Here is a 1,153,433-nt window from a genome sequence, read left to right as displayed (position 1 = left end):
CGGCGTCCTTCAGGGGCCACCCACTCCCGGGGAGGGACCGAGGGCCTGGGGCAGCCTCGGCACACACTTCCCCCTGCCCTTCCGCTGACCGTTCACACCTTCCTACTGGACGATCACAGGACATCGGCTCATTCATTCAGGACGATTTTAAGCAGCACCTACTATGTGCTGGACACTGCCCTGAGGTCTGCAGCACTGAGAACAACAGATGGCGTTCCGTCTCATGGACTCTGCAATCCAGGAGGGAAGCCAGACAGCAATGAAATAAGAAGACGCTGTAGTGAGTGAGCGGTCATTGCCCTGGAGAAAGGGACAGTCCCGCGGACACGCTGTGCTCGTGAGCTCTGAGGGAGGCGAGGGAGCCAGCCATGCAGCTGACAGTCATCGCACACAAAAGCCCCGCTGTGGTCCGGGGGTTCCAGGAACCCTGGGCAGGAGGGACCTTGGCTGAGTAAGAGGTGGTGGTAGGAGGGGGTCTGAGAGGAAGGGGGGCAGGCAGTCCCTGTGAATGTTTGACTCTTGTCCTGAGTGAGGCATCAGACACTGGGAGAGCATAAGCCGGGAGTTCCCACCAGAAAACTCACAGATGCCCCAGGAGCTGGGCACTAGTTTCAGAAACTACCATCCCCCAGGGCGGCTGCTTCCTACACCCGCCTCCCAGGACACAGGACCCCTCATCCTAAATGTAGTTCCTACTCCCTGGCCTTCATAGTGTGGGGTCTTGCAAGGCAAAGAGAGAACGGGGACTGCGCCTGGCGCCGATGAGAGCCACTTTTAGAACATTGATTGGCAAGGAGCCCGAGAGAAACGCTGCGTCTGCGGATGCCTTCCTGTACCTGGAGGTCTCTGCCTCCTCCAGCCCCTCCTCCCGCGGGCGGGGTGAGTCACTGCAAAGATGACATGAGGCAACAGGTTTACATGGTTCACGGAGCTATTTTTATTGAGAGTGACTTTTTGCCCTAGCAGGTGTGGCTCAGAGGTTAGAGCATCAGCCAGAGCACCAAAGGATTGCTGGTCAAGGGCACGTACCTAGGTTGTAGGTTCGATCCCTAGCCCTGGCCAGGGCGCATGTGGGAAGCAATCAACTGATGTGTCTCACCTTGATGTTTCTCTCTCTCTTCTCTCTCTCTCTCTCCTCCCTCACCATCCAGCTGTCTCTTCTCCCACCAGAGAGCCCTGGAGGGAGCCCTCCCAGCTGCTCTGCCCATGGGTCTGCCATCAGCATACCGCCTGCAGGCGTCCCCTGCCTGCCCCCGCGAACCAGAGGGGGAAGCTGAGCCGAGTGTCAGGCCTTGTCACTGAGAGGGAGCGCCGACACCCTGTGGTGATGTCACCAGCCGCAGCAGCCCAGGCATGTCAGCTACCAGCAGACCAATTCATCAGGAAGCGGGAGCTATGACAGCCAGGGACACCGAGACAAGCAGGGCCGACGCGGGTTTGTCACATTAAGAAAAATGGAAGCTGGAGGACCGTTTCCAAGATATTCTAATGAGCTTTGCATTGGGAAGAAAGAGTAGCCCTGATTTCATTTTATTTTAAATATATTTGTATTGATTTCAGAGAGGCAGAGAGAGGGAGAGGGAGAGGGAGAGATAGAAACATCAGTGATGAAAGAGAATCACTGATCGGCTGCCTCCTGCACACCCCATACTGGGGACCGAGCTCGGGCGCCAGGAATCGAACCAGTGACCTCTTGGTTCCTGGGTCGATGCTCAACTGCTGAGCCGCCCCGGCTGGGCTGAGCAGTCCTGACTCGGACAGAATTGCTACCAACCTTCTCAGGCCTCCCGCAGCCCACTCCTCACCCCTCCCTCTCCCCTCACACCCCCCTCCCGTCAGAACCAGGGTGGCTCACCCACGGCACGTCAGCAGTGTGTTCCTGAAACAGGCCCCAGGTCCCATGAAATCGCTTTACTGACCCTAACGTCTGTGCAGCTCTGTGATCAAGAACGGGCTTCCTCAGGCCAGCGTTCCGCGGCACCCACGCTGTAAGCCACAGCGGGTGTTGTGGGCGAAACAGGCTCAGAAACCCATCACACGTGCCGTTCAGAGTCGAGAACATCCTTCACCACTTCTCCCCGCCCCCACCTGCCTCCCTGTGTCTCTGCCCACACCTGTTTCATCTCAGGAGCCGCTTCCATCCCGGCCGGTTCCACGCGGGACCCAGCATCACCCTTCAAAGTCGGAATCGGCCCTGTCTCCCGAGCCCCCACCTGCATTCCGCTGGAACAATTGTGCAAAGCCAGGCCGGCGGTGAATGCGGAGCCAGGCTGTGGGCGAGAAGCGCCAGGCCCTGCCGAGGTTCCAGGAGGGAGAGGGCACCAAGGTCAAGGGGACTGAGCCAGGCGCCGGCTCTGCCTCCAGGACAGGAGCTCAGGAACTGTCTCGGAAAACCACGCACTGATCCGTGGGCTGCAGCCCGAAGGAGCCCCCCCCCCCCCCGCCGCCCCGCACCGCCCCCCGCACCCCGGGGTGGTCAGTGAGAAAGCGCCGCACAGAGGACCGGGTGCGGGGCACAGGAGGCCCAGCTCCCGGCGCTGGGAGCGGAGCAGCGAATGACACAGATCTCCTAGGGCTTAGGGACAGGTCATACATCACCCGTCACACAGCATCCCAGACGCAGGCGTGGCAGGGGACAGAGTGCGACATTCCCACTGAAACCTGCACAGGATGGAGCCGGCCACAGGGAGGAAGAGCGACGTGGGGCAGGAAGGACCTTGACTGTTTGCAGAAGGTCAGTGTGGCTGGCACCGAGGAGGGAGGGGGAGGGGGAGGGAGGAGGGGCTCCAGGTGAGGGCAGAGAGGAGGCAGCAGCAGTGAGCTGCCTGAGCCCAGGTAAAGGGTGTGGGTGTGGTTTTAGGGGAGCTGGGAGGCTGTGGAGCTGGGGCGTATTGCGAAAGGTGCCGCTGGGTCCCTGTGGAAATGGCCAGGATGGAGAGGGAGCAGGTGTTGGTAGAGACGCAGGTGAGGCAGGGGTGGGAGCGGGGAGAAGTGGGTGCTTAGGGACGTCCCCGAGTCTGAGCTGACAGCCTGCTGACAGCCTTGGTCGGAGCCCGAAGAGTAGAGAGAAAGAGACTCCGAGGTGTTGCCTTAAGCAACTGGCGTGTCCGGTGTCTGAGACAGGGTGCCCGTGGGAAGGCATGTTTAGGGGAGAAATTCTATTTTGGCCAAGTTAAATTTATGATGGCCATTAAGTATTCACGGTAAAATGTCAAGAAGGAACACACACACATACTTTATTTTGGAAGAGAAATAGAAACATAAGGCAGTAGCAAAGAGCAGAGTAAGCTTTCTGTGTGTTAAGATCAGAAATATTGGACCATTCTTACACACATTTTCCCATCCAAAGACAGCCTGGAGAGATCAGAAAGATAGGTCACAATTCATAGCCTTTCTGATTGAAAAGGGGCATTAACTATAAGAAACCCAAAAAATACCAAGAAGACAAGAAATCCAAGAACTAAAAATTAACATAAGAATGGGATGATATTTTTCACCCAACAGAATAGTAGGAAGAAATTAAAACTATCAAATAACACCCAAGGTTGGTGCAGATGTGGGGACATGAGCACACTTTTGACAGAACTGGAAATTAGTACAATGTTTTCTGAAATCCGCTTGGCGATAGCTATCAGAAGCCATTCGCTGGAGCAGTCTCATTGGAAACACAGGCTGCAGAAATGTGCACAAAAATGGTCAAAGATGGGCGTGTACGGGCGTCACTGCCTCCTTTTTGGTCTCAAGTAGTAGGAACTAAATCCCGTTATATCTCCATAAAGAAATGCTCTAACCAGACCAACGAGAGCAAGAAGTCTGTATTTAAGTGGGAAAAGGGGCAAATGGCATGGTCTTAGGAGCACAGGCTTCTACATTTATTGTAACTGTTTACACCTGGCTACGCGTTTGTGCAATAATTCTACGCGTGAAAAGGCATCGGAAGGCACAGGTCGGGCTGCCCTCTGAGGCGGGCTTGGGGAGGTGAGAATGAGGAGAAACTTCCTTTTCACGGTGTCTATTTTAGTAAGATTTGAATTTCTAGCATGAGAACGATCACTTTTTAAAATTAACATTAGAAATGAAAGGTCAACATTAGAAATTTAGACAACGCAGGACAAAAGGAGTAGAACACAGAGCTCTGAACTAATGTCCTCATCCTGTGAAGCGTGTCCACACATGGAATCTAGGAATCTATCCTCAGCCGCCCATCAGGTTTGCAACCAGAGGTTTCTAGAACGGCATGCTCACTGCCGTATTACCTATGACAGTGACGATGTTAAAGAAGCTTATTATCTGCTACTGGAGTCATCGTCTTATCGGTCACATTCAAATACACAGTAGAATAGAAGGCAGCACCGGAGAAACTAAGATGGCGGCATAGATAAACACCGGGAAATAGTCGCCTCCCACAACAATTGAAAAATATCCCAAAGGACGGAGCAAACATCGTCCAGAACAACAGGAAGGCTGGCTGAGTGTAATTTCTACAACTAGAAGAAAAGAAAAGCACGCTGAGAGCCAGAGGAGCTGCGGAGGCTGAGTGCAGAGGTACGGCGGTGGCTCGGGCGCGCGGAAAGGGGGTGGCACCTGAGGACGCGGCTGTCTTTTTTAATCACAAGCTCCCGACTGCTCTGAACTCCGGTTCCAGCAAGTCTCTGGGGACCCAGGACTCATACGGGGAGAGGCTGCCCTGTCAGGCGGCAGCGGGAGAACTTGAGGGCGGATTTCCCTCAGAGGTGCTTGCAGCCGTTACCGGGACACTGAGACGCGCGACTCCGGGCACGGGCGCAGAGAATCAGCCATAGCTTCTTTCTCCACCCTTTTGACTCCCTGAGACCCCGCCCCACCCAGGCTGCGGCAGAGGCTTTTGCATGTGAATGTACCTAACTACAGCCCAGCCAGCCAGACCCGGAACTTCCAAGAGAAGGCCCAAGGCCCCGCAGCGGCTTGCATTGCTTCACAGCTGAGCCTCTCCGTGGCTCCAGCTGTGTGGCCTCAGGCAGGGGCTGAATTAGCACCTCCTTAGATCCAGGAGCCACTGTACCCAGTGGTCAGAGGGGGACCATTCTCCCACTTCAGACACAGCTGCTTCCCACAGCCAATTGGCCTGGAGGTCAATTCCTCCCAGTGATCCTACAACAACCAAGGCACCAAGAGTGCACCAAGAGTGTCCACCCCAGGTAACTGGGGAGGCTGAGCCACTGAGCCCTACAGGACACCTGGCGCGCAGGCCACTCTATCAACACAGGGAAGCAGCCAAAATGCGGAGACAGAGAAACAGGTCACAATTGTCAGAAACGGAGGAGGACAGATGACTGGATATAGAGTTCAAGGCCACGTTTATAAGGTTTTTCAAGAATTTTATGGAAACCGCCGATAAATTTAATGAATCCCTCAAGGAGTATAGTGAGACCATGGAGGACATGAAAAAGGACCAACTAGAAATTAAGCATACACTGACTGAAATAAAGAATAATTTACAGAGATCCAACAGCAGACAAGAGGATCCCAAGAATCAAGTCAAAGATTTGAAATACAAAGAAACAAAAAATACCCAACCGAAAAAGAAAAAAGAAAAGAGATTCAAAAAATATGAAGATAGTGTAAGGAACCTCTGGGACAACTTCAAGTGTACCAACATCAGAATTATAGGGGTACCAGAAGGAGAGAGAGGGCAAGATATTGAAAACCTTTTTGAAGAAATAATGACAGAAAACTTCCCCCACCTGGTAAAAGAAATGGACTTACAAGTCCAGGAAGCGCAGAGAACCCCAAACAAAAGGAATCCAAAGAGGACCACACCAAGACACATCATAATTAAAATGCCAAGAGCAAAAGATAAAGAGAGAATCTTAAAAGCAGCAAGAGAAAGACAGTCAGTTACCTACAAGGGAGTACCCATACGACTGTCAGCTGATTTCTCAACAGAAACCATGCAGGCCAGAAGAGAGTGGCAAGAAATATTCAAAGAGATGAATAGCAAGAACCTGCAACCAAGATTACTTTATCCAGCAAAGCTATCATTCAGAATGGAAGGTCAGATAAAGAGCTTCACGGATAAGAAAAAGCTAAAGGAGTTCATCACCACCAAACCAGCATTATATGAAATGCTGAAAGGTATTCTTTAAGAAGAGGAAGAAGAGAAAGGAACTCTTACCATCTGCCACAGCATCGATGGAACTGGAGAGCGGATAAATACCACAAGATCTCACTTATTTGTGGAATATAATGAACAACATAAACTGATGAACAAGGACTGATCCAGAGACGGAGAGGCTTTGATTGGACTGTCGGGCCTTGGAGGGAAGGTAGGGGAGGGTGGGGGCAAGGGGGAAGGATCAACCAAAGGACTTATATGCAAGCATATAGGCCTAACCAATGGACACGGACAACGGGGGGGGGGGGGGGGGGTGAGGGGATGAGCGGGGTGGGGGGGGGGGGTAGAGGGTACACATATGTAATATCTTAATCAATAAAAAAATAAAAAAATAAATTAAAAAAAAAAAGAATAGAAGGCAGCACTGGGACTGCTTTTGAAGATCATTGAGTGACATGGAGAGATGTTCGCATACAAGCTGAGTGTGAAAAAGCAAGAGGAAATGACCTCATGCTGCCCATGCATGATGGTGTGTGCACACATCAACGTGTCAAACCCATTACATTCGTGTTAGAAGACAGTGATTACCTCTTGGTCACATAGAGTTTAACTTATTCTTTTCCTAATTCCAGTTTTCCTCGCTCGTCACCGAGCACGCCCTCCCCTCCCAGTGAGAGAAGCAACAGCACGTTTGCACACCTGCTTGTCCCCCTGGATTTCACTTTGTCCTTTTGCTCAACAACGTGAAAAGCCCGGAGTTCACGCAGCCAAAGGGAATCGCCTCCCTGAGGAGGCAATTAGAATTTATTGCAAATAAGGTTCCTTTTCAAAGGCACTCAGAGAATCATGCCTGCAGACGCAGGAGAAACTCCCATCTGATCCCTCCTACCCCCTCCTCAGACCACGACAGACTGGGAGAGATGGAGACGGTCTGCCCGGGCCGAGGTAAGAATGGTGACTTGGGAGAAAGGCAATAGTCAAGGACAGCGGTTCTCAACCTGTGGGTCACGACCCCTTTGGCAGTCGAACGACCCTTTCACAGGGGTCGCCTAAGACCATCCTGCATATCAGATACTTACATGACGATTCATAACAGTAGCAACATTACAGTTATGAAGTAGCAACAAACATAATGTTATGGTTGGGTCACAACATGAGGAGCTGTATTTAAAGGGCCAGGAGGTTGAGAACCGCTGGCCTGGGAGATCAGAAAGGCTCCCGGTTGCCTATGGGGACGGCGTAAGCTAACGGTGTCCACCACGGAGTGGAGGGTCGGCGCTCCCGAGGCTCCCGTCCAGGTGGATGGTCGGGATGAGGCAGTGAGTGACCAGAAGTGGCCCCGGTGAGGAGGACACATCAGCCCTGAAACCATGAGGACATTTAATATGGACACAACTCAGCATAAAGAAAACTTCCAGAAGCTGCACCCCGAGTCCCGGAGAGCCGGGGACCTGGGCACAGAGCCCTCACCATAAATACACGAAGCCGATGAAGATGCCAACACGCGGCCGGGCAGGACCCGGTCGTCTTCTTGGACGTCACTCTCCTCCCCCCTTCTCCCCCTCCCCCGCAGACCTTCTACAGAAACAAATGGTGCTCACGAGGCACCTATGGGCGTTCCGAAGACCTGGTTGGCTTAAAATTAAATGTTTCTCATGGGATTTGCTTCACCATATTGATTGCCTAACAAACTATATGGCTACAGACAGTACAAAGGTAAAGGCCAAACCAGCCCCAGTGAATGGTTTCAAATTCCTAATTAATGCAACATGGATCAAAGGTCCCTTAAGACAAAGCGGGGGTGGGTCACCTTTTCCCAAAAGGATGTTCTCTTGGGCCTCTAGTCCTAAGAAATTCTAAGAAAATGGCTCCTAAGACCAATGGATGATAATAATATAATAACAACAACTCACATGTACACACACACACACACACACACACACACACACACGTTACTTCAGACCAAGCACTGTCCTAAGAACCAATATATTCGGAACCTCGCAGACGCCATGTCTCTCTTACCCACACACAAGGTACGGTGACATTTTACACTCCGTCCCATAGCAAGGGAACCTATCCAACTTCCGCATCTATTTTAAATTTGACCATGGAACCTATTTCTTCATAACGTTTATTAACAACAGTTGTGAAACACTGATGTATATTCATTAAGTCATTCCACAGATATTCATCGAATGCCTTCTTGGGCCCAGCCCTGAACTTAGCAAATATTAGAGAGAGAATAGCAGAGCACTAAAAACTCAAGACAGACAGTATAAGAACAAGCCAGCAGGCGCGCAGTGCAGTCTGACTCGAGTGAGCGGCGGGAGGCGGCAGGAGTGCGCTTGGCGAAGGTGGCGGAGTGAGGCTGGGCCACGGCCACCGGGCCCACATGGCATTGGCGGCCCATTGCGCTCGTGTGCAGTCGGGCTGGATGGCGGGAGAACCCCACCCCTATAATGAGGTTCATTTAACCACTTTTCTATAAAGACCCCAGTCATGTAAAGCTGCAGCAAAGGCAACGGCGATTTCTCCAGCAGCAGGAAAACTTTCCTGTCTAACTGCTTCGAGGCAGCACTGGCCACAAGAGAGACTTCAGTCCCTGAGACCTGCAGGGCTTGTGGCCCTCTTTTTTTTCTAATATTTTTTTTCAATTTATTTCAGAGAGGAAGGAAGAGAGAAATGGAAACATCAGTGATGGGAGAGAATCATGGATCGGCTGCTCCCTGCACGCCCCACACTGGGGATCCAGCCAGCAACCCGGGCCTGTGCCCTGACCAGGGATCGAACCGTGACCTCCTGGGTCATAGGTCAACACTGAACCACTGAGCCCCGCCGGCCGGGCCGTTGCCTCTTTACTGTGCGGCTGGCCAGGTGCTTGAGGCAGGGCGTGGACACGTGGACACCTGGGACTCCATTCTAGGCCTTTGACTGGGACCGTGAGGAACTGCAGGATAATGTAACGTGTGTGCCGTGTGCACCCCTGTCTGTGCGTGGCTGCACGTGTGCGTGGGTGTAGACAGGAAGGAAGAAGATGGCCTCCGAAGACCCACCTGACATTAAATGTCAAAGCCAAGGGCAGCTCTCAGCTTACTGTGGGGACACAGAGAACAGCAGGAGGCGATGCAGACCACAGGCGCCAGGGCCTGGGTTTACACAGTGGTGGGATGTGCACACATTATTGTCTCTATTGCCCCGACCGTGGCAACCTCCACGTCCCCCGCGCAGTAATTGAGAAAGTTAATTTATGGTAAAAACCGAAAGGCCAGCATCCCCGTTTTCTTAGCTGGTGTCAAAGGTCTTACCTTAGTCACTGAAAAGCCTTTCTTTAGGGCCGATGAGGGACAACCATTCAGTTCTCTCTCCGGGTCCACCCAGCCCTCACGATGTGCCTCAGGGTGGGGCGGGGTGGGGCGAAAGAGCCATCACCACAAGCTCCGTGCTCCCCTTCTGTCCCTCTCCACCCGCCCCTGAGGCCACTGTGCCAGGCCTTCAGCTTGGGAGGGGCACACCGCGGAGGGTGGAGTCAGCATCACCACAAGCCACCCGACAACGCACTCGTTTCCCTGTGTACGTGTCTGTGTGTGTGAGTTACGCACACACACCGACACACACATGCATATACGCACAACCATCACATGAACTCCACTAGCGTTAAAGCCTAAGACCCGCTGGTGGCTTGGTTCCAAAGCCTCCTCAACACCCACCGCCCCCAACACTCTAATACACAGACACTGGGTGCCAGGTGCCATCTAACTGGAGCGACATGTCCTCTGCATCCAATATCAAGGGCTGCCCGGTGCATTTGCCCAGGTCCCTAACGATTCAGTCTCCATACACCATGGGCTCTGTTTGCTGCTTTTCTATATGCACTTAAGGCTCAAAAGGACATTACCTAACGAACAAATCCAAAGCCATGTTGTCGTTAACCGTTGGTGTGATCTATGTTGCCCAAAAAGTGTCTGTAGGTCTCATGATGCCTGCATCTTAGAGCCTTTGTAGCCATGATGCTCCCTCCCCAGAATAAAGGAGAGAATTCCAGTCTTCACTGCCAACAGCCCCAAAGTCAGCCTTGGGCACCGGTCCCTGTTCAGAAGGGAAGTGCCTGCAGGCCTCCCGCAGAGTCTGGGGGGTGAGCTTACGTTTTGTGCTGCGTTTCTGGGGTTTCCTGGCATCTGTGCTCTTCGGAGAGCGAAGGACAGGACACGTGGTCCAGGCAGCCCGGCCTAGGGAGTGGGCTCCTGGGCAGGCGGGGTTCTGTTGATACCCTGCGCGGAGGAAGGAGAGAAGAGCTGTATGAGAAGTGAATTTCCGCACAGTCGCTGTTAGGGAGCATTTCCCGCCCTGCTCCAATGTCAGACTCCCGCACCAGACCCGCTCCCGTGCCCCCTTAAATCCGGACAGCGACAAGAATTCCAAGTCACTGTCCTTTCTGGCCACCTGAATGCGCATTTTGCCGCCCACTCCCCTGAGAAAGGCACGGCACAGCGGGCGGCCTGAGCACTTGAAGGGTTCTTTCTTCTCGCCACCCACAGACCTGAATCGGCCTTTTACAAAAATCAGCTCTAGTTTTCAGTACCATGTTTCTAATTGTCGGGGACGGCGGCGTTCCCTCCTCCTCATCCTGTGTCTTCACGAGGGATCTGCCCATCTTTCAAAGCCAGCCTCCCGCACAAGGAGGAGGCCCCACACCACGTGCCTCAACTGGACACGCAGCATCACTGTTACCACAGATGGATTTGCTGCACGGACTCTGATTCTCACGCTCTCCGCAGAAGCTTTGCCGCCCAGCAATCATTTCTGAGAAATTGGAAAATCTTAACAAAAATCTAAGGAAACCCAGCGACTCCTAACTAGATGTGAACTCGAGAAAAATGGGTGCTGGGAGTGGGGAGTGGGGGGTACAGAGCTGGAAGCTGAAGTATCTTAAGAAAGGGTTGATGGGTGAGCAGAGGACCCTTGACTGTCCCATCAGTGTGCTCTGTCAGTGCTGACGGGAAGCATGAATGTTTTTATTCGTCCCTGTCCTTCCTTGACCTTGAGCTGAGCGCGGGTCTCGCCAAGCACAGTCTTGTCAGTGAAGGAGAAGCAGAGCCTGATAGATTCACTGCGTGTCAGACAGAGGGAACTTCACTGCTAATGTCCCTGGGTTGTTTTAAAGAGCTCAGCCTGCTTTTCCTCTTATTGGCCTGGATCTCGTGGCTAATTTATTTAAAAGACTGAACTGGCCCCTGATGGCTGGGATCCATTTTAATCTCTAAATTGACCACTCTTCTCGATTGAATTTAGAAATGATGAGGCTGCATGGTTCAGACCGTAATGCTGACTTCATCTCCGCACCCGGGCCTGGGGGGCTGGGCAAAGCCTGGTCCGTGGACAGCATCCCTGCCGGGCTCATAGCGTCAACCCCACAGAGACCGGCGAGCAGAGACCCTGAGCCTAAGAGTCCAGTCATGGTGCTGGCGAGGCCTCAGCCCAGTCACCCTGTTATACAGAATGGCGTCATAGAAACTCGTGCAACTCGACATGGACCACTGTGCCGGCCATTCCAGAGGACACAGGAAGGAGTCAGCGTGGCCCCGGCCTGCACAGCGTCCACAGTGCATTAAGGAAGCGAGGCATTGCCAAGTTCATGTTACTACGTCAGAGTACGATGAATTCTTAGATGGAAGAGTCCATGCGTGGGCAGAGACAGATTCCAACAGGAAGGATTGGACAGATGTGTTAGCTGAGACCGTAGGACCGGAACCCGGAGTCTCAATCCCTCTCACCTGTGACCCAGGGAGCAGCTGTGGGGCTGCTGGGCTTGGAGGCTCCACACTACTCCACCTGCCCAGAATGAGGGGAACAGGGGGGTGGGGCAATTTTACATGTGCTCCAAGGAGGGGTGCAAAGGCTTACCAAGAAGTATGAAAGGTAAAAAAAAAAAAAAAAAAAAAAGAAGTATGAAAGGTGAAATCAGCCCACGAGGTGTGGAGTGTTGTCATCCCAGAGATGGATACCTCTTCACCTGTCACGAGAGGGTTAGCAACAGCTGTTCATCTCACCCCCATAGAGCAGGACAGTCAGTCAAGCTCAGCCGACTGTCCACATCTCCATCACAGTAAGTTAGGAAAGACCTATTCCGGAGGCAGTGACTGCTCTCAATGTAATTTGTACTCTTTGTCTTTCCAAGTTGTTTGGATGAATATGTCCTTCTGCTTGTAAATACAAGGCATGCTGATAGTCATCAATGCATTGAAAGTGTTACAGATGCAGCCGCCTGCAGTCCCTCCGCCCACTGGCTCGTCCTTCCACGTGACGGTGCGTTTTCTCCCCCCTTTGCTGAGGACCAAGCAATCGTGATGCCACGTAAACGGGTCTCTAGAGGCTTCCTTTAGCACTTCTGTGTCGCCTGATTTTCTACTGGAAAAGGTAGCGGGATACTCATGTCCATCAAGAAAAAAAAATGATATAGTAGATAAAATGAAAGGAAGATATTTAATTTGTATTACATGGTCTTCTTATGGGCAAATACGTGATAGAATACAATTCATAATATATGAGAAAATTAAGTTCTTAAGCAATCACTAGGATCTATAACTAGAACATGGATGAGTTGCGGGAGTGAATTTATTTTAAAAATAAGTGAACATTTTCTTGCTGATGGAACCCAGGACTTCCACACTAGGGTGCGCTTCCCCTGTGCCGAGCTGGAGAAGGACAGACTCGCCCTGAGGACAGAGCCGCGGGGGCCTCGCTGGGGTTGACCTGCTGTCCTTGTTGCGTAGACCGAGTGGGACCCTCAGAGGCCGAGCAACTCCAGTGCCACTGCTCAGTCTTTGACGGGCTGGGGAGCAAACCATCTCCAAGAACCATAGCCAGCAGCTCTCCGCACCCCAGACGCCAGAGACGCGCCTCTCCCGCGTCCTGTAAGGCGGGCACCGCAGGGGTCGTCCATGGCGGAGGCAGTTTCACTCCCGACCCTCCAATGTCTTGATTCCGGACGCCCCGACCCCGCGATAGCGTCACCTTGGGAAGCTGGGCAAATGCGCGGTGCTGTGCTGGGGTGAAAAATATGACGAACGCTTTGATCATCCGAAAGGACCCTCCTGCCTCGTGGGCCAGTCTCCGTGGCTAACAGGGCCTCCTCTTCCCACGTCACCCCAGCTTCCTCCCTTTCCCTAAAGGGCCCCTCGGGTGGGTTTGGGGATGGGTTGTATTGTTCGGCTGCAAAAATAAAGCAGATGGTGTAGGGAAGTCAAAGATGAGGTGGTCAGGACCCTGACAGGAAGCCCCTGTAGATAAGCAGAGGGAAATTGTTCATTAAAACGAATGAACATCAACGTGGAGTTTCTGCTCATCCATTGCGCGCAGTGATTTAAGTTCCTGACGCTCCTTGGGCCTTGGTTAGCGATCAAATCCGCAGAGACAGGTGTGTCCATGGGTCTCTGCCTTTGCAAGTGACTTCGCTCAGAATTCCTTCACAGCTTGTCTTCCCTCCGGAGTCAGCCTAGTGCTGTGCAGGGGATAGAGCAGGCGGGGTGCCGTCCCGGAGCCCAGCCCGGAGACCTGGACAGACAGACAGACGCTGGCCACTCTGCACACGACCTGACTCGCAGCTGGGCTTCTGCTCAGAGACCCCAGGGTTTGTGGACTGGCCACCCCGATCCACCCTGAGGAGGGGCCGGGAGAGGCACCCCCTTTAGTCTCCCAAGCAAGTGAGAGCGTCCTCAGCCGATTCTCTCAAAAGCGACACAACCGTCGCCAGTCACAGCAACACTCGCCTCTGCCTCTGGCCAAGCCTCCCTCAGGCGGCGGCGCCCACTGCACGGAGCCGCGCTGTTCAGTGTCCACCCCCTCCCTGCCCGCGGCCAGGCCCCCCCAGCCCTCGGGTAGCGACTGAGGAGGTGACAGCCGTGGCCGAGACAGCCTGTGTGTTTCCGTGGAAGCCGCGCTTGGTGAGAAGGTCAGTCATCGAATGGGGCTCATTTTTCACCGGAGATGAGGGCAGTGCCAAGGCCCTTCCCGTTGGAACGGAACCGGCTGGTTTGCAGGAGTGATCACCTGGGCCCTGGAGCAGTTTCTGTCTTAAAAGGAAAAGTATGGTCGAAGATTTATACCTTAAAAATGTCTGGAGCATTGACCAAGCAGCAAAGCTTTAATGAGATTTGTAAACCAAATGATGAAGCAAAGGTTAGGGCTGTTTGTAGAAAAAAGATCCTTATTGAAGAAATCTTATTATTTCAAACTGCAGTATTCACACCAGAATTATTTTCAATGAATGAGGCAATAGGCCTGCAAGGTTAGAGAGAAGGTAGCAGAGAGTGTAAACTTTCTATAGAAAAGCCTAAGTGACCTTCTGACCGTTCAGCCAGCAGCTATGACGTGCAATGACCACCGGGGGGCAGGTGCTCAACGCAAGAGCTGCTGAACTGAGGTGACTTGGCAGCTGCGGTTCTCGGGTGATGCACCCGGAACCAGAGAGGAGGGGGACACGATTCCGGGGTGTGTCACCCGAGAACCGCCCTCTCGCAATCTGGGACCCTTCGGGGGATGTCGGAGAGCCAGTTTTGGCCCAATCCCCGCAGGCCAGGTCAAGGAACACCACTTCTAGGAATATATCCCAAGAAATCAGAAACACCCGTCAGAAAGGACACATTTTCTTTTTCTTTTTGTTTTGTTTTTTTTTCCTAAAGCTCTCCCGGTTCCTCTCTCTTTCACAACCCGTTTCTTCCCTCAGTCCTCACATCTCCACCTTCTACTCTAGTTTGCTGGAGATTATTACGTTATTTAATTCTTGCTTCTGCTTTTATTTTAAACCCATGGGTATTTTTTGGTCATAACTTTACCCCACTTTCTGAAAACATTTTGTGTTTTATCTGCCATTTCCCCTTTATTTACCTTATTCTCTTTCCTGATAACTCCTTTGCACAGGGAGATGCTGTATTTAAGTCATTGACTTCCCACCCGCAAGCCAGTCACCGCGGAGGCTCATGGGGCGAGCACGCTGGCAGCTCAGCTGGAATCTTCTCGAGGACACGCCAGGCCTTTTTAGCTTTTTGGTTGTTGTTGTTTTGTAAACTCTCACCTGAGGATATTTTTTCCATTGATTTTTAGAGAACGGGAGGGAGAGACAGAGAGAGAGAGAAACATTGATGTGAGAGAGACACATCGATTGACTGCTTCCCACACCCACCACAACCAGGGCAGGGGATGGAGCCTGCAACGGAGGTACGTGCCCTTGACCAGAACTGAACCCAGGGCCCTTCAGTTCATGGGTCGACACTCTATCCACTGAGCCAAACCGGTGAAGGCTCGTTAGCTTTTGGTTCTCCCCACACCACTGAGATCTGCCACAGTCATGTCCTGAAAACGTGACCAGTCCTGTGATTTCTCCTCCCTCTCATCTTCCCTGATTTTCGTTATGCACGTAGGTCGGGGAAGCTCCTCGTCCCCCGGGAAGGATGCTGCCCGGCCTGGTGCCCGGAGAGCCCACGGGGCCAGCGAGTTGCACACACGGGGCCCTGGCTCCACTGGCCCCAATCCATCTCACCCCTGCACTCCTGTCGGTATCCCGGCTCAGGTGGCTCCCATCCCACAGTCCCACCCAAGGGGGGTGTGGTGTGCGCATGCGTGTGTGTGTGTGTGTGTGTGAGTGTGCGTGAGTGTGTGTGAGCGTGTGTATGCGTGTGTGTGTGTGTGAGTGTGCCTGAGTGTGCGTGTGTGTGAGTGTGAGTGTGTGCGTGCATGTGTGCATGCATGTTCCTTGTTCTCCTCATTGCCTTTCCGAGCTTTCTTCCAGGAGAGGAGGCAAGGTCTTTGCCCCGTTATCTGATATAAGTTCCCTCTCCACCCTCCTGTGCCGTGGAAATGGTGGCCACATAACTAAGGGAATGCTGTTCCCTAAGGGTCTCCTGTTGAACAAGCCACTGCTGGCGCCTCTGGGACACTAGGATGCGCAGGCGCCCTGGGCATGTCCCCGGTGGGAATGGATCCTGTGCCCTGGCACCTCAGGCGGACGAGGGGCACTGGACACCCCGTGCTTCTAGCCAGGACGCCTGAATGACAGGAGACCTCTGGCGGGTGTCTGAAATCAGACCCATGGACGGCAACAGCTGCATCCAACAAGCCCCAGGTGACCCGAACCCTGGCCTGGGCTGAAAGCTAAGCCCCGGCGCAGCTGTGTCTAAGCCCCACGCCCAGTGGGGAGTAGCAAACAGTCTATTCTTTCAAACCAGTTGTTTCCTGAAGCATTTGTCCCGTCTGCCCAGGATTTGCCAGAGCCGGGCAGCCTGTTGCTGCTGAAGCCCAGGGCCCAGCCAGCTGCCCGCTGCCCGCCAGGGCCCAGGGTCTGAGGCCGCCCGAGTGGCATCGGCTTACTTGCAGCTGTTATTACCCCAGCCCAGGGGCCCTTGCATAATCCCCCAGGAGAGGGAGAGAGACAGAGGGGGAGGGAGGGAAGAGGAGGGGGGAGGAGGGGGGAGGAGGGGGGAGGAGGGGGGAAGAGGGGGGAGGAGGGGGGAGGAGGGGGAAGGAGGGGGGAGGGGGAGGAGGGGGGAGGTCTTCACTTCTGGGCTCTGCTTCTCCGAGCGGCTCTGAGAGCAGGGAAACAGACTCAGGGGCCACACGGACTGTGCACCCTGACTGCTCGTCGGTGAGGCCAAGTGAGGCTGGAAAGCAGCACGCTCCCCCCAGCAGCTCTTACTCAGGGTCTAGAAGGGCTTAGCAAGTTCAAACACTCCCCTGCCTTCGTCTCCATCTCCGGCGGTGGAATTGCTAAACGAGACCAATATTTGCGTTTAATAAACACAGAAGCAGGGGGCTGACCGCCTCGGGTGGCGCAGAGCACAGGGCGTCCTGCGAGGGCTGCTGGACAATCGCTGCTTCAGCACAAGGGGAGGGAGGCTCCCGATGAGGTGGGTCCTGGTGATGAGGGTGACCTTCCCTGAGGGGAACTGACTCAGCGTGGCCACTGACAGGGAGCGTCCTCTACCCTGCGGGGTGCGGGGAAGCAGACTCTCTGCCGGGACCCTGTGAGCGGGGCACGGATCTGACCCGGGAGGAGGTCTCGCTGTTCAGATGCATCTTTCTTCCCCAGAGTGTGTTGCTTTCAGACTCTTAAACGGCGTTATTTTTAGAGCGTTACTCATCCTCTAGCCTCTTACAGGCTGGCCCGGTGTGAAGAAGGCTCCCTGTCACCAAGCTTCCCTCAGTTAAAGAACAAGTCCGAAGGCACGAAAAAGAATCACGACAGTCAACTTAACAAAACACCCAGGCCTGTGACTCCCCGGGGGGAAATGCTTTTTTAATATGCCCAAGGATTTATTGGTTTTCATCTGTGCCTCGATAAAATGTGTTTTTCCTACATATTGTATTCACTCTCCACAATGAAGCAAAAAACAGAACTCACACAATCAGAATTTTACCAACCACCAAGCTCTGCGTGGACTCATTCAAACCTTTAGAGCAACAGGCCTTTTCAAATTGCAGGAAAACTGCATTTTATTCCTATTAAGGCAGAGCATACAATGCAGGTATTTTTCAAGACAGATAGAGGATAGATAGATGAGAAAGGGGGGATACATACATGCATACATACATACACATAGAGAGATAGATAATAGATAGATGATGATGATGATAGATAGATAGATAGATAGATGATAAATAGGTGATAGATAGATAGATAGATAGATAGATAGATAGATGATAGATAGATGATAGAGGATAGATGATAGATACAGAAGGGAGAGAGAGCGAGCTAGAGAGAAAGAGAGAGGCTGACCGATATGAAGGGGAATCACACCTTCAGAGCTCTAATCACCAGGTCCCATCACGGCTCTGCCCCATCCCACCTGATCCCTGGTGAGGCCGAGAAAGCTGAGCGTCGGGGAGACCGTCCATCCTGTTCAGAGACAGTGACGGGGGACCTCAGCTTTAGTCCCTTCACCCACGTGCAGCCTTCCCGCCGCCCCCCCCACCCTCGGGTACCAGGTCACCGTAGCTACTGCCCCCTCCTCCCTGCAGCTCCAGTCCCTCCGAGGAGCCCCGGTTCCTCTGGCCGCACAGCCTCATCTCCGGCCCGGTCATCTGCTCTCCGGCCCACAGAGCCGGCTCACACCCATCCCTCGCACAGCCCCGCCCGCCCCGGCTGACCAGCCTCTGCCGGCCTCACAGCACCGGCCTCGGCCTGGTGCCCCGGGCAGGGCAGGGCAGGGTGGGGCTGCTGGCGCCAGAGGCCACTATTCTGTCCCCAACATTTCTCAGGACAAAGAGGACTGGATCCGGCGCTGGGCTCGCCTTCCACCAAGACCTCCGTCCCCTTCTCGTCCAGCCAAGCACACGGCTCCTTGCTCATGGGACCCGGCCCCGCTGAGCCCATCGGCACCTCATTCCCCACCCTCCTTCGCCCCTAATGTTTTATGGGGCCCACGGGCCCCAGGAAACCACTTTAGGAGACAGTTTGAGAAACCGTGTCCCAACAGGTCTCTCTGCGTTTAAATGTGTCCTCTTCTGAACCTTTATTCCCTTCTGCTCCTTGTATAGGGCAGTGATGGCGAACCTACGACACGCTGTCAGAGGTGACACGCGAACTCATTTTTTTGGTTGATTTTTCTTTGTTAAATGGCATTTAAATATATAAAATAAATACCAAAAATATAAGTCTTTGTTTTACTATGGTTGCAAAGGTCAAAGAATCTCTATATGTGATGCGGCACCAGAGTTCAGTTAGGGTTTTTCAAAATGCTGACACGCCGAGCTCACAAGGTTCGCCATCGCTGGGTAGGGCCTCACTCATCTCCCTCCCTGGCGACGACTGCGTGGTCACACCTGTGTCTGGCGTCCTTCTCCTCTGTCACTTGCACTCCCTGCATCTGTTGGCTCCAGGGACAGCTGGCATGGCTGCCAGTGACATGATCCTCCAAGGAGCTCTTGTAAACTCACCCGAAAGGCTTGGTGAGAGCCGGGCACCACACAAGCTCCTGAGAAAAGCGCCAACATGAATCTTCCCACCAGGCCCTGTCCTGAGCACGCTTATCCTTTCAGCATTCTAACCTGGAGGGAAACCGGCAATGACTCTACCGCCTCACTTGAAAACTGGGGAGGTTGAGGAAAGAACTTCTTATTTCCCCCAAAAACGCCCTTTCTGCATTACATGCCGAATTAAAAGCACATATTCCCTAGAGCTCGGATGGGGGCGGGTAAACCTTATCTGCGAAGGCCCAGATGCCAAGTGTATTTGGCTTTGTGGGCCATGATGTCTCTGTTGCAACTACTCGATTCTCTTGTTGCCAGAGGAGGCGGGGCAGCCGTCGCAGTGTGTGAAGGACGGGCCTGCCTGAGTCCTGATAAGGGTTAGTGACCAAACGGGCAGGCTGGTGCAGGCCGCGGGCGTGGGTGGCCGGCCCTGCGCCATGTCCGTCAGTGAGAGCCCCCTGGAGAGAGCTGTCTGCAAGCAGCTTCCAGAGCTATGGAGAGCTCACTCACCCACTCGCTCCCGCGGAGTTTCATTCGCAAGGATAAGACCCCGTCAAAGTTATTGGAGATTAAATTTTAAACGAATATCAGGAGAGAGGAGGCGGGAAAGCTCAGCACAGAGAAGCGTAGAAATGCCACGCAAACCTCCGAGTCAACAGCCTGCTGAGCACGGACCGGAGAGCTCACCAGGAGGCTACTGAGAGCTCGTGGAGGGCAATTCATAAAGAGACACAGATGTGGAAGCTTAACCCCCACAGATGACGCCCTGAAGCTAAAACAAACGAGAGACAGCTGGACCTGAGGGTGTTTAACCCACCTCTGTGGGGCTGCTCCCCCAGGTCACATGACTTTCCAAAGACAGACCCTCCTCCTCCTCATCTTCCTGCTCCTCCTCAGTGTCCTCATCATCTTCATCCTCGGCCTATCTTCGTTTTCATCTGCATTTTCACCTCCTCCTCATCTTCACCCTCCTCATCTTCACCATCCTTTCCATCTTCCTCCTCATCATCATCACCATTCTTATCTTCATGCTCCTCCTCAGCACCCTCATCCTCTCATCCTCAGCCTTCATCATCTTCATCCTCACCTTCATCATCCTCATCATCGTCCTCACCCTCATCCTCATCTTCATCTTCCACCTCACCTTCATCCTCATCTTCATGACCATCCACATTGTTCTCACCATCTTCATTCTCGTCATCACCTTCCTTTTCATCATTCTCTCCATCTTCATTCTCATGACTAGCCTCTTCCTCCTCTTCATGGATATTTGCAGGTTGCCCTGTGGTGAAACATTATGCTCACACTTCACACGTTGGGCTTAGTCAATCTTGCTTCAGCCTGTGAAACAGAGACATACAATGCCGTTCTCACTCTGCGACAGGACGCTGGGACTCAGCAACCTGACAACAGCCACACACTTACACGGTGGAACATTACTTGGCCGTAAAGCGAAAAGGAAATCTTACCTTTTGCAACAGCATGGACGGACCCGGAGATTATTATGCTGAGTGAAATAAGCCGGCCAGAGAAAGACAAGTACCGTGTGATCTCACTTATATGTGGAATCTAAGGAACAAAATAAACTGATGAAAAAAATAGAATCAGAGGCATGGGACAGACTGACAGCTGTCCGAGGGGAGGGGTTGAGACTGGATGAAAGAAGGTGAAGGGCTTAACAAAAAACTATAGATGCGTAACGCATAGACACAGACAACAGTGTGGTGATAGCCAGAGGGCGGGCGTGGGGGTGGATGGGGTGGATGGGGTGGAGGGAGGTGGGGAAAATGGAGAGGGAAGAGACTTTGCTTGAGGTGATGGGTACGAGGCGCAGTGTGCAGATGGTGTTTTATTGAGTTGTACACTTGGAACCTGTGTGGTTTTGCTAACCAATGTCACCCCAATAAATTCAATTAAAAAAAAGAAAGTGGCCAAGCCCACATTCAATCCAGGCCTCTACGGCGCCGAGCCCGTTCGCTAACGCGGAAAACTGAAACGTTGCTCCTTCGCTTTGCGGTAAGGCTTATGAGTGCTGCTCAGAGATGCTCGTGACTAAAATCCTTATCACCATCTGGGCCCGTCTTGAGCGTCTCTTTGGTACCACAAATAGCTGCAGATTCAAAACGGCACCAGCACCGTCACCCTGGCCAGGCCCCCGGCAGGGTGAAGGGGTAGCAAGCGCAGCCTCGGTGCCCGGAGCAGAGGGTTTCAGGAGCAGCTGGGAGGCCCTGCTGCCCTCGCACTGGCCATGCATATGCATGGCATCACCTCCCTCGCTTCTGCGGTTTGTTCTGTGTTTTCTCCGCCCGGAGATGTGGGGGAGCCAGCCGGAGGGCACGCAGGCTCCAGCCTGAACGCCTGTCTTTCTTCTTGGAAACAGAATCTGCTCCTAAGTGATCGCAAAGACTGCATTATTCATAGGCCACAGAGAAAAGATTCCATTTAAAACAAAAATGGCAGAAAGACTGCCCTTACCTGGGACTTGCAGTGGGGGCTGGTTTCCTCCCTCAAGCAGAACCATCGCAGGTGCTGTGATCATGCTGGCCCAGCCGGTGTGGTCAGTGGTTAGGGCGTTGACCCCTGACACTTTGGTGTACAGGTTCAATTCCCGGTCAAGGGCACATACCTGGGTTGCAGGTTCCATCCAGGCCACAGTTGTGCAGGAGGCAACCAATTGATGTGTCTCTCTCACACTGATGTTTCTCTCTCTCTCTCCTCCCTCCCTCTCTTCCATCCTCTCTGAAAATCAGTGGAAAAAATATCTTTAGGTGAGGATTAACAAGAAAATAAAAACTAATGAGAAGCAACCAAGAAGAACAGCCTTGCTTGTGATGAGGGAGTTTTGTTCTAATGTGTCTCCCGGAAGGAGCGGGCCCGGCTCCATGTTGAAGAAGAATGAGCGTCTGCTTGTCCAGCCGGACCCACCGCCCGGGGCGGCTGTCCTGGGCGCACTGCTCTCAAGCTCCCCAAAGTCCAGAAGGTGCTTGAAGGACTCGGGAAGTTCGGCAGGGAAGGAGGAGGGCAGCGCTGAGTGTCAGGGTGGGGTGCCACGTCTGACTGCACCTTCTCCTTTCTGCACACCGAGAGGGGCCCCGAAAGGAGGTTTGCTGGGCAGGACAAATGGAAGACCTACAAGCAGCTGAGGGGGGCGGCATCGATGGAGCTGTGCACTTGGTCATCCCCACGGGCTCTGGGGACCATGAGATCGCCAGCCGCCTCTCTCGGGCTTGGAGTGTAAACTGCCTCACCGGATGTGAATTGCTCAGCGTGGCCAAAATATGTCATTGCAGAGGCTCGACTGTAAACATTTTCAGGAGAAATTCGGATTTCTGACTTGAAAATAGAGGTTTGGAAGTCCAGAGTAACTGAGGGTTTCGGTGTACGGAATGTGGGGGGCCGGGTGGCTGCTGTTAACGAGGAGAATGTTACCATTAAAACCCCTGAGACGGGCTCTGATGGGGCTGGGCCACAGCGCCTCCTGCCGCTGTGTGCATCTGAGCTGCGGCGGTAAGCTGTGACTCATCGGGGCAGGTCTGTGTGCTGCTCACCCTTTTCTCACCAGTGCCTGGCCTCAGTAGAAATTTAATAAATATTTTCTTAAGTGAGTTCATGAAAGGGAGAAAAGAAGAGAGAGAGAGAGGAAGTCTCAAACTAGGAGGTTACAATCTTGTCATGTGCTCAAGCAATTACCATGTATAAGTGTCTAACCATATAGTAGGTGACACACAAAAAACAACTTTTCTGTCAGATGCCGCACAAGGAACGGCAGGCAGGCCTGGGTAGGAAGAGCGTTCTCTTGAGACACGGTAACTGGGGGCAGAACTGTGAGTCAAACACAGAGGAAGCAGAGATACCAAGATGTTCGGGAGCCTGCTGCCTCCCACCCACGGTCCAGCCCCCAAGCGGGAATCACGACATGCTGATCGGTTCCGCCTAATGAGAACAAGAAAAGAACATTGTAGTCACCAAAGCTTCTCAAGAAAACCCCCGTCATCCTTCCCAAATGGAGTCTTTTAAACACGCCTTCCGCCACAGGAGATTGCAAACACCTGCAGAAGTGGACAATAGCACAATGAATCCTCATTGTTCAGCTTCAGCAATGATCGGTTCATAGAGCAAAGTCCAGAATCAAATCTCATTTCATCTCTAACCCTGCCCCCTCTTCCTCCTGTAACTCAAAGATGGCGCCCCCCTCCCCCTGCGTCCCAGCCCCACCCCGTCCTCCGGGCTCCACCGTGGGATGTGAGTAAATGGGGTCACCCTGCTCTGGTAACACACCCAGGAGAACATGTGTGAGCGGCCAGCTGAGGAGAGAGCTGTGGTCATCCTACTTGTCCCTGCCAAGGCCATTCTGGGTCAGCTGACAGCCATTCGAGCTGAAACGGAAAGAATCGCTCAGCCAGGCACAGCCAAGATCCGCAGAGCCTCCGCTCAACATTCCCAACTTGTAAACAAAAATGTGAGTTAGAAGACCTCGATGATGCTTTTTCTCCTCATCTATAATTTCAGCACCCAGGGTACAGTTTAAATGTTGGGTTGTTTGGGGTTATTTACTATTTTTTAAATAAAAGTTTGGCTTGCTAGCATCTTCCAGGGGTGACCAGTTAATCATTTTGTTTTGATTTGGGGGTTTTTGCACCATTACAAACTCATTGATACAAATATATTTCATGCACAGCCGTCCCCTGCAGGAATTGTTAAAATTGAAGCATAAAATATCTGATATTTCTCTGGTGGAACTTCTTCCAGGCAGCTCCTGGATTCTTTAGACACCATGGTTCTAGGCCTTGATGCTGGGCGTTCATCTGGTATCTTTCCGTCCCCTCACCCGGATCAGCCTTTTCTCCAAGGATCCGTGAGGCCCTGGAGAGGAAATGGTATGTAGAGACCACACTCTGGGCACCGAGGTGCTCACTGTTGCTGGGTTGCACGCTGTTTCTAGGTCTTTTCCAGGAACAGAGCCAGAAGGGAAATGTCATTTTCTTAACACAAAACCCACCAGGACTTCCTATGGATGTTCCAGATCAAACTCAGGGCCCAGGTGTTCGCTTTCCTCCTATGATCTCATCTCTTCCTTTTTCACTACAACTTTTTCCTGTTCTTAGTGACGCTGGGCATGATAGAATATCATACAATTGTCCATCTATTTTATTCCCATCACACACACAACAACCTCTAAATTATGTCAGTGCTATAACCAGCAATATGATGACTGAAAACAGCTTATGATTTAAAAAGTTCTTGTCCTCTGTATCTGTATGTACATGAAAGATGTAAAGTTAAATTCTTTTATTCTAAACCGCTTTAAACAGCTTCTGTTGTGTGGTTATGACACCAACTGAATATTTGGCAGCTATACCTCCAACTATTAATTGAAGTTAACTTTTAATATCGAGGAGTTGTTGGTGGTTTTTTTTTTTTTTTTCAATTTAATTCCATGTCTTAATTATGTAAAGTTACATTCATAGCGTCAACTGTATATAAGTGTATTTAAAGAAGATGAAGGAAGGTAGTTTTTATAAAATACTAAGTGTCTGAGTTCCTGGAAACGAAGACAATTTAATGCATGTGCATCAATAAGTAAACACATTCCAGTAAAATTCTGATGTCCCAATCAAAGTAGATTTATAATGTGAAGTTAAAGGGGCGTCATATTTGGCAGCTATGGAGAATACAAACTATATGCAAATTATGGTGCAGAGTAATAAGCAATCACCTGTGAAAGCTCCACAAAATTAGAGAACGTTACCCACAGCTTTCATTCGGTCTGTGTCATTCTTTGCTACTGTGTCCTTTGTTTACCCCTTAATCCCACGTCCTAAATTCCATGGTCATCATTTTATACATATATATACACAAAGGTAGATAGATATACAAATTATATATATCTATATATATGAAAGGCTGATATGCAAAGTGTCCCCTCGAGAGTTCGGCCGGGAGACCAGGAGTTCGATCGCTCACTATGATGTGCACTGACCACCAGGGGGCAGCGCAGAACAAAGGAAGGCGCCAGTCGGCAGCTGGGGAAGGGAGGTTCCAATTAGCAGCCAGAAGGCCCCGATCAGTCCTGATCCCTGGCCAGGCCTCGCGACCCTACCTATGCACAAATTTCATGCACTGGGGCTCTAGTGTGTGTATATGAAATATGAAAATTAGGCCAGGACACCATAATGGGTCACGACCAGACAGGAGGAGGTTGTGTGCGCAGGTGAGGCCCAGAGAGGAGACAGAGACAGGGGCAGTGAGCTGCCACACCCCGGCTCGGGCGGGTCCCCCAGAGCCAGAGCGGACATGGACAGGGACGGGGGGCCAGCCTGCAGCCTCCACAGCTGAGCCCAGGCCTGGAGAGGAGACGACTGGCCCGCCTCCTGCAGAAGCAGCGTGGCTCCCTCCCGCCGCCCGTGGAATCGGCGCGGGTCCCTCCTGGCTCCCGTGGGTGTGAGCGGCTCGCTTCTGCTTCCCACGGAAGCCACACGGCTCCTGTGGAAGCAGTGGGCGGCCTACTGCACGTGATATCGCGCGATGAGCTACTAGTATATACATACACACACACACACACACACACACACACGCGCGCATAGATTATATACTTCTATAGCTTTCTAATAGTTTTACCACATAGGTATATCTCTAAGAATCATAATAACGCATCATTTCCATGTTTTTATACCTTTCCATACTTATTTACGTATTCACTCATTCTGATGGGAAGCATGAGGTTTGGGGGTGAGAGGAGATTGATGACTTGCGAACTATTTTGCATTGCTCCCCTACCCCAGACCCCCACAGAGCGGTGCAGCGAGAGCCCATAGGAGCTGTGCGTGCCCCACCTGGGAGAGGAGCCCCGGGGTTATGAAATCGAGCTCACGTAGGGGCCAGTGCAGCTGCTCCTCGCGCTCTGGGGGGAGTGGGAGGGAGGGCTTTGTTCTCTAAGCTAAACACAGGCCTCTGGGGAGAGGTGGGAACTCGGGCTGGTTTATACAACCCTCTGGAATGTAGCACATGCCTCACCAGGGTTTTGTGTTTTCCTTCTCCGGGCTGAGGAAACACCACGGAACAGAACAGTGTCTTCACCGAGAACAGGGCGTCACACATGGTTGCATAAGCAAAACCTAGTAGCGAGCGTCATCCTACAACATCCTTCGGCTTAGAAAACATGTTAAGTAAACAGTCCCTGTCCGCTCCTGAGATCTGATCATGGGCATCGGCACCAGCACATACAAAGCCTTCCCCACCCGTCACCTCCTTGATCCGCAGGACTCTGGGAGGCGCGGACGCATGCTCCCACCCGCCAAGGGAAGAGACGTGGAGAGCCAATGAGGTCAGGCAGGTCACAGGGCTTCCGAGCCCTGGGGCAGAGCTGAGGCATAAAGACAAATGCTGGCGCTGTTTCTGGGTTCTTCCTACTCCATGGCGGGGAAGACGGCTTTTTGATGTGACTAGAGCTAACCGAGGTAGGAAAGAGTCTCCCGTCCCCTAGAAACTCAGAATTTTAAAAGCAGGGGAAAGTGACCCAACGTTAAAGGGAAATGTAATTACCGACCCGGCAATGAAATTGCAAATCCAACTTGGCGAGAGCAGCAGTCACCGGTGAATGTCTCCGTCCGTTTTCATTAATATTCTCACCAAAGCAAAGCTATGACACTGGGCAGAATGAGGTTTATCCAAGCGTGACATTAATGTACCTATAAATCAGGAAACCCTGACACCATGCTCAGCCTTCACCCCATCCAGCGGGCTGTGTCACTAATGCCGGTGAGACCTAACAGACCCGCACCCGCGGGAGGCCTCAGCCAGCGTGACCCAGAGCCGCGTTCCCGGACCCCGGACTGAATCCTCTGTGATCCCACAGCCCAACCCGCAGGAACCCGAGGGCCCTGCGACGCCCCTTCCAGTTCCCCGAGTAAATACAGCTCAGCCGGCCCGAGTCCACCCTCTCCCGCCCTAGTCGTCCCCAGTCGTCCCCCCACCCAGTGGCACGTCCCTGGCCGGAGCAGGAACTGCTAAATGACTCTGAGGCCCCGTATTCTGAGAGCTGGACAGCCAGCCAAGCTCGCCGTGAACTTGGCCCGTGAACAGCAGACAAAGACCATCAGGATGCCATGTTCTCACGCATGCACATGCACACACAGATACACAAACCTAATCGGCGGCCGTCCCATGGAGGCACGTAGAGGCCCGTGATTCTCTCTCATCCCTGATGTTTCTCTCTCCCCCTCTCCCTTCCTCTCTGATCAATAAAAATATATAAAAAATTAAATAAAAGTAGAAAAGTACATATTTATGGGTTTATAATCTACTTGGCGGTTCATGAATGTACTAGGAATGAAGGGTTAAAGCTGGAACACTCGCTGTCCAGAACCTCACGCGTGGCTCACCCCGCCCGTGTCCCGTGGCTTCAGCGTGGAGCGTGTGTGCCCGGGCGGGGTTAAACAGGTGGACGCGCAGAGGGCGCAGCCGCCTCTGACTGCCACGTGCAACTCTGCATCCGGTCCAAGAACATGCCCGAGTCAGTGTCCCCGTGGTGAGTGGGGACTCAATTTTGATCATTTGTCCACGAGCCCCTGCGAACTGCTCCTTCTCTGTCATTCATAATGTCCCAGCTGCTCCAGCTGCAAGGACGATGAGCAGGGAGACCATCCCCGGTCTCTATTCCTTGCTCTTCCTTTAAAAAGGGGCGAGGACAACGGGCCTGTCTTTGGGGGTTTATTCAAGCGCTCGCGTCCGAGACGTGGGATGTTCTTGTATCAGCCCTGTGCTCCCCGACAGAGCCACGAAGAACGGTCCACACGAGCGTCTATCCCACCTTCAGAGCAAGGCCTGGACGTGAGCCTTTGGAGGGAGTCCCCACGGCCGCCTGGCAAAGTGGCCTTGGCAGTTTGGGGTCTGAGCTCCACAGGGACAAGCAGAGTGGGTCTCAGACTGTGAGAGCGTGAGCGTGTGAGCGTGTACCATGATGGCTGTGCGTGGACCAGCCTGTTAGAGGTGACATGTAACTGCTCTTCCCAAACCTCTCACCTCTGCTCCCGCCTCCGACCCGCCCTGGCCAGCATCCTGGCCGGGCTGTCCCCTGGCCGGGCTGTCCCCTGGCCGGGCTGTTCCCTGGCCGGGCTGTCCCCTGGCCGGGCTGTTCTCTGGCCGGGCTGTCCCCTGGCCGGGCTGTCCCCTGGCCGGGCTGTTCCCTGGCCCTGTTCCCCCGGGACCTGGGCTGAGAGCGACCTCAGAACTCCTCGCAGGGCTGCACCGCCCTTCCTGGAGCCAATAGGATGTTTGCAAAACTCCAAACAGCCCGGGGAGGGTCAGGAAGCGGCGGGAAGGCCTGCTGCTCAGAGGTCGGGGACATCAGAGAGATCCGATCTGGCTGGGCTGTTTGGATTGTAAAGGGAACGGCCCCTCCCAGGACTGGACGAGGACAGTCTGCAGGCTCCCACGCAGAGCGCCACCCCGTGATGTCTGGCCGCGAGCCTCGGGGGCCCGGCAGGCAGGCCGGCGGTGATGCAGGAGCGCCCCAAGTCAGTGCTCACCTGGCACAGGGCAAGGTGGAGGCGAGGAAAATGCTAGAATACACTCCAGGAGCTCCCTCAGTGCTGGCACCTGCCCCGCGCTCTGCCTCTCCCGCACCTGAGGTCCACCATCGGGGAGCGGATGCCGGAGCGCTCATCGCCTAACACCGAGGCCGCCGAGAGCACAGGACAGCGGCTCCCTGACAAGGGGGGGAGGGAGTGGGAGGGGGGGGTCTCCTGCACTGAGGGGCCGAGGCAGAGACCGCCCGGGAGATGAGGCACCGGGTGGGGAAACCTCACAGCTAAGCGGGGGCTCAGACATCATCTGGGAGCACGCACCGGCTTCCCTATCACCGGTGGAGCACCAACACTCCAAGGTCAGACTCCATGAGACGAGGAAGAGAAGAACCCGGAGGAAGGGCCCGTCCGCACAGCGGTCCCCGAAGGCGCAGGCAGAGGGGCCCATGGGTGTCAGGGAGGAGGAGGAGGAGGAGGAGGAGGAGGAGGAGGAGGAGGAGGAGGAGGAGGAGGAGGGCCACGACGCCCACTAGGGCCAGTCTTAGCGACTCGCTGAGTGTGAGTGTGATTTTCAGGGCCCTTTCCTTTACCGCAGTTATTTATCACAGAGTCGCTCCAGAAAGCTCAGATTAGCTTTAAAAGCCCAGACTTGCACTCGCCTGGCTGCTGTTGAGGAAGGAAGGACTCTGCTGCCAAGCCGAAGACGGCTCTCGCTGGTGTCAGTGCCCACACGGTGGTGTCCGGAGACATCTCAGGTCATGATCCCTCCCAGGGTCCGAGAAGAACCAGCGACGAGCGGTCCCCTCTGCCCTCCACGAGGGCTTCTGCTTCCTGGGGAGACTGAGCTCGCCCCCCAGAGCTCACCTTCCAGCCAGGAGAGGAGGGTCCCGGGCTGGCCCCCGCCTCCCAGCCCGCTGCTCTCTCACCGCACGACCGGGGCCTGCTGGGCGCTCAGGTTCAAGTGCTTCCCGTGAGAGTGAGACGCTCAGACAAGGAGAAGGAGCTGAGCTACGACCCACACCTGGGCCTTCGCGTGGTCGGAGCTGCTGACAAAGGTAGTGGGGCCCATGCTGACCCCGCCTCGGCCATGCTGACCCCGCCTCGGCCATGCTCACCCCGCCTCGGCCATCACCCCGGGGCCCTCCGCGTGTCCTAACAGTTTGAGCTCCTGGGGGTTTTGCTTTCAAAGAGGAAAGTAGGAGCAAAAAATATCCCACCCAAAACAGTCGCTGCCGCTGTGAAATACGCTCTGAGGGTGAAACAGCTTGAGGACTTTTCTCGTGTCCCGTAGGCCCTCGCAGAGATGGTGTCAAACAGCCTGGGACACGCTGAGGCCAAAGCACTTGCAAACGCTCTGGCCTTCGGATGTGCTGAAGACCAACATACGTCCCCCTTAAACACGGGCTACGTCCTCTCCCTTAACATGGGTTTAGAAAGTGGTCTTTTCTTTTTGAAGCATTTTTAGTTTCCCTCTCCGGTCATGCTTACCACAGTCAACTCAGAAAAAAAAAAAAAATCATCCGAGTCTGACTTCCTGAGCTAGTCCTGCATCGCCGGCTTATTATTAAATCCTAAGCAGAAGGAACGTTAATGAGCGTCCCTTTCCACGCTTGCTCACACAGCACACAGACAGCGCGGGCCCATCCCCTGGGATGTCACTCAGGCTCACTCTGGTGTTATTAAACCGGTGGAGCCTGTTGCATGAAAAACAATACTTCCCTTACACATCAAAGATGGTCGCACATCAGCAAGTCGACAAAGCAGATTTGTTATGGATGTTATGGGCTAAATGGTGTCCCCCAAAATTAGTATGTTGAAGCCCTGACCTCCAGTTCCTCAGAATGTGACTGTATTTGGAAATAAAATCTTTAAAGAGGTGATTAAGGTCATGCAAGGTCATTGGGATGGGCTCTAATTTGGTAAGTCCTTATAAGAAAAGGAGATTACGATACAGACAGAGAAGAAATGAAAAGATACAGGAGAAAAAGAGAGAGAGAGAGAGAGAGAGAGAGAGAGAGAGAGAGAGAGAGAGAGAGAAAAGATTCTTGTGGACAGAGGGATGACCATGTGAAGAGGAGCAAAAGGGTGGCCGTCTGCAAGCCAAGGAGAGAGGCCTCAGAGGCAACCAGCCCTGCCAGCGCCTTGATCTTGGCCTGCCAGCCTCCAGAAATGTGAGAAAATAACTTTCTGATGTTTGAGCCAGCCGTCTGCGGTATTTTGTTATGGCAACTGGAACAAACTAAAGCAGTAGTCATCGCCTGTAAGTCGGCAGGGTGTTTAGAAATTCCTTCCATCAATCCAACTCCATGGGACGGTTGACCACACTCATCCATGTTTTGTTCTGCCAGATTGTTCCATGTTCATCCTTAAAGGACCACAGGCCCGAGCGCTAGGTTCCTAGTCTGCCCGGGTAATAAAGAAGAGTGGCTCATTGACATGTGCAAGGAAAGTGGAGGCAGAAAACGTTGATCTGCTCAATTCAAGGAAAAATTGCAACGAGGGAAATTAATCCTGGTCCCCTCCATTCCTCTTCTCCCCTTTGTCTCGTTTCCTTGTTTTTCTTTCTCTCCAGGTCCTTATCTGAAAAATGAATGCCATACACCCCAGGTCACAGTTGCTATGAGGATGGGGTGAATTAACATCACTGGGTGTCAAATCCTGCCCTAAGTGCTTGGCGTGGATCATCTATTCATTAACTCTCAGGATAATCCTGTGGACTAGGTAGCGGTATTAATTTTATTTTACAAACGCAATTACTAATGTTGAGAAGGGTTCATTTGCTTCCTAATTCACGCCGCTAGTAAGTGATAAATCTTGGGTGGGGGTGGGGGGATCTGAGGCCCAAGTTCTCAGCTCCTGTGGTCTGGCCCAGAGTTCGGGTTTTCCTGTTCTGGCTAATAGATCCGGGCTAGTTCTGCATGCACTACAGAGGCAGAAGGTCTTAACGGGTGTGCGTATATATAGTCTTTCCTTCTTCTATTGGGAAGGCGCATCGCAGCTGCTGGGAGAGAAAATAAAGCAGGAACAGAGGAGAAGCGAATCCGCCCATCGCAGCCTCCAGGCGCCGGCGTCAGCTGGTGCGGGGCTGCGGGCCGGGGTGGCGAGCCTCCTGGCGCAGCTGTTGTCCATGAGGAAGATCCTGAACGTGGCAGGAGGAGGAAGAGCCTAAGAGCTTCTGTGCATTGAGAACGGACCCTACGCCTCCCTCCCCCGCACCCCACCCCCAGATATTTCCTTGATAAATGAAGTTAAACATTTGAATCACTTCCTTTTTTATTCTCAGTTGTGTTTATTTGAGCTGATAATGGGGAAATCATGGCCGTGTGGTGGCCGGTGATGCTTGGGTAATGTTTTCCACGTGACTTCCGAGGCCTGGTCTTCGCAAGCCAGGCTGGAGCACTAGCTGGACTGTGTTCACTGCTCACCCCACACGCGGCCCAGCCTGTGTGCTGCCTCCCAGCACAGGATCCCTGGGAGGAGGATGGGAAGGAGCGGAAGTGGCAGATCCAAGACGTGTTGATCCCCAGCAAACATCCAAAGGGGGGAGGTCTCTCCATCCGGCAGGAGAGCTTGGGACATGCTGTATAGCAAAGGGCCCCATGTTCAGAGCCTCACGAACCAACCCTCAGCTTCTACTCCCACCCAGTCGGGTGTATTCTGACAAAGGCAGACAGACAGACAGGGGCTGGATGGACGTCACTGATGTCCACAATGAGCAGTGGTCAAGGCAGTGGCTTCAGGGAGAGAGGAGGGGGAGGGGGGAGGGAAGGGAGGAGGGAGGAGGGATGAGCAAGGACAGCCCAGGTAGAGAGAGCTGCCACAGCTGTTGGGGTGTGTGGTTTCCTGCAGTGGTGACTGCAGCCAAGTAGCAACATGTTCAATGAGGTTGACAATGTGTGAAGTGAAAAATGTCACCAGCAGAAGAAAGACACAGTGAACTTTAGTTTCTGATTTAAATTAACAGAAGCTCAAGGACGGAAAAGTCATTGCTCGTGGAACAGCCGCCTGCTGGAAGTGTGGGCCGGCGAGCAGGTGTTTGCTGGCGTGACAGGTCCACACCCCAGCACCTCGTGTTTATTGGCGGACGGCGCTGAGAGATTTAGACACATAAACACGTCCATCACGGGGTGTCATGCTGCTACCCAGCCTCGGGTGCCACTCTAACCAGCTCCCTTTCTTCCTTCCACTTTGCAGCCGGGGCCTGGAGGAGCGCAGGAGGCTACGCTGACCAAAAGCAAGGGCCGTGCAGGAGGCTGGGCGTTGGCGGTGCCATGCAAACCAGCCAGCGGTTCCTTGGAATGTCTTAATATGGGTCACACACACGAGGAGAGGCGTCCCAGACGCCAGTGAAGGAAAGGGACGGCTCCCCGAGGAAACCAACCTTGGCTTCTCAGAAGCCCACCCTGGGAGTCGGACCCTGGCCCTGGTCAGGGGAAGGCAATGGGATGGCTTGACGTCTGTGTCTTCCACATGCCTGTCCCCTCACACACGGATGCTCTAGGTAAGTCAAGTGACCCCCCTACACCCCTAAAAGAACAGCTGCGAAAGAAATCAGGCTCCAATAACATCCTGGGCAGGGCACAGGCAGTAGCTGACCTTGGTCTGCACTTCCCAGGAGGCCCCAGAGCCAGCGGACTTGGTGGACAGCTTCAGACCACACTGAAACATCACCCACCCAACCACCTCACGAGCAACACACTTAAGCCCTAAGCTCCTCCACAAAGGTCACAGCCAGTCCTCCCAGCCGACTGGTCTGGGGGGAAATCCCTCCCATTAACGTGTCAACAGAAATTAAGGCTCAACCACAATAGAAGGGTGCGCACCGCACACATGGGGGGTCAGGGGGCTGCACCTGGAGTGCCCAGCTCAGGTAACCAGAGGGGCTGCATCACTGGACCCTACAGGACACCTACTATATTAGGCCACTCTTTCAAGCCTGGGAGATATAGCAGCTCTACCTAAAAACATAGAAACAAACACAGGTAGGCTGCCAAACTGAGCAGCATGTCCCAAATGAAAAAAACAGAACAAAACTCCAAAAAAAGAACTAAACAGAATGGAGACAGGCAATCTACCAGATGCAGAGTTCAAAACACTGGTTATAAGGATGCTCAGTGAACTTAGGGGAAGAGTAGATAAACTCAGTGAGAACATTAACAAAGAGATAGGAAACATGAAAGCAGAACCAGGAAGCGAAAAAGAACCAGTGAGAAATGAAGGCTACATTAACTGAAAGGAAGACTACGTTATAGGGAATCAATAGTAGAGTACATAAAGCAGAGAATCAAATCAGGGATTTGAAAGATAAGGTAGCAGAAAATACCCAATCAGAACCCAAAAAAATCCCCCCAAAATGAGAATAGTTTAAGAAGCTTCAGGGACAACTTCAAGTGTACCAGCAATCACATCATGGGGGTGCCATAGGAGAAGAAAGAGAGCAAGGAATTGAAAACCTATGTGAAAAAATAATGACAGAAAACTTCCCTAAGCTGGTGAAGAAAATACAAGTCCAGGAAGCACAGAAAATCCCAAGCAAAAGAACCCAAAGAGGCCCACACCAAGACACATCATAATTAAAATGACAAAAAGTTAAATACAAAGAGAGAATCTTAAAAGCAGTCAGTTACCTACAAGGGAGTAGCCATATGACTGTCAGCTGATTTCTCAACAGAAGCTTTGCAGGCCAGAAGGGAGTGGCAAGAAATATTCAAATTGATGAAAAGCAAGGACCTACAACCAAGAGTACTCTACTCAGCAAAGTAATCATTTAGAATTGAAGGTCAGATAAAGAGCTTCCCAGAAAAAGCTAAATAAGTTTATCACCACCAAACCAGAATTGCAAGAACTGTTAAAGGGTCTTCTTTAAGAAGAACAACAAAAAAAGATTTAAAAATATGAATGATAAAATGGCAATACATGTCTCTCAATAATTACTTTAAATTCAAATGGATTAAATGCTCCAATCGAAAGATATAAAGGCTGAATGAATAAGAAAACAAGATGCTTATTTCGCCTGTCTAAAGAGGCTCAGTTCAGATCGAAAGACACACAGAGACTGAAAGTAAATAGAAAATATATTTCATGAAAATGAAAAATAAAATAAAACCCCACTGGGGTAGCAATACTTTATACGAGACAAAATAGACTTTAAAACAAAGGCTAGAACAAGAGACAAAAAAGGGACCCAGCAATTCCACTCCTGGGTATTTATCCAAAGAAACCCAAAACACTAAATTGAAAAGACATCCATCTATATGTTTATTGCAGCATTATATACAGTAGCCAAGACATGGAAGCAACCAAAGTGTCCATGAATATTACTTGGCCATAAAACAGAATGAAATCTTTCCATCTTCAACACCATGAATGGGCCATGAGGGAATCCTGCTGAGTGAAGTACCTCAGACAGAGGAAGACAAATGCCAGGTGATTTCACTTCCATGTGGGGTGAAAAAAACAAAACAAACGAACAAGCAGAACAGAAACAGACTCAGACACAGAGAACATTTTGGTGGCTGCCAAACGGAAGTGGGGAGGGCGGTGGAGAGACGGATAAAAACGGGGAGGGGATTTAGAAGTACAAACTGGCACTTACAGGGTAGTCATGCGGGTATAAAGTGCAGCATAAGGGATGTGGTCAATCTATAATAATAAAAGCGTAATATGCTAATTAGACCAGACAGTCTAACGACCTTCCAGGTGACCTTCTGGATGAAGCCAGGGCTGCCAGGGCCAAGCCCCTTGCGTGAATTTCGTGCATCGGGCATCTAGTAATATTATGATAACTAGGCATGGTGTAGGATGGGCACTAGACTTATTGGGATGATCACTTCATAAGTTATATAAATGTCTAATCACTGGGTGTACACCTGAACTAATATAATATTGTATGTCAAATGTAATTTTAAAATTAAAAAATAAGTTTTAAAAGGAAAAGAAAACTTAGGGTGATTGAGCATCTGAGAGAAACACTTTACCAAGGGATGGGGGGAGGGGGGTGGGAAATTTCAAAATATTGGTACAGAGAGAGGACAACCTAGCTAAACATATTACAGCAGCCAGCAAAGAAGGGGGTTTTCGTCATGTAGTAGAAATGAGTGGCTCTGCATGCTTCTAAAAGGCTGTCCTGGTTTTCCTGACATAGTTCAATTCATATAAAAATGCTATTCTGAACAGAGTCTCTGATCAAAGGATAACTTCGTGGCTAGAGAATCTACTAAATGTCTACACGGCATGAGACATGTGCATGTGATGAGCGCTCTCTAGAACACGTAAAACCTCAGGTCGGCTTCCCTCTGGAAGATAATGTGCACTGAGAAAATCCAAACTTGTAATTTTGTTCTGTCAAAGCAACTAATAAAACCAAGATTTCCAGTCTAGATAGATAAATAAATAAATAAGCAAACAAACAAACAAAAGACAAGCTTAGTCACACAGCTTTTAGACCAATCTCGTGTCCACTGTTGTGGAGGCCAAACAGGGCTGATTTAAATCCTGCCTGTAGCCACGGCAGGTGCAACCTCTGTCCATGTGAAAGTGGCTGGTGCATGTATATGTAAACACATGATTTGGGCAGGGCCACATTGGCATTTGCCTTTGAACAAGTGAACTTGCTAAGCTTGCAGTATAATTAGTCATGCCCAGAAAAAGCACACTGTAAATGCTCACTGTGAATTAATGGGTTGCCTACAGACATCTGTCTCTTAATCGTTCGATGCCTTCATATCAGAATACTATGCATTCCTAAAAGCAACCCAAAATGTAATCTACACTAATAAAAGAGAAAGGTGCAACTTAACCATCACTCCGCTACACCCACAAGCCACGCCCACCTGCCAATCAGGAGTGAGTATGCAAATTAACCCAACTAAGACGGTGGCAGCCATGGAGCTGGAGTGAGCAGGAGGCTTGGGTTGCCCCCAGCAATGGAGGAAGCCAAGCTTCCCGCCTGCCCTGGCTGGCTGTGGCCTCCGCTCAAGGCTACAAAGTTTCAACTATAGAAGATAAATAAACCCCAGATACCTGCTTCCAGCTCGCCCTAGCCTCCTCTCAAGGGGGGGCTGGGAGCCTGGGTTGCCCAGACCTGGGTTCCGCTTGAGGCTACAAAGTTTCAAAAAGGAGAGGCTGGAAGCTTGGGTTGCCGGGGGGGCATGGCCAACCTGAAAATGGCCCTCAACCCCTCACCCAGGTTGGCCAGGCACCCAGTAGGGACCCCCACCCTGAAGGGGGTGTGGCCAGCCTGAAAACGATCCTCAGCCCCTCACCCAGGCTGGCCAGGCACCCCAGTGGGATCCCCCCACCCTGATCTGGGACACCCTTCAGGGCAAACCAGCAGGCCTCCACCCGTGCACCAGGCCTCTATCCTATATAATAAAAGAGTAATATGCAAATTGACCCTAACAGCAGAACGACTGGGAATGACTAGTCACTATGACACACACTGACCACCAGGGGGCAGACGCTCAATGCAGGAGCTGCCCCCTGGTGGTCAGTGCACTCCCACAGGGGGAGCTCTGCTCAGCCACAAGCCAGGCTGATGGCTGCCAGCACAGCGGTGGTAGTAGGAGCCTCTCCTGCCTCCTCAGCAGAGCTAAGGATGTCCAACTGCAGGTTAGGCCTGCTCCCCACTGGCAAGTGGACATCCCCCGAGGGCTCCTGGGCTTCCAGAGGGATGTCTGACTGCCAGCTTAGACCCAGTCCCCCAGGGAGCGGGCCTAAGCCAGCAGGTGGACATCCCCCAAGGGGTCCCAGACTGCGAGAGGGCACAAGCCGGACTGAGGTACCCCCCCTCCCCAGAGTGCACAAATTTTTGTGCACTGGGCCTGTAGTTTCTTTATAAGTTTCACATGTAGACCTTTTGCACTGGTTGTTTCTCATCTTGAAATCTAATGGACAGTGTGGGGTTCCCAGAGGAAAGGGGGTGGGGCAGATAGAAGAGGGTAAAGGGGGGATAAATGGAGACTTGACTTGGGGCGTGAACACACAATACAATATACAGATGATGTCTTATATACCTGAAACCTACATAATTTTATTAACAAACTAGAGGTCTGGTGCATGAAATTAGTGTACAGGTAGTGTGTATATTATGCCTTTATATATAGAGAGAGACTAGAGGCCCAGCACACAAAATCGTGTGGGTAGGGTCCCTAGGGCCTAGCCTCCTGTGATCAGGGCCATCTTCTGCCCATTCACCAGTCCCCAGGCCGAACACCACCTCTGCTGCTGGGCTGTCTAGCCATTGGGATCACCATCTCATCCCAGGCTGCTCAAGAGTTCAGGCCTGTAGGAAAGCAGGTGCCGGCGACTTCACCTCCATGCGCATACATCAGGCCAGCCACTGATGGAACATGCTGCCTGCTCAGGGCTGCTCTCGCGGGCGCTGCCACCACAGCTGCCACTGCTACTGCCGCTGCTGGGGCTTGAGGTGCCGATGGAAGCTGTGGGGCACTCCCGCGACCTACCCTGCCTGGCATGAGTGGCCCCGAGAGGGCAGCGCATTCCATCAGCGGCTGGCCCGGCGTACACGCATGGAGGTGAAGTCACCAGCGCCTGCTTTCCCGCAGGCCTGAGCCCCTGAGCAGCTGGGGATGAGCTGATGATCCCAACGGCCTGACAACCAGCCCAGTCCTCCCACTACCCACCCCGATCGCCCATTCACCATCACTGATCTATTGGAGCCTGTGGGCCAGGGGCAGGGACCAAGAGGTCAGCCGTTCAGACTGCTAGCCAGTCCCCAGTCCTGCCCCACCCTGCTCGCAGGCCAGGGGAGGGACCAAGAGGTGCTCAATGCACCTCATGGTGACCGGTCATTTGGTCGTCACGGTCGTAACGGACAATGGCTTTTTGTATATATAGATGTCACTCCAATAAGTCCAATAACAAATGTAAGAAGAGGAAGAAAGAAATCAAGTCGGTTTCAAAGGGAAGTTGAAACAATGAGCTAAGACCGAGCTGGCAGAGCAGGTGGGAAGGCATGATGGACCGGGACACAGTCAGGTCGGGGAAGGCACCGCCCAGCCTCTGGGTCCGGGACCTGCTCACAGCCCTCAGGGATGGGGGATGGGACAGGCTGGCAGCCCCCTGGGCTGTGGAACCTGCCCACAACACTCCCCCCTCCCCCACCCACCAGCTGCTCCAGATCTGCTCCAGGCTGTGGGCTGGGTGACATTTCCCCAACCTTCTTAACAAACAAGGAGCCAGGCCGCACTGTTTGGCTGGGAGCCTGCATTTCAGAAAACATGGCTGAGAGGGGAATTAGTCCAGAGCCTTCAGCAAACAGTACTAATACCAGGATCCCAACACCGAGCAAAGGCAAATGAAACCGGGGCATCGGGGAGACTGACGCTGCTGGGCTAACCTCCCGGGTCTCCAGTCCCGATGCCGAGCTGCGCCATCAAACAGCCGATCAGCACGCCCTGTGCACCCCATGTGACAGCCCCTCAAATCGGGCTCAGCTGGGGCTCCCCGATAGCCAGACGTCACGACCCTTCTGGTGCCACCAAGGGGACCCTCTCAGATTTCTTCATGTTAACCTGGTCCCTGGAAAGTCTGGGGCGCAGTCTCGCACCGCCCAGGGCTCCCCCGGGTCCCAGGGTCCCTCGGGCACGGCACCTGTTCCCTTTATGACCAGTTCCATTCCCTTCCATCCAACCGGCATCCTCAGAGTTTGCCACATCTGTGATGGCACCCAAGTCAGAGTCTCTATTCCGGGTTGAATGCACCCACAAAATGTCTCTTCCTACGTTGAGGCCCTAACCCTGCACCTCAGAATGCGGCCTTCTGTGGAGGAATGGTCTTTACAGCGACAGTTACGTTGGAAGAGGTCGTTGGGTTGGGTGCTCATGCAACACGACTGGGTCTCTATCAGGGAGGTTAGGACACAAGCACGCATGCAGCAGACCAGGGGACGACACCAGGAGAACACGACGTCCTAACACCCAGGACCCGGAGAGACACCTGCTGACACCTGCTCTCCGACTCTCAGCCTCGAGCTGTGAGAAAATCACCTCTTATGAAGCCACCATCTGTGGCCCCAGCAAACTCGCCCTGTCTCCTCTGGATGGTCCCCCCAACCCCCGCCTCAGCTTCCCAGCACCTGGCGTGGATGCCCAGGGTCCACGTTGCCAACAGGAGAGCCCGGTGGCTGCAGTCCACTCTGCCAAGCCCAGTCCCACAGTCCCAGGCCACGGCTGGCCCGCCCCGCCTGTCCCATGGGTCGGACATCACCTGCGTTCAGTCACGCAGGGCCTGTGGGGACCCAGGTCCTCCGGAGGGCGGGCGGTGGGGGAGCAATGTTTAAATCACGACTGTGCCTGAGTGATGTCCAAGTTCACCCCGATGTCCAAGTTCACCCCGATGTCCAGTGAGGTTTCTGAAGAAAGGAATGCAGAGTGACGTGCGGTGGCCGGCGGGTGCCCGGAAGGAACATCTGCGGCCGCGAGCAAGCAGCCTTTTAGCAGATGAGTGTGAACGTCAGAGCGTGCAGACCATGCTGTCGCTGAAACAAAGGATCCACAGCTTAGAAGCAAAGGTGCTTGGCAAACTCATTTGAAAACACGTTGATTAATTTTGCCAACGCGAAGCACTGCCAGTGCTCTATTGTCCCCACGCGTTTACCAGCAGCACTTTTCCAGATTGGATTTCCCATCCACACCCCCAGACGTCCTTGGCTGCGCTGATGCTAGTCACTTGAGTGCCTCACCCCCGGGGCGGCGCGCCCCAGTCTGAGAACTCATCCAATGTCATGCTGACTTTGGGTGTCCCACCTTCCACAGATCTCTCTCAAGAATATCACCCCGTTTAATTCTCCCGGCATGACCCTGCGAGCACGTCTTCCCCTCCTTCCACAGATACTGACACGAAGCCCTGGTGGGTGTGCCCAGTGGTTAGAGCATCGCCCGTGCACTGGGAGTCATGGGTTCCATTCCTCGTCAAGGGCATGTAACTGAGTTGCAGGTTCAATCCCTGGCCCCCCATTGGGGCTCCTGTGGGAGGCAACCAGTTGATGTGTCTCTCTCACATCAGTGTTTCTCTCTCTCTGTCTCTCTCTCTCTGTGTGTGTCTGTCTCTCTCTCTCCCTTCCTCCTTCCCTCCCTTCGACTCTCTCTAAAAAATCAATGGGAAAATATCCTCCAGTGAGCATTAGCAAAACAAGAGACGAAGCTAAGTCACAGCGCATAGGGACTCCATCAACGCTCAGAAAACACAGGCCAAGGACTAGAATCCAGGTCTCCTGATTCCAAGCTGGGGCCCCAGTGCGAAGAGGGCGCTAAGCTCCCCCCAATCTCCTCCTCGGAGGGAACTCCCTGCAACCCCTGCCCGAGACAGGTGACGTCTAAGGAAGCGAGAGGCCCCCCTGGATCAGGACAGAGGCTCTCCAGGGCCCCCCAGGTCACCAGGGGGGCCACCAGTCACCAGGGGGGGCCACCAGTCACTGGGTGGGGGGGCAGGGGCCACCAGTCACCAGAGACGGGGCCACCAGTCACCGGGGAGGCCACCAGTCACGGGGTGGAGGGGCAGGGGCCACCAGTCACCAGAGACGGGGCCACCAGTCATGGGGGGGCACCAGTCACCAGGGACGGGGCGCCCGGGCGGCGCTGCTCCCTCAGTCACGCCCGCGCCAGACTCGCCGGCAGCTCCCAGAGATGCTGGGCTGAGCAGCCGGGACAGGCAGCCATCAGCGGACACGCGGCACTGCTCCTGCCTCAGCGCTGGTGCCCATATCTGCCCAGCGAGCAGAGGCCTGGCTATGTGCATGGAAAGCCTGGTCCCAGCGCCTGGCAGCCCCTGTGTGCCTCCTGGGGTGCCACCCCGGGTCCCCCCTCTCCCCCACCTGCCCAGCAGCACCATGCTGGTCCCCCTGAAAGGCGGAGCCAGCAATTCCCCAGCGAAACGCCCCCCTCGAAACAGCCTTCCCCCATGTGCACAGCAGCCCCGGACACACGTCCATTCCAGGCTGTTTGCAGGCTCCGTGTTTCCCTAAATGTCTGCTCCCTCCCACCTCCTCGCGGGGAAAGCAATACCCTGAGCATCGCCAGGGCTCCGGCCTGACACGGCCCGGGAGCCGTGGGGACCAAGCTCCCCCGGGGACACGCTCACGTGGGGGCGCGCGGACCCAGGGGGTTGTGTGGAAAGGAGATACAGAAGGAAGAGATGGCCTGAGTGGGGGTGGACAGGGCCCAGGCCAGTCTCCGAGGCTCAGGAAACACTGAATTCACACGAGGCCTCGCACCCAGGCTCCATCCTGTGGGTTCAGAACACAGGAACCTTACGTGGAAGTTTCTGGACTCAGCGAATGTGGAGCTCACAGGGTCGGGCCCCACCGAGTCCCTCCTCCCTGGGTCTTCCCGCAGTGGCACTGGGCAGGGCGAGTGGGCACCTCCCACCTGAGGGGAGGCTCTTGCTGACCAGGGTGCGGGCTCAACACCCGGGTTCCTCTGTTCTGTAGAATCTGCTCAACCTGGGAACCAGTGGACCCCAAGCCTCCCCTGGGAACCAGTGAACCCCAAGCCTCCCCTGGGAACCAGTGAACCCCAAGCCTCCCCTGGGAACCAGTGAACCCAAAGTCATTCCTGGGAACCAGTGAACCCAAATCACCCCCTGGGAATCAGTGAACCCAAAGTCCTCCCCACGCACAGGAAATCTCAGCCAAAGCACCACAGGATTGGTGGGTGAAGCTGATGGGAACTGATAACTTACTTCCCATCCCTGGGCCAGCGTCTACCACAGTTCAGATTTGAATTGCATGAGAAACCGCATCTGCAGTTCAGCCAACAAGAGCACACATCAGAGCATTTTTTTAAATTTTAACAAATTGTAACTAACAATCAGCAAATTCAAATCTCAGTGGCAGCAACATGTAAAGACCCGAGTTAAAAAAGGATGCAAAATTAGACATAACCCTAAACCAAGCCCTAGCCCTAATCCTAACCCTAGCCCTAACCCTAGCCCTAACCCTAACCCTAACCCAAACCCTAGCCCTAACCTTAACCTAATCCTAGCCCTAGCCCTAGCCCTAACTCTAACCCTAATCCTAACCCAAACCCTATCCTTAACCTTAACCCTAGGCCTAGCCCTAGCCCTAACCCTAACCCTAACCATTCTAGTAGTCGTTGTGCTACTAGAATCCCTCTGCCTGCCGATCAAAAGCCTTGTCCAGAACCTCTCTTACAAGGAGAGTCCTGCAGGGTGACTCAGGGGACGGCACTTTGGCTAAAAGTAGTTGCCGGCCCAGCTCCGTTGGCACAGCCTGAGGTCCCTCGCCTTTCAGTTGAACGCACGCTCTGAGTCCTGGTGCAGGCTCACGCGTGATGAGCAAAGCGGAAGCAGGTGTGGGGTTTCCCGTGGCTGTTACAGTCCTGTGCCTGCTTACTGGGGGCTGATCCGCAATGACACGGCCGACTAGCCACCCACCAGCACCTCAGACGGGGGGCGTGACTCCTCCCAGCGCCACGAACGTCTTCACTGGAGGCAGGTCTGACAGGGAAGAGGCGGTAAGATTAGCAGATCGCACAGCTGATAAATCCGAGATTACAACTGTGAATTTATTTGTTTTTAGCTCCGGGAACAACATAATTTTGTAACTAGCAGTAATCCTGTCTGATCCCATCTCAGTTTTCTTCTGAAGCACTGACATGGAAATCGCTTTGTATATCAACAAAGCCGTATTTTCTGAGCTTAAACACACCCTCGAGCTGGCGTCAGAGCGATGGATCAGACGCGAAGGAGATAGAGAATTATTGACGATAAATAAGAAGGAAAGGCAGAACAGCCATGTATATTTCTAAAAGCCAGAAAGCTGTGAGATTGCTCAGTTTGGGATACATTTTTAAATGTAACTTAAAAACACCGAAAGTCACCAAATTATACCAACATGATCAACTCCTTGCACACGAAGCCGTCTGTTCTCAAGGGTGCGAAGGCCTTCATCACGGAGCACTCTTGTTTGTTTTGAAAAACGGGGCCCCTGCTTGGGGGTTTGTGTTTATTTTGGGTTCATGCCCTAAACCACCTAATGAATGCGACTCGGTTGGCTGCGTTGGCAGTGAAATATGTGGGGCAATTAATAGCAATGGGCGGCTGCTACTCCTGTGCACGGCCATTGGATCTCATGAAGTATTTGTGTTGCCAGGAAGAGGAAGCCGAGGCGGGGAGCAAAAGGAAGCCGCCAGCACCCCGACTCCGGCTCCTCCCCTCCTGTTCTTCCTTCCTTTCCCGCCTGGAGGAGCCAGCTGCCATGGCCTGGGACAGGGCCGCTCCCGGCTCGAGGGCAGCAACCTCTCACGAACCAGGGGGGAGAAGACGCAGTGCCCGGAGTGGCCCAGTGTTTCTCTACCGATATCTCAGCTTGTGGCAGAAGCTGGGGTGGCACCGAGGGCACTCCAGGCCCAGAAGACTGGCATCACTCAGAGAAGGGAAGTCAGCCGCCCTCCATAACCACGGGTTCCGCAGACACAGATCCAACCAACCACAAAATATTCAGAACTGTTGTTGCTGGCGTGCACCATACACACAGACCTACTGTGTGCACCATCTACGCAGACCTACTGTGTGCACCATCTACGCAGACCTACTCTGGTTGCATCTGTATGGAAATGTCTGGCTCTTTTTCTTGTCCTTATTCCCTAAACAATATAGATGACAACTCTTCACACAGCCTTGATGGTGTCTTAGGTCTGACCTGTTGCCTAGATTTGGAGTCTACGGGAGGGTGTGCATAGATTACGTGCAAACATGGAGATCACCCCTTCTCTGCAGCTTTGCTTCCTATGGTTGCCGTTACTCATGGTCAACCGAGGTCCAAAAATATCAAACGGAAAATTCCACAAATAAACAATTCATACGTTCTAAACTGCGCACCGTTCTGAGCAGCGTGATGGCGTCTCGCACGGCGCCACCGCAGTCCGCTGGACGGGGTCGCCTCCCATCGTCTCGAGAGGGAGAAGGTGAGGACGGTACCGTGAGTGCTGAGAGTGAGAGAGAGAGAGACCACATTGCCTTCCCGTCGCTGTTAGCACAGTGCATTCTGCTTGCTCTATGGTATCACAGCTGCTGCGAATCTCTCACTGCCTCGCTTATAAATTAAGCGTTTCACAGCCATGCGTGGATAGGGGAAAACATAGCATGTGCTGGGGTTGGGAGTGTGCACAGTCTCAGACATCCACGCGGGCCTTGGGCCGTGTCCCCGCGGGTAAGGGGGCGACTGCACTGGGCCCTTTTATTCAAGCGGCGTGAGCATCGCAGGTACCGCACCGGGCGGGGCAGGGCCGCCCTCGCTGTCCCGCGGTCGCACTGCCGCCTCCTCTCCCGGGTCAGGAGAAACGAGGCCACTCAGAACGTCAGCGGGATGCGTGCGGCCTCCCCGAGGGAAGGCAGGGGAATGGGCTGAACCCAGTGCTCTGTGTGCGGAAAGCTCCCTCATGACAGAGGGAGGGGGAGCTTCACGCAGGCCTCCTCCCTCCCGCTCCCCTCCCGGGAGCTGCCCTCGCGCAGGGCCCTCCGTGTAGCTGGCCGTGTCTGGCGAGTGCAGACAGCCCCCCTCCCCCTGCGGCGGGCAGCGGTGAGTGTCCCCCGCCGAGCAGGCCCGGGCTCCGGTCTATGGCCTGGTTTTGAGAAATCTCCTCCCGCACTCGCCGCTGATGCGGTCTTGCAGGAGCCGCTGGGGCTCGCTGCCTGGCCTGACTAATCGTCCTCCGTGTGTCACTTAGCTCCCCCCTTCCCACCCGTCGTATCTGTCACACTCGCTGTCAAGCGAGGAGCCCACATCTCAGTCACGGCGCTTCCGGGGCCCGCGCGCCTCCAAGCCCCGAGCAGAGCGAGAGCAGCGTGGGGAGCAGGCCTCACAGGGCACAGCCACGGGCAGGGAGGGTGTGCCCTGTGTCTCTCTGGCTGGCCACATTCACCTCCCTGCCCCGCACACCTACAAGAGGACACACACGCATGTCCACGCATGCACCATGCACACGCATATACATATAACACATACACACCACACATGCACATGTACACACACCACACACCCACATGCACATACAAGCATACACTCATGGCCATGTACACAGGCCCATATGCATGAACGTGTGCATACACCTGCACATATGTATGCACGCATGCACCATGCTTTCATGGGCACTCCTAGGCACAAACATGCACATATGTATACATGCATGCACCACGCATGCACTGCCTCTCCTCCTGCACCTGCGGCTCAGCCTGGCCCTTCAGAGACCCCTCGCTGTTTCAGAGCTGCAAGCACGGACGGTGTGCAACAAAGAAGGGGAAAAACCAAGGGCAAAGGGAACTCAGGCAAAAGGCGCCCCAGCCAAACCCCCGGCTGGGTTCCGTCCCAGCACCGCCAATGCTACCTGACCATGCCTCGCTTTTCCCTGACTGTCAAATGGGTACAATCGACGGGAGCAAGCATTACATTCAGCGAGACGTTTTGCTCTCCTCTATTTCCAGGCACACGTCCCCTGAACTTAGCTGTGGCCACGTGGAATGCTTTGGCCCCGGAAATGTGAGTGGAAGAGACGGAAGTGACTTTGGGAGAGAAATATTGAGAAGCTGGCCCACAATTCTCCGAGTTTTCTTCCCTGGAGAGACAGAAACTCGAGATGACTTTGCAGTGACACAGGTGGACACCGAGCCGCCACAAGTGGCTGGACGGGCAGGAGAGGTAAACATTTGCTGAGTTGAACGCTGGGGTCCCGTGTTGCCTGTTACCATAGCGTCACAGCCTGCTGGCTGATGCGATTCCCCGCAGGCGCTGGGCGGGAGGCAAACAGCCTGTGTCAACACTTCAAGGCCCGCGCTAAGAGCTACACAAACATGGGCTGAGCTGTCGCATCGCTTTCATTCTCACATGCGTGTTTGTCACGTTTTAATTTCTTTTATGTGTATTTTACTGTAATCGGCAACACCGCGTCTCTCCACGGTCCACAATCAGGCTGCATCTAGAGGCAGTGAGGAAGCTTCTTTATGGGGATGATCTTAGGGGCTCGTGAGTAGCGAACAGAGGCCCTGGCTTTAGCGTGTAAGGACCGCAGTCTCCCGGCACACACGGCGGCTTTGCCATCGTCGGGGTGAGAGCAGAGCGGGGGGATGGAGTCGGCGTCCGGACCACGGCCGGGCACGTGCGAGGGCGGTGAGCCTGGGCCAGGCGACTATTCAGGGCAGATGCGTTATTTCAATTTCGTCTCCGTGCTGCCAACTGCTAAGAGTTCATTAGTAGATTCATAGTGAGTATAACAGTGAATATGCAAGAAAGAATTTTGGGTAAATGCTTTTTTTAATGTTCAGTATTATATTGGGGCCACACTAATATAATAGTCAGGCTACTGGAATAATAGGTTGGCTAAAAGCACATTCATTAGGGTTTTCCTTGCAGCAAAACATCAGTTATCACAAGACATTAATGCTAATCTGGATTTCATTTGTTTGTTGTCATTTCCCTGCCTTGAATTTGTAAATTAGTTTGAGTTTTGCCGTGGTATTAGCATTAGAAGTATACGCTAGGTCAGTGATGGCAAACCTCTGACACGCGTGTCAGAGGTGACACGTGAACTCACTTTTTGGTTGATTTTTCTTTGTTAAATGGCATTTAAATATATAAAATAAATATCAAAAATATGTCTTTGTTTTACTGTGGTTGCAAAGATCAAAAAATTTCTATATGTGACACGGCACCAGAGTTAAGTTAGGGTTTTTCAAAATGCTGACACGCCGAGCTCGAAAGGTTCGCCGTCACTGCGCTAGGTAGATTTGATTATCTGAACCCACATACAGGTGGTTCAGGGCTGGACTGTGCCCCAAAAAGACATGTTCTAGTCCCAGCCCCAGCACCTGTGAATGTGGCCTCATTCAGAAAATGCCAGCCAGTGAGGCGGAGGTCACCGGGGGTCATGTGAGTGGTGTCCACAGAAGCAGAGGAGCAGACGGGGGCAGACGCACCTGAGGGAGGCCCGGCCAGACACGCGGGGAGACCCAGTAAGGACGGAGGCCATGACAGGAAGCGATCCCGGGGCCAGGGGGGCGGGCACGCCCACCGGCGCTCCTGTGTTTGTCTCCCTGAGATAAACAGGCAGGACGGACTGTCCCCTCCGGCACCCCCTCCCCCCGGGCGCTCTGTGTGTGGGGACGGCTCCTTCCTGGCTCCATGGTTATCTGTGCGGCGGTCGCCTCCCCCAAGCAGAGGAGATTCCCCAGGAACAGAGTCTGGCTCGTTTTTGTTTTCTCTGCATTGTTTCAGCCCCTGCGCCGAGCTGCCTGGAGGAGGCGGCTGGGCTGCCTGGAGGAGGCGGCTGGGCTGCCTGGAGGGGGAGGCTGGGCTGCCTGGAGGAGGAGGCTGAGCTGCTGGAGGGGGAGGCGGCTGGGCTGCCTGGAGGAGGAGGCTGAGCTGCCTGGAGGAGGAGGCTGAGCTGCTGGAGGGGGAGGCGGCTGGGCTGCCTGGAGGAGGAGGCTGGGCTGCCTGGAGGAGGAGGCGCCACGGCGCAGCTGCGTGTCCTTAGCTCCGTGGCCTTCCTGCCCCTTCCACCCAGACTGATTTAGCATTTTCCCAGCATTCCTCCCACGTGAAGGCTCTCACTGACAGACATTGAGTGCATCTCTCCTCAATGGGGTTTATGCTAATTCTACCAAATACTTCTATTTTTTTACTTTTGAGCTTCACATCCCTGCCAAGAAATGAGTTGGATTTGCTTCAAAAATACTACAAAACTCAGAACTGGCAAGTGTACGTGGCTCTACATTTAGCAAATCTTGTTCACCCAACCTTCCCATGTACCATGTTCCTCTTCCCTCCCCTCCCACCCTTGCTGGCCCCTGAGGTCAAACTTGAGCTGGACGCTGTCTCCCTCGCCCGCCCTCACCCTTCGGCTCACAGCCAACCTGCTGGTGACTCAGGAAGCTGCACCCTCAGCACAGGTGCCAGGCCAAGTCCCCGCCCCCACCAGCCGTGTCCCACCCTCACCAGCCGTGTCCCACCCCCACCAGCCATGTTCCACCCCCACCAGCCGTGTCCCACCCCCACCAGCCATGTCCCACCCCCACCAGCGGTGTCCCCGCCCCCACCAGCCATGTCCCCGCCCCCACCAGCCATGTCCCACCCCCACCAGCCATGTCCCACCCCCACCAGCCATGTCCCACCCCCACCAGCCGTGTCCCACCCCCACCAGCGGTGTCCCCGCCCCCACCAGCGGTGTCCCACCCCCACCAGCCGTGTCCCACCCCCACCAGCCATGTCCCACCCCCACCAGTGGTGTCCCCGCCCCCTGGCTTGGCAAACAGCGGGGTGCAGTGGGTGGAGGTGACAAAACCAGCCGCCTTTCTCGTCTGGCGCTCAGAGTGCTGCGCCCTGCGAGGCCCTGAGAGGGGGCGGGCGGTGCTGACCGCTGGGCACCGCTGGGCAGGGGCAGTTAGGATGCCGACTGCATCCCCGGGCAGTGGAGGCTCCGCCCGATGCTCGCAGGCCCGTGGCCTTTCTCCCGCCCCTCCCCCCAGACTGTCCTGACCATTGCTCTCATCCTCCATGTCCACAGCGTGTCAGCCGCAGCCAAGGGCCGTGCTCTGGGCAGCAGGCTGGCCGTTTGCAAAGCGAGGCCGAGGGTCTTGGTCCCTGTGCCGTCGATGAAGACGCCAGGGCAGCAAAGGACCCATTTCCTCCACCACGGGCTGCCCTTTAGGCCACACGCTCTGCCTCCCATCCGTTCACCCCACGGCCCCCCTCGCCCCCAGAGCGTCTGCCGAGGCCCGAAGGCTGGGTTGCGGGCTCCAGGTTACATCTCAGAGTGTGGCGTCGGCGGGTGGCACAGGGCAGCCTGCGCGGGGCGGGGGCAGATCAACTTGCCAACCTCCTGGGCAGCTGATGGGGGTCACACCTGAGCCCTCTGGGTCCAGGGCTGTGCAGGGGGAGGAGGGGTGTTTTCCTGCGTGGACTGAAGATTTCCTTTTTTACAAAATGAAAACCTGGGCTTTTATAGAAGCAGGAAACGCAGCAGGAAGTCCAAGAAAGTAGCCGGGGCTCCAGGGGAGGAAGTGAGTGAAAACTCGGATGCGCCTCCTTGGCCACGACCAGGACCCGACTTCCCCGGCGGCTCCTGCGATGCCAGGGGCTCCCCTCTTCCTCGCTGCTGCCTGCAGGCGGGACGGTCAGATCCAGGGGAAACCACCCTGGTGCCCGGCTCTTTAGCTTGTTCGTCTAAAGAGGCCCCGATCCCCTGAGTCCCCCAAAGGCAGCGTCAGGTCAGCCCTGGGACGTCAGGTCGCCCTCCTCTGCCAGGAGGTTCTGCCAGGAGGTGACTGGCTCCTGTGCATAGCAGCTCCCTGGCCAGGCCCTGTGGGTAGAGCCCAGCGTGTCCTGCCCGGCCCACCCTTCCTGCCGCCGATCGAGGGGCAGGGCCGCGCTCAGCACCTCACCCTCGGCCCCTCCTGGGGGGAGCCCCGCTCCCACAGCCCCTGCCAGTGAGCAGAGGGGCCTGCCGCGCGGCGCCCGGCTGTGGTTCCGGGGACCCCGGGGGGCCGCTCTGCTTGCCCGTTCATTTATTTGTCTGAAGAGGACACGGACGGGGGAGAGGGGAGCTGAGCTTCCCCGGCGGTGGCTGGGCTCCCTGGGCCGATGTTCGGAGAAAGAGGCTGCTGGTCTGGTGATTCCTACAGACGCACCGCCAGCCGCTGCCGCGAGGGGACACGCACCCGTGCGCCATCGGCCCGGGGAAGGGGGAAGGGCTGGCCGGGTCCTGGCACTTGGCCCGGGCGGGCTGGATAGTGCTGCTGAGGGGAAACCAGCATCTTGAGGCCCGTGAGCGTAAAACCACTTCCAGAGTGAAACACCGGTGCCCGCCACGGGCGCCCAGCGGGCGGGAGCGGCAGCCGCGCACCCACAGTCCCGCCACACCCGATGTTGTGGGTTCAGGGCCCGGCCGGGCGCCTATGGGAGGCAGCCCTTCGCCGTTTCTCTCTCTCCCCCGCCCTCTCTCTCTAACATCAGTAAAAGCGTGTTCTTGGCGGAGGGTGCCAAAGGGAACACCTCTGTTCACGCTGGCTCCTGGCGCTGCTCGCTCCCGGCTTCTCTCCGGAGCAAACGCACAGGAGCGAGCACCCGCCTCCCCGAGGAGAGCCTCGCCCGCCGGCGGATCCGCTTGGCAGGCCTGTAAGCGGGGGCCGCTCTGCCTGTTGTGCAGCCGGAGGGCCTTAGGGGATGCGGGTGGCAAAGCCCCGAGTCATTTAGAACCGCCCGCCGCCAGCACGGTTCCCTCCTGCGCCGCGTGGGCGCTGCCACGTGAAGAGGTTTGACGGTGCTGAGGGCTCCTTGGCTCAGGGTCACCTTCAGCCGAGACACGCACACACGCACATGCACACACATGTGCGCACACACATACACTGCACATGCGCACACATACACACACACATGCTTTTTCAGCAGTTCTGTGCCACTTTGTGTCCAAAATCTCTGAATTCATTCAGTTAATCTCGTGGGGTCTGTCACATGTATTTTAGCAAACACTTCGTTGGCATTTACTGAGCACACCCCCAATAGGAACTCATTCTTCTCTGCATAACAAATTATGCAAATGAGGTGATGCCCGCACAGGGAGCCTGAGTCCCTTCTCCAAGCCCCGCCCCCCCTCCACCCCGGACAGGCAGAGCTGGGACCGAGACAGGTCCTCCGGGCAGGGTCCACACTCAGCACCCACCACAGGAAAACAAGAAATAGATTTCATAAAAGAGGGAAGACAAGAGCTCTTACCCCTGGAGTTACCTGCCAGACCACCAGGCTGGCCTCATCCAACAGCATGTCCGTCACCCATGCTCTCCTTTCCTACACTGGAGACCACCTCCATGCTGGGCCGCACGGACCCGACACCATTCCCCAGGAACAGGAAGGCTGTTCGCTCAACCACAGTCCCAGCCATTCAACACTACAGTTGGCACTTCAATGTCACTCACTGTGCCTATAGCAACAGTCAGACTCTTACTATAGCAACAGTCAGGCTCTATGGCCACATGCAAATTCCAGGAGCAAATGGAGAACTTGGAGACCAATTTCCTCTGTAGAACCCCAACTCTGCCTCCTCTAAATCTTATACTCCCCGCTTTCTTTCCATCACAGCCCTTCCTCCTCGTTCCCCTGCGGTAGTCACACACACACACACACACACACACCAGCCGCCTTCCCAGGTTCCAGAGCTCAGAGAGCGGGCAGTGCTTGCTGGGCACACCCGCAGGGCCCAGGAACTCGAGGCTCAGCTGGAGATCCCAAGTAAAAATCGCTGCATTCTAGCGGTCACATGGGCTGTGCAAGGCTCCAGATGTAATATTAATTATTTACCAAAACATGAGTTGCACCTGCATTCATTCAAATGTAACTATCGCAAATAAAATTTATAGCATGCAGGTGATTTCAACTCCTTTATCACATATTTGTTTCTTAAAACAATTGTGTTAAGAAAGGCTCCCTCCGGCAATAAATCCTTCCATTTAACTTCACTCCCATCTTCCATCCTCGCCGGGCTCCTCGGCAATAAAACCGAAACTCATCCCGCGTTCATAGAGCACTTTGTCCAAAGAGTCCCCGAGGCTTCCCACCTTCGTCCTGTTGGAGGGAAGGGAGTAAATCACTCACTTTGCAGAGAGCGGTGAATAACATTCCCTGCTCCTCCCATCGCCCCCTCGAACAGGCAGAAACCAAGTCAGTCTCCTCCAGCCAGTTACAGCCAACACCCGTCTGCAAGCTCGCGGGCACCCAGCGAGACCAGGCCGACCCCCCTGCATGCGTGTCTCCATCCATCTTTCCGCCTCCAATCAGAAACCCTCTTTCCCCTCCTCACTCTGACTTTCACTCCCCACATGGAAACGAGGAGACAGAATGAGAGCACTTCAGAAACGCAATAATCCCTACACCAGCCCTGGCCAGTGTGGCTCTGTGTTTAGTGTTGGAGCATCAGCTCACGCACTGAAGGGTAACCGGTCAAGGGCATGGACCTAGGTTGCAGGTTCAATCCCCAGCCCACACAGGAGGCAACCAATTGATGTGTCTCTCTCACATCAATGTTTCTCTCTCTCTCCCCCCCCCCTTCTACTCTCTCTATAATCAATGGAGAAAATACCCTCGGGTGAGGATTAACCAAAAAAATAAAAAAATAATCGATACACTAAATGGTCCCCTTGACTCTGAAATGTTAACGTTATTTCCAAGAACGAGCCTCCATTCCATGTTCAAAGCCTCCTCTAGCCACTCACCCCACCGTGGAAGGCAGCCTCTAACCTGCGTGCCATCACTGGCCATCAATGGACGCACCATGGTAAAAGGCACGGAGGTTGGTCAAGATGAAACAGTGTCTGAAGACAGACAGGAGCTACATCTACCAGCTGCAGCCGCCGCGAGGGAAGCGCCAGAGAGAAGCACAGACACCCCTGGAAGGACCCTGCAGGCCAGGCCGCCCTCCTTCGCCATGGGCGCCGCGGCCTCGCAGCCAGATCATCCCAGCTTCGATCAAGGGAGGTGAAGGTGGAGGAAATGCCTCCTCGGCCGGCCGTGTTATTTTCCGGGAGATTCAACAATAACCTCCCCAGCACCTGAAACCCACCAGCAGGGACGAGGCACCCACAGCGCCCCCAGCCCCTGCCCCGGCCGCTGGCTACCTTTCTGTTCTCTGCCCTTGAGGCATCAGGGCAGTGCCTTGGAAGAACTCACTTGGGAATATTTAATTCCTCCCTAGGAGCACCCCCTCCCATATTCTTTTTAATGTTAGTGTTGCTTACTGAGTAGTAATACAGTTATGCAGACTGCAAATAAACAGCTTTGCAGATTCCAAATCGATGCACTAAACGTTTCAGCTCCACTCTAGCATCTAATCAATCCAAGAGCAGCTCATAGCTGTGTATATGCCAAATCAATAAAAAGTACACCTTCAAACACCTATAAACCAGAAAGCTATAGAACAGATATGGTGGGACTACAAGAAGCAATCACACTGTACAATTACGTCGCATAATACCAACAACAAGCCGTTATCGCAACGGCCCATGAAAAATTATGGGATGTTTAAAGCGAACCTGCTTCCTTTACATGTTTCTCAAGAAAATTCCAGTATCCAGAGGTATATTTAGAGTCCTTTCCGCAAGTATTTTGGCACCGGCACCGCGATCGAACCGTTCCGTGCTGAGCAGAACGGACGGAGGGTTCAGAGGCTGCGTCCAAGCATGAGCTCCCGGGGGTCCCAGGTAGGACGCGGGTGGAGCTGGGAAAACACCCGTCCCCACGCTCACCGCGGTCCCCACGCTCACCCCGCTCTGCGCCGGGCCAGCCGGAGGCCAAGAGAGAGAGGAGGGGGCGTGCCTGACCTCCCACAGGGAGCGGCAAACTCCACTCACCGCATGGCATTGGCTGGAGCGAGACACACCCGACTTCAAAGGAGGCGGAGACAGAGATCCTAGTGGGGTTCTCAGCCCCCAGCCCCCCCCCCCCAGACACAGCCGGGCTGGCGGCCAGTGCGTGTGGGCTGAGCCCTCCCTGCGGGAGACGGGCTGTCCCGACCACAGGGATGCAATCCCCAGGGACTAGGGCAGAGGCCCCGGATGCCCTAGGAGAGCAGCGGCCCCGCCCCAGCGGGGCCTCCTGAGTGGATCTTACACTATAGTTTCTGGAGGAGCCACTGGGCCAATGGCCTCCACAGACCCTCCCCCCTATCCTCCCCACGTCCTCCATCCGGAGACCACCTGTCGTTTGGAGTTAGAAACGGCCTTTTGGCCAAACGTACGCCTGCCAGGTCCCTTGGAGCATCTGGCATCGCTGACCCTGGATATTTACAGCCACAGCTAAGGGGCTCCGTCCAGGGGAGCTCTGAGAGGGTAGGTGTGAGGTCAGAGCAGAGTACACCTCCCGGCACCTGTGACCTCCCAGCCTCTCAGCACCTGTGACCTCCCGGCCTCCCAGCACCTGTGACCTCCCAGCACCTGTGACCTCCCAGTGTGCTGGGCTGCATATCTGGCACTTTGGCCAGATGGGTCATGCTGTGCTGTCTGTTCCTAGAACACATAGATAGGAAGGTACTGAAATCAGGTCAGGCATTGAGATATGGTCTCATGGCCCCTTCCCAGCACGCAGGCCTTCTTTCTCAGAAGGCCCGGAAGTCTCATTCCAAATTTGGGAGAAAAAAGACTGGAAAAAGTATAAATAAAGAGAGTTTCCTCCATATTGGGGGGCCCTGAATTTGAAAGACACATTTTTCTCTGGGCCTCCACAGAATTTAATAATAAAATGTAACTCTTGCAGTCAGCGCTGCAGTTCGGCCTCTGCTCCGGCGGGGTGCTGTAGCTGCAGTCAGCTGGCCAGCTTAATAAAGGCTCTTAAATTTAAATTCTGAGTCGGTGGTCTATCTCACTGAGTGAACCCATAACACCAGCACCTGTGACCTCCCAGCACCTGTGGCCTCCCAGACATGCCAGCGTTTCCGGTGCAAACATCTCAAAGGAAATCACCGCAGTGAGGCCTGTCCCTCGTTAGCACCTCCATTAACGGGGAAGAGAAGCTGGTAAAGCGTCATTGTCTTATTTTCCTGAAGGAGGCCAGACGTAGAACCTTCTCCGAGGAGCTGTGGCCATTCTACTGCTTTACAGGTGGACTGTCCGCCCAGTTCCCCGGCCGCGTCCTCTCCCTTCCGGCTCCTGGGCTGGGCGCCTGCAGGACCCTGGCCCGCGCCCTCGTCCTCAGGCCCAGCCGAGCGGCCCCACGGCCACTCCAGCTCCTGCCCGGCGCGCGGGGTAGTGTTTGCGCAGCAAGGGAATCGCCATTCCGCAGGGTCTGCTTGTTCGCAGTTAGAAGCCTTGCCGCAGCCGTGAGCGTTCCATGCCATCGCGCCGTCCGCTCCCACGCGTGTCCCCCGGCCACAGCCGGCCGCGCCCTAGTGCATCAACGCCTGGTGAGGCCTCGATCGTCCAGGGAACAGGGACTGGCCTGGCGCCTCTCTGGTGGCCTGGGGACAGGCCTGGGGACAGGCCTGGGGAAGGTCGCTTCTCGGGGAGACAAGCACCCCCTCTTCTTGCCCAAGGTTCCAGGTAATTGGGTACCAGGGAAGTGCAAACCCCGGAGAGGCCCTTCCCGATAAGAAGGCGGAGCCTGGCAAAGCGGTCCTGCTCCCTGTCTTTTCTCTGCGTGTGTGTGCGTGTGCATGCGTGTGTGTGTGTGTGCACGCGCGCACGTGTGTGTGCGTGCGTGTGTGTGTGTGTGCGCGTGTGTGTGTGTGTGTGTGTGTGTGTCTCGGACGGGGGTCCGAGTGCCGGTGAGCACGAGGCAGAAGCACTGAAGAAGAGTCTGTGGAGGCTCAGCTGGAACCCGCACCCTCGTGGGCAGGACCAGCCATGAGGAGTGAGGCGGCCGCCCACGGGCCATTTCAGACCCGGCAGGATTTGCCGCTTGTCCCGTCACTCAGGAGCCGGGTCAGCATCCACGCACGTTCAACCAGGACAGAGGGGGGAGAGCCAGGTGCCACCAGGGCCCCAGATTCCCGGAGGCAAGAACGTGTGGGCCCCATCCTATCACAGTCTTTTTTCTCAACCAAAAAAAAAAGACACAACAACAGAACACCCAACATTGTTCCGCACGGAAAGCCTCTTTCCAGGAGAGGAAGAGCCGCGGCCGTGGGGAGGCGCGGAGGGAGCACTGCCTGAGGGGGGGGGGAGGGTCGGTCTGCCCCCGGGGAGATGGAAGGGCGGCTCCTCCCAGCCGCCTCAGCCACATCGACAGCACCTTCTCTGACACGCGTGCCCCACGGTCCCCGAGACTCTGGCTTGGGTTAGCGCCCAGTTTGGGGTCGCAGCCAGACTGCGAGAAGGAGGGGGGCTGGGCCCTGCAGTCCCCAGCGAGTCGGGGTGCAGAGCCGCGCCCCGATCTGCAGTCTGCCTCCCGGGCAGCAGGGCCTCTGCAGCGGGGCTCTCAGCGCACTGAGCTGCCCTTTTCAGAAAAGGGCGAGGTAGGGATGTGGATATTTTTAAGTTCCTCGTGCAGTTTCCCCCGAAATGCCCAGCCTATTTTTATAAGGCGTGTGACAAACCCGCGTGGAGCGGCTAACCTGAGGGGCCCCGGGGGAACCCCGAGAACAGGAGCCCCGCAGACCTGCTCTGATGAGCCAGTGCTGCCTCCACGGCTCCCTCGCCCATCCCCCCCACCCCCCACCCCGGCCAGGCAGGCAGGGGGGTCCTCAGCTGCTCCTCACGCTTGGCCCATGGCCACGGCCTGCGGGTGTAGATGGAAAAGGGGAAACTGGCGTGTCCCCCGGTGACTTATTGTATCGCTTCCGCATCTGACTGGCCGGCGGCCGCACAGTGGAGCCTCACGCGGAAATGAGGAGCCTCTGGCGAGGGCACCAGCTGGGCCCGCACCCGTTTTGCTGATTATAAAGGAACTCCGCCAGGACACCCATTACGAGAGCCACTTCCTAAAATGGAACTGCACGGACACGACTCTGCCCCACGGCAAACGAGGGGGGTCACACATCCACTCCACCCCTCATCATTCTGATGGCGGAAATGACTTCCTCCAGCATCTCCCAGCACACCTGGCCCCATGTCGTCAGCGCTCACCTGCCACCCCCACCCCATGGCCCCTCGCCCCCACACCCTGCCAGGCCTCAGCTTCTCCCCCACCCTCCGTCCCTCTTGGCTAGTTCAGTGTCTCCTCCCCCGCGCCCTGGCTGAGAGAAGAGTCAAGGTGAGCCCGGCTCCTGCACTTCGCCCACCCCCCCCTCAGACCCCTCCCAGATGCTGCCCAGGAGGGTCCAGGGGGTGGGGGTGGGGGACAGCAGGGCTCTGTGCAACCTGGGCATATGTCAGCACCCAGCTGATGTCAGCAGAGGGTCCCCCTCTAGGCTGGCTGATGGGGGGGCTCTCTTGACACCTTCAGAGGTGTGTGTGTGTGTGTGTGTGTGTGTGTGTGTGTGTGTTGCTCGGCTGCTTTGCTTCTTCGGTGTTGAATGGCCAACGGGCACTAGCCTGTGACTCTGATGGCCCCAGTTCATTCCGCTTGGCTTCCCCCAGGGTGGCCCCGCAGCCCTGCGGCGAGTGAGCTGTGTTTGGGCAAATCTCAGCCTCTCCGAACAGCAGGGTCGCCACCAATAAAATGAGAATAATACCCAGCTCTATGCTCACAGGGTTGTTGTTAGGGTCAACGAAGTAATGTGAAGACGCTCTCCAAAATGAAAATATATTAGCTGTTGTTATTGCTCAAAATAATAAGAATAGACGAACCACCTGGTTCTAATCACGAACGCCGTCTTCATGGGCCTGTGTTCTTAAACGAGACACATTCACAACTCAGGGCTCATCGCCGATTCCGTTGTGAAGATGACGATGAGATGGGAGGAAGGGCACACCTCAGTACTTAGCAACGATGAAGAGCTCGGGAAATAACAGCGGCTCTTATTTTTTATTGTTCGTGTTATTACTATGTGACTAGGATAAGCAGGTAAAAGACTTGTCCAAGAAAAGTAAATGCAACGCTTTTTTATATCTCATGAGTCCTGAGAAGAAAAGATCGGGAAGCAGGCTTTTCACGTTTCCAAAATGACATCGGTTCAAAAATAAAGCCCAGTGCTCACGGGTGCCGGATACTGTCACGGATTCGGGACGCAGGAGAAAAGACGGAACAGCTGACACACCAGCTGAAATAGCATCCGTCACCGAAATTGCTCTGCAATTCGGCTCGGAGTTTTTCTGCAGCGTTGGTTCTTTTTTTATCCATACATGTGTCCTAAATATATAATTATATGGCACCGCATAATAGCTCATTTAGAGCTATTGAGGCCTATTCTCGGGTGCAAGGGGGCCGAGGGGGATGGTTAGGAGGGGCGCGGTGGTGACCAACTTGAACAAGAATCCAGCTCGAGCATGGACAGATGTTAACAACTGGTCTTGTCCTGGCCAATCTTCCCAAAGACAGATCGCTTTCCTCCCCAAAACCAAGTGGCTGTAAATCAATGGCATATAATCTTTCAAAAGATCGAAGCAATGTCAGTGCAAACATGTTTAAGGGCAGAGTGCACGTGTGTGCCTGTATGTGTGTCAGTTTGCAGCTCGGCCGAAGGAGCTGAGTGCGGATCTGCCCTTGCCCTCGAGGGAGAGAGCAGCGCAGAGAAAAACCAGCCCTCCCCCGCCCCCCTATGTCTGTGAGGCCGGTGCTGCCTGTGGGGACGCAGCTGCAGGGGCCGGCTGACTCCTGACGTTACTGCATCTTCGGCCTGAGCCCCTTGGAAGCAAACTGACATTGGGCAAAAGTAAGAGGCTGCAGATCCCGCTCCTCCCTGCGGGCTTTCTCACACCCTGGTGGGACCCAGAGAGGAAGCCCGTTGGTGCCCTGGGAGGGTCTGACCCCCTTGAATCTTTAGCAACTCTTCCAACCCCCGATCAGCACTGGCCCTAAGAAAGAGCACTGTGCTAACCATGAGACAGTTTCAGCACAGCCCACGCCCCCAGCCCGAGTTCTTCCTGCCCCAAACCCTCGTGAACAGAGCTTCCGAAGGCGGTGCCTTCTCCACGGGGCCCGCGGACCCACCGGCCCAGCACCTCCCGTCACGGGGCACTGGCCACACTGTGGTCACTGGGACACGCTGGCTGCCCACCCCCCTTTCAGCAAAGCCCCACGAGAGAGTAAACACATGCACACAGCTGGCGGGAACATGGGCAGGCACACGTTAGAACTGCCACAGAAAGTCATGCAACAGAACCAGTTGCCACTCTTGATGCCGTGTGATCATGTGTGATCATTCGCCAAACGCTGTTTATAAGCCGTAACTCCTGGATTCAAGTTTGTGGGCTGTAGTTGTAGAAATGTCTTATTTATGTTGGTGAAATTACTACAGTGTTTTTTTCCAACATATGGCCTATTCGCTAAATTTTTTTTAAATAACAGTGAACTAATAACAACAAAAGTAACTTGTTAATTTAATTGCAAGCAAATCTTGGTTAAAAGCATTTTAAAATTAACAGGGTGTTAATCTCCACATATGACATACAGAACGGATATTTTGTCCATTAAATCCAAAGTCTGTTGAATCGAGGTTCGAAAAATTAAGGGTTTACTGTGGCGACAGAAGGAAACTTGATTTTTTAAAAATATATTTTTATTGATTTCAGAGAGGAAGGAAAAGGGAGAGATATAAATATCAATGATGAGAGCGAATCATTGATCAGCTGCCTCCTGTATGCCCCTAATGGGGATCGAGCCCACAACCTGGGCATGTGCCCTTGACCGGAAACAAACCCAGGACCCTTCAGTCCACAGACTGAGGCCCTATCCACTGAGCCAAATCGGAGAGGGCAGGAAACTTGACTTTGGATGGTGAATGCACAATGCAGGATACAAACGGTGCCACATGAAGATGTGCACTTGAAACCTACATACTGTTATTAACCAATGTCACCCCAATACATTGAATTTTTGAAAATGTGTGTTTTTTTTAAAGGCTAACAAGCCTTTGCTCACTGGCTCAGGACCCCATGTACCGCTCGGAACACCAGCCGCCCTTCGCGACAAAGGCCATGTGGGAGGGGGCCCATCAGCTGGGGTCAGCTCCTAAATGTACTGCACGCCCAGGCGCTGGCCAGTCTGTGGAAGACACGTGTGGGACTTCCCAGCCCGAGGGTGGGCACGGCCCGAGACTCCATGAACGTGGGTGACACGGCACCTCCAGCCCAGCTTTCAAAGGGGAAAGTGAAGACCATTCGCAGGCGGGGGAGACAGTGGAGGAAACACTGGCCTTGGTTGAGAGAGAAGGTCGCGGGGGGCTCCTTGCACTGGGCGGGCCTGGGAGACCCCCCCGGGGGGGCCCAGCTCCAGGGGCGCAGTGGGAGGCAGGCCACACCCGGTGGGACGCCCGGACGGCCAGGCTCGGGCCCCTCTTGCAGAAACACTGACCTGAGGGCCCGGTAGTGGGACCCCAGCTGAGCCCAGACAGTCGGCCTCCAGTGTCAGAGCCCCCCAGAGCCCCTCGTTCGCTGTGCGGTTTGCGTGCACAACTCCGGGAGCCACACGCGCTCACGGCTGCTCTCAGATGGCAGCGTGGGCCGGAATGTTCTCCATAGCGGGGTGCTGGGCCCCACCCGGGGCGTCTGACTCAGCGACTCAGGTGTGCCCCCACGCCTGCAGGTCTCACAGCCCCGGGTACCCCAGAAGTGGGGGATGGCACCTTCCCTGTGCAGGGCCATCTCCGGAGGCAGGGCCGCGTCCGCTCCGAAGGCGGAGGCAGCACCAGCTGGTGACAGGACCTGGCTGAATGGACATGGAAGGGACCCAGTCGGGACTCGGGCCCCGAAGCAACAGAACACGGCGCAGGGCCGCGGGCAGATGGACGCTGAGATGTCAGGCCAGGCAGGAGGGGCGGAGGCCGGGGAGGCGATTCTGGAGCCCTCGGTGCAAACGTGAGTCTGACACGCAGGCTGGAGACACGCCCAGGCCTGGGGCTCACGAGAACCGTCCCGCACACCTGTTCCTGGTAGAACAGGTGCCCCTGTGGGGTTGGCGTTCCGGGCAGAAGGAATGAGGGCAAACCAAATCGCAGCCCCAGGGTGAGGGACACACACTTAACACTGTCACCTTGATGAAAAGGAGCCATTAAGAAAGCATCCTGGGAGCCTGATTACCCCCTTGAAATATCCAAGTTAATTAACTTGATAAATTTCAGCTCTCCTTTGCGCTGTGTAGACAGAGCCAGGTCCCGGGAATACCAGCCTCCTGCTCCCCATGGACAAGCCCAGCGATAAAAAGCCATTAGCCTGTGTCCCCTCAAACCCCACGACGTCCTGGAAACCAAATCTTTCTCCTTTTCCCTCTAACGGGCGTGTCCTAGCGCTCATGCGGACCCCTCTGGCCAACAAACAAAAAGGACCTTTTTTTTTTTTTCCCCCAGTTTCATGTACTTGGGGACGGAGGAAGGACGAAGGGACACTTTTCAAACAGGCAATTTAGCAAATGTTTTGGAGGAATTTTTAGAAAGCAGCTTGGTACATTTCTATTTTAAAATTAATGGCATGTACTTGATCAAAAATGCTATTTTCAGCAAATTGCACAGATAATTAAGTCTAATTTCAATGATGTTTGAAATAATAGCAATAAATCTTTATGGGTTCTTGCCTTCAGTCCCTGCTGAAAATTCATCTTAATACCGATTTTTCTCATCTTGGTGACTTTTTGTGAGTGTAGCTAACTAAGGCAACGTCTCCACAGACAGAGTGGCCAGGAGGGGAGTTATTTGGGTAAAGTGAGTGTTTTCAAGTAGAGTTATCCTAATTGTGCACAGGCCGCCTTCAATGCTTCACTATTTCCATGTTGCGGCTCAAATTGTCAAATCTTCACCCTCAAGTTCCAGAATAAATGGATCCTAATCCTCTCCCACACTCGTAATTTGGACCAAAAGTTATAATAAACAGATAATTTACCAGATGACTCTCATCTAAATGAGGGCGGGCTGGGGAAGGTGCAGAGAGGTGTTGTTTTAATTCAGAGGTGGGGAACCTTTTTTCTGTCGGGGGCCATTTGGATACTTATAACATCATCCAAGGGCCAGATAAGATGATCAACCTGAAACGCAGCCTGCCGTATTTCATAAAACGTTTAATTAGCTCACCCCTCATTCCTTGGCAGGGCCGCACGAAATTATTCTGTTCCCCACCCCTGGCTGAAGTGGGTCCTTGGACCAACTGCTTTTGGACAATCTCATGGCTCAGGACTAAACGGAGCTCTGACACCACATGCCGCACAGAAGAGCCCTTACCGTGAAGCTCGCTCTGCTGTCTTCTGGCCCCGCCTCCTCGCTAAGGGCACGCAGAGCTCCTAAGGTTTATGGGGAGGCGAGGGGCTTCCCAAGGCCCTGCTGTCTGCAGGGAGGGAGCCCCCAGGCCCACCCGCTCTCCGAAGCCAGGACACCCTGCCCTGCACTGTGAGCGAGCGCAAGGGCATCAGGATGGAGATGTTCCCTCACCCTCGGCTCAGCTGAAATTGCCTCCAGACATGAGCTTCCATGGCACCTCACTGTGCAGGCGATTTCAGGGTCAGGAAACCTATTCTATACAGGGACGCACGGTAACTACTCAACTGCCATTTCAGCACGAAAGCAGCCAGAGACAACATAAACAAATGTGCGTGGCTGTGTTTCAAATAAAACTTTATTACAACAACAGGAAGCAGGCCGACTTTGGCCTGCGCTCTCGTTGGCTCACCCCTGCGGTACTGGGGCTCGGAGACACAGAATGTGAGTCCTGCCACCCGAGCCAACCTCACGACACAGTGGCCTGCAGGATGAGCGCTAGGTGGCGAGAGAAATGGTGACGTGCTGACGTTTATGTTTCAACCCCGCACGCTTCCCTGGAAGGATGTAGAACAGGCCCACCCTGCATCCCCGCCTGGGAATGTGCAAATGACGCTGGGAGTGCTGGGGAGCTGCCCAGGTGCCTGGCCCACCTGGCAGAGCTTGTGTGCGATGACATTTCACACTAGGATGAACGAAACTCCGGGTTGGGCCTCGAGTCTCCTAGGGCGCCACGCAGAGAGGTTACAGATCCGCTCTTCATGGATATAAATCTCCTCCTGCACCCCATTCCCAGGAGAGGTTAAAGGGTCATGCACAGATGTGGACAGTGTCTCTAGCAGAGTGTAGCTCTCATACAATCCTGAGCCTCGGTCAGGGCAGCTGGGTCCCTGAGAACCACCTTCATGGGGTGCATTGTCCTCCGCTCAAGGTCACAGAGACCCTGGAGAACCACATTCATGGAGAACCACGTTCATGGAGAACCACGTTCACAGAGAACCACATTCATGGAGAACCACATTCATAGAGAACCACATTCGTAGAGAACCACGTTCATGGAGAACCACGTTCACGGAGAACCACATTCATGGAGAACCACATTCATGGAGAACCACGTTCACAGAGAACCACATTCATGGAGAACCACATTCATAGAGAACCACGTTCATAGAGAACCACGTTTATGGAGAACCACGTTCATGGAGAACCACGTTCATGGGGTGCATTGCCCTCCTCTCAAGGTCACAGAGACACTGGAGAACCATGGAGAACCACGTTCATGCATGTTCATGGGGTACATTGCCCTCCGCTCAAGAAAACAGAGATAGAATCTGCAGGGAGAGCTGTCCCTCAGACCTCGCTCGGCCCGCTTGAAATGAATAAAACTATTGAAAAAAAAGACCGTACCCTTTTATGTAATGATGTTTACTTTGAATTTATATTAGTTCACACAAACACTCCATCCATGCTTTTGTTCCAGCCCTCCGGTCCAGTTTAAGAACCCATTGTGGCCCTTGAGTCAAAAAGTTTGCCCACCCCTGGGTTAGCCCAAGGTCTCCTAGGAAAGAAACTGAGTGACAGCAGGAATGTGAGGCCACATAATAAACATGGGGCTTCTTTCTGGGGAAGTGAATTATGTCAAGGTTTTGACGATGGGGCATGACACATTTGCACCACTTATAATGCACACCTGCCTTGGAGTAAGTGCAAGACTGACACACGTTCGGATCCATCCCCAGGTTTCAAAGGACAACATTGTGTTGCAGTGAAGAGCACCGGTATGTTCTACACTCGCAAGCACCCACTCCCACACTCACACTCATTACATCACAGGCACACACTCCCACACTCACACTCATTACATCACAGGCACACGCTCCCGCACTCACACTCATTACATCACAGGCACACACTCCCACACTCACACTCATTACATCACAGGCACACGCTCCCGCACTCACACTCATTACATCACAGGCACACGCTCCCGCACTCACACTCATTATATCACAGGCACACGCTCCCACACTCACAATGTTTGATGGGAGCAGAAGACCAGGAGCTGAGGGCACGGTGAATGCCAGGGACCCGCTGACAAGCAAGGACCACGTGTGGCCTCCCGGGCCTGGTGAGAGCCTCGAGGGGAACGCACTGCAGTGTGAAAGGGCCCATTTTAAAGACCCAGGTGTCCTGAGGCCTCATCTCAGCCTAGATTCCCTCAAAGACCCGCCCCCGCCTCCCCTCTTCCTTACTCTCAGAAACATAGAATTGCCCAGAGCATCCTTAGGGCATTCCACATAGTGATGTGCACTCCCTGCAAATTTCTATGCTTAAGACGAACGGACCAAGATTCGGAAAGTTCTGGTGATCACGAAGCAGGAGGTATAGGATGTCACTTCTGAGATTGTCCGGCCTCCACACCCTCTACTCTCTCACACTCACTCTGAGGTCCACCGGCCACTGTGTGAGCTGTCCCGCAGAGAGGGGCACGGGGCAGGGAGTGAGGGCAGCTGCTGGCCAGCACCCAGCAAGAAAGCGAAGCTCACCAGCAACCTGTCTGTGAGCTCGGAATCCTCCTCCCCCAGTCCAGCCTCTGATGAGACCACAGCCCAGGTCACCGGGCCTCAGCCACGTGGGGAACCTGGAGACGGGCACCGGCTGAGCAGCACGCGGAGTCCCAGCCGCCAGAAACTCTGAGATAGCCGGTGTTCAGTATTCACATGCGTTACGTTTGGGTGATGTGTTACACAACAGATAACGAAGACAGTGTAAGGAGGACGTGTTAACGTGCTAAAAATAGCTTCAGCTTTTCCCTACGCTGAGGAAGAATCGCCTTCTATTTATTAATTTTCACTCGGTGAGAATTTTTGTGAGCTGCTTGTAAAAAACAAACAAATGGAGCCTCTGCCATTCAAATCACCTTGTCAGTTCCTACCCTGCTTTGAACGGGACGTTAACACGTCCTCCTTACATTTCAAGTTTTACCTTTTCAAGTCTTAAAAGTGAGGGGGAAGAGAAGAGCCGAGACCCTTCCTCTGGCTCACAGCTCCCTGCTCTGTCCACAGAGAGCGTGTTGCCTGGTCCGGCTTCAGCCTCGTGCCTGTCGGGGTCCCTTAGATGCCTCCCCGCGGCCGGGAAGGCTGCTCTTCTCAGACCTCCGGCTCTAGCGGTTCCCACAGTGCGATCCCGTGCAGGTTCCAAAGGGCTGTGATTTGGTGAATTAAGGCTTCGGTGCCTGCGGGGGGATGACGGGATCATGACATTTTTCTCATTCCTGCCCCGCGGGCGGCCACTCTGAGCCTCACCCAGCAGCCGGCGAAGTCCAGCCCCGAGTCCAGCTTTGCTCTCCGCGGCGGCGGTCAGACTCGCCGTCGGTCTTGGGTGTTTTCTGCAAAGAGCGGGTGCGTGGTCACAGGGCTCATCAGAGGAGGCTCTGAGTCCCACTCTGCCCACGACAGACCCCTGGAAACCCAAAGCGGCCTTCTGGGCGCCCACGCGCCCCCTCCCTCACAAGCTGCCCGTGCTGGGAGCGCCGGGGGAATTTCTAGGAAGGATGCACGAGGAGGGTTTCCATCCTCAGCACGGGTGGCCCGGGCCCTGCGGCTGGACTGGGCTGGATGCTGTGGGTGCGCTTCGTGCCCAGGCTCCTGGCCGCCGTGCAGAGAGAGGCGGGCGGGAGGGAGGCCTGCTGGCCCCTCTGTGCTTCCCCAGCTCCCCCTGCAGCCCTCCCTCCTCCCGGAAGCTGCGACCTCCCACCCGCCCTGCACGCTGTGCCCCCCCTGCCCCCGGGCTGTCCATCCCCCTGTCCTTGTCCGGATCAGTCCTGCCTCGAGTCCGCGCCCGCCCCTCACTTCCCGCAACGGCGTGCTCACTGGCACCTACTTCCACTCGCACGTGAACGCCAGGAGGACATGACTGTCACCTCACATGGACGTGCCGGCACGCAGCCATCAGGCAGCAATGAAGGTAGAATCGACGAAGGGCTGGGTCAGTCAGGTCGCTGAGCAGAAGAACAGAGAGAGACGCTGTGACACAGCAGCCCAGCGGCCGGGCTGTGCGAACACAGGAGGCACCGCCACACGCAGGAGGCACCGCCACACGCAGGAGGCACCGTCACACACAGGAGGCACCGTCACACGCAGGGGCCGCTCTGTGTCCTCTCTTCCCGCAGGAACATGTAAAAGGCGTGGCCGGGGGGAGCCAGGCCCGACGCCCCCCGCGGCCCCCCACTCCCGAGGGGGGAACAGGGAGTGTCCACGGCACCAGGTGGAACCGGGCATGAGAAGCCGCCGCTGTCACTGAGCGGCAGTGGCAGTGGAGGGGAAGTGATGGGAGCCCCGTCCTTAGGGGAACAGCGTGCTCACACCCGACGCAGCGCGAGGACCCCTCTGACGGTGACGTGTTGCTGCGGCTCCCCCCCCGCGAAGCTGTGCGAGCCGTGCGCAGGGAGAGGACAGACGGACGGTGTGACCTTGGGCTTGGTCTGACGTGCCTGTGTCTGACCGAGTGAAATGACATGCGCTTCCCCTTTAGGGCCCAGACTCTGCAAAGGAGGCGTGCGAGCAGCCTGCCCCCCGCCCTCCACCCTGCCCGCTGGGTGAAGGGAAGCCCATCCCTCAGCCTTCTGATTGATTTATTTTCAAAACCATTTTTTATTGATTTTTTTTTTTTAAAGAGAGAGAGGGGAAGGGAGAGGGAGAGAGATAGAAACATCGATGAGAAAGAATCATCAATGGGCTGCCTCCTGCACAACCGCTACCGGGAATCAAGCCATTGGAGACTCAGGTGGGAGTGGGAGGGGCGGGGGCTTGGTAAGGACCCTGTGAGACGCATGAGCAGAGGGCCTTCGAGACGAGATAACGGGTCGCCCGGCAGTACCGAGAGCCATCGTTTGCGGTGACGCCAGCCCTCCTGGACGTGCAGAAGGCAGGAGCCCGAGGAGCGGTCAGGGAGACGGCTGGCCGGCTGCTTGGAGGGAACGATGCCCTCAGCCGCTCAGCCTCACTGATTGAGCGCTTGGCAAAGGACTCCTGACGGTGGCGGTGCCGTCCCGTCGGCGGCAGACCCAGGGGCACAGCAGACGGACGTGCTCTCTAAGCTGCTGGGTGCGTCCGGCACGGCCAGGACAGGAGCAGAGGAATCGAAGGCTGACTGGGTGCAGCGGTCACAGGCCGGTGAGGACCGACGCGGCCCGATGCGTGGAGAAGGGACCTCGAGGCAGCCACAGCCGGGGACCCGCTGACGGGGCCCCCTTCGCATGAGTGGGGTGGACATCTGAGCCTGGGGGCTGTGGCCATGTGGGCGGCACCGTTTTCCAGTTGGCCTGCCCACAGGGGACACCTTTGGGATTTGCATAAAAGCCCTGTATGGGCTGAGCTGAAGGTCACAGGGAAGGGCTAGGATGGCCTGAGCCAGAGGACGGGGCTGTGGCCAGAGAGAATGTCAGCCTTCCAGACTTGGGAGTTGGGTGGCATTTGAAGAAGGACGCAGGGAAGGAAATAAAATGAACAGAGGATTGGAATCGGCGCCCGAGGGCTAATTCCCTGCTGGAGGGTGGGAGGCAGACAGGACGGAGGGAGATGGCAAAGACACTCGTGGGAGGAGGTGGTGTCCTTGTCACTCGGGGACAAGGGCAGCGTCTTCCGCCGCTCCCCTTGCCGACAACCCCCGGTGGCTTTGCTGTTCTCTCTGGTCTCCAGCGGCCCCAGCCCCGCTTTAACCTCTGCGGGTAAATCTCCTTAAGGTTTTGGCTCGGATCCCCCAAAACAGTAAAGCAAAGAGCTTTCTCATGTCAGTTCTTTTTTATTTGTGTGTCTCATTAACATTAAATGCATGATGTTGCAACAGCAATATAATTGATGACTTAATGGGCTGAATTTAAATTCAAGTAATATCTCCATTCATCTAAAAGCTATCCCTTAAAAGTCTGTAAAATTAATTTATTGAAAAAATTCCAACATAACTCTGCCAGGAACTCTCCGCTGAATAATCACGCCATAGATTTCCAGCTCCTTCTCTCCTCCTTCTGATCCGCTCAGACCTTCTTCCTGCACATGCGTTGGCCAAGACGTGACCCAAAACCTCGACGCATGAGGTTCTGCACCGTGAGTCTCCAAAACCCCCCACAACCACAGAGACGTTTAGAGAGAAAGACAGAACGCCAGCGAGACAGGCAGCATGCGGGATGTCGTTGGAAAAGTCACCAGAAAGGAAGGCGGGCCCGGCCGGTGTGGCTCCGTGGTTGAGCATCGACCTATGAACCAGGTCACGATTCAATTCCCAGTCAGGGCACAGGCCCGGGTGGCCGGCTTGATCCCCAGTGGGGGGCGTGCAGGAGGCAGCCGATCCATGATTCTCTCTCATCTTTGATGCTTCTCTCTCTCTCTTTCTCCCTCTCCCTTCCTCTCTGGAACCAATAAAATATATATATATTTTAAAAAAAGAAAAAGGAAGGTGGGATGTGCCTGTGCTGAGCCTTGGAGCCGCTGCTGCCTGGGTGCCGAGCCCCAGGAGAGCCGTGCGCCCGCGTGTGGGAAGGAGAGAGAAGTCACAGGTCTGGCTCTGCTCCTTTAAATGCTTAAATTACAGTGGTTCTCAACCTTCCTAATGCCGCGACCCTTTAATACAGTCCCTCATGTTGTGGGGACCCCCAATTTCATGGTTACAAATTGAACATCTTTAAAGCACAGTGATTAATCACAAAAACAATATGTAATTATATATGTGTTTTCCGATGGTCTTAGGCGACCCCTGTGGAAGGGTTGTTCAACCCCCAAAGGGGTCGCGACCCACAGGTTGAGAACCGCTGGCTTAAAAGCTTGTCTCTCCCCCAGGATGTGTTTGTCTCCTGGGGCTGCCATAACCAATTCCCGAAAACTCAGCGGCTTAGGAGATGGAAATTATCCCCTCAGAGTTCTGGCGCCCAAGTTCCCTCTGAAATGACGGTGCCAGCAGAGTCTTGCCCCGAAGGCCCAGAGGAGGACCGTCCCCGGCTCTTCCAGCTTCGGAGCCTCCAGTGCTCCTTGGCTTGTGGCCCCACCACGCCACCCTCTGCCTCCACCTTCACGTGTGTGTGCGTGTGTGTGTGCGTGTGTGTGTGTGTGTGTGTGTGTGTCTTCTCTTCTCTCTCTTATCAGGACACTTGTCACTGGGTTTAAAACCCACCTGGATAATCCAGAATGGCCTCCCCTCCCCCTTCTCCTCTATGAGACTATACTGCAGGGGTGGGCAAACTTTTTGACTCGAGGGCCACAATGGGTTCTTAAACTGGACCGGAGGGCCGGAACAAAAGCATGGATGGAGTGTTTGTGTGAACTAATATAAATTCAAAGTAAACATCATAACATAAAAGGGTACGGTCTTTTTTATTTTTAGTTTTATTCATTTCAAACGGGCCGGATCCGGCCCGCGGGCCGTAGTTTGCCCACGGTTGGTCTAGAGCCAAAGAGAGAAACCACCCAGTTACAGATGAAAGGGGGTTTGTGTTTTGTTTTTTTAAAGTGGAATTTCATCTCTGTGCTTTCCCTGATTGAAAATTTTAGAAAATACAGGAAAGCGGAGGAAGCAGCTGCCGGTGGCCCTCACTCATCGGGAAAAACACTCGCATTAGTAACATTTTGGGGAACCGCCCCCCAGTGACGATTCTGCAGGTAGAAATCTTCATAGACAGACGGAGACTGGGCGTCTGAAGAGCCATAGCCATACAGAGCCGGGCATGGTAGGCTCGATGGCTCCTTTTGCTTAAAGATGCAGTAAGAATTTTTTCATATCATGACCTTGACAACATGATTTTTGTAGGTTTTTTTTTTTAATGAAATTTCAAACTTATAGGAAAACTTCAAGACACATTCAAAGTCAAGTTCAAAGAAATATATATACTCCCCCCCACCCCCCAAAGCACCAGAGAGTGAATTGCAAATATCACGCTCCTTTATCCCCAAATGCTTCAGGGTGTGTTTCCTGAGCACCAGACCCTTCTCTTACAAAACCACAGCATGGTTATCCGAGTCCAGGCATGGCCCGTCGGTACAAACGCCGTTATCTAATCCCCAGCCCACTGCCAAATTCCTGCAGTTGTCCTAGGACTGTGTTCACAGCTACTTTTCTTTTCCCAGGCCAGAATCTAATCAGGATCGTGCGTTGCAAGAATAATCTAGTAGATGTATCGAGCCCCGCCACCTGCGCTTCTGTGTTTCACTAACAGGTTCGTATTCTTGAACGTTGATGTTTGACTTCTCATTTTTCTTTTCTGTAAGGAATGCTACTGCCGATATCTCGCTCCTAAACCTTCGTGCCCACCCCCTTAATTATCTGAGAACAAATTAACATTTTCGACCCACGGGAAATTGCCATTTTTGTCGGTCAACATGATCGAATGGTGGTTATTGCATTTGTTTCGCTTAATTAGGAAAGTGGGATTCCTCGGGCGAAGGGAATCACGGAGGCATCTGGCGGGTCCCACCAAGCTGCCCTCCTGGGCGGTCAGGGTGCACCTTCCTGCGGAGGTGATGGCCCGGTTCCTGCCATTCTCACCGGTATATTGATGTTAAAATCATTAGTTTGGTGGGGAAATCGTGTCATTGTTTTAATTTACACTTTTAAGAACCAGGGTTTTAACTAGTTAAGGCCTAGTGACCATTCACGTCTTTCGTTTTGCGAATTTGTCGTTCTTGCCCTGTTTTCCTCCCACTGAGTTCATCGCTATAGAGTTGATTTGGGGGTTTTGCATGCTAAGGACTTAACCCTTTATGTACTCACCCAGTTTCCCACTTGATTTTTTTAAATTTATTTGTTGCTTATTCTACTTTCTGAAGATTTCATCTTTAAGAGGAAGTCTACAGTCTATAATAATAAAAGCGTAATATGCTAATTAGACCGGATGTCCTCCCCGGCGACCTTCTGGACAAAGCCAGGTCCCTGGTCCAGAGGGAAGCCAGTGCCGGCAGCCGGGCAAAGGAAGGCCTGCTCTTGCACGAATTTCGTGCATCGGGCCTCTGGCTCCTCAATAATCAGGAAGGCCTGCTTCCTCCCCCCGCAGATTCGGGTGCAGTCGCCCACGCTGTGCTTCGTGGTGGGTTTTCAGGTTGAGCAGGCACCGCCGGATGGCTCATTGCAAAGCCCGGGCCACCAGGACACGTCCCGAGAACCAGCAACACGGCATGGAAGGGGTGAATACCAGCTCTGCAGAGAGCTCCGTCTCCCTGTTTCACCCCCACACGACGCTCTGGTTATTAGAGCCCCTCAAAGCTCTGCCTGGGCAGCAGCGAGAGAAGATGCCGTTCTGCCTGGCTGCCTTCCTGCAGGGAGCACCCTTCAAGGTCAGACTGCCCCGGAGGCACTGTCCCCTGACCCTCAGGTCCATGTGTTTCTGAAGTCACCTACACCTGTGGTCCACCTACACCTGTGGTCCCCTGCCCCTGTGGTCCCCTGCCCCCATGGTCCCCTGCCCCTGCCATCCCCTGCCCCTGCGGTCCCCTGCCCCCATGGTCCCCTGCCCCCGTGGTCCCCTGCCCCCGTGGTCCCCTGCTCCCATGGTCCCCTGCCCCCACGGTCCCCCTGCCCCTGCCGTCCCCTGCCCCCGTGGTCCCCTGCTCCCACGGTCCCCCTGCCCCTGCCATCCCCTGCCCCTGTTGTCCCCTGCCCCCATGGTCCCCTGCCCCCGTGGTCCCCTGCTCCCATGGTCCCCTGCCCCCATGGTGCCCTGCCCCTGCTGTCCCCTGCCCCCGGCTCTCCCCAGAGCCCTGGGCACAGGTGTAGGAGGGAAGGCCTACACGTGCTTCTTTCAAGCTGACTTGATCTCAGACAATTTCAAATCCACCAGCGCGCCTGCTGCCGGCAGAGGCTACAGCAGACGCCGTTGGCCTCCGCTGTGAGTAGAAGCGGCAGGGACTGCCCGTGAGGGTTCAAGCCCCTGTGCTCTCACTGCGACTGTTCAAAGCCCATCAGCGGGGCCAGGCGGGGCTCCCAGGGGGGCTCCCGGGGTGGGGGGCTCCCAGGCGGGGCTCCCAGGCCGGTCCCGGGCGTCCTCTGCAGTCCGTGCCCTGAAATCCAACGCCGGACTGGAAGCTTCAACAGGAGGAGGGGTCGCGGGGCCTGCAGAACATTCCAGAATATAGTCCTGCACAAGCCTCCGCGGACGAATGGCCCAGGCTCCTCGGGCCAGCCCCTGTCCAGAGGGCCACCCGCCCATCCTGGAGGCTCCCTCGGGCTGCAAACCCGCCGCTGTGAGGCCTTAGAGCCGGAGGGAGGGGGCTCTCCCAGGCGGCGTGGGCAGCCGGAGGGAGGAGGAGGGTCCACAAGAGCCGGGGGTCACACCCCGTGGCGAGCCTCAGGCCAAGGCGCAGCGAGGTGGGTGCACAGGGGAGGGAGCCCTGCGGGCTGAGGACCAGTGCGGTCCCTGCTCACCGGGCCAGCGCGGGGCCTGCCTGGCGGCCGTGCAAACTCAGAGCCTACAGGAACCACAAAGGGTGAAACCAAAACTTTTAACTAAAAGCAGGTGTTTGTGGCGGGCAGTCGTGTCCTGGGCCAGGTTCCTCCCTGACACAGGTCAGCCTTTACCCTGACGGAGCCTGTCTGCTTCTTGTGTCTAAGAGAACAGCCTGTGGCAGGTCAGGGTCACTGTCACTTCCCTCTTGCTGGACCCCTCGGGGCGCAACCAATGGCCCCGGGGCTGACCACAGGTCCCCTCCCGGTTATTGTCGGTTCATCGTTGGCTGTTAACCCTCCTGCGTCCACCTGGGGATCAGAAGCAGGTGTCCGTCATTTTCCTTTCTCTCCAACCAGAGCTTCCCCTCGCTTTCTCCGCCTCCCTAATCCCTCGCCGGGGGAGGGCCTGTACCCGCTTCCGTCTCCTTTGAAGGTGATGGGGGACGACCCGCCTTCTCCGGAGCTTCATGCCTCAGGCCGAGGTCCTGCTTCCCGGCCATTGTCGACGGTTTGGCCCAAATTAACTCACAACCATTCTTTACAGGTTTGAATGTTTCTTACGTTAACAGGGCACGGTCCGGGGGGACTCAGCCTACCGCAGCCCGCTGACCACCTGCCCCCAAACGCCCTGCCTTTGCCGGGACCGAAACCCAGGGCCAGGAGGAAGTGGGTGCTCGGCCGGGTGCCAGGCACAGCCACTGTCACTGCGTCTGGAAACCAAGGCCACATAACTTACCCTGTCTTCCTGAATCAAATGTGTTTGAATTTATTGTTTGTTTTATTAATGTTATTTTATGAATCTTTATTGTTGAAACTATCACAGATGCCCCTTTTCCCCCCTCCAGCCCACCTCCGCCCCCACCCCCCGCCCCAGGCCCTCACCCCCTACTGTCTGCGTCCATGGGTGATGCATAGATGCACACAAGGTCTTTGGTTGATCACCTGCCACCCACCCACCCTCCCCGCCTTCCCTCTGAGGTTCCGCACTCTGTTCCCTGCTTCCGTGTCTCTGCAGCCACTCTGTTCATCAGTTTATTTTGTCACTTAGATTCCACACGTGAGTGAGATCATGTGATACTTGTCTTTCTCTGACTGACTTACTTCACTTAGCGTGATACTCCCCAGGTCCCTCCATGCTGTCTCACAGGGTAGAGATCCTTCTTTTTTACTGCTGCATAGGATTCCATGGTGTAGATCAGGGGTCCTCACTTTTTAAACAGGGGGCCAGTTCACTGTCCCTCAGACCGTTGGAGGGCCGGACTATAGTTTAAAAAAAAACTATGAACAAATTCCTATGCACACTGCACAGATCTTATTTTGAAGTAAAAAAACAAAACGGGAACAAATACAATATTTGTATTTGCATGTGGCCCGCGGGCCGTAGTTTGAGGACCCCTGCTGTAGATGTTCCTCAGCTTTTTATCCACTCATTGACTGATGGGCACGTGGGCTGTGTCCAGATCTCAGCCATTGTGACCTGTGCTGCTGTGAGCACAGGGCGCATGCATTCTTTCTGAGTGGTGCTTCCGGTTTCTTGGGATAGATTCCTAGAAGTGGGATCACTGGGTCAAATGGCAGTTCCATATTTAATTTTTTGAGGAAACTCCATACTGTTCTCCACAGGGGCTGCACCAACCTGCATTCCCACCAGCCGTGCACGAGGGCTCTTTCCTCCGCATCCTCGCCAGCGCTTGTCATTTGTTGACTTGTTGGTGGTAGCCATTCTGACAGGTGTGAGGTGATACCTCATTGTCGTTTTAATGTGCATCTCCCTGACGACCAGTGACTTGAGCATGTTTTCATGTCTCTTGGCCTCTGTATGTCCACTTTGGAGAAGTGTCTCTTTAGGTCCTTTGCCCATTTTATAATTGGCCTAGAGGCCCGATGCCTGAAGCAAGAGTAGGCCTTCCTTCCCCCGGCTGCCGGCACCGGCTTCCCTCTGGCACCCAGGACCCGGGCTTCCCTCACAGCCCCGGCTTTGTCCAGAAGGGTCATCCGGAAGGATGTATGGTCTAATTAGCATATTACGCTTTTATTATTATAGATTGTTTGTCTTCCTTTTGTTAAGTTGTACGAGTTCCTTATATATTTTGGATATTAACCCTTTATCAGGTGTATCATTGCCAGATATGTTCTCCCATACAGTGGGCTCCCTTTTCATTTTGTTGATGGTTTCTGTTGCTGTGCAAAGCTTTTTATTTTGATGAAGTCCCATTTGTTTATTTCTCCTTAGTTTCCTTTGCCTTACGGGATGTATCCATAAACATACTGCTATGAGAGATGTCTGAGATTTTGCTGCCTGTGGTTTCTTCTAGGATTTTTATGGTTCCCCAACTTACATTTAGGTTTGTTATCCACTTTTAGTTTATTCTTGTGTATGGTGTAAGTTGATAGTCTAGTTTCATTTTTTGCATGTATCTGTCCAATTTTCCCAGCACCATTTATGGAAGAGACTGTCTTGACTCCATCGTATGTTCTTGCCTCCTTTGTCAGATATTGAGAATAATGGCTTGGGTCGATTTCTGGGGTCTCTGTTTTGTTCCAGTGGTCTATATGCATGTTCTTGTGTCAGTACCAGGCTGTTTTGAGAACAGTGGCTTGTAGTATAACTAGGTCTCTGGTATTGTGATTCTTCCAACTTTGTTCTTTCTCAAGATTACCGTGGCTATGGGGTCTTTTTTGGTTCCATATATATTTTTGGAGTATTTGTTCTAGATCTGTGAAATATGGTGTTGATATTTTAATAGGGATTGCATTGAATCTGTAGATTGCCGTGGGTAATATGGACATTTTAATGTTGTTGATTCTACCCATCCATGAACACAGAATATTCTTCCACTTGTTTATATCTTCTTCTATCTCTTTTTTCAATGTCCTGTAGTTTTCCAAGTACAAGCATTTTACCTCCTTGGTTAAGTTTACTTCTAAGTATCTTAATGTTTTTGTTACAATGGTAAATGGGATTTTTTAAATTTCTCTTTCTAAGAATTCATTATCCTATATAATAAAAGGCTAATATGCAAATAGAACAAACAGCCGAACAACTGAACAACCAGTCGCTATGATGTACACTGACCACCAGGGGGCACGCATGGAACATGGTGGGCGTCGGCCGCAGCAGGATGGTGGAGCAGGTGAGCAGGGGCGCCAGACCAAGGTGGGGCACTGGTCACAGGCATCGGGGTGAGCCTCTGGTGGTTACTGAAAATTCTTTGCTCCCACGTGCTGCGGTCCCGCCTGGCACTCACACCTGCTGCTGGCGCCGGCCCCCTTGCACCTGCTGCTGGCGCCCAGCACTGGCCCCAGTTACCCCTGAGGGCTTCTCCACCTCCCCCTGCTCCTGAGGGGTGATTGCCATCAGCAGGTGCGAGCGGGAGCAGCGCTGTCAACACGTGAGAGCAGCAGCAGCAGTGGGAGTGGGGCAGCAGGCAAACAGGAGACCAGGGACTGAGGTGGGAGGGGTGGAGGATGGGCCAAGACCTGCCCCTGTGCCCACTGCAGCCTCGCAGCCCACAGTTCCTTTCAAGGTGCATGAATTCATGCACTGGGCCCCTAGTCCTATATAATAAAAGGCTAATATGCAAATCAACCTAAAGGCAGAACAACCGGCCGCTATGACATGTACTGACCACCAGAAGGCAGACATTTGATGTATAAGCTGCCCCCTGGTGGTCAGTGTGCTCCCACAGGGGGGAGCGCTGCTCAGCCAAAAGCCGGGCTCACGGCTGGCGAGTGCAGCGGTGGTGGTAGGAGCCTCTCCCACCACCACGGCAGTCAGACATTCCCAAGGGCTCCCGGACTGCAATAGAGTGCAGGCTGGGCTGAGGGACCTCCCCAACTGCACAAATTTCATGCACTGGGCCCCTAGTTGGTATATAAAAAAAACATTTTTGGGTGTTGATTTTGTATCCTGCTACATTGCCAAATTCCTTTATTAAATCTAGTAGTTTTTTGGTGGAATCTAGGGTTTTCTATGTCATCTGCAAATAATGAGAGTTTTACTTCCTCCTTTCTAATTTGGATGCCTTTTATTTCTTTTCCTTGTCTGATCACTGTGGCTAGGCCTTCCAGCACTATCTATGTATATAAAAGCCTAAGTGCCCGAATGACCGACTGACCGAATGACCAGTTGACCAGTCACTATGATGTACACTGACCACCAGGAGGTAGATGCTCAACTCTGGAGCTGCCCCCTGGTGGTCAGTGTGCTCCGACAGCCAACCTCCATGGCTGGCCAACCTCCCATGGTCCCTCCCCGTCATCTGGCCCCAATGGGCCCCGATTGGGACTGGGCAAGATGGCCCTGATCAGCCCCAATCGCCAGCCAGGCCAAGGGACCCCCCGCCCCCATGCACAAATTCATGTACCAGGCCTCTAGTGTTGAATAAGAGTAGTGAAAGCAGACTCCCCTGTCTTGTTCCTGTTCTTAAGGGAAATGGTTTTAGTTTTTGCCCATTGAGTATGATGTTGGCTGTAGGTTTGTCATATATGGCCTTTATCATGTTGAGATATGCGCCCTGTGTTCCCACTTTGCTGAGAGTTTTTATAAAAAATGGGTGTAGGATTTTGTCGAATGCTTTTTCTGTGTCTATTGATATGCTCATGTGATTTTTGTCTTTCAATTTGTTTATGTGATGTATCACGTTTATTGGCTTGCAAATATTGTATCAGCCTTGATCCCTGGAATAAATCCCACTTGATCATGGTGTAGGATCTTTTTAATCTATTGCTGGATACGATTTGTTAATATTTTGTTAAAGATTTTAGCATCGATGTTCATCACAGATATTGGCCTGTAATTCTTTTTCTTTCTGTGTCTTTATCTGGTTTTAGAATTAGGATAATGCTGGCCTCATAGAAAGAGGTTGGAAGTGTTCCTTCCTCTTTGATTTTCTGAAAAAGTTTGAGGAGTATAGGTGTCAGTTCTCCTTTGAATGTTTGGTAAAACTCCCCTGTGAAGCCATCTGGACACAGGCTTTTGTTTGCTGGGAGTTTTCTGATTAATGCTTCTATTTCATCAGTTGTATTGGCCTATTCAGGTTTTCTGATTCTTCCTGATTCAGTTTTGGGAGATTATATTTTTTTAGGAATTTTTCCATTTCATCCACATTGTCCAGCTTGTTGGTATAGTATTTTCTTAGAATCCTTTGTATTTCTGTGATGTCAGTGGTTACTTCTCCACTTTTGTTTCTGATTTTATTTATTTGGGTCTTATATTTTTGTTTCTTGGTGAGTCTGGCTAATGGTTCATCAATCTTGTATATTCTTTTAAAGAATCAGCTCTCGGTTTCATTGATTTTTATTAATTGTTTTTTTAGTCTCTCTGTCATTTATTTCTACTCTAATCTTTATTATTTCCTTCCTCCTACTTACTCTGGGCTTTTCTTGTTGTTCTCTTTCTAGTTCTTTAAGTTGTAGGGTTAAATAGTTTATTATTACTTTTTCTTGTGTTTTTGTTTTGTTTGTTTTTGAGGTAGGCCTATAGTGCTATTAACTCTCAGGACTGCTTTTGCTGTGTCCCAGAGATTTGGGGTTGTTGTGTGTTCATTTTCATTTGTTTTCAGAAAGTTTTTATTTATTTCTTTATCTCATTGGTAACCCATTCATTGTTTAATAACATGCTATTTAGCCTCCATGTGTTTGAATGTTTTTGGATGTTTTTACTGTAGTTGATTTCTAATTTCATTCCACTGTGATCTGCGAAGGTGCTTGATATGATTTCAATCTTCTTGAACTTGTAGAGACTTGTTTTGTTTTCTAACATGTGGTCTATCTTTGTCAATGATCCATGTGCACTTGAGAAGAATGTATATACTGCAGCTTTGGGGTGAAATGTTTATAAATGTCGATTAAATATATCTGATCTAGTGTGTCCTTTAGAGTCACGGTTTACTTGTTAAGTTTTTGTCTGGAAGATCTATCCAGTGAAGTCAGTGGGTGTTAATGTCCCCTACTATGACTGTGTTGTTATCCATATCTCCATTAAAGTCCTCTAGAAGTTATTTTATATATTTAGGGGCTCCTATATATGTTTACCAGGGTCATATCCTCTTGTTGGATCAATCCCTTTAGCATTATGCAGTGTACTTTGCTGTCTCCTGTGATGCCTTCATTTTGAAGTCTATTTTGTCAGATATGAGTATTGCTACTCCAGCTGTTTTTTCTTTTCCATTTGCATGGAAAAAATTTTTTCCATCCTTCACGCTCATCCTGTGTGAGTCTTGTGTTCTGAGGTGGGTCTCTTGTAGACAGCATAGAGTTGACTCATGTTTTTTGTATCCATTCAGCTACCCTATGTCTTTTTATTGGAGCATTTAATCCATTTACATTTAAGGTTATTATTGATTGGTACTTATTTATTGCCATTTTAATTCTGTTTGCCTAGGTTTCTCTCTCTATTTCTTCTTCTCATTAAAGCAGTCCCTTTAGCAATCCTTGTAATTGTGGTGTAATTTGTGGCTTGGTGGTGATGTACTCCTTTAGCCTTTTTATTTTTTGTCTAGGAAGCTCTTTATTTGACCGTCTATTTTGAATGATAGCCTTGCTGGATATAGTAATCTCGGTTTCAGATCCTTGCTTTTCATTACCTTGAGACTTCATGCCATTCCCTTCTGACCTGTAGAGTTTCTGATGAGAAATCAGGTGTCAGTTTTATGAAAGCACCTTTACAGACAACAGTTTGCTGTCTTTAAGATTCTCTCTTTGTCTTTAATTTTTGGCATTTTAGTTATGATGTGTCTGGGCATGGGCTTGTTTGGGTTCTTGCTTGGGACTCTCTGTGCCTCCTGAACTTGTGTGACTTTTTCCTTTACCAGGTTAGGGAAGTTTTCTGCCATTATTTCTTCAAACACTTTCTCTATCCCTTTCTCCCTTTCTGCCTCTTCTGGCACACCTACTGTCCTAACATTGTTACGTTTCACATTGTCCCACAGCTTCCTTAAGCTGTCCTCCTTTTTCTCATTTTCTTTCCTTGTTGGTTCTCTGATTGAGTGATTTTTTCAACTCTGTTTTCTAATTCACTGATTCGATCCTCAGCTTCCCCTAATCTTCTGTGCATTCCTCCCAATGTGTTCTTTATCTGTGCTATGTCACTCTTTATTTCTGTTTTCGCAGTTACTATATCTTTTCTCATGCTGTTGAGCATCCTTGCCATCATTATTCTGAACTCCCTAGCAGATAAATTTCTTATCTCCGTTTCATTTACCTCTTCCTCTGGATAGTTCTCTTATTCTTTCTTTTGGGGGTTGTTTCTTTGTCTCCTTGTTTTGGCTGCCTGTTGGGTTTGTGACTCTATATTAGGTAGATCTGTTACGCCTCTCACAAAGGGACTGACATTTTAATATCGAGTGGGGAAAGCCATTTCCATCCTGCCCCCTCTTACCTCACAGAGGACTTGACGTGAGCAAAGCAATCCAAAGGCAAAGGCGCCAGAGGCACAGGGGAACCTGTACAATGACTGAGCCTGTTATTACACTGAGAGCTGGTAGTGGACTAACCAGCGAGGCTGTAGGCACACACCTACAGCCTCTTTCTCAGACTCCGTAGCTGCTGGAATGATAATTCCACTATCGATTATACGTAATTATCAAAATCTCTTTCCCAAATGAAACACAAGCTAGTTTTCTGGATGGCAGACTGTTATTAACTTATGCAGCTAAATCATCTTAGTAACTATCATGCATGAAAATGGGAAAATTATTTGCCTTTCTATACTGGAACAGCACAAATGAGACAAAAATGAGAAAAAGATGGTTTAAACTAACCCATTAAGATCGAGGATGTAGTTTTAAAGTGATGTTATCCTTTGAATGAAGCATCATAGTGGAACGTTCAGAATCAGGACATGCAAGACAAAGGCATGGGGCAGGCAGGTGTGGGAGCCACGGGCAGGTGTGGGGCCACAGGCAGGTGTGGGAGCCACGGGCAGGTGTGGGACCATGGGCAGGTGTGGGGGCTGTGGGTGGGTGTGGGAGCCACAGGCAGGTGTGGGGCCATGGGCAGGTGTGGGGGCCGTGGCTGGCTCTGCAGCCGGCAGGGAGGCCCAACCTCTCCCCTCCACAGCAACCCCTGCCTCAGCACCTCAGTTTCTGCTTCCTAGCTCTGCTCTGAGAAAGATGGGACCAGCTTGTTCACTGAACCACAAGGACCACCGTGCTCCTTTGCTGGGGAAATGTGCATGTTAGTGAGAGACTTCACTCCTAGGAGTGTGTTCTGGAACAGGAGTACTTTAGGAACTGGAAATCCGGGATGTTAGTGTGGACTTGGGCTGAGATCAGGAGAGCAGGTGCACTGTGCCCTGTGTAAACCACCCAGATTTCTCCTTCTAGCATGCACCCCCTTATCCATCACCTCCCTAAGTTAGGTTAGGAGAGGAGGTAGATCCAGTTTTAATTTCAACCTTATTTTCACCTACAGGCCTAATTCACACGCACAAACATGTTACTTGAGCTGATGTTAAGTAATGATCATCCTAATATATAAAAACCCTGGGTCATAACGACCAGTATAGACCAAGGTTCGACCAACCAGAAGTCAGTCCTGCAGTCAGCGCTGGGTTACTGCTTCCACTGCAGGCTCAGTGCCCCAGCACTGACTGCTGAGGGGGCTGTGAATCAGGGCCAGAGAGAGGCCTGAAGAGAGAAGCAGGGACTGATCCATTGCCTTTGTGGCAGCTTTTGATCAGCACTTGCCTCTCTCTTTCTCTCCCAGTCTGGCCAGCAGCCAGACCTCCATTTCTCTCCAGGCCTCCACCGGGGCTGCTGATCAGCCCCACCTTTCTGATTGGGCCCTGTTGATAGGCCCAGAGACACTGACTGGCATAGAAACCGACCAATCAGAACCAAATCTGGGTGAAGTGTGAGGAGCCAATAGCTGCCTTGGAGACAGAGCTTTTGACGCTGACTGGCATAGAAACCGACCAATCAGAACCAAATTGGCTAGCAGAGGAGGGTAGTTGGGGGCGAGATCAGGCCTGCAGGGGAGGGCAGTTGGGGGCGAGATCAGGCCAGCAGGAGAGGGCAGTTAGGGGTGATCAGGAAGGCAGGCAGAGGCAGTTAGGGATGATCAGGCAGGCAGGCAGGTGAGCGATTAGGAGCCAGCGGTCCCAGATTGCAAGAGGGATGTCCGACTGCTGGTTTAGATGGGATTGGGCCTAAATTGGCAATCGGACATCCCCCAAGGGGTCCCTGATTAGAGAGGCTGCAGGATGGGCTGAGGGAACCCCCTCTGTGAGCGAATTTCATGCACTGGGCCACTAGTTAATAATAAAATGACTGTGACATAAATAAACCAGAGGCCTGGCACTGGTGTTGGTGACTCGTTTATTCTGTGACACACACATGCATGGGAGAGCTCATCAGTATATACGTGGGTCTAGGACAGTCCCAGAACAGCCATACGGACTAGTGCTTTGTGCTTGCAAATAGGCAAGGAAACCCTTATAAATCATTTCCATCAAATACATGTGCGCATCCACGCTTCCCAGACTCGTGGAGGCTATGCCTGAAGATGCCTGTTTCTCAGTGTTTCTCTCAGTTCATTGCATGAGCGTTAACCTGACCCCATAGCAGCAGCATCGAGGAGATAAGAGCTGGGCCTGGACAGCACCTGTCTCTGCTGCCCAACCGCCACAGCTCTGCGTCAGCCCTCTGCTGAGGCGGGCAGTCTTCAAGCCTGGGGCAGGGTCCCACTGATGTCCCTGCTCTAAGTGGCGCTGCAGGGAGGGCTGGGTCCCCCATCCTCTTAAAGTCCCAAATCCCTGCGAGGGGAAGTGACTACCAGCCAGCCACCAGGCTCTGCCCACAACCCCCAAAGGGACAGAGCAAGGTCTCTGCTCTCATGTCAAACTCAAAGGCTAACATGGGCCAAATAAACAAGGCATGCGGCCCGTGGCCCGAGTTTGACATGCTTGCTGTAGACAGAAGCAGGCGGTGAACTAGCAAATGAGGAATAAGACCATTTCTCCCAGAAGTGCTCATAGATAACCCTGGTGAGGAGGTGGGCTGGCTGGAAAGGCTGCTTCACACCAGGGAGCAGGAGACTGTGGTTCTGAGGCTTAACTGGCATGGAGGGAGCCCCTGGGGCACCGGGAGAAAGTTCTGGGCCAAGGCCCTTGGTTGCAAAGGAGTGAGCGTGGCACCGTGCAGCCACAGACAGAGCTGGGGGTGGAGAGCCTGGTGAGCCAGAGGAAGAGTGGCCCCAGGTGGGGCCAGTGAGGGTCAAGGGGGGTCCCAGATGGGGGCTAAATGAAGTCCAGGTGGGGTCCAGGTGAGGTCCAGGGGGTTCCCAGGTAGGCAGGGAGATGCCTGACTTGGTGCTATGGAAGCCAGGAGAGGACCGAGGCAGGAGACTCACCTGGTCTGATTTGTGTTTAAGAAGAGCCTTCCGGCTGCTGATTGGGAAGAGATGATGGTGATGGGGGAGCAGGCAGGGAGCGTGGTCAGAGGTCAGAGGAGACCATGCTGGAGGCTTGTGGGGCTCTGGCCAGAGTACGCCGGATGTTCAAGGCCCCTGTGCCACACGCACGTGCACACAGTTTTACTGCTCGCACTGTGCAGGTGCCCCTCTGTCTTACGCCACCCTGATGTCGCTATTTTGCGAGAAGCCCCTTTTATCTGAATGAGTATTAAATGTGTTGCTGAACAGCCGGTGGCGGCTGCTGTGTTTGCAAGGGCTGCTTGGTCTGCAATAAAGCATGGCCCGTATACCTCCACTGCTTGCATCTTCTTTCAGTTCCCAGGTCCAAGGAGGTCCAGCCCTAGCAGAGGAGCTCGGACCCCACAAGGCCCTACTCCCAAGCCCCAGCCAAGGGCGCGTACACTGAGCTGTTTCCCAGACAGCTGTGTCCAAGGCCCACAGAGACGCTGTGGGTCAGAGGGATGAGCAGCATTAGAGGGAAGGAGGGAAGCACAGCGATGAGAGGAGGAGCCCTGTCCTCAGAGATCGTCTCCCACTGAGACTCCGCAGAGCCTGCGCTCCTGTCGCACCGGAGTCAGCGAAGGCGGATGACAGCGAGCGCTCAGAGCCCTGCTCACTGTGCGGCTGAAACGGTCACGGGGCAGGATTCAGCAAGGTGTGAGCAAGCGTGGGCCTTACTTATCAACAGCCCAATGCGTGGGCTTTCCACCAGACCTCAGGTCTGCCTGCATCCTGACATCACTCATCCATCCGATCTCTACACCACGGGGGACTTCTCCAGGCCACAGAGGGCCCTGACGTGTGTGGGGCCATGGCACTGGCCCCTGCTCCTGCTCCTGCTCTTTCCACGTTGGGCCAGCTAACATCGGGAGGAAGTGCTACCCAGGGGACCACATGCCCACGCAGCCTGGCTCCCACCCCTTCGGCTCTGGCTGGGGGACTTACGTAGCGCTGCTGTCCAGTGCTGACCAAGCAGCATCCCCTGGAACACGAGGACAGAGCCACTGACCCCACGGCAGTGCACAGCTAATGCAAGGGTCCCAGGTGGGTGTCACAGCACCCTTGGGGGGACGTCTCTCCCGACACCCGGAGTGGGAGCTCTACGGGCTCCTGATCCGCCTACTCCCGAGGATCGGACGATGAACTGACGTTGTCTAATCGCCTGTGCTCGCCCCGTGATTAGAAACTGTCTTTAATGAAAACACCACCGTGGAATCCTGAGCCAATGTCACCCCGGCTCTCCGAAGAGCTTTGCACAGACATAGCTCGGGATCTCATTACGCATCTGCAACCTCTGCGACAAACACACTCATGGGGCTCTAGTGCTGCTTGAGTGAGCCAGCATCTTCAAGGCTCGTGGATAGGGGTGTCGTGCGGAGGGGTGGGTGTGGGCGCTGGGATGGATGGCTGGACCCTGCATACCATTCCCTAGAGCCCCAGGTTCCACTCCCCCCATTCCTGCCCGTGGTGCAGACAATGAACACATCCAAAATATTGTCCCCTCTGCTGCTAACCCCTGACCCAGTGTCTGGGGTTCGGGCTGTAAACAGCCTTCTCAGTTGGTTCCAGTCAACTCTTCAATATTTTTCTACATGGGCTCTGACAGGAGAAACTTCTGGAAGGCCTTTCCTAGGGAACCCACCTGACCCCTCCTTTTGGGGCAGGAGCCTTCTGAATGTGTTTTTTCTTGGGGAATTGCCTTTACAAGCCTCTGGCCTTGTGTGTGTGTGTGTGTGTGTGTAGGATTAGGGTTATAGTCAGGGTTAGACCTGCATTAGGGTTAGGGTAAGGGTTAGGATTAGAGTTGGACCTGCGATAGGGTTAGGGTTAGGGTTAGGGTTAGAATTAGGGTTGGACCTACATTAGAGTTAGGGTTTGGGTTAGAGTTGGACCTGCATTAGGGTTAGGGTTAAGGTTTGGGTTAGGGTTAGGGTTAGGGTCAGGGTTAGAGTTAGAATTAGGCCTAGGGTTAGGTTTGGACCTGCATTAGGGTTAGGATTAGGGTTAGGGTTAGACCTGCATTAGGATTGGGGTTAGGGTTAGGGTTAGGGTTAGGTTTGGACCTGCATTAGGGTTAGGGTTAGTGTTAGTGTTAGGGTTAGGGTTAGACCTGCATTAGATTAGGGTTAGGCTTAGAGTGAAAGTTAGGGTAGGGTTAGGTTTGGACACTCATTAGGGTTAGGTTAAGCTTATGGTTGGATCTGCATTAGGGTTAGGGTTAGACCTGCATTAGTGTTGCGGTTAGGGTTTGGGTTTGGGTTAGGGTTGTACCTGCATTAGTGTTAGGGTTAGATTGAAGGTTAGGGTTGGGGTTAGGGTTAGTGTTAGGGTTAGGGTTAGGGGTAGGGTTAGGGTTAGGGTTAGGATGAGTCCTTGGGCCAGGGCTTGGTTTAGGGTTAGGGTTTGTGTTAGGGTTAAGGTTAATTTTAGGGTTAGGGTTAAGGTTAGGGTTGGGGTTAAGGTTAGGGTTGCGGTTAAGGTTAGGGTTGCGGTTATGGTTAGGGTTAGAATTAGGATTTGGATTAGGGTTAGGGTTATTAGGTCAGGGTTATGGTTAGGGTTAGACCTGTATTAGTGTTAGCGTTAGGGTTTCGCTTATTATTAGGTGTGGACCTGCATTAGGGTTAGGGTTAGTGTGAAGGTTAAGGTTAGGCATTTGGTTAGGGTTAGATTTAGGATTAGGATTAGCGTTAGGGTTAGGCTGAAACCTGCATTAAGGTTAGGGTTAGGGTTAGGGTTAGGGTTAGGGGTAGGGTTTAGGGTTAGGGTTGGAACTACATTAGGGTTAGGTTTAGGGTTGGAACTGCTTTAGGGTTAGGGTTAGGGTTAGGGGTAGGGTTAGGGGTAGGGTTTAGGGTTAGGGTTGGAACTACATTAGGGTTAAGGTTAGGGTTGGAACAGCATTAGGGTTAGGGTTAGGGTTAGGTTTAGGGTTGGAACTGCTTTAGGGTTAGGGTTAGGGTTAGGGTTAGAGTTAGGGTTAGGGGTAGGGTTAGGGGTAGGGGTAGGGTTAGGGTTAGGGTTAGGGTTGGAACTGCTTTAGGGTTAGGGGTAGGGTTAGGGTTAGGGTTAGTGTTAGGGTTAGGTTTAGGGTTGGAACTGCTTTAGGGTTATGGTTAGGGTTAGGGTTAGGGTTAGGTTTAGGGTTGGAACTGCTTTAGGGTTAGGGTTAGGGTTAGGGGTAGGGTTAGGTTTAGGGTTGGAACTGCTTTAGGGTTAGGGTTAGGGTTAGGGTTAGGGTTAGGGTTAGGTTTTGGGTTGGAACTGCTTTAGGGTTAGTGTTAGGGTTAGGGTTAGGGTTAGGGTTAGGGTTAGGGTTAGGGTTATGGTTGGAACTGCTTTAGGGTTATGGTTAGGGTTAGGGTTAGGGTTAGGGTTAGGGTTAGGTTTAGGGTTGGAACTGCTTTAGGGTTAGGGTTAGGGTTAGGGTTAGGTTAGGGTTGGAACTGCTTTAGGGTTAGGGTTAGGGTTAGGGTTAGGGTTAGGGTTAGGTTTAGGGTTGGAACTGCTTTAGGGTTATGGTTATGGTTATGGTTATGGTTATGGTTAGGGTTAGGGTTAGGTTTAGGGTTGGAACTGCTTTAGGGTTAGGGTTAGTGTTAGGGTTAGGGTTTAGGGTTACGGTTGGAACACCATTAGGGTTAGGGTTAGGGTTAGGGTTTAGGGTTACGGTTGGAACAGCATTAGTGTTAGGGTTAGGGTTAGAGTTAGGGTTAGGGTTAGGGTTTAGGGTTACGGTTGGAACAGTATTTGGGTTAGGGTTAGGGTTAGGGTTAGGGTTAGGGTTAGGGTTAGGGTTAGGGTTAGGGTTGGAACTGCTTTAGGGTTATGGTTATGGTTATGGTTAGGGTTAGGGTTAGGGTTAGGTTTAGGGTTGGAACTGCTTTAGGGTTAGGGTTAGTGTTAGGGTTAGGGTTTAGGGTTACGGTTGGAACACCATTAGGGTTAGGGTTAGGGTTAGGGTTTAGGGTTACGGTTGGAACAGCATTAGGGTTAGGGTTAGGGTTAGAGTTAGGGTTAGGGTTAGGGTTTAGGGTTACGGTTGGAACAGCATTTGGGTTAGGGTTAGGGTTAGGGTTAGGGTTAGGTTTAGGGTTGGACCTGTTTAGGGTTAGGGTTAGTGTTAGGGTTAGGGTTTAGGGTTACGGTTGGAACACCATTAGGGTTAGGGTTAGGGTTAGGGTTTAGGGTTACGGTTGGAACAGCATTAGGGTTAGGGTTAGGGTTAGGGTTAGGGTTAGGGTTAGGGCTAGGGTTAGCGTTGGAACTACATTAGGGTTAGGGTTACGATTAGAACAGCATTAGGGTTAGGGTTAGGGTTAGGCTTAGGGTTAGGGTTAGGTTTAGGGTTAGGGTTGGAACTACATTAGGGTTAGGTTTAGGGTTGGAACTGCTTTAGGGTTAGTGTTAGGGTTAGGTTTAGGGTTGGAACTACATTAGGGTTAGGTTTAGGGTTGGAACTGCTTTAGGGTTAGGGTTAGGGTTAGGGTTAGGGTTGGAACTACATTAGGGTTAGGTTTAAGGTTGGAACAGCATTAGGGTTATGGTTAGGTTTTGGGATAGGGTTAGGGTTGTACCTGCAATAGGATTCGGGTTCGGATTCGGGTTAAGGTTACGGTTAAAGTGGAATTTCCTTTTGGTGTCTTTTAATTGTGCAGTATACATCGCTATTATTAAGAATTAAGAATTCTTTTTCTATTATAGAGATTAGCCGCTTTCTTCAACAGTTCCTGATTTATTCACTTTTCTTTGCTTAGGGTTTTTATATTGTTGTAGGTCATGGTATAAAAATATTTCTCCCTCTTTCTTATATAGTCATTTATTTTTCTTGATGTGTTTTATTGTTACATTTTTTAACTACAGTAGGTTCTCGGGTGACGGTGGAAATCAGTTCCTCTGGGGATATAACGCGGTTTTCGCCCTAAGTCGGAACCCACCTCCATAAGCGCCTACGCCACTCACATGGAGCACACACACAGCAGTAATGAGTGAAACAGTAAAAACAATGTAAAAGAAAGATAACAATTCCTGTCCTTTACTTGTGGTAAATAATAAAACATAAAGCACGCATGTACATACATCGAAATGACGGAGCTTTTAAATGGGAGATGGCGACGTAACCAGGAAACGGCGTCCGTGGAGTCCGAGGTGCCCCGAGGGCCGCCTGTATAATTCACCCCGACTTTGTTTTTGTCTGATGTCCGCCCGTTTTAAGGCAAACTGATGAGGCAGCTATTGGACAGGGCGCCGTTCGGATTCTGTCTCACACAGCGGGAGGAGGCTGCCTTCACAATTGTTTGACAGGAGGCATTGTGCCCCGAGTGATTACGCTATGAGTGATTTTGGGTTAAATAAACAAGGTTTTCGGCTCAATTTATAGGTGGCGGGGTGTTCGGAGGCGAGCAGTCTGTGCTGGGTGAACGCGCCCCACGTTCTGAGAAGCCGGGTCGGGGGGAAGGAGGAGGCGGGAGAGGGTGGGGCTGCGGGGGCTCACGGCGCAGGGATGCACTTGGGGAGGTCATTTCCGAGCGCCCCCCGCCCCCGCCCGGGCCTCCTCTGTGGCCCCGGGTGCTGGTCTGTGAGCACCGCAGGCGCTGCCCTCTAGGCGCCTTCCTCTGGCTGTAAACGTTTCCATGGCGCTCAGAGGACGCTGCTGTCCCTCCGAGATGGACACTGGACAGCCTCTGGCTGCCTGGCCGCAGGAACGTGCATGAAGCGGTGCTTAAAGTGACCATTGAAGGCCTCGGGGAGATCAGAACATGAGCGAGCGGCAGGGACAGCCCCCCCACCCCACCCCGCCCCCCAGCAGGCTGCACGCAGGCTCAGGTGCGCTTCCCACCTGCTGGCGCCCGCCCCGCTCCCTGCTGGACACCCGGTGCCCTCTCAGACGCCAGATCTCCACGCCGCCCCAGGCCAGGTCTCCTGCTTGAGGGCACAGTTCTCCAGGGTCAGCGCTGGAAAGAGGCCATGCCCCCCGGGAATATTTATCGAGGGCAGGTTTCCATCGCAGTGGAAGGCAGAGCTGTGGGACGGAAGGAAAAGTGTGCGGAGCCCTGCCTTTCAGGCTGCCGGGCACATGTCCTCTCACAATCAGAGCCGCCTTTAAGAAGAATAACCTTACTCTGAAAGCGTCTAGAGGCTATCGCGACTGAATGCCAGGCCCCGTTATTCCATAAAACCCCTCTTCTCAATGACCTTGGCCTAGAATCAAAGGAGAGGGTTCATGTCAGTGTCACTGGGGAGTAGCCCAGGGGCGCAGAAAGGATTAGGATTAGGGTTATGCTGGGACCTGCATTAGGGTTAGGGTTAGATTTAGGATTAAGATTCGGGTTAGGGTTAAGCTGGGACCTGCATTAGGGTTAGGGTTAGATTTAGGATTAAGATTAGGGTTAGGGTTAGGCTGGGACCTGCATTAGGGTTAGGGTTAGATTTAGGATTAAGATTAGGGTTAGGGTTAAGCTGGGACCTGCATTAGGGTTAGGGTTAGATTTAGGATTAAGATTAGGGTTAGGGTTAGGCTGGGACCTGCATTAGGGTTAGGGTTAGATTTAGGATTAAGATTAGGGTTAGGGTTAGGCTGGGACCTGCATTAGGGTTAGGGTTAGATTTAGGATTAAGATTCGGGTTAGGGTTAAGCTGGGACCTGCATTAGGGTTAGGGTTAGATTTAGGATTAAGATTAGGGTTAGGGTTAGGCTGGGACCTGCATTAGGGTTAGGGTTAGATTTAGGATTAAGATTAGGGTTAGGGTTAAGCTGGGACCTGCATTAGGGTTAGGGTTAGATTTAGGATTAAGATTAGGGTTAGGGTTAGGCTGGGACCTGCATTAGGGTTAGGGTTAGATTTAGGATTAAGATTAGGGTTAGGGTTAGGCTGGGACCTGCATTAGGGTTAGGGTTAGATTTAGGATTAAGATTAGGGTTAGGGTTAGGCTGGGACCTGCATTAGGGTTAGGGTTAGATTTAGGATTAAGATTAGGGTTAGGGTTAAGCTGGGACCTGCATTAGGGTTAGGGTTAGGGTTGGACCTGCATTTGGTTTAGGGTTTGTGTTAGGTTTGGGGTTATGGTTTCGGGTTTGGTTAGTGTCAGGGGTAGGCTTTGACCTGCAATAAGGATATGAGCGCATCTCTGTAAGCTCACATATTCCCAGTTAACTCGGTGTGTGACAATGTAAATGTGGAATTGAAGTCTGTACTTGGGCAATGGACAGACACTTTATAGCCTGTGACAAGCGCGGGCAGGCCTAACAAGCAGCTGGTCTGCATTCTGCGTTACAATACTCCGAGCTCTCAGACACTTCGATGCTTTCGGCAAATCGAGTCCACAGTGCAACTGTGGGAGGCGAGCGCTGTAGCTCTGAAAAGTAAAAACGCACAGCAAACTCATTATACGCTTGCTTTTCATTTACGGCTTTTCACAAATGTTTTACCTTTAAATTTCTTAGAGCTTTGCTGGAAGAGCCTTAAGGGTGACAGTAAAACATCTGTAAATGTTGAAGAGGCTAAACATTACCCTGAAGTGAAAGCTGTCTGGTTGGAAGTTCCTACCTGTCACCGACCACACCGCTGAGGCCATCAGTAGCAACAGCGAAGTCTCCCAGGTCAGCCACCAACGGAGCCCCTTCGGAAGGACGCAGCTGTTCAAAGCATGTGTCCTCCTGGCTTCTGGCTCGAAAGCGTTGACCTAATTTACCACGTGGCTTTCCCGTCGTGGCAGCCCAGGTGACACCCTTGCATACGCAGAGAAATGGCTGCTTTTGTTAACTGTGTCCTGATTTTATGGCATCGCACACTGGCTGCCGCCGATTACCAGCACCTGTCCAGCGGGTCAGGCTCGCTAAGCTGGACGAGGGGCCCATTTGAGTAGCACCGGGTGCATGACGGACATGACCCCCAGGGGCTCCTTCCTAGTGTCCTTTGCCTAATGGTGATTGGACTACAATTCCTTGCTAATATTCCGCCTGCACAACACCTCTCCTGCTGGCATCTCAGTACTTCAATTTCATCACCACAATTCTCACTCCCACTCTTGCAAAACTTAGGCAGCAATTCAGTTGGGAGAGGCGAGAGTCTACTATGTATGGCAACTTCCAGGCACCCCGGGCCCTGCCGGCTCCCACCGGGATGGCCACGTTGGCACTATACCAATTCACCGCGAATGACCATAGCGTGCATGTGGACCTCGCAGCATACATGCCTTTCCCTTCAGCACCTTCGGGTCCAACAGGATGCAAAAAAAAAAAAAAAAAGGAATGCAAGTTGATGTGGTAACCAACTCCATTTTCAAGTTCATATTGTTTGCATTAAATTTGTCTTTCCTGTTTCCTTTCCATTAGTCTGTTCAATGCTGTCTTGAAGAAAGTACTTTTCTGAATTCAGGGGACGAAGAGGTAGCACGAGCTTTCCACTATATCTCTTCAAGCTCTGACCATAGCTTGCTGTGTATTTACTCAGATTTGGAGTTTTATAAAAATGATACGGAAGTATTTCAGCAATTAAAGGCAGTCACACCTCCTGGTGATTCTTTTTAGATCAGATGCAACCTATGCCCGTGAGTCAGTAACCTTGTTCTAGACTCTGGGATGGACCTCGTGATGTGTGTGTGTGATGGGGGTGGGGGGTGGAGGGAGGGGGGCGGGGCGTTTAGACTGCGGCAGCGGTTCAGAAGAAGTCAGGGCGGCACCTCTGAGGAGGAGTCCGTATTTACAAAGCCTCCTGGCCTTTATTAGTTTAACGGAATCCATGTCCGGGTGTCCCTGGAGCAGCATGCACCCTTTACCCAGTATTCACAGAAGTCCATGGAAATGCAATGCCCTTTGGCATACATACCCTTTTCCTTCTCTCTGGCCAGGCTGCTTTTATTACGAAAGCTCCAAGGGCAATGGGAAATTATCTAACTCGTTTAGAACAGGGACAATGAATGACGACAGGCTACTTCTAGATGTAGTATCAGACTTTTCTGGTTTCTGCATTGTTACCTTTGACACAAAAATCACCATTAGTGCTAATACACCCCCCGCCCCCCACCCCAGCCGCTGCAGTAAGTTTAGGTTGGGGCATCTGAACATTTGGTTTGTTGGATAATCTAGGTCTTCCCCACATACCAATCTGGATCTCAGACCTCGGGTGTCTCCCAGCACGGCGCTCCACGCACTAGCTTCATTTTGCCTTTTCCCACCATGTAGAGTTAGGTTAACCTCGGAATAATTTTTCAATGCCCCTTTACCTCAGCGGGAAAACAACGGCAAAAGCGTCGCTCATGAACATCACTTAACTAAAATGTATTCGGAGCTACTTTCTATTTTAACTCTATAGACTGACTGGTTTAAACACGTTGTGAGGCAACTTAAAACTCAGGCTTCGAGCCTCGGCCTCCCCAGCCTCGGTACAAGTTCTAGGTTAAATGTGTGAGCATGAATGTGTCAGTGCGAACTTCAACAGTTTGTAAGACAATACTTGTAGACTCACTTGCAATACTTTCTTATTTTGCTCTTAACCATTTCCCCCATAACTTTCATTAGTATGCAATTACGTAACCAGAGCATACATTAACAACCATAGTGGTTAAATTTGTGTGGCAAATAAAAATAAGCTCTTTAAAGGTGGTCTCAATATAGCAGTTAACTGAAATAATCTCATTTTAGAAAAGTTTGATCCCAAACTCACTATCACTAATATTTTCTTTTAGATGTGGAATATTTTTTAACACAAGTGTTATATTCCATTAACTTAATTGCTTTCTAACAAAACCAGTTATGGTAAGAAGGGAGATTATGAAAAAATTCCATTAGGAAGGAAACCCAAGTCAGCTAGTGCCTCCACTCAAATGAAATCTGTAATAAAAACAAGTGTAATATGCTAATTAGACCACATGGCCTTCCTTCCGGACAGAGCGGCGGAGCTGCACCAAGGCCCCTGCATGAATTCCGTGCACCGGGCCCCTGCATGTACAAATCATGACGGACTTAATACTTCTGATTGAGAAACCATATTCAACTGATTTTTCAGGGGGAAAGCCATTAACTCTTTGAGACAACAGGTGTTTGAAGAGCCAGTCTCCACTACGGGCCAGGAGAGGTGAGCACAGACATGTGGGGAGCAGGGAGGTGAGGACAGGCTGCACCCCAACAGGAGGAACGCCAGTCCCAGGGTGAGCTGGGCAGGGCGGGGAGGGGGGCGGCAGCACTTGGTTAAGTTAAGGGCAGGAGACGGAAGTCTCCGACGGGAGCCGCGAGGGCAGGGCCTCAGCCTCCAGCTCAGTGTTCAGAGGCGCAGGCTGAGAAGCGTGGGGAGGGGGCTGCCCAGGAAGACTCGGGTGCCAGTGAGGCTCTGAGAGGAACGGCCTGGGGGGTGTGCAAAGGATGCAGGCTTAGGAGGCAGAGCTTAGAGCTCAGAACCCCCAGGAAGGCGGACACGGCTCTACCACCCACTCTCCTGGCGCAAGCACTTGGCAACACGAGTCCTTTCCCCACGCAGACACCACGGGGTGCTGGGCCCCTTCCCTCTGCCCTGCATCTCAACCCCACGCGAGTCTGCTCCTCAGCCGGACACGGTAGCGCCGTGGGTGCGCACCCCCTGGGCACACCGTGGAAGTCTGTTGGCCGAGTTTCCCCTAACGCGGGGACGGCACGCACCCTGACACCTGCCAGGGAGGCGATACTACAGCTCCAGGGTCAGTTCTCATGCTTACGCAGGAAAAGCACCCATAAGAACAATCAATGAACGTGTGTTGATTCAGACATGCTGGGGGTGGGGGATCTCCCATTGGTATCGCCTTCAGTCGCACGTGGTTCTGCGGGCACGTGGGACCGGGGAGGAGCCACTCCACCTCTCCTCTCCGTGTACCATGTCCACAGGTCCACGTCTTATACTCGCCACCACACCACCAACCATAAAAGGCAGCCTTTTAGGAGGCCCTCACGTTCTACCCCGGGAGCCGAGCTGTTCCCCACAGCGTGGCGTCTGGCTAGAAAGGACAGCAACCCCGCAGGCCACAGAAGCCCGGTGGCACCGCCACGGCCCCCAGGCCCCCAGGCCCCATCCGGCCCGGGGTTAGTGCGGCCGACACAGCAGTGGAGGCCTGCGCGTGGGAGAGCCAGTTTGATTCTAAATTGAGGACCAGTGTCAACGAGCTCGTCTCTTCGTGCGGAACAAAGGTATTCCAATGGAGACTTTGTTACAGAAGCCACAGGGAAAACTACATCTGTGTACTATGAATGTGACAGAGAACATTTCTTTTAAATAAAGGTATTCAAGAATTCGTAATGTTAAAAAATCACTTCATGTATCACTTAGAAATGTTTTCTAAGTATTTTTTGCTATTAAATAAGATTGTAATTTAGCCAGACATTTCATTCTACAAAAAATCCCTTGCTATCAATACTAGAAGTAATTGTTATCAAGGAATAAAGACAGACATCTTACCCTAAACAAGCAAACACCCCTCCTCCTCCCCCCAAACTGGAGAAAGCTTAGAATCGTTTAAAGCGTTAGCTTCGCTGGTAAAGAGGGCTCTTGGTTTGATGGACATTTCCACTTGAGCCCATTACCTGCCCTCGATGCCCTGCAGTGGTTCTCACCTTCCTGATGCCGCGGCCCTTTAATACAGCTCCTCCTGTGGTGGTGACCCCCAACCATACAATTATTTTCGTGGCTACGTCATAACTGTAATGTTGCTACTGTTACGAATCGTCATTTGAATATCTGAGATGCTATATGTGTTTTCCGATGGTCGCGACCCACAGGTTGAGAACCGCTGCCCTAGAACATGTAGGTCCGCACGCACCGAGGACGGACTGAGAAAACCTGACCTACCGATGGCCGCACACGCCCAGCGGGGCTTCCCCGGCGGCTCGGCCGTGACCGTGCGGGCGCGTGGGAGCGTCTATGTGGCGCTCCACCGAAACTACCAAGTACATTCATGTCACCAACTTCTAGACTGAAAGCTGAAGTGTCAATTATTGCATTTTATCAAACAGTGAAAAATAAAGCGACACTAGCACTCCTCACCGTAAGGCAGTGGCTCCGTGTCTAACGGTATCACAGCCCGGACAGAAGCGGGTCTGCAACGCTTTCACCTTCTCCCACAGCCTCGCACAACTTCTCCGGCGTGAAAGGTGGCGATGCGACCCGATCACACGGAGAGCGCCCTGGAGTGTGGCTGCAGAGGGGGGTACCCGCACGGAGTCACGCCGGCCCCGGGGACGGGTGTGAGCAGCGGGCAGATGCTGTCCGGGTCCTGCAGTGACAGCACCAGCACATGAGCGCCGCCCGCCCAACACGCCCCACGAGAAGCCGCCGAGCTTCCGGGACCGGACGGCCCTCTGGATTCTGCCTGCGTCGCCTGGGCTCACGCTCCTGTGCCACGTGACCCGCACTGTGGGGAGGAATGCCTGTAACATGAGAATGCTGCCGGAGCGTGGAAAGCATACCCTAGAGTCATGTCTTCTGCAACGTGACTCATTTCAGCCCCAAGTTTTAGAACTTTACAATAAATAAAACGTAATTTATAAAAATGAGCCGTTGTTTATGAATGTAAACATTCACCCTAAGAATTTTTTATTGTCCAGGAGATGTTTCGCAGAAGAAATTAACAGTATCTGTGAAACAGAAATGCACTTCAAGAGCTGAACTAAAGATTCATAAACAGAGGCCAGTTTACCGGGCTGCAGCTGGGAAAAGCATGGAGACATTTAATAACTCTTTTTAAGTTGACTTGCATGCAAGAAATTCATGGATAGCTTTTCTGACGCGTTTCCTAACCACCCCCCCCCCCCAACTTCCTGTATTGATGTGCAGCTCTGACTGCACCCAGAGGAGGGAGGGAGGGAGGGACCCCTGGGGACTGAGCATCCAGCTGTGCTGCCTCTGGCTTTACCCCTGCTGAGTGCCCCCAGTGTCCAATTAAAATGACAAAACATCAGCAGATTCTTTGCTTTGTGATGTAAACATTAACACTACCTACTTGCAGAAATGACAAGAAATGGTTCAACAAAGAGTCAAACTGGTTTCTTGGGCTAGAGCAGTGATGGCGAACCTTTTGAGCTCGGCGAGTCAGCATTTTGAAAAACCCTAACTTAACTCTGGTGCCGTGTCACACATAGAAATTTTTTGATATTTGCAACCATAGTAAAAGACTTATATTTTTGAAATTTATTTTATATATTTAAATGCCATTTAACAAAGAAAAATCAACCAAAAAAATGAGTTTGTGTGTCACTTCTGACACGCGTGTCAGAGGTTCGCCATCACTGGGCTAGATCATGACAATGAACTTCTTTCCCCTCAATGCTGGGAGCAGACAGTGATTATTTTGGAGAAGAAAAGATAAAGTGTGGAATTAGTAATGCAGAGGCCCAAAGCCAAGTGGCAAGACTAGAAGACTGCCTCACACCAAAGCTACTCTGTTCCCATCTCTACTGGCACCTCCCCCCCCCCTCCCCAAAGTGAAAGAATAACAAAGCCATTGTAACGTAGTGTGCGGAACTGTCAGCTGACAAACACAAACACAAGTCACGCTGTGTTATCTGTGGTCACGTTCCTCAGGGTTAGTCCAGTAACTAAAGACTTGACATTCTTGTGTCTTTATTTGTCTATTTCAATTAAACACGTAAAGGTTAATAAACAGACAAAGTCCAGAGTTAGTAGGTTGGTATTATAACATTTATTAAAATAATGCCATGGGTTAATAGAAACAGCAAAGAACCAAAGAATTAAAACGCAAGCTATGTAAAATCCCAACTAAAACCCAAAAGTATCTAATGTATTCATTCATTAGCTAACTAAAAAGCCCAAGAAAGACAAGACACCCAATATAATAAAGTACTGCAAAACAATTGGCAATTTTCAGTTATCAAAATTGTGGATTTTGCATTTTGTATCCTTTTCTCAATCAAGAAAAAAATTCTTTTTGAATGTTATATAACATACATATAAAACAAGATAGAAAAATACATTATAAACTTGTAACAATGGCTGTAAATACATTATCTTACATGTTTCTCATAGGCAATAGGTTGGTTATGGTACATACATAGCATGAAACTACTAAGATAATAAAGAATAGACAAAAATACATGTCAGCTGTACGATAACATACAAGCGACACTCCCATCTACCCACGCTAGAAAATTACATAATACTGTCAAAAAAAGTCTTAAAAACTACATATTTTAATAAGAAATAAATTCAATAAAGAATGATAATACTGAGAACCAAGGCATTCAGAGATTTCAAAAGTCATGCTTATTTTTAGTTGATCCAAAATTGTTTCAACTAAGTTTTCAAAAGTTTGTTCAGAGCCAACATTACTTATAAATGTCACACATCTATTTCATACATTTTCTTTCTTCCCCATAAAAGACCTTTGATAAACATCTAAAATGTCCAGGTATAACACAGCTGAGATGAAACTGGATCAAATACTGGTACTGTTTTTAAACTACTATCACCTCAAGTGTTTGAGTGTCGCAAATTTATTCAACCAACCAACCAAAGTCAAAATCAAAATGGCACAGCACATATTGTAAATAAATCAAAACAACTGTCTGTGTAACAGAAAGACGAAGCAGTGGCACATGACATGGAAGCTGGCGGCTACAAAACAATGAGTCTATTGCATAGTAAATGAACTGAACTTCCAAGGGAGAGAGGGTGCCGGTCACCGCGGTGCTCACTGAGCTGCTGCTGACCTTGACTGTGCAGGTACGTAGGAGGGACGACTGATGAGCTGGGGACCCACTGCCCCTTGATATTTGCCACGCCTGGTACTGAGCAGTTCATTGAGGGTTTAGACAGACGTAGGCTCTGTGCACAAACCACTTCAACTACAGCACTAACTGAACTTCATGAGAAACTGGAAGCTTCAACTCAGATGTAGTTGGAGTACTTGTACATGTGCACAATGATGCTAGTTTTTCACTATCTTTTAGAGTTAAAATAAAGTGTGTTAGGGTGTGTGTGGGGGCAGATTAGGTTAGTAAAACTAGCAGGGGAAACTGCCCCCGGGACCTGGTGTGGCAGAAAGAAGTCTGATCAAGTCTGGGTCAATTACACACCCTCGTCTCCGAATAAAAAAAGAGCTCGAATTCTGTCTGTAAACTGATGTTCAAATCAGTTTTTATCTCAGAGTCCTTTGGGGTAACTTTAAATATTGCAATAATCAAAAGCAATCAATTATGATTTTAAAAGAATGTTTCAAAACTTATGAGTCAGGCATTAGAAAAATTATCCATTTTTTTCACAGTATCAGATTTGGCAAATTTGTATCAAGGTAAAGTGGCAAAAATTATAAAATTCAAACCATCAACTCATCTGTCTCCCTCACATCTTCTTTCACATACTGGGCGACTGAGTAACATGCATTAACTTGTATTCTGAGGGAGGAGCTGATCTTACGAGACACTTGACTAAATGACCATGAAGAAAAATAAGGCACTTCCTTTTCTTTAGACTTATTCCAATACTTAAAAAATAAAAAAGAAAGACAAAAAGGCTCTTTTGGTCTTTTGTTTCTTGACAACCACCAGAAAAAATCATTTAATGAAATAAAGGGTTTCTTTGTTCTTTTTCTTTTTTTTTTTATAACACTTGAAAGTATAAAATGCTACATTTCCAAAAATATATATATTTTTTCTGCACCAGCACCCTTGTATAGTAAAAGTATCTACTTTTTGTTCATTTGTTTCAATGCACTACACTTTATCTACAATTTCATTACATGTATACAGCAAATAGGCAAGCATGGCTTTTACATCCTTAATGATTTTTTTCTATACAGGGAGGTTTAAAAAAAATATTTGAACAGTTTGCCCAGTAATGTGACACATAATGCATGTACCTTGTTCTCATATGTTTTTAAGGAGCTGTAAAATAAAGGTTCAGTAATTTTAACTTAGATATTTATCTTTTTAAAAATAGTGTTGCAGTTTTGTTCTTTGCATTACTTTTCAAAATTCCTCAAGTTTTTCTCTCATGGCACACTCCCGATACTTCCAATTTGGCAGGCAACATGAAAGGCTGCGATGCTGCCCTTTGAGGGCACTGTAGTGACTAAACAGCATATCCAATTTTGAATACTTGTGAAATCGCTTCACCACTGACATCCCTGACCGAAGGTTCATGCATGATGCATCAGCACACAGTACATTCAGAGCTGGACTCGCTATGAGGAAAGGGCTCCTAGGAAGTCCCTCACAGTAACCGCCTGTCACTGAGTAGTTCAGGGCCGTCCGCCTCCCTCCAGAAGGGAGGCCTTCTTACCATTCGCTTAGGGTGGGGCATGGAAAGATGATCAGGGCTGTGGGATGAATTGGGCCTTATTGCTTTACTACTTCAGTGCAGGTTCTAGAACCATTTTCACCCAAACAGGAAAAAATAACAACAAAAACCAAAAGCTGAGGTGGAGGACAACAATTTCTTTGTCTTTTGTTTGGTTAGATGGTAAGACGAACGGACAAGTGCCTCAGCTCGCTGCACTGACGACAGGCAAGCAAAGGCGATTACCAGTTAACTGATCAGCAGGCAGGCATGGTCAGGTCATCATTGGGTGAAGAGTTCAGAGGTCAGAAGGTCATAGGTTAGTTGCCGGTGGCGGCTGGGTGGTTAGAAACAAAAAACAAAACAAAAAAAAAAGAAAAGAAAAGATAGAGAAGAGATTAGTCTCAGCTAGTGACGGCTTAATGACAACATGAAAAACTAATCACAACTAATAAAAAAAAAAAAAGCATGTGTAATTCTGACGAACTGATTGACACCATCTACAGAATACAATAAAAATCATGACAATTTCACATCATGATTTGAACAAATGAAGGAGAGCCCTCTCCCACAAAAAAACTGTTAACAGGAAAAAATAGAAATAAAATATAACTAACAACTAATAGTTAGTAGCTCGATGAAGGGAACTGAGAATGACGACAATGAATAGTCCGTATACAGAACTCTGGAACAGTCAGTGCATTGTCAGGATCTGACTGCTACTAAGCATTAGTATTCTCTCAGATGCAAGCATTAAAGCAGCTATTAATGATGGAGGTGATTATTAATAACTGATGATTAACAGAAATGAATCTAAAGAAATTTAAATTTCTATGAACAATTTGGTTCAACATAAACTCTGGGCCAAACAAGGTTTCTTTTGTTCAATAAATGTTTATTGCTTTTTCAATGTTCTATTTACAAACAACATGGAATTTCTTGGCCTCATGATACAAAGCAGTACTAAACTGGAGTGTAGCAGTGTAGGCAACATCATGGGAACCAGGAAAAGGCCAGGCCTTCTGTGCTAGCCAACACTTTCCAGTTGGAAATACTATTTTACACATATAGGACACTTATAAAATGCACTTGCATGTAAACACTGTAAAATCCTGCCATTTAAAATTCTATACTCAAAAAGCTCTAAGTACATCAAAAAATAGAAGAAATTTCTAATTGATACCAATAAGGCATTTTAAAACTACAGCTTTCTTTACTCGATTTCAAAGCTAATTCTCTGCAAATACAATAAAATCTGACATTTCATATACATTCCTGCTTTATATATTTTAAAAGAAGCCACCTGTAAATACTATTTTCTTCTGCAAAATAACAAACAGAACAAATTTTTTTAAAAAAATTACAGTAAAACATAAAGTAGTTCTCAAGTGGAAAAGTTATCGTCCCCAATGTCCTTGAGTTGTTCCTTCCTTAGTCAGCCTGTCACTCTCTGTCTGCGTCACCGAACTTGGTCCACTTAACAGTAGTATGGTTTTTAAGACTCATTCAACAGCTTAGTTATTTCTACTATATTCTGAGGTTTGATAGAAATTTCTGTACTGTTGCCACTGTGACTGTGGCAGAGGAGATACAAAATACTTCAGTGCAAAGGTAGAGTCTGTGCCACTTCGTAAATCAAAACCCAGTCAAGTCTCGGCTTCACAGAGTTAAATGATCTACGTAATCGACTGGTTTACCCTCATGTAACGAAAGTGCTTTCTATGGTCTATCATTGTAGGATAGTTTATAAATACTACAAAAATACTGTGTCTTCAGTGTGACCAAATCTTCCTTGAACTGCTTAAAAATAGAATTTTATTTAAAATAAAAGCGGCTATTCCATAATCAAAGAAGAAATATTTCACATGTAGTCCTACGATTTCATAGGTATTCCAGAAATAGAGAATCTTAAAGCATTTTTATATTAACTAAATTTTTGTTTAAAATTGTATTGTTTCTTATAGAAATTGTGTAAATAATGGATTTTATAAAATTATTATTCAGAAAAATCCTCATGTGTTTTGAATGTGGAATCCATAGACAAAGCACAGCACCATTTCTGTAACCAGTACACCTCCAGTACATCCTCTGCCCAGTCCTGGCCTCGACAGTACACACAGGTGTGTCAACTGTGCAAAATCACTTATGGTTCATTTCAACTAAAACATCAGTTGGTCTTTTATAGGCTTCGAATTCAGTTCTGAAATGTGTAGAGGTGGGCTTATTTTTAGTAAAGAACTAGGTATTTGTCAACCATGCCATACTCTAAATGCTCATATAGAATTACATGGTTACAGGTCCAAGGGCTGAATTTCCTTGTATTAAGTGAACACATATTAATCTTTCCTTCAAAAGATTAAAAGAATTAAAAAAAAAAACCTCAAAAATAGAGAAAACAGTAGTATCATAAAATAATTTAAATGAAGGACTCCAGACATCTCCCTCAGACCCGAGTGCATACAGTGACAGTACAAGAGTATACAGAGTGTTCTGTTATTTAGAAAGAGGGAGAAAAGGTAGCATTTCGGTTTGCTGACATTGCATTTTGAATAAAAACAGTGACAAGACTAATCAAAACACTTATAACTACAAAAGAGCCATGCATGGAATGTGTTCTTGTTTTGAAATACAATAAAATCTTCCTAATATTTTCAACTATCTTAAGGTACTGGAGTATTGAGTAGGCCAATAATTATTATGTTAAAACAAAATTATGAAAATCTCAAAGGGGAATAAAAGGTTAACAAAAGACAAACTACTTTAAAATACTCATAACTATTTCAGCCAATAACTATGGGAAAAAGCTTCAAATTGCTCATGGAATTATCTGGATTCTTTAAATCTAAATGGTATTTTTGCTTCTTGAAAATGTCCTCCTTCACTAAGGGACTTGCTCTGATGCCAGCAGGACACACTGTACATGCCACACTCACAGGAGTGTGGTCTTCACAGAGGATCACTGAGCTTGGGGGCCTATTTACTTTGTTCATTAAACAATCACTACAAGTAACGTATTAGTTAAAAGTCTTCAAGGCTCTTTAATCATATATGATGCTAAACACAGATGGTCGATATCTTTGGAAAGGTATTTTATTCTGATGAGGACAACAGCTGTGTCCGATACTTATCATTCGTATACAAGATAACCATGCGAAGAAGGCAGGCCTCTCACAAGTTCATCTAAGATGTAGAATTGGAGTGTAATCCATTACTTTTCCCCACCAGTATCCGATAGTTAGAGCAACTTCATCAGTAGGTAATAAATGTGCCATAAATAAAGCTTGTAAAAGTCCTCTTCTACCTTGCTTCAGATTTCTTGCTTTGTGATTTCAAGCTCAGAAAAATAATTCAATGTCAATAAACCGAAAATATCACTCCTCAATAAAAATAAATAATTTATAAAAGGGTCCAAGGGCATATACAGGACACAAATTACAAATGGTGAAAAGGAGAAAAATGAAGACTTATTTTCCAGTCACAGGTTAGTCAAAGAAAGTATTCAAACAGCTGGGTTCATGCCACCACAGAACTTCAAGAGATAGTTTACGTTTAGATAATATATTTTAGCAGCAAATGACAAAAATCAAAGGATCCATTTTGGAATAAAACATAAGAATAAAAGGGAACTGATTTTCTGACTTATAAAAGATCCAACTGCATCAAAGTTAGCTTCACAGTCCTTACTTTGCTGAGTTCAGCTAAGTACTTGACATGTTTAACCTCATGTTTATACAGTGGCTCAAATATCTTATTAAAAAGGAAAATGGGAAACTAAATCTTCAGTTTTCTCCAAAAGAACACAGGAGGGCATATATTCCTTTACTTCTCTCATTAAAGCAACCATCCGCTCCGTTCATTTTGCAAAACCAACCCAAAATTTCAAAATAATTAAAAGTAACTTTTAGCAAAAATTTTTACTGAAAATAATTAAGGTGAAAACAAAATTTAATAGCTCCCCAAATGGACTAATTTATGTTGTAGTAAGAATAAATCATAGTACATACTAATAGAATTCAATAAGTTAAAACATCAAGGGAGAAAAGAACAAAAAACCCAACCCTTCAATCTGTCAATGATCATAAATTAATTCAGAACAGGAAAGGAAACGCTGTGCAGTAAGCAGGTACACATTTCCCCATCAGGTGTGGTGTTGCAAATGGTATGGACACCCCACGCATTTCTCATAGACAAGAACTGCAGAACTAAACTAACCTCGGTCTGCGGTCACAATCCTTTGGTAAGGATGGACACGCATATCGTGCCTTCGAACTTTAGTAGCCACCGCACCTAGTTAAATTGCAATCACCAAGACAAAGTTAGAAAACATTCACAAGGGAAAAGAAAACAAACATTAACAGCAGGTTTATCAAAATGGGATTTTAAATGTTCATTTACTACAAAAATTTCGTTTTAAGAAACACGTTAAGGCACAGTAGTTTTAAAATTAACCATAATATGTTGCGTATATATGCGTCTATTAATATTGCATTCACTTCAAACATCTTGGCCTTAACCTATGTCATCCATTCATTTACAATCCCAAGTCACAGTACTTCATGAACTCCACTAGTTCCAACCTTGAAGCTTTACTAGTCACATATTCACTGAAGTGCCTTTCTTGCAGGAGGATGAAAAATAATGCCATGTTTAATACTGACAATTACTTGCTAACCTTAAGACCGCTTCCAGAGTTTATTACTTAAAAAGGTTTATAAGCAATTCTTAAAGCCTACAGATTGTGGTTTTAAACTTTGAGTCAATAAGTATGAACTGCAATGAATTAGGTGATTAGTAAAGCAAACAGTATAGTACACTTAGCAGTCAGTATACTACTATACACTCCTTTATAAATTACCGTTATTTTGTAAGATTATAGATTAAACCAAATTAATAACATACGTTTACTTTCTATCAGTGTGCAAAAGTGCAAGTAAGTCACTGACTGCTAGGCTAAGCTTCCCTCCCCCCGCTGCTGAGACTAAGCGTTTGTTAAATTCAGATCTGATGAGGGTTCAGTTAAGACCGTTCTTGAATTCTTAGCCTTTCGTTGGGAAAGCCATACCTGAAGATAAAAGGAAGGGAATTAAAAATTAGTCACCAATGAAGATTTGATGCTATTACCAATCTCCTCACTACCACCAACACACATGTCTGCATCTGTTTTGAAGGGCACTGCTTATTTTAAAATAGTATGATGTGAGACTTGATATAGAGCATGCATGTTATCTGTGTGCAAATTTACTATAACAGCAATTTGAAGTAATTTTCTCAATTCTCCAAATGGTCAATCATTATCATGTTTTACTGCTTAGGTGGCAAAGTGAGAAATAAAATCGATCATAATGGATTTTTCTCATTTAGTACTCATTATTATTTATCTTATGATTGCCAATTGGGTATCGGTATGTTCTGCTTTTGTCAGTCTAAGAATTAAGTATTACAAATAAAAATTTCCCAACACAACCAAAAATACATTGCTTTACAATGAGAAACACTCTGCAGTGCCCCTTGTTGTTTCTAAGCAGTAAACTGGTCCATCATCCCTTGACATTTCAGATAAGTGATCACTACAAGTCTAATGCCTCGAGGCAAGCTCAGTGAGACCCTGCTCGGAGCTGGAGCAGCAGCTGTGGCTGAGAGCGCCAGCCTTGCAGGAAGCAACAGTCCAACTCCTCCAACAGACGCTGTGCGTGCAGCAGAGAGGAGCTCTGGGGAAGGAGCAGGCATGGGGCCGCAGGACAGAGCGTTAACAGAACAGAAGACGTAAACAGGTTATATGTTACATGTTATTTTAAAAATGCTTCAAGAAATGTGCAACAGAAACAAGCCTTTCATAAACAGTTCTATGGTATAATTCTGACTTGGAATACTTTATACAATGTTTAGAGATAACCGAAGACATGTACAATAAAATGTATTTGTTCATGAAACAGAAGGCACTTGAGTGCATGCACACACACAGATAACATACAGAGTGTTGTGGCTTTAATAGAACAATGAATTTTCAAGTTTAAATCTTTGTCCGGGTTCATTAAAGGCTTTCAAATTTTGTAAGTCAAAATGAATGCTGGAAAAAAACACCTTAAAAGATCAAAGTCCTACAAGTCAAGAGCATGCAAGCAGCACCAAGGTCATACACCATTCAAGGAAAGAGGATTCAGATTCTGTCTGTAACACAAAGGGCAGCATGGAAGCAGCCTGCTCCACAGTGACTGGTCGTGTTACAACAGCTGCTGCGCTCTAGTCCTTCGTCCGCAAGTCAATGGGCTGAAATATCAGGCATGACTGGCATTTCAATCCACTCTATAAAGAAAAGGCGTCAGTAATGTCTTCCAACCACCACTTTTGCTCATGTAAAACGGAGCGTTTATAGTATGATCTTAATTTTTGCCTCAAGAGGGATTCTACTGCAGTGATTTGGTATTTACTTATCAATTCCAACCGTGCTATGAAATGAGGAGTTCTCTTATGTTTAACATTAACCTGGACTTCACAAGAGAAGAACTACAGAAACCTGAATGTAGCTATTCACTGGGACCCTTTCATATTTTAAGTTATCACAAATATTAGAAAATATATACAATTATAGCAGTTTTTAAAATCTCAAAATATTTTCACATGGGTAATTAAAATTTAGCTAACAATTAAAGAAATCTCTGAGACGAAAAGAATCTGACTTTGTGGCAAAACTGAAGGAGAGAATATGCCAGTGGATAGGGTCAGTGATGTCAAATGTGAAAAGTATTTCCTATTTGAAATGTTCAAATTTACCCATCCAGAGCGAATCTGAGATACCAAAGCAAATCTGAACAAATCTAAGATGCAATTATTTAAAAGGAGAACCCTTATGGGGGGCTGAAATAAAACAAAATTTAGTCTTCAGTCTTTCCTAATGGAAACTTGTCTCTCTAAAACTGATATAATAATTTCAAAGTCTGGGGCAGAAAACGTTTTGAAGAAACATGTTAACCACACAGAGAAAACAACTTACCTAATACGCCGCTAGGTTCAATAGGGTACTCAAGGATTGACGTAGCTGGTGCCAACGTGTAGGGGTATTCGTAGGGTGTGTAGATTAAACCAGCTTCAGGCCCCGGAGGAACTATTGCAGCAGTGGGGTGAGGAGTTCCATTTGGCATGACCGCGGTCTGTATTTGTCTGATCAAAGGCATTATGGTAGGGCCAGCTGGCGTCGGGGTGCGCAGGGCAGCTGGTGGGAGAACAGGCGCAGGCCCAGTAATAATCCTTGGAGCAGCCTGGGCTGTTGCTGCAAGAGAAAAGGCAAGGGCTGCTACAGTAAGCAAAGAAATTTAGAAGGAAGTACAGAGAAAGCGGTGTAAATACAGGAAATGAGAGGGAAGTAGGAAAAAGAAAGAAAAAAGCAGGAAAGAAGAAAAATAAAAGGAAATCATTAGTACATGCGCTGGTCACACACAATGCCCAAGCACACCAATCAACTGCAAACGGCTTTCCCTTTCCCAATGTGATTAAGAACAAATGTGCAAAAACTAAAAGCCACTGTTAAAAAAGAGAGAGAGACCATTAAAATAGGTTATATTTAGTGCATGTATGTGATATGTCTATGTTTTTAAGACCTCATGAGGCTAAAAAGGTGCATGCAGAAGCACAAAAGTTGCATTAAAAAATGTTTAAAAAAATATTTTGTAATTGGAGTCCCCAGAAACAGTTTTGCTATAATTTCTAATACAGTAGCTTCAGTTTCAAATTAAAGAATCGTTTTTAAAAAATCGTTTTTATTGTATTAAGCCAACTAACCACGACTTATATATAAAGTTCCTGCATATGTAGGAATTAACTTCTCAGAGAAAAACAACACAGGGTGGGGCACAAGGAGGTTTATAGTTGTTTGTATGGGAAATAATACAATAATAAGTAATAGTACAAGAATAAGCTATTTCGCGTATACCATTGTAAACCTACTTGTGCTCACCTTGCACAGTAAACGTTCCATTCCTAACAGACCCATTCTTATAAGTAAATGGAAGCCAACTATTGGTAAAGCAAATACTTCTAAACCCAACAGGTTGTCTACATTCAAAAAAATTAGTAATATTAGTAATTTACCCTTAGATTTTCTCAAAAATAAAAATTTTACAGGATTTCATTTTAAATATAAAAAAGCAATCCTCAACATTTATGCATTTATGAGAGCATGCGCAAATACAACGAAAGCGGGAAATGGGGCTAAAACAGTTATTACTACCGCCCTCCATAACGCAAAGCATTGCCTAAGCCACTGAGGGGACATGCCGAAGGGACAGAGTGTGACAGGAGGGTCGCTGCACGCACACACTCCCAACTGACTCTCAAAAAACTTTGCATTTTTTGTCCTTTTCATAAATGTAACAAAATAAGCTAGAAGCCTTAAATCTGTAGTTAACAACACAGGAAATTTCATTAAACTCTTATATTTAGAAGGTGAAATTTCATTAAAAGAATAAAGTTCATAAACCTTTTAGAACTTAAAAGACATGCTGGAATAAAATAAAACCAAGGAGAGTGTCCACAATTCATTAAGCAGTAAAGTGGGGCTGTGGGCCCATATCCAGTTACAGTCATTTCAACTCCTCACTTTGTTTGAACTGTTCATGTTACGCCACCAAAGGAGAAAGCTTTGCGGACAAACAGCTGAGATGCTGTCGGCCTGGCCCCAGTCGCGTTCTTACGTGATTTAATGTTGGCGTCTCTGTAGGTGCCATTCAGAATCGCAAGCTCCATCAGCTGCATCTTCTTCAGGCTGTCCTCTCCCTCTGCCTATATATGGAAACAGAGCAAGAGCACTTAAGGTGGTCCACATACATCAGAGCCACATCCACGCTCCAGCCTTAAAAGAGACATCGTGACTCTAGCCACCTGCTTCAATTAGGAAGATCTGGGAACCACTGGTGCTGACACTGAAGACTGCTCTCTCACTGAGGGCACGTGGATACATGGGACACTCAGCTGACACTGGCTGCTTTTCTACTTGGAATTTTAAAATATAAGTTGCACTGATTTATTAAAGTTCTCCTAAAAGGCTTTGCTTTTAAATGGAATAAAGGAAAATGTTAGATGAGATTAAATATAGTATGTTCTCTTTAGCATCTATTATTTTGTTAAAGATTTCAAAGCTCAAATGTATTCATTAAGACCAGAAACAGCCCTGATTGGTGTGCTCAGTGGTTACAGCATCAGCCCACACACCAAAGGGCTGAGTGTTCAATTCCCAGTCAAGGGCATGTACCTGGGTTGCAAGTTTGATCTCTAGCCCAGGTCGAAGCGTCTCACAATGATGCTTCTGTTTCTCTCTCTCCCCTCCCTCCCTTCCACTCTCTCTAAAAATCAATGGAAAAAATATCCTTGGGTGAGGATTAACAACAACAAAAAGACAAAACAAAACAAAAATAGGGATTTTAAACATGTAAGACTTGATTGTGGCATTCAGATAAGAGAATTGTCTGTTTAAGTCTCAAAAAGAAAAATTTAATAGTCATGAGAACTTCTAAAAATTTCTAAAAATTATATGTGTGTGTGTGTATGTATGTATGTGTATATATGTTGTGTATATATACATGGCCAACATCCCTCTCTCCCCTAAATTTAGCAGTTAGCAAGTGCTATCAACTCTAAAGCAAATCTACCTTTAGAGTTATCATTTGATGTCCAAACCATTAAACATGTGAAAGCCAGCAGGGGTACTATTAATATCAGGTATAACCCAGGACCATCAAATTATCAAAATGGTTAGCCATACTATTTACCTTGGATTCACCCCATGCCTCCCTGTTACTGATGTCACCCTTGTTCTAGTCATTATAGGGGTCTTATCAAAACTACTACAAAATTATGTTAATGATGTCTGTTCACCATCAATCTATACACAATGGCCAGATTAATTGCCCCAAATGCAACTTTCATCTTAATGCTGAACAATTTTATGTCTCAAAACCTTTCAGGGTTTCTTATTATCTACAAGTATAAACCATTTAAGCTACCTATGATCTGGCCCCAAACTATGTTCTCAAGTTGAACTCACTAATCTTACCATTTTAAAAAACACATCTTGTTATAAATCAAACCAAATCACTACTCTACTCATCTGTATGCATGTGCCTCCATCTTGAATGTTCCTCTGCACTCTATCCACTACTGCCCAAACCCTACTGACCCCTGCAAACTGCCACACAAATGCTACCTTCTCAAAGCCGTCCCCCCATTACATGGCTCCTGCCCTGAATTATCGTGTGTTGTGCATCATCATCAACAAAGAAGCCCCCAGAGAATAGAGACTACTACTCACTCCCCATCGCCCACCTGCCCACTCACTCCCAAATGCCACGTGATTTGCTGGAGCTTCCTATTTTAAATGATTGGTATGAGAAATCTTTAATTTTGTTCTCTAATCTCAAGCGTGGAAATATTACAGGATAAACTTTATCACAGCAAAATAAAGAAGCAGATGAAGTCCACCTACTAAGTCCACCCTGACAGTGGAGGTAAGAAGGGAACTCCGGTATTCATAGTCTCTACGTATTATCTAATGCTCAGGGTCAATATTTAAAAGCATCCGATTGTGCACTGTTCTGACAGGAGTGCTACTGGTAGGACAGCCTCCTTTACTACAGCAATTGTAAATGATACAAACTCGCTGCCCCAAGCACTACAGCAGGAAATGGGCTGCTGTACTTTTCAGTAAAGAGAACTGGTCTATATAATTTGGAGTAAACAAAACACAAAGAGATTAAAGGAAAAGATGAGTATAAACATTCTAAGATGTTTAATGTGCTGTGGCCACCTTTGCCCTAAGACAGCCGTGGGCAAACTACGGCCCGCGGGCTGGATCCGGCCCATTTGAAATGAATAAAACTAAAAAAAAAAAAAAAGACCGTGCCCTTTTATGTAATGATGTTTACTTTGAATTTATATTAGTTCACACAAACACTCCATCCATGCTTTTGTTCCGGCCCTCCGGTCCAGTTTAAGAACCCATTGTGGCCCTCGAGTCAAAAAGTTTGCCCACCCCTGCGCTAAGATGTTTAATGTGCCACGGCCACCTTTGCAAAAGCCCACTTAACAGAAAACAGAGAAGACGTTGCATGCGTGTGAAGTCACTGTTCCTAGATTCCTATGAACTTGTACAGATGGAAGGAAAAAAAGCACCATGATTTCTTTGAAAGTGCAGCAATTAATTGTTAAAGAAAAAAAGAAGTGAGCACTATTACTGGAAGGGAAGAACTGGAAATCTATTATAATAAAACTCCTTTTACTTGCTCATTGTAAACAAGTAATACCAAAAATTAAAGCTAATCATGTAATTCAAATTGAAATCTCTCTACATAATAGAGTGATTACCAGTAAAAGTATATACATTATACTTTATATAAGTCAGAAGAAAAGCAATAGCCATACTAAGGTCACCTTCCACAGTGAGAAAGCAGTACCTGTTTGAAAATGTCAGCAAATTAAGAACTAAAGGCGGAATAAGTGATGATGGGACATCATGCCTCAGAACCGCGTAGAGAAGAGGCGCCCGAACACGTGTTTCCCTCGGCTTCTTTTGGATCCCCAAGTTCCTGCGCTCATTAGCGGGACGCAGTGTCCAACAAGGGAGAAAGGCGAAGACAAAATGATGGAAGACACGTGTGCCCACCAGGGGTGTGCAACGCATGTGTGCCTTTTGCAGGATCAGGAAACTAAGATGTAGTGACGTCAGCAGAGACCCTCTGAGCGGAGAATGGAAACCAGAGCAGCACAGCTCTCACCAGGCGGTGCCAAGGGATGTGCCCAATGACGTCACTAGAGGCCACTGAGACATATAGATTATGAACTACTACGGTGTGTTCACTGGATTGTATCACACGATGGCAGGCTACATGGCACCTCCTAGCAGACACAGAATTTAGTTGGCAAAGCTCGAACCTGACCCTGGTGGCTCACTCCAGAATGAGCTTCACTCTGGTGCCCCACCACTCCCACCACTGTGTACTCAGCATAATGCTGTGTCTCATTACAGACTCCCTTTCAGACTCAAGGGATTTTAACCCTCTTGTCCTGGTTTTCTCAATGAAACTTACAGTAGACACCTCCCTGAACACTGTGGAAGGTGTATGCCACCTCTTTTTCAAATATAATCTCAGGCAAGAAAGCCTGCTGGTTTCTTAGGTTGCCTGCGCCACTGTGTTAACAAAGCACTGAGTGCTTTCCATTACGCTTAAGCTATCCAAGGAGAGCCAGGGAGCCAGGCTTGGTTTAGCCGCACTTGATTCATGTGCCTGGTGGGACAGCGCAGGCCAACACAAGAATATCACACTACTCAGAACAGTGTGCAATTTAAATCTTATGAACTGCTTATTTCTGGGAATTTCCATTTAATATTTCTAGATCACGATCGACCGAAACTGTGCATAAGTGGGGACAACTGTATTTGAAAAGGTAAAATCAAGACAGTACAGGAACAACATATGTAACTGATATCCTAACTGAGAGAATTTCAGGGAGACAGAGTTAACAGTCCCCTACTGCTTAACATTAACCTGCTGCCTTCATCAACACTGCTGTTACAAATTGCTTTTCTGATTGAGGATTACTTCTTTTGATATCAAGAAGAGTAACTGATTTATTCATACTCTACTTTATTCCAGAAGATGCACACACTATTAAACTGTGTTCTGAACAGGCTTTTCCAATGCGCATGGCTACACAAAGGTGCAGGTATTAACTTTATTGACCCTTCAATAACTTTATTTTTAAAAATTTAATCTAAGCAAAGTAATTGCTAACTGAATGAGAAAATGCCACTGAGTTCCTTGAATGAAGGCTAAAATTGGACCTTTCTCAGGCCTTTGTAAGAGCTGTGATTTCCCCACTTTGTCTTTTTTATGAAAACTGTCTGCTAAAATTGTATTAAAATATGCTAGTTCAATTCACTAAAGAGGCTATGCACATGGTATAATTGGTCACTTTGGGACTGGTGGACTCATCTGACAAGCTAGCCTAGTAAGCCCACAGAAAAGATTAGAGAGTACTAATATCGCTTGTGTTTGGACTCGGCTTTAAGCACTACTGTGTGTGTGTGTGTATATATAATATACATATGTATGTACCATACATAGCTTTTAAACATTACCTGCACTTGTATAATTTTTCTTTTTATCATGGAAAACATCATACATATAAAAATTAGTATACTCTTAAATATGTTATATTTCCAGTGACAGACTTTTATACTGAAATACTCCCAATCTATAAAAATGGAATTCGTGTAATAGAAGTCTGCCTTAGAAACCGCTGTGACACATCTCTTTTGTTTAGGAACACCGCAGAATGGTCAGAGACGTTTTTACTGGCGAGTGCCTCCAATCGCAAGCCACTCTAAGAGTCACCGATGGACTTGGTGTTTCAACTCCAGCAGTATTTCTTTGCTTCAGTAGACTCTAGTGCAGGCGTGGGCAAACTACGGCCCGCGGGCCGGATCCGCCCCGTTTGAAATGAATAAAACTATTCAAAAAAAAGACCGTACCCTTTTATGTAATGAAGTTTACTTTGAATTTATATTAGTTCACACAAACACTCCATCCATGCTTTTGTTCCGGCCCTCCGGTCCAGTTTAAGAACCCACTGTGGCCCTCAAGTAAAAAAGTTTGCCCACCCCTGCTCTAGTGCCTTAGTTCTAATTATTATGAGGGACGGCACAATTCTTACTACTGGCATCAATATATAGTCACTGGTATCTTTCTTCTCAGATGAGTTTTCATGATAAAAAATGAAATTAGGAAGCAATGAATGAGAGAACAACATACACAACGGCTAGCTACTATACTGGTGGTTAAATCTGACTGATCTTCCACAGGGAAGCAGCTTTTTAATGAAGGTGGTTGGTGCTTTAAATATTTGGTAAGAATATTTAAGAAACAATTAGCTAATGGTGAGAACAAAGATTATCGCTCTGGTTCCAGTGTTATCTGGATCTCTCCTGCTATATATTGGTTTTGTAGTATTAGTTTCAGAGCGCTTTCAAAAATCTTTGTTTACTGAACTCTAATTTCCCATGAAAACACTTTCAGGACCAAAGTTCTGATTGCATATTAGAAGGAGCACATCTCTCCATTTGGTGGAGAACAAATCATATAAAACTACACTATTAGGTTCCTGGTAACACAATTAACTACTGGTCAATAAATTTAAATAGGTGCTTTAAATAACACAGTACTGTGTTGGATTAAAAAAAGAATAGAGCCCTAACCGGTTTGGCTCAGTGGATAGAGCATCAGCCTGCGGACTCAAGGGTTCCAGATTTGATTCCGGTCAAGGGCATGTACCTTGGTTGTGGGCACATCCCCAACAGGGAGTGTGCACGAGGCAGCTGATTGATGTTTCCCTCTCATCGATGTTTCTAACTCTCTATCCCTCTCCCTTCCTCTCTGTAAAAAATCAATATATTAAAGAAAAAATAGAACTCTTCCTTTAAGACAGTGGTTCTCAACCTTCCTAATGCCGCGACCCTTTAATACAGTTCCTCATGTTGTGGTGACCCCCAACCATAAAATTATTTTCGTTGTTACTTCATAACTGTAATGTTGCTACTGTTATGAATCGTAATGTAAGTATCTGATATGCAGGATGTATTTTCATTGTTACAAATTGAACATAATTAAAGCATAGTGATTAATCACAAAAACAATATGTAATTATATATGTGTTTTCCGATGGTCTTAGGCAACCCCTGTGAAAGGGTCGTTCGACCCCCCAAAGGGTCGCGACCCACAGGTTGAGAACCACTGTTTTAAGAGGTTATGAATAACAAAATGAAGACTACTTCTATTGCATATTAATATGCACCCATTTAAGAAACTTGATAAAAAAATGTGTAACATTTTTAGGCAATACGTTATTTGTTGATCTTTCACTGGAAGTCTTAAGTGGCTTTAAAACCACTGGAGTACTAAGACTAATCTTTTTTACAGTTTTTGCTGAAACTTAGCTTCTAATGTGAAATCTACTATCAGCTTCCTCCACGTCCATTCCAGAAGTCACTATAATACACCAAATAAACGAGGAGTGTGCTGAAACCGCAAATTATTTCAGATGAGGAGAGTGTGGTAGGTAAGGGGGTTGCACGAAACAGCTGGAAAGGGAGGCACACATGAGATGAAGATGGGCTAGGACGTCCTGCTAACCAGTCTGCATTGTGGCCAGGCGTGAAAGAACACCCGTGAAAGCCTGACCCCGCAGTGGGAGGGCACTCCTATCATTAAGGAGAAAGCTCTGGCTATCACTAGGCCAGAGCACTCCCTGGCTCTAGTCCAACAGTGAAGACTAAAAAGGCAGAGTGATATGCTACCAATAGGCAGAACAGAGAGAACGTGTGACAGACTAGACAGGAAGGAGTGGGGCAGGGGAAACCAGAAGGTAAAATGAACACTGTATGACTCCCAGGCAACTAATGCCATTCACCTGAAGAAAACAATGGAGGAATCACTGGATAAGGGCAAAGGTAGTTTTGAAAATGTTATGTCTAAGATGGATATAAGTCATCCAAGGGGAGGTACTGAATGGATTGGTGACCTGGAGCTCAAGATTAGAAGCGCACTGAAGAATGATCACAATGGCATTGGTCTCTAGAGATACAGTTATGGATGAGGGTGCCCAAGAAGAACAAATTGGAGAGACGATCACTCTAGAAAAGTACTACCTTCAGTGAGAGAGCATAACATTTCTGAAGAGCGAGCATCAAGTGATCAAATAAGTAATTAGCAAACTCATTAATTTTGTCCGAAACTCATTGATATTATTAAGTCTAGGTCTTTCTATGCACTGAAGTCCTGGTTTCTAGGCTACTCAATAGCAGCTTCTCAATAGAAATTTGTGAAGTGAGTTGCTTGGCAGTCATTTTTTATAAAAAATCTCCATGAGTGTGTTATAATTCCATAGAATCCAAATTCAGTAATCAAAGTATTTTATTTAAAAAGAGTATACTGCCATCATTCACAGGTGAATCCATAAAATAAATTAATATCACAAAGTAAGCTAATTCATAAATCTGTTGGCTTGCTCAGAGATCTAGTATTCTATAAAGCAGGTTAACAAAATAAAAACTGATGCTATGTTAGTTTAAAGGCAGAACTTTAAAAACATTTCAATTTACATTTTATAATTGAAATATATATTAAAGATTAAATGTTTCCCCCACAAAAGCATTAGGGGTTGAGAGAATTAAAACACACACACACACACACAAACCACACACACACACGTACACTTATATAATTCTGCAATACTGGATTCAGAGTAATTCTCACAAAGGAGGAGTCTATTATTAATAAGTGTCGCTTTTGAAGTTGAACTTTTCAGTATTTAGTTACCCAAAACACAGAAGAAAATCAAGTCATAAAATAAGCTACCAAGTAAGTTTATCTGAAACAATCTTAATATAATACTGAATGCTCATCTGAATTGTTAATATACTATTAAAATTTCACAATGGTAGTGTATGAATAATTTTACTAATAAATATCACAACACTTGAAATATTGTCAAGAAAAATTAAATATAAGGGTTAAGATTACAAGCAAATTAAATAAGGGGCATATGGTTTAATTAATTTTTACCAATTCCATTTCAATGTTCATTAATACAAAGTGAATGGATGACAAATGCTTTGCCTGTATGTAAGGAACATGATGCTACTTACCAACCATGAGAAGGGCATGCAAACAAATTAAAGGGATGTATGAAAATAACTGAACTAAAGAAAATACAATGAGAAATCACTCATTTTTTCCTGTTAAATCATTTTAATTCTTTGATGAATTTATATTTAAAATTAATTTTAGAGTATCTGTGTGTAGTATCATACATTTAATAATAATATATTAAAAACAAAAATGCATTATTCTGGCCAGTGAGGAGCATATTTACTTAAGCAGTGGTTCTCAACCTCGGCTGCACATTAGAATCACCTGGGAATCGTTTTAAAATCCTGATTTCTGGGCCTCATCCTCCGGAAATTCTGTTTCTTTGTTGTGGGGTGGGGCCACAACATTAGTAACAAACAGAATTTCCGGAGGATGAGGTCCAGAAATCAGGATTTTAAAACGATTCCCAGGTGATTCTAATGTGCAGCCAAGGTTGAGAACCACTGACTTAAGGGATAGAAACATTCATTATGACAAATTCAACATACAAATCCTGAGGGAGGCATGGAACACAAGATTAAAATAGAAGGACTGCCTATGTCAACTGCAAACCTGCTGCTACGGAAACCAATATAGAGCCCTATCATTCTCTGCCCGGAACTCCCCTCACCCCCACCCCTGTTTTTTATAGTTGCAGGCTATCTAAAATGTCAACCTCAACAAAATTTTGTTTGGAGAAGCTACTCCTCAATGAATCCTTAATAAGAATCAAAAGGAGGATGTTTCTTACACCGAGTCCATATTTGTGAGAGTTTAATCAATGACCCTAGACAAGGCGCATTTTATTACCATCACCGAGGAGCTTCATCAAACTGAAGCTCCAAGTCTGGGGAAAAGCTGACTCACGGCCAGACAGCAGTGAGGCTGGACAGGAAGTGCAGCGCTCATGCCGCTCTCAGGGATGTAGGAGGTTTTGCTATGGCAGTGATTAAGTCTTAAAAACTACGCCTGTCAAACTTCTTCACATATCCACATGAACTGATGTCTAAGGTACAGTACTTTTAATTATTTGTGAAAATTCTAGTTGAAACAATGCTCCTGTGGCTGCCCTAAAGCAGAATAAACAACAAGCCACAAAATGGACTGGAGTATAAAAAGTTATTGATTTAGAATCAGGTTAAGTTTTAGCATTGTCCTTCTTTGCAAGAAAAAATTAATCAGCACATGCCAATTTCTGTACATGTCTTTTTCTCTCATCATGTTTCCTAGGGCCGTGAACATTCACTCATTCCTAGCAGAGTACCTAACACATCGTATACAACACATATGCCGTTTTGATTCCAGGAGTTCTAGATCTCTGAGAAGGACTTCTATGATGGTCTTTGTAGTCCAAATTTAAATATTTCAGAAAATCTTATCTGTCATTGTGTTGTTTTATTAATTTACTACAGGATTTTAATCAGGCTATTCTGATGTGTAATTATACTTTAAGGAGTAAAGATTAACGTATAAATGCTATATTTACTGTACTTCTAAGAATATTGTATACCTTCTCCTCTAATACAATCATTCTGCATACCTGCATCTCCTTATGGCCTAAAAATGTAGATGCATCTTTCAAAAATGAAAAGTGCATCTACATTTTTAGGCCACAAAAATTAGCAACAACCAAATTATCACTTTCCTTATGAAACTGTAATCTAGTGGCTTGAAAATGTTAATGGACTTCCCCAAAGACCTTATTTTATTTAATACTAGAGGCCCGGTGCACAAAAATTTGTGCACTCGGGGGTGGGGGGGGAGGGGGGGGTCCCTCAGCCTGGCCTGTGCCCTCTCGCAGTCTGGGACCCCTCGGGAGATAACACCATGCTGGCTTAGGCCTGCTCCCGGGTGGCAGAGGTCAGGCCCAATCCCTAGGTGCAGCCCTGGTCGAACTCAGAGCAGGGCCGATTGGGGAGTTGGGGCGCCGCCCCCTGTCATGCACAGAGCAGGGTGATCGGGAGGTTGTGATGCCACCCTCAGTCACCCTCAGGGTAGGGCCGACTGGGGGGTTAGGGCACCGCCCCCTGTCACACTCAAGGCAGGGTCGATGGGGAGGTTGCGGCGCCATCCCATCAGCAACAGAGCAGGGCCAATCAGGGGGTTGGGGTGCCGCCCTCTATCACCCACAGAGCAGGGCCGATCAGGGGGCTGGGGTGCCGCCACTGTCACACTCAGGGCAGGGCACCCTGTCACACACAGAGCCGCAGGGTGATCAGGGGGTTGGGGAGCTCCCCTGTATCAGGCACAGAGCAGGGCTGATCAGGAGGTTGGGGCGCCTTCCCCTGTCACGAACAGAGCAGGGCAGATAGGGAGGTTGTGGCCCCGCCCCCTGTCACACACAGAGCCGCAGAGCGATCAGGGGGTTTGGGCGCTGCCCCCTGTCACGCTGATCCCGGTGCCAGGAGGCCTCGCGGCTCTGCTGATCCCGGTGCTGGGAGGCATATTACCCTTTTACTATATAGGGTAGAGGCCTGGTGCATGGGTGGGGCCAGCTGGTTTGCCCTGAAGGGTGTCCTGGATCAGGGTGGGGGTCCCCACTGGGGTGCCTGGCCAGCCTGGATGAGGGGATGATGGCTGTCTGCAGCTGGTCACACACCCTTCAGGGTGGGGGTCCCCACTGGGGTGCCTGGCCAGTCTGGGTGAGGGGCTGAGGGCTGTTTTCAGGCTGGCGGGTGACTGAAGCTCCCAACTGCTCCTTTTTTTCTTTTCTTTTTTTTTATTCTGGGCCAGCTTTAGGTCTGGCTCCAGCTCCGAGGCCTCTGCTGCTGAAAGCAGGTATCTGGTTTGTTTGGGTTCTATAATCGAAACAATGTATAACTCCAGCTCAGCGATCCCGGCTGGCTGAAAGCAGGTTTCTGGGGTTTTATTTAGCTTCTATATTTGTTACAATGTTTCAAACTGGAAGCTCAGAGGCCGGCAAGGCAGGCGGGGAACGTTGAAGTCCTCCGTCACTGAAGCAAGCAAGCCTCATGTTCGCTTCCAGCTGCCTGGCTGCCGGCCGCCATCTTGATTGGCAGTTAATTTGCATATCCTGTGGATTAGCCAATGGGAAGGCTAGCGGTCATACGCTAATTACCATGTTTCTCTTTTATTAGATAAGATGAGAGAATATTTTATAGGCTCAAAGTTTTAAGTACTTACATTTCAGTCTTTTTCTGGAGGGCAGCTATAAACCACTAATCAAGGAATGTGAGGATCACTACTGTCTTGAGGCCTGTGAGGTTATGCAAGCGAAAGTGCTGGGCATCCCCTCGGGCACCAAGGAGCCTTTACTCACTGGAAAGTCATCACTGACCCGGGGCTTCCCAGCTTTCTCTCAAAGAACTTGCACGCAACCTGTATAATCCAGTTCATGCGCTTCAGTGCCCTATTTGTTTTCAAAAAAAACTATAAATGTTCATCTTACTTTGTGACACAAATATGACAAGTGTAAAGACATAGATTCCAAGCACTGAGTAAAAGTAAAGTTAATATCACATGAATGTTTATTAAAACAAAATAATCACTTTACTAGCATCATTTGAAGACTATATAATTTAGGAAGGAAATATTACATGTAGAGTTGTATCTTCTTCCCTCAGGGATTTGGAACAACATACCTTTCCTTAGATGTGTTTACGGTACTACATTTAGTGAGGAGACAAGCCTTCATAAGCAAACTGTCTGCATGGAGGCATGGACTGGCCTGCTATACTGCCCTTCTTCTAGGAGAGAAAGCGGGACTGGTTCCTTTCGAACCTGTAATTTATGAGTTTATTCAAACCTGCCAAATTGCTTTAAGTAAACGCCTCTCACATTTGAAAATTCTCATGGCAACTCATTTAGTTTGGCAGACTGGCAAACCCAAATGCAATCCTTTTATCCTGCAGCTAAACCATTACAATGGTAATTCTGCTCTGACACTCTGAAGAGACTGCTAATTACTGTACTCTGGGTCCCTAGACAGATTCCCCATTCAGATTAAAATGGCTGTGCATGCAGCAAACAGTACCAACACCTCTCTTTCCATGACAGAGATGGTCTCTCACAATACAGCTCTATCAAGGAGAAGCATCATAGCTAGAGGTCTTTTGTATCTTTTAATACCTTGCCTTCTTTCCCAAGAAAATGAAAAGGAAGCCAATAATACCACAAACTTTAATTATTGACACTTGGTCAAGAACTAAATGCAGAGCTACCAGTTCATTAACAATCCTGTGAGTCATTCTCTCTCTTCCTGTCTTACTCTTTATCTATTTTCAGGTTATAATCAAAACATATTTAACTGAGTCAAATGCATATAGCATTTAGACAGAAAAGAATGTTTGAGAAATATAAAAAGCAAACCTAAAAAAGTATTTTGTAATTCTCCTCTTCTCTCTACTACTCTATCAAATTCTGATGACATGTGAAGTTTTTAAATAAGTGGATTAAAATTACTTTTGTTTTAATACATGTCTTCAATTTTCATAGTATTTTTTGAAATAACTGGCAACAACTTTAAATTTCAAAATCTCCAGGTGGAAATTTGTCAGAATCTACTAGATCATCATTTAGTTTAATATTACTGAACTCTATGTATATAAATGCTTTCATAAAGAGATCAGCTATATATTTAAAACTGACTCATGTTCAAGTCCTCAAACATCTATAAATAAATATAAAGAGAAAAGAAACAATTATACCCACCATAAAGTAAAAAAGCCTGAAATGAACACTTAGGAATTCTCTTGGGACTGGTGGCATCTTGTGTATCCAGGCCCATTTTGAATTATGAGACCACATAAACTTCCGGGCCTGAAACCACTTAATTTCTCTAGGACAGGTCAGTGCTACTCATTTAGTCTTTAGAGATGAGTATTCTATCTCCTCAACAGAAACCTTGACCTCGTTCCTACTGGAAGGGAGGAACAATTACAGCAAGGAAGGCGAGACTCAGGCCAGTATCCTCACCTCTCCTTTCTCAGTCAACAGAGTCCAGGACAATATTCCCCTACTTCCACTTCTAGTGTTTATAGGTTCTCTGGAGATTAGAAAACATCACAGAATACATATCCATAAGGTCTGAGCTAATGACTACAAATAGCAGTATGATTTTCAAACTCATAGAGATGAGAATTGAAAGAGGGATGTTACCTAATAGCTGAGATGGTGGTGCATACCCATAGTAAGTGAAGAAGGAATCTGTATGTGTGTGGGGGAGGGAGGTGCAACTTACAATGTTATGTTTTAGTAACATTAATAGTTTCATAATTTTTGCTTATTATGCCACTGTAAACAAAAGCCTGTACTGAAATTGGGATTACCAATGAGGGTTTTTGTGGGAAGGGAACAGAATTGCTTTCTTTTGGTGTGGTGCATCTGTGACCAGGAGCTGAGGTGGTCATTGATATGGTCAATGATGTACTTGAGGCAACCAGTCCATGTACAAGAGGAGAAAAGATGAAACATGTGTCCTGTACTTCCACATAAATAATTATGACCTTCCCAAGGACTTCTAAGGCAAGTAAGCAATAATAACTCAATTTTACAAATAAGGAAAGTGACAGTCCCTGACCACAATTTATATAATCCTACTGTATTTATCATCTCTTTTAATAACCTGAAGTGCACAACTCGCCAACCCTAAAATGCATATATACACTAAATTTGTCTCCATGAATCTGTATATTGATCATCCAGCTCAAGTCTCACCAAAGTTGCCATTATATAAAAAACAAGTGAAATCTCTTAATGATGCCAAATCCTGGCCATGTAGGTTGTGTAAGCTATTTATACACGGATATACACTTGGGAATGAGTGTGCGTATACCAAATTAGTTTGCCATTTCAGTGAGATCAAGGAGAACACACTAGTGTGTGCATTTTTACAATGAATGAATGGCGATCTTTAGACTCTTTCAGTAACAAAGCTAGGAGGGGGAAAAAGGTTAAAAAAAAAAAAAAAAAAAAGAAGACCTGAACAACATTTTCAACCACCTTCACCTAACTGACACCTACGCAGCACATAGCCAACTACTGTAGAATGCACATGCTTTTAAATGTACATGAGACATTCAACAAAACAGACCATATGGTAGACTATAAATAAGTCCTAAATAGATTAAAAAGGCTGAAATATTATAGATCATAACTTCTGAGAACAAAATTAAATTAGAAATCAGTCATAGTAAGATAACAGGTAAGTCCCAAATATTTGGAAAATAACCCATGGGTCAAAGAAAAAAAATCATGGAAATTCGAAAATATTTTGAACTAAATGGTAATGAAATTACAATATAATATTATTTTGGTGATGCAGCTAAAGCAGTTTTCAAATAAAAATTTATGCCTTTAAAAGATAGCTCTCAAAAGTAGAAATGAAAGGTTTTAGATCACTAATCTTCTATCTGTGCGATGAGTGAAAATAATATGAAACCAAATCAGGTAGAAGTAAAGTGTAAAAGGAGAAATCAATAAAATAAAAAAGAACAAATAAAGAATATCAACAGAAACAAAAGTTGATACTTAGAAAAGATCCATCAAATTAATGAAGCTCTAGAGCTAGAATGACAAGAAGCAGAAGAAGAAGGAGGAGGAGGAGAAGAAACCTTTTATAGATCCTACAGACCTTAAAGATAAAAAGGTAATATTATGAACAATTTCATGGCAGAAATCTCATCAACTTAGATGACATAAATAAGTGCCTTGAAAAACTAGAACAGGAAAAAAATTTAAGAGTTCTGTATTTTACAAATAACTTGAATTAGTAATTAAAAGCCTTTCCACAAAAGCACAAAAGCCACAGATTAGAATATTTGTCTGATAAAAGATTACCCAAATCTACAAATGTCTGTTATAACTCAGTATGAGAGAAGACAATAAAATAGATTTAAACAGATGCTTCATTAAAGAAACACCAATTGCCAAAAAGGACATGGGAAGATGCTCAACATCATTTGTCTGCAGATAAATGGAAAATAAAACCACAACAGGCGAAAGGATCAATAAACTGTGCCTCTTTATTCTATGGAATACTAATTATCAACAAAAAAACAGCACGGAGGAACCTCAAAAAAATCCATGCTTATTCCAAGAAGACAGGCAGAAAATAATTTTCATCTACATGAAATTAGAAAAAGTAAACTGAATATATAAGTTGAACCAGAGAAAGCAGAAAGGTAGTGGCTGGGAGGTGAGAGAAAGGGGAATGGGGAGATGTTGGTCAATTATATGATGAATAAATTATGAGGAACTAATAATGTACAGCATGGTGGTAGCAGTTAATAATACTGTGCTGTATTCTGGAAATGCTATGAGAGAAGATCTTAACTGGTCATTGTGAGGTAACAGATGTGGTTAACTTAACTGTGATAATTTCACAATTTCTATGTATGTCAAACCATCATGTGTACAATTTTTGCAATCATGTGTCAATAAAACTAAAATAAAAACATAGTTTGAGGCAAAATTAACCCCAGTATCTGTCTGGGGACAGCGGGAGAGAGGTGGTTAATTGATGGTAGAGAAAGAAAACAGGTGATAGGAAATCTTGATTGAGGTAGCAATTGTAAGTGTATACAGCTTCAAACTCAATCTGTACACTTAAAATGAATGTGCTCCATTGTATGTTTAAAAAGGAATGGGGGGGAAAACCTCAGGCAGAGTTTTCTTTCTTCATGTCTTCAAAATAACTCCATTAACATTTTAAAAAAACGTAGCTCAAGTTGTATTTAAATCAGACCTAGGAGTTTCCATATTATTTTCCAGATCATCTGTAGAACACTAAATGTGAATTTATTCCCAGAAATTTTGATGGCCAATTAAATGTGGAAATGGTTCCTACCAGAGGTTCGCAATGCTTACTAGCATATTAAAACTTCCTTTACTCAGAATACCTATGAAAAGTGTCTCACAGAACAGTTAGGGAAATGCCAACTGCTCTAAGAATCTTACCTTAAATGATTGTCTGTACTCTATCAACCTAAAACACTGTCAATCTGGAATAATAACACTCGAATAGCTACACTTGGACAGGCAACAAGCATCTCAAATGGTTTAGGTCCAAAACTGAACTCCTGATAATTCCAAGTCTGTTCCTACTAATATCATCTTCAACAAGGTAACAGCATTCTACCCTTCCAGTTGTTCAGGCTAAAAACCTTGACATCCTTCTTGTTTCTAATATCCCATATTCCAGGGTGGGAACCTTTTTCCTGCCCAGGGCCATTTGAGTATTTATAACATCATTTGTGGGCCATACAAAATTATCAAATTAAAAATTAGCCTGCTATATTTGACCAAACATTTAATTAACTCACCCCAAATGCCTTGGCAGGGCCAGACCGAATGATTTCACAGGCCTGAGTCACTTTTAAAATGTACTTAGCATACGACCACGCTTCACACCTTCACCACTATGGCTACCTTGGTTCCACTCATTATCATCTGTCATCTGGATGAATGAACAGTCCAGAAATTGGCAAGCTTTGTAAAGAGCCAGACAGTAGATGGCTTTTCTGGGCATATGGTCTGTGGTGCAGTTACAGGGCTCCTCCATGGAAACGCAAACGCAGCCACAGACAATGTGTGCGTGAAAAGCATGGCTGTGTTTCAGTATCATTTGTTAATGAACAATGTAATTTGAATTTCAAATAAAGTGCCATTTTTCTTTAAAATATAAATTGTATGAGTTTTTTAAAAAGCTTCAGTACATCATTTAATATTCAAAGACAAATAATTTTAAAACCAAAATGGTCCTTAGAGGACATTTGCTCCAATTCTCATTTTATAAATAAGAAAACAGAGAGAAGTTTACTTACTTTCTGAAAGACACATAATAGTAACAGGTTTCTAATTGAATGTTCTTTCCCACGTTAATAATATTTAGAATTAAAGTAGCTTACAGCATAATTAGAATAATATATTAGGGTGGTCTACTTAATATATTAGGTGAAATCATTTGTTTAGTATATGATATGAGCTAACTATTTTCATTTATATGTAGCAAAAAAAGGCCCAATGTTAAGTAACTTGTTCTGATCATAGGAGTAATAGATAAAAGAAGAAAAATTATATGGCATAAGTGTACAATTATAGATTTTAGTTTATATTCCTTATAAAACCTATCAAACAGAATTTACATGGAATTCTTTTCTTTCAAGGAGATAATTTTGTCAAGTGAATAGAAATGTTTATGTTTTGTAAGTTTACTTGTAGAAGAAACTACCTGGGGAATAGAGAACAGCCAGCATTCTACTCATTTATGTAAATGTCAACTAATTTCTGTTGGATAGACTACTAACATTATTCCTAGTTTTTTCAATAGCAAGTTAGGGTCCACATTTCCATATATTTTACTAACGTAAAAAATTCTAATAACGTTAGAAAACCAATAATGTATTTTTTATTTTCCACTGAAGAAGATGATACTCTGGTAACTCAATATCATTGCTAAAGTGACTACAGGCCCATGGACACAGATGACAATCTGGTGAAGGCCTAGGAGGGGTGGGTGCAGGAGGAGGGAGTGTGGAGGGGGAGGAAACAGAAAAACAAAAGGGAAATCTATAATACTTTCAACAATAAAGATAAATAAAAAATTTAAAAGAGTATAGGGTGGTGAATGCTTGGGGTGGGGGCCGGGGGTGGGCTAGAAATGGCCCAATGGGGAAAAGAGGGACATATGTAATACTTTCAGCAACAGAGATTTTTTAGAAATTATAAAGCTACTATAGGTTTCTGTCACAACGAGGAAATGACAAAAGGGAGAAGGGAGTAGAGAGAAACAGACGGGGACGGTGAGAAGGACAGGGAGGGAGGATGAGAACACCAACGTGCCTGGCACACTAGTAAGGGCGCGCGCTTGCTTTTCTAAAAGCTCCTCTATCGCGGTCTGGGACAGCTCCTCCATGCAGACAGCGCTGTGCCAGGAAGAGCACTTGGAACCCACAGGCAAGTCCAATATGTGCCCCTCCTCTCACAGCTCACCCAACGTAAGTATCAGTTGTAGCCTCTGTGCACTCAGTACCTGCTTACAGAAAAATTGTCCCACTAAAACAAAGAAAGCTCTCATTTCCCTACTGATGTCTCACCCCATGACAGAGTGATACAAAAGTTAATAAAACTTCTGAAAAGTAGACCAGTGATTCACCTTGCTCCCTTCACAACACTAACAAACAGGCTTTTGCATTTACAGATCTGTGCCTACGTTGTCTACTGTATTACAGTAAAGGAGTTATAATTTTTGTATTTTTATTTAAATAACACTTCTAACAATACCTGTTTATTACAATAATCTTACAACAATTTAAAATTAAACTGGAAAGGGGGTTGGAACCCAAACCTAAAGCTCAGAAGTGACTACTTACTGCAGGTACCAGTAATTTCTTCACTTCCTCAACGGCTCTCTTCAGTTTGATCTCCGCTCTGTTTTGAGCATCTTCCACAGTAATCAGTACGTGCAAGTCTTCGTTGAGGTGCTCCCAATTGGGCTTGCCTCTATTTTGCTCCTCCTAAAAAATGTACAAAGTAAAACATTACATGTTTCTTTTCAAGAAAGTAAGTATACTTTTCATAATACTAATCTGTTGGCAGTTATTTAAGATATGTTTACATTATTTTCCTATGATGACATTATAAATATTTTTAGTTATTTTCCTGGCAAAAAAGCTGTGTGGAAGCCCAGAGGATCAATTGATAGTCAACAAACACTTGTTGAGCACCTATTCTGTACCATGGAGCCAGCTGCTTAGGATTCAACAGTGAGCAAGCCACCAGAACCCCTGTGTGCTCTTATGTGCACTAAGAAATTCATTTATGCTGTTAGCCTTCGGTTAATATGAAAAACATGTTGTTATTTCTATATTTTGCTTATAAGACCAGGTCACTGGGATAAATTTAAGTGAGTCATTGTCAAGGTCACATAGCTGGTAACTTGCCAATTTAGGAGCTCAAAGTTAGAAAAACACAAATTCAGAGAAGTTTTTACAATTACTTTTTAATAGCATTGACTGAATTCAAGATTAGGGAAAATGTTTTGCAAATAGACATTGTATAAGAGAAATGCCATTTGTTTTAAGTATTTCAAGTAGTATTTATGGAAATATTTTGTTATTACAGTAATACTCTGTTTCCATCATTAGCTTACTGTAAAAGCAGTGAGCTGTCAGGTTATTCTTCAGTGACACCCACCCACAAGCACTAGCTGAACAGAGAACATTAGTCTCCTTCCCTGGAGCTCCTCACTCAGGCAGCCTCTTCTCCAGGCGGAAGCGCTGTGAGCTACACAGAGGTGCAGGGAGAGCTGCCACATTTCCCTTTCACCGAAGATACAACAATTCAGAACTGCTTCTTTATTACATTTTAGAGAAATATAAATACATGTATACATCATTTGTAACATATACATACAATTTTAATAAAAAAATATAAACGTATTTTAAATACAAAAATGGTATAAATAGATGGACCTGGCTTAGTGCAAGGTACCATATAAGCAATAACTAATTGCCTCTTGAAGGGTACTAAATTGTGAAATTGTAATCAAAGAAAATAAAACTGGTATAAATGAACAAAACTGGTATAATGAAAGCAGCTGTTTATTACAACTCACATGTCTGCAGAGGCCATGCGAGAAAAAAAATCTATGTAGCTTAGTCAATAAGAACAGAAATAAATTGTAAAAATGAAATAATATGCTTCTGTCTTTACTTTCTGTTCCTAACATTACTATGGAAATGCATCCCAAATGTTGTGTGGGGAATGAGAAACCAGACAAAACGCAGTAGCCATTGCAAGGCCATCAACATGACTCCAAAGAGTGAGCCCGGAGCCACCACAGTTGCTCACAGGCCTCACATGGGGGTATTTCACGGGCAACAGCAATAGTCAATACCCCAGAACAAAGATCAAGAACACTTAGACATACAAATAACTGCCCCCAAAAGTAATATTCACACTGTCTGGCACCTAATCAGAAATTAACAGGCAGACAAAGAAGCAGAAAATTAAAACATCTGATGAAAAAAAAATCAATCAAAACCAACCTCGAACACAGATGTTATAATTAATAGAAACAGAGACACTAATGCATAAAGATACTAACATAAAATGATGAGGAATATTCTTACATCAAAATATTTTAGAAAGGCCTAAAAATGAAAACTAAAATTATAAGTGACTTTCTACAAAACTTTAATCATGGGGCAGACAAAAGCCGGAGGATTTAAAAAGGGAAGGACTTACATAACAGGAACAGAGAACAGAGAACAGAGCTGCAGTATAACTTTACATTGTGCTTTATTAAAGGAATACATTTATGAGCTGTAGAACACCTAGGTAAATGTAAACTCAATTCAACAATTTAAGTGCCGATTAAAATACTTATCCTAATGCTTGCTTCAGAAGAAAAGTTTTATTAAAACTTTTCAACAGTTTTTAAAAGCTGTTGAAAGAACAAACACTTATAGACAAGACGGTGCATCACTACATCCTTGCCCCCAAATAGCTGGTGGCCTAGCACTCCCTAGCTCCCAGCCAAACACTAGAAACACACTCCAGAACAGGTGCACTTTCTGGAACGAGGTGTGAGGGGCAGCCGATGAGGTCTTTTCTATACTGAAGTCTGAGGTGTCCTGTCTTCTCTGTTGCTCCACCCCCAGGGAAGGCTGCCAGCCCATAAGCTGGGGGCAGGTGATGGGAAGACCTTTCTGTGTGAAATGTAAACACACACACACACTCCCCACAGTAAGTACATAGTGCAGTAACTGAGAATAAATACCAAAGAATCTCTTCAAGAGTAGGAAGTTGGGGGGCAGGGGACGGTTAGGCAGCAAAGGGGGGGGGGGGGAACCATGTATTCCACATAAGTCCTTACAGAATTTCCTATTTTTAATCTATAACCTTATCAGACTTCGTTTAAAACAGCCGTGGGCAAACTATGGCCCGCGGGCTGGATCCAGCCCGTTTGAAATGAATAAAACTTAAAAAAAAAAAAAAAAAAAAAAAAGACCGTACCCTTTTATGTAATGACATTTACTTTGAATTTATATTAGTTCACACAAACACTCCATCCATGCTTTTGTTCTGGCCCTCCAGTCCAGTTTAAGAACCCATTGTGGCCCTCGAGTCAAAAAGTTTGCCCACCCCGGGTTTAAAAAAAGGTTTTAAGATAATTCTGCCCAGACGTTGCATTTACCCATTCTAACTCAGAAAGAGTTATGGCTAAGTAAATTCTTTCAACATTGAGTTTTAAGCCTAGTAATTATTCAACACAAATATAATTTCTCCCTGTGTTCTCTGTTTCTTAAACAGATAATACAGGAAATCTGGAGTTGGTAAATACTATAGAAGTCTATGTTTATACCTATAAAGGTTCTATTTCAGTCACAAATAAGAATTAGAATAAGACTATGTGATACATACTTCTGTATTCCAAAACACCTACATTAAGAATCCACCCCCCGAATTTCTCACTTCAAAAAATGACTTGGGACAAAACAGGTGGAAAGGAAGCAAAGAAGCAGAATAAAAAATAGGGCACACATGAAAAATGGTTCCCCTTAGAAACAGGGGTCTATGAGGCATCAATTTCTTTTTAGTTACATTTAGTTATATTTCAGGAGTCAACAACTGAGATACTAATGTAGAAAAACAGCTCATTATTACTAATTATTATAACATCTGTCTTATGGTTACCCAAAACAATGTCATTTCAGACTCTGTGCCTCTTAAATCTTCAGCAATACAGACATCAGGTTTAAATTTCCAGCACAGGCCTCCTGGCCGATTCTCAGGCCTCCAAATTAGACTGCCAAGCGGACATGTCTGTCATGGTCTCTAAAGCACTCTCAACCCCCCATGTCCGAACGGCAGCTCATCTATCCCTCCTCCAAACTGCCCACATTTATGTCTTAGCTATTATTAGTTCTGAGGTGTTTTTTTTTAATACGTGTGGATTTTTAGAACTTGCGGACAAGGACCAATTGATTTTGTAGAAAAATATTTGAACTGCAGCCACAAGCTTACCTGTGCCTTGACAGAGGGAGGGGCTGCTATAGCCTCATTTCAATCCACCTGCCTTCAGGCGCCATTTCTTGCATACTGTCCCACAACAGCTGCACCTCATTCCACAGTGCAAATAAACTGGCCTGTTCCCAAACATGGATGGTGATGCCCATAACTCTATGCGAGTCACCACCCATGTCCAGATGCTCTTCTCTCCCCCTCTTTAATAGTTTACCTTTTGCTCTAAAAACCATAGCATAACTTATGGTTGTGTCTGTCTTATTCTTGCTATTCGAAAGTTTGATTTCAGTTAAATGCCAGAACCATGTCTCACTGATTTTTCTATTCTATTTAAAAAATGTTTTTATTGATTTCAGAGAAGAAAGAGAGAGAGAGGGAGATAGAAGCATCAATGATGAAAGAGAACCACTGATCATCTATTTCCTACACACCCCACACTGGGGATTGAGACCACAACCCAGGCATGTGCCCTGGTCAGGAACTGAACTGTGACCTACTAGCTCATACGTCAACGCTCAACCAGTGAGCCATGCCGGCCAGGCCACTTCCTTTTATTCTTAACAGTATCTATACACTGGCTTTACACATTCCCAGCCTTAAACAAATATTTACTGAATTCAACAGCTGAGCTTTTATTATTGAGGAGCATCATTAAAATCAAGTGTCATATTTTGCATTAAAATACTGCAGCTTTGCCCACAGTGCTCTGCCACACTCAGAACTGTTGTGTCTGCCTACATTGTATTAGACGCCCCCTAGTCTCCTCCCGTGATCATACATGTGGTTTCTGGGCCTGCCTCTTTTTGCCCCCGTTTAAGCTGCCAGTTACATTTGACAGTGTGTAGTCCTCTTTTATTCTTGTTCTCTTACTTCTAGTCAACTCACTTAGATTTTCTACAATAATTCTGATGAGGTCTGATTTTCATATCCCACCAAAGACACTGCTTTTCCTTTACTCTATCACCTCTAAACTACACCTTGTTTCAATGTATCAGAAGGAGTATAAGGGTTAAAGTGTTTTATAAACTATAAGACTAAAGTTATATCTTAACATAAGAGCAAAGTGACAACAAAAACAAATTTATACATATAATTACTATGCGTATAAATATGTTCAAAGCACAAAACCGCTAACCTTTTTTGATTTAAGGGAGGCTGAAATGACAAGACAGCACTCAAGGAAATGGAATATAGCTTTATTTATATAGTAAATTAAAGTTTAATAATATACTAAACAATCTTATAATACCACCCACACCTGATTATAAAAGTTAGGCACAATTACCGATGACACTCTGTTACAGGTCTACATTTCTGACAAGTATACTATAAAGAAAGAAATTCCAAATAACAATTAGTGTTTCAGGTGATGATAAAAACAAACTGAGAACTGAAAATGGTACCCTAGCTGGTTTGGTTCAGTGGATAGAGCATCAGCCCGCAGACTGAAGGGTCCAGGGTTCGATTCTGGCCAAAGGCACATACCTAAGTTGTAGGCTTGATCCCTGGCCTGGTCGGGTGTGTGGGAGGTAACCAATTGATGTGTCTCTCACATCAATGTCCCCCTCCCCTCTGTCTGTCTGTCTCTCTCTCTGTCTCTCCCCATTCTTTCCACTCTCTAAAAATCAATGAAAAATATCCTCAGGTGAGAATTAACACACACACACACAAAGAAATGAAAATCATGATGATAGCAACTAAACTTTTATTAAACACACTGCATTCTAAGAAACATAAACACACCACCTCATTTAATCTTGTCATGAGGGCAATACTATTATTCTTACTAACATGTTAATGAGGAGGGTGAGGCAGACATGACTTGCCAAAGTCATACATACAGGAAATGTTCCACAGGGCAGAACTGTAGAGCGTGCACTCTCAACAACTCATTTCTAATACAAGACACATCACCTACACAAGAGCACCAAAATTAATAAAATTTCCCCCATTATTAGCTTCATGTATTAGTGAAAGAGACAGAAACAGAAGAGTGAGGTCATAAATCTTTAGAAAATCTTTCTACTCTACTATTTACCTTTAAGCATTTTTTTTTCTGTGAACTTCTAAGCACATCTTGTCCTCAAAGAACTTTAGACATGGTAGGGACTTTGGATGGAGATGAAGAAACAAATTAACTGAGCTTATTTGGTATATTTGGGTTTTGTGTGTGTGGTTTTTTTTTTTATGCTGGTCCTATGTCTCCTAATTTGATGTCAAGTGCTCTTTCTCAATAAATCCTGAATAAGTCGCATGAAAAGCAGTATCAAAAACTAGCAAAGCAGCACTAGCTAAATAGATCTCTTACATCTACAAAAATGCTTTTTATTGAGATCAGAGAATTGCCTATCAAATTTCAATGACACAAATATGTAAAAATGGTAAATCTGTGGGCATTTACACAGAATTCCTCCAAAGTTTCAATAAGGCAACGTTCTTAAAACTAAAATTTGGTCTTAATACAAAATGTATGCATATAGATAGTTATAGATATAGGTATAGATCAGCGGTTCTCAACCTGTGGGTCGAGACCCTTTCGGCGGTCGAACGACCCTTTCACAGGGGTCGCCTAAGACCATCCTGCCTATCAGATATTTACATTATGATTCCTAACAGTAGCAACATTACAGTTATGAAGTAGCAACGAAAATAATTTTACGGTTGGGTCACAACACGAGGAACTGTATTTAAAGGGCCAGAAGGTTGAGAACCACTGGTATAGATATATATCTCGAACATTATTACTAAGTGAGGGATATTTAAAACCATTGCTCTGAAACAAGTTCTAACTATTATTTTTCAATAAAAACACCAACCATTTCCTTTTTGAAGCTGCTGTTTACAGTAACATGAAAATACTAGTGGCCCAGTGCACAAATTACTGCACTGGTGGGGTCCAGCCGGCCCGCCCCCAATGGGGGCCATCAGGGGCCGGGGCCGGGGTGGGGGTGGGGGGGCAACGGGGGGCGGGGCTGGCTGCAGCAAGGGGTCCTGGGTGTTTTGCCAGCTGGCCCTGCCCCCAATTGGGGTAGGGGAGCCCGTTGGGGGATGGAGCTAGCCACGGCGAGGGGCCACCGGCCTTCTGCCATTTGGTCTATTTGCATATTACCTTTTTATTATATAGGATTTTTTAAAAAATCATTCTCAACTTTTAAGAAACTATTATTTATTGTTTTTTTTATTAAAAACAAAAAACACTTGATGAGTCATTGCCCTATGAAGTTTTAAATTGTGCTAATTACAGTATCTGTTTGAACAACAAAGTAATTCTATAACATGAAGCATCAGAACACAGTAACTGTCCCCACCCCTGCTGAGAGACTTTTAATTACAGATTTGTAGTCAAGCAAACGAGCACAGGACTTCTCCCCTACTGTGCACTTAATGTCAGAACCTCCCAGGCAGGAACTCAAGTGAGTAAAGCAAGGTTCCAATGACACTTACAAATATATACATTTAATCCCGGTGATAGAGCTCACATATATAACAGTGTCCGGTAGTTTAGGAAATGTTCATTGAGAAACTGGACATAAAATGATTTTACATAATTGTTCACTGACTCGTTATATAAAGTTGACCTCAAAATATTTTTAATTTGAACTTAAGTACCACAAACAATTATGTTCTCAAAGCAAATTATTTTCTAATAATATATGAAGGTTTGAATAATTTTATATTCAGGTTATTGAAATTAGCATCTAGAAAGGTCTTTATAGGCAGCAGAAATTCAATAAATGCTTATTAAATTGGAACACAATGGAACAATTTGCTAAATTCAAAGAATGTTATTATTTTATGTCAATAACTTTCCAAGTTAAAAACAAAAGGACTATTCTCAATACTTTCCCTTCCCAAGAAACATCTCTCTCCTACGATCACAATACTAAAAGACTGCCAGGTAATGACCTCCTTGTAATTTTCACAAATTAATTCCACTATTTAATTGCAATTAATGCATGTCCAAACTAAACTTATATATCGCCCAGTTCTGGACAAATACCACTGGTCTGTCACAATAATGACCAAAGTTCAGATTTCTCTAGATAGAGCCACTTAGGGAAAACAGTGGATGTGGCCACCAACACAGAGTGAGACCAGACCTGGCTGCGCGGCTCAGCTGACTCCAGCGCTCTCCCATTCACCGAAAGGCTGCAGGTTTGATTCCTGGTCAGGGCACATACAGGAGGCAACCGATCCATGTTTCTCTCTCCCCCTTTCCTTCCTTCTCTCTTCTTCTCCTCTCTCCCCCTTCCGCTCCCAACACCAATAAAAACATATCCTTGTGTGAGGATTTTTAAAAACTAGAGAAAAATAGTATGTGGTGGAGAATTCTTATGGAAACTTTGGGCTGAGTTCCTATTATAAAATACCTTAGTTTCTTCATCAAAGATAAATACAGTATTAATGTCACAGCACTGTAACGAGTGCTAAGTGTTTGTACGGCACACAGAAGAGTGCCTAGCGTCTCGTAAGAGCTGTGCAACTGATGTTAACATGGTTGGAATAGGCTATCTAAAATCAAAGAGGGATAAATGATTGCAGGAAATGACATAAGCATAAATATAGAGAAGGGATAACAAATTCAACAAATAAACTAACATTTTAAAGACTACAGGTTATACTTTACAAAAATAAAATTGAAAAAAGTACTGTAGGGATAAAGAGCACTAGCTTAAGATAACCTATTTGTTAATTAATGAAGTCAATAAAATATACTAAACATATGAACTAAAAACATGACATTCTTTTTAAATATAATTTTGAGTAGAAAGAAGCTGAACAAAGACCCCCGTCATATCTGTGGCTGTAGACTGGAGGAGAGCTCAGCAGATCAAAGCACTGGCCGGAATGACCCCGCTCCTCCCAGGGCTTGGATCCACACAAAGAACAAAGGACAAGTAGTTTCCCAGAAACAGGAAAAACCATGGTTATTTCAGGAATCTACACAAACCAGACTAAAAGAGCAGTAGAAGGAATTTATAAAAAATTAATGAAACTGGAGAATGAATTCAAACACTACTATTTCCACAATATTTTCCCAAGTCACCCCCTCTATCAGAATTCATCTTCCCCATTTATTCTTTCCACAGGATTTTATGGCTGTAATAAAACTTAATATTGTACTGGGTCTTCTGCATCCCATATACAGAATTACTAGTAAGTTACTAGTTACTAAAGAGCAAGACGGGTCCTTTATATTTTTTCTATTACGCACAGTGCATGAAATATACCTAAATAAGAGTTTGGTACAGCCCTGTTAGTTGGAGTGGCGTGTTATAGCGTGCATGAAAAGGTTGCAGGTTTGATTCACAATCAGGACACGGGAGAAAATGCAGAAGAAAAAGAGTCACCAAAAAATCCCAATGAAAGGTTCAGCACCACTATAAGCTCCTTACAAATTTTAAAAACATGAATCCCAACATTGAAAGGTTTTCATTAATAGGGGAATGCTCATGATGCATTAACTGCTTACAAGCAAATCAATGGAAAAAAAAGAAACAAACCAAGCAAACCACCACGGACATATTTCTGAAGGGTGACACCTCCTCCAGAAGAGCCTCGGTATGGCCTGGGGGAGGTGTTCCAGAGACGCGGTCAACCCAGGAGACACAGCTCCCAGAGTATTGCCTTGCAGCCCTCCCAGGAGCCCCAGCTGGGGAGGCAGGAGACACACACACTGATGTCCTTAACCCTGTGTACAATTAGGCTAGTGTGTGCGTCTGTGTCTTTAGTTTTTAAGAACAACGGGTTTGAAGTAAAAACAAATAAAAAAATTTTATATAGGAAAAAAGCTTATCACATACTAGAGGCCCGGTGCACAAAAATTTGTGCACTCGGGGGGAAGGGGGGCCCCTCAGCCCGGCCTGTGCCCTCTCACAGTCTGGGACCCCTCGGGAAATAACGACCTGCTGGCTTAGGCCTGCTCCCGGGTGGCAGAGGGCAGGCCCAATCCCTAGGTGCAGCCCCTGGTCAGGCTCAGAGCAGGGCCGATTGGGGAGTTGGGGCACCGCACCCTGTCACACACAGAGCCGCAGGGCGATCAGGGGGTTTGGGCGCTGCCCCCTGTCACGCTGATCCCGGTGCCAGGAGGCCTCGCGGCTCTGCTGATCCCGGTGCTGGGAGGCATATTACCCTTTTACTATATAGGGTAGAGGCCTGGTGCATGGGTGGGGCCGGCTGGTTTGCCCTGAAGGGTGTCCTGGATCAGGGTGGGGGTCCCCACTGGGGTGCCTGGCCAGCCTGGGTGAGGGGATGATGGCTGTCTGCAGCTGGTCACACACCCTTCAGGGTGGGGGTCTCCACGGGGGTGCCTGGTCAGTCTGGGTGAGGAGCTGAGGGCTGTTTTCAGGCTGGGGGTGACTGAAGCTCCCAACCGCTCCTTTTTTTTCTTTTTATTCTGGGCCAGCTTTAGCTTTGAGGCTTGGCTCCAGCTCTTAGGCCTCCGCTGCTGAAAGTAGGTTTCTGGCCTTTGCTTACAATGTTGCGATCCTGCTGGCTGAAGCCCGGCAGCTTTCTGGGGTTTTGTTTAGCTTCTATGTTTGTTACATAGTTGTTTGCAGCTCAGAGGCCTGCAGTGGCAGGCGGGGAACGTTGGAGTCCACCGTCACTGAAGCAAGCAAGCCTCATGTTCGCTTCCAGCTGCCTGGCTGCCCGCCGCCATCTTGGCTGGCAGTTAATTTGCATATCGCCCTGATTAGCCAATGGGAAGAGTAGCGGTCATACGCCAATTACCATGTTTCTCTTTTATTAGATAGGATGAGAGAGGGATATGCTAATTAGTCATGACCAGTGTGCACATTGACCATTCCAAAACAGAGAATATGCTAATTAGCCCTGATATGCTAATTAGTCAGGCCAGTATGCAAATTGACCATCACTCAAACACATAAGATGGCCGCCCCCATGTGGCCACAACATGGCCGCCACAACATGGCCAGCAGGGGAGGGCAGTTGGGGGCGACCAGGCCTGCAGGGGAGGGCAGTTGGGGATGACCAGGCCTGCAGGGGAGGGCAGTTAGGGGCAATCGGGCCAGCAGGGGAACAGTTAGGTGTCGATCAGGCTGGCAGGGTAGCGTTTAGGGGCAATCAGGTAGGCAGGCAGGCAAGCGGTTGGGAGCCAGCAGTCCTGGATTGTGAGAGGGCAGTCGGACATCCCTCGAGGGGTCCCAGATTGGAGAGGGTGCAGGCTGGGCTAAGGGAGCCCCCCCCCCCCGCCCCAGTGCACAAATTTTGTGCACCGGGCCTCTAGTTAAGATATAAAGAAAATATTTTTATACAGTGGTGTGTTGCTTTTAGCTGTTGTAAGAGTTAAACGTTTCACAAAATTAAAACATTTGTAAAGTAATATAGTTACAGTAAACTAAGGTTGAATTATTGAAAAAATATTTTTCTAAACTTAGTGTAGTCTAAGCTTAAAGTGCTTAGAGTCTACAACAGTGTACAGCAATGTCCCAGGCCTTTACATTCATCCACCACTGTCTTACCCAGAGCAGCTTCCAGTCCTATAAGCTCCATTCCTGGTAAGTTGCCTTTACTCAAGTTTTTAGCTTTCATACTGTTATTTTTACTGTACCTTTTCTGTGTTTAGATACACAAAATACTTACCATTGTGTTACAGCTGCCTGGAGCACTCAGGACAGTAACATGCTGCACAGGCTTGTAGCCCAGGAGCAATAGCGTAGGTCAGGGGTGGGCAAACTTTTTTGACTCGAGGGCCACAATGGGTTCTTAAACTGGACCAGAGGGCCGGAACAAAAGTATGGATGGAGTGTTTGTGTGAACTAATATACATTCAAAGTAAACATCATTACATAAAAGGGTACAGTCTTTTTTTTTTTTTTTTAGTTTTACTCATTTCAAACGGGCCGGATCTGGCCTGTGGGCCGTAGTTTGCCCACGGCTGGTCTAGACCATGAAGCCAAGGTATGTGTCAGTGCTCTCTAAGCATGGCGAAACTGCCTAAGGATGCATTTCCCAGAACGTATCCATGTCATTAAGTGACCTGTGACTGAATTAACTAAAGTGATACCTTTTTTATAACCCTTCACTATAATTTGATAAGCAAAACATAACCATAAAAGTGATGTAGTTAATGCAGCACAGTATACTATATAATGCAATTTCCCTTTTCTCTTAAAGATGCTAAACTACTTTCATTTCTTGTGGGTATCTCTGAAAAACAACCAACCCAGAGTTAAGTGGTAAGTACATTCAAAGATGCTAATAAATTGAAAACATTAAAAAAATTATTCTTCAGGGATGATGCTAGCATGACTTGAGTTTCCACAGTCTGAATACAAGCTAGCATGAGCACAGCTCACAGCAGTACCACTTCAAACATCTGCATCTAATCAGATAAAACAGGGTAATTTTTAGAATAGCCTCTTATCTTTCTTTTTTCTCGCTATGGGGAGAGGTTTTAATAGGTAAAAACAGCTAGTTGCATAATGCCGTTTTTATTTTATTAGTTTTTATTTTTCTTTTTTTAAAAAAATATTTCAGAGAGGAACGGAGAGGGAGAATCATTGATTGGCTGCCTCCTACATGCTCCCCACTGGGGATCAAACCTGCAACCCAGGCATGTGCCCTTGGCCAGAGTTGAACCTGGGACCTTTCAGTCTGCAGGCCGACACTCCATCCATTGAGCCAAACCAGCTAGGGCGCATAATGCCTTTTTAAAATGAATTAGTGATACCATCCAACATTTATAATTTCCCTAAAAATAATTTTTAAAAAATTCCAATTTGTTAACTAAAACCTGGCCTGTTACACTAATGACTTTTTACCTCTACAAATGGTCACTTTGTTTTATGCACTATCCACTGCTATAATTGATGTTCAAATTAAATGTAAACCATTTATTATTTTTACATTTCAATGTAACTACCTAATTCAACTATGTCAGCCAAGAATAGTACTCTCTCAGAATAAAAAATAAAAGTTCACAGAACCCATGTTTTGTTTCATTTATTAGAAATCTTTTCAAGCATGTTCAAGTTTCAGAAATATTGAACTAAAGTAAAATTCTTTTAAATTTCTTTCCTTATCAACTGACATCCATTTAGCTGTATAATTAAAAAGTTATTATTTCTTTCAGAGTCTTGAGAAGAGCTTTAAAATGTTTCCACGGTGACCAAGGCAATGTTTGCATCGCCCAAGGAATAATAGTGCATTCCTGTCCACTAGTGAGTAAAGGCATCTTCCTCCTCACACACAGATGTGCATGGACAGGACTCTTTCACAATATCCTTGGCTCCACCTCCTCTTAATTAACAAAGAAACAGATGTAACAGAAAAAATGGCCACAGTTATGATACTTAAGGAACTATCATTACCTATATTCTGAAACAATAAATATAAGAAATACTGAAGACAATCCTTTAGTATTTAGTAGTCCTTAATGGCAGATAGCATTAACCCTGTTTTACAGATGAGATTTAGACAGAGAAACCAACCTGTCTTAAGTCCGTCAACCACTAAGTACTTGACCCAGAAACTAAAAGCAAATCTGAATCTCTCATGTGCTCTCCACTGAGACACAACAGAAGCATCATAACTGAACCCATTCTTTTCTCAGGCCCAGGTGAGACCTGACACCTCTCAGGTCCCCTTATTGTCCAGTTATCTCAAGAGCTCTTTCTTCCTGAATTTCTCTAGCAATCCTACCTCATCTGATTCTTATTAATGACACATTTGTATAAAGTAACTCTATATAACCACAAGTCTCATCTTTTCATTTCTACTATAGGCTACTTAAAGTTAGGATTCCTGCCCGACACTTTTTAGAATATTCTTCACACTCAGATATTTAGTGAAATGAAAAGAATCTCATGGGTAATGGGAGTGAAAATAACATGTTCAATGAATACCATCTCTATACCTAATTAAGCTCTCCAGTTTTATATAAAGAGCAGAACAGGTACCAATAAATCCTCAGTGAGTAGAAAGCCCGATAGCTACTTTCCTGCTACTCTAACAAGAGAAAATACTAAGTAATTTCATGCAGCCATTAAAGAACATGCAAGCCTCTGTAAACACCTGCTGCATTTGGAAAAGCTGAAAGCAGGTGAATTATTGGGTCCTTCCTAGGTTTACCTTATAGGATCTTGCCAAAATACAAAACTGACATTCTATGGGGGGAAAATGCATTTATAAACTGAATTAATTTGTCTTAGAAAAATAGAACATTTTACTCAATTTTTTCCATGCTAAAAGAACTGATTTTTAAATAGTTAGTAGAAACTATTACACAATGCATTAAATCCTAACTCTCCAAGTCTGCAGCTCATAAAATGCAAACTTCTACATAAGAAAAGTTAGTTATCTAGGTATGGCAACTTAAGCTGAACTCAATACAGCGCCAGAATTCTATCCCAGTGTGTCTCTAGTTAGATGAGCAGCAAGGTGTATTCCTTCCTAAGATTTGGAGGACAAAGGGAGACAGTGTTTGTTGTGTAGGATGCACACACCATCTCTCCACTATTGAATCAAACACTAATTTGGTGCCACTGTAAAAGGATTTGGTAGTTGTCACTGAAGTCACTCAGCAGTTGACTTTAATCAAAAGGGGTGGGGACCCTGGGTGGGCCTCACTGATTCAAATGGCAGCCTTGAAAAGAGGGACTAGGCCTTCCCTGGACTCCAGCTACTCCAAACACCAAGTGAGCCTATAGCTGCTCTCCCTCCGCCCACATCTCCCTACCTAACTCCTGCTCGGGACCCTGGAGTGGGCACAGACCCAACTGTGAAAGCCCGATGCCTCATAAAACACCCCTTTGTGTGTTTCTCTCCTGCTGCTCTTCCAGTTGAACTCTGACTTACACATTTTCCATTAAAGTTTCACCATCATACAAATTATAAAATAAAATTCAAAGTATCTCATTAAGTGACTAAAGCCATAATTATAGCCTATGCCATGAAAGCAAGGGGCTAACCTTGGTTAATGTGTGTTCTGAAGTAGTCATAATATGTTTAGGAGTATTTTTAGGCTAAATAAATTAAAATCTATTCCAGAATGTACAATAATTTGGACCTAATCAACACTGCTAAGAAGGAAAGAGGTATTCATTTTGGTGTGAAAAACAACTTCTTTAATAAATGTTAGGTTAATCCTTACCAACAAACATGACAAAGTAATTAAGATGGGAAAATAAAAGATTTCCTTAAAATGTCATCAAGAACATAAAGGCATACCAAAAAGACCATAAACCCCAAATTTAACTAGATATAACAAGTAATTTAATATTAATTTTGTAAATGTTCTGCCTTAGCCAAGAGATTCTCCATGTCATTGAATTGCAAGCAACAGATGAGCCCTCAATAGAATGTATTTATGTGTGCTGAAAGTGTACATACATATTTTTAACTTTCTACAGACTGCATTAGAAACCCACAGAAATATAGTATTTGCTTTTTTACTTTAAAATGTTTTTATTGATTTGAGAGAGAGGGGAGAGGGGAGGGAGAGCAACTGGGAGACAGAGGAAACATCAGTGCGATGTTTCTCCCACACACACCCCAACTGGGGATCCAACCTGCACCCTGGGCATGTGTCCTGACCAAGAATCGAACTTGTAACTTTGGATGCATGGGATGATGCTCAACCAACTGAGCCAAACCGGCTAGGACAGTATTTTTACTTTAACATTCCAGAATAAAATTGCATTTAGTTTTTTACTATGCAATCAGGAGAGGACAGTCTTTGAAAACAATTTTCTACATAAATGAAGAGATTACATCAGAATGAGGTGACACATTTGAGAAAGAAAAAAAGTGAAAACATTTGGTCATTAATTAACTATCAATTGCTGAACTAAATATGTACTTTAAAGAAAAAACTAGCTAATTACCTATGCCCCCCACCCCCAAAGGCAAGTATTCAATATTTATGATGCTTAATCTAGATATAAAAGCCTAAGCGACCATCTGACCATCTGGTAGCTATGACATGCAATGACCACCAGGGGGCAGACGCTCCGACCGGTAGCTATGATGCGCACTAACCACCAGGGGGCAGACACTCAAAGCAGGAACTGCCGAGCTGCGGTGACTTAGCAGCTGCAGTTCTAGGGTGACGCACCCAGAACCAGAGAGGAGGGACTCTGACTCTGGGTTGCATCACCTGAGAACTGCTCTCTCGCAATCTGAGATCCCTCAGGGGATGTCAGAGAGCTGGTTTCGGCCCTATCCCCACAGGCCAGGTGAAGGGACCCCAACAGTGCACGAATCCACCGGGCGTTTAGTAGTTTAATAAATTAGACATAAAATCTCCTAAAATTCATCTCATATATGGCATGACCCACCAACAAATCACCATATAATAAAGTTTCCTTTCCAAATTGTTATATGTGTAAAGAAAACATCAATATATTTTTTACACTGAACAGAAAGTGTCCATATTTTTAAACTGTGCCTTTTATATCACAATTTCAAGATGGAGTATATGCTAAATCAATTGTATTAGATCAAATGTATTCCTTTTTATCCTATACTAGGGGCCCGGTGCACGAAATTCGTGCACTGGGGGAGGGGGGGGGGAGGGGAGAGTGTCCCTCAGCCCAGCCTGCCCCCTCTCACATACTGGGAGCCCTCAGGGGATGTCCTATTGACGGCTTAGGCCCTCTCCCAGCTCCCCTTGGGGAGCGGGCCTAAGCCGCAGTCTGGCCTCCCTTTGTAGGAGGTGACCGGGCTGATCAGGGGAAAGCACCAGCCCCATCACCCCGTTGCTGCGGCCACTGCCAGTCACCACAGCCAGCAAGGTTTTTTCATCAACACGGACTCCAGTCCCATCATCATGAAAAAATGACAACTTTCTTTAGGCATTTTCAAGATGTGTCTTTCATAGAATATGACATTTCTTTATTATTTTTTTATCCTCACCTTAGGATATGTTTCCATTGATTTTTAGATAATGTGAAAGAGAAAGGGAAAGGCAGAGAGAAACATCAAAATGAGTGGAACACTTTGATTGGTTGCCACTTGCATGAGCCCTGACCTGGGCACCGGCCAGGGAGGAGCCTGCAACCTAGGTACATGCCCTTGGTCAGAATTGAACCCAGACCCTGCCATCGGCAGGCCAAGGCATTATCCACTGAGCCAAAGTGGCTAGGGCAGGATACGACATGTCTTAGCCCTCTAGCAGCAGACCTTCATTTTTTTCACCAGGAGTGTGTTAAAAACCCTAGGTCACCGTTTTGGATTCTTATTACCCAAATTACTAAGAATATTACCAGTGGCATACAGGGAGCTTAAACAATGAGCGGTCAGAAAAAGTGCTTCCTCTGTAGTTCACACCAATCTGCGGCTTGGCACCCCACCCACCCCCGCCCCAGGCTTGACGCCTCTGCCCCAGGTTTCAGGTCTGGGCAGGGGAACCCCATCTCCCCCGATCACGGGCTCCACCCTTGCCCAGGCCTGACCCCTTGGCCAGAGGCATTGACCCCCATCACCCTCCGATTGCCAGACTGGCCCCTTGCCCAGGCCTGATGCCTCCACCAGAGGTGTAAGGCCTGGGCAGGGGACCCCCATCTCCCTCCCATAGCTGGCTCCGCCCCCCGCCCAGGCCTGATGCCTCGGCCAGAGGAGTTGACCCTTATCACCCTCCGATTGCCGGATCGGCCCCTTGCCCAGGCCTGAGGCCTCCGGCAGAGGTGTCAGGCCTGGGCAGGGGACCCCCAGCTCCCACCATACCCGGCTCCTCCCCTGCTACCCATGATCTCTGGCACCGTCCCTGCCCAGACCTAAGGCCTCTGGCTGAGGCATTAGGCCTGGGCAGGGGACCCCCAGCTCCCCGCGGTTGCAGGCTCTGCCCCTGCCCAGGCCTAATGCCTCTGGCCAAGGTGTTAGGCCTGGGCAGGGGACCCCCAGCTGCTCACGATTGCCGACTCCGCCCCTGCCCAGGCCTAACGCCTCTGGCCAAGGCATTAGGCCTGGGCAGGGGACCCCCAGCTCCCCACGATCTCCCGCTCTGCCCCTGCCCAGGCCTGAGGCCTCTGACCGAGGCCTTAGGCCTGGGCAGGGGACCCTCAGCTGCCCAAGATCACTGACTCCGCCCCTGCTCCCTGCGATGGCTGGTTCCGCCCCTGCCCAGGCCTAACGCCTCTGGCCAAGGTGTTAGGTCTGTGCAGGGGACCCCCAGCTCCGTGGATTGCAGGCTCCACCCCTGCCCAGGCCTAACGTCTTTGGCCAAGGCTTTAGGCCTGGGCAAGGGACCCCTAGCTCCCCGGACTGCTGGCTCCACCCCTGCCCAGCTCCCATCACCGGCTCCACCCGTTTCCCGGGATCACTGGTCGGGGGTGGCAAAGGCGCCCAGTTCTCTGATCATGGCTGGGGGGCAGGACAAAGGCAGCCCCCAGGGCCGCCTTTGCCCTGCCCCCGGCTCTTAGTTCCCCCATGGGTTTCCGATCACCGTCAGTGGCAGGGGGCTTCTTCCGTCCTTTTCGCCTCCCAGCATTGTGCCTACATATGCAAATTAACTGCCATCTTTATTGGTGGTTAATCACCATCTTAGTTGGCATTTAATTTGCATATCTCGCTGATTAGCCAATGGGGAGGGTAGCGGTCGTACGGCTAATTACCATGTTTCTCTATTATTAGATAGAATAAAAGCCCAATATGCTAAATGTCCAGTTGGCCATTCAACCAATCAAAGCGTAATATGCTAAGGCCACACAACCACTCGCTATGATGTGCACTGACCACCAGAGGGCAGACGCTCGGACCGGTAGGTTAGCTTGCTGCTGGGGTCTGGCCTATCAGGACTGAGTGAGATGGGCCAGACATGCCCTGGAGCCCTCCCACGGTCCCTCCCCGGATGGCCAACCTCCTATGTCCCTCCCCAGCCCTGATCGTGCACCAGTGGGGGTACCTTGGCCTGGCCTGCGCCCTCTCACAATCCAGGCCCTACACCCCGCCCCCCCTGCCGAGTGCACGAATTTCGTGCACCGGGCCTCTAGTTACTATATAATATTCTCTTACATGAAGAAGCCAAAATTCCATGAGTATTTATGCTATTTCAAATTTTTTATCACTTATAAATAATACTGCAGGGAAACCACTTATATCCATCTTCCAAAACACATAGGTAAGGGTTTCTTAGGAAACTGACAAATAGTGGAATTTGCATAGATAAAATGTCTTTAAAATTCTAATAGGTGGCTGTACCAATTTACACTTTTGACCTTCATGTATGGGAGTTGATGTCCCCTTACATCCTAGACCTTGGTAGCATTTTTGTTTTTGACAACTCAATGGTATCAAGTGGTACATTCCTCTCACTGTAATGTGCATGTCCCTGAAGAGTGATGTCTGAGTATTACTGAAGTGAAGTAGCTTTCATGTGTTCACTGTTCGTTCTCATTTGCTGTTCTGTGAGTTGCCTAGACACTCCTGGACCTGTGACTTTCTTTTTCCTGTTGAGTGACTATTTATATATTTTGAACACAAACATTTTATGTGGCTTACCCTTTAATAATTTATGGTGTCTTGCATAACACGTTTTTCCCTAATGTAGCTTATATGGTATCCTGATTTCTTTATGAGTTTCCTAGTAAGTAATCCTTACTTGCCCTAAAGTCACAAATACATTCTCCTACAGTTTCTTCTAATGGTTAAATTTTCTGCTTTTCACTTTTAGGCATTTAATTTATCTGGAACTTCTTTTTGCACATGCAAACCTAAATATCCTAATTATCACTTACTGAATAAGTCACGACTCATTTGTCATTCCACCATGTTTACCCCTTCTTTCCACAACATACACATAAATATTATATGAAATCACTTAGTTTATTTATCCCATTGATCTAATTGCTGTCCCTCAATAACATAAACAATTAATAAAATTATGCTATTAAATGCACTCAAGTCATTCCTCTAATGTGTTTTTCCTTTTAAAATTGTTTCCATTATTAATGGAAAGTTTCACTATTGTAAGAATTCTGAAATCAATTCAGTTCCACAAACAAAAAGTTTTATTATTTTCTAATAAAAGGAATTTAATAGATTTTATTGACTATAGAGATTGATTCACAAACATATTATATCTTCAAAACACAGAATTTAGATGGCATTTTCCGTTGTTTAAAAGTATGTCCAGTATTTCTAATTTGGCCTCCATTTCCATTCTTAGTATCTTCTTACAGTATGTCACCTATTCTAAGACACTTTTAGAATAACATGATCCCATCTCTGCCACCTGATGTGCCTCACTAATGCAGTGAGGTAGGCAGCAGCAGGACACAATGTCCCTGCCCACCTCACAACCCTGCAGTCAGCCACAGGTAACTAACTAAGAGGGTCCCCCTGCGGGAGGAGACTGTACTGTCTGCTGCTTTTTCACGAGGGCTAGGAAGTTGGCCCTAGATCAGCTGTCACCAACCTTTCGGACCTCATGGACCACCAGTTGGCGACTGCTGCCCTAGATGGTCTTCAGCAATGCAGTTCAATGAAAGTTTAGTAAACCGGGGATTGGGGTCCAGAGATCAGTAAAATATGCTCCACATTCTGTTACTGCTTTTGCTGTGAATAATAAAGTCTGGTCTCAAAAACACAAGTCTCAGGTCTTTCACCAGCATCCTTACAACTGGTGGCAGTTAATACAGTAGGCTTAGAAGCAGGATAAATGAGACTTTTACTGTACTTGACAATGATGTGTATTAAAACTTACGACGGCTAGGGGGAAAACTCTAGGGAAGAATAACAGACTACTCCCTTAAAAAAGCTACATCACCAACATGTCTGCGACCATGGACTATTATGTGCCATAAAAAACACGACCAAGGAAAAAGGTATAAAAAACTCTGAGAAAGTCTTAGGAATTTATTAATGTCACTTATATTTTCCTTTTAACATATGTCACACAATATAATAAAGACAGGACTAAGTCTACATATAATTGCAAATTTTATGTGAATAGCAAGCTTTGTATTTATTTATTTGGTTGCTTTTTTCCCTTGGTGGTGGTACATAAAATAATAGTGCTACAAATAATGACATCAAATTCAGTTCTGCTTTTCTCTTTTTAAATTTTTTTTCCCCTTCTCTTACCACTTATCCCCCCTACATCCTCTTCTACCTCCCACCAGCCTGCCTTTCCCTGTGGAAATAATGTTGTCCTTATCTATGCAGCATTTTTTCTTAATCCCCTCAACACCTCTCCCCTCAGCTGACATATACTTGTCTTTTTCTGACTTGCTTATTTCACTTAGCATAATGCTTTCCATGCTGTCTCAGGGGATAAGATTTCCTTCTTTTTTATGAATGAGTAGTGTTCCACTGTGTAAATGTACCACAGGTTTTTAAAAAATATACTTTTATTGATTTTAGAGAGGAAGGCAGAGGGAAAGAGAGACAGAAACACCAATGAGACAGAATCACTGATCGGCTGCCTCCTGAATGCCCCACACTGGGGATGAAGCCCACAATCCGAGCATGTGCCCTGACCAGGAATCGAACTGTGACCTCCTGGTTCGTAGGTCAATGCTCAACCACTGAGCCAGGCCTGCCAGGCACCACAGCTTCTTTGATCCACTCATCTCCTGATGGGCTCCTGAGCTGCTTCCAAATCTCAGCTACCATATACTAGCATAATGCTGCAATGAACATAGGGGGGTATTATTGTTTCAAATTAGTGTTTCAGTTTTCTTCAGATATATTCCTAGAAGTGGGGTAGACGGGTCGAAAGGTAGTTCCTTGTTTCTTAATCAGTTTTATACAAGTTTATTTTGTAAATTTTCAAAGAAATATCTTTTTTAAAATCATTAATAATATTCAGTATGTTTTCTATTTATTAAATTTTACTTTGTTTTACTTCTTTCTTGCCCTTTGCTTTCATCTGCTTTCTTTTAGATCCTATGTTAAAACTAGAGGCCGGAGCATGAAATTTGTGCACGGGTAGGGTCCCTAGGCCTGGCCAGCGATCAGGGCCGATCCAGTCCTTCCTTCCTTCATCCTATACCACCCGCTGGTGTTCAGCACATGTCATAGCAATTGACCGAACTCCCAGTCGAACTCCCGTGGGAACAATTTGCATATTAGCCTTTTATATATATAGATAGATGTACCTATTTTATTACCAACCCTTAATTTTAATGGCTAGCTGATTTTTAGCTCAGTTCCTCTGTGATTGAAGCACACTGTGAATAGTTTCAGACTTCTGGACTCTGCTGAGGCTCTACTGGCCCAACACTCAGTCAATTTGACAAAATGTTCCACATGCACTTGAAGAGTAAATTATACAATTGTTGGACACAATGTACTGTTTTGTGAAATTAGGTCAAGTCTGCTAGTTGTGTTCCGATCCTCTACATTCTTGAGTTTTGTCTACTTACTGTACCAGTTATTTAGAGTTATCTTAAAATTATGACGGTGAATTTGTGTTTCTCTCCTAAGTTCTGGTAATTTTCACTTTACACATATTTAAGTTATGGTATTTGATATCTACAAATTTAAGATCATAATCTCTTCTTGGTGTACTGACTTTCTACCTAACTTAGAATTTTCTATATAAATCAGGAATTCTGAAAATAGACTTTTACTTCTTCCTTTCCAACCTGTATGCCTATTTCTTTCTGTTTTTAATCTTATTGCACTTGCTAAGACCTTGAATATAAACTGGAATAAAAATGGTGACTGTAAACATCCTTGCTCTTAGGAGAAACGCACTGAGCTTTTCACTGCTGAGTATGATGTTACACAGTCATGTGCTGCATAAGGACGTTTCAGTCAATGGCAGACTGAACAAAGACAGTGTTAGACCATTTAGCCTAGATGTGCAGTGGACTATACCATGTAGATTTGTGTACGTGCACTCTGTGATGTGCCACATCAACAAAATTGCTTATGGAAACATTCCTCAGACCTTTCCATGTCATTAAATGATGCACGACTATTTTTCACAGATGAACTTTTATCAAATTGAGAAAGTTTCCTTCTATTCTTAGTTTTCTGGTTTCATTTATTATGAAAGTGTCCATTCCTTTTTGATGCATCTATTAAAATAATCATAGTTTTCTTTTTAACCTTTATTCTGATATACTGAATTATACTGATTAATTCCCAGATGTTAAACTAACCTTGCACTGGGCCAAGATATACCCTATTTAGTATTAATGTAGTTTCCTTTTTATATATTACTAGAGGCCTGGTGCATGAAATTTGTGCACTGTGTGCGTGTGTTTGTGCGTGTGCGTGTGTGTGGTCCCTCAGCCCAGCCTGCGCCCTCTAGCAGTCCAGGACCCTTTGGGGGATGTCCGCCTGCCAGCCGGCGGACACCCCTCTCAGGAGTGGGCCTAAGCTGGCAGGCGACATCCCTCTCTTAGCTCGGGACTCCTCGTTCCTTACCATCTGCCTGCTCACTGCTCCTTAGTGCTGCCAGGGAGGTGGGAGAGGCTCCAGCCACCGCTGCTGCGCTTGCCAGCCATGATGAGCCCAGCTCCCTGTGGGAGCGCACTGACCACCAGGGGGCAGCTCAAAATGGTCGCTTAGGCTTTTGTTATATGGATTAGATTCAATTTACTAAAATTGTGTTAATTTCTGCATCTATGAAGAATATTGATTCCTTTTTGGTGGTATCACAGTAATGCTGGTAATTATTAATATGTGGTAATAAAGTATCCCATTCTGTATCTTTTATGAAATACTTTATATGGAACTTAGTGCACCTACTGTGCTTGGCCCCAGGCTAAAAGCTAGGCAAATAAGTATAAACTTCTCAACTCCAAGAGCTAACTCCAAGAGCTAACTCCATTCTAGCTCTGCTTGTATTCCCTCCCAATGCCCTGGGCTTTGAATAATACAAGCAGCCTTATTATATACACTAGAGGCCCGGTGCATGAAATTCGTGCGGGGGGCAGGGAGGTGTACCCTCAGCCCAGCCTGCACCCTCTCCAATCCGGGACCCCTCAGGGGATGTCCGACTGCCGGTTTAGGCCCGATCCTGCAGTCGGACATGCCTCTTGCAATCCGTGACCGCTGGCTCCTAACCGCTTGCCTGCCTGATTGCCCCTAACTGCTCCCATGCTGGCCTGATTGCACCCCTAACTGCTCACTCCCCCGCACTGGCCTGATCACGCTCCTAACTACTCTCCTCTGCCGGCCTGATTGCCCCTAACCGCTTCTGCCTCGGCCCCCACCACCATAGCTTCGTCCGGAGGGAAGTCGGACATCCAGAAGACAACTAGTTGACCCGGTCTAATTAGCATATTACCCTCTTATTAGTACAGATATTGTAGAGTTATTTTCTGCAGGTCAGTCAGTCTAATAGTAATTCATTTATTCATTATTGGAAACAGAAGGTCACAAGTTCTTGTTTCTAGGCTAATTTTTTTTTCAGAGGGATAACAATGATCCAATATGCAAATCAGCGAGCAGCTTGGCTCTGGCTCTAGTTACAATTCTACCTCTCCTTCTTCCTGCCACCAGAATCATTTCCTAGGTGGCAGTCATAGCTTTTAGCCTCTGTCCATAGGTGGCAGGGTCCACTCCAAAGCCCAGTTTACTTCTGTGAAACTGACTCCAGTGCCCATAAGCCATGCTGAGTCCATTTCCTGGCCAGAACTGAGTCTTCCATTTTAGTCCTTCCTTATAGCTATGTGTTTGATTCACAAGGGGAAAAAATTCATACATATTATCCAACATTGCTATTGGGCAGTATAAATCTTAGAACACTGAGAGAACTAAAATTATGTACAGAAACAAAATTAATTCAACAGTAGAGATGAAGAACTCCAGTGATTAACTCAAATACAAGATACTAAAGGTCATAGTAAGTATTCTGGAGTGTCTACAATGTGCCAGGCACTATCATGTTACAGAGATGATTAAGACTAAGGGACCACTCTTAAAGAACTTGTGATCCACCAAAAAATATACTAAGTGCTTTAATGGGAATCTGAATATATGGAATCAGCGGAGTGGGAAACAACTTATTTAGTCTGAATATATTGTCTAAGACTTAGAAAAGGAATTTGAAAAAGGCAAATAGGATCCAAACTGTAGATTAGGCACTTGAAAATCTTGCAGATCATGAATGGTGTGATTTTTAACGGGTACTCATCCTTGTTTGTATAATGAAACTTATTCAGACTATACCTGTCCTTCAAAAGGTTTAGGAGTTTTCTTTAACCATAAAACCCATACATTCGGTTTTACTGATTAATACCTCAATTACATAGTGTTTTTTTTAATTTTATTTTTCCATCACCACTTATCTCTTCTATGCCCTCTTCCACCTCCGCCCACACTCACTACACATACTGTTGTTCCAGTCCACGATCCTCTTTTTCTTCTGTTTTTGGCTCAATACCCCCCCCCCCCACACTCAACCCCCAACGCCCCCCCCCACCCACCCACCCCCCATCCCTACCAGAGCTGTCAGCATGCTCTCTATCTAGGAGTCTGTCTCTATTTTGCTTGGTAGCTCAGTTTATTCACAAAATGCCACATATGAGTGAAACCATATTACACAGTTTTATATAATAATGCTTCAAGTATATTAATTACATAACAAGACCAACAGAAATGTGAACTCAATTAGGAAAACCTTACAAGAAAACCTGAACTCTCTGTAATAACTTTTTCTCAATTAATGAAGTTTATTAAAATATAAATCTTTTTCCCCAAATTGTTAGGAAAGAGAATTTTCAGAAGGCCAAGAAGAGTAGGCAGCATTTTAAAAATGAAGCTGGAGAATGTTTATATTCAGAAATAATAAGCTTTTTTAAAAGAGAAGAAAAATATGTGTATTTATGTATAAGTTACAATTAAAATGACAATATGTTTACAAGTTCACCCTAAACAGAACATGTTTTTCTATTAAATTCAAAATACAGTGAACTTCCTTTTTAAGCACAAAAACGTCACGAGAGCACAAATATCATAAGTTCTTAAAGAAATCATAAAGTTTTACCTAAGTGCTTGATAGTTTATATTGTCCAATTGTAAATACCTTATTTTAATTTAACTTTGGTCCCGGCTGAACTCGTTCTCTTGTCTCAGAGTTTAAATGATCAAGAAGCAACTTTAGATTTATATACTTATGCTTAGTGATGTACAAAAATTCCAACTGTCTCTAAAATTTTCGAACATTAGTATTCCATTAAATATTCCAAACTTAACTTTGTGTTTCCAAAATTAAAACTTAAATAGCTATACACCAATAATGTCTACCCTACTTCCATACCTTTACAGTAAGTAATATAAATATTTTGAGAATGACTGCAAAAATTATTTAAAAATTTAGGAGCTTAATGTCCAATTTTTTTTAATGCAATAAATCTTCTCTGACCCCTAAAATTCTATGTAGGCTAACTGTGAAGCCAAGTACATTGCTTTTATGTTTAATGTATACACTGCATTTATTAAAACACTGAGAATATTTCTCTACCTCTACCATTTTAACTAATAAAATGATTCAGTACTGTCCGAATCTTGTCTTCCAGCTATCTTTGGTCAATTCTTCTAGGCCATACACTTATTCCTGCTGACAGCCTTTGTATATTCCCCCCACCTCCAAAGATACCCAGGATTCTTCTTAAAATCCATTTCCTCATTCAGTATACTATCCAAAACTGTAACTTACACATCGTTTATCAGCATATTGTTAGGGGCAGAAATAGAAGAGTGGGGGACTAGCTATCATTATAGGAATTATTAATCATGCTCTGTTAACTGTCATTGTTCTGATTAGAGAAAGCACATTCTAGCCTGGCTGAGAGTTGTAAGCCCCAGGACACGGAATATAGTCCATTCTCCTTTTTTAACAACTGCCCATCACCATGGAAAGATCAGCAACCTTGTTGCTGAAACAATCTGCTCCCAGAGTGGCCACCAGCACTGCCTGGAACCTGGAACCACTACACACATTCTTATTCCTTTTTCTACTTCCCCATGTAATCTTTGTCCTTCTACCCAATAAGCAGCTGGCTTATAGGGGGGCAGGATAGAGCAGATTTTTGTGGGTGACCTGCTGCTCTCCCATACTGCTGATAGGATTGGAATAAATGCTCATATAGGATTCAACCCTGTCTCTGCTTCAGTGGCTCAAGCAGTGACAGGCAGCCTGGACCCATTGGTTGTCCTGTTTCAATACTGTAGGTCAAAACTAATTTCACAACAAAATACAAATGGCAGTGAGCAGAGCAAAGCACCCAACACTGTGCAGAACACTCCACTAGCTGGGAGTACTATGATACAAGGCATTATGCTCACTGAGAAATACGGGTTTAGGTGTTTTGCATTATATGCACAGTGACTACTAACTGTCATTGTCTGAGAATGTATGCTAGCAGGCAGAGCATGGGAAAACATACATATTGGCAGTTTACTGTAATGTACTTAAAAATACTTTTTAAAAATTATTGCAGAGACAAACATTGTAAGAATTGGCACTGAGTAGAGCAGCATCGCACAGAACAGAGGGGTGTTTATGCTTTTCCACTCTTTACACATATTACCTGTAATCTCCCTATAGCAGTTCTCAGTCATTATTCAATCACCCAAATCACACAGATTAAAGACCCAAATCAGGAAGGTGAATTAATAGCAAACAAATGGGTAATTTACTGATGATAATAAGAAAACTAAAATAAAAAACCAGAATTTTAAGCCTGTCAGATATAGACATTCCAAAGAGTAAAAAATAAAGAGATTTAGCTAGCTTGAAACTCTGCTAATTAATGGCTACAAAACTTCAAAGGACATTTAAGAATATTAAGAATATAATATCTTTTTTAAGTTAACCTTTTTACGAAGCAGCAAGGAATAGTAAAATAACATTTTTAAGTCTATAAAGACATAAAGAACACACCCTGGAGAAGTCTTCTATTCTCAAATGATTTACCAAAAACAAAGCTGCCAATAAACAGCTGGAAAAAGTCAAGTTAATTTTCTTCACCTCATGTCTCCCCAACAGATAAAGGAGGGCATTACAGCTGCTTAATACACCTTTTAATTGAGTGTGTCACTGGCAGGAAGAAAAGTGTGGAACCACTACTTTCCATATCAAACAAAGCAAATAATTAACAGCCACTCTGGCACAATCCCTTATCACCAAAACACACAATGAATGCTAACTTCTCTCACAGCCAATGCTAGGCTAGGACAAAGCAGAGCTGGCAGTTCGGGTCACAGCCACCTCTTCACTGCACAAGCACAGACAGCTACTGCAGTCAGACACCTATAATCACACCGAGGAGATTATCATGCTAATATTCAGCTAGCTTGCATGTAGAGGGGTTTCCCCTCCTCCCAGTACAGATGATTGCCTTTCATTTTAGAGTTTCCAGTAGTTACAGTTCACTTAGTTTTAATTACATAGCAAATGCATAAGATCCGGGAAAAGACTTCGAAACATCAGATTGTGAGCAATCAGGCCCATTCTCCTCTCTTGTACATACAAGCAGCTCATTAAGCAACTATTGTCTAAAAAACCATCTCTGCCTCAAATGCCTTGGGTTTTGTTAAATGTTAAAACTTTCAAAACACATCCTTGGAATAAATCTCTCGTCAACCTAGTATATGTTTGCAGGATGGGGAAGCATGGTAAATTGGCGAAGAGAGAACACACCCTAAACTAATATTGTTTAGGGTTACTTCCAGACATGTTGAAAAAATTTTTAAATATACAATTTAAAACTTTCTGCTAAATGACACCTATTAACAGAATATAAACTATTGTTTCTGAATGTTCCAACCATTTGTTGAGAAACTCGTTTCATCTTACTTTATGGGTTTGCTTTATACGCTTCTCGCAGGCATCGTGTGAAGAACCATGTATGTTCTGGAGGGAGGCACCCCAGGAAGATGAAAACTGTTACCTGTGTCTATGGGTGTGACTTGAAAAACTGCTATAGCCACTGACATTCTTGCAAAATGCCGTGCCTTTCTCTTTTTTGTAATTTAAGTCATGCATCAGTTGTTTATATTTAAGTAAATTTTTCTGCACCTGGTAAGGAAACAGGAAGCAACAATGTAACTACAGATTGAACTGTGTATCTAGGGAACAAGTGGCTTTGGGAATTCAGGAAGGAAGACTAGCAGAGGCTGAATGAAGTACTCCAACAGTGCTGAAACGAAATAAATCTGAAGAAAGCTGCTAGATCAGTGATGGCGAACCTTTTGAGCTCCGCGTGTCAGCATTTTGAAAAACCCTAACTTAACTTTGGTGCCGTGTCACATATAGAAATTTTTTAATATTTGCAACCATAGTAAAACAAAGATTTATATTTTTGATATTTATTTTATATATTTAAATGCCATTTAACAAAGAAAAATCAACCAAAAAAATGAGTCATAGGTTCGCCATCACTGTACTAGATCATACCACTCTCTCTCCCACCTTGATAACTGCAAGCACCTACTGGCAAATCCCACCGCTTCAACCCTTACCCAAATCCCCACACACCCTTTTACAATCTATTCTGATTGTCTCAAGACAATTCTTTTAAAAAGTGTCAGATCATGCCACTCCGGCTTAAACCCTCCATGCCTTCCAATAAAAGTCAAACTCCTTTCCAAGTGTACAGAGAGGTTGTCTGTCCAGACCCCTCTCCAACCTTTCTTCCCATTCTGCCCTTGTCATTCCTGAGACAGTTCTCATTCCTGTCTCAGTGCCTTTGCCTTGTTTTCATCTCACCCGGAAACATTCAGCCCTTAGCCTCCCGTGTCAGCTACCTACAATGACCACACTTATTATGTCACTATCTAAACCAGGGGTCCTCAAACTTTTTAAACAGGGGGCCAGTTCACTGTCCCTCAGACTGTTGGAGGGCCGGACTATAGTTTAAAAAAAAACTATGAACAAATTCCTATGCACACAGCAGCGGCAAAAACAACTGGTGGGCCGGATAAATGTTTTTGGCGGGCCGCATGTGGCCCGCGGGCTGTAGTTTGAGGACCCCTGATCTAAACTGTCCTGATCATTTCCTTACCTGTTTATTTCCTGTCTTCCTTTCTAAGTTAAGCTCGAGAATAAGAACCTCCCAGTTTTCTGTCTGGTCCAGAGTAAAGAAATTTTTTAAAAAACCACACAACTTAAATTACTTAGCAAACTTTGAAAGGTAGAAGAAATATTCTACGTGTTAAAAAACTTGTGAATAACACGTGTAAGGGGCAGTAAGAATGGTCTGATGGTTTAGGTGATAAGATGGGATTGACAACATGGAAGGTATTTGAAAATCCTATCCTATGTAATAATAGACAAACATGGTAATTGACTGTACCTTCGCTACACCTCCCATTGGCTAATCAGCACAATATGCAAATTAACCACTAACAAAGATGGCAGCTAAATTTGCATACTGCAGGCAGGGCGGGACAGCGTGAGCCGCCATCCAGGCCCCCGTGTGCGACCCCAGAAGCTGCCTGCCTACCGCCTGCGATCAGATCCGATCCCGGGTCGCAGGCCGGCCCCAGAAGCCACCTGATACGGTAGTAACTATCAGTAAGCACTCTGAAAGTCAGTGGCATAAATGCACCAATTAAATGACAGATTATGAAGGTGAATTAAAAACAAAACCCACTTTAAATATAAAGATACATATAGATTAAAAGTAAATGAATTAAGCTGCAGCCTATATTTTGCTCAGTGGATAGAGCATTCGCCCGTGAACTGAAGGGTCCCAGGTTTGATTCCAGTCAAGGGCATGTACCTCAGTTGCTGGCTTGATCCCCAGTCCCTGTCAGAGCATGTGCAGGAGGCAACCAATCAATGTGTCTCTCCCTTTCCCTTCACTCTCTCTAAAATTCAATGGAAAAATATCCTTGGGTGAAGATTAACAAAAACAAAGTAAATGGATTAAGTAACATTAAAGAGGTTATAAGAAAAATATATTCCAAATTTTGTTGTATAATGGTTATGTTTAAATTATTAACACCTAAGAAATTGGGTGAAGGGTACATATAATATGCTGTAGTGCCGGAAGCCGGTCCATCCTTGCTGCTTGACACAGTCGCTGCAGGAAAGAAACATCTGCACAGCATATGTTTCAAGGGACCTGGCGTATATAGCATACTGTTCTTAATATGTTTGCTCCCCTTAGCGTTGTGTGTTTTAACCAAGGTCACCTCTCCGAGAAAGGTTGTTTCCCCAGGTAGGAATTTTTCCCTGAAGTCAGGGAGGGGATGCCTCTCCTAGAAAGGTTGTTTCCCCAGGTAGGAATTTTTCCCTGAAGTCAGGGAGGGGATGAAACTCCTTAACTAAGTGCCAGGCGGGTAATCACTTCAACTACAAACAATCATGCTTAAGCTACATAATCTTTACTCCCTGGAATGGAGATAAGAAATGCCCTAACCTTTGTAATAGAAATTGACAGGATTAAAATCAACTGGTATAAATACAGATGTAACAAAACAATAAACAACAGAACCTCTCTGGAGATCCTGGCTAGGCTGCTGATCAACTGAACACTGTCTCCGTGTCATTCCTTCTTCGCCGACTCCGTCCACACCTTTGGGGACCCCTGGACCCGCTGGGGTTGGACCCCGGCACTGTAGTATTTTATAGTTTCTTTTACATGTATGAGATTATTTCAAATTAAAATATTAAAAATATTAATTGAAATATATCTGCATTACATGAAAAATCTCCTAACTGCTTCTAGCATAATTTATTAAATTGTGCTAAAATTTACAAGGGTTCAATTAAAAAATATCTTAATTCTAAATGATATAATAGAAAATATGTAACAGTGCAGTTATAAGCACTTATCTGAAAATAAAAATTTAAAGAAGTGAATTTAAAGAAGGGATTAGCCAAAGAAAATATATGCACAACCCATGGACACAGACAACAATATGGTGATGGCCAGAGAGAAGTGGGGGGCAAGAGCTGGGTAGAGGGGGCAAGGGGGGGGGGAATTGGGACATCCTATATAATAATAATAAAAGGCTAATGTGCAAACTGACTGAACGGCAGAATGACCGGTTGCTATGATGCGCACTGGCCACCAGGGGGCAGATGCTCAATGCAGGAGCGTCCCCCTGGTGGTCATTGCACTTCCATATGGGGAGTGCCACTCAGCCAGAAGCTGGATCATGACTGGCCAGCGCAGAGGTGGTGGCAAGAACCTCTCCTACCTCCGTGGCAGCACTAAGAATGTCCAACTAACGGTTTAGGCCCGATCCCTTGGGGGCCTAAGCCTTTAGTCGGACATCCCCCGAGGGCTCCCTGGCTGCCAGAAGGATGTCTGACTGCAAGCTTAGGCCTGATCCCCTGGGGAGTGGGCCTAAGTTGACAGGTGGATATCCCCCAAGGGGTCCTGGACTGCAAATGGGCGCAGGCTGGGCTGAGGGACACCCCCCGCAGTGCACAAATTTTTGTGCACTGTGCCTCTAGTCCTAAATAATAAAAGGGTAATATGCAAATCGACTGGTCGCTATGACATGCACTGACAACCAGGGGCAGGAGCTGTCCCCTGGTGATCAGTGCGCTCCCACAGGGGGAGCACTACTCAGCCACAAGCTGGACTGATGGCTGGAGAGAGCAGCAGCAATGGCGTGAGCCTCTCCTGCCTCCGACTAAGGATGTCCGATTAAAGGGTGCAGGCCGGGATGAGGAACCCTCCCCCCCCACCCCCCTCCAGTGCACAAATGTCGTGCACCGGGCCTCTAGTAACACTATGAGGAGGAGAATAAAGTAGGGATCAAGTTACAGCTACCAGGGTAAGAGTATTCCAGGCAAAGGGACTAGTGAGACCAAAGCCCTACACTGACAGCATCAGCACATTCAAGAATGGACAGGCAGGAGTTCAGTCACTGAAGTGACAAATGGAAGAGATGCCTTGCAGAGCACCCTGAAGAGCTGGCTCTTACTAAAGACATGGAAATAAATGGCAGGATTATTTATTTAAAAATTCACTCTGGCTGCTGGAGAAATACAGAAAGAATAGAAATAAGGAAAAGCACAATGCAGTGATTAAACTCATACACTCAAGCCAGGCTGAGTTCAAATCTTATTAGACAGCTCACAAGCCAGTTTATCAAAAGTTGGGTAACCTCCCTAGGCCTCCATTTCCTCATGGATAAAATGAGAATAGCAACAGAAGCTGCCTCACAGGGCTGCCTGAGGATTAAATGGGCTAATTCACATGGGCTGATAAAGCAGCACCTAAGTCATAGTAAGTGCTCAGTGTGTTGCAGCCTTACCACCACCAACACCACAGCATTGCTGTCATTACCACCCCCTCACCTCCACTCCACCAAGTCCCAGGAAAAATGCAGTCTGGAAATCACAGATTCCAGTCAGGGGACAGAAATTCTAAAATCAACAAGGGGGGTGGCAGGAAGAATAATGTGATATAGAAAGTGATCTTAACCTATCAGAAATGACAGGCAGTATCTTCATTACAACTGAATGTCAACTAATTGATGTTGTTGGGAACGGGATATTTACAAAGTTTCAAAGTATCCCCTTCGATTATTAATTTAAAAGGGGAGTTAACTCTACAGTAAAAAGATATGACTGATACCATTTTAACCAAATGATCAAAGTTAACATATAAAAAGGAACTGACGTATCTGCTAATATGATGTGCTGAGGACACATCACTTTTAAAAAATATTCTTACCAAAAATGCATAGCCTGTATCTAACCTGAGAAAGAAAAGTGCAAATCATGAAGGACTATAAGCTGAGAAACAATTCCAAATCAGACACCGGTGCAATGTGTGATGTGGCCAGGATTCTGGGGCAGAATCATTCTCTCTCTCTCTCTCTCTCTCTCTCTCTCTCTCTCTCTCTCTCTCTCTCACACACACACACACACACACACACACACACACGTCCATTCTCCTTAATGATGTTCTATAAAGTCAGTGCAAAGACTGAATTAGAGAATACTGAACCACTGTTCCTGAGGAAATACAAGGTTTGCTCCTAGAAGAAATACAAGGTTATGCTCCTGCCAGCCTCTAGTCACACGTTCATCAACCAATCGATATAACCCTGTTTGTGTGCTTATGTTTAAAGACATCTCATTTAACCCGTACTATTGATTCATGACACTGACCTCACAGCCCGCAGCACTGAAGGCCACTCCTGAATGAAGCTTCTCCAGCGCGTGCATGGCAGCCTTCTTGTGCTTAGAAATACTAGACAGCAGTCACCGCTATGGGGGGTGGGGGCGGCATTTTAACACTGAAATTGCTAAAAAAATAGCACAAATATGCAAAAACACAGCACAAAATACACAATGAAAGGGACACTTATTCACAGTATGAGAGCTGAAGAAAGAAAACTGGTGTCACCTTATTCAACCTCAGCTGAGAACAAGAGTGTTAGGTGACTCAAATCATTCTGCTAATCTGAACATGTCCATAAATGACTGCGAAATCATGAGCCACACTTATTAATTTAGGAATTACTAATAAATTTTAGCAAGTAGGCGAATTTGTAAATATGAAATCTGCCAGTGTGTGCAAGTATATGTATATACATAAACATGTATAAACAGAGACAAAGCACATACAGGGCTCAGAATTGTACAGATGTTTTTTAAAATGGCAAATCTGGTGAAGAGTATACAGGAATTCATTGTAGCACTCTTACAACTTTTTCGGTCTATGGACTGAAGGGTCCTAGGTTCAATTCCAGCCAAGGGCATATGCCCAGGTTGCGAGCTAAATCCCCACAGGGGGTATGCAGGAGGCAGCCAATCAATGATTCTCTCTCATCATTGATGTTTCTATTTCTCTCTCCCTCTCCCTTCCTCTCTGAAATCAGTAAAAATATATTTTAAAAATTAACATGTTTTAACCCTTTGCGGTCGTATGTCTGCTCTCAGCCACCACAGCAAGGAACCGTACGAATCTTAACTCTATTCATTCATGTGTCAGTTCATAATTTCTCTGAAAGCTCTTAAGTGTCTAAGCGACCTTGTCACGAACCAAAACATTGCCCCGACAAATCGGAGGTATCGGAACTCAGTATAAACAAACGTGGTCGTTCCACACTCGCCATGCGAAACACCGTGGCGAGTCAGTCGACTTTTGAGAGTGAAGAAATCGACAAGCTTCGGCGATACTTCGCAGAATTTCAAATAAAGCTTTACAAATTACGTTTAACTGTAATTAGGCATTCTCGCTAGTTAAGATATTTCAAAATAATACTCCAAAATGGCAAAAAGAAAGTTACCGAAAGAAGTGTACTGCGAATCTGAAAGTAATGAAGAGTTTTATTTTGGCACCTTGACTACTGACTCTGACGTAGAAAGTGATAACGTTTGTAGTGATTCTCCTAGTGGTGACGTAGTTCCAAAAAAGAATGAATAAATCTTGTTGATCCTTCATCATCTCGCATGTTATGTATCCCAGCTCTTTCAATGGAAATTAATTCTGACCAGTACGACACCCATGTCCAAATTTAATAGGACCGCAAAGGGTTAAAATAAAAAGAAAAACAATGTAATATTTTTAAACAGTGACCTTTCATAACCAAAGGAGTAAATATAAAAATAAACTAGCACAGAATAGGATGGGTCACTAGGCTTATGAATTTTTCAGTCTAATAATTTTTCATTAATATGACTGAAATGGATAAGACCGTTCAGTCATATTAATGAAGGTGAAGGCCTGGGGAGGGAGTGGGAGCAGGGTGAGGAGGGGAATTGGTAGAAAAGGGGTCATCTGTAATACTTTTAACAATAAAGATAAATGCCAAAAAATATTTATGTATGAAAAACTTTCCAATCGAAGTTCCCTGATCAATTGATGCAGAATAATATAACATAAGCAACATTCCATTAGCAATTCTGTCAACAGGAAACTGAGCCCTTTAAAAAGAAAATTTGTTACAGACCACACAACTGCAAGGTGCTCACATATTCCTTAACTGAACTGACTGCAATCCAATCAAGTCTTAATTTTAAAAGAATCATTAACGGCATCTAGTGATAAAATGGACTCTCCCAGTTCTGAAACTCATGCCTCATTTCATTAGGCATGGGTAATTAACTCTTCTTGGTATTAGATCTGTGGCAGAGTAATTAGCTCAAGTTTTACAGGTTACTTAAAGCGCTACTTTACTAATGAAAACAAAGGCTTATTGTCAATGGGTACATCTTTTTACCCCTCAAAGAGTGTTTCGCAAAATTTAATAACTGCACTTTAAAATAAATACTACTACAGTGTTTATTTCTAATTCTTCATATCTTTGTTAATCAATGTGGGCAGTGACTCTACTATAAGTGTATGGAAACACTATCCAATCTGAAAAAACACTGAATTTTCATGAACTTGTAACCAAATGAACAAAAATGTCAATATTCTAACATAAATTTTATTTTAAAAATATGCACAACAAAAACAAGAGGGTGAGAAGAGTGGACAGAAGCAGAAGAGAGGACCCCGGGGCTAGCTGACAGATCTGAGAACCCGGCAGAGCATGTGACAAGCTGGAATCTGAACCATTCCAGCCAGTGCTGCTTGGCAGTGTAGCTTCCACGTATAGAAATCAGGATTGTGTGCGAAACAGTTACAGCATTCTAACTGGATAATTTTGCCTGTGACATAAAAAGTTCTAAATAGGTTTAAATTTACATATTTTAGGAATTCCATTTCTCTGATAAGAAATGTTATTAGATTTTACTTTTTTGAGATGGTCTTTTACTTCAGATCATTTGAAAAGCACCGATTTAAACTATTCCAGAAAAGTAGGCCTTCCTTTCACTTAAAAAAACAACAACAAAACAAAACAACACAACAAAAGCAAATCAATCACTTGAGGTTGAATGAAATGTCATATCCCATTACAGTGAAAAAGAAAGTCTCAAGTTACTTGGGAATGAGTTTTATAGCTCCAGTAGGATGTCTTTAATACATAAATACTGTAATCAATACGTCAAAGGCTCTAAGGTTCAAGAGAATATATTTGTTTTGAATTGGAAGTAAAATTAAGATCAAAGAATTTAAATTTCCAAGATAAAGATTTTATCTCAACACAAAGAACTTTCTAGACCAGTGTTCGGCAAATCGCAGCTCGCGAGCCACATGCGGCTCTTTGGCCCCTTGAGTGGGGCCTTGGCTCTTCCACAAAATACCACGTACAGTGCGAATGAAACTTCGCGGCCCATGTGCAGAAGTCGGTTTCCGGAAAGGAGATAGACGAAACAAGTGTACAAGACGAGTGTGGATGGGAGCGTTGGAAGGGGTCGACCTCAGTGAACGTACCTCAATCATATTGAGGACGTTTTTAGCAAAGGCCAGCTTAGGAGGACCCTAATTAAGTTAATAACAATGTGCCTACCTATATAGTTTAAGTTTAAAAAATCTGGCTCTCAAAAGAAATTTCAATCATTGTACTGTTGATATTTGGCTCTGTTGACTAATGAGTTTGCCGACCACTGCTCTAGACAAAGCTAAGGCCTAGTGCAGGGGTGGGCAAACTTTTTTCTTTTTTTTTTTAAATATGGAACGCTTCACGAATTTGTGTGTCATCCTTGTGCAGGGGCCATGCTAATCTTCTCTGTATCATTCCAATTTTAGTATATGTGCTGCCGAAGCGAGCTCGTGGGCAAACTTTTCGACTCGAGGGCCACAATGGGTTCTTAAACTGGACCGGAGAGCCGGAACAAAAGCATGGATGGAGTGTTTGTGTGAACTAATATAAATTCAAAGTAAACATCAGTACATAAAAGGGTACGGTCTTTTTTTTTCAATAGTTTTATTCATTTCAAACTGGCCGGATCCGGCCCGCGGGCCATAGTTTGCCCACCGCTGGCCTAGTGCCTGCGGCCTTCATTCAGTCTCTTCTGACTGCAAAGGAGGGGATGCGAGGGAGAAATAGAAAGGAGAGGGAAAGTCCACCAGTTTGGCTCAGTGGCTGGGCATCGACCTATAAACCAGGAGGTCATGGCTTCATTCCTGGTCAGAGCACAGGCCTGGGTTTCGGGCTGGATCCCTGGTAGGGAGTGTGCAGGGGACAGTTGATCCCTGATTCTCTCTCATCACTGATGTTTCTATCTCTTTCTCCCTCTCCCTTCCTCTCTCTGAAGTCAATTTAAAAAAATAATAATAAAGTAGAGGAAAAAAAACTATTCCTCATAGGGTTATAAGAGAATCAAGTCTTAATGCCCGGCCCAAGGCATAAATTATAGATGACAAACTTCTCTCCTACACTTCTATAATGATACTCGTTATGAACCACTCTCAGTAAAACTGAAGAATTTCTAAGTTCTGTGTTTCATATGAGGAATCCTAGCCGAAAAAAGAGTATGTAATCTAATAGAAAACCATATTACTTTTCCTCTTGAAAACATTTTAAATAGTAATTAGTATCTTAGGCCCAACTAGAAATGTATTATGATTATAATGTACCTTAAGCCTTGTTACAATAATACCATTTCAACTATGTCTAACCATTATTTAAATGGGCTTGATGGGGAAAATAGCAACATATTGCAAGAAAATGACTAAGTGGGAAACCAGAGATGGTTGCAATGTTCACAAGAGCAATGACCTTGTAACACACACACACACACACACACACTCTCTCTCTCTCTCTCTGATGGAATAGATTCTTAAACAATGTCTTTAACATCTCATAAAACAGAAAAGTGTAAATCTGTTGGAGAATCTGTTAAATTGATTGCTCATGGTAATGCAAAATAAGAGCCCCTAGAAATAGGAATTTAGCCCTACCTAGCAAAATGACATATTGTGATAGCACTTCTAGAATTCTAACCAAAATATAATGTAGCAAATACAGGTAAAGATGTACATATGAAGCTATTCAAGGCAGCACTCTGCCTATGTTTAACAACAAAGCCTAGAATCAATTCAAATGTCCATTAACAGGGGAATGTTGAAATAATTCATGGTATAGCCACACAATGAGATATGGTGAAGTTATTAAAAGGAATAAAACTATTTTTATATACTCCCAATTAAGTGATCTCAACAATATACCAATAAGTAAATATATACTCAGCAAGGTGTAGGAAAGTGTAGAATACATAATGATCTATGAAAAAAGAGAAACTACACACATACAATACACAATTGTCATACTTCTGTAACTTCACATTAAAAAAAAGGAAATGGAAGGCTAAACCAAAAACTACATTAAAAATTTACACAAACGGCACAGGGGGAAATAAATAAAGGAACCAGAAATAAAAACTAAACTTCTCTGAAAATTTCCTACGTTATACGTTTGACTTGGAAACCATTGTAAATGTTACAAGGAATAGAAGAATAATTTAAGCAATTCTTAAAACTGAAAACCAGGTGCAACAAATGAGCTTACCTGTGCCCATATGATGGCCTAACATATACAATAGCTATTGTTTTCAAACACAGGAATTTGTCTCTCATGTGAAATACACCTCAAAGTGTAAGAGCTGCTGACCTGGCTGGTGTGCTGGTTGGTTGGGCTTCCGTACAATAAGAGGCCCTGGGTCTGATTTCTGGTTGGGGCACAAACCTGGGTTGCAGATTCCATCCCTATCGATGTGTCCCTCTCCCCACCACCCCTGCCCCCAACTTCTCTCTCAATTCAATTAAAGAAAAAACAACCAAAGAAAGTAACAAAAACTGCAGAAATTTTCCCCCTGACAGTGCTGTTGGCTAGTGTCCTTATTGTAATTCTGGCATGTTTTGTGTATTTTAGAATAAAGGAAATGAATCATTAGGAACCAGGGTTTTCATTGTGATGGAAAGACAACACAATTAAAAAAATCACTTAAATAAAATACTGTGAACTTGGTTTCGAATAAGAATGAACGTGTAGACATGTATCTATATTCCTGTGTGTGACTGTGTGTGACTGTGTGTGACTGTGTGTGTATGAATCTCCTCTCTCTGTGCTCAATGGTCTACAAATAATGAGCACAGCTACAGCCCCGAGTGCAACCTCTAAATCAGGGGTGGGCAAACTTTCTGACTCGAGGGCCACAATGGGTTCTTAAACTGGACCGGAGGGCCGGAACAAAAGCATGGATGGAGTGTTTGTGTGAACGAATATAAATTCAAAGTAAACATCAGTACATAAAAGGGTATGGTCTTTTTTTTCAATAGTTTTATTCATTTCAAAGGGGCCGGATCGGGGCTGTAGTTTGCCCACGGCTGCTGTAAATGCTATTTCCACTAACAGTACCAAGGCTTCTTAAAGAAATGGCTGGCTCTAGTTCTGGAGAAGAAATAGTAAAAGGCGAGCACGGACTATGGTAGCACTCCAGAAAGCAAAGTTACCAGCCACAACTACTACAACTGTGTCAAAAGGACTGAGGTGAACTGGAAGAGATGCCCACAGGTCAAACATCATAATTAGTTAAAAACATTAACTGCAAAGAACTGAAACACATCAAAACTGTTTCAATGCATTCAGAATGTTACTCAAAAGAAAACACTCTTTTCACCTTTGCAGGGTTCCTAGGAACCAACTCTCTATTTTAAAACTAGTGAATAAGGAACTGAGCATTTATTCAGCCTTTCCTATGAAAGTAAATCTCGCTGGTAGGAATGAAGAAAACAGGATATAGCTATTTTGTAACTCCTTCTGAAAAAGAGCCTAAGAAACAATCACCAATGATTGCTAAAATCAGAGAGGAAACTGGATCTTATGTGCCAACACCACAACACTGCTTGTGAAATATTCTTCAGAAAGGGAGAAAATGAGGAAGGGAGGGCAGGAGATCTGACTGTGGGGAAAAGTTCCTTACTACCATTTACAAGGAATACAGGAACATTGTTAAACACCACCACGAACATGCAATCAGCTCCGGACAAAGAGCTCAGCTCCTCTACAAATAAACTGCAAAGAGAAATGGGGCCGAGGGGGAGAATGACATTTAAGAGCCCTATCAATCAACAGCTATGTCTATAGCCCTCATTTGGATGCCATTCAAACAAACTTTTTTAAATGCACATTTATGAGACAGGAAGAAACTGAACACTGACTAGGTATTTGATGACATAAAGAAAATGTGATAAAAAAACAAACACAATAACAAAGAGCCTTTCTATTTTAGAAACTAATAAAATATTTACAAATGAAATTATGTTTGGAATTTACTCCCCAATTCCACTGGGAGAATAAAAGGGGGAGTGAGGGCACACATGGAAAGAGACAGGCAATGCTGACACTCGGTGATGAATAAATATTATTTAAAATTTACCATGATGAAAGTTTTTAAAACAAACTATACCTATGCTAAAAGAAAACTAAGTATTCAGAGATAAATACATCAGGCTATTTGGAAACATGCTTATACTTGATGTTATGTCATATTGATCACAGCCACTTTAGTATGTCCACCAAAAACTTGTGCTTCCTATCACCCAGCACAAAGTCTTAAGACATTCTAAAGCTCAACTATTTGGTGAATTGACACAGGACAGAATAGAGCTGCAGGAGAAAACTCTAATGATAAAGCATCATGTATAATATGATACACATCCGATAGCACATGTGAACATGCATATAACTTCATGAAGAACAATCTACAAGAAGACATGCCAAAACAGTCAATAAGAGTAGCATCTAGAGCAGTGGTTCACAACATGGGTGCACGCCCCCCCGCCGTGAGGGGGGGGGGGGCAATTTGAGAATGAGTTATTAACAGTAAATTTTTTGCATTTCTTATGGTTCTAGAGGCCTCATATACAGCATATAAATATATATTGTGATGTATTTATGCATTTCAGTTCTCTATTGTTTTAAAACTATTTGCTATTTTTCATACCATTTCATATTATTTTTTTTTAACAATTTCTTAGTGATTTCTTCCTCAGTGGTTCAACTGTTCATTCTTTTATTTTTCTCTTTCATGGATGCCATGTTCTTTGGAAGCTTGTTTAGACCAAGTTAATGGCCTTTTAGGCTTCCTCCATGTGAATAGGAGTTCACTTTTTGAATAAGAATTGTATGTGGGGGGGGGGGTGAATTTTAGGTGGGGGATGGGCAAAAACAGGTTGGGAACCACTGATCTAGAGAGGATCAGGTACAGTTAATTTTTTTTTCAGATTATTTGTACTTTTAAACTTTCCTAAAAAATATCACGTATCAAAATAAATATTAACCATAAAAAATAGAAATGTGAGATATTTAAGAAAATGTGTAATATACATATATGAAAAATAGCATGTAAAAATATTAAAAAGTCTACTTATGTTTACAATTATAAAATATGCCTTCTCTAATAACATTTCATAAATCATATTCCACAAAACAATGTAGTTCCTCAAGAAGTTATAGAAACATCTCTTTAAAAAGAGACTCTATGGGTAAATATATTTAGGAAACAAATGTAAAGTTAAAAACTGAATTAAATTCAAAGCCCATAATCTCATGAGAATAATTTGTACAGTTTGAATGTCTCATGTGTTTGAATTTTGTGCAGTTGTTATTTAGAAACAAGGGGCTGGGTAAGTTACTTCTCCTCCTTACGCCTCCATGGCTGGAAGCGTAAAACTCTCTTCTGAGGCAGTTGATGGTGTGAATAAGACACTGCACACTGTGCAGCAGCAGCTACCATCTGGCACTGTGATTAGCAGCCCTGAAGGGCCATCTGACCCTCTGAGTGCACATTCCTTCACTTCAAGCACAGAGCTCTAACTGGAATTGCTGAGTCTCACTGGGAGTTTCCAGAAGACACAACATTTGACTGAACTGGCTTTAATCAACTGTACACATTTCACCCATCAACACCGTTGGCCAACACAGGCATGGCTTCTTAGCTCCTGTTTATGACAGGGGGCCTCAGAAAACTAATGGATGTGGGTAAGAAAAGTCTCCAAAGAGTGTTCCCGACGAAGACCATTCCTAAAGATTTCCAACGGTGTACTTCATTTACCACTGTAGTAACTGTTCTCAGTAACTCATCCAGGGTCTAACTGTGCACACATCATTCTTCCATTCTAATGACCCATGTGTTCACCTGCTGCACTAGTTTCGACTGCCACCTGTTTTTTGAAGGTGACCATTCTTTCGACATTTTCCCACAGCCCTTCATGCGGCCCCTGCAAAAACTACAAAAAAAACACAAAACAAAACAAAAAAAAACAAAAAAAAAAACACCCTACCAAAAAAAAAATCAATCATATTCTATCCTCAAAATTACTTCTCTAGCATCTCTAATCTGTTCAGTATTTGTTTCCCATCAGTAAACAAGGGATTAAATCCTGTCTAAAGAAAGGATTTCTGAAAATAAAAAGAATGATGCACAGAAAATTTTCAAAATATATTATCACTGAGGGAATAAACAAAAAGCTTATTTGTGGTCCCAAAAAGGAACCACACTGACTTCATAGTTAAAGTTTAGAGGACTCAATATTTAAGTTCTTCTAATATTTCTTAGGTTGATTTCACTCTTAGAAATGGTTTATAATTAGAAGATTAGGTTCAAATTTTGATTGCTACCTTTTAGGCAGCTGACCTTTGGCAAATTACTCAACCACCTTGAGCCTCAGTTTCCTCACCTACAAAATGGAAATAATGAAACTCAGATCAATTAAATATGTGTAAAGTACTTAGAATAATTCATGATACAGAGTATACTATAATTCAAAAGGACTATCCATAAGACATTGGCTTCCACTTGCAGACCCCATTACCATATACTTAATGTCAGAGACAAGCCCAGTCCACCTGCTGAAGATGAGCAGTGCCCTATGTTGACTGGCACAGACAAGCTTCCACGCCTTTCATGAAGTCTGACTACAGTTCCTGCTCTTAAGTTCCATTTTATTCAAAATCAATGCTATTGTGGCCATTAATAATACTAAAGTAATATCAATCCAAGAGAATAAAGTTTGAAGTGGCATATTCATTCCATTGCTTCAAACCAGCAGCTTAGAAAGATACAGTACTATCTTCCCAACAGAATTAAAGCACATAGGGTTTATAATTTTCTCTATTTACAAAATCCTTTATGGGGACCTGGAGCGTCAGGGCAGGAGGGCATCTATACCTTCATGTATTACCTAACTGAAACATGTGCTCCTTCCCAGACAGTTTTTTCCAGGTCCTACCATGTAGCAGGCATTCATCAAACACCAGAGAAATACTCCATAAAAATTGAGTTTACCAGACGAGTAAAGGATTTCATCTCCTTGTGACTCAGATCAGTAAACAGCATTTCAATCATAAGAAATAAAATGGTATTTAATCTCTAGCTTTCTTCACTTGGCATAAATTGACAACTCTACAGGAAAAAAAGTAATCAATGGACTTTCCTTTGAAGTACCAGAAATATATCTCAACCAGGCTTATTCTTTACATCAATACCTCTTTTTGTCTCCATCTGTTTGTCATTGTCTTTTTTCAAAATAACAGGCAACAAACAAATAGTAGTACTTTCCATTTTGACTTTACTATTACTAACATTTTTAACAGCTCAATAAATAAACTATAGCATAACCCAAGATGATTTGGTTAATTTATTATGTGTAATCAATTTAAATTAAGATTATATAAAGCACTCCTAGTATTCTAAATCTATAAATTCTTCACAGAATTCACATACGCTAATACCGAACATATGGAAGCCATTCCAATTAACTCGATATGCCCAAGGTATGTTCACCTGTAGCTTTTAATAAAACTAAAAATGTAATCTATAGCCAATTTTTGGTGTCCTATTTTAATATTATCCTGCATGTACATTCTGTAAGCTTTAATAAATTTTAGTAGACAATAGTACAAATTAAACATAAATAAAATGTGTGAATTGCTTCTACTTGAGGTTAAGAACAAAGTAGACAAGACAGGATATGGACACACCAACAACCGGAGACACAGAATAGAAAAGCCATGAGAATATAGGACCTTCAAAGGGCACAAAACAGCAAGTACTGTCATTTCCAGAGTTTAAAAAACTACACCTATGAGTTTAAACATAAAATGTACTATTAAACAGTGTTAGCTAAACTTATTAAGAACAATGATTAACATTAATTGATCACTTACTATACACTGAAACACAGTTCCTAGTGTTTTAGAACTAATTGAACTCTCACAACCACCATAAGAGATAAGTGACATTACTAGTCCCACTTTACAAACCATGAAGAGATTAACTAATGTGTCCAACAAAACCAAAGTGACAGAACCAGGATTCACACCTAAGTGATCTGGCTGCAGAACTCACTCTCCTAACCATTCTGTTCTTCTGCCAAAGAGAGCAGAAAATGCTTTTCAGGCTACAAGTTCCATCCCAGTCACACAGACTCATGGCATCTCACTAAACACTAGGAAGCTCTTGTCCACAATGTCTATGTGTGCACCAGCGCCATAAGCGCAGGACACTACTACAGAATTAACAGAAGTGGAGAAGTGGAAAAAAACATGTTTTGTTAACTGCCTGATAACAGTAGCTTTTTAAACTAGCAGAAACAATCATCTTTTGGTGAAGATTTATTTGTCCTCAGCTGTCGAGGTTTCACCTCCTTGTGACCAGGCTATGAAAGTAGCACTACTTAATGCCAATGCAACCCTAAGTGCAAGCGTGGGAACCAAAACTGCATGGCAACACAAAAATGCATGTCACCTAACTGAATCAGAATCTAGAATCTAATACTTAAGATCCTAATAAAATGTTTTAAATACACCTAAATATACTGAAGAGGAACTTACAAGCTTGCCTAAAGTATCTTTAAACTCAGATGACAAAAAAAAGCTATAAGACTAAAAGATAATATCAATGAGGATTTTTTTACCCCCAACTTTTTAGCTACTATTTTATCTACAGGGAGAAAAGAGTGATTGAGATTTGGTCAATGAGAGAGCTTAAACAAAACGAGGTGGGAAGCTCAGAAAAGCAGCATATCAGCATCAAGTGAGAATACCTTTTAGGTCTGGTGTTGGTTCCATAAGCTCCACAAAGCAATTCAATGCACATGCTGCAACATAAGCTGACCACAGGTGTCATTTGATAGCCCTCTTGAGGCAATGTGTTAAAAAAATCAAAATAACAAAAAACAACAACCCTTTCTAACAATAAGTTTAATCAATTGGCAATAAAATCTAGGTTATTTAAAAAAAACAAGTCAAACATTTTCTACACAAATAAAAAGTCATAAGTAGTCACTCGACAAAAGGAAACTAGGCAAATAAAACCTCTCTAAAAACAGTATTTACAGTAGATAGTTAGGTCTTTATTAATTAAACTAGAAAAACAAGAGGTAGAATGAAAAACAAAAACCAGACACAGTATACTTTAAAGTAAAATGTCTAGAAAACTTGTGATCAACACAGAATGTTGATGAAACCAAACTGAGGCTAGTTAAAAGCCTTCTTTTTCTGTTTACTAATTCTACAAATGATCTGACATACATGCAAACTTACTGGACTGTTCTCATATAAATCTCAAACATTTTAGATTTTCCCAAAGTTTTAGTTACATACTTTTATATATACAACATTACAGTTTGACTAATTCCCAAATTGGAAGCTCCTCGATTATAAAGAGCAAAGTAAGTTAACAAGACGGACTGAGTGATAATTTAGTTGGCTAAATGAAAAATGATAACTAGCAGGGCAAAACATGACACCGCCTTTAAAATGTTCATGCTTCTGACATGAAATAATGTGTAGTGCTTTATACACAAAAAACCTGATATTATATTAGAATGCAAAAGTTTAATTAATTAAATTATTCACAGAAAGACTTGCCTCCATTTTTAAAAACTTACCTTCTTTTTATCCCTCATTGAGCCTTTGCCCCGGACCATAATTTTACATCCCGTTTCTGCTTCAAGCTGTTTAGCTGTAAGTCCTCTAGGTCCAAGGATTCTCCCAACAAAATTAAACTGGGGGGAAAAAAAGTCATCATACATTATTCTCTTGCTTGAATTTATAGATATTAAAATTATTTTAAAATATATATTTACTTGCGCAAATGAAATACTTTTTAATAGTAAGTTGAAATAAATTAAGAGTCCTTATAAATTTCTTGCCAAGTTTGGGGGAGGGGTGTTATAATAGCTCATTGTTTAGCAATAAATTTTCATATGTATTAATACAAATTATAAATTAGGAACAATACATTTGCCTGAAAAAGGTACTACACTGAACTGTCCATTAACATGTAATCTAAACCAAAGCATATAACAAAATCTTAGATACCACACAAGAATGCGAATGTCTTTTACAAAACTCTGCAATGATGGTGTTCAGGGAACTGTTCATTATGTTAAATAATATTTGTTGTTGTTTTTTTAACTAAAATCCTTGGGTAAAATTCTTATTACTTATCTAACGAGCTATACTTTCTCTCAATCAGCTGTTCAGAGACCATATTTTTGGGCTGCCTGTCAGAACTCTGCTCTGGTGGCCAAATGTGGATTCTACCCGGTACTAAACATTTAAGTCTTGAAAGTAAATGCTTTTTCATCACATTCCTTACAAGTTTTATACCTATACACTTATTTCTTTTTCCCATTTCTACCTTTAACTTATACTATTTTTGCAAGGAGGCTTAACTCTTTTCATGGACAGGGGAGTGATAAAAATAATTGCATAAGTAAAGAATTAGCATCCCTCAACAGAAACTTCTAGCCTTCATATACAGAAGTTTATCTTTCAAAGGGAGAGTGGGGGAAGCAAGACACAGATTAACTCTGAAAACTGAAAAGTAAGTTTTCCTCACTCACATATAGTCTGCATATGAGATAAAATATCATCACTTCCACAAAAATCCAAAGGTAATGATTCCTATGCATACAGCTTCCTATTTTTTCCTTGCATATGAGCCACTGCTGGCATGCCATTACATAAAAGTCATATGCTACAATTCACTGCGCTCAAGGCTTAAGCTAGGGCACTTCTTCAGTCTTCGGTGCCTCAATGGCTCTTACTCTGCTCACTAAGTTGCTGACCAGCATCTCCACATCCTAAGTGACTCACAAATCAAAGATGGGTAGTGCATGAGGACAGCTGGAAGAAAGTCCTCTTCCCTCAGATTTTGATACAACGTTTTCCAGTTGAGACTGTCCTCTAAGCACTTGATCTAGCTCTACAAGCTCCCCAATTCTGAAATGTGCCTGATCCACCTCTACATACTATCCCTTATCCCTCCTAGTTCCCCAGCAGAGAATACTTCACCTCTTTACCAGCCGAAAGCCCTGCACCCTCATCCACCTAACTATTGCTCCCTTGAAGGTACCCCCTTTCCTCTTCTTGCTACTTTAAAGATTTCCTCTTCTGCTGGAACCATGGAATTAGAATTATATAGAAAAAGACTTCACCACCAGCTAAATAATCCTTACAGTTATTACTTATTAATAAGCAATGTTTTAAAAGCAGTCAAAACCAACCAACATATTACATCTATAACACAAAATTTTTGTAACCTTAAAAATGAACCAATCTTTATTACCCAAGAACAACAAAGCTGAAGTGTATTAAAGTGCATACCACTGGGATTCTAATACAGTAGAAACTGTCAAGGTCATCCTCAGAATATTTTAAGCAGAGAATGAAAAAATTAATCATAGCAGCTGCTTTGTCTACTGCAGCCAATTTAATATCATTTGCCTTGCATTAAAATTCATTGTGTTGATTTATCATGCTAGTTCTGCAGCTTCATGCAATTAAACCAATGTCACAACACATTCAAAAATAATAATTTCATACAACCGGGGCTAACTGCAACTTTAAACACCCAAAGAGCAAGCAAGAAAGAAGACACTCATTAGCCCTACATTTTAAGTACAGACCTTTCCAAGGCTCACCTGCATTTATGCCTAAAGAAGAGGTTAACAACAATTATGTCTAATGTTATTCACTGATGCTCACTTCATTTTAAATAGAATTAACAGATTTCTACCAATGACAATACACAAAGCATTATGGTAAGTTTTTCCATTAACCTTTTAAGGTATCTACAATTAAGATAAAACTTCCTGTGACAGGCTATCAAAACAGGTAACTAATAAAAAAAATGGATCACCAAAAGCATTCAGTGAAATACTTCTAAGAAATGTTAAAGAGTAACTTCTGCTTAAAACTTTGGAATATTCTGTAAAAATATGCATTTCTTTGGGTTATTTTCTACACAGATTAGTAATGTTTCTAAATAGCGTGTTTAGTATTTCTAAAGTGAATTTCAGTTAGATACCTTACAAACCTTACATTCTATCACTTAGGTGACATAACAGGTATGAAACACCACATGTATATTTGTTGATGAAGCCTTTTACTTTAGCAAATGACAAAAAAAAAAAAAGAACCACTTCAAGTGTAACCAACAGCAGCGCAGCGAGCCCATCGTATGGAGTGTGTGAGATGGGAGAGAGTTATGACTACTCAGCAGTACCCGCAGGTCCTCCAATAACATCATCTTGTTCAATGTTGTTTCTCTGTAACATTGATGAGATACCTTAGGAACTTAACACTTTTTTATATCAATTAACCCATGGTAAAAAATGGTTTCATTATTCCTTATTCTGCTTAAAGTCACAGACCCTATGGATAACATTAAGTGAGGACTATTCAACTGTTTTTAATTAAAAGTACCAGAATGAATATATCAAAATGTCCTCATCTGGGGGAGACAAATGTCTTATTCCTTTTCTACCTTCAAATTAATTATAGATAAGCAACCAAATATGTCTTCTTATGCTACCTAATAATTAGTATAGGAATCATTTTGCAAAACTTTTCACATATATGAACTTTATACACATCTTCTGTTGGCTATGCAAGAAGAGGCACTTTCACCAGCAGCTTAAAGGGGGAAAACAGTAACCAGTAATAACCAAAACCTGACATCTGTGAATTTAGATATCCTCAATTATGACAAATCATCTTTTGAGTATAAACATAATTGGGAAAGAATCTAAAACCATTTTTTTAAAAATCAGGTGAATAAGAAAATATCCTCTAGTCTAGAAGCTTTATAACAAGTGTTTAGGGAAAAATTACCTAGACAACTAAAATAAAAATATGAGGCAATAAAAGCCAACAAGAGTTTTATGATATAAGTATATGACAATATATATGACAGCTCAAGATACAAACTCTTATTACACACAAAACCCTTTAAACGATTCTAAACTTCTTTTCAAACCTTTATTTTGCTACCACCTTTCTGTTCAGACACATAAGCAATTCACTGTTCTCTAAAAATGGCAGGTACTTTGAAATTTTCTCTGTAACACCTTCTTCTGTCCTTCCTTCTCACCAACCATGTCAAATGTCTCTCATTACACAATACTGAGCTCACGTTTCTTCTGTGACTTCTTGTTATTCTTACCTCTAGACGAGCGGTCGCCAACCTTTCGGGCCTCACAGGTCACCAGTGGTCCGCGGACCACCGGCTGGCGCCCTCTGCTCTAGACAGCTGTACTTTTTCTCCTCCTCCACAGTGACCATCGCAGAGTGCTTGGCATCCAGCCTCAAAGAACCCCTATCACATGGAATGCCATGATGTGAGGCAGGCCATTCCCAAGTCAGGAACCAGAACCTGATTTTTTTATTTTTTATTTTTACACTTAACAGTACCTCACACAACACACAGCACATAGAAGAAACTAATACTTGTTCAAATTGTTGAATGATACAACTTAAAAATGTCCACAGAAATCATAAGGTTTTTTTTCATCCACTAGTAATAAATCACTCAGTCATATGCAGCACAAGAACTCTTAATACATTTCAGAAATTTCTCAAATGGTTAAGCCTGGCTGACTGATCTCAGGATAAATTCCAAATGACAGATAATGTCATAAAAACAAAACTATAATTTCCACATTCTATTTCAATACAGAAATATCATGAGTGCAAAGACCATGCCACTCTCTATTTCTTAGGTGTTGAGTATGTAGAAGTATGTTTTATTAATGAGTGTTCCGGTATGAGCCAGCTTCTAATGCTTGGCAACTCTACATGCATTAAGTCCCTTAATGAGGGTAACCCTGGAAGGCAGTTACCATTATAATCTATATTTAATACATGACAGGTTACAAAAGTAGCCCAAATCCTAGAACACCTAGATTAATCAGCATAGAACAATGCCTTTCTCCTAAAGACCTTAAACATACACCCTGGTCACATCAGAACTCAAATTCAGTTTTCTCATTCTTGTTGCTCATTCAAAATGTTTAATAGAAAGCTTATAAAAACTTTTGCCTGGCCTCCTGTAGCCGATCAAATGATTTTCTCTCATCACTGATGTTCCTATTTCTCTTAGAAAAAAGAACTAGAAAAAAAACCAACCCTCTTCAGATTCAGTTATTGTGTTTGTAATGTCTTCTTCACCTACATCCCAGAACATATCACTACACTATTTCTATGTAACTGCACCGTGCCATTCTCAGTATTTTCATCTGTCTTTATAGACTGGGATCACTGTCTTCATAAGCATCATATACATCCTTTTTATCTTAATTGAGCCATTTATATGAATATTTCAATGACAAATATGTATAACTTCAAAAAAGAGAAAGAGGAGAATATAATTATTTAATTCAAGATTGAGCTTACAAGTGTCACCTCAGACCCAGAATATGTCAAGGAGTTTAAATATGTGTTCTGACCATTCAGTAAATAGTGCGTAAGCTCTCTGAAATTGATTTCCTAAGTTTTGCTGCATAAATATTACCTGCCTCACACACTGCTACAAAATTATTAATTCAGCTATGAAAGTGACATGTTTTGGGCACAAATTTTAGTCCTACCTGACCTCCTGATAACTGTCTTACGTTACCCTCGTTCAATACAACTCAGTTTTCAGTGGCTTCCAACTAAATGACATTCTGTTACTATGGTATGCTTATCATCTCTTCCTCTTGATTCCTCTACAATGTTAATTATAAAACCGTCTTCTTCTATATTCTCTATTCTCAATGAACAGCACCACCAGTAAGGCCCTCTCTCATTCTTAGCCTCCACAGGTAACAGACTACGAAATCTTAAGATTTTCATTAATCTGTCCCCTTTTCTTCATTTCAACTGCTACTGCCTTAGATTAGGCCCTGGAGCTATAACAGTACCATGAGAGCAAGGATTATGTCTCTTATTCTGGTGCCCGATGCCTATCATAGGCCACAAACGACCTTCTGGAAGAATGACACCAACATTTCACTGGTTTATACTCAGATCTCTTCTTGAGCCTTCATGATCCTAATAAATTTGCAAATTTATTTTTCTTTTTATCTATCCTTCAAAATTGCAAATTTATACTGCTTTAAAAGCCATACAAATAAAAAAGAAACTAATCAAAACGATCACTGTTCTATAATATCAAACAATAAAACAGACACATTTTAAGCTCAATAAATTCCTTACCAATTAATGAAGAAAAATTATCATGCCAATGTGAAACAGAACGATGGACAGACTTATGCTAGGGAGGCTGTTTAACGCTATTGTTCTTGGACTTGGGAAAAGCAGTTTTCTACAGGAGTCAAAACTAGACTTCAGAAGTCCCTAATCTACACATAAACTCTTTTGTTCTAAAGAGTTGGGTTTATTATTAAGACATACAATATACTTTCCCAAAGAAATAAGTAACTATATTTAGTTCCAAAGATTCTCATTTAGAAGTTTGATTTCAATGTATCTAGGGTGCACTGAGGCAGGTTCTATCAAAAACTACGGTACTTGTCTGCTCACCAAATTCAAACCAAGAAAAGGCATAAATGATGAGTTTTTCACTCACAAAATAAATGCAGGTCACCTAATACAAGCGGGCACCAAGATGGGCGGTCAACTTAAGAGTGGTATCACCGCCCACTGCTCCACAGCCCGTGTCACTGCCAGGGCTGGAGGCGGGGCTAAGAGGAGAACGGCTGTTAGTGAGGAGACACTGCTCTCTCAGGTGGGCCAAGAGCAGACCAGCACCTCTCCCCTCCCCTGAATATCCAACAAACACCTCAATGTTTCCAAAATATAAACAGCACTGAGAAGCAGGTTTCTCTCCAAGTTTGTATTATATTACTTTTGTTATTTCAGTGAGAATCTGAAAAATATGGGTGTTAGATACCTGGGACTAGGTATCTAACTGATTTATAAATCTTTTGCAACAGTAATTTTAACAAAGCAGATCTTAGCAAACGTTTTGGATAGAAAAATCAGACATAATTGTATCCCAACTAGGCTGAAAACACTTGCTTATAAGCAATAATTTTTCCCTAAAAACTAATCTCATCTTTTAATTTGTCCTTCTGAATGCTAGCTTTTTAAATATTAAAATATATTACTTTAAAAAGAAAGTATCAGCATTTAAGACTCTGAGAAGGCTTATTATTCTTAACATTATTAAACTTTGAAGGCTCTCAATACACTTTTGCAGAGTGATAGAAAAAGTAAACTTCAGCCAAAGCCGGTTTGGCTCAGGATAGAGCATCGGCCTGCGGACTGAAAGGTCCCAGGTTCGATTCCGGTCAAGGGCATGTACCTGGGTTGCGGGCACTTCCCCAGTGGGGGATGTGCAGGAGGCAGCTGATCGATGTTTCTCTCTCATCGATGTTTCTAACTCTCTATCTCTCTCCCTTCCTCTCTGTAAAAAAAATCAATAAAATATATTTTTTTTTTTAAAAAAAAGGAAACTTCAAAACCAAAACCAAAAGTAATGAAAATGACCTTCACTAAATTCATCTGCCAATTTGCAGGTGACAATCTTTAAAAACGGAAAAAAAAACCACCCCAAAAACAAAAAACAGCAATAAACCTATACTAACTCAGAAGCTATAACTAGCCAAATTTTCTCTGCAAACCCAGGAAAAACCTTTAAAAGGGAATATAAAACTCTTGCTCCACTATCAACAAAGAGTATTATTATGAGACAACAGTACTGTGAATAACATTATAAATCTATATTACTACAGTTGCCATGCTTGGATCCTATAAGCTTGAAAAAGACTTCAACAGAAATGTATCCAACTTATAAACCTTTGACAATGCATGTCATCATAATAGCCTAGATCCAACACATACCTTTCAAGGCTAAAATCATTCAAAATTAAAACCCACTTTACAAACATCAGAAAAGACAGATATCTTCATATAAAATCTGAGAAAAGTCTCACTACAATTTCATCATATCACATCCCAAGCAAACAGTTTAGCAATCTAATCTGTTCATGTATACACAGAAGAACTAATATCTAATAGCTAGACCTTGCCATATTTGAAACTTATCTACCACTCTGGTAGGTCCTATAAAACAATTACTCAATAATTCAAAATTGATACCTAGGAACATTTAATGACAGAATTATTACTGACTCATTGAAATATAACATCTTTACTTATATCAGTCAGAGTTAAATCCATTCACACACTGCTTATAAGCACTCCATGGACACAAACAAGTCCTTACTAACTTAAGGGGCCAAACTATCGTTTGATGGCCTATGTATAACTTTTATCTTCATTCGTGTCTGTCACTTTATGAATGTATGATAAACTTAAGTATTAAATGATTTAATGCAATATCTTTTATCTTTCATATAAAACTGTGGGCTCTTTCAAGGGTAGGATTTCTTTTCTTATTCACTCACAGGAACCATATTGAGTGCTCTATCAGATGCCATACGTTTGTTATCTTGATGCCTCCAAACAATTCTGAGCCAGACCTTCTAATTTCATAGATAAGAACACAGACTCTAGAAAAGGAACATGTGCTCAAAGCCAACGGGACAGCCTCGATTATTCTCACGAACATCTACCCCACTTCCTTCTCACTGTGGACAGGGGGACCTGATGATGCTGTTTCTCATCTCAGCACTACTGACATCTTAGGCAGGCTAATTCTTTGTGGTGGGAGACTGGTCTGTAAATTGTAGGATGTTTAGCAGCATAACTGGCCTCTACCCAGTAGATGCCATTAGTAACTCCTCCAAGTTTTGCCAAACAAAAATATTTCCAGACATTGCCAAATGTTCCAGAGGGGCCAAACCTACCTAGCTGACAATTGCTGAGCTAAGAGAATGTTAATAGATGGGACAAGAGCAGAAGCCTTACATGTGCTTAAGCAATTTGGCTTGTCTCCGGCACTCCAGTGACCTGCCATGAACTGCTGGCACTTGGAGCTGAGTCCAACAGGAACACCCACCAGCAACCAGCCTAGATCAAGGCCTAGATAACCTCAGCTCAGCCTCATCAGCAGAGCCTTAGCCAACATACAGTACACACTCGAGCGCACAGAAACCAATTTGTGTTATTTTAGGGCACTGTGTTTTAGGATAGCCTGTTATGGAGCATTATTGTGGCACCTGTTGACAAATAACACCAGTAAGGGGGTAAGTCAGGATTCTAAATCTAGGCCTGTCTAGCTCAAAAACCCACTATTATCTCCACTATGTTTAAGCTTTCTCAATTGAATTAATATCCCCACCCCCAGGATGTGATTGGTACACACTAGAGTACATTTTTTTTTAATTAAATCTATATTTTTCAAATTATTAGTTGTTCCTCTTTTTTCCCCCCATAGCTCCCCTCCACCCGGTTCCCACCCCACCCTCACCCTCACCCACCCCCCTGTCCTCAACCATAGGTGCACTATGTTTGTCCAGTCTCTTCCCGCATCCCCAACACCCCTTTCACCCCCCCAAGAATAGTCAGTCCACTCCCTTTCTATGCCCCTGATTCTATTATAATCACCAGTTTATTCTGTTCATCAGATTATTTATTCACTTTTTAGATTCACTTGTTGATAGATGTGTATTTCTTGTTCATAATTTGTATCTTTACCTTTTTCTTCTTCTTCCTCTTCTTAAAGGATACCTTTCAGCATTTCATATAATACTGATTTGGTGGTGGTAAACTCCTTTAGCTTTTCCTTATCTGTGAAGCTCTTTATCTGACCTGCAATTCTGAATGATAGCTTTGCTGGGTAGAGTAATCTTGGTTGTAGGTTCTTGCTATTCATCACTTTGAGTATTTCTTGCCACTCCCTTCTGGCCTGCAAAGTTTCTGTTGAGAAATCAGCTGACAGTCGTATGGGTATTCCCTTGTAGGTAACTGAGTTTCTTTCTCTTGCTGCTTTTAGGATTCTCTCTTTGTCTTTTCCTCTTGGCATTTTAATTATGATGTGTCTTGGTGGGGTCCTCGTTGGATTCCTTTGGTTTGGGGTTCTCTGCGCTTCCTGGACTTGTAAGTCTATTTCTTTCACCAGGTAGGGAAAGTTTTCTGTCATTATTTCTTCAAATAGGTTTTCAATATCTTGCGCTCTCTCTTCTTCTGGCACCCCTATAATTCGGATGTTGGTACGCTTGAAGCTGTCCCAGAGGCTCCTTACACTATCTTTGTATTTTTGGATTCTTTTTTCATTTTGCTTTTCTGGTTGGGTGTTTTTCACTTCCTCGTATTTCAAATCTTTGACTTGATTCTTGCGATCCTCTAGTCTGCTGTTGGAACTCTGCATAATATCCTTTATTTCAGTCAGTGTATGCTTAATTTCTAGTTGGTCCTTTTTCATAACCTCGAGGGTCTCACTACATTTATTGGCGGTCTCACCAGTCTTTTTGAGGGTCTTACTAAATTTATCGGCCGTTTCTAGAAAGTTCTTGAAAAACCTTAAAAGTGTGGTTTTGAACTCTATATCAAGTCGTTTGCTTTCCTCCATTTCTGTCATTTGTGACCTGTTTCTTTGTCTCCGCATTTTTGTATGCTTCCCTATGTTGGTAGAGTGGCTTTGTGTGCTAGGTGTCCTATAGGGCCCAGTGGCTCAGCCTCCCCAATTACCTGAGGTGGACACTCTTGGTGCACCCCTTTGTGGACTTTGTGCACAGTCTTGTTGTAGTTAAGCCTTGATTGTTGTAGATATCACTGGGAGGAATTCACCTCCAGGCCAATTGGCTGTGAGAATGAGCTGTGTCTATGGTAGGAGAACTTCTGTGCTGAAGACACTCTTATGAGGCAAGACTTGCTTCAGTGGAGCTTTGGTGCTCACTGAGTCTGTCCCCTGAGTGTGTCCCTTATGGATCTGAGGAGTTGTAATTGGATGGTCCCACTCTGACCACTGGGTACACTGGCTCTTGGATCTAAGGAGGTGCTAATTTAGCCTCTGCCTGAGGCTACCCAGCAGGAGCTACGAGGAGATCTGCAGATTCCCCTTCCTTGTTTGGAGTTTGGGGGTGCCCAAATGAGGCCCAGCTGTGAAGCAATGCAAGCTGCTGTGGGGCCTAGGGCCTTCTCTTGGAAGTTCTGAGTCTGTCTGGCCCAGCTGCAGTTTGTTAGGTAATTTTCAGATTGCAAAGGACCAGGGCATTCATATGCAAAAGCCTCTGCCCACAGCTTGGGTGGGGCGGGGTCTCAGGGAATCAACAGGGCGGAGCAAGCAGCTATGGCTGATCCTCAGCCCTGCCCTAAGGGGCCCCGAGTCTCAGTGTCCTGGTAATCGCTGCAAGCACCTCAGCGGGAAAGCCGTCCTCAAGTTCCGAGTTCTGCCTGCTGCCAGACAGTCCAGTTTCTCTCCGTATGAGTCTAGGTCCCCAAAGACTCACCCGGAACTGGAGTTCAGAACAGTCGGGGGCTTGTGACTCCCTCCCGACTCCTAAAGAGAGCGGTGTCCTCAGTTGCCAGCCCTTGCCGCATGCGCCTCTGTACCTCTGCACTTGCGCACCTCCGAGTCTGTGTGCTTTTCTCTTTCCTTCTAGTTGTAGAATTTCCACTCAGCCAGCCTTCCTGTGGTTCTGAATGATGTCCGTTTTGTCTTTTAGTTGTATTTTTGAATTTGTTGTGGGAGGCAGCAATTTCCGGTGTTTACCTATGCCACCACCTTGGTTTTCCTCTAGAGTACATTTTCAATGGGCTACTGATACCACCTTCTCATTCCTACATCAAGCCACTGATTTAAAAACACTGTGAAGGACATTATACGTACTACCTCCTTTCTGAAACATTGAATCTGAGACTTTCTTCTCCTGTCCCCCCAGAGCTTTACACAGCCAAGCCCACAACCAGAGCTTCAATGAACACTGCCATAAACAAGGTGCTATGTGCAGATGCGGAAGTTTCTTTTAAAGATTTACCAATATTTCAAAGAATGAGGCTGTCACAAAGATATGCACAAAAAATATTTATTGTCCATCTAACATTACCAGGTAGGTAAATGGAGATATGAAAATATACAAAATCCCCACCGTCAAGGAGCTCATATTCTGGTAACACTTATACAGTATACAGGCATCTTCCAAATGCTTTTCATGCATAAACTCATCTCTAACTCTTCATAATCCCGTGGAAGAGTAACCCTATTACTATCTCCACTACAGAGGTAAGGAAAATGAGGATCAGAAATGGTAAGTAATTTGCCCAAAGTCAGAAAACAAACAGCAGAGCCAGCCAGAGGTCTTGGTCTGAGTCCGTACTTTTGACAACTATGCAGCACTGCCCCTTTAAACTTTAATAATAATACAAGCATTTTTTAATCAAGTGGAATGAATTCACTCACAAAGTCAAGCTTATATACAAATGGGGGAGCATATGTGATGACCTCTAAGATTTAAGTGGCCAATATCTAATTCATAATTCTGAAATAAATCTTTTCCCACACTGCCAAAATCTGACAGACTCCCTTGTTTTATTTGATATTTATATTTTTTAGAGGTGAGATAAAGTTCCTAATATATACCACAAAACAATACTACTCTTTTGGTGTGTATTAATAACCCCAAAGAAGAAAAGCTCAAAAACTACATGCAGATCCCAATTTTGCCAAACTCAAATTCTTTTTTTTATTTTTTAGAATAGTTTACTGATTTTTAGAGAGAGGGGAAGAGAAAAGTGAGAAATATTGATGTGAAAGGGTAACAGTGATAGGCTGCCTCCTGCACACCTCCTACCGGGGATGGAAGTGCAACCGATACGTGCCCAGACTGGGACTACAACCGAGCAACCTTCCGGTGCACTGGATGATGCCCAACCAACTGAGACACACTGGCCAGGGCCAAACTTAAATTCTTTTAACAAATTTAAAATCAAGGTATTAAAAAAAGTCACCTGGAGAACCAAAATAGCTTTATATTAATAAACTTTTGCTCCTATGAATTATACTAATTTTCTCATTTAAACTGCTTTGTTAAAATAGACATTTTGAGGTGCTAAGAGTTGTCTATAACTCATATACCCACCTATTTGACATGCTTGTACCTGGATATCTGACTTCAAACTCAACACCTCTAAATCAGAACTGCTGAACCCCCACCTCCTTAACCTGTTCCTCTTCAGTCTTTCCTAGCTCAGGAATTGGCAATTCCTGTAACTTCAACTGGTCAAAACCTTTGAGCTACTCATGACTTTCCTTCACACCCCATAATTCAATCAACAAGTCCTTTGGCTTTAAGTTAACAATCTATGTAGCATCCAAGCATTTCTAAATTCTCTTGTTCAAGTTCCCTTCTGTTCCCTAGTTGGTCTCCTTCCTGCCACCATCACCCAAAGGCCTTTCTCCACACAGCAGCCAGAATGAATCTATTAAAACCCAACCAAGTTCATTCACTCCTTGGCTCAAAACATCTGAATGTCTTCTCCTTTTACTCAGGATAGTAGCTGACATCCCTACTGGAGCCCTCAGCCCCTACATAATATGTATGGCCCCTCTGCGTACTCTGTAACCTCATACTTACCACCCTTCCCAACATGCTATGGCCAATGAGTCACTACACTTGCTCACTCTGTCTGGAATGTTCTCCCCCAAGGTGATGTTCATGCCCACTCCCCCATTTTTTACTATAAACACATCCTCACCATGGATCTGCTTACCCCACTTTAGTGCTTACCCGCACCTGAAGTAAATATTCATTTGCTTACTGTCTGTCTCTGTGAATGCAATGCCTGTTTCACAAAAGCAGAGACATTGTTTAGTTTGCCCTCTACCTGCCTCCTGGAAAAAAGCCTGGCAAAAGGACCACATGTCATCACCTGTCTGCTTGGCTTATCCACCTTCTGGCGATATAAAATGAGAGCAGTGCTGCTCATACTTAAATGCATCAGAATCCTCTATGGGGCTGGAAGGCAGACTGCTGGGGTTCCCCCGACCAGGGTTTCTGATTCAACTAGATACCATAGTCCTAGAACCACATTTTAAGAACCACTTATCTAGACAATGTTATGACCCCCCCACCTTCTTTTTAAAGAAAAATGAGGACCACGCAGATCAAGGTTATATGCTCTAACAAGGTCTTAAAAGAATTCTATGTTAATGACTAAACAAGCAGATAAGAAGGCTGACCCCTTTTAGGAGACAATAAAATACCAATAGTTGACTTCAGTTGAGACAGCTGCCCAAATCACAATTTCTCATCTCTAGGAATCATTCCAAGAACTAGGGTATGTCCCTAATCATGGCAGATTGGTCCAAAACACATTCTCTAAGAATCTAAAGTAAGATAAAGTCTGGAAGGCACTGATTCCAAATTATGTTAAGAGTAAGGATTGCAACAGAGAAGGTCCAAAGTCTTCCTAAGATTCTCATAGCTGCCCTGATTCCGTCCGAATCCTTTTTACTACACCCAAATATCTCCCAAATTCTTTCTTTTCCTACGCCATTAATAATTTTTGTATATTTGCAACCAACATTACTTGTAAAAAACAGTAAATGTGCTAAATTTGTAACAAATTGTATTGCTAAAGCAAATTGTGAAATATCAAAGCATTTTTCTATTATTCCAACTTAAGGCACTCTAGATTAGTATATTGTAAATATAACCACTGAATTTTAAGAGTACACTACACATCATAATTTCTGACCTTATACTGCCAACTCTTTCTTGTATTTCAGAAAAGTCTCTAAAACCTAGCAAAAAGCCACCAATTTGCCTTTATTTAATCAATAGGTAGTAGATGCCTATTATGTCCAATATCATGCATACCTGCAATAGCAATTAATAACAAAAACAGGTTCTTGAGTTAAGTACCTTTAAATACCTTGCTGGGTAGAGAAAGAAAAATAAGCAAGAAAAATATCAGCTAATAAAAGCTATTTCAGAGGAAGAAACTGAATGTGAAACAAATGAGCAACCAGACTGCTTCTAGATCGGATGCTCAGGAGAGGCCTCTCTGAAGTGACGTTTAAGCTAAAACCTTAACGACAAGAAGCCGGCCAGCAGACCTCAGTGCACAGCTCACAGACAGGTGTCAGGCTGGGAACAGGCTCCACTTGTTGGAAGAGTCAAGGTAACTACAGAGTGTACTGAAAAAGAGGGAGTCATTTACAGTGAGGCCAAAAAGATAGAAAGGACCATACCAAGTAGGGCTTTGTAACAAAAGGCAAAGAGTTTGGAGCTACTTATAAATGAACCGTACAGAACAAGGAGGCTATCTGCAACAAAATGCTTATAGAGAATAGGTGAGCAAGGGATTAAAAAGAACAAAAAATAAGTTGCAAACAGCTGTTATCATAGAAATTTTAGAGCCGAACAGACTCTTAGCTGTCACATGGTCCCAACTCACATTTTACTAAAAAGACAATGTGGCCCAGGCTGTGGCTTCTTTGAGGGCAGGTCACAGATGAGCTGAGAGTTGTACTTAGTGCTCTCGAACATTCAGGCCAAAGCTCTTTACATAACTCTTGCCTTGATTTGAAATCGAAAACTAGGTCTTTACCATGTGCATTTCCAAAAGTGACCTAGCAGCATCCAGATGAAAACATACTTAGAATTTTTTAAAGTTATCCATGCCAAATTATTTACCTCTAGTCCTCTCATGAAATTATTTCAAAATGGCTGACAATGCTAAAGTGTTTACCATCAAATATACCGCATTCCAAAGTATGTACACAGAAAAAATATTGAATAAAACAAAATATACTTACATCTGGGTATTCTTTTACAGGCACATAAAGTTTCTCTTGTAACTGAACAATAGGTCCCACAGCATCAGGCAATTCCGCACTCCTCTTCTCTGCACTGCCATTTAATGTGTCATTGTACATGTCTTTCCGTACTCTGCTAATTTCTGTTAAAAGAAAAAATTTTAAATGAGTTAGACAAAAATATTCTTGCTTGTCCAGGAAAGAAAAGGGGGCAGGGGGATTTCACTGGTAAAGTGTTAAAATTCAAAGAAGTAAAGAATTGTTGACCTACCATTCTCTAGATCAGAGGTGGGCAACCCCTGGCACGCATGCCAAACATGGCTCGCCAGTAACTTTTGCTGGCACGCAAAACCCTCTCTTAAAATCTTCCATTCACAATTTTTTTGTAATATCGACTTTTTTATTTTTCAGACAAATTCAGTGTAGGTGCATCTTAGATAAGTAAGTAATTTTACATAACAAGTTATCTTAAAGACCATAGACATGGATTGACGAGAGAGGGGAAGAGCAATTTCTATGCCTCTGCCTTAACTCTCCCTGCCTTCCTAGATCCGACCAGTGTTTTGGTTTCATCCACATACACTTGTGAATCTTTGTTCTCAGTGATGAATTTTGCTAAGTCTCGTAACAGGAGTAGCCTGACGGATGAAAGTAGTAGCGCGTGCGTATCTCTGAAGGTCACAAAATAGAAACCTGATGTAAAATCTCTGTCATCAGTGACGCAGCAGCAAAAGTCCCACTGATAATATCAAACGGAGTCATAAAGTTTTCTGTCGGACTATCAGTGTACATGTATACATTAAAACATAAATGTATTTTTCATCATCATATACTGTGTTTTTGTCGCTCGAATGAATTTTATTATTTCTTCAAGGTTCTTCACATATGTACACCTTAAGAGATATCAAGTAGGCATAACATGTTCTCAAAAAATCAGGGTTGGCACGCAAATGAATTTTGAGTCAGAGATTTTGCTGGTTTTGGCACGCACTCACAAAAAGGTTGCCCACCCCTGCCCTAGATTAAGTGTACAGGACTAAAGCCTCAAATTTGTTTCTACTAGAAACTAAATTTATAGACCAAATAATACATTTTATTAAAACCAACCTCAGAGCCCAAGTTCTTATCCACTGTGATATAAATCTGTTATTTTATCTAATTCTCCATGCATATATGAGGCCAGAAATTCCAAATGATAACTTCAGTCAAATAAGCATCATAAGAATGCCTATCAGACAAAACTTAATACCAAAGGCTGCCTTCTACTTCAGATACACAGATTTTTTAAAGTTCAGCAGAAGTCTGATACTCAAATTTAGTATTTAAAACTTTAGGAATAAAAGAGATATGTTAGAGAGGGTATATAGAGAGAAGGAAGGACTGAACGAATCTTTGGAAAAGCAACATTTAAGGGGTAAGGAGAAGAGGGAAACCAAGAAGAAATCTTAGTAGATAGAAGTAGGGAAGAGGTGTCAAAGAACCTAATAAATGACAGATAACTATGATTACATCCCAGGTATAAATATACTTCTTTAAAATAAAGTATGAGAAATCTATTTTAATGAGTCAAGTCCTGTACAAAGAAATTGATTAATTCTTTTAAGAATTCTTTAAGCTTCCACATTGTGCTAGAGCAGTGGTTCTCAACTTTCCTAATGCCGCGACCCTTTAATATACAGTTCCTCATGTTGTGGGGACCCCCAATTTCATTGTTACAAATTGAACATAATTAGAGCACAGTGATTAATCACAAAAACAATATGTAATTATATATGTGTTTTCCAATGGTCTTAGGCGACCCCTGTGAAAGGGTCGTTCGACCTCCAAAGGGGTCGCGACCCACAGGTTGAGAACCGCTGTGCGAGAGGCTCCTGACCACTGGTACCCGATAATAAAGGTTGTCATTATTTTTTTTTAAATATATTTTATTGATTTTTTACAGAGAGGAAGGGAGAGAGATAGAGAGTTAGAAACATCGATGAGAGAGAAACATCGATCAGCTGCCTCCTGCACATCTCCTACTGGGGATATGCCCGCAACCCAGGTACATGCCCTTGACCGGAATCGAACGTGGGACCTTTCAGTCCGCAGGCCGACGCTCTATCTACTGAGCCAAACCGGTTTCGGCAGGGTTGTCATTATTAAATGAGCTGTAACCATCTCTCCATACTATAGATTATAACCTCCTTGGGGAAAAGGTTTGTGTCCAGTAGGATTTAAAAATGAAATCCTTTTTATTTATTTTTAAAATGTACTTTTTTGTCTTCCAAACATGGAATTTCAATATACTGTTATTAAGGAACTATCAAATATCACTTTAATTTTCTTTCTTTATTTAAAATCACTTTCAGCTAAATAAAATCCAACACAGCAAAAAGGCATTATCGAAACTGTTCTTACTTAGTCATTAAGTCTTCATTAGTGAAAACACTACTCTAATACAGTTTCTACTTCAATGATGACAATATTCATTTTATAACAAATTTTCTCTCTTAAAAAACAATTTGCCTATCAGAGCTAAACAAATATTTGTTTCTGAAAGCAAATGAAATTTTCAAAAAATCAAAAGAAGGTATCCTGGATTGAACTATATCATAAGGACAAGATCTCAATTATTCATTTTATGTATTTCCAGTTTCATAATACAATCTTTCCTAAAGATGGCCAGTATAAAGTTAGTGTTTTTCTTAAATTAGCATATGACAGTCATTCTCTAATCAAGTTTTCAACAACCAAGTAACAAGTGAAACATAAATGTTGCTTAGGTAATTACAACAAGTATTTAACCAAAGGGAACTAAAATTTTTTAATCTAATTAAAAGTAAACATATATCCTTTGGTCCCAGTCTCTATACAAAAGCACCTTCAGTATTAGTTTATTACATTTAAATACTCTTTTGAACTGCCCACAGTACTACAATAGTTTGAGAGGGGGAATGATTTCCAGGTAAACATTTTATCAAATTAAAACACACACAAGAGAATCAACTATAAATGAGAAAATTCAGATGCCTAGATTAAAAAACACAAAGTGCCCGGCCGGTGTGGCTCAATAGTTGATTGTTGACCTATGAACCAGGAAGTCAAAGTTTGATCAGGGAACCTGCCTGGGTTTCCAGCTCAATCCCCAGTAGGGGACGTACAGGAGGCAGCCAATCAATGATTCTCTCATCACTAATGTTTCCATTCCTTCCTCTCTGAAATCAATAAAAATACCTAGTTTTTAAAAAACATGAACATACAAAACCCAGTAACCTTCACATATCCAACTACATGATATAATGGAAGAGATATTTCCAACTTAAGCTATATTTCTATAAACATTTGTGTGATTCTTTTATTAATAACTGAAAGTTCCATGAGACTCTGTTACCCTCTGTCTTCCCAGCTTCTAGAATCCTGCCTGGAACATAGTGGGCCAGGTCCTCAATTACTACTCAGTAGATTGGATGGATAGGTGGGTGAATGAAGGGAGGAATGAGCTAGGTTCTAGGGCGTTGAAGTAAAACAAGTCACAGGTTCCAGCTCTCAAAGAACTTAGTCTAATATGAAAGGTATATAATATGAAAGGCATATAAACAAACAGATAACCTAACGCCTCTGAACAGTAAGGGTACAGAGACAGTGGTAGCACAAAAGCAGGAGTCATCAACTAGTGCAGGTATTAGGGTAAAGAAAGAAGTCAAGAGGAAAGAAAGTCTGATATTTTTCTAATGACAAGGAGTCATGTAAAGCAAAAGCACACTCGGTATAATTAAAATTCTGTTTTCTTAAGATAAAGTCTTTTTACCATGTTTCTTTCAGTCCCTACAATATATCACTCAATATAATAAATGAACACAAATTCTATATGAAACAGTACATAAAAGATGACTAAGACAGTGCTAGTTCTCAAAGAATTTACAATCCAATGCATCGTGGATCTCACCAGTTGAGAATGAGTACTACCCTTTATTAACAGCAACTTTCTAGCCAGAAAATCATTAGCACTTCTTGGCATGGTATTTATAACACTCAAGTTAGAACAAGTTTTGGTTTGAGTTCTAAGAGCAACTGCTTGTGTGATTTTAAACAAGTTTCTTATTTAACCTTTATGTGCCTGTACCTCATATACTAGTAATTAGAGGCTGCTTTCTGAGTGACTCAGTTGAATCCACTGGTTTCCAACCTCCGTATACAAGTACTCCATTTATTTCCCCTCATGTTATAAAAAGTTCTGTCTCCAAAATTGTTCATTCTATTAAGTCCTGGTGGTCAGAGCTTTGGTTTATGTTGATATCAAGTGATATAATCACAGTCAAAAAGGCATGTCATGAGTATGGGTGACACTCTAATTCCTTCATAGGTGGTGGATTCACAGATGCTTCTTTATGAAACACAGGAGTGCTTCAAAATTAGTATGTTTCATATGTTCTTCTGTTACATCAAACATAACATGACAATGCTCAAATGTTCCCTCATCTCCACACTCACTACCTACTTCAAACCACAGCTGTGGTTCAGAGAACTGAAAGTTCAGAAACTTTTGTTTACTCACCTAGTATAAAAATTCTGCCATTTATGACATCAATAGACCTTGAGAATATTATGCTAAGTGAAATAAGCCAGCCAGAAAAAGCTAAGAACCATATAATTTCACTAATACGTGAGATATAAAACTGAAACTCGTGAACACAAACAGCAGTATGGTGGTTGCCAGAGGGAAGGGGGCTGGGGTGCTGAAGGGGGTCTAATATATGGTGACTGAAGATTTTACTTTGGGCGATGTGCACACAGTGCAACCAACATACAGATCTTGTATCATAGAAATCTACAACTGAAACCTATACGACCCTATTAACCAATGACACCCCAATAAATTTTAGTTAAAAAAAACTTTCCCATTAATAACTCAGCATTTCCCAAAGTTTAAAAATAGATAAGTAAAAATTCCCACTACACTGACCCAAAAATATCTCTAAGATCAAGACGATTTTGTTTTAGGCATCTCTTAAGTTCTTAAATGTTACAAATTTATTTTACGGAACCAAAATCTTTCCTAAACTTTCTTCCCACCCCAATACTCCAAAGCTCATAAAATAGGTCAAATGGCCGAAACCGGTTTGGCTCAGTGGATAGAGCGTCGGCCTGCGGACTGACAGGTCCCAGGTTCGATTCCGGTCAAGGGCATGTACCTTGGTTGCGGGCACATCCCCAGGAGGAGATGTGCAGAAGGCGGCTGATCAATGTTTCTCTCTCATCGATGTTTCTAACTCTCTATCCCTCTCCCTTCCTCTCTGTAAAAAATCAATATATTTAAAAAAAAAAAATAGGTCAAATGCCTCTTTCATATGACAGTCCTACAAATATTTGAAGAGTTCTGTAATATCTAGTGTCTTCTTCTCTAACCTGCATAATAGCATGGTTTTATACCCTCCCACTCATCTAGACACCTTTTAATACAGAAAATCCTGTATGCCATACAGCCTTCCCTAACAACTGATAGGTATGAAGACTGAGGTTGCCTACCCTCCAGTCCCAAATATCCCACCTTCCAGTGCGTTCAAGAATACCTATACTCTTTGCTGAGCACATAACACTGCTGACATGCTGGTGGTGGTCCCAATCCAAGCCTCCACCATCGATACAATTCTGTCTCCACAGATGCATACCTACTGAGTCAATTAAAAAAATTTTTGTGGTTCTTTTCTACTAGACATAGCCCTTCAGACTTAAGTTGATCTTATCAGTTGACATTCTTTAGGAATGATTATTCTGAGTCTAGGATCCAACTAACTGCAATTTCATTGAACACACACTTCTCTAGCCTGCATGCTAAAATGCAGGCACAACTTATCAATTACCTGACAAAAATCTGAAGCCACACTAGGACCTGAACCTCCTTCCAGATCTATCAGTTTAAACAGGAAATAATCTGTTTTAGAATATACATGTTGTGTCATCAAGTTTAGAATATAAATTTTTCAGTTTTGGGGAATAGTCACCTTTCCACCATTCAGCTCCTCTAATTTTTCCATGTTTTCTTGAACAGTCATCACATTTTTTCAAATCTCAATGTCCTGAAAACTAAATTTTTGTTTAGGACTAAAACTTTGTTTCACTTATGCTACTTACTGTCTAGTCATATTCTCTGCTTTAATTATCTTGATGTTTGTCCTTTTGCAAACTAAAGCTCAATTATCGGTAAATAAATTCTGTTTATAGAAGGGAAAACAGTCACTGCACAGTTCTGTTTTGTGACCTGTTAATATACATCACCTGCCGTAAGCCTTTTTCCTTCCCCTTAATTCCTCTAACTACGACTTTAAGTAAAAGCTTTGTTCCAAAATCATTCTTGCATTTCATAAGCCTCAAGCTCATTTCTGCCTATGGATTTCTATCACCACCACTCTTCTATTGTTTCTGAATTATTGTATATGTATCCTACCCTTTGCCACCTTAAAATTTTACACATCCTTTTAAAATATGAACTATTGATTAACAGACCTATGGAAAAGTACAATGTCACAATTCAAGATAACATGAATAATATAGAATAGGAAAATATAAGGTAAGAAATCTAACTGATAAAATTAAGTAGTCATTTCCCACATAGATAATAACTGCATAAATTCAATACTGCAATGTTGGAAGACTAGGTAAAAAGAATAAAACATAGCCCTATTTCACTTTCTGGCTTAGAATTTTTCAACAAATTTAAATCAAGAAAATAAGAATTGAGAAATAATAAAAATATTAACTAGCTCAGTAATAAAAACCTATCAATGATATACAAATAAAATGCATGAAAGTACCATTTTTAGGATTTGCAACATCCCAAATTAAACGATGACTGTTATAAAACTGAAAAAAATTTCATACAAAACATGTCATGTACTCAATGTTACGGCAGCTAACTCTAATTGCTCAACTGGCTATTCTGATGTTATAGATATATTTGGGCATCTATCTGATTTCTTTGTGCCTTACACTTAAATCCATAAAAAAAATTACATCACTGTAATACAGCTGGAGCTATAATGAAAAAGTTATGGTATCATTTGACCATTATTGTGTTTTTAAATTTCACATTTTCCATTAATTTCTGCAATAAAATAAGAGCCAACTATTTATAAAAATATCTATGCTTTGATGTTTATAGTGTAAATTTTATAAGCAAAGTTAAAATGCCAGCTTTTACCTTTTCCACTGAAATTTAAATGAGCTCTATTATTTCCTCACTATTGCAATTCATCTCTCGCTGGACACTAACCTGGCACACTTCCACAAAGAGCAAAGTGAGATTTTAGTTATTTTAGTCGTATTAGTCTCTATTTACATGATATTCATTAAATATTAACATAAAAATATAGGGTGTATTTATAACCACAGAACAATTGCCACTACATAGTGCTGTCATATGCCCTTAGTCAACACAGCTCTCTTCTGTTAAAAGAAACCTCTAATTCAGGGTTTACTAAATACTGGGAAAAGCTTTAAAGATATTTTGAGCATAGCAAAACCCATAGAATAACATAACTTCACTGTGCTCATTTTAAAAAGCCATATTCACAAGGTACAGAAAGCAAATGCATTAAAAAGCTGATTATTAGAGAATATGCACTATTTAGTGGAATATGTTTTGCTCACTCAAACAATAGAATAAATTAAATCTGATTTAACTTTGAGGTAACTACTTATTGAAAGTGGCAAGGAAAAAAAGCTATCAATAATTCTCTAGATGGGACCTTATTTTTAGGTTAAACTGTGTTTGTACTTCAGAACTATAAGCACAAAAAGAAAAACTAGAGTTAAATTCAACTTCATAGCCCTCCTTTAAATTGTCAAAATCAACAATTGTGCAAAACTGTTGATATATTTCACATAAAAAATGTGAAACAGCAAGTCTTATAAAAATGTCTATCCTATTTCCATGACTGTTCTCAGGAGCTGTTTTATGTTTTTGAAAGTTATGTAACAGTAGCTGCATTTTCCTGAAAAAAACAAAAAACTCTTTCAAAAGTTACAGAAAAAAATGTCTAATGAATGATTCAATGTATACTAAGTATGTGTATTTTTAGATAGACACAGAGAAGTTTAAAAAAAAAAAAAAAGACATCACACCTCGCCCTAGCCGGTATTGCTCAGTGGTTAGAATGTCAACCAAAGCACCTAGGTTGCCGGTTTGATCCCCACGGAGTGCAGGAGGCAACCAATTGACCTCTTTCCCCCTTTCTCTCTTCCTCCCCCCCCCCCCACCTCTCTCCCTCTCCTCTCCCCTTCCACTCTCTGTAAAAAGCAATGGAAAAAGTATCCTCGGGTGAGGATTAAGAAAACAAACAAAGCTATTACACCTCAAAAAACTAAAAATAGAACAACCATATGACCCAGCAATTCCATGTCTGGGTATATATCTGAAGAAATCCAAAACATTAATTAAAAAAGATAGGCACTCCTATGTTCACTGTAGCATTATTTATAATAGCTAAGTTATGGAAACAACCTAAGTGTCCATTAATAAATGAATGCATAAAAAAGAAGTGGTACATATATACAATGGGATATGACTGACATCCTATATAATAAAAAGCTAATATGCAAATAGACCAAACAGCATAACAACCAAAAACCAGTCGTTATGACGTGCGCCGACCACCAGGGGGCATGCATGGAATATGGCGGGTGTTGGCCGCAGTGGGATGGTGGAGCAGGTGAGTGGGGGTGCCAGACCAAGGAGAGGCTCCTCCAGTCGCTGTCATAAGGGCGAGCCTCTGGCGGTCACTGAAAATTCTTTGCTCCTGTGCGCAGCGGTCCCGCCTGGCACTCACACCTGCTGCCAGCCCCAGTCCCGCTTGCACCTGCTGCTGGCACTGGATCTGCCACTCGCACCTAGTGCCAACTCTGGCCCCGCTCGCACCCGCAGCCGGGACCACCACTCACTCGGCGCCATCAGCGGGTGAGAGCAGCAGCTGCTGGCTCGGATCGCCCTTGAGGGCTTCTCCACCTCCCCCTGCTCCTGAGGGGCAATCGAGGCAGCAGCCACCGCTCGCACCTGCTGCTGGCGCCAGCCCCAATCGCTCCACACTGTCAGCGGGTGTGAGTGGAGCCGGCATCTTCAGTGCGTGGGAGTGGCAGCGGCAGGAGCTGGGCTGCCGGCAGACAAGGGGACCAGGGGCTGTGGCGGGAGGGACCAGGTGTGGGCACGGAGGATGGGCCGAGACCCGCCCCTGTGCCTACTTGCAGCCTCGCAGCCCACAGTTTCTTTCAAGGTGCACAAATTTGTGCACTGAGTCCCTAGTAAAAAGTAAATAAAATCTTGCCATTTGCAGCATGATGAATAGACCTAGAGGATATTATGCTGAGTGAAATGTCAGACAAAGAAAGATAAATACTGTGTGATTTCACTTACATGTGGAGTCTAAAAACCAAAATAAATGAACAAACAAAACAGAAACAAATTCATATAGAGAACAAATGGATGGTTGCCAGACTTGGGGGGTGGGGGAGTGAAGGAATTAATACAAGTACAAATTGCAGTGGGGATGTAAAGTTCAGCATAGGGAATACAGTCAATCATGTTGTAATAACTTTGTGAAATGTCAGTCTGGTCTAGACTTAACCAGTGATCACTTTGTAAGTTATATAAATGTCTAATCACTATGCTGTACACCTGAAACTAATATGTTATATGTCAACTGTAAAGATGTAATGACTATTAACAGTCATCTCTGAGAGATGGATTTACAGGAATTATTTAGCTTTCACATTATTATGTGAGTATTTTTGTGTTATCACTTAGAAAATAAAGATATTCTCATTTGGAGAATAGGAAGTACTTTAACACATTGTATGCGGGAAACGTGTTTACACGTTTTACGTATTTATACGTTCTACCAGTGTAGTAGAGCGCGGGACACGTATTAATAAGTTTTTTATAGACTAGCGGTAGAAGGCGGGTAACGTATAAATACGTAAACTAAAGTTATCGTAATTTTACTGAATGTTGCCATTTGCGCAAAAAATTAGCGAAAATGGCCCGCGCCACCTGTTAGTGTGTGATAAAAACTACCCGCAAACAATGTGTTTAGTCAAAATGTTGCACGTATTATTGAATTCCCTATACAAAATTATAATAAGGATTAAGTCATTGACTCCCAAATCTAAAAGAAAATCCCCAGAGACCTAGCTAATTATTTTTTACTGTATGAGCAACTCCACCATGCTAAAATAATTTATATGAATTATTACCTGACCCTCATCAGAATCTGAAGAATACTGTAATAATATTAATAATACTAATAATGCTCAAAGATTTAAAAAATTGGTCCAAGGTAACAGTAAGTCCAACCACCTTTTATTTACAGTTTCATAAAGGAATTCCTGAAATAAGAATCTTAAAATTCACTTTAAGAGATAATAATTAGAGAATGTGAAAGAAAAAAATGGAGTAAACCTACTTTTGGTGTATTACTAGCTGTACTAGAGTAAGTTCACCAATTTGCTGGTGACACCAAAAACCAGTTTTTATAGCCTCCGTTCACTCCCAGCTTCCTGAATGAGTACATGGACACTGCTGGTGTACATATAAGGGAAAAATAGGCTACCAGAAGAAAAAAAAAAAAGAACAGAATGGAGGAAAGGATATTTTTAAAGTGAATACACTAAAAACCTATTATTTAATTGGAATAGGTTTTCTTTCTCATTTAAATTGAATTTTGTTTGGAGGTTAGTTACTTTTAAACTATGTTAGTAAATTAAACATCAAGTATAATTTAATAAAAATTTTGCCTTCTAGTCATTTCATTTAGAATACTCAGGGGAAACCAGTCCTTGTTTCCATATAATACGCACTGTATGAAAATTTAAATGAAAATTTGATGGTTAAGAAATACTCATGGAAAATAGCTGAAGATGCAACAGTAAATTAATCAGTAGGTATCATCAGAAACCAGGTAAAAATAATACTTGAGAATCTGGTGATTTTTATTAATGACTCTTTTCCGAACCCTTTTAATATATCTGGAAGAATAAAAATAAACTCATCACAATGGAAATGGATACTCAGGATATAGAAGTGGAAGAGAAACTTTTTTCAGCATATAGTTATAGGTCATTTGAATTTTTGACAATCACAATGTATGAACATTTCAAAAATACTTTTCTTACAAGTTCTTACTTGTAACATGATAGTGATAGTAATGGGTTATAATTCATAAGACCACAATGCCATAAACTGAATAAAATAAGTATATGGGAGAGAAGGGACAGGTCACTCTTAAGATGGGTAGAGAAAATCACCAATAGAATACCATAGTAGCCAGGCTGGTGTGGCTCGGTGGTTGAGAGTTGACCTATGAGCCAGGAAGTCACGGTTTGATTCCCAGTCAGAGCACGTGCACAGGTGCGGGCTGGATCCCCAGTATGGGGCGTGCAGGAGGCAGCCAATCAATGTTCTTTCTCATCATTGATGTTTCTCTCTCTTTCTCTCTTTCTCTCTCTCTTCCTTCCTCTCTGAAATCAATAAAAATATTTTTTTTAAAAAAAGAAAAAGAAAACCATAGTAATAATTGTTTCAGGCAAGAGCCATTCAACAGATGCTAAAATTAGTGAACAAAAAATATGAGAAATAGGATATTGGTACAGTTTCAGAGTATCTCCCCACAAGACATTTAATTACAAAGGAAAAAAGAGACTGTATAGTAGAGAAACCTGGCAGATACCACCTTAACCAGGTGACCGAAGTTAATATTACCAAAGAGACATATACCGCTAGTAGGATGCACCGAGAAAGGCCAGACAGTATTTCTGCCATTTCCTTGCCAAAAAAAGCATAATGTCAATCTAAACATGAGCAAACACCACACAAATCCAAAATTGAAGAATATTCCACAAAATCACACACCAATAATCCTCAAATTTGTCAATAAAAGTGTCATGAAAGAATGTGACACTATCACAGACTGAAGAAACTAAAAAGACATCACCAGAGTTAGCTAATAATATTCTACCAATGTTAATTTCCTGGGTCCTATAATTGTAGTATTGCAGTTTTATGAGTTAACATTAACTTCCGTAACTATTTTTTTCTACTTTATCAAAGCCTATATTTATTTCAAAATAAAAAGCTAAAATAAAAGCTTTCACTTTGGCCTGCTGAGTTATTTAACTGGGGGTGAGATAGTGGGAAAGAATGAAAGCCATGCAAATGTCTTTTCTAGTTTTTGAAAAAAATAAAAAGCCTGCTTAGTAAAACTAGGGATCTCAAAAGCATTCAAAATAATCTCTAATGCAATGTAATGTTTAACATGCATTGCTTAAAAAACACACATATTTTAAACCCACCATAAGAACATAAAGAAAAATCTACAATCCATCAACAATGACCTTTTTGTAGAAAGCAAATCTAGTAACTGCATGTAGTAAGGAAAAAGGACATGAGTTTACATAATTCTAGATTTTACTCCTGATTCCCTGCACGATGTAGCTGTGTGGCTTTGAACTTGACCCTGTGGGTCTGTTTCCTCTTCTGTAAAATGAAGTTAGACCAGATCACATATTTGGTCTGTGCATCTTCCTTTTCTTCACAGAGACCCCGTTTCTGTCGCCTATCTGTGTCAATGCCCCACAGGAAAGGACTGTGTTTGCTCCATTACCAATTGAGAACCTCATAGGGTCAATCCTATTCCTTGGCATCACACATTCCAAAATGTCTTAAACCACTGATACCCTTGGGAAGCACTACATCTTAATAGAACTATGCTGTACACATTTGTATTTGAGGAAGTGAGAGATCTGTCCCTGTGCATTTTATCCTCTTCAAGCTCCAAATCCCTAAGGGCTTCAAAGGCATTTGGTAAATCAGAAAAATGAAACATATTCTTTTTTGGAATGAAAAAAATCCCAAAATTTCTGAAGGAATTATATCTGTGTAGGAGAGGGGTGGTTTGCTTTTCTTAGATAACAATTTCTTTGATTTTTAATTATCCTTTTCAATTGTATTCCAAATTCTACCTAAGCTCAATAGAGGAAAAATCTAAGATCTGTAATCATGCTCCACATGAATATCACCTTAATTTCATGAACAAAAGCTAATGAATGACAATAGATAATCGACTATAAATAATATTCCAAAAGGTCCTTTATAGCAAGTGTTGAGATTAAATTAGAAAAGAAAACTTCCATTTTTTAACAAGAGCAACAGATATCAACATGACAGGAACTAAAAACATTATTTTTAAATGGCGAAACTATATGATCTCCTTAAGTAAGCCAATGTTTGTTTACAATACAAAAAAAAACCACGCTAGATTCAGAACACCTATGTTATGCTACTGGCAGAACTCTACTTACTACATTTTTACTGCCGCTTAAAGTATATGTTCTCATATATTCTTTATCACTTTTTAAAAAATAATTTTTTATTGATTTCAGAGAGGAAGGGAGAGGGAGAGCGATAGAAACACCAATGATGAGAATCATTGATCGGCTATCTCCCACACACCCCTCACGGGGGATTGAGCCTGCAACCCAAGAATGTGCCCCTGACTGGAATCGAACCCAGGACCCTTGAGTCCACAGGCCAAGGCTCTATCCACTAAGCCAAAACGGTTAGGGCCTCATATATTGTTGAAAATCGATTTTAATGAGTTTTAAAATGCAGAATACAGCATTCTTGTTGAGATCATAGAAATTTATTAGAATGAAAGCTAATTGCTACATAAAAATATTATCAAAACAATCCAACAAAAAAACCATGGTCAAAGACATTCCAGACCCATTTTCTCCTTGAACTCAAATGAACATATCCATATGTCTTTTAAATATGTCACCTTGATACATTCAAAACCAAATCATCTGTCCCCCAAATTGTTCCTACTGATACCAGAAAATGCAAGTCCATTCTCTCACACATCATCTCTAATCCACCAGCAAATACTATGTACTCACCTTTTAAAATAAATCCAGAATCCCACTTCTCAACCACCTTAACCTCTACCACCCTAGTTCTAGCCACTATCATTTTTCACCTAAACCACTGATAACCTAACTAGCCTGTCTCCCTGTTTCCACCACTGCCCCTTGTCAGTCAAGTACAGCAGTTCTCAACCTGTGGGTCGCGACCCCTTTGGGGGTCGAACGACCCTTCACAGGGGTCGCCTAAGACCATCGGAAAACACATCTATAATTACATATTGTTTTTGTGATTAATCACTATGCTTTAATTATGTTCAATTTGTAACAATGAAATTTGGGGGTCACAACATGAGGAACTGTATTAAAGGGTCGCGGCATTAGGAAGGTTGAAAACCACTGGTCTAGTCTGTATTCTCCAGAGTCAGCCTGTTAAAATCCAAGCAATATGTCACTCCTCTGCTCAAAACTCTCCCATGGAGCTCTTCTCAAACTTTTTGGTCTCAGGAGCCCATACTTAATAAATTACAACAAGGGGCCGGCTGGTGTGGTTCAGTAGCTGAGTGTTGACCTATGAACCTGGAGGCTGCAGACTGGATCCCCAGTGTGGGGGGTGCAGGAGGCAGCCCAGCAGATCAATGGTTCTCTCTCATCACTGATGTTTGTTTCTCTCTCTCTCTCCCTTCCTCTCTGAAATAAATAAAAATATATTTTAAAAAAATTACTACAAGGAAGCTTAAAGAACTTATATTGGTCAGAATTATATCTATTAATATTTATTGTAGTAGAAATCAAAACTTTAAATTACTTTTGATTCATTTTATAATAAAAGTGAACCCCATTACATGCTAACAAAGCAATTTATGGAAAACAGATTATTTTCCAACAAAACAAAACAGTGAGAAGAGACACTGTTTTATATTTTTATATTTTTGCAAATCTTTTAACTGTCTTCCTTAAAGAATTCAATCTGTCTTCCCTCTAAATTCAATTTGTTGCAATATCACGCAGCACAGAGCCTCTACGAACACTGCACTGTATACTCATGTGAGAATGAATGAAAAAGTCAAGTGACATTATTATGAAAACACTTGGCCTCTGATTCCCTAAAAGGGTGCTGGACCATGTTTAAGAACCTGCTCTAATGCTTTCCCATGTGTAAATGCCCAGGTCCTCACAAAGATCTGCAAGGACCCACAACATCCAGAGGCTCCCTCTTACCATGCAGCTCTTATCTTTCTGACCCTCTCTCCTAACCAATCTACCCCTCCCCCAACCCCTCTGCCCCTGATCTTCACAGCTACAGCCACACAAGGAATAACAGGCCCTGTCCTCACAGTTCTGCATTGACTATTCCCTCTATTTGTAAAGCTATTACCCAGAGGAGTATGGCTCACTCCATTACCTCCTTCAAATTTCTGCCCTAATGTCAATTTCTCCTACAGACCCTCTCAGACCTCCCTGTGTAGTACTGCACCTTGCCCCCAATCCATCAGAAAACTCTGATCCCCTTTATCCTGTTCAATGTATTCCCATAATTCACAATGCCTAACATGGTACAGAATGTATTTCTTGTGTATTGCTGTCTCCTACATAAGAATGTAAAATCCGGATGGCAGATAGCTTTGATTTTTGTCTTTTGCTATATTCCCAACATCTAGATCCTTGGGGGAAAAAACATCGCTTAAACCTCATTAGGACTATTACCACAAAAACATGCAAAGCTACAAAGCATTCTTAAAACTTTACTCAAGCATCCATAGGTTTATTTGTTTGATTCCTCATTCCTTTTAGTTTAAAATATATCTTAAAAAAATAATAAATCTTTATTGTTGAAAGTATTACAGATGCCCCCTTTGTGTTTTTATCCCCAGTGACCCCCTCCACCCCACACCCGCCCCTCCCAAGCCTTCACCACGCTATGGTCAGTGTCCATGGGCTAGGCATATATACATATGAATTCCCCAGTTAATCTCTCCTCCTCTCCCCACAACCGCCCTTACCCTCCCACCCCCAGCCTTCCCTCTGAAATCTGTCAGTCTGTTCCATGATTCTATGTTCCTATCCTCATTCCTTTTTCCTTGAGAAGTATCAGAAATGAATCCTTCCTCCTCAAAAGGGTTTGACTCTCTCTTTTTTAAAACATATTTTATTGATTTTTTTACAGAGAGGAAGGGAGAGGGATAGAGAGCCAGAAACATCAATGAGAGAGAAACATCTATCTGCTGCCTCCTGCACACTCCCGTACTGGGGAAGTGTCTGCAACCAAGGCACATGCCCTTGACCAGAATCGAACCTGGGGCCCTTCAGTCCGCAGGACAATGCTCTATCCACTGAGCCAATCCGATTAGGGCTTGACTCTCTTTATTCTGGATTTGTGAGACTCTGAAACACTTGGTTAATAACATATGTTCGTTATATCAATGTTAAACTCTCTAATGTATTTTAGATTAAATGAGAAGATAAAATGCACAAGCATCTCAATATGAATGGCTTTCCCTTAAAGAAAAAAACCCAGCTAATCTTAAGGAAAAGACTGCCCTGCCCCTGCTGGGATAGCACCAAAAGGGTTGTCATTCCTCAAGGTTTTGTATAACCTCTATATTTACAGTCTGCATAGTTCAACTCTTTATTTAAAGCATATTTAGTAAAAATTTAAGAGTGTAAGATTTTATTCCCTAATGTGCAAACTGTTTATAAAATAGGTTGACCTGAATAAAATATAACCTGAGTTTTTCTAAAAACTGTCAATCCATGGTACAATATAATGGTTTTTCAAAAATACACACATTCAACATATTTGTATTGTATATTTACTATGAACTAGACCAGTGATGGCGAACCTTTTGAGCTCGGTGTGTCAGCATTTTGAAAAACCCTAACTTAACTCTGGTGCCATGTCACATATAGAAATTTTTTGATATCTGCAACCATAGTAAAACAAAGACATATTTTTGATATTTATTTTATATAGTTAAATGCCATTTAACAAAGAAAAAATCAACCAAAACAATGAGTTCGCGTGTCACCTCTGACACACGTGTCATAGGTTCGCCATCACTGAACTAGACACTGATTGAGGTCCTAAGGATATTGTCACGTGCAAAAACAGACATGGTCCCTGCTCTTTCAGAAACCAAGTAAACAAAAATAATAGTTGAAGCAGAGTATTCAGGTATGGCCTCAAAGAAGCACCTCTCACAATACTTCATATAGCAAAGTGGTGATAATTTTAACTTAAATGGAATTTCTATCCTCACTATCTATAATTATAAAAGCAAAATATGCAAATCGACCGAACGACCGAACAGCAGAACGACCGTCCCAACCACCATGCTATGACACGCACTGGCGCCAGGCCAGCCAAGATGGGTGCAATGTGATTGTTGGGGAGCCCCGCCATCGCCCCACGATCGCCCTGAAGAGCGAGGCCCAGGCCACCCTCTGCATGGCGGTCAATCACAGAGCCCCAGTCGGGTGGGCAGCGCCTCCCTCTGCTGGGTGATCGATCGCCCCAAAGAGGGAGGTCCAGGCTACCCAGCCAGCAGCCAACAGAGGGAGGCTCAAGCAACCCAGATGGTGGCACTGCAGCAGGTGGGCCGGGCTTCCCTATGCAGGGCAATCCATCTGGGGGCCCTGTGATCGATCGCCCCAGGCCAGCCAAAGGATCGCACCCCACGCTTGTTGCCCACAGAGGGAGGCAACCGGTGGCGGGGGATGGGGGAGCAGCACCGCACAGATGGCAAGCAGTGGCAGCAGCAGGGGCAGGGCCAGCTGCTGGCAGCCGGGGGAAGGAAAGCCCTGATAGGCCCTGATCGCTGGCCAGGCCTAGGGACCCTACCCTAAGGGTCCTGGATTGAGAGAGGGCGCAGGCTGGGCTGAAGAACACCTCTTCCCACCGTGCACAAATTTTGTGCACTGGGCCTCTAGTTATCCTACAACATAATCTATGGAATTATGAAAACACTAAAAGTTGTATATTGAACTCAGTGGTTATGCTGTCTATATTATGAGGATATAGACATCTGAGAAGTAATTATTCAGGGAAAACTGAGTCCTCAGACAGGAAGCCAAGAAGAGCTCCTGATTCCTCTAGACCAGCGGTCGCCAATCTTTCAGACCTCACAGATCACCAGTGGACTGGTTAGCGACTGCTGCTCTAGATTTCACATTCCTGCTTGAGACTGAGTTTCTAAGAGTAGACTTGTTTGTCAAAACCCCTTGGAGGCCAAGCCAACCAGACAACTGCCCAAGGAGGCATCTCTATAGGACACAGTTTAAAATGAATTCTCTTTGATAAACAAATATCCAGCTACTTGCTACTCCACCTCTACTTCTCCTGTTACCCCTTTCCCAAGGCTGATTTAAGTGCCACAGCATCCCATTACTGGGAATGAAACAGAGCTGACAGACTGGTGATGGTAATTAGTTAGAGAAGCACCTTTTAAACTCCGAATTTAGAGTAATGAGGTCTAACATCTGTCCAAGTGATTGAGTCCCTTCAAAATCTACCTTGCAGACTTTAATCATGGTCTGGTTAAATGGATTTCCTAACAGATAAGTACTTTCCTTTTTTCCATTTTATAGTTAGGAAACTGAGATTTTGGGATTATGCACTTTACCAAATATCACATAACTTGTGAGTCAGGATCCAAGCCTAGGTCTGACTCCAAAAGTTGTATTCGTTTACTCAAACCACACTGCCTCTTCAACAATACTGCTCCATCTCCCAAAATTAAATTTGGTTGCTGTTAGAGAAAGTGGTCTTACTAGTGAGAAAAGCAGTGATGGCAGACAATAAAAGAGAAGTGAAAAAAGATGGGGGAGAGAGTAGAAATTGAAGATACGGATAAACAAAAAGAGGAAAAAGTAAAAAGAAAAGAGTGGTATATAATCCAAAGTAAACATAGAATGAAGTCAGATGAGATTCTCATTTAACATCTATCGGGAACTTGCTGCGCGTCCTTCAACAAGTCATTTAAGTTTTTCATGGTCTATGTTTACTTTCATCTATAAGGATATCTAAGATAACTCTAGACCTAAACTTCTGAGTCTGAGAGAAATAAATCATTTCACTGAGTAACACATATTTCTAGACTGTCTGGCACATTAACAGTCTGCTAATCCTGAATTTCTAGGGTATGAGGCGCGGTGCCGGGTGCCGGGTTCTGGGTGCCGGGGCGAAGTTAGTAAGCAACATGGTCTCTGTCATCACAACTCCTCTAATAGTAGGAACTGGTTTCTATGTAAACAGCCTAGAAGGCTAGAGTGATTGATAGATGAGATCGAGTATCCTGGGATATGAATACCTGGACCTGAACACTAGACAGAGCAAGAAAGACCAAGCTAGGGAAAACTGGATTGAGGTATGTAAACCCTCATTTTAATTATTATGAAGGAAAGAAGAATAAAAGTGGAAAAAACATAGATGTGTTATTTATCACTGATGACACGTGAATGCGTTGGCAGAACTGATATACCAAAAAAAAGCTTAAAATATATGCTGCTGGCCCCTCGAAATTTTTCACCAAAACCTTAGCTTTTGGACTCCTAATCCCATCTCTGTACCACACTGATATATTTAGCAATGCCTATGATTATCCAGGAAAGTGGTACTGTTTACCTTGCTCAAGGTACTTCCTCCATTTACTCAAAAACAGAGGCCAACGAACAGCTGTGTATTTTAGAGTAGCCAGACTAAGGTTTAAAGATAGGCACATTACCATTCAACCTAGGTATTTGTTCCCTGAAACCACGACATATTCCCAGTAGAAAGCTCATAATGAAAAGAATTTATAAGAACAAAGTTCTGTCTTCAACAAGACCTGAACTGATAGGGACAAGTAGAATATTACTGATTTAAACAAAATCTAAAAAAAACCACCTTATTTCACACAGTACTCCACACCACTACCATCACCTTGGAAAATGAATGAAATCCAGTCATTCACACTGAATCTCTCAATAGTGGTTTAAAATCAAACATTTCTAGGAAGACTACGTATAGCAATATCTACCATCTTTAGTTGAATAATTTCATAAGCAACAGAATAAGCTGTACATTAGAACCCCACAGTATACTTCTTCTAGTTTCATCTTGTTAAAATATATAAAATCTTTGTGTTTTTTGAAATTGAAAATAAAGCTTTCCACATGTTGACTTACTGAATGAGGAGCATTAGTTAAAATATTAGTATACTTTATTTCTCTCACAAAGGCTTAGCTTTTGGACTCTATCTCTGAATACTAAACTTGCCACAGCTTACCCTATGCCAAATAAACCAAATGACCAAGCAGCTAATCACTGATATGGAAATAAAGAAGTTGACTTATTTTAAACTTTGTGAATTTCAGAGGTGGCTGAACATTCTAATTTATCTTCAACATTATATACTAAGCTTACTTCTCCGATGGATATAATACAATCCACTTAAAGTAATTTAAATGAAGCTTCTGACAAAGGTACAGTTACTTATACATATTTTAACAAGAAAAATATCACGCTCCTAGTTTTTCTTGGTTTTCATACCTGCAATCTCATGCATATACATAACCTCAAAAAATTCTTTCCTAAATAGAGAATTTGTACAAGTTTTTCCTTCCTTCTATCCTTGCTTTCTCAGCCATCAAGTATTAAATTCCCACATTTACTTTAAAATTAAATGCTTCAATAATTCTATACTTAAGAACACAGACTTAGCACAGCTACATTCTTATTATACAACCAGAGGCCCAGCTAGCTCGCTCCAGCTTGCCTCAGCTGGCCGCCCCGCCCATCGCTGCTGGTAGCTGGCCGCCCCGCCACAGAGCCCAGCCGCACCGGCCTTTTATGATATAGATGTACCATGCAGCCCAGAAAATATAATCTATCACATCAGAGTCGTGTGTCTAAACAAAGCCTAATAAACATCCTAGAAGTAATCCTTATTTCCCTTCAAAACCCAAGTTTCAATAAGTATACTAAGGAACATTTTTACATTTACAGTAGTACTGTTACATTTTAGACATTTACCACCCTCGGATAGGTCTCACTTTCTAAATAATCCTCAACTTGAACATAGATATCTGCTAACAAATATGTGTATTAGGGGGGAAGTGCACCTCCAAATACATGCTACAATATACAAAGATTCAGAGTTAAATACTCAAGTCTGTATATTGGATCAAGGATTAGGTTATTTCTAGGAGTGACAACCATTAGTCACTTGGAATAAAAAGTAACAAAGTCCAGATTTCCTATAACAGAAATTCTACCATTCTGTACCTAAATTTTATAAACTGTTTAAATATAATGTAAAACAGTAAAGACTGGTAGTTTATGGCAGAGCTTCTATCAACTGAATGTTCCTTATAAACCCAGAGTATTCTGCATCCCTTAAGATGGTAGTCCATGATATAAATGCAGGAAAATAAATTACATAGCATAAGACCATAAATGTATTAAGTGGATGTCAATTCTTTAGGTGTATCATGTACTAAAATATAAAAAGGCAGCAATATATTTTAGATATTTACTAAAATACAAAATGTATGTCCTAACAGCTTTATATACAAAGTATAAGCAACTTTAAACCATCTACAGCTCTTAAATAGAAACAAAAGTGTCATTCATCTGAACTAAGCAGGCCAAGCAAAATATCCTGTGATTCCTATGTTCTTCTCCTCAATGTCGAAATGGGTGGATAAATTTAAAGCCTGTTCTCTCAAGAGTTGCTTTATAGGCAATTTTCTCCCAGTATCAAGGTCTGCAATTTCCATTTGGCTGCCAGTTTGCGATTAAATTCATCACCTTTATTATAAAAATGTGCTTTACTCCATGGCCTACTGCACAAGAACTATAAGGAAAACATTTTTCATTGCTAACGGCAAAATCATTCTAGGGCAGCCACCACATCCACTCAGACATTAGCTTCCTCAACCTGATGTAGTGGCCTATCACTCACAGGAAAAACCTATAACAATCGTGTAACTCAGAGAAACTAAATTCTATAAAAATGCCATGTGAACTTTCAGGTTTTTTTTTTTTTGAGAAAATGCAACCAAACTCCTAGTTTTTATATTCATTGTTATTTTGAATAAACTAACCACAAGATAAGAGATCAATACACAGAATATTCCCAAATTTCAGTAAGATTACAAAATAATTTCTGGATGTTGGATAACTAAGTATCCATATTTTATTCTATTATTTTAAAGTTCATGGTTTGTTTTGCAGCTTATCTTTCACTATCTGGGCAAACAGCCAATGGTAAAAGGTAATCCTATATAGTAAAATGCTAAGTGTCCAGTCATCCGTTCAACCAATCAAAGCGTAATATGCTAATGATATGCTAAGGCCGGTCACCCGCTCGCTATGACGTGCACTGACCACCAGGCGCAGACGCTCCAGCCGGTAGGTTAGCTTGCTGCTGGGGTCTGGCTGATCGGGACTGAGCGAGATGGGCCAAACATGCCCTGGAGCCCTCCCACAGTCCCTCCCTGGCTGGCCAACCTCCATGTCCCTCCCCAGCCCCGACTGTGTACCGGTGGGGTCCCTCTGCCTGGCCTGCGCCTTCTCACAATCTGGGACCCCTCGGGGGATGTCGGAGAGCCGGTTTCGGCCCGATCCTGTAAGCCAGGCCGAGGGACCCCACTGGAACATGAATTCGTACACCGGGCCTCTAGTTAATTATTAATTATAAGATATATATATATATATATATATATTTGTATTTATATAACACTTCTTCCTGAGTTTACATCCTTAATAAGTAGCTTCGAAGAGAAAAACAAGAAAATAAACATTTCCTAAATAAATGACATTAAAGCTAGTCACATGACACATTTAGGAAAACAATATTACTCATCTGTGAGATTTAGATTTATTGAAGATTTATCTATGTAACATTTACTTCTACAATCTTGGCCTGAATGCCAAAAGTTCAGCAATCTTGTCTTTTTAAGTAAACTAGATAGTATTCATTTTAGAATTTATGGGGGAGAAACAAAGAACGAAATTTCACATTAAGTAAGGCCGGTAATCAGAGGAATTATCAGATTACATAATATGTGGACCTAGAAGGAATTTTCATCTCCTGCTAGAAAATGATGTGGTCCCTTCCACCTTAACCTGTGTGTGCCTGCCAGAGCAGTTAAAGCACTGTAGAGATTTTTTATTTCCTTTCTCTCCAAACTGCATGGCTCCTTAAGGATTGAACTAAAGCTGTTCATCTTTGTATCCCAGCACCTGGCAAAGTGCTGGATTTTTAATTTTTTTTTTAATGCTTGCTGAAGCCTAAATTGCAGTGGAGGTCAACATCAGTTTTGCTAAAACTACATAGGTCACAACCTATTAAATCTAAAATATTCACAACCAGCAATTTTTAAATGGAACAGAACAAGAAAATACTAGATTATGTCATAGGTAATACAAACAAATATTATTTCATGAAACTTCCATTTTAGTTGTTTCATTATCCTACCTAATAATAGACAAACATGATAATTAACCGTACCTCCAACACGTTTCCCATTGGCTAATCAGGGCGATATGCAAATTAACTGCCAACCAAGATGGCGGCCGGCAGCAAGCAGCTGAAGTAAACAGGAGGCTTGCTTGCTCCATGATGGAGGAAGCCAAGGTTCCTCGCCTGCCGCTGCCGGCCTCTGAGCTGCACTCTAGGCAACTATGTGGCAATTATAGAAGCTAAACAAACTCCAGAAACCTGCTTTCAGCCAGCCCGGCCTCAGAGCTGGAGTTGCAACAGTGTTTCAATTATAGAAGCCAAACAAACCCAGATCCCTGCTTTCAGCAGCCGAGGTCTCAGAGCTGGAGCCGAGCCTCAGAGCTAAAGCCAACTCTCAGCTCCAGTAAGAGCCATAGAAAGTAAATAAATCCCAGAATTAAAAAAAGAAAAAAAGGAGAGATTGGGAGCTTCAGTCGCCTGCCAGCCTGAAAACGGCCTTCAGCCCCTCACCCAGACTGGCCAGGCACCCCAGTAGGGACCCCCACCCTGAAGCAACAAGATGGCGGCTAATTTGCATACTGAAGGCGGGCGGCAGCGGGCAAGGCTGTCCACGGTCCGGGACCGGATCTGTGACCCTGCCGGGCAGGGGGCACTGCGGAAGGCTGTCCGCTGTCCCGAGACCTGGATCTATGACCCTGCCGGGCGGGGGGCAGTGCTTGGGGCTGTCCGCTGTCTGGGACCTGCATCCGTGACCTGGCAGGCGGGGCGGCAGTGCTTGAGGCTGTCCGCGGTCCGGACCCAGATCCGTGACCTGGTGGGCGGGGGGCACCGCGGGAGGCTGTCCGCTGTCCTGGGACCTGGATCTGTGACCCTGCCAGGCGGGGGCAGCACTTGAGGCTGTCAGCGGTCTGGGACCCGGATCCGTGACTTGGCGGGCGTAGGGCACCGCGGGAGGCTGTCGGTGGTCTGGGACCCGGATCCATGTCCTGGCGGGCGGGGCGGCAGTGTTTGAGGCTGTCCGCGGTCCCGGGACCCGGATCCGTGACCCTTCCCGGCGGGGGGGCAGCTCGCACAGGGGCGGATCGGCCGGAGTTGGGCAGGGCAGGACGCCTGGCTTCCACCCAGCCCCAGTCACTCTGGGCAGGTGAGCAGCGCAGAGAGCCTCTGGACAGGGGAGGCAGGCCGGCGGAGGGCAGCCTGTACTCCCCACATGGCAGTGGTGACAGCTGTGAGCGCACCAAGCGGAGCCTGCAGGCTGAGCTGAAGTGGCACCTGCAGGCCATCAGCGCCCAGGAGTGGCTGCACAAGATCCGCCTCCTGGCCCAGAAGGTGCAGGATCGCAGGGACAGCCACTGTGGCGGGCCAGACTGACGTCCTCCTGGCCACACCACGGGGTTTGCGGATCTGCAAAGCCAGAGGCCTCCGGTGTGCACATCCCCCCCTGGTGTGCGAACATCGCCCAGAACACTGTCATCCACCCGCGCCTGCAACAGTTGCAAACCAAGGCGTACACAAGTTCCCCCTGCCTCTCCACCGCACTTCCATCAACCCAGCATGCCTAACACCCCCACAGGATGTGCACACATCCCCTCTGATGCGCTCACGTCCTTTGGAGAGTGTCTGGGTGTTCTGGGTACTGAGGGTGGGCGCTGGTGAGATGACAGTGAGAGGGCGGAGTGGTGATGCCCTGTTCCCACGGAGGCCAGTGCAGCTACGAGATCACCTCTGGGGGGTTAATGCAGGTGCTCAGGCGGGAGCAGGTGCAGACAGACACACCTGGTGGGCACGGGCGGCCCTCGCTGAGGTGCCTTCGGTCAGCGTTCAAGATCAAGAACCCAGAGGCTGAGAGGAATTCCGTCCTCTCAGTGAAACAGTGGGATAGTCGGGGCGACTGTAGAGGAGGAATGTGCACTTTGGGTGCCAGCACCCATGAGTGAAGGCTGCCCTGACTGAGCCTCGCTTGCTTGGGGCCTAGCACGCTCCTGCCGAGCAGTGGGTGACAGGACGTGCTTTTCTGAATTAATGAGAGAAAACATTGATTCTCCTGCTGCCCACGAAGGTGGAAAGTGAAGTGGGGAGACATGTGGGGAGTGAGCGAGGTTCCCTGTCTGGGGGTTCCAAATCTGCTGTTGGTTTCTTTCACCACTGACTAGAGATATACAGGGTGTCCCCCCAAAATGTATACACACTTTGAATACCTACTAATTCCAATGGTTTTAAATATAAGAAAGAAACAACAATGGAGCTGTTATCTGTTAAAAGTGTGGGCACAAACAGGTAGTTGGACATTCCCTGAGGGGTCTCAGATTGGAGAGGGTGAAGGCCAGACTGAGGGGCCCCTTCCCCCACTCCCCACCCCCAGTGCATGAATTTTGTGCACCGGGCTACTAGTCTTTATATATAAAAGGCTAATATGCTAAGTGTCCAACCGTTCAACCGGTAACTATGACGCACACTGACCACCAGGGGGTAGATGTTCAATGCACAAGCATGGAAACATGGGACAGACTGATGAATCTCAGAGGGAAGGGGGAGGGGGAGAGTGAGAAGAGATTAACCAAAGATCTTATATGCATACTAGAGGCCCTCAGCCTGGCTTTCGAGGATCGGGTCGAAACTATCCCGATGCACAGATTCACACACCAGTGGGGTCCCTCGGCCTAGCCTACAGGGATCAGGCCAAAACCAGCAGTCCAACATCCCCCGAGGGATTCCGGATTGTGAGAGGGCACAGGCGAGGCCAAGGGATCCCACCAGTGCATGAATCCGTGCACCGGGCCTCTAGTCTAAATATGTGTGTATGTACATAATATATAATTCTTTATAGGTAGTATTTAAAAAATTTAAGATGCATACTTTTTCTGGATCATATATATAACATTTTTCTAGTTTATATTTATACTGTCAGGATGTATGTACCTGTTATTCAATAAATAATATTATCAAAGAGACTCCTGATTCTCAAAATCAAAGACTTCTACTTTGAGAATCCTCTTAATTATCACCACTTGCTTCAATACTTTTACTCTTTCTCCCTTCTCAGGCCCCAACGCATCCACCTTTAAACATCCATAAATAAAGTAACTAAAAATTTGGACAACTTGAGACAAATCTGGACAGCTGAGACACATCTGGCAGTCACCATGCAACAAGATAAAACTGCTGCTATGATATACTTCTCATGTTCAGTTAATATATTTCAATAAGAAAATCAAGAGTGTTAGAACAGCCAAGCATTTTTTTAGAGTCATCTCCACTAAATTAATCACCCTTCAGAATTTAGACAGACCTACACTAGCCGATGAAACTACAACCTGTTTGGAACATCAACACAAACACCTACTAGTCTACCAATGAGGATCTAAACTGAATATTTAGAAGACAAATAGCCTTCCTACTTTCCCTTATCTTTGTCTTAGTCTTTTATCACATTATTCTAGGACAAATGACCTAAACCGGTGGTCGGCAAACTGCGGCTCGCGAGCCACATGCGGCTCTTTGGCCCCTTGAGTGTGGCTCTTCCTAAACCTTAGTTAATAAGTTAATAACAATGTACCTACCTACATAGTTTAAGTTTAAAAAATTTGGCTCTCAAAAGAAATTTCAATCGTTGTACTGCTGATATTTGGCTCTGTTGACTAATGAGTTTGCCGACCACTGACCTAAACCTATGAAGAATTGGGGAAAATGAATAGCTTATGCTAACAAGTATTTGTTGTGTAAAATATGGACAGTGAAAGTTCTTATGTAAAGGTACACTAAGCCGCTCCTAGACCTAGAATTCAGCCTGCTGGAGAATGCTAATGAAGAGTACCATGAAGCTAGGAGAGTCTTTTGCCTTTGACTTGTATAATTTAATGACCTATCACTCTGTGCATTCCATACTTGATTTTTTCTTATTTAGAAGAAAAGTTAAAAATACCCTGGCTAGGTATTTCAAGAAATGAAATAAAATGTAAATAATTAAAGCTACTCACATCAGAAAGTAGTCACATCACATATATTATCAGTCACGACATAATTCTCCATAGAGCAGATCAGATCCAGAGATATTCTGACTGGCTAATATCACATACAAGTATATTTCTGTCACAAGAGCCAAATGAGCAACCATTCCTCAAACAAGCTGTTTCTAATATGTAAAATTTCTTTATACCCTTTGTAAATAAACTGCATTGACATATACAATGAAAGAATGGAACTGTGATCTCTAAGATCCATTCCAGATGTAAAATCTCAAAATTATAGGTTTTTTTTCTTTGAACAAAGACACAAATTATTCTTTATAAAAATCCTTTGCGCCTTCCAGGTCAAATGTTATTCTACCATCTACCCTTGTACTTCCTGCTTTGTAAAGGCTGCTGAAAACTAAATCTCATCAAAACCGTCATTTTATTATGACTAACAGCTGTAAACTACTGCAATCTAACAAATGTAAATAGTTTTCTTTTCAAAATTTAACAATTCCTCTTCACCTAACAGTTCCCAAGTTTAAAAAAATTTATGCTTAAGTCAGGCATATGCTAGAACATGAACGTATTTTTTCTATGCATATCTATTTCAAAGTATTTTCAATTTTATGTTTACATTGTTGGGATTCTACATTAACTTTCATTTGGAGAATCATATGTTTTAAAACAGCAAGTTCAAATTTTTACTTAAATAACAATACATTGAATTAAAACAGAAGTTACTATTGAAACCTTTTGCCTGAACTGTTATATACTTAAAACCAAAAAGGGCAGTTTTTCTTGATTCCTTTTAGATAAAATTTGAAATAATCCCCAACTAAATGAAATTTAACTACTTTTTTCAAAGGGTACTTTGATCTGACTTGAACCAGAATTCTCATTAAAAAATAGGATTCCCAAACAATTATTATTTAAACCCTCCTCCCCTAGGATCCACAGCTCTTCATAATCCTTCTAATATTTCCCATAATGTATCCTTAGACCAGCCGTGGGCAAACTACGGCCCGCGGGCCGAATCCGGCCCATTTGAAATGAATAAAACTTAAAAAAAAAAAAAAAAGACCATACCCTTTTATGTAATGACGTTTACTTTGAATTTATATTAGTTCACACAAACACTCCATCCATTCTTTTGTTCCGGCCCTCCGGTCCAGTTTAAGAACCCATTGTGGCCCTCAAGTCAAAAAGTTTGCCCACCCCTGCCTTAGACCATTAGCTCCAAAAAAAAAGAGGAAGGAAGGAAGGAAGGAAGGAAGGAAGGAAGGAAGGAAGGAAGGAAGGAAGGAAGGAAGGAAGGAGGGAAGGAAGTCATTCCTTTTCACCAAGTAATTTCAGAAAAAGTCAGTTAAATCAACTTCGCTTCCTTTACTGCAGAATCCTGGATATTTTTCACCTGTTAACACATGCTGATTCCACAAAAGGTGACAGCAGCACTTGGACTGCAGAACCCTGGTTCTCAGCCCACCTCAAGAGGCCAACACTGCACGGAACACACTTAGCAGACATGTTCCTAAACCCTCCATCAACTCAGAGTTAAATGAGCCACTTCAATCTCTCCCTTCCAACCTAAAATTGCAGTTTTGCAAGCCATTAGAGCAGCAGTTCTCAACCTGTGGGTCGCAACCCCTTTGGGGGTCAAACGACCCTTTCACAGGGGTTGCCTAAATACATCCTGCATATCAGATATTTACATTACGATTCATAACAGTAGCAAAATCACAGTTATGAAGTAGCAACGAAAATAATTTTATGGTTGGGGGTCACCACAACATGAGGAACTGTATTAAAGGGTCGCGGCCTTAGGAAGGTTGAGAACTACTGCATTAGTGGAAAAGCAAAAGGCGAGAATGATGAAAGGCAGGCATAGGGCTAGACTCAGGCCATACCCCATGGACCAAAATACGCAGCAACTCACACATTCACTAATTCAGATGTACCTCTTCTTCCATGCACCCGACCCCAACACATCACCAACATACACAGAGAAAAAAACTAAAAGAAATGACATCATAATAAAGAGTTAAGTAAATCCAAATGTAGTACGGAAACAGAATAGAAAACCCAAAGTATACACTGATTTTTTAAATAGTTAGAATAGAAATTAGGTAGCAAAATAAAGGGAGTTGGGAAGTCAGGAATAAGAAAAACTGACAATGTGCAGTTACCATAACAATCTATCATTTTATACAATACATACTAAACAGAAACAGGGAGTCCAGTAAGAGAAAAATATCAATGAGTCTGCCATTATCAATAGGCAGCCGGGCATCTAAAGCTTTCTACAGCAGGGAATGTCTTTCTTTTCCTACTTGAAACGTTCTCACATTCAAGGATACTGTTCCCTGTGTCTAGAACCCTACTTCCTTACGGCTTTCTCCACTTCAATCCTATCTCCCCGCCGCAAGAGCCAGATGAAACTTCACCTTTTCTGAAACATGCCATAACCACTCCAGCCTCAAGTGACCTCTGGCATCAGTCTCCAGCCCTCTCTTGGTATGTTTATATTACCTTATACTACTTTTCTTTTTGTACTATTTACTCTACTACTCAGACAACTGAAAGGCAGGAAAAGAATCTGAAACTTTGTTGTATTTCTTACACCTGACATACAATACAGCATGCATTTAAACATTTTCAAATAGCATAAAAAATTTCAAATAAATGTCATTAAAAACTAATGTAAGATATGCAACTGACATTAATAAAAAAATTTACATGTCATGTAATAGTAATCACCACTGGAATGCAGCATAGAGTGCTTATTTCTAACTAATCGCATTGCAAAAGTAAAAGAGCTTGGTAGTCACAGGACCTAGTTACAATACTTCGTGACTTCAGGCTTTGCAGTGAGTAATAATCTTCTGAAACCATTTCATATCACACAAGCTTCCTGAAAACAAAGTGGTATGTCCAATAGAGAACGGTTCAGTAAATTATTGCTCTAAGATGAACTATGCTATCATAAAAATATATTGTCAAAGAATATGAAATGGCAGATGGGAATGCTCATGATGCAATCTATTTTTTTAAGAAATACAAAGATAGTAGTACAATAGAATCCAAATGTTATTATATACCCAAGTAGAGGGGGGAAAGCAACTAGAAAAATTCCATCACAATGTTAAGAGTGATCATCAGTGAATTATGGGTGACTTTCATTTTTTAAGTAATACATTTTAGAGTTTTTCCATCAAAAACACTTAACGATAACAATAAAACAAATGTGTGTAGCTCTTTATTACAACACATTTTTTAATGATTACTCAGAGTAACTAAACTTCTTATAAATGCTCAAAAGACTTTAAGAATCAAACTTAAAAATGCATACACAAAATAGGCCTTTGCCTAAAAAAAATATAAAATTCAAAGGTTCAAAGACAATATACCTCTCTACTTTCACCACTACCTTTCCCAGAATTCAGAGACCACAAATCATGCTACTGTCAAAAGTGAATTGAAAATGTCTGCATCTCCAATTCTCTACATTTTAGTAATAATGAAAAAGAGAAAAAGAACAGTGTGTGTGTGTGTGGGGGGGGGGGGGGGGGCAGGCCTACAAAGGGATCCAAAGAATGTCTTCACCCCTAGTCCTCTACATAGAAACAAAGAGGACATACATATTCTCCCATGCCTGAATTCAATTCCAAGTAATTGAGGGAAAAGGGGGCATTTATCTGACTTGGCAATTTTAAAAAGCTCAAAAACTAGGAAAATATAACTTAGATGTTATTAACAAAAACATATACTTCCAAATCATATCTAAGAAGGAACTTAAGCAATTTCTTCGACAACTGTTAAGGCATATTTTAAAGCAAAATATACAATATTTACCTAACTAAAACAACTGACAAGGAATGCTGTAAACTATAATAAAGTGAGATAAGATAACCTTTATACTGCTGATAATTTTTTATTACTACAATAAAACTATAATCCCCTAAAGAGATTACTCTTCAAATAACATGTAATAGTAAACTCTGGCACACATTATCTTCTGACTTGTATTATTCAACAGAAATCAATCATCTGTTCAAGACTTTAAAATTGCAAAGATAATATACAAATAAGATACCTTTAAGCAGACTGGACTCAGTCCCCTGCCAAAACAAACAAAACCCTCCAAACTAAGCTGTAAAGACAAGAAAGAGTATCCTAAACCAGTTATATTTTATAAAGTCAACATACTCACATATAGTCTCTTAAAAAGACAAGTTCTTTAAAGTAGTATCACAACTGATTTACATGCCTCCTCAAATACTAAACTCAGTAACAGCTATCAGTCATATTCCTAATCAACTCTTCTCCTTACAATTTAAAGGAGAAAAAAAATCCTATTGTAGCCGAAGGGCTATTTCTGAATACAGTTTAATCACTAAACACTGTCTTTTGTGTACTAATATCACCATCTGCTGGAACATAACTTCCTTACTATTAAAAGTTCTTAAGGATAAAAACTTTCAAGTAGAAATTTTACAACTACTTAGAAACAAAATGTTAATACTTGATTTCTACCTTGGGATTTTCTCTTACCTCATAGGACTTTAAAAGCGTCAACAGCTATACTTATTTTTTTTACCAATATTCTGCAGAAGAATTCACCAAATTAAAACAATTGGCCTATTATGTTCTCTTTTTTCTATTCATCATGCTGAAGATACGAAGTACTAGTCTACACAAAACTTTATCTCCATAAAAAACACTAAGTCCTAATTTTAAAATATATGTACATTTCCTCTAACTCCTGCTGAACATGGGGTAAAAGCAATCAGTACAACAAAAGAACTCTGCCAATAAGTGACATCACAAGGTAAAAAAAAAAAAAAAATCAGTAAAAAATAAACACTTAGTATAGCAGAGTAAGGCCAACAAAAATAATATAATATTCTTAAATTTTATATTTTTTTAGGCAAAGGCCTATTTTGTGTATGCATTTTTAAGTTTGATTCTTAAATGTCATCAAATTAGAAGAACAAGAGGTCACTGGCTGCATCTGTAATTTGTAACGTGTCTAAAATGTATTTTAAAAGTTTAAACATATTCAGTATTTTACTATTATTAATATTATTTTAAAATATGTTTTTATTGATTTTAAAGGGGAGGGGGGGAGAGGGAGAGGGAGAGGGAGAGGGAGAGGGAGAGGGAGAGAGAGAGAGAGAGAGAGAGAGAGAGAGAGAGAGAGAGAGAAAGCATCAATGATGAGAGAGAATCATGGTTTGGCTATCTCCTGCATGCCCCACACTGGGGATGGAGCCTGAAACCCAGACAAATGCCCTGACCAGTAATTGAACCATGACCTCCTGGTTCATGGGTCAACACTCAACCACTGGGCTATTAATATTATTTTAAAAGTATTTTCCTCATATTGTATGGTAAGGTTTATTAAGTAATACTGTCACTGTCAGAAATCATATTATGGTGGTGGTAGAAAAAAAGATAGGATTATAAAATAAAATGTAATGCTAAAATTGAATTGAAAATACAAACATGAATTCATGAATTTTAATATCAATACTGTCTAGCTCCATCCACAGAAAGTAGCCTAAAAGTAACCTCCCCTGACAGCAAGGAACAGGTTTAGTGCCTACACTCCCATCTCTAACAACACTCCCAATAAAAAGAACTTCGGAGAAATGGCCAAGTCTAGCTGTGGGGCAGGGAAGGTACCAATGAGGTTGGGATAGCAAGCTGTTCCACAAAGTCAGATTTCAATAGACACAGGAGCCAGGAAGATCACAGCTGGCCAAAGTCCTGGCAATTGGCACATCAAAAAGAGTTTCTGTGGTCTAGTGAATATAGTAAGTCTATGAAAATCTAGGAGCCCTTAGGATGATCTTGAAAGAGAAAGAGGAAAGTCCTTAGTCACCATTTGAGGCAGCAGCAAATCAACTTTACTTTGAGAACCAACCGACAATTAATAAGAATAAGCGTCGATCTGGCTTTCCCATTGGAAAATTATTTTAGAATAGCAATATATTCCCTGCTGGTAAAAACAAACAACAAAAAAAATGTTACCTCTTGAATACCCAACTTCGGATTACCTATGACGTGACATCTGAACCTACTCATTCCTTTAGACCTAACTTCCAAAGTATTGTATACACAGGGATAAAGAATCAAGCCCCAATGGCAAGGAAGTTTATCAGTCAGTGTCGGAAAAAAAAGAGAAGGTTCTAGACTTAAGACTTACAGTCCTAAGAACCAGATTAAATGAGAGTTCCTCAGTCAGCTTCTGGTTTGGACAAGGCAGTTATATTTTTAGGGACAACTACATAAATCTGAGTATGGACTGGTTATTACACCACATGTAGGATTAATCCATTTGGCTCTGTGATGTCACTATGTAGGAAAATGCTAGCACTTAAAGATATATAAACATTTAGAGATGAAATGTCAGATATTTCTAACTGACTTAAAACAATCAACATTAAAAAATAAATATAATTAAAGTAAAATGGATGATGAGTGTAGTATAAAGTTCTCAGAAAGTCTACATTGTACTTTTATAACACCCAGATTTCACAATAGATAAGTGAGGTTGGGACAAAATTTTCTCCAAGTCCAACTAACTTAAGAATTCCTAAAATTCCCTCAAATGAAGAATTTCTTCAATTCTCTTTAATTCAGAGAAATGAAAGCTCAAATCTAAGTAATCAAAAATTGAGCTGGCAGCTAAATGAGCCCGACATCTTTCCTTAATACTGCAGTATGAATACAGACAGAATCTGTGGATAAGAAATAAACAATGTGTGTATGTTTATTTTTACTTAAAGTACATCTCTTAAAAACCTGTAGAGTTTACACTTAAAATACAGAAAGCTCAAAATATATTTTTATTAACATTTTATCTTAGCTCTTCACAGTGTCCAATTTCTACTTCCCTGAACCCATATATTCTATACTCTTTTTTTGTAAGATAATGCTTTACTTTTTTTTTTTTTAATCCTCACAGAGGACATGCTTTTATTGATTTTAGAAAAAGGGAGAGGGAGAGAGCAAAGAACATCAATGTGCGAGTGAAACATCGATTGGTTGCCTCCTGCAGGGGCAGACCAGGGATTGAACCTGCAACCTGGGTAGATGCCCTGATTGGGAATCAAACCTATGACCATTCTTTGTAGGGGACGATACTCCAACCAGGGGACGATACTCCAACCAACAGAGAGAGCCACCCAGCTGGAGCTACTCTATGCACTGTTGTTAGTTTACCCCAGAGCCATGATGACACCCTGATATAACCTAAGCCTTCAGCATTTCCTTTCAAAACTAGAATAAATGTACACTCTTCATCCTGGCACTCAGGGTCCACTGCAACAGGGCTCTCGCCTCGTCTTCTGGCTCTCCTTCTCCACATGCATTCGCCATTCCCCAAAGACTTTCAATTTCCCGTTACCACTGTGTGACACTGCTGCACTTTCCTGCCACCCTCCCATTCACTCAGGAAGTCCTACCAAGTATTAATACCAATTCAGGTTCCACTTCCCAACAAAACCTTACTGGAAACTTCGGCTCAAAGGGACTTCGGAACTATCCCAGTGACTGTCGTGAGTGGTTCTCCTGCACAGATGGAAAAACAGTCTCTGTTTTCTTCTTATTCCCTATAAATTCCTGTCTGATTACCAACCCTATCAAAACACGCTGCCTTACAGAGAGAGACTCTTCTGCATATGATACTCCGTAGCCTCTGAGTACTTTGATTTGAGGTTAGCAGGGCAACTGAGGTTAGATATCTTGTCCAAGGTGACCAACTAATTAGCTAACTGCAAAGTCATAATTTGAACCCAGGTCTACTCGTCAAAAAAACGTTTACCACTTTGCTCCATGTAGACAGAAAGACAAATTCGTCTTCATCTGTATGCTGGCTCCCGTGTGCACATGTATACACACATCTACAGAACTGACACCTGAGTGCCCGTCAGCACAACGGGAGCATAACTGCAATAATGGTAGTTGCAATAGCAATAGTAGAGGATTAGGTGCAGTTTATTACAGAGTAACTGTATTTGGCCTTGATTTGACATTTGTATTTCTTCCTAAAAACCTTATTCACCTGCCATCACATAGCATCGATTCTATCAGAGGGATACAATGGCCGTAATACAGCATGCAAAGAACTGTACTTTATACTTGTTTTGAACACACTTGAAAGAAACGGTCCATGCTTCAGATGCAGGCATCAGGAATGGATGCAGTGGCTACCTAGGGCAGCTCCCATTTCTACTCAATTCAGCATCACCCACCTCCTAGCGGTCACTCTTCAAAGTTGCTACCTGATAAATCACTGGGCGATTACCACCCTACACTAATCTAAACTGATGCAAGTATAATACCTTACTGATCTGAATCACCTAGCAATCAATGTTAAACCTCTACATTAAATCTTCCAGTCAGAATGTTAAATTTCCTTGCATAGTTAATTAAACTGTTATTGTAGTAATAACAGCAACAATACTAAATACATACTAGATTTATCTGTACCATATTATTTAAAGAGCTAAGACTCTATCCTTTGGTTACTAAGAACTTTTAAGTGAATGAGTTTAAATCTCTAAAAATGCCTTTACTTTCTTTCTCACTTTCAGCCTCTTAACTATAAGATTTACCATTAAAAAACAACAACTGCATTCTAGTCCAAGAATCTGATCAGCATTTGCTCAAGTTCCACATATCACAGAATTAAGCAAACCCCCATTTGCCTTTTCTTCATGTTCACCTGAGGCCTCAGCAGTTCTTAGCACATGGAACCCCTCTGGGCTTTCTTCTCGCTTCACCTATGCGGCAGGCACATTCACACAACAGTGCACGGCGGCACTGAGCACCTAGCTCCAGCTCTGACGCTATCTTGCCTTGTGATTTAGACAAGTCACAACCCCTCTAGACCTCGGCCCTGCACCTGGGAAATGAGAATAGCATCCCAGGACTCTCAGGTTCCTTGCAGTTCTGAAATTCCATGATCTTCCATGACTTTAACTTTCCTTTAAAAGGTTATCTTTCCTATTACTTTTCAGGTTTTCATATATACATCTCTTCATGTACTCTTTATAAAACACTTTTGAGAACCCATAAAATATTATGACATTAAGAGGTAATGAAAACAGGTTTCAAGTAATGCGTTTGCTTTTACCATGCATTTTCCCATTTCCCTTAAATGTAGTAAATATATGTACACTTACATATTTTTTATATTCAATTTTCCAATATATTTTAATCTGTTAATTTAGCTCAAAAGCCAAGGGCTCCCCCAATAATTTGTAACTGACCAGGGGTCATGCCCTTACAACACCTTGTCCTGCACAAAAGCAAAAAGCAAGGTGTTTACTTTAGACCCACTCCCCTTACACTGTTGCTACATAATCATTTCAATCCTGGGGCCATGCAGATAATTCATCACTTCCAAAGCCTACCTTGTTTCGGAACTTTGCCATCCTCAGCACCCACTCCCAAGGATTTCAAGGCCAGCATGAGTGCCACCCACTGCCCGTTCCCCATTACACACATGTACGCTTGCACACATGCCTTCTTCCTTATTCCCATGGCCATATAAAATGGGCCCATCTTTGCATTTTGTTGTTTTCCTGACACTTCGATACCCTTGAAAAACATACTGACAAATTCTGCTTTATCATAAATAATGTAATAGAAATGGTACAGCAAACTGATTCAAGTCACCAAATTTAGTTTAATAAAACTAGGTTAGAATCAATGTATGAAGCAGCATTACAAACAAACAACATTTTATTTTGTTAGACTTGATAGGATGGTTGGATTTTCAAACTAGACTTTCTGCTTCAGGAAAGTGAAGAAATGGTGAAAGCATTAAGTTGTTAATTATAAGACTTCTGCACAAATCACTTAACTAGTACAATCTATATTGTTAAACACTCATGACATTTATTTAAAACACTGTTAAGACTAAAGCAGAAAAATATACTCCTTTTAAAAGGGTTAAGTTTCAGTTAACTGAAAATTTCAATTTATTTTCTAAGTAATGGCACGGTTTCAAATTAGCTTGAAACACCTGTGCTTTAAAAAATTGCTACTGTGTTAAATTACTGTAACTGCTGCATGAGTTTAAACTCAGCTTTCTTCTAACTAAAACCATTCAGATAGTCTTTTTTTATCCTGAACACAGCAAAGCAGCACTTACGGACGGGCACCTTTCCTACTTATTGTGCTTTGCACAGAGTACAAGGCCTACATATCGGTTGAAAGTTGACATTTGTAGGCAACTGTCTAGGGAAAACACTGATCTATATAATTCCATAAATGACAAAACTTTCAAGAACTGAAATGGGCACTGAGAGCCTTTCTCTACTTATGGAATGACATGCTTTGTGTAAGAACTGGCTAGAAACTACTACTTATGCGATTTTATCTTTCTAATTCTCATTCACACCAATAGTAGCAAAGTAAAATTAAGATTAAGTTCCTGAGGGCAATTACTGTAAATAATATTGTAAGATTTCTAAAAAATGTCACTTCTAAGAAAAAAAGTCATTTTTTTCTAATTGCCAAAACCATCACCAATTGTTATACAATTTGCTTAGTCCCATATTTTTAGAGGAACTAGAAATAAAAAAGAACAAAGTGTCAACCTAATTTATTAATTCAACAAACATCTGAGAGTGTACATGTCACAGGCTGAGGTGGGCATCCTCAGGAAACTAATTTTAACAGGGTAGGCAGACAAGAAAAGATAATATCACAATGTGAAAGCAGGATAACTACATAGAGAGTAATACCCAACACAGATTTGGGTTGTATCTACAGCTGAAAGGAACCAACGTTTTGCCACCCGTAGCTGCCTTCGGGGATATTGATTCGAAGTTGATTATTAAGAAACAAGACTGAGAAAGAACCTTTGCCCTCCCTTCTTTCCTGCCCAAGAGATTCAGGTATAAGAACCTGCTCCAGGGAGGGAGTCTCAGGATGCAGCCTGAGCCTCATTTAATTAAGGGCGGTGGACAGAGGGGCTTCAGACAGGGTCCGGTTAGCTGGACGGGCCCTGTGTGCCATGGTTTCTGAGTTGCCTGCAAGAATTTCCCTGCCGTGTGTGTTCAGCTCTTCCTCAACTACCTCTAAATGGCCCTTTCTAAATTATGAACCCTAATACTCGTCTTCCCCCCTTTTCTCTTGTCCAAAATGCCTCCCAATGTCCAAATATGAATCCCAATGTGGCCTCCCGTCTCTGGAATTCTCATGCTTGTGTGAATTCCCCACATACATGTATTTAAAATCTGATTGTCTCCTGGTAATGTCTCTTAGCTTGATTTGCCCAGCTAGAACTTAGAAAGTGAGAGGGAAAGTATTAATATTTTTAGCCCCGCCCCAGTCACATTTCATTGCACTAACAAACTGTGCTCATACTGAAAAGTTTGATGCTATTTTTGCTGACAAATGAAAATAAAGCTGTAAAAATCTTGGACATCAAACAATGTAGCTATTCTGGGCCCCAAAACTGAAATGTCAATTTTTAAAAGGGTTTGTATAAGCATCCCCTAAAAGTTCTCATTAAGGGAAAAATAACTTATTGCACTTAAAATTCACAATGAACTGTCTTAATGTCAAAAAATAGAGGGGCCCAAGAATAATTAAGTCCTGTCACTATGTAAGTAAAAAATTGACACATAATTCCAATTATGACTTCCTGACATGGGCCCACGCACTAGCCCTACCCGCTGGCCAAAGCAGACCTCGGGTACCTTCACAATAGTTGGCAGACCAACAACCGAAAGTTGCTCAGTGGGCTGTGTTTATGTTATCAACAAATATAACCAACAATGGCACAGCATTCTCCATCTCCAACTGAGAAAGGCAAGTTTTACTTGTAAGTACACCATAAATCAAACAAATTGTATTAACTACATGGAACTGCAAGAAAATTAAAATGTAGTTCCATTCCAGATTATTAAAAGCTGTCCCTATGATCAAACTGGTGTAATTCTCTAAAACAAAAACCTTACAGATCTAAGTATCCTGGCCTCAAAAAGGAGTATCGGGCCTCAATAAGACAAGGTCGAAGCATAGGGATAGGGCAATACTGGTGTCTTCTGTTGCAGCACTCTATTATCCCTCAAGAAGCAAATCAAAACTGCTTGTCCTTATGGAAAAAGGATGACTTCATTCAGCTTCAGGACAATGATTTAGTGAGGAGCTAATAACAGAAATATGTGTGCACAATATTTAAAAAGTCAGCTTGTTTTCACTGATATTCCCAAAGCCATTTTAGAAAAATGCTTATACCAAACATACTAGAAAATGCAATTAGCAAAGAGACCTATTTCTATGAACTCCATCACATGATATCCTGGGGAGTATAGCTTTTTACTACAAAACATGTAAACTGGATAAAGTTTAAAAAAGGAGTCACCTTCTGCCTCACAGTATTTGAATACATATTCTGCCTGTGGGGGAGTTAAGCTTCAAAAATACAGAATGAATGTTGAATAAATGGTCTATGATAGAAATTACTCCCATTATTATTTTATACATTTGGTGACACCTCCTGGGTGAGGAGAAAAAAGGACAATGGAAAGAACTGATTATAAATATTGGCTTCCTTCTTATTACTACTAATTCAAAGAACTGTGTACAAAAGCAAAATCTTTGCTCCTGAAAAACAGACTGATTAAAAATATACATTAATTGCTTTAACTTAAGTAAAATCTGTTTGTCACTGATACTGATTACTGTCAACAATCCGTCTGGAAAGAAAACCCTAAACCTTAAGTATAAATGTATACAGCAAGAGGCCTCGCAATACCAACTATTAGCCACTTAAATTTTAAACTAAAATTTTTGTAGAGAAGCAAGATTTAAAAAAATAAAATAAAATTTAAAAATGATGTGTTAGAAAATTAAGGGTTTAATACACTCAACATGAATGCATAATAAGTGGAAATAAACATCAGCATGGAAAAATGTTAACTGGCAAAGCAGGTTTTAATTTAAAATACTTTTGCCCCCCACTTTTAAGGGAGAGCCGAGTAAGTTGAGGTAAAAAAGGGAATGTATAATGCCCACCCCCCCCCACCCCCGCCAAAAAAAGAGCATGAGAAAATGAAAATGCATTTTCCAAACCAGTAATGGCAGAATCTAATCTAACACATTTGCTCTTTTTCTAAGCCACATACAAATTTTTCAGATATTCACAATAAAAAGATTTAGGCTGGCCTTCCTCATAAACCACATTATACATGTTAATTCTCATTACCAGCAGCTTTAACATCCCCTCTGCCTAAAAAATAAAAAACTCAAAATCTGGTTTTAAAATCCCTAGCTCTCCATTTTCCCCTATTTGGAATTTTCAAGTCAAATTGATTTAATTTTTCAATAAAATTCTTCTCAATTGTAAATTGCAACAGTTTATAAAAACCGAATTTTCATTCAAGTACTGTTACTGCTTAAGTTTCATTTTCCTGACAAATGTTTAAAAAAGCAAAAATCAAAACAATACACAACCTCATAATAACTGCTCTTTCCCATGGATATTCCCAAAGTTCAGTTGAAAACTCCCGGAAGAGGGAGTAGTTTAGATTTTAAGGCCTGGGTTTTATCTGTCATCATCCCTATCTTCAATAAAAGATTCTTAAGTACTAGAATTATCAACTAAGGTACATCCTTTATATTTATATGACATTTATATGACGGTTCCAACTTAGAATGTACTCACAACTTTAAAAAGCAACCATGTTGAAGAGCCTGGAAGGAAGGTCTGACACCTCTCCCCCCTCCCCCAAAAGAGGGTCCACAGTCCAAGCGCAGGCGAAGGCTAACCTGGCCTGGAATTAAAACCCTTGTCTAAAGCATCCCGGCGTGAATCCACGAAGGAAATCCAGAGCCTCAATCTCAAATGTGGAACTCGCCAAATAAGCATTCTCACACTGACAAGCAAAAATCTTTAAAGCTTACTTTTGAAAAATGTTTTAAAATGTAACTTCAAAAATGCAAAATACTCAAAATGTCTAATTACCAGAAACTACACCTAACGGAACTAAGTACAGTACCGTGATTAAAATAATCACTCAAGTAAAATTCACAGTTTTATCTAAACTGAAAAAGAATTTTCCAGCCAAAGGAAAATGTAACCCCTAATCCCAAACAGAAGTCCTGATGAATTTGTTTTGGACAGTGACAGGCCACAAAGGGGGGAAGCCCCCCTGGCCAAATTTCAGAACGAAATAACCCGGCACGAAAACAAAAGTGATGCTTCAGAAACCAGCTTTTCCTTGAGGCCAATGGAGTTGACAGTGAGGCCAACAATGACGGGAAGCAGCTGATCCACCCGAGAAACAGCCCCTTTCCTGCGTTTGTGCTGATAAACCCGCTTCCCACTCGGCCTCAGAGGCCCGGCTCCACGGGGAAGCGCCTTTCTGCCGGCGCTGATGGTTAACCACGTCCACACCAAACAAACAAACACGCTCCCTAGGACCTATCGCCCTCCACTACCTGCCCGGCATTTAACACTCCAACAGGCACTATGTCCAGCCACAGCGAAATGAACAAACATTTGTTTGAGGCAATGACAGAACTAGAATTTTAGACTTAGGAGGTTAAAATTATCTAGTCCAAGGTTAGCAACTTCCTAACAGAGAACAAACCCCAATTATCGGAAGTTTTAGACCAACACAGGAACATGGAAGCATTTTAGAACTAATCAGAGGCTCTCGTTCTTTACTTTTTAACATAATGCGCATAAGTGCTTTAAAAATAATCTCATGCCATTTGACTGAATTCAAGATCTTAACTCAGGGAGAGCAACGTCACAGGATTGAACCCTCAACATCGCCCGGCCTGTGTTCACGTTCCCGTCCGTACAGGCTGCCCGCTCCCAGGAAGGAACCGCCGCCACGGAACCGGCCCCGCTGCTCCCGCGGCCCCGCACCCGCGGCGGGAGGAGGGTAGCTGTGCCTGAGTGTGAGTGTGAGCGTGAGTGTGAGCCGAGTGTGAGTGTGATCGGAGTCTGCGGGCGCGGGTGTAACGCGGGCGGCCTGCCAGCGGAGTCCCGTCCGCACGGACCGGGGGGGGGGAGTCCAGCCCTCGGCTCCGACCAGCCTCCCGCTGACCAGGACGACGGGCGCCCCCTCGCGCCCGCACGGGGAAGGCCGCGGCGGCGGCGGCCAGCTTTTTTTTTTTTTCTTTTTTTTTTTTGACATTCCAGAAAGTTTTCTGCCTCCACGATCCTTCAAGTGCCGCGAACAGCAGCCCCTTAAAGGGACAGCGGGTCTCCGGCCGCGGGAGGGGCTCGCCGTGCCGACCGGGCGGCCGTCCAACAGGGTCGCGCTCGGGCCGCGGCGCCAGCGCGGCGAGGGCTCGGCGGGACCTGTTCGCACTTTCAGAGCTGTCGGCCCAGCTTCCCGGCCACGGGGCTCCGGTTCTGCGGGAACCATGTTCATCACGGGAACGGGTCAGGCCTTTTGTCTGCACTGACACCGGCTCTCGGCCTCGGCCCCTGGCCCGGCGCCGCGGGGAGAAGCCCCCGCCCGGGCCCGGGGGGACCCAGAGCCATTGTCCCCCACCCCGAGCAGCTCCCGGTTCCGCCGAGCGCCCGCTGCCCGCTGCCACCCCCGAGCCCGCAGAAGCGCGCGGCCCGGAGCCCAGCGGACCCTCGGGCGCGGCTGCGGGACTGGCGGCCGGACCGGAGCCCCTTCGCCCCTTCGCCCCGAGCCGCCGCCGCCCGCGGTGCCCCCCGCCCCCGGCTCCCTCGCCCCCTTCGCCGCCGGGTCCCGTCCCGCAGCCGCGGGCGCGTCCCGAGCGGCCCCGAGAAGTTGCCGGAACTCGGCCCGCGCGGCGCCCCGGCCGGGCCCCGGGAAGTTCGTCCCGCGGCGCCGCTTCCCCAAACAAAGGCCCCCGCGCCCGGCGGCCGCCCGCCCCGCCCCGCCCGCGGCTCCCTCCGGCGTCCGCGCGGCGCAAACTCCAACAAAGCGCCGCCGCCGGCCCCGCGCCGGAGCCCCGCGTCCCCGGGGAGCCCCCGGGAGCGGCCCGCGCCGTGTCCTTCAGGCGCCCGGGGGCGCGGGCCGGGCTCCTCCCCGGGCGGCCCGCCCAGCTCGCCAGCGCCCACCGGGGGGCGCGGGGTCCCGGCGCGGGGTCCGGGTGGCGTCCCGCCGCGAGTCCCGCCCGCCCGCCCGGCCCCGGCCCCGCGCCGCCTCCCGCCCGCCCGCCCGCCCGGCCCCGGCCCCGGCCCCCGCCGCTCACCCTCGTCCAGCAGCCGCTCGAGGTGGTTGAAGATGCCGCAGAAGTTGGGGAGGCTGCTCATGAGCTTCTTGTCGTTCATGAGCTGCATCAGGTAATCCGGCGTGGGCTTGGGCTTCTCCTTGGCTTCCATCTCCCCGACCATGTTCCAGGCTCCGCCGCGCACGCCGCCGCCACCCGCGAGGAGGGAGGGGCGGGGAGCCCCGGCCGCCGGCCGCTCGGGACTCGGCGTCCCGCTCCGCTGCTCCCGCGCCGGGCGGCCGGACCGCGCGCCCCCGCCCCGCAGGCACTTTCCGCCGCGGCTCCGGGCCGCCCGCCCGCCCGCCCGCTCGGCGCGGCTCCCTCTCGAGGCGGCGGGGAGGCGGGTCTCCGCGGGCCGCTCGGCGCCGGACGAGGAAGAGCCGGGCCGCCGCCGCCGCCGCCGCTCGCTGGCCGGTCGCGCCCGCTCGGCCGCCGCCTGCGCCGCGGGTCGGGGTCTCGCCGGGCGCCGCTGTGCCGCTGCCGCCGCGCTCCGACCGCGCTCCTCCTCTTCCTCCTCCTCCCGCCGCCGCCTCCTCACTCACTTGGCGGCGGAGTTCGCCTCAGTTCAGGCGGCGCTGCCCGCGGCGGCGGGGGGAGGGGCGGCCGGGGGCGGGCGGCGGGCGGGGCCGCGCAGGGCGGCCGTTAGCGGGGCCGGCGGCTCGCTCCTCCCCCGCCCCGCCCGCCCGGGCCGCCGGCCGGCTCCTCCCGCGGGTGGGCGCTGGGCCGCGCCGGGGTCGCCGCCGCGGGCGGGCGCGGAGGGCGGGGGGGGCTGCCGCGGGCGGGCGGGCGCTAGGGGACGGGGACTCCCCGCAGGACGCGCCCCCGGACGCCGCCGCCCGGCCGCATGCCCCTCCCGCGCGACCGTGTGGAAGAGCCTCTCCCGCCCTCCCCGCCGCCCCACAAAAAAACCCTCTTTTGATTTTTTTTAACGTCCTGTTGCTTCACGGGGGACTTGAGGGGTGGTCGTCACGTGGCCCGACACGTAGCCGTGAGGGGCGAGAGCGCGTGCGCGCGTCGGGGCCGGAGGCCACGCCCCTTCCGAGGGTCGCCCCGCCCCCGCCCGGGCCCCGCGCGGTGGGGGATGGGAGGGGCCTGGCGCGCCTGCGTGGGGCCGGGAGGGGCCGGGCCGTGGCCGGAGGGGGCGCCCCGAGCGGGGCGCGGGGTGCGGAGCCCAAGGGACCCCCCGAGGGGCGGGGCCGGGAGGCGGGGGGGTCCTAGGTCCCAGGCCGCGGCTGGGACGTGTCTGCGGGCCTGGTCGCCTCCGACTGGATCGCGGGGGGCGCCGGCTGCCGCGGGTCGTGGGTGGGAGCGCGCGACGACCCCCTCCCCCAACCCCGTCCTCCGGCTCTCGGAGCAGCGGCGGGTCCCGCGTGGGCGCGCCTGGTCGCCCCGACGGCGTCGCCGCCGCGCGTGCCGCGACCTGGCCGGGCACGGGGCGTGCTGGGCGGCCGCCGCCCGGTATCCCGAAAGCCACAGCCCGGGCCCGGAGTGCGCACGAAACCCGGAGGGTCCCGAGTGGCGCTTGCAGGGTTCTGCTCCGTGGCGGCTCGGTGTCCAGCCACAAAATGCAGCCGCCGCGGAGAAAAGAAAGAAGGAAAGCGCCCGTGCCCGGTTTCCGGCCCCGCGAAAGCCACCATTTGCATGTGCGAACTTGCGGGGATATATACGCGCGTGGCGGGCAGGCGGGTTCCCCGCAGCCAGGTGGGTTCCGGCAGCCCTGTTGGTGGGGGAGCCTTCCCAGCTGCCGCGAACAGGTCTCCCCGGATGCCATCAGCTGCTGGGTGTGCGTGTCCTGCCAGCCCCTTAGGACGCGTGCCGTTGACCGCGTAGACCGAGCTGCTTACCACCCCCAGGGACCCTGTGAGGGTCACGCCCCCCGGAGATGGCTGGTAATCGTCTCTGCCGTGTTTAACTGCGAACTTGCTTCCCGCACGTTCCTAGGAACGCTGTTGAGATTGAGTTGCATTAAGCTCCTAAGCGAATCTCAGACATGCTCTGAGTGGCGAGTAACTTCTGGCCTGCTCGTCTGGAAAACACTGAGCTCGCTTTCTAAATTAAGCCAGGTTTGATGGAGGAAATGGAATTGCCTTGGCAGGCGGAGTTAAACCATTGCACTCAACTGTTTTAAGTTGTCCGACAGCCATCCGTCGCTAAGAGCCGTAGGATATTCGGGTGCTAATTGCCTGCTTAAAGGACCGATTGGGTGGATATAAGAAATAATAATTAGATCTGAAAGCGGTTGTCTCTAAAGTGGGTATGCTTCTTCAGTACCTGGCAACATGGTGGGTCGTTTGAAGGGTTCAGGTGGTAAGGTATTCATTTGAGCTGTGAGTGTCAAAGATTCCACCGGCCTTCTTACTGGGTTCACTTCTTACACTAACCTCCTAGGCCCTGTGCTAAATCAATGCTGTACATGTTTAACTATTAACCTTCAGTTCAGCCTGTGGCTTGGGGCACGCTGTATCCCCCTTTCACACAACAGGAAACCCAAGCAGAAGGGGATTAAATCACCGGCCCAAGACTACACAGCTCATGAGTCCTGGATCTGGGATTCAGATCCACTCATATTTTATTCAGAGCCCTCATTCTTTGCCCTTCTACTCGCCCTGTCCAGTAAGTCGCACTGAACTGTGGACAGTGTTTGACCGTGTCTGACCCATGGAAACTGGGATGTCACATAGCTCACCCGCTCTATGTTAAGAACATGTTAGGCAGGCCCTAACCGGTTTGGCTCAGTGGATAGAGCGTCGGCCTGCAGACTGAAGGGTTCAATTCCGGTCAAGGGCATGCACCTTGGTTGCGGGCACATCCCCATTGGGGAGTGTGCAGGAGGCAGCTGATCGATGTTTCTCTCTCATTGATGTTTCTCTCTATCCCTCTCCCTTCCTCTCTGTAAAAAATCAATAAAATATATATTTTTAAAAAAAAAAAGAACATGTTAGGCAGTATTCACTTCCCGTGTATTAAAACTCTGAGGGGAACTGCATTTGACGGGTTACTGTGTATTTCCTTTTCAGATTCAGATGGATCGCCTCACCGCTCTGCTCACCGTTCTTTGGCTCCCCCTCCAATGAAAAACCCGGATCTCAGCAAGGCCTGGAGCCCCAGGGTGCTCCGACCCGCTGACCCCTTGCTGACCTGATGTCCACTGCCTCCCCTGTCAAGGTGGCTGGAGCCCCTCCCTCACCCCGAGACAGGCGAGCAGGGGGACCCGGGATTTCCAGGGCACGAGCTTATGCCAAGCTTCCCTTCCGCAGCAGCTCTTTCTGTCTGAATCTCAAGGAAAAGGGGAAGTAAGAACTCCTCCTGGCTTAGCTGGGCTCTGCACTTGGTGTTTCCTCTCCTTGCCCACAGGCCGGCAAGGCCGATCCAGGTGTTTTGCCCCCGCAGTGAGCCACGCCGGAGGGAACACACGGCCTCCTTATTGTCGCCTTACCCTCCTTCTAGTTGCTTTCATAACATTTATTTATTTCCTCCTGACGCATTCTGTCTACGGGTAAGTTTGTCACCACCCTCCCACCCCCATCCCCGCCCCCACTGTCAGCTCCCTGAGAGCCAGGACTTAATTCTGTTCTATGCGGAACTCCCAGCGCCTAGGCCGGCATGTGGTACGTGTAAGGACCATTAAAAATACGTTCCAAGATGGTGTCAGGTGCTGGTCGTGCACCAGGAGCCATGCAGAGTCCTTCCCCACGTCACTTCTTTATACAAACATCGTCTTATTACGATATTGACAAGTTACAGTGTACGCAGAACATGTCTATGGGTGAGCTTCCAGTTGAAAATCCGTATAACAACGTTTTTTGTGAAAAAGGACGTCCTCTAATATGTTGACCCTAAAAATGGTTCCATTCCTGACATCAGTAATTCACAGGTTCTCTTCCATTTGACTCTCTTTGCTTATTGCTATTCTTCACGTTTCAAACATAACATTACAGTCTTCCCAAACATTGTGTTTCCATCACCGTGAAGTTCTTACAGGAACTCACATGTTCCTTGGACTTAAGAATCAACGTTTGATGGCTTTTTGTCTCAAACGTTCTTTCAAAAAATCACAATCCTTAGCTTTTTCTAAAAGGGAATAGGGCATTCCCAGTCTCTGTAAAGTAAATCTTTGTTTATTGCCTTCATAGATTTCTGGAGGCTTCTTTTAAATTATGATAGGGCTCATAGGTCTATTTAAAAGGCTGAAATGGCACATTGTAAGTGTGAATATCTTCATCAGGAAATATTTAAGTAGCCGTCATTAACCCCACAGCTCGCTGGGGCTAAGCTGAGCATTAATGTCCTACACAGACGAAAAGTAGTTAACTGGTTAAGGGGTGGAGGGAGGGGAGGGGGGCAAGTGGGAGGTATCTGTAATACTGTCAATAATAAAAACATGTATTTTTAAAAAGTTAACTGGTAACAGTAAATGCTAAAGACAAAATGCTGTGGGAATGGAAATGAACACTGCATTCCAGGCGGGGAGCCGAGGCCGGACTGCTCAGGACACGTCCAACTCAGGCCCGAGCAACAGCCCAGGTTCCCAGGGAGGAAAGCGTAGGGCGGGTGGCGGAAATGCGGGAAGGGGGACGTGCGGGCTTCGGGCAGGAATCTCCTCTGAGAGTAGTAGATGCCAGGTTTTGTTCGGCCTCGAATGCCAAGCTAAAGTGTTCATGGAGAGAAGACGTAGGAATTTTTTTTATTGTTTTATTGTTTAAAGTATTACAAAGAGTATTACATATGTCTCCTTTTTTTCCCCACCGTTGACAATAGGAATTTTTTTGATACAAGGAAGTTAATCAATAAAACAGTCAGATGGGCTCTGTTGAGTGAGCACGCCGATACCTGATAGCGCAGGTACAAGCCTGGTCAAATGGGAGGCGCTCCCTCCGCCATCCTGATGCCGGCTGCGCTGCCTGTAAACCACTACATGGCTGCCGGTGTGATACTAACATGGAGCTTACACCACGGCACAGCGGTTAAACGTTAACTGACCGGGTCGGGTTCCACACATTTGACCCTAAATGAAACGTTAGAGGCAAAAAGCTTCTCGGCCGAGAGGCGGGCTCCTGTGCGTGTAATCCAACCTTCATCCCACATTTAAACAGAAACATTAGCTAGGAATAATGGTCTGTTATTATATGAATCAGAGAGCACTGAGAATGCATTTTGTTTTGATCGGCTGCCAGGCGATCCATAGTTTATGATTGCAGACCAGTGCCCAGCGTGTCCCTGGACGGGGCTGACCCGTTTATTTCCTTCGGGATCTGGTGCCTTCAGGGTGAACCTGTGCCTGGATTTTTTTTCACACGTTAAAGAGAAACTGTTTGGTTCATAATCTCTGTGTTCATTTTAAATAAGTAAGGCAAGGAAACATTTCAGGAGCAAAGGAATTGTCTACTCATGTCCGAGGCATTTAATCAAGTGCCTTTATCCTTTACTAAAATTTAACTTATACCTGAACGTGCATTTTTCCAGTAGTTTCTCTGTATTCTTGCTTTCTAAACAGACTTCCGCGTGGGGCAGGAGAGACAAAAGAGGGCTGCCATTTGGGAGTCCCTACAAACTGCCGGGCACTTCAGTTATTAATTACCCCACTGCATGCACAGCAGCCCCGAGTTAATGATTACCCCCATTTACAGTGAAGTCGAGGCTCAGAGTTAGCGAAGTGACGTGACTCTCGTGACACAGCTAGTAAACTCTGGGGACAAGATGGACACCAGACCCTCCGAGCCCTGAGTGGTGGCTGGCACGATGCTGGCCTTCCTGTAAGTGACCTCTGTGCACCCCAAGAGCTGTTACCTTTGAGTCTTTTCTTTTTTCAGGACTCTAACCCGTGGTGATGTTGAATCTTTTCCAACATGAAGCTCTGTGCGCTAATTGGAATACTGCTGGTGTCAGATCGGGAAAAGATGCTGGGCTGGGTATAAAAAGGCCTTATTAGTCCCCTAGGTCACAGTGGTCGGCAAACGCATGAGTCCACAGAGCCAAATATCAACAGTACAACGATTGAAATTTCTTTTGAGAGCCAAATTTTTTAAACTGAAACTATATAGGTAGGTACATTGTTATTAACTTAATTCAGGTACTCCTAAGGCTTAGGAAGAGCCACACTCAAGGGGCCAAAGAGCCACATGTGGCTCGCGAGCTGCAGTTTGCCGACCACGGCACTAGGAGAGTCCCATCCCAGTGAGCCGTGCAACACTGAATAAATCCCTCGGTCTCTCTGAGGTTCAAACACAGCGATCGTGGAAATCTTTCTAAGTTCTGTGATTCTGAATAAGATGTTCTCATCCTATCAGCAAGTAGACTAGGCTGTAATTTAATTCCTGTGTCTGGGATAACCCTTTGTACACACGGTGATGTCATGGCAATAAGAAATGTATTAAAAAAATGGTCGGTGTTCAACTTTGTACTCCTTATTAAAATAAAACATTTATTAATGCATTTTTGTTTCCCTTGAACAATAAATTTGACTGAAAGATGTTACATTTTTATAATTTCGAAAGGATTAAATCAAATCCTTAAGAACACACACCATATTACAACTTAATAAAAAGCAGGGCGCTAAAACCCTGCAGCTAGCGCGCCTGGGGGGAAACTCGCCACCGGGAGAGCAGACATTCCTGGGGGGCAGCGTCCAGGCTCCTCCCTTCTGCCCTCGCTTTAAAAACGCTTTACAAGTGGCCTTATAAATAATTACTTTCAATAACCCCGTGTTTGAACGAGTGACAAAAACAAAGAAAGCAGCACACAGACATACTCGGGCTGGAGGACGGGCAAGCAGCTGTGCAAGCGGCTCACAGCCCAGGACACGGAGCTGAGTAAACAGGGGCCTCTGGGACCCCGGCCTCCGGACAGGGGCAGAGCAGGAGGAGGGCCGGGCCGGCCCCCGGGACCCTGGGAACCGGCTTGCCGTGTGACTCGGTGGTTCCTGAGAAGTGCTTGCAATGCCAGGCCTGTCTCCCTCCACAGGAAGCTCGCCGTTTGGGGCAACAGGCCCGGAGCACCCATCGTCCCGAGCCTGTAACGGTCTGAAAGCCAGCGCTCTCGCGGGCACAGTGAGGGTCTCCCAGCGGTGGGGCTTGTCCCCATCACTGTGACCGCGTCACCTGCGTGGGCTGAAGAGTGAAAGAGCCTCCTCACCGCCCTGGTGGTCAGCCACACACAACGCACAGCTTCATCAGCTTTTAGATTTGGCAGCATTTCCACCCCTCCCCCCCCCCGCCCCCCCACCCCCGGCGCAGTGACTACTTAGCCACAGGCCCAGCCCTCCCCTCGAGCTTCCAGAATCGCCTGACCCAGCGACAGCCAGCCTGCTCCCCCCCCCCACCCTCACCCCCCCACCCCCCGGCTGCAGCCCCAGTCGGCCGCGTGTCCCTGCCACGCCAGCTGAAAGCCACCCTGACCGTGACCTCTGGCTGCAGCTCACACACACGTTCAGGAAGCTGTTTATTTCTTGTCTATTAAACCTGAACTGACTAGTTTTTTCTAATTGCAACTAACATGGTTATTATTATTATTTTTGTCTAAAATAGGCACAGGTTCTTTGGGCATGTAACCAAATTCAGAAAGATTTCTGCAAATCATGCCTACCCAGTTACATCAAAATACCAACTCTCCAGCTTCACTATTTTGTATTTTAATAAAGTTTTCATAGACAGGTTGCTGCCAGAGCTGCAACACGGTTACTCCTCCTCCTTAAGTAAACGCTTTATATCTCACACCAAACAAGTCCCCCGCCGCTCCCTCCCCCGCTCCACACCATTCACGCTCCTCTGCGGAACCCCACAAGCCACACTGCTGACGCCAGCACCTCCTGTTCCCCAATCCTCCATCCCAGCCCATCTGCGAGGATGTTACGGTCACATTTCACAGATCTCCAAAGGGCCACCAGCGTGACACAGCGGCCTTAATTACACTGTTTTCCTCAATAGTCACTGGTGGTTAAGCATCGCTTCTTTAGATGGAAATAAAATGTACAGTGAAATGAGTAACACTTCTGTTAACACGTCTGGGCTGGGTGGGAGTAACGCTGTTTGTTTAGCAGTGCTATTGATAGTGCGAGCCTGGAGTTGGGGTGGGGGGGGACCACACCCCGAGCTGTGACAGATGGTGGGATGGCCCCACTGGTGCCGGGACCCTGTCTCTGTCCAGGTGAGTTCACAGGAGCAGCAAGACAGAGAGGCGAGAAGCAGACACACTCAGTGTTAAATTGTGAAATGAAGGAAAACAGATTTGGGGTCACTGAGCTCAAAGACAGGCCTCTGAGCCAGCCATACCCCGCACCTCCGGTACCCACGCCACCGCCGCCGGCGCCAGTGAGCAGCGGCGCAGCCCTTCTCTGCGCCAGGCCCGTGGCCTCCAGGGCCCCACAACCAGACCTGACTGTCCCCTCTCTCTCCGCCACCAGGTTTCCACATCCCGCTGGGTCGGCGCCTGATCGCAGGGCGGCACCCGTTCACTTAATGGAACAGCTCCACCAGGCCCTGTCCTGCGCGGGCAGCAGCGGCCCCCTGTCTGGGGTCAGGGCGCTGAGCCCGAGTGCTTCCCTCTGCCCCGGGAGAAGACGGAGTGACACCTCAGGCCTAGAAATGCTATTCTTACCGATGACGTGGACGGATTATCTTTAAACCCCAAGGGGTGAAACCAAGTCCTAAACATTGACCCTGGAGAGTTTGCTGGTCCTGGGGGAGGCAGCTGAGCGCAGGGTTCCGGGGTAGCGGCTCAGAAGTCCTGGGTTTGATCTCGGTCCTGCCACGCAACCTCCTGTGCCTCTCTCTCCTCCCCTGTGAAGGCGATCACGCAGCCTCAGGCTGCGGTCAGGACGCGGGAGTGAGTGGGCGTGAGGTGCCCAGCGACCCCCTGGCACACAGCCCAGCTTCAGTGCACGGTACTGTTTGAAAAACTCAAGGGAGTGAGGCCTGGGACTAGCTCACGCATACCAGTGCCCATGTGTTTGGGGATGTGTGCGTATCTCTGCTGGAGCTGAAAATGTATCCACAGGCTCAAAAGCAGTCAGTCATCAGTTCCCCCGCTTCCTGTTGCACAAGCCGTTTCCTGTTCCCAGGACTGCTGACACTGGGAAGTGAAGGACAGGCAGCCTGGTGGTGAGGAGCTGGCCAGGCTGGCCGCGCTGTGGGCAGGGCCCCGGTTTACCTGCAGCTGGCCCGGCCCCCACAGCTCCCCCCTAGAGCCTGCACTCAGCTGCGCACAGTAGGACAGCTCTGAGCTGTGAGCAGGTGTGAGAAGGAGAGCCTGCCCTCCTCATCCCTGCCCCGTAAACCCCCGAGCTGGCAGTTACTGAGGGGTCCTGGGAAGAGCGCATCTTCCGGGAGGACCAGGGCCGGGGGGCCAGGCACCCGCCTGCAGGCCTCGCAGGCGCGCCAGGACCCCTGCATGGCGCCCACTCTGTGTTCCGGCTCTGACAGTCGGGGGCTGTCCGTGTGATGTCATGTGTTGAACCCAGCATCACGCCAGGGCCTGGGCTCCCCGCGGCGCCTGGCACGGCACCTACAGCCAGCGGCACAGGTGAGGGACCTGCCCTCCCTAAAGCCATGCTGTCTTCCAAGGGCAGCGGGCCTATGGTGAGCAAAGCAGGGAGCCCCCCCCTTTCAAATCAGCTACTTGGGGGGAACCAGGCCGTGCTGTGAGGAGTGTAAGTCGGAAAGCGGCCGGGAGGGGACCCAGGCGCACACCCTCAGCGTGGCTCTGCGCTCGGTTGCTGGGTCACACACGAAGCAAAGACAGCTCCAGGTTCCCCGCCCCAGGCTGAGCCCCCAGAAGCCTCCACCTCCAGCGAGGCGAGCCCTCTGCGTCCCCAACATCCACCACCGCCCCGTCGCCACCACCCTGCCGCCAGGCCACACTCACCCGGGCGCCCACACCGGCTCCCAGTGGCTCTCGGGGCTCCCGGTGGTTTCCCAGCCCCATTTCAAAGCGAGTCTGGAACACACAGCGAAACTGAAGCAGCGAAAGAGGATCTTGTCATAAACAGTTTGTCATTGTGAGTGGCTCCACGGTGAACCACATACCCCGTTACAATACGCATGTTGAGCGCGATTTCTATTAGCGTCATGCTTTCTCGTACAAACATGGCCTTGCATTACCACTGGACACCTGGGGTGGTTCGGTCCGAGTCCCTGACACGGTCAGGGCTTGGGCAGAATCTTCTCGATATCTATTTTTACTGAAGTGGCTGATCATAACACACACAACAACGCCGCATGATGATGGTCACGTCAGAGGTCACAGCAAAGCACGCCGCCTATTTTTATGCCAGGTTCCCCCAAGGCAACGCCTTGGTCATGTCGCCGAGCGGTCGCGTGAGTGACCGACCACCTGTGAGCTCAGGGCTCGGCCCTCCCCCAGCCGGTCTCAAGTTCAATAGCTCTCCTCTGCCTCTGCCTTTTCCCCTCTCCTCGGTCATCTTGGACCAGGGTCACGGTCCAGCAGCCCAGCAGCCTCTGTGCTCAGGCCCAGAGGCGCCCGGAGCCACTGCGGTCTGGACAGTGGCTGGTGTGAGGTGACAGCATTTTTGCTTCATAATGTGATGCATGCCTGCCAGCACCATGACAGGCGCATCCCTGACCTCCGTCCTGACGTCCATCGTCGCGCGCCCCCCGAGGCGAACCTTGCTGGCATTTTAGTAAAGTTTTATAGAAGCGACTCGTCACAAGGTTTACCAGGACTGATCCCTCCTGGACACTCTATCCAGCTGACTCAACGTTGTGCAGCATCCCTCAACCCGTCCCTCCGCACAGGAAGGCTGGGGGGCGCACGGGGAAGGGAAGGCCAGCAGGAAGACATCCCAGGGGCCACACTTCCCAGGAAGGGGCTTAAGAGCACTTTCATTTTTCAGGTCCCCAAACACAAACTCTCACTCCTCGCCACTAGCTCAGTGTTTCGCGCCCCTGCTTCCCAACCCCACCCTGTGCGCGCGGCTCCGTCCTCTGCGTCCTGAAGTTCAGCTTGGCCCCAGGTGCCGGAGGAGGGCTCTGCGCTCTGTTTGAAATTGTTTGCAAGATAAGATCTGCATTGTTGAAGCCAAGAGCCTGCTTTCTGTAACATGTCAACCGTAGGAAAATATTAGAAAGCCTGTCAGAGAAGAAAGCCATAAGAGTCCTAGGACCTGCCATTTATTTATTTTTTATTAGAATTGAACTAAATTAGTGGTCAGCTTCACAAAACTAGAAAACGCCGTCACCCACTCCTTATTTTCCCTCCTTCGGAGTCAAAAGGAGGCCTCAGATCCGGGGAGGAAACCCTCCCGCTAATTAAGCCTCACAGCTTGCTCCATCTGGGCCTCGTCTGCGCAGCAGCCAGAAGCTTCCATGGCCCAGCAGTTCCGCCGCGTCGCTCGGGAGCCGCATGCACCGTGCGCTAGGAGAAGCCTCCAGTGATTCCAGCCGTCAAGCGCCTCTGATCCCCAGATTTGTGCAAAGGAGATTTGCAAAGCTTGTCGTCTTCCCTCCTAATTTAATTCAAGCTGCACTTGTAATAAAGAGGTAAGCGCGTGCCCTGGCCTCCCGCGAAGGCTGGCATGAGCCTCTGTGCCACACAGATCCTCCTGGGGGCTGAGAGTCAAGTCCTAAAATTATCCCTGGGACTGTGTCAAGCCCTCCACCCCCTGCACCCCGGGCCAGCGCCAAACCCGGCCTCAGTGCCACGTCTCCCTTCTAGCTATGCCTCGGTTTCCCTCGCCCCACGTCCTCTGCCCAGGGCCACGGCGGGCCGGACACAGCTTCCTCAGCCTCTCCTCGTCCCCTCTCCCTCCCACACATCACAGTGAGAAAAGAGCCCTCGGATCGTAGTGTTAGAAAGGCCAGTCTCTAAAATGGCAAATGCTGGGGGAATGACGGGGCTGCTGAAGAACCGCAGAGACATCCAGCCGGGGCCCTCGGTGACATGTTGGTGGAGACCGGGCAACCATTTCAGAGACTTCCCACGGGTCTGACCGGCATTCTCTGTAACTGGAGGTCCTGGGGCACCTTCTCTGTCCCTGGGGTGTGCTGCCCTCGCTCATGGAGGGGCGTCCAGGCCCAATCTCTGACCTTTGACCAAGGAACCCCTCCCCTCCCCTCCACGGCTTCCCCCTTGGGCTTCAGGCTTCTCACTCTGACCTTCCGTTTGCCACCATGGCCCCTAATGGAGCAGCGCCCGGTTGAAGGCTTGGGGACGTATCCTATTGCCCCTCCTCTCACGCCAGACGCGTCCCCACCAGGCCATCCGCCACGCAACGTGCAGGCGCTTCCCTGCAAACCCCGGCGGTGCCCGTGCCTCTGGAAGGGTGCGGGGTGGGGGCCTCTGGTGGGGGCCCAGCCGGCCCAGCCAGGCGAGCCAGCGATGAGAAGCTCTGGCTCTGCCGTGATGTTGGGCAGACGACTTGATCCCAGCAATCCTGTCCCAGCTGCAAAATGGGGCTACTGCTTACACCCACTGCACAGGGCTCCTGCGCGCATGACATTCGGCAGTGAGCTTGAGGCCCCGACTCTGCCTGGAGTTTAGCGACTGCTCAGTGAGCATTGGCTATGATGGTTGGCGTCCCTGTACCACTTTGAGAAGGCCTACTCTGCGCCGGGCACATTGTGGGGCAGCAGGAATACAAAGTGAGTCACTGTCCCTGGCAAAGAAGGCAAGTCCACCGCAAAGGACAGAGCAGCGGAAGGTCCTTTGACGGCACGGCACGTTCAGTCCCCGGGAATGCGGCGGAGGCAGCGGCGCCCCAGGCAGCGCAGGGCGGGTGTCCCAGGGGAAACATGCTCCTGCTCATGCGGCACCTGCTCGGGTGCATGTGGCTGTCCTGCCCGAGCACGAACCGCGGTTCAGCAACTGCGCTCATGCAGAGAGCGGCCCCCGCTCCCCAGCGGCCCTTCGGCCTCAGGAGGAAGGAGCGTCCAGGAGGCTGCCTCTATGGACACCCCCCGCCCTCCACGCACCCCCCCCCCCCACCCCCAGCCTCAAGCTAGGCCTCCAGAGGAGGCTTCCCCGAGGAACAGGGGAATGACCCCGAAGGCCGCCCGGCCCAGGCCTGACAAACATCCTCTCAGTGTGCCCCCAACAGCCCCGCGAGCCCTCGGGCTTTGCACCAAAGCCTGGCTCCAGCGATTGCTGGTTCTGCAGCTTCGGGCAAGTGCGGTGACCTCTCCCTGCCTCTGTTTCTCCATCTTCCAATGAGGATACTTGTTGCCACCACCTCCTCCTGCTCCCCCGCCCCCTCCCCGGGTTGGTGAGAGGAGCCTGTGAGTCCATGCCCGCAAACCCTCGGGGCAGGCCCTGTTGGTGTTATGCCACCTCGGGGCCTGCGTTTCCCACCATCTGCAGAAGGTGCTGGCGGAGGAGCAAAGCCTGCGAGTGGTTCCCCAGAGACACTTCCTCTTCTTCCCGGCCACCAGCTGTCCTTCATGTCCCCCCTCTCAGAGCCCAGGCGTGGCCACGTGCCTGGATTCTCGTCCGTAGAATAGGAGCCAAGTGATGCGCCTCCTTCCAGGCCCCGCCCAGAAGAGCCTCCGGGGTCCTCCGCCATCCTGCTCCAGGGGCCAAGGGAATGGGGACTTGTTGAGGAGGTGGGTCCCTGAAGGCCTGCCGGGAACAGGTCACTTTGCAGACCTCTTCTACTAAGAAACACGCTTCCATTGCATTTGAACTAGTCTGCATTCGGCTAGCTGACTAGCCAACCCTTACCCGTGCGACTCAAATGCACGAGCTCAATGAAGGATCAATTTTGTAGTGAACTGTCGGAGCTATAGGGGGTCCACCCAGTGCATCTCCCCTTTCTCCTCCTCCTCTCCTTAACACTCTCCTGTTCGGTGTGAAATCTAGCGTGACCCTGGTGCAGTGAATGCCTCCACCTCACCTGCAGGCAGGGAGCCCAACTCCGGGCCCTCCTGACGCCACCTGACAATCCTGCTTCCACTCCCACTGACACTCCAGCAAAACAGTGTCTCTCTCTCTCTCTCTCTCTCTCTCTCTCTCTCTCTCTCTCTCTCTATCTCTCTCTCTCTCTAACATATTTTTATTGATTTCAGAGAGGAAGGGAAAGGGAGAGAGAGAGAGAAACATCAATGATGAGCAAGAATCATTGGTTGGCTGCCTCCTGCACACCCCAACCACTGCGCCACGCCAGCTTTCTCTCTTTTGTAATGAGCTTGCTGGACTGAGAGGACGGAGTTGTTTTAAGGACACCTGGGCAGCGTGCTAATGTCCCGATGGAGAAGCCAGCACCAGCAGAGCAGCTTCAAGGTGGAAGGGCCTCTCGGACGCCCGCCGCCGTCGAAGGCCTGCATTTGCTAATGTCTGATTCCTATTTCGAAATCACGTTGGCCAGCGAGCCTCCTTTTGGGTGAAACTGATTAGAGCTGGTTTCCCTTTATTGGGAACTTCACCCCTTCCCCTAGTTCCCTGGGGCCGCTGGCTCCTCACAGGCCCTCCTCTGCCAGCACCTGCCCCAGAAGCCATAATCCCATGATTTAAACTATTAAAATGTCTTTTTGTTTTGTTTTGTTAATCCTCACCCGAGGACATTTTCCCACTGATTTTTAGAGAGAGTGGAAAGGAGGGGGAGAGACACACAGAGAGAAACGTGGATGTGAGAGAGACACAGCCATTGGTTGCCTCCCTCACACGCCCCAGCCAGAGCCTGGGATGGAGCTGCAACCGACGTACGTGCCCCTGACCAGCATCGAACCAGGGACCCTTCAGTCCAAGGGCCAATGCTCTCTCCACTGAGCCACCCGGCCAGGGCTTAACATTTCTTAAACAACCAGTGACAGTAACAGGCATGGCTTCCAGGGAGGGAGAAGGGTGTGAGCCACCACAGGTGGTCTGGGCTGATAACACTCACTTGCAGGGAGGGGCCTGGCTGCATGTGCTCGAGAAAGATCCACGCAAACACACTCCCTAGGACGGCCCCCCTGCTTTTCACTGCACCTGTGGGGGCTGGCGGGGAGTCCCGGGAACGCGCCAGCCTGGCCTGCAGATTATTTCAAACTGGAATCTAGGAAAGCCCCCCAAACTCAGGGAGAGGTTCTACTCCTGTTCCTTAGAGTTTCAGTGCAAAGACCTGCTTCAGGGGGGAGCCTTGGCACAGGCACCTCACGCACATCCGCCCAGGCAGTCAGGGGGCCCCCAGCGTGCGTCCCAGATACCCCGGGCCTGGTTTCTGAGCTGCCCAGCAAGGGGCGGCCTGCCAGGTGAGCGCCCCGCTTCCTCAACCGCCTGTAAACCGCCCCTCCTCACTTCTGAACTCTAAGTCCCTGTCCCCGCTTTTTTCTCCTTTGCCCAAAATGTCATACGCCTCTCTCCCAACGTTGCCTCACCGCCTCGGGAATTTTCCGTGCGGGCGTGAATTCAAAACGCAAAGGTATTGCAGCTTTATTTTGTCCCAGTCACCTGCTGCGCGTTGCTTAAATTCTCCGACCAGACCACAGGGGCAACAGGGCCCTTCCCCAGCCCCAGGGCGCTGCGCTTTTATCCTCACAGGCTTCTGAAGGTCATGATGAACTTGGGGGCTGGGAGAGCACGCTTGCTCTAGCTCATGTGGCTGTGTAATGGACTTCATCCATGATCACTCTTGGGTATGTTTTTCATTTAAAGCAACAGAGTTACAACCCCCGAGGTTTGCACGTGGGCGGTCACACCGTAAACTGCTGTTCACAGGTGTACAGCCCACCCTCCCGGGTCCCTTCAGCCTTCTGGCCACGTAGGCGATCCAGTACCCGCCAGGCCTTGGTGGAAATGTTCCAGAAAACTCTCGTCCACTTGTTCTGTCTCAGAAAATACCAGCATTACAAGGCTTTATCTTTGAACTTTCATTTAAAATTCTCATGGAAATGGACAATTTCTTAAAGGCTCTAAATGCTTTGCTGTCGTTTTCTTTCATCTGGTGAACGCCAGGCTGGCCATGAGGCATGCGAGTTTCCTCTCCCAGATTCTTTCCCGCTCTGAGCTCATGAGCCCCGTGCAGCCACCACGCTCAGGGGAGCAGGCCATTCTAGCTCGATGCATTTCTATCTTTGCCCCTGGTTGCTGGGACTTGCTCTGCCCCCCCCCCACCTCCCGCCCCTCCAAAATCGAGTGAGGGGAGGTCGGACTCCATGGAGAGCCCATAGGAATGGAATTTTACACAGTGGAGCTGGTGCTGGGGGGAGGGGAGAGTCAAGGGTTACTGTTTCGCCTCGGCAGGACTTCTGTTAGGGACGAGGAGAAGGTTCTGGAGATGGAATGTGGTGAGGGTTACACAACCTGGTGAATGACGTGAACGCCCCTGAGTCCTACCCTTCACACTGGTGAAAACGGCAAGCCGCACGCGTGTCCCAGCACAGCACCCAGCTCTCGCTCCCGCTCCCTGCCCTGTATGTCTGTGCGCGTCACCAACACAGACGCCCCCTCCCGCGGATCGCAGCAACGGCGGAGAATGGAGCAGCCGGAGAATGCGGAGTGCAGAGCAATTCCGTTCCTTCAAAAACGTACAAGACGGAACAAAGCACACACAGCCTTCGCCAGCGGTCTTTGGGAAGCCACTCTGTTTGCTCATGCGCAGAGGACAGCCAAGCCGCCTGGCATTGGGGAGAACAAGATGAATGGCCCCCTGGAGACCCTGGGGTTCGTGTGTGCGAGTTTCCATCACCTTTTGTCCCCTTCCTGATTCACATGCAGATGAAGCCAGAGCAGCTCCTCGCTAAATGCTGGGCTTTCTCACTCCAGTTTGGAAGGTGGAAGGAGCAGCTAAATATTTATGAGGCTTTTTCCCCGGGTTTAGGATGCACCCTTGTTGGAGGTGGAGGGATTGCGTTAATGAATGCGTGCCTGCACACCCAGCGCAGAAACCCGGCCAAGGGGGAAAGGCACACAGAGAGCTTTGTGGGCACGGCGCTCACCGAACAGTTCCCAGGGGCAGGAAGAAAAGAGGGGGGTGGGGGGAAGCAAGATGTAAAATCTGTTGCCAGGAGAGAAGAAAGTGTACAGCTCAACACAAAAGCAAGAACAAAGTTTCATCTTTGCTTTCTGGAGTTGCAAATGCAACTGTTGTTCCAGCCGGTACAAATGTGAAATGAAACATGGGGCTGGGCACCGAGCACTGGCCACCCGGCTCTCCCCAGGGAGGAGGGACCCAGGCAGGCTCCATGCTGCTGATGAATCATTTTTTTTAAAATATATTTTATTGAATTTTTACAGAGAGGAAGGGAGAGGGATAGTTAGAAACATTGATGAGAGAGAAACATCGATCAGCTGCCTCCTGCACACTCCCTACTGGGTATGTGCCCGCAACCCAGGCACATGCCCTTGACCGGAATCGAACCTGGGACCTTTCAGTCTGCAGGCCGATGCTCTATCCACTGAGCCACACCAGTTAGGGCGATGAGTCCTTCTTTAGGACACAAAGAACAGACCGAGGTCCTTCCAGCAGCGCCTCACACATGTGCCTTCGACAGAGACTTTTCAGGTATGAATCCACGACTCGCTTGTTGGGGGTTGGATTGCACTCCTGTCTCTCCCCGTCTTTTCCGTGTCTCGTGGACACTGCTTGCAGTAGGCTGGCTAAGAAGTGAATCTGCCCTAAATTTGTTGCCTGGAGTTATACCTAGTTATGGCTTGGGGTGTAAATCATCTTTAATGACAGGCCATCTTTGGGATATTTTAACAGACAGAATAATATATTCACACACTAGCCGTGAAATGCAGACATGTCACCCCACCAAAATCCATCTTTCCAACCCTGACCATGTCCCTCAACTCCCTTCCTGGTTCCCGTGAACACAGAACGCGGGGCCGTGGGTCAGGGCCCGCGAGGGAAGGAGGCGGGCTCTGCAGGGATCTTCCTGTCCATGTGGCAGGACAGTGGGGTGGAAATTGTACTTGAGAAAAGATCCCCCCTCGTTTACAGGTTGTAATATACAAAGAGATTAAGGCTGTGTTTGTAAGTTTGGCAGATTCTTGCTGGATTCAAGAAATCCGGGAGCTGGCTTGCCTCACCTGTGTTCACAGGGCACAAAAGAGATGCAGGGGCCCCGCCTCAGACCCCACACAGCCCGACGTGCCGCTCCAGCTGAAGTGGGGAGAACAATGTCCGTGGGAGAAGCAGGCAAACCCGTGGAGAATTCCTGTGAGTTCACTTGAGCCAAACTGACAGCAGTTTGCCAAGAAGCAACAATCTCTAGGGTTTGAGAAAAAGCTCCTGAGAATGGCCGCTTTACAGCTTATTTTATACACTAGAGGCCTGGTGCACGAATTCATGCACGGGTGGGGTCCTGGCTGGCTGGGGGGAGGGGCTGCGGGTGGTAGGCGGGCTGGCCTCATCCCTGATTGGGGTGGCGGGGGGGGGGGGTGGTCAGAGGCAGGGCTGGCCAGGGGAGGGGCCCGCCGGTCCCACCCCCTGGTCAAACTTCCGGTTGAACTCTCAGTCGAACTCCCGGTTGAGGGGACAATTTGCATATTAGCCTTTTATTATATAGGATTAGCATCAAAGGAGGGACGTAAGGAAGGAGGGGTACAGGGAATCCATTGGTGGAGGATTAAGGAGGTGGGAGGCAGCAAAGTGGGGAAACCTCTGAGGTTGGCTGAAGGGTAAAAGGGAGAGACACACACTTCTTTTACAAGGAGGGGTCCAGAATGGCCAAGAGTTAACATTTACAGCACATACAGATAGTATTGGGGGAACAAGATAACAATTAGGGGGCCCACCCGGTGTGGCTCAGTGGCTGAGCATCGACCTATGAACCAGGAGGTCACGGTTCGATTCCTGGTCAGAGCACATGCCCAGGTTGTGGTCAGGGCTCCATCCCCAGTGTGGGGTGTGTAGGAGGCAGCTGATCCATGATTCTCTCTCATCATTGATGTTTCTCTCTCTCGCCCCCTCTCCCTTCCTCCCTGAAATCAATAAGAATGTATTTTTTTTTAAAAGGTAATAATCAGGGGTTCTGTGCCCCGAGCGTGTGTTCTCTTAGATGCACGAAGGCCACCGACAGGCTCACTCAGGGTCCGGGCTGACCTTTGTCAAGGAGGCTGCAGGTCTAGCACATGACTACCTGCCATGACCCGCTCTCCGTGAGGCATGCTTTGGCTCAGCCCACCCTGTGTGGTTACCTTCTGCCTCTGAGTCTGTCAGGCCCCCACGCGGGCCTCCCTGAGCTTGTCCTGCTCAGTGCGTGGCCTCTCTTTCACCCACAGCCGAAAAGAAGCCTCCCTCCAGCATCTCTTCAAACACACCGAGGGCTTCCCGACATGTTTTTGTGACACACTGACAATTAGTTGTCGGTTGTTACTATTATTTCTTTTTTTTACATTAGAATAAAATACAGAACCGACTCTCCTAACTCCCTCCCCCCCCCCCCCGCCCCCCGCCCCGCAATAAAATCTGTTCACTTGATTCTTAGTTATTGGAAGTCCCGTTAATAACTGACTAGAGTCTGTTCGTGTAGCTGTGGTTAACATGTGAGCACCGCATACGCTTAGCTTACAAACAGAGTGCCTCCACATCGGTTTCATCAGTGACAAGCAGACACAGTGCTCACACGGAACTTCTTGAGTCCCTCGCCTGCCGCGCTGACAAAGCATTGTCTGAGCTCAGCACTATTCCCGGGCCGTTTCTTACTGACTTGCCTGTGTGAGCGGGCACTTGTCCAGATAGAAGTGGAAAGAAACTGTATCTACGTGTTGAAAGAAAAATGTAGTGGAGGGTTCACCAAGTTGTCTCAAATTCTCCCAGAAATAAATTATATATATATTGCTTGGAAGATTTTTCAGAAGGGCATTTTGTACAAAACTTGGGAAATCAGTGTGTGTTGTCAGTAAATGGTTTTGTGTTTTATTGTTTAAAGTATTACAAATAGTAGCACATGTCTCTTTTCCCCCATTGACCTCCCCCCTGCCCCCCCAACCCCCCTGTACATGGTTTTAAATGAAGGTTGCATGGCTTTGATAGAAAAATTAAATGCACGTGAATTATGTCATCAATTCGTGCATAAATGAGTATACATAAGCAGCACTATTACCCCTAGTGATGGTGATCGCTCAAGCCCAGTGTATGCCCCGGGCTTCGAGCTGCTGGAGGCGCTGTGGGCGGCGTGGCATGGTTCTACGTCGGCCTCGGGTCGGGGAGCCCCCTCGTCCTGCTCATCCTGTGCTTGGACAGGGGACAGGAAACAGGAGAACTGGCTGTTTACAACACCACACGGCAGCCCATGACTTGCATGGAGCAAGTTGAGGGTCTTTGAGAAGGATTTTCCTCACTGGTAAAAGTCACTTCTTAAACTTCGTATTAATTACAAGTCTTAAAGAACGTGCATTTATTTGGGGAGGATGGCTTCATTAAGTTCTGACTGAAATTATTGTAGTGGATTCACTTTGGCAGAGGGGGGGAAATCTGTATTTTAAAACACAGAATACACTAAAGGAGGAAAAGTTCAGGTCTTTGAAACAAAGAGGAATGTACGAGAATGCACTAGAATGCACTAGAATGTACTAGAAGAGGGCACCCTGGGAAACTGAGGCACGTTTTTGCAGTTGCCTGGAGACTAGACATTAAGGAGGCCTCTAGCAGGGTCGAGAAAGCTGAGGACTAACTTTGTATCATGTAGAAGTTTGTTTCTAAATATAAAAACTATTTTTTATCTACAAAATTGAAAAATATGTCTCCATGATATAATCCACTTTTAAATCGAGGAAACACACATCCTCATCCACTGATGATAATACTATAAATTTGATGATACATAACAAAAGATTTAGAAATGTGTGAGCCTTTGGGCTGTACTTTCCATTCTGAACATTCATTTTGTATAAATAATATGAGATGGACAAAGACATAGCAATACTATTATTTCTCGTATGGAAGACTCAGGAGAAGATGTTAATTTTGTTATTATTATTGCCGAGCTATGTTTTCTATACTAAAAATTAATTAATTATGTAATATGAAATCAGCAATAAATTTGTTAAGAAGCAAGTTGGGGTGTGGTCAGCGCAGCCCGTTAGTGGCTGTTGCCTGAGAGGCCCTCCCGGACGGCGAGCTCTTCTGGGGTCGGAGAGGCACTCAGCCCCCAGCCCCATGGAGCCCGGCTGCCAATGCTGACGCGCTGCCTCTCTGGACAGTGACACAAACATGCAACTCGTCAGTGAAATGGTCACGTTTCAAAAAGTGCAGACAAACTTGGAAAAGTTAATTAACTCAAATATATGTACTTCTGAAAGTGGTTTATAATTTCTCATTTGCTTCTTAAAATGCCACTAAATAAGTACACACGACATACAGGCAGCAGCTGGCGTTCCCGCTCCCCAAGCCCTGGCGGTCTCCTTCTCTCCGACCTCGGCTTTTCCTGGTGCAACTTCACTCCCGCCGAGTTTCGTGCACATAGACAAGCGTGGCAGAACCGATCTTTTCTCAAACCAGAACTGATCGAAATTTGCATTGAAACAGCAAGGAAGAAATAGAAATGTCTGTAGGAAGTGTGAACTCAGAACTGAACTATTAAAAACAGCAGTTTAGCGCTCCGTCTCATTTTCATGCGGGGTCAGCTCCTGGTCTGATGTTTGTTTCTCAAACATTCTCAAATATTTGATCCTGAACCTTCACCCAACTCACAGCAAAGCGTAAAAATGCTGCCTGCTCCGGAATGTCTGCACTGAGCTCTCACACACAGCCGGCCGTTCTCCTGGCAACACGGGCTGTGGGCACAGCTTGGGATGTTTTTCCAACCCAACACTCTCCTCGTCCCACCCGGCAACACCCTTTTCACAGCTGAGCCTGAATCCAAATTGAATGGAAAAGTTTTCTGGCTAAACACCAGCTTCAGCTCGTCCCTGACCTGTCTTCCCCATTCTCTGACAGGCTGTGCGTGCCCCGACTCGTCTGAAAATAGCCAGTGTGCAAACAGGGCGGGATTGGTCCAAGAAGTGTTCGCACAAGAAATAAACGCCTTGTTTCGTCTATATAGACAAACAACCGGTCAACTCGATGGGAAAAAAAGAGCAAACATTTTCTTTTTAATATTTGATGAGTGGGCTTACTCAATTGCATGGGTTTTTCTTTTATATGAATTAGCTAAGGAGTTATCTACATAACTGAACCTTAAACCTGCATTTCCACCATCTGAGGGGAAACTCCCACTGAGCAATGTGTTCTGGGTTGTGACCCCACAACTATAATCACCATCTCAGCACACGGGTAAGTGCCGCTGAAGTGCAGTCACACACGTGCTGATGGGAAGGACGCCAAGAGTGTGTGGCCAGGGGCGGCCCAAGGGCCCTCGGCCTCTGTGTCCTTCCCTGACCCCCACCAGGACGGCAGCTTCACCTTTGACTGTTTTTTAATGTTGAATTTCCAGAAACAACAACAATAAAAATATAACGTGAAAGCCAGGGATCCGGCCTAGCCTCTGATCTCACCCCTGTACAGAATTACACACGGACGGGAGCGCCAGAGCAGATCAAACGTGGAAGCTGCCAACCTTGGCCCCTCGCCGGCAAGGAATGTGTGTGACCTTTTCCAAGAGTGGCTGCAATGCAGCTGGTGGCCGCCGCCCGCTCACCGGCCCACTGTCCGCCATGCATGGCTCCGGGGAGCGATGGAGCGCCCGCTCCTGGGTCTCTGGGTTGTCAAAAAACCAGTAGTGACATCAGAGAGAAAAGGGGGAACGAGACTTAAGGAATCCTCAATTTTAAGCGTAGCTCACCTGTAAAATCTGTCGGTCTTCCGAAACTGTGTGAACGGACTTGTTTGCATAAATCTGATTCCACCAAAGGCTCCTAAACGGTGGACTAATCACAGGATCTAACTGGGGAGCTCCCCCGACTGAGTCTGCCTGGTGATCTGCTTTTCTTTTATGTGTCGTCTCGCCTTTCCCGTCTCACTGGGTATCAAAACCAAGAGAGACGACGTACGCGCTTATTGATATTTTATCGGCTCTCAAGATAATGAAAAACATGCTATCACAGTTGGGTCTACAGAAAACCAATGTTCCGGCAGGCAATAGAAGCACAGATCATCATGGGCAGCAAGACCTGGAAATGCTGTTTAAAACTCATCCTAAGAGCAACAGGTACTTTGCTGAATTCAGTTTCCATTGACATGATCTCCAGGCCCATGCCGCCCCTCGCTGCTGGTCTGACAGTAGGGAAGCCACCTGTCGTATCTGAACCTCAGTCTTGTTGTCTAAAATGAGGGCTAAGGATGCGTGTCCGGTCTGCTTCTAAGGCTGTCACAGCCATCAAAGGAGGTAGGGGATGCGAAACTTTATTAATGACACAGATACTGTCCTAAGAGCATGGCATCACTACGCCAATGACTCAATATAGGATTTGGGGCGACCCTTCGACGTGCCTCAGTTCTTCTCACGTGAGAGAGGGCTCTCATGGATTCATGGGGATAGAAGGGTGACATTGAGGAAAGAGAATTAGCTATGGCTCCTTTTTTTTTTTTTTTTTTTAAGGAACATAAACTCAACTGGAAATAGTTTAAGCAAAAAAGCAAAAAAGAAGTGTTTCTTGAAAGTCTCCAGTAACCATGGCAAAACAGCAGCTGAGCCTCAAATACCACTGGCGCCAGGACGCTGAATGCTAAGGAGACCTGCTCCCTTCTCACTGCAGAGGCTGTTATTCCCTCAGACTTCCTTCACGGGGCTGGACACTCAGCCCCCGGCAGCACCGCTCACGATTTTGCTACAAGAAGGAAAAGCTTGACTAAAGTTGCCCCCCTCTCACCCTGAAGCCTGACACGGTTGCAAAGTCCCGGGATGGAGTCTAGCAGACTCAGGCCGGGTCAGGGGTCCTGATGGCAGTGGAACAGGTAGCCCTCTCTCAGGCCAGAAGGTGGGAGCGAGAGAGAAGCGGTTTCCCCCGAGAAGAGAGAGGGCGTCCCCAGGAACGAGGACAGGTCCGAGGCAGCGGGAGCAATAAATGCTCACGCAGAAGCGGAGAGGGCTGGCCCAGCCGTGGCCTTCCTGCCCCTCCTGGGAGCGTCTGTCACATGGACAAACAAACCCCTCCTGCTTCATGGCCGATGGGAGGACAAGCCACAGCATATACAGAGAGGTGCCTTCCAAGTTCAAAGAGCCGCCATGAGAGGTAGACCAGTTACCCTCAGTCTCTGCATTGAGGCCGCCACCTCAATGGTTCCGGTTTGTAATCTTATAAAAGTGCAGAACCCAGGGTTACAGCCACCTTCTAAGCTGTTTCGTTAGGGACCCGCATTATTTCAGAGGGTTTATTTCCCATAGTGAACATTTTATTCATCTCCTGTTAAATCATGCATGCGATTGACTTGGGGCCATTGTGGACATTTTTTCAATTAGAAAAATGCAAATTACAAAATGCATTATTTATAAGGTACACATAGCCGACGATGTCTGAGGGGGTCACGTGAAGAAACAGCAGGAGAATAACGCCGACACAGACGCTTTCCTGTCGCACCCGTTTCCATTGCTCCCCCTCCTTCTAGGGCTCTGGACCCGTTTTCTCTGGGGTGGCTCTTGTCTGTGAGGGAACCTGGTTCTGTGTGAGGGGGGCCTGGCATCCCAGGCTTCAGTCAGTCACAGCAGCGTCACCCGGACCCACCTCTGCACTGGCTCGGTGGGTGCTGCCTACCTGGGGCGCACGTCTCCCCACCCACTGGTGGGCCGTGTCCATCCTGTCCCTTAAGACTGGGTTGAACGTATGGCTCTAGACACCCAACCTCCGGCCTCTCCCTTGGGGAGCGCTTCTTCATGGGGCGGCGATGCCACACACCACGCACATGTTTAGGGCGCGATCTGCGTCATTAGTGAAGCTCCGCGTGCCCTATCTTCTTTGATGGCTGCGACAAGCTGTTGGAACAGCCTGGACGAGACGGTCAGCCCTAATCTTAGTGTTTCTTAAACAGATCTGCTCAGAGGGTGAGTGCAGCCATTGGCACCTCTCAGGCATGGCTCTGTGCACCTTCTCAGGTAACCACCTGTGTGTGTTTTGTCTCCCCAGGGAAAGCCTGGGTGCCCCTAATTCTCGGCAGGAGGAGTGCAGGGGCTGTCAGTGCTGCCGGGCGTGCTGGCGTCTCAGCCGGAAAGCAGGGCCACAGCAGACAGCCTGAGCCTCATCCTGTCTCCCCCATACACGCACTTTGTGGTCCCCGACCTGACTGCGCATAGGACTCTGTGGGAACAGGAGCAGGATCGCCCTGGCCTCTGTCCCTCTGGCCTGGGATGTGGGGCCACAACAGGACAGGGTGGAGGCCCCCACCCCCGGGTGCAATGAGAGCTAGAGGATAAATGCCGAAAATAATATTCTGGGGCGAGGGCCAAGGTCATGGCCGGCGAGTGTGTCCAAACCAGGCCATAAATTAAGTGCCTATTGGAAAACTGGGAGCCGAGTTACGAAGCCAAAATGAATGGTGCTGAGCCACAGAGCCATCCAAGAGCCGGGCGGGGGAGAAGAGTGACAGGCCCCGCTGTCAGAGGTCAGGTGGCCCTCGAGGCGTGCTGCGGGCAGGCTGGCGGGCGGGAGGCATCTGGGTCTGCGGGCGCAGTGGGCAGAAGCCCGCCTGCCCCCTGTGGGGGACCCCCCCCCCCAGTGAACTCCAGTGGAAGCTCTTCACAGACGGGAGGGAGTTTCCACTCTGTGGTCATTTGAATCCCAAACAAGCCGAGCTACACACAGAGCCAATTCCAGGCTTAATCCCGTCACTTCTACCCAAATAGAACCCAGCCCCGTCATCGTGTCGCCCTGAAGGGCATCCAGGGGCCTTTAGAGAAAGGCCACGGTCAACGTGCTCCTGCAGCCGGACCACGGACTCCTGCGTCTGTGATTGCTCGCTCGCTCTGCCTGTGTGAGGGTCGGGGGCTGCTATCTGGTGACAGCTTCCGGGCTTTATCTAACCATCCATACACTTCCTCCCCTTCCCTCCTCTTCCCTCCCCTTCCTGTGGGACGTGTTGTGCGCACCCAGCAGCACCATAGATTCCAGAGGAAGTGTGAGCCCTGCGGGCTGACCCAAATCAGCAGCCGCTGCGAGGCCAGGCTTGCTGTGGCCGTTCAATCACCGTCAACACTGACCATCCTCCTTAAAAAGTTATTTTCAGAACCCAGGTAGAATCGAATCGCCTCTACAATGCCAATGACCTGTAACGATGAACCTGGCTCAGACACAGGCAAACCTAGGCTGGTCCTGTTACTCAGACACTAAATTGTTGAATTTTTTAAAAACATTTTGGACAGAAGAACACGGAACACAGGTGGCGATCAGAAGCCCGCACACATTGGCGGTTCCACCCGTTTGGTGACGGGCTATTTGTGTCTATGGAATTTGGGTTGGAAAGGCTGAGGCTCCCCCTTGTATTCCAGTTCAAGGAAAGGGCCTCTCTTTGCTCCTCCCCCTCCCCCTGCCCTGCGGAGGGGAGGGAGGAGAGGGAGGAGAGGGAAGCAGGCCCCAGCCCTCAGCACCTGAACTGGGGAGTTAGGTAGAGACCCACCTTGTTGCCTGAGGTGGGAATGTCCAGGTGGCCCAGGAGCAATCCAGCGTCAGCAGCCTTCCAGCTTCACAGACAAGCAGCAGAAGAAGGGCCCTGGGAGCTGAGGAGGGAGGGTGGGGGAGAGGGAAGGTGGGGAGGGGGAGGGGGGGAGGGAGAGGAGGGAGACCGAGCTCACCCTGGGGAAAGAATGGGGCTGGGGAAAGACAGGCGTTTACTCCAGAAAGAGACGCTCACTGGCCCCTCCGTCTGAGGTCTTTGACCTGGAAGGCCTTGGAGGCGAGCCCAATAGAACCCTCACCAGCGTCAGGTGTGCCCCCTCGTGGTCTGCACGGATTGGCCAGAGCCGGGGGTCATCAGGCAAGGCAGCTGGTCCCGAGGTCAGCCATGGCATCCCTCCGCCTGCTGTTGCTGCTGTGCTGGGCCAGGCGCTGAACACAGCTGCGGCCTAGCTGTCCTCCCAGGGCTCAGGCTGCGGGAGGGTCCTGCACGGGCTGTGGTTCACCCGCTGCTGGCGCTGGCTCTCCCCGGTCCCCCTCCGCACCCGCCCGCCCGTCGTTCCTCCGCTGCGCACGCCTCTCTAGCTGCCGACTGCACTGTGAAGCTTACGCCCATTTTACAGACGGGGAGACAAAGCCTCTCACAGAGAACGAGTAACTCCGCTCAGACTCAAGGCGCTGCCACTCTGACCCATGCAAACGTTCTTAAACACTTGGTGCCCCTTCACTGGGACATCGCAAAACCTGTGATAAAAGTAATAGCGGTACTTGCTGAAGTGCAGGAACTCGGGTCTGATCACACCTCCCCTCTCGTGCCGAGAGCCCGGCCGTCCTGAGGTGGTTCTCATTGAAACCTTGCCCAGTGGAGAGGAACCATGTGTTGGCCGACCAGGCCTGTGTTCTAGGTGCTGCCGTCTGAGGCCAGAAGTCTGGGACGAGGGAGATGTTCGTTATCCTCCCCGTCCTGTCGGTGCCTCCGCGGCTGTTGAGTGTGGCTGAAGAGCTAAACTGTGCGTGTTACTTACTTTGAACGAATCTCATTTGAAATGGCCACATGTGATGAATGGCTGCCATGCTGGGCAGTGTGCGTCTAGGGAGAGGCAGGAATAAAATGCTTGACGTGCAGTGAGAACCTGGGTTTACCAACGAGGAAACGGACTCTTTAAGGTTAACTGCTGCCCGAGGACGGATGCGCTGGAAGGGATAAGTCCGGGCCGCAGGAGGAGGTGATCTGCTGTAAGGAGCCTGCAGCCCGCAGCCGTGCTGCGCCCGCCGTCACGGGGGCCGTGAGGTCCCCCCTGCAGCCGAGGTGTTGAAATAAGACGGCGGGAGCCATGGGATGCAGGAGGCACAGGATGAGGGGCCTGTGGGGCGTCACGTGACTGCCGCTGCCCTAAAGCAGTCTCTCTGTACCTTCCCCACCTGGTTATGAATATTCTAGAATGGACGAACTCGTCTTGGCAGGGAAGGGAGGCCAAGTGGCAAAGGCCTGGGGGGGTGAGGCCGTGTTAGTGCTGGCTCCGCCCCTGGGCACATTCCTTCATCTTCTTAAGCCCCAGTTTTGCTTTTCTGTAAAATGGGGGTAAAAATATCCCCCTCAACCCCCCGGTGTGAGGGTGACACGAGGAAGGTTATGAATACTGTTGACCACTTGCATCATTTTTATTAACACAGAAGCATTCTGCAGCCCATTTTCAAATCTCTTGTTTTCTGGCGGTTGCCACTGGGATTCGTTAAGAGGGGGCTTTGCAACATCTCGGACCAACCACGGTCTCAGGGAGGAGGATCTGAAGAAACCCGTGCTCACAGAGAGATGGAGGCGGCGTCTTGCTCTTGCAGCTCAAGTCAGATCTCCCCAACGCTTCCTAAGGCCGTCAGAGCTGAGGAGACGGGAATCACAGGCGGCATCTGCCTAATATAAAATACGCGCAGTAACACGATCTTAATTAGATGTACACGACTCTGAAGATATAAATAAATGCTTCCTTTTTTGCTACGTCTGATTTAATAACGGGGGATGTTGCTGAAATATAATTCAGGGGGTGAGAGAGAAATTAATAAACTCAAATATTTTAAGATCAACAGCAATTAACAACCGATTTAAAACAAATTCCCCAATTTTGATGTTATTTATCCCGATCCAACCAGGACTAAGCTGGGGTTCTTCATTATTCACTTCGGGGCGCTCTGCCCTTGGCGTGGGGCTCTTTCCAGCTCCCCTGGCCCGGGCGGCCGACCACAGGACCAGCCACGCCCAGGGCGCAACTCCCAGCGTCCCACCTGGGTGGCCACGGGCACCGGGCTCCCATTTTCCCTGTTCACTGTTTTTGCTTTTCTCGCTTCCTCGGGAACTTGGATTTTACGTTTTGTGTTGCACATTCAGCTACATGCATCCACCTAGACACAAAGCCAGAGTACTTCCCTGCTGAGGGGCCCCAGGCATCAGGAATGCCCGCGTCCGTGACCTGTGGTCAGCCAGGACCGCACGCCAGGACTGGGCCTCCTGTGCGTGGGGAGGGGAGTGACACCGAGTCCCTGGCGGGTGGGCTGGCAGGTCATCTGAGACTGAAAGCTGCCCGTGCGGAGGGGCCTGGAGGGCTCGGGCCACGGTGGCCTGTTCCCCGTGTGCCTACAGGTGAAGGGACGAAGGTGGGGACGACCTGCAGGTGGGAGAGCAGAGCGGGCATGTTTCCATCACGTTAGGAGCGGCAGCTCTTCCTGAGGCTGCTCAACCCAGCCTGGGGGGCGGGGGGGGGGGTGGCTGGAAGCACACAGGGTTGGGGAGTCGAGCCCGCCGGGGGTTGCTTATTTTTTATTAATTTTTTGGTTGTTTTAATATGTTTTTATTGATTTCAGAAAGGAAGGGAGAGAGATAGAAATATCAATGATGAGAGAGAATCATTGATCGGCTGCCTCTTGCACGCCCCCCAGGGGGATCGAGCCTGCAGCTGGGGCATGTGTCCTGACCGGGAATTGAACCGTGACCTCCTGGTTCACAGGTCGATGCTCAACCACTGAGCCACGCCGGCCGGGCTGCTTCTTTAACATAGATCGACCCGGGAGGGGACAACCAAGAAGTAAGGGAGTGGAGAGTGAGGAGCCCCCCTGGGCGAGGGCACAAGGAGGATGTACAAGGCTGGCCTCTGTGCACACAGGTTCAAGACCAGGGTGTCCTTGCTACAACCCTGAGCGCGAGAGCGGCGCCTGCTGCAGGAGGAGTGGCGTCACTGCGGCCCCTTACTGCTTAGTGATGTGGAGCAAGCCCATGGGCACCCCAGACCCGCTCTGGTCCCCACCAGTGGGCCCCTAGCCACGCCGTCCTGCACGGTTCCGCCCGGTTGGCCTCAGCCAGGGGTCTCTCCCAATTGGTCCCCCCCCCCCCCCCCCAGAGTTTGGAACTGGCATTTGGAGGGGCTGTCTCCTTGGACTGGGGTGGGACGGGCCAGGGAGTGGGGACTGATGCTAAGGGGTGGGAGGCTGCCTGGAAGAGGCCAGGAAAGCTGGGTTGGAGAGAGAGAGAGAGAGAGAGAGAGAGAGAGAGAGAGAGAGAGGGAGATGACGAGACGGAAACAGACCTTGATAAGAGATCAGGTGACCGCCTTGGTTCTGCAGGCTTATCAGCATCCGCTCGGGGTCCCTGGTGAGGCCTGGCTGAGCCTCTGGCCCTTGGGTCCTGTTTATCTAAAGAGCCAATTCCTCTCTGTTTTTTACTGAAACGCGTATGAGGCACGACAGTGACCAAGAACGACGATGGGCACTACGGGAACTCCAGATGTGGAAGGGCAGGGACCAAAGATGAGTCAAGTTCATCCACACACGAGGCCCGACACCACACAGGAGGTCCTCCGCCCAGGAGCTGTGGGGAAGGAAGGGGACAGGGCCTCCGGGGGTGCCTGACACACACTTGGGGGGCGCCTCCTAGAATCCGAGGGCCGGCCCTGAGGTCCCAGGCCCTCAATCCAGGGTGATGGCTTCGTGTCCTTGTGGTTTAAAACAACAGAACCCCAGCTCTCACAGTTCCGGGGGCAGCGGCCCCAAGTCAAGGTGGCATCAGGGCAGAGCTCCCCATGTGGCGTTAGGGGAGAGCCATCCCTCACCTCCTCCATCTCCTGGGGCTGCAGGTGTCCCCTGGCTGTGGCCACATCACTCCATTCCCAGCCTCTGTCTCACCTGCCCCTCCCCTCCCCTCCCCTCCCCTCCCCTCCCCTCCCCTCCCCTTCTCTCCTCTCCTCTCCTGTGTCTATAAGGATTTAGGGCCACCTGAGTAACCCAGGAGGGTCTCACCTCAAGATCTCCCCTTTAATTGCATCTGCAAAGATCTTTTTACCAAACAAGGTCATGCTTTCGGGCTCCCGGGGTTAGGACGGGGTGGGGGGGCATAGCCATTTGGGGGCTGGGGAGCTGCTTCAACCCCCCCGCCCCCCAGGGTAAGTGCCACCGGGACAGCACTCACCACGGGACAGGGGCTTCGCGCATCTTTCCGGTGACAGCACAGCTAACGCCCGTCGGTTTGCTTTTTGCTGAGTCTTCCTCCGTGATGGGCAGTCACCGCCAGGAGAGGGTTTCTAAAGTCCATTTGGCTTTTCTGGGGAGAGACACGCCCAGGCTTCTCAGTGGGATCGGAGCCCGCAGATAGATGAGGGAGCTCAGAGGGCGCAGGCGCACGTTGGCTCGCCTGGCTCAGCCCTGGGGCTGGAGGCCTGAGGCTTCCTGTGAGGCGCAGGGGACAGACGGGCAGGCGGAGGGGGCTGACCACCCCCTGGAGCTCGGGGACTGGAGGCCGCAGGCGGCAGCTGCCCTCAGGGAGCAAGGCCCTGGCGGTCTCCGGCGGGAGACCAGCGACTGGCCGGGCGAGGTGGCCCGGGAAAGGCGGTAGATTAGAGGGGGTGGGTCCAGGAAGGGGGTGTTACATGTTCTCTCTTCCTTAGCATTTGCTCCCCCCGCCTCCCCCCGCCACCGCTGAGCGATGGAAGGACACGGCCGGGCACCCAGAGAGGCCGGGAATTTACAGGAGACCAGCCCCCTGCTTACGGAGCCAGCACGGGCCCAGAGCAGACGCTGGCGACCAGAGCCGGGTGTGGCTGTCACTGTGACCTGCTGCTCGGGGAGCGGCCACAAGCCCCCCAGTCCCCAGGGAGAGCCCAGCCCCGGCAGGTGAGAGGATGGCCGGCGTGGGGTGGCCTGGCCGCGGGAGATGGCGCAGCCGCCCGCCTGGGTGGGTGACAGGCCGGCCGGGGCGGCCAAGGGCAGGAGCAAAGGGCAGGTGGGGCCTGGCGCAGGCGAGAGGACTCCCCTTTCTCTTGAAGGACCTCTTTACTGTCTTTTTCCTCCAAATTGTATTTTTAAAGTCACCGCCGACGTCCAGGTGTGCAGCCGCGCTTAGGCCAAGGGCCTCTCTGCGCTCTTAAATGCTGGGCCGGGAGGCCTGGGAACGTCAACACACGTGCCGCCCCTTGTCAGAGTGACGATGTCACCTCCGCGGCCTCTGGAAGGCTCCCCGCACACACCTGAGAGGAAGAGAGAAGGTCAATGTCGCTGTTATGAGATTAGTTCTGCCGGTGGGACCTCTGCCAGGGCCTTGCAGTCCTCTGGGTGCCGCCTGCAGGTGCGACATGGGGCCCAGGGCCAGGCCGCCTGAGCGTGAACGTGGCCCATTCAGCAAGTCCCCACCCCCTCGGGGCCTCCCTGTCGGCATCGCACCACGGGCGACAGGGGGCCTCCCTGCGGGCTGTGGGTGGGTCAGCAAGGTGCCCAGCACTTTGCACGCAGCCCCTGCTGCCTGGAGGGAGAGCTGAACACAAGGCCACCCCCAGGCCACCAGGTCCGGGCCGATGGCGGGACTGGGACGGGAGGACGGGCCTTGGGACCCAGACTCAACGGGGGTCTCATTGTCCCGAGGGGAGAAGTGATGGGCGTGGTCTCAGCAGAGACAGTTCTCAAAAACAAAATCTTTCTGTCTGGCACCCATGACTTGTATTGCTGAGCCCCATTACTTCTCCGCAGAAATCGATACCAATGTGAATTGGGCCAATTTATGAATATTTCATATGTGACAAATCTAACTTTGTAATGCTCAAAACTGATTTAAATGGGGAGTGGGCAGGAAGAGAGTAACCAAAGAACTTCAATGCATATAAGCATAACCCCTGGACACAGACAATAGTGCGGTGAAGGCCTGAGGAGGGGGAGGGGTGGAGGGGGTCCGTAAGGGGAAAGAGGGGGACGTCTGTAATACATTCAACAATACAGATAAATTTTAAGAAATGATTTAAGTGTCCGTCCATAAGCGCCTACCTCCTGAATCCTCCCCAGGGTGTGGGTTCAGCTGGGCCGAGCCCCGAAGGCAGGTTCTGTACCCCCTCCCCCCCCCCCCCCCCCCCCGCCTGCCTCGCCTGGGCCTCTCGGTCCCGGTCCAGGTCCAACCCTCGGAGCACCCTCACCTCCCTCCACGCCCAGAGGCCTGGGGTTGGCTAACCCCCGGTTCCCACGCGGCGCCGGGAGCCACGCTCACCTCCCACAGTCACGGTAGGCGAGGAGAGCCATTCATCCCAGCGCCTTCGCTTGTAGATGACGAGTTGGAGTCTCTCAGGACTAGTGGGTAACGGGAGGACATCACGGAGCCCGACCTCGTGCGGGGACAGGGCGCCAGGTGGCTTCTGCGCACGCGCGCGCCCCTCCTTTCTCTTCCTGCGCCTCCAGTTCAACGTGGGGCCTTTGGGCAGATCCACAGGCCGCACCGCTCGCTGTCAAATGCTCTGCGGCACCTAAGGACACAGGTGAGCAGGTGAGCGGGTGAGCGGGTGAGCGGGTGAGCGGGTGAGCGGGTGAGCAGGTGAGCGGGTGAGCAGGTGTGCTTGAGAAGACGTGGAAGGTACTTACACTCTTTTTAAAAAATATATTTTTATCGATTTGCGAGAGGAAGGGAGAGGGAGAAGGGGAGGGATAGAAACATCAATGGAGAGAGAGAACCATTGATTGGCTGCCTCCTGCACGCCCCCGACTGGGAATGGAGCCGGCAACGCAGGCATGTGCCCTGACTAGGAATTGAACCATGACCTCCAGGTTCATAGGTCGACACCCAACCACTGAGCCACCCCAGCCGGGCAGGTACTGATGCTCTTTCAGCCCCGGTGGTGTCTCTCTCCTGTTCTCTGCCTCATTCCTGGTTACAGGGTGAAGGGTCCTCTGAAGCCAGGCGCCAGCTGATAAGGGATCCGGGAGGTTTGTGCAATGAGAAGGGCTCTCGGCACTCCCCGGAATGAAGATATGAAAGTGGGGACTCAGAGCTGCTGCTGCTGCAGTCCCCTCCCCCCGGCCCACAGCTGGGCTGTGCTCACGTGCAAGGGCCAGCGGGCACAGGTGACTTCCCAGCTCACACTGTCCTGTGACCACCAGGCCCAACAGCCTTCCCTGCGGCGAGAGGCGGGGATGTGGGAGGTGGGGAGGTGGGAAGTGGGGAGGTGGGGAGGTGGGAGTCAGGCACCGGGCACCGGGCCGGGGAGCATTCCTCACCCAGGTGGTTCTTGTCACCTGGCCCGGGGAGGTGAGGTGGTGTCCTTTGGGTCACACAGCTTTGATGGCAGGAGGCCCTGGTGTCTCAGCCCCGCCTGCTTCCTCCTGGGGGACACTTCATGCTCAGCTGTGCCCTCAGACCCCCGTGGCACCTCATGTGACTCAGGCCTTTGGGGCCTGGCTTCGTCAGCACTGCTCACTGACCCACCCTGGGGCAGCCCGTGTGACAGGACCCACTCCCACCCGTGTGCTCAGGGCCAGCCCATGCCAGCGCCCCGTCCTGGCCACACATGGGCTGGCCTTCCCCAGGCACCCACTTCAGGCCTCTGGGAGGAAAAGACCACAGCGCTATTTTTCAAATTTCAATTAGGAAAGAAGCAAAATGTACTTGACTTTTCAGGATGATACAGACACTGGGCCTTTCGGGCGACTGCTGCCAAGATGGGTGCTAAGTTCAGTTTGCTCTGACGCCGGGCCATTTCGGGGCCACACCTCAGCTCCTGATGACCTTCGAGACCTTCGGGGTTCGAGCCCTCCCTGCCCACCGGACTCCGCGCTCTCTCCGTGAAAGGTGAGCGTCTCCGGCCTTTCCCAGACACGCCGAGCGCCCTCCTGCCCTCCTGACGGCTCCCGGCGACCTCAGCTCAGGGCCTCCGCCTGGGCACTGTGACACTGGGGCGGATGCTTCCTTGTTGTGGGGGGCTGTCCATGCATTGTAGCAGCATCTCCACCGCACCCCACGTCCTGACCATCGAAAATGTTCCAGACTTTGCCAGATGTGCCCTGGTCCTTAACCACTTCTCCAGGGGAACGGCTTCTGGACCTGGTCTTTGTAGCAAATACTCCTCCAGGTCTCAACCCCAACGTCATCTCTATCGCGGAGGCCCTGTGGGTGCCGGCAGGGTGGGGTGTCCTCTCAATGTGGACTCCGAAGCCTTACGGGTTTGCACCCCGCTTGGTGCTTCTGGGGCAGCGCAATTGCTTGAGTGTCTTCTCCTCCCCCGGGAAGGCTGCGAACTCCGAGAGGCCCCAGCTGGGTGCCTCCAAAGCCATAGCCTTCAACCCCGAGCCCCTGGCACCATGCCTGACCCAGGGAAGGAGCGGGAGAAATGCCGACCGAGCGGGCGGGCCACCTGGCGCCGCCTGGGATGACTCCTCGGGAAGCACCGCAACGCTGTCCTCGGCGAAGGCCGCCTGCGTCACTGCGCCGCGTGGTCCTCGCTGGAAGACCGCTTTGCCGCAGGAATGGCCCAGAGGTGCCCAGCAGAGGCGGTGGGCGAGCTGGAGCCATGGCGGCAGCTGCTGCCAGGGGAGTGGCCTTGCTCGTTGCTCGGATTGCTAACCCTGCTCACATCTCCGTAAGCCACGCGTCAGGACTCCCATTTTACGGAGGGGAAACCGAGGCCCTGAGAGCTCAACGCGCACACCCAGCACCCAGCACCCTGGGATTTGACCTCACACTCCGTCACTGTGCTGTCTTACATTTCCAAATTTTCATCCTTAAGGGCGACTCTTGGAAAGTGGCCGTTTGAAATCGGGATGTCCTCAGGGCGCCAGGTGAGTGGGTGCCGACACCCGGCGGCAAGCGGTGTCACTTCTCATCACTGCGGCCAACGTCGAATTCCATCAGAGTATGGGGAGAATCGTTCTGATGCGGCATCTGCATCTCCGAGTATGAGAGGACGGTTTGTATAATCCAATGATGGGGCCCTGTAAAAAGGGAGCATCGTTTAAGGAGCTTACAAGATCACTTTGAAGATGCACATTACAATCTAAAGAGCCCATCGCCTGGGGGATCTTTACAAAAAGCTACGTGGTGATTGATTGTGGCAGCGCTGTCTCTATGACGGGCAGCATGCGCCGTGTCCCCTTCGCCATTGTCACGGCTCACGTGGCCGCCCCCCTCACGCTGTCCCAGCCGTGGCTGCACCACTGGCTTCCCCTCGCCCGGAGCCCGTCACAGGAACAGCCTGGAGAAAACCCTGGAATTTGCTGAAATTCTGATTTCTCTCAGCAGTTTTATAGATTTTTATAACTTTCCTTTTATTGACTATGCAAGGTTTCTGGTCCCAGCATCTGTTTGTTGCATCTGGGGAGGCAGATAAATTCCCCTTTTTATGCCATTGAAACCAAATTTAAGAGACAGACAAACACACAGGTCTTCATAGAAGGGGAAGCAGCGCATCCCTCTTCCCAGGCTGGGTGTCCTGTCTCCCTGGCCCCTCGGGGGCAGGGCGGGGGCGGTGGGGGGGGGGCCCGAGGGTGTGCCAGCTTAGGGAAGCCGGCGAAGGCCTGCCCATCCCGCGAAGAGCCAGTGCTCCCGCCCCCGACAGGGGACCTGGGGATGTTGGCCATAAGCATACACTTCAGGAGGCCGCTCCGTACATGTAAAAAGCACCCTCACACCCTTTACAATTCCTCAGACTTACAGAGTCATGTGGGTCACCCAGAGACACCTCATACATCAGGGACTTCATTATAATAACGGCCGCGGCGCCGGCTTCTTTAAAACTCAGCTGTTCGATCCAGCCTCTTCAGCTCCATAACTGTTTGTAAGATTAATAGACTCGGACGCGTAATTGACTCTCCCACCGGGAGGAGAAGAGAGAGCATCTGATCCAGGCCTCGCAGCGGGAGCACTACCCGAGGTGATGAGCACACGGACCGTCTGAGCTGGAGGGGATGGAGGTGGGTGGGGGTTGGCCGGGAGAAGCGGGTATGGGAGGGCCCTCGCCCTCCCTTCTCCCAGAGGCCTGGCTGGATGCTGTGGAGACAGACTTGGTCGTAGAGCCCGTGGGCCGGGGCCAGCCCTGCAGCAGGGAGAAGGCCTGGCTGGGGAGTGGCAGGAGGCCGGGCCCCACCGGAGGGAGGAGGGAGGAAGGAGAGTGGGTCGTCAGCGGACCCGCCCTGGGGCTTCCAGGTGGAAGCTTTGGGGTCCTCATGCCCTTTCTGGGGTCACAGGCTGTGGCACCAGGACCCTGTCTGGTAGGACATGGGACGCCTGTTTTCCAAGCAAGTACGAGCTGGTAAGGATGGGGGGCAGGGCTTCCTACGTGCCCAGGAACGGGGGCCAGGGGTCACTGTGGGGCCCTGATGAGCAAGGAAATGCTTCTTTTTTTTTTTTTTTTAAGTCAAGAAGACAGGGTCAAGTAAGAGAATGGCTGCTTCCAGACAAATCACATGACTGCATTTTTGCTTTATGTGTAGGTGTGAGGGGAAGGTGAGGGAAAGAAAAAGGATTCCCCAGAGAAAGGGGTGAGTTATTAAGGGTATTTTCAATGAGAAGTTTACTGGGAACCAACAATCCACCTACTTATGTCCAGCAAAAAGATTAATAAAATCAACATATATATAATCCAACTCAGAACTTTCTTTCCAAGCTGTTCATCCACCCTATTTCTGTTAAGAGGACCCCATATTCTCAGAATTTAAGGAAGAGCTGACTTTTTCACAAGAAGGACATAATGTCCCCTTCCTCTCCCTTTCCACAGGATTTCCCTCCCCTGCTGGCAGGTCTAAGCAGTCTTCTCCCTCCCACCCCACCGTCAGCGTTTCATAAAGTCTTAGTCGACTAGCATTTCCGAAGGGAAGCTCATTCTTACAGGTGGGAGAAGATCCCAGTTCCTTCTCATTCAGCCAGTCCCACTGGAGTTGCAACAGGTGGGTCATTCCAAAAAGAGAAAGGGAAAAGAACAAGAGAAAGAACCATTCTTTTCAGGTTTTGTTTCTCCAATTGCTACCCATTCCCACCGAACCCTCTACCACCCATCCCATCTACCCTGTTGTTTGTCTTTGACCATCCCTGAGAGACTCCATCTAGAAGGAGTACCTTAGGGGAGGGGCATGGCACTGTTTATTTCTCTTAGTTACACTGTGCTTTGAACACATGACAGTCCCTGTAGAGTGGGTGCAGTCCATGGTGAAGTCCAGGGGCAGGGAAAACTTCAGAGAAAAGCACAGCAAAATACTAGTGTTCTGGAAGAACTGTAGTAATAAATTAGAGATTAGGATGCGATAATAAGTAGTCAATATACCCATCTCTCTCCCAATACTGTCTCTTGATGTTCTCACCATCTGTTAATGTACATAAACATGTGCACGTGGTTATGCCAGGGTGAGGTGAGAGCAGGGTACAGGTGTGACAACTCATCCGAGTGGTTTTTGAGCCTGAGTTTGAGATACAACCGTTCCATTGGCTCTGCGGAGAAGAAATCTACGAGGATGAGGTCAGAGGAAGGGGATGGAAAACAGACACACGGTGCAACTTCTTCCCTAAGTGAGGCAACCCGCTCTCTGGAAAAGGACCACTAAGCCAAGACTTCCTTCAGGACCGAGGCTGAGCAGAGACGCCTTCTAGTCCACAGGGAGTTATCCTGTGATTCTTTCAGAGTTTGAGAAGGCTTCTCAGCAGCTAGGCACCCATAACCTCATTCCCTGTCTGTTCTCCCCCATTTTCTCGGGGGAATACTTCTGAATAATAGAGACATGGAAAGAAATGACATATTCTCCTTTTGTCTCTCCTCATGGAGGGATTTCACAATGTAACTAGGGCCCTGTCGAATTCTTTCTCTCTCAGTGATCAACAAGAGGCAAATGTGAGTGCCTCAGCTCTCTCACCTCAACAAGTGGTCTTAGTTGAATCTACAGAAAAAAGAAGGTGATTGAAACCCTCTATGTTAGGCCCTAAAAAAAAGAGAGGAGAAGAGTGCAGATTGGTTTGCCTTAGTGGATAGAGCGTTGGCCTGGAGATTGAAGGGCCTGAGGTTCGATTCCAGTCGAGAGAGAAAGAGAGAGAGAGAGAGAGAGAGAGAGAGAGAGAGAGAGAGAGAGAGAAGCAGGAGGAGCGCCGCTGGGGAGGAGGGAGGGAAGGAGGCGGTGACCCAGTGGGAAGGGCAGGGCAGCGGCCAGGCCTGTGGCCAGAGGGCCGGCCAGGAGGGGCTACAAGGAGGTGCCCCTGGCCAGGGCCTGGGCCGGCCTGGATGGGAACAGCGGGGACGCGTGGTCACTGTGTCAGGTCGCAACCCAAAGTTCTAGACTTGCATCTGACTCTGACTCTGCCCCTCCAGCTCAGAACTCGCTGCTTGGGGGGCGTCTGGATTGTTCTTGCGCTCATGGATGGTGCTTCTCTCCGTTTGCCTTAAGAACTGCTTTCCTCTGAGCTGACCCCACAGGACCCGGGTGACGAAGGAAGGCAGGCGGTGAGGCGGCGCAGCTCACAGGTTTGCTCGGCGACAGCCTGGTGCAGGGGAACAGCGTGCACAGGCTTCGGGCTCCAGCGCCATTCGGATGTGCACTCACTCTTGCTTGCGTCCCGGAAGACAGGGCAGGGCGTACTCCTAAGAGTGCATTGCACATCACAGCGCAGCACCCTCCCGCCTCCTAAACCCTCCAGTTAGTCTTTCCCATCCCTTTCCGGGGGAAGAGAAGCAGGCTGACAGCAGAGAATGCCCGGTATCAGTTAATTGACTCATAAGAACTATCAACCTTTTGCAGAGCTTCAAACAAACAAACAACCCCCCAGCCCTGGTTGAATGGGGCCCAGGGAGTGCCAATTGTCAAAGCTATGAGATAAACCTCACCGGATAGGAATGTGGAATGTTGTCTGCTTAGCATAGGAGGCAAACAGTCCTGGGGGCTGAGTGCCTTCCCCTCCCGGCTGCTAAGTGACAGGGAGTGATTAGCAGAGGTGCTGGAGCAGCTGGAATCCAGTGAGAGCAGCAGAGTGGGGTGTCACTGTGTCCAGCTATCCGTCTGTGGAGCTTCATGCTGGCTTTCCTCAGATGGGCGTGTTACTTCTCATCTCTCCTTCATTTCCTGTTGTATCTCCACTTCCACCCATGGGACAGGAAAGAAGATAAGGAAAATCTTAAGTGCCTGAAGTCACTCCCCAAATGAAGAATTCTCCTCTTTTTCTTTTCATTTATTTTGGTTCTGAAATCCATGGATGATTACTTCTCTCTTCTTGCATCCTCCCCCCTCTCCCCCTTTTTTCCCCTCAATGATTAAGTATCCGAATTTCCAAATGCTCACTGACTGTCTCATCACTATTACCCTCCCCCACCCTCTTGGAAAACCAGCGGCAGGTCATGTGTAACAGCAGGGATAGCTGCGACGTCACAGGAAGGACATGTGTGCTCGGTGGGAAAAAGACAGGCACTGAAGGCATTTATTGCAAACCAGCTTTTACAACATTTATTTGAATATACTAAATTCAATTTCACATGTTCAGAACGGAATAACCTAATTTTAGCGTATTAATTAGCAATCAAAGTAGTGTTTTGTCTCATACAATGAAATAAAACAATTAGCTTCCTGAGGAAATGGGGCCGCATGGTTTTACTTTGTGAGGGTAACGAATGGCACTGAGCGAATGGCTCGGCACAGCAACCCTGGCTGCACAGCCTGATCTTCTGGGTCAGCAGCCAAGCGGCTCTCTGCAGCTCCGAACGTTACCTGTCATGAGCCAGACTACAGGCCCGCGCCCGGCCGGCCAGCCCGTGTTCCTCGGAAGGAATGCTGAGTAGGAGGAGGGGCACCCATTCCGCAGCTTTCAAGGATGAGTTGAGTGTCCCAAAGCTGCCTGAATCAATAGTCCCTCGGGTGCTTCTACCTGTGGGAGAAGTGCCAACCCTTTCGTATTTTACGTATTTGGAACTTTGAACTTGGAATACTTTGTCCCACTTCACATAACTGCATTCCCCGGGTGGGGGTGGGGGGGGGGGAGGGAGGCTAGACTTCCAAGTGGTTGTTATAAAGCCAGGGGCATAAATATGCATGCGAGGCCATTCTGATCACAAGATGATACTTAAAAGGTTCCAACCTCTCTCACTGAGAGTTTCCAACCTGTTGGGTGACAGGAAATTGGAGCCTCTAGTCTTTCGTTGCTCAACTTTGCCTTTGATTGTCTTTTCAAAGTTTGCAAGAAAATGTTTCAGAGCCCTGGCAGGCGTTCACTCGTTCCTTCATTCGACATATAAGTAATGAGATTTTTAATCACCTGCGTGCGTGTGCTGTGCAGAACGCCGTATAAAGGCATTGTAGCCCAGGCTCTGAAGATGGAGTCATGGAGTTTCTAGATCTGAGAGCTGGAAGGAAGGCACATAGACTGTAGGTGGCTTGTCCCACAGCACCTTGCACCAGGTAGGCGAGTGGGAATCGAGGCCCTGGCCGGGTGGCTCAGTTGGTTAGAGCAATGTGTTGTCCTGATACGCTAGAGTTTTGGGTTTGATCACTGGTCAGGGCACATGCAAGAATCAACCAAATGAATGCATAAATAAGTGGAACAACAACTCTCTCTCTCTCTCTCTCTCTCTCTCTCTCTCTCTCTCTCTCATCAATTAAAAAAAAATACAGGCAATCAGGTCTGACCCCCAGGCCAGGCCTCTGACCAAAGTATAAAGGCATGTGGAGCCAATACATAGCTTCATCCTGGGAACGTGACCACGCAGAGTGCTTCTGGTCTGCTTACCGCCAGAACTTGGTATTTCCTGGGGAAGGCTTCTATGGTGCTATCAGAACCTCCAGGCTCTTAAACATGACATTACCTGCAGAACTGACTTCAGTGCCACCTGACGCGGGCAGCAAATTGCCACGCGGAGAAGAGAAGCTGTTCCCCTTTAGGGTTAATTGTCCATGAAGCCCTGCTCTCCAGGGGGAAGGGAAAAGGCGACACACAACAAAATGGAGCCGCAGAGAGGAGACCAGCCCCGACCAGCAGCCGCGGTCTCTCTCCGTGGGTGGGGGTCCCACTCAGGCAGGCCATCCGTGGAGTTTGATGGCGTTTCTAGTTCCAAGCTAACAAAGTCAAGGCAACGTACAGATGGAAAGCCAATCTATCTTAGATTTCTGCTCCTGGGCTCCGGTCTCTGATGTACAGGCCGAATCTTTGGCAAGAAGGGCAGGTGGGGTCCAGGATGGCGAGGCATGCCATCATCCTCTGGGGTGGCACACAGTGGGAGCGCCCACGACTCACCAGGCTAGGCTTTCTCTGAACCCCGGGGTTGAGGGACATTGTGGCGAAAGAGAACCGTGGGAAAGATAGAGGCGGACTCTGACATGCAGGGCGGACAGGCAGCGTGCGCCCCCCCCTCACCCTCCCCCCCCCCCCCTGGTGCTCGTCCAGGAGTTGCCTGTGCCTCTCGGGTGGGAGGCTCCGCACGGGGGCTGCATAAAGCTGACACATTTCTGATGGATCGCCCCGGTCACATGGCCGTGGGGATTCGTGGGAGGAGCGGGCACCTGGAGGCCAGTCTGGGTTTGAATCTCTGCGCCTCCACTTACCAGCTGTGGGAACTCGGCAAGTGAGAGCACATCTCTGAGCCTCAGTCTCCTCACCTGCACACGGAAAGCAAAGCAATCCTCCCACCTGGGCTCCGGGGATGGCCAGGTCAGAGGGGGTGACACCAGTAGGTCTGGTCCTGGCCGGTGCTCGACCAGGTCCCCCGCCCTCAGCCCCCAGGGACAAGGTCTTCAGCTGTGTTTGAACTCACTGGCCTTGGTCATCCCCGAATGCCCAATCATCATTGATCTTATTTGCAAATCCTGTCCATACATCCTTTTCTTGTGTTATTATTTTCTTGATTGTTTTAAAAATATTTTGTTGTTTTGTTATTTTAACGTTTATTAAATAAAGCTGCCAAATTTTAATAAATTTTATGTTTTTTTTCTTCCCCATGCGAGTACATGGTGATTTGAGTTCTAAAAGGACATGCTTTCCTTTTTCAACTCCCTTATCAATTCAGGATTTCATCCACCCTGGAAGCTCAGGGAGTTTGCTGAGAGGCTCATAGAGTGAGCAAAAGGTCCCACACCCAAGCCCGTTCTTTCATTCTAAATTGCTCACACTGTCTCCCCCGAACCCCAGAATTGCAGGGTCTGGCAGGACCTCTGAGATCACCCCCTCTCTCCCCCTCCCAAAGGCCCGGGGCCCAGGTGTGCCGCGGGATACTCAGTGCTAGAGGGTGTGGCCTGCGGAGACACAGCAAGGACCAGGAGATGGCTCTGGCCTCTTCCTGGAGAAGACAGACGTCCGGGCCGGCCCACAGGTGGACGTGGGGTTTTCCGGGCTGGTTCTGACTGTGCTCTGGCCGCCCTGCTCCGTCTGGGAAATCACGTCGCAGTTCCCGGGAGCCGTGCGCACTGCCTGGGTGTGACCCGCACGCACTGGCTCTGTCTGTAATGTTCACGCTCAGCATCTGGGCTCAGCGTCCGCCCGTTCACAAACGACTGCAAACAGCAATATGCAAATGTCAATGCAAGTAGATTGGGTTAGCTGCGCCCGCACAGGCATATATTTATTCACATTCACAGGTTCAACAGTCCTTCCCCTGCCCACCCCACCATGCTGCCGTTTATGTCTGAGTGAGCCATTCCCCCCGCGTCTGCGGGGCTCCCGGGGGGACGCTGGGCCATGCCACTCACCTCAGCTCCTGGGCCAGCTCACAGCTTGGCGTCGTCTTGCCCTCCCTTAGGAAGGCCTCGGCTCCTCGCCCCGAGGTGCCCACACAGCACCCGATGTCCCAGGGCGGCGTCTTTCCACGTGCAAACCAAACAGCGCTGGCCCCCGTGGGCTGAGTCCCTTCCAAACCCCTGCTGGCCCGCTGTATGGCACACGTGGCAGAACCGGCAGTGCTGCTGAGACCTCGGTGACCTTATGCACCTTATTTGTAAGTTTTGGGCCCATTCACATTTCCCCTCCTCGCCACTGTTGGAACTGCATCCCGGGTGGGAAGTCAGGCACGTGTGGGTTTCGACCCATTTTCCTTCTGCTAACGAAGATGTCAGAGGAACCACGCCTGGGGGTGGGACAGGGGCGGCTACATTCCTGGAGAGTCAGGACTTACGTAGTTTCACTTTAAATAACGCACTCTTTTCTGAAAAGAAAAAAAAAAAAGAAAAAAAAAAAAAGGAAGAAAGAAACATCAGAGCTGGATGAGAACTGGGAGGGCTCCTGGCCAGCCCGCTCCTTCCCGGGTTGGGGTCGTGGTGCAGAGCACCTGGGACTGGCCCACGCTCTCCTGGCGGGCGTGAGTCCTGGCCTCCCGACTCAATTTCGTGGGGGACTCTGTTTTTTTTTTTTGTGTGTGTGTGTGTTTTAAGATTATGTATAAATAAGAAAGAACTTCATCAACTCCTGGTCCACATCAAATCAAGCAGGTGCCCAGGGCTCTGCGCGGCAACACGCTGTTGCATCCCAGGCACCTCGAACCTCCGAGTGGCATCACCACTTCCGGGGAGCCCGTCAGTTCACCCCACTTCAGTGGCCCTCCCACCCGACAGCCCGGGGCGCTCTTCCCAGCACCCGCTCACCTCACAGCTGTGGCGTGTCTGCCTTCATCTGCCATCGGCCCCGCGCACTATGCTGTCCGCCGACTGCCAGGAGGCTCTGGATCAGGATGGGGCTTTGTTTTTGGACAAGTCAATTCTGATGGTTAGGAAGTGTCCCTTCCTCCTCCTGTCCTCACGGCCGTCTGCTCTGCGCTCTCCCACCGGACGGGCCTGCAGGTCTGCTGGGCCGGGCCGAGGGGGCATTTATCCTGCGGAGAGTCCGGGCCCTCGGCCTCCAGCTCTTTGACTTCCAGGGCCCTGACCTCGTCATGTGGTTCCTCCTTCTATTGGCCCTTTTCACCGAAGCCTTGTCATTAGAAAGGCTTGCACATCCTTTTAGCTCGTCCTTGGAGGTGTCTCTAGGGTCCGACCTTGAGCATTGCCCTCCCGCCACCTGCACCTTGACTGTGCTGTTTTCTGTCCCCAGTTGGGAGCGCGTGGGGCCCGTGCCTGCCCCTCCCTCGCTGCGCCCATCGGTCTGGGGGCGCTCCAGGCCTTAGCCCTGTCTCTGGAGCGGCTAACCCTGCTGTACTGCGGGAGTGTGCGCCCATCCCTCTCGCACGCCCTGCTCCGCTCCCGCTCTCTGTGGGAAGATGGACGCAGACGCCGGTGCCTGCAGAGTTGGGGTCTGACTGTCCATGGGCCGCCGTGCACTCCCGCCTTGGCTGGAATATTCTATCTGCCTTCGCGCCCGCTCTCTGCACCGGTTTTGCTTGTTAGCACGGCCATACCCGAGCTTGTGGTCAACGCATCCATCCCGCCCCCCTTCCCCACAAATTGCGGCAAAGCCTCACCTCTGCCTTTCTCTGCTTATGGCTCTGATTTATTTTCAAGCCCCTGTGTATCCTGTTAATTCATGTTTTCGCTTGGGTTCCTCATTCCCATTGAATCCCTATTCTTTCGTGTGTCTTTACATTTCCCCAAACTTTCACTGTGCACAAGGTTGACGGCTCGATGCCTTGTGAAACAGCCTCGATGGAAGCGTTCAGCGGGGCGCTGCGGCGCTGCGGTAGCTTCACGTGTGCAAATAGGTGAATGGCTGGTGGGAGCCAGGTTTCAGCGCCGGAGAGTTAGACACACACAGGGGAGGGGCTGCTAGATCAGAGTGAGACTCACCTGTGGACTTAGGCTCAGCTTCGTGAGAGATGGACACGGAGATGATTACAGGTGTGTGTCTCCGAGACAGTACACACACACATCTTTCCTGCCTCTGCCTGCTGAGTGGGCCTAGGAGCAGGGGCATTCCAGTGGCATCAGTTCTAAATGCAATTCTCCTATAAAAGGGACTGGGGCTCCTTGGAGGAATGGCTCGTTCTAGGACTGGGTCAGGGAAAATATAAGACGAGCCTGGAGCACCTTGTAGTAGCAAAAAGCAAGGAGGTGCCCAAATAACCCAAGGATGGGGCAGGTCAGAGGGACACAGAGCCACCCGAAGATGCTCGCAGCGGCCAGAGGTGTGATGTTGGGGCAAAGAAGTCAGTAACTGTATTATAGCTCTGAGTGTCACATAAAGCTCCACGCGTCCTTGCTGACATACATGAATACGCAAATGGAAGAAAAGAGACTAATATTTCTTCCAGAAGAATCCCAAATAATTTATGTAGAACCTCCCCACCCCCACCCCATCTGCCCTTGACTGTGGCTGGACTTGCTTCTGAAGAATAGTGTGTGTGTGTGTGTGTGTGTGTGTGTGTGTGTGTTGGCATGTGTGTATGGACAGGGAGGAACTTTACACTGGATAAACCAGTTAAACATGACCTTGGTCAGGTGATCAAGTGAATGTCATCACTGATATGTCATGTAGATAGTGTGTGGTCTTGACATGTCTGCGGTCTTCCTGCTACCCCCTCAGCCATTAACTGTGATCACGAGAAAAGTATCAGGAAAAACAAAACTAAGGGGCAGTTTACAAGTAACTGACCAGCAGTCCTCCAAACGGTCAAGCCCTCAGGCCACCCTGGGAAACGGACAGAGGAGGGGGCTAAGGAGGAATCCTGACAACCCAATGGTACCATCTTTGCAACTTTTCTGTATAAGATGATTCCTGTCCCAAGTTATTAAAAAATAAGACAAAGGAAGATCCGTAACATCGAAAGTAATGTTCAGGAGACAAGAACGAGACATCTGTGATTTTCTACCAGTGGCCTCTGCCCGTTAGTCTCAGCCCAATAATCAGCATTTCTTTTTCTTTTAAAAAATACATTTTTTATTGATTTCAGAGAGGAAGGGAGCAGGAGAGAGAGACAGAAACATCAATGATGAGAGGCAATCATTGATCGGCTGCCTCCTGCACGCCCCCCTACTGGGGACCAAGCCTGCAACCTGGACATGTGCCCTGACTGGGAATCAAACCATGACCTCCTGGTTCATAGGTTGATGCTCAAGCACTGAGCCATGCTGGCTGGGCAAGAAATTCCACTAGTATTTCAAGCCAAACATCACTAAAGTCAAGATCCGCCTTATTTCCCTCGTTACAATTGTTCCTCTTTCTCAGTGATCACATTCCATCTCCTTTCATCTCCATCCACAAGGTGGGTGGTCCAAACTTCTAGATGCGCCCCTCGCCCTCCCCATCCTGCACCCGCAGACCTGCCAGGCCAACGGACCATTGTCCTCGGAAGCCTCAGTGTCTCTCATCTCCGTTGAAAAGAAACATACAACTCTTAATTATGATCTTCACAGCTCCTTCCTCCCTCTGCCCCCGGCCCCACCCAAGGGTCCCTTCCACCCGGAGGGCCACCCGGCTGCTCGGTGTCCCCGCAGGTCCATGCATGTGCAGGCCCAGCGGTTCCCTGCAGCGTGTTCCTGGGCTGGGCGTCTCCCTGCTGGACACCCACCCACATTCCTCCCACACTCACACCGCCTCTGAGTGTCTGAGTCAGTCCCTGCAGGACGCCAGCCCCCCGGCGGGCGCAGCGACGCCGCACATGTGTGAGCAGCTACAGAACGTATCTGCATTCTTCTGCTCAGTGACTCCTGCTCGCTGGGCTGGACTTGAAGCTAAGCATTTCGGGTTCAGGCTCTGGGTCCTTTAAGAAGTTCTTATTTTGTTTAAATACATGGCGTTAGGGAAAGTGTCATTTGCACAGGTTCTTTCTGTCCCTGTGTGTGCAGACGGGGGAAGTGTTGGTTGGACATATGCGCGCCCGAGGAAACACACCGTTTGGCTCTTTACCCTGCCCTCCCTGGTGGGAGCCCTCCGCCCACCCCGCCAGGGGGCTTGTCCCTGCGTGGCCTCGGTCGCCCAGCCTCATCAGGGCCAAGTCCACCCGCCTGAGACCCCCGTCAGCCTGAGTCACTGCCACAGAGACGCCTGGACCCCCGAGCGGCTCCCTGAAGCGGAGACACAGGGTCCACATGACTGCGAGTCCCCGCCGCCACCGCAGAGCTGTAATTCCCCAGCACAGCGTGCACTCGGTCAACCCAACCCCACTCAGAACCCTCTCCGCACGGAAGGAAGCGCCAACCAGTCTCCTTCCTGCCAGACCCCATCTGCTCTCCTACTGCAGCATCGCCCTCCTGTCCTCCCGCCTGTCTGTCCCTCTCCAGTGTCCACGCGGACCAGCCACGGCCTTTCCCCACCGCCCGCCTGGGCTGCGCCTCCTGGGCAGGAGTTCGGGGCGAGCGGGAAGGGAGCCCAGCCACCTCCGGCCTGCACGGTGCCGCCAGGGACGGCCGTGCTGCCCTGCGTGTGTGTGTGTGTGCGTGTGTGCACGAGAGAGAGTAGGTTTGTGAGTGTGCATTTGTGAGTGTGTGTGTATGTGTGAGTGGTAAGTTTGTGTGAAGGTGTGTGTGCTATGTATGTGTGTTGTGTGCACTTGTGATGTGTGTTTATAGGTATGAGTGGTATGTTTGTGTGTGCATGTGCTGTGTGTGCATGTGCTGTGCGTGCATGTGCTGTGCGTGCATGAGCGGTGTGTGTGCATGTGCTATGTGTGCGTGGACTGTGTATATACATGTGCTGTGTGTGCACGTGTGTTGTGTGCGCACATGCTGTGTGTGCGTGTGTGTGCATGTCCTGTGTGTGTGTGTGTGTGTGTGTGTGTGCTGTGCATGTGCGTGTGCTGCATGTAGAGAATCAGCCCCAGCCCCAGAGGCCTCGCTCCCAGCCAGGGGCAGAGGGTGGCGGTGGTGCAGAGTGAGGCGGTGGAGAGGGCTGGGCTGCCGTCTGCAGACGCGCACACTTCCTGTCACGGCGGCCACACAGGGGAACTGCCCGGCTGAGGCCTGGCCGTGGTCGGGAATGTGGCCCCGCACCCACACAGGCTTTACCCTCTCCCTCCTGTCGGTAGCACGGCCACCTCCCCCCGGGAGCCTCGAGTTTCTCACGGGTAGAATGGTGACACTGCCACCACAGAGCGGGCACAGCCTGCCCGAGGCCTGGAGGAGAGGGTAGGAGCAGGTGTGTGCGCTGTGGCCAAAGGGCTTGAACACTGGAGAGCGGTCTCGTGGGTCCTGCGGCGTCTGTACCCTCCGGTGCCTCGTGGATACCACGTGTGGAACTGCAGACGGGCCGCTTCTGTCTCCGTGGAAGGGAAGACATGGGCAGAGGGAGGCAGGCCTGGGGGTTAGCCGTCTGCCGGTGCTAGGCTGGCTCGCTGCATCCCTAGCTCCCGCTTCCAGGCCAGCTGACCTCTGGGCTCCGGGGGCAGCGCATTGCTCTGATTCGCTTCTGGATATCTTGACTTATTGGCTTTGGATTGATCTATCGATTTAATAACAGTCATTCATCACTGCCACTGGGTCAGGATAAAGCACCAATTTATCTGCAGTTTGGCTAATGTCATCGATAACAGATGTCTTGCTGGTTCTGGGGGTGAGTCACTCCCATGGCGCAGTCACAGGAGGCCTGTCCCTGTCCCGGCTCCGGTCTCTGCACATGACGAACGGCGCTCCCGTCAGCGGGATCCTGTCCACCTGGCTCTTCATTACTCGGGCGCGACGGTCACCTGAACGCGCCATCTTGGCGATGACTTTGCCAATTGCTCCTCATGGGGGGGCGGGGGGGGGCTGCGGGGTGGGCCTGTGTGCGAGGCGGAGCGGAGGGAGGACGCTGGCTGCAGTCCGTGCCTCTGGCCTCTTCCGCTGCCCTCCGCCCGCGGGCCGGCTGAGTAAGCCTCCTCCTGGCGACGTCCATGGTTGAGAAACGGTGGAGACGGGTCATCAGCAAGTGGAGACTCACTTCCTCCCGACGCTGGTGCCAGGCAGGAGGTTAAAATAACAAATATAATAAATACATACAAGGGGCTGCGCCGCACTGGAGCCTCCCAGCGCCCTGATGGTGAAGGTTCTTGCGCACAGTGTACAGCGCGCACGCACCACACACGGATACGAGCTGGTGCTCGCCGCATGCACACATGTCCACACACAGATGTGAGCTGGTGCTCGCCGCATGCACATGTGACCACACACAGATGTGAGCTGGTGCTCGCCGCATGCACACGTGACCACACACAGATGTGAGCTGGTGCTCGCCACATGCACACGTGACCACACACAGATGTGAGCTGGTGCTCGCCACATGCACACGTGACCACACACAGATGTGAGCTGGTGCTCGCCGCATGCACACGTGACCACACACAGATGTGAGCTGGTGCTCGCCACATGCACACATGACCACACACAGATGCGAGGTGGTGCCTGCTGCATGCACACGCACCACACACAGATGTGAGCTGGTGCTCGCCACATGCACACATGACCACACACGGATACAAGCTGGTGCACGCTGCATGCACACATGACCACACACAGATGTGAGCTGGTGCTTGCCACATGCACACATGACCACACACAGATGTGAGCTGGTGCTCGCCACATGCACACATGTCCACACACAGATGTGAGCTGGTGCTCGCCGCATGCACACGCACCACACACAGATGTGAGCTGGTGCTCGCCACATGCACACATGACCACACACAGATGCGAGGTGGTGCCTGCTGCATGCACACACACCACACATGGATGTGAGCTGGTGCACACCACATGCACACGCAACCACACATGGATACGAGCTGGTGCACACCACATGCACACGTGACCACACACAGATTCGAGGTGGTGCATGCGACATGCACACGCGAGCCTGAGGCCGGCTTTGTTACTCAGCCCTCCACCCGCCACGTTTCCAGGAGTGAGAGGCCCCCACTCTCGGTGCCACCAGGTCTGGAGGAGCTCACAGTACCTCGTGCTCCTGAGCACTTGGCTCCGAATCTCAGGGTCTGTCCCTGGCTCCTGCGGGGGCTGCCAGGCTGGGCGCTCCATGCCAGTTCTGCGTGCACTTTGGGGAAATGAAAGTCGGCGTCCCAAGAATGAGAAAAAAGGAAATGAATCTAGCAAGCTGCGCCCCTTTCCTCACCCTCCGCACGGGGCGTGCTGCCCCCAGGCACCGTCTGCACCCTGGCGGGTTGCTGCAACACAAGCTCCTGCGTCTGGCCCATGGTTTCTGCCCATCAGACCCTCGTCTGTGAACCACGGGGCGGAAACACGGGTGTGAGTGTCTGCGTCCCCCTTGGCCCCGCGCAGAACAGCACCAGTGGAGCAGCACCAGCGCTTCTCGGGGGCAAAATCCTGGCCCGGAGACACTTCCTCAAAAGGGCCCCCCATCCTGCGACGCCGAAGGCTGAGGCCATCCTCAGCTCCTGTGCCCCCAAAGACCACGTGCGACACCTCACGTTTTCTCTTCCGACCATGTCAGCCTCCTGCGTGGGGAAGAAGGCCCCTCCTCGAATAATTACCTATGGTAGCTACTTAAGGCCTCCGTGGCCATAATCAGGAACTCCGCCTCATCACCCTTCACCGAGGAGACCTCCGTTATTGTAAAGTCTGCTTCCTGCTGGCCTAAAGGAACCTTAGAAATGAATGAAATGTTCTTCCCAGGTTCATTTAGGCTCCATAACCATTTTTTTACTCTGAAAAAAAATCCCTTAATAATTACATAAAGAGTTGTTAATATTTCACACCCTCACATTCCAGACATTTCTATGCAAATTGCAGCAGATGAGCTATGCACATTCCCACAGGCGCCGGCCTCCACAGCTGTGGGGATGAACCCACGGGCGCCTTGCTCCCGGGCTGGGGGGGGGGGGGGGGGAGGGGGGCGGCTCACGTCTGGCTTCAGGTGCTCAGATGGTGCCTGCCTCCTGCTGCCCCACAAGGCTGCATCCTACTCTTTTCTCTGCCCCCCCCCCCCCACCTCCTCCCAAATCCCACACCTTGGAGCTCTTCTGGGAAAAGAGGGAGATGTCCAGGCTGGAATTCCTGGTGGAGGAGGCGTAGAAAGGGCCTGGGGTCCCGTTTACCAAATGTTCCCTTGATTTTTCTCACCTGGGTTTTGCTAACAGGGTTTTGGGATGTGTGTGCGCCTCACTTTTGCTCCGAGGGAGTCACAGGGAAGGGGTGGCCTGAAATTCGTTTATTTTCGTTAGAAAAAAACGATCCCTCCTTCCCCAAGGCCATGCCCTGCAGTGGCGTTAATGGCTATGATGAGCCCCAGGGCGCTGACGATGTCATTTGTAAGAATTCTTGCACCACAGGCATTTCCAGGGGAAGGAAGTCTGAGCCCCGCGCCTTCGGCTGTGGCAGCTCCTTCTCCGCGGAAGCTGGGCGCAGGGGTTCCTGGGGCCTGCGAACTGAACAGCCTGATGGAGAGGGGACCCTCCATGACCTGGTACCTCAGGGCGCCCAGGGACGGGTGTCATTCTGATACTCGACGTGGCGCAGGGCCACAGACAGGCGCGCCCGTTCCAGGGAGGGAAAGATTGCTTCGGGTCAGGGACGGCTCGGAGGAGCCAGGCCTTGAGGACGTGGGACTCGGCTGCCTGGAGCCGGGGGAGAACCTACAGGGAACAATGGACAAGGGCCGGAGGCAGCGCACAATGGGCCCCTGTGCGGAACTGCCGAGGCTGCAGGCGGCCATTCCTGCACAAAATTGGCTGAATTCTTGCACAAAAGACCCCGCACATGGAAAGTGGAGAATGGGAGCTATTCTTCTATCTCAGCAATTTCACTTTCGTAAACATTTCCTTTGCACAACGGGGGGCGGAGTGGGTTTATGCTTGGGCACCCTTTCTGCAGCCCCACGGACCTTCCTTTCCATCCAACCCTCAGGGCCCGGCTCAGCCCCTCAGGCACGTTCACTCTCGGCCTAACTCGGATGCAGCACCTGTTCCCGAAAGAGCCCGGGAGGGTCCTTCCCAGAACATTCTGGAGGAGCCGGGAGTGTCTCCGTGCCCTTCCAGGGAGAGGCACTGGGGAAGCAGCACGAGGCGCCAGAGGTTCTGAGCGGCCGACCCGTCACCCCTCCCTCCGCACGGAACCTGCCGGTGCTCCGTCCTCCAGCCCCACTGGTGGGGGGGGGAGGTCTTGCTGGGGCATAGACTTTCACAGCTCGTATATGTATTTTATTATTGATTTCAGAGAGGAAGGGAGAGGGAGAGAGAGATGGAAACATCAGTGATGAGGGAGAATCATGGATCGGCTGCCTCCTGCACGCCCCGCACTGGGGATGGAGCCCGCAACCTGGGTACGTGGTGTGACCAGGAATCGGCTATGACCTCCTGGTTCATAGGTCGCCGCTCACCGCTGAGCCACACTGGCCGGGCTGGTTTAAAAAAGAGCAGCCGGAGGCGCCCACATTCCTTGGCGTGTGGGTCCCTCCTTCGTCTTCAAAAGCTTTGCTTCAGCTTCTGCTCTGTGGTCCCTTCTCCTGTGACTGGGACCTTCCGGCCTCTGTCATCCAGACCCTGGGGATGAGATGCTGCCCCTGGGTTACCCCGGATCCTCTCATCTCCAGGTTCTTCACCGGGCCAGCAGAACCCCCCGCCCCGCCCCGGGGGGAGATATTCCCGGGTTCAGGGACAAGGAGGTGGACGTCTTTGCTTGGGGGCGGGGCATGGTTCTGCCTACCACACACAGCAATAAATAAATAAATAAATAAATAAATAATGTTCTTTTTAAACAGATTTTGGAAATGTTGGGTTAAGAACGTTAACTGGGCATTGGTTTGCTTTTATTGCAGAACCCTTTGGAGGTTTTAATAGGCTAATGCATTTTGTAGAATCCAAGAAAAAGGAAGAATTTTGTTTAGGATGCAGCGTTTCCCAAACTTGTCTGACCAGGGACCCTCCCCTTTTCCGTGGAAAACATTTCAGGATGAAGGGGGAACGGGCTCAGGAGGAACAGTGCAGCCCCGTCGGGAAGACAGGTCCCCAAGGAGGCTCTTGTCCGACCGTGATTTCACAGGGATCGCGCTCTCCCTCCCTGCAGGACCCCGCCCTCCCCGCGTGCTCTGTGTGGGGAAGCGGGTTCCTCATTTACCATCTGAAATTCCATCTTGCAGATGTCCGCCTAGGATGGGGTCAACCTGAACTTCGCCCTCAGGGCAGAGGAGAAGTCAGTCCTTTCTTCTTCATTCATCCTCTCTCCGCTTCCCTACACCACCCCCCCATCAGCAGGGGACCCCACACCCACATTCTCCCTGCCGCCTTCACCAGCCCCAGTCCCCTGCCCAGCCCCTCTGCCAATGTCACTCGGAATCTGGCTAGAACCACAAACAGCTGCCTCCCCAAAACACCCCCAGAATCTCCCTCCGCTGAGTGGAGGTCAGGAAGGTCACAGGAAGCAGGGCTATCGGCGGAGGGTGGAGCGGGAGGTGCACTGTGAGTCACTGGGCAAGTGATGCCTGAATATTCGAGGCCTTGGGGTTGGGGAGCAGGCAGCATGGGCAGCGCTTCTGTTCATCGCTGGGTGAATTTATGGAGTTTTTGCAAGTTCGAGGCAGAGCCAGGAGGCAACCCCATGGTGCCTCAAAGCTCTCCATTACACCTCTGCCGGGTGCAGTGCCATCCTGCCCGGCTCCTGTGAGTTCTTTTTAAAAAAATATATTTCTATTGATTTCAGAGAGGAAGGCAGAGGGAGAGAGAGAGACACATCAACGATGAGAAAGAATCACAGGTCGGCTGCCTCCTGCACGCCCTGCACTGGGGATGGAGCCCACAACCTGGGCCTGGGCCCTGACCGGGAATCGAACCATGGCCTCCTGGTTCATAGGTTGACGCTCAACAGCTGAGCCAGCCGGCGGGCTCCTGTGTGTTCTAATGCCAAGACGCACATGTCCCAGCGCGGCCTATGTCCCCTCCACTCCGTCCCGTCTCCTTCCACGGCCTTTGCGAGCGGAGCCCTGGACCAGGAGGGCTGGAGGCGGGGACCGAGCACTTATCGGCCTGTTTATAGCTCCGGCGAGGGATTCGGAGTTGGAAGTATTCCATCCAAGGACCATATTAGCGAGTCCTCAGAGAAAATCTCCCACAAAGCTTTTGAGCTCGGAACCACTTGGCTGTGTTATGAGCTTGTAGCGTGTTAACATTTGTAAAACAAGAGCAGTCCGAGGCGGGCGCTCAGGTTCCCAGGCGGTCCGGTCCATTCCCCCCCGGAAGCTTCCCCCTTGGTGCCGGCCCGGGGCCAGGTCCACGCAGGCCGCCTGGGCCCGGCCCTGCTCCTGCCACTCGGCCTCTGCCCTGGTCAGACTTCGGCTGCTGCTTGGGCTGCTGGGCAGCCTCTGGGAGGACACTTTGGAGATAACAGCAGGGCTGGCCGGCCCCGGAGTCAGGAGCAGTGCTGGTGCCGGTCCAAACCCACAGGGCCTGACAGCTGGGGCGTGGGAGGGCGGGGCGGGGGGGGTGGGCAGGGGAGGAGTCCGGGGGGAGGAGGGCAGTGTGTGGCCCCCGGAGAAGGGACACCCGTGTGCTGAGTTCAAATCAGAAGAAAGACATTTTGAAAGTTTCCTGTTGTACAGTTTTAAGTGGAAAGTAAGGTTGTCAGGGAATTTCTCAAGCTGGAGGGCACCGTTGGTTTACGATGGTTTTCTCGGGGTCCCCCTAGAAGAGAAACTCAGGAGTGAAAAGCACCCCTGGGGTTGCTCTTTGTTTCTGTCCTCCCTCCACCCCCTCCCTCTCCGCGGCCAGCCCCCTGACATCAGCCTTTATTTTTAGGATGTTTTGATGTGACATGTTGAACAGGTTGCTGAGACCGGAGCCTGTGGCAGGGGCGGCCAAGGGCACTGGAGCTGAGAGCTGCTGCCTGTCCTGGGGGCAGGAGCCATTGGGGGCCTTTGGGGGCCTGGGCGGGAGCCACCAGGGCTCCTGAGGGCGGGGGGGGGGGGAGGGCGGGGGGGGGGCCAGGCTGGCTCCAGGGCCCCACAGGACCGCAGCAGCCACTCTCTCTGGTTCCAGGTGCCGTGACGGCCGGCCGGCCCGCCCTGGCCCCCACCACCTGCATCTGTGTGCAGGTGCTTGTATGTTGCTGGCCACGCTGTCACTGTAAGAAAAGTCCCAGCAAAGGCACGAAGGGCACCTTTGGGCTCCCAGGTCTGAGTCCTCGAGGCGGCTTGAGGCTCTCTGTCCTGCGGAGGCCGGATGTTACCGCGGTGATGTCACAAGGCGCCTTGGACACGGACACAGGGCAGAGAGGGATCTGGATAAGCCTGTGGCCCCATTAACGGTCAAGGTCAGGGAACGGGCGCGATGGTTCCTTTATAGGAAGAACCTCGATGAAGCAGCACAGCCTCCCCCCCCCCCCCCCGCCACACACACCCCACACACATACCCCAGGACGCACTGGGCTGTGAGGTGAGACAGCTGCCCGCCCAGTCCTCTCGGGGCTGCCACTCCCCTGGAGCTGGAGCAGTGAGGCTTGGACCTGCCACCCTGGCCTGGGAGGTCTGCTCAGCCTCCCCCAGCCCAGCTCCTGCCTTGGAGCGGGACGTGGTCACCGCTGCTGTGAGGTGGAGCCGCCCCTGCCAACCCCGCTCCCCCCCCTTTCTGGGCCTGGTCCCCCTACGCGTCTCCCGCCCTCTCCGCTGCGCTGGGGCTGCTTCCCGAGGACGGACGGGCACAGGGCAGGTTTCCTCCCCGCCCGATGCACGCCAGTCATAGGGCGACGGCAGCCTTTATGGGAGCAGGCCTGGCCTTGGGGGGGCACGGGGGGAGGAGGAGTGAGCCCCAAGCCAACCGCTGCCTTCCAGCCAACAAGTCACCCGGAGCAGCGCACTCCGCTCCCACTGCCACACAGTCGGGGTCGGCACGGGCACGGGGCCCTGCCTCCCAAGCGGGGTTTGGGGCGTGGGCTCACATTGGCAGAGGCCGAGTCTGCCGGGGCGGAGGGTGGATCTGCTGGCCAGACAGGTGAGAGTGTCCAAGGCAGCTCAGGTCAGAAGGGAGGGATGGCCCTCGCCAGTTTGGCTCAGCGGATAGAGTGCCGGCCTGCTATCGGAAGGGTCCTGGGTTCGATTCCCGTCAAGCGCACATACCTCAGCTGCAGGGGCTAGGGGGGCAGGCCGAGCACACTGCCTGGCGCTCACCCCGCAAGTGCACCACGGAGGATGCCATGGCCCTGCAGTGGGAGTGGCCATGGACGGCCAGGGAGATGCGTGCAGCAATGACAGAGACGGGAGGAGCGAGCGAGGCCTGGAGAGCTGCAGACGCCACGCTCTGAGAAGTGGGGGTCGGGAGGAGAGGCAGGCCTCGCTGGGGTCCAGGAAGTCCCAGCAGAGGCTGGTGTGCCGTGGCAGCCGGGCTCCAAGCCTGCGGGACCGTGCGGTGGGGAGAGCAGGACCGGGGGGTCACGTGGGGTCCCCTGCTGCCCGCTACCCCCAGCAGCAGGAGCGTGAGCCACCCGTCAGGACTCGGACGTCTGGTCAGACAGTTGCAGGATCGGGGTCTGTGATAGCACCTCTGTCCCAGAATTGCCGGGGATGACAGAGCGGCCCGGGTGCGGCCATCAAAGGGTCTGTATCCCAAAGCGACAGCCCGTGTGGCTCAGGAATCCCCCTGTCACCGCGGAGACGGGCCGGGGCCGCGGTTCTCATGGCCTGTGGTCAGTGTGAGCCGCCAGCTCGGGCTGCAGAAGGGGGCTTCGGGGGGAGCTTGGCCGGCGGAGAGATGCGGGCAGCTCACCAGGGCGGGGCATGTGCCAAGCCGGAGCCGGGGGCCTGGCTGGCATTAGATGAGACGGTTCCAGAGGCTTGTGTCTGAACTTGGCCAGAGGTAAACAGCAGCCAGGACACAGGAGCCAAGGAGGGGTTTGGGGACTCGTCCTCTCAATGCTGTGACTGCGGGACTGCCCCAGAGGGCCCAGGGTCACCGTCCACCCCCAGGCCTGGGGCCTACGCCGGCCCTGGCACAGTGACCCGCACGATGGCGAGGGACAACCATGTCGCTCTCCACACTCCACGCACTTCCCCTCTCGGACCAAAGCACAACTGTTTACGGCCTCTTTTTCCGTCTCCCACCGGGACAACGATATTACTCATGCTGACTTTAAGATGAAGATGGGTGGACTTGAGTTATGATTTTTTAAAAAAGTCCCTCTAATTCAAAACTCTGTATGTAACAAAAAGATCTCCACGCCCGGGGATAGTCTTCAAGAGATGACTAGATGTTAAAAGCCCTCCATAGAAGAGGAATGGGACTGGCCACTGGGGCTTAAAATACCCACGTCAGCCTGGTACTGTTACAAGAACAGGCGTCTAGATCGATGAAACAGAACAGAGACCCCAGAAATCGACCCAAGCCATTACGCTCAATTAATATTTGACAAAGGAGGCAAGAGCATACAACGGAGTGAAGACAGTCCTTTCGATAAATGGTGTTGAGAAAATTGGACAGGTAATTGTAAAAAAAAAAAAAAAAGAAACTAGGCCACCACTGACACTATACACAAAAAAGGGATAAAAATTGTAAGTTGTGAAACCACAGGCAGCAAAACCTTAGACATCTCAGGTAGCAGAATTTTCACATAAACATCTCCTAGGGCAAGAGAAACAAAGGAAAAAACTAAACAAATGGGACCACATCAAACTAACAAGCTTCTGCACAGGCAAATAAACCAGCAACACACTGCAAAGGCAGCCCTCTGTGTGGGAGAACGTATTTGCCAACGACACACCAGAGAAGGGGTTAATCTCGAAATTGTATAAAGAGCTCATACAATGGACTCAACAAAGGGAGACAAATTGAAAAATGGGCAAAGGACCTAAATAGACACTTCTCTGAAGAGGACATACAGATGGCAAGAGACATATGAAAAAGTGCTCAAAGTCCCTGATCATCGGAGAGATGCAAATTAAAACGACAATGAGCCATCACCTCACACCTGTCCTGGGTGCCTGACTCAGAGCTTGTGCGACACCACACATGCCATTTCTCAAGGTACTTTTACTGGCATCTTCTCTGTTCCTGTCTCTGATACCCGTAGTGTAGATGCGGCCGTTAAGTTTTCATGAGATGATTAGATGGATCTGAGCTCCCCCACCTCCAAGATCTCTGCAGAGGGTGTTCAGTAGATATTGATTGATCAGCTGATTGACTGATAGACTGCAGCACAGAGAAGCTCTGGACATGCGTCCGGGTTATCCAGGTGCCATGGGAACTTGCCGATCGTGCTTAGAGGACGTTGCTGGCTGGAGCTAGCCATTCCCATGCTCAAGCCCACTGCTTAGCGCTGCCAGGCCACGGGAGAGAGAGGCAGAGGGGCCTAGGAGTTAGAGCAAGGGGTGGGGGGGTCTTTGGGTGCAGCCCTCAGAGACATGCGAGCGAGGACCAGTGGGCTTGGGGACCACCACTGGAAGGTAGACACGGTAGAGTCCTCCCCAAGAGCATGTAGGGCCCACAGACGTCAGCTTACAGGCCAGCTCTGATTGGCCTGTCGTGTGGAGACGGTGCTGATGCTGTGTCTACATGAAGCTTGACTTTTGCTTCTGTCTCCCGCACACACAAATGAAGGAAAGCGGTGCCCTCGTGCCAGGTACTTGCCCTTCAGGGGTCGGGCCCGGGTCTCGGCTTTCGGATCAGGAAACTCAGGGAGTCCCTCAGAGCCGAGGCCATCACGAGTGGCTTCACGTGTCTCTTGAGAGAGGCCGGCCTCCTTCAAGGTACTTCTCTGTGGGAAAAGGATGTGTTTCCCAGGCCGTGTCCTGCAGGAGGCGGGAAGGTGCGATTCCACCTCCATGGACACCAATAGACCGGCCTCAGGCTCACTGCTCGGTCTGGGCGAACCGATTCCGGCCTACCCCGGCAGCCTCGTCCTCAGAGGGCGCGGACGAGAGTCTGTTTCCAGAGCCAGGAGAAGGGTGAGGCCTTGCCCAGCTGCGTGCTTCAGACGTCACTTCCACGCACCTGGTGCATGAGAGACCAGCTTCGCCCCAGTGCGGGCCTCCTCTGCCCAGGGGCCGTGGGGAAGTGCCTCAGGGCCCAGTTCCTGGTGCAGACCAAAGGGATGCCCCTTCCACTACGGTCACAGTTGGGGGTCTGGCCAGGGCGGGGCTGCTCCAGTCACACCCAGCTCTGGGGTGCTCTCTGCTCACCTGGATGCCCGTGGGAGGGCGTGGAATGCAAGGTTAACCACATCCAAATGGAAGGGCACAGGGAGCCTGGGGCAGAGGCCTGGGCTCCGTGAGGCTGTCAGGAGGCTCTGCCTGGCCACCCGGGTGAGGAGAGGACAGGGCATGGCAGGGGAGGGGCCTGGGACCACGAGGGCCTGCCCAGATCCAGGGGATGGCGTCCGCTGGATCATGTCTTCTACCTGAGGGGGTGGGATGCAGGGAAGGCATCGAAGCAGGACTGTAGGGCCAGGGGGAGCCCAGAGGCAGGGAGAACCACGTGGAGAGTGTGGGGCTTGGGCTGGGTCTTTACAGAGGGGGTCACAGAGGCTGCTGGGGGGCCTGGCCCTCCCCCCCCCAGACCCCCAGGCCCTTCCTCCTCTCTCTATCCCCCTTTATCTACCTTTCCCTCCTCTTCCCTCAGGAGGCTGTCTCCCTCCCCTGACCCCCTGGACTGATGGGAGCTCCCTCCGTGGCCCTGGGTCTGGGAGCAGGAGGGCTGGGGGCTGGGCTTCTGCCTATGGAGTGGCCTGAAGCGAAGCAGATGGTGCCACGGCCTTCCTCCCGGCCTTCCTTTGGGGAAAGGAAGTCTTGGGGCCTTTGCAGCAACGGAGTGAATCTCGTCCCTTCCATCAGCAGGTTCCGCAGCGCTGGCCGCGAGGAGGGAGCCCACGCTTCCTCCGATTGTCCGGGTGATTGCATTTCAGTGTGTGAGACACCCTCGCCTCACTCCCGGGCCTGCGCACAGGAAGCGGCGGCCTCCAGGGCCGGCACGGAGCAGCGCGGTTATTCTGGGAAGCAGTTCCGACCCGCGGCCCCAGCGGCTCAGGTTTCTGTGCACATCCTCGCGTCCCCGGAGGACGGGGCGTTTCATTACAATAATAGACTCCCAGCTCATGGAGGCGGCGTGGCACCGCGTGGGCCGGGGCCCCTGTCTGCCCAGGTGCTCTTGGGGGCTCCGTGCTGGGGTGCTGGGGTGCTGGGGCGGGAGAAGGGGAGGCTGAGTGAGGAGGGTGCGGCTGAGCGCCGTGGCTCCCAGGAGCGGGCCGTCCTCTGCTCAGCTCCGGGGGCCATGACTCACAGGGAGTGACTCATGAGATCCCGGGCAGGAGGCGGCTCAGCCAGAGAGGCAGCCCTGGGCTTAGCGGAGGAAGAATGTTCTCGTAATTAAAGCTGTTTATGAAATGGCACCTACTGCCCTGGGAGACAGAGGCTCCTGAGGCGCCGAGAGCTCCCACTGGCGTATTCGGGGGACCCCGCCCCCCCCCAGCCGCCCCCGCACCCCCCGTAATCCTATTTTAATTTTTAAATTTAAGTCATCTCTTATTTATGATAGATGCTGTATTCCTTGGAAAGCCTGCAGCAAAGAGTGCTACAAACCGGGGCCCGAGAACACGGCGATGAATGTCGCACGGTCTGGAGGCTAGAAGTTCAGGACAGGGTGTCACCAGGGCTGTCCCCGCCGCGGGCTGTGCGGGCGGCCCTGCCCGGGCCTCTCCCGCTCTGGATGCGCTGCTGGCGGCCCTGGGCATTCCCCAGCCCCGATCCCCGCCCTCCTCCTCACGTGTCCTCCCTGTGTGCGACTCCGGGTGCACATTTCCTCTTTCCATAAGGAGCCCTGACCTTGGCATGGCCCCCCTCCCGCGGGGTGAGCTCATCCTAACCTACCGACGTGCGATGACCACTTCCCAGCAGGTCACCTTCTCGGTTCCTGCGGGGTCGGCTTCACCAGGAAATGGGGGCGGGGGGGGCGGGAGGGCGGGGCACAAGCAACCCCCACCAGGAGTGGGACACGCACATTGTAGACATCAGACAATGGAGACCAGCCCCAAAGAGAGAAGCCACGTTCACATTTCTACACAGTAAACCCTCCATTCTGTGGACCTTGAGTTAAGGGACTTCGGACTTAAGGGACACAGTTTCCGGCCCCTGTGTCATATGTGACAACGAACACCTTGTTAATTCTAAAAGGCTTTTAACCAAAATCTGCTTATAATTAAAGTAACAAAGGGTTTTGGTTTTTTGGTATTGACTCACTGTTATTTTGAACAAATTTCAGTGCATGGGCCATAGGTTGGAAAAAACACGTAGTAATTTTGCCGACATAAATCATCATCACATAGCGACAGTTATCGTCTGCATTTACCCAAGGGTGACGGCTGGTGGGCAGTGTTCGGCGAATGATCAGCACGTGGTCGCACCGCCTCAAGCGTGGCGATCGGCTCTGTGGTCGTGTGGCGTGACTTTCCGCAGCAGTTCTAAGGGGTGCCGGCCGATGGAGGGATGGACATGAGGAGGACATGAGTTTGCAACCCAAGGAGACCTGCTGCACCACGTCCTGTCTCACAGGCGGGGGCCTGCGGTGTGGAAACACGACCTGCTTCCCGGGACGGTCCCGTTTGTGCCGGGACCAAACCATGGTGCTTGTCCCGGTAGAACCGGGGGCCCTGTCTCAGCTTCCCCGGGCCTCCCACTGCGCCCAGGCCGTCAGGATTCACGAGAGAAAAGAGGTTGGAAAACTCAGGGACAACGAGGAGGGGGGAAGGAGGCTGCGGGGTGTGAGGACGCAGTGTGGGCCCTGCCAGAGAGGTCACCGAGGCTGGGCCCAGCCCCCGGGGATGCCCGCACCGGCCAGAAGGGATTAGAGGGAGCAGAAAGGCCGGGGGACAAAGAGCGGCCGAGTGAGCACAAAGCGGCTTCCTGGCGTGACCGCCATGGCAAGTGCCTCCGGCAGAGAGGACTGTGAGAAAGCGAGCCCGGCCCCTCCGCCCGGAGAAAGGGGCCCGGAGCCTGGGAGGCCGCGGGCTGGCCAGGAAGCTCGCCGGCCCTCCCTGGGAGGGCGGTTCCCAGGCCTGGCACAACCTCGGGCCAAGCCCCACTTCCTCCCGGGCCAAGCTTGCCCCTGTGGGAGGCAGGGCCGCAGCATCTTGGGGGCCCGGCTGCTCCCTGCAGAGCGGACTCGATGGCCGGGCTTTATGCGGCCTCTTCCCAGGCCCATGCGGGGGAGGTGCCGTGTGGCCAGGGGCCTCGTCGACCCGATCGGACCCCGGAGTCTGCTCCTGGAAGGAACCCTGCTGTCCAGAGCTGGCCCTCACCCCTCAGAGCACAGGAGGGGAACAGCCCCCCACACGGCCGTTCCTGGGCCAAGAGCTCCCAGCGGTTTGGGGCTGATCCCGTCCACCCAAAAGGGAGGGAGACACGGAAGTGGGGAGTTCCTGAACCAGTTAGGGGTACCGCCCGGGCCCGAACCCCAGGAGGAAAGTCCTGGCTAGACCGGTGGCCAGGCCGGGAGCGAAGGCGGCAGGAAGGGATGCCCATGTGGGGCGTGGGAGGCGGGCGTCCGGGCAGACACCCCACCTTTGTGCCGTGTCCTTCAGGTGAACGCTCTTCACTGTGTCACCAACTTCTCGAGGGGTTAACTGCAGGGCGAGGACTCCGGGAGTGCTGGGCAGGGAGGGCCTCTGCGTGTCCGTGGCCCCACGTGCCCGGCGACCCTGCCGGACCGTCTCGGCGGGGCCCCGCCGCGCCCTGAGCTTCCAGGGGGAAGGCGGGTCTGCAGTCCCTGGGCCGCCGCAGCCGCGGGGCAGGTTAAGTGTGGCCCGGGCCCGGTGTCCCCCGGGGCGCCAGCTCGGGGGGATTTTGTTCTTTGGGGCCGGGGAGCCTGACCATGGTCCCCATGACCTCCTCAGACACGCCGGAGCCGGGTGGTGACGGGCCTGGAGTCACGCCGGCCCCTGGGCTTCACTGTGGCCAGCTGGGGGGCCCTGGACCAACGTGTGTCTTTGAACCCCATTTCCCCGCGCCCCGCTGCCGGGGGGCTGGGGGTGTCAGCAGTGGGCGGTGCCCAGGGACTTCCAGGCCACGTGCCCTGTTCCTCGTGCCCTTGATGTCACTTATGGCTCTTCTGGGCCTGCCCGGGAGTGGAGGCGCCGTGAGCAGCCGGGGCACAGCCTCAGCCAAGGAGAAGGTCGGAGGTCACCCGAGGCCCAGACCCCCCGCCACGAAGCAGCCTCGGGTGACGGAGCAGAGTGGCCGTGGCCCGTGCATAAAGCAAAGGCCCCGGGTCAACATGAGCACAGGCCTCGGGAGCCCCTGCTCCTCCCCTGCAGGGACCCCGCGCACCTCTGCAGAGGGAGCGTCCATCCCTAGCCCCCGCCCTCCAGGCCCCGGACATGGGAGGGAGCGAGGGCACCAAAGGAGCAGCTCTGAGGGGAGAATCACAGCTCACAGGCGCAGAAACACACGAGTCCAGCTCACTGCGCTCCCCCCCGCTCCCGCTCGCCCGCCTGTGCCTGTGGCTCTCAGACAGTAAAAGGTGTTTGTCCAGCCACGGACCGTGGAGCGGGTTTTAAAGACCAGGAGGGGCTGAAAGCTCCGGAGAAACGCGACGTAGGAAGGTGGGGGACACCGAGACACGGCCGTGAGGAGTCGGGCGGGGCCGTCTTTGGGGGTGACACTGTCCCTCTGTCCGTCGGGGCGTTGGGCTCACCACGGCGAAGGGCAGTGCTTGCCGCTTTGCAGGGACACGGCAGCCACCGCCAGGTGCGAAACGTGGACACAACACGTAGTTTCAGGCCTCGGTCCTTTCAGCCAGGAGCACACGGGCCTGTCCACGCAGGGGCGGGGGGGGGGCGGGGAGCCGGGAGCGGGGGTGACGAAACACCACACGGCCCTGAAGTCACACCTGCACCTCACAGCACAACCTGCGCGGTCATTGTGACCGGACGGCCGCATGCTCCAGGTGCGGGTGAGGGTCTCCGTGTGTGGGTTCATGTTCATGCTACTGGTTTTGCATTTATCAAATATTCATAGTGAGACAGGCCAGAGGCCTTCCGTGGAAAGACTAAGTCTCAGTTTTACTTGATTTTCACAAAATACCTCATTTACTCCTCAGGGCCTTCCGAAGTGTGCTTTCCGCCCATTCCTCAGATGGGGAAGCTGAGGCTGGGAGGGTGTGCGGGAAGGCGAACATCGTCGCATGGTGGTGGAGCTGCCATTCAAACCCTGGCCTTGGCCTGAGTCCCAGCCAAATCCCGACTCACCGCCTCTCACCCACTTCCAGCTCTCCCTTCCACACCCCCACCCCCCAGACTTCATTTTATGGTTCCGGTTGGGACCAGATTCTCTCTTTTCAGGCCAGTCCGGAGTGTCTGTGCCTCCACCCACAGCCTTTGCAGTTCTAAGGATGCCCACCGAGGTGTCCCAGGCCCCGACGTCCTGGTGGCGTGTCCGCAGCTCTGCTCGGGGAGCCAGCACCACGTCCGACCCTCACTGAGAGCAGCGTCCCCATCCCCAGGCCGCCCAGGGCCCTGGGTGTCACACGCATCGTCCCATTAGGGCCCCTGATGATGAGCCCGGGAGGGGGGCTGGGGTGGCCCCTCTCGCTGCCCTGTCTGGCTTTGCCGATGCTGACGGCGATTTTCCGGAGAAAGGCTGCATTCGGTCGGGGCCCTGCAGCGCCGTGGACTGGCTAGCGGAGCGGCCTCTGCTGCGTCAGCGGCGCTCTCAGAAAGTCAGGCAAGTCCGAAGGACCCGTCTGCCGCCTCCTGTAAAGCATGTCCGTGCGTGTCGTCGTCGGGGTCATTTTTGCTGCTCTGAGTGACGGGGAAAAGCATGCTTGGGGGGTGGGTATTGACGCCCTGCTCAGCAAAGGTCCCCCGGGAGGTTAGATCAGGGGCTGAGGTTGTCCCAGTGCAGCATGCTTGGCAGTGGGGGTGCCCTTGCCCCCAAAACGTCCTTTTACTGCGGGAGTTCCTGGGAGAGCTGGACAGGCCCGGCTCAGACGGCTCCGCACCCCTCTCGAATGGGGCCTGCGAGGGGTTATTAAAAATTTACCTTTTTATCAATCAAGTTCTTTATGGGGCATGTTTCTTGCTGCATTTCAATGTCATGTTTGCTGCCCCAGATGCATGAGGGAGGAGACAAAAGGGCTATTCAGAGCTCTGGTTCTAAAATGCTCCTATTATGCAGCGAATTGAATCCAGCGACACAGGCCTTGCTGAGCGAGGACACAGTTCTGGCTGCAGGCAGAGCCTCCGGCCGGAGCATGGACAGTGTGGGCACAGGCACAGAGCCTCTGACGGGGCGTGGATGGTGTGGGCACAGGCACAGAACCTCTGACGGGGCGTGGACGGGGTGGGCACAGGCATTTTGCTGCAGTGGGGGCGAGCCCAGAGCGAATGGCCTGGGACCGGACCCAGTGGAGGGAACCGTTCACAAACATTGGGATCTTCTGACTCCATCTCCCAGTCTATCCCTTTTGCACAATGAAACCGGACTTTGTGCGCAAAGGCCTCACGATAAACATGTCAAAATAGCTAAACGCAGCGAGCGATGCAGGGGCATTGGAGTAGACTTCAAATTGCTTGGTGTCCGCTTCTCTGCAGTACGGCGCCCCGACAGGTCCGTGGCCCACACCCAGGCTTCCTGGAGGGCTCCCTGGGAGCCCCCGAGGGCCTAAGGGTGTGTGTGCTGGTTTAAGAAACCTCCCACTTAAAAGCCCCACTCCGCACCCCAGCCTGCCACCATGTCGCAGAGTTTCTGAACGTCCCATTTCTGCGCGCAGTCAGCCCATGGAAACGGCGCGGTCCTTCCAGTGATGGGCAGGAGCCCTCGCAGATGAGGCAGTGCCCGAGGGGCGCCCTCCCGGGGGCAGGGAGGCTGCTGAGAGACCTGACATCTTCCTCAGCAGGCCCCGTGCCAGAGCCAAGACCTACACCGGCCTTTGGGGACCTCACTGGACCAGCCCCCTGCCCCCCGTGTCACACAATGAGGCAGCACCTCTCTGTTCCAGGCGCCAGGCTAGCTGCTGTCACAGGGGACCCCGCAGCCCCCCATGCTTCCATTTCTCCGCTGGGCTCCCCGCCGAGCCCTCTCCTCACAGGCCTTTGTGCTGGGAGGCCTGTCACAGACCTGAAGGCTGACGTGGCTGAGCCATCGGGCTGAGGGATTTGAGTTTTAGAGTTTCCATAACGAGCTCAAGGTCACAGGGCAGCTACTCTGCAGAAAGAGACCTCAAAGCCAGTTCTGAAGGTCCCCCTCCTGGCTCGGCCCTGGGCCTGGCAGCCGGGGGGAGGCGGGTCTCAGTGACCATCTCTGGGCTCTGAAGCACCTGAGTCACGGGCTCCGGACCCACCCAGACACCCGCACCTGGCCGGCGGCCTCCCGCAGAGAGGACGGTCCCACAGGACAGAGACCTGCTCCCACGGGCGCGCCCACTTCTCCGTCCCTTTGAAAGGAAGTTTCCAGGTAAAAGCGCAGCAGGGCGGCGCCCTCTCCCGTGGGCTCAGCGGGCAGCCTGACCCTGTCCCCGCTTGGCGAGGGGCTGAGCGGAGCTGATGAGACGGTACCTGGGGGTGGAGAGGCAGAGGCCAGGCTGCCCCTGCTTCCTGCTGGGAGAGTGTTTGCCTCAAAGTCTCCAGAAAACACGGCCCTGCCTGGCAGGCAGGTGGGCTTCCTGCCAGATGACCTGTCGCTGCCAAAGCCCCCTCGTTGTCCTGGAGGGAGCCCGTGTGGCCGGAAGAGTTCCCAGGTGGGTATGGCTTTGCGGGGAGGAGGGGAGCCATGGTGGCTCTGCTGTTTCTCTCTGAAATCAGGGCCCGCGGGCATGAGAAACCGCACCGGCCTCGCTCCACCGCGGGCTGGGCAGCATTCCTGCAGGCCGGCGTCATCGCTGTCCGCCGGGCCGGGAGCCAGAGGCTCAGGGGGTTCAACAGCTCGCCCAGGGCAGCGTAGCCAGTCACAGAGCTGGGAAGTGAACCCTGAGGCTTTAATCCCAAACCAAGGCGAGGCTCTTGGCTAAGTGTGCATGGGTGTGTGCATGTGTGTGCGTGCATGTGTGCGTGTGCATGTGTGTGCGAGTGTGTGTGTGTGTGTGTGTGGGTGGGGATCCTCTCACTCCCACGCCAGGCAGTTTTTGTGAGCGTGGCCCAGAGCGCGAGGCCAGGCTGGCTCCTGAGCCCTGACAGAGCCACGTGGGAAATTCCTGCAGGAACAGCCAAAGGCACCGGCAAGCCCCCATCTCCCCGCAGCACACGGACACGGTGCCCTCGCCCACATCCCAACACCAGAGGCGCGCTGATGGGCGCCACCGAGTAGCATCGTTTAAGGAAAACCTGCCGTGACCTGTTGGCACTGGCTTCCAGCGAGGCCTTTTCAAAACATTACACACCACGGCCAACGTGTCCTACCTAGTCAGGCATCTCTGTTCACCCGCAAAAGTGCTCACAGGAGCTGTGCTGTGGCCACCCGGACGCTGGCGGGCCCTCCTGCGCCCAGCCAGGGACCCGGGAGCATGGGCCAGGAGCAAGGGGTCAAGTGCGGTGTCTGCCTTCGGAAACTGGTCTCAACCAACGAGTGACCATGACCTCTAGGCCGTGCTCAGTGGGTGGGGTTCGCATCTCCTAGACCCACTTTCGTGCAGAAATGGCTGCAGAAGGAGGCTTCCTGGGTGGAGTTTCCGACGCCCAAGCTCCCGCCGGGCCAGCTGTGCGGCCGCGGTCAGGGCTGAGTGTCTCCCGGTGGGCCCTCCTTTCAGGCCCTTTTTCCTTTTCCAGTTGAAGGGAAAAGTGCATGTTCTTTGTCTATTTTTGGGGTCTCAATAAAATTCCCAGATCCTGCCATCGGACCTCCAGAGCACGGCCGGAGAACCATGCAGGCGGCGGGAGGAGGAAGGGCAGGTGAATTGCCGAGGAAAGGAAACGGATTTGTTTGTTGCAGGGCCTGTTCATGACGATCAAATGATTACAACGCATAGAAGTCACTACCCCACGTGAAGACAAGCCCTAAACAAACCGCTGGCCCACATCTGTCAGCAGCATGCCTGCCCCACATGGAGGGACAAGCGTCCAGACTAGCACTGTCCGAAGTCACGTGTTCCGGGCTACCTGTCACACCTCACCCTGCGCCCCCCGCACCCAGGCTCCTCCCTCCCCCGCCCCACACGGCCTGGAGCTCCTGCCAGCCCCGACTCTGGCTGGAAGCTTGGGTTACAGTTCCAGCCGAGGCTCAGGGCTGTGTCCCTGGGACACAGAATTACCTTTTTTGGGGTTTTGTTTGTTTGTTTTAAATATGTTTTTATTGATCTCAGAGAAGGGACAGGGTGAGAGAGAGATAGAAGCATCAATGATGAGAGAGAACCCTAGATCGGCTGCCTCCTGCAGGCCCCACACTGGGGATCGAGCCCACAACCTGGGCCTGTGCCCTGACGGGAATGGAACCGTGACCTCCTGGGTCATAGGTCGACGCTCAACCACTGAGCCCTGCCGGTCGGGCTCGCGGGCTTATCGGTGGTCCCAGAGGTGCTGCTGAGCTGGCGCGTGTCTCCGTGACAAACACCTGTAAGCAGTCGGCATACCCGCTCCTTCCAGCCCGGACACCGCCCCCGGGGCCGGCCGACACACAAGGGCCATGGCTGGGTCGAGTATGGAAACTGTCGTTTATTGTCCAAACAGTGGAGGCTGAGCTGGGACTCCTGTGCTGCCCAGGCTGCAGAAAGGGGCCCTGCTCCTCGGGGACAAATGAGCACAGGACACTACTGTAATCTAAGAAACAGGCACAATTTATGTATCGGGAAGCCTTGCTCCCAGCGGGCGAGCGCCCGGCCGAGGCCACTGTCCCAGCGGCTGGAGGAGTCGGAGAAGGAGAGGAGCCCCGCGCAGACCCGTGACCGGAGCACGGGGACCCCTCCCCCGGCGGCCCCGCCCGGCGGCCGGCGGCTAGTTGAGCAGGCAGGACTCGTAGGTGGGCACCATGTACTTGATGTTGATGAACGCCTCTTCGCCCCCGTAGCGCTCGAAGGCCCCCAGCGTCTCCTGGATCAGGTCGCCCACGTTCTCCCTCCTCTGCTGGCTGTAGTCGATGCCGTCCCCGGAGTTCACTGGGTCGGGAAACACACAGAGAGCCGTTACTGCCCCGCGGCCCCCGCGGTGCCCCGCACACCAGCCTACCAGCCTGGGCGCCGCCTCTGGGGGCTGGTCAGGGGGCGCCAGCATCGCCTGCTTGCACATTTGCACGCGACCTTGCGGGGTTTGGGGAGAGGTGACAGACAGGCGTACAAAAGCACCACGTCCCAGGCGGGAGCGGATGCGAATTCATCTATAGAAACGGGAGGCCCTGTGGGTCGTCATGGCGACAGCACAGCTCAGGGGCCGGGGCACCGCTTCCTCGAATCAACAGTGACACGGAGACCGTCCTCTTGGGCCTTGAGTCCTTCAAAGCCCCGACGGGGCCTGGAAGGAGCAGCCTCGGGCAGGGTAGTGTGGCCCGTGCGGCTCACCGGATGGTCTCTGGAGGGAGAGGCTGGGCCTCCCCGTGTCGGCGTGGCTTTTGTACAGCTTTTATCTCTGTCCCCAGGGCCGTGTCCCTACCCCGAGAGCTGTTTTCGAGTGGGTCCCACCCTCTGGGTGCAGGGGGCTAGGGGACGTGTCTTTGCCGCTGTGACGGCCCCCGACTGATCCCTACCATCTGGATGGCAGTTCCAGTGACGGCTTCAGGGGAGTTTCTGCTGGTTTGGGAGTCTCTCTAAGGCCAGGCGGGCGGTCAGCCCGGGGCGGGTGCCCGGAGGTCCCCACGGGGGCCCAGCCTCCCCGTGGCCGCTGCAGCCGGCCTGAGGCAGGGACCCCTCGGGCTGGCCTGCGAGGGGGACCCGGCGTGGACGTTCCCCAGGCCTCACAGGGCCCTCACTCTCACTCGTCGCGAGCAAGCACGTGGCCGCCCGGCCTGGGAGAGGCCTGGGCTGGGTACCCAAGTGCACGGGCACCTGACAGCCACGGGGACCTTCGCTTCAGTCCAGAGGCTGACACCTCCACGGCTCTGTTCTCTAGTCACAGTCAGTCACAGTCACTGCCCACGTTCGCGGGATGTCACTCAGGGTCCCAGGACGTCCACGCGGACTCTCCCAGTGGGCGAGTGGTCACTGCACCTCTGCTCACAGGCCCCTCTTAGCTGTGATGAGAGTGAGGAGGCTGGGCGGGAAGAGCCCCTGGAATGTATGCGTTTTACGCGATAAACTATTTCACATCCAAGCAAGATAAGCATTCTGGAGCCATATATGAAAATACTGTTAAGGAGGGAAAAATGGGATTTTAAGCCTTTTCTCCCTGGTTTTTTGAGACATTTGAAAAGAGATTGAGTAATGGTTCAGATCAGAAACACAGCGACAATTACAACCCCACACGGCTTGCATTAGCAGTTCTTATCGCCGTCTCCACGGCACAGCGCACACAGATCGTCCCTGATTCACTTCCTCAGGTGGGGGTCAGGGCAGCGGAATCAGGGCCGGTTTGCAGGCAGAGAAGAGACAGGAGTCTCACGCTATAGCGCCCATCAGATTCGGCACAGGGAGCTCAGGGCGGCTCCCACAGCCTGGCAAGGAGGCGGGTTTTCTGCTCTCCCATGGGGAGCTGGGGGTGGGGGTGGGGGGATGGAAGTCTGAGTTACAGAGCAGCTGATCGGCTAAACTACCCACAGGCGACACTTACCAAGAACACGCAGAAGAGACAATGCTTGACCCAAGGGCTCATGCCCGATTGTTTTTGAGCAAAAGATAAACTTAAAAAAAAAGCAGACCAATATACTCTTAAAGCAAGCAGGCTTTCCCCTCCCTCCCTCCCTCCCTCCCTCCCTCCCTCCCTTCCTCCCTGTCTTTCTGTCTCTCTCTCCTTTTTTAAAAGATGTACACGGTGGTCTAAGTGAGTCCCTCCCTCAGCGAAGGCAAGTGGTCTTGGTCCATTTGGGGGACTTTGCAATTGGAGGTCTTTGGGTTGAGTTGAGAGGAGGAGGAGGTTGGGGTGTGTGTGGAGATAAAACATGTTAGAGAAGAAAGTCCAAAAGAGAGGGGACAGAAGCAGGACAGGTGCCAGGAAGGGGCAGGAGGGACAGGGACAGACGGGGCCCCGTGTGACCAGGGAGGTGGACATCGGAGAGCTATCTATTAGAAACAGCTTCGTCGTCCCAGGGTTCCAATCGGAGGGGCTGATCTTCGAGGGCCTCCCCCCCAGCCCCCCAAGTGACACTCCTGATGAACTTGCGGGGCAGGTGGCAGGACCTACGTGGGCACAGGACAGCCAAGCCCAGGGCACAGACGTCCGGGTGGGCGCACGGGAATGTCATCGGTGACGGTGCTGAGTCGTGACAGGCTTGAGCCAGTTCCTCACGGACAAAGCGACGCAAACCGATCACGAATAAATGGTGCCTTTTGTTGGCGCATTAGGCAAAGGTCAAGCACTGAATAGACCATACGGCATATTTTCCCGGCGGAGGCGAGGGGCTTGGAAAGTCCGCACACAAAGGCAGCTTCACCCACCCTGTTTTCCACGGCCTTGCAGAATGCCGCCCTGACGGGCACCCCCTTCGTTCAATAATAACCCATTCTTACTTTTCAGAAAACATTGAACTGTAGGAGTGAGCAAACCATGTAGCTTTTCTGTTCCTCCACAGTGTGTCCACCCAAGTGATAAAAAGAGCAGAGCAGGATGGAAGCTGCTGGTTCAGAAAGTGGGTTGGAGTTGAACTGCTCTGTGGCTGCAGAAGCGTCGCTGGCGGGAGACGGGCAGAAGGAACACGTCCCTCTGTGTCCCCAAGCAGACGATGGGGGGACAGCTCAGGGAGAGGCGGGGAGCAAGGGGGCCCCCCTTTCAAACGGGCAAGAGGGTCCGGGTCTTTGAGAATCTGAACTTGAGGGGATTCGTGTGAGCTCACCATGTTCAATACGGGGTGTCCCCCCCTCCCCCAAATGTATACACCCTTCAACAGCTGAGAGCTCAATTGTGAAAACGGAATGGATTTGAGTAAACACTGCCTTTATCGTCATTCTAAGTGTGTGTCTGCACTTTTGGGGGAAAGGATGCCGCCAGGATCGGGCGCGTGGAAGGGGTGGGCATTTACAATCGTCCGTTCTGAGGAGGAAGATGACGATTCAGTGTGGGAAGCTAGGAGCCTGCTTCACGTCCCGCGGCTAAAAAGACACATCGATGATGCAAAAGCTGCGTTTTCTTTAGAAGCCAACCCGCCGGCCTGCAGCAGGGGGAGGGGACAGTGCGCTGCCAAAGGGAGAAGGTGCGGAGCGGGGCTGGCGCCGCTCAGACTCCCGCCGGCGGGAGGCATGTGCCCAGCGCTGGGCTGCTGCTCCCGCGTGGGCATTGCTGTAAGCACATACGTTCCTCCGAGATGGTTTCTGACGACGCAGGCGCTACGGCTAACACCCTGGCATGCTCTCTGCCTCGCCCTCTTTAATCTGTCCCCACCGGGGACCGTCTCTCCCTAGATGCCACTTGGGCCGAAGTGGGCGTGCTGGGACGGGCCCCTGCCCCTCTCGGGGCTGGCGGTGGCATCCTCCTGGGCATGAATGCGTCTCATGGGGGAAGTGGCTGCCATGACACGTCGTCGCCCAGGGTCATGGCAGAGGGAGGTGACAGACACACGCACACGCACGTCACAGGATGTCTGCTAGGCAGCACACGTGGGCGGGCGGCAGACACGTGTCACGTAGGGTTTCGATGAAATGTCCTCTGAGCTTTTTTGCAATTTCTGAGCTGTGTAGAAGCTTTTATTATTTTTCTTTTTAAAGTTATGACTATTATAGGAAAAAGGGAAAAACTGAAAAAGGGACAATGTGGGCGGCCAGAGCAAGGACTTCCCACCCGGGCACATGGCACCTCCGCTGGCAGCGTCCGTGGCAGTCGCTGTGGCCTGCTGTCCGCCTGCAGGCCACGCACCCAGCCAGGCGCTGCGGGCAACGGCGGGCGCCTGAGGGAAAGGCCCCTGCTTGGGGGGGAAGGTGGCGGCAGGGGGGGGGGGTCCTCTCGCCAGGGAAGCCTAACTTAGGACTTAGGACACAGTGGTCACTCGCACCCGCCATGAAACAGGACGGATGGTGCCCCCGAGCCCGGCTGCGGCCCCTGGCGCCTCCGCTGCCTCCAGCACCTGCGTCCGAATCAGATGTGTGTGAGGCCCTCGGCTCCTCCCCCTCAGAGGCGGGAAGGGCAGCAAACACTGACCGGTGGCCCCAGGCCCCGAGGAGCGTGCACTGCAGTTTGGATCTGCCTCTCGCGTTAAACGTCACACGTCACACACACGCTGTGGGAAAGGGTACGCACACTGTTATCTGGAAACGAGAGCATCGTTTAGGGCGTCGGAACTGCCAGCACGCGCCTGCCTGCTCCCGGGTTCCGCCCGCAGACCTGCCGCGGACGCACCTCGCTCACGGAGGAAGCGATGGGTGGATCGGCCTGGCCTTTCTGGCCCCATAGGAAGGCCAATCAGTGTGATTTCGGGAGGAGAAGCGCTTTCATTAACTGCGAATCTGCCCCGGAAGCACAGCCTCGCCCTCAGAGGGGCGCGGGGGGGCCCGGGGCAGGGCAGGGCCCCAGGAGGGGAGCGCCGGGCACCCCTCCACCTGTCAGCCTGGCCCGCTCCCCACCTGGGCGCGGGAGGAGCGGGCGGACCGAACATTCTTAAAGAAAACGCGAGCGTGGGAAGCTCGATGGAAACCCGCGAGTGACTCAGGAAAGAAGGGATGGTCACAGGATGTCCGGCCGGTCGGGACCGCTCTGCCCCGCACGAACGCGGACCTGCCAGCCCCGCTTGTCCCCGCCACGCTCCACAGCAGCGGCTCCTGTGCGCCCCCGCGTGCAACACACTTAATGACTCACATCCGCCAACACCCACCGTCCCTGCGCGTCCCGCCCGAGGCTGAACCGCCGCAGAGCCAGGCTCTGACAGCCGTGGCCGTGGCCGGGGCGGCGGCTGCACCCTCCGGGGGCCTGTCGCTGTCCCTCGGGGGGGCTGTCCTTGGGCCGCTCTGCACACAGGGCATCTGGAGAGAACCCAGGCCAAGTCCGGCCGGAAGCTCTTCTCGGGAGGAGAGTGTCCCTGGGACAGAGCAGCCGGCAGACAGCACGCATGCTGTCCCTGGGTCCTCTGGTGCTTGCCCACCTGGGCCGGACAGTCCCCATGAAGCAATGCCGAGCGGAAGTTTATAAAATGCTCACAGGACGCACCGAATTGTTTCTTTTTGGATCAGAAAAGGCATTTTTGGTTTCCTCAAATGCTGAGCTAAAAAATGTCCAGCACTCAGAGCCAGCTGAGGGAGTTTCACCTGCCAAGACCTGCAGCCTCGCGGCATCAGCCACAGCTGGAGCCGCCCCTGCCCACATCGCTGGAGAGAGGGGGAGCCCGTGGGGCCTGGGTTCAGGTCCTGGCAGGTGTGTGCAGGTGGAGCCTGCAGCAAGTGCTGTTATGATGTTTCTCGGTGCCATTAAACCATCGCAGACTTCCTGTTGGATGACTCAGCACATTCCCCCTTTGGGTTTAGCAGGCCTCGCAGTTATGAGATTGCGATGACCCAAACTCATTCCCCGTTTGCACATAAGCTGACATTTTCCGAGAGCGAAGTATTAAAAAGATGACTCATCTAACAAGATGTCATTAAAAAGATAACTCATGATATTTATGAGTTTGGAAATGGTTGCTTTTGAGCTTGTTTTCCTATTTAATCAGAATTAAGATAGGGAGAAAAGAGAGGCATGGAGATATTTGATCTTGCAAGAAATGTTCAACTCAAGACCTAGATTAAATTGTCAACATTTGTTTTGTTGGAAATGTCTGTTTATTTGGAGTTAGTTTGAACTCAATTTACTTTATAGAAACAGTGTTATCTGTTTTGGAATAAAAGCCTTTCTCCCATAAAGTCTGGAAAATTACAGTAGCAACAACTATGAATTCCACTGTGGTTGTCTCTGGAGATGAGAGAACAGAAGCGAAAGGGGAGACGGGAAAACCCAAGGCCTGGGTTCCTTCTTCTGCACTCTGAGGGGCGAGCCTTCTGGGAGATGTTCTGAGGTTAGGCCCCTTTAGAATCCTGAACAAAGGCCTCACTTTCTGCTTTTGGCTTTGCTGTCCATACTTTGAGGGAACTGACCTTTTTTTCCCCTCTTTCTTTTTATCTTCTTAACCATAACGTGACATCCCATTCAGAGCTCGGGTGGTCCGTGTTTGGCCTACACAGCCCGCCTTTCCCGGGTGACCTCATATCCTCTGGTGAAGTGACGGCTTCCAACAGACTCTTCAGCACAATGTTACGATGGGCGGCGCCAACGCCTTGGTTCATGGCGGGGAGGTGCGAGTCAACGTTGTGATGGTTTTGCAACCAAAAACTTACAACCGCAGCATCTGGCGTGCAGAGGTGCCCACGGGCTGCAGCACCTCAAGTCCCCTCAGGTCTTGTTGACATGAATGGGATTCACAGGGTTTCTTTCCTCTGAAGATAAAAGCTTTGAAGCAAGACCCCGATTCCTAGCCGGATGCCTCCCTCTCTTCTTCCTTCTCTGGCACAGGAGGCAGGTGACGAAAGCAAGAGGTTGCTGAGCCACCGTAGATTTGAAAGCTCGGGGAAAGGGTTGCACCTTCCGAACGGGGGCATTGATCACTTGTGAAACTAAAGATGATCATCTTGGCCCAATTGTCAATGAAATATTTAAATTTCCCATCAGCTACACAATGAAAATTTCTAAACAACTGCCATTTTCCAACTGCAAAGTAGACAGTAGCAATGAAAACACGGGAGTGTACTGGTATAGCGGGGGAAACTGGACTTTGAGGCACATAACCTGTCATATAATATTTCAACAATTTAGTAGCTGCAATGTTCAATAGCTTACTAGCAGTCTAACTATAGACAGGTGTCTTACCTTCTCTGAATCTCAGTCACCTCCCCTGTACAAAGAAGGGACTAAATTTTGGGTGGTTTTTGGCTCCTACCCATCCCAACATCACGTTTTATATCACAATATAACTTTGAAACACGCTTTGGAAATGATGATTATTCAATGTATTTTGAACTGAAAAAGTGTTCACAAAGCAACGGTATAATTCTGCAGAGCAAGTCACAAATCTCGTGAGCATCAAATCCAGCTTTCAAATCAAGTTCCAAGAAAACCCAAAAGGACCAACGTTTATGTAATTAGTTCTATAAGGAAGAGAACGCTGTCAAAACCTCAAAGTATTTGCTGACACACCACCCAACAGTACTCTCGTCTGCTATTTCAATAGGCCTGTGTAGACTCTGATTCCTTAGAATAAAAATCAAATGTACACATTGATTTTTAAAATAGATTCAGCTGACAGAAGTCTGGTCCAGACTCCGGACAGGTGGGTTACGCTCCTCTCTGGGTAAGGACTTGTCTGACATGGAAGTTTTCTTTCTTGTTGGCCAACATGGTTCACTGGGAAGCCCGGGTCTGAAAAGGAAGAGAGAGTTCTGGGTCCAACTCTCGTCTTCAACCTATTCCCCGTGGCTTATCTCCTGGCGGATCATCATAACAACAACAGAAATGCCAGCACAACGCCACTTGAAACTAAGACTAGCCCTAGGAGCTGAGTATTATGGTCGGCTCCCCTGCTCAGAGCAGCAAGCGGAGGTGTGGAGAGGTGAGGCCCCTTGGTACATGACCCAGGCACGACCTGAGGCTGGGGTGGCGGAAACAGAGAGACTGGGGGTCTGCTGATGTGTGACAGGAGGGTAACGGGAACATCCGAGTCAACACAGAGAGTGAGCCAGGGAGCAGTAACATGGCCTTGGTATCTGGAAGAAGAACTTGAACCCCGTAGAGAAGGAATATCTTTAGGAGAGAGGGCCTAGGTGTGAGATGTGGGGGAGAAAGCCCGCCACCTGCAGCCAATGAGCTGGTTCATCTTAACTTCCCTTTATATACAGACTATTACGCTCTCTTTGCTTCATTGTACATCCTTAAAGCCATGACATCTTTTGCAGAGATATAAGCAGAAAGACACAAGTCAAGGCTGCCTGATTTCAAGGACTTTTTCACAAAACACACCAGGAACATGGGCGACTCGAGGATTAATTTCACATCCCGTCCCTCCAGTCTTCATGAGGGCTTACGTGCTGTTTCTAGATCTCTGGGTATGAGTTTCATGGTGTTCGGATGGGGAAGTGATAGGGCTTTAATGTGCGCGAGACGGAGCGGCGGCTGAGAGCTGCTGTCCAGGTGGAGGGATGCCTGGTAGAGTGAGGCCCGAGGCGCTGGGAGAACCTGCCTCTGCAGGATCGCGGGAAGGGGCGGAGGTGGTGAAAAGGAGCCGTCCTGGAGGCATCTGAATGGTCTTTGTCCTTAAAAAACACCCCAAAACATGCCCAATTCAAGCCACAGATGTTGGGGCAGTTTTTGAATCTGAGTCCAGCTTCCCAGCCTCCAGGAAGAGTGGTGGGTCTCTATGTCCCTTCAGGAAACGGTTTCTCTGGACTCCTGCGTGGAACCTGAAGGAGCCCAATGCCGTAAGGAGCCCTGGGGTGCGCTAAGAGGTTCAGGTCCTCTTCGTCTCCGCCTTCGCTCTGTTTGGTCGGCTGTTGTGTAGAGCACCGTGGGCGGTCCCATAAATCGGATTCCAGTTGCCCCCCAGTCCACCCCGATGTAGGTCATCGCCTACTTGAGCTTCCCACCTTCACGCTCTCCTTTTCCTAGTTCACCCTGCAGATCAATGTTCCTAACCACGCTTCCTCCTGATTAATAAGTAGCATCGCCATGTCGCTGGACAGATCAGATTCAAACGCCCCGTCCTCTGGGGCCTCTGTCACCTGCTCTCCCTTCTGAGACTGGTCTTATATTTTGCTTCTTCCCAGCAGGACCTTCCTCTCCACTCAGAATGGATTTCTCCCCAACCCCGAGGTGTGAGATTTCTATTCAGGTCTTTATAATTCCGCGTAGGAATACACTGCCCTCCACTCCTGGGCAGTCGAAGCCGACCTCTCTCAAGGCTGGTTTGGAATTTATTTCCTCTGTGGAGCTGACCCCACAATCCTCTTTCCTTCCTTTGAATTCCTGGAGCCGTAGTCAGCAACCCCCACCTGCCTCGTCCACACGCCACTCCAGGCCAGGGGTGGGGAGCGTCCGGCCCATGGGCTGTGTCAGGCCTGTGAAATCATTTGGTCTGGCCCTGCCAAGGCAACCGCAGGCAGGACTACAAATTAAAAAACTCTAGGAGCTTTCCTCGTAGCAACATAAATTTATATGACGTGAATTATGTTCAGCGAATGATGTTATAAATATCCACACGGCCCTTGGCAGGAAAACCGTTCCCCACCCTGCTCTAGACCTTGGGCCGTGTTTTATGTTTAGTAGTTTTCCGACACTTCCCCACCTCTTGAGAGACAGGATCACAGGAGGTATAAACCTCACGTGTTGGCATCAAGTGCAAACGAGACAGCTGTGAAAGGGATACATGAATAAACTAATGCCCACGTCATGGGTTTTCTGAATCCAGATCTATAGTAATAAAAGAGTAATATGCAAATCGACCGAATGGCCAAATAGTGGAACCACCACCCAGATGACCACGCTATGACACCCACTGGCGCCAGGCCAGCCAAGGCGGGTGCCATTGGTCAGGGGCCCCGCCATTGCCCCATGATTATGCCACAGAGGGAGGCTCAGGCAACTGGCCAGCGGGCTGTGGCAGATGGGGCAGGGCCTTCCTCTGTGGGGCATTGATTGTGGGGCTCCCAGACTTCAAGAGGGCACAGGCCAGGCTGAGGAACACCCCCATCCTACCCACCTGCCCAGTGCATGAATTTTGTGCACCGGGCCTCTAGTATTATATAAGTAAAATTCAGTTCTAAATACATTGTATGTTAAATGTGGTGACTGTAATTAAACTAATTCTTATTCTTTATTTGCTATTCACATACTTATGAGTTCTCACCCTCAGCAATAGTATTTCTGTGAATTTGAAAAGGTTTGAACAGGTGAGTTTAAGCACATAAAGGGGCTGGCAGTTAAATAGCCTCCTCTCTTTTCCAAAGTCCACCTTGGTTTAAAGTGAGGTTTACCCGAGTCACCCTTAAATTTGAGAGGAAAAATTTTCTCTTTCCAAAATGAAAAACCAGATTATCCCATTCACTATATGAGCAGCCTTTGCTCTAAGATGAAAAAAAAAAATACTGGATTTTTAAAATAGTGTCTTCACTGAATATCTAAATTTGGGTGAATATAATTTCTTATGGAGCTACATGGTACTTTCCAGCCAACGCAAGAAATAGCCAAATAATGATTTCTGCTGGTAAGGAAATATTGATGTCTGCTTTCAGGAGAGATGCAAACTTGTTGGAAGTAATTTCGCTACTTGAGGCTGATGCTGAAAACTAAAAAATGAGCCAGAATGACAGCTGTTGGCACAGGTTTCTGTTTCCAGGAAACATTAATGATACGGCCTATGTTCAGCTCTGATTTCATGTTGTGTGTGACTAAGGCACAAAAATGAAAAGAGCCATGTCAGGTTTCTTTCTTTCTTTTTAAAAAAAATCCTCACCTGAGGGTATTTTTCCATTGGTTTTTAGAGCGAGTGGAAGAGAGAGGGAAAGAGAAAGAGAAACATCGATGTGCGAGAAACACATCTAGTTGCCTCCTGCATGAACCCCAACCAGGGCCCGGGCCAGGGTGGAGCCTGCAACTGAGGTATATGCCCTTGACCAGAATTGAACCCAGGACCCTTTGGTTTGCGGGCTGATGCTCTATCCACTCACCCACACCGGCCAGGGCGAAATGTCAGATTTCTAACAAGTGTCGTCAGCAAATGCAGTAAACTATGGGGAAATGTACTCCTCAAATGATCTCTAGTGGAATCTGGAATTTCATCGACGTGGTGAACTCAGGCCTGAGAAGCTGGTGCGTCCACTGGCGATGCCGTCATAGCAGAAAGTGATTGACAGCCCGCACGGAGGGGCGTGGAGCCACAGGGGCGGGGACCACACGGCCTCCGCGTACGGCTATTCTGCTGCAGAACATACATAAATAGATACACTCTCTGGTGCAGCTTCCGATGAAGGAGCGCAGTGCACAGTCTCCGCAGACCAGCCCCCCCGCTTCAGGGAGACACCCCAGCTTGCCGGAGCTGCCTGCCCTTTGACGTTTCTAAAATGAATTATTGGGTGCGAAATGGGAACACATTTCCAAGCAGTTAGCTGGACGTTCTACAGAGCGGGAACCTCTCCTGTCAAATGAGCTCGATGAACGCAAAAATAATATATTTGATGAACAAGTCAAAGCTATCGGCCGGGCTGACCTGAGTTCACTGTGTCAAAGTGACGGCGGAGAAACCTTTCTCAACGTTTCAGCTGAGAATAGCCGCGCGGTAGCTTTCCAAGCCCCGACGGCCACTTCTTACCAGCTTCTACGCTGGGGAGCTAAACGTGCCAGGGACAGCCTCGTGGCCACCAAGCCCATTAGAGCCGACACAATCCGGAAAGACTCAAGCCTGCCCGAGAACGCCCAGGGCTTTGCTGAAGTCCAATCAAATTCTCACCACATGGTGAAGAGTGGGGGGGGGGGGGGGGGAGAGAGAGAGAGAGAGAGAGAGAGAGAGAGAGAGAGAGAGAGAGGTGTTTAAATTGTGGGCGGAAGATGAAAACGTGTTCCAGTAATTTGCCGGAGCAGCAAAATTGGGTTTGCACAAGAATTGAAACTAAAGCTTTTGCAAATGCCGATAGGAGAAATGTGCTGACGGTGGATACTTTTGAATAAAGGGTGTTTATTTGCCGGAGTTACATTTTTATCACTGAAATTCCTCCGTTTAGTGCACACAGTTGCTTTCCCTGCCTCAGGGTTTGAAGAGGAGGAGAGCTCAGCCCAAGGCCGCGTGGGAAGGAAGCGCTGTACCCCCAGGGCCGGCCTGGGCACAGGCTCCCTGTGGAATGCAAACAGCGCTGCCTCCAGCTCAGGGGGCCTCGCCCGTTGTTGAATCTCTGATGGAAACAGGTGCCATCGCCCCTGCCTGGAGGGACAGGGCAAGGGTGAAGAGAACATGTTTTGTCTCATGACCATGACACGCCGCTGGTAAATTCTGGCAGCAACTGTGACCACTGCAGCCACTCTGATCAGCACCCCAGCCTGTCCCCGACTGCACTCTCCTCCGACAGACAAGCAGCACTGCCCACAGGACACCATGAGCAAGCTTTCTGCTTTATCTATAAAAGCATAATATGCTAATTAGACTGGATGTTCTTCTGGACGAAGCCGGGGCTGTGAGGGAAGTCCGGGTCCCAGGTTTCTGCCGGCGGCCAGAGGGAAGCCGGTGCCCGCAGCCAGGGGAAGGATGGTCTACTCTTGCAGGAATTCCGTGCATCGGGCACCTAGTTGTTGAATAAAATGGCTCCCTCTACAGCCTCAGAACCAGAGCAGGATGATCCCTTTGTCTTCAAGTCATGCAGGAGGGGGAGTTTATTACCTGGTTCACCCCACACACCGGGAGCCCCATCTTCGGGATGTTTGCACACTGGCTTCCCAGCTGGAGGACGAGGGGAATGAGGTGGGAGATCCACAGGGGAAATCAGGAGCCGGGTTCTGAAGGGAACTCGGATGTAGGGGTGCAGCCTCTGTGATTTCAAGGTCACGCACGCGGCGTTCCCGCAGCTGCGGGTAGAGTGCGGGACCAGCGTGGACGCGGGTCTGGAGGAAGAGCCGCTCAGCACCACACACTGCGCAGGGGAGTGTTCAGGGCGAGAAGCTCTAGGAGGCACGGGAGCAGGCGCTGAGGCGGGAAGGGCTGAGGATCTGCAGGCGCAGCGCCCGGGAGGGTCTCCCGAGAACATGACCGTCCGCTGAGACGGGGTGCCGGGAGCTGGCGCCGGAGGCGGCCGTGCGGAGCAGCTAAGGCAGAGGCCCTGGGGGAGGCCGTGGGGGCGGCGAGCCTGGTCTCACCAGCTGTCACGTCCTTCCGACGCTGGACACACCATCGCAATTTCTAAGGGCTTTACGGCCGTGCGTGGAAGGGGTGAACGCGCTCGGCCAGCGCCTCCGTCAGGGCCCTGACATCCACGCCGAGTCCCGCCGTCCGTCCAGATGACCGCGCAGCAGCCGTTCCCGTGCCGACAGCCTTTCCCGTTAGTTCTCCTGTTTCCTGGGACCCACCCTCACAAGTGAGCGCGCTGCTTCACAGCGAGCGCAGGTTTAGCTGCCGGTGTAGACACGGCCACGCTGGCGTCGGAAGGCCGGGCCAGAGCCCAGCGTGCCCAGCAGCGGGCGCGCACCGGCGGCACCGGCCTGGAGGCACCGGCCTGGCGGCACCGTTAGCAGCGTGTTTACTGGCCCAGGGCCGGCGGAAGGCTACTCAACGCTGCTTTAATTCGCGTTTCTTTTTTTTTTTTTTTTTTAATATATTCCACTGATTTCTTACAGAGAGGAAGGGAGAGGGATAAAGAGCCAGAAACATCCATGAGAGAGAAACATGGATCAGCTGCCTCCTGCACGCCCCCCACTGGGGATGTGCCCACAACCAAGGTACATGCCCTTGACCGGTATCGAACCCGGGACCCTTGAGTCCGCAGGCCGAAGCTTTATCCACTGAGCTAAACCGGTACTGGCATAGTTCGCGTTTCTTAATTACTGAGGAGGAGTAACGTTTTTCAATCCTCTTTTTTTTTTTTGGCTCCGTGGGTTGTTCTTTCCTATGAGAAGGGTGTGTTCCGAGCTGTAGCCCATTTGTCTATCTGTTGGGTCGTTTCTATAAGAGAATCAGCCTCTGTGCCCTGGAAGCCGGCGCAGGCAGTTCGGGAGCGAGTTTTCTGCAGCACAAGCCACGCAGCCTGGCTTCTTCCTGCGACTCAGCGAGCCGCCTCAGAGCCGGGGGTGGCCTGGGAGCTGCTGGGATCTCTCCAGGTTCCCCCGGGCCGCCGTCCCTGGGAACTGGAAGACCCCGAGGGGCTCTTAGGAAATGCGGAGGAAATCCATAATCAATAAATTACTTAGAGAAATTGATCACCTCCAGTAGGAAGAACACTTGCAAGTGCTTAGGTTTCTAAAAAGCTTTCTTGACATCCTTTCCTTGTGACTGCACCCCCCCCCCCATACCACCCCCTCCCACCATTCCTCAGTTCGCTCATCCCAGGAGACCTCACTCAGTTACCTGCCAGGCTCGTCCCAGCAAGACCCGGGGCTCTGGTTGGTCCAGCCCTCATGTTTATCAAGCGCCTTAAATCAAGATTTTGGGGGTTACCCTCAAATTGGATTACTTACAAATAATATACAAAATCATTATTTGGTTTGTGTGTGAAAAGCGTTACTGTAAACATTTGTGATGCTCTGTGATGGATTTAACCTGTGTTGGCATTTCTACATTTTAAAATATTTGGAGCTTTCCTTCCCCCCCGCCCCCAAATGAAAGCAGCGGAACCCTGGCCCCCAGGAAGCACAGGCGTGGGGTGTGGACAGCGAAGACACTGAGCTCGCAGACGGGCCAAGCCAGAGCATTTGTTCTGCCTGAAGGTTAAGAGCCCAGTGCGGTGGACACTGGTCTGCTATCCATCTCCAGGCTGCGGCCAGTGCAGACAGTGGCAACACGAGCCCCCTGTACTCCCAGCCTGTCACCTTAGCCGTGACCTCCACTCGGAGACAAGTTTCAGTGACCACTCCTGCAGGCACAAACAAGCAAGGTGTGTCCACGTTGCTTCGAGGTCAGATGGTGACCTTGCCCGCCCTCTTTAGTTAGTAATTAATAATAATAATAATTTTGTATTTTCTTATTTCAACTTAACTAACAAAACAAAGCTTTGGAGTGGGAAGAAAGCTGTGTGTGACATTGAGAGCAGCACTTTAAGATGAAAACAAACATTACCAAAGGATTTGGAATTTCCAATTGGCGCAGAGCTATGGCAAGGTCAGGCTGCTAATGGACACGCCTTTTAATGAAGGGAAATATAATTATTTGGGTAGATAGTTCAGTACCTGTGAACTTTAATTCTGAATTATCTGGGCATTTCTTTATCTTTGTCACTTCTTTTATGTAGCTACAGCCTGGTATACGACGCGGTGTTATAAATTAAGAAAAAGCAAACTATTTACAGAGATCAGCGTGAAGCATTTAAAGTTATTTTTCTCGTATTGAAAAGCCACGGCAGTTCTGAGCATGGCCCTGCCTGAAAGAGCAAGGTAGGATGAGACCCCATACACGGAAGGATGAGACCCCATACATGGTAGGATGAGACCCCATACACGGAAGGATGAGACCCCATACACGGTAGGATGAGACCCCATACATGGTAGGATGAGATCCCATACACAGTAGCATGAGATTGCAAAACAAGGTAAAATAAGATACACACCCCCTGCCACAGTCATTGCTCAAGTAATGATTGAGTCTGTTAGGAAACCGTTGATAATTCCTATTAAAAACCTACAGAACTAGGACCCCAAATGTTACCGATATAAAAAGACAGATGGTAAAAAAATACTACTCACAATTCTAAGTTCCTCTAAGTCCTGTTACAATTGAAGAGACTAAATTGATTCACATTTTAATCTGTGCTGCTGTTCCCCTTAAATACCCCAACAAGTATAAAATGGCAAATCAGAATGTAGGGACAGGGAGAGACCGTGGGGCTGTTTTTCCTACAGAGTGAAACTGGAAATCCACCCACACGGCTCTCTGTGTGTCCAGTAGCCCAGGGGCTGTGGGGTGAGGGAGGCACTTTTTGCTTCCTTCGGATTTGCATACATAGTGGAGGTGCATATATATTTTTGAATTAGTGTCTTTGTTTCCTTTAGATAAGTAGCCAGAGTAGAATTTCTGGATTATATTTTTAATATTTTGAGAAATCTCCATACTGTTTTCCGTAGTGGTTGCACCAATTTACAATCCCACCAACACTGGCCATTTCTTGTCTTCTTAATAATAGCCATCGTAATATACGGGAGGTGATATCCTATTGGGGTTTGATTTGCATTTTCATGATGATGGGTGATGTTGAGCATTTTTTTCATGTGCCTGTTGGCCACTCATATGTCTTCTTTGGAAAAATGTCTCCTCAGATCTTCTGCCTATTGCTTTTTATTTTTCTGCTAATGAGTCGAATGGGTTCTTCATGAAATGTGTATATTAGCCCCTTATCAGATGTGTGAGATGCAATTATTCTCTCCCACTCAGTAGGCTGCCTTTACAATTTGTTGCCTCTTTGCAGAAGCTGTTTAGTTTGGTGTAGTTCTACTTGTCTATTTTTGCTTTTGGTGTCAAATTAAGAAAATAATCTCCAAGACCTATGTCAGAGAGATTACTACTTAGGTTTTCTTCTAGGAGTTTTATGATTTCAGGTCTTACATTCAAATCTTTAATCCATTTTTAGTTAATGTCTGTGTGTGGTGTAAGATAGTGGTCTGGTTACATTCTTTGGCATGGGGCTAGTTTTCTCAGCTGCATGTGTTAGGCACTAGATGTGTTAAGCATTTTTTATACATTTAGCTTATTTAATTTTGTCAACAACTTTGTGAAGTTGGTAATACTATTAACTAGTGTTTTATAGATAAGGAGCGTGCGATACAGAAAGGTTAGGCCTGATTTCCACGCATAAAAATTTAACTACCATATGCAAAATAACCAAATGTCTTTATAGATAGTTTAAGCAAGTTTTGTCATATATGGAAACAAAATAAAATGTCAAATTAAACAAAATTTTAGCAGTGGACATATTATTCTACTAAATAAAAATGGCTTTCCCCCGTATAGAGAGCTGTGGAGTTATCTATGACATTAATAGTGTTCACATTGTCATCTGAATCACCATGACTGGTGAAAATAAATGTGAGGAGAGACGTGGTTGCCAGCAAATTCACCGTCAAGTGAAAAGTTTATACCGGGTCCTTGCAAGTATTTCCTTCCTTCCCAGCTTCCCCCAGTGGCTCTCCTTCCTGGGGCTGCCACTTAACATTTGGAGAAACTGAGATCAATGCTGACACCATGGCTTTCACTACTAATTTTACATGTAAGTTTTGTTCTTAGAAATTTTCCTTGCTTTTCCATAAAAATAACTTGTTTAAAGGTACCATTCTCACGAAGTCTAAGATTTTTTCCCTTTGTAATATGCTTTTTAAACTGTTTTATAAAAGTATTTCCGCAGGGAAAATGAAACAATATTATGATGGCATGATTTGTTTTACACCCGTGCAATTTCATATAAGCACACATAAAGCAACATTATAGCAGATTAACGTTCTTATATGAGATTAAATTCTCATTAATATATTTCTAATGTTTTATGAAAAATATTTTAATACAAGAAGTACAACTTCCTCATCTATTTTGCTACAATTGCATTTTTTTGTTTCAGATCATTTTCATTAAAATATCTTGCTTCCTAACAAAAAACACTTTTTTTTTTTCTTAAAGAAATAATTGGGGTAATATTCTGCCATTGCTGTTGGAGGTATGAGACTAGGTATCGATCTGGGGTGGAATGGGAAATTAGGAAAGTGCTAGAAGGTATTAATACTAGAGTACTAATAATTTTTTTTCAGAGTTATCTCTTTTATCTTCATTGATGATGAGAAAAAAACAATTTTCTAGAGTAATTTAGTTTTTAAATATGATTGACGCTTCCTTTATAAATCTTTACAACACTGTAAGCCCATATTCCTTACATATCTAGACCTAACGCACATCCAATGCAATACTTTGAATATTTGTGTTAACTTTCTCTAATGGTCATGTGGACTGTCATTATGCATGTGTGTCTTGTTGTCCTAGCACCTTCTTAATTCCCTAAGTCTTTATGAGGTAAATAAGCATTTTAGTTACACATCTTTCTTATCTCGTGGGCCGTGCATATAAGCAACAATGGAAATTACCCAAAATTACAGTGTTCCTGTAACTCCTGATGTAACTGTCGCCTGCTCAGCAGTCGGATTGAGAAGCTGCGTTGTGCTGGTCAGACCATTGCTATGAATAACCCAGGCTGACGTGATAGGCTGAGTTCTGTGGGACTTTGCTCGTTGCTCTTTGTGAGGCCTGCCGGCCTGCCAGGACAGACACCAGCGCTGGCTTTGGGCCTCTAGCTGCTCCCAACCACGGAGGCAACGTCAGTGCCCCCACACTAGCCTGCCCTGGCGCGTGCTTGCATGTGTGCTTGCACGTGTGCGCCCATGTACATGTGCATGTTAGTGTGTGTGTGATGCTGCGGTCGCCGGCGGGAAGGCACAAGGCCCTTCAATTCTGTCATTGGAGCTGAAATCAACGTCCACTGTTGACTGCTGTTCACGACCTAAGTGTCAGTAAGATCTCCAAAGAACTGCACGGCTCCTCGGATTTCCTAGAAACTTCAGTCGCTCTCAAAGCTTTCATACTGAGGATAAAGGGAAGTCACAGGAAATCTTTTCCAGCAACTTGAATAATTCACTGATACACTGGGAAGATGGCTAATAAATACCAGCTCTAGGTCTGACTTTGCATTCGATCTCTATCTGCGTCTGGCTTTGAGAACATCCTTGCAAGGCGATGCGATCGCAGTCATTTCGATGAGCCCTGGGGAGCGGAAACAGCCCTCTTCTATGAAAGTGGACTCCACAGGAAGGAGAGAAATGTGCTTTGAGGCCCTGGCTTCGGAAGCAGGGCTTGGACTTAATCGGGGGCCGGTTCCTCACTGTCGGTGAAGAATATTCAGACAGCCCATGAGGGAGCAGGGGCAGCTTTGACTTACGCACTAAGACAAACACTGGCCCAGCGATAGTTCCCTAACGTTTCCTTCTTCACGCTGAATGTATTTTGCTGTATTTTATGAAATGCTGTTCTAAGCAAAACGCTAGACACTGGGTGATGTTATCAACACTCGGACTTGCCACCGTAGAGTGTGAGAGGGATGACGCGGGCGCATCCCACCCTCCACACCCCGACTGCGGGCCAGGCCGGGCGCCCTTACCGCTTTTATCACCGCCACCACGCTTGCCCCCGTAGGATCTGCCGCCAAAGAGTCCTCCTGCCTCTGTCCTCTGCCCACACCCTCATCCTCTGCGGCCACCTCATTAGACCTTCATTAACTCAGCCTGTGTTGCTTTTCTCCACTGATAAAGACCTTCAAAAATTCAGCATTTTCTGTTAAATCAATTTCGACTTCCTTGGCCTGGCTTCAGCCTTTTTTAATGGGCTCGAGGCCAATCCTATCTCCCAAACCCCTCCCACGGCAGCATTAGGCTCCAGGCCCAGCGCAGTGGCCTCCACACCACAGTGAGGGGCTCCTTACCTTCTCCCTTCTCCTCACGCCAGTCCGTCACGCTGGGCCCTTCCCCGCCTCTGCTCACCAACGTCTGGGAAGGTCATCTGGTCCATGAAGACCATCCTTTAACCACTGACACGGGCTTATGCTCCTCCTGCAGGCTGTATCACCCCGTCGCCCATTTTACAGGCAGAATAGACATATCTCGTTCGTAAGAATTAGGTCCCTTGAACCCTGGTATCCATCCTAACACGGTGGGTGTTCAGGAAATGTTGGGAGGAGGAGTATGACGGAGTAATGCTGCTCAGGACGGAGGGGCTGCCCGCCTGCTGCGCCGGATGGTTGGATCACAGGGCCAGGGGGACAATGTCAGCATGAGTAAGGCACCAACAAGTGTCTACTCAGTTGACTGACACGCACCACACACCCTGTCACAATGTTTTGGTCAATGACGGAGCAGATCTACAGCAGTAGTCCCATGAGATTAGAATGTTGCTGAAAAACTCCTATCACCTAGTAACGCTATAGCCCATGGAACATTCCAGCACAATGTATTCCTCATGTGTTTGTGATGATGCTGGTGTAGACAACCCTGCTGCTAGTTGTAGAGAAGCGCAGGACATACATGTGCAGCATGTATACACGCAGTGCCTACATGCACAGCACCTACATACGCAGCTAGAGGCGGTATACCTAGGTCTGAGCAATGCACTCTGTGAGTTGCACAACAATGAAGCTGCCTAATGACTCATTTCTCAGGATATACTCGACGTTCAATGGCACATGCTTGTATTATTATTATTACTAGAGGCCCAGTGCATGAAATTTGTGCACTGGGGGGGGGGGGCGTCCCTTAGCCCAGCCTGCACCCTCTCGCAGTCCAGGAGTCCTAGGGGGATGTCTGAATGATATCCCCCAAGGACTCCCGGGCCTAAGCCGTCAGTCAGACATCCTTCATGCTGACGCGGAGGCAGGAGAGGCTCCCACCACTGCTGCTGTGCTCGCCAGTCATGAGCCCAGCTTCTGACTGAGCAGTGCTCTCCCTTTGGGAGCACACTTACCACCAGGGGGCAGCTCTTGCATTGAGTGTCTGCCCCCTGGTGGTCAGTGCACATCATAGTGACCGGTTGTTCCACTGTTCGGTAGATTTGCATATTAGCCTTTTATTATATAGGATTATTTTAAAAATATTTTTATTGATTTCAGAGAGGAAGGGAGAAGGAGAGAGGGAAAGAAACATCAATGATAAGAGGGAATCATTGATCAGCTCCCTCCTGCGCACCCCACCTTGGGGATCAGCTCACAACCCAGGCATATGTTCTTGAGTGGGAATTGAACTGTGACTTCCTGGTTCCTAGGCTGATGCTCAAGGCCGGGCAGCATATGGCTATATTAATGTCATTGTTGGTGTTTAGACTGGAGTCATCAGGGAATTATTTAATAGAACATCAAGACACTAAATTAATTACAGGGCTTTCTCAGATTTCATCTAATTCTATTTCAAATATAATCCTAAGTGTTTAAAAAATTAAGCCCATTTGTGAAAATAAATGCTGAGGGAGTCAATGGAAAAAACATTAGGAGATATTTACAAAAATCGACACAAGATGAACAAGAGAACTGTAACGACTCTTAAAATGTGTGACATCCTAAGTCTAGTGCTTTGGGAATAAGAAAAGGAATTACACAAAGAAACACATTTTTAAAATGGTTTGGCCCTAATGCACTGATGGTGAACCTATGACACGCATGTCAGAGGTGACACGCAAACTCATTTTTTTGGTTGATTTTTCTTTGTTAAATGGCATTTAAATATATAAAATAAATATAAAAAATATAAGTCTTTGTTTTACTATGGTTTCAAATATCAAAAAATTTCTATATGTGACACGGCACCAGAGTTCAGTTAGGGTTATTCAAATGCTGACACGCCGAGCTCAAAAGGTTCGCCACCACTGCCCTAATGCACCTGACACCAAGTCAGAAAAGTTAGTGAATTAAAAGGAAATCAGAGCGCAGGCAAGGTCAGCCCCGGGCAGCAGAGGTCAGCCCGCACCGGAACCTGCCTCGCGTCGCCTCGCGCGGTGGACACAGCACAGAGATTCCCAGCTGTCAGCGCGAGCAGGTGTCCGGCGACAATCCTCAGCTCGTCCGCGGGCCACAGCCTGATATCACAGTGGCCAGCGAGGGGCCGGCCTTGACGCCTGCCCTCCCGGCGGAGGCCTGCTGTTATCACCCGCTCCCAACTGTACTGGGCACGGTCCTTTGAGCTTCCCTGGCAATTCGCAGTTAATTGCACTAATGCAGGGAGCCGCTGAGCAGGGACACAGAGTCCTCAGTTCCCTGGGTTCCTCTTTGGAATGCATGTGATGACGTGGGCACCCACCACATTGTAGCTATTTCCGGTTTCATGGAAAACGCATGGATGCTCCCCGCGGATTCAGGGAAGGTAACGGGGGAAAGGCATTCACAGCATTTGGTGGTACAGGTGGGTACTTGCTTTGTGACACAACGTTCCTTATTCATTACTTTTCTTAGATGATTGAGAACTAATTTGATGTGCAAATTTCAGGTGCTAATGAAACGTGCTAATGAAACAATTCGCCACCATACAGCTGGCAACATGGAAATTTTAGCTTTTTCAGTTGCCACTCAGAGGTACGATACTACTCCAGCCTCTCACACCCACTTTAAGCTACGAAGGCGGAGCCGTGTTCATAACCGCCGTGAGTTACAGAGATGGGCCCTCCGCACACTGACTGAGTCTCCCCACAACCCCATGTGACGGAGCTCGGTATGCTCACTGCTCGGATGGAGAAACTGAGGCTGAGAAGCCGGAAGTGACCAGTCCAAAATCCTGGGGCTGACAGGGTGCCTGGAATTTTCAGGGAAGAAGATGAAATTGCACTCCAAAGGGGGGGGGCGGGGGGGATCTGAAATTCTACAAATGGCCATCATCACAGGCCGAATCTCTCCTGTTTTGAAAAAACCACTCTATAAAGATGATACAAAATAAATGTTATTCGGATGAATCTGAGCTCCGCAGGGAGGAAAGAAAGAGGCTGGAGGCCTAACCTCTGAACGGCATTCCTTCATTTGTAAGAAACAAACAAAGCAGAGGAAGCAGAGCTCCATAGTGGCGAGTTCCGGGGCTTTTCACCCGTCTCCACACCACGTGGGAGGTCTCCACGCCACGCGGGGCCGGGAGGAGTGTGCGGCGAGCTGGCCCCATGGCTCCATGGCGCTCCTGGGTACACCCACGGCGGGCACCGACACAAGGACGGGAAGTGAGTCTGCGGGGCAGTACCCCTGGCGCCCCTCCCAGACCTTCCTCCTGCCTCTCCAAGTGCCCACGGCCACCGCTTGCTTGGTCATTGGTACCCTCTGGCGTTCTGGCCTCTGTGACCTCTGACCTCTGGGTCTCTGGCCAGGTTCTAGGCATTCGGTCTTCTCCGTTACAGACATTTTCTCTTTAAAGCTAAGCCATACGGCAGGGGTCTCGGGTCGGGGAACATGTGGGAGTAGGGAGGTTGCAGAATGCTACAGACCAGTGGTTCTCAACCTCCTGGCCCTTTAATACAGCTCCTCATGTTGTGACCCAACCATAAAATCATTTTCGTTGCTACTTCATAACGGTAATGTTGCTACTGTTATGAATTGTAATGTAAATATCTGATATGCAAGATGGTCTTAGACGACCCCTGTGAAAGGGTCGTTTGACCCCCAAAGGGGTCGCGACCCACAGGTTGAGAACCGCTGCTCTAGACCCAAGATGCTGCCAGCCCTGGCCGCGGTCCTGGCCCTGCACACGCCTCCTGTCCCCCCTCTGGCTCCTCCCAGGCACCCGTCCAACTCCTCTCCCCAGAGTTCCGTCCCGTCCTCACGACGGTGACCAAGACACTTCATTTCACAGCAAGTAAGTAACTTGCCCCACACCCCCCGCTGAATAGCAAGGGTGAAACCCTGACCCGACCCAACGGTACCCTCCGCTCACTTGCATTAACCTCCTAGCGCTGGGCACCCCCTTGGAAAATAGCCCGTTTACCAGCAGGGCTTTTGCTAACACCGTTGCCATCGAAGGCTACATTCCGACTGGATAGGACGCCCCCCGCTGCTCTGAAGGAGTGGATGGGCCCCTGTTCATCTCCCGCTTCTGAACCCGAGAGCTATTTCCAGCGATGCTGATCGCACAGGTAAAACCCCACCAATATGGGATATGCAAGAAGTGAATGTTATAATGGCTTTAGGATGTTTTAACCAAAGATAACTACCTAATTCAATTCAACACAAATGAGTATAGGAATTGGTATGTTACTATTTTTTTTCCATGAAAAGATAATTGAAAAATGATGATAGAATTGTTTTAATGCTGAATAATTACAGAGACACCAATATCCATTTAAATTTATGGATCCAATTATTATTTGCAGAGTAAATTGTATAGCATTCAAAATATTATGATATTAATATTTAAATCAGAATTGAGAAATATGCGATTATGATAAATGCTAATTATAAAAATGTAGGTTTTTTTTTCTCTTTAACCACTAAAATAAAACAAAACCCCAGTGGTATATTTAACCTTAATCACCAACTTACCAATTAGCTACGTAGGAAATCAGCTGTTGATTTAGGGGAAAGTAAGAAAGTTTGTATGGCTGGGAAAAAAAAGAAGTAATTATTTTTATGTAGCCTAAACCTCGAAGGGAAATATTTAGAATTTAACAGGTGTGGCTACTTGTGAGGCTAATAATAAAAATATGGTTACAACAGCCAATACGTATGTATGCTTCTCACAAGTTGGTGACTACCCTACATTTTTAAAATCTATTAGCTCATTTGATCCTCACATACAAAGTAGAAATTAATAGTATCACTTTCATTTCATTCTGTGCTTGGAAACTTTATTTATTTATTTTAAAATATATTAAAAACTTTAAAAATATTAAAAACTTTAAAAAATATTTGTATTGATTTCAGGGAGGAAGGGAGAGAGAGAGAGATAGGAACATCAATGATGAGCGAGAGTCATTGACCGGCTGCCTCCTGCATGTCCCCACCCTGCAGGGATCCGGCTCACAACCCGGGCAAGTGCCCTGACGGGGAATTGAACTATGACCTCCAGGTTCACAGGTCAACCCTCAACCATTGAGCCATGCCAGCCGGGCTGGAGATTCTGTCGGTTACATCTCCTCAGACTATTAAAAGAATACTCATGGCTGCCAGTGTCCCTGCCGCACTGGGGAGAAGTCTGTGCGCCCCTGCAAAGCCCGGGGGCCCCCTGGCCTGAGCTCAGCCCTGCAGGTGCCGAGAACCAGGTCAACCCCAGCTCCCTCCCAGGCTCATTCCCAGGATGCCTGGAAGGCCTATGTCAGTCAGGAAGTTACCTCCACCAGGCCTGAACTGCAGTCCACTCACCACACACACCTGCAGAAATGCGTGCGCGCATTCATTCATTCATTCACCGTTCATTCAGTCACCCAGTCATCATTCATTCATCATTCATTCACCCATTCATTCACTCATTCATTCATTCAGCACTGTATTGGGAGCCTAATTACTTCCCACTGAGATACACACATAGACACAGATGTTAGAGTCCTGGTTCGCCAAGACCTTCCAGTTTAAAAGCAAATTGCCCATCATTAGCCCTTGTCCCCATACAGATGTGGACACTCCATCAGATTAAACACGTCCCTGGGCCGGGGGCCGGGGCCCTGCTCCCCGATGGCCAGGCCCTATCACCCCAGGCCTAGAGAACTTTCAAAAGACTCTGGTTTCCTAACCCGGCTTCCTCCCAGTCCAGCCGCTGCCAGATTCATTTCCCAAACGCAGCTTTCCCCTTTGTCAATGTCATGCTTGTAAGAGCCGGAGCAGCCCTCCCCACCATGTGTGCCCGTCACCTGTAATTCGTCACCACTTGCTCTTACCCCCACTCGTTCACCTCGATGTGCCCGGTGTGTTCCCGCCTCTGCCTGTTGCACCCACAGCCTCCCTGACCTCACACGCCCGGCTCCTTGTGCGCCCGTGGGCTCCTCTGTCCAGGCCCAGCCTAGGTCCCGCCTCTGGCAGCGTTTCCCCACCACCCGCAGTGACCTCTCTCCCTCTCCCTCCTCTCTCTCTCTCTCTCTCTCTCTCTCTCTCTCTCTCTCTCTCTCTCTCTCTCTTGCCCTTGGATGACCTCAGCACCGACTGCGCTGGTCAAGCGTGCACAGGGAATCAGGCAGTAGCTGGTGTCCTGTCCCTGTCTGGTCCCAGCCTGCGGAATGCAGCGCCAGTCCTGGTAGGAGACCCGCAGGGCCTGGCCTTAGGCCTTAGGCCTGGTGTCATCAGAGCTGGGAATGATTTGAGGTGACAGCCGGGTTCGCAGTGACCTCCGTGCAGGAGCTGAGCTCCAGGCGATCCGAGTTCCAACACCGCGCAGCTGAGACTCGGTGTGATCGGGGACCAGCCCTTTCATTCCCTGTCAACTCCACAGCCACAACGTGCAGCTCCAGGAGCCCTCAGAGGGGCCGGGGTCCATCCAGCTCGTCGCTTTAAACAGGAAAAACACTCAAAATCGCAACTGTTGGCGCGAACAGCCCCCCCATAATGCGCCCCTCGTGCTGCGCAGGGAGCCACCGGCCTTCTCTTAGCGTCTGCTTTTGTTTCACAGTAACACCGGCCTTATTTATCCGTGTTAGCAGCGCGCCTTATCTGGAAATATGTAAATCCATTTAAATTAATTTCCTGTAATACCACACAAAACAATAATCATATTAGCGCCATTCATAATGTACTAATAACATTAACATAATGGCATTCAAATATGAAATTGCCAGGTAATAGGCTTTCCATAAATTGCTTCGGCGAGAGTGTCATTTGTAACCTGCTCTGCGCCTTCCGTGCCCAAAGGAGTTGTGCGCCTGACGCGGGAGGCTCCCGCAGCTTCTCCGCCTCTTTGGGGAGCTGTCCAAGGGCTTTTGTGATCCAGATAGAAGGCAACCTGCTTCCAGGCCATGGCACTTTCGGGGAGCTGCCCCTGGAGTGGGCTCTGGTCTGGCCCACAGGGGGTGGGTGCACAGGGGGCGGGTACACAGGGGGCGGGTGCACAGGGGGCGGGGTACACAGGGGCCTGGGTACACAGGGGGCTGGGTACACAAGGGGCTGGGTACACAGGGGGCCGGGCACACAGGGGGCGGGGTACACAGGGGCCTGGGTACACAGAAGGCGGGGTACACAGGGGGCCGGGTACACAGGGGCTGAGGCTGCGCAGGGCTGGCCCCACCCACAGAGGCAGCAGGCCTGGAAGGGAGCTCCTGCCAGCTCCACCTCCTGGGGTGCCAGGTCAGCCGCCCCGTGGAATCCGATTGGCTCACAGGCTGTTCCAGGATCCTCCCTGGGCTCCTGGGGCCTGGGCACAAGGCAAGCCACGTGCCCGGAGGCCTCACAGAGCCCGGAGGGGACCAGGTACCTGGCCCCAGGGGTAAAAGGTCAAAAGCAGAGCCTGGAAGTCTTAGTGTGTGAATGCTTTTGTTCTGCACGATTTGGGCAAAGCTGTGCTGAGGTGAGTCAGCGATCCCTTTCTTCCCTGAGACGTGGGCTGGGCCTGTCTCCGGAACCCGAGCCACTGGGCACACCTGGCCGGAAGGGCGGTCGGGCGGTCCAGGGCAGAGAAGGGGCGCTGCGTCCACGAGATGTCACCGAGCCACACCCGTTCACACACACCCGTCAGCCCGCGCCCGTTCCGGAACCACCAAGGAGGAGAAGGCGCTGGAACTGGGGAGATCCGAGCGTTCCCTTTGACCAGGTCTGCTGCTCCTGCTGGAATGACAGAGCCACCTCGGTTTTGCACGAGATCTCCCATGGCTCACGGCACTGACGTGCTCCCCACCCGCTACCCTTCCCTGTCCCCCTCCCCTGTCCCCACCGGTGACCCTCCGGGTGACTCTCCCGGTGACCCTGGGAGGCGGGCGCGGCACCAGAGAATCTGCCTCTTGAGTGAGCTCACTGCACTGCCAAGTGTTTTCAGCCTTTAGAACCGGAACGATGTTCGGGGAAGATCAGTCCCTTCCCTCGAAGTTCAGAGGCGGCTGAGCTGCGGGGATAGTCATGCGATCAAGCGAGGAAGGAGGAGAGAGGAGCAGCCGGCTCCCACTCCTCTGCTTGGCCTGCGCTTTCACGGCGTTTGGAAGGTGCCATCTTAGAGCGCACAGACGACATTTCTGTCCCTGGCGGTGACTTCCCCACATGCTGGGGTGTCAGTGTGCAGCATGGACTAGAGCAGCCACTGCTACAGTCAAGGAGGCGCATAAATCCCACCTGTGGGCGCAGCGAGTGTGGGGTCAGGTACCCGAGGGGCTCTGCAGTTCAGGAGCTGGCACCTCCCTGCGCACCCACAGCCACGGGCCAGGAGAGGAGTGAGTGAGCGGGGAGATGGTGCAGAGATGACGCGGGGAGGAGCGTGCCCAGCTCCAGGGGGTGGGGGAGGCCCAGGCGAAGGCAGGAGAAGACAGACAGGGCAGCTGGGCTCAGGGACCCAGAGAGCCCCGAAGGTGGGAAGAGGAAGGCACTCCTGGTGATGGGTCCGTATCCCATCAGCCGCCTCCATTGACTTCTCTGCTGCCTTTCGAAGGCTGTAACTGCTCTAGATGGGGACAGCTCCGTCTGCACTGATGTTTTTTAATTAAAAAAGATGTTTTTTATTAATTTCAGAGAGAGGAAGGGAGAGGAAGAGAGAGATAGAAACATCAATGATGAGAGAGAATCATGGATCGGCTGCCTCCTGCACGCCCCCTACTGGGGATCCAGCTGCAACCTGGGCCTGTGCCCTTGACCAGAATGGAACCATGACCCCCTGGATCATAGGTCGATACTCAACCACTGAGCCCTGCCAGCCCGGCAGTACTGATGTTTCAAGGTTTTGCTGACACAGTCCCTGAGCCTCTTCAGTACCTTATTCAGAGGAGTGATTTTCCATATTAAAAAAAAGGAGGTCCTAGATTCTAAGAACATCTAATCTTCCCTAATGCGCCCTGAGTCCCCCAGGGAAGGGAGTTCGCTGGCAAACATGTGTCCCCACAGGGAGGGACAGGAAACAGTTAAGCAGCAGGATCCCCAAGAAGCAGCATTTGGCATCGAGTACTTTACATTCAGCTGCAGAGTGGGAGAGGAAGCCGGAGACAGGGAGGCATCTTGGGCAGTGCGGTGTGGGGCGCATTTAAATCGGGAGGGAGTGGGGTGTGGGTTCTCAGTGGCCAGAGAGCATTCTTTCCCCTTCTCCATCAGGGGGGACCACAGAACCCCACTCCCAGCCTCCGGAGACATTTGCATAATTCATTTACATCTGAAGGGAGCTCACAGGCTGGAAGCCTCGGAGGCTCAGCGCCTCTGTAACAGCAATTAGGAGCAGAAATAGAATAACAATAGCTGTGGAAATCCAGTTGCTGAGCTGTGGGTGGAAGGAGCAGAAAAATCTCCTCCTTTTTAAAGCCTGAACTTTGAGTGATTGCAGAGTTAGACTAACCGGCCTTTGTTCTTTGTGAGCTGGTTGTAAGCTGAATAGGAACCAAACCAATTTGGACCAACGTGGGGGCTCAAGAGGGCTCCCAGTGGCAGGAAATGAGGCGGCACCGATGGCGGAAGGCCAGGCCCAGGCCCAGACAGAGCCCAGACCGCCGGGTCCTCCGGCTCTGTGGATGGCCGGAGACGGGGGCCAGCAGGGCAGCAGGGAGTGCAGGGGACCGGAGGATGCCATGTAGGATGCCGAGGAGCACAATGGGAAGTGAGGTGCACGGGGCACATGCAGGGTGTAGGGACAGGAGCTGGTGGCTGTTCCCCCGTGGACCAGGGAGCACATTCATCAGGAACATGTGGGCAAGCCCCTCTTCCAACCTGCAGCTCTGCTCCATCCTCCAGGCGGTGGGGCCTCAGAATGTAACAGCTGCTCAGAGATTCCTGTTCCTTCCTCCCCAACTTCAGTGCCCCGACCCCAGCCCTCAATCCCACAAACTGCTGGGAGGTGCATCGGAAGCCACTGAAAGTCTATGACAGTGTGAATGGCCAGCCATGTGGCCCACTCGGGTGGGAAGGACCACACGGGGAACCTGGGTGAGGGAGGACTACCCAGAGGGGTGCTTACTAGGTGGCTGAAATGTCAAAATCATCGGTGCTGGAAGGCAGAGGGGGTAGGAGGAAGGTAGATCACCTGCGATAAGGAGGACCTGGGATGGAGAGGATCTGGGATGGAGAGGATCTGGGATGGAGAGGACCTGGGAGGAGGAGGACCTGGGATGGAGAGGACCTGGGAGGAGGAGGACCTGGGATGGAGAGGACCTGGGATGGAGAGGACCTGGGATGGAGAGGACCTGGGATGGAGAGGACCTGCGATAAGGAGGACCTGGGATGGAGAGGATCTGGGATGGAGAGGATCTGGGATGGAGAGGACCTGGGATGGAGAGGACCTGGGATGGAGAGGACCTGGAGGAGGAGGACCTGGGATGGAGAGGACCTGCGATAAGGAGGACCTGGGATGGAGAGGATCTGGGATGGAGAGGATCTGGGATGGAGAGGACCTGGGAGGAGGAGGACCTGGGATGGAGAGGATCTGGGATGGAGAGGACCTGGAGGAGGAGGACCTGGGATGGAGAGGAAGCTGGTGAGCCAGGTGCTAAAATCAGTGTGGGACAGGGGCTGGGGTCCACAGGACACAGCTAACAGGTCTGACCATTAAGGGAGCAGAGATTGCACAGAAGTGATGGGGCGCCGGCCGGGAGGTAGTGCGGGGAGCCCAGGTTCTGGAGGAGCCCTTCCCGATCCCCCACGTCCCTGTAAACCATGGTTCCTCCTGGGTTTTGGTTGCCATCGCAAATGCTGACTTGCTGCTGGTGGTGCGATCTCCGGTGGCACAGTGAGGGGGCACTGGGTTTGCATCAGGGCCCAGTTCTGATCTCAAGGCCAAGCTCTGGCCTCACCTGTCTTGGGAGATTAGGTAACCTGGTGGGACTTCCCAACATCTCAGGGTCAGCTTCCTCGTTCGTAAAAGTGGGAGTAGCAACGTAGCCCTGTGATAGTCCACGCGGAGGTGGCTTAGAAACTGCAAAATCTTGGGCAATCTGCACACTGTCCCTAGTTCCTGGGAGAGGAGAGCTGCTCTGCATCACACCAGAGCAGGAGGAGTTATTAGAGGCATTTCACAAATATGGTTTCATCCTAATGATGTTGATACAGAAAGCCGGTGCTTCTTCCAGAAGTGTTAATACCAATAATTGGTAGGCATTTCTCTCCCAAGGTGCCATCATTATCGTGAAAGTTGTAAGATGATGTGAGAATACTGATTTTAATGAGGGTGCCACCAAAATAAAGCAGATCCCTAATTATAAAAAGAAACAGAGAAACGAACAAACGAACACCCTGGAATCCTCTATGCCAGCGTAACAGGGCCTGCTGGGAGCTACGGAATGCGATGCGAGAGGAATTTCACATAAGAGCGTTTCCTAGTCCAATACGCAATGTCAGTAGGTCCAATTAAAACAAATAGCATGTCTAAAAGGTTTCTCAAAATATTACAATATTGGGAATTGAAGCTGCTTCCTTACCGTGATAAAGTTGTAGCAAACAAGGGCCCATCTTGTGCTTAATGGATAGACAAATTAAATTCTGTTTAAAAATTGGAACAAGGATGGGTCCTTAATAGCATTCTGAAAACCCTGGTTAATGCAATGAGACATGAAAAAATAAAGAGGTATGATAATGGGGAGAGAGAAAAGATCATTATTTGTACTTAACATAATGGAAAACCAGAATATGCGGAGGAGCCACCAAAAATAATAATGCTTAATAAAGTGATTCAATAAAATGCTAGATTTGAAACAAACATACCAAAATTAATAGCCTTGCTTATTAGCGGCAGCCACCAGCCAAAGTAATAAAAATATAGATCCTGCTCACAATATCAACCCCTTCCGCACATGGAACCCTGGGGGATGTACCTGCTGAGGCCTGTGTGGTTGCTATAAAGAAAATTGAAAAAAAAATCTTAAAAAAGAAAATAAAAGAACAACAAATTGACAGACACAAGCCTATCTATGGATTGATCAATTGATCAGCCAATGATCTATTCATCTAGGTATCCATACACTTATGTATATATTCCTGAATGAGAAGACAAAATACCCTCTCAAGAAATTGAATAGGTTTATATAAACTAACTAGGAAAAGGACTAACGATCAGATATTTAAAAACACAGAGAAAGAGCAATTAAAATAGATAGGCAGTGGCCAAAAAACAGCAGTTTAAATCAGCGGCCCTGACTAAGGATCCGATTCACTGTCTCATGTAATAGGGACCTTCACCTCTGACGTAACTACCTCTGCCACTGCCACCGGTCTCCCGCCTGGATAACCTGTGTGGCCCCTCGGTGTGGTCTCACTGGGCTCAGCTTCCGCCCTGACTCTCCGGCCCCGAATCACACAACAGCCAGCGTCATCCCTTAACTCACACCACATCTTCTCACTCCAGTGTTCAGAGACCCTCCAAGGGCTGCCCCTCTGTGGCAGGTTGAACTGTGTCCCCTGCCCATGTGCATGTGGAAAAAGGATCTAGTCAGATGCCATCAGGTTCAGGGTTCGAGCATGAGGCCATCCGGGATCTGAGGTGGGTCTTCCTCCGTGACCCGTGTCCTCAGAAGAGACAGACAAGGGAGAGGCTTCGAGAGAGCACAGGGCAGAAGGCCCGTGGAGACTGGACGGAGGTGCCCATGAGCGAAGGACCCCAGGGGAGGAGTTGGGGAGAGGCATGGGCAGATTCTCCTCTGCTCAGTGAGGCCAACGTCACCGTCTGTCTTCTTAAACACCCTGCTGGCCTCGGGTGGGAAGAAGGCGGCAGCGAGGGGCCCCTGCCCAGCAGAGGTTGGCACCACTGCACTGTGGAAGGTTCCAGAGCAGCCGTGCTCTCGCTGTCCAACCTGGATCAATTATAGTCGCCACGCTGATAGCCTGAGGCTCCCTGGGAGCCCTCGTGTACCTCACCTGTTCCTCACCTTCAAGGGGCGGCCCTCCCACAGCCCTGGGCCCTCGGACCTGGACCCCACGTGCCAGCAGGGACCCAGCTCTGTGCCGAGGGGGCAGCTCTGGTCTGAACATGGGACAATCGCGTCTATTCATTGTGCCCAACAACACGCCACAATGGGCCGGCTTGTTGGGAATTTTTTGGGTGGAATGTAAAGTTCTGCTTCAATGGGCTGCTTGTGTTTATCGCTGTGGTGCCTTTTTCCTAGAATAAGAAACAATGCCAGGGCTTCTCTTCCCACCCCCACCCCTTCACCAGCTTTGCTTCTCCATTGGGCACATGCTTCTGGTCGTTAACGAGGGTTCGGATTCTTCTGTGACCAGCAGAAAGTCCTTTGCCAAGCTGACTCCTAGACACGCAGAGGTGAGCTGTCGCTTGGACTTGGTTACTTAACTTCCAGGGTGTCCAAGGTCGGCAGCACGGACAGCCTCCTGGTGGGGGCTATTCTCTCCGGTCCATCGCCAGCTTCATGAACTGTTCAGCCAAAGATGCCAGGCCCGAGGGGAGCTGCGATCTAATAGCGCACCCAAGACACCCGTCAAACCTGAGGGCCCAGAGGGACAAGCCCCATCCCCTGGGCCACCAAAGACCCTGGCTGACTCTCGGTAGCTCCGTTTGGGATCCACTGAAATTCCAAGTCATTCCGATTACGAAGCGTGGACGGTTTCTCCACAGACGACAGAATAGGCAACGTCCCTAAAGCATGAGGTGAAGTTTCAGAAATTCCAATAAAAGCTGTATTGTTCCAGTTCTTTCCTAATGCACACGATTTTTACAAGGAGGGAAATGCAATGCTTTGCCCACCAAATGGAGAGGCAGCCGAAGTGGGGTGAGGGGTGTGGGGTGCGGGGTGTGGGGTGCGGGGTGCAGGGAGCCGAGTGGCTGCCCAGGCCCTGAGCTTTTCAGCGGCTGATTCATTCAGACCAGCATGGGCCGGCTGCCTCACCGCCAGGCAGGCAGGCAGGCCGTGGGCAAAGTCCTCTCCTGTTTTGCTTCCTGTGTTTTGATGGTTGAGATGCAAATTCGATCTTAGGGCATATTTTGGTGGAGCCACTGAGGGGCCAGACTGCTGTCCTGCTGTCTCTCGTTCTGATTGGTCAGAATCCTGGGCTGTTTCTGTAGCTGCCATGGGATTGGACGCGATGATTTATCCTAAGTGGGCAAAACGGGGCCCCTGGTTTCCAATCGACAAGGCGGTGATTAAAGAAGCATTTATCACCTTGTGGTCACTTGGAAGGAAGCCACCAATTATCCGGAGAAGCGGGGGTCCCAGGCAGATGTGGTCTGGGGGGCTTGTGCTGACATCCCGTGGTCGAAACTGGACTTGGGGAAGGAAGGATGTGTCACCTGACCCGCTCTGCCCGGCGGCTCGCCTCAGCCCAGCCAGCTGGGGCCACTTCCCCTTCCAGCAGGGCCTGGCCCCGGGGACGTGCCTCAGTTGAGATGGCGGCTTCAGGGGACAGGGCGGAGTGGGGGGAGGGGTGCCCCGTTTCTGGCCTCTCGGGATCCTCCTAAAAGGCTCCTGCCTGGAAGCAAAATTAATTTAGAACCTTCCCAGTCATAACCGCCGATAGAGATTCCTGTGGATAATGTGAGCTTAGCAGCTACCTGGGCCCCAAAGAAATGGACTCAACATAAATGCATTATTTGGTGGGTAATGGGCACCTGTCGTTTTTCTCAGATGGACAATCTCTCTATTAGAAAAATCGTTCGAGTTTTCAGGCCCTCTGGAACCATCGGTCACGTCATCTACACGAGGCTGGAGTGTGATGAGAAGTTTGAGTTCAAGGCCACCTCCCACCCGACAGGCTAGGTCATGGCGACCCGGGGACTTGGCTGGGCGTGCAGGCCGCTGGGCATGACTGGCTTTCAGAAGGGAAGCGCCTGGAGAGATGGCTTCTCCTGTGAGCCCGCTTATGCCCGCTCCTCCGCTGAGACAGCCCCGCGAGGGCAACCGTCAGTGGCCTCCCAGGCTGGTGTCTGGCCGTGGCGGGTGGCCGCGCACTTTTCCTAGAAGTGAGAACGCGCGGCTGCCCATTGGAGACTATTAAGCCCAGTGGCTGTGAGATGTGGGGGTTTGGGGTTAGATTCGGGCTTTTGTAGGAGACGGGGATTCAGTGGCTTCGTGGGACAGGGAAACGTGGACGGCAGCCCCTCCATCCACATAAAAGCTCCTGGGGAAGTGCATTGCTTCTCAGAATAGCACGTCACTTACGTCGTGCGTGACTATTTCTATTAATGGCAAATATTAGAACGAGTGAGAGATGTAACAGCAAAAACCAAAAATCTTTTCTTGCACAAAGTGTGTGCCACCCCCCGAGCCCCCGGCCATCCTGAGGGCACCGAGCGCAGCCCGCACAATAGGCCTGTCAGCCCGGCGTCATCGGCCGCGGCCACAAGGGCTCTATGAGCAGCAGCGTTGCCAATGCCGGCTTTGATTCCCGGGGCAGCTGGTCGGGAATGAAAGGGCATGTTTTTCTGGGGGTCACATGACTGTGACCATCTCCGCACCCCGTCCCCGTCCCCGCAGCGTCCAAACCTCTGCCTGGCACCGCCTGTGTCTTCCTTGCCTTTACCTCGCTGTCCTTGGACGCGTCCGCGTTCCGGGTTGGGGTGGATGGGGCATGTTGCCAAGACAGTTTCTGGGCAAAGGAAGAGGGTGTTGGCTTCCCCGGGAGGGAGGACGGAGGACGAGGGTGCTGTGCGCCGGTGTGTCCCCCCAGTGCCAATGTCACAGGGGTGCAGCCTTAAACAGACGCTGGTGTTACCAGATCCTCCAGAAAGCCATCGCAGAGGGGAAAGTAAGGAAAACTTGTTCCGGAATCCGGTTGGAGTGGGGGCGGGGCCTCTGCGGGCAAGGGGACAAGTGCCGCTTGTTTACTGAGGAGCAGGGACAGTGGCAGGGGCCAGCGAAGGCCCGGTGTGGCTGCAGCGCCCACCCAGGCCGGTTACAGATCCTCAATGGCGGGGGAGCCGGAGAGGGAGGGCCGCAGCCCCGTCCCAGGCTCACCCCCGACTTGCCAGGGGTCCTTGCTATTATTGCTATGTCTTATTTCTGAAGGTTTCAAGTAGACTTTATTCTCCAATCACGCCCTATTTTAATGCGTGCACAGCGCTTTCACTTGCCGTCGGTTATGAGTCGGTTTGAAACAATCCCTTATCACCCCAGCTGGGATGTTACTGACCCCTCCATTCCTTTGGGGTGACTCTGCCAACAGGGACAGGTCCCACGCTGTTCCGATTTGTGTCGCTGTACATGTCCACACAGCAACGCAGAAAGGGGCTCCGCCGGCGAGTACAGCGCCGCCGTGTCGCCATGGACACCGGGGGTCCTTTCCTGGTGGATCTGCCTTGGTTTGCTGAATGCTTCCAACGGGGAGACGACTTAGCACGCTTTTGGCCAAGAGAAACATCCTGGCGCTGAAGATAGCACTGCGCAGCCGCGGCTGCTGGTTGTGGGGACCCCGGGGTCCTCGCTAAGGAACGCTCTCGAACGGAGCGGGCCTGTGGCACTCACCTGGTCGCCCTGTGCTCGGGAGCACTCAATCCTGCTCTGGCGGAATTCGGCCTCAGCTCTGTCAGCCCGGCACGTCACTGCGCGTGACAGGATGTCCATAGTGACAAGAGCTTAGCATTGGTGTTTTCAGAAGGCAAACTACACTGCGGCCTGCGATGCTTCTCAGCGTTTTCTGCGTCATGGCAGGCTGCTCTTTGCTTGTACAGAAAGTAAGCTGAGACCCGAAGGGATGGTCACAAAGGGTAGCAGGGGGTACAAGGAGGTGACGGAGAAGTCGCATCCCAGGTCCAAGCTGTCATCGTGGTGGAAACGACATGGAAGAATATTTGCAAGAGGGAAACACTGAGCATCCTTCCAGGCGGGTGGCTTTTGGGGTGGGGTGGGGGGGGGACTGGCGCGGATATGAGTGGAGGCGCGTTTACACTAGCGTTTCTGAAAGACGGTATTGTCACGGAATTCCCGAAATCACTGGATTCCGGCAATGACCGCTCGGCTGTGTTACAGGCGCACCTTCTGGATGACGGTCCCTGTGCCGACCTCGCCAGGGCACCGAGCGCTGTCCTCGCGGAGCATGTGACCAGCCCTGGGCCTCCCCTTGGCTCCACTGCCTTCTAACTCGGGCCCTTGGCCATCAGCGAAGAAACTGCCATTTGCAAACCAACAGCATCGCGGGGACAGGGGCCTGCAGGGGGAGGGGACTGCCTCTGAGAATTTAATCTTGGGAAAAGCACTCTCTCAGCCAGTGCGCGCCCTCCTGCCCACGCGCTCACGCTCGCACTGGGACCCGCCATCGGGCCTTTTCTTCTCCCCGTATTCTTCCTCCTGTGCTTGGTCTCTGGTTTTGATTTTTATTGTGTATGTTTTTGCTTAAAACTGTTTAAAGTCCATCCTTGCTGGTCTGGCTCAGTGGATAGAGCGTCAGCCTGAGGACTGAAGGGGCCCTGGTTTGATTCTGGCCAAGGGCACATGCCTGGGTTGCAGGCTCTAGCCCTAGTGGAGGGCGTGCAGGAGGCAGCCAATCAATGATCCTCTCCCATCATTGATGTTTCTGTCTCTCTCTCCTTCTCCCTTCCTCTCTGAAATCAATAAAAAAATTATATATATATATATATAGAATAACTGTGTTCAAAATCCTTTTGGAAAGAAGGGAGCAGTGCTATGTAAGCACTTTTAAGTGATGGCTTTAATGTCACTCAGTCACTCAAAAATATCCACGACCCTCTGGGAAGGAGTCAGCTCTGGGCAAGGCGATGGCCCTGGCCTCCCGAGGTGGCCGTCCCCGTGGGCCGGACCCCACAACTACCCAGCAAACAGCAGCGTAAACATTACATGTGTGCGCTATGAATGGGCGCTGCAGGTGGCTGTAACTATTATGAAGAAATTAAACAGGGTAAGGGGCGTGCACTGCAGCCGGCAGGCCTTTGATTGGTGGCCCGAGAGGCCCCTGGGCGGAGGCGGCGTCTGAGCTGCAATCAGACCGACCAGGAGAACGGAGCTGCGCACAGAACCCAGAACCCAGAACCCGGGCAAGAGTGCTCCTGGCAGAGGGAGGGGCGTGTGCAAGGGTCCGAGGCGGAGCAGGCGCGGTGTGGCTGAAGGACAGAGAGCCGTGCGGGGGACTGAAGAATGCCGGGTGGTGACTGTTGGGTAAGAAAGAGGAGATGGAGCCAAGGCACAGACCGGGGCCAGAGATGTCAGTCTTGCATCCCGCGGTGAGGACAGTGACCTTTATTCTCACCGTAGTGGATGTCGCTGGAGGGTTTTAAGCAAGGGATTGACGAAATCTCCATTAGCTTTGAGGAGGACCATTCTGGCTACTGAACAGGAAATGGACTTCGGAGGACGCTGCTGTAGAATCCAGGTGGGGGCCGGGGAGGGGAGACGAGGGTGGTCAGTCCCTCGAGGTGGAGCGGGGGGAGCACTGGCTTGTTGCTGTAGAATCGGGGTGCAGGAGGGAAGGAAATGGAGGCTTCGAGACAACCTTACGGGTCTTGGTCCTGGCACTTAGGTGGGGGCAGGGGACGTCCGGGCCCAAGTCAAGAGTCGTCTTGAATACGTTCAGTTTGAAACGCCTTCTGGGCAAGCAGGAAGCTCCGAGTGGCGGGTGGAGCAGGGTCAAGGATGGGATCCATGGTGTGCAGACGTGTCGAAGGTGAGGGGCTGGATGAGCTCGCGCAGGGAATGAGCGCAGAGGAAGGACAGAGAGACCGAGGGCAGCCATCCCTACCCCTACGCTCTTCGCTCTTCTTCCTCCGAGACGGCCCAGCCCCGGCGCTGACAGGGCCTATCCCCGCCCGGGCAGAGCGGCCTGGCCTGAGGAGACAGGTGGCTTTTGGGACGAACAAAGTCATACTTAGGCGGAGTCTTCCCTGGTTAATATTAAAAGCACACCCCGTCTCATAAGCTGCTAAATTAAATCTCGCTGTAGGCTATAATTTTAATTCAGGTAGAATTGTGCTTCTGAAAGAGCAATAGCTGATTGTACAGAATTGATTTAAGTTAAAAAGTGCTCCCAGAGTAAACTCTAAAAGATGAAGCCATAATAATCAACTATTGCCTGACCTGTGTGGCTCAGTGGTCGAGCGTCCACCCAGGAACCAAGAAGTCACTGGTTCAGTCATTGTTTGTTGGAGCGTTTAGTCTGGGAAACAGACGCAGACCTAAAGTTCCGGCTGTAAAAGGTGAGGGTGGCAGGGAGCGGCAGAAAGAATGGGAGCGCGTCGCCTGCCTCCCTCCCTCCCTCCCTCCCTCCCTCCCTCCCTCCCTCCCTCCCTCCCTTCTGGGGCAGTGAGCTTCCTCGTAGATGGGTTGTACAAGGAGAAACACGATGGAGAATTTATTCTCCTCTACGAAAACCACAACTTTCTGTAGCGCTGCCATTTCTTAGCGGCTAAAGTGTTTTGTCTGCCGAAGTTCAAACCTCCCTCTCGGACACCATTGCCGTTGGAGAACTTCCATTTGCGCTCTGTGCACTTTCACCCTCCCAAAGGGTTACAGCACATGAAGAATTCACTTGGCAACTGAACGGGCCGGTGCCTCTGGGGCAGACGGATTGGGAAATGCACCGTACGTCCCGGGGCCCTGAACGAGGGGCTGAAAGGCGCCGTGGAGCGCGGGGTCGGCGCTCCAGGCAGGATCCAGCCGCGCGGCCCTCGCCTGCTCCGACGGGGCGTGTGGGTGAAATATAGGCCGGGCCCAGCATTCTTTTAAAACACGTGCCATAAACCACCGGGAGTTCCTTCTGTAAATGGCAGCACACGCCAGGGGAAGGCAGGCCACTGCTGTGACACAGGGCTCTTAAGTTATCGGGGCGAGAGCCAGGCGCCGCCATGCACATGACACAGTTTCAGCCCCTTCGGCCCAGTATCACAGAACATCACCCCAAATACTAGATGACTCAAGACAGAGCCTTGGTGAAGGCTCCATCTGCTCCACCCACACGGAGTGTAACTGAGAGGCACCAAGGCAGAGATCCCAGAGGCGTTTTTCTTTCGGAAAAAGGGAAAAAACACCAAACTACTGAGAACCATTTAGACCAGCAGTTCTCAACCTGTGGGTCGCGACCCCTTTGGAGGTCGAATGACCCTTTCACAGGGGTCGCCTAAGACCATCGGAAAACACATATATAATTACATATTGTTTTTGTGATTAATCACTATGCTTTGATTATGTTCAATTTGTAACAATGAAATTGGGGGTCACAACATGAGGAACTGTCTTAAAGGGTCGCGGCCTTAGGAAGGTTGAGAACCATGGAGTTAGAGGCGTGGGATTAAATGAGATGGCTCGTCCTGTTCTAGCCGATGCGATGAAGACTGCCCCATGGGGCGTGCACGCCTGTGTGTGTGTGCGTGTGTGCGTGTGTGTGCGTGTGCGCGCATGCAGAGCCTCAGCTATCTAACAGCCTCAGAGATGAAAAGACCTACTTCTGACAAACACAGAGACTTGAGTGTTAAAAGTATAAACGAAACCCCTGAAGCCCCCATGGGTGCACGCCCACCCTGGAGATGGCTGTCACACACGGAGCCTGCAGGGACAGCCACACACTTTCCAGGCGCAGGCGTCCTCGGTGCCAGGCCCGCAGCTCCCTTCCCCGGGACGCGGGTCCTGGCGGCGCTGGTGTGAGGCCGGGTCGGCGACAGCCAGCTGCCGGGGGCGCCGGGGGCAGGGGCGTTTGTTTAGGAGCAGGGCCGTGGCTGCCAGCCCGGGGAGCACCCAGTGGCACCAAGCACTCGGGGACAGCGGGGGGACAGCGGGGACACAGCGTCCAGCTGGGCAGGCCCCCGTGGGCACCGGGCGAGTCCGCGACCCAAACAAACGCCGGCCTGTTAGAAAAACGCCCGAGAAACCGCTCCATCCAGGGCGCGCTGCGTCGGAGGGAAAAAGACAATTGTTCCCAGACTGAACCACCAGCAAAACAATGCTCATTTCAGCTGCCATTTGCAATTCATGATTGAAACCCATTTAAATGTTGTCTTAGAACACAAGCAAAGTAATTCCCTGTAATATTTGAAGACATCATCTTCTTCTCAAGGAAAAGGGAAAAACCCGTTTTCCGCATGAAGCCGGAGGACATGTGTCGCTATGAAGGACACGGCTCGCACGTGCCCGGTGCTCTGCAGGTGTGCGGCTCATCCACATGAACCTCCTTAACTCCCGACAGTTACCTTATTAACCGAGTCCACCGAGGCCAACGCGGCCCGATGAACAACCCTAACTCTCCTTACTTGTAAGCGTTTGCTAACCCGCAGGACAGCGTGACGTCGCGCCACCACCCCTGTGGCGGACGCTGCCTCTTTGGCCTCTTGTTGGAGAAGGCGTTCCTGTAACTGCAGGCAGGTCACCGGGCCCTGTGACCAGGGGGAAACGGTGCGGCGATGACGCCCACCGGCCGCCCAGGGCACTTCCCACTGCACTTGGATAGCACCGAGGTACGCGTGGGGGCGAGGGGGGGGGGTGTCAATGGCACTCTATTACATACGTGGTTTTCATTGTTGGAAACACAACACCCGTGGCATTAATTAACGGATGATGGTGCTGCCAGGTCTGTCAGCGATGAGCTTGGAGTGCAATTCATCAGGGACGACCATTTCCCCAGAAGGCTGTGAGGAGAAGGAAGATGAGATTTCGACGCAGCAGCTCCCACGGGGCAGGGGCCAAGCTCTGGCTGAGAAGGAGCCCAATTTAATTTCCCAACTGCGGATCCCAGGTCTTCGGCTGCATGGATGAAATCGGTCGCTACAGCTCGAGGAGAAGTGCACAATTCTATTTTTAGAGCTGTGGCTAACGTAATTGGTCAAAAAAAAAACTCTCTTTAACTCAAATAAGCCAGTGAGGCGATAGCATTGTTGCCTGAGTCAGAATCCCCTCTCTCACCTCCCCTTCCTGCCAGGCTCACTCACAAGCAGATCCAGGTGTCAGAAATCCCTGACGGCTCCTTCCCCACCGCCCCCTCTGCGGGGTCAGGTGCAGTCTCTGACCTTTTACCCCCATTCACCTCGCTTTCTGGTTCCCTCCTAGTTGCTGGGGTCCAAGCCCTCGCCTCGCCCTAATTCAAAGGACATAAACATGCACCTTCCTCAGTCCCCTCACCGAGCAGCCACCCAGACTGCACTTTTTTGGTGGCTCCTAACCCCTCCCCCAGCTCTGGCCCTTCCTGGGGTGACCCCTGCCTGCCTGGGCTCTCTAGCTGCCTCTGTGGGCCTCACTCGGCCCGAGAGGCCCCTCACCCGCATGTCACGCTGGGAGACGCAGGAGGAAGCTGCCCGGAGCCTCGGCGGCATCGTCCCCAGCAGGACTGGCCAGACGAGCGTGGATGGACCGTGCATTGTAAACACATACACACGTTATTTTGTTCATCGTTGGCATGGTCCTAAAGCTGAAGGCTTTGTTTCGTTTTGTTTTGTATTCTCATCTGTAATCCTCTCTGGTTTCCTTCATGGGACAATATAATACAGGCGTGGGAAGGTCAAGTGAGCTCGTGTCAAACATATAACTGTCCAGCCTGGCTGGTGTGGCTCAGTGGTTGAGCGTCAACCCAGGAACCAGGAGGTTCGATTCCTGGTCAGGGCACATGTCCGAGTTGTGGGCTGGATCCCCAATGTGAGGTGTGCAGGAGGCAGCCAATCAATGATTCTCTCATCATTGATGTTTCTCTCTCTCTCTCCCTCTTCCTTCTCCTCTAAAATCAATAAAAATATATTTAAAATTATATATATAACTGTCCAGTTGGATATTTTATTGATTTCCTCCCAATGAGCACATATACATTTAAATGAAACTTTCCCAATGTATTGGCACAACACTAGCTGTCCCCCCCCCTTTTTGAGTCGATGACACCTACATGGTATATAAAATCTCTGACTAGAAAGCATCCTTCAAAATATTGAACACCAATTTTTCTATGTAATTTCCATGACTTAAAGAAAGATTTAAAGAAAGATTGGCAGATCAATATATCAAAGACATTCTTTGGTTGCCTTTCAAGGGAATTAAAAAATGTTTTTTAAAAATCCAACTTTTTCTTTTGTGAAATTTCAAATAGGTGTCATGAGAGATCTTTCTGGATCATGAAAAAGGAACCAAGGGAGGAGACACCAGCTCACAGGCAATGCAGCCAACCTGTGCTAGAGCCAGTCCCTCAATGGGAAGTAACTGGGTCAAGGTCACCCAGCAGCAGAGGCAGAGCTGGGATTGGGGAACAGGACTGCCTCTGGCACCCAGGGCCCTGCCCCTCCCCGTGGCGCCCCCACCAGGAGCGCTCAGAGGGTCCCACAAGTGAACCAAGAACTCTGGGCTAAATGGCTTTCGCATCTGAAGATGTCTGACCTCATAAGAGCCAGAAAGTAAAATAGGAGAAGAGGAGGGTGGGATTAGTAATTAGGCCCCAACTGAGAATCCAGCCCGAGAGGACGGAGGTGGGGTCAGGGAGGGAGGGGGTCAAGGCGCCTGGAACGCACGTCACAGGTGGAGAAGCAATGGGTGGTGACAGAAAGGCAACCTGCCATGGCTCACTGCTTCCCTGTCACCCTGACTTCACTTAGTCTTCAGTTACAGCTTCTGGGAAATTCAACACCCAAAGCTGCATCAAACACGACGGGTTTATGGAGGGCTTCGTCAAGAGGGGCATGGAGCGCTCTGCGTCGGGCAGCCACACTTTTCCTAAATCTCTCAAGACCATTTCTGCTCTTTTCTTAAATTTCCTCTCTCCATCACAGCCTCCCTCCCCACTGGTTTCTTCCTTATGCACCTTCACCCCAATATCTTCTAACTCCTCCTCACACCCAGCTCTCCTCGTCCCCTCATCGGTACCCCACTCACCAAACAAAAGTCAGGCAACAGCCCTGAGTTTAGCCAAATTGGAAGAACTACTGCCTCCCAAGCACAGTTCTAGTGTGGGAGCGAGGGTGTGGGTGTGGGTGTGGGTGTGGGTGTGACTGAGTGTGAGTGTGAATGTGAGTGTGATTTTGAGTGGGTGTGAATGTCAGTGTGGTTTTTAGTGTAGGCGTGGGTGTGAATGTGACTGGGGGTATGAGTATGACTGTGAATGTGAGTTTGAGTGTGGGTGTGAGTGCAGTATTTAGTGTAGATGTGGGTGTGAATGTGACTATGGGTATGTGTATGAATGTGAATGTGAGTTTGAGTGTGCCTGTGAGTGTGAGTGTGGTGTGAGTGCAGTGTTTAGTGTAGGTGTGGGTATGAATGTGACTGGGTGTGAGTATGAATGTGAGTATGAATGTGAATGCGAGTTTGACTATGGATGTGAGTGTGGGTGTGAGTGCAGTGTTTAGTGCAGGTGTGGGTGTGAGTGTAAGTGTGGTGTGAGTGCAGTGTTTAATGTAGGTGTGGGTGTGAATGTGACAGGGTGTGAGTGCAGTGTTTAGTGTAGGTGTGGGTGTGAATGTGAGTGTGGTGTGAGTGCAGTGTTTAGTGTAGGTGTGGGTGTGAGTGTAAGTGTGGTGTGAGTACAGTGTTTAGTGTAGGTGTGGGTGTGAGTGTAAGTGTGGTGTGAGTGCAGTGTTTAGTGTAGGTGTGGGTGTGAGTGTAAGTGTAGTGTGAGTGCAGTGTTAAGTGTAGGTGTGGGTGTGAGTGTAAGTGTGGTGTGAGTGCAGTGTTTAGTGTAGGTGTGGGTGTGAGTGTAAGTGTGGTGTGAGTGCAGTGTTTAGTGTAGGTGTGGGTGTGAGTGTAAGTGTGGTGTGAGTGCAAGTGTGGTGTGAGTGCAGTGTTTAGCGTAGGTATGGGTGTGAGTGTAAGTGTGGTGTGAGTGCAGTGTTTAGCGTAGGTATGGGTGTGAGTGTAAGTGTGGTGTGAGTGCAGTGTTTAGTGTAGGTGTGGGTGTGAGTAGAAGTGTGGTGTGAGTGCAGTGTTTAGTGTAGGTGTGGGTGTGAGTGTAAGTGTGGTGTGAGTGCAAGTGTGGTGTGAGTGCAGTGTTTAGCATAGGTATGGGTGTGAGTGTAAGTGTGGTGTGAGTGCAGTGTTTAGTGTAGGTGTGGGTGTGAGTGGAAGTGTGGTGTGAGTGCAGTGTTTAGTGTAGGTGTGGGTGTGAGTGTAAGTGTGGTGTGAGTGCAGTGTTTAGTGTAGGTGTGGGTGTGAGTGTAAGTGTGGTGTGAGTGCAGTGTTTAGTGTAGGTGTGAGTGTGAGTGGAAGTGGGGGAGGTCTGTGTGCACTGCAAGTCGTGACGATAGGAAGGATGAGGGGTGACAGGAGACACCTGCGCTGGGGGAGGAACAGCAAGGTGTCGTGTGGGGATTCATGGCTGTAACGCTGACAGGGCTCATTCCTACAGGCCTGGTTCTGGGAGGGGCTGTGACCCAAAACGGGAAGGTAGGTCCTGGAATCCTCTTTCACAGGCAGCCCCAGAAACCGCGGGTAAGCAGTCCCTCCAGATCATATTAAAAGGAGAAAACTTACTCCAGACGGAATAGCTGTTGAGTCAACATCGAGACACCAGAACAATGTCTGACAGACTTCCTTGAAGGCTAGAAAAACCACAGTATCTTGCATCTCAACCATTCCTTTGTGCGATCAGCACAACAACCCAGAGAGAAGATATCATGGCCTCGTTTTATAAATGAGGAAACATTCAGAAAGAATAAGTGCCTTATTTAAAGTCATCTATCTAGGGGGTGCGATTGCAATTTGAAGAGCTTTCTTTCAACTCATTGACTAAACGTACGTTTACCACCTGCTACGCGCTGACCACTAGACACACATTCTCCTGTTGGTCGAGACAACAAGAAGTCTCCACAATGGTCACACACCGCGTGGTGTTGAATAGGAGATGAGTTCGTTCAAGTAGGATGGACAGAGAAGCAAGAACGATGAATAGAAATAGAGGAGACACAGCATTTTGAGGAGCTTTTCACATAAGAGACATTTTCTGGGAAGTCTGAATATTCTATTCCACAACACTGAGAAAAACGACGATGAAAGGCAATAGAACTCGAAGAAGAGTCATTCAAAGTATAAGAACAGAGACGGAAAGTCCTTGTTGATGGTGTTGAAAGTGTTTCTTCTTGGTTCTGAGGCCACCGGCCCTCAAGTGGCTGGAAGGCCTCGTGTGGGGCCCGGGATCCAAGGGCGTGTTCAGATCAGATGACGGCAGGAAGCACCGGAGTCAGGGCACCCTTCCTCCTCCCACCGGCACTTTACAAAACTTCCTCTCCGTCCTCCAGGCCCCAACTCCATGCTGCCCCGTTGAAGCTCCCGCCCTCCATGCAATGCTGCTGCAAGCGATGGGCTCCATCCAACCAGCACCGCGTTTGTCTCCACTCGAGAGGCCAGTTCTCAGTTCTGGCATCGATTGGATTTCATCATTTACTCTTTTGTATAAAGCGTATCCATTGAGATATTTTTCTAAATCAATACCTACTTTTTTGTGTAGTATAATGGAACCAAAGAATGGAGAACCTTCTTAAATAACAGGGTTATGAAAATGTTGGTCCTAAACTCAATTGTAGAGTAAAATGAACTCTTATGTTAGTCAGTACCCATCAGACATTTTCTCTCTCAGTTCACCCGAAGGAACTGTATCGCAGTCGCCCACGAAAGGCTGGGGAAGACTCCCTTTCCACAGCGGCTCCTGAGGCACGCCCTTCACTCAGTGATGGATGACCGATTTCAGCAGCATGTGGAGTGCACACGTCTGCGGCAGGGAGAGCTAACCCTGGGAGGTACAAGCAAAGCGTTTCCTCATTGATGGCAAACAGGACGATGGGCGCGGGCAACTGCGCTCTTTTCCTAACAATGCGGCTTAGAATACCACGCGAGACGGGCAGGAGTAGCCTATCACATCGCATAGTATGAGTCACTTTGTGGCTGAATTTCTACAAAGAAAGGGTTTTCAAGAGAAAATAGGTTATAAAGTGATTAATTTGTGACCTTACACTAATGTAATTTACGGCATTTCAACTTCTTTTCAGAGGAACTATCTTATGAGAACAGAAATATGGCTTCGGAGACCACAGCTGGGATGACAAAGGGACCACTCTGACTCACTTTGTCTTAAAAGAACATTATTATTTTCTGAATAATGTTACTGCTGGCCTTACATTTATCCTCAACAAAAGCGGAGCATTTTTGTTTAGCTCGAGCAGAGGAAAAAGAGGAACTGAAGCTAGAATTTCTCCTTATTTAATAACATCTGGTCAAATGAGCTATATTGGTAGGAAATGTTTATGTAGAACATATTAGCTAAGACAGAAATCCACTTATGTAAGATTGCATCTACCCAGAAAATAAAACTACTGAAAATTGAAAATCAGGTTGCATGCAATCCCAATATCATTTTATGAAACAATCATGTGACCAAATATTACCATGTCAGACTGAAGAGATGGAAGCTAACTTACCCCCCCCCCCCCCAACATAAAATGACCCACCAACCAACACACTCAAAACATCTCATATGTTTAAGGCTGAGGACATTCATGCTGATTAATAACAGGAAGTATCTCCTCAGTATTGTATCCCAAAACCTTTTATCTATAATCCACCAACCACTCAACAGCCCCTTAGAGAGACACGGCAAGTGCCTGTCACACTCTCCATCTCCTCCCGCTACCCTCAGTCTCCATAGCAGACATTTTTAATTGGCCATGGCTCTTTTTAAAAAAAATATGTTTTATTGACTTTTTGAGAGAGAGAGGGAGGGAAAGGGAGAAGGGAGAGAGAGAAACATCCTTCGGCTGCCTCCTGCATGCCCGCTACTGGGGATTGAGTCCCAAACCTGGGCCCGTGCCTGACTGGGAATCGAACTAGTGAACCTCTTGGTTCAACCACTGAGCCAGGCAGTCATGGCTCATTATTAACCTGAGGGTGTGCGGAGACTCAGAATCTTGTGTGACACATACCACTAACCCACTGGAGTTAGGAATGAGGGGAACTTCATTTGCATCCATGGAAGACGAAATCTTCATCAGCAGACACATATTGATGGAGCGCTCAAAAAACACCGGGCTTAGGAATAAACACACCGAGGAGCGGCAACCCAGCTTCCCCTTCACAGGCAGTGACTTCCCAGAGGGGCACGGAGCCCGACGAGCACGCACGTGCATAACTGCGTCCTGATGGCAGGTAGCGAAGAGCGCCGGGACCCTAGCCGGGAGGGTGAGCTCCCGGGGGCGCTGGAGGCTCGGAGGCGGGGTGCTGCTCAGGAAGCCATGGCGGCGGGACTAGGTTCTGGTGTGGAGAGGCACGGAGGCGCCTGCCCGCGGGGCTCAGCGGTTGAGCGTCGGCCTGTGAGCCAGGGGGTCACGGTTTGATCCCGGGTCGGGGCACAGGCCCGGGTCTCGGGCTCGATCCCCAGTGCGGGGCGTGCAGGAGGCAGCCGGTCCATGATTCTCTCTCATCACTGATGTTTCTGTCTCTCCCTCTCCCTCCCTCTCTGACATCAATAAAAATGTATGTTAAAAAAAGAGGAAATGGATGTGCTTTGGCAGAGGAGAGGATAGCACATCACACCCGAAGCCCCGGCACCCCTGTGGCACCTGCACGAGTCCCCGCCCATCCTGCCGCCGTGGCCGCCCCGGGGGCAGCGCGCACAGGCGCCCGTGGAGGAGGCGTGCGGGGGACCCGCTCTCTAACCGCCACCGTGGGGAAGCAGAAAGTTTGCCATTTTCCCCCGAAGCCTTCCCTTCAGAAGCCACGTCTGACAACAATAAAACACCCAGCTAAGCTATAAACGGGCTTGCTGCGGGCAGAATTTAAAAAGGAAAGCGTATACTGTAAGGGTCCCCTTGGAGGATGGTAAGGAGATCTTGAAAAATTAAAATCAAATCTCTATCATATAGATATTATAGCCTTATGAAACCTTATGAAAAATTCCGGGGAGAAATATAGCAGAGGAAGCGCGCAATATTCCTGATCATTTCTCTCCGGCTCCGGCGGGCTATTGACTTGTAGGCGCATCGTTTCCGGGCTGGTTTACGGATGCCGGTGCGGAGGAGGGGTGGCCACAAGGGAACCCCTTCATAGCGGGGGAGGGTCGCGAGGAATTGAAAAGCAGATATTTCCTGCTATATAAAGAAAAGAAAACCGTTTGCTTGAGACACACATTTCCTATCAGAAACTCCCCCTCCTTATCCTTGTGGAGGGCAGCCATGTCTGTGGAGAAAGGGGGAGGGGTTTTAGTTGAACCTCTGTCTCCAGAAGGTTGTATCAGGCTCAGTGCACAGAGATGGACTCTTCTCTCCCCGGCTTCAAGACCAGCAGAATATTCTAGTAACCCGCGAAGGGGAACGGCGAGGGGCCTTGGGTCAGAGCGACAGGGGGCGTGGTGCTTCTGACAGCCAGGCCACGCCGGGAACACCTACTCCGCCCTCTTACCTCCTCGTGAGGTGGGAGAGGTGAGCCCTCCATCTCTAAAGTTAGGTGGGATTTATTAAATGAGCAATTTCAGGAGGTTGTAATAACTATTAGACCAAATCGGCAAAACAAAGACTCTCCCGCTGCTACTGAGCCAGTTCCAGGAGCTGCTGGGTTACTGTGAGCGCTTCTTGACAACGGGTGCTGCTCCCTGCTCCCCGCTCCAGGGCCGCCTCAGAGCCCCCGGGGCGAGGCCCCCAGGGACCTTCTTCTGACAACTTGAGGTTATGTGTCATTTCGGTCCCCAGCAACTCCTCCTGACCTTGGGGCGATTTAACACCCAGTTACCCATGGTCCTGGGTGCGGCACTGGAGCTGTGACACGTTGCGAGGATTTTTAAGGTCAATACCACTTTGGTGCTAGGCCCGGCGTGGGCTCTAGGCCGGCGTGGGCTCTAGGCCGGCATGGGCGCTGGGCCGGCGTGGGTGCTAGGCCCGGTGTGGGTGCTAGGCCCGGCGTGGGTGCTAGGCCCGGCGTGGGTGCTAGGCCCGGCATGGGTGCTAGGCCCGGCGTGGGTGCTAGGCCCGGCGTGGGCAATAGGCCGGCGTGGGCAATAGGCCGGCATGGGTGCTAGGCCCGGAGTGGGTGCTAGGCTGGCGTGGGTGCTAGGCCGGTGTGGGTGCTAGGCCGGCGTGGGTGCTAGGCCCGGCGTGGGCAATAGGCCGGCGTGGGCGCTGGGCCAGCGTGAGTGCTTGTGCCCCACACGGCGCCTCTCTGGTCTCCCACGGGGCCGGCTTCCTGACACGGAGAGAGGCCGCAGTCACGGCGCCGCGAGGGGGATGGAGGACCGACAGGAAACGCTCCCGCTTCGAGGCGTGGCGTGGACTTGAAGACGCGTACAGTGGGGCCTTGACTTACGAGACCGAGCTCGTTCAGGAGCTCCTTAACTCAAATTACTCTGCCAACTCAATGCAAAAAATCGGCCGAGAGACAGCTGGTATCTCAAAACACTCGTTAGTCGGGACACTCATAAGTCAAGGCCCCACTGTATTTGCCAAGATCTTCCTAAGACGTAACGCGACCCACGAGCGCTGCCCGTGAGCCCGGCCCCCGCGAAGAGGCCACGGGGGGGTGGGGGGGCCTGGCTGAAGGGAGGCCCTCCCGATGCCACCGCAGAGGATGCCGGCGGGGCGGCCGTGAGGGCACATTTGTGCTCTCCTGTGGCTTATCAGGAGCCACCGGCACGGCTTCCCGTGGCCGCAGAGTGAGCCCGGCTGCCACTGGAGGAGCTGCGCCCGAGCCTTTGGGCCTGAAGTGAAGTTTCCTCTCCGCCGCCCGGAGCAGGTCCACGCCGTCCGGAGAGAGAAGCTGGGAGAGCTGCCGTCGGCGGGTCCTGGTGAGAGTCCGCACGTCCGGCATCGCCCTCTCCCTTCCGAGGAGAAGTCTCCGCTCAGGTCCGAGCTCTCAGAGCAGGCTCTTCCTCGCGTGTATCCCCACGGCATCGGACCGCGGTGGGGCTACTGTTTTAAAGAGTCATGCCGTTATTTAAAGGGGAAAACGGTGCTATTTGACTATTAATCCGGTGCTGGAACCGGGGCTCTGGTCCTTCACCCTCAGCTGACAGTCCTGGGACCCCTCCTGGGGCGGATCCTACGGGCGATTCCTGGCGAAACCGCAGAGTGATCCTGGCGCGCCGGCTCCGAGAGGCGGTCCCAGGGCCCCGGGAAGCAGGGCCGGTGTTCGAGAGGATGTTGCAAAGACGTTGAAAGCGAGACGTGAAATTGAGCACGTTTTAGTGCGGAAACATTTACTACTGAAATAAACAAACACCCAGTGAGGAGTCCGCTTTCTCAGAATAGACGGCCCCTCACCCCCTTCACCTTCCAGGGAGAAAGGACCCTGCTATTTGGAGAATTTACACAGTGGTCCACAGTTTCCAGCATTTGAATAGATATTACATTTAAAGCCATCTAGGAAGGGAAAGTAACTAGTCACTCCATGGCCTAGAAGACTTACTCCTGGCCACTTTCCTGGAGAATTGTCCAGTCTGCACTTATTCCAATTCACAGAGAGATCTTTTATCTTTAGCTGAATTTTACTTTAGGGAATTTTATAAACATAATCATATCCTTTCCCTGTGGTCCCTTTATTTCTCCATATCACCAAACCAGTTATAAAAAATATGATTGGCCCTCGCTGGTATGGCTCAGTGGATGGAGCGTTGGCCTGGTGTCTGAAGGGTCCCAGGTTTGATTCCCCGTCAGGGCACATGCCTGGGTTGTGGGGCTCGATCCCCAGTAGGGGGTGTGCAGGAGGCAGCCGATCAATGATTCTCTCTCATCATTGATGTTTCTCTCTCTCTCTCTCTCCCTCACACTTCCTCTCTGAAATCAATAAAAATATATTAAACAAAAGAAATTAAAAATATGATTGTACTTTTTCCATATAAAGGAAATCTTTGATACAAAATCAGCTTACTAATGAAATCACATTGTCAGAGTATAGATGCACAATCTTAATACTTTTGTCATAAACTGGCTACCAACCTAATTTTGAATTAATTAATCAATTCAGGAGGCATGGAGCTTCCACTATGCACCAGGTGCTCCCTTCCTTTAGCAATTCCTTCCTTCCTTCCTCCCTTCCTTCCTTCCTTCCTTCCTTCCTTCCTTCCTTCCTTCCTTCTTTCCTTCCTTCCTTCCCTCTCCATCCCCTCCGCCGCCCCCCCCCCCCCCGCACCAGCTGGTCTGCTTTGAAGAATCCTTCCAAACTCATCTGCCATCAACAGATCCATCCACTTCAGTGCATGACTGACATCGACCAGCACCGTCTGGGCTGAAGAACTCGGCCCCGCTTTCCGATTCTGCAAGTCCTTCTCCTCGCTCTCCTGTGAGGAATACATTGTCGGAAAACGAGTCCAGTTCCTGGGCGGCACGGGTGTTTGTACAAAACCTTAGTGGTAGACTGGAAAAAATAAACCCTTTCCTCTCCACCAAACCCACATGAGAAACAGCAATCACATCTGTCTATATATATATTAAAACAACAATTGTTTTGGTTACATTTCCAAACTCAGCTCATGCTGGCTTTGATGTGTGTCCTCACAATCACAGCCTCTGTATGATCCTTCATCACATGTTAATTTGGAAAATCTTCATTACTATGCTAGTTTTCTAACATGAAATCAGAGTGTCCAATTGGACATATTGCATGCATCTGCCTCATTCCTGACAGCCTCATCTTGGGCCGGCTGGGCCCCTCGATAGGGGAGAGCGCTAACGGTGCCGAGCCCAGGCCTGTCCTTCCTCAGGGCGGCGGCGCTTCCCTGGCACTGGCTGGCGGAGCCCCTGGGCAGGTCTTCCTGCAAACGCACAGGAGGGCCCGGCCTCCGTGTCACGCTGGCTCTGCCTCTGCCAGCCTTGCCCGGCGCGTCTACTGTGTTTTTATTCTTAACATTCTTGGTTTTCCTTCTTCTTAGATGTGGCATAAACATAGCACACCTACTACTGTGTATAGTAGAAATTCATTGGTAATAATTTAAGGCGAGACGTCTATACTTAAGTCAAATAATTAGTCTCATTTATTTTTCCTTTTTTGACTCAATAATCATTAACATTCTCTATGACATCTGATGTTACTGCAACTCTACGTGATTTTTCAAATCACATGTGAAGTGTCACAGTCGATTCTTTTAATCATTTGCGACGCGCCCAGTTCTGTGACTGTCCCCTCTTCTCCGATGGCAGCGTCCGTTCCTGCGAGCCGACTGGATTCTTCCGGCTCAGAGTCCTTGCACTTTCCTCTCCCCACAGGTGCCATCCATATCTGAGCGCTTTTAGGATTCCTCCGCCCACATATCTCCCACCCCTGCTCCCTGGGAGCTCGAACACACGGTGCTTCTACAGCGTGTTTCTGTGCAACACGCTTGCTCACGCGTCCTGCGGACACGCACTCTCCCCCCCCCACCCCCCGCCCACCCAGCGCGGGCAGGGGCATGACTGACGGTGACAGTGACAGTGACGGGTCCGGGGCCTTCGTCCCCACAGGCTGTTCTGAGAAACCCACCTGCTTCTGCAATACATCCACGGGCTGGAATATCCTTTTTGTGGCTCAGTTTCCTTGACTTTTCAGTTAATTCTATGTTCTGTTTAAAAGTTTTCAGAAATGACAGTTTACTGTCGGAATTTGATCTGTTCAGTTAACTGCTTAGGGAACGCGCTCCATGCAGCCTGTGAGCCGTGTCCTCCGCCTGAACCTGGGCCCCTCTGGGTCACCGGGATGTAGCCTGCACCCTCCCCCCTCGAGCGGGTCCGGCAGGTCTCAGAGCCGCGATGGGGAAATGTCTCCCCACTCATGGCCTGACAGCAGGTCCCCAGGGCCCAGGCCCTCCCTTCTCTCCAGGCCCAAGCCTGTCCCGAGGGATGGACAGCGTGTCCCAGAGGATGAGGAGAGAGGACGACGTGTAGGCTTTGGCCTGGGGGCCTGGAAGCTTTGCCTCAGAGGCCAATGACCAAGGGAGAGCGACTCTGGGGGAATGAGGGTGTGTGTCCCCTTCCAGGTGTCCACGTGGGAGCCCAAGGGGGCAGTTGGACATGCAAACTAGAGGGGCAGTGAGGGCTGAGCCCGTACACCTTGGGCTCAGGCATTGCGCATACAGTGGTTTCAAAGCGTCGCTGTTTCTCATCCCACCAGCTCTATGTCACGACAGTTCCGGGCCTTTCTAATGCGTCTGCACAAATCCCGCCTTCAGCGTTGGTTCCTCTCCGCTTCCTTCCCCTTTTTCCTGACGGCAGCCTCGTGAGTCCACCAGCCTGACTCCCTCTGCCCCGGCCTGTGACTCCCTCTGCCCGGCCCGGCCTCCGTTGGGGTTGGGTTTCTGCCTCCCCGCTTTGTCTCCCTGAGGCCCCTCACCTGCAGCTCGCGCATCCTTGCCTTCCGCCCTCTGGGGAAGACACCCATTGCTGCTCCCTCTGTGGAGTCTTCACATTGTCCCCGGGGCTCCCGTTCCTTCAGGGAGGGGCAGGAAATGGGCCCTGCACGCCGTTTATCAGAGCCAGCTCGCTCCTGCCCAGTAAAGTGTGGGGTCTCCAGGGCCCCCGGTGACACCTTCCCTTAACGCCTTGGTTTTCTGGGGCGACCTCATTAGCAGCGCGGCCCTGCCCGCAGAGACCCTCGGAACATCTCCCCGGCCCTTCTCCTCCCTGTTCACGGGCTCTTTCCACCCCGATGTCCGCACGGCCCGTGAACTCCGCACACGTAACGCACCGCCTTTCCCCGGACATCCTCCCCTGGACTCGGCACCGGGTTAATGTCACCAACCTCTGCCCCGTCAAGGGAAACCGACTCCACTAGGCTGGTGCCAGGCCACACACCAACAGCCGAGCACAGGGAGCGATGCCATTAAAGCTGGTCATGAGCGGCCGTGAATGCACGCCGCGCCCAGACGGCTTCAGGAGGGAATTAATGCAACGGCCCACAGGACTGCTCTTTTCCCACTTAATCCGATTCCAACTCCATCGACAGAAAGAAGCCCCACAATCCTTGTTTTAAACGATAGCACAGCACTGACACCCAAACCTGGCAGAAGAGCTTTACATTAGATAATTACTCTGCATAGGAATCATTCCTAAAATAATGATTAAGGCGATTTAGCAGTATAGTGGAAGAAAAATTCACCACAACCAAGCAGCATGTGTGTCCTGAATACATGGGTGGGCTGATGAAAAGTTATAAATGGGTCAACAAAATGAGAAGACAACCCACCGAAGAGAAGAAGATATCTGGCAATGACACATTCCATGAAGAGATAATACCCAACGTTTCTAAAGAACTCATAGAATCACCCCCAAGCCCAAACAGTCCAACTTAAAAAACAAGCACAAGACCTGAAAAGGCACTTCTCCAAAGAGGCCAGACATACAGGTGCCAAGAGACTTATGGAAAGATGCTCAACGACACTGATCATCAGAGAGATGCAAATTAAAACCGCAATGACACATCACCTCACACCGGTCAGAATGGCTGCCACCAACAAATCAATGAACCACAGTGCTGGCGAGGATGCGGAGAAAAGCGAGCCCTCGTGCACGGCCGGTGGGAATGCAGACGGGGGCAGCCCCTGTGGGAAGCCGTGTGGAGTTTCCTCAAGAAATTAAAAATGGAGCTGCTTTATGACCCAGCGATTCCATTTCCGGGTATACATCCAAAACCCCCGAAACAATAATCCAAAAGAATATATGCATCCCTATGTTCATTGCAACAGTATTTATAATAGCCAAGATATGGAAGCAGCCCAAGTGCCCATCAATAGACAATAGACGAGGAGATAAAAAAGCTGTGGTACATGCACACAACGGAATATTACTTGGTCACAAAAAAAGAATAAAATCTCACCATTTGCAATAGTATGGATGGAACTAGAGGCTTTTTACTAAGTGAAATAAGCCAGAGAGAAAGACAAATACCGTTATTGCACTTAGAGGTGGAATCTAAAGAACAATATAAATAAACAAGCAAAATAGAAACAGACTCATAGATACAGAGAACAGACATGGTTGCCAGAAGGCAGGGTGTTTGGGGGAGCTGGGTGAAAAAGATGAAGGGATTAAGAAATACAAATTGGTAGTTGCAATATAGTCATCTGGATGTAAAGTACAGTATAGGGAATATAGTCCAGTATTGTGATAATGTGTATGGTGCCAGGTAGGCACTTGAAATACTGGGGGGCCACTTTGTAAAGTATATAATTGTCTAACCACTATGTGCACACTTTGAACTAAAACAAAACAATAGTGAATGTAAACTGTAATTGAAAACTGAAATTAAAAATAAAGACAATGAAACATACTAAAAAATTATAAGTAGGTCAAATTAATATATAGTTGTAAAGGTTATGGAGGCAAATGGTATGTCGTATAGGAGATAGCAAATGAGGCATCTTCACGAACATCAATGTCCATTTCTCAGGTGCTGTTGGTAAGGCGAGAGCTTTCTTCAGCCAGCATTTGGCTTAATAATCAAACACCAGAATTTTTCCTATTAAAATCTGACACCAAACCAGGACGGTGGCCATCGCTGTAATGACTGACCACTGTAATTAAACAGTAGGCCAGGGGTCCTCAAACTTTTTAAACAGGCGGCCAGTTCACTGTCCCTCAGACCGTTGGAGGGCCAGACTATAGTTTAAAAAAAAACCATGAACAAATTCCTATGCACACTGCACATATCTTATTTTGAAGTAAAAAAACAAAACGGGAACAAATACAATATTTGTATGTGCATGTGGCCCGCGGGCCGTAGTTTGAGGACCCCTGCAGTAGGCAGTGGTGTTACCAAGAGAAAATGTACAAATATTGGAAGAAAGAGTTGTGCTCCTTTTTAGCAGATTTTATGACTAAGAACCAGACAATACAAAGCGAATCAGCCAAAAACAGCAAGAGAATTCAGGTCAGATTATGAACGTACCTGGCACAGCTGCACGATATAGAATAACAAGCCATGGGAAAGCATGGGGCGAGGCACAGAAGGGTGCAACTCGTTTATCAAGGCAAAACCAAAGGAGACAAAAAAGAGAAAATGCTTTGTTCTCGGTGGGAGCAGTGTCTACTGAGGGCTCTCCAATGGGTGCTTTTTGTCCTTGTGTTCAGCGGCCATCATGGACTGCGAGTCCTGGGCACCACTTCCATCCTAGAAGGACAGCCTGCTCTGTGCGGTGGATGGGACTCGGGAACAGAAACACCTGAGCTTCTCTGAGAGCTCTGCACGCACGAGAGAAGGAATAAACAGGGTCACAGATCAAGCTCACGGAGAGCAGCACGTTAACACGCTGTGCGGGGCTGCCTTTCAGAGTCTCAACGGAACTGTCTGTCTGCTCATCTCAGTGCTCCGTCATCTTCAAGAGTGTTTTTAAAAAATAAGTTTTCTGCCAAAACCGGTTTGGCTCAGTGGATAGAGCGTCGGCTTGCGGACTGAAGGGTCCCGGGTTCGATTCCGGTCAAGGGCATGTACTTGGGTTGCGGGCACATCCCCAGTAGAAGATGTGCAAGAGGCAGCTGATCGATGTTTCTCTCTCATCGATGTTTCTAACTCTCTATCTCTCTCCCTTCCTCTCTGTAAAAAAACAATAAAATATATTTTAAAAAAATGTTTTCATTGATTTCAGAGAGGAAGGGAGAGGGTGAGAGAGAAACATCAATGATGAGAGAGAATCATGGATCGGCTGCCTCCTGCACACCCCCTACTGGGGATCGAGCCCACAACCGGGGCATGTGCCCCAACCGGGAATGGAGCCGTGACCTCCTGGTTCATAGGTCGACGCTCAACCACTGAGCCACGCCAGCCGGCCTCGTATTTTATTTTTATTTTTTTTAATAGATGGATGACTCCCAGGCATCACAAGCACATTTCACAGTGATAACAGTCCTCACGGAGACATTTGCCAACAGTTAAATTCATAGAACATCAGCGGAGAACTGGGGTCCCCGGCAGGCACAGTTGGATGCCCATGAAGATGGCTAGGGGGTGGCTCAAGGACTGCACACTGACTGCAGGATGGAGTGCTGATCTTCACAGGCTGAGGCTTGTTTTACAACACAGACTCGTTTCACAGTGGCTTTTAAAAGAAAACTAGACATCTGCAATACTGTCAACAATAAAAAAAATTAAAAAGGAAAAAAATAGCTAGTGGTCAAGTTAAAAAAACAAAACAACACACACACAAAGAATATGAAGGCATATATTTGTGTATTTTAGACGTATGGAATGGCCGCACTTTCAGTTGTTCATTTATAGCCAAATATTTCCTTTGTGTCACGGATTCCTATCAAATTATGGTTTGCCTGTGCTGGGACCTTGTTCAGTTATTAACCAGGCTGATGTATGTTTGTTTCACGCACTATGAGAAAAATCAGTGGGAAGGAATTAACACACTCAGTCCAGCCATAATATTTCCCCCAGAATAAACATTGTGTGGTGGTTGTCTCCTCTGTAAAGTCAGGTGATCCGGCACCAGCACCCGGCGAGATGAACAAGTCCTTGTTGTCTACCCCAGTCAATCCCTGCTTTATATCCACCCACCCACTGTGGTTATTGTTTTATTATTATAGATTCAGGACAAGATTAATGAAATACAAAATGCGAGGTCAACTTACAATTACTTTCAACCTTACCCACCTAAATCCATCTCCTGGTTTCTTCTCAAAGTTCCCCTCCCACAGTGGGGGGTGGGTGGGGTTGTCACGTTGATACTGTGTAGAGGGACCCCGGCTCCTCTTATTAAGGCTACGGAGAAGCTGGGATGATAAGAAGCTCTATTTAAGGGCCACTCGTCACACGGGCTGATAAATGCCAGCAATAGTTCACCGTGTGCTTCCCTCACCACATTCACCCAGCTCCCTGTCAACAGGGAAAGGTGTCGGGAAAATGTGCCTAATGCTGCCACGGCCTTATTTAGTAAATGAATGCGCGGCCGAGCTATAGATTACGCTGACCCTATTTGCGGCTCCCCGCGGGGCCCGGCTCCCTCCCCACTCCTATTAGGCCTTCGTCTGCAGGGAGTCTGATCCGACAGGGGAAATTGCCTGCATTAGGAGAGCATCCCCTCACATCAGCTAATGCTCTTCTCTGCCTAATGATCTGGCATTAGACACATATTTTTGGTAGAAAGGTACTTTCCCCCTATTTTTCTCCTACTCACACCGTAACATCAATTCTGAGAGGCGCCCATTCACGGAGTGTGAGACGGGCAATGATATTAATGAAACACGGGTCTAGAATTCTTCCTTTCTCCAAAGCAGCTTACATTTTATTCCACACGAAGACGACACACGCATTTTGGGTTACGAGTCGTGTTTTGCATTCCGTTTAGAAGCGGCTACACTGAAGTCCTGGGGCGCGACACCGCAAAGGTGAGATCCAAAGGTCTGATCAGCAAAGCGGCTGCAAGGCCAACATCGTGCAGAAATGGCGAAATCCTACGCACGTTCACCTGATATTTGATCTCTGTCCTTCTCCAGACACAACTGACCATGGCAGGGAAGATTCTAATTGTCAACACACCAATGTAGTAATGTTTTAAAGCAATAGTTAGCCCTAATTTTAATTTCTGTTATGACCTCGGTTGCCATCACCTCCCTCCTGTCTTGTTGGAATGAGCCTCATCGGTCTCAGGAAAAGAAAATAATAGAAAGGACAAGCTCAGAAATAGCCCAGGAATAGAAAACATTTCAATTCTTTGCAGAGTATTTGCTTTATTGAGCAAATAAAGCAAAATTAAACCGTGGACTAACTTATGTGCCATCAATCAGCTAGCTGATGGGATAAGACGGGTTCAACTACAACGGAGTTCAGATGGACTATTGAGTGACGCTCGTGTGGCAGTGGCCATATGTCAGGCGACTGCGATGAGGAGAGGAAGACCCCTGACAGATGGTGGCCCCAAACAGGCCATTTCCAGGTGCCCCCCAACGCCTGACCGCTCGCAGCCCGAGCCCCAGCCCCTCCCAGTGCATCCATCTGGCCTGTCGGAGGCCGTCAAGCACCACTTGGTCCTCTTGCTGAAGGTGTGGGCACAGTGACTCATCATCTGGCCGCACAATAAGATCATGGATCCTAGGCTTTTCCATTTTCTTTGAAGAAACAGTTACGCATCCCGACAGTCTTGCACTTTAATTGAATAGAAAGAAATTGGTTGCATGAATTATAATCTAATATTACAATGGGCCAGGTTGCCATCTACGCGTTCTGTAGCGAGGAGGCAGAAAATAAGAAAAAAGAGGTAACTGGGCTTGCGTGTCATTGTTGCAACGTGCTAGCCTCCCAGATGACAGGAGGGGGTGGAATTTAGTGGAAATGTCGGGTAGATGAGGAGCAGGCTGTGAAGAGATCTTCCTGAGAACGACAGCTGATTTTGGTATTTCTGGAGGTTTGTGTAGACGTACATTTTAGGCCTCACACATTCATTTCTTTGCTCATTAAACAGTTATAGCTGTGGGGGCTAAATAAATGTTAACCCCTTTTCTCCCACCTTCTAAGTTCTTCTGGCTGGGCTAATCATCAAATTAAGAGACAGATTAACAAGAAAAAAAAATCAAATTGGATTCCCGGTGCACGGGGAGGTCACATATGCATGAATTTTCCAACAACGGTGAGGCGACATCAGGTGTACATGGCATTTTGGACAAAGGAGAAGGGGAGAGTGGGGAACGAGGTCTTAGATTTCAGAAGTGAGAGTGGATTCCCTTCATTGTCTTCAGACTTTTTCCTGTGGCTTCATCACCTGTTCCATTTGACAAAGACCGAGTAGGTGGTGGCCGTTATGTGCATTTCAGCAGAGAGAGTGGCCATAGTCTAAAGTAAAAACAACAGGGCGAGAGCACAGAATCCTCTATAAAAGGAGGGGCTGCTTTTTTCAGTCGGAGATGACTACCAAGTGACACACGCCTGGGGTGCAGGCTCGCTCCCCAATGCGGGGTGTGCAGGAGGCCGATGGATGATTCTCTCTCATCGTTGACGTTTCAATCTCTCTCTTCCTCTCTCTGAAGTCAATAAAAACGTATTTTAAAAAGGGAAAGGAAAAACACACACATGGAGAAAAATAATCATCCAAGAGGAAAAGGCGAGAAGTTTTGTACTGACACATACAGTCGTGGAGAAAACTGAATCCCGTGAGAACACAATGATGGTTTAGGATTTATAATGAGGGAGCCTGGAACCCCGTGGCCTACCCGTTATCTATTCAGAGATAGAACTACTTCTAGGAAACACGACTGCGAGGCCAACCTGCTGCTCCAACCCTCACTCACCCCGACAGCTCCCCAGGCTGTCGGAGATGCGGGCTGATAGCACCGCATCATTCCAGTGCACGCAGAACGTCATCGTGGTTTCCTTAGAAGCCACTGTCGTGCAAGTCACACTGGGCTCCCACTCTGCGCGGACAGTCTGTTCCCCTTCTGGGGGCCGACGAAGCCGCGACCCCCCGCCACCCCGATAGGATGCGCTGACAAAGGCCCCCACAAACACGCGCCAGGTGGCACTGCACCCCGGGGAGAGCCCTGCCGTGCCCGCCTGGCTGACAGCTCCTCTCTGCGTTCTGTTTCCAAGGCGATGGGTCTTGTGAAGCCCCCAGGCCCCAACCTTGTGGGTCCACTTCCTCGGCCCTTTCCGGTGGGCGGGTGGCACCGGGAGCTTTAACCAGCCCGGAGTTCGCCATTTCTGTCCTATGAACTCCGAAGGGCAGGACCATCTTCCCCCCAGGGCCCAGGGGCTGGATGCGCACGGAGATGAGCTAATGCCCCCCCCCCCCCGGGTGGCTGCCCCCCACGTCCTGGGCCCCGGGGGACCCACAGGCACGGAGGCCGAGGCAGGTGCGGGAGGCAGCGATCTGTCCCCCAGGCCACCAGCTGTGGCACACCCACCAGAGGTGCATACCCCCCAGGGCACCTCAAGACTTCGTGGCCCCCAAACTCTTGCTTTGGGAGCCCCCACCCACAGCCCCTCAGACAGCCTGGAGGTGCCCACGCCCAGCACCCCGGTCTGAGTGGGGATCCCCGCTGCTACCGCCTCCTCGGGGTCCTTCACTCCTAGCGCCACAGAAGTGCTCCCCGAGCCCAGACCATCGGCTCTCCCTCAATTATTCAGGAGGTTGAGGCAAAATGGCATATTTTTCTTTCTTTTTGGGGGTATGAATGGCTTAAAGTGCAGGCGAGGAACTGATCCTGGGTCAATTTGCTAGAAGCCTCCGTGGGTTAGGGGCGCTCGCTGCACTCTTTTCCGCAGGCAGCCACCTGGTCGCCGCTGGGCCTCCGGGAGCTCCGAGGAGGGGACCCCTGGGAGGTGACAGGCGGGATTGCGGACTCGCTCTGTGTCTGCTGGCCGAGTGTGGGGCAGCCGGAGGGAAAGCCCGCATCTGCCATGGCACACAGACACACACAGGTGTTTACATGTTCTCTAACAGCCGTGGGACAGAAATGACAGCTGAGAGAGGGGCACTGGCCACTCTTTGCACGAGGCCTCCCGCTCAGAGAGACGGGCTTTGGACTCATTAGTTACTGCCCTGCTCTGACCATCATGGAGGGGTCGCGGGCAGCACTGCCCCCCCCCTCCCCCCCGCCCAGCTTCCCCGCCTCCCCCTGCTGCCTGCCTCGACCCTGCTTCCTGCCTTGGCATGGGACACTCCCCGCAGCAGCCTCGCAGGCAGCTGTCCCCACAAGCCTCCCGCAGGCCTGTGGTCGGCTGCTCACACTGTCCCCTCCCAGCGCTGCCCCCTCCCCCCCTTGGCTGCCACTCCAACTCTTGCATCTTCTTTAAAAAAAAAAAAAAAAAAAAATATATATATATATATATATATATATATATATATATATATATATATTTGTATTAATTTCAGAGAGGAAGGGAGAAGGAGATAGAAACACCAATGATGAGAGAGAGTCATTGATCAGCTGCCTCCTGCATGCCTCCTATTGGGGATCGAGCCTGCAAACCGCTGGGCATGTGCCCTTGACCAGGAATCAAACCGTGACCTCCTGGTTCATAGGTTGACGCTCAGCCACTGAGCCACACCGGCCAGGTAAACTCCTGCAACTTCTCAGAGGCGCTCCCGTCTGTCTGGAGGCCCCGGGGAGAGTGGACGCCCCAGCTCTGAGCCCTCCCCATGCTGGAAGGCACCGCCTATCTTCCTTATCGGGGAGGAGTAGCAACCCACATTGTGATGGGATCGGGGGTCATCGGGCCTTCGCATGCAGGGGACCTGCCAGAGGCCCGCGAGGGGGTTAGGGTCCCACTGACGTGAGTGGAGCAGAGCAGTGGGGTCACTGGTCCAGGTGGCGGCGATGTGGTGGCTGAGGCTGGAGAGTCTGGTCAACCAGCTGTGGCCTGGGGGGCGGGGGCACCTGAGTCCCTGGGGGGGTGTTCTCTGTGCTGTGGCCTGGGGGGCGGGGGCACCTGAGTCCCCGGGGGGGTGTTCTCTGTGCTGTGGCCTGGGGGGCGGGGGCACCTGAGTCCCTGGGGGGGGGTGTTCTCTGTGCTGTGGCCTGGGGGGCGGGGGCACCTGAGTCCCCGGGGGGGTGTTCTCTGTGCTGTGGCCTGGGGGGCGGGGGCACCTGAGTCCCCGGGGGGGTGTTCTCTGTGCTGTGGCCTGGGGGGCAGGGGCACCTGAGTCCCTGGGGGGGCGGTGTTCTCTGTGCTGTGGCCTGGGGGGCGGGGGCACCTGAGTCCCTGGGGGGGGGTGTTCTCTGTGCTGTGGCCCAGGGTCGGGTGGGGGCACCTGAATGCCCGCCCGCACACAGAGGCCGGAGAAAGACGGCTGTGACACCGGGGACATCTCCGATTCCTTCTAAAGCACGTGTGCCCCTGAGGTAACACAACAGGTTCTCTGATGACGCGGGAGAAGGGCTGTGACTAAACCCCGTCTGTAAATGAAAAGTTTTTACTCGTGGGTCACTCATTTTTGTCCTTAATGCTGCTTTTAAAAACATTTCCCCGTATGTTTCTGTCGCTTTAACTTTCCTTATCAATGTCTTACAAACCACAGGCAGGAAGTTATCACTCTCACTTTTGGAAAAGGCGTTCATGGGAGGTTAGCAGGCGCAGCGAGGACTCAGAGGACACGAACCTCAGGGCTTGGCGTGCACTCTGACCCCGGATGCTGGGTGCTGGGGGCTGGTGGGGCCCCGCTCCCCGTGTGGGGTCCCTCAGGACACAGGGCAGCAGCGTGATCGCCTACAAGGACAGGTGACCATCCACCCGGCTTAGCCCTCGAGGTCCCGCGGGAAAGAGCCACCCCGCCGGAGAGGAACGGCGTGTGGAACGGATGGAGGCTTTGGGGGACGCGCGGGGCCATCTGTCCGACCAGGTGTCCTGCTCTGCGCGCGAAGGGGTTAACGCCAGGCCCCGCGCACTTGGAGGGAGCCTGGCTGCGGGTCCATCCAGGCGTCGGGTCAGGAATGCTGCCTGGAAGCCAACCCTCCCTCCGCCTCCCACCCTGCGCGGTGGAAAGTATGCCTGAGCTCACAGCTATGCGGCCTGTGCCCACGTCCCTGCCCTTGGCTTCCAAGCCCAAGGTTAAGGGTGCTGGCCTGAGAGTGAGGTCAGGCGCGTATTGTAGACCACGGAGCCACGCATCACACAGACACGGGGATAGCAGCACGTGTGCGTGTGTGTGCAAGCCTGTGTGTGCATGTACATGCATGTTTGCGTGCAAGCCTATGTGCGTGTGTACATGCATGTGTGTGCGTGTGCAAGCCCGCGTGCGTGTACATGCATGTGTGCAAGCCTGTGTGCGTGCATGTACATGCATGTGTGTGCATGCCTGTGTGCATGTGTGTGCAAGCCTGTGTGCGTGTATGTACATGCATGTGTGCGGGTGTGTGCAAGCCTGTGTACGTGCATATACATGCATGTGTGCGTGTGCATGCCTGTGTGTGCCTGAGTGTGTGTATAGGAGGGAGTCCCATCGTGAGGAGGCACCCCCGTCCCAGGCTCTGATTTCGCTCCAGGAGAGAAGGCGCCTGTCCGGGCGGTGCCCAGGCTCCGGGAACCGGCAGGCCTATGGCTGTCCCTTCCTCCGTGCTAGAGAAAAGGTCACGGCCGCATTATTGTCCTATTTTTTAAAATAAAAGCTACATGTAGACTGAGAACTGGCAGCAGACAGATGAGAAGATCCCCTGGTCTCAGTCTTACAAAAGCCGTGCCCCCTTCCCGCCCTTCCCAGCAGCGCGTCGCCAGGACCGTTGTCACGTTGAGAACTGAACCGACAGCCCAGACGGCACACTAACTTTCTCTTCTTTAACGGCCACGTGCTTTCTAGTCTCAGGCAGAAGGAGGCTGTACTGTGTGGTCAGGGCATGAGCACGTAGCAGCGTGGGGCTGGGAGAGTCACAGATAAACACAGGGCGGCGGGGGGGCGAAAGCACGTCTACAGCTGTTTATATGGAAAATGACACGATAACCAATAAACCATAAACAGGATCAGGCTCCGTGTTTGGCGGACGCATGACTGGCAGCCTGAACGGGCCCCTCCCTGTCCGTGCCCAGAGCCGCCTCTGCGACATGAACAGAGGGGTCATCCCTGCGGCGCCCCCCGGCGCCCAACGCTGCAGGCGGCATCGGAACTCTGTGTGTGTCTTTGACCGGGGCCCTGTTTTTTCTCACTCCACTTGGGTGCGCTCGCTCTGCGCTCCTTTGGAAGCTACGGCGGCCCTCGCTCTGAATCCTTCCTTGCCAGTTCCCTTAACATGGAAGGCGCGGAGAGGAGAGGAAATCGAAATGAAGAACAGGAAACAGCCCCCGGTTCGGTAAGGACACCAGGTGGACTGGAGCCTAGTTGATGGCAGACCTCTAGACATGAGAATTTAGAGATGGTGATTTTTTATTCCTTTATAGCGGAGTGATTTCAAAATAGATTTGTACACCTGAAAGCACCAAAAATGTGCTTTCTGTAAATTTCTTCCTGTGAAAGAAACAAAATACCCGCTAACTAGCTCTGTATTTTTATTCTGGTGGAAAGAAAACTACGTTGGCCCAGCTGGTGTGGCTCAATGGTTGGCATCAACCCAGGAACCAAGAGGTCACGGTTTGATTCCCAGTCAGGGCACATGCCCAGGTCTTGGGCTCCATCCCCAGTAGAGGGTGTGCAGGATACATCTATTTTCTCTCATCAATGTTTCTCTCTCTCTCTTTCTCTCTCTCTCCCTCCCTCCCTCCCTCTGTCTCTAAAAATTAATAAAAACATATTTGAAAAAAGCTATGGTGAAGATAAAAGTCTTAAGATTTTAAAAGTTCAGTAAAATAACCACAAAGTCAACTCATTTTTTCTACCTCTGCTTTCTCCCTCCCTCACACCTTTACCATCTATTTTTTTTAAAATATATATTTTATTGATTTTTTACAGAGAGGAAGGGAGAGAGATAGAGAGTCAGAAACATCGATGAGAGAGAAACATCTATCAGCTGCCTCCTGCACATCTCCTACTGGGGATGTGCCCGCAACCCAGGTACATGCCCTTGACCGGAATCGAACCTGGGACCTTTCAGTCCACAGGCCAACGCTCTATCCACTGAGCCAAACCGGTTTCGGCTCCCATCTATATTTTTTTTATCATTTATCCATTTGCTAAACCATCTTCTGTCCATCTACCTACCCAGCTACTTATTTACTGTCTATTTATCTATGTACATAATGACCCACTGTCTATCTGTCTATCAAGCTACCAATCATTTACAGAATCAAGAGGCTACTGGGGGTGCAGGGGAGCAGGATGGAGGGAGGGCAGGAGGGCCTCAGGGACGGACAGCGAGGCGCTTCTTAGTAATTTTCCTCTGCAGCTGAGGTCGCACGGAGCCCCGGCGTAAATGGAATCCTGTACTATTTTCCGTCGCCGCGAACAGTTCTACGAAGTGCATTTCCTGGCCACGGGAGTCTTTTGTGCCGAGGACAGGAGGTTGCGCGGATGGACAGCACGTGCACGGGCGCCTTGGGGCAGGGGAGGGTGAGCTCGTCTTCCCGGTGCCTTCAGGGAGCTCACGGTCCAGCCTAGCACGTGAGCAGGCCAGGCTCGGGGAAGGCCTGGGAATGGGGCGGGCGGGGGCGGCGGTGCCGCTGGAATGTTCTCGGTAGCATTCTCTTTGGGTCCCCTGGCATCGAGGTTAGACCGAGACGTGAGGAGCCGTAAAGGAAACCCACCACCAGCCAGCACAGCCTGCAGCTCATCGACATGAAACAGGAAGACAGTCAGACGCCAACCGCCCGGGGGGTGCCGAGGACCAGCCCCCGGGAACACGGGCCGTCCGAGCGCGGAAGGGGCCGCCGCCAGCTGTCGCCTCTGGAACATTCCTCACTCCGAACACCGCACCGAGGGTCAACAGAGGGGCCCCCTCTGGGGCTCAACGCCCATCAGATGCAGGTTGACGGGGCCCGGGCCCAGGAGAGAAGGGGAGGTGGGAGCCCTCCAGCAGCCTGCAGACATGGGCTGGGAGGAGAAACGCTTGGAACAGCCCCAGGTGCCCGGTGCTCAGGCGACGAAGCAGGGAGGTGCGGGGGGAGGAGAGGAGACGGGGAGGGGAGCAGCAGACGCCCGTGCTTGCTCCCGGCCAGGCGGCCGCACCTCCTAGCTCCCAGGACTAATTTTAGTGGCTGTGAAATACTTGGACGGTGATGCCTTTACAGATCGGCTGCTCGGACGAGTGAAGCAACCGCGGCCTAAAAAAGCGCCTCTTCAGGAGGGGTGCCCCGTGCGCAGACATGGTGTGACCGCCGCGCCTCCCTCAGCCCAGGGCACCTGCAGGGTGACCCCGTCCAGCCTGCCTCCCGCGTGACGGGCAGGCGGCGGTGGCGTGGGCATCCGAGAGCCACAGGACAGCCGCCTGCGGGCACGGGGGCTCCGGAGGCCCTGCTGGGAGAGGGAGGCCTGGAGAAAGGCCGCAGGCATGGAGGGCATGGAGGGCCTGGAGGGCATGGAGGGCATGGAGGGCATGGAGGGCGGGGAGGGCGGGGAGGGCAGGGAGGGCGGGGAGGGCATGGAGGGCATGGAGGGCATGGAGGGCGGGGAGGGCGGGGGGGGGGGGAGAGAGAGGTATGGGAAACTGAGCCGGGACATCAAAGGTGCAAACAGCCCCTGGACGCTGGCTATGGGGATCTCTTGCAAAAGCAAGGCCAGGGGGTGTGGCACGTTTAAAGGGACAGCACAGCTGCTCCGACCCCCCACAGAGGCTGGTCTGTGGTCAGTGTCACTATGTTAAGAAACAGTCTCTTCGTCCAGGACGGATTTGAAGAAGTCTCCGACTCTCTGTTTTCTGACTTGTTTAAAATATGCTCAACATTTAAAATACATTTTCAGCCCGGCTAGGCATGGCTCAGTGGTTGAGCATCGACCTATGAACCAGGAGGTCAGGGTTCGATTCCCGGTCAGGACACGTGCCCGGGTTGCGGGCTTGATCCCCAGTAGGGGGTGTGCATGAGGCAGCTGATCCATGATTCTCTCTCATCATTGATGTTTCTCTCTCTTTCTCCCTCTCCCTTCCTCTCTGAAACCAATTTAAAAAATATATTAAAATATGTTTTTATTTGAAGTACTAGTAGAACACTCCCAACATAGGATGCTCTGGTACAGTTTTTGACTTTTAACCGAATATGAAAACGTCAACAATTATCTTTGAGGAAAAGGCACTAAATTAATGATGCCTTTTATTTAATATTATGTATTATTAGCCTATATAATAAAAGGCTAATATGCGAATTGTCCCCTTGACCGGGAGTTCGACCGGGAGTTTGACCTGGGGGTGGGGCCTGCCAACCACCCAAGGCCCCTCCCCTCAGCCAGCCTCCTGCGTCCCCTCCCGCCCTTGACGCCCCCATCCGGCTGGATCCCACTCATGCATGAATTCGTGCACTGGGCCTCTAGTGTTAAAAGTAAAACATGAGACCGCTCAGCTAAAGGCCCCCATACCCGGGTCTCTCTTGAGAGTTCCCTTGCGGTTCTCGGGGAAGCCCACCTTTGCACACACATTTCACATAAAATATGTGGGTCCTCAGAACTGCCTGTCTCAGAGCTCGGGGTCGGGGAGCCCCTGGCAGAACGGGCCCCGTGACCAGGTCCCTCGCTCTGTAAGAGCAGTGACAGCCATCCCAGGTGAATTACCGTAAAAGTGCTGATCTGACCTTCACTCCTCACACACTGGCTTAAAAAGCTTGAATCAGCCGTGAAAACGAAGCCAACGTAAAACTAAAGACCTTTTCCTCTGGGCGTTTGCCAGGCCGACCATCACTTTCACCCCTTCGGTGTCAGTGAAGCCTCGTGGACACGGCGAGAGCCACAGAACGTGCTCTGTAACCGGATATTCACAGAGAGGCGGCGGGGCTTGGCGACGCTGGCGGCCACCACCACCTGAAACAGGGAATGCCTTCCAAGTGCCGGAGGTTACATGCCCACTGGGTTTGAAATGTTCGTATTTATTTTGTTCTAAATATCCATTTGAGTTAAAGCCATTAGATGTCCTCTCAGGCAACATGATGTGATCTTTGAAACCAGGATAGACAAGGAGTTATCGCTGACCAGGCCACAGAAGGAAGGCTCTGCTGTTCCAGGCTTGGGGTCAGGCTGTGGATCACAGGGTGCCAGGCCGTCGGGGGCCCTGAGAGATGGAGATCCCGGGGGTGGAGGCCCGGGTCACCGGGGAACCGGGTGACAGCCACATGTTACAGCAGGGACAGGTGCCTGCCCCGCCCAGCACCTGCCCGATGCTCCCAGCACACCTGCCTGGGGCCCACAGGCACAGCCACCGCGAGGAAGGGACAGGCTCAGGCTCACGCGAAATTAAATGTTCTCATCGAGTCTAAGCACAGGCCCCATAGCCCGGCATCCAGCTTCATACACTGTGACAAAAATGTGCTTAAAGTGGAATAAACACCTTAATTCATGCTCATCTGGAGACACGCAGACAAAAGTTTAAATGTTTCAAAACGGGGCCGAGAAGACATCTTTTACGGTTGATAACAAATTACGGATTCGTCTCGGGGGAGGGGGGCGGATCGTTGGGTGTTGGACAAAAGCGCTGTGATAAGAGATACAGAACACAGCGCTCAGTGTCTGAGGCGCCCAGGGGACAGCCCGTGCTGGCCCCACGTCCTCAGCTATGCGCCCCACGACGGGTGACAGACAACGGAGACTGTGTCGGCCGAGGCACACAAACAATAGCTCTTTTTCTGGACGTATCTGTAGGAAGAGCTACAAGCTAGTCAACAGGGGGCCGACATAATCCTCGCATTCTCTGTAAAAATAATACTTCGGGATTCATCCGCGAGCATCGCACGCCCGCATTCACGATAGAATTTCCCCCGCACCTGGTTTGGCCAGGGGTCAGCTGGCATCCGCGGGCCCTCCCTGTCCCTCCTCCATATCCGAGCCTCCGTGGACAGCTGCACAGCTGCGCTTTCTTCGGTGATAAAGGCGAGCCTGTGGCCCCCTTTGCTGGGCCCCGTCACACACGGAATTAATTGAAACCAACTCAACAAGTGCCCCCTCAGTGTGGGCTGCGTGCAAGGCACCGCGGGTTTGGGAGGGAGGGGTGGGACATAGTCTCCAAGGGGCTTGCAGTCTACTTTGGGGGGCGAGACGAGTCTTACCAGGCAGCAAGGGGGAGGATGGGCGGGAGGTCCCTGTAGGCAGGGGTGGGACCTTTTTCCTGCCAGGGGCCATGTGAATATTTATCACATCATTCTCAGGACATACAAATGACCCACTTAAAAATGAGCCTGCTCTATCTGGTGGGACATGTAATTAGTGCACACTAACGCCCGGGCAGGGCCAGACCAGGTGATGTGTGGGCCCTCTATGGCCCGCGGGCTGGGCGTTCCCACCTCTGGCTTAGAGGGGCGGAGAGGGGAGGCAATGTTGGGTCAGAGATGGGCTCACCTGGGAGCAGCCCTGAGGGTTTCATGGTTGGAGCTGGGGCTGGGGAGCAGGTGAGAGCCAAGCGTGGAGTGTGGCCCACGAGTGAGCCGTGGAGAGGGGAGCCCCGCGTGTTAGTCTCAGTGGAGGACACAGGGAGGGCGGAATCACAGGGTCTCACGGCCGAGCGCAGACTCAGACCCCAGAGCTGAGGGGAGCCTTCTGAGCGCCTTTGCTCCAGGGAGGGGGTGGCTCAGGCCGGGGAGCGGAGGAGGGGCTGTGCCGCCAGGTTTGCAGATTAAAAACTTCCTGTGGGATGTCCAGGGGCTGTTTTTCCTCATTTTCCAGTTACCGAGAAGGGAGGACCCTGCGAGGCCATCGGCGGGGGCCTCACTAAGACCCGCGGTGGAAACTGGTTCTTCTGTCGCCCACGGACCTGTGTGCGTGCAGCAAGTGCTCTTGTGCGGGGACCTGTTAGTGGAGGGTCGGTGGGCGAATTACAGGGCTTTCGCTGTGCCGCCAGGTCTACGTTATAACAGAGCGCCAGGCCACCCGGGAATGGGGCGGGCGGGCATTGATGGACAGAGCGAGGGTGCCCGGTGCCCAAGCATTTACATAAACCGGGTCGTGAATGCCAGGCCGCGTCAGCCACGCACTGGGCTCACGCCACCGGGAGCCCTGTCTTTCGACCGAGGCTGACGGCTTCACGGCTGCATTTCAAACACGTTCACAGAAATCGTTCGTACCTTTTCCCAAAGAAACCGAATCAGAGCGAGCTTGTTAGGGGCCAGGATGTGCATCCTTCTAACAGAAAACGAAACGCGGGGCGCCAAGGCTTCGAGTAAAAGGGGACACAGGAGACGAGCAGCCTCTGAACTAAACGGGTTGACTGACGAAGAGCAAGCACCCACGGCAAGGATCACTCGACCCAGCAAAGCTGTCATTCAGAACGGAGGTCAGATAAAGAGCTTCCCAGACAAGAAAAAGCTAGGGGAGCTCATCACCACCAAACCAGGATTACATGAAACGCGGGAGGGTATTCTTTAAGGAATGGAAGAAGGAGAAGGAGAAGATGATGAAGAAGAAAAAAAGATAAAAATATGAACAATAAAATGGCAATAAATGCATATCTGTCAACAATTAAATCTGACTATAAAAATAAACGAACAAGGAATCTAAAGAACAAAATAACTGACGCATGAAATAGAACCAGAGGCCTGGACACAGGGGACAGAATGATGAACCTCGGAGGGAATCGAGGTGGGGGGTGGGGAGGGCGGGAAGAGATTAACCAAAGATCTTATACATATATGAATATATTACATATATACATATATATTACCCGCGGACACAGATCATGAGGGTGAGGGCCTGGGACGGGCGGGAACCGTGTGGAGGGGACAATGGGAGGGGCGAGAGGGGGAAGGAAGACATCTGTAATAAATTGGGGACATCTCAATAATGAAGATTTTTTGAAAGTGTTGGAGGCCCCGGCTACACTGAGCCACTGTCAGGGGCCTGCTGCCTTGCAAGGTACCAGGTGGTGGACGTGGGGGCAGGAAGCCTCCAGCACTTCTCTGACTCTCCCTCCTATTGTGCAATCGCCGCCTGGTCAGCGCCGGCCACCTCTCCTCCCCGGGAGCCACAAGGTCCCTCCAATCGCCTGCGCACACGCGGGCTGCGTGCTTACTGGGGACTGTGCTGCCTGAGACCAGGGTCGCTGTGGCTGCTACGAGGCCTTTGAGAGCGAGTCTCCATCGGCCCATCTCACGCCGGCCCCTCGTTCAGAGAACCGCTGGGCGGGGCGCTCATGGCTCGGACGATGCTCGCTGTGCCCGTGCACAGGGGCTTTGCCGAGAAATCGTGCCTCTCACGCGGATTCTGTTCTGGAAAAGTGTTTTCCGCGGCGCCGTCCATCCCCAGCGCTGGCGTTTCTCACAGCCCCCTCTCACGGCCTGTTGGGCAGGGAGAGCCTGGCTGCCACTGCTCCCCTCCCGAGGTGGTGAGACGGAGGAGGTGTCCCTCGCGTCCCGGCCACGCCCTCACCTGCCCAGTGAGTGTCCCCGTCCCCGTCCCCGTGGGACAGCGCTTAGCGAGACCACCAGCTTCACGCTGCTCGTGTGGGGGGCCCTGCCCCCGACACCGTCTCTTCCTAGAGGGTCAGCTTTCTCCCTCTCCTGCCCCTCCAAGCGCTCACATAGGTCTCTTCACAGGAGCCATGCTATTTCCTTCGCTGGCCGACCTCTCTGGTCCGGGGCTGGACGGCAGCAAGATGGGGGGCTCCGCCTTCCCTGGCCTCGGTCCCATGGGGCTGTAGGGAATTCATAATCACCTTTTCCTAAGCCTCGTCTAGGAGCTCACAGCAGCTGCACCGCGAGAGCCATCGGAGGCATTCAACCTGCGCGACCCATGGGATAACACCTTCGTGCGTGTATACGTGTGTGTATGTATGTGCATGTGTGTATGTGTGCACGTGTGTGCACGCCCATACACGGACTTCTATATTCTGCTAAGGCATTGAGGCTCTTTGCGATTATCCCTGAAACCTAGGTAACGGCGCAGCATTATTTAGCCACCGCTCTTTCCCGCAGTTTTCGTTATAGTGCGATGCTGGAGATGCCGCCATAAGCTGTCACGGGCACGGAGAGCGTGCTGGGGACGGTCTTACTGAGCAGCACGGAAGCGCGTGTAGAGAAACCTGTGGCGTTAAAGAGACAATTTACATGCGGGACTCACAGACACTATTTAAACAGACCCAAATGGGGGAGGAAATGCCACTTCAAAACTTCCATCGCTCCATGTCCTATTACCCAGGAGGCCTGCATGCTAGCGCCAGAGTACGCTTCTTAAGAAATTGAGCACAAGGAGCTAAATTTGCCCATTGATTTTTGTCTTTTGTCTGCAGTTTCAGGCTAATTTAAAAGGATGGCGAGGAGCTCTATCTGCCACTGGCTGGAGTTCAGTAAGAACATAATAAGACCCTGTTGCAGCGCAGCCTTTCACAGGCGGCGCTGGCCAAGCCACGGCCCCTTCCTGTCAGCGCGGCCAGGCAGCCGCAGCCGAGCCGGCCGGGAGGCGCCCTGAGCGACAGGCTGCCCGCGGCCCCAGGGCCTGGCCGTATTTTATTTTAAACCAACTCAGTATTTCGTTGCTTTGACTTAGGAAGGAAAGAAGGAAATGCTTTATAAAATCCACACAGCGCTGTTTCCGCCACCAGCCCGCGCCTCTCTGCTTCAGAAGCACATGGGTTGTTGCAGGCCCAGGGCACGGAGCCCTTCGACGCCGCTTGTGGGGGAGCTCTGTGCCCCCGCAGTCAGGCCTCGGGTTAGGTCACATCCCGAGGGGAAGAGGGGCCGTGGAACAGGTCTCCACGTCCGGATCGATAGCCCAGAGAACAATGTGAAGGAACACGCAAAACAGAGGCAGGCCACGGCCACAGAGAGCGGCCGGCGGCCGAGGGAGGGCCGGTGGGATTATTAGCTGAAGCCAAGGCCACAGGGCTGAGGTCTCCGCCTTCGCTTCCCTCTGCCCGCTGGTGTATGGCCCTGCATGGAGGGCGCTGGGAGGGGGGCGGGGGACAGCGGGGGGCCCTCTAACAGGGGGGAAGGGGCGGCTGACCCCCCCCAGGCAGTGGACACGAAGGGCTGTGGACACCACAGGAGGACTGAAGGCGGCTAAGCCCAAGGCCGCTCCTAGGTAACCTGTTCGAATTTGACCAAGAGCCGCTCACCCTCCCAGGGGCAGGCAGCTGCGAGGCCTGCGGGAGGGGCTCTGTTCTGAATCCCACGCAAAAGGAGGTGCTGGGGGGGGCTGGGCCCCGGTCCTGTGCCCTCTCCCCATCAGCCGCGCGGCCCGGCCCTGCTCCCCGCCGCACCAGGTTCCCCGGCAGCGCGGGCAGGCGGAGCTCAGGTGAGGATGGCGCACCTGGCACCCCCCCTCGGTGGGTTAAGACACATTCCCAGTGACCGGGTGGCTGAGGGCGGAAGAGGCCAACAAGGCAGGTCGCTGACGGAGGACGAGAAGCTCGCTGCTGTCCAGCGTGTGAAACAAACAGAAATGCGGCTACAACATGAGCTGCAGGTGCGTGCACGGCTTGTCTGTCACCTCAAGCACGTGCGCTGCAATTCCCTCCCCCCCACAGGGGGACATGCCCAGGGACACGTCCTTGGGTGGTGGCTGAGGGAGGGGGCGGGGCGGGAGGGACAGCTGGCAGGAGACACTGCGGCTGGGACTGGTTCCCAGGGCTCGGCTGCAGGGGCCCAGGGAGCTGAGAGCTGGCTCTGTCCTCTCCATCCTCCGCCCGGCTTGCCGCGGCCCCTGAGCCTCTGCTGGCCCCCAGCGGCCGCCAGGGTCACTTGGGCGACAAGGAGAGCTTCGTGTGCAAAGCAGCCATGGTGTGGGCGCAAAGAGGCCCGTGTGCCCCCCGCAGCTGCCTTTGGGGATATTGGTTTTCAGCTGGTTATTACGAAACAAGACTCAGAAAGAACCTTTGTCCAAAATGTCACTTACACCCAATGTTGCTTCGCCGTCTTTGGGATTTTCATGCGTGTGTGAATTCCCCATGCATATGGGTTAAAATGTGATTTTCTTCTGTTAATCTGTCTTTGTTAATTTGGTAGTTAGCGCAGCTACATGGACTGAGACGGGGGAGGAAAAGGAAGATTGTTTCAGCCCCCACAGTAGTGACGTGGTGAGATGCCCAGGAATCAGGGTCAGTTCGATCTGGTTTGAAATCCCGGTGCTGGCATCTACTTCTAATGTGGCAGCAGCATACCTGAGCCCCGAATCCCTGAGCCCTTCACCCCTGAGCCCTTCACCCCTGAGCCCTTCACCCCTGAGCCCCGCATCCCTGAGCCCTTCATCCCTGAGCCCCGCCTCACTCAGCCCAGCACCCGTGAGCCTCGCCTGAGCCACAGGTGCCCCCCACCCCCCCGCCCCGTGACTAAATGACGTAGAGCTGCTTTGTCTTTGGAGGAAGGCTGCAGAGCGAGGAGTGAGAGGCAGATTGGAGACACAGATCTGGACCACACCGCGGCTCTGTTACTTACAATCTGAGCCCCCGATAAATGTCGTCACTATCGGAGGCCCACCTTCCCAAGATATCAGCCCTGGCCGGGTAGCTCAGTTGGTTGGAGTGTCCTCCTCATGTGCCAAGGGTGTGGGTTTGATCCCCGGTCAGGGCACATACAATTAAAATACCAATTAAATGCAAATGAAATAGCAATTAAAATACCAACCCAGCAAAACACATGCAGCATTCGGCGCGGGACCACAGAGCGGAGAGGCAGCGATGGTTAATTTGTGAATAATCTTTGAGGAACGGAAAGTAAGGGCTGAGCTCCTGCCGTTTCGATCCCTGAAACTGTGTCCTGACTGCGCATCCTTCATGGGCCGATGGATCTCCCGGCGCACGGGTCCACGCTCAGCCACTGAGCCACGCGGCGGGCTTTCTCTTTCTTTCTTTTCTTTTTCTTTCTTTCTTTTTTTTAAAGAGAACATTGAGTGGGGGATGAACCCGGTGCTGAGGAGGCATGCCGGTTTCCTGGGGAGAGGCTCCGCAAGGAAGGGGCACGGGGTGCAGGAGGCCCCGGCAGACCGTCCCCGTCCCCCCTTCTTCCCTCCCTTCCAGGCCCCGGGCAGGGGGCTGCGGGGCCTCCAGCCTCCGAGAGGAGGCGCAGAGCAGAGAGTCCAGGGCATCGCCGCCACCAGGCCAGAGCTCTGCCCGGGAAACAGCGTCCGTCTCTAAGGAAGCGTCCACCGTTTACAGCTGAGGCCAGTCATGTCCCGAGTGGGAAGCATCTGCGACTTATTCTATCAGCTCGGAAACCCGACACATAACACACGCAAAGCAACAGCTTTAGTTCTACAGGAACAGAAGGAATCCGCCTTTTAGAAGAAAGAGCCCTATCAACCCAAATCCGAACGGTCACATGTGATTTCTTCAGAATCTGCTTGTATTACACGAGTGCTTTACCTCTGAATGCAATTTGAAACACACGAGAGGCTCTGCGTTCCACCAAACTCTCAGGGGCAGCGATGGAGAAGCCGTGGGCACTCTCCTGTTCTCAGTGTGGCTGTGGGGGGCTGTGGGGAGTTGTGGGGGGCTGTGGGGGGCTGTGGGGGGTTGTGGGGGGCTGTGAGGAGCTGTGGGGGCTGTAGGGGGCTGTGAGGGGCTGTGAGGAGCTGTGGGGGGCTGTGAGGGGCTGTGAGGAGCTGTGGGGGGCTGTGGGGAGTTGTGGGGGGTTGTGGGGGGCTGTGGGGAGATGTGGGGGGCTGTGGGGAGATGTGGGGGGCTGTGGGGGGCTGTGGGGAGCTGTGGGGGGCTGTGGGAGGGCCTGAAGCGGGGCCTTCGGTCTTGAGGTACCTGCCCCAGGTGCCTGCAGGCGCAGCCCCTCCTACCAGCACACACACTGCCATCCATGTGCCTGGCAGGCCATGGCACACAGCACACGGCAGGAAGCCCTGGGAGACCAGGACACACAGGATGCTCACTACCTTGGTGCAGGTCGTTCACTTGGTGGCCGAGTCTGCGGCCTCCCGGGTTTGGTATAAAACTAAATCCGTGGCAGAGTCTGGGGTGCGCCGTGGCCCCCTGCGCCCACCTCCCACAGGGGGGACCTGGCTCTCCCTCCTCAGGACGGGTGTCCTCAGGGCGGTGCTACTGGTCAGGGCCCACCCACGGGTCGGAGGGTCACCCAGACCAGCTCCTCTCCCACCGGCCCTCTGCATCCTGCCGCTCCCTCATCGCTGCCCAGGCAGCCACGGCCGCCCAGTGCGGACGCAGAAACTGGGAAAAGGTGGGGCAGGCGAGCGCCAGGTCACTCTCGAACCCCTTGGGCCCGAGCAGAGCGACGACGGCGGCGCTGTCAGTGATGTCGCTGCTGGTAGGCAAGCTCCCCTGCTTCAGAGCAGACCGGCCGAGGGTGGAGCCCCGTCGCCAGCCCTGTGACCTTGGGCAAGTTGCTGAACCCCTCTGAGCCTCGGTCTCCTCCTCTGTCAGTTGGGAGCGGCAATCGTGCCGACCCCATTGGGCGGCGCAGATAAAAGGAGAGACAGCAGGTGTAGTGCTGGGCGCACTCCGTAAGCACCCGTCCATGTCAGTGCTGCCATCAGCTACTGGCACTGTCCCCTCCCCCCCCCCCAGGAGTCCCTCCCTTTGATCTGTGTTTCCTCTCATCCCGAGGACTATCGCGTGGGAAGCGGCTTCTATTTCTTCTCAGTTCGTCCAGTGATATTACGTGAGCAGGGCCATTTCCTCATCCTACCACTTTTCAGCGAATGGATTCTTTAGGCAGCCACCAACACATCCTGTTTTGCTTTTCAAATTATGGTTGGTCTTCCTTTTTGAGCTTTTGACATGCACAAACCAAGTTAAATGAGCTGCTTTATGCTTCGTTGACAGGAAAGCGAGCCTCATGGTTCCTGAGGGCCTTGTGGTGACCTGCACCAGGCGGCCCCTCCCACTCACCGTCATCGATGAGGTGGCCCTTAGGAGCTCACCCACCAACACGGGGTTTCCACGTCAGGAGAGGCTATGATGGAAAGGAGGGGGGACGAGGGAGGAAAGAAAAGACAGGGCTGAGTGGTAGAAGAAGGGCGACCTGGGCACCGCCCTGGAGATGAGGGGCACGGCGCAGAAGTTCACGCAGCTGTGCGAGGTGTTTGGGACAGACAGGGGCGCGTGGGCACCACTCAGCGAGAGGTGGGAAACAAAGGCACAACATGGAGGTGTCTGTGTCTGCTGCAAGGCTCCTTTCCGAGCTCATGAGGCAGTGGATTGCATAGCACAAGGGTGAGGTTTATCCTGGAGTGATGTGAAAGGTGGGTCCGGATACTAACCGGAGAGGATTCTGGGTGTCACCAAAAATGTAAGCTCTCCCTCTCGTGGCGCTTTGAGAAAACTGCAGGCACATGACCCTTAGGGTAAAGGCATTTGCTAGGGACTTGGTGGCGAATGCAGCCATCTGCACGCACACACCATTACCTCCTGCTTTCTCCAGGCTGAGGAGGGGCTTCCTCCCCTTCTCTAGATGAGAGTCCAGGACGCCCCGTGGAACCTACGCGCTGTGGATAATTTTATGATAGTATTGACTAGAACGGAACGTATCTTGCTCCTCACCATTTAAAATGTGCAACTACAGCGGACTTTTCATTGAAATCACTACTGCTTCACATTTTGGGGATTTCGTGGTATTTTGTCCAAAGAAAGTTTAGCAGAGCAACTAGAGAAAAATTAGTACCTGATCACATCACGAAGACTACGTAGACCCCATCACCCTCTGGGTGTGAACTAAAGAGGGAACAGCCGCGTGTGCCATCGAGTCGTCTTGGCTTTATGTCTGGCAGCTCTTTTTCAAACACTGACATCCTTTGCAGCTGGGAGAACCCGTATGTTAACTTTTAAGCTGAAAGTCGATCCAATCTAGTGCTGTGAATATTGTGGGCAGCACCCCAGTCCTCCCCTAAAGTAGGAAGGGAAAACATAGCGGTAAACATTTCACACTTCAGAAACCCTCATTGACAAGTCATCAGCGCAGGGGACCGGAGCCCGGGCTCGCAGGAATAAACACGGGACCTTCGGACGGTTCCCTTGGCTCCCCTGCTAAAGGCGGTCTCTCCGTTCAGTGTGCGTCCAGCTCAGCCTCACGGGTGAATACGATGAGGAGTTAGCGCTGGGCCAAAGGAAGGAACATTTTCGGTGACCTGTCGTGCTCGCCTCTCAGGCTGCTTTTCGTGTGTTTGTTTCCGTGGGAAGAAGGGTGAGAGCAGGATTCATTCGACGCTTGGGCGGATGTTAGTGGAACGTCCAGTCCATCTTATTTCCCGCCGGCCACTCCGACATCGCCCACTTGGACCTCACCCAGAAGTTACATGAGGGCTAAGCCGTAGACAACACATTCAAGGTCAAAGGTAGTTGGTCTGAGATAATGCTCAAATAAGCACAGACACATTGAAAGCCACAGAAAGAGACCCTGAAGAGCCATGTCGGAAAGGGTCACGGCCACAGTTTTACTGGCAACCCTGTGTTTGGCGACGGTGGCTGAGCGTGGTGTCTTATTGGATAGTTTACACATCACGCTCACTCACGTCACCATTGTCCAAAGTGCTCCAGGGAGCGGGCGGGTTGGCTTTAAACAAAGTGGGACTTTCAAACTAGGAGAGTTCAGATCTCGTCAGAGTTTTGAGTAGAATCAAGGTAAGTAAATCTAGCCCCTGATTTAATGACAAACTGTGTCATGTATAAATTTAGGAAAATCGTAGCTTTTCTGTCTGGGCATGATCAAAATGGTGTAACTTTAGGTTAAGTTGTTTTACAGTACATCCTATCTTCTCAATTTAGTGGGTTTTGGGAGTTTAAACACGGGTATTACTGACTCGGGAGGTTTTATAACTAGAAGGCGCTCAACATGCGGTAAAGTCCTTTCCGTTTGCCAAGAGCATTACGTTTCCTCATTCACACGTGTCTCCGAACGCGGCCGTGAAGCATGGAGGGGTGACCTCGGCCCAGCGAGGCGCCCGGGTCCGGCCAGAGCCCGTGTCACTCAGGCGGCCCCCGACAGAGGGACAGGACTTGCACCTCACAACCAACCGGTGCAAAGGCCTCCGTAACACAGGACACGCAGTCCTCTCTCGGGACACAGGAAACCTCGTCAGAACCAGGGCAACGAGTGCGCCGGAGGGTTACTCTGGGGGAAAGGTAGGCGCCGCACGGGTGTCGCTCTGGGCCCCACGAGCTCCCCGGAACCACAGCTCTCCTCCTTGCAGATCCGCCATCCCTCCTGCAAGAGGCCCAGCAGCCCCGCATCCCGCGGCCAGCTGCCCTGCCCTCTGCGCAGGAGAAGCCATGCTGCCCGCCGGGCGCACGCTCAGACCTGTGCGTGGAGGGAGGAGGTGGAGGTGTAACACGAAGGTGGCCTCTGGGTGCCTCCGCTCTCGGATCCCCTGAGATCCAGCAGAAACCCGATGGCGGGCACATGAGCGAAGAAGCCACTGCGTGTCAGAGGCGGTAACAGCGACGAGCAGACCGCGCTCCGTCCAGGATGGAATATTTCACGGGGACGGGCTCGGGGAGCGTGTCCCCTCCCGGCACAGATGGTGCGCAGAGGCTGAGTGATTCTTTTTCCCGACTTCGTGTCGTGCTGTGGGAAGATATGGCGGAAATAAATACATTTTATTTTGCTGGGTGACGTTTTTCCATGTGATTTAATTACAGAGAGAGGGCACGCAGAGAGCGTCACCATTAAGTGGGGCCCATTATGCGCTCGAGAGCAGATTCAGAGCTTTTGCTGAGCACATCTTGCAAAATAAATTGCACACGCCATGTAAATAATATGACATTTGGTTGCAGTCAATTTGGTTTATGCATTTTGCCCAAAGGAACAGGTGATGCAAAGTTTAATTTGGCCCTCGTCCCCTTACTCCTAATAACTTGGCATAGTAAGCAGTTCGTGGGATATCAATACGCCAATTAACAAAATAATCTTTTCACGGCTGCGGCAATAAAGAGTTGATTCTCATCGGCATGTTTTGTGATGCCGGTGCGGGCGAATGCAGCAGATAAAACAGGGGGGAGCGGGGGCAGGGGGATTGGGGGAGGTGGTCGGCGGTGCTGGAGCAGATTCGAGGAAATGAGCGCAAACCGCGCGTGGGGGGTGAGGACCCGCGCTGCCCGACCCCCTCTCCAGCCACTGCGGCCACGGGGCCGGGGCCTCCGGCTCACCTGACACCACGCAGCGGCCGCATGTGAGCTCGGTATTTGGATGGAGTTAGGGGAGCTCATTGGCAATAACCAGTGTAACTTCAAGTAGGGAAAACTGTCTTACAGTTGAATGTGAAGTTTTTTGATACATCCTGCAGGTGACACAGTGGGTGGCAAACAGCTAATGGGCTGCGCGTGCAATGATGCCTTCCTTCACCCGTTCCCCCATCTCCCCCTCCACGCCCCAGGGAGCTCCCCTGGCCTCTGCCTGGACCACCACGCTGACTCGGATGCCCTTTCTCTTCCCATTCCTGCGGCCCTCCCTCCTCCAGCCACAGGGGCTGCTCTCCTGTTGGCCGCAGCAGGAGAGGAGAGGACAGGGTGGGGGGAAATCTAGTGGGAGCTCAGAAGTCGGGTCATGAGCACCTGTGACTCCGCTGTTGGGAGGGATTTGGGGAGGGCTGGCGGCACTGCGGGACCAATGGGAAAAGAAACACCCAAATGCAGCTTTGTTTCTGATTTGACCCAATTTTTACTTCTCAATGACTCTCCTTTAGGTTTAAAAATGACCATTTTTGGTCTTTTTTGGTCGGACTTTTTTTTTTTTTTTTTAAAGTAGAACTTTGTAGAATTTCACAATGATGTATGGAAAAAAAATAAGAAATTAAATCTGAAATAATATATATTTAAGCAACATTTGCTACCTGAGATTGCTTTTTAATGCATGACAACTTAAAAAGTAAATCCCAATATCTATTTACCTCTAAAATATAGTCCCTCACAGATTTAAAACAACAACCCAGACCTATAAATCCCATTTCCCTTTGAAAATTCATCTTTGCAATTATTTGTTTAGCTTGTAGTGCACGATAAAAATTATCACTCACATCACGAGAAATGCAGGCTGAAGGCCTCAATCTGTTTTGCTATAAACTCCCTTGTAGATTTCAATAGTTAGTAAGCTACTGAGAACTTCTTTAAATCTCATAGACGATTTCTAAATTTATAAAATACGATGACAAAGTTAGAGACAAGAGCTAAATCATATAACAATGTGGACAATAATGTTGTGATACTATTAAAATGGTCAGCATTTGAATCTGGCCTAGAAATGGAGTGGACGAGAAGTGGCTAATTGGCAAGTACGTGTGAGAGGGTTAAAGACCCCCGGGGGGGCTGCTGGCCCGTATAGAGCTGTGTGCACGGGAGCGCCCCGTTATTTCTGGAGAAGGTCAGGCCCTGCCTTCCTCTGACCTCCCCCCTCCCCCCGCAGCTCATGCCCTCCCCCTGCAGCTCATGCCCTCCCCCGCAGCTCATGCCCTCCCCCCGCAGCTCCATGCCCTCCCCCCGCAGCTCCATGCCCTCCCCCTGCAGCTCCATGCCCTCCCCCTGCAGACACCGGTCTCCTAGGGAAATTTGGTGGCATCAGAATGACATTAGCCGCCTGATGAGATCCGAGTTAGCCTTGCTGCGTGGTCTCCACCGAGTCCGAAGGCCCCAACTCCCCCCGCACGTCCTGGTCCTGCTGTGCTGACCGAGTCCGAGATCGGGCCTCTGCTTCCCTCACGTCGCTGTGGCTCCGCTTTCACCGTTAGGACAGGAAGGTGTGCGCTGTGCCTCGCTTTGCTGGGCCTGGAGCCTTGACTGGCTCCCGCCGGCTCCGGGGGCTGCGGTCCTACTGTGGGTGCTCTTGGCTGCATGTCGCTAGCACCTGGGAGGCTCGGAAACGTGCCCGCGCCCCGGGCATCGTGCTCTTGGAACGTCTACCTCTGGTCTGTTCCACCCAAAAGATGGGGACTTAATAAAATGCCATGGGAATCCCTTTGGAAAGATAAAGCCGCTGTAATCGATGTCTGTAATTCTGTTTCCTTTCTCACCCTTCAACACGCTGCCCCTGCGTGTCGAGAGGCCCCCGCAGCTCAGTCCTGGCCTTAGGGGGCTGTGCAGTCCACGCTGCTAGTCCAGGAGCCTCAGGGCAGACTCCCACCCAGCCTGGGCGTTAGAGGGCCCCCAGGGCAGGATTCCAAAGGAAGAAGGTTTGACTCTTGGACTCCCGGGGGGCGGGAGGGACGGTCCATAGCTGTTAAAATGAAACATGTGCGTCCTACTCTTTATTTTCTTTTTAATATGGAACGCTTCACGGACTTGCGTGTCAGCCTTGCGCAGGGGCCACGCCTATCTTCTCTGTACCGTTCCAATCTTAGTGTGTGTGCTGCTGAAGTGAGCACATGTGCGTCCTGTTCTTACTACTAAGAGTGTATTTTTCTGATGTTTCCACGCAAATGCACAGAAGACATGCACCCTCACAAAATACAAGTCCTGATGCTGTTCTTCATGGCGAGATGCTCAACGTAACCTCCACGCCCACCCGAAAGGAGGAGGTGTACACGGGTGGAGAGCCACGCACAGGAGCCCACGCTGCCTTTGAGTGAGCGAGTCGATCTAAGTGTCCTGGCATGGAATGCTCTCCAAGGCACTGCGTTAAGTGGGGTAAAGAAAAACCAAAGTAAGGAACACAAGAGACAGCACCCCCACTTCCTTGTGAAAACCAACGCTCTCAGTGAGGTTCCTCTCAGGAAGAAGGCTGCGCGGCACCCCTTGGGGAACGTCAAGATCCGCCTCACGGAGGAAGACTCAGGCACAAGGGTATTGGCAGGGTAGAGTCGGTCAAGCAGGAACCAAATTCTGGAGGCACTTCAACTCCAGGCTGTGAGCTTGAACAAGACAGAAAAGACAGCAGGGGCCAAGAGGCCTGGTGTTGGTGACCTGGAGGGGCAGGCTGGAGGGGGCTTCCGTAGACGAGAATCCTGGGCCTGCCCCTCCCCATTGAGCCCGGGCAGGTCAGATGTCCGGGCTGGAGCCGCCTCATCTCGACAGAGGATGCTGAGGCGTAAAGGCAACCCAGCAGAATCCCCAAGATGCAGCCTGCTGAGCACGATGGCTGCGGAGGGGAGAAGTAGAGATGTCCTGGGAATTCCTCCAAGAAGAGAGGGCTTTGTTCCCTGGAGCACATGGAGGGGGAATTGAGCTGAGCACTTATCTCCTTCTCAGCAAGTTTCAAGTTCAGTAACTCTGAATTGGGGCTGGGAGACTGGAAGGAAAATTGAGTTGTGGGGGCAAAATAATAACGGCTTGACTTAATTACAAAAACGCCTCGCTGCCCTGTCGTGATGTCAACACTACGCCCGCTGCAATTCGGGCTCTTGTAAAGGGGCTATTTTGTTAAAACTCAGGACAAAAGCCGTGCCATTTATGAACGCATCTGTATATTTTAGTGAGTGCAATGGATCAGAAGAGAAAAAAGTAATTATTCACCAACAGGCCGGCCCTCCATTATCTCAGTCTTGGTGATGGCGTGGGAAGCAATACGCATATATTCGAGTTAACTCTGTGGGAAATTGAATGTCCTGGACATTAAACACACTTGACAAGACACCTTGAGGTGCAGAGAGGACGCTGAGTCAGGAGCAGAGAGCTCAGCCTGGTGACAGCTTTGAGGTGGGTGGATTTTTGCTTTTTATGGATACACCTTCACTGTCGTTTCCTGGTTATTAAAGTGGCTGGAGAATCTTTATTATGTTTCCTGGTACACGAACTCTGTCGAAATTAAGAAATCTCATCAGACTAGAGCGTCCACAAAACACAAGCGATGACAATGAATCTCGCCTTGGGCTTGATGGAGGACAGATCACAGAGTCATTTCTTTGGTCTGCGCCTCATACCTAATCATGGCTCTTAGACATGGAGCACTGCTAATCAATGTATATGTAAAAGCCTAAGCAACCGTTACTACCAGTTGACCGAACAACTGGTCGACTGGTCACTATGACATGCACTGACCACCAGGGGGCAGACACTCATCATAGGAGCTGATCCCTGGTGGTCAGTGCGCTCCCACAGCCAACCTCCCACGGCCCCTCCCTCTGGCCAGCCGGCCCTGATCAGGACTGGGCAAGAGGGCCCCGATCGGCCCTGATTGCCAGCCAGGCCGAGGAACCCCACCTCTGCACGAATTTGTGCACCGGGCCTCCAGTTGAAATATAATCTAAGGAAGCATGGCCATGGTTAGGCCACGCCCTACAGGAGAGAGCGGGCCTCTGGGAAGAGGGCGGCAGGGAGAGCGCAGGGCTGGGGGCGGGGGTGGTGGGTCTTTGGGGAAGACGGTGGAGGAAGTGAGGGGCATGGGCCCCCACAGCCAGAGGGGAAGTGGCTAAGAGCGTCCTGAAGACTCTGGGATTGTGGGCTCTGGAATTCCATGAACGAGAAAGTCATTTGTTGGAGGAGTTCTGTAGCAAGTTATTGCTGCAGTGGCCTGCAAGAGTGTTCAACACTCTTATGCTACAGAAGAAGAACCTAGAAAATCTAAGTAATTGAATCAAGGTTACGCATGGCCTTGTACGAGTCCGTGAGAGAATATATAAAATAACTCGGCAGAAGGCCTGCGAGAGTAAAGGCTTCCTAAGCAGCTGAGGAAGAAAGAAAGAATCAGGGGGCGTCGATCCAAGACGAAAAGCCAAAACTTGGGGCTCAGTCCAGTGCTCTTTCCACTGGACGCCCAGCTCTGGGCTGTTCTCTTCTGTTTACATATTGTGTGAACGCGATTCTAATGAGAGTAGGATAACCTTTCCTTTACGGGGTGTCCATGTCCTTTATTTCAGGTAAAAGTAATAATGACATTTTAAGCCCTCACCACATCCGACAGATGCAACATTTAAATCCTTTAAAAATGCTTTACCATGTGACCCTCCCAACAGCCAGAGGCAATGACTAGATGCAATGACTGACCGAGCCCAGAGACGTTAGCTAAGCTGCCCGAGGTCACACAGCCTGTGAGCAGGTCGTCTGCGTGGTCCAGCTCTCTCTTAGCTTAAGGTCCACGCTCTGGCCACCGAAGCAGCTTATTCTCAAGGGTGTGGCCTGCCTCTGAGCACCCGTGGACAGTGGATTCAGGAAGGATGTGACGTGCTTTCTGAGGGAGACCCACAGTCTCACAGGGCAGCGTGAAGCATCTGCTGCAACCACAGAGTGGGTTTCTAATACTAAAGAAGGCGTGCTGGGCCTGGCCAGCGTGGTTCAGCGGTTGAGCGTCAAACTGTGAATCAGGAGGTCACAGTTCGATTCTCAGTCAGGGCACCTGCCTGGGTTGCAGGCTCCATCCTCATTGTGGGGTTTGCGGGAGGCGGCCGATCAATGATTCTCTCTCATCATTGATGTTTCTCTCTCTCTCTCCCTCTCCCTTCCTCCCTGAAATCAATAAAAATATATTTGAAAGAAGAAGAAGGCCTGATGAGTAGTGTGGGAGTGGTCTTACGGGGAATTCCAACAGCTTCCGCACCACAACCAGTGCCTGCTGCCGGGTGACGAGGTGCCTGGCACACTGGCATTTGCCATGGGGCTTCCTAATAAAACCTAATTCAAAATTGCATATTCAAATAAGTCATCTGAAGACTGTGATGTATTAGAGAAGCAATGAAATTCAGGGTTCTATCTTACCATTATTCTTCTCACTTAAAAAATAACTTCAAGAACTTAAAAGACACGTTTTCAAGGTGGCCACTCACTGCCGTGAGTTTAGTTCTGAATAGCAACCTGGCTTACTGCACTTTCCAACGACGCACGTCCAGCTGCAATGTACATTCCCAGGCTGATTGCTCTCGACTATCTGCCTGAAAATGGAACCTCCATCTTTAAGGGGCCACAGCGCAGGCGGCTCATTCCGCATCCTCAGAGAGGGGCGATGACGCGAGGGAGGCCAGTTCCGCTCAGCCAGGCCGCTAACCGGCTGCTCCCGCCTCTCCTCCACCCGCCCGGCTTTCTCACTGGCATTCTCCATCCAGCCACACCCGCACCTCCCGCTCGAAGGCGGGTGAAGGTGGCTGGCTGTTCCCGGAGGCCGGGCGTAACCAGGTGGCAGCCTCGCTTTAGCACAGGCAGAAGCTGGGAGACGTCTCGTCTCGGAGCTTCTCTCCCATGAAACGCGGGTATTGACACCACCGCCTCCCGTGGTCACGGGGGAGGAACAGAGATGTGCCCCACCCAGGGCCTGTCGGGGAACCCACCCACATGTTCTCCATCCGAGACCTGAAGGTCTTGTCCCTGGACGCCTGGTCCTGATGCGAACCTAGGCCCGCCGCGCCCTTCATCCCCATCGTCCCACACCCACTCCTTCTCCCGTGCATTCAAACGCGCCCCCGCCCCCCAGAGCGCGTTTCCTGAGCCCGCAGACTGGGGCTGGCCCCCTCCCTTCCCCATCCCTCCCCTGTCCCCACCAATGCCACGGCTAGTTCACAGAAGCCAGGCCTGCGGTCCCCGGCTGGTGTAGTCACCTTCCGGCACAGGCGCGATGCCGGGAGAGGAGGCAGGCACTGGGGGAGGGGCCAGGGAGGGTCTGGGCACCGGGTGGGCATCCCTGGACGTTTCTAAGCAGAGGAGGCGCAGGGGAGGCAGGGCCCCCCTCTGGCTGGGGGTTTCCTCCAGGACAGAGATGAGCAGCCGAGCAGTGGGCGGAAGGTGAGTTCAAAGACCTTGTGTGCGGGCCGTGAGGCCAAGGATGCCTCATTCTGCGAGATCCGTCATGACCTATAACTATGTGATGTAAATAGAATGCCTTACATATGCAACGCATAGCATGCTTTCCATACTCCATTCTCAAACGCTAATTTCCTCGAGGGTGGTAACTGCCTCCAGTAACTTAACTGGCAGGGTCCCCCGGGTAGGGACCTAGGGCTTGTTCACTGATGTGGTGGCTTGGCACCCGTCACGAAGGCGACCACGGGACATAGATCGTGCACGTGTGAGACGTGTGGTTAGAGATGTGGCTGCCAGACAAGCCACAGGATGCCTACTGACTTTAAATTTCAGATAAATAGCACACATGTCTCAGTATGTCTTAAATATGACATGACATACACTCATACTTGCAAAGAAGTATTTGTTGTTCATCTGGAATCCAGATTGACTGGACATCACATGGTTTTCTGCTTGTTTATTTGTTTTAAAAATATCTATTGATTTCAGAGAGGAAGGAAGAAGGAGAGAGAGAGAGATAGACACATCAATGATGAGAGAGAATCATGCATTGGCTGCCTCCTGCACTCCCCGCACTGGGGATCCAGTCCACAACCCAGCACATGCCCTGACCAGGAATTGAACTGTGACCTCCTGGTTCAGAGCTAGCAGGGTTACACTGCACGTGAGCAGGCAGTAATGCCCACACACAATGATTTCTGGTAAATCCTGTGGCCTATTTCATTCCTTTCATTCTTCACAGCTTTCAGATACTTCTGTCTGCCCGGCAGTGAGGAGGTGAGGGTTTCCCCAGGAGCCCCCTCTGCAGTCCAAGCTACGAATGAGGAAGGGCCCACGCCAGTTAGGACGCCTGCGTACTCCCTGAGCCAGTGACGGCGGACCTGTGACACGTGTGTCAGAGGTGACACGCGAACTCATTTTTTTGGTTGATTTTTCTTTGTTAAATGGCATTTAAATATATAAAATAAATATAAAAAATATAAGTCTTTGTTTACTATGGTTGCAAATATCAAAAATTTTCTATATGTGACACGGCACCAGAGTTAAGTTAGGGTTTTTCAAAACGCTGACACGCCGAGCTCAAAAGGTTCGCCATCACTGCCCTGAGCTGTCACAGGCCTTTCTCATCCTTCTCCTGAATATCGAGGATGCTGACCACCTCCTCGTCACCCCTGCGGCGGCGCTGGAGGACACATGGCCGCAGTGCACCCACGAGAGCCATCCATCCTGCCTGACCTTTCCGGCTGGCCGGGCGACCGTGAGCTTATGCAGCTGCAGCAGGTCTGAGCTCGGGTCTCCTCTGCGTGAGGCGCTTCTCCAGGCACCACCACTGGCCCTGGCGTCCCAGAGCCGAGGCCGAAGAATGGGCTCTTCCCACTCTCCCTGAGCCCCGGGACGTCCCCACAGGGGACTGGGATGGGGGGAGGGGGGGGCGGGGGGGGGAGATGTTGAAATGCTCTTCCCCAGGCCATTGTAAGTGCCCGCCTTCACAGTTGTGCCACCACTGGCTCCTGAGGTTTCTGGCCGTGGTTGGGAATCTTTCCTTTCTTCTTTCCAGCCGTGCTCATGGCGGGGAGCTGCTGCTGCCGCTGACGGCTCCGTCTGAGGAAGAAGGACTCCAGGCAGCTCCCGCTCCAGGGCAGGCGTGTGGATAGGGCAGGAAATACCTGCTCTTTTCCCGATTGGACTCAGTCTGCACTGACCAAACCTCTTCCTCTTCCCCCAAATCCAACTGATTTCCTTTACTATTTTGCATTGATAGGGTTATTACTGCTCAAGAGCGGCTTGCGTTGTCTTTATTGACGTCCATTGCGTTTAACTGAGCCGTCCATCCGGTTTGTCCAAATCATGTTGGATTCTTCCAATTATCCAGTGCTATGGGCTCTAAACTGATGTGGAAAATTTTCCCTTTTAGAAATTCTAAGAATTCACATGATTACACTGGAAACAATGACAAGATGAATAATTTGGTATTTTAAAATATATCACCTAAAAGTGCACGCCGAATGCCTTGGAAAGCAATCCTGGACGTGCTGGCGCTGGCAGGTAGGTGGCTATTGATAAAGGCAGGGAGCAAAGGGAGTCAGCCATCATGGAGGTATTCAAGGAGGACGCATGGGCCGGCTTGCTCCACCAGGAAGTGACCGCCTCACACACCCCCCGGAACCACCCCTCACTCCCACAGTCACTGGGAAGGGGAGGACAGTAAAGGGGGAGGGGAGCGCTTGTGCAGGAGCTAAGTTGGCGGCCATACAGACCTGTCAGTCTAGCCTGGGAAAGGATCAGATTGGATAAGAGACACAACCCTGGAAGACCTAGGAGATGGATTGGTTAGAAGGCGGGCCCAGCGTAAACCCACGAAAGCTTAGGAACTTGATTGCTTATGTTGAAAAAGTGCCTGGTCCCTCTCAAGCCCAAGGCGATATAATCCCAGCCACACAAGCCTCTCTCCCTCGGGTATGAAGAAACAAGACTGAGAAAGCACCTTTGCCCTCCCTTCTTTCCTGCCCAAGAGATTCAGGTATAAGAACCTGCTCCAGGGAGGGAATCTCAGGATGCAGCCTGAGCCTCATTTAAATTAAGGGTGGTGGACAGAGGGGCTTCAGACAGGGCCCGGTTAGCTGGACGGGCCCTGTGCGCCATGGTTTCTGAGTTGCCTGCAAGAATTTCCCTGCCGTGTGTGTTCAGCTCTTCCTCAACTACCTCTAAATGGCCCTTTCTCACTTCTGAACCCTAATACTCGTCTTCCCCCCTTTTCTCTTGTCCAAAATGCCTCCCAATGTCCAAATATGAATCCCAATGTGGCCTCCTGTCTCTGGAATTCTCATGCTTGTGTGAATTCCCTGTGCACATGGAATTCCTCCTGTCGATCCTCTCTGCTCGTTTGGGTGTTAGCCCAGCGAGGAGAGCTCAGAGCGGCGGGTGAAGGGTTCGTTCCTTGTAGCCTCCCAGTGGGAAATGGAGCGGGAACTTTTCAGTTTGGAGGCTCTAGATGTGCAGGCCAGGCCACGGAGCTGCCCCTCAGCATCCTGGACACTTCGGCTCTAATGAATATGCAGATGAGCATTGCGCCAAAGCAAAGGACCCGGTCAGGCCAGACCGTGGCAGTGACCCCGGGTGCAGCAGGGTTCCAGGAGGCGTTGGTTCTTCTTCCTCCGGAGGGAAGACGCTGGGGCCTCAGAGGCGCGCTTTCAGGAAAGGCCACCGACCGTCGCCAAACAGCATCTCCTCTTTTCTTGGACTAATTAGCTAGAGATGAAATAAGACTCGAATGTGGCATCATCTTAAGTTCACAATATTTTCCGTAATTAAAACAGGTCATTTAGAAAAGTCACCGCCAATTGCGAAAACTTCTGCCGAGGAGAGCTGGGCTGGCAGCGTCTTCCCATCGCAAGGTGCTGTTTAAGCGTCAAGTTCCGCACCCGCCGCTGGGCGTGCCCTCGGGAGTGGCCTGTGGGCTCAGCAGCCAGCGCGGACCCACAGACCAGCATTAAACACACACACAGGGGACTTCAGAAGAGATGCTGGGGGGGGGGAGCGGGGGGAGACGTGAAGGGCTCAAAGGGATAAACACGACTCCTTCATCATTTACCAGGAAGAGCGTGGCTATGCAACAGACCTGGAAACTCCTAACGTTGGTTTCATTTCGCACTTCATTCTGGAAATGTAGTTTTGATAATATTTAAGTTCAATTAAAAACATGGAGACTATGGTCCTGGCTGGCGTGGCTCAGTGGTTCGAGTTTTGGCCCATGGCACCGAGGGGCTGTAGGCTCGCTTCCGGGTCAAGGGCATGGACCTGGGCTGCGGGTTCGATCCCTGGCCCCTGTTGGGGCAAATGCAGAAGCAGCCAGTCAGTGTGTCTCTCTGACATTGATATTTCTCTCTCTCTCTCTCTCCCCCCCTCCCTTCCACTCTCTCTAAAAATCAATAGGAAAGCATATCCTTAGGTGAGAATTTAAGAAAAAAAAGACTACGTGTATCATTTCTCTTGGACCAAAACATAAGTTTTAGTAGATAAACTCAAATGTTATGCACGATTTCCCAAGTATAGTCACTATGTGCCCGAACCCAGCCTACGGTGCCGATGGGAGCGGCGGCGAAGACTCGCCTCCGGGAAAGCGCGCCCACTCCTGCCCGCGTCCTGACTGGGACACGCGGCGCGGAGCCTCCCGAACCCACGCGGGGGGCCCCTCCCTGGACCCACATGGCGGGCGCGTGCTGACTGGCAGGGACACAGGGAAAACGCCCCCCCAGACACTCGCTGGCTCATGGGGGGCTGTCTTTCAGGCTGGGACAGCACCCCGTGGGGAGGACGGGAACACACGCAGACAGCTCTGTGTGCGCGGAGGGAGGAGGCCGCGGCGGAGATAGGGAATTTGCTGTCCCATTTTCTCCTTGCAGCGTGATAAAAAACATACGTTTTAAACAACCGTCTAAGGAGCAAGGAATTAAACAACCACCACCGGATGCCCAGGACCAGAATGTTTCCTCCCGGCGGAGCACAATGTGACGTCAGCTCCGCCACGCAGGTCTTCAAGATAAAGATTCTCTCCATTTCTTTGCAAATAAACATCCAAAATATTTATCAAATTGCAGTTACGTTAAAACAATCGAGCATTTTTCAGGGGTCATGCCTTTTATGGGATGTGGAAACTTAAAATATCCACATATAATTTACTTACGATTTCTCATAGAAAAGAAAACAATTTGATATAGTCAAATAGCCAATAAGAGATTTTTTTTTTTTTTAAATCTTTAAGAGATCTGAAATTGGTTTTTGAAGTTTCAGGGTAGAATAAATACCCTAAACCGATAATGATAGGATCAAAACCCAGCACAAAACAATGATCCTTTGCCATGATTTTTATTAAATTTATAATGAAAATTTCTCATCCCACCCGTATTGATTTACCCCACTGCAGGCCCTGCGCGGGGCTCAGGAATTTAAGGCCCCGGAACATTTTAAGATGGATCGGCCCAGATCCCGGCAGCCAGGGAGGGGCCGCCAGGCAGGAGGGTGGGTGGCCCGCACCGTTCCACGTGCTGGGGTAGGTCATGGCCCCGGTGCCGGTGGGAACACAAGGCGCAAACAATGCCGCCGGTGTCCTGTCCCCCGTGTGGGGGTGGGAGGAGGGTGACCTGAGCCTGGGACGGTCCCTGAGGAAGGAGACACGAGGTGAGCGTGGAGTAGAACTGGTGGGGACAAGAGGGAGGACACTCCTGCAGAGAAGACGAGGGCACGGAGGCCAGAGGGTGAGGGGAGGGGCAGGCGTGCGCGGCCAGCAAGAGCGGTCAGGGAAGAAGTGACCCGATGTCCCGCCGAGGACTGGCCACAACCACCACAGGGACGCTCACCTGGATCCCACCCAGCGCCTGGCCCTCCGGGCGCGGCCGGGGTTCACTCTTTGCTCCTCCCCGCCTCCCCATCGCCCTGTGTGGTAGTTACGATTACTGCCCCATTGCAGAGGTGGTAACACTGAGGCACAGACAGACCCGAGGAGCACGTCCAACGTCACAAAGGCGTGGAGGGCCGCCAGTGCCCGCAGGCAGTGGGCTAGCCCGGCACCCTGATGGCTTGAAGGACATTGTCAGTTTGTGGGTCAAGGGCCGGGGTGGGGGCAGGGACGTAAAAACCCCCCGTTAGGAAGCGACTGAAATGGGTGGGCACCTAGGAGGGGCTGAACGAAGGCAGGCCTAGGGAGAGGCTCGGGGGGAAAGGGAACATTTTATAACTTAAGAGTGGGAGTCCCAGGGACACAGGCGTCCTGGGTGGCCCCGTGTCTCCCGGAGGAACGCGAGTGGGAGGGGGGCTCCCTGCCAAGGATGCTCAGGAGATCACCACCCGCGCTCCGTGGCTGACGGGGCAGGAGCGGGGTGAAGGGTTCCGAGGTGTGGCCAGAGTCCGCCCACGCCCACCTGCCGGGGTAGGACCATGTGCCAGGTGGCGTGACGCGGGCTCCTTTGCCGAGGAATGTTGTGAGGACGAATAGGACAGTCTCCGCAAAGCAACTGGAGGTGTCTGGACAGAAGCCACTGTGAGAAGAACCCGTGTGTGTCCTCCCTGAAGCGGCATTTTAAAAACAGGTTAGTGAGGCAAAACAGAAGAACAGATTGGCCTGGAAGATGTGCTCAGCCCCGTGAGGCGTGACGCGGCTCTCCGCGTGTAAGGAGGCCACCCCCACCCCGTTAGGAACAGCGGCCATCGGGGACGAGCGAGGTCCGGCCGCTGGAGTCACCTCTGACGGGGAGAGGAGACCCGACAGGAGGGCACATGACAGGCAATGATCAGGATTTTCTGGGGAAAATGCAGAGATTTGCCTTTCTGGCGACAATATGTCACACATATGGCAAGGGGCCTCGCTGGATACAACATCTAGCAGCGGAGAAGGAGACAGATGGCAGCTTCATGGCTTCGCCTTATGAATTCCCGTGCAGTGAGACAGGAGCTCGCAGTTCAGGGAATGGGCTCTGTGTCTGTTTTGGGGAGTCGGCAGAACGCATCGGCGGGGCAAGGACCCAGGGCGGGAGGAGGACCCCCATCGCCTTTGGTGGCTGATGCTCCTGCGGTGACCAGGCCGTGGCGGCAGAGGCCATGTCCTGGGTTCCCGGTAGGGGACAAGCCTGCAGAGGGCGCCGCCTGGTCACCCGTGGGTGCTGTGCCCAGGCCCCTGGAAGGAAGCCGAGGGGGAAGAGACGGGGATGAGGGCCAGGAACAGAGGGCTCTTGGACTTCCCAGAAATGTCAGAGCATAAGCACCTGTGCGGAGTCCGAGAATGAACGGAAGGGAGAAGAAAACGGTGGCGGAGACCGCAAGATGTCAGTCATTTCGGTGGCTTTTGCTCCTCACGAGGCCCCTTCTTTCTCTGTCGATCCATTTGTGGTCTGATATCACTGTTGCTACAGACACTCTCCAGCTTTGTGTTTGCCTAGAGCCCGCCTCCCCTCCCCCCAAGCCTTTCGCTGCTTTATGTACGGAAAGTCCAGATTCAGCACTTTTGTCCTCTCCCAGAAACGACACGGAAAGTTCTGCATACAGAAACAGAACAAATGGCTATTATTGGCTGAAATCTTTTCCCCCACAAGCACCGGGCAAATGCTTTACATACATTATCTCATGTGAGCCTCAAGCACCCCTATGAAATCAATAGCACCGCTACACACATTTGATAAGAAAGTGGAATTTAGAGAGGTTAAGTAATTTGCCTGAAATCACGCCGACAGTATAACAAGCGGAAGAGAGGCCTGCAACCTCTCAGATTCCAATTCCTGGAAAAGGGCGATGTAGCCGGAGAAGGAAAAGGCTTTCTCTGCAGACGTGATGAAGCTAAGGACTGTGACGCCGGCTGCTTCTCCTGGGTATGCCGGTGGGACGCACATCCAGCCACAGGTGTGCTCCTTGGGGGAGCGGAGGGAGACCTGCAGCACACTGAAGAGGAGGAGGAGATGTGAAGTCAGAGGCAGAAGCCAGAGTGATGCTGCCACCAGCAGAGGAATGCTGGCAGCCGCCAGAGGCTGGACGAGACAGGGCGCTTCCCCGGGGCCCTGCTGACAACTCGATTTCTGCCCCATGAAACCGACGTCGAACTTCTGTCCTCCAGAGCCGTGAGAGAAAGCCTTCTGGGTCTGAAGCTACCAAGTTTGTGGCCACTTGTGATGGCCACCACTGGACAGTAACGCGGGCAGTGTGAGGTAGGACGTGGCCAGTCACTGTGACCAGGGGTGGGGAACCTTTTTTCTGCCAAGGGCCACTTGGATCTTAAATATATTTTATTGATTTTTTACAGAGAGGAAGGGAGAGGGATAGAGAGTTAGAAACATCAATGAGAGAGAAACATTGATCAGCTGCTTCCTGCACACCCCAAACTGGGGATGTGCCCGCAACCAAGGTACATGCCCTTGGCCGGAATCGAATCTGGGACCTTTCAGTCCACAGGCCGATGCTCTATCCACTGAGCCAAACCGGTTAGGGCCCACTTGGATCTTTATAACATCATTCAAGGGCCACACACAATCATCCGCTTAAGAACGAGCCTGCCATTTCTGGTCAAACATTTAATTAACTCACCCTAATGCCTTGGCAGGGCCAGACCAATGATTTCTCAGGCAGGACGTTCCCCACCCCTGTTCTAGAATCATGTTTTCACCATACTCTGGGGGAAAAACAGTGATTTTGGATGATTATTCTAGAAATGGCTCATGGAACTGAGCAGCACAATACAAAACTAGAGCGGGGAGACTATGCCCGTCACCCAAGTAGGACCAAATATTTGAATGATAATGAACGTTTCAGCTAAATTTTTATTCAGTGGCACAGTTAACAGGTGGGGATTAGAAAAAAATGCGCTAGTGCTAATTACATTCTTAGATAGCTGGCCACCTGATTCATTGTTTCATTCCGGGGTAGAACTGTCAGAATTCATCCCTGGCTGTAAACAGACCGTTTTCAGTTATTGTTCAGACGCCCACGCATGACCTTTCAAATCTGAGCGGAGGTGTTAAACAGGATGCTCTGAAATTGCTTGATAATTCAGGTCAGTACCACGGACAGTGCATGACGTGTAGGTAAGACATTTCCCTCAGCGCAATGGCTGCGTATGGCCTGCAGTAAGTTTGCAGCGTGTGGCACGCGGACGTGCTCCCCCCCTGGCTCCCCCAGGGGCTTTCTCTCCCCCATCTGAGCAGGTGTCCTGGCACCGGCCTCCGCCTCTGGCCTGGACTCAGGGAGGGCTGGGCTCCCAGGCGGGAAAGTCATGTATCTGAGCCAGGGTTCCCTCACCCATCACATATCTGAGCCAGGGTTCCCTCACCCATCACATGGCCAACTGTCACGCCCCTTCAGGTCGTGGCGAGAAGCGTGAGATCGTCTGCAAAGAACCTGCTCAGGGCCTGGGCCATGCAGCCGGGGCCCATGTGGATCCCGACTCTCATTCGCCAGCAGTTGCTCCAGCTGCAGCGTGTGTTCCCGCCTCCCGGGCACCCCGGGACGGTTAAGGGAGCCTCATGCAGAGCCGGCGCTCTCTGAGGCTGTGTTAGCCACGACAGCGTGGCTGGGCGGAGACCAACCCCGATCCTGCCGTCTAGCTCCCGGCTCCAAGGAGGCCGCGGCTTTCCTGGGGTGAGCAGGATGGGCCCCGGGGTCTGTGCGCTCTTTCTGGTGCAGTGCGGTCCCTTCTGTCTGTCCCGTGTGGGGTCTTGAATCCGTGGAACTTTCCCGAGGATCTCCCTGGGTTAATTCAACACCGCCTGGGAATAAGTCCGCATTGCTCTTGTGTTTATTTATTTATTTTTATTTTTCAAAAATATTTTTTTATTGCTTTCAGAGAGGAAGGGAGAGGGAGAGAGATTCAGAAACATCATCAATGATGAGAGAGAATCATTGATCGGCTGCCTCCTGCACTCCCTCCCTCCCCCCACCGGGGATCCAACCCACAACCCAGGCATGTGCCCTGACCAGGGATCAAACCGTGACCTCCTGGTTCATAGGTCGACGGTCAGCCACTGGTGTGTTTAGCAGGCTGGGGAATAAGATGACAGTGAGGCCGGGGAAGCAAGCAACAAAGCCAAGCGGGGAGGCGCGATTTGGGGAATGTATTCAAAAAGGGGAAATGTGTTTGGTCAATGCACGTGTTGTGGGTCATGGACAGTGGCGCAGTTTAAATTTGTCTCCAAAACGCGGGAGGCACTGAGAGGGCAGGAGACGCATAGGAGGCCTAAGCAGACACCGTGCAATGGCGCTCCCTCAACGACAGATTTCCGCGGGGACCACAGACAACAGCCTTATTTCCGTTTCAAGACTACTGCCGCTCCAGGGCCGTCGCAAAAGCTCTTGGCTTGTTTTTTTTCACGTTAAAACACTTCAAGTAGAACGACCCCCCCTCCTCCCCCCCCCCCCGCCCCCCCCGGTTTGGAAACAGGCCACAAACAGGAGCGTGCTCCAAACACTCGTCTTTTGAAACCGCGAAGCTTCGGAGCCCTTGGATTTGGGGAATCTGACAGTGACGAGGCAGATCCTGTCTACGCTGTTCACGCATTTAGAACGCATTTTAAATTAAAACAAAACGGAAACGTTTCCAAGCTATTCCAGATAGTTTAATTCATCGCATCTGATTTTCTTTAAAAGTATTCCACTGCATAAATTATTCAAAATCATGTGCATTGATTGGCATAAAATGGATTTTTCACTAGTTCACTCAGTAATCCCCGAATTGGCGAAAAATCAAGGTGTGGTACGACAGTTTCAGTTATAATCAAATACATTTAAGAGATTATGTTATAAAAAAAAATCTAAGAACTATAGTAAACAGCAAAGTATTTTTAAAAAATGAATTTTAACTAAAGCTATGCAAAACCTTCATGGGAAAAAATATTTAACCATGAATGAAGTACAAAGGGAATGAAATGAATAGAGATGTGATATTTTTATGAATGGAAAAATTCAGTCTCTTAAACATGTCAATTTCCCACACATTCTAATATGCAGAGCGATTCTAAAGGATAAATCCCAGCGAGGCCTGTCACGGGTCCCGACAAGCTGATCCTCACGTCCAAGGGGAAAGGCCAGAAGAGGCTGGGTAATGGGGGAGAAGGAGGTGAGGGGAGGTGGACGATAGTGATGGAAACACAAGAGGCGGGGTGCTTGCTGTTAGAGGGAACTCAGGGGCGACAGGCCAGGGAGCAAATCAGCGGGTAGGGATGGCGCCGCCAAGCAGCGACATCGCACAATCGCATGCCCGCCGCACCGTTCAGAAAAGTGCGACGTGGATAGAGATCAAGGGGTGAGACCCAGAGCCTCACGTTGCAAAACTGCTGCTGCTTCAAAGCCATCGTGAAATCTAGTGCCACGTGCCACCGCCAGACCAGGCCCGTCAGACGCGCTGTCCACCCTCCTCCAGCCCCTGCTGCCTTCAGTGACTGGACTCTGGGGCCGCGTGGAGCCTGTCCCTGTCACTGCGGACCAGAGTCCCCCTTCTCCCGTTTTATTGGGACCTGCCCAGCGGTAGCCCGATAACCGGGAGAATTAGTAAATCTTCTGTTTCTTAAGCCACTGAATTTGGGGGTGGGGGTGGGGGGGGGGTCTCGATTTGGTTACCTTGTCACAGCCGAGCTTAACCCAACTCGCTGCTCACCAACTGGGCACCTGGGCAAAGGCAGCCACGAAAACTTACCCGGACACGACCTTTCCTCATCCCCATTCCCTTCCCTCTCCACCAAGCCTAGGGAGCAGCTTCTAAAATGACACGTCCTAGTGCACACCCAAGGGCTGTAGCACCCACTGTGGGGTGAAATAAAGCTGGCGCCCCCGCCCCCAGCAACCGAAGTGGATACTGAACACAAGGAAGAGGGACGCAGGTGCGTTTCCCCAGACTGCACGCATGCCAGGCGGAGCTCAGGAGTAATTGGTCAGTGGATACAGGGGTGGGCAAAAGTAGGTTTACATAATACAAGTAAATAATACGCTAATCAACCCATCCATGTGAACACAAACATAACTGTGTTTCATGGACTCACCCCTGTAGACCTACCCTTGCCCACCGCTGTCCAGTTCCTGCCAAGGGGACGCGGGGGTGGGTGGTGTCAGAAATGCCGGTTCTCTCCTGTCTGCTCCCGCCTGCTCATCACCCGCAATGCCTAGTTTCTGTCCCTAGGGGGCGCTGCCATCGGCCTCGCTGGACTATTGCAGGGCTGTGAGCAACCACTTAGAGAGCCCCGAGCAACATGCGATGGAAGAATAACCTGCTGGGTGTTTCACTTGAAGTAGAAGTTGGGCATCAAAAGGGAAATTTGCTCTCATTCACTCTATAAATAAGGATTCTTGGCATTCAAATTCTTCTCTTGTTTTCTTTGCAAGAGATCCTTTCATTGTGCGAGGACTAGAAGGTCTGTCCTATTGTTTGAATAGGTGATTGATTACATTTATTGATGAGCACACTCAAAGGAATGCTACTAACACAGCTACTTTTAAATGAAATGTACATTTACTAACTAGATTTCTACCCACTGACATAAATGAAACCAGCCATACTCGTGAAAATAAATTAAACATTTCTTTCCTATGAAATAAAATAAATCTTATTTTTGAGTCCACAGGGATTTAACTTCATTAGTATATTAAAAATTAATATGCATTAGAATAGTATTACCGTGTAATGTATTACTTACTTTAACTAGACAAACCAACCGGCGTCTTTCTGAAATCTTATTGTGGCAGTAGCTGCGCGTGGCTGGCGAGACAGCGATCTGAATGTGAGCCTTGCTCTCTCTGTCCATGTTCTGGATCTTCTAAGATACGCTAAGACTCAGCGTATTTAAAGAATAAATTTTAAAAAAATTGAACAAGCTTACTGAGCACACACCATGGCAGGGGTGATGCCGGGGATGAAAGGCTTTTCAAAATGTAAGTGAGAAGTTTACATTACGCTGTGCGCTCTCAGCACATCTAATACCACGCATTTCTTCTCTCTCTGATCCCACACTCGCTGCTGAGGGAGGCGAGAAGCCGGTGGGCTCCATCCACAGCGAGGGCACTGCCCACCCACACCCACCCTCCTCGGGCTTCTGCGAGACAGCACCCACGGGGGCTGAACAAGAAGTTTATTGTCTCGGGTCCAGGAACACACGTTAGGAAACACTGTTAGAGCCCGAGCTACCAGAACCATCTATAGATTTTAGGTGTTTTCCTCAATATTTTGAATTATCTTTAGATTATTTAGAATGCTCTTATATTTAACCTTTAAATACACACCGTCTAGGGTTCTACTAAAAGAACAGATGATATGAAATATCTATTAAATTTTATCATTAGGACTTTTATTTTTATATATTCGTTAATATATTTTTATTGATTTCGGACAGGAAGGGAGAAGGAGAGAGAGATAGAAATATCGATGATGAGAGAGACTCATTGATGGGCTGCCTTCTGCATGCCCCTGACTGGAGATTGAGCCCGCAATCCAGGCATGTGCCCTGACCGGGAATCGAACTGTGACCTCCTGGTTCCTAGGTCGATGTTCAACCACTGAGCTATGCTGGCCGAGAGGGGTTTTTAAATTATAGATTCTTTAGAAATATATTTAAAGAGTTATTGCCTGTGGAAACTTGATGATAAGGACAAAAATAGCTTTCCATGAGGGAAATGTATCCAAAATCCATAATGAGTTGGGAATTTTCCCATTTGTTACCATTTTGGGTGAGTTGCTCAGCATGACTGCACAGTGTGGGCGGCCTGGCGGCCTGCGGCCCTGGCGGACATCGTTCTAGTGGCGAGTGTGACGCGACTCTTCCACAACTGGCACACCTCACGTACTCGCCCTGCCAGGGGCTCAGGCCTCAGAGCCCGAGGGCCACGGCACTGACCACGCGGCGCAGTAAATTAGGTTCTAGAACTCGCGTGCTGATCGCTCAGATTTTTAAGCAGCTCAGTCTGCAGACGAGATAAATGACCAATGCATTTGCTCCGTGATGGACATCATGATAGGGGCAGCATGATAGGAACATCCTGATAGGGTCATCGTGATAGGGTCATCGTGATAGGGTCATCGTGATAGGGACATCCTGATAGGGACATCCTGATAGGGGCATCCTGATAGGGGCATCGTGATAGGGGCATCATGATAGGGACATCATGATGGGGCATCGTGATAGGGGCATCGTGATAGGGCCATCGTGATAGGGCCATCGTGATAGGGGCATCCTGATAGGGGCATCCTGATAGGGGCATCGTGATAGGGGCATCATGATAGGGACATCGTGATGGGGCATCGTGATAGGGGCATCGTGATAGGGCCATCGTGATAGGGGCATCATGATAGGGACATCGTGATGGGGCATCGTGATAGGGGCATCGTGATAGGGGCATCGTGATAGGGCCATCGTGATAGGGCCATCGTGATAGGGGCATCCTGATAGGGGCATCCTGATAGGGGCATCGTGATAGGGCCATCGTGATAGGGACATTGTGATAGGGCCTGTCAGTTCCCATCGGAACCCCAGACCTGAAGGGGAGACGGCGGCAGCGGTGGCGTGGGGGAGGGTCTGAGCTTCTCTCCCGGACACATGGACACACTCGCAGCCTTTGGTAACCAAGGTCTTCCCGCTCAGCCACTCCTGAGGAGAACAGAGCGATCGCTCGCTACGAGGGCATTCACTCACTCTCCATGCCCCACGGAGGCCATTTCTCCTCCCCTTCTTGTCCCAAAGGAAGCCTCGATAAAGACTGTGATGAAGATCGTGGGAACCAGGCTTCTGCGTGGGTTCCTCCTTTTCACTCAGTTTTAAGTGGCTTTTCTGGGTACCTAGAACCGCCTTCAGATAATCTCACCAATTTTGGTAATTTAAAACAATTATATTCTACATCCCAAAGCCTCCTGGAAATTGGAAATTTCAAAGCTCACTGAAAAATAATAAATCTGAATCGAGGAACCAAGGACTATGAGAAAAGATACAGCTCAAAGCATCGTCTCTCGGTGTCACGCGAGAAGGGTTCGAAAAGCAAGGGCGACATCAAGATGCAATAATTAAGCACCATCTCTTCATCCACAAACGACCAGCAGGCGTTCCTATGCTCTCGAAGATGACGAGGCTCCGTGGGGGCCTGTGGGGCTCGGGGGACGCATGTAACCCCAAGGACGAGACGGGGCATGCTGAGCCATTTCTGTAAACTCTCAGGGTGTCGCCTCTGCACACGTGACAGGGGCCCTCTCCCCTCCTGGGTGCGGTCAAGTCTTCGGCTACTCAAACGGCCTGACTGACCTCACGTCACAGCCACGGGGATAAAACTGGTCCCATCAACCCCGGGAGGATGTGCAGGCACAATGGGATCTGGGGACTCTCACTCTATGACCACAGGTATTCACCGATGACCCACCAGATGCAGGTGGTCCCGGGCACAGGCTGAACCAAACGACACTCCCTCCTCCGTGGGGCCTGACGCCTTGTGGGAGTGAAGTCACAGCGGGGCTCTCTGTCCACGGAACAGGAATGGGCAGGAGCAGCAGGCGATGACTTCACAGGCGCCATAAGAAGGCTGCAGGAGCAGGAGGCTGAGGCATCAGTTCCTTAAACTTCAGTATTTGACAAAGGATCAGAACTGAAAAGATGTGTCTGAAATATGATGTCTTTAATAAAAATGTTTTTCTTTCTGTTCCCCCACTGCCCCTAGGAAAAAGAGGCCAGTCAGAGCTTTGGCAACCATGCTGCTTTGGCTCAATTTCACTGCCTATTGGTGTAGTTTCCATCCTATGCAATAAAAGGCTAATATGCAAATCGGCCAAACGGCGGAATGACCGGTCGGTATGATATGCACTGACCCGCCAGGGGGCAGATGGTCAACACAGGAGCTGCCCCCTGGTGGTCAGTGTGCTCCCACAGTGGGAGTGTCTCTCAGCCAGAAGCAAGGCTCACGGCTGGCGAGTGCAGTGGCAGTGGCGGGAACCTCTCCCACCTCCACAGCAGTGCTAAGGACCCCTTGGGCCTAAGCCAGCAGGCAGATATCCCCCGAGGAGTCCCAGACTGCGAGAGGGCACAGGCCGGGCTGATGGATGCCCCCGCCCCCCGCCCCTCCCCCACCAGCGCATGAATGTTGTGTACCAGGCCTCTAGTATTCTAATAAAAATGCAAGGCACCAATAGAATTCCCCGGCCTTGCCCCACAAGTAACTGGTGCTACCCGTAAGTTCCCGCCCCCTGGGGAGGAAGACGTGGTGGGTGGCGGGGAGGGTGCCGAGCCCGGGATCCCCTGTGAGGGGCAGACAGGCTGCTGGTGCATCCATGGACTCCTCCTGCCTGGTGTCAGGGCTGAGAGACACAAAAAGCGACGCCAGGACAGGCAGGCGCTGTTGACATCCCGCCGCCCGCAGGTGCTTCTCCTTGTGTCTTTGCTTTCAGAATTACGCTGGGCTTTTATCTGAATGAAACCTGAGGACGTTCGTCACAATAGGAACGGCTTCTAGGAAGTTATTTTCATTTCACCTCCGCAGCGCCCTTGGTCTCCTGCCACTGCCTTACACGCTGTGTTTTAATTGAACTGAGTATGTGCAGGAGAAGGGTGACGCTGGGGACAGTGGGTGTCAGAGAGCCGGGGGTGGGGGGGGTGGGGGGTGACTGTGACCCGTTTAACTGTATTTGCTCTGTTCCTTTTGTAAACGCCGTCGTAAATGCCAGAGACAGCCTCGGGGTCAGTGCTGTGTGGAAATAAAATCGAAATTAGTTCTGTGACATGAACAGACGCAGAGGAGTCGTCGAGAGCAGTCACATGCCCCGGCAGATGGCCCTGTGGTGGTGCTGGGGCCCTGCCTCAAGGTCAACCACCCGCAGAAGGTGTGAGGCCTGACCGCGGGGGGAGGGGACAGCACTGCATGCAGGCGCCTGAGCCAAGCGGCCCGCCCCCGTGTGCTGGCCTCTGGCTGTGCATGAAGGCGCCACCCGGCGGATTATAATTCACATAAAAGTCTCAGCCACCTGAACCCTCCCTCCCCAAGACAGTTCCTCCGCCTGCGCATCCACATGCTCCAGGCTTTTCCTGGAATCCACGTCAGTGTCTGTGCAGACACACCCACCCACACACGTGTCACCTACGGGATAAAGATGGAGTCGCGCTTTCACCCTTCCTGCTGTGTGTGCCCGCAGGTGCGCACGTCTTATCTGGCAGGGAACGGTGGTCCAGGCCTCCAGGGCAGCATGCCTATCCCGGTCTATGAGGCTGCCTCACAGCCCTCTTCCTCCTAGCTACGCACACGTACACTCTTCCCAAACCCCTGCTATGCCGACGGGACGGGACAGTGTCCTGCAAGGGAAGGTTAAACTGCCTTTCAAAACATGATGCTTTGCCCTAACTGGTTTGGCTCAGTGGATAGAGGGCAAGCCTGCGAACTGAAGGGTCCCGGGTTCGATTCCGGTCAAGGGCATGTACCTTGGTTGTGGGCACATCCCCAGTAGGAGGTGTGCAGGAGGCAGCTGATCGATGTTTCTAACTCTCTAACCCAGCCGTGGGCAAACTACGGCCTGCGGGCCGGATCCGGCCTGTTCGGCTGTTCTATCAGGCCTGCGGAGCCGCAAGAGCGGAGGGTTCTCTTGCTCTCCCCTCTGCTCCTTCACCAGCAGCAGTGTTAACATGTATTAGTTCACACAAACACTCCATCCATGCTTTTGTTCCGGCCCTCCGGTCCAGTTTAAGAACCCATTGTGGCCCTCGAGTCAAAAAGTTTGCCCACCCCTGCTCTAACCCTCTCCCTTCGTCTCTGTAAAAAATCAGTAAAATATATTTAAAAAAAACCAACATGATGCTTTACTTTCTCATCAACTGTGAACAAGAGTGTCTCTCTCTATGAATTTCATTAGAACTAGAGAGCATGTCTAAATTGAGATTTTAATGACTTTTGTCATTATTCTTTATCTTTATTTTTTCATCCTCACCCCAGAATATTTTCCCATTGATTTTTAGAGAGAGTGGAAGGGAGGGGGAGAGACAGAGAGAAACACTGATGTGAGAAAGACGCATCGATGGCAACTTTGTTAATTATTAATGAAGTTGATCATCTCTTCATGTTTTTGACCATTAGGTTTTCACTGTATCCGAGTTTTCAGCACTGATATAGCCACAGCCACCAATCTTCTCCTCAATGCCTCTGAGAGTCCGTGTTATGGTTAGAAAGGCCTTCCCCTCTCTGACATTATTTAACAAAATCATCTCATATTTTCTTCTAGTACTTTTACCATTTTACTCTTAAATCTTTAAGCCACTTGAGAAGTGTCTGAGGAGTTCTGGGAGCAATGAACTCAATTCCATGTATTCAGTAATGTGGACTTTTCCTGCCGATTTGAACTGCCATCTTGATTGAGTTTTAGATACTTTGAGATTTGTTTCCGAACTCTCCACTGTGTTCTACTGCCTGGTTTCAATTCCTGCACTATTTCATTTAGAATAGGGCAAACACTTTCCTCTCTTCCCTGTCTTCCTTCTCCCCCTTTACGTTTTATAAGTATTTCTTTGCTATCTTTTCATAAGAATACAATTCACGTGAATATACGTTTTGGAGTGTGTAAAAGTTAGGCACTGACAAAGTTTACAAGGTGCTTATCGAGGGGATTATGTTTGGGTATCGGCATGACAACAGTTCGTAGCATTTAGCCAAGTCAGACGAGTACTCATGAGGCTAAGAGAGAAGACGACAGCAGGAGTCTTGCCCCAGAGATGGAAAAGAAGGAAAATGACCACGGCGTGGTGCTCCGTTGGTTACAAAGTGCGTTATCGTGTGTGGCCTTCACCACAAAATAAGTATTAGTTCTATATGCTGATGAACCAGCTGAGGCTTGATGTGGTCCAAACCCCGCATTTCAGGTCTCTGCTGCGTCCGGTGCGGGTGATGGTAGTCACTCCTCACATTTGTAGCGAGAATGTTTTCGTTTTGTGACTTTGGAAAATGGAAGACCCTACGGGCCAGCTTTTAACTCAGAACATTTCCCTTCCATTCAGGAAGCGACCCTGGGGGTAAAGACCGCGGGTCAGAGCCCTCGTGGCCTTCGGTGGCAGGAACGTGCGGCCAGGGTCCAGCGAGGCGCGGTGCCCACCACAGAGGCCGGAGAGGCTGAGCCTCGCTCCGCCCCCACGTGGGGGGATTCTTTGAGCTCCTTTGTCATCATTCGCCACAGAGATGGCCGCTCTCAGACGCCTCAGCTGCACAGTGGGGAGCCCTGGGCTGTGGGGAGGAGGCGGAGGCAGATGCCGCACACGCAGAGGGCTCAGGTGTGAGCCGGGGACGTGCTCTCTCCGCTCACCCTCGTGGCCAGCAGCAATGTGGCACGCGTCCCGTCAGCCCAGGGCGCCCGACTTGGCGACATGCGGCCGTCTGGTCTGAGGACTCTCCGGCTCTTAGAACCTTCTAGAGCTAAAACGCTGCACCCTGGTGGAGTCACTAACAGTGGCGGTTTCACACACAGAAGGTGGCGTGGCTAAGAGGGAGTGACCAGAGGAAGTGACCACGTCACATTGCTGTGCCCCAGGGCAGGTGGCAGAGGGACGGGGAGATGTGCCAAGACGTGCGGTCGGCACAGCCGATGCCACGGGAAGGTCAGCAGAATGTCCTTCTAGAAATGGTGGACCGCGAGGTCCGTCCGCACGACCGCCTCCCTCTCCTCTCGTTCCACACGCCATTCATTCCGGAGCCACGCAAACCGCGGTCGCCTGGAATTCTCCCTGTCCCGCCAGCAACTCCGAGTCACCATCGAGGAGGCGGCGTGACTCCTCTCGGGCCAGGAGGGACATGGACGCTGCAAAGCGCCTCAGAAAGGAAGGCAGCGGCCACGCAGGCACCCGAAATCATCGTGTCCTTCAAACACGGACACAGGAAGTGAATGGTCCCGGCCACCGGTTTGGACTATGAGCCCCCAAATCTCAGCACTGAAAGGTGTAGAACCAACAGACAAAAACCCCAAGGACATCCATGGAGGATGAGATTGCAACTGAAACGGAGCCCTGAGGGACTTGTCTTGCTGCCCTGTCTCCCTACAGGCGCTGGGGCATCACCGAGGGGTCTTGGCACGCGGCTGCCCACCCCTCGCTCCCTGGTCTCTAACCGCAGTCCTCTCTGCATCTGCCCCAGCCGGAGAGCACGGGAGGCCTTCATTAGGCCCCGGTGGGGGTGCTCAGCGGCCGCCTCGAGGGAACTGACTTGCTCCCAACAGTCTCGGGGGTCCTCCCGCCCCCTCGGTGGACGTAGAGCCAGTTGCGCGGAGCAGCCGGCACCCATCCCTGATCTCGGGGCCAGGAGGCGCCACCCCCCGCGGCCTGGCTGTCACAGGCGCCAGGCGGTGTTCTGGACGCTCTGCTAACCAAACTCGGTCCTTCCAACAGGCTTCTGAGGCGGGTCCTACTATGGTCCCCCTTTCACGGGCGAGAATGAGGGGGTGCAGATGAGTCAATCCCCTGCGCACAGAGCTCACGATGCTACAGGGGCCGTGGCCGGAGCCAGGAGTCTGGGCAAGGCTGGAGTCAGCAGTCCGCACCGCCCCCCACCCCCGGCACACCCTGCCTCTCCCCCCTGACCCCCAGTTCCCCACCCGCAATGAGCCTCCTCTGAGAGCCTCCCTCGGGGTCCACGCAGCTTCGTCTTGGAGACGTGTCTCCCCGCTGCGGCTGAGAGACCCTGAGGCTTCGCGTGCGCTGGGCCCCGTGACAGGTTCTCCCGCCTCAGGCTGTGTGTGGCCTCACAGGGGCCCCCGCAGAGTCAGCCAGGCCTCTTGGACTTGTCCGAGCGCAGGAAAGGCTCCAGTGAAACCCCTCCCGCGGCATCTGTTTTGTCGGTAGCTGGGCTCTGGGCTCTGAGGGGCCTGGGAAGGGTCGCGCCCTCCCCTGTCGGGGGGTGGGGGGGGTGGGGGGAGGGAAGGGGCGGGGGGGAAAGGGCGGCTGAGGGGAGGGGACACAGAGGCGGATACTCCGCGAGGGGCGGGCGGCAGAGGGATTCTGTTCCCTTATTAAGTCAAGCAAGTTAGAAGCCATCTGCTCCTGCAAAATGGAACATATTTGTTTACAAACAGGGAGAGCAAGTGACAAGATGTACGGAGAATGGATCGGGCACCCGTGGAATTTTTAAAAGGGCTTCTTGCTAAGTGAGCCCGTGACCCCGGTGAGGTGCAGAGACACCGCGTGGCAACCACGGTCCTTTCAAGGACTCGGAATGGGGTTTTGTAAATAACGTTCGGTTTGGCCCTGCGGCAACCTTGTTAGTTTCTTTTTAAATTTCTGTCTTTAGACAGCCGTCATTAACATAAATTAGCATGTTCTATGGGTCCATGAAGAAGGACCCTCCCTCTCCCTAGGCCAGTGACGGCAAATCTGTGACGCGTGTCAGAGGTGACACACGAACTCGTATTTTTGGTTGATTTTTCTTTGTTAAATGGCATTTAAATATATAAAATAAATATCAAAAATATAAATCTTTGTTTTACTCTGGTTGCAAATATCAAAGAATTTCTATATGTGACACGGCACCAGAGTGAAGTTAGGGTTTTTCAAAATGCTGACACGCCGAGCTCAGAAGGTTCGCCATCGCTGCCCTAGGCCTTGCCTTCCCGCCCCCGACCCCGCCAGGAAAGCTGAAATCATGAAGGGGCGGGTGGGCAAACTGAGCCACTGAGACCGTGCAGACGGACAGATGGACAGATGGCGAGCAGAGGACCCACCGCTGTTCCCAGACCCTCCGTCAGGAATCTCACCCTCCCAGCGTTCCTGCCCTCGGATGCGGTGTGGACGGCCCAGGGCCGGGCGGGGAGGCCAGTACTGATGCCAGGGGCAGACGAGGGCTGAGACCGCGTGAGGGACACGGGAGTCTGATTTCCAACCTCGAGATGGCCTCCAGTCTGACTCACCCTGGGCGGGGGGGGCGGGGGCTGCAAGGGGACCAGGCCTGCTCTCTGGACGTGGCTGAATCTGAGGAAGTTACACGTAGCCACGTGGCGACCTTGAGCTATAACTGTACCCTCTTTCTGCTTCTTTTTAACTCAAGTGCGTCAAATCCATGTGCTCCTCCGATCCTGCCCCCAGCGCTTTCTCCTCCTCGCACAAGGTCACTGCGAGCCCGGCCCCGGGGTAGGGGCAGCGGGCGATGGACTCCCGTGGACCGACGCCTCTGGTGAAAGCCAGTCAGGACCCACCCTCGCGCTTCGCTGACCAACTGACCGACTCGGAAACATCGCCGTCCCCGTCCCACGGGCAGCCGCACCTCTGGGCAAGTCAGCTCCATCGGCGCACAAAGCACCCTCCGGCGCCCACGGTCCCGGCTAGTCCCCTGGAAGGAGCGTGGGGCCCGCCTCTCGATCCCACAGCCCAGATCCATCACGGAACCCGGCCCAGGGCACGGGGGACCCATCACGGAACCCAGCCCAGGGCACGGGGGACCCATCACGGAACCCAGCCCAGGGCACGGGGGACCCGTCACGGAACCCAGCCCAGAGCATGGGGGACCCATCACGGAACCCAGCCCAGGGCACCGGGGCCCGTGTCTTGCTTTTCCGTGTGGCTCTGGAGCCGGCACATGTGGCATTCACCCGGTGCTGGTCTTATGAGACCCGAGGTCTCCGTTTACATGTGGGGCGTGGCTGACTTATCCTCTCAGTGGCTGAGTGCCATCGGACGTGTCCGTGGTGCTGGGGGCCACAGACTACTTTCTAAAGAAGTGCCTCTCAATAGTCTGAGATGAAGTCCTTTGAAGACCTGGGCCGGCCGACCACTAACACCTCGGGGGACCCTGTGTGACTGTAAGTCAGTCAGCACCTCCGCTGCCCTCCTCAGGGCCTGAGTGTGGACTCTGCGCAGGGCGGGCGGGACGCTGAGGACTGGGATGCGCTGCTCCTAACCCTCCAGGTGTTTAATAGGGTGCAGGCCTCACCCACAGGAAGCAAACCCAAGTGAGAACCTGGGTTATCAGCAAAGAAAAATTAGGGCATAAACATTCACTAAAATGCAGACTATGATTCCTTTCCTTAAACGGGCGCCCCTCAGGCATTTAAATATGTGATTCAATTTGTTAAAATTCGATTTGCACACCACGTGCCGGGAACACGCTTATTAGATAAAGTGAGAGGCACCTGGGCCCGCAGCGCGCTCTGGGCAGAGAGCCGGTTAATGAACTTAGAGCGGAAACAGAAGGACCGAGCGAGGCTGGGCACGCAGGGGTCACCCCCAGCGGCACGGGGCTGCCTTAAGGAGCGGGACGTCCCAGATGGTCCGGGGACAAGGAGCCCTTCGAGGGCCCTAGTTCTCCCGCACCCCCCGCAGCTGGGCTTCCTGGTCAGGCCCCGGGGCAGAGCCGCTGCCCGGCCGTTCAGGCTCGTGCGGTCACTGGGCTTGAAGGTGAGTATCCTCCTGCCCAGGCAGCCCGTGGCTGGCATTCGCATAAACGCCTCATTAGCATAAACGCCTCATTAGCATAAACACGCAGGAGCCCCTGTGCTCACTTCTCTCCGCAGAGGGGCTCATTCCTGAAGCTCAGGGCCCCCCTCCGCCCTCGGGTGGAGGCCAGTGGATGCGCCGCGTCTACAGGCCCCGGGAGAGCAGGGGCAGCGGCAGCGCCAGGGCAATGTCTCAGACGCGAGAGGGGAAATCCTTAGAAAGAAGGAAAAGGAAGCCTAACCCAGGAGAGCACTCTGGCCCAGCCCCCTCTCGACTGTGACCACGTGTCCCTGGAATCGCAGGGAGGCCTTGCAGTGTGAGACGGACGGACGGACGGACGGACGGACAGCAAATGTGCTCCCCGCTACCCGGGAGCAGGGGCGGCTTTCTGGAATAGACGAAAGGCGCGCGGGTGATGCCCTCCCCTGGCACGGGGGCTGCGGGCACGGCCGGTGCTGGGGGGGCAGAATGAAGTTGCAGATGGAAAAGCCATCCGCTTGGCAAGTGGCTGGATCCTGGAGTGAAGGGAACGAGCTATGGGAGGGTCCCTTCGTGTGGTCGGGCAGAGAACTCTCGCGCGGTCACAGATGTTCTTGGCAACGCGTGACCTGCCGCCGAGGCCTGCTGGCGGGGCCGTCCAACAAGTGATCAGTGCAGAAAGGAGGGAGCAATCAGAATGCCAGTGTGCTTGCTGCGATGTTGACCCAGCGCTGTGCCAACCTGACCCTCTGCCTTCAGATCCAAGTTTCATGCCGTGGAGACCAGGGACCTCCTACAGTTATGAAGTGTGTGCGGCTGACCCTCACCTCAAGCAGTGTCACTTGCACCAAATCTAAAACTGAGGTGGCAGAGGACTATCCATAGGGATTAACAGTGCACATTTTGAGGGACACAGAATTCCTAAATATCTAGGGTGTAGTGTGATTTGAAATGGAAACTTACGTGAGAAGAAAGGACCAAATTTTAAAGGATGCATTATGATTCTGGAGAAACTGATCGAGAACAGGAGAAACAAAAGAAAGTGCAGCGGCCCTGGCTGGTGTGGTCCACTGGGTAGAGCATCAGCCTCTGGACTGAAGGGTCCCGGGTTCGATTCCGGGTCAGGGCACATGCCCGGGTTGCAGGCTCGATCCCCAGGGTGGGGTGTGCAGGAGGCAGCCAATCAATGATTCTTGCTCATCACTGATGTTCCTATCTCTCTCTCTCTCTCCCTCTCCCTTCCCCTCTGAAATCAATAAAAATATATTTTAAAAAAGAAAGTATGGCAAATGTAGTATATTGTCTTGAAATGTCAATGTGAGGGAGGAGTTAAGACTGAGTCTTAGTGTATTTGGACTATGACAAAGAAAAGGTATTCCTTGTTCAAATCCGTCAGTTACACAGGGGGTGCACCAAAACACGAAACCCATGAAGCAACGAGGGGCCCAAATACTAGTTTAAGGAGCGCACCCAGTGGGAACCCCGCAAGGAAGGCAGGAGCGGGAGGGGGAGGTACAGGAAGCAGGAGGCTGGTTATAGCGAGGAAAGGATTGTAGCAGCTCCTCCGTCCATCACAGGCCAGGCATCTTCCTTCATTTGCATTCTGCAGCTTTATTACGATAAGCCCTGCCTGTAGCTACAGGGAAGACCCACGGCTCTACTTGACGTCCTTCCTGTAACTTCCAGTGATGTTCCATTTCTCACCATATTTTTCTTAGCTATTAAAAAAAAAGCAGTCCTTGTGGGTTTAGACTTTAATCTCTCCATCTACTCACATTCCTCTGTGCTCCTAATCCATTCATGCCCTTCTCTTTCCCCTCTCTCTCCTTCTCTCAAAATAACTGAATATTCAAGCTGAACATCGACCATCCCATCCTGTAGACAGAGTCACTTTTTTTCTTGATCATATTAGCAACTCCTCTTCCCCGAACTGACAGAGTGGAACGAGGGCTCTTCCTCTCCCCGTTCTACGATGAAGTCACAGCTTCCAGGGCGAATCCCCGAGCGCCCCTTTTTTTCTTGGAGCCTCTTAAGTCCTGCTGAGCACGAGGACTTCTGGCCAGAAACCAACACTGTCAGCAAAACTGCCTTTTTTCCACCAAGAACAGCCAGCCGCCCACAGCGAGCGGCACCCTTCAGGACGGAATGGCGCGCGTTTAAACGCTCTGCATGTGATCGTGCCCACGTGGCGCTTTAGGGAGCGTTTAGTCATTCAGCAGGAGTCTACGCGCGCTCTGCTAGCTACTCCAACAGAGCTTAATTATATATAACATATGCAATAAGATTCCATTATTGTATATGCTATATATTTATTAAAGCTCTTTTTATAAACTGTAGCCACGTAAAAATTATATCTTGTCTCTTAACTACTGAAGTTGGGTCTAGTTTTTGTCCAAGATCCGTTGCCACTCCTGATATTTTAAACATACACAATAAAAACTTAGTATTGGATATATTTCTTTTGCTATGGTTAACAAGAATGAAGAAAGCGCCTTTGGAACAGGCTGCGGGTTTAGCGTGTTCCCAGCTGAACATGGTGGTGAAAGATGAGACTGGAACACTGCCTGAGAATCGCATGTAATGCGGGGCCCAGCCAGCACAGGTGCGATGCTGAGTGGCCATGGAATCAAGAAACCCGTGGGAGTTGCCACTTTCCGCTCCTCCTCCCACACGGATAATGTCATCCGCGCCATCTGAGTGACTGACTGACAGCTAGCAAGTGACTTAATCTCTCTGCCTTCCTTCCCGCATCAGTCACATCAGTTCAGAAAACCGGCTCCCTCCTGGTTTGTGAGGATTAAGTAAGATGATTCATGAAAAGCATTTAGCCCGGGTCTGGCGTACAGATAACACAGCGTGCTGTCAGCTAAGGTTAAGACAGTTAAGGAACACAATATCTTGGGACAAATTAATAAGTAAATAATCTCTTAAAAATAGTTAGGAATAGCTACCCTACTAACATAATTGGCAGAACAACTGTCTGAGATCTATGTGAATGGAATACATAATTTAAACGAGTCATCAATTCCAAGAACAATTTTTTTTTTAATCCTCATCCAAGGGTATTTTTCTCTCATTGGTTTCTAGAGAGAATGGAAAGCAGGGAGGAGGTAGGAAGAGAGAAATATTGACGTGAGAGAAAGACATCGATTGGTTGCCTCCCACATGCGCCCCTACTGGGGATGGGGAACCTGGAACCAAGGTACGTGCCCCTGATCGGGAATCAAACCCGAGACCCTTGGGTCCAGGGCCGGCACTCTAACCACTGAGCAAATGGCCAGGGCTAAGACCAATATTTAAGAGAAGAGATTTGAAGAGATTTTTAACTTTCCATCACTGGTTTGACAAAGATCACAAGAGCATGTCACAAGATTGCATATTAATAATCCCTGGCCTTGATAATAGAATTCTAAAAATATTTATCTTTCTGGCATAAAATGCTTTCAACAGCATCCCTTCTACCAAATAGACCACTTTTTCCATGAGCTAACATGGGACCACTTCCCCTGAACACAGCACATTATAGATTTAACGATACTAATGTCCACTTTTTAAACTTTCCAAACTTTAAGCACTTTTTTTCTGGTTGAGCATTTTTGGAGTCAAACAAATCAAGCCACTGTACCTGCAAAAGGAATATCTAAGTGCTAATAATATTAATTGCATGGTTTCAGGGTCAATTTTACATTACACATGCCAAAGATTTTCAACCAAGAAATTAAACAGTAATTAGAACTTATCTTCCAATTACAATCTAAGGCTGTTAATTCTTCAGATGTGTTAGATTGCATTTCACAGGTTTTTATAATGGAAATTCGTGCATAAGAAATCTTTCATTTATCAGGCACGCTTGGTATATTATGCATGGGGCATAGCAATTATTTATTTAGCGAAACTTAGCTATATCAGTACTAAAAATCATGTGTATGTTCAGTGATTATTACCTAGGAAAAAATTTTCTTGGAAATGGATTATGCTTGTTTTAAAATATGGGGAACTAAGAGGAATTTAATAGTACAATGGATTTTTTTTTTTTTTTTTTGGTAAAGGTAGGCAGAACATTCTAAGAAAAAATAGGCTGATTTTCAGAACGAGGCTTATAGATTATTTTCCAGGATGCAATAGCAAATGCAGATAAAGGCCACGTTTTAGACAACTTCAAAGATAGTGTAAGAACGCCTATTTTGCATCTGTGAATGTATCCCCAATAATGTCTTTGTTTTTAAAAATGTGTGTGAATATCCAGGACCAAGCAGCTCCGAGTCATCTAATCCAGCTACACATCTCGGACAGAGGGTGGCTATGTAAGGTACCACATCCTCGGAAACGCAGCCTCTGGCCTGGCCCTTCTCCCTGTGCCATCTGGGCCCACGCCCAGGAAACGGGCAGACGCACTGGCCGCGAGATCGCAAGCAGGCGGAAGAGAGATTCTAACACTCTTAGGAAAGAGAACAGGTACATTTTCGAATCACACTAATTCAGATTTGGATCCTGACTGCCGCTGAGGTGCTTGGGCAAAGCGCTGACTCCTTTCCGGTAGACGGGCCTGATGCGCGCACCCTGTGGCAGGGGTGAGGGCTGGGCAAGGCGACACAGAATCCTCCTCAAGGATGGGCGGGGCACGGAGTTCACTCCTTTCATGATGGTTTAGTGCCCATTTTCAGGACCGCTCACGCCTCCCTTTGCCGGCTGGATTAGACTCAGTCCACCTCATTGAGGCACGTTGTTTACATGTTTACATTTCTTAAACGGGACGTTGGTGGCGTGTCATAGTTTAGTTGGCAAACTGTGTATCTTTCTCGGGGCTGCCTGAAATATAAGTCTCTTTAACACTTGAGTACATCTTAGATTTGATGAAATACGGCAAGAAGCTTTCAAACGCGTTTGTTTTGAAAGATACCCGAGGGAAGAAGTGTCCAGTGGGAAGACCTGGGCCCCGGGTGGTGGTCCCGCGCGCAGAGCTTTTCTCGTGCCTGGGAGCAGGGCTGCTGCTGGGCTGGGAACGTGTGGGTCTGACGCCTGCCGACAGGAGCAGAGGCGCTGCCTCGGGGTTATGACACTCTGTGCTCGATGCCTTCGCTCAGGTGAGCTCGCTGCCGGCTCTCTGTGTGCGGAGGTGTTCTCAGGCTGTTATTGATCCCCACTGCACAGTGGAAATTGATGCTGTGAAAACATTTTTGCTTCATGCTGCATGTGATTTGTGGAGAAGATAGCCACCTCCACTTTGATCCGACAGCTTCTGATAATTGTGAAAGTGGATCAATGAAACTCCCATTTACTCGGGGACATTAGAAAAAGAGATCTGCTGATCAGAACTGCCTTCGAACCACTGTTTCTGGCAAAGCAATTAGCATGCCCGGGGTACCTGGCACCCGGGTGGGGACGGGGGACCTATTGATGTTAGGAGGCTGGGCGGTGGCTCATTTCTGTCACATGACCTTTGACAAGTCATTGGATCAATTCTTAGCTTCTTTATCTGTAAAGCAACTCTGACAATTCCCAAAGGAATCCTAGCCTGTCCTTGCTATTGCCAGACGGTGGGGATTTAGGTGATGCCGATGGAATTACTCAGGAGTACAGCGCTGTGTATGACAAGGAGCCACAGTGTAGTGTTGGGGGCCAGATGTAAGCTGGAAAGGTCCTTGCACCTGCAGGGGCTAGCAAGGCTGGGACCCTTACCCACACAGTTTTCCCAGACTTGTGTGGATGGCGATTATCAGTAGAATGAGAGCAACATTTGTAGAATGAGAACAGCCTTTCATAGCTTACCAAGAAGTCTGTAACTATTTACTGAGATATGCTGTACTGAGAACTTGTCCTTCTGCTCTATCTCTCCCTTAGAGATTAAGAGGAACAAAGAATACATTCCTCTTGACAGACCTCCGATTCAGTGTGTCGTGTATAAATAGGATTGTATAGCTAATACACTCGCTTCAGTTCACCAAGAGAACTGGGGTCCTCCCGACCCCGCTTTCCTGTCTTTTTTTCTTTTCTCAATTCCCACCTCCCTGCCTCAGCCCGGCTCAACCCTGTCAGGCTGGCCCTGACAGATCTGGCGCCCGAGCTAAGGGACTGAGGAACTGGGAAAAAGAAGGTGAGGAACTCCGTCGGGCTTGGAGAGACGACGTGAGGATCTCCTCCGGATAAAGAGTGCACTCATTAAGGTAACGGAGGAGCAATTTTTTGATAATCGGGAGTAAAGCATGGGGCAATTAGAATCTAGAGAAAATGCCTTTTATGGGCAAATGTTAAAGTTTATGTTCAATAGTAGAGGAACTAAGGTTAATGACAAGCAAGTAGAAAATTTTTTAAAATTCATTCAGGAGGTCTGCATTTCCTTATCGAATTTAATACGGGATTATTTAGATCCCAGGCATGACCATAATCAACCGTCTCTTAAGCCAGAAAAAAAGGAGAAGCAACGTGATAGCACAAAACAGGTGTCTAAAAAAGACAGTATATTAAAAAGAAATAATGTAACTTTTAAAGACAATTTAACTCCTCAAGATGAGGAGGATTTTGAGGAAGCTGCTGCACTTTGTCATGATGATAATACAGGTATTATTCAGGCAAAAGAGGAGGAAGAATATTTTTCTGCTGGAGCTAAAGAGGGTAGTGATATAGAGGATGTGTTGGAATGCTTTTTAGAATTATTAAAGCTTCTTGGCAAGAAAAAGAGAAGCCGCGGGGGCCGTTCCCGTCGCTCTCCGCTGCCTTGTGCAGCACCAGTTCCACTTTCCCCTCTTCAGATGGCCTTGCAGGAGGCACGGAAGTGTGGTGAGGAATTGGGCATTCATGCCTTCCCTGTTATGGAACGGGTAAATCCTCACACGGGACAGCGTGAGCGTGCTTATGACCCGCTTCCTTTTAAAACCTTAAAAGAGTTAAAAACAGCCTGTGCTCAGTATGGGCCCACTTCCCCTTATACTTTAACCATCTTGGAAACGATGGCCTCAGAGGCTCTCCCACCTAATGATTGGAGAGCTATTGCCAAGGCTTGTTTATCAGGAGGGGATTATCTCTTGTGGAAATCAGAATATGATGAAAAGGCGAAGGAACAAGCTTCTCGTAATCGAGCGGCCCAGATTAATATTTCTTATGAAATGCTGGTAGGGGAAGGAGTCTATGCTGATACCCACAATCAAATTCAATACCCCCAGGAAGCTTATGGACAGATTAATGGAGCTGGGGTCAGAGCCTGGAAAAAGTTACCCACCTCTGGTCAGAAAACAGAGGAGCTCTCAAAACTTATTCAAGGGCCAGATGAAAAGTACCAGGATTTTGTCTCTCGGCTATTACAGGCTGTTGGCCGAGTCGTGGTGGATGGAGAGGCTGGCATGTTGATAGTTAAACAGTTGGCATATGAAAACGCCAACACTGCCTGCCAAGCTGCACTGCGGCCCTATCAAAGACAGGGGACTCTCTCAGATTATATCCGCATCTGCGCAGATATTGGCCCCTCATATATACAAGGAGTTGCCATTGCGGCCGCATTAAAGGGAACCACCATTGAAGGAATTCTTCAGCGACAATTTAGCACAGGGAAAAGTCAAACATACAAGTGTTACACTTGTGGAGGAACAGGACACATAGCAAAACAGTGTCCTTCTAATAAAGGGATTAATAAAGGAAATGGCAAAGGTCCCAACCAACCTGGACTATGCCCTAAATGTAAAAAAGGAAAACATTGGGCAAATGAGTGTAAATCTAAGACAGATATCCAGGGACATTCTTTGCCTCAACACCAGTCGGGAAACTACCAAAAGGGGCCAGCCCAGACACAGCAAATAACAGGGGCATTGTCTATTTACCCTCCTGTCCCTGTGCCGTCTCAAGGCCAGCAGGCTGCACAGCACCCAGCCCGCCCCAGAGAGCAAAATAGATACAAGAGCTATTCCGAGCAGCCCCCGGAAGTGCCCGGCTGGACCTTGGATCCATAGGAATAAGACATTCTGTCTGTCCTGGGTGCTGCCCTTGCCTACTGAAATTAACAAAATATCATTAGATTTAAAACCTCCCACATAGAGAAGAAATGATGATTTCCTTGCATTTCCGATATAGGTACAGCAAATGCCACCAGATCTGAAATTTAAAAATATGTCTGGAATTTCTGTACACGTGTAAAGAGAAAACTGGCTTGAAACTAAGGCGCGCATTGTCTGATTTTGGACATTTAGATAGAGTTTCAAGCTAAAATCTCTTTACAAATATACAAAATAAAACCCAAGACTGATTATTTCCTAAGTAAGATGGCAAAATTTAACCCAAAGGAAAAAAGATGCTGGCTAGATTCTAGCAGCAGGATTGGCATTTCCATAATAAAAACAGTTTTTAAATACTAATAAAGAATATTAAAAGGTTAATTTCAAGGCCAAAAAGGAAAGTCAGTAAAATTGTCTCTGTTAAAAGAATTTGCTAAAGAATATGCCTTAAAATAATAAATTGAATTTAAATCTCAAGAATTATTAAAATATACTAATTATAAAAATCTAAGTAGCCCAGGTAAAAGACGGCTACGCCCTTTAATTAAGGCTGGCTTCCCAAAGCAGTTTCTAATAGAGGAAGGGCTAGCCTCCCTTCCCCCAACAGAGCAGGTAGGCCAAAAATTTCCTGCCAGTGACAACTTTAAAAAAGAGGCTTGCTTCCCAGTTTCCCATCCTTGGTAGAAAGAATGTAACTAATTTGCATTTTAATAGTTACCTGTTTTCAGTGAATGGCACCCCAAGGCTTAGGAGTTTACTAAATTAAATTAAATATTCTAAAATAACAAAATGCTAAAAATATTAATCTAAATGTCCCTCACAAAAAATCTGGAGGATAGAATTAAATCTATTGATTATGTCATGTATTTTTGAAGTTTATTCTTAAAAATGTTACTGATTAAGAAATACTAAATATTTAACTTGCCAGCTAAGAGTCTAAAGTTCTGGTTACATAAATTGGGAGAAATCATATAATTATAATAAAATTTCAACATTTATCTAATTGAAAAAAGAGGATAAATTCTATAATCCCAAACAAAATTTTTAAATACAAAGATCAGTTTTAATTTAATTGATATCTCTTAATAATTATAAAAGGTATATAATCTTTAAATTATATATACACATATATATTTAATAGTTTTTTAAGTTAGATTTCAAAACTATAATCAAGGAATGACTTTAGGACATTTCATGGGCCCTGAAATGTTTTCAAAAGTTTATTCTCTTTTCTTAAAAGATTTTTTATTTTTTTTTTTTTTTTTTTTTTTTTTTTTATATATATATATTTTTTATTGCTTAAAGTATTACAAAGGGTATTACATATGTGTCCATTTTATCACCCCGCCCTAGACAGTCCCCTAGCCTCCCCTATCCCCCAGTGTCTTATGTCCATTGGTTATGCTTATATGCATGCATACAAGTCCTTTAGTTGATCTCTTACCCCCCTACCTCCTGCCCCCCAACCCTCTCCTGCCTTCCTGCTGCAGTTTGACAATCTGTTTGAGGCTGCTCTGCCTCTGTATCTATTATTGTTCAAAAGTTTATAATGGTCTCTATTATCCATGAATGAGTGAGATCATGTGGTATTTTTCCTTCATTGACTGGCTTATTTCACTTAGCATAATGCTCTCCAGTTCCATCCATGACGTTGCAAATGGTAAGAGTTCCTTCCTTTTTACAGCAGCATAGTATTCCATCGTGTAGATGTACCACAGTTTTCTAATCCATTCATCTACTGATGGGCACTTAGGCTGTTTCCAGATCTTAGCTATGGTGAATTGTGCTGCTATGAACATAGGGGTGCATATATCCTTTCTGATTGGTGTTTCTGGTTTCTTGGGATATATTCCTAGAAGTGGGATCACAGGGTCAAATGGGAGTTCCATTTTCAGTTTTTTAAGGAAACTCCATACTGTCTTCCATAGTGGCTGTACCAGTCTGCATTCCCACCAGCAGTGCACAAGTGATCCTTTTTCTCCACATCCTCTCCAGCACTTGTCATTTGTTGATTTGTTGATGATAGCCAGTCTGACAGGTGTGAGATGATACCTCATTGTTGTTTTGATTTGCATCTCTCGGATGATTAGTGACTTTGAGCATGTTTTCATATGTCTCTTGGCTTTCTGAATGTCCTCTTTTGAAAGGTGTCTATTTAGGTCCTTTGCCCACTTTTTGATTGGATTGTTTATCTTCCTTTTGTTGAGTTGTATGAGTTCCCTATAAATTTTGGAGATTAGGCCCTTATCAGTTATGACATTGGCAAATATGTTTTCCCACACAGTGGGTTTTCTTGTTGTTTTGTTGATGGTTTCTTTTGCTGTGCAGAAGCTTTTTATTTTGATGAAGTCCCATTTGTTTATTTTCTCTTTAGTTTCAAGTGCCCTAGGAGCTGTGTCAGTGAAGAAATTGCTTCGGCATATGTCTGAGATTTTGTTGCCTTTGGATTCTTCTAGAATTTTTATGGTTTCCTGTCGTACATTTAAGTCCTTTATCCATTTTGAGTTTATTTTTGTGTATGGTGTAAGTTGGTGGTCTAGTTTCATTTTCTTGCATATATCTGTCCAATTTTCCCAACACCATTTATTGAAGAGACTATCTTGGCTCCATTGTATGTTCTTGCCTCCTTTGTCAAATATTAATTGAGCATATTGGTTCGGGCTGATTTCTGGGCTCTCTATTCTATTCCATTGATCTATATGCCTATTCTTGTGCCAGTACCAGGCAGTTTTGAGAACAGTGGCTTTGTAATACAACTTGATATCTGGTATTGAGATCCCACCTACTTTGTTCTTTTTCAGGATTGCTGCAGCTATTCGGGGTCTTTTTTTATTCCAGATGAATTTTTGGAGAGTTCGTTCTAGATCTCTGAAGTATGCCGTTGGTATTTTAATGGGAAGTGCGTTGAATTTATAGATTGCTTTGGGTAGTATGGACATTTTAATGATGTTGATTCTACCAATCCAGGAACACGGTATGTTCTTCCATCTGTTTATGTCTTCCTCTATATCTTTTTTCAACGTCCTGTAGTTTTCTGAGTAGAGGTCTTTTACCTCTTTAGTTAAGTTGATTCCTAGGTAGCTTAATTTTTTTGGTGCAATGGTAAACGGGATTGCTTTTATAATCTCTCTTTCTGAAAGTTCACTACTGGTGTATAGAAATGCCTCAGATTTCTTGGGGTTAATTTTGTATCCTGCTACATTGCCAAATTCATGTATTAAGTCTAGTAGCTTTTGGATGGAGTCTCTGGGGTTTTGTATGTATAATATCATGTCGTCTGCAAATAAGGACAGTTTTACTTCCTCTTTTCCAATTTGGATGCCTTTTATTTCTTCTTCTTGCCGAATTGCAATGGCTAACACTTCCAGTACTATGTTGAACAGGAGTGGTGAGAGGGGGCATCCCTGTCTTGTTCCTGTTCTTAGGGGAAATGGTGTTAGTTTTTGCCCATTGAGTATGATGTTGGCTGTGGGCCTGTCATATATGGCTTTTATTATGTTGAGGTATGATCCTTCTACTCCCACCTTGCTGAGAGTTTTTATCAAAAATGGGTGTTGAATTTTGTCAAATGCTTTTTCTGCATCAATTGATATGACCATGTGGTTTTTTTCTTTCAGTTTGTTTATGTGATGTATCACGTTTATTGATTTGCGGATATTGTACCATCCTTGCATCCCTGGGATAAATCCTACTTGGTCATGGTGTATGATCTTTCTGATGTACTGCTGGATCCGATTTGCTAAGATTTTGTTGAGGATTTTGGCATCTATGTTCATGAGGGATATTGGCCTGTAGTTCTCTTTCATTGTGTTGTCTTTACCTGGTTTTGGTATTAGGGTGATGCTGGCTTCATAGAATGAGCTTGGAAGTGTTCCTTCCTCTTGAATTTTTTGTAGTAGTCTGTGGAGGATAGGTTTTAGTTCTTCCTTGAATGTTTGGTAAAACTCCCCTGTGAAGCCGTCTGGTCCTGGGCTTTTGTTTGCTGGAAGCTTTTTGATGACTGCTTCAATTTCTTCCATAGTTATTGGCCTGTTGAGATTTTTAGATTCTTCCTGATTGAGTTTTGGAATGTTGTATTTTTTTAGGAATTTGTCCATTTCCTCCAGGTTGTCTAGTTTGTTGGAGTAGAGCAGTCCATAGTATTTTTTAATGATCATTTGTATTTCTGTGGGGTCTGTTGTTATTTCGCCTCTATCGTTTCTGATTTTGTTTATTTGGGTCCTCTCTCTTTGCTTCTTGGTGAGTCTGGCTAGAGGTTTGTCAATCTTGTTTATCCTTTCAAAGAACCAGCTCTTGGTTTCATTGATTTTCTGTATTGTTTTTTTGGTCTCTATGTCATTTATTTCTGCTCTAATCTTTATTATTTCCTTCCTTCTGCTCACTCTGGGGTTTTCTTGTTGCTCTCTTTCTAATTCTTTGAGTTGTAGAGTTAGATGATTTACTACCATGTTTTCTTGTTTTTTGAGATAGGCCTGTAGAGCTATAAACTTCCCTCTCAAGACTGCTTTCATTGTGTCCCATAGGTTTTGGATTGTTGTGTTTTCATTGTCATTAGTTTCCAGAATGTTTTTAATTTCTTCTTTGATCTCATTGGTAACCCAATCAATATTTAATAGCATGCTATTCAGCTTCCAGGTGTTTGAGTATTTTTGGTTGTTTTTATTGTAGTTTATTTCTAATATTATGCCATCGTGGTCTGTGAAGATGCTTTTTATGATTTCAATCTTCTTGAATTTGGGGATACTTTGCTTGTGACCCAATATATGGTCTATTTTTGAATATGTCTTATGAGCATTTGAGTAGAATGTATATTCCCTGGCTTTGGGGTGGAGTGTTCTGAAGATGTCTATTAAGTCCATCTGATCTAGTGAGTCATTTAGGATTGCTGTATCTTTGCTGATTGTTTGTCTAGAGGGCTTATCCAGTGCTGTCAGTGGTGTATTAAAGTCCCCTACTATGATTGTATTGTTGTCGATCTCTCCTTTGATATCTTCCAGGAGTTTTTTTATGAATTTGGGTGCTCCTGCATTGGGTGCATATATGTTTACCAGAGTTATATCTTCTTGTTGTATTGATCCCTTTAGTATTATGAAGTGGCCTTCCTTATCTCTTGTTATGGCCTTCACTTTGAGGTCTATTTTGTCCGATATAAGTATTGCTACCCCAGCTTTCTTTTCCTTTCCATTTGCCTGAAAGATATTTTTCCATCCTTTCACTTTCAGTCTGTGTGAGTCCCTTCTAATGAGGTGGGTTTCTTGTAGACAGCAGATGTATGGGTCATGTTTTTTTATCCATTCAGCCACTCGATGTCTTTTGTTTGGAGCATTTAGTCCGTTTACGTTTAAAGTTATTATTGAAAGGTACTTGTTTGTAGCCATTTCTGTTTTTGTGTGGCTGTTTTCTTTCTGAGCTTTTTATTTCTTATTTTTATACCAGTCCCTTTAGCATTCCTTGCATTGCTGGCTTGGTGGTGATAAACTCCCTTAGCCTTTTTTTGTCTGTGAAGCTTCTTATTTCCCCTTCAAGTTTGAATGATAGCCTTGCTGGATAGAGTATTCTTGGATTCAGTCCTTTGCTTTGCATCACTTTGTAAATTTCAGTCCATTCTTTTCTGGCCTGATGTGTTTCTGTTGAGAAATCATTTGACAATCTAATGGGAGAGCCCTTGTATGTAACTTTCCGTCTCTCTCTTGCAGCCTGTAAGATTCTCTCTTTGTCCTGAACATTTGCCATGGTAATTATGATGTGTCTTGGTGTGGGTCTTTTCGGGTTCACCTTGTTTGGGACTCTCTGGGCATGTGTGACTTTTTTCTTCCCCACCTCAGGGAAGTTTTCTGATATTATTTCTTCTAATAGGTTTTCTAATCCTTGTTCATCCTTTTGTTGTTCTGGTACTCCTATTATTCGTATGTTGTTTCGTTTCATGTTGTCCCAAAGCTCCCTTAGGCTCTCCTCCTGTCTTTTAATTTTTTTCTCCAATTGCAGTACATTTTGGGTGTGTTTTGCTTCCTTGTCTTCTAATTCACTAATTCGGTCCTCCGCTTCTCCTAGTCTACTGTTGATACTTTCAATGGAGTTTTTCATTGCAGCTATATCACTCTTAATTTCTTCTTGGGTCTTACTTAAGTTGTTGATTTTTTCATCTGTTTCTTCTAGCTTCTTCCATATGTTATCGATTTTTTCATCTGTTTCGTCTTGCTTCTTGCAGAGGTTGTCGATTTTTTCCTCCATCCGGTTTATGCACTCTAGGACCCTTATTCTGAATTCTTTTTCTGTCATGTTGCATGCCTCTGTATTACTTAGCTGCTTTTCTGGAGAGTCCTCCTTCTCTTTCCTTTGGGGGTTTCTTTGTCTACCCATGTTTGATCTCACTGACATATCTAGACGTTGAGTCGTTCAGTGGTTGCTCCCTTGGTAGCAGTGACTCCTTGATCTGTGGTTGCTCTTCGGGCGGTTGCGGTAGCAGCTGCTCTTCAGTTGGCAGCAGCTCCTCTGGTGGGTTCTGTTCACAGCTGTGGTGGCTCTTCTGGCTGGTGGGCGAGGTTTCACGTACAGCTGCTGTTCCTCGGCAGAGGGTGTGTTGCTCAGGAGGTTGCTGTTGCTTGGACCTGCTGCGTTGATTTAAAGGCACAAAATACAACACAACAAGGCACCACGTACCAGGCACTATACACAAATATATTCACGATATTAATAACCCCAAATAAAGGTGATCACCCGAATTAAGAGAATTAGGGAACAAGGAAGAAGAAAGAGAAAAAGATAAAAGAGAAAAAGAAAAGAAAAGTAGGGACCAAAAAAAAAAGGAGTGCAAAAATGAAATTTGGAAAAAGAAGGGGGGAAAATAAAAGCGAGAAAAGAAAAGAAAAAAAAAAGAGCGAAAAGAGAGAATGAAGTGGAAGAGGGGAAGAGACTTTTTATATGAGGAGAATACTCCTATAGAACAGCCATTAATCCCAACAAATTCCAGCAACAGCTCCCTGGAGATGAATGCAAACTAGAAACAACCAATAATATAACGATGAAAATAGAATGGAGAACACTAATCCCAAAATAAAATCAAGAGAAAATAAAATGGCACTTTAAAAAATGGTAAAATGGTAGCAGTAGTAATACTGGTTAAAAATAAGAAGGTAGTAGTTAAAAGGGTAAAATCAGGTGATGGAAAAAGAAGAAAAAAAAAAAAAAAGAAAAGAAAAAAAAAAAGAAGAAAAAAAAAAAAAGAAAAAAAATTGGTTTCTTAGTTAAAAGGTGGAAAAAAAAAATTGCAGTAGTGAAGGTCCCTTGGTTCTTCTATTCTTCAGTGTGGCTCGCCTTAGACCTGCCAGGTATCCAGGAGAGTGTTGAATTTCCCTGCGATACACTGTTCCTCTGTGTTGTAAACCACAGTCCTTATTTTAAAGCAGACCGCTTTTGTTTCCCAGACTGCCTTATTTTGTGTTTAGCAAAGAGTCAGTTTGTGGGTCAGCCTCTGGGTGGCAGTGTTTTGGGGTTGGCCTCTGAGGCTGTAGGGCCTTTCTGTCCAGTGGAAGTTCACTGCCCAGAGCTGGCTGCGTAATAGTTAGTTACCAGCGCTGTGTTGTTGCTGGGATTGAAAATCCCTCTATAGGCCAGACCCTGTTAACTCCCAGGGATTGATCAGATTATTTTAATCCTAGATCTCCTACAGGGTGGAATCTGGGTGTGGCTGTGCTCCTTGCCTGGGGGCTGGGGGGAGGAGTCTCACTCTCCGGAGAGAATGGCTGCCCCAGTCCTGTGCTCAGGGGTGTCTCAGCACTCAATTCGCTGCCACCTCTCCCGGCTCCCCCTCTCTCCTCAGTCTCTCCCCAGATTCCACTCCTCCGCACACTCTCCCTCTCTTCAGCACAGGTGAGTGTCTGTATCCGAAATGTCCCATGAACAGGATTCAGTGAAAACAATCAAACAAACGCCGGCCGCGGAAACGGGGAAGGCTTGGTTTCTGTAAGCTTCTTCTCTTACCGGGACTGCATGGTCTGGTCAGCTCTTCAGGCTGCCCCCTTTAGGCTCAGTCCTCTGTGATCACAGCACTGAGCTCTCAATTCCCCCGGCGGCGCCAGGAATCCCGAGGTTCTCCTTTCCCCCCGTCAGGGGCTGTGCCTGTCCCAAGGGACGCGGCTGCCGCGCGGTCTCCCTCCGACTCTCTGGGCTCAGAGGTCTGGCAAACTTTCCTGCCCAAATCCCTGGTTTTTTTTTTACCTTTCCTGGGGAGTTCTGCTCTTCTCGGCTGCAAACCGTCTCACCAGCTGAGCAATTTCGCCAATTCGGTGTGGGTGTTACTAGTTTCAGCTGCTGACTCCATTTGCTCCGGGACACGACCTGGGACGCGTCTGCCTATATCGCCGCCATCTTCCGTCCTCTTAAAAGATTTTTTAATAAAGCCAATCTAATATTCTTGAAATCACATAAAAAGCTTTATCAGATAAATATTAATAAATATATATTTTAAGTTTTTGCCTCTAAGAAAGGGCAAAACAAGTTATCTTATTTAATATTTCTTAAAATACAGCAGTAGAATTTTAAGATATAATTTAAAATAACAAAAGCTCATTAATAATTTTTAATATTTTACAACAGCATATTGTACATTTATCCTAAAACAAACTTACAAATTCCTTAAATATTTGGTAGCAATTTAATAAGAACATAAAAGGATTTAATCACTTCCACTGTGTGGAAGGCCCCCTGGGAAGGCATTTAAGCATTCTATATTGACCTCTCTTGCCCTTTTTGCCAAGGGGGTCTCTCTTCCAATTGCCCACAGCTGTTACCTAAACTCTCTGTTCATACTGAGGTTGAAGCCTCATAGTGGCTAGTACCATAGATCTGTCTCTTGCCCAATGGCATAAGCTGGGCCCTCTCTAGAGAAGAAATCTGGGTTCCCCATGATCAATGCCGGGGCCCCGCCAGCAGGCGAGGGGGTCACAAGGTAGTTACTGGGCATGGAGGCCACAGGGGCATATGCTACTAAGGAGACAAAACTAAACCTCACATCACCCTGCTTGGCCCGGAGGATGGCTGGTTAGTCAACGACGGGTAAGACCCCTCTGGGAGGGGCAACCTAAGACAGGCACAGTCGCAGGGGGCCTCAGGGGAGAACTTGGGGGTCAACAGAGGTGGGGCAAAGATCCTCACCCCCCCCAACTATGCAGGGGCTTGAACACTCACCCCTTCTGAGGGCGGTCTCCTGCCCCCATGGCTGCTGCGCTTCCCATGCCCAGCTCAGATCGGGACCCAGGTAACAGAAAGAGACTTAGCCCAGCCGAGATCAATACCCAGATAACAGAGACTTAGCTAACAGCAGTTACCCTATATATAAATCTAGCTTAACACCAGGAATGCTCAGGGTCTTCTCAAGGATGCAAAATAATCCTTTCCATTAATATTTACAGTATAAACTAAGATTGTTATTAAAGTATTAAATTTAACAGTAAAATAGTAGTCAAGTTTTCAGATTAATTAAATTTTACTAATTAATATAAGTAATTATTCATAAAGTATTAGCCAAAATTTTCATTTCATGGACAAATTGCTTAACATACTATAAACCTAAAGCAGTCATATTTTTATACAAAAATTAAAATTTAAAGTTATCTAGACTACACTAAAAAATTTCCTAAAACCTTCTAATATTAAAAAATAAAAAGGGGGGATAGTGGAATAATAACCTGTTAAGTAAATGCCTTAATTGCTTTAATATTTGAAAATTAATTTTTTCATTTATAATGCTAATAGCAAGACACCCATGAAAAACATATGTGGTGTCAAAATAAGCCAAAGGAAAATCGTTTGGACAAAAATTAAAAGAATCCCAAGTATAAATTATAGATATGATTCTTTTATTAACCTTTGGTCGAGAATATGTTTGTATATTTTCAGAAAACAACTCCAAGACCATATGGATTCCTGCAACAGAGAGGAATTATCAGGACTGCTCCAGCCACAGAATAGCAGTGGCCTCATGAGACAACAAGAAGAGAAGCAGTCCAGAAATAAAGATGGTGAAGACGCCTTATCATGCTAGCAGTCAGCAGCTGTGCATCGCTGCAAGTTGCCCAGGACCAAACCAGAGAGGGTCGGACCTGCATTGCCACCATTTGTCCACCATCCAAAACTGAAATATTACTGCTGATATGTACACATAAAAAACTGTCGGACACTGAAACATGAACTTTGCCTAAAAAACAAAGAAGGGGGATCTGTTGGGGGCCAGATGTAAGCTGGAAAGGTCCTTGCACCTGCAGGGGCTAGCAAGGCTGGGACCCTTACCCACACAGTTTTCCCAGACTTGTGTGGATGGCGATTATCAGTAGAATGAGAGCAACATTTGTAGAATGAGAACAGCCTTTCATAGCTTACCAAGAAGTCTGTAACTATTTACTGAGATATGCTGTACTGAGAACTTGTCCTTCTGCTCTATCTCTCCCTTAGAGATTAAGAGGAACAAAGAATACATTCCTCTTGACAGACCTCCGATTCAGTGTGTCGTGTATAAATAGGATTGTATAGCTAATACACTCGCTTCAGTTCATCAAGAGAACTGGGGTCCTCCCGACCCCGCTTTCCTGTCTTTCTTTCTTTTCTCAATTCCCACCTCCCTGCCTCAGCCCGGCTCAACCCTGTCAGGCTGGCCCTGACAGTGTAGAACACAGACCACCACCGGCTCACAGGCTCATTCAGTTCGGCTGGGGCGGCCGCTCTTCTATCCCCGGCTGATCCTTTGAAAGACACGTTGAACGTCCTGATTTTACTCTCCACTTGTATAGAAACCATCGGCTCCTTAGATAACGTGGTTCAACTCTGACATGACAACAGGAACCTTTCTACTCTGGTTCCTGTCACACCCATTCAAGGTGTTTCATATTCTGAGCCTGTCTGAGTTTATCATGGGGGTGCGGGGGTGGGTGAGCTATGCTACCTTTGCAAAGTGTTGAGGATTGATTTTGTATCCTCTTGAACACATACTTCCAGGTCCCAGTCTGCCGGGGCTGACAGGCAGACCCTGCGAGACGGATGAATGGATTACTCTGACACATGTTTTTGTGAAAGAGAGGCTAAGGGACTGCTTAGCTAGAGGAACCAAACAGCCCTGTTTGCCTGCTTCCTTAGGCTTTTTTTTTTTTTTTTTTTTTTGTAACAACAGCTTGTACTAAAATTAACTATTAGATACTATCAGCAGGGTAAGCATCCTTGAGAAGACACATGCATCTGTATGATGTTTTGAAGTCTAAATATAAAGATTCTATAAAACACCCGGAGGCTCAGACGTGTTTGGAAAAGTCAAGGCAGGGGCTGCCGTCTTTGGCAAGGCCCCCCTAGAGGCCCCCGACCTTTCGGAGATTCCTCCTTACAGACTTTCCTACCAAGTCCCTCCCGTGCTTCCCCACACCAGTCATGGCCACTGGCATCAACTTTTGGATGACTTCATCCAAGGACACAGTTCTGAAGATGCTCCCCCAAATTCCTGTTCTCCTGTTGTTCAGTCAAACACTAGGCACTGCTCTGAAGGGACTTGGGAGATAGAATTATGGCTACTATAGTAGGTCCTTGGGTTACATCGGAGATCCATTCCCACAGTGCGATGTAACGCAATTTTCACTGTAAGTCGGAACCCACCTACATAAGCACCTACGTCACTCACATGGAGCACACACACAGCAGTAATGAAGTGAAACAGTAAAAAAATTTAAAAGAAAGATAACAATTCCTGACCTTTACTGTGGTAAATACAGTAAATAATAAAAAACATATAGCACACATGTACATACATCGAAATGACAGAACTTTTTTTTAATAAATAAAAGGGAGATGGCGATGTAACCACAAAACGACGTACATTGAGTCCGACGTAACCCGAGGGCTGTCTGTAATCGGCTGACCTTAGATTTGATGAAATCCAATAGGAAACATGTCACAGGTGCTGCTACTGGGTGAGCCCAGTGTAATCACAGACGCCTTGAAGCAAAGGAGGAAGGGAGACCAGAGGCGGGGAGAGACCAGGGAGGCTTTGAAGCCAAAGGGCCAGGAGCCAGGGCAGGGGGCAGCCTCCACCAGGTGAGAGCGACCCCTGCTGACAACTTGGAACTGATTTCTGCCAACAACTGGGAGGAGCCTGGAAGCGGATCCTCCCAGAGCCTCTCTGAGGAGGGCAGGGTGGTACACACCTTGACTGCGGCCTTGTCAGACCTACGCGCATTACCCCGCTGAGCCCACGAACTGTGAGACCACAAACACCCACTGTCTCAAGCAGCACGTTCATGGTGGCTCATTATAGCAGCACCAGGAAGCTAATACCCCAGCCAGCCAGCCAGCCAGCCAGCATATAGCGACTGAGCTCAAAGACTGCCGGGAGCCGTTCCCGAGCTGGTGATAGGCTGTGATTACGACTCAGTTCTGTTTGGATCCTTCCCGGGTCAATTTTCTTCCCCCCTTGAATGCGGTGCTTTAGTGTGAGCGTTTGCGGTCCCACTCATAGTCATGCTGAGATGGCGATGGGCCAAAACGGCGCTCCATTCGGGACTTTCGGATCTTGCCGACTTACTGAGGGCCTGCCTCTGCTTCCTCCCAAATACCTACATTTCCCCTTTAATCTACCTCTTGCTCCTTGAAGTTCTCTTTACCACACACCGAAACATGAATGATGTGACAGTAACGTTTCTAAAAACAAGAAAGTAGTTGAGCCATAATAGCAGGATACTTGCCCGTAATTCTCCTATTTTAATCTTTGTTTTTACCGGTTTGGGTATTTATTGATAGACATCAAGGCTTTTGAGAAGTTTGTAGTTCCTCTAACTGTTAGTCAACTGGTCACGTCCGAGCAGAGGAGGAGCTGGGAGACACGCGATCATACACGGCCACTCCACCCTCACGTTCAGGAAGCGCAGGCGGGAGTTCTAGCACGTTCCTCCACACGCCCCCTCCCTGAATAAGCACTCAGACGCTTTCAAACCTAATAACCTAATGGCTTCAAAGGAACTTTGAAGTAAATTTCTAAAATGTCAATCCATAGACTCAAAATTGTACAGAATTCCATGGGGAATAAGGCTCGATTCCAAAATTAAATGGAAAGCTCTGGAAATAGCCTGTATACAAGTCAATTACGAAACAGAAAAACTACAGATTTTGGGGTAAACCATCAGCTCTGCAAACTTCCTCAGCATTTTAAGGGCCATGAGCACGGGTTCTGCAGAATCAGAAATATCTAGGAGGACTTAAACCCCGTTGAGCAAGAGCACTTGGGTTCTCACACAAGTTCCTTTAAAATAATTGTTTCTATTTTTTATTGAATTTCAGGGTCAAAAAACTGATGAATATTCTAAAATTTTGTAAACTTGGCGCATTCTCATTACCGCTTTGTTTCTTTGTTGTTTATAGAACCTTTATCCTTAATAACCTCAAACTAAGCAGCCCAGTGTTCACCCACAGTAAAACGGATACACAAATTGCAGAGTATTTCTACAGTGGAATACTGCACAGCAACAAAAAGGGATAAAGGACTGCTAATGCAGCAGCAACAACGTTCCTAGAGACATTCTTTTCCATTAATACAACCTTTCTTTGCAGGTTAAAATAAACACCTGTAGAGTTTAAAACCCACAAGACTAGGATTCTCTCTGTTTTAATGTGTCTGAACTGAAGTTTAGAAGTTTACCATCGTTTCTATGGGCGTTTACTAACCTCTAGAGTCCTATGTCCCAGGGCTACGCTAGGTAAGTCTAAGACTATTTGATTCCCATACACGGGAACATGCCGTGTCATGATTACCCATGATATTCCATGACGTAAACACGCTACTGTCGGAGCCGCTGATACTCGGGGGGGGTGGGGTCTCCGCACTGTCCCAGGTGCCCCTGCTTCAGGGCTGTCGGGGCAGCCACCAGCGCAGGACCCACCGCGAGGCCCGCGCGGAGAAACAGGGCCACCGCAGCCCCTGCCTGGAGCCCGCATGGCAGCTGGACACGTTCGGGGCCGTTCCCCGGCCCCCGCTTCTCACATGCAATGCCTGCCCCTCAACTTTGCGCTCATCTCTGAAGGCTGTAAACTGAACGTTCCTGTTGCCTTAATTTTATGCGACTGTTAACAACACTTGTGGACGGACACGGGAAGGAGAAATTACTGTTCTGGAAGCTCTTCGCTCTTTCGCCCCAAAGCAGTCCCCGGGAGGCGCCCCGAGTTAGACGCCCCGATTCGCGGTTCGGAGGAAGGGGAACAAGGCCGCAAGCTGCGACATGCGTGTGGGTCTCCCGCCTGCACCCCGATCCGGTGAGCTCACACGCAGGCTCCCTTTGTAACCGTGACCCTCCCCCAAACATCGGCACGGGTCCGAGCCCGGAGGTTATGGCAGGAAGGGGTGGATTTGAACCCCAGTGGCCCGTGAGTGAACCCCATGTGGCCACCTACCTGGCCTTTGGCAACCAGCGAGTGACGGGTCCTGTGAGACAGAGGGGGGTCACCGCAGGGGGGCCAGAGGCTGCGCCTCACTCACAGGCCGAGTCCCCCAACAGCGGACACAACACACTCAATCCCCTGCGGTGCCGCTACATGGTCATTCATACGGGACGGCCACCTTTGCATGTAATATCACATGACAACAGACACACGCACGACACTGCAGATGTAGATGCTAGTACAGCTGTGGGCAGTAATGGCCGCCTCCTGTACTTCGCAGACGCCGCCAGCCCCGTGTGAAGGGCTCTGGGTACGTTACCTCGAATTGTCACACCGACCCGACAGGAAAGGCCTTGTTGCCACCACTCTGCGCTGAGAACGTGCAGGTTCAGGGAAGCGACGGGACCAGCAAAGCGCGTCTCTCTGGCTCCGGATGCTGCTCTCTAACCCGCGTTACGACTCTCACCTCAGGCTCGGCTGCTGTGGCTCTTTTCAAACCGTGGCTGCAGGGACCTGTGCACATGTCCGTCATAAACAGAGCCGCCCAGCCACTCCTGCTCCGGAACCGGGCGGGGACCGGGGCTGGTTGTGCGTTTGCGCACCCGGGGTCGTGCAGATGGGGACAGCTGGCTGCAGGTCCCGGAACGCGCCTGCCTGCTCCCCCCGGACACCCCTGCCCGGGGTGCCTGCCTGCACCCTGGCCAGCCCTGCTGCCCAGCCCCTGACATTACAAAGGACAGGAAAGCACGAAGGGGCGGCAGTGGGATCGGGCTGACGCTGTGCTTCGAGGGACAGACAGAGAACAGGCCGTGGCGTCTGAGGAACATGCTCTCCTTCATTCTTTTCCTCTCTTCCTGTCACTTACACCCGGTCTCATTCTCAGAAAGGTTTTGTTGTGGGACTTGAAAGAAGTGTGTTTGAATCTGAATTTAACAAGATATTGATTTATACGAGAGAAGAGAGAGGCGAGGAAACAGAAATGTGTGGCATTGTCCTCACATACATTGGAATTGAAGATAAAAGTCTTTCCCAATGCGACATGCTGGAAATGTCTAATATAATCTTAATTGTAAATAGAGATATCTGTTACTGAACACATCCGCTTAAATAAAACAGGTATGGATGGTCCTGTGACTACACGAGTAAATATCCATCATCATAAAAGGGGATTTATTAAACGCAGTTAAAGCTAAATGATCTTGACAGGGAAAATACTATTGTTGTCGGAAACCCTGTGATAAGCTCCTGCTAGCAGAACCGGGTCTCTGGTCACACGGCCCTGTGAAGAGCAGCTTTCAGCTTTACAGCTGCAATGCTCCCATTTCATAATGTGGCCCCTGGGGACAGAGCCCACCGCACTGTACGGACAGGCTCCCAAGAGGAGGAGAAAATGAAGCGGAAGCTAGTACTGTTTTCCCCCTCAAATGTCAGAAAGATAGTCATCAGGAAATGGTTGAATGTAGAATTCCTGGTGCATGCGTCTAGAAATGTCCCATAATAATTAGGCATGTTTGAGACCAATGAAAGCTACGGTGTAACCTATGAATTCCCCACGCTGATAAAACCTAGACAGGGATGTGTTCCTAAGGCAATCACTCCCGTCGTTAAGCACGGGAGCATGTGCGAGGCAAGGACCTGATATGGGGTATAATGAGAGGGTGAAGGGACGGCTGTGTTTGTTGGCTCATCTGAGCTCCAGGGACATGTCCGTCCGTCCGTCCGTGGTAGCGGCACTGCCTCTTTTTTATATTTCCTTGAGGAGGAGGGAGATGCTAATTGTCCTTTGAATATCACTCATTTTATGCAAGAAGATGCAAAATGATGCGTAGGTTTTAGTCCCAGATGCCCAGTGCTGTGGTGGCAGAGGGACCCCCGGCCGGGGCGGGAAAGGGTGAGCGTTCGGCTTCCATGCGGCCGGTACAGAAGCGAATGTGTACGTGGGAGGAAAGCTTGGAAGGATGGGAATAGTACGTGAATCATAGGGTTCCAGGCGGGTTATGGGGAAACCACGTGAGAATGTTCGCGGCAACTGAGACTTTTGGGGGTGGCTGTGCCTAATTTTTTCAATTCTTTAATACCTGCACTCTGCCACATCTAGCTCTCTCTCATCATTTCTACCTCTGTCATTTCTATCTCTGTCATCTCTATCTCTAGCATCTCTACCTCTAGCATCTCAATCTCTATCCCTATCTCTATCTATTTCTATCTCCCTCTATCTCTATCATCGTTATCTCTATCATTTCTCTCTCTCTATCTTGTTAATTAGCATCTATAATGGATGTCCTTAGGGTTTTGTTTATGAACCATAATTAAACAGTATGCACATGTGGACTCATTCCCTCACTCCCTGGGTATCTGATGACACCTTTCAGAAAAACACAGTTCTGAACCAAGAATGTTGACGAGTATTTTCCCTACAGTCCAAACGCTGCTATGAAGCTTGCAGTCTAGACCTGAGACACACAACTACTAACGCCCAGTTCTTGTTTTCCGCCAAGAGGAGCCGTGTCATCTGAACGCCCACCTACCCTCGCGCGCCGGGGGTTCCGGAATGGCTGTCACGCACCCCACCTCGGATTCTGAAAGTCCCGTAGCCCCGTGGAGGCCCTTCTGCCGCAGCGTTTAACAGGAAACACGTCACAGGCGCTGCTATTGAAAGGCAGCTGAGCACGCCATCGCCATGGTTTCCCGAATAGGACGCCTGACGAAGCAGACTTTGAAGAGAAATCTAGGAATCACACAACACACTGCCTCCAAAGAAGGACTGTGCGTGGGAGGGCCTCCTCGTGGTTCCGTGTGTGGTTTTCGTTGGTACAGTGATGGCGTGGGGACACCTGCCCGCAGTCTCCATCACATCGCCAGCTTCTTTCCCTGGACACAGGCTTAGCCTGTGGCTCTGACGTGCGCCCTGCTGGGAAGTGCGGGCCTTCAGAGTGAGCGAGGGAAAGACGATTCCAGAGGCAAGAAGGGAGCTCACACGCTCCGTGGGCCGGCGTGAGCCCCCTCCTGCCCAGCGGCCACCCGGCTGCCGATGCCTCTGCCGGTCCCAGCAGATCCCCTGACACCGCGGTGCTTGCCAGAGCTTACCCAACAATATTTTAAAAAATAAACATAGCAGCACATATATATTTTAAACAGCACTCACCATCACGACGCAGCTACAAATAATCTAGTGTTCTACTTATTTTAGAAATGGAAGACATCTATTAAAACTCACCAAACCACCCGAACCGGAATTTAATACTATCGCTTTAAAAATTCATCTTAAATCAATAAAAACTGCAGTGTTAACAGGCAGTATCTAAAGGCAGGAGTACTATCTAGAGAAAGGACACGCTCAAAACCTACTAATGTATTCCAAAAACTATTAAAAACACTTGACGACTCAATTATTGGAAGATCACAGGGCTGCTCCGGTGCCTTTGTACTGACTGAGCGAGCTGCGTGCGAGGAGTGAGAACTGAAACTGCTCATCGGCCGGCTGCCCGGGGAGGGGGCAGAGGGGGCAGGGCGCCATTTACATCTGCGGAGGATTTAGCTGTTGATGCTCCATCCTGACGGGTCGCTAGTGAACCCTACCTCCAACCACCCCCCTCTCGTCAGACTGAGGACACGCCGCCTCCGGGCCACTCACGGTTCATGTTCTTAAAGATGTTCATGATGGGGAGGATCTGACGGTAGTAGGGCACCAGGGCCTCGCCCACCATGTCCGCCGACACCACCAGGTGCTGCAGGACCTTGAGCGTCACACAGATGACCTGCCGGTTCCGGAGGTTCAGGGCATCTACACGGGGGGAAAGGAACAGGCCAAAATAAGAAGCATGAATTCCACCATCACAAGGCGAATCGACTGGCACACCATTTGATTCAACCGGACTCGGCTGGGCATCACCAGCGGGACGAGCCTTATCGTTACAGCTCCGAACGAGGCGCTGTGGTCTTCGTGCTATCACCAGGTCTTGCTGGTGTGTTATCTGTTCTCCCAACCGACAGCGATTCCTTAGCATCCCCACGAGAGTGGCTCACCGTCTCTCACGGAAGAGGCGGTGATGGACAGGTAGCACCTAACAGAGAAGGCCAGTTAGTGTCGCGGGAGTGAAAGGACCCCTGGAAGGTTGACAGCAGGTACGTTTTCGGTTAACAATCCTCGCTGCTCTTGAAACCATGAGACAAACACTTATCTGGGCAGGGGGCTGGGTCTCTGTGTGAGTGGAACCCACAGGCTGGCTACAAACACCCAGGATGTTCTTGGTAGAGGCGAAGGTCAGCTGCCTGTGTTTTACACTCTCAAGAACGCAGGGAAGGAACGCAAATTTTCAATGTTTAGAACTTTAAAAGGAATCGCCTGTAAACAACTACAAGAGACGGAAGAAATACGAGTTGGCTAGAAAGAACACTTCTGAGGGCACGGTGATGAGGTACACGCACAGAAGGACGGGGGCCGGGGTCCCTGTTCTCACACGGGCGGGTCTGGAAGGTGCCACTTGCGAGGAGAGGTCGGAGGCTGGGACCAGGGCACTGGTCGCTGGCTGCGTGAACTTGGCCGACACCCCACACTTCTTTGGTCCTAGACAATCATGGGAACCTGTTACTGACTCTCTCAGATGACTACCAGTTCTAAGGTTTATACAGAAGAGCTGTAGAAAGCATGTGTTATAGAAGATCAAAGGTGTGTCATACCCTGTGAGGCCCCATGCTATTCCAAGATGAAGTCAAAGACTCTTATTAGGAAGATGTTCTACCTCCCCAAAAAAAGGTCGGCCATGACCTTGAAGCATGTGCCATTTGTGGAGGGACCAAGGACAAAGGAACCAGGCTTTCAGAAGGGACGATGCTACACTCGATATACCTGGGAGGCATCCTGACATCATTCTTGCACTCTGGGCCTCATTTCCAATAGCCTGGATCTTGACAGCCTCCCAAATTCAGTTTGTTCCAAAGGTAAGTTCCTGCCATGAACGTTCTCTTGGTCCTCCGGCTCCCTATGGAGTAATGCCACAACCAGGTTCCCAGCCAACCAGCGTCACATTCTGTTTCTGATCCCTCACTTTCCTTGTGTTGAAAGTCTTCTTGGTTCGTCTTTGCAGTATCTCTTGAACGGATGTCCTCCTCCCCATCCTCACCTCCACCCTCTGGTTTCACCCCCACCTACATGTCTCTGATCTCCTGGTCCTTGCCCCCATTACTCAGGCCTCTCCATCCTCACTCTACTCCCCAAGCACTGGTCTCTATTCTCTCTCCCCTCTGGTCCCGGGTTTCTATCCTCACCACCGCCCCTGGGTTCTGGCCCTTGAACTCCCCACTGGAGCACTGTCATGGCCACCCAACAGATCTTCCCTGTTCTTTCTCACTCTCCCAGCCTGTCTTCTCACACAGCTGCTGCATGACCCTTCCCAGAGCATTTCTAACGATCTCACCACCCGCTCAGAGCACTGAGAGTCCCCCCCTGCCCCCACCCCACTTCCTACAGAATAAAGTACAAACTAGCCAGCCACAAGGGGGACACTGAGGGTAAGTCTGAACCAAACTGAATTCTCAGTTAAGAATCCAAGACTATAAGGAATCATTTAGTGGTGTCACAGTTATTTCCCCCTGGAAGCACAAGCAAGTGTTTAAAAATAAGCAGTCAGTTACATTCCTCCCAGCCACAAAGTGGGGGTTAGGAGCATGAAAACACCTTCAAGGCCGCCCTCCCCCCCCCCCACCTGTTGCAGTCCAGATCAATTCTTATTTGGTTTAAGAAACACAAACATAATGACTGGAGATGAATGAATCCCATGTAACTATGGGATTCCGTTTCATGATGGCTCATCACTACAGCATTTAGACACATTGCGGGCCATACCATAAATTCTGAAAAACACTAAGAAATAAGAATGCTATAAGTTAGCCTAAACGCTATAGTAATGAGATAGTGTCAAAAAACCATGGGACGGTGGAGAGGGAGAAGGACATCAGGAGTATCTCACAGGCAGGAGTGGGGGCCCCTTTCCTGGTCTCATCTCCTCTGAAAGTTGTCTCGTCTTTTCCGGAAGTCAGGTGTGACCGAACCTTGCCTACTGATTCCGCTCAGTTTAGCAGAAGAGAAGAGAAGCCGGTGGGAATGCGGTTCTGAAGATTATGGGCAACGAACATCCTTTCAAAATGTCTCCCAGGGCGTCTCAACACGCTCTCGATGTGGGACAGATCCGTGATGGCTCACACACTAGCGCAGCCGTGGGCAAACTACGGCCCGCGGGCCGGATCCGGCCCCTTTGAAATGAATAAAACCAAAAAAAAAAAAAAAGACTGTACCCTTTTATGTAATGATGTTTACTTTGAATTGATATTAGTTCACACAAACACTCCATCTATGCTTTTGTTCCGGCCCTCCGGTCCAGTTTAAGAACCCATTGTGGCCCTCGAGTCAAAAAGTTTGCCCACCCCTGCACTAGCGGCTAATGAGTATCGAGCACCTGTGTGTGGCAGAAATTAAACTGGGCACTTTCCATATATTAGTTAACTTAACCCTCATTCAGCAAATGTGTATTGAGGATGTATTATGTATCAGCCAGAGTTCTAGGAACTGCAAATATAGACCCGTAAAAGACAAATGTGGTACTCACCCCCGCCCGCCCCGGGCATATATTCGTGTGGAAGAAAATACTGCACACATACCACAAGTAGGGCGAGGATTCAGAAGGATGGGGTATTTAAACAGCAAGTCAAAAGGGGCATTCAGGCCAGGCTAGCAGTAGGGGAGGCTCCCAGACTCAGCAACAGGCCCAAGAGTTGAGCAGACGTCACATAGGTGAAGAGCAGGCCCAAGGGTTGAGCAGATGTTACCTATGTGAAGAGCATCCCAGGAGAGGGCGCAGCATGCTAGAGGCTGCCCCCTCCTGGACAAAGGAGTTCTTTTACCACAAGTCCTGCTCCTGCTCCTATGGCTCAAGTTCTACTTGGTGATGTGTGACCAAAGCCCCAGGCAGCAGACACAGTGCCATCGTGGTGTGTGTGTGTTTCTGGGGATCATTTAGAAGGGGCAGGGAGAAGTATGCAGATGTGTGCCGATGTGTAAAAGGAAGGGGAGGGCTGGCACTTCCTCCCCAGCTGAAAGAGCCCGTCTTGCTGTATCAACTATACAGAATCGGATGCTTAAGGTCCTGGGTGTCTGCCTTCTCTCTATACTCCCCCCTCTCTCCCAAACCCCCTCCGAAAAAGGACTCATAGCCACATCTCGCTAGATGTTTTATAAACTGTTGAGTGAAGATGAGACATTGAAACGGAACTACACAAGTGCGCTTTTATATACTGTACATTCAAAAAATGTGTCATGGAGTGTGTATAGTTCTCATTACAATTTGTGGGTTTTGTTTTTTCCAAGAAAGCCTTTCTGTTGACCCTGAAGAATCACCAGTAGGAGAGCCCGTTGAGGGAACCAGGAGAGAGAGCTGCCTGGGCGTGGGTAGGGCCCCCCGGGTGACGGTAGGAAAGCTTTTGGTAGCCCTCGTGGCTCCTGAGCGCTGGTTACCACTGGGCTCTTCTGTTAGGGTGTGCACGCCACAGCTCAAAACAGGCCAAAGCAGGCTGGATGCTTTCCTTATAGAATATACTGTGAAGGACTAATCTTTTTATACAGATGAGTAATAATAACATCAAGCTTTTGTTGATTAGCTTTATGCCTATAATGTGTAGGTAATTGATGACTTGGTGATCAGTTAACTGTCTCTCTCGGGATGGGTAGTAGATCTATTAGGAAATAATTATTTCATCTTATTGTGACCCCCATTAGATGAACATGGTTGTGATAAATGTTATAGGATTGACAACAGTTGACAAGTAAAATGCCTGAACTGGTACCCTCACTGGCATCTAGAGGGGAACCCTACGTCCTCCTAAAGGACCAGGGTGTGCCCCAGGCAAGCCCTTCGCTTCATCCGAGGGGGCGCCGTGACATGGCCCCTTTCCACTCCAGGGCCTCTAGTTTTCTCCCTCATTCTTGGGGAATTAAGATGTTCCATTAAGTTGTAAGTCTTTTTGTTCTTAATATCCCAGGAGAATTGAATAAAAAAAGGTTGGTTTTCTTTTTTTTTGAAACAAAGTTCTTTTCTTTTGAAAAAGTGTATTAACAGGTATAAAGAGAATATGATTCTCTAGCTTGAAAGAGAAGAAATGTGTTTATTCTTGAATCGATGGCCTTGAAAGCTACTGTCAAGACTTAAGTGAGGACTTTGAACTTGAGATTTAAGGTTTTGAAAAGGGTCTGACATGGGAAGCCTACTGACATTATAGATCAGCCAGCGGAACCTTTCTATGCAGGAAATCGGATTTCTATTGCACTGCTTACCTTACCGCCTTCAAGAAGAATCAGCATGGGAGAGTCTTCAGATATAAAGAAATAGGTGAAGAGTAAGGACAAAATAAAGTCAAAGTGTTAAACCCTTCGCCATAGATGGTTGTAAGTTACATGTATGAGTTCTTCAAGCATAAATTCTCTGACTGCTGTAATGTGTGCAAACCGAGAACATGTTCTGCTATTAGACATGGTTCGCGACTGTGGAATCAGGAAAAATGGAAACAGTTCTTCTTTTAATACTGGAAACAACAAGATGCAAAAGCAAACAATAAATTCTAAAAGACATTGTTGACGGGTGCTATAAATGTTAATGTCCCTGTTATAAAAATAGCTTCACAAACCAATAAAAGACTGAGTCTTCTCATTTAAAAATGGGCAAAGAATAGGACTAGATACTGCACACGATAATAAGTACAAATGAACAATTACTATTCTCGAATGTTCAACCTCAGTGATAATTAAAAGATAATTTTGAATATCAGATTAACAAAAAGTTTTTGAAAATTTAGTTCATAAGTCTGGGAACCGGTTTGGGAAAGAGGCCCCTCATAGCTCGCACATCGAAGACCCCCTCCCCCTCCCCCCCAACCTTCCCACGCTATGCATGTAGCACGTGACCCAGCAACTTCACTTCGGGGTACTCAGGCTAAGGAAGTGTACAGCTGTGAGAAAGACGTAGAGGAAAGGAGGTTATAAGTATTTCTATTTATAATTACAAACAATCTAAGTGTCTCAAAAACCACAGCTTCTTTAAATAAAATCTAGTGTAGCCACATAAAGGAAAATTATGAAGTTATTAAAGTCATCTGATAGAAAAATATTTTAATAACAGGAAAACATTTATAAGATGCAGGTGAGTAAAGAAGTAGCTTATAAAGCATATTTTCACTAGAATCTGATTTTGTAGGATACAATTTAAACAGAAAATACTGGAAATTTATAAAGTCAGATGCTAACAGGAGAGACGAGCTTTTCCATAGGCATATATAGACACCAGATTTCATTCCACTAAAACACAGTTTTGCACTGCTTATTGCAAAATTATGAATATACTTTGCATATTGCCCTAGAAGTATTCTTCTTCATGATTCTGACTTCATGTGTGTTTCATGTAGCAGAACCTAAGGGACTTTCCTTATCTTTTTCAATATTTTCTTGATTATTATTAACCACCTATATTTTGAGACAAACTTTAATTTGGTCAGGTTAAAAACGTGCTTGGCACTTTGTTAACATTTCTGATAAATAAAGAGAATGGTTTCAGGGGAAATGATCCTTTTTACTTCTGATTGAATATTTCCATTAGAAGTAGATATCTCTTCAACTTTTCCTATTTTTAATTAGGTTCCTTAAAAAGCTTTATAGTGTTCTTCATGTAGATTTTGCATAGTTTTGTGAGATCTACTTGAAGGAATTTTATATTTTGTGACTGTGTAAGATCATTTTATCCCAATATGCTCTCTAAAAATTACTGACAATAAATACATAAAAGCAAATGATTTTTGTATATTTATAACTGTGAATTTATTTAATCCTCTCACTGGTTCTAATTGTTTTTGAACAAATTCAGTCGGCTTCTATCCTATATAATCCTATATAATAAAAGACTAATATGTAAATTGACCAAATTGCAGAATGACCTATCACTATGACGTGCACTGACCACCAGGGGGGCAGTGCTCAATGCAGGAGCAGTGCCCTGGTGGTCAGTGCGCTCCCACAGGGAGAGCACCGCTCAGCCAGAAGCTGGGCTCACGGCTGGCGAGTGCAGCGGTGGAGCCTCTCCCGCCTCTGAGGCAGCGCTAAGGATGTCCGACTGACAGCTTAGGCCTGCTCCTTGCCGTCAGTCAGACATTCCCCAAGGGCTCCCGGACTGCAAGAGGGCACACAGGCTGGGCTGAGGGACATCCCCCTGAGTGTACGAATTTCATGCACCGGGCCTCTAGTAAGAAATTTAAAAAAATTGCTAAATTGATCTTTGCTTTCTAGTATTTCTTTTTAGTCACATGACAGGGGCCACATTTCCTAAAAGAAAACATAGTGTTGTTGTGCTGGGAGTGGGCATTTTTGTTTTCCAACCGTTCTTATTTATTCTTCTCAAATAATTTGTTTTTATTTTATTGTGTGAAATATCTGTGTAACACACTGTGCTTTAACCATTCAGTGGCCTTAATGACAATCACAATGATGTGCAATTATCAACATTATCTTTTCTAAAACTCTTCCACCATCCAAAACAGAAATTCTATATCCATTAAGCAAAAACTCCCCATTTTCCCCTCCCCCCAGCCTAGTGACCTCTAACCCACTTCCTGGCTCTATGAATTGCCTACTAGAGATGTCTTAAAGTATGTTAAGTATGTTTTTTTCTGAAGTTCAAATATTTAATTAATATTTGAGATTATGGGCCCAATATATTTGTATAATTACATTTTGCTACTTTAGAGGCACTAACCATATAATTTATTAAATTACAGAATAAAATAAACCAAAATATGTTTTCAAACCAAATTTAGGTTTTAAAATCATAGACATTTTTCTCCTTTCAGAACAGAACTCAACTGCTGTGCACAGTTAATTTGGGGACAATTAAATCATCACAGATTTAGCTCAGCTCTTACAGACGGGGCGTGAGCCTCTGACGGCGCTTAAGATGTTTTCTCTAATTCATTTCCCAGCAGCGTCACATCAAAAAGCATCACTTTTTCTCTCCTCCCACACAGAAAGGTGCCATCTCAATGCAGAATTCAGATTCCCCATGAGAGCTTTGTCATTACAGGGGTTAATGCCCTCCCTCCCTCCGCCCGTCCCTCCCTTTTTTCTAGACAAGAGCGGATTCTGACTTTAGGACCACAGAGCACAATGTAATGTTTCCTCAGAGTGTTTAGCCTTTCTTTTCATGACTGACTTAGTTTTAAGGATGAAAGGACTCTGCTATCTAAACGGTCTCTACAATTCAGACCCAGCACAGCCGATGAGAACCCACACAGAGGACCCCAAAGAGCAGCGCAACCCCCACGCTCCTTCCCCGCCGCGTGGCAGCCATGTCGGAGCCAACTATGACGGTTATGACATACACCGGCTCTACCCGAACAGGAGGGCTGAGAGCTCTGCTACAAAAGAGAAAAATGGGCCAATGTATCCATTTCCAAGGAGAGGCCCTTCTCTCCCCCCGAGAGAGCGCTTGAGCACCTGCACACCCCGGGCTGGAGTCGGTGTGGGGCTCAGCTCTGGGACTGATCAAGCCCGTGATGGCGGCTCCCCGGAACAGCGGTGATTATGTCCCTGCAGGGAGCCGCCAGCTCAGCTCACGCGGCTAACGCGCCTGCTCAGAAGGGAGCTCACACACAGCTGGCTCAGCAGCCTCCTCCTGCAGGCAAGCTGCGGAAGGGCGGAAAGTGGGACCTTTTCTTTGTGATGGTGTGATCAGTCGGACCCACGCACAGGCACCGATGGTCTGGTGTCCACCTGCCGCGTCCCTGGAGGGATACGCAGCGGCCTGTCCTTGACCTGGCCCACTTCCCATCTCAATTTTTATGGTCACGTGGATGAAAGTTACAGACCACAAATCTATCCACAATTCTATGATGACCCAAAGCTAGGCAGTCTGTAGAGATATGACCATGAGGGAACACCAAAGAGGTAAAAAGAAGTTGCTGTTACTGCCATCTCGATGGGCACTGTGCTCAGCCGTCTACTTGTTAGGAGGTGCTAATCCTGGCCTCATGTTTGGGTGGCTGCTTCATGATCCCCTGAGAGAGAAAAGACTTGATGTGGGTGAAAGGCAAGCCGGGCTCTGGTTTGCAAGAGCCCACGGCCTGTGCTCAGGGTGGCCAGACCCCACCTCCTCCCAGCATCCTTCCCACCAAGCCCTGGGGGGCGCCGGGGCCGGGCTGGGCCTGAGGCAGGAGAAACGGTGCAGATCTGCAGGCTGTAGTGCGGCCTTTGAGCAAGCGGACTAGACACGGGTTGAGTGCTGAGCTCACGTAGCCTGTCCTTCAGGAGCGCGTCATTGTGATGGGACTGGGTGCGCCGGCATCTTCTGAAAAAGCCAGGGATGCCTGTGGTAGAGCTTGTCCCTGGGCTGGGGCTCAGCCCTCACAAGGAAGGACGGGGACTCCCAGGCTGAGGTCTTAGCCGGTGTGACCACAAGCTGCTGCCATGGTCAAGACGGAGATGGCGATGGTGGGGATGATGGTGATGAGGACACATGTATAATAGCAGTGACAGTGATAACACTTATCACACACCACGTGCTCTGTCTGCTAAGAGCTTGAAAGAGATGAGCTCGTTAACCACCGAAATAACATATGGGATGGATACGTTATTGTCCCAATTTTATGAATGGAAACTGGAGCCTCAGTGTGGCTAACTGGTCAGACGGCTGACCTGGCAGAGGTGGGATTCTGACCAGGGGTCTGAGTTTAGACCTTGCCCCTGACCATCACGCATGCTGGAAGGGCGGGAGCAGTTGTTTACTTGAGGATAGGAAAGGGACAGTCAGGACATGGTGAACTCAGTTGGAAAATGCAATGCTGCTGTCTTCAGCTTTTTCTCCCTTCTACTCGATTACACCTCTCTAGTTTGAACGGCCATCATCTCCATTCCCATCGTCTTGGTTCTGGATCACTCTGACTCCTTTCCCCTATTCATGCGGGCATCCAACCCCCTCACAGGCCCAGAAGGAATCTTCCCTCTGGCGCGTGACCAGGCAACTGCTCCAATACTTCTGAGGCTACCTAACCTCCGCCTCAGGCTGCTACCGTCTTGCATCTACTAACACATTCTTCTGCGCAGGAATTCACGGAGAGTGACACCAGATTTTAGATCATGACTTTCTTGAAGGGGGATTGAAAGTGGGAAGGTATTAGACAGATGACGAGTGAGAGAAATGGATAGAGAGGAAAGAAGAGAGAAAGCAACCGCCGGCTACCTGGATGTCACAGCCCCACCTGGCCCTGACGGCCCATACGCAGCACAGCGCATCGCCTATGAAGAGCTGCTTCCCGCCCGACCTGGGCATCTCTCCACGACCTCACTTAATGATCTCAACAACTCTCTGAAGTACCTGTTAATCACCTTGTTTTGGAGATGAGAACTCAAGGAGATGGACAGAAAGGCTGGGCCCAGGGCCTTTGCAAGGGCCACACCAGTTCTCAAGGAGCACAGAGCAAGATGGGCTTCGGCACCAGCTACCGAATGTCCAGAATCCATTTCCCTCAATGGCCATGGGGTCTCATTTGGGACTCGGGATGGGTCAGTATGGGCCAAGTTTGCTGCAGCGACAGGTTGGCCCTTCATCCTCAGTGGTTTCACAGGGAGAACAACACTTTTTCACTCATGGTCGAGATCCAGTCAGGTCCATGGGGGCCAGGAGAGGAGAGGTGGAGGGCTGTGCACGGGCCCCCAGTGCTTGGGTTGAAGAGAGCACACATCGCGTCCATTCCCAGCCCAATGGCCGAGTTAGTCCCGTGGGTCCGCATGCGTGCACAGAGGAAGCGCTGGGAGCAGACAGAGCTGCTGTGCGGCAGCGTCTCTGCCATGGAGTTCCTGTGCCGGGGAGGCTACCTCTGCCCCTTCTCCTCCCCTGCTCTGTGGGTAGTTACATCATCAGGGTTAAGCGAGTCAGCACGTTCCCTTCCCCTTGAACACAGGCCAGAGCTTGGCAGAACCCCCCGCTGGTGTAATCAGAGCAACACTTTGACCATCTCCAGAAATTCTGGGACAGATTCTGGGAAATCCGCTCTTTCCTACAGGGGATAAGGGGCAGTCCTAGGATCTACGCAGAGCCTCCTGGGGCCAAGCTTCAAGGTGACCTTGCAGAAAACAGTGACTGGCAAGCCACGCGACGCCACCAGGCCTGTGGTGAGGCCCTCTCCGGGGTGCTGGGTGTGTGGCTTATTAAGCAAACCAGCTCTTCATGACAATTTGAACCTGCTTTTTTGTTGTTGGTTTTTGTGTTGTTTTTTTTTTTTTTGCATTCTGTAACCAAAACCATCCAGAGGAGCATACCTTCCCCCCATATTTTCAGAATAAATGGGCTATTTTCTTCTTGAAGTAAAAGGCATTGCCATTTTTACAGTTATTATCACTTTTAAAAGAATTTACTTGGACATTTTCAAGATCTATAAATGAAATTATTAGACCACAAATAAAGGGTGGCACGTTTCAATTGTACTTGCTCCTTTCTAATTAAATAAAATGCTCAAAGGAATTTGGGGAGTAGGATATGGATTCTGACATGTTAGCCTTGCGTGGCGCTTTTCCTTCGGGTGTTCTCACAGGAAGACTCTGCTCCCGAACATGTCACTGCTCAGGTCGCCTCAGCCGAGTCTGCGCCTGCACGTTCATCCTTCACAGCCGGTGACCCCGCTCATCAGAACGGCCCCGGGGAGGCCACCGCCTTACGTGCGGCCCGTTTGCAGGTCAGGGTGTGACTGTACCCCCACGGCGGCCGGTCGCCGCGCCTCCTAGCAGACCGCTCACAAGTGAGTGTTGCTGCTCGTACAAAGAGCCACAGGAGGGAATGGAGATGAACCAACACCAACGAGCTCTCATCACGTCAGTAAATTCTGAAATATTTGACAACCAAGTACATACTGTATACAAATTAAGTAAAGAAAATGAGAGGTGATTCCCAAAGCTGAGAAAAATGAGTTGTCGGAGGAAAGTAACGCAGTCAGAGTAGACGTGTGAGCGACAGTGAACAGCGGGATGCGGCCACGACAGTGTAACGCCTGGCGGTTGATTTCATGGCGATGGAGCTACTGAAGGGTGGAGGGCGAAGAGGGAAGTGTGGGGAACAGAGACACACCCATTACTCAGTGGCTCAGGCCCCACCTACACCGTGTGGCCGGGAACAGACAGCGGTGGGCACAGTCTCGCCGAGACGTTTCCAGGCTACGTCCTGTTTCCTGCGATGAGTGATTATTCCTCCCACGCGTGGTGGGTCAACGAGAAGACCTGGGATGTGGCCCGGGCGCCGCTTATGAAAACCCCCCCACCCGGGCACAGCCTCCGTCTGTGGTCTTGTTGTGTCACTAGCGAGTTGCCTGAATGCGGCCCCGGGGCCTCAGGAGGCCATGGCGCCCACTTACTTTTGATGGGGATGATGAGCTGCGGGATGACGGGGAGGATCTTGCTCCCGCCGTGCTCCAGCATGTCGTGGATGCCCTGCCGCGCGAAGAACTCGTAGGGGAAGGTCATCTCGCAGAGCCCGTCGAAAAACAGGGGCAGGTAGTGGTGGTAGTCCAGCTTCTCGATCTCCACCTGCAGGGACAGAGGACAGGGCGCCGTGAGCCCCGCGCCGGGCAGAGCCAGGCCAGCCATGGCCCCCGTCGGGGCGAGCCAGCTCTTCCGGCCTCAGGGCACCCGGGCCAGCAGCTCCCCCGGTGGCCTGGCCTCCCCATGGGCGGTGGGTTAACACCAGAGGCCTTTCCCTCTTAACAGATTAGAGCAGGGGTCCTCAAACTACGGCCCGCGGGCCACATGCAAATACAAATATTGTATTTGTTCTTGTTTTGTTTTTTTACTTCAAAATAAGATATGTGCAGTGTGTATAGGAATTTGTTCATAGTTTTTTTTTAAGCTATAGTCCCGCCGAAACCGGTTTGGCTCAGTGGATAGAGCGTCGGCCTGAGGACTGAAAGGTCCCAGGTTCGATTCCGGTTGGGGGCATGTACCTGGGTTGCGGGCACATTCCCTCTGGGAGATGTGCAGGAGGCGGCTGATCAGTGTTTCTCTCTCATCGATGTTTCTGACTCTCTATCTCTCTCCCTTCCTCTCTGTGAAAAATCAATAAAATATATTTAAAAAAAAAATAAACTATAGTCCGGCCCTCCAACGGCCTGAGGGACAGTGGACTGGCCCCCTGTTTAAAAAGTTTGAGGACCCCTGGATTAGAGTCATGAGTAATCTAGCCTGGAAGCATTGTAGTACTTGTTTCAGGTTTGTTTGTTGCTTCGGGTTAGTTTTTCTTTTTTTACCATTTTGCACAAGAGCAAAGTTAAAAAGAACTGAAGAATCCCGTAGTACATATGCTGCAAAGATGGGTGTAAAAATAAATCAAAAAAGAGAAAAAAGTAGAAAGGAGATGAGCACCCGGATTTCTAACAAGAATCTAAGGGGGTGCGCGTGACGTATTCCTGTGACGGTGAGAGAGAGGATGCAGTGCGACCCCGTGGCTGTCCCTGGAGCCGCGGCCACAGGCTGTCGGTGTCATCAAGAAGAAATGCGACCCCCGCCGTGGGCCGGACCGGAACAGGCCACGGGCACCTCCAAGTCCAAATACCAGCAATCTCTCTTCGGCTTCTTCTCGAACAGACGCATCCCTGACCCACCCCAGGCCTCCACGCCTCCTGTCCTGACCTTCGCAACAGTAGCAGCCCCGACAGGAAGTGGGCAATGAAATTACAACCACGGAGCTGGGGGAAGCGATGGGGTATGTTCCCATGCGGGGGCTCTGTTCTGGCCGCGTCCTCCCTGGAGTATCGACCCAGGACCTGACTTACCACCCGCCAGGTGACAGACGTGACGCTGATGTCACGGAGGGAAGAAGCCCGCAGACTCAGAGCAAAGGACTCAGTGTCCCCAGGAACTGGGCAGGCAGCGCTTCCTCCTTTCCAAGTCCTTGTGGGTGTCCCCGGCGCCTAATTATCACCTTCTAACTAGCGAGGAGCCATCAGCACCATAGAGGAGGTCCCTTTGCATTAGCAGCTGGTTACACCCCCAGTGCCCTCTCAGCTGGAAGGTTCTGGAGTCTCCAGCCACTTGCCTGCCTGCTCCTGGGTTTGAGTAACTGGCAGCCACTCCACGCGGCTCCTGAATGTCTGCTGTGAGTCTCAGTTAATCGGAAGTTCTCCAGTCCCCAAGCGGGAGGACTGTCTCCAGCCTGCTCACGACCTTGACCCTCCCCCGCCAACCGAGGAAGCAAGCAGTCCTGACCCAAGGTTCACCTGGCCCCTGGAAGTGGGGCGTGGAAAATGAACCCCACGTGGAGTAGGTACAGACATCAATTTTATTCCACATTCCTGCATATTCATGACATTAACTTTACTCACAGTAAAACTTGACAGAATATATGCCCAATACCCATTTTCTCAAGGACATTTGAAAATGTTATAGAATATGATCTTGTACAATTTTTAAAAAAATGTATTGCTACATCATTCAGCTCCCAATATATATAACAAGTAACAAGGTTATCATTAATTTTATCTTCATAATAAAAGTGTCCTGTGTACTATATTGCTATTTATGTTTTTCATATGTTTTACTAATCCTCTTTCTTTTTGCTTATGTTGGCATTTTATATGTCTTTCATAAATAGCAAAGCACTGCCGTTATAACTTAATGTGTTCCAAGGCTTTTTAAACACATTGTCATACCCATTTATGTCTGTAACTAGTTTCACGTCTGTCATCTTATTTTTTCATCTCTGGTTGTTGTTTTTCACTTAACTTTTACTGTCTATTTTGAGTTTTGAGTGTTTTATTTACACTTTTTGGAATTATTTCAAAGATAAGGCAGCCTGTTTAAATATTTTATGGCAACTATCGCACAGCTCACTCAAACATTTTAAAACATATTTATCTTGCTCTGAGAAGCAAGTGAAAAGTCTCCTAGTAAGATTGTTGACATGTCAAATTTTCCTTGGGATTCTGTTAATTTTTTTTTCTTTGTGTGGTTTGAGGCAACAATACTAACCACGTTAATAACAGCAACAGCAAAAATGCCAGCGTTTATCAACCAGACACGGCTGTAAATACTGTGTATTCACTTATTTAATCCTCCTGAGCAGGAAGAGGTAGGTTCTATACCAGGGGTGGGCAAACTTTTTGACTCGAGGGCCACAATGGGTTCTTACACTGGACCGGAGGGCCGGAACAAAAGCATGGATGGAGTGTTTGTGTGAACTAATATAAATTCAAAGTAAACATCATTACATAAAAGGGCACGGTCTTTTTTTTCTTTAGTTTTATTCATTTCAAATGGGCCGGATCCGGCCCGCGGGCCGTAGTTTGCCCACGGCTGTTCTATACCATCCCGATGTTCAGTATGGGGCAGCTGAGCCAGAGGGTCGGTGACCTGCCCGCGGTCTGCGGCTAGGACGTTCTGAGGCTGACTTCACCGGCTGCTTCCCACCGGGGCTGCCTCTCAGGCTATGCTGTCAGGCACCTTGAGGTTCGGCATTATTATAACCGCCTGGTGAACCGCTCCCTGCATCTCCATTCCTCCTCGTCTTCATCATCACTGGTGCAGTTTGTCCCAGTCGGATCTGATATAAATATGGCTGTAACTTGTTTGTCCTTCGCATCATTTTACTTCCTTCCCCTGCCATCAGGTTTAAAGAGCGTCTCTGCTACTCAGCTTAGAGCTACCGCTATTTTTTTCCTCCCATTTTAAAATGCATCTTCAGAAAACAAATATTGGGCGCACACATGATTCTTATTCTCCAGAGTTTTGAAAAAAATAAAATCAATATGAGAAAGGATGAAGGGAGAGAGAAGAGGAGGGAACAATTGCCAGACAGCAAATTGAACGAAAGACTGAGTGAGAGAGAGAGACCACGGTGCCCTCTGTCTTTAACTCCCAGCTCCCTGACCACAGCCGCCCTCCCCTGCCAACACCTGCCTTTTGTGAGGTCTTGTCCTGGCCTGCGCTCTGATGCTGTGACTGTCTGTTCTCCCTGCATATCTGTTGCCTTAACGTTGGAATAACAACTTGCCATTGTATTCTGAGGCCACAAACTTCTTTAAACCCTGTAGGTAGAGTTCTGATGGCGACAGGGTGGTATTTTTATGCGTAACTTTCTCTTCTCCTTGCCCTTTGGCTAGGGTTCCATTTCTATTGCTATAATATTGTTTCAGTTGATGAATCTGGCCCAGGGCTGGGGAACCCATTTACAACTGGGAGCTGGTGCATTTTTCATTTTTCTGACGAGTTCCATCCACCTCCTGCTCCCTTCCCACCAGTTTCCACAGTGAGGGTGTCGGTGGGTCCTCACGCCCATGCTCTCTTCTCCCCCTTCCCTTCCCCCCTTTCTTTCGCTGCAGTCCCTTTGCCCACAGCACCGGAGACCTTCACTTCGCCTCAGGCTGCAGTTCCTTCTCTGTTCTCGTCAGCAGGATCAGGTGACCTTGCGAAGCTGACTTCTCTCAGCCTCCTGACACCCCCGCCCCCCTAAAAACAGGGTCATCCATGATTGTCTTCCTTCAAATCCTGGGTTTAATCCCTCACCAATCCTATTGATTCTGACTCCAACCAAGTCCTCATCGCATCACAGCCCACACCTCGCTCAGCATCGGCTTGGCCGAAGGCCGGCTGCTTTACCCGGGTCACGGCCACAGCCCTGACCGGGCTCCCTGCGCTACGTTTGCCTTCCTACTTCCCTTCTCCCCACGGCCGGGCTCTGACCCGCGGTGGCTCCGACTAAAGTCCCCGCAGGGCCTCCCGGCTTCCCTGCCTCTGCAGACACTGCGCCTTCTGTCCCCAGGCCAGTCTGGCCTCGCTTGCTCCTCCCGTAGCTTCGGGCACACTGTCCCCTCCCCTCCGGACCCGGAGGGGCTGGCGCTGCGTTAAACTGGATTTCAGTTCAGCCGGCCGCCCTGCGGGATGTCCCGTGCAGCCCTGGCCATTCGGTCACTGTGGCGCGCAGCTCTGTTGTCCGGGGCCTGTCCCTGCTAGGAAGGTGTGTGGCACAGGGGACTGCGCAGGAGGCACGGGCTGGATTTAACCCTGACCTTCTGAGTCTGCCCTGGGGGCATTGAGAGGCCCGCTCAGCGGGGGGCAATGACGGGCGGCACGTGGGCATCTCCAGCGGAGGCCGGGACCGCAGAGCAGGCCGGGACCGCAGAGCAGGCCAAGGCCTGGGCTGAGCGCTGGCCCTGGGGCTCGAAGGGGTATGTGCGTGTCCTTAAATTTATGGATTCCATACATGTATGCATGCTACAAAGATGACACCATTGTCTCCTCCATCGGGATCACAGTGATATGTCCACTGCGGGAATGTTATGAATATTTTCACAGAGGATCACATTGGGCTCTGGGTGCTCCTATTTACCCTCATCTCACTGGAAATCACTGAGGGCTCACATTTAAAAAAAAATATATTTTTATTGATTTCAGAGAGGAAGAGAGATGGAGAGAGAGAGATAGAAACATCAATGATGAGAAAGGATCATTGATCGGCTGCCTCCTGCACGCCCCACACTAAGGATGGAGCCTACAACCCGGGCATGTGCCCTTGACCAGAATCGAACCTGAGACCCTTCAGTCCGCAGGCCGATGCTCTATCCACTGAGCCAGACAAGCGAGGGCTGAGGACTTAATTTTTATTCTGTTTACTTTTAAAACTTTAGGAGGAAAAGTTTCTGTTTTTCAAACTTATAAATGTATGTCCATAAATAATATATTAGTTCCAACAATATAACATCTTTTTATTTTTGTTATTTTATTTAACCCTCACCAGAGAATATGTTTTGTTTTTGTTTTGTTTGATTGATTTTACAGAGTGGGAGAGCGAGAAACATTGATGTGAGAGACAAACATCGATTGGCTGCCTCCCATACACGCCCCAGCATGGGATCCAACCTGCAACTTAGGTATGTGCCCGGCCGGGAATTGAACCCACAACCTTTTTGGTGTACCGGGCGACACCCACCCTACTGAGCCGCCCAGCCAGGGCTAAAATCTTTTAAAACATAATCCATATCGAAAGTCCTTTAAGAATAAAAGCAAAATCTAAAGAAGAGATTAGTTAGAAGACCCACCACTGGCTACTATCCCTTAGAGTTCTTCAAAATGGCTGGCTTTGTTCACTTGGCTCTCAACCTTCCTGATGCTGCAACCCTTTAAGACAGTTCCTCATGTTTTGGTGACTCCCAATTTCATTGTTACAAATTGAACATCATTAAAGCATAGTGATTCATCACAAAAACAATATGTAATTATATATGTGTTTTCCGATCGTCTTAGGTGACCCCTGTGAAAGGGTCGCGACCCACAGGTTGAGAACCGCTGAGTCTTAAACTAACAAAAGGTCATTTTAATTGTTTATTTAGCAATAAACCTGTATTCAGTTTTGTAAATTATTTGCTGTTAAGATAACTAATTATTAAAACACATTTATACTCTACTGTCTTTACTATTACCATAAAAATAATGGTTTAGAAACCACAAAATTGGGAAATCTTTCTTTAAAGTTTAAACAAGAAATCCAGAGCTGAAGGAGAGCTGCGTGCAGGGGATGGAGAGCAAGGGCTGCTGTGGATTTCCGCTAAAAGACAGGAAGACACTGACCGATGACTGCCTGCGTGTGAACTGTCACGGCACCAAGTGCTTGCACTCACAGAATTTATCTTTTTTAAAAAACAGGTTTCATAACTTTTTAAAAAATATGTTTATTGATTTCAGAGAGGAAGGGAGAGGGAGAGAGAGATAGAAACATCAATGATGAGAGAGAATCCTTGATTGGCTGCCTCTCACATGCCTCACACTGGGGATCGAGCCCGCAACCCAGGCGTGTGTCCTGACCGTTTCATAACTTTTTAAAGGTCACATGGTACCCACAAGTTTGTCTCTAAATCTTACAATAACCTTTGGTCAAAAGCAATAAAACTCTAACTTGGACTAGGCTATCAAATATAACATTTCATCCCCAGAACAAATGTGGAAGGTAATAAGGTTCTACTGAAAGGTCAGAAACTCAATGAGACAAATGGGTTTCATTAAAAACCTCCACCAGGAGCTTCTTACACTTTCCATATCTGAGCTTCAATTAGCAAACGAAACATCACTAAGAATAACTGTTTTTGTGAATAATTCCAAAGGTCTTGCTTACTGTCACAATCAGAAAAAGTGTACTTATCTATTAACTAGAGGCCTGGTGCACGAAATTCGTGCACTGGGGGGGGGGGTGGGAGTCCCTCAGCCCAGCCTGCCCCCTCTCACAGTCCAGGAGCCCTCAGTGGATATCCTACTGACGGCTTATGCCTGCTCCCTGTGGGGAGCCACAGTCTGGCAGCAGAGGCTCAGAGCAGGCGCCCCGTGTGTGTGTGTGCGTGTGTCCCTGCCCCGAGCCACACCTCGGAGGCTTGGAGCAGGTGCCCCTCTGTGTTGATCTCTCAGGCTCCTGGCCGTGCCTGCGTGTTGTTCTCTCCCTTGAGCCATGGCCAGGGCGGGCAGGGAGCTTGGCTTCCTCCATCGCCAGGGGCAACCCAAGCCTCCAGCTCCATGGCCACTTGGCTTCTCCGCTGGCTGCAGTGAGGCTTGGTTTCTCCCCTCCTGCGCTGCGGCCTCAGCGGAGAAGCCAAGCCTCTTCATTCTTCAGTCTTCAGTCTTAAATATTCAGTTTTCACTCCTGGCCGGAGCCTTCAGTCTTTGCTCATGCCTATGTATGCAAATTAACCTCCATCTTTGTTGGGTAAATTTGCATACTCATCTGATTGGCTGGTGGGCATAGCGGAGTGACACCAATTTGCATGTTTGTCTATTATTAGGTAAGATATATGAGGGTCCCACTTGGACTTATCATTACATTCACAGAATAAAGCTTTAACTCACTGTTTTTCAACCGTTGAGGCAGCTGTGGATTTATTGCAGAAGGACTTACAACTTGCACAGGCATCAAGCACTGATTGCAGATGGTACATAACATATTTCAAACATGGATGTACTACTAACATTTACCAATCACCATGGTAACGGAGTCATCCTAAGGAAGACTCAATAGACCAGTGAGCGTGGAAATGAGTTCTGAAACCAGCAACTAGAGAGAGCAGAAAAAATCTGAAGAGAAATACTTTTTAAATGTTTAAACACATAGAAGGCTATTTTACTTTAAAAATAACCAAATAAAACTTCCACAAAATCATTCTATTATTAACTTACAAATCCAGTAGCTAGGTTGACTGGATTGGCAGATGAAAGAAGAGTTAGAGCCTGAGTTACAGGAGAGTCAGGGAATGGAGATAAAGTGATGGAAAAGGTGGCAGAGGGGGCACAGGGAGATGGTGATGGGAAAGGTGGCAGAGGGGGCACAGGGAGATGGTGATGGGAAAGGTGGCAGAGGACCCCCACCGGAGCTGCTCCCTTGTACGGCCTGTGGGAGTTCCAGAGAGCACAGCGAGGACAAAGGTGGTGTTTGAAGAAAGAATGTTTGAGAACCTTTCAGAATTAAAGAAAGGTGTGAATTTTCAGATTGAAGATGCTGATCTTTTCAGAAAAAAACTATAAAACTCCAAAGTCACGGAAAGGATTTAAAAGCAACTAGAAACAAAAGACAGATCACGCATAAAAGATCAAATGTAGACTGAAATTATATTCCTCATTAACAGAATAGAGGCCAGAAGCCAGATGAAAAGACCCTCAGCTGAGAGAAAGGTAACAGTGAACCTACAATGCAATGGCCAAGTAAACCACCACTTGCAAGTAAGACAAATTAAAGGTATTTCGCCGAGACTGAGAGGCTTGGCTTTTCTCTCTCTTTTTTTTTAATCCATGGATCACTGTCCTTACCAAAGGATAAAACTTATTAAAAATAAGATGGATATGGGACAAAGAAATGACATGCAAGAAGTAATAGCAAACAAATTGTTGAACAGATTGATGAGACCAAATAGCATTGACTATAAAAGTAAAAAAAACCACCAAAACAATATTCATCAATTACGGTGGGTTTACAAAGGGAGGCAGTAATACTTTAAAGGAAAAGGAGAGAATTTGAGAGGACAGTGACCTGACTCAAAGCAAGGTCCTTTCATTGACAGGGCTGAGGACAGAGTTACTGATTCACTTTGGACGTAATGAAGTAACTAAGCATATTAAAGTGCAAAGACACTTGTCAAAAGAATAGAAATGAAGTTAACTTCCAGGAGAATCGAGTATAGTAGAGGGATTGAATAAAGTTCTATCAGTCCATCAGAAGGTTAAACATCTCACCTGCCTCCAGGAGAAAACATGGAGAAGAGAAAATACACAGAATGAATTGAAATCCTATATAATAAAAGCCCAGCGACCAAACAGCAGAACGACTAGAACGACCAGTTAACCAAACGCTATGACGTACACGGACCACCAGGGGGCAGGCACTCAATGCAGGAGCGGCCCCCTGGTGGTCAGAGCTCCATTCATCTGATCGGGATAAGCGGAGCTCCCACAGCCACAGTGGGTGATCTCCACAGGCCACGCCCCCATCAGTGCACAAATCCCATGCACCCAGCCTCTAGTATATAAATAACTGCCTGAAATGTAAATGGGTTAAATTCTCTTGTTGAAAGACAAATGTAAGCCCTGGCTGCGTAGCTCCGTTGGTTAGATCACTGTTCCAATTTGGGTTCTATTCCTGGTCAGGGCACAAGAAGTAAGCAATGAATGCATAAATGAGAGAGAGAGAGAGAGAGAGAGAGAGAGAGAGAGAGAGAGAGAGAGAGAGATTTGTTGTTTCTCCCTTCCTCTCTCTCTAAAAATTAATAGCCCTAACCAGTGTGGCTCAGTGGATAGAGCGTCAGCCTGCGGACTCAAGGGTCCCAGGTTCGACTCCGGTCAAGGGCATGTACCTTGGTTGCGGGCACATCCCCAGTAGGGTGTGTGCAGGAGGCAGCTGATCGATGTTTCTCTCTCATTGATGTTTCTAACTCTCTATCCCTCTCCCTTCCTCTCTGTAAAAAAAAATCAATAAAATATATTTTGTAAAATTAATAAAACATTTTTTTAAAAAGAGAAATTTATCAAAGAGAATACATATTTGCAGTTTTGACAGATATTTCCAGATGGTGCTTCCTAGGGATGGTGGCAATCATATTCCCATCAACAGTAAATGAGATTATCTGCTTTTCTATTACCTTTCCAAAGAGAATATGATCCAAGTTTGATTCTTGACCATGTTATAGGGAAAATACATTTTACTGGTAGTTCATTGGTATGTCAGGGTTGTTTTATCTTGTATTTCTCTTACTGTGAGAATAATCACCTTTTAGGCTTTGCTCTGAATTGTATTTTCATATCCTGCGTCCTTTTTCTTCTAAGGAGGCACCGGTCTTTTTGGGGGTGGAGTGAAGAGCGCTTTTATCTCAGGGAGACGCATGTTTTGTGTGGGATAGGAGTTTCACATTTTTCTTTTGCCATGTGGATTTTAAATGTTTTAAAATTGATTGATCTTTGATGGGTTTGGAATTCTGAGTCATCAGAAGAAAGGTTTCCCCCATTTTATAGCGGAATGAATTGAGACAATTGGAAAAGATGACCTATAATTGTTTCCTCTGGCATTTTCATGATGTCTTTTCTTTATGTTTAAGTCACCAGCCCGCCTGTGTGTTTTCCTGGTGTGACTCTTGCCCATGGCCGCCCCGCTGTCTCAGTGTAGTTACTGCACAGCCTTCCACTGACTGAAGGCATCACTTTATCATGAAGCCCTGTTTCTCGACTTACTCTTGTGTCTCATTGGCTTTTCTTATTCAGGAACCAGTGCTCTTCTGATGTAACTAATGCAACTGTTTGAAGTTTTCATATCTGATGGACTAGTTCCCCTATTATTACTTTTCTTTCCTAGTTTCTTTATTATTGTAATTTGTTTACTTTTCAATAGAAAAATTCAGGCATAAATTTTACATCTAAGGTCTACTTAATGGACCTGGATAAAACCTGGCACTCAGTAATTAGATGAGACACATTCTTTATAAGCATACATGAGACAGTTTAGAAACTGAATAAGAAGCCACAAAGTAAGGCTCATGAAATTCCAAATTATCTATGTAATATGTGTCTCGTTTTGTGAGGAAATGTAAATAAAGTAATAAATTATTAACTAAAAGGTAGCCAAACTTTTAAACCTACACGTTTGGAAATTCAAAAACACTTTTAAATCACGTCTAGATCAAAGAGAAAATCACTGCAGAAATAACAGCGTATTAGCAATTGAAGCACGATGGAATTACCTAACCCTGAAAGAATAGAAAAGTATCCGCATGTCCAGACTCTTTTATGAGTCTGAAAAGAAGAAACGCGAACAACTCACTGCATGAGGCCAGCATCACCCTGACACTGAAGTCGTAATGACAGCCCGATAGTCAAAAGAAAGTTCTAGGCAAATGGAATTCAGCAGCAAGTTAAAAATTACAGCCGAACAGGCTGTGTATTGCAGAAATACCAGAAAATTTCAACATCATGCTTACATTTTTTTTTTATTAAAGGAGGAAAAATGAGACAATATTAACAGATGCAGATAAAGTACTGGATGAAATCATTCATTAAAAAATAAAAACTCTAAACAAAAACAGCAAGTCCATACTTTATGGTGCAACTTTGGGGACACCCCCCTTATGGTTAGAAAGGAGACAAGAAGACAGTACCATCACTCTTCTTCAGAATTGTACTGCGGTCCTGGGTAAAGCGGAAATATAGGGAACCATGTGTGAAGACTGGAAAAGTAGAAACAAAACTCTTATTTGAAAATGACACAGCTGTCCACGTAGCACACCCAGAGAATCTACCAACAAGCTGAATTAGTAAGAGAGTTCAGAAAAATTACTGCATAAAAGAATAATAATAGCATGTCTATGTGTCATTGAAAAATGACTTAAAATATTTTTAAAGGTTCCAATAGCAGTACAAGAAGCAAAGCACACCTGTTGAGATAATTGGCAATGAAACGGATGCTCAATGTGTGAGATTATGGGGATGATGACAGGAGTTTTCCTGCCAAGCATCACGGAGGACAGACAGGGTGGCGGGGGACCCGTGAGCATACTGACTGCCCTCACGGGTTGAGGGGCCCAGTGGGTGTCTGAGGGGGTTGAGGGGCCCAGTGGGTGTCTGAGGGGGTTGAGGGGCCCAGTGGGTGTCTGAGGGGGTTGAGGGGCCCAGTGGCATGTCTGAGGGGTTTGAGGGGCCCAGCGGTGAGTCTGGGGGGTTTGAGGGGCCCAGTGGGTGTCTAAGGGGGTTGAGGGGCCCAGCGGTGAGTCTGGGGGGTTTGAGGGGTCCAGTGGGTGTGTCTAAGGGGGTTGAGGGGCCCAGTGGGTGTCTGAGGGGTTGAGGGGCCCAGCGGTGAGTCTAAGGGGGTTGAGGGGCCCAGTGGCATGTCTGAGGGTTTGAGGGGCCCAGCGGTGAGTCTGGGGGGTTTGAGGGGCCCAGTGGGTGTCGGAGACCCCGTCGCAGGTGGTGCGGACCCAGGACCTGCCCCGGAGCCTCCTCCCTGGGCCCACTCACCGGTCCCCGCCCCATGGCCCCTCCTCTGACTGCAGGGCAGGCGGCTCTGGGGGCCGGAGGGCGTCATGGCCGAGGCTGGCTCTGGCCTGTGCACGCAGACCCCAGGCACCTCATGGACTAACCTGTTGTAAGTGTCTGCCAGGAATGCTCACCAGGCAGCTGAGGTCAGCAGCGAGGCGTCTCGGACTGATGCGCCCTTAACCTTCATCACCGGCACTGCGCCCCCGCCCCAGACGGGGAGCGACACCCCAAGTGTAACCCACAGAAAGGCGCCCCCTAGAGCCGTGACCAGCCCACCGACCATGACGACACTCCGGGCCAGTTTCTAAAATGTGTAGCATCACATATTTAACCGGGGGGGGGGGGGGGGATGGAGGAGCAGAACCTGCGTTAAAGGCACACCCGAGTCCCTCTGCCCTCATCGCCTGTGTGATGCTGCGGGGCGGGGAGCTTCTGTCAGAGGCAGAGGGGGCACGTGCTCACGAGCGAGGAAGCAGGACACACGGGGCCTGGGCGTCACCAGCAGATGGACACGGGCAGCGGCTCAGCCCCCCGTGCCTCAGTTTCCTCCCTGTGAGATGGGCAGGAACAGTCCCCCCCGGAACCTGGGGCGCTGACGCCCCGGGAAGCGGGAGGCGGGGACGGTGCGGGCCAGCAGGGCTCCGTGGGTGGAGGCTGCGGAGCTGCCCGGGCCAGCACTGACCGCTCCCTGGGAACGGGCCCGGCGCCTCCCTGCCCTCCCGCCTTCTTCCCGCGCTGCTGGTGGGACACCCCCTCCGGGCCGGCCAGCATTTTCCTCCACGATCCGGCCCTGCCATGTGCTTGGAGTGACTGGAACAGAGGTCAGTGTGGGGGACACAGCACCTGAGCCGGGGCGCCCGCTGCTGCAGGGGCACCAAATGCTCACTGCGAACAAACAGGGCAGCTGACACCCCTGGTGTGCAAATACTGAGTTCTGATTCAGAAGCTGGAACGCACTGAGCACACGGGATTCATGCTGCTATGGCCACACTTAAAGGGACCTCCCGGGGTCCCGGTGTGTGAGCTGGAGGGGCCAGGCCCTGGCACCCGGCTCGCGAGCCTCCCGCCTGCTCTCAGGGGCGGGTTCAGCACCGGAAGGTTGTGTAGAGGCCTCTACGGGCACCCTAATGCCCACGTGGTCATTCACAGGCTGCCACCCTCACTATTGTGAGCCCCGGACGCCTCATCCCCCCGTGTGGGGTCTGCAGGATTCCACACTGGTTCCGGGGCTCGGCCGCCTCACACCCCTGCGTGTGCGAAGCACTGGGCAGATTCTGAAATGACCCCCCGCCCCCGGCACCAACCTCTCTCCCCTCCCACACCCCGCCACGCAGCCAAACCCTCCCGGGAAAGACATTCTGTCTGTCACTCATCTTCAAACCTCACCGACGTGGACGGGGTATAGGCTGACCTCCTCGCCACGGCACCCACAGCGCCTGTCCGTCCCCCCGGTCCCTTCCCAGCCTCCTGTCCTGACGCTGCACCCTCAGGACCCAAGTTCCAGTGACACCAAACAGCTCGCTCCTCGCTGAATCCGTGCCCACATTCCTTTCTACTGGGAGCAAGCTCTTCCTTAAGCCATCTGACCAATGCTGCTTCCTTCCCGCACGACACCAGCTACAGCCCAGGTTCCGGGCCCTAAAGCCGGTCCTGCCCCTGCCTCTGCCACAAACTACTCACACGCCCGGGGCAAGAGCCTCCATGCTCTCACCAAATTGGGAATGACAACAGACTCCACTCAACTGTCTGCTGTAAGTCACACTTCAGTTCATTCATGCAAACCTTCTAGAAGAGGGCCGGCTATATGTTAATCATCGTGATTATCATCACTTGGCTCTACGATAATAGCATCGGACACATTATAATGTTATTATAATATAATCATGGGATTAACTGTTACATGTGCCCCCAAACATTTACCTCCTCAGCAACATGCCCTGCATCTGCTGCTGCTTTCTGGGTGGGGGAGGGAAGCAGGAGGAAGCGCGTCCTGGCCCATGATGGGAACGCCAGGCGGGGGTGGGGGATGAAGGCAGGTGGTCGGCATCAGGGTTCCAGCCTCCAGCTCAGGGTGCAAGCCCTATAAGTGTGTACATGTGTGTGCATGTGCATGCATGCAGTGTGTGCATTTGTGCCTGTGTGTGTGTGCGTGTTTGCAAATATGTGTGCATGTGTGCCCATGCACGTGCACACGGATGTGCTGTAGACACCTGGAGAAGGTTGAGGGACACCCTCAGGTGCTGGGTAAACTGGTAGAGGAGACTGCTTGCCTGTTGAACTCGGTTTCTCAGGGCACAACCCAAGGAAGTGTCAAGTCACAGCAGAGACTGGAGGCAAGGGCCCACAGGGTAGCCAGGGACAGGGTAGCAGATATGGCCTAATCCCCTCAGCAGCACCCTGGGACCCTGTGAGCTGAGCTTTGGGATCCAGCCAGCAGTTAAGCTTCAGGAGCAGCCACCAGAGCAGTATCAGTGCCAAGAAAACGAGGACCGATTCTAACCACAGACACCTTCACAGAGAGAGGGGCAGAGGCCCACGCCCCTGCCCATGCCCACAGGCCTTGTGAGAGGGCAACAAGCTCAACTGCATGTGTCTGTGGGGATGAGATGAGGAGAATGTGAGGCTGATTCCAGACACTCTACATGGCTCATAGGGGACCACTTGGGGAGGAGAGAGACAGTAAGGGCAGTGAAATGGCAGGGTCAGCTCTGAGTGCCTCTCCCCTCCTCTCCCACCTCCAGGACCTCAGGGGTGACATGGAGGGTCCAGAGCAAGAAGAGAACAACTGTAGGCAATAAAGAGGGCCCAGTGTTTTGCACATAGAAAAAATTTCTTCCCATCCACTCAGCACCTCACCACACATGCACACATACACATGCACACACACTGGTTTACACTGTGTGTGTGCATTGTATCTGGCCCAGAAGTCAGCATGTTACAAGGTCTGCCACACAGGTCTGGATGGTTGATGGTGGCATGGATGCATGGATGGTTGGATGGATGGTGGGATGGATGGATAGATAGATGGTGCGTGGATGGATAGATGGATAGATGGATGGATGGATGGTGGGATGGATGGATGGATGAATGGTGGGTGGGTGGATGGATGGATGGTGGATGGATGGATGGATGGTGGGATGGATGGTAATGGATGGATGGATGGTGGGATGGATGGATGGTGGGATAGATGGATGGTGAGTGGATGATGGATGGATGGATGATGGGATGGATGGTGGGATGGATGGATAGATGGATAGATAGATGGTACGTGGATGGATGGATGGATGGATGGATGGATGGTGAGATGGATGTATGTATGAATGGTGGGTGGGTGGATGGATGGATGGATGGTGGATGGATGGATGGATGGTGGGATGGATGGTAATGGATGGATGGATGGTGGGATGGATGGATGGTGGGATAGATGGATGGATGGATGGATGATGGGTGATGGGTGAGTGGGTGGATGGATGGATAGATGGTGGGATGGATGGATAGATGATGGATGGATGGATGGATGGATGGGTGGATGGATGGAAAAACGAATGAATATTCTTTAATTTACACCACTCTCTCTGGATGAAATATACACTCTTTCACTGTGTTTTTCTGGGAATTTCTGCAGAATATGTCAAGCAAGTGTTGGTTTCAGATGATCTGCATTTAGTCATCTGGGAGCACCGTGTCATGGTGCACGACTTTACTTCATTCGTTTCAATCCCCTTTTGATTCACAAGGGAGGGCAGCATTCCATGAGGGGGAAGTGACGTGCCCAAGGGCTGAGAGTGACTGAACTGCCCCCTGGTCAAGCCTAACTCATTTAGGCTCATTGTTCTGTCTTCAACCAAAAGGGGCTTTTGCTTTCATTTAGGCTCCCGCACTTTCAGCTCATGAGACGTGTCAGACAAGCCCGGATTATTAAAGCTGGTGAGGTTCAGCCGCGGCCCAGGGTTCCGTGCGATGGCCCACATGTGTGGCCTGGCGGTTTACAGAATGCCGCTGTCTGTCCGCCTTGGCCCAGTGGGCAGTCTCACTGCCACTCTCTCAGTGGCCACAACCGTGGGGAACAGGGACATGGAGGAATTCCTCGGTGCTGGCTCCTGAGAGCTTCCATACAGACAGGAAAGATGCGACAGAATCAGCTGGGAAGTGCTTCAGATACCTGAGACCTCAGCCTCTCAATGCACTACTCATTTTAGCAGATGAACTCGATAAATGTGAGCGATTAACTCAGTGAATTAAAACATGAGTCATGTCATTCCATTATGAGTGGAAATCAGACACCACCCAAAGCCATTAAAACGGGCAGGGAGGTATTAACCGAGACCGCACTGTCCTCGCTCCCAGGGGTGTGACAACGGGCTCTCGGGCCGGGAACTCTGATTGGCAGCATCGTTTTATGGTGTAGAAACTCCCACCACCCACCACGGCCGGTCTCAAGCTACCAGCGTGACATCACTGATGGTGGAGGCGGGAGGAAGGCATAGGAGCCTCACAGCCATAAGCAACCTCACGCTGCGACCGACGGTCTTACTAGACCTGTGGTTGGCAAACCACGGTTCACGAGCCACATGCAGCTCTTTGGCCCCTTGAGTGTGGCTCTTCCACAAAATACCACGTGTGGGCGGGCACGTACAGTGCGATTGAAACTTCGTGGCCCATGCGCAGAAGTCGGTATTTTGTGGAAGAGCTGGTATTTTATGGAAGAGCCACACTGAAGGGGCCAAAGAGCCACATGTGGCTCGTGAGCCACAGTTTGCCGAGCCGCAGTTTGCCGACCACTGTACTAGACCTTGGGCTCATTCTATGCATCGAGAGAAATACAGTTCTCAGATAGCATTTAGATACGTCGGGGGACCGGTTGGCCGCTGGAGTGCGCGGCGTTTGGCTCTCTCCGGACCACGCGGCCTCTGCCCACAGGCACGGCCCCTACAGCGGCGCGTGGGGGCCTGATCATGCATTTTACGTCGGAACAAGGTTTCATCGCCTTCACTCTAACTGAAGCAAAAGGAGCTGGACAGGAAGAGAAATAGGAAAATGCCAACCAGGAAATGGATAAAATGGCTTATTTTACTGGAGTTACTGAAACTAATTGTCCTCCCGGGTTTATGGCATTCCTGGCATCCGTCGTTTAGGCCAGTGGTTGGCAAACCGCAGCTCAGGAGTCACATGCAGCTCTTTGGCCCCTTGAGTATGGCGGTATTTTGTGGAAGACCCACACTCAAGGGGCCAAAGAGCTGCATGTGGCTCGCGAGCCACGGTTTGCCAGCCACGGGTTAAGCGATCTTTCTCCTTCCCCCGTTTTTGTTTGCAGTTGCTCTCCTCCGGCCCCTCACAGCCTCGGACCCGAGTGAGACAGGAAGACACATCATGGCCCCTTCTCCCAGCCCGGGATGCTTCTCCCAGCCCCAGGAGAACGAGTCTCATCCCCGGAGTACGCGCACTTCCATTCCCATCCGCCGCGGCTTGGAGAAGAGGCAGGTGCCTTTCCCACCAACCGGGGCTCCCTGGTGGTCCTGAGCGCTCCCCGCCGCAGTTTGGATGAGCAAGGACCTCCCCACCCCAGGGCATGGGCTGGTGTGCAACCCGGAGGACGGCCTGCAGGAGACTCCTCCTGGGGGGAGCTTCGGGGTCTTCCTAAAGGGGCAGTGACATCGCGTACCCAGTCCCTCTGTGCCTGGCACATGTCTCTCTCCTGGGGCTCCACATGCCATAACCTAGATGCTCTTGGTACCTGACGGGCACCTCCCCGTCCCCGTCCCCGCAGGCGCTCACAGGGATGGTGCTCACGCGAGACTGGAGCGTGGGGGGTGACCTTGGGGAGCCCCTGCCCGCTCTCCCGCCGACACGGGACTGTGGCCACCACACAACGGAACAGCTGGGGTGCTTCAAACAATCTCTGGGAAAATATTTCTTGTCTAATCTAGCATACCTTTGTCTATTGTGCGTTTTCTTGCTCGATGGCATTACAAATGTCATTAATCATTTTGTAAAATTGCTCTATTCAAGCGAAGTAATAATTGCACCGGAATGATTTGTGAGAAAGTAAACTATCCCATAGTGTCTGTGGTTAGATGTAAAAGCTCTGCTAATTGTGGAACGAGGAGTGAACGGTGCAATTAAAACTGTACCTTTAAAGGTTCTGTATCGTTTTCCTGGGAAACAGCAGGGAGGGGGAGATAGACTTGACTCTCTCTGAGGGGGGGGCACCTGCAGGTGAAATACACAGGAAGAAAACCGGTTCAAATAAAAAACAAAGCCTCCAACCTGAGAGTCAAGAGGAAAACACGTTCCGCCTGCGCTCATCTTAACGCTCGCGGCCAATCTTCGTCCACCGTTTGCTCTCAAAATCACACAAAGGGGTTCCTTTAAAACAGTGGTTTGTTCTGAGCGTCTTCGGAGAACTGCCCAACATAGAGAGAACGCTGAGAGCGGAAGGGACCTGCCCGCTTGCTTGTCCACTTGGAAACAAGGCCTGGGTTCCGGCAGCTGCTCAGCCCCTGAGTGGAAACATCAGGGGGTGCGGGGTGGCTGCTGGGAGCCCCCAGGATGGACGTGCACAGAGGCGCCTCGTTCCCTCTTCCTGGGAGCCGTGTGCCAGGGAAACTGGCTGAGCAAACCCAGCATCGATTTATTATAAGTCAATCATGACCCAGAACAAATCTAGGGAAACCTCATTACTCCAGAACCTCTGACTTGACACGGATTTCTGAAATGTTGAAAACGGTGAGGAAAATGGCAAATAATCCGCGAGAGCGTGGGTTCAGATGGGCCGGTGCTGGAGCAGGTACCTGGACTGGGCGTGGGGCCGCGTAGGTGGGGGCCCTGCCTGGGGCACCTGGTCAACCACAGGGACCTCTGGAGCAGCTGGGGAGGGGCCAGACCGGCCCGTCCCCCCCTTCTCCCACCCCCCGTCCCCACAGCTCCACCAGGAGGCGCCGCTGCAAACTCGCCTCTGGGTTCCCCCTGGACCTGGCCAGGGGGTGCTGCTGGGACGTGGGAGGCCCCACCCGTGAGAGTCACTAGGGCGAAACATGGAACGGGAGGTGACAAAGAGCGCAAGGGGAGACAGCGAACGCTCTCTCGGTGGCACCTACGGAGCCGTGATGAGTAAAGCAGGTGCTGTCTGTCTGTCTGTCTGTCTGCCCCTCGACCGCAGGTCCTATATGTCCGGCAGAGGCCAAGGCTCCTCCTTCCTCACGAGACCCCAGCCCCTGAGGCCGCGCTCCTGCACCTGCAGCTGCCCAGTCAACATCTGGGGAAGCTGAAGGGAGTGACCGGGTTCTGGCCCCTCCTCCGTCCCCTGGCTCCACTCTCCTTCCCCGGGGGCCAGCCACTGGCCTGCGAGCGGGTGGCCGGATGGCTGCACAGGGCACCAATGAAGCGAGCGTGGGGCTCTGGCTCTGAGAAGGGAGAGAAAATGATCTCCTGGCAAGAATCAGCAGCGAGGGACACAGGGAACGCCTCCAAGTTGGTGAGAAAAGGCGGGCACTGCAGAGATATGGGCAGAGACATTAACGGGCAATTCACAGAGACAGGTGTACACGTGGGAGAAGATGCCTCACGCCACAGATGCAGGGGAGACGCCGTCAAGTCCGGGCCAGCATGCGGAGCACAGGGGACTCACCTGGCCCACGAGGACGTAACCTGCCACTCCACCTGGAAGAACATTCTAGCAACATCTACGGAGTTTATCTGAGGTTCTCTCTCCTTTACTTTCAGGGCCCATCCAGATCGTCACGCCCCTCAGGGCGGCTGGCAGTACCCGTGGGCGCAGCGCCATTGCCTGCCTCGGGCTCCCAGCGTCCTCCTGCCGCTCCCGGAGCGCGGGGAGGGGGGACTCTGCCTTCCGCTGGTAGTTTTCAGGTTACCCAGCGCCAGGGGTGTTGTTTTGTAATTTTTATTCCCAGCACGTAAGCAGGAGCTAAATAAATGTTGCAGGTTTGACTGTAAAAAGGACGAATGTCACCCAATGCACCATATTTTAGCTCTCTCGCTGTTTCATTGGCATCTGTCGGACACCTTCTGACCCAATTATAGTGAGCAAAACACATCGCAGGGCAAACAAACCCGTAGTATTTTCGCCTTATGCAGATTTGTTCTGTATTTTCTTGAGACTGGAATGATCATGACATGTTTTCGGGAGGAAAGTAAGGAAATGAATTACTGTGCCCTAATGTCAGGTTTTAATCTTTGCCAAATCAATTTTAAAAACCGTGTTCAGTCTATTGAACATCCCGAAATGACAAAGGCCTCAGGCTCTCATTGACTTTGGATAAACATCTGACGGAATCATTAAAATGTTTCAGTTTGTTGTATAAAATCTATTACTAATCGGTTACTAAGAGGGACGACGTGATCCCTCTCGGGGGCTTCATGGCGACCTGAGACTCCTCCTCGCACTCACACGCGGACGACTCTCCAACCCACCTCTTAACCCTGACCCCCCAGCACACATGCTTCCTGTTTGTTGATTTTTCTTTTAAACCTCTCGTCTTACAAGCAGTGTGTGCTCTTGGTAGAGAAGAACTGAAACATAAGACACAGTGAAAGGGCAGCCGGATCCCCACCACCCCCAGTGCCATCGAGACTCGCGACAACACCGTGACTGCTCCGCGCGAGCAGACCAGCCTTATTCGTACGACACTCTACAGGGCCAGAGTCCCAGGGAGTGCGTGCTATTCGTTAACATGCTGTTTTTAAGTATTTTCTATCGTTCGTATATTATTTTATCTATAATATCCCACTAGATGGTTTTGGGGGAGGAAAGGGGAGGAGATGCTCTGGTTTTCTCTGTGTCTGCTTCCTCTGGGCTACAGGCAACATCCTGCAACGGGCATCTTTGTGAAGAATGATTTTTTTGTCTATTTCGGATCGAAGTGCATAATGAATCTTCTGTCTTGGGCTTGACAAGCGTGCACGTGTTACCAAGGCCTCCCATCCCCGCACGGCGCCGCTCAGCGGAGGCCTACTGTGCCGCTGTCGGTACTCTCCTTTCACCCACCTGCCGCCAGGACGCATCTGCTGGGCGCCAGGGACCCTCTCCGGGCGAACGTTGTCAGGATGAAGCTGCTCACCTTCCCTCCACCCCTGACTGCTTGTCCTGCACCTGCTGCCATGACTGGGAGCGTCACCAGCCAGCCAGTGTAGAAGCCGGGACCGTGGCGGCGTCTCTGCCTCAGGTCTTTCTGACCCTCCACGTCCATGAGAACAAGGTCCCGCCCCGAGCCTGAGTCTGCCCCCCCTCTCATTCATGCGGCCCCCCGGGGTTCAAGGACTCGTTCACTCTTGACCGGGCAATTCTAAACGTTCCTGAGTTTCTACGTTGCATAACTAGTACTCGCTCAGGGAGATGTGCTGAGCCCTGAAGTAGAAAGAAAAGAAATCACCAAGCGCCTGGCGACTTGGCAGCTCCCACTGAGCAGGTGGTGCCGCCCTAGGATGTCTCCCACACGTGATTCTGTCACATTGGTCGTGATCAACCCACATCGCTTCTCTATTCTGCTTCTTCTTTGATCGGAGCCCTACAATTTTCTAAGAGTATGAAAGATTCTTAGTGACTTTTGAATTTCTAATGTTTTCCTAATAATCCACGAAGTGAATGTGCCACGGTTTACATAACGATCCCCCTAACTCTTCAGCATTTTAATGAACATCACTGCATAAAGCTCTTTGAATAGATTCAGTGGTTTCCTTAGGATCCACTCCCAGAAATGGGATTGCTCCGTGGGTCTATAAACATCTTGGAGATTAGCCGTTTCTATCATTTCTCCTCAGCTCGGCCATGCTCCGTGAACATAGAGGGTCCTATCACTCCCCTCCCGGAAACACCTCTGTGGCTGGTCGCTCGCACCCTACACCCCCTGAGCCCCTGAGCTGCCTTCTAAGACCTTCCATACGCAAACCCCCTCCACTCAGCAGCCTGGCTTCCAGTTCGACCACAGCATTCCTCATTCTCCAAATACTCACCTCTGTGACTTCGTTCCTATCTGTAGACATCTTTACCCAGACTACCCTTCCCCCCCCCTTTTTTTTACTTTTAAAACTTAATTTTTTAAGAGTCATTTTAGATGCACAGGACAATTGACTAGAAAGCACGGAGATTTCTCATTTCTCCCGCCAGCACACATGCCCAGCTCCTCCTTATCAACACTCCTCACCAGAGGGGACGCTCCTTACAACTGACGAGCCTCACGGACACATCATAATCACTCAGACACCGCAGTTTACCTCACGGCTCACGCTCGGTGTTGTACGTTCTATGGGTTCGGACACATAATCACCTACATCTGCCGTTATAGTGTCAGACAAGATATTTACACTCCTCTACCCCCGGCAACCACTGATATCTCTACTATGTCCACAGTTTTTTCTTTTCCAGAATGTTGTGTAATTGGAGGCATGCAGGATGTAGCCTTCACAGATGGGCTTTTCTCACTGAGCACTAGTGAGTTAAGATTCCAACATGTCTTTCCAGAGCTGAATAATGTTCCATTGTCTTAATGGGCCACAGTTTATCCATTCATCCGCTGAAAGATATCTCGGTTGCTCTCAGGTTTGGGCAATTCTGAATAAAACTGCTATAAGCATCAATGTGCGGGTTTGCCTGTGGACGTAAGTTTTCAACTCATTGGGGCAAATATCAAAAGATTGCTGGATCATATGACAAGAGTTCCGCTCAGTGCGTAAGGGGGGAAAGTGGCTGCAGCATTGGCATTCCACCGCAGGGATAGGGGTTCCTGCTGCTCCACACCCCTGCCCGCGGGGAGCGTTGTCAGCGTGTGGGTCTTGGCCTTTCTGAGAGGTTTGTGGTAGGTATTTCGCTGTGAAGATGCGTTTCCATGATGATGTAAGATGTGGATCATCTTTTCACGTGCTCGTGTGCCAGTGTACACCTTCTTTGGTGAGGTGTGTGTTCAGGTCTTTGGTCCACTTTGTAATCAGGTTGCTTTCTTATTGTTGAGTTTTAAGAGTCTTCTGTATATTTTGGGCTGCAGTCCTTTATCAGATGTGCCTTTTGCAAATAATTTCTCCCAATCTGTGGCTTGTTTCCCAATGATCTTGACATTGTCTTTTGCAGAGAGTAAGTTTTTAATTTTAACTCTACCATATCAATATTTATATCTGTGCCTTTGGTCTTGTATCTAAAAAGTCATCGCCACACCCAAAGTCATCTAGGATTTCTCCTGTGTTATTTTCTAGGAGTTTTCTAAGTTTTGCATTTTACATATAGGTCCATGATCAATTTTGAGCAAATTTTGGTGAAGTGTGTAAGTCTGTTTATTTATTTATTTTTTAAAATACATTTTATTGATTTTTTTTACAGAGAAGAAGGGATAGGGATAGAGAGTTAGAAACATCGATGAGAGAGAAACATTGATCAGCTGCCTCCTGCACACTCCCTACTGGGGATGTGCCCGCAACCAAGGTACATGTCCTTGACCGGAATAGAACCTGGGACCCTTCAGTCTGCAGACCGACACTCTATCCACTGAGCCAAACCGATTAGGGCTGTAAGTCTGTTTAGATTCTTTTTTTTTTTTTTTTTTTTTTTACATGTGGATGACCAGCACCTTTGTTGGAGAGATTATTTTTGTTCCATTGTATTGCCTTTGCTTCTTTGTCAAAGATCAGCTGACTATATTCATGAGTTTATTCTGTTTCACTGATCTATTTGTCCTTTCACCAATATCACACTGTCTTGACATTGCATCTTTCGAGTAACTGACAGTGAGTAGCATCAATCCTCTGTCTTTGTTCTTCTCCTTCAATATGGTGTTGACTATTCTGGGGATTTGCCTCTCTATACAAACTGTATTTTTTAAAAATATACCTTTTTATTGATTTCAGAGAGGAAGGGAGAGGGGGAAAAGAAATAGAAACATCAAGGATGAGAGAGAATCATTGATTGGTTGCCTCCTGCAAGCCGCCTACTCGGGATCTAGCCCGCAACCTGAGCATGTACCCTGACAGGGACTCAACCATGACCTCCTAATTCATAGGTCAATGCTCAACCACTGAGCCACCCTGGCTGGGCTCTATACGAACTTTAGAATCAGTCTATTGATATATGTAAAACAACTTGCTGGGATTTTGATTGAAATTCCATTGCATCTATAGGTCAATTTTGGAAGAACTGACAATATTAATTCTATCCATGAACATGAAATATTTCTTCATTTATTTGGCTCTTCTTGATTTTGTTCAACAGAGTTTTATAGTTTCCCTTATATAGATCATGTACATATGTTGTTACATTTATACATAAGCATTGACTTTTCTAGGAGCTATTCCATTCTTTAATTTATACAGTTAAATCTGTACTTTCAAGCCTAGTCTATCTTTTAAGTGAAGTTAACCCTAAATTGTTCAATTTAAAAATAATTGTTCCCTATTCCTTCTTTCTATTCTCATGATAGTGTATGTATATATATATATATATATATATATATATATATATATGCAAATGCCACCATTTTTGCTTTACAGTTTACTATGGGAAAATATAATGAGCATTTTTAAAAGGCAGAACCATATGTTACTACTATTTGTGTCATACTTCATGTCTTCCACACTAAGTGTTGCTTAGCAATGTTTATGAAGCTGTATTTAGTTGAACCAATGCAAGTTCAACAAAGTCAGATCTTAGATGAGCTAAGTACCCTTTAGACTTAGTTTTTTCTCTGTGGGGTAAGGAGATAAAAACAGTATTTCCTTGTTGTATTCCACAGAGTGTTTCTAAAATGAAAAATTACTCAAATATGAATATGTCCAGAGATTCTAAACAAACAAGCAAACAAATGAACGTATACAATCAGGGTATTATTATTTTCCCTTCATTTATAATCGACTTCTGAACCTACCTTATTTGATCCTGATAGAAAAACATCCTGATCGAATCTAACTGAAGTGTTTTCTTAATATAAGGCAAGAGAGCAATTAGGTCTCAACTGCCTTGCTTAAAAGGAATAAAAATGTTTCATGTTTATTTTTCAGAGAGTAGGTAACACAATAGGAAATTTATTGGATAATATTAGGCATAAACTTGTGACAATGGCCTAATGGGGTGAAATATATATGCAATCTCATTAAAATTATGCCAGTAATTACACTGGTGTGTGTGTGTGTGTGTGTGTGTGTGTATTTCACATAATCGTGATGAGCACCACTAGTATTGGGAAAACCTTGAACTTTCTTAATTTTTAGCATAATGAATTTGTTGAATAAAATAAACTAATATATTGACCGACTATTAAATGCCACCATTAAACCATAAATTTCTAAACCTCTAAGACCTTGATTCTTTCTAAATGTAAATTCTTAGCAGTTTCTTATCCTTTTGTTAATTTTTAAGTTTTATTTTTCTGATCTGAATATATTTATCATTTTTAGTTTGTAAAGACCCATGATGGGCCCTGGCCGGTGTGGATCAGTGGTTGGAGTGTCATCTTGTGCACCAGAAGGCCACCGGTTCGACTCCTGGTCACATCCCCAGGTTGTGGGTTGGATCCCCAGTCGGGGTGCAGACATGAGGCAATGGGATCGATGTTTCCCTCTCACATTGATGTTTCTCTCTCTCTCTCCCCACTCCCTTCCTCTCTCTCTAAAATCAATAAAAACATACCCTCAGGAGAAAATTTAAAAAAATGACTACTCACTTAAGGTAAAGCCAAAACCAATTCATATCATATATAAAATTATAACTTCAATTGCCTAAGCAACAGAAGTACATTAAACAATGTAAAAGTACTTGCAATATATTACCACCATTTAAAAGGGGCTAACTAATAGATAGAACAGGGAAAACAGCTCTCTATTCTTTTATTAAGTAGATATCGTTTACTAGAATCACCTGGAGCAGGGGGCAACTGGAAAGCGAGAGGTGAGAACTATGGACTGTTGTGTTGATTGACCGACACCCGTTTGTACGGAGGAAGCAAAATTGCAGTAGAAAACTCCAAACCCGAAATGCCATCTGCTTCAGGTTCCCATGGTCGTTAGCGCAAAATCCATTCGGGTGACATTTATTGGGAGCGAACTACTCGTTGCAAGACCCTGCACTAGGCGCTACGGCAGATTCAGAGTGATCATGGCATGAGTCCTGCCTTCAAGGACCTACAAGGCCAGTAGATGACATAAGACATCTACACGATTAACTCTAACATTACAGACATATATACACTAAGAAATGCAATGTAAATAAAAAAAGAGGGCTGTGGGGTCACAAAGATAGAGTCATTGCAGCTGATGGACTAGCAGTGATTCGCAACCTTCCTAATGCCATGACCCTTTAATACAGTTCCTCATGTTGTGGTGACCCCCAATTTCATCGTTACAAATTGAACATCATTAAAGCATAGTGATGAATCACAAAAACAATATGTAATTATATATGTTTTCCGATGGTCTTAGGAGACCCCTGTGAAGGGATTGCGACCCACAGGTTGAGAACCGCTGGTAGAGGACGATTAAACTTGAGAGAAGGCACTGAACTAAGTCTAGACCAGCGGTTCTCAACCTGTGGATCGCAGCCCCTTTGGGGGTCAAACGACCCTTTCACAGGGGTCACCTAAGACCATCGGAAAACAGATATAATTACATATTGTTTTTGTGATTCATCACTATGCTTTAATTATGTTCAATTTGTAACAATGAAATTGGGGGTCCCCACAACATGAGGAACTGTGTTAAAGGGTCGCGGCATCAGGAAGGTTGGGAACCACTGGTCTAGAAGAATGGGTAGAACTTAGACAGGAAGCAACAGGACGGCTGGGGGATGGGTAGTGAGAGGGGTATTTTAAGAAGAGGCAAAGGTGATGAGAGAAATAAAGTCCAGAACTTCGACTGGGTTGGAGAATTACTAATGGGCTGGTTTGGAAAACTGACGTGGAAACTTGAAGAGGAGAGTAAAGGAATCTCACACTGGTGGGATTGAATTCATTTTAAATCTTTAAGAGTGAAATGCACATTCTTTCTAAGAAATCAGGTGATACTAAACACAGGTTACTATCAAAACAATGAGAAAACAGGACATAATTAAAGAATATTTATTTTCAAGTTTTTTTTTTCCAATTGCTTTTAATTAAAACAAGAAGACTTGAGAGCAGGGGGCATAGAAACCTACGCAGCCACACACAGTTTGTGGATTTGAGAATTTATATGCATTTGTCTGGCAGAGGAGTTTCACCCAATTTTCCTAAGGGCTCTTCACCCTTAAATGTGTTCAAGACCCACGGTTGAGAGGAAACTGGTTAGTGGAACAAAACACCATACTATCTAAATTTTCATTACTTTTTTCCTACCAAACACTATAACTCATATTTATTTTGTCACGCTCTCTTAAAATCATCATCAATTGATTCTACCCTTTTCTCTGAATTTGAAATGTTGGCCATCCTCAGGATGAATCCTTGGTCTTCTCATTTTATTTATCGTCTTTTTCCAAGAGCCAGCTCTTCCTTCGTTACCTGTGGTTTCAACGAACACGTAATTGACAATTGTTCTGGACAGAATGTGTGCGCTCTCAAACTCATAGACCAAAACCCTAATCCTCACTTTGATGGCATTTGGAGATGGGAGTGTGGGAAACTGTGTCATGAAGGTGGGGTCCTCATGAATGAAATCAGTGTCTTATACAGACAGCAGAAATGCCCCGTCCTCTCTCTGCTCAGCACCATGTAGGACACTGCATGAAGGCAGCCATCTAAAAACCAAGACCCCCACCTGCAGGCCCCCTGACCATGGACCTCCCAGCTCCCGGGACTGTGAGACATCGGTGTTTGCTGTCGCAATCCCCCGGTCTCTGGTAGTGGTAGCAGCCTGGATTCCAGACCAGTTTCCGTGTCTACGAACCTGGCTCTCGGTCTCCTTCTCACCTCCACGCTGTTATTACTTATTTCTTTCCACTCGATTTCTCAATCTGATGCCTCACTGCTGTTTAATTTCAACACTTTAAACCCTAAATTATCTTTATGCACAATCTGTTCGTCTTCCTGATTCTTGCAATAGTTACTGACAGCAACTTCCACCAAGTCATTCAGTCTGGAAACCTGGTCTGCCTCCCACTCCTGTCCCTATGCCCTCAACTCCAGCCGGTTATCACATCCTGTCAACCCCACAGAAAACCCGCTCTCCAGCGCCTCTCCATCGCTCACCCAGGACACATCTGTTTTACTCTGTTCTCACGGCTGCGCTTGCCCGCACCTTCCGTCTTTATTCCACTTCTGTCCAGCCTTAGAATTGTTCCCAAAGTTATTTTGTGAAAACACAAAATAATTCTCCTCCTCTGTTTAAAAATCTCTAATGGCTCTTTAAACCTTCAAAGAAAATTTGAATTTTAAAACTGGGACACAATGCCTTTTGCTGCCGCTTCTCACTGCAGTAAGTTCCTCACTGCCTCGTGGTTTCAGGATTTCTCAGACACACACTGGCTCTTCTTCATCTTTGTGTCTTCCCTCAGCCTGCCCCATACAGCGCTGGCTTTCCTACACAGCTCCGTGCGTCAGATCCGGCCTCAGAAACCCAGCCTTCTGCAGCTCCTGGCCCACCCTGCAGACACATGACCCCGGCTGTCCTCACTGCACTTGAATACACTCCTTTGTAGTCACAACAGCACTCAGAAGGTTGGCATTTAATAATACTTGTGGAGGAAGGAAGGAAGAAGGAAGAAGGAAGAAGGAAGAAGGAGAAAGGAAGGAAGGAAGGAAGGAAGGACGGAAGGAAAGAAGGAAGGAAGTGCTGAAGATTTTACTTGAATTGAACTGTTTTAGAACCACCTATTTCTAAGACAGTGCTGAATCAATAAAATATGCTGAGGTGATTAATACGGATAAACTAAACAAAGCAAATTTTTAATATACAAAAACTGTGGAACAGAATTGAGAGGGAAAAATGAATAATTGTGCTGTGTGTCAGCAAACTTATCTTCAGTGAAAGTGGTGTAGAGGGCAAAAAAAATAAATGGAAATGCTGAAGTAAGACATGAAAAACGAGCATGCTTTGTGCTTTGTAAACACTTCATTGTATTTAAAGTGTAAAACAAAACATGAGGAGTCGATATCCTGCACCAGTGAGCAGTGGAGGGCAGGTGACCGATTGTCTCGCGTAGCTCTGTAGCGCTTATCGCAATACCACCATGTGTTTTAAGACACGTCTGCAATGCCGGTGGTTGTAACACATGCTCATTTTTCAGACAGTGGGGCACAGTCATACTTACACTGTCAGGCTCTAATTATGACGAAGATGATTAAGCTCAGATCACAGGAGCGATGTGCGTGACGGTGGCCAGGTGCCTCTGTAACTTGAGTGACCATCTGTTGGCCTGTGGCCCCCAAATGAATGTGTATCTGCAGTGTCTCCCTCACGTGGGCTGAGTGTCTGGACAGGTTGCCAGGCACGCTCCAGACAAGCCAGCAGGGGCATGTGGCAGAGTCGGCTCAGCTTGCCGTGGGGACATGCTTGACCTTCCGCCCATTGGCGTATTCTCTCTACGCTTTCAGACACACCTTGAGGACCCGTGAGCTCACTCCCTTCTGTAGGACTGGGTCCCCTTTGCAGGCCACGGCGAAGTGGACATTGTTACTGAGCCCTAGGTGACTGGAATGGCTTACACATGGGCTTTGGAGGGAGGTGACGGCTGGGCTCAGGCCCCACTCGACACTGGCCTGTAGGATGTGCAAGTGACTCCATCTCTCTGTGACTCCGTTTTATTGTCTGTAAAATGGAGCTAATAATGTCTACCTCATAAGGCTGTTCTTGTGAGGAGTAAACATAAACCATTAGATAAGGGTTAGCTATTACTGACAGCATCATCATTATTGCGGAAGGAAGGAGAAGGTACATTGGTAGGAAATGAGCAAAAGGCCGAAAATTCTATGTAACAACTAGTCTGTTGATTTTGTGAAACCCCGTTTGTGTGGAATGTTCTCGGTGGTGTATAATAGGTATATACCACCTTCCAGAAGAAAACTGGTCACCAAATAAATCATTTTAAATGAAGTGGGTGAGCTCACAGGCTTTAAATTTCTCTAAGGAAATATAAAAAGCAGAAAAATCTGTGATAACAGTAACATTAATTTTCAAGTCTAAAATTGTATATTGGTTTTCTTAAAGTTCAATAACAGTGACATGCTGCTGTATTTCTCAGAACTTTCGTGTTCTATTTTGGATTCTTATGGGAAAGCATGTACTAGCAGCATGTTCTTTTTTGAAATTTCGAGAGGGAAACGGCTTGCTATTGATTACACCCTGCACCCCTGTCATCACAGAGGAGCCCATGGGGCACCCCTGCATTTGTAGTGAGAAACAGTTATATTGGAGCTGAAATGCTCCACGGGCTCCATTACGTGCCTGATTATCTACAGAAGATGAGTCTTTGTGTGCGCACACACACACATACACACAGAGACACACACAGAGACACACACACAGAGAGACACACACAGACAGAGACACACACACAGACACACACACATAGATACACACACAGACACACACACACAGACACACACACATAGACACATACATAGACATCCTGATCTGCCCCTGCATCCTCACCTGCCCCCGCATCGCATTGCATCGGGAGCAGAGCCCTCAGGACCACGCAGCACGGAGCAGGAGGAAAGCTGATGGGTCCGGGAACCGTGGGCCCGGGCACAGGCAGAGGGAGACCGGCCTTCCTGCAGGGGCTCAGAGGGCAGATGTGCTTGCAGCAGGGGGCTCTCTCCTGACCTGCCTTTGCCAGCGAAAGGCTGACCCCGGGGGGTGCGCACCTCTGGGATTTGGGTCTGATTCCGGGGGAGGCGCCCAGTATGGGACCCAGCACCCCCAGGATGGTGACAGTTGGACTCCAGGCGGCACCCCTTCCGTGTTGCCGAGGGGCGGGCGCCTTTCCCTGGGGTTCTCCATCTCTGAGCGTGGCCTCAGGGCGCACAGGCTGACCATAGGGCTGGAGGCCCGCGCGTTGCCAAGGGCAGGCCGCGGCCCGGGAAGAGGTGGCAGGAGGCTCCTCAAAGCACCAGGGGCCCGAGCACCTCCCGCTCCGCTGCTCGGGGTCCCGCCTTTAGGGCCCCGCCGCTGCGCCCTGAGGCCTCCTGGGGCCTTGTGCAGAGGACAAGCCATGGCCAAGGCGAGAGGTGGCAGTGAGGGCAGCTCGGCCCCCACCCGGCTCTGAGGTCAGGAGAGCGGGGCCGCAAGGGGATGGCAACGACCCAAACCCCCTGGGGCTGAGGGTGGCCTAGGAGGGTGCCCCCGGCCTCCCTGGACTCGCGGGCCTGGGGACCAAGGCCTCGGGGCACCCGCTGACCCGCTGCCAGGCAGCCCCTACGACCATCCCGCCGATGATGCCGGCTGGTGGCAGGGGGTGACAGTCACATCGTGTTTTATGTTGTCATTTCTACCTGTTGGGCCCCGAGCTGTGGCGGGATGCGTCTCATTCCTTTGATTTACGGTGTCGGCAGCAGGATTAATGACAGCGACTCCCATTGAGCTGCGGCCACTCTCCCAGACCACAGGCCGCGAGGAGCCACCAGGCGCTGTGGGTTCTCGCGGAGACAGTGAGCGGAGGCGTCTCCCCACCGGTTCCCGCGGGGCGGGGCGGGGCCCTCCCGGTGCAGGACAGGCTGGGGGGGGGGGGGAGTCCTGGGGGCCGCAAGGGCTGTGGAGCCGGGGAGACATCGTGGTGCTCGTGGCACACGGAGGCAGTGGGCTCCTCACTGGGAGCTGATACCCTCGCCGCAGGAGGCCACAGGGGCCAGGCGGTGAGATGAGCCGGGGACAGTGAACACACAGGCTGCTTCCGACGGCGCGAGGGGCAGGAAGGAGAGGGGCCGGGTAACCCGTTTCCTGCCTTGCACACCCGACCAGCTCAGGAATAAGCAGCTTCACTCTCACGTTCTTAAGATGGAAATAGACCACATATCACTCCAGGGACTACGAGCTCATGTGCCTCTGTCCGTGTCCAACTTAAATTCAGGGAACAAGTCAGTCAGAGGTCAGGCCCTGGCCCACTACTTGCTTCTACGTTTTCTATTCACGTGTAACTGTGGCCTCAGGCTTTCTTTCCTCGGAAGGCCGCGTTCTCGTGTCCTGTCATTTGATTGGCAGTTGGGTAACGATGTCTCCCCACCCACTCGCGTCCTTCATTCCTAGGCGCCTGTCACATCGGGACCTCGATGACTTGACGTGTCCAGGAGGAGAGCAGGATGTGCACGTGGACACGCGCATCCTCTGACCCTCTGTTTGGTCTGACAGCACACATGTCCTCCCGGAGGACGCGCTGCCGTGTCCCTGCCTGTGGCCCCGGGAGGAACTGCCCCGTCTCGCTCAATGTCTCATTAATCCTCCCCGTCTCAGCGAGGAGGAGGGGCACGCAGCTCGTCTGTGCTGACAATATTCTTAGCGAGGCGGGTTGCAGAGCGGCCTCCTCCCAATCTTATCAGATACACTTCAGGCTCACGCACACGCGGGAAAGTTTAATTTCCGATGGTCCGTGCTGCTGTGTGAAGGTGAGCCACATGGATAATCCCGCACGGTCATGGGCCCCAGTTTGCTGGGCTTGATAACACGGTGAGAGAGACACGCTGAGCAGCAGGGCAGAGACACGGCACTGGCCCCTTCTTCGCTTCGGCCTGCGGGTCCGGGCCAGGCGCTGCCACCACACAGGCAACCCCAGGCCAGAACCAGAGAGTGAGCATCATCTTTAGCGATATTGGTGAAGAGCATTCAGTGTTTGAGGGGAAGAATCTATATATATAAAAGCCTACACAACCATTAGGACCAGGCAACTGGTCGACCGGTCGCTATGACATGCACTGACCACCAGGGGGCAGACGCTCAACACAGGAGCTGCCCCCTGGTGGTCAGTGCACTCCCACAGCAGGAGCACTGCTCAGCCAGAAGCCGGCTCGCAGCTGGTGAGCACAGCTGCGGCACGACCCTCTCCTGCCTCCGCCTCCGTGGCAGTGCTAGAGCGGCAGTGGCAGCAGCAGTGGTGGCAGCAGGCACAGCGAAGCTGGGATGAGTGGAGGTGGAGCTGCACCTGGCCCCAGCTGGGGCTCCTCCCCGGCCACCTGCTGCTTCAGCATTGCTACCCCTCCCCCTCTCCCCCTCCCCCAAGGGATCCCGGATTGCGAAAGGGCGCAGGACAGGCTGAGGGCTGAGGGACACCACCTATGCAGGCATCCGTGCACTGGGCCTCTAGTATACAATAATTTTAATACAAACAGCACGATTTATTTTGCAAAACATGCATTAATATCCCATTTCAATTTTAATTTCTGATGGGCTTTTCTTCACAGACCCATTATTGAAGAAGGCTTTTGTATTGCTAAGAAAAGCAACATTTTCAGATGCAAAGAAACAGGTGATTAAAAAGAGCAAGTTCCCCAGCATCCCACAGAAATGCACTGACCAAGTCTGGATGTAATGGGAATGTGAAGACCAGCGGGCAGATGTATTACACTCGGCCGTACGAAATCATTACACAATGCACGGAACAGCTTAACTTCCCATGATGCACTTTTAGATTTTCATGGAAGATGCTAGTGTAAGAATTCAGAAATAAGACAGACCACAGACCTCACGCATTTGATACCTGAAATGGTTATTTTGCATGTTTTTCCAGCTTTGGTACCAGAACTGCTCCCAGGGATCCTCTGGCAAAATACCTGCTTCTTCGTTTCAAACCCCAAACAGGAAGCATGCGAGAGCCCTGCACCTTCGGAGCAGTAAACCGTGCAGGGAGGGGGAGCTCATGAGGACCATCAAGCGCAAGGGCACCAATTTCAGACGCCAGGCTCGCGGGCCCGGGGCTGGCTCTGGCATGTTTATTTGTTTGCGTGTACCTGACCACTGTGCAATTTCCATACCGTTTGATGTAATTGTACAAACTCCTGACCCTGACGAGCCAGACACACATATACCAATAAAATACCACTGGTGCTTTCATGACTGTCTTCCTACCTGGAGCAATCCACAAAACCCTATAAGAGGCTACATAGCAACCAAATATTAAAAACACGGCATTCCCTCCACTAAAATACGGACCACGCGCCCCTGCCCCGAGGCCCTGAGGCACTTCGTTCCTACTCTCTGCCCCGGTCTTTTCCGATTCCTCGTCTCTGACTCTCGGGGAGCTGCTCCTAAGGGCAGTGTGCTCCCGGCACGCCCACCCCACGCCGACAGCCTTCCCTGGTTCCCACCGGGAGCAGCCTCATCCCGGGGATCAAGGCTGGTCACGGATGCAACCCTTTGTTTCGGGCTCTGCCCCACCCCACCCCACGCAGGCTGAGTCCCCAGCACCTCCAGCTTCAGCCCCTGCCCCAGGGAACACACCTCCCAGGCACAGCCCAGCAGCCCGTCCTGCCACCCCCCGGAGGGGCAAAGACAGGTCAAGGTTTATAAAGACCTTCCTTCCCAAACTGCCTTCTCTCCCCTCCCTCCTCGATGCAGGTGGCCCAGCGGCTTCTCTGCAGGTGACGTTGACTGTGGCTTCCTTCTTCTGAGAGCTGCATTTGACCTTCGAACGCATTCAGGTCCAAGTTCAAAGAAGTGCCATGCAACTAACCTGCTTGCAGACCTCAGAGGTCGAGCGGAGTCTGCTGACCAGCCGAGCCCTTCCCTCTGCCACTGGTGGTCACGAACCGCTCCAGGCACCCCTCAGGACAGAGGCCCCCTCCTCCCCGAAGCAGTTCCTAGGCTCATGTCTCAGGGAAAGTGCCAACAATGAATGCAAAAGCAGGCGCATGCGGCCTCATTAATTTAATATTTTTGTGATTATCATTTCCCATAAAAATAGCTCAAAGTAACCAACGTGTGCGACTCACTTGTTTCATAGATGAGAGGAGTGAGCTGTGATAGGGTGACTGATCTGCTCAGTGAGCTCGCTTGTCAGTGGTGGAGCTGGGGTGTGAATGGGGCCGACCCTGCGGGCCGGGTTGGACCCACCGATACATTCCCGGCCCTGCCGTCACTGCCGGGTGTTCTGAAACAGCAGTGTGCTGGTGGACGTCGGCTGTGTTATTTGTTCATCCTCTAACCCCCGGTGAACAGGGAGGCAGCGTTCCGGGTGCTCCCGGCAAGAGGTTGCACTAGGCTCGGTGGCTGACACGGAGGGGGAGCCAGGAGTCGTCTCCCCAAGGGATCGCCCGAGGCTGGAAGCGGGCGATCAAGGTGCTGCGTGTGGCGTCAACGCTGTCACTGACCTAGTGCAACTGCGATGAGGTAGAGTGGGGACATACATGCAGAAACACGCAGGCCGATGAGGTATAGTGGGGACATACATGCAGAAACACGCAGGCCGATGAGGTATAGTGGGACATACATGCAGAAACATGCAGGCCGATGAGGTAGAGTGGGGCATACATGCAGAAACACGCAGGCCGATGAGGTACAGTGGGACATACATGCAGAAACACGCAGGCCGATGAGGTACAGTGGGGACATACATGCAGAAACATGCAGGCCGATGAGGTATAGTGGGGACATACATGCAGAAACACGCAGGCCGATGAGGTATAGTGGGGACATACATGCAGAAACATGCAGGCCGATGAGGTACAGTGGGACATACATGCAGAAACACGCAGGCCGATGAGGTATAGCGGGGACATACATGCAGAAACACGCAGGCCGATGAGGTACAGTGGGGACATACATGCAGAAACACGCAGGCCAATGAGGTAGAGTGGGGACATACATGCAGAAACACGCAGGCCGATGAGGTATAGCGGGGACATACATGCAGAAACACGCAGGCCGATGAGGTATAGCGGGGACATACATGCAGAAACACGCAGGCCGATGAGGTACAGTGGGACATACATGCAGAAACATGCAGGCCGATGAGGTAGAGTGGGGACATACATGCAGAAACATGCAGGCCGATGAGGTACAGTGGGACATACATGCAGAAACACGCAGGCCGATGAGGTATAGCGGGGACATACATGCAGAAACATGCAGGCCGATGAGGTACAGTGGGGACATACATGCAGAAACATGCAGGCCAATGAGGTACAGTGGGACATACATGCAGAAACACGCAGGCCGATGAGGTAGAGTGGGGACATACATGCAGAAACATGCAGGCCGATGAGGTACAGTGGGACATACATGCAGAAACATGCAGGCCGATGAGGTACAGTGGGGACATACATGCAGAAACATGCAGGCCGATGAGGTACAGTGGGGACATACATGCAGAAACACGCAGGCCGATGAGGTATAGTGGGACATACATGCAGAAACATGCAGGCCGATGAGGTACAGTGGGACATACATGCAGAAACATGCAGGCCGATGAGGTACAGTGGGGACATACATGCAGAAACATGCAGGCCGATGAGGTACAGTGGGGACATACATGCAGAAACACGCAGGCCGATGAGGTATAGTGGGACATACATGCAGAAACATGCAGGCCGATGAGGTACAGTGGGACATACATGCAGAAACATGCAGGCCGATGAGGTACAGTGGGGACATACATGCAGAAACATGCAGGCCGATGAGGTATAGTGGGACATACATGCAGAAACATGCAGGCCGATGAGGTATAGTGGGACATACATGCAGAAACACGCAGGCCGATGAGGTATAGTGGGGACATACATGCAGAAACATGCAGGCCGATGAGGTACAGTGGGACATACATGCAGAAACATGCAGGCCGATGAGGTACAGTGGGGACATACATGCAGAAACATGCAGGCCGATGAGGTACAGTGGGGACATACATGCAGAAACACGCAGGCCGATGAGGTATAGTGGGACATACATGCAGAAACACGCAGGCCGATGAGGTATAGTGGGGACATACATGCAGAAACACGCAGGCCGATGAGGTATAGTGGGACATACATGCAGAAACACGCAGGCCGATGAGGTATAGTGGGGACATACATGCAGAAACACACAGGCCGATGAGGTATAGTGGGACATACATGCAGAAACACGCAGGCCGATGAGGTATAGTGGGGACATACATGCAGAAACATGCAGGCCGATGAGGTAGAGTGGGGACATACATGCAGAAACACGCAGGCCGATGAGGTATAGTGGGGACATACATGCAGAAACATGCAGGCCGATGAGGTACAGTGGGACATACATGCAGAAACATGCAGGCCGATGAGGTACAGTGGGGACATACATGCAGAAACATGCAGGCCGATGAGGTACAGTGGGGACATACATGCAGAAACACGCAGGCCGATGAGGTATAGTGGGACATACATGCAGAAACACGCAGGCCGATGAGGTACAGTGGGGACATACATGCAGAAACATGCAGGCCGATGAGGTACAGTGGGGACATACATGCAGAAACATGCAGGCCGATGAGGTACAGTGGGGACATACATGCAGAAACACGCAGGCCGATGAGGTATAGTGGGACATACATGCAGAAACATGCAGGCCGATGAGGTACAGTGGGACATACATGCAGAAACATGCAGGCCGATGAGGTACAGTGGGGACATACATGCAGAAACATGCAGGCCGATGAGGTATAGTGGGACATACATGCAGAAACATGCAGGCCGATGAGGTATAGTGGGACATACATGCAGAAACACGCAGGCCGATGAGGTATAGTGGGGACATACATGCAGAAACACGCAGGCCGATGAGGTACAGTGGGACATACATGCAGAAACATGCAGGCCGATGAGGTACAGTGGGGACATACATGCAGAAACATGCAGGCCGATGAGGTACAGTGGGGACATACATGCAGAAACACGCAGGCCGATGAGGTATAGTGGGGACATACATGCAGAAACATGCAGGCCGATGAGGTACAGTGGGACATACATGCAGAAAACATGCAGGCCGATGAGGTAGAGTGGGGACATACATGCAGAAACACGCAGGCCGATGAGGTACAGTGGGACATACATGCAGAAACATGCAGGTCGATGAGGTACAGTGGGGACATACATGCAGAAACACGCAGGCCGATGAGGTAGAGTGGGGACATACATGCAGAAACATGCAGGCCGATGAGGTACAGTGGGACATACATGCAGAAACACGCAGGCCGATGAGGTATAGTGGGGACATACATGCAGAAACATGCAGGCCGATGAGGTACAGTGGGACATACATGCAGAAACATGCAGGCCGATGAGGTACAGTGGGGACATACATGCAGAAACATGCAGGCCGATGAGGTACAGTGGGGACATACATGCAGAAACACGCAGGCCGATGAGGTATAGTGGGGACATACATGCAGAAACATGCAGGCCGATGAGGTACAGTGGGACATACATGCAGAAAACATGCAGGCCGATGAGGTAGAGTGGGGACATACATGCAGAAACACGCAGGCCGATGAGGTACAGTGGGACATACATGCAGAAACATGCAGGTCGATGAGGTACAGTGGGGACATACATGCAGAAACACGCAGGCCGATGAGGTAGAGTGGGGACATACATGCAGAAACATGCAGGCCTGCATAGCGCTCGGGCACCCTGAGCACCCTCGGGGGCTGTGGATGTCAAGGTCAGGAAAAGTTATTAAAGTCCATAAAAGTATGTATGTGTACATACATGACTATGTGATCACATAGGTCTCTATCTCTGTACACACACCCTGGTGCATGCGTGTTAAATGGGGATCGGAGCACTTCGGCTGTATCCCGTGTGGCCTCGGCCCTATTGTCTGCGCTGGAGTTTCCGCACCAGCTGGCTGTGCCCGAGAGTTTTAGCGGCTGGCGTCGCGCGGGGGGGTGAGGAGCCCGCGCTCTGATACTTGCACACCGGGACTGAGCATCTCTGAATAACTGATATGGCCGCTTCCCGGGACTGAGCATCCCGTAATAACTGATACAATCGCTTCCCGGGACTGAGCATCCTGTAATAACTGATATGGCCGCTTCCCGGGACTGAGCATCCCATAATAACTGATATGGCCGCTTCCCGGGAAAGCTTTTTTACCGGAATCAGTCGCTAGAAACGGCGTTCACGGAGCAGACGCGATCTTTCATGCTTACACCCCCACCCCCCGCCCGTCTTCGCTGCCCACGCAGGCGACCGAGGGGTTTCCTGAGCAGTTTACGAGAGGACCTGCCTTCCTCCCCGTGACATGCCCCCCCACGGAGCCACCCCGCACCCCCCGACACCTTCACGTCCTGCAGCGAACCGGGGCATTGGAACGAAGCTCTCAGCAGAGGGCGACCGCCTGGGAGGGAGGCGAGTGCTGGGCCCGGAGCGGATGTGCTGTCCGCCTCCTCCCGGACGGTCCTCGCCTCCCGACACCTGCTGAGCCTCCCCAGCCGCGCTAGTCTCGCCTCCAGAAGAAACGGTGCCAACATCGTCCCCAGAGAAGCAGCTCCTGCCTCTTCCGCCTGGAAAGGTCTACTGGCTGCTCATCCAGACCAGCCGGGTCGCGGCACCGAAGATGTGCGTGGTCTCTGCTTTGGGGGACTGGCGGCCAGGGCGGCAGCCGGGCGTGGGGCAGGGTACAGATCACTGCTGGGTGCAGGGCCGGGGTGAGGGGCCGCGGTGAGGCGGGGCCCACAGGAGACAGATGCGGTGTGAAACGGGGTGGGGATGGAATGGGGTTCCTGGAAGGGGCGCTGGCCCTGGCCTGCACAGAGGGAGAGGCAGGGCTTCATCCCACGCGTGGAAGGGGAAGGGGAAGGGGAACTGGGGACAGACAAGACTGAACAGCGGGCAGACCTCGCTGGCTCAGGACGTGGGAGAGACGTGTGGCTGGAGCCTGAGACTCCCGCTCAGGAGATGCCGTGGGAGGGAGATGGAGAGGCAGGTGGGGTGCACACTGCCCTGGGTGCTCCATGCGGGACTCGGCTTGGCCTTGAGCCAGGGTCTCCAGGGCATGTAAAGGAGGGTCCACCCCCAAGCCCCCATCCGAGGGAAGCGCCTGGCTCAGGGCCAGGCTGGTTGGCGGGGCAGTGAAGGCAGGACCCCAGGGAGGTGGGTAGGAAGGGGCAGTGAAGGAAGGTGGACACTCAGGTGGGCTCGTGGCCACCGGCTTGGGTGCCCGGGCAGAAGGGAGTGCTTCCCACCAAAATGGGGGCATGAGAAGATCAGATGTGGGTGAGGGCCTGGCAGATTCAGGGGTGGGGAAGGACCAGAAGAGGAGGCATTTGGTGCTGGAGGGTGGAGTTCAAGGTGCCCTGCAACACTGGGTCACCCTCCACGGTGTCCCCATGGCTCCGAGGACCAGCTGAGTCCTTACTGCAGCCTGTGAGGCCTGAGGCATCTGCCCCATGACGATGCTGACCACCCCGCTGCTCTCTGGCCACTGCCTCCCTCCAGGGGCACGGCCTCTGGCTCCCTGTGGAACATGCCAGACTCTGCTCCAGCCCCTGGCCAGGCTCCTCTGGGTGGCCCTTCCCCCTGGAGCGCCCTCTGGTGGACGCCCTCCTGGCCTGCAGCTTGACATCACCTCAGTGGGGTGGTCCCTCATCACCTAGTGATGCTAGGACCCACACCCCGCCCATCTCCTTCCCGGATTGATCTTTTGGCAATGACTGCCTTCCAATACACGCCGGAACATACTTCCACATGCCTAGCTTCATAAACAGAGGGTGGTGACCGTTTTGTTCACTGTTGACACCTGTGTCAAGACAACATCCGACATGTTGCAAGTACGAAGCAAATGCTTGTCAAGTGAGTGGATTAGTGTGTAAAGCAAAACAGCGCGGTGGCCGTGGGGAGGGGGGCAGAGGACGCGAAGGGCCTGCCGCGCCGTGCGCCTGGAAGGAGGGGTACGGGCACGGCCCAGGGGTGCGGGGACTCCAGCGTTCCTTTCGGGAATTATCCATGGGCCTCTGTGGGCAGCAATCTGTCATACAAATGAGATATGTTGTGAAAAATCCTTAACTGGGCCATTTTAAAAATGGGTTTTTAAATGAATATTTAAATATTAATATGGGACATCAATATTTGAAACTCATTCGTTTTTATAAAACAGAGTTCATCTTAAGTTTCAAAACCTTTTTCTGGCTAGATTTGCAAGGCATGCCATGAGTCACACTCATCTAATTAGTGACGGTTTACTTTTATTAATTTATTTTATTCGCTTAAAATTTTGGAGGATATCTAGGTGATTCGGTCAAAAACCTAATTGTCCTCAGGGTGTCGGTGGCTTTCCCTTCTCCCTAGTGCATAAGTGTGTTCTATAGCATCAGCAAACGCGTGTGGTACCTTTAATAATAAAGTTAAAGCATCATTGAAAGGCACTTCGTCTGGCTTTCCCTTACACCCCAGTATCGTCTGTTTCCCGGAGAATGGTGGTGGCCCCCTGCCCGCTTGCTCTTTGTCTGTCGCTGTGGATGGTTTGTAGAGCAGCCTCAGCCAGGGCCACGGTGCATGTGCCGGCGCTGGGCTCCAAGCTCGGGGGAAAGAGCGTGGGGGAGGGGGGGTGGGGGAGGGGGCGCAGCGGCGTGGCCCAGGCTTTCCCTGCCTCCCGCGGAGCCCCGGGCCCACACCCGTGTCTACACACGCAGTGCTGTCGCCAGCCTGGTGGGTGGCGCACGTACAGTGTGATTGAAACTTCGTGGCCCATGCGCAGAAGTCGGTATTTTGTGGAAGAGCCACACTCAAGGGGCCAAAGAGCCGCATGTGGCTCACGAGCCGCGGTTTGCCAACCACTGGACTAGAAGAACCCATTTTCGGGATTCAGGGTCAAAAAAAATACAGCTGCTAAGACACTGTGTCTGGTTGATGACTCCCCGTCTCCCTCCTCTCACCTGCAAGCGTCTTGACATGAAATTTATTTTTTATTAGCTTTTTGACACGAGATTTTTATTCACCCACAGAGACTCATTTATTTCGGCACAACGCCTATCGCATAGCAGGCTTCAAAACGCGTGCAGTTAACGAGGGAATGTTAATAAGACGGTGAAGAAAATCCTCCGGATTAATCAGTGGGAACAGCACGGGACACCGGAAATGCTGCTCTAATGATCTATGTTTGGGGCCGACAGTTGGCACGGCTACAGAACTGCTGTTTACATATTTGGAGTGATTAATTCTACACCGAGAGACTAAGGGCTATTCACACACTCAGGAAGTTTCGTAGCTTTTTTCCAGCCTTTAAATCTGAGGAAGGAGGATGAAGATACGTTTATTCCCATGGCCTATGTTTCTCATGCTGACCATGAAGGTCAGGGAATTCAGGATACCTGCTGCAGGTGTGTGACAGCTGAATAAGCCAGCCACCATTCCCTTCCTTAGCAACTGAAAAGTTACCTTATTACGCATTAAAATAGCCCGCTGCTTGGAGACCTTCAGTACCAACATGTGCGCAATGAGCGCCTAGAGCAGCGATGGCGAACCTTCTGAGCTCGGCGTGTCAGCGTTTTGAAAAACCCTAACTTAACTCTGGTGCCGTGTCACATACAGAAATGTTTTGATATTTGCAACCATAGTAAAACAAAGACTTATATATTTTTGATAGTTATTTTATATATTTAAATGCCATTTAACAAAGAAAAATCAACCAAAAAAATGAGTTCGCGTGTCACCTCTGACACGTATGTCATAGGTTCGCCCTCACTGGCCTAGATCAACCCGTAACTTCTTAGATGATCTGTAATCGACGATAAGTACGCACGCCTTAAAAACGAAGGTTACTTTTAATGCCCTTATCTGCAGGGAAAGCAACTACTATAGGATATTGCTTTACTCTTCAATTAGTAAACAACAACCATGTAAAAAATACTGAGGTCACAGCTATTTAGTTCTCCTATATTAAATTTTTTTATATAAAAGTTGGTGTTCGTTAACAATTTTTTACCTTTATTAACCTTTATTGTTCATAGAAATTTTAAGGGTAGTATCAAAACAAAGCCACCGCCTGCATACGCCCCACACAGTCTACCACGTTGGCAAAAAACCGAATTTATGTGAGAATAGAATGTGCCATTATTCTTTCCTGTTTAATCATGGATGATTGACATTTGGCAGCGCAACAATGAGAGAGAGAGAGTCAGAGAGAGAGAGCGCACAAGAGAGAGAGAGAAAGAGAGAGAGAGTTAGAGAGAGAGAGAGAGAGAGAGAGAGAGAGAGAGGGAGAGAGAGAGAGAGAGAGAGAGAGAGAGAGAGAGAGAGAGAGAGCGCTCTGTCAGTCAGGTGCTATCGCTGTTCCAGACGGTTCCTGAGGAAGTTCCTTTATCCGAGTGTTGGCCTGACAGTCAGAGAATAACCTCAAGGTCACTGAAGCCCTCACATTCTTGGGAGCAATTTACCTTAAATGTTCTGTTTTCACGGGATAAAAGCTAAGCTACAGTGTTATGTTGCCTTTCAGGGAAAAACAGCTCATTTTATTGAAGATTATTTTATTATCTTTATTACATTATTTTTCTTCCACGGAATCATCTACATGCCGTACATTTAAAGGAGGCTCTTTCTATGTCATTTAAGAGGTTAATTAAGCCTGAAAATTCGGAGTGGATGTTATTCAGTGAAAGCTTAATAAGAATTCAAAAATATTGAAGTAATAGCAATGGCTAAAGCTGCACTTTTTGTATTATTTTCGTCGCAGCCCCTCAACTACTGTTGCTTCAGAGCCCAAAAGGGGTGGGCGGTTCTGATTAGATACAGCTTATCAGGCAAGTCTATTTTCCATGGAGGACACTCCTGGTTCTTTAAATTCAAGCAGCCAACTCCCTTGAACTCCCAGGTTTCATCACTTTAAAATATTTTTTAAAGAGCTAAATGTAGCAGGGAAATAAATGCCATGAATTTTTGGGAGCCAAAGAGCCCACGTGGACTCCAGCCACGGGAACAGCATTCTGTGTTTGAAATACGGATACTTCTTGTCATTGCTGGAGACAAATTATTTCGCAAGAAAAAGTCACATATTTATCAGGAGATAGAAAACCACACAAAAACCTGAGGCTGGAAGCAGTGCGGAGAAGAGAATAAATCTCCCGGAGCCCGGCTGCCGGCTGCCGGAGCTGATTGGGAGAGGAGCCTGGCGGGGCCTCCTCTATCTGGTCCCGCTAAGCGGGGCCGTTACCTAACATGCCCCCTCATGTAGCGGGGCCTCGCCGAGCAGGGCTATCTCCCCTGCAGATGCGATACAACGGAGCGCGGCTGTTAGTTCAACCCCGGGCCTCTCCCGGGCCCAGGCTATCAATCACGCGGGCGGTGGAATGGCTCATCTGGCTCCCTCGCCCGGTGCTGCTCACAGGAGACGGTGAGATAAGATCAAGCTCATCTAATTTAAACTGGAGGCTGGACGTGAACTTCACTCCCGCGGAGCAGGACTATTTATCTCCCGAACCACCCACACGCCTTCCCTTTTGTTAAAGTGGTTTCTGATGGAAGATCCTTTCGGGGTATTTCGCATGAAAGAGGAGAGGATTATATTATGAAAATGCGGGAAGCTATGATAGCAGCAAAGGATTTCCAAGTTTGAACGCTTGAGCGGATGAAGGTGAGACACTGGATAGGGCTGTCCCCTGATGTCTGTGGGGGTCTGTCTCCAGGACCCCCCACAGACGCCCAAATCCTTGGATGCTCAGGTCTCCTATAAAACCGGAGTATTTGCATGTGACACCTACGCAAGCCTCCCGCACACTCATGTCGAGGTTGCTTATAACACCTAATACAAAGTACATGTGTGACATAAATAGCTATTATACTACACTAGAGGCCTGGTGCATAAAATTCGTGCATGGGGGTGGGGGCGGTCCCTCAGCCTGGACTGCACCCTCTCCAATCTGGGACATCCCTCTCTCAATCCAGAACTGATGGCTCCTAACTGCTCACCTGCCTGCCTGCCTCATCCCCCCAATCCATCTTCCTGCCTGCCTGATCGCCCCTAACCCCTCTGCCTGCCAGCCTGATCGCCCCTAACTTGACCCCTGCTGGCCTGATGGCCCTACCTTGCCCCCCTGCCGGCCTGACAGCCCCTAACCACCTCTGCCTTGGCCCCCGGCCTAAGCTGCAGTCTGGCCTCCCTCTGTGAGAGGTGACCTGGCAGACCTGGTTTTCCCTGTGAGCTAGAACCAGTTCCTTATTTTCACCAAGTGGCTGACTTCTTCACTGTTGACTTCAACATGAGAGCAATGCTGCAGGGACAAGGGGTGTGGGGTCTCGGGGGGCACCCCAGGCTTTCTGGTAAGCCTTCCAAGAGCTGGGCCCTCAGAGTAAGTGAAGTGGGACAAGCCTCAAAGATTTCACAGAGGAAGGGAGAGGGAGAGAGAGAGATAGGAACATCAGTGATGAGACAGAATCATGGATCGGCTGCCTCCTGCACGCCCCACACTGGGGATCAAGTCCATAACCCGGGCATGTGCTCTGACCGGGAATCGAACCCTGACTTCTGGTTCATAGGTTGATGCTCAACCACTGAGCCACACTGGCTGGGCTGTCTAGGTTTTCGTTTTTTCTTTTTTTCTTTTTACTTAGTAGACCTTTCCGCACTGAGAGAATTTTTTTCCCCAGTGCTTATATTCAATTCCTTCCCAGATATGTTTTACAAGCTTACAAAAAATCAGTTTGGATTAAGTCCAGGATGAATGAGATATTTATAGTATTTTCCTTTCATTTATTCACAAAGAGCAAAGAGATTTGAAAAGATTGATGTGTTTTTAAAAATGAACAAAAAATTTTGAGTAACGAACATATTTCCATACCCAGAATATTTTTAATTTGGGGAAAAGGAGGCGTGTGATTCCTGTTCACTAGCATTTAATAATTATCTCCCCCAACTGTACCTCCTATTGGAATAGGACAGGTCCCAGAAATAAAAATGGTCAAAGAAAAAATAGAAATCAAAAGGATTTCCACAGAGATGAATAATGCAATTTCTTAATATTCAAAGAAGTACCTACGCCACTGTATTTTCTAAAAGAGTAAGATACGTGCCACTGCAAAGGCATTACTTCCCAGCGAGGCCTGGCCCTGGCCCAGCGGGCTCCCGTGTCTCCTAAGCTCTGGCCGAAGTGGGTTAGAATCCTCCTAAGTTATTCTCCTTGTCAACTCCAGGCGCACTCACACACACTCACTCACACACACACTCACACACACTCACACACACACACACACTCACTCACACACTCACACACACACTCACACACACACACTCACTCACACACACACTCACACACACTCACACACACACTCACACACACACACTCACACACACACACACACTCACTCACACACACACTCACACACACACTCACTCACACACACACACTCACACACACACTCACTCACACACACTCACACACACACACTCACACACACACTCACACACACACACTCACTCACACACACACACTCACTCACACACACACACACACACACTCATGCGCACGCACACACACACACACACGGAAATAAGAACATCCTGGGGAAGATGTGAGGGGTTAAAAAAATAATGTTTCGTCATGGATCTACAATGCTCCAAATATATTTTAAAAATATATTTAAACTAAGATGTTGAGCTGCAAGATGGTAAAAAATCTGTCAGGACTGCTAAGAGAAATTCAGTTTCTATAAGCCCAGCGTGAACATTGCCCAGGGCCCTGGGTGTCCTGGACACATATAGGGTAGTGGCAGGATGGAAGACAGGGATGGCCCTGGCTGGTTGGCTCAGTGGGTAGAGCACTGGCCTTCGGATTGAAGGGTCCCAGGTTCGATTCCGGTCAAAGGCATATGCGCCGGTTTCGGACTCAATCCCCAGTGTGGGGTGTGCAGGAGGCAGCCGATCAATGATTTTCTATTATCACTGATGTTTCTATTTCTCTCTCCCCTTCCCTTCCTCTCTGAAATCAATACATATATATTTAAGAAAACAAACAGGTGTGCACATACAAGCACATGTGAGGACAGGTGCGCACACAGGGTGATGCCTGTATCACCCCCTGGATGGCTCTTGCCAGGACGGAGAGGGCTGTGGCTCAGGCAACGGAGGCTCCAGAATTAGTCACTCCGTGTATTTGGGGGCAGGAAGAGGAGAGGAAGGAGAGAAGACTCTTAAGGAGAACTGATGTGAAAGAATGTCTACTTCTGGGTGTCCTGTATGCAACTGCTCCCAGCAAAGGCGACGTCTCTGTAAAATGCGAGAAGGAGCTGTTGGGAGGCAGCGGACAGTGCCCGGGGCATCTGGGACTCGAAAGGCCTCGATCCCAGAGAAGAGGAACTGACTGCGTTCACCGTGATTTTCCTCCCGGAGCTACTTCCCCACGCGCTTCCCAGGCCACGGGGCAGGCAGGAGACAGTGGCCTAGAACCGCGGTTGGCAAACTGCGGCTCGCGAGCCACCTGCGGCTCTTAGGCCCCTTGAGTGTGGCTCTTCCTAAGCCTTAGGAGGACCCTAATTAAGTTCATAACAATGTACCTACCTATATAGTTTAAGTTTAAAAAATTCGGCTCTCAAAAGAAATTTCAATCGTTGTGCTGTGATATTTGGCTCTGTGGACTCATGAGTTCGCCGACCACTGGCCTAGAACGCCACGGTCTCACTGGGCTGGGGGACTGGGATTCGGGCGACTTTGGCAACTAGGACTTTGGCTCCAAGATCCGGGAGAAAAGGGGGCCACAGCGGAGGGAGCCAACACCCACGCCATTGCCCCCTCAGACCTCGCGCGTCCTCGGCGCCACCTGCTCTGCGGAGGCTGGAACCCTGGGCAGAGACTCACACAGCAGAGCCTCGCTGCCGGGGCGGGGGCCGCGGGCCTGGCACAGGAGGGCCCGGCGGGCGCCCCAGGCTTCCTGCTGAGCCTTCCTGGGAGCCGGGCCCTCGGAGTAAGCCAAGGGGACAAGCCTCAGGGACTCTGGTTGAGGGTCTGTCTCGGGCAGGACCGGCCCCTCAGCGCCCGCCGCTCCGGGCTCAGCATCTCTGCGGAGACATGTCTGCCGGGGCCGGCACTGCTCCAGCTTCTGACAGCCCCTCAGTGGGGATCCGAGGAAACAGGGAGTCGGAAAGGGGAGCGGAAGGAAGGGGTCACTCCGCTCGGAACCCGGAGCTGCTGGACAGGAAGGGCCAGGCCGCTCAGGGGACGGGGCAGGGGCTGCGGCACTGACACTGGGCGGGAGGGTGGCGCCCAAGGAGGCGACGTGGAGACCCAGCTGGAGGCACTGGACTCCAGGTTGCGAGTCCCGCACACACTGAGAGGCACCTGCTGACTACAGCCATCAGGAAGGCGGACATGGCCCCGCCGGCGACCTATGAACCAGGAGGTCATGGTTCAATCCCCAGTCAGGGCACAGGCCCGGGTTGTGGGCTGGATCCCCAGTGTCGGGTCTGCAGGGCAGCTGCTCAATGACTCTCTCTCATCATTGATGGCTCTCTCTCTCTCTCCCTCTCCCCCCATCTCTCTGAAATCAATAAAAACATATTCCATTTGTCACGTAGTCTAATTTAGAACCAGATTCCGAGCCCTCAGGCATCTCCACGTCCCGTGTGGTTCTGACAGTCCATTAACCCACTTCCCTCGGATTGCGAAGGCACAGGGATGGCCTGCGAGCCGGAGGGTCGCGTGACGGCAGCTGCCATTGGCCCCCTTCATAACACTCCACCCTGCATCACGTTCCACAAAGTCCACGGCAGACCCCCACCACCAGCCCAGGCAGGAGCATTGCGTCACCTGAGCTGCCAGGGGAGAAAGGAGGCAGCTGAGGGCTGGGCACGGAAGAGCTTTAGATGCTATTTCCACGTCTGGTGAAGAACACATTCCTGTATGGTGTTTGGTTCCATCTGGACTCAAATAGAGGGGGAAGGAGAGGTGGGGGAGGGGGAAGGAGAGGTGGGGGAGGGGGAAGGAGAGGTGGGGGAGGGGGGAGGAGAGATGGGGAGGAGGGAGAAGAGGTGGGAGGAGGGAGAAGAGGTGGGGGGAGGAGGGAGAGAGGAGGAGAGAGACAGGGGGTGGGGGAGGGATGGAAAAAAGGGGGGGGGGGTAGGGAGAAAGAGCAGCACCTACAAGAGACGGCGGACCTGAACACAGGAAAGGAGACAGCAGTCCCGGAAGCAACACCCTGCTCCTGCCTCACCTGGAGCAGAGCCAGGCTACGGAGTTGGGGTTCCTCCCCTAAACCTCCCTCTGGCCCGACTTGCTCTCTGACCCTGAGCCCCTCAGGGCTGGGCCCTTCTCCGAGCCTCGGCATAAGTATCTGTATATCAAATACCCACAGCTCCACAGCCACGATCCAGCAGGAACGCAGACATCCATTATAAAGACTGTTTATATGCGATTAGAATTAGCAACAAATTTAAATTATAGGTTTGGTTCAGCTTCATTTGAGAAAATACTCTGATATTCTAGTTTTAATTTGCTTCGATAATTTCAGAAAATATAATTACCAGTATGAACTAATTTACTGCATGGTTCCTAGTTTAAGAAAAAGACTGACAGCAGGCACTAAATAAATTTTGCAAATGAACAACTTGAATGTAACGATGGACTAAAAATATTGCTTGAATAAAGAGGAAATGAAAGCCCGGCACATAAAACATGTCCAGTGACCTCACAGATCACGCAGCAGCGTTTCCAGGCCAGTCATCAAGTGGTACGTGGCCTGGCCGGCGTGGCTCAGTGGTTGAGCATCAGCCTATGAACCTGGAGGTCATGGTTTGATTCCCCATCAGGGCACAGGCCCGGGTTGCAGGCTCGATCCACAGTGTGGCGCGTTCAGGAGGCAGCCGATCCGTGATTCTCTCTCATCATTGATGTTTCTCTCTCTCTCTCTCTCCCTCTTCTTCCTTTTTCTGAAATCAATAAAAACATTTTTTAAAAAGGAGGTGTACATTTATCCACGTAATTTAATTTGCAACCAAATTCTGAGTTCTCAAAGCATTCTTCACATCCTGTGTTGTAGTTTCTGATAGTTGGTTAAACCATTTCTCTGTCACATGGTGATAGCTGCCATGAGCTACCTTCACAACACTTCACCCTGAGAGAAGAGAACCACCAAATGTGCACCTTTGCATCCTGCCAGCAGCTCCTAAAGGAAACGCCACAACACGGAGATGGCTTGATAGATGGTGTAGGAGACGGCACGCACGTACGCGGTAGCTACCATCGACCTACTCGTGTCATAAATGCATTTGTAAATATATAAAGTAAAAGGGGAGAACTGCCAAATACAGGGGAAAAGGGCAAAGAACGAGAGGAAGGAAAGGAAAGAGCTAGGAGGAAGAAGGAGGAAGTAAGACATAGAAGTCGAAAGCGAGGAGGAAGTCAGGGAGAGCGGAAGGAGAGCAGGGATGAAGAGCAGGAAGAGGGGAGAGCGGGTTGAGTCTGCGACCCTCCCTCCCCGACCTGGCCCTGGCCCTGAGCAGAGCTGGCTTGGCCTCCAGCGCGGCTGTGACTGTAGTGGCTGCAAAGCGCTGCCAAGCCCTGGGCAGGGGTGGCGGTGTCTTCAGACGGTTCCCACTTCTCGCTGCCTGGACCGGAAGCCTGGGCCCAGCGAGAGAAGGGGGCGCGTTCCTGAGCGTGTGAGAATGCCAGCCCCCTCCCTGCACTGATTGGGGGGGTGGCAATACACCTGCGGGCCCTGGGGGCAGAGCCACCTGGACAGGGCGTGTTCTCCCTCAGGATGGAGATTGAGACTCGGACTTGACCTAGGCTAGCGTGTCAAACGCGCGGCCGGCTGCACATCTCATTTAAATGCGGCCCACTGGCCGTGAGTTTGACATGCTTGGCCTAGAGTGTCTCGTGCCATCGAGAACTAATTCCCAGGTGAGGACAGGGGGCTGCTGCTCTGACTCGTGGACAAGCTGAGATGCAGAAAGACTCCTGTTCACCAAGCCCTCGGCGTCTCCCCGTTCTTTCAGTGTTGGGGTTCCCTGAGGTATACTCACAGTGCCCCCTCACCCCCGACGCCTGCACAGTCCAGAACAGCAGCCAGTAGCCACCTGTGGCCACGAGCACTGGAATGGGGTCAGCGCCACGCACTGAGACGGTACTTTGAAGACAGCGGGCTGATAGCACTAAAAACAACGTTACCAGTTTCACATTAGCTGGTAAAATATGGCTCCTGGAGACTTTATGACATTTGTGGGTCATGTTATATTTCTACTAGAGGCCCAGTGCACGAATTTGTGCATGGGTGAGGTGCGTCCAGCCCACCCTGATGGAGGCCAATCGGGCTGAGCCAGCATGGGGGCGGGGGGGGGGGGGAAGAGGGGAGGTAGGAGGTTGGCCGCCAGCCCTGCCCCCAATTGGGGCCCCATCAGGGCCGACCAGCTGGGATGGGGACTGTGGGAGGTTGTGGGGGGTGGGGGGCACGATTGGGCCAGTTAGCCGCTGCAGTGCACATCATAGCAACTGGTCATCCCAGTTGTTCCGATCATTCTGGTCGTTCTGTTGTTCTGATTGCTTGGCTTTTATATATATAGATTGGGCAGCGCTGCTCTCTACATAGGGTAGGAGATAATGGGAGTGAGGTTCCTCATGCACGCCCTGCCCCAGGGCCTGGTCAGGTGGAGGGGGATGGACAGGGGATGGACAGGGCAGGGACAGGGCAGGGGCAGGGCAGGGACAGGGCAGGGACAGGGCAAGGTCAGCCTCTGGCGTTCTCCACACAGGGACCCTCCAGGCTGCACGTCAATGGGGTGGTTTCAGCCGGGACTGTAAGAAAATGCCGAGAGTTCCTCAAACTCTCTCCCGCAGCAAGAATTTGTTTATGTGAGAACAGATTAATGCGCGTTTGTTCGTCGTTGGCTAATTACCGCAGTCTGTTCTGCAGCTTAGTTCAAAAGTCCCGGAGTGGAAATCCACGCTTCCAGTTATCCTCATGCACATAAAATATAATAGACACATTATTTTGGAAATTAGCTGTGTTTTTATGAAAGCCCTCGGCAGATACAACAGGAACAGCATTTGTTTTCACATTCCGCAGCATTTAGCAACGTGAGCTTCGTCCTCCATTATATGGACTGAAAACGCGTTCTAATCTAACGGTGGATGAGGACGCTACCTCTGCCCCGGCCCGGTGACGGCAGATTTCTATATGCAGGCAGGCGGGTAGGTAGGTAGATGGACACGTAGATTTACATATGGCAACTGACCAAACTGCCCACTTTAAGTTAGTGTGGTTTCCTGTAGTTCATTTACACTTCCGTGAGCTCTAAAGATTGCAATGTGAACACACAAATAAGTCGAGAGGCTAACATCACAGCGACCGGTACAAATGCTGCTCTCTCGCCATATTTCTTCACGAGTTTCCCATCTAAAACTGTCTGTGAAGTTGACCTCTCTGAGCTCAACTCCCACGGCAGCTTGCCGGTGCAGCTCGGACTATGTCACTGCGCACAGACGTGTAAGTGACATGGGCGGTTCACGTGCTTCACATTTACAGGAGGCATCCTCCCGTCCACACGGGCCTCACGGACACTCGCTACAGCGGCAGGCGCCGTGGGCTGGGAGCGCTGGCGAGGACGTGGGGACGCGGGAGCCGCTCCTCGGTCAGACCGCCAGTTCATGGTTCCCAGGGAGCCGTCACGGTCACCCAGACACAGGAAGGCTCCTCGCAGACTTTTTGTGGCAACAAGGCGACCGGGAGTCCTTACTGGGAAAGAGGAGTCAACAGGGAGGGGTTCGCTAGGGCATCGCCAGCGGCCAGCAGCGGCCGGGAGAGCTGCTCTTAGGAGCTCGGGGAGAGCCTGCCGTGGGCACGTTCGTTTCCCTCCGGGCCACGGCGCTCTCTGCTGTGAGCGGCGGACCTGCAGGGTCCACATCAACCGACTCCACTGCCCGCTGGCCCCAGCGTCGCTGGCCAATGAGAGTGAGAGGCGCTCACCCACCCACGGGGGGGGGGGGGGAGGGGAGGAGGCCGGTGTGTCCAGGTGCACGCACACCTCCCCTCCCGTCAGTCATCTCGGGGCCCAGGAGCGTTCAGAGCTCAGCGGCCACCAGCCCTCGGTCACTGCACGGCCCCTTGTGCTGTGTTTTCCTCTCCTCACACCTTTGTGAAGCTTTGTGAGTAAACCTTCCTTGAATTATCCTGACCCTGAGAAGAATTTGACAATATCTAGGAAAGTTGAATATAGGCATTTTCTAGGACACAGAGACACCACTTCTGGTTATAAAGCTAGAGAACTGTCACATACATGCACCAGGAGAGCTCTGCGTGTGCGTGCGTGTGCGTGAGTGTGTGTGTGTGTGTGTGTGTGTGTTCTGGAAATGTCCTGAATGCAGTAGCTACTGGGCCAATTTATTTTCCCAAAGGAATCAGAAACATTAGAAAAGATGCTACCAATTAAATCACTTCAATCCAATAACTCCAGGCTGCTGGCCCAGAACCTTCCATTTGCTCTGGGTAATGGGAGGCAGGGAACCCACGGTTTCTAAAGTCGGAGCGGGAGTGATTTGGGGAAGAGAACACAGTCTCCTGCACTTGGGCCTGAGGTGGGATCTCGCCGCCACCTGGGCGGGTCCACTGTTCCGCCTGCAAACAGCAGCGCGCCTTATTGTGCCAATCATGCCGTCGCGCAGCTGCACGCCACGCAGAGCGGAGACAAATGAATGTGAAGTGGGGCCGTTTGCTTAAAATAACTCGGTTCCGATTTTAATGGTCTCGGTTAATGAAGGCAAATTGACATCAATACAGATGCACATTATGCCTGAGAACATGTATCAGGGATCCCACCCAAAACGCTGCCCAGTGTTTTCCTAATTTTAGTGTGACGTCTGGTCACTCGTCCTTTCCTGTGACGCCGCCTCCGTGAGTTTGGGTGGCACATGCGCTACATACAGCGCCCTCAGAATTACCATAGCCAGCCAGGGCTGACCTGCCTCAGGTATGCCAGAAGCCGAGCAAGTGAGTTTTTAAAAATATATATTTTTATTGATGTCAGAGAGGAAGGGTGAGAGAGAGAGAGAAACATCAATGATGAGAGTGAATCACTGATAGGCTGCCTCCTGCACATCCTCCACTGGGGATGGAGCCCACAACCCGGGCATGTGCCCCGACGGGGAATTGAACTGACTGCCTGGTTCGTAGGTCGATATTGAACCATGCCAGTTGGGCAACAGTTAATATGTTTTTGCTTGATCCACTTTTCCTTGCTTCTGGGCGGGCTCACAGAACTCATCTGCAGAGAGGGTTGTGGGCCGTGAACTGTTTGTGGTCCACGCTGGCCATGCGGCGCTTCGCACACCCCGTCTCTGGTTGGGAAGCTGACAGGGGCGGGCGGGGGACAGAAGCCGGGCTGACCCGCGCCTGGAAGCTCCCCCGGCTGCTCTGAGCGGGGCGCACCGCTCGGCCTGCGCCTCCTCCTTTGGAAACGATCTGCACCAACAGCTCAAAGGTTGGCGCTCGTCGTGTTGGGTTGTTTGTTCCAATTGGAATGGAAATATTGGCATTTATTCATCACCTATTTATGTTCAAATACCCAAACGGGTAAACGTGAAATAGTTAGAAGTAGTGTGCTCAGCCACGGCAATACCTAAAAGGGTTTGATTCTTGTTACGCTCCGATACGGAAAATGGTCATGAGTCCTGCATCGGGCCAAGGCGAGAAAACTTCCCCTGCGGGTCCTTCAGCCAATGACAGCGCACTGCGCCCTAGGGCGCCCCCTGTGCCTGCGGGGGTTCCACAATCCTTCAGCCAATGACAGTGCACTGCGCCCTAGGGCGCCCCCTGTGCCTGCGGGGGTTCCACAATCCTTCAGCCAATGACAGCGCACTACGCCCCAGGGCGCCCCCTGTGCCTGCGGGGGTTTCGCAATCCTTCAGCCAATGACAGCGCCCTGCGCCCTAGGGCGCCCCCTGTGCCTGCGGGGGTTTCGCAATCCTTCAGCCAATGACAGCGCACTGCGCCCTAGGGCGCCCCCTGTGCCTGCGGGGGTTTCGCAATCCTTCAGCCAATGACAACGCACTGCGCCCTAGGGCGCCCCCTGTGCCTGCGGGGGTTTCACAATCCTTCAGCCAATGACAACGCCCTGCGCCCCAGGGCGCCCCCTGTACCTGCGGGGTTTCGCAGTCTGGCCACCCCTCCGAACGGCGGCTTTCTGCCCGTGCGCTCAAGGACGCTCACAACATGCACCCCTGGCATTCAGTCGGGCGCTGACCTCTTCCCTTAGATGGTCAACTAAAAAATGACAACGGCCAACACAACAATAGCCGTCTGGTGAGAATGAATCAAAATTATAGCTATTTTTTTCTGTCAGGTAGGGAAAAAATGCAATATATTTTTGGTGGGCTGCAGGATTTGGCAATTCGTTTATGTGCCGTGAGATGAGGAAGGTAGGAGACAGCTGCTTCGGTAGAATACTAGCTCTACCTTTAGAACGTGTGTGTCCTGGGGTGAGCTGTGCGACCACTCTGAATCGTGATCTGCTCGCCGACGAGGCAGGAAGCATATCTACTGCAGGTGGGGACGATGAAAGAAGAAAGCTCTCGGTGACGTGAGCCCGTCATCACTGTTTTCACAGGTGAGAAGGCAGCGCTCCCGGGCGGGGTACCTGGCCCACAGTTGGCGTGAGGAGGCAGGGCTCTGAGCCCCGCCACCGGCTCTGGGCCTGTGCTCACATCAGGAGGCAGGCTCACTCCCCAGTGCTCCTCCCCCAGCGCCACACCCTCTGCATCCACTCATCCATCCACGCATCCCTTCGCACACGGACCAACCACTCATCCAGCGCCTCCTGCGCCCAGCTCTGTGCGAGACGTGGAGGCTAACTCATGGAGGACAATGCAGATAATTCACGGCCCTTGCTCTTAATAAGCTCACTGCTTAATGGGGAGGCATCCCGTTAACCACATGCTCAGTGCAGTGTGATAAGTGCCGACGACACTCCCTGCACAGGGCACGGGGCACGCGGGAGGGAGAGGCCCACGCCTGTCTGGGAGCTGTGGGAAGGGGGTCACGGGAGGAAAAGTGGATAAGGCGGTGCTTTCGGGTGATTTTAAACGATGAGCAGACCCCACGGTGTGGACGGGATCCAGGCAGCAGAAGCCACTGGGAGAAGGCCTCAGTGATGGGAAGCAGCGAGGCCTGTGCCCAGGAGGGCGTACATGGACCAGCGTGGCATCTGGAAGACTCTCAGAGGTTCCGCAGGCCGGATGGCGGGGCAGCGATGGGAGAGGAGACTGGGGAAGCAGAGCTGGAGGGGGAGGTCAGGGGAACCTGTGAGCCGAGGAGTCTGTCCCTCATCTTGGCTCTCGTGATAGAAGAACATCATTTTCTAGAAAGATCGCTCTGGCCGCCTGGACAGAACTGCCTCTCCCCAAAAGGGTGGGCATGCAGGGGGAACGGTCCGGCCATGTGTCCTGCAGCCACAGCTCGGCCCACGCAGCTTCTGCCCCCATCGTTCAGCAATAATGCCCTCCTCTGGGGACTCTTCCCCACGTGGTTTACGTCCCTGATCCCACACCCGCAGCCACGGGGTGGGCATACGCTTCAGGCCAATCCCTACCCTTCTGTCTTCGGCCCAGGGCCTGGGTGTTCGTGGCACCAACGGCCGAGCCATCGGAACTTACTGCAGCTCATTGCTGCCCGTCCCCGGGAAGGCGGGCTGCTGGGCGTGGAGAACCGACAGACGAGGGTCTTCAGGCCCAGGCTGTCCCGCTGCCGTGGTGGAGAGCCCCCCGAGAGGCGGCACGTGACGGAAGAGGGCGGCGCCCCTGGCACAGGCCAGACCTGGAGGCAGGATGCCACTGGGCACCTGTATCCGTGCCAGCACGTGTGTGTACGTGGGCTGAGCTGGGGTCCTTTAAGCAGCAACCTAAAGCGCTGTAAACGCTCTTAGAGGAATGCATCTTGGAACTGCATAAAAGTATGTCTTTGGAATCATAGCTGTCCACTGATTAGAAGGCATTTATGTGAATTTGGACAACTTGACTTAATCTAGAGCTTCAGAATCAGGTATAATTGTAGTGCTTTTGTTGTTGTACGGAGTTACATTGCTGTATAGTGTTCAGTACAAAAAGTCTGCAATATGATTTTATCTAATGACTAGAGGCCCAGGGCACTCTGTTTTTTCAGACTATGAAAAAATATCAGACATGTGCAATTGGAAGAAAAAGTTGATATAATTTCAAATCTGCTTTACAAATATGTTTAAATATCCGTTTACTAAATACACAAAAATGGGCATTTATTGACACTATTTTTGAATAACACCACGGAACAGAAACCATTTCAAAACTATAGAATGGAGAGCAGCCATCTTTAAGAACGGTGAGATTTAAAGGACAAAATTTGCATAAACAAATGCACTATTTTTTTTTTTCAGGAAAAATGTCTTGAATTTAAAAATATATATATGATACATCCAAATAGTTCACATGAGGGACTCATGGCACATGAACAAAGTGCTTTTCAATACCGTGACAATTTTATTTGAGGAGAGATTTTATTGAGGCTTTCGCTTAAGAAGCATCTCATAGCATATTAACCTCCAGTATCCGAAAACCCTCAGCTCCTCACACCAGTGCGGTCCCGCATTCCAGCGCACCTTGCATGTCCCCACATCTGTGCCTCCCCCTAAAACTCACTGGTTTTCACAAGCTGTTAATGCGCTAGATTCTAGACCCGCTCCTGCGTGTCCCATAACAAGGACCTCTCGCTGATGTGCTCGGTATGGGGCCAGTATTCTCAGTGAAACAGGCTCCGAGGTGCAGAGATGCAAATAAAAGCTGGGAACGGGTGTTGCGTCCACTCTTCGGCAAGTGTTGATTAGCTACAGAAAGCCCACAGTCACGGGATGAGGACATGCAGGGTCTGAGCTTCTGTCAAGATGCCTCTTGTATCGATGTGCGGGCAAGCCCCGGGGGGCCAGAGGGCCACAGGAAGGGCGTGCTCCTCAGGGCCCGCTCTCCCCCTGACCCACTACTAACGCTGCCTTTTCTCTTAAACGGTGGGAGCTGCGTTTCCTGAGTGTATGTACCTCTCACCACATGCGTCTTTCTAACATGACCCGGCATGGAGAAGCACTGTTCTCCGCTGATTATCTAACTTACACTTAAACGGGAACTTGACCCTGTGTCAAAGTTATTTCCCCAACTCCGACCACGCTGTCAGAAGCAGGGAAAAGCGACGACCTTTGCAGAAGGTTCTTCCTCCAGAGGAGACAGGGCCTGACTGAGGGGCAGGGCTCCAGAGCAGCCGCTGTGAAGATCCTCTCTCCCTACCCAGGCGGGGCGCCGAGAGGGAACTCCGCTGTGACTGCTCTTGCTGGGACTCAGCATCACCAACATTCAAGACCACTGTCTCACAAAGCTCCGTGGAAAGATGACAGTGAAATTCTAAAACCTTGCTGAGCTGGGAATCAGAGTTTCCTTTTCCTTTTTGTGTCCTCTCAAAAATCAAAACAAATTCTAACTTCGACGGGAAAGCCACACGGCACAGGGACTATTTCCTTCCTCCGGCCCCCACGGTGGGGGACACGGTTGCTGGGGACAGCGTGGCTCATGCCTGCTGTCCACGCGTTATCAACACCTGCCTCCTGGTCGCTGTCCTCTGAGGGCTGGGGGGGCCGTAGACATCTGTCCTACTTGCCGCAGACACCGCTAACCAACGCGGCTTCAGACACGGGGCTCCGCGCGGCCACCGCCGAGCCACCCCAGCTCATCCCTGGCTGAAGTGACATCACGCGGAGGAGCATCAGGGAGAACCAGGTGCAGATGGAGACTTGGGAAGAGTCCCCACGTCGAAGTGCCTCCTTCCTCGCTCCGCCGCCTCCCTGCAGCGGAAAGGGCAGGACGAGGGGTCGGGAAGTTGTACTTTAGGTCTTATCTCTTGGCTTCAATGTCTTTATTTCTGAAGTTAAAGTGCTGCATTCGATGAGCTAGCGGGTTCTTCCCAACCCCCATTCTGTGACTGTGCCTGCATCTGTGGGGTCGGCAAACTGAAAGGCTTTCTTTCTCTCATAATTGCTAAATGTAAGTGGCAGCGAACTGAAGTACCGTCTCCCTCATATTGTTGCTATTATTCTAACATCCTCCGGAAAGAACCCTTCCCATCGGGAGTCCTTCCCGCCCCTGCACTGACGACAGGCGAGAGGCCAGGCAGCGGCCGGGGCTCCAAACGGTGATACGGCCTAGAGACGTCTCCTCTCAGACGTCACATGTCCTGACGGAGTGCCCCCCGCTCCCAGAACCCCTGCCTCAGGTGATGGCCCGCCCTCTCTCTTGCTGTGTGAACACTGGCTGTGCCCTACGGGGCACCCGAGGGCTTGGGTGATGCTGTTTTATGAAGCCCCCTGCCTCTCCTGTCTGTCTGTCTGTCTGTCTGAGCCATTCTGTCCTTCCACCTCGTGTCCTTCTGTCACCCAGCCCCTCACTCAGACCCTTCCCTCTGAGCAGAGCCCTTTCCTCGCCTCGTCACCCAGGTCGCACAGGCCGCATGGCCTGGGAACCCTAACTCCCTCCCAGAGGCGAGGGGGGTGTCGGGGGAGCGGGGGGACATCTGGTTGTGACAGCATTACCGCCTCGTACAGGACAACAAGCCACGGGACTCGGGGAATCACACTGAGCTGACGCCAGCTTTGTCCAGACCTGGCTGGACTTCGGCTTCCTTTTCATGAAAAGGTGGACGAAGGCGAGGCCCAGCTCTTGCCGTGGAAACGAGGCCCCGCCGGCTCGCAGGGCGCGGCTGCGCAGCGGGCAGGGCGCGCGGGAGACACTGCGGGCGGAGGTGGCGGAGGTGGCGGAGCTGCGACCACGATCAAATGATAAGCATAGTCCCTTCGCTCCTGGGTTATGGTTGTGAAAATGTCTTTGGAATTGAAGAACAAAGTCTCAAGGGCGACGTTTGCGACAGGGTCAAGATAAAGGAAAAGCTTTATTTCCCTTTTGGGAGCTTCGGGAGAGAATAATCTGGCCAAGTGTGAAACAACAGGGTTATTCTTGTCTAAAAGATTGATCTAGAAACTCAAGCGAAACGGGACCAGGCTGGATATTTATTGTTAAGGATTATACCTTCTCTACCTAAAGTTTTCCTATCGATGATAAAATTGACTTAGGTATTCTGTATACCTCTCCTTGGCTTGCTCTTATTGTGATATATTACCAGAACAGCAAGCCGTGAGTGTTTTAATAAGAGAGGATAATGGCCTATCAGTTCATTGGGCATAACTACAAAGTGATAAATTAGAGCTAGACATAAAGCAGCATTTTGTTTCTTAAAAATAGGAAAAAAACATAATTTGGAATATGTCATACACTGAGTACACGCTTAGACTGTCTATAGTCCTTGAGAGAAAATAAACCACGTGGTTCCACTGCTCTTTAAAGGTGTGCCATTAGCCAGGCATTTTACACAAACCACTTAAATTCCCCTTTGCAGCACCCAAAGTGCGGGCTTCACACCACGGCGATTCCCTTTGTGGGTGCGATACTATAAGCCCACACGGAGCCTTACGACACGCCAACCGTGCACGGGCGGAGGGAACACATCATACATGCTTTACATGCCATGAAAAACCTCTCCATATGGCAGCGCCAATGCTTATTCCAACGGCAAAGGCCTACCTGCCGAGGTGTGTACGGTGCACCGCCAAACAAGGCCCTTCCTGTCAAAGCCCACAACGTAAGGAAGAAGGAACGATCGGGAAGCGAGGTTCGGGATCCTGAGAGGCATGCCCACACTGACGCACGCACGTCACGTGACGTTAATGAAAGACGTCTGTGAAGTTTTCTTTAACATTCCCAACGGAACCCGTACACTGAGCGGCCAGATTATTATGACCACCCCATCAGGACTTCACTGACACTTCCAAAAATACTGAATATTGAAAACTTCCTAAGCAAACACTCTCAAGGTTTTATTATTATTTGCATAACTAATTCACTTCATTGTGAATGGGGTGGCCATAATGATCTGGCCACTCAGTGTATATCCAGGAGGTGTTCCTCCCCAAGGGCCTCCCTTAGAAGCAACTCTGAGTGTTTGAGCGGCCCTACCACTGTGTGACATATTCGGGGTGAGCTCTTCTAGAGTCACTTCCAGTCTTTAGCATGGTCTTTCAAAGCTCCGCAGTGGACACACTTACCCACTGAGATTGGAGTTGAGGCAAAAGTTATTTCACCTGAGATCTAATGAACCACACGCCTGACAAATGTGGGTAATCCAAACTGTTGCCAAAAAATGACAGTGAAATTAAAAACTACTGAAACCCCTCCTTTTTCATGACTCTGAATGAAACTACAAAACAAACACTCTCTGGGCTTCGTGGGCAAAGGCCGCTGCCGGGACCGGATCTGTGGGTTGTCAATCTGGTTTTTTTCCGACTCCTTTCGATGGAAAAAGTGGAAGCGCCCCGCCTAGTCTGAGATGAAGAGGATTAGGATGTCACTGAAAATGGAGTCCATTCCCTGCCAACCTCGCCTCTATTCATCACGGAGGACAAGGGCACCGGAGAGGAAACCACTGCGCTCAGCCTCTCCGCGGCCATCCGCACCGAGAGGAACGCGCACACCAGCTACTCCTCGGAGCCGTGAATCTCCTTTACAGCTCCCTGCCCGGAGCCACGCTGCCCGTGTGAACAGCTCTACGTGACAGCAAACTTATCACCCCAAACAGGCCATTACCTCTTTAGACGGCGCTTGCTACCAGGAAGTTCCTCCTTAAATCGTCCAGCTTGCTCCCCCGTCAGCTTCTGCCTCGTGCCGTTTTATCTCGGAGAGGTGAGGGGCCATACATTGCACCCCTCTCCTTCATGGCCGTCCTTTCAATACTAGAAGGCAGGTGCCATATCTCGCCTCGTCTCTTCTGGGCCAGGTTAAACTGCTTGTATTACATCCCTATGCATGGTGTATTCATGGGTGTACTCATTCATTTGAGTAAATATGAATGAGCTTATAATATGCACCCAGCCCACTCTCTCATCACGAGAGATATTGCATGAAGCAAATAAGATCGATCCAGTGCATCTCTCAAAAATTCCAGGTGGGGAGACCGAGAATGAGCCAATAAGATAACTTGAGCTCATGACAAGTCTTTTGAATAAAACAAACCATGTGTAAGACAGAGAGTTCCTGAAAGAAGTGAAGTGTCTGGGGAGGGGGCCCTCGCCTGAGGGGCGAGGAGAAGCCACCACAGCAAAGCCACGTGCCACGGGGAGTGGCAGACTGCTCCGGGACACCGTGGCCACGTATGTGAAGACACAGCTGATGTGTTGGGAGCATAAAACACTCCATTCACACAGACACCTGCTTCTTCAGTGTTACAGCGGGTAGCTGTGCTACAAAGGGAGGAACTGTGATAGACTTCATTTTACATCATTCACATAAAAATAAATCAATATAAGTCAATATACTTATAGTACTATTACTACACTATCGATGAGAACACAACCGTCCTCTTCCAGCTTCCTTAGATATCTCTGCATCCTGTCAGTCACTGCTTCTGGCTCCGTACACGCCTGTCCTTGTTTCTCCAAACGTGTGTCCCTCTGGGGGCTGCTGTCCGCGCCACGGGCACATGCACCCTGAGACACAATGGCCGGACCTTGGTGTGACAAGGCCTGGTGAGTCGGCACAGTCGACAGGGGGAGTGGACCCCAGAACGTGGAGCGCTAAATCACACTCAATGTATCTCCACGTCAATGTCCCTTCAGCCAGAACCCCAAACTGCCAGGCACCACTCCGCCTCCCCTGACAGCAGGGAAGGGAGGGTGGTGGGGGGGTGGGAGTCAGAGTAGAAAGAGGCAGCCCCGTTAGCTAACGGCGGTAAAACAGCTCAACTCGGCACATTTCCTAAAGGCGCGTGGCCATGCCACACCCTGCCAGGCCATCCCAGGCTGCGGAGGGGGGCATGCCGAGGAGCGGCCGTGGGCTTCCTGCAAACCCACGTCTGCACAGACAGAAGCAAGGCCCCTGGGACCAGCCGGCGCCTGGGTCACCTCTCCCTGAGTTAGTCACCGACAGCGTTACCCAGCGAGAGCAGGGAGCCGCAGGGAGCCGCTGGCCAGGACCTGGCGGGTCCTCACGGTCACGGGGCGCAGGGAGGTGGCTGTTGGCCACGAGCCCAGGCGGCAGCACGTTCGCTGAGGAGGCGGCGAGGACGGTTCCCACCGGAGGTCAGTGTGTGGAAAGCGTGGCGGATGGAGCCTGCCGGATGCTGGTATGCGGTCTCCACAGCTGTGCAGCTTTGTCTGCGGCTTCAGAAGGAAGTAAGATGGTTGCTCACGTACAGCAAGTGCTGCGGGTTTTGTCTTTAGACTATGCAGGTCTTAGACCATTGTACTTGGAAAGATGAAGCAAACTAACCCGCACACCGGCTTGCTTGGCATTGTTGTCGAGGTTTTAGGCTAAAGTGAAGGAAGTGTGTTTTCATGAGAAAGCTTTAAAATACATAAGGGAGGAATCATCTCGTCTGAGGCTAAGTGAAGATTCAGAGATGTAAGACCATGTATCCTTCTTTGGATATTGGTGATTGTCAATCACAGAACTCAATGGGCATGAGCATGGAGTGAAAGGTCAAAGGCGGACAGTGATGCTGGATAACTTGGCAATAATTTCCTTTTATTAGCAGGAACCCTCACTTGAAAGAGCGTATATGTTCACTGGAAGGTATGTTTTATAATTACCTAAAAGGTAGAGTTTACTTTGATGGATTTTACACACACACACACACACACACACACACACACACACTTAAATTATGTGAGTGCATACTCAAGAGCCTTCGAAGCAGCTGACACAGAAAATGGCAGGGCTATGACGCAGCTAACATAGTGGAAGATGCTGATGTAAGTAGAAGTCACACATAAACTTTGTATGAAATGTTGAAGTCGGCTCAGTGTTGTCATCCACACTCGAAACGCAGCTGCTGGGGAGAACCCAGGGCGGGCTGGGTGATCAGAGACAGACTATCGTTCACTCCGGCTCTGCAAACCACGCGAGAGCCCGGCTGGACAAGGCTGATTCAGACCGTGAACCACGATCCACCTATATTAGTGCAGACAGGAAACTCGCGAGATCTGGGTCCACCCGCCGCGAAGCACGTTTTTACCGGTGAAAGCAGCAGGTCAGGATAGTCTGGAGTCGGAGATGCCTATTTTTGAGCGACGTGCAGAAATGTGAGAAACCAGAGCCACGTGCAGAAACATTTCAAGCTGGGTTTTCCATTTGTCAGCCTCTAAACCGCAGCAGCACAGCCCGATTCATGGTAAACAGGATTCAAGGAAAGGTTTTTTTTTTTTAGTGGGTCAATGGTGTAGAAAATTTGGTATCATCTGACCAGACTTAGAAATAGAGTGTTTATGATTTTAGAATAACTAGAGGCCCGGTGCACGAATTTGTACACAGGTGGAATCCCTCGGCCTGGCCAGCGATTGGGGCCAATTGGGGCTGGCCGGCCAGGGAGAGGGATTATGGGAGGTTGGCCAGCCACGGGAGGTTGACTATGGGAGCACACTGAACACCAGGGGACAGCTCCTGCGTCGAGCGTCTGCCCCATGGTGGTCAGTGCATGTCAGAGCTACAGGAGGGTCATCCGGTCATCTGGTCATCCAGTCATAATGGTCGCTTAGACTTTTATATATATAGATATAGAGCTCGTCACTACTGTAACTTGCTTGATGAGTTAGAGCCAAAATGTATGTAATGACTCATCAGATGAGAAGAACACTATCTCTAACCCAGTTTTCAGGTGAGAGGCCATTTGGTGTTCACTCTTGCTGAAAAAAGACCAAATGTACTAAACTGGCCCCCAAACTGTAAAATATTAAGAAAGTATAATAAAATATATAATTTAAAAGAAATTGTGAAATGTAAATGTAAAATCAATCACTTAATTGGTTAACAATGTGAAAGCAATGTAAACAAGCGGAGAACCAAAAGAATCTATGACACCCAGGGTCTCACTGCACCACACGGCCCTGGAGTGCTTGACCACTAGCCCTCCTGGGGACTAAAAGCTATGCCATCTGTCTCTCTCAGGTCCTACCTGCCTCGACTGCCCAGGGCTTGGCCCACAGCAGGTGCTCAATAGATATTTGTCGAATGAGGAAATGAAGCCTCCCGTTTACCCTAAACCCTGATTTAAAATGTACCAGATGAACTTCTTATGCCCTTTACTGAATTCATTTAAAAATCAGTAAATTGCAAACGTACCAACTGATCTGAAGGAACAGAACGGATCGGCTCTGGCATCAACTTGCATTATCACCGATGGTTCCGAGATGCAGAGACAGGAGCCGAGACAGAGCCCCGCGCCCCAAGCCGGCGAGGCTACGCCTCACACAGCGGCACGTCCCACGTTCCCCGGGAGATACAGTGAGGCTTTTGCAGCGCTGAGCTTTCTGAGCACGGAGGGGACTGAATGCATCGTTTCAGTATATTATCTTTCATCCTCTCCCTCAGTAAAGGCCAGTTTCTATAAAACAGAGGACTTGAGAACCTAAACTAAGGTTAAATGTAGGCTATGTCTCTTCAGGCGCAACTAGCAATAAAGTATTTATTTTATAATATACTAGAAGCCCGGTGCACAAAGTTCATGCACGGGGCGGGGGGGGGGGGGAGATGTCCCTCAGCCCGGCCTGCACCCTCTCGCAGTCCAGGACCCCTCGCTCCTTACCGCCCGCCTGCTCGCTCCTTACCACTCGAATCACTGCTCGTTAACGGCAGGCTCCTTACCGTGCGGCTCGCTGCTCCTTAGCGCTGCCACGGAGGCAGGAGAGGCCCCGCCACCGCTGCTGCGCTCGCCAGCCATGAGCCCGGCTTCTGGCTGAGGGCGCTCCCCCTGTGGGAGCGCACTGACCACCAGGGAGCAGCTCCAGCATTGAGCGTCTGCCCCCTGGTGGTCAGGGCGCATCATAGCGACTGGTCGTTCCACCATAATGGTCGCTTAGGCTTTTATTATATAGATATTGTACATGATGCTTCCTGTTGTTCTTTTGTGGGCTGATAGAGAACCATACCAGAGTTTAATTTAAGAGGAGCACCATGTACACTGAGAGGCATTGTTTTTAGGTAAGGAAGGCATTTGGGCTGTGTTGGCATGGTCCAAAGTTCCTTCGTTCACAATCACCCATCACAGGAAAAATACTATTTGGTGAATAAAAATTTCAGTAGTATGAACATTTTAATATTAAATACAAAGAGCCATTCTATAATAGCAATGATAAACTAAAAAAAGCAAGACACCTTTAGTTAAATGTGTCACCATAATCATTCACTCCACTAGGTTGAGAATCCTGTGGGGCTCATGTACATATATTAATGTCAATATGCTATGAATCATAGTAAACTACAAGCTGAAAACATAGGCCGCGTGAAGTTAGAGGATTAATTTTTAATCCGCCCCACATGTGTCGGCTCTATCTCTGAACTCAAAGGCCAGAAAAATTTCCAAATTTCCCTAATAATATAAGAAAGTTTCTCAATGTATAACACACTGACTCTCTAATTCTGTAGACAGAAGACAGACAGATAGACAGATACATATATCATATCTTTCTCCTTAAAAAAATCACCAAAAAGTCTATCCAATACTGTTTAAGAAGCATCACTCCAAAAAAGTAAAGTATTAGCCCTTATTTATTAAAATGTTTCCTGTCATTACTTTATTTAAAAAGGAACCAGCCATTAAGTTCTATTGGTATAGTTTTACTTAGAGAAGAAATATTAAAAATTAAGTCTGTGATCATTTTATTATCATTCATATACGTGGCTTTTAAAAACAATTATTATCACTTAATCTCTTATTTCAACATTATAATATTCATTAATTTTAATGTAAAAATGTGAATAGTGATATTGCAACTCATCCACACTAATATGTGTAAACATCCAAAATCATGTTCATAAACTTTCCTAATATAAAAAAAAAAGTCTCAGAATTTTAATCCACTAACCCTATGCTTTTCCTCATACCATTTACAACTCACAAGGACAGTCTAAATTTAGTACTTAAATAGTTAAATGAATGTAAGTCCCACCTTAGGTAAAGTTCCAAAAACAATGTCATAAGAAATAATTCAAAGCACTCAATTTAGTTACCATGGTGACAGTGCTATCCAATAGTTTAGGGATAGGAAATAGTTCATTGGTAACTATAATTTTATAAAGAAAAAGATCACCAATATTTATCTTTTAAAGAGCAAACTGACTTCTGACATCTGTGCTGGACAAGGAGGAGAAAGGCCATGTCTGGGTCAAAGGACATTGCCCAACATTTCCCTTAAAACATGTCTATGACACGTGAATGCATTTGCTGTATATTTGGTCCCCATCTGATGGATGATTCCTGAACGTTGAAGTGATTTTTAGTGCATTTAATGGCATCGAGGGTTTGCGTGGGATCTAATCTATCTCACCGATGATTTCATGCCCAAACAATTACCAGTGACCCTTCGAGATGGTCTCCAGTGATCTCTAAACATATGACAACGTATGCGTCCCTGTTAGTGACCAGATTACATCATTTCATAGCAGTATACCAAGATCAATTAAAGAGTTTCTTGCCTATAAAACTTACTCTGGGCTAAGACACGCACATACCGTATTTGCTGAGTAAATGAAAGTGATGGTTAAATAATATGACTTCCTGCCACTAAAATTTAGAAAATGCTGATGGGGGACCCATCTTTAATGACTGGGTGTTTTATAGAGTATCTACTATGGCCTGGGCACTGCACTAGGTACTGGGAACCAGTGGGAAACCAGGCATGTGCCCTTGGGGAGTACGGCGCCCAGCTAATGAAGCTGTCCCTCAGGCAACGTTAGCTTATTTCAACCATTACCTGGAACGCTACTCTTGTAAGTCATCATTCTTATTGATCGATTGGTAATCAATTTCACGTACATAAGTAATGCATTTAGATCGGGGGAGCCTCTCAGGTAGAAAGGCCAGGCCCAGCATGTCTCTCTGGAAGCCGAGTCTGAGTCAGGCTCCCATTTGCACTGTAAATGCCTTTGCTGCACCTTAAACTAGCTTTCGTACTTTCACTTCGTCACTGTCTAATTATCTTCTGGAATATACTAATAACATTGGGCTTCTGACCCAGTGGCATCGAGACTTTGAGGCCAAGCCCTGTGTACTAATGAGAGATAATAACCTCTATCAGCTTCTCTTTACACAAACTCTCCTTGGAAGACAGTGTGGTTGGCAGGGGGTAGGACCAAAGATAGTTGCTGGGAAAATTTGGAAGCCTGTGCCTGCAATATTTCTTGATAAAGGTTTTCCCCAAATAATCCAATTATAGAAGTTACCTATGAAGGTTTCCTGTCATCTGTACAAGTTTCTTCACTATTTTTTAGGGAAGTTTCTAATTTCTTAATGTACATGGACATAAATGTAAATATACACAAAAATGTAAATGTAAATATACACAAAATATTCTTAATGTAATCATACTCCCCTTGCTGCTTTTTTCCCCAATTTTTAAAGAACAACTGGTAGATACGAAAATGTTCAATTGTCGCTCACTCAGATTAGGCACATATTATTTTTTCAAAAAGCGAAAAGACTGGTTGAACAGGAAAAAAGAACTGGAAATAAGCAAGTTCTTCATAGACAGAGTAAGTGGGAATGACAGTTAGATATCTCCTCCCCTTTGATCTTCAATTCAATATGATTAATTTTTCTTTTCTTTTTTTTATTTTTTTTTATTATTTTTTTATTTTTATTTTTTTTTTAAATATATTTTATTGATTTTTTTACAGAGAGGAAGGGAGAGAGTTAGAAACATCGATGAGAGAGAAACATCGATCAGCTGCCTCCTGCACATCCCCCACTAGGGATGTGCCCGCAACCAAGGTACATGCCCTTGACCGGAATCGAACCTGGGACCCTCCAGTCCTCAGGCCGACGCTCTATCCACAGAGCCAAACCGGTTTCGGCACTTCTTTTCTTTTCTTTTTTTTTTTTCTTTTTTTTTTTTTAATTGAATTACAGAGAGAAAGAGAGGGAGGGGTGGGATGGAGAAAGGAGAGAGGGAGAGAGGGAGAGAGGGAGAGAGGGAGAGAGGGAGAGAGGGAGAGAGGGAGAGAGGGAGAGGGAGAGAGAGAGAGAGAGAGAGAGAGAGAGAGAGAGAGAGAGAGAAATATTGATATGAGGAAGAAACATCAGTTGGCTGCCTCACACACGCTCCCCATACAGGGATCGTACCTGCAACCTAGATATGTGCCCTGACTGGGAATTGAACCCACCACCGTTTGGTGTACAGGACGATGTTCTAACCAACAGAGCCACACTGGCCAGAGAAAGATGATTAATTTCTGTTGCTGTATATTTGCAATAGTAGCAATCGGGTATTCCATTATTGGAAATATCTACTTAGATGTATGAACCTATATTTATAGCATGAAGGTGTTTTAATAACACATTTATTAGTTGACCAATGTTGCCCCTAGATCTTGGTGAACCTCTCAGAAACCCACATAGAGAATAATAATAGTGTCCTTTGGTGGGCTGGTAATAGTTACCAGGCTGTCTGTTATTTGCTTTGCAAACATTCTCTGCATTTAAAAAATAAATAAGCAAAAATGCACACAGGCGGTGCAGGGACACGAGAGCGAGCACAGCGACCGTCGCCTGAGGTTCGGGTAATGAGCTAGAGGAGAGGCACCGAGGACGCCGCCATCTCAGCGCAGACAGGTCGTCTCACGCGCCTCGAGCTCCCTGTGATGAGCCTCACTTCGTGCAGCCTACTCCCTTCCACGGTGAGTCAAGGGGAAAGAACCTCCGTTCATCAGTTTACGTCGTTCACTATATTCCACAAATGGGTGAGATCGTGTGATATTTACCTTTCTCGGGCTGGCTTATTTCTCTGAGCGTAAACTGATGAACAAAAGTCGATCCAGATACATAGAAGCATCAAACAGACTGTCAAACCTTAGAGGGAAGGCAGGGGAGCATGGGAGTTGGGGGGAGAGGGGGTAAGGGATCAAGCAAAGGAATTGTACGCATGCAGATACGCAGAACCAAATGGACACAGACGCTAGGGGGGCGAGGGCATGTGCTGGGGGAGAGGGGAACTGCTAGGGAGAGGTCAATGGGGGAAAAAGGAGATTTATGTAATACTTTCAATAATAAAGACTTTAAATTAAAAAAAAAAAGAACCTAAAAGATCACACAAAATTTTCTATATACTCTCAGGTGGAGACATATTTTCAGGTAAGATTTCAATCACTTGCAAATTATAATGTTTAGTCTCAGAGTAATAATAAAACCCAGTGGAAGAATATTTTCTGCTGAACACCTAATTTTCTTCTGCATATGGCATTCCTGACAATGAACTTATTGAGGATTAGGTTTCATACTTCCCCGTTTTCCAGCTTTGAAATGATATTAAAAATAAATCTGGGACATGTCGCCAGCTTCTTAGACAACGTGTCAGGTATTAACTTTACCGCGGGAAACAGCAGGCCCTGCCCTCCGTGCCGGGCTAACTATCGCATTTATCTCCGCCGGGCCCCGCACACACTCATTAGTCTCTGGCCTGTCTCTTTATTGAACACAAAAGGCATTCTTCTCGCTGACAATGGGCTGACTGGGGAAGCCAACGTCATGAAAATTAAATCTCATAAAATAAGGATTAGCAAACTCGAAACTAATAATATGCCATGGACTCGACATCTTTTTGGCTCTGATTTATTATTCCCAAGTAATATCTTGCAGCCGTTTGCAGACAAGGCACCCCACGGGGACGCACTCAGAGGGCTCGCCCTAAGGCCGGAGGGTGTGTGGCGAGGTCGGAGCCCAGCACCCAAGCGGCTGAGCCATCGGGAGCTCACCTGCCTTTCGTCGGCGTGGACAGTGGACCGCGTGTCCTGCTTGTCCCGGGCCGCCCCAAGCATCGCGGTGCCTCTTGGTTCAGGGCACACTGCCCCTGGGCATCCTTCTCGGCAGGACCCTTCCTGGGCGCCTCCGCCCCTGCTCTCCCTGGCTCTGCTCTCGGGTGCCTCTCGGGTTCCCGCAGGTTCTCTTTGGAAATCAGAAAGTCGGTGAGTAAATGAAACGGGTGATGCAGAAGCCGGGGTTCTCGTGTAGAGATTGCCCAGGTGCCGGGCAGGCCTCTGTTGAAGAAAATGGCAAAGGAAGGGTGTCAGCCCAGGGCCGAGGGCGGCTGCTGGCCTGGGCTCCTGCGTCGGCAGGACAGGCCCCGCGTGTCCACGCTGCCAGGCTGTCGGCATCTCTTTATTACACCAGGTTCCGATGACGAAGAATCGGAGCAGAGGGGAGGGGGGATGGCCCTGGAGGCAGCAGTGGGCGTTAGAGTCCAGGAAAGGCGGTGACACGGGACATAGGGGGGAGCAGCTGACAGGGACTCAAGGGCAGGACTGTCTGCGGCTCTCGGTACAGGTGCGCCTTCATTCCAGTCATCTCAAATGAGCAGCTCCTCTCGCCGAAAGCGCTGCCTCCGTTTCCCCACCAGAGATCTTCCTCTCACCCATCCATCTGCTCATCCACTCGGTCACTGGGCATGCTCGGGTAAACGCGAGTTCCGGTTCATTTAATGTCTTGGTTTTCGGCGTGAGGACTAGAAAACCAGCGGATTCCCTCCTTCACCTGGACAGTACTCTCAGCATCTACCAGCTCGCTTCCCCGCCTTAGGAGTGGCAGTGTGCCAGCCACAACCCAACACTCCTCCCGTGAGTCAGAGAGCCCTGGTGCCTCCAGTTCATTATTTCAGATGAATCACGGCTTTCTAGCTGGTCATGCGAAACCTGGCCCGGCGTCTTCCTGACCCCAGCACCAGGCTTGAAGGCTGAGGTTTACAAACAAATCCTTGTTATCTTGTTTGTCTTCTGGCAATTTCCTGCTCTCTCTGTAAAAGCGGAACAACAAGAAAAACCTCTAGCTAATTAAAGGTGCTATTTAGCTACGTGCTGGTCACTGGGGGTCTTTCTAAGTGCTCGTTGCGGGAGGCGAGTCGCATGTATTCTGCAGAAGGCGGGCCTCCTGTGCAATGAGTGTGCGGCTATGTAACAGGGTTAGTCGACTTGCTAATCCAGAGAGCTGCCGCCTGAGCTTCATAAAGTCTTTAGTGAGTTGAAAAGGGGCAACATAGCTGGACCTTGATATATACATGAAAAGGAATTGCGTTGTAATGTGAAGCATCAATTTGATTTGCCAGGAGAAAGTTCACTGTACATTATATTAAGATGCTATTACCATATTCTAAAGTAGTAGGTAAAAAAAAAAAAAAAGCAAAGCTAGCATATTCAGCAGAAATATACAATTTTCTCAATATCCTCATGTACTTTTAAAAAAAAATCTTAATTTTGTGAGAGCTGAGATAGATACCCCAGAACTGTGTATGTCAAACAGCATTCTGACTGGAGCAGCTGCGAGATCTTAAACAACAAGTGTATGTCAATTACTGTTGAGAGTAACAGTCCAGAGCAAAAATTTGGCCATTTTCCTGGATTTCTTGAGGGTTCATACTACCCTAGAGGGAGTACATGACACGTGCCCATATATGTTCAGTTAACATTTCACAATTGGTAGGAGCTGTGCCCATAGATTCTTCCCTTAACAGTAACCGTTAAGTCTAAATTCATTTCTGCCCCCCCTTTTTTTTTTTTTGTTGGAGGCGGGGGGCTCAAAAATTCTTTGGACTTGATAGGAACCAAAACAAACATAATAGCACACACTTCATAGATCGGTTGTGGGAATACAATAGAACAATCGTGGAACTTGCTTACAAGGAATGTGGAGTGTATGCAGTCAGTGCTCAGGGAAAGTGAAGTTGTTAAGGAGTGGAAGTCCTCCCTCGGCACTCCTGGCTTTATCAGAAAATGATTATCACTATTCGCAGGGCCTGAAAGCTTATGTTAGTGAAAGTTAAATGTCCTGAAATACGGAGGGAGATAAGAGTCCAGTTAAAACGAGAACGAGAACGAAAGCACGAATATCAGTGTCTTTTTCTTGAGCTCTTTCTCTTATGAGGAGATGTGGACAGACAGACAGGAGATGGACATGTAGAAAGAATGTATCTGTCTTATGTTATATCTTTCTTTTACCTTCTTGTCTATCCTTAAACTGCTAGGGTCAACGAGATGCGAGGTACTATGTTGGGATCTAGGACAATGCCTGATGCATAGTAGATATTCAACAAACACATATGGAATGAAAAAATATTTATTTGTTTACCCTAGGGGTTTTCTTTTTAGATTTATTCTATTGTTTTAATGAGCTGATTTCTTTTTAGAATAATATCTTTCATGTCAAACTATGATTTCATTATGGAAATCAAGCAGCAAAATATGGATAGCTGGCAGTCAGAAATTTTGAAATATACACCTTTTTACTTCAAGTTGCATGAATAAATGCCAATAAAATGTCAACAGGGAACACAATACACAATGTGCTTGTTTTTTGGGGGGGATTTTCTGCAGCTGCCCCCTCCCGGCAGGCGGCTTGCGGGCCACCACCTGTGGGCACCTCTTTAGGGCACGTCTCAGGTTCTATGGTAGAAACTCAATGTGACTTCACCAGTCACTGGAATCTGTGCTTCAAACAGGTTCAGCAAAAGCTCAGTAACCCAGCACTTCACCTTCCGCCCACCCCTCTGCGGGTCCCTGGAGGGACAGAAATGGGTGTTTGCAATGAGAGGCCTGTGGTCAGGGAGAGGGCAAGAGTTTCGGCTGGACCCCTCCCCTCTGAGTGCTCAGGTTCACGCCTTCCATCACAGCTATCCCCGGGAGAGGTGGCGAGGACTCCCGCTCTTTTTTTTTTTTTTTTTTAATTTGGAAATTAAAGGAAATAATACATATTTAGGGGAATATGAGGCACTGTTATATGCTCAGTATTACTGCTATCCTCATAGATGCTACAACAAAAGTTAAATATTATTTTGATTGTGTTTCACTATATGCACATTCTTAGGAAATTGAACTCTTAAAACAGTCTTCAGTTTTTCTAAGGCTGAGCTATGAAAGAATACTGGGAATATATACCAGGCAGCTGAGTAAGATACCCACCCAACACCATATTAATTTTATTAAACGGTTCCCACAAAATCCAATTCACCTGTCAAAGTCTGCGCTTTGGATTGATTTCAACAACAAGATGCTTCGGATGCGTGTGAAGTTTATTGTTAATGCTCTGTGCCGCCAGCTGGGAGGGCCACAGAGCCCTCCGGGCAGCCAGCACCCAGGCTGCTGGAGAAGCGGCCTTGCTCCCCAGTCCCTCCCTGATGCCTGCTGACAGCGGACTCGCAGGGAGAGGCCTCTCTTATTTGCATCCATATCGATGTGCTTGGTGAGCAGGGAGGGAAGCCGCAGACTCAGTTCTAATCGGGGGAAATGGACTTACTCATGCTCTCAAGCAACTCCTGGACTTCATGAGGTTTTTCTACCCCATTCTCTTATCCTCAGAGTGTAAATTCTGCAAAGGCAGCAAGGGGACAAGGACAGGACAGTCACCCACTCAGACCCCACCAAGGACATATGCCCACCACAACGTTTCAAATTGACACCTCGATTAAAATTTTAAAGTCGGCAATAACATATTGACTGGCCAATGGGGAATTTGAGATAAACCATTCAGTCCCAGATGATTACAACAAATGCGCTGTACTGTCAGGTCACAGAAAGTCTACATTTTTGGTGGATAACGGTAACAGCCAGTTATTTTAACTCACACGCGTGGAAGGTGAAATAGAGCAATGATAACCTGATATGGGAAACAGAACTCAATGTGAAATGTTAAGTGACCGAGTTGGCAAGATGTATTTTACAGTCCTTTTTTTTTTTTTTTTAAGAAAAAGATAAGGCTGTAAAATTCATTTTTTTCTTACATTGCTCGTTATGTTATGTCTTCATTTATATAAAATTCATTTGGTGAAAACTACTAGAAGCTTCTAATTATAAGTTACCAGCCTTTAGAGAGCGAGGTGAGATTTATAGATATGCATAGGATTATTTATTCCCTCGCTACGAGGGTACTTTTTCACTTGTCCTCATGGGGAAACCAGTAACGACAGCATTTGCTTCCCCCTCTAGATGACACGCAGTGCGAGTTGTTAAAATAAGAAGATGTCTGTACAAAAACTGATCTTCGCTTTTGGTCCCCCTCCCCTCTTCTCTCCTTCCCCGTCTTTTACAAAGAAGAGTGGCCGAGGTCCTAACCCAGGGGTGGGCAAACTTTTTGACTCGAGGGCCACAATGGGTTCTTAAACTGGACCAGAGGGCGGAACAAAAGCATGGATGGAGTGTTTGTGTGAACTAATATAAATTCAAAGTAAACATCATTACATAAAAGGGTACGGTCTTTTTTTTTTAGTTTTATTCATTTCAAACGGGCTGGGCCGTAGTTTGCCCACGGCTATCCTAAGAGGACCATCCATTCTCCTCGGGTCAAAATCGGTGCCGAGTTTAATTCCTACCTATGTGACTCCAATCACGGGGAGGCAGCTCCTCTGGTTTCACACAGAGAAAACAAAGAAGGCAAAAGTAATGAAACGCCCCCGGCAGGCGGGCAGACTCATTCTACTAGACATTTAAATGGAACTGAAGCCCGGCCGCGAGGCTCAGGGTTGAGCATTGACCTATGAACCAGGAGGTCACAGTTCGCTTCCCGGTCAGGGCACGTGCCCGGGTTGCAGGCTCAGTGGAGGGCGTGCAGGAGGCAGCTGATCAATGATTCTCTCTCATCACTGATGTTTCTATCTCTATCTCCCTCTCTCTACCTCTCTGAAAGCAATAAAAATACATTTATAAATAAATAAATAAATAAATAAATAAATAAATAAATAAACAAACAAACAAACAGAATGGAAGATTGATGCATTTAAAAACTGAGCAGATTTCTTGCAGTAACTGGCCAGTTTATGTTCCGATATTTAGATAAGGAAACAAAGGTAGGAAGTGGCCAGCAGAAGCAAGGTCCAGGTCAAACACTGCCCGCCAAGGCGTGTTTAGAAAAGGAATTGCAGGACGGACGTGTGTACGAGTTTTCACATCACAGTCATGCCTTACTGGGGGCCTCCGATAATCTAAGGCAGAAGGTAGTTAGCAATCCCTCAAGAGCCAGACCCGACACACGCGGAATGATCGAGAGTTAACACAAATCCGCAGAGTGCTGAGACCAACACAGGGGTGGGCAGGACAGGCGGACAGTTGTGGGCAGCATGCTCCTGAGTTAATAAGCTACTGTCTTCGTCATGGCCTGCAGAGTTCTTCCATGTGAACTGCAAACCCACTTCTGCCCGCCCCCCCCCCCCCTGTAGCTCGTTCAGCTCACAGTCCATGTTTCACAGTAACTTTCCACAACGCAGTTTCCCGCTGGACAATATCAACAACAGGCGCGTGTTTATTTTTTAAAAACCTTGTCAGGCTGCCTGACAAGCAGGTGGCAAAGCGACTGGCAGGAGAGATGCTTCCTACCACGGGACGCGGTTGCATTCCTGCGACAAATGGAATTGTGGGCAACACAACACGGTTTATATCTTAGACCCTGTGTGTGAAAGGGGCCCTTACACGCGCACGCTCACGCGCACACACACACACACACACACACACGCACACACACACACACACACAGCAAACGCCTCATCAGGAGGACTCGGAGCCTAAGCTGATTAATTAGGCCTTGTTTTGTCCTGAACAGGTTTCCTAGCGTTTCTCCAATGACCACATTGTTGGTAATTACCAGCCTCACACCTCGCCTGGCAGCCTCGGTGGCTTCGTGCGCGAGCAGCAGCCTGATTGAGCGCTCTTGTTAGGGCCCATTCTTCACTGTAATGAGCCATAATCTCGGCCGCCCCGCTGCATGAGAATGTGCACGCAGCTATTCACAGGCGCGGCCCATTTGAATATGAAACTCCTCGGCCAGGAGCCGTCAAACAGCAGAAAGGGGGCGCTTCCCCAGGGAATGCTGCACAGGGTCTCCACTCGGACTCAACCCCCTTCAGGGCGCCCCGTCTCCCCGTATCTGGATTGGATTTGCTAAAACAAGGCTGGCTTAATGGAGACAACGGCTGACTGTGCCTCCAGTGACACAGGAGGCCCCAGGAGCACAGGCCGGGCTCTCTCAGCCTCCGCCAGGACAGAGGAACAAAGGAACAAGCAGTCGTGTGTGGAGGAGAGGGTTGGGCCTGGCGACACTGTGGGCGCGAGGTAGACAGGGCCTCTGCTATCCTGGAGCTCAAAGACCGCGCTGTCTGTGCCTCTACCCCCTCCCCACCCCCACCCGCCCCCACGAATGACTCAGACATTACAGAAAAGGCCTCAACCACACAGGGACGGGAAACAAGGGCCCCGCGGAGGAGGGGACATCTCTGAGGCCGCTCCAAGCACGTGCTCAGTGAGCCACCTACTGGCCGCATCCCTCTCCCTCCCTCCCTCCTCGGATCACCTGCCTCTCCAGGGAAGACCTGGGTCCCGGCTGGCTTCCCTCCAATGCCTGCCAGCCCCAATGGGCAACGGGACATGCCAGGGGAGCCGCGTTCATCGTGCCCGACCTCTAATAGAAAGCTCCATCCTCCAGCAAAACCGAGGCTCGATGTCAGCTAGAGCGACCGCATCTCCAAGCGCCTGGCTCTGCAGGAAAACCTAAGCCAGCGGTTCTCAACCTGTGGGTCGCGCCCCCTTTGGCGGTCGAACGACCCTTTCACAGGGGTCGCCTGAGACCATCCTGCAGATCAGATCTTTACAAGATGATTCATAACAGTGGCAACATGACAGGTATGAAGTAGCAACGAAAATAATGTTATGGTTGGGTCACCACATGAGGGGCTGTATTTAAAGGGCCAGAAGGCTGAGAACCACTGCCCTAGGCGATTATGCAAATGGCCTGAAGGGAAGGACCAGGGGACTAAGGACACAGACCAGCTAATCGCTGAGGCTGGTGGGGTCAGACATTGGAAGTGCGGGTGGCGCCTGCAAAAGGGGTCAGTTCCTCGCGCCGCTGCGCCCTCGCGTGGGGGTTCCTCTTGTGTGGTCCTGGTTCGCGGGCCACCTGGAGGTGCGTGCGCGAGGGCTGCATGTGACACCCGACGCGGCCCTGTCACCTGCGGGGCCAATGAGCTGTGTGACCCTGGTGAGGTGACTTGCTGAGCTCACGCGGCCGCTGAATGGAGTCTGTAAAGCACAGGGTATGTGGGTACAAGCGGCGCCCCAACTGCTCTGCGCGGTCACAGTCTCAGGACTGGACTCTCGGGGGTGGGGGTGGGGGTGAGGGCGTGAGGTTTCCCTTTGGTGCAAGTGGCCCAGGTCACGGCGAGAGGACGTGAGGCAGAACCGGGACTCCGTGAGAAAAGGGGCTGCGATTGATTGGTAATGTCTGTTATGTTTTCTAAAAAACTTCGTTTTTTTATTGTTGTCAGTATTACAGGTATCCCCCATTCCCCCCCCCCCATTCCCACCGCCGGCTTTTGCACCCTCCACCCGGCCCCCACCCTCCAGGCCTTCCCCAAACTACTGTCTGTGTCCATGGGTCGTGCATATATGCATATCCGGTCTTTGGTCATGTCTGTGATTGGTGCCCAGTGATGTCATCCCCCTCCACATCCCCCTGCGTCCAGAGCACGCGTGTGGCTTCTTCCCAGTCCCTCATCGTTCATTATCCACCCCTTTCACGCTCGCAGGAGGGCGTGTTCTTAGGGATTGGCTTCGCCGATATTGTGTGGTTATTTCATGTTTAAATCCGTTTCAGTATTTGGAAACTCAAATTACCCTGCTTTTCTTCTTTTCCAATTTTTTCTTTGAATAATAACTATTTAAAACAGAGGCCGGTAATAAAGGATTAGGAACAAATGGACCACTCTTCCGTATCTTTGAGTCGCAAAAGGAAGAGGCTCTGTGACATTAGGAACGGGTCTAAACGGAAGGACCTGGAGGCCCATTCACCCCACAATTCCCTCCGTGGGTCCAGTATGATGACGACATGGCCGTCACTCAGCACGCTCTTACCGTGTGCCGGGCAAGGGGCTGGTTCATACCTCGGTTCACCGGATCCTGACACAGCTCAGCGTGGTGTGGACACGATGTCACAATGAGCCCGGTTTACAGCAGACAGAGGCCAAGGGCGTGTCAGTCCCTTGCCCAGGGTCACACGGCTGCTGGAGGGCAGGTGGGGAGTGCCTGGTCAGCCACGGGCAGCGCGCACAGGGCCGGGTCAGGACCTGCCCGTGCCCAGGATCCAGCTGGGCCACCCGAGCCACGGTCCGCAGCTCAGCCGCCTCCCACCCGCAGGACCCGGCCACAGAGGGACGCGCTCTCCATGCAGCCGCCAGGACGGGGGTACGGAGAGGAGGCTTTCTGCAAAGCATAGGCCCTCCTTCCCATGGGGAGTGACGCTGGTCACCAGAGGACGGAGCAGGGCTGCCGACACCGCCGTGGAGCGGGCCTTTCGGACGTGTCACGAGGCCGCCGGTCGAATGCATTTCCGACTGGGCTTGGCCCGTCCTGGTCAAACCCGAGGACTGCAAACACCGCCAGCGGAACGGTGGCTTTCTGTCAGGCTCTCGTGTGGACACAGCAAGTAATGTCCGCGACATACTTATCAAAATCAATGTGATGGAAGCCACATACACGAAGGACGTTGCTTTAATTTCTCTTTTGTTGAAAACAAACTCAGTCTCAACTCCCTCCCCCCGCCCAAAAAAAACCACAATAATGTAGGACCTGTAATACTTGCCCTTTAATCCCCTTGCTACAATGGCTCATTGTGCGTCAGACGGCGTTTATCTGGGGTCACACACACCTCCCATTCCCGGAGTGAATTCAAGACATCTTGCAATCCCACTGGTCAGACACACACTGCAGATGCTGCCGTTTTGTGGAATACGCAGGTGGAAGCTTCTGGTACCGACTTAGACTGCTCGCCACTTGTGGGGGCTCGCAGATAAGCAAAGGTGAGTGTCTACATAATGCGGTTCCCCCAGCGCTCATCGAACGCTCGAGGTGTGGAGGGCACTGGAGAAGGTCAGAAAGCAAACAACGAAGAATTCGATAAAGGTCATCCTGGCCCTTCTCTCCCGTTTCTCTCAGCGAACCTCCAGTTCCCGCTTGCCACCCACGTAGCCCCCCACCCCCCGCCCCCCGCCCCCGTGGCTGCCTCTCTGCCTTTCCACAGCACCTGGGTTTTATGTCTCTGTTACAGATGCGTATTATTACTATTGCTGTTAGTATTACTATCACTATTATTATTACTATTGCTATTAGCATTATTAGCACACGTGGTTCCTTTCCCCGCGACACTGAACTTCAGCGGCCAAAGACCCTTTCGTGCTAAGTCTCTGCACTCCTAGCACCTACTGCAGTGTCTGACACGAGGTATATATTCAGTGAAGTGATTATTATCCAGTTGACGTGGCATAAAATAAGCCTTAAATTACACTAAGGCAACAGAGCTACCATTCGTGAATCCTAACTAAAGTCACAAAGAATGGAGACAAGCAGCTTGCAGAATCCCCACTCTTCATAAAAACTGGCTTAAGGAAGCCTTGGGGAGCATAAAGGCGGCTCCCTCGATCTGAAAGGTGGGAAGAGAATATCCTAAGTGTTTTCCCAAAGCTTTCCTGACATCCCGCTGCAGAGCGAGGGGCCTGCTACAGGGCACTCGGGGGATGTCGAGGAGAGACGTGCTCACCCCGAAGAGCCTGGCGGCTGGGCACAGAGCTCCGTGGAGTCCCCGTGGGAGTCAGCACCTGTGCTCACGTGCTAGCACCCGTCCCGGGCTCAGGTCGGCCAGGGGCTGCCGAAGGGCGCTCTCCTTCCCCTCCATGACCCTACAGCCTCCCCACAGCGAGAGGGCAATTTCTTAAAGGGTGAAGAAGTCACTGTGTCCCTGCTAGTGCTGTCTGGGGGGAGCGAGGTGCCTTTGCTGCTCAGAGGGAAGGTAGAGATGTGACCGCTTGCCAACCCCTAGGCCTGTTCCCAGCCCCAGCTGGCCGCTCAGTGCGGGACTGACCCAGGGCTGCAGATGCCAGCCCCACGGCCTCCGCCTGTGCCCTCCTCCCTCCCCAAGGTCACCCTCCTCCCTCCCCAAGGTCACCCTCCTCCCTCCCCAAGGTCACCGCTGCCACAGCTTTAGTCCAAGCTGCCCTCCTTCCCACCTGGGTTCCTGACAAGTGCCCTCCAGGTGGTCTCCTCCGAGTTCCTCTCCCCACTCCTGACAGAACAATCTTTCTAGAAGGCAAGTCTGCTCAGGTCTCTCCCCTTAAACCTTTCTGTGCTTCTCACTAGCTTGCCATGTAGAGCCCAGACTAGTTCATCTGCACATAAAGTATTTCCTGCAGCCACATCTGGCCCTTCCCAGAGTCTCCTCTTAGCTCCGGTGACGCAGGACTACTTGGGATTCTTGGAGCACAGGCTGAGGTTGGCACGTCTGTGCCTCCAAAGATGCCCTGACATCCCTAAGCGAGTGCAGGAGGCAGGTGTGCCCTGGACGTCCTCCTCCTCCTCTCCTCCTGCCTCGGGGACCACATCCATCCTTACGCCTGTGCCCACATGCACGTCGTGGCTTACACCTTCACACAAAGCCCTATTTTTCATCCAACAACAAACATTTACTTTGTTCTAATCACTGTCCTCAGTGAGAGAAATTACTGGTGAGCAAAAATAAACAGGACCCGCCCTCATAGGCAGAGCACAGGGGAGTGCTCAGCGTGTTAGAGTGGAGTAGTCGGGGACTTCGAAAATAAATGGGAGACTGCAGCTCTGAGAAGCGCCGTAAAGATGAGGACCGTGGAGGTACAACAGCTCACAGTCAAGGGTCAGTGGTGAGGACGGGGGTCAGGGTGGGGCATGGGGTCAGGGAGGGGCATGGGGTCAGTGGAGAGGACACGGGGTCAGGGAGGGGCATGGGGTCAGTGGAGAGGACACGGGGTCAGGGTGGGGCATGGGGTCAGGGAGAGGACACAGGGTCAGGGAGGGGCATGGGGTCAGGGAGGGGCATGGGGTCAGTGGAGAGGACACGGGGTCAGGGAGGGGCACGGGGCCAGTGGAGAGGACACGGGGTCAGGGAGGGGCATGGGGTCAGGGAGGGGCATGGGGTCAGTGGAGAGGACATGGGGTCAGGGAGGGGCATGGGGTCAGTGGAGAGGACACGGGGTCAGGGAGGGGCATGGGGTCAGTGGAGAGGACACGGGGTCAGGGTGGGGCATGGGGTCAGGGAGAGGACACAGGGTCAGGGAGGGGCATGGGGTCAGGGAGGGGCATGGGGTCAGTGGAGAGGACACGGGGTCAGGGAGGGGCACGGGGCCAGTGGAGAGGACACGGGGTCAGGGAGGGGCATGGGGTCAGGGAGGGGCATGGGGTCAGGGAGGGGCATGGGGTCAGTGGAGAGGACACGGGGTCAGGGAGGGGCATGGGGTCAGTGGAGAGGACACGGGGTCAGGGAGGGGCACGGGTAGCAGTGGGGGTGGGGCATGAATTGATGCCTGCAGGAGACACTAGGTCATGTGCACCCCCAAAGCACAGGTGGATTGGGAGGGGCACAGCGGGGCGCTGGTTCTCTTGGCCCGAGGTCACTCTGAGAACGCGGTGGAGTCGCGACTGGAGGGGCCAGCCTGGACACGGCTGTTCTAAAAGTAGGGGGAAAGGTGGGCTGCAGCGATTTAAGTCTTAGAGCTGAAGACAGGTCAGCGCTGGGAGACAGAGGTGACACGGTGTGATGAGGGGTGGCCGAGGGGGGTGAGGGACAGTTGTCCAGAAGGTTCCTGGGTGACTCAAGGAATCACATTCAACATAATGTGGCTGCAAAACGAACAGCCTGATGCCCTGACCGGTGTGGCTCAGTGGATAGAGCGTCGGCCTGCGGACTGAAGGGGCCCAGGTTTGATTCCGGTCAAGGGCATGTACCTTGGTTGCGGGCACATCCCCAGTAGAGAGTGTGCAGGAGGCAGCTGATCGATGTTTCTCTCTCATTGATGTTTCTAACTCTCTATCCATCTCCCTTTCTCTCTGTAAAAAAATCAACAAAATATATTTTTTTAAAAAACACACAAAAAAAACAAGAACAGCCTGAGCATCAGGCATTCTCTTCGTGACGTGTGGGGGCCCGAGACGGGGTCGCAGGGCCTGTGACTGTCCCTCTGAGCTGTGTCCCTGCACCCTGTGTCCCTGAGGCCATACTTCCACGGCGTCCCTGAGCGGCAGGAAACAGGCGGCCTGCTCCTAGGGGCGCCCCTCTGGCAGGTGACCGGGCGCAGGACTCCTGGCCCCTCGCCCAGCTCCTAGAGCCCCAGCGCCGCCCATCGAGGGCTCCATCCAGTGACCGCCCCCCTCCCCTTCCATGGCCTGCGCTGGGCTCACACCTGCCTAAGCTCTGAGGCTCCCGCTCTCGCCGGCCTCCTCCCTCCCGGGGCGGCCTGGCCAGGTCCCGCGTGCTGCCCGGGACTCCAGCCGCTGCCTCGGACACAGGGACACAGGCGCTAACACGGGGCTTTATTCACTGACCCCGGGAGCAGCCAGAGCGACCTTTAGTGGGAAGCAGGATGTGACAGAGGGAGTGCAGGGTGACATGCGAATGGAAATGCACAGACGGGGAGCAGCACGCAGCAGGAATGTCACCGCTGGAGGAAATGAGCACCTTCCTATTAACCACAAACACGGTGCCGGGGGAGGTGGGGGGGGGGGGGCAGCAGGTCGCACGGGTCGCGTCTTGAGCCCGAGACCCGCCGCCGAGTCTGCAGGGAGCGGCGGCGAGAACCCTCACAGGCGCAGCAGCCACACGCTCTGCGGCAACAGAAGGAAGTCGCCGTGTAGCTCAGTGGTCGTTGATCGCAGCCGATTTTACAGACAATATAGACCTCTCATAGCTAAAAATGTACGTATTTGACAATTTCCATTAGATATTTTATCTTTATAGTGAAAATTTCTTTGTTAATTCTCACCCAAGGATATTTCCCATTGGTTTTTGTAGAGAGTTGGAGAGGGGTGGGGTGGGGGGGGAGGAGAGAAACATTGATGTGAGCAGACACATCGATTGGTTGCCTCCCACACGAGCTCTGACAGGGTTGCATCTGTAACCCAGGTACGTGCTCTTGGTTGGGAATTGAACCCATGACCCTACAGCAAGCATGTCACACTTGTGGCCGGTGCATGTGCGTCCTGCCGGCCAAGCGTGTGACATGCTGGCCCTACAGTGTACAGGCCAGTGCTCTAACCACTGGGAAACACCAGCCCGGGGAAAATTATTTCTAATTATGTGAGTTATGATTTTTAACTGAAAGTGTGGAAACTGCCCCCTAAAAGCTCACACTCTCTGTTGCACGGAAACCAGGGCTGCACGCGGGCTGCTCTCGCTCACGGCTTCGACGTGTGCCTGTGCTCGCCACAGTCTGGATTCTGGAACACACCACTGTATACCCAGAGATTGGTTTTCTTTAAATTTAACCTCATCTCGTAACTATTTTACCACAGTGCCAGTCCACAACTAGCAATTATAATACCTCAAAGCTAGTAAAGCTAAAATCTCACCAAGTGCTTGCATTAGGCGTGATTAGCTGATACCCAACTGTCAGGCTGCAGACCGCTTTCCAGCGCTCATAACGAAAATGACCTTCCGTTCACCTTCATGACATCATTTCCCGGGGAGCCCAGGCCACGGGGCTGCGAGGAGGGGAGGGTGCCAGCTTCCAGGCAACGAGGCAAGGGTGCTGGGTCTGGATTAAGGGAGGAAGCCGCTCACACAGGGAACAGTGGAAACTGCACAAATAATAACAACAACACGAGGGACGCTGCTTCCAGTGTCACTGCAAGAAACTTCATTTCTCGGGCGTGACCTTTGCTCCTGCCTTTCCTTTGGATTCAAACTGGCCCCGTCCAGCACCGGCCTCCCCGCCTCACCAACCCCCCCCCCACCACCACCACGCACGGCCCCCCTCAGGCACTAAGCCCGCAGCGCAAGGCGGGTCTGGCCCACATCTAATCACCCAGGACCGAGCCCGGGCCTGCGGGCCACAGAGGCAGAGCTGCGGTCACACTAGCTATGGCGGCGAGGCCTCTAGACCCAGAAAACCACCCACCGACCGACCCTCGTGAAACCGACAGAGCGACGCCAGGGCGGACAGGGGCCCGGACCCACTGCCCCACCCTCGCGCCCACCAACCCGCAGGGACCAGGCCCCTGGCTCCTCCGTCCCCGTGAGGAATGGTTTTCCCGGGCGACCCGCTCCCTGGAGGCCCTGGGAGCCAGGGCTCAGGTGGGCAGCTCCCCCGTGACTCGGGTTCGACACCATTCCCTGAAACAAACCTTCACGTTCTTTGCTGCAAACCCGTTCACAGCTGACGGGGCTTTGACTCGAGGAGGCGAGCAAACCCCTTCGTTTTGGTGACGCCAGCCCTGAGGGAGCTGCTGGCACTGAACCAGCCCCCCCACCCCCTTTACCCACCCCCCCTCATCCCCCCACCCCGGTTAGAAGCGGCTCTAGCAGGAGACAGAGGACAGGAAATGACTTGTAACAGAAACAGCAGACAATGAGGGATTGTAAACTCAACGCATTGCAAAAATATGCCTACATTTAGATTTAGGGGAGGAAAGAACTGAATAACAACAAAGGCAGAGACGACAGGCCAGGATGTGGGACTGACGACGGGCCAAAGCAGGGAGGCGAGAGGAAGGCAGCGCGAGTGCTGCTTCTCATCACCTGGTTTTGTGCCGGAAAGAACTTCATCAGTAACTGTCACCCAGATCGCCTGGGACGCCGTCACCCCCTTTGTCACAGCAGGCCTTAGAGGTGAAAGCGGCGGAATTGTTACTGTTGTTGAAATTGGTCCGACGCGAGAGTGCGAGGCCCCTCATCACTTTCTTGCCCTCCGTGGTGAGCATCTGTGCCTGACAGGGTGACGGGGAGGGTGGCAGCGACGGGACGCACAGGCTGCAGAGTGTAACAGGGACACCTCAGAGCACAGGGCCCAGGGTCCCCGCTTCCCACAGCGAAGGGGCCCTGAGATTGGCCGACCTGGAGCTGCCTTTTAGGATTCTGGTTTAACACTGGTTGTTAAGAAACAGACTTAGGAAGAACCTTAGACATCCCCCATTTCCTGCCTCAAATTCCGGGGGGAACCCGCGTCAGGAAGGACACTCGGCTCAGCCACCTTCGCAGGAGGCAGGAACCTCGGAGCACCCGTGGCTGACTCGACAGCCCCCCTTCCCCTCCCCCGTCCTTGTGTCTGGGTTGCCGCGAAAAACTCTACCTGCTCTGTAGCCAAAAGGTACCTGCCTTTTACGCTCTGCTTTTCCTCGACTACCTGGAAACTGGCTGCTTCCTTTGAAATCTCAGACCGCTGCTCCCCACTCTCTCCTTCGTCCACAATGACACATGGACCCAACTTCACGTTTTTGGAATTCTCATGCTCGTGTGCATTCCCGTAGCGTGTGTTACAAATTTGATTTCCTGATCGTGTCTCTGTTGATTGGTTACTAACCCGGCTGGAAGAATTTAGAAGGCGGGAAGGAAAGGAGCATTTGTTCCAGCCCCTGCAATAGAATTTCGGTAAGTCCTTGGTGTCTTCATTGTAAACATACATTACCAAGCATATATTTCAATATATATAATTAAGTAAATATTTATAAAAGACACTTATTCTATCTAATAGAGGGAATATGCTAATTGACTCTCACACCATCACAAAGATGGCAGTGCCCACAGCCAATAAGGAGGGAATATGCTAATTGACTACCACACCCTCAAAGATGGTGGCGCCCAGTCCCCTCAGCCCCGCTGGGGCAGCAGGCGCAGCAAGGCCGGGCCCACCCCGCACGCCTGCCTCCAGAGTCCCCCAGTCCCCTTAGCTGCCCAGCCGCCCAGGGGCGCCCGAGGCTCAGGTAACCAGGGCCGCCCAAGGCTTGTGCTGCCAGCAGTGGCAGCAACAGAGGTGTGATGGGGCATCGCCTTCCCCTGATTGCAGGATCACCTCCCACCCCTGAGGGCTCCTGGACTGTGAGAGGGGGCAGGCCGGCTGAGGGATCCCCCCTTCCCCCGCTCCAGTGCATGAATTTTCCTGCACCAGGCCTCTAGTAGTTAATAAATTGCAAAGAGTTTAAGTTGGTGTTCACTTTACTGTGTTCCGGGTTATCTTTGCACACTCTGATGTGTACATCAAGGAGTAGCTCCTAGTCTGAGCTAATGACTCCAGACAGTGCCTCTGACATCGGTGCCATGAACGAGTCCTTAACAACAGCAAAGGAGCAGGGGGAAGGCCACACATGACAGGCGTATTCTCTGCAGAACACTGGGGGAGGGGCCTGGACGGAGGGCAGATGGATGCTGCCCAGTAATGTTGGGGTGACACAAGGAAGGGGCTTGCTGTCAGTCACCCCTGGGGACAGAGGTCATTGGCTAGAATGGGTGTGGCCGTTGCAAGCCCCAGGAGTTCTGGGGTACTTGACCCTCTACACAAAGGAGCTCATTCTTTTATGCTTTGGGCTCTCGTGGGACCCGGGTGACTCTGGGCATGTGGGGCTCAGTCGCTTCCGCTTCCTTGCATTCGCCCACATGGCCACGCCACGCGGACCCCACACGCAGTGGACGCGGGGACTGGACCCGGCTCCAACATGGAGGGGACACTTGGCCCCTGGCTCTGCTTCTCGCTCCACTGAGGCCCCAGCTCCACTGCTCCCAGGACTGGACTAAGGGAAACGGGGCCTTGGGAACCCAGGGGTGTAGTTCCAGGGAGACGAGGCTTTCTGCCACCTCGCCCTCCCGCGGGGCCTCTGGAAATGCTTATTCCAGCGGCACCCCAAGAAGCCCCTCCCACCCGCAATGGGGGGACAAGATATGTTTTTTCTCTGATAGCACTTCGTCCTCGGTTACTAAATTACAGAGCCGAGGAAGCCGAGAGAGCAGATGATATCATATCTTTAGTCAAAGAAACGGGATTTACTTTAGAAACAATTATGAAAGCATGACAAATGACCAACAGAATAAAATTTAATGTTGGGTTTTTTGTAATATTTCATGTATATTTTGCATATTAAATCAGCTAGGAATGACTGATGAAACACTGTTTTATTAAATAAGTCCTTTCTAAAGTCTATTCATCATCAGAAAAATGTAGTTGGCTAATGAAAAGACGATGTGGTTTCACTTGTATAATTCATTTCAAACCTCAAACAATGGAAAGAAATGCAAAAAGAGAAACCAAATAAATATCGGGGTAAAGTCCTTGAAAGAAAGCTGGAGGATACCAAGAAATACAGTGAAATTAGAAATAAGTATATGCCTGCAAGTTACTTTTAAGCTTATTTTAAATTAATATCCCAAAACGAAGGAAATGTCATCTGTTATGTGAGCCAGGAGCGGTGGCGGCCACGGGCTGGGGGAGCCGGGCGATGGGAAGGTGTCGGCAGGTACAGAGTCTGCATTTCACAAGATGCAAGGACCCCGGGGGTCGGCCGCACAGCAAGGTGCAGGCACGTATACCTTCTCAGCCGCCCGACACATGCTGCTTTGGCACAAGGATTCTTTTGAATTAAAGTCAGAAAAACACTCTTTCCCCGCAAGCAGGGGATGCGATTCCCTGTGAAGGATGCTCTCCTGCGCCAGAGGGAAGTGCCCACCCTACCGAGGGCGGGGCTGAGGCTGAGGGGCTCTTGGCAAGAGCCCTGGTTAGAACCATTCATATCTGCCCGGCCGGTGTGGCTCAGTGGTTGAGCATCGATGGACCTAGGAACCAGGAGGTCAGGGCTCAATTCCCAGTCAGGGCCCTGATCCCCAGTGTGGGGCGTGCAGGAGGCAGCCAATCGGTGATTCTCTCTTACCATGGATGTTTCTCCCTCTCCTTTCCCTTCCTTTCTCTGGAATCAATAAAACCACATTTAAAACAAATAATTCATATTCCCTTTCGCCGCTCCACATACTTTCCAGTTACTTTCCCACAACTGCCTCTCTTTGTTCAACCTGCTGTAAAAGCATGTGGACTCCACAATTCTGTTGGGTCTTCATTCCTTATGCGGGCTCCATGTCCTGTAGAACTTATGTAAGTTTGTACACTTTGCTGCTGCTTATCTGTCTTATGTCAATTTAATTCTCAGGCCCAGCGGAAACACCCTAAGAGAGGAGAGGTAGAAACGTGTCTCCCCTCCACCGTGCACAGTTAAAACGAGTTAAGATGCTAACATTTAGCCCTGACCAGTGTGGCTCAGTGGATAGAGCATCGGCCTGTGGACTGAAGGGGCCCAGGTTCGATTCCGGTCAAGGGCATGTACCTTGGTTGTGGGCACACCCTCAGTGGGGAGATGTGCAGGAGGCAGCTGATCGATGTTTCTCTCTCATCGATGTTTCTAATTCTCTATCCCTCTCCCTTCCTCTCTGCAAAAAATCAATAAAATATATTTTTTTAAAAAAAGATGCTAACATTTATGTCATGTGTATCTCACTGTCTATGCTTTCAGGATGTCCCAAACTAATAGACATGCTTTGAATAATTATTAAACCCAATGTGTTAAATCTGAAAGAAACATCAACTGAGCCATCAGAAAATGCATGCGTATCCATCCTTTGGGACACCTTATATAACTTTAAAAGAACAGCAATAAGACTGTATCAATATTTGTTAAAAAGTCATTAGTAAAAATAATACTGTTAGAATAAAAAATGTCATTATTTCCTAAAATTTTTAAAAATTAATTTTTGATAGAAGAGCAAAAGAGTTTGCCACCTGCGGCAATGCTTCCCAAACAAGCTGTGGAGGCCCGGGACGCGCAGACTTCCAGAGGTCAAAAGGGGGAGTCAGGGCCACCCTGTCTTCCCAGGAATGACGCAGTGACTAGGACACAGCCATTCCACCCAAAAGGGAAGTCGCGTGCTCACCGGAGGTAACGTTACCCACACCCTCAGGTAGCAGCACCCACAGGGCTGCCCGCGGGCTGGCAGGTGGCGCTGGACGGCAGCACAAGGAAGTTAATTAGCCCCGAAACTGGGGACAGGAAGACTGTGCGACCTGTTCTTTGGGAACCATGAGAAATTCACCGCATTGCCATTAGTCCAGGGGGAGATGCAAAACCCTGCACTCTGGCCTGAATACTTACAGAAAGTTCTAGAAAGAGGAATTGGATAAAACTCAAAATGGGTCACCACTTCTTTCAAATATTGATTATATCTTCATTTTATAACTTACACAAAAATGACTTTTTAAAAAGTAAGTCGAGAAAAATTACTTGAAACGCTGTTAGAGTTACAAACCACTGATTTTCATGTGTTGGACAGAAAACGGTTGCCAATGATATAGTGCATTTGGAATTATCTGCTATATTTATTGGAGCATCAAGATAAAAGGATTGTTTTTATGTGCAGAAGCTGGAGGTTCGGTTCCTCAGAGGAAAATATTTCAATATTAAAACCACAGCGCAAGACGATCATTGTGCTACGCGCTCCATCCTCTTAGGAGGAGAACTGGCACCTGCCCTTCACAGATGACAATTACCGGGATAATGAGAGCAGCATTGCTCCCACTCCCTTCACAGAGCAGATCCCAGCAGAAACGGAGGAGTATAGTAAATGTGGTGAAAGTTGTTTAGAATTTGGAAACGCTACTAGCACATGCGCATGACCAAAATCATTTCAAACCAAATACAGCAGCAACTGTGCTCAGTTTCATTCAACTATTAAAAATTAAATTCAGCCCTAGCTGGTGTGGCTCAGTGGATAGAGCATCAGCCTGCGGACTAAGGGGTCCCAGGTTCAATTCCAGTCAACGGCACATGCCTGGGTTGTGGGCTCGATCCCCAGCAAGGGGCGTGCAGGAGGCAGCCCATCAGTGATTCTCTCTCATCATTGATGCTTCTTTCTTTCTCTCACTCTCCCTTCCTCTCTGAGATCAATAAAAATATATTTTTTTAAAAAATTAAATTCAGCAGCAATCAGACTTACTTCTCATGCTTCCCAAAGTGAGTCGGAGCACTGGTACGACTACTTAGATTTTACGGTTATTAAAACGATAGATTCAATTTCCTTTTCTTACGTAGCTGTGCTTTGCTCTAAAACCTGTCCTTTCATAGGGCAGAAAGGGAGTTTAACCAAAGAAGCAGACATGAATTCATGAGATTTTCCTAATGCCCAAGGCCCATGGTCAGCAAACTGCGGCTCTCGAGCCACATACGGCTCTTTGGCCCCTTGAGTGTGGCTCTTCCACAAAATACCACGTGCGGGTGCACACGTACAGTGCGATTGAAACTTCATGGCCCATGCGCAGAAGTTGGTATTTTGTGGAAGAGCCACACTCAAGGGGCCAAAGAGCCGCATGTGGCTCGCGAGCAGCGGTTTGCCGAGCCGCGGTTTGCCGACCACTGCCCAAGGCGATCATTATGTGACAGTCTGGGTTGAAATCTCAGACAATGAAGATGCCTATTTTTAAAAACCACGACTTCATCATAGTAAATGACCCAGCACCATTAGGGCCCGGACTTAGGCACTGAATGTCCAGGACCTGGTCAGGGCCTGGTGTATTGTTGACAGTAAGTATTTGTTGAATGACTTAGAGTCAAACAATGAAAACCAATAAGGATGAATTAAAGCTCCATTGACGTTTAATCATGAAGATCTATCTTAAAGGAAGAAGCAGTAGTGACCGTCACTTTAAGGGGGGCCCTACTGGTCTCTTAACTTCCAGCCCCTCCCTGCCTGCCAGCGTGCCCTGAGCACTGGCCCTGAAGTCCCACTCTTTTAGGTTCCAGCAGTGAACAGTATTTACTTTGGAAGAACAGGCAGCCCTAATGGGATTAACCACAGAACTGGTGAGTTTCAGTACCCAGCAGAATGAAACCAAATAAAGCCGGTTAACGATAGGGCACAGGGCCCTGGCCAGTAAGACCGGTTGGTTGAGCATCCTCCCGTGCGCCAAAAGGTCGCCGGTTCAATTCCTGTTCGGGGCACACACCTGGGCTGCAGGTTTGATCCTCTGTAGGGGACATACAGGAGGCAGCCGATCTATGCTTTTTCTCTTAGATGGGTGTCTCTCTCTTTCTCCCTCCCCTCCCCCCTCTCTCTAAAAAATAAAAAAAAATTCTCAGATGAGGATTTAAAAACCTTTTCTTATCAGTTTTACATTAAGAAACAGATGTACAAAAAAAAAATAGAAAAAGCAAAGAAGCAGATGTACATTTTCATGCCAACAAAATAATTTTATAAAGGAAAATAAATTATAAAATATATATTTATTAACTTCACAACATTTAGATGTTTGATATAATAATGTTGATATCCAATTGATTTCTCAAGCACGTTTTTCTCTTCATATTTTATGGCTCGCAGCGAGGCAGAGATTTTGATTTATGGTTTCCAAAATACAGGTAATTTTGCATGATTTTAAGTGACTTTTTACTCATTTCACTCTGAATAATTGCACGCACTACACAAAGACCACCCCCCCCCCCCCCCCCGCCCTGACTCCACGGCACCCAGTCAACTGCGGCCGCCGGCGTGTGCGGGGAAAGAGCGCTCAGAACCGACAGAGCGCGTGTGTGACACTCCGTCTGTTCGCCGCCTTTAACCCCAGGGCCCTCAGGTGGATGACGTCATGTTGTGTAACCGTCACAGTAGACGTGTGTGTTCGTATGGGGAAAAGCATGTGTGCTGTGAATTCATCAGATCGTGCCTTGGGGAGCGGGCCCCTCAGTCTTGCCGTGGCCCTGGATTAGAAGCTCGCGCTCCGGGTGACCCGTGTGAGGACAACGGGGAGGTGGCATTTCCGCACCCACATGTGTCCGCTCACGTGTGTCTCATCGTTTGTTTGTTTTTTTAAATATTTTTACTAGCAATGATTTGACTTTGAAAAGAAAAGAGAAATGGGACATGAAAAGCGGGTTTGCTTGGTTACTTGTGCTTCCTTATATTTAAAGGGTGAAAGGCACTTTTCACAAAAGAAAGATGTATTTGCATGTGCTCATAAAATATTTACGGCGAAATATACAAAACACAGTCGCTCGTGATCCCTTAATTAGCCTTTAAGCAGAGTAAGAACTTAATTAAAGTATAATTTGTTAAGTCATTAGAGCTGGGTTATAACTTTGACACTGATTTTCAGTAATGAATAGGCCCCGAAAGCACATGACTCATTTGGCTGTTGACATTGCATTTTCCCTTCAACACTGTCCTCTTTTGGGAATCAGGGCATTTTTAAAAGTGAAAGGCATCCAGCAGACACTGTCATTTAAAAAATGAATTTAGAAAATATTACCAAAGGGCCTCTGATTAAATGCATTATCAGGAAAGGAATCTCCCCCTTATTAACCCAGCAAACTGTACCCTATACTTTCATGGTTACTTCCATCACCATTTAACACTCCATATTCACTGGTTTTTCTTCCTGCTATAATGGAAGCTCTATGAAGACAGGGAATTTTTCTGCTTTATTCTTTGCTGTTTTTCTAGTCCAGAATGGTACCTGGCACATAGTAGGTAATGTCTATTGAATAAATAGCCACTTCTTATTAAGTTGCATGGACATCAATTAGATGACACACACAGTTAAAGAACGCATACATAAGAATATAATTTCAATATGATTAGACCACTAGAATTTAAATAAACTAATTCTATGTATCAGTAGTAAGTAATATTCAGTAAGCTAATCTCATATCGGTCCTAAGATGATTACAAACTACATTCTGTAAGAAAATACAAAAACAAACAGCTAGCCAAAGATCTATGAGGCTTGAAAATAACGTGTAAAATATGCCTGTCCCCCTGGCCAGTGTGGCTCAGTTGGTAGGGCACCGTCCCATGCACCAAAAGGCTGCTGGTTCCATCCCTGGTCAGGGCACATGCGGGTTTCGGGTGTGAGCCTGGGTAGGGGGCGTGCAGGAGGCAGCGATCAGTTATGCTCTCACATTGAAGTTTCTCTCTTCCCCTCTCTTCCTCTCTCTCTAAAAATCAATAAACTATTTTCTAACATAATAAAATAAAAATAAGAATAAAATATGTCTAAGATAACCATCCTCACTCTTAGCTACCGAGTAGATGAAATTCAAACTGCTATTCTATTAAACAAACAAAATATACAAAATGTGGACTGTCTTATTTTAATAAATTCTTTCAAAGATCAGCTTTAGAATATTTATTCATAATATACCAGGGGCTCTGGTAAGTGAAAGTTAAATAACGCCCTGCCCAGTCGTCCATCGCAGCCCCGGGACACAAGAACACAGATTTCTGTCTTCCTCGGCACTGAGACTAAAGTAGGGTGTCTGGCTTTCCCAGAGGAAGGTACTAAACCATGAGTAAAGGTCACGAGGCAAGAAACACAGTGATATGTTTAGAAATCCATACACACAAAGGCTTCTCATGTACAAAGAGCAAGACAGCAAAAGACACACACACCAAAAAAAACAATGGGGATTGTTTAAGAAGCCAAATAATGAGGCTGTACATCAGTAACAGGCAAAATTTCTTAGCAAAAAAAGGTTTTCTCCAATCCTGGTATATTCCAGAGTTGTACTCACTGGATACAGAGCTCACTACTTCTGAAAACTGACCTAAATCCTAGTATTACTGAGCAGACAAAATATTCCTGGCAATATTGCAACTAACCAATGCATGTTCCTCGCCCTTCCTGCCTCTTCCCACTGACGCCCTCACATCACGAGAGTCCAGGTTTCTTCCGCATGCGATGAACCATCTGCGAAACCGCTGCTGGAGACCTGAAGGTGGTCCCGTTGTTAGTTTATAAAATGTAGTAAGTTACAACAATGAAGTGTCAAAATCATAACCCACACGGGCAGAGTGAGCCAGAGATCCCCAAACAGAATTATCAAAATCTTAACTTCTACGTTTCTTGACTTGTGGTTTTAATGTGACCAGTCTAACCATTAGCACTTCTCATAGTTCATTTAAAAATATGTAAAGAAAAATTGATGTAAAAGAGCCAGCTCTTTTGTGCATATGCGAATGCATCATTACCCAAGCAACTCTTCAGAAATGATCTTTGAAGGGTGACTAAAAAACACTTTTTTTTCCAGTTCAGTCTTATACTTGATGGTTAGTAAAATTTTATATAGCTTAATGCAAATGGAAAGTATTTTTTTCAAATGATGAGTTGATGCTTCTCAAGAGATTCACTAATGCTAGATTTTAATACTGAAAAAATAAAGGTCTTCTTAGGGCCAGCCACACCTTAATTAGCTGGTAAAGTCTCACAGAATGAACACTGATATCTCACCTCCAGTCCTGAAACGGAACAAGACATCTATATACACATGCATAGACACGCATACACACATTACACACAGAAATGATATTTTTCCAAACCCAAATTTTACTGTCTGCAAGAGATTTAATACATGATTACACACACACACACACACACTCCCACCCACCCACTCACATACTCAAACACTCACACACTAACACACAAACACACATTCACATACCCTCTCACACTCACATGCACACACTCACACATACCCACACACTCACATTTATACAAACTAATACAACATTTGCTGATTACATTTGTTTAAATAAAAGGACTTCCGTGAAAAATACAAAAAATATTTTCATTCATTGACATTTTTACATAAAAAAAATTTTAGACCGGATCTTGCAGTGGCGCAAGATTGTATCTCAGAAGAGCTCCTTTTTTCGGTATCTAAGCCAAGATATATATGAAGCCAACTGAGGAAATGAACCTACAGAGAGCCCTCTGGCCAACATGACAGAAAGGCTGTAAAAGCTGGAGGGAAAGTTACAACAACGCATAGCCATTCTCCAGAGAAAGAAAGGCAGAGACGGGCTCCAAGGAAGACAAACGCAAGCCGAGAGCAGCGGCGGACGAGGAACCCTGAACCCGATTCCCAGCCGTCCGTCCGGAGCCTGTGCCCGGGGAGACCCACCGGGAAGAGCCACCGGGATGAGGCCGCGCCCCGGGCGGCGCACAAAACAGAGGCTCCCACTTCGAATGAGAGCAAGAGGAAGCTGGCAGATTCAAACACCCCAGCAAGTGCAGGTCATAGGAGAATGTGAGAGAAACTTTAAATAAACGTGTCAGTTACATAAGCCGATACCGACAGTAAGAGAAGCCATAAGGCAAGAAGGGGACATTATTTGAAAAAACAATAGGTAGATCTTTTAAAGAAACAAACATAGAGTCTAGCTAGACTCTATAATTCAGTAAATTGATATTTACTGAAATACACAGGTTAGACAGTAGATCAAACCTAACTGAATTACTAAATTAGAAGACAGGTGTGAGGAAATCGCCTGGAAAGGAGCCCAGAGAATTAAAGAGATGGGACAGAAGAGAAGAGACCAAGAGTTTGAAGGCGACAAGGGGAAGGGCCAGCTCGTATTTAATAGGGACTTCGGAATCTTCACATTTAAATCAGATTGAATTCTAAGCAGAACCGATCTTTAAAATTCACACCAAGGTGAAAACATGAATAGCTTTCAAAACGCAGAGCAGGTCTGGGAGTCAGTGATGTCTCTGATATTTGGGATTGCTGTAATACGTAGACATACACATACGTGAATTAATCACCTCAAGGCCATGGTACAGGTAAAATGTGCTATTCCTTTATGTAATGATAAATAAAGTGGGAGAAAAAAACATTCACTAAGATACATACAAATATATAAAATGGTATACATTTCATAGTCTCTCAATTTATTTTTTTTAAAATATATTTTATTGATTTTTTACAGAGAGGAAGGGAGAGAGATAGAGAGTTAGAAACATCGATGAGAGAGAAACATTGATCAGCTGCCTCCTGCACACCCCCCACTGGGGATGTGCCCGCAACCAAGGTACATGCCCTTGACCGGAATCGAACCTGGGACCTTTCAGTCCGCAGGCCGAGGCTCTATCCACTGAGCCAAACCGGTTTCGGCGATAGTCTCTCAATTTAAAACATTTGTCTACAGAAGTCATTTGAAGCAGGACATGTTTTAGACACGCTGAATAAAGGAATAAGAACGTATGGTTTATGCAAGAGGAAGCAATTTACTTTAAAACTTGACATGTGCTCCTTGGGCCTTTTTCAGATTCTCTGTTGAATAGCAATCTATTCTAGTTAAGGAGCTACTTCAGACTAGAGCCTCATTATGCAGGCTTGAGGCCCAGCACTGTGTGTTACTCATGATGTGAGCAGGTGAGCCACTGCTGCCCCGGGGTTTGTAAGATCACATTACGTCGCTGCAATGAGGCACAATCCAATAATGGACTAAGCTAACCTGGACTCTTCTGTTTTAATAACACCGGGACGAGAGTCTCCACAGTGTCCCCCCACCCATGCCACAAATTCGCCCGTGAAGACTGAGAAAAAGAGGAAAACATGCAACTGGAAACCAGGCATAGTATGAATGCACAGGCAGACACATAAGGAGTTCTTACAGATAACAAGGCCAATGGACTTGGATAGAAAAACCACAGTTCTGGATGAATTCATGTTTAGCCACCAGAGGCACCCATCCGAAAGTCAGTGGGTAGCTTTTGCATCCCTCCTACACTTTCTGCCACTTGGTCAGAAATATAAGATCTAGAGCAAACTCAGAGGGTGAGGGGAATAGGTTAGGGCACCATTCTGCCACGGCGAAGTAGCTGCTTTACAGTGAAAGTGCCATTCCCTTCCATTCCCATCCCCGTCAACATCGCCCTTACAGCCACTCACAGCCAAATCTCAGAAAAGAGCTGAACAGGAAGCAGGGAGAGCGGCCCTCGGTAGCACATTCCCCGCACCCTACAGAGCAGCGCGCTCTACAAGCAGAATGCTGCAGGCCGGGGCAGAGGAAAGCAGAACTGCATGGTGCATCTCAGGGGTGGCAGGTTTTCACCTGCTCCATCTGTCTTCGTATTGAAAGTCACAGAAGATCCCCTTTTAGGCGACAGAACAGAACTTGGTGAAACATGTTCATACCAGACCTGCGTATGAGCTGGGAGCTGGGCAGTCTCCCTCAGTGGAGCTGGGAAGAAGAGCTCCCCTGTCCCCAGGCAGAGAGGAAGTGAGGTCCCGCACAAGCCCATGTCCTATGTCTTGGCAAACACCTGTTCTAGATTGAGGTCAAACCCAAAATACACAGTAATATATGGGTTTCATAAACATCCTACACACAGAAAAAGAAATGGTTATAATCTTAGAGACATGACAGTGAGAAAGACCCTTTACAGTCACTTCTGCAGAGATCAGTGATTTTTAGAAATAGGCGCACTCAAGTGTTCAGTAGCCAGCCTTCATAAAAGAAGAGCAAAAGTCCTTACTGTGATAACAGGTAGATGCAAAAATAAAATTTTATCCTTAGGGAATAGTCAGACATGTTTGCAAAATATATATACATATGCATATACATATACTATATACATATACATATAGTCAATAATGTTGATAATAGTATTGCTTATAATAGCAAAATATTTAATAAAAAAACATTAATATCCAACAATAGGGAATTGGTGATATTCTAAAACCCTCTAAAGATTCTCAAAATGGTTTTTAAAGTACATATTCATTGGCATCATAAGCTGCCCAATTGACAAAACCTCTTTCATCTCCCCAACTCAGATGCTAACCAACCACCAATTCTGTAAATGTATTTTCTCAATAGCCTTCAAACTCTCTTCTCTCCATGCTCACAGCTGTGGGATTATAATTCATTCACATAATTTATTCAACTTTTCTATGATAAACTTGCCTGGACAATAATGTTAAGCTTTTTAAGCCAATGTGTATAATGATATCACTGAAGAAATGAGCAATGTAAAGATTTTCAAGGCTTAATATAGCAGTAGAAGCAAAATTTAAGTTGAGGCAGTAATAGAATAATTGATGCTAAAGAAAATAGAAAATAAAAGAAAATTCTATAATTTTTTAAAAAATGAATAGAGATAAAAATATTGATAGAGACAATGACAGACATTATAGAATCAAATATATGTACAGTCTACATAAAATTTTGTCCTAAGAAAGAATGTAGAAAAATTGTGACAAAAATAATAATCTATGACATCACAGAAGAAAACTTTCCTCACTTGAGAAAAAGTTTCAAGTAGGTAGACAGATTAAGCTCACTACATTAAAGAATTAATGAAAAGAAAAAAATATATATATATACATAAAAGCAACTTTTAATTATATAAAAACTAGTGGCCCTGTGCATGAAATTCGTGCATGGGGGGGTGGGGAGGGGTATCCCTCAGCCCGGCCTGCACTCTCTCCAATCTGGGACCCCTCAGGGGATGTCCGACTGCCGGTTTAGGCCTGATCCCACAGGGATCAAGCCTAAACCTGTGGGATCAGGCCTAAACCGGCAGTCGGACATCTCTCTCACAATCTGCGACTGCTGGCTCCTAACTGCCCACCTGCTTGCCTGCCTGATCGCCCCTAACCACTCTGCATGCCAGCCTGCTTGCCCTCAACTGCCCCCCCACCAGCCTGATCGACCCCAACTGCCCCCTACCTGCCAGCCTGATTGCCCCCAACTGCCTTCACTCTGCCGGCCTGATTGCCCCAACTGTCCCCCCCGCAGCCAGCCTGCTCACTCCCAACTGCCCCCTCTTGCCGGCCTGAATACCCCCAATTGCCCCCCTGCTGGCCTGCTTGCCCCCAACTCCCTCCCCACTGGCCTGATCACCCCCAACTGCCCTCCTCTCCTGGCCTGATCACGCTTAACCGCCTCTGCCTTGGCCCCGTCACCATGGCTTTGTCCGGAAGGACGTCTGAAAGGTCTCCTGGAAGGTCTCCCAGTTTAATTAGCATATTGCCCTTTTATTAGTATAGATAATGCAATTACCCAGACTGTGAAAATCAGTAATCAAACAAAAACAGATCAAATATGTCTTCAAAAAATTCAAGAGTTCAGAAATAGTCAACCCATGTACATGTATAGAGATATGAATCTAAATAAGAACTCAAGAAATGAAAATTTATGGCTTAAAAGTTATGGATTGTCCCTTATTCAGACTGGAACACAGTCTTTGAAATTCTGTAGGACTGCTGTGATAGGGCTTAGATGGGGAACAGAGATTTGTTTCATGATTCTGTCAATGGTCTTTGTCCATTTTTATACTTGTCCCCAAATCAAGCAATGTGTGTTCATATTTAATCTCTTTTTCTTAATATCTGTTCCTGTTCTCCATAAATAAATGACATGCTCACAATGACAAATCCACTTATGTGGTGGCGCTGAGGCATGAGCATGAGAAACGAGAAGCCACGTGTGACCTTTGCCAAGGCAGAGCCTCACAAGCACGTGTTCGCATGTATCTCCTCCACGGTCTTCAGTAAAGACCACTGGAAGGCTTGGTGGGGGGCAGCATGGGCAGGGTGGAGAGGGTCAGTGGGATTATAAAAGGGGGGACAACTGTGATACTGTCAACAATAAAGATAAATTTTAAGAGACTGTTAAAAAGCATACTAAACTATGGTTGTCTTTTTTGTTAGTTGCTGCAGTTAAACTGGGGAAAACTAATAATAATTTATACTCCAGTGGCCGTTATGTCCATTATTCATCTCCTCTGCTAATTAATCCCTGAATGTTCCTTTGATTTTCTTAAAAATCATCATATGAAGCATAATTTCAATAAAGTATAATATATATGTAGAAGAAAGACTGAACTAAAACATCAATACTATACTGAAAGTTGTTATCTCAGATGAATGCTGTCTTCTGTATAAATTTTATCCATTTTCCAGGTTATCTACAGCAATCATCTATTGGTTCAAAACTAAAAAAAAAAAAATGAGGAAATTTAGTAAGTGCCAATAATTTTTATTTCATATAATGACAAATTTTTTAAATGAGTTGTATCTCAGTTTAGTTATAGATCCAGAGACACAGAAGCATGAAGCAGACTGATGAGTCTGAGGGAAGGTGGAGGAGGATGGGAAGAGGTCAGCCACAGCCTTTGCACGCAGATATGCACCACCCGTGGACGGAGACAACAGGGTGGTGGGGGCCTGGGGCGAGGTCATTGGGGAAAGAAAGGGGATGTGTGGAATACTTGCAATGATAAGACTTTTAAAAAATGAGTTGTACACTATTCTCACCTACACACAAAGAAAGATACCTAGAAAGATGTTGACACAGTTGCATTCAATGAATGGTGGAATGATGAGTGATTTCTTTATTCTTTCTACTTTTCAATATTTTATTTTATTAAATAAACATGTACTAGTATATATTTCATATTGAGAGTAAAATCTTAACACAGGTACAAATTTATACATTTTTACATGATTCAGCTGATTATCCTACCATAAAACTTTCAAGGTTTTTGTCACAAATAACCTTCATTGTGACAAAAATAAAATGTAATTTCCTAAAATTGTTGCCTCAAATATTGATTTAAATTGATACGATTATGCATTAACATCGTATTTAGATTTTACCTGAAAGAAAAGGAGAAACTTTTACACAGCTGCAGGGGGTTGGAAATTCACGGAGTACCTAGAAGCTGCGAATGTAAAGAGACACTTTGACCCTCTCAATGAAAACATCAAGCAAACATCGATTTTTCCTTTTTACTCTCTGATTTCATTTGTCATTTGTCAAAGAACTTTTGATCTCAAAAGTGCTTCAGCAAAGAAAAGGGCTGTGTGCCAGGTGATAAGACAGACAGGAGCCTTCATGAAATCAGCACCTGCAAAGAACAGAGACCCTCTCCAGGCAGGTGCAGAGATGTCGCCAAAGTGCCGCCTGGGTCCCCACACAGGATTCCCTGACGCACAACAGGCGCTGTTGTCCAGACTAGAGCACCGATTCCCCGGAAACGACAAGATCTGAGTGGGGAGGGGCAGCAAGCCCGCTCACGGGGGTATCCCAGCTGTGGCACCCTAGCGAAACCAAGGGCTACTCCCATATTTCTTTTTTTCTTTTTGTAATCCTCACCCGAGGATATTTTTCCATTGGTTTTTAGGGAGAGTGGGAGAGAGAGGGAAGGCAGAGAGAAACATCAATGTGAGAGAAACACATTGATTGGTTGCTTCCAGCATGAGCCCCGACCAGGGCCCTGCGGGGAGGATCCTGCAACCAAGGTATGTTCCCTTGACTGAAATCGAACCCAGGACCTTTTGGTCTATAGGCTGATGCTCTATCCACTGAGCCAAACGGGCTACGGTGGCTGCTCCTCCATTTCCACAGTGGGGGCCGTATAACGTGACAAGTGGGAGTGATTTGCGAAATTTCCCTCCAGTGTTCCCCGGTCCAGGGGTCTGAAAGTCACAGCACTGCTCGCTTCCCTTGGGCCCTGGCCCTGTGAGTTGTGGGGGCCGGTGCCCACCAAATCACGTCACGGAGCGACAGGCGACCTTTCTCTTCACTCTCTGCCACTTTCCGGGGCTGTAAATCAGGGACGTGCAAGCTGGAAGAGCTGGCATATGCCCTCCCTTGAAGAGCAGATGGAGGCGCGGGGGAGGAGGGCTCCTGCAGGCTGGCTACAGGCAGCCCTGCCCATAAAAGTGAGCCATTCGCACTAATTTCTCACATAAATTACCGGGCGGCGGCGAGCGCCGGCCCATTCAGCAGAAAACCCTTCATCTCGCTGTCAGAGGTCAGCTCGCCCTTTAAATTACAGGTATTTCTGAGCCCTGGCTGTGTTTTCCCGCCGCACACTTTCCGGGCAGAGGGATCTGCATCGAAGAAAAGACCGTGTTCCTCCTGGGACCAGAGCGTTAATGGCCGGGGGATTCTCTTTCTCAAGGCTTCAAGACTGAGCTCTGACAGTGAATCCCAGAGGAATTAATAGTGGAACCAAAAAGCAGGTAAGCTGTCACTTTTCTGGTGAAATGTGCCTCACAAATGCTAGGAAGGCCTGCTTCCCGAACCCGCACGCTGGCTGCCAGCAGAGGACTCGAAGCCCAGACTCTCCCAGAACAGCCACGCTCCCTCACGGGGAACAAATCACTCAGCTCAGAAAGAAACTTGCCTACGAGCTTTCAGACGTCAGTACTGGCTTCCCCTGGGTGGGGTAGTCGATAAAGTTTTGGAATCCTCCAGATACTGGAACGTTAGAACCTGAAGCCACCAAAGGGCTGAAATATTAACCCAACAGCATAGAATTCTGACAACAATATGCCGAAGACGATGGGTCAGGCATCGCACCAGTGCGCCTTCCTTCAACATGCAACCGCATCTACAGACGGCGCGCTGTCACGGTTTGGGGATGGCTTTAACTGCATGCAAACCAGTACACATTTCATAATAATTACAGTCAGCAGCCTTTTCCCAATAGGGAATTATCAGTTATGTCCATGAAAATGGCCCCCTTGGCACAGTTTCTACAGCTCATGACACTAGGAACTGAAGGAAAGAACAGACCAGAGAAAAGGCTCGGAGTACAGTCACACACGAGTATCAGCAACTTGTGGGGCGACCAGAATGGGAGGTGTCGCCGGCCACCTTCAGGAGAAATGTTTAAGCATCCAGCCCACCTGTGCCCAGCGTTTTCTTTCCTTGGATGTTACAGGGGGACGTACATTTTTACTAGGAGTGGTTGAGGAAAAGAAACGAACTTGTCATTTTGAACTTTAAGGAGATTAAGAAATGAGGAGCCTTTGGTAGAGCATGGACGTACAAGATGAGGAGCGTTTTCAGGATAAAAGTGCAACCCGCCGAAACTATCGCATATATCCCCAGAGACTGGGTGTCGGTGGCTAATTCCTAATCCATGTTAAGGTACTTCATGAGCAGCCAAATGTATTTATTTTAGTAATTATGACAAGGTATTTCTTAGAGCTCCCCATGAGACAGCCATGTCCAACATCACGTGCATGGTCATCCTTTCAGACTGGAAAGCAAGGCCGAGAGAGAGAGAGAGAGAGAGAGAGAGAGAGAGAGAGAGAGAGAGAGAGGGGGACATGGCCAGTGAAGCAGCGGCAGTGGAGGTCAAAGGTGAGGGACCTGCTCCAGCAGGCTCACCGCCACCCACAATGCACTGGGCAGACGCTGCTCTAGGCTGGGGTCGGGGGAATGAAGGCATGGAAAAGAGGCACAGACAGGGACCCCTGCCTTAGGGAACTCCAGGCTGCGCCGTCTTCCTTTGCACCTTGTAGGTCCCCACCTGGTTTTCGTTCTCTTATAATACTTAAACTGTGTAAAGCAACGTGCAACCCTGTAGTAATAAGCTGGGGTGTCGATATAAACACGAAAGCATTTATAGAATTGACTGGTTAAAACATAGAAAAGTGTGTTTTCAGTTACCTACTTCACATTCATTAATGAAGTCACTTTTTAACAGAAAAACAAAATCTTAGGATCCTATTGTTAGTCAACCTATAACTATGTCATTACTACAGGAACCTCAGGGGGTGTGCGTGGGGGGGGGGGGCTGCGTGCACCTCCCACAGGCCGGTGGGAAGACACACTTCAGGCAGAAAGGGAGGCTGTGTGAGTCCATTCTCACCTGCTACGTGCACCAGTTCTGGTTTTACTGAGTTTCTTTCAATATTGTTGGCTCTAAATGTAAGATCACTTACATATCACACTAAAGATAAAAACCAAGATGTCCACTGCCCACCATGACACTGGGGACGAGGGCTGGCAGGTGCCGATGGGAGATCCGAGGCCAGGACAAGCCCGTTTGGAGCCCTCCCCTCCTTAGACAATGTGAAGACCCTCGATTTTAGTTGCACTTGGCACAGGGCTAGTATCACATCCTCATTTGGCTGGAGTTACAGAGCCTCTATCTTTTTACCAAACTCCCTAACACCCGGCCTCACCCCGCATGGTCCTAGGAGGTCAGTGGAGGTCACAGTCCGCGGGGGGCATGGTGGCTGGGCGATGGGGAAGGGGTTTCCAGGACATGCCCCAGCCAGCAGCCTCTGGACTGCAAGGATGAGGCTCACTGGGTGCAGCCCCAGCTGGTTTCGCCTCCAGACGAAATGGTTTCTAATGCCATTTCGTTGTTTTTAAAAACCAAATGTGACTAATTTTCTCCAGCTTTCTCCCGGGATCTGCACAGAAGTGGTTATTTTAAAATGACGTGTATTCCAGTACTATTTTAAATCAATGGCTCAGAATCGCAATTTACATAAAAACGGCGACTCTCACAGCGCCACCTATGACTCATGCGTGTGTCCCTCGTTAACGGTGCCAGTAACCGCTATTATTTCACGTTCATTTGGGTGACTCCGCCCAATGACACAGATCCTGCCCGAAACAGAGAACTCGGACAGGCTCCTGGCTCCTCCTCCTGGATCAACGCTGGAGGAGCTAGAGCGGGAACGTGGGGTCCCAGAAGTAAGAAAAGAGGAAAGGAAGGAGAGAGGGAAGGCAAGCAGAGGCAGGGCCAGGGGACTGGGAAGGAGAGGAAGGAGAGGCGGGAGGGGAGGGAGGATCAAAGACCTGAGGCTGATTTAAACTGATGGGGGGGGGGGGGACTGGGAGAGGATGGTCTGCAGGAAAGCAGTGCCAACACCCACATCGTTTCATATTCCCGTGACTCAGGGTTTAACGTCGGCTTTTAGTGCAACTTAAACCTCCTCTCCAGCGAAGGACCCCTTCTACACTCAGGCCTCCCTCCACCCTCCTCCGAGCAGAGGGGAGACAACACCTGGACATTCTGCAAGTCTGTGTAACATTTCTTCTCCCTCCAGGAAGGCCGCCTCTACCCCCAGCGCTGTCCTCGTGGTCTGAGGCTGACCACAGGAGTCAGGGATGCACACGGACACGCGCAAACGCAGACACAAGTTTCAGCGGCCCTTGGTCCCACCGTGACCTGCTTTGCGAGGGAGCAGAAAGGCGTGCCCTGTGCCGTTGCTGGCGCCTGTGCTCTGGATGTGGAAGCTACACAGACAGAATCAAGTCACGTTTGCTGGTGTCAGGACAGCCAAGGAAACGCAGAAAACGGGCAGGTTAACCATGTTTAAGTAAAGGGTGTCCCAAAACTCACACAAGAAGTAATTTTGATAGACAACACAGGTTTATAATTAAAAATTGTAAATTTTTTATTGATTCATAAAGTATACAGTATAGGGTTATGTGTGGAATAGGATATCGGGTAAATGGCCTCCACGGCTTTGCTGTCACATACACAATCTTTTGTTGAGATTTTCCATGACCGTTTTGCATAAATGTGGCTGAATTTCGTTGATACAGCGCTCAATTTCCTCCTTCAAGGTGTGGGTGGTCGTGGGCTTATTGGCATAAACTATATGCTATTCCATACATAACCCTATACTGTATACTTTATGAATCAATAAAAAATTTACAATTTTTAATTATAAACCTGTGTTTTCTATCAAAATTACTTCTTGCGTGAATTTTGGGACACCCTTTACTTATGAGGCGTTTCATGGCTTTAACCATCGCTAATCACAAATTTCTTTGCTATATTTAGAAAATGAATATTGAAAAATAAAAAAGCATGGCAGAGCTTGCCTGTATATTTCATCTTCTAGGTCAGATCTATTCATCTTGCCACTGACCAGTCCATAGACAATGTCACCACAAACCTTTTGTAAGACTTTCTCATATTTGCCAAGGAGCGTGTGCTAAGCACGGACGGCCGTGACGACGACACACCATCAGCCCGATCCGCTCATTTTCACAGCGAGTCCCACCTCCCCACAGTCTTCTGTCTGGGTAGCAGGCTCGGCTTTTTATGGTTTTTACTGCAATTATCTTAATTGAGTGCAGCTCTGTCTACGATGGTGACCATGTGGCCATTCAAATTAAAATTAATGAAAATTAGCATTTCAGTTCCTGGGTCTCCCTGGGCCCATTGCAAGTGCTTAGCGGCCACATGTGCAGCGCAGCTCGGTGGCGGGAACCTGGCCAGGCTGAGCGCTGCATTCGCTGCTGCGACCTCCGAGATTCCTCCAGGATCATCAAAGGGCACTGACTGCGGCCCTCGGGCTGCCCTCCCGTTTGCAGGTGGAACAAATGGCCGTTTCCTTCTGATGTCAGTGCAGGGTGCGGGCTGAGAGACCTGAACGTGCATGGCCATCTACCTGTCTCAAAGTCCCACCTCTATTTTCGGGGCTCAGTGTGTCCTTTACAAGACACAACCTTGGAGTCCTGTTGATGGTGGTCGGCCAGCCAATCCAGAGCCAGGAGCAGGGGGCCCGACACCGTGGGCAGGGCCTCCTCTGCCTCACGAGGGGCAGGAGGCTGAGATGCCGCCAGCCTGCAAGGTTCAGAGCAGAGATTCTAAGTCAGCGGTTCTCAACCTGTGGGTCGCGACCCCTCTGGCAGTTGAACGACCCTTTCACAGGGGTCGCCTAAGACCATCCTGCATATCAATATTTACATTACGATTCATAACAGTAGCAACATTACAGTTACGAAGTAGCAACGAAAATAATTTTGTGGGTGGGTCACAACATGAGGAACTGTGTGGGACGCGGGTACAGTGTCTTGGCCAGGTTCAAGCCTCGGACTAATGAAAGGACAGGGTCCTCTCACTGCCACGTGCAAGTCCCAGCTGGAGGGCAGGGCCCTCCCAGCACAATCATAGCCAACGGCTGTGGTTGTGAGCGTGAACCTGTGGTCCGAACACGTGGCCCACGTGCCTTGTGCTAGAGTTCGGGTGCATGTCGTTGAGTAGGGTTGGAGCTCACGAGAATGCTGTAAACAACGTGATCACGCCCCTGCTTTGCCTCGTGGCATCTGCTATCAAATAAAGCCACGGCTTGTGGGCGCCGGCGCTGGCTCCTCATCAGGGAGCAGCGTCCCACCGAGACCTGGCTTTCATTCTCTTGTCTGTCTTTTCCTTAATCCTTTCACCACCACCCCCCCCCCCCCCGCCTGCCCCCCACTCAGGATCACCCTTGGTCGTGCAGCCACAAATGGCGCGCGACTGGGGACTGAGTTCAGGCCACAGAACTGTATTTAAAGGGCCAGAAGGTTGAGAACCACTGCTCTAAGTGCTTCAGGCTCCTGAAGGAATGGCCCTCCTCACCCCTTAACGGTGCAAAGCTGCAGGCACCCGCACACTCCCGGGGCGCCCTGGGCTGTCGCAGGGAGTGGAGGGGACCAGTACTTTCCTGGGGAAGCACAGCTGCTCGGGAGGCTTGTGCGCAGTCTGACACGAAGACGAGGCCTTTGCCTGACCCGGCGCCCCCACTCTGTCCACACACAGGGAAGGACGGCACAGGGGCTTGGGGTGTGTGTGGGTGTGTGTGTGGGTGTGTGTGAGTGTGTGTGTGTGTGTGGGTGGGTGAGTGTGTGTGTGTGTATGTGTGTGTATGTGTGTGTGTGAGTGTGTGTGTGGGGGGGGTGTGGGTGTGTGTGGGTGTGTGCGTGTGGGGGGGTGGGTGTGTGTGTGTGTGTGAGAGTGTGTGTGTGAGTGTGTGTGTGTGTATGTGTGTGTGTGTGTGGGGGTGTGTATATGTGTGTGTGGGGGTGTGTGTTGGGGTGTGTGTGGGGGGTGTGTGTGTGTATGTGTGTGTGTGTATGTGTGTGTGTGTGTGTGTATGTGTGTGTGGGTGTGTGTGTGTCTATGTGTGGGTGTGTGTGTGTATGTGTGTGTGGGTGTGTGTGTGTCTATGTGTGGGTGGGTGTGTGTATGTGTGTGTGGGTGTGTGTGTGTGTGTATGTGTGTGTGTGTGGGTGTGGGTGGGTGTGTGTATGTGTGTGTGGGTGTGTGTGTGGGTGGGTGGGTGTGTGTGGTGGGGAGCCCTACTTCCTTCTATATCAGGGTTCTCAACCTGTGGGTCGCGACCCCTTTGGCAGTCGAATGACCCTTTCACAGGGGTCGCCTAAGACCATCCTGCATGTCAGATATTTATATGACGATTCATCACAGTAGAAACATTACAGTTATGAAGCAGCAGCGAAAATAATTTTGTGGTTGGGTCACAACATGAGGAACTGTATTTAAAGGGCCAGAAGGTTGAGAACCACTGTTCTATATGTAAGACCCCTTCCTTGAAATGCACCCCAAAGAAGAGTCGCGGCCTCCTAGCAGGTACCGGAGGGCCCCACAGTGCACGTGCCAAGGAAGAGAGAGGAATATCAAGCCTGAGCTTCGTCCCCTCAACGTCCCATTTCCAGGGTTAAACCAGCACAACTGAAAAGCGTTTAGCACTTCAGGGGAGCGAGGTCTATGGGTCCCGGGAGAAGGGGTTTCTCTACATGTACGCCATTCTCCTGCCCGTGGCAGCAAACGCATCGCCTCCTCTTTCTCTGACGCCTCAGATCGCTGCATCAGCGCCGCAGGCAGCGGTCGCTTAAAAGAATTAATGACGCTGGAACAAGGAGAGCAGGTTACGTCCCTCCAGACTGCTGGATTAGCAGAGATACAGCAAAATGATTCCTTATATGTTATTGTCAAGATGAATTTTTTCTAGTCTCATGACATTTCTGAAAGTTACCCACAGGATTATTTGTGGTCAAAACACCTATACGTTCTTTTTATTGATGTGATTTTTATGTCCTTTAATTACAAGACCCAAACCATTCACTGTTGATAAGGAAATGTGGCACACTCTTCCTCATGTTCAGGAACCGCCACTGTGCTATCTTGTGTAAAAGAGTAAGTAGACAAAAAAACAGAATCAAATATACACACCCCCAAACCACGGGCAAGTGTTGGGAACGTGTACTTACTGGTATGCTACAACTAAAATATGCACATTTTCACATAACTAATTTTGCATGTTAATAGAGACGATTAAAAACATGGTAATAATGTCCTTCATCATCCTAAAAATTGTGTGACAAAATTCAACAAGGACCCCTTCAGATTTCTCTTGCCAAATAATTTGTAACAATTCCAAGTTCAATAACTGATTATCGGATGTCTGCTCAAGGTTTAGAAATGTTTGATAATTATATGAAAACACCTACAGACACACTAGAAATAAGGCAAACAATCCGTTTTGTTTTTTCCATTAAAAAAGGAAGAAGTTAATACCAATGAACCTTTCTAAGATAATTTGATGAATTCCTCAACTCGATCATTTTACCTATTAGCATAAATGCATTTGCTACTAATTACAAACAATTCCTATGTTCGCCTTCAGACACTACCGTGGGCTTTTCAGTTAGATGGGTTAGTCGCTTACCTTACATGACATTTGGCAAAACGCTTTTATGTTCCTTACCCCGATGTGACACACACACACACACACACACACACACACACACACACGTTACCACGCTTTTCTGTTTCCAGCCGAGAAGCCTTCTGGCTGCTAAATCCCACCCAAAGCAAAGCCGCTGGTAACAAAAATAATCACCTAGCGGACGCCGGTGAGGGATGGCCATTCCTGTTCAAATTAAATGGAACAGCCTCCCGGTGAAGAGATGGACGAGCTTTTACCAATAACCTCGGCGAGCCGTTGCGAGAGACGCGGCTGCATTAGACGGAGCCACTGGGCAATACATCTATTCTGCAGCCAATTAACCTTTTGTCAAAAAAGTGTCGGTGCTGCAAAGGTGCCGGCGGCGGAGGTCACCCTCACCGGGCACGCGTGTCAGCCACGCGGGCGACACGTCTGCAGGCGGGAGGGGCAGGGCCGGGCCCGCAACGCTGACCTGTCCCCTTAGGGAATGAGAGCTCCATTGGGAAGTGCCCCGCGGGACAGGACGTGTCCGGGGAGACAAATGGCTGTTGCTCTCCGAGCCCTGCCACCAGCTCCATCATTGGCGGCTGCCGGGTCTCAGAGAAGCAGAGAGGCCCCGCACCAGGCAGTTCCGGAGGCACCGCCCTCTGCCATGTGCTCCTCTGCGGCCGGAGCGGGACTGTCCGCCAAGGTGGCCGGCCGGCCCGGGGCTCCCTCCGAGGCTGCCCGCCGCCTCGCTTCGCCTGCCGCGCGTGGGCACCGGGCTCTCCAGCCGGGCCCCGACTTACCTTCCACGCGATCTTGTTCCCTTTCGAGTCATGCTCCAGGGCGATGGGGAAGTCTCCGCGCTCGTAAAATTTCCGGAAGGCTGTGGGCTTGGTCGGTCTCTCCTTAAATGCACCTGCCGTGGGCGGGCCTTTCACCTTCAGAGAAAACAGCAGGATGAGATTTTAAACCAAACCGAGGCATATACCGGGCGAGGCCTGGTGTTCTTAAGGCCCAGGCTGCCTAAAATATTCTGGCTGGTAAAGAGCAGATTACTAATAATGAACAAAGAAAACCTCACGACTACAAACGAACATGTTTTGTAATCATTGTTAAGTGTCTCCTTTATTTCAAGCTACTTTAGAGAGTATTCCTAGAAAATGTCACGTTGAAATATTACTTTATACGGAAGAAAAGCCTGAACATTAGTTTAAAATTTTTTTAATAAAGGCATTTAAGTTCAGAGTGTTTACCTTCAAGTTTTCTAACAATTGCAACAGGGACATTGCCTAATTTTATGCAGATGTTCCCTCACTATATCTCTAGATAATACATTTTTTTTGTGTTCTAAATACAAATGTATCCACAACCTTATAAAAGGACATCATACTATTTTCTTAATATTCTACACAATCCACTCCAACATTCCAAGTAATTTAAAAATCCGCACATAAAAAAAATCCAGTGAAAAATAACTGGAAACGTAATAAAGACAGTATTACTGGAAGTCAGGCAGAAGGATGTGACTTGACTAAATGCCTTTAAAAACAAGCAAAGCTCCTGTTAGGAATCCTGCTGGAAGCCCCGGGTTTGTAGAACAACCACTGTAAATTTTATTTAATGTCTCCAGAATTTTACTCCAATTTATTATTATTAAAAATGCAGGGCAAGTAAGGAGCCATAAATCAAACTAGGTTTGTGGGGAAATGCAATTAGGACCAGCCTGAGGGTGGGGGCTGCCCCTAAACCAATTAGGAGGAGTGGATGGTGCAGCAGAATGCTTTTAATAAAATCTCATGCACTCGGGAGCCGCCGTATCGAATGCACTTGGGGGAAGTCCAGGTGCCAAAGGTCCTTACGTGCATTTAGTGAATGTGCTGCAATGGACGTAGGCCTCAGGTCACAGTCTGTCATATGGTCACAGGACTAATAATAATTAGTAGGAAGGAATTTCAGGCTCTTGAAAATTCTTTATCATATAGTTTGAAATTTTCCTTTTCAGCTGCTCTATTGTTAGCATAACTGAAGCTGCTAAAAACAAACAACAACAACAAAACCCACCTTTTCCCTTCAGGTGGGGAATCTACACCGTGTCCTTCTAATGGGCCCATTTAGCCGACTCACTAAGATTGAAACAATAAAATGCACAGTCATTGATTTCCTATTGGCATCAGTTTCAACCTGAAATTTGGATCCATGAAAACGCGTTGGTTACGCCTCTGATGAGTGAGAGTTGCATCGTCTCTGAGGCTCCCAGGCCCTGGAATGCGGCCCCAGGACCCGCAAGTGTGTGGCCATCAGTCCAGGCTTCTGAGTAGGACCTACTATAATCCAGTGTCTGCCCCATTGGCCGACTGTAATTGCTTTACTCTATCTGAACTATCGCAATACCTATGGGCAACAAATGGCCAGGAAATTGCTAGCAAAATATTACACTAAGCGAATCTGACTGTAATGGTAGATGCGGCGGCAGCTCATACAACCAGGTAGCGATTCCAGGAAGCTTTAACAATATAACAATGTAATGACAGAACAAAGCATTATGACAGCAATGTTCTTGTTAGTAACAGCCAGAAAAGATAACAAGAGCATATATGAATATTTATGTGAATAAATATCCAATAAACATAGATTACCCTGGAGTCCTTCAAAGCCAGGCCCTGCGGGTAACAGTGAGGGCAGGGAAAACCCGCGTGAGGTGGGGTCCTATTTCAGGAGGACTATCCCACCAAGACCCACAGGATGGCTGGTCAGGAGGATGCGGGGTCAGGACGATGAGTCTGAACTTCACAGGCATGAGGTGGCCAAGGCCTGGCACTAGGGGTGGGGGATAGAAAACAACAAGATCTGCGGATCTGTGTCCATTGTTTATAAGCATCATTGGTTTCAACAAAACAGACAAGGAAATCAGAGCTTAGAGACATTCAATGACCCGGCAGAAACCAGAGAGTTAGTACAGAGTAGGGAGGAGATCCTGAGGCAGCACAGGGGCCTGGGCCCGGGACTAGAAAACACGGGGTGTCCACGAAGCCACGTTAAGTAAGACCAGGTGGTCAGATGCTGACGGCCTCCGCTCCACTCCCTGCTCAAAAACGCAGGGGTGGCTGAATTTATCTCCCTTCTAAGTGCCTGTGTCAACTGGACCCACGTGCTCAAGTGACCTCTACATGACCTCCCTACGGTGGCCGTAATGAGCAGTTGCCATCTTGCTCCCACAGCACAGGTGCAAGAACATACCAGGCAACACAGCTGGAAAGGAAGCCACCGACCCAAAATGGAAAATTCTGCAAGCCCGCCTTTTTTCAAAAAGCCCGCCTTTTTGCATAAACCCACCTTGTCCCCAGCTTATGAAAGCAGCCAAGCCGAGCCAGACCCTGAGCCAGGCAGACACCTTCCTTTCCTCTGCGCTGCCTCCCTGGTGCTCAAGCATAAGCTTAAGAAAATCTGTCTGGAAATCTCTCTGGGTTTCCTCTCGATTTCTGTCTTAGGGAACCCAAGAACCCCAATGCTGGCAACAATTTGAGCCCCAATCCCTCTGCCTCTATCGAAAACGAGCTTCGTCACTGGGGTCGGGAAAATCTAAACAGGAAACAGCTAAGGCACATGGCTGATTGAGCGAGGAGAGCTAGAGGCGCTGATTCTGTCACGGAGGCCCCACCCCCACGGGGTCATCTCATAAACCCGGAGGCCTCCCAGAGGCCCGCCTCCCAGCACCAGCACTTCAGCAGACGAGCTTTGAGGGAACACAGTCCACAGCATCTTCCTTCTGCTCGGTTTGGGTTACTGTGTTTAACAGATGAGGATGATGTTGCCTCATTTTAGTACAAATGCCATATGCTTACATTCGTGAACGTATGTTTATATATTTTCCAAATTAATATCCATTTGTATGACCTTTTTATACTGAAAGATATTAACCATTTGTGGCATTTGTGGCAAATATCTCACCATCTCTGTTTTCCATTTGTATTTGTTTAGTGTTTAAAGGTTTAAATTCTTTGTAGGAAAGTCTTTTGCCTCCAGCTTTATCTTCTCTAGACCATTCCTCTGTCAACCATATGATGAATATTCTAATAGACTAATTAAATCATATCTCTCACCTACTTAAAACCCATACATTACTTCCCACTGATGCTCTCCACAAAGATACGTGCCAGCTGACTGGGATCTCTCCAGTCATTCCTCTGCAGGCACCCCAAGCTTAATTCATCCCCAAACACCAGCTGACCTCAGACCTGCCCTGCTCGCTGGTCACCATGGTGTTGCTGTTCCATCAACCTGTACTCCTTCCTCGCCCCTCACTGCTCTCTCCTGAAGAGCTCCTAATCACCTTCAAGACTCAGCACAAATCTCATCTCTACTAAGAAGCCTTTCCTAATAACCACAACCCACCCTTCTTCACATTTGGCTTGAAATGCCTGCAGGACAATTAGACTTGGCCATTAAGCCGCAATCTGTATGGAGATTATTGGGAGGAGAGGAGGAATCCTAGGCTATTGATGAAGTTTGTCTGTAATTGAAACTGAGGGCTAAATCTATGGAAATTGGGCCCCGCCGGCCTGGCTCAGTGGTTGAGTATCAACCTATGAACCAGGAGGTCACAGTTCAATTTCTGGTGAGGGCACATGCCCAGGTTGAGAGCTCGATCCCCAATGTGGGGCGTGCAGGAGGCAGCCAATCAATGATTCTCTCGTCATTGATGTTTCTATCTCTCTCTCCCTCTCCCTTCCTCTCTGAAATCAATTAAAAAATATTTTTTAAAAAAAAATCTATGGAAATTGCTAAACTTTTCCAAAGGGAGAGTATACGGTGAAAAAAAGTCTGAGAACTTGGGCCATTACCTGGAGATTTGATAGCAAGTGGACTCTATGGGGGAATAGGGTTGATGGCAAGAGAATGGGGAAAGGATGGTGTCAGAGAAAGCAGCCAATGACAGGGACACTTTTTAAAACATGATACACAGAGGTCAGTTGCGAAGAGAGCTGAAAGTCATCTGAAAACTCACAAAGCTAGAGTGGCAGGACAGGGTGAAAGCCCGCCCACCCACCGTGCCCTGAGGAGTAAGCGGGACATGGAAGTGAAACCACACCTACCCTTTGGGAACCTCCTGCCCTATGGCTGGTCAAGGTCTGAGTTGCTGTCAAGGTGTGACTGCTAATGGAGGGGAAAGTCAATGGTAACTGAAAATGGGGACATAAAAGAATATCAATAGGCATAATACTTGAATTCAGAGACTATTTAATCACAGAACCAGAATGGATTCTAGAAGAGAAGACACATTTATAACTAAAAAGGCCAGAAAAAGAAATGTATATGTTTTTCAGTGTTAGAAACTTATCAATGTGCATTTAAGAACCTAAGGACACAAAAACAACAGTATTTATTAGAAACAGAGTTAAGAAATTGGCTCAAGAATCGGTCCTACCGATATCATCTCTGCACTGAAAAATGTAATGAATATGTATCTCCAAGCCCCTGGGCTTGGTGCTCCTGGAGACACAGGGTCACTCAGATATCTCATCCTCAAGGTAGATGTCGCTAATAAGAGGGAGGAATATCCCCATAATCTCCTATAGAAGCGAGAAGGTGGTTAATGGCGCAGAAAGATATGCAGAACTCTGAACGCTCGAAGATAAACCCTTGCTCCTTTTAAAACTGCTCCTTTCCATTAGAAATTGTTACTTAGCCTTTCAAAGTGCCTCTATGTTTCAGCTGAACCAGGCAGAAATACATTGTAATTTCCCATGAACCTGAATTCTGTCGATATTAATCATTAGAAATAATTATCAGAGAAGTCAGTTTGTCTATTTATCACCTTTGTTATTATTAAATCAGAATTGATTTGCCTGCATTTTCTGTATATTTCTTAGATCTAAATAATTATCAATTATTACCACAATTTTCATAGCTGAAAATTCACTACCAATGAGACCAAATGCGTATTTCCTTTCTCTGTAAAACCTCTCATAGCGAAACCCACATTTATATTTTGAAATTCACTTGTATAAATGGGGAAATTTTGCTAAAATCTAAGGCTTGTGCAATACTTAAAATGAAATAAATTAATCTAATGTGCTTGCAGAGACTAGTTTAAATATGAGTAGCATACGTAAAAATTAAAGCTAGTATTATGAATATTGTAACAAGTTACATTTAAATTAGCACTGTCCTATGATGATTATGAAAAACACACACACAAACAACGTATAGTTTTTCAGATCGGGAGGATGAGGAAGATCGGTACATGAAGAGAGTCACCGGAGTGGGAAGACTAATGTTCCAATTTAAAAAATTAGAGCCCTTCAGGACTGGGCTTCCCTCTCCTACTTGACGGAAGTTATGCCTCGCTCCCTAGGGCCATGGTCCGCAAACTGCAGCTCGCGAGCCACCTGCGGCTCTTTGGCCCCTTGAGTGTGGCTCTTCCTAAGCCTGAGGAGGACCCTAATTAAGTTAATAACAATGTACCTACCTATATAGTTTAAGTTTAAAAAATTTGGCTCTCAAAAGAAATTTCAGTCGTTGTACTGTTGATATTTGGCTCTGTGGACTGATGAGTTTGCCGACCACTGTCCTAGGGGATCTGAGGAGGCTCATGGAGGCACAGGCAGCACAGACACGTAAACGGGGGTGGGGGTGGGAGGGAGGAGGGGGGAGGGGGTGAGCGACCCTACGACAGACACCACTTCCTCATGGGTCAGATTAAAAAATTGCCCAGCTGACCTCCGAGACCCTTCCCACACCTCCATGACGTGCGTGTGTGTTCATTCATTCATCAAATACCAGGGCACAGTATCATCAGAGAACTCACCCACTGGTGGAGCCAAGAGGGGCTCACAGGGCACGCACACGCCTTATCTCAGCCTCGATAAACTGAGGCCCAAAGGAACCGTGGAAACACACCCGGTCTGCACGTCAAGGCTCATCTTTCTCAGCTCGGTCACCTTAGCAGTGGCCTCGGCTTCAAAGAGCCAGGCCTCCCTCGGGCCAGCGCCCACCGACGGGACCCAGAACGGCTTCCGCCACGCGGTGCGCCCTGAGATCTCCAAGATCTCCAAGTCACTCACGGCCGCTGAGCTTGACATTCCTAACTACAGTGGAGCACACGCGGATCTGAGGTTTTATTTCAGAGCTGCCCCGAAAGCAATGGTCGCTCTGCACAATTTCTCCTCGACTGTTCTGTGTGAAGTGCCAGGCGCTGGTGCGCCTTTAAATTCTCTGCTGTAGGGAATGATTGATCGTCTTTCCTCACAAAATTAGATGCAATAATCAAATGACACCAAGGAAAGCTGGGAGGCTGAGGTTTCCTCTCAAGCTGCTCTCTCCCTGCAGGTGAGTACAGGAAGATGCCACGGGTGTGAGTGCCCGGCTGGGATTCCTGCTATCAGCTCGTCGCCAGCGAGTCCTGGAGATGCCAATGGAGACCGCACCATTTAGCCCTGTCCTGTGGAGCTGATAAACGCCCGCGGCCAGACAGCTCGGCTAATGCGCCGTCACCCTCCACGGAGGCCCCGAGTGAGTGAGTGAGTGAGTGAGCCAGCGAGCGAGCCAGATGGGGAAGGAGAGTGTAAAGGGGGCGCGGGGGGCGCGCAGGCAGGCATTCTGGCCCCCTTACACGTTCAACGTGTAAAGCCTGGCAAACCGTTTGTATCTAAACACACCCCTGCTTTGTCTGGTAGCAGAGTTATTTCTTGCTGAATAATTAGAGTGAAAATGTTATTTTTGTCTGTGGGAAGAGGCTATTACCATTCACATTTTACATATCATGAATATTTTAATAGAAAATTTTAAAATCCTTGTGTCTAATGATGCAAACTGATATTCTGCGGCAGGAGCTAGCTGTTTAATGGAAAACAATGTTTAGAACTGTCTACAATAAAAGATATTTATACTGGTTAAAAAAAAGACTTGTACTGCACCTTCAGTCTACTGGCTCCCTCTCAATTACTTTGAGAGTTCACACAGTTTACAGAGGTATTAAATACTCGGGTTAGACCTTTTAAATCTAGTAGACATGTAAAGGAATTAATGTGCTAAAACAGACAGGTTATCATACATACAAAGCACACGTCTGACAACTTAACTGGAAGATAACATAATAAGAAATGCTAGATTATGGTCTTATTAGTCTGATTTTTTTCCACCATGGTTTCCACCACAGCTCATTCAGCCATAAAGGAAAAGTTAAGAATGTATCTCAGTAGTGTGTTGTCTGTCCTAGGTCAAGGTATCAATGCATCATACACTATGCAGATGTAATATGTTAATGTGTTTTTATTTACTGTATATATACACACATATTCCTTGGTATCTCACAAGCGCTAAATCTCAAAAGCTAAAGTGAGTTCCAGTGTGAATACGTCTCTCTCCTTTGTATTCTAAAATCATGCACATTCAATAAGGTTAATAAAGACAAATTATGAGCTTCATTCACTGTAATGTCAGGAGAAAAATTTACCACCAAGAGCTAGCTACAATAAGGCTCCTGTCGTGTGGGAAGAAGGGAGAGATAAAACACGCTGAGTGCTGAGAGCGAGCACTGACGGATTCAAAAGCATCGGAGGCAAAGCTCAGTTCTGGGGAGGAAGGCCCATGAAAGGCAAACTTTGGTTCTTATTTGCAAAAAATGGGTATAAATGGGGCTCACAGAAAAAGGCCTTTCATAGCCATTTGGCATCAGAGGAGCCGAAGAGAAAGGCCTCCAAAACCACTGCCTGCTAAACAAACGATGTTTGCAACCTCCTTTCTCTCTGAAAGCAGAGAGAGCTTCCGGACCTCCCAGAATTCGACCCTCCACCGAGACCCAGGAGCCTACTGTCCATGCCAGGCCCGGAAGAGCCGACTCGCAGTGCTGAGGCCACAACGGGACCCGGCACAGCATCCGAACAAGACACCATAGAAAAAACCATCGGTAGAGGCCATGCAGAGGTGAACACGGTGACAGGGATTTTGCCAATAAGTTTAAAAGTTGGTTGAAGCCACGACTTCTTTTAAAGAAAACAAAAAAGTAGAAACGTACGAACAGAGACAGAGAAGGGATGATGTGAGAGGCAACGGAGCTGATTGAACTCTGAGAACAAGCAGAAATGAACCTTTCAAATTATGAAGATGAAGCTGGGAGAAGCAAAAGGAAAAAGGAACATTTAAGAATACAAAGAGGACACAGGTGAGTGAAATGAGAAAAATGGATGATGTGAAAGAACAATAAAGACCATCAAAGGAGATTTAACATATAACTGAAGTTCTCACAGAGGAAGCACAAAAGAATAAGAAAAACATCAAATATGGAAAATTATGCTTAAAAAACCTTTTTTGATATGTAAGAACTACTTACCTGAGATAAAGATAGAACTCTAGGAAATGTTCTGAAGAAATGATCTCTTTGATCCAAGGGGAATATTAAGCAAAGCCAATCCCGGAAACACATATTAGTAAATGTATCAGAATGAAAAAATAAAAATATCTTTATAAAACTCATAGGAAAGATCAAGTTCCTGGCAAGAACCAGGCTGACTTCATGCTTTTCCATTTTAACATTTGGTGGCAGGAGGCAATGGAAACATGCCTAGAAGATTCACAAGAAAGAGTAGCCACAACACATATTCCAGGGAAACTCCCTTCACATATAAAGTCTACATAGAAATCGTTTCTGAAAATCAAGTATTCAAAGAAAATTGTTACTATAAACCCTTTAGGAAACTTAAAGACAACCTTGGGGTTCTCAGTGGAGAACTTGGCTTTAGCACGTCAGCACGGGCTGCAAAAGATACACGCCACATGCAAACGATGCAATTGACACAACCAGGAGGAAGAGGAGAAGGCAGGTGGGGTGAAGAAAGTTCGCTCTTTGCTTCATCTATTACCACTGGGAGCCAAAGGCATTCATTTAGAGCATAAAACTATATTTAACTGGTAAACACAAAGAAAGATAATACTGACTAAAATCGGGCGGTGCTATAGAGGGGAAAAGAAAAAATGCCAAGATTTTCATTGTTCATATTAGAGAATACCTACTATACAAAAATAGGAGATTGTAGCTGTTATATGCAGTTATAATTGCAAACATAAGCATTAAAACAAAAGAACTATGCACGCACCCTTTCATATGCCCGTGAGCAAAGAAAACAGAACACACCTCTATGCTACCAGACGACCAAAAATACCTGGTGCTATGAAGTCTTAGAGAAGAGCGGGAGGAACAGCAAGTGGCCTTCCTGCCTGTTGGGTGAAAGGGCGAGGGCTACGCCCTCCATCTTGCCCCGAATCCTCCATGTTGGGGCAGCAGCCATGTGCTCAGCAAGCACCTTCTTCCCGGAAGCCCAAGCCTCTGCTAGCCACGCCCAGGATTTCTTTAAAGTAACCAATGACAACCAAGGGACGGGCGCGCCATAGATATGACCACATCCTGTGTAACAAGACCCGACTTGCACCTGGCCAATCGGCAGGGCCCACAGTCATCTCTCCTCCCCTTACTCCACCACCCTATAAAACTCCTCTTCCCACCGGGCTAGCCCTCTCTTTGCCACTTGCCGCTGTGTCAGTAAGGAGGGTAGGGGAGCCAAACCCGGGTTTGAATAAAAGACTCTCTGCTTTTGCATCGGACTCGGCTGGCTCCCTGGTGTGGTCTCTTGGGGATCCTGAAATCTGGGCATAACCTTGGGTATAAACAGATAGAGCCCCTTTGGGAACCACTCGGCCGGTCTAGTGAAGTTGCACCTGCCCTGCGACCAGGCGCGTGCGGGCCCAGGCCTCTGCCCCAGGGAACCCCTTGCGCGTGACCTGTCTTTCTCCGTGGGAAGGAGCGCTGGGAGGTGCTTGTGCGCATGTGCACAGCAGCACTGCGTGTCACAGCAAAAGAGAAGCAGCACAAAGTCCGCAGTAAGTTAAGTGGGTAAAGGGTGACGGCGTCTCCCTAGGATGGACCGCGGTGGGAACAGGAACCCACTGCAGATCTGCCCACGGACCTGCCTGAAGAGGGGGCCCATGATGAAGGATGCTCAACCCTCCCGTGGTTGCCCCCCCTAAGTTCAGGGCTCAGAGAGAAACCGTATCAGGGCCCCTAGCAACGGAGTGGCGCCTGCTCCTCATTGCTGTTTCCAGACTAGTCTATAGGATGTTGATGATCCGACCAGTATCCTGGCCTCGCCAGTTCCTTAACCCGTTCTCCGTCAGTGATCTTCATTGGCATCCTGGCCAGCCAGGGACTCCAAGTTGCTAGAAAAGACTGCAGCCCCTGCATAATTTTAACCTCAAGCTCGCTGCTCTGAGGCCACCATTTCTTACGTTTCTGGCTCAATCCCTCTAAAGCCCTAACCTTAAAACACTCCGCCAACTATGGACCTCCCTTTAACTGCCCCGATCCCCTCTTTCCACACCTCATGGCCAATCAGTATAATAATCTCTCCTTCCTGCTCATCCTCTACCCCGCACCCCTCTCCTGGCTTGTGGTACTTGTAAACGCCAACGCTGCTGCCGAAATCAGGCTCTGCCAACACTGTGCAAGCACGTGCAGCTGGGTTTAGCGGCAGCAAAGCCACCGAGCCGACAATGGCATTACCCCGCCCCGACCCTTCCCCTCTACCACTCACACAGGCGACGACTTCACGCCATCTAGTCTCTCCTCTTCCCCTCCTCACTCCCAGCCTACGGTCTCGCTTCACATCACTGACAGAGAAACAACACAGAGAACCTGCAGGCGCTCCCACCCCGTCTATGCACCTACCGGCATGTAAAACGCCTGCCTGCCCGCCCCTCGGGGGCCCCTGTTCAGGAAAGCTTTCCGGGACCGCCCTGCATGCAGGTGCACGTGACCCCTGCACTCCCACATTCCTTCCGGAACAGAGGACTAGGTGGTGACATTTACTTTAAATAATCTAAATCAAGGTAAAAAGCAGCAGGGCGGGGCCCGTCCGAATGCCAATGAGAGACACTCTCAGTGCCAGTCATTAACTGACTAAACACGTTTCTTGAGCATCTGTTGCTCTAGTTCCAGGCATTTAGGGGTGAACGAGACAGGTTAGGTGCCTGCCCCCCGGAATTTACAGTACACAGGGACCAGGCCACCCGTAAAGCCGCCTATCAACACATTGTTCAAGGTAACAAGACCAGAGCCGGCCCAGGAGCATGTGGCTGTGACATTTCTGAAAATGGGTAAGCTGGACGGCAGAAGAGGGAAGAGTCAACAGGAGGCCAAGGCCTCGCACCTGGGTCCTGCTCTGTGGAAACGGGAACGTCACGATGAAGCACGGAGCCAGCAGGAGCCAGCGCGGGAACCGAAGCCAGCGCACCCACTGGGCCAGCTCTCAGTCCTTATGGGGGAGGCCCCTGTGCAATGTGGCTGCTTCCTTCTAAGTCCCACCCTCGCGATGAAGCACATCTTACTGTGTGTGACGTTACAAGACCACGTGTATAAACTGGAAGCATCACGCTAATGCCACCTGACTATGGTGCGATTCTAGGGGGAAAACTGCTTAGAAATAGTATGCTCATTTGCACTAACAAAATTCTACTTCCTCTTTAATATACGTTTCTCCTTTGGACGTTTTCCCTAGACAGCACACAGCAGTACAAGGCTGAGGTTTCCTGAGCGATACGTCTTGCCGTTTCATGAGGGCTCTCAATCAGATGTTCCCCATGTTTTAGAGGTGCAAAGGGATTGAAAGGGTGTCTTCAGGTCTCTCCCGGCTTCAGGTTGTCTATGACACATGCGGGATCAGCGCGGATGCAGATGCGAATGCTCTCAGGGACGCTTTAATGAGCAAAAGCCTCTCCAGAAGCCATGGATGCCCTGAGCCTAGTCACGGCGGCAGGATACATTCCGTGCAGGGCATGATGTTCACAGTGCATTGGAGAGAGGAGCGTGCGGCACAGTTCTCAAAGGAGAGGACAGATGATCAGTGAGCCAGGGAGACTGAGAGATGAGGAAAGACGGAGAGAATTAACTGTGTTTGAATGGCTAAGCAGAGAAAAATTACAAAGGAGATGTAGGGTGCGGCTATAGGGTTAAGCCTCGGACTGACCTGTTGGCAAAGCCACAAACAAGTCCCAGCTTAGAGGGCACAGTCCTCTTAGCATAATTAGCTTGACCTTATGACGCTCCCTAGATCTTACCTGGATAGCTAATGGGCTGAGGGAGGTGCAGCAAGTGCTGCCAAAACAAGTGAAACTCACAAGAACAGTGTAACTATGGTGACCACTACCTTGTTTACCTCTGGCTATAAAATAAAGGCTCAGCTTGCCTCTGGATCTCTCTCTGTGGCCTCAGCCAGGCACAGGAAGATCCACCTAGACCAGGGGTGGGCAAACTTTTTGACTCAAGGGCCACAATGGGTTCTTAAACTGGACCGGAGGGCCGGAACAAAAGCATGGATGGAGTGTTTGTGTGAATTACTATAAATTCAAAGTAAACATCATTACATAAAAGGGTACGGTCTTTTTTTTTTTTTTTTTTTAGTTTTATTCATTTCAAACGGGCCGGATCCGGCCCACGGGCCATAGTTTGCCCACGGCTGACCTAGACCCAGCTTATTCTCTCTGTCATTTCTTCATCCTTAGGCTGCCCTCACTCAGGCTTACCAAACCCTTGGCTGAGAAAAATTACACAGGAGACAATTACTTGACTTGTTACAAAACATAGAACACTCCACTAGGGTATTTATGCTTGAACTAGAGAAGGGGAACCTACATGAGCACCTGTGAGGGCTGGGAGCATGCATGTCTGTGTTATTTAATTGTAATAAGATCAATATATAGATACACAGATATATAGATATATAGGTCAGTGATGGCGAACCTTTTGAGCTCCGCGTGTCAGCATTTTGAAAAATCCTAACTTAACTCTGGTGCCGTGTCACATATAGAAATGTTTTGATATTTGCAACCATAGTAAAACAAAGACTTATATTTTTGATATTTATTTTATATATTTAAATGCCATTTAACAAAGAAAAATCAACCAAAAAAATGAGTTCGCGTGTCACCTCTGATACGTGTGTCATAGGTTCGCCATCACTGATATAGGTATATAGATATATTTTCACCCCAGTCCCTGTTGTAGCATCATTGCCAATTTAGAAATATTTAGCTCATGCCAGCATTAACCAAAGGAAACAAGTATTTTTTACAACCACGTTAGATCTAAAAACAGTTACGTATCATTGAGATTATACTTGACTATGTAAACAAATAATATAAAAGCAGAATCACTTTATGCAGATAAGACAGAATTGCCTACTATTTTAGATCCAGCTTTAATATCAGTAATTGACATTGGAGAATGGTAGGCCACCCACACTATAGGCTGATTTTTCTGTGCAGAGATAAATGTGGGTTTGGAGGACATGCCTCAACTCATCCTGAATTGTAATCGAGCTCTTTCTGTAATACTTTTAAGAGTGGTCTACATCAATGGTCGGCAAACTGCGGCTCGCGAGCCACATGCGGCTTTTTGGCCCCTTGAGTGTGGCTCTTCCACAAAATACCACGTGCGGGCGCACACATACAGTGAGATTGAAACTTTGTGGCCCATGCACAGAAGTCCGTATTTTGTGGAAGAGCCACACTCAAGGGGCCAAAGAGCCGCATGTGGCTCGTGAGCCGCAGTTTGCCGACCACTGGTCTACATGAATATGCACTCTACCTGGCCAATCATTTTGGCACAGGTATCTCACCCTGGTTATATAAGGAAACATAGTTAATGCAAATTCACAGGAAATTTCCCACTGAGGAAGTCCAAGAGACTTAGGAGAACAGTTCAAGTTACTCTCTGATGTCACAGTGAAGGATAAAGCAGTTCATGTACATTTATGTAGGGGATTCATATGATTTGACATGAACCTACTGACTGTTCAAATAGCTAAGTAATATGATGTAAGAAACCTCCTCCTATCAGGAAAGGAAAAAAGGGGGTTTGAGACCTGCTGCACTCGGTTGTACCCAGGTGTTTCGGATTGAACTCTCAGCCCAAAGTTACTTAAATAATATGGCCCCTTTCTCATCACAGTTCCCCTAAAAAAATATGGTCCCCATTTAAAAAGAAAACAAAAACAAACTCATCGTATAACTTCATCAAGAATAATTTGAGACAGAAGACATTCCTTTTATCTCTATAAAGAAAAAATATGCTCCTTAGTATAACTTATACCTTGAAAATCAACATGATTATGGATTTTTATGGTAATCTTTGTCTTTTTTTCCAAAGATGAGTTGTTAGTTTCCTATAAATAATAGGTATGCTCAAATATTTGATGTGCCAATACAGTTATGCTATAAAATGAAGTAAAAGACATTTATATAGTATGTCCCCAAAACATGTATACACACTTTAACAGCTGATAACTCACTTAATTTTCACTCTTTTTCAGTGAAATAATGGGTGATTTGAAAAAATGGGTGAAACCAGGCTAAGCTTTGAACAAAGAAAATTTACCCATTAGACTTTTATATGAGGGTACAGAAAAGATAAAGTCTACAGTACAAAGCCAGCAACAGTTGACGAATGGAGGGCACACAAATAACAAATGAAATCATTCTTGATGTTTGGGATCCCATTACTTCACATTATCAGTAGTGCCTGGACCAGAACGGTCATCAGTTTAAAAATAGGCATTAACAAAAAATTATTCATTTCTGTCGATTTTTTACAATTTTGAAAATGAACTGTATGTTAATAAACCCTGACTTTATAATCAAAGTGTGCATACAATTTTGGGGAATACCCTATATATTTCATCAAGACTGTTACCTCGTGTTTTAGGAACTAACAATTGTTTGACAGAAATATTATAAAAGTGATTATAGCAAAGCTCAGTCAAGGTTCAATTATTCTAAAAACTGCTCCAAGCTTTTTTCTTTAACAAGCAAAAGTTTATTTAGAAAGTCTCAGAGGGAGAAGTGAGCCAGCTGGGCTGTGTGGGCTCAGGAAACAAGCTACAGAGGCAACAGAGGGGCCTTGGAGCTTAGGAGAGAGAGCAAGGCTAGTCACGCCAGGGAGACGAAAAGGGGGAGAGACTCAGATGCTCAGAGAAAGCTGGCCTGGGAAGGAAGGGGTCGGGGAAGGCGAAGACGTGCTCAAGAGAGGGAAGAGCTCGCTGGTCCCTTGTCCTAAGGCTTTTTAATAGTGGGGACTTCAGGGGAGGTCTCAGGAAGCATCTCCATAGAAGAGTCATCAGCTTCCCTGGTGTGTCCACTGATAGGTCTGCACTAGGGTCATCAGTCATCATGATCCTGAGGTCAGCCATGGTGCTGTCCACCTGGTTTGGCTGCTTTTCTAGGCCTGGAACTGAAAGACACCTGAGGCCTAGATGTTATCTCTGGTTTGACCTGTGGTCAATAGACCTGAGGCTTTGCTCCTAAGGTTATTTGATGCTGATCAGAACCTCGACGTCTTGAGGGCTTAATGTTTAGGGGGATGGTCGTTCAAGGGCTTGTACAGGAGTCCTATGATCCTCCTCTAAGGAGGTCTACCACATGACTATGACATGTAGGGGAGAAAAGGTCAGGGGAGGGTCTGAGCTGCATGAGCAGCAATAGGAAAGGTCAGGGGCATGCAAAGAGAGGAAAGGTCATCCTGGGAATGAGGTCCCACTCTACAAGGTCTGTTGCTGGGTACCCGGGGCTTTCTGAGCTGGTGACATTCCGTACCTTGCCTATTGTTCCTCCCCCGTTCATGCCTGTCTCACGGCCTACAATGCACCCCATCAAGGACTCTTGGCTCTGAATACTTTAAGGGGAAGGGGCGATGGTCTCTCCTACAGTTGCTTCCTGCTGAAGAGGGACGATGCTTCAAGATTTTAAGAGTCACTGTTACCTCCCTCTGATACAATGGTCAGAAAAGGGAAAAAAATACCTTCTCTATTCTTTTAGATTCCTTACAAATAATTAATGGATATCTTTAGCTTACAAACAAAAATAAAAGATAAAATATTTATTTCAATCAATCTTTTAAAATTACTGTCTCAAGATTTTAAAAGCCTGGAGTACTTGTTCAACACTGACATTGAACTAGCTTCAGTAAGTTTCAAAAAAAAAAAAAAAATCCAAGGAAAAGCATTCTGTGCCTCCCAACTCCATAATATTAATGCTTTACATTTTCTTTCTAAATCATGTGTTGTTGGTTTTAAAAAATATTTTACACACCTAATAACCCAGACAAGCGCATGCTGATTATTTATAATCATAGATAAATATTTAATATCAGCTTCAGACAAAGCTTTGCCTAGGAAATGATATATATCTCTCTACATATAACTATATAGAGATATATAGATATTAGACTGCAAATACAGATATTAGACCTCCTGGTAATTTCTTACAAGCGTTTAGAGAAATTAGAACCTTAAAAAAAAACACACCTCAGTACATTCCATCAATCAAACAAAGGGAATTAATCTAAGGAATTTGCTGACACACGGAAACATAAAGTGCTCGTTATTGAGGACTGCCAGGATCTTGTAGCTTCTCCACCAGGTAATAAAACGCTAAGGACAGAGCACATCAGCAGCCCTCATAAAACTGGTAGGTCTTCTTGGTCTGACGGGGTACAAAATAAAACACAGGTGAGCTACCCATAAATGAACGACCTAAAATCAACCATTTCCCCACCACCACGCAGAAGCTACGGGCAGATCACATATTCTCCCCTAGTGTAAACTGTGGCTCATGGCAGAAATGTCAGTATTTCTGCTCGCAAAACTGCTACTCTATGGTGTCATTTGAAGTGGTTTTGGAAATGGTGACCAATGCATAGTTCATTTGCACCATATTCGACGTAAGAGAACTCTGCACTAACAATGCATTTGTTTTTTTTTGTTTTTTTTTAATGAAATCTAAGTTAAACCTAAGAGATACAATGCAATTGAAAAAAATTATGTACTCTTTTCAAACTGGATTTGTGAACAATTCACAAGGACAACCTTCACACATTAAAGAGTGAGAAAGAGAAATTTAACAGCAAAATTAAAAATTATATTAGTGCAAAAAACACCTGCTACTATAACAATCAACACTCCCAATCAACTTTATGGTGTGAAATCCATTAACATTTTGGTTTTATTTTCTGATCAATATCTGAAGCAACATCTGAAGCAGCGCTGGGCACCGGCCCCCACACCACAGCCCTGTCCTCTCCCGGGTCTAGGAGTCTCCTTCACGTCAGCGGACAGGAAAGAGCAGGGCTGGTTCCGCAGGCGAGCTTTTACTCACTCCATGGCCAACAGCATACAGTATTGCCCGTGCACACGCCACTGGCTAAAATTCAGTAAAAAGTCACATCTAACTGCAAGGCTCGGCTGGAAAATAGAGCCTCGCTGTGCTCCCAGGAACATGGGAGGCAGTTTCTAGAGGGCTCTAGCCTTTGCTCACGTCCTCCCGTTTCACTGCCACCTCTCCACTGTACTTTTCGTTTTACCTGTAGATTACAGTCTCCACAGACAACCCCACGCAGGCGTCGCATCAAGCTCAAAGCTGAGGGTCTCTGCGCGATGTGCCCGGCATGAACGCGTGTGACGTGCCCCTCCGTAACCCGACAGGCCGTGGGGGAGCAGGCCGAGGTGACCACAGTGAACACATCCGTTAGGAAGGCGTGTGAGCCCCTAGGTTCCTGATGGGGAGAGGAGTCCCTTGACTGAGACGTAACCCTGCTCTCTGGATGGAACTCCACCCTACACTGCCTTCCAGGGCGCTGGCTGCTCCCCGGGAGCTTCCTACTGTGCTGTCTGACATGAGATCATGGTGTCAACCACCATTTTCCTCATTTGCTTTTTGCTTTGCGAGTTCAAAGATCCAGAGACTTGTGTAAAGAATGAACAGGCCGAAACCGGTTTGGCTCAGTGGATAGAGCGTCGGCCTGTGGACTGAGAGGTCCCAGGTTCGATTCCGGTCAAGGGCATGTACCTGAGTTGCGGGCACATCCCCGGTGGAGAATGTGCAGGAGGCGGCTGATCGATGTTTCTCTCCCATCGATGTTTCTAACTCTCTGTCTCTCTCTCCTTTCCTCTCTGTGGAAAATCAATAAAATATATTAAAAAAAAAAAAGAATGAACAGGCAGAGGCACTCTTAGCCTTAGCGCCTGTCTCTCTGGCAACATCACAACCCCCAACACTGTGGACTCTGTGTCTTTCCAGGCGGCCGTATGTGCCGATAACCACAGCCAAAGGCCTGTCCTAGTGCCTCTTCTGGCTCCTTTCCTTGCTTCCTTGCCCTCACTCACACACGTGCTCTCTGTGTGCATGCGCACACATGTGTGAACATCCATGTGGCTAACCTGAAGCTATCAAACAAGCCAGTTGGGAAAGCCATCTCTGTGATCATATGATCCAAGCTGCATCAATTTGCTTAATCTTTTTGTTCAACAGTTTGCTTACCTGGGCTTTTGCAGCTAAGAACTTTCTCGAACATAGTTACTACTATTTTGGGTCAAGAAGCAGTTGCAATTTCCAAACCTGGAAGGGTTTTCATCACTGAAATTTCTCCGTTCCCGTTTTCCTCTGTGGAGAAATGCTCTCGCCTCTTTCCTGCAACACCTTGCCTAAGGCACCAAGAGAAGCCAACATACACTCTTATTCTGAGACTTTCCCAGCATCTCCCCAGAGCCACAGTCTCAGTAAGCACAAAGTCTGCCTTCCAAACTGTCAAAGCTGATATTAAAAAATATTTGTCATAGACTCACAATATTGATCCATCTCTGCTCTGTCTTTTTCTCACAGTCCTGCTGCCCAGCTGCTAAGCCATGAACAAACATGTACTTTTAGATTTTTGTTACAGCATCACCCCAATCAAGAACCAATGTCTATAGAAAAACACTATCTGCTATCACTCACACACACACACACACACACACACACACACACGAAAACAAAAAATCTCAGTGGCCAAAAACTCTAAAAATCTAATTTCTTGGTCGCACAGAGCCCATTGCAGATGTCCCGCTTGGTGGCAGCTTGTAACGCAGTCCTCCCACCTTGTGGGTCTGCATTCCCCAGGTCGCCCCATCCTTTCAGTGCAGGGGAAGACAAACTAGTGGGAAAGAAACAGGCTTGATGAGCTCCCAACACGTGGTTGAGTGAAAAAACAACAAAGCTCAACTGAGGGACATAAAGGAAGACGTGGAGAAATGCAGACTCAAATCTTGTTCTTCTGCGGGAAGACAATACCCTAAACGTGTTATTTTCGCCTAATCTATAAAGTCAATAAAATTAGAATTCAACTCATGAAATGGTTAAGGAACTTGACCAAATGACTGCACATTTGTAATAAAGAGTAAAATATATTAAAAATGGGAACTAGGCATGTGAAAAGATAGTACTCTTAGGTTCAACTAATATAAAAACAAGGAAATGCCATTCTCTCCTAACCAGTTATAGGTTATACTCACAATTATATTCTGTTAGAGGGACCCCAAATCAAACACTTTTAGAGGGAAATCCTATCTAATAAAGAAAATATGCAAATTGACTGTCACTTCGCAACAAAGATGGTGGCGCCCACAGCCAATAAGGAGGGAATATGCAAATTGACGCAACAAAGATGGTGGCAGCCGCTGCGGGCCTCTGGGCAGCACACGAAAGCAGAAGGCAGCTCCGGGCTGGAGCGAAGGCGGTGCCGGCAGCCAGGGAAGAGAAGGCCTATTCTTGCACAAATCTTCGTGCATCGGGCCTCTAGTTAGATAATAAGTCTCAAAATTTATGTTACTATTCTTTGATCCAGTAATTACACTTCTAGAAATGTATATCAATGAGATAATTGGAAAGTTCACAGGCTTACTCTTCTAAGTACAAGAATAATTATTGTATTACATTTTAAAATAGAGAAAAACTATTAAATGCATCTAAAGTAGACACTAGTAAAATAAAAGAAACTGGAAACTACCACCAAAAATTACAACGTAAACTAGTTGCTCACATAGAATAACATGGCAATACGTAGTGAAGAATGGAGCCCAGCAGATATGATGTGACTTCATTTTGCTAGTAGCAGGTGTGTGTGTGTGTGTGTGTGTGTGTGTGTGTGTGTGTGTGAGGGAGAGGGAGCGGAGAGAGAAAGAGAATTGAGAATTGTGGAAAAATGTTTCCAAAATATTGAGAGAGGACTTTCAAGTAGTCTAACAAGAATCACGGTCCTGTTTTGAAACCGGTTGCAGTGCCTTTACTTTTACTGTCAGCAGATATATTTTCTGGAAAAAAGTATGTTAATAAAATAGGTATCCCTTCTTTTCACCACTTTTACATGTTCAGTTGTTCATTCCATGTTAGCAGACCTCAGCTGTTTTCCAGGTAAGGGACTATGTCAACAACCACCAGGAAGGATGGCAAGAGTGGATATTTCTGGGTGAGTCAGTGACTTAGGCCTTGCGGAAGCTTCAGGATGGAGTTAGTGGGAAAATTATTGGACGCAGATTCAGAAGATCCCTTTCTGCTGCTACGCAGATTGTTGTGCCATCTGAGCTTGAATTTTCCCAACTGTAACACTGAGACAATAGCGCCTACCTTGCAAACTTGGGAGAATTCAATTAGGTAAAATGTTTAAAAGCTCTTAGCATTCCCATTAAAATTAAATTTTAAAATACTTTTTTCCTAAAAGTTTGCTTCCATTAAAGCATTTGACAAAAATTATTTCTGAATTTGCATGACCTTTGGGATAGAAAACTCCGAATTAAGTTAATATAGCTCATTTTTTCCCGAACACCTTTTTCCCCCTGAAATTTCTCTTAACTAGGTAATTCAGCAAAGTAGCACAGCCAACACCCCAAATAAACCACAGATGCACAGGCAGTGCCGTTAAATTAAGTGCTGTTATAATTACTCTAACTTCGTAAAGCATATGGCATTGGAAAATTGACTTTTAGAGACATTGCTATGTTGTACAAAAACAAAAAAATCACCTGAAATGTGAATTGCCTTCGGGTAAGAGCTGACTGAGTTACGCTGCTCAAATTCCGCTAAGATATAGCATTACTTGTGCCCCACTTATCTTAGTGGTTGTGTTAGGGTTTCGAGTCAATATTTTTAATACATCCCCATTTATTTTCAAGTGATAAAAGGCCACGCATCCAGCAGAAGACATAAAAACCTTCCCTAAGCGCACCTCCTTTTCTCCCCACGCCCTTATGGCACTGCAGTCACAGACCTGACTTCTGCGCCTCTTATCAATCCTACACTGCGCTGCTATTTTGTATTGAAACAGATTCGTTTTAAAGATTTCAATAATCAGAAAACATTAGGAATGCTCTAAGGAAATGAGAAAAAGCAAGTACGTTGCTCTGCAGCTTTGGTTCTGGTTTCTGGACCCAGGTTCTCCTCTGGTTTCATTTTCCTTGTTTGAAAGGCTGCCTCGAACATTTCTTTCCCGAGTGGGTGTCTGCTGCTGAGAACGTTCTCAGCTGACGTGTGACTGGGACAGCCCGCCTCTGACAGAGCATTTCTCACGGTGGGCATTGCAGCTTTCATCTCGCAAAGTCGCATTTGTACCTTTTCTATCGCGAATGTCTCTCCTAACGGCAAGCTGCCTCCTCCAGCTCCGAGGTGTGGAATGCACGACGAAAAGCCTTTCACAACCCCCTCCACCATCAACTCGCACCCAAGCGGCTTCTCAGTCCCCCGCCGCCCACGCCGTCCAGCTCATCCCACCCCCGGTGCGGTTGGTTATAGCGCCGTCACATTTCCCCGCTCGGCTCCTTAAAGGGGAGACGGGGTCTCACTCATCCCCCCTGAGATCCTGCCTTATACACGGTCATGGTCAACAAATATTTCATTAACAACATAAGGAAGCACTTTTCTTGGAAGTATTTTGCTGTCAATATGTTCCTGAAATTCATTCTCTTTATTTCAAAGGAAAGTTCTCTTTATTTTTTCACATCGGTACCCGTTTTATCTTGCAAAGATGCCAGCAGCTATCAGTACCTCTTATATGTGTTTCTCCTTGACATTACTGTACGTTCGTGCTGATAATTAATTTTAACCAAGTTGGAGAAAGGTGTACAAGAAGAGCACACGAGAAATCTGGTCTCAGCAATTTCTCTAAAATGCCATTCACCCCACAGGGGCTGTCACGGTCGAAGCCTGTGGAGATGCCACCGGTCCTGCTTTCCCCTCCCACTGGCCCAGTCATCACTGGGACCTACTCACAAGCAAATGGAAAAGTGGAAACGACAGACGCTTTAATTTGCTTGAAAATCATAAAACAATAACATGTGACCCTCTTAGACAATGTGGGCTTCTACTGCGGGGTTTATCCGGAGAAACCACTGTCCTCCATTCCCTCACAAGAAATCCATGCCTGAATATCAAAGCAACACTGTTTAATTAGAAAGACTCCATGAAAATCATTAAACCATTCAGAGAAAAAAAGGCATATAAATAAATAAATAAATAAATAAATAAATAAATAAAACCAACACTGGGCTAATAGGTTTTTCAACAACAGAAAAGAGAGGATCATTGAGTAAATCTCTTGGAAGTACTGAGTGATGATCACTGTTACCCTACAATTTCATACCCAGAAACTTTTCTTTCAGGAATGACAGTAAAATATTTACCAGACTGTAAAGATTACCCCTCCAGAGACCTTCATCAAAGGCAGGGGGAATACAATTTCGGAAGAATCGTCTGAGGTGCAAAAAGGGATGGTGAGCAAACACAATACTAAACATACATGAACCTATTTGAAATAATGAAAGTAATGTCAAATCTGTGGGGTTTAAAAAAGGAGAGAACCAAAATGCTGGAGAACAGATGTAAACCTGAGCGTGTTGGTCATAGCTTAAGTATTCTAACATTCCCTACACACTTGGATGTAGAAGTTTAAGTAGCTTAAATTCAGCTGTTATTTACCTAATTATGCTCAGTAAAAGTTCAAGTGCAATGACTAATAAGATGACTAATAAAATAGAAATTCTATGTATAACCCCCAAAAGAGAAAAACTCATCAAATAAGAAACAAAATAAAATGATAATAATAAAAATGATATAGGATGAGAAAACCAAAATTCTTAAATAATAAGGTAGAAATAAATTCAAATAAATCAATGATCACAATAAATGTAAATGAGTTAAATTAGCCATTGTCAGAATGGGTATGATTTAAGAAAAAAATAAAAACAGCTTATAGGCTATCTTCAAGAGCAAAGAAAGAAAAAAAGAAAGAAAGAAAGACACAAGAAATCAAAGGAATCAAAAATATTACACTAAAAAATGGGAAATATATTCCAGGTTAACATTAAAAGCTGGAGTGGTTATGTCAGATAAAAGAGACTTTAAGTCAGAAAACAAAAAAACATTTTTAGGAACAGAAAGGGTCACTGTATAATGATAAAAGTTTTAGTCACCAGGAAGATATGATAATTCTGAATAGTAAGTACCTAATGAAATCACCTGAAAATATATAAATGAGAAATGTATAACAACTAAGGGCAATGAGAAAATGTAGCATCATAGTGGCAGACTTCAGCTTAGCTCTCGCCCTTACAAAGTCAAGCAGTTAAGCAGGCCAAGTAAACCAAATAAAAAAAAAATACATATATATATTATAGAATACTTGAACAATTCAATAGCATTTCTTATTCTTCTTTAGCACTCCTGAAACTTTTATAAAAACCTATAGGTAAGTAGGTAGGTAGGTGGGTGGGTGGCTAGATGGATGAACAGGGAGATAGGTAGAAAGATACACAGACAGACACACAGAATTCAGGGTCTTTATAAATATAAAAGTTCGCATTCCTGAGGGTTAAGCCTATTGAAATTTTTCTTATTTCTATTTTTATTTGCATCTTAAATATTAATTCATATTTAAAATAAAATTGTGAGAAAGGAAGGAGATAAGTTAAGCAGAGGCCATTAAAATACAGCAGAGATAGCGAGAACAATTAGTTTTACAACCAGTGAGAAGTTGGTATAAAGCGATGTAAATTATCGCCATTCCGTTTTCTGCGTCTAAATCTGGCTGTTAAGAGGTTAACCCTAACCTTTTTGGTAGGGTAGCCCGCAAAGCAAATGTTTCAACATTTAAGCTTTCAAAGTGTCAAATCTCAACTCTTATTCTAATAAATTAGCCCATTACAAATATACATTTAAATATTAATTCTGTTATAGCAAAATGTTAAGAGAATTTCAGAAAAATTCAAGTGATTGAATCCATATCACTAATTATAGTAACAGGCAATTACTACTGTGAAATTTATGATCATGGTAATGTGGAGTATTCTTTTTTTTAAAAAGAAAATCCAGGGGTTTTGTACAGATACTTTAAAGAGAGTTCATTTGCATTTCAGGAGGATAATAGAGTTTTTAAAAATTCATTCCAGGATTTGTTCGCTGGCCATTCAGTATCTGAGAAGAGCCGGAGAAGGAAGAGCCAGGAGTGAGGAAGAGAGGGAGCAATGCAGACGGTGCCGACTGGCGTCTGATTAGAAATAGAATGACACTGTGCTGCACAGCGAGTCCAAGGAAAGAGATCATGCTTCCGTTCTTCCAGCAATGCCTGGGGCACATCAATTTCATGAAGATATAGCTACACACTGACATGACCAGCGACCTGCATGTAACAGGGAGCCGATGAGCAGTCCATGAGTACTGGGTGATGGGGAGGCGGAAGGCTGGGACACTAATTTTCAGAGGACGGAACACAGGGATCCCATTGGCCTGCGCTGTAATTTAAGGTAATATTCAACGAGGGCTGTGACTTTATGATATGAAACAGTCCTTGACTTTCATAATTCTCAAGCACTTTCCCTGATCATTTTGCTGATGTATGTTCTATTTTTAAATCGGAAGGATAATGGATGTGCCTCCTACGCTGTAAATTAGGTTTTCCATCCGAGCCTCATCAGTGCCCAGCAGTGACCCGACCGTGGTCCCGCCTCTGCAGCCCCCTCCACCCCCGGCCTGCTCCAAGGGCAGAGGGGCTCCCCCACCTGCTCCAAGGACAGAGGGCCGGGCTGCAGGAGGGCGTGGGGACTGGGAGTCCCTCAGGCAACATCTCGGGGCCTAGGAGCGATTTTATGTTCTCTCCAGCAGCTCCAAGCAGAGCTACGCTTTATGCATCAAGGGCATTTAAAGATGGAATGGACGTTGTAAAATGTGAGCGTCTGGATGCTTCTGACCGTGTGAAGCCAGTCCTAACATTTAGAAAAACAGGGAAGCTGCCTGGATCGTTCACTGGTTTTAAGAAAACAGAACCCAGGTGCATTTCAGCAGATATTCCCAGTTAAATGTGGTCTTAAACGTCACTGAAAAGAAAAGCCGGCCCAGCCGGTGTGATTACGGAGATAAAATAGTGCACATACAGGGGAAGCTAGTGTGAATTCTCAGCATCGAGATATAAATCAAGGTTACACTTTGCTGTAAAATAATATTATACTCAAATCAATAGAGGCCTTCCTATCAGAATGAAAAGCAAAGATTGTGTTTTAAAAAATGCAAAACTAATCTGCTTCCTAAATGGATGATTCACTGCTCTATACACAAAATTGACTTCCAACCGGGTATGTCTGGCACAAGACATGATGCGAATAGCAGCCTACTCATACAACGTTCAGTGTCGTGAGGAAAAGCGTATGGCGTCCAAGTCCCTGGCTTCCCTGTCTTACTAAACTCTGTTATGGCCAAAGAATACTTTTTAAAATACGTTTTTATTGATTTCAGAGAGAGGGAGGGAGAGAAGGAAACATCAACTAGTTGATTGGCTGCCTCCTGCACGCCCCCTGCTGGGGATGGAGCCTGTGCGCTGACTAGGAATCCACCCGTTGTTATGGCCAAAGGTGACCCCGAGTGGGGGGGTGAAAGGATTGAGAAAAGACAGATAAGAGAATGAAAGCCGGGTCTCGGTGGGACGCTGCTCCCTGATGAGGAGGCAGCGCCGGCGCCCACAAGCCGTGTCTTTATTTGATAGCAGATGCCACGGGGCAAAGCAGGGGCGTGATCACGTTGTTTACAGCATTCTCGTGAGCTCCAACCCTACTCAACGACATGCATCTGAACTCTAGCACAAGGCACGTGGGCCACGTGTTCAGACCATAGGTTCACGCTTACAACAGCAGCCGTTGGCTATGATTGTGCTGGGAGGGCCCTGCCCTCCAGCTGGGACTTGCAGGTGGCAATGAGAGGACCCTGTCCTTTCATTAGTCCGAGGCTTGAACCTGGCCAAAACACTGCAGCCAGGCCCTATAACCCGTGACCTCCTGGTTCATGAGGCAATGCTCAACCACTGAGCCACACTGGCCAGACAAGAATACATACTTTTTTAAAGTCTTTAAAAAACACACCGATGCACTATTGTGCGACCCTTTAGATCAGTGGTTCTCAACCTTTCTAAGGCCGCGGCCCTTTCACACAGCTCCTCATGTGGTGGTGACCCCCAACCATAACATTATTTTTGTTGCTACTTCATAACTGTAATGTTGCTACTGTTATGAATCGTCACGTAAATATCTGATATGCAGGATGTATTTTCATGGTTACAAATGGAACATAATTAAAGCATAGTGGTTCATCACAGAAACAATATGTAATTATATGTGTTTTCCGATGGTCTTAGGCGACCCCTGTGAAAGGGTCGTTCGACCCCCAAAGGGGTCACAACCCACAGGCTGAGAACCGCTGGCTTATAGTACCTTTAAAGACATTGTAAAGTACGTCAGTTTAGTGCCCCCAGGTAGCCTGCAATTCCGCTTACCTTAGGCAATGCACTACCCTAGTGGATCCGTTTCCTCACCTGTAAAATCGGGGAATTACATTCTAATACCTGGGGCTGTGACAATAAAAACGGTGTGTCACTACAGCTTAGCCCTCATAGCGGAGGGAGGTGAAAAATTATTAACCAAACATGCTCGGGTTTCTAAAGGGGATCGCGTACTTTGACCTGGTAGGAAAGTAAGTCTTCATCCTGCTCCCTTCTGTTTAAAGGGAACTGAGGAGAAGAGGGAAAGCAAAGACAACTTGTGAGCCTTCTACCTGGCCGTCCTTTTCTCCAGAAGCTCAGGCCCAGCCACTAACGGCGTTTGCTTGGCAGTGCAACCAAGGGTTCCTCTTTGGAGATGCAGCGATGGGCCCAGAGACACGTCGAAAGGGGGAGCTAACTGGTTTTCCGGGTCGAGTAGAGGAATTTGAGTCTCCAGGGGCCGCGTGGGGGAGGGAAGTCTGAGCCATAGGGAAGCAGGGACAGTGGAGGCAGCCGGTCCTGTGGGAAGGTGGACTCTGTGGACACCCGTGGCCAGAAAGCCACAGAGGACTTCATTCTTGTATTTCCTCACACACTTCCCCACCCCCTGCCCTCCCAGCCATCAGCGAACGCCACCAGCCAGACTGATCACCCTGAATTCATTCCGTTCCCCGTGTCTCCACTGCAGCCACCTCAACTCAGTCCCCGTCGCTTCTTGCCTCAACTACGGCGAACGTCTCCCCACTCACTGCCCCCAGGGCTCTGTGGTCTATTCTGGGCACAGCGTCCAGAGTGGTTCCTTCACATGTCGCTGCCACTCCGAACTCTCCTTAAACCCCTCTCTGGCAGCAAGGCTCCTGATGCCCTCCCTGGTCCTTCCTTTTCCAGCCCCCCTCACTATGATCCTCTCAGTGTCCTGCTGACGTTCCCCCAGCGTTCCGTACCCCTCCTGCCTCTGAAGGCATGTCTGCTCGGCAGTGTGCCTATCCCTGCTTCCCTCCGGCGCTCACCGTGGCATGGCCTGCAACAATAGCTCCTTATGTGGGAGGTGAGGAAGGCCCCACCTGGGTTTGCAGTTAGTCACCGGTGCTCCGTGCAGGTCCCCGAGGACCCTGTGTGTGTCACAGCTGACCGCTCGCACCCGCAACCTCCTCAGGAGGACTGAGCCTGGGAGACTGGAGCAGCCTTACCCAGAGGTGCCGGGGAGGCAGGCCCTCCCCCCCCCCCCCCCCCCCCGCACCTGCATCACCAGGTCAGCAGCCAGACGGATTTCTGCGGGGACGCAAGGAGCTCATGCACGAAGCTCCCTCCTCTGCCTCAGGGCAGGGCTGAACCTCTGGTGCCATCTGTTCACGGGGTGGGCGCTTAGCTCCTCCCTCCTCTCCTGTCCACTTCCGCCTTGCAGATGTCTCCTGGAAGCTCGCCCTTCGCTAATTGCTTGCACAAGAATCCCTGCCTCCAGGCTCTACTTCGGGGCAACCGTAGTTAAGGCACACACACAAATATGTGAAGGTTTATTTTCAAGAAAAATAGTCCTAATATGGGCCTTTTAGAACACTGTGTTAAACACAAATAATACACCTGCAGCTGCACTTATATTACTGTGGGAAAATAATAATAGCTCATACTTAACCACATATTCTACTAAATGAGTTTTCAACAATCCTAGTTACCTAAGGTTCTTGTAAACGATTTACTACCTCTATATATCCAACATATATATGTTTCTTGTCCAATAAAGTATATTCAGACCTGGTGAAAATGGTGAAAAAAACAGTAGTTCCTGTAAGTTTTAGTCCGGGAACATGATTCCTAAGAAAATAAAGGTATGGCGTAGCTGTATTATAAACTTCATTTAAATGAGTAATACCCCGCATTTCTCCTCCTATGTCTCTCCTCGGCGCCTGCTCTCGTGGATGTCGATGCGGATCTGGAGATTTTATTACCGTATATTTTCTCACTGACCAAGGATATCTCAGAAATCTGAGGTAATGTGAACATTCTCAAGGCTCTCATAACCTGGAAACCACAGCTAGATGTATTCGCAGGGGCCAAAATCCCAGCCTCACGCCTACAAGCACGGGAAAACACTATATTCAGGGGTGAGCAAAAGTAAGTTTCCAGTTGTAATAAATATAAGTAACACAATAATCTCTCTATATAAAACCTATATATCTAAAAGGCTAACATGCAAAGTGTCCCCTCGGGAGTTCACCCGGGAGACCTGGAGTTTGCTCGCTCGCTATGATGTGTGCTGACCAAGAGGGGGACGCGTGGAATGAAGGAAGGCCCCAGCTGGCAGCTGGAAGGTTGCGATTGGCCCTGATCACCAGTCAGGCCTAGGGACCCTTCCTGTGCATGAATTTCATGCACCAGGCCTCTAGTTAATAAATAATACTACAAGAGTGAACTCTGTTTCACATACCTACAGCTATGAACCTATTTTAGCCCACCTTGCAAAATGAAAGGGCACATCCCAGACTAACAAAAGCATTCCTACTCCTAGTAGCACCCAGTTAGTGCTTTGTTCCATTAAATATGGTCTTAGAAATGTATACATAAGATCCATTATAATCAGTGAAAATCACCAAACATCTGTTTTCTAGGGAGCAATTTCTCTCTCATTAAATAAATATTCCTCTACCCTTTCAATTCATATAATAATAAAGGAAATTCCATGTCAAGACTTCAAAAATGTATACTATTTCTTATATTGAAAATAGAATCTAAATTTTACAGATACATGATTATTTTTATTTAAGGCTAAGAAAATGGCTCATCTTTAGGTCATGGTATAGACATCTACATCCTCACATCTATATATATAAAAGGCTAATATGCTAAGTGTCCGACCGTCAACCCTTCAAGTGGTAGCTATGACACAGACTGCCCCCCAGGGGGCAGATGCTCAACGCACTGGCATGGAAACATGGAACAGACTGATAAATCTCAGAGGGAAGGGAGGAGGGGGCAGGGCGGGAAGAGATTAACCAAAGATCTTATATGCAAACTAGAGGCCTGGTGCATGGATTCTTGCACCAGTGGCGTCCCTTGGCCTGGCCTGCGCCCTCTAGCAATCCGGGACCCCTTGGGGGATATCAGACTGCCGATTTCGGCCCAATCCCCGCAGGCCAGGCCGAGGGACCTCTAATGTACTAATAAAAACAGCTGACATATTTAGCAGGCAATGGTCTTAGTGTTTTGAATGGATCTCTTACTTAATCTTCATTCCCTGTGAGGTATGTACTCTTGCTGCCTTTAACAGATGAAGAAACTGTGAGAGAAATATCTCAGCATATGGGTATTAGAGCTGGGATTCCCAAGCCAGCCAGTCTCTGCTGTCCATGTCCTTAATGACCACATAGAGTTCACATCCCCACTTATCATTATCTGTGGATCTCTACAGAGTGCCATAAACAATGACCCAAGAAATCACATGACAATTAGTTAAAAACTGGGCATTTGAAATCAAAGAGGAACATTTTAAAATCCTACACACAGGCGGAAAATATGCTACAGCCAAGAGAAAACAAAGAACCTAAGTGTAGGTATATTTGGAATCAGGCAAGAGCTTCGGCTGTTTGCATGTCACAGGCATCTGGAGCTGGAAGGGGCTTTAAAAATAACACGCATCAGCCCCGGCTGGGAGGCTCAGTTGTTTGGACATAGTCCCATGTGCACCAACGGTTGTGGGTTCCATTCCCGATCAAGGCATGTACTTAGGTTTCGGGTTTGAGCCCCAGTTGGGGCCCTTCTGACTTTAAAACTATTACATACTATCTACTCAAAAAAATAAAAATGTGTACAGTATAGCACATATATCTATTCTAGACAGATACTTGTCTCCTCTCTGTTTAAGTTAACAAATCTAATTCTAACTGTGCTTCAGGGGGGAACAGTCTATGGAAGCTGTTGTATATGTTTTGCCTCTGCCCCAGCTCTTAAAGGAAGACGAGAACTCACTTCGAAAGATACAACCTGTTTACCCTGCACAGAACGCGCTCAGTGGCTCCAGACTCCTTTCTGGAGTGGATGGCGGAATGAAGTACCCAAGGCTAGATTCTAAATGTCCAGCACATGTCGCTTCGGTTATGTCGCACACATGCATCTTACTATTTTTCGGCTGCAGCAGCTCTCTTTGCTCACTGTCTGGACCTGTTTATAAAAATGGGTCTGAAGGAAGCACCAGTTTGCTCATCCTTGACCCTGGGGCTGAGGGGAGCCACGGTCGGCCTCCTGTCACAGTTCCCTGTTCTGCTCACCTCCTTCAGCAGGCGGCTCTCTCTGTGTGATCCTGTCATTTCCTACGATTCGTGGGGTGTGGGGAGTCTTGTTCAACCTTGGAAGTCACAGAGCACGTTTTGCTTATGTTCCTGTTGAAATCGGGAGAGCAATGGAAGTGTCCAGAAAAGGCGATGCTAACGGAGATGCGTACCGCCGGAGCCTGCTGTCCTCGCGCCTAGCCCGGCATCCCTGCCTCGGCGAGGGCCGCGCCGCTCCCCCTTCTTCTGACTGTCCCCTCATCCTCAGCGTCATGCAGAAGACAAACCTTTAACGACAAAGAGCTCTCTTGGCTTTCACCAGCCAGATGCACATCGTGTTTTCCTTCGTGTAAACGGCCCTTCGCTCCTCCCAGGGTCTCTGGTACCACAGGCTCAGGATTTGTCTCCCCCTGGATGTTTCACTTGCTGGGCATCTTGTCCAGCCGCGGAAATGTTTCAGATGACTGGCATCTAAAGAAGTAATATTTTACTGTGCTTCACGGTTTTCTCCTGCGATGTGCCTTGTAAGTATGCATAAGATGGAAACTGGTTTCATTTGTGTAAAAAGCATAGTTCAATGTGGAAACAAGTTAAATATGTAACAACAGCATTTGAAGCAAAAAAAACAACAACACGACGATCTAGACGATTAATACTGACCACAAAGCAATATTCTGAAGAGAAGCATTTTGGGTTGGAATGTGAAAATTTCATCAATATGCTGTTCGGAATAATAGGCGTTTAGGCTGGCAGACAGTTATGATAACAGTACTCCTCCTGCGCTTTTTCTTCAACCAGAAATACATTTCCCAGTTTCCACAGCAACCCAATCAATTTCTGATTACAAATGCAAGCAGAACAATTTAGGCCCAGACTAGGGAAAACGAGGAGTATATTTGTACAGTTAGAGAAAATTTGAAATTAGCCTATTTCACTCATCTGAAGGGCTCTGTTTGATATTCACAATTAAGATAGAAATGAAAGAAAGAAAAAACTCTAACAGACGGTAAACTACATTTTATTAAAAAAAACTCTTATTCTCTTTATGTCTTGCAAAGACACTAAAGCTATCAGGACGGCTGCTGGATGAGTGGTATTGAGTGAATTAAAGGAGACATGTTTCTCCTTTAATTAGACACCAGCGTTTGAAGGACTAATGGAAACGTGAATAATTCCTATAATCTCTATTTGTTCGGATTAATGCACTTAGTTGTCAAATTAGAATCTAAAATACTTCGATAGGAAATGTTTCGTCTTATAATTTTATTATTTACTTAAAACATAAGAATTGTCCTACTTAACTATAACTGAAAATACCAACCTGGTTAGAGGTTATGCTAATTTTAATTGACTTTACTGGGGTGACATTGGTTAATAAAATCATTCAGGTTTCATGTATACAATTCTACACGCATCCTCTGAATATTGCATTGTGTTCACCCCCCAAAGGCATGTCTCCTTCCGTCACCATTCACCGCTTCCCCCCTTTTCTACCCCCCCCACCCCCCTCTCCGTCTTGTAACCACGAGTCTGCATCCACGAGTCTTTCTTTCTATTCTTTGCTCAATGCCTTTGCCCTTCTCAACACCCAATTCCCTCCCCTCTGGCAGCTGTCAGTCTGCTCTCTGTATCCCCGCATCGGTCTCCACTTTGTTAGTTTATCTGGCTCATTGGAGTCCACATATGAGATGTTTTGCTAATGTAAAGTGCTACCTACAACATTAAATAAATCCTTTATAAACCTGCTTGAGTCACGTATATCACCAAAATAAAAACAATGCGTATGGTTCGGAAACCCCTTCCCTAGGGTAAAGGTTTCAGGAGTAGGGTTCCTCCTCGGTGAGGTCAGTGCATTTGTAAAACACGGTCAAGGCCAACGAAGTGATTGGGCCAACACGAAACAGCCCCTCGGTGACGCATAAGCAACGCTCTGCCTTCTGGGCACACAGCTCCCGCTGAGTGGCTAGAGCCTCGAGGACGTGGGAACCCTATACACTCAGGAAGAGCTATTCATAGGCCAGGCCAGTTCCAGGTTAGCAGACTTGAGAGTAATAGAAACCACCGACCTGTGAGCACTTTCATTTGGCCTCCATGCTCCTGAGCACGTGTCTTCGGGGCCTAAATACCTCACTGTAATGTTTCATCCTTTCTCCGTGAGGACCCCTGAAGCTTAGCTGTGTTTCTACCTGCGGACGAGGCATGGAGGCTCTGCACGTTTAAGTCAATGTCACGTGCCGGCGAGGACTAAACGGAGACAAGAGCTTCGAGACCGACCACAGGCCTCAACACGTGACGAGGTGGCGGGCGCCACAGGAAGGTCTTCCGAGAATGTGACTGCCTGGCTGGGTGGATAACTAGTGACGATGCCCTCCTGGCGTCCAAAGATTTATCTGCACTTGGCTCACATCATCTGATCACCAGGAAAGATCTGATTTCCCTTTCTTTTAGCCTTAGGGATACATGTTGTAACTTATGATCCTAGAATAATTTTAATGAGTAAAACGACAGTGTGAACGTCTAAGAAATAATTTTTTCGAACGCGATAAAATTTTTTATTGGTTCATTATTCCAGTTTAATGTGCTATCATTCAAATTTTCAAAATTCGCTAAATTGCAGATATGCATCTAGGTCAGCAGGAAAGCTAGCTGCTGGCCCTGGGCTGAAAAAAATTTATGGCTCCTTATAAAATGTGAAAATTCCTCAGATATTATTGAAAGAAAATAGATGAAGGCAAACATAAATTTGATTTTTATGTACAGGGAACAAATAAATCTCAGTGAAGGAAGCAAAATGTTAAAGTCCTAACTACTGAAGTTTTTAATGAGAAATTCTAAACATGGATATATGTTGGGTAATCTGTAGTGGAGAAATTAAATATTAGCATAAATACATATAGTAGAGAAAATTATGAAGATTTTGTTTTCATACACTAATGTAACAGAAAGCTCGTAGCCTAACTGTATGTCTGATACCATATATAAGTTAACATGGGTGCTTTTCCTTTATGAGAACGTTTCTGTACACAGTGAACCCCTTTATACTGATTGAAATATGAAATAAAATGGATTTTTCTTTTATTCTATGTATTATAGACCTAAGAGAACAACTCACACATAATAATCTAATCATCAGCTGGTACATACTCTGTAAGATCTCCAAGATGTCAAGGATGAACTTGTTACTGCCGTTAGTAACTTCATGTTCCCGCTGGGAGTACAGCGAACACGACCTGGTTTTGATCCTCTCTACTTCTTTTTTTAAAATGTTTTTTATTGATTTTTAGAGAGAAAGGAAGAGAGAGAAAGAGAGAAATAGCAATCGGTTGACTCCCATATGTGCCTTGACCAGGGATTGAACCGCGACCATTTGGTGCACCGACAACACTCAACCCAGAGCCGCACTGGCCAGGGCGATCCTCTCTACTTCTTGACAGTCAGGGCAGCGAGTCAGTCCGCTCTCAGGGATTTAGCCAGGAGACATGGACACGCCTCTATCCAGAGACTTGCCCAGCAATGCCCAGCACAGCTGTTTAACAGCCATGCACTGGAACCACCCACATGCCCACCAACACGCAGGTAGACAACGTGGGCTGCACCCACACAAAAGGCTATGTCTAATGATAAAAAGGAAGGAAGTATCGACACATGCAGCAACGTGGATGCATCTCAAAGTAACCCTGCTCTCTGGAAAAGAAGCCAGGAGGAAACAGAGCACGTGCTTCTGAACCCCATCTGTCTGCAAGCCTGGAAAATGCAAACTCGTCTACAGTGCGGACAGGTGATCGTCGGTTACCTAGATCTGGAGGGAGGAGTGACGGGGGGTTACAAAGACGCACAGGGAACCTCGGGTGATGCATATGTTCCTTATTTTGATTGCGGTGATGGTGTCACCGTTGCACACATATGTTAAAACACATCTAGTTCTATACCTCAATAGATGGAGTTCACTGCTGGTACTTTGATTAAGCTCTTTGAAGAAAAGTAGTCATACAGCATAGTACTATGTTTACAGATTACAAATAACCTGTATTAAACTATTTAAATTAAAAATGGTTGCCAATCTTTTACTCAATTCCAGCAGTTTCACTCCCACCACTTTCCTCACCGACGAAGGCCACTTCTTATTTGTGGGTGACTGACTGGTCAGGGGTGGAGGTGAGAACTCCATGGTGAGAAAACAAGTGTTAGCTTGTGCTTCTACCAGGAGACTGATGGTTTGGTACCTTTCTGGCTGTGCTGAGCCTCCTCTCTCCTGTTAGTGACCTTTTTTGGTTGGATCTTGGCTCACTTTGGGGCCATAGCTTTGGATTCAGACTCAAACGTTTGTCTCTGCTGAGTCCTGTGAAGGTATCTCCCAGGTCTCTCTCATCGTAGGTCCCACCCTGGCTGGACCAACCTGGCTGGTTCTGGTTTGCCGGTGTCAGCTCTGAACAAACCTGTGGGGAGCTGATATAGGATTAAGCCTCGGACTGACCTGTTGGCAAAGTCACAAACAAGTCCCAGCTTAGAGGGCACAGCTTAATTAGGCTTGACCTTATGACCTCCTTAGATCTTACCTGGGAAGGTAATGGGCTGAGGGAAGTGCAGCAAGAACAAAAACAAGTGAAACTCACAAGAACAGTGTAACTTTGGTAACCACTACCTTGTTTACCTCTGACTATAAAATAAAGGCTGTTTGCCTCCTCGGGATCTTTCTCTGTGGCCTCAGCCAGGCACAGGAGGATCCACGGAGACTAAAGAGAGCTAGAGAGTTGTGAACGCTGTCTCCGTGTAAAACATTCTTTGCCGACTCCGTCCACACCTTGGGGAACCCCTGGACCCCCGGGGCTGGACCCTGGCACAAACCTGTTCTTTTCACTCCGTGAGGCACTGGCGGGATGTCAGCCATGCCCTGTAGACCCAGCACCTTGGTGGGTCTTTAGATTCAGGCCTTTAGATCCCCCCAAGGTGTTTCTTTTTTTCCCTTCAAGGTTTTTTATTTCCTTTGTATAGGATAGGGTACTCATCGAAAACACCATTCTTATGATTTTTGTCAAAGTATTAAGTGTTGGTAAGTTTCAAATCTATCAAATTAGCTCCTCACCATAGCAACAGAAGGGCAAATGTGGTCTAGAGAAGGTCTTTTCACCTACGAGAAAGTTTTCATCCATCACCTACGTTTTTCTCTGTAAATAATGAAGGTGAGGAAAATGTGAACAGGGTAGATGGACATTCTCAGTTGAGTTACTTTCACAAAATAAGTTGAAATTAAACAGCTGAAAAGCACAGCTGAGCATCTTTTAGTCCAGAGCACTGCCAGGTGTGGAGCGGGGCCGGGACAGAAATGATAAGATGTGACCATTTACACACTTTGTCTTACAAAAGCCAAATGTCACAAACAAAACATTTTCATTCCTTACTCCTAATCATGACAGGAGATAATTCGGTGCATGTAAATCTCTGTGAATATTCGCATAATCTAGTGCAAACATGGCTAATCATGATGTATTTACTCAAGAAATTCCACCGGGAAGCCCAGCCTACAGGCCAGCATCCCTCATTATTGCTGAAAATTACCAATATTTACTCTACACAACTGTTGCTGCTCTGTGTAATCACTACCTCACATAAATTCTAAAATATATTTAAATATGATACCTTGTTAGAGTCAAAAATTTTATGGTCACGTGAAAACACTTGACAGCGTGTCATTTTTCTTAATTTTGAAATAAAGTTATAGTTTTGTGATGTAAAATAACTTGTTTAAAAATTGTTTTTAATTGACTTCAGAGAGAGAAATGGGAAAAGAGAAACATCCATCTGTTGCCCCTTGCATACACCCGGACCAGGGATCAAACCCACAGCCCTTCTGTGCACGGGAGGAGGCTGCAGCCAGCAGAGCCACCCGGGCAGGGCTCACGTCCACACAGTGCGGGACAGAGGTTCGGGGAAGGAGTTCCTGTGTGTCCCCGGGACTTCGTATCCATGGCTCCTTTCGCTGGGGAGAGGTGATCTGTGAAACAGATTTCTCTGTGGACTCTCATCTAAGAATAATCCGAAAAAGGGAGGTAGCCAGGATCTACTTTGTGCCCATTATTTTATTTGGCATTTATTATATAATCATATTTTCCCAGTCTGACTTTCTCTAGCTTATGCTACATAATGACTTTAAATTGGTGTAGGAGGGTAATTCTAAAACATAAATTCTAATTTATGCAACACAATGAATCTTTATAATATCCATTTGCGTGCCTTTTCCCAAGGGACAGTAACTTCGGAAAACAAAGAGATTTGTGGGTAACGATACCCTAAGTTTTTGTTTAGGCTGGGACTCTTACGTGAATGAGAACATTAAAAACAAACCTCTCCCTGCACATGAGCCTGTTTCTCTGCGCAGACCAGCTCCGCTGCACCGCCTCCCACCTGCTTTCCGTGTCAGCTCTTGGGTCCCAAACACCAACCCGAGGAGTCTCTTGCCTCCCGTTCTAGGTCCCGCAGTCAGCAGCCACCCCCCCCCCCCCCCCCCCGCGCGCAGAAGGACCCGCATGGCTTCCCCGACGGCCCGCAGGCCCACACCTTGACCTAGACTCCCGGCCGCCAGAGCTGCGTGAGCTGCGTTCCTGATCCTCGGACACTCGGTCCCTGGGCCTCAATCCGGAGCCGAGCTGACCAAGACGCCGCCTCAGCTGGGCCACCCGGGCCAGGGGCGGGCGGCTTCCCGGGAGGCTGAGCCCCCGACCCACGAAAGAGATGCCAGTCCTCTCTGCGCTTGTGTCGTGAGCGACACACGTCAGGGTGACACTGTGCACAGCGATGCGAGGGCGATTTCACATTAGAACACCACCTATTCGCTCAGTTCACAGTAATTAACATCGACAGACGGAAGGCGCCAAACAAGATCGCAATCGATGCCGAAAGTGTCTGACAGAGTCCAATTCTACACACACACACACACACACACACACACACACACACACACACACTCGCATCTTAGCAGAGAGAGATGAGAAGAGATTGTAATTGTCCCCAAACCACCCTGAGCCTGCTCTACAATTCTAACCCTTTGTAGACTGTTATGGCACCTGGCATTTATCGTAACCGCCCCCCCTCCCCCCCCCCCAGAGATGGTAAGCGACCAAGAATGGCAAAGAGGATAAAAACGAATCGGGGTGCCTGGCCTTACCAAGTATCACGGCTGACAAAGCTACAACCGGTACCAGACGCCGGCTTGGAGACGGGCAGAAGGGATTCCCGGTGAATTCCGTTCCAGCAACTCCTCACTCAGGAACCCACGTGCGAATTCCTTGCGGGCAGGAGCCCCACACAAGCTGTGATCCGCCGGCCCTCGGGGGCGGGAAGGGCACCTGCTACTCGGCCCGTGGAATAGGCAGGCGTGGCCGGTGCACACACTTCCTGGGAGAGCTCCTCTGCAACGGAGCCGCGTCCCGGAAACATCGCGCCCAGGGTGTGTCGGTCTCGCCCAGTCCCGCGCCGCTGGCCACCTTCTCCTTAATTTCCTTTCAATGCGCACTAGTTACATCTATAAAACTGGAAGCTTCTTTAACAAGCGTCTGGGGGAACGAGTTAAAGAAGCCCACGCACCAGAGCGCCTCATCATCAGCCTCAAAATTGTATCCGCCCTGAGAACACTCAGCTCCCAGCCTGCGAGCTGACTCCTGGAGGAAGCAGAGCGGGTGCCTGTGGGGAGGGCCTGGAGAACGGCTGCTAAATTTTAATTCCACGCACACTCGCTGCTACAACACGTGTGGGCACATAGGTACGCACCACCATACATAGGAGCGACGTATATACACGTTAGGCTCTTGGTTACTTCGGGGGATGGAGAGATTGAGGTATGGAGAAGGACTTATTATATCTATAAAACTGGAAGCTTATTTAAAAATATATGTAATTATCAGTAATTTATTATCTAGACTTGTCAAATCTAGATAAATACATGCCTATTTTATTATTTCCTATCCTTATTTGATTATTTGCATTTTTTCAAAATGTGCAAAACAATTAAAACAAAACCTGAGGTTCAATGGGGAGCTTTATGAGATTTAAAAGAGAGTTAATGAGGAAGCTGGATATAAAATAAATATAAAAGCACTTATTAAAATGGATGCACAGTATAAACACGAAGTGATAAAGTGTGACTACAAGTGAAGACACTACACACAGGAGAATTTTTTCCTAAATGATGTACATGCTCATTGCAATGTCAAAGGAATATTTCAGTTTTGCATATTGTTACTACTAAAAGGTCACCTGGAAGATTAAATGGATAAAAAGCTAAAATGTAAAATCAATGTTCTGGATAGGAACTAACAGGAGAGATTACCCTCATCAGTTTCTAAACATTACCAAGTTATAATAATTAAAATTGTGTTACATTGGCTAAAAATTCCTCTCAAATATCTCTGAGTATTATGTGTAATTATAATACAAAAGAGTAACACAAATCGTGGGCAGAACCTCTCTCTCTCTCTCTCTGGAAAAATTAAGTAGTTATCTGCCAAATAGTTTTTCGAGATCATTCCAAAATACATACTCTGTCCCCACCTGTCCTGAATCCCTACTAATCACCAATTAAACCAGCCCAGGACAATTAAGTCAGAATCTTGGAGGCTGGGGCCCAGGAGTCAAGAGTGTCAAGCTCCCCAGGTGACTCCAATTTGCAACCTGAGACCCCACAGCCTTGGGTGTTGCCCACCTTTTCTAACGTGTAGAGAATGGGTTTCGGAGGAGCTGAGCTACAACAATCCTCTCACCCTGCGGCAGGTGAGGGGGTGGCAGGTGAGACCCCGCCAACTGGGACCCCACGGGAGGGAGAACAGCCAGGCACTGCAGGTGGCCAAGTCAGTCAGACCTTCATCAGAGTCTTACAATCTCTAACCCACCAATTCTACTTCAGAGGCAGTATTTCAAGGGGCTATGTTAAAATACGTCCATTTAAGAAAGATGAAGAAAAACAAGGAAAGGAGCATGTTGCCAACCTGCTGTGTCCAGGTGAGGGTCGGAGGTCGCAGGTAGAGGTGGCAGGTGGCTGACTGGAGCCTCCCTGGCAGCTCAGGGGGGCCAGGCAGCACCACCCTGGTCAGAACGCCCCTCGGCACAGGCCGGCTCACCCCAGCTCACCCCGCTCCCGCAGACGGGCCCAGTGGAGACAGCCGTTCCCCCGAGGAGCACAGGCCTGGGGCGTGGCAGGAGCCCACGTGGACACGGAGAGAAATGCAAAAGTACGGACGTGCCCAGCTGGAGTCAATTTTCTTTCGAGTCAGCATTAGGAGGAATCCACATCGACCATAAAGACACTGATGTTAATGGCGAACTGCAGAAGCAAAGAACCTGTGTGCATATACGCATGACCCATGGCCTCAGGCCGTGGGGTGGTGGAGGCCAGGGTCAGGGGCCAGCTAGAAGGGGCCCATGGGAGAAAAGGGGACATCCTGGTATGTAATACTTGCAACATTAGAGATTAAAAATAAAATAAGATGCTGCTGGAGCACTTGCTCTGAGAATTCTTCTCTGAGAATTGGGCGCAGGGACGGCTCGAGCTCCCGATGGGATTGCGCCACGGTCGCCTTTCAGCAACTGATGCCAGGAAACTTAGAAAGAAATCTGAACATCCATCAACAAAACACTGGCTTTAAGAAGGCCAAACCGACTCTCCTCTCGCGCAGCTTCCTGCCTAATTACATTTTATTTCACTGGTCCGCTGTCTTCCTTCTGATCACTAAAGTTCCTTTTCAAAGCAACTAAATTAAAATTGGTTGAGGGGCACATTATACATAAATACGTGTTAGAAATCATTTTTCTCACAAAAGATACTTTTTTTCTTTTTATATTTTAAAGAGCGAGGGATAAAAGTCACCATTCAGAGAACGGAAACACAGAGTGGGGAACTATACTTGCGATCTGAGTGCCTCTGTCATTTAGAATAGAATGTGAAAAATAAAAGTATTACAAATAAGACAAATCAAGCCAAGAAAGAAAGAAACAAAAGTCTTAAAAAGACTTTTCCAAAAAGAGGCGAATCAAATGGCAAATAAATATATTTTAAAAGTTTTAAACTTCACTCGTCACAATACAATAAGTAACAACTCCACAATGAGATAACATTATGCACCACTAGAATTTCTAAAATGCAAAATAATGAAAATGCCAATTACTGGTGAGACTACAAAGCAAACGGCCCTCTCTCAGAGCTGGCAGAGATTGAGTTTAAAAATTCAGTTTGGAAACACTTCTGATGTAGTTACCAAAAGCTAACAAATGCATACCTGGGGACCCAGCAATTCCCAGGGATATATCCTTGGACATTCACACACATGTTCTCTAAAAATGTACCAGGATTTCCTTAGTAGCAGTGCTTTGTAGCAGTTCTAACCTCAAATTCACACAAAGGCGCGTCAGCAGAGAGGCGGATAATTGGCATCTTCACAGATGAAAATACTATACAGTGAGGAGTATAGATTAGAGGACCCACAGTCACATGCAGATACATTTGTGAGAGTCTCACATAGACAGGGCGACCCGGAGCCAGACACGGAAAGACATATTTTGTGATGCCGTGCACATAAGCACACACCTGCTGAGAGAGGTCAGGGCCTGAGGAGGACCGGGCAGTGGCTGCACAGGCCTGAGGGGCTCGGGGGCGTGGTGGTGCTGGCTGACCTGGGTCCTGGCTAAACCGGTGTGTTTGGCTTTATGTTTATCAACTGATGCACGTGCACTGCGTGCTTCCTGTTTGCATATTATACATCCACCAAAGTCTGTAAAAAAGTACCAAGAGAAGACTTGTCTGAGTCAGAAAAATCTAGACATAGAGGTTCCATTTCTTGCTCTGCCATTTAATGTGTCCCCAAATCACAACAACAAAAATTAAATTGTCTTAGATTTATATGCTAAATGGGGGGAAAAACAGTCTGCCCGCCTCCTCATAGGACTGGTTGGAAGCCACATGGATAGATGACTGGTCTTCTGATATATTAAGATAAAGCACATATAAAGCTGCTATAATGAATACACACGGAGCAATGATATAGTCAGAGCAAAGAGAAAGATATTTGATATAACTTATTGGAATTACTTATAAAGAGTCATATAATAACCCTCTGGCCAACTGGAGAAAAAAAAATCAAAATTTTTACCTCCCTTCCTAAACCAAAATGAATCAAGATGAAGCAAAGCTTTAAAATAACAAATGGAAATTATAAGAGGACTAGGGGGAAAAGGCTAAACCTTTTCCATGATCTTAGCTCAGAGAAAGCTTTGCTAAGCCAAACCATTTTAACGTTTTACAATGAGCACACAGAACCTTCATAATAAGCTAATTAAAATATGGCATAAAACATTTTAAAATTAATTCCTATATTTCATATTTGCATAACACCATTAGCATTTTCTTGATGCTGCTAATTGAAAGATGATTGTCTCATTAGAGGATATAACATTGTCTTTATTAATTCATTTGACCCCCCCCCCCTCCAAAAAAAATACCTACTATGTGCTGGGAACTTTTCTAGAGCTAGAGATCCAGCAGTGACTACACGGCGACCATTCCCTGCCCCCGAGGAGCTTGCCCTGCAGCGGGAGAAGACAGGAGGTGTACCAAGTTATATTAAAGGGTGCGAAGTATTTATGAGAAAAGGCAAGACGGAGAGCAGATGGGCGTGCTGGATGCAGGGGGTGATTAAGGAGTTGAAAGTTTCAATGGTCAGGGAAGTCTTCACTAAGAAGTTAGTTTTTGGACAAAAATGAAAGGATCAAACGACGGTAATATGTAGGAAAAATGCATTCCAGGCAGAGGGAACAGGAGGGGCAAAGGTCCTGAGGCAGCCATGCACACTGGTGGGTTCAGAGACCTGCAAGGAGCCTATTGTGGGTGGAACAGAATGAGCGAGGGACAGAGTACTGAGGTTAATGGATAAAGGCGATATGGCAGCTACATTAGGCCTCACAGGAGGGTAAGAACTTTAGCTTTTACTCTGAGTGAGATGAGGAGCCACAGAGCGTTTGAGATGAGCCATGTCATGATCGGGCTGCGTTTAAAGGGATCTTCTGGGCTCCTGAAGTGAAGGAGGGCGGTTATGAAAAATCCAAACTAGAGATAGAGAACAATTAGAGCAACAGAAAAGAGGAGACAATGACATAAGCAGAAAGGGTAGAATTGCCTTCCTTCATTCATCAGACATTTGCGTGCACTGTTAGGTGCTGGCTGGAAGGACAGAAATGAGTCAGACACAGATTCTGCCCTCACAGGCAATGCCCACGAGGAGATCAAACATATGCAGAAATCGCTCAGATACACACAAGAATGCAATGAGCGAGGGGCAAGTGTTTGTCTTGGTTGGCAAAGGGGGTGGGGGTGGTGTGGACTGAAGCAGCCGCAAAAACACAAGCTCCATGATGGCATGCGTCCCGCCCCTGCCAGACGGCCAGACGCCAGCACCTGAAACAGTGCTTGGCCCCGGGACCAGCACATATTTGTTACCCAATGACCGAGCGACTACCGTGTGCAGATATGTAGGGAGAAGGGCACCATGGACAAAACCACAACTATGAAGAGTTACAGTCCAACTTGGCAGAAGCAAACGAGAGAGGAGTGGAGATGGAGTTAGAGCCCAGAGCAGGGTGAGGTCGCAGCGGGAACAGAGGGGCCGCAAGAGCTTCCAGCAGGGGGAGGAGCACACTGAGCTGGAAGGAGGGTGTGAGCCAGGACCCAGCCCCCCGCTGGGTGAATGGAGTCTAGCTACCGGTTTGGATGATACTGTGAAAACCTCCAGGAACGGTCACAGTGATGGTGACGAGGCCTCCATCTGGCTAGGCCCCTTGGCCCCTTGGCCCGAAGCACCTCCGCTGTCCTGAGCGCCTGTAGACGTGCGTTTATTTGTACGGTGATGGTTTTCATTGTCTATCTGCTTTTCTCCACTGGAAACATTCAGTACGGGTGGAGGACGCCTATCCTCAGCCCCCCTTTTTCCTTGTTCCCTTCACTCCAGCCATCAAGCACCTGAGGGTTAGCTGCACGCAGAGCCAGCAGACAGACACTGCGTCTCAGCCTCTCCTGCAGCTGGTTGAGGGCGTGAGATGAAGGTTTGGCACTGGACATGAGCGGAAGTGGCCAGTGCACCTTCTGCCGCATCCCTTCCCGGCCAGGGAAGCGCTGGCTCTCCTTTCCTGCCTCCCCTCTTGCAGGCGGCTCCTCCCCCTTTCTCTCCGGAAGGACCTCCCTGCTGGAGATTATGCCCTTTTGGGACTAGAGACCTTTCTTAGGCCTTTTTCATGATGAGGAGGGGGACGGGGGGCGGGGGGGGGGGTAAGAGTGGTTGCAAGGAGCTATCTTTCACTGGCTTTTTGGCTTTTTCAAAAACAAAAAAGACAGGCCTGTGAATCAACTCTGTCCGGTGGAATGTGAGTGAGATGCAGTACAGTGTTGGGTCATGCTCGTACAAGGAAGTTCTCCGCTTCCTCCTGCCCCTCCCCCAGGGCAGGGATTTGGCCCTGGCAGTGGTGAGCCCACCCTGACCCAGGGCATCATCCTACAGTATACAAAGCAAGAATACACAAGAGCCCCATGTCCCTGGACCCACCTCGTGGGGAAGGAGGCGCCCAGCCTCCCTGGACTGTGTAAGGGCTTGGGCTTGTGTATGTGAGAGAATCAACTTCCATCCCAGTGAAACTGTCAGCATTTGGTCTCTGTTAACAACAGCCAATCAGTACCTTAACACATCCCTTATAAACACTGACCGTCACGACTATGTGTTGAATGAATATGATTGTCAGTAGAAAAGTCACTATGTAAGTAAACTCATGATAAATATTTTCCCATTCCACTGAGCTTTGAGCATAAAACATTTATAGTATATTGGAAAATAGTAATATAAAGCTTCAAAGGCAGTGAAGTTCTGTATCATGACCTTGGGCCCGTAACGTAACTGGCTTTGTCATCGGTAGGTGAGCAAGCACAGCATTCATTCAGCGTCTGCTGGGCGGAAGCCAGGACACGCTAAGCTCGCTGCTGGTTCCTGATCCCGGCCCTCGCGCCACAAACAAGGCCTTTCCGGGGAAAATGGGCCTTAAAGGCTTCGCGCTCTGAGTGTCGTATCGCTCTTCTCAGGCAAACATCATCACAGCGTGAGTCTGAGTGTTTGCTGTGGGACGGCTGCCATTGCTGGCTGCTATGCAGAACACAGCAACCATTTCAAGGAAGTCTGGGAACTACTTGCTATTGAAGAGCATCACTTGACACTGGGGTTTAAAACATTTACAGCCGCACGTATTATTATTCTGTAAACAAGTCTGTGTCTTCGTATTTAAATTTGGACTTTAAGTAAGGATGTCTGCTGGCACAGCCCAGCTGATCAAATGTGCTGATGGTCAGGTTCGTGTTGTGCTCCCATCGCTGCAGCACCGGAGGCCCCACCGTTGGCCCCAGAGCGCCCCGGGCAGACACCTGTGTGTGTTCTGTGGCAGAGCACTGGGATGGTGACATTCAATTAGCCAAGTGCTGGAAGCAAGGAACTGAAGGCGAGGCTTCACACTAGGAAAATGGTGTGGGAGTGGGCTTTTAGAACAAGGGATTGTAATGAAGCTGGACACAGGCCTGTTATTTTCTGAGTAAAGATAAACCTCAAAAAGAGAGGTGCATTTGGACTTTATAATGACAAAACGTCTATACTGCTGAAAACAGAACCATGGACATGTAAATACTGAATATGAAAAAATACCCTTTCCTGTACCACGGAAGTTGTTCTGTATAAACAGGATTGTCTATCTTTCTTTGATCAAGACCTTATTATTGCTGTTGGTGGTGGTTTTCCTTGGAGTAGTAAGTCCAGGGGCTTTTCTTGCTGATCCTAAATTCCCAAAACTGTGTGTAACAACTTATTAGCTTAACTTAAAAGGAAAGTGTTGATTAAAGGAATAAGTGAATGGCTGCGTAATGTTTGCATCCAATAGTGATGATTTCCACTAAATCAAGTGAAACAATTACCCAACATGTTCTGAGGATCCCAGTAGAAAAACACATATTAAACAAAGAGATTTTCTTTTAAAAATATGAAAACAGGATAATTTCTGTCAAATAAGTTGCTTATAAAGAAGGCTGCCTCATAATCAAGTTTTTTTTCTTTTTGAGTCTGTTAAGCACACTTAGTACACTTGGCAATATTGAAATATTTGATTTTCCAGAACTATGACTTTAAAGCCTTTTAAAACGTAAACATGATTATGAACATGAGTTTACAACAACAGAGAAAGAATCTGACCAATATTTTTTAGGTCTGTGAAAAAAATATAACATTGAAAAAATCACTACGATTATAATCACGAGCTTGAACAGTGATGGTTTTTGGTATTTGCTCATCTGTAGTCATCTTGGCTCCCATGACCACCTATTCACATGAAATACACGAAAGGACTGAAGCTACAACTAGCGGGAGTTTTCGTCTATTTTCAATGATTTTTAACTATTGTAAATCAACTGACCCACATTCCAGTGAATGTCATTTGTGTAGCAATGTGGAAATCTGGCCTGGGGCGGTGTGTGTGTGGGGGAGGGCTAGAGGTCTTCTGCCATTCATGTTTTCATTAAGAAAGTGGTTTCAGAATAGGTTTTAGTTTTGCAACATTTATGTAAAACAAATAATGTCACACTGGAAAGCAATACCACTCACTTAACTTAATGAGTTGCTATGCAATAAGTCAGATCCTCCCAGAGTGTAAATTACACAATTGGAAAGCCGCATTTATTTTTCAATATCTCATTCCCAGACAGGTGCCCGCTCAGTGGTAACCCTGGCTTAGCATACCTAATTTAAAGCCGTTCTCATCTTTTTTTTAAAAAAAACACCTATCACACATGTAGCTAAACCACTTGTTCCTCCCCCCGTCCCCAACAGTATTAAAACTATTTTAATTACCTCAAACAATAAAAATGAGATATGAGTTGTATTAATAGCCAGAGATACTTGAACTGAAGCTTGAATTATTAAAAATTTGTCATTTAAAAGGTGTCTTGAAATACACATATTAAGTTGCCTTTCAATATTCTAACAGGCCGATAAGCATTTTGTAAGAAAGAATGTGGCTAGAATAAAATGCTAGGATGATTCTGACATTTCCTAGGTTGAACTGATGAGAGTTCTTATCGTAGGTTATTTAATGAGTTTACGATTCCAGCTCATAAGCACGTGTCAAATTTGAAAGAGAATTTAAGATTTCTAAGAACTAAAATAATAATAATAATAATAATAATAATAATAATTAATAATAATAAATAGAGACGGGGAAAAAAGCTAATAAAAAAATTTCTAAGAACTCACCTGCTTGCAATAAGGCCTTTTGCCTAGTGGGGCTACTTTAGAGAATAGTAAATTAAAGAGGGTCTTGTTCCCTCATAAATAGCTCACGAATAATTTGGGTGGCCTAGAGACTGTAAGTTATTAGGGATGTGCTTATAAATGTAAATATAAATAATATATCACTTGCTCAAGACCCTTTCTAGTGACCTAGCCTGGACCTCCACACTGTTTGGGTACTGTCTGCTACTGGCCGAGTAATTGTCATTTTTGGCAAAGACCACCCAGGACACTGGCTCAGAGTCCAGGGGAGGGCCGGCCGGCCTCTGTAGCCTGGCGTCTGCGGAATCGGATCGGAGGGAGTGCATTCAATTCAGGAGGGTCACTTACGACTGAGTTTTTCATCATGGCTTTGACTGTGAAGCCCTCAGAAACCAGGGCGTGAGGCTGGTGCGCCAGGAGCGGCTGCTGCTCCTGCAGCTTGGTCCTCTTCTTCGGCATCTTGTCTGGGCATTTGTTTATGCTCAGGGTCTCTTTTTCTGCCACCATCTTCCTGGAAAATGTCTTGTTCTCATAAAACGTGTAGTAAAAAATCAGTGGGTTTTACGGACGTGAGTTCGGGGAAAATGTAAAAAGGCGCTAACGGTAGAAATACAACCCTTCCTAGTGCCCAGCCGATGGAGATGTTTGGCAACTCCCAGGTGAGGGGAGTTGAGGGGAGGGGAGGGGCGGGAACAGCGCAGGACCTTGGCGGGTGCTGCAACGAGCTTCCAAAGGTTAGCCTCCCGTTGCTAAGCAACGCGTCAACACTGCGGGGAAATGGCTCCACCCCCAGTGACGTACGTTTCCTGGGACTTAACCCGGAAGTGCGGCAGACAGCAGGCGGCGGGCAGCGTGAGCCGAAACTGTGCGCTAAAACTACGACTCCCAGAAGGCCGTGGGCCGCTCACGGTCTGCGCGTGCGTACTCCGACGGCCGGGCGCAGGGGCGGGCAGAATCGGGGCAGACTTAACCCCGGAGCGCTCTGCCCAAGGGAGGCGCGGGCGGACGCCCGAGCGCACAGAGGTCCCCCTCTTGTCCAGCAGTTTGCACCTGCCCAGTGACCATGATCGGTACGTGGTGCCTGTCAGGTACAGCCTCTCTGCGTCGCCCTGCGCCCCGCTGTGGCGCCGCGCCGGTCCTCGGACGACGGGGGTCCTAGGGTGCCCCCTCCCGCCCTCAGGTGCCAACTGTCAGAGGCAGCGCGGCGGTGTCCGCGCCCCCGGGAGCCCGCGGGGCTGCGGGAGACTGTGGGTGCGGCTGTCAGCCCCCCGCGCACCCCTGGTTTGACAGGCAGCCCCCCGCGACAACTTGGCGAGGGAGCCTGGCGCGCGCCGGTGCACCTGCCCCCGCCCTCCCCCGAGGGGACGCTGGCGCCGCGGTCCCGGGGCGGGCGCGCTGCCTGCCAGGCCCGAGTGGGCGCGCAGACCCTGCGGTCCGGTCCGGTCCGGTCCGGTCCGCTGTCGGGGGCTGGGAGGGAAGCCCTGGCCCAGCATTAAAGGAGCGGAGGGAGCCTGGCGGCGAGGTTGGGACCCTCAGGCGTTCCTGCGGCTGGATGGAAACTTCTGTTCCTGCTGAATCTCCATTGGCCGTCTGGCGGGGACGAATAACTAAGGGTCGGTAATGGCAAGGATGACAACTTTTTGCATCATGAATGAACGCGACGAATTCATTATGAAAAGTCCCTAAACACGACGGCCTGGGTGCCGCACAGCGAGGAGGCGCTGGAAGGGGCCGCTCGGTTGCCATATGAGCGCGCAGCCTTCCCAGCTCAGGGAATGTTAGGCAAACGTGGTTTCAGGGGTGCCTCTGAGCATCAGTGCGAATGCACAGCGTGGCGTGAACACACGCTTCCCAGTGCCCCCCATGAATCCCTAGGGGGGTTGATGATGACAGAGCCTTGCTCTAGAGCAGTGGTTCTCAACCTTCCTAAGGCCGCGACCCTTTAATACAGGTCCTCATGTTGTGGTGACCCCCAGCCATAAAATTATTTTCGTTGCTACTTCATAACTGTAATGTTGCTACTGTTATGAATCGTCATGTAAGTATCTGATATGCAGGATATATTTTCATTGTTACAAATTGAACATAATTAAAGTACAGTGATTCATCACAAAAACAATATGTAATTATATGTGTGTTTTCCGATGGTCTTAGGCGACCCCTGTGAAAGGCTGTTGGACCCCCCAAAGGGGTCGCGACCCACAGGTTGAGAACCACTGCTCTAGAAGCTGTACCAGTTGGTGAACTTATTTGGGGATTATCTCCAGTGAGCACCATTTGTGAAACACTTTTGATTGCAACAAAGGCATCGCATCTGAAGTCAGATGTAGTATGATTTTAATTCAATGTAATCCAGTGCATGGTTAATTTAAAAAGAAACAAATTTATGACAAAGCTATAGATGAAGACAGGGACTTCAGATCTAAAAATCATCACTTAATTCCAAATTGAGTATCTAATAAATGATTGCATAAATAACTATTAGGGTGAAATGTGTTTAGGCAGTTTTGTTTAGTTTCTTTATTTTTTATTTAGAGACACAAGAAGAAAGAGTATGACCTTGGGATTTGATGGTTAGACCGTTATTAGTAACTGGTGATGACATGAAGGATTTAAAGTGGATTTTTAAAAGGCTTTTTTCATACCCTGGCCAGTTTGGCTCAGTGGTTGGTGCATCGGCCTGTGGACGGAAGGGTTGCAAGTTTGATTCCAGTCGGAAGCATGTAGGTTGCAGGCTCCATCCCTGTAGGGACGCTGGCAGGAGGCAGCCAGTTGGTGTGTCTCTCTCACATTGATGTTTCTCTCTGTCTCCCCCCACCTTCTACTCTCTTTAAAAATCAACGAGAAAAATATCCTTGAGGATAAGGATTAACCACAAAACATGTTTCTGTCCTATTCCAGCTACTGCTTTTAATAGTGTAAATTACGACGCAAGTAATTAAATGTCTGTCCCATCCTAAGAAAAGCACCTTACGTATAACAAACAACCGGGAGGACAATGTGCAATAAATGACTTACATAACTAGTTGCCTTGCTTTTGACTACCGGTAGGCACATTTTAACAAAAACCCCAATCGCCCCTTGGGCCCGGCTGTGGGGGATAGTGGTGCCGGTGCGTGGGAGCGGGAGCCGTGGGAGGGAAGGCTGGGCACGTGGGGTCTCCAGTTGCTGTTACAGCTTTGGAGTGGGGTAGGCATTACAGGTCACACCCAGTGACGCGCTGGGTCAAAATACACCTAACTGTCTACCTGGGGGTTGTCTTTTCTGTCTCAACACCTGTGCTCCTCAGAACGTGCCCGTTTCGTGTCTGTGCTCTCTGCGATGCTACGCCTCCTGCAACGCAAAGAGCACTCTTCCAGGTTCTCTATCTCTTCGCTCCCTTTGGAAAACCAGGAAGCGGGTTGCTGGGCAGCCCAGGAGTAAGGCATTGCCTCTCTGCCAGTGCAGCTGTCTTGGCACTGAGACCGCTTCAGAGCACGTACCTTTCTCGCCTGGATAATGACTGCGATGTCAGCTGCCCTGACCTAGACAGCTACGCAAACACAGTCCAACTGAAGTCTGAAAACTGACGACTGTGATGACTGAGACGTATGGAGAAGGACTGCAGGCTAATATAAGCAGCATGGAAAACCCTTAGGAAAATTCAACTTAGAAAAACGTCATTTTGGCACCTCTGTATTTCTTATTTGACCCCCTTTAACCTTTACTCCCCCCTACCCCCCCTCCACCTGGCAACCCCCATACTGTTGTCTGTGTCAGTGAGGTTTGTTTATTTTCCTTGTTTGTTCATTTGCTGTTTTCAGTTTTATATCCCACATATGAGTGACAGCATATGGTCCTTGACTTTTTCTCTCTACTGTATTTTCCTTAGCGTGATATTCTGATGCTCCCTCCATGTTGTCATAAGTGGCAGTGTTTCATCTTTTCTGATGGCTAAGTAGTATTTCATTGTATATGTGGATCATATCTTATTTACCCAATCATCTATTGAGGGACACTTTGGTTGTGTTCATGTCTTGGTCACCTTGAATAATGCTGCCGTGAACACAGGAGTGCATATATCTTTGCAAATAAACGCTTTCAGAAATTTCTGGGAGGTACTCGGGGATTCTGGGCGATGTGGTAATTCTATTCTTAATTTTTTAGGAACCTCCATACTGTTTCCCATGGTGACTGTACCAGTTTACATTCCCATTACAGTGAATGAGAATTCCCTTTTCTCCACAACTTCTCCAACACTTGTCACTGAATTGTTGGTAACAGCTGGTCCAGCAGGTGTGCGGGGCGTCTCATGTTGGTTTTAATTTGCGTTTCCCTAACAGCTAGTGATGTTGAGCATCTTCGCATATCTCTGTTGGCCTTTGTATGTCTTCTTGGGAGAAGTGGCTGTTTAGAGCCTCTCCCCATTTTTTAAACTGGATTTTAAATTTTTGTTGTTGTTAAGTTATATGAGTTCTTTATATATTTTGAGATTAACTCCTTATTGGAGGTGGGTGTTGTGTGAAAATATCTTCTCCCATTCTGTTGGTTGGCCTCTATTAAAAATATATCTCACCTTTAAAAAATAGCAATTCTTTGTATTTCAGTTTTTTAAATTTTCTTTTTTTTGTCTTTTTAAAGAACGTGTTTAGCAATTTTATAGTGATGTTTGTGGTCCAGTGTCAGATGTTAAAGTGAATGGGTAGCCCCGGACAGTTTGGCTCAGATAGTTGAAGCATCCTCTCATACACCAAGAGGTGGCAGGTCTGATTCCCGGTCAGGGCTCTTACGGGAGGCATCCTATCGATGCTTCTCTCTCTTTCCTCAATAAAAAATAAAACAAAACTGTTATTTAAAAAATAAATTAATAAAATAAGGTGCATGCATATGTGTACAGAAATGTTGCCAGTATTGAACTTCAAATCCAACGTCTTCTTCTTTAAAAAGGTTTTGATTTAAAATAACGCAATAACTGGAACATAGTCTCCTCTGTACCTTGTTTAACTTAACCTCTCCTAGAAGACTTACATGTCTGCATGTACAGATCTACCCCCTGATAATTCCTGCCTGGTCTTTCATTTTATGGATGTACATAAATTATGCAAATACTCTCCAATAAATGAGCCTTCAGTAAGTTTACAGACAATTGTTATCATCAGGAATGTTTGTGTCTATATCATTTTGTTTGCATATGTTAGCATATATGTAAAGTAAGAACCTTATTACAGTGTCTGGGTAGGTTTTCTAGATGAAGCCTTTGTAAGATTTTGAATTTTGCCAAGTATTTCCGGTTGTCCTAAAGTAAACCACACTCTTCTACACTCCTGTCTACCACCACAAGGTAGTAGAGACCTGCCCTGCCCCTCTGGGCTGAAAGATTACAGAAAGACATCCCCCCGGAGCACCCACTGGGTCTCCTCTCTCCTTTACACCGCTCCCCGTCCCCAGCCCCGTGCCTTCGAGCCGGCCCAGCTGCACAGCTGTCCTCAGAGGCTCTGACCTCCTGCAGTGTTTGTAGGACTGCCCCTTCCCCCCGTGTCCTCTAAAGTTTTATTTTTGCCTTATGGTAGGTGAAAGGACAGGGTATTTTAGTTTGTGAAATGAATTTATGAAGGAAAACCTCTCACTTCTCCTAACACATTACTTTCATGAAAGCAGATCTAACCATTGAGCCCTACCGTGTGCCCGTCCTGCTCCAGGTGCCAGGGATACATGAGTGAGAAACACACACACACACACACACACACACACACAATGCCTGCCATCACGAATGGGCAGTCTACCTTCACTGTTTGCCCACAAATCTAGATATTTGCTCTCAAGCTTGCAGGTGGTGAACTTTCAGCTCTCAGAATTGACATCTCTGGTTGAAGATACTGTGTTCTGCTACCTGTCCTGCCATTTCTGTAATCTCGGATGAAAGGTGACCTACAGCCAAGCGCCCATCGTAGGCTCTCAAGCCTCCACTTGTGACGGGTAGACTTGTGTCACACAAGAAGTTCTACTACATTTTTGCATAGAAGATTTTGCATAATGATGTACAGTCCTTTGAGTCCAAAGGCTCCAAAATAATGACCTCGCGCCCTTTTCAATCTTGGAACCGTTTCTACGGGCTTTCTTTGAAGTCTGCATTTTTTTGAAGCCTCCTAGCTTCATCGCTTGGAAAGGAGACAATGAACGCACTTTGTACTGAGGAACGCAAATCTGTTTCTGCCTCCAAAGCGTCTTTGAAAAATGCAAAAAGGAACAATTCGCCTCACTTCAAAACGCCTCATATTCATGAGAGCAGTTTCCATGCAGAATAGTTCCTTCCGTTGGCTGCGAGTTCTTTGATCAGTGAAAATTGTTTCTTACCTGCTGTTTCTTCAGCCTTTAATTGAGGCCCAGTGCTTATTGGGTGTTTCTGTTTTAATTTGCATTTAATGAGCTCATTTTGACTGTTTCTTTGTAGTCGTCTGAATGGTTCCTCTCAAGTTTTGTGATGTTAGAGGAAGAGATGTGTGTGACAGTTGGCTGACTGATGTCGCCTCCCTGGCTTCGGTCCCTCACCGACAGGAGAGAATCCTGGTTGAAAGGACTTACCTTAATGCGTCTATTTCCCCCAGTTCCGTGGGTCCCCCTCACCCAGGGCTTCCGCCAGCTTACTCAACACCTGTGCCACTAAACAGAAAGCGTTCCTCCTTGGACTCGTAGGCATTTCAGCTCAGTAAGGATTTCGGTGTCATTTCTTTCCAAGACATTGGACCAGGTGGCGCTCTGCGGGGGGCCAGGGGTGATGGTGTATGTGTATGGATTGTGTGTGGGGAAGGACACGGAGAAATCTAAGATACGGAGAAATCTTTGGTAACTTTCCAAAGTTAGTCACCAGAAGTCCTACCGCAAAGAGCTGGTGCTGTAGTGGACAGGGGACAGGGCAACGCATGTTTGGGGGACGCTGTCTCCCATGGAAGCAGAGTATTAGAAAGAAATGTCGGTGTGAACACACGCCCACGCCTCCTCACCCCTCCTCGCAGCACACCTGCCCACGCTCTCTGCGTTGGCTCGTGATTCTCGCAGCCAGGAAGGCCTCTCCTGTGTGCAGCGCGTCTAGAAACGGCTGTGCATGCCTCAGGACCCCTTTCACAGGACCAACTTTCTAGGGCGTTTTCTTTAAGGGCTCTCCACCTGACCCCGCCTTTCACCCCCCCTCCTCAGTCTGAAGCAATGAACTGCTTGAGAATCAACTAAGAAATTAGCAACTACTGCCCAGCCCCCGTGGCTCAGTGATTGAACGTCAACCTAGGAACCAGGAGGTCACGGTTCGATTCCCGGTCAGGACACAGGCCCGGGTCGTGGGCTCGATTCCCAGTGTGGGGTGCGCAGGAGGCAGCTGATCCACAATTCTCTCTCATCATTGATGTTTCTATCTCTTTCTCCCTCTCTTCTCTCTCTGAGATCCATAAAAATAGATCTAAAAAAAAAGAAATTAGCAACTACTATTTGTTAGGTCCTCACTCCTGGTGTAGAAAGTGTAGAGAAAAAGGGCTGCCATCCTAAACCGTAGGTACCACGATGAAAGCTTGCACAGGGAAGCCCTGGAGAGGGCAGCTGAGCCCAGGCCCGCTCTTTCCCGGGCCTTTGAGTTGTCCCTAAGGACAGGGAGGAGGGAGCTGGATGGAGGCAGCATTCTGAACTGGGGGTGGGGGTGGGGCTGGGGCTGGGGCGGGAGGAGGAGGGGATCCAGGAGCCCAGGGAATGGGGAGGGCATGTGACAAGGCCAGGCTAGAGGAGGAGGCTGGCGCCAGGCTAGGGCCTGGTATGGAAGCAGTGTCAGGAGGGTGGGTTTTTACTTGGTAGCAAGGAGTCAGCCATCGAGCCGCTGTGAACAGGAGGACATTATGAGTGGGTGGTGTTTAGGAGAGATGTCTGTGGCCATATGGGAAGCTGCAGGGTATCCCACATGTGCCAACAGTGCCGAGAAGTCCCGGCAACCACTCATCGCCTCTGCTTTCCCTCACGTGGGGGATGAGCGGCCACTGAGAGTGGCCGGGTTGTGGGGTAGGAGACGGCTCTTCTCGGGTGATGACATGGGTCTGATATGTCACTAACTCGTCTCTAATCAAGAGCCACACTTTTTAAAAATTGTTCTTATTTCTGTAGAATGTGTTACCTGTTGTTGACAGGTATGCTTTCACTCAGGGCACTACAGCTTTGGAGTTATTTCTGTCCCATAAACAGTCTGTATCTCCTCTGGTAAGTGGCACGTGGTGCTTAGGGTTCTATTTATAGTCTCTGCCCTAAATGTGAGGACAGTGTCGCTGTGGTTGGAGCTGCTGAGGGACCCAGCCCAGGGCAGTTCCCTTGGGCGTCCGCATAACGTATGTGCCGGGCCACGTGTTGAGAATGTCCTTGGACAAATGTTGGGGTTTTTTGTTTTGTTTTTTGTTGTTTTTTGGGGTTTTTTGATGATTTATCCAATATACTTGTTAGACTTGAACAGGGTTCCTCATCAAGGATAATGCTCGAGTCCTTAATGTTGGAAGAGAGAAAATCACTGTGTCCCATCTCGCAAACCCCCGCCCCACCCTCATCAAACTAGGACAAAAATTACTGACCAGGGAGCCGAGTAATTGGTGTTCCAGTTGAGATAGTTCATTATTTGTCCTCACGATTGATGAGCATACCAGTTCCTCCTTTTATTGAATGTTTTGGCGTCTTGGTGCGTAAATGCGATGACTTAGGTGAAGCCCGTGGAACTGCCTGGTGGTTTTGTAAGCTTGTTCTTCAGGGCAGATCCATCTTCCAGACCTGGCAGATCGGAGTCAGACGACTGAAACTCACGCCGTGCTGTCAGGATCCTGGACACACAGACCCAAAGGGTGAACTGCTTGTGTTCCTGCGGTGAGCCTCCTGTAGCATCCACCTGTACCCCCCATTTCTCTTCACCTTTCTTCCCACATTCCTCGATTTTCTCAGGAGCTGGGATTTCCCATTTCCCTCTTCAGCTCACAGGGGCAGCTGGTGTCTGGGTAATGATGAGGTGAGCTCCTCTCTGCCTGCCACCATTGCCACCCGATTCCCCAGCTCCACTGCTGGTAAAAAGTGCATGGATGGAACTGGAGAGCATTATGCTAAGTGAAATAAGCCAGGAAGTGAAAGAAAAACACCACATGATCTCACTCATTTATGGATAATAAAGAACAGTATAACCTGATGAACAAAAAGATAGATACAGAGGCAGAGAAGCATGGAGCAGACTGTCAAACTACAGTGGGAAGGCTGGGGAGTGTTGGGGGGGGCGGGGTATGAGATCAACTGAAGGACTTGTATGCATGCATATAAGCATAACCAGTGGACACAAGACACTGGGGGTGGGGGGTGAGGGCATGTGCCGGGAGTAGGGGAGGCCGGGGAAAGGTCAATGGGGGAGGGGGGGAAGGAGACATGTACTACTATCTGTAATACTTTAAACAATAAAATAAAAAAATAAATAAGTGTATCCCAGGTTGTGACAGGAGTGGTGTGACCGCCCAGACCGGGGGCCACTGAGCAGCCCCGTGCAGGGCCCGGCTCCATGTGCTTCCAGGGCACTCAGTCCTGCCTACGGCTCTTTTCCCTTATGCCCGAGTTTTGGGGAGAGGTGAGCTTGGGCTGACCAGAGGCTAGGGTAGGCTTACTGCCTGGAGAAAGAAAGATTTCAGAAAAGAAACTCATGCTCCAGGTCTCCTCTCTGCCCTTGAACTCTGGCTCAGGGTCCTCGGCAGCTCTCTGGCGTGTCCTCAGACCGAGAGGTGTGGACTTAAGCACCACCCAAGCAGCGGCCTGTGGGTGGCTGTCGTGGGGGCTGCTGACCAGGCAGCAGTTGCAGCCACCACCGGATCTGGAGAGTTACCTGTGATGACACCTAGCGATGTCAAGTGAAGACGCCTGCAGTCACAGTATTGGAGCCGCCTGCGTTCCCTGTGCAGGCATTTTGAACACTCGTACATGGTACGCATACGGAGAGCTGATACGGGGAATTGGTGAGACCCCAGCCAGTGGTCGGTAGGCGAGTTTCTTCCTTCGTCGCGGTCCTCTCTGGAGCCTTCTCCTTTCTTTATTGTCCGTTCTGTGGATGTGTGTGCACAGCCAGTTTCTCACCACACGCAGCGTTTCCATCAGATGTGTTTCCCCCCCGTCAGCCCATTTCAAGGAAATCACACCTAGTCTCCGTGTGCGATGCTGGAGCTGTATGCTGGGTCCCGCATGTGTCCTCGTGTGCTGGCCAGCACTGCGCACTGCAGAACATTGTATCGCGATTTTTGCGAGGGAGAGAGGGAGGATCTCGAATAATTTCTATTTGGGGCTTAATTATCTAAGGACCTTCTCTATGGGGTCTAGTCATGGTTTTCACCTTCCTTTGTGTATAAATTTATTTAAAAATCTCTTCTGACTTCTGCAGCCAATTTAATTATTATAAACTAGAGGCCTGTTGCATGAAGAGATTCATGCAATAGGCCTTCCCTTCTCCTGGCTGCAGGCACTGGTTTTCCTCCGGCACCCGGACCCAGGCCTTTGCTCTGGCCGGAGCCGCCTTCCATCTTCCATCTTTGCTGCTCTGGCTCGCCTTCAGTCTTCGCTCCACCATTTGGAGCCTACATATGCAAATTAACCACCATATGCAAATTAACTGCCATCTTTGTTGGTGGTTAATTTGCATATCACACTGATTAGCCAATGGGAGGCATAGTGAAGGTATGTTTGTCTGTTTGTCTATTATTAGATAGGATAATTAGAATGCAAGGTAAGCTGGTAAGGGTGGCTATGCCATTTGAGGTCAGGTTTCTGGAGGTGACATGATTTTTTTCTTTTTGTCCTTCAGTAATGATGACAACAGGGTGAATAATGTTAATGACCTACGGCTGGTGAATATGTGTGAATTCTTTAACGGTGAAGAACTTGTTTTTAAAAAGTATTAACATCAGAGCTTCGTTAACCCTAACTTAAAACCAGCTTGCATTAATTGCCACTTATATATGAAATCTACTGGCAGGTATAACCAAAAATTATTATCTTTGGGTTGTGGGATTTTTTTTCATTGTGATTTTCTGTTTTTCAGATCTTCAACATTAAGCAGATCATATTTTAGAAATACAGTAAATGTTATAGACGCGTTTTAAAGCTAGGGCAATGCATGGCCACTGGAACCCATGCGGAACTGATGATCCTTTTGTGACAGGTTATGGTGATAAAGAATGGCGGTGCCTGCAGTGACCGCAGGTTGGGTGGTAAGAGCAGGGGCCCCTGGAAAGCTAACACCACTGCCACCATCACGCTGACTTTTTCAGGGCGCTGCTCACCACCCACCCTCCGTGGCTGCCTTAGTCTCTCGTTGCTGCTATAGCAAGTTAACCGCACATTCGGTGGCTTAAAACAGCACCAAACTCTCCTCTGGCCGTTCCCGAGGCCACAGTCACAGGAGAGTTTAAGGGGCTGAAATCAGGGGTGAGCCGCGGAGCATCGATCCTCTCCCACTCCTGCAGGCCCCTCCTGGCCCCTGGCCGCCCCCTCTGTCTCATCACTGGCTGTCCCTCCCTGCAGCCCCTGCCCCTCTCTACAACGTGTGATTACATTGGGCCCCAGGGGATCTCAGTGGCATCTGAAAAGCCCTCTTGGCTGAGGTGCCCAGGCTTTGGATCAGGGCGTGGACATCTGGCAGCGGTCCCGTCCAGCTCCCCACAGTTCCCATGAAGGCAGCCTCCACTGGGAGCTGGTTTTGAAGTGTCGTGTTATGAACTGAGGACTACAGATAGAGGACGTTGCGGTGACAGGGGCGCCATTTGATCTGGCCTTTCCGGCGGTCACCTGGAGGCAAGGCGGTGACCCCTCATGTGATCTGGGCGCTGGTGTGTGTGTGGGTGAGTTGATAAACCGGCCAAGGACATGAGTCACTTTCCAGGCAGGTGGCCAGGTGGCCAGGAGCGTGCGGCTCTCCTCCTGGACGCGTGGGAGGCTCAGCTGGGCAGTTTGCGGGGCCAGGTGCTGGTGTGCGTCCCGCAGGGCAGGGGGCTGTGCTTTGCGGGTGACAGGAAGTGTGACTTCCCCCAGCAGCACAGGGCAAAGCAGGGCCAGTGGCCGTTTTATGTACATTTTTCTTTCTCTTTTAACAATTCACTAGAACCTCAGCCATAACGCTCCTGTGGAGTAGTTTAACTTTCTCTTGCCCTTCGTAAGTAATAACTAGTCTGGCCTAGTTATTTTCTTGGTTGAAAATTACACAGTTAGATGTTTTAAATAAATTCTGGTAAACTTATAAAGGACAAAAAGGAACAAGATTGTGTAACTTAATTTGCTTCCTTTTAAAAAAAAAAAAAAAGATGTCAGTATAGAATTTGGTTCCATGCGGCAGTTTTAGCTGAAACATTCGGGAAGCATTTCCTTCCACGTCATTAGTACAGTGAGGAGGAACTCGCAGGGAAATGTGGAGTAAATGTTTAAAGCAGGTGCAGAATTTGATTTGAAAGAAAAGGAAAAGTTGCATTTTTATGGGAAAAAGGTAAGAAAATAAATATAAAATTCACCCAGCCTTGGTTGAGAGGGTGCGTGACGGGGCCTGTGACGGGCACAAGTCTGCGTGTGTCAGCGAGGAAGCCGCAATGTAGGGGAGACGCTGTGGGCACAGCAGAACACGCCCTCCGGAGGGAGGCTGAGGGGGAAGCGTCCCGCCCTGGGGTCTGTGGGCGCCCCTGTGCCGGGCAGGAGCAGCTGATGGGGCTGGAGCACCAGGGCTGTGGCGGAGCTGATGTGGAGGGATCGGGGTGAAGGGCGGGGAGGGGGGGCCCGGTGCCAGGCTGCAGAGCTCGGTTTTGCCCCGTGAGTAATGAGGAACTCACTTGGTCTTAATGCCAGGAAGGGGCGTGATCATATTTATTTTTAGGAAGGGCTTCGGCAGCGGGCCACGTGCCATCTCACCGTGACTTTGGTTGACATAGACACGATGACAATGCTAGTCTGGTCTGTCCTGGCTCAAGGAAGAGCAGCAGGTCCACGCAGCTGAGCGTTGGAGCCTCAGGCCCATTCGCAGAGGACATGGACTTCAGTGCCCGCAGTCGTCAGGGGCGAAGGGACAGACGTGGAGAACGTGGCTCCTCTAAGACAGTGACAGAGAGGGTGGCAGGGCCTGTGGCTGAGAGGGGGGCGTGAATTCAAAGAGGAGAACGAATGAAGCCGGCGGGAGCTCAGTTCCACAGCCCTGAGCCTGTCGCAGGCCTCCCACAGGGGCATCGGTGCTGTTCCGGCACATGCGTGGCGTCACGTGACCAGGATAACCTGGTGCATCCACGCTGGTGGACCTCGGAGTGCTGTGGCAGGGCCATCTCCTGCGAGTTTCAGGACTTCCTCTCATTCCCTGTGAATGCTTTCAGCTTCATTGCCCACGTCCTTCCTGAGGGAAGAAAAGTGCTTGTGCTTAGTGATTGTAAATCCGTGACTGAGTCTGAGGAGAGGAGGCCCTTGTCTTCTCTCATTTTGTCTTCTGCGGTGGGGGTACCACGTTAGCGAGTGCATGCTCTGCTGGCCCTGGCCTGGGGTGGGGCCTCCCTGCACTTATCTCTGCGGCCGAGCCCAGCAGCATCCCCGTGAGTGCTGACATGGACGGACGGACTAATAGGCGGGGGAGTGCTGCTGTGGTTGCTAAGGAGCAGTGTGGCCTGGTGTGCTAAGGATGGTAGAGTGCTGCATCTGAGAAGATGATTCGTTAATTTTAGGAGGGAGTGTAGTCTGCCACATTTTCCGGGGCGAGAACGGAGCCAGCACAGGACGATGGCTTTTCACGTCCCACCTCCTGTTGCTTCTCCCTGCCGCTTCTCCAGTGCGAGCCCTGGGAGGGAGCCACTCGTGATGGTGGTTCTGGAATGAGCCGGATTTGAAAGTAGTTGCTCTGTGCAAGTGTTTGGAGTATAAATGACGGGCGCATTGTCTCTCGTCCACCTTCAGCTTTAACTTTACGACAGACGTGCATTTGCTTCTGGGAGGCCTGAACGTGCTGCTCCCCTGAGGCGGCTTTCTCCCGGAGTGCTCTCAGGGAAACGTGTGCTCCGGCTGCAACGTGATCACAATATCCCTAAAAGCTCCCTAATCGCGTTACTGCAGCTAAATGGTAGACACTCCGATTTTCCTTGACCCCATCATCTCTATTAAGTTCGGGCTGCCGCGTGATTGATGGAGGAAGCCCACAGGCCAAAGCCAAGGGGAGCGGCAGGCCTGGAGCCTGCACGGCAGCTTCAGGGCAGTGTCATTTGGGGTGGGGGGGGGGGAGCGGGGGGGAACATCTGAATTATCCTGAGGCATTTCTTTAGTGGGCAGATGGATTTGTTTCCATGCTCTTAGCGTCCCACGGGCTCTGATGTCATTCCCACAGCCCTTATGGATGCTCGCGCCCCTCCTCCACCCCTCGGACCAGACTGGCAACCACAGACAGTCCCGGTGCTACCACAAAGGGCCCGTGTTGGGGGGTTGCACCCGTGCTCTAAAGACTTCCCCTCACACGTCTGTAAGACAGGTGTAAGTCTCGGCCCGGTTTGGGAATGATGGGTAGTTGGGGCGTGGTTGGAGCACAGCCCAGCAGTGTCTTTGTGCCCACATGTCTCCCGCCTGCCCCAGGGCCACAGCGTCACTCCCTCAGGGTGACGCAGAGCCCTGTGATGAGCAGCTACCACCCCTCCCGCTCCCAGCGGGCAGAGACACACCGTCCAGCAAACTCACGTCTGTGCTTGTTCTCAAAACCCACGCATTTCTCTTTGTCTTGAAGCGTGGAGGCCAGTGAATAGGAAGCTCCTTTCTGAGGCAACGTGAATCTCCCTGGTTTTTAGCGGTTCGTTCTACACATTCAGTCCAGAGCACTGACCCGGCACAGTGATGGCAGCTGGAAGGCTGGACAGGACCCTGAAGTCGTTGGCGCTCATCATTCTGCTTCTAAGGTGTTATTCCATCCTCTCAAGTTGTTTGTATTTGCTTCTCACAGCGAGAAGTCATAGCTAATCGACAGACTTTTGCAGTTAACTATACAATAAGCACTTTGAGTCATTTTGTTAGATTTCTGAAGGTGAATTTTGAACCCTAAATACTTTGCTTTGGTAGGATTTTTGATAATGGAAAATAAAATTATATTTGTCAGCTCTTTAATTCCCCGGATCTGACATACTTTTCCTGCCGTCTCTCCCCTTTGGCAGAGACCTAACTTTATAAATAATGGTCTTTTAGCTGTTTTCTGCTTCCATGATAATAGGCTTATTGGTTGGTTGGTTGATTGGTTGGTTGACTGATTGATGGTACTTCTGAAAATCAGGCTTGGAATTAAACATGTATACATGTTGCCCATGGCTAGTAGTACTCCTTATTCATGCCTCTCCTCATCCAGGCTTATTTCAAATCACCCTCCCCCTAAACTAGAGCATAGCAATCACCCACATACTGAAAGTTTCTTCTCCACAGGGTAATGTGGTGGTGGTGGTGGGTAATAACGGTTCCCCTTTAGGCGTTTTGCTCAGGGCACTGGAACTGAAGTGAGGAATTTGTTTTATGTGGATGGAGTTCTCATAGGAGAACCCATAGGTGTAAGTTCTAGAAGATAGGAACTTGATCCTGATTTTCATATTGATATGTTAACTATTTCTCTTGTTTGCATCAAAGGCTCTAAGATGCGTAGCTTCAACTTTAGCACATCAGGTATGGGGATGGGTCAAGCCAGAGATAAGCATGCTGAGTCTGGGAATTGATTTTTTACTCTACTTACAAAGTAATACATTTGCCTGCTAATGTGTCATGGGTACTGGCAGAAGATACAAGAACCATGGGTCGGATGAAGAACTTATTTCTTATAATACAGCAAATCGCATAAGCTTATCATATTTATGCCAGTTTTCTTTGCCCCCAAATTCCACAGGGGTGATGTGATATGCCCAGATGGATTCTGGGTATGTAGGGGTTTTCACTGTGCATGGGTCCATTTACTGAGCTTGAAGAACCCACCAGTTCTATTGCAAGCAGTCACAAGCCTTCTCCATGTCTGGGGATAAACATGCTGTCAATTACCCGATGCATCAACAACCCTGGACATGGCGCAGGTGGAAGGGAAGTCAGAGAGACATGCAGGAGAGGTTTAGAGGCCTAAAGAAGATGCTCTCACACAATAACCAACAGTTTTTCCTACACCATCTTCACTTGTGATGAATTTTCACATAAGTATGTCACTCCATGTGATTAATTGGGCCACCAGAGACTGGGACCAAATCTATTCAACTTGTCTCATATAGCATTTAATTCGAGCTGTGATCAATAGGGTCCCTAGAGCAGGATGAGGCCAACTTGCAATATTGATTCCATTTATCTGCCTCCCCGCCACACCCCAGGGTCTCTGACTCAGCCCATGGTAACTAAATCCCAGGCAGAGACCAGTCAGTCTTAATTAAGACAGTCTCATTCAATTATGTTATCTGTTATGACTCCTACGAGGAGTTTGTAATGACTTGTTGACCTTTGGTGTCATTGCCAGTAATAACAGAGGACAATAGATGGTCCAGAAAGCAACTCTCATCCCCACTAGAGAGCCGTTCCGTGGTCCACTCTCCCCCACCCAGAGAGCCCCGGTCACTCTGGCTTGGGATCTGCTGCTACATTGATTTGGATCACCTTGACCTCTGATTAAGCCACACAGACGGTATTCTGAGTAGCTGCAGGCTTGGTTGCCTGAGGTCAGGGTAGAGGGAAGACGGGGACCAGGTGGTGCGGAGGGAGACAGCTGCTCCCTGTCAGTGAGCAGGCGCACTTTACGGCTGGTTTCGAACAGCTGCCGAATGGGGCTCAAGGAAAGGAACTTCTCAGTGGATGGGCCTCTAGAAGCAAGGTCATCCTCATGGACACCGCTGCACAGCTGTGAGGACTCAGCACTCCCGCACGTTGCCTTTCTGTTGGGCAGAAGGCCTCGCTGCCCCGTTGTCGCGGTGATATGATTTTACCCAGGCCTGGGACCCTGGGCCGGGGACCACCGGCAGCATGAGCCTCAGCACATTGGTGTCAGTATCCTTGCCCGCATTGGTCCAGATGGGTGCCATGGATGGGGTGAGTTTGCATGGCCACTGAGGAGCTCTGAGCTTGGGGCGCTCACTGCTTTTATAGCAAGCAGTAACCAAGCCTCTCTTAGTCCAGGGGAGAGGTAGCCTTCTCTCTCATCTGCAAAAGCAGCCTGAGAAATGGCCCAGGTAAACATGTAGTCGAGCCCTCGCCGTCTTGGCATACCCAGTAAATGTGAAGGGTTTAGGGGCCAGGGAGGACTGTTTCCCCACGGGGCAGCCTTAGCTTCCCTGATGGTGTGTGGGAGCCGGCAGCATTCTTCCCAAGGCTGCCCAGGATGGGGGCGGCCCCTGGGTGCAACCACAGCCTGTCAGATTGCTGGCCTTTGGGTGAGTGAAATAATAGATCCTTTCAAAGTGGGGGGAATTCTCGGTGTGGAAGAGAAAGATGTCCATTGCATGCTTCATTGAGTATTTCATCGCTGTTTAGAATCAATGTCATAAAAGGCCTGTTTGGTTGTCTCAAAGGGAATCCGCTCTCCTGCCCATTTCCAATTTACTGAAAATGTAAAATGTCCCGCTCGATTACTTGGCTTTCTCTAGTGCTCAGGGAAATTTTATTTTATATTAACTTTATAAAAGATAATTAAAATAAAGATTTGATTTCCACTTCTTTTATCTTTCCTTGCAGACTCTTCTTAGCTTATTTGCTGGTCTTAATTGGGGCATAAAATCTATAAGTTTCTAGTGTAGATACATGTATATGGTTTCTCATGCTCTTTTCAAATACTCTTACCATAAACATCACTCACTTTTCTTGGGAACACAGCCAGATTGAGTCACTAGGAATGTTAAAAATTAACTATAGTAGCAATTCTTTTGGGATTTTTTAGTTTTAAAATATGCTATTTGGCTCTAGCCAGTTTGTTCAGTGGCTAGGGATTCGGCCTGTGGATTGAGGGACCCTGGGTTCAATTCTGGTCAAGGGCACATACCTCAGTTAACTTAATGGAAAAAATATCCTCAGGTGAGGATTAACAACAATAACAACAAAAAAATAAAATGAAAACATTCTTTTAAAAAAATTAAATTGCTATACGCTGTTGTTTTTGTCTTAGCCCATAAATAAATTTTGAAAATTAAATCGAGCACTTATTTGTGATATTTTTCTCTTCAGAAAGAGACTATATTACAAAAATAGTGATTGTGCTGTTTCTTTAATATGGCAGTATAATAGAATATTTGTGGTTTTCTCAAAACCAGACCAGAGATGACCTGGCAAAACGAAAATATTTTAATTAATCTTTCGTATTGAATAGTATGTCTAAAAGTGTATGTCCTTTCTCCTGCCACGCTCAAGAAAGCAGCCTACACATCATTGCATATTGCTTTGTTCAGAGCGTGTCTTTTATTGGCTTAGAATCATCAGTTATCATTGAACAATATTACAAGTTAAAAAAGAAAAGAAAGTAGGTTAACTTGGATACCTAGTGGCCCCATAACTTGAATACTAGTTTTTGCTTAATAAATAATATTTGTATGTTGTGTGTCCTGACAGTGAGGCCACGAGGTGCCTTTCCATAGTGTATTTGTCTAAGGATTATTTTTTTTTCATCCCAGAGCCATTGTTTACAGCTTAATGGGGGAAAGCCTGGTTTTATATTTACCAGAAGTTTAACTCATGATTTAATGAACTTTTATATATTCACTCTCCAGCTATTTTTTCTTAAAGAAGTAAGTTTTAGATAGGAACATCTTTTTGAATCCTTGATGCAAGGATACAATTATCAGGATTCTTTTCCCCTTCCTCTTAAATCCAAAATTAAAGAGAAGTTGTTTTCACACTTACATTCTACCCCAGCGGTTCTCAACCTGGGGGTCGCGACCCTTTCACAGGGGTCACCTAAGACCATCCTGCATATCAGATATTTACATGACGATTCATAACAGTAGCAACATTACAGTTAGGAAGTAGCAACAAAAATAATTTTATGGTTGGGTCACAACATGAGGAACTGTATTTAAAGGGCCAGAAGGTTAAGAACCACTGTCTACCCAGTGTGACCAGGTGACTTATATAACCTTTAACTCTTACCATGTTCTTAAGAATGCTGTCCCCCGCATATACATCCGAACGATGGTTTCTCTCTTGTGTTGCAAGTAGGAAATGAAATGGGTAAAAATAGGGCCGGGTGTTTACTGAGAGCACGTGTCCTGGGTTAGCTTCCAGGTGCTATCTTGCATGCTGCCCATAATCTTCACAGCCTCTCGTGAGGCCATGTGGTCTTCATGGCCCTGGGAGCAAAACGAAGAGCTGAGGTCAGGCGCTCGCCTCAGGGCAGGGGAGCGGCTGGCAGAGCTGGGCTGGAGCCCGGGTGTGCGGCCCGCAGCTCTGCACTTGGGCGTTGCTGCTGCCCAGAATCTGACGGCACTGCCTCTCACTCCATCTTCCCAGTCTTCCTTCTTTCCTAAAGGAACCCTCCTGCCGCCTCCCGAGTCTGTTTAGAGGCTAAAATAGCAGATGAAGCTAAAATGTTTCTTTGACTTATAACCATTCCTCCAGAATTATCTTGTTGGAAGCGAACAGCCCATCTGGCCACCTCCCCTCGCAGAGCGCAGAGCGCAGAGCCGGCTCCTTGGGGAGCCTGTGGCTGAGGCTGGGGGGCTCCAGGCGCTGTGGGCCGCGAGCAGGATGAGTACAATCTGCTGCTCCGTGTCCAAGAAAGGAAAGGGCGCCTTCACTTGCCTCTTTCGTTCCTGCTGACAGTTTATGTCCTTCTTCCTCACAATGGCGGCTGTCCTGCGGGGGTGTTTTCCATACACGGGTAGGATGGGAGCTCCAGAAACGCATCTCAGTGCAGGGACACTACAAGGAGTAACAGATGGCATTTTGGGGCAACACGAGGTTGTTAGCTTCCGACGCCCCTTGGTCCCCAGGGGCGGGGGAGTGGGGGGCTGAGAAAGCCATGCTCCGCCGGCCCTTGGGGACCTGCCCTCTCAATAAACACACGTGTTCGGTGACCTGCCCTGGAGTCCACGGGAGTCCAGCAGCCACTCCGCCCAGCCGCCAGGGCCCTCTGGGGGCCTCAGTTTAGCTCCGCTTTCCTTGGAGCAGCCGTGGGGACCCTCCTCTGCCCGATAATGACCTTCCCCAGGGCTGAAGGTCAGAGAGCGATAATGACCTTCCCCAGGGCTGAAGGTCAGAGAGCGATAATGACCTTCCCCAGGGCTGGAGGTCAGGGAGCCGCCTGTGGGACGGAGCCCAGCTGTCCCCCGGCTGGGAAATCGGTCCCTTCTCCCGTCTCAGAGCAGAACGTTGTAGGCTTTCTAGGCTCTTCCGAGTGTTGTTTCAGGTTCCACTTTCCTTTGGGACCAGGTTTGAGGAGCTCGTCATACAGGGTTTCCTGTTGTTCTCCGTGACTGACGGCTGTTCTCCAAATCTCTTCATTTTGAGGGAAGAGTTCAGAACACTGGCTCCTGCTCACAGAGACCTGATTTTGCTTGTTCAGTGCCAGTCCGGCGGCAGGGATATCTCGATTTTATGTCTGGGACCCGCCTCCTTCAAGAAGTGCCACAGGGCCCCTTGATGGCGGGCGCTCTGATGTAGACAGCGGGGCTCAGCCCGGCCCTGCAGCCTACGTTACATCTGTGAGTGGTGTTGCCATAGAGCTGCTCCTAAAACCCTGCCTTCCCAGGGAGCAAGACCCTCGAGGGCTTCACTGGGAGAGTTTGGAGGCCGGGCCTGACCCTTCCCCCTGCCCCCCTGCCCTCCGCCCAGCCCGGCTGTGACTGTTAGTGTGAAGGGGCTGGCGAGCCCTGGTGCTCAGGCCTTCCATCACACAGTAACACACTAGAAGGGCCAATTTCTAGAACTTGTGACTAAAGTCTTTGCTTTTAACATTTTTCATTTTTGTGCTAAAAAGATATTATTTACCAAGTAATATGTAAAGTACCTTTTACCTTTGAAACTCCACAGTTATCAATGTTTTTATTTTTCAATATAAAACTCTATATATTTGGTAAATACAATAAAATTATTTGATGCAGCTTAAAGGTGGCCAACTATAGGACTGTTTTTCTCATAGATCCTTGTAATTTGAATGTAATTGTAACATGAAGTTCTTTGTTTTACAATTTAAATGTGACCATCTTGAGCACCTGCTGGATCCCACCCGGCACATTCATACACAATAACTGCTTTACTGTTCTTTTTAAAAAATTATCCAGGCATGTGCCCCGACCTGGAATCCAGTGGTGACCTCCTGGTTCATACGTCTATGTTCGATGTTCAATAACTGAGCCGCGGTTTGCCCAGCCCAGTTTGCCGACCACTGGCTTAGACTGTTCGCTCTCAGATCCCTGCTTAGAGCCCAGCCAGCGTGGCTCAGTGGTTGAGTGTTGACCTATGGACGAGACAGTGGTCGCCAACCGGTGGTCTGCGGGCCACTGGTGGTCCGTGTGGTCCAAAAGGTTGGCGACCGCTGGACCAGAAGGTCACGTTTCAATTCCTGGTCAGGGCACATGCCCAGGTTGCAGGCTCCACCCCCAGTAGGGGAGGTGGGCCGTGCAGAAGGCAGCCAATCAATGATTCTCTCTCAGCATTGATGTTTCTATCTCTCTCCCCCTCTCTCTTCCTCTCTGAAAGCAATAAAAATATATTTTTAAAAAGAGTGAATTAGAGCTGATCTATGTTATGTTATGTTTCATCTGCACAGCTCTATCTCTCAGAATGTGTTCCTTTTTCTCTTTTCTGGGTATTGAGGAATATAAACCTGTTTTGGTTTTACTCACAGGATTTAAAACACACAATTGAATTGTATGCTTATGAGTTAATTAACATGAATTAGAGACAAGGGGTGGGTATGAACTGTTAAAGTTCAACATGCTAAAGAAATCATTTTAATAAAATTTTTACATGTATTAAAAGTTTTTATTTTTATAAAGCATGAAGGTTTATTTCATTGTATTGTAGTTAAGTTTTATTAGGACCCGCAAATATAAAGTTTTGAAACATACTCTCTATACTGCTTTTCAAATGCAGTAGCTTAATTTTTACTTCTTTCTCTTAGATAATAAAGAGCCTAACACCAAAGTCTGTTTTGTTGAAACTGTATGGAAAGGTTGAAAATTTCTTAATAGACAAATAAAATATAAAATAAGATTTTCTTAGTAATCCAACACCTAGGATACTATTGAAACCCACTGTAAAATCTTAAGTAAATATTTCAAATAATAAGTGAAAGTTGGGTCATTTAATTTTCACCGAAATTATTCTAAAAATTGGCTTTGGGTATGCCTTTATGATTGAGTCAGCCCCCTTAGCTATCAGTCAACAGTGTATAGGCAACGGAGCCTTTCTCTGACACTGATTCATTAGGAAAGCTCATTTGAGGAGTTAAACATCTCTCACTTGTCAACACTGAGATAATTATGCACTATTAATTCTCATGTCATTTCAAAAAGTGCTATTTAAAAACTATTCATTTCATCAATCCTGAGCACTAGGATAAGGTAGACAGCCTGCTGTAAACCAATTTAAGACGTGATTGCATTGCTTTATTCCTGCGATGCAGGAATGAGAAGGTTGATTTAATGTGAATACAGCTCTGAAATGTTTCTTGCTTCATTTTAAGAGATGAATATGATTAGGCAACCTTGAGATGACAAAGGGGTTGATGTAGAAGAAAGGAGCTCCAATTTATTCTGCCATTTGCAGAATCAAGGTGGTGGGTGGGAAGGGCTGAGGGAGAAAATCAGGAAATGGTGGTTTTCCTTTTGTCATTTTATCTAAATGAATCTTTTGTGTGTATCTGCTCTCTGCATATTATTAGCTGAGATTTGGAGTTGTTAAACTTTTTACAATGACCACCTATGGAGGAATTAGAATATGAATTTTTTCAAAGTAGAGAAATTTTGTTAGCTGTTTGAAGTTACTTTCAAAGGAATAATTTTTAATAAACCAGAGAGTTAATAATACATCATGGCAGATTTTTGGAAACATTGATGTCAACATCTTGCCAAGTGTATAGTACTTGAAGTTAATTAATATGCAGACTTTACATAAATGGTATTGTATACAATTTAGGTTCGTTAAGCTATTTTTACTAATTTTGTGACCTTGTAGAACAATGTCAATATAACTTTCAGCCCTTGTTTTAAAGACATGGATTTACAGGTGATATTTAGTTTTACAAAGACATTACAATATGGTTTGATTTTTAAGCAATTTGCTTAATAGAAGATGCATGAAAGTAGTTTGTTTATAAATGAAACTGTTCCCCACATACAGTCCTGTGCTTCTATTGGTTTCATTTTGTGGTGTGTGTGTGTGTGTGTGCGCGCGCGCGTGTGTGTGTGTGTGTGTGTATGTAACCACAAATATCAGTGAGGAAGTCATGACTGATGTGTTAAATGTTGATTCTGGTTGTGCTTTGACCTAATATAAAAAGAGAGAGATTCCTGCTGGTTGATCCTTGTATTTCCAGACTCATGTGGGGTTAAGCCCTAGATAAAATGTCTGGCACAGAGTATGCTGGGCTTTTGTATATGTAGGCTGTTTTTCTCACATGTAAAATGATTGAGTGTTTATGTAAATTCCTGTTGTAGGTATCACACTACCTAATATCAAACTATACTACTAGGTTATAATAATCAAAACAACATGTACTGGCCTAAAAACAGACACATAGATCAATGGAACAGAATAGAGAGACCAGAAAACTCATGTCTATATGGTCAATTCATATATGACAAAGCAAGCAAAAACATATGAAGGGGTAAAGACAGGCCATTCAAAAAATGGTGTTGGAAAAACTGGATAGATTCATGCAAAAGAGATGAAACTAGACCACCTTCTCATACCATATACAAAAATAAACTCAAAATGGTTGAAAAACTTAAATGTAAGACTCAAAGCCATAAAACTCCTAGAAGAAAACATAGGCAGTAAAGTCTCTGACAATCCTCTTAGAAATATTTTTTTTCTGATTTAGCCTTGGGCAAGGGAAACCACAGAACAAATAAACAAATGGGACTACATAAAACTAAAATGTTTTTGCACAGCAATGGCAACAATCAACAAGACAAAAAGACAACCTACTGTATGGGAGAAGATGTATTCGCCAATGATACATCTAGTAAGCAGTTAATATCCAAAATTTATAAAGAACTTGTACATTTTAACACCAAGAAAATAAACAATCTAATTAAAAAAATGGGCACAGGACCTGAATAGACACTTCTCCAGAGAGGACAGGCAGAAATGGCTAGTAGACATATGAAAAGATGCTCATTGTCACTAATGATCAGAGAATTGCAAAGTAAAGCCACAATGACATATCACCTCGCACCTGTCAGAATGGCTATCATCAATAAATCCACAACTGACAGGTGTTGGCAAGATTGTGGAGAAAAGGGAACCCTCATGCACTGTTGGTGGGAATGTAGATTAGTGCAACCACTGTGGAAACAGTATGGAGTTATGTCAAAAAATTACAAATGGCACTGCCATATGACCCAGAAATTTCACTACGGGGTCATATATGAAGAAACTCAAAACACTAATTCAAAAGAATATATTCACCCCTATATTCACTGTCGCATTTTTTCCAATAGCCAAGATATGGAAGTAATCCAAATTCCCATCAATAGATGGATGAATGGATAAAAAAGCTATGGTACATTTACACAATGGAATATTACTCGGCCATAAAAAAAAAAAAACACAAAATGAAATCTTACCGGTTGCAACAGCATGAAAGAGCTTAGAGGGTATTATGCTAAGTGAAATGAGTCAGACAAAGACAAATACCATGAGTTCACTTATATGTAGAATCTAAAGAGCAAAATAAACGAGCAAACAAAACCGACTCATAGACACAGAGAACAGACTGATGGTTGCCGGAGGGAAGGGGGATTTGGGGGTTGGGTGAAAAAGGTGAAAGGATTAAGCGCTACAACTTGGTAATCACAAAATAGTCCCAGGGATGTAAAATACAGCATAGGGAATCCTATATAATAAAAGCCTAATATACTAAGTGTCTGGTTGTCTGATCAGCCATTCAACCAATCAAAGCATAATATGCTAATTATACGCTAAGGCCCCTGAACTGCTCGCTATGACGTGCACTGACCACAAGGGGGCAGACACTTCAACAGGCAGGTTAGCTTGCTGCTGGGGTCTGGCTGATTAGGACTGAGCAAGATGGGCCAAACATTCCCTGGAACCCTCCCACAGTCCCTCCCCAGCTGGCCAACCTCCTGCGTCCCTCCCAGGCCCTGATCGTGCACTGGTGGGGTCCCTCTGCCTGGCCTGCACCCTCTCACAATTCAGAACCCCTTGGGGGATGTTGGAAAGCCGGTTTCAGCCCGATCCCTCAGGCCAGGCCAAGGGACCCCGCTGGAGCATGAATTTGTGCACTGGGCCTCTAGTGTAGTCAATAGTATTGTAATAACTATGTATGGTGCCATGTGGGTACTGGAAGTATCTGGAGGACCACTTTGTAAAGTAGATGATTTTCTAAACACTATTCTGTACACCTGAAACCAGTTCAAAATAATATTGAATATAATCTTTCATTTTAAAAAAAACAATTAAAAAAGAAATATCTGTTTTCAAAGGTCAGAAATAATACTGAACAATAAAGTATACTTTTAAGAAAAATTTTCTGTTGACTTGATGGAACAATGAGTGGGGGAAATATACAGTGTGAGTAAAGATATAGAATGTTTTTGCAGGTCTAATTTTACAAAAAAGTCATGTCCTGGCATTTTAAATGGGGCTATAAATTTAGCAATACTTCAGTGGCAATAACAGGATGTTAAATATGACTGTTCACTCCTGAAATTTTAGGTTTCCTTAATGATACTTATCATTACCGAGAGCAACCAACCTTGGGAGTGTGTTGAACTTAGATTTCGAAGTAATGCTGCGTACGACTTCAATTTCTGTGACCCAGAAATATTGACGTGCTCCTTTTCTGAGCTAAAAACTTTCTTTTTATGTTTTTGTCCTTGCTTAAATGAGCAAATGTTGGCTCAGTGTCTTAGAGAAGACAGTCTTTTCAGGAAATGACAAGAAGTATTGATTTCCCTATTCTTCTTCCCTCAAGCGGAACCGCCATAAAATATGTTCAGTTTCTCCTCATTTCTGTCTGCAGCTTATTCTGCCCTGTTGTGCGCGTGACAGGGGCCGACATGGCAGGGACACAGGATTTGACTTCCAGCTTCAGAGACCCACCCAACTCCAAGTTTGTTCACTTAATCGTTGTGGCGCTAAACCTTATTTATTAGTTATAAAAATGAATGCAGGCCTGAGAAAAAAAATTCCAGCTAAGAACCATCCCTTTTATACTAAACCTTCGCATTTAACATGAAATCTGCTTAGGAACTATGTCAGAAAACTTAAGCCACTTGGCATGTTATATATCATTAAATTTCATAAAAGGAATTATTAAGTGAAATTAAATTCAAATCAAGTTCTAAAATTCTGTATCAGATACTGCTACTTTTTTTAAAAGGATGAAAGGTTAAAATTCAACTTAATTTGACTTGTATGCAGTTTTTCAGTATGTAAACTGTTCTTGGGTTAGTCACAGGTAAATGAATTCTTCTGGGACAAATGTCTCCTTGGGAGGAATTTAATATTGAAATAACGTAAAGTGAGTCTCTGAGCTTGGAGGTGCCCACCGGCCCTTTGCCTCGAGGAGCAGTTGTGCAAACGGGCAGGCGTCCAGGGGGCCGCCATACAGCACACGCACCCCGCACCCCTCTTCTTCCTGTGCCTCTTACTCCGCCGACTGCCCTGATGATCCCCGTCTCTGCCGTGTAGAACATGTAGAACGAGAGGAGCCGTCAGGACAGGACGAGGCTGATGGCAGCTATTGGCAGACGCGCCTGCGGAAGTCCGTCTTCCTCTCCCACGTTTAAAAGCAGCAGCTCCTCCCGTATTTTTCCCTGGGGCTGCGCAGGGCCAACAGGCGCCATGTTCCCTGCCTCCTCGGTAACATCTGTGTGTGATATTAACGGCCATGTGTAGGCAGAGTTGACTGACTTACCCTGATATTTGCCTGGTGTTTGAGAGATCCTTTCAGTTACTATGCGCTTCTTCAAGTCGCTCTTTTAAGAAGGCTGCCATGAACCGTTTTTATGCACCAAGAGCTCTGAGATACAAGGTGATGAATTTGAATATTTTGAAGGATATGTGGGTCAGCAACCAAAGTTGCATAGAAGGGAAAAAAAAAAAGCCAGCTGTTGGCATCTCAGTTTTGGTGAGAGAAGAGGGAAGTGGCTGGGCGAGTGGATGGATGGTTCTCCTTTTCCCAGTTGAGTCCTTATAACACATTTGGGGTTGGGAGGCGGGAGCGGCTATTGAAGATGGTGACCGCATCCGTCCTGCAGCCACCCTCACCTTCACCTTCACCGCTGCTAGGGGCAGCTTGCCCCTGTCACTGTCAGCCCCGGACTGTGGCAGAGAAAAGCTTGGAGGTAAGCACTCCTTACCCTTTATTGCCGAGAGCAGAACTAAGAGCTTCTTTGGTCCTTCCACCTTCGTGCTGAATGGGTGGCGCTCCGCCTCGCCTCTCCTGAGGCTGCGGTGTGAGCGACAGGTGTACAGTGGGAAGCGGGACACGGTGGGTCCGGGGCAGGGCAGCGTGGCTGCTCCAGCAGGACCTGTGGGCACATGGTCTTACAGGCTCTTGTGAAGCATACTCGTCTTCTACGTGGAAAGTACATAGTCATCAGCAGTACATGGAAAATGATCTAATTTGCAGTTGGTCTGTCTCAGTCATTCATTTATGTTGACGCCTATAATTAATTTACGTTTCAGAAGTTGCTGCGTATTCTTTCCTGATAGAAATTCTATGGGATTATTCCTACTGTGCATGTATTTCTGTAGAGACCTGTGGCTGACTAAATTTAAGGGGTTCAAGGTGAATTTAAGGGTTCAGTGGCTGTTAGGTGTCTGAACAGAGAGTGGGTAGACCCGGAAGTTGGGTAGTAAGTGGGTTGAACCTGGAGACACCTGTGGGGAAAGAAAGCCTGGTCTATGTTCAGGCGCCCAAGACCACACTCGGGCCCAGTTATTTGCTGGAAGTATCCATAGAACTCAGCAAAGCTCTCAGTTGTGGTTATTGCAGCGAAGGGTACCTGTGAGGATGAGCCAAGGCCAAGGAGGAGAGGGCCTAGCCGGGCCCGCTCCCGGGGCTCTCCCGTGGGGGCTGTGGGCAGAGCTGGGGCTCCCACAGTGGACGTGACGACAGGCACGGTTGTTCCACCAGAGGCGCTCCCGGAGCTGTGGCGTCCAGGCACTCCGCCTGCCGGGCTGGGTCAGATGGCTGACCTTGGTTACTCCATCTCCAGGCCTTGCAGAGGTCAGATGGATCCAGGGTGGCCCTGGGTCCCAGGCAAACAAACACCCTATGTCACATTGTTAGTGTGAATGCCCGGGTGGTGGTGGGGAGTAGGGGGTCCAAGGCCCGCGTACACAAGACACTTGGCTATTCCCGGGGCTGAGAGGCTATGTCCCAGGAGCCAGGGGAGGGCCAGTCCTTTCGTTAGAAGGTGCAGGTGTGAGCCCCAGGCCTGCTGAGCTGCACAGCCTCCCACAAGTCTGTGCGGATGCACAGGACGGTGACCCCATGGACCGTGCGTGAGGGTCTTGGAGACAAGCGGCCGTAGGCAGGTCCAGGTAGACACTGGGAACAGCATGTGCTTATGGCTAGTGGGTCAAGGTCCCGCCGTTGGCACCAAGGTCCCAGGTATAAGGGCTGATACCACCTAGTTTGTAGACTAGCCTGGGGTTGTTCTGGAAATAAGAAGCAATGGCAGCACTGTGAGTGGACACGCCTCCCCTAGGCGGAGCCCCCAGCTCCTCTGTGCTCCTCCGGAAGCCGGACTTCCTGTAGGAACCAGCAAAGCAAAGGCCGCCCATTAGCATCTCATCATCCCTAAAGGAGGACAAAACAAGGACTGCCCCTGCCGCTGCCCGGCCCTGGAGGGAGCGCTCCTCCCACTCTCCGCAGCCCCGTGTGACGCGATGTCAGCAATGCGCACAGCGCGGCCTTCGCTTCTCTTTTGTCTGCAGGGATGGCCTCGTCATTTCTAAGGGTTCTTCCCTCTGATGTGTTACAGGTTTGTGCCGACAGGAAACCACTCTGTCAGTTATGTTTCTTGAGTCTTTCATGCGTTTCTTGCTATCGTGTTGCTCCAATGTTCCGGTTTGGTCTCCATCCTGGCGTGGCTGCCTCCATCTCGCTAAAGCAGCAAGCATTTCTTGCAGAGACGTCACCGTGTTGTGTTATGGAGTCAAGCAGGCAGGCAGCATGGTTGAGGTATCCCCACACTTACCGGTGGCTGCAGCTCTCTGCATGGTGGGCCTGCAGCGAGCTGATGGGGGGGCGTGACCCCTGGAGACTCCTGAGAAGCCCCCCGCCCTCACCCCCACCCTGTTCTGCTTCTGTAGAAATGCAGAGTTCTTAGGTCAGGCCCAGTAAACGTAAAGAGACTGAAGATGGTAGATTAGGGCTACACTTTCTCTCTCCTCTCTCTCTTCGTGTGTCTCTCTGTCCTTCTGTCTGTCTCTCTCTTCCCATTCTCTCTCCAGATATTCACTGAGATGCACTGTTGCAGGCACTTACATGTGAATGACACAAAGAGAAACCCTTTCGCACAGAGTGTACAGCAGACACATAGTGAGAGACAGAATATGACAGCTGCCGGCCGTTTGCAGAGAAACCTGAAAGCCGGGAGGAGGGCAGGGAGTGTGGGGGGAGGCCGCAGTGAGACTGGCCCTGATGCCCTCAGCGGTGGTGGAGACCTCGGCTGAGGAGTCGGGTGGAGGAAGGGGAGGAAGGGCTGGTGTCCCAGGGCCTGGGGAGTCCGGTTGCTTCTTCCTTCCACCAGCAGCAGCGTGTTGGTGTCGGATGCTCTGTCCCGCCAGGCATTGCCGGAAGCTGCACTGGCCTGGGTGGAAGGTTCCGGGGACACAGTCACAGGAGGCTCCTTGCAGAAACAGCTCCGTCTAAAGTCTGAGCTAAGTCAGGGTTCCCGTAGCCGCACGTGACCTCGGTCCCACGCATCGCTGGCTGGAGGAGATGAGACCGGAAACCGCCTGTCCCTGTCTTCGATGCCGTGCCCGGTTTCTCTGCTGCTGGCTCCCGCGTGGCTTTCTGGTCCTCCGCTCAGAGGGTGCCTAGTGAGCTGAGAGTGGCTCCAGAAACGCAGTTAGCAAGTTATAGCTAGTTTTTATTTTTTAATGGGATAGACTAGAAATAGAAAGGAGAGGGCGTCTCATCTAAATAGGTTTATCATTTCATGGAACCGAGATCTAACGGAGGTGCCCATCAGTGAATGTGTATTTATTGGGTTGTGACGTAAAATGCACTTCTTACTGTGTTTTGTGATTAAAACAAAACACAAAACCTCTGAAAGCCGTTGCTCTGATGCGCTAGCTCCTGTTGTTGACCGGGCCGTGTCTGTGCCCAGTCTTCCCGCACGCCCTGTTGACATTTTCCAGTTCCGTGGGTGTGCGCCCGTCCTTCCGGCTGTCGGTTCCCATCAGCGTGATTTCTGTACCATCTGCTAATGCATGTGGAGCCACCCCACACAAGCAGAATGGCTGGGACTCGGTGAGCCATGGCAGTTCTGAGTGTGTTCCTGACTCCTGTGCCTCAGCTGCCCCTAAGGAGGGGGTAGACGGTGCAGGTAGACACACATGGGCTGCCATGGAAGGCCACCCCCGTGCACTTCCGAGCCAAGCGAGGGGGGCTCGCCGCGGGGAGCTGGGAGTGGCCCCGGGTCCGCACAGCGGATTCCTCTGCTCCCTGCCAGGCGACTGCTGCTCAGGAAGCGTGGGCAGTTTTCCTGATAAATACTTGTTTTGAGCAGAGAAGAATTAGATGAAAATAATGCATGTAGAAGTACTGGAAAACACGCAATAAATTTCCACAGTTGTGTTCCATGAAAGAATTAATTTCCAAAACGGTTAATGGTTTGCTAAAAGGGTTATGGGTCGATAAGCGTTGAGTCACAAAGTTAGCATTTTTCTAAAGCAAGACTTCTCAGAGCCTTGAAGAAGATAAAGCACATGTTGGTTCCCTGTGTCATCCCAGCGTTAACCATAGACCCTTTTCCGCGGGCTGTCTGATGAGGCGGCTGTGTAGAAGGACAGATGGGGGTGCAGCTAGCCATACTGACCGTCATTATCTACAGATCTCCAGGCCATACTTTGTTCTTGTCTCTGGGATACACTCTTTAAATTATGCAAAAAATCGAGCTTATCTGGTACTTACGTCTTCTGCAGCATGCTATATCGCTGTCTCTGAGGTAGTGACATGTAATTTTAATCCACTGAGAAAAGCAATTAAAATATTTGGTGCTAAAGCATTTCATTATCGTTTAAGTGTGCGTAAATAGAGAAAAATGTTTTTACTTTATCGTTATCTGATTGAAATGCTCTGGCGTTACATTTCCAGTTATATCTTTAGATGTAGTAAGAGCTTTTATTGAGAGAAGCTTTTTATGTATCTGTGCAATATTCCTTATTTATAACCTGATGCATATCACATATGGAGAATAATGTATTCACTTTGATTCTGGTGAAGTTCCATTTCTTTTGAAAGAGGACTGTAGGAGACACCCAAGGTAAATGATTATAATATCGCTACTGAAGACCCAATATTTAGGACCTAATAATCATTCATGACCCAAACTATTTATTGCAGCATGAAGCGCAATACGCAGCAACAGGAAGATCCTGTAGTTGCTTTCTATAACCATGGAATCAGTAGGATTAAAAATTTGCAATCATCAATAAAGAAAAACCCAAGGGCTTTGCAAAGATCCTTTAATTTCTGTATTTATTCTGTCTTGGGGCATTCCATTAGTAAAAGAAGAAAAAAAGAACATCTGATTCAACACAGTAAGAATCTTAAAGGAACCTGAGACTCCAAAGATGTCAGTTTCAAGTAAAGGGTGGAACACCATGTGGGGATAGAACCAAATGTGTCCCAGGTGGACCTGATACTTACCCTCTCTCATCAGCCTCAGATAGAGGTTGTCCGGGAGCCTTTCTCTCTCAGAAGCTGAAGCCTGCTGCTGGCGGCTGAGCGGGCCGCCATTCCTGCCGCGCTTTAGGTGGTGGGTCCCTATTCATGTTGTGTGGGGTACACGGTAGGTGTCTTCCCCAAAACTGACTTCGGTCTTGCTAAGGAGTGAAAGCGATTCCTTTTCCTTGATTCTTTCATGCGGTGAAAAGAGAGGACTTTCAGCGGAGAGGCCGGGGGCATCCACATGGGAGGGTGGCTCAGAGAGCAGACGGCTGGAGTTTGAACGGCAGCATCGTTCTTCATGGCTGTGTTCTGTTGGCGCCTTGTTTAACCGTCTGGATCTGCCTGGTTTTCTCATTCATGAAACGGAGGTAATAATAGTACTGACTCCATGGGGTGGCTGTGGGCATTGTAAATGTGTTCATACATGCAAAGTGCTTAGAATGGCACCTGGCACATAGTACGTGCTCATTAAATTTTGGGTATTGCTATTATTTTTAGCTAGAGCAAGGTTGCTTTTTCCTGACATTCAGAAAGTTCAAACTTTGCCAGAAACTTAATTTGTGTTACTTTGTAAATAATAGCAAGTGCAGTTCCTCAAATACATCTTCAAGGAAACAAATTAGTGCACTAATTTAACATGAATGTCTTCCATTTAGAGAAAACAATGCACCTTAGTCTGAATCCCTGTGTACGCAGAATGGAGACTTCTGGCTTATGCCGTGGGCCTGAGGTTGGTGCCTACATGCCCGTCTGCGTGTTTGGCCCCACGAGCTGTTGCTTGGTTTTGGTTTCGTCTTGCTTCTGAAATGCCTTTAAACAGAGCACGCAGCCACGGGCCTCGGGCTTTGCCAGGCGCAGGGCCTCAAAGTCTTCCTGGCTCGCCCCCCTGGAGGCCCTGAGGCCTGACCTCTGGGGTTCCAGGTGAGCTGTGAAGAGGAGTGGTGTGAGTTGTGCCCAGGGGGTCTGAGCATGTTCCGGAAGACCATAAAAGACAGGGTACTTCTCCCTGGACACGTGTTCTGTCATAAGAGCCATGGGAGCCTCTGTCTTTCCTTGATAGACAAATAATGCTGGAACCCACCGCTGTCGCCTTGCACGTATGTCATTGTCCTGCCCAAAAGGTGAGTTTGGAGAAGCTAATTCAATAAACAGCATACTTATACGCAGGATCCTCAGCCCTTTCAACAACAGGCAATGGCAGCACAGTGAGCCACGCTGAGCATTCTCTCCCTTTTCCTGGCCGGACGGGAGCCTCTGGCAGGTCTCAAATGTCCACAGATTCACAGGAGGCTTCCTGTGTGACCCGCGCTTGTGTGTGTGCCCATCACGTTAACTCCCTCCAGTGAGAAGGCCGCCCTCTGAGCCAGGGGCCATGCCCGGCGGTGAACGCAGACAGACCCTGCACCCTCACCGCCCGCAGGGCGCGGAGCCCGCAGCAGGCGCGTGCGCTCAGCACAGCATCCCTGCTCACCTGGGCTGACAAATTAGGAGCATCGGAAACTGCTTGTTCAGACAAGGCGCGGGGGAAAGGGCCTGGGAAACACATCGATATTAGCCCTTTTGTTGAATCTCCAAGGGATAATAGCAAACAGTGTTTCTTCATAAATAACTGTCTCCCTATCTCTGTGGTTTAGTGCGGTAGGCTAATGCCTTTCTGTCAAGCGAAGCTTTATGGTTCAATTTCGGCTGTACTCCTTGAGAAACAACTAGAAAAAAACACGCCACAAGAACACAATTACAAAGATGCCTACTCCATAGTCATTTAGTCCTGTTTGCACAACTTGATCCTTTTCAAGTACGTTTTCTCCTACGTACTAAGCTGAGAGGCAGCGAGAGCAAACGCAGCTCTTCACAGGAGGAGCGATTGTTTCATCAACAGCCGGCTTACGTGGGGTCCTGACGGGAGGCTGAGGCTGCAGCCCCCCGCCATGTGAAAGGAGTAACGCTGTCCACACGCACAGACGGGCTTTCAACCCAAGTGGTGTCTGTGCTACTAGCTACGTAAAGTTGCAATTGAAAATTTCCTTCCACGCGAAAGAACGGCTGTTACGTATTCATTAGGTAGTTGTCTAGTACTGTTGATCTGCTATTCATTTTATTAGATGACAGTCCAATCCTGGAGACCCGGTTTTTATTTTCATTGCGGTGTGTCATACACACAGTGAAATGCACCCATCATGTGCAGAGCTCACATCATTTTTCATGTGTCTACACGCGTGTTCTCCCTGCCAGGTTAAGGCATAGAACCTCACAGTCATGAGGCTCCCCCACCCTCACCCCCCAGCGACAGTGCCCACCATCCGACATCTGTCAGCACAGAATAGCTTTGCCTGACCCTGACCTTCATGTAAAGGGAATCACGCAGCACGTGGTCCTTTGTGTCTGGCTTCTCCGGGTCAGTCCGCGCCTCTGGGAGCTGTCCGTGTGCACAGCAGCGCCGTCTGTAACTTAGGAGCCGCCTGTGCCGTGGCTTTTCACGTGGGCTGCTTTGTTAGGGGAAGTATTTCCCTCGCTCCAGCAGAGTGATGCTAGGCATCCCAGCACCCGCTATGCGGAAGCGCCTCCTGACTGCTGGAGTCGTCACCATGATTTCTGCACGCCAAGTCCAGCACCACGCAATAGCGGAGTGTTAGTGGAGGGCCCTCTAAACACGCCTTCCCTGTCGTCCTGGCTCACCTAGGAGTGATGCGCTCTCCATTGAGTAAGTGAATAATACCTTCATATTCCACACTTCTTGCTGATGCAGGTTGTAAATTGCCATTCCTGCAGTCCTGCTGAGAATCAAATTGTATTTGTGGGCAGGCAACACCCTCGTTAAGCCATCCCACTGGCATGATAATTAGAGATTCCCGCTAGGTTTGACCTGTATAAAAAATAACGCCGGTGGGGGCATTTACGTCCCATGTCCTCAGTAACAAATTGTCAGTTTCTCAGAAGGTTAGTTTTCGTATTTTATATAGATTGTTCAAAGCAACTGTGTGATTGCTTTTCTGCCATATATACACCGAGTGGCCAGATTATTATGACCACCTGATGTTTGTAGGCAAATTAGCTATAATTTCGCACTGAAGTTGCTAGAGGGCCAGACCATTATAAATAGGGAAGCAGGTTGTTTACCACAACAGAAGTGATTTTTTTCTGAAGCTATGAGTAAACAACGCAATTTAACAGCCTTTGAGTGTGGGATATATTTGAACATGAGTGGCCAGATTATTATGATCACCTGACGTTTGTAGGCAAATTAGCCATATACTGCATCGTATGAGGATGTGGAAGCCAAAGGCTTGTTCGAACACCTTTGCTGTCTGCAGTTACCAACATAAAACATCTCCAATTCGCACAGGAACACAAGGATTGGACAGTTGAGCATTGGGAAAAAATCATGTGGTCCAATGAATCACGTTTCCAGTTGCATCGTGCAGATGGCAGAGTGAGAATTTGGCGGAAACAGCATGAAAGCATACACCCCACATGCATGAGTACAACCCTTCAAGCCGGTGGGGGCAGTGTTATGGTCTGGGGCATGTTTTCCTGGTGTGATTTGGGCCCTTTAATTCGTGTGGAACAACATCTGAATAGCACAACATACCTAACTATCGTTGCTGATCAAGTTCATCCTATCATGTTGATGGCGTATCCCAATGGAGATGGCTTCTTCCAACAAGACAATGCACCATGCCCCGGTGCTCGTATTGTGCAGGAGTGGTTTCAAGAACATGAGGGAGACTTTACCTTGCTTAGGTGGCCCCCACAATCACCAGATCTCAATCCAATTGAGCATTTGTGGGATGAAGTTAAAAGAGCCATGAGGTAGCTGGTTCCACAACCACCAAATCTCACAGAACTGGACAGTGCTATTCATCAGGCATGGTGTCAGATTCCTCACATCACCTTTCAACATCTCGTGGAGTCAATGCCAAGAAGAATCGCCGCAGTATTGAAGGCAAAAGGTGGCCCAACGAAGTACTGATGGGGTGGTCATAATAATCTGGCCACTCAGTGTGCGTGTGTGTGTGTGTGTGTGTGTGTGTCTATATGTATATATATATGTATGTGTGTATATATATATATATATATATATATATATATATATATATTTATTAGGGGCCCAGTGCACGAAATTCGTGCACTGGGTGTGTGTGTGGGGGGGAGAGTGTCCCTCAGCCCAGCCTGCCCCCTCTCACATACTGGGAGCCCTCAGGCGTTGACCCTCATCACCCTCCGATCGCCTGATCGGCCCCTTGCCCAGGCCTGACGCCTCCGCCAGAGGTGTCAGGCTTGGACAGGGGACCCCCATCTCCCCCCGATCACTGGCTCTGGCCCCCGCCCAGGCCTGAGGCCTCTGGCCCAGGAATCATGCCTGGGCAGGGGACCCCCATCTCCCTCTGATCGCTTGCTCCACCCCCCACCCAAGCCTGACGCCTCTGACCCAGGCTTCAGGCCTGGGCAAGGGGACCATCATATCCCCCCAATCCCCGGCTCTGCCCCCCACCCAGGCCTGATGCCTCGGCCAGAGGAGTTGACCCTCATCACCCTCCGATCACCAATCACCGGATCGGCCCCTTGACCAGGCCTGAGGCCTCTGGCAGAGGTGTCAGGCCTGGGCAGGGGACCCCAGCTCCCCGCGGTTGCAGGCTCCGCCCCTGCCCAGGCCTAACGCCTCTGGCCTAGGCTTCCGGCCCGGGCAGCGGGGACCTGCAGTGGCAGCGGGGGGCGCCGCGATCGTGGGCTTCGCTTTAGGCCCAGGCAAGGGACCCCTAGCTCCTAGGACTGCCAGCTTCGACCGTGCCCAGCTCCCATCGCTGGCTCCACCCCTACTTCCTGCTATCACTGGCCAGGGCAGCAAAAGTGCCTGATTCTCCGATCATGGCTGGGGGGCAGGGCAAAGGCGGCCCCAGGGCCGCCTTTGCCCTGCTCCCCAGCTCTTAGCTCCCCGCTGGGTTTCCGGTCACTGTCAGTGGCAGGGGGCTTCTTCCTGCTTTCTCTTTCGCCTCCCTGCATTGTGCCTACATATGCAAATTAGCCGCCATCTTGTTGGCAGTTAACTGCCAATCTTAGTTGGCAGTTAATTTGCATATAGCCCTGATTAGCCAATGAAAAAGGTATCGCCGTACGCCAATTACCATTTTCCTCTTTTATTAGTGTAGATATATCTGATGTTCAAAGGCTGTTAAATCACGTTATTTACCCATATCTTCAGGAAAAAAATCACTTCTACTGTCATGGTAAACAACCTGCTTCCCTATCAGGTGGTCATAAGCATATGTGTGTGTGTGTGTATATATATATATATATATATATATATATATATATATATATATATATATTAGAGGCCCGGTGCACAAAAATTTGTGCACTGGGGGGGAGACGGGTCCCTCAGCCCAGCCTGTGCCCTCTCGTAGTCTGGGACACCCCTCGGGAGATAACGACCTGCTGGCTTAGGCCTGCTCCTGGGTGGCAGAGGGCAGGCCCAGTCCCTAGGTGCAGCCCATGGTCGGGCTCAGAGCAGGACCGATTGGGGAGTTGGGGCGCCTTCCCTTGTCATGCACAGAGCAGGGCGGATCGGGAGGTTTCGATGCCACCCTCAGTCACGCTCAGGGTAGGGCCGATTGGGGGGTTGGGGCACCGCCCCCTGTCACACTCAAGGCAGGGTTGATGGGGGGGTTGCAGCGCCACCCCCTGTCATGCACAGAGCAGGGCCCATCAGGGGGGTTGGGGCTCTGTACCCTGTCATGCACAGAGCAGGGCCAATCAGGGGGTTGGGGCGCTGCCCCCTGTCACTCACAGAGCAGGGCCCATCAGGGGAGTTGGGGCTCCGTACCCTGTCACGCACAGAGCAGGGTCTATCAGGGGGTTGGGGAGCTCCCCCCTGTCATGCACAGAGCAGGGCCGATAGAGGAGTTGGGGCACCGCCCCCTGTCACACTCAGGACAGGGTGGATCAGGGGGTTGGGGCGCCCCCACTGTCACACTCAGGGCAGGGCCGATGGGGAGGTTATGGCTCTACCCCGTCACACACAGAGCAGGGCCCGTGGGGGGTGGGGGGGTTGGGGCACCGCACCCTGTCACACACAGAGCCGAAGGGCGATCAGGGGGTTTGGTCGCTGCCCCTGTCACACTGATCCCGGTGCCGGGAGGCCTCTCAGCTCTGCTGATCCCGGTGCTAGGAGGCATATTACCCTTTTACTATATAGAATAGAGGCCTGGTGCATGGGTGGGGGCTGGCTGGTTTGCCCTGAAGGGTGTCCTGGATCAGGGTGGGGGTCCCCACTGGGGTGCCAGACCAGCCTGGATGAGGGGATGATGGCTGTTTGCAGCTGGTCACACACCCTTCAGGGTGGGGGTCCCCACTGGGGTGCCTGGCCAGCCTGGATGAGGGGATGATGGCTGTTTGCAGCTGGTCACACACCCTTCAGGGTAGGGGTCCCCACTCGAGTGCCTGGCCAGTCTGGGTGAGGGGCTGAGGGCTGTTTTAAGGCTCGGACTGAAGCTCCCAACTGCTTCTTTTTTCTTTTTTATTCTGGACCAGCTTTAGCTCTGAGGCTCCAGCTCTTTGGCCTCCGCTCCTGAAAGCAGGTATCTGGTTTGTTTGGGTTCTATAATCGAAACTCTATATCAACTCCAGCTCTGAGATCCCAGCGGCTGAAAGCAGGTTTCTGGGGTTTTGTTTAGCGTCTGTATTTGTTACAATGTTTGAAACTGCAGGCTTCAAGGCCGGCAAGGCAGGCGGGGAACGTTGCAGTCCTCTGTCACTGAAGCAAGCAAGCCTCATGTTAGTTTCAAGCTGCCTGGCTGCCGGCCGCCATCTTGGCTGGCAGTTAATTTGCATATCTCGCTGATTATCCAATGGGAAGGGTAGCGGTCGTACGCCAATTACCATGTTTCTCTTTTATTAGATAGGATATATATATATATATATATATATATATATATATATCCTCTGCAATATGATGACCACATTAAAAAGAGGCATGCCGTTCTGTGAATATTAACTTAAGTTTGTCTGGCTTTAACTTATCTCTTTCTCAGGCAGAAAAAGTGTAAGGAAACTGTTTATCAAGAAAAAATTCATATATGTTTGTCCATTTCTCCCAACATGTTTTCAAGAGCATCGCTCTCTGCACAGCCTGTGTCTTGCTTTCATTTACCCTAATTTAACCCATTTCCTGGAGGTAGAGCAGCTGTTCGTCAGGGTTGTGCAACCGTTCCATGCACTGCCGGTGTGCAGGGCCCTCTTTCTTTCCACACCCACCATCACCTGCTGCTGTGGATTGACAGGTACCCACGCTCCTTCCCAAATTCATATACTGAAGCCCTGTATATGGGTGGGCCTTGGGGAGGTGGTTAGGTTTGGTGGAGGTCATGAGGATGAGGCCCTCCTTATGGGATTAGTGCCCTTAGGAGCAGAGACACCAGAGAGCTTGCTCCCTCTCTGCTCCCCACCACCACTTGAGTTTTAAGTCTCAAGGGTGAAAACCACTAAAAAATCAGAGGATCTTGGCATGCTGCAACCAAGACAACAAAGACAGTGTTCGTGACCGCCCGTGCTGCCAAGATTACTGGCCCTTCATAGCTCACATCTCCATGACTCGGTGATCACAGCAGCCCCGTGGTGGTGGTGCCAACACCCCCATTTTAGAGATGAGAGCATTAATTGTCAGAGGTGCAGTGCAGCCAGTCTGTAGTGGGGCTGATTTGAAGAGGGCAGGGGAGTGTCAGGACTTGCTGACTTACCAATATGATGTAAAATGACAATCTTCTCTATTTTGTATTATAAACATGTTCATAAAGAATATTATGTCTGCCCTGGCCAGGCGGCTCAGCTGGCTCAATTGATTGGAGCATCATCCCATACACCAAAAGGTTTTGGGTTTGATCCCTGGTCAGGGCACTTACAGGAGGCAACCAATAGATGTTTCTCTCTCACATCGATGTCTCTCTCCCTCCCTCCCACTCTCCCCCTTCCCCTCTCTTTCATTCGAAAATCAATAAACATATCTTCTGGTGAGGGGAGAAAAAAGAATGTTATGCTAAAATTACATTTGTAAGTTAAATTTTTAACATTCCAGGAAGTTCTATTTAATGGCACACTGGTAGGAGGAATACTTATTCCCTTACTTCTATTTTTCACAGATCATATTAGTAGGTATATTTAAGGGGAGGTTGTCCTGCTGTGATGTGTTTTTGAATCATAGCCACTTTATTCTGCTTTTGTGTCAAATGATTTCCCTTATTAACATTGATCAGAATTTAAAATAACTAATCTGCTCCGTTCGCCATGCCCTGTACCTCCATCTCGCCCGCGCCCCCTCCCCCCCACCCCGCCGGATTACGCCTTCTCACCAGCCCATTTTGTCAATAAGGGAGCAGCAGAATGGTCATCAAATCCCAGCCTCTGACTCCTCCACTCAGCTTGTTTTTCAACAGTTCCACCTCTAAATAGACACATTTTGAAGGTAGGCATATGGGTATACTTCTTTAGGGTTATCCACTGATATGATTTCCTATGGGGATAAAACCCCCACCTGTAAGGAACATTTAGTAATCTTTAGAGCACACATCATGTTTGAGTGGTATAGAAAGCTATGGGGAACTGAAACACTTTCGAATGTAACTTAAGCCTTAATACTTACAGTTCATGCCGCCTCGATTTTCTTGGCTGAGGAGTTGAGTTTTCAGTCTCAAGGGTGAAACCGCTGAAAAGTCAGAGGCTCTTGGCTGGCATCCTGCAACAAAGACAATCAGCCTTCCATAGAGTTCCCAGTATGTCAGCAAAACGCAGCCTGCGGATTCCACGGGAAGACAGCCTATTACTTTAGAATTGATTGGAACATCTTCGTGCAATGATGAGGGCGAATCCAGAGAATTAAGTAAACATCCTAATGGGGCCGTGCAGTGCGTGATGGGATGGCAGCTGCACACGCATTGTCGCGGGTAAGACGTGCATTAATGATGGCACGCCGGATCTGTCCTTGGCTCGTACCGCTGCATCTTCCCAAAGAAAGATGTCTTTTCATCTTAAATATTTATCCACTTAAGCGATTTTAATACTGTGAGGAGATGCTAGTTTTTCAGAATTTCCTTTTTTTGCCTATTTTAACAGTAATTTTTAAAAGAACACATTTAAAAAAATATTAGTGCCAAAATTCTCTCTTTGTTTCCTCCATTCCCGGCCTCCCCAAGAGAAGCCATTGTTACAGTACAAAGAGAAATTCAATTACTCTCTCAGAAGGCTGCCTGTCGTTGGAACTGTTCCATTTCAGGGTGAGTTCTAGACTTTTCATGTCCATTAACCTCTAAGAGACATGATTTTTGTGAGTTTATTCGATACCAGAAACAACATACCCAGGAATTAGCCAGAATACATAGTGTAATGATGGACAGTTAGCTACCGACCCAGGCGCCAGTCATCGCGAGGACACACTCCCTCCTGTGAGACAGAGCGGGTGTGGGGCTAGCGGGGCTGCCCCCAGACCTGCCCCACGGGCATTCGTGCTCGCTGGGGCTGTTGTCCTTCTGATAACTTGTGCCGATTAGCCGACCAGGAGCGCTCTTTCCAGGGGACCTTCCTGGGTTGACGGAAACGTCCTCCCTGCTGCCTGACAAGCAGCCACTCGTCACCTGTGGCTCGTGAGCACGTGAGAGGTGCTTGGTGTGACTGGCGAGCAAGTTTCCACTTGATTTCACTTTAATTTATATTCCAGGAGCTCCCTGTGGCCAGGGGCTGTTTTATCCGACCGCGCAGGCCTGGGATAAAATGGCCTCCTCCCCTTCACTGTGGGGAAGCGTGCGCAGATTTATATGCAATAAACGTTTTACCTACTGCCCCAATAAACTGTGGTTCAAGTTTTTAGTGAGAGTAGATTTCTTCACTGTCTTTGGTTGTATAAAACATTTTTAATATAACTGTAGCTATCTTCTTGGTATAGTTCTCTATCTGAAAAGTTTACTTATTATTGTCATATTTTGTTTACAAGTGTAATTTTTAAAATATGTTTTTATTGATTTGAGAGAGAGAGAGAGGTAGGGAGAGGGAGAGAGATAGAAACATCAATGTTGAGAAATGATCATTGATCAGCCGCCTCCTGCACGTCCCACCCTGGGGATCAAGCCCTCAACCCAAGCATGTGCCCCAACTGGGAATCAAACCGGCGACCTTGGTGCATGGGATGATGCTGGACCAACTGAGCCCCACCGGCCAGGGCTGCAGGTATCACTTTAATAACCGCATAATCCCACCACGTGAATAGAATGCGCCACATTTCCCCCCACCAGTCCCCTGTGCTGGCCTGCTTTCCTGTGTTGGTATAAGATGTCACACTGCTGTGTGCACTTTTGTGTGTGAAGCTTTTTCCAAATTTAGGATTCGGTTTTTTGAAAATCTCTGGTGGATTCAGAGAAATGGAATTTACTGGGTCAAAGGGTGTGGACATGTTAATGCTGATGGGTATGTATAGTCAGACTCTTTTTTAAAACATTGCCACATATAAAATTATACCCGGAACCAGCGCTGGGGATCCAGTGCCACTTGAGGTTTCCTCTCATTTCCCTTATGACAGCTTCACTTCACGAGGAAGCCTCCTGAGTCGTGTGCCTCTTACAACGTGAAGAGCAGCAGGTCTTCCGGGAGAGCTGGTCCTTACCCAGTTTCTGAGTTGTTTTGCTGACATATTACTTTGTCTTCCACTTGATTATTTTCTTGGTGGAGGAAAAGGAAATCAGAGTCTCATGTGTTGTTTTGTCCTGTTAAGCAAAGAGGAATCTTGGCTATTTTTAGAATTATTAAAAAACATGTGAAGTTGAGAGTCTGAATAAGAGATTTCCTTTCTTTTGCCTACGTTTTGCAATTCCTTTTGTTGTATTTGTCCCTTATGTTTTTGAATAGTATCTCCTTGAAAGTGAGGCTGGGATCTAGTGGCACCTTCTCCCACATTTGTCACCTTGCGGTACTGGGGAAACAGGAATAAAAACCACCAGAGAACAGTGAACATCTAGCATCTCCTGTGGCGCATGAGCACATGACTGTGGACGCTATGGTCAGACCGTGGTTCCAGGAAGGTTGCTTTACACAGGGCCCCCTGATGTCAGCCTGAATCTATGAGAGGACGTAAGAATGGTTATTTGCTCTATAAATGTGTTTATTGGAGGTGTGTTACCTAAATAGTGAGCTTCACTCAGGAATTTATGTTTCAGGTTTTTTTAAAAATAGATTTACATGCCTTTATGATCTTCTCTTTTGCATTAAGCGAGTTTATGGAAATAAGCATTTTACTGAAATGCTGGAAGACTAGAAACGTATCTGTTATCTCCCAAAGATAAGCTGCTGCTTCCCTCTCTCACCGGTGTGTCAGGGCTGCTCTGCGGAGGTAGAATCGCAGTGGGAATAGATTTTGCATTTCCTATCAAGCTTTCAATTTGTCTTGATACAATAACAAACACACATATATGTTTATGCTTAACATTACTTGAGGAAGGAAAGCAAAAGCTAGTTGTATGCATTTGAAATGTTGGGGAACTACAAAATAATAATATCCTATATAATAAAAGAGAAACATGTAAATTGACCGTCCCTTCACTATGTTCACCAGCAAATCAGGAGTGAGTATGCAAATTAACCCAACAAAGATGACAGTTTAATTTGCATACACAGGTGCCTGGCAGAGAGCAGAAGCGGGAGAGCCAGCAGCTTGGGGGGGACGTAGCTCCCTCGGTCGCTCCCAGCGTGGGGAGCACCAGGAATTCTGGGAATAGTAGTTCTGATAGCAGCCCTAGGACCTGAAGTGGAAGCCCAGAGCATGGGGAGCACCAGGAATGCTGGGAATTGTAGTTTTGGTGGCAAACAAATCTCCTAGACACTAGAGCAAAGTGAGCCTGGAGCAAGTTACTGTTGCACTGGGGGATAGAGGGAAAGCAAAGATGAGAGACATAAGTGAAATCAGAGTGTCTAGGAAAAATTAAATGGAAGATATCCTAAAACTTCCAGAAAATCTCCACCAATGAAGCAAAGAAAAAAAATACCTCTATTCTGTGAGCAACAAACCAAACTGGGTTGGGGAACCTCAGACAATTCGCTCATTGCAAAGACAGACAGAAACTCCTGGATTGGAGAGGGCTCCCCTGGGCGCTCCCAGATTGGAGAGGGTGCAGGTTGGGCTGAGGGACCCCTCTCCACTGTCACCACCCCCCCCCCCCCCGGGCATGAATCTTTGTGCACCGAACCCTAGTTTTATCATGAAAGGAAATAAGGTCAGAAACCAGAAAGACTAACATCGAAGGAAAAAAATACTCACTGACCTAGGGCGTTAGAGTGGAGAGGATTCCGCGCAGGCCCTCACACTGCTGCGCGTGAGCTCACTCCTGTGCGGTGGTGAGATGGTGCGGTGGTGAGATGGTGCGGTGGTGAGATGGTGCGGTGGTGAGATGGTGCGGTGGTGAGATGGTGCGGTGGTGAGATGGTGTGGTGGTGAGATGGTGCAGTGGTGAGATGACAGGTGGGTTCCAGGGCTACCAGCGTGTCTCCCAGCATGCACTGCAGCCCCCCTTGATACCCCATTCACCTTTCACAACATGCGTGCTGTGTGAGACGGTGCAGAGCTGAAGCCCACGCATGCCCGCAATCTGGTTACCCTAACTTTTTACCTGAGTCGAATCTCAAAATATATTTGGCTGTGTCGCTTCCTTCCCTTCGTGGCCATCCATTTGCCATGAGGCCAGAGCTCCTCAGTCCTGGAGGGGGTCACCTGGCTGCCCATCACCTGGCTGCCCATCACCTCGCTACCCGTTACCTGGCTGACCGTCACCTGGCTGTCCATCCCTGGGCGGGACAGCCCTGGGGAACAGACGTCTTGAGCTTTCCTACCCGGCTCACTGCAAGCCAAGGACGAGCAGGGCTCCTTCCGGATCCTGTGTTATTGACCTGTCAGATCCCGCAGGACGTTTCTACGGCTGCCATCTGATTTATGACGCCATTTCTCAGAGCTGACAGCCCAGAAATCTCGAACCTGGCCAGCCCACTCTCTGACAGTGAAGTTTTATTTTTTTCACCTCTGCTCGTCCTTGGCTTGCAGTGAGCCGGGTAGGAAAGCTCAAGACGTCTGTTCCCCAGGGCTGTCCAGCCCTCGCAGACAAATCATTCTTCCCGCCCTCTCTGCGGGCTCCCTCCTGGACCCTTCCGCATTGGCTGCCATTAGAGTTGTGGCCCCATGAGCAGCACAGTCCTGCCTCTCCCTGCGTGGGACTCACTCAGGCTCCCCCGTCCTGTCCCGTCCGCCCCAGCACATCTTAGATGAAAAACCTGACGTGTTTTTTCTTATTACCTTTTCCCCTGCTGATTTGAAATCCCAGGTTTTTATCATCTAAACAATTACAGGTTCTTAATGTCTGTTTCTGGATTTCCCAATCTAGTCATCTTTTGGTGTATGACTTGGTCCATACTATTGCGCTTTTGTAGTAATTTCAGTCCCTGCTGGGTTAATTTCTCCTTCCGTTTCTCTCCTTTTAAAGGTAGTTGTTCCCTGATACATATTCCAGAAGACTTTAGAATCACTTCCCGAAGCTCCCCAAGATTATATTGCAGTTTTTAAATTAGAATTGCACTAAGTCTCCAGATTACTTAGAGAATTGATGACTGTAATTAAGTTACTCTTCCAGCCGGACACATGTTCCCGCCTGTCCGTTAGGATAGCGGGCGGTTCTCATCACACAGCCCTGCTTCGTCGTTGCTGCAGGTGTTGTGCGCTTTCTGTTGCTGCGGAAGCGGCCCTGCACTGGCTTCCTTCTCACTGTGACTGCTCCCTCCGCGTGGTTTCGCCAGGGGGCGCAGGTGGCTGTGGTCTGTGTGGGCATTGCTGCCCCAGCTGCGTTCTGAGCTCCCGGGCCTTATTCCCATCTTTCTGTTGAGCATCACACCCAGACCCAGGCCTACCTCAGACTCCACGTATTTAAGAATAAACTCTTCTTTCTCTGCCACCCCGAAATGCCCTCCCTCTGCCACCCCCCGAATGAGATTGACCAGGGCCTGCCACGTAAGGTCACAGCCACGAAGATCTCCTTCATTGTCCTGTCTCCATTTCTTTTCGTTGTGCCTCCACGGGAGTCCCTGTCGGCTTTCTCTCTCCAGCCCCTGGCCTCGTCTTGCTTCCCGTCTGTGATGCTTGTGACCTGAGGTGGCTCCCCTGGCTTCTGTGTTTCAGGCTCCAGTCTCTCCTCCCACTCTACCTGCCCAGCCTGTTCTCTGGAACGATTCGAGCGTCTAAGGCATGAGGGTGTCATGACGGGCAGAGACGGCTCCGCGCGCTCTTCTGATGAATGCCATGTACCCTGCCTTGCGAGCGAGCGCCTTCAAACATGGACCCTGATGAAATGTCACCGTCTGGTTCATGTCACACTTTCCCAGCATCACGTCTGTTACCTTCCAGCCACCGTCCGCTTCCTGTGTGCTCCCTAGGCCTCAGGTTCCTCACACCTGCAGTCGGCCTGCCTGTGTGAATTTCCAGAACATTCTCCTAACCTGGGTGCCCTGCGATGCCTCTTCCTGTCCCAGTGGCCTAGTCACTGTGGCTGCTGCCCGCCCGGCACCAGTGGCCCATCACCTCCTTCTCTGGCTCCAAGGGATGGGTGTACCTCTGCTGTGGTGTGCGCTTCACCGAGCCACTGCCACAGGTCCCCACGGCTGTCTGTCCTGGCTCCCTGGGAGGCTTTGGAGGCATCCACTGGGCTCCAGCCAACTGTTCGTCACACAGGTCTCCATAGATAGTGACCCTGTGAGACCGGGTCTCCATAGAGAGTGACCCTGTGAGACCGGGTCTCCATAGAGAGTGACCCTGTGAGACCGGGTCTCCATAGGGAGTGACCCTGTGAGACCGGGTCTCCATAGAGAGTGACCCTGTGAGACCGGGTCTCCATAGGGAGTGACCCTGTGAGACCGGGTCTCCATAGGGAGTGACCCTGTGAGACCGGGTCTCCATAGGGAGTGACCCTGTGAGACCGGGTCTCCATAGGGAGTGACCCTGTGAGACCGGGTCTCCATAGGGAGTGACCCTGTGAGACCGGGTCTCCATAGGGAGTGACCCTGTGAGACCGGGTCTCCATAGGGAGTGACCCTGTGAGACCGGGTCTCCATAGGGAGTGACCCTGTGAGACCGGGTCTCCATAGGGAGTGACCCTGTGAGACCGGGTCTCCATAGGGAGTGACCCTGTGAGACCGGGTCTCCATAGGGAGTGACCCTGTGAGACCGGGTCTCCATAGGGAGTGACCCTGTGAGACCGGGTCTCCATAGGGAGTGACCCTGTGAGACCGGGTCTCCATAGGGAGTGACCCTGTGAGACCGGGTCTCCATAGAGAGTGACCCTGTGAGACCGGGTCTCCATAGAGAGTGACCCTGTGAGACCGGGTCTCCATAGGTAGTGAATCTGTGAAACCAATACCACCTGAACCCAGTGGCATTTTGTTCAGACGCTAATGATAAGTGTCATGACATTAGGCATGCGGTGAGCGCTCCGTGTGTTCCAGGGCTGTTCAATTAGCACTGGGATGCATTAGCTCGTGCTAATCCCGCAGCCCTGGGGGTGCTGTCCTAATGGCTCCCTTGGACAGGCAGTCACTGCTTCCCTGTCCCAGCATGCTACCACCCGGGAAGCCGGCACTCGGGGCCGCGGCTGGACCCCGGGGTTTAACCTTTACGGACCTGCGTTGCCCCGCGCAGCTCTGCTCTGCCTTGACTGGACGCAGCTCAGCGGTAGCACCGAGTGTGGCCGAGCTGGGGGTCGGGATTCTGTGCTTCCCTCCTTCTCCCCTAGGGTCTCGCGTCTGCTTTTTCCTTCTTGTTTACATTCTTTTAACCTGCCTCTTAGTCCGCTTTATTAGAAGCGTCTCCCATGTTTGTTTTGTTGTAAAGTGTGTGGTTGTAAAGTGTGTGTGGCTTAAGTTCCTAGTCATGTGTGTAGTATGACTCTTCCTTTCCGCTCTCTTCAATGCTGGCTGCCCCTTCCACGCCGGGCACTGAGACAGGGGCACGCGAGACGCACGGCTGGTCTCAGGCACCTCATGGCGGGGCCACTCAGTGTTTGCCCTTCAGTGTTTGCCAGCTGATTTGTAAACATCCTGGGACTATTTCTTTAAAATTAGGACAACGGGAAAGATAAGTGGATGAGCAATGACTGTGTTCAGTAGGCATTTAAAGAGAGTCATGATGCCAGGCCAGGTCTGTGTTTCTAAAGGGCGTACTGAAGGCCCTGCTGCTGGCCGCTGAGGCTGCGTGCCCTCTGACAGTGGTCGCTGGGCATCCCCGCTGCTGCGCCAGGGTCTTCTCTGAGGGGAACTTTTTTTTTTTAGCATTTCTTGAGCGTTTATTGCCAGGCATTGTTCCAAATGCTTTATACATATTAATTCATTTAATGCTCACCAACTCTGTGAGTTACATGTAAGGTAAATATGTATAAGTGGAGTTACTGTGTTACTTGCAGGCAGTAATTCTATGACAATTGATTTGAATTGCTAAATTATAGGTAAAATATTTCTGTCTCCATTGATATAGTGTCTCCATGCACTATATCAAATGCTACAGTGGACGCCTCTGGTGGGTGGGCATTCATGGAATTATTTGTATTTTATTTATATTTGCATAAACTTTCTGAAATTTAAAAAAAAAAAAAAGAAACAATGTTTGTTTTAAAATCGGCTTTGATGAATAACATAAGATGCTTTATATTTTTAAAGGCAGTAGACTATATCAATTTGATGTATCATTTTTTAAAGTACACAATTTAAACCTGAATTATCAAAACTCTCTATCCCAGTTTTCACTTTTTTTTTTTTTTTGCCAAAGTGGTTAATGCCACAAAATAAAAACGAGGAATTAAGAGAAACTTCCCCTTAGCTTAGTTTAATGCTATTACTTTTACCAGAAAACCACTGTCCTATGTTATGGATCAGTTTCTTCACAGTGAAATGATTTTGGTTAAATGAAATTTAAAAGAATATTTTGGTTTAGATAATTCGTTGTATTTTAAGTCACACTTTTCTGACCTTTAAGGTGTTTTGTTTTGTTTCACTGTATTTTTTGAGCTGGGAGTGAGACAAATTGTGACCCCAGTGGTTCTTCCCAGCTAGAATGCTGAACGCTATTATTTGGGGTCTCCACCACAGCAAACGGAAGCCCTTCGGCCTGATTTCCTGGGGGTTCCAGCATGTGGCCCGCCTACTTCTGTGGGTTACTGTGTGGCACCCTCTGCTGGGCCAGCCTGTCCTCCCACATGGGACCTCCCACCCCCAGTGTACCTACCTGCTCCCCAGGGTCTGCCCAGCAAGCAGTCTCCCTCCCTCCCTCCCGCAGCCTTCCCCTCCCATCCCACCCACGCCCGCCTCACCCAATTTCTTTAATTCTTCAACCACACCATTTGGCATTTGATTATTTTCTAATGTTTAATACAGTTCTTAAACTTGCAATAAAAACCTGTTTTAGTTCATTTAGCTCATTTTAGTGTTTTAGTCCCTGCTAGTGATGACGACACAGCAGTCAATAAAAATTCCTAGTATGACTGATAAATTCAGTGATTTCAAAGTTCTAAGGTGCTTGATTTTTCTTATAAGAAATCGTATCCAGCCGAAACCGGTTTGGCTCAGTGGATAGAGGGTCGGCCTGCGGACTGAAAGGTCCCAGGTTCGATTCCGGTCAAGGGCATGTACCTGGGTTGCGGGCACATTCCCAGTAGGAGATGTGCAGGAGGCAGCTGATGGATGTTTCTCATCGATGTTTCTAACTCTCTATCCCTCTCCCTTCCTCTCTGTAAAAAATCAATAAAATATATTTTAAAAAAAAAAAGAAATCGTATCCAAGCCTGGGGGATGCTGGCTTACTCTGTGCTCCCAGAGGCAGCTTTCACCAGTAGCCAGGAGAGCCAGCGCTGGGTTCGAGCCTGCTTCTTCCGTTTCCTCCTTCCTGGTGTCGGTGCGGGGCCGGGTCAGGGATCTGTGCCTGGATGGGCTATCCTAGCTCGATCCAGAGATTCCTCCCGTGGCTTTGGAATGCCCCCCTAGATACTCAGTGAGCGCGGTGTTTGCACGGTCGGGCAGTGCTGACGTCACCTGCTCTGTGAGGCATGATTAAGAGAGAACTCCCATTGCTAAATCTCAGTTTGCTTGTAGACTCACACTTGTATCAGCCAGAAAGTGTAAAAAGGAGCTAAAACAGATTTTCACTGCAAAATATTATGGTTTGGCAGTTTGCTTCAGAGACCTGGTGATTTTATTAATCTCTCCAGGAAAGTAATACAAAGATGACATATTTGATCTCTTATTTCTCGCCTTAGCTTTCATAACCTTAGAAAATAACTTTTCTCAGTGTCCTTCCACAAAACCCACGTCATGGGAGCAGGGAGTGCAGGTGGACGCAGGGCTCCCTTTTCCTTTTTTTTTAAAAATATATTTTATTGATTTTTTACAGAGAAGAAGGGAGAGGGATAGAGAGTTAGAAACATCGATGAGAGAGAAACATCGATCAGCTGCATCCTGCACGCCCCCCACTGGGGATGTGCCCGCAACCAAGGTACATGCCCTTGACTGGACTCGAACCTGGGACCCTTCAGTCCGCAGGCTGAAGCTCGATCCACTGAGCCAAACCGGTTCGGCAAGGGCTCCCTTTTCATTCAGGCCCCGCGTCCTGCTCTGTGTGGCGGAGGTGGGGCTGACCCCTCTGGATGGCCCTGCCGAAGGCCTGTCCCCTGAGAGCCCGCGCAGTCTTGGGGCCGCGCAGACAGCTGCAGGAGGCTGTCTTCCCGTGGCAGGGCTGCTGTGACCGTGTTCTGCGGCCAGACCGGAAGTGACAGCATTATTTACTCTTTTTGCTTGGGGCCCAAAGAGAGAAGAAATAGCGATTGATTTTTGAGACATGGCAGTGAAGGGTCTGGGCAGACCGCCTTTGAAAGTGAAATTCATTTTCTGGTTATTGTCATAAAGGCTTTCCATTCTCAGAGCCAGTGGGAGAAGGTGTGGCTGCGGGGCGGTGGCTGTTCTGAATGTTTGCTGTCCCTCGGGGAGGGCGGCCTGGAGTCAGCCCTAGAGCCCCGTGGAGTCTTGTACACGCGCCCGACCTGGGCTTGAGCGTGACACCTAGTGCTGTGAGTGCATCAGCCACTCCGCCGCGGACACTGGTAGGTTTGGCTCCCAGTGGAGTGACAATTGTTCCCGGCTTATTCGGTTTTACCACGTAAGTGGCACATGTGCTTCTGAAGGGGTGCGTGCGCTCTCCTGGGTGATCTTTAAGTGAGTTGTCCAGATGTGCGGTGTGAGCGCACGCCTTTGTCATCACATCCTAAGTGAATGCAGGCCCGGCTCCCGTTCCCCAGGGCCGGACGCCCCGTTCCCCAGCCCTCAATCCCACACACTACATCGCAACTTAGGGTATTCAGGTCCTCCTGATGGTGCCACCTGAGGGACGAATAGCAAAGCACTGACTGAAGGTGAGCCGTCCGCACCGTCTGTGTTTGAAGTGAGTTGTTCTAAAGTCTATTCAAAAGCTAGGCCTGTGTGCTTACTACCTGCAACTCCACATGCAACTTCCTGAAGAGTCTATGATTGTATCTGTAAAATGAAATAACTAACTCACAAGGCGCATTCTATGGCTTAAATTTGAGATACTTTCAAAGTGATAAAAAGTGAATCTTTTAAAAATGTCATCAGAATTCATTTACCTTAACATGCAGATGTTAAGTGTATTCTGAAAGCTTAACTAAAAGGTTCTAAATAGCCATCAGGAGTTCTGCACTAGACGTGGGATTCTGTACTTGGTAACATATCCATCTTAAACTTAAAAAATTCCTGGCTCACTTTGCGCTATGACCTGGTGAGAAAGGAAGCTGATCTGAGGGGCGCAAACTGTCCCGGGGGGGTCGCCCCGCACAGCGATGTGGTCTGTGCCCAGGAAGCACACCCCTCCCCCCCCCGCCCCCGTCTGGTCAGCTCTCTTCAGGAGCAAGGGTCAGGCTCAGCCGCTCTTAGTGGTGATCATCTGGAGTGTCTTTTAGATGATAATTTCCTTTATTGTCTTTGATTAATTTGTAAGTAATTAGATAGCGTTTAGCAGTAACCTGATGTGCTCGTTCTTATTAATACCATTGAAATTCATAATTGTAAGTACTTTGTAACCTCATTTTAATATGTCATCTGTATTCCACTTGTAAACTCAATGTTTCTTAATAGTGGAAACAAGGATTAGCTGATGTTGGCTGTCCGGCAACTCTGACTGTTATGACATCTAAGTGCTTCCATGTGCAGGTTACAGGGACTTGGTCTGCCGCGGTCCCAGGGAACCTCTTCATGACTGGTTCTCCTGATGGACTGAAATACTTTTAAAAATATATTTCCATTGATTTCAGAGCGGAAGAGAGAGAGAGAATCATCCATGCTGAGAGAGAATCATGGATCGGCTGCCTCCTGCATGCCCCACACGGAGGATCGAGCCCACAACCCGGGCTTGTGCCCTGACTGGGAATCGAACCATGACCTCCTGGTTCATAGGTCAATGCTCAACCACTGAGCAATGCCGGCGAGGCATACTTTTAACATAATCACTAACCTAGCTTAAAAAATGAGTTTTTCACTTGTAGACCCTGACATAATTTTGAAATTGAAGTTGGCACAAAACTTTTGTGGAAAAAAATCAATCCCAAATTTATCCGAGGCGTAAAAATAGTCTTAATTCTCCTACTGGGTGTGTTCATGTCCTGATCTCCTCAGCTCCAGAGCATTTCGTCCGCCAGCGCTGATCTGAGTGCCGGGGAACAGGAGATGTGGTGCTAGGACTTGTTTCTTAGAAGGAATGGCAAGGGCATCTGTGTAGACATCAATGTCATTTAAAAAAATGTGTGCTAAGTTCCCATCTGTTTTCCAAAGAGGTACAATTCCTTTGTTGATTTCGCTGTTTTCCCTGAGTCTGCGGACAGTCCAGAGTCCTGAGTGACGGGTCTGAGGATTTATTTGCTGGTGTAACAGTCCTCAGGCCTTCAGACCGTGCCTCATTCTGGCTGCAGTGTGAAAAGGCAGGTGTCTCATCATCATAGAAACAAACGCAGCCTCTTTCCCTTTTCCCAAGAGACCCCTGAGCCCTGGATTAGGAACGTCCGAGCGCACTGAGGGGGCACAGGCTGGTGGCCTTCGCCGTGCTGGCAGCCCCTGGATCTGCCTCCCTTTCCATCCACGCTCCGGGCTCCTCTTCGGCTCCGGGGACTTGGAGCTGCGTGTGGGCTTTTGACACAGGAGTTTGTCATTTTAAATCCTGTCTTCTCTTTCCATAATCCCTGCCCTTCCTGTTTTCCCCCCTTACCTTCTCTTTTCCTGGGGTACACACTTCCCTGCCACCCACAGAGACCCAGTGGAGGGTGGAATGTGATCATGGGACCTTTATTTTAACCCGTGTAACATGGCGCTCAGCAAGGTTACGGCACTCTTCCGAGGATTATTTCCTCTGGACACGCAGATGAAGGCTGACAGGTGGGTCTGCTCGTGCCCAACTCAGAGGGAGGTCCCCAAGTTCCACTGCTCACACCTTCCCTGGCGTGTGTGTGTGTGTGTGTGTGTGTGTGTGTGTGTGTGTGAGAGAGAGAGAGAGAGAGAGAGAGAGAGAGAGAGAGAGAGAGGTCTGCTTCTGTGCTCATCCCCGCACAGGTGGTCAGAATGTCAGTCTCTGAGGCCTTGGCGGGCATTCACCCTTTCCCGGCGCACCTTTCCCTTCTGTGGAATGGGGTGACCACGGCGCCTGCCTCCCAAGGGTGCTGTGCGCACTGAAGGGGTTAACACCAGGCGAAGTGCTGAGCAGGCCTGGCACACACAGGCTTTGGCTCTGTGTCAGCAACGGGACATATGGAAGCATCGGCCTGCGGGTGCTGGCAGGCGAGAGGAGCAGGGGCGGATGCTGGTTCTGGACCAGCTGGAGGTTGGATGCCTCTGCGCCCAGGGTCGGCCACTGCACGGTGCTTGTGTCAAGGCCTCTGGTCCCTCCATTCCTTCCTCTTTAGCCCAAGTTGCCCTCAGCCTCCCTTCCCCCAGCCTCAGCCTTGCAACAGAAACACTCTGCAAGTGTGCGCCTGAGTCTCCAGCCCCACGTTTACCCACTTCTCTGGGCCTTTGTCTCTGCTTCGAAAGAAATGTGAGGGGCTAGAGACACATCAGAGACAGGCATGCACAGGGCACTACTCCCCCCAGCCCTGCCCTGTGAGGGGCTAGAGACACATCAATCTGGGCATGCACAGGGCACTACTTCCCCCAGCCCTGCTGTGTGAGGGGCTAGAGACACATCAGGGACAGGCATGCACAGGGCACTACTTCCCCCAGCCCTGCCCTGTGAGGGGCTAGAGACACATCAGGGACAGGCATGCACAGGGCACTGCTCCCCCCAGCCCTGCCCTGTGAGGGGCTAGAGACACATCAGGGACAGGCATGCACAGGGCACTGCTCCCCCCAGCCCTGCTCTGTGTAACACACCAGGCCCCGGGCTTGCCGCGCATGGCCACGCAGGACCAGGAAGCTTCAGGTGCGAGGGCGGAGCGTGGAGCCCTGTGCACACCTTGTTCCCACGACAGCAGCGCTGTGCTCGGGCTCTCCGCCCCCCGGGGCCGGGCCACCGCTGGCTCCCCGCCCGGCGTACTAACTGCCGTGTCTGGGGGACTCCGTGTCTCCTGCCCCTTTAGCTTCCCCGGTGGTCCTTGTCTTTATACTTCAGTTTCCACCTGATTTCCGTCTCCTCGGCCCTTAGACGTGGGCTCTCCCAGAAGCGGCAGGAGACACCTGTCCTTTCCGTTGGACTCACCGGGGAAGCGGAAGTCAGTCCAGACCATGCCCCAGGCTCTGTTCTTCCTCCGTCGAATGCTGTTTCTCAGCCCCAGGAATTCTTAGTCAGGAATCTCATCTCTTCTTCACTCTGAAAGTCAAGCAGCTGAGAGCCAAACCCAGGGCCACTCAGACCAAGTTGAATGCAGTAGAAAGGTCGGATGGGCATTTATAAAAGGACCAAGTCCACAGTCCCCGGCCAATCAGCTCCCAGTGAAGGAACAGAGCGTGTGCGTTACAGTCCTTCCTTCGCCCTGTTCATCCGCGTGGCAGACTTCCCGCGTGTCCCCTCGGTGGTGGGTCTCGAGAGTCCTCTGGATGCAGCCTGAACAAGAGCTCTGCCCCTGCCGCCTCCACTTGGTCAGGAAGACGGGCAAGTGCGTCCATCAGTAGTGTGTCACCTGAGGCCTGCCTGTGGGGTCAGAGCGAAGTCCGGGAAGCTGCACCAGGAAACGGTGTCTGAATTTGAAGGACCAGCTTGCATTTCCTAGTTGGAAGGGGGGAACGTGGAGAGGGAATTGCACACAAAGCCAGTGCGTTGCTGAAACGAGTGGCCTGTAGTGCGCCGTGTACACCATGGCCAGTGCGAGGCCAGCGGTGACCCTCTGGCAGGTGCCCTACGAGGGAGTCGCGCTTACTCTCCAGCAGCGGTGAGCTTGTGTCAGGTCCACGCACAGGTCATCACTCCCACCCTAACCTTCGGCCTGTTTCCGAGTCAATGGCAAGATGGGATGGACTGGATATGCTGCGAAGCTGGAAAGCCGGTGCCCCCGCTGTGGCTTGCGAGGGGCGCGGGGTCTCCTGTGCCCCATGTCTCTGGGGGAAATAAAAGCTCAGAGCGGAGTGATCTGTGTCAGACCCGGTGAGACCCCCGGCCCCGAGGAAGGGCGTTCCATTACAATCAGATGTGTTAAGCAGACCATACATTTAATGCCAAAATTAAATTGCAACCGTCAACCATCCCTTACAGATAGAGACAGGCGTGTCTTTATACCTCTGTTACAGTCCAGCTTTCCCTGTGAAGCTCGGCAATATGAACCCTGGGGATGCTTTAAGAATTGATTTTGTATAACTGCAATAAAAATAGAACTAGGTCGACAAGACAGATGCAGAAACTATAATGACAGGCAAAAATGCCAAGACAAAAATCCCCTCTGTCGTAATAATATAATATAATGAAAATATAAGACACTTGTCTAATGAAATAGTCTAGACTAATCTAATACAAATAACAAGGTTAACTTCTCCATAATAATATATAATGTAATAAATATAATAAAATATATTGTATAGTCATCTTTCATGAAAACATATTTGAAGCTGAGATTCAAAGGATTTGGTAGGTACAATCCTATGTATTAACTCTCAATACTGATCATATTTAATTTATTTTCAATAGTGTTAACTATCGGTGTTTGTCATATTTAATTTATACTTTATGTGTATGGATTCTGAATGTGTCTTTAATGGACATTAAAGATACATTCCTTATGTCACCTATACAACCCAGGTGAGCCATATTCATGATATAAAATGAGGCTAAATCTTCAAGTAAATGTATCCAATCAGCCATTGGGGAAGGATAAACTAGACTCCTAGGATTCCAGTTTCTGGAGAACTTCAATCATGTACAAAGACACAGTTATAGAACTTTACATTTGGCTGAATTTTTTACTTAAAATGGCTGAAATGGCTTTGACACCGCTGAGCCACCTCCACCCACTGGAGCAACACAGGAAACACTCCCCCCTCCCAAAGAGAAGGGCTCGTTCTGTGTCTAAGCTTCTGTTTTATCGAGGAGGAAACTGTACCGAGAGGCGAACGAAATTACTACAGGGAACACACTTTTTAAAAATATATATTTTACTGGGTTTTTTTTGTTTTTTGGTGTGTTTTTTTTTGTTTTTTTGTTTTTTTTTTTACAGAGAGGAAGGGAGAGGGATAGAGAGTTAGAAACATCGATGAGAGAGAAACATCGATCAGCTGCCTCCTGCACACTCCCTACTGGGGATGTGCCCGCAACCAAGGTACATGCCCTTAACCAGAACTGAACCTGGGACCCTTCAGTCCGCAGGCCGACGCTCTATCTACTGAGCTACACCGGTCAGGGCAGGAGCACTCTTGTGAAAGGCAACTTCAGGAATTTTTTGAGGTGAAGCACAGTCACGTGCACACACATGCACACACATGCACACACTCGCACACACTCCAGCGGACAGCAAACAGTGTGACGAGAAGAGCCTACAGCCTGTGTAAGATCTGAGCAAAGCTGACAGGAGTGAGGGCCGACCCACAGGTTCTCAGCCGGTACAGGGTCTGCTCCGGGACCTGCCCCTTCACTTTTCTTAATTTTCGTCCCATAGAAATTCATTTCATCTACAGGGATGTTTAGTTTGAAATCAGGACACTGTAAAAATCCATGACCTTACAATTGACTTTTGTAGTCTCTTCTTCATAGTAATTCTGCCTAATATAAATGAAATTTAAAAATGGAACCATACCTTAATTAAAATAAGAATTTTAGCAAATCCTCGTTGACTTGGGTCATTTGTTAGTTTAATGTGAAGCTCGGTTTCCACCATTTGGTTTCAGAACTTATTTAAGAGTGCACTCTGCCAGGCCCGGTGCAGGCTTCCAGTGCTGCCGGTTTGCAGAGGACATGTGAGCCGGGGCGGGGGGGGGGGCCGCGGGGGGAGCAGCGGGGTTGAGTGCTTCTGCCGACTTGCATGGCGGCTGCGCAACAGAGGGCATGAACCCATCAGCATGCCTGGGAGCCCCATTCCCAACCAGCATTTGTACCGCACATGTAGCTGGCATTAGATAATAGCAGTCCATGTTTCTGGTATAAAAGTGGGATTAAGTTAAGCTGAAAGGTCATCGAGCAGCACCTGCTAATTGGTACTTATTCTTCAAAATATCTTTTCAAATCTTCTGACTCAGTCAAGACCAGTGTTTAATGTTTCCTTAATAAACAGTCTTCCTATACAAGAAGAATGTCTTCGAATAATTAAACCTGAATACGATTTTTTTCTAACAAGTCCCGTGTGTTATTCCAATGTAAATTTAAATGCTTAGAAAATGCTATTGACCTTTCAGTGGCGTAAATTTGAACGTTTTTGTATTTTTAATTTCTCAAGTAATAAAAAGGTGTGGGATTTTTTTTTTTTTTTTTTTTTTTACAATATATAAATGATTTTGGCAATCTTACCTACAACACAGTTGCTGGGCCTTAAATATTTGTTTACATTTTGACTGAATACAGCTTGGTGCTATCTGCCAAAAATTCTGTTTTAAAAGAGGACAAAGTTCGATTAATCCATGGATATTTTAGAATTTCCTTAGTATTGTGTTGGTTAATAGTTGCATTCCAGCATTTTAAAAAGTAAACAAGGGATTTTCACCTCCAGAAATTTTACCTAGTAGCCCAGTATAATTGTGTTGTCTTGCTGAAACAGCCGTATCTCTTTGTTTTTTAGGGTACATGTCCAAATTAATACTATTAACAAGGGAAGAAACACATATTTTCTCCTTAGCTTTTATGAGTTTTCACATACAGTTTTCTCCTAAAGAAATTTTAGTGAGTCATAGCATTATGAGAATTATTTTAATTTATGTCTATAATAGAAAAAAAAGTAGTCACAAAAAGACCCTTGGAATTCAATCACAGCCAGGAGAGATTCAATTACTTGGGAAGTCTCTGGCGCTGTGAGACAGACGTACAGAAAATGAGAGGCAGACGTGGGTCATCATTAAACTGTAATTCCATGTGGCACTCCCCCCACCAAGCTTCGGCTGTAATCCATTTACATAGAATACGAGCTGCAAACCAATAATTACAACACACATGCATCGCAGTGAGAGACAGGGATGCTGAGTGAAGTGAGCACTGACTTAGTTAGTCACTTATGGTCATTTAGAATATCAGTGCAGGACACGTGCTCTCCGCAGGGTCCCCGTGTGCCAGTAATTCACCTGGCAGATGTGAACCCCACTATTAAAAGGCGTGTCAGGCTCAAGCTGGATCAATTCTTCTTGACCAGAACAGGGTTCAATAGCAGCCTATATTATTCTTTTTTTTTTTTCCTTGTTTTCTTAATCCTCACTCTTAAGGACATTTTATCCATTGATTTTTAGAGAGTGGAAGGGAGAGACAGAGAGAGAAACACCGATATGAGAGAGACACATCGATTGGTTGCCTCCCAAACGTGCCCCAACTGGCACTGGGGATCGAGCCTGCAACTGAGGTACATGCCCTTGACCAGAATCGGACCCTCAACCCTTCAATATGCAGTCCATGGTCTAGCGCTCTAACCACTGAGCACACAAGCCAGGCCTCAACCTATATTATTCTTAATGCTAATCTGCACTCAAGGTTGACTGCACAAACAGACTCTATGCTTAGCACAATACCCCACACGTGGTTGCCATTTGCTAGCAGTAGCCACAAACCAGATGTTAAGGATCTTGAAAAGGGATTTTTTTAAATGGGTAACTGCACTAAAGTTTTTTATAATGTTTAAAACCCAGATCTTACCACGTCTTTGGTGGTAAATGTAAGAAATAATATATTTTTTGTAATAACCATGTATAGTGTCAAGTGGGCACTAGAGTTATTGGGGTGATCACTTCGTAAGCTATATAAATGTCTCATCACTACATTGTACACCTGAAACTAATATAATATCGTGTCTCAACTGGGATTGAAAAATAAAAGATATAAGATATATAAAAAATAAAAATAATTCTATCACTAAAAACTGTTGACCTTGGGGAAGAAATAGTGTGTTTGGTGATAGGTAAATAGCTAGGTAGGTATATCAGTAGACAGACATACATCTCTTCAACAGCTGCAAAGGATCAAGCTGTAAAAGCCTTGAAATGTCTTAATTTACATAGGTAATAAGGACTTTACAACTTTTTATGGGTTAATCATTTACAATCTCTCACAAATTCATAACACAGTGGGGGGTTAATGTATAGTATCTTCCTTAGTTATCTGAATTCAAGGGGCTGCTATTCCATAATTGCAAATAAAATTTCATCTGGCTGTGCTTAATAATATCACACTTTATTCTTCCTTTAACTCGATAAGTTGTTCGTTGACCTCCAGCTTCATATTTTTAAAATTTGTATTGAAACAAGTTTCACTGTGGTTTGATTTGTGATGCAGATAACACTGCAAGCTCCCTCTGTACGTGGCATCTCCAAAGCCATTCCCGTTTCCACACAGTGTACAGATTAAGAAAGTTACATGGAGTAAGTAATGTGCCGCTATAATGTGAAAGTATTCATCTTGTTCATGTTCTCCGGCTCCCACTGAAAGATTTATAACCCCACTGAAGCCAGAATTGATGAATCCATCACTGTCTGGAGCATTCTGATCATAATCAATAACACAATTTTACCCTTAAATAGGATTTCAATTAAAGCATATTCTTCAAAGCAATTTTACTTTAACAAAAAAAAAAACAAAAAAAATGGGGTTTTGTGCCTTGGATCATTAACCCATTCGATGCCAAAAAGCAAATTATTCTGGTCCCTGAAGTTCCATGTCAGAAAAATAATCAGTGAAATCAAGTCTGACTCTCCTATTTCACATTTCCCACAGGCACATTTCATAAAAAAAATTACATGATTATATTTCATCACAGAAAATGAAAGGTAATCTACTTTCATGAAATGATAGAATCGTGAAAGGTTTATCAGACAAAAGCAATGACACACTCAACACACTGCCTCAGAGTGGACTCTGCCTTTTATCTGCAAAGATAACACTCCACCCAAACAACATTAACCTGTCACATCATTCTAAAATGTCACAAACAATCTTAAAAATCCGGTGAAATTTATGTGTGGTATAAAAAATACAAAATGTTTTATAATAATCCTCCTATTCTATTGTATTCTTTTTTTTTCATGTTCTCACTATTAATATACCCAAAGAACACAAATTTCTCCTGTGACACAATACAAAACTGCTTCCCTCAAAAATAATTAAAAATTCAGAAATTATGTTAAATGTATAGTGGCTGTGAGGTCCCGTGGCCTGTCGTACTTGTGTGAAGCTTTGGGGGAAGAAAAGAATGCTAGCTTGAAGGGCTACAGGACGAATACCTGTAATTTCCTAGTTATACTAGCCAGTTTGACCAAAGTCTCTCTATTTTCTATTTTTTTATCTTTATTGTTGAAATGATTACAGATGTCTCTCTTTGCCCTCCCCCCATTGTCCCCCTCCTCCCGATTCCCACCCTATCTAAAGCCTTCGCCACCCCATTTTCCATGTCCATAGGTAATGTCTACATGCATACAAGATCTTTGTTTAATCTCTTCCCGCCCCCACCCCTTTCCTCTGAAAATCATCAGTCCACTCCATTTCCATGCCTCTGATACTATTTTATGCACCAGTTTATTCTGTTCGTTAGATTTATTTTGATTTTTAGATTCAGTTTTTGATAGGTATGTATTTGTTGCCATTTTGTTCTTCATATTTTTTTATCTTTTTCTTTTTCTTCCTCTTCTTAAAGAATACCCTTAAACATTTCATATAATACCAGTTTGGTGGTGATGAACTCATTTAGCTTTTTCTTGTCTGTGAGGCTCTTTATATAGCCTTCAATTCTAAATGATAGCTTTGCTGGGTAGAGTATTCTTGGTTGTAGGTTCTTGCTATTCATCATTTTGAAAATTTCTTGCCACTCCCCTCTGGCCTGCATAGTTTCTGTTGAGAGATTAGCAGACATTCGTATGGGTACTCCCTTGTAGGTATCTAACTGGTTTTCTCTTGCTGCTTTTAAGATTCTTTTTCTCTTTAGCCCTTAATATTTTAATTATGATGTGTCTTGGTGTTGTTCTCTTTGGATTCCTCTTGTTTGGGACTCTCTGTACTTCCTGAACTTATAAGTCTATTTCTTTCACCAGGTAGGGGAAGTTTTCTATCATTATTTCTTCAAATAGGTTTTCAATATCTTGCTCTCTATCTTCTTCTGGCACCCTCATAATGCGAATGTTGGTACGCTTGAAGTTGTCCCAGAGACTCCTTATACTATCTTCATATTTTTGGAATCTTTTTCCATTTTGCTCTTCTGGTTGGGTGGTTTTTGCTTCCTCACATTTCAAATCATTGATCTGATTCTCAGAATCCTCTACTCTACTGTTGAATCCCTGTAAATTATTCTTTATTTTCGTTAGTGTAGGCCAGTGGTAGGCAAACTGCAGCTTGGCAAACTGTGGTTGGCGAGCCACATGCAGCTCTTTGGCTCCTTGAGTTTGGCTCTTCCACAAAATACTGACTTCTGCGCATGGGCCATGAAGTTTTAATCACACTGTACATGTGTGCCCACACGTGGTATTTTGTGGAAGAGCCACACTCAAGGGGCCAAAGAGCCTCATGTGGCTCATGAGCCGCAGTTTGCCAACCATGGGGCTATGAGGACCAGCTGTGACTACAGTGGGAGAGCTGCTGTGCAGGAGACACCTCTATGGAGCAGGACTTGCTTCAGTGGGGCTTTGGTGCTCACTGAGTCAGCCCCTTGAGTGTGTCCCTTATGGATATGTAGAGTTGTAATCTGGTATGTTATAACACTGGCCCTAAGGTCTCCAGGGAGGTGCAAAGTCAACCACTACCTGAGACCACCCAGCAGAAGCTACAGAGAGATCTGTAGATTCCTCCTCTTTGTATCTGGTTTGGGAGTGCCCATATGAGGCCCATCTATGAAGCAAGGCAGGCTGGTGCTGGTGCCAGGTCTTGGACCTTTCATTGATAGGTTTGTGGCTCCCTGACCCAGCTACAGCTTGTTTGACAGATTTTAGTCTGAGCAAGGACAGGCCCTTCATATGCAAAAGCCACTGCAGGCAGCTTGGTTGGGGTTGTAAATTGGATGAGGTGGGGTCTTAGGGAATCACCAGGGCAAAGCAAACAGAAATGACTACCAATCAGCCCTGTGACCAGGAAGGTCCCAGCATAGGAACAGTGATCCCTGCGAGCACCTCCGTCTGGGAGAAAGCCATCCCCGAATCCCTGCCCCAGTGCCAGATAATCCAGTTCCTCCTCATATGTGTCTGTGTTCCCAGAGGCTCGCCCTGGCACTGGAGCCCAGAGGAAGCGGGACCTTGTAAGTTCAGTTCAGGGTGCCAGCCTTTTAAGAGGAACAACTGGATCTCCAGCAGCCTCTGTGTCACTGAGCCCCAATCTGTATTGGTTTTTACAGCCCGTAGTTCTCACTGCCCGTCGGAAGTTCTTCTCCCGGCTCTGGGACCCTGGGCTGGGGGGCTGGTGTGAGGCTTGGACCCCTTGCTTCTCTAGGCGGCCTCTGCAGAGATGATCTCCCTCCCAATTAACAAAGGAGCACACGTGGGTGCCAGACCAGCCCGTTCTGAGCCTCCGCATCTCCTACCAGTCTCAGTGGGCTTTCTTTACTTCTCTAGTTGTTGGACTTCCATTCAGCCAGCTTTCCAGCGGTTCTGGATGATGGTTGTTCTGTATTTTAGTTGTAATTGTGATGTGGTTGTGGGAGTCAGAGAGTATAGGCATTTACCTATGCTGCCATCTTGGTTCCCTCCAAAGTCTCTTTAAATTGTGGCTTAGTATTTCTATAATTTTTTTTCTTTCTTTTTCAGACTCATTTTGCCTCCTATTGATATTCTGCTTTGCTAGTTAGCATTTATGATTAGAAAGTGTTTTATCCTGGATACTAATTATCAATTTGGGGCCCTGTTTCCAAATAAATATATAAGATGGTGCATGGTCTATTGATAACTTATTACAATTTTGGTGAATGGGAGGAAATGGGAAAAGTGGCCTTCTACCACACTGGCAGAATTCCAGGCCAGGAATTCTTTCATTTACTATGAAAGAAAGTGAGAATATTACAAGGAAGAGATCTATGGTGTGAAGACTTTACCGACGACTCAGGGTAGAACCAGCTCTTGGAAGTCGAAATACCTTAATTACTCGCTCCACATTCTCCCCTGGATAGACGCCACGTTCTAGGGAAGGGATTTCAGAGCATGGCCACCTCGGCCACATCAAATGTTTATCACATCGTCGGTGATTAGTGTTACAGCAGCTCCTAATCGGGCTGGGTGGGAAGATGCCGAGATTTGGGGTCGTTTCAAAAGAGCTTTAATTACTATGTTCCATTAGCAGTGTAGGCATCCAGGGAAATCAGGCATAGATATTAGCTTTTGGAAGATCTGTGCAGTGTTAATAAGAAGAAAGCCTTTTAGCTTGCAGGATAGTAGAAAGCTCAGGGAAGAATTACAGTTGCTACTTAAAAGGTACCCTTTAGGATACCAATGAATTATTTGTTATAGTCAGTATTATTTCAGCTTTTTATAGACTACTGTACATGACTAATGTCTTAGGTAAGTATATTCACTAAAGAGTAAAGCTCTTCGAGCTGAGAGCAATGAACTTGTACTAGTATTTCCACAAACACTTTCAGCCCTGCCCTGTGCAGACCCTCATGGCTGGTTGGTGCCTGTGATCTGTCAGTCACAGTCCTGGCTCAGTGAGAATCTACACTGGGCCAGGCAGTTTGTCCAATCGATGAAGGGTAGGACATATAAAATATCTGGGGAAGGACAGGAGCAATGGTTTTATTAGGACTTAAATACTTCTATTTTAATTTTATATCATTTCCTCTGCCATGCTATCTAATTGCTTACTCTTTAAAAAGTTAATAATTATTCTAGATTTATTATATGATAAAATTCAGATTTAATTCTAACATGGTTTAAAGCAGATGTTCAAAATTATATGTGGCTTATATAAAAGAGATCGTTTTTTAAAAGAGCTAATTGCTTTTTACATCAGAAACTGTGATCACAGCACTTTAACGCCCATGGCCACACCTCCCGCTCCAGGCCGCCTTCCTCTAATGAGGAATTTTAAAATGTTGACTCAAATACAACTCCTGGAAGGGTTGGTCTGCTGAAGCTTTTACAAGGAATTAGCATTAATTTGAATGTAAATCATCATTTCTTTAAATACATGTATATATAATTATTAATATACTAGAAGCCCATTGCATAAAGAGATTCGTGCAATAGGCCTTCTCTTCTCCTGGCTACTGGCACTGGTTTTCCTCTGGCACCCGGTACCCAGGCCTTCTCTCTGGCCGGACCTTCAGTCTTCGCTCTGCCACTTCACGCTTATGTATGCAAATTAACTGACATTTTTGTTGGGTTAATTTGCATACTCTCCTGATTGGCTGGTGAGCGTAGCTGAGGGATGGTCAATTTACATGTTTGTCTGTTATTAGGTAAGACTAGAGGTCCAGCACACGAACTTGTGCACACTTAGGGTCCTTAGGCCTAGCCTGCGATCATGGCCATATTCTGCCCGATTGCCAGTCCCCAGTTCCACCCCGCCACAGCCACCAATCAATTGGAGCCTGAGGGCCGGGAGGAGGGACCAAGAGGTCTGCCTTCCACTTACTCGCCAGTCCCCACCACCCCACTCACCCTGATTCCCCCATTAGCCATCCCCTGATCAATCAGAGCCTGTGGGCCAGGGGGAGGGACCAAGCGGTCTGCCTTCTTCCCACTCGCCAATTGTAACTGCTACTGATAGATTAGAGCCTGGCCGCCCTGATCAGGGTGTTGGGGGCAATCTGGCCTGCATCAGGCCGGTTTGCTGGCCGCAGTGGGTGTCATAGCGACTGGTCATTAGGTCGTTATGGTCATGATGGTGTTACGGTCTCTGGATTTTTATATATATAGATATTTGTATATTTAATGCTATGCAATAAGTGTTATTCACAATATGAGTGTTCTCTGGCAGTGGTTAAAACAAAAGCGTATAAAGGGAGGAAGTCTTTGGGGAAGCACAATGCAATGCAGTTAATAATTGCAGCAGCCGTGAAACCTGTGTGAGATTTTAGGTAATTAGCAAAAGGACTGTGAGACCATATGGTGAAACAGTATGTATTATCTTCCCACACCAAAATAATGTTATAAAAATTAAGCTTTTCTTAATTAATTCAGTGTTAAAACTCTTATTTATTCACTGAATTCAATGACCAACTGAAATATAATTTGTAAATATGTCAGCCCTTTTGGATCATTTTAGACCGTATTTTAATCTAATGTAAAATAGACGACAATAGTGAAGATATTTTTGGTATCTGATTTGGGCAGATAGGAAACCCCTGAAATGTCACATTATTCTTTTCATGTTCGTTATGAGCCACTATGCAGATTAATGTTGAAATAATTAGTTTTAAATTAGTGATTGGATTGTGATCCCCAGGATGTAGTTTTCACATAATGAAATGCCTGTGGAATGGTACCTGAGACATAATTTTCTTGTGACTGTGTTACAGAAATGTCCTCACAAGCGAAGATTAAATATTACAGAGGACTGGTGTCAGCAACATCAGTTTGAACCATATTCCTGTTTCTTTTGCAAAACTAAAGTCCATTGTTCATTAAAGCATCTATTGGACCTTATACAGGAGGATACACTGACTTTTGAGCTAGTGCTTGAAAAATGTAGTTATTCCAGATTATTTTTTCATTATATAATAACTACTAAATAATCTGGTGTTTTTTTGTTGTTTTCTCTGCCAGGAATCACTTTTCTCATTTACTAGGTGCTCTGTCATTTCCACAACCCGATTCCCAATGCTGTTGGAACAGATGGTCTTGTCTGTTATTTCATAGAGAGAGGTCATCGCTTCTGAGATGGTCCATCTTGAGTAAACCTCTCTACTGTATCATTGCTTGACTGTAAATTAGGGATAACAATGCCATGTAAGTGGTACTTTACTACAAAACTACTGTACTCAAAATAGCCTGATACTGGCATAAGAATAGGCATATAGATCAATGGAATAGAACAGAGACCCCAGAAGTTGACCCAAGACATTACACTCAATTAATATTTGAGAAAGGAGGTGAGAGGATACAGTGGAGTCAAGATAGGTCTTGAATAAATGGTGTTGGGAAAATTGGACAGGTACATGCAAAAAAAAAGAAAGAAAGAAAATAGACCACCAACTTACACCATACATAAGAATAAACTCAAAATGGATAAAAGACTTAAATGTAGGTCATGAAACCATAAAAATCTTAGAAGAAACCATAGGCAGCAAAATCACATACATCTCTTGTGGCAATATGTTTACCAATACATCTCCTAGGGCCATGGTCGGCAAACTGTGGCTTGTGAGCCACATGCGGCTCTTTGGCCCCTTGAGTGTGGCTCTTCCTAAGCCTTAGGAGTACCCTAATTAAGTTAACAATGTACCTACCTATATAGTTTAAGTTTAAAAAATTTGGCTCTCAAAAGAAATTTTAATCGCTGTACTGTTGATATTTGGCTCTGTTAACTAATGAGTTTGCCGACGACTGTCCTAGGGCAAAGGTAACAAAGGAGAAAATAAACAAATGGGACTACGTCAAAATAAAAAGCTTCTGCATAGCAACAGAAACCATCAACAAAATGAAGAGAGGGCCCACTGTATGGGAAAACATATTTGCCAATGATACATCCGATGAGGGGTTAATTTCCAAAATATGTAAGGAACTCAGACAACTTAACAAAAGGAAGACAAATAATCCAATTTTAAAATGGGCAAAGGACCTAAACAGACACTTCTCCAAAGTGGACATACAGATGGCCAAAAAATATGAAAGTCACTAATCATCTGACAGTTGCAAATTAAAGCGACATCCATATAGTAAGAATAAATGTCATTTTATCACCTCACATGTGTCAGAATAGCTATCAACAAATCAATAAGTGCTGGCGAGGATGTGGAGAAAAGGGAAGCCTGGTGCACTGCTGGTAGGGATGCAGACTGGTTGGGTTAATTTGCATATAGTTGCTCTGATTGGCTGGTGGGTGTGGCTTAAAGCATAGCAAAGGTATGGTCAATTTGCATGTTTGTCTTTTATTAGTGTAGATATGCATAGCCCATCGCCACAGACAATAGAGTGCTGAAGGCCTGGGCGGGGTGGGTGTGGGGTGGATGGGGTCAATGGGAAACAAACAAGCAGACAAACAAAGGGAATCTTTGTAATACTTTCAACAATAAAGATAAACTTTTAAAACAGACAAAATGGACATTTCCCCCCACTCATGGGCACAGAACAAGACATTTAGAGATCTGGGCACTGCCCACATGGGCTTGTCCAGGTGTTTCCGTCACGCCTCCAGTAACTTTTCGGTTCTGGGGTGCAGACGCGTCTGCTTCTCTTGTTTCTGAGTGCTGGGTCCAGGCCATTCAGGGCTAAAGCATGGCGACACCACTTCGTGAAACCAAAAGCATGCATTCTCTCTAACCCTCCACTTCTCTCTCTGAAAATAGGAGGTCCCTATCTTAGCAGGTGACTGTGAACATCAAATTGAAAAGTACATGTGTATTTATATGCTCGAGCTGCCATTAACAAAATAAATAAATAAATAAATAACTCACTTTGTGTTATGGTCATCATTATCTGCCTTCACATAAATATTTAAATTGTCCCTGTGATGTAAACGCTATAGAGCAATATATCAAGGGCAAGAGTAGAATTAAAGTATGAAATTAAGATATGTACTTAAGGGACAGGTTATCCTATATAGTAAAGCTCAGCGATTGAACGGCAGAATGACCAGAACAACTGGCCGAGTAGTTGCTATGATGCGCACTGGCCAGCAGGGGGCAGACGCTCAATGCAGGAGCTACCCCCGGTGGTCCCTGCGCTCCCACAATGCGAGCACCTCGTGGCTGACCAGGATGAGAGGCTGCTACCGCAGCAGGCACTCTCCTGACCAGGATGAGCAGCTGCTCCTGCTGTGGGCTGATCCCCGCAGGCCACACCCCCCACCAGTGCGTGAATCCCATGCACCAGGCTTCTAGCTTATATATCATACAAGAGGCCCGGTGCACAGATCTGTGCACCAGTGGGGTCCTTCAGCCTGGCCTGCGCCCTCTTGCAATCCCGGACCCTTGGGGGATGTAGTAGACGTGAAGTGGCAGGCAGCCGGGAGGAGCCCGAGCCCAAACCAGGCACTGTGCCGATCCAGCTCATGCTGACCCTGCTACCTGCTGCCGCCGCCTCTCGGTAAGCTGGCTGAGTGGCGCTCCTGCTGTGGGAGCGCACTGACCACCAGGGGGCAGCTCCTGCATTGAGTGTCTGCCCCCTGGTGCTCAGTGCGCGTCATAGCGACCGGTCAATGGGTCGACTGGTCGAAAGGTAGCTTAGGATTTTATATATGTGTGTGTCAGTCATTGATATGAATAACATAAACATGGACTGTGGGTAAGGTCATAGATAAATAGGTCTATGCCGGCTGACTTAGCGAGCTGTGCCTTAGGGAACTCTCCCAGGGCCCACACATGAACAAGCTGCTCGGAATCCTGTTCTCAGTGTTAGTCCCTCACAGTAAGAAGCTCACCTGACATCACTCCACAGCACGCCTGTGTGCTTCCCGACAGATGTTTCCTAAAATGACATTTACTCTTACTCTCTGTGATCTTTTCTATTTTGTCTATTTTATTTCTGACATCTACAGCCATTAAACAGGTCAGGATTTATAGTTTGAAAAATACTGGGCTTGATATGTTGAAGGTCCATTTTGTCTAAAGCATTATTATTTGTTCCCAAGAATGTCACTTTCAATGGTGATGAAAAAATAAAGTAAAATAAAGAAGAATGTTACCTTCATTTTGAAATTCGTTTTGGAAAAATATTACCCAGCTGGGGTGGCTCAGTAGTTGAGCATCGACCTATGAACCAGAAGGTCACGGTTCGATTCCAGGTCAGGGCACATGCCTGGGTTTCAGACTCGGTCCCCAGTAGGGGGCGTGCAGGAGGCAGCTGATCAGTGATTCTCTCTCATCATCGATGTTTCTCTCCCTTTCTCTCTGAAATCAATAAAAATATGTTTTAAAAAGATTGTAGTCATTATGTAGCAGTAAATCAAGCCTATTGGCACAATAAAATCTAAGTGTGCATTTCAGTGTTGTTCTATGGAGAATCCTGTTGTGGTTAAGACCTTGGAGTGATCCGACTACCACTTTCTAGTACCTTCCTCATGCTCTGAGAGAGCTCGGCTTCCTTACTGCAGATGAATTTTGGACACAATGTCTTGTAAGGGTATTGGTTTTCCTCCCTCATGTAATAGCTGTGCAGCCTAAAACAAGATATTTATCTTCTTGATAGACAAGCAATTAACTTGGGGGGGGATTTAAAGGCAGGAAAGCACATCTGTTAGGACGCTGGGAGTAAATAGGAATTTCTGACAGGCGCACACAGCCTTGAGTGTGTTATGCCGCTGCCGGAGCTGCGTCAGCACCTCATTCACCTCATCGCAAACCTCGGGGATTATCCCTCTGCAATAAAACTCCTCCGGACTGAGGCTTACTGAGATTCCGAGCTTACTCACCAACAACCTTCGCTTTCCTGAGCACGGAGAGAGGGTTTGCTTCGCCTGCCTCTCTGAGGGGGTGTGTGTGCCTGGGCTGCCTCTCTGCTTATAGAAAGATGAGTGTCTTATACATCACAACCCAGCTCACCGATCATTCAAGTATGTTGACGTAAAGGCAGTGCGGAAGCGGGTTCGGCGCATGGGACAGGGTAGTGTGCATAGGAGTTCTTGCTGACCGAGTGCTGGCCGCAGGTTTGGGCAGGTGTCGGATATTCGCCATTCCCTGTGCGCTGGGGAGATTGAACACACCCACCATGGGTCCTCTTCTGAAGGTACTGAGATTGGAGTGGCTGGTGATTTTGTCATTCCTGTCCTGAAATGTGTTCCAAACAGTTTTAAAAACGATTTCAGATTTAGAGAAAAAGAAGAATAGAAACGTGTTTTATTTTTAGGTATGCTAAAACACGAGGACACTCAAGGAGGAATAATGTTTGACATTAAGAGCAGTGGTTTCCAACCCTGGGTCTACCCGTTATCTGCTGGTGTCCTGGGAAAATGCCTTCCAATCTCTGTACCTGAGAGTCTAGTGCCTGTGCCAGGGTTGACTCAAGGTCAAATGCACTCATCTGCAGACAGACTGGGCATATGGAGTGCTCCGTAAGTTTAGGTAGTATCACCACTTGTTTTTATGATAGTTTATTTAGCATAGGATCATAAAAACAAAAAATTATTTGTACATTAAGATCTACCTTATAATGCCATTACATTCTTTAAAAACCTCCCAAAGGCTCTGGGCACATCTCTCTTGTAATCTATTTTAATTCCTTTACAATGCCCTTACTACCTGATCGTTGCAACTTAATAAATTCAGGAAAAGTAGAACTCTTGTGGAAGAAACTCCTGGCCTCTCAGTGTGAAGATCCTGTCTTCCTAGGAGATTCATTTACAAGTCGTATTCCTGCTGATGTTGCTGCTTTAAAAAAACATTCCTCTCTTATGTTGCGAAGTGCAGCAAAAGAAAAAGCTGTTAGATAACGTATATGTCAGGGTATATCTAAGTAGTGTTGTGTTATGTAGGGCTTTCTTCTGCTTCGCTTCGGAGCAATAGCAATTTTGTTACCCAGCTAAATTGACTGATGGAAGATAGCAGGAAAATGGCATTGCTGCTGCTCAGATGTGCTGGGTACAGGCCATGTCACCTCACCTGTACAACACAAGACAGATGTGCTATGCCGGGAGCTGGTCCATGCTTGCTGTTTCAAGGGACCTGGCATATATGGCATACTGTTCTTAATATGTTTGCTCACCTTCTTGGCACTAGGTGTTTTAACCAAGGCCTCTGAGAAAGGTTGTTTCCCCAGGTAGGGGTTTTCCCCTGAAGTTAGGGAGGAAATAAAACCTCTTAACTAAGTGCCAGGCGGGTAATTAATCACTTTAACTATGAACAATTATGCTTAAGCTACATAATATTTACTCCCTGGAATGGAGATAAGAAACGCCCTAACCTTTGAAATAGAGATTGATAGGATTGGAATCAACTGGTATAAATACAGATGTAAGAAGACAGAACGAGAGAGACAGAAATTGGAACAGAACCTACACAGAACGTTCTCTAGAGACAGAAGAACTTCGCTGGAGAGAACATGACAAAAGATCCTGGACAGAAACTGGCCTCAGAACCTAGAGACAGAACCTAGCGAGAGAACATGGCAAAAGATCCTGGACTGAACCTGACTACAGAAATTGGCAAGAGAACCTGACTAGAACCTGGTGACTGAACCTGGCTGGAGAACCTGGAGAACCTGGCTGGAGAACCTAGAGAGGGAACTTGGCTACAGAACCTGGCTGGAGATCCTAAACAGAACTTCGCTGGAGATCCAGACCAGAACTTTGCTGGAGATCCTGGCTAGGCTGCTGATCAACTTAACGCTGTCTCCGTGACATTCCTTCTTCGCCGACTCCGTCTACGCCTTTGGGAACCCCTGGACCTGCTGGGGTTGGACCCCGGCATATGGCGCCCGAACAGGGACCCCTAGGTAAGCCCCACTCTCAGGATGGATAGGACTCCACCATAGGAAGAGGGTGGATAGTCTTTGCCGACTCCGTCCACACCTTTGGGAACCCCTGGAACAGGATTCCCATAGGTAAGCCCCCCCCCATTGAGAACCCCCATATTCGGGACGGATAGGACTCCACCAGGGTGCTACAGACCCCCCTATAAAGAATAAGTAGGGTAAGAAGGTGGATAGAACAGAACTTAGATTGAGAAGATGTGCCATACTGAGTCCAAAGAAAGAAGACTCTGTATTGATTCTTAGATTGAGAATATGTGCCATACTGAGTCCAAAGAAAGAAGACTCTGTATTGATCTTTAGATTAAGAAGATGTGCCATACTGAGTCTAAAGAAATAAGACTCTGTATTGATCTTTTAACACATATGCTTGCTAGCAGAGGAATTAAGGTTACTCCCAGTCAGACAGAACGTTTTATACAAGAAGTATGTCCATGCTTTTCTGAGGAAGGAAAGGTAAATGTAAAGGCATGGGAGGAGGTAGGCCCAAGGAGCCTTATCCTTAACCCTACTGCAGCCTTTCCACCCCGGGAAAGTGCAGGATTGGCAAGCTCTCCCTGGGGTGATAGATCAGGCCTCAGGTAATAGCGGAAAGCGCCAATCCTACTCTTAAAATGGATACAAGAGAGCATTTGGGTTTTTTTTTCTTTTTAATGCCCGCTTTTAAAAAATAAAAAAGGGGGAATTTGCCGGGAGCTGGTCCATGCTTGCTGTTTCAAGGGACCTGGCATATATGGCATACTGTTCTTAATATGTTTGCTCACCTTCTTGGCACTAGGTGTTTTAACCAAGGTCTCTGAGAAAGGTTGTTTCCCCAGGTAGGGATTTTCCCCTGAAGTTAGGGAGGGAATAAAACCTCTTAACTAAATGCCAGGCGGGTAATTAATCACTTTAACTACGAACAATCATGCTTAAGCTACATAATCTTTACTCCCTGGAATGGAGATAAGAAACGCCCTAACCTTTGAAATAGAGATTGATAGGATTGGAATCAACTGGTATAAATACAGATGTAAGAAGACAGAACGAGAGAGACAGAAATTGAAACAGAACCTACACAGAACGTTCTCTAGAGACAGAAGAACTTCGCTGGAGAGAACATGACAAAAGATCCTGGACAGAAACTGGCCTCAGAACCTAGAGACAGAACCTAGCGAGAGAACATGGCAAAAGATCCTGGACTGAACCTGACTACAGAAATTGGCAAGAGAACCTGACTAGAACCTGGTGACTGAACCTGGCTGGAGAAACTGGACAGAACCTGGCTGGAGAACCTAGCGAGAGACCATGGACACAGAACCTGGCTGGAGATCCTAAACAGAACTTCGCTGGAGATCCAGACCAGAACTTTGCTGGAGATCCTGGCTAGGCTGCTGATCAACTGAACGCTGTCTCCATGTCATTCCTTCTTCGCCGACTCCGTCCACACCTTTGGGGACCCCTGGACCCGCTGGGGTTGGACCCCAGCAGTGCTACAGCTTAAAAACTATGTAGTGATTACATTATGGGAGAGAAGACAGTGAAAGTGTGTGGAGACAATTATATGCTCATCACTCTGACGCTGTGTATATTTCATTCCTTTTATAAATAATACTAGAGGCCCGGTGCACAAAAATTTGTGCACTCGGGGGGGGGGGGTCCTCAGCCTGGCCTGTGCCCTCTCGCAGTCTGGGACCCCTCGGGAGATAACGACCTGCTGGCAGAGGGCAGGCCCAATCCCTAGGTGCAGCCCCTGATCGGGCTCAGAGCAGGGCCAATTGGGGGCCTTAGATGAAGAAAGAAAGCTTATTCTACTGTCTCAGGGAGGAAGGACAGAAGGACGGGCTTGGATGCAATGATGTTTGTAGGGTTGAGAGCAGTCGGTGGTAGTGCTCCTGGGCGTGGCTTTGGGCTGTGAATGCTCAGCTTGTATTTCCAGAGCAGCAATAGTAATGATGTTTAAATAAAAGGCCACCGCCTTGTTTCAGGTCGGAGGGACGCTGTCAGTGGCGAGAGGTGTACATTTATAGGCTGCTTATCTGGATGATAGGCTGTCAGCAAGTGCCCCTGGGTGAGTGGATGCGTGAGTGAGTGAATTAGTGAGTAGTGGGAGTGTGTGAATGAATGAACGCCCGTCAGATGCCCCCTGACAAGCAGAGCCTTAGAGCTCATCTTTTGTCTCTCTTTTCCCCTGTGCTGTCCTGGTTTTATATTGAATTTTTCAACTCCTCCAAACCAGACCCTAGGCTAGCAGATGATGATTAACTCAGGGTGGCGCGTGGGAGGCGTTAGCTGCCATGCTTTCTAGATGGCAAAGGCAGTGCAACGCCGGCTGTGGGCTAACAAAACTAACCCAGAGGCTTGCTAGGGGACTGCTGGCCCCGCGGGGAGCGGGTGCGTTTCCCAGACCCCGACTCCTCTCCCGTCGCTGAGGCCGTTCACAGGCAGGTCTGTACGGGGCCTACCAACATCCATCTAATGGAAACGCAGGAAGGGAGATTTTGGAAGGTGGCCTAAACCGCATGCCAGTGCAGAAACTGAAATTCCAGGTGAGTGTGAGGTGTGCCAGCATGGTATTTATGTTCCATGGCAACTGTAGCCTGTCAGTCAGAGACGCACAGGAGCATCTCAAAATAAAGACAGCGCACACGCACCGCTGGCTCATTGAACACTGTGACGTTACCCTTAGGTTGTATGCTTTTCTAAGGCATTTTTTTTTTGCAGAATTATTTTATAGGGTCTGACAGAGCACAATGAACTTGGAGACAAAATAAATTGTCCTATTGTTAGTTGAAGTACAGCTAATATTTTGCAAGAAGCACACTTTTTTGTTTTTAATCATCTCATTACGACATAATGATCTTCTTCCAGCTGAGGTGTCTAATTGCTGTCATATCCAATAGCCTGTTAATTGGTGAGTGTAAAGCAAAAAGCCACCGTGGACACATCTAGACTACGCTCTCACCGCCTAGAAATGGAGTCGACACAGAGTACTTGTTAATTACATTGGTGGAGCGCTGCCTACAATCTGTACTGAGCACACGTGGTTTTTCTGTTCCTACAAACAATAGCTACACCGTCTGAAACATCTGCGTGGCTCTCTCTGTGCCAGGTGTCACTCAGCGTTGTGAGGACCGGCTTGAGATGTCCTTGATCACAGTTCACATATCTGGAAAGCAGGTGGTTGGTGTGGTCAAAACTTGGCGGTCGGAGCTCAAACACACCCCTCCCCCATCCCTGATGGGGACGAGACCTCCCCTTCTGCTGTTGAACCATAGCGCGTTTTAAAAACCGATTCTTGCGTTTAAGTAATTATGTACGTATTTTACATTTATGTATTTAATATGTCAGAATAAATGGAAAGGCATCTTTGAAATATATTCAGGGTTCCAGGGATCTTTACATTTTACGCACACATCCACTAAAGCCTGTGTGTGTGTGTGTGTGTGTGTGTGTGTGTGTGTGTTAACATACATAACAGAAGCCATTTTACAGGGACCATCACACTATTTCTACACGGGCACCATGCTGGTTTGTAAAGCAGAAAGTGGCCCCTCCGCCTGGTTTTGCGCGTGGGGCTTGGGCGCCAGCTTCCCCAGCCAGGACCCACCGGCACCGCTACGCTACGCTAGTCCAGAGCTTCCTCGGTTCACTTGGACGTGAGTGTCAGGCCATTCCTCACCCCCCCTCACCATCTCCTCCCTGCCTTTGTGACCGACCCCTTCTCATGACTTGCTGCTGTCCTCCATGGCCTCGCCACCACCGCCGGCTCACGAGTCGCCATTAAGCGGAGGAGCGCTCGCGGGACGCTCCTTGCTCTCAGCCTGTCGGGCTGTTTGGGTAATTACTCTGCGACTCCGGGTGTCTCGTGTGTTCGGTGGGTGTTAGCCGTGATCAAAACGTTGCTACAGGAGAAGACGAGGGAGTGATGTTGTGAGGCTCTTGGACGCCCACATGCACCACAGGTGCACATTGCAACGAGAAAGCATTTTACGGACGCACAGTAAGAATCCTCCAGGAATTCTCACTCATTTCCCTGGTTCTGTGACCTTGGAGTCCAAGAGCATAGTTCCCCGTTTCCTCGCATTATGTTTCTTCCCTGAACCTTCTCGGGAAGCACTGTCTGTTCTTTTCCGATCCTGGCTTTGTGGGAGTGACTGTTCAATGGAGCATGATAAGTAATGCACGGGCATTGATTTCTCAGGCGATGACCACACCGTTATGGTATTTTTAGTTCTGTCACACCTTGCATTTCTTCTATCCTTTTGGTATTCTTTTTATTAAAACAAAAGCAGTGTATCTCTACCCATAAAAAGAGATTAGTTGGAAATTGACCACGGTTATATTTCATCTCCTTTTTGATTGTCAGTGTTCTATGCTGACTGGCCCTCTGCTCCGTTTGGAGTCAGGTAACGAAGAGCTTTCTTTAAGGACAGCCTCCCGCGTGGCCACCTCGCGCCTGGTCTCTGAGGGGCTGTCGTCGGCTGTGCTTGCGCACCGGGCACAGCTCGGAAGGGTGGTGCTACCCTCACACTCCCCGCGGTTTTCTCAGAGGCGTCCTCTCGCTGTCTGTGTAAACACCGCGGATTGTGATGGGTGGGGGAGGAACAGGAGCGTTGGTTGCAGGATCAGCTGTTACCTTCCAGATGAAAATCGGCAGCAAGGCTTGCTGGGCAGCCCTGTGTCTGCTCTACAGGCCCCGTCCCTGGGGAGCATGTCCCTGGTGAACACATCGCTGGGGAACGCTTCCCTGTGGCCGCCTGTAAGGGGCCGTCATGGGTCTGAGACGGGACAGAGGCGATTTTCCAGGATCATTGCAGAAAACCTCCAGTTTGTCAACAAGAAAATATGAGTCGAACCAGATACGATGAGGTTGGAGACGGCCTCATGGGGCGGGACTGGTACTCCCTTAGCCCCTCTCCTCCCTGGAAAGGCCTCCTCACTCCCTGGGCTGGAGAGGCCTGCAGCCATGCTCCTGCTCCTCGCCGCCTCCCCCTTCTAATAGGATGCCAGAGCTTTCAAAGTGCAGGGAAGGTCTGGTCGTCAAGGCTGAAGCTCAGCTTTGGAGTCAGATGTTCCTGAGCGTACTCTTAACCCTTGTAGCCCTGGTATCTTGGCTGAGTGATTTATTTTCCAAGTCACATTTTCTTAACTGTAAAATGGAAAGGACAGTAGTGCTTCCCTTGTAGGCTGCATGCCAGGATTAAATGAGAGGGCCTCCTACTCTCAGCTTAGCCTTTATCACCTATGTTTTGACAGTAGCAGACTTTCAAGGTTACAGTGTTGAGCGTCAACCTATGAACCAGGAGATCATGGTTCAATTCCTGGTTAGGACACAGGCCCAGGTTGCAGCTTGATCCCTAGTGTGGGGTGTGCAGGAGGCAGATGATCAATGATTCTCTCTCCTCATTGATGTTTATGTCTGTCTCTCCCTCTCCCTTCCTCTCTCTGAAATCAATAAAAATTAAGAAAAAAAATATTTTTTAGGGAAATATATCCAAAGTTAATTAGGTGCTTATACTATGTACACATCCACCCTTTGTACCTATGTAGGATGCATATGGTATTGTTAAAACTTATTCTAATGCATGTTTTTCTCATTGAACCTATGTGTTTAACATTACTTAAAATTACTTAAAAAAAATATTGCCGAATTAAAGATTCCTATTATTGAGGTGGAAATTGGACAGATTGGAATATAGCTCTTGTTCTTTTGGGAATAAAAATGTTAAGATGAAATATCTCTAATCTGGACAGTGATATAATCTATTATGAATATTTACTATTATTTTGCTGCTACTCGTTATCTCCTTATTTTAAATTGAAAGAAAGCTTTTTATAAGGGCATCGAATACCTTCGGATAGTTTTCACATTACAAACCCATCTTTCTCTGTTGCTATGGTTACTCTTATACCTCAGGACATTCTCCATTTATGTATAAATTGTTTTATAGCTTAAAGTTACTTGTTAATATTCTAGAATCTGTGAGCCTGCTGAGGAAGTCTAGTAGGACCCGATTTGCTTCCATATTTGGAATAGTAATAGTGATCTCTACACAGCGTAGCAGCACACTCACCACACGCTCATCGGTGAGCAAGGTTGCTGGGGCTGTCTCCACATAGAATCCTGCCTGTGAGGGAGCGGTGGCCTTCTGGGTATGGGCCTGGAATCTGAATCTGGAGCCAGCCGCCTGGGCTCAGATCCTGCCGCTGCCGCTAACCAGCTTGTCACCATGGGTGGGTTACAGGGGGCAGCCGTTGTCACTGAGTGGGGATGACGACAGAGCCCCGCTACAGAGTTGTCATGAGGAAGAAGTAGTTTAATACTTGCAACGCGTTTATTTTATTTTTTTCTCCCTCCTCCCTCTCCCTTCTCTTCCTCCACCTCCTCCTCTTCTTCTTCTTCAATTGTTGTTATCATTTCTGACAGGATCACTTAACAGAAGGTCTGCCTTCCTAGCAGATTTTAAGTGTATGGTACAGCCTTGTCCGTCATAGGCACCACGCAGGACAGGACACCTCTAGGACGGACCCACTCATCCTTATAACCAAACTTCGTACCTTTGACTCATACCTCTCTGTACCCCCTCCTCCCGCCCCTCGCAGCCGCCATCCTCCTCTCTGCTTCTGTGGCTTAGCCTATTTCAGATGCCTCATAGAAGGGGGGTCACGTAGCATTTGTCCTTCTGTGGCTGGATTCACGCTGATGTTAGCTGACATGTTGCTCTTTTCCTCTAGTGCCCCTCCTCATCCCCGGGGCCTTTTCCTCGCAGTGTTGTAACCCTGGGCTTGTATCGGGGACAGAGCCCCCTGTGAGGAGGCCAGGCCACTGCTCACTGCTCCTGGACCTGTGGGCCATGTCCACTGTGCAGGCCACGCCCACTGTGCAGGCCTCTGCTGCACCGTCTTGCCTGACCACCCATCCCTGCTCTCACCCTCTCCGCAGGGCCCTCCCCGCAGAGCCAGCTCAGCCCCTCTCCCTGCGCCTCCTCCTCTCAGCGGGGTCCTGGTGCCCCTCGGAGGTCTCCTGATGGGACCTCTTTCAGGTCAGGAATATTGGCCTTTCCAGAAAACTCCCCTCCAGGCCAGGGACTGGGATTGGTGACCTCTCCACCCTGAGTTTCTGCGTCTCCCCTATTAATCCTTTAACTTTTTGCAAAACAGATGCCTTGAGCCTCCTGCCATTCAGCTGCGCGTTCTCCTCTGTTGCCGCCGCACTTTTCTTGTTGATTTTACCTTCCATCTCAGGCTCTCAGCTCACACACAGCCATCGCCAGTAACCAACCATCTTTCCTCCACCCGGCTACGTCCCCGAGAGACGAGAGCCGGGAAACAGATGAACCCACCCACTGATTGATCCACACCTACTCTGATTCTTCTCCAAATATCTGCTCATTGTCAGATAATCCATCTTTCCAAGTGCAAACTCAGCCTTGGATAAAATATTTGCTGAGTGGCCTTGGAATCTAAGATTCACAATAAACTTTGAACCTGTGCATTTGAACCCATGGCATATCAATTACATAAAGCTTTCTTCATTATATGAGAAATACATCTTAGAGTCTACATAATTGGCACACGTGTGCATGGGAGCCATTGGCAAGTTGTGGCTGACCCTTGTTTCTGGTTTAGGTAACTTCAGATGCCTCCCTCCGGACACTGTGAAAGGCTTGTATGAGGTGATGTGATATGAATACACCAGTTGGACATATTTATTTTCTTTCCAGCTGTTTATTTGCTGCTTGAGGATAATAAATCACTCCTCTGGCACTTCACATATACTAGTATGTGCATCTAAATTAATAAATAAATGTTTCTTGCCCCAAAGAGTCATTTTCTTACCCTATTTCTTTTTTAATCCTTATTGTTGAAATTATTACTGATGGCCCTCTTTTTTCACTGCATACCCCCCTCCACCTGCCCCGCCCCAGGCCTTTGCCACCCTATTATCTGTGTCCATAGGTCAGTGATGGCGAAGCTTTTGAGCTCGGCGTGTCAGCATTTTGAAATACCCTAGCTTAACTCTGGTGCCGTGTCACATATAGAAATTTTTTGATATTTGCAACCATAGTAAAACAAAGACTTATATTTTTGATTTGATTTTATATATTTAAATGCCATTTAACAAAGAAAAATCAACCAAAAAAATGAATTCGAGTGTCACCTCTGACACGCGTGTCATAGGTTTGCCATCACTGCCATAGGTAATGCATACATGCATACAAGATCCTTGTGTAATCTCTTCCCACCTCCTCACTCCCCTTCCCTCTGAGAATCATCAGTCTGTTCCATTTCCATGCCTCTGATTCTATTTTATTCACCAGTTTATTCTGTCATTAGATTTCTTATTCGTTTATTTTGATTTTTAGAGTCAATTGTTGATAGGTATGTATTTGTTGCCATTTTGTTGTTCATATTTTTTATCTTTTCTTCTTCTTCTTCCTCTTCTTAACGAATACCCTTCAGCATTTCATACAATACTGGTTTGGTGGTTATGAACTCCTTTAGCTTTTCTTGTCTGTGAAGCTCTTTATCTAAACTTCCATTCTAAATGATAGTTTTGCTGGTAGATGAATCTTAGTGTAGGTCTTTGCTGTTCATCACTTTGAATATTTCTTGCCACTCCCTTCTGGCCTGCATAGTTTCTGTTGAGAAATCAGCTGACAGTCGTATGGGCATTCCCTTGTAGGTAACTGACTTTTTTCCTCTTGCTGCTTTTAAGATTCTCTCTTTGTCCTTAGCCCTTGGCATTTTAATTATGATGTGTCTTGGTGTGGTCCTCTTTGGGTTCCTGTTGTTTGGGACTCTCTGTGCTTCCTGGACTTGTATGTGTATTTCTTTCACCAGGTAGGGGAAGTTTTCTGTCATTATTTCTTCAATAGGTTTCTTGCTCTTTCTCTTCTCTGGCACCCCTATAATATGAATGTTGGTATGCTTGAAGTTGTCACAGAGGCTCCTTACACTATCTTCATATTTTTAGATTCTTTTTTCTTTTTGCCTTTCTGATTGGGTGTTTTTTTGCTTCCTCATATTTCAAATCATTGATCTGATTCTCAGAATCCTCTATTGTTGAATCCCTGTATATTATTTATTTCAGTCAGTGTATGCTTAATTTCTGACTGATTCTTTTCCATTTTTTGAAGGTTTCTAGAAGATTCTCGAGTAACCTTATAACCATGGTTTTGAACTCTATAAACAGTAGTTTACTTTCTTCCATTTCTTTCATTTGTGACATGTTTCTTTGTGTCCATATTTTGGCTGCTTCCCTGTGTTTGTTACTATGTATTGGGTAGAGCTGCTAAGTCTCCTTGAGTTGGTAGAGTGGTCTTATGTAGTAGGTGTTCTATAGGGCCCAGTGGCTCAGCCTTTCCAGTCACCTGAGTTGGGAGCTTTAGTTACACTCCTTTGTGGGCTGTGAGCACAGTCTTGTTGTACTTAAGACTTGATTGCTGTTGGTGTCACTGGGAGGAATTGACCTCCAGGCCAGTTGCTATGAGCACCAGCTGTGTCTACAGTGGGAGAGCTGCTGTGCAGGAGACACCCCTATGGAGCAGGACTTGCTTCAGTGGGGCTTTGGTGCTCACTGAGTCGGCCCCTTGAGTGTGTCCCTTATGAATGTGTAGAGTTATAATCTGGTATGGTCTGACACTGACCGCTGGGTACACTGGCTCTTGGGTCTTCAGGGAGCTGCAAAGTCAGCCACTACCTGGGGCCACCCAGCAGGAACTACAGAGAGATCTGAAGATTCCTCCTCTTTGTATCAGGTTTGGAAGTGCTCAGATGAGGCCTAGCCATGAAGCAAGGCAGGCTGGTGCTGGTGCCAGGTCTTGGGCCTTTTATTGATAGGTTTGTGGCTCCTTGACCCAGCTACAGCTTGTTTGAGAGATTTTAGTCTGAGCAAGGACAGGCCCTTCATATGCAAAAGCTGCTGCAGGCAGCTTGGGTGGGGTTGTAAATTGGATGAGGTGGGGTCTTAGGGAATCACCAGGGCAGAGCAAACAGAAATGACTGCCAGTCATCCCTGTGACTGGGGAGGTCCAGGCATAGGAACAATGATCCCTGTGAGCACCTCCGTCTGGGAGAAAGCCATCCCTCAGTTCCCGCCCTGATGCCATATAACCCAGTTCCTCCTCATATGTGTCTATGTTTCCCAGAGGCTCACCCTGCACTGGAGCTCAGAGGAAGTGGGACCTTGTAAGTTCAGTTCCTGTACTGGCCTTTTAAGAGGAGCAGAGCAGCTGGGTCTCCAGCAGCCTCTGTGTCACTGAGCCCCAATCCCCACTGGTTTTTACAGCCCGTAGTTCTTACTGCCCTTAGGGACCTCTTTTCTCAGCTCTGGGACTCTGGGCTGGGAGTCTGTGTGGACCCCTTGCTCCTCTGGGTGGCCTCTGCAGAGACGATCCCTCTCCTGATTCAAAAGCGGCCCACATGGGTGCAGACCAGCCCGTTCTGCGCCTCCAACCTCCTGCCAGTCTCAGTGTGCTTTCCTCTTTACTTCTCTGGTTGTGGGACTTCCATTCAGCCAGCTTCCCCATGGTTCTGCATGATGGTTGTTCTGTATTTTCGTTGTAATTGTGATGTGGTTGTGGGAGTTGGCAAGAATAGTCATTTACCTATGCTGCCATCTTTCTATCTACCCTATTTCTTTAAGGTAACTCTGCCCATGGTATTTTTTAATGAATTATATCAACTTTGTATAAATCAATTGTACAGTTAACTTTGGTATTTGGCGTTTTAGTAAGGCTGTCTTGATAAGGTAAGCTAGGCCTTTAAATTAATTTATTTAAATTATCTCAAGGAACTGAACAACTGAGTTTTCTGATCCTATAAAACCTGGACAATAGTAATAATAAAATACCACTGCTATTGGATTTCACGGTTAAAATAACACTCTGGTTGTCAGTAATGTCAGTCAGGCCTCCCCTGGGTTTTGTAGGGGACAATAATGGAGGTCATGGGGAGACCAGAAGTCTGGGCAGAAGTGGGAGGGAATCCGGTCAGCTCGTCTCGTCCGTGCCTGTTGACCTGATGCATTCAGTCTGTGCTCTAGCCTCCAGTTTGAGGGTTAGAAAGTTTAACTGAAAAAATAATCTGCACCTAGTGTGTTATAAATACATGAAGCTGAAAGGACCACATCACCTGTAGAAGGAGATTGAAAGGATCCCTTTGGCAAGCGATGAGTCGTTTACGGTGAGAAGTATGTGGGTAAAAAATCAGGATGTTGCTTACCTTAGAATGAACTGAAATGTTTCCAGGCGAACCCAACGTGCTTTCGAACAGGAGGACATATTTCCTAACCGCGCACCTTTGCTGCGGGCTGATAAATAGTGGTTTGGAATCAATTTCACCATTGATCCAAAAGATAATCCTTTTTGTGACAATCTTGTCCTGGGGTTTTTCCTGTCAGAGGAGAGAATGAATGGCAGAGTCAGTGAGATAAGGAAGGGGCTGGAATGGGCCGGGGGAAGTGCCTGATTTTCTGTCTCAGGCTAAGAGCTCACACACCAGACCAAGGGGGGGGTGGGAGGGAATGGAGAAGGCTTTGTGTCATGAACTGCCCCAGCACAGCTCCAAAACTGACAGATCAGCTGTGTTTACGTGTGGAATGTAAGAGAATGTGTGGCAGATAGAATGTGAGGGTCTGCGGTGCTTTTCCAATCAATAGTCTTCAGGCTCTGCTCCTGGAGGCCAGCCTGGGGAGGAGGCAGTTGGGGGGGGGGGGGTGGCGGGGGGAGGAGGTAGCTGGGGGAGAAGTAGCTGAGGGAGGAGACAACTGGGGAAGGAGGCAGCTGGGGGGGGGGGAGACGCGGCTGGGGGAGGGGGCAGCTGGGGGAGGGGGCAGCTGGGGGGGAGAAGTAGCTGAGGGGGGAGAAGTAGCTGAGGGAGGAGACAACTGGGGAAGGAGGCAGCTGGGGGAGGGGGCAGCTGGGGGGGAGAAGTAGCTGAGGGAGGAGACAACTGGGGAAGGAGGCAGCTGGGGGGGGAGAGGCAGCTGGGGGAGGGGGCAGCTGGGGGAGGGGGCAGCTGCGGGAGGCAGCTGGAGGGAGGGAGACAGCTGGAGGAGAGGGGGCAGCTGCAGGGGAGAGAGTTGGGGCAGGAGGCAGCAGGGGGAGGAGGCTGATGTGGGGAGAGGCAGAACGGGGAGGAGGCAGCTGGGGAAGCAGGGCCCTGGACTGATGGTTGATGCTGTGCAGGCTGTGAAACAAATCAGGATTCCACAGTGGCTGGGGGTGCACAGGAGGCCTCGGGGAGCACTGAGAACATGCGGGACCATTCATTTCGAGGCGGATGAAGATGGATTTGCCGTTTCGTGCCCTGATTGATTGGAGCAGGCGGCCTCCATGCTCAGGAGCAGCTCTGCAGCCTTCCCGTGAGCAGAGGAAAGGCCACGCTGGTCAGACAGGCTGCGGGGAGGGGGGCTGAGCAGGGGGGGGGGGGGCGGCTCCTCCCGTCACACATCACCTGCCTGTGGGTGAGATCAGGACAGGGAGGCGTGGGCTGAGAGTGACTCAGCTGCCCGCTCGCTCACAGCCCACTCACAGCTTCCACCTGGACCCTCGCGCGTGAGGGATCTGGACTTTTCCTCTAAAAGCCTCATGACTGCCCCGTGGCGTCTCTGTCCTCTGACTTGCGGGGCTGCCCTGGGACTGGCGCCCTTGGGTGGCACTCACCTTCATCGCCTCCCCCTGGTCCCTGTGGAGTGACAGCCTCTACCTCCTGTGGGTGTCACATGTGCTGGCTTCCCGTGGGGCGTGGCCGCGGGAGCTTGCCAGCCTTCCTTTTCTTTCCTGGTTCAATACATACAGGAAAGAGGATATTTTCGCTGTTACTTCGCAGCGGCCCCGGGAGCAAGGTCACAGGCATTTTCTGTGGGGACCACGGAGTGCATAGTGTGGCCGCGTGGGACTATCGCAGCCACTCAGCTCGGCATCCCCTACGACAGAGGGACAGACAGGGTGGCCAGGCTGCCGTCCAACTGGCGCTGCACACGCAGGGGCCGCTGGGCTGGCTTCAGGCCGCTGTTTGCTGACCCTGACTTAGAGGAAAAGCGGAGGAAGTAAGGAATGACGCTGGACTCCTGTTCTCCAGTGATCAAGGCTGGAGACGAGAGGTCATCGGCCTGATGCTGTTTGTAGAAACGCCCGCAGGGGGCAATGGGGGGATAAGGACACAAGGAAATACCTTAATCAATAAAGAAAGAAACACCCGCAGAAACCGGCAGGCGGTGCTCTCCCAGTGCTCCCTGCCGCTGCCAGGGTCTCCCCCACCTTCTATTCACAACTGAGAAACCTCTCTCAGCGGCTGCTTACACAGACAGGGAAGCTGGCCTGAGCTGGCCACAGTCCATTCATGAGGAGCGCCCGCCAGCCGAGAGCCAGCGCTCTGTTAGGTCTGAAGACTAGATCTGACATAGCAGCAGGGAGCACCCCTGGTCAAGGTGAGGCCTTGTCCTGGCCACAGGCTCCGCCCTCCCCAGCAGGGGGCGAGGAGGAGGCAGCTGAGCAGGTTTCTCTTTCAGTGATGATTTTATCTCTCTATCCCTCTCCTGTCCTCTCTAAAAAGTATATATATATACATATACATATTATATATATATATATATATTGGAGAAGTTAGTGTACATGTCCCAGAAAGACCTACCAGAAATGTCCACGCAGCTTCCTGATGACAGCCCTGCCTAGAGCATGCCACAGCCACAGCCATGAACAAAAAATGGGGTGAAAGTTCTGTGGCTTCATCGTAGCATGGATAAGGATTCTATAATTAAAGGGTAAAAGAAACTCCTGATATGTAAGTGGTTAGATTTCAAAAAGTAAGTTGCCCGGCTGGTGTGGCTCAGTGGTCAAGCCTCAACCCATGAACCAGGAGTTCACGGTTCGATTCCTGATCAGGGCACATGCTCAGGTTGCAGGCTCGACCCACAGTAGGGGGCGTGCAAGAGGCAGCCAATCAATACTTCTCTGTCTATCTCCCTTCCACTCTCTAAAATAAATTCTAAAAATAATTCATTTTTAAAAAGAGTTGAGTGAAAGCAGCTAGACAGGAGAAAGTGTGTATTGTATGATTCCATTTCTGTGAAATTGAAGAAGAAAAAGAATTGATTTCCAGCGATGGAAGTCAGGAGAGTGGTAGCCCCCGAGGGTGGTCGCCGCTGAGCTGGGCAGGCCGCTGGGAAGCTTCGGGTGAGGAAAGCAATCTTTTTTTAATGGAGAAAAGCTTGTTATAACTACCCTCTCTAATAAAACGCTGCATGTCTGCACGCAAGAAACACTTTGACTTGTGATTTCCACATGGTCAGGCAACTGATTCTTATGGTGGAAATACCTGAAGACCGTCTCATTTTGAAACGAAACATTAGACTAGCAGTATTCATGTTAAAAACTCACTTTTACTTCTTGGTCTGGGCTGTGATTACATGGTATGAACGTGTGTAAAAGATCATTCAGCTGATACTTGCTTTTTCCCTCCTTGGTGTCTGTGTTGCACTCTTTATGGAAATATTTAACATTTGATTTAAGCTACTACCAAATTGTGGTAAATACAAAGTAGGAAATACCTTCCTTTAATAATCATTACCTTTCACACAGTAGACATGATTAACAAGAAAAATAACAATGACATATTTCTCTTTTTTAAAAATCTTTATCGTTGAAAGTATTACATGCGCCCCTTTTTTCTCCCATTGGCCCCTTCTAGTCTGCCCCCACCCCCACCCCAGACCTTCATCACACTATTGCCTGTGTCCATGGGTTATGCATATATGTATACAAGTTCATTGGCTGATCTCTTCCCACCCTCCACCTTCTCTCTGAGATTTGTCAGTCTGTTCCAGGATTCTGTGTCTGGATCTATTTCATGACATATTTCATATCTGCAGCCAGCTTTGACACATTGAATCATAAGTGTGAAACATCTATGAGTCACAGCGTACTTGTGGAAAATGCAAGCAAGAAAAAGAAAACAGTTTAGATTGTTTAGAAACCTCTCAATGTGCCGTTTTTGTTGAGAAATGTCTGTAGTTTTCACTTCTTGATTTCTTTGTTTCATTATTCTGAGCAGTTCTAGCAATTAAGTTAATAATTTTTCCCAAAATACACCTGAGGTTTCACAACAAATTTCTCAGAAAGAATGAAGGTATTTTGGAGGAAGGTAAAAGTTAGACATTTTAGGGCTTGATTACGGCACTATTAGATAAACATTGATGAATGAGCTCGTTTTACTTTTACTTGAAATATAAACCCATCTGCAGACTTTTGATTTATTAGCACTAACATCTGTAATTCGACTGGGACCTCTTCCTTCACAGCGAGGCGTAGGGTGCGGGGGAGCTCTGCCGTGGGTACCAGCAAATGCCTGACCTAATTCCCTCCCTTCTGATCTTCTTTTAAAAACGATTTTTTCTTACTTTTCGGTTAACATCAAAATTATATTTCAAAGTGGTTCTTTTAAATTATCCGAATAGAGCAGCACCAAAGACATAAAACACATAACTCTAGTTTATTAGAGTTCAACCCTAAGAAAAAAATGCAAGTTGTTAGATTTTAAATTTAAAAACTAGTTACCAGCTTTTTAGGGTAATTTAGTTCTGAGCAGCTTTTGGTTGTTGCTGCGCAGTACGTAACTGTTCTGTTTCCTGCCCCTTCCCGGAGGGGTCCTCAAACGGCGAGGACAGCAGGGAGGCCGCGGAGTCCTGGGCCAGACCACATCGAGGCGGGCGTGTTCCCACAGGGCACCCGCGGCATCACGTTCAGGAGCCTCAGGAGGATCTCAGGCCTGGGCCCTGTATTGTTCAGAATTCATCTCATAATACGAATGTGAAGTGGGCATTTCACAGCCAACTAAGTGAGCATGGATGACATGTGAACTTTTGCTCACTGGATTCCCCCAAGGAGCCAAGTTGGTGGACTTGTGTATGTAAGCTGATTGCCCGGGAAATGATACATTTTTTGTTACAGACGATATAGCGTGACCAGTAGCCTTTGAAGCATAAAAACATACAGCATTAGAATAAAATTCAGAAGAGATATTCTTCAAAGAGAAAGAGGGAGGATGCAAAATTTCCAGCTGTTAAAATTGAACTTCTGTGTGTATTTTTAAAATGAATGATAGTGGGAATGTACCACTGTGGTATTCAGATCCCATAGGGTCTATTTAAAAGATGGTAACAAATATATGTGGAATTTTCCATCTTTGCAATGTAGCAGGACTAAATTTCTCGTAATTATTTACATTTAGGATAACACATGGTAGATGTCTACTCAAAATATGCAAAAAGACACGTCATTTCCTCAGAATCTTTTAAAAAGTATTTGGCAAAAAGGTTGAAGACTACTATTGCTCTGATCTCTGCTTGCTTGGGGATAAAGGCAGAAACAAAATCAACATCAGAGCTTTTGAATGTTTATCAAAACTTGCCTTTCTGTGCTGAAAGCCATTCCTGTCCCTGCTGCCCAGGGATCTGCCCACCAGAGCCGTGGATGTCCCCTGGTATGACCCCCTGGGGTTCAGCCGGGCGCCCGTCCCCTTGGCTCCTCCGTCTCACCCTGTATAGCCTCACTCTCTGCTCCTGTCTGGCCCCGGGGAGCTGCCCGAGGCACAGACCCAGTCCGTCCACAGTAACCCTCTGCCACCGGCCGCAGGCTCCTCACAAGCTCACTGATTACGGGTCTGAGATGGCGCCATGGCTCCCCGTGGGAATCTAGGGGTCAAGCTGGTAAATGGGGTGGGGAGAAGACGTTTTCGTTCCTGGGATTGTTTCCCAGACTTGCAGCGCCCCGCCAGGTGCCATCCAGTCCCGGTGGCCACTATTGGTTCCACTTGTCACTGATTCGGCAACTTAGAATTTGCTTCTTCTTTCGGACGCAGCCAGAGGTTCTGAAAGGCATGGCCTCGCTGGCCTGCGGACTGTCTCCGGCCTTTCTGCTTCTCCTGGGACCTGGCTTTCTCTTCCCTTCAGTCACCTGGTTCTGCTCATATGTTCGCCCCCCACGTTCAGCCTGCGGGGTTCGTGTGCCGGGCAGCGCCCCCTGCCAGGATGGCTCAGGGTTCTCAGTGCCCTGCCCCAGGGGCCCCTTGGCCCACAGCCGCACTGTACAGGGGCCCCAAGGTCACGTCCGCGGGTTTGGTCAGGGGAGGTGCTAGCTTCCCGAGACTGCGTCGTGTTGTCCTCTTGTGCTGTTACAGTTCACATTCAGGTCAGTTTTCTTTATATATTAACCAGATTTAAAGCAATCATTTTTATTTTGAATTTTTCTCTTTTCATGTCTCATACTATTCATCCTTCTGAGTATGTTTAAAAACATCCGTTCCCATTTACATAAAGCTGGGTTATGGTTGAAGAGAACGAACGTATTTGCGTGGGTTTGTTCCCCCATCATGTAATCGTATCTCCACTTTGTGGCCCTAATTCCAGGACAGAGCATAAATCACATTTCTTTGTGTGGCGTCCGTTTTGGTTCCGAGTAGATGTTGGAACCAGGCAGAGGACGATCAGCCCTTCAGACAGTCAGACGCTGTCTCTATTGGGCCAGCGCTGCTCTGGGAGGACCCCTCCCTGAACCGGCAAGCTGCTCAGCTGCAGACCCCAAAGGGCAGAGACATGAGCAACGACCCAAATTGAACGAACGCGGGGCTAAACGTCCAATGGGGTAATGGCAGCCCACTTCTGCCACAGAGCTGCCAGGAGAACCAAATGAGACCCGGTTGTGAACATTCCCTGTAAACTGTGAAACTTCCGTGTAGATGTCTGCTATTATTGGAACCTCATCTTTTTCCTCTTATCGTGGTTTTTTTTAACCTCATTAAAACTTTCTTTCTAGCAGTTCAGTGGATCTGAATTAGAATGTGGGTCAAAAAAAAATCACTAATTATTACTACAAGGGGAGTGGAGTACTGTACTTATTCAATTCACACTTTTTTGTAATTGTCAAAAGTGTTATCTTTCATTGCAGAAATGTTTAAAGTTGCTGCTAAATTTGCTTACCTAAAGTTTAACTTAATCCTTGATGTATCGACTGTTTCCTGGTAAGCCCCTTTGCCCCATCTTACTGATTGTGGCGAAAAGTGCTCATGCTTTAGGTGATGTCTGGCAGTAGGGTTTTAGGGCACCAGCAGAGATACACGTGAATCCAGGGCGATGTTTCTTTCCATCGTGGTGTCTTCACAATAATGACTTAACACTGCGTCCCTCTGCCTGTGTGCGCTCAGTCCCGCTCACCTCCGTGGCCCTGGCCCCTGTGAAGGTCTCTCACGACCACAGAGCTGTCAGCCCCATTCTCTCCAGCACAGCCCGCGTGAGGGCCACGTCCTTCAGAATCCGGCCGGGCTCCACGCAGAGGCCTGCCCTCCAGGGCCTGCCATCACCTGTCTGACGCCACCCGGCCTGGTGGCTGTGTCCCCAGCTGGCTCTAAGCTGAGAGGCTAGTTCATGCGCACGGCGGGAGGGGAGCATCCCAGGGGCCAGCCATTCCACGGGGCCAGGATGGGCCTCGTCGGCCCGGAGGTGAGCTCCCGTCCGTCCGCGCATGCGGGTCACCGTGTCGTTTGGTTCTCGGAGCGAAAGCTGAGGGCCCATGGGGTATTGCCTCTCCTTTCCATGATCAGACGATGTCTCTATTGGGCCAGCATTGCTCTGGATGGACCCCTCCCTAAATCAGCAAGCTACTCGGCGACAGACCCCAAAGGGCAGAAGCATGAGCTATGAACCAAATGTTGGTTTCAGAGCAGCATCTCGAGGACTTGCCCAGGTTATGCCTTCATGTCTGCCTGACTCTTCCCCACCTTTGTCACCGTGTGCACCTCGTGACACTGACTTGGGGGGAACCCCATCAGGACCCTGCACCGGAGACCCAGGTGGGCGTGGGAGGCAGTGAGAGACCAGTGGGTGCTTTGAAATGCATTGTCCTGGCCGCCTGTTCTCTACCTGATTGGTCCATCCTATATAATAAAAGCCTAATATACAAATCAACTGAACGGTGGAACAGCCAGCTGAACAACAGGTCTCTATGACGCGCACTGACCACCAGGGGCAGACGCTCAACGCAGGAGCTGCCCGCAGGCCCCAGGCCAGCCAAGGCGGTTGCCAGCAGGGGGGCGGGGGGGGGGGCGATTGCCTTGCAGATTGGCCCTGATTGCCAGCCAGGCATAGGGACCCTACCCGTGCACAAATTTCATGCACCGGGCCTCTAGTTTCCATATAAAAAACAAAGAGGGACTGGCTTTGCAGGTGGATTAAGGTGCCATCACCTTGGAATTCAGATCTTTACTCTGACTTTTCACTCAGTAGATTGATCAGCAGGTATTTTGAAATTTTATATCAGATATTTTCTTTTAGAAAATTAATCTGAATGGTGGTTTTGTGCTTTCAGAAGGTTAATATTATTTTTAAAATATATTGCTTTTAGGCACAGACAACAAAGAGGCCTTCTTTTTCTCTGTGTGGAGGACAGATGCCATAAGGAGCATGTATGGCTTTGTTAATGGGCCTGGCTCCAGTGCCCACTCCTCCCCTCCCCCAACACCCCCGCCCCCCCCCCCGCCCCCCCCCCCCGAATATGGTGACTTCCCATTGTCATAGGAAACTGTTGTTTTTAAAAATCCTAGTTTCTGTTTCTTGCTAGATGAGTTGTAGTAGTTGCTATCATGTGGGGAATATTACCTTTCCGTCATCTTAGCCCTGCTAAGGACATTTCCATTCCTTACCTTAGGTTATTGTCTCATTCACCTTCTAAGTCAGAAATATCGCTTCGCCTTTTTCTCAGCAAAACTCATTTAGCTCAGATAAATTCATCTTGCTGCAGCATTTTTTCCAGGGGAAACATGAAAAATTTCTATTTATTTATGGTATTGAGAGCCCGAGTTATGAGAGAGATGTTTAATCTCCTTGCAACATAGATAATTACAATTTTCCTCCCTTTTTTCTGCGTGATAATTCAAGTGAGGGTTTCATTTTGCTTCTCACGATTGCTGTATTTCTGCGCTTCTCCATCAGACAAGTCATTTTGTCATTTTCAAGGAGGTTTATTTTGAAATCCTTAAAGATAAACCACCGTTGCCTGGTTGATTATCCATTATGCTTATATGTAATTACATGCTATGCATGTGTAATAATCATCAGATCAGCCTTTCTTCGCATGATGATAATGAGTGGAATGTTGCTCTGGTTATTGAGAGCATGTTCCATCACCTGTAGGGGAAGGGCCACCGCTGGCTCTTGGCCTCTGTGCTGCCATCTTTCACAGTTGCCACCAGAACAGAAAGCAGTGCTGGTGTCGATGCTGGCAATCCCTGTGACTGTAGAGTTTCACGGATGCTACGGATGCTCACTTCGTGTTTCCGTTAAATGTCCCTCTTTACTGAGGTGGCGCACGGAGTACCGCACATCCTTCTGCACTTGGGCCTGGTTGCTCCGCTCAGTGTCACCCTGTCCGGGTTACCTGTACGTGACTGCAGGTACGCGAGGTTGATGTCAGGAGTGTGTCTGCAGCCCGGGCGGCCACAGCGCCTGGCCCAGGCACCGGGCACCCGGCAGAGGCTCATTGAAGCCACTTAATTCCATAAATAATCAAGACGGGTCTTTTGGTCTCGAGCTCTCACAGCTCCGGTGCATCCGGCCTGTTCTTCTCCCTCAGACGCACTTGATGCTCACAGAGCCGCTCTGCTGCTTCAGGGAAAGGCAGCAGATATTAGATTAGGAACCTGCTCGCCTCCTGACACTAGATTTCGCAGGTGAGGCTGTGACATTAGAATGCAGCCCCCAGCCCCCCAGTGAACCCAGGCCCCCTCGCTGTGACTCCCCCGTAACTCAGCGTGGAAAGGGTCACACAGGCGCTTTCTCTCCTGCGACTCTGGACACTCGCTGACCACCTGGGCGCGGTCTGTGACTGTTACTCAGGCGCCGTGCTCGCCGATTTAAAAGACAGTATCCTCCGTCACGTGGACGTAGGCCCCCTCCTTGCACATCTGAAAGCAGACTTCTCACGGTCACAGCGGAATGCCTTGGTGGCTGCCACAGGCTGCGGCAGTGGCCGGGTGAAACGTCTTTGGAGTAGAGCACCTTCTTTTATCAGGCGGCCACGGCAAAGCAGCGACCTCTGGCAGCTGAGGCCAGGGTATTTTCAAGTCTGAGTTGCTTAGTCATACTTTATTGCAGATGTGGTGCTGTGCAATATTATGATATCCCCCCAATTCACATCTTCTTAATCTTGCATACTGAATTGACTGGTCACTTTCCCCGTCACCAGAGGGTAACGATGCAGGCTCACTCGGTGTGAGTGCTGTGCCCTCCCGTCAGTCCCCGTGTGACAGTAGGTTAGCTGCGTAACCTCCTAAACCCAGCTTCTGCTTCTGTGATGTTGGAGATGATATCAACACTGAGACGATGTGGTTGATGTGATAACTAAATAACGAAGCTAGGAATGCTCAGTGTATCCCCCCTGGAATGAGGCCACAAAAGTGACTGCTAACATTTACTGAGCATTTATTGTTCTGTCTTATTCATCTCTGCACACAAAGTATTGCTAATAGAAAATGAGAGAAGAGTGGAATTTTGATAAGTTGGAAAATTAATTTTGTGAACACCAATGCCCAGCACTCAGCATGGCTCTTAGGAAACTTTGACTAACTATTGATGGAAAGAAATGAATGGAGTCAGGAACTTTCGGGAATTTGGAGTCGGAGTGCTGAGCACAGAAGAATTAAATGCAGCCCTGGTGATGGGGAAATTTAATGCGTCAGGGCAATGAATTCATTTGGTCAAATAACCACAGCACTTCTAGGTGTGCTAACATAGTCATCGTGAGTGAATATTAATTTATTTCAGTGTGTTCCCTGGGCTGAACATGGTATGTAATTATTATCTGATAAAAACAAAATGCAATTTCTAGTACAGTTTAATTAAAGCATTTATTTTTGTTGGGCTCTGAAAAGTTAAATAATTTAGACAATATTCTGGCAACGCTTTTATAGCAGATGCCCCATATTTTTCAAATGGCTGGTTTTCTTTTCTTAATCATTTCGCGAAGGTGAATATAATGATAGCCAAATGGAAATTAGCTCCATTTTTACCTGTGACTCCCTTTCTGACCCCAGGGTCCAGAAGCAAGTGGTCTCATCCTAAAGATTTTTGCCCAGTGACCTTGTCACAGATACTGCTCCTCATCAGGACCGACTGTCTGAACTCTTTCAGGGGCTGGGCAAGAGTCCACAGAGGAATGCCCTCAGCAGCTGACTTTGCCGATTCACTGATACCAGAGGGAGTATTGGCGTGTGGAGTGGGAGTTCTCTGTCCGCGGGCATCCCCAGGTCACTGAGCTACAACCCTCCAGGCTCTGTGCCCAGGCGATGTCTACGGATTGCAGAATGCTGATGGAGGGCTACATGTCCATGTGGCTTTTCTGAAGTTGTTTTATTTTTAAATTCTTGTCCTTGCTTTAGAGCAGTGGTTCTCAACCTGTGGGTCGTGACCCCTTTGGCGGTCGAACTACCCTTTCACAGGGTTGCCTAAGACCATCCTGCATATCAGATATTTACATGACGATTCATAACAGTAGCAACATTACAGTTATGAAGTAGCAATGAAAATAATTTTATGGTTGGGTCACAACATGAGGAACTGTATTTAAAGGGCCAAAAGGTTGAGAACCACTGCTTTAGAGGGTCACTTGCTTAGCTGGCAGCTCTTTTCATTTGAGTGTGGGAACCCTTGTGTGTGCTCAGAGAGTTTGGGGAGCCAGTTGACCCTTTGGAATGGCCGCCCCCTTGGGGAGAGAAGGCGGGAGCAGAGGTTGTGAGTGCACCAGCGCCCCCAGGTGCACACATCCATTTTGGGAATACTTGTGGGATTTGTCAGGGAAAAACCACCGTGGTGTTCAGGGAAGGCCTTCGGGAATATACTGGTTCTCTCCCCAGCAGCCAGCTCCTGTGGGTGGCAAGTCCTGTACTAGTATTCTTTCCCGGGGAGATGGGGAGGTGTGTGTAGGTGTGTTTTTGTGGGAGGAAAGGGATCCCAGGAGCTAGGAAACAAGCCACAGGAGTTTGCTGCCTCTTCTTGCTGGTTCCCTCAAGGGCCGGCGAAACCCTGAGGCTCTGCCTGTTTCCCCCCCAGAGTGGCCACATTTTCACAGAGGCTGACTTCACACGCAGGTGGGAAGAATAGCACAGTAACAGCTTAAAGCAGCGGTTCTCAACCTGTGGGTCGCGACCCCTTTGGCAGTCGAACGACCCTTTCACGGGTCGCCTAAAACAATCCTGCATATCAGATCTTTACATTAGGATTCATAACAGTAGCAACATGACCGTGATGAAGTAGCCACGAAAATAATTTTATGGTTGGGTCACAACATGAGGAACTGTATTTAAAGGGCCAGAAGGTTGAGAACCACTGGCTTAAAGGCCCAGTGCTCTTGCTGCAGTGTTTCCGTTTGGAGATCTGGAAGGTGCTATTGAAACCGCAGTCCCTGAGCTTTGGAGGCCTCGTGGGCACCCAGCTCTAGAGTCATGGAGGGTGGGATCCAGAAGCTCCAATAAACAGGAACCTGGGTCCATCAGAGCCTTTACTGAAATGCAAAGAGAACTGAGTGTACGAGCTCTGGCTCTGGCTTTCCAGGGATACAGCAGTGCCGACATTGTCATGCAAATTACAACCTGAACTTGTTCCTGGCCATGGGTTTGTAGCCATAACTCGCTTTTCTTGTCGGGCCCTTGGGCTATCCCCATGGCAGGGTGAACGTGGAAACACAGGTTGCAGGGTCCCTGGTCAGGGTGTGTTATCCTCAGGATTGCTAATTCCTGAAACTAGCATAGCCGCCGGCACAGAGACTGTGTCCGCTCTGATGTGCCTGGAGCCGTGTGGGCATGCATTTTTATCCCATTGAATTTCACTTTACCTTTCAAAATATTCAGGGCCAGTTTTTACCAGTTCAACCTCTTTGAAACAGTGAGGACTTCGTAGCCGGGCAGGACTGCTCCTGGAAGGCCTGCTTTCCCAGCCTCATCTGGAGCCCCTCTGCGTCCGGCCCCTCCAGATTGCCCTGCGATGTGTGAAAGGCTTAATAATGGCATCCAAGAGAGTCACATGTTTGTTTATGTTTTACACGTAAGAGGCTTAACCACAGGGAATTTCAGTGACTTGACGAAAGTGGTGAGCACTCTCTAGGAATAAACAACTCAGTTTTGTATCTGGGTCTGTGGACAGTTTTTGCTCTGACAGCCCTTGGTGAGCGAGGGCATCTGCTCAGGGCTCCGGAGCCATGGCTGGCCTCCCCTGGGTTTTTCTGGCCGATCTCCGTCTCACAGCTTGGCCAGCCCTGGCAGAACTGAGCAAATTGGATGAAAAAGAGCAAATTGTGTGAAAAAGAACAGGTAGTTCTGCTTAACTTACTTCCTTTGCCTTCCCCAACTCTGTAAGTTGGAAAAACCAATTAAACCCAAGTTTAATAATTATCTTTGTCTATGAAGAGCTGCAAATTGCTATGTACATTCCTTGGCAAGATTGGTTTCCTTTTCCTCTTTGGACCCTCGCATTGGCGAGTTAGGAATTTAGTATCCGTCTCCACGTGCTCATCAATTACCACAGAACGGCCTTGAACATTTTACTGTTCATTCTGAGGTAGATAATCTTTCGGAACCTCTGCTCAACAGTAACTCACTTATAAATGAACCTAACCATCTCATTGGCCCTGCACTTAACCTCTTACATCTCAGATGCTTGATGTTCCTTTGGGAAAAGGGAATCAAATTTGTATTAGTCTCAGTCCTCTTTTTCATACATTTAATCTTCTTATTAGCCTTTGGGTCGGCATCATCACTTCCTGGTGACACCTGTCCAGAGCCCGCTGCGGGCTGTTTGGCTCTCCCACTTCCTTGTACCCGAGGAGCACACAGTCAGAGTCCTCTCAGCCAACAGGTGCGTGTGGCGTCCCACTGTGTGCTCAGCCCTGCAGCTGAGCGGTGCGCATCTCAGATCTTGTGGAGGGGAGGGCTCTGGAGAAATCAGAAAGGCCCTGGGAGTCTGTGGATGTCGCCTAGCCAGAGGCTCAGACTCATGATCTTGCTGATGGTCACCTTTCTCTTGGCTGTATGGGAGCTCCCAGCTATCAGGTGAGTGGAGTCACAAGGCCTCTATGGAAAAGGGGCCTCCCCTACTGGCCTCATTTGACTTATTGGCTAACAGAACACTATGGACCTTCTCAGACACACACAACCTTTCCCGGCCCATTCCTGACACGCACTGTGGGCGTCCTAGGCATCTTCCTTTTTTTTCTCTGTCATCATTGTCATCATCATGCCGCGGGAACTGTCACCCAGGACTAGCTTTGGCAGCAGCTAAATCCCTCCCAGTTCCCAGCCCCTCCTGGAAGTCACTCCGCACTGTCCAAGCGCCATCAGGGGGATGGTTCCGGTCTCCAGAGGTGCAGGTGTGCAGCTGACCCTCGCAGACACTCCAGCCTCAGAAGCCCGCCCCACGCATACCTGATACATGTTAAAGGACGTGTGCCGTACGGAGGAAATTGTCTGCAAATAACTGAGTGTCCTGATGGGTGGCACTAAATTTATTCAGCAGACGTATGGAGACTGTGGTGTGGGCTACTGCTGACCTAGGGGAGGTATTGGGTGTATATAGACAACTCAGGTATGGCATTCCCTTAAGGAGCTTAGAGAAGAAAGACATGTAAACAAGCAGTTACAATATAAGCCAGATAACTGTGTGTGTGTGTGTGTGTGTGTGTGTGTGTGTGTGTGAGAGAGAGAGAGAGAGAGAGAGAGAGAGAGAGAGAGAATGTGTGCGTTTTGCCCAGAGAAGGAAGTGGGCACCTAGTTCCCTAGAGGGATTAGAAGTCACTGGGGAAGAAATGCTGAAATTTGGTCTTGAAGGAACCTGGGCATTGCTAGGCCTGGTTGACCAAAGAGTCCGAAGGATGCTCTAGCTCAATGGTTCTCAACCTGTGGGTCGCGACCCCTTTGGCGGTCGAATGACCCTTTCACAGGGGTCGCCTAAGACCATCCTGCATATCAGACATTTACATTACGATTCATAACAGTAGCAACATGACAGTGATGAAGTAGCAACGAAAATAATTTTATGGTTGGGTCACAACATGAGGAACTGTATTAAAGGCCCAGAAGGTTGAGAACCACTGTTCTAGGTAGAGGAACCAGCAAGTGTGGTGTCAGAGCCTTGAAATTAGCAAGAGGTTGGCTGGACTTGAAGCCACAGGATTGAAGGAGCGGGCGGGCACGGCAGGGAGGACGGGCGTTGGTTCCAGGTGCAGGACAGCAGGAGCTTTGGGGAAGGTCCTGGGCAGAGGCAGAGCCTGGGAAGAGGCCGGGACCCTCAGCTCCTGGAGCACCCCAAGGTTGAGGTCCACCTGCAGGACCCCGTCGGGAAGGGGTGCTGAGGGGTGGGGAAGGGCGAGGTTGGGATCACCCCGGCGGGTCCCGGGTCTGGAGCAGCGTGAGGCCCGTGAGCAGGCTCCTCACTCACTCAGGGGCTGAGGAAGCGTGCGGGCGGTGGGGGCAGGCCTGCCGCTGATGGAGGGCCTTCTGCAGGCGAGGGAGCTTGTGGGGAAGAGCTGAAGGCCGGATGCTTTTTATTCTCGTGGCGTTTCACTTCTCCGTCAGCCTTGGCCTTTTACAGCTTAAGTTCACTGACTTTTAGTAAAATGTGTTTTCCGTTTACTAAGAAATATAAGACATAAATTAGACTTACATGTGGGGTTTTTGGAGATAAAACAGCTCTTAGGAATTTTGCATTTTGATGAGATGACTTTAAATGAAAGGAATGCAATCAGATGAGCAGCCCTTAAAATACACTGTGGGTGAAAAAACAAATGAAGAGTGCGTGGGGCCAGCCGTTTAAGGCTTTACTATACTGAAACCATTTGAAAAAAACATTCTAAGTGACGAACAAACAGAATATGTGATCAGTAATTTAAAGCTGACTCTTTCTTTTCCATGGATGCATTGCTTTCTTACTCCATATATAATTATTGTCCGCAAAACAAAATCTTAAAAACAGTGCTGTCAGCTGGTTACAGAAAATTTATACTTTGCGTAAATATGTACAAAAGGTAGAAAGTGTAAAAAGAATAATAAACATGACACTCACGTGTACGTGCACGTGATGCCACCGTCACACTTCTGATGCGGAACCCACTGTCTGGACCTCTCCCAACAGGCACCTGTTCCATTTTCACTCAAAACAGAGGCTTATGTAAGACTGTTGTGTGTATGGTTTTCACTTAATAACGGATTGAGGTTTGGATTGGGATTCTATTTTTCATGAGTAAATAGTACTTTATTCATCTAAGTCTTCCCTCTGGGTACCTCCCTGGGAGCGAATGCAGGTTTGAAGAGCGTGTTGACACCTTCAGCGCACATTTGAAACCCATGGCCTGCTGAACGGGCGTTGATGTTCCCACCCGCGGGATCGGGGTGGGGTGGGGAGATGTTTGCAGACCCTCATGGACACTGATGGTGGTTTCCTTTTAGTCTTTGCACATTTTACAAGTCAAACTGAGATTCTTTTCTATGTCGTTCATTATATTATTGATCATCTTTATTTTTTTAAGTTATCTGTCCGTACCTTTGCTTGTTTGTGTATTTATCATTTTATGTAAATTTGGCAAAGCTATTTATACCGACATGGCTCTGTCCTCGGCTGTGACTATTTTTCTACTTGGTGATTTGTTTCTTCATTTGTATGGATGTCTTTGTGTGCGTTTTGGTTCACTGACATTTTAAAGATTTGGGCAGTAAAAACGGTCATCATTTTTTCCTGTTATGTTTTATCTTTTAGGGTCATGTTTAGAAGTGACAGGCATTTATTTCTGCCACTTTTACTTTATGTAGAAGAAACTGAACCCACAAACTGGTGGTAAATCTTTAGTTACTAAGATGCCCTGAGAGCTGTCAAATCCTGTCTCCATTCTCCTCTTAGCCAAGATGAAGAGGAAGTAGTCCATTCCTTTAAGAAAAGCTGTGATTATCTAAGAAAATCTGTGAGGTTCCAGTGCAGTGTGAATGTCTCACACTAGGTAACGCTGTGTCTCTGTCCAGCGCTTACCACCGTTCCAGTTGGTGGCTGTGTCCCGAGGTCCCACACCCTGGCTTATGTTTCAGTATTTCTGGGTACCATGCTATTTTAGTTTGACTTGTATTAATAATTGTGCATAGCTTTCCAAACATTTCTGCGATGATCGCTCCTTCCTGTTGGGCTTTAAGAGTGAGTCAGTAGAGGGAACTGTGTGTGCAAAGGCATGGAGGTGAGACAGCGAGGTATCTGGGACCCTGGAAACTGGGCTGCGGTACCCACAGGGGTGTAGGCTGAAGACGCAGGGGAGGTTCAAGTCATTCATGGTCTCGTGCACTCCACAGGGAGGTTGGACTTCATCATGAAAACAATGGAACCGAAAGGATTTCCACCGAGGGAGGGAGTATCATCAGGGTTTGTGTTTTACGGCCCTTAGGATGCAAAACTGAGTAGAGCTGAACGGAGACTATGTGGGTCTATATGGAGATTTTATAGATATTTACCTGAAGCACCCAGCAGGCAATATCAGTAATTGTAAGTAAAGTTCAGAGAGATGATTTTGAGAAAGGTGAGCAATTAAAGGGCCATTTATTAGAGAATCTATAGTCGTTATGTCCGACAATTAGGATTTCAGCGAAACGTTTGCATCACCTTTTGTTAAATGTGCACGGCGTTGGTTGTTCATGAGCAGATTGCATGGGGGCAGGGGAGGTCTTGAGGGCTGGGGTGGGGCACAAAACACGTTATTTCAGGTCACATAGCTGTGCGAGGCCAGCTGCACAGCCACTGGAAATACAGGTTTCCATAAATATTTTGTAAACACTTTTTAAGTTTAAAATGAAATGACAAGTGCTTTGATATGTCCTCACATGTCATTTTTAATGGTGTTACATTTATTGAAAGTGTGCAGGTACAGAACTTCCATAAAGATCTGGAATTATACATTACCACTGAAGGCGGGTACAGGTTGCTTTCAAAAAAGTCAAGTTAGTAAATATCCCCCGTTGGCTGTTTTTCCCCACGAGAATATTTGGTCTAAACACTACAAAATAAGGCAACGTTTTGGAGAAGTCACCAACAAAATCTTACGAAACAAGTGTTCCATTCTCATTTCTTTTCACCGGCAGAGTCGCTGACGAAGGACAGTGGCGAGTAGCGTGCTTTCTGCACAGGGGCCCTTCCATGTCCTAGACCGGGGGTGGGCGGGAGCCCTGCACGTTCATGTCGTCGAGCTGCTTCCAGTACCTGAAGTTGTTGTCCAGGTGGTGCAGCAGCACTGGCAGGTCCACAAAGCTGTCCCACGCGTCGAACATGTCTATGATGAAGTAGTTGATGAAGGACATTTGGGCCTTGGGGATGCTGCAGGTGTTTCTGTCAAAAGCGGGCATCACCACAGGTAAGTTCCGCCGCTTCTCCTCATCGGTCTGAGAAAAATACTCCTCCGAGATGCGTGAGGCCCACGTGATGCACTGCTCCAAGGGCCGGCAGGGGTTGGACACGTCGGCGCACTTGATCATCATGCGCTTGATCATTGTCCGGTTCTCCGGAGTCCTGAGCATCGTGTTGATGTCCGCTCGCACTGCATCCGTCTCCTCGCGCTCCTCCAGCTCCGCCAAGGGCTTGACGACGCTGTTGACAAACTTGTTGAGGTGCACGAAGTGCTTGGTCATCTCCGTGGCCAAGACCATGTCGATGATGGCCTGGCGCAGCGTCCGAAAGTCACTCCTCTCCATGTTCTTGAAGATGTTGCTCTTGTCGTCTCTGAGTGTCAGCTGGAAGGCCAGGCTCGCGTGGTGGCTCTCCAGCACCGCAAAGTCGTTGTACAGGATGGCCAGCTCGCTGCCCGAGTTGCACAGGAAGGGGTTGGTCCTCCCCGGGTGGTCCAGGTCGTGGACCACGGCTGCGATGAGGGCGGCGGCCTGGTCCACCGAATCTAAAGCGCGCTTTATCCTCTCTTGGCACAGGAAGTAGCAGGTGGCCTGGAGCACGTCAGCCGCGTGGCTGGAGTTGTGGTAGGGGTTAGAGGAATGGTAAGTGGATTCGATCATCTGCAACCACAGCCTCAGGGTTGGCTCCGGGCACTTTAAGAATTCACAGATGCCAAAGCGGGAAAAGATTTTGATAGCAAGATAACTCAAAGCCCTTTTCTGCGTGGCAGCCTCCAGTTCAAAAATGTCAAATTCCCAGGAGTCCTCGTTCTCCAGGGCCTCGGCGATCTGCTTCGGGACGTCCGGGAGGGGCAGGGGGGCGGTCATGCTGCTGGACGCTCGCGGGAGGTTTTTGGCTGAAAGAGCGTACTCGTTCCCAGAGAGCCTTCGCAGACCATTGACTATCAGGCCCCCGAGGAGGTCATTGGCGTGAGGATCCTCATCCTTCGCCCCGAACTGCGGGGAATATAACTCCGTGGTTCTCAGAATTTCCAGCGCCCGGTCCAGGGCTTCCATCACGGGCACGGAGCTGTTCTCCTGGGCAGCACTGATGATGTTGATCACCTTGGTGATGGGCGCCTCCATGGCCACCGGCTGGATCCGGGCCAGCGAGGAGTGGCGCCTCTGGCCGGCCATTTCACTGGCCCGGGAGCTTAGCCTCCTGTCCCTCAGTTTCCCCACCTGGCTGTCTGTGCGCGAGTCGGACTGCAGGCCGGGCTTGCTCTTCCCAGTGCTCAGTTGGATGATGGACACGTAGTGTCTGATTTTCCCTCCCTGCCCGCTCACCGGGATGACCTTCACATTCTGCTGGGTGTTGTCTCCGTTTTTGGCACAGCACACGCCCTGCCACTCCTTGCCCTCCGTGATGCATGAATTGATCGTCTGGAACAACTCGGACTTTTTCTCGCCCACAGGGAGTTTGGCTAACTCCTTCCCTACCAGCTCATGAGAGTCACAGCCCACGGTCGTTTCAAACGCGGGGTTCACGTACTGCACCAGGTGGTCCTCGCCTGTGATCTCCACGGCGTCCTGGCTTTTCTCCAAGGCCTTGAAGATGGAGTTGCAAGCCCTGAGCTTCAGCTGGGACCGCACCTCCCCGAACTGCAGCTGCAGCAGCTCCGTGTAGCAGGCCAGGGGGCTGGGGTCCTCCACGTAGCGCCTGGTGAAGCCGGCGGTGAGCAGGGGCATCACCGGCAGCTCCCCGTCCCGCCGGCGCACCACCCCGACAATGACCGTGTTTTCGGAAACCTGGGACGATCGGATGGCCCTGCACAGCGCCCGCGCGTCCAGCTGCCGGGGGTTTCTGTGGTCCAGGATGACGATGTCGTGGTGCGCCGACAGGAAGCAGGTCAGCACCGCCTGCATCTCCTTGGTGAGCGTGCACTTGAACCCGGCCTGGTCGCAGGCCTGGCGGAAGGCCTTGCACTGGTTATCGTCCTTGCTGAACGCCAGCAGCACCTGGAGCTGGTCCGGGTGAAACCTCATGGGGCCGAACTGCACGTCGGACGCGGGTATCTGGCCGCGAGGCAGGTAGGGGTCCGAGGGGAGGGTGGCGCCCTGCAGCAGCGCCCAGGGGTTCTGCGCATCCTCCTCCTCTTGGCCGCCCAGGTACGCACTCGGGGCCTCGGAGGAAATGTGGACGCTGGGGGCGCAGCCCATGGCGGTGGTGGCACTGCGGACTCGGGCGGGCAGCCGTTGCCCGGTCCGAACGCTCAGCAAACGGCCCGCCCGCCAGACGCCTCGCGGCCGCCCCGCCGCACACGCCCTTCCCGGCCCTGCCCTGCGCCCTCCGCCCTCCCGCGCCCGCTCTCCTGCGCGCAAGGCTTCAGTCCCTTCCTTCTGGGCATTTCGGGGAGGAGGTGCACGCTCTCCCCGGGGGAGCCCCTCCCCCTCCCTTGGCTGGGCCCTGACCCCCCAAGCACGGCCCTGGCTCAGCCCCCGCAGCTCAGGCCTAGGCTCCGCCCAGGGGGCTGGGGGCTGGGGCAGCCGGTGCAGAGAGGCCTGGCCCTGGGAGGTGGGCGTCCCGGGCTGGCCGCCAGGGTGCGCTGTGGAGAGCCCTGGGAGCGCTGCGCTCCCTGGGGGCTGCGCGCTGGACTCTCCATAAACGTTTTAAATAAACCCATAGGTAACGTCTGTCTGTGTAGCAAATATTATAACCCATGATTCCATGGTTGACTTTATTGGAAGAGCCAGTAGGATTCCTGTAATTCTGCTTTTCAGTAGAATTGACAGTGTTTCTCTCGCGGATGGGACATTTGGTAGGTGGCTACGGGCCTCGGAAAGGAGCAGGCGCTGCTGTTTCCCCAGCGATGCTTCCGCCTCTGCCTGTGACCACGGTCAAGTGTCCGGCGACCCGTGGCCATCGGGGCGGGCAGGCGGAGACCCCCTCGGGTCCCTTGGTGCGAGCCTTGGGGGTGGGGGGCGTTATGCAGCCAGAGATTCCTCCGGCCTGTTTGCTCTGCGGTGGCCTCCAAGCCGGCAGTAACACTGAGCGCTTTAACTCCGAGCGGTAACTAAGGAATAAGGCAGGAAGTGGATTTTTCCGGGAAAGGTTTCGGCATGGCTCCCTGAAGGCCGCCCTAGGCGCTGTTTCCACCTCTGAGGAACCCGCGTGGCCATCCCAAGGCACAGACGGCACAGATGCGACCCTTTGTAAAGGAGCTTGTGGCGGACTAGGTCCAAAGTGAAGGTGCCAGGGTGCAGGCTGGAGGGGTGGGGGGCTGTGAGCACCGGGCGGTGGGGGGAGGGGGGGCTGTGAGCACCCTGGCAAGGGGAAATGACCTGGGGAGGCAGCGACTGGCGCTTCCTGACCAATAATCTCCCTTTTCCCAGAAAAGTATGGGAAGCAGGAGGTATTTTGGATCCTACCTTTTTTAGATCTGCTTTGTTAATTTTCTAGATTGAAGTCAGTGTTACCACATTGCCCCTCAGCCTCTGTGAGTTGGTCTGTTCTGAAGGTGCCATAAAATGACCAAAAAATGACCCTGGCGGTCCCCGATGGAAACTGCTGCAATAGCCACCACTGCCCACAAGAACGCCCGCAGTCCTTAGAGAAAGGCCTGCAGCCCGCCAGCCCGCCCGCCAGCCGCCAGCCAGCTCCATCCGTGGCTTCCTGTGCTCAGATCTCCGCCTTTCGGCTGAGGTCAAGTGCTGGCAGACGGCTTTGTAGCCGAAACAGCGGCATTATCAATGCCATCCTGGCTCAGCCTCGAGCCCTGCCCCTGGTGGTGATCTGCTACACAGCCTTCCTCTTCCTCATCCCATCTGGTTAAACACCTGCCAGTTAGGGCTCAAACCAGGCATCCCCCTCTTAGAGCGTCTCCTCTGGTACCTGGAAATGCTCTGTTACCATCCTCATTCTTCCTCTGTGTTGGTGCCTGAATACCTGGTGGGCAGCGCTCTCACTGAGCACTTGGGTGTTTATCATTATCTGTTTGCTTCTCCCTCTGGGCTCTATTTGAGGGCCTCTTATTCATGCCAGTGAGATCGCTGAATGCACACCGATGAAGCCGAATGGACAGACGTGGGCGGTTGATATCTGTGCCGTGTGGGTAACGCGGATGTGCAGCTGCGACTTATGGCAGAGAAGTAACGAGTGTGAAAATCAGAGGGCAGTGGGCACGGAGGGGCGTGAGGGTGGCCGTGAGTCGTGTTTGTGGGCACTGGACCTGTGCCTTCATTGACAGTCGCTGGATTTCTGAGGATCGTGATGTTCTGTTTGTAAAATGTAAGACAGGACCAGGCTGCAGGCAGCACCTGCTTGGGCTCCGCCCTTCTTTGACTTCTGGATGTTTATTATGGCATTGACTAGACGAGCCGTGGGCAAACTATGGCCCGCAGGCCGGATCCGGCCCATTTGAAATGAATAAAACTAAAAAAGAAAAGACCGTACCCTTTCATGTAATAATGTTTACTTTGAATTTATATTAGTTCGCACAAACACGCCATCCATGCTTTTGTTCCGGCCCTCCGGTCCAGTTTAAGAACCCACTGTGGCCCTCGAGTCAAAAAGTTTGCCCACCCCTGCACTAGACATTCCTGTTTCTAATTTGGAATCATGTGCTGACCCTTTATGAACCTACAGCTAACTGAATGGCTGCTCTTTTGAAATAATTATGAACATAATGTTAGACTGTGATTTTTAACCCAAGATTATATATGTACATATGTATATATCGGTGTATATATATAAATACATATGAGAATATGTATGTATGAATATATATACATAATTGCTAGTTTTGTGGCTAACATAATCAAGTAAAAACTTGTTTAAAGGTTTTCACTGCACTCAGACACCAAGAATCATCTATGGTCTTTCACATAAGGAAATGCTATCTTTTAAACCTAAATCTATCCTCTAAATGAGTTTAATCGAGGAAGGGAGTCACTGTTAATGAAGCTGAGAAGCATGTCCAGCCCTTTCTGTCATCATATTAATCTGTAAGGAAATACATACAAATATAAACAAAACTTGAATGACAGTGGTCTCAAGCGTTCATTGGCTTTGCTCCTCAGGCTCGCTGTTACACTTGGTCAGAAAACTCATTTCATGAGAGGCCAGTCCTGGTCACAGCTGGGTCACACCAGTGTGACAAGCCTAGATCGTCAGAGTCCTGGTTTTCCTGCCATGGCCTGCCTCCTCATGTGTGCGGAGCATCGTCTCCTGTTTAATTTCTGTTGAAGTGCCTGATGGCAGAACAGCTCGGGGTGTGTCCCTGATTGCTAAGGAGAACCTATAAGGAACTGGCTCAGTGGACAGAGCATCTGGCTGGTCTGGCTCAGTGGACAGAGCACGCACAGAATAGTAGCTGGTTACTAAAGATGATGGGGTGATACTGACAATGAGGAAGAGTGCTCTTCAGTCATCAAGCCGCCAAATAAACCCTTTGTAGACCCGGCCGGTGTGGCTCAGTTGGTTGAGAATTGCCCTGGGCACCAAAAGGTTGCAGTTTGATTCCCCGTCAGGGCACGTGCCTGGGTTGTGGCTTTAGTCCCAGGTTGGGGTACATAAGGAAGGCAACTGATCAGTGTTTCTCACTCTCCCTCTCCCTTCTCTCTCTAAAAATCAATAAAAATATATTTTAAGGAAACAACATTTGTAGTAAGAGCAGCACCCAGAGAGTATGTTAAAAGGCTATAGGGACTTAGAGGCTCCTGTAACGCATAGATTTCCATTGTTGTGTTATGCCTTTTCTGGTCTGCATCTGACCACCTCCCAAGTTCCTCATAGCGTGGCATCGAGTTCTCGTCACCTTCTCTTTACATTACGTTCCCATGGCTTTAAAAACCATCTATATGCTCATAACTCCCAAATTTGTATCTCTAACTTGGATCTCCCCTCCGCGCCCCTTTCTCATTTATCCAAATTACGTGCTTGACAGCTCCACGTGGATGTTTCTGGAACATCTCAAACTTAATATGTTCACAACTAAGCTCTTGCTTTCCCCCTGGAAACCTATTTTTCCACGAATCCTCTCTGTGTCCGTGAATGACGCCTCATTCTACGTGATCACTGAAATAAAACCCGATTGATTTCCCATTCTCCCCTCCCACGCCCCCACATCCAGTTCATCCACAAAATGGTTGGGTTAGCGGCAGAGTACATCTTGAATGTCTGTGTTACTGTGAGAATCCTTTTCCTGGAACCTTGCTTTCTCTCTTGCCACCCACTTGTGTAGCGACTAGGGTCATCTTTTTAAAACATGAATTGGATCTCTTCTCTTCCCTAATAAAAATTCTTTACTACCTTACATTGCCCTTAGACCAAGATCGAAGTCATAGTCTTGGCCTACAGAGCAATGTCCCCTGTTCTCCACCTGCCCCTGTGCTCCCTGAGTCCATGCCCTGGTCCCTCCCCCTGTGCTCCCTGAGTCCATGCCCCGCCCTGTCCCCCCCTACCACCCCCCGCCCCCAGCCCTAGCTCCCTGAGTCCATGCCCTGCCCCGCCCCCCTGCTCCCCAGTCCATGCCCCGCCCCCCCCCTGAGTCCATGCCCCGCCCCCCCTGAGTCCATGCCCCGCCCCCCCCCCTGAGTCCATGCCCCGCCCCCCCTCCCTGAGTCCATGCCCCGCCCCCCCCTGCTCCCTGAGTCCATGCCCCGCCCCCGCCCCCCCCCCCCTGCTCCCTGAGTCCATGCCCCGCCCTGGTCCCTGTCTCCAGTCCTCCTGTGCTCCCTGCAGTCTGGTTTTCTGTCTGTGGAAGAGCCAGACGTCAGAATTCTGTTCCTGCTGCTGCCTTTGTCTGGAAGGTTCTTGTCTTTTCTGCTCCCATAGCCGGGGCCTTGTTATGCAAGTTTCCCTCCATAACTCATCTCTGCCTCGCTTCCCTATTCACTCTTTCTAGGTGCGATTCTTGACTGTAGCATCGCTTTTATTCCCTTCATGAAGCTTCACTTTTCGTAATTAGCTTAGCATAGCCGTCTGTCCCGCCCGCCCTCCGCGGACCCGGTGCCGTGGCCGCAGCCGCCGCGGAGCACTCAGGAAGCAGGCAGTTAGCAGCCCCCGAGCGCAGGGATCCGCCCCGTCCGTCTCCACCACAAATGGCAGGTCGCGGACTGGGGCGAGCAGCAGCAACACAAGGGTCCGGTCCCTCCGGGCTCACAGGCGGTGGCGGGGACCCCGGCGTGTTCTCTGTCCCCCGCGCACAGGCGCACCCTCCGGGCGGCTCGCACCCAGGGCCTCCGTCTGTGAACAGTGCGCGGCCGCTTACCGCTTACCGGTCGTGACCCTTTCAAGCACCGTGGGCGCCGTGGAAGCTTCTACAGGAAGGAGAGGAGGAAGGGGAGGCCAGGAAGGGCTCTTCGCGAGCTGCGGCGGCCGCTTGTTGTTGCTGCTAACCTCACCCGCGGATATGTTTCCACTGATCTTCTGAGCGTGGGAGAGAGGGGAAGTCAGAGAGAAACACCGATGGGACAGAAACACAGGGATCGGTTGCCTCCTGCAAGCCCGATCCCAGGGGGGAGCCTGCGGCCGAGGCACGTGCCCTGAACTCGACTCGAACCCGGACCCTTTGGTCGCAAGGCCGACGTTCTATCCACTGAGTCAAACCAGCGAGGGCCAGGCCTTATTTTTTAAAATCAGGAAGACAATGATTTTTAATTAAAAAAAAAAAAGAAATCATCTCTGAATAATTGTATACTTAGGGAAAAAAGCATTGTTTGTTCTCATTTTTCCTTTGTTCATGATATTCTTTCAGAGCTCCTTTAAAAAGTTCAAGATTTCCTCGTGCTTTAATGACCTTCCCTGTTCCCTCTAGCGTATAGTAGACTGGACAGTGGAGGGACCACTGCCGGGGCTGTGTGCTCTGCGCCCCAGGACACCCCCCCAACCCCCCCCTCACCCCCCGCTGTCCGCAGTCCCGGGTGGAGGATCCTCTGCTGATGAACGGACCTGCTGAGGCTCGGGGTGCTGCGTGACCTGCTGCTGCTGGTCAAAACAAGGATTCGATTCCAGATCCTTTAACTCACCTGGGAATCTTTTTAAAATCCTGATGTCTGGGCCTCATCCTCCAGAAATTCAGTCTCTTTGTTACTAATATTGTGGCCCCAACCCAGAACAAAGAAATAGAGTTTCCGGAGGAATGAGGCCCGGAAATCAGGATTTTAAAAGGATTCCCAGGTGATTCTCATGTGCAGCCGAGGTTGAGAACCACTGCTTTAACTCCAGAGCTCAGGTTCGCCGCTCATCACATTGTCTCTGAAAATGAACAGACACCTCAGTGTTAAGCTCTCCTGTTGAAATGCCATATGGTAATTCATTTAAAAAAAATAGATTTAGGAAGTCGCATATTTGAGTGGTTAAAACACAGGCATCGGCTTCATCAGACACAGGCTGAACTCTCCGTTTCTCTGTCGTTACTCATGTGACCCTTCCCGAGTTCCCTGACTCCTCTGGGCGTCAGTTAGCCTGCACCCTGCTTACTTCCTGGGCTGTGGGAAGCGCGCACCGAGGAAAGGCCTGGTGCTAGTGGTTCCTGCCGCTGTACTGGGTCACATATGGCCGAAGAGAAGGAACAGGGTCACATCCCCCAGAGGGGTTCCTGGGCTGAGCACTGAGCATCCCTGGGCACACTTGCACGGTAGCACCTGTTCCCACAGCTTCCACAGCCCGGGTCTGGGGACCTGCCGTGCGATGTAACTTCAGCCACGAGTGAACGCTTGATGTTCCCTCGACTCCAACAGACATACCATACCCACCCCTGTGTGAGCAGCTCCAAGGGCCCGGGAATTACTGGTTAAATCGGTCACCGGGAGAGTCACAGGCTGGTCAGTACCCACATAATTCACCAGTTTGCTTGTCACCAGCCAGCCACCCAGCGCGCCTGCCCTGCGCACCCTACCTGGACCCGACTCTCTGCCTTCCCGACCCACGTTCTCTGCCCGCGAGGTTTATGTAGCTCATCTCTCTCTTCCTACACAAGGGCCAGCATTTCCGCCGTTTTCTTCATGGTTGACCCGCCAGAGCCAAGACCAGCATCTGGCCCCGGGAAGGTGCTCGATGTTGGAAAGGCTGAGCGGATGGCACAAAATAACCTTCTGTGAAGGAGAGGTGGGGAGACTGGTTTCAGAGATCTCTGAAAAGCTGTTTGCTGCTAATCCTGTGCCTCCCCGTTATGTTGGATTGAAATTTATAACTGTCTGACCAAGTGAAAAATGGTGGAAAACGTAGACAGACAGACATCAGCGAACTTGGGGCGTTGCTCTATGTCCCGCGGATGGAATAAGAGAGAGCGGCACAGGCGCGTCCAGACCTCTGGGGTCTTCCTCCCGTTTTAGCGTTAGAGATGTTATTAGTACCTTTTCGTAGTGATTTAGTTTGTGACTGGTCACGAAGTCACTGGTTGATTGACTTGTGCCATTTAGAAATTTCTAGGCACCTTCTTATCCACATAAATAATATGGAGACATAGATCAACTACTGTTTATTTTCATTGCGATAACTCATTGAGCATCAGTTAATGACCTCCTGTTAGGCCATGAGCTTGGGGAAGCTGGATTTGACTTCCATTGCTTTTGTAAGGTTTGTGTCCTGTCTGGCTATGTTATTGAGGTTTTAGTGAACATTGATCATGTCCTAGAATTTATGTAAATTCTCCACATTTTTTTTTTTTTTTTTTTTGAGCAGCAACCCTCCGGGCGGGTGGGAAATTACGGTGGCATTTCTTCTCTTTGGGTTTTCGCTCACAACTTTTGATGAGTCCCTTATCCTTTCGCTGTCTGAGTTGACTAATCGCCACTAAAGACAGCAGAGCCACAGAGCATGTGTCAGGGCTTGGTTCCCTCTTCCCACGGCACCGGCAGGCTTGTCTTCTGCCATTGGAGGCGGGAGAATCTGGCTGACACGCAGGGAGCTGCGATCCGGTGGGTGTCTGCCTGGGCTTCTCGCAGCTCTGGCGTGTGCTGTGTCTCTGGGAGACGCGTGGCCCTGAGCCCTAGACACAGGCAATGTCTCCGAGCCTCGCTGGTCTGCACACCGACCCGGTGTCGCTGCCGCCGGGCGCCTCACTTTCTCTGTGACAAAGGCGCTGTAGGTGCAGCAGGAGAATTAAAACAAGTCCATGGTGGGCAGGGAAATGGACAGCTCCCTGACATGAACAAGGATGAGATACCGCAGGCCAGCGCTCCCAAATGCACTCTACCCCACGCGTCTGATTTCTTAGGTGAGGAGAGTGACAGCACCCTAACTTTCCCGTGAGAAATGTTTTTCTCCAGAAATGAAGATACACCGGTTATTTCTTACATTCCCTCCACGCTCGTTCTTGTTAATGACAACATTCCTTTTCTCTGGAAAGACTCGATACAAATACATTCTGCAGCTCTGGCCACAGCCACGCTCCTAAGTAATTGGCCATCGCGTTAATATGTCCCCAGTTTCCATTTTACTGACGCTTCTGTTCAGAACGAGGCCCATCTGTCTTCATCTTCCCTCGCGGCCCCGTGTAATTGACCTGGCCGCCCGCCCACCCGCCGCACACAGCCCCGAGGCAGCGTGCAGAGAGGGTGTCCTGCCGCCCGCACCTGCCTGACACGACAAGCCCCGTTTTGCAATCGCTGTCATGTAAGGAGCATGCACCCAGCAGGCCTGCGCCCGCACAGACAGCTCTGTCTTTCCGATGTGCCGTCTCCCGGCGGAGGAGGCCGCGGGGACAGCCAGGCCGTGTGGCTGGGAAGGTCCTGGCGGAGGTTGGTGCTCCTGAACCCGTGGCTTCAGGCTCCGCCCTTTACTGGGAGGCCCGTGCCCCCTCGAAAGGGCAGCTGATCTCAAGTGAAACGGGCACACGCCATTCCTCCTAGATCCCGTGCAGGTTCCCTATTTTCAGCTACCACGTGGACTCCGGTGGCGAGAGCGGTCGGCTGGACGTATCGCCACACCACACAGCACCCCGACCTGATGCCGCTTGTCCTGGAGACGGGTCACTGCTTTGTGACGAGCAGCGACAGTGTTAGAGTCACATTGGCCTCAGGTATTTCTCCATGTCTGGCTCTGATTTGTTTTAAATATTTTTTTTATTGATTTCAGAGAGGAAGGGAGAGAGAGATAGAAACATCAATGATGAGAGAGAATCATTGATCTATTGCCTCCTGCACGCCTCCTACTGGGGGTCGAACCCGCAACCCGGTCATGTGCCCTTAACCGGAATCAAACCCCGGACCCTTCAGTCAGCAGGCCGACACCCTATCCACCAAGCCAAATCGGCTAGGGCAGCGGTTCTCAACCTGTGGGTCGCGACCCCTTTGGCGGTCGAATGACCCTTCCACAGGGGTCGCCTAAGACCATCCTGCATATCAGATCTTTACATTATGATTCCTAACAGTAGCAACATGACAGTTATGAAGCAGCAACGAACATAATTTTATGGCTGGGTCACAACATGAGGAGCTGTATTTAAGGGCCAGAAGGTTGAGAACCACTGGGTTAGAGCGTGGCTTTGATTTTCAAAGTTATACTTTGCTCTTCCTCACTGAACTGTTGTGGAGGAGAGCTGGTAACTTGTGGAGGCGACAGGATCTGTGGCGGGATCCAGAGGGTGCTCTAGCAGCTGCCGCCGGGTCGTGTGTTTTATGAGGAGTGTCCACAAATGTAGACGTAACCACGGGAGAAAGGAAGCGCTGGGCCAAATGGCACCCGGTCCCTGGCGGTCTGGCTTTCACCTCTTACAGAAGCGTTCCCTGCAGACGTTACACATTCCTCACTCACGCAAGTGACAGGCCGCGGGAAGCGTGACGGGGAGAGGGACATTTCTGGGGGAGAGCCGGGCGTGAGAAAGACAACGCGTGCGCAGGAGGCGACATGGAAGTCGGGACGCCGTCCACGCCAAGCCTTCTCTCACCCCAGGAAGGGGGTGCGGGTGAAGCAGAGGGTCTCCGGCCGGGGAGCATGGAGATGAGGTTCCAGAGACAAGGAGACCCTGACTAGGAGGAGGGCTGTGAGGAGCTGAGGCCCGTGAACTTGAGCGGTGGCGTTGGGAGGGTGCTGCAGGGCGGGCGGTCAGAGGTTGGAGCTGGCAGCAGTTCCAGACCGTCCTGCAGGTGAGAGGACGGATACCCAGTGCCCCTGGCTGAGGTCCACACTCTCGGCCTGCGGGCGGCAGGAGGGCAGAGAACCCGGGCGCGGCCAGGAAGTTTGGGGGTCACAGGGTCAGGGGCTCCGCTGTCCGGTTCGCTCGGTAGGCACTTGGGGAACACGGAACTGGAGCAGGGCCGGAAGGACTGATGGAGGAATAAATTTCCACTCATCGATCGGCTACCACGTGTCAGGTATTTTGCTATTTAATCGTTTTAAAAGCTCCCCCGGTGAATCTAATGTGCAGACAGGGTTAGCAACTGCTGTAACCAAATCCTAGGAGCTCATTAGCCCAGGCAAGTGCTGTGTGAAGCTAGGCCCCCAGAACTTTTCTGGGAGATTTATGGGAATCTTCTCAAAGTATTAAAAGTGATAAAAATCTAATAAAATTGATAGAAAACTTGAAAAAAAAACAGCAGCATGCAACTCTCATTTACCAACAACTGTGTATTTCTTAAACTTCGTGTAAGTGGTATGCAGACCCACACATATGACATGTATGTGTAGGACACGTATATGTGCGCCGTATAGAAGAAAAGAGAAGCAATGCGGTTTGGCATTTTGTGTTTTCTGTTCATTTTTTCTATAGGAACTTTGGGCTGCCCTAACTGAGCATCGGTTTAAGGAAAGCTGTGGGTTTTTTGTTTTCCTGATTCGTGCAGCTCTTTGAAAGGAGCACGCAGACGCTGCGCATTGAATGACTGCATCTCCGAGGAGGAGGCTGGGGCCGCGCTGGGGCCGCTGCTGCCGGCAAGGCGTCTGGCATGATTTTAAATAATGTTGTGACTTGTCTCGGAATTAGTTAACACTGCTCAGCAAACAGCGCTCACTTCCAAATAGTGCTCTGAAGTTCTAGAAACATAACTCATATTTCAATTAGTTTTGCAAGACTTAGAAAGTCTCTAAATCTCACCAGCTCCGAGAATATGCTGGAGAATTACAAAAGGCAGCCCTGCCCTCGCCTCTGGTTATCGTGGCCAAGCAGGGCGCACGCGGCCCTGAGCGGTTCCGCCTGGGCAGCAGACAGCTTCCTGGTAGGGATGCTCCCTGACAACAAGCGAGACCGCGGCACGGGGACCAGAGGCCTCACACGTGGATGCAGGGTGAGGATGCGGGGTGAGGATGCGGGGTGAGGATGCGGGGTGAGGATGCGGGGTGAGGATGCGGGGTGAGGATGCGGGGTGAGGATGCGGGGTGAGGATGCGGGGTGAGGATGCGGGGTGAGGATGCGGGGTGAGGATGCGGGGTGAGGATGCGGCGTGAGGATGCGGGGTGAGGATGCGGCGTGAGGATGCGGCGTGAGGATGCGGGTGAGGCTGCGGGGTGAGGCTGCGGGTGAGGATGCGGGGTGAGGATGCGGGGTGAGGATGCGGGTGAGGATGCGGGTGAGGATGCGGGGTGAGGATGCGGGGTGAGGATGCGGGGTGAGGATGCGGGCTGAGGATGCGGGCTGAGGATGTGGGGTGAGGATGCGGGGTGAGGAGCGAGGGAGACACAGGCAGGCGGGGGGTGTGAGCATAAGCTTCCCTCTTTATGGTCTCACCCACTGTCTTCACAGGAACAGATCAGGTCACCATAACACATAACGGGGAGCTAAAGTGACCTGGGACCCAGAGGACCGGCGCCCTGGGCAGGGGGACATGACACTGGGCGGTGAGGACACTTCACGGTCACCGAGAAAGGCGCTCCTCCGTGTGGGCACGTAGGGCAGAAAAGGACACTTCCGCTTCTCTACTCGAGGCATCGAAATACCCGGGCGTCCACCTGGGGCCGGGGCGCTGTTGCCGCATGGAGCACGCTCATTGGTACCGTCGTCGATTCAGTGCGTTCGTGACCAAACAGCCTGAGACCCTGCCCTCCTTTACCTCCGTGCGGAGCAGCCCCCGCTCTGTGCGCGGCCGTGTCCTAAGCAGGACGCGCCTCCTCCCTGGGTGCCGCGGTGCTATTTGCCTGTTGGTGGGTGTGCGTGTGCCCCACACGCTGGGTGTCCTTCCATGACAAACACGCCCTTTTCGTCTCTCTGTCCCCACTGCCGGGCGAGGAGCGAGAAAGAAAACGAAACCACAGTTGTGGCCGCACTGTCATGTCCCGCAGACGCGTGACCTTGTCACCCCCCTCTGACGCCAGAGAGGAAGGAGGTTCGCAGAGCGACCAGGTGCTTCGTTGAGGATCGTTACGGAAGTGAGGTGTGGGGCCAGCTTTACACCCGGGCTGCTGGGCTAAATCTCTCTCCTGGCCACCGTGTGGCCTCCGGGGAAGATGGTGTCACCAGTGCTTGCTTGTTGAATGAATACGTGAACGAACAGCCGTAAGCCACAGTCCCTTTGAAACTCACTCATCCGGAGCACAGTAGGATTGTGAGTGGGTAAGACCTGAGCGTCCCGTCTTGAGACCCTGTCCTTGCTCTTTGCCACCGAGTGCCGTGCCGTGGAGTTGGAACTGGCTAAGCTAACAGGCGGGTTTGAACGCCACAGCCGCTCCCGCACTTTGTCAGTGTTATGTGCGGCGCGTTGGTGCGGCTGGAGAGCCAGGAGGTGCGTGGAGGCCGCCTGTGTTGGGAGCTGACGTCGCCAAGACATGGCTGCATCTTTTCTGCGTCGTCGAAGGAGACGGGGATGACCTCAGTGCTTCCGGGACGGAATAGAGGCTGCTCCTGAGCTCACAGCGGCGCAAGGCGGACTCCCAGCTCCGTGTGTGGTAGGAGGGCGGGGCCGTCTCTGTTCTGTGTTCCGAGCCCCACACTGACCGGTAATTCTGCTGCAGACACCTTCCTGAAATCCACGTGTGTTCCGAACCCAGTGACGCTGACCTGTGTGTGACCGTCACCACGAGGTTGGCATCCCTGCGAACTCGGAGGAAGTGAGCTCACTGAGGGCGGGCGGGAGCCAGCGCCCGCAGAGTGGGCCAGCGCGCCGGGACCCAGGAAAAGGCGGCCTTACAGCCAGAGACCTCAGCCCGGCGCCTCGGTCAGAGTGTGACGGCCGAGGAAGAAAGAGCAGAGCGCACGGATGATTCGGCCCGGGCTCCCGGCCACGTAGGGGACGGGCGCAGGTAAAACTGCACGCCTGCGGCCCACCCTGGGGGCTGGTCAGGGCGCGCAGCATGGAATGTGTGCCCCAACCCCATGGTGCAGGCCCAGCTCCGGGAGGGACAGACGTGGGCCATGTGCCTGCGTACGTAGTAACTGCACTTCTTCACTAACCCAGCAACGCGATGTTACTACTTGCATTTGTCTGTGAAAGCAGCCGCTGGGAGCCTGGAAACACGCTCGGATTCGTGCTGCGAAGGGTCAGGTGGAGATGGCAGCCCCTGGACTGTCCGAGGAAACCCGGCAGGTGACCGACCTCAACCAGTGTCGGCACCTGGGAACATCTCCCACTCGGGGTCGGGGGGCACATCCGACCGGGGAACAAGAGGAGTCAATTTTGTTTTAGGCCAAAGTGGAGATGCTGTTGATTCTAAGAACCGGTGGTTGGTTGAGTCCCACTGTAAGGACTATTGGGAGTTTTAGACAGTATAGCCAAAAAGTAAATATTTATGTGTGTGTGTGTGTGTGTGTGTGTATACATATATATACACCAGATTTCAACCGACTAGACCGAAAATCAATAGCCGTTAATCTCTTGCAACGTCCTTCTGTGTTTTCTTTTGTTACCACCCACTTTCAACTGCTCACTGCTGCCTGTTACATACTCTTTTACTTATTTATTTTCCTTTAAATGTTAAAGTGCCTCTGGGCTTTGAGGACAGAACACAGACGCCACTGAAAGCCCCGCTGGAGCGCTCCTCGCTGCAGGCCCTGGACTTCCTCAGCTGCGGGCAGGGCTTCCCTCCTGCTCACCAGCAGGCCCTCTGCGCAGACGAGGCTGTGTTTTCTCCGTCTCACAGGGGAGGACACGGGATGGGAGATTTGAAACATCCACCCAAGGACGAGGCTAACGAGTGGCCGGCCCCACACTTTAACCTGGAACCTCTGGCTCCCGAGTGCTGTGCCTTCCCAGGCGGCCACACTGCTGTGCTAGTCTGTGTGGCGAAGGTTTGACTCGTGTCACCAGCGGATCAGCCAGGTTCTCTGACTCCAGCCCAGTCCTCGCTCCAAGGCTGAGTGTGCGGCTACACCCGGGAAGTTTTCATCCAGCTCTTCCTTCTCCCACTTTCCATCTGGATGAATAGCCATCGTTCTGGAAATTCCAGAAAATTTACAGAATGCATGAAAATTCAGGGCTGCTGCAGCACAGCAACCATCACTTTCCACTGCAACGTCAGTGCTCTGCTGTTCAGGGTGGAGAGAGGGCTGGGGAGGGGGAGGAGGAAGAGAGAGCACTTAGAGTGTGTCTCATACTTTTTAATTCCCTTCAAGGATGAGCATATTTCCACCGTAACAAATAAGTGTGACTGTGAGCAGAGTGGTGAGTCCATACATTCATTCCCAACCACTAATTTATTGTCATCAAGCTAAAAGAAGCTGATCAGTATAAATGTATAACTAAGACAAGCGAGTCAGTAATGCTACTTCTTCCAGATTATTTCACTCCCTTATAATATTGCCTCTTTGCATGAAAACATCCTATATAATAAAAGGCTAATATGCAAATTGACTGAATGGCAGAACAACCAGTCGCTATGACATTCACTGACCACCAGAGGGCAGACGCTCAATGCAGGAGCTGCCCCCTGGTGGTCAGTGCACTCCCACAGGGGGGCACACTCGGCCAGAAGACGGGCTCATGGCTGGCAAGCGCAGCGGTGGTGGTGGGAGCCTCTGTGGCAGTGCTAAGGACCCCTTGGGGATGTCCGCCAGCAGGTGGACATCCCCCAGGGGTCCCAGACTGCAAGAGGGCGCAGGCCGGGCTGAGGGACACTCCCCCCCCACAATGCACAAATGTCGTGCACCGGGCCTCTAGTTAAAATATACAGGCAGTCCTTGGGTTACATCGGACTCTACTTATGTCATTTCATGGTTACGTCGCCATCTCCCATTTATAGTATTTGTAAAAAACAGTTCTGTCATTTCGACGTATGTGCATATGTGCTTTATGTTTCTTATTTACCACAAGTAAATGTCAGAAATTGTTATCTTTCCTTTAAATTTTTTTTTACTGTTTCACTTCATTACTGCTGTGTCTGTGCTCCATGTGAGTGACATAGGTGCTTATGTAGGTGGGTTCCGACTTACCATGAAAATCGAGTTACGTTGCTGCAGGAACGGATCTCCGGATCTCCGTAACCAAGGACTGCCTGTAATTAGTAATGGCTTAGCCTCCAAACTTTACCTTTTCTATGTTAACTTGGTATTGTTTACATAATACTTGAAATTTTCACTAAAAAGACAACACTGACCTTCAGGAAGAAGTTAAAATACTCTGTGAAAATAACCTATTAACCTGACTCGATCTTGGCTTGCGCCGGGTCCAATCGCTACTTATGTGTTTATGTCCGCCCTGATCCCCGCTGAGGCTGCACCTTGCCCTGTCCTGCCTGACTTCCTGTGCGGATCATCTGAGCAAGCACTGAAGCCAGTTGTTGTCACGGTGACCCGGCGGTGTGTGTGGGCAGTGCCCCTGGGCTGGGTGTGGCGGAGGAGTGCCAATATGGATCCAGCTGGACCTGCTGTTGTCACTTGTTTGGGTGACCTCGGGCAGGCCACTCAGCTGTTCTGGAATGTTCCCATTCCCCCTCCCAGTGGGCAGTGTTATTGGTTCGACAGAGGGAGAAAAGCTGTAGCCGTAACTTACAGAGAGGCCCTCAAACTCCTTGGCTCTCGGCTGGAGTTTGCCCTCCTGCTGTGTTTCTCTGCACAGAGAGAGGATCTCCCGTGCTTCCAGGAGGGGTGGAAAGCGGGAGGAGTTCACTGGGCACTCTCTCCTCTGTGAAACGAGTAGATGGAAACGGAAATAATGAACCAGAGACGCTAGTGATAGTGACAGTTCTGATGGAAGGACAGTGATGATGGGAAAATGAAATTAATCTCATATTGAAATTACTGCAGTGGCATCCATTAACCCCCTTCCTTAAACAGAGATGGGTATTGGAAACTGGAAAAAATATATTAATCATGGATTTGCCCAGATTTCTCTGTATTAATCCAGCATGAATGTTTGTATTCAGGCTGCAAATGGCAGTTTGCTAGGTATTCAGAAGTTAAGAGCGATTTAGATTAAAGATGTTTAAAGCTCATTTGTAAAACACTCATACTATTTGAGCTGTTTTAAAAAGATTTGCTTGGCTAAAGTCGTTGAGTCAGAATAATTCTGACACTCTTAATCTTCCCTTTTTACTCAGAGCCTTAGACGTTTTCTTTTCATTTAAAAATTTGAATGACAAAATTGAGTAAGTAATTTACTAGAAATAGTGCAGTAAAGAGCAAATTTGTGCCCAGGGAAAAAAAATTCACTACATTTTAATCAAGGCATCTAACAGCAATTGTTGGACAATTGTAAGACTTCTTTGTGTCTGAACAGAGTTTTTAAATATGCCCATCAGATTATAGTAATACTTGGCAACAGCTATAAAAGTAATCATGGAGAAGCCAGTAGTAAGTAGAGTAGATTTCATAGGTCAAACGATGACCAGTGACCAGGAGAGTCCGGTGCGTGGGAGGGCAGCCCAGGCCGGTGGGAGGCAGATCTGAGGTGAAACACACTCCTGCAAAACACAGACCCCGCCCTCAGTGGACTGCAGGGCTCACCTCGGTCAAGGCCTCCTGCCCTCTGTGACTTTCAGCATTGCATTTGAGGTCAATTTGGTGAAGAGCACTCATATTCTCATAGTTTTTACAACCACTGCTAATTTTTAATTCAACTGACTGTTGTACTACTAGTAAAATCATCAGCTACTAAAATGGAATTCACACTATTGTGGGTTTTTTCTAAAACAGTAGCGAGTGTAGACATCGTAGAAAAGGCTGAACTCTTCTTGGGAAGGTAAATGATCAACGGTGCCCTTTAATTTATTTGTAACTCCCAAATTAGGCTCCTCTATGCTCACTCACATTTGTTAACATGAATGGTTATGCTTGGATACCTTTACTTACTTCACTGATCCACAGACGCGCAATGCACTTGATACACGAAGATGTCCTTCCTGTATCAGACAACGGCAGAGAAACAGTTTATGTCTTGAGTCCATTTAGTTGTGGATTAAGCAACAAATATATTCAAAGTAAATGCATTTGTACTAAAGGGCCATTTATTCACTGGGAAATAGAAAAAATGAGATGGGCTTGTATTATGTGAGCCTGTTTAGAATTCCATCATCTCAGATAAAAGCCACGATTATGCCAGCCTGGACTGGAAGGAGGGAGGGAGAGGGAGAGAGAGAGAGAGATCCTCTATGTTCGCTTCATCTGAGCTCCATGAGAAGAGGGAAGGCGGAAAGATAGGGGCACATCAAGTAAACACAGTCAGGCAAGGCCTCTATCCCGACAGCTGGCTGAGGAATTGGGGAGAAGAATGGGGGAGGCACATTCTGGCCACACAAACCCCAAACTGAACACACACAGCAGCCCCGTCCACAGCCTGAAGGAGTAACTGGCCTCGAGCCAAGACACAGTGAGGAAGCAGAGGCCTGAGGACGTGGCTCGAGCTGCCACCGGGACGGGGAAGGTGACCGCACCTCCAGGCCCCAGTCAGCCGTGTCCTCAGGGACACGCCGCCTGGCTCATGGCAGCTCTTGTGATTCTGCGCTGGAACGGAGAGGCGCGGCAAGCGCTGTGCCCGCCCCGTTCCGGGAGGTGTGAAACGTGCCGCAGGTCAAACCCCACGCTATAAAGGCGGAAATTAGATGTGAGTCAGCCCCAGTAATAATCCCATTTAAGGAGCTACGTACTGTAGTATTTGTAGTATCAGTTCAAGGTGGCTGATGTAATTTAGCAGTCTGCTCTTTGCTTGTGATGAACTGTTGGGAATTATTCCAGTTATTAAGTGTGTTTTCTAATATAGTCAACCTATACATATCCACTAGTGAGTGTTAAGGTAGAACAAAACCACCCATGTTAAATGCAATGGTTACTATTAAAGAGAGAATTATTAGATTTTTATTATTTAAATGTGTTACTGTAATGAAGTATATGAATCCATATGTGTGCATACAATATATATACAAGGTATTCAAAAAATTACCCTATGTCCATAGATTCTATTACATTTTGAAAATGAAGTGAATTTTAATTAACATTGCCTTTATAATTATTCAAAGTATGCATACAGTTTTGGGGATACACTGTATATACTTAACTTGAACATAAGTAACTCCAGGAACAGATATAGCAAACAGCTGAAGGTTTACGATTTAGAGGTGGGCATAGGAAGAGGAAGTTGATTAAGTAATGAAGAAAATACTTAAAACATATATTGGGATGACTATAACCTGTAACTCATAACCAGTTCATGCTAACAATTATTGCTTTCTCTTCACACTGAAGTAAGCAGTTTGCTTTACCAATACTTATATTTTTTTCCTGACTATATGTCTTCCAATTTTATAAGTATACTAGAGGCCCGAAGCACGAAGATACGTGCAAAAATAGGCCTTCCTTCCCCTGGCTGCCGGCACCCAGGGCGCGGGCTGCTTTGCTCCAGCTGCCCCCAGGCATCTGGGACCGGGGCTGCTTTGCTCAGCTGCTACAGCCACCCACCAAGGGTGTGCTCCAAGCCACGCCTCGGCCCCTCGGAGCACACCCCCACCCCTGGTGTGTGTCCGCTGGGGCTGGGGGCAGCATGCAGTCCCCTCCCGCCCACCTGCGTGCACAGCTCCTCCTGAGCCGGTTGTGATGCCCAGCTAATTTGCATATTACTATATATATATATATATATATATATATATATATATATATATAATTACGGCTGGGGAAGTTTCTGTGGTTTTTAATTTCTGTAACACTGACTAAAATTACTGGAGCAGAAATAAATGGTCAGCGCCTCCTACATAGGGTACGATGCCATGCAGTGCCTCCAGTTGTCCAGAGAACTCATCTATTTTTGTCCCTATTACTCCTTCAGTCTGCTTAGTATATAAAATCAGGCCCAGCTGTCATGGCTCAGTGACTGAATATTGACCTATGAACCAGGAGGTCATGGTTTCATTCCTGATCAGGGCACATGCCCAGGTTGCGAGCTCAATTCCCAGTGGGGGGTGTGCAGGAGGCAGCCAATCCATGATTCTCTCTCATCATTGATGTCTGTCTGTCTCTCTCTCTCTCTCTCTCTCTCTCTCTCTCTCTCTATATATATATATATATATATATATATATATATATATGTATGTATGTATATATATTGCTAATGGGGAGTGTGTCCTATTACCCAGCTGCCTCCGGGAGGATTGCTCTGGAGAAGAATGATTTCTCTGTCCAGGCTGTTGCAGTTGCATCTGTCAGAACTGGGAGCCGTGGCCGCAGCGGCTCCCGGGTGATCCCGACAGTCTTGGTCTGTGCTGTGTTAAGGAAGCTGAGGACAGCTAGGCTCCTCCCTTTCCTCATTTGTATACTTTGTTTGGCCACTTAAAATTTACTTAAAACTGGTTTGGAGGATTATTATAAATGCGATTACTTTCTTTTCTGGGATTTTAACGTTTAGGTCAAATTTCAAAAGAATAAGGCCAGCCTCCCCACCTGAAGCCTAGGATCAGAAGGTCCGCCTCAGCGCTCACCCCTCACTGGCCCTGCTGCCTCCCTCCCTCACTTCACACCCCCACCCTGTACTTCACACCAAGCGTGTCAAACTCCAAGGCTAGCCCGGGCCAAGTAAACAAGGTTTACGTTGATGTGGCCGCAAAAAAACAAAAGCTTCAATTTTCATAGAAACGTAGGTTTATTTCGATAGAGACATGCTGAATACAAAGGGCTGAAATAAATGAGTCATTGTTAACAAAATAATAGAACATTTTTTAAAAAGTTAATATTTTTTTCTCGAACATTAACTTACCAGACACGGAATAACTGCACAAATTAATAAGCGTACCGCAAATAAACCTATTTTTCTTGTTCTCCGAAAGTGAAATATTTCCTGTTGCGCACACCAAACAAGTCAGTCCAAGACTAATGACGTGGCCTTTGGCTGCTAGGATATTCGCTGCTAGTATTAGTGGGGAGAAATGGTGCGCCTGCGCATATGGCGCGTAAGGGACATGAATGCAACACGATTATAGTCATCAGTCATTAGTGAACGTTGTAGTTTGTTATTAATAATTATGTATAACAGGATATTATAAAAATTAAGGTATGAAATTTTTATTACAACGTTTGTTTGTATACCGTTATATTGGCTGGGCCGCAAAAATATTCATTGTGGCCGCATGCAGCCCGCGGGCCGTGAGTTTGACATGCTTGCTCTACACCCCTCACGGCGCCGGGCCTTGGTCCCGCGGCTTCCTCCGCCCAGAATGCCATCCCGCCCCTGCGTTCAGCCCCAAGGCCGCGGCCTGGACTAAGAAGCGCATGTATAGTCAGTGTCTGCCTCTCCTGCTGGACTGTTAGCGCATCAGGCCGAAGGCGGGCCTTCCCAGGGCTGCCGCCCTGTGCCAAGCGAGCTGGGCTGATCCTTTCCCGCCGAATCCAGTAACTTCAGTGCTGCCCCAACTTTACAGGAAAAATAAAATGTTAAATTGTCGGGCTGGGGCAGAGACGGCTAAGTAGAGGGTGCGGACAGGAGAGCGGTCTGGGGGACAGCAGTCCCTGTGGGCGCCCCCGAACGTGGGCTTGGCTTGTGCGGGCTCCATCACCCCGGACGCACACTCAGTCCTCAAGCACCTCAGTGATGGCGGAGACTCTGGTTGCCATTCCCTCTGAATGACCCACGTTTGCAGAAATGTCCGACCTTCCCGTCCAGCCACGCGAAACCCGAGCGGGAAGGAGCGCCGGGCTGCGGACCTTGTCGCGCGTGCTGCCAGCGCTTGTGTGAATGTGTCCACCCAGCCCCCTGCGAGCACAGGGAGAACCTGTGTCGGCTGAAATTTAAAAAACAACTTGAGACCCTTCATTAGCGCCGCTGGCTTGTTCCTTGGCCACCGGACACCTGCTCTCCGCGCGGGGCTCTGTCTGGCTCAGCCCAGGAACCCCGCGTTCGGGCGGAGCGTGCGCTCGCTGAGCACCGCTTCTCGGTCGGTCAGGACGCGTGGCCAGATTTGTTTACATGATGTTGCCACTCTTCCTGAATATTTAAATGGCAAGGATCAACAGAAAGAGAATTTGATAAAATGTTCATGTGCCGAATTTAGCTGATCTTCAAAACAAGCTTAGCTTAGGCCTTCTCTCAGATAAACAAACCATGCATAATGCATAGAAGCTCTTCTTGAAACACTTTTATAGACATATCCATAGCACAGAACATTGCAAATGACACATTTGAAAGCCATAACAGTAGATACGGCGCCAGGACGCAGATGTCACTGAGCGAGCAAACGTGTCCCGCACAAGGGTCGGCGTTTGCTGCCCTGCGGGCAGTGTTTTACCCAGACACCGCCGTGTTTACAGCCATTAGTGCTTTATTAAAACGTGTGTATTTTAATAACATGGTGTCTGAGTTACAAAGGCAGCTCCTCACTGTAGGACCTCGCTGGGGCCCGGGGCCAGGGCCCTGCCTCTGGGGCCGTCCTGCCCTGAGCCACGCGGCTCAACTCATGCTGCACAGAAGCAGCCCTCGGCCCCTCCAGCACGTCATCCTTTCATGCCCAGCCCTCGCTTCCCACACAGCGGTCCGACTATCGGACCCACAGGGCAAGGACAGCGCAGGCCTGGGTCAGCCCAGCAAGCTGGGGTTCCTCCCGGAAGAGTGCTCTGGTTGACACTGTTTTCTCCCACCACAGCGTTAGAGCTTGCAGTCCCAGCGCAGCCAGCACCAAGCGCCAGACACGGCAGCGTTATGTGCTCAATAAATAGGTTTACTTCCTCCCCGCAGACGGAGCGAGCTCTCAGGCGGGGCTCAGAGTGCGTGTGGACACACGGATGTTCCCCACTCAGTGAAGACACGCTGATCCGCCTTCTCCCCGTGGCCTTTGTATGTAAAGCCTGCCCCACGCTGACATGCTAACGTCACCTTCCCGTTTCCACGTGTATGCCCCATTTCTAAGCTCTGTTTGCACGGTCTCTCCCAAGGCCCGACTGGAGCCCAGGGCTCATTCCCAGCTTCCTGCCTCTGTGGCCCGAGATACACCAGCACCGGTGAGCGCACGCAGCCCTGCCTGCGGCCCGACAGCAGGTCCGGCCCTGCATCCTGGGCTGGCCTGTCTGCTGGTGATCTGACCCTCTGGATTGGCCCTCCCTCCTCATCTTGACCCCTGCAGCTCCCCTCCCTCTCTCCCGCCCACCCTGACTTCTCCCTCCCCACTAGCCCCCTCCCCCAGCAATCCCACTGGCACAGAAAGAGGACCTTCCCCTGAGTTCGGTCAGCTGTGTTGCCGCAAAGTCGTCCTCTGTTGCTTAAAATATTCTGGTGAGTTCTTTTCACTCTACAAGCAATTCAGAGTTTTTGCGTGTGTTTGCAGTCCTTCCTAATCTTCCTCAGCTTGGGGTTCCCACCTTGTCCTTGCCCGTCCCCCAGCCCCCTTTTCCACCCACTGGATGGAGAGTGGCTCAGTCCCTCCCATGGCACTCTACCCATATTTATATTCTAGATGTTTTCTTCTTATTTTTTTTCTTAAACTACTTATAGATCATTTAAAGCATAATTTTGATTTTTCCCTTTTGTTCAAGATTAAAAGGCTTACTTTGTCTGTAAGTGGTTAAAATACTTACACTATCCTCTTACTGTTTGGTTATACTTTTCTTGGATTCCATTTAAATATCGTGGTCTGAGATTTTCCTCTGCTTTGGAATTTATTGAAGTCTTCTATGTGATCAAACATACATTTGATTATTATAAATGCCACATTGGAATGAAAGAAGAATGTATGAAATTCCCTATAGAATACCCTATTCTGCACTGAGAAATAATAGTCCATGATCTATTCTTATAAATATATTTATATTTTATGAAAGTTATCTGTTAAATATTAATCAAGCTTATTCCATTGTATTTTATTTTTGTAGCAAGAAATATAATGCACAAAACTATGTTTCTATATATAGACCCCTTTAATTCTAAGTCCTAGTTTAGTAAATAAACAAATTTATGCAGCACCGCACATTCTGCTGAAAGGATCACTGTCCGGGGTCCGGGAGCAGGTTCTGTTGCGTGTACCTGAGCAGGTTGGACAAAACCCACTAGTTTACTTCCTGGGTGTCTTGTGTGTTTGTGACACGAGAAACCTGGACTTGGTCATCACCAGGTGTTTTCCAATTCTCTGAAACGCTGGGGTCCCCCCTTTCCTGAAAACGTATGTTACCTTTCACTTAGAAGTTGGTTTTCAGTTTTTTAAAAAATCATTTCACGTACAGTTTTTAAGTGGAAATAGTAATGTGAAGGAGTGTGCCATAATGAAATGTGCACTTATTCAACTCAAGGGAGAATTATCCGGCGTGCTGTTTGCCCTACAGTGTCCGTGTGAAATTTTGCATGCATGGAATGCCTAATTGTGTGAAATATCCGCGCCATGCTGCAGACCTACTGTGTGACTGCCACCCCTGGGAGAGCCGCACGCGAGCAGAGCCCACCGCGCCTCCTTCGTCCTCGTGCTGATGGTCCTCGGGCTCCGAGAGCTACGCTGTCCCGGCGTGGCTGCTTCACTGAATGGTGGTCAGGCTGCTGGGGGCTCCTGAATGTGCTGCTGTGCGCGTCCCCCATGGTCTTTCTTCCTCCCCCTCTATCCAGCCAGGTGGGCCAGCGGAGGAATTTCCAGAGCTAGTCTGCTTCTCTTTTCCCTGCATTGCAACAATACACTGTGCGTCTCAGCCCCAGGGAGCCAGGGGAGCTTGGGGGGCTGGGCGTGTTCCTCTGCACCCCAGCGCGGGCTGGGTCAGCTGTCAGTGACTCTTCTTCAGAGAGTGCTGCCCTGACAAGGAGGCCCAGGCCATCTCGGCGCTGCTGGGCGTCCTTTGAGGCCTTGCTGCCTGCCCTTCACCTGCACTTCCCTGGCGACTGCTCCCCGTGCACAGGCCCGAGTTTGAGGAGCTTAATTAACTTAACCGAGCCGCAGGCTTGAGGCCGACTCCAAGTGAGGGCTAGATGGAGGTGCCCTCTCGACTGGCTTGACTTTTCTAAATGCCATTATAACCTCACTATTCAGTCTTTGCTAATTCAGAACTTACCCTTTGGAGAATGGGAGGAAAAGTATAAAAAAAACCTACTTAACAAAATAAAAATATTTACAACATTTAAAAAATAATATTCAGTATACCCAGAGGAGCATAATTTTTAAGTACTTTTAAGGCCCTCATTTTAATATGTTCAGATGCTATCCAGACAGTATATTAGTTGCATATTGTTGGTAAATTTAGATAAAGGTAAGATTCAATGCAAATTGACTTGTTATCGTACCTTATTCAATCCTTTGTGTTAGAAAGCATTTGAGCCATTTTAAAAGAAAGCAGACCCTAAGATTCAGTGATGCCTCCTGCACAGTCACCTGGCTACGGTTCCCAGGATGGGAATGTGCTGAGAACCCCCACCCCCTGCACCTTCCGGAGGATGGCGCTCAGCCCCCGGACACTCGGCAGCACCTAGGCCAGTGATGGCGAACCTATGTCAGAGGTGACACGCGAACTCATTTTTTTGTTTGATTTTTCTTTGTTAAATGGCATTTAAATATATAAAATAAATATCAAAAATATGTCTTTGTTTTACTATGGTTGCAAAGATCAAAAAATTTCTATATGTGACACGGCACCAGAGTTAAGTTAGGGTTTTTCAAAATGCTGACTCGCCGAGCTCAGAAGGTTCGCCATCACTGGCCTAGGGTGACAGTTGGGTCGGACAAGGAAGAGAGATGAGTCTGAAGTCTGGAGGGCAGAGTGCGAATGAGATACTGCCCGACCCTGCAATTGTCAGGGCTGCGGACATCCCATGGGCCTTAGCATCGCTGTGAGCAAGCCTCCCTCCCATCCCGGCTGTAACTGGGAAGAAAGCAAGCCATCTTCTTACTAACCCAGGTACTGTTTATAGATAGAGTGCCAAGGGCAGTCTTTTTTTAAAAAAAAAATTCTTTATTGTTTAAAGTATTACATGAGTCTCCTTTTCCCCCATTGACCTCTCCCAGGCCACTCCCACCCCCTAGCACATGCCCTCACCCCCCTTTTGTCTGTGTCCATTGGTTACGCACATACGCATGCGTACAAGTCCTCTGGTTGCTCTCTGACCCTCTCCCCCTCCCCTGCCATTTGTCTCTGGATCTATTCTTGTTCATCAAATTATGTTCATCCTTATATCCCACATATGAGTGAGATCATGTGATATTTATCTTTCTCTGACTGGCTTATTTCGCTTAGCGTAATGCTCTCCAGGCCCATCCATGCTGTTGCAAACGGTAAGAGTTCCTTCTTTTTTACAGCAGCGTAATATTCCATTGTGTAGATGTACCACTCATCTGCTGATGGGCACTTAGGTTGTTTCCAAATCTTAGCTATGGTGAATTGTGCTGCTATGAACATAGGAGTGCATATATCCTTTCTGATTGGTGTTTCTAGTTTCTTGGGATATATTCCTAGAAGTGGGATCACTGGGTCAAATGGGAGTTCCATTTTTAACTTTTTGAGGAAACTCCATACTGTCTTTCACAGTGGCTGCACCAGTCTGCATTCCCACCAGCAGTGCAGGAGGATTCCTTTTTCTCCACATCCTCTCCAGCACTTGTCGTTTGTTGATTTGTTGATGATAGCTATTCTGACAGGTGTGAGATGCTATCTCATGTTGTTTTGATTTGCATCTCTCAGATAATTAGTGCCTTTGGGCATGTTTTCATATGTCTCTCAGCCTTCTGTATGTCCTCTTTTGAAAAGTGTCTATGTCCTTTGCCCATTTTTTGTTTGGATTGTTTATCTTCCTTTTGTTAAGTTGTGTGAGTTCCTGTAAATGGTGAAGATTAAACCCTTATTGGTGATAACGTTGGCAAATATGTTCTCACATGCAGTGGGCTTTCTTGTTGTTTTGTTGATGGTTTCTTTTGCTGTGCAGAAGCTTTTTATTTTGATGTAGTCCCATTTGTTTATTTTCTATTTAGTTTCCAATGCCCTAGGAGCTGTATCGGTGAAGAAATTGCTTCGGCATATGTCTGAGATTTTGCTGCCTATGGATTCTTCTAAGATTTCTATGGTTTCACATCTTACATTTAAGTCTTTTATCCATTTTGAGTGTATTCTTGTGTATGGTGTAAGTTGCTGGTCTAGTTTCATTTTTTTGCATGTATCTGTCCAATTTTCCCAACACCATTTATTGAAGAGACTATCTTGACTCCATTGTATGTTCTTGCCTCCTTTGTCAAACATTAATTGAGCATAATGGCTTGAGTCTATTTCTGGGATCTCTGTTTTGCTCCATTGGTCTATATGTCTGTTCTTGTGCCAGTACCAGGCAGTTTTGAGAACAGTGGCTTTGTAATATAGCTTGATATCTGGTATTGTGATCATTTCAACTTTGTTCTTCTTTCTCAATATTGCTGCAGCTAATCAGGGTCTTTTTTTATTCCAGATGAATTTTTGGAGAATTCGTTCTAGATCTGTGAAATATGCTGTTGGTATCTTAATGGGGAGTGCATTGAGTCTATAGATTGCTTTGGGTAGTATGGACATTTTAATGATGTTGATTCTACCAATCTATGAACATGGCAGCGTATCAGTCCTTTTTATAAGGCGTTGTTTTGTGTAAGATCTCTTGGGAAAGCTGGTAGGCTTGATACCGCACACATTCTGTCCGAGGCCTGTCACACGCAACCTGGAAGTAACATAGAGAATGTCTCCAGGAGCAGACAGTCTTCTCAGTTGCCAGTTATTTCCGTGGCGGAGGCACATTAGGCCTTTGTCACTTTTAGGAAATGTCACAGAGCCCAGGAGCTAAGGAGGGCTGGGGACACCCCCCTAGCTGACTCCAGGAGCTGCAGAAGCAATGGAATACTTTCCTGAAGGTCTCTCAGTCTTGACGACAGATGTCTGGGTCTCTGGGTTTCTAGTGTCTTCTCTCCTGTTGTGGTTGTCCCCATCTCCACACTCTTCAGTCCTGAATAACATTCATTGCGTTGATAAGCGTGTATCGGGCGCCGACAGTCTGCCAGGTGCTGTGCTGGGCCGCGGGCACAGGAACGCGGCTTTCCCACAGCCTGCCACCATCAGGTGGGCGAGAGGGAGAGTCAGCCATGCGGACACGGGATGAGAGCTCTGACAGGGACAAGCTCAGGGTGCGGAGGCCGCCCTTAGGAGGAGCAGCTCATCTGAACTTAGCTCAGACGGGACCCTTGGGGACGTCTTCCAGGTGGCATCTGCCTCGGGTGGGCATTGGGTCTGAAGGAGGTGGAGGAGGAGAGACATTTCGGGCAGAGAGAGTGAGATCTGCAGAGGTGGGGGGGGGGGGTGTGCCCGCTGGCAAGGATAAGGCCTGAAGCAGGGAGCAGTGACGGGAGGCTGGGAGCGGGGAGGGGCCGGCTCAGGAGGAAACGTGCGCTGTGCCCAGGACTTGGACCTGCTCCCAGACGCACTCAGAGCCGCCAAAGTATCTTTAAGTTGGGCATGTTGGAGTCCAATTCCTCTCTGGCGGTAGTAAACACGCGCTCTTGAAATGTTGCTTAATAAGTGAGGGGTGAACAGACGCAAGGACACGCTGGGCTCTGACTCCGCCTGGACGGGGAGCGTTCAGGAGCCTCGCGCCTGCTGCCCGGAGGGCCGGCGCTGAATGGCAGGAGCCGCTGAGGGCTGCTGCTCCCAACAACAGCCAGCTCAGAGCATCCTGTCCTTTACAAATAACGTCATGTCTTCCTTGTGTCGCACTGCGAGTCCTTCACTAGCAGCCGCCTCCAGGAGTATGTGCGAGGCTGCTTGGCACTGACTCCCAGGACTCGGTCGCTTAAAGGGCAGCGGTTTGTGGACGGTTCCAGAACGATTCCGCAGATGGGTGCACAGCTGGGAGGAGGTGGGCACACAGACCAGACCCAGGGAGGGGCAAGTGCAGGGGGGCCCGGGGCGAGAGGGCGCAGGGGAGACTCTCACCCCAGGAGGGCGAGCGGTGTCCGGAGGTGCAGAGCGTGGCGGGGGCCTCAGTGGGGAGAGGTCACTGCGGGGGAGGGGCCCTGTCAGCAGAAAGGGAGGAGGCATCATTTTTACATTTGCTTAAAAATGGAATACGGTGAGCAATCAGATGTTTATCAAATTGTGGAATTACATAACATACAAGAAATGGGGGCTCCCACATCCAGTGAGCTAAGAGGAGGCAGGAAACTGCAAAGCTTTAGCCACGGTAACCGAGGCACCTGTGGCCTCCCTCGGCTTCGCCAGACGGCGACTCTGGGAGGTGACCCGGCTCTGTGAGGTGACCCGGCTCTGTGAGGTGACCTGGCTCTGGGAGGTGACCCGGCTCTGGGAGGTGACCCGGCTCCGGGAGGTGACCCGGCTCTGGGAGGTGACCCGGCTCTGGGAGGTGACCCGGCTCTGCGAGGTGACCGAGGTCCTGCAGTGAAGACCATGCAGAGCCAGGGCGGTCCCCTGGAGCGGAAGCGCAGCTCTTTCTGAGCATCATAAACAGTTGCTATGAGACCGCTGGGCGCTGATTTCTGGGCGCTGCTTCCCCGGTCGGCGTTTGGAGGGTTATGTTTTTCTGGGTTTATCACACCTGAGACTTTGCTTCGCCATTAACTCCTTTTCCTATGTCTGGAAGTGCAGTTAGTTTTTAAATATATTTAAAATAAAAATTTTCTCTTGATGACTTGCCAATGTTATTTATTTATTTTTTAATATATTTTGATTGATTTCAGAGAGGAAGGGAGAGGGAGAGAGAGATAGAAACATCAATGATGAGAGAGAATCATGGATCGGCTGCCTCCTGCACGCCCCACACTGGGGATTGAGCCCGCAACCTGGGCCTGTGCCCTTGACCAGAATCAAACCCGGGACCCTTCAGTCCACAGGCCGACGCTCTACCCACTGAGCAAAACCAGCTAGGGCATGACTTGCCAACTTTAAATTCATTGGGTCTTTCTTTATTAAGCATCTGCTATGTATGAAACATTAACCGCACTGCCACCTTTGTCAGTCTGATTGCACGCTGCATGGAGGGAGGGCGTAGTGCTAACGCCAGGGCGTCAGCCGTGCTGTCTTCCTGCTGAGAGCCGCTGTGCCAGCCGAGCTAAAGAAAAGGTCAGATGCTTTGGACTTTATCCAAGTCAGCCATTACAGCATCAATAAAATCAATCTGGAAATATACTGTTACATGTGAAATAAGAATACATATACCTGTACACATAGGAATTTCCTATCGGATTCCAGCTAAAGGAGGTTTGGAGAAATGTCAACGTCTTTGTTATGAAGGTGATTTCATTGTAAACCCAGACAACAGCAGATCAATGTTCAAATATAGTTGTCATAAAAGTACACCCTTGAAGGAGTAAGCATCATGGGAAGCGGTGAGTGCTCTCCAATCTTCATGCACACAATTATGGCTACAATGTATCAGCTGCTTCCACGCCGGCGCCCGTTCTATGAGGAACTCTTAGGTATAATATCTAATATAACCTTCATGACAGTCCTATCCGAGGGAAATTATTTCTGTTTTTGCAGAAGAGCAAACTGCAGCTGCTGTGGGAAGTCACCTGCCCGCGACCAGCGAGCAGGTCTAGAACTTGAACCCACGTGTCCCTGACTCCTGCTGCTTGGTGTGTGCCTGTGTCTGCAGAGAGAGATTTGTTTTGTATGAAACACTGATAATCTACTGAGGAGAACAGTCTTCTAAATGAGTGCACGTGCGTGGTCTGGTGTTTGGAAAAGTGGGGCCTTTTCCATGTGAGATGGAAACCAGGTTTGGCTCAGCCTGACAGTGATGAAGAGGTGCCGTAGATCCAGCTGCGTGAGCGGCCTATTACTGTCACCAAATACATGCTCCTATTATGTAAAATCCATTACCGAGGATGTAGAAGCCGCCCATGCAAGCAAACATAAATTTACTTTTCCATCGGCAGCGTTCTCTGCAATTTATCATTTTAATCTATACTGTTGAGACCTAAACATTTTTTAAGAGGCCTTCACCCACATTAAGAGCGCTGGAACAAAATCAGGATGTTTCAGGAAAACTCCTTAATTTGTATCTATTTCAGAGGTTTCTTTAATTATTAGAATTCGCTGATGAAAGAGCCTGTGGATCAGGAGGCTGGTTAATCCTGACTAAGTAGTACCCTAACTAACTAGGATGTGTCTCTGCATTTGGTCCTCCAGGGGAAATAAGTCGGCGTGAGGTTGGTTTAATGCGGGATTCAGGATGTGTCCGGATTCGGGAATGACTTGGTACCGTTCCCGCTGTGTGAGGGCGAGGGGAGGGGCGTCTGAAGGCCGAGTGTTTGTCGTCACCACGGCCACCCATTAGTCGGAAGGTCTCACTGTGCTCCAAGTTTCCAGGCATCAGCTCCTGTCCTTGTGGTGACTGTAGGAGGCACTGCATTAACCTGCTTTTCATACCAGGCCAAGAAAGCTGAGCGAGGTCACCCAGGGGTTCCGGCCCAGCCCAAACTCCGCCGCCATCTTCCGTTCTAGCGCTCAGTGTCTCCCAGCCCTGGCCACCGTCTGACTGCGTAGCTGCTTCGGACCCCACAGTAGTTTCATTTGAAATATTTTGTCTTGACTGGCGGAGTTTAGATTGTAGCCGCAAACCAGGGGGGCATTCCGGGTGGCTTGAGGGAGTGGGGGATGGGGCGGGGGATAAAGATGATGTGATTGTAGCAAAGGGCTCAGGAGCCCGCTATCCGGGTAGGTGCCCTGATCGGGAATCAACCATGACCTCCTGGTTCATAGGTCGACGCTCAACCACTGGGCCAGGCCGGCCGGGCGTGCGTTTGCCTTTTTTAAGGAAAAGGGGAACACAGGGGACACTCAGCCTTCTGTGAGAGCAGATGGGAACACCGCTCGGCTCTCCTCTTATATCCCCCGAAGCCTCGTCAGCCTGTGTGAGAGCATGGATGTCAGCAAGACTGGCCGGCCAGGACAAGGACTCACGACTCCGCAATGGAGAGCCTTTTGCCAAACCGTGTTGACCTCTGGGGTCAAGCTTTGTAAGCTGCTGACCAGGGGGTTGGCGCTCAGATTTTATTTGTTTTTCTTAAGTGGCTGCTGGCCCTGGCTGCGAGGGCCGGGCCGATGGTGGCACCGCCAGCGTCTACGCCAGTCCCGGGCCGGCCTGCCTTCCCTCCCCGCCCCCAGCATGGTCACGCCTTCTCCATGTTCCTGGAGGGCCCTGTGCAGCTCCCTGGATGCATGTTTACATGGGCGCCAGTGTGCTTATCCCAGGACCCGCTCCCTGCGGTGCCTCACATGTAGCTCGCTTCTTAACGCGTGTTGAGCATGTCGTCTTGTAAGAGATTCTCCTGTTGGTGGGAGCGTGAGTACAATGGCCATTGAGGAATCGCTGCCCAGCGTGTGATACCCTGTGACCCAGACATCCCACTGGCAATGTTCTGTCCCACTGGCATATGCGAACAGAAGACAATAGTGTGCCCTTCTCAGGGGAGTGTTTTCACCGTGGAAACCCGAAGCAGTGGAAGGCAGCCTCCAGGAAGAGTGTTTGCATAGGTTATGACACGTGTGTGGGGCGGAACGTCGTTATGTAATGGAAGGAGTTCTGTGATGTGTTGTTGAGAACTTTCAGTGTGATACCGCTTTTGTTTAAACAGAGTAGAGATAGACATGTTTGTGTATACACTAGAGGCCCGGTGCACGAAATTCGAGCACGGGTAGGGTCCCTAGGCCTGGCCGGCGATCAGGGACGATCGGGGCCTCCAGCTACCGGCTGGGGCCTTCCTTCCCCAGCTGCTGGCTGCAAGCCGGGGCCTTTCTTCGTTCCGCGCCGCCCCCTGGTGGTCAGTGCATGTCATAGCGATAGAACTCCCAGTCTCCCCATCAAACTCCTGAGGGACACTTTGCATATTAGCCTTTTATATAGAGAGATTAGAGGCCCGATGCACGAAATCTGTGCAAGGGGCTCAGCCCCTGCTGCTGCCGCAGCTGCTTCGGCCCCCGTCCTCCGTGGCTTCATCTGGAAGGTTGTCCGGAAGGACATCCGGTCTAATTAGCATATTACACTTTTATTGTTATAGATTATTGTTATAGATAGATACGTATACACACATGAATACAGGGTGAGGCAAGAGGAGGGTTACACTGTGAGGACATGAGACAGTTTACCCTGCATCATTGCTTATTAGCATGTGCCATATGAGTAACTGTAAACCTACTTCGCCCCACCCTGTATACACATGTATGATATATAGCTGGTATACACATATATGTGATATGTACACATACGGAATACCACAGAGTGTAAAAGGTCGGAGAGATGTGCGCTGAGCCCTGAGGGGTGGAATTCGGAAGGTGTTGGTGGGGAGGGGAGCACTTCCATTTTAAAATTGTACGCACTAAGAAAAACAAGAAACTATCCACTTACAATCTGAGAAAAAGATGAAACAAAGTTAAAACCTGGAACGGGCTGTCTTTGCTGTGGGAAGCGATTCTGCCGGAGATCTGCGTGGACCGCCTCCGGCACCGCCCGCGCTTTGCAGTCAGACCTGCTCTCGCGCATCGAAGACTGAGCTGGGGCCTCTCGCAGGCCTGCGGACCTGGTGGGTGAGACCAGGCGCCGTGTAAGGGCAGGGGGGTGGCTCCCAGTGCCCAGCGGCCAGTCCCTCGGGGGTGGGGCGGGCATCCCTGTGCCCTGGGCAGCCACTGTGTCGCTAGCTCTGGGGACGAGGCCGAGCGCCGCGCGCGAGAGCAGTTTCCTGTTCCGAGAAGAGGCCACCACATTTACTCTGGTTTTCTACACTCACATTAAATCTACTTCTGACCTCCAAGGCAACAATTACCTATTTTATAAATTCATTAGTTGTACTGAGTCGCATTTTTAAAATAGCAATGTCCCTCAGCTACTCTGGTGATTTGAAAAATAATGGAAGCGGCTGTGTCAACATATTTTAAAAACGTCCTGTGCAAATCCCGTTATCGTCTCTGACCGCGTTTTAATGCTGTAAGCAAAAGCCGCCCTCACCACCCCTCCAAGGGATACTTAGTTCATCACGGGCTTTGAATTGGAGAATGTCCCTAAATATTCATTTTTTCCTAAGGAATAAAGCAATGCTGTAACTTCCTAAAACATATTCCAGTGGCTTAACTACGAAAATGACAAATTTATGCCCTCAAAACCTGCAAACGCAATGAAATCACATACAACATATTCTCGGTTGTAGAATTTACATTATCATTAATGATTAGTGATGAAATTTGACTTTAAGGTTTTTAAGGAATATATGCCAGAAGATTTTTTAAAAAATAGTAAATATGACTACATAAAAATTAAGATTTCCTCTAAGAAAAGTGATGTGAACAATGTTTAAGTGATGCACTGTTTTATTTTTATTTATATATTTATGTACTTATTTGTTTTTCTCATCACCGTCTATGACCTCTTCCTCTTCCACCCCCTCCACCCACAGTCACCACACTGATGTCCATCTCCATGACCCTGAGATGTGATAAACTGTTTAAAAAAAGAAACAGTTTAAAACGTTAAAAAACTTTAAATACATATGCTAAAGGGGCTAAATTCTTTAATATGCAAACAGTTCTTCCAAATTTATAATAAAAATGTGCCCAGCAGGCAAATGAGCAAAGACTGCAGACAAAGCGAAAGAAATCGCAGTGCCGGGCTGTCACAGGGCCCAGGCTGGCTGGCCGTCGAAGAACTGTGCCCACTGAGCCTCCTACCGCCGCCTGCGAGGCTGCCCGTTGCCCACACCTGTCCACACGGCGCGCCACGGAGCGACCTGACCTGTCACAGGATGACCCTTCACCGTCCCCCTCACTGGGACCCGGCTGAGAAGGGCCCTTCTTTCCTGCAGGCCGTGCCCACCGCCACTGACGCGGTGGGTGACCTCCTACCTTCCTGTGGCAGCAACTAGCTCATTCTCGCTTCCTTCTCCCACAGTCCTCTGTGCCTGGTCGGTTTGGCTCAGTGTTTGGAGTGTCAGCCTGCAGACTAAAGGGTCTCAGGGTCCATTCTGGTCAAGGGCAGGTACCTCGGTTGCAGGCTTGGTCCCCACCCCGGTCTGGGTGTGTGTGGAAGGCAACCAATGGTTGTGTCTCTCACATCCACCTTTCTTCTCTCTCTCTCTCTCTCTCTCTCTCTCTCTCTCTCTCTCTCTCTCTCTCTCCCCTCCCCCCCTTCCACTTTCTCTACAAGTCAATGGGAAAAATATCCTTGGGGAGGATGAACAAAACAAAACAAAAAAAGCCCCTTGCATTTGAGTCTCCTGTAACAAGACTTTCCACCCACAATCCTTCCCGTTAAAGTTGAATGTGAGAAACCGGGTGTGTTTTCCGGAAAGGCACTGACAAGGCTGTCACCGTGGGACTGTATTTGACATCGGTTTGGAAATATTAGAAATGCAATTAGATACAAGAATGTAACTACATGTGTACAAAGTGAAAATGTTGAGGTGATGTTTCATTATTTGCAGATTCATGGTTTTAGCCCAGAAAAGCCCAGAAAGTATTACAAACAGTAAGGGAGAGTTCAGTGTGGAGAGTGGACAAAGATTAATGGACAGGAGCTCGGTAGCCTTGCCCTCTGTAGACGGGACCCGGGTCAGGGGCCAGGAAGACCCTGTGCCACAGGAAGGCTGGGTGCCCGCTGGGTTCTTCCCAGCCAGTGGCAGGGACAGCAGCGTCCTAAGGTGGCCCTTCCCAGGGAGATGCTGTGCTCTGACCCGTAACTGTGGCTCAGGGCCCCACTGACATTGCCAAACGCCCATAGAACTTCAGGGAAGCATAGGATTCCCTCCCTTCCTTCCTGCCTTTCTTCCTCCCTTCCTCCCTTCCTTCCTCCCCTCCCTCCCTCCCTCCCTTATATCTATCCTTCACAGGATTTGATCTGCATTGTAGTCTGATGGCTCTCTCAATTTCCTATACCTCCCTTTCAATTTTTAAGCATAAAAATATATATTTATATATAACATTTATATAACATACATTTTCTATACTCTCCTAATATATATAAAGAGCTAGGTGCTGTCATGACCAAACGGGCGACTGGTCACCATGAAGTGCATGGAGCATCTCTCGGTCCCCCCCTCCCCTGGCCCCCGAGCCACTCACCATGGGGGGGGGGGCGGGCTGGCGGCAGGGCGGAACTGGGGACTGCTGAGCGGCAGTGGCGGGCTGCCTTGCCAGGTGGCCATGAGCTTAGTGGAGCAGTCACCCGGGCGCGAGTTTCACGAAGCAGTCACAGGGCGGGGGAGTTTCGCAGAGCGTCCAGTGGTGAGCTTCATGGGGCAGCAGCAAGCCTCACGGAGCAGTCGAGGGGCAGGGGGAGCCTCACGGAGCTGTGGAGGGGCCGGGGGAGCCTCCTGGAGCTGTCGAGGGGCGGGGGGAGCCTCACGGAGCAGTCGAGGGGCTGGGGGAGCCTCACGGAGCTGTGGAGGGGCCGGGGGAGCCTCCTGGAGCTGTGGAGGGGCGGGGGGAGCCTCAGGGAGCAGTCGAGGGGCGGGGGGAGCCTCCTGGAGCTGTCGAGGGGCCTGGGCGGGGAGCTTCACATAGGGTCGCAGGGCGGCAGAGGCCATGTGACGGAGGCCAGGCTGGGCCCAGGGGCCCTAACTGTGCAGGTTTTGTGCGCGCTGGGCCTCTAGTCTGTTTAAATATAAGATACAAATATTTAAAGTTTACATGTAGCTAAATTCACTTTTTTTATGCAGTTCTGTGAGCTTTTACACACGTGTAGGTTCAGTTAACCTCCACCACACACAGGACACAGGACAACAGCCGCTCCCCAGAGTCCATCCCTGTTTTACCTCAGAGGTGTGTCCCCCCAAACATCCCATCAGGCTGCTGTCTGCTTCCCAGGGGACCCAGACGGACGGGTCAGGGGCCTGGGTCAGGTACGCGGAGGCGGGTGATGCTGGGGTGCGTCACGTGGCCTGGCCTGGCCCACGCTGCTCGTTCCACCTGAGGTGCGTGGTGTTTGTGGGCAGACACTGACTGCCAGGCCCACAGCAGCCAGGCTGGGTCTTGATGGCCGGGATGGCGCACATCAGCTAAAGCTGAGCTCCAGCCAGCGGAGCTGCGGCCCCCAGTGCGGGGTGCGGGCTCTGGGCCTCGGGGTGCAGGCGCTGGGCCTCGGGGTGCGGGCGCTGGGCCTCGGCGCGGCTGCGCCCACTGGTGTCGGGAGGACCGTCTTTCTGCTCTGGACGTGCATTGGGCACAGTGATGGTGGGGCCTACCCTGCGAGCTGCAGGCTGGGAGCCCAGAGCCTGTGCCGCTCCTGTGGGCACCGCTGTGGGCTGTGGGCTGTGGGGCTGTGGGCTGTGTGGCCGTGGGCTGTGGGGCCGTGGGTAGTGTCACTGCTTGTCTGCCCTGCTTTTGTTCATCCATTTTACACAGCGCACCCAATCGGCGTGTTCCGCTGTGTTTTATCTACGGCTTCCTTTTGTTGTTCTAGAAAGCCCTTCTAACAACTACAGAGGCCCCGTCACCCCCGAAGCCACAGGGACCCATCCAGCCCGCGCTGCGTGTCACGGGGCCCCCGCTGCCGGTGCCGTTACGCAGACTGGCCCCAGGCACCTCGGGGGCGGGGTGGGGAATCGTGGTTCATAGCAGGTTCCTGGGTAACCATGGCACTGCCCACGGGCTCTCAGCTGGATGTGCTTCAGGGGCCCTCCCGGGTGGAGGATGGGTGGTGTGTGATGGTGCGCTGGGCAGAAGGCTCTAGAAAGGTGTTATTCGGTGCCAGGCGGACACACATAACAAGTCGTGAGAGTGTGAGGTGGAGAGAGCGTGTGCACACCCGTGGACACTGTGCGGCGAAGTCAGTGCCTGGTGAGCAGTGAGCCGCGGCGAGGTCCGGCCGTGGGATTGGACCTCGTCGTCTCGGAGAGAAGACGGCCACACGCCCCCTTCACCCCGGTCTGCGGGCAGCGAGCCCCGTGGCTCAGTAACCAGAGGTGAGGCCCCGCGGGCCGTCCTTCCGGGCCAGGCCCAGGAGAGCGGCCTCCTGACTCTCAGCCTCAGGAACTACTTTAATATTTCTAGTCCGAGGACGGCACGTGCGGTTGTAAACCTGGATACCCCCAGCAATATGGACATAGCTTGTCTGTCGGGCCCCGGGAAGGGCACACACAGCAGAACGTGTTGGGTTTTGTGGAAAAGCATGCTGATAGCTCTGTCATCCGCATTTCTGTGGCAGGTAAAGTAGCACACTGGTCATTAGCCTACTATGCCCTCATTTGAAAAAAAAACAATGTTAGTTAAAGCCGTGCGCTGAAAGGGCTGAGGAAGTGACGGCGAATGGAGGCGCCCTCTCCTTGGCATGAGACGTGTTGCTGGCACTGCTGCTGCCAGCGGTGGGTCAGGTCCCCGGGCTCCCGGGAGCGCCCGCACCAGGCCAGGCCATTGGAATGGGAGCGGCTCTGGAGAGCGAGGCTGCGGACAATGGGCCCTCTCCGCAGAGGAAAAGTCACAGGTGACAAAACTTAATCTGTTTTGTTTTTCACGGACAGTAGAAGAGTTTAAAAAAAATTATCTTTGCTGTTGAAATGGGATTTGGTGGTTTGTCACTAAACATAAGTCACCTGAAGAGAAGTACATTGTGTGGAAAAGGCGTCTTTGAACCATTTCCACGGTGGCCTTACCCGCATGGGCCGGCGAGCCTGGGACACGCGGCCGCCCCTCCTGGCGGGCCATGGCGTCACAGTGTGGCGAGCAGCAGCCCATCGGGACGGTGTGAGTGGGAAGTGACGTGACTGTTCCTTTGGCGAGAGATCCACCGGCGGCCGGGAGGGCCACGTGAGAAGGAGGAAGAGGTCATGGCGACAGAGACAGAGAGAGCAGAACAGTCCTCGCTGTGTGTTGGAGATAGAGCCAGGGGCTTAAGGGTAAGAAGTGTAAGGGAAATGAATAAATTGATGAGGATTCCTAAGTTTGGAGCATGAACTATCCCTTGCTGACGGTCCTTGTTCGGAGAAGACGAGAGAGGGGCAGGCGTGGGGAGGGAGTCACGTGTGGTGAGCGCCTGCCGCATGTCAGACATGTGTCACAGTGTCACCCAGCCTGTATTTACGAGCCGTAGTCTGTGCCCGCGACGGGGGATAAAGTAACGAACAAAACAGACGCAGATTCTGGTCTCCAGGAGGAAGTTTGTCTGGGACGCTAAGCGCCTGGAGAACAAGAAAGACGGAGGAAGCGTCAGGTGTGCCGAGGAGAGTCCAGAGGACGTCCCCGAGAAGTGGGCCTTTAAACAGAGATTTACAATAGTAATACATGGAATAATGGAATCATAGCAATCACTCAAGAGTAGTTGGGCTCAGTATATTTTTTATTTATCAGATTTGCTTATGAATTTGCTAGGATTCTTCTAGAAGCTGGTGATAACAGTAGCGGTTAGTGTATTTGCTGCTTGTTTTAACACAGAGTTATCTATATTACAACCCTCGTATGCAGTACACACAGATGGTTCTTGTGACCTTACTGAACAGCGAGAAATTAGGCAAACTCACCGAATCTTTCAATAAAAGGGTCGTGTTAAAAAGGAAAAACTGGCGCAAACCAAAGAGAATAGCGGTATTTCTCTTATTCTGCAGTAGAAGCAGATGCAGCAAGTGACTTGTCACCTTTCACTGGAAATTAAGAATGACGTGACCCCAGGCACAGGTGAGCACTCTATGCTCGCCCCCGCCTCCCACACAGGCCAGGCACCTGCGCTCCGTAACGCGTGGAAAGGAGAGAAGAGAAAAACAACGAGAAGCGTTACTTTCTGGAAGTAATTCGCCACAGCCGTTGCCTCATCAAGTACACGTATACACTTCCACATCATCAAAAATGGTAGCAGCTATTTCTGCAATCAATCTAGAAATAATAAGCCGGGCCTGTTTCTTTATTAACTTTTGTTCTAAACATAAAAATATATATCTGCGAGTATGTCAAGAAAAGAAAAATATTGGTGGTCCTTGTATTTTCTTTCAGCACTAGTTATTATTTGGAGTTGTCATCTTAAGAAATAACATAATAAAAATATTGATACACAGAAATACATTAAGATATATTAGTCACCATATAGCCAGGGGTTGCGGATAGGAAGAGAGAGTGAAAAGAAAAAAAACGCGAGTGTGATGTTCTTGTGATAACTTTGTTAAATTCTTAAATATCATCATCATAACTCAATTTTAGCGGATTTTCAAGGACACACAAAACTTATCAAAGAATTTAGCCAGGAGTAAATTTTCGTATAAAACTCTGTATGGTGACAAAATTTCCATATCAGTATGTGCAGGTGAAGTCAATTTCCATGTGTACCCTGCCTTCAGCACTTAACATCATCTAGGTAATAAGTATAACATTAGCATTTCTTCTATCTTGAAATTTTTTAAATATAATTTTTTATTGATTTCAGAGAGGAGGGAGAGGAAAAGAGAGATGAAACATCAATGATGAGAGAGAATCATTGATCGGCTGCCTCCTGCACACTCACCACTGGGGATCGAGCCTGCAACCCGGGCCTGTGCCCTGACCGGGAATTGAACCGTGACCTCCTGGTTCATAGGTCCATGCTCAACCACTGCGCCCCGCCACCAGGCCTATCTTGAAATTTTAAAGAAATGCCTTCCTTACCTAAATAACACCTCCAGAAAAATGGTTTTGCAGCTTGATGTCCTTGAACACAGCGGGCATTTGTTGACCCTCTCCCTCTGACTGGATGTCCTGATCCATTTCTTTGGTCACCGTTGTTACTGAGATTACTTACGCCAAACACGGAACGGCAGCAGGTCCATTGCAGCTTGAGCACAGCCTTCCCCTATGAAGTGCTGTGTATCTGTGCTCTTACTTCTGATGTGAGCGATCATTTCTTTATGTGGAGAAAAGGCCAATCTCTTTCCCTCCCTGCTTTCAGATCCCAGGGTACCTGGGGATTGATAAGAGCCCTGGATGAGTAAGTGTCTCAGGCCTGCCGATGCGATGAGGCGGAGAGGCTGGGAAAGCACGTGGTATGCAGCAGGCGTCTCTTCCCTCAGGTGCTGGGGGTGCGTTCACAGGAGATGCGCTGTTACCGCCCTGGTCCCGTCCCCCGCAGCCCACGCAGGGACAGAGCCTCACGGGGCCAGCAGCCCCCGCTTTTCTCCCGTCACTAGCGACCCGTTTACCTTGCAGGCCGTTTTCCAAAGTTGGCTTTTTTGTTTTGAAAGCTTTCTTGAAATATTTCCTCTCTTTCTACCCTTCCTTCTTCCTATCCTCCATTTTTTCCCCTCCTCTCTTTTTATTAAAAACAAACAAACAAAAAAACACGTACTAGTAAAACCACGAATTACATGATTTTTTTTTACCTTGTGCAACTTGAAAAGCCTTTGCCAAACCCACACGATCAAGCTAAACAGTAATACCTGGCTTCTTCTGAGTCAGGGAAGTCTCCTGTTTGGATTTTCTTAACATGAACGTAAGTATCGGAATTTTTATCTCATTTAGTGAATGGGTGCGTTTTGCAGTTCTCAGCAAACTACGTCATTTTATTGCCGGCGAAGATCCCTGCGCGCGGGCGACCCCAAAGCTCTGTGCTTTCAGAGTTGTGCCCACAAGGTTGTCTTCAGTGACTTGTCCTTTTTCGTTCAACTTTTCAGAGTGTGATCATTCTTTAAGCCATGTTTTCCCAACAGGAGCCAAGATTTATGGCTAAAGGGGGAAGTTAAGGTGGTCAGGGGCACAGACTTCCAGTTGTAAGAGGAATGAGTCCGGGCTGTGATGTACCGGGTGGTGCCTGCAGGTGACGATACTGGAGTGTGTATCTGAAAGCTGCTAAGAGAGTGTATCTTAAACTCCCTGTAGCGATGGATGTTAGCAAAGCAAACTTTGGTCATCATTTCACATTAAATACGTATGTAACATATGTTCTATGTTGTACACCTCAAACTAATTCGGTGGTATATGTCAGTTATGTCCATTAAAGCAAGAGGAAGTATGAGGTTTTATATTGGAACTAGTTTAAAACATCTATAATAATAAAAGCATAATATGCTAATTAGACCAGATGTCCTTCCGGATGACGTTCTGGATGAAGCCGGGGCTACGAGAGCTGAGGCAAGCCACCGTGGCTGCTGTGAGGGCCGAGCCCCCTGGACGAATTTCATACATTGGGCCTCTCGCAGAAAATAATCAAGGAAATTTAGCTGAGAAATCATTGAGATTTATGACCACAAGACCTCGCCCTTGAGGTTTCATAGCGCATCGGAGAGGGAGGTGGTTGGCATTACCGTAGCACCGGGAGCTGTCATCAGCAAGTGGCAACCTCGGTCCAAATACGGCAGGACGGACTTAGACGCCAATGTAAAATATGAGTGTGCATCATGGGAACGCAAATGCATTAACCTGACATTCCTAGCTTGACAGAACCCTGCCTTCGCAGTATTGTGTGAAACTATCACTTTTGCATGATATTGATGATCAGTGAAGTTTTCACAGTGTCTCAAGAAGTCCAACGTCGTGTTGCCACATGATCCTGCTGGAATATTCCCAAGAAAAATGGGCACATGCGCGTGGAAACTCGTACGCGAACGTTCACCGCAGCGTTGCCCGGAACAGCCGGCAAGTAGAAGCACCCAAATGCCCATCCAACCACAAACAGACACATGCGTTACATGCACACACTGAAGGGTCATTTGACCATAAAGAGGAATGGGGTCCGACACGTGCTCCCACTGGAGGAACCTGGAGACCCTGGTGCTGAGAGGGAGAGGCCAGACGCAGAGGGCACGTGTGCAGATCCACGGCTATGAGATGCCTCGCCCCTCGCTTGTCTGCTCCCTGCTGCACACGCCCGTCCGACCGCACTGGCAGCCGGTGACGAATGAGCAGCTTGCTCCTCCTGCAGGAGGGACTGTAAACCATGACTCCCTTCGGGAGCCGTTTAAAAACCGCTCCCTCCGGACACTCTGCACTGGTTTTCCTAGCTCCGCCATGAATTTCTCCCTGTCTCTGAAGAGCTGTTACCTCCTCCAGCGCTAGCCACTCCCTCTGCCCTGTTCTCAGAGCATTCAGTCCGTGGCACGCGGAACAAATGGAATAAAACAGGTCGGGTTGTGGCGCAGGGTTCTGTTTAACGTCTCTGGCACTGCCCAGCCACGGTCACTTTTCAGGAAATATTTGTTGAAGGTATGAATACATGAATTTCAGTGTCACCAGCAGTTTGGTCTACATCTTTTTTGTACTTCAGAGAATATGGAAATGAGAACAGGGTGAGTAGTTTGAGCAAATTCGATTTTCTAGATTAAGAGCTGAAATATAGGCCTCCTTTTTTTTCCTCCATTAGCACTATTCTGGGTCCATCCAGCAGTTCTAGGTACGCCAACTGTGTGATATTTCAAAACAAAAGTTTACCACATTATGAAAACAGACACCTAAATGCAAAAGGTGACATATACACAGTTTGTACATTTCTTCTCGTAGTCGCAGGCTTCCATGATGGGTGGAAACAGGAAAGAAAGCCACTTAAAGCAAACGAACGCGCACTCACCCGTGTGCTTGTTCCAACAGGACCTGGTGACTGTCTTCCTGCCGCGTCCTTTAGGAAGTCATGGATACACAGGGACTTTGGGAAAGGTGTGGGGGGAGGAGCTCTACCGAACTGTACTCACAGACTGTAAAATTCACCAGCTAAAGTGTGAGATTCAGTGACTTTCAGTCTATTCGCAGCGTCGTGCAACCATCACCACCATCAATTGTAGAAGATTCCATCACCCCAAGAAGAAGTCCTCATCCCTTTAGCAGAAACTCCCGTTTCTCCCCAAACACCGCCACCCCCGCCAACCAGACAGTCAGAGTGTGCACCTGACATAGTAGCCACCGTGTCTGAGCCACATATTGGGCCTAGGTAAGAGCTAAAAACTGTTGGAACGTATCATGTTCCAGGTACTTTTCTAAATACTTCTCGTATGTTAATTCATTTAATTCTCACAACAAATTTATGAGGCAGGTGCTCTTATCTCCTATTTTACAGAGAATAAACTTACCTCCCATTCTCCACCTCCCATAACGTGGCTTCTGCTAAAGAATTAAAGAAGAAAATAAAAGAATTAGTCAAAGAAAAAAAAAGAGTGGGGGCTGAAGGCCAGAGAGAGAGAGAGAGAGAGAGAGAGAGAGAGAGAGAGCGCAGTGTAAAATCCAGTGGGTTAGGGGTGGGTGTGGAGTGGAGGGGGTCAATGAGGGGAAAAAGGGAGCACCGGTAACACTTTCAACAATAAAGATAAATTTTTCAAAATCCGGTAGATACTCCTTTGATATCATTTTCCTTCAGTGTGAAGTTTCCTTTAGCATTTCTTGTAGAAGAGTCTGCTTGTGATGAACTCTCTTAGTTTTCTTTCAGTTGTTTCTTAAAATCTCTTTATCTTGCCTTCATTCCTGAAAGATGTTTTTACTGGATATAGAATTTTGTGTTGGCAGTGTTTTTGTTTTTAATTTGAAGAATTTAAAGGTGTTGTACTTCTACTCTGGTTCCTTTGTTTCTGACGAGACATTAACCATCAATCACATTTATTTTAAGCCTGTATGTAGGGGGTCCTTTTTCTCTTGCTTTTACAACTTGCTCCTTGTCTTTGGTTTTTGATAATTTGACTATGATGTGCCTTGACATGGTCTTATTCATGTTTATCTTGCTTGGTGTTTGTTGAGCATCTTGAATATGTAAGTTTATTTCATTAGACATTTCTAAATTCAAGGCATTATTTCTTCAAATAATTTTTCTGCCTCATTTTCTCTTCTCTTTTTTTTTGTTACTAAGATTACATGTATGTTAGACAATTTGATATCACCTACTAGGTCCCTGAGGTCTGTTCACATTTTTCATCTTCTTCCTTTCTACTCTTCATTAATATTTTCTCTCTTATCTCCATTTTGTCATTACCCAATAAATTTCCATTCCAGGTAATGTAGTTCTATTTCTGCAGATTCCATTTGGTTCTTCTGTGTGATTTCCATTGTTCTGCTTGTCTGTCCTGTCCTTCCATTCGTCACACGAATACGTTGTTTTACTTCACTGAGGATAGTAATACTGGCCACTACTTCCAGACTCAGAGGTACCTCAAGGTTTGTCTCAGTTGATTTTCTTTTCTCCTGAAAATATGCTTTATTATTTTTGTGGTTCTTTCAAATATTGGGTGATTTTGTGATTGTATCCTGAACATTATGAATGTAATTTTTGGAAAGCCTGGATTCTGTCTCTCTTTTTTTTTTTTTCTGATGACAGTTGTTTCTTTTGTTTTACGAGACAATTATTTTAGTTGGATTTGAACTGAAAAATCTGTTCTTTGGACAGCAGATCTGAATCAGTCCAGACTTTTTAAAAATAAACTTCTATTTAGAGTAGTATTAGCTTTAGAGAAAAATTACGAAGATAGTACAGGGAGTTCTCATTATACTCCATACCCAGGCTCCTTATTTTGACATATTATTGTACTAGATTTTTATAATTAATATCAGTGTTGACAATTTTTATTAACTAAAATCCAAACTTTTCTCAGATTTCCTCTGTTTGTGCAAAATGTCCTCTTTCGCTTCTGGGATCCCATCTGGAAGAGCACATTGCCTTTAGTCACGACCTTAGGTCTCCTCCGGCCACCCTGGGTGGCGCAGCGGTTCAGACTCACCTCGGAGCTGCAGTGCCCTTCCCACAGCGGCGTATCTAGGTGCACATCTTCAGAGCGACGCCTCACTGTGGACGCTGACCTTGATCTCCTCACTGAAGTCCTTGCCTCCTGTGATGTTCTTCTCGCTCATCTGCCCACACGGCGCCCTTGGGGAGCAGGGCTCGGTGCCACCCCCTTGCGCGGTGGGGTCACCCCCCATCCTCGAGCAGACCTTGTCATCTGCCAGGAGACGCGGCGTGTGTTCTGCACCTCTGGTTCCGCCGTCAGCCAGACACGGTCGACAGAGGGAGACGTTCCCTCTCTGGCTCCTGTCCCTCTGAGACGCCCCTCGCGCTTCTCGGGGGCAGTTTTTCTCAGATTCGGCCTTTCGCTCCTTCCAGCTGGAAAGACGGGTTTTGCCGCCGGTGCGCCTGGCCGCGTGCCGCGTGCTTTGTGCTTTGAAAATGTGCTGCTCCTGGCATGTCCTCCCCACCAGAACTTCCCTCTCTGTTCGTGTTCTGGGCCCTTTGTCTGAGGCGCGGGCACCGGCGCTGCGTCCTCAGGGAGCTGACCAGTGGCGGCTGGTGGTCACCCCGGCAGAGTCCTGCTCTCTGCTCTGCACCGCGATGCCGGGTGTGGGGTCTGAACTGGGCTTCCGACCAGAAAGGACTTAGGGACCGTCAGGAATTAAGATTATGTCAGACATTCGAAAAGGATAATATCTGACAGCACAGTCAAGCACTGAGCTGTGTGACATAACTAACGGATTCTTAACGTGGTAGCAGCTGAGAGTGACCGGACCCTTGTAACCACCTGGCGAGGTGGAATCGTGCGTGCGGCGCCGCTTACCGTTGGGCCGTGGTTCCGAATCTGCAGTGTGACCCCAGGGGGTGACCCTGTAATGCCCTCCTGGTGGCGGAGGGAGCCGTGGTGTTCACGGTGCTCGTTCCCAGAGCTGCACCGGAAACCACGCGCCGGGCTGTCAGCGCTGCGCACGGCTGCCACCGGGAGGGCGGGCACCTGGCCCAGTGCGGGCCTGTTCCCGTGAGCTCCACTCGCAACGCGGACCTGGGCACGCCCGATTGTTGCCACAGCCCCACCTCTGCGTAGAAAGGACTGTCGGTCCCTCTGGCGCCGCAGCGGGTAGGGACGCTCCGTGCGGCTGCATCAGAGGAGGCGGCGGGGCTGCAGGGCTGTCACTGGCTCTGACGCGGGCGCTCAGCCTCCAGGGCTGACGGTGAGGGGGTTGGAAGGAGGTCACCTTGGAGCTGAATGGGTCCGGCCCCGGTGACGGAGGGCGCGGCGTGAGCCAGGCCGGCGATGGGCGGGTCGTTGTCTGCGTGTGTTGTCTGGGAACATGTAGCTCCGCAGAGCACATGTGGGGCCTGGCGGAGCAACGCTGGGGACAGGCGTGTGCAGAGGAGAGGGCTGGAGTCTTCTCCCCGTGAGCAGCGTGAGCCTTTAAGAACAGGGAGCACTGGGAGGGCCTCCTTAGCAGAATGGTGTGAGGCGTCAGCAGCGGGGGGGCCACTGCCAACACCTGGAAGGTTCCACGAGAGCCATGACAGGAGTGGACAGGACAGATGGCGTGAGGCCAGGGGGAGGAGGCGTGCAGAGGGCCCCAGGGCAGGGGGAGAAGTTCCAGCGGGGGGAGCGGGTCACTGGTTTGGAAAGAAGGGCAGACGCGGACCTCGGCGAGGAGAGCGAGCCTGGGGCTGGGCCCGCTGCGCCCGGGGCTCTCAGCCCAGCGGCTCTCCAGCCGGCGCCCAGCGGCCACACTTCCTCCATCGCTGCGAGCAGGCCCCCGCGAGCTTCGCTTTGTGATGAGGTCGCCGAGACGGCAGAGGAGCCTCAGGCCGTCGATGTCGATGAGCCTGCGGTGAAGGTGGTTTTGTCAGACCTCCTTTAGCGGAAAGTCTCAGCACCCACCGGGACCGGGGCTGGCTGAGTGCTCAGGGGGTTGAGTGTATGGAGAGGCGCCCTGGAGGGAGGGGCGACCTGGCAGCTGCCGGGCCCTCGCTGATCACCCCACGGGCTCGCACAGCTCCAGCCACGGGCGCTCTGCCTCGGCTCTTTCCCGGGACGACGTCGGGGAGCAGCAGGGTCGTTTGTGTCACTGACACAACACGTTTCTCCCACTGTCACCCGCAACCCGAGGCTGTGAGCGAAGGAACAGGCTGCCACTCCCGGCGGGCGGGGCGGGCACCTGGTCGGAAACGGGCTGTGTCGTGCCAGGGCCCGAGGGATCTCACTCTCTCTCTCCCCACTTTCTCGGCCAGTGTTCGTGAGGTTCAACTCCAGCCACGGTTTCCCAGTGGAGGTGGATTCTGCCACCAGCATCTTCCAGCTCAAGGAGGAGGTTGCTAAGCGACAGGGGGTTCCAGCCGACCAGCTGCGCGTGATTTTCGCGGGGAAGGAGCTCAGGAATGACCTGGTGGTGCAGGTGAGTGGCCTGGGGGCTGGGCCGGGACGCCCCCGTGGCTGACATTCAGGGCCCGGATCTGATCGAATAGACGGCGCCTGGGGACTCCCTGAACTGGACTCCGCCACTTCATTAACTCTGACCTTAATTATGCAGCGAAGCAGCAAGAGGAAGGGCTGAAGGGGGGGGGGGGCAGACCATGAATAAATGTAGACTGAGCGGGAGCAGCAGGGCACGGTTTCCGTGTCCGATTCCTCCCTCACTTACTCCACGAGAATCCCAAGGAGGAAGGACGCGAATAAATGCTCAGATCCACGGCTCAGGGCTGCGCGGGAGGGATTTATAACCCAGTGTGACCCCTGGAGGGCAGCGGTGCCCTGCGCCTGCCTGTGGGACTGACCCAGGGAGGGCGTCCCAGGGCCCACTCACAGCGCGTGGGGGTACCCCTCTCCAGCCCCCCCAACTCAGGGAGCAGGCCCCTGACACTCTGGAGAGGGTTCCCCTGTCTTTTCTGGGGGCTGCACTGCTCCCGCCCCAGGGGAGCCCTGATCTCTGCATCGGGGGTCACTGGGACAGTGATTTCTGCGGGAATGAGGTGATGGCTGGTTAGAGGACTAGTGAGCCTGCAGTCCCTGTCCCTCAGCGAAGCCAGCAAATAAGGTTCAGTTGGATTGAAATGGTTCTCTGCGGGGGGTCAGGCTGCTGAGGCTCCGCAGACACCCCCTTTCTAACCTGCTCACAGAGGAGCTCACAGTGGGCTGTGGGTGGAGGCTGCTGGCACCCGATATCCCTCCGTTATAGACACCCCATCACTGTCGCCTGGGGATGATGTCAGCTGCTCTGCGGATGCTTTCAGAGTGGGGACACCAAAGGAGGCCATAGGCATGCAGCTCGCCCCACTCCCAGGCCCCCTGCTGAGGGCAGGCTGTTCATGGTGCACAACCTCTGTGCGGAGCTTGGAGGCAATTGCTTTCCCTAAGAGCAAGGGGTGGCTGCGCTCAAGGGTTTTGGTATTTTTTGTCTCCGTCAACTAGAAAGCTTTTCCTGTTCCCGCCAACCTCTAAGTCCAAGAGCGTCTCCTCCAATAAGTGACTCCAAAAGGGCTCCTCGGACCGGGATGTTTCATGTTCCCCAAAGCTTGGGAGTTTGAGGTTGTGTGGCAAACAAGTCAAACTCAGGGGCTAACACAGGCCAAATAAGCAGGGTTTACGTTGATGTGGCCGCAAAAAACACAAGCTTCAATTTTCATAGGAACGTAGGTTTATTTCCGTAGAGACATGCTGAATACAAAAGGCTGAAATAAATGAGTCATCGTTAACATAAAATAATAGAACATTTTAATAAAAATTAATATCTCTTCTTGAGCATTAACTTACCAGACACGGAATAACTGCACAAATTAATAAGCGTAATACAAATAAACCTATTTTTCTTGTTCTCTGAAAGCGAAGTATTTCCTGTTGCGCACACCAAACAAGTCAGTCCAAGACTAACGACGTGGCCATCGGCTGCTAGAATATTCGCTGCTGGTGTCAGTGGGGAGAAATGGTGTGCCTGCGCTTAAGGCGCGTAAGGGACATGAATGCCACACGATTATAGTCATCAGTCAGCGAACATTGTCGTTCGTTATCAATAATTATGTATAACAGGATATTGTAAAAATTAAGTTACAAAATTTTTATTAAAACGTTTCTTAAATATCATTATATTGGCCGGGCCACAAAAATATTCACTGTGGCCGCATGCGGGCCGGGGGGCCACGAGTTTGACATGCGTGTCCTATGGCACCTCACCTCCACCTGTGGGCCTGATGGTTCTCAACCTTCTGGCCCTTTAATACAGTTCCTCATGTTGTGACCCAACCATACAATTATTTCCGTTGCTACTTCATAACTGTAATGTTGCTACTGTGATGAATCGTCATGTAAATATCTGATATGCAGGATGGTCTTAAGCGACCCCTGTGAAAGGGTCGTTCGACCGCCAAAGGGGTCGCGGCCCACAGGTTGAGAACCACTGGGCTAGACCGATGGCTGCCACCATCTGCGTGTGGCTGTCTGTGGATTTAGTCTGTGTTCTGACAAGCACCAGGGCAGGCAGAGCCACCAGGCCTCGGAGGGAGCAGGGCTCTAAGGCAAGTGCCAGGCGGAGCCACAGGCGGGGCTCAGTGTCACCGGGGCTCCCCCGTCATGTTAGCGGGGCTCCCCCATCAGTGGGGCTCCCTGTCACCGTCAGCGGGGCTCCCCTGTCAGCGGGGCTCACCATCAGCGGGGCTCACCATCAGCGGGACTCACCTTCATGTCAGCGGGGCTCCCTGTCAGCGGCCGCCTTCCCTGACCCAGTGGCGGTGCCAGGACGGTGACCGGCTGCCGGTGGAGGAGCAGACCCACGTCAGGACGTTGTCGGGTGGGAGCCAGGTCTCAGCGGAAGCCACACGGTAAGAGCCCCGCTGAGCGGTCGCTCGGGAGGTGCTGGAGCCAGAGAGGGAGTGAGTGTGCCCTGGGCACCGGCCGCCCGGTCTTTCCAGACCCGAGCAGAGGCTGGGCCTCGGCAGGGAGGGAAAGGGCGCCGCCCCCCAGGTGTGCCGGCTGGGCCCCGAGGGCTCAGGTGAGAGAGCTAGAGCGAGGCCGGGCGGGAGGGGAGCCAGCCCGGGGCTGTGGGCGGTGAGAGGTGATGCCTGGGGACTGTCCTGCAGGCAGCGGACAGGACGCCGAGGGCTCGGGCCACTTCACTCACCCTCGGTCACATATTGCGGTCACATATTGCGGTCACATATTGCGGTCACATATTGTGGTCGGATATTGTGGTCGGATATTGTGGTCACATATTGTGGTCACATATTGTGGTCACATATTGTGGTCGGATATTGTGGTCGGATATTGTGGTCACATATTGTGGTCACATATTATGGTCACATGTTGCGGTCACATATTGTGGTCCACATATTGTGGTCACATATTGCGGTCGGATATTGTGGTCACATATTGTGGTCGGATATTGTGGTCACATATAGCGGTCGGATATTGTGGTCACATATTGTGGTCACATTATTGTGGTCGGATATTGTGCTCACATATTGTGGTCACATATTATGGTCACATGTTGCGGTCACATATTGTGGTCCACATATTGTGGTCACATATTGCGGTCGGATATTGTGGTCACATATTGTGGTCGGATATTGTGGTCACATATTGTGGTCGGATATTGTGGTCGGATATTGTGGTCACATATTGTGGTCGGATATTGTGGTCGGATATTGTGGTCACATATTGTGGTCACATATTGTGGTCGGATATTGTGGTCGGATATTGTGGTCACATATTGTGGTCACATATTGTGGTCACATATTGCGGTCGGATATTGCGGTCGGATATTGCGGTCACATATTGTGGTCGGATATTGCGGTCACATATTGTGGTCACATATTGCGGTCACATATTGCGGTCACATATTGCGGTCGGATATTGCGGTCACATATTGCGGTCGGATATTGTGGTCACATATTGTGGTCACATTGTGGTCGGATATTGTTGTCACATATTGTGGTCACATATTGCGGTCACATATTGCGGTCACATATTGCGGTCACATATTGTGGTCACATTATTGTGGTCACATTATTGTGGTCGGATGGGCTGATGTGGTTTCTTTGTAGAGTTCCTGGCTCAGCAGCAGGCTCAGGCCACCGTTCCCCGTGACCTGCATAGAGGGAGAGGCTGTGGCCCTGGCACCATAGCAGCTCCCCATTTGGGAGGCCGGGAGGGGCCAGTAAAGAAGGCACCCTCCACCACCCACCCCCCGGACTCCTCTGAGGGCACCTTAGAACAAGAAGTCTCTGGTGAAGAGCGTGTGGGAAGGAGGGGGAGGAGGAAAGGCCTCTGGCTTGGTGACCGGAGTGGTGACCTCGTGCCCTGACTCAGTCCTGGAGGGAGGTTGGTGGCGGCCGGGCTGCGGGGCTCAGCCTGAGGCAGGACTGGGTCCGAGAGGCAGGGCCGGGCGCCCTGGGCAGCGGGCTCCTGGGGTAGAGTCCCTGGTCCTCCACGCTCTGTCTCTCCTGGACGGCGGCTGTGGGAGGACGCGCTTCCGTCACCTGGTGTCCTTAGGACGTGCCATGAGCATGTTCCGTGTGACACAATCTTCACTTCCAAGTGCTCGGTGATGCTCCAGAGTTTATATCACGATATAACTCAGGTATGGGGGGGAGCGCCCGTTTTTTCATATCACGAATTAAGGCAAAACAGCTGTTTAGATGTACCTTACACGCGTGGGGAATGTGCGCTCGGGGGTTCAGTTCGCTCGCTCGTAAAATAGGAATCGTACCAGTTCCTGTCCCATTGGATTGTGAGGACTAAACTGGTTAATTTCTGACAGCGCTTAGAACAGAGGACAATATATAGTAAACACGAGAGCTGCGATGTTCAACCTTTTCCATCTCATGGCACACATACACGAAGAACTAAAATCCCGTGGCCCATCAGAAACATTGCCAATCTGACAGAAAATAGATATAATTTAATTCATTCACATTGGACTGCGATCGTGTCGGCTGTTGTCCTGTTTTTATTTGACAATCTAAGGGAAAAGAGGTCAGTGCCCTGACTAAGGAGTCGGTATTGCTTGTTTTAAAACTCCTTGTGGCCACTGGGCGAAAATCATCGCACTGTATACATGTTCGCATGTGTTAGTATCCTCCTCATCATCAGTAGGCAGTTACTTCAGGGTCTCAGAGATCCCCTTAAATAACACAAGACTCATTTCATCGTGGATTCTGCAGTAAATTAATGAGTTCAGGCAATGATAGGGTGCGTATTTCACTGGGGAAAATATTTAATGTATATTTGTGTGTGTGTGTGTGTGTGTGCTGGTGTGTGTATAATATTTATATGTTAACTAAAAAGAACTCTGGATTTTATAAATAAATATTTGACCCTTACGTATACAGGTTCTACTTACGTTGAGAACAGTGGAAATGGCAAGCTTACAAAGACTACAGTCCTCTGAACAAACTTAGGAAAAACAGAACCTCTAGTTGCATTGCTCAGCGGAGGCATTGTGGTCTGACCGCTTTGAAAACCTATTTTTATAACATGGAGATCTGCTCTGCTCTGCATTTATGAGAAGCAGGTCAGAAAGAGTTAAACACTTTTTCCTACTTTGGAAGCAATGCTTCTCTGTGTGTTTGTATTATTTTTCTCACACCTACAGGTATGCAATATAAAATATTAATATGACATATTGCTCACAATGGCTTGATCTTTTTTCTTTGTAAAGTGTTCTTGTTAACTCATGCAACCGAGTATTCCGGGCCCGTTCAAATAACGCCTTCTCCAGTCCCCCAAATCTGACTCACAGCATACCAAAAGTCCCATAAATCACCTCTACATAATTTTAATTTTATGATTCAGAATTATACAAGGAAAATAAGGTTATAATGTACTTGTATATACCAAAACTGATCATCTTTGAAATTAGATTAACTGTTAAAAATGACAGGGACTTCAGTATTTGTATAAGATTTTGTTTGAACAGAATTCATTGTATTCATAAAAGCTGTGCTATTATTACTGTCATTAATATCAGTACAGGTTTATTAGCTAGTATATTTATTAGTCAAGGCTCTCCAGAGAAAAGAACCAATAAGATATAAATTTACATAGGTATATAGGGCATGTCAGTAGATAGGTAGATAGATAGATGGCTAGATAGATAAATAGATAGATAGATGATAGATAGATAGATAGATAGATAGATGATAAGATGATAGATGATCAATAGATGGATAGATAGATGATAGATAGGTAGATAGATAGATAGATAGATGATTGATAGATAGATAGATAGATAGATAGATAGATAGATAGATAGATAGATGATTGATAGGTAGATAGATGATAGATCAATAGATAGATGATAGATGACAGATAGAGATATATATAAGCAATTGCCTCATGCACTTACGGAGGCTGACAGGTCCTAAGACCTGAGTCATTGGCTGAGTTCCAGAGGGAACCCATCCAGTCAAGTTGACGTGTGAAGTTAACCGTCACACCAGGGCATGGAGACCTTGCTATGCTTTATTATGTTATGGGGAAGTTACTCTGCTTGTATTCTTTTTGTGATAGTAAATTAGACTTACAAAAAAGGAAATAAAATGTGACATAGACATGTTTGCATCATAAAAGGGTTCATCCGGGTGGGTGTTCATAAATTCCTTTCAACAAATACTCAGTTTTATGATGTTTCAAATGTATGGACACACTCAGAGGCCATCATTCCACAAAGGAGACCATTCTGCCGTCAGTGTTAAAGGTCATTCGTTTATTACCCCCATTCGTCTGAGCTTTATGGTGACAGATCTGAGTCTGGAAGATCAAAGACATTAAGACTTTAATAGCTTAGGTTGTAAATTTTAAAGAAGAGTAAATGACCCTCAAAAGCCAGATGACTTAATTGGCTGTATTGTTAGTGACATACACCATATATATTTCAAAATTTGTGAGTAGTGACAACCAGCTTTCACTGGCAGGTACGTCCTTTCCCATGGTTAAAGAATTCAGGGTTTTGAAATCTGTAAGAAAATGTGCCTGTTATTTCAGGAACATTCTAGCATGTTTGGATCAGATATCTAATTAACCTGCTAAATGTGGAAACTTTAAAAGCTGCACGGGGATTCTGTGAACACCCTCTGTGCCCCCGAACCACCTCCAACGTAAGTAAATGTCATTGAACCACATTTTTGAGAGTTGGTGTTCTCCTAACGGCCTTTACCTTTTTCCAGCATCATTATTTCCCTTTTAATATCCTCAGGCAATATTTTTCTGATTCTAGAATTATTATATGCTAGTTATAAAAATTCAGCTGGCAGGGGAAAGCATCCAAGCAGGCCCCAAACTCTGTTTACATGTTCTTAATAATTCATAATGATTCTTTCTTTATATGGTGATAGGTGTATTATCACTTATAATTTTATAATTTCTCTCTAATTCTATCCACTTGTCATATACTCTGCTGGAATCGAGTTCAAGTCTGAGGAAATTAAGAAAAGCTAACTAGCTGTTTCTGTGACTCTTAAGTGGGTCACGGGTTAGTGATTTTAGGCTAAGAAGCTGGTAAATTGTTTGCATATAAGAGTTTTATCGGAAGGCCTAGGAAGTTATGCGTTTATTTGCAAGTTTGGTGGTTATATTTTATTAAGGCTGCAATTGGCAGAATATTGCTGTTCTTTCATAGTCTTTCACAGCCTTAGAATAGGACAAGCACAGAATGTGTAATGAGGAGCTACCGCTGGGAAAAGAGCATGAACCATGCACAGGAGCTACTTAATGTTTCCACTAACAAATGCTAAGCTAACCCCTTGGCGACTGAGGCGGGGTGGACAGTGGAGGCTTGGGGTGTATATACTTGCTGGGTTTTCCCTCTTCTTTTCATGTTCTTTCTTTTTATCGTGATCATAGATAATGTGGCCATTAAAGCTTATGATACAAAATGCGAGACTTTGGGGAATGAAAAAGGGCTCTATTGATAACTGTTCCAGGACATTTGAGTGTGTAGGCAGTGCCCTGGGTAACAGGTGGATGGGGTCCCGGGCACTGGTTGGGTTTCTCGCACTTAAGAATCTTAATCTTAGCCTCTCTTAGGAAGTATTTTTTGATGTCTTCCCCCAAACTTAAGGCCACATTTTGAAGCTTAAGACCACAATCTGATGGAAATTTCATAACTAAACGAGTGGTTTCATCTTTTTAACTGGTGGAGGGTATTTTGGAGATCATAATCTAATATCACAACATTTTAAAAAATTTCATAGAATTCTCAGTTCCTAGGGGGTGTGTCTGCAGGCCAGTCTGAGAAGCACTCCTAGAGCGCAGTTCTTTCCTGCATACAGTCATGTGTTCTATTTTGGTATTGGCAAGATTTTAAGAGACTCAAGATGTTATAAGAAAATGGAAAAAAAATATGGATGTCGAAAAATGGGTTGTCTGAATGAAACTGGTGAACGAAATAGATTCAGAGACACGGGAGCAAGGAGCAGACTGTGGAATCTCAGAGGGAAGGCGGGGAGGGTGGGTGGCGAGGGCCTGGCGGGGGGAGGGGGGAGGGGAAAGTGAGGGGGCTAGAAGGGGTGCATGGGGGGGAAGGGGGAACATATGTAAACTTTAAACAATAAAGATTTTTAAAAAGAAAAGAAAGAAATGTGAAGAAGAAAAAAAGGTTATCTTGCAGAAATTTAGCTTTCTTCAGGCGAAAGGACATAAAGGGAGTGAGGCTCCCAGACTGTGCCCGTGGCAGGGAGTGTGGTGAGCTGTGGGTGGACAGCAAGTGCCTGTACCTGCCCCTGAGGGGGCTGGATGGTTATTCACCCCCGAGGAACGGAGACCTCCGGCCACGCAGAAGCCGGACCCGAATGCTGCCCGCAGCGTCCCGCGCCGGCCCCAGCGGAAGCAGCCGGGCCTGCAGTGCGGGAGTGGCCCCGCAGCCTGGCGCTGCCACAGGTTCTGCAGCGGGCGGGGGGGGGGGGCAAGCTGTGGGCACCCCCGGCTGGACGGACTTCAGCGCCTGGTGCCCAGCGAAGAAAAGCCAGCCCTGGTGCCGTGCTGAATCCTCCCCGTGTATCAGATTCTAGAAGCGGCCAGACGATGGGGCGGAGGAGAGAGGGGCGGCTGTCGGGTGATAGCGAGGGGGTGCGAGGGAGCAGCGTGTGGTGGCCGAGCACAGGAGGGGGACCCCGTGGGGACGGGTGTTCCGTGTCTCCCTGTCTCACGCCAACGCCGGCGGCGCAGCTGTGATGTCGTCCTGTAGCTCTGTCACCACTGGGGGAGCTGGGACAGGGGGCCTCGGTCACTGATTTATTATTTCTTGCAACTACATGTGAATCTGTAAGTACCTTGAGATGAAGTTCAGTTTTAAAAACTCTGTTCTCTTTCACAGAGGAATGGGAGTGATCTTCCTATAGAAAATACACAAGTTTACTATTTGTACCTATTTTAAAAGGGCAGAATGTATTAATACATGATTTTTAACACGAGAGATTAGAAAATAATTTAACTGGTTCTCAGGGCCATTTAAAGATGATCCACACAGCGTAAGACCAATGGAACTTTGAGGAGTATTCAGTCATGTTTCTTGAATTCTTAAACAGAATTAGTAGCCCCTGATAAGTCTGATAGACATGATTATATTTATTTTCCAAGCCTTTAGCGAGTAGTTCAAGTAAACAAGAGTAAAGGGCTCTCGACCACTGTGTACTTGGTTGCAGATGTTTGAACAGTTGATTTGAGAGCCGTGCCCTGGAGTTGCAGGAAATAGCGAGCGCCCCGTGCAGCCATCGTGGCTATAAAGCTTGGAGGACACTCGCACTTACACACCGTTCCCCCTCATGGTGTCACACACTTGTTAGTGGGGGGGGGGGGGGGGGGCGCAGGGATGGTATGGTCTCATTTGTAAACTAAATTTACTTAAAGTTCTTTGCCACTGGAATACAGGCGGAAAGAGGCTAGATTAAATTAGAGTGCAGAATGTTCCCGATGTGTTGTTTGTATATGAAGAAGAATTCTGCCAATGACAGAACAAGTGGCCCATATGTTTTACATACAATTTATTTGCGCTGACGGAAGACAAGAGGAGGCCGGGCTAGTGCCACTGTGCCCGGAGGACAGCCCCGCGATGGCTCCCATGCGGAGAGTGCGGCGGTGTCCGTGGGGGCGCAGCCTCAGGGCCTGAGTCCGAGGTGGCCGCTGCCCGGTGCAGGCTCACCCCGGCAGACCCGATGAACGGGTGTCTGGCTGTCACTGGGTCTGTCAGAGGGACCTGGGCCGCTTACCTCTTGGCATAATTCCGCTCCCTCCGAAATGCTATTGCCCGTGGAAGGGCAGTGCTGACTCCTGTGCCCTGGGACTCAGGCGGCGTCTGCGAGGATCGCCCTGGGTAAACGCGGGCTCCCCGGAGAGGAGCGAGGTTCTCTCAGCTCTGGGGCTGGAGACACAGGGTCTGTGGGCCCGTCAGCTGTTCCGGGGGCCCCGAGGAGTGCACTCCCGCTCCAGCGCAGACAACGCAGGAGCCTCTGGGGGAACCAACCCCCAGATCTGAACACAGGATGCGCGTTACTAGGGTTTATACGGCAGAGCCATCTCAGGGACCGAGAGGAGAGGCCCACACTGTGAACTGTCGTTGCTGCTCGCTGATGTCCTCGGTTCAGGTATTCTTTTGTCTGTTATTGGACTCAAGTTCCCTCGTCCAGCCGGCCTGGTTTTGTGCGAGATTTCATGTAATGCAGCCATCTTCCCTTAGAGAGGGATTTGGAAGCATGGGTTGGTGTTTATACCGTCCACCGCGAAGCTCGGAAACCATAAGATTGCTCACCCAAATTCTACCTTTTCCTTCTTCCCGCTCGCCAAGTGATTGGAGCAAGCCTGAGATTATTGTCAGAGAACAATGATTTTGTATGAAGAAATGCTTTAACGCTTAAAACTCAGTCATGACTGATAAATAATGAGGGTATGTATGTCATTCATTTCCTATTTGTGGGTGGGCTCGAGCCACGCTCTTGATAATTAATAGAGTCACAATGGTAAATACTTACTCTGCTATCTTTTCTCTTCTTCTGGGATGAAGTGAATAGGAGAAACAGTAAAATGTGTGGTGGAAGTAATTTATTTTAGCTGTAACTTCAGTGATGCCCGTGAGACAGAGAAACGAACTCATGGGGCAGGGAGCGTTTGACTTCCTCGTCCTAGTGGTGCAGCAACAGCGGTTCAAAGAAATGAAAGCAGCACCGGGTGATGGGCGTGGCCACACTCGCCATTTGGGGCGGAGGCTGTGCCCAGAGCACCCTGGCCTGAGCTCTCGGATTCTGGCCGGTGTGGGCAGTTGCTCTGCTCTGGGACACTGGAGGGTTTTGTGAAAATTATCTTAGCCTTCGCGGATGCGCCTTCACACCGACAAGCAACATTCATCCAGGAAATGCAGTTTCTGGGGAGAAAATTATAAATGTTACGGGCTGCATTTCTGTAAACTACATTTCATTGGAGGTCTCACTCTGCCATTGGGTTTTATTTGCCACTGAATGCTTCCTCTCCTCTTGTCGGGTCTGGTCACTGGCGCTCGGAGAGGTGGCTGGCGTGTGGCTGATCGTGTAGACTAACTGGGGCGTGACGCTATGGAGGCCTGTGTTGGAGTGGATCACAGACTTCACTTCAAATGCAGGGGCTTTGAAATCTCGGTACAGGTTTTGCCCAGGTTGTTCTCTGCTCATTCTTACACCCTTAGATTTTCAAAGGGGGCTGGATCTGTGTTTTTGCATTCATTTTATACATAATTCATCAAAGCATTGCTCTGAAGGGAGAGAAAATAAACATGAAAACGTCTCTGAGACATGTCTAGGCTTATTTAAAACTTGGACACTAAGAACTCCAGAACTTGCCAAAGTCGGCACCACCAGCTTCCCGCACCCGCTGCCTCACACCCTCCTCATTTCCAGCAACATTGAGGGACGCGTTGTTCTTGCAGAAGCCAAGTGCCTTTTATGCTCACTTTCATTGTGATACCATGTCCAGCACGCGCCTACCGCCATAGCTGACAGAAGTGAAGACTTCGAGACTCTCGCGTTCTGGGTGAGATCTTTAAGAAGTCTACCCAGCCCTGACCGGTTTGGCTCAGTGGATAGAGCGTCGGCCTGCAGACTGAAAGGTCCCAGGTTTGATCCCAGCCAAGGGCATGTACCTTGGTTGCGGGCACATCCCCAGTAGGAGGTGTGCAGGAGGCAGCTGATCGATGTTTCTCTCTCATCGATGTTTCTAACTCTCTATCCCTCTCCCTTCCTCTCTGTGAAAAATCAATGAAATATATTTAAAGAAAATAAAAATAAAAATAAATAAATAAAAAGAAGTCTGCCCAGCTTCCCAGGGAGCAGTTACAATGACTGGATGTGAGTCCCTCCACGTCAGACTCCCTGGGCGGGCGACTCATCTAAAGTCTCAGCCTCCGTTTCTCTCCACTATGCATTGAAGATAGTAAGAGCGCCCGTATTTCTATCGGGTTATTTTGTTTATTAAATGAAACGATGCCTACAAAGACTGACACGTAGGCAGATTTTAAACTTTTATTTACTTGATGAGTAATTCACAAAAGGAAAGAAAAACCTTTTATTTCTGATGTGCAATAGAATTTTCCGTCCAAATTTCATCCTGAAGGTTGTTAGGTTTTCCAGGGGAACAGACCTAGCCCAGGCCACGCGCCCGGTCCCGCACTCAGGCTGTGACCTCGGAGGGGCGCTGCCTGGCGGGCGTTCGCAGCCGGCCTTTTCCTGCCGCCGTGTCCGGAGCAGCTCACAGGACAGCTGGCTGTTCTCACTCTGGAACGGGCGCACGGTAGCTGCGAGCGCTCCTGCGTCTGTGAGCCCTGCAGTGCGAACAGAGTGTGAACGATTTTTTCCACTTGTCATTGAATGTTTATTGTTCCAGCCGCTCACCTGCGTGCAGGGAGGCGGAGGCGCTGTGAGGAGAAGGCGCCGCACCACCCACACCCCGCTGCTCGGTGGCGCTGCACCCACCAGAGAGAGGAAACACTACGTCACACCGATCGCTTTTCCGCCCACTTCTATCTGGTGGTGTGGTGCTTGCCTTGCTGGTTAAATTAGTTTGTTTTTTGTGTTCATATCTGTTTTAAGTTCTTTAAAAGGAAAAGATTGATTTTTTTACATGTCACTTCATCTATTGCTTATGTCGTATGTTATATATAATTGTTGAATTCATCTCTATTTTATTTTTAGCTCCTTTTCATTGTTTATACATATATATAAAAGTATATATTAGTTATTCAATCCTATTCACCGATAGTAAACAATTTTATAAGTAATGTTCCATTTTGTTTAATCAATGGGTGTATGGGCTAGTAAAGCACAAAATTAGTTACAGTAAAGGGGACATTCCTTTCTTTTTTAATCTTCACCTGGGGATATGTTTTTATTGCTTTTTAGAGAGAGGAGAGAGAGAGGGAGGGAGAGAAACATTGATGTGAAAGAAACATCTATCATTGCCTCCCACACGCTCTCTGACCAGGAATCGAACCCACAACCGAGGTACGTGCCTTGATCAGGAACCAAACCCACAATGTTTTGGTGAAAAGGACGATACTCCAACCAGCTGAGCCACCCAGCCAGGGCAAGGAGGGTTCTTTTTATGACAGATTTCAATTTATACAAAAAGTCTTTGAACATTTAAAAAAAAGAATCTGAACACATAGTAGACTAATAAAATGGATATTATTTCTTAAAATAGCGGGACAGTGGCTAATTATTCCTAAGGCTTGGCTTGACCAGAAAACCTATAGATTTTGTGTTATGATTTTGAAAAATACAATAAATTTGTTCATAGTCTTTTAGGGTTTGTTATTTGACTTGGTATTTTCATCTTGTTTATTTATTGAATTTATTGGGGTGACGTTGTTGACCCGGTATTTTCAGTTCCTGCCTCAGGGGGAAGAATGTTGCGATAGACGAGGCTCCTATGCAGAAGTATTGGATTATTTTTTGTATTATTTTGTTTTTATTCGGTGGTTTTGTTTTTTTTACCTAAGAGGTTGATGGGGGAGCTATATCAGACCACTTCTTTGACGGAATGAGTTTTATCTATCAATACTGTTTTTCTAAATAGGATAAATGTAAAATGACTACACACAAGGGATTGGCAACTGGCTGTGTGTCCCAGCCTAGCCCCTCAGTGCACTTGTTTATGCATCTGCAGTTCCCACCCCAGCCCCACAGTCTCCTCGGTCACCACCCTCCACAGGCAGCCGCATCCGCTTGTCAGCAGCTCTGATTGGGTTGCAGACGGCGCCGTGCTGGTAACCTGGGTGTCACAGTGAAAAGGTCTGATTTGGATTTGGAGTTTCTAGGGTGTAAATCCCCCCAGTCTTTTTCTTTCTTTTTTAAAATATATTTTTATTGATTTCAGAGAGGAAAGGAGAGGAATAGATAGAAACATCAATGATGAGAGAGTCATTGATCATTGATCGGCTGCCTCCTGCACGCCCCCACACTGGGGATCGAGCCTGCAACCCGGGCATGTGCCCTGAATGGGAATCGAACCCTGACCTCCTGGTTCACGGTTGATACTCAACCACTGAGCCACACCGGCCAGGCCCCCCACACTCCCTCCCCCCCTCCCTGCTCCGTCTTTTTCAAGGTGCTGACGTGCTAACACTGAACGCTGGCCTGTGGGGATCTGGAGGCACACGATCCACGTAAAGGCATTAACATCTCAAATGGTTAGAATCCAGGGCCACACAACAGGATTCGGTGTTTCTCTGTCTCTCAAGGGGAAGAATTCGTCCAATGATGAGTTTTAAGACTGCTCACTACATAAGTAGGTAGATAGATGATCGATAATAGATCATCTTTACACTTTCTCTTCTGAGTATCTCATCCTGTCTATTCCTTAGGATAACGTTATCTTAGGACTTGAATCTAATCTTTAGGATAACCATAACCTGTTTGTCCTAACAGTGGCTCAAACGCTTGACCTTGCCTGTCCCAGGGAACGGCTTCATGTGAGCCCAGCGGTCCTGCTTTTGAAGTTGTAAGTCTGTCTTATGGAGCAACAAGCTGGGCCCGTTTCCGAAGCCATCAGCACGCTGCCTGTCTCGCCGCTCAGGCTCAGCATGTCCCCGAGCCCGAGGGCCCAGCACCGCACCCCCTGCCTCCGCCTCGCCCTCGCCCTCTCCTGTGCCAGCTCTGGACAAGATGAAAGGTTACAATAGCGCTGTCTCAGATCTACTCCTTTCGGCAAAACACACTGAATGGAAATGTTAATATTTGAACTTAATTCATGAGTTGAACACAAGCCAGGGGAAAAGCAATAACAATGAACGAAGCCGGAGGATGGAGGTTTGGCAGGAGACTTTTGAATGAATTGCAAGAGGAAACTGAGGAGAAATCCACACAGTGACAGATAGCTTGCCGTGCGCCGACTCGTGCTCCTGTGTCATTTGGTCAGTGATACCCCGCAGACTAATTAGTTCCTGCGACAACTTATTAACTTGGGTCTGTTTTCGTCCCCGCTGTATGTGGCAAACCCTTCCCGCATCTCATTTGTCTCTTCCCCCCGAAGCTAGGTAGCGCCACTGTGTAGACTTTTCATCACGCAGCGCCGGTGGCTCCATAAATCATCTGCTCCTGCAAAGTGTGTGTCCTGCTCGCCAGCTGACGTGCTTCTTCATTTGTCCTCGCTGCAGACACCAAGGACTAAACAGTGACAAATAAACCACTCCTCGGAGAAAGCATTTTCCGTATTTGTTAGCCAATTTTGTGGCCATGACACGTTGAAATATTTCTTTTGACAAGAACTACAGAACAGTCAAGTTCTACCTATTCTTTGAGTACTAGATTCCCCAAATTTGCATATTTTGGAAAAGTGTGCATAAGAAATGAGACATCCTAGATTTATTTCCCATATTATCATGGAGTCCGATTCACTACATCAGACTATACCACCAGCAATCAATTATTAAACTCTGGTTAAGAAACTACCAGTCCCTTACCCCCTCAAAGAGTAAGGGACATTTGGGTTAAATGTTCTAACCCAAAATAAGTTCGATTTTTTTTTTTTTTTTTTTTTTTTTTTTTTTTAGTTTCCTAAATGCCAATTTGTACATCCACTCGTGCAGGTATGACACAGACACGCATCTCCCTGTCCCCGCCCAGTCCGTTTGTCACTGACGTGTGAGCTTCCTGGTCTCAGGCCTGTCCTTGTTGGGATAATCAGATAGAGGCGAAGCAGTGGAGTGTGACATTGGCTTTGGGAACGGGCTCTCAGGTACTAGCTTCTGGGAAGCAGGTCACGGGGGCATGTGGCGGGGGAAAGGCTCCTGTGAGGGCCTTCGTTTAAGACATTCAAGACCCAGGGGTGGCCCCTCCTCTGGTTGTCGCTGGATTCCGTGGAGAGCGGACAGTGAGTGAGTGGCTTCTCCCCGCCTGCTCCTTTGCTTGCTGTTCGAATGTCCACTTAATTGTCATAAAAGGGGCCTATTTTCACTCCGCGGGCGGGCGGCTGGTGACTCCAGGTGCGGCCCCGTCCCCTCCTGACCCGACTGGGGCTCGCTGTGTCCCAGCCCGCTCGGGTGGGGCTGGCTGGACACGGGCGAGGGCGCCCAGCGCAGACCTCTCCTCGGGCTTTCAGCCTGGGGTTCATTGTTCACGTTCCTGACATTGATTTTAATAGCGGTTAATCATCTGGAGCGGGTGCTGTGGTGTGATTGGTGGTAGGTTGAGCTTACTGCTCTGCTTTTAACAAAATTAAGGCCTCTTTGCACCAGCAACTCCCTTTCTAGCCTTGTTTCCCTCCAAGTCAGGAAATGTCACTCACCTGTGAACAAAAGCACAGTCTAATTTTCTTCCCAGGAAATTGCTTTCTCAATAGTCAAGGTTCCGTGTGATTTGGAGCAAAGGAAACTCCGTGGCCTAAATGAGTGTCGGGATCAACAGGCCCGAGCTGCCCCTCCGGGAAGCGTTTCAGTGTCGTTCAGCGCCTGGGAGCCAGGGGGGGCGGGGGGGTGGGGGGCGGGCTGGGGGGGGGCAGCGAGGGGCTGGGGGTGGGCAGCGAGGGGCTGGGGGTGGGCAGCGAGGGGCTGGGGGAAGCGGACAGAGTTCCTTGTAATAATCTCAGTTCGCATCGTTGATTAGATGTAGCCGATTCTCCTAATAATTCTCGTTAATGAAGGCGAGAGGGGATTTTTTAAAGCGTCGTTGTATTTAAAGTAAAAAATTCTGATCCCTGACGGTATGTATTTTCTTCCTGATTGTGTATTTCTGATTGCCAATTTTATACGATTTTCTTGCAGGTGCTATTTAAATGGTAGCGATGTTTGAAATGGGCTATTAAATAATAATGTTATGTTCTAGCTTCTATAATTTATCACACGCATCGCACAGTTGACAACTGTCGCCTCAGACGGTGTTCCTGTCCTGCGAGGTGGAGGGAGAGCTGGCAGCTGGGACAGGACGTTGAGCTTAATTAAAAACCTGTTGCCCATCTCCTGTGCGCAAAGCGCGTCTGCTGGTGGCTACCCGTCATCCTGGTGCAGGGGCCACACACACCGCACGGGTCACTTCGCTTTCCTGACCAACCTCGTCGTGTCTCCTAAAGTAGGATTAACCCGGGCCGGTGGCACAGTGGTTAGCGTGGTCCCATACCCCAAGGTGGTAGGTCGGGTCCCCGGTCAGGGCACATACGAGAGCCAACCATGGAATGCATGAATAAGTGGAACAACCAATCAAACTCCCTCACTTTCTCCCTTCTTCTCTCTCTCAAAATTAATAAGATTTTGAAAAGTAAAGATTCATACTTGTTTGGAAACACATTTCTAAGCACTGAACACATATTTTTTTCAATTGTCATTTAATTTTTATATTCCAATGCATCCCTGAGAGATGAACCTTTTACAAACACATTTCACATTTCTCTTAAAGTAGAGAATTCTAATTTAAAATAACGCGTGCTTCCGAGTGAATCGTTACAAGAAAGGCCGCAAAGGGCTCCCTGAAGATGCCTCATTTCTCTGTGACTCCGTGTCTGTAGCCCCAAACGGGAGCTGCACCAGGACCCGTCTTTCCGGCTCTGCTCCGTCCGATGGCGAGCTAAGCCAGAGCATCGCTTTCTCTCTCCTCCTCCCTCCTCCTGTCTCCCTGCTCCTGAGCCCCGAATTCTGCCGAGACGGGCAGAGCTCCCCCCGTCTCTGTGCTCCTCAGCTCCGGGGCCCGCAGAGCCTGGCTGGAGTCCGTGGAGAGTGTGTCTGAGATGGACTTGCAGGGGCGTGATGAGCAGAGGACCTTTTAAATGTCGGAAACAGACTCCTCAGCCTCAGCCCCTCTGCTCCCCTTTTCCCACCGACACGCAGGGCGCTCCTGGGAGGCGGCTTTCAGACTCTGGGAAAGCCAAGCAGAAGGAGGTTCCCGCAGAAGGTGGGCCACAGCCCTGGCTTCCCACCAGGAGCCCAACCCGAGCCTGGCCTGTGCACTCAGTGGGTGAGCATCGGCCCAGGAACCAGGAGGTTACAGCTCGATTCCCAGTCAGGGCACCTGCATGGGTTGCGGCTCGATCCCCAGCAGGGGGCGTGCAGGAGGCAGCCGATCCATGATGTTTCCGTCTCTCCCCCTCCCTTCCTCTCTGAAATCAACAGAAACATTGTTTTAAGGAGCCCAGCAGGAAAGGGCGCCTTCCCCCTTCCGCTGAGTGGGGAGAGGAAGCTGCTGACGGGGGTGCGCTTCCCATGGCCATAGGCGCGTAGAGTCCTCTGTGTCTCTTTCCGAGTCCAGCCATACACACCCGCAGAGGCCATGGGACTGAGGGCCCTGCCAGCGAGTGCGGGGGAGGGGGTCTCCCCTGGCCGTGTGGGCCCCACGGCAATTGATCTCCAGCTGGAAAGAAAAGAAAAAAGCACAGAACAGAACAGAACAGGAGACTTTACTCCTTGCAGGTCCTCTCTGCAGAAGCAGAGGGAACAGCGGCAGGGATTTATCCCCCCCGCACACCCCCACACACACCCAGCGCGCACACACACACCCAGCACACACCCAGCACACACCCAGCACACACACACACCCAGCGCGCGCACACACACAGCGCACACACACACACACGCACAGCACACACAAACGCACACACCCAGCACACACGCACACACCCACCCAGCGCGCACACACACAGCACACACGCACAGCACACACACACAAACACACACACCCAGCACACACACACACCCAGCACACACACACACGCACAGCACACACAAACGCACACACCCAGCACACACGCACACACACACACAGCGCGCACACACACAGCACACACACACCCAGCACACACACACACACACACCCAGCACACACACACACCCAGCACGCACACACACACACAGCACACACACACACAGCACACACACACAGCGCGCACACACACACACCAGCACACACACACAGCACACACACACACAGCACACACACACCCAGCACACACACAAACACACCCACCACACACACACACACACACCCAGCACACACACACACAGCACACACACACACACACACACCCAGCACACACACACACAAACACACACCCCCAGCACACACACACACACAGCACACACACACAAACACACACCCCCAGCACACACACACACACAGCACACACACACACACACAGCACACACACACACACAGCACACACACACACAGCACACACACACACAAACACACACCCCCAGCACACACACACACACAGCACACACACACACACACCCAGCACACACACACACACACACAGCATGCACCCAGCACACACACACACACACACACAGCACACACACACACAGCACACACACACACACACACACACACCCAGCACACACACACACACAGCACACACACACCCAGCACACACACACCCAGCACACACACACAGCATGCACCCAGCACGCACCCAGGCCTCTAAGGGAGAGCTGGGAGAAGTCCTCCTGAAGCCGTCCGGATTGTGCAGCTAATCTGCCATCTGTCCCCACCCCCGTGTTCTTTGTGAGCCCCGCTGAGTCCATGCGCGGCCCGGCTGAGAGCTGTCTTCACCGGTGAAGACGGGTCGGCTGACCTGTTGCTCCCCTTTGAAGCAGCCTGGTGGCCAGGTCCCGCGGGAAGGAAGTGCCACGCTGGGCCTGTGCGTCCCGTGGCACTGCACCTGGAGAAGAAGCTGATTGCACGCGCCGTGGCATTGACTTTAAATTCTTCTCTAAGGGCCGCTCGCAGTCCGTGTGTGGAGAAACTCAGTTGCTGTAGATTTCCTCCTGCATAGGTAGCTTTAAGCACCACCTATCTTACACTGTTATGCAAAAGAAGTGAATATTAATTTTTTAATTATATTTTTATTGATTTCAGAGAGGGAGAGAGAGAAACATCAAGATGAGAGAGAATCATTGATCAGCTGACTCCTGCATGCCCCCTACTGGGGATCGAGCCCGCAACCCAGGCATATGCCCTGACTGACAATCAAACCGTGATTTCCTGGTTCATAGGTCGATACACAATCACTGAGCCACACTGGCCATGCTATTAATTTTTAACTAGTAATAAAACTTGAAATTATATAGTGATGAAGGACTGGGTTGCCAGTGTTCTTAAGCGAATAGTCATCTGTTGGCCTCGTAGCTTTGCTAACGTTCTGCCATGCTTGACTACAAGATTGGCAGATTCACGTGGTCTGACCACGGTTGATAGTCCCACTCAAAGCAGCCTGGGGCCGTGGTGAGGTGTGCCGCCCCAAACGGAAGGGGTTACAGTTCCCGGAAGGGAGAGTGGACGGACAGGAGGCCACAAAAGTGATGTATTACCTCGTCAGAGCAAATGATTACCTTCGTCTGTGATGAAATTGAAGGGAACCTATTTGGTGAGATAGAACAGAACAGGGGCAGGGGTGGGGAGGGAGAGAGAATTAGAGTTTATTGTAAAAATGCGCCTGCGAGGTGAGAGTCAGGTAAAGTCAGCGGTTCTCACCCTGTGGGTCGCGACCCCTTTGGCGGTCGAACGACCCTTTCACAGGGTCGCCTAAGACCATCCTGCATATCAGATATTTACATGACGATTCACAACAGTAGCAACATTACAGTGATGAAGTAGCAACAAAAATAATTTTATGGTTGGGGGTCACCACAACATGCGGAACTGTATTAAAGGGTCACTGCATTAGGAAGGCTGAGAACCACTGGGTAAAGCGGAAATGAAAGGAGCCTAAAGCAAGGACCCGTGGGCATGGTGAAGACGAGGCACTGAGACTGCTTAGGTCCGCTCGGATATAGACAGCCATCACCGGCATCTCTACAGAAAGCAAGCTTCCCACTCCCACGCATGTTCCCAAGCCGCCTGAGGCTCCGCAGCCAACTCTGTGAGCCCCTCCCGCAGCCCTCGCGGCTGCTCCTCACCCCTTCAGCCCAGGGCGGTGCGTGCGTCGCTGTCAGGGCCTGGTGACCAGCGACGCGAACATGGCCCGTCTGCTGTGCCGGCTCCCCGCGCCTGGTGGAGGAGCGCGCACCCTCAGTGCCCACCGCGGTGCCATACCGGGGGCGGCTTGCAGACTCCTCTTTGAAACAGTCCGTGTGTTAACGGTGTCACTGGTACAACTTTTGACAGACGTTCTTTCACACTTTCATCTTCAACGAAGGACTCACTTCAGTTTTGTTTTCTCCACGTAGATCCTTTGGGGGAGAGATGCTTTTCTCCTTTTCTGATGATGGTTACAAGTTTGCCTTGTTCGCTTTTTTATCCAATCCCTTGATTAGTATCAGATATTTTTCTAATGGAAAATGATACACACTTTTGTAAGATCAATTATATAACTACTTAATGAGGGAATCCGCAGGTTGGCAAAACTAGTTTAAAAAGGATATGAAATGCCCTAGCTGGTTTGGCTCAGTGGATAGAGCATTGGCCTGTGGACCGAAGGGTCCCGGGTTCGATTCCCGTCAAGGGCTCACGCCCAGGTTGCTAAATCCTCAGTGGGGGGCGTGCAGGAGGCAGCCTATCAATGATTTTCTCTCATCATTGATGTTTCTTTCTCTCTCCCGCTCCCTTCCTGCCTGAAATCAATACAAATTTTTTAAAAGGATATGAAATAGCAATTTTATATAGGCAGAGATCAGATCAGAATGTGACAGTAACGCTGGTAGTTATGGGTACCACACTGGCTGGTACCCTGCAGAGTAATAAAACTAACCTTTGCATTATCCTTTCAACCTGACAAAAATAGAAATCATCTCATTTTATATTTTTTCAATAAGAGCCCTAATTTTAATGCCCAGGTGTGACATGCCTGGGCTCAAATGCGTAGAAAGCACGCGAACCCTAACAGAGTCACCTTTCCCGAGAGAGCCAGGGGACACAGTGCGAGACATTCACAGATCACCTGATCATCTTCTTTCCTTACTTCCGGCTTAAATGTTTCTTCTTAATAGTAATGTCATCTATTTTTCACATTAAAATAATTCCTCCAGCAATTTTCACAAAATGGTAGACGTATTTTACAATACATTTTATAGCCTCAAACTCTGTCCCTTGTCAGCTCGTCGCTCACATTTTAATTGTCACGATTAGCGGGCGATCGGGATGGAAACGTGTCCTTGGTTACATATAATCCGGGACGCCCACGGAAGGCAGTCCCGACGGACTGCTTGAGCATCGGAGTTGACACGGGAAATCAAATGGTGAGTCCGGAGCAGGTCGGCTGTTTGATTTTAATGGGTAGCGATCGTCCGTTGAAACATCTGCCACAAGGAGCTTGACATGTGCAGTGATAACAGCGTCCGTTATTTAGTGTGCTTACTACCTGTGCTTCCGCACGGTAGGAGGCCAGGTTTGCTAGTTCATGGATGGGGCCTCCGTGTCCTGCTTTGTGAAAGACCGAAAGTAACTTGGGATATGTCGGGAGTGACAGAGCGCCCAGGGCTGAGCAGGGTCCCTGGACAGTGTCCCCACGTGGCGGTGAATGTCGGAGGTTTGAGATTCGGGACTTAGCTGGATGAGCCCGCCTTAGCAGCCCTACCTGACTCAGGTCAGCTCGCAGTGCCGTGGCCTTAGAGCGAGGGGGTGAGGGCTCCTGGGCCTGGGTTACTGAGGGAGTAGAAGTGGGTGCATCTCCAACCCTGATTTGGGTCACATGGTCTAGGAACTATCAGCGAAAAATAAAGCTGGCAGTGTCCTGAAAAAACCACAACTTCGGGTCAACATTATTATGGTTTCCAAATGTGGCAGAGGGCAGCAGCACTTGCAGAAATGCCATTGAAAAGGAGGGCCATGGTCATGTGTGCGGCCTGCTGTGCAGGTCGGGGGGGAGCAAGAGGAACGATGAAAACTTGGGGCGGGGGAAGACAGACTTCATCTTTCAAGAAGAGTGGCTCTAGCGGGGTTCGGAGAGGCCCAGCAGGCCTTGCGGGCGGGGCCTCACAGATGCGGGCGTGCCCTGCAGGGAGGGAGACTCTGGGAGTTTATCCAGGAGCGGCAGGCGTAGCAGAGCCTTGCACTTGCCTTTCCTGAAGGAGGGGGGCACATGAGGTGGCCCCGGAGCCCGCCCACACACCTGCGCTGAAGACATATCCCCTGAACACGCACCCTCCCCCCCTGCGTGTCAGTGTCTCGTGTACAGTGCCTCCCACTCCCTGGGTAGCAGTGTTTTCTTCTTGACCACTGAACACAGTGCTGCAAGCCCGGCCGGCGTGGCTCGGTGGTTGAGCGTCAACCTGTGAACTAGGGGGTCATGGTTGGATTCCTGGTCAGGGCACATGCACGGTTTGCTGGCTCGATCCCCCATGTGGGGCGTGCAGGAGGCAGCCCATCCATGATTCTCTCGCATCGTTGATACTTCTGACTCTCCCTCTCCCTTCCTCTCTGAAATCAATGAAAACATATTTTAAAGAAAGAGTGCTACAACGTAGAGTTTATCATCCTCGCTTTACAGGAGAGAGAACCGCGCGCAGACACGTCTGTTTCTCAAGGTCACAGGCAGCAGGAGACGGAGACGGGGTTTGAATGGGTGTGTGTCACTCCAAAGCTATGCTCCTGCCTCGCCTGTGGTTTTGTGCAAAACAAAGTGGTTTTTCAAAGTGTTTTTATTGGCAGGAGCAGAAGATCAACCAGAGAATAGAAGGCCGTCAGCTTGGGAACAGGTCACAGCAGGCTCTTTTATTTTTATTTTTTTAAATATATTTTATTGATTTTTTTACAGAGAGGAAGGGAGAGGGATAGAGAGTTAGAAACATCGATAAGAGAGAAACATCAATCAGCTGCCTCCTGCACATCCCCTATTGGGGATGTGCCCGCAACCAAGGTACATGCCCTTGACCGGAACCGAACCTGGGACCCTTCAGTCCACAGGCCTACGCCCTATCCACTGAGCCAAACCAGTTAGGGCAGGCTCTTTTTTTTAAATCCTCACCTAAGGAAATGTTTTTTTATTGATTTGAGGGGGTGGGGGGAAGAAACATCGATGTGAGAGAGAAACATCGATCAGTTGCCTCCCATCTGTGCCCCGACCGGAGAAAGAAACTGCAACCCTAGCTGTGTACCCTGACCGGGAATCGAACCCACAACCTTCTGGTGCACGGGCTGAGCCACCTGGCTGGGGCCTGGGGGGCCTTTTATGCCGAGGTCAGTGATACTGGCTTTGCAGGCGACACGGCCTCCTGGGTAAGGATACAATTATGCTTCTAAGCAGTTGCCCGGCTCTGGGGCGGCATTAGCGTGGGCGTGGATTGACGTGGGAGGAGAGGTGGGGCTGGGAGACATGGCCGGAGGCTGTGGTCACTGAGCAGCGATGGGGAGGACCTCAGCTTTTGGTGCAAATGCAGGAAAGGGGCGGGGAAACAGCTCAGGGATGCTGAGCAGCTGGACACTGACCGTGACCGGCAGCCGTGGCCGGAGGGAGCAGAGGGTGTAAGGAAGGGTGCAGGCAGAGAAATGAGATGGGTGTAAAGGGAGGGGGAAAGGAAGGGATTGTTCAGGGGTGTGTCTGAGTAGAGACCTGTGGGGGGCAGGGGGGTGCGGGCAGGGGGGTGAGGGGTTGAGCTAGAGGAAGACAGGGGATAATGTTATTTCTGTCCCTGGATTTATTGGGTGGCCCTTTCCTTTCTTAAGTGAATTCGGGGTTTACTTTTCTCTAGGATAATGCCCGTGTCCATGTGTGCAGAGCTCTGTGCTCCTCAGAGAAATTCCTGTGTAAGCGGGTGATGTGTCACATTACAATATTACTAGAGGCCCGGTGCACGAAATTTGTGCACGGGGGGAGGGGTATCCCTCAGCCCAACCTGCACCCTCTCCAATCTGGGACACCTAGGGAGATGTCCACAGGGATCGGGCCTAAACCGACAGTCGGACATCCCCTCACAATCCAGGATGCTGGCTCCTAACCACTCACCTGCCTGATTGCCCCTAACCACTCTGCCTGCCAGCCTGATAGCTCCCTAACCGCTCCCCTGCTGGCCTTTTTGACACCTAACTGCTCCCCTGCCAGCATGATCACCTCCAACTGCCCTTCCCTGCTGGCCTGATAGCCCCCAACTGCCTTCCCCTGCAGGGCTAAGGGGACTGGGGGACTCCGGCTGGATGAGGCTGGATGCTGCGGTGACTGGGTGAGGCAGAGCTGAGGGGACTGGGCGCCACCATCTTGTGAGGGTATGGCATTCAGTTAGCATATTCCCTCTTTATTGGCTACAGGCACTGCCATCTTGTGAGAGCATGATGGTCAATTATCATATTCCCTCTTTATTGGATCGGATCATTATACTTCATTTAGAATGTACTCGCCCTAATAAACTGCATAAGCATTTAATTCACTGTTTACTACCCAAAAATGCCAAATTACATATCCTATTACAGGAAATATTAACACTGAGGGCACCTGATAAAACGCAGAATACAGCAGCATAATTGAAAATGACCTTGCATGCCAGTGCAGCCTGCCAGCGGGCTTCTCCAGTCTGTTTATCTCTGGATGCTGAGTTGCTTTGACAGCTGGATGCACAAATGAGCCCCACAGGGCCTCGGCCCGAGCTCCCAGGCATGGCCTCCCTCGGCCTGGAGTCCAAGTTCACTTCAGAGCCGCGCTCCCCCCGCCCGCACCGACCCGAGGGCTGCCGTCGTGGGGAGTCTTTCTGAAATAAAAGCACATGTGAAGGATACTGTGTGGAATCCAAATGCTTCCCTTTCTTGACATCAGCATGATTTTAAAGTGCCTTAGCATCCGTTCTCAGCTCAGCCATGTCCTGTGGCAGCCATGGGGGAGGTGATGTATGGCTCCCCAGGAGGAGAGGGGCCTGCAGAGAGCCCCTGTCAGCAGAGCTCCTGGGGGACCTGAAGCTTCACCAGCCAGATGTGGGCAGATGTGGGCAGGCTGCAGGAAGGCCTGCAGGGGTGGGGTGGGGAACAGGGGAGGGGTCTGAATCCAATTGGAGAGGACAGTTACAGAGATCAGCTGACCCTGGTGGAAGATTTATTTAGGGACTGGAAGTAAGATAGTTGAATTAGCATTTATTTAGCCTTGAGGGTAGAGAAAGAGAAATCACACCAGCTGTCATTCCTACCCCATCATCTCCAAAAGGCGCACAGAGAGTAGGGACAGGACTGCCCAGCACAAGGAAACTTCCCGCTCATAACCCGGGGCCTTTCCAAGGTCCCATACAGGGAGGGCTCTTGCCCAGGTCCTGGGGAATGGAGGGCCATGGACCATGCAGCGAGAGGTGGTGGCGCCCCCTATCTTCAGAGCTCTCCTGTACAGTGGCCTTCAAATGCAGAATTTTTAAACACCATGTGGTCAAGCAAAACTTAAGGCCATACATAGCACAGGAAAAACAAAACGTAGGCACATCCTTGTAGTCGTTGCCTCATTCAGCAGGGCCTTCCGTGGGCCTTGACCTGTGCCGGGCACTCAGACCAGAAAAATCGGTGGGACGGAATCTAGTTTTGTGCAGAATCTAGTTACAAGACGTGCTGAGTGTTGAGATGGAGGTTGGAAGAGGAAACGTGGGTGCTCAGAGGGAGTGGGGTGCAGTGAGGCTTAGGGGGGATGGCGGTTCATCAGAGCTGCGAAGGGTACGTCCCAATTTCCAGACACACAAAGACCAAACGTGACCTTTGCGTCCATGTCCCCCCAAAACCACACACAAGTATATTTCTGTGTGTGTATGTGTTGTATGTCTGTGTCTGTAGTTTGTGCATGTATGTGTGGAGGGTCCATAGAGTATTTAGATTTTTGATTCTTGTACTAACATTTTTTGGAAACCATTTTATAAGTATTGAATATTCCAGTTCTTGCATTTTAACTCCTTCACGGGAAGTGTGTGCCAGTGTCTGAGGAGGAAGCACTGGGAAGGCCACAGGCATTGCCCACTCCCTCTCTCCCACGTGGACGAAACTAGTCCTCCATGTGCTGCTGAACTACAGGGACACCTTCTGAGAAACGCGCTGCTGGTGATTCTGTCCATGGGAAACCTCACACAGTGCGGGCATCTGCACAGACCTCGGTGGTGCGGCCTGTGGACATCCGGGCTGTCTGGTATACCACCATCAGCTGCGCGGTATGTTGTTGACCAAGCATGCCTGTGTGTGTCGCTTGAGCAGCTGTTACGAGCCTCAGCTTCTGGTTCCTTCACTTCTGCTCCTCTCTGAAGGTGTGTGACCATGAACATGTGATCCTTTCCTTGGTACCCGGGAGCAAAGGACATGTCCCAGAGGCATTACCACTCTGTACCCCTCTCCATAAAGGAAGCTTGGGCTAGGAAATCGGCCTTCAGTTTCCCTCAAACTTTTTTTGTCCAGATCCCAAGGAAAACTCCTAATTCACTGAAGTAAAACTATTACATGTTTAGCTTCTAAAGTTCTCATAACGAGGGTCTGTTCAGGAGCTAATGAGAAGTCAGCAAAGGCGAATATGAAAGGTCAAGAACGTGCTGTTTATTGCACACAACTAGGAAGTACGGTGCCTACGAACCATAGTTTATTTACTCAGCCAACACTAAACAACGCTGCTCTCGGTTCATAAGTTGTAAACTCGACAAATGGCTAAATTCATCTTAGTTACCCAGCCAAATGTTCCTCAGAAGAAAACTAATCTTGCAGTGGAATTCAATGACAGATGAAAGTCCAGTGGAAGTAGTTATTATACTTCAGTGTCGTTCAATCACTGGAACCACTGGTTTGCAAGATGGTCTACTGTTACTTAAAAACTGTTGATACTGTTACTTCAAAATACAAGATGTCCCAAAAAATGTATGCACACACTTTGAATAATTATAAAAGCAGTGTTTATCAAAATACATTTCATGTTCAAAATGTAGTAGAATCTGCAGACATAGTGTGTATCCATTTGGGGGGGACACCGTGTAAACTGTTGCAGTTATTCAAGTGTCATTAGCTACCATGAGGTGAATGGACCTCCTCCTGCCTGGCTGGTGTTGCTCAGTGGTTCAGCATCGACGCAGCAACCAAGAGGTCGATGCTTCGATTCCTGGTCAGGGCATATGCTGGGGTTGTGAGCTCAATCCCTGTTGGGGGGCGTGCACAAGGCAGCCAAATGATGATATTCCTCTCATCAGTGTTTCTATCTCTCTATCCCTCTTCATTCCTCTCTCTAAAAACCAATAGAAACATATTTTTTTTAAATAAATAAGTCAGTAAGTGTACCTCGTCCTGATGAGGTAGCCTCTCGTAGATCTATTAGTTACGCCTGGTGCTGGATAAGGGAACTGACCTGAAAAATAAAAACACTGCTGATAACGGGCTGTGGTTTATGTTCAGACAATTGCCTGCTCTCCCAGGAGTTAGCAGCCAAATAAACAAGATTAGCATACCTAAGAAATCTTTGTATAGCCTAGGCAGCCTTTCAGGTCATAGTTTTTTGCTTCTTTCTAAATGATTCTTAAACGCTGTGATAAAAAACAAATATCATGGGCTTTAGTGTCAGCTGGACCAGGTTCCAAATTCTCCTTAAACTTCCTCGGCCGTGCCTTTCATTCTTAAACATGGGGATGGCAGTGCCGTTTCAGAGTTGTGGGCCTCCGTGTGAAACATGTGAGGAAGCTCAGCCCAGGGAATGGAGCGCGGTGGGCGCTCAGGAAACCAGTGTCTCAGCCGACAGGGTGGTTTCTGGGGTGTCCACCGGGGTCTCTGGCCTAGGGACGGGCATGCAAATAGGCAGTTATCGCCTCCCTCCCTGCCCGGAGCCTAGAGCCATCCGCTCAGCGGCACCCAGGAGCCAGGCTGCGGGTGTTAGTATTGTTCACCGGACTGTTCGTCCAGGGACAAGAAGCCCGGAGGGGCCCCAGCCACCCCGCAGCCAGCGCGGCGCCGTCCGCTCCGGAAACGCTAACTCAGCTGCTCCGTTCCGTCGCCTCGATGCATGATCGCGTGCACAGCGATCGCGTGCACAGAGCGGTGTTGTAGGGAGAAATAAAAGTGGGTTTCGCTTTGGTTTGGACACCAGCTTTCCCTTTTGTAGCTTATTTCTCCAAGAAATACATTTAAATAAATTAACACCCACCCCTGCTCCCCACTCCCCCCAAATTCCAGTAACCATTATGTTATCTGCATGGGATAAATAGAAGCTTTAGCACCTTCTGATTTGTCATGGAGTGTAGTTTAGGGACCTGAAATTGCCTCTGGATTTCCAGTAAATAAAATAATGAAACAAAGAGGGACATTTCAGAAAGGCCTTTAGTTTCCGAATCCTGTGCTCTGACACTGGCCTTCCGTTACATTTGCGTAAAAGGCTAGGCCATGTTTCCTCATTCACGGCATTAAGAAAAGAAGAGCCTGAGTCTGAAAAGGTCAGCGGGTACGGCTGTAGGAAAGCAGCCGGGGAGCCGCGCACGGCGTCACGTGCCCTCAGCCGTCCGGGAGGTGTCGCTCACACAGGAACCGCAGCAAGCATGAGCGTGTCAGGAAGGAGGGAAATAAAGACAACGCTCTCATTCCAGTGAAATCAGGTGCTCAGCTCATTTACATGGAGAAAAAAAGGGCTTCTTAATAGAAACAAAGACATAATTTCAAGAGTGAAAACCCCCGAGAGCCGATGGTCGTTTGGTGATAAAGCGAGGATCTGAGTTGTGTTTGTTCCGTGTGGACGTCAGGCCCACGGTGCCTGGTGAGGAAGCGGCCCCTGGGAAGTCCCCAGGCGCCCGCCTAAGTGAGGACACTCTCTCGGCAGCGCCTCCTGAGAAAGGCCGCCTCCAAGTGGGCTCCGGGCGTCTCGGGTCCCGCCACCCTCTGAGCTTTCTGTGTTAGACACCGACAGGCGTCCTAGGAAGAGAGGGGTTATCGTCTGGTTACGTGGAAAAGGGGAGACTTTGCCTGAATATCATCAACTTTCCGCTGTCGGTTCCTCGGTTCTTGAATATTGATGTTCGTCAGCCATCTCTGCCCGGGGGGATAAAAAAGACCCGAAATACATTTAAATCACGTCCCCAATAGGCTGCCGGTTTCCATTTGAAACGATATTTGCTGGGTTTTCTCTGTGAATAGGTAATGCCCTTAATGTAATTGACTTTATCAGATGGTGAATTATACGAATGGTTAGTATTTTCATGGAATAGGTATGATTTCATTGTCCTCGCCACTGGCTTGTGAGCCAACTCTTTTAAGAAGATGGTGGGGAGTGTAGGAGTCAGCCCTGGTGGTTAGGGGTAACACTGGGGTTCCAATGGCTTTAATCAGCCAGAGAATTCGCTCAAGCAGAGCGAGAGTTCAGACAACAGGATTCTTCTGTTTCTAGAACTGGCTCTGCAGGGTCTTCCTGGGCCATGGGCACAGCTGCGTGGTGTCCAGCCTCGCGGGCCCAGGTGCCGAAGAGGAAACTCATGCTGACACTTGCTCTTCGGTGTTGGGTGGTCGCGCTGGCACCCATAGAAGTAGCCGGGGCACAGCTGAGTGAGGAGCGGTTGGCTCTCAGTATCCCCAACAAATACCACTTGGCTTGCTCAGCAAACCGTGTTTTCACTGGAGGATGAGTCTGATCCGCGTTGAAGAGGTGAGAGGGTGGCCAGCAGCAGCTCCTGGCGTCGGGGTTAAGAGGTAATACGTTGCCTGTCTTGACGTCCTGTGCTTAGACAGGTAATGTGGTTGGACGTGGACTTGCATTGGTGCAGCTCCGTCCCCGCCTGCCCAGGCCAGCGGGCATGTGAGCCTGCAGAGCTGTATGAATCCGTGAGCCACAGAGCGGGGCCGCGGAATAAGGTCACTCCCTGGCCATGAATGTCTTCGCCAGTAGCTGTGTCTTAGGGAACGACTGTGCTTCTAAGCCCCGAGCGCAGCCGACATGGAAATTGCTGTTTTCTGAATGCCGAGAAGTCGTGGTCCGCAGCATTGGCGGGCAGTCTGGGTTCTGTCTCGTCACGTGAGCTCATCAACACCCTGACCTGTGTTCATTGGTCTGGAGAGGTATTCTGCAGCCCTGGGAATCCGCTGTGCCCGCCTACTCCTCCCTGAGAACACACCCGCACCCCCATGTGCCGGGGAGGCCCCCCTCAGCCCCACCATGTGCCCCCTGTGTTCAGTTTGGGAAACGACATTTTTAGAAAATTCGATTCCACATGCTGGCAAAGAAGAGGTTTACATTCTAAAGCAATGCCTGAGGCCTGTATCTGCCTCCGCCTTGCACGCTGCCTCACGGAGTAAAAGCACTGGAATGTTCTGCAAGCAGACAGCTCATGGTCACGTTCCTGTTGCTTGGTTTCCCACACTGGCTTCATGCCTGAACTCCAGCTCATCTTTGCAATTTCAGCCTTTCCTCCCATCTCCTCCCCCGTTTGCGTCTTCCAGGCACGCCTGCTGCCCCGCCGTCTGCAGGGTACATTTCAGAGCCCGTCTGCGGGCCCAGGCCCTGCGTGCGGGAGTCCTATGGATGCCCCGCCGTCTGCAGGGTACATTTCAGAGCCCGTCTGCGGGCCCAGGCCCTGCGTGCGGGAGTCCTATGGATGCCCCGCCGTCTGCAGGGTACATTTCAGAGCCCGTCTGCGGGCCCAGGCCCTGCGTGTGGGAGCCCTATGGATGCCCCGCCGGGGAGCTCGCAGATGGGCCTGGGGGCTCCTTCCGCTGAGCGCGCAGCGTCCTTCGATGCTGCAAGCCCCTTCCTCTGGCCCTGCCCCCGCACCCCCCCCCCCCCCGTTGCCCAGGGAGACGGCTTCTTCATGTCGGGGACATCGATCCTGGTGAAGTGGGGTCGCAGCAAGAAAGGGGGGCTTCCTTTTGTTTGACCATCACTGTGGAATTTGAAAAGACAGGTTTCTCTATTATGAAACAGATGGCAGCTCTAGAAATGTGATGGAAAAAGGTGTCGAATTACCCGGTCAGGGAGGAAGGTGACAGGAGGTTGTCCAGTGTCACTTCGCAGAAAATGCTTTGGTGAGGTCGGCAGGGTTGTGTTTGGAGACAAACAGCACCTGTGACTTATTCTCGACTCCCACCTGGGAATGTCTGCTGTGCAGGGGGTCAGGCTGGGGTTTGATTTTCTCAGCTCACCAGCCTGCACGCTGGCTGCTGCTGTTTCAGGCTGATGCCTGGAGGCACCGGCTCCGGGGGCCAGGGCACAGCGCGTGTCACACACGTGTGGCAGTCACGGAACCGTGGTCGGCCTCGGGCACGGTGCCCAGGTCCCAGCGGCGAGGTGCCGCGCACAGGGGGCTCTGTACTTGGGCTGAGCGTGCAGAGCTGCACGGACACTAAGCCAGCCGCTTTCTGTCCCGGGGCAGAGGCTGCCCATCCTCACCACGACCAGTTTCCTAAGCGGCCCTGAGACATGGCCCCTGGAGAGTGGGCGGGGCCTTCGGGCTTGGCCCACCCAGCAAGGCTGTCATTTTATATCCTGACATGTATTGTCTGTAATAGTGTTCATGTGTGCACAATACTACACACGCATTTTCAACAGTCTTTGACTCCTGGGATAGTAGTGAATGATGATGGTGCCTTTGCTTATTTCTTTAAAATCCAGCAAAGAGCAGCGCAAGCAAGGGAAGAGGCGGCCAGGCTGCCGGCGGCTGTGCAGGAAGAACACACGGAATTCCCACACAGGGAGACTCGGCCACTATGGGGAGGGCAGAAAGCCCGGGCTGCCTGAGGTTAGATGGTTTTATGGAGAGAAATAGAGTTTTCATATGAAAAGGGGGTTAGCAGTGACTCAGAATTTCAGCTTCAGCATAGAAACCAGACTGAATTAAAACGGCACAGAAAGGCTTTAAATGGGGGCTTCGGATGGTCTGTGCAGGGCACAGTGGGTGTATGTGTGTGTGTGTGTGCAGGGCACAGTGGGTGTGTGTGTGTGTGTGTGTCTGTGCAGGGCACAGCGGGGCGGGTGTGTGTCTGTGCAGGGCACAGCGGGGGTGGGCAGGGGACAGGGTGTGTGTGTGTGTCTAGGGCACGGGGGGGTGTGGGTGGGGCACAGGGTGGGGGGGGCAGGATGCCCACAGGGATGGACAACCTCCAGGGGCTACTGGGTTACTAGGGCTGCTTCACGTCAGTGGGAACAGTTTTTGTAGAAATAGCATTTAATGAGCAAGGAAAACGTTCACAGAATAGTGCTCCCAGTGGGGTTAGAAGTGGCCCACCCAGGCCCCTGACCACGTATTTGAGCATAAGCTGCACTTTCTACTATTTTTTTTTTTTTAAATATATTTTATTGATTTTTCACAGAGAGGAAGGGAGAGAGATAGAGAGTTAGAAACATCGATGAGAGAGAAACATCGATCAGCTGCCTCCTGCACATCTCCCACTGGGGATGTGCCCGCAACCCAGGTACATGCCCCTGACCGAAATCGAACCTGGGACCTCTCAGTCCGCAGGCCGACGCTCTATCCACTGAGCCAAACCGGTTTCGGCTGCACTTTCTACTATTTTTCCTCGGGACCTAAAATACTCTCCAAGTTGGTCTAGTTCATCTGACAGAATCTTCTATTCCCAAAGGAAGAAAGATAAAATTGAGAAAAAAAGTAAAAGTTTGGGTAGAATAGATTTTTATTTCTATTCAGTTTTTACTCTAATAGAATCATACTGCCATTATTTTAAATGCCTGATACTTAAACTCCTTTCCCCACATTATCTCAATCTTCACCGTTACTTTCTTAAATATTATAACTAAGCATTATAATATTTTGAGCAATAGAAATGAGTTTTACATGTTTACTATAGCTAAATTCTTAAATCTAGTTGGCCATCGGCTGTCTCCCGTACGCCCCCACCCAGGACCTGTGCCCTGACCGGGAGTCGAACCCGGGGCCTTCAGTGCACAGAGGATGAGCCACCCCAGCCAGGGCTGGAGCCTGCGCCCTTTAAAGCAAACCCTTTGCGTACAGAGAGGAAGGAAGGAAGCACGTTTGAGGTGACCTGACTCTTCCTAAGTTGAAGGTGGATCTGTCTCATCCGCTGTAGGTGGGAAACGGGCAGCAGCGGGCTGTGTGCCTCTCTGGGACGCGGCCGGGGGAGTCTGGCAGGACGTTCCTTGCCGGGGTCCAGCCCCAGCAGGTCCAGGGGTCCCCAAAGGTGTGGATGGAGTCGGCGAAGAAGGAACAACACAACTGAACGGCAGCGTTCAGTTGATCAGCAGCCTAGCCAGGATCTCCAGCCAGGTTCTGTGTCCATGTTCTCTTGCCAGGTTCTCCAGGTTCTCCAGCCAGGTTCTGTAGCCATGTTCCCTCGCTAGGTACTCCAGCCAGGTTCTCCAGGTTCTCCAGCCAGGTTCTGTAGCCATGTTCCCTCGCTAGGTTCTCCAGCCAGGTTCTGTCACCAGGTTCTAGTCAGGTTCTCTTGCCAATTTCTGTAGTCAGGTTCAGTCCAGGATCTTTTGCCATGTTCTCTCGCTAGGTTCTGTCTCTAGGTTCTGAGGCCAGTTTCTGTCCAGGATCTTTTGCCATGTTCTCTCCAGCGAAGTTCTTCTGTCTCTAGAGAACGTTCTGTGTAGGTTCTGTGCCTCCTGGTTCTGTCTTCTTAGTTCTGTGTGTAGGTTCTGTCTTCTTAGTTCTGTGTGTAGGTTCTGTCTCTCTTAGTTCTGTCTTCTTACGTCTGTATTTATACCAGTTGATTCCAATCCTATCAATCTCTATTCCAAAGGTTAGGGCGTTTCTTATCTCCATTCCAGGGAGTAAAGATTATGTAGCTTAAGCATGATTGTTCGTAGTTAAAGTGATTAATTACCCGCCTGGCACTTAGTTAAGGGGTTTTATTCCCTCCCTAACTTCAGGGGAAAATCCCTACCTGGGGAAACAACCTTTCTCAGAGAGGTGACCTTGGTTAAAACACATAGTGCCAAGAAGGTGAGCAAACATATTAAGAACAGAATGCCATATATGCCAGGTCCCTTGAAACAGCAAGCATGGACCGGCTCCCGGCAGTTCCTGGATCTGTTACTCCGGAAGTTAGTGAGCACAGCACGGAGTGAGCGTTTCATTGCTGGGAACGGGAGTCGCACGGTCCCTACTTCAAATCTGTCTCAGTGACCCCATGCCACCCCGCGCGACCGCCCTTCCGTTCCGTTCCCAGCGCCGGGACCTGGCCCCACGGGTGGTTAGGGCTCCAGGCCTTGCCCTGGGATGTCCTGTGTGACGCCCTGGAGGTTCGATTGGTGCCAGGCCACAGCTGCTCAGACATGGAAAGCTAACGAGCAAGTAGGCCTCCTGGCATATTAGTACTATCACCCCCCCCCCCGCCCCATTTTCTTTCGTGGAAAAACGTAAACCTGATTTTAGCAGAATATCCAAACTACGCACATCGCCCTGCAGCACGGCCGCAAAAGCAAACGGCTTTTTCAAAACAAGGCATCGGTGATGAAAAAGTCAGACAGGGAGCTCTCTGTCCTCTCCGCTTCTGCCCGGATCCGCTTGTAAACGGCGCTGCAGACGCGGTGCTGAAACGGGCATCTGTTTGCAGCTCTGGAGGCTGCAGCCTGCGTCCAGCCAGCTGCCTCCGCTTCTGCCTGTGCGTCGGTCTGTGTCCTCACGTGGCAGACAGACACCCCCCCTCTCTTCCTCTTCCCATAAAGCCTTTATTCCCACCCTGAGGGCCAGCCCCCAGCAGGGGGCGTGCAGGAGGCAGCTGATCAGTGATTCTCTGTCACCACCCTCATGACTTTTTCTAAGTCTACCTCCCAAAGAATCCATCACTTGGGGGTTAGGGCTTCAACACAACTTGGGAGAACATTATTCAGTCTATAGCATGTTTCTCTCTCTCTCTCTCTCTCTCTCTCTCTCTCTCTCTCTCTCTCTCTCTCTCTCTCTCTCTCCCTCCCCCACCCCCCTTTCCCTTTTTCTCTCCCTAATCAGTTCTAAAAACAAAGCCAGCTTGTGCAGGAACGCGTGGCCCTATGGACTGTACCGGTGTTTACAAGTTACGCTCTGCCCAGTGGTGAAGGGCGTTCCGTGCCAGCCAACAAGATGGATCGTCTTGTTTGTGGCCGTGACAAAGGCACTGGCCGAGGTGCCCAAGTTCTCAAGAGCATATTTCACTTGAGATGAAAGCCGCTTCTGGAACACGATGCCCTTGTTTTTGTTTTTGTTTTGTTCTTTTCATTATAATTTTCACTAAATCGCAAAGCTGTCAAAAATTTAATTTGAAATCTCATCATTTATCAGTGCTGTCTCTCCAAGGTCAGTTCCTTCTCCTCTCCTGCCCCCACCCAGCAACAGCAGTTACAGGCCCGCTGGCAGGCTGCTGCTGGATTCCAGGTCAGGGACCCGCCCGGCCAGTGTGGCTCAGTGGTTGACTGTCAACATATGAACCGGGAGGTCACGGTTGGATTTCCGGTCAAGGCTCGTGCCTGGGTTGTGGGCTCGATCTCCAGGAGGGGGCATGCAGGAGGCAGCCAATCAATGATTCTCTCTTATCATGGATCTTCTATCTCTGTCCCTCTCCCTTCCTCTCTGAAATCAATAAAAATATAATAAAATTTTTTGTACAAAAAAGAAGTCAGGAACTGGATCCTGTTCTGTTCCCATCACTAAGATTGTGGACGAAGTGATGGAACATCAGCTGGCCTGGCTCCCTGGCTCTCTAACATGACTGACCCCTGTAGGGCCCTCCCCAGTCCCGCCTGACCCTGACCCTAACTCCTGTGAAAAGGTCGGTGAGGCCGTGGAGCAGATGGCGTGATGGTGCCAAGCGTTCTCAATGCCTTTGTCTACTAAATGTAGGCCGTTTTCTCAGTCACTTGTCACTGCCACCGGGTGCTATCTGTTGGCTTGGCAGCGATCCTCTTTCATTTAGCTGCCACGCGAGTGGATGTGTCCGTGCAGGGTGCATGGGGTGTGGGGAGAGAGGATTGAGACAAAAAGGACACACATGCCTGAGCAAGACCATTTCTGAGACTCATCAGTACTTGGATGAAAAAGGATTCCAGATTCTGCGGGAGAGAGCAAGGCCCGGCGTACTTGGGGGAATGGCGCCCTCTGGGCTGAGAGAGCCACCAGCCCCCGGGGCGAGTTGGAATGGTCCTCAGGAGCGTACTGACCGATTTTACAATTAGTAACTGTATTCTTCTCAGGAAGAGGAGTTGGCTTAAGGGTAAGAAACCTAAATAAACACCGTTATCTTATGAATAGAGAAATGTACATGTGAGGTACTTAAAAGTTCTTAGACAGGAATGCTTTTTAAAATAAATTTTTATTTTTATTACTCAAGAAGAAGTAGACAGAAAAACTGTAACTCTGGCCAAAACCGGTTTGGCTCAGTGGATAGAGCGTCGGCCTGCGGACTGAAGGGTCCCAGGTTCGATTCCGGTCAGGGGCATGTACCTGGGTTGCGGGCACATCCCCAGTGGGAGATGTGCAGGAGGCGGCTGATCGATGTTTCTCTCTCATCGATGTTTCTAACTCTCTATCTCTCTCCCTTCCTCTCTGTAAAAAAATCAATAAAATATATTTTTAAAAAAAGAAAACTGTAACTCTGCAAGTAATTCCAAGCCTTTCATAGAGTGAAATACTGAGCTGATTGCGAAAATATCTGGGGAGCCTGCAGGAAAAGGAGAGATGATGCTGGGTGACTTTTAGCATGGCCAGTAAAAAAGGACCATTTTGGAAAAATATCCCAAACTATTGGATGGGCAATGTGGGGGGCGGTGACCTCACCTCACCTCTTAGCAAAGGCTGTAGAAAACATTTCAAGTGGACATTGTCACAGGAAAAACTTCTCGCCTAATATGAAACCGAAAATGATAAAAATGAGGTAGAGAAGATTACATTATGGGGCAGGTTTAATTTGGTTCGTTCCCAGGAAAGAAAGGAAAGCATTTAGGCTTTGGATTCGGCATGCTGTGTTCAGTGCCCATCTAGTTATCTTACCCACTTGAAGTTTAAATTATGCCATTACGGTGCCATTTAAATTTGGGGAAAAAAGAGTACATACTTTCAAGACCTGAAATGGAACCTAGAAAATGAGCAGGCTGCCCGCTAATTGCTAGAATTGTCGCACCCCCTGTGTCCTTCCTTATCACTCGGCAAGAGCTAATTGTGGAAGAGCAGGGGACAGGAAGCAAGTAGGCCCGCATGAGATGGAGGGGACTTTTACAGCCATGTGGCTCTGGTGCTTGCAACCTGCTTCCACGCTCTGTCTGTTCATCCATGTCCCTCATGTTGACAGTGTCCCTTTCCACCTGCGATTAGAAATCTGTCTCCTCCCAAACATAGTATTTTTCATGGATCAAGATGGTCCCGGGCCGGCCAGCATGGCTCCATGGTTGAGCATCAACCCATGAACCAGGAGGTCACGGTTCAATTCCTGGTCAGGGCACATGCCCAGGTTGCAGGCTCGATCCCCAGTAGGGGTGTGCAGGAGGCAGCCAATCAGTGATTCTCTCTCATCACTGATGTTTCTATCTCTCTCCCTCTCCCTTCCTCCCTGAAATCAATAAAAATATTTTTTTATAAAAAGATTGTGCCAGGCCTTTTTCTATGTAGATCATTTTTCCTAAAATACCAATTTCGATTAAGAGATGCTGAGCACATTAGCTCTTCAGCAGTCCACACAAGATCATGGAGATGTTGTTCTGTTTGCTTCCAGAAATTATATAATTTTAACTTCCACATTTAGTACTGTGATCAATTGTGTATTAATTTTTGCATGTGGAATGAAGTAAGAATCAAAGTTCTTTCTTGCCTATGGATTTCCAGTTGCTACAGTACCGTGTCCTGAAAAAACTATTTATTCTCTAGTGAACTGCTGGTTCCTTTGTCAAGATGAATTGTTCACTTGTTTGTGGTTTCTGGAAGTTTCTGTTCCATTGATCTGTTTGTCCCTCTTTATATGAACACCACACTCTTCATTAATTGCTTGATTAGTCTTGACACCAGCTGATGTTAGTTCTCTAACTTTGTTTTACATATTCTATGTCATTTATATTTTAGAATCACCTTTTTTTAATTTCTAAAATCAACCACCCAACAATCAGTCAATCCCGCTGGGACTTACATTAGGACTGCCATAAATCTACAGACCTGCCTGGAGAGAATCAGCGTAAACACAATCTCTCTCTCCGTTTACTTGGGTCTTCTTTATTCTCTCAGCAGTGTGCTTCGCTTCCAGTGTACTGGGACTTCCCATCTTTTGTCAAACTCATTTTAAGTATTTCGTATTTTTAATGATATGATAAATAGTATATTTTAAAATTTTAATTTCTAACTCTTTGTTGATAGTATATAGAACAGGGGTGGGCAAACTTTTTGACTCGAGGGCCACAATGGGTTCTTAAACTGGACCGGAAGGCCGGAACAAAAGCATGGATGGAGTGTTTGTGTGAACTAATATGAATTCAAAGTAAACTTCATTACATAAAAGGGTACGGTCTTTTTTTTCAATGGTTTTATTCATTTCAAACAGGCTGGATCCGGCCCGCGGGCCGTAGTTTGCCCACGGCTGATATAGAAAGACAATTTCCTATATTGAGTTTATATGTTCCAACTTGGCTAAATTCACTTGTTACTTCTAGCGGCTTTTTGTAGATTCCATAGTATTTTCTACATGGACAGTCATGTAATCTTTGAATAAATTTTGTGTGTCTTCTTCCATTTCACTTTGGATGTGTTTTATTTCTTTGTTTTCGACTTACTGCATTGGCCCCAACCTTCAGTACAATGCTGAATAGCAGTGGCAAGACCAGACCTCCTCGCACTGTTCCTGTTGTAGCCGGCAGCCTTTCCCCTAAGAATGGTGTGAGCTACAAGTGGTTTGTCTGTTTATCCAACCCCCTTCATCAGGTTGCGGGAATTAATTTCTCTTCCTAACTTGCTGAGAAATGTTTATCAGACGTGGATATTTATATACTTGTCAAATGCCTTTTTTGTCTCCATTAATATAATCTTAATTTTTTTCGTTTGTTAATATGGTTAATACAGTGAGTGATTTTTTTAATGTGAAACCAACCCTCCATTACGGAAATAAACTCTACTTAGTTATAATGTAGTATTCTTTTTATATATTGTTCTAAATGATTTTGTTTCTAATTTTGAACATTTACTAACATTTTGTTATTTTTGTATCTGCGGTTATGAGGAGTGTTAGTCCGTAGTTTTCTTATAATGTCTTCATCTCCTTTTCGTACATAGCTGTGCGCGTCCATTGGATGAGTTGGGAGACAGTCGTTCCTTCCCCGTTTTCTGGGAAGTTTGTATAGAGCCAGTATAATGTTCCCTCTTAATGTTTGGTAGAACTCACGGGCAGGCTTTGAACTACAAGCTCACTTTCCTCGATAAGTAGTGATGGGTCTATCCACGTTGTCTCTCCTTGACCAGGAGACTGTGTCTCTCCAGGAACGTGCCTGTTGCTGCCAGATTTACTGACATACCAGGGCCTGCAAATTCCTTTCTCATCTTTTCAGTATCTGCAGGACTACCGTGGTGTCCCCTTCATCATTGTTGACATTGTCGTTATGTCTCCTCTCTCTTTCTGGAGGTTTATTTTATTCATCTCAATTAACCAATTTCTGATTTCATGGATTTTTCTCTCTTGATTTCCTGCTTTCTATGTCATCCGTGGAACAAATTACAGCCCATAAAATAACCCAGCCGTTTGTGGAAGGCCTTGGCATCTGCCAGTGATTTTTACATTTTTAAAGGATTGCAAAACACAAAATAAGAAAATGCCACAGAGACCGTATGAGACCCACAAAGACTAAAACATCCGTCAGCCCTGGATGGAAGATGTGGGCCGGTCCCACTGCCCGCCACGCCTCTCTGCTCTGACCTCCTGGCGTTGGACGCCTTTGCTCTTCTCTATTTAGCTCTTATTGTAGGAAATGCCAGCTCCCCCTTCGCTTCCGACCCTCTTTTCTAACGTGGGCATTTGTTGAAACAAATTTCCCTCAAGGTTCTGTCTTCTGCTTGTCCCTCCTTTTCTGTTGCTCCCTTTTCCTGTTTGCCGGCCTCCTTTGGTTTATTTATTTGTGTTTGTCCTGGGATCCCATTTCATGGCTGCGGCTGGCATTTCAGAGCGCTCCTCTTGCCAGCTTGCTTTCGACGCGGTTAACGTTTCCTCCCGCCGTGTTTCTCCTGCCGGAACCCCTCGGCGTGTTCTTTCTCGCACACAGCACCGTGTGCAGCTCTGGACGCCGGATTTCCTGCTGTGCCCCCCCCCTCCCCGCCCCCCGGCCACAGCCCGGGCGTGGGAGCGGGTCCCATGGCCGCGTCAGTGTCTGGCCCGCCTGCGTTCTGGATCCGTTTCCACAGGCTGGACTTGCTTCCCACTGCGTTTCCTCCTCCTGCTTTTTTCAGGGCCTGGTAATGTTTTACTGGACGTCAGCTATTGTGATTTATACATCGTGTAGTGCTGGATTTAAAAAATATTTTTCTATAAGTGTTTGTGAGCTTTGCGGGGGCACAGCTATGGTACGTGAGGGTGGCCTGACCCTCCTGCTCACTGCTTGCTTGTAGGCAGGTCTGGGCAAGCTCAGCCTGGGGCTTACCGACCTTTACAAAGGTTAGGGAGGGAAAATGAGTTCCGGCCTGGCTGGCGTGGCTCAGTGGGTAGAGCGTCAGCCTGCAGACTGAAGGGTCCCTGGTTGGAGTCCAGTCAAGGGCACATGCCCGGGTTGCGGGCTCAACTCCCAGCAGCGGGCATGCAGGAGGCAGCGGATCCATGATTCTCTCTCATCGTTGATGTTTCTCTCTCTCTCCCTCTCCCTTCCTCTCTGAAATCAATAAGAATATATATATATATTTTCTAAAGTAAATTACAGTCAGGCCCCCCCCCCCCAGAGCCAGTCTGGCCGGTGGGAGCAGGCGCGTCCCCACCCTGTGTGGGCCTTGCTGCCTCCAGTCCTCTCGGGGGTCCTTTTGGGATCCTGGGGTGATTTCCTCCCCGCCTCAGAGCGCTCCCCCCTCCAGCACATTCCCCTGTGAACCCAGTCCCTGGGCTTCCTCCACTCCCAGCCCCTCCCCTCCCGCCTCCAGAAGGAGATTCCTCAGGCTTTGCGGGGTTTCCCTCCCTATCCCCAGGCAGAGCTCTGCAAGCAGCTGGCAGCTGAGCTGATTGGGGGACTCACCCCACTTGTTCCTGTCTCTCAGGCGCCACCATTCAAGTAATGCTCCTTAGCTGGCAGCTTGGAAACCAGAAAGAAAAAAGCCAACAGAATAAACTCTCCCTCCAAAAAATATTAAAAACCCACAAAATCAGAGATGAATAAACAGAAAGACAAAGGTAAATAAAGATGATAAATAAGCTAGCAATTGTTTTCTTAAAAGATGAAGAAAATGGATAAACGTCTTATTAGTTGATTCAGAAAAAAATAATAAAGACACAAATAAACAATATTAGGAATAAAAAAATGTCTAACTGAGATAATTCAGAAGTCAAAATTATACTAAAGGATTAAAACCAATTTTATGCAGTAAATCTGGAAACTGGTATGAAATATGTACATAATAAGAAAAATATAACTTATTGAAAGTGAGTCGGTAAATTTGGAATACTCTACTCAAGGAATTAAATCGCATTAAGAAACATCAGCCTAGAGAGTTTTCTAGAAGACATTGGTGAGTTCTGCTGACAGTCAAGAAACCAATTCCTATTCACATATCTCCTCAAAACAGTGCATATTTCTCAGCCCTGAAAAAGAGACAGCACTCTTCAACTGCTGTTTGATGACCTCAATTCCTAAAGTTAATAAGGTAGTAAAAAAAAGTAAATTATAGGTCAGTCTCATTTATGACCACAGAGGCAAAAAATCTTAAATATTGTACTAGGAAGCCATACTTAGGAAACTAGATAGATATATACATATAGATATCGATATAGATATAGATATAGATATAGAAGATATCTGTAACAGATCATGGCCCAATATGGTTAATCCCAGATGTACTTGTTTGGATTAACATGAAAGCATCAATAGGTAATTCACTGGATTAACAGAAGAACACAATTATATTATCTCAATAGATGTTAAAAAATATCTAATAAGATTAAACATATATTCATAGTTAAGAGCTTAAACTGGGACTAGAAGGGAATTTTCTTTTTTTATATATATTTTATTGATTTTTTTACAGACAGGAAGGGAGAGGGATAGAGAGTTAGAAACATCGATGAGAAACATCGATCAGCTGCCTCCTGCACATCCTCCACTGGGGATGTGCCTGCAACCAAGGTACATGTCCCTGACAGGAATCGAACCTGGGACCTTTCAGTCCACAGGCCGACGCTCTTTCCATTAAGCCAAACCAGCTAGGGCAGAAGGGAATTTTCTTAACCTAATTAAAAAGATCTGTTTAAAAACTGTGTCGAATATAACAACATACTCAAACTTTCCCTTTAAGACTGAGAAAGACAACTGTATTCAGTGTTAAACAGTGTAATAATAATGAGGCTTGGAAAACAGCAGAAAGTATCAGCTGATGTGAAGACTAAAGACTAGAGAGATGTCATGCAACTGCAGAAGAGAATCTGTGACTTTTCTGGGTAAAATTGAGCATCCAGAAATCAATACCTTACTGTACGCTAGCAACAGATAGAACATGCGCGTTTTCTAAATGACCGCTTACAGTCGCTGCATCAGAAACATGTTGAATGTTGGACTAACCCAGGGAAGGCGTCCAAGGCTTTGTGAGCGACCTGATGCTTTATGCTGGAGGGTACACGGAGCTTGGGTTGGGGGCGGGTGGCTTTGAATGAGGAGCAGTCGGCGCTCTTGTTGGCCGCCCACTGCTGCAAGCCCAGGCTGGTCCGCTGGTTACCTGAGAGGATGAGGCGTGGTGTGTCTGTATTGGCGTGTCTCCTCCCTCCTGAGGACAGTGTGTGTTTCTTCATCTCTCTGCTCGGAGTGAAGCATGGCGTCCAGGCCTCCCTGGCAGCTCCCTCGTGAGCCGGCCCCGCTGTGCCCTGGAAATGCCAGTGTTGCCGCTGGCAGAGACGGCAGTGATGCGTCTGTGTGTTCTTAGTCTGGACAGAAAAGGGGACTTGGTGTGATAGTCACGTGGGCGTGGCGGGCACCCTCCAGGCCTGAAGGAAGGCAGGCCACTGAGCTCAGGGGGGAGCCGTGCGGCAGCTCCCGCGGTTCTCAGGGGAGCTGCAGCTTCATCCAGGAAAACAGCTTACCTTCCGATGCCCACGTTGTGTCTGTTTCAAATGTTAGCAGAACAGTCGACTCAGGATACGTTAAGGACAGATTGTAGATGGACACATTTTGTTAAAACCCAGTGAAATCCTTACCTTCTATATCAGTGATGCTTAAGCCACTGCTCACACCAAAACCAAACCGAACTCACCATTTCCTCCTTGTGTGTGAACTCTCGATCCTCGTGTTCCGGAACCTCCATTCACTGGGGAACTGAGAAAGCAACATGCGCTGGGCTGGCCTGGCGCCAGCGCGTGTCAGCGTGGTCATCCGGTCGTTCGGTCGATTTGCGTATTACACTTTTATAGTATCCACACAACTTGAAGTCGTGCAAGTCTGAGCAATTTGAACAACAACAACAACAACAAAAAACCGTGACTTGGCTAGCTCTTCTTGGTTCACATGAATATTATAGAAATACAGAAATCACGGGTAATGCGTGTGAGATTTCCCTGTTAGCCTAGTGGAGGGGTGGGCAAACTTTTTGACTCGAGGGCCACAATGGGTTCTTAAACTGGACCGGAGGGCCGGAACAAAAGCATGGATGGAGTGTTTGTGTGAACTAATATAAATTCAAAGTAAACATCATTATATAAAAGGGTACGGTCTTTTTTTTTTTTTAGTTTTATTCATTTCAAACAGGCCGGATCCAGCCCGCGGGCCGTAGTTTGCCCACGGCTGGCCTAGTGTCTTCTGCTGGCTATGGGCGTGCGTTTGTCTCTCCTGGAAGATGGAAGAACCTGGAACTCGGGGGAAAATCCTGATTTTTCCTTCCTGTCTCCCAGGTAGTTGTCCCAGTACCTTGTTCTTCATAACAGTAAATCTCCATCTCCTTTACATTTTAGCAGCTTATGCTAAACTTAGTTTTCAGAGTAATCTTCTTCAAAGCTGAAAAATGCTTAAAAAGGCATTTATAGTTTATTATAAAAATTATAAATGTATTATGTAATGCATTAATAATGCAGTTATTTTGTTATTAGAAATGATTAAATTTGGTTATAAAATGTCACTGCAGTTGGAATCAACTGCCAGTCAGTTAAAAATAAACAGGTTCTTATAATTAAAAACACTATAGTTTCAGAACTGAAGAAATTAGGTGGGTTTTAAAAAATTGATTGTTTTTATCATCATTCCACCAATAAATTAAAAGGTTTCCTAAAAAGAAAAGAAAAAGTGCTGGGGTCCAGCCCCAGCAGGTCCAGGGGTCCCCAAAGGTGTGGACGGAGTCGGCGAAGAAGGAATGACACGGAAACAGCGTTCAGTTGATCAGCAGCCTAGCCAGGATCTCTAGCCAGGATCTCCAGCCAAGTTCTGTTCAGGATCTCCAGCGAAGTTCTGGTTAGGATCTCCAGCCAGGTTCTGTGTCCATGTTCTCTTGCTAGGTTCTCCAGCCAGGTTCTCCAGGTTCTCCAGCCAGGTTTAGTCATCAGGTTCTAGTCAGGTTCTCTTGCCATGTTCTAGCCAGGTTCTGTCTCTAGGTTCTTCAGCCAGGTCCTCTTGCTAGGTTCTGTCTCTAGGTTCTGTGGCCAGTTTCTGTCCAGGATCTTTTGCCATGTTCTCTCCAGCGAAGTTCTTCTGTCTCTAGGTTCTGTGTCTAGGTTCTGTGTCGAAGTTCTTCTGTCTCTAGGTTCTGTGTAGGTTCTGTGCCTAGGTTCTGTCTCCTGTTGTCTTGTTACATCTGTATTTATACCAGTTGATTCAATCCTATCAATCTCTATTCCAAAGGTTAGGGCGTTTCTTATCTCCATTCCAGGGAGTAAAGATTATGTAGCTTAAGCATGATTGTTCGTAGTTAAAGTGATTAATTACCTGCCTGGCAGTTAAGGGGTTTTATTCCCTCCCTAACTTCAGGGGAAAATCCCTACCTGGGGAAACAACCTTTCTCAGAGAGGTGACCTTGGTTAAAACACATAGTGCCAAGAAGGTGAGCAAACATATTAAGAACAGTATGCCATATATGCCAGGTCCCTTGAAACAGCAAGGATGGACTGGCTCCCGGCAAAAAAGAAATGGTTTGTTACTTTGTCCTAAAAGTTAATATACCCATATTCCCTTAAAATATTCTCTAACCCCAAGCCCTTCAACTTAAATCCCTCTTATCTGCCTTTCTGATGGTTGTGTCCATTTTCTCTCAGTTCCTATGTCTTTTTCTTGTATTAACTCCATGACGTAGTTTGCTGTCCTCAGACCCAGGTGTCCCCCAGCCAGTGGGAGCCAGTGTGAGCCAGTGGGAGCCAGTGGGAGCCAGTGGGAGCCACTGTGAGCCAGTGTGAGCCAGTGTGAGCAGCTGCCGGGCCTGGGCAGCTCCGCGTGGAACTAGCGGTTCCGGTGCTGGGCAGCTGCGACAGCCCCAGGCCTGTCTCCCTCTTCTCACGTCCCTCTCAATGTCTTCGAAGCCAATTAAGTCTGAAAATAACTTGGATTTTTCATTACGGGCTGAATCGAATGGCATGAATAGCACGTTTTCATAAGTGAGTTCATTTGTCTAAGGAAGGGACCCAAATGTATTGAATTCTGAGGAAAAATGACAGATTGGCCAGTTACCCATTCTATTAAAGATAAAACATTTTAAATAATTATGCAAACATTAATACAATTTCAGATCCCCTGGGTAGAAGCGGGGAGACCAGGTAACTTCATAACTGGCACCTCCAGGGGTGTTTGTAATGGAAACATTTGGCCAGTTCGTGCTAAATGTTTTGCCAGGTTGAGTTTACAATCTTATGGCTGAAAGAAGCTATTTTTAAAAATGTTTATTTTTTTAGTTGATTTCAGAGGGGAAGGGAGAGGGAGAGGGACAGAAACATCAATATGAGAGAGAATCACGGATCGGCTGCCTCCTGCACACCCCACGCTGGGGATGGGGCCTGCGACCCGGGCATGTGCCCTGACCTGGAATCGAACCTTGACCTCCAGGTTCATAGGTCCACGCTCACCCCCTGAGCCACACAGGATGGGCTGAGAGAGGTTCATTTCAAGTCAGCATTTGGAGTTCCTTCTTAGAGAGAAGAATTTGCTGATTAAATGTCTGTCCTAACGAGATTTATGAGAGAAGGTTTGCAAGCGCTGTGCTTTGGGAACGGTCATCCAAGCCCAGAGCTGCTCCCCCAGTGACACCCTGCCTGGCTGTAGCTCCGCGGCCGGCCGGCCAGGTGACCGCTCCTGTCTCTGCTGAGCACAGGTGAGCTCTGCTCCTGAGCGAAACCACGGACCCCTCCGCAGCGGCCAGGGCGTGAGTCCTGCTCGGCCCAGCCGGCCCTCGGCAGGGGCACCAGCACCCAGGCTTTCCTTCTAACATCCGAGAGGCTGCTCGGTCGCGGTCTCGCCGTCACCCCGACATTCCCTCGAGGCTCCGGCGGGGGAGGGGGAGCTGTGGCCAGAGCAAGCGCTGGGATTGGTGCTGAGAGTAAGCGGAGGCATCGTTCCTGGAAAATAGTGCTGGAGACCAAGTCCTGTGAGTGCTGCATCCTTTTAAAGGGTTCTCATGGGCCTTTCCTGTGGTTTTCCGAAACTCCGAACTGCATGTGAGGAGCCGCCTCCCCAGGCTGCAGGCTTCCTGTGAGTGTTCCTCACGCTCCTGGTGGCCGCGGGCACTTCACAGGGGCCATCCTGGCCAGGGTGTCGTCAGGGCCCTGCATAGCTCCTGTGGCGTCCAGGGTCCCGTGTGGATGGCACCTTTGCTCAGAGGCCGGATCGCTGTCCTGGTTCGAATCCAGTGTCTCCAAGGTGACCATCTCCTCCAGTTTACCTTAGACCAGCGGTTCTCAACCTGTGGGTCGCGACCCCTTTGGCGGTCGAACGACCCTTTCACAGGGGTCGCCTAAATACATCCTGCATATCAGATATTTACATGACGATTCATCACAGTAGCAACATTACAGTTAGGAAGTAGCAACGAAAATAATTTTATGGTTGGGGGTCACCACAACATGAGGAGCTGTATTAAAGGGTCGCAGCATTAGGAAGGTTGAGAACCACTGCCTTAGACAGTTTCGGTTTTAGCATCAACGCCCTGTCCCAGGAGCCCTCAGTCCCGGACGATCAGTCGGCTCTGCCATTTGGGTAGCTCTCCGCCTCTGTGGGAGCGGCCAGACCAGGGCCAGGCCAGGCTGCAGGCTGCCGGGAGCGGGAGCGGGACGTGTGGTCTGCGTCAGCACTGTCACACAGCCAGAACCGGGGCGTTGTCACACCCTCTGTGCTCGGCTCCCAGGGCCTTCTCGCTGTAAAGCCGGGACCCCTCTGAGGTGCTGCGCTTCCTCCTTTGTGGTGTAAGCCTCCTCTTAACGAAGGGATGTGGTCATAGACCTAAAGGAAGCAGCTCACGCCTGAAGGGTGCCCGCCACGTGGGGTGCTGGTGTGAGGCCTTGTGTGGTGGGGGCCCTGAGGGGATTGTTTGGGGGTGAGGCTGTGCCCCCGTAGCCCGGTGACGCCCTTCATCCACGTGACCCTCAACACTCGAGCTCCTCCTTCCTGGACCCTTGACAAGAGGCGTGCAGCAGCCGCACCCTCGGACAGGGAGGCCCCACTTGTCTCTAGCAGGCGTTCCCCCATCGAAACGCAGTCCCGGCGTTGCTGGAGCCCTGGCTTTTCAAGGGGCGTCCACAGGATGGGATTTCACATGAAATCTGTGAGTTTTGGAAAGGTGCTTATTTTTTTTAAGCGATGTGTTAGCCCAGTGGTCGGCAAACCGCGGCTCGTGAGCCACATGCGGCTCTTTGGCCCCTTGAGTGTGGCTCTTCCACAATATACCACGTGCAGGCGCGCACATACAGTGCGAAGTTGACTTAAAACTTTAAGTAAAGTTTATTAAGTTAATTTTAGGGAACGTTGTGGAGTGAAAGAAGATGTAGTGTCGAGGATTGAGAAAGGTATGCTGAGATGGTTTGGACATAGAGAGAGGATGAACGAAAGGAGATAGACGAAACACGTACACAAGACGAGTGTGGATGGGAGAGTTGGAAGGGGTCGACCTCAGCGAGCGTACCTCCATCAGATTGAGGACGTTTTTAACAAAGGCCAGCTTAGGAGGACCCTAATTAAGTTAATAACAATGTGCCTACCTATATAGTTTAAGTTTAAAAAATGTGGCTCTCAAAAGAAATTTCAGTCGTTGTACTGTTGATATTTGGCTCTGTTGACTAATGAGTTTGCCGACCACTGTGTTAGCCGAAGCAAGCACATCCCGGCGGATCCGGTCTGGGCGGCTGGACAAGCATTTGTAGCTTAAAGGGGAGACTGCAGAGTTCCTGGGTGGGCTGGGCTGGGCCACCCTTTCCTGACCCGGCCTACACCGCAATCTCTGGGTGCTGTGGGGGCTCAATCAATACTTATGAATATTAATTAAAATATGCAGATGTCGCCATTTTTCTGGTGTCATTGAGATGTCATTGACATAACTGTATAAGTTTAAGATTTGCGACATGACAATTTGATGTGTGTGTATGTTACTGTATAAATGAAATCATCCCCAGTTAGTTAACATCCATCGCCTCACAGTCACCATCCTTTCTTGTGATGAGAGCATTTAAGATCTGCTCCCGTAGCACCTTTCACATATGCAATCCCGTATTGATTACTGTAGTTCCGTATTGATCAGATGAGCAAATGTCTGAATGTTTCCTGATACAAAAAAGTAAAATTTCTGGCTTGGCTGCTGGCAGTGCCTTCTCCAAGAAGGTGGGGGAGTCAGGGTGCTGCCCCAGGCTGCAGGGGGGGGGGGGCGAGTCGGGGTGCTGCCCCAGGCTGCGGGAGAGGGGGGTTGCTGCCCCAGGCGGCGTCAGGCGCCATGAGTCTCAGCGGGAGGGGAAAGCCTTGGTCACCAGACACACCCCTGGGCTTCTGAGAACACTGACTCCAAGGTCAGAGACTAGGCGGGGCCTGGACCAGGTGGAGGCCTTTGATGGCAGGCTCTAGACCTGTGGTTCTCAACCTTCCTAATGCCTAAATAGTTCAAAGTGTCTTTATACTTGAGGTTAGATAGCAACCTACCTTCCTCCTAGAAGAGTCTCAAAATCTGCATGATGTCACCCTCTGAAATGAAACCCCATGGTCCTGGAACCAAGGCGGCTCGGGAATCCACTCACTGGGCCTCCCGTGGGAGCTGTGCGAGCCGATGCCAACGTGACCTCCTCCCTAAACTCAGTAAACGGGTATCGGGACCAAACTGTGGCCTCGTAGCAGTTTCATTTCTGAGACGTGTTCAATCAAAGATAAGAACCTCGGGCAATTAAAGGGAATATCCCTGATTCATAGCAGCCTCTGTTCTGTCTGACTGTTTAACAAAGCTGCTTTGATTTCTATGGGCACAAAGAGAGCTCTGTTTTAAGGAGGATATTTCTAATCTCTTGAAGCATTACAGCCGGAGACGGCGGGCAAAAGCAATGCTCAGAAGCTCTCCAGGAGGCAGCTTTGTGTGTGAGTATGGCTCACCTGATATCGGGCAAATATTAAAGAGGTTTAAAATCTCTACAATCATGGGGATCTCTCCGTCCTCAGGCACCTGATAAAAGCAGAAGCGTATAGCTTTAGGGTGAGCCTTTAGGTAACGTACCCTCCAGAGCATGACGGGAAAGTCCCGCAGGACTCAGTGGCACCTGACTCACGGTCCCTGGGAGTGCCTGAACATTGTCTCTTCAGAAACCCTTTCTGCACCGCGATTCATGCTCTGGAGCTGCCTTCGAGGGTAGCTGAGTCCTCGCCCTGATCCGAGTAGCGTTAATGATGCTCAGTTCCAGAGGCACAGCTTCCCTTGGCTTCTCGCCTCGTCCGCTCCCTGGGAACCTTTCTAGGCAGAGGGTTTGTGCATGCAGCTGTGCTGTGGCTCTCAAATGACTGGTTCTGCAGAGGGAGGGCCTCACCTGCTGGGACGGGCCTCTGATTGGATGGCTTCCTTTCCATCGCGCTGTGGACAGCCCTTACCGTGCCGTGGACTCCACACCAGTAGGCATCGGTGTATATACGGGCCTTATTTTTATCATCATGGATGTTTGAAAGGATTTCTGTAGGTTTAGACTAGAGTCTCTGAGAATTGGGTTTTCAACCAATTTAAAACGTGTACCATTTAATTTTGGCTTCTTCTTTCCAAATATGACTTCCCCTGTGGACATGGTATTTAAAAATGTGTTGAGGTCAATTCTGAGGGCTGGTGGGTGTAGAATGGGTATCTAAAGAATTATTTTTAAAGAAATCAGCAATACTGTCTAGACTGATGTTTTTCCAAACATGTTTATGTTCTTTATAAATATCTACTCATGTTGATTATTGTCTGGGATGGATACACAATCCCAACAACTCAGAGCAGCGTGTGGGCCTGGCTGCCTTGTGGGGCCGACCTCAGGGCTGCTGCCGGCTCCTCCAGGGGCGTCACCAGCAGCCTCCCTGAGGGTTACCAGGGCTTGGAACCCAGCTGTAGGTATGGCTCATCCCTGGCACATGAGAAAGAGAGGTGGGGAGGAGGTCGGTGACCCCTGAGGTGAGGTCACAGCGAGTCACCACCATTTTTATCGTAAATTGAGGCCATTTCCCTTGCGATGAGTTGAAAATGGCACAGAGCTGTTCACCTGACCCAGGACTGAGAGGCGCAGGGGACGTGGAGAGTCGCCAGCCCAGAGCTCGTAATTAAGAGAGTCTCTGGCGGCTCTCACCCGCAGCGCCGATGGCTGGCGTTCCAGGCAGATGGAGAGCCGGAGGAAAGCGGTCTGTCGGGAGCTCCTTACCGGCAAGGAGCTCAGCCCGCGCCTGGGCCTCTGGCTGCGGCCTGGCTGCCGCTCCGCCGCCCTCCAGCCGTCGCTGATAACGTTGTTGAAAACACACATTCCTTCTGAAACCTGTAACTTTACAGCGATGTGACTCTCTATGGACAGAGGGATAGAATTTTTCGAAATTAAAATATCCCCAGTCCGCTTAGATTTGCATGCTAATTTTGATTTTAAAATTAAGCTGAGGGAAATCACCCAGGGGATTGAAACACCAATGGTTTTGTTTGTTTACTTTTCACATCAAATGCGGAGAATTAAATTAATCAGACTCACTAGTTCACGCACGTTGTCATCGTCAATTCGCGTGAGGACTTTTCTTGTTTGTTTTTGTCCCTTCGCCCGAGTTCCACACACTCACCCATCTGCTCAAACACACGCACACGTGTACATGTCACTGTCACTGGGATCCTCTGAATGGTGGGAAAGGATCGGTAGCTCCTCTGTGTGTGATGTCATGCGTGTGAAAGCTCACAGTGCAAGGAACCGAACACCTGGGACCTTGTACACAACCCACAAAGTGTTGCTGATGTTGGTAACGGTTTCCAGGTTCTCCTTCTCCGCCCTATTTTACTTCCTGTGTCTTATCCGTGGAAAAGCAAACAGAGCCCGGCTGGCGTGACTCAGTGGCTGAGCGTCGACCTATGAACCAGAAGGTCACGGTTCCATTCCCGGTCGGACACATGCCCGGGTTGCGGGCTCGTTCCCCAGTGGGAGGCGTGCAGGAGGCAGCCGATTGCTGATGTTTCTCTCTCATTGATGTGTCTATCTCTCTTTCCTCCCCCCTTCCTCGCTCTGAAATGAATAAACACATTTTTAGAAAGGAAGGGGGGAAGGAGGTGCGCTTAGCGGGCGGAGGTGGGCCGCTGTTCGGTGGGTGCAGTCTCGGATTTGCAGGATGAGCGTCTGGAGGTGGCTGCACGGCAATGTGACTGTTACGCACATCTGAACTGTGCCCTCAAAAATGATTAGGGTAGTCAGTTTTAGGTGTATTTTACCAATTAGAAAAATTGATTTCCCTTCATTTCAATAGAGGAAAATCACTTTTACTCTATTTCAATGCACGACTAAAGATTTCTTTTGCCAGATAGTATAGGTCAGTGGTCGGCAAACTGCGGCTTGCGAGCCACGTGCGGCTCTTTGGGCCCTTGAGTGTGGCCACGAAGTTTCAATCGCACTGTACGTGCACGCCCGCACGTGGTATTTTGTGGAAGAGCCACACTCAAGGGGCCGCAGTTTGCCGACCACTGGTATAGGTCAATCAAGAGAAGTTTAAGGTCTGTGTGTGGTATCATCCATGTTAAATACTGTCCTTCAGAATGACAATCTGCTGTGTGTGACATCGGCTTCCGGCGTGAGTGAGTGTTCCCAACCCACATGCCCCAGACCCAGGAGCCCCAGCGATGCCCTCCCAGGGATGTCCCCGAATCCTCTGCAGCTTTTGCAGAATGTTATGGTACATGGTGGGTGCGTGTGTACGTCTCTCGGAAAGAGAATTCATAGCTTTTGCCTGACCCTCTAATGCCCGTGACCTCTCAAGCACCGAGCAGCACCCTGTGAAGGGCTCCCCGAAGCCGGCAGACGGTGCCTCACTCTGGGCCTGAGGGGCGCACCCTCCCCGTCACCCTGCCCCTCTCCGGAGGAGTAATTAATAACAGCATGCCATTGACTTGGCAGATATGAGTGGCGTGTCTCGGGTCAGCCTGCCAGCTAGTGGGATGATGGACGAGGGACACGCTCACCCCTCACCAGGATGTCATGCAGTCAGAAGGGGGAGCAAAGCCCAGGGGACAGGTTCGGAGCGCCAAAGGCTCCCGATAGGTCGCAGAATGACGCAGCCAGTACCAGGGCAGTCAAGGACAGAGCCAAATAGTGAAAATCGGGAGGGAGCAGGGCCGGCGAGTCTAAAGGAAAAGCCCCAGAGCAAGGGTTCCGGGGCTCGTGAACCCCAGACCGAGGCTGATGTACAGGCAGCCCTTCTTGTTATTTTAGTCCTCGCCTGAGGACATTTTTTCCATTGATTTTTGGAGAGAGTGAAAGGGAGGGGGAGAGACAGAGACAGAGAAACATTGATGGGAGAGACACTGCAACTGAGGTATGTGCCTTGGCCGGACTTGAACCTGAGACCTTTCAGTTCCAGGGCCAACACTTTCACCACTGAGCCAAACCAGCCAGGGCATTGAGTCACACCTACAGGTAAAACTCTTATGATGAAACCTGCTACCGCAGGGAAGCAACAGGAAGAGAAACAGATATTTTCTCTCCCAGAGATAATCCTATATAATAAAAGCCTAATATGCTAAGTGTCCGATTGTTCGTTCAGCCAATCAAAGCATAATATGCTAATGATATGCTAAGGCCGCTCAACTGCTCGCTATGACATGCACTAACCACCAGGGGGCAGACAGTCTACTGGTCGACCAGTTGCTATGATGTGCACTGACCACCAGGGGGCAGACGCTCCAACCAATAGGTTAGCTTGCTGCTGGGGTCCGGCTGATCAGGACTGAGCTAGACAGGCTGGACATGCCCTGGAGCCCTCCCGCATCCCTCCCTGGCCTGATCGTGCACTGGTGGGGTCCCTTGACCTGGCCTGCGCCTTCTTGCAATCTGAGACCCCTCGGGGGATGTCAGAGAGCCGGTTTCGTCCCGATCCCTCAGGCCAGGCCTAGGGACCCCAGGCCGAATTCATGCACCAGGCCTCTAGTCTTAAATAATTGAGATTTTCCTCTGTTTGAATACTGATAACTTCTAAGTAGTTATCTACATGCACAATTCTATGTTTGAAGCAAAATTGTTGTACACAAAAGTACTTGTACATATATGCATAGTGTGTGTGTGTCATGTGTATATGTGCATATTTGTGTGTATGTGTGTGTGAGTGTGTGTGTATGCACATCAGCAGTGTGTATGAGTGTGTGCATAAATGTGTATGTGTGTGAGTGTGCACATCAACAGTGTGTATGAGTGTGTGTGTGAGTGAATGTGCGTGCACATCAGCAGTGTATGAGTGTGTGTGTGTGCACATCAGCAGTGTATGAGTGTGTGTGTGTGCACATCAGAAGTGTATGTGAGTGTGTGTGTGAGTGTGTGTGTGTTTGTATGCATCAGCAAGAATCTGGGTCATGTGCTTTGTTGTTTGGGTCTCCGAAGATTAAGATGGATGCTTGGGAATTTTTGGAAAATAATTGAGGAGAGGAAAGCAGACAAGAAAAGGAATATTGGAACGTGAAAATTAATCGTCTCAAAGAACAGAAAATAAATGTGTGGATGTGCCGGGGAGGGCATAGCAGGGGCTGCCGAGTGGTGGTGCTGGGACACATGCTGTTTCCCGCCGGAATCACCGGGAAACGTTGGGGAGAGTGCTGTGTAGTAAGTGCCTGAACAGCCTAGGAGTGTGCGTGGTTAGGGCCACTTCTGTTTGCACGTGTGAGATGACGTTCACAAGGGGATGCGTTCACTGTGCTCCCAACGTCAGCAGACTGTTCATAGCCCCTCTGACAGCTCAGCTCATTAGACGAGATCAATGCAGCTGCTGAAGTTAATGATCACGAGTTGCCAGGTAGCAACCATCTCCCATGAAGCATCATTCACAGCCTTCAGTAAACACAGGCTCTACAATCAGCATTTAACAAACCTATTTTTATTTAAAAAACTTAAGTCTCAAAGTTATGCATCAACTGTCCTTCAAGCCAATCTACACTAATAAAAGAGAAAAATGGTAATTGGCGTACGGCGATACCTTTTTCATTGGCTAATCAGGGCTATATGCAAATTAACTGCCAACTAAGATTGTTAACTGCCAACTAAGATTGGCAGTTAACTGCCAACAAGATGGCGGCTAATTTGCATATGTAGGCACAATGCAGGGAGGCGAAAGGGAAAGCAGGAAGAAGCCCTCTGCCACTGACAGTGATCTGAAACCCAGGGGGGAGCTAAGAGCTGGGGGGCAGGGCAAAGGCGGGCCTGGGGCCGCCTTTGCCCTGCCCCCCAGCCATGATCGGAGAATCAGGCGCCTTTTCCGCCCTGGCCAGTGATAGCAGGAAGTAGGGGTGGAGCCAGCGATGGGAGCTGGGCACGGTCGAAGCTGGCAGTCCCAGGAGCTAGGGGTCCCTTGCCTGGGCCCAAAGCGAAGCCCACAATCGCGGCGCCCCCCGCTGCCACTGCAGGTCCACGCTGCCTGGGCCGGACGCCTAGGCCAGAGGCGTTAGGCCTGGGCAGGGGCGGAGCCTGCAACCGCGGGGAGCTGGGGGTCCCCTGCCCAGGCCTGACACCTCTGCCGGAGGCCTCAGGCTTGGTCAAGGGGCCGATCCGGTGATTGGTGATCGGAGGGTGATGAGGGTCAACTCCTCTGGCCGAGGCATCAGGCCTGGGTGGGGGGCGGAGCCGGGGATTGGGGGGATATGATGGTCCCCTTGCCCAGGCCTGAAGCCTGGGTCAGAGGCGTCAGGCTTGGGCGGGGGGTGGAGCAAGCGATCAGAGGGAGATGGGGGTCCCCTGCCCAGGCATGATTCCTGGGCCAGAGGCCTCAGGCCTGGGCGGGGGCCAGAGCCAGTGATCGGGGGGAGATGGGGGTCCCCTGTCCAAGCCTGACACCTCTGGCGGAGGCATCAGGCCTGGGCAAGGGGCCGATCAGGCGATCGGAGGGTGATGGGGGTCAACGCCTGAGGGCTCCCAGTATGTGAGAGGGGGCAGGCTGGGCTGAGGGACAGTCTCCCCCCCCACACACACCCAGTGCACGAATTTCGTGCACCGGGCCCCTAGTATAGCAATATGCGAGTGTTGCAGGGCAATTAGTTGCCATTGTTAGCAAAGAGATTTAAATGAACCTCAACATCCTGATAAGACGCCAGATAAATATCACTTTCCCTTAAACTTAGTGGCTGTGTCAGACATCCGCGGCCTCCGCCTGCTCCTCAGTGCAGCGGGGCTGTTCCTGCCGGAGCCTGTGGTCTGCGTCTCCCACTCTTTCTTAGTCCTCATTCTGGCCTTGTCTCATCCCCACCCAAGGCTCTTTGGACAAACGTGGCATTTATAATTTTCTGTTCCTACACTTTGTAGGTAAAACTTGTCAGGAGACGGAATAGGAGCTAGACGTTTGCCAGAGAACCTTTCTGATTCAATAATTTCAAGCCTTCCCTCAATACTGGAAACTTAAGTGTGATATACTTATTTTCATCAATAAATACATCAGAACATGCACACCACACTTACCCAACATGTTTGATATGGATGGTTCAAGCTATATTGATCTAAAAGGAAGTCAGTTGTTTGAATTCACTGTTCCCTTTGAATTATATATAAAATGTTTATATTATATGTTATATACATAACATTTTTATGTATCCATTATGTATCGTTTTCCATTGCTGCTTTTAAAAATCACCCCAAGTTTGGTGACTTAAAATACTGCAAGTTTATTCTCTCACAGCTCTGAACACCAGAATTCCAAAGGTAGTTTAGACGGTGGAAACCCCAGTGTCCGCAGGACGGGGTTCCCTGCGGGCGCTCTAGGAGGTCCCCTTCCCGGCCTCCTCCAGCCCCTGGAGGCGCCTGCTCCCACCCTCCTGCCTCCCATTGGGAGGATGTTTGGGGCTCCCATGGGCCCACGCAGACAACACTGATGAGGGACCTTTTCTCACTCCTTCTACCCTGTGAGCGAAAACAGTTTACAGCTTACTGATCTGCAACACTCCATCTGAGCCAGCCCCACGGGCTCCTTCACCAGACAGGCTGCCCCCCCCACCCCCCACCCCCGCACCCACCGCCCGTGCTGATGCAGGGCACCTCCTGTGCCTGGGCAGAGCTGCTGTCTGCACTCTGCGCAGGAGGGCGTCATGGCGCCTCCTGTGGGCGGTAGGAGGACCTGCAGCTGAGACATAGGGGATGCGCAGGAGGACATGGGCTGACATTGGAATCCAATCCTTGAGACAGCAGACTCAGTCGGTGGCCTTTCAGGGTCTTGGACTAGATTCCAGCACTTACGCTGATGTTTTTTCATTTTTATTTTCTTGACTTGAAAAGTGAGATCAGCCCTAACCAGTTTGGCTCAGTGGATAGAGCGTCAGTCTGCGGACTCAAGGGTCCTGGGTTCGATTCTGGTCAAGGGCATGTACCTTGGTTGCGGGCACATCCCCAGTGGGGAGTGTGCAGGAGGCAGCTGATCGATGTTTCTAACTCTCTATCCCACTCCTTTCCTCTCTGTAAAAAATCAATAAAATATATTTAAAAAAAGAAAAAAAAAGAAAAGTGAGATCAGACTATTTGCATTAAACTATCCCAGTTGAGTAAACATGCAATAAAGAGAAAAGCAACAGAATTCCCTTGTATGGCTGAGCAAACCCCCGCGAACCCACATCAGTTCTGTGTCCGCACACAAGTGGAGTTCGAGGCCCGTGGCTGCCCCGCGCCAGAGAAGAGCTTGATGAAGGCCGCGAGGGCTGGCGTCTCTTCGCGTGGCTACCGCCTGAGTCCTCCGCTGGCCGAGCGCATTTCTGCCGAAGGCAGCTATGGCTGCCCCGCCTTCCAGCAGAGGGGCCTAGCTGTTTTAGAGAAGGTGCCAGGAAAATCGCCCTACCCCCACACCGCAGGAGTGAGGCGGGATGCAACGGTTAGTTTACCGGGGAAATAAACTCATAGCAAATAGAACAGAAGCAGAAATAATGCATTTGCTGCATCCGTCTCTTCCTTCGTGACCTCCTCCTGCCGGAGATACCCATCCATTTCACGACCAGCGATAAATATGAAGGTGACGTTTGTGAGTGACTTATCAGAAGCGTCCTGGCATCCATGTTTCCACGGTGTTTCCCCTGCGAGCACCAAGGGCCCCTTCATCGATCTCTCGTTCCGGCCGATCCCGCTCCAATCGCCCTCCCCGCAGAAGCTGTTTTTTCTGTCTATTTTTGACTTCTCTGCCTTGGCAGAGGGGCAGACCTGTTATCGTACACGCCACTGTGGCCGCCTCGCCATCGATCGGGACACGGACAGTGGGTCTGAGAGCTGAGCCCTGACCCTGCCGGCTACAGACAACGGAGACGGTGGGCGGTCCCTCGGCTCCGGCAGCGTGGCCCACGCCCACGGAAGGCTGCGAGGTCTCACCACCGAGCCTGCGCCCTCTCTTGTCCCAACCTCCAGGGGGACCAGGCACCCCCAGGAGAAGGGAGGCTCCAAGGGGCATTGATTCTTAAATGTCATCGGCACAGCTCCCAGCTTGACAAACACTTCAGAACCTGCTGAGGGCAGAGGGCAGGGTCAGCATTCCGGCCTGGGTGACCCTTGAGCTCAAAATGCATGAAGAGTCCTGGCTGGTTTGGCTCAGTGGATAGAGCATTGGCCTTCAGACTGAAGGGTCCCGGGTTCGATTCTGGTCAAGGGCTCATGCCTGGGTTGCGGGCTCGATCCCCAGTAGGGGGCGTGCAGGAGGCAGCCGATCAATGATTCTCTCCGATCATCGATGTTTCTCTCTCCTTCCCCCTTCCTCTCTGAAATCAATAAAGATGTATTTTTTCAAAATGCATGAACAGAAAGCACCGTACGGGAAACGTCCATTAGTGCTACCGGATGTGGCTCACAACGCAGTCTCCTTGTGGGGTGTTTGTGGTGTTCTTAGTTTGCGACACTTTCTAGATTTTTCTTCATCATTTAGGGTGTTTTCTTACAAGCGAGTGTAGTTAGCCTTGCCGTGTCAGTGAACTTTTTTTTATTTTCTATAGTCTGAGATTTAGTATTTTCCTTCAAAATTCACTGTAGGGCGTCCTCTTTCTGTGGCGTCGGCCACTTGAAACTGAGTTTCGGTTTTTCTTGTGCGCACATTGTCTGCAGCGTCTGACGTGGTGCTCAGTACACCTCCTTGGTCTTGTTGCTGCTTCCTGTCCGAGGCTCACAGGATCAGCCGTGTGGGCTGGCCCACAGACGGTTTGGAAAAGAAAATCTTGAATTGGGTGTCAACATTTGAAGACTGGCTGATGGCACCCCAAAACCTGGATTTCCGGTTTCACTTGGGTCAGACACGTATGTGGCCTCACGGGCTCTCCTTCGCAGAGGGAGAAGCCGGTTAAAATGGAGATGCATGCCTTAGCTGGTTTAGCTCAGTGGATAGAGCGTTGGCCTGCGGACTAAAGGGTCCTGGGTTCAATTCCAGTCAAGGGCATGTACTTTGGTTGCAGGCTCCTCCCCAGCCTGGGTCCTGGTTGGGATGTGTGCAGGGGGCAGCCAATAGATGTGTTTCTCTCACATCGATGTTTCTGTCTTTCCCTTTCTCTTACACTCGCTCTAAAAAAATAAAAAAATCAATGGGAAAATATCCTTGGGTGAGGATTAAAACAAACAAAAAATGCCACACACAAAACTAAAGGAAAAAATGAAAAAGACGCCTTAAAAAAAAACCCACATCCGTCTGTTACCATGCACCTACTGTGTGCAGCTGGGCACATACAGAGCTTCTCGAAGGGCCGGGGGAACGTCTCCAAACGGCTCACGCGATTAAGGGATGGATCGTCAGGACTCCTTCCTGAGACTCACGAGGGACACGCACAGCACAGGGACCAATTCCCGGTGTGGAAGGATAAGCCTCATGGAACTAGCCCCAGGTGGCTGTGCAGCGAAGGTTTAGATCCACAGAAAGTAATGACTACCTTGGATTGCCCAGCAGGGGTGAGCACAGCCAGCCCCTCACCAGAGAGAGCGACGGTCTCCCCAGAGAGGGGCCGTCTGCCTGCCGCCCTGACGCCCCTGGAAGCCCTCCTCCCAGCAGGGGCCCCTCCCTAACTGCCCGGCCGTGCCTGGCCAGCATCCCTCACCAACTCCAGACCCCATGGTTATCCACACCCCATGGCTATCCACACCCCATGGCTATCCACACCCCATGGCTATCCACACCCCATGGCTATCCACACCCCATGCTTATCCACACCCCATGGCTATCCACACCCCATGCTTATCCACACCCCATGCTTATCCACACCCCATGGCTATCCACACCCCATGGCTATCCACACCCCATGCTTATCCACACCCCATGCTTATCCACACCCCATGGCTATCCACACCCCATGGCTATCCACACCCCATGCTTATCCACACCCCATGCTTATCCACACCCCATGGCTATCCACACCCCATGCTTATCCACACCCCATGCTTATCCACACCCCATGGCTATCCACACCCCATGGCTATCCACACCCCATGCTTATCCACACCCCATGCTTATCCACACCCCATGGCTATCCAGACGCGGCTTCACCAGCGTGACCTGCCTCCGAATGCTTTTTCTGCTCCCGCATTAGTTACATAAGATTATTTCAAATAGTCCACTTGGGGATGGGGAGGTTTATGAAGGTTATTTTCCATATATTTTAAAATATATTTTTATTGATTTCAGAGAGGAAGGGAGAGGGAGAGAGATGGAAACATCAATGATGAGAGAGAATCATTGATCAGCTGCCTCCTGCACGCCCCACACTGGGGATTGAGCCCACAACCCGGGCATGTGTCCTGACCAGGAATCAAACAGTCACCTCCTGGTTCACTGAGCCACACGGGCTGGGCTCCATATATATATATATTTAGAAATTAATAGAAATACTCCAATTATTTAATAACTAGTGTCCTGGTGCACGGATTTGTGCACATTGAAAGGAAATTACTTAGAAGGTGGCTGTGGGGCGGGACTGGGTGAGAAGGGCCAGACACGCCCTGGAGCCAACCTCCTGCGGTCCCTCCCTGGTCGGACGCACCTGGGGTGGCGCTGTGGCTCAAAGGGCGTCTGCAGAATGAGTGGGGTTCCTCTAGCAGGTGGGGTCCTTCGGCTGGCCTGCGGGGATTGGGCTGAAACCGGATGCTCTCCGACATCCCCCAAGGGATCCTGGATTGAGAGAGGGCAGTTCTTGGGTGAAGCACCCTGGAATCGGGCTCCCCTCCCTTCTCTCTGGTTCCGGGGTGTGTCACCCGAGAACTGCCGCTGCCAAGTCACCACAGCTCGGCAGCTCCTGCATTGAGCGTCTGCCCCCTGTGGGTCAGTGTGCATCATAGCTACTGGCTGGTTGGACGGCCGCCTAGCCTTTTATATATATAGATATCTTAGAACAGCATTGGCCAACCTTTCGGACTTCACGGACCACCAGTGGTCCACGAACCACCGGTTGGCAACAGTTGGCAACTGTTCTCTAGAAGAAATGATTCTTAGCAACTTAAATGTATTTTCTTTTGTTATTTCCATTGTGAACCAATCAAGGATCTAAGCAAGAAAAAGATATAATATTAACAGATAACTGTGCCATCATATTCATAGGTCTGTCCCGCCCTCAGCTGGAGGGCGTTCAAGAAGGGCCATGGGGTTGGTGGTGGGTCGTTGTAGAACTATACCCGCCACACAGGGGGCAGAGACAGTCAGGAGGTTGCTGTGTCCACCCGGGCTCGGGACCGTGAGGCCTTGAGTCAGGGGTGGGAAAAGGATAAAGGGAGGAGAAGCAAACCTATTTTAAATGAAGGGTCCATAGACTTGCTGATTGGCCCTAAGAGTGAAAAAAAAGGTAAATAATCAAAGATGTTAAACCTAATCAGCCATGGCCTGGGGCAGAGGCTGGGGCGGAGCATGTCTGCCCGGACGCCTGTGTTTGCCTGGAGACTGTGGGGTCTCGGTCAGCAGGCGTGGGAGGAGGGCAGGCATCTGTGAGGCCTTTGGACACACGTGCTCCGGGCACGCGTCTGAACCCGCCTGAGGGACACACTGCACGCACGCTGTCAGGTGTAGCTGAGTTTGAGAATAAATCTACTTTTCAGAAACGAGGCCTAGAAGTCTGTGATGGACTTTATTCTATTTCCTCAGAATCCATACGTTGAAGCCAAACCGCATGTGGTTGCGGTTGGAGACGGGCCTTTCCAGAGACGACTGGGGTTCCGTGAGGTTATGAGGCCCGATCGAGAGGACCCGTGCCTGTGTGGAGAGGAGCCCCCGGAGTGCACAGACAGGGGCAGGGGGACCCGGGGACCCTCCCAGGCACCAGCCTGCTGGTTCTCAGACTTGGGCTCCGGTCCCCGAGCGGGTACAAGCACGCGTCTGTGTGGGGTCCCCAGCCGGTGCGTGTCCTCGGGGTGCCGGGCTGGCCCTGCAGCGCCCCGCACAGTGTCCGACAGACGGACTGAAGGCAGGACGGGCGGAGGGCGTGGACGCAGCCGAGTCTCAGGGCCAGTGCTCTGCGGGCAGCCAGGGGCCAGCGGCTCGGGTCACAGGGAGGCCAGCCCCCTGCAGCCAGGGCGCCCCCTGACCACTGACCCGAGGTCACGCTCTCCACACTCCAGGTGCGTCAGCGGGAGACGGCCTGTGTCCCTGGGCGCTGGGAGCTCCTGGGGGCTCTTTCTGTGGCTGCAGTTCCATTGACATGTGCGCCTGCAGCCCAAAGTCCTCCCTGAGCAAAAGCCCAGGGAAACCAATGCTATCAAACTGAGGGGGGGCCACAGCCACGCAGGGGTCCCGCCTGCTCAGTCCCCTGTCCCCGGGCACTGCCTCCCGCGGTCCAGGTGTTGGCCGTGTGTCCAGCCCTTGGTTTTATCACGATGATGTGCAGGCGAGAAGCCAGGGAGGGTCCTGTCTGCAATGGGGAGCCGGGTCCCCCTGCAGGCGAGGGGTGTGGGCACTCGGCCTCCGCTGGTGGCCTGGCCACAGTCAGCCCTGCCCCGTGGGGTGAGGCCTGGGCGTGGCCGGTGCTGGCTCCTATTGGAGACACACGTGGAGCACATCCAGGTGAGAGGGTTACAGGCGTCAATCCGTTAGGCCTCAGGCAGGCACGCCAGGAGGAGGCTGATGGCACCCTCCCAGCTCCAGCTCTGCCACGAGAGCGGATGGGCTTGCTGCCTGGTCGTCTCCCTGGAGATCAGTTTGGCTCTAAAAAGATTCACCTGCGCCCAGCAGGGAAATGCGTGACTGTCGAACCTCCCCCTCGGGTGGCCTCCCGGAATGTGACAGCGCGGCCGTCTGTGGAGGGTGCGGAGGGGCTCGGGGAGAACCGGGGGTGTTTCCAAAAGGAGGGAAACAAGGTGCTGAGAGGAGTTTCTTTAAGAGACCGGCGCACACGGTGAGGTGGGCGTCCCTGTCCTGGGCGGCCTTCCAGCTATGACAGTCTCCACCGTCGCGGCATCCAGAGGCGCTGGCTGTGACTCACGCCTGCCTGCTGCCGGTTCCCTCGCCCTCGCAGGCCGCTCGGTGTGTTTTGTTGGAAGATGTCCGTATTATACAAAGCGGACTAGCAGAGAACCGCACGCGAACGCGAATGTTAGTCAACACGAGGCGGGTGGGAAGTGCCAGGCCTCTCCCTTCCCGGAGCCCAGCGAGCTTTGCCTCGAATAAACGCAGCTCCAGTGAACATCCCGACTTCGTGCACGAACAGGCTGATGCAGATGGTGTTCCATTTTTGTTTTCACCCGAGAAAAGAATGCATAGCAGGGCTTCACCTGGCTGTCCCTAAATGTATAATAAGTGAGACAGAAGTGCGGTGTTTCTTTCTTTTTAATTTATTTTATAGATTTTTCACAGAGAGGAAGGGAGAGGGATAGAGTGTTAGAAACATTGATGAGAGAGAAACATCGATCAGCTGCCTCCTGCACACTCCCTACTGGGGAAGTGCCCGCAACCAAGGTACATGCCCTTGACTGGAATCGACCTGGGAACCTTCAGTCTGCAGGCCGACGCTCTATCCACTGAGCCAAACCGGTCAGGGCGAAGTGCGGTATATCTTTTCTCCGTGACAGATGACTTTGGAGCACTGATGTGCAAAAAAATAGGCAGAGCAGGTAGTTGAATGTCTTTGAGAGATGGGCCGGTTGAAAAATGGAAACATACTAGGATGATACAGTGAATTTTGTCTGAAAGTGGCCGCTCACTTGTTATGAAATGATTCACCAGGTTTGCTCAGTATCGGAACATCTTGTTTCTCTTCCATTTTTAAATTTCCTTTCCAATCCCAATGGCCAGCCGTTTCCTCTTCTCTCCAGGAGGATGTGCCTCGGGAGGTGGGGATGCCTTCCACTCAGAGCCTCCGGAGACATGAAAGGCAGGCTCTGTCCGGTGCAAGGGAAGGCTCTCCCAAGCTGGCCTGTTATCTCCCCAGGCGCCCCTTGCTTTCAAAGGCGCCTTTATCTCTGACTCACAGCCCCCTCCCCTGCCTTTCAAGCAGGAGATCAAGTGCATAGGCAAGGGCAGGGCCTGCTCACTTCCTAGTGACTCCCTAGCACCCTGTGCCAGACGGTCAGAGGGATGGGCTGGGAATGGTGAGCAGGGGTGGGCATCAGAATGGTAAGGTTGGCCCAGCCGGTGTGGCTCAGTGGTTGAGTGTCAACCTATGAACCAGGAGGTCAGGGTTCAATTCCCAGTCAGGGCGCATGCCTGGTTGCAGACTTGATCCCCAGTGTGGGGTGTGCAGGAGGTAGCCGATCAATGACTCTATCATTGATGATTCTATCTCTCTCCTTTCCTCTCTGGAATCAATAAAAACATATATTTTTAAAAATGAATGGTAAGGTTGAAGAGCGTCACAATTCCTGCTGCACCCTGTCCGCATCCCTCCCCTGTCAAGTTCTGCTCGCACCCGGCCTGGCAGAGCTGGTTTGTAAGGGTTGGGGACAAAACGTCGTTTGCTGTGAGTCTCCTTTGCAGACCGTCCTGCCTGCGGCAGAGAGAAGCTGCTGATAAATTGGCTGGGGATTGCCTTCAACTCCATTTTAGTTTCCAGATGTCCCGGTGGCTGCCTTGGCTCACTTTATAACATAATTTGTGGTGATAACTCATGTTTCTTTCCACCGTTTGAATCTCAAATTCCTGTTTTCTGTGCTTCCATCTCAGCAAATACTTGGCTGTTTTGCTGTCTATCTATGGGGTGGATCTGGCTGCTGATTGTCTGTTGATGGACCTGGGTGTCTGTGGGTGGGCCTGGGTGTCTGTGGAGTGGATGGGTGTCTGTGGGTAGATCTGGGTGTCTGTGGGTGGATCTGGGTGTCTATTGGGTGGATAGTGTGTCTGTGGGTGGGCCTGGGTGTCTGTTGGGTGGATCTGGGTGTCTGTGGGGTGGATGGGTATCTGTGGTTAGATCTGGGTGTCTGTGGGTGGATCTGGGTGTCTGTGGGGTGGGTGCTGATTGTCTATGAGGTTGGATCTGGGTGTCTGATAGGAGACAGAGCCCATTGGTTTGGATTTGAGGACAAAGGGTGGGTCTTAGATTCTCCCTCTGAATGCCAGAATCTTGTTGGGACATCTGCTACTAATAAAAATATTTACATATCACAACTCAGCCATCCGACATGAAACCTCCATTTTTCAACTTCCTCACATGCTCTAATCTGCCCTCTCAGAAAGGAACAAAATCATAACCTTCCCTCCCAGCAGCTCATTGTTTCAATGGAAGGATTTAAATGCATGCAGTCACACTCAGATCCCTGCTTCTCCGTCTCCCTGCCCCCCAGGCGGAGTGCCTGGCTCCAGGGTGCTTCTCTCTTTCCTCTGTTCCGGGTGCAATGGGTTAAATTGTGTCCCCAAAAAGACCTGCTGAAGTGATGACCCCAGTACCTCAGAATGTGACCTTGTGAGGGGCAGGGTCTTTACAGAGGTGATCACCTTAGAATGCGGTCAGGAGGGTGGGCCCTGATCCACCGGGAAATGGACAGAGCCAGACGGACACAGAAAGAACCTATGGCAAGACAGGGCAGGATGGCCCCTGCGGAGAGCCCTGAGCAGACCTTGCCTCAGCGCAGCAGGCGCAGGCACTGCCCACAGGGGTCCTCAAACTATGGCCCGCGGGCCACATGCAAATACAAATATTGTATTTGTTCCCGTTTTGTTTTTTTACTTCAAAATAAGATATGTGCCGTGTGCATAGGAATTTGTTCATAGTTTTTTTAAAAACTATAGTCCGGCCCTCCAACAGTCTGAGGGACAGTGAACTGGCCCCGTTTAAAAAGTTTGAGGACCCCTGGCCCACTCCTTGACCTCAGGCTCCGCCTCCAGAATTGGGACCCAAGGGACTTCTGCTGTGTAAACCACAGGCTCAGGTGCTTGTCTCAGCAGCCCTGCCAAACTAAGGCTTTGGAAAACGTCCTGGTGGCCCCACCTAACGTCCTGGCTCTATAGCCCCGAGGACAGCAAACCCTTCTCTCTCCATCTACACGGCCTTGGGAGTGAAAGCCTTTGATTCCCACATGCCCCTGAAATGAGCTTCAAGGGCCTGGGGCGAAAGTTACACAAACAGCAAAGCATGGCTGCTTCCTCTGTGCTCGGGGACCTGCGCCTTCCAACCTTCCCTGTGCTCGCATTCAGAATCTGTACCAAGCAAATCCCCCCCAAACTGTGACCGACCAGGAAACCACTGCGTTTATCATCATGCTCACTAGTGGACACCATTAGCAAAACAATGCCTTTTTCTCAGAGGCATCTCCGCTGTGTGTGTGATTTGTAGCTGGGGAGACGATGCCTTTCTGTCCATAAGAGCTGGGCTGTCGGAGAAACTAAGATGGCGGCATAAACACCGGGAAATTGCTGCTTCCCGCAACAATTGATAAATGCATCAAAAACACAAGGTGGACACCATCCAGAACTACAGGGGGGCTGGCTGAGTGTAAACTCTACAACTAGAAGGAAAGAAAAGCACGCTGAGAGCCAGAGGAGCTGCGGAGGTGGAGTGCAGAGGTACGGGGGCTCGCGTGCGCGGAAAAGGGCTGGCACCTGAGGGCGCGGCTGTCTTTTTGAATCCGGAGGGAGACACAAGCTCCCGACGGCTCTGAAATCCGGTTCCGGGAAGCCTCTGGGAACCCAGGACTCATACGGGGAGAAACTGGACTGTCTGGCCGCGGGCGAGCTTGAGAGCGGCTTTCCCTCAGAGGTGCTTGCAACCATTGCCGGGACACTGGGACTCGCGACTCCTTAGGGCGGGGCTGAGGCTCCGCCATAGCCGCTCTCTCCGCCCTTTGATTCCTTGAGACCCCGCCCCACCCAGGCTGCGGCAGAGGCTTTTGCATATGAATGCCCTGGCCATTTGCAACCTGTAATTACCTAACAAACTGCAGCCAGGCCAGACAGACCTAGAACTTCCAAGAGAAGGCCCAAGGCCCCACAGCGGCTTGCATTGCTTCACAGCTGAGCCTCATCAGGGCACCTCCAAACTCCAAAAAAAAGGAAGGGGAAGCTGCAGTTCTCTTCATAGCTCCTGCTGTGTAACCTCAGGCAGAGGCTAAATTAGCACCTCCTTAGATCCAAGAGCCATTGTGCCCAGTGGTCAGAGAGGGGCCACCCAGATCACGGCTCATCAGATCCATAAGGGACACACTCAGGGTGCAGTCTCAGTGAGCACCAAAGCCCCACTGAAGCAAGTCTTGCCCCAGAAGGGTGTCTCCAGCACAGAAGTTCTCCCACTGCAGACACAGCTGATTCTTACTGCCAATTGGCCTGGAGGTCAATTCCACCCAGTGATCCTGCAACAACCAAGGCATAGCTACAACAAGACTGTGCACAAAGCCCACAAGGGGGTGCACCAAGAGTGTCCACCTCAGGTAACTGGGGAGGCTGAGCCACTGGGCCCTACAGGACACCTAGCACACAAAGCCACTCTATCAACACAGGGAAGCAGCCAAAATGCGGAGACAAAGAAACAGGTCACAAATGGCAGAAATGGAGGAATGCAAACGACTGGATATAGAGTTCAAGGCCACGTTTATAAGGTTTTTCAAGAATTTTATGGAAACCGCCGATAAATTTAATGAGTCCCTCAATAAGTATAGTGAGACCATGGAGGACATGAAAAAGGACCAACTAGAAATTAAGCATACACTGACTGAAATAAAGAATAATCTACAGAGATCCAACAGCAGACAAGAGGATCCCAAGAATCAAGTCAAAGATTTGAAATACAAAGAAACAAAAAATACCCAACTGAAAAAGAAAAAAGAAAAGAGATTCCAAAAATATGAAGATAGTATAAGGAGCCTCTGGGACAACTTCAAGCATACCAACATCAGAATTATAGGGGTACCAGAAGAAGAGAGAGGGCATGATATTGAAAACCTATTTGAAGAAATAATGACAGAAAACTTCCCCTACCTGGTGAAAGAAATAGACTTACAAGTCCAGGAAGCACAGAGAACCCCAAACAAAAGGAATCCAAAGAGGACCACACCAAGACACATCATAATTAAAATGCCAAGAGCAAAAGACAAAGAGAGAATCTTAAAAGCAGCAAGAGAAAGACAGTCAGTTACCTACAAGGGAGTACCTATACGACTGTCAGCTGATTTCTCAACAGAAACCATGCAGGCCAGAAGAGAGTGGCAAGAAATATTCAAAGTGATGAATAGCAAGAACCTAGAACCAAGATTACTTTATCCAGCAAAGCTATCATTCAGAATAGAAGGTCAGATAAAGAGCTTCACAGATAAGAAAAAGCTAAAGGAGTTCATCTCCACCAAACCAGCATTATATGAAATGCTGAAAGGTATTCTTTAAGAAGAGGAAGAAGAAAGGAACTCTTACCATTTGCCACAGCATGGATGGAACTGGAGAGCGGATAAATACCACATGATCTCACTCATTTGTGGAATATAATGAACAACATAAACTGATGAACAAGGACTGATCCAGAGACGGAGAGGCATTGATTGGAATGTCGGGCTTTGGAGGGAGGGTAGGGGAGGGTGGGGGTAAGGGGGAAAGATCAACCAAAGGACTTACATGCAGGCATATAGGCCTAACCAATGGTCACGGACAACGGGGGGGTGGGTGAGGGCATGAGCGGGGGGGGGGGGGGAGGGGGGTAGAGGGTAACGTGGGGACAAGGACACATATGTAATATCTTAATCAATAAAAATATATTAAAAAAAAAAAAGAGCTGGGCTGTCCCTCTTCAAGGTCATGGGCGTCTCCATCTCCCGGCTCGTCTGACAGGCTTTACAACATGCTTTGTGTCTCATATATGTTCTGTCATCATTTCTCAGAGTTTCAGATACCTGCACCATTGGATAAAAACAGCCTTCTAAGACAACTAGAGTGATGTCATTTTTTTTTTTTAAAAAGTATTTTTATTGATGTCAGAGAGGAATGGAGAGGGAGAGAGAGATAGAGACATCAATGATGAGAGCGAATCATTGATCAGCTGCCTCCTGCACACCCCACACAGGGGATGGAGCCCACAACCCAAGCATGTGCCCTGACTGGGAATCAAACTGTGACCTCCTGGTTCATAGGTTGATGCTCAACTACTGAACCACACCGGCTGGGCATGATGTCATCTTGATGCACCTAAGTGCTACCTTTACAGTCGCTTTGGTGCCAGAGTGAAGCAAGTTTTGCGTGTGTTAACAGTAGATGTCTCCACTGTAATTCTCACTCTCCATTTATTCAGGAAAGGATAATAGTCAGACGTGGTTGTAGGACAAGAAAAACCTGGTTTCAAATAGTCATTTACTTTCAGGAAAGACATCCATCTCTTTGAACTTCAGTTGTCTCATCGGGAGTGTTTATTTCACAGAGCTGTTGCGAAGTTTGAGAGAATGTAGATACAACGCTTGATCAGTTTAAAAGCCAGTTACGTGGCTAGATATTTGGGGAAAAATTTTCACTGCCACAAAGAACTGGATTTCCTAATGCTGCCTGTCCTGGTCTTTCTCAAGGAGCTGGGTGTTGTCATAGCAACCATTCAAACCACACTGTCAGCTTATTAAAAGTCTCTTCTCACCCTAACCAGTTTGGCTCAGTGGATAGAGCATCGGCTTGGGGACTGAATGGTCCCAGGTTTGATTCCGGTCAAGGGCATGTACCTTGGTTTCGGGCACATCCCCGGTGGGGGGTGTGCAGGAGGCAGCTGATCGATGTTTCTCTCTCATCGATGTTTCTAACTCTATCCCTCTCCCTTCCTCTCTGTAAAAAATCAGTAATATATATTTTTTTAAAAGTCTCTTCTCACTTTCAGGGGCATCTAGTATTTTGTTTCTAGGAGAAAGGGATTAGAAGTTTGAGGTCTTTGCTTAGAATTATGATAATCCTAAATGATAAATTTCGCTGGAGTCAGCATTTATGTATAATGTCCATGGGACTAATATTGAGTGAAAACGGGTTCGACGTGTCAGTGAAGTGTTCACAATATGAAGAAGACAAACTCCTGACAAGTGCACAGGGGGCGATCGACTTCTGAGGAAGGAAGCGTGGAGGTCAGGGCTGACAGCTGTAAAGTAACCGAAAACAAGGAAGTTAAACCGACCATCAGAAAAAGTTATGAACGGCGTGGGTTCAACAATCAGCCAGCAAATGAGTATGGTCACACCTGCCCTCCGCCTGCGTCCTGTGGTTCCCAGCCTCCAGCAGGAAGAAAGCGTCCCCTTTGCATCACTCACTTTAACTGGAACACGGGGGTCAGGAGTCACATTGGCTAGTGCGCAGCAGTCCCTAGAGAGCTCCCTGCCCCCCCCCCCCAAACCCTGAGGTGGTTGTGGGCACACCGCCAGCAGGAAGCTGGGAGAGCATAGTAAGCACAGCACTTTCTCTTGGCATCTTTCCTGTTAAAAAAGGAAAGAGGATTAGGGATTAAATGGATATTTTACTTGCAAATATTTTCCTAGATGTCCTTTCAGAGTGATCAAAGAAACAAATGCCTGTACAGTATTACATTTCAGAAGCACATACAGAAAAACTTCAAATGCCTCCCTCTTACAACCCAATCCCTTTCTTCAGAGGTAACCACAATTTGGTGTGTGTACTCAGTACCTTTTTTTTCCCCTGAAGACAGCACTCATTCCGCTAGATGTGTGTAACAGCGGTCAGTGACATGAGAAAACCAAGTAGTATTGCTATGTGATTTTTGTTTACATTTTGAGAAGCATACCTAGTGAAAGTCAGGGATCTACTTGGTTTGAAGATACACATTCATGTCAAAGCTATGTCACCTCTAATCGGTTTCATTTATACATAATCCGAACATGTTTTAAACATTTCCTGATGTTAGGAACTAGAGCGAGCTCTTGAGGCAGATAGCAGGCCTGTAGAATAATTGTTAGCCAAGAGAAAGGAGCGCAAAGTTTCACTGCATATACAAAATTATATGCAACGTGTAGCTAAATGGGCTAATAATATATCCTTTTTTGCAATTTGCTGTTTTTACCTAAAGATGGATGAGCACTTCTGGAATTATAACAGACGCTGAGTGAATGTCTGAAGGCCAGCCCACTATGGGTGAATATTTCGATCATTTCCTTTTTCCTTTTTTACTATTGGTGCAGTCACCATCTCTATCAGTGGTTCTCAACCTGTGGATCGCGACCCCTTTGGCGGTCGAACCACCCTTTCACAGGGGTCGCCTAAGACCATCCTGCATATCAGATATTTACATGACGATTCATCGCAGTAGCAACTTTACAGTTATGAAGTAGCAACGAAAATAATTTTATGGTTGGGTCACAACATGAGGACCTGTATTTAAAGGGCCAGAGGTTGAGAACCACGCTATACTATGTCTTTAACCACTTGTAAGAATTTCTCAACAGTCAATTTTAAGGGAGGTGTTATAAGGAAAATTAAACCTATGTGTGGTGATGGGCTTATTGTGGAGATCATATGTATAATCTTTATGTTGTACACCTGAAACTAATATTATATGTCAATTATATCTCAAAAATAAAAGTTATATGGTGGTGTTATAGAATAGTATAAAACAGTAAGACACTAGGGCAGTGGTTCTCAGCCTTCTGGCCCTTTAAATACAATTCCTCATGTTGTGACCCAACCATAAAATTATTTTCGTTGCTACTTCATAACTGTAAAGTTGCTACTGTGATGAATCGTCATGTAAATATCTGATATGCAGGATGGTCTTAGGCGACCACTGTGAAAGGGTGGTTCGACCGCCAAAGGGGTCGCGACCCACGGGTTGAGAACCGCTGATAGAGATGGTGGCTGCACCAATAGTGAAAAAGAAAATGTACTCATTGTACACCTACGCTGCGCTGTGAGGAAGTGACCAGGTGGCCTGTCTTTCAGACGGAAGATCTTCGGTAGCTGAAGGGAGGGGCTAGCACTCACCCTGGACGGCAGGTGTGACTGGCCCTGGACAGCCCAGGGGCACGTCCCCTGACCAGACGGACAGAGATGCGCAGAACTGTAAGGGCTGCACCGCAGGTCTCGCACCCCGCCCTCACGGAGCTGAAAGTCTCCTAAAGAAATGAGAAAAGTCCGTGAGGGTATTGGCTTAGGGACTGGCAGCCCTCCCCGGCGTCTGCCTCGGCCTGGGCCTGGAGGCCTCCTGCTCCCAGCAGTGATGGAGGAAGGCCTGTCTTCCCCCAGCTCCACAGCCTCTCAGCCTGGTTCTGCTCCTCCTGCTGCCTCCGCCCAAAAGCCCTCCCTCTGAGACTATTCCCTGGGGCTGTTGTAACAAAGGACCACAAATGCGGTGGCAGAAGCAGCACAGGGGGGGGGGGGGGGGGGGCGGAAGCAGCACCCACTTACCATCTAAAACGAGGGGACAGGGCTCAGACCCGCGCGGGCTAATCAATGTGCAGCTAGAGGACCTTCCACAGCCATCGTATTGCTTGAACTTGGCCACCAGGGAAGGGTCTTGCACTCTCTCCGTGTAGCATAGAATCTCTGCTGATAATGAAAGAGGCATAAGAAATGTGCAATGAAGTTAGAGCATAAATCACCAAGTGTCATCTTTCAAAAGTCATTTTTTTAAATGAAAGATCAGTGGAAGGAGCGGTGTTCTCATCCAATTACTCTCAGCTGGCCTTTGGAGCGCACTGCACACAGGAGGGGAACGCAGTGCGCGAGGAAAGGGGGGGCAGCTTCCTTTCTGGCTCCTCGCACGCACCTGAGCATGTCTGCGCCCAGCTGTCTCTCGTCACGCAATTGCATTGTGAGCAGTCACCATGCAAAGCACTTCTTAGCCATTACATTTAAAAACACCCTCCCACGACTCCCTAAATATTGCCGTTTCGTCCTTTGACATACAAAGTACACTATTAAAGCTCCGGCGGGCTTACAAAACATCTGCTTTGATGGAAGTTATTTTCAGAAGAATCAAGTAATATGCACTCTGGATTTTTAGTAGCAAAAAAAAAAAAAAGGAATACAATTTCAGTTGCTTTAAAAAGTGTTTCTTTAACCTTATCTAAGCGAGAGCGCCTTAATGTTGAAATCATTTTTAAAATCTGATAACATCATTGACTATTAAATTGGGAAATCTTTCATCTGATAATTCTTAACGAATCATTGTTGCTTTTCTAAGGAAAAAAATGTGTGCTATTAAAACTTCAGATGGAGCTCAGAGCCTCGCAGGCCTGGAGATGTGGGCTGGGGCGCGATGGGGAGTGACACCACAGGCCAGTGGGATGGGGGCGGGTGGGGGGGGGCATTTTGTCTGATGAGATGGGGGTTGGCGACTTGAACTAAAATGACGAGCCCCATTGAGGACACTGGAGATCGCAGCATAATTTAAGGCACACAGAACTGGGCAGGGGTTGAACCGGTGACCATGGGCTGACCTGGATGCTTATAAACCAAAAGGCTCTGCTTAGGGTCTCCTTGGTCATGAATCGGGGGGAGAGCCGAGCGGGTGTCTGAAAGGGCAATGGGCTCAGAGATTGAAAACGTCGGCCCAGAGCCCGGTTACGTGTCCCTGTGGGTGAGTTACCAAAACCCTCCGCAGTGTTCCCTCCGCTCAGACTCGGCTGCCGGGCTGGGCCTGCCCTTCCCAGGTCATTGGTCATCCAGCCGCCCTGGGGAGTGTGTGTGAGAACAGGTCCCCAGCCCTGGCCAGTTAGCCCAGTGGTTAGACTGTCAGCCTGTGGCAGCTCTTCTCTGAGCATCGGGACCATCTGGTTTGATGGCCCGTCCCGGGTTTTGGGTTTCTTCCATCTGTGCCTGTTCGCAGTCCGAGAATCTGCTAGTTCTTGTGTTATTTTTTAGTTCACAGGAAGCCGGGAAGTTACCAGGATAATTGTCACTCTAGAGCAGTCAACCTTCCTGATGCCGCGACCCTTTAACACAGTTCCTCATGTTGTGGTGACCCCCTATTTCATTGTTACAAATTGAACATCATTAAAGCATAGTGATTAATCACAAAAACAATATGTAATTATATATGTGTTTTCCGATGGTCTTAGGCGACCCCTGGAAAGGGTCGTTCGACCCCCAAAGGGGTCGCGACCCACAGGTTGAGAACCGCTGCTCTAGAGCGTCTGCTTATTCCACCTTCTTTGCTCATTTTCCAAAGGAGATGGTGTGAGGGGAGCAGAGGACCCAGAGGCTGCGTTGATGGACGAGAGAGAGACAGGTCCTTGGTGGTTTTCAGGTCCCCCAAGTGACGGTGACAACACCAACAACCCACACTGAGTCTCCACTGAGCCCGGGCTCTGCACTCTGTACACTCCCTTAGATCTTCAAAGCTGATCTTATTATTACCTACTAGAGGCCCCGTGCACGGGTCCCTCAGCCTGGACCGCAGGGATGGGGCCAAAACTGGCTCAGACATCCCCTGAGGGGTCCCAGATTGCAAGAGGGTGGTTCTCGGTTCTCGGCAGCTCCTGCATTGAGCGTCTGCCCCTGGTGGTCAATGCACGTCATAGCTACCAGTTGGACGGTCAGACGGTTGGCTGGACGCTTAGGCTTTTATACAGACAGAAGATGACATGTAGAAAATGAAGCTTAGAGAAAAAGAGTAATTTTCCCAAGACCGTACAGCTCGTAAATTACATTTCTTTGGCTTTAAATTCCACATTCTCTCTTCCACAGCCCTCTAGTTCCCCATGGAGCACTTTAGGTATTGAGCTTAGGACTGTCTCTATTTGTTCATTCATTTGTTCTCATTTCCCCTTAGTCACTCACCTTTTCAACTCCTGTGTCTGTGACATACTCTCTGCCTCTCCGAGGCTCAAAGCGCTGTGCGACGGTGGTGAGTAAAGGGAGTGTGACCCCCTCGCTGCTCTCAGGGCTTCCTCAGTGGAGTCGGAGCATCAGAAGGCCAGGCTGTGACGGGGCGGAGGCCTGGCAGGCGGAGGGGCAGGACCCCACCCGACGAGAGAGGCTCCCCTTTTATCTGGAGACTCTCAGGCCCCTCAGCCCTGAGCAGAGAGGAGCCTTATCTGACGGAACTCCCGAGCCCCCTCGAAGGGAACCCGGCTGTGAGGATGGCACTCCCAGCCGTGTCTCCAAGCCTGTTGCCCGGCCCACGTGCGCGCCCCCTGGAGTGGACTCAGCCTGGCACTGGCTGTTGGGGGGACTTGGGCTGAAGGCCGGCCGGGTACAGGGCTGCTGAATGCTGACGTGCGGAGAAACCATGATGGCGTGAATGCTAGTCCAGCTGGAGTGGGAAACGGTGTGCCGTCCGCTATCACTGCTGACCCAACAGCCGCAGCACCTCGGAGCCTGCGGCCGTCCACAGGCGTCTCCCAGGGGGTGTGGCCCCCCGGCCGCCAGCTGTGGGCACAGCTGCACGCGTCCACCGGTGTCTGGGCTCAGGGCTGTCCTGGGAGCAGGGCCGGGCCCAGGCTGAGGAGGCGGAGACCAGCTGGGCTGCTCTTTTTAAATGTTTTTTATTGATTTTTAAAGAGAGAGGCAGGGATTTTTGGAGGGAGAAGGAGGGAGAGAGAGAGACATCATTGATGAGAGAGGAACATCATCCTGCATGCCCCCCAGTGGAGGCCAAGCCAGGCATGTGCCCTGACCAGGACCTCCTGGCTTATGGGCCATTGCCCAACCACTGAACCACAGCAGCCGTGCCCAGTGCTCTTTGGAAGGCCGGGTAGTGGCGCAAGTTCACTTTAAGGCCCCGGTTCAGTCACATGTGCTGACCTAGCCAAGGGCAGGCGGCAGAGAAAGCACGCGCTTTCGGAGAGCCCTGTGGTCCGCGTGCACATGAGGGAGGGGAAAGAGACGGAGGCCGCTGGTCAGGAAGGGCGGCCGTGCAGCAGGTGATGCGAGGCATTTGCGAAGGTTCTGCAGCGCCATGTGTTCTTGTACATGGGGGCGGAGCTTGTGCACGTGGGCGGTTCCTGTACACGTGGGCGGAGCTTGTGCATGTGGGCGGAGCTTGTGCATGTGGGCGGAGCTTGTGCTCGTGGGCCCTCAGGTGAGATGGCGGAGGTGGGAGATTCCAAGGCTCTTGCACTGGCGGAGGAGGGACAGTGGCGTGGGAAGGACTGAACACGGGAGGGGGACTCCCATCAGGATGGGTCACTGGGGCACCTGGGTGCATGTGGCAGCGGGGAGGAGTCCCAGTCAAACCGGGTGGGCCCTCCAAGGGGGCGTGGCCCTGGGTAAGGTGCGGTCAGCGCTGTAACAGAAGTGGGGAGTCAGGTGGGGGCTGAGAGGCCCATGGAGGACCCGCCAACCAGTGCCCCCGCTGGAGGCCAGGAGAGCGAGCTGGTCCGCGTGGCAGGGGAGGAGGAGGGAGACGCCCCCGCCCCCGAGGGGGAAGCTGCTGTGCTGAGCCAGCTGGATGGGGCTGAGCAGACAGCCTGCCCGCTCCCCTCCCTGGACCCCAGGAGCTGTCCTGCCGGCCCCGCCCAGGGGGGCTCACGCGTCTCCCTGTCTGTAGAACAGACCCTCTGCTCCTGCCTCTGCCGGCAGCACATGCACGTCCACAAGCCGGAGCCGCTCCGCTCCGTAAGTCCCCATAGTGCCAGATGCAGCCCAACCGCGGCCTCCGCCTCCAGCCTTGGGGCCTGGGCTCCCTTCCCAGCATGGGCAGCAGGAGGTGGAAGGAAGGCCTGGGAGGGCGGCACCCCGGGGACGTCCTGGGTTGGCGACCACCTGTTGTGGGGAGGGTGGTCCTTGCGCGGATTTGTTGTCGGCGGCAGAAGGGCACCGGGTGTCTGACCCATGGGGTCCGGGCAAACCTGGGCCCAGCACCCTCGGTACTTGGGTTCCGGTGGGAAGGAAGTCAGAGCCAAGGCCCACACTGTGAGGACGTTACTGGGAAATCACAGGCAGAAGAAGCGATTCCTAGAGGGACTGGGTGGAGGGAAGGAGGGTGGAGGGAGAGGAAGGCCCTGGAGCTTGGGAGGCTGAAGCTAATGGTCATGTGCCTGGGGGGGGAGGGGTGGGGGGAGGGGGAGCCACTGGGTCCCCCATCCTAAGGGTCTGAGGGGGAGAGGTTAGGGGAGGTCCCGGGAAGATCTCAGAAGAATATGCAGCAGCTTTCCAGGTGTGTCCTCTCAGGGTTGGGGTCCCCCCTGATTGATTGGCGGCACCAGGGCAGGGCAGGAGGTCATTATTCCCTGCAGCTGGTCCTGACGTCAGCAGTGGGGTTGCTCGGCTAGTTCTGTTCCTTCTCTGGGCCTGGAGCTGAAATACAACTGAGGCCAGATGTTACCTCTAGGGAGGAAAGGTCAGGGGTCCAAACCTCCTGCCCAGCGTATGCTGGGAGGAAGGTCACCCTGGGGCAAGGTCCCACCCTGCAATGGATGGTTGTTGCTAGGCCCCTGGGGCTAGGCCCTCTGCCCCTCAGGCTTCCCGCCCCCATGTTCACAGCAGCTGTGGAGATCCCTTTTGCTAACCATTGAAACCTGTAAAGAATTTTTGAGTTTATTTGAGCAAAATTGTCAACATATGCCGGGAAGCAGAACCTCAACGAATTGAGATAATGCTCCGGAGAATGGCGGGTTGCATCTGTATTCATTGCAATCAAAGGAAAGGGAGGGAGGTGGGTGACATGAGATCCATTGGTGACAGGCTAGAGAGGCGGGAGGAAGTAAAGTGGGGTGGGGACGGAACCCCTGGGATTGGATATAAAGTAACATGATGGACACACACTTAGGTGGGCGCAGGAACAATTAACATTAGGTTGTGCCCCAGGGGCTCCAGAAAAAGGGAAGTTACAAGTTCCCAGACATTTCAAGGGTGTGTTATCACAGATGCAGAAAGACAGCTCAGTGAAGGTAAAGGTTGACCGTGTCAGGGAAGATACCGGCCTAGGATGTAACTGCCCGCCATCACTGCTTTAGTTAAACTTTAATTGCAGGCCGTCCTTTGTGGTGACTTTGGGTCTCTGAGTTTGCAAGACCACCATGCAGGCCTCTCCTGAGCTGTCAGGTTAGCATGTGGCCCCTTTTGTCCACACTTTCCTGCACAGTCCCTCTCATGATTCCAATATTTTCACCAGGAATAACTCTTGAAACTTTTAAGGGTCCACCATTACCCCAAGATTTGCCTGATGAGATGATCAATTCTTTCATCAAGTTGATTAACATAATCTAGGCAGCCTCTCCTCCCCCCCCCCCCCGCGGGAGGGGTTAAATAAGCAGGTCATTGGTGGGTCACTTTAGGACTGTACCCACCACCCAGGGGAACAGACAGCCTGGAGGTGACCGTATCCCCTGGGTCTGGGACTGAGGCCTTGAGCCTGGGTGGGAAAGGATGAAAGGAAGAGGCAGGTGCCACCTGAGCTCCTTGGGGCAGAGCTGGCTGCTTGCTGAGAATCCAGGCCCTGGAGCTGGCCCCTGGGCCAGGCCCTGCCCCTCCGGCAGCAGGTAGGGGTTCCCTGTCCCGGTGGGCACACTTTCACCGCCAGCCTTCCTCCCTGCGTTCCGGCTCCATAACTAACTCCTCAGCTGGCATCCACCTTGTCTTTCCGCGTCCAAGACTCCCCTGTTCCTAAGTAACCTTAACACACTTTTTTTTTCTTTTTGACTGATTTCAGAGAGGAAGGGAGAAGGAGAGAGAGATAGAAACATCAATGATGAGAGAGTCATTGATCAGCTGCCTCCTGCACGCCCCCTACTGGGGACCAAGCCCACAACCTGGGCAAGTGCCCTTGGCCAGAATGGAACCCGGGACCCTTCGGTCTGCAGGCCGATGCTCTATCCACTGACCCAAACCAGCTAGGGCCCCTTAACACAGTCTTGATGGGGACAGGGGGTGGGCAGGCAGGGGTTGTCAGCCTTGTTCTCCAGTCTCTGGCCCGGGAAACCCAATGGTGGGCCTGGTGTTTAGTACCAGAGCGCCCCAGGACCTCCCAGAACGGACAAGACAGACAGCAAGCAAAGCCTCGGAGGGACGGCACCCCCTAAGTCTCATAATGCAGAGTGGGGGTGCAGAGTGGGGGTGCAGGCCGGGGGTGCGTGGGGACAGGAGTTATTACTTTAAAACTATCGTTGTGTTCTGCCTGGGCATTCTGTGAGCATTCCTAAAGTGAGAGAGAATGTCAACAGGCATTTTGAAGACATTGGGGTTGGGGTTTGTGGAGAGCGAGGCCCTCGCTCTGTGGGAAGTGAGGTGGGGGCGGGGGGCGGGGGGCAGACAGCTGCCTGACAGTGTCTGTCTGGTAGATGTTCTGAAATTGCGGTTTCATGGAAAGTAGTCTAGTTTCTGCCCTAGCAAATCTGACTTCTAATTTTAATTCCACCACATTTTACCGTCTCCTGTTCATACACATCCATATCCACAGAGAGAGCATCTTTGTGAATAGTCTCGCCTTTTACTGTGAAAGCAGATGGAGCAGGTGCGACTCCTGGGGTCCCCCTTGGGGTGGCGATGTGTTTGGGGTATATGTGGTGTCCTCCATAAACACATTGATCTTAAATTCCAGAGAAAGTGCCCTGGACTTGATAATAACCAGGTCTCTCTGCTTCCGAAAGCGGAGATGAAAGCCAGCCTTAAAGTGGGCCATCTGCCTGGCTGGTGTGGCCCAATGGGTTGAGTATCACCCATGAACCAAGGGGTCTGGGTTTAGATTCCTGGTTAGGGTACCTGCCCAGGTTGTGGGCTGGATTCCCAGTAGGGGGCGTGCAGGAGGCAGCCAATCAATGAATCATTGATGTTTCTGTCTCTCCCTCTATCTAAAAATCAATAAAAACGTGTATGAATGAATGAATGAATGAACGAATGAAGTGATGCTTCTAAGCCTTAGAATCTAAGGGCATGCCGCTTCTGAAGTCACCAGTTTTAAGCAGCATCGCCTCTCACTGTCCTGAGTAGGCTGTGCGTGCAGGGCACCTCTTTGTCTACCACACTTTATGTCCCTTTGGACAGTACTTTGGTTTTTTGTGGCTGCCTTTGATTCACCCACCCCCCCCCCATTTCCCTGTCTGGCGGGACGGGCACACATGTGAGCGCGGTGCCCCTGGCGGGGGACGGGTGCCACCTTGCCCCTCACACGCCTGTCCCACGTGCCCTCCTTATGTCCCATGACTGCGAGCCGACATCCACAGAAGCAGAGTTTAGTCTCGCACCCGTCCTGGAACTCAGGCGACTTCACCCACCAGCGTGTGCACGCTAGACTAGCATCTGTGTGTTTCTCTCTGTTCCCGCAGAGCTGCGACCTGGGCCAGCAGAGCATCGTCCACGTGGTGCTGAGACCCGGGAGAGAAGGCCCCGCGATGGCCACCGGCGGGGACCGTCCCCCGGGCACTGCGGGGGCCTTCGCGAGGGAGCCCGAGAGCCTGACCCGCGTGGACTTCAGCAGCTCCGTGCTCCCCACCGACTCCGCGGGCCTGGCCGTCATTCTGCACGACGACGACAGAGACGGCGCTGCGCGGACAGCGGGCAGACCAGGTAACTACATGACTGTGTAGGCACAGGGGTCCCCAAACTTTTTAGACAGGGGGCCAGTTCACTGTCCCTCAGACCGCGGGAGGGCCGGACTCTAGTTTAAAAAAAAACTATGAACAAATTCCTATGCACACTGCACATATCTTATTTTGAAGTAAAAAAACAAAACGGGAACAAATACAATATTTGTATTTGCATGTGGCCCACGGGCCGGAGTTTGAGGACCCCTGGACCCAGCAAAGCGCGTTGGGTGGTGGAGTCTCCACAGAGAAGGGGTCTCCATGCCCCCATGTGGTTCACGATGGGCCTACGTCGCAGGAGGTGCCGTCGCAGGAGGGGAGTGTTTGATGTGAACTTGAGGTGGTGCATTCAGTAAGTGCCCCAGAGAAGGCTTTCCCGCTGGGAATGCACATGGGATGGGGAAGGTGTCCTGCCATGAAGATAGTAATCTTTTTCCCCCAAGAGCTAGGGGTCTAGGGACACGTGGTGCTTTGTACTGGGGTCAAAATATATGATTAAGGTACATGTATATCTCTCTCGACTTCTGTCTTTCTTCTATTTCTTATTCAATCAAAATATTTTTGGTTGATGGTGTTTCTGATGATGTAGATGAACCACGTCCAGCACGGCCAAGGGTAAACCGGAGGAGGGCGGTGAAGGATTAAAGAAAACAGACAAGAGAATATAGCCGGGCCAGGTGGGTCACTGCCTGGATGAGGAGACAGTGGCACAGCCTGCAAGCCGGGTCTTTATTTTATGGTCAGATCCCCCGAGGCAAAGCAAGGGCGTGGTCAGGATGTTTACAATGTTCTCTCAGGTTTCGAATCTACTCAATAATATGCACCTGAACTCCATCAAGCCCACATCACTCAGCCTCCTGGGACCACGGGTTCGGACCATAAGGTCAAGCTCACAGCCATAGCCTTTGGCTGTCATTGTGCTGGGAGGGCTTTGCTCTCCAAGCTGGGACTTGGACGTGGCTTTACCACGGGGGACCATGCCCTCTCATTATTAGTCCGAGGCTTGAACCTGTCCAAGCTGTAGCCGCTCTCCACACGTAGAGACGTTTGTAAAAGCAGGAGAACCTCAGAGGTCATTGTGGCTTTTGCAGGCTCTAAGCCAGTGGTTCCCAAACTTATTTGGCCTACCGCCCCCTTTCCAGAAAAAATATTACTCAGCGCCCCCTGGAAATTATTTTTTTTAAAATTTTAATAGCAATTAAGCAGAAAGATATGTGTATTAATGTTTCTACCTTTTTCGTAAAATATAGTAAAGAAAGGTGTAAATTAGAAACATTGAAGTTTGAAATTATGAAACTATTTATTGAACTCAGAATAGAAAGGTAATACAAAAAAAGTTAAAACAAACGCACCTGTGGCCATCACCGCCCCCCTGGATCACTGCAGCGCCCACCAGGGGGCGGCAGCGCCCACTTTGGGAATCACTGCTCTAAGCCATTATCTCAGTGTCAGTCCGCCCTCTGCTCAGAGGCCCTTCCCCTTCGGGCTGAAGCCATTGCAGGGTGCTCCGCTTTCACAAGGGTGGGGCCTGTGTGCTCCGTTGACAACAGTGATGTGTTTCCTTTCATCTCTTAGCCTCCAACCTACATAGAGTACGACAGGATTGCTTTTGACTGTGCGTGACTAACAGCACCAAACAGTACTAATGGCCCCACAGGAGAGCCGTTCGTTTCCCTCCCCTGCCATAAGTGGACTCACAGGCAGCTCTGGCTGGAAGGGCTTTCACTGTGTCAGTTCTGGGCCAGCAACATGCAGGCCTAAAATCATATGAAATGGAGTCAGAGAAGCTAAATTCGTTACATTTAAACTCACAGGGGAGCCCGGCCGGCGTGGCTCAGCGGTTCAGCATCGACCCATGAGCCCGGAGGTCACGGTTCGATTCTGGTCCAGGGCACATGCCCAGGTGCAGGCTCGGTCCCCAGTGGGGGGCGTGCAGGAGGCAGCCGATCCATGATTCTCTCTCATCATGGATGTTTCTATCTTTCTCTTCCTCTCCCTTCCTCTTTGAAATCAATTTTAAAAAATCATAGGTGAAACTGCCAAAAAGAACACAAAAAAATAAAATAAAAAAGGGAAAATGAGTTTCCAGGGACAAGTGAAAAATAGGAACCGCACTGCCGACTATTGGTGGAGGAATGGGTGAGCCCAGGGCTTACGTGCCTGGGCTGGTGTCCTGTGGCCTCCAGGTGGCATGGAGGGGAGGGAGGTGTCCTTCACGTGCACTCGGCACCGAGGAGACTGGAACAGGCATTTGAGAAATGGGCAAAACATGTTAGAAATGGGAGGAAGTGAAGCAAATCCAAACCTGCAGTACCTGTGCCACCCAGAATGAGAAGCTAGTGTCAGCATTGGGCCCACCTGGGGGGCGTCTGCTGCTTCAGGCAGAGCGGCACTCTCGAAAGCTCCCAGAGGGATCTCAGGGGCGTGGCATCACTGCCCTAGAGCCAAACCCTGCTGCGAGGGTACACATAACTAGTCCTGAATATTCCTCCTGCGTGGAGGTGACCATACACCATAAACCAGAAGATAAGTCCCCCCCCAAAAAAAACTTGAGGAAATAAAATGGCATTTAGAAACAGAATATGCAACAAATGTGTTTTATGTTAATTAAAGCATAATAAAAAAATAACTAACACAGACACCATAGGAAAAGGTAGCTATTGAATAAAACAATTTTAGCTATTGGAATTTTTAAGAATCCCCAGTGGATGGAGTAAAACAACAAATTAGGTGATGCCAAGAAGAGAATTAGTGAACTGGAATATAGAGGTGAGGCAATGGCCCATAATGTGATATGGGTTGAGTGTAAAACATAGTTTTAAGAGAACAGGAGTTTAGAATGGGACGGTGATCGTGTATAACTGATCGGAAACCCTTGTATCTGAAACCCTTGTGTGAGAACAGAGAACGGAGAGGAGAGACAGATTTCTCAGGGACTGGCTGGGGAGAGCTTCTCTGACTCCAGAGTGCACCGTCCCAGGCAAGGCCAGTGAGAAGCCTGCAGTTGGTTGTAGTCAAGATCAAGCCCAGGAAGCTCACTTCATAAAGGAAATAAAACACCAAGGGAAGAGAAGATCTAAAAGTCAGATAGAGGGACGGGATTAACTGGAATGGGAAAATAATTTGAATGACCCCTACCAGGAATAATAGAAGAAAAATGGTGATGTAATATCAAATACTGTGAAACACCTGTTGACTTAGAATTCTATACCCAACATACCCAGCAAAAATATGAGGAAAATGAAGATAATTTTAGACAAACACTGAGAGTACTTACAGTCAATCTGAAAGAACCATCAACGCATTTGTAACAGAGACATCGCAGACTGAGAACAACATCTAAAACTTTGTTCACAGATGACCTGATTGTCTGCGTAGAAAATCTGAAAGAATTGACAAAAACACTCCTGTAACTATTGAGAGTGCAGGACACAAAGATAATGCGCAAAAGTCAGTTGCTTTCTTATATTATCAGCAATGAACAAGTGGAATTTGAAACAAAAAGCAATACCATTTGCATTAGCACCCCATAAATGAAAAACTTAAATATAAACCTGATAAAATATTTACAGGATCTATGTGAGGAAACTCACACAACTCTGATGAAGGAAACCAAAGACCTGAATAAGCGGGGAGATATCCCATGTTCATGGAGAAGACGCAGTATTGTCAGGATGTCAACTTGATCTAAACAACTCCAGTGGAAATCCCAGCACCGTGTTTTGTGGATGTGGATCCACTGGTTCTAAAGCTTATCGGGAGCGGCAGGAGACCCAGAAAACGACACGCCATCGAAGGAGAAGAGCCGAGTCAGGGCGGGAATGGATGCTGCCTGAGGTGGTGCCAGGCTACCGAGCTACCGTGATGAAGGCAGGTCGTGCCAGTGAAAGAACAGGCAAATAGGTAAATGGAATGAAATAGCCAGAAACAGACCCACATGATCTGGCCAGCTGATCCCTGACCAAAGACAAAAGAGGATTTCATGGAGAACAGATAGTCTTTTCAACAAATGGTGCAGGAACAACTGAATATTGACAGATCTTATACTCTGCAAAAAAAAACACCACAAAAAAGAAAAAAACACAAACCTCAAAATGGATCATGTATTTAAATGTGAAACACAAAACTATAAAATTCCTAGAACATAACACGGGAGAAAACCGAGATGACCTTGGGTATGGTGATAGCTTAGGTTCAACACCATAGGCATGCTCCATGAAATAAATAATAAGCTAGACTTCATTAAATTAAACAACTTCCTGTGAAAGACAATCTCAAGATATGAGAAGGCAAGCCACAAACTGGGAGAAAATATTTTCAAAAGACATCCGATAAAGGCTATTATCCAAAATATTATCTCAATGATGAAATGAACAGCCCAATTAAAAAATAGGCAAAAGATGTTCCCAGACACCTCCCAAAAGAACATATGCAAGTAGCAAATAGCATATGAGAAGACTCCGTAGCATATGTCATTAGGGAATTGCAAGTTATAACCGAGAGACGCCATTACACACCTATCAGAATGGCCAAAATCCAAGGCCCTGACAGCACCAAATGCCGGCAGGGTTGTAGAGCAACGGGAACTCTCACTCATCGCCGGGGGGTATGGAAAATGGAGCAGCCACTTTGGAGGGCAGTTGAACAGTTCCTTACAGAAGTAAGCATACTCTCACCACGCACCACAGCAGCCGTGCTCCGCGGGGCTCGCTCCGATGAGGGGGAAATGGCTGGCTACGCAATTATCTGCACACGGATGTCACAGCAGCTTCATTCGTCATTGCCCGGACTCAGAAGCAGCCACCGTGTCCTTCGTAGGTGAACGGAGAAGCTGTGGTGCATCCAGACAATAACATACTATTCACGGCTGAACACATATGTGCTAGCAAGTCATGAAAGGACTTGGAGGAAACTCAGGTGCACGTGACTAAGTGCAGGAAGCCCATTTGAGAAGCCTGCCTACCACGTGATCCCCACTATGGGACATTTTAAGAACGAAAACTATAGAGATGTAAAAAAAAATCAGTGGTTGCGAGGGGCTGGGGTCGGGGGGGGGGGAGGGAAAGTGGGGGAGAGGAGGTATAGAGCAAAGAGGTATTTTTAGGACAATGCAGGCCATCACACATTTGTCCAATCCACAGAATATACCACTCCAAGAGTGAGCCCTGAGGTAAACGTGGACAGTGAGTGGCAATGGTCAGTGCAGGCTTGTGGGGTACACTCAGGCAGTGTGCAGCCTGCACTACGCCTGGGGTGGGGGTGTCGATAATGGAGAAGGTGGTGTGTGTGTTGGTGAAGAGGGTCTGTGGAAACCCCCTGTACTTTGAGCTCAGTTTTGCTGTGAACCTAAAACTGCTCCCATCAAGGCTGTTAAAAAGTAAATGAAATTGCTTTTAAGGCTTGTGCTCTGAGTACACATTGTGGCAGATACAGCGTGATTATTAGAGGGTATGTTCTCAGCAGCGGATTTGCCGGTGGTCGAATGTTGTACAAGATGAAAATTACTCTACGATTATAAATTAGTTAACACCCGCCAAAGACCCATCAGCCCTGGAGGCCCACTACGGAAATAAAATGATCAGCTTCAGACTCAGTCTCACGTGTCCACATCTCACTGTGCATCATACATGCTAATGACCACGCCGGAGGGCGTGAACTTCCTGGTGCCTCGGACAGGTTTAAGGAGCGCCCCCCGGGTAAACCTTCCCCCCAACACGAGACTTTGGCAGTCACGCCCGAGCAACTTAAATTTGCTCTCACATCAAATTATTACTAACACTTTAGGATTCTGCCAAGTACTTGGTTTTTCTCCAACAAAGACGTGTTTGCTATAATATGCCCTTTCAGCGCAAGTGGGGACGTGGAGGACGATTTTGCACAGTTTGGGGAATTTTGCCGGCCTGACATATTTTGGGGTGAATTTTTATTTTCTTTTTCTTTTTTAAATTTATTTTTATTGATTTCAGAGAAGAAGGGAGAGGGAGAGAGAGATAGAAGCATCAGTGATGAGAGAGAACCATTGATCGGCTGCCTCCTACATGCCCCACACTGAGGATTGAGCCCACAACCCAGGCATGTGCCTTGACCGGGAATCGAACCTTGACTCCTGGTTCATAGGTCGACGCTCAGCCACTGAGCCACACCAGCTGGGCTTGGGGTGAGTTCTTGAGGGAGGGGGAACAGTCCTATATTCCATTCCCAGATGGTAGGTGGGTGGGTGGATGGATAGATAGATGATAGATAGATAGATAGATAGATAGATAGATAGATAGATAATAGATAGATAATAGATAGATGATAGATAGATGATAGATAGATAGATAGGTAGATGATAGATAGATAGATAGATAGATAGATAGATAGATAGATGAAGAGAACTCATGATAAGATTGCTAAGCTAGATACAAAACAGTGACGTTCTTACAGGACAATGAACCATGCATTGGGGCCATCTGCCGCAGTGAACAGAAATTCTTCACATCGCCACCGGAAGTAAGTGAACGCCTGCCCTACAGATTGTAGCAGATCGCCATAGCACTTTGGCCTAATTCCAAGTTTCAGCTGTTTTTCTATTTTGAGAATGAGGCTGAAGTAGTCCTAGTTAATGTGTGAACTGTTACAGAAAATCATATTTTTCTCCTGCCAACCATTATTCTAAGTTCATTGTAGAGCAGCGGTTCTCAACCTGTGGGTCGCGACCCCTTTGGGGGACCCCTTTCACAGGGGTCGCCTAAGACCATTGGAAAACACATATATAATTATATATTGCTTTTGTGATTAATCACTATGCTTTAATTATGTTCAATTTGTAACAATGAAAATACATCCTGCATATCAGATAATTTACATTACGATTCATAACAGTAGCAAAATTATAGTTAAGAAGTAGCAATGAAAATAATTTTATGGTTGGGGGTCACCACCACATGAGGAACTGTATTCAAGGGTTGTGGCATTAGGAAGGTTGAGAGCCACTGTTGTAGAGACACAATTTTTTTCACTCTCAATAAAATAATTTTTTTACTAGCACTTCATAGTTTATGAAACTTTTACACTTATCTTACTTGATTTTCACTGGGAACATAACTATGACCTTTGTTTATACAGAAAGTGACAGGAAAGACTAAATTTCCTCCTCAGAGTCCCACAGCTCAAAGGGAGTGAGGCTCAGGTTTGAACCAAGGTCTTTGGGTTCCATTTTTCATCCTTTTTAAATTGGATCGAAGTGTTCATGGAAAATTGCTTTGATTTTGCCTGGCGTGTAACAGCAGCACGCACCCTATACACTCTGATGTGAGAACAAATATCTCCGTTTTTGTAAAATATCTGAGTCACAATTTCCCAAATGAAAGGATGTCTGCTCTCCACAGCATGACATTTGATGTGAAAAAAACACATACCAGCTGACAAGAAATACATACCAGCGACAGAAAAACCATTCTCAGTGCATTTGGACTTAGTCAGTGAGAGACTATGATTTCTCTGTGGCAGGAAGTTATATAATCTTTTCATTTTTTCCAAGCGTCACTCTGAACGGGGCCTCCAGACTGCTCTCGACATGTTTGTAAAGCTTTTCCCCCATCAGTCCCAGGTCATGACAACACCTGGAGTGCCTCTAGCTCTGCGCCTTAACACAGTGCAGGTGGCCGGAACAGTCCGGACCACATCCGTGTCCTGGTCATCACCTCCTCGGGGATCAAAATGTGATCAGTGGGCCCTTCAAAAGCTTCGCGAGTGAAAGAACATCCTGATCTTAGCATGTAGGACCAGAGCCACTCGGCAAGGCAGCCGACGAAGCAGAACCCGCCCCCTCCGCACAGACACCGCTGCCCACAGCCTGCTCCTCGGGCTGCGTTAGAAAACCTAGAAATCGCTGCCCACTGCACGCCAGGCAGGTGTCTCCAAGGAGCAGCTGCTTCTCCGCGCTGCTCTGGTTTACAGTAATTGGGCCGAAGGGAGCGATCTGGTTGTAATGTGTTTTTACTCTGCTGTTTGACAGTTGTTGCCCGTAACTACAAGTTATTGATGGATTGATGATACGATATATTCATGAATTATGTTCACAGTCCTTGGTGATTGGAGGGAATCAGTAATTCTTGGGAAGATGGAAATGCAACATTCCTCTCGGGAATAATATCTAGTTTGCACTGAATAATTAGCTTATCATTCTTCTCTTTCCTGAGAACTGGGAGGCAGGATTTGGGACCAGTCAAATCCCACGCACCCTCCTTAGTTGCCCAGTGAGGTTACAAATATAGGCCTATGAATGGTGCACACATCATGGACCTTTAGCTCACATAATTTTGAAAGGATCTGAGGATGGTAGGTGAAGAGGAGAGAGAATTCAGACAGCCCACCTACTGTGCCATAGAGACCTACTGAACATGTACCTGGTCGGCTGACGTGTGTGTGTGTGTGTGTGTGTGTGTGTGTGTGTGTGTATGTTATTTTTTACAGAGAGGAAGGGAGAGGGATAGAGAGTTAGAAACATCGATCAGCTGCCTCCTGCACACCCCCTACTGGGGATGTGCCCGCAACCAAAGTACATGCCCTTGACCAGAATCAAACCTGGGACCCTTCAGTCTGCAGGCCGACGCTCTAGCCACTGAGCCAAACCGGCTAGGGCTCGACTGACATTTTCAATCAATGGGTGAATCAAAATTTCAACAAAGAGGTTTCAAGTAATCACCTCTGTTCTCGAAGCCAGTTTTAATGCCCCATTTTCAGAGCACTTGTTTCTTTTTTCCCTACTGTTTTCCTTGGAATAATTCTCCCATTTCCTCCTGTTAACCGGGGGGGCATCCCCCTGAGTTGCCCTTGACAAGGGTTAATGGATGGCGTCCATTAACCCTTGGAAACTGTGACTGCCAGCCACTTCTAGGTCCTCAGTGTAGCACTCCACACCCCTCCTGACCGTTCAGCCGCGGCAGCGTGTGCGACATCAGCCCAGTGGAGCCTTTTCAGTAAAATGGTGAGGTGAGCCCATCTCAGAGAACAGCCCACACGAATTGCTGCAGCCCCGGGGAGGACCCGCTCCATCCAGGCTTGAGCTCCGAGGAGCAAGTCCTAGCCTGTCCCGCAGGTCAGGTCGCAGCAGGCGCTGGGAGGGGACGTGCTTTTCCTAACGCCCTGCGCCCTGCGTGAGGGAACTGCCTTTCAGGCACGCGCCTGATTACTCCCCTGTGCTTAAGGCTCTTCTGTGTGAATTAAAGTCACTGCAGTTCTTCTCCGGTGGCAGCTGACGAGTGACTTCTGTCTGCATGTGGGTCTTGAAAGCCAAGGCCCTGGGTAAGGTCACTGACAGTGAGTTTAGGTGGAAAGGGAGCCGCGTCACCTGGGGCCGCCAAGGGCCCGCAGAGAGCTCTGCCAGGGGAGCTCCTGGTGGGGCAGGGCCCGCGCCTCGCGTGTTCCCAGAAGTTCCTTTCTTATGGCTGCGCCGCCTCCGGAAGATCCAGAAGGCTCTGAGGAACCGGAACCATGGGCAATAGGACGCTGTCTCGAGAAGGCTGGAAATAGCGTTTGCAGCCCAGTGTGTGCAGTGCAGTCCTGGGCTCTCCTCGGCATTCAAGCAGAGCTCATCTTCATGTGTTCACCTCATTAAAAAAGGATTTCCATAAGCTTTGAATAGCTCTTTGAAGATATTTATAGCTTCAATCAGCTCACCTGTTTATCAGCATTAACTTCGAAACTTCCAGCTATCTTTCAACAAAGCGGGAGATCAGTGGACTGAGAAGCATTTCCCCAGGATTTTTTGTTTTCCATTTTAATAACTCATACCTTGAAGTGTCGGGTTTTACATGAGAATCCACGTTTACCCTGAGGATCTGTCCCGGGGCCGTTATGACAATACTTGTTGTCTGTGAGGAGTGAGGGCCGCCCAGCCCCCCCGGGGAGCAGTGTCGCGGAGCTCCCCCTCGCGCTCCGAGCTCCTACTGCCGGCAGAGCGCCCTCTGTGCCACCGAAGCTGCGGCGCTTCCGGTGCGTTTTAGAAATAGTTTGATTTTAAGTTAGTGCTTTGGTGATCTCTACATTTCCGGTGAAATATGTCCGCCCCCAAACACACCTTCTTAAGTAGAAATAAAGACTAAAGTTATCAAATTTATTACATGGCAGTCCCTCCCAGACTAAAGTTTTGCTTCATGCTTGGCCCTTTTGATGACCTTGGTGGTGAAATTCCCACGACATAGGCACGTGTATTCTTCTGCATCAGTGTTTCGGGGTCTGTGGGTATAGGCCCAGACGTGGGGTTGCTGGGTCAAATGGAAGCTCCATTTTAATTTTTTGAGAAACCTCCACACTGCATCCTACAGTGGCTGCACAGTCTGCACTCCCACCAGCAGTGCACGAGGGCTCCCTTCATTCCACATCCTCGCCAGCTCTGGTTGTTCGTTGATGTGTCAATGGTAGCCGTTCTGACAGGTGTGAGGTGATGTCTCATTGTTTTAATTTGCATCTCTCTGATGATTAGTGACCTTGAGCATCTTTTCACGTATCTATTGGCCAGCTGTATGTCCTCTTTATTTTTTAAATATATTTATATTGATTTCAGAGAGGAAGGGAGAGGGAGAGATAGAAGCATCAATGATGAGAAAAAATCATTGATCAGCTACCTACTGCACAATCCTCACTGGGGGTCAAGCCCGCAACCGGGCATGTGCCCTGACCGGAATTGAATTGTGACCTCCTAGTTCATAGGTTGATGCTCAACCACTGAGCAACACTGGCCAGGCTGTGTGTCCTCTTTAGAGAAGTATCTAGTCAGAATTTTAATTTTTATATAGCTTATATTTATATAAACTTAAGCATTTTTCATTTATTCTATAATTTATCTACATTGTGATTAGATATTCTCATTGACTTCCAGAAATAAGTTCAAAATGAGAGAGTGAAAATCCCTCTCTTTCATAGGTTAGGCAATGGCAGCTCATTGAGCTATTGCTTTTTAAAAAATAGATGGTCATTATTATGAATGATGATGCATCACTTTTATTGTATCTGTGAACTGAACATTAAGGCCCACCAAAGGTTAATTCTTAAAAAATAAAACACAAGCAAACATTCCAAAAACCCCCACAAACCCATGAAGACCCCCAACTTCATTCTTTGAAAGATGAATAAAAACCTTTTGCAGATCTTGGGAGAGGTTAGTGGAGCACTAGGGAATGTCTATGATTAAGAGCGGTACTTTGGTATAAAGTCCATTTTACCGACTGTGTGAAGACTCCATCGACTGACCCCAGCAGCCCGAGCTGCTGAAGCCGGCGCACGGGTGAGCCCGAGTTTGGGACACCAGCACGCTGGGTCCTGAGAGAGGACTGTGCAGCTGTTCCTGTTCATTCGCTCAGCCCCGTGCCCTGGGGGTGTCGCCGTGACCACGAGGGTCGGTCTCCTGCCTCGTGGCACCTGTATTCCCAGACTGTAAACCTTTGTATCTGTAGACCAGGAAGAATTTGCTGCACCTAGAGCAGAGTGTGTGTGTGTGTGTGTGTGTGTGTGTGTCAGTATGTGTGTGAGTGTGTGTGAGTGTGAGTGTGTGTGTGTGAGAGTGTGTGAGTGTGTGTGTGTCAGTATGTGTGTGAGTGTGTGTGTGTGTGAGTGTGTGTGTCAGTATGTGTGTGAGTGTGTGTGTGAGTGTGTGTGTGTGTCAGTATGTGTGTGAGTGTGTGTGTGTGTGAGAGTGTGTGTGTGTGTGTGAGTGTGTGTGTGTGTGTGTGTGTGTGAGTGTGTCTGTCTAATTGGGGTGGCCCAATATACCCGAATGTGTGGATGAGGATGAGGTATGACACACTGGTGTAATTTACTCAAAGGCCAGTTTGTAGAACCCACACCTACTGCCCATCCGGGGCAGTGGTGGTATAATTGCAGGTCTCCATCTGTGAAAGGAGTAAAGCTTGCTTCCTCCCTCCCCGCACGTGCGGGAGGATGGCGGATCAGTGCCTGTGGCCCGTCGTCTCTATTTTACACGGGATGCGTTCTAGGCCTAGCACTGCCTCTCCCGGGGCCTGTCCACTGCCCTGTTTCAGCCTCGCCCACAGACTCCGTGACGAGCGTCCTGGGTGTCGCTCTCAGGTCCGACTTGTCACACAGAGTAAATGACCATCGCCATGCCGCTCCGACAAGACCTTCCTTCTCAAGGCCGCTGGGGCGGGCCCTGCGAGAGCCTCCCCTGTGTTGTTCTTTTATTTTACTTTAAAAATATACGTTTATTGATTTCAGAGAGGAAGAGAGAGGGAGAGAGAATCATCGACCAGCTGCCTCCTGCACGCCCCACACTGGAGATCGAGCCCACACCCCGGGCCTGTGCCCTGACGGGAATTGAACCCTGACCTCCTGGTTCATAGGTTGACGCTCAACCCCTGAGCCAGCCGGCCGGGCTGTGCTGTTCTCTTTTAAACCCTCACAGCATCCTGCCGAGGAGAGAACAGGCATCTGGGGTCCCCTGGTGGCGAAGGGGACAGGGCCGAGCGGGACGGGATGGGGAGCACACCTGGCTCTGAGACGTCTTTTGAGGAAGGTGCACACCCTCATCCGCAGTGTCTGCACCTTCTGCCATGGAAGCGGGAGCCGTGGGCGTCCGCTCGGGGCTGGAAGGGCTGTGACTCCCCGCTCCCACCTTCTCTGCACCCACAGGTGCCCGTTTCTGGGGTGAACGAGCACCGATTCACCCGCTGGCTATTTATTTAGAACTAATCCTTAAATTATGCTTCACGCTACAGTTTCGTCTTGGCACGGGGCGCTTGGTTATTACTTTCAAAATGAAGAATGAAAAAATAAATCGGCAACAACAAGAGCGACAAAACCCAGGCCGGCGAAGGCACCGGCTTTGATCACAGTCCCTCCCAGAGGAGACCGTGGCGCAGATGCGCTCATCACTAACTGCAGAGGTGGAGGCCGAGCTGTCGGCCTGGGCGGCGCTCCTTGGGGAGGCTGCTGGGTGACGGTGTGTGACGGAGCTTGTTGGTGAGGCGCCGAGCCTGGGTTACTCTGGAGCGAAGGCTGCGGCCTGGTGACGCCCGGGGGTGTAATGCCTGGGGATGCGACGCCTGGGGGTGCGCGGGGCCCAGTGGGAGGATGGCCCGCGGGTGAGTCACAGTGTCTGTGGGGAATGACTGTCCCCTTAGGGTGGCTCTACTGTGCGTTTCCAGAGTCCATTTTTCCCACTTCACATTTACTTACCCAAAGTCCTGTGCAAAAATGTAAAAAGCGTTCTTTCCTTTTTGTTTACTTTCATGTATCATACTAGTCATTTCTGTGATCCTAAGATACTGTTCATGTTACTGGTTTCAAATATTGTAGGCCTTACTTCCAAGGATGCGTGACGTTAGTCCAGTACATTTGGCTGGTGGAACCATGTTCTAAATATTTGGTATCAGTGATACATTCTATTTTATGTGAATTTTGCCCTCACACTACCATGTGTGATAAGTTTCACATCATTTAAAGCATGAGAGCCTGGCCCATGTGGCTCAGTGGTTGAGCATTTGAGCGTCGACCTACGTAAGAGCCAGGAGGTCAGGGTTTGATTCTTGGTCAGAACACATGCCTGAATTTTGGGCTCAATCCCCAGTACGGGGTGTGCAGGAGGCAGCCGATCAATGATTCTCTCTCATCATTGATGTTTCTATCTCTTTCCCTCTCCTACCCTCTCTGAAATAAGAAAATACATATTTCTTTAAAAAGAGAGAATTTATTGACCTAGCGAATATTTATTGTCCACCCGGATCAGGGAACTGCGCTGGCAGTTTCTATGTGGAACAGGGCCCGGTGTCACATACAGGAGGTCATAACCACAGGGAAGGGAGGACGAGTAGGTAGCGAATACGAGGCAGGATTTTTTATTCAGAAATGTGCATTGAGTTGGAGGGGACGCGACCCTTTTCCTTTTGGGGGTCCACAGCCAGGTGCCACGCGGAAGGGAGTCTCGGAATTCCACAGTGGGCGGGTTTCACGTGGAACGGCCTCAGACCGAGTCACGCTGGAACTAGCGGGTGGCTTGGGGCCAATAGAAGGAAAGGGTGCGGGAAGATGACCTGGGCCGACTGCTCATTGGTGCCTGTCTGTGTGCACCCGGCTCGTCGGCCTGTGTTCCCGCAAATGTCACCAGACACAGCCGAGGGTGACCGCCACCCAGGGGGAGGACAGCAGGTTCTGGCAGGTGCCGGGGAGGCTCTCTGCCTCCGGCCTATCCCAGGCGCTCATCGCCGCTCAAGCAGACTGGGGTACAGTCCCGGGGCCAGCGGGAGGGGCAGCCGAGGGAACGCGGCAAGCTGCAGCACATGAATGTGCCCGCGCTCAGCCCTCCCCGCCGCCAGGACACAGCCCCGGGCAGCTGAACTCTGGTTCCCCGGGACAGCGTGATACAACTTCTGAGGTGAAGGGGAAGTTTTCATCAGAGTCAGAATGACTTTTTTTAACATCCATTTGTCTTATTAAAACAATGGGTTTGAGCCCTGACCAGTTTGGCTCAGTGGATAGAGCGTCGGCCTGTGGACTGAAGGGTCCCAGGTTGGATTCCGGTCAAGGGCATGTGCCGTGGCTGCGGGCACATCCCCATTGGGGGGTGTGCAGAAGGCAGCTGATTGATGTTTCTCTCTCATCAATGTTTCTAACTCTCTATCCCTCTCCCTTCCTCTCTGTAAAAAAATCAATAAAATATATTTAAAAAAATAAAACAATGGGTTTGGGCCTGAGCTCATGACTAAGACATAAAAGGAAAACAAGGATGCTACAGGTCACACCGGCTTTTCACAGAATCACAGCGAATAATACTGTGCTGAACAGGGCTTTCCTCCGTGTGCTGTGACATTGCTCATGCCCCGGCAGTTTTGGGGCCAAGAAGAGAGAATAAGGAGGGGGGAGGCTCGATGAGGGTCCCGCTACCGGACAGAGTGGGAGGGAGAAACTGAAGACACGGTGGGATGGCGATGGGATGGCGGTGCTCGGCGGGAGCGCTGCTGCGGACGCTGTGACTACATCCTGACCACGAACTGCTCCCAACTTCTACGAAGAAACCTTCCGGAGAAGCGAATAGACTTCACGTTGTACAGTTACATCCGCAGACTAACCCCTGGCTCATGAATGATAAGCGTACGAGCTTATTGATTGGGGCGGAGCGAAGGTTTAACTCTCAGTGGTCTCTTGGGAGCAGTGACACAGCCGGGTTCATGAACTCAGCATGAGGCTTGTCCGGAGCAAGTCTACACGCGGGATTGAACCCTTCCTTCATTTGTTTTTTTTTTAAGACCTGCAGTCTCACAGAAGCTCGGTGAGGAAGCTCAGGTCAGACAAGCTTGGGTGGGCTGTGCTCTGTAGCTCCTGCTCTAAGAGTCTAGAGCAGTGGTTCTCAACCTTCCTAATGCCACGACCCTTTAATACAGTTCCTCATGTTGTGGTGACCCCCAACCATAAAATTATTTTTGTTGCTACTTCATAACTGTAATGCTGCTACTGTTATGAATCGTAATGTAAATATCTGATATGCAGGATGTATTTTCATTGTTCCAAATTGAACATAATTAAAGCACAGTGGTTAATCACAAAAACAATATGTAAGTATATATGTGTTTTCCGATGGTCTTAGGCAACCCCTATGAAAGGGTCGTTCGACCCCCCAAAGGGGTCGCGACCCACAGATTGAGAACCACTGGTTCTTATAGAGTTTGCCTGGCCGGTGTGGCTCAGTGGTTGAGCATCAACCTATGAATCAGGAGGTCATGGTTCAATTCTGGTCAAGGGCACAAGCCCGGTTACAGGCTCGATCCCCAGTAGGGGATGTGTAGGAGGCAGCCGATCCATGATTCTCTCTCATCACTGATGTTTCTGTCTCTCTCTCCCTTCCTCTCTGAAAGCAATAAAAATATATTATATAAAAAACAGAGAATCAATAAGGAAACGTACTAAAAAAAAAATGCTGTCAAGTCCTGCAGGGGGAGGACATGCTTACCGTGGCTTCGCTGAGCCTCTCTTCCCCGGGTGTGGCTCAGAGCCTTGCACAGCGGGTACCCGCTGCCCGTGCCCTAAGGTGCACCTAGAGGACTTGGCTACCCCGCGAGCAGGGCTACCGAAACCACAACCACTCGCAAAGCTCCTTGGTTTTATTTGGAGGGAAAAGTCATTTTTAGGAAGTTTATGGACTTAGAGTGAGCACTATGCTAGCTGCGACTTAATTACCAATGATTCAGTGGACACAGATTTACATGTAGCACACGGTATGTTTGTGTAGGAGACGGCCCCCTCAACACTCAGCTATGCAGCATGTTCACAGGGGTAAGTTACAGTGAAGCAGACAGTTTGAAAAGGTTTTGGAATATTTCTCTAGTTTTGAAAACTTAAAATAGAAGGAGGGGAAGCTACCAACACAAGCTGCTTTGACTCTTCTGCATGGGAAGGGCTGCCTTCGAGAAGGGCTGATCAGGAGAGAAAAAGGGTTTTAAGACCCAAACAGGGAAACGGGCAGGGTCCACGCTGGTGCTGAGACAGCGGCACCCTCCGGACCGGCTGCTGGCGCTTACACTCGCCTCGCTGCTCCCGCAGGCGTCGGGGCTCCACATGCAAGAGTGTGAGTGAGCCTGAGCCCTGCGGGCGGGGGCCGGGAGCCTGCCCGGAAGATGCCCGTCGGGGTGTCTGTCCTGCTTCCCGTCCCGTCTTGGGCGCTCGGAGCTCAGCGGGACGCAGAGAAGTCGGTACGCGCAGTGTCCTGTAGCCACGTAGGCGGGAAGCCTTCCTGAAAAGGGGTCTCAGGGTTTACCGACTGCGGGCCACAGAGAATCTGCTGGAGCCGGGCCTGGCCTGACCTCGGCCCTGCTCAGACTGGCTCTTCCTGCCCAGCCAGTGCCGCTCTGGGCAGCTGAGAATGACCGCGTGTCATCGGTGGGCTGCGCGGCCTGGGCGTGGGCTGCAGTGCTTTCTCTGTTCTCCAGCGAAGGTGGCGGCACAGGAGGCGGGGGGGTCCGTCTTCAGATTCCCGGTGTCTCATGGTTGAGACACTGTTGGGAACGCACTTGGAGGGAGAGGGCAGGCCCCAGTGCCCGGTCCCTGAGGTGCTTGGCTCCTGCTGTGAAGCTTGCTGACTGTGCTGCCCACAGGCTGGTGTCTTCGGCCCGGGCGCCTCTGGGAGCGTTCCCTTACCCATTCCCTCTCTCCCCTGGGAGCGTTCCCTTACCCATTCCCTCTCTCCCCTGGGAGCGTTCCCTTACCCATTCCCTCTCTCCCTCCTTTTTAAAATCGTTTAACCTTTACCGTAGGTTATAAAAATCGAAGAATTGGATTTGTCCATATTGTTGATAAAGGTTTTAACAGTAAAGGCTCTGCCTCCTTCACCAAGCTCACCTTCCTCCACATTCAGATGTCACAGTGCTGCATCTTCCCGTGTTCTGTCAGTTACCGTGGTGTCTCTGTAGCTTTAACGTGCTTCCATGTGCCACATTTCTGATACATATATGACCTTGAGGATATATTTTATGTGGTTATTATATTGCTAACAACACTGATATTCATCAACTTAAATACCTTGCACATTAAGGCACTGAAGTTACAAAAAGGTGTCAGAAAATGATAGTTTCTTATCAATGACTTCCGGTGTGAAAAGGTAGATATACGTATGTGTATATGTATGGAAACTGGAAGCCAAATATTAATCTCTGGAGACTAAGGATTATAAAGTATATTGCCAATAAATGATAAAAATATGAAACTTGACATCTTTATTGTGCTTTTCATTTTACAAGTATTTTCACCCATAATATTAGTAAAGATGGCTGAACAAATGACAATTCAATGTCTTTTTGGTAAATTAGTAAAACAAATGGAGCTTCATAAGACTTTAGGATCTTTTCTCATGTTTATACTGTTTTCAATAAATCATATGCATTTCAGAGTCTAAAGGTTTTAACTCCTAATGATCAAAAAATACTGCATATTATTTCTAGATGATAAACAAAATTTTATGCATGGCCTTAGGTAACTCCTACCCGGCAAGAAGGAAGTTCAGGATTAAAAGAAGTATTTAGTAACGTTAGAGCCTTAGAAATCTGGAAAGGTGGTTCTTTTCCTGGTCAGTGCTTCTGCACAAAGTTCGCTCTTTGCAAACGTGGACGTGTGGACCCCGCTAGCAAGGCGTCCTCATTGCCAGAGGCACGTGGGGACTGACCTGTTTGCCCGGCTTTGACTCTTGACGCGTGTTCCTAGGGCGGCATGTGTCCTGGCGGAGAACCCACTGAAGTGCAAAGCCCCGTCCAGGCCCGTGTGCGGTCCGCCCTCGCGGCTCTGTCTCCCCCGGGTGTGACCGTGTGTTGAAACCCAGCAAACTGGGAAGGTACTCGCATCATGAGAGATGGCTGGTCCATCCTGTGATCGATAGGAAGAGGAAAGGTCTGGAGCCTTCGAAACCGTGTTCAGAGCGTGGAGTTGACCACAGGAGCACGGTCTCTGCGTCCCCACAGCCCCCACACTCCCGTCCCTCGTAAGCCTCGGCCCCAGAGGGCGCCCTGCATGTCCCCGAGTCCCGGCAGCAGGTCGCCCACGTGGCTCAGTCACGGGGCTGTGGGCCAGAAGAAACGGCTCTCGCTATTTTGACCATAAAACTAGATTTCCCAAATTACAGTGTTGTAGCCTCGTTGGAACATTCATCCCGTGACTGTCTCACGTGCTCCGAGGAGTCGGCCCAAATGCGTGCGCGGTTTGGTTCTGCGTCGATCACTGATGGCCACGCCTCTGCTTCTTTCCCAGCAGGTCGACCGGCCTACAACAGCTTCTACGTCTACTGCAAGGGCCCCTGCCAGCGGGTGCAGCCCGGGAAGCTCCGGGTGCGGTGCGGCACCTGCCAGCAAGCCACGCTCACCTTGGCCCAGGTAAGGACAGGCTGGCAGCGGCCGCCCGGCAAAGGGAACACAAGGTTCAGAGTTGCCGCTGGAGTCACCGTGTCTCTCACCGACAGCTTCCGTGTGGTCGTCACGTTAGTGGTGTCTGACGTTTCAGTCAGAGCTGCAGGACTCTGTCGGTTCAGGGCGCCGTGCCGGGGCCCGTGTCTTCAGTGAGGCCTGCTGAAAGGAGAGGGACGGCCTCCCCCAGAGGGAGGGGACACTGTGGGTGCCCTCTTCACCTTCCTATGGTGCTGGGAAGGGTGCGTGTCCTGGATCTGTGTGTGGGTAGCAGGTTTGTGTATAGATGTCAACATCCAAGGGCGGCGCCTGAAGATCGTGCGCTGAAGGATGCTAAGTGTGAGGGGCAGGTGTGAAGGGAAGCTGTGGCCGGGGGAACAGCGACCCGGTGCCTTTGGAACAGGGGCCCGCAGCCCAGCGTCTGCTGTGGCCTCGCTGGCTTCTGCACCGTCCACAGGCTGAGGACGTGTGTGACGTTTTTACATGGTTGGGAAACACCAGAAGAAGAGTATCGCATGAGCCATGCCCATTAGGTGAAGCTTGCATCCATGGTGAAGTCCTATTGGGACGCAGCCACCCCCCTTCTGCGCAGGCGGCCTCCTCCCGGGCTCCGGGCCTGGGCGGCTGAGCCCTCCGCAGATGGACTGGGACTCGGTGGCCTGAGAGCCCTGACACTTCCTCTCTGGCCCCCTAGAGAAAAGGCTTTCGGAGCCGATGGAAACCTTGCACACAGCTAGTCGGTGGCGTGAGCGTCAGGCTGTGCAGGACTCATTGGGCTGAATGTGAGGTGGATGCGAATGTGTGAGGGTGGGGAGGCCGGGCAGCACGTGGAGAGGGTACAGCTGAGGAGGCAGGAAAGGATGGAGCTGGGGCGACCAGGGGTCGACGTGTACACAGGTCCCCATTACCACATCGGGCCCAGTGGTGGCGAGAGAGTTTAGCTTGTGTCCTGCAGGCCGCGGAGAGCTGGACAATGGTGCTGCAGACACAGGGCTGCATGAGATGATGTTAGAACCACTTAGTGCCAAAACCGTCCGCCATCTGGATTGAGGTTGGTGGCAGATTGAAGGCAGAGAGGTTATTAATAAACCTTCACGGGGTGCTGAGGGCCTAGATCGGGGTTGTGCCCGAGGAATAGAATAATGGGGTGCAGGGAGGCCCCCAAGGTGCTGGAGGAGGGCAGCAGGGACCTCGCCTCACTCTGGGGAAAACGGAGCGATTACGAACAGTGAGTTCAGTGTTTCAGTCCAATACGTGTCAGCCTCACAGGAGGCCAGGTGCGAAGACCAGCCCGTGAGTGACCCAGGTTCGCCCTGACCCCAGAGGGGACCGTCCTCGGGCTGTCCCTGGAGAGAGCTTCTGTCCTAAAGCCCCACAGTGTTCTCCACCGGATGCCCCTCGCCTTCCCAGCGCTGCCAACAGCCCTGCTGGTCTGTCCGGCCCCGCCCCGCCCCGCCCCGCCCCTGCACAGGGGCTGTGACTGTTACTCACCTTCTACTGTTCCCAGTAGAAAGAGCAGTAACCAATCATTACGGAACTCCAAGCCTAATCCTTTCCGTGGGTTATCTCCGTTAATTATGTGGAAACACTCTGAGGTAAGCGCTGTTAGCAAATCCATTTTAGATTGGGGAGGAAAGGAGGCTTAACGAGATTAGGCAACAAGCCGGCTAAGCGGTGGCCCGGGATTTGAGCCGGCGGTGTGACCTCGCCTTGGAGGTTAAAGTTCCCCTCACCACACAGGTGGGTCTGTTACACGAGGGTCCCCTGCCGATGCCCCTGTGACCACAGGTGGGTGAAGGCTAAGTCAGGTGGGGCAGCGGGGCAGGGAGGCCAGGCCCATAAAGGAGTCAGCCGCCCGGGTGTCAGCAAGTGTGTGTGTGTGGTGGGGGGGCGGGGGGGGAGGGGGCTGGTGTCAGTTTGGCCAATCTTTAGTTAACAGGGAGAAACCATAAACATGCACCTTTTCCTTGAAAAATACGCTCCATGGGGGAAATAGAAGCAAACAAAAGGAAAAGCACCCCCAGCATCTGCCTGAATGCCCCAAACCTGAGTGTAGGGGTCACGTGATGCACGCCTGTGGGTTGGGCCGGGGCAGCTCTCCATCACGTGAGTCTCCGTGGGAGGCGGTGCAGGGCGAGCTCCCCCAGGGGCTCTGGAGCCGGAGGCCTGGGTTAGAGGCTCCTTCGTCACGCCCCCCACCCCCTGCCCCCATCAGCTCAGGAACTCTGGGGTGCGGGCCTGGGGCGCGAGGGCTGAGGGAGCAGGGCAGGGTTCTTACTTGTTGTGACGATGAGTGGATATAGGAAGAGTACTGAGAACGCCAGGCGTTGGCTGATTCCTTTTAGAGAAGCGAAAGCACCCGCCCCAGCCTTGTATTTCTCTCGTTCTTACGACAGACGCGCACAGTGGCTCTTGTCGCCCAGTGGTGTGAACAGAGAGGGTGAGTGACCACCCGAGTCCACGGTCGGCAGGCGTTGGCCCCAGGAGGGAGCAGTCCTGTGCGTGTCTCCCTGGAGCCCGCCTTCCCTAGCAAAGACCGGCCCTCGCAGATCTGCTGGTCAGTGTCCCGTGATCCCACTAAAGCCTGTGGACTTAGCAATCGTTCAGAAGTCCTCCTGGAGAGAATATGCTGAAGGATTTTTAAAGTGTCCGTCTTCAAAGACTCCTTAAGGACGGCTTAGCCCAGGTGCGCAGTGTGTCTGGGCGCGGCGCAGGCCCGGCGCTCCAACCTCCGTTAGTCACCACAAGTACACACTCCAAGGGGCCGCCGGATGCCGTCTCCGGGGTCAGGCCACCAGCCAGGCTGAGGGTCTGCAGGCAGGTCCCGCCCGGCGACGATGGGCAGGTGCTGAGCCGGCCGCGAGGAAGGGGTCCTGTGTGGACAAGGGACAGTGCTCCGACTCCTTTTCCGGGGATTTATAAAGATCTGCAACCACACGGTTTTCTCTGGTCAAGAAAATGGAGAAAGAGGAAGGACCGCGTGTGGCTGGCTGGTGTGATGGCAGGGTGTGGTTTATCTGGGCTTCTTTCCGTTTGTTTCTGTGATGTGTCACATTGTTGATGTGCGAATATTGTACCAGCCTTGCATCCCTGGAATAAATCCCACTTGATCGTGGTGTAGGATCTTTTTAACATACTGCTGGATGCCATTTGCTAATATTTTGTTGAGGATTTTAGCATCTGTGTTCATCAGGGATATTGGTCTGTAGTTCTCTTTCTTTGTGTGTCTTTATTTGGTTTTGGGAATAGGGTGATGCTGGCTTCATAGAAAGAGCTTGGAAGTGTTCCTTCCTCTTGGATGTTCTGGAATAGTCTGAGGAGTGTAGGTGTTAGTTCTCCTTTGAATGTTTGGTAAAACTCCCCTGTGAAGGTGTCTGGTCCCAGGCTTTTGTTTGCTGGGAGTTTTCTGATTACTGCTTCTATTTCATCAGTTGTATTGGCCTATTCAGGTTTTCTGATTCCTCCTGATTCATTTTTGGAGATTGTGTGTTTCTAGGCATTTGTCCATTTCATCCACATTGTCCAGCTTGTTGGCCTGTAGTTGTGTATATCTGGACTTCTATAGGGGCTTTTCATACACAAGGAGAAACACTTGAACCTATTTAGCCACCTGGGCTATTTTTAAAAACCTAATCTTATGTTTTCTGCTGGAGAAATGAGTTGGCAACAAGCCCCAGGCCTCTCCTGAGTCCTAACAGTGGCCCCCTCATTTTGTGGGGTGGTTGTGAACTTACCCATAATTCCAGCATTTCCTCACCACTCCTCACTATTTGAATACAATAGCACTGAGCTGCCTCTCACACATGATGCGTGAGGTGGACATGTCTACATGCTTCCTCTTAATAGAACATTGTCCAGGAAGATGAGTAACCATTTCCGTCGTGGCGTGAGGGGTGGCGAACCTGATGTCTGAAGTTTGGCCTGCCCTTGAGGACACCTTGATCAGCTTGGTTTTCTTCTTTGTCCAAATCAAATTATCTTTTTTATTTCACGCTCACCTTGACCAGGGTTTCCATTAATCAAAAGAGCCTTTAGAAAAATGAACACTCCCTCGAAAATAGCGAACAACGGCTGACTGGAAACCCGTGGCCGGCGTCCAATTCCCTCGCCCGTCCAAAGTCGCCCACTCGGGTCCGCACAGAAATGACCCGGCCTGAACACGAAGGGGGCACGTTGCCCGTGCACACGCGTGTCTGGTCGTGCTCGGGAACGATAAAGTGGACGACGGAAAACATCTGCCGCCGCTGCTTTCCTCGCCAGTGTGGAAAAGCAAGAATCGACTGGTCATATCCTCAGAGCCTTTTATTTTTCATAACCCAGTAAAGTGGGCAGAAAAAGCAAGGTTTTCCAAGATCTGTAGACCATACGCTGCTTTTAGAAAATAATGAGAATGAAAGAAGGAATTCACATGGAAAACAGAAACAGTACCCTGAGACTTACAGATGCTTGTCCTTCGCCCTTCCCCTGGCATCTGCAGCCCCGAGAGCAGACTGGAGTCAGTGGGTCCCTTCTGCCGTCTGTCCTGTCGTGGGGGAGGAGCGAGTCCTGGTGAGGACACAGGTTGGACAGTCAGATGAGGCTCTCAGCTCCGCTCTCCGACGCCCCGGCCCTGAGCCGTGCCAGCAGGAGACACGGGGACAGTGGTGACACAGTGTCCTGGCTGGTGGCGTTCCCCAAGAAGCTCAGGCTGATGGGGGAGAGCCTGCCCTGGGGACCATTCTAAGGGGGTCCCTCCCCGCCGGCGTCCGCCCGCTGAGGCCACTGCTCACTCCTGCGTCTCAGACCAGGTGCCCTTGAGGCCACTGCTCACCGCCCGGTGGACAGCGCCTCCTGCAGGAAAGAAAGCTTCCGTGATAGGAAGAAGCGGGCTGGCTTTTCTAGCAGGACAGGGCTTACAGTAAGCGAGGGTCTTCAGGGACGAGTGGCGACTTTGACTGATTGCGACAGTGACGGAGACAGGATGCACGTGGAAGTGAGACGGAAGGACACTCTGCACGCGGCATCCTGTTGGGATCCTGGGCTCAGAACCGCCTGGGACCAGAGACCCGGAGAGAGCGGCCGCCATGGCCGTGTCCTGTAGGCGCTTGAATTCTGGTTCTCGTGCTTATTAGCTGTGTGACTGTCTCAATATCTTTCTTTTGTGTTGTTAAAATATATTTTTATTTATTTCAGAGAGGTAGGGGGAAAGAGAGAGAGAGAGAGAGAAAGAGAAACATCTATTTGAGAGAGAGTCATTGATCGGCTGCCTCCCGCACACCCCACACTGGGGATCCAGCCCGCAACCCGAGCACGTGCCCTGACCGGGAATCGAGCCATGACCTCCTGGTTCATGGGTTGACACTCAACCACTGAGCCATGCTGGCCAGGCAGTCTGTCTGAATTTCCTAGTCGTAAACCAGAAGTAAAGTTTCACCGACGTTACAGCAGTGATTCGAGGACTTAACTCCTTGACGCAGGCAGTGCGGTGCCTGGCACATGAGACACATTTGGAAGCTGGTAGGTCTCACTGTCTTTTGTCCAGGCGAAGAGTTTCCTACTCTCATGCACCGCCGAGACTGCTGGCCGCGCCCTGACCTCTCACCTCTAGGGCTCTTCCCGGCTCAGCTACAAATTGGTCGTCCCTCAGCACAAACTCCAGGGTATCTACCTACCACCATTAACATCTTTCTATGTGCACTCAGTTTATTAGTCTTTTTTAAAAATTGAATTTATTGGGGTGACATTGGTTCACAGAACCATACAGGTTTCAAGTGTACAACTCAACAAAACATCACCTGCACACGTATCGTGTGGCCATCTCCCCAAGCAAAGCCTCTTTCTGTCCCCATACCCCCCTTTGCCCACCCACACCTACCCTCCCCCTTTCCCCTCGGGCTGTGCCCACTGTGGCCTGTGTCTGTGTTACAGAGAGATGGCTGCCCCAGGCACGGGGGTGATTCCCTGCTGCCGTCACTATAATCACTTTATCTGAAAAAGAGCTTTATCTTGGCCACTGTAATGAGACTCTGCCTCAGAATAGCATTAAAGCTAAAAGGGTCCTGATGAGAAATGGTGCAAGAAATAGAGGAAGATGGAACGTGCCCGGCATGATGGATTTTAGTTAAAATTGGGTTATAGATTAGGGACAATTTATGGGAGGAAATGTATTAAGAAATGTAGCCTCAATGTATAATCATCCCTAAACTTGATATTTGTTAGAGATTAATTGTCGGTCAGGAGTCTACTTGCTTCTCTTACGATCAAACCTGCTCTCACATCTGCAACACAGGCCTGACCCAGAGCTGCGCGCCCTGAGCACGAGTCTGCCTTCTTCTTCTTTCTGCTCAGCGATCGGGCTGCCGGGCACCCCTGAGTGTGTGGGGCTGAGCGGGAAGCCGCTGTGCGTTGTCTTATGCTGTGACGTGTCTCTCCCTCCAGAGGCCCCGGTGTCCCCGCGGCCAGGGTGTCGCTGGGCCTGCGACGTGTTGGTTTGTGTTCCGTGCTGGGCCGTGGAGCAGGCAGTGTGTGTCTTCACCTCCCTCCTCCTCGGGGAGAGAGGAGCCACCCACTGCGGCCTCCCCTGAGACCCTGGGCGCCAGCTTTCCGTCGCCGTCAGAAAGTCCTCTTCTTGAACAGGCCTGTGCCTATGTTTTTATGAATGTGACCAGCGCCTCAGCACTTCCACATTCGGCGTTATACTGGTTTCTTTTCGGTCTTTATTTTAGTGATTTTGTTTCTCCAGAAATGTTTTAAAATTTTTCCAACCATTTCCTCTACTAGAGATTTACCAAAAACTGTTTTTGTAACCAGTTACAAGTCTGCAGCATCTCCTGATGCTCACAGGTGTCAGTGTGGGCTGGGCAGTGCTGTGTCCCCAGAGCCTCTGAGATGCCCCCACCCCCACACACACTTCCTGCTACAGCTGGAGGGATGGGGCGGACAGGGAAAGGCAGGCGGCTCCGCACCCAGGACTGAGGGCAGGGGAGGGGTCTGAGGAGCTCGAGCCCAGAGGACCTGGCTGCACAGCTTATAATCAGATCAATCAAGTGCATCCTGAACGGATCAAGATGTAAGTCACCTGGCTTTTCGCTCACTCGGTGACTCGGCTTCGGTGAATGTTTTCAGCTGATGTCCCCAGCACCAGCTCCCACTCATGGCCGCAGCCACGCAGGCGGGCGGCAGACTGTTGGTGAAGCCACCCACTTCCAGCAGAGCTCCGGGTCACTCCGCGGCCCTGGCAGATCCCTCCAGGGTTCTGGCTGAGGTTCTGGGGGGACGAGAGCTGCAGCCAGGGCAGGGTGAGGAGCAGCCACACTTGTTCTGTTTATTCGAAAAAGGAAATGATAATTTACATATCATTGTTCTTAACTTGGCCGTGGAGCCACCAGTCATTACCAAGGAAGTTTAAAAGGCTCGGGTTTTCCAGCAGCAACAGGAGAGCCACCGCGGACCAGACCCGCGGTCATTTTGCTAGTTTGACCCATTGCTTCTCCGTTAATAAGGAGAGAGGATGAGGCGGACGTTGGGGGGCAGAGACCAGCGGCTGCCCTCCTGTGAGTGCACTGCTGTGCGATCATCTTCATCGTTTTCATGCCTGAGTCTAAGTGACGCCATCACAGATTCTGCTCGTCTCCCTGTGGCAGCCCTGGGGATGCGGCCGGCCTGGCCCTTGTTTTTGTGCGGGAAACGCCGCCGTTATGTCAGCCTTTGGACGCATACATGGGGCTCCCTGGTTTTGTGTGGGATGAACGTGATAAATTATTACTTGGCCACTTAGACGCTTTATCAAGGATCGTGGAAAGAAAACACAGACCCTAGGGCACCGGGTTAATTTCTTTGTCTTTTGCTTAAGAAGCGAACACCCCGAACGCCTCCCCGGGGACAGATGAATAGAGTGTAAGAGCGCTGCCTCCCTCCGCGCGGAGCCTTCGTCAGTGCTTTACCAACAACAGGTGTGCTGCCCGCGGCGGACAGCGTGGGTGCGGGGCACGGGGAGACCCCGCTGCGGTGTGTGTAGTTGTTTCACAGAAGACCTGGTGCTCACACACACTCGTGTCTTCCACTGGGGACCTCACGCTCCCCGCGCTGATGCACCACTGAGGCGGGGGGGGGGGGGGGGTGGAGAGGTTCGCCGGTGCCACCTGGTCCACAGAGAGAAAGGGGCCGAGCACAGAATTAAATACGGGGCCCACGTTCCAACCCCGTGGGCAGCCCCACACTGAGTTTTGCTCACTTTCCTACTAGGGAGGGGGAGGGGGGTGGGGGCTTAGACCCTGCTCTACTGATTTTCCTGCAAAATCGCATGGACTAGACTCCCCTTTCCCAAGTCAGATGGGGACCCAGGAACTGGCTGGGAAAGGAACATAGTGACGAGGAAATAGAAGGTCTCGGGGAACGTGAAAAACAGGGAATCAAGACAATTAGGGGAGGCACTCGCGGATCCTGACTGTTTCTTAAGGGACTAGTTAGCGCCACGGTTTGTTGAGGGCATAGCACTGATAGCATGGAGGCCACAGCGTCTCCGAGCACTGGTGACCTGCATCACTGCTGGGATGACGAGGCCACGGTCCTCCCAGCTCATCTCAAAGGACTCCGTTTCTGGGTGGTGTCCGAATGGCCCTGAGTTTTGTCTTTTAAATCTTCGGTCATACCGTGGGAATTTCACATTCACTTGTAATAAGCCTACTCGCCCCCCCCCCCCCACCTGGGAAATGACCCACAATTACAATGACCGCACACGGCCGTCGTATAAGTCAGCAGCCGCATCGCCGGGACAGATGAGCCTTTTCCTCCGTAAGGTGCTAACGACAACTGTCATCGCTCTTCAGGGCCAGCCAGGACAGCCGATTTAGAGTAGCTTAGGTAGAGGGTCGTGTCACCTGTAAGTCCTGCGATGTGACTCTAAAGCTCAGGTTTCTAAACTTTGCATCAGGGGATATAGGAAGGATTGTGTACATACGTGACATATACGCACATACAAACATGTACACATGTGTATACATATATATCCACAAAGTCAGTGGAGAATGACCAAAATCTAAGAGGCTCCGCTGGGGTACCCCTCTACAACTCCGTCACTATTTATACCTGAGAAAAGGCCGAGATTCCTAGAGATCAGAATTAGTAAAGAGATCACAGGAGGTGGAGGGAAACTTGAACCCACATAGTCTGAAAAAACCTCAACATTTCCCCCCTCCTCCCTTGCCTCCCCTCTTCACAGAGAGCCTTGTCTGTAGCGGGCACATCATGATATTTTTAAAAAATATTTTTTTAATTTTTTAAAAATATACTTTATTGATTTTTTACAGAGAGGAAGGGGGAGGAATAGAGAGTTAGAAACATCGATGAGAGAGAAACATTGATCAGCTGCCTCCTGCACGCCCCCTACTGGGGATGTGCCCGCAGCCAAGGTACATGCCCTTGGTTGTACCTGGGACCCCTCAGTCCGAAGGCCGATGCTCTGTCCACTGAGCCACACCGGTCAGGGCCACATCATGATTTTACCACCACTTGCTCCGCGTGTTCGCGAGGCATTTAGATGGTAAAGCGGGCAGAGTCCCGGCTGCTCTCTTCTTCTGGGACGTCCTCCTGTCTTCTCTGATTTATAGTCTGGAGGCCCCTGGGTGGAGGTGAGGATGCCGGACTCGTGCTGTGCTCACTGTCCTGTTTCAGATGTCCCAGCGTCCGTGACCTTCCATCTCGGGGTGTCAGGGTAATGAGAGCCAAACGTGAGCTGGAACGCGGGCCCGAGAGCCCGAGCCGCTGTCATGGAGGCCACGCTGTTACTCGCTCGTCTTCCCGCCGCGAAAAGGACTTTCTGTCCCCTGTGATGAAGGACGGGGACCTGGCGCTTGACACCAGCTCCTGAGGGCTTGCCCTTCCTCCTGCTTTCCTCGCCAGCGAATGGCTTCACAAGGACTCACACGGCGTTCGCTTTAATTAGGAGCAGTATGCCCAGCCATGGGTTTTGTTCCTTTTACTTGGAAAATTATGATTCAGAAGGAGAGTGAGTTTGTGCAAACACTGGTTTCTATATTTGATTCTGCCCTGTCATTTATTGGAGAAACCCCTGCAAATTTATCGGTTACAATTTGAAACTTAGTGAACATTTGCTTTGAAATGTCTGTGTATTGTATTGAACTTTGGAAATTCCAGTGAGTTTAGAAAAAAATCTATAAGATTGGAGAATGGTGTGTAGTTTAGGTGAATGATGTGCTAAGTAATATCACAAATCTGGGAAAATGCCAATGTGTATGTTCGGAAAAGCAGAGGCCAATCCAAATTTCAGAGCAGTGCCATTCCGCGCTGTTAGAAGAGGCGTTACTGCGGTTTGTCGAACAGAAGACGAGGTGGGCAGCGTGTCCTTTTGTTTATTACAGTTTGATGTATAACAGTTTTGAAATAAATGCCTCATCTCGGAGCCTGAAATTGGGGCTGTTACAAAGTGGGGAAAATTGGTTTCTTGTACATTTCTCCAAGATCTGCAGGCTAGTACATCTTAATACTGCCCATTCTACCTGAAACATGCCAATTTCTGAAATCTTTTATTTTTTTTATTGCTTTCAAGGAGGAAAGGAGAGGAAGAGAGAGATGGAAACATCAATGATGAGAGAGAATCATGGATCAGCTGCCTCCTGCACGCCCCACACTGGGGATCCAGCCGGCAGCCTGGGCCTGTGCCCTGACCGGGAATCGAACCGCGACCTCCTGGTTCATAGGTCCACCCTCAACCAGAGGGTGATTTCTGAAATGCCGGCCGGGCTGATTTCTGAAACCCGAAGGCACCTGTGTGATGTGCGCCTTCAGCTTCAGTGGGGGGTCGGGAAGGGAGGAAATCGGAGGGGGGCAGCGGGCGATGGGGCGAGTTTTGGCAGAGCCAGGGTGGAGGTGACGGGGTAGGCGTTGGCTACGTCATCCGATGGTGAGCCCTTGGGAACGCTCCTGATAGGTAGTCCATCTGTTTCTGTTTGTCGAATGTCTGGCTGATGGCTTGGAGGGACAGCTGTGCTCTGGGGTGCCCGGCTCATGGGCAGGAAGGCCCACAGGGCGTGCTCTGCGATGTGCAGCCAGGGGTGGAGAAAGGAGCCCGACGGTCATGTCATCCCCGGGCATCTAAACCCCCGCCCGCCCTCCGGCCGTGGTGAGCTGGTCTGTGTGGGGGTCGAGATGTTAGAGCAGTGATGGCGAACCTATGACACGCGTGTCAGAGGTGACACGCGAACTCATTTTTTTGGTTGATTTTTCTTTGTTAAATGGAATTTAAATATATAAAATAAATATCAAAAATATAAGTCTTTGTTTTACTATGGTTGCAAAGATCAAAAAATTTCTGTACGTGACACGGCACCAGAGTTAAGTCAGGGTTTTTTAAAATGCTGACACGCCGAGCTCAGAAGGTTCGCCATCACTGTGTTAGAGGATCCACCGTTAGTTTAGCCCCAGGGGCCTGCAGTTGGTGTTTCTGAACTTGGAGGACACACAATGACTTTCTGTGGAGAAGATTTGCTTTTAAAACACAGCAAATTGGATGAGGACGGGTTTGCTGTGAGTGGGACCAGTTGCGTGTGAAACAAACAAGGACGAAGAACAAGGTGTGATCACCTGGCCAGAGCCGAGAAGCGAGAAGCTGCCTCGGCCAGGCGGCGGGATGGTCAGCAGCCCGATGGGACGCCCGAGCCGACGGCGCGCTGGGGAGGGAGGCAGCTGCCAGCCTGTGGCCTCCGACACCCGCCAGCCCCACGGCTCACTGTGGGGAGAGCTGCACGTCCCCCAGAGTGAAGCATCTAGAAAGAGGTCAGTGCAGGTGACGTGAGAGAACCTGGAGTCGTGGATTTTACACACCAATTCGCATTTGCGTGCACTCCGGTGGGCGTGCTGGGTGGAGGGCCCGGACCTGGACCTCCCGCGCCTGGGGCCGTGTCATTCTGTGAGCTGTCGGGGGGGGGGGGGGGGGTGTGCGTGTGTGAAGCAACAGTAAATGCAGTGAACGTGTTCCTCAGAATGAAAGCACTGCTTTGGCAGCCATCACCTTTCTCAGGAGTCTTTTAAATCATGTGACTTCATACTCCCCCGGGTAAACTCATGCGAAGTGCACGGGAATGGCGGTAATTTGTGTGTCCAGTGCTTGCTGGTGTGTTTCATTACCACTGTCCTCTCCCTCTGGAGCACTTGCTCTACATCGTAAGGAGCGTGCGTTGAGCAGGACACACGGTGGTGCCTGGCACGCACACACAGAAGCTCGTGCCCTGGTGTATTTCCGGTGTTGGCACCATGGACCGCCTCACAGGTCGATAATGGTGATGAGAACAGCTGATGCCGATGAGATTAACTAACACCCACTGGGCGCCCATCCTCCTCGCCAAGCTCAGAAACCTCGACTTCTCTTTGCAGCACCGAGAGTGAGTGAGTGAGTGAGAAGCGCGGATTGCACCAGCCTCTGAGCCACGGGGCCGGGCCAGTTCCCCGTCGGCTTATTGAACTCTGCCCAGCGCCGGCCCTCACACCCTGAGGGCGGCCGCCTGTCATCCTTCTGTTAGCACCTCCTCGTCCCCCTCGGAGGAGGTGCTTGGTCCCTGTTTTAAAGCGCCCCTTCGTTACTTTCTCACACGTTATGCTGACGCTGGGGTAGGATTTCTCAGCTGCTGGAGTTAGCTTGGCAAGGTAGTGAGAGGAACTGTGTCTCCCTACTGGAGCCTGAGGCCCATGGGGCAAAGCTGCCCCCCTTACAGCTGTCCCCCTGCCCCCGACACCGCCAACCACCCAGGCACCGGTCAGTGTTTACCGATGGCCGCAGAGCCCCTTCACGTAGCCAGGAAGAGCTCCGCCTGGTTAGAGGGTTTGCCTTCTCCTTGCAATCCACGTGGTTTTTGCCCAGCTGGCCACTCCTCACCAGGTATTAGCAGCCCTCCCGAAGGCGGGCCCCCCTCCCGAAGGCGGGGTCCTGACGCCTGGGCTGCTGGGTACCCTCTTCCTAACCAGGAGTGACAGCCGGCTCCTCCCACGCGCCTGGTGTACTGGGGGTCCTGCATTCGGTCAGTGACACTCCAGGTTCCGCACACCTTCCCAAGGTGGCCGCCTCTCTGCCCTCAGTGACGGATGGACATGGAGCGCAGTCGTGGGTCCCGTGAGGGCGGCCCTGGTATTGACCACCTGAGAGGAAGCCGTTCCACCCCACGCAGTGTGGACTCAGGTCTGAGCGATTCATCTAAACAGGAGGAGGCGCCCCTGCCCTCGGCCACGCTGCAGGCTCCGGGAGGATCATCACGTCCGGCATCCGGGTCCCACCCGCTCTCCTCCTCCACTTGATAACGTCTGGATCCTTCTTCTCGTTCAGTTCTGAGCCTCGAGCCAGCACGGGGGAGGCGGGGCTTCTGGGTTACATTTGGCTGATTACCTGGCGAGGCCCCCCGCCCCCGAGGGCTGCTGTCCGTGCTCAGAAAGCTGCAAGAACATTCTTGCTTCTGCCAGTCAGACGGGCACCTCTTCTCCTGTTCATGGTCAGACGGTCTTCTCCGCTCTCCTGTGGGACAGGTGGGCTTCGCTGCAGTTACTCCCTCCCGTCGGGTTTCTCACCCTCAGCAAAATGTATCTCAGGCTTCTCCGGGCTGTGTGTATGGTTCGCTCCTCGTCATTGCCGAGTAGCACCCCACTCTCCTGGAGGCGGGGCCGGGCTGTCTCCGGCTGGACTGTCACGGATGCAGCTGCTGTGAGCACTTTTCTGTCGGGGGTTTGGGACAGAGGCTGCTGCTTCCCTGGAGTAAGTACCCGCCGTGGGGCTGCTGGTCACGGGGCAGCCGTGCATTCAGTTTGGTCAGGAAGGCCACGTGCCTGTGAGAGGCCGGGCCGGCGGCCGCCCCGCAGACCGTGGGAGAGCCCGTGGCTCACAGCCTCCAGGCTGCCGCAGTCGTTCCGGTGGCTGTGCAGGGGCTCATGAGGACTTACCTGGTGATGGAAGTGCCACGCCCCTTCTCACGTGCTCATTGGGGACTCACCTTTTTTCTTCTGTGACGTCTCTGCTCCTATAGTCTGCTCACTTTTCAGTCAGGTTTATGAGAAAGATGCATACCTTTCCCGAATCTCCGGTATATACAGGGTGTCCCCCAAGAAATGCACATACACCTTAACAGCTGAGAGCTCCATCTTGAAAATGAACCGTGTTTTAATAAACACTGCCTTTATAATTGTTCCAAGTGTGTGCATACATTTGGGGGGCACCCTATCTATTAAAATGCATGTTTTGCCGCATAGATGCTTTGTCACTATTTCCTGACATCCCGTACGTTAATCCGCTTTCTCAGTGTATTCTGGTGAACTTTTTAAATTTTAAATATATTGCTCTTTAATGGCTATTGCTGGAGTCTGCCAAAGAGAGGACACCTTTGCATGCTCCCAAGTCACAAACGATCCTCTTATGTTTCCCTCTGGACGCGTGGCGGGGGCTTTTGCATTTGGAACAGGATCCGGCTCCCGTGAACTTTGTGATGGCGTCGGTGGGGGTGTCTGTGTGGATGTGCCACCCTTCCTTCCTCCCTCAGACCACGCTGTGCGTTGGCGTCAGTGCCCATGCGTGTGCAGGTCCGTTGGCGCTCTCGGGGGCTGCGTTTGTGTAAGGACGCCGTAGGGATAGCATCCCTGTGACTTGGCCTCGCTGCTGACTTTGACCTGGTGCCTTCAATAGACTTCCCGGGACCTTGGTCATGAAGATCTGGACTCTCCGGAGCGGCACATACCGCATCGAGAATGCTTAGTTTCTGATGTCACGTGTCAAAGCGAACGTCACTATTTTCAGTGGGACTGCCTCGCCCGTGTTTGGGTGAAGTGGGCAGAACACTCCAGAAGGCTCCGGGGCTTTCTGACGTTGGTCGCAAACCCCGCGGCCCTTTCGGCTAGACTTCCTTACAGCAAACATTGCCATGTAAGAGCAGTTACCGCATTTTAAATGGCAGCACTTGGTAAGGTGTCTTTTGTTGTGAACAGGACTGCAGGGCGTGCCCACTCTACAGCGAGCGAGGGCAAAGGCCGGCCACTCAAAAACTTTTTCTGATAAATGCTGATTGGCAGGCTCCCTCTGGCCGTTGTAAGATACCCACGGCTCTACTTCTGCTTGATTTGACCTCGCATTTCAACGACCCGCATTTCATACTCCAGCAAATGTGTCCTCCGTTTCTACACGGGCAGCTTGTCACCCGCGCATGACTTATTCATCTTTAAATGCCCTTCGCATAAATCATCCCTGCCCTCGTTTTCATCTGTCTCCCACGCGTCTTAAATGTTAGTCAACCCCGGGCAGGGCTGCTCTTCCGGACCCTGCGCCGCGTTAATTAGGACGGAGGCGCCGCTGCCCAGGGCATGTGTGCAGGGGGAGCCTGACCCGGATCTGTGGGTGCGGGGGGGGGGAGGGGGGGCGCTGGCCACAGGGGGAGAGCGGGGCGGGGCTGTCCCTGGGCCGGGCACCTCTGCCTTTGCTCTTGTTCTCCCCGTAGCAGGTAGCATGACTGGACCCCGTGACTTCTGCCTTCTGGACGCATCAGCCCCCGTGGCGGGGCTGCCAGGGGAGGTGCAGTGTGTGCGAGCCTCTTCTAGACCATTCTTCAGTTTAAACGATTTCTAAAGCAACCCTCCCGCCTGTCCCCAGGAACGCTGGCATGTTCTGTGTCACTCACCGTGTGCAGCATGGTCTGTCTCTCCTCTCCGTTCCTGTTCTTCCCGGGCAGGCGCCTCTCACCCGGGCGATGCCTTTCCTCTGCACCGCTCGGCACTTACGGATTACAGGAATGTCGTCTTGGCTACAGCAAAGCAGCATGTACACAGATGAGAAGCTATAATTATTAGGAGAATGCTATAGGGCTTTATGGCTGCTTACACATCACCTTTGATTAATGAGAAATAATGATGAATGGCCTTCTTTATGGAGAAAATGGATTTACCGTGTTCCTTTCCTTAAGATGGCTGTGATTTAATAGGCAGCTGTCCTAGGTGTCCTCTCTTAGCACAGACATAACGCTAGGGCCTCCTCTGCATGGAGCCTGGGGGAGGGGGACGGGCACACAGCATGTGAGAGGCACGGCCCAGCCCCTTCTGCATGGAGACGGGGGGAGGCGGAGCACGGGGTGGACACAGCACGTGACAGGCGCGGCCCAGCCCCTTCTGTATGAAGAGGGGAATGGGCAGGTGACCTGGGACCTGGGAGCAGAAAAGGGGCCCCATGTGGCTTGCTAGTGGGTCTTAAATCAGCCAGATTAAACTGTCACGCGGCTGAGCACTAGTCCCGAGTGCTTCCCCACTGACTTCATCTTTCCGGCTCCGCCGTGAAGAAGAATGAGCAATGGTGTCAAACAGGGAAATGTGTGCAGACGCTCCTCACTGTGGTTCCTGACCAGGAAATGCTGGCGACACCTGGGTGCCCAATGCGACGGGATGGAGGGAGGAGGCCGTTCCGCTTCCCAGTAGGCCGTGTGGCCCAGCCTGTTCACACTCACGTGGGGGCAAAGGGTGAGGAAACACCCTGCCCGCGGAGCAGCCTTGCTGTCTGACGATCGGATGAATTCCATCGAATAGAGCTCATTTTTTATAATTTCCGGTCAATATTGCCATTTGCTGCGTTGACCGTGGCAAAAATGTATGCGGTTCGTAGGGATGCAAATACTCTGCACATTTATTTAATGGGGGAAAAATGAGATTGAGGCGAGGAGCATATTTGTGACTCATTTTACCCTTCCTGGCCACCCCTCTCCCCTCCTGTTTATCTGAGAGAATTGGAAGTTTTAACGAGAACCGTGATCACTTCCGCCTCAGCTCCTGCCTTCTGCAGGCCTCATGCATTCCCTGCGCACCTTTTTCAAAGGTGTTGATCTGAACACCTTTGGCCTCAGCTCCTTCATTAAATGGATTTTCGTTTCCTTTGGTTCGTTCCATTTCGTTGCAAGTTTCTGAGCATTTAGCCTGTCGTCACGGTTACAGAACATGACGCAGGCTTTGGAAACGTCTCCTCCGGATAAACGAAGGGGCGTTCTCCCAAGAACTGAGATCCGCGTAGATCCGCGTTTCTGTCCTCAGCCCACTCAGCTCCGCTCCGTTCTGCTCTGCGTGGTGGGTTTACCGCGGAAGCCAGGGGCCTCCATCCGCAAAGTGAAGGCATGGCATCGGGGCTCCGCAGGCGAAGTTCAGGGCAGGTCCTGTCCGTACTCGGGGCAGCCAAGCAGCGCTGCTTGGAAAAGGAAATTTAGCTACAACCCCGAAGCCTCTCCCGAGAGCAGGCAGGCATCGGATACAATAGACTTGCCTGTGCGCAAGATTAATTCTCTCCAGACTTGCTTGATTACTTAAATTGACTTTCACTTGATTGGTTTTCGGTAATTAGGGAAGCGATCTTCCGCAATGGACGGCATCTGATGATTAAGAACTCCGTGGTCGAAGAGGAAAGTACCGAGGGAAGGGCGAGCCGACGCCAGGGGTGAACACAGACTCCTTTAGTCCCTGTCTCTGGGGAAAGCAGTTTTTCTGCGGAAGCAACAGTGAAGCCATTTTGCTGGTTATTTGCTGGAAACTGTATAAAGGGTTCGGACGATGGCATGATCTGAAATCCAAGCTGAATTCCTGTCCCTCAGGTTGGCCCCGTACTCTGTGACGGGCTGTCCCCCTACGGATGGGGAGAGACTGCCTGCCAGAGAAGGGAAACAGTGTCTGCATGGAAAGTTTCCATAGAAAAAAAATAGAAAAGAAAAATCACCGTGCCCATTAAGAAAGAGCCCATACACCCGGCCGGTGTGGCTCAGTGGCTGAGCGTCGATCTATGAAACAGGAGGTCACGGTTCGATTCCCGGTCAGGGCACAGGCCCGGGATGTGGGCTCGATCTCCAGTGTGGGGCGTGCAGGAGGCAGCCAATCAATTATTCTCTCTCATCATTGATGTTTATCTCTCTCTTCCTCTCCTTTCCTCTCTGAAATCAATAAAAACATATTAAAAAGAAAACAAAAGAATCTGTGAGTTTGCAAGGAAAATACAATGGGTTGCTTTGATTAATTTTTACTACTGCAGTCAGTTCTGATGCATAAAAATCTCATTATTTTCCTCCCGTATTCCATATGACAGTTAATAGTAGTGAGGGGTTGGACAAAGATAAAGGCAGTTCAGCAACAATAACAGGTGTTGAGGGTAATACATAGAAACAGGTAAGCCTGTCTTACAACTTAAAACACTTTTCCGGTTTCCTTCCCCGACTCCTGTAGTCCTGGTGTTGCTTGAGTTGAAGGTTTTCAGTGTTTTTTAACGTACGGACTTTTTTTTTTTTTTTTTTGGTAACGCAACTTAAGAAGGAGTCCCCAGAGAAACCTCTATTGCAGGATGTGGGGGCTCCATGGGCATGAGTGTCTCCCTCCTCACAAAGATGAAACAGTTGTCAGCACTGTCTTACTATTTTTTCTGGCTGGTACCCTGGCCTTTGTCCTTGCTCCCCGGCGCCCCCTGTGGGTGGAAGGGCTGTTGTGCAGGGCGGGGCGGTCAGAGGGGAACCCAGAGGAGCCACCTGCATCTCCCAGGCAGGCCCCAAGCAGTGCTTCCCAGGTGCCCCCTCCTGGCTCCAAGGTCAGACAGGCTGAGAAAGCTTCCTGCTGTTCTGGTCTTGGGCATTTGCAATCCTATTAGCATTTTAACAGCTTTAGTAATTCAGGCATTAAAACACCTATTTAATTTGGTTTAATCTGCTGTTTTCCAAACATCTCGGGCTCTGGCGCGCTCTCCTCCGGGTCACGCCTGACCCCGTCCAGCTGGTTTTCTGGGACACGTGTGGGAAACGTCTCTGACCTTGTCCCGGAGCCAGAGTGGTGTTCCCAGGGGACCCAGCCCCCGCACATCGCACAGCATCACTGAAACATAGACTTTCAGCAACTCGCTTACTCTCTCTGTGCGGAGCGGCCGGGGGCTTCCCGCGTCCATGTCACTTTTGAAGTGTTGTCCCCCCCCCCTCCCTGCCCCCCGGCAGAGGTCACAACTTACAGGTGGAAAGCACACATGAAGTTGGCGGGTGTCCTCAGCGTCGCCATGTGGTCCCCTCGGAGCCGCGTCACCTCGCATTCCCCGCAGGCCCCCATCGTCATCCCCCCAAGGGGGTCACTTGTCGTCAGGAAACACCTGTTGTGCTCCCGCAGCATCCATGCCCGAGGCCCGTAGCCTGTGGTCCCCATTATTCGGACAGTTAATTATCCGATTCCGCTTAGTTCCAGGGACCTTGGCTGAGGCCGTGGGCTTGCATGTGCGGGAAGAACAGGGCGCCGTTAGATGCTCGATCGCGCTGCTGCGTCTGGAGGGTCAGGAGGGCGTCTGGAGAGCAGGTGGTACGCGGGGTCCGGCAGGAGGAGGCGAACGGGGAGAGTTGGGGGAGCTGGGAGACTTGGGAGGGTGCCAGCTGTGGAGGACAGGAAGCTGTGAGCAGGGCCAGCCAGGGTTCACCTTTGGGAAACAGTCACCTGCACAAGCTCTGAGGCGGCATCGACACCGGGAGTGAAAACGGCAGGAACAGAAAAGCGCCCCAAACTCAAATAGTGTCAGTTCTCATCAAGCAGCTGAGGTCTTACTGGAAAAGGAGCAGATGGGCTTCACCAAGCTGGTCAGAGGTTGGTGCCCATCGGTCCTTGATCCACAGGGCTGGGTGCCCGGATGTGGGAAAATGGCCAAGTCGGAGCCACGCCAAAATCATGGTGTCATATAGTCACCGATGGTCCGCCGGTGTGCCCCGCGGCCGGCACACTGATGTGCCCCAAGAATGTTTAAAACATGCGATTCCTGACGCTTCAGTCAGGGCACGGCCCCTTCTCCCTTAGGTTGTCAAATGAAAAATGACACCAGCCAGCACGACAGTAGCCACTTGGTGTGAATGCATCAAGATCACGCCTGTTTGTTTTGTCGGGTCAGCACCCATAGAGCGTCTTTTTGCTGAGCTGCTGAGTTTTAGTAATTAGCTTGTGTGCCATGAGCTGAAGTAGGTTGAGCATCGCCACCTCGGCCTTGGAGTCCAGGCTAATGGGATTCTTTATGGCGGCAGAAAGCACTTCAGCTGACCCAGAGCTGTGCTCCAGGCGCCAGTGGCCGGTAGGACACGTGTCTAAATGGCCTTCGAGCTGGTGACTTAATGAAGGTTTGCCTCCAATAAAACGAAGGCCTAACCAAAGACATTGATCCCGGCAGCAAATGTGCTGAAAGCAGACTATAAACAGAGCACTAGCCTCACCCTTACTTAGCAACGAAACAAAAATTCCGAAAGAACTTCTGTTGTTTGGTTTGGTTTATTTTATTTTTGCCTTTGGTATTTCTTTCTTCATCCAATTAAATCCTATTCATCCTTCAAGGGTGCGCCCCAATGCATTCTTTTCCACGATGCCATCAACCCCACATGAGGGTGCGTTCCTGTGTTCATTCACTCTCACTCATTCACTCATCACTCACTCACTCACTCACTCACTCATTCACTCACTCACTCATTCATCACTCATTCATCACTCACTCATTCACTCACTCATTCACTCACTCATTCACTCACTCATTCACTCACTCACTCACTCACTCACTCATTCACTCATTCATTCATCACTCACTCATTCACTCACTCATTCACTCACTCATTCACTCACTCATTCACTCACTCATGCACTCACTCATGCACTCACTCATGCACTCACTCATGCACTCACTCATGCACTCACTCATGCACTCACTCATGCACTCACTCATTCACTCACTCATTTACTCATTCACTCATCACTCACTCATTCACTCACTCACTCACTCACTCACACTCACTCATTCACTCACTCACTCACTCACACTTATTCACTCACTCACTCACACTCACTCACTCATTTACTCACTCACTCACTCATTCACTCACTCACTCACACTCATTCACTCACTCACACTCACTCATTCACTCACTCACTCACTCACTCATTCACTTACTCACTCACTCATTCACCCACTCATTCACCCACTCATTCACTCACTCATTCACTCACTCATTCACTCACTCATTCACTCACTCATTCACTCACTCATTCACTCACTCATTCACTCACTCATTCACTCACTCATTCACTCACTCATTCACTCACTCATTCACTCACTCATTCACTCACTCATTCACTCACTCATTCACTCATCACTCACTCATTCACTCATCACTCACTCATTCACTCACTCATTCACGCACTCACTCACGCACTCACTCATTCATGCACTCATTCATGCACTCATTCATGCACTCACTCATTCACTCACTCATTCACTCACTCATTCACTCATTCATTCACTCATTCATTCACTCATCACTCACTCACTCACTCACTCACTCATCACTCACTCACTCACTCATTCACTCATCACTCACTCACTCATTCACTCACTCATTCACTCATCACTCACTCACTCACTCACTCATTCACTCACTCACTCACTCATTCACTCACTCACTCATTCACTCACTCACTCATTCACTCACTCACTCACTCATTCACTCATTCACTCACTTACTCACTCACTCACTCATTCACTCACTCACTCACTCACTCACTCACTCTGGTTCCTTCGGAGTGGGAGCTGGAGCGGGGCTGCCAGGACCAGCACCTGATGCAGGGAAGCAGGGCAGCGGTTCGGCGGGCATTTCCGGTAAATGGTGAAAGTAATTACGGCGTAGGAGTGTCCGTGCAGCACGTGGCTCATACCTACACGTCAGTATTATTTGTTGTTCACCTGCAATTGGAATTTAGCTGAGCTTCCTTCTTGGTGGATGTCAAGTCTGAAGGGACGTTAAGACGTTCAGAATATTTTAGGTGAAGGCACCCCAACTAAACAGCGATCCGCTGGGAAGGAGGGACCTTGAACACAGGCAGATGCAGGATCACGGAAACTGGTCGTTGCCACGTGACCGGGTGAAGGCCAAGGGGCAGTTCCAGCTCGGGAGCAGGCAGACTGGCCTCCCCTCCCTTAGCCGTTTCCCTTTAGCCTCTGCATCTGCACAGTCTCGCTGGGTGAGCTCGTCTGCTCACGTAGGTTGTCCGGTAGCGTCTTGCACGGGCGATGTGATGTGACGTGACTGGGCGTGCAGCCCTGATGCCCGACAGCCGGGTCGCTGTCAGCGCTGCCGCTGGAGGGTGAGCCCAGGCGGCTGTCCCACCTCAGGGGCTCTGGCCGCTCGGTGTGAAGCTGGGAAAAGGGCTGGAAATACACGCAGCAAAAGGGATCACCGCTGCCGGCCGTCACTTTTACTGTCTGCTTGCTGTGTTGCTGCGTTTCTAATTTTTGTAACGCGTATACACTACCTTCCAAGGAAAAATGTCAACAGGCTACTGATAGGTTTTGTTTGAATGAAGATTAATTATTTTAGATTGTGTTTTTAAGAAAATGTGCTGGAATAATTGGGTAGTTACACTCCCAAAATCCAACAACAAAGAACTTTTATTCAAGCCTGGCACGAAATATACAAGTATTAACTTAAAACGAATTATAGGTTTAAATGTAAACTGTAAATCTACAGAAGTTTTTAAAGAAAACATAGAATATTTTTGTGACCCAGGGAAGGCAAAGATAACACCCAAAGCACAATCTATTCAAAGGAAAATGAGATAAAGTTGGCTCCACCGAAATGAACGGCCTCCGCTTTCCAGGGGCCTGAAGAGATAAGGGCAGGCGAGGAGACGGCCTTTTAGCCGGTGTGTGAAGAACGCTCGGGGAAAATAGAAGAAAAATACTGAACCATTTAAACATGGAAAAGCGCTTTTCATAGACACCTCGGCCAATCCCCCGTCCGTGTGCGCTCCCGGCGGTGCCCCTGCCAGGGCCTAAGGCTGGAAGGCTGGAGCCCCGAAGTGACTCAGGTGCCCTCGGGGAGCGCCGCCCAGCCCCCTCCCGGCTGCAACTTAGGTGACTCTCCTCCCCCCTCCTCTCTCTCACCAGGAGGGCGTAGAGCTCACTAGCACCGCAAAGCACTCACCACCTCTGCGAAGTGCTGTCCTCTTACCTCCTGACTCCCGGTCTCTTAAAAGACGCAGGTCATGGATATTAAAGCCCATCCTGCCTGTTTCGTGTTGTTCATCGTGATGAGGGAATAGAGACTTAGTGGGGATTTGTGCTCCTCTGAAGGCTGCCCTGAAGGCGCTCTCTCAGTGGACTTGGCTAGCCTCCCCCAGGGCGCGGACAACAGAAGGGCCGAGAGGGGGTGCAGCATCTGCATTCTGAGGACAGGCTGCCATGGGGAGCCCCCTAACCTCCTCCCTGAGCTGAAGCCGCCTTCAGGCGGATGAAATAGAGAAGAGAGGACAGGTTCCTCAGTGAGCAGGCGATTCCCACCCTGCGCTCTCAGGCCCGTCCGCTCTCCTCTGCGCTCGCCTATATTCCTGAGCCCAGAAGCTCCTGAGGGCACTCGTGCCCCCTGTGCGTCTCTGCAAGAGCTCCCTGCGGGATGGCACCCCTCCCCCTCCAGCCCCCCCCCACACACACACACACACTCGCACGTGCTGAATTAACACCCCAGGTTTCAAGACTCACTCCAGCTGCACCCGCTCCGAGAACCCACACAAAGGGAAGGGGCGCCTTCTCCAGGGCCACCTCGCATACCCGCGCATCTCCTCGCGTGACGCGTACAAGGCTGGGCTGCGTGTGCCCGGGAGGTGCTTGTCCCCGCAGGCACAGCGAGCTTGCCCTGACGCCCGCTCCGGCGGCTCGGATCGGGAATGGCATTCAGCTTCCTCTCTGGTGGAAGTTTGGACCTAGGCCGGTGGCGTCACCGCAGGCACCTCCCCCCCTGGCTGGCCCATCACCCCCCGCACATGCTCCCTTCAGGGCCGCCTGTCAGTGTCCGTGCTTTCTGGAGCACTGCCCCTCGAGTCCACATTCCAAGCAGGAAGACGGCTCTCTGCTCGGGGTTCCTGTAGTTGAAGCCAAAACCAGCACGTCAGCTGGTCACGCTGCAGAGGGGGTGGCGGCGACCGCAGAGCTGCTTTCTAATGAACCTGCGCACACTGGCACACTCTTTTTTTTAATTTTATTATCTATGTTGTTGAAAGAATTACAGATGTCTCCCTTCTTTTTATTCCCATTGACCCCCTCCTTCCCACTCCTGCCTCCATTTTCCACCAGGCCCCGACCTAGGGTTCAAGCCTGTGGAATGCTGTGCAGGATTACGTCTACATGTGGATGTTATTGGACATTTTTTTTTCCTATGAAAGAAAAAAATTGTTTTACCTCTAAAGATTGAAAATGTCTGTTGGGTGGTGAACTAGATCAGTTGGTTTGACAAAAGATATATAGGGTGTCCCAAAATTCACGCAAGATTTGAATTTTGCCTGAGCATTAACAACAACAACAAAAAATAAAAGCCTAATTTTACTTGGTTTATTGAATCAGATTCTAATATCTGTTGCCCTTTGATTTCAATCCCTTCAATTTGATAAGCATCACCAAGGACCAATGATGGCCCAGGAGCAGGGACAATGAAGACCAGTGAAGACCACGGCTTTGAGTATGTGCCAGCAAAGCCATGGAGGCCATTTACCCAATGTGCTATTCCATACATAACCCTATACTGGATACTTTATGAATCAATAAAAAATTTACAATTTTAAATTATAAACCTGTGTTTTCTATCAAAATTACTTCTTGCGGGAATTTTGGGACACCCTATATTTATACAGTGGGGCCTTGACTTACGAGTTTAATTCGTTCCGTGACAGAGCTCGTAACTCAAATTACTCGTATGGCAAATCACTGTGACGTTCGCTGCGCCAACTAGCGGTGGGGTATCTGAAGCTGGCTCATAACCCGAATTTTAGCTTGCAACTCAAAGCAAAAAATCGGCTGAGAGATGGCTCATATCTCGAAAAACTCGTTAGTCGGGACACTCGTAAGTCAAGGCCCCACTGTACTCAGAGAACAGTATCAGGACCCGAGAGATGTCTGTGGTGGGAGGAACAGTGTCTGAGGGGCAGGACAGAAGGGGGGTTGGGGTGTGAGGCTGAGGTTGGGGGTCTCAGGACCATCTTGCTGGGCAGACGCGATGAGGTGGAGCCTGGTTTTAGACTTGGTCCCTCTCCGTTCTCCCTCCCAAAGCACCGGGCAGGCGGCCAGGTGCCGCCCCTCGGCTCTGAAACCCCGAGACGGACAGGGTTTAACTATAGTCGGGATGGTGTTCTGTGTGTGTTTGTGTTTCTTTTTTAACTTTAGAATCTGGCTGTTTTACCTTCCGCGTAAATAATATGCAGGGGAAATCTTTATTCCCAAATGTCATAAAAATAGTTTTGCATTTATATATTTATTCTATAATTTGAGCAGGAGTCCGTGTTACCATACTTTAAATGCCATCTATAACAGAATTAGAATTAATCTATCAGGTTCTCTGAATCATTCATCGCCCCAGGAAGAGTTTAATTTTGATCTGTTGGAGACTTGACAGTAAAGTCAGCGTGTTTAGTTTTATTTTATAAAATCTCTGCCCTCTCATGAGACGGGCATGAGAGTCCCCTTCTGCTTCGCGCGTGAAACAGGCCCAGCTTATGCTCCTTTGGCCTCCAGGCTCTGGGTACCTTCCCTGGTGATCACTGAGAGCCTGTGAGCCAGGGCAACGACGGAGCCCTGCCCGCTGCCTGCCCAGCCGTCCCCCCGCCCCCTGCCCAGCCGCCCCCCCGCCCCCGTCCGGCGCCTGCCCAGCCGTCCCCCCCACCCGCATCCAGCGCCTGCCCAGCCGTCCCCTGCCCCCGTCCGGCGCCTGCCCAGCCGTCCCCCTGCCCCCGTCCGGCGCCTGCCCAGCCGTCCCCCTGCCCCCGTCCGGCGCCTGCCCAGCCGTCCCCCGCCCCCGTCCGGCGCCGCTGCAGCATAAGCGCCACGGCCGGCGCCGCTGCAGCAAGTGCGTGTCCTGCCGGCCGCAGGCGCCGGACGGGGGCGGGTCCTGCTTTAGCGGACTAGTGCTTCCCCGAGCGTCACCGACTCCAGCAGAACGTTTTCCTTTACCACGAACGTTAACGCTCCTTTAAGAAGCTCAGAGGAATTGATGGCAATTAATACACAGCCACGGAGTGGATTCCGTGACAAACGATCAAGCGTGGTGGCTTTGAGAGTCCTGTGTCCTCCGGTTCAGACCCACGCGTTTGACAAACCCCTTTGATCCACGACGAGATCATGTGGCCCTTTGATGGCCGCGGCGGCGTGTGCATCTTACAGCCTCCGTCCGGCTCAGGCTCCCGGCCTGTGGAAGGCGCCCCGTGTTTTAGGCGCCTCTGGAGACGGAGACGGGCTTCCCGTGAGGGCGCTCGGGGAGCGGGAGCCTCTGGGGACAGGGGTGATGCGCGGCGGCGGGAGGTGGCTGAGGCCGAGACGCAGATGTGGCTGCGCGGCTCACACGTGCTCTTACCGTTGCCTTCTTCCTGCTGCGTTCGGGGCGACGGGTGTCCAAGCTTTTCATGACTAACGGACGGCCGTGGCCTCCTTACCAGGAAGCCTCCCGCGGAGGAGACTGGGGGTCCACCCCACGCAGCAGCTCTGCTAAGGAAAGTCCTTATGGAGGTGGGACTCCACACTCACTTTCTAGCCATGGGGCTCTGGCTGATCCGGTTCACTCTCCCGGCTTATTCCAAACCAAGCAGGCCCCTCATGGCCGCTCACCAGCCACAGGCAAGGGTGCGGCCTCCTGGTCACAGATGCCCTGGGTGGGCGGCGGAGTAAAAGCCGTCAGTCAGCTCGCAGGAAAGCAGCCCGCCGCGCCCTGGACTGGCAGGTGAGGGCAGAGCCACCTTCCTGTTCAGGCTGGCCTCTTGGGGCGATGCTGATGGGGCTGAGGGTGGGGGAGGTGCCCGAGAGAACCCCAGGCTTCAGCTGTGCTGGTGATGCGCTGATCGCCTCATCACAGAAACAGGGGTTCCCTGCCCTGCGGCGCAGTGGGTTTATGTGCGTTACGGGGCGCGGCTACTCCTCTCCGCCACTCCTCGGGCCACGCAGGGCTGGGAGCCGGTGCTGCCGCCTCACCCGGCATTCGCGTGCAAGCCCAGCCCTCTGTAGCCGCCACCCACTCTCGGACACGCATCGATGTGGGAGTCACGGGGAGCCCAGGGCAGCGTTGCACGGAGACCGCGGAGAGTGCTCCGGCTGAAACGCTCCTCCCTAGCACCGTGTGAACATGCAGGCTTTTAGACTTCAAAGCTCGCATGAAAATTTTATTTTGAAATTAAATTGCATTTCCATTATGTGCTACCAAAATGTAAGACATTTTCTATTGCGAAGTTCAATGTTTGTCGACCGATTCATCCCCGTAAAGTTTCCACTGTGGGCCAGGCCTGGCGCTGCTGTCCTCTCAGCCATGTTCCCGGCCCCTGGGCTGGTCCTGTGGCCCAGCACCGGGTCACGGGGGCAGAGGCTGGTCCTGTGGCCCAGCATCGGGTCACGGGGGCAGAGGCTGGTCCTGTGGCCCAGCACCGGGGTCGTGGGGGCAGAGGCTGTTCCTGTCGCCCAGCACCGGGTCACGGGGGCAGAGGCTGTTCCTGTCGCCCAGCACCGGGTCACGGGGGCAGCACCGGGTCACGGGGGCAGCACCGGGTCACGGGGGCAGCACCGGGTCACGGGGGCAGAGGCTGGTCCTGTGGCCCAGCACCGGGTCACGGGGGCAGAGGCTGGTCCTGTGGCCCAGCACCGGGTCACGGGGGCAGAGGCTGTTCCTGTCGCCCAGCACCGGGTCACGGGGGCAGCACCGGGTCACGGGGGCAGAGGCTGGTCCTGTGGCCCAGCACCGGGTCACGGGGGCAGAGGCTGGTCCTGTGGCCCAGCACCGGGTCACGGGGGCAGAGGCTGGTCCTGTGGCCCAGCACCGGGTCACGGGGGCAGAGGCTGGTCCAATCGCCCAGCACCGGGTCACGGGGGCAGAGGCTGTTCCTGTCGCCCAGCACCGGGTCACGGGGGCAGAGGCTGGTCCTGTGGCCCAGCACCAGGGTCACGGGGGCAGAGGCTGGTCCTGTGGCCCAGCACCGGGTCACGGGGGCAGAGGCTGGTCCTGTGGCCCAGCACCGGGTCGCGGGGGCAGAGGCTGGTCCTGTGGCCCAGCACCGGGTCACGGGGGCAGAGGCTGGTCCAATCGCCCAGCACCGGGTCACGGGGGCAGAGGCTGGTCCTGTCGCCCAGCATCAGGTCACGGGGGCAGAGGCTGGGCTATGCTGGGGTCCCTCTCCCGGCCCCTGGCCAGACAGATGCCCGTGGCTGGCTCTGTGCAGTGGAGCCACTGGGATGACCCAGAAAGGTCTGATGTCCTCGAAGCTGCTCGGGGGAGGGGGGGGCAGGGGGGAAGGGCAGGCAAGTGCCCATGACTTCCTTAGGGCCCCCAGGCCCCCAGCTGCTGAGGGAGACGCTGAGACATGCACAGGCTTTTCTCAGCCTCATCGGCACCTTTCCTGTATCTCATATGCCCTCGGTGAGGGGAGGCTGCCGGGGGTGAGAAGAGCAGCACCCCTGAGCCCAGGGCGACCCCCCTAGATTATAGGCTGCTGGAAGGCATGGTGGTCGCCTCCCTGAGGTGACGGGACTTTCTCTAGAACTGCGGGCGCAGGATGTTACAGCCGGCGCACAGATCTAAGGTCGTTTCCAGCGCTGTGGCCCCACCTCCCTCCTTCCTCTCGGAAACCTCTGCGTCGTCTGTGTGTGTGATGTCCGTGGCCTCATGTCCTCGTGCGTCACAGCCCCTCTCCCACGCGACCTGCCTGCTCCTGGGCCGCCAGCACCTCCCTGGGCGGCTGGTGAGACACCTCCTGGGCTGCAGTCCGCCCCCGCCCGTCATCCCGGGGCCTCGGGTGGACGCTGCGCTCCGTCCTCAGCCCGCGTGTGTCTCCGCATCGCCATGTGACCCCCACCTCCCCTGGAGTGTTCTTCTATCTTTGCAGTTTGATGCCGTTCTATTTGCCAACACTCGTCCACATTTCAGCGGCATCAGCTCCTCAAAACTCCCGTTTCTCAGCGCTCAGCGCGCCTCTCCCTGCGTCCCGCCTGCTCTGGCCCAGGGCCGCTCCCTGTTCCCTGAGCGCCGCCTGGCTGGGCGGGCCCTCCTGCGGCTGATGGTCTTGTCTCAGAACCAGCGGCCAGGGCCGCAGGCGCACGCTCAGGCTGGGCTCCCCGGCGAGGAAATGCAGGAGATGGATTGGAAACACAGGTGCTCTGTCTTAGAGTCCTCGTAAGCATAGGCATGTGAGTTCCCTGTAAAACTTCTCTGTCTCACAGCAAATCCGTCAAAAAAAAGAAATAGACCAGGATCTAATTTTCCACATGAGGCCGCCTGGTCTCTAAGAACGTCACCACAATATTGAGCATGACGCTGGGTTTATAAATGGAATTTGAATGTTAAGTGCTGTTCTGCCGATGCAAATATTATTCAAGTTTCCACATCACTTATCCAGATTTTCCAACGTGGAAATATGCTGAGCGTCCGTACAGTATGTTTGGAGAGAAAAATCATTGTGGGTGTCGAGTAGAGAGAAACAGTTTGGCCTCGAAGTCAGAAGCCTGGCTGGGCTCAGGGGCTCTGCGAACTCCTGGCTGCCACCCCCTGGCTGGTTCGGCTCAGTTCATCCTCTGGGTGTGGAACACAGCTGCAGCCTCTGCCTCACACATCGGGGGGCGCTGGATGCAGCAGCTGGTGGCAGAGTCCTGCGGAGCCCCAAACCTCTCAGGTGCCAGAAGCCGGTGTTCGGTGTCCGGATGCTGCGTGCTGACGAGTAGAGAGAACACCTGGAAAGGGGGCTGCTCTGGGAAACGCTGGCAGGGACGCAGAGCTGTGGGGCCTTCTCGGCCTGTAGGTGGCACGTCAGCCCCTTCGTTCCGCATGGCTCACCTGCGTGGCCTTCTCCAGCCCCAGCTCCGAGGGGCACTGGCTCTGGGCGGGTTCCGCGCCACCCCCAGGCCGCGCCCTCTCCACGCCTGTGAGTCCCCTGGCACGGGACCCTCAGCCACGCTTCCAGTGCTGGGCCAGCTCCTCCCTGTCCCTGTCCTGGCCCCATCCCTCGTCCCAAGTGAGGCTGGTCCTCGGCCGGTCCTGCACGGAGCGCAGGCCGAATCTCAAGCGCCGGGCCTCTAGTTTTAGATAAATGTTCAGGAGCGAGCAGCTACCTCACAGCCTGGTGCCCAGGTCCTTTTCCTGCGGGTACACCTGCCCGGCCCACGGGATAGGCTCAGCTCTAACTGGCCTGAGCCACCCTAACTCGGGGGTCTGGGCAAGGGGGGACCGTCCCCACAAAGACGTCAAGCAGAACATGCTTCCATGTGCACAGTAATAAACGTGCTGGCGCCTGCCCCGGCTCACCGATACCTGAGGAGAACCAGGGCCTGCTGCCCAGCTCCTTCCCCACGGGGAGCGGGGTGGCATCGCCCACAGAGCTGGGGTGGTGGGGGTAGGGAACAGGGAGCGATGAGAGGCATTCACACCCCGGGGCCTCTCCGGCACAGAGGCACGGGTGGGAGTGACGGGCGGCAGGGCCGTTTAGCAGGGCTATCGGAGGGACTTCATCTCGCCGGGTCACGGGGTGCAGATTCTCGGGAACCGGAGCCGCGGCGATAGGCCTATCTGTGGGCCTGGCGTCCGAGATAAGAGCGTCAGCCCAGCCGGGGTTGCAAGCGGCAGGATGAGCTGAAATGGGGCTGCGATGCGTTCCGCGCGGGCTGGGAGAGGCTGCGATTAGCACTTGCATCTCCCGTGGCTTCGGCTCCGGGAGCTGAGCAGGAGCCGGCGGAGGAAATCCAGGCTCTTCTCCCTGAGCCTCCGGGACGCACGTGGCACTCACTGTCCATCATCGTGGGCTTCCTTCAGAGAGTCCCCGTGGAAGTCCCACCCTCCACTTCCTCGGCATCCCACGCCTGTTTCTAAACAAAGCCCACACAGTGCCTGAAAGGCCAGCGATCCTAGGGACTGAGAGGAAGCTTCCTGTGTGACACGCGTGTGTATGCGTCACTTAAGAATCAGAAAGAGGCTCTTAAAACGTTCGGCAGCACACGGGGATGACAGCACCGTTTTGACTCACATGTGCCCGTTCAGCTCTGTAACCATATCTTTCAGAACAATAGTGGGACTGGCATATGTATATATATTTTTTGCCATTTGGTATGACACCATAATAGTCACACATTCATAGGACGACAGGCTTACATAAGGGTGGAAACTTCGTCGTGAACGATGATTTACACCAAACATTTCACTTCCTTTACTTTTATAATAATCCCACACTGTGACTGTTTCTTCATCAAAACAAGAGTTATTACTTAAACTGGTAATTGGTAAAATACATGGTCTTTATTTACCCATTACACAAAACGCAGAATGCAGGACAGTGGAGGTGAAGTTTCAAACGTACAGTGGGGCCTTGACTTACGAGTTTAATTCGTTCCGTGACGGCGCTCGTAACTCAAATTACTCGTATGTCAAATCAACAGTGAACAAGTGAGACACGTGATGCTGGGCTGATGTTGTGGTGTTCACTGTGACGTTCGCTGCGCCAACTACCGGTGGGGTATCTGAAGCTGGCTCGTAACCCAAATTTTAGCTCGCAACTCAAAGCAAAAAATCGGCCGAGAGACAGCTCGTATCTCGAAAAACTCGTTAGTCGGGACACTCGTAAGTCAAGGCCCCACTGTACCTGGTTCTTATTTTTTATTAAAGTCATTGGGGTGGCATTGGCTTATGAGATTCCACAGGTTTCGGGTGCACAGTCTGTGGTGCACCCTCTGTGCACTGCGCTGGGTCACATCTCCTCGGTCACCATGCACGTGACCCCGTCACCCTTTACAAGCCCCCCCACCCCTCTTCCCTCTGGTAACCACCATTCTGCTGTCTGTGTCAGTGAGTTTTTATTTGTTTTTCTTGTTTGTTCATCTGTTGCTTTTAGTTTTATATCCCACATACGAGTGACATCATACGGTTCTTCACTTTTTCTGTCTGACTTATTTCGCACGATATTCTCAGGATGTGAACTGTGGTAGCCACTATGAAGAACAGTACGGAGGTTTCTAAAAGAAATTAAGTAGAGAGTTACCATATGACCAGCAACCCTTCCTCTGGGTATCTACCCAAAACATCTGAACAGTTTATTTGCAAAGATATATGCATCCTCCCCCCCACACCCCCCGGCCAGTTCATTGTCCCATTATTCACGGTGGCGAAGATGGAAGCAGCCGCGGTGCCCTCTGCGGATGGCTGGGTAAGGAAGATGTGGCGCCCACACACAATGGGGGCTCTTGAGCCTGCGCAGAGCTGCCGTGCTGCCATTTGTGGCAACACGGCTGGTTCTCCGTGTCCAATCCAGACGGATCCCTGACCAGAGAGGCCTGCAGAGCTCGGAATGCGTGGAACTTGCCTGTGACGGGCACCTGGATGAAACATTGTCCAATGAGCATCACAAAGGGCTTCTAGCGGGTCCGTCACGAGGAGGGACCCCGATCCTAGACTTCATCACAGTTTCTACATTTTATTAGTTACTTGCAGCTCGATGGCATGCTGTGACCGTCTGATGGTGGGGACCCACTTGGCTTGAGCGTTTAAAAGCCGTCACAAGCTGCCAGGTCCCCCCCGGGGGTGTCCGGAAAGGTGTCCCTGTCCTCCCGCCAGCTCCCTCTCCTCCGTGGCAGGCGGCTTCTCCCGAGATGCTCGGCTTCCTCCGTGGCTGGTTTGCGTTGGCCCTGGTTTATCTGATGATAAACAAATAGAAATAAAAACCCATTTTTAAGAGGGTGTTTTGTAGCGCAGACGTTGCTGCCATGGTAACAGCTTATCGTTTTGCTCCTCCGTCTCTCCCTCTTCCTTCCTCCCCATCACGAAACGCTGCCGCCTGGGAGCGGCCGTGCTCCCGGCTTCTGTGCTGAGGAAGATGATCTGCTGTCTTGCTTTTTCAAGACATGTCTCCAGGGGCCTCTGGCTCCAGAACAGCCAGGTCTGGTCACATGAGGGGCCCACGCATGCATCCGAGGCTCGCGCTCTGAGAGGCGCCCAGATTAGTTAGGAGCTCGTTAAACCGGTTTGGCTCAGTGGATAGAGCGTCGGCCTGCGGACTCAGGGGTCCCAGGTTCGATTCCGGTTAAGGGCATGTACCTTGGTTGCGGGCACGTCCCCACTGGGGGGCGTGCAGGAGGCAGCTGATTGATCTCTCTCATCGATGTTTCTGACTTTCTATCCCTCTCCCTTCTTCTCTGTAAAAAATCAATAAAAAAATATATTTAAAAAAAAATAGAAGAGTTGAGAGCCAACTGGGCTATTCTATTGTAAACCGTGGGGAGCAGCACTCCCCAGGGAGCCACTTGTAAGTAGGATAATGAAAGAGAACCATTTTTATTAAAAGAACAGGGCATGCGTTAATTGTGAGTGCATTCTCCACTTATTTGTGGTTTCACTATGAAAATTCTCAAACTAACAGAAGGGCTTTAATGGAGACATTTTTAAAGTCTTTAAAAGAAAGTGGTACTAACTAACTAGTTGGATAGAATACAGTGGAGATTCTATCTCACAGGCGATATTATGTAAATTTCTTTTTAAAATCTTTGTTACTCTGTGATGTTCATTTTCCCCCTCAATCATTTTTATTCACAATAAAATCTCTCATTCCCGAGATCCAAAATTCTTTGCAAACATGGGCAAAACTTCGTTACAAAAATATTCTTAGTCCGGGCTGGACAGGAGTGAGAGCAACAAAATGAAGGTGTAGCCTGGCTTCGACTGATGAATCGTTTATCCCACCCTCCAATTGGTGTTTAAAAAGTAACCCACATCAACGCTTATTTTATTGGGATTCAACTAGTTTAAGATGAGAATAAATGGAAAATATTTTAACACAACCCCCCCCCCCCGCCCATTGGTAAGGGTATTTGGTGCCCTTCTACCAGTTATTCACGTTGGAAATAAAATTAGGTGGATCCCTCCGTTATTTGAATTCCCTCCGTGTATTACACATGCCTTTGTCATACGTGGTACTTTCATGTCCTCCACTCAGTGATGGAGTATTGGGGTGTGGCGCTGCCTCTTGCATCTTTGACCTCTAACATTTGCCTCAGAGCTTGACACACAGTAGGTGCTGAAGCATGTTTCAGTGACTGAACGATCTAATGTGTATGGCTTATTGGAAATCGTATATAGATTGAAGTCTATTCATTAACATAAAGTAATTAATAAGCATGCCTTGGGATCAGAAGGTCTGTAACATAATCATCCCCTTCATTCCAGGTCCCTTATTTTTTTTAAAAAAATATATTTTATTGACTTTTTACAGAGAGGAGGGAGAAGGATAGAGAGTTAGAAACATCGATGAGGGAGAAACATCGATCAGCTGCCTCCTGCACACCTCCTACTGGAGATGTGCCCATAACCAAGGTACATGACGTTGGCCGGAATCGAACCCAGGACCCTTCAGTCTGCAGGCTGATGCTCTATCTACTGAGCCAAACCGGTTAGCACAAGGTCCCTTATTTTTATGTTGGGGACCAATGCCTTCTTGTCTGTCTCCATTTATGGGATGCAACCTGGAGTTAGTTCATTGTCTGTGCCTCTCCTTTTCTCCTTCTACTGCTAAGGGCCTCCTGGCTCTCCCTCCCACATGCCAACTTTTGGTCTTCATGTTTTGTCTTGTTTTTCTATACCTTGCTTTTTTAAAATAATTATCTGCCGGGACTGACCAGCAGACCCCGAGCGACAGATGAATGATTACTCCAACATGTTTGCTGTGAAGGAGAGGGCTAAGGGACTGCCTGGCTAAAGGAACCACACAGCCTCGATTGCCTGCCTCTTCAGGCTTTTATTGTAGCAGCAATTTAAGATAAAGTTTATCTTTTAGATGCAATCACTAGGGTAAGTAGTCTTGGGAGGGCACATGTATCTGCAGTGTCCTTTAAGCAAGGACACCCAAAGATTAAGCATAAGGATTCCAATAAACACCTGGGGATCTGCTTGTGCACAGACTTGTTTGGAAAGGCCAAGGAATAATTAGGGGCACCACCTTCAGCACTCCCCTAAGTCGGAATTCCAATAAACAGGGCAGGCGACCTTCCACTCACTTCCCTTTTCTCAGAATGTCCTCCTTACAAACTTTCCAACCAAGTCTCGTGCGCTCCCCAACTCTTATCTTTAAAGTATTAGAGATGTCCCCGCTTACCCCTCCATTGGCCCCCACCTCCCCACCCCACAGCACTATTGTCTCTGTCCATGGGTTACGCATATTTGCATATATATGCTTTGGTTAATCTCTTTCCGCCCCTCTCTCCTCTGTCCCATCTGGATCTGTCCTCTGGGACAACAGGCCGCTGCGTGAGGACTCTGTGGGCACTCAGGAAGGCCACTGACCGGCTAGTCTACCCCAGTGTAGCAGTTGGCGACGATAGGAGAGCGTGTCATCGTAGACCTTTTTAAAAAATGGGGCCCTGGAGACTGTTTCCACGTTGAGAGGAGTCTGGCTTCATGTCATTGATCCTAAGCTGCCCACAGCCCGGAGACTCGAATGTTTGGTCCTGTGTGTGCGTTTGTATATTATTATTGAGTAACTGTCTTCTGCCTTATAATTAAGCCTGCTTAATTTTTTTAATGCACTACGGAGATGCTGTGCTCCCCATTGCTAGAGAACAGAACACTCCACTTAGCAGCATGACACTGGATAACTGATGAACATGGACGTTCATTGACTATAGCATTAATATAAGTAACGGTTTTAAAAGCATCAATAACCCAGGGACAGCTCCCATGACCAACAGAGCACTATAACACTGTAGCACAATCGTCCCATTAAACTCATGAATTTATCCATTATCACAATTTTTGGATCTCCATGTAAGTTTTATTCTTTTTTAAAAATATATATATATATTTTATTGATTTTTTACAGAGAGGAAGGGAGAGGGATAGAGAGTCAGAAACATCGATGAGAGAGAAACATCGATTAGCTGCCTCCTGCACACCCCCTACTGGGGATGTGCCTGCAACCAAGGTACATGCCCTTGACCAGAATCGAACCTGGGACCCTTGAGTCCGCAGGCCGACGCTCTATCCACTGAGCCAAACCAGTTAGAGGAGTGAAGAAATGCCAACTTCGCTATTTTTTAAATGTTATTTCGTATATTGGTTACAGACCTCTGTTGAAGATGCTTTTAGTAGAGTAGGTGGTTTTATAACCTGAAATATAAATAGTTCTTAAGGTAAAAAGGTTTTTTTCAAAAGCTTTGTAGCAATAAGTGGATTCTAAGTCTTTTTAATTCCTGAAAAGACAAGGTGAATCTCTATGAAGGAGACCTGATATTCGATGGCTAGGCAAGAAGACACATTTAATTTATCATCTGAAGAAAGTAATTATTTCTGTTTTTTGAGGTAAAAACTTTAAATTGCAATGAAGCATTGTGCATGCTAATCGAATTGCGGAATAGAGTAGCCTTCCCAGTGCTTTATATTGTAATCCTAATGGTGTGGCTTATTTCAGAAAAAAAGAACTGACACCCCACCGTGTTTTAAAGGTAGAAAATCCCTTTTCCTAATGTTTTATTCTCACACAAACAGTGCAGGAGATAAAGCTGCTCTCACTGCTTGGACTCCTGTGGAGAAGTCCGAGCATCTCGGCATCTAAAGGACTCGCCCCAGGGCACAGCTAGCAGGTAGCGAGTCCCGAGCCCCGGCACCGGTTCTGTATTCTGTGCTTTTCTGTTACGTTCTGTTTCAGAAATCACTCGAGTCACTAGATTCTGATGAGCACTTAGTATGTGGCACATTCCGCATCTTCATTTGATGCAGAGAAACTCGCATTCCCTGGCCTGATAGCCGGGCGGGGCCCAGGGGCGGCATCGCCGGGACGTTTTGGGCAGAAAGGCCCAAGGCGCCCCTGCCCTGTCAGGTGCGTGTCCTCGCAGGAGCAGAGAGGACGCGAGGGGTGTGTGATATGAGGACTTGCTTTCCAATCAGCAGCTTCCTGCATCATGCCCCCGGCTCTGTGAAAGCATCGTCACTACCTCAGACCTCACTGGAAGCTCCTAGAAGGCCAAGGAGCTTTCCGTGACCATAGAAGCCCCGGGAACAGACAAGCCCCGGGGAGACTGGAGGACGTGTGCCTGGTTCCTTGGACGTCTCCCTGTGGGCTCACCTGGAGGGAGGGCTGCAAGTCCACGGAGAGGTGTGGGGGAGGCACTGGTCAGCTGAGCAAGGGCACAGGGGCGAAGTCGGGGAACAGAGCGAGTCCTGAGCCTGGGCGGGGCCCTGGGGGCTCTCAGCAAGAGAGGGTCCCGTGCCCACGCTTGTTTGGAGACCCCCGGGCAGGCGTGTGGGGGCAACATCTGCAGGGACTAATGTGAGGGCAGGATGCTGGTTACCTCACTGCAGTCACCCCGGAGAGAGCGAGTGGCCTCACAATGAGCTCGCAGCTATGGGTCAGGAAAGGAAGGCAGAACATCAGCACATACTGGGAGGATGAGACTTACTGAATGGGATTCACTGTTTAAATGACATTCATTGGTTAATAAGCGTCTATAGGTTTCAAGGGTACCGTTCCGATGCATCATCTGCACACTGGGTGCCGTAAAGGGTAAGGGGTCAGATATACGGTGATGGAAGACTTGACTCTGGGTGGTGGGCACACGGAAGGATTTCCTTCGAGCTGTAAAATCCGCCCCAGTTTTCCTCCTTATTCCTGAATGTCATCCTTGCTTTTCCAACGGACTGCCGTTTCCTTGAGGTCTTAGACTAGGCAGTCCCGTTCCCTCGCACCTTCAGTGTGGCCCGTTCTGGTGAGTGACGCCACCAGGGGTACTGCACGGAGCAGCTCCGTCTGCCTCAGGAAAAGGTCTGAGGCCTGAGCTTGGGGAAGTTTATCTGAACTTTCCCACCTCCCTCATGGTTGCCAGGCCCTCAGAATTCTCAGCTCACTGAAATTTCGAAGAAAAGGTTGAGTCAGCTCTGTTTTTGTGACTTTGTGGGAAGACAGGGAGGAAAGGAGGGCCCGATGATTGCCCATCACGTCAGATCTTGCCCTGCTCTTTCTTCAAGTGTTACTCTGGAAACTTGTGTAATGCTCTTAGACTTAGCGTTTCCCAGCTATACCTGCCCTATCTATTCACGCAAGGAAGACAGAAATCTTCTTAGAAGTTGGGTGTTTAGGCCTACCTATCTATTTCTAATACTAGAGGCCTGGTGCACGAATTCATGCACCAGTGGGGTCCCTTGGCCTGGCCTGCGGGATCAGGCCGAAACCAGCTCTCCAATATCCCCCGAGGTATCCAGGATTGTGAGAGGGCACAGGCCAGGGTGAGGGACCCCACCGGTGCATGATTGGGGCCGGGGAGGGACATGGGAAGTTGGCCAGCCGGGGAGGGACTGTGGGAGGGCTCCATGGCATGTCCAGTCTGTCTCACTCAGTCCCAATTGGTCGGACGCCAGCAGCAAGCTAACCTACCATTTGGAGCATCTGCCAAATGTGGTCAGTGCACATCATAGTGACTGGTCGACCGGTTGACTGTCTTCTCCCTGGTGGTCAGTGCACGTCATAGCGAGCAGTGGAGCAGCCTTTGCATATCATTAGCATATTATGCTGTGATTGGTTGAACGGACGACCGGGCACTTAGCATATTAGGCTTTTATTATACAGGATATCGTTGGTCAGGTCCAAGGCGGTTGTCCTAGGGGACTCCTAGGCTTAGTCATTGGAGGTAGAAGGCAGAGAGCCTGCCAGGTGGTCCGGAACAGTAGCTTCATTATAAAATGTGGGAAAGTTTGACTCTGAGTTCTAATTAAAATATTGCTGTTTTTCTTGGCTCTGGGAAGAGTGATGGCAGATGTGATCTACATTTGTTAAAATTAAGTAACATGGTTTTGAGAAAATATTTCCTTCAACCAGAGAATAATTCTGGGTGAGAAACCTGCTGTGTGTTTCCCTTTGTCTTTTGATTCCAGAGTAATGTCACGGTTCTACGAGTAAGTTTCTCCATGTGGCCTGTATCAATGCCAAGTACGCACGTGCCTCAGCTGGCAGGCTACCTTCAGGAATCAGAATCCGTCGTTAAACCCTAGAGAGGAAATTGGAACAAATTGTGTCCATGTACTAAAATCATGAAAGTTGAAACTTAGAAATGAGAGAATATTGAATTTCAGAACCCTTGAGCTGTTGGCTGACAAGATACCTATTTCACATGGTGCCAATTCGAGGTGTTAACACAAAAAACCGACAAGAGTCTGAAATAGATTTCAATGTATTATAGACAGATGTGGTCCTGGGCATAAGGAGCGAGTACTTCAGTCGGTACTTCATGGAACAGCTATGGGTGGGCGGGAGGTGGGGGAAGCTATTTTGAAGGAAGCTGAGCTGAGAATAACACCGACTGACAAGAGGCCCTGCCCAGGCCCATCTGTTCACCCGCATGCGTTTCTCTCTGTCAGTAGAATGAGCAGGACACCCGGGCAGCTGTGGCGTGGCAAACCCTTATGGGAGAGTCGGACCCTGAGGGGGAGCTCTGTGCTGGGAGCAGGAACAGGACGGTCAGTGGTTTTGCAGCTGGTGGGCCGGGTTTGCTTTCAGAGAAGTATAGTAGGTTAATATCCACGCCAGCGGGAGAGCGAGGTGATGAGGGCCTCCCAAACCGAGGACTGGCCTGCTGGGTGTGCCGACAACGCGCCATAGGTGTTTCAGCACAGCCACGCTCACCGGAAACAGTTGGCTTAGTTTTAGAATTAACTGTGCGTCTTCCCCCTCCGCCTTTGATTCAGCGGGCCAGTGGGAGTTGATCAACAGGCATCAGAATGTTCGAGATACGGATACAGCTGGCCCGGGGAATGCAGGCGCCTGCAGCCACCGAGAGCTGGCGCTCTGCTCCCACGGGAGGACATGACACATCCTCACCGAGAGACACGTGGCGGACTCCGTGGGTGAGCGAGCGAGGGGCGTTGAGAAGACGGTGGGAGCCCAGTTCTCCGGCACAGGCAGGGATGTGGGGAGATAAGAGTTCTCCTAAAAGGACTCTCATTTCAGAAAATGGAGACTTAGAATGACTTATAACCAAGATCTACTTTGTTCGTCAACAAAAATCTTTCCCACTTCATTTGATGAAAGGAATATAAGCAGAAAGAAAAGAGTTTTAGAGAACTTAGTTTTATTAAGTAAAAAAGATTAAGCTAAAGGGAAGGAAAAAGAATAAACTATAATTAGGGGTAATTATTACAGAAAAGTATTGTGTGCGTGTGGTGGGGGGTAAGGGGGACACTTTGGGTGTGAACTTTAGCCGGTTTGAATTTTTCCTGAGAAGTTCAGATAGCTACAAACTTAGCTGGTTTTGGTTAAGAATTGAGCCTTTTTTCTCCTCTCGGTGAGTGATTTTTAGACCATTGGACCTTGATCATAACACAGTCAGGGGGAGAAAGGGAGAGGAAGAGGAGAGAGAAGGAGAGAAACGGTAGAAGTCTCCTGAAATGAAAGGCCCAGGGGAAAATTTGTGAACTTGAGTAATGTTCAGTGCCTATTAAACTGGACCATGTCTTTAAAAAAATGACTGCCAGCATCCATAGCCCAGGGCTAACTTTCCTCCGGCCAGCAATCGGTTTCGTTCTTTTGGTTTTTGTGGATGTTGATGGTGATGATGATGGTGGTGGTGGTGGTGGCGGTGGTGGTGAAGGCCTTGATTTTGTCAGCTCTGCACCCTAGGTCAGTAAGGGGCAAGAGTAAGAACCCCCCATGCGCTGGCATCTGTGGAAATGCCTGGTTTGGGGAATAAAAGAACCTCATAAATGCGTAAGCGCACCCTCAGGACCAAGGCACACCTGGAGCCTGCTCCCTCTGTATGTGTTTGGGGCCTGATTGTAGAGCCGCATCCCAGTCCACTGCCTCCAGGACCCCTGAGAAGGGGCTTCCCCCTGGCCTCGCCCCCTTCTTGTCCAGCCAGTTGCCCACTCAAGTCCTACCAGCTCATTGTGCAGATTCTGTGGACTGGCCAGGACAGTTACCTCTACTGCTACATCTTCATGGACAACTACAGGCAGCCCTCGGGTTACGTCGGACTTGATGTGTGTCATTCCGTGGTTACGTGGCCATCTCCCATTTATTTATAAAAAAAGGTTCCGTCATTTCAACGTATGTACATATGTGCTTTATGGTTTTTATTATTTACCACAAGTAAAGGTCAGGAATTGTTCTCTTTTAAATTTTTTTTACTGTTTCACTTCATTACTGCTGTGTGTGTGCTCCATGTGAGTGACGCAGGTGCTTATGTAGGTGGGTTCCGACTTACGGCAAAAATCGAGTTACGTCGCCGTAGGAACGGATCTCCGACGTAGCCCGAGGACCTACTGTGATTACATTGACACAACAGACATGTTATGACCACCTCCTAGTTTTAACCAGTATCCTACCTGATTTCATCCTTTCCCTTTCTTGCAAAACGGCAGCCGATTGAGTTCAGGGCCAGTTGGGGGTTTAGAGGAGGAGATTACGCACCTAAATGTCATGTGCTGGCCACAGCGTTTATTCTGAGAACTCAAGGCTGAGCCTGCATGCCCACGATGGCATCTGGGCATTCACAGAAATCTAATAATCGTCTTATCTCACTTAATAAGCATGGCCTGGTCCAGTCACACAACCCCAGGACAGAGAGCAGCTGGGAGCACTGTGCGGCCTCACATGATAATGAGTGCTGCTATTCACATGGATGCGCAGGCCTGGAGCTGAAATGAGGGCGGCCATCTCCACAGTGAGGACATCGTGCTGCCTGGAACCGCCTCTAATCTGAGCCGTGGCCAAGCCACTTCGTGCAGACTATTCTTAGCACACAGCTCGAGCAGATGAAGGTAATCACACGGTTCTCCGAAGTTAAATCTGTGAGGAGTGCCTCACGGTGACTCACTGCAAGTCTTCATTTGTCTCCATTGTTTAAATTCTATGAAATGGAATGAAAAAAACAAAAAACCCACCGCTGTTTAAACCTGCTCTCGCTGTGCTGTGTGACGAGAAAGCTGTCAACACTCTCAGTATAATTGAAGGCCTCTTGCGGTTTACGAATAGTTTGGCAACTGGGAATCGTGACAGAACCGCGCACTGGGTGATGTTAATGTGTTTAGCGTGATGGCGCCCTGCATGCGGGACTGGCCGTCTGTAATGACAGTGATGGGCTTTGTCAAACACGGCCGAGCTGCAGGGCAGTGGACAGGAGTTGTTTCACTTACAATGACACTAATTTGTGAAGACATGTGAGGTTTCTCTCTTCTAATAATTTTCTTGTGAGGGACAAGTATGTTATTGAGGATTAGATTATGAAATGCTTGCTTTTTATGACATGAAGCATACTTTAGTCGTGGAAGGAAATTTGTTTTATACCAAATTATGTTTTACTAGAGGCCCAGTGCATGAATATGTACATGGGTGGGGTCCCTTGGCCTGCCAGCGATCGAGACCAATGGTGGTGGGGGGGGAGGGGCTGGCCAGCTGCGGGGAGGTACCACAGAAGGTTGGCCAGCAGGGGGAGGGGCCACGGGAGGTTGGCTGGCCATGGGAGGTTGGCTGTGGGAGCACACTGGTCGACCGGTTGTTCGGTCGCTTAGGCTTTTATATATATAGATAAGCTACGGTGACATCCCAGCACTTGGGAGAAATCTCCAAGGCCAGGGAGATACTCTGTTTAAGCAGCTGTTGAGTTAGCCCAGCAGCATCAGGTACTCAGTACAGCGTGACTCTGAGCTGGTTGATTGCGGATGCGAGCAGCAGCTGCATCACTACACACGGAGCATCCCTCCTGCCGGGAAGCAGTACTGTATAAGGGGCTGTCTAAAGTGGGGTGAATGCATGAGTCCAGGAATACACATGGCTCCATTATCTCTTCACTGACTGATGTCTCTAAAGTGCCTTATCGTCCATAATGGGTTTTCCCATCAATGAGCTCATTCCTTATCTTATTTGGCCCGAGTTCTTATTGCCCACACTGTACAGATAAGAAAGTGAAGCATAAGGTTCTTAAATTTATTACCCTAAACTCTCCCGAAGTTCTCTCCAGAACTTAGATCATCTGACATTTTGTGTATTGAGGAGCTCTTTCTGAGATCACATTGTTCTCATACTATAGTCATGCAGCAGCACCGGCTAATACTTATTGAATATTAACTAAGGGCATAGGATTATGCTAAGTAATTTATCTCATCTAACCATCAATCCTATGAGGTAGGTGCACTTGCTATTCCCCCATTACACCTAAAAAATGAATGTTCTGGTTAATTGAGTAACTTTCCCATCATTGTGTGGCTGTTAATGTCAACTGGAATTGAAATTCAGTCCATCTAATTCAAAAGTATGAAGACATTGTTTATCATCTTACCATCCTAATTGTTTAGAAATCAGTACTTTGCATAGTATTACATCTTACTGTATATGCAATTGAGTCATTTTATTAAGTACTGCTGTGGTATTGTAACAATCCCCATCATTCTTGTGGCCTTGTTTCTGTAAGTGCTGACTGACTGTTATGTAGCATGTAGATGAATACCATCCTGTATAATAAAAGCCCAGCGACCGAACGGCGGAACAACCAAAACGACTGGTTGACCAGTCGCTGTGACACACACTCACCACCAGGGGGCAGATGCTCAATGCAGGACCTTCCCCCTGGTGGTCAGTGCGCTACCACAGTGGGAGCTCCACTCAGCTGACCGGGATGAGCGGGGGCTCCCCCTGTGAACCCTGGGCCGATGGCAGGCAGCCGAACCTTGGTTCTGGTTACAGTATTTAGAATGTTGTACAGAAAAATCAATTATTTATGAATCAATTATCAGTATCACCTTGTTGGGGATATTACCCCAGAAACCAATCCAGAGCTTAGTGGTACATGGTTTTTTTCTCCCTGATCATAATTCTTCTTTCTGTGGTAGAACGTTCCTCTTCCTGTCTGACTTCTACTCATTCTTCAGGTCTCAGCTTAAACAAAAAGTCCTTCCAGAAATGTGGGTCATGCCATTGAGTCATTTGCCTGAATTTCTGATTTAAGTGCATCTCGTGGATGTGTTTAAATAGCGTTCTACTTTGTGGTTTTCCAGCTGGTGGTAATATCAGTCAGGACAAACCCCCAAGTGTCTTCTCGAGTTGTAATTTTCCACTCTCTCACTGACTCAAACAACCCGAATCACTGCCTTCTAACCACACCTTCTCAGATTTCACAGGTCAACAGCTCTAAGCCTTTAATTGAAGTAATTTCTCTTAGGAGACCCAGGGCACAGCTACTCCTACAGACTAATGAGATTACACGGTGGCCAAAATGCTGCCTCAATTTTTTAATAGTAATTTCCTATAGCTCAAGGATTGGCACACACTTTGCATTCAGGGCCAGACAGTAAATAGTTTAGGCCTGGAGAGTCCGTCCTCTGTGCTGTGAGTCAGTCCTGCCCTTGCGGCGTGAAAAGTAGCACAGACGATACGGACGTGAACCCCACGGCTGGTCTGTACACTTCATCGTGAACGTGGAGGCCTGAAGGTCATTTACTGTTCATGGGCCATGAAATACTCTTCCGCTTTTCCAATATGCTTTCCAACCATTTATAACCTCGGACCTTCTCAGTCCATCGGCTGCACAGAGCAAACCCCTGGCCAGAGTTGCTCACCTGCTCTGGGTGCTCAAGAAATGCCTGTATTTTTCTTGGTTGTGACCAATTCTGGGCTTAACCAGGACAGCGTTCTCTAAGAAGCAGCTGCGTGAGTCTTCATGATCATGGGTATTTCACATGGATGTCCTGGCATATTTTCAGACATGTTTCTCCCATCCTGCCCATGAGAGAGATGAAATACAGCGTTGGGGGTCCCCTCTGTGACACGCTTTCATCCATAGCTCCTCAGCTGCCGTGGGACTAGCCCTCCTGTCTAGTCCAGTCGCAGACCATGCTCCCTCCCACACAGAGCTGCTGCAACCATGGAAACACTGAAGCGTCTGCTGCGATTACCCAGCTACCACCTTACGCTTTCCAGACTAGACAGGGGCAAAGTTAACTCCGCTTTGCAGTGGCGCACATTCACGGGGCACTGCTCCCGCTTTGAGGAGGGCGGTGGCCATGGTTCAGTGCTAACCGTGGGCGGTGTGGATAAACCAGCACGTCTGTACTTTATTACGGACCTTACATCCAACAGAACGCTGAGGTGCTGTTACTTATATTATTTTGTTATGGTTTGAGATCAAAAAGGAAAGTGTGAGTGAGTTTTGTGAAATAAAGTGGTAACTTAGGTGACCATTTGTTTGAGGACTTCTCACGTAGATGTTTCTGTTGCTTTTTGGACTCTGAAGAATTAAGGCATGAAAGATTCATGTTGGCAGTTTGCCCGGAGAGTTTCATCATCACGGACTTTGAGGTGATGAAATGCACCCAGGCCCGTGCCCAGTGGTTCCCAGTCAGGCCCACACCCAGGTTGTGGGTTCCGTCCCCAGTGGGGGCTCCTGTGGGAGGCAAGGGAACAATGTTACTCTCTCACATCAATGTTTCTTACTCTCTCTCTCTCTCCCCCTCTCCCTTCCTCTCTAAAATAAAATAGTAATTATGATAAAAAATGTTTTTTAAAATTTGTCAGTTGAAATGATAATGAACTGTAAGAAAAAAAGTTTATTTAAACTTGTAAGAATTAAATTGGACTGCAGTGAGGGGGTCCCCACACGTAAGTGGCCTGCGTGTTTGGAGCAACGTGCCCAAGGTCATCCTAGGACGGCTGTGAAAATGGTCCTGAGGACGCCCAGCATCTCCGGACTGCACTCTGAAAGTCGCTGGGGCCCACTGATGCCATTGTCACTTTATAATATAGGCCTCACAGACTGTATTCATGCGGGAGAACATTTTCATGACAATTAGTGCACCAAGGATGTGTTTGCTTCTTTTCAAAGGGCCCGTCCTGCTGGGACGACGTCCTGATCCCGAAGCGGATGAGGGGTGAGTGCCAGTCACCAGGCTGCCCCGGGACAAGCGCAGTAAGTACCTGCCGCTCCCCCTCTGTCAGGGTGGCATCTCCCATGTTCACGAGGAAATGACCCGAGAGACCAACATGCTGGCTTTTCTCTTGTCTGATAACATTCGCCAAAAGTGGTGCCAGATTCGGAAGTGTCTCTAACATTCACCCAAACGTCTCCGTGTCACTGCCTTCCAGGGTCACCTTCCTGGGGACCGCGCCGCTCTGGGTGACTGTGACAGAACGCGACCATTTGACTCCTTACAGCAGTGGTTCTCAACCTTCCTCATGCCGCGACCCTTTAACACAGTTCCTCATGTTGTGGTGACCCCCCATTTCATTGTTACAAATTGAACATAATTAAAGCATAGTGATTCATCACAAGAACAATATGTAATTATATATGTGTTTTCCGATGGTCTTAGGCGACCCCTGTGAAAGGGTCGTTCGACCCCCACAGGGGTCGCGACCCACAGGTTGAGAACCGCTGCCTTACAGAGTGATAGTCATGGGGTGTGAACAAGAAGGGTCAGGCCTGGCAAAGGAAAAGAAAAAAGACACGGTGTGGATGTGCTTCCTGACGCCGCGGTACTTGTACTGCATCCCGTGTCGCTCAGCCACGCTGTTTGCCCCTCCGCCTCCGGTGGCGGTTTTCTGACACCGGGCACTGCATGCAGGTAGAAGGGTGACCAGCTCCCCGGGAGCCACCCGTCTGTCCCCGTGCCAGCGGGCGCCCCGGGCTTCCTGCAGAGCAGGTGTTTCTCCAGGGAGACCCTGAGCACTGCGGTCACCTTAGAAGCAATGCTATTATTATGGTCACGTTTGCAATTTGCCTGTTATACCTTTTACCTCGAGAGTCCCTGGGGCCATCACAACCTGAGGATATGTTTTCTGAGCAGTGAATGCGGCCTCGGTGCCAACACAAACGGCACTGTGAGTTCACAGACGGCTGCGGCCAGCTCGTGTCTTCTCCAGGAACTAGGTCTGTCAGTAGCAGCAGGTGCGGCGTTCGGGCTCGATCCTCAGACGCCTCCTCTCCCGCCTGCAGGTGGCGCGGATACAGAGCAGCAGGGAACATGTGACGTCCCTCTCCATCGGGCTGGGCTGGGGCCATGGGCAGGCTGCTGTTGAAGCAAATCCTGAACAAGTCAGTGACTCCGTGTCACTGCCCACAGCAGTCACGCTTCATTCAGTCCTGGGTTTGCCGTGGGATGAAATTGAAGGGCATGTTTTGCAGGGAGAACTCTTAAGTACAGTTACCTGCAAGCGCGTGCACACAGATGCAGCATGTGTATCATATAGTACACACTAGAGGCCCGGTGCATGACATTCGTGCACGGGGTGGAGGGGGGGCGGGGTGTCTCTCACCCTGGCCTATGCCCTCATGCAGTCCGGGACTGGACCTAAGCCAGCAGGTGGACATCCCCTGAGGGGTCCTTAGCGCTGCTGTGGAGGTGGGAGAGGCTCCCACCACCGTCGCTGTGCTCACCAGCTGTGAGCCGGCTTCTGGCTGAGCAGTGCTCCCTCTGTGGGAGTGCACTGACCACCAGGGGGCAGCTCCTGCATTGAGCATCTGCCTCCTGGTCAGTGTGCGTTATAGCAACCAATTGTTCTGCCTTTTGGTCAATTTGCATATTAGGGTTTTATTATATAGGATGATATGCAGATGTAACTACTCTAATAATAATGGCAGTAGGCCATATCCTCTGCTGTGCATACGCTGTGGTCTCCATAGCATCTCTACAGCAGTGGGAGGGTCTTTGGAAATCTCCTCCCATCACAGTCAGCCTGTCTGCCTCTCAAACCTTGAGCCTAGTTGGCAGGATTGGGTCACAGAAGAGTGGACAGTTCTGCATCTGTAAGATTTAGCTCAAATCGGCCAAAGAGGGAACTGTGGGGGGAGAGGGGGGAGAACATCATGGCTGTCGCTGGTTGCATCTCCCACTCTCCTGGGATATCAGGGCAGAGGATTCAGTATAAATCAGGTGACAGTGCAGCTCTGGTCCCGCCCCCAAACCCTTCCCACACCCCAGCTACAAACCTGGATTAAACACAAGCACGTGTTTGTGAAGGATGGCTGTGCTGACAACAGTGAAAAAAGTTTATGCACCAGGAATTCAGAGAAGCTGGACTTCAGAGAGGATATCTATAAACTGCATCTACTGATGGGGGTGGCAAGCCTCAGACAGCAGAGGTCACAGTGAGGTCAGGGCTCAGCAGGGGAAGAACCCAGATCCCCACACGGAGCAGCACCCTCCTGGATCAGCTGTGGAGGGCTGGGTGCTGCTGCCTGGCTTACTCGGGGTGCAGGTGAAATGTCCCTCCTTAGAACTGTGGGCACACACCCATCTTCCCAAGTTGGGGGCGGGGGGAGGTGAGGCATTACTTAAAGGGAGGCTCTCTAGTTTCCAATAAAAGATGTGATAACCCAGAAAGATATAGTAGTTTAGAAATGTCATCATGTTAATAACATGAACTTAAAAATATATTAGGGCCAATTGTCAGAATTCATGGATCACGTGGACGAGTCTCCCGCCACTTTGAGAGAGAAATGTGACTGACTCGCTGAGGGTGTGAGCTCCAGCAGATGAACTCAGAAAGGACAGGGCCGACTGACACCCAGCGGACCGGCCGCCCCCCAACCCCGCCAACGAGGACACCCCACGTTTCCAGTGCGTTTGCAACCCCTGATCGTGTTCCAGGGCACGGAGGCGTTTAAACATCACTAACCAACACAGAGCCATGAGAAGTCTCTTAACCGTGGAAATCCAATCACTTAGTCAATAAAAAATAGCCACTTGGAACTATGGGGTTAAGCAGTGATGAAAAGGTACCAGACATCAGTTCCTCTGGGAGGCACCTGATTTAGTTTCTAGAGGGAGTATTTAATATCACAGATGCTATTTAATTAAAAAGAGGATAACATCATTAAACATATTATAAGATAGAAAAAGAAATGGTCACACCCAACTCTGTTCCCCACGTCTAGTGAGCCTGACTAAACGCTGGTGGGATACAGGCGGTGCGCGCACTCCTGGGGCGGGCGGTGCAGGGGGCCGGTGCGGACGGCCGTGAATTCCGCAGTCGTTGCTCTCGGAGCCCCTTCCGGAGTGTGTGGGGGGCAGCTACCTGCACGCCAGGCTCCTGTGCCCTCTGCCGTGTGCGGGGGTGCTGTTCCTGAAGGAGGTGCAGAGATAGGCACTTTTAAGTCTTTTATCTTCCTTAAGTTTGCCAGGTATTTTGAATTTTAGACAGTGTTTTTGACATGATATGTTATATTCTCATAAAAAAGTGTAATTTCTATGACTTGTATAAATATCCATATACTTAAAATTCAAAAGAGCAGGGTTTCCAGTGTAGTCTTAATTAATATTTATGTACTTAGATACTCTCACCAGCTCATTTGAAATAGCAGTGCCATTTAACCTTGGTTTCTAGAGTACAAATATAAGCTTGACCTTCACACAGAGAAACTCAACCGCGTCCAGGTTCACACTAATTGGTGTCATCGTAGGACAGCACAGCATTGGTCCTGAAAGGCGTCTCATTTCATGAAAGGAACTTGTTGGTCAATTCAGAGAGTACGGGCTTGAGGTTAAAAGGGGGGAAGCCAATAGGGTATTCTCCATTAGGGGGATTAATTCAACTTTGGAAATGATGTAAAACTACATTTTCTGTGTAAATCTTCATTTTATATTTTGCCTACGATACCTTAGACAATGAAGATCTTTGTGTCTGTACATGTGCTGGGGGAGGGGGGGGTGTTATATTTTTATTTGCACACAGAGGCTAGGGAAAACCCAGAAGTCCTCCTCTCTGGGCCTTATTCCTAAATTCCACATCGTATCTTTAAAAAATATTTTTATTGATTTCAGAGAGGAAGGGAGAGGGAGAGATGGAAACATCCATGATGTGAGAGGACCATCGATCGGCTACTTCCATTTACCACTCTTCAAAGTAATCCGTGGCCATGGTCACCCTTGCTGAGGGGTGTCGGTGTTACTATTTCACAATCAATAGCATAGATTACAGTTTGTATTTTGAGAAGTAATATTTACCAGAAGTGTCATGTAAAATGACATTTTCTTTTTTAGATTACTTGATTTTGACAGGAGTCGGAGTCTTTACATAGAACTTTTTCTTGTCAGAAACAGTTGAGAAGGGCCTCTTAAAATAGCTCACTGATTTATTTCAAATAAAATTAGATTCTAAAAACTATCCCCTGAACTATAATTTATACTAATAAAAGGGTAATATGCTAATTAGACCAGATGTCTTCTGGATGTCCTTCCAGACAAAGCCACGATGGCAGGGGCCGAGGCAGAGGTAGTTAGGGGCAATCAGGCCGGCAGGGGAGGGCAGTTAGGGGTGATCAGGCTGGCAGGGGAGTGGTTAGGGCAGCTGTGGGCAAACTATGGCCCGTGGGCCGGATCCGGCCGTTTGAAATGAATAAAACTAAAAAAAAAAGACTATACCCTTTTATGTAATGATGTTTACTTTGAATTTATATTAGTTCATACAAACACTCCATCCATGCTTTTGTTCCGGCCCTCCGGTCCAGTTTAAGAACCCATTGTGGCCCTCGAGTCAAAAAGTTTGCCCACCCCTGGGTTAGGGGGTGATCAGGCCAGCAGGGGAGCAGTTAGGGGGAGTTCAGGCCAGCAAGCAAAGACAGTTAAGGGTGATCAGACTGGCAGGGGAGCAGTTAGGGACATCAGGCTGCCAGGCAGCATGATTAGGGGCAGTCAGGCAGGCAGGCAGGCAAACGGTTAGGAGCCAGTGGTCCCAGATTGCAAGAGGGATATCTGACTGGCAGTCGGACATCCCCCAAGGGGTCCCAGATTGGAGAGGGTGCAGGCGGGGCTGAGGGACTCCCTGCCCCTCCCCCCCACCCTGCCTCATGTACAAATTTTGTGCACTGGGCCTCTAGTAAATAACATAATTACTAAACTCAACACAATAAATGCAGAGCTCCCATCTCACTCCCCATGCGGCTTACCTCCCTCCTGGTCCGCAGTGGGCTGGGTCCTGCCCCGGGAACATCAGTCGAAGGGAGTTATACTCGGGTCTGTGTCTCAGATTCATCCTCTCGGGAGATGCTGACTAAAATGACATGCATAGCAAGTCAGAGGCACCCACGGGAAACCACTGTTACTTATAAGGACATCCATTTGCTTATTTTATGTCCAGAAGCTCCTTGTCAGTGTTTCCGTTTCACGGCGTTGCTTTCCCCCGAGGGCCTGCGCTTCTGCTGGTGGTTTTTATTGTCCTTTTAGACTTTACGAGAATCTCACCCAGTGAGACTCGGGACCCTCAGGGTGGCTTCCTGGGTGCACGCCCCGTTCCTACTTGACCCCGCATCCAACCACAGGCACAGGCTGCTGTGTCCTGCACGGAAGAGACGACCTCAGGTGACCAGGCATCCGCGCGACAGCGCAAATGACAGCTTCACTGGCAGGACGGAGAGCAGCCGTGGGCTCTGTTCCATGCGGCCACGCCCACGTGTACCGCCCAGGAGCCAACCTGGGCACTGGCGCCTCCCAGTTCGCATGGAGCAGTTCCAGCCTCCTGGCTTCCGGGGGCCCGGGGGCCCGCAGGCAGCTGGCAGCTCAGGTGAAGGGTGGAAGCAGAAGTGAGAGAGGGGTGACACCTCTGCTCCCCCCTGGTCTGCCCTGGGGTTCGGCCGAAGGGAACTGGCCCACCACAAATCCTGGCCCCCAAACCCTGCTTTCTAACCTCCAAGTAAAATCTCACGGTGCAGCTCTGAGGTCCTGCTCATATTATGATGGAACGGTGCCGACGCGAGACAAAATGCTCTGTTGTCTGACATGCAATTTGGGTGACAAACTAGAAACTTCTTATGTCATTTTTCAAAAACCAATCAGCTGTTCAGGCTCAAGGACAGGTCACTGCCAAACTAAGTTTTGAGCACTTGGTAACAAAAAGTGTCATTTTTTAAAAAAAATTAAGTCACAAAAATATAAATAAATAAAATTAAGTCCTGAATTACAGAATCAGCTAAAATTTTGCATATTTAAGCAAAACGTTTAAACATGCTTACATTTAAAAATAGATTATTCTATTAGGGAAAAGGTGTCAGTTGTTAAGAGCGCTGAAGAAATGGAGGCGGAGTTGGAGAACCGGGTATTTGTGAGGCTCTGAAGCCGAGACTCAGTGCAGATGAGACCTTTCTGTGACATCACCCCCTTCACTAGGAGCTGGGCTCTTTCTCACCTCGGGGAAGGGAGCGCAGCCACCCTCCTCGGTGCTGTGAGTGACTCCCACACTGTTGTCTGAAACGCCTCTCTCGGGAGGGGACCCGGTGCCGGAACTCAGTGCAGTGAGCACCTGCATGGACCAGGAACAGCACACACTGTGCCCGCAAACAGGGCCTGGGTTTAGTGGGTGACGCCACATTGCAAGCCAGTGTGCCGTTACCATGGTATATTTTTAAATGTTAAAACTAATTCTTTCATCCGCCATCGCCAGAAACTCCTGCTTCGCGTGCATTGTTCACTGCGACCTGTGACTCTCTGCGCTGTAATCGACCTGATTCTGTATCCGCCAGGAGAGAGGCCTGCAGGTGGCCACACGCCACTTAGAACCAGCAATTTAAACCTGTTTGTTACTCCCAGAGGCCGAGGAGTCACCTCTTAATTTTTTGTCTTCCCATCGACTGATCCCACTGCAGCTCTGTGCTGAGAGTCTGTGCCAGCTCCCTGCCCTGTGGTGTGGGGGCAGCGTCAAGCGAACTGAGGGCCACTTCCACGCTGCGACCTGGTGGCCCAACCAGAGGGTGACGGGCGGGGAGCGCGTACAGTGTGGAGGCCGGGACAAGGGGGTGACTCACATCCCAGGGGGTCAGAGCAGAGATGCAGAGACTCCACGCTACACGGAAGGGCACGCGATGTAAATTGGAGAATTGCTTATTTGTGGGATTTTCCATTTACCATTTCCGGGCCATGGTTGACTGGGCCACTGAGAGCACAGATCAGGGACAATGTATTTTCCTTTTTCCTTGGAGTCACCTCATGTCCTCGCGTCTCACCCGCCCCATACAATGGGCTTTTCCATCAGGCAAAGAGCCACTTCCCCGGGCGCTTCTACCGCCCAGGAACGTCCCACCGTGCTTGCAGGAGCTGCCCGGTCAGTGAGCCCCTTCAGTGGAGCCGTAAACTATCCCTTAGCGCGAGGGCCACATGGGAAGACCCCGAGCACGGGTCCCCGTGACCCTCCATCGCGAGCGCGCTCGTTACTGCAGCACACGCTTCCACCCGGCGCTGCCTTCCGTGAGCAGCGGGGTCTTCGCACCCGCTCATGGCTGAGGTCCGCGCCAGCCTGCTCGTCAGCCATGCGATGGCTCCTCCTCTCCTGCGGTCACGCCAGGAAAAGGGCAGAGCGCTCGCGGGGGCCCTGCAGGTCAGAGGTTAGGGAGCAGGGCTCTGGCCAAGCCACCCAGTGGGAATGCGGGACACTTTCGAGGGGCTGTAGGGATGGCCCCCATCCACTCTGCGGAATTAGCGGAGCCACCGACTGTGGCCGAGAAGGGGCCGCTGTGGCGGAGGCTCCGTGAGCAGTTAGGGGACTAGAGGACCTCTGACCGTCAGATCCTGAGGGGCAAGTGCTAGAAAGATGGGCTGGACCCGGGGGTCAGGGCTGAACTCCTAGTTATGATGACGCACGAGCGAGCATTAGGCGCCTGGCTGTCGGGCACTGTGCAGAGCATGTTCACTTGTTGTTGTTGTTAAAGGAACCAGGGAATGACAGATACTGAGAACGCGGATGCAGTCTGCATTCTCCACTTTTCCTTTACAGCTGCCACACTGGGTGCCTCTGAAGGACTCAGATTTCACAGGTGGCCCTCAAAAACCACACAAAACCACACCAAACTACACCAAACTACACTAAAAACAAACAACAGCAACGAATACACCAAACCCTTCATGATGGTGAAAGCCAACCTCTATCGAAAAGGAGAGGGAGAGAAGGGGGCAGAAGGGGGAGAGGAATTAATGAAGGTTTAGGAACTGAATCTTAGCAACTCATGGGCTCCCCAAGAACAAAATAAACATGATATTAGCTCATTATCTCATGACCTGGGGCACCCCCAATTGCAGTGTTCTTTTCTGCCTTGGATGTTCTATTCTTCCGTTTGCTCCTTCCCCCCCCTCTCTCTCTCTCTCTCTCTATCCTTTGACAATCCCCTGTCTTGACTCCGACCATAACTAGCAAGCTGTGCATCTGTGTGTGGCTCTTTGAGGATGTGCCTGCACAGTCTCTGACCCCCTCTCATCCGAGCTGGGCTCTAACCTTCCTCCCCTCGGGCCTTGGCTGGAGATCAGAAAACAGAAGAGGTGACGCTGTGTTACTCAGGAGGCCACAAAAGGCAGAGCAGCGTCTGTCTGACTTTCTCTTCTGGGACACACACATCAGAGGCCTCTGCCAACACGGAACATGCCCGGCTTCCCTGAGGCCCCCGTGCCGAGGGCTGCGTGGCAGGGCCACATGGACACAGAGGGAGGTGACCGGGGAGCCAGGTGATCCACCCCAGCAGGTCTGCCTTCCACCTTCAGCTGCCCGGGTGTGACACCGGCCTCAGCCCTCCCTGCTCTCAGCTCGGAGCCTCCCACGGTTGCCATGGGAGCAGAGATAAGCAGTCTGCACAGACCCGCCCACAATGCAGGTACATGAGTAATATATAAATTTAAAAAAAATAAGCGGTAACCATGCGGTGGCTGGCAGCCCGGATGGATCACGGGCACGCTCTCAACAGTGCTGTGCATGAGCCCGTGATGTCACAGACTGCGCACATCCTGCTCCATGGTGCGTGTGCGTCTCTGTGTCATCGTGTTATGAAGGGGGTTCGGATCAAAGGTCAGCCACTGATTTGATGATGAGGCGTCCAAGTAGAATTATGCAGCCTTGAGAGTTCATGCTGGGCGGATTTGAAGCATCTGTAGCTGGGACAGTGTTAGATAAACAGTAGCAAGTGCCTCCCGTCAACGCCCCATTGAATAGTGCCAAAGGTGCCACGCCTGCCGGGAGTTAAATGCAGTCGTAGGTCTGGCTGGTTCCATCCTGTCCTGTCCCGGGAGGCTACACCTGGGCTCTTAGATTCGTGACCTATTTCCCAAGTCCCCATCCACAGTGTCCTTACCTGTGGTCTGATCTGACGGCTTACAACAGGGCCCCGCCTTTACACGGGCCGACCTTGGTCTGGAGTCAGGGACGCCCGGTTTGAATTCTGGTTCTGACCTGCAGGCCGTGGCCTTGGACCACACCTTTGTGCCCGCCAGCTCCTTCATTTGTGAAACGGTCATTCCGCTGCCTTTCACTTGCAGAGGTTGGGGGGTTGCACCTGATGCAGGGATTGAAGTCCCACCTCAGAGCCCCCCTGTACGCAGTCATCAGCCGTGGTCGTGGCCACCAGAGTTGGCATAACACTGCGTTGGCTTTTGCTGATCTGATCTCAGCTCTGCACTCGCTCTTCTCTAACTCTTCCCGCCAGTTTAGCATCACGCCCACGCAGTTGATTGTGGTTTCTACAAACCACAGGAAGCATTCAACTGATCAGGTTGCTCTGACAGTGACTCTGCAACGAGCTGTAACACCTGTGGTTCCTTAGATAAACGTGCCCTGATTTGCACGTTACATAATACACAGCGTGGCAGCCATGGAGTTCCCCGCCAGCTGAGCCGAAGGGGCAAGTAAGTTGTAATGACTTAGAAAGGGTGTTGGTGGTGTTTCTGTTTCTGAGAACCACGTGCTGACATGCTCATTACCTGACAGCACACACTGCTACCTGCCACACGAGAAGTCCGATCTACAGTCAGGGCACCTCATGTCCACTGAGGTGTTTTTTAAATACATGTTGCCTTTCCTGATCATAAGAACACAGTGTTGGCTGTAGAAAATTAGCCAACATACTTTCACATAAGGCAAAGGGTAAGGCGCGTTTAACCGAAGCACCGGGAGGAAATCACTGGTAACATTATTAGTGGTTTTCTTTAGACTGTTTTCAAGGTGTAGGGGTATATGCTCACATGGTACACACACACACACACACACACACACACATTTTAATGCGGTCGTAGCTCACGTATTATTTGGCGACTGGTATCTTTAACGTCACGCATTGCACCCGTTTTCCGTATCAGTACGTGCAGGTCTAGATGGTTCTCAGCGGTGGGCACTGTTGGATCTGCTTCAGCTCTAAGGTGATGAGCGCTGACGCTCCTCCACCATCTCGGCCCTGTGTTCTTCCTTACGTACGTTCTGTAGACTTGTCTGGCCAGTTGACGATTCAATTTTAGGAGAAGAGCTTCTGTGGCAACGTGTTTGACACCCACCCTGCGTCCCACAGCCCCCCGAATGCCTGTGCGATCGCCCCTCTCCCCAAAGCTGTGGGGGGGACACTGCTCCCGTCCTGGAGATGAGCCGCCTTGCTGTCACTCTTTTTCACCTGTGCCAGTTGCTCAGGTGGAACATCGCAGCGCCACAGCTCGTGTTAAACTGCCTCTCCCATTCCAAGGGAGCAGGAGTATGTCTTTATTATTTATTGCTCATTATTACGGCCATTTTCTTATAATTACACTTACAAACATTTCTTAGAGTAACGCTTTGCGGGCCATAGAGGCTGCAGACGGTGTTACCAGCAGTTCAGTTTGAAAGCCTTCCGTGGTGTTTCAGAGCTGTTTGCGCGGCACTTGCTGGTGTGAAGTGTGTGTGATTTTACGGGACGCCGCCTTTGCAGTCATTCTTATTAGCGGGTCTTCTTGACATTCCAGATCACTAGAGACATGACTGCTGATCTTTCCTAGTACTTTTCGTGGTTTCACTTTTAAAACTATTTGATCCACACAGATTTTCCTATAGTGTGAAGGGTTTCATCTGAATCTAATTCTACTTATTCTACCCACAAAATCTACAAATTGCTTTTTCTGTATCATGTATGGAAAGAACCCATTTCCCCACTTATTTGAAATAAATCCCTGCGTTATAGTGTATTGAATTTGGGATCTTAAGTCTGTCCTCCATTCACCTGCTCTTCTGCCTCCGATTCATGCCGTTTTGATTACTCTAAATGCCTACACCCATGACAGCATGTTTAGTATCTGACACCGCGAGTTCTCCACATTGCCGCGTTTTTCTTAGATATTCATGATGGGGGATCAATCGGGCACTAGATGTACGCCTTCCTGACCGGAAACAAACAAGCAGAAGCTGGACAGGACGTACAAAACCGCGGATTCTAGAACCCCCGCGACAAAGGGCAGCGAGTCCAGAGAGAGAGAGAGAGATGAGCTGAGCCTCTGGTTGCCCAGATCACCCGGGCGAGCTTGGCTCTGTCGCAGGGCGGGATATGCCAGGCCGAGCCCAGCAGGTTCCCGCAGTGGCAAGGCCGATCGGAGAGCCTCGGGCCAGGACAGAGCCTGGAGAGAGAAAGCTGTGTGAGGCAGCCAGAGATGCAGGAAAACTGTGTGAGAGGCTTCGAGACGCAGCGCCAGCTCCACGCAGGCTGGGAATACTGCTGCCCAGCCGCCAGGCTGGGAAACCTCCTGTCAGCGGGCACTGGCTGCCTCCCCCGGAGAGCTTCCTCAGGAGAAAGAAATCATTTCCTCCGAACTAAATGCGTCCCTGGATGCAGTTAACAAATCGAAAAGCAAGACCCGAATGGGTCCAACTATTACCCAGTAACTGTGTGCCAACAAGAAGCCCAAGACTATTTCTTGGCCTACAGAACTGTTCCGCACCCAACAAGACAAGGGCATGACGTCTAGCATTCAGTCAGAGATCGCAGGTCACGCAAAGAATACGTCACCAGCAGAGAGGAGAGACATTATCAACCAAGATGGAACCAGAACTGACCCAGACGCTAGATGTGGCACACGAAGGTCTTGAAATGGGCACCACAACTGTATTCCCTGGATTTCCATACCCAGCAGAAGCGACTTTCAGCAGCGAAGGTGAGACAGACTCTCCGACAAGCGAAGCCCGAAAGAATGGGTCACTGGCCGGACTACAGTGATGATGGAAAGACGTCCTAGAGGCGGAAGGACAACCGGGCCAGATGGAAACGCGGGCATGAGGTGTGCTGGGAACGGTAATACCCATGATTGAATGTTCGAGCATCCCCTGTGTTACTATTGATGTAAGCACCACATTGCTCTCCGTGTTTGTGTGACATGTAATTTTCAGTATTTGCAAACTTGTCAGTAACCTAGTTCTTTATTATTATTATTGTTGTTATCATTATTATTTGCCCTGTGAAATGGAAGGGTCTGGGCTAGTGTCATGTCAGAGTCCCCTGAAGCCTACTGGAGGGAGGGGTTAGCAAAAAACTCTGTGCTGGGGGCCCCTGTGTCTGACTCTGTGCTGGGGCCCCTGTGTCTGACTCTGTGTTGGGGGCCCCTGTGTCTGACTCTGTGTTGGGGTCCCTGTGTCTGACTCTGTGTTGGGGCCCCTGTGTCTGACTCTGTGTTGGGGTCCCTGTGTCTGACTCTGTGTTGGGGCCCCTGTGTCTGACTCTGTGTTGGGGTCCCTGTGTCTGACTCTGTGCTGGGGGTCCTGTGTCTGACTCTGTTGGGGGCCCTGTGTCTGACTCTGTGCTGGGGTCCCTGTGTCTGACTCTGTGTTGGGGTCCCCTGTGTCTGACTCTGTGCTGGGGGCCCTGTGTCTGACTCTGTGCTGGGGGCCCCTGTGTCTGACTCTGTGCTGGGGGCCCCTGTGTCTGACTCTGTGTTGGGGTCCCTGTGTCTGACTCTGTGTTGGGGCCCCTGTGTCTGACTCTGTGTTGGGGTCCCTGTGTCTGACTCTGTGCTGGGGGTCCTGTGTCTGACTCTGTGTTGGTGGCCCTGTGTCTGACTCTGTGCTGGGGGCCCTGTGTCTGACTCTGTGCTGGGGGCCCTGTGTCTGACTCTGTGCTGGGGGTCCCTGTGTCTGACTCTGTGCTGGGGGCCCTGTGTCTGACTCTGTGTTGGGGCCCCTGTGTCTGACTCTGTGTTGGGGGCCCCTGTGTCTGACTCTGTGTTGGGGTCCCTGTGTCTGACTCTGTGTTGGGGGCCCTGTGTCTGACTCTGTGCTGGGGTCCCTGTGTCTGACTCTGTGTTGGGGTCCCTGTGTCTGACTCTGTGTTGGGGGCCCTGTGATGACTCTGTGCTGGGGGTCCCTGTGTCTGACTCTGTGCTGGGGCCCCTGTGTCTGACTCTGTGCTGGGGCCCCTGTGTCTGACTCTGTGCTGGGGGTCCTGTGTCTGACTCTGTGTTGGGGGTCCCTGTGTCTGACTCTGTGCTGGGGGCCCTGTGTCTGACTCTGTGCTGGGGCCCCTGTGTCTGACTCTGTGCTGGGGCCCCTGTGTCTGACTCTGTGCTGGGGTCCCTGTGTCTGACTCTGTGTTGGGGGCCCTGTGATGACTCTGTGCTGGGGGTCCCTGTGTCTGACTCTGTGCTGGGGCCCCTGTGTCTGACTCTGTGCTGGGGCCCCTGTGTCTGACTCTGTGCTGGGGGTCCTGTGTCTGACTCTGTGTTGGGGGTCCCTGTGTCTGACTCTGTGCTGGGGGCCCTGTGTCTGACTCTGTGCTGGGGCCCCTGTGTCTGACTCTGTGCTGGGGCCCCTGTGTCTGACTCTGTGCTGGGGTCCCTGTGTCTGACTCTGTGTTGGGGCCCCTGTGTCTGACTCTGTGCTGGGGGCCCTGTGTCTGACTCTGTGTTGGGGGCCCTGTGTCTGACTCTGTGTTGGGGTCCCTGTGTCTGACTCTGTGCTGGGGGCCCTGTGTCTGACTCTGTGTTGGGGGCCCTGTGTCTGACTCTGTGTTGGGGGCCCTGTGTCTGACTCTGTGTTGGGGGCCCTGTGTCTGACTCTGTGCTGGGGCCCCCTGTGTCTGACTCTGTGCTGGGGGCCCTGTGTCTGACTCTGTGTTGGGGGCCCTGTGTCTGACTCTGTGTTGGTGGCCCTGTGTCTGACTCTGTGTTGGGGTCCCTGTGTCTGACTCTGTGCTGGGGGTCCCTGTGTCTGACTCTGTTGGGGGCCCTGTGTCTGACTCTGTGCTGGGGGTCCCTGTGTCTGACTCTGTTGGGGGCCCTGTGTCTGACTCTGTGCTGGGGGTCCCTGTGTCTGACTCTGTTGGGGGCCCTGTGTCTGACTCTGTGCTGGGGGCCCTGTGTCTGACTCTGTTGGGGGCCCTGTGTCTGACTCTGTGTTGGGGGCCCCTGTGTCTGACTCTGTGTTGGGGGCCCCTGTGTCTGACTCTGTGTTGGGGGCCCCTGTGTCTGACTCTGTGTTGGGGGCCCTGTGTCTGACTCTGTTGGGGGCCCTGTGTCTGACTCTGTGTTGGGGGCCCCTGTGTCTGACTCTGTTGGGGGCCCTGTGTCTGACTCTGTGTTGGGGGCCCCTGTGTCTGACTCTGTGCTGGGGGTCCCTGTGTCTGACTCTGTTGGGGGCCCTGTGTCTGACTCTGTGCTGGGGGCCCTGTGTCTGACTCTGTGTTGGGGTCCCTGTGTCTGACTCTGTGTTGGGGTCCCTGTGTCTGACTCTGTGCTGGGGCCCCTGTGTCTGACTCTGTGTTGGGGTCCCTGTGTCTGACTCTGTGTTGGGGCCCCTGTGTCTGACTCTGTGTTGGGGGCCCTGTGTCTGACTCTGTTGGGGGCCCTGTGTCTGACTCTGTGTTGGGGTCCCTGTGTCTGACTCTGTGTTGGGGTCCCTGTGTCTGACTCTGTGCTGGGGGCCCTGTGTCTGACTCTGTGCTGGGATCCCTGTGTCTGACTCTGTGTTGGGGGCCCCTGTGTCTGACTCTGTGTTGGGGAGCCCCTGTGTCTGACTCTGTGTTGGGGTCCCTGTGTCTGACTCTGTGTTGGGGTCCCTGTGTCTGACTCTGTGCTGGGGGCCCTGTGTCTGACTCTGTGCTGGGGGTCCCTGTGTCTGACTCTGTTGGGGGCCCTGTGTCTGACTCTGTGTTGGGGTCCCTGTGTCTGACTCTGTGTTGGGGCCCCTGTGTCTGACTCTGTGCTGGGGTCCCTGTGTCTGACTCTGTGCTGGGGGCCCTGTGTCTGACTCTGTGTTGGGGTCCCTGTGTCTGACTCTGTGTTGGGGTCCCTGTGTCTGACTCTGTTGGGGTCCCTGTGTCTGACTCTGTTGGGGGCCCTGTGTCTGACTCTGTGTTGGGGCTCCTGTGTCTGACTCTGTTGGGGTCCCTGTGTCTGACTCTGTTGGGGGCCCTGTGTCTGACTCTGTGTTGGGGGCCCTGTGTCTGACTCTGTGTTGGGGTCCCTGTGTCTGACTCTGTTGGGGGCCCTGTGTCTGACTCTGTGTTGGGGTCCCTGTGTCTGACTCTGTTGGGGGCCCTGTGTCTGACTCTGTGTTGGGGTCCCTGTGTCTGACTCTGTGTTGGGGTCCCTGTGTCTGACTCTGTTGGGGTCCCTGTGTCTGACTCTGTTGGGGGCCCTGTGTCTGACTCTGTGTTGGGGGCCCTGTGTCTGACTCTGTGTTGGGGCCCCTGTGTCTGACTCTGTGCTGGGGGCCCTGTGTCTGACTCTGTGTTGGGGGCCCCTGTGTCTGACTCTGTGCTGGGGGTCCCTGTGTCTGACTCTGTGTTGGGGTCCCTGTGTCTGACTCTGTGCTGGGGGTCCCTGTGTCTGACTCTGTGTTGGGGTCCCTGTGTCTGACTCTGTGTTGGGGCCCCTGTGTCTGACTCTGTGCTGGGGGCCCTGTGTCTGACTCTGTGTTGGGGGCCCCTGTGACTGACTCTGTGCTGGGGGTCCCTGTGTCTGACTCTGTGTTGGGGCCCCTGTGTCTGACTCTGTTGGGGGCCCTGTGTCTGACTCTGTGTTGGGGCCCCTGTGTCTGACTCTGTGCTGGGGCCCCTGTGTCTGACTCTGTGCTGGGGTCCCTGTGTCTGACTCTGTGCTGGGGTCCCTGTGTCTGACTCTGTGCTGGGGGCCCTGTGTCTGACTCTGTGTTGGGGTCCCTGTGTCTGACTCTGTGCTGGGGGCCCTGTGTCTGACTCTGTGCTGGGGGCCCTGTGTCTGACTCTGTGTTGGGGTCCCCTGTGTCTGACTCTGTGTTGGGGTCCCCTGTGTCTGACTCTGTGTTGGGGGCCCCTGTGTCTGACTCTGTGTTGGGGTCCCCTGTGTCTGACTCTGTGTTGGGGGCCCCTGTGTCTGACTCTGTGTTGGGGTCCCCTGTGTCTGACTCTGTGCTGGGGGCCCTGTGTCTGACTCTGCTGGGGCCCCTGTGTCTGACTCTGTGTTGGGGTCCCTGTGTCTGACTCTGTGCTGGGGCCCCCTGTGTCTGACTCTGTGCTGGGGCCCCCTGTGTCTGACTCTGTGTTGGGGTCCCTGTGTCTGACTCTGTGCTGGGGCCCCTGTGTCTGACTCTGTGTTGGGGTCCCTGTGTCTGACTCTGTGCTGGGGCCCCCTGTGTCTGACTCTGTGCTGGGGCCCCTGTGTCTGACTCTGTGTTGGGGTCCCTGTGTCTGACTCTGTGCTGGGGCCCCCTGTGTCTGACTCTGTGTTGGGGCCCTGTGTCTGACTCTGTTGGGGGCCCTGTGTCTGACTCTGTGTTGGGGTCCCTGTGTCTGACTCTGTTGGGGGCCCTGTGTCTGACTCTGTGTTGGGGTCCCTGTGTCTGACTCTGTTGGGGGCCCTGTGTCTGACTCTGTTGGGGGCCCTGTGTCTGACTCTGTGTTGGGGGCCCTGTGTCTGACTCTGTGTTGGGGCCCCTGTGTCTGACTCTGTGCTGGGGGCCCTGTGTCTGACTCTGTGTTGGGGGCCCCTGTGTCTGACTCTGTGCTGGGGGTCCCTGTGTCTGACTCTGTGTTGGGGTCCCTGTGTCTGACTCTGTGCTGGGGGTCCCTGTGTCTGACTCTGTGTTGGGGTCCCTGTGTCTGACTCTGTGTTGGGGCCCCTGTGTCTGACTCTGTGCTGGGGGCCCTGTGTCTGACTCTGTGTTGGGGGCCCCTGTGACTGACTCTGTGCTGGGGGTCCCTGTGTCTGACTCTGTGTTGGGGTCCCTGTGTCTGACTCTGTTGGGGGCCCTGTGTCTGACTCTGTGTTGGGGCCCCTGTGTCTGACTCTGTTGGGGGCCCTGTGTCTGACTCTGTGTTGGGGCCCCTGTGTCTGACTCTGTGCTGGGGCCCCTGTGTCTGACTCTGTGCTGGGGTCCCTGTGTCTGACTCTGTGCTGGGGTCCCTGTGTCTGACTCTGTGCTGGGGGCCCTGTGTCTGACTCTGTGTTGGGGTCCCTGTGTCTGACTCTGTGCTGGGGGCCCTGTGTCTGACTCTGTGCTGGGGGCCCTGTGTCTGACTCTGTGTTGGGGTCCCCTGTGTCTGACTCTGTGTTGGGGTCCCCTGTGTCTGACTCTGTGTTGGGGGCCCCTGTGTCTGACTCTGTGTTGGGGTCCCCTGTGTCTGACTCTGTGTTGGGGGCCCCTGTGTCTGACTCTGTGTTGGGGTCCCCTGTGTCTGACTCTGTGCTGGGGGCCCTGTGTCTGACTCTGCTGGGGCCCCTGTGTCTGACTCTGTGTTGGGGTCCCTGTGTCTGACTCTGTGCTGGGGCCCCCTGTGTCTGACTCTGTGCTGGGGCCCCCTGTGTCTGACTCTGTGTTGGGGTCCCTGTGTCTGACTCTGTGCTGGGGCCCCTGTGTCTGACTCTGTGTTGGGGTCCCTGTGTCTGACTCTGTGCTGGGGCCCCCTGTGTCTGACTCTGTGCTGGGGCCCCTGTGTCTGACTCTGTGTTGGGGTCCCTGTGTCTGACTCTGTGCTGGGGCCCCCTGTGTCTGACTCTGTGTTGGGGCCCTGTGTCTGACTCTGTTGGGGGCCCTGTGTCTGACTCTGTGTTGGGGTCCCTGTGTCTGACTCTGTTGGGGGCCCTGTGTCTGACTCTGTGTTGGGGTCCCTGTGTCTGACTCTGTTGGGGGCCCTGTGTCTGACTCTGTGCTGGGGTCCCTGTGTCTGACTCTGTGCTGGGGGCCCTGTGTCTGACTCTGTGCTGGGGGCCCTGTGTCTGACTCTGTGTTGGGGTCCCCTGTGTCTGACTCTGTGTTGGGGCCCCTGTGTCTGACTCTGTGTTGGGGTCCCTGTGTCTGACTCTGTGCTGGGATCCCTGTGTCTGACTCTGTGTTGGGGGCCCTGTGTCTGACTCTGTGTTGGGGCCCCTGTGTCTGACTCTGTGTTGGGGCCCCTGTGTCTGACTCTGTGTTGGGGGCCCTGTGTCTGACTCTGTGTTGGGGCCCCTGTGTCTGACTCTGTGTTGGGGGCCCTGTGTCTGACTCTGTGCTGGGATCCCTGTGTCTGACTCTGTGTTGGGGTCCCTGTGTCTGACTCTGTTGGGGGCCCTGTGTCTGACTCTGTGTTGGGGTCCCTGTGTCTGACTCTGTGCTGGGGGCCCTGTGTCTGACTCTGTGCTGGGGGCCCTGTGTCTGACTCTGTGTTGGGGGCCCTGTGTCTGACTCTGTGCTGGGGGTCCTGTGTCTGACTCTGTGCTGGGGGCCCTGTGTCTGACTCTGTGCTGGGGGCCCTGTGTCTGACTCTGTGCTGGGGGCCCTGTGTCTGACTCTGTGTTGGGGCCCCTGTGTCTGACTCTGTGCTGGGGGCCCTGTGTCTGACTCTGTGCTGGGGGCCCTGTGTCTGACTCTGTGCTGGGGGCCCTGTGTCTGACTCTGTGTTGGGGGCCCTGTGTCTGACTCTGTGTTGGGGGCCCTGTGTCTGACTCTGTGCTGGGGGGCCCTGTGTCTGACTCTGTGTTGGGGTCCCTGTGTCTGACTCTGTGCTGGGGGCCCTGTGTCTGACTCTGTGTTGGGGCCCCTGTGTCTGACTCTGTGCTGGGATCCCTGTGTCTGACTCTGTGCTGGGGCCCCTGTGTCTGACTCTGTGCTGGGATCCCTGTGTCTGACTCTGTGCTGGGATCCCTGTGTCTGACTCTGTGCTGGGATCCCTGTGTCTGACTCTGTGCTGGGATCCCTGTGTCTGACTCTGTGCTGGGATCCCTGTGTCTGACTCTGTGCTGGGATCCCTGTGTCTGACTCTGTGCTGGGATCCCTGTGTCTGACTCTGTGCTGGGGGCCCTGTGTCTGACTCTGTGCTGGGGGCCCTGTGTCTGACTCTGTGTTGGGGTCCTGTGTCTGACTCTGTGCTGGGATCCCTGTGTCTGACTCTGTGCTGGGATCCCTGTGTCTGACTCTGTGCTGGGGGTCCCTGTGTCTGACTCTGTTGGGGGCCCTGTGTCTGACTCTGTGTTGGGGCCCCTGTGTCTGACTCTGTGTTGGGGCCCCTGTGTCTGACTCTGTGTTGGGGGCCCTGTGTCTGACTCTGTGTTGGGGGCCCTGTGTCTGACTCTGTGTTGGGGTCCCTGTGTCTGACTCTGTGTTGGGGTCCCTGTGTCTGACTCTGTGTTGGGGCCCCTGTGTCTGACTCTGTGTTGGGGTCCCTGTGTCTGACTCTGTGCTGGGATCCCTGTGTCTGACTCTGTGTTGGGGTCCCTGTGTCTGACTCTGTGTTGGGGCCCCTGTGTCTGACTCTGTGTTGGGGCCCCTGTGTCTGACTCTGTGTTGGGGGCCCTGTGTCTGACTCTGTGCTGGGATCCCTGTGTCTGACTCTGTGTTGGGGTCCCTGTGTCTGACTCTGTGTTGGGGGCCCTGTGTCTGACTCTGTGTTGGGGGCCCTGTGTCTGACTCTGTGCTGGGGGCCCTGTGTCTGACTCTGTGCTGGGATCCCTGTGTCTGACTCTGTGTTGGGGTCCCTGTGTCTGACTCTGTGCTGGGGGCCCTGTGTCTGACTCTGTGTTGGGGGCCCTGTGTCTGACTCTGTGCTGGGGGCCCTGTGTCTGACTCTGTGCTGGGGCCCCCTGTGTCTGACTCTGTGCTGGGGGCCCTGTGTCTGACTCTGTGCTGGGGGCCCTGTGTCTGACTCTGTGTTGGGGGCCCTGTGTCTGACTCTGTGCTGGGGCCCCCTGTGTCTGACTCTGTGCTGGGGGCCCTGTGTCTGACTCTGTGTTGGGGTCCCTGTGTCTGACTCTGTGTTGGGGGCCCTGTGTCTGACTCTGTGTTGGGGTCCCTGTGTCTGACTCTGTGTTGGGGTCCCTGTGTCTGACTCTGTGTTGGGGGCCCCTGTGTCTGACTCTGTGCTGGGGGCCCTGTGTCTGACTCTGTGCTGGGGGCCTGTGTCTGACTCTGTGTTGGGGTCCCTGTGTCTGACTCTGTGTTGGGGTCCCTGTGTCTGACTCTGTGTTGGGGACCCTGTGTCTGACTCTGTGTTGGGGTCCCTGTGTCTGACTCTGTGTTGGGGTCCCTGTGTCTGACTCTGTGTTGGGGACCGGGACTCTCTCTTCCCCTCCCCACGTCTAGTGAGAATCTTCAAATCTTTCCATCAAACACGTTCGGTGTCAAGAGCACAAAATAAAATAGAATGTTTTTCCCTCTCCAAGGACCCAAGCATGATTATGGGATTGTGAGGAAAATTACCAAACTCACATACTCAATTCACATCCCTCTTCTGTGGAAACATGAGCTGACACCATAAATCACTTACATCCACAGGGTGATTTCCCTGAAGAGCCCGCTTATAGGGAGGCATTTTGCGGGGAGGGGGCGGGAGAGGACAGGAGAGGGGCGGGGAGGGGACCTTCTGGAAATGGACCCTTAACACATTCACGCCGCCCAGGCCTCACGGGGCTGTCCCATGCACCGCCTCATTCTCTGGAGACTTCGGTGGAGCGCAGGAAACTCCTTTAAATGTTCTCTCACTTAATGTGCCAACAATGTTTGCTCAGCGCTGCGGTCTCAGCATGACGGGCAGACTGTGGCTGAGGAACCCGGTACCAGGCCAGGACGCCGTAGCCAGGCACACTGCGCCGGGCCCTGGCAAGGCGCTCCGCTCGCCGGGGTCTGCTCAGGCGTGGTTTATCCTTAACTGCCAAACAGGAATTTGACAAAGCATATAAGCACTTATTTATATTCAAACGTGTGTGGCATTTCATGTGTGTAGCTGATGTGTTCCCGATTTTCTAAAAGGGCTTGTAAAATATTTAGAAAAGCATGACTTCATGTCACCTAGGATCACACATAAAGAATTTTCTAAAAGACATTACAGCACAAGCAAAGACGCACGGCAGTACATTGAGCATGTGTGTGTAGGATTTGAGGCTGAAAATGGGCTAAAAGTAGTCAACTTACGATTTTCATATCCATATATTACCTAAAAGTGTGATTGGTATTACTTTCTCACGAAATCTTAAATGGTAAAACACATTCATCCCCGGAAGTCCTCATAAAGAAAAGATAGATGAAATGATACATGTGAAGGGCTTATAATTACCATATAAACGCCAGTCTTTCTACTTTAATGCAGATACCCATGTGTTTGCTGTAGCTCCACGTGGCTGCCGGGTAGAGACCATCTTGGTCTCTGTCTTGCTTTCGGAGGGGGCTGAAGGTCATCCCTGCCTGGCACCATGTTTCAGGACCCGGGCCTGGCCGCCCCGGAGCCGGCACGTGGCCAGCCTTGCACAGGGGGCTGCCGTGTAACAAGCCAAATAATGACGTGTTCACTCGGCACCAGGTGTTGGTGGTGGAGTGCATGTGTGCAGCCAGAAACACTGACGGCACGTCCCACTCGGGACTCCTGTGCATCTGCCCTGGAAGGGCGTCCCGAGCAGGAGCACAGGCCTGAGGGGCGCGGCTTTCCGACCAGAGACTCAGTTTAGAGGAGCGGGCGAGGGGCAGCTTCCCCGGAGCAGAGCCCCGGCGCCCGGCGGGACCAGGGTGTGTGACGGACCCGCCAATCCAACCGATGTGAAAAGTGTAAAGGACGCAACGGCCCGTCTTGTACTGCGGTGCCTCGGTGTCCCGGGGAGCGGGTGACCCTGAGTCAGGCGGCGGGGGAAAGAGGGACTGTCCCTGCGATCAGTCCCCGTGGGGAAGGCTCGGGTCACACGGAGCCGCCGCTGCAGCTGAGCGCTGGGCGAGGTGGCTGGCTCAGATCACGCCCCAGCGGAGGGTCGTGGGGACAGGCCCAGATGCCTGGATTTCACCTCCTCCTCTAAGAGGAAGGTCGTGGTATTCACCCCCGAACAATAAGTTCATGTTTTCTGGGCTTCCGCTGAGGGTAGAAATACACTTCTGCAAAAGTCACTATAATGAATGACACAGACATAACAAGAACAACTTCATCTAACCCACGCGCCACGGCGAGGACGGCCGCGCCTGCGAGGTGGGACTTCATGCTGGTCCCCGGGGCTCAGTTCATCGGGCACCTCATTGCACGCCTTTGCCACATTCATGGACTTACACGGAAGCCGCCTGTGTTGCATGAGCAGACGTGAACCCGGCTTCCACGGTTTCTGGGTCTGTGTAGCCGTGAGCTGCCTGCGGATACGCGTCCAGTGTTGAGGGCACACTCTGTGTCCGGATGGTTCTCAGCGTGACTTTCTGTTAAAGCAAGAGGACGTAGGTGCCTACTCCATGCTCATCACACACAGCGCCCTGCGTTCCTCAGCCTCTGGCTGTGGGAGCAGGGACGGTAGGGACAGTGCCACTCTGGGTGGGGCCCTCCGCCCTGGTAGATTCAGCACCAAGAACAGCGGCAGCAGTGACATGGAGGAAGTTGCAGAGCCAAAGCCAGGAGAAAAGCCCAGCCAGGGCTGCAGGCGGCCGGGCCCAGAGCGTCCGTCCATCTGTCCATCTGTCCCCGAGCAAGGCCCGCGCCCAGAGAGCCCAGCCGTTTCTCGCAGGTTATCACCAGCGGACAGACCACTGTCTGTGTGCTGTCCCAGAGGTCAGCCCTGGTCCTTGGTGGGAGGGCACAACGTGAAGCTTTAACCTCCTATTTCCTCCGTGTGAGAACCCACACTGGAGAGCTCTGCCCATGCGTGCAGCTGGCACACGCCGCGGACGCCCGCTTGTCCGCTCGGGCCCACGCATCCCGAGGCAGGCAGCCTCTACTCTGAAGGAGTGACAAGCAGTGTGGACCCCGGCTGCTGTCTGCCACAGTCTGGCCGGGCTACAGACCCAGAGCCAGGACACGCCCGCCACGGCCTCGGCCAGTGACATCACATACGCAGCTGCTGCCACGTTGTGGTTGGGGGAAGTTAGAGCCCCAAACAGCATTGGCGTGTACTTCCCTGGGGCCGAAAGGTTTTTAGACTTAGATATTTTTATATCTTAAAAAGGTTATGCAGTTTTTGTATGTGAGCTCTGAAATACCTCCAGGAGTGTCCATGCCCTGTCATTTTAAAATATGTGTATAGTAACTGCAGGGAGAAGCCTGACTGGCCCCACCAAGTTGGATAAATACAGACTAGGAACAGTGTCAGAAGTCGCTGTCAGTTTTGCCATAAATGAAATGTTACACCACATTTAGAGAAAAGAATTAAAACTGTGTTTTCAGCATCTTTTGAGTTTGAGAATTTCATTTTAATTTTTATTGCCTATTACATTGGCCTAGGGATCAGAAAAGGTTTATGCTTTTAAACTGGGTGATAAAGTAAGATTTTAAAAAGTGCTTTTGCAGTGTAGCAGTAGCTAAATTGATGTGAACGGCGATGCTGTTAGACCTGACCCTGTGGTGCAATTGAAGGCCGTGTGCTCGCTGCAGTAACGTCCAAGGCTCACTCTCTCCTGCTGAGAATGGCTTCAGGCTGGTGCATACGTGCCCGCCTGTGTGTGTGTGTGTGTGTGTGTGTGTGTGTGTTTACATGTACACAATGCATTTATTTGTTGTGAACCAACAGAGGGCCTAGCAGAAGGCGGTGGTCCTCCTGGTGACCTTGGCGGTGGCCGTGGTGAATGGGCAGCAAGTGACCGCCTGCAAACCACGGCTCTGCATCTTGGGAGCGACACCGCTGGGCTCGGCCCGCCGCCGTGAGGCTGTATCAATGCCTTATTAAGAAAAAACAAACTTACCATTGAGCATCACAGACTCATTTACTGCTGAGGTTCCATCTGTTTAAGGTCTACTCTAACCCCATTTTCCCACTGGCGTTCAGTTAGCAAGGTCTGCAAGTATTGGGCGATCCAACGAGTTCGGAGTCGTTTTGTATCCAAACCTGTATCATTATTCCTGGATTTTTATTTTTCTGTTGTTGTTATTCATCTTCCCTGGAGGATATCGTTCCATTGATTTTTTTTTTCTTTTAGGGAGAGTGGGAGGGAAAGGGAGGGAGGGAGAGAGAGAGAGAAAGAGAGAGGGAGAGAGAGGGAGACATATTTCATAGACAGGGCTAGTAATTTCCAGTTTGGTTTTATTGCATCATGTGAATGGTAGCTCCCGCAGATCTGTACCTCTCCCACCATGATCGGTGAGCACTCCCGCACCCCCAGAAAGGACGCGGGCAATTGTCTGCGGGGTTTTATCTGTTGGCCTAGCACTTGGTGATTTGCTGGCAGGGTGTCTACCATGGGTTCTGCAAGCTCAGAGAAAACATAAGTGCGCCTGTCTGTCATCTGTGTGTGAAGCAACGTCCCAATGCCCGCAGCTCGGCTGTTCTGCAGGAATTACTCTGTGCTGTGAGGGAGGATCTTCTTCGTGTTGACAAAAATCAGTGGCCGCCAGCCCCTGTTCAGAGGGTCGGTCGCGCCCTCCATGCTGAGCCTTTTGGGGGTCAGGAGTGGCTCTAACTCTCTCTCTCAATGCCCTTGAAGCATTTGCCGCATTTAAAGGATGAGTAGAAAGGGTAGCATTTGCCTGGCTGGTGCTGCTCAATCGGTTGAGCATTGACTCATGAACATAGAGGTCACCAGTTCGATTCCTGGTCAGGGCACATGCCTGGGTTTTGGGCTTTATCCCCAGGAGGGGGCATGCTGGAGGCAGCCCATCAATGTTTCTCTCTCATCATTGATGTTTCTATCTCTCCCTCTCCCTTCTTCTCTCTAAAATCAATAACAACATATTTTTAAGAAAGGGTAGCATTCCACGTTACAGAAGAAACGCCCCCAACCAGTGTGACTTGCCTGCTGCCTCAGGAGAGCACCTGGGCTCAGGGGCAGAGCAAGAGTAGGCAAATGAATGAACAAGGCGAGAGGTGCAGGTTCCAACATCCCCGCTGCCGAGTGGAGGTGGAGCCGGTCCCCCCGGGATTCTGGGGTGCTGGAGAGCAGGAAAGGTATGGGGCTCCGCATGAGCTGGGAGAGTCACGCTCTGCTCCCCTGTGAGTCGCCGTAGGCGTGCCTGCCTCCTGAGAGTAGGGTCCTTCCTCTGGCCTTCACTCTTGCTGCTCACCGACCAATGGTGTAGGAAGCCTGGGTCGCGCCCTGGCTTCACCTGTGATTGTGTGGCTTTGGGCCAGTCAATTCACTGCTCTGGGTATCCCTTCCCTCGTCACGAGACGCTATTTCAGGCTTCCTCCTGCGTCCACGTGGAGTTGTCTCTGAAACTCACTTGTCAGTGAGGGGCGTTGCTCCACGGGGCACAGAGTCCCCAGCTCCGTGGCACAAAGAGCACAAGAAGGAAAAGCTAGCAGATTCCTGGACCCTCTTCAAAGGGCGTCCCTACTGCTGCCCAAGGTCCCTCATCCCCTCGAGAGATCTGATGCTGATTTATTTCTAACTCAGACCTAATGAGAGAGCCCTTCGCCTGCCCCGATTTTTTAACATTTAAGAAATTGTACTTTGTTTATTGAGGTCGTATCCTTGGAAATGTTTAGACCGGGAAGCGCCGGCTGACTGCCATGTCTTTGATCATATTTCTCTTTCTTGCAGGAATTTTTCTTTAAATGTTCAGCGCACCCGACCTCTGACAAAGAAACATCAGTAGCTTTGAACCTGATCACAACCAACAGCCGCGGCATCACCTGCATCACGTGCACCGACATCAGGTGAGGACTGGAAACACTGTCACACGCACCTCACTTTCCCAACAGCCCGGCCTTCCCAGGGATTCTCTCTCCTGAGGAGAGTCTGCTTGACTTTGACACTGTCTGCCTCACTTGGGTATATTTTAATGGAGAAGACTTCAAAATGCCAAATCCTTGCATTTGCAGCTTGCTCAGTAGTCAAGTAGGATCCTAGGATATAAATGAGATGACTGCTATCTCAACACGGACTCAGGCATAGAGATGTTGTCATGGATTCATGCAAAGGAGGTTGTCATGGACTCATGCATAGGATGTTGTCATGGACTCATGCACAGGATGTTGTCATGGATTCATGTGTAGGGATGTTGTCATGGACTCATGCATAGGATATTGTCATGGACTCATGATAGGGATGTTGTCATGGACTTATGATAGGAATGTTGTCATGGATTCATGCATAGGATGTTGTCATGGACTCATGCATAGGATGTTGTCATAGACTTATGCATAGGATGTTGGCATGGATTCATGCATAGGATGTTGTCATGGATTCATGCATAGGATGTTTCATGGACTCATGCATAGGATGTTGGCATGGACTCATGCATAGGATGTTGGCATGGATTCATGCCTAGAGATGTTGTCATGGACTCATGCATAGGATGTTGTCATGGACCCATGTGCGGGGATGTCATAAATCCCTGCATGAGCACACCCCAATACTCTACATCAGTCGTTCTCAACCTTGGCTGCACATTAGAATCACCTGGGAATCTTTTTAAAATCCTGATTTCTGGGCCTCATCCTCCGGAAATTCTGTTTCTTTGTTATGGGGTGGGGCCACAACATTAGTAACAAAGAAGCAGAATTTCCGGAGGATGAGGCCCAGAAATCAGGATTTTAAAAAGATTCCCAAGTGATTCTAATGTGCAGCCAAGGTTGAGAACCACTGCTCTACATTGTGCTTTGCTAATTGTGGGTGTTTTTTTTTCCTGCTAATGCTTTATATTTTAATTTAGAAATAATTCACTCACAATAAAATTTCTTAAATGTTAGGAAAATTTACCCATATGGTTAGTAAGATTTTAGTTTAATTCTTTCCAGTATCTTGAGAAGCCTAGATATTTGCATGTACATATGGGGTGTGTGTGTGTGAATGTGTACATGCCTGCTGTATGCAATCATGTTATATATAGTTTTGTATCTGCCTTTTCCATTTAACATGGTATCGTGATAAATTTTCCCTGCCATGAAATATTTTATGAAAACAAGGCGTGTGATTTTAATAGGCAACTAAGATTCCATCACATGGGAATGCTCTATTTACTCCTTTCCCCATTGCTAGTAATTTAGACTATTTCCAGTGCTTTTTAAAAAATGTACATATTAAATGAAGTAAGGCTGAAGTCTAAATCCTTTCATGTGCTTCGAATGTAAAGGCACAGTCATAGAAATTGGCCTCTGGGTTCCTCATAAAATCCAGGAAACTGACGTAGGAAATCGGCAAGGCCCTGACCGGCTCTAAAGGTGGGAGCCGCGCTCGGTCACAGCTTTAAAGCGATCCTGTCATTTGAGAAAACACTTGGTTGTGGGTCCCGTCTGCTAGCAGGTACAGGAGTAACAGAGGAGGTTTTCGGGGCTCCTGCTGTCCAGACCACGCCCTGTGCTGGTTAACATGCGAAAACATGTAGAAGATAGATGTGCCATGCATTTCCAGATGTTGGCGAAAATTCCCTTCAGTGTGTGAACGGAAAACACTATCGGGAAGTGAGATACAAAAACAGTTCACAGCAGAGAGAGCCGAGAATCACAGAGCCCGGCCTGTCCATGTGCTCTGCCAGCTACGGGCTGCCTGTAGGCAAGGCCAGGCTGACGGGGTACAGACGTGACCAAGGCCGCAGTCCCACTCGTGTCTCTGCAGCAGAGGATTTAAATTAGTGTTTCTGACCTGAATTAAAGCAATTCTGCTTCATGCAATGCAACAAGCAGAAAACAGATTCTTTTTACACTAGAGGCCCGGTGCACAAAATTCATGCACTGGCAGGGGGCGTGTCCCTCAGCCCAGCCTGCACCCTCTCCAATCTGGGACCCCTCGGGGGATGTCCGACTGCAACCAGCAGTCCGACATCCCTCTCACAATCTGGGACTGCTGGCTCCCAACCACTCGCCTGCCTGCCTGCCTGATTGCCCCTAACCACTACTGCCTGCCAGCCTGATCACCCCCTAACCACTCCCCTGCCAGCCTGATCGATGCCTAACTGCTTCCCTGCCAGCCCAGTCGCCCCCAACTGCCCTCCCCTGCAGGCCTGGTCCCCTCCAACTGCCCTCCCCTGCTGGCCATCTTGTGGCTGTGGGCGCCGCCATCTTTGAGGGCGTGGCAGTCAATTAGCATAGTCCAGGGGTGGGCAAACTTTTTGACTCGAGGGCCACAGTGGGTTCTTAAACTGGACTGGAGGGCCGGAACAAAAGCATGGATGGAGTGTTTGTGTGAACTAATATAAATTCAAAGTAAACATCATTACATAAAAGGGTACGGTCTTTTTTTTTTTTAGTTTTATTCATTTCAAACGGGCCGGATACGGCCCGCGGGCCGTAGTTTGCCCATGGCTGGCATAGTCCCTCCTTAGTGGCCGTGGGCACTGCCATCTTTGCAATGGCATGAAGTTCAATTAGCATATTCCCTCTTTATTAGATAGGATGGAACACTCTCTTCTTAAAAAACCCTCCTGAATTTAATGGAATTTTCCAAAACTGAATAAGATAAAGTAAATTTATCAGCAATCAACAAGCCTTAAAGCAATATTACGAATAAGGAGGAGGTTAAAGCAATATTAGGAATAAGGAAGTTAAGGGGATATTGGGAATAGGGAGAAGAGTTAAATTTCTGCGGCCAGCTTATAGGGTCCAGGTCCTTCAGCTGTATTGTTGACGGTCAGTAACTTATGCAAAGAGAAGGACTGTTTTATCAACACTGATGCTCTGAAATGTGAGCCCGTGCCAGTGGGAGACCTTCATTTCCCCGGAGTCCACCCCGAGATTTCAGGTGTGAGCAGCTGCACCCCCAGGCTTCCTGGAGACATTGCAGGGGCCTCAGCATGAAGTTCACACGCTCACCTCTTCCTTCAGCGGTGGCTGCAGGTGCCCAGCAATCCACCCCGACCAGTTCTGCGGCCGTGAGGTCAGCCTGGCACGCGTCCCCGCCTGGGTCTCAGCGGTTCATTCTCTGAAGGTGGATGCTCAGAAGCAGCTGTATCTTTAAAGCCTCTCGGTGGCCCTCGCCAGGGCTGGTGACAGGGAAGCCTTATTTTTATGGCCTATTTTCAATGGACGTGAATGCCCACAAGTCTTGGTTATTTCCTTTATTTTATTGAAAAGCCTTTAAATAGCTCATTTTACTTTAAATAATATTGTAAGTGACATGTGCATTTGTTTCTAATTGCAACTTAATCCTTGTAATTAGCAATTGATAATCAACTTGGTGAGGAGAGGACGTTATTTTCATTGCAAATTGTGTTTGCACTGGTTCATGTCCTCAGATTGCAAAGTGCCGGGACATTTGGTAGCGGTGGGCAATGGTGTGATCTACGTGGCGCTCTGAAGACGTCGCATGTGTAGCAATTATTTCCCGTGACATTCAGAATCAAGTATTTACAGATTTGTTCTTCGTGGCTTCCAAAACTCACAGAGCTGTTTGCAGCCAAATCAGCAATAGTCTCAGGAACCCAAATGCAAGTAAATTATTCACTGAAGCAAGGCTCATGGTGTGTGCATTCTGTTTCTTATTAATTTGGCAAATTCTGCGTCAGAAGAACAGAGCCTCGAGCCGTTTCTGACGTGCAGCGGGAATGACATTTGAGCGTTTCCGGGTCCAGGCCCAGATCATCCCGCGCTAGGAGCTACTTACTGTGGGGCCGTGGTAGTGCTCACGCCCTAACATCCACATGTTCATGTGCAGAAGTACCTGCATGGGCACCAGCCTCCGCCAGCAGTACCACGGCGTGGCTGTTTACGCAGCACCTGTGAACTTTAGCACCTCTGTCATCAGAGATACCTTAAACAGTCAACCAATCTGCCCTGGCCAGTGTAGATCAGTGGTTAGAGCATCAGCCCATGCACAGCAGGGCCTGGAGTTGATTCTCTGTCAAGGGCACATACTTGGGTTGCAGGCTCGATCCCCTGCCCCAGGGTGCATGCAGGAGGCAACCAATCGCTGTCTCCCTCTCCCATTGATGTCTCTCTCTCTCTCTCTCTGTCTCTCTCTCTCTCTGTCTCTCCCTCCCTCCCTCCCCTCTTCTACTTTCTCTAAAAATCAATGGGGAAAATATCCTCAGGTGAGGATTACAACAACAACAAAGCCAACCACCGGTTCACTCAGCAGATGTATGTTGAGCTGATGTGACTCAGGAGGTGTTGCAGGTGCCCCGGGCTGTGAAGAGCGCTGTTCATGGAACGCAGGGAGGGCAGATGCCAGCTGTGCCCCCCAGCAGTCGAGGGTGTGGTGGGAAAGGGCTGGGTAGAGCCAGGGGACCTGGCAGCCCCTCCCGGTGCCTCCTCAGTGTGTCGTTGCTCTGCAGCAGGAGCCCAAACTCACTTCCAGTGACCCTGTTGCTTGGCCAAGACAGCGTGAAAAGTAAACAGAGAATAACTCCTGTGTAGGTAATGAGGCGGGGCATGCGCTAGTTGGCCCACCCGCTGTTCTGTACGTCCAGCCAGCGGTGCTGACATCACCTCTTCTGTGGACACACCTCCTCCTTGCACGTTACTCAGCAAAGGGCTGAACCGTGACCCTTGACCCCAAAGCCAAACTCCGGCACATGGTGCTATCATTGCTAGTCTTCACATCTGGTTTCTTCCCCTCAGCCATTTTGTTCAAAATGTATTTTTCTTTCTTTATATTAAAAAAATGCAGTTGCCTGTGAGCTTCTTTAAAGTCGCCATATAACTAAAGCATTCGCTGTTTCTCTATAGATCATGATACTTGTAACTGAGGAGCCTCCCTCTGCGGGTAGAAGCCAGCGGTTTGAGAGAGTGTTCTCACTGCTAACTGCTTTGTAAGTTAAACCAACGACTATTTCTGACAGAACATTGTTCCAAGTGCTGTTTTTTGATTCACTCAGAGAAACTTCCTTTGATAAACACTTTCCAACAGGGAAAGCCCTCGTCAAAGAAGTTATTTTTACGTATACACATTTTGGAACTTCCACCATTTCGAGGCAACAAAATCAGAAGCTTTCTCCATCTTGTGGTATGAATATAAATTTATCACATTAAAAATGGAATTTGCATTGAAAGATTCTTCCTATGAATTGAAATATTTCAAAAGTTAAATTATAGATTTCAGAATGAAACTTTTGTGTGTCATTTGACTTCTCATCATTGAATGGAGTCAGATCCGCCTTCACTTTTTAGGATTAATCCAGTTTCTTGATGACCTTTTCTGGTGACTTATACTTACTTAAAGCTTCAGAAGCTGGGAGATTCCATTAATTGAAGATTTTGCTAAAGCATTGCTAACTGATTTTGAACAATTTAGAAGATTCTCATAAAATAATTAATACAATTGCAGTGTAGGGGAGAAAAAAAATTGTCTCCTATACTCCCCTCGGTTCTCCAGCTGAAGTCCTGACAAAAGACAGATTAACAAAAACAAATAAAGCAGAAATTTACTAACCAGAGCAGCCCACATTACACGTGGGAGAACCCAGAGATGGGTAACTCAAAGAGCTGATTAGAACTCAGGCTTATCCAGGGGTAGGCAAAAGTAGGTTTACAGTTGTAAGTACACAAAACACAGTTTATTCTTATATTATTATTTATCAGTTATTGTGTGATTTTTTTCATAAAAACAACTGTAAACCTACTTCATACCCATCCTGTATACCTTCTTAATCAAAGAACAATCCCCTTGTGGAGAAGTGACAAAACAAAGAAAGAACTTTGAACTTCTAGGGCAACGAATTGTGGGAAGTAAACATATGGGGAGTCTAATGGAAGATGAGGGCCAGTTAGGAACATTTGTAATGTAGGCATCTGCCTCTGGTGTCCCCATGGCTGATAGGGGTCTAGAGGTGTTTCCAGGGATTAACATTTATCCTTCCTGGCAGAGAGGGGGAGGGACACCGTACAAAGGTATGCCCTGCCTTTAGGCAATGCAGGAGAGAGAGCTTTTCCTGTGCCTGCTTTCTCCCAGTGGACTGCAGCTCAAAATAGTCCCAATGCCAAAATGGCAGGCCTGGGTGTGGCACCTGCTGTCACCCTCCCGCAGGCCTTCTCCAGCATCACATTCGCCACAACCACTTTGCAGGCATATTTATCCATTGTGACGATGACGTCTTCTTTGCTTGGTAGAACAGTCCAGCCTTCTCGGGGGCGGGGGCCGGCTGGTTTACAAAGCAGTGTTTTTAGGGCTGGGCATTCTCTGATGTGCGATTGATGAGGGCAGCGAGGGAGGCAGTGCACGCTGGCGCCCACAGAGGCTTTCTTACCCGACCTCAGATCTGTCACCACAGCTTTGCAGAAATATTTGTAAATTGTGACAACTACGGCTTCTGCTTTGGTTGGTAGACTCTCACAGCTTGTTGATCGCAGTCACAAGTTGCCTGCACACCACCATTGCTTCCAAGCAGGTTCCACAAATCCCTGACTTTAGTGAGGATGTTGTTTTTAACCCTGATGCTCTTTTCCACCCACATGTATATTCATGTTGTCACTTTAAAAACAATACATGCAGCGTGGAGCTTTAAACCAAATTGTCAATAGAACCCACAATGTCAGGTAATTCACGATCAAGAAAATACACTTCCGGAAGTTTTGCTTTGAGTCAATGGATTACATGGAAAGAAAAACTGAACAGTTATTGGAATGAACAGACTTTCTATTTTTAGTAGCGAGCGACGCCGACAGACTACGATTCAGTTTGACTTTTCATGCAGTTCTGCTAAGCAGGCCACTGCCAGCAGCTATCACCTAACTTGTACATGCACAGAGAACTTGGAATCCAAGCCGAGTAAATTAATTTAGAACAGTCACTTGATCTAAATGGGAAACCACACTTCACTGAGTAATATGCAAATGTGCCTTCTGAGCTGCGGCTGAAGTCGGTTTCGGAGCCCAGAGCTCAGCGTTCTCGAAATAGCTCAGGCTTGGTGCCTGCCGGCGCTTCTCCAGCAGGCGGGCGAGTCTGGTCAGTGATATTTGAAAGCCCCTCTGGCGGATGGAAGAGTCGAATAACACGCATGCCACGTCTGTATGAAATCCTGAGCTGTCCTGAGAGGTAGACATAGTGTCCAGCAGTACTGTGATTTGTAACAAAGCCTATCTGACTTTTGCCACTGCCAGAGCTCCTAAGACCCTTAGAACTCCCTGAGGTCGGAGCAGCAGAGGTGTCTTTGGTTGTTAGGACGGGGGCTGGTTGCCAGGGAGCCAACCCTGTGATGAAAGGCGTGGAGCTTCCAGTCTAGCCGTCTGGGGGGATGTTGGTATGTGAAATTGTTTTACTTATTTATTAGGGACCGAGGCCTGTGAAGGGCAAGGGAAGAGGCGAGATTGGCAGGGAAAGATGAAGGAGACACAGGCCTAGCTAGGCCCTGGCCCACCGCGTGTGGCCTCGGCAGTGAGCATGCCCTGCGTCCCAGGAGACCAAACCTAGACGCTACATGGCACCTGGCCGAGTCTCCAGCAACACTGCCCAGGGACAGGGGCTGGTTCAGGTCCGAGGAGCTGACAGCTGGAAGCGCCTGCTGACCACATGCCCGGCAGCTGGGGGGCAGGGCGTTGAGAGGGGATCCAGGAGGTGCCTCCCCATCTCTCCTGGAGGCTGCAGGAATCTGAGGAAAGTGATGTAGGACAATGTTAGGGAATAGAGGGAACACCAAGTATTTCTGGGCGAGAATCAGCAAAGGGAATCTCTTTACCTTACTCTGGAAATGGTTATAAATACCAGGGAATCGCATTCAGAGCAATAACACACGTTTTTAAAAGCAAAATTAATCCAATTCAAGGTTCATGTCATAATGTGAATAACTGTAAAATAAAAACAAAGTTTTATCCATTCATATCTTTATAAATACCTTGATATCATGATATTGATTTGATGTAGAAACTATTGTAAATTTTCATTGTTAAATTTGACATATATGATCACTTAAAATAGAAAAACAACATAAAACATACTAAGTCACCAAAATATATCTTTTAAAACATTTAGGAAACAAACTTCACAATTTAGTTTTATGTTCAGAATTCCATATGATTAAAGGGCATTGGGAAGAGATGAATGACTATCATGTCTTTTATGAAAACCATTGTTTTCTCTAAAAATTTACCCACAGCACAAATAATCAACATTGTCCCTGATAAATTAGCTTTGGAAGTTAATATCAGTTCTTAAAATAAACGACAACATTCTGTATCTGTCTAGCTGCGCCCTTTACCTGTTCAAGGACTTGGCACCAGTACTAACACCCTAAGCTTTATGGGTTCCCATGAGCTTCTGGCACGTACGAGGGTGTTACGTTGCCAACTAGACTTGCTTAAGCTGGATTCCGTTTCTGTGTCCACTTTTAGAGGCTACTGTCCTTGCTCAGGGACATTTCAAAGGTTAACTTCAAATGAGGCCCGTGGTAAACCTGCACTGACGAACTGGAAGTTAACCCTCAGGAGAGGGGGGCGGGAGGATAATGGACCCACGGGGTTTAATTCAAACCTGGACTCGAACAGGAGAGGGGAGAAGGCCTTCCCGGGGCGACTCCTCGGTGTGCTTTGCTCGTGGTCAGTGGGGGGGAAGGTACCCCCAGAAGGCAGCAGGTGGAGGGGAAAGCCAGGAGTCAGGGTCGGCCGGGTTTGCATCTGGAGTTAACGGCAAGCCGTGTGAAGTCAGGCTGGCCGTCTACCTGCAGCTATGCTTTCACCCAGTGAGTCTGATGAAGGTCATTTAAACTAATGGATCCTCAAGGCCATGGCGCGGGTCCAACAACAAAATCCACTTGGACGTGCTCCACGAGCAGGAACCTGGCTTTCAAACATTACACACATGGGCACTTCCCCCCGACTGTGTGATGGATACACCCCTGCCCCTCGCATGGGCCTACGGACTCAGCTGCCCCCCGGTCACAGGGCCCGGGTGCAGGCACACGGTGAGCCCTCACAGAGAGCTGGCCGAGACCCTCCTGCGCCAAATGCCATCATCACTTTTAGGTGAAAGTGTCCATGGGGCTGTTCCTAAGCGTCCTTCCAAACCATTGACGTAACAGCTCCCGGGGCTCTCTCCCGGGCGACTCTTCCTGCAGCGTTTACTAGTGTCAGCACCGTGTCCTGGGAAGATGGCAGAGCGCGTGGACCGCGCTGCTGCATGGCACACATCAGAGCCCGGGGCTGCCGTGCCCGCGCCCATCTGTTTCCTGGGATGGGAGTTTGGCTTGTGCAACTCCAAGTCCATATGAAGAGGGGTTTTGATCCAGGAAATTAAAAAGTGGATTTCGGTTTTTGAACCTGTGGGGTTCTTTTGCTGTCCCTTCCTGCTATAGAGAGGTGGGGTAAGTCTTATTTAGCCTGAACCTTGTCTTGGTTAAGTTTCTTTTCCAGTAAATAAATTGGCGCAGTTCCCTGGAGAGCACCACAGCTCACGCCCTTCCGTCTCTGACATTGTCTTCCCCCCACTCTTCTGTGCCGCCGGGCAGAGGGAGCCGGGCCCTCTCCTCCCGTCTCACCAGTCCGCCGAGGGAGGCCAGGTTCTCGCCCCCAACGCCCCTGGCTCCAGCTCTGATTGCCCGGTCCTCTGGGCAAGCTCCCGGCCTCCCTGGACTTCTTTGAACGGCTCTGACAGGGAGTGAGATGGAGCTGGAAGAGAGCCGGCACAGGGCAGACGCTGAGCTGCTGCTGGGAGTCCAGCAGGGGCTTGTCAGGGATCATGTGGGATCCGTGTTTCTTCTCTAAACGCATCAGCGCGGCTCTGTGACGCACAGCTCGAGGGGGTACAGCCCGAGGGGGTTCAGCTCTACTAGGACGGGTGCCGCTCCCACACCACCCTCACCTGCTGCCTGAAACTCCTCACACCCGGCCACGCCGGCGGCTGAGGCCCTATGTCCCCGCGCTCACGTCCCTGTGCCATGGGAGCCACGGGAGCTGTGCGTGGCCATCCCACATTCCATAGCCGAAGCCCGTTCTCCTGGAGCGGGCCAGGCTGTGAAGAATCCCTTCCCGGCCCATCTTCTGTCCAATGGCGCCCGCTAGGCGCTCACGGGCCTCCCGCTTCAGCCCCCAGGCGGCTCCCCTGAGCCTCGGGGGGAGGCTTAGAGAAGAGCCTGTTGTCACATCGCTGCGAGGTGGCAGCAGGGTCTCCATCCCTGGCCGCTAGGTGCGTGTTCCTAGGCGCACGCCCCGTCCAGGAAGGGGCCTGGGCAGGACCCGAGACTCAGGCGCACCCTGCCAGGTCCCCCTGGCCAGGCGCTTTCAGTCTTTCTGCGGGACGTGTCCTCGGAGTGACCCGCGTGTAGGTTGCACAGCGCGAAGCTTCTCCCAGGCCTGCTGCCCTGCGGCCCATGCCTCGCTCCCACCCGTGACCCCTGGCGCTTTCCTGGGCGGAGCCGGCGGGCTGTGCTCAGCGGGTGAGCCCCGGTGGCCGCTGCTGGTGGGACCTCGTGGCGCAGGCCCTGCCCCGGCTGTGAGCTCGCTGTCTGGGGACCTGGCGGTCTGTGTTGGTTCATTTGTGAATTCATCGTCTTGGCCTCTTCCCTCCGAGTTTCCTAGGTGCCATTTTGTGTTTGGTTTTGTCAAATAAATTTGCAAGATTTCTTTATCTGTCGAGAATGCTGGCATTTTTCTGTGTCTACAGTGAATGTAAACATCCCCCCCCCCCAATGCACTCAGTTATCCCTGAGTTCGATTGCCCTTCCCTCTCGGGGACTTCTTTGCCGACACTGAGCTATTGGTTTGCTTCACCTGTGCTGTAGTCTGGTGGTTACACAATTCCTTTATTTTTTTTTAAACATTTCATTCCTTGACCTTCCTCGTATCTGTGTTGAGGAAGCTGAAGGATCTGACTTTTATTATTATTACTGTATTAATTATTCTAACACCATCTATCAAGGCATGTCACTGATTTGAAATGTGACGGCTCACAGCCTGGATCACAGAGGCATCTGTCTCTCTCCTGGGCGGCTTCGGAAGCCCCTCTTCCGTGACGCGCCCTGTGCCGGGCACGCAGCTTAGTTACTGTACCTTAAATGAAGTTTTTATCCTGGTTGAAAAGTCTCTCCACTGGCCATCTCTTCCCTAACATGGTTTGGCTATTATATGATTTTCTTCCTCTAAACAATTTAAATAATATTTTTATATCTAGAGCAGATAAGCAGAACAGAGGGGCACAACTCGAGCCCCCCCCCCCCCATGTCTGGGGGCCATCCCCTTTCTAAGACTAACTTGAGCTCCATTTTCGATACGGCATGGATTTTAGCTGACAAGGATCAAATGCCAAATGTTTTTGTCAGCTGGGGGACATTGTTTTGTTTTAAAAAATCCTAAAATTGCAGATCTGTGTGTCTGTGAGCTGCTGGAGCGGGGCTACCATTTGAGTCTCTGCCCATAGAAGGGGACACAGGGAACCGGAACCGGAACCAGAGAGGAGGGATTCCTTCCTTCATTCCTAGTGGCTTTTTGGCTCATCCATTTCACTCACTAGCTGAAGGCTTGTTTGACCTTGAGTCCCTTCCAAATTCAGTGACAGTATCTCTACTTTTGGACACCTCCTGGGGCAACCTGCAGGGAACTTCTCTTTCAAAGACTAATTTCCTGACTCTCTGGCTAAAGAGAGAAGGTTAATAGTGTGGGGACTCTGTTTACAGGCCATTAGAAACAATTAGCACCTCGAGGAGATGAAAAGCAGGAAAGCCACTGCCCGAGGAGGCAGGACAGAAGGCAGAAGCATCTATTTTTAGCACCTAATCAAGAAGGCTTGGAGGCCCATCCTCTCCTGCCAGATGAGCCCATATTTTAATTATCAAGAAGAAAAGTGACATCTTCATCCTGCCCCCCCACCCCCACCCCAGCTAAATTCTGCCCTCAGCAACTTCATTAGTGACTTGGAACCCTATTCCTGATTTTTTTTTTACAAAAATCTGCCTTCTTTTCTTAAGGTTCTCATTTCTGAACGGTTTCCCTTTCCTCCTAAGAATACGCGTTTGTGCCAAATGGGCCGTCTCCTGCAGCCCCTGGAGCTCACGGCCCTTCTGGTCTAGTTCGAGCATCTTAGCCAGCTGCCCCCCCCTCCCCCCCCCCCCACACACACACACTCAGCCTGCTGCCCTTCCCTCCTGGTTCTGTGGGTGCAGCTCGAAGGCTGTGACGCTGCTGACCTTCTTCATATGGTATTCGAATCCCACATTTTCTGTCGACATGGGAATGTCCCCCTAAGGGCCCCCCAGTGGGCGTGTCTCCTCATCTCTAAGGTTCCCCCTTCTTCCTGGCCTCACAGTAGCCCCTGTGGACTGTGGAATTTTAGCAGCACCCCTACTGACATTTGAATTGTAAATGAGGAGCAGAAAGAGGATGTGGGGAACCAGCTAGTGCTGTGAGAAATACTAATCCTGCTGAACCCTGCTGCTGTGTTCTGATTAAAGAAGGCACTTCCACCCTGGCTGGAGCTGGCCTGCAGATGCAGCCCTTCCCCCGCTTTGGAGCTGCCTGTCACCATGGAAGATGAACAAAGGTTTGTTACAGAAACCAGAGTCGCCACCCTTTGACCATCCCCAGCCCTTTTCCACACCTGCAGGCCTTTGACGATCCCCAGCCCTTTTGCACACCTGCAGGCCTTTGACGATCCCCAGCCCTTTTGCACACCTGCAGGCCTTGGCAGACTCCAGCCCTTTTGCACACCTGCAGGCCTTGGCAGACTCCAGCCCTTTTGCACACCTGCAGGCCTTTGATGATCCCCAGCCCTTTTGCACACCTGCAGGCCTTTGATGATCCCCAGCCCTTTTGCACACCTGCAGGCCTTGGCAGACTCCAGCCCTTTTGCACACCTGCAGGCCTTGGCAGACTCCAGCCTGCTCCCTGTTCACTGCCCACAGGCACTCCCTTGGGCTGTTTCCCCTGTCACCGCAGCCCTTGCAGTCACTCAGCCCTTGACGACCCCCAGCCTTTGGCATATGTGACACTGCCCTTTTGCCTGCTTTCCTTTGTCCTTCCACCTGTCTCAGCAGCTGGCTCATGGGCGGCAGAGCAGATTTTTGTGGGTGACCTGCTGCTCTCCCATGCTGCCGGCAGGACCGGAATAAACACTCACATAGGAATCAGCCCTGTCTCTGCTTCATCGGCTCGAGGAGTGACAGGCAGCACGGACCCACTGATTATCCAGTTACATAATCACTTTTTCCCTCTTGGCTGCGCAATTACAGGAGCGATTTAATACGCGGTCGGGTCTGTTCGTGTTTTCTGTGCTGTGCGCTGGCCCGCCACGGTCTGGGGACGGGTTTGAGGAGATGAGGTGGGCAGTGGGACTGCAGTGCTCATGGGCCTGGGTCTGCGGCCAGGCAGGTACACGTGGGCTGGGGACGCCGCTGCGCCCACTGCGGTCTCAGGGCCCAGGCCCTCGAATGCTCGCATGCAGCCTAATCGTGAGCCATGCAGACCTAGTAGAAGAACGGCCGGCCGTTCTCAGGAAAAGGCCTCGGGGGCGTCACAGGCTGACTCGCCCATGGGGACAGACCCCAAATAAAGACCACAGTTTTGAACTCCTAGGACTTTTTCTTTTTTCGATTTCTAAGGTACAGAAGGAAATGTTAGCTCTCCACCCACGTAGGCCCAGAGCCAGCAGTGATTATTTTAAACATGGCCTGGATCTTCCTGTATCCTTTGTCCATGGTCACATAACATGTCTGTAAACATGTACATTTACACATACCATTTGCATGTATATGTGTATTTCACATACAAGCGTAAGCATAAACACTTGTACACACATGCACACACACGTATACAAACGCATGAGCGCCTGCGCACACAGACACACACGCAGATCTGTGCGGGTGCACACGGGCGCGTTCATAAATCTCGGGGACCCCCGCAGGGCTGTTCCCCTTGGGAGTGGGATCACACGTCGTGCTGAACAAATTGTGCTGCTTTCCTCTCTCCCAGCTCGTTTCTTATGTTTCGCAATGTGTCGTGGGGAGCCCCGCAGGCGGGGACCATGACAGGCCTCATGCTTTCTCAGGGCTCCGTGGCCCACTGCACGGGATGCACGCAGCTTCGCTCTGGCGTAGACGTCACGATTGCTCGCTTGTTCCCCTTCTCCAGGTGACGTTGGAATTAATAACAGACGCGCGTGTCTTTACAAGCCCTCCCAGGATTTCTGCGGAACTAGTTTCTTGGAGGAGATTTTCTCCACCACAAAAATAATGGAGTTCTGAAGAGACAGGCGTGTTTTGCTGGCTCCCAGCGGGGCGGGGCGCACACGCCAGGGGCGGCCTTGAACGGACGCTGCATCCGTGTGCTCCGCGGCGCATGCATTCCCCGTGGTAGAGGCCGCGGCAAATGTCGGTCTGTCTCGTCAGTATTTTGTTATGTCCTCTATACATACGTGTGTTATAGCACACACAAATCTTCATCTGTATGTAAACTCGTCTGTGTTCATCTGAACTTCGCTTGAAGATTCTGAACCAGCGGTCATTTGGCCCAGCAGCCCCTCCGGGTACATGGATACAAATGTGAGCACCGCAGAAGCACCCGGAGGCGAAGCCCTGCCAGTTCCTGCCGATTTGGGCTGCAAGGCTGTGTCCTCGATGCTAAACGAGTGCCTCTTGCTGAAATCCGGAGGATATCTGACATCTCTGAGGCAGACAGAATGGCTACTTGTGTTTTAAGGGAAAAAGTGATACATTTTACTCATTTTGCTAACAAATATTTGTTGAGAACTTACTAAGTAATTTCTAAGGAATGAAAATAATCATCATTTCACCTTAAGGACTCCCTCCTCACCCTAAGGAACTGATGGGAGGAATAATGTATAGAAACTTAAAAATATTTCTAAGAGCTTGACAAGATGGTGGTAGATTTTTAAAAAGGGTAAGGAGCCTGACCACCATGGCCCAGGGGTTGAGCACCACCCTGTGAACCAGGAGGTCACAGTTCGATTCCTGGGTTGTGGGCTCCATCCCCAGTAGGGGGTGTGCAGGAGGCAGCCAATCAGTGATTCTCTCTCATCATTGATGTTTCTATCTCTCCCTCCCTTCCTCTCTGAAATCAATAAAAATATATATATTTTTTAATGGTAAGGAAAAGCTCATTCACTCGGGGAACCTAAATCTATGACATGACAAGTACATGAGCACAAACGCTGACTTGGTCCTACAGCAGAGGGACTATCATCTCCAGCCTCAAGTGGGTGTTTGTGCAGTTTGAACGGAAGCTTGGAGATCAGGCAGGACTTCCGTGGGTGGAGGAAGAGAGGGCAGTGTAAATGGTGGCAGTGAAGGAGGGAAGATAGGGAAACGAGATATTTATGTATCGGCACGTAAGCTCTAGTTCAGCCGAGTTTGGTGTATGTGAGAGAGAAGTCGAGGATGAAAGGGATGGTAGGCTAATGTGTAGTGTGGCCGGATTTGAACGCAACATGAGGAGCTTGCCTCCCGTGTGGCGGGAGCCGTGCGAGGCTGGGAGCAGGGAGTGACGTTGTCCAGCGAGGCTTTAGGAAGGTGGGTCTGCTGGCGGACACTGGAGAAGGCGGGAGACTGGAGCGGAGAAAGCCAATGGGAATACGACTGTACTGACTCCCAGAGGACATTCTCACAGACCTTCAATTAGAACGAGGCAGCGTTTTTATAGGTTCTACTTGGCTTAAACGGAGACAATAATTCTCTTGGAGAGCCATCCGGGCCGTATCATAATTTCCTGATGAATGGGAAATGAAGTTCAAGCGACTGAATAATTAGAATGTAGATTAAAAGAAATATTACAAACCATCCAAGTTGTTATTAGGTGAGGTTCTGACATTCCTGACCCTGGGTAATGGCTCCTCCAGAAGAGACACATTACACCAGCTCACGGGAGAGTCGTGTCCAAGGCAGAGTCCCCGCCCCGGACCAGGCTGACGGGAACCCCGTGGCGATGAAGCGCGGACTCCCCAGGCAGAGCTGGGAAAGCGAGGAGCCAGCGCCCTTCGGTGAGATCGGGAACTGGAGCGAGTAGGATGCAGTCCCTGTTGAGCACTTGGTTCTCTTGTTGTTTTGTTATTGTTTTTGTGTGTGTTTTTAAATTTATACGTTTTTATTGATTTCAGAGAGGAAGGGAGAGGGAGAGATAGAAACCTCAATGATGAGAGAGAATCATGGATTGGCTGCCTTCTGCACAGCCCACACTGGGGTTCGAGCCTGCAACCTGGGCATGTGCCCTGACTGGGAATCGAACCGTGACCTCCTGGTTCCTAGGTCGATGCCCAACCACTGAGCCAGGCTGTTGAGCACGTGGGACGGGGACGCACCTCCAAGGACAGTAGGACGATCTCACAGGTCTTCCTGAATCCCGTATTGCTGATGCCGCTGACGATGATGAAGATGGGTGGGGAGGAAGAACCGTCCCTCTACCCTCCATGTCATTTCGGCTCATCCAATCATCACATAGACAGGAGATGGATCAGCAAGAGAAAATGACCAGATTTAGCTACACACGTATGTCCGGGAACCCCACAGACACGGGAGGTTCAGAGACAGAAAGGGAAACTGAGGCACGGAGACACTCTGAGTTGGATGAGGTAATGCACCGGAAGGTCACTGCAGGAGAGACATGTGCACAGCTGCCAGCTTGGCCTGCCCTGTGAACACGTAAGCAGTCATCTCTGGGGGCCGGGCCCGGCTCCTCACGTGAGTTTGACGGAGCGTTGAGGAAGGGAGCAGAGATGCCTCTTGAGCCGCAGTGTCGGTTGCCTTTAGCTCAGCATCATCTGCACCCACTGAGGCGCACCCCGGGGTGGCTGGCTGTGAGCCTGCAGTGGTGATGGTGAGGGTGCAGTTCTGCTTGAAGCGGGAGCCCAGGCCTTGGTCTCCTCGCGGTTTGGAAAGGACAGAGCCGCGGGGACCGGAGGGGCTGCGCTGCGGTGACCCAGGCTGCTGCCTGGTGCCGCTGAGAATCAGGGGTCAAAGTTTCAGGAGTTTCAGGAGCCAGTTGCTAATAACAATTGCTTAATGGTTATTGAAAGTATTTTATACTTTTAGTAAATTATATTTTAAACATATAGTAACCTGGACTAATCATTTGATGATTCTCTTACTACATTTGTGCTACCGTCTCTGTCAGTGATGGCGAACCTTTTGAGCTCGGCGTGTCAGCATTTTGAAAAACCCTAACTTAACTCTGGTGCCGTGTCACATATAGAAATGTTTTGATATTTGCAACCATAGTAAAACAAAGGCTTATATTTTTTATATTTATTTTATATATTTAAATGCCATTTAACAAAGAAAAATCAACCCAAAAAATGAGTTTGCGTGTCACCTCTGACACGCGTGTCATAGGTGCGCCATCACTGGTCTCTGTTCTCAAGGTACTTTTCATCTGCCACATGGAGATGGTGGGGTTGCTGTGGAGGGCGGGCCACGGAGGGTCCCCCCAGCTCCTGTTCAGTGGCTCCAGGTGGATGGCCTGAGCTGACCACGCAGGAGGATTTGCACAGATCGGCGCCCGCCCCAAGAGCCAGGCGTTGAACATTTCCCGGCGGCCTGTGGGGCCTCTGATCCTTCAGAGGGAGGAGAACGGCTGCTCTCCAGGCAGTTGCTGCTCATCTGTTCCCTCCTCCCTCGGCTGTGGGCGTCTATCGCGTCCTACTCCTCCACAGGACCCTGCCAGAGGGAGGGGCCGTTCCCTTTGTCACTCCCCGTGCCCATTCCTACCGACCAGCACCTGGTGCTTTAGTGGTGAAGGAGCCGGAGCCGGTCACGGGCTCAGTCCGTCTGTGCGTCCCTGACAGTGATGGATGCAGTGAGTTCTCTCTGGAGCTTGACCTTGTCATGGACCTTGACTCTCCTACCTCTGCGTCCAGGGACCCTAATGCCCCAGGGAACCTCACCGGGCCTAACTCCAAGAGCAGGAGAACTTCCAGGCCAACGGGAGTCTGCGTTTCAGCTGGGCCCCTGTTCCTGGGCACCTGGGCATCCAGGCTTCGCCAGCAATGTGACCGCCACTGGCCCGGCGGGGCTGCGGGGCTCTGATGGACGCAGGGCCTGTCCGCTCTCCTCGCTAAAGCAGCAGCCTCAGCTCTGTGTGTGAGTGGCGGGCGGCCCGTTGCCCCCGATTCTCATTTTGGAAACGTGTTTGCATGGGGCCTCCCTCCAGGGCCTGGGGCTCCCTCCCACTCGCCCAGTGTTTCCGAGAAAGTCATCTACATGCACTGGGCCGTCAAGTCCATCGTGCTGTGTCCCCCTGTCAGGCTTCTAGACTCTGAGTGGGTCACACGGACAAAGCAGACATATTTCATCTTCTTCATATATAGCTTGAGGATAAAAGGTCAAAATAATCCCCATACAAACCATGTTTCTTTCCTTGCCTTCAGATAAAAATGCAAATAGCTCCCTTTGAAGTTTGTAAATACAGCCAGTACCCTGTGTTCTGTCGCAGTAAGTAGGTCGCTGTGAGGCAGCGGAAGTTAACCCGTCAGCTCCTGTGTCTGGCTAAGAAAAGGGCCATTTTCTTCTAAGCCAGCGGTTCTCAACCTTCCGGCCCTTTAATACAGCTCCTCATGTTGTGACCCAACCATGAAATTATTTTCGTGGCTACTTCATAACTGTCATGTTGCTCCTGTTATGAATCGTCATGTAAATATCTGATATGCAGGATGGTCCTAGGCGATCCCTGTGAAAGGGTCGTTCGACCACCAGAGGGGTCGCGACCCACAGGTTGAGAACCGCTGCTCTAAGGTGAGTTGCTCAGCCAGGACAAAACCGTGACACGTTGTTTTTTGTTTTCTGAGGAGCGTGCTCATAGCGCGACTACCTGGGACAGACCCCCTCCTTTTGTTTTAGAATCAGCGGTGCCGTTCTCACCAGCCGGCCTCGTGTGCTCGGCCCACGCAGGAGAGAGGTGGACCCTCTGCCCTCGAGTGGTTCGCAGGCCAGGAAGCGTGGCCGGCCAGGGTGCGGGCATTAGAGCGGGGGCGTCAGGAGCAGGGAGAAGGCGGCGGGTGCATCTGCCATGGCCCCAACGTGGAGAAGCAAGGGAACCGCCTCTCCCGGGTGCTCAGCGTTAGGGGGGCCAGGCCTTGAGGGGGTGGGCGTGGAGGAGGCCTGGCGGGCAGGAGCCTTGCGGATGACCCTGCCAATCCCGCTGACCCTTCGCCAAGTCCTCCGATCCCTCCAGCCTTCAGGTGCGGAGCTCCAGGGACACTGCCTTGAAATGATATCACAATACACAACATGCGTCACCGGAACGCGGTGGGAGATGGGGGGACACGGAGCCGTCATGTGACTCCATTTCCCAGCATGCCTTCCTCGTCCACCTACCCAGCAACTCTTTAAAAACATAGCATGGTTATATCATAAAATAGCATGAAATGGGCGTATTTTCCAAGATACATTGTCCATGTATTACTCTTCATACCTAACAGATTCTTATTCCTCTGTGTATTTGTAACAAACGAACCAGACAAAACTAAATGGCAGATATTGTCATTTTCCTCTTCAACGAAGACAGTGCTTGGTACTGCGTTTGTCAACAGCGTGTGATGGATGACATCAAATAGAGTTTTTGTGGTTTGTTCATTTTTCTTTCTCATTTGACCAACTCAGCTTTTTGCCTCCTGCCCCTTCCTAAAGACGCAAGCTACTGGCAGGAGGGCTGTAATATGCCCATAATAGGCTGACAGAATGGGCTGAATGGAAAATCTTCACAGTCACTATTAGGGTGAATAAGCCTAGAATATCTTAAAACTAAAGTGCTTTTTGCTTGAAGAAGGCGTTAAAAAGGGTGTGATGGCATCTCAGCTGATTCCAGACGTACGGGGCAGTTCTGTGGCAGAAGTGCCATCTGTAAAGCAGGTGCGGGGGCCGTGTTCCTGGTCCTGACCGCCCTTCTCGTGCAAGTCTTCAGTGAGAGCACTCGCTGCTCCTAGCGCCTGTGTTTACAGGAGAAAGAGGGAGCCTGCGGGCTTCCTGGGGCTGTTTGGGAAATCCAAGAGTGTTCAGTAGAAAAACATGTTTTTAACATATTCGCAGGTGCCGGGGAGGAGGACGTAGACATGACTGGGGGTCACTGTTCTGCCGCCGCCATCACGTGGTCAGTCAGGATGGTGCAGAATGTCTGCCATGTCGGAGCTTTGGGGTTATCTCGAGGGGCTCAGCCGCAGGGAAGGGACCACGGGCTACGCGCACTGTTGTGTGTAACTGGACTGCGCAAGTCGATAGATAGACCTTTGATCCCTCACGTGACTCCAGCCACTTTCTCGGCCACAATCTGCACAATCTTGTCTTGTTTTTGTCTGTCCACCAAGCTTCACTATCATGTGTTGCTTCACAGACACTTTCTGGAGGATGTTTAACAGCATCCTTCTGAGACGGAGGTGAGAGGTTAACTGACAGAGCTCAGTAGGTTACAGGGAACGGACCCATCTCACCTGCGGGGCACAGAGACCTGCACAGAGATGGGCACCTGCCCGGTCCACACTCCTCCGTGAGCTGACAGGCCCGCCTCCTGGTGCGCAGTGGGCTGGGGTCGTGCGCCTTCTCCGGGAGGTGGCGGGTTCCGGAGGCCCCTCCGGGAGGTAGAGATCGTCCATCTCACCGAGTGCATGAGACCCAGGGAATGCCTGCCTTGTTCACGCGATTAGGACAACGGGACCCCAGTCACGGCTCTGTCCTGTCCACGCGAGACGTGCTGTCCACGCGAGATGTGCTTGGAGACCATTTGTTTTGAAGTGAAATTCACACGATATAAAATGAACCCTTTTAAAGCAAACAATCCCATAGCACTCGGTGCGGTCTCAATGGTGTGTGACTACAGCCTCTCTCCCCTCAAAACGTTTTTATCATCCCAAACCCATCCAGAGCTCCTCACACACCCCGGCCCCCAGCCCCCGGCCCTGAGCTGCTCCTGGCTCTGAGCTGTGCCCGGTGGCCTTCATGGAAGTGGACTCTGCACTCTGTCCGTCTGCATGTGACTGGCCCCCAGCACAGTGCCGACAGGGTTCGCCCACGGTGGCATGCACATCAGTGCTTGCTTCTCTCGTCGTGGAATAGTACTGTCTCCTATGGACAGACCGGTGTGTTTACCTTCTCATCTGTTGGTGACGTGTGGGTATTTCCACCCTGCGGCGACTGTGTATAGCTCCACTCTGGATATTTATAGCTGGGTGTGTGTGTGAGTCATTGTTCTTCTTTTGGGGTGTGTGTGGGTATTGTGTGGGTATTTGTGTGAGGGGGGGGGGCGTGTGTATTTGTGTGTGTGTGGTATGTGTGTATTTGTGTATGTGTGTATTTGTGTGTGTGGCATGTGTATTTATATGTGTATTTGGGGGGGCATGTGTATTTGTATGTGTGTGGTATGTGTGTATTTGTGTATGTGTGTATTTGTGTGTGTGGTGTATTTATATGTGTATTTGTGTGTGTGTATTTGTGTGGGGGGGTGTGTATTTGTATGTGTGTGATATGTGTGTATTTGTGTATGTGTATTTGTGTGTAGGGGGGGGTGTGTGTATACTCTGTGTGCACTATGTGTGTATTTGTGCGTTTGTATGTGTATGTGTGTGGTGTGGTGTGGCGTGTGTGTGTGTGTGTGTGTGTGTGTGTGGTGTGTGTATGTGTGTGTGTCAGATGATAATTCTGGGGTTAAGTTTTTGAGGAACCAGAGATCCCCGAGGTGCTGAAGAAACTGTCTCCCGAGTATCCATCTGGCCCGGAGGGCTGGGGGCGGTGACGCTTGGAAAGCCAGCAGCCCCGGCCTGCCCCGGGGGACCGTGTGCCCTGAAGCGGGTTTTCCAACACCGCTCGGAGCCTCAGCATGCTCGTCTGTTAAGGCTGAACTGAGTGACACTGACCTGAGTGGTGGTGAGGGCTCTGAGAATGGAGACAGGGGAAGCATTTACTGCGCGGAGGGCTGTGTTTTTCCATGTGATTTATGCATATTACCTACTTCCTCCCACAAAATATCTGAAGCTTTAATTTCCTGCCCACCTGTCATTCTCGGAGCGGTTGGCTTTAGGATTAAATGGCCTCTTATATCAAAGCCTGCACATCAAAACGGGAACTATTACCCTCCTACGAGGAGGAGCAGGCGATGGCGGGGCGGCTCTCCAGGCTGGCTTAGCTCGTCTGCTTTGGGACTCGGGCTTGATGCTGCTTGAATTCTTTGAAGCACCTCAGAGCTTTCGGAGCGTCTCATGTTGAAAGGCAGTTATGTCATCTTGCGGCGTTGGTGGGATGTAGAGCGAGTTGCCAAGAGATCGCACGTTTCCTTCTACAGTACGTTTCATTCTCTCACTGCTTGTGGGACCACGACGGTAGCAGCCTCGGACCTGAGTCACCGACGGTGCAGCCTCTGATCTGCCATTAGCTGGAGTCGGGAGGCAGAGGACATGGGGGCGGCCGTGAAGTGGGCGCCTGCGTGGGGGAGCGTGGGCAGGAGGGGCTCCCGCCCGAGAGGCGGAACCACGTGCTGCCGTGGGCATCCCATTGGCGCGTGCGCAGTCAGCACTGCCCCGTCCGGGGCTGGAGGCCTGGGAGCTGGTAGCTAGCAGGGCCCACACGGGCCCCAACCTCCGGAGGGGACGTCCGTCCGGTCACCGCGTGGAGATGTGCGACCTGCAGGCTCACGCGCACACAGCTAACCGTCCTGGTGGCGGGCGGTCCTGAGCCCCGGGAAGGAGTGTGTGCCCACCCTTAACCCTCTCCACCGTCCTGACCACCAGCCGCGGCCTCGTTGGGAAACGCACTTTGGCAATTAGACCGTGAGGTTCGCTTTGAATTCTGTCACTGAAATGCACTCGTTGATTCCAAAGGGTGTGTGAAACCTCACGTGCCAGGTGCTTGGCTACGTATTAAGTCAGATCCAGTCGTCATGACAGAGGCCCCACGCGCGGCCCAGAGTGAACCGCTGGTTAGAGCAGACGTCCAGGCACCCCGGGGTGCGTTCAGGAGGAAGCCAGTTGGCCAGGTGCAGGCAGGGCCGGGCCCGCTGGGGATCGGCGGGGCTGCCCAGGCGGGGAGGTCGCCAGGGCGGGGGAGGACACCGGTGGTGGCAGCGGGTCGCAGCGGCCGCCGCAGCAGCAGCAGTTCCTGGGACAGCACCAGCACTGGGAGGGGGAAGCGTGTTTGAAGGCTCACCTTTTCCCGGACACTCTTCCAAGCTCTGGGCCTCCCACGCCTCACTTTAGCCTCGCGAGTCTGCGGAGATCCTGCTCATAAAATGAGCCACAGAGAGTTCAGTGACCACCTCACGCCCTGCAGGTCGCCAGGGCGGCACCGGGTTCGCATGCAGACACCGCTCCATGTACGTTCCACGGAGGGAAGAGCAGAGGGTAAGGGTCTGAGGGCGAGGAGGGCGGGCAGGAAGGAGGGGAGGGCGCGGGGCAGGGGGCGCCCACGCGGGGCGGCCTGACGCGTTCTGTAAGGTTCACTGGTGTGTAATTTACACATCACACAGGTCGCCGGTGCAGGTGTGTAGTTTGATGGTAAGTCGCTGCCTGTGTACCCCCATCATCACAATCCAGATTCGGAATGCTTGCACCCTGAAAAGTTCCCGCATGCGCAGTGGAGGCACCCCCCTCCCCTCACCAGGCAACCACTGAACCGATGCGATGCATCGTGTCTCCCTGCGACCCGGCGCCATTTGCTGTTTCCGGTGTGGGTCACTGCCCGTTGAGCTCCGATCATGTGTCTTGCCCATCTTGCGTGGACGTCTGCTTCCCTTTCTCCCAGCTGGGCGCCTAGGAGAGGAAGCGCTGGTCCTGGGTCATGTGTGATTAGCGTTGTAAGACATCCCTTAAACGTTTTCCATGCGACATAACTTTCTCCAAAGGATGGGGCCGTTTCCCCACATTCTCACCAACACGTGGTGTCGTCAGCCTGTCAGTGTAGCCTTCCCATCTCGGAGGGTGTGTGGTCTCCCGCGGTAGCTTAGTGCACCTGACTCTCCTCGCCAGTCATATTTAGCATCTTTCTCACGCGCCTGTGAACCCGTGATGTATCTTGTTTAGTGGAATGTTTATTCGGCTCTTTTGCCTACTGATGGCATCGTATTAGTCACGCCAGGCACTGGGACGCTTGCCGCGTGCACAGAAGCGGGGTGTCTGTCCTTCCTTAGAAGTCAGCCTGCCGCGCTGTTAACGCATTTTATGGGACACATGCCAGGGCGCCACGGTCATGGCTCAGGAGAGATACTCGTATGAAAGGCGATGCTTTTCATAGCGAATGAGCTTCTAACGCTGCGAATGGGAAAAGGCCATCGCTGCTCTGTGCCTGGCTCTGCGCTGGTGTGTCTGTCCGCCGATAAATCACCGTTAAAAGGGCGTAAGCGCTGTCTGCCTTGCTCCCCGGCAGCTTCTCCAAGAGTAACTCCTTGTTGTTAGTTATGATTAAAACAATAACTCTTAACAAAGCAGGAGCAACTCCCATTAATCAGCTGCGTCCCAGGCAGACACTTGGCAGGGTCCCCCGGGTTTTCATCAGCAAATTGTAATAATGACGCCGCTCTGGCCGGCGCTGTTCCTCCAGCGGTAAATAAGGGAGCTGATCGCCCGGAGCCCAGGGCGCGCTGCGCTGCTGTTTCGCTTTGGTCTTTATTATGTGAGGGGCCCGGCACCATCCAAGCAGGGTCACCTTGGGACTGTGGTGTGGAAATGCAGCGAATCCTTTGTCGCCACACATGACATACAGCAGCAGCTCCGCTCCTGCCCTCATACATATGCATGCCCTGCCACCAATGAGACTGTGGTGAGGAGAGAGCAGAGTGAATTAGCGCTTGTCAGGGAGACTGGACAGGTCATTCCGGCTATGATTTTATCCCCTTCCCTCCCGAGGGAGACGCAGTTGCCACCTCTGCCCGCCCCCCTGTGCCCAGCGTGCTGATCCCAGAGAGAGGGTGGGAGTGAGTCTCGGGGATGTCACCTCTGCGGCGGGAAGCGCAGGAGGAAGCTGGGTTTTCAGGATCAGAATGAGCTTCCCCGCTTCACGGTGGCCACTGGCGCGTTCAGCCTGTGCTCACCCGCATGCCGTCAGCTCTCTTCGCTGTCAGTCGCCCAGGACTGCATGCCAGCTCCCACAGCCGGCAGGGCGGGGGCCGGTGCCCTCACCACAGAGCCGTCCCGGCTTGTGAACCGTAAGAATTCTGCCGTCGCCATAACCTACTTATTTCCCCCAAATGCTGAAACTGCCACATATTCTCCCGTTGCCTCCACAAATATTAATCTAAAACATGCATTCTAAGTGTAGTTTTTTTAAAAAGGGGGAATCCAAAGTATTTGGCATAATATGAGGTGGGAATGGGAACAGTGAGAAATAAAGGACTGCGTGGCCTGCGGTTGCGAGATTGGGTAGAATTCAGCAGAGTTGAGTAGGGAAGGGGGCCAGGCAGACTAAGGAAGTCATAGAATTTACAAATTAAAATAAAGGATGTGAAAAAAGAGAAAAGGAAATAGCAGGGAGGAGGGGATCAATAGAAACAAAAGGCCAATTTGACTAAAGATAAAATATCCAAGTCACCGAACCTGTTAGAGCCTTGGAGCCCTTCCTCTGCTCATCACATGTCCCTGCCCAAGGGGAGCAGTTCTCGCAGACTCACTGCCTCCGCCACATCTCTCTTCCCTGGGCTGCTGATCTGAGCAGCTTTGAGACTCTTTTTGTATATGTTGTCATTGATTTTTAGAGAGAGGGGAAGGGAGAAGGGGAGGGAAGATTGAGAGAGAGAGAGAGAGAGAGAGAGAGAGAGAGAGAGAGAAACATCAACGATGAGAGAGAATCATTGATCAGCTTCCTCCTGCACACCCCCTACTTGGGATCGAGCCAGCAACCCAGGCATGTGCCCTGACGAGGAATCAAACCCAGGACCCTTCAGCCCACAGGCTGTTGCTCTACCCACTGAGCAACACCAGCTAGAGCTGTCTGTATTTTTTAATATAATTCCTCCCTACTGTGCTCACAACATTCACATGGTCCAAGGCCTGGAGAATAGGGGGTCTTCGGGGCATATTTGTAGATAACTGGGAAAAAGAGCACATGGTTAGAGAATGGGCAGTGTATGTTGAGGACATGGTTGATTCTGACTTGGTTGCCTATACCTGGGCAATATCATGAATAGGCTGATGGGAAGGGTAAGGCATTAAGAAGTAAGTTTTTGCTTATAAAGGTCGTGTATGCCATTTTAACATGGACATTTACGGAGATAAATATTCCCTAGCCCACCTCCCAGGGGGCAGTAACACTCTCCGCCTTTGCTGATTTCCTTGCTCGGAGGGTCAGAGCTGCTCGTAAACATGTCATAGGACCACAGCGCCACCTTCCCTTCCCTCCCCTCAGAGCGCTGTGAGCTGCGGGTACGGGGAGGGATTGCTGAGCCACTGGGGTACATCTTGGAGCGACTCCTCGTACAGAAACGGACGTGTGTGGCATCGTGTATAGTTTTAGTCACGAACGCACGGCAAGATGTCTCCATCCCACCTCCTCCCAGATGGTGGGAAACACATTTATGCAAATGCCTTTCTGGTTCTGGGTCTAATGTGTGAAATCTGTGCTGACTCACAGGGCCTCATCCACATCCATCATTGCCTCCCACTGACTCAGCTGCAGGCGGGGACGTCCCCACGGCCCTGTAGGCGATGAGGCTGCGGTGCGCCAGCTGCCAACCTCCCTAAGAGGCTCCGCAGGCTGCAGCCCCAGCGCTCCCTGCACCTCCCCGTGGCGTCCTCCTGTGGTCTGCCACAGCTCCGTCGCCTGGACTGGCCCCTATCACCCCCATCGCCAGGCCAGACCGCCTTCACATGCAAGTGACGGGGGAGCCACAGGCTGAAACGTGCATGTGAGGAATTGAACCACAGCCACATTCTCTCTAAGCTGTTCCAGGCGGGAACCCGCAAATCCTCGTTTGTGGAGCCCGGCTTAGCTGGTCCTCCGGAAACCGGGGGCTCAGTGAAACTCAGCACGTGTTACTCTGCAAGTGCTGCCCGTCCAGATGGCTTTGCCCGGCACCAAAATCACATCCCACCGCGGCAGCCGCCCACAGGGGACAGGGACGCCACCTCGGATGGGAGGATGGAAAAGAGATCATGACCGTTAATTCTTCCCGAGGCCTTTCCTTTCTGCGTGTAAACTAGTGCCTTGTAGGTGTACGCAGCCCTCCTCGCTGCCTTTCCTCTTCGTGCGCAACTATTCTCCCCCTCCCTGCCCTTCCCTGCCCGGCCTCCCCTCCACTTGCACCTCCTCCAGGACTGCCCGGGGCTTGCCGTCCAACTCTAACGCAGTGGGTGCCAGCCCCTGAATGTTATTTGTTTACTTCCCACCAGCTAGGCCAGCCGTGGGCAAACTACGGCCCGCGGGCCGGATCCGGCCCATTTGAAATGAATAAAACTAAAAAAGAAAAAGACCGTACCCTTTTATGTAATGATGTTTACTTTGAATTTATATTAGTTCACACAAACAGTCCATCCATGCTTTAGTTCCGGCCCTCCGGTCCAGTTTAAGAACCCATTGTGGCCCTCGAGTCAAAAAGTTTGCCCGCCCCTGAGCTAGGCCGACTGAGTGCCCCTCAGCCCTTCCAGCTGCCTGCCCTGGGTAATCCCTTCATTGCTCAGCTTCAGGACACCTGTCCCTTGTCCCCACAGTGTCCTTTTCATTCACCCTTTCATGCATTCACCCATTCATTCACCCACGCATTCATTCATTCATTCATTCACCCACTCATTGACTCATTCATTCATTCATTCACCCATTCATTCACCCTTTCATGCATTCACTCATTCATTCACTCACTCACCCATTCACCCAGTGACCTGTCCCACAAATATGCACTGAGGCACCAGCAGGCACCCAGGTCACTAAGGTGGGAGAGCCCGGGGGTGGACAGCTGGACAAGCTCAGGACCCTCAGTGCTCACGTGAAGCTGGTCTCCAGGTCGTGCCTGGCAGCTCTGGGTGTGGACTCCTGGCCACAGCCCACGCGGTCAGCGCCCTCGGGGCAGGTGGGGCAGGCCAGCAAGCGCTCACTCCGGGAGGCCACACGGTGGGAGCCATTCATTTTCTTCAGCCAACCACTGGGCTCTGTCTCACACCCGCGGGCGCCGGGGGAAGAACGCAGAGGAATCACCCGGCTCAGGGGGTCCGAGGGAGCTTTGATCAGGGTGTTTAACAGCAAGGGTCGGAATTCAATTCTGAATCTCCCTGCTGCGGCAGTTAGACGTGAGGCTTTGTATTACCATTTCTCTTTCATTTTTTCACTGCAGTTGTGCTGGTAAGTTTTCCCACTGGTCAGGAAAGCAGCCAAATGTAAGAAAATCAGTGCAAAGTTTAAAAAAGTATAGCACCAGCACCAGCCTGGCCAGTGTGGCTCAGTGGGTTGGGGCGTCACCCCCTGCACCAAAAGTCACCGGTTTGATTCCCAGGCAGGGTTGGGAGTTTCATCCCAGTCGGGGCACGTAAAGGAGGCAACCGGTCAATGTTTCTCTCTCACATAGACGCCTCTCTCACTCTCCCTCCCTCCCCCGCTAAAAAATTAATCGGAAGCATATCCTTGGATAAGGAGACAGAATGGTGAGGAGAAGGCGCCACATACATGTTCTGTAAACGCCCTGGCTCGCCCAGGCGAGGTCGGGCCTCAGAGGTGACATCCAACACCCCCTGAGGCTGGGAGCTGCTGCAAACTCGCCGTGACAGTCCGCTGCCAGGAGGACACCACGAGACTTGGGGACAGAAACAAGAAATGTCAGCATCAGATGAACACAGTTATCAATCAAAAGCCACACTTAGCCAATATCCATACAACTTCAATGCTTATAAATAATAATTTACACCCACAGTGACGTGTTCATCGGCACGTGACAGAGATTGCTGAGAACCGTGGCCCCTCGGCGGGCGATTGGAGAGGGACCCACGGAGAAGCCTCGTGTCGCTCGCCTCTGAAAATGGGGAGGATTCCACGGGTGGAGCTCGTGCAAGGAGCGTGGTCTAGATACAAGGCCCGCGGAGCAGGCACGACGGGAAAGAGCATGTGCCAGGCATGAGGTCCCACGACGAAGTGGGTCCCAAAAGGAAGGGGCGCACGGGGAGTGCAGCTCTGGGTGTTGTTGCCATGAGTCTGTTTTCATGTAGAAAAGGAGGGACACCGACATTTCTGCGAGGAACATCGCGGGACTCTGAGAAAGATGCAGCGAGGATGGATGGGGGTGAGGACGGACTGGGAGTGAGGATGTACAGGGTGAGGATTGACGGGCTGTGATTGGTGGGAGGGAGAATGGGGGCGGGGGGGGGGGGAGTGGGGAAGTCAGGGAGGCGGGGCCGCAGAGATTTCCATCCATCCCTGCTGGTGGGGGCTCCTGGGTGAGCAGCTGGGTGGATGAGCATGGTGTGCCACGGGGGGGCCTCTGGGGCTAGCACTTCCCATCTGGGAGCATAGGAACCGTCCCTCTATTAGAGCATCGCCGAACAGGGGAGGGTACTGATGAGTATGGCTTTGACTCAGTAAGTTTGTTCATTCAAAGTCCTAATATCAGGTGACGGGGAAGATTTGACTTTGGGTGGTGGGCACCCTGTGCCATATGCAGATCTTGTAACGCAGAAATCTACACGTAAAACCTATATGTTCGTGTTGGCCAGTGCCACCCAGGCACATTCTTCTCTGTGCCGACAGCGCTGCCCGGCAGCTGGCGATGCAGCGGTGGCCCGAGGTCTCAGGGAGGCACAGGGCGGGGCCTGGAGCAGGTGGCACGTGAGACGGGCGCAGGCCCAGGTCGGCAGGACGGGCTGAGGCTCCCAGCGATGGCGAGCAGCGCCTGCACTGTGGGCGCTGGGTCCCGTGCGGCGCTGTGTGCGGGAGAGGTGTCATTGCTCAGTCCTCGCAGAGCCCCTTCGAGGTAGGCGCGGTGGACTCGGGATCTTACGAAGGCGACCTGAGGCTCAGCCGAGAAGGGGACCGGCCCCGGTCACGCGCGGAAGAACAGGGATAGGACGTGTGGGGATGCAGGCCGGGTAAGCCTGGACCTGGTGTGAGCCACATCCTCTCCGTCACCATCGTTCCGCAGAGAGAGCAGAGGTGTTCCACCCTGAGCCACGAGGACGCTCACGACAGGCGGCCCCTGCCCTTCGGACGGGGCGCTGGCCCTGCTCCTGAGGCTCAAATAAGGCGGTGACCACGGCGGTGCAGGGGTCACAACTACACCTGTTTTTTGTCAGAGCCGTAATTGTCACTGTGCTCTCCACGGGGGGCTCAGACACGTCTTTGCCTCGGAAAACCCCGCTGTGGCAGAGAAAGAGGCCTTGGTCTCCCCTGTGGAGGTGTGTGCGCTGCCCGGGCCGGCGGTAGCTGGGCTGCAGTCGGAGTCCTGGCCGAGGCTGGAGGCCGTCCCGGGAATGAGCTTCCCGTGGACCCTGAAGGATTCCTCCAGCCCATGGAGACCTGAGGCCTCGGGTTCGGGGAGCAGCATCCAGCGAAGACCCCTGTTCTTTCCCTAGGAGCCCAATTTCTAGGCGTCCGCAGAGGGCTAGGGAATTGGAGGAAGTAACCAGAAGCGGGCAGTGCCCACTGGTGTCATAGCTTTACCCTCTCGTTATGAAAGTGCTTTTTAAAGAACTTATCTTCGTTGTTGAAAGTATTACAGATGTCCCCTTTCTTCCCACTGACCCCTTGTGGTCAGCACCCACACTCACCCTGGGCCTTCCCCACACTACTGTCTGTGTCCATGGGTGATGCGTATATGCATGCATGTTCTTTGGTTGATCGCCTCCCACTCACCCACCCTCCCCGCCTTCCCTCTGAGATTCTGCACTCTGTTCCATGCTTCCATGTCTCTGGATCCACTCTGTTCATCAGTTTATTTTGTCACTTAGATTCCACATATGAGTGAGATCGTGTGATACTTGTCTTTCTCTGACTGGCTTATTTCACTTAGCATGATACTCCCCAGGTCCCTCCATGCTGTCTCAAAGGGTAAGAGGTCCTTCTTTTTTACTGCTGCATAGTATCCTGTGGTGTAAATGTACCACAGCTTTTTATCCACTCATCTACTGATGGGCCCTTGGGCTGTTTCCAGACCTTAGCTATTGTAAATTGTGCTGCTAGGAACATACATTCTTTCTGATTGGTGTTTCAGGCTTCTTAGGCTCATCTGGTGGTTCTTGGATGTGGCCAAAGAAACTGCCCAAGTTTGAAACCATTGCTTTGGGCTAACTAGCGAGTATTCTCTTATGATCAGATTTGCTATTGCAATGAAATCAGGAATCACAGAAAGCAGGAGAGTAAAACTAAACCGTGTGAAAAACGAATCGCCCTTCCTATTAAAGTGGAGCCCTACGTCAGAAGTTGCACAGCCAGCATTTCCAGGCCACATAAAGCAAAGCGAAGGTTTGAAATACTGAGTTGAATTACATTCAATACACAAGAGTAGGATTTAATATCTTTCTCCAGCTGAATATGTCTCGGTAGCATTTTAAAAAGCAACTACGCTGCACAGTGCAACCCAGCACATAGCATGTCCGCCGCGCCGCGCACCGTCCGCTGCGCACTGTCCGAGGTCCTGGAACTCCATTTTCCTGCCACATGAGCTAATAGGCGTATTGAGCTGGGGACGTTAGCTGACAGGAGGCATCTTCAAAAATGGGTACGTTAGAAACATACCAGTGCACCTGGCAGTGTGAGCGCTTCCTGTCATGACCGTGTAGAAGATGTGATCTGAGTTCATGAAACCCTCAAATCTGTCAGGTAGTTTGTGGTGACATTGGGCCGTTGTGAAAAAAATGTACCCTAGAAGGAAGCGCTTCCCAAAATAATCAGTTCATGTTATTGCAGTTAATTCAGTGCTGTGTTTAATGTCGCTCTGCTGCCCACTCTGCAGGCTGAGTCTTCACGGAAAACAAGGAGGAAGTCAGTGCGCTCTGGGCACGGCCTCCAGGTAGACGCTGGCGACTGCTCTTCAGTGTCATGGCTCAGGCACTAAGCTTCCAGAGCACATGATGAATCAAAGGCGAGGAAATGCGTTTGGCTCATTTATGCTTGTCTACCAAACATTTATGTGGAACCTTCTGTTTACATATTAAATTGTAATTGTGTGTTTTCCTCTGGACAGAGTGGATGAATGGACAGATAGATAGGTAATATAAGGCAAGATTTAAAGATATATGAATACCTACCAGAGTAATGTTTTTATTCAACCTTATTCACCAAGCTTCATATAATTTTGCTTTATTACAAAAATGAGGGAAAATACCTCGAAACCAACTTGACCCCAGTGAGGAGGCCCTCTCTCTCCCACTGTAGTTAAAGCTTGAGCCCGGTCAGCGTGGCTCAGTGGTTGGTTGAGCATTGACCTATGAACCAGGAGGTCACAGTTCAATTCCCAGTCAGGGCACATGCCTGGGTTGCGGGCTCAATACCCAGTAGGGGGACTGCAGGGGGTGGCCGATGAGTGATTCTCTCTCATCATTGATATTTCTATCTCTCTTTTCCTCTCCCTTCCTCTCTGAAATCAATAAAAAAAATATTCAAAAAAACCCAAACCAACAAACTTGAGAAAATGGAGGCTAACCTTGGCTTATCGCAAAACTCAGGATCCCCCCGAAACTGGGGTAACTGATGAGGAAGGAGCTGAACTGGGGCGGGACGGGCTTTTCCTGGAGACCCAGCAGCTGCTGTTGGCGACGCCCTCCGCTTCCCCCTCTGCCAGGGAGCGAGGGCCACGCCGCTGCGAGTCCCGGCAGCTCCCTGGCCCCACGCAGTGTGCTCGGCGTCCACGAACTTGACACGAGAAGCTCTTCGCATTCACACTGCGGGGCATGCCAATCTGAGGACACAAGGCCCAAAAGCACCCATGTGAGAAGGAGAACAGTGCAGGACTCTGGTTTTTACGTGTGTGTTAGTGCACATGACTGCTTCTGTCCTAGGAGGAAGGCAGTTAGCAAGGTCCTATGCAGTATTTTAAACAATGGGTGACCGTCTGCCCCCAGCGATGTTCAAATTTTGAAGCAGGTCAGGTGGGATGGGTGGGGGTGGGCGGTTCCGGAGCCCGTCTCTGCCTCCAGCTCTCCTGGGCCACCGGCCAGCAGCCGCAACCAGCCTGGAGCACGCCCGGCTGCGTCGTCCGCGCTGCTCGGAAACTCACGGGAAGCAGATAAATGGTCCAGAACTAAGGGGCGATGACTTGCACGCTGTCTGTGTTCAGACGGCCTTCAGGTTTCCATGTCTTTCTCTGTAACTGGGACCCGGACCCACAGGGTTGCGGGGAGGCCCCTGGGCCTGGCAGGTGTGCACCTGCCGCCTGTGACCTCATGGCCAGATGCCAGCCTTCAGGGGACCGTCCAGCATCACCGCCCGTATTTTAAAGGCGTTGGCGTTAGGTCTCATGGAGTGAATGTGGGAGGAACCTTGTTTGCCGTTGGATTCGGGGAACTGGTGGTGTGTGAGGAGGGGCCCTAACCCCTCCGGGCCCAGCTGGGAAGCGCGGGCCCATCGGCCTGTTCCCTCTGCTAGAACCGCATTGCCCTGGTGCTGGGGACTCACACAGCCCCCGCCCCGTGCCACCTCTGCCGCAGACATGGAGAAAAGGACAACTCTTTCTGCCCCTCGAAACACAGCAGTCGTTGCTCCCAAGGCCGCCCTGGACCCCATGTCGGCGCCTGTCCCAGCAGCTGCCTGGCTGTGCGCGTCCCAGAAGCAGGGCCGTGTGGGGGGCGCTCTGACACCTTGTTCCAGGGAAACGGAGTGAGGTTCTCGGCAGACTTCCCGGGAACTCTGAGCAAACGATAGAGGGAGGGCTGAGCCGGGGCCTGGGAAGGCTGAGCCGGGGCTGGGAGGGCTTCTCGGCTCTGTGCATCCTAGAGGGACCGTGTGAAGGTTTTCTTTTCACTTGAGAAACATTTGGAAATTGGGAAAAGCCCCAAAGAACTGCTTCCCTCTCATCACGTGCTGTTTGTTCTGATCAGGAGGTAACGGGGGAGCAATGCCCGGGGCTCCTGCACCTGGGCACCAGCCTCGGGGCAGATCCGGAGGTTTCCCGATGCTTTTCCAGAACAGTGACCTTCCTGCTTGTGGTACGCCACGGGCCGAGTGCTGTGTCCACCCAATGCACACGCCCGGACCTGACCCCGCAGTGACGGCATCCGGGGTCAGGTGGCTGGTCCTGAGGGTGAGCCCTGGTGCCGGGATTCGTGCTCTTACAGAGGAGCCCCGAGGACTGGCCACGTCCCCGCGGGAGGACGCCGCGAGCAGACGGTGGTCCAAGACCCGGGAGTGCTTCTCCCCAAACACCGAACCTGCCCGCCGTGACTTCGGACTGTGGGCCCAAGATCCGTGAGAAGTAACCGCCTGGGTTATAAGCCTCTCTGTCCACATCAGTTCGTGCGTAGCCCCAGCGGCTGTCACACCAGGAAGCACAGCTCAGGTTGCTGTCCTCTCTCCATGGTCCCCGGCGACTCAGTGGAGACACGGAGGAGGAGGCAGGTGAGGAAAGATGTCTGCCAGATGCTGCCTCCGGAGCCCCGGGCTCCAGGCAGGAGTCTCACCCAGCATCCAGGCCCACCCTCCCAGTGAGCCAGGCCCTGTGGAAGGCACGGTGGTGGGCTCTGGGGACGGACATTAGGATGGTGCCTGCTGCTCCCTGCAGAGGAGAGGGCTCTGCGAGGAGGTGTGGGATGAAATGAGAGGCAGAGACGCGCCTCTGGTTGTGTATGTCACCGGCACCCGCCATCCTGAGCGAAGATAAATGCATGTGGATCGCAGGTGGGTGCTCTGCGAAGGGGAGCCATCGAGCTGGTGTTGCAGAGCCCACGCCCGTGCTGCGGATGTGCGTGTGTAAAGCATGATTGGGGGAAGGTGGCCAGGAATGGTGATCTTCGTGTCTCAGCACATGTCCCCTAACACAGGAATGCACGCGTCGTGTCCACATGCCAGGTGGCGTAAGGAGTTTTCCTTCCGTGAATAACGTTCTGCTCTGAACGTATAAAATGTGGAAATGCCTTGTCTATTAGCATTGTGAATAGGCGTTTTAGAGAGAGCGGGGTCTGCGTGAACATCCCCGGAAGGTGTCGTCTGAAATTAAACATGAAAAGAGCACAAATGGGATTCATTTGAATCCCAAACAGCTCTCTACGCTGCACGTGGCATCAGGCTCCACACTCGCTCCCCAAGGACAGCGAATTTCCACAGAATTCCGTGTTCTGTGCATGTTCATCCACGTCTGATGTGCGGAGCCTACAACGCAGAGCAGAGAAGAAAGCAGCCCACTGTTCCTAAGTGGCCATCCCACAGATTTCAAACAAACGAGAAAAGCTTTAAAATACACTATAATTATGTAAAATGGTATGATTTTACTTTGGTTATCTAAAATGAGATTTAGAGGACTGAAATGGAAAACGACTCTGAGATGGTCATTGTCAAGGTGTGCTTTCAGTGTTCCGTTTGTCACTTTGAAAACGGAATCCCGTGGTCCTCACCGTAAACCCCTTCCCACGGTCGGCGCGGGAAGCTCGGGCCCTCGGCCTCGGGGAACGTTGGGACGGCCGTGCAGGATGTTGCTGGCCCGGCCTCCTCCGGGTGGCCTTGCTGTGCCTTCCTCAGCCGTCTGGGAGGCAATGGTCCAGCCTTGATAGGACCCATCCTTCCACTCAGGTTTGACCCTCACGCAGGGAGAACAGGGTTTGGTCTGTTGCAGCGTGGCCCCGTTGCTGGACGGCTGATTCTGACGTGGCTGAGTGAGGAATCGCTTAGGGAGCCTAGAAGATTGCAGAATCTGGAGAGAACCTTCACTGGCATGGCTTTGGTTAGGTCTGGAGTGAGGCGTATGAATCTGCACTTTAACACACCCCCAGGTTTAAAAGGAGAAAATTTCAAGTGTGGGTGACAATGGGGAGCAACAGGAACTCTTTGAGAAGTCTGGAACTTGGGGTGGGGGTGTATATTGGAAAAAGAAATTAGTGCCTGTGTCCACTAAAGCTGAGCATGCGTGTGCCGATGCTGCTGCAATTCCGCTCATAACAGTGTAGCCCATGGAAACACCTCCGTGTCTGCACCAAAAGATGCAGGAGAATATTCACAGCAGCACCATTCAGGTAGTCAAAGAATGGAGGCTGCTCAAATATGCTCATTAAAAGTAGGGTAGACAGGTGAAATTTAGTGTACTTATTCTTCGGGGTCCTACCGAGCAAGGCCAGCCGCATGGGTGTGTGATGGATCTTGACTTGCACACGGTCCTGCCCTAAAGTAGCGGTCGCCAGCCGGGGGTCCGTGAGGTCTGAAAGATTAGCGACTGCTGGTCTAAAGGAAATGTGCTTTGTTCAGTGCTTATCTTGGAATTGTCGGTTTTTGAGTGAGGAACCTGCATTTCCATTTTGCATCGGGCCCTGCACATGCAAGTGTGGAACGCAAAGGCAAGTGCGCAGTAAACCAGATTCGGGGCCAGCAGTGCCCCAGCAACAACAACCCACGGCCGAAGGTGGAATCACACGACCCAGAGAGGAATCGGGCTCCCTCCTCTCTGGTTCTGGGGGTGTCACCCGAAAACCACCGCTGCCAAGTCACCGCAGCTCAGCAGCTCCTGTGTTGAGCGTCTGCCCCCTGGTGGTCTGTGCGCATCATAAATACCAGCTGGTCAGACAGTTGGATGGTCACTTGCCTTTTATATAGAGAGATCCATGCCTATGTTTTATTCTCAGCGTCTGAGGGAATTGTCCCAGCTTGCCCTCTCACTCTCTAAAAGCAGGGCGTGCTATTGTTTTAAAAGAGGAAAGGCATCCCTATGCTATGCTTGCCCTTTGATAGTAACTAAAAGCAGGAAACACCGCTCCCTGTCTGGAGGAATTTTCCATTTGAGTCTTTTCACCTAGACGGATTGCTTTTCCAACAGACTATCTCAAGAGTGTCCCGGCGTCTGGATGGGGACGGAGGCGCTCTTCGCTCCCCTCCCTCCTTTCTCCTGCCCCTCCTCCTCCAGCCCCGGCTCCTGCCTGCGCAGGGCCACGGGGAGAAGGGGACTGGGCTGCCGCCGGCCTGAAGGCCATCCTGTCCTGTCCCTCACCAGCCCGGGCACTGGCACCTAAGCTGCTGTCCTCTGAGGAGGATGGACAGTGTCCCTCTGTGTCTGGGAAGATGGCAGGAGCACCCAGCCTCCAGCGTTGTTGTCATGACTACAGCGGTGACTGTGAAGTTCCCAGCTGGCCCTCAGGGCTCTCCCCAGTTACACTGTAAGCTCGGGACGCCTGCGTGTGCATGTCCTGTCGCCTGTGTCTGTCCCCAGACCCTGGAGCAGCCAGGACATGGTGGGAAGTCACACAGGGCAGCAGATGGTTATGGAATGCTCGGTATCTAGGCATCCTCTCGGGCCACCCCTCAGAGCTCGGAGCTTTTTCCTGGGGCAATACTGTGCTTTCTCTCTGACCATGGAGTTTCCATATGGCCAGTGTGTGTGTCGTTCTCTCTCTCCCTCTCCCGCCTTCTCCCTCGGTCCCTCTCCCTCTTCTCTGCCTTCTCTCTCCTGCTTCTCTCTCTTCCTACTTCTCTGAGTGGGTGATTTTCCAAGCTCTAAACTCACCCTCCCCAAGAAAACTCCCTTCGGCATTTCTTCCCGTCTCTGACTCAGACAACAGGGACAGTCCATGCTGCCCAGGGCTCTGTGGTCACCTCTGAAACATTCTCCCCAGCAGGACCCTCCCATATGCGCAGCGAGGATGGCCGAAGACGAAGTCCAGGAACACACGCAGCACTGTCCCTGGCACGTAGGATTCTATCAATAATTAATTGTTGTTAATTAATAATTAATTCCCTTTCTTATTGCATTACCTTCAAAGGCGGAAGGATTTTTTAAATAGCTGCACAGATATCTTTCCTCTGCGATTCATCTAAAATATTGATGGTCCCTGGGCATCGCACATTGAAGATCTTCTTACTGTGGTGGAGAAGTAAAGACATGTCTTAGGCTCGCTCTGGCAGTTCTACCCGTGCCAGCAGAAGGGGACGTTATGTGTTAGAGGAACGTGAGATACTTGTGCTACGTGTATGTGGTTAGGGGTGAGGGGATGGTGTATGTGGTTAGGGGTGAGGGGATGGTGTATGTGGTTAGGGTTGAGGGGATGGTGTATGTGGTTAGGGGTGAGGGGATGGTGTATGTGGTTAGGGGTGAGAGGATGGTGTATGTGGTTAGGGGGGTAAGTGGATGATATATGTGCAGAATGGAATGCAGGTATAATTCCTGAGGAGCTTCTGAAACGTGATCTACAACAGCTCTTCATCTGCAGATGCTGGGCCTGAACGTCCACGTGCATTTTTCTCCCATTTCATGGGAAGCCTGCGGCATAGGTTCAGTTGTCTTTAGAGTCATGGCTGTGGGGAGAGACCGGGGCGAGATGGACACGGAGACGCTAGGAAGGGTGGCTGCGGGGCTCACACCCTGCAGTTTATCATATGGAGCTCGTCCAACCAGAAAGAATAGGAACGCTGCTCACATGGACCCCCAGTGCTGATCAGGCAGATGGGGCCATGTCAGCCATAAGGAATGAAGACGTTAGACCAGGTTTGTTGTGGCTTTTAAAGCCTTCCCGCCCCTCTGGACATTGTCTCAGACTTTGTTCCATTGGAAGGGAAGTTATTATCTAGCGGGAAGTAGTCCTTTATAAAGACAAGAAAGAGAAAATGTTTGGAACCTTCTGTTTCGTGGAACGTTATTTAACCTTCCTTTCATTTTCCACCAGTGATTACTTATCAAGGACCAATCCCATAAGAGCGATCTTAAAATTGATTTTCCCTTAACAGATATTAGGAAAAATACAGATAATAAACATCCACTCGTGGCCAACTGCCAGTAGTCCATTAGCATCCCACGTACAGTCTTCGGTCCCCTGGGCTGGCAGCCCGAATAGAGTGCTTTGTCTGGGGCAGGAGCTAGTGGGGAGCCATTTGCCTTTGGGAACTGGCCACGGCTCCGTGAGGAGCCAGTCCCTCCCTCCCCAGGTGCCTGTGGACACCAAGGGCAAGCAGATGAGCCGGCTCCTGGCTCTTGCCTGTGCCCGACCCGTTTGAGTAAACATCCCAAATGCAAAATGCAATGCTCGAACGTTCCAGTTACTTCCCAGTTCCCACTGTGCTCTGTCCCACCGCAGCGCAGCTTACCCGCATCAGATGGCAGATCTCTGTGGCCTGGAAAACCGGGAACACCAACGCCAGCAAAAGAGAGACCTGCTATGAATAATTTATTTTAGTCCTTTTGCCTTGAAAACCTCCTGGCTTCATTAGCACAATCAGGGGCTAGTTCAGACCCCCCGGGGAGGTGCTGCTGGAGTGTTTTTCTTGTGCTTTAGATGTCAAACATGTCCGCTTGGGAAGAACTGAGACAGATTTCTAAAAGGTATGCGTCTAGCTGCGGTCGACTTCATCAAGCGAAATCAGATGAGGTAAGAGGGAAGTGTTTGTGATTTATGTATCATCCACGTTAACCTCAAAAAATTGGAAAAACAGAGGATTTAGAGAGAAACTTTGATTTCTCTATAATGGTAGAAGAATGCATTAGATGACAGTATATGAAGGGAGAGATGGCCCTTTTTGATGCTATGTCAGTGTGTGACATCACATCATAGCAGTTGTTGAGAAGTGGGAATAATTTCCTCATTGGTGATAGGGTTGAGTTCTAGCTAAGCCCCACGTCCCCAGAACGCGGCAATGGGTAAGAAGTGCCCCTGCTCGGGAAGCATTGGTTGAATGAATGAATCTGTTGTGTAAGAGGCCAGCTGTTGACCGAGCTAGATCATGGCTGTGACTTAGGGGGACATGGTCTGCCATCCTGCAGATGTCTGTTTGTGCCTTTGCTGCTACTTTATCATTTCTTTCAACTACGTAACAAAGGGAGGGCTCTTTGCCGCCGCTGTAAGCATGGGACACCCGTTGATCTTTAGGACTTGAATTTCTTTTTGTTCGTCTTCTTCATGCTCATTGACGGTGGTGGGGGACACAGCGCCCTGCTTCCCTGTCGCCTGGCTCTCTAAGCCGCGGGTCCTCCTCCGCATCCTCGCCTACAGAGACTGTAAAACAGGCCTCACCGAAGGTGTGCACACAGGGCCTCAGCCTTCCAGCCCAGCGGCCCCTCCCAGCTCCTACCCGGGCTCTCAGGGAGGGGCAGAGTCGCCGGGGGCCTGGACACGTCTGCGGTGGCAGTGACACGGTCACGCTGCACTTGCAATAATTTACATGCCCGGAGGGAAGATGGATGCAGACGAGGCGGGAGAAGAGGGAGAACCTTATTCTCAATTATCCAACTGGGAACAAAAATAAAGCGGAAAGAAGAGAACATGACACATCCTCGTGACCAAAATTCCAACCGCTGATGACTGCGCAAGCGGCTGGGCGGATGGAGAAGTCCTGCCTCCCCGATTCTGAACCTGGGTGGCTGGGAGGGTAATGGAGCCCTCGGTTTGGACAAAGAAAAGTCATGGGGCCCGGCCGGTGTTGCTCAGTGGCTGAACATCGACCAATGAGCCAGGAGGTCAAGGTTGGATCCCCGGTCAGGGCACATGTCCAGGTTGTGGGCTCCATTCCCAGTGTGGGGCCTGCAGGAGGCAGCCGATCCATGGTTCTCTCTCATCATGGACGTTACTATCTCCCTCTCCCTTCCTCTCTCTGAAATTGATAAAAAAGAAACAAGAAAAAAAGAAAGGTCATAGGGCCGAGCCAGCTTTCGAGGTATAAAGTGGAGTTTGCTTTGGGCCTTTGTGGGAGCGTAAATTATGCAGCCCTGTTAGGCGTTCCTGCGTATGAATTATTAACCCCTTCGACCTTACCTTTGTGCGCTCAGCTGGGCAGAGCCCGTTCTAATGTGGAGGCGGGTCGCCCTGCCTTCTCCCGGATCTGCTGTCAGGAGGAGCTGCTCGCAGATGAGATGAAAGGGCCTCGCTGGCGGAGGCAGCTGACGGGAGACTGAACCCGCTTTGGCAGGAACTTAACATTCAGCCTCGATCCCTGGGGCTGTCCGGGAGACAGGCATGTCAGGAGGAGGAAGGAGGCGGAGGAGGCGCCCTGGCCGGCCCGGAGTCCAGGCCCGGAGGTCAGCGGGCAGGGCCCTCTCTCCTGAGGTCTGCTCCGTGAGGGTGGCCTGCAAACACTTTCCTCTCGTGTGCCTTCCTTTCTCATGTTTGAAATGGGAATTTGAGCTGAAATAACATCAGCACCATTTCATAAACAAACCCTAAGTGCAAGCGAGGTGACTCCTGCATCTGTCACCTGCATGGGAGAGAAACGAGCTGGGAGGCGTTGACCTGTGCTGCTCCCTCCGACCGGGCGCTGTCAGGGACTGTCTCCGATGCGCCACGCCTCTGTCCCGCTGGGTGTTATAAGGGACAGGGCTCCCCACCCGGATGTTGGCGATCGTCCAGGAGCCGTCCCCAGCCTGGGGCTGAGCGGTCCTGCTCCCGGGATGAGCAGGCACGGGCTTCAGGGGCTGTTCTGGTTGCTGGAATCATGTGCTAACACGGGAGTCTCCCTGAGCAGCCAGCTCACCACCTGCGATGCCCGAACGCCATCTGCCGAGCTGCCCGCCCCCTGTGCGCAGCGCCCACCTGCCCCTGCCCCTCCGCCTGCCTCTCCACCCACACGCTTCCTCTGGGGTGAACTTGCTGTTAGGATTAGGTGGCAGCAACGTGAGGTGTCTGCGTGTTGGGCGGCCGCCCGCCTCTGTTCCTTAGCGGGTGGGGAGCGACTTTCCACGTCGGTGCTGAGTGGTGGGCCAGCGGGCCTGGTGTGACATCACGGACGGTGGCCTTTGTAGCCCCAGATCACCCGGTAAGAGCAGAACTGAATGTGTCAGACGTGGATGCCAGAATTTGGAATGTTGCCCAAGCTCCTCTAAAGCCGTCACTGCGGATAGAATGTTCTAGTAGGTACAGTTTCTGTATTTGCACCCTGGCCTGTGCCTCCTGCCCCACTCACTGGGCGCTCTCTTCTGTTCCCGAGGAGCTGGGTCTGCGGGTAACTGAGTGTTCCCATCCCCCACCCCTTCGTGGGGCTCCTTTCGGGGTCCCCTGTGGGTTGCTCCTGGTGTTTGGCGTCTGCAGTCCTTGCCACTGCCCCGTGGGGTCTCAGGCTGTCTGTGCCCTGGCGGGGGCGTGTTCGTGCAGGGGCGGGGCCCGGCGTGTCTGCTGGCGGCTGGTGGCTCTGGAGGGGCGGGAGGTGGGGGGCAGGGTCTGTGAGGCCGCTGGGGTGGGGCGTGGCGAGGGTGCATTTGGGCACAGAAGGATGAGGGAGAGAAGGGCGGGACACCTGTTTGTGAGACGGGGCTGACATGCTTCAGGCCTCAGGACTCTTCTCTCCTTTGAGCCCATGACCGTCCCGCATCACGGAAATGATGGCACCCCGTTTCACAGACCGGGGAGCTCAGGGTCCCGCAGCTCAGAGGACGGCCGGGCACCTGGCTGGGCGGGGAGGGGCGCGGGGTCAGTCTGTCCCACCGCACACCTCTGCTCTCAGGCCTCCAGTCTCTTCATCGACGCGGCCCCCGGGCATGTTACAGTCCAGCCGGCTCTCTGGACGCCCTGGCCTTAGGAGAATCTACAGTCGGGCTAAGACTCAAGGCCGGTGTGTCGGACAAGTTACTTAATTCTGTCCCGCGGATCCCAGAGCTTGAATCGCAGCATGTTTTTAAGGATTAAGTGAGTCAGTGTATTCAAAGCAATTAAAACAGCCCGTGGCACCCAGTCCACACTCAGCAAACACGGCCAGCGGCAGCCGTCAGCGCAACAGGGGTACCTGCGCCCTGATGGGAACGAGTCAGAAACACGGGAGCCCCAGCTGGGGCTCAGTGGTTAGAGCGTCAGCCTGCAGACTGAAGGGTCGCGGGTTTGAGTCCGGTCAAGGGCACGTGCCTCGGTCGCAGGCTCAATCCCCAGCCCTGGTCTCTCTTACTTCGATGTTTCTCTCTCTCTGTCTCTCCTGCTTCCTTTCACTCTCTCTAAAAATCAATGGAAAAACTGCCCCATGTGCAGATTAACAACAAGAAAAGAAAAGAAACACACAAGGCAAGGCGTTCGCATCACAGTCTGTCTGGACCAGGAGGTTAACTCTGAACCGAAGGCCCTGAGTCCACCCCGACCAGCGACCAGCGTGGGAGATCCCGGGGAGGCCCCGCCCGCGGCCGCAGTGCCAGCCATGCCCCCCCACCCCCCGGAAGCACTGAGATCTCTCAGAGCTGCTGCTTCCAGAACTTTCAGGCAGGGGCACTGCAGACCCACCGACCGCCTTGCCTTCCTGGGACCAACTTGCCCAATGGACACTGCGCCTGGGGTGCTGCCCTGCACCCCTGGACTTCTCCCCCTCCCCTCCCAGCCCCGCTCTGAGCCGGTCAGACACAAAAACATCGCCGCTTGCTCCTCTCGCCTTTCCGTTTATTTAACATTTTGGATTTGATTAAAAATATATATTTAAAAAGAAACCTAGGAAATGAAGAAACGTATCAATCGGAATCCTACAGGGGCCCGATGCTGAGGCTGTGAATGAGTTCACAGGAATGAAGACTTCATTACAGGAGTCAAAGTTAGATTTAAATTGTAAATTCTCTGTTGTTACCTAATTCCAGTCTCAGCAGAAGTGAACTGAATGTTAAAGCCCAACTCAGGCCACTGGCGGACCGCAGCCCCATCTAGGGGTGGAGCCCGCTGTCCTTCTCTCCCTCAGCTGTCCTTCCTGGCTCTGTTCATCAGCAGCCCCCCTGCACCTCCAACCACCACCCCTCACCCCCTCAAACCCCCAACCACCACCCGTAACGCCCTCTCACCTCCAAACACCATCCCTCACCCCCTCACACCTCCAACCACCACCCCTCACCCCCTCAAACCCCCAACCACCACCCCATTAGTGGAGAAGGGGAAGCTCGGCCTCTGGAAGCTGCGGGTGCTGTAAGGGGAGGTGGAGGACTGGGTGGCGTTGGCCAGGGAGCAGGCCCCAGGGGACACTGTCCTCCCTGGGGAGTCACTGGCCGGGCAAGCTGTGCTGAGGAAAGACTGCACGGAGGTGGCAGGACCCCACCCACCTGGGCAGGCCCAGACCTCCTTCCCACAGGAGCCCTGTCTCAGGGAATGACCACCTTCCCCTACAGAAACCTCGCGTTCTGTGTGGGGAAAAGGCGTGGAAAAGACCAGAGGAACCGCTTGCTGGCAGGTCACCAAATATGGACCAAAGTATGTCCCGGGTGTGGAGACGGTGCGAATGTGTGTGGGAGGCTGGGAAGGGAGCTTATGTGCTGAGCCGCACCCCTTTCTGGGAGCCGCAGTGACACTCCGCACCCCCGAGGGTCAGCAAACCTCCCAACGCAGACACCCGGAGGCCGCCCACACCCTGCTCCCAAAATCAAGAAAGGACTGTGCGCCAAGCTTAAAGGCTTCTCCCCGTGACCGAAACAGGGCCATGCTGTTGCAGAGCAAGGTGAAAGGTGGCAGGTCTGCAGAGCCCCGCCCAGCCCCCCGGCCCCGCCCAGCCCCCGGCCCCGCCCAGGTCCCGGTCCCGCCCAGCCCTAGGCCCCGCCCCAACCCCGCCCAGCCCCCCGGCCCCGCCCAGCCCCCCGGCCCCGCCCAGGCCCCAGCCCCGCCCAGGCCCTGCCCCAACCCCGCCCAGCCCCCCGGCCCTGCCCAGCCCTGTAAGCATGTGACTGACTGGCGCCCAGATCCCCCACTGAGGACAGCTGTGCACGTAGGACGCACCGAGCGCGCCGTTGCCGCCGCCACGCGCTGGGCCCTACATCACTGTCCTATTAGTCTGAACAGAATGGAGCAGATTGTTTATTTTGGTTCAGCTCCGCTTCAGGGTGTAGCATCAGCTGTAACTCCTAGAGTGACAAATTCCGGCGGCAGTGCCACCCATTAAACACGGGTCGGAAGCTCTCCCAGTGCCTGTCCCAGGGGGAGGGCTCCTGCCCAGGCGGCCTTGCTCTCACGGGAGAAGCAGGCCCCTCGTACCCCATGGATCGGTGCTGCTCACAGCGTCCCACGGCTCCATAGGCGGGCCCCTCATCCTTAGGAAATACTGATTTCCGACGACGCCTCCCTTCCCTCAGCGCAGGTGTCACTCTGCATTGCACGCGGTACAGAGAGGTGTTGGCCGTCTTCAGCCCCAGGGGTAAGAAGGAATCGGTGTGATCGGCGAGGCAGACGTGGCTGAGATGCCTTGGCCACGCCTCGTGTCCTGCCTGCGGGCTCCCAGGTGGGGGTGCTCACGGCCCATGGCTCTGCTGGTGGCCTGCTCCTGCCGCCCCACTGCCGGTGCTGGCACCTGCTAGGGTCCGTGGGCCCCCTCCATTGCAGTCACGCCTTCCAGGAGCCAGGGGGCAGCGCCAGCGCTCCATGCGTCCCTGACCCCCTCAATCTGCTCTGCGAGAGGGCGTCGTGGGGCTGTTCCCGCGCACAGGGCCCCTCTCCGGACGCCCTGGAAGGCGTCCTGTGTCACCAGAGCCGGGCACCGTGTCCCGGGCCATCCTCTCCGAGACCGACCGTGCGAGCTGATGAGCCGGCCGCACCTGTTTTCCTGAAAGCTCGGTGGCCAGGCTACTTTGCAGCTCTCGCACTGAGGAAATGAAAGAGGACATTTCAGGCACCACAGAAGCAGCATTGCCGATTATGTTCACACTTCTTTAGTTTTAGATACCTTACCCTGTAAACCAAAACCGAGATGTCAATACACCATGACTGTGGGGTTCTACAAACCAATGAATGTTGAGAGAGAGAGAGAGAGAGAGAGAGAGAGAGAGAGGGAGGAAGAAAAAGAAGGAGGAGGAGGAGGACGAGGAGGAAGAGGAGGAGGAGGAGGAGGAGGAGGAGGAGGAGGAGGAGGAGTGACATTTAATATGTGGAAGGCCGTTTTCCATGACAAGTAGGAAGTATACAGTCTCCAAATTCAGGGCTCTTCTCTAATAAGGTGGCTGCAGCACCGGTTGCTGGCGAAAACCAGGTGTCAGACCCTGTGCCTGGCCTTCGGGAGGCACCCGTCCCCGGACCCTCAGCTCTGCCAGCGAGACCGCGATCCACCACGTCAGAGCCTCTGAGACCTGGAGCAGGACCGGCGGAGGTTGCTAGGCGCCCTGAGTCCTCACAGCACAGGGATTTCCGTCTCTTCATCCCACAGACGCGGGAGCGGTGGGTGTCAGTGTCTGTGGCTCCAGGTGAATTCCCTTCCAGTGCCGGGGACAAATTCAGAAACAGCGGAAAAAGAAAGCAGAAATCACAGTAACAAACAGAACAAAACGACACATCTATGCATATGTGTGTATGCATCTGTGCATGTGATACATGTGTGTGTTTCGGCAATCTGAAAATAATTAAACCCAAGGCAACGCCTCACCTCTTCAGTTCTGCTTGGTAGAGAGACCTGCTCCGTGTGCCCACTGGGAGGACAAGCACCAAGGCATCGCCCCGCTGTTCTCTCCATCGCCCCCCTCCCCTCCCCATCACCCCACTCTTCTCTCCATTGCCCCGCTGTTCTCTCCATTGCCCCCCTCTTCTCCCCATCACCCCACTCTTCTCTCCATCACCCGCTCTTCTCTCCATCACCCCCCTCTTCTCCCCATCACCCCACTCTTCTCTCCATCACCCGCTCTTCTCTCCATCACCCCCCTCTTCTCCCCATCACCCCACTCTTCTCTCCATCACCCCCTCTTCTCTCCATCACCCCCTCTTCTCTCCATCGCCCGCTCTTCTCTCCATCACCCTACTGTTCTCTCCATCGCCCCTCTCTTCTCCCCATCACCCCACTCTTCTCTCCATCACCCGCTCTTCTCTCCATCACCCCCTCTTCTCTCCATCACCCGCTCTTCTCTCCATCACCCCCCTCTTCTCTCCATCACCCCACTCTTCTCTCCATCACCCCCCTCTTCTCCCCATCACCCCACTCTTCTCTCCATCACCCCCCTCTTCTCCCCATCACCCCACTCTTCTCTCCATCACCCCCTCTTCTCTCCATCGCCCGCTCTTCTCTCCATCACCCTACTGTTCTCTCCATCACCCCCTCTTCTCCCCATCACCCCACTCTTCTCTCCATCACCCCCTCTTCTCTCCATCACCCCCTCTTCTCTCCATCACCCCCTCTTCTCTCCATCGCCCGCTCTTCTCTCCATCACCCTACTGTTCTCTCCATCGCCCCTCTCTTCTCCCCATCACCCCACTCTTCTCTCCATCACCCCCCTCTTCTCCCCATCACCCCACTCTTCTCTCCATCACCCGCTCTTCTCTCCATCACCCCCTCTTCTCTCCATCACCCGCTCTTCTCTCCATCACCCCCCTCTTCTCTCCATCACCCCACTCTTCTCTCCATCACCCCCCTCTTCTCCCCATCACCCCACTCTTCTCTCCATCACCCGCTCTTCTCTCCATCACCCCCTCTTCTCTCCATCACCCGCTCTTCTCTCCATCACCCCCTCTTCTCTCCATCACCCGCTCTTCTCTCCATCACCCCCCTCTTCTCTCCATCACCCCACTCTTCTCTCCATCGCCCACTGTTCTCTCCATCACCCGCTGTTCTTTTCCTCTCGTGGCCACATCCCCTCTGGAGCTGCTCATGTCACTGTGTGACGGGCGACAGTGGTGTCATTACGATCTGCCCGCCACCTGCAGCTGCTCGTCAGAGTCAGCCTGGTGTCAATGCCTCAGACGAAAGGCCGGGGCGTCGCTGCACCAAGTCCTTGTGGGGAATTCCTCCAAAAGGCTGGCCACTTAGCTCCCCACATTTTCACTTTCAGAAAAGAATTTGGGGCAAACGCTGACGTCAGACGTTCTCTGGAGTCAGTGGCGTTTCATGCCGCCGACGGACGGAGGATCCATTAGGAAGGGAGGGAGCCAGAGAGTTTCCGTGTTCTTCGTTTTGTCTGTAAGGTATGCACCACGTCGCTTGACGTAATATCTTAGCTAAAGCTTTGTAGACAAGGGAAGCCATGGCATTTGTCTACCACCTTCTCTCCCTGTGGAATGAGTGCACTGAGCCAGGAGCTATCCGGGGACCCCTTCCATGAGCCCCAGAGATGGGTGAGGGTTGTCGAGCCCCACCCTTATGGTAGCACTTCCCACACTGTGAGCCCCTGACCTGTCTTCCCCCACAGAGCTGTGACCCCCTACGGAGCTGTGATCCTCCCAGAGCCGTGACCCCCCCAGAGCCGTGACCCGCCCACAGAGCCATGACCCCCTGTGGGGCGGGAGGGACCACCGTGCTCACCGAGTCACCTCACCGTGACAGGACAGGGCCTGGCAGGCCGGGAGAACGGACCAGTGAAGCGGCAGAGCCGGGGCCCAGAGCCTTTCCCGGGGGCGCTGTGCGCGGACATCGGGGCTTCGCGGCTGAGCTCCCGGCACAGGCGGCCCTTCCCGTGCGGCGAGCGGGCACGTGGGGCCCCGAGGCCGCGAGCCCACCCGGGACGGGGCGGGGCGGGGCCCACCGCGGTCAGGCCGTTCGCAGGGTCCGATTCCCGCGGGCGCGGGGCAGGTGCGCTTGCTTCGGGATGGGAGCGCGGCTGCTGGGGGTCCTGAGGCCATTGGGCTGTCAGAGCTGCTTTCAATCCTGAGGGTCCAGTCTGTCGGTCAGGACGGCGGCTCGGCCTCCGCGAGGCGGGCCTGCTCCCCTGGCTGACCCCGCTCGTGAACGGACGCCAGGGCTTGGGGTGACCGTGGTCCCCGCGGCGTGTCAGCCGTGCGCTGGGCGTTGGCGGGTGACGTCGCTCAGTGCCGATGAAAGGAGACGCATGTGGTTGCTGAGATTTCCGCCATCGATCTGCTGTTTAGCAGCTGTCTCTGACGAACGGGATTTGAAGTGACAGTTGCTAAGAAGATCAAGTCAAGTGACTTAATGGTGTGGCTTTCCGCCTCGAATGATTCTTATCTAATCAAAGGCTCTACTAAACCCCGGGAGCCCTGGCCGCTCTGGGACCGCACCGCGCTTGCAGAGAGCGTGGGGAGGTGGCTCCCAGCGGAGCGGGGGAGGGGATGCTGGGGAGGTGGCTGGGGGGCGAGGGGAGGGAGGGACGCTTGCAGAGAGCGTGTGGAGGTGGCTCACTGGGGACATCTGTGTTCTGTGGCACAAACACCGTGCGGAGTGGATGGTCCAGGGTCACGTCGGGTCAGGAAACTGAAGGACTTTCTCCGCCTGCGAGGAGATCCTACCTTTATCTCCTCCATGATTTGCATTTGATGCTTCTCCTTCTCACTTGCATTGCTGTCCGTGCTGTTTTGGAGGACTCTGCCCTCCCTAAGCATGTATTGTTTAATATATTTTTGTTGGTGTCAGAGAAAAAGGGAGAGTGAGAGAGAGAGAAACATCAGTGATGAGAGAGAATCATCGCTTGGCTGCCTCCGGGGATCCAGTCCGCAACCCGGGCACAGGCCTCAACTGGGAATCGGACCGTGAGCGCCTGGTTCAGGGTGGGCGCCCAGCTGCTCGGCCACGGCTGGCCCCGCGTGCATCTGTGTTTACTTGGCCAGGTCCCCGCCTTTCCCCTCCTAGGCTGGTGCTCCCACAGCCCCGTCTCTTCTCTCGCCCTGGTGTGCTCTCTCCTCCCCATTCCCCGGAACCCCGACTCCTTCAGACGCCACTGCTCTCAGGTCTCCTCTGACCGCTGTCTGAGTGTGGCCGCGTCCCCTGGGCCTGGACGATCACACGGCTGCAGGGGCTTCTCCCGCACGCGGGGCGCCGGGCAGCAGTGAGTGCGATCTGGGGTGATCGTGCACAGACTCGGGGGCCTGGAGCGTGGAGCAGCCAGGTGCGGGCCCCAGGGCTGGCCTCGGGTGGGGGCTCAGGTGGCTGCCTCAGCGCTGGCCGTGGCCAGGGCTCAGCTCCCGCCACGGGCCTCCCCCGGCTGCCTGAGGCCTTGGCCGGGCGCTCACTGTCCTGAGAGCAGGTGGCCCCGCAGGGCGCGCAGGCAGAAGCGGCCGTGGTGTGCCCACCCAGTTCTGGAAATCAGGTCCTGTGTCTGCGTTTCCCCTGCGACACGGGTCAGGCCACCGGTGCGTGGAAGGGAACCGTGTGAGCACCGGGAGGCGGGCCCCTGGGGAACACGCCCAGGCTGCTGCCTGAGCCACTGTCTTCCCACCTCCTCACCCACCGAAAACATCCCCCCTGTACCCCATCCTTCATCCCTCTCCTGTCCTCTAACTTCCTGAACTCATCCCCCCTGTATCCCACCGTCCGTGTCCCTCTCCCGCCCACTAACCCCCTGAACTCATCCCCCCTGTACCCCATCCTTCGTCCCTCTCCTGTCCTCTAACCCCCTGAATACATGCCCCCTGTACCCCACCGTCCATGTCCCTCTCCTGCCCACTAACCCCCTGAACTCATCCCCCCTGTACCCCATCCTTCGTCCCTCTCCTGTCCTCTAACCCCCTGAACACATCCCCCCTGTACCCCACCGTCCATGTCCCTCTCCCGCCCACTAACCCCCTGAACTCATCCCCCCTGTACCCCATCCTTCGTCCCTCTCCTGTCCTCTAACCCCCTGAATACATGCCCCCTGTACCCCACCGTCCGTGTCCCTCTCCCGCCCACTAACCCCCTGAACACATCCCCCCTGTACCCCACCGTCCATTTCCCTCTCCCGCCCACTAACCCCCTGAACACATGCCCCCTGTACCCCACCGTCCATGTCCCTCTCCCGCCCACTAACCCCCTGAACTCATCCCCCCTGTACCCCATCCTTCGTCCCTCTCCTGTCCTCTAACTTCCTGAACTCATCCCCTGTACCCCATCCTTCGTCCCTCTCCTGTCCTCTAACCCCCTGAATACATGCCCCCTGTACCCCACCGTCCGTGTCCCTCTCCCGCCCACTAACCCCCTGAACACATCCCCCCTGTACCCCACCGTCCGTGTCCCTCTCCCGCCCACTAACCCCCTGAACACATGCCCCCTGTACCCCACCGTCCGTGTCCCTCTCCCGCCCACTAACCCCCTGAACACATCCCCCCTGTACCCCACCGTCCATTTCCCTCTCCCGCCCACTAACCCCCTGAACACATGCCCCCTGTACCCCACCGTCCGTGTCCCTCTCCCGCCCACTAACCCCCTGAACACATCCCCCCTGTACCCCACCGTCTGTGTCCCTCTCCCGCCCACTAACCCCCTGAACACATGCCCCCTGTACCCCACCGTCCGTGTCCCTCTCCCGCCCACTAACCCTCTGAACACATGCCCCCTGTACCCCACCGTCCGTGTCCCTCTCCCGCCCACTAACCCTCTGAACACATCCCCCCTGTACCCCACCGTCCGTGTCCCTCTCCCGCCCACTAACCCCCTGAACACATGCCCCCTGTACCCCACCGTCCGTGTCCCTCTCCCGCCCACTAACCCCCTGAACACATGCCCCCTGTACCCCACCGTCCGTGTCCCTCTCCCGCCCACTAACCCTCTGAACACATGCCCCCTGTACCCCACCGTCCGTGTCCCTCTCCCGCCCACTAACCCCCTGAACACATCCCCCCTGTACCCCACCGTCTGTGTCCCTCTCCCGCCCACTAACCCCCTGAACACATGCCCCCTGTACCCCACCGTCCGTGTCCCTCTCCCGCCCACTAACCCTCTGAACACATGCCCCCTGTACCCCACCGTCCGTGTCCCTCTCCCGCCCACTAGCCCCCTGAACACATCCCCCCTGTACCCCACCGTCCGTGTCCCTCTCCCGCCCACTAACCCCCTGAACACATCCCCTTGTACCCCACCGTCCGTGTCCCTCTCCCGCCCACTAACCCCCTGAACACATCCCCCCTGTACCCCACCATCCGTGTCCCTCTCCCGCCCACTAACCCCCTGAACACATGCCCCCTGTACCCCACCGTCCGTGTCCCTCTCCCGCCCACTAACCCCCTGAACACATGCCCCCTGTACCCCACCGTCCGTGTCCCTCTCCCGCCCACTAACCCCCTGAACACATCCCCCCTGTACCCCACCGTCTGTGTCCCTCTCCCGCCCACTAACCCCCTGAACACATGCCCCCTGTACCCCACCGTCCGTGTCCCTCTCCCGCCCACTAACCCTCTGAACACATGCCCCCTGTACCCCACCGTCCGTGTCCCTCTCCCGCCCACTAACCCCCTGAACACATGCCCCCTGTACCCCACCGTCCGTGTCCCTCTCCCGCCCACTAGCCCCCTGAACACATCCCCCCTGTACCCCACCGTCCGTGTCCCTCTCCCGCCACGCCATTAGGTTTCTGTTTCCCTTGAGCGTAGACGTGCTTCCTTGTCCTCGCACATCCCAGACCGTGTGGGACGTTGCGTTCGCTGCGTGCCGCGTTCAGTGGGAAAGTTGGGGCCCAGCCTCTCTCAGTGACCTGTGCAGGGGAAGTGGACAGACAGAGAGACAGACAGAGTTCGGCAGGTGGCTGGAGAGAGACAACAGGTGAGGGAGAGGGAGAGTAAGCCTGGCCAGCATGCCGCTGTTCTCTAGACACGAGGGACTAACTTACGGTGGCTCAGCGTTCTCCCCGGGGTGGTGCATGGGGCTGGGTGCCCTGTTTTATGCCCACATTCCTTCAGCCCTGCCCACCGGCCGTGGACACAAGGGTCTGGCCGCTCCCTTCATGAAAGCGGACGTCCCTGCTGACCAGCCGCTCAGCGCTGTCCCCGCGGCGTCCGTGACTCCTTCCCCGCGTGACGGAAGCTGTGCGTAGCCTTTGAGTCGCTGCTCTGCGCCGGCTCTCGGGGACAGTCACCTCCAGCCCCATCAGTGAACATTTACGTGTGATTTCAGCAAAGGGCACCCTGGGCTGTCGGGAGGACAGCGACCCCCGAGAAGATACGTCCCGTCCGCACGCTCTCCTCAGAGATGTCACTGCTGTCCATCGTGTCATTCCCACCCGAGGCCACGGGCACCTGTGAGCTCGCATCCTGCCACGGACCTGCAGGCAGATCAGGACTCCCAGCTCTCCCCTCCGCCTTCCCTCGGGGTCGCACTCACTAAACGCCACCCCGCCCGTGCTGGGGGCCTTCAGGGCTCGGGGACCCCACGCCACGCGCCGGGCGCGGCTCACGTGCTCAGGGCTTGGCTCTCAGTGTGTCTCTTCCCCAGGGCAGCTGCTAAGCCCTCTGTTTAGCCTGGTTCCCTACAGGGACGTTTATGACTGTGCTCATATGTCCTCCCGTTTCCCTGTGGTCTGTGCAGGCTTCATCGACCACGTGGCCCGGCCAGAATGGACAGTGGTTTTCACAGAATCCGGCTGGGAGAGGGGAGGGTAAAACGCCGCCGCTCTGCGGGGTCACGGAGCCTGTGTGGGCGCGGATGCTCACGTTAGAAATGGGCAAGTGTTATATTTGATCATCTTCAAGGAGAACACGCTGACAAGGGGAAAGGTTGGCAGTTCAGAACTCAGCCCGTGTTTCATTGGAAAAGGCCCTGAATGGGCGTGCGTGGGTTCAGGCGTGGGAAGTGGAAGCGCACAGAACTATCCAGGGGCACGCCAGCTCGGACCAAGTCGACCATTGTCCTCAACACCCACGACCTTCAAATAGCAAGGTCTTCTCTTTTCCATTTTGCTCTGCATTAGCTATTGCTTTGAAATAAGTGAGAAAACAGAACGTTGAAAATATTTCCATCGTTAAGGAATTACCTTCTTGTAATATCAATGTTTGATCCCAGTCTTCCTGTGGAGGGGGCTTCTGAAGAACACACACGTGTTAGGAACTGGGTGGGAAATGAAAGCTGTTCTGTATTTTATGATCATTACATAGAGAGCGGGCTTATCTAAATAAGCTCCGGCGACTTTTTTGCTATTAAAATTGCCTTGGGGCTGATCTCACATTAATATATTCAGCCCGTCTCCTTTTTGTCATAAAATTGGACGGTTCATTTGCTAGCAAAAATGCATAGTGATTCGGGAGATTTTTCCCCCCCTACAAAGTGTTTTAAAGGCATCCACAATGTTTAGGCTCTGTCTGTATCAATTTACAGCATCTCCCGAGCTTGATTTAAGAAACGGGATGCTTGGGTGGGATGGGGGTGGCGACACAGAGTCTTAGAGCCGCAGAGCTCTGCGGAGTCGTTTTTCATTCCGAAACACGCCTTCTCTGCTTCCCGTGAAACATGAGCACCTGCTCCCCTAAGCACTCGGGTGCAGTCGTAATTTTTCTTTTGACTTTGGGGAAGTTCAGGTTCTATATATTATTATAATTAAATTCCAGAACACTTACTTAAAACCTTCCAGGGCCTGGTGCTGGGAGAATGTCAATGTAAAGCAGGCACGTGTCTGCCTTCCTGGGGTCACATCTCTGGGAGAAACGTATCGATGCTGCGAGGTGAGGATGGGTTGAGAGAAATGTGTGTGTGTGAGGGGTGGCTAGTGGGTTAGTTGCGAATGAGGAGACAAGGACGGCTGTTAGACGGAGGGTGTATCAGAGCTCGAGTGGAAGCAGCTGACCGGACTGGAACCGTGGACACAAACAGTGTGGTGGTTGCCAGAGGGAAGGCAGGGGGCGCGGGGAGGGGGGCCTAATATATGGTGACAGCAGAAGAGTTGACTTTGGGTGGTGGGCACACGGTGCAACATACAGATCTTGTAACATAGAAACCCACACCTGAAGCCTATATGTTCATGTTGATCAATGTCACCCCAATCAATTTGATTTTTAAAATACACAAATTAAAATTAACAGCCAACTAGTAAATCTGTTAACAGGAAACATATATAATTAGGAAAATCAACGTTCCGTGTGGTTAAGGGGGCGCTTCCCATCTGGAAGACGGGCGGGCGTGCAGAGCTCAGCGCCAGTAGGCGGCCCCTCCGAGCGCAGGGTCGCCCTCCCGCCTCCCTCCGTGGGGTTGCGGTCCACCCTGCATCCTGGGCCTCCCCGCCCTCCAGGAGCTACAGGCGGCGCCTCTGTCTTGCAGGAGCCCGGTCCTGGTTTTCCAGTGCAACCACCGCCACGTGATCTGCTTGGACTGCTTCCACCTGTACTGCGTGACCAGGCTCAACGACCGGCAGTTTGTCCACGACCCGCAGCTGGGCTACTCGCTGCCGTGTGTGGGTAAGCCTCGCGCGTCCCCGGGTGGAACGCCGGCTGGGAACAGCAGAGCTGCTGGTGGGAACCTGTCTCAGATGCACCCGGTCCCCAGCTGAGGGTTGGAGAGGGAAATGCCTATTTGGTCACTGGGGGCAAGACACGGGGACGTTTGGATCACAACAAAGTGCTGACACTGCGGCGCAGGAGAGCTGTGTCCAACCGGAAGGCACAAGGCCGGCCGCAGGCCTGGGCAGCGAAAGCGCGATGGCGCTCGCCCAGGCGCTGCCGCCTGTCCTGGTTCCCCCGCAGGGGTCCGGGTTCCTAGGCTGCCCCAGAGCCGCACGCCCGGAATGGGAAGCCATGCGCTTCATTTGCTAGTCATCGGGAGCGCCTACACGTGTGCGAAACAACAGATAAAGGCTGTCCCAAAGTTCACGCAAGATTTGAATTTTGTGTCAGCATTAACAACAACAACAACAACAAATAAAAGCCTAATTTTACTTGGTTTATTGAATCAGAATCTAACATCTGTTGCCCTTTGATTTCAATCCCTTCAATTTGATAAGCATTACCAAGGACCAATTATGGCCCAGGAGCAGGGACAATGGAGACCAATGAAGACCACGGCTTTGCGCATGTGCCAGCAAAGCCGTGGAGGCCATTTACCCAATGTGCTATTCTATACATAACCCTATACTGTATACTTTATGACTCAATAAAAAAATTTACAATTTTTAACACATTGTATGCGGGAAACGTATTTATACGTTTTACGTTGACTGGTAGTGGTGTGCGGGACATGTATTAATACGTTTTTATAGACTAGCAGTAGAATGCGGGTAACGTATAAATACGTTTATTTTTATACTTTTTTATTGCTCTAGAGGGATGCTAACATGCAGATATACGAGTTCTAAAGGACAAAATTTGGGTCTCTAACACATACAATGGTGAATTATGTATGTACTTCCAGGTATAACGGTAATCAAGCTATTCAACTGCAAAAATGGCCCGCACCACCTGTTAGCGCGCGATAAAACTACCCGCAAACAATGTGTTAATTATAAACCTGTGTTTTCTATCAAAATTACTTCTTGCGTGAATTTTGGGACACCCTTTAATTAAAAAAGGAATCAGAGAAGGATGAGATGGAGCTGAAATATTTAAGATTTGAAATATTTTTTAAATCTTTCAACATTTACAACATTGTACTTGCACTATATTATTATTATTATCTGTCTTTTTAATTGCGGTGAAGTTCATAGAACATACAGTTAACTGTTTTAAGGTGTGCAGTTCAGTGGCATGTTGTGCACTCACAATGCAGGGACCGCCCAGCTCCCACTAGATTTAGAGCGATTTTATCACCCGAGAAAAAACAGCCCATGTCCATTCAGTAATCTCTTCCTGTCCCCCCGGACCCCCAGTTCATAGCAGCCACTGTGGTTTGTCTCTATGGGTTTGTCCATTCTGGCTACTTCGATGAAAGGGACCGTACAACCCGTGACCCGTTGTGCCTGCCTTCTTTCACTTAGCGCAATGTTTTTGAAGTTCATCCGAGTAGTGGCATGTATCTTCGTTCCTTTTCGTGGCATTGTTTCCACCTTTTGGCGATTATGAATAATGCTGGGTCATATTGTACTTCTGCGTTTAACCTGTTGAAGGCCTATCCAAGGCCTTTCCGTAGCTGAGGCACCATTTTGCAGTGCCTGCAGCAACTTATAAGGGTTCTGTTTCCTCACAGCCTCACCAACATTTGTTACTTCTCGTTGTTGTCTCAGTGGCCGTCCTGAGAGTGTGAAGTGGCATGTTGTTGTGGCTTTGATTTGCATTTCCTTCCTGACCAGCCGTGTTGAATATCTCTCCTACGCTTGTTTGCCACTTGAATATCTATTTGGAGAAATGCCTGCTCAAGTCCTTTGTGCATTTTTAATGGGGTTGTTTGCCTTGCTGTTGAGTAGGAAGCATTCGTTACGTGTTCTGGACACTAGACCTTGATCAGATATATGATTTCCAAACCTTCCTCCTATTCTGTTGGCTGGTGATAATGTCCCTTGATACACAAAAGTGTTTCATTTTGATGAAGTCCAGTTTCTCTTTTTTTTTTTTTTTTTCTGTTGCTGCTTGTGCTTTTGATGCCAAATGTAAGAATCCATTGCCAAATCCACGGTCATGAAAATAGACCCCATGGTTTCATTTGATAGCTTAGTCCTTGTATTTACGTCACTGATTAGTTTGAGTTCATTTCTGTATGTGGAGTGAGGTAAGGGTCCGCTCCTCATTATGAGTTTGCTTTTATTGACTGCGGTGTGAGGAAATGTGCTTCATTGGTTCTGGGAATTGTGGCTGGAAACTGTGCGACACCTTGATTGATTGGTCAGACTGTGAGTTCGGTTTCTTTCAACACTCAGTTCTAATATTGATCAAAGCTGAATAGTGCACCTCAACAGTCTCTCAGAGACCCAGTGGAAGTAGCTACTTGCGTCATTGGCTTTGTAACTTATGACATTCATTTTTCAATTGCATCTGCCAATAATGCAGTGGTTTGTAAATTAGGATTTACATAATATATGTGTCAGTATATTGTTAAGGAAAACTTATTGAAAGGTACTGCACTGTCACATCTTTAACAAAAGGGTTCAAAAGTCAGTGAAACATTTATTTGAAGTTTGGAAAATTCTGTTTCTGTTTTTAATTTTTTAATGAGATTTTAAAAAATGGATAAACCTTCTTCCTTCACAAAACCAAGTAACATGGAAACATTGGAAAATATCCATTTTCAAAATTTATTTTCATAGCCACGCTACTTGTAAAAATCAGCGTCTCGTGTATTTTTAAATTTTAAACCTTTTTCATGATAGAAAATGTCAAACATATAAAGTAACCCACTTGGTCCACATGAACCAGGCTTTCCCATGCAGCAGCAAGTCCAGGCTCTCTCTGTGAGCCTTTCTCAGTAGCCTGGAGTCGGCCAATTTCTAAGGCGCTGGCTCCTGTAATAGGACACGGGCGCAGCAGTCCGGTCTCGGTGCCGGTGGGCTCACCGTGAACGTACCTGCCTCGTTACTGCTATTTAAGCATAATCTCCATGAAACCCCGCCTTCATTGTTTAAAATGCCACCTCCTGTTGAGAACTATCCTCCTCGACTCCTCTTTCCTATAATGTTCAGCAGCAGTAGGCAGAAGGCTGCCTGTCGGTGCGTGCTGTTATTGGAAGAGGATGTGGCCAGTGACCACAGGCCGGGCAGGGCGGACACAGCCGGCTGTTTCCGCCTGTGCAGTGACCCTCCTACACCGCGTACTTCATTCATTCCAGGACCACTTCACATCTTCACCAGTGTCTGCCTGTGCACAGTGGTCCCCCCGGACCCACGGCTCCACTCTCCGAGGTTTCACTTCTCCCGTTAACCACGCGGAAAATATCCAGCGGAAACATTCCAGAAATAAACAATTCAGACGCCTCCCGTTGGCACCATTCTGAGTCGCCACTTCGTAGCCGCCTATAGTGTCGCAGGGCTAGTGCTCAGGGCGCCCTGATACCCAGTACGGTCCCCAAAGCGCAAGAGCAGTGAGGCTGGCAGGAGGCTGGCACTTGGGATCTGCCAGGGGGAAGCCAGAAAGCACTTCCTTTAAATGACAAGGCGAGTGCGGGACAATAGATGGTTTAAGAGGGAGGGAGGAGGGGGGAGAGGGGCCTGCTTTATGAATTAAGCTCTAGCACAGGTGTGTCTGTGTAAGGAAAATCATTGTATACAGAGTTCAGTACTACCCGCATCTCGGGCATCCACCGGGGGCGGGGCACATATCCCCCATGGACGGGGACTGCCGTTTTCCCAAAGCACTTACCCAACAAAGTACAGTTCCGCTTGTCCCACATTGTTGTCAGGTACTATCTCAGCCTTTTTATTTTTGCTGTGACTCACATGATGTTTCCCCATCCTATGTAAAAATAGACTTTACAATGTTACCCTAGAATGTTTTTATAGAAACAAACCGATTGTCTTGAGTTTGCTCAACAGAGACCCTCTCCTCATTTATCACTCGCTTGATTTTTAAACGTCTTGCTACTCGTAATGGCTTCACGCCCCACCTAGTTCATATCCCAGGGCCTATTACAGCCTCAAGGTGAGGTCCGCCGTCAGGGCCCACGGTGCTCCCTTCCTCACTGCCATCCTCCCTCCGGGCAGGCGGGCCTGCTTTATTAGCGCTCTCCTGAATCAATGGCTTCTTTGCAGGAACCTTGACTCTCCTTAAGTCACGTATGTGGTTTAACAGTGAGTTCAGTGAGAGAATGCAGCCACGCGCAGGCAACCTCTCAAAGGGAGCTAACAGCGAGGGCCTCCCCTGAGTCCTTGGAGAGGGACTCCCACTGTCCCTCAGGGTGCCCCCTGTCCGACGGTGACACGGGGCATCCGACATGCAGACCAAGGTCTGGGAGGGCCCAGTCTCAGCCTGTGCACTCTTAGTGGAGCTGAGTTTTTTCATATTTTAAATATCAGCCCTAAGAATACAGTGGGGCCTTGACTTACGAGTGTCCCAACTAACGAGTTTTTTGAGATACCAGCCGTCTCTCGGCCGATTTTTTGCATTGAGTTGATAGAGTAATTTAAGTTAACGAGCTCCTTAGCGAGCTCGGTCTCAGAACGAATTAAACTCATAAGTCAAGGCCCCACTGTACTTCCAATAAACCACTGAGCCTCCACTGTGAATGTTTAGCACCTTGAGCACATATCCTGGGTGCACCCGGCGCATGGGGGAGCCACGCTCAAGCCCCGACGCCGAGACGGAACACCCGTGCGGCCCAGGGCCAGTGACTGGACGTGGGTGCGCCTTGGCTTCACTTTAGGGTAAAACGGGGAGACACAGCAACACCCCTTTCAGACGCCGTCATGGGGACGTGTAAAAATGAAGCCGGAGAAGGCGCCTTTAGGCTACATGCAGATGCTCAAAATGAACATTTGCTTTTGTTATTTTGGTTGTTACCTAAGCCGTGTTCCCATGGACGGTACATATAATGTGTGTGCATATGCGTGTATATTCGTAGAGGAACATGTATTTAGACATTCCCTAGCTGTAGACAGGCATTTCCTGTAACTCAATGCATAAATCCACCAATTACCGGCCACTATCCACTTATCCACTAGCTGCCATCTTTTCCCCTTGGTTTATTTAACTTCACCCTGATTCATAGAGCATGGAGTAAGACAGAATATAAAGTGGTAATACCACAGAATTAGAAAATCAGTTTTTCAGACTCTCAGGAGAAAGAGCAGACTATTAGGCAGAGGAATTGATTGAACCCATGTCATTTCTGAGGCACAGTTGAGAATACTGTGGGGTTCATTAAAAGCCCGTGTCAATGGCTGTGGCTCATCAATAAGATGGAAGTCACGTGTGTGCAAAGCAGGAGGCTCCGGGCCTGCGCCAGGCCCTCCGGAAGGTGGGGTGTGGCTGGTCCTGTTAGCTGGGTGCTGGGACTCCCCCCGGGCTCTTAGCCGACCCCAGCTGCTCTGTGGGAGGTGACTGGCCCTCCAGGCCAGGGCCTGGCATCGTCCTTGGTTTCTGGAAGCTCAGACCTTGTTGGTTCTCTGAAGGGATGGCCATTTCCCGTCCCGCCGTGCCCGCTTACAGGCCCGGCCAAACGGTTCAGTTCGCCGGGGGGACCAGCAGCTGCCTTTGGAGTACAGTTCCTCCAAGACAATTACATGTCTTCAAGGGGCGTTTTATTCCTAAAGCCGTCACTACCTTTTAGTGACAAGTTCATACCTAACAACAGATGTTTCTTCAGCCCTGGCATCCACTCACACACACACGTGCACACTCACACTCACACACTCATTTACACAACACACACACACACACAAACATACTCTCACACACAACACACTCACATACATACACATACTCAAGCATGCATGCACACCTACTCACACACTCACACATGCATGCACACTCACACCACATACATACACACTCATGCAGTAACTGATAAAAACCTCCTTACTGTGTGGTGTCTTGTGTTAATGAGACTTCATGCATAGAAATTGCTAGAAGCCACTGACCTCCAAGGAGCTCTGAAATAATAATGTGCTTGGGGGATGATTTCCATATTCACGAGGGTTTATATGTTGGTTCCTCAGCAGGACAGTGAAACAAGTTAATGTTCCCAGTGCAGCCCCAGTCAGCAAGAGGAGCGCTTTAATGCTCTGACGTCAGGATGAAATAAATATATAATATCTGGACGACACAGCTGCCTATTTCCAGTAAAACCCGAGCCCGCCCAGGTCATCCTGGAGGTTCCCTTGCTGACTCCACTTAGGGGTCCAGGAAAGTATCGTTCTTATCTCTTTCCTCTCAAGCCTTTACTAGAAGTCGTTTCTCTTGGAGTGACGTGCTTATCGAGGGAAACATCGAACCAAAAGCAGCGCCAGTCCAGGAAGCAGGAGGGTGAGACCGGTTGGGGGAAGTGGTGCGATTTGGTCTGATGTCACTCCGACCCCCCGACCCCCAGCTGCCAGGAACAGCGCTTTCCTGGGGTGACCAGCGACAGTGCTTCAGTGGTCACAGCTGTGGGCGTGGGCAGGGCCCCATCACAAGCTGCCGCAACTGGGCAACTGGGCGCCCCGGTAACAGCTTGATCTCCGCGGTCTGGAGGCGGCGGTCCAAGTCCAGGTGCCACAGGTCCTGGCTCTGAGGCCTCCTGGGCTTGCAGAGGGCGACCCCGGGCTGCTCCCCACGCTGCCACCTTCAGGCTGCTCCCCACATGGCCGCCTGGGGTTGGGGGGGTGCTCCCCACGTGGCCACCCCCCCATGCTCTTCAGGTGACCACCCACTCCCCCATCCTCTTCAGGTGGCCGCCCCATTGGCCTGCAGCCCTGGAGTCTCTCGGTTGTGCTCATCTCTTTCTCTTAAGGACACTGGTCAGATAGATGACCCTCATGGCCGCCCGTTAACCTAGTCACCCCTTTAACGCCCTTTTCCCAAACGCAGTCACACCTGAGGGGCTGAGGGCTGGGGTTTCCATGTATGAATGTTTGAAGGACACAATCCAGTCCATACCAGCCACCTTCTTGGTTGTCAAATCGATTGTAAATACTGGACACCCCCAAATTCACAGACGGCCTATTGAACATGAGCCCTGTACATGAGCTCTGCTCCACAGGCTTAAATGACCCGACACGCCCCACCCCACCCCTCAGGATGGCCTGGCTCCCACCCCCAACACCATGTGCCTACACAATGCCAATTGCCTACTTGTAAAATCAGGACTCCCTGCCACACATTTCATGGAGGGTCCCCTGAACTTCTCCATCCTCGTGAAAGTAACAGCGGGGTGACCTCTGTGGTGGAGGCGGTCAGCGTGGCGTTTGCAGCCTCGACTCAGTCCTCGGTCCCCAGATGCATCGTCGCACAGCTGGGCTCTAATGGGTCTGACTGGTCGCTGGAGACCCGCCGCTGTAGCCGGCAGAACCCGATGTAAGGCTCACACCCACACGCCACTTACTTCCTGCCTGGGTGCGGGCGGGACTTCAGATGGGAGGCAAGTTTCCCGCAAAGTGGTGTTTCTGCCTTTTGGCTCTGCCACGGGACCTGCCACTCTCTTCATGGTCAGACTGATCCCCAGACCCAGGACCCAGCTGGCACGGGGTAACGAAATGATGAGAAAGACGTGCCTCCTCCTTAGAAACCCTAGCGTGGAAATGACACATCCCTTCACTGACCAGCGCATAGCCATTGGCCTGGCGTGCTGCAAGGGAGTCGGGGAAGTGAAGTCTAGGTAAATGCCTGGTGCAGAGCAGAAGATTTGGATTGGACACGTGGAAGTCTCTTCAAAAGGTCTTCTTTGGGGTGTTGACGGTTCGGCATCCAGGAGGCAGATGGGCCAGGTCCTGACTGCTGTCAGCTGTTGCAATCCCATTCCAGACCCACTTTACCAGGTGTGCAGCTGCTTTACTCATTTAAAATGAAAAGACTGAGGGATCTCTTATCCCTTGGGACAGCATGGATGGACCTGGAAAGTACTATCCTAAGTGAAATAAGCCAGTCAGAGAAACACAAGTATCACATGATCTCACACCTCTCTTTACTTCTATGAAATTTATTGGACTCGGAGTAAAAAACAATCAAATCAATAAATGAAGAAAGTACTTACTAATAGATATGCAAGATACACTAACATCTCAGTCTCCAGGTGGTACCTTTAGATCCATAGTTCTCAAACTGTGTTCCATGGAACCCTGGGAAGCGTTACCCATGTGCTGGATCTGGGGTTATTTTATATAGAAGGAAATGTGTAGGTAGCAACAGTATGCATTATGTTGTTGCTGTTATGTTAACTGATGGTCCTACTTCAGTACTTAGCAAGACCACAGGAGGCAAAATCAAAGGTCTACAACAAGGATGGGGAACGTCTGGCACTCAGTCCATATAAAGCCCATGAAATCATTTGGTCTGGACCTGCCCAGGCATTAGGGGTGAGTTAATTAAATGTTTGACCTGATATAACAGGCTAATTTTTAAGTTGATAATTTTGCAAATGATGTTATAAATACCCAAATGGCCCTTGGCAGAGAAAAGGTTCCCCACCCCTGGTCTATAGTCTTCAAGCAATAGCAGAAACTTTGTTTAAAATGGTTTAGTTGTCGAGCCCGGCCAGCGTGGCTCAGTTGTTGAGCATTGACCTATGAACAAGGAAGTCATGGTTCGATTCCTGGTCAGGGCACATGCCTGAGCTCTGGGCTCGATCCACAGTGTGGGGCATGCAAGAGGCAGCTGATCAATGATTCTCTCTCATCAATGATGTTTCTATCTCTCTCCCTCTCTGAAATACATAAAAATATATGTTAAAAATTAATAAGATGATTTAGCTGTCTTTATATTGCATTTTTAAAAGAATAAACTAGAACTACATATTTTTCATTGTTAACTAAAATAACATTTTAAAAATAGCAAAGACCAAATTTTAATTGCCCTATATAACTGAAATAGAGGGGAAACTTGAGTTTGTTACTATAAAATACTGTGTTATGGGCCTTGGCCAGTTTTGCTCAGTGATTAGAGCACGAACCCGCGGACTGAAGGGTCACAGGTTCAATTCCAGTCAAGAACATGTACCTCAGTTGCAGGCTCCATCCCTGACCCTGGTCGGGGCATGTGCAGGAGGCAACCGATCGCTGTGTCTCTCTCACATCAATGTTTCTCTCTGTGTGTCTCTCCCCCTCCCGTCTACTCTCTAAAAAATCAATGGAAAAAATATCCTCGGGTGAAGATTAACAGGAACCCCTGTGTGATGGGAGCTGAAAGGAAAAGAATGCGGTGCCCTCTACCCTCGCCCTCGCCTCGAGGCAGTTTTCCCTCTGGGTTCCTTACTCCCTGTTGGAGTTTGAATGTGCTCGTTCAGAGACCATTTACTTTCTGTGGCCACTGCAGTGGCATCAGCTGGTCTTGCTGAGTTTTTGTCACTCGTGTGTAACTGGGCAAGTACTAAAAGATGTGGGCTCAGAGCGCTCTTGTCCGGTGAAATACCACCACCACCATCATCAGAAATTATTCGCCTCATACGCCACTTTAGAGGGCTCTGCTTTGGAACTGGGTGCTGGTCTACCTACACCCAGCCTCTGCCGCTCCCTCCGTATCAGCTCAGGGAGTAATTGCCTATAAAGTATGCCCAACTATGCATGCATGGGTATAAATCAGCAATAATAAATCAAACTTTATTCCCTAAAGCAGACCTCGAGGCTGCAAGTTTGCCATTCTTCCTTCTGATCCAGAAATAAAAATAGATCAAGGTAGAAAAAAACACTGGCAAAGCTGATGAGATTTGCAACCAGCTTGGACGGGACCTAAATCCTGAGCAAGTTTAAAAGCCCCGCTCATCACTTCCCACGCTGCCTGCAGCCGGGGCCCAGCCCCGGGAGACGGAGCCCGTGTGCCATGTGCACAGCGGCTGGCAGGGTGGCTGTTCTCCCTGACCTGAGCGCCAGGTCACGGGACGTGGTTGTGGGAAAGTTAGGGGAGGGCTGAAGACTGTGGGAGCTTTTGGGGGGGATACTGTTAACAGGGGTATTCTGTTCACCGGAGAGGCTGACATGAGACTCCAGTAGACAAGCATTTCGGAAAATTACCAATTACATATTTAACCGCCCGGCATCCTGGTCTCCTGGGAAACGGCGTGCCTTTTACCAAATTGCTTGTAATTGTGAATTGTATGTTGGCATGTGGACATTTTGCCCTCTACCAAGCTCCCCTGTTACTTTGTACTCCAGGGCCCAAATCCATTCATCTATCTATCCATTCATCCATCCATCTGTCCATCATCATCCATCATCCATCCATCCATCCATCCGTCCGTCCATTGATTATGTTATCCCTGATCTCATTGCACACTATTAATAATAGAAATGCAAAAGTCAACAGATAATTTTTTTTTCAAAAAGCTTCCAGTCTTTCTTGGGAACAGGGACACAATAAACATGACAGTAAATTATTGATCTACTAGAGGCAGATACTTACTATACATGTTGCAATATAATGGCTCATTATTTTATTTGTTCTTAATAAATATGGCCATGATATCTTGAGCCTAGGGCGTTACTTTTGAGTAATTCTCTAGAGCACCTACTCAAGCCATAAAGTTTCTTTGGGAGGATCTGGCGTCTATTTTAAGGGAGTCTGTTCTTCTGAAATCATTGCTGAATACTGAAAGCATGACACTTTGTTGTGTGTGCCCAAAGAATGTGTGTGTGTTGAAAGATTTGCTGCATCGGTGAACGCCTGACTCGCTCCTGTCATCAGCAGCAGTTCGGATCCGTGCCGCTCCGTGCTGAAAGCCCGCAGATGTCTGAGAGCACCGGCGGTATTTGATGATTTGCGCCTTTTGAGGACGTATGTGTCAACTCACTGTTCTTCTGCATTGAGATTGGATTAGGCATTGGGACTAAAATTGTGGGGAAATGGATTTTGCTCATCTTTAAATACATTGTTTTGCTCTATTTAATATACCGTTTTCATTAGGGATAAGACTGTAAGAACCAGGTTCCAGCACACATGTAGCATGCGGGGTTGTGTAGCTGCGCCCCGGCCGTGATGTGTTTTTATAATATTGACGTGACTTGGTCTGACATTGGGAAATCATTTCCAAATTCAGCTCAGCCTTACGCTGTTACCACTTAAAGTGTGAGTGACACTCACGAATTAAATCGAGGAAAAGGGTATTCATAAGTGGATGATGTAAACCGAAAATAAAGTTAGCAATTGACCTTATGGCCACAGGATCTTTTTATTTTTTTTAAAGCATGAGCTGTGTGTTAAAAGGTCATATTTCTAGATGAGAAAGACAAAAGGCCATTTGGTTGACAAACGGGCTTGGTGGTCTCGTCTGTTCCATTTGCACCTTGTTCACAGAAATTACAGCCCATCTTCAAGTTCACCCCGAGCTTCCTTTATGTTAGTCAGCCATCAGATGCGTCAACAAATTGGTTCCGCTTTAGAACGCGGGGCTGGGTTTATGCTTAGGTGTGTATCCTCTATGTCTAGGGAGCCCCCCCCCCCCCCCAATACTTAGAAGTCAGGAAATGGCACCTGAATTGTTGTGACCATTGGCTCCACAACCTGTGATGGAAATGAGGACGCAGTGGGACAACAGCAAGGAGCAGAGAGGGACTAACTGGCAAGTAAGCTCCATGAGTCAGTGACGAGAAGGTCATTGAACGTGGTGTGTATATTAGTGGCGTAGAGAGTATGCAGGACATCCCTGCTGGTGTGGCTCAGTGGTTGAGCGTCAACCCTTGAACCAGGAGGTCAGAGTTCAAGTCCCGGTCAGGGCACATGCCCTTGGTGCAGGCTTGATCCCCAGTGTGGGGCGTGTCGGAGGCAGCCGATCCATGATTCTCTCTCATCATTGATGCTTCTATCTCTCTCTCCTCCCTTCCTCTCTGGAATCAATAAAAAAAAATTTTTTTTTTACAAAAAAGAAAGTATAAAGAACACAACAAGAAGTAGGAAAGGACCTTGACCTCCCGGCAGGTGATGAGGCTCTGTGTTGCTACTAAGCTTTATTGGAAAGGGCCGCCTTAGGCAGTCCTGAGGGCAGAGAGTCTGGTCCTTAGTGATGCAAATGGGGCACAATCCTCACAAAAGTCCTGCACCTTCAATGGCTGGGGGTGCTTCCTGAAGCTTTCGGAAAAGCACCTTGTATTCACCTGCATCGTATTGGCCAAGCTTTCCAGCCAAACACACTGTGGGCGGGCGGGTCAGGGAGGTCCTCCCGCCGCCACAGGATCTGGGTGTCGGTTCCAATGGCAAAGGCGCCGACGTGCCATGGGCTCCCCAGCCAGGTGTCCGCTCTCCTAGTCCTGTGCTTTGTTTGTTTGTTTTTTGTTTGTATCTTGAAATGGAGCATGTTCACCATAAGCTTCCCGAAGTCTACGATCACTTTCAGCAGCACTTTTCTTCAAAATAAAGCCATGAGTTAAAGAGTTAAAGCTTCCCACAAATGCTCCTTTTCTTCAGCAGGAAATTCTACATTTTTAAGTGTAAAAATATCTATGATGTGAAAACCTTCAGGAAATTTGATACGAAGTTTTGAAGCTCGTTGTCAATACAACAAAATAGCATACATATCAAATCACATATATATCAACATATGTGCAACTCCATCTATTGAAAAAAAATCTGCATTAGTAACCGGTACACTTAGTGTACTCTCACTCCCACTGTCCCACAAACCCCCCTCCTCCCCCTCCTTCCCCTCCTGCACCTGCCCCAGGCCCCCTGACACCTGCCCGGGCCCCCTGACACCTGCCCCAGGCCCCCTGACACCTGCCCGGGCCCAGTGAGCTCCCGTGTTCTCTGCCGTTAGCCTGTTGCTTCCTCCTCTGCGACTCGATTGGAACCCGGCCATCGCCCAAGGACACCCTCCCCTCCTCTGACATGGCTTCTGTGACATAGGGTTCAATGGCACTTCCCTCTTAAAGTCACTTACACCGCGGGTCACGTGAGCCAGGCCCCTGGCCACCGCTCCCTGCTTGCCTTCTCTGCTGCTCTGGAGTCCCCTGCAGTCAGCGTGTTCGTGTGTGAGTTTACGTGGTGTCATCCCTGAGCAGGAGGAGCAGGCCCGCTCGCTCACTATCGGGTTCTCGGCGCCCCTCATGCGCCAGCAAGCACCTAGTCGGGCGCAGGGAATGATCAGTAGGACTGTTTAGCACAAGTAAATGTCCCCATCTGGCCTTTAGTGTTTATCTGCTTCAATCCTCAACTTATTTTCCGATTGTGTCATTTAGTTGATAGTCGCACACACTTTTAAGAGCACCAACATGTTTTAAAACTGAAATGCCTGCGTGACTTTACAGGTAATCATAAAGTCCCCCTCCTTTCCGCCTCCTCTCCACTTCCTCTGCCCCACCCCAGTCTGGTCCATCCTTATTGCTCACCTAGAAGCTGCAAGAACCTGCCAGCAGGCTTCCAGTCTGACTGCACAACAGCTCTGCACATTTCATATCCTCGAGGGTCTCACTAGATTTATCGAAGGTCTCCCCCTCTTTTCCCCTCCTCTCCCCTCCTCTCCCCCTCCTCCTCTCCCCCTCCTCTCCCCAACCTCGGCCCCTGTGCTCACCACCACCTTTGTCACAACCACAGGCCCCTGGTCTCCTCAGAGGTGACCTTGCCCAGGGCGCAGGCTGCCTCCGCTGGCGGAAGCCGGTGGCTGAGGGTTGGAAATACACAGACATTTTTAATGGAAGCAAAATTGGGCAACGGGGTCGCAGCCATCAGGGATTGAGCTCAGGCGAGGCAGGGCAGGCGCCGTGCCCGTGTCATGGCAGCCACAGCAGCCTGGCGGCGGGTGGGGGGCCTGGCCGTCGGGGGCCTGCAAGGAGCCCAGGCTACCAGCTTCATCCTTGGGCAGGAGCACAAGTGCTGGCCCTGCTGGTTCTGCGAACACCCAGAGGGCAGGCACCTGAGGGCTCCCAGAGCCTCCTCAGCTTAATTACTTAATCACACCCTGGGAGTACTTAATCATACCACGCTAGTGGGCCTGCGAGCTGAGTGGGCCTGCGAGCTGAGTCTTCTTTGAATATATTTAGCCATCTTACATTAAGTATGCTTCATAGGGTTGCCTTGTTCTTGCTATTCTATAGACTTGGAGCTCTTAGCTCCTCAATAGCACAGGTTACTTATTAAACTCTATATTATATCTATTAAATATATATTTGAATGAATGGGTAAATAGCAACAGATAAGCAGTCTAAAATGTGAAAGATGAGAGTTAGTAGTGTAGTCCAGGTGTAGTGCTGGGCGACAAGCCAAGCTATTGTGTGAATGCACCAATGGGAGGCTCCAGTGAGTGACAGGCAGTGAGCACGGGCGTTCTGCTGGTACAGTCCTGACTGGTCTGCGGGGAGAGCGTTGTGTCCGTCCTTCCCCGGGAGAGACCCGGACAGAGGCAGGGCCTCCCTGAAGAGGTGCGCTCACCTGTCCGTGGGGGTGTTGACCAAGAACAGGGGGGTTTCACGCTTTGAGCAAGAAAACAGACCTAAGTGGCCTTTATTCTACACCCACATGTTTTTACGTTGCTTGCGAATTGATCCTGTTGAAATTGCTGTCACGCATTTCGCCAATATGCATCATTTGTGATGCTGATGACTCTTCACCAAGGCATGGGAAATGGAGCACGGTGTGTAGGGAGGCCCCGGGTGTGCCCAGCCAGCGCCGGGCAGTTCCCAAGGAAATCTCCTCGGAACGTCTCCCGTGGTCGCCCGTCACCCCGTGGCCGCGCCCCTGACTAGGAATCCCCGCCCCGCTCCTGGGAGAGCCTGGCTCAGACATTGCGGATTTGGTCTACAAGATCCCGGTGTTAATCTCCGGGCACTGATGGTCACACCAGACTTATCGATTCAGCCCCTAAATCAATGCAGAGGGCAGACGTTTCAATGCTGACTTTTAAAACACTGACTCACTTATGGACTTGGCAGGGAGAAAACATGGCCTGGATGCCTCGTTTATGGCGCTTTCAAATCCCCAGCCTGCTTCCAGCGCATCAGTCTCAACAATTATTCACAACGGAAGCCAATCAGGCGCTCAGAGAGATGGCACAGCGTTCCCTGGGGCGTGCGTGGGGGGCATGGTGTGGTGCTCAGTCAGTGAAATGACAGCCCGTGTTTGGGAAGGTACAACTGGCAGCACGTCTGTGGAGCAAGAAGGAAAAGAGTGGTTGGTTCGCCTCGGCCTCTCGGGGCCTCTTCCATGGTGACATCACCCACGTGTGGGCAGCCCCCAGGTCCTGGGGAAGGACGTGCCATCGGACTGCACACAAATCAAACCGTGGATCCAGACATGGGCCAAAACAAACTCACAGGAAAACACGCGTGCTGCCCACGTGTTCCCAGGTGGCTCTCGGCCGCCCTGGGAGCCTGGGCGGGAACAGGCCGAGACCACTTTCACGCGCATGTAAGAGGCCGGGAGACAGAGGAACGGAAGAGGCTACTCCGGTCGGTTACAAGGACAGGGAGCCGGGTCTCCATCACGCAGGGGTGCGTTTGCATAAACACCCTGAGCCCCCACGAGCACGCAGCGCTCTCTCCGGCCGGGTGGGCGTGTGTCCCTGGACCTAGGCAACCTGTCCCCATGCCCAGGTCCACCCTGCTCCTCGGGTGACGGCGAGGGCAGCCCGGCCCCTCTGCTGCGATGCCGGCCCGCCCTGTGCGATGCCCTGAAGAAAGTGCCCGGAGACGCAGGAAGTGACAAGGCCCTGCCTGCCCCTGTACCGTTAGGGGCCCCGGGCTCAGAGAAGGTTTTGTTAGCGAGGCGCTCACAGGCGTCATCAGAGAATCCCACAGGATCCCGTTAAGTCCCGGGACTCTGCTCAGCAAAGAGCCGGGGCGCCCCCTCATGCTCAGGGCGAGCCCTCGGTCCTGCTCACCGCCCGCCACAGCGTGGAATTGCCGTCCAGGGACCAGCCACAGGTCATGAGGACCCGAGCTCCGGAAGGGCACAGGCCCGGGTGGCCGGCTCCATCCCCAGTGGGGGGCGTCCAGGAGGCAGCTGATCCATGGTTCTCTCTCATCGGTGATGTTTCTGTCTCTCACTCCCTCTCCCTTCCTCTCTGAAGTCAATAAAGACATATTTCTAAAAAATAGAACAAAGCTCCAGTTCCAGGACCTGTGAAGACAGTCATGGGTGCCACGCGCTGTTTTTAATATTCCGCCAGAGCTTGCAGGAAAGGGAGCTTTTACTGGAGAAGAGAGCGCAGCTTAACTGAAATGCCAACTTGCTTTGGGCAGAAATTATATCAACTCAGTTTGAAAATTCCAGTTGACTCCGCCTGACCCGAAGTCCTCATTAATAGTTACTTGTGTCTTTGAATTAGAAAAGGAAAGAAAAAAAAGGAAGATGTGTGTGTGTGTGTGTGTGTGAAAGAGAGAGAGAGAGAGAGAGAGAGAGAGAGAGAGAGAGAGAGAGAGAGAATTCGATACTGTTACTCAGCAGGCAGACATCTCTCAGACGCAATGGTTCGGGAAAGTGGGGAGGGAGTTTTGTGAGAGGATGTGAACACTGGCGTAGACTTTCTCCAGATTAAATGATGTACATAACTACGACACCTACTTACTTTTATGATTCAAAGCAAAATTGTAAACTTTACAAATAAAAGGAACTTAAAATAACAGTTGCACCCCTTTTATTGACAATTGAAGAAATTCAGACGCTAGGATAGGGGTGGGCAAATTTTTTGACTTGAGGGCCACAATGGGTTCTTAAACTGGACCGGAGGGCCGGAACAAAAGCATGGATGGAGTGTTTGTGTGAACTAATATAAATTCAAAGTAAACATCATTACATAAAAGGGTACGGTCTTTTTTTTTTTTAGTTTTATTCATTTCAAGCGGGCCATAGTTTGCCCACAGCTGCTAGGAAGTCAAAGGAGCTGCCACATAAAGGACACTGGTCTTTACAGGGTCCTGACCCCCAGGGGGCGCCTGACCCCTACCCATGCCCTCCTATGTGACAACTCCACAGCATCTCCCATAGTTTTCCTTGCATGTCTTTTCTTTTCTTAATACTTAGTCAACTTACTCGATTCTCTAGATACTTGGCAAGACTGGCCTTCGGCAGACTTACAGCCAATACAATATTTATGTGGGTCAGCACCCAGCTTTTATTTTCGGACCCACTGGGTGGTGGCAGCACAGCCAGCCTGCCTGCTGGGACACCCGTGTGCAAGGCTGAGGTCGACGTGGCACTCACATGGTGATGCCGAGCTCACGGAGACCACGCCTCAGGGGGCGTCAGGGCAGGCTCCGGGTCTCGCTCCCTCACTCAGCAGTTCCCCATCCACCCTGCTTGGCACTGGGTCCAAAGCCCACGTTTTCCCAGAATCTCACACCACTGCCCACTGGCCTGAGATCCCGGAGCCCACAGCCCGTGCCCTCCACGTTTCCTCCTCCAAGCCCAGCTGCAGGTGGCTGGGCTCAGCAGGTGGCTATCACAGTCCCCCGCTTACAGAGGAAGGCAGGTGCCCGAGGAGGCGAGAGAACCTGCCACGGTGCAGCCACAGGCGGGGCCCAGCTCAGCAGGCGTCTGTGGCCCAGAAGGCCGTCCACTTTGGTGACTGCTCCCGTGAATGTCAGTCTTGGCATTTGACTGAGTCCTTTCCTGGGGGGATTCCGTCTTCCTCTGCTTGTTCTCACACATGTGCAGGCTCAGGCCTCAGTAAGCAGTGCATGGGGGAGAGAGCGAGTGTGTGAGTGAGTGAATGTGTGAGTGCGAGTGAGTGAGTAAATGAGTGAGTGAGTGAGTAAATGAGTGAGTAAATGAGTGAATGAGTGAGTGTGTGAGTGAGTAAATGAGTGAATGAGTGAGTGAGTGAGTAAATGAGTGAATGAGTGAGTGAGTGAGTAAATGAGTGAATGAGTGTGTGAGTGAGTAAATGAGTGAATGAGTGAGTGTGTGAGTGAGTGTGTGAGTGTGAGTGAGTGAACAGATGCATGTGTTTTATTCCCATGACTCCAGGGAAGGATGTGTTATCTGACATTATTGAGCAGGTGGTCAGGAAATACTTATCAAACCAAAAAAATGTTAAAGGAAAAGCAAATAAGCAGAATTGGGGTGCACAGTAGATTGAACGGATCTCACTATCAGCATGTCTTTGGAAGGGAGAGCAGCAGCGAGCACGCACTCAGGGCAGCAGAGGGGGCCTGGGGGGTCAGGCCCCGGGGCTGGGCACCTTCTTCCCCCGCCTGCCTCCCATGCAGTTACGTCACATGGGGCAACGGAAACAAACTTCTTCCCCCGCCTGTATCCATGCAGTTACGTCGCATGGGGCAGAGAAACGTCTCTCTGAGAAAAGCCTGCTGCGAGCTGGACTTTCAGTGACACCACTGCTCCCACAGGAAGGGAAGGTGGGTGCTGTGGACGTTCGTGAGGGGCGCTGTCGTTGCGATCAGGCAGCAGGAAAGCGCCGGGCGCGGTGGAGTGAAACCGTGAGACATGTTCCGGCCACGGATAATGTAAATGATGCGAGTGCTTCAGTCACTGGAGTCCCACTCCGTCTGCTACCAGTGGCTTGGAAGGTGGATTCGGTTCTCTGATTTGTGAACCATCGACGGAAAGAATCAATTGCTTTAAAACCTGAGCAACCAAACCTCCGCGATGCCAAGAACTTGCACCTAAACTGACCTGCTTTCTCGGGAAATTAGTAATTTGTTCATCCTGCTGCCTGACCAAGTGCCACCAGCTCCGCGGCTTCAACCAGAACTTTCCCCGGAAGCTGGCGCTGGCCGGTTAGCCCATCCGTCGGTCAGGTGCCCTTCTTGTTACCGTGTAAATAACCGTGACCTCCCCCGTGTCTGCCTGTACCACACGGCATAGCCAGCTCCCCGGTCAGAGGCCTGTCAGGATGCAGCGGCCACAGGGACGTTCCACAGCCCGACCTTGGATGTGTCCCGCCGCATCGTTCTCACCTGCAGGCTCTGGTGCTTTATTACTCATCCCAGTCCCTTTGACCGCGTCACGCCCGGGTCGGACATCTCCGGGCGGAGTCTAAACTGGATTCGGTGAAGCAACGAACGAGAAACAGCCCCAAACTAAAACGGCCTCCGCACAGGAAGCAGCAGCGCCCCGAGTGGACTGTTCTCGCCGCGGGTGGGGGGCTCCGGCGGTCCGAGCATCATCCACACAGCAAGGACGGCAGGCTGGGTTCCCATGGCCACGGGCCTGGCTGCTGGGTCCATGTCCGGGAGGGCGCTTAGGGAAGCAGCCTGTCAATCAATGTGTTCCTCTCGCAGCGATGTTTCTCTCTCACATTGATGTCTCTCTCTCTCTCCCTCTCTCTCTCTCTCTCTCTCTTTCTCTCTCTCCCTGCCTCTCTCTCTAAAAACATCATTTTTAAAAAAAACATATGTCCTCAGGTAAGGATTCAAAAATAAATTAAAAATGAATAATAATAAATTGGTTATTCTTCTACCCAGAGAAATTTTTCAACCTATAATAACCAAATAATGGTTTCACTTAAAAACACAATTGATTTGATTATTACTTTACACACACATGCAGAGTGAATGTGTCATTTTTAAAATTATTAGTAAAGAAGAATTCTATCTATGGCTTTTCTGTGAAAGTGCCCCCCACCCCCACCCCAGTTCTGTGTCAGCCGCAGTTTTCATGTGAAGCCGTGGCTTCCGTCTGGTGCTACCGTGTGGCTCTGGCGTTGTCGGGGGGATGAGCCGGGCATGTGGAAGCATACAAAAGCTGCCATGGGTGATTATTAAGTCTTATTAACTAAAGATCGGTGATACCGCGTCTCCGTTGAACTTGAGAGTTACAACAGCAAAGTAGATGGTGTTTCGTGGAAAGAGTTGGACAACGGAAGTGGTTGTCGTGGCTGGTTCATTCCTCTGTCTGTCTCGTTCATCCTCACATCTCTGAGTGTTGCAGCCACTTCAGCGGCCGAGGCGCACTGCCCGTCGCCAGGTGCGCACCGAGTGGGACCCGTCAGCTTGGTGCCCGTGGCTCCAGGCTCCGAGTTCCTGTTCTGGGGGACGGGTGTGAGGGGGTGCGGTCGCTGCACACCACTGCGCATGTTTTGGTGCATTTTTTATTGCACAAAACATTGCCCTGCTATTGGCTGCCTGCCTGGCTTGGCCTGCTCACTCTGTGAAGAATGGGGTAACTGGGATCTCCTGAGACCTTCACTCCTGCTTCCCAAGCCTGGGTGTCATCCCCATGGGGCAGGCGTGCCTCCCCCAACACCCCCCGAAGGACTGCTGGGTTCAAAAGCCTCCAAAGAACCCCCACCGAGAGGTAAACAAAGGCACGCTTGGAGAAAGCCCGGCCTTTTCCCTTTGCTCATTTGTTGTAACCGTGAGCACCTGTTACTTTTATGATGGTTTAAGACAATATTGGTAACGCGTTTCCAAGACATCCGCACAGAAAACGTGCGTCCGGCCGTCCCGACCTACACTCTGTGATGGCAGGTAGCGGGGGTGGAAGGCCCACTTGCCATCAGCCGGGGCAGGGGCGCGCCGGTCTGGCGGGACCCCTCACCCGGGTTTAGAGGGACAGGCCTGGCCCAGGTGGATGGATCTTCTTGGAAAAAGCAAAGCAGACGGAGAAGCAAGATGAGCAGAGAGCCTGGCCGGTGGCTCAGTGGTTTATCATTGCCCCGCACGAACACACACACTACAGTCTGGTTGCAGGTTCGATGCCCTGTCGGTCAGTCAATACTGGGAAGCAGCCGGTCGATGTTGCTCTCTCACATCGATGTTTCTCTCTCTCTTCCTTTCTCTAAAAATCAGTAAAAACATACCCTCACATGAGGATTGAAATATATAGATATATATTCGCCACAGAGAGGGCTGCTAGCATTGGCCCTGCATCGGGAAGCACGAAGTTCCTGTGATTAAAACGTCCGTGTCTGTGAAATTGCATTTCTTCCTGCATTTTGGTAGGAAAAGAATTGATTCTCTTAGCTGCACCTGCTGCTCCAGGCCCGGGAGGAGTTTACCCAGATGTACGTTTTCCAAGCTGCCAAGGGCCCCTCCCCACAGCCTGGTAGCCGGGCCCAGCCTGTCAGACCAGGAGTCCTCGCTCCGGGGTTCCCGTCGGAGCAGCAAACGGGGGCCCTCAGCATCTGCCTCTGGATCGCCCCGTCCCCGCAGCCAGTCATCTGACAGTCTTTACGTTTCGCACCTAACGAAGTGCCGTGTCCAGGATCATTTGTTGAGGTGCAGATTTTTTTTTTTCTTTCTAAAATCTCTGGCTATTTAGGAAACACTGTTTAGTAACACGTAGCCATAAATAAGCCAGATCCTACAGAAACGAAGGAAAGCCAGACCTTCTGGGTCTTCGTGAGTTACGGTGTCAGCCGGTCCCGTGGGAAATTACTGGCTTCCTTTATCAAAGTCACAGAGTCTGGGTCCGAGCCCGCGTGTTAAATTGTTCAAGATGAATACGGGTCGGAAAGGACCGGCCTCCCCCTCCCTTTGCGGGGACGCACCAACCCGGGGGCCACGGTGAGCGAGCCAACGAGAGAACCAAGGACGCGGCGCCAACCAGTCAGTCGGGTCGTGTTTATGGGCCAGCCGTCCAGCGCTTGCACACCTCTCCACTTAGGGCTCCTCCCCTCCATCCTCTTATGTAAAAGCACCCCCACCCCCAGGAGCACCCCGGGCTCTGTTATCTGTAACGGGGATCATCCGTGACTTGCGGAGTCAGGAGGGCAGAGAGGTCGGGTCCTGGGCCCTCCACCCTCTCTGGAGGGGGGTCCTCGGGAGGATGGCGGAAAGGCATGCGCTTGTGCGTGGTGATGGGACAGCTGAGGCCTGAGCTCGGCCCTCGCCTGCCTTCCCCACAGGAGAGCAGGCTCGGCAGTGGGGTAGCGCCCATGGCGGTCTGTAGTCCCCTCTCCCTGCCTCCCTCTCCTCCCTCCTCGGATCCACGAGAAGGTCACGGAGCCACTGAAGGCCGTGCTGGGGGGGGGGGGCGGGGAGGCCAGAGGGAGCCGCTCCTCGCTCTGACTGAGCAGGATGCCCGCCCGGGACAGAAGTCGCGGCTTTCAGCCTGGGGGGTGGCATCACTCCGTTGGCAGAACCGCCTTGGGGTGGGCAGAGCTTCACTAAAGTACGGAAGCTTGAATGTTGTTTTCATTTCCAGGGAAAAAATGAGCTGTGGGTTCTGATTGGGAATCACGTGGTGCTTCCGTCTCATTGGCGTCTTTATTTTTGCTTTTTAAGTCGAGTTTCTGCGTCGTGGCGTTTCTGCTCTGGTGAATAGCACAGTTTTGGAAACGGACTGGGATCTGTTGAGTAGCGGGTCGTTGGCGATACTGATGCCTGTCTGACCGGCAGGCTTCCAAGGACGCTGTCAGGGGGACATTCTCGGGTTCAAGGTCAAGATGACCCCCTGGGCCCGTCCGTAGGAAAAGGACTAAAAGGGACACGTGCGCCCGGGACACAGGTGCCTGCCGTGGGGGCACCTCCCACACCAAGGGCGGGGGCCCTCCCAGCGCACACGTCTCTCCGCCCGCCTGCCTGGGCCTCGGCATTTTCAACAGCAAACGGTTTCCAGAAATGGCACATCTCGGAATCCACCTGGGAGCCGTTTTCACTCAGAATAAACCTTTTCCATAGCGGGGAGCGAGCGGAATGTTACTGCCGTGCCCCTGGGAGGGAGCGCCTCGCAGCAGGGACCCTGATGTGCAGGTGCCTGGAGGGAAGCCGCCGGCTGCCTTCCCACCTCCGCCTCCCGCGGTGAAGTCAGTGCCCGCCTCCCGCCCAGGCCACGCGGGGGGTGGGCACCGCCTGTGACGCCGTCCATCCTGTGGAGCTTTTCACGTGAGAACTCAGCTGCTGCGGGACCTGCTGCGGGGATCGCAGCCCAGGGGCCCGCAGTCCTGCAGGTCGTGGCCACCATGACCTCATTTGCCCCTCACTCCACCCGGCAGCAGAGGAACCTGCTGTATGTTCTGGCCGAGGACGTGAAGAGTGTAGGTAGCTCACCTTCCTGCGCAGCCTGGGGCTGGGGGTCCTGCCCTGGCCTGGGCCTCAGTCTCCCCAGAACCCCACAGGCCCTGCGCACCGTTATCCAACGACACTGTCACCTGCAAAGCAGGCGGCCAGAGCCACAGCGGGCACCGCGGCCGCAGGGACGCGCCGTGGACATGGCCTTGTCTGTGTTACTCGCGCCCCCACAGATGAGGGCTCCTCCCCGCCTGTCCCTTTAGCAAATCGTTTCTGCATGTCGTCCGTGAACCCACCAACTGTTCAGCTGATGAATCTCCGCAGGTAACCGGCCCCTCGCTGTACCAGGCACCCCGTGATGTCACTCTCTCTGCGATTCTTCCCAAGTTCGTCCCTTCCGTCCGTCTAGGGCCTGGACACCCGGGTTGACCTTACCCGGCCACTGTCTTGGAATTTCCGAGACGTGGGCTGCTGGCATGTCTAAGTCAGACAGAACCTTTCGTCCTCGGGACCTTTGTTCACAGTCCAGATGTTCATACAATTGGACCAGAGAATGCCGGGCGTCCCCCCAAAGGTGCATACACACTTTAACAGCTGACAGCTCAGTTTTGAAAATAAAATTTATTTTAATAAACACGGCCTTTATAATGATTCAGAGTGTGTGTATACATTTTGGGGATACCCTATATATAGTTAGGACTTTGTCCTAAGAAAATGGCCAGATATGTAACTAGAATTGTGTTCACTGTTATCATTGAGAGAGCGTTGTTTACAGTTAACTGGGTTCTGTTGCCCTGTTGTGATGAGCGTTCTGCAGCTGCCCAAACCCTCACCTTTGGTAAGTGGTTAATGATATATTAACTGAAACAATGTTGCAAAACAACACATACTATATGAACCCAATTATGTAAATAATCTACTCACCAAACGCTCACTGTGGTGGTTGTGTGCTGGTGGCGTTACAGGGATGTGAGCTCTCCCGTGTTTTTCCCCCAATTTTCTGCATAATCAGAAGAGAGATTTCTCTCCGGTGGGTGGCAGGGAGGAGACGCTAAGGTTTAACTGGGACTGGGAGGACGCAGGAGGACTGCCCGGCCCGGAGGAGGTGGCCCAGGCTGTGAAAGAAGGGGCGGCGTTCTTTCTTTCAGTCCGGAAGGTTCGTTGGGTGCTTTGAACAGATTCCTTCCCCGTCATTTTGAGCGGAAATAGCTTGCAGACCGCGTACTCCCAACGTCTTTTTCTGACCCTTTCCAAACTTTCCATGTCATCTCTAGCTGAGAGCCTGAGAGCGGGAAAGGCATTTCACTTAATATGTGGAAGCCCAGGCCCCCGGCGCCCGCCACTGCCACGCAGAAGAAACGTACTTGGGGGGCAGTGAGTTTTACGTCTCTGAGCTTTTCCCCGTCCACTGAGTGAGCGGGACCCCGGACCCGGGGAGGCAGGCACACTGAGGAGGCAGCAGATCCGGTGGGTGGGGTGGCAGCGCGGGCGTTCAGGGCAGACCCCAGGCCCTGGGCACCCAGAGCCACCACTCGGCGCCGCTCTCCCGGAAGTAACATCCACGCAAGTTTTCTAGCATTATTATTTTTAAGTTTTAATTTTAAACATATTTTTTATTGTTTATAGTATTACAGATCTCTCCCATTTCCCCCCTCCCCCCCTCCTCCCAGCCCCTACACACACACACACACAGGTCTTCACTACCCTATATTGCCATGCCCATGGGCTATGCCCGTGGTCGGCAAACTGCGGCTCGCGAGCCACATGCGGCTCTTTGGCCCCTTGAGTGTGGCTCTTCCACAAAATACCACGTGCGGGCGCGCACGTACAGTGAGATTGAAACTTTGTGGCCCATGCGCAGAAGTTGGTATTTTGTGGAAGAGCCACACTCAAGGGGCCAAAGAGCCGCATGTGGCTCGCGAGCCGCGGTTTGCCGACCACTGGGCTATGCATGTAAGTATATAAGTTCTTTGGTTTATCTCTCTGGTCCCCCCCCCCAATCTAGTATCACTGTGCCACATGTAAGACTGGTCCAGAGCCTTTTTAAAATTTATTTTCCAACAACAAGTACAAAACCACTGCTTCGTTTTAGAATTTTAGTGCCCTCTGTGTATATTTGCCTTTCTGGTTTTAGCCAGGAGAGCTGGCTATGGCTGGAATATTGGCACTAAGGGAGACATTAGCCATGCATTGCTGTTCCTGTAGAAAACTCTATTATCCTAACATATATTAACATATTCTAAATCCGTAAAAGTGAATTCTGAAGAAAATACTTCACTCTACTCCACAGTGTAGATTCTAATGAAGTGGACTTTTACAAATCAGTCCTATCTCAAGGGATATCTCCATTTTATACTTTCTCAGCTAAAGTCCTTAATTTTATTCAACACACACACAGTGAAGTCAAAATCACATTTTTATTTTTTTTTGGTTTCCAAACTTTATTAAAAATCAAAGAATTGAAAAACTTTACATAAAAATATGTCAATTTTAGCTTCCACCTTGTTGTCTACACATAAAAAAACCTGAAACATGATTTCCTTTCTTAAACCTTAGTCCCTGCGCAGTGGTGGCCAGGCCAAAGCGTGCGTCACCCTGACGGGCGAGCATAGCACTGCGCTGTGGGTCGAGCTTTAAGACGGGCACTCAAAATCATGTTGTACTGTCATTTCTTCTTTAATTAAAGCAACAAAAGCAATTGATATTTTTTAAAAATGAGAAACCTTGACAAATCTACAGGGTCCCTGGTGATGGAGTCAATGCTATGATGAATTCAATGCTCAGTCTTTCCCGGTTTTGTTGGGATGAAACTGACAGGCATCACTGTGAAGTCCGGGTGTACAGAGTGATGGTCTGCCTCGCGTGGGTGTGAAGTGACTGCCACAGTCAGTTCAGTCAGCATGCAGCTCACGTGGCTACAATTTTTAAAAAGCAGCAAAAGAACGTTGTTCCCATGTGAGGAGGACTCCTAGGGTTTACTGTCCTAACAACAGCCACACCCATCACACAGCCTGTGAACTGTGGCCACCACACGCCATCACGCCCCAGCACTGACCATCTTACCACTGGAAGCTGGTACCTTCTGACCACCTTCCTCCAGCCCCTGCCCTCACCCCGGCCTCTGGTCCCACAAAGATGATCTGTTTCTGTGCGTGGGGCGCGGTGTGTTGTCGTCCCAGAGCCCCTCCACCTGCCGGAGGCAGAAGCGTCCAACCTCCGGTGAGTGCGCCTTCGTGCCGGGACCCTGCCTTGTGCACCGAGCAGGGCACCGGCTCACAGCGCAGCCCGAAGCTTCTGGCGCACCAGGGCAGGGCGTGTGGTCCCCGGTGCCTATGACGGGCCAACAGACATGAGGGGGGGGGGCAACTAAGCACCGCCGTCCTGCCCGCAGAGACACGGGGGCGCTCGGGAGTTGACTGCCTCGTGAGAGCCACCAAATGTACAGGTGCCGGTTTCAGAGACGGGAGCATGGGGGTGTGTTTCAGAGCCACAGCCAACTCCAAGGGCACCCCTGCTTCCCCACGGGCATCTGACAGCCGAGCTCATGTCCCCGCAGTGCGCTCCTCGGCGCAGTAGTTGGTGGGTGTGAGGCGAGCGAGAAGCTGGCCTTGTGTTCTCTTCCCAGTGGTCGGGGTCTCACGTGGCCGTGATCTGATGGATGCCTGCCCTGCAAGCCCGTGTGCGCAGATGCGGGGAGCGGGCTGGGGGTGGGCGGCCGGGCCTGGGAGGAGCTGGGGAGGGCATAAGGTTAGTCTGCAGAGGAGTGGCTCTGCTGGAGGCCTGGGAGAGTCCATAAGGAAGCAAACCCAGTAGGAACTGAGTTATAGTCCGAATGAGAACAAACCTTCGAATTAGTCCTGATGAGAAATGGAATTAATTGTAGGGAAATCGTAAACTTGCAGTCATTCCACAGTTCTTGGAGAATCTGAATGGACACATTTCAGAAATGTCGTAAAAGGACGCCATAAATGCCCTAAAGGATGAAGGATTGAACAGTTGGCAGATTTTCAGGGGAATTATTGACTGCGTCGTAAGAATGAATTTCAATCCTTGCTGGAAAGTTTTCATAGATGCTCTTCAAATATTAAGAGCCAAGACCCTGTGATCCAGGAGCAGTATGACAGCATCCTAACCAAGGCCCTCCCCCAAGTCACCTGACTCATCCTATCGGTTCTATTAGAATAATGTAGTCACCAGTGATCTTATTGTCACAATCATTTCAGGTATCCATGGTGACTCCATATTGTTTGTCACATGAAATCCATTCACTAGGCCCACACCCGAAGCTCACTGCCAAGTGACCCTCACCCTCAGCATCTGTTCTCTGCTGCTGTGACGCTGATTGGATTGCTACGCTTCACCTTCTAAATTTTCTGCCGTCTACATTCTCATTTCTCCCATCTAAACAGACAAGACAGGGAGCGGCACAGGAATTGACTACCTTTTCCTGAGTCTATTTTTTTAAATGTCCTGAATGATAGGTTTTTGGAAAGTTCCCATCTTGTATCTGCTTTAATCAATGGGAAATAGAAGTATATTTTCTGCAGGCCTATTGCCGGATGAGAAAAGTCCTGCCAAGAAAGAGAGACAGAGATAGATGATAGATAGATAGATGATAGATAGATAGATAGATAGATAGATAGATAGATAGATAGATAGTGGGGGAGAGATAGACAGATAGATAGAAAGAGGGGTGAAGAGAGAGCGATATGTCCTATTTCTTGTTCTGACTCAGGCAGATGGAGCCAGGTGGCCAGCAGCGGGCTCGGCCTGTTGGCAGGCTCACCTGGAGCAGCACTCAGAAGTGGCCTGTGGTTAGAGCCGCAGGCAGAGCCTGGGTGAAAAATCGTTCCCGGGTGCTTCAGTTCTCCTAAAACTGGACACACACATGCACACGTGCGCACACACACACCATCTATATTCTTAGGCTGACGTGGAGTTTATTAAATATGAGGAGCCAAGATACATAGCTCTTATTTTAATTTTAAAGGTGAAATAAGATTATCTAGGTCAGTGGTTGGCAAACTGCGGCCCCTTGAGTGTGGCTCTTCCACAAAATGCCACGTGCGGGCGCGCACGTACAGTGCGATTGAAACTTCGTGGCCACACTCAAGGGGCCAAAGAGCCGCATGTGACTCGTGAGCCGCAGTTTGCCGGCCACTGATCTAGGTTGTGTGTGTGGGTTTTGTTTGTCTTTTTTTTTTAAGGATGAAGGAATTGAACAACTGGCAAATTTTTATGGGAAGTTATTTCCTGTCTTTCTTGCAAGTGTTGTGATTTGAATCATCTCAGTACGTGTCCCCTTTAGTTGAAAATCCATGTAAACGCAGCATTCGAGCCTGGGCCGCCCTGAGTCATGGGGACCGTTTAACCAAGGGGTCCACCCGGATGCTGACGGGGGTCTCATCATCTCCACGGAGTCCTGGCTGCGCCGCGGGACGGCCGCTCACTCAGAAGGAGTAACTTTCCGCCTCTATTTGCTTCTCTACAAGATCGTTTATTATGTAGCACTTTGTCCCAAAGAGATTCAGGCTATCTTGGCAATTTGTGTTTGTAGAGTGATTTCTGTTCATCCGTAAACATCGTCTTAGAGTTTTTCCTCCTGAGATCATTTTAGACGAAACTTTGACATTTGATGAAGAGAGCAAATCAAATACAATAATTTTCTTAGACATAATAAGGAAGTATTTGGCTTCTCATGTTAAGGATTTTCTAGTCTCTGCTCTTTATTCAGATGATTGTTGTGATTTAATATTAATCGAAACAAATGCCTCACTGGCCCGCAATCCTACTTTTAAAATGTAGCGTTAGTGCGCTTAGAGCGAGGTTAGAATTTCCCCAAGGGCTTACTCCGGGCGGCGTCCCCGTGTCCACCAGGGGCACGGTGCCCGCGTGGCGCCTTACAGCAGGGGCCGCTGAGGAAGCAGCCGGCGGGCTGGGAGAGTTGCTTATTTCCAGCTGGCGGTTTACACACACCGCCGCCGTAGCTACCATCACCCTTCCCACGAGGACTGGGGTTACCGTTTCATTTTTGAAACATATGATTGGCCCTTAGAATGTGTGTTTATAAATGCCACTGTATCTGTCTCAGCTTTAGAACCGAGTTGCCCAATAGTGTAGCCACTAGTCACACTTAGCCATTTCAATATAAATGTAAATTAGTTCATTGCGTAAAACTTAAAATCCATTGCTGTGGACAGGAGCCACCAGGGCTGGTGTGCCGCGTTGGACGGTGCAGACATGCGGCGTTTACGTTCTCTCTGAACGTTCTGGAAGGCACAGCTTCAGCGTGATCACTTTGTTGAGGGCAGAGATGGGCCGGCAGTGGGCCGTGGAGGAGCGGGGGAGGCAGGGCAGGCGGGGGGGGGGGGTGGCGGGGGAGGGGTGCAGCACCCCTGGCTGAGTGGGCTCCGCAGACCGACCCCAGCCCTTCCCCGTGCACTTGGGACATTCACTACATCCCTCAGAGACCGCGTTGTTCCTTCACAGTGAAATTATCATCTGCCTCCAAGGAAGTTCTAAAGGCTGAACGAGACGATCCGTTCGTAAAACTAAAACACAGGACGAGCTCTTTGGACGGAGCTGCTGCTGTCAGTACACTTGGCTTGAAAACTTAGGTTAGTGTTTGTTGAAAGAATGGTCAGATGGTGCACTTCCCAATCCAGGAGCAACCCACAGAATTCTCCGATTTTATATTGTTTTTCTCTTTTTTACTCTAAAAAATGTTCAACAAACCTAAGTAATTGGGACATAAAAATAATATTACTTACAATATTTGGAATATTTAATTTATTTCAAATTTATATAATTCCATAAAAGAAAAATATAAAAATACCAGAGTAGAATAAAAAACAAATGTCACCTAGGTTTTACCATCAGACATTAATTTATAAATTAAATTTTTTTAATTTATAAACTTTTAAAAATATAGTTCATGTATGCTCTATGCACAATTTCATATTTTTTCACTGAACAGTCTATTAATAGAATTTTCCATATTATTTGGAACAATCCTATTTATAGCTTGAAACATACTCTTTTTATTACAAATGCTAGGCAGCATTCTAGGCACCTTACAAATATTCTGCCACTGAAGGAGGGCACAGGATTCCCGAAATAAACTGTGGAGTGTTCATTTGACCATTTTCTAAGTTTAGACGTTCAGAGAAGAGTGTGAGCTTTGAAGGAGGACTGCTAATCTATAAGCGTAAAGGTCGGTATCCAGCGGACTCCTTTCTGGTTTGTTAGTTCGAATCCTGCAGGAGAGCCCTTGCCTCGGAAAAAAAATAAAATAAAAAGCTGCAGCCGGCGGCTACGGGACTGCGGCATCGCACTGCGGAGCGTGAGATCCTGAAACTGGGACTGACTGCAGCAAGCGCGAGAGGACCAAATTCTCACTGAACCCAAAACCACCTGCACGCATAGATAAACATCCCACATGTAAAATATCCCGATTCCACTCATATTCCAGCAACGCTACTCAGCACGGCGACTATCCATGCTAACTAAGTGACTGCCGTTCAGAGTGACATTTGCGAGCACCTGTTCAGCGTATTTGTTCTGTTGAAAATGTAAAAGTAGCGCTTGGAGGCAGAGCCGCCGGAGCCGTCCAGATGCCCGTGTGCGGCCCGTATGGCGCCTAATCCCCAAGCGCGGAGCTCCCCTCCCCGAGAAGGATTTGGCATTAACTCCCGGGGACCCCTTGTCTAGTGATTCTGGCTCTCGCTCCTCGCCGCACGGGCGTGTCTCTAAGGCACGACCGGGAGGTACCTGATGCCTGTTGTGGGGATGACCCCTCAGAATCAATCCCCATCTTTCTCTTATGACCATAGAGTCACTACACTGGCCACTTCCGTGTTATTGCTGACATGAAAGTAGGTGACTAACGGAACCGCCTTCCAGGGTTGCTTTTAAGCAGGTAGCGCAGCACCCACCCCCCCACCCCCCGGGAATTAACCGGAGGCGGGAGTCAGTATTTTGAGACCCACGCTGCCCCTGGTGCTCTGGGGTGGCTACCAGCGCGTGCACAGCACTAGCAAGCAGGCGTGACACCCCGGAGGGCCGAGGACAAACACGTGGCAATGTCTGCCGTTTTCCCTGTAGCTTTTCTAAAGATACCGTTTCTTATCTTTCCTAATCATTGCAGGTAACACTTAGACCTTCCCCTGCCCCGTGGTTTGGGCGTCCGCTGCTGTGTAAGCAGAGAACGGACGAGCCACGGGAACGCCGCCCGCAGGGGTGAGGCGCTGCTGCTCCGCCCGGTGCCTGTCACCCTGCGTTCCCCTGTGGCCCGTCACGGCCAGGACAGTGCGCGGGCGCTGGCGGCAGGAGGGTCGGGCGGCCTACAGGGCATCCCGAGGGGCTCTCACTGCCCGCGAGTCTCTCCCCCAAAGTGGCCGCCAGGGCGTCCGGCCCCACGCAGAGCACCCGCCAGGGGGTGAAATGTCACGGCCAAATCCAAGGATGTGGAAATCCACGGGGGTTTGGAAAGGCCGTGGGCCCCCAGTTCTCCGCCTTCCTGGTCACTGGATGTGAGGGACAAGCATGACGCCGGGAAGGTCTGTGTTAAGGGGAGGCGACATGCCATCCTTTCTACAGTTAAAATTCCTCCATAAAAACCACCAACGTTCGCAGTGACTTGACTCACAGGCAGAAGCACAGCGTCGGTTCACAGCAGAACACTTGTGCAATATGCTAATTGCTTTTAAAATAGCAAAGGGCACGGCTGCTGTGTGCGTTTTACCCCAATTAGAAGAAAAAGGGCGAAGGGGTGTGAAGTGCATCACGTAAGTGCCTCCCTGTTTTGATTTTTCTGAAGGCGGATTCATTAGAGCTGGGTCTGCTGTGACGTGGTTACGTCATCGCCCATAGTCAGGAGCTTTTAAAAAAAAGACTGACACCCTAACCCAGCGGTTCTCCACCTTCTGGCCCTTTACATACAGTTCCTCACGTTGTGACCCAACCATAAAATTATTTTCGTGGCTACTTCATAACTGTAATGTTGCCACTGTTAGGAATCGTCATGTAAATATCTGATATGCAGGATGGTCTTAGGCGACCCCTGTTGAAAGGGTCGTTCGACCGCCACAGGGGTCGCGACCCACAGGTTGAGAACCGCTGCCCTAGCCCAATGTTACAAGCGACAAGCATGGAACCAACAAGCTGGTGAGAGCCGGCCAGGGACAGGCCTCTGATCCCGGAGTCCTGGTGCTGGTTAAGGCGGAGACGCTCCGCTCTCCGTGCCTGGGAGCCTAGAGGCACCGCCCTCTTTCTGAGCACCGCGTTTAGAATGCGCCAGGGTGCCCAGTGGTTGGTTTGGGGAGGGGGTGTTTGGGTTTGTTCTTTCCTTTTCCCTTTCTGTCTTGGGGGATGTCCTTCCCTGAGGGGCAAGGACCCCTGGTTCTCGAGGGGGCAGCTCTCGCTGTGACGCACGGGAACGCTGTCCCTGCAGGAGGAGGGCTGGGGGCCGTGTCTATGCACCGAGTGCGCAGATGAGGCCGGTATGCATCCACTTGAAACGTGAGGAGCCGGCCACACACCATGCAATACTAGAAGCTGTGCACTAGTTACGAGTAAGTTCGTAAGAATTTCCAAAAGGTTAAGTCTGGCCTAGAAAACCTGCCAGCCGTGGCTCAGTGACGATTCCACTTGGGAACGCGCGAGCTGTTCGCGGTGCTCGCTTACTGTGAAGAAATGGAAGCGTTTCTCATGCGCACTTTACGGTGATTCTGAGCCCCGGAGCCGCAGCCTCCACAACCCCTGGTGTTCCTCGTAATTAGGTGCATCTTCCAGCAGAGACAGGCAGTGCGGAGGGTCTTTTGCCTAAGAATTTGAAACAGAAGGTGCCGCAAAGCCTGCCAATTTCATTATTCGGTCGCCGGTGTTACACCATCACGTGACATACAGCGTGGGGCAAAAGCAGGTGTCCAGCTGTGAGTGCACGCCACACAGACTCTGCTTTTGCATTATTATTTATTAATGATAAGGTTATTTTCCATATCAACAACGGTAATCCTACTTTTGCCCCACCCTGTATATTATACCCTCTATGTCATGTTACATATATTTTCCCGTGAAATGAAACCTAGTAAGATAAAATATTATGCCCCTACAGAAAAAAATAAACCATGGTTTTTATTTTATTTTTTAGATAATTAAGAAGAAAATAAGAATCCTATCTTTTTAAAAAAATCTGTGTTGGTATCGTTCTGAGAAAGACACGTTCAAAACGGCATTGTACGTCGTTGATTTTCAGAAATCGCTAGCGCCGGTTTTCCTACCATATTTGCTGGGTTGTTTTTTTTTTTACAAAAAAGCATTTTCTTTATATGTTGATGGATGTGTTTTTCAAGTTCTAAAGATTTAGCACATATTTTTATTATCAGAAAAACATTTTTTTTGTCAACAGAACTACATGATATTTAAAATCAAGGACAAAATAAATGACCAGGAATGCTAAAGCTAACTTCATTTTAAAATATATAGTGAGCGGGGCAGTGTGGCTCAGGGGCTGAGCGTGGACCTAGGAACCAGGCGGTCAGCACTCGATTCCCAGTCAGGGCACAGGCCCGGGTTGCGGGCTCAATCCCTAGTGTGGGGCGTGCAGGAGGCAGCTGATCAGTGGTTCTCTCTCATCACTGATCTCTCTCTCCCTCTCCCTTCCTCTCTGAAATCAATGAAACTATATTTTTAAAAAATATATAGAGGACAAGTAGCAGGTGAGCCGGGGAATGCGTTAGCCCAGGAGGCTCGGTGCATGCTGGGACGGGGAGCAGGCGCCCCGCTGTTTGCAAGGACCCAGTGATTTCCCAGCATCGGAAATGATAGCTTTCATTAAGCAGCGGTTTAGACAGCCCTACAGGGAGCCGAGCAGTCGGACACGTAAACGCGACCTTTCCCTTCCGAGGGGCTGTGGGATTGTGGCGGCTGAGCTGAGGCAAAGGCGTGTGCAGGTCACTCGCTGGGAAATGGAGGCAGGGCCGTGGAAGGAGGCGGCGCGCGGAGCGAGCATCGGAGAAGCAGCTGATTAACGCCCATGTCAGGGCAGTCACTGTGGGCCAGCCCGGGGGGCGGGGGGAGGCATTGGGCCCCCCTTCGTGTGGGCGATTTCGTTCCCTCTCCGATGCAGGCAAACAGTAAGGCAGCGCGAGAGCTCCAGGGAGGCCTCCGCGGGCGCAGAGCCCTGCGTGTACAGCCGCGAGCGCTGAATTACTAGTCGGTTTTCCTCCGACTGAGAACAGAGTACCCCATCGTCTTTGCACTAAGAGAAATGAAGCTGGAAGGCAATAAGCTGTCTCCCTCGGCGATCTCAGCCTCTCTGCAGCCGCATCTCCGGTGAATTGGCGACCATGGGCCGGGCTGCTTCCCTGGAAGCCGGAGCTGAAACTGTGGCGCCTCCATGCCTTGAGGGGCGCTCTGTGCCTCCTGGGGAGCGCTGTGCCCTGAGGGGAGCTCTGTGCCTCCTGGGGAGCGCTGTGCCCTGAGGGGAGCTCTGTGCCTCCTGGGGAGCGCTGTGCCCTGAGGGGAGCTCTGTGCCTCCTGGGGAGCGCTGTGCCCTGAGGGGAGCTCTGTGCCTCGCGGGAAGCGCTGTGCGGCCTCCGAGGCTGCTGTCCATGGTGTCTGGGCCTCAGACCCTGGCACTCCAGGCACTGTGTCCACACCCCTCAGAGCCCAGGTGGGCAGCTGAGCAGGAAAGGGCAGCAATGCGGTGGGTTCGCATTCACTCCTTCATCGACTGTTTCACCTGCAAACATGCAGGCCCTGTGCCCAGCCAGTGTGGCACAGTGGTTGCATCAGCCAGTGCACCAAGAGGTCCCTGGTTCGATCCCGGTCAGGGCACATGCCCAGGTTGCAGGCTCCACCATCAGTAAGGGGCATGCATGATTCTCTCTCATCACTGATGTTCCTAACTCTCTCCCTCTCCCTTCCTCTCTGAAATCAATAAAAATATATTTTTTAAAAATGTAGACCCTTGGAGCACAGGCGTGTCCGTGTGTCTCACCCACTGCTGCTTACCCCGCCCCCAGCGTGCGACCCCCCCCAGCCTGCACGGTTGGAACCCTTGAAGGAAAAGAGCTGGGCGGAGCAGCCAGGCCACGCCCGACTCCGGTGGTGGCAGATTTGAAGCTCATCAATGAATCACGTGTATCTTTTTGAAATGTCCAGTCTTCTTATCTGCAAAGGCCTGCAGGAGCTTATGGGGCTGAGAACGCTCTTGGTGAAGCCATTTCGGGGATGCCTCCGCAGGAGAACACGGGCTCTTGCCTGGGTCCCGGGGCCACGTCTTTTCAGCAGGCTCCCTCCAGCCTGGCAGCAGAAGGCCCTCGGGGCAGGTGCGAGGCCTCGGCTGCCACTTTGGACGGGAGGAGAGGAAGTTCTGGTGAACAGACGGGACGAGGCCGTCATCCTGCCGCAAGTGCCTGCCTCCCGCGGGGTTGGGCGCCCAAGGGCAGAGGCTGCTCCTAACGCAGCAGGGCCTCGGCCAGGACCCGACAGCCCAGTGAGTCCTCCATGGAGGACGTGGTCAGTAAGACATCAAATACCACATTTTGAACCAAAATGTAGATAAAGGTCACCTGAGTGTCCAATCCTACCTAATAAAAGAGAAACATGGTAATTAGCATACATCCGCTACCCTTCCCATTGGCTAATCAGCGGGATATGCAAATTAACTGCCAGCCAAGATGGCGGCCGGCAGCCAGGCAGCTTGAAACTAATATGAGGCTTGCTTGCTTCAGTGACGGAGGAAACCAACGTTCCCCACCTGCCTTGCCGGCCTCTGAGCTTGCAGTTTGAAACATTGTTACAAATATAGAAGCTAAACAAAACCCCAGAAACTTGCTTTCAGCGAGCCCGGGATCTCAGAGCTGGAGTTGATACAGAGTTTCGATTATAGAACCCAAACAAACCAGATACCTGCTTTCAGCAGCAGAGACCTCAGAGCTGGAACCAGAGCTAAAGCTGGCCCAGAATAAAAAAAAAGAAAAAAAGGAGCAGTTGGGAGCTTCAGTCACCCACCAGCCTGAAAACAGCCCTCAGCCCCTCACCCAGACTGGCCAGGCACCCCAGTGGGGACCCCCACCCTGATCCAGGACACCCTTCAGGACAAACCAGCCGGCCCCCAACCGTGCACCAGGCCTGTATCCTATATGGTAAAAGGGTAATATGCCTCCCAGCACCGGGATCAGTGGAGCCGCGAGGCCTCCCAGCACCGGAATCAGCAGAGCTGAGAGGCCTCCTGGCACCGGGATCAGTGTGACAGGGGGCAGCGCCCAAACCCCCTGATCGCCCTGCGGCTCTGTGTATGACAGGGGGCGGGGCCACAACCTCCCTATCCGCCCTGCTCTGTTCCTGACAGGGGAAGGCGCCCCAACCCCCTGATCGGCCCTGCTCTGTGGGTGACAACGTGCAGCGCCCAACCACCCCCCCCCCCACCACGGGCCCTGCTCTGTGTGTGACGGGGTAGAGCCATAACCTCTGAGTGTGAGAGTGGTGGCGCCCCAACCCCCTGATCCGCCCTGCTCTGTGCGTGACAGGGTACGGAGCCCTAACCCCCCTGATTGGCCCTGCTCTGTGCGTGACAGGGGGTGGTGCCACAACCTCCACATCGACCCTGCCTTGAGTGTGACAGGGGGCGGTGCCCCAACCCCCCAATCGGCCCTACCCTGAGCATGACTGAGGGTGGCATCGCAACCTCCCGATCCGCCCTGCTCTGTGCATGACAGGGGGCGGTGCCCCAACTCCTTAATTGGCCCTGCTCTGAGCCCGACCAGGGGCTGCACCTAGGGATTGGGCCTGCCCTCTGCCACCCGGGAGCAGGCCTAAGCCAGCAGGTCCTTATCTCCCAAGGGGTCCCAGACTGTGAGAGGGCACAGGCCTGGCTGAGGGACCCCCCTTCTTCCCCCCGCCCAAGTGCACAAATTTTTGTGCACCGGGCCTCTAGTTTTAAAAATAAGTATATAAACTAGCATTTTAGGAAATCATATGTCATTTTAAGTGTATCGCCCCTAGTAACCATCTATACTAATAAAATCCTATGTGGTCATCACGCCCTCACACCGTGATGCCCTCAGGCGGTAACCATCAGCAGGAGGCTGCCTGCGGGTGGGCAGGGACTTGACACTGCGTGTACGGCTTGGAGGCAGTCCCAGCGGCTCCGCGCGGCAATGCCGGGGGTCCCGGCGGCTCCCCACAGAGCCTCGGGGGTGGGTCCTGGTGGCTCCGTGCGCTGGGGCAGGACCCCCGGCTCTGGCCTACCTCTTTGGGGCAATCCACCAAGGAGTCCTTGATGGGTGGGCGGGGGCTACCTCTTAGGGGAGATCAATTGCGGGGCTCCCGTACTGTGAGAGGGCACAGGCCAGGCTGGGAAATTCCCCCCACCCCTGACTGCACGAATTTCGTTCACCGGGCCTCTAGTTGAAATAGAAGTATTTCTTAAACAATACTTTCAGAGATAATCAGAAAAAAAGGAAAAGATTTGACTCTAAGAGTCGCAATTGAAAAAAGGTAAACAATGTTGATGGCAGACTTACGCGATCTTACCTAACACTTTCCGTGGTCACTAGGAGATCCTCCAAGTGCCTAAATCCGCGCGGCTGCTGGCGAGGGAACGCCATTGGCATTGTGACCACAAGCGCACGCTCATCTTTAAGTGCCCGTGGACCGACACGCACCACGTGTCTGAAAGGCGTTTGCAGATAAATTTTAAAACATCACGCTTTAATTTTTTCACTTTGCGAGTTTTCTCCAGTTTCATTAAAATCTCCATTTCTTAAATTTTATAAATTTCCACAAGGAAGCTTCTGGTCCCTTTTATTTTTCCCAACAAGAAAACAAAACCCTTTCAGGGCGTCTCTGAGCCGGAGCGGGCGCCCCGAACCCTGCGGTGGGGTGGACGACAGCCTGCTCCCTCCACGGGGGAAAGGGTCCGAGAGACGGACTGCCCTTTCCTCCCAGGCTGCTGACCGCCACGCTGTCCACTAGCGCGGCCACTTACACTCGCCTCGCTCCCGCCGCACGCGCCCTGCATTAACCAAAGTGTCGCCTTTTCCCTGGGGAAGGGCAGGCACCCTTCACGCAGGCAGCGGCTCAAAGGGCCGCAGGGGGACACCGGGGACCAGGGGCGGGAAGGGGTGCCCCTGGCGCTGTGAGGATTTAAAACGGCTTTGAGTGATGGTCTGTGCGGATTTATGTGCTGCTTATGAGAGCGCGGTAACCAGCCCGCGGCGGGGAATGGCGCTGTTCCTCCGATGTGTTCCCTGTCCTTTGTCGGGTCGGGCGTTCGCCTGAACCATCACAAATGCTGAGCGCTCTCAGCAGGAGAGGGGCCCCTTCCCAGCGGGACACGTCAGTCATTGCATTTGCATCTCAATCAGAAAGGTTATGCAGAAGGAGGCTGCATCCCTAGGATTTCCCCCAACTAGGCCGGTGCCTGGAGATCTTTATCACAGGCAACAAGAGCTGCTTCCCAATCCAAACGCTGAAACAGTGTTGCTTCTGGGAAAGGGCTGCTTGTAAACGGCAGGCGGCCCAGGGGAACCCGCACCCCACACCGGCTGCAGAGCGGGGAGGCCTCGGACATCCTGACCTGCAGCGGGAGCGCAGGTCCCCGAGGCTGCGAGGGGTCACAGGCAGCTGTCCTGGTGCATCCCCTGCTGCGGCCTCGCGGGCCTCCCTGGAGAGGCAGGGGGACCTCCTAGGGCCAGGCCTGTGGGCCTCACCAGCAGCCGCGGGGCCAGGCGCGCTGGGATGCATGTGCTGTGAACATACAACCATCGCCCCTCTCCACGGCCGTCTCCCCTTCCTCTCTGTCTCACACATCAATAAATAAAATGTTAATAATAGAAGGAATGTAAAATCCTTGTTTGAGGGACTCTGGGGTGCCCTGATGGTACCTCCTCACACTCCGGGAGATTCCAGTAGCTCCCACTCTCAGCTTCTGTTGCTGCCCCAGCGGGTGCCGGTTGGTGCCGCCCTGACCGTGTGTGTCCACGTGGCTCTGCGGGTGCTGCTGGCCTGTTCCCACCGCCCTGCCGAGCGCCCCTGGGCAGTGGCTCCTTCCCATCCGCACGGAGAGCCCCCGGCACCGTCTCAGAGATGCCGCTGCCCCGAGAGAAAGCGAGTTGTGTGGGATCATAGTCACTCTTGGCGCCACCTGCTTAGACTGGGAATCCTCCTCGGAGGGCACATAGCCCCAGAGCCCAAGGAGAGGGGGACTCGGCCCTGCCCCCAGGTGACCTCCCGTGACCACTGCAGCCCCTGTGTTTCAAATGCATTTTCAGTTCACTTTCAGGGCTACCCCTGCCCCCCTACCCCCCCACCCCGTTCCCACTGCAGCACGCACCTCTTCACCAACGGCCTCGGGGATGCAAAGGGTCTTATGTCTCCATTTTTAAAAGGTGGGGTTTTTTTTAATTCCTGAGGACATTCTTGCAGGGACTGTGGCACACAGGCCTCATGCAGGGGGAGGGTTAGGAGAAGAGCAGGTTAGATGTGTGAGCTGGAAACATCACAGAGCAGGGACACAAAGAGCAGAGGGGCAGCGAGCAGGGGAGCGGTGAGCAGGGGCCGTGAGCAGGGGCTGTGGGAGGAGGGAGGTGAATTCTGGCTGCTGGGTACCTCCGCCGTGACCCTCGCTGCCCCCGCGCCAGGAGTAAATTGCAGCCTCGCGCTGTCTCTGCCTTTCCTCGGCAGGTTATTAAGCTGCCGGTGTCCTCGCACAGGGCACTGTCCTGTCTGCAGATGCCACGCGTGCTGTTCCCCTGATGTGCGCTTTCCCATTTCCACGCGAGGATCTGAGCGCTCCTCTGCGTTTCCATGGCGACAGCCCAGGATGTTGGGCTGGGCGCTGGGATAACACTCCTCCTGCGAGGTCACCAGAGAGTCACCTTCAACCAGCCCATCTCCAGGCGGGGCGCCAGTCCTGACACCCAGATAGTGGGGGCGGGGGTTAAATCGTTACAAATCATAGAGCACAGGCTGCACGTGGGGGGTTGTTGAATTCTGGGGATGAGCAGGGACGGAGCCGTGGCTGCTCTTCCAGATGTGAAAATCTGGGGAAATGTCTGCAGGAGCAGCCAGCGCCAGCCTCTGGGCAGTGTAAGGCCATGTCTGCCTTCCTCCCCGGCCCAGGTCCCTGCAGGTCAGAGTGGGGGTGGGGGGGGGGGCAGCCAGCCTGCCAATAGGGCAGCCTGGGCACCGCCTGCCACTGCCCCCTCCTTCCTGGGGTCACGGGGCTCCTCACCCCAATAGACACTCATCCCAGGCGGCAGCTGTGTGGGACCCCACCTCTTCTAGTCTTACCTCAGCAGGGGCAGAAAAGGAGCTGCTACTTAGAAATACATATAATTTACTCAGATCTAAGCTGCCACGGGCATCTCAGAAGGGAAATGCCACCAGTTATAACTGCAAGGCGCCATCCCCCGGGCGCCACGTCCCGCTGTGAGAGGCGTGAAAGGCGGGGAAAGGTGCAGCTTAGATTTGACGGAAACACCGTCGTTGTTGGATTGAACCTCTGAATGCTCGCCAATTAACAGTAGCCTCATAGGGACCGCAGTAGCAGGGATAGTAAGCCCTGCTAACAATGTGCAGTGTGATCCATTTATGCTGTGTGTTTGAGGTATTTGATTTACATAAACAATATGGCAGAGCCACCATTGATGGCCAGTTCACTTTGCTGACGGCTACGTTCTTAAGATCAGTCATAGGATACTCTGCGGTATTGGGTGCTACCACAGTTTTGCGTCATTTCTAAGGCCTCAGTCTAAAGGTGGGGTTCCCCCGGGGCTGGTCCTAGGTCCCCTTCCCCCCAATCTTCTCTACCCACACACCCTCCGGGGGAGTCTCATCCGCTCCTAACTGATTAAGTACTCACCAGAGACTCGACTTCTCCTCTGAACCCCACAATCAGCCCCCCGCCTGCCTCCCTGCCTTCCCCCGGTTTCTGCTGGGCGACCACACTTCCTGCATCCAAGCACAAATGCTCCGTCTTTCTTCTGCCTCAGACCTCGTCGCCTGCACACGGGGTCACCCAGGCGCACCTCGGGTCACCCAGACTCTTCTTTCTCGGCAGCAGACATGCTCCCCATCAGCAAATCCTGCGCACACTCCCTTCACGGCTTCCCAGAACCTGACCCAGCCCCAGCCGGGCCAAGCTGCCCCGACTTGTGCCTGGTTATGCAGCAGCCTGACCCCGCTCTCCCTTCCCTCTTGGCAGCTGTTCCAACCCCCCAGAGAGACCAACTCAGAACCTAAGTCAGACCCTGTCCCTCCTCTGCTCAAACCCCTTGAATGGTTTCTCACCCGCTAGTCACACGGCTGCAGCGCCCACGGGACCTGCCCTGCGAAGTCCCTGCTGTCCTCCAAGCCCTTCTCGCCAGCAGCCAGGCCGCGCCTGGAGGCCTCCCGCATCCTCCTCCCCGGGCCTGAGCCCCTGCCCCTCTGTCTGGAACCCTCTCCCTGCTCCCAGAGGCTCATGCTCCGACCCTGTGTAGGGGCTCCAGCCCCTTCCTCACAGCGGCCTTCCCTGAGGACTGTGGGGTCCCCCCGCTGTCACACTCCTCACTCAAGGACTTGTGTCTACCTACCGGTGTCTTGGCGTCTCCATCACGCTTTCTGTCATGCCTTCTCCAGTGGACATGCCAGGAGGCAGAGGCTGTCTTGCCTTCATTCACACTCTTGTCACTGGTGCCCCCAAGGCCGGCCGTGTGCACAGTGAGCTATACTTCCAGGGAGTGAGTGATGGTCGCATTCTATGGCGGGTTCTGTGTGATTCATCAGTTCCGTTAGCCGATACTCAGGAAGGGTCTAATCCAGTGATGGCGAACCTATGACACACGTGTCAGAGGTGACACATGAACTCATTTTTTTGGTTGATTTTTCTTTGGTAAGTGGCATTTAAATATATAAAATAAATATCAAAAATATAAGGCTTTGTTTTACTATGGTTGCAAATATCAAAAAATTTCTATATGTGACACGGCACCAGAGTTAAGTTAGGGTTTTTTCAAAATGCTGACACGCCGAGCTCAAAAGGTTTGCCATCACTGGTCTAATCAATAGGGATCTCCATCCTTGAAGTAAGGCGTGTCCCGTTGACATTGGGAGGTTCTGCCGACGGGGAGGAAATCCAGTGGAAATACTTCCCAGTGTTTTAATTTTGGGTGATTCTGGAATCGGCCAGACGCTGGGGAGCGCTTGTGAAATACATGGCTTGTGGGTTAGCACAGGAAAGACCTTGTCGAAGTTTAGGATTTTAAGTTGAGAATGTGCTATGATGTCTCTGAGATTAATATTCGCATTCCATGGCATAGATAAGTAAAATGTCTGTTACACCCAATTACTGAGAAACAGATCTGTACATTAGTTACAGTGATTGCGATTCAGTGGTTCTCAACCTTCCTCAGGCCGCGACCCTTTAATACAGTTCCTCATGTTGTGACCCAACCATAAAATTATTTTCGTTGCTACTTCATAACTGTAATGTCGCTACTGTTATGAATCATAATGTAAGTATCTGATATGCAGGATGGTCTTAGGCGACCCCTGTGAAAGGGTTGTTCAACCGCCGAAGGGGTCGCGACCCACAGGTTGAGAACCGCTGGTTTAGATGTTTATAGGAGCCGGAGAGTTGTTTATCGTCTGGCATCAGCGTTTTTAAAGCGGGCATGTGGCTAATTAACGGCGTGACGGGGTTTTTCTCCTGTGAGAACTGTAACTCGGCGTATGCAGCTGGCACATGAGTCACTGCTGGCCTCTTCTCGTCTGGTGTCAGGGTCCAGCCCTGCAGCCCAGACACTGGGGTCGTTGACTGTCACTCACATGACCTGCGGTTGAGTCATTTCTTAGCGTGGTGGGTTGGTACCGAATTCAGCTTAGAGTCGCATATCCACGGCTGCTCAAACAGAGGGCCACACAAGCGAACTGAGCACCTTAGGAGCTTATGAGATTTCACTGGATAAAACCCAAAATTCAACCCAGTAACTCTGAGGGTCTCATTGGCTTTATTCATGAATGGAGCATCATGCACCCAGCAACTACAAGGGCCCTGTGTGTGTGGGCGGGGGGCAGGGGGTGTGTACAGGTGGAAAGCTTTTATAGGAAGAAGGGTGGGGCAAGGGAGCTATCAGCAAAAGCAAGGAAAGGATGGATACATTTTAATCAGTGTTGAGTATATAATAGCAAAGATTTATTCCCAACAAAATGGGCAAGATTTACAGCTATGAAATGCATGGGAAACTTAGGCTAATGAATTAGGTCAAAATAAATGAACAAAACACACACCAAAGCATGGGAATCCCAGGGGTAATTTGTGTTACACGAATTCGCACACTCACACAGGAACTAGTGGTGCGCACGGCGTCCGCGGGAAAGGCGCTCGCCGATGAAGGCTGACACGGTGCTCAGCGTCACTGGCTTGCCAGCCTGGTTAGGAAGTCAATCCTCAGCTTCTCCTCTGATTATTGGTGTCATGTGAACTTTGAGAAATGAAGAAAAGTGTAGGTATTATACCAGGAATTATTCACCGTCTGCAACCTGGGTTTAGCTAACAGTTAACATTTTGGGGTCGTAATCTATTTCCATTTTGCTGCCCGGAATGAAATGCAAAGCACACTGCTCATCCGGTCACTTACGTAGTGGACACCTCGTTAATGAGTGTGTTTTCAGTGCCTGGGGCCAGGCAAGACGCGGGCTGCAGACGAGGGTGGCGGCAGCTGACCCGAGGAGCTCATTGCTGGCTGCCCCGACCCCACTAAGGAATCCTCTGACATCGGCGCCAAGGAAGGTTCCGGAATCAGGGAGGAAAACAAACTCTGCAGAAAGCAGTGGAGAACGTGCTGCAGGGGGGACGGCCTGTGGGAGAAGGAGAGAGGAAGGAGGAGGAGGGTGACATGACCACACAGGCCCCCCAGCGTGCAGCCCGCAGGTCGGGGTGACAGTGGTAACTCAGAGCAGAAAGCGGGGCTGCCGTGTGGGGGCGGGGCCAGGTGGCCGGGCAGAGAACGGGGGAGCTGGTCCCACAGTGGGGACTCCGGGTTCTGCCCGTGGGGGTGATGGGCTCGGTGTGGCTGCTTCACTGCAGGTCGCTCTGTGGGGGCGGTGGGGGGAGCTTGCAGAAGCTCGAGCAGAAAGCTCCCAGGCCCCCCCGCAGCCCCGAGGGCACGCGTTCGGTGCTGCCGTTCTCCACAGTCCAGACCTTCCCTGTTGTGTTGATCGTGTGGGACAGACCTTTCAGGACACGGGACAGGAACTGCCAAGGGGTCCTCACTGTGGTCTTTCCCCCTGAAAGGCGGCCGCGAGCTGACCCTGAACGCCCCGCTCTGCCCGCGGAAGCCACGAGCGGCCTGCACCCAGGGCGGGAGGAGTGTCCTACCGTCTCCTGCTTCCTTCGGCCAGAAACGCCGGGCCCGTCCAGCTGCAGCCGGTACTCCCACCGCATTCGGAACCTTAGGGCGGGGCTCAGCTCGTTTCCTTTACTGTAATAAAATCTAAGAAATCACAGCAAACAGAATTCCCAGAAAGTTAGACTTTTCAAAGGAAGTTCGCCAGCCGGGACAGAAAGCAGCCCTGCGAACGATGTGCCAGGTTAGCTAACGGCGTCAGACAGCCCAGCGGGCTGGCACATGGCAGCGTCTCAACATAAACTGTGCGTGTTACTCGACCTTGGCTAACACAGTAGGGCTTCCTCAGTAGGAGCGTGCACAGCCTGGCCCCTCCGCCCTCTGATGTCCCTGTGAACTCGGGGAGGTCACCTTGGAGAGCCGAGGGCACGCTGGCCCGGGGCCTGGCGGGCAGGACGAGCTTCGGTAATTGGGTGGGCGACGCAGTCATCCCAGGGGGGCAGCGCCTTTGCTGATTAGAGCGTAATTAGTGCGTGCCAATCGCAGACGCCGGGCGTCTAATTGCGGGGGCGAACCTTAGGTGTGTATGTCTTAATTAAACCTGCACCTCTCCTTAAAGATAAGCAGTAGGTTTCCCTGGGGTAGCACAGCCTCGCTCCTCTGCTGTCTGACATGTAACCTATTGCAAACGCGATGCAAATGAAATGTAACATGTGCATCGCGGGGTCAGGGGGTGGGGGTGGGGGTGAGGAGGTGGTGTCCCGGGGGATTGACTGCAGCAAAGACACCGTGTAATGAGTTCGGGGAGTTAAACCAGCACAAGTGCAGCCTAACCTTGGAGACGGCCGGCCGCCACCATGGGAAGGAGTCCTGAGGCCGCCTCGGGAGCCATGGTGGCAGGACGTGGGACGCACGTGGCCCTGTTAAAGGCAGACTGTCTGCACTCAAGGCCGGATACCATAATGGGGCCAGTCCGTGCCCAGCCGCTGACAGACCACGGACATCACAAGTCACCAGGTCTGCTGGGTATCAGAGATACCAGTGCCACACTGGCCGTGGTACAAAACCGAAAGGGTGAGCATTGCAAGAGGCAAATAAAATGGTGTGAATATTCATAAAATAAGTATCCCCCTCCCTCTCTTCCTCTCTCTATCTCTGTCATCTCTATCATCTCTAGCTCTATCATCTCCAGCTCTATCTCCCTATCTCTCGCTGTCTCTGGCTTTGTCTGTCTCTATGTTTCTCTGTCTCTGCAGATGGCACTGATTTCTGCTGGCGTGGATTTGCTTGCTCCACACATTGGTTGCTGGGGAGTGGGGGGGACCAGCTCTGGACAAGGCAAAGAGAAATCGCCGGCCGGGCCATTCGCATACTAAGTAAATAAACATGCCTTACCGTATAGGTGCCTGAAGGGATATTCCTTGTCATAAAAAAAATAAAATAAAATAAGAACTGTCCCTTTACTCTGTCACCTGAGCCATTGAATTCCCTCTCCTTGAACAGAATCCTGAAGAATCGTTGGTGCAGAGTAGCCCACCCCCCAGGGGAGTGACACGCAGGAGCAATGCAGAGTTGGAGCCACCAGGGCGGGAGGCTTGCCCGGGCCCCGGCGCCCAGGTCCTCGTCTGGAAGGACGGAGGCTGGGGTGACCTGACCCCCGGGACCTGGTGCGGGCTGAGCCACGGTCAAGGTGGATGCCGACTGTGGGCCGGACTTCCTGCGTGGCCTGGGCTTCCTCTCCAGGGAGCAGGGGACGGGCGGGCCTGTGTACAGCCTTGGCCTCAGAGGTGACACAGCCTCACTTCTCTGCCCCCTGCTGATCCAGGGTCACAAAGGTCGGCCTGGGGTCAAGGGGAGAGGACCCCCGTCCCACCCCTTAGGGGAGGCGTGTCGGCGTGAGGTGGTGAGACACGCATTTGAGATGAGAAATATTGGAACCATCACCTTTGAGAAGTCCCTTCTTGTGTGCAGTGGGTCTGGGACCTGTCTCTGAGCCGTCAGAGCCGGGCTTGCAGGGGGTGAGAGACACGCATACAGCACGCGTGCTTCCCGGCCACGGGGTAAAATGAAACCCCTGCCGCCTTTCTTCTGTCCACTCGTGTCGCCAATAGAGGCAGGAAATCACTCCCATATTCTCTCGGCCAGAGGAGTGTCCCTTTCCTCCACGGGCTGTCTGGCCATGGCATCCTGGCAATGATGAGTGGGTGTCGCTGGTTCCCGCAGGGCTGGCCCATCAGCACAGGTGCACCCAGCCCCCCCGGCCAGCAGGGGGCAGCAGAGCGGGTGTGACAGCCCCTCCACAGGAGGCCTGGAGGAGAGTAGGGAACAGGCGGGGCCAGTCCCTCACCTGACTCAGCGGGGGCTCCAGACCTGCTGCTCCCCCCTGGGCAGGGTTAGCTTACCATCCCCACCGTCTCCCCAGCTGGGAACTGACCACTGGGCATTCGGCAAACCGAGCAGTGCTTCGTGGTCTTAAAGTCATGAGCTCACAATCACAGGTCGTGGATTGTGGCCTTGCAAACTCACAGCTGGAGTGGCTCTGGGACTGCCCGGACAGGCACGCGTGCGGCGAGGTCCTGCAGAAGGAACAGATCCGTTTCCAGCTGGCGCTCCCCTCCGGGGCAGCCGGGGTGCTCGTGGGTGCACGGGTGGCTTTCCGCGTCCCCAGCTGGCCCCGTGGCCACGTCTGTGGGACATGCTGACGGCAAGACGTGTATTCTAGCCGAGCTGGGGGCTTCGGTTCAGTGCAGAGTCATGCCTGCGCTCAACCACAGACGCCCGAACCTGAGCGTGAAATGCAGCCATCGGTCCATTTAGGGGATTAACGAGGCGAGCACAGAAGGAACCAGCCCTCGCGGTCAGAGCAGGAGGCCGGGACAGCTTTCACTCGGGCTGTTCTCAGCGGTGAGGACGAGCTGGCGTTCATCATCGTGATCCGCGTGGATAATGAGGGCCCTCCGGACGGCCGCGGGGAAGCCTCCGGCGCGTCCTTGTCCGCGGCCGGCCGTGACCATGAGCTGAGCGAGGCCCGGCCTCTCCCCGGAGCTTCCTGTGCGCTGGTGGACGCAGCCCCGGCCCGGTATCGATCGTCTCCATCCGGAGATGAGGGCAGGGCGATGCATATTCATCGCATATTCATCGGCGCCTCCCCCAGATCAGCGCCGCGTCCACAGCCACTCAGCCGCCTGCTGCAGGCCGGGCTGCGGGCCCCTCTGCGCCCTGTGAGCGTGCGTGTGGTCCCGCTGGGGGCCTGTGTGAGTGTAAATAATCATGACAATGGCAACAAGGCAAAGCGACACTTGCCTTCGGCTGCTGTCCGAGACGCCAGCGGTGTGGGGTCTCGGTGCGAGGCCTGGGACAGGAGAGGCGACCCCTGGCCTCCACCCGCAGCCCACGCAGGAGGATGGGGCCCTTCAGGGTCAGCATTTCCCGGGCCCGAGGGTCACGTGGTATTGAAGCCAAGTAAACAACAGGAGGAGGAGGGGAGGCTCGCTGAATGGATTTTATTCCGGCAAAGCGCATGGCATATGAGGTTCCTAGAAAGGTGTCTAGGACTGTGTCGCTCCATTTAATCATGCTCTTTGCACGCTCGCTCTTCTTTTAAAAAAGAAAGAAAGAAAAGAAGTGATCCAAAGGGATAAACATTAAAACGTAAGTTTTTCTGATGCTGACAAGCATTCCTGGGACACGATGTGCTTAGCACTGAGGAAAATAAATGAAACCGAATCTAGTCCAAGACAGAAAGGTCCTGAGCTCAGCCAACGCCCTCACTGAGCGGCTGTGTTCCCCGAGAGGCGGTTCCGGGAAGCTCACGCCAGCACCCCCGGGGGAGGCTCTGCCCACGTGTGGTGGCTGAGGATGGTGCCCAAGAATATAGTCTCTCTCTCAGCCCCGCCCTGGTGGGAACAAGCACGACAGGCAGCTCCCAGTCCGCAGTCCACTGGCTCAGCGGAGGTCACGCGTCCAAGCCCGCAGCCACCACAGGGAAACACAGAGAGCTGATTGGCTGCTGCTGCTCTGTCCTCGTTTTCCCTGGAAGTAATTGAACTGGAAACGGCAGAAAAACTGATTATAAAAGAACAGTGATTCAACATTCCAGTATGCAGACCTGCACTTTAAAAAATTGAAAAAGCTTCGCTCGTCCATCAAAAGATTGCTATGTAAATGTGTGCTTATATGTTTTTAAAAATAATAAAATGTGAACCAGTATTCGGACCAGCCAGCCCATAGTCTGCCGCAGCGGGCAACCCCTCCTTCCCTGTCCCCCCAGAGCCTCTGACTTGGATTGGATTCCCCCAGACCCCTCCACTACCCCGTGAGAGCGCAAGTTCCTTCACCTGGCCCCAGGCTGTGTCCTTCCGGCAAAGTGACCAGCAGCTTCGCCGGGACTCCCCGATCCTCCTTTTCATCTCCTCCGTGGAGGGTGACACCGCGTTCTCTTCCCCACAAACCCTCTCTTATACCCCATGCACGTCACAGGCATCCCGGAGCTCAGCGTTCTTACTGAGACGCTCAGGCTCTGCAGTCGTTTCTCTGACACTCACCAAAGAGACGCAGCAAGCGAGACACTGAGTAGCTGCATGATTCATCCTCGGGCGGCTTCAAGCTTAAGGTGCACTCCATCAAGAGAACTCGAAATCTGGTTGTTTAATTTGGTGACTTTAGATTCCACATCGATGACATTTATGGACCAAACTAATTCCCTGATGGATGGAGATACTAAGGCAAAGGGAGCAGACAGCTAAATGACTTCAAGGTCGATTTTCAAATCAGCTGGCAAGGGTTTTATTTATTTATTTATTTATTTACTTTAAATGAGACAGAATTTTCCATTTCTAGTCCATTGCATGATAATCTAATCCAGAGTAGTGGGGGGGGGGGGGGGGCCGCAGGGGTATCATTATTCTTTGCCAACCAGAAGTTTGCAAACTAAACTTTTTGTTTAAGTGACTGGCTTCACACACTCAAGGGAGGAAAAAAGCAACGTCTTTATGACACTGCTGTAATTAGCTTGTTATTAATAACTAGAGGCCCAGTGCACGAAATTTGTGCACTGGGTGGGAGGGGGTTGCTCAGCCTGGCCTGCTCCCTCTCATAGTCCTGGAGCTCTCTAGGGATGTATGACTGCTGTGGAGGTGAGAGGGGCTCCAGCCACTGCTGCTGCACTTGCCAGCTGTGAGCCCAGCTTCTGGCTGAGAGGCGCTCCCCCTGTGGGAGCGCACTGATCACCAGAGGGCGGCTCCTGCATTGAGCATCTGCCTCCTGGTGGTCAGTGTGTGTCACAGTGACTGGTCCTTCCACCGTTTGGTCGATTTGCATATTAGGGTTTTATTATATAGGATAGGAAAGGAACAGGGGGGAGTCCAGCCATCATAGTCATGTCATCTGGGCAGCTTCACCAGGAAGCTGCAACGTTGCACTCCCCAGGGACCCACTGGCTACTCCCTGAGGACCCCTGGGGGGAGTGGTCCACAAGGGGGCGGTGGGCGCAAGCGCAGTGAAGTCAGGGTGACACAGGGAAGGTGCCTGTCAGTCAAGCCTGGAGGACCATGGATTGGCTGAAGGGGGTGGAGCCAATGCAAGCCGGGGAAATTGGGGAATGCAAGACCTGCCCCCCCACCCCCATCAAAGGAGCACGCTCTCTTGGTGCTTGGCGCCCTGTGCTCCGTGCGGGTCCCTTGCATCCGCCCAGGGTCCCTAGAGAACCAGGTGGCCCTGCGGACCCCGACGCAATGGACTGACGGGCTGTCCCCAGAAATACAGCTTTCTGCAACTTCCCATCCTCCCGGCAGGCGAGTCTCAGAAAATCCTTTCTCGTGACATCGCAGGAAGCTCACTCCCAGCGCAGCCAGCGGGGACTAGGAGAGCCCCCGACGCACAGCACTTGTCCCAGCAGAAGCTTCCATGTCATCGGGCCACGTTGGCAGTGAGCATGGCTCAGGGGCTGAGGTGGGAGGTGGGGAGGATGGGTACCTGGTCCCTCAGGTCACACGTGGTCCAGGCGTCGTAAAGCCCCCCATGACGCCTCCCCTCCGTCTCCCTCCTCCGTGCTGGGCTGTGTGTGTTCGGAGTAAGAGTGTGAACGGCTGAGAGGGTGGCCCTGGCAGAGGGCTGCCGCCCGGTCCGTTCACGAGCGAAGGCTTGGGCAGGTCGCCGGGCATCCCTTCTGTGGAGTTAACGCGTTCGGCACGGCGCCGTCTCCCTTCATCTCCATCCTCCGAGAAACAGCCGTGCGGTCCTTTCCCAGGACCAGCTTCTCTGGGGAGACGACAGGAAACACACAGCGAGGAACGGACGGAAGGACGGACTGTCCCCGGCACTTCTGTCCGCTGCTGCTGAGGTGCTTGGGGAGGACCGGCCACCGTCCTCCGTGTCGCCAGCTGAACGCTGCCCTTCGCGCGGTGCTTCTCCTGAGAGAGGCCTGAGGGTACAGGCAGCGGCTCCTCCTGTCAGCTCGAGGCTGATAGGAAAACAGGCTCCTCCGGCCGGGAGCCCAGCTGCGTGCGGCCCACAGGCCCCTGTGCAATCCCGCGTGGGCTCAGCCCTCAGGAGGGGCGTGCTGGCGGCGGCCAATTGATGTTTTGCTCTCATATTGCTGTTTCTCTCTCTCCCTCCACCTTCCTCTCTCTAAAAATCAATTAGAACAAGGGAGAGAGAGAGAGAGAGAGAGAGAGAGAAAGAGAGAGAGAGAGAGAGAGAGAATGCTCTCGTCCACTGCCATGAGGCCCGTGTGTTCAGGCAGAAGCGGGTGAGCATCTGTTTGTCCTCACGCTGGAGATGCAGCCTGGCCCGTGGCAGCACTTTCGCGTCCGCCTGTGTGTCTCGCTCACACGCGGGGATCGGGGGGAGGAGGGGGCGCTGAGGGGCGCAGCTGGCGCGGGGCCGGGGCCCCACGGGGACCTGCTGGGAAGTGGGAGACTCAGAGCCGGTGCACCCCGCAGGCCGAGGCCAGCGCTCAGGCTCCCTGCACACCTGCAGGTTTGGTTTTGTGTTTTTTTAACTGATACTAAGATGAGGACAGTTTTTAGTTTTCATCTCAGATAAGCTCTGGTACCAAAGGGACCCTTTCAGAACTGGTGCGGGTGCGGGCGTGGGCGTGGGCGTGGAGGGGGCATGCAGCACCGTCCGGTAGCCACACGTGGCAGACGCCGTGTGACAGCGAGAGGAGGCAGGCACCTCCCCGCTTTCTGTTCTCCAGTGAGAAGGCGGGGCCGACAACTACTTCGATACTTTAATCACTTTTTCTCCTGCTCCTTTTTCTGCCACAGGAATAAAAATCACTGTTCTAACACGCTGTGTCCCTGACAGTTGATCAGGGAGAATGCATTGCAGCCAGGTGACAGTTGTGTATGGAAATGAGCTGCCCTCGGATTGCGTCCCTCCCCCGGCCCCGGGAGCTAATGTGTGTTCCCCTGACACAGGGTGTGTTAGGTGGTGGCTCAGGGCCTGGCCTCCGCGGGGCAGAGGGGCCTCAGAGCATCAGGAATGAGCCACGCTGCAGGGACTGGGAGTTATCCGCGGGCCCCTCCCCGTCAGCTCGATCGATCCACTGGTCCATCCAGGCACCGGCCTCCTCCCCCAGCAGAGACAGGCTTTGGGCGTGTCTGGGAAGCCCCAGGGGGCGAGAGGGTGCCACGCTCCCCACCGCAGGCCTCAGGCGGCGGCCCCTTTGGGAAGCGCTACCTGCACACATGGGAGGGGAGGTTCCGGGCTGTGCATGGCATCGGCGCCTCCTTTCTCGAATAAAGCGGAGAAAACCAGCCACACAATCAGGGCGATGCTCTCCACAGCTTTCCTAACCTTAGGCCTCGGCGATGCTAATGAGCGAACCTGTGATGCCAGGACTGTCACTAAAGCTAAAACGACACTGTGCAGGAAGCAGTAACAGCTCCCGCCACGCTCAGGAGCCAGGGTTCTGCGGGGGCTGCTCTCCATCGCGGTGGGGCCGCCCCTGGCCTCGGGGTGCCACCCGGGCTGCTTATGTTAATGGTCTGTGACTGCGGAGGCGTCCGTGTGAACAGACCATGTGCATGTCCTGCGGGGAGCACAGGGTCCTGGGGAGACGCTTAACTACTTGCACTTTCTAAATTAGTTTTCCTTCGCAGGCACTTCCCGCAGCCCTAAGCCGGATGAGCTGGGGAGGAAGTGTGTCAGCCTGGGTTTTCCTTTCAGCAGCTGCTCACAGCCCCTGGACTGCGAGCTGTTTTTAGCTCTTGCTAATTTCCACGGCGTGAGCGGCCCTGAGGAATTACTGCGGGTGTGCGGGGGGGGCGGGGGGGCGCACGTGTGTGCACGTGTGTGCATGTGTGTGCATGCAGGTGTGTGTGTGTGGCCACAAGCCTGCATGCCTAGCAAGTGGCCTGGAGAAAACGAAATAGAAGTGCACGCCGAGGAGAACATGCCTCGAACATGCCTGGCACTGCACTTAGAAGAACACTCCCCTGTTCCGTGACGAGCTGCCGGGCAGCCCTGGCAGCCTCGAGTCGGCCTCCTGTTAACATGGGCGCCATGTTTTGAATGGAGATGTCTCTGTGCTGGGAGCAGTTCCTTTCCTAGGTGACGTGTCCATTTCCGCTTCTGCCTTTGAATGCCCACTGATGCCACGGGTGCAGCGCGCGTGGCGCTTTGGCCCAGCCCAGGGGCAGCCGTCTCACCAGCCGTCTCATGCCCGACCGTGGCCCCAGAGGTGCGCACGCGCTTGCAGACGCTACACGCCACACGGCGTCGTTCCTGGGAACAAAGCCGTTCACGCGCCCAGCATTTGGGAGGCGTGGGGACACGTGCTGGGCACTGCCCGCTACCTGCCTCCTCCCCGCTTCCCCACCTGCACCCACCTGTACCCACCTGTTCACGGGTGCAGCTCCTGCCTGTCCTCCCAGCTGGGGCCTGGCTGCCAGCACAGGTCTGGGGGTCTGGCTGTCACCAAGCAGCCTGGCTGGAGGACAGGCCCCGCACTCCCGCACACTGCTGCCCGCTGCCCGCTGCCCTGGGGGGCTCGGACAGCCCCTCAGGACAGCCCGCAGGACGGCTGCTGCCCCGGGTTACCTGTGAGCGGCATTCGGGGGAAACCGCCATCAGGCGGAGAGGCCTGCTGAGCCTCTGTTCCCGTCCCAGCCGGCCCCCAGCTCTGTGCTGTGTCTGCGATTGGCCCTCTGCTGGTGGGGATGAGGTGGCTTCTGTGATTGGTCACCGCGATCCTGTGCCTGCGGTAGGGCCAGGGGCCCGTTGGTGGCAAACGTCATCGACCATGATGATGATGGCAGAAACTTTGAGAGACGGTGTCCATCGAACGCCGTCATTTCAGAACGAGGGCTCCGGTGGCACCCAGGCTGCGATGTGAGGCCTCTTCTAGGCACCTGGACGGCAGGCCCTTCCCAACCGCTCTCCCCGGCACTCCCACAGCGTGTGTTCCCAGGAGCAGGGGCGCATTTTGGGTGTCTCTGCCTTGGGGACCCGCGTCATTTACGCACATTTGGTCCCTTCAATTAATTTCCGTTCTGAGGCGTGAAACAGCGCCGGGGGCAGGAGCCGGGGCTCCAAGACCAGAGCAGGAGCCGAAAGAGCTGCTCCGGGTCCCCATCCCTGCACCGTGAGAGGGACACGCCGGGTCGCAGCTGCAGACACCCCGCTCGGCTTCCCCACGGCGGGAGCTGTTGCTCCGTCATCCACCAGACCCTCCCCTGTCTTCAGATCAGCTCCCCGGCTGCACTGATCGCGCCCAGCCTTTCGATGAGCATCGGGTGCGGCTGCTGGCTCCGCGCTGGCTTTAGGTGGTTCTGCCGGTGACCCCACAGCGCACTGAGGCAGGGACGCAGCGCTGGCTCCTTCGCTAACGTGAGCTGCCGAGAGCCGCAGAAAAACGGGCTCAAGTCAAAATGTGACCAGTTCTATTCATTACGCGATGTCAGAGGCGGCGGGATAACTTACGGGATTCACACCCGTAACGAGGCTTTAGAGATGTTTTCACAGTAGGACTTCCTTCCTGTAACTCGCAGGAAAGTGAAAATGGAAAGTGTTGTGTTTATTATCAAATATGAGGTGACCCTTGGGTGGCAAGTCAAGACAAACCTTAATTCAGCAGTCAGCACACACGTGCAGACTTCTCATTTCTTTCCATCAAACCGTGGGCACCCTGGGTGTTAAACACGCACGTTCACGCGTAACCAGGCGTGCCACGGCTTGCTGGTCTCTCCACTCCTTTCTTTTGCCCGGTGTTGGCTCCGTGGGAAAACACTGCCGTTGGATGAGGTCACCAGGGCAGGATGGGGCTCTCGCACAGGCTTAGCAACCACGTGCATGGCAGGGATCACGTGTGTGCACGGCAGGGATTGTGTGTGTGTGCGCGCACGCCAGGGATCGTGTGTGTGTGCGCGCACGCCAGGGATCACATGTGTGCACGCCAGGGATCACGTGTGTGCACGCCAGGGATCACATGTGTGTGCACGCCAGGGATCGTGTGTCTGCACGCGCACGCGCGCCAGGGATCGTGTGTGTGTGCGCACCAGGGATCACTGTGCATGGCAGGGATCACGTCTGTGCATGCCAGGGATCGTGTGTGTGTGCACACCAGGGATCGTGTGTGTGCGCGCGCACGCCAGGGATCGTGTGTGCGCGCACCAGGGATCACTGTGCATGCCAGGGATCACGTGTGTGCACGCCAGGGATTATGTGTGTGCACGCCAGGGATCATGTGTGTGCACGCCAGGGATCACTGTGCATGCCAGGGATCAGTAATGAGGAGCATGGCTTTCGGGTTACAACTCAGTGCAGGACCCTAACATTTTACCCAAATCATGACTGAAATCGCAGAAAAATCACTGAAATGTTACTTAGATTTGCTGTTTGAAAATGCAGTTTTTATCAAGCTGTCTGCTTGCTCTTGCTGCTCCTCATTCCCTTGCGGGTGGAGTAGTTGTGATATTTACAAGATCTTCCCCAGAGTCCGACACTGGAGGCGTGTGTGCTCTTATTTTCCACTTGCTGCAGAGATTTGCTTTGGAATCCATTTTGAACCTGTTATCCATTCTATTTATTTTTTGTTTTGTGTGTTGAGCCTGTGTCTCCAGCAGACTCGCGTCTTTCCCCGGCGGAACGGACAGGATCCGGCTGATGGCACAGCCAGGTGCTCTGTGGGCGCCTCTTCCTGGCTCTGGTGCTCTGGGCGGGGGAGCCGGCCACGCTCCTCGGGGAGCCTTTGCAGCGGAGCTCTTCCTCCAGAACCTCAGCCGCCGCCGGTGGGAGCGGGCCAGCCCTTCTCCAGTGCCCGCCCTGCCCCAGTCCTGAGGCGGCTTCTCCGTCAGCCCTTGGGTAGGAGGCTCCTGCCCGGCTGGTCTGTGGCTGGCTGTTCAGGTGGCTTGCGCTGCAGTGTAGTTGACACCCAGTTTGGTCCTGGGAGGACTGAGCGGAGCCCTCCCACTCCACCACCATCCTGGGCCCCGCACACGTTCACTGTAAATACCTGTGTTCTGTATGCGCAGCTCTTTGGTGGGGAATGGGGTTGAAAAGGCGGGAAGACCGGGATGTCACTGAATGAAGCCAACCAGGCACAAAGGAGGGGAATCAGAGGGTCCCCCTCTCTCGGGGTCACCCCAGTGCCGTGAGGAGGTCATGAGGTGCCCTTCGTACGCGGACCCCAGGCCGTGCAGCCACCAGGCTTTGCATTTATGGTATTCCCACCTTATATGCATTTTATATCACGTTTTTAGAAACAGGACGGGGCTGCTGATGGCTGTCGCAGAGTCAGCAGCTACAGAAAGACGGAGTGTCCACAGCAAGGGCCCCGCGGGTGGACGCGCTGGCTGGCGGGGCGAGGGGCGCAGGGGCTAACCCGCCCAGTTTGATTTAGGATCGAGGTGGCTTTTTTTAACTTTCCCAGCACAGAGCCTTCCGAGAATTCAGTGCTTGACACAAAACTGTAAGTCACACTGAAATCCGCCGTGAAAGGAGCAGCAGCACCATCCTCGTGTGCCCGCTTCTTTGCTTATTCAGTCCTTTCTTGCTCTTCATTTTGTCTCTTCCTCATAAATCCACTTCCCCGGAAGCCACAGCTAACAGAAGCCCAGCGGAGGCGGGCGGAGGGGGCTCTCGTCAGATAAGCTGCAGAGGAGGAACATGGCATCTTCTCCGGGCCCCACGCGGACCGCGGGGCAGCGTTTCCTGATGTTCCCACACCCGCCAAAGCCCATGGTGCCACGGAGAGTGAATGAGCTCGAGGGAGGAGACGAGAGAGAGTGAATGAGAGCGAGGGGAAGACGAGGGGCTGTGGCTCCACCCTCCCCGTTAGTGCCTGCGTCCCTGGGAAATGGAGGTTACAGCAGGGCAGGGGCAGAGGGCCTGGGTTTAGCTCCCAGAACCTCCCTGGGTCCGCAGGGGCTATGACATGTATGTCCAGCATCCTGGGTGCCCTGGGAGTGACACCGAAACCATCTCGTGGGGCTGGATGTGGACCCAACTGAATTTGGAGCCAAAGGCTGCGGGCAGGCGTGGCAGCCGGGGCGTGGCAGCCAGGACGTGGCAGCCGGGGATGCGCCTGGGGACCGCAGCCAGACCTCCGGGGGCTGCACAGCCCTGAGCTGAGCTCAGAACTCAGCGGAGGAGCTGGCGGTGACCGAGGGCACGTCACTGTGCCAGCGCTTTCCCAGGACCCTCCGAGTGACCATTCACATGGCGTCCGCGTGGCGGGTTGGTGCCCACTGCGGTCCCGGACCTGCAGGCGACAGCAATGAAGGGCTCTCCCTGGCAGCCCAGATCTTCTCTAATGAAAAAACAAGTTCAGCCTCTCTCACTGCCCCAGTGAGAGCGAGACAGGAGTGAAACTGTCGTCCCCTGGATGGTCTGGGGATTGAAATCAGATGTGGCCTTTGCATAACAGAAGGGAGGTTGTGAAAGGAGACGGTGGGAGTCAGAGAGGTCACTGCTGTGCGGCGCTGGCCTGGGCAGCCCTGCTTGCCCTCAGCCGGGGAGACACCACCCCACACCCCGGGCAGCCCTTTACCCTCAGCCGGGGAGACACCACCCCACACCCTGGGCAGCCTTGCTTGCCCTCAGCTGGGGAGACACCACCCCACACCCCGGGCAGCCCTTTACCCTCAGCTGGGGAGACACCTCCCCACACCCCGGGCAGCCCTGCTTGCCCTCAGCCGGGGAGACACCACCCCACACCCCGGGCAGCCCTTTACCCTCAGCCGGGGAGACACCACCCCACACCCCGGGCAGCCCTGCTTGCCCTCAGCCGGGGAGACACCACCCCACACCCCGGGCAGCCCTGCTTGCCCTCAGCCGGGGAGACACCACCCCACACCCCGGGCAGCCCTGCTTGCCCTCAGCCGGGGAGACACCACCCCACACCCCGGGCAGCCCTGCTTGCCCTCAGCTGGGGAGACACCACCCCACACCCCGGGCAGCCCTGCTTACCCTCAGCCGGGGAGACACCACCCCACGCCCCGGGCAGCCCTGCTTGCACTGGGGAGGGGAGGGGGAGTACCCGCCACGGGACTCTGTGCATTTCTAATAGAACTTAACCTCTATGTGCAATGAGTCTGGGATTGACGTGTGGTTTGTAGGTGGGTTTGGCCATAGAGCTGGGAATAAGCGGTTAGTGTGGTCTTAGTATTTTTGAGGGGACGGGAGGGGTGTTGCAGAAAAGGAAAGGCTACAGAGAAACTAGGCCACGTGGAGAGCGGGACTTGGGCTTCCCCTGGGGGGAGAGAGCTGGTGGCATCCAAGGCACCCTGCTCTCCCTGCGGGGAACCCGGACCCTCCTCCTGCTTTCCCGCCCTCAGGAACCAGATACCCTCCTCGCACATTCCCGCCCCCAGGTTGATCGCACCCGGCAGCGGGGCAGGACGGGGAGGGGGCTCTCCAACCAAGTAATCCTTTTCCAAAGCGGCGGGCGAGAAACAGCAGCCGCGCTCGGAGAGGTGACGGCGGAGGACATACCTAGTGTTGCAGCTACACGCTTCGTACACTCAGAAGAAATAAGTGTTTCAATTTGCTAGCACATGTGCAGTGAAACCGACGTAACATTAATATAGGACAGTGGTCGGCAAACTGCGGCTCACGAGCCACATGCGGCTCTTGGCCCCTTGAGTGTGGCTCTTCCACAAAATGCCACGTGCGGGCGCGAACGTACAGTGCAATTGAAACTTTGTGGCCCATGCGCAGAAGTCGGTATTTTGTGGAAGAGCCACACTCAAGGGGCCAAAGAGCCGCATGTGGCTCGCGAGCCACAGTTTGCCGACCACGGAGGTAGGAGATGATCCTGCATACAGATTAGCTCCCGGCCACCTGCGATCCCTGTGGACATGTGGGGGGGGGTCAGCTTAGGGGGGTCCTAAGCCTCACACCTTCTCCCGGGCCTTGTCCTTTGGCGTGGCTCACTTATGAATAAAACCAAAGCCTTTTTTAAATTTTTTAAAGATTTTCTTAGAAAGGGAGAGAGAGATAGAAACATCAATAATGAGAGAGAATCACTGATCGACTGCCTTCTGCACACTGCATACTGCATGCTGGGGATCAAGCCCACAGCCCAGGCATGTGCCCTGACCGGGAATTGAACCTGGTTCATAGGTCGACGCTCAACCACTGAGTGATGCCGGCCAGTTCCACAGTCGACACTGCCGTTGTGAACGTGGGTGCACCCCTACGTGCTCTGCTCCCAGTCAGCACTGCGTTGTGAATGTGGGTGCACCCCTACGTGCTCTGCTCCCAGTCGGCACTGTGTTGTGAACGTGGGTGCACCCCTGAATGCCCTGGCTCCCATTCTTCTCATTTCTAACGTAGGGATGACTCTGTCCTTCTGGTCTACCTCCATGCGTCTTGTGTAGATCAAGGGAATTAATGTATGTAACGAGATTTATAAATTGTATAGGCTATTATAAACAAAAGTCTTTACTAGAATTATTATCATTCTGACTTTTATAATATCTCATCAACTACGCTATGGGCTCTTTGGGAGCAAGGATTATATCTTGCTTATATTTCCTAGAGTCCCTAGTTTCCTCATTATGAGCATCCATTTGTGGAACTCCATCAACACAGGCATAATGAGCTAACAAAATATTCCTAAAATGCTCTGAAAATGGAGATCTGCGTGTTAAATGAAAGAAATAAAAGTTACGCTGAATTTGTAAGCGTGGAGAAAGAATCTTATCTTTTGAGAAATAACTGGATGCTGCAGATGGTTGATTATTTACGGTCCAGAAATCCACAGAGAGCAAATCTCGTAACAAGTCTAACCTTGACATTTCTCTCTCACACTAAAATATTCCGTCAGGGACATTTTCTAAGGAAATATAGCATGTCTAACAGAGCCTAAGCAAAAAGCAAAGTTAAGTCCAAATGAATGAACACTTTGATACTCTCAAAATATCACTCTGAAGATGTTAGGGCTACAAGAAGGCAGGCCAGTATTGAATTTCCCTTGCATCTAGTTTTAGTCTAGTAAATTATTTGTATGGGAGATTTTTTTCTATATCTTGAGCAATTGATGTAAAAATCCACTATTTTAATATTTAGGAAATAGACTGAATTCTAATTGTGTCTGGACAATTACTTTGGAAGATAGATAGATAAAAAGTTGGATGAAAATACAGTGATTGGATAACAGATTTAGTCAGCCACTTAAAGATGGCAGGTAATGTGAGTTATTTCACTTCTTCATGTTGTACTAGCTTCTTTTCTATGTAAATGTAATATTATAAGCACTTTATTAGGAAACCAGCCCAGCTGTTGGTTGGGGCTCAGTGGTTGAGCTTGGACCCATGAACCAGGAGGGCACATGCCTGGGTTGTGGGCTCGATCCCCAGTAGGGGGTGTGCAGGAGGCAGCCAATCAATGTTTCTCATAGATGTTTCTATCTCTTTATCCCTCTCCCTTCCTCTCTCTAAAGCAAACAAACAAACAAAAAAAAATTAAGAAAACACTATAGAGAAAATCAAAGCTTTTTGTTTTGCCAAACACATTGTGTTTTAAATAATGGTGACTTTAAAATCTACTACAGTTTTTGTTTCTGTTTCACTTTTGTTCCTTAAACTAAACAGAAAAACAAATATTCAATATCCAATCCAGGGGTAAATACAGCTTAGCTATGTGATGCTGAGAAATTTGAGACGCCATTTAACTAACGACCATTTAGAAGAGATTAGTACAGTATAGGAATATTTTCTTTTAAAATTGCCAGTACCATACTGTTTTGATTATTGTGGTTTTGTGCTGCAGTTTGAAATCAGGGAGCATGCTATCTCACACTTCATTCTTTGATATAATTTTTAATCATATTTTTTGGTTTTTGTTTGTCTATAATGTTGTAATATTTGTCTATTGAATTTGTACATAGGCAGTTCCTTTGCTTCTTTCTCCTAGTTTACTGAGGTTTCAGAAAACTTTCTGTATATTTAACAATAATTTGTTAATAATACCATTCCTTTCTAATTTTCTTTTTCAATATGTATGCCTACTTCTTTTGTTTGACCTGCTTGGCATTCAGGACTAATAGCATGAATGGGAGTTCATCTATGTGTTCCTTGAATCACATTTCATGACATCACAGTGAACCCGGGGGGGTGGGGAGATTAGAAATATTAGTATGCACTCAAAGATCAAGGATTGCTCTGTCACTAAGCTTTAAAGATGCTTCATATCCTGAGCCCCGTGCTTTCCTTTTCACTGAGATTTTCAGTCTTTCCCCTGATTTTATAGATGGTGGACGGGGTGGGGGTAGGGGGGCGGGACAGCAGGACACAGCTCGAAGGACAACGCCACGGGGGCCGGGAAGGCCTTCATTCGCACTGCAGGGAGGGACGTTCAAACTATCCATTGATAGGCGTGTCCCTAGAGTAATACTTCTCGTCAGTGTAAGCTGTTTCAAGACTGAGTCGAATGGTTTTCCCCGAAAGCTTCAAGGTGTTACGTAGAAGCCAAATTGTTTGTGTGCCGTAACCATGGCCGCCACCTTCTTATGTTCACTTTGCACGTGGCACGCCATCGCCACCTGATTGTTTGTTTGTTTGGCTTATTGATTCCGTCCCAGGATGTAAGCCTGACAAGCTTGTTCATTTGCCCCTTTGCCCCCAGCACTGACACTAAAGCCACCCACATGTTAGCCTCTCGATCTGCACCCGAGAGTCCCTTCCCCGGCCACGCGCTGTCACGGGAAGTCCTGCTTCCAGGTGTGACGTGGAGCCGTTCACTGCCGGCGCTGATAGATGTCACTGCTCTTCCACGGGGCTCTCAGGCCGGTGTCCCCCCTGCTTGGTGCGGAGGCGTGTGAAGAGCTCTGTGAGGCGGGCGGTCCAGCCTGGAAGGTCAGGCTGCTGGCCGCCTTCCCACACACACGTGCGGAAAACAGGCCTCGTCGTGGGGAAAGAGTGGACGTGAGGTTAGTGCTGGACACCCGACATCAGTCGGCGTTAACATGGACACCCCAGTTCAGTGGGACCAGCTTCCTGGAGCGGAGTCTGTGTGGGGTCTATTGATCGATTGGTGCTGCCTGTATTGATAGTGTAACAATAAGACACACTGGGAGGTAGAGGCTGTGCCTGACCGTCTCCTTCCCTGGGATCTAGTACTCGGCCCAGAGCCTGATGGACAGATACAGCTGGACACTGAGTCAGGGGGTCCCCGGGATGGAAGTGGGGGGAGGGAGAGGAGAGGGGGGCCTGTGGGAGGAGAGGTCCCTCAGATCAGCGAGGACAGAAATGAAAGCACCTTTCAGAAGAGGGTGACAGGGTGGGACATTCCCCCAGGGATGGAGGGTCATAGCTCTGGCTGGTCGGGGTGAGTGAGCGCAAGGAAAGAAGAGAAACAAGGAGGAGGAGGAGAGGGGGAGGGAGAATAGCCGAGTGTGGAATGAAAATCAGACCATTCAAAACAGAAATCGGGGGACTTCTAAGAAGTCAGCCTCCAGAGCCTCTGGAAGAAGATGCCCTGTGCAGTGAAGAAGTCATGTGACAGTCGTTCTAGTGAATGGGAGCTGACAGTCGTTCTAGTGAATGGGAGCTGACGTGCCTCTGAAAGGAGTTGCTGGGGAAAGGAGCGTGTGGTTTTCCTGTGAGCGGCTTGGGAAGGTCGACCAGTAGGTCTCCCCCTCGTCACCACGGCTGCACCGCAGTGGAGACCTTTGAAAACCCCTACGTTGCTCTGTGGCCTTCCCCATCCTCATGTTATTGTCTCCTTTCCAAAAACTAACAACAGCCCCAACTTCAAGAGAATCCTCTGGGGAATGGCCGGAAAGAATAATGTGGAAGTGGGCAGCCGGACAGCTGCACGGAGCCGTGTTCTCCCGCCTCGGCCAGATCCCGGTGAAGCCATTCGAGCCGGCGGGAGCGTGACAGGGGCTGAGGCTCTGCTGAACGCAGTGGCCCCTGATGGAGAGGAGAGCCTGGGGCCGGCCTTGCTTTTGAAGGACATGTTCACGGCGCCCTCGCCCACGTGTGGGCACCCAGAGTCCCAGTGGGTGCAGGCGGTCTTTCTGCCCTGAGTCACGGAATGCTGGGGAACGCTTGCTCTTGCCTGAGCAACAATCCTGGGGCCAAGTCACAAAGGAAGTGCTTGGATTGAATGAAACAGCAGTTTCATGGGGAAAGAACTGTCTCCGCAGGGGCTTCCGTGTTCTGTGGTTTGGCCTTCGGTCCCTCCATCAGCTGGCAAGGACTTCATATGGTGCCGAACAGAGTTAGCATTGCACTAGCAGGATCTCAGTCGCCAGGGGACGCCAGGCTCGCCCATCGGAGAGTCTCCCGGGGCTGCCAACGTAACCCCCCACACACTCTGGTGGCTTAAAGCAAAGGACGTGGTGTCACAATTCTGGAGGCTAAACTCCCCAAACCAAGGTGCCTAACGGGGCGACGCCTCGTCTCCCTCCATAACACTCGGCATTATCTGAAAGCGGTCCTTTCCCTTTAATTCGGTCGTTTGCATGTTACTTGACCGCGTGTGAGAATGTGCAATTCCTGGGGGCGGGGGCGGCGTCTCAGCACCTCCAGTCCTCACGTCTGGACCAGTTCCCGGCGTTTGGCTGCTCAATCTGGTTGTTGAGGAAAGAGTGATATTAATATTCCCTCGATATTCGTTTTCTTCTCTCACTGGTTCCACTTTACATGGGCACGTGAGAATGTGAAAACTAACCAAATTAATAAGCAGGCTGTTCAATGAAAGTTGATGTGTTGTCTCTTTATATTTTAGTCCCAATCCTTACAGTAGAAATGAGTTCTGCGTGTTCAGAATAGCCCTGTTTACAACACGAAAGACATCACCTCAATGTAAAGGCAAGACTGTGGTCCTTTAAAAATAAAAGTATATTCGATATTCTTTTGGGAGAGATGGGATTACCTGGTCTTACAGAGTCGGGTGAAAATTGCATTGTTCTCTGCTTCGGTTTCCATTAGAATATTTTATAGTGAGAGAAAGGATGGTGTGGGATAGCGCATGCAGAGGTGCTGGCAATTCGCCTGATTGAGGACGCCGTTAGAATCCGTTCATAACACCGTTCAATTAGACTCCGGAGGGATCAGCAGAGACAGATCTGGTCCCACCCTTAGCTATTGGAAGCATCGCTCTCCTGTGCTGACTTGATGAGATACAGCCCAGCTTGTCCGTGGATGTCACAGAAGCTCAAGCTTTCTCGGCTGTAAAAGGTAAAACGAACAAGTGAGATGAAGCACTGAGAGACCCAGGAAGGGAGCATGGGGAGCCACGGGCTCGGGGCTCCATCCCGGCACCGCCGGGGGAGGCGGAGGGCGTGATGCGCTGCAGCCGCCTCTTCCATTGGAATGCCATGGTTTCCAGGGCGGGAAACGTCAAAACAAAATCAACTTTTTGCCTAAAAAACCTGGATTCCATTTTACAGAGGAAATGTTTTGTCTTTTAACTTTTGATTTTAACATAATTTCAGACTGAGAGAAAAGTGGCAAGACCAGGAGAGAGAATTTCCATCCACTCCTCAGCGGGTACCCAGTTGTGAGCACTCGCTGCGTCCGCTTCTGTCCCTGCGCACATGCTCACGGGCACGTGTGCTTTTTCTGAACTGCTGGAGAGGGAGTTGCCTCGCGATAACATAACAAAATAAAATTTTAAATCTTCAAAATATAAAATAATAAAAATTTTTAAATCTGCAGGCAGCTATATCTAAGAAGCAAAAACAACAATCATACAATTAGAAAACCTTGTATGTGCTTTACACTTATTTTCCTTTCCCTACATGTCAAAGCTTGTGAAAACCGACACCATGAATTATCTACCTGAGGTGGAAGTTAAAAAATTAACAAGTTTTTGGAATGAACAATAGACACATTTCTTTTCAAACTTCTCCTACTGCGTACAGGTGACCCTCACTGCCCAGATGGTTTATTCTCTAATCATGCCGTGCACCGGGTTTACCTGGAGTGAGTTCTGGGTTCCCACTGGCCCAGCTCTGAGCATGAATGAGCTCCTGGGGAGAAGGAGGTTCAGACCGCGGCGGTCAGGTGCAGGCCATCTGCAGGGCCCGGCAGGTGTCCCCTGCCACCCGTCCTCCTCGCCGGCTCTCCTCTCGTCCACTTCCGCCGAACGCTGTTGCTGTCTCTCAGAAGCAGCGCTGTGATGCACACAGTACACTCTGTCTTGATGGTGTTGCAATGAGAAGCTTCCGTTTCTAGGAAATAAATGACTTTTCATTCTATTCATACCAGCTATTCCATACAAAACCACGACAGGGAAGCATATGCTACGAATGACCTTCTGTTATAAATATTGTAGCCAAATGATGGCTCCGTCGGCTTGCTGGGTAAGATCCAGGATGCTCACTTACACCTGAATGTCAGACAAACAAAAAACACATGGGACATACACTGAAAAATATGTTCATTGTTTACCTGAGATTCAGATGTAACTAGAGGTCCTGTATTTGATTTGCTAAATCTGGGGGCCTTAGACTGTGCTTCTTCCGAGAACGTCGCTGGGTTTAAGAGGTGACGGTGTCCTCTCGGGTGCGGAGAGCATGTGGGAGAGCACGTCGGGAGCCCCCGTGAGACAGCGTCGCACGCCGTCAGGGTGCGCACTTGGCAGCCCAGCACCCAGCGCACACGTGTTTGTATTTCTCTCCTTTCCCTTCGCTGCCTTCCCCTCTTGAACACAAGAACACCCAGAAACTGTCCTGTTTGTTGCAAATGTCTCCCAGCTGTCTCCTCTCCTTTTATTGAATGAATCATAGAATGAGTTAAAATAACTCAATGCCTTCTTATTGACATCCATAGAATAATGACCGTTTTAATCCTAATAATCATTCATTTTCCATCAATGTGGTCTTAATAATGCATATGGAGTATTTTTATATAAGTCTCAAGAAGTAAACTTTTACTTTGAATTTTAAATCAGAAATCCCAAGTTCAGGCTACAATCTTACACACTTATGGAAACATCAAGAGTCATTCTCCCCAAGGACTGCAATGGAGAGATGTTTAAGAGCTAAAGTCAAGCTGTAGTAGAAAGCTATAGTAATTAAAATGGCAGGGCACAAAAACACATTAATAGAACAGCATAGAAATCCCAGAAGTAAGCCTACACTGATATGATCAATTAATCTATAAGGCAATAAGTAATAATATGCAATGGGAAAAAGACAGTCTCTTCAATAACTGGTGTTGGGAAAACCAGACAGATACACGCAGAGAATGCTATTGGACCACTTTCTAACCCCATATTCAAAAGTAAACTCAGAATGGATTAAAGACTTACATGTAAGACCTGAAACCATACAACTCCTGGAAGGAAACAGGGCAGCAAACGCTTTCAGTCCGGCTCAGCATTATCCTTCGGGCACACCTCCTCGGGCCAGGGAAGCAAAAGCAAAAATAAACAGTTTACATCAAACTAAAAAGTGAAGGGAACCATCAGCAAAAGGAAAGATGACCTGCTGAATGGGAGGCCGCGCTTACAGTGATACAGCCAACAAGGGTTAATGCCCAAACTGTGTAAAGAGCTCCTCCAGCTCCACGTCAAAACAGCAAACAACCCAATTACAAACCGGGAAGAGGATCTGGATAGACATTTTTCACAGAAAACATGCAGATGGCCAGCAGGCACATGAGAGGATGCTCCACACCCGGCTCCTCGGGGAAATGCAGGTCAAACCATAATGAGGCGCCCTCGCCCCGTCGTCAGGACGAACAGCGTGGGCACGGGAGGAGGCAGAGAGAAGGGAGCCCTCGCGCCCTGTCGGTGGGAACGCAGACGGTGCAGCCACTGTGGGAAACAGTGTGGAGCTTCCTCAAAAAATTAAAAATAGAGCTGCCCTAGGATCCAGCGACCCCATTTCTGGGTATTTATCTGATGAAAATGTAAACACTACTTTTTAAAGATATATACACCCCTTGGTTTATTGCAGCATCATTTACAACTAGAGGCCTGGTGCATAAAAATTTGTGCACTCAGGGGGGGTCCCTCAGCCTGGCCTGCGCCCATTTGCAGTCCAGGACCCCTTGGGGGATGTCCACCTGTCAACTTAGGCCCACTCCCCGGGGGGTCAGGCCTTAGCTTGCAGTCAGACATCCTTCTGGCAGCCAGGGAGCCCTCGGGGGATGTCCAACTAAAGGCTTAGGTCCCCAAGGGAGCTGTGATGAGGAAGCTGGGGTGACAGAGGAGCCACGCTGTTCCTCCCCGCCACCCTGGGTCGGGACGCACACAGGATGCCAGGCGGGCCAGCCGATCGCTGCTGCTCCGCCCAGCTGCCCCAGGTCGGGTCTCATACGGAACACCCAGGCGGACCAGCGGATCACTGCTGCCCCACCTGGCCACCCGGGGTCGGGTCGCACCTGATGCCCAGTCAGGCCAGAGGATCACTGCTGCCCCGCTCGGCTGCCCCGGGTCGGGTCGCACACGGGATGCCCGCCGCCCCGGGTCGCAGATAGCTGGCCCGGATGGAGGCAGGGCAGGTGGGATGGCGCTGACCCGCACTGCCTGCAGTATGCAAATTAGCCACCATCTTTGTTGGGGGTTAATTTGCATTTTGTGCTGATTAGCTAATGGGAGGCGTAGCGAAGGTATGGTCAGTTACCATGTTTGTCTATTATTAGATAGGATAGTCAAGATATGAGAACACCCCAAGTGTCCATTGATAGATAATGGATAAAAAAGATGTGCTATATATACTATATATATATATTAGAATATTACTTAGCCACAAAAGCAGAATGAAGTCTTGCCATTTATGAGAACATGGATGGACCCAGAGGGTATTATAACAAGTAAAGTAAATCTAAGAGAAAGAAGCATCATATAATTTTGCTTCAATGTGGGATCTAAAAAACAAAATGAGAGAAACTTACAGACACAGAGAACACACTGACAGCTCCTGCAGGGGAGGAGGGGGCTGGGTAAGAAGGCGAAGGGGATTGAGAGGCACAAACTTCTCGTTACAAAGTAAATGTCACGGGGATGGAGCGCACAGCGCAGGGAATACAGCCAAAACGTCGGGATGACTTTGTGTGGCGACTGGTGGTTACTAGGCTTATGGTGACCACGCCCTCGGGCATATAAATATCTAATACCCGTGTTGTACACCTGAAACTAACATGACGCTGTACGTCAACTGTACCATAATAATAAAAAAAAGGAGCTTAATGGATTCTGCTGCTAGAATCCCAACCCTCAGAATATATCACTCAGAGCGGGTTTCCTGTGTTCAAACATCTTTAAAAACACACGCATGAATCTGACCTTTAAATAGCGTGCATTTTACCATAAATATGACCAAATTTGTGTCACCGTTCTTACTCTCAGGATAGTATTCCAGTACTCGGTGGAGTAACTTCTGTTTGAAACAAGTAACGTGTGTTTAGTTTAGAGCTTTGAATGTCAAACACCTTTATTCTTGTTTCTGAAATGCCCTTCGTGGCAGCCATGCGCTGCCACTGGAGGTGTTAAGTAAATGGCCAGCACCCTTGTGACGGCCCCTACAGGCTCCTGCACTGTGTGTGAGTGGAATGCAGGAGTCCTGCCATTTCATTCTCCTGGTTCCCGTGGCTCCTCTCGGCCCCGCGCGGCCGCCCACAGGAGCAGATGCCTTGCTCATCTCCATCTAAACTGCACGGGGGTGGGGTCTGTGCGGCCGCGCGGCCCGTCAGAAGAAAGCCTTTGCGTGGGAACCGTTTTGTGGTGTGGGCACACTGATGTGCTGATCTGAGCGAGTGAGGAGCTGATCTGGATTAGCGAGTTTTATAGCAGAGCTGTCTGCGGCCCTTGGCTAGTGGCCAGTGCAGTGAACAGCCTTTGAAAAGAGAGAGCCGTCGCCTCACATGGAGTTCGCTAGCGTGTAAATGGGAGCAGCTGCAGAGACCGTGTTCCCATCTGGGCACAGTTGCCCGGGAGCCAGAGGCCCAGCATCAAAGAGCCACGGGGCCCGCGCTTGGCGGGGATGGGCCCCCGGACGGGTGAGCCGCTCTGCACGGAGGCCACCCAGCCCCTCCCGGAGAGGGTGTTACAGCCCAAAGGCGGTGCGTGCAGGTTTAATGCCGGCGGCCGTGTTTCTCTGTTGGGAGACACAATGAGGGAGGCGCCCTGTTCTCGCTAGAATTTCATGTCCGGAGGATCCTGGGACGAAGCTGTTGCAACAGGAAGAGAGTGAGGCCGTTCTGCACTGAAATGCACGGAAGAGAGGTTCCCCCGTGGAAACAGAAGAGCCCAAAGGGAAAAGGAAGGGGATCTATTTCAGTCCCTAGATTTTTTTTCAACAAAATCTCCTTTCAAAACAGAGTTCAGGTGTCAGCACCCAGTAGGACGTGAGGACGTGGGTGACTACGTGTCTGCACGCCGCCCAGTCACCACGGTAACTGGCACACGGATGGGCAAGCGCGGCCCACGGAGGAGCAGCCTCAGCGCCCACGTCCCGAGAACCTGTGCTCCGCTGGGACCATATGGTGGCAAAGCCCAAAGGTGCAAGCCGGGCGTGGCATTGCCCGAGGGAAAGGCCTCCCTGCGGAGCTGCCCTCCAGGAGGTGCGAGCAGGCCTTTTTGCAAATGGCAGCGTTGCGGCCCACAGGGGGGCCTCTGGCATTTCAGGTGCGGGAACAGGCTGCCTGGTGACGTCCTGTAGAGACGCCAGGGCTGCTGGCCGGGCCAGCGTCAGGGGAGCGTGCACCTCCTCTTAGACGGCGCCAGGGCGGCTGGGAAGGGCTGGATGCGGTCCGCCTGCAATGAGCCCCAAGTGTCACCGTCCCCCGGGGCTTGCCCTGTTGTCGGTGTACGTGTGTCCTTGTGGGAGATAAGACATTCCTGGCGGGTTTGACCTCCTGTGTCCCTGTAACTGACCACCAGCTGAGAGTTTCCACGCCAGGCCTGGTACCTGGGCTTCAAAACGCTTAGCCGCGGAGCGGGTGAATCCTAAAGCCTCATCGATACAGTCACACATTCAGGAGGCGGACGTAGCCGGTGCCACTGGGCTCCCCATGGGATCTTCCGTTTCTCCGGGGTAGAGCGTGTGTGCCTGTCTGCCCGAAGGTGGCCTCTGATTCCTCAGGGCCCATCGCCCATGTGATGGTTCTTTTCTAACGTTATTCGGACACAATAGCCATCATTTCAAAGCACGACTTGCTCTGGCTGGGGGCTCAGTGGTTAGAGCGTCGGCCTAAGGTTGGAAGGGTCGCAGGTTGGATTCCCGGTCAAGGGCAGGTACCTCTGTTGCAGGCTTGATCCCCAGGCCTCAACCTGAACCTGCACGAGTGGCAACCAATCGATGTTTCTCTCTCTCTCTCCCCTTCCCTACACTCTCTCTAAAATCAATGACGGGGGGGGGGGGCGGGGGTGTAGCCTCAGGTGAAGATTGACAACAACAAAACAAGAGTCGATCATCCATCCCATAAAAGCTGCGACGTGCAGGTGCCACTTTTCACAAATACCAGGCGACCGAAGCCGCACCCAGGAACCGAGTAGATCAGCAGAACCTGCCCCATGTGTCTCCCAGACAGTTTCCCATCGGCCGGGCTTCGGGAAGCGTGTGGGTGCTTAGCTCACACCCGCTGCTTCCCCGACACCGACCCGGGACGGATGCAGACCCAGGTCACCTGGAAGGAGTCATAACCAGCTTCATTTCTTCCCGATTTGCATGCGGGAGAACAGGCATCACCGGGTTCCCAGGCGCTCCCTTTGGTTCCTCCGAATCACAGAGCCGCTGCCTGCACCTGGCGGAGCCACCACGGCGTCAGGGACGGTCCGGGGGCGCGTCCTGGGGGAAGAGCCCCGCGTGGCCAGGCAAAGGCCCACGGTGAGGCTGTCACCCTGACGTGCGGCGCGGAGACCCCCCTCCCCGCGGTGCTGCTGAGCGCAGTTTGGTAAGAGTCTGTCGCTGCGGGGCGGGTGTCTTTTTTTTAAAATATATATATTTTATTGATATTTTTACAGAGAGAAAGAGAGAGGGATAGAGAGTTAGAAACATCGATGAGAGAGAAGCATCGATCAGCTGCCTCTTGCACACCCCCTACTGGGGATGTGCCCGCAACCAAGGTACATGCCCTTGACTGGAATCGAACCTGGGACCCTTCAGTCCGCAGGCCGACACTCTATCCACTGAGCCAAACCGGTTAGGGCGGGGCTGGGTGTCTTTTGAGGAGCAGCCCCTAAGCGAGCTGGGGGGCTCAGAGTGAGGGCTGGGTTGCGTGCGCAGCTCCCGCTCACCTCCATCCCATGTAAACGGGTCCTCACTGCACGTCTTCTGGGGGGAGGGTGGGGGGCAGTGCTCACAGCAACCAGGAATCCGCCACGCGTTCTCTCACTTGTGGCGGCGGCGTAAGGGGATGTGAGAAAAGATCTTACAGCAACAGGCCAGCCGCAGGGTTTTGATTTGTTGTTCTTCTTTCTCTTGGCAGAACATGTTTCATGGAAGAGCTATTATGATATTAACTCAGCTACTTTACACAATAGGTTTTCGTGCTTTTTAGACCACATTGCATCCCAGGCCCGGCAGCACCATTGTCCCCGGAGCTGTGGGGACCCTCTGGGCGTCCCTGGCCAAGGCAGGGAGGCTGGACTCAGGCGTCCTGTGTGGCTGGGAGCTGAAGGGCTGCCTGCGAGGAGCACGCCCATCTTTCATGATGATGATGCCTGCGGGGTGCCGCCTGCCCTAATTGGATCTGATTAAGGTGGAATGCGAAAGCTGTCCTCATTTCTCTCCGAGTGGAGTGCTGCCAAGCCTCCGTGCAGGAAGGAGGAGGAGAGGGAGGGAGGAGGCAGGAGGGAGGAGGGACATGGGGAAGCATCAGCCAGCCCAGCCCCCTGCCCTCTACCCCCCGACCATGCCCGGGGGTGTGAGCTCATGACACATCCTACAGAGGGTCTTAGCAGCAGCGATCAAACTGCTAAACGCAACAACACCTTACCTGGCAGTAGTTGGACTTTAAGGAATGCATCCCATTTCCATCATCTGAATGATTTGCAAACATACAAGTAGAGGCGGCTCACTGACATGCATGGTTTGCAAACATACACGTAGAGGCAACTGACATGCATGGTTTGCAGACATACACGTAGAGGCAGCTCACTGACATGCATGGTTTGCAGACATACACGTAGAGGCAGCTCACTGACATGCATGGTTTGCAGACATACACGTAGAGGCAGCTCACTGGCACACGTGTCAGTGTTCAGTGTTTGGGCAAAGGACGGTGCGTAACACGGAAAGGTGAGCCACCAGGACACAGGATGTGTTTGTCCCGTTTGGCATGAAACAGTGCCCCTTCAGATCTTTAGGTAAAAAGAACAAGACAGAGAATTCCATGCTCAGAAGGATGCCACATATTTAGATTGTGTGTGTGCATATGTGTGTGCATGTGTGTGTGCATATGTGTGTGCATATGTGTGTGCGTGTGCGGTGATCCAAAAGAATATTCACAGAAATATGAATGGTGACTGTTGCTGGTGGTGGAATTCCTAATTGTTATTTCCTCGACGACGTGTTGTAGTATTTTACAATGACCATGAAAAAATAAACACACCAGTTTTGTTTTGGAAAACACTCTTTTCAAAGAGGGACAGATAAATGTAAATATTAAACATTTTCCTAACACCTCCTCAATAGGAAAAAACACCCTGGAAATGATGTTCCCACAGCAGCTCTTCTAAGAAACGAAAGATGCATCCCCCCCGCCCCCAGCAGCACTGTGCATTAGGTGACCCATTTTCTTCTTTTTTCAGTATGTTTTTATTGATTTCAGAGAGGAAGGGAGAGGGAGAGAGAGATAGAAGCATCAGTAATGAGAGAGAATCATTGACCGCCTGCCTCCTGCACGCCCCACACCTGGGATCGAGCCCACAGCCCAGCATGTGCCCTGACCAGAATTGAACTGGCAAGTGCCTCATTCGTGGGACAATGCTCAACCACAGACCCACGCCGGCTGGGCCGTTTTCTTACCATTTTAATGCATTAATTACATTTTCAGGTTCCAGATTTCATGGGCTTCTTCTCTCTCAACACTTTAAAACAACACCCCGGGTCCTGGCTGGTTTTTGATCAGTGGTTAGAGCAGCCGTGGGCAAACTACGGCCCGCGGGCCAGATCCGGCCCGTTTGAAATGAATAAAATTAAAAAAAAAAAAAAAGACCGTACCCTTTTATGTAATGATGTTTACTTTGAATTTATATTAGTTCACACAAACACTCCATCCATGCTTTTGTTCCAGCCCTCCGGTCCAGTTTAAGAACCCATTGTGGCCCTCGAGTCAAAAAGTTTGCCCAACCCTGGGTTAGAGCCTCAATCCACAGACTGCAGGGTCACGGGTTCAATTCCAGTCAAGGGCATGTACTTGGGTTACAGGTTGGATCCCCGGGGCACGTGCGGGAGGAAACCAGTCAATGTGTTCCTCTCACATCAGTGCTTCTCCCTCTCTCCCCCTCCCTTCCACTCTCTCTAAAACTCAATGGAAAAATATCCTCAGGTGAGGATTGACAAACACAAACAAGCACACCCCTGGCTTTTGTACTTGCTAGAGGTGATAGTTGATGAACATTTGAAAAGCCACCAAATAACCAGAACACGAAGACAGCAAAACAGTGGAGGCCACAGGCTATGAACTTGGGAGTGAGAAGCTGGAGCCCGGGGCCCCCTCACGTAGGACCGTCTAAAGGCCGCTGAGGGCTTGCGGAGGGTCACCTTCCGCTCTGGACACTGACTGTATCCGAGTCGATTAATTCTTACCCCCTAGTTGACAAGAGCTTCAAGCCAACCGTCTATAAACCGTTTTCCCAGGGAGGTGCCAGAAAGGAGGGCTGGTTCGCTGTCTGGGTCCCGTGTCCCGGGCCTGGTGCCGGCCTGGGTGGGGACGCGGAGGAGGCAAAGGGAGCCGGTCTGTGGCAGCTGCTGGTGCCCCCCGCCCCCCGAAACCTGCCCCATCTGCGAGAAGAACCATCATCCCCGCGTTTGAAGGAACGAACACTTGCGAACGCCCTACTTCAGACCATGAATAGCCAATCTGGAGTCTTTGGTAGAACTCTGCTGACAGCTGAGAGCTACTCATATTTGGGCATTTTGGCGAATTGAAGTAAAGAGCGATTACTGATTTTCATAGGAGGAAATGTACAGCTCTGGGCAGCAAGCCCTGGTGTAATTAACAGCGTAGCTGAAACCGCGCGCTTTTCCCCACCACGGAATCTGTCATTTGTCCTTCACGTTGAAGTTTTTGTTCTGTTTGTCTCCTCTCTTTCCAGTGTCGCTCACATCAGCATACAAACTTTAAACATGGGAACTGCGGGGAAGCAGTGATGAATGTAAGGAGCGGTGCTTAGAGAGCTTAACAATTATCCTTTTTAGGGCTTGAAATACGCCTTTCAGTAATGAATGCAACCATGCCCACGCTAAGACGAATAAAAGACACGACGCATAGCCCGAGAATAATAAGGGAAATTACTGAGAAAACATAAAATACAGAAAGAGAAAGAGAATATCATGAAACACTTGTAACGTTTTATTTAAAAAGCACACAAAGGCAGATTTTAAGCCCCTGTTGGAAATGCATCGATTCCTGAAGTCCAATAGCACTTATTTCGCTAACATCGTTCCGGATATTGTTTATTGTTCCGATTTAGCGCTGCCTGAGTGCATGCCAAGGAAGTCCGTGTTAAAGAACACATTCCATGGCAAAGAGCAGGACGCGGAAACGCTGACCACGTGTCCAGTTCATAGGCAGGCGTGTCCTTAAGCGCATGTGCACGCAGGCTGTGTGGGGCTCGGGGGCTGCTACTCAGAAGACCCCTCACTGATGTCACTGTATTACTCAGTCACCCGCCGACCCCCTGCACCCGGTCCAACAGAACTTCATTGGACGCAATGTCTGTGGGGTGAGTCCTTTTTGATGGGACCCACTCGGGGGTCACAGTCCCACGGGTTTTTTCCCCCCGTTATGTCAACTGGGCATTGATGTGCGCATTTGAGGGAACTGGCCACCACCACAGTCCATGGGAAACCATGTTAACTTCACTCAAAATGTATTAAAATCACCTCCATTCCTTCCCATTTTCCTCCTCTCGTTTCCATCAAGATGAGCTTTTAAGAGCAACGACGAGAGAGCCATGGTCTGGGGTCACCTTCTGCCCCGAGACCCTCACGCCCTGAGGGGTCGCTCCTGTGTGGACCACCCGAATTAAACGTGTCACCTGAGCCACGTGGCTGATGAAAGTGCCACCCTCTAGAAATTTCGAGTAAGAATCACTCAAAACATAGGCCAATTACAAAGGGAGAGTTTTATGCAATACGGAGGCTAGCCAACGTCGCGGGAATATACACGCCGAGAATAATTTTCTAATTTTTAAAATTGTTTTGACATCATAGCAACATACAAATGAGAAAAGTGTCAAGTGTCTTTAATGCTCTGTTACCGTATTTTTAATGTTCGGTTACCATCTGTCACACATCCCGCGTCCGTTCTCCCAAATGCCCGCCAGGAAGTCCAGCGAGGACGCCAGCCTCCTGCAGGGAGAGGCCCACCGCGTGGACAGAAAGGGGGAGTCAAGACGTATAGGGTTTGGGGAGCTGGGCTGCAGCAGTGACGGCAGATGCTTCAGGTGGGGAGGTGGTGGGACCTGAACAGGATTCCTTACCACACTCACTGCAAACGGTCCCGCCTGCTCTCCTCCTCACGCGGGTCTGTCGTCGTCTTCTTTGGACGTAGAGCTCGTCGCCTTCTTAGCATCGCATCATTTCCCACCCAGTGTGGGATTTCCGCTGTCTCTCTCCCCCTTAGGACGCAAGCTCCGAGCGGGGCTTGTGTCTGTTTCCACTTCCCTACTAACACGACCCAGGCACCCGAGCGGTGCCTGGCAGGGGTGGGTGCCCTGTGGGTGCCTGTTGAGTGGTGTAGTCTCTTCTACTGATGGCCATTCTAGATGTTTCCTTCTACTGCGGCCAGATTACAGCAGCTGTTGCAGGAACTGCTCTGCACACATCCCTTTTGTAACTGTAAGTTTCTCTCCGATGCACACCTGCAAGGGGATTGCTCGGTGCAAGGCGGCCAGCTTCAAGGTGCTTTTGAACTGGTTTGGGAAGTCTCAGATCCATTCTGCATCGGCCATGGAAAAGCAGTCCTTTATAGACATGCAGAAATACCTGTTGGCAGAGAGCAGTGATGAAGATAAGCTGGCCCCAGCCAGTTTGGCTCAGTGCATAGAGCATCGGCCTGTGGACCAAAGGGTCCCAGGTTCACTTCTGGCCAAGGGCATGTACCTTGGTTGCAGGCTCCTCCCCGGCCCAGGCCCTGGTCAGGGCTTGTGTAGGAGGCAACCAATCGATGAGTTTCTCTCATATCAATGTTTCTCTCTCTCTTTCCTTCTCTCTTCCACTCTCCCTAAAAATCAATGGAAAAATATCCTCTGGTGAGGCTTAACAACAGAAATAAATAACTAAAGATAAGCTGGGTCTTATTGATCAGAGTGATGATGCCTGGATGTGATTGTGTCGGATCCCACTGCTGACTGAATGCGGTTGCTCAGCCAAGAGGCGGTCGTGAACTTTCCGTGGATTCTCTCAGCACCTGACTATCAGCCTAACTCGGAAGTGTCTCTTCAGCTCAGGGAACGGAGCCCCCGGTCCGCCCGGCAGCACCGAGTGGCAGGAGCCCACCTGGCCGCTCGCAGAGCCGGCCTGCAGCTGTGCCCGCCGGCGTGTGCTTAAGGCAGCTGTTCCGTGTGTGGCCGCATTGATCACATGGAATCATCACTTATTTTCTCTGCCTTTTTCATCCTTAGCCAGCTTCCTTTTCCGAGTTGTTCTTAAAGGGGAGCTAGACGGTAGCTGTCACTGTCAGGCCTGCAGGAGGGACCCGAAGCTATGCCCCAGAGAGGAATAGCCCTCCGAGCACTTCACACCCCACAGCAGCCAGCTGCACCCTGTGACTGCTGGGTCATGCGCCCGTCCCAGCAGCACACCAGAGAGCTGAGCTCCGTTGCCATGATCCCCCCAGGCCTGGTGCTCACGGTGTTCCGTTGAACCCCAAGGACATCACACGTGCCCCTGTAAAGATTTGCCAGGAAATTAAAAGAAAAAATAGTCACTGAAGACTCATGTGGCCTGTAACGCTTTTATTGGATTTTATTTTCCAAATGAGCCTCCCCTACTCCACAGGGTGGCTATTGGGAAAGTTCCGCTAAAGCTTTCTGAAAAGGTTCGTTGAGTGAACCCCTGAGAGGTGTGGGGTTAAGTCTCACTCGGTGCCTTCGTGGGCAGGACCCACCACTTGCAGCACATTCTCCTGAGGAGGTTCCGGTTAGATCGTGACAGTCTCCGTGGCGAGGGAACAGGATAAAAGCCCATGTTGGTTACAGATGCCAAAATGAAAATCCTGGCTTCAAAGTTACCCTTTAAAAAAATAAGAGTCCATTCTGGCGTCATGTGTTGTTGTTTTTTTTTAAATAAACATTTTAATTTACTTTTAATGCCAAACAGGCAACTTACCTTTATTTCAGGGAGCTCGGATTTTAGGAAGCCGGTACAAAAGATGAGAAAGGCGTTTCATAACTCAGGGGCAAAGGGGAGGTAAAACAATGGAATAGTGTGTAGTCAGGATAAGTCCAGAGAGAGATGCAATTCTAATTTAAGTGGCCAAGGGAAACTAAACAGGCTTTTAAAACTGGACAAGGACAAGAAAAATAAGGGAATAACAGGAAGAGAAGGGTCCACGCAGAAGAAGAAAGCACAGTGTTAACAGGCGACGAGGCCCCCGGCTCCTGTTTTCCTGGCAAAGAGAACATTTCCCACATCAGAGAGGACAGAACAAGAGACTTCAGGAGGAACTTACACTAAAGAAAAGTGAGGGCAGAGCCAGGACCCCTTACCTAAGTGTTTGGACAAACACTCCCTGGGCGTCATCCCCGAGGCACTGCCGGGATCTGTGAGACGCCAGAGAGAAAGACTTGGATTTTTTTTTAACTTTTCAAAATGGGATTTAGAGGTAGAATTTCGAGGTGGGACGTGGCTTACTCAGCTCTGCCAGCTGGTTCATTTACAACCTGCGTGACCAAGGTGAGTCACCTTGAGTATGACAGAGCGGCTGCAAGTAGGAAACAGCCATTCTCCTCCCTTCCAATCCCCCCTCCCCGCCCCCCCATCCCCAACGCAAACCAGGTCAGCCCTGGTTAAACGGAATCGCGCCTCATCAGTTCTTCCCTTTGGCGTCTTTCTGGAATATTTGCTTTTGGCCGCAGCTTGTTTGCCATGCGCATCCATCTGTTGACTGTGTACTCAAGCGATGCCTTCTGTGTGCTCTGGCTGACCCAGCGGCGGAGCAGAGGGCATGGGAAGTGGTGGCTAACTGGCCGTTTAATCCGAAATTTGAGTTCGTTTCCCTTTTGCATGTTTGGATAAGAGGATGTGTTTGGGGGTCTTGGCTCAAGTTATTTTCATTATTCCCCCAAAGGGTGAAATTTGAAATGGCCAGTGAGATTTAAAAACAAACAAACAGAAAAACCTCCCAGCTAGTTTGATGGTAAAAATATGTCATGAAGCTTTATGATAATCAAATAAAAATATCAGATTGCTTATTAATCACTTTAGATTACTGTAGTGAATAAAGGAATAAATAAGTTAATAAAAAGACAGCAAACGTAAAGCCCTAAATGTATACTATCCATACTTTTCTGGGAATATATGACCTGATGATATGTATAAATGCATATAGTATATAGGGGTGGGCAAAAGTAGGTTTACATAATACAAATAAATAACACAACAATTAGTAAATAAGAATAGAAGAATAAACTCCTTTCGCATACTCACAGCTGTAAGGCTACTTCCTCCCACCCCTGTACATACATTTATACATCCATCTCCATATGCACGTACTTGATAGTCTGTTGTCCCTCAGCGTGCTGTCACAACAAGTCTCAGTTATTTAGTTGCATCCTGGGCTTTTTTAACTAAATTGGCCTCTAAAATCTTGGGGGTTGGGGGAATAAATGGTATTTCTGGGACACCAGCAGAACAGCCATCCCAGGCCCCGTCTCACAGGTACTCCCACGTCTCACAGGTACTCCCACGCTCCAGAGACTGGAACCCTCTCTGCCTGTTCTTCTCTCGTTCGTGTCACAACCTAAAAGGTGACTCCTTGCTCCCAAAGACAGCTGGGCCTCAGGAACCGACGCGAGGCTGTGTCTCTACCACCGTCTTTGGTTGAATCGCAGGCAACCAAGTGACCCAGAACCCCGCCCCTCACTGAGCCGATAGTCACCTGAGTCGCCACTCTGAACCCAGCCACTTCCCCGCAGGCCCTCCGTGGGAGGAGCTCAGCCAAGTGGTCTTCTCGCGTCAAGCATCGAGGTCTCGTCTCTATAGTCTCGGACGTGCCTGGCGCCATTAATTTACGCTTTTCACCAAAACCCTTCCCTCAGGATGTCCATTCATTTTAGTGTCTGTTGTCAGGGGTGACCACCGCCTGGTCCTACTTGTGAGCTACTCTCCCAGAGCATGAGATGCTATGACAGCAAGGGCTCTATCCAGTCGCTTAAAGAGGAAGACCATGTCCCACATGACCCAACATTCAGAATTGGAGCCGACCCCGTCCGATTCCTGTTTGTCACTGATTTCTCTCTCCAACAGCCGGCTGCCCCGACTCCCTGATCAAAGAGCTGCATCACTTCAGGGTCCTCGGGGAAGAGCAGGTGAGTGAGCATCGCCGAGGCCCCCCCGTGTCACAAAGACTCGCTAACGAGCCGGCCTGGGCTCCCCCAGGGGTGGAGTGTCTACTGAACCCGGTTGCCCGAAATGGGGGGGGGTGCCCTGGGTGGTCTGTGTGAGGACACCCCTCCCCTGTCCGACCCACCAGGCCAGACAGGTCATTGATTGGCACACCTGCTGCCCACCAGAGCACTTCATCTCCACACCAACAGACAGCAGGGGGACTGGCAGTAAGCAAGCCAATCAGCGGGCGGCTGTGTCTGAGGGACCGGGCGTCACAGACAGCCTGGCCCCTTGTCTGCGGGTGGAGGGGCCGGCTCTTCCCATGGGCGTGTGTGCTTCCTGAGTGTTGTCCACTTCCACTCCGCCACTTCCTCTGCGGCTGTGGCTGCGTGACGCATACACAGCGTGTCCCACTTAGGCCGATTCTTTAACTTCTGTGAGAGGCAACTGATTAAAGAGAGAGAGAGAGAGAGGGAGGGAGAGAGAGAGAATGTGAGAGAGACACATCGATTGGCTGCCTCCCACATGTGCACTGACCGGGATCAGGGATCGAACCTGCAACCCAGGCACATGCCCTTGACTGGGAATCCAACTCTCGCCCATCCTGTGCACAGGCCGACTCTCTAACCACTGAACCACACCGGCCAGGGCTGTGTGTGCTTTTTAATCATCCAAAATCACCAGACCCATCAGTTACAGTATTTCTCTTCCTGTAGAAAAGGAACCGAGTGTGCCACAACCAGAACGAGTGTGGTAGAGGCATCTCCGAGCAATTCTGTAGCTAACGCACAGAGAGGCCGTGGGCGTACATGCCCGCCAGTACCCGAGACCCCCAGGGAGGAGGCGCAGGGATCTCTAAGGCACTGGCAGACTTTGTCCCTGGCTTAGCGACTTCCTGGCAGAAAGCGGTGGTCGCCGCAGAAAAATATGCTTCACTAAATTAAATAGATAATCTGCCATCAAATCAGGAAATAGCCAATTACGGGAGAACAATCTGTTTAAAATAGAAAAGTAACGTTACAGGTGACACCATCCCTCGTCATGCTGTATTGAGTCCCTCGACACTGATAGTGGAGGGACACTCAGAGTTCCTCCGTTCCCTCTGCGGCCATGTGCACCAGCTATGGGCGGACAGCGGGCTGCGTTCAGGACACAGACACGGGAATGGAGGGCGTGCGAAGGGTGCGCAGGGCAGTCTGAGGGGCTGGCCCACCTGAACCTCACTCTGCAGCTTCTCGCAGACAGCCCACGACGCAGCAGCCACCTCCTCCCCTGTTGCCCGGCACACTCCCTGCCCTTCTCGGCATGTTGGGTGCACTTGGGCAAGATTTAGTAAAGGTTCCCTGAGGAGGTCAGGACGTGATCGCCAGCATGAAGTCTCCCGATTACATAAACGCCTCCTCACTCCGCACGTGAAATATCTCATGTCATCCCGATCATTGCACAGCTCGTGACATGTAGCAGACCTTTTCCCAGGAGTCCACCCGCTCCGGTTTGCTCACCTAAGCAGCCTCGACCTCCTAGCCCCTCATTAACGCTGACTCCCCCTCCTGTCTCTCCACGGCTCCCTCTGCTCCAGCGCGGCCTGCTCGCCGCCCCTCAGAGGACCAGGCAGGGGCCTCGGCCTTGGTACAGCGATGCCCGTCCCCACGGCCACGTGGCTTTCTCAGCTCCCAGCCTCGGTGGTGCTCGCTGAGCCTGGACTGTGCGCGTCCTCATTCCCTGCTCACTCCACTGCGGTCCGTCCGCCGGGACTCGCTCTCCTGTGTTTATTCTCCTTCCCACGTGTCTCCGTCGGAGCCCTTGCCCTTTCATCTCAGCATTCATTGTCCGTCCGGTGGACCAGCAGGGGCGTCTGTGCTGCTCGCTGCTGAGTCCCCAGCGCCATGGTCCTGCCCGGCCCAAGGCAGCTTCCCTCAACGCCGCCTAAACCCGTTCCCAGCTGAGCACACGCATGCGGCTTGCTCCCGTGTGGGGAGACCACGACCCGACGTGCGAGGACAGCACGTTAGCGCTGCCGCCACCGGGGAGGCCTGGCCCTGGCGCTGGGGTCCGGGGGTGGCTCTGCCGCTGGGGCCGCCCGGGGCCTGAGCCATCAGCCGCACCAGGCGGTCGGGTGGAGGCGGGGCCGAGGAAGGGACCACTGTGCTCTCGGGGCCTGTGTGCACCGCGGCCCCAACGCCCAGAGGACCCCGGGAGGAGGCGGAGCTGCCCCTCTCTGGGGGGCTGGGTGCGTGGTGAGTGCCGTGGTGCAGGCATGTCTGCCAGAACGTGTATGAACTACCACCATCGCATGGAGTCAGTGGGAGCAGTGTTTGCAAGTAAACAAACTGTGCAACGTGTTTCTGAGGACACGTTTCCAGAAGCGCCGGGACCAAGCCCCTCACCTGCTGTGCCAGGGGCGGCTGGGGGCCGGGCCGTGGGCCACACCTTCGGCCTCTGCATTTCTCACTGAGACGGGCAGCGCGGGTCCATCACGTGGCCTCAGCACCTCACTGTGTGTGTGTGTCTATGTGTGTGTGTGTGTCTGTGTGTGTGTCTGTGTGTGTGTGAAGTTGGGGGAGGGTCCTCAGCACCTCACTGTGTGTGTGTCTGTGTGTGTCTGTGTGTCTGTGTGTGTGTGAAGTTGGGGGAGGGTCCTCAGCACCTCACTGTGTGTGTGTCTGTGTGTGTGTGTGTCTGTGTGTGTCTGTGTGTCTGTGTGTGTGTGAAGTTGGGGGAGGGTCCTCAGCACCTCACTGTGTGTGTGTGTGTCTGTGTCTGTGTCTGTGTGTATCTGTGTGTGTGTGAAGTTGGGGGGGTCCTCAGCACCTCAGTGTGTGTGTGTGTCTGTGTGTGTGTCTGTGTGTGTGTCTATGTGTGTGTGTGTCTGTGTGTGTGTCTGTGTCTGTGTGTGTGTGTCTATGTGTGTGTGTGTCTGTGTGTGTGTGTCTGTGTCTCTGTGTGTGTGTCTATGTGTGTGTGTGTCTGTGTGTGTGTCTGTGTCTGTGTGTGTGTGAAGTTGGGGGGGTCCTCAGCACCTCAGTGTGTGTGTGTGTCTGTGTGTGTGTGTCTATGTGTGTGTGTCTGTCTGTGTGTGTCTGTGCCTCTGTGTGTGTCTATGTGTGTGTGTGTCTGTGTGTGTGTCTGTGTCTGTGTGTGTGTGAAGTTGGGGGAGGGTCCTCAGCACCTCACTGTGTGTGTGTCTGTGTGTGTCTGTGTGTGTGTGTGTCTGTGTATGTGAGAAGTTGGGGGGTCCTCAGCACCTCAGTGTGTGTGTGTGTCTGTGTGTGTGTCTGTGTGTGTGTCTATGTGTGTGTGTGTCTGTGTGTGTGTCTGTGTCTGTGTGTGTGTGTCTATGTGTGTGTGTGTCTGTGTGTGTGTGTCTGTGTCTCTGTGTGTGTGTCTATGTGTGTGTGTGTCTGTGTGTGTGTCTGTGTCTGTGTGTGTGTGAAGTTGGGGGGGTCCTCAGCACCTCAGTGTGTGTGTGTGTCTGTGTGTGTGTGTCTATGTGTGTGTGTCTGTCTGTGTGTGTCTGTGCCTCTGTGTGTGTCTATGTGTGTGTGTGTCTGTGTGTGTGTCTGTGTCTGTGTGTGTGTGAAGTTGGGGGAGGGTCCTCAGCACCTCACTGTGTGTGTGTCTGTGTGTGTCTGTGTGTGTGTGTGTCTGTGTATGTGAGAAGTTGGGGGGTCCTCAGCACCTCAGTGTGTGTGTGTGTCTGTGTGTGTGTGAAGTTGGGGGGGTCCTCAGCACCTCAGTGTGTGTGTGTGTGTGTCTGTGTGTGTCTGTGCCTCTGTGTGTGTGTCTATGTGTGTGTGTGTCTGTGTGTGTGTGTGTCTGTGTATGTGAGAAGTTGGGGGACGGTCCTCAGCACCTCACTGTCCGGTTCTGTCTCTGCAGTACGGCCGCTACCAGCACTATGGCGCTGAGGAGTGCGTGCTGCGCATGGGCGGTGTGCTGTGCCCGCGCCCGGGCTGCGGCGCCGGGCTGCTCCCCGAGCCCGGGCAGCGGAGGGTCACCTGCGAGGCCGGCGGCCTGGGCTGCGGGGTGAGTACCGCGGCACGCGTGTCGCTTTTCCGTGTTGGCTGCTTCGGCAATTGGCGGGGTTACCTCTGTGCTTTGTCTCATTTCTCATTTGGACTCACACATCTAACAAATGGTTTTAAAATTCTTATATAGGATCGCAGAGGTGATAGATAGATGATGGATAGATAGATGACAGATGATAAAATGATAGTTGATAGATAGATAGACAAGAAGATGATAAAATGATAGATAGACAAATAGATGATAAAATGATAGATGATAAAAAGGTAGACAAATAGATGATAAAATGATAGATAGATAATAGATAACAGACAAATAGATGATAAAATAATAGATAGATGATAGATATATAGATAGATAGGGATTTATTTCTTGGAGGGGAGGGAGGTGTACGCTTTCATTGGTCTCACTGTGTTTATTCTAAGCCAGTGGTTCTCAACCTTCTCGCCCTTTAAATACAGTTCCTCATGCTGTGACCCAACCATAAAATTATTTTCGTTGCTACTTCATAACTGTCATGTTGCTACTGTTATGGATCGTCATGTAAGTATCTGATATGCAGGATGGTCTTAGGCGACCTCTGTGAAAGGGTCGTTCAACCGCCAAAGGGGTCGCGACCCCCAGGTTGAAAACCGCTGCTCTAAGCCGTGGGAACCACTAGTGAGTCATGAACTTGTCCGCTGATTCAGAGCGACAGTGGCTGGTCTCCTCTGAGCGGCTGTCGGAGAGGCGGCGGGCAGAGTCCCCGTCCGCGGGTCAGTACAAAGCTGCCGGCCTGGTGTCTCAAGAAGCGAAAGGAAGGTTCATGTGGGAAACGTGAAATGCTGTCGCGTCATAACGATCATTCCCAGTGGCGGTGACGTTTGTGCCAAGAGCCGGCCCCCGGGCCTCGGCCTGGCTGGTCTGGCCGGGCTGACACCGGGGGAGGCAGGCGACGGGGGAGGCGGGGAGGCACTGCGCTATAAACTGACGTGGCGAAGGGACAGCGCCCAACAGGGAACGCAGGCGGAGGGGACAGGCGGGGCTGCTGACGAACGCGCTGCGGGTGGAGGGAAACGTTCGCTCCGAGCGGCCGCATCGCCAGGGCTCTGCGAGGGACGGGCAGTGGCAGGGGCACAGCCACCCGACTGGCTGAGCACGGAGGCACCTGCAGGTAAGTCGGCTCCTGTCGCCCGTACAGCCGCCTGCCTGTCATGGGGTGCACGTTGAGCAAGAACGTGATGCGTGTGGTGCAGGCCGTCCCGCGGGACTCATCGGGGGAGCCCTGTGGCTGGCCAGGCTGACCTTAGCCTCCGGCACCTCTGCCCGTCCTGCGGAAAGCTGTCCCGAGGACACGGCGAGGGAGCCCGAAGGCGTCCCTCTGAACTCGCTGCTGGGCCCCCGCCGCGCTGCGGGCTCTCCGAGGCGTGCGCAGGGCCATCGAAACGCACCTGGAAGCTCGTTTCCCACCCTCCTCTCTCCTCGTTCTCCCCCCTTTCTGACACGCGCCGTCTGCTGTGGTGGGACATCTGTCAGCTGCCCGGCCCTCTGGACTGAGGATGGTCAGGGAAGCCAGTGCGCTGCGGAGCCGTGGTCGGTTCATGTCGTTTCCGCGGCAGAACAGGTCCCTGTAGGTAGAAGCTGGAGAAGTGACTCTGCTCGTGTTTGCTCTGAGGCCAGGGGTGACCCTGCAAAATGGGCTGCGGGGGGACGGAGGGGGCCTTGTCCTGCACAGCATCCACGGGGCCCGGGGGAGGCGGGGGGCACAGCCGAGGAGGAACCACAGTTCTGCCCATGGGAGCACCCAGCCCCGTCAGCTTCGGCGGCTCTCAGCTGGGATGCACGGCTTTCCCGTAAGACCCCTGCCCGTCCCCTGGGCCTAGTTTTTCCTTCACCATCAACTGACCCAGAAAGCACAACGCTTGGGGGCACAAAGGGGGGCGTGTGTAACGCTCTCAGCAATAGAGATTCTGTAAGCACAACTCCTATCACGCGTCTCCGAAAACACTTGACGCAAAAGTGCCCATCACACGCCAAGAGGCTCAGAGCCAAACCCCCTCCCGTCCGTGGAGTTTAGATATGAAGCCTTAGGGCGGGTCCGAGAGGCCCACAGACACATCCTCCGTGTGAGGCGCGCGGTGTGTGGGCTTTGGGCCTGCGAGGTTTTATTCTGCTCATGGTCAGGCCCACCACGCCCCTGAGGGCCCCGCGCATCCAGGGTGGCTGGCGTCTATGGTTTTCGTCCCACGAGGCAGCCGTTGGCACTGTGATCGTCGCTGGCTTCTTTGACGTCGGTGCTCAGGTGCGTATTTGCGAGTCTCTTACTCGGGCGTCTGGGCCTGTCCAGTGGCGGTCAGAGGGCCTGGTGCTGTGCTCTCTGTCACTGGGCTTACCTGTCCCCGGAGCAGGTGTTCTCGCTCACCACTGAGGGCAGATTGCCGTGGAAAAGATAATGCCGGCCCCGCTAGGAGAGACCTGGTAGGCGTGGGGGGGGCAGCAAACTTACCGCCATCACAAAGGATTATTCCAGGTCAGCGCCACCTCCCAGGATTGGTGGGAGCTGGCGTGTCACTCTTGTTTCCTCTCTTTATATTTCTGTCCTTGGTGCTTCCATTCTGGTCGTTATTAAATTCCTATGGTGGGGGTTCATCATTCACTGAATGAATGCATGAATGAATGTTACGCAGAAGTAATATGAAGGCGCTATCACCTTCATTTTCAAATATTAATGGTCATTTATCGAATCTTAGAATTGCTTACCTTGCCTCAACAAGGATCTCTTCAGAAAATATGAAACTCCTTCATGTACTTATACAACACTGGAGGCTGGGTGCATGAGATTCATGCACTGGGGTAGGGGTGGGGGTGGGGGGTCCCGTCCCTCAGCAAGGCCTGCACCCTCTCACTGGCAGTCAGACATCCCTCTCGCAGTCTGGGACCCCTCACTCTTTACCGCCCATCTGCAGCGGAGGCAGGAGAGGCTCCCGCCACTGCCGCTGCTCTCACCAGCCATGAGCCCAGTTTCTGGCAGAGCAGCGCACCCCATGTGGGAGCACACTGACCACCAGGGGGCAGCTCCTGCATTGAGCGTCTGCCCCCTGGTGGTCAGCGTGTGTCATAGTGATTGGTCGTTCTGTTGTTCGGTTGATTTGCATATTAGGCTTTTATTATATAGGATGAAGGGTTTTATTTGCACACAAAACACATAATTCAGAATACTAAAGTATGTAAGTTCAGAGACCCACAAAAATTCATTAGGAACTGAGGGTACCGTAAAAGTTAGAGTTGATTTGCCCCTCAGGAGGCCACATGGCCAGATCAAGTCATTCTGACACATAAAGTATGTCCATCTCGGCAGCGAGGCTTTCGCTCTGACACAGCCCAGAACATTCTCACAGCGACACACAGAGCTCAGTGGAAATATTCTCGGGGGTCAAATCCCCTGACCTCACCCTCTGCCAACCTCTGATCATACTGTTACTGCTGCTCATAAAAACGTTAATTGATTTCCTGCAGAGTTGGCGTTATGCATTCTTCTTCTCTCTGGGTTATTGCCATTCGTCGGAACTGTCTCACTAACTTTACGACTCTGAAGTAAAATGTTGACGTGTTTAATACTGGAAAATGGCAGGCAAATATGGAATACATTATAGTCACTCACCTGGGAACCCAGAAAGCTACGGCAACCCAACCTTGTGAATGTTCTGCGAATAACGCATCTTTATCTTACGTGGCGTTGTGTGGGGATATTGTATGTCTACGTGGTCATTTATAAAATAATACCAGTAATTGGATGAAGAGTTTCCTGTTTCGAATGAGAAATCCAGGGACAAAATTTAACAACTGCCAAAAAAAAAAAAAAAAAAAAGACCATTTACATAAAAACCAAAGATTTTTTTAAATCTCATTACTGGCCGTTAGTTACGGAAATAAAGTAGAATTTCTCAAGGCCTTGCCGGGCACTCCTTCCTTTATGGACCATCCTGAGCCGCTCTCCAGCGGTTTCCCCGGAGCCAGTGTGGCAGGGCCTGGGGCTGCCCACACGCACGGCCTCTGACCAGGCGTGCGTGTCATTGTCTCCCCTGAAGACAGTCTCAGAGTCTGCAGACCCTACAGCTACCGAGGCGCCGTCACCCCGGACCTAGACCTTCACGGTTTGGAGTGCCACCTGCTGTGTGCGAGGACATTGCGTCCAGAACGGTGGTTTTGAGCCACTCGCAGCCATGGCATTAAGACATCATGGCTTTTAGTTCAGTGAGTCCATTCCAGCCCGGACGTAGGAAAGGGGTCGATGAAGACAAAAGGAGATACTAGTCTCTCACTCAGACATCGCTAGTTACTGAGTGAGAGCTTAACCAATAGATGGCAGCCGGGCGCTCAGAAAAGAAAGCAGGCAGATGGTCAGCGTGAGAAATAAAAGGGGAAACAGAGTGGTTACACTTCCTATTCGTTAAAGATACTTTAATTTTATAAATATGCATAATTTAATTCAGTTACATGAGTATTTTGAAAACTATATGGACTTCTCCCTTTTGTTGAAAAGACTAGAGATTAAAATCTGGACTCCAGTCAGCCAAGGATCTCCTATGCCTGTAAGCATAGCCCCGGACACAGACAGCAGTATGGTGAAGGCCTGGGGGCTAGTGGGTCACTGGGGGAAAGGGGTACATATAATACTTCTGACAATAAAGATGTTTTTAGAAATGTAGACTCCAAACTCGGGGGGTTTATATTGTGATGTTTTCTGAGAGACGCCGGGGGGGGGGGGGGGAGAGGGGCAGGGGGACAGGTTTCTGTTGTGAGTCGTGTGGTTGTGAGTGGTGGCCGCGCCCGGCTGGGTCCCGCCTGCTCGCTTGCCGCCTGTCCGTCACAGAAGGTGGGGCCATGGGTTGTTGACGCACTGCCTTTTGATGTGCAAGATGCTGTTTGCCAAAAGCATTTCTCAAAGAAAGTTAATGCTATGAAATTTCAAAAATATAGGCCTTCGGTGTTGATTTGACGTGTGTCCAAAGCCCTGTCTCAGCTCGGAGATGGGCTCGCGTGCAGGTTGGAAAGAAGTCTCGCTAGACTTCCTGCCCGGGAGACAGCGCGAGGTGCAAAGACAGAAAGCTTTTATTTGTCTTAATTAGAGAAGCTGTTCGCGGAAGTGCACGCTGTGCCTGCCTCCCTCCGAGAAGCGTGCCGCCGCCGGCAGATGTCCCTAGAAAGTGGATTAAAATAGAAAAACACGTCTTCTCACAACACCGACCACTGTCCACGCCACTAGGCTTTCGCTGCTTTTAGTCAAAATACAGGGAACTGCGAAATGGTTATGCAATTTTAAAGGGGTGAGCGACAGCCTTAGCCGGTTGGCTCAGTGGATGGAGCGTCGGCCCTCGCACAGAAGGGTCCCGGGTTTGATTCTGGTCAAGGGCACACGGGGAGGCAACCAATCGATGTGGCTCTCTCACATCCATGTTTCTCTCTGTCTCTCCCCCTCCCTCCCACTCTCTAAAAATCAGTGGAAAAAGGCCCTCGGGTGAGGATGAACACTCACAAGGAAGGGGTAAGCAGCACCCTTGGGACAATGTGTCAGGAAATCAGTTTTGTGGCAAATTGAGCGGGGAGCCTGCCCCGCCTGCGGCTGGGGGAGAGCGCGGGACAGGCAGCTGACAGCCTCTGCGGGGAGGGGGGGGCGCCTCTCTGTGCATTGATTCTCATCCGGGGCCACCACGCTCCCTCCAACACGGCAGCCACACGCCACAGTGGGAGGCGCGCGGGAGGCAGCCGGTCAGTGATCCTCATCATTGATGTTCCTATCTCTCCCTCTCCCTTCCTCTCTGAAATAAAATATATATATATAATAGAAGCAAGGTGGCCAGTCATTAAATGGGGTGGAATTTCACACCATTTCAGACAGCGTTTCCTGGCCGTTAGCCGAGGGAGAAGGGCGTAAGTGTCTCCTGGCAGAGGCCCAGGGCGTGGAGACCACCCACGCAGCCGAGTCTGTCCCTGGAAGGAGCTGGGGTGCAGGTGGCCGCGTGGCGTCCTTTCGAGCATCGACTTGGCACAGAGCACACACGCGTGTCACACCGATTTAGCTGAGGGACACGTTTAAGGAAACCAGGGGTGAGGTCTGCTAGGAAATCTAATTCATGTTCTTAAAATAAGCCCAGGGACACGTGTCCCCCAGAGCATCGCACCACTGAGTGCAAAGAGGAAGATTTCCATTTTCGTCTAATTTTTAAATAGTTCGAAGCAGCGATTTTCAACCTTTTTCACCTCGCGGCACATAAGCTAATTACTGAAAGTCTGCAGCACACCAAAAAATATACTTTTTGTGGATCTGACCAAAAAAATAATAGGTGTGATTCGGATTCACTCACACCCGACAGCTGTTGCTGTGCTGGCTGCTGGCTTTTTACCTGACAGTCTCAGGGAGAAGGGGCGCGCCCCTGACTAAAGAGGAGGCGACCTCATTCCCGGTCAGGGGAGGCCCCTGCGAGCCTAAGCCGTCCTGCTGCTCCCGTGTCCCTGCCCGGGTGACTTGGGGAGCCCGTCCTCTGTCCCTGGCTGCGCCGCTCGGGTAATCAGCCCGAAGCCGCCCTTTTGCTGGGCCGCGTGTTCTGGGAGCGTGCACTTCCTCTCTGTTTAATGGACGGCACCAGGCCGTCTGCTCCTCCAGCCAGCGTCTCCTCCCGGCGACACGGCCTTGTCCCGCATGCCCGAAGGAGCACATCACTAACGACTTTGGGCAGGTAACAAGCAAAGAGCTGCTTGATTGACAAGGACTTCCTGGTGGAAGACAAAACGGCCTGCAGATGCACCCCATGGTATTTTGTGTGCCCTCCAGGGCTGTGCCAGCAGTGACGCACGGCTCCTCCTTCTCTCCGGCTAAACGAAGCGCAGTGCCCTCGGCTGCATTCCTCAGACGTGAGTCCCACGCGTGTGACCACGGCCACGCAGCAGGGGCGCAGCCAGAGGGGAGCTCGTTTCTCTCTCGTGAGAACCGCGAGCGGGAGGCTCTCTGCCCTGAGAGGCCGTGGCCGCCTCCTCTTCGTGGTCCAGGAGGCTGAGTGCTGAGTCACATCGCAGCCAGGACGCAGGGGCAGGGACGAGGACCCCCCACGCCTGAGGGCCAGATCTGGGCGTGGCACACGCACCGCGTCCGTATCCTGGGAGACGAGTTAGTTGCTTGGCCACGTGGCTGCTCCAAAGGCAGTAGGTGCCGCGTGTCCAGCTCAATTAGTACCAAGGCGGGAAGGGCACACGGGTGGTGGGGCGAAGGGCAGGCTCGCCCACATCTGCTTCCCGTCCTCCCTGAACCCCCACTCAAATGCCGCCGCCTGTTCCCAGTCTCAGGTTTTTGTATTCTCGGGCACAAAAGATTTCTTCTGAGCAGAACGCTGCTGCTTCTTTATTTCTGACAGGACGAGTGCCTGCTTGGTGGTCGTTTCTTTAAACAATCACTTCCTACGCTCAAGAGCGTGAAAATTAGGCCTCCGGCTCTCAGTAATGCCCATAAAGTCGCATCTGCCCCTCCCATTAGGGCGAGGCCACAGGAACCTTCTGAGTGTGCAGAGAGCCGGCCACACACTGAGCACAGGTGCGATCCTACTAGGTTTTCTAGCCCGACTGCAGTTCCCGCTGCTGACCTCTGTTCTAATTGCGCGCAAACGGCTGCTTAGCCGGGCGGAAGCGCACGGGGCGAGGGAAGCGTGTGGAGCTGCCGATTGAATATGGGCTTCCACGTAGCACCTGGGGCTGTACCTGCCTCCGGCTTACGTTTCCAGCGGAGGCCTGGGAGTCCAGCTTTTATCCGGCTGCAGGCTCTACAGCCGCGCCGTGTGCAGCCACTGAGCTGTTTTCACAAGAAGCCTCATGTGGTGTTTCACGTATCCTGCCTTATGCTTAACAGGAGCCAGTGCTGTCAGGGGGAATCACTTACTCCACTGCATGCGTGAACTGTCCACTCTGTGTGACCGGTGCTGGACATGTGTGCGCTCGGGGGTGACGGTCCCTGCAGCTCGAGGAACACGCAATCCCACAGGAAGACGAGACGCAGGCGGCACACGGCACGCGCAGGTGGCTGCCCAGAATCAGCCAAATCAGGAGCCGCAGACACACAGCAGAGCGAAGGGCCTCCTTAGCACCTGGACTGATGTCATCTCAACACCCGTCGCACAGCTGGTGTACATTCCGGTCACCCCTGCACCGCGGGCCAGTGGGATGATTGAGGGCTTCGCGAATGCTCGCTTCTTCTAAAGGGTAAGGGACCCACCTTTGTCAATGGAAAGGGAGATTCCAGGGGGGACAGGAGGCCGTGCTACGAGCCCCCTGTACCGACCTCAGTGTGGCATCCCCACTCCACACGTCCGTGTCTTCCACCCCCCAGAAGGTGCTTGTACCCGGGAGCTGGCTGGCATTTGTCAGAAAACAAAAGGCCGGAGCTAGAAAACAGCCATGAGAGCAACATCCTGTCCCCAGTGAGAACCTGGAGGCTCAGGGTTGCGTGGTGTTTTATGGCGAGGCCTGCCCACCTTTCCCCCGGGCAGGGGGTGAGCCTCCGGGTGTGTGAAGTGCTGTGGGGCACAGAGAGATTTCCGAACCGACTCTGACTGGGAGGATTTATTCCTGCTCATTCCCAACTCTAGGGACTAAATAGAGGGAAACGGTTTAAGGAGCATTTTTATGTTAAAGACCAGCAGAGGGACCTGAGCTGACCAGAGAGGGACCACCCAGTGCCAGGCCAGGGCCCTACGGGAAAAGCAAACGTAGCTCCCCAGAGTCACAAAAAGATGGGCGCGTTGGGGTGGGGGGGGGGGGGTCCTGAGCAGCAGTGCCTTGTCTGCCTGCGATGACAGCCTACATGAATGCGAGGCAGACCCTCCTCACGGGAACCCAGGGGCCCAGGGGGAGGAAGCACTGTGCTGGGTGAGCGCGGCATCTCGTCCCGCCCAGAGCAGACTTAACAGGTGATGCTTGCGGGCAAGTGAATGATGAAAGTTGCCCCCATCCCACTCCTCGTGCAGACCAAGGCCACGGGACTGGCAGCCAATGGCGTGTTGCTGTGCACTGAAAGGCACCCCTCCCCTGATGGCACAGCCCCCCGCCCCCGCCAGGTTGTGAGGGCCAGGGAGGGGGTGCCTCTGTCTCCAAGCCCATCTGGCCGATTCTTTGTGCCCAGATAAAGCCGCTGAGCACGGGAACCCTGCTCCGAGTCCATGGTTGGTGCTTACTAAGTGGTTGCGAATGAAGGGATGAGTGAATGAATGAACGAGTGATGTAAAATCACCTCAGAGGGTTTCCCACCTGCTGGCAATTACTGCTGCCTTTATGTCTTATTTGAGGTTTTAGCAGAATTTCTAGTGGCCAAAGGCAGGTGAGGAAGAGGGGTCCCCAGGACAAAAGGAGGAAGAGGAGGCAGGAGCAGCAGCAATGGGAACGGCCATGGAGGAGTGTTAACATCTGAGTGTGTAGTGAAGAACGTCTGTGCCCGTTGCTTTGCCTGCACACTGTGCAGAGCGAGAGGCCATCGTCCAACCCATGTACAGCACCGAAGCGACTGAAATGATGAGTGTGTGTGCATGTGTACACGTGTGAGTATGTGTGTGAGTGTGTGTGCAGTTGTACACATGTGTGTGCGTGCATGTGTATGTGTCTCTGTGGATGTGCATGTGTACATGTGAGTGTGCTGTGAATGTACATGTGTGACGGTGTGCATGTGTGCGTGTGCGTGTATGTGAGAGAGTGTGTGTGTGCGTGTGAGAATGTATGTGAGAGTGTGTGTGTGCACATGTGTATGTGTCTCTGTGAATATGCATGTGTACATGTGTGTTGTGAGTGTACATGTGTGTGACGGTGTGCGTGTGTGCGTGTATGTGAGAGAGTGTGTGTGTGTGTGTGTGCGTGTGCGCGTGTGTGTAGGTGATCATTTAATTACAGTCACTTGGGGCTTAGGAGTCACACAGCCCGAAGTGGTGTGAGAAGATGGCTTTGGGTGACGGGAAGCCCACCTCCCGTTAACCTTCTGTCCTATCCATAGGGCCATCGTCACAATTAGGTTAGCATTTGGGTTCACACATTGAAAACAACACTAGGATAGCGAGTTGCTTCCAGAATTACTGTAAATGATATTGTGTTGATTTTATCTGATGGCTCCTCTCGGCCACGTCATAACAGACGTTTCCGAGAAGCACGGAGCCCGTACAGCCAGTTAACATGGGAACCTCTAGTGCGACGCATTGAGCGCAGTGATTTCCTGACGTGCTGACACGTAGGTCCCAGAAACACCGAGTCAGGCGGTGCCCTGGTCTCCCCAGGTGCTAGTTTCAAGGTCTGGGGATCAGGCCTCCTCCCGTCTCTTGGAGTCTACACTCAGCTCCCCCCGAGTTTGCTTTGTCATTGCTTTCCCTTCGCGGGTTTTCATAAAGCCTCTCCCGTTCCCTCTGGTTGGGACAGCATGACTGTGGTGCTCTCACACTGCTCCCTTCCTGCAGCATCCATTGGCCAAGGAATCCTTCACTCGCTCTTACTGCATCCCTATAACCCTTTGGAGACGCGCCCGGGGGGCTTAGAGCGCAGGGGCTGATGACGAAGCACAGGGGAGGTTTGGAGAAAGGAGCAGTTGGCCAGGCGTGGCCGGGCTTGTGTGAGGCGGCCTCGGGAAGCACTTTTCCTCATTATTGTGCCTCACGCTGCCCCGGGCTGACGGTCCTCCCCGTTACCTCCCCCGAGGCCCCTGCAGGACACGGCTGGCAGCCCGAGCCCGCACCCCCTGCCCGTCCTTTCACACACGCGGCGCCGGCTGAAGAGCACGGGGCAGCAGGTTCGTGTTGAGTCTGTAAAAGCTATAACGGGGCAGCGGCCCACGTTACCCGGAATAGATGCCGAATATTTCAGAAAATCGGGCCCAAAAGGAAGGCTTTGGATACCTTAGGAGTCCCTTTCGCTCACCAACTTCCAGCATAAAATTGGAGAGGTGTTCCCGTCGGAAAAATGAGGCTAAAACTAAATGTACGACCAAATTCGATGATAACCACAGCCCGACACCCGTGGCAACCGAAGCAAGAAACAGCAGTTTCTACTCGCAGGTCACCGCCGCCTGGTTAGGGCGACGCCTGGTGCCAGCCACAGAGGAGCCGTGGAAACTCGGTGACACATCCGTGCGATTCCTGGGAGGTGTAACCAAAGCCACTGATCTACCAAAGCCACCCCCATGCTGCAGGCTCACCTGCTTACGCATCCGCGTTGTGCATGCTAGGGAAAGGCGTTAGGCACGCCCCCTCTCTCCACTCGCTCAACAATGTCAAGTTTTCCGTCCCCGCAGAGTCTGATGTTGCCATGATGAGGCCTCACAGCACACTCGGTGCCCACGCGTGGTACGTGTTCATTTGCATTTAACCTGCAAACCTGTCGTCCGCGACACGTGCTCTGTCCCTTATTAGCCACCAGGCAGCACCGGGAGAACAAGTCTCTACCAGAGAACACAAGCCTAGATCCTCTCTCCACTCTGTTTAATCTGCATAAATCCAACGGATGGATTATTTACTACAAAAGTTCATATGGGATCCAATATTTTAAACTTTAAATCAGAAGTCAAGTTGTAAAAGATAATGTTTCTGTCAGTCTCCTGTTGCTGCCGGAACAATTACCACAAGCCTGGCGGCGTCACGTGGCGTTGGCCGTTCTCCTCGGTCTGGCGGGCCTGGCGGTGTACCAGCAGCCCCGGCCGCCTGCGGCCGCGAGACCATGAGAAGAGCTTATGGCGGGTACTTCTGGAAGCTGTGGAAGGGCCCGGCGGGCATCCTGGCTCTTGTCCTACATGGAGATGACCGGGTTGCCCGCATCAGATCGCCTCCTCGCCCGGCTGGATGCTGGGAACGATCGGACCTATAATGCGGGAGTGTCCGAGCGTCCTGCCGGGAAAACAATTTGTTCCTCAGCGGGGCGTCGGGGAGCAGCTGGTCTGAGAAGCACAAAGAGGTGATGTTCGGGGCAAGTTTCGGTTTTTCCTGATTTAATAGAAAGTCTCGCTGAGCCATCGCCTGCCTGTCCCAGCACATGTCGCCGGGCAGTGTGTGGGCGTCCTCAGCCTCCCCTGCTCCCCAGCCCGGCCTCGCTGTCCTGTGGAGAGTGGCCCCCGCACAGCAGACGTCCAACAACCACAGACACGGTGGGTGATGTTCCCAAGGCCCCAGGAGGCAGCACAGCGCGGGGACATTCGGTTAAATATCGCACTGAACTCCGGTCTGGCTTCTAAAACGCCCCCTCCCAGGAGAACTCGGTGCACAGGCCACAGCGGTGCTTGCGCCACTCCCTCCTGCCAGGCTGACCACCCCAGGCAAGCTTCCTTTTTTTGTTGGTTAATCCTCACCCGAGGATATTTTTCAAACTGCCCGATGGTTATGGAAGTTTAAAATGTTCTACTGAATCTGGTGCCAAGCTCAGTACAGGCTGCGTTGGCGAGCACCCACTGGCTGTGACAGTGTGCCAGCAGCGCCTGCCGTCTGTCTTCATCACGGGGGCGAGCATTTGTTAAGGTTGGGGGTGGATCCTTTAACAAGAACCGGATGGGGGGGTCCCTGCCCCCCAGCCAGCCCGTGCCCTTGCCTCCAGGGTGTCACTCGTTAGTCACCCGCATGTGGCATTGGAAGGCAGGCTAATTGCGGGATTCACTTCCCGCTCCAGCCAGTCACCCTGCTCTCACTGTGGGGGTGCCAACGGCATCACCCTGTTCACCCCATGATGCTCCACGCAGAGTCGGCCCAAAGGGACACGGGACAGCGTGGTCAACAGCCAGGGCCCCTTAGCAACCTCTGTCCGTGCACCTGCTTCCCCTGTTCCCAGGAGATGCTCAGTTACCCCGCCCTGGACCCCCCACCCCCGTGACCCCCTGTTCACCTATCTATGCATCAGTCCATCCACTGATTGGATCGCGCTGAGTCCGGCTGTCAGAGGAGGGGTGATACCGAGCCGGGCTGGGAGCCGGGCTTCCGGCGTCTGAGCCCCAGCTCCCCACTCCCTGGATGCTGGTGAGGGGCAAGTCACTGAACCGTCTCCGCATGCCAGGCGGGTTTTGTGGGTGAAATGGGGTCAGGACAGTGCCAGCCCCGAGGGCAGTTCTGAAAGGCATGTCAGCGTCCCGTGCCCCGTCCGCCGGGAGGACGCCGAGGCCCCGGAGGACCCGTCCGAGCCACACCTACTGTGCGCTTCTCCCCGAGCGTGTTTTTCATGCTCCCCCCGCGGTCAGGGTGAGGGGACAGAGAGGCTTCACCCGCCGCAAACACCGACCCTGAGGACGCAGTGGGGGAGGGCGGGCTGCTGGTTGTGAGGGCCCCCTCCCCGGAGAAGGGGAGCTACGCTCAGAGCCACCTGCCCAGTCACCGTGGGTGACCCGTTATACAGGCCAAGTCACAGACCGGGTGAGGGGCTCGGTCGCCATGGGAACCGATTGGTCGGGGATGAGGGGCGGGTAAGGAATCATTGGTCCAGGTCCCCAGGGCACCCTGAGGTCTGCCCGTGTCCCCCTGTCTGGTTTCACAGGACAGTAGTAGTGACGACCGCTCCACCTCAGGGCGCAGGGGCTGAAACTTCGGTCAAGGTGTTCTCTTTAGCCTGCGGGGCCCACTCCAGCGACCGCTGGCCAGGCCTGGTCACTGCCTTCTGCCCCGGTGGAGGGGGGTGGCTGAGTCCTGGGGCAGCAGGAGGTGGAGTTTCTAGCAGCTCCCTGCTTTGAGGGCACAGTGCCAGGAAGTAGCAGATGGGCGCAGCGCCAGGCGGCCGGGGACGGAGGCCAGCTTGCAGGAACTGGACGCAGGATGGCAGGAGCCCCCGGCACTCCAGTGAATCTAGAGCTCGGGAATGACCAGGCTCCAGCGAAGAAGGGGGCGTCCCTCGCGCAGCCTGGGCAGAGCCGGCCTGCCACCCTCTGGTTTCCAGAGCCTCTATTCCCCGCACACGCAGGCACCCCGAGCTAATGCGGCCAATCCCGACGGCTCAGCAGGAAAATCCCAGAAATGTCCTGGCTTGGCGGCCAGGAATGCCTGCACCCCCCCTCACAGAGTGATCCCTGAGGGTAAAGTGTTGTGAAGTATCATAAACCCATGACTGGATACAACCCATGGAAAATACAGACACTTAGATAATGTATGACTGCCCTGCCCTGGTTGTTTTTTCAGTATGAATATAGTCACTTTCCTATCAAACTAAAATACAAAAAGTATAAATAACATAAGCTCCGTTAAGGGAAGTAACTAAGGGAGGGAGGGAGGGAGGGAGGGAGGGAGGGAGGGGGAGAGTGGGGTGGGGGGGTGGGGGGAGAAAGGAAGGCAGACAAGCTAGGTTCGCTTTCTCAGACCCTTTCTGCACAGTATTATGGTGATTTGGGGCCTAGTCCCTTCCCTCCAGGCTGTGTGACTGAAGCTCAGGCCGGGTCTTTTGCTGCAAAAGGGTTAAGCAACAACACTTAGAGCGACCTTAGAATTAGACACGATCGCGTACAGCCCTCCCCCTCCAGGCTCGTCATCGTCGATGGTCCCCAAATGTCAGCCGTGCTTCCTGGCGCCGCCCTTCCCCCCAGCATGCCTCTCTCTCTGAACCAGACCCGCCCTTGGTCCCAAGGCCCAGCCTCCGTGGAGCTGGCCTGCATCTCAGAATTACTGCTCACGCACTGATGTTTGTTGTTTCAAATACGAGCTCTCCCTGGTTTCACTGTCAGCTCCTTGAGGGAGAATCGGGTCCGACTAGCGGTCCTTGCAGGCTCCTTGCTTGACTGGGAGAGTGTATCACGGGGCTGGGAGATTCGAGTGCACCATTCGTGCTGCTGTGCTACTTTACGTTCCTACGAAATGTGCCTGAAATATCATGTAAAGTCTAGACTTCCACATTTAATCAAAGTCTTAATCATAATGAGCCGCACTTATGAAAGGGCAATTAGCAGATTCCCAAAAGGACCGGGAATAGCAACTTGCTAATAGTGTCCCGAAGGTTTTGCTCTCTGCTCTGATGAATTAAGTAATTTACTAGCAGAGGCAGTGCGAGCCTCGAAGAGCAACGTTGAACAAGTCCCGAGTCTGGGTCCTCGTCCTGCCCGCCTGCGACCCGGACCCAGCACCTCCCCACTCTGTGCTGTGAAGGCGTCTCTCAGTGGTGTCGACTCAGCGATTGTCGAAATCTGCTCCTAAAATTCTCAGGGTTCGTGGGTGAAGCTTGCTGTCAACTTCATCTTGAAATGTCGTTTGAACTATTTATAAACTACAACAGAAACAACATATGCACACTTAACACTAGAAACTACCGATGCGTAACGTTGTGTAGACTAGACTACAGTTTCTGGGTAATGGGGAGCATCCTGAACTGGCAAAGTGAGCTATTAAAACAGAAGAATGATTTGCAGCTACTTATCCTGGAGTGTCAGCATCTGGACAGCCGAACAAATCACAGGACGGAGTCAGAGGTGGTGGCAGGTCTTACACTGAATTTTAAAAGTTTGCGCTCACCAAACAAAAATAAGTTGTATTTATAAAATCCTATATAATAAAAGGCTGATATGCAAATGGATGTCACGCCCTCACACGTAACGGCCGATCAGCAGGAGGCGCGCACTGTGGGCAGGGCTGCATGTGCGACCAGTCACCAGGAGAGGCATGGAGCACCTCTCAGTCCCTCCCCCCCTTCCCCCCGGCTCCCGCGGGTGGTGGCAGCTCCCTCCTGCCTCCCACGGAAGCAGCAGGCGGCCTACTGTGTGCGATTTCACGTGCTGGGCCACGAGTATATATATATTTGAAAAAACAAACAAACATTGGGCTTCCGGGTAATATTCCATTTGGTGAAATGTGAGCATCTCAGTCATCTTTACAGTCTCTCCTGTTCCCACATCCCATAAAATCATAGCTTGAACACCGTGGGTCTTGCAGTATAAGGGGTATATGTTCATGTGCAACATCCTCCAGGGATTAATCACGTCCCTATCTTTAAGCTGATTTTCCCAAACCGTGGAAGTTTCTTAATTTCATGACATTTCAGTACAAAGCAGCTCCTCATCACCTTGTAGGACAGTGTGATTGTTCTGCGTCTACAACGGTTTCCAGCTCCGTCCAGATCATTCCGCTTTTCTTCAAAATGCCTCTCCCTGCAGGAGCGTTTCTCACCCTCCGGGGAAGTCTGTTTAACAAGAGAAGCTAACCCAGCGGGAGTGAGGTCCCCTCTCAGACACCAGTTCAGAGCCCTGTCCTCCTCAGAATGCTGACCCCACCTTCTGTAAACTAGGGCGGTTTGGGGGGAAACGCAAGTGGAACCATGGCTTTCAAACAAATATATTTTAATTATGAGGCTAGAAATATTCTCATTTATAATTCCATTTATTACTGTTTGCTTTCATTATATTAGAAAACGAGCTGGCTTGAGGGCTTGTATAATTATTACAGAACCCACACAGGAGCAAGAATGAATTAGGAAGAGGGAAAGGAGGCCAGGGTACTATTTTTAAAAAAGAAAGAATGAGGAGAATACGAGAATTAGTGGATGGGGATGCCTACACATTTTTTAATCACCACCGAGCACGGGTATAACCAGGAAATAGACGATACTCTCCCAGCCCAGGAATTAAATCAGATCTCCTTCCTGAAAAGACCAGTCATTCGAATAGCTGGCTGGCTGCATAATAGGCTCCCAGAAATATTAATAGATTCGTTATAGGCTGAGTGTTGATTTATTGAAAATGTCATACTTGCCAATGCAAATTTTTTCTTACAGCGCGTGTGACAAATGTGCTTGGGTGGTGGCAGTGGCACACGAGCTGGTCTGACAGGTTCCTAGGCCCTGGGCACTGGTGACCTGGGCCTTCCCTCGGGAGTGAATGGGAAAGGGGCAGGTCAGAGCCGTGTCAGAGCCACAGGAGCGGGCAGCCGCAGAGCCCACAGCTCAGATCTGTGAGTCAGACCAGTCGTGGGATTGCGGGGTGCTGTCATGTCTGCAGACAGTTTTGATTGCCACAGCTGTGGGGGGTCGGGGGACGGGTGCTGCTGGCCATCCCACAAGCATGGGGCAGCCCCCACAACAGACTGTCCAGCCCTAACCATCAATAGTGCCGGAGTCGCTCTGGCCAGTTTAGCCCAATGGTTAGTGAAAGCGTGAGAGCTACGCCCTCCATCTTGCCCCAGGGTAGGGGCTACGCCCTCCATCTTGCCTTGGCCATGTGCTCGGCAAGGCTTCTTCCCGGAAGCCTGAGCCTCTGCTGACCACACCCAGGACTTCTTTGAACTAACCAGTGACAATCAAGGGAAGTCGCCATAGATATGACCACATCCTGTGTGACAAGACACCTACTTGTGCCTGGCCAATCGGCAGGGCCCACAGTCCTTTCTCCTCCCCTTGCTCCAACCCCCCTATAAAACCTCTCTCCACACAGAGTTCTCTCTCTCGGCCACTTGGCTTGCCATTGCATCTGTGAGTGTGGTCGGGGAGCCGAACTAGTTCGAATAAAGACTCTCTGCTTTTGCATCGGACTCGGCTGGCTCCCTGGTGTGGTCTTTTGGGGATCCTGAAATCTGGGCATAACAGTTAGAGCGTTGGCCCTCGGACTGAAGGGTTGAGGTTTCGATTCTGGTCAAGGGCATGTACCCCGGTTGCAGGATCGATCCCCAGCCCTGGTTGGGGCGTGTGGGAGGCAACCACTCTATGTCTCTCTCAGCAATATTTCTCTCTCCCTCCCTTCCATTCTCTCTAAAACATCAACGGGAAAAATATATCCTCAGGTGAGGATTAACAACAACAACAAAAAATAGTGCCAAGGTTAGGAAAGCCTGAGTTTAGGTCTGACTCTGTACCGGCCGCTCGTCCGGGGAAACCTGCCTATGCTCCCCACGCCCCGTCGGCTCACCTGGGAAAGGAGCAAATCCCAGCACCTGCTCCCGGCACCGGTCCCGTGGACCTCAGGGTGATGGAGCCTCCTGAGCACGAACGCCGAGTGGCGATGACAGCGCTGCGGGGCGGCTCGCTGGCCCGCCTGTGACTTGGCCGCGTTTCTCGGTCGGCAGGGGTGCGGCTTGAGAGCCAAGTGCAGGCACTCAGAGACTGGCCACGGGCTAAAAAAAAACCAGAGCAGTTTTCTTCTCTCTAAAATCCTGCTGTGACCTGAATATGCCACGGCGGTGCCCTGAGAGGGAGGAGAGGAGGTCGGGTGAGCGAGGGCGCATTTGAACTGCTAACGTGCTGCCCGTGGAGGCCGGGAATGTGTGTCACCTTCAGCGCGCGGCGCTGGAGGGAAGGACAGAACTGCAGCTTGTGAAGGATCCGTGGGCTCCGTGCGTTCCGTGGGTTTACAAGCTGAAAGTCACAGCAAGTTGGTACACTCTTGGCTGCACCCCTGCCCTCGCCCGCTAGAACGCCCACAGGATGCTGAGCCCAGCGCCCTGCGGCTCATGAGCGGGAGACATCACGCATCTTTCAACCGCACTCACTATCCTTCCTCCCTCCCTTCCTCCCTTCCTTCCTTCCTTCCTTCCTTCCTTCCTTCCTTCCTTCCTTTCTTCCAAAAATTACTTAAATGAGTGTCCATGAAAAGGGAAGAAGATGGCAGAGTGTGCGATTGCACTGCTGGCCTAGGGCGTAGCCAGCAGAGGGTAGCGCATAGCCATTAAGTAGAACAATGAGACCTTAGAGCTGAGCCCATGAGTAAGTGACAGCTGCCTTTTGTCATTACCAGGTTCACGCCCACACTCTTCCTGAGCCAGGTTTTCTCCACCTTTCCTGCCCTCTGCCCCGCAGCTGCGTCCTTGGGGAGAAGGGGGTGGGGAGTAACAGGAAGCACAACATGGGGGGCGGGGCAAGAGGGTCCTCAGAGAAGAGCGTGTGGTTTTAACTGGATGCGCTTTTTTTGAGCTGTAGCTGCTCCACGTTTCGGGGAGCTTTAAGGAGTGCGTTCACAGTGTCCCAACCTGGCGGGAATGTGTTCAAAGCAAACATCGCCTGACCTGGGGGTCCCGAGGTCCTTTGTGACTTGTAAGTTGATGGGCAGCGACCACCATGCCTCCCCCAGGACTCCCGCCCCGTCGGGTTCTGCCTTGCTCTTCCCCACGTCTTTTACCATGGAGAACGCGCACTGGCAGCTTCTGTTTCCAGTCGCCAGAGCACGCTACTTGTGGAAATGGTTTCTCTGGTGCTAATTAGTGATCGCGGGGAGACGGGGAGATGAAAGCCCTGCTCCTCTTGGCTGATGCTCGGCGGCCTGTGCTGGCGCGGGTATTTCAGATGAAGGAAGCCGATGACCACCGCACTTCCCGACACGCACTCACGCGGTCTGTAAGGGTCTGTAAGGTCAGGGGCGGCCTCTTCTCCAGCCTCCTGTGGGGCGTGGGGGCAGGGTGTTCCTCAGAGGGCCCTGGGCTCCCTCAGCCTCGTCTGCGCCCTGTGACCGTGTCTTTGATGCCCAGTGCCGAGAGCCCAGACCCATCACCTACGGAAGGCCCATTGCAGCCGCGTCCACCGTCGCCATCTAACCCGGTGTTTCCAGCATTTCCCTGCCTGGTGGTAGCAGCAAGCTCCTCGGAGCTCCCGCCCTCGTATGAAGTGAGGGAGTCGAGGCCCGTTCTCCAGGACTGTCCTGGGGCGGGGGGAGGGGGGGGCGGGGGAGGCCGGCATCATGGGCCCGTGGCGTGTGGTCACGCAGGGCCTGTGGCATGCGGTCATGCAGGGCCCGTGGTTTAGTAGTCTATTGTTGCCATGGTGAAACGCTGGATGGTTTTGAAGGAGGGCCCTGCGTTTTCCTTTGGCATTGGACCCACACATCACATAGTCAGGATAAGCCGGGTTACGCTGCAGGAGGAGTAGACGCTCCATAAGGCTCAGCAGTGGGAATGCGTTCTAATAATATGACGAATCTATTTCGCTTGCCTCAATCCAGGTTTGCTCACTTGTCATACAGGAATGTATGAATATATATGTTTAAAAGTGTTTTCTATGAAAACGCCAAGGCCGGTTTCCCCTTCACATGCTCTGAGGTCGTTCCCCACACACAGGCCGGTGTGCCCCGCTGCGGTGGGCTCTGCCGGTTCGCCTGCACCCCGTAACCTCCAGCCCCTTCACTGCCAGCACCCGCTGTGCCCGCAAGAAGTGTCCCCGCGCGGCTCTAACACTGTCCACGCCAGCGGGTCTCTTTAACGCTGGTGGGAACCTCCTCAGGGGGGCGTTCTCTCACAGTCAGCCCGCTGGGGGCTCTGGGCTTCTCCTCCAGGTACCTCGCCGTCCAGCGCTGTCCTCGCCCACCTGGCTGCCTAATCAGAGCCGCAAGCGTGGGTTGCATCAAAGCCGCTCACCCGCCAGCTGCTGGGCTCACAGCTCCTGTCCACTGGCTCCTGCTCTTCGTCCCTCCCTTCCTTTTCCTGCGGCAGCACCGCCTGGCAGAGGGTGAGAGGCTCATTGTAATGACGGATGTCCCCTCGGAGCCCAGAGTGCAGGAATTCCCAGAACTCCAGCCGCTGCGGGCACGGAGATTGATCTCTGCGTGAACCATGGGGCCCGGGCAGCCGCGGGGGCGCCGTCAGCCTCCGGCAGCCCCGACTCCCGTTCCCCAGGAGCCACTGCTAATGGCCTTCCTCTTCACCTTAGGCAGCAGTGGGGACCCTCAACGGCATCTCATGCTTAAAAACATGTTTCAACAGGAGCTGGAAGCAAATATTTGGATTTTCTCAGGGAACAGCATTGTGAGCGTTTGCATTTTAGTTTTGGGCCGAGTTCTCTTTTAAAACATATCGCACTGGTAGTTGTAAATAGTGACCTCACAAACAAGACCTTCGAGGGGAAGATGATTCAATATGAGTTCCTTAAGTTCTGATTGTCTCTGTTTGTATCAGAGGCAGCACATTTTCTTTGGAAGCTCAGACGATTGAAATTGCTAATCATATTTTCACTGGGTGGAGCTGGGTTTTCGCATCTCTGCCGTGTCTAGCCTGGTGTGAGTTATAGATGCTTCCTGACTATTTGTTGCTTTGAATTCCTGCTATCAGACCGCCTGTGTATAGTTGTATCAGTGACTAAAAGAAAAGAAACAAAATCCCCCATAACCAAAACCCAGAAATTGTCACCTCCTCTAACCTGTGGGTATAGGTCTCCCCGGACGATGCTGAAGGGTGCTTTCCTGTGTCTTTCCCCCGGTTTCTCATCTCCTGGTCTCCGTCTGCCCCTGACGAAGGGCGTGCTGGCGGCCATCCTCACATTTGCAGGGCCCCGGGTGCGAGAACAAATTCAGGGCCACACGATCCACCTCTGAATATTTAACAATTACACATCAAGCCGGAAACCCGTTAAATAAAACCTATCCTATCCTCTCTATTGTGAGGATTACCCCTTCCTGCGGACCTGGTGGGCGAGGTTCTGATTTAGAATTCAATTCTCTGGACCCCCCAGAATTCTTTACCAGAACGTAGCGGAACTGGGAGAGTCGATCCCTCCCCCAACCTCATCCCCTCGTCTTGCCCAGTTCTGCCATGTCCAGAAGGAGCCTTGTGAACACAGGGTGGACGCCGGCCTGCAAACCCCAGGGCCACCCACATCCCCTATACCTAGCAGCTCCTGGGCCACCCCCAGGTTGGGGGAGGCAGCCTGCTGGTGGGTCCAGGTCAGCCCCTCAGGATGGTGGGGGGTGGAGGACAGCTGCCTGCACAAGCCCTGCCATCAGGCCCACGACCACCTGGGCGGGGAATGCGGGGGCTCCGGCCCCTGGGACATAGTCTGAGGGAGAATGCAGGCTTGTCTCTCCATCTCAAGGTCCTGGACTTGCTCCTGTCTGCAAAGTCCCTTTGTCACGTGAGGCGCCACGTGCACAGGTTTCAGGGGTTGGGACGTGGGCATCTGCGGGGGCGGTGTCTGCACAAGAGGCCACATTTAACTGTGCCGGCGTGCGGTGAGGAATCGCTAGGAAACACATGGAGCCGTTTTACTTGCTGCCATTTGTGTACGGCTTAGGTCTCCATGTCAAAGGAAGAGCTTCGGTTGCCGTCAGCTCCACCAGGTGACATTAGTGTCTGGTGTGTCGTGTGGGGAGGATCAAGCTGTGCTGGAGTGACATTTAGGTTGACAGCGAGGGTGAGGGCCTCGAGCCGTCACCAGACAACTGTAACACGTAAGTACACACTGTGCATGGACGTCCTGGCTCTGGAGGGGAACATGCCTGGGTACCGAGCCTGGGTCCCCAGGTGGGCCACGCTGGTCACGGGCAGCAAGTCCCCAAGGCCGTGGATGGAGAGAAGAGGACGGGCGGGCTGTGGCGACCTGTCATGGAAACCTTGGAGGCCCCGATTTATTCCGAACGGGTATAGCTTGGACGTTCCAAAATAGACTAAAAGCTAAAACCACGTCGATCATTTGATTTACACTGTCTGGGCCCCGGCCAGATAGCCAGACAGTTGTTCAGAGTGTTGACCTGATTCGCCAAGGTTGTGAGTTCGATCCCTGGTCAGGGCACATACAGGAAGCAACCAACATAGGAGGAGGAACAACAAATCGATGTTTCTCTCTCCTCCGCCCTCTCTCTCTCCCTTCCTCTCTCTCTCTCTCTCAAATCTATTAATCAATCAATCAATCAATAAAAAAGGGTCCACCCTACGCTGGGATGGTCCCCTCCAGGGCCTTCCCCAGGAGGCTCTTATGGGTGGGAGGGAGAATGCAGTGTGTCCTGCAGCCGACGGGCAGGAAGAGAACGTACTGTGGAGCCTGCGTGGGATGCGGGGGACAGACCTCACCTGCAGCAGGACGGCCCGCGGCGGCAGGGGTCTGGGGCTGGGCTGCCAGACCCACTGAGCTGAGGGGCGGGGGGGGGGGGGGAGGGGGGACGGTCGCTGGCAGCGGTGGGGAGTCCAGCCCTGCATTTCCATCCCTGCTGGGAGGGGGCGGGACGTGTCCTGTGTGTTCCTGTCCCGCTTCAGACGGTGACTGTCGTGGAGGCTGTCCAAGTAGTGAGATGTACTGCAGCTTTAAAGAGACACCCAAGGGCCCGGCCAGTGTGGCTCAGTGGTTGAGTGTCAGCCTGTGAACCAGAAGGTCACGGTTCCATTCCCAGTCAGGGCACGTGCCCACAGTAGGGGGCGTGCAGGAGGCAGCGGGTGGCTGTTTCTCCCTCATCGTTGTTTCTATCTATCCCTCCTTCGCTGAAGTCCATTTAAAAAATACACCGAAAGGCTTTGGATGATTATAAGGTTTAAAGCAAATGGCTAGTGAGTCATGGTCACCAGGGGTCCCTCACGTTCCCCACATCATGTTCCCCACATTTACGCGTTCCTGGTGGCTTGCCCTGGGCCGAGCTGCCCACTCACCGCCTACGAAGCCGGCGCGAGGTGAGCGTCGCGGAGCTGCTGGCACGGTGAGCGCGGAGCCCGTCCGCTCAGGCCGGTGCCGCACGGCTTCGTGCCCGCTGGCGGGGGCGCCTGTGCCTTGGAGAGGCCCCCTCGCTGTCCCGTCAGGGCTCACACTCCAGTTCCACACAGGAAGGAGGTCACGGGTGATCTCACGTTACTGAGCATCTGGTCTAAACACCGGCTCTGCGGTGAACAGTGTGCGGGCATCTTAGGAGACGGGCGGCCGGGGCGTGGGGGCTGGGGGGGGGGGGTGACAGACGCCACCTCCGCCTCGCGGGGTCACAGCTGTGACCGCACGTGTCCCGTCGGGCGCTGTGCTGAAGGCTCGTCACCGCAGGCGCCGGTGAGAGCTGTTCTCTCTACTTAGGAATTAACATTTCAATCACAGTCTCCAGTAACGACCACGATTCAAGAATACCGCACGTTTTTAAAGTCCATACGTGGCATGAGAGACGCCGACCACCGCTGGGCAGGGAAGCGCTGCAGCGAGGTTTGCTCACGTCCTGTGCCCAGAGCCGCCTGCTGCGCCGAGGAAACCCGGGCGCGTGGAAAGCCGCCTCCTTCGTCCGCTCCTCCCCGTTGCTCGGTAACGGGCAGTGTCTTCTGGTCCCCCCCCAACCCCGGGAGTTGTGAGACTCCAGGCAGGTCAGAAGGCGGCCATTTTCTGCTTTTGTCACGTAAGAGCCACGACCTTGGAAATACCAAATCGCGGTGAGTGCGGGTCTCTCGATTGTCATCATCCTCTTTGCAAACGGGAACAAAGGAAGGACGAAGGCAGACGCCCTCACAGCAGCTTGTGCATGTGGTTGTCAGCAGTGCCGCCCTGACAGGCAGGGTGAACGGGCGTAAAGCACACGTGGGGCTGAGACATCGGTCTCTGTCCCTCAGAACCCCGCCTCCAGACACGGCTTCGTACTTTACGACAGACTTCTCTATCCCTTGATGGGGCAGCTGCCCTGTTAGGAGCTTTATGTCACACATCTTCGGCCCACAGGTCACAGAGCATTTGTTAATTCATCTCTCCATCCATCCATCCGTCCGTCGGTCCATCTGTCCGTCCATCCATCAGTCCGTGCATCCATCTCTCCATCCACCTGCCCATCCATCCATCCATGCATACATGTATTCAGTAATCATGCAAGATCATTGTTCCAGGCACTATATGTAGATATAAACATGAATTATTTGTATGGCACCCATGTACCATTTAAGAAATACAGTTGTATCATCAAAAGGCAATTAGAAGTACATCCCACTGAATTAACGTTGTTCATTCTTGTGACATTTTGGTAGAAATCGTTAGTCCCATGCTCAGTGGGGATGCAGTAGGAGTTGGTGCTCATAGAGTTTCTGCGTGGAGGATCCTGGGATATTAAATCCTGTGCTGGCCCAGCTGCCACCTTCCCTGGGGCATGGCTGAGGGAGACACACTGCAGTGAGTGTGATGAGATAGTTTATTCACAGCGAGGGCTCTCTCCCCACGTCCCATTAAGGAACTCGGTAAAGCAGCTGGACCAGTGGAGAACTCCTGAATCCCTCAGTACCAGGAAGGGCAGGAGGTGTGGAAGGGCGCCTGGCATATAGAAGGCTCAGCGGATTTCTGTTAAGTGAGCAAATTAGACTGTTCTTCCGAGTTCTCACACTGCCCATCCAGGCCCAAGCCCCAGTCCTGGAACTCAGCACTCCTGCAGGACCTAGCACTCAGCACTCCTGTGGGACCTAGAACAGCATTCTTGTAACATCTAGAACTTTGCACTTCCTGGGGAGCATCAAGTAAGGTCATTCAACTAAACGAAGCTCACCCACATTATTGAGGATAACCTTAGTTAAAGCCAACTGATTATAGATCTGAACCCCATCTACAAAATACCTGGCCAGTAGCACCTAAAGCAGTTAAAAACTGCAGAGTGCTCTTGGCTGTGGGGGCACTGAGCCCGGTCTGCCCCCTGACCCCCACCCCCAGCCCTCCTCGTCGCCTCTCTCCTGCGGGCCTGACTTCTCTGAGGTCTAGACAGCAGTTTCCAAAACGCCCCCCTCCCACCCACTCCCACCCCCACCCCACCCCCACCCCAGCCAGGAGTTTGTCTCAGCGGCAGCTTCACTCTGTGTGCTGATTGGTCAGCCTGTTTTTTCTTGCTTTTCTACGGAACGTGAGTGTGAGAAAGAGGCTCACCCTTGAACACGGGCAGACAGGGCCCAGCCACAGCCCGTGTTCTCTGAGCTCCTCCTTCCACAGGACAGCCTTTCCAGGGGGCGCAGACGGGCGAGGGCAGGGTCTGGAGGACAGAGAGGGAAAGTTCCTTTCATTTTTATGAGCCATGAAGCCTGACTTGAGCTTTTCTGTTTGACTTTTGGCTGGTTTTTCTCCTGATCACTTGTGTTTCCAGCTGCCGTCGAGGGCAGGTGACCTGGATTGAGTCATTTCGCTCGGAGGATGTACTCAATCATAGGGCAAAATCCAAATGCCAGATTTTGAAACTAGGGTGTTACTTTTTGATATTGACGGAATTGAATGAGCCCACGGGTTCCAAATTGCAAGTATAAATCAAGGAATTGTGGCAATAACACATCGAAGCCGCCTCTCTGTCAGGCCGTCCGGATCGATAACCACCGACCATTTATCCGAGATAATGTCCTCACCTGCGCCCTGATGGCCTCATTCATAACCGCAAGAAAGCCATCGCCCCAGGTGACAGCTGTCTTCTCCGCATCGACTTTCCCATCACTTCGTCTTGAACGGCGAGAGCTCAGACCCGTCACGTCTGTGGTGTGACCTTGGGGAGAAACACTGGCTCCCACTGTTGCACAGAACCCCACATCATCTGCGTGGGATGCGTTTATTTTAAGACTAGAGGCACAGTGCACAAAATTCGTGCACTCGGGCTGGGTCGGGGTGTCCCTCAGCCTGGCCTGCGCCCTCTCGCAGTCTGGGAGCCCTTGGAGGATGTCTGGCTGCTGCGGAGGCAGGAGAGGCTCCTGCCACTGCCGCTGTGCTCGCCAGCCATGAGCCCAGCTTCTGGCTGAGTGGCGCACCCCCTGTGGGAGCGCACTGACCACCAGGGGGCAGCTCCTGCATTGAACGTCTGCCCCCGCGTGTCAGTGCGCATCTTAAGGACCAGTCGCTCCGCTGTTTGGTTGATTTGCATATTAGCCTTTATTATGTAAGATGACAAGCCCAGCCATGTGGGGAGGTTAACTAGACTCTACTCATAGGTTTGCCCAGTGAATAGACGGAAGGATACGGAGCAGCGAGTGATCCTGGCGCTGTAGCTCCCCAGATGTCCAGGGACCCCTTTGAGCTGAGATGTCTAGCACCCCCAACCCCCCCACCCCCCCCAGTTAGGAGGCAGCTGTCAAAGTCCTGCACATAAATGTGTGACAGAAGTGCAAAGACTTGGATAGAGCAGGTACACAGGCCCGGCCGGCCGGCGTGGCTCGGTGGCTGAGCGTCGGCCTGTGAGCCAGGAGGTCACAGTTGGATTCCTGGTCAGGGCACAGGCCTGGGCTGAGGCTCGATCCCCAGTAGGGGGTGTGCAGGAGGCACCCGGTCAATGATTCTCTCTCATCACTGATGTTTCTATCTCTCTCCCTCTCCTTTCCTCTCTGAAATCAATAAAAATACATGTTTAAAAAAGAAAAAGAAAAGATACACAGGAACCTCAGAATATATGCTACTTTGTAACCACTTACTTCCTACAAATTTGAAATATAAATGCCGTGCCCCCACCCGCCCCCCGCACACCTGAGAGATGGATACATGAGTGTTTATTACCTCCATCCCATCTCCGTCTCTGTATTCTCTGTGTATTGGGACTATTTCATTATATACATTTACTTCAGCACATGTATAGTCCATCTATACTAATAAAAGCCTAGATGGTCCTCGCACGTGACGTCGTCACAAGATGGCCACCACAAAGATGGCCACACGCACAGCCCAGGCGGGGCCCAGCGGCCACTCCGCGCGGTGAGGCCTGGGGGTCCCTCGGTTCCGTGCGGTGTGGAGGAAGCTGGTCCCAGGGTCTCCACCACCTCACGCAGAGGAGGCGGGTCCCAGCAGAGGAGTCAGGTCTTGGCAGCGGAGGGCAGTTGGGGGTGATCAGGCCAGCAGGGGAGGGCAGTTGGGGGCGATCAGGCCAGCAGGGGAGCAGTTAGGGAGCAATCAGGCAGGCAAGCAAGCGGTTAGGAGCCAGTGGTCCCGGATTGTGAGAGGGATGTCCTAGATTGGAGAGGGTACAGGCTGGGCTCAGGGATACCCCCCCAACCCTGTGCACAAATTTCGTGCACTGGGCCTCTAGTTACATATATAAACAAACATGCGGAAGGCAGGAAAGAAGGGTTGGCGGAGGAGTACGGAAGATTTTTACAAAAATTGTTTTCCTCGCCAGGGCATCCTCTAAACTGAAGCTATCACATCAAGGGGAAAATGTGGATTCATTTCTGCTGAGTTCAGTGCTCAAGGCTGGAGGATTATGGCGCTGGGAGCTGAGAAGTGAGTCTCGGCGTTTAGCCACAGGGAAGCCTAGATGAAGCACACGGAGAACTGAGGATTTAGACTCGGGAAACCGGTCAATGCACAGCGGTCCCCTCTCCGAGTGGAAGGCAGCGCTCGGTCACCTCACAGGGGTCCCGGGAGCAGGGAGCAGGTTGCTATAGCAACAGCTCAGTGTGGGGTGAGGAGGAAAATGGGATTAAAAGAGGATATTTTCCTTCCGTCAGGGTTCTTTCCTTAAAGATCGTTAAGAAGTCGCCGGCCCTGCGCTGGCAGAAAAGAAATCCTATTCAGGCAGAAGAGGGGAAAGCCCACCTTAGCTCGCGGGAGGCGGGAGCCGGCGGGGCCGAGACAGGGTTGCTGAGCGTGCTCTACTGCGTGGGAATTTTTAGTGGGTTGTTATTTCTGCTTTGGGGGGTGGGGGTGAGGGGGGCAGGCAGGACAATAAATTGATAGAGGGGATTCAGTGGGAACTTAAACATGAGGAGCTGTCCCTTCTGCAGCTGCCACCCCCATGGGCACCCTCCCTTGCCCGGCTCCCAGGGGTCTCCCTCGCTCCCGGCTCCCTGGCGCCGTGTAGGAGGGTTAGAGATGAGAAAGGGAACACGTTCATGGGGCAGAGCTGTCATGTGAGAGGAAGGAGGCCGCTTCAATCACAGGCAGAAAGGGGCCTAAACACTCGGTATTAACAAGAAGGTGTGGTTCAGGCTGCAGGCTAAAGACAGGTTGCCACAGGGATGCGTTCCCCTGAGCGAGGAACATCCTAGACCTGTCTGCTCCTAAGGACGTCAAGCTGGCACCACTGCAACGCTCCTGGCACCGGGATCGGTTCTTCCCTCCCACGGCTGGTCCTCCAGGTCACAGCTGGACACTGCGCCTCCCCAGAGGCCACGGCCACCCTGCCCTGTGCTCAGCCTCCACCAGGCTCTGGCTCTGTCTCCCCTCCCTCTGCCTCTGGGGTCCTGGGTCACGGCCCAGCCTTGCTGGAAACTTCCATTCCCAAAGCCTGCACTGCTTCCGGCCTCTGAACCCTCCCCCAGGCCACGGCTCCGGAGAGGGCACTGGTGGGCAGCCGGCAGGAAGATGGGCTCAGCTGGCTTCTCGTGCAAGATGGTGCCACTCGCCTGCCCAGGCGGACTCCTGGCTGCCGGCCACAGCAGGCCCTCACCCAGTCAGCTGGCCTGGAGGATGGACGCTGCGGCCGCAGACAGTGGGCCGGGCAGTGCACATGGCCCAGTCACTGCCCCGCTGCCCGGGGCTGGATGCAGCCCATGGACCCCGAGGCGCCTTACAGTCCAGGGTATGGGTGCTGGCGCCTTCAACTCGGAGGAAAGGGGACCTGCCCCTATTCTATCTGGAGGAGAAAGGGAAGGTGACCTGAGATCAGAAAGCCTGTATCTGCTCCCCACCCCCACACCCCCTGAGGGGGCTGGCGGCCTGGGACTGAGCCCCTGGCGATGCCACTCCAGGCCCGCGAGCCTCCCTCTGTGTCTGCTCTGAGCGGTCGGAGGTGGGCCCCCTATCTGTGTGTCATCTTCCCTTCTCCCAGGTGAGGCAGCCTCCAGGGGGTTCTGATGGTGTTTGCCTTCCCATCCTCTCCCCTGACCGGCCCAGGCGGGCGAGCCCAGGCCGCGTGGATTCTCAGGACCGTGGGTGTTGGGCGACGTAGAACCAGCCCAGACGGCAGCTCTCTGACGCCCAGGTGGGCGCTCTAGCATCCAGAGGGAAGAGTTGGCCCGGCAGCGGGTGCCACACCGAGGACCCTGGGAAAGGCCACGCTAAGAAGGAAGGAAAAGGCAGACATGAGTTTGGTTTTGAAGCGGGCTTTCTGTGTGCTTTTAGAATAAATAGCTGTTACTCACCTTAGCAAAATGGGAATAAACCCTTTAAACTGATAACGGACACATCCCCCTGGCACAACGCCCAGGCAGCCTTTCCCAAGGGAATTAAAATGCACGATAAGTTACGTGTAAAGACCGTGCCCGTCCAGCCCGTCCTGAGTGTCCTCTCACCCACCCGGGAGGGAAGCCCCCGCACGCAGCCCTTGTCCGCAGCTCACAGCCTTCGCCCCGCAGACCCGCTGAGCCCCGGATTGGCCTCTGGGGAGGAGCTCGCAGCCTCCCTCATCCTGGTACCTGCTGATGGGGGCCTGGCGGGGTGCGCTGGCCAGGGTGCTGAAGGGCTCTGACAGCGCGAGCTCTCAGCCAGCCACCAGCTTACTGTCCACGTGGAAAAACAATGCGTGGAAATGGGATGTTGTTAGCGAGTCCGCCAGGTGGCGTGACCTTGAGGGGACGTTCCTGGAGGCAGGAGGTGTGGTTGCCTGGATTACACAGGTCACACAGGCATGTTCCTGTCGATCGGAGGACGCGTCTGTGGGAAGCCTAGTGTCTCCTAAATGGTGGGGGCAGGCGGGCGGCACGGGGCCTCCCGCAGGCGTGTTCCTGAGGCAGCGCAGCGAGGAGCCGTGTCCGGCACACACACCCCGCCCCCGCCCAGGCCTCCAGGCCTCCCGTGTGCGCCTGAGGCCAGCACAGGCTGCCAGTTGGTCACCACACGTTAACCGAGCTCCATGCCGATCAGACGTCAGCAATTACTCACGCCGGCATCTTTCCCCGCGTCATGTGCCGTCACGGGACCCTTCACGGCTGCAGCAGAGCGGGAGTCAGCCCCGTGGCCGGGGACCCGGGAGGGGTGTCCCGACCTGGGCTTCTCGCCGGGTCCCTCCCCCTCCATGCCGCCTCCCAGCTCCCACGTGGATGGAGGCCATTTCAGCAGCAGGAGAACGAGCATTTGTATCAACGGCGACACTGACGGGCGTCACGTGCGGGCAGTGGGGGGGGGATGGCCATGGTAGGAAACCGGCCGCCCGTGGACCGAGCACCCTGCTCTCGGCCGCCTGTGCGTGAAGACCGAGTGTCTGTAATAGATGTGCAGCCCCGTCCGGGTCCTTCCCTGGGACGCGAGGAAGCCTAGTAGGGCCATGACTGTCTTCAAGGGGGCGTTCAATGACGAGCTTTCGGAGTTCCCTCTCTCGTCGCGGTTCCCGCTGCCATTACACGCTGCGGCTGCGATGTAGTCACGGTCAGCCAGGCCCCGCCCGGCCCGCGGTGAGCACAGCGTAGACCCCGGGCACCGGAGGCCGGAGCTCCGGGTCCACTCCCCGCCAAGTTCTCCCCTCCCGCGGGTCCGATGGCCTCTCTGAGCCAATCCCTTGTCTCTGACGTGGACACGATAACCACTAGGGCGGCCCCGCCCTCCAGGGAGACACGGCTGGAGTTAAAGGGAGAACAAGCGTACAGATGAGGCTGAGTGAGGATCTCCAAGTTCCAAGGGCGGAGGACCTTTCACGTCCACCCCTATCCTCCCCAGAAGCCTGATCCTGCCGTCCTCGCTTTGACAGCGTCGTCCAAAGGCACCCGTGGTGTTGGCACGGGGGCAGGACCTCTGAGAGCAGCCACTCACAGGCGGCGTCCAGCCGGGTCCAGGCAGCGAGGCCAGCGCTGCCGCCGTCACCCCCGGAGGACCTCAGGTGGCCCAGGGCTCCCCTCCACGGGGGAGCATTCTCTGCGAGGGTGGAAGCGAGTGTGTGGATGTTCGAACAGTGAAGCCAGGACGTTAGAGCCGGGCTGGGGAGTGGCTCTGAGCGAGGGCGTTGCTTTGCTACGTGATCCTGTGCAGGGACAGCAAGGGTGTCTCGAACCCAGGCTCCAGCCTGAGGACTGGAAACCCATCTCAGGGGTGTGTTTTGCGCCAAACTCTCCACGTTTCTCCTTCGGGCTGGATGGAGGCCCCTCAGCGAGTCTGCCCTGGACTTTGACGTGAGAAATAGTCCGTTTCCCTTCCGTTTCGGGGACTCTGGTGTTTACTTAAGGATGGCGGACAGTCCCTCTGACCGGCTCGGAGAGGGCTGTCTCCGGGAGGGGGTGAGTCTAAGTATCCCAAGCCGCCAGGGACACGTGTGTTTATTAACGTCGGGACGGGGCCCGGGCCGAGTGGCCACTAGTGATTAGTCGTCCGTGGCCTCCGTAGGTGCTGCCACGCACGCAGACACACTGACTCCGGCTTCCCCTGCGCGTCTGCCGAGCGGCCCGGGGAAGCCTCCACCCACCTCCAGAGGGAGGTGATCTTTCCGGAGCCCGAAGGCAGGCAGGAGGCGGAAGCAGGGGGCACCGCCCACAGTCTCCACAGCGCTGGGCCCGGCCCTGGGGGTCTCTGCAGCGGAACCTGCCCCGGCAGCCGCAGCCAGCAACCGATGTCCAGAGCTGGGGGCACAAGTCAGTAAAATCCGTGAGAACCGGAACAGCTGTCCGGGCTCCGGCCAAAGCCCAGACCTGAGGTCGGCGTGTGCTTCCCTTTAAAGGAGCTCCAGGTGGCTCCACGCAGGGTTCCCAGGGCGCTGAGCCCATCCCATCCCCTCGCTGGCGCCCTGCAGCCACCTAGGGCATCACCCAGTCCGTTCCCTCCCCCCCACCGCGGCCCATCAGCTTTGCGCAGCAGGCGGCCCTTTCTGACTGTGCGTGGCTAACCCTCCCTCAGCCCCAGCGCTGTGAGCGGGTTCACCTTGGGAGTCCCTCTGAGATGCTTCTAGTTCGGAGCAGTTTTGTTAGGAAAATCCTCTCCGTCTTTGCCAGTGAGATTTTCAAAAGTGAGCCCGTCTTTCTTTGTGTCTTTCAGTCTAACATTTCCGTCTTAAATTTTCCAGAGACAACATCAGTTTGGCCTCTTATCACATTAGCCCTGATTTGTATTCTGCGCGCTGCGGTCTCTGATGTTCCGGGAGACGACACAGAGGACGGACGGCCAGGGCCACTCCGCGCTCGCCGGCAGCCAGGCGGCCGTGGGGAGCCATCCAGAGCTCCGGGGCGCTGGACAAGCCTCCTGGGCTTTGAAAGGGCCGTTTAGATCCCAGCGACCTCAGAATGTGTTCCTGACAGTTATGTTCTGAATTCCTGGTGCCTGCCTCTTGTCTGCCTCCCTGTCTGTGAGGTGGAAACAGACCTTCTCATTCACACCCGGGCCCTCGGGGGGGCCCTCCGTCAGCGCCTGCCTCTTCCCTGGCCAACCCGTGCGGGGGCAGCCGTGGTCCCTGCCAGGTCCGTCAGCCTCAACATCGTCTGTCATTGACGTTTGGGGCCAGACAAGCCTTCCTTGCAGGGCGTTGAGCTGCGTCCCCGGCCTCTACACCAAGATGCTTGTGGTGCCCCCAAGCCGTGAACCAAACGTGTCCCCAAACATGTTGAGTGTCCCCTGTGGGGCGCACTTGCCCTTGGTTGGGAACGTGTGGCGTAAAGGAGAGAGCGGACACCCAGGGCCACAGTGCTAACCCTGAACCCCGGCTCGACTAACTTAGGGTCCATCACCGCTCGTTACACCTGCCCCGAGGTGACTGTGAGAATTCGCTGGCCCGTGTGGCCGCCTCCTTCCACACCCATCCTCGAAGCCGCCTCTCCCGTCATCATCTTTAGTTGAGGCTGCGAGTCCTGTTCCGTGGGCGGTAAATAACGAAAGCCCAGCTTTATGCCACCGAACGGCCCTTCTCAGCCTCGCACACAGCCTGGCTGTAGTGCGGGCAGGTTGAACGCTCCGGGGACCCCGCCTTATCCTCGGGAAGATGTTAACTTCAGGGGGTACCTCTGCTGTGCCCTGGTGGCCGCTCTCACACAGCTAATGCACCCACACAGTCACAGACAGGAGCCCGGGCGGCAGCAGAGCCCTGGGGGTGCACACTCACTTCTCCGTGCCGTTTGCATTCGCACAGATTTGCATTCCTGCGCCTCCCGAGGCCGACTCTCCAGTTTTCATTGCTCCAACGCGAGAAGGGCTCCGACAGCCGCCCCCTTCCCTCCGTTTCTTCCCTGTTCTTGGAGGGAAGCCAGTTGCTGGGGCGCATCTGCCGGCCGCATAATGAGCCATTGTTCTTCTGAGTAGCTCGTGGGCGGCAGCTTTCTTTCAGCTGACATGACAGGGACCTTGTCTCCTCTCCTCCGGCGGCACTCGGGACCGGCACATTCTGTTGCAATGACAAGAGTCACCTTTCCTTCTCTCTCACGGAGTGATTGACCTTCCGCTGTCTCTGAAAGGGATACGACTAAAAAGAGAGAGTCTGTAGCCGTCGGCTGCCGCAGGCTAATCTGAATTCACCGAGACAAGGAGCGCATCCTCTCAGGATCCGCTCCTCCGCCTGCCCCTGCCGAGCGGCCGCCTCCGCCTCCGTAAGCCGCGCCCAGGCCCGTGTTCCTTCCAGCGAACGAGACGACCATGTGTGTCCCGGTCCCTGTGAGCCGCGTGTCCATCGATTCGGTGACAGGGACGAGTGTTAGTTTTTCTGGCTGACACACAGGCAGCGCTGCGCCAGCGGCCATGTGCCCGGCGACCATTTGCGTGGCTTATGGAACCGGACAACCCAGGGTCCGGGCGGCCTGTCACCACTCGAGCCACTGAAGCAGACACAAGATTGAATCCTATACGAGCGTTTATTCCAATCCTGCGGGCAGCGTGGGAGAGCAGCAGGCCACCCGCGGACATTTGCTCTGCCCTCCCCGTAAGCCAGCTGCTTCGATAGGTAGAAGGACAGAGATTCACGGGGAAGTAGGCAAAGGAGTATGCGAAACGGGCAGTTTACAGGTAATGGGGGCTGGAGATTTGCAAAGGCTGCGGGCATGCAAGGGCCGGGGTCTTCAAAGGCTAGTGACATGCAAAGGGCTGGGGTCTTCAAAGGATTAGTGACATGCAAAGGGTGGGGGCCTCAAAGGGCTTAGTGTCATGCAAAGGGCTGGGGTCTTCAAAGGATAGTGACATGCAAAGGGCTGGGGGTCCTCAAAGGGCTTAGTGACATGCAAAGGGCTGGGGTCTTCAAAGGCTAGTGACATGCAAAGGGCTGGGGTGTTCAAAGGATTAGTGACATGCAAAGGGTGGGGGCCTCAAAGGGCTTAGTGTCATGCAAAGGGCTGGGGTCTTCAAAGGATAGTGACATGCAAAGGGCTGGGGGTCCTCAAAGGATAGTGACATGCAAAGGGCTGGGGTTTTCAAAGGATTAGTGACATGCAAAGGGTGGGGGCCTCAAAGGGCTTAGTGACATGCAAAGGCTGGCGGCTCTGGTTTCTGCAACAAGTTCCTTGATCTCTGCATGATCATAGGCAGCTCCCAGGTCCCATGTGCAATGCCCAGCCAGTTCAGAATGCGCCTCCTTTACTCAGAACAACATGATCATGGTCAACCTTGCGCCTTCGCAGCAGTTACTATGAAGGACTTCACTGACGTGGGTGCCTCCAGTCTCACCAGCGGCCTAAGGTGGGAAACAGTGGAAGCTGAGCCACTTTTTCCTTAAGGTGACAGGTGATTGGTGGATGGGTGGATGGGTGGATGGATGGATGGAGAGAGATATGTAGATAATTGATAGGTGATAGGTAGATGGATGGATAGATAGATAGATAGATAGATAGATAGATAGATAATCTCGTCTGTATCTCAAACATCTTGAAATTGTGTTTCACTTTTACATGTCAGATTTTATGTAAAAACTGCTCATTTTTTGGCAACTCAGACAGACTTGTGGTATTTCTTCATAAATTCAGTGGCTTTTTCAATGATTCAAAAGAATAAAAGTTATTGAGTCAGTCTTTCCTGAGTTCCAATCCCAGCTGCCTCTTCTATAACCTGGTGACTGTGAGTACGTGTTTCAACTTCTTGGCCCTCAGTTTCCTCATCTGAAATATGAGTGGTAATAGTTCCTGCCAGTTGGGTTCCTGCGAGGCGTTAACCAGGACAATCCCTGTCCAGCACCACAGTCACGCGGAGCTGAGGACTCAGAGTCACGCGTCCCTCTGATGACAAAGGTGTCTGAGCGCCACCTGCACACGCAGCCATTCTGTTTCCTCTCTCTTCTCACTGATTTCCTTGCTCCTCCTCCTCTTTTTGTTTTTAATGTTTCCCTCTTGTCTCACATTATTTCTAACTCCGACCGTCTTGGATTCAGACTCTCCGTTGACTCTCCGGATGGCTATCTGGAGCTCGTCCCCCTAGGACTGGGCGCCATGTGACCATGGGCCTGAAATGGAGGGGCACTGGGGCTCGTCCCCCAAGGACAGGGCGCCGTGGGACCATGGGCCTGAGACTGGCCCTGGGTCTGATCTACATCATACTTCACGAAGCAGGAAATTGTGTTTGGACAGTTAGTCCTCTCGTCATTCTTTTTGAACCTGATTTTCTCAAACACGGTTGCTCTGTGGGCCCCGACCCGGAGGCCCTTGGCTGGGAAGGGCTCTCCTTTGTCGTGTCTGATGGCGGAGTAGCCGTGGGCACCAGGCCTTGAGCTGGGCACCAATCATGACAAGCGAGCGGACTGAGTCACTCTGGATTCTGGTCTCAGCAGATGAGGGCCACGGAGAGGCCTGAGACCAGCCTTGGGATGGACCCACCTATAGGCCGGAGCCCAAAGCCACTCTCCCTGCTGCTCTCCCTGCCGCTCAGCCCATGCCTGTGGAGTGGCCGCTGAGACTCCCGGTGGAGGACTGTGGTCGCAGGACTAGTGCGCATCACGGTCTGTCACACTGTCACGGAGGAGTCGGTCAGAGGCCGCCTTTGATGAGGGTGAACAAGGCCCTGGCACAGAACCAGGGATGCACCGCCCCATCTCTCACCGATGTGCGTCAGGGGAGGGATGCCGGGTTCCATCCAATCAGCTGTTTCAACCCAGCTCTGCCACTGACCAGCCAGGAAAGGTAGTTACATTAACCCGTCTGAGTGTAATTTCCTCCTATGAGAAAGAGAGAGAGAGAGAGAGAGAGAGAGAGAGCGAGAGAGAGAGAGAGAGAGAGAGAGGCTTGCCTCACGGATAGGTGCTCAGTAGCTGCTGCTTTCTGCACAAAGATGCACAGAATAGAGAGAGCCTTGGGCATCCCTCTGACCCTGTGGTTACGCCAGGACTTGCTGCTGCTTCTTAAACATCTAGACAAAGCAGCCGCATATCTGTCCCCAGGCGGCCCAATGATCAGAGCATTTTTATCCACTGAGCCAAACCGGTTAGGGCGATCAGAGCATTTTTAAAAGGAAGCTCTTCCCACCTCTTTTTCTTTATTATTGATTTCCGAGAGGAAGGGAGAGGGAGAGAGAGAGAGAAGCATCAATGAGAGAGAATCAGGGATCGGCTGCCTCCTGCACGGCCCACATTGGGGACCAAGCCCACAACCCGGGCATGTGCCCTGACCGGGAACTGAACCCTGACCTCCTGGTTCACAGGTCAATGCTCAACCACTGAGTTATGCCAGCTGGGCCCAATCAGGAAATTTTAAGATGGACTTTGCCATCCACGTTCTGGAGGTTGACAAACACTGAGCCTCCCCCACTCAAATGCGTGTTCTGCAAGCCTGGGTGTAGGCACACAGGCTCCCACATAAGATGCAGGCGGCGGCGGCCAGCGCTGAGCTGCAGGACTCGCCTCCCATCCCTCTCTTGTAGCCAAGGGCGAGCAGCATCCATCCACGCGCTCTCCGCGCACACGACACCCCGGACACGGGAGAGCTGGGAGCATGGAGAGAACCCTGCAGCCTCCGGGCGGGAAGATGGACTCTGACTTCCCACCGCTCATGGAGGAGCCACGTCTTCGCAGACGGGATGACATGGCAGACCCATGCCAGGGTGTCACACATCGGACATGCTGGTCCCCTGACCGCCCTGCTGGCCGGCGCCTTCCGAGCACGCTACTCTCCTGAGGGTCACGCCTCCCGTGGTCGGTGCATTTCTCACTTAAAACGGTGTGGGAAGGGAGTGGGTTTATAGGAAGCACAAAAGCTCTCCCACGGCCACAAATAAAGCGTCTGAATGCAGGCCCAGCCTGCCTCGTGTCTCGGCCCACGTGCTGTGAGCGATGTGGCACTGGGTGCCTGTGGCACTGGACGAGGCGGTGGTGGCGTCTCGGTCACTGGCATCTTCCCCATTTATGTACGCACGTCTCGAACGCAAGGCCGGGCAGGCGCCTCGCTGGGAAGCTGCCCGACTAGGAGGGGCGTTGACTAAATGCCATTCGCCTCCCGGATGCCTTTTCCTCTCTTCCCTTTCTCTTCCTCTCAGATCTCTCCCTTGTCCATAATTCTTTCAATCTAGAGAGAGGAGAACGAGAAAGAAGCAGCAAAATGGGGCATGAACAGAGAGTCCTGGAAGAGCACAGGCATCCGTCAGAGAGAGAGGAGCCGTATGACGTCCACTCTCCTGGGGTTTCCGTTGTATGTTGTTTTCTTGGCTTTTGTGTTTGGTGGTGGTTGCTCTGCCTTCGGCTGGCGAGCAAGATCGTCGGGAACGTCTTTGCTCTGGGTCCCCCACCAGTTGTCCCCAATGTTTTCTGGGAGGAAATCCTGGAAAGTATGTTTCCTTGGCTGTTGGTGTTTCCATAGTGATAACCCATTAACAAAACTCTATATGGAAAGTCCAAAAGCAGAGAAGTCGTGCTTTTCATTAAATCCTTTACTTCTCAAATTCACAAAATTCCAAGCTCTTTGCCCATTAGCCTAGTCATGCTGTAGACCACGAATATAACAAGAACCTGTTCAGCACCACTGATATTAACCTCTGACCCTACTGAATCCAGAACAAACCAGAGAGGCTATCATTTCAAGAAACCTATTTCAAACTTTTTACTCATTTCTTCACTCTTTGTGTGATTTCTTCTGTGTAGACCCTGCACATAAAGTCTTCTCGTGTTAAGTTGATTCATTTCTCTCCGAATGTCTCATGTGGTCCATTTAGAACCGTGTACGACGGGTAGGCTTCCTGTGATCTCAGGGTCCCTGCGTCCCTTCTGTGATGGTACCGTGGGCAAGGACAACGAACGTCGCTTGTAGAAGTTACCTCGGACCCTCCAAGCACCCTCATGCTGGCTCCTTGATTTTTTTTACCTTTATTTTTATTGTCTAAAGTTTTACATATGTCTCCTTTACCCCGATTGACCCCCACCCAGCCATTCCCACCCCCGAGGGCAAGCCCCCACCGCCCCAGTGTCTGTGTCCATTGGTTATGCTAATATGCATGCGTACAAGTCCTTTGGTTGCTCTCTAACCCTCTCCCCCCCCCCTGCCATTTGTCTCTGGATCTATTCTTGTTCATCAAATTATGTTCATCCTTATATCCCACATATGAGTGAGAACATGTGATATTTATCTTTCTCCAATTGGCTTATTTCACTTAGCATAATGCTCTCCAGTTCCATCCATGCTGTTGCAAATGGTAAAAGTTCCTTCTTTTTGATAGAGGCATAGTATTCCATTGTGTAGATGTACCACAGTTTTTTAATCCACTCATCTGCTGATAGGTACTTAGGCTGTTTCCAGATCTTAGCTATAGTGAATTGTGCTGCTATGAACATAGGGGTGCATATATTCTTTCTGATTGGTGTTTCTGGTTTCTTGGTATATATTCCTAGAAGTGGGATCACGGGGTCAAATAGGAGTTCCATTTTTAGTTTTTTGAGAAAACTCCATACTGTTCTCCACAGTGGCTGCACCAGTCTGCATTCCCACCAGCAGTGCAGGAGGGTTCCTTTTTCTCCGCATCCTCACCAGCACTTGCCGTCTGGTGATTTGTTGATGGTAGCCATTCTGAAGGTGTGAGATGGGACCTCATGTTGTTTGGCCCCTTGATTTTTCGTGAAGACTGGATATAATTGACCGTGTGGGCTCAGGACTTTGGTTATGACCCAGAAAGTAGGTCAGCTGCAGGCGTAACACCCAGTACTCCCTCAGACCGCTTTTCGACAGCTTTTGGATGGAAACTCTACCCCTGGAGTTAATTGTTTAAGAAAGCACTGACTTTTGCTCTTCAGAGTACCCTGGGTATTTCCATAGATGTTGGGAATTTAGTGTGTTTCATTTAGTGCCCAAATGTCCAATGTAAGTGAAGACTCACACAGCGATGAGTCCCGCCTAGAGCAGCGGCTCTCAACCTGTGGGTAGCGACCCCTTTGGGGGTCGAACGACCCTTTCACAGGGGTCGCCTAAGACCATTGGAAAACACACATATAATTACATATTGTTTTGTGATTAATCACTATGCTTTAATTATGTTCAATTTGTAACAATGAAATTGGGGGTCACAACATGAGGAACTGTATTAAAGGATCGCAGCATCAGGAAGGTTGAGAACCACTGGCCTAGACCCTCCCTGGTGTGGGTGGAGGAGCTTATCCGGATGAATTCCATGTTATTTTCTGACATCATCACCCAAAGGTGCAAGGAAAAGCCGAACATGGGTAGGTTTTGCCCATGCATATTGCCGCCCAGTCACTGTCCTTTGGTCTCCTGTCTTCCGTGGCACAGGCACGAGATTAAAGTTAGCAAGGAGTGGGGGTTTCAGACAAATAGGAATTTCAGTGCGTGATTTGCAACTCGACGACACTCATGACAATGACACACTGCCCAGGAGGTCACGGTTCAATTCCCGGTCAGGGTACAGGCCCGGGTTGCAGGCTTGATCCCCAGTGTGGGGCGTGCAGGAGGCAGCTGATCCATGATTCTCTCTCATCATTGATGTTTCTCTCTCTCTCTCCCTCTCCCTTCCTCTCTCTCTAAAAATCAATATAAACATATTTTAAAAAAAGAAAATGACAAATTGTATAGCACAGCACTTGGCGTGGCAGAACAGAAAAACACCCACGACCCGGCCGTCTGACAAATGTCGGTTCAGATGCTCTCTTCAGTGTTGTGACCTCAGACATCTAACTTCTTGACCTCGAGCTTGAGTTTTCTTATTTTTAAAATCCAGATATTAATTTAAATGTCAAAACTCATCAACTTAATCAACAGCACTCATGGGTTCTGCCCGGCACCTGCAGCTGGCCTTTGTGGCAATCTGTGCGTTGTCACAGAAAACATGCAAACAAAGCCACTTAGAACTTTCCAGAACTTGGCCGGTCCACAGGTAGAGGTCCTTCTTCAACTGCCTCATGGAGACGTTGGGAAGTTGGAAGGATTGAGTCCAGTGGGGCCCAGGCTCAGCAATGGCAGCCCTCCCTGGGCTCAGTGTCCCCAGAAAGCCCCCTTCCTTCTGCCTCTCTGCTGTCCCCCCTCCCCCCACCCTCCGGGCTTCAGGCAGTCTCTCTCTGCGCCTGGGGCCTGGTTAGTCCCAATGAACGGCCCCTCCTCCATCTCTTCATTCCATCTCTGTCTGCTCTTCACCAACTCAAATGGGTGTTGTCATCACCGTTCAACACTCCCTCTCCCCAGGCCTACCCCCCTCCCCCCTCTACCCTCCCCCTCCCCCCCTCCCGGTCTACAGCAGCCAGCTGCTGGGCCACTGCCCCCAGAGCAAGGTCTGACTCCTGCACGGGTCCCGCCCACTGTCTCCTGCCCCTCGCCCTCTTCCTCCAGCCACACCACTTCCCCCAGCTCCTCGAATGCCCTGACTCCCTCTCTAGGACTCTGACCCTGCTCAGCGTTCCCCACCGAGCACCCCGCCTCACTACCCCCCGCCCCCCAGACAAACCCACCCCGGTCGGTCCGTCCGGCTTTCCCTCCGGAGCCACTCAGAGGACATCCGCCTTCCCTAATCTCTGAACCTGGTTTGCGTCCTGGAATACGGAGGCTGGCGAAGCGTCTTCAGGGACACGTGTGCCTGTGTGTGTGGGTGTGATGGCTTGACCCCTGACTGCTTTAGCTAGCATCTAGCCTTTTGCGGCCTGTCTACACCCGTCCACACCGCTTGTGGGACTAGATTGTATTAACGGGGAACTAGATTGCACGACAGGGAAACTGAGGCAAACGCCAACACCTGTGCGTTGATGTAAGTGATGTGTTTGCATTGAGCATATTGTTCGAGACTTTCTTTAATGTTTCATTTGTGAGAGCCTATAGTTGTGTGTGTGTGTGCGTGTGTGTGTGCGCGTGTGTGCGTGTGTGCATGTATGTGTGCGTCGGTGCGGGTGTGGGTGTGCATGCGATTCTCTGGTAGGCAGCAATCGGTGTCATTTTCTGATTTAGGCTGAAATGCTAGAAAACTCCACTGCCTCTACCAGGAAATGCCGTGTCCTTTATAGGCAAAGCCAGCCACTCGACGTCTTCGGGGCCAGGCAGTGGCGCTGAGGCTCAGAGGGGTTCCCTGGAAGCGTATGCTACGTGGAGGCCGGAGCTGAGCAAACTGCTGCTCACACCTCCGCTGTGATTGGGGGACTCCTGTGCGAGCAAGCGTGCTCTCCCAGCACTTCCCGGTCATTTTATCGCCAGAAGGCAGGCTGGTTACTGTAGCTCCGGCAATCACCTGGGCTTCCGGTTGGTTTCTGGTAAATGAACAGTGTCACCCACTGGTGGAGGCTGGTAATTTTTACTTCCTAAGAAACGCTACCATTTTGGCCATGAACGATCCCCAAAACAATGCTGAACGTTTTGATTTCAGGGAGCGAAGAGGCAACATCGCAGTTTAAAAGCAAAAGTCAAACCATGCAGATGCAGATACGTGAGCACAGACAATTCACTTTCTGGTCTGAAGGTTGCTCTTTCCTCCTCCAAAACTGTTGTGGTTTACACCGCCCCCTACACGCCCCCCCTCCCGCACCCCTCCCCCCCACACACACACCCTAAAAACAGGCTTCTCAGAGCTGCTCCACGTGATTCGGTTCAAGTGCCAAGTGAGAATGTGCGGCTGCGTCACCTGCTTTTCTCTGCGTTGATTCCACAGATCAGCAGAGACCGCTCCAAACTCACTGTTTGTGTAGCTCGTTACGTATTAATATTTCCAAAGTAAATGCCCCCTTGGTGTGCCTATTTAGGTATTGGTATTTAAGTATTTTTATTGATATGCAGGATGCCTCTTCAAGGTGGCATTGTCAGTGTAGCACGCGGCCCACCCCAGATCCTTAGGAATCCAGCGAGGACAGCACTGGGCTGCAAGAGTCCCGCTGTGGCATGCTGGGGCCGCCGAGCCTGCAAAGTGGAAACAGGATGGCCCAGGGCTCAGGGTGACGGAGGTCGCCTGTGGTCCCTGCATCACTGACTCCAGTGGAAAGCAGGCCCGGGGCTGGGTTTGGGGTGGAAAGTAGGTCTGTCTCCATTCGCCCAGCCCTGCTGTGCGGGGCCCTTGGATATTGTGGATTCACAAAAGCCTCATTCCCATGAAGTTTGGTCTAGGGCAGCGGTTCTCAACCTGTGGGTCACGACCCCTTTGGGGGCCGAACGACCCTTTCACAGGGGTCGCCTAAGACCATCGGAAAACACATATATAATTACATATTGTTTTTGTGATTCATCACTGTGCTTTAATTATGTTCAATTTGTAACAATGAAATTGGGGGTCCCCACAACATGAGGAACTGTATTAAAGGGTCGCGGCATTAGGAAGGTTGAGAACCACTGGTCTAGAGGCTGACCCCCAGGGCAGCAGGAGGGAGGGGGAGGGGACAGCCCCGACCTCCGGCTCTTTGTGAACGTTCCTTAGCCCGAGTCTCGTCTGGAAAGCCTGACGGGACCTTCAGGACCATTCAGGAAGCAAAGGCCAGGTTTCCCGAGAGCAAGCAAGCTCCTTCTCTCCTTCCTCCTCTGCAGACACAAATCTGGTCCTCAGGGTTGAGTGGGAAGGTGACATAGACACTTCAAGTCAGAGATTAAATCAACGAAGCCAGTTCACAGGCCGCTAGACGGCTGGGACAGGCCCTTGGCACCCGCCGCCTAACCAGATGCCCAGGCAGGTGCCTGCCGCGCTCTTGGCCTCGCTCTGCAGAGAGGGCCCTGGCTGCCTGCTCCCTGGGCACAGAGGGAGCGTCCTACCCGCCTCTCCTTGGGAACATGTTTCGAAGGAGCTCGAGTCTTTGTCTCTCTCTCCTACCTCTGCCTCCTCGTTCCCTCCCCAGACGCCTCGCAATCCAACAGGAGAAAGCAGGGGAGGTGGGTGCGGCCCGCCAGCCTGCCTTCCTGCGGACAAGACCCCCCTCGCTCGGGGAGCTCTGCCTCCTCATTAAAAACCACTCTCTTGAAGGAATGTCAGGGTAGGGTGACTAGACAGCGCTTGTCCGGCATCGTCCCTGCTCTCGGAATGAGGGCGTGGCTCCCTCCTCAGCCTGACTCCTGTGGAAGGCCGGGGACAGGGCCCTCGGACCCAGCACAGCGCGCTCTACTGTGGGCTCCCTCTGCCCGCCCCCCCATCCGGGAAGTCGCGGTTCCCTGCTGGGGTCCAACCCCAGCGGGTCCAGGGGTCCCCAAAGGTGTGGACGGAGTCGGCGAAGAAGGAATTAAACAGAGACAGCGTTCAGTTGATCAGCAGCCTAGCTAGGATCTCCAGCCAAGTTCTGGTCTCGATCTCCAGAGAGGTTCTGCTTAGGATCTCCAGCCAGGTTCTGTGTCCATGTTGTCTTGCTAGGTTCTCCAGCCAGGTTCTCCAGGTTCTCCAGCCAGGTTCTGTAGCCATGTTCCCTCGCTAGGTTCTCCAGCCAGGTTCTGTCCAGGTTCTCCAGCCAGGTTCAGTCACCAGGTTCTAGTCAGGTTCTCTTGCCAATTTCTGTAGTCAGGTTCAGTCCAAGATCTTTTGCCATGTTCTCTCGCTAGGTTCTGTCTCTAGGTTCTGAGGCCAGTTTCTGTCCAGGATCTTTTGCCATGTTCTCTCCAGCGAAGTTCTTCTGTCTCTAGAGAACGTTCTGTGTAGGTTCTGTGCCTAGGTTCTCTCTCTCTCTGTCTCTTGCTGTCTTGTTACATCTATATTTATACCAGTTGATTCAATCCTATCAATCTCTATTACAAAGGTTAGGGCGTTTCTTATCTCCATTCCAGAGAGTAAAGATTATGTAGCTTAAGCATGATTGTTCATAGTTAAAGTGATTAATTACCCACCTGGCACTTAGTTAAGAGGTTTTATTCCCTCCCTAACTTCAGGGGAAAATCCCTACCTGGGGAAACAACCTTTCTCAGAGACCTTGGTTAAAACACATAGTGCCAAGAAGGTGAGCAAACATTTTAAGAACAGTGTGCCATATATGCCAGGTCCTTTGAAACAGCAAGGATGGACCGGCTCCCGGCAGTTCCCAGCCTTCCTTCCCACACTCTCTGCAATGCTCCCGCCTCGGGCTCCGTCCCCACTGGCCGCAGCCCTGGGCCTTCTGAAATTCATTCCGTTACATTATGTTCACAGGCCGATGCGTCGCTAAACCCTCGTTACCTCTTCTATGAGGTGTCCCGTTGGCCCTCCTGTCTGCGCGTGTGCTTTCTGCGTGGTTTCCATTATTGGTGGTCAACTGTGGTTTGAAAATATTAAAAGGAAAATTACAGAAATAAACCTTCCCTAAGTTTGGAATTATAAGCTGCTCTGAGCAGCGCTGTGTGCGTAGTAGCTAGATGTTAACAAAGGAAGGGAGCCAAGGGAATCAGGCGTCACTAAGCGGAATCAGCGAGGGGGCACGAGCCCGCCTGCTCCACCAGGAAGTCACAGCTTCACACGCTTCCCAGGAGCCACCCGTTGACCCTGAAGATCCCTGGGGAAGGGAGGGACCAATAAAGCAGGTGGTGAATACATGCGCCGTAGGAGCCACAGTGGTGGGCATAGAGGCCTGTCAGTCTAGCCTGGGAAAGGATCAGATTGGATAAGAGGACACAACTCTGAAAGATCACAGCCGTGGGCAAACTATGGACCGCAGGCCGGATCCGGCCCATTTGAAATGAATAAAACTAAAAAAAAAAAAAGACCGTACCCTTTTATGTAATGATGTTTACTTTGAATTTATATTAGTTCACACAAACACTCCATCCATGCTTTTGTTCCGGCCCTCCGGTCCAGTTTAAGCACCCATTGTGGCCCTCGAGTCAAAAAGTTTGCCCACCCCTGGTCTAGGAGATGGATTGGTTAGAGGGTGGGCCCTGCACAAGCCCACGAAAGCTTGGGGAGTTGATTGGTTATTTTGAAAAAGCTCCTGGTCCTTCCCAAGCCCATCCTACATAATAAAAGCCTAACATGCTAAGTGTCTGGACATTCGGTCGTCTGTTCAACCAATCAAAGTGAAATATGCTAATGATATGCTAAGGCCTCTCAACCGCTCATTATGATGTGCACTGACCACCAGGGGCAGACACTCTGACCTGTAGGTTGGCTTGCTGCTGGGGTCCGGCCAATCGGGACTGAGCAAGACGGGCCAGACATGCCCTGGAGCCCTCCCATGGGCCCTCCCCAGCTGGCCAACCTCCTGCGTCCCTCCCCAGCCCTGATCGTGCACCAGTGGGGTCTCTTGGCCTGGCCTGCACCCTCTTTTAATCTGGGACCGCTCAGGGGATGTTGAAGAGCCGGTTTCAGCCCGATCCCACAGGCCAGGCCAAGGGACCCCACTGGTGCATGAATTTGTGTACTGGGCCTCTGGTGATAATATAATCCCAGCTACAAAGAGCACCCTCTCTCCCTCGGTAACATGCTCCCTCCATAGTAACCACGTGGTCTAGCCGCTGCCTGGGACCCACGCGGCCCTCACGGGCTCCTAAGGACTAAGCTTTAATACGGCACAGGCTCTCCGGACACTGGCCCTATGTCTGGGCCTGCTGCAGGCAAGATGGGCCTTTCCCACAGTGGAAAGGACAGAGATGGGACATTGGGGACCCGAAGGGGGAGCACTTCTTTGATTTTGCATCTGGTGCTACAAATCTATTGAATCACTGCACAGCCTCCCAAACACGGGTCCTGGGATGCCTCCCTGGCAGTCCCATGAAAAAGCATGATTTCCACTGGTGAGAGCATGATGCCACCTCATGCTGTCCGGCTCCATCCGCCCAGGTGTGACCGGCCCTTGGCCAGCATCACCACCCTGTGCAAGCTGCTCGCCTGTGTGTCACTCGTAGCCGCCTGGGTGGTCAGGTCGACTGTGGTGGTAGCTCAGGGCTTGTGTTCGAGTTATGCTTATCTCACTTAATAGTGACCCCTACGTCACTCACATGACTTTTAGGCAGTGTGCTGCTATGAGCATTCTATTTATTAGCTATTGTTGTTCATCTCTTACTGGACCTCGTTTCTAAATTAAACTTTACCATAGGTTGTACATCAAAAGAAAAACAGTGTATACAGGGTTCAGTACTATTTGCAGTTCCAGGTACCCACAGGGGGTATTGGGACATGTCCTTGCAGATAAGGGGGACAACTGTATATATGAATTTTAAATGGCCTTTTTTTTCTAGTGGACGGAGACCTGGGAGGGGAAGGTAAGGAGGGCAGGCCGGGCCCTGGCTGGGACGGGGTGCATGAGTGATGGGGGTCTGGCACAGACCTTCCAAATCTGCTGTGAGGCCACCGTCCAGGAGACACATGGGTCTCCCAAAGTAGAGGGCAGAGCTGCCCTCATGCCTCCTGGCCCTCCTCAGCACCAGCCTCCCACGGTATGTAGGTGTTTGGGAACGATGATGCAGTTTCCACAGCAGCTCACTTACTGCTGCCCCAATAAAGCTTATCCTGAGGGAGTCCGGTCCAGTAGACAGGACACTGGTGGGGGCAGACTCAGAGCGTGTCTCTGATCGCCGTTCTCTCTCCAGTGCAAGTCACAGAGATGGATGCGCGTTGGTGCTTAGTAAGAATGTGCTGAGTGAGTGAGTGAATGAGTGGATGGATGAGTGGATGGGTGAGTGGATGAGTGGATGGATGGATGGATGGATGGATGGGATGGATGAGTGGATGGATGGGTGGGTGGGTGGGTGGGTGGATGGATGGATGGATGGATGGATGAGTGGATGGATGGACAAGTGGATGGATGGATGAGTGGATGGGTGGGTGGGTGTGTGGATAGATAGATGAGTGGATGGATGGATGGATAAGTGGATGGATGGGTGGGTAGATGGATGGATGGATAAGTGGATGGATGGACGAGTGGATGGATGGATGGATGAGTGGGTGGGTGGATGGATGGATGAGTGGATGGATAGATGAGTGGGTGGATGGATGAGTGGGTGGATGGATGGATGGATGGATGGATGAGTGGATGAGTGGGTGGATAGATGGATGGATGGATGAGTGGATGAGTGGGTGGATGGATGGATGAGTGGATGGATGGATGGATGAGTGGATGGATGGATGGATGAGTGGATGGATGGGTGGGTGGGTGGGTGGATGGATGGATGGATGAGTGGATGGATGGGTGGGTGGGTGGGTGGGTGGATGGATGGATGAGTGGATGGATGGACGAGTAGATGGATGGATGAGTGGGTGGATGAGTGGGTGGATAGATGGATGGATGGGTGCACTTGTTCCCAGGCCATGAGCTTATGCCGCATTAGCTTTCACAGAGAGCCCTGTATCACCTTCCATCCTGCCTGTCGCCATGCTGCCAACTCTGAAGGGGGGTCTCTCGGGTCTCATCAGCAAAACAGAGGTAATAAATCTCGCCTCACAATGAAACCAGAGCTTACAGGTGTCCTGGAAAAGTGCGATGGTTTATGTTATTGCTCACAGCATTCACTTATCGATCGCACGGTGAGATGGGCCAGGCAGGGGAGGCATGCGCGCTGCTGTCTCAGTGCGCGGGAATGAGGGAGCGGTCTCATGCACAGGCCGCGCCTGTCAGACCCAGGTCTGCAAGCACCTAGCCTTCCACCCTCCCTTCCTGCTGTTCTTAGGTGTGGACGATTGCTGCTTTTTGTTTTGTTTTGTTTTGTTTTGTTTTGTTGTTCTGTTCTGTTCTGTTCTGTTTTAAGGAATCACAAATCCTTCTGAGGATTAAACTGTTAGTGCGGCAGCAACGTTCTGTACCCGAGCTCCTGTCACCCACACCCGTCACAGAGCCTGGGTCGGGCGAGGAGTGATGTGTTTCCGTCGCACTTCTTCCTGTCCCCTGTGACTGCTCCGTCCCGGACCTCCCTGCCCTCCTGTGCGAGGTCCTCCCCAGCTCACATGGCCTGAGCGCGCAGAGAGACCTCTCACTTCCCATCATCAGGGAGCTGGGAGCTGAGCTGGGAGCTGGGAGCTGGGAGCTGGGAGCTGAGCTGGGAGCTGGGAGCTGGGAGCTGGGAGCTGGGAGTTGGGAGCTGGGAGCTGGGAGTTGGGAGCTGGGAGAGCCCGGGAGCTGGGAGCTGGGAGCTGGGAGTTGGGAGTTGGGAGCTGGGAGCTGAGCTGGGAGCTGGGAGCTGGGAGCTGGGAGTTAGGAGCTGGGAGCTGGGAGCTGGGAGCTGGGAGTTGGGAGCTGAGCTGGGAGCTGGGAGCTGGGAGCTGGGAGCTGGGAGCTGGGATCTGAGCTGGGGGCTGAGCTGGGGGCTGAGCTGGAAGCTGGGAACTGGAAGCTGAGAGCTGAGCTGGGAGCTGGGAGCTGAGAGCTGAGCTGGGAGCTGAGCTGGGAGCTGAGCTGGGGGCTGAGCTGGAAGCTGGGAACTGGAAGCTGAGAGCTGAGCTGGGAGCTGAGTTGGGAGCTGGGAGTTGGGAGGTGGGAGCTGAGCTGGGAGCTGAGTTGGGAGCTGGGAGTTAGGAGCTGGGAGCTGAGCTGGCAGTTAGGAGCTGGGAGCTGAGCTGGGAGCTGAGCTGGGAGCTGAGTTGGGAGCTGGGAGTTGGGCGGTGGGAGCTGGGAGTTAGGAGCTGGTAGCTGAGCTGGGAGCTGGGAGCTGAGAGCTTGGAGCTGAGCTGGGAGCTGAGCTGGGAGTCAGTTGCTGGGAGCTGAGCTGGGAGCTGGGAGCTGAGCTGGGAGCTGGGAGCTGAGTTGGGAGCTAGGAGCTGAGAGCTGGCCAGCAGGGACCGGGCCTCGGAGCACAGCCCTTGGCAGGCCCCAGGCAGCAGCCGTGACGTGCAGGCCTCATCGCTCACGCTGCAGCCGCTCGTTTCTCCCGGCCCAGGCTCCCTGAAGGGCATGCGCAGCTGCTCAGAGCTGCAGGCCGGGTTCCTGCCCCGGCCAGGTGGTGAAGAGGGCGCAGAGGGGGAGAGGCGCTCAGGGCTGCAGCAGTGGCAGCCGCCACTCCCAGACATGGCCCCAGGGGTGCAGGTCCCAGGGCTGCCAGCAGCCACTTGGCCTGTGCCACTTACACAGACATTGCCCAAACCGCCATACAAGTGTGCACACTGCACCCAGTGAGACGCACTCACTCACACTCAGTCTCCTCCTCTCACTCTCATGCACGTACACACTCATACCCACCCACTCAGACCACGCTCAGCCACACTCTCATTCTCACACGTGTACTCACACACACTCACACTCATTCTCACACACCCACTCGAACGCACTCTCAGCCACACACACACTCTGCATTCACCACACTCCCTCTCACACTCACGTTCTCACACACTGGCACGCCTTCTCACACTCACACGCACTCACATCCCCCACTCCCGTGCCTGCCCAGGCTCCCTGCCCGGATGCCGAGCCTTACGTGTCCCCACCACCTCTTCCAGGGCAGCCCCCTCCACGCGCCCAGCAGCTGACCCGGCGGGTCCATGGCGTGCCCAGACCCTGAACCCACCTCTTTCTCATCCTGGCACAGGAACCAGAAAGGGCATGGTGCCGGCGTGGCACTTCCACTCATGACCCACGTGAGACAGTGTGACTTGCGGTCTGATTCTCCCAGAGATGTTTCCAGTTCTGTCTGTCCTCCGGGGGCTTTGGCAAAAGGAGCGGCCGTTACCCCGAGGCCCGGGGAGCCGGAGATGACAGGTCAGCCTGGCTCCGGGCTGTCCTCTAGCGAACAGCTCAGCGCGTGGCGGGAACTCACGCTCTCACCGGAGACAGTGGCGCCTCCTTTTCGTTATGGGACTGGTTTTCTGTGCTCGGCTGGTCTTCCCCACCTCACAGTGCCGGGGACTCCCTCAGGGCAAAAAATCAGGCACCTTCTTTACTAGAAAACAATGCATGTCCCCCATTAACACGGTGATTTCCTCGTCTTCCCGTGCCCCCCTCACCTCGTCCTCCTCACACCGCAGGGAGCTGTCCCCTGCCTTTGGGTCCATGGCTCCCACGCTGACCACCTGCCGTGTCCCAGTGGCCTCGGAGCAGAGGGTTCCAGGTCCCTGTCCAGCCCGGAGGCGCCTGCAGCCTGGAGCGCGGCTGGTCGGAGCCAAGAAGTGATGTGGTGGAACGTGCATGTGCGCACGGGTTTCAGAGACTCAGCGAGAAACATAACGGGACGGTGCCCCGGGCCCCGGGTCCTGGGGACAGAGGCGGACGGCAAGCACATCCTCCGAGTCTGGAAGAGGAGACGAGCGAGGACAGTCCCTCAGAGGGACAGACACTGAACAGACACACGTGTAAGAACGCCACGCGCTCCAGAGGACACGCGTGGCTTTCTGGCCGAGGCTGTGGGGGGCGAGGCAGGCGCAGGGGCGCTCCCAGGGCCCCTACAAAACGCTCAGCGCGCCTTCATGGTCTGCTAGGTAACTGGATGGGTGGCGGCCGCAAGGCCTCCCCAGGCACGCTTCTCTGCGAAGTGTGGCTTCGGCCCCGCCCGGAGCCCATCTGCCCCGCTGCCCCGTCGGTCGGGCCCAGGTGCTCGAGGGAAGCGCGCGGTCTCCCCTGCGGTGGACGAGCAGAAGGATGCCCGCGGGCACCAGGACGCAGGGCTCACCCGCCATATGGCTGGGGTTCTGACTGGCCTCGTGCAGTCGTTTCTACAGAGCCCCGCGCCTGGTGCAGATTGTAAGAGAGAAGGTCGCGAGGATTAGAGGCCAGTTAGCCATCATCGAGGACATATGCTGCCATTTGGCTAATGAACGGCCGTATGCAAACGCGCGCACTAATGCGTGGCCGGACTGGAGAGTGCCGTTGCGTTTGCTGCGCTGCTACTGGGGCTCCATTGGTGAAGGAGCCAGATGCTCCGTTAGGCCTGGGGCGTGCTGCGTGGAGGGCGAACCCAGCCGTCCGTGCAGGATGGTGACGGGAACCCGGGAACCGCCACCTGTGGAATTTCGCCCTCCAGGGCGTCGGTCAGTGGACCGGGTCGGGTGAACGTCACACTCCAGCGCTTGCAGGAGTTCCCGCCTGCAGCCGGATCCTCCGTCAGCCTTCGGAGTAAAGGCTGGAGGATGGGGTGGGGACCGTCGCCACAGGAATTGCCCCTTAAATGGTCCAGCAAAGAGTGAGCCAGGAGGCGGGGAGGTTGGGGAGAGAGGGTCACCGCCATCAGCCACACCTGTCCCGGCTCCCCAGGGACCCAGATCCAGCCCGTGGCTGTCCTGGGCGGTTCCAGGTGAGCCTCGCTGCTCCCAGTCATGGCCAGGCCACGGCCACGGAGCCCACGGAGTCCACGCTCCCTGGTCCCTCTCTCTCACCTGCACCTCCAGCCTGTGGGCTGTCAGTGTGAAGCGCTGAGCTGACAGTCGCTGAGCATCCTTACCGGCTGGACTCACGGCAGCAACCAGCCCGGGGACTTCGTCACCGAGAGAGGCAGCGGGAGCAGGAATGACAGGCGGGGCGACCACAGCCACTCTTTCTTTTTTTAAATGTTTTTATTGTTTTCAGAGAGGAAGGGACGGGGAGAGAGAGAAACATCAATGGTGAGAGAGAATCATGGATCGGCTGCCTCCTGCACGCCCCACACCAGGGATGGAGCCCACAACCCGGGCCTGTGTCCTGACCGGGAATCTAACCGTGACCTCCTGCTTCAGACGTCCCCTGAGCCACGCCGGCCGGGCCACCGGCCTCTCTTGACCCTGCACAGACACAAACTCCCGAGTGACTCGAGCTGTTTCTCTGGCCAGGAGCACGTTTCTGGGGTGACAGCATGTGGATGCAGACGGTGTTAGCCAAAGTGCTGCGATTTCCTTAAGCTTCTTTTCATGCCAGGGTTTGACAAGGGCCATCCCTGGTAACGAGGTGTGCGGGGGAGGGGCCAGGCCTTCACAGCCTTGCTGCTGCATGTGGGTGGGACCAGCATCCTCCACGGCGAGCAGGTCCACAAAGGCAGTCAGAACCAAGGTCCACGGGACTGGACCCAGCTGTTTCACTCCCAGACTAGAGGCGCGGTGCACGAAGTTTGTGCACAGGTAGGGTCCCTGGGCCTGGCTGGCAATCAGAGCCAGTTGGGGCCTTCTGGCTGCCAGCCGGGGCCTTCCTTCATTCCGTGCCGCCCTCTGGTGGTCAGTGCACGCCGAACTCCCGAGGGGACACTTCGCATAGTAGCTTTTATATATGTAGATAACTGTGCTGAAGTGGGAAATCAGCTGCAGCATCTCCATCTGCAGTCTCAGTTGGAAGGCCATTCCCAGCAGTCCCCTCCCCTGCCCCCTATCTTTGTTGGGGCTCTGGGGTGGCCCTGTGGGAAGGACGCTGGGAAACGCTCTCCTGGGTGGCTGCATCGTCTGGAATAGGTCCCTGGTCCTGGGGCAGAGGGCAACGTTCCCCATGAGCTCGTCCTCACAGCGGGTTCACAAATCCATCCAACCGGAGATCAAATGGGCCCATTCGTCCATTCGAGCAAGTAGATGACGGTGTTGGAAATGGGGGTTTTCCGAGTTCCTTGAAAGGCCCCTGAGAAGTGGAAGCTAAGCCGAGGGAAGGAAGGCCTTTTCCTGGTAGCGAACCTGCAACTACACTGATTTGGGGCGTGGAGGCCGGGACCGGGCACCGAGTTCTGCGGGAACGAGACAGCACAGTGCAGCCACCCTTGGTGATCGGGGCGGGATCTGAGAAACAGAGGAGCCCAGCGGTCAGCTGTGTTCAGCCTCCGTCACAGCCTGGTCCTCAGTCCTGTGGAGGGCGCGTGCGAAAGACCGTCCCAGGCCGTTAGCGTTGCAAGCGCGGCCGCTTAAGTCTGTGTCTCACCGTGAGAGGCTGTGATCTGAAGACGTGCACTTGAGCGACAGACGCCCGCTTTCTTCCTTTCAAAACTGTGCTGAGTGCATGAGGATCGAGCCCCACTTCCACTCGGGGCCCTGTCCTGTCAGAATGCGTTTTGCATGTGCGCGGGGCTGGTCCAGGGCGCCTTGCTCTCCGGAGTCACTGTGTTGAACACACGGGCTGTCACATGTCACTGCTACCCCCAACAATCCCCCCCCCAAACTGCAAGAACATGTGCCCTCCGTTTCCAGGGAAGCACAGACGTGCCCTGGACACTTGGCTGTTTCCCTTGAGGACAGCCAGGCTCCCGTGATGGCCTCTGATTCTGCCTGTTGTTTTAGGACAGGACTTGCGGGCCATGGGAGAGAAATAAATGCCGCATAATGAAGTGCTTTCGTAATAGATGTGACAGCAGGCGCAAAGGTTTCGGGCTTTCGGATAGAGGTCAGGCCACGCCAAGGGTCACACCCTCACCTGAGGGTCATTCCTCGCCGGCCCCGCCTGGCCGCGGTGTGTTCCAACCGCGTTGGGAGCTCGTCTTTGGATCCCCGTCGTGTTTCCAGCGAGAACGCGTGCAGCCTCTCCTCCGTGCGTCTCCAGGCCGAGCAGACGGGAACTCAGCCTCAGACGTCAATCAAACGACTATCTACTCACAGGCTCTTGCATGATAAGCGTGACGGGCAGTTCCTAGGGCTGCTCGGAGGTGCTGGGCCGTGGAAGGGGGTGACAGTGACGGCCCCTCGGCACATGGGGGAGCCCGGTGAGGGCAGCTCCGCCGCGTCCTGGGAGCTGACAGGCGAGGCCCCCAGCGAGGCCCCGTGTCTCCAGGGCGTTCCCACAACAGCTCCTACCCGTGTGCGGGCCTGCTTTCAGAGCAAGGCGCTTCACTATCACCTTGGTTTTCTACGGAATCGTGTTGTTTATAAAAATCGTAATTCCATTTACAAACCACTTATTGTGTGTGCTCTGTGCCAGGAACAGTGCGAACTTCTCGTTAGCATAATGTTTCTCCTGTGCAGATGCCAAAAGCTAAAGCGAAGCGATGTTAGGGTCACACACAGTGATGTTAGGGTCACACACAGCGATGTTAGGGTCACACACACAGCGATGTTAGGGTCACACACGGCGATGTTAGGGTCACACACAGCGATGTTAGGGTCACACAGGGCGATGTTAGGGTCACACACAGCGATGTTAGGGTCACACACGGCGATGTTAGGGTCACACACGGCGATGTTAGGGTCACACACAGCGATGTTAGGGTCACACAGAGCGATGTTAGGGTCACACACAGCGATGTTAGGGTCACACACACGGCGATGTTAGGGTCACACACGGCGATGTTAGGGTCACACACAGAGCAATGTTAGGGTCACACACAGCGATGTTAGGGTCACACACGGCGATGTTAGGGTCACACAGAGTGATGTTAGGGTCACACACGGCGATGTTAGGGTCACACATGGCGATGTTAGGGTCACACACGGCGATGTTAGGGTCACACACAGCGATGTTAGGGTCACACACGGCGATGTTAGGGTCACACAGGGCGATGTTAGGGTCACACACAGCGATGTTAGGGTCACACACAGCGATGTTAGGGTCACACAGGGCGATGTTAGGGTCACACAGGGCGATGTTAGGGTCACACACGGCGATGTTAGGGTCACACACAGCGATGTTAGGGTCACACACAGCGATGTTAGGGTCACACAGGGCGATGTTAGGGTCACACACGGCGATGTTAGGGTCACACACGGCGATGTTAGGGTCACACACGGCGATGTTAGGGTCACACAGAGCGATGTTAGGGTCACACACAGCGATGTTAGGGTCACACAGGGCGATGTTAGGGTCACACACGGCGATGTTAGGGTCACACACGGCGATGTTAGGGTCACACACGGCGATGTTAGGGTCACACACGGCGATGTTAGGGTCACACACAGCGATGTTAGGGTCACACAGGGCGATGTTAGGGTCACACACGGCGATGTTAGGGTCACACACAGCGATGTTAGGGTCACACACGGCGATGTTAGGGTCACACACAGCGATGTTAGGGTCACACACGGCGATGTTAGGGTCACACACAGCGATGTTAGGGTCACACACGGCGATGTTAGGGTCACACACGGCGATGTTAGGGTCACACAGAGCGATGTTAGGGTCACACACAGCGATGTTAGGGTCACACAGGGCGATGTTAGGGTCACACAGATGATATATGGAAGGCAGGGCTCTGGCTCCAGGGTGCTCTCACTCCGAGGCTTTGCTTCCAAACACTGAACTGTACCTGATTTAAATACAAGTATCGCCCTCGCCTGTTGGCTCCGTGGATAGTGTCGACCTGCGGACTAAAGGGTCCCAGGATTGATTCCGGTCAAGGGCACATGCCCGAGTTGCAGGCTTGATCCCCAGTGGGGAGTGTACAGGAGGCAGCCAATCAATGATTCTGTCTCATCATTGATGTTTCTATCTCTCCCTCCCTCTTCCCTCCTCTCTGAAATTAATAAAAATATATTCAAATATATATATACATATATATGTATATATATATTATATACATATATATATATGTATATATATATTACTTTAAAAAAAATACAAGTATCTACTGTGTGATGTCACATATTATAATAGGCTGTCGTGTTACACGTTGTCAAGGTCCAAGACTTTATCCTAAACGTGACTATTCAACACAGTCATTGCCAGGCAAAAACAGGACTTTCATGGTAAGAATAGTGGGCTATTACCTATTAGAAAAAATAAAAGTCACGCTATTGAATGTATCCTTTAGTGGTTTTGGAATTGCAGACCTCGCCCCGGGCACCTCGGGTGAGCTCATTACAGCAGCTGAGTGAGACGTTGGCACCAGCCTCCCAGGCAGCTAACCCCAAAGGGAAAACTATTGAATTACCAGGTTCATTGTCGGGCCAAGGGAACAGGCGCCCCCTGGCGGGGATGCACTTGGTCCGGGGTTGAATTCCAAGAGGAGCTGTCCTGTGGGCACTTGGAAGTAAAAACAAACGTGGACAGAAATTTGAACGACAGTTTTGCAAATCACGTAGAAAATTCAGATACTTGTGGTTTTTTACATCAGTCCTTTCAAAACGAATAACTGACCTAAAAAATAAACTGACCCAGTGGGATTTTTTATGGGAACTGAGGATCCCAGCGAGAGGCAGAGCCATTTGGAAATTATATAGAGATAGAGATAGAGAGAGAGAGAGAGAGAGAGAGAGAGATGATGTGGATATAGATATAGATGATATAGATAGATGATATAGATATAGATATAGATATAGATATAGATACAGGCAGTCCTTGGGTTACGTCGGACTCTACATCCATCGTTTCGTGGTTACGTCACCATCTGCCATTTATTTATAAAAAAAAAAAAAAAAAGTTCCGTCATTTCGACGTATGTACATATGTGCTTTATGTTTATTATTTATTTACCACAAGTAAAGGTCAGGAATTGTTATCTTTCTTTTACATTTTTTTTTACTGTTTCACTTCATTACTGCTGTGTCTTTGCTCCATGTGAGTGACGTAGGTGCTTATGTGGGTGGGTTCCGACTTACGGCAAAAATCACGTTACATCGCTGTAGGAACGAATCTCTGACGTAACCCAAGGACCTACTGTATAGATGTAGATATAGATATAGATATAGATATGCTCAGATGTCCCCACAGATCTACAGATGCATACAGATATATGGATACCTCATTATCTGTATCTATATTGACATGCCTAGAGAGAGGGATTGGTTGCAAGGAGCTGGCTTCTGTGGCCGTGGGCGGCTAGGCAAGTCCCAAATCCACAGGACAGGCCACCAGGAGGGCGCGGGGCCTCCGGTGTCGCTGAAGCTGTTGGCCACAACGGCCTCTCTCCGTGGGGCAGCCTCCGTCCTGCTCATGAACCTTTCGATGGTTGAGCCAGGCCCGTGCGGCCTGCCCGGGGTGTCTCTCTCCGGGAAGGGACCCGGTCCCAGGCCTGTAGACCTGCAGATCCCTCCACAGAAACACCCGTCAGCGAGGATGAAGCTGCCGGGGCTGTAAACTAGCCACGCGGACGCACAGAGCAAGCCTCGTGGAGCCAAGATAACTCGGTTTCCACATGTTGCTTCTAATCAGACCTAACGAGGGGGGGAGCGCAGAGAGCCACAGAATAGGCATGTATTGCTTTTATAATTTTTTAAAGGCTGTAAAAGTTATTTGTTAAAAAATTAAGCATTAACTATTTTGGTCCAAATAACGTAAGCACGAATGTCTTAGTAACTTACTAATCATTTGGGGAGAAAATAGTTCATATAAATTGAAAGAAGTATATGTTTTTATTTTGTTCTTAAACAGCTACATCTCCTGCTCCAAACAGATGTTGTCATGTGGTCTCTTGCCGATGCTCTAAGCACAGGAACCTCTGAAAACCCAGCTTGGCAAACACAGGGTGTCATCAAGAGGGCAGCGGCCCGAGGGACATGGACACGTGACCTGCCTTTGTCAGTAACTCACACGGTCTCCAGCAGGTGTCGCGTGTCCCTGTGTGTGCCTCAAAAATTTACCGACACCATTGCACTCTGGGAGCTTGTTGCGGCACCGCAGGGTGCCTTGGGGCACAGTTTGGGAACTGGAACCTAAGCATTTTTACAAGCGTTTTGTGGACATTCTTGAGTTCTGGATGATGAAATTTAAAACCCGGCCATTTTTTAATCAAATCCGACCTCCTAGATCAGTGGTCGGCAAACTGCGACTCGCAAGCCACATGCGGCTCTTTGGCCCCTTGAGTGTGGCTCTTCCACAAAATACCGACTTCTGCGCATGGGCCACGAAGTTTCAATTGCACTGTACGTGCGTGCCCGCACGTGGTATTTTGTGGTATTTTTGGCCACACTCAAGGGGCCAAAGAGCCGCATGTGGCTCGCGAGCCGCAGTTTGCTGACCACTGTCCTAGATCCTCCTCTGTGTGAGACTGGAGCTAGTTCCGTGAGGAAGCCGCTGCCTGCTGGGACTGCATTTCCGTTGTCCGCTCTATTAGCGGCGCAGGGCCACGGGCATCGCGGCCGATCCCCGCTGCGTCGTTTTGCCGCGTTGCGTGCCTTTTGCCACGTCGAAGTGGCGGGCTTAGTCTGTGCTCTCGCCTTTCCGTTTGGTACTTTATTGTTGGTTCTCCGGCCCCATGTGAAAGGGAACTTCGTGTCTCTGTCGGAAAAGGCCTCTTCCTTCTGACAAACTGATCGAGCTCCGGGTATTCCTCCGCCGTGGACTGATTTCCTGTCTCATCCACTGGCTGACAGGACGTGACGTGTGTGCCCTGCCAGGCCCCGGGCAGCCCGGCCTCCACAGGAAGCAGTGGATGAGATCACACAGTGAGCTCTGCTGAGTGACGGGACAACACAGCCCCAGGGCCACACAGAGTGACACAGTCACACAGCCACACTCAGCCACACTCAACCACACACAGCCACCCACAGCCACACTCAGCCACACACACAGTAACAAACACACAGCCACACTCAGCCACACAGGGTGACACAGTCACACAGCCACACTCAGCCACCCACAGCCACACTCAGCCACACACAGCCACACTCAGCCACCCACAGCCACACACACAGTAACAAACACACAGCCACACTCAGCCACACAGAGTGACACAGTCACACAGCCACACTCAGCCACACAGAGTGACACAGTCACACAGCCACACTCAGCCACACACAGCCACACTCAGCCACACAGAGTGACACAGTCACACACAGCCACACACAGCCACACTCAGTCTCACACAGCCACACTCAGCCACACTCAGCTACCCACAGCCACACTCAGCCACACATAGCCACACACAGCCACACACAGCCATACTCAGCCACACTCAGCCACACACACAGTAACAAACACACAGCCACACACAGCCATACTCAGTCTCACACAGCCACACTCATCCACACACAGCCACACACAGCCACACACAGCCATACTCAGCCACACTCAGCCACACACACAGTAACAAACACACAGCCACACACACAGAAACAAACACATGGCCACACACACAGCCACACTCAGTCACATAGACACACACAGCAAACACACACACACAGTCATAGTCATACGCAGCCACACAACGTGACTTTCTTGTCAAGTCCTGAGGTTTCGGTCGTCCCAGGTGAGCAATTAAAACAAGAAACTGGACGCAGCGAGGAAGTGCCACAACCTGAGGGGAGCTGTCTCGGACATCTGTCCTCTGAGGCAGGAGGGACACTCGGGAGGGTTTAGGGATGGAGGTGATTGTTTTCTGCATCCTGTTGGTTGGGGCTTTCTCTATCCGTTCAGAGCAGCTTACCTCAAGCACAACAGCTAACTTCCTGGCCGATGCGCAGTGCTCACTGGACAGCTTTCAAGTTTCTAGAACTTTGCGTTTTCCAGAAACTCGGGGCGGTGCCCTAGCCGTCACCTTTGCCCTAGAGTCACCTGTTGCCGGCAAAAAACACCCCAAAACTCTGTGACTGAAAACAGCAGCAGTCTGGCTCCTGCGTTGCTTTATTTTGTTTTCCGCACAACCCTGTCATTTGGGCAGAGTCCTGGGAAGACAGTTTGCTCCCTGAGGGGTGGGCTAGGGCCACTCAGCCAGGAACCAGAGGATCCGTTGAAACGGGGCTCAAACACCGGCCGGCTGTCCACTCCGAGCTCAGCGGGGCTGGAGGGCCAAGAGCCTCCCCCTGGGCCTCCCCATGGGGCCACCCCACGGCGGCTGGGCTGCAGAACCAGCACCCTGAGAGAGGGCTGCGAGCTATGTGCTCCGCACAGCTGGCAGGAGCCCCTCTGACACCCGTGTGCTCTGAACAGCCAGCAGGAGCCCCTCTGACACCCGTGTGCTCCCACAGCTGGCAGGAGCCCCTCTGACACCCGTGTGCTCCACACAGCTGGCAGGAGCCCCTCTGACACCCGTGTGCTCCCACAGCTGGCAGGAGCCCCTCTGACACCCGTGTGCTCCGCACAGCCGGCAGGAGCCCCTCTGACACCCGTGTGCTCCGCACAGCTGGCAGGAGCCCCTCTGACACCTGTGTGCTCTGCACAGCTGGCAGGAGCCCCTCTGACACCTGTGTGCTCTGCACAGCCGGCAGGAGCCCCTCTGACACCCGTGTGCTCCGCACAGCTGGCAGGAGCCCCTCTGACACCTGTGTGCTCTGCACAGCTGGCAGGAGCCCCTCTGACACCTGTGTGCTCTGCACAGCCGGCAGGAGCCCCTCTGACACCCGTGTGCTCCGCACAGCTGGCAGGAGCCCCTCTGACACCTGTGTGCTCTGCACAGCTGGCAGGAGCCCCTCTGACACCTGTGTGCTCTGCACAGCCGGCAGGAGCCCCTCTGACACCCGTGTGCTCCCACAGCCGGCAGGAGCCCCTCTGACACCCGTGTGCTCCCACAGCCGGCAGGAGCCCCTCTGACACCCGTGTGCTCCCACAGCCGGCAGGAGCCCCTCTGACACCCGTGTGCTCCCACAGCCGGCAGGAGCCCCTCTGACACCCGTGTGCTCCCACAGCCGGCAGGAGCCCCTCTGACACCCGTGTGCTCCCACAGCCGGCAGGAGCCCCTCTGACACCCGTGTGCTCCCACAGCCGGCAGGAGCCCCTCTGACACCCGTGTGCTCCCACAGCCGGCAGGAGCCCCTCTGACACCCGTGTGCTCCCACAGCCGGCAGGAGCCCCTCTGACACCCGTGTGCTCCCACAGCTGGCAGGAGCCCCTCTGACACCCGTGTGCTCCCACAGCTGGCAGGAGCCCCTCTGACACCCGTGTGCTCCCACAGCTGGCAGGAGCCCCTCTGACACCCGTGTGCTCCGCACAGCCGGCAGGAGCCCCTCTGACACCCGTGTGCTCCCACAGCTGGCAGGAGCCCCTCTGACACCCGTGTGCTCCCACAGCTGGCAGGAGCCCCTCTGACAACCGTGTGCTCTCGTCTTCCTGCAGCTCGTCTTCTGCCGCGACTGTAAGGACGCCTACCACGAGGGAGAGTGCAGCGCCCTGGCCGCCGCCTCAGGGGCAGCCGCTCAGGTAAGGTGCCCTCATCCTCCTCGGGCTCAGAGTGTGGGTGGGAGGGAAGAGCTCTGTCCTGAAGGTCCTGGAGGGTTCCACTCGGAATCAACAAGAACCGGGCCGGGAGCCTGCAGCCTGGGAAGGGGGAAGTGGCTCCTGGGCCATCGGATCCTTCCAGAACCTCGCCCCTCGGGGTAGAGCCGCAGACTCCCCGTGTGGGGGCGCAGGTGTTTCCATGTTGTGTTTCCCAGAGGTGCAGGGGGTAGGGGTGAGGGACACAGCAGATCAGAGAGTCCGCACAAGAGACGTGACACCAGGCAGCCACCCCTAAATCGGAGAATCCATACTCACCTCATGCTTATTCCTCTCAAAGGCGTCTTTGCTTAGACTCTTTGGCCGAAATGCCTCCATGAATGAAATGCTAGAAGTGTTATGCGGCGCAGGGATATCATGGTTGTTTAGCAACGTGGTGAACTATGCTGGGTGGGGGCTCAGCCTCGATCAGTAAGAGCGCTGTCCACTGAGCCTCTCCGGGCTGCGTCAGGCCTCAGGGAACGGAGCTACGTTCTCTCTTATTTATTAATTACTAGAGGCCCAGTGCACGAATTTGTGCACCGGTGGGGTCCCTCGGCCTGGCCTGCGGGATCAGGCAAAACTGGCTCTCCAATATCCCCTGAGGGGTCCTGGATTGTGAGAGGGCACAGGCCAGGCCGAGGGACCCCACTGGTGTACGAACGGGGCCGGGGAGGGATGCGGGAGGTTGGCCAGCGAGGGAGGGACGAAGGAAGGCTCCAGGGCATGTCCTACGTGTCTCGCTAAGTCCCAATTGGCCAGACCCCAGCAGCAAGCTCACCTGGTCAGAGCGTCTGCCCCCCGGTGGTCAGTGCACGTCATAGTGAGCTGTTGAGCAGCCTTACCATATCATTAGCATATTACACTTTGGTTGGTTGAACGGACAACCGGACACTTAGCATATTAGGCTTTTATTTTATAGGATGATCCATCCAGCTTCAGGGGCAAGGACTCGCCCCTTCAGCACAGCCGGCGAGGTTGCTCATTCTTCTCTCCTGATAGAGACGTTAGCAAGGGTTTAAACGCCACATCTGCCCGGGTAAATCCTTCAGTCATTTCATTGACAGGAGCTTCATAAATCAACATAGAAATTCCAGAACATTTTAATTTCACTCTAGAGAACTTTAAGTGTCTGAATGCTGCAGAGTCAGAGCGTAAGGAAGTATGTCCCCGTACGCCTTCTGCAGATGTATTTGCTCAATATTCGTGTAATTAAACATACATAACGGGCGTCGGGCTTCTCGCCAGCCTCTGAGTGCTGGCCCGAGACCTGGGATGTTCGGCTGGATTGCCGTTTCCGTAGCAGAAGCGGCGAAGCTCTCTCTGCTGACTTCGTCTGGGCCCAGGAGCATTCACATGGGAGCCACTGGATGGTGTTGTCAGGCTGGATAACGACCTTGAGACCACCCTGCCCGCGCCTCAGGGTCACTGTGCCCCGGAGGGTCGAGCCTGGGGCCCTGGGAAATGGACTTGGCCTTGCACCTTCCAGCCATATCCTGTGATGACCACAGGCATGGACAAAGGCTTCCAGGAGCGGTGCCCCCACACCTGTTCGTGTAAAACAGTGGGAGTCAGTAAAGAAGAGCATCGTCTGACACAAAGCTGCCCGGGTGCCCTGCCCACCCAGTCGCCTCCTTCGCTCTCCATTCAAGAGGAACCAGCCAACTTTGGCGTTACAGGTCGACGGAGCCCACATTTTTTTAAAGCCACTGAAGCCTTCCTGTTCGCTGGGGGGAATGGGAGGAGTGAGCGCTGGCCTTCCGCACCGAGGACCGGTACCGCGGGCCTGTGTCGCAGACACGTCACTAGCCGACGTAAACCAAGGGTCCGTCTAGGCCAGTCACCTCCTGGGAGGATGCAGCCCCTGTGTTTCTCCTCAGAGGCTCAGAGGGGAGCCACGGGGGAGACAGGCAGTAAACAGTGATAGTGACGGGCTCACCACATCTGGGAGATACGTGCCTTTGTATGATGCTTCCCCACAAAAGTCACGGAAGGTGGGTCAGTGTGTCCGGAGGAGAGCGAGGTCAGACACAAAGCGTTCCAGCAGAGGGCGCTGCCTGGGCAAAGGTGCCGCCGATCTCCTCACCTGGGTGCTCAGTTCCTCCTGCGTCCCCAGCCCCGAGACAGCATCTGCTCCATAGGCTTTTAACGGGTGTTTGCTGAGTGATGGTGGCATCTACACGAAGAGCCATTCTCTCGTCCCTTCAAGAAAGATGTGCTAACCCGCTCTGATGGGTCAGGTGTGTGGTCGGCTCGGGGGCTGAAGTCCCTGAGTCACGAAGTTGATATTCCTTTACTAGACGCCTCAGTCCGTCCACATGCGGGGAGACCCGAGGAGGGGGCGCTGAGTCAGGAGAGGGGGCGCTGAGTCAGGAGAGAGGGTGCTGAGTCAGGAGGGGGGGGCTGAGTCAGGAGAGGGGTCGCTGAGTCAGGAGAGGGGGCGCTGAGTCAGTAGAGGGGGGGCACTGAGTCAGGAGAGGGGTTGCTGAGTCAGGATAAGGGGCGCTGAGTCAGGAAAGGGGGCGCTGAGTCAGGAGAGGGGGTGCTGAGACAGGAGAGGGGGCGCCGAGTCAAGAGATGGGGCGCTGAGTCAGGATAAGGGGCGCTGAGTCAGGATAAGGGGCGCTGAGTCAGGAGAGGGGTTGCTGAGTCAGGATAAGGGGCTCTGAGTCAGGAGAGGGGTTGCTGAGTCAGGATAAGGGGCGCTGAGTCAGGAAAGGGGGCGCTGAGTCAGGAGTGGGGGCGCTGAGTCAGGATAAGGGGCGCTGAGTCAGGAGAGGGGGTGCTGAGACAGGAGAGGGGGCGCCGAGTCAGGATAAGGGGCGCTGAGTCAGGAGAGGGGGCACTGAGTCAGGATAAGGGGCGCTGAGTCAGGAGAGGGGTTGCTGAGTCAGGATAAGGGGTGCTGAGTCAGGATAAGGGGCGCTGAGTCAGGAGAGGGGTTGCTGAGTCAGGATAAGGGGCGCCGAGTCAGGAGAGGGGGCGCTGAATCAGGAGAGGGGGAGCTGAGTCAGGATAAGGGGCGCTGAGTCAGGAAAGGGGGTGCTGAGTCAGGAGTGGGGGTGCTGAGTCAGGATAAGGGGCTCTGAGTCAGGAGAGGGGTTGCTGAGTCAGGAGAGGGGGCACCAAGGGAGAGTCAAGGGAGAAGGCCCTGCTTAAGCCCTCCCAGCAACGTGGCCGCTTCCCACCTGGAGCCCTCATCCCAGGGCCGCCTCCCACCCCTCGGATTTGAGAACAGAGCAAGTCACCCAACGGAACCGGAACCGCAGAAGCCTCTGACACGGCTGTCAGGAGCCCTGAGAGGAGGAAAAGAAGATGGGATGTTCTCCGTGAGCTAATCGCCAGCCTCCACCGTCCTTAGTTCAGCCACAGCGACCCTTGGGCACGGGAAGGGCGGACGGAACGAGCGAGTCATCGACTGAAAGGCCGGTTCCGTTACTCGTCTAATCACAGTCTAGTTTCCGTTCCCCACGGCTCCCTCGACCAGCAGCGAGCCCGGCGGCTGCCCCGTGCGGTCCCCCAGCCACAGGCTCTGCGGGGTGCCACTCGCCACAGCGAACAGTGGGAACGGAGCTGCACCCCTTCAAGCTGAAGGTTTCGGGCAGCCTCTTGTCTGTGATTCTGACAGCCCCCTACTAGCCTGGTCACCGTTCCTTTCAATGTGCTTCTCAGGTGGGATTCAGCCCCGTGGCCGCTCCCCACGGCTCTCCCTGAGGCCGAGCGCGCTCTGTCCTCAATGCCCATCGTCCGGCCAGGCCAGCCCAGGTCTCCTGTGCCCATCAGGCGTTCCCGTCGGTTAGACTCCTTGACCCTAAACGTAATGCATTCCTTTTACTAATGCGTGTTTTTAAATCTATGTTTATTGATTTCAGAGAGGAAGGGAGAGGGAGAGAGAGACACACATCAATGATGAGAGAGAATCATGGATCGGCTGCCTCCTGCACACCCCACACTGGGGATCTAGCCTGCAACCCTGGCCAGTGCCCTGACCAGGAACTAAACCGTGACCTCCTGGTTCCTAGGTCCACGCTCAACCCCTGAGCCACGCCGGCTGGACCATGTGCGTTATTTTTTAAATACTAAAATGACTGGTTTAACATTGTTTTTAAAATGTTGAAAAGCTCTAAGCTGGGAGTTTGGGAAGTCGGCGGCAGGTGGACCCACAGTGGGAAAGGCTCCAGCCCCAGGTTCATCTCAGCCGGGTCCTCACTGAGGGGCACGCTGCCAGGTGCCCTGGCTCTCTTACCTCCTCCCTCCCCCCAGGCACCGTCCAGAGAGCCCGTCCTCACACCCGGGCAGGCCCAGGGCAGGCCCCTGAACGCAGGCTGCCCCACGCGCTGCATCAGAGCGGGCGACGCCCCCTGGCCAACTTGCTGGAAAAGCACTAAATGCCCATTCCTCACCTGGACGCGCAAGTCACGTCCCGTCTGAGACTCAGAAACACGCTGTTTAGAGCATCTGGTGATGTGGGGAGTGTTTCACAGAAACCTGTTATCACCCCCACACTCCCTACACTCCACACACATACTACACACCCCCCACCAATACACAGAACACACATACTATGTACACCACATACACACACACACTACGTAACTCTCACCACATGCACACACTCACCACACACAGTTATATCACACACACACACACCACATACACAAAACACACTACATAACTCTCACCACATGTACACACACTACACGCATACACACCAATACACAAAACACACATACTATGTACACCACATACACACACACTACGTAACTCTCACCACATGCGCGCACACACACACATGCACACACACACGCACACACACTCTCACCCTGAGACTGCTCTCTGCCGGGGGAGGGGGCGGCCGCCTGCGGTTCTCTGCATTGATGCAGGAGGGGAAGCACCTGCTGAGCGCCTCTCCTCCACCAGATGGCGCTGCCTCCCTAAGGGAGATGAATGGAATGTTTTGCAAGAAATGGTGGCCCAAAGCGAAATGACAGGGAAAGGAGTGTTTGCCATTTTCAAACAGCAGGACTGTTTCCACGGGAGCATTTCTGGGCAAAGACGAGCTGGGCTCCGGCTGCTGGAACCCCTCCAGCCCCTCAGTGATGAAAACGGGGGCGGGACAGGCATGCCGTTGTCTGCAGGGGCGTGTAGACTCCGTGGGGAGCTGGATCCCGCTCTGTCCACGCACCCCCTTTCCCACGAAGCACGGCGCTCACACTGGCCACGCGGTCTCCACGTTCGCGTCATGCCGTCAGCAGGACCAGCTGTACGTGTCTCCTCCGCCCGCCGTGGCCTGGAGGAGTCCGAGGCCAGGCACATGGTTGGAAGCCCAGCGGGCCTGGTCTTGAGAATGAGTCGGGCCTGGCTGGCTGCAAGGGTCCCCTTCGCGTCCACCTGGCGAGGCCGCGGTGCTCAGCTGTCGGCAAACACGGGTCCGGGTGCTGCTGGAAGGGGTGGAAGGTGTGGTTGCCGTCGGTTGGCTTTATGTCAAGGGGTTGCTCACAATGGGGTGGGCCTCACCTGAGCAGGTGAAGGCCTTGGGAGCAAAGACCGAGGGTCCCCAGGTAAGACGGGATTCCGCCTCAAGGCTGTCACGGAGACAGCCGCGGCCCAGCCTGCGGGCCTGCCTTGCAGACGTGGAACCGCCAGCTCCCACAGCCCCGTGAGCGGTTCCTTCTATAAACCCACATGTCTTCTATGTGCCCATGCCTGTCCTGCCCGCTCTCCCTCCGAGAACCCTGACAGGCACGCGCTGTGATAGCCACTATGAGCCACGCTCGCCTCATCTGCAGCAGGAGGTTGTGCCGCGAGAAGGACTGAACGAGGCGATGCCCGCGTCCGTCTCGCCCGGGGCCTGGCGTTCACAGTGAGCAGAGCAAGGCGCTGTGTCCGCTCTCACCCGCCTCCTAACTCGCCCACCCACGCCCACAGGGCGCCTCAGGCTGGGACTGGCAGCGTGGGAGAGGGCGCACAGCCCTCCCACCTGTGCCCACAGCACACAGACCTCCCGCAGGCAGGGCCTCTCACAGGGTCCCCCACAGGCTAGCTGCACGCGTGTCACCTGGACAGTCCTGGGCCCCACCCAGACGCACTGGTGTGACCCTGGGGGGCGTGGGGGCTGCAGCAGCCTGTGCCCGGCCAGGTCCGCGGGCGATGCCCCCCGCCAGGTGGAGGACACGGCCTGTCACCGTGGCAGCACCGCGGGCGCGGGCTTGTTGGCGTGCGTCTGTCACCCGTTGTTCCCTGATGTGTCCCTCGTGCGCAGCGCGGTGCCTGGGCGCCACCCGCTCCCAGCGCGGCAGCTGGATGAATGGGTCCCTGTACTAGTTCCCGCAGGAGACAAGGGCCTGCTCTGTCCCAGAAGCGCTCGCTCTGCACAAAGGCCGAGCTGTGTCCTCTGCTCTGGGTCCTCTTGGCCGCAGCGGCGCTCCCAGCGCCGAGTCCCGTCTGTGTGGTCCGTTTGAGGCAGGCATCTGGGGGGTCCGGGACTGGAGGTCCGGGACCCGCTGTGGTCTTGGCTTCGCTCAGGAAAGGGCTCAAATGCCAGCTGGAGTTCAAGGTGAAGGAGGGCTTACGGGGAAGCAGCGAGATGAGACGGCGTGGCTACTCCACGGGTGGAGCAGCTACTCTCCTCCCCAGGGAAGGGAGACCCCACCGTCTCCAGAGCCTGAGCTTATGTATCTGCTCGTGGCTGCTGTGGAGGGTCCTGGGGTGGGGGCAGAGAGGGAAACGCTGGTCTCTCCTCGGCCTTGAGTTTCCTTCCTGGTGAGGGTGAGCGCCAGGGGTGGGAGAGGCTGTCCCTCAATCTCTGCAGGAATTTTCTTTGCCCGAAGCTCCCTGTGGTCGGCCTGCCTCCCTGACCAGCCGAGTGCCGTGTCGGGCAGCCCGCAGCAGGCGCCCGACCTAACTTGCTGGCCTGGGTTCACGTGCATGGTTCTCGTGCGTCTCTCCTGTATTAATGCTGGCGATTACCGGCCTGAGCGAGCCGCGAGCCAGAGATCCGTGACCAGAAACACCCGCTCGCTTATCTTCCTTCCTTGCTTAAGGCAGACTTCCCTGCTCATCGATTTGTAACAGTAGTTGAACACAAAGCATTTTAAAATTCCCAACAAATGATACATTAATAACCTTGTTTGTTTTTTTTTAATTCTCACCCAAGGATATGTTTTTTATTAATTTTTAAGAGAGAGGAAGGGGGGAGAGAGAGAAACACCGATGGGAGAGAGAAACATTGACCAGTTGCCTCCTATGTGTGCCCTGACCGGGAATCAAGCCTGCAATCTGGGTATGTGCCCTGATCAGAACCACATGGGACAACGCTCCAGCCAGCTGAGCCTCCCGACCAGGGAATCATCCTGCTTCTTAATGCATCTGTGGGGTTCCCTGTCGCCACCAACCTCAAAGTGGGCAAATGGGCATTATGCCCTTCCCGCTCCCCTCTGTGAAGCATTGAGGAGCTCTAACCCTGCAGTGGTGGCCAGCATGCCCTGCACTAATAACAGAATTCCCCGCTGTAGTGTCATCATCAAAACTGTCCTTCCAGACCCGCTCCAAAGCGCAGCCGGGAAGGCTGGAACTACCAAAGAGCGCGCCGCCCACAGCCCGCCCAGCCTTGCAGGCGCTCTGATAGCTTTCTCTCTCTCCCTCGATAGACAGGTGTGTGTGTGTGTGTGTGTGCGCGTGTGTGTGTGTGTGTGTGTGTGTGTGTGTGTGTCTCCCACAAGGGATAGTAAAAGCTTCAAGAATGTGAGACTCACAAAGCCAGCTTTGTTGACAGCGTTGTGCCTGAGAGGTGAGGCAGTGGCCCGGCTCGCCAGCAGGGGGCGGGCTGCTCACAGGCTGTGGCTGGGAAGTCAGGCTGTTCTGCAGGAACTGGGGGCAAGTGAGTGCTGTCTGGGCGCTGGGCGCTGGGCGTGGGTGGGGAAGGCCACCCTTCAGAGCGGGGACGCCCCTGGAACACTCACACCGGCATGAGGCCTCTGTGCGGTGAACGGCGATCTGGTCCTTTCCGAAAAATGGATGTAAACTCACTTTGGGAATTAAGAGACACTTGTCCGATTACTGACTACCAGGGGAGGGCAAACTTTTTGACTCGAGGGCCACAATGGGTTCTTAAACCGGACTCAGAAGAAGGAGCTGCGGCTGTGTTTCCGACGCTGCCATGTTAACGCTGCTGCTGGTGAAGGCGCGGAGGGGAGAGCAAGAGAACGCTCCGCTCTTTCGGCTCCGCGGGCCGGATAGAACAGCCGAACGGGCCGGATCCGGCCCGCGGGCCGTAGTTTGCCCACAGCTGCTCTAAACCGATGTCGCGGCAGGGAAGGAACGCGCGTGTGAAGTCTCTGTGGCTGCTCTAACTTACGTGTGTGTCAGCAGCGTCTCCTCGGCACAGATTTAAAAACCTCTCAGGGGCAGGCGGGCACCTGCACTTTTTAAAACAGAATGAAGGCCTGTCCAGCCTCTCGGGGGTCTTTCCACTGCAAACCCCCAGGCCGTCTCATCGGGAACCGCGATGGTGATGCTGAGGATCATGGGAAATGCCAGCGTCGCATTCAGGGCGCGTCGGACTCTGTGCTAAGCTCTTTGCACGCTCAGCTCACGCACAACGCTTTCCTGTGAGGCCCTACTATGCGCCATCACACGGACCGGTGAGCGGAGGCCGCGCTGAGGCCATGTCCGCGGTTACACAGCAAGCGAAGAGCGGAGCGGGGGTTTGAACCCAGGCACGATGGCGCCACGTCCTGCTCTGAAGCACCTCCGTGCTCAGACACCCCCAAAGGTCACGGGACAACTACCACCTGTAGACAAGCACCAAGGTCCCGTCCTGAGCCATCGTGCCCACACGTGACCTTGCGGAGCAACCTTGAAGATAGATAGGAAATGACCAAATCGCTGTGTTTAGCCGTCAAGTACAGAGGAGAGACCTGCCCGCCCCTGCGCTGCCCTCAGAGGCGTTCCTCCCACGCTCGGAGAGCAGCGCTCTGCACCATCAGCCCACGTAGCACCTACGCCCTGCAGGAGCCACAGAGCCGCACGGGGGTCCATCATGCTGAGTCTCACGAAGCCCCCACCTCCCAGACACGCAAGAGCAAGTCCTCGCCCCGTGGCTGGGTGACTGACACCCAACTAGGCATGGCCCCCCTCGGGCACAAGCGGAGGGTCCCCCACACTCCCGGTGCTGCGCCGCCCCCCAAGGCGTGTTCAGAATTCACATCTCTGGGCCCCACCCACCCCACCCCTTGTTGGTTTCTGCTGGTTACGTCGCTAGGTGGTCCCGAAGCCACGGGCGCCGCCCATCACTTGCGGTCCCTCCAGAAAGACTTTACATTCATGTCGGGGACACTCATGAAGGACGCGGGCAAGACCTCGGGGAGGCGGCTCGACGCTGACAGAATCCCTGCACAGGCCGTGCGCCCAGGCCCGCCTTCCGTGCGCCCAGCCCCGTCACCGCTGCTCCTGGGGGCCTTTACCTTGGCTTCTTGCCTGAGGGCGCCTCCATCTCTAAGAACCTCCTCCCAGGCTCAGTGCTCCCGAAGGCCCTCCCAGTGCTCCCCGAGGGAGGCCGCAGCGCCCTCTGCAGACCACACTCACTCCACTCCGTCTCCTCCCGCAGGCCTACCGGGTGGACGCGAGGGCGGCCGAGCAGGCTCGCTGGGAGGAGTCCTCCCGGGAGACCATCAAGAAGACCACCAAGCCCTGCCCGCGCTGCCACGTGCCCGTGGAGAAGAACGGTGAGTCCCGCACTGGGGGCTGTGCGCTCCTCTCGGGGCGCCTGTGCGTGGTTGTGGTTGTGGCTGGGGCTCCGGGAGGCCTCGTGGCTGGGCAGTTCGGCCCCACATGTGGGAGCCATCGCAGTGCCTGGGCGCCCATCAGACTCCCGGCTCCTGAGCCCAGCTGCCCTATGGCCACTAGCGCTCATAACTCCAGCCGCATGGTGTGGGGAAGCTGGCCCCTGCCCTGCCCAGACAGCAAGATGCTGGGACACTCCCAGCCTGATACTCCCGATCCCCCAGTGCTCCTGCGCCCGCCCGGGGTGCTGGGGGTGGGGGGTCCCCCACCAAAGGGAGCGGGCCCTCTGTGTCTCCTGCGCCCCCTTGGGCAGATGCACAAGCGGCCCTGGGCTGTGGGGCGGTGCCCTCAGCGCCTCCTAGAGCAGCCGTGTGCTTTGCCCGCAGGCGGATGCATGCACATGAAGTGCCCGCAGCCCCAGTGCCAGCTGGAGTGGTGCTGGAACTGCAGCTGCGAGTGGAGCCGCGCCTGCATGGGCGCCCACTGGTTCGACGTGTAGCTGCCGCGGGCCCGCCGTCAGCGCCAGAGCTCCGTGTCCAGCGGCGTCTGCCCCTCTCCCTTTCCCCACGCACACACACACGCACACACATGCACACACGCACATTCGCACGCACACACATGTGCGCACAGAGGCACACACATGCACACCATTCTTTCCAAAATGACAGCAGCAGGTCTGGGCAGCTCCCGGCCTCGCGTCGATTGTGCCGGGAAATCCAGCAGCACGAGGTCTCGGTCTGGGCCGCGCACAGCAGCGCGCAGGCGGCATGAGCCGCCTCCCGGAGGCCTGGCATCTCGGGAGCTCGAGGCCGCTGGGGGGGACGGAGCCGTCTCAGGGTTAACTCCCCGCGCTCCACCCCGGCCGGTGCTGGGAGGAGCGATGGTGGGAGGTGCCGAGCGTCTGTCTCGGTTCTAGGCCAACGGCCACAGCCCTCAGGCCTGGACTCGCCACCCACGCGAGGCTCCGCCTTCCCACGGAAGCGCAGCAGCAGCCGCACACGGTCCCCGGGTTCCCTTTCCGCACAAAGCAGGTGCCGCCCACGTGAGGAGCCACGGGGGCCGACCCCACTGAGGAGTGTAGATCGCAGGCAGAACCCACACGCGCTGTGCATGCAGCTTCATTAGGAGCCATTTCGGAAACTGTTTTTCTGAAAATGTTACCAAACCTACCATTTGATTATGGACATTCCTGCTGCAGCGTGGACAGAATGGCTGGGTGCCCTGGAGGGGGCGGCCAGCGTGGTCCCCAGCGACCCAGTGTCAGGGGCCATCGGAACAGCCTCTCTCCCGTCCCCCGGGGCGTGTCCAGGCCCAGCAACGTGAGCCGGACCTGCTGCCAGGCGGTCCGAGAGGCCTGCCCCGCCCGCGGCCCCTCTGCTGGTACCGGTCGGATTGCGGGGCTGGTGACTTTCCATCGACGGTCACACATCAGTGAGGCGTGTGCCCGCATCAGTGAGGCGTGTGCCCACGGGCAGAGCCCAGCGCCAGCACCGGAGGCGGGAGGAAGCGCCTGCCTCTGCTCTCGGCTCCTCTCCTCGGGCGATGGTGACCGCGCGGGCGGAACCGTCCACTGCACCTGGGCCCCTTTTGCACGTGGGGCCCCGGAAGCTGGATCAGCAGCAGGGCTTCTCCTTTGCTGAGAGGGAAGGGGAGGGGCCTCGGAAATGCCCCAAGGCCGCCTGCCCTCTCTCCCGAACCCCCACTCAGGGACAGCCCTTCCCCTACCCCCCCTTCTCTCTGTCAGCGTGGCCCCCAGGCCGCCGGGCTCGATGGGAAGCCCGCGGGCCGTGCAGGGATAATGGGCCCGAGGTCTGGCCGTGGGAGAGGAAGGTCCGAGGCTGAGCCACACGCGCCAAGGCCGGCGTCGCTGCTCAGTCTGCAACGCTCAGGCCGGCGTCCGTCCGACAATCCCAGCAGCAGCTGCCGGCACTGCCCCCCCCCACCCCCCCCCGTGACACACGGACGGCCCCTCGCCACGTGGGCGCCACGTTCCACATCCTCGGGTCCGTGCTGTCAGGTGCGCCGCGGCCGGGGTTTGCTCCCCACATCAGGCACAGGAGGCCCCGTCCCCGCTCCTCCCCTGGTGGCTGGGTTTGCCCGCTTTTCCCAGAAGAGAACGCGGGTCCTTGGAGTGCGTGAGAAAAGCCAGCCTCTGCGCCCGAATGCGAAGCGCCGGCGGCTGGAAACGGCCGGAGCGTGGACTCGGCCACAGAATGTACACAGGCCTGTCCTCTCCCCCGGGAAGGCGCTCGGGGACGGGCCGAGGCTCTGTTCAAATTGTCAATAAAGCACCTGAGCGCCTCCGAGTCGCCTGTGAAGCTCTTTTCCATGAACGCGGGGGTGCGGGAGGGGCCCGGACCCGCAGGGGCCTCCCCGCGGCCTGAGGGGTCTCCCTGAGACTACGAGACGACGGCGGCTTTTATTGTGGCCAGTATTGCTGCTGTCCCCTGGCTCCCCCTTCACACACACACACACACACACACACACACACACACCCAGGCCTCCACCACCCTGTCTGTCTGTGGGCTATGAATATGCACATACGTTCTCTGGTCAGTCGCCTCCCACCCCGCCTCCCTCTGAGGTCGGTCAGTCTGAGGCGACGGGCGTTTTTACGTCCAAACCCTCATGGTTTTCCTTTTACACTAAGGTCCTTTCTCACACTGCCTCCTCCCGGGCGGCCCAGGGGCTCCCCTGCCCACGGGGTCCCGGAACCCTCCGCACGGCCCCGGACGGCGACTGCCTCCTCCGCGTCCTGGGCTCGGGCGAGCTCCACGCTGTGGTCCGCGGCGTTTCTCAGGGTGCTGTTAGCATCAGATCTCCACTCACGCTTTTCCCTGCAGTTTCTCTCATTCTTTTCTTTTTATTACAACATAATTATCCCATCGACACATGCTCCTTACGGAGGGTAAAAATGGCAAAAGGAAAAAATAAAGATCGCCCCCTAGAAGTGATTACTTGGCAGCCTTCTTATTTCCGCTGAAAAACCTGGGCTGGGCGTCTTCCCGTCTCAGCGGGTTTCTAACTGACACCTTCCCAGGGCTTCCTGGCCCGCTGCACGCTGAGTTCATACGTGTTGCGTTGCCATTTTCAGCTCCAGTTCAAACCTTTTTCACGCAGTCACTAGCAGCCTGGCCATGGGAACCATGGGCAGCATGACAAACATTTAGTGTGACGGCGAGCGAGCCCTTTACCGAGACTGCGCACTGCAATCCCAACTATTTTTGTATTCATCCTTAGAAAAGAGTATTGGGGAACACGCGTGCACATGCCTGCGCTGGGGCTGGAGCTACATGTGAACACCCACTTGTCTCTGCCGCCCGTGGTTTGGGGCGGTGTGAAAAGTCAGTCTGTAATGAAAAGGATCCTTAAGTTCCTGTGACAGCTCACGGTGCTCATGTGGAATGCAGCCGAGGAACGAAGACTTTCTACTCATAATTCCATCCTAATGGCTGTCCTTCTGAGCTTGAACTTGACCGAAATGACCATAGTAAAGACACCCCATTGCTTCTTCCCAAGGGATTTGCCGGGTGAATGTGGGGCGGGGGAAGGGAAACGGGTTGGACCAGCTCTCGGAAGATGGTCCTGTCTCCAGCCTCGAGGAGGCCCTGGTTCCGAGTTGCTCGTGAGCCCTGCCCAGCGGTGGCGGGGACCGACCGCCCGCCTGCCAGGACCGCGCGGCCTCCTGGGGCCTGGGAAGACGCCTGAGAACTAGACGGTCCACACGCCCAGGTAAGCAGCCGCTCTGTCTTATTCCTGGGACAGCCAGGGTCTTCCTGTTCCTGGTTTCTCCCTGGAAAAGCATCTTCCCAGGGAAACTCGATCCGCCCAGGAAGCCGTCATGAGCAGCCTCCAGGCCAAGGCGGGGGCTGAGGAAGGTGGGAGCAGAGCCAGGTGATGACTTGCTCAGAAGCGATGGGAAACGTGCTTCTCCCTTTTGAGAAGTCGAGTAAACTAGATGAGGCCATTTTTAAAAATACGTTTTTATTGATTTCAGAGCGGGAGGGAGAGGGAGAGAGAAACATCAATGATGACAGAGAATCACTGATCGGCTGCCTCCTGCATGCCCCACACTGGGGATCAAGCCCGCAACCTGGGCATGTGCCAGACTGGGAATCATGACCTCCTGGTTCACGGGTCAACGCTCAACCACTGAGCCACGCACGTGTGGGCTCCCAGGCAGCGGGCATGTCACGTGTGGGCTCCCAAGAAGCAGGCATGTCACGTGTGGGCTCCCAGGCAGCGGGCATGTCACGTGTGGGCTCCCAGGCAGCGGGCATGTCACGTGTGGGCTCCCAGGCAGCAGGCATTCCACGTGTGGGCTTGACATGGGGCCAGTGTGACCACGTGGGGTTGGCTCTGCGAGGGGCCGGCTGTCGCAGCCGGAAGGTGGGTGGGAATTGAAGGGACGCAGTGCTGCGGGGAAGCCCTGGGCGAGAAGCAGCGAACACCTTCGGAGGAAAAGTGTCGCCCTGCACCACGCTCGCGAGCGCGTCCTGAGTGGGTGCGTGGGGACGAGCACACATTCCCCGACAGGAGAGGCAGTGGCTGCGGCTCAGGGCTTGTCCCCCAGCCTGGCCCTTTCCACTGAGGCCGGGAATGGATGACGCGCCGAGCCGGGAGGCGCAGGCCTCGCCCCACACAGGAGACCCCTGTGCCTTCAGGCTGGGAAGGCGGGTGGTTTCCATGGGAAAAGCTAGACATGCCTTCGGGGGAAGCGCCTCTTGTGTAAGAACAGCAGCAGCGTCCGGTTAGAGGCGGCAACGCTGAGAGCGCCCTCATCACCGCGTCTTGGCAGGCGCACTGGGGCGGGGCCGCTGGCCTCATCTTGTTCTCCTGCCGCCTTGGACCCAGGAGACGGCCGTGCTGCAGGTCACCTGCTGGGCAGTGGCTCACGGTGTCCTCCAGGCTGAGCTCTGGGTGGGGACCCGCTGGCCGCAGGGCACCCGGCACAGGGACGGCCGTCCACGCGGGATCGCTCGCATCATGCCACGTGGGGAAGAACTCGTCTGCTCACCCAGTTCTCCAAGGCCCGTCAACCGCCTTTAATTCTGACTTTAAAACATACACTGACTCGGATGCTCTGACTCCCGGCTGCCCTAGTCACAGGCCTTTCCCCGCCCCCCACCCCAGCTTCTCATCCATCCGGTTGGCAGTTTCATCGGTTGCCACTTTGTTTGTCAAATATTGCGGTTGTTTTAACTGTTTTTATCACCCTCTTTAAGAACGCTATCGTTGGGTTTTACAGACAGAGGAGAGGCTCATGCAGTTTATCAGTGGCCAGAGCGTGGCCCTAACTTCAGCCCTTTAAAGCAGCCCTGCCCCCGGCAGTAGTGGTGGCTGTTCTTGGTCCCGCCTCCCCGTCCTGTGTGACATCACTCCCTCGCTAGCCGAGGAGCCACTGGCTTTTCTGTGTCCGCCCTCTGCTTCTCTGGGCGTGACCTGCTCCGCGGTGCAAGGGAACATTGTGAGTGTAGACGAGGGTTCAGTAGCCGGGGAGACACGTGAGGTCTGATTAGCAGCAGGTCCTGGGGGTGGAGGGGACCCCCAGCACAGAACCACTGCCGTGTGCAGAGCACAGAGTCTGGGCCCGACGCCTCCCCTGATTTCACAGCCGTGGTCACACCGGACGCGCTCTAGGTCACGTTCGCCGGGAGAAGCACAGCCCCTGCCTGGACAATGGTGCCCGTGGAGCCGCAAGGGGCCAGCTGCTCCTGGAACAGACCCCGGGAGGCCCCGTGCCGGCACCGAGACGTCCAGATGTGAGGCAGCGAAGCTTTCTTTCATCGGACGCAAACGGCGCAGGACAGAAGGCGAGCGGGGACCCCGGGGCCGGGTGGTGCTGGGAGTCGGAGGGGAATCCGAGCCTCACCCTCCAGTTGGGGTCCGGTCTCAGCCGGGCACACACAGAGGTTGGGAGAGAAGGCGGCCACGTGAGAGAAAGACATGTTCCCCATGACCTTGGTTCCTCAAGGGCATTGCTTCATGGAGCACGTGAGGGTGACACTGGGATGCGCCCCTAGCACGTCCTGACAGTAACCCCGCTCAGGTACTCAAGCCGGACTCGGGACGCACAGCCTTGAAGGAAGCGGAGGGAATGATGGACAAAGGAAAGCAAACAGTCGGATGCAGAACGAGACTGACATTCAGCCTTTTCATTTGTTTTTGTTGTTTTTTTAATCTTCATCGGAGGATGTTTTGTCCATTGACTTTTGGAGACAGTGGCAGCGGGGCTGGGGCGGGGGGGGGCGGGGGGAGAGAAACATCAATGTGAGAGAGACACATCGATTGGTTGCCCCCCGTACACGCCTGGACCCTGCAATCGAGGTACAAGCTCTTGACTGGGAATTGAACCCGTGACCCTTCCATCCTTGGGCCGAGGCTCTAGCCACTGAGCCGAACCGGCCGGGGCAGGTGCAGCTCTCTCCCATAAAAGGCTGTCGCGATCATGAAATAGGTTTCTTCGGTGCCTTAACGCTGCAGACGCCTGCTGCCTGCTGCCTGCTGCCGTGGTGAGGACGCCACAGCTGCGGGTCCCAGGACGGGGGGCCATGGCCGTGAGCACCCCCGTGCGCAGCCCGCGCCCGACTCTTCCCGTAAAGGCGGGTCCCTACGCGGGGCGGGGTTTTCCGCTGGGGCTGTGCCCGCGGTGCAACCCTTCCTCTCCGCTGACTGGGCCCTGGCGCCAAGCGCGCTGGCAGCGTCCACAGACGCCTCTGTGAGGCCGGCCCGCCCCTGACACAGTGAACCGTAGGGGCAGAGGCTGTGGCTTCGTTGCTGGTGGAAGTGAAATCCTCGGTGGGAGCCGCCTTCCTGCCGCCGGTCCGAGCTCGGGGCTGAAAGTGGTTTTGTAGCCGGAGGTAAAGGAAGGCTGATTAACTGCAGTTCTCAAATGTTCCGCTTTGAACAGGGCCTGCCAGTCCCGACCGTTCCCCAGCCACTCGTCGCTTAAATACCACCCACCTAAGCACCAAAAAGCCGCCGTCGCAGCATCCAGACCCTGTCGGGGAGGTGGCTGCCGGGATCAATGAGAAGCGCCGAAGGTTGTCGGAGTCCCGCGTCGGGGTCAGGAGCTGTGCACGGTCAGGCGCCTTTTCAAGTCCGAAGAGGCAGCGAGCAGGCTTTTCAGTCCCTCATCGCTCCCTGCACCCACTCCTGACACTTGCCCAGGGACTGCTTCCTGCCCCGTCACCTGGTGTGGGATCGGAGTTGACCTGGTCCAGCGGGGAGGGGCCAAGCCTGGGTTCAAGGCTGAAATGACATCATCTCTGAAAACAGCCAGAGCAGCACGGTAGCCCATCCCAGTCCCAGGGCCACACGGAGTGGCGTCTATCAGGAGAACGCCATGTTCTGAAGAGATTTATATACGAGTATGTTTAGGGGTAAAGTGTCGAGGCATCTACAGCTAGCAAATAGTTTGGCAAAGGTACATGTGTCTGCATGTGTATGTATAGATGCACACATATAATGTATATATTATGTATAAATATATTATGTGTGGATATGTATCTAGAGAGAGCAAACATTGCAAATTAGTAACAATTGGTTAGTCTAGGTGAAGAATACAGGGGTAGCCCTAACCGGTTTGGCTCAGTGGATAGAGCGTCGGCCTGCGGACTCAAGGGTCCCGGGTTCGATTCCAGTCAAGGCCATGTACCTTGGTTGCAGGCACATCCCCAGTGGGGAGTGTGCAGGAGGCAGCTGATCGATGTTTCTCTCTCTTCAATGTTTCTAACTCTCTATCCCTCTCCCTTCCTCTCTGTAAAAAATCAATAAACTATATTTTTTTAAAAAAGAACACAGGGGTATCCATTGTATTTATGTTTTACCTTTTCTATAGTTTTAAATATTTTCACAGCGCAAAGTTAGAGGAAAATTTATTATCTCTGATCTCAAGGAACTTACTATCTAGAGATCGATTTTTTTCCTAGTGTAAAGGAAGAGGGGAGAATTGGATTGAAGACACTCCTAGAATGTGGACACCATTAGACCAGGTCTGGACGCCTTTGGTGAGGTCTGGGCAGCCACATCGGCCACACCCACACCCACAGATCCCCCACAGGGAGGGAGCCTCTCGGCAGGAGTGTTGGGTGGAGGAGTGGATGGGTGTGGGTGGAGGAGTGGATGGGTGTGGGTGGAGGAGTGGGTGTGTGTGGGTGGAGGAGTGGATGGGTGTGGGTGGAGGAGTGGATGGGTGTGGGTGGAGGAGTGGGTGTGTGTGGGTGGAGGAGTGGATGGGTGTGGGTGGAGGAGTGGATGGGTGTTGGGTGGAGGAGTGGATGGGTGTGGGTGAAGGAGTGGATGAGTGTGGGTGGAGGAGTGGGTGGGTGTTGGGTGGAGGAGTGGATGGGTGTTGGGTGGAGGAGTGGGTGGATGTGGGTGGAGGAGTGGATGGGTGTTGGGTGGAGGAGTGGGTGGGTGTTGGGTGGAGGAGTGGGTGGGTGTTGGGTGGAGGAGTGGGTGGGTGTTGGGTGGAGGAGTGGGTGGGTGTTGGGTGGAGGAGTGGGTGGATGTGGGTGGAGGAGTGGGTGGGTGTTGGGTGGAGGAGTGGGTGGGTGTTGGGTGGAGGAGTGGGTGGATGTGGGTGAAGGAGTGGATGAGTGTGGGTGGAGGAGTGGGTGGGTGTTGGGTGGAGGAGTGGGTGTGTGTGGGTGGAGGAGTGGGTGGGTGTTGGGTGGAGGAGTGGGTGGATGTGGGTGGAGGAGTGGGTGGGTGTTGGGTGGAGGGGTGGGTGGGTGTTGGGTGGAGGAGTGGGTGGATGTGGGTGGAGGAGTGGGTGGGTGTTGGGTGGAGGAGTGGGTGGGTGTTGGGTGGAGGAGTGGGTGGATGTGGGTGGAGGAGTGGGTGGGTGTTGGGTGGAGGAGTGGGTGGGTGTTGGGTGGAGGAGTGGGTGGATGTGGGTGAAGGAGTGGATGAGTGTGGGTGGAGGAGTGGGTGGGTGTTGGGTGGAGGAGTGGATGGGTGTTGGGTGGAGGAGTGGGTGGGTGTTGGGTGGAGGAGTGGGTGGGTGTTGGGTGGAGGAGTGGATGGGTGTGGGTGAAGGAGTGGATGAGTGTGGGTGGAGGAGTGGGTGGGTGTTGGGTGGAGGAGTGGATGGGTGTTGGGTGGAGGAGTGGGTGGATGTGGGTGGAGGAGTGGATGGGTGTTGGGTGGAGGAGTGGGTGGGTGTTGGGTGGAGGAGTGGGTGGATGTGGGTGGAGGAGTGGGTGGGTGTTGGGTGGAGGAGTGGATGGGTGTGGGTGAAGGAATGGATGAGTGTGGGTGGAGGAGTGGGTGGGTGTTGGGTGGAGGAGTGGATGGGTGTTGGGTGGAGGAGTGGGTGGATGTGGGTGGAGGAGTGGATGGGTGTTGGGTGGAGGAGTGGGTGGGTGTTGGGTGGAGGAGTGGGTGGGTGTTGGGTGGAGGAGTGGGTGGGTGTTGGGTGGAGGAGTGGGTGGGTGTTGGGTGGAGGAGTGGGTGGATGTGGGTGGAGGAGTGGGTGGGTGTTGGGTGGAGGGGTGGGTGGGTGTTGGGTGGAGGAGTGGGTGGATGTGGGTGGAGGAGTGGGTGGGTGTTGGGTGGAGGAGTGGGTGGGTGTTGGGTGGAGGAGTGGGTGGATGTGGGTGGAGGAGTGGGTGGGTGTTGGGTGGAGGAGTGGGTGGGTGTTGGGTGGAGGAGTGGGTGGATGTGGGTGGAGGAGTGGGTGGGTGTTGGGTGGAGGAGTGGGTGGGTGTTGGGTGGAGGAGTGGGTGGATGTGGGTGGAGGAGTGGGTGGGTGTTGGGTGGAGGAGTGGGTGGGTGTGGGTGGAGGAGTGGGTGGGTGTTGGGTGGAGGAGTGGGTGGATGTGGGTGGAGGAGTGGGTGGGTGTTGGGTGGAGGAGTGGGTGGGTGTGGGTGGAGGAGTGGGTGGGTGTTGGGTGGAGGAGTGGGTGGATGTGGGTGGAGGAGTGGGTGGGTGTTGGGTGGAGGAGTGGGTGGGTGTTGGGTGGAGGAGTGGGTGGGTGTTGGGTGGAGGAGTGGATGGATGTGGGTGGAGGAGTGGGTGGGTGTTGGGTGGAGGAGTGGGTGGGTGTTGGGTGGAGGAGTGGGTGGGTGTGGGTGGAGGAGTGGGTGGGTGTGGGTGGAGGAGTGGGTGGGTGTGGGTGGAGGAGTGGGTGGGTGTTGGGTGGGTTTTGGGTGGAAGAGTGGGTGGAGGAGAGGATGGATGTTGGCCCCCGGGACAGGGAGGAAATACTCTCTTCTGTGTGAGCCCCGGTTCGTTTTTTGCATCTTAGTGCAAAGTGCAGTCAGAATCTGAGCCTATTTTGCAATGAAGAAACTGGTCTTTTCAGGATTCATGGAGTCGGAAGAGCGCTACCCACTGAGCCGTGTGGCCGGCCCGAGGCCCAGGGCGTGGTGGTCACAGCTTGGACCTGGAATCGGGGCCGTGGCGTCTGGACCGGCTCCTTCGAGGGAGCAGCCTGTCCCCTCTTCGCACAGACTCCTGCCACGCCTCCCTCTGCGCGTCCGGAAAATGAAGAAATGGGCTTCTCTGAGGCCCCTTTCTGTACTGAAATTCTGTGGTTTTGATTCGTAATGATGACTCATCGTGAATCAACAGAGAAAATGGAATTATGTTCTGCATATTCCGGCTAAGAAAGCAGGCGAGGCTGTGCTCTCAGGTGCGTTTCCACCACAGTCATTCGAGTGGGAAAACCGTTCCGTCATGTGAGGGTGTGAGGTCCGGTGCTGGGCGGGCCTGACGCTGCAGGGACCAGCCTGCCCTGTGGGCGCGCTCCTTGGTGGGCGGTTGGGCAGCCGCTCCCAGGTCAGAGGGCCCTGGTCTGAAACAGCTCGGCGATGAGTGCGGGCACAGCGCTTCCCGCTGATCGGCACGTCTCACTCCCGCTGACTTCAGAGGAGGATTAGCCCCGCAAACAGAAAAGGGGTGTTTATAATGCAGTTGGCTTCCTCCTTCCCTAGAAGCCAGCGGCCTTCGAATCTCCATAATCTACCGGCAGTTTTCTGTGTCCGTCTTCAAACCGCCTCACCACTGGGATGATCTCAACATTAAAACCAAGGGGTTTGGAGAGCGTCTCGCTGGCCCTTCTCTCTTAGCTACAGTTGCTTCTTCTTGGCTCATCATTTACCTGCTGACGGAGGTCGGAGCCAGGTCAGGGCCCGGAGGCGCCGCCTGGCAGGGAGTGAGGGGCTCCAGGTGAGGAGATGCCCACGCCCACGGCTCACGCCTCATCTCCGGGACTTTTCTGTTCTCCGTCTGTTGTGTTGGTTCCTGTTCATCCGAGGGGAACACCCTCCCTGAGGGAGAGAGGCTGGCAGCCTGATGGGTTGGGATATGTTTCTACAGGAGGGGGCCCTCGCGGGCACCCCGCTGGCAGAGAGGCCGTGCCCGAGCTGCCCAGGCCCCGCACCCTGAAGAGCAACCGGTGACCCCCCCTCAGTTCTCTCCCAAGAGAACAGCTGCTCATGTTCCCACGTCCTCGTCCACCCGTGTCCGTGGGAGGCTCGTCGCGTTTAGGTGGACGCATAGGGTGCGGGGTCCCAGGGGCTCTATCCAATAGCCTGAGCCAATGCCTTCGTTTCGCAGCGAGAAGCCACAGCGCCAGCGCCTTCCTCGGTGACGGTGACGCGGTGAGTCCCTGGCTCTGGCCGGAGGGGTGGAGTCACGGCCCGACCAGGAGGGGATGGAGCCTACAGCCAAGGTACATGCCCTTGACCGGAATCGAATCTGAGGCCCTCAGCCAGAGGGCCGGAGCTCTCACCCCTGAGCGGCTGGCCAGGGCCTCCCCTCTGTTCCGGCCATTCACTGGCAGGTCCCTCCCCGCCCTCGGCGCCCGCCTCCCCTCCCCTCTCCTGCGTCTCTGGAGCAGAACTGCATTCCTGCGGCCGGCGGCCGGGCTCCGTGCGGCGAGCGCGGCTGGACCCTGTTTAAGAAGCGCCCTGTCCCAAAGTCATGAAGACGGTTCTCCGCTCGGCCTCCAGCAGCAAAGGCCTGTTGTTTCCACATCCACGCCCGCGGCCCTCGCATGGCTGCCCCTGTGAGGAGGGAGCCCCTTGGGTCTCCCTGGGCGGCTCTCCCATGGGCGCCGCTGTTTTGCTTTTAACTGATGTTCTTTTCCCTCTGATGCTGCATCATCCGTCAGGGCTGGCGAGTCCATCGGCCTTTTCTGGGCTCTCCGCTCGGCCTCCTGGTCGACCAGGACTCTGTGCTTGTCCGGCAGCTGCCAGCACGTCCGCGGGCTGCGAGGAGGCCTCACCCGGCTCCTGGCTCCGCTTCCTGCTGACGCCTGGGAATCCGCTTGCCGGCTGATCGCACAGAAGCCGTAGACCAGCGGTTCTCAACCTGTGGGTCGCGACCCCTTTGGGGGTGGAACGACCCTTTCACAGGGGTCGCTTAAGACCATTGGAAAACACATATATAATTACATACTGTTTTTGTGATGAATCACTGTGCTTTAATTATGTTCAATTTGTAACAATGAAAATACATCCTGCATATCAGATATTTCCATTACGATTCATAACAGTAGCAGCATTACAGTGATGAAGTAGCCACGAAAATAATTTTATGGTTGGGGGTCACCACAACATGAGGGACTGTATTTAAGGGTCGCGGCATCAGGAAGGTTGAGAACCGCTGCTGTAGACGGTTCAGGGGAAACGGACATCTTTACAGAAACGTTTGCGTTTGTGCCCGTGGCTGTGCCCCCACTACGGGTCCTCACGTCTCTCAGCAGAGCTATGTCGTTTCTTGGGTTCAGGTCTTACAATCTCGTTAGAGTCAGTCGCGGGCATTTGGGTTTTTAGGCGATCGTACCTGTTTTAGCTTCTAACCTTCCCTTTTCGAACTGCTCATGGTGGGGTGTGTTTTGATGATCCAAACCTACAGGACAAGCCATCCCAAGCGCCGTTGTAAAGTAACAGCCCTGTCGCTGTGCTCACGGCTCACGGCGCCCGAGGGGGAGCCACTGGCCAGGTACCTTGAGAGTGTCTCCCCTGGGCCCCGAGGGGACGGAGCAGCTGGGGGGCTCCGATGGCAGGAGACCCCTTCCTCTAACTTAGAGGAAGGCTCACACCCCCAGGCAGGGTGCCTTGTGTGGGACGAGGGTGGAGGGGGCAGGGGCCACCTCGGGCATCCCACTCCCTTCCTCTGTCCTGCACCCCGAAGTCCCATGGCGGGGAGAACGGGGTGCTCTCTCTTGGTAAAGGCCACCCCCGGCTACAACTGGATCCCTGTCCTCCGCAGGGTCCTGACCCACGTCTGCTTTCCTCCAAAACCCAAACTCTGTCCGTGTCGGCCTTCTCAAAATGTAGAAGAAAACAAAAATTTAAAAATGGGGCCACTTTAAAATGGAGTCAGCGCTGCCATCCGGGCTGCCCTGCGCGTCCTGTGCCTCAAGCCTTTGGAATGTTCCAAGGGGACAAAATAGCCTCTGGACGGGCCCAGAGCAACACTGTGTCCCCACAACTGTTTGCAGAGATAACAAGAAAGCAGCTATTCTAACCTCCAGGCCGAGAATTAGAAACATTGTTTAGAATTAACGTCACTGCGTCTCCTTATCTGCCCCAATGGCAGCTCTTCCTTCTCCAGAGGTCTCTGCCGCCTCCTCTCTCAAACCCCCCCTCCCCCCCCCGCCCCCGCCCCCGCCCCCCCCCCCCCTCAGCCCCACCACCACCTCCTCAGAACACTGGGCTTCTGCCTGAATCGGTGCTTCCGGAATAGCTTATTGGTTTGTTTTTTATTGAGTTTTGTTTTTTTTTTAATCTCAAATAAATGCTATTGCCTTTCCCTTTGGCCTTTTATTTATTTTGCCTTTTATGTTTAAGTTAACAAAAACAATGGAAAACATTTAATACATGGCGTGAGAGGATGGCAACTTGCTAATCATCTTAAACACCTTACACCGCAGATAAAAGATGAACTAAAAGAAATGTTAAATATAGAATGAGAGGGCAATGAGCAGGAAGGAAAGAATTGAGTGTTGCCCTAGCCACTTTGGCTCAGTGGATAGAGCCTCGGCCTGTGC

General features: G+C 50.6%; 4 protein-coding genes, 1 long non-coding RNA gene and 1 pseudogene across 18 annotated transcripts; 2 read left to right on the top strand and 4 right to left on the bottom strand.

Annotated features, from left to right (window-relative positions):
* Nucleotides 1-29,123: 29,123 nt before the first annotated feature.
* On the top strand, nucleotides 29,124-31,841 carry LOC308521733. Its single transcript, XR_013996189.1, has 3 exons — nucleotides 29,124-30,838; nucleotides 30,927-31,299; nucleotides 31,566-31,841. It is a non-coding gene; the product is annotated as an uncharacterized lncRNA (long non-coding RNA).
* Nucleotides 31,842-98,727: 66,886 nt separating this feature from the next.
* QKI (QKI, KH domain containing RNA binding) lies at nucleotides 98,728-231,595 on the bottom strand (the record flags this gene model as incomplete). Of its 9 annotated transcripts, none has more annotated exons than XM_081094349.1 (8): nucleotides 231,321-231,595; nucleotides 187,823-187,965; nucleotides 172,755-172,871; nucleotides 126,474-126,617; nucleotides 108,157-108,244; nucleotides 106,461-106,760; nucleotides 103,682-103,756; nucleotides 98,728-99,806 (listed from the first exon to the last, which is right to left on the bottom strand). In XM_081094349.1, exons 1-8 carry the CDS (start codon nucleotides 231,460-231,462, stop codon nucleotides 99,790-99,792), a joined length of 1,026 nt encoding a protein of 341 aa, XP_080950475.1. In that variant the 5' UTR covers nucleotides 231,463-231,595. The 9 variants fall into 9 exon arrangements, with proteins under 9 accessions (XP_080950475.1, XP_080950476.1, XP_080950483.1 ...); XM_081094350.1 differs by having other exon boundaries at nucleotides 106,461-106,736; XM_081094357.1 differs by lacking the exon at nucleotides 231,321-231,595 and adding an exon at nucleotides 229,874-229,998 and having other exon boundaries at nucleotides 106,461-106,736.
* Nucleotides 231,596-300,511: 68,916 nt separating this feature from the next.
* Nucleotides 300,512-607,453, bottom strand: PACRG (parkin coregulated). 2 transcript variants are annotated; one of them, XM_081094592.1, is made up of 5 exons: nucleotides 607,027-607,453; nucleotides 559,246-559,380; nucleotides 448,618-448,789; nucleotides 436,820-436,969; nucleotides 300,512-300,850 (listed from the first exon to the last, which is right to left on the bottom strand). In XM_081094592.1, the coding sequence occupies exons 1-5, from the start codon at nucleotides 607,183-607,185 to the stop codon at nucleotides 300,690-300,692; spliced, it is 777 nt and encodes a 258-aa protein (XP_080950718.1). In that variant the 5' UTR covers nucleotides 607,186-607,453; the 3' UTR covers nucleotides 300,512-300,689. The 2 variants fall into 2 exon arrangements, with proteins under 2 accessions (XP_080950718.1, XP_080950719.1); XM_081094593.1 differs by lacking the exon at nucleotides 436,820-436,969.
* Nucleotides 336,183-336,418, bottom strand: LOC308521489 (cytochrome c oxidase subunit 7B, mitochondrial-like; annotated as a pseudogene). Its single transcript has one exon. The product of its transcript is annotated as a cytochrome c oxidase subunit 7B, mitochondrial-like (transcript).
* Nucleotides 607,454-607,613: 160 nt separating the features above from the next.
* PRKN (parkin RBR E3 ubiquitin protein ligase) lies at nucleotides 607,614-1,141,728 on the top strand. Of its 4 annotated transcripts, XM_081094588.1 has the most exons (12): nucleotides 607,614-607,748; nucleotides 757,463-757,626; nucleotides 838,727-838,967; nucleotides 857,711-857,832; nucleotides 903,680-903,763; nucleotides 929,425-929,540; nucleotides 984,494-984,630; nucleotides 1,063,938-1,063,999; nucleotides 1,067,898-1,068,044; nucleotides 1,129,507-1,129,590; nucleotides 1,139,252-1,139,369; nucleotides 1,139,814-1,141,728. In XM_081094588.1, the coding sequence occupies exons 1-12, from the start codon at nucleotides 607,742-607,744 to the stop codon at nucleotides 1,139,924-1,139,926; spliced, it is 1,395 nt and encodes a 464-aa protein (XP_080950714.1). In that variant the 5' UTR covers nucleotides 607,614-607,741; the 3' UTR covers nucleotides 1,139,927-1,141,728. The 4 variants fall into 4 exon arrangements, with proteins under 4 accessions (XP_080950714.1, XP_080950717.1, XP_080950716.1 ...); XM_081094589.1 differs by lacking the exon at nucleotides 757,463-757,626 and having other exon boundaries at nucleotides 607,663-607,748; XM_081094591.1 differs by lacking the exons at nucleotides 984,494-984,630; nucleotides 1,129,507-1,129,590; nucleotides 1,139,252-1,139,369; nucleotides 1,139,814-1,141,728 and having other exon boundaries at nucleotides 1,067,898-1,068,347.
* LOC308521842 (high affinity cAMP-specific and IBMX-insensitive 3',5'-cyclic phosphodiesterase 8A-like) lies at nucleotides 708,182-710,581 on the bottom strand (the record flags this gene model as incomplete). Its single annotated transcript, XM_081094956.1, has 1 exon — nucleotides 708,182-710,581. One exon carries the CDS (start codon nucleotides 710,579-710,581, stop codon nucleotides 708,182-708,184), a length of 2,400 nt encoding a protein of 799 aa, XP_080951082.1.
* Nucleotides 1,141,729-1,153,433: the final 11,705 nt, after the last annotated feature.

The sequence above is a fragment of the Myotis nattereri genome (genome assembly GCF_964212035.1).
Source record: "Myotis nattereri genome assembly, chromosome: 6".
Taxonomy (NCBI): Eukaryota; Metazoa; Chordata; class Mammalia; order Chiroptera; family Vespertilionidae; genus Myotis; species Myotis nattereri.
Note: the sequence above shows the minus strand (reverse complement) of the source record. Positions and strands in the feature narration are given on the sequence as shown.

Bases quoted from the DNA above. Each gene is read 5' to 3' on its own strand.
- PACRG (XM_081094592.1), bottom strand. From the start codon at position 607,185: ATGGTGGCAGAAAAAGAGACCCTGAGCATAAACAAATGCCCAGACAAG. The intron at 448,790-559,245 runs GTAAGTCGGGGC...CTGTCCCTGCAG, and splicing joins GGAACAAGATCGCGTGGAAG to GTGGAGATCGAGAAGCTGGA. The intron at 300,851-436,819 runs GTGAGTGGCCCG...TTCCCGACCCAG, and splicing joins CATCTTTAAGAACATGAACC to TGAACTCCGGGGACGGCATC.
- PRKN (XM_081094588.1), top strand. The intron at 903,764-929,424 runs GTAAGTACCTGC...TCTTTCTTGCAG, and splicing joins GCTGCCCCGGGACAAGCGCA to GAATTTTTCTTTAAATGTTC. The intron at 1,064,000-1,067,897 runs GTGAGTGAGCAT...CTGTCTCTGCAG, and splicing joins GGGTCCTCGGGGAAGAGCAG to TACGGCCGCTACCAGCACTA.